Raw genomic sequence first — 1153433 nt, 5'->3', positions numbered from 1 at the left:
GAAGATTCATTGGCCCCCTTTAGAAACTTGTAAATAACATAAAACAACAGCAGACTATCTCCAATGAACAACGTTTGTCTTCCCAAGCATGAGGGCAATAGATTATAATTATCAGTGTGGATGTAAATGAACATATTCAGTAGTTGCTGTTCCTGTCGAGTCAGCTGCTACTCATAGAGACCTTATGCATAACAGAAGGAGACATTGTCCAATGAGGCACCATCCTCACAATCGTTGATATGTTTTAGCCCATTGTTGTGGCCACCATGCCACATCTCATGGAGGTTTCTCTTTTTTGCTGACCCTCTGCTTTACAAAACATGATGTCTTTTTCTAGGGACTGGCCTTGTCCAATGACATGTACAAAGTAAGCAAGACTTGCTTCCTAAGAGGCATTCTGGCTGTACTTCCTCCAAGACAGATTATATTCAGTTACTTATTAAAATGCTTGCATCTATACACTGTGTCATTTTAAGTCAATTCTCCCTTCACAGTGATGAGAAAATTTCCTTTTGCGAAACAACTTCAGCTTGACCGTTATTAACAATGAATAAAAACCGTTACCGTCAATTCCGATTCATAGTTTGTCTAATTACACAGGGAAGAGCATGAGGATCACCCTGGTCTAAAGCTCAAATATGTGGCAGAGTGGTTCAGGGTGGCTAGGGAAGAGGATACTTTGGAAGGAAGATCAGAGATGATGCTAGGAAGCTAGGAGGCTCTGGTCAAATGGTTATTGTACTCATATCCCATAATTAGAAGTTGGAACTTTAGCCTACAGACACTTAAAAGAATATGAGCAGAGAAATGAGTCATCAGATCATGTTGGTAACAGTAGGAAGGATAATTTGGAGATTGATAAAATTGAGGCAGGCAGGTCAGTTAGCAGATAATTGAAAAAATATGGCACACAAATGACCTCTTGATGAAAGCCATCACTGTACAAAATACATGAAAATATCTTTTTATTTGCTAGATAGGAATATATATGTTGGTATATACATGTGGGAGCTAATGTGTCTTTAATATGTTAAAATTTCAATGTGAGTGAAAAAGACTCTATTACTGATTTGGAGCTTTCTTGTCTTACTACCGATTTTACAAATTAGCCTTATATTTGATTCTCTTCAGTTATATCGCACAAAATTTCCATTAGGAGATAGATTAGCTGTTATATAATGTCCTCTTTAAAAGCACTAAATTCATTTTACCATTAGACTTGAATAAATTCCTGTAATTTTCTCCCATCTCCAGGCAGAGATATATAATTCTCCCCTTAAGATGACCTGCTGCTTTACAAAGGAAGGGAAGGTCACAAGCCACTTTTTCTCTTCTACACAGCAGAAAGGAACTGGCTGTAGGCATCTCCTCAGGATGCATTTCTAGAGAATAGATGGTTAATATCATTGCACTGCTTGGTCAGGACCTCATTTACAACTTTTCGTTCTCCTGAAAACTTTAGAATTTGCTCAACTTTTTCCCTGCTCAATTTATGGTTCCAGGTGCTGTTGTGAAAACTGTCCTTATACTGGCTCATCTTGCTGGCATGATTCCCCTACAAAAGAGATAAAATTATTACCAATTTTATAGGGGAGAGAGCTGAAGCCCAGGGTGATGAAAGGCTGCATAGCAAGTGGTGGAGTGAAGATGTACATCTGGATGGTTTAGCTCCTACTGTGCGGTCTTCACCTCAATACTCAACTGCCTCTGTTAGGTAGTCACTTAAATTTTTTGTGTTGGTTTTCTGGTCTGTGGAATGAGTTGTTAATCTCTCTGGTGCCTTTCAGCCTGGTCTGCCTTGTGTTTATGATATGGAGGTCATTCTAGTTTTTTGACAATGACCATTGACCTTTATATGTGACTGTATTAGCCTTCAATTTTATGGAGAGCAGAGTCCCAATTTTTGCTCTAAATAGCACCTCCCAGGACACACTTGCTGCTGGATAACTTCCATTTGCCCCTTCAGATCGACTGTCCGCTTCTTTTCACCATGATCTCTATGCCAGGAGACTGACCATATGCAACCCCTGATTTCCTGATGGGTTTGGCCAATGGGAGCCACAGCTGAATATCTGAGGGAAGAAGAACAGTTAGCATATTTATTTTCCTTGATTTCTCTGAGATAGATAGTCCTGGCCTAGACTGATGATCATAGCTCATCTCAAGGCAGTCTTCTGTCCATGACCCTCTCCCTTTGGATTTTGGTTGGTAATTGCTCCCGTGTGCAGTCGTTAAGCATTTGACTGATAACCAAAAGGTCAACAGTTAAGTCCACCAGCTGACCCTTGGAAATCCTAATGGGGCAGTTCTACTCTGACCTATGGGGTTACTATGAGTTGGAATCGACTCAATGGCAATGGGTTTGGTTTAGTTTTTTGGTTTAGTCTTTTCTAGCCTAAGGTGATAGTAGCTCCTTTTCTGTTACTAGACCAGGTTACTGTATTCTGTTGGAACTCTGAATAACATAGACACACAAACACACACAACACTACATGCACACATACACTTGTTCAGTTTACATTCTAGTAGGGAAAAAAAAGGGCAAGAGTCATGGGCAATGAGCGACGTGTGTGCCTAATTCTGTGCTTGAAACAGTAAGTGGTAAAACTTTTTAATCTCATTATTCAGAAATGAAAGATAACTCCATATTATTATTAAATATGTAAACACACAAATGTAAGGAATAATAGGAAAGTATTATAAACATAAAATGATTAAGTCTTTGTATCGAATTGTTAAAACAGCAGTGTGCAATATTTTGCACATAGTACACCCACTTAAAAAATACTTTAAAAAGAATGTAGGTAAAAAATTAAATGGTAAAGAAATTTACCATTGTTTCAGATTTCTACTTGGGTAATTGCATCCATTTCAAATTTGAGTTCTCTTATTGTCTGACCATTTCTTCCATTTTCTTTTGGTTACCTTGCTTGCTTGGCTCCAAGAAATCTGCTCAGCTGTCCTGCTTTCTTTCTTGATTCTTCTCATTGAGTCATGTTGGCCTGTTAATTGCTTCCACTTTTTTCACCATGTTGCTTCAAAATTTCCACATCCCGATTTCTCTATGTCTTATATCTTTTTTCATTCCATTATCCCTTTATTATTGCCTTCCTTTATGTTATTTTTAGTGTATGATTCTAATTTTCTTGTAATTTCTTATGTTCTTTTCAAAAAATTGTTTCTTAGTAGTTGACATGGGGATTAAAATTCACATCTTAATTTATAACAATCTTGTTCAAATTAACAGCAATTTAATTTCAATAGTCCACCACTTGTGTTTGTCAGTTCGTTGTACTATGGTGGCTTGGGTGTTGCTATAATACTGGAAGCTATGCCACTGGTATTTCCAACACCAACAGGGTCACCCATGGTAGACAGGTTTCAGCGGAGCTTCCAGAATAAGATAAACTGGGAAGAAGGACCTAGATATGTACTTCTGAAAAAATTGACCAGTGAAAGACTTATGAGTAGCAGTGGAACAATATCTGCTATAGTGCCAGAAGATGAACCCCTCAGTTGGAAAGCATTCAAACTATGGCTGAGGAAAAGCTGCCTCCTCAAAATAGAGTCAACTTTAATGACACAGATGGAGTAAAGCTTTTGGAACCTTCATTTGCTGATGTGGCATGACTCAAAATGAGAAGAAACAGCTTCAGACATTCATTAATAATCAGAACATGGAATGTACAAAGTATGAATCTAGGAAAATTGGAAGTTGTCAAATATGAAATGGAAAGTATGAAGATAGATATCCTTGGCATTGCTGAGCTGAAATGAACTGGTATTGGTCATTTTGAGTCAGAAAATCATATGGTCTACTGTGTTGGGAATGACAAATTGAACAGGAATAACATCATGTTCATCAAAAAGAATATTTCAAGATCTATCCTGAACTACAGCACTGTCAATGATAGGATAATATCTATATTCCTATAAGAAAGACGCATTAATATGACTATTATTCAAATTTATATACCAACCACTTGGGCCAAAGATGAAGAAATTGAAGATTTTTACCAACATCTGTAGTCTGAAATTGATTAAACATGTGATCAAGATGCATTGATAATTACTGGTGATTGGAATGTGAAAGTTGGAAACAAAGAAGATGGACTGGCAGTTGGAAAATACAGCCTTGGTGATAGAAATGATGCTGGAGATTGCATGACAGAAATTTGTAAGGCCAATAACTTATCATCTTGAATACATTTTTTTAAACATAAACGGCAGCTATACACTTGAACTCACCAGATAGAATACACAGGAATCAAATAGACTACACCTGTGGAAAGAGACGATGGAGAAGCTCAATATCATCAGTCAGAACAAGACCACAGGCTGACTTTGGAACAGACCATCAATTGCTCATATGCAAGCTCAAGCTGAAGCTGAAGAAAATTAAAACAAGCCCATGGGAGCCCAAAATATGAGCTTGAGTATATCCCACCTGCATATAGAGACCATCTCAAAAATAGATTTGCTGCATTGAACATTAACGACCAAAAACCAGATAAGCCGTGAGATGATATCAAGGATATCATACATGAAGAAAGCAAAAGGTCACTAAAAAGACAGGAAAGAAAGAAAAGACCTAAATGGATGTCAGAAGAGACTATGAAACTTGCTCTGGAATATACAGTAGCTAAAGTGAACAGGAGATATGATGAAGTAAAAGAGCTAAATGGAGGATTTCAAAGAGAAGCTTGAGAAAGCAAAAAGTATTGTAATGAAATGTGCAAAAACTTGGAGTTAGAAAACCTAAAGGGAAGAACATGCTTAGCATTTCTCAAACTAGAAGAACAGAAGAAAAATTCAAGCCTCGAGTTGCGATTTTGAAGGATACTATGGGCAAAACGGGGTTTTATGGACAAAATATTGGAACGACACAGGAAGGATTAAAAGAAGATGGGAGGAATATGCAGATTCACTGAACCAAGAGCAATTGGTTTACATTCAATCATTTCAGGAGGTAGCATATGATCAAGAACCTAAGGTACTGAAGGAAGAAGTCCAAGCTGTGCTGAAGTCGTTGGTGAAAAACAAGGCTCCAGGAATTGACAAAATATCAGTTGAGATGTTTCAGTAAACAGAAGCAAAACTAGAGGTGCTCACTCATCTATGCCAAGAAAATTGGAAGACAGATACCTGGCCAACCAACAAGAAGAGATCCATATTTGTGCCCGTTGCAAAGAAAGGTGATCAAATAGAATACAGAAATTATTGAAAAAATCATTAATATCACATGTAAGTAAATTTTTGCTAAAGATAATTCAAAAACAGTTGCAGCAGTACATTAATAGGAAACTTCCAGATATTCAAATCAGATTCAGAAGAGGATGTGAAATGAGGGATATCATTGCTGATGTCAGATGCATCTTGGCTGAAAGCAGGAGAATACCAGAAAGATGTTTTCCTGCGTTTTATTTACTATGCATAGGCATTCAACTGTGTGGATCAAAACAAATTATAAGTAACTTTGTGAAGGATGGGAATTCCAGACACTTAATTGTGAATGAGGAACCTGTGCATAGAAGCAAGAGTCAGTTGTTTGAACAGAACAAGGGAAGCTGCAAGGTTTAAAATCAAGATATATATGTGAGTCAGGGTTGTATCCTTTCACAATACTTCTTTAATCTGTATGCTGAGCAAATAACCTGAGAAGCTGAAGAAGAACGTGGCATCAGTTTTGGAAGAAAACTTAACAGAAACCTGTGATATGCAGGCGACACAACTTTGCTTGCTGAAAGCGAAGAATATTTGAAGTACTTACTGATGAAGATCAAAGACTACTGTTTTCACTATGGATTACACCTCAGCATAAAGAAAACAAAAATCCTCACAAATAGACCAATAAGCAACATCGTGTTAAACTAAGAAAATATTGAAGTTTTTAAGGATTTCATTTTACTTGGATCCATAACCAGTGCCCATGGAAACAGCAGTCAAAAAATCAAATGATGTATTTCCTTGGAAATCTGCTGCAAAAGGCCTTTTTAAAGTGTTAAAAAGCATAGATTTCACTTTGGGGTTGGAGGTGGCCTGACCCAAGCCATGGTATTTTCAATCACCTCATATGCATGTGAAAGCTGGACAATGAATAAGGAAGACCAAAGAAGAATTGATATCTTTGAATTTATGGTGTTGGCGAAGAATATTGAGTATACATACCATGGACTGCCAGATAAATGAACAAGTCTGTCTTAGAAGAAGTATAGCCAGAATGTTCTTTGGATATGTTTTCAGTAGGGACCAGTCCCTGGAGAAGGACATCTTGCTTGATGAAGTAGAATATCCGTGAAAAAGAGGAAGACCATCAATGAGATGAATTGACACAGTGGCTGCAACAACACGCTCAAGCATAGCAATGATTGTGAGGATGGTGCAGGACCAGCTAGGGTTTCGTTCTGTTATACATAGCGTGGCAAGGAGTCAGAACAGACTTGATGGCACCTAAGAACAAAAACAATTTCAATAGTATACAAACCCTTACTCGTATTTCTCTTTTCCCTCACCTTTCCTATGTGTTGTGATTTTTATACAAGTTACATTTTTGTGTATTGTGTGCCTGTCAACACAGATATATAGCTACTACTTTTTCTAGTTGTCTTTAAAATCAGTTGCGAGAAAAAAAGTGTCACAAACAGAAAATGTCTTTTACATTTACTAGGTAGCTAGTACCTTTGTTGGTATACTTCATTTCTTCATTTTAACTCTTGTTACTCTCTAGTGTCATTTCTTGCTGGGCATATTAGGTAATGATAGATTTCTTTAATTTTTGTTTATCTGGAAATGCCTTAAATTCTCCTTTGTTTTTGAAGCAACTATACCCAGTTTTGCTGGATATAGAATTCATTGTTGACAGTCTTTTTCTTTCATCACTTATGCCATCCAACTGCCTTCTGGCCTCTTTGGTTTCTAATGAGAAATCAGTTGTATGTGAGGAATCACTTCTACAGTGTTAATTATAATATTCTCTGTGCCTTTCAGCAATTTGATTTTGATGTGTCAAGTATGGAAAACTTTGAGTTTATCCTACCAGGAATTTGTTGAGTTTCTTGGATGTGTAGATTAATGTTTTTCTTCAAATTTGGGAAGTTTTTCAAATGTTCTTCACCTTTTCTCTCTTCTCTCCTTTGGGAATCCCATTATGTATATATTATTATACTTGATTGTGTCCTGCAGGTCTCTTAGGCTCTGTTCTTTTTTCTTTATTACTTTTTCTTTTTGTTTCTCAGACACAGTAACTTCAATGGACCTGTTTTCAAGTTTGCTGACTCTTTTTTCTAACTGCTCAAATCTGTTGTTTAACCCCTTTAGTGAATTTTTTTTTTCAGTTTTCATCTTTTTTAACTACAGGATTTTTATTTTTCATATAATTTATATTTAAAATAAAATAATTTATACCACTTTATTGGTATTCTCGACTTGATAAGACATTGTTCTCATACTTTCCTCTAGTTCTTTGGACATAGTTTCCTTTATTAAAGTTAAAATAACTTATTTAAAGCCTTTGTCTGGTAAATTCACTGACTGAGTTTTGCAGGGACACATTCTAATGACTGCTTCCACTTCCTCCATGTATGTGCTGTACTTTCTTCTTTCTTTGCTTATCTTACAATTTCTTTGTGGAAAATTGGACACTTAAAATAACATAATATAATAACTTTGAAAATAAGATCCTCCCTGCTAAGAAAACTTTGCTGCTGTCACCATTTGCTGCTGTTGTTTGTTTAATGACCTTTTTGAAGTAATTTTATAAAGTCTATTCTTTTTCATGTGTGGCCACTAATATTTCTGTTTGGTTAGCTTAGCAGTCAGGTGGTGACTATGCAAATATATTCTTATATGTCTGGACCCACTAAGTTTCCCAATTTTTGTCTAGGGGCTCTGTGTGCATATTGGGGCATGCCTTCTATACTCTTCCAGGCAATTTACAATTACTCTGCCTTAGCCTTCTAGATTGACAGAAATATGTTGGAGCTTTTGTGAAGTCCCCTATGGATATCTCATTCCCCAATTTTTCCTTTTAAGCTTTTCATTTTTAAGCCTATTATTTTTTATTTACTACCTCAGGCAGCAGCAGTAATATTCAGTAACTGCCTCTGATTGCAAGTGGGGTCTTCCAAGCAGGTTAAATAACAATGATCCTCTGGGAATAGAGATTTGAAGGAACTTGAACTCTATTCTGCTTCCTCCAATGTTGCCAGGCTGTTGGTTTTTATTGTAATTGTAGGCTGTTGGACTTCAAGGCTATAGAGGAGCTGGGGAGTGGAAGGAGTGGGGACAAGGCAAGTTAAGACACCACAAAAGTTACTATTGTTTCTGAGTTTCAGGGTTTTCCTTGAATTAATGCTCTGTGGGTTGCTGCAGCCTTTTAGACAATTTCCATTCTGAAAATTTTATTATTTCTATTTTTCACAGTGTTCTGATTGCTTTTATGGAGAAGAGAATTTTTAGAAGTGCCATTTTTAAAGTAGTTGGGCTCTGATATCATTTTATTGTATCAGATTTCCTGTTTTATTAATCTATCTGATAAGCCAGTTACACCTAAGTTGGGACCATATCTTTCCCCCAACTGTCCCAGGGCCCGAGGCAGTATGACATAAGAAAAAGTGAATCTAGTTTAAAGATAGAAGGCCTGAGGCTGAATTTTCACTCACATACTTGTTGTTGGGCTCAATAAAAGCATATATATATTTTTTTCACATTTAGTTTTGACACAATTTTAGCTTACGTGTACAAATATCCCTTGGCATATCATTTAGAAAACAAAATTATGAAGGCAATTCATTCACCCAAACTGGTAACTAAACATTTAATGAGCATTGAATCTGGAATTCTTTCCTCCCCCCTTTCCCAGGAGAGGTCAGTTATTATTATTATTACTATTCTTATTGACATTTCATTGAATAATCTCAAGATCTCCATCAAACATTAATTATGTATTCATGACATAAAAATATTACTCTTTTATTTAAACATTTAAATTATTTTACAAAGTATTTATTGTTTCCTTACTAAACAATAAAAATTCTAATGTATTAAATGGACATTCTATAATCAAAAGAAAATAGCATGAATGATCTAATAATATAACACAGAGACTTCCAAGTCACCTAGTCATGGGAGACCCTCCTGTATGTTAATAAATGGGTTGTATGATTTCATTCTCTCCCACAAAATGTGACTCCAATTCTGTCTACAATATTTTCACTGATTTCCAGGACAGCTTGCATCACCCTCATCATGCTTATTATATTTCTAATATACATCTTCATAGATGCTACCTACATTAAGATTCCTTTTTGGCATCACACTTTATAGAGTGAATATGTATGTCTTCTTTCTTTCTCTTTATTTGCCAATTTGCCACAATGTTGTCATGTGTAGCAGAAGTTTACTAAAGATTTGCTAAAGGTTTGAGGAAAACAGATAGTAGTTACACCATACACACCCACAAAAAAACTTTATATTTGATGTCAGATGCCATTCTTCATAGAATTGCTTTTGTTATTTCCTTATTAAGAGAGACTCTAATGGGAGTGTTCCTCTGAAGACACCCTGCTATGAAGAGTCACCTCTCCTTTATTCACTATATCATTTTTTTCTTGGGCTCTTATAGCTGTCTTTCATGCTTGCAGTGAGCAGGTGACTTTCTAATTAAGAATATTATACTTTTATTTTTAGGCAGTAGGTGATGGAAGGGCTTTGCCTTTTATCCCAGTGCCGTTGAGTCGATTCCGACTCATAGCAACCCTATAGGACAGAGTAAGAACTGCCTTTTATAGCCAAAGAGAATTATCTAATTATTTGACTAGACTTTGATAAAAAAATTATCATTTTTTAATTTTTTAAACTTTAGTATACTAAAACTCTCCTGAATTCTATCATTCCCTTAAATGGTAATTTGTTTTTAATTAATGCTATTTTTTTTTTAATTTTTAAAAGCTTATTTCAGGCATATCAACTATTTAAATTAGGAGGCCATGTAATTATTTGGCTCATTTTTGGCTTTGGAGATGGCTTATCTATGGGTAACATTTTTCAAAGGAATTCCATTTTGAAACTTGGTATTCCTAAAGATATGATAGGCAGTATCTTTGAAACTTTGTCAGAACAAGTAAAAAGCAGTAATTATATGTTAAAAAAAAAGAAATTAGCTTAAGTACCAAGTTACACAGAAAACTTTGAAGATAGTTTTTCAAATGACATTAAAATAAAGCATAGGTAAAAAACTATCTGGAAAATATTACCAACTTGTTTATTCTAAGGAAAATAAATGCATGATAAAGATGATTGTAAAATATACTAAAAATATCCTGACTGTCAAAAATTTCTCTAAGATAGACTAGTACGAGTTTATAGCACTATTCCTTGACTATTTTGATAATGAAATATATGCTTTTTTTTTTTACTTTACATTTTAGACATTAGTTTTGTTCTATCTCATGTATATGACAAGCAAATGGCCTAAATCCATTTAAATATATTGGTATTAATTATTTAAATGAAAATTTTCTAATTTGATTATCAACAAAGACTAGTCTCCACATTTGCAAGAACAAATTTCTAATTCAGAGTTATAATTTCAGCTGTGCTGTTTTAATAATGTCAACATATTCATAAAAGAATCCAAAGGAAAAAAATGGAATATTTCAATTATTATCTCAAATGCCTTTAATTTTTTTACACCTTCTGGAAAACTAGAGCTTTAGAGAGCAGGTAAAATGTTGGAGAAACAGTGTACTTGAGTATAGGAAAGCTTATGTTATCTAGCAATCTCATTTAAATAAGCTTACTTAGTGACTATCAAATAGCCACAACAATGGCTCAAGCATACCAATGATCATGAAGATGGTGCAGGACCAAGAAATGTTTTGTTCTGTTATGCATAATGTCACCCTGAGTCAGAGCCAACTGGGCAACAACTAATAACAACAATTAAAAGTGACTTGGGGCAGTTGTTAAAATGGAAAATCAAAGATACATTAATAAATAAAGCAAATACTTTTTATTTAATATGTATTCTATCTACAGTTATAGTAGAGAAGACTTACTCTGATTTATTAACTTTTCAAGTGATTGTTTTTCCTTGACCTTGTGTAAGATTCACTTTTGGAAGGTTGGAAATTTCTGATAAAGTCTTTTCGCAACAAAGAATAGAAAACACATACCCACACACACATTTACAAAGATTTAAGAAAATAAAAATTTTCAAATCCTGGCTTTTAATGGCTGTTTTTAAGAAATCAGATAACTTATATGGAAAGATCATCCCTTGAAGCAATAACTTATAAAATCTTAGAAACTGCAGGGAAGGAATAAGTGTGGGGTTTTTTTTTTTTTACATGATCTCAGTGATGTAGCTTTAGAAATCTTGACTTTATGTTTTTCCCCAGACCACATAATCAGTCACAGAATTGAATATCAGTTGCTATAACTTATATAGATATAGAAGTTATATATAGATAAGTATATAGATAAGTTATATACATATATATGTATACACATACACAGACGCATACGTGTAGTCCTGGGAGGCACAAAGTTTAAGCACTTGGATGCTAACTGATAGGCTGCTGTGGTTTGAGTCCATTCAGAGGAGCCTTGGGAGAAAATACTGATGATCTACTTCCAAAAAATCAGCTACTGAAGCCCCTGTGGAGCAGAGCTCCACTCTGACACACACGGGATCACCATGAGTTATAATCAACTTGATGGCAACTTACAACAATGTAAATATATTAACAAAAACCTAAAAACAACAGCAACAACAACAACAACAAAAAATGACTGCCATGGAGTTGTTTACAACTCATAGTGACCCTATAGGACAGGGTAGAATTACCCCATAGGGTTTCCAAGGCTGTAAAGGAGCTGCTGGTGGGTTCAAATTGCCGATCTTTCAGTTAGCAGCTGAGTGCCTAACCACTGCACCACCAGGACTCCCTCTCTCTCTCTCTATATATATACCCCAAATCAAACCAAACCCACTGCTGTCAAGTGGATTCCAACTCATAACCACCCTATATGACAGAATAGAACTGCCCCATAGGGTTTCCAAGGAGTGCCTGGGGTATTTGAACAGACAACATTTTGGTTAGCAGTCATAACTCTTAAGCACTACACCACTAAGGTTTCCATACACACGTATATATATATATAAAATTTTTTTTTTTATATATATACACAAACATATATATATATACACACACATATATTGTCGTTAGGTACTGTCAGGTTGGTTCCAACTCATAGGCACCCTAAGTACAACAGGATGAAACACTATCCGCTCCTGCACCATCCTCACAATCCTTGTTATGCTTGAGCCCACCTTTGCAGCCACGGTGTGAATCCATCTCATTGAGAGTATTCCTCTCTTTTGCTGACCCTCTACTTAACCAAGCATGATGTCCTTCTCCAGGGATTGGTCCCTCCTGATAACACATCCAAAATACTTGAGACAAAGTCTCGCCACCCTCGCTTCTAAGAATCATTTTCACTGTGCTTCTTCCAGGACAGATTTGTTCACTTTTCTGGCAGTCCATGGTATATTCAATATTTGTTGCCAACACCGTGATTCAAAGGCATCAATTCTTCAGTCTTCCTTATTCATTGTGCAACTTTTGTATGCATATGAGGTGATTGAAAAGACCACGTCTTCAGTCAGGTGGACCTTAGTCCTCAAAATAGCCTCTTTGCTTTTTTAAAACTTTAAAAAGAAATGTTTTGCAGCAGATTTGCCCAGTGTAATGCATCGTTTAATTTTTTGACTGCTGCTCCCATAGGCATTGATTGAGGATCCAAGTAAAATGAAATCCTTGACAACTTCTGTATTTTCTCTGTTTATCATGATGTTGCTTATGGCCCAGTAGTGAGTACTTTTGTTTTCTTTACCTTGAGGTGCAATCCATACTGAAGGCTGTGGTTCTTGATCTTCATCAGTAAGTGCTTCAAGCCCCCCTCGCTTTTCAGCAAGCAAGGTTGTGTCATCTGCATATAGCAGGTTGTTAATGAGTACTCCTCCAATTCTGATGCCATGTTCTTCTTCATATAGTCCATCTTCTCAAGTTATTTGCTTGGCACACAGATTGAATAAGTATAGCGGAAGGGTACAACCCTGACGCACACCCTTCCTGACTTTAAACCACGCAGTATCCCCTTGTTATAGTCCAATGACTGCCTCTTGGTCTATATACAAGTTCCTCATGAGCACAATTAAGTGTCCCGGAATTTCCATTCTTTGCAATGTTATGCATAATTTGTTATGATGCACACAGTCGAATGCCTTTGTATAGTCAATAAAACACAGGTGAACATCTTTCTAGTCTTCTCTGCTTTCAGCCCTGCTTCATCTGACATCAGCAATGATATTCCTAGTTTCACATCCTTTTCTGAATTCAACCTGAACTTCTTGCAGTTCCCTGTTGATGTACTGCTGCAACCATTTTAAAATTATTTTCAGCCAAAAAAAAAAATATATATATATATATATATACACACGATTCCACAAGTCCTTTGTTTTTATTTCATTTAGAGTTAATACATCAAAAAATAGGTCACAGCAAAACAAACCTGTTCAAACTTACAAAGCCAGTGTGCTAAAAAGGAGATTCAAGAGATTCAAACCCATAAACCTTTCATCCTGTGTTCATCCTTAGTCCATGCTGCCATGCTGTGTCTTGTACCAGTTATTTTTATTGACTTGACTGACTAAGCCAGTTTCAAGAGTTGAATTTTATTTCTCCACTCAGATATTTCCCACTTATTCCTGTGCCATGAGTTAGAGTTTAGCATATGATATCTGCTAATTAGCATCTATTTTATAAGTGAAATGGAAATTTTTATGGCCATATTTCTTAACCATGGTGGGGAATCTCTTTTAATATGAATCTCAAGACTCTGGTGAGTAATCACAGCAAACCTGTCGTCAGTATGATAACACTCTTTTGAAAGTTGTGACTTTTTCAAAAGACTATCATAAAAAGAATCAGTCTTTTTAAACTTCATGTGATGATGTCTCAGTGGCATGACTCAGCAGGTATTCTTATGACTCCCTGGGTATAAGACAGGTTTGAAATGATTGCATTAGATCTTCAAATTCAGTAAACTTCTAAAGAAATTATTTTAAAGTGATTTATTTATATTATTAAATAGATTCAAGAGGTCAAGTTCAACCTGAAATAAAATCAGAACAGGTGATGTGTGTGTTTGTTTTGCCAACTTTATTACATCTTTCTTTCATAACCTTTTCTCCAATTATCCCGTGTTTGCATACCTTGCCAAGTTTCTCCTATAACAGGAAAATGAGGAATAGATTAACACATATTAAGATGTGCATAACTATCAAAATAACATGCTCAAGAAGATCTTTCTTTTTCTAACCCAAATAATGAAAACTCTCTGATGAAAATATCAGCATGGAAAACTTGTGTAACTGCCAGGATACCTTTCCTTGCTCCTTCTCCTCGCCTCCGACCTGTGTAAATGATAATTTTTTCCACCGCGGTAGTAGAGATGTAGTGGAAAGATTTACCTCATGATGCAGAACACTGTCTTTCTCACTCTCAGTCACTACCACTCTAAGACTGAAGTCAAAATTTTCACAGGCATCACTCTTGTCAAAACAGAAATTATGAGTTATTGTATAGTTGCTGTTTAGGAGACTTTTTTTTTTTTTTTACAAATCATGGTTGGTTTATTTGCATGTCTTCTCAGTGTAGGGTTATGTAAGTTGTTGTTGTTGGTCGCCTGAATCAATTCCAATGCCTGGTGATCCACATGTGTAGAACAGAGCCACTACATAGGGTTTTTAAGGCTGTGACCTTTCAGAAGCAGATCTCCAGGCCTGTCTACCAAGGCATCTCTGAGTGGGTTTGAATTACCAACCTCCTGGCTAGCAGTCGAATGCTTTACCATTTGCGCCGCCCAGGGACTCCTATATAATTTGTTAAACTCCCCTAAATTAGTTTTTCTCTTGCCTTATTCAAAATTGTCCTGGTTCTTATTCTACATTTCTACTTTATCATTATTTAATTGCATGTGCTCTTGTTGAAAGCCATCTCGATTCTATCATGAAATTAAAAGGTAATATAGATAATTATTTTAATTTTTTTTTTTTTTGGAAGTTAAATTCTATGCACTGGTGGAGATAACACTAAAACTCACACCTTTGGGCTCATATGCTATTAAAAGAAACAAGTTCAATATCTAACTAGGGCACAGGGACTTCTCCTACCAAACTGGTGCTTATTACTGTCCAATTGTGAAGATGGCTTTCCATAGATAACTTTAATCTTCTCTCCGATTCCCATATGGAAGCTGGCCCTATTCATTTCTTTCCTATGAAGCATCTTTTGTCCCAGTCTCTAGTGCATGAAGCTTCCCTCTCTGCTTCTCAACTATTATGTTCCATCTATCTCAACACCTCCCTTGATTTTAAAAATGTGTGTTGGTTTTTTATTATAAATTAGTATATGCTTATTATAGATTTCATGTCATTACACAAAAGACTAATATCCTATTATTTAGAAGTACCATAGTTTATTTAAACATTCTGTAACAAAGTCGTAGGTCATTTTCACTTTTACTTCAAAATTATAAATAACCCAAGAAAAAAATCTTTGTCCATAAATTTTTGACCATGCATCTTAAAGATTATTTAGTTCAATTAATAATAAATGATACTAATTGCTCAAAGGATAAGACCTTATTTTTTAAGGCTCTTGGTAGTAAGTCTCTTGATATATACTATATACATGTATATCTATATACACACATTTATTTAATATATCTTTTATATTTTAATATATTTTTTCACCTTATTTTGCAGAAAGCGATCACCATTAACACTCTGCCCTCCATACTGTATGGGATTTTCCTTCTTACCACATTGTACAATTTTGAAAATTCCCGCCCATTTGACAGATAAAATTAGTACAGAAGTAGAGCTGTTTTTCAAGTGTCTATTGCCTGATTCACTTTTTGGTAAGTGAATTTTCTTTCCTCAATTTTCTATTCATAATTTAAATTTTTCTTAAACTTGTAGGATATTTATATATATTAAAGTTATTAATGTATATAGCCTTAATGTATAGATTGTTGAAAACTTTTTCCATTTTTTTTTTTTTAATATTATTTATGGCTATGTAAAAGTGTTTAAAAGCAAAGTTGTTACTTTGATGACTAAGATGGGCCTGACCCAAGTCATTGTCTTTCCAATCACTTCATATGCATGGGAAAGCTAGACAATGAAAAAGGAAGATCGAAGAAGAATCGACACATTTGAATTGTGGTTTTGGTGAGGAATATTGAATATAGTGTGGACTTCCAGGAAAGCAAACAGATCAGTTTTGGTGGAAGTATAGCCAGACTACTCCTTAGAAGTGCGGATGGCAAGGATGGGGAGATTTCATCTTGGACACGTCTTCAGGAAAGACCATTTCCTAGAAAGGGACATCATATTTGGTAAAGGATCAGCAAAAACAAGGGAAACCCTCCATAAGACGTATTGACACAATAGCTGCAATAATGGGTTCAAACATACCAACGATTGTGAGGATGGCACAGGATCTGGCAATGTTTCCTCTGTTTATACAGACAGTTACCATGAGTTGGAGCTGACTCGAAGGCAAGAAACAACAACAACAGTTTATTTTATGTAACCTGATTTACAAGGTAAGTACCAATTCTCTTGATTTTTCTTTTGTGACTTTTCTATTAACAAAAGCAACTTTAAGGTAATGACTGTTTAATAAGTAATTTCAATTTTCCCATTTTGAGTATCTTTCCTGGTAAGTGAATCCTTACCAGAGAACCCTCACCAGGGTTTTATGCTTATATGCTCAGGCCATACACCAAATCACTAACACTGCAGAGAGGAAGAATGGTCTTGAAAGAAAAGATTCTTTTTTGCAAGATTTTAAAAAATAGTACAGATCACACTAAACTAAAAAAAAAAAGTTCAGTCACATAGAAGTGTGCTATTTGTTTTTTCTGTCTCATAATATTTAGGAAAACATTACATTCAGTACTCAGAATGTAGAACCTGAATTGCAGTGAAAATACCAGAGACATAAAGCATAGCATGATTTTTATTTCCTTTTAAGCCCCTACAGAATATTTTCCTTCTTGTCTTCAGATTTCTTTACTGAGAACTTATTTATTATTGTGTTAATCCCAAAGATTCCAACTCATAAAAAGGTGAAGTCACCAGTTGATTACTTTTGCATTATCTTTCTTGTTTTATCCATGAGTCACTCCTAAAAACTTCTTTGAGCCCATTATTTAGGAAAATCATTTCATTTCCTTTAACACTTACAGGCAGATCACCTTTTTTTTAAATTGGTATTTTACTGTGAAAGGTTATGCAGCACATTAGGTTCCCATAAAACAATTTCTACACAAATTATTCAGTGATGTTGGTTAAATTTTTCACAACGTGTCACTATTCTCATTCATTTCATTCTGATCATACCATTTCCAGTACTCTAGTTTCCCTGTCCACTTACTTTCTCATCTTTGCTTTAGAGTAAGTTTTGACCATTTGGCCTCTTATGGATGATTTTTCTTAAAGAAGCTCATTACTCACAGGTGATAGTCTTTATCCTATTAGGCAATCTGTTAATTAGCTAAAGGTTTATTATATATGTGAATATACATGCATGCACACAAATATGTACAAATTAAGCAAACCATCTTTAAGATTCTTGTTACCAAACTGTTCTTGCTAAATTTCACTTGAATTTAGTCACTGTAATTATTGAAGTAATATTTTCAAAGCAAGAAATATTATCCAACTTGGCTGTTTTTGTAAAGATAGTTCAAAAATCTAAAAATAGCATTTACTGTCAAGTTGTATAATTACCAAATGATCTAAGCCCTTTTACTTCACCCGTCCTTTCTATATCTGAGACTCTTCTCTTAAATATCACATCTGAGTCTCAGTGATTAGGTTTAAGGAAGGTCAAAGAAATGGTAATTTAAAAAATAAGAGTAATGTTATTATGCTAAAATGTCCCCAGGTCATTAAAATCACATGAAAGTTCTATCTGTTTCAGAAAACATAGATGAAGTAAATTCCTAGAAAGTCTGAAGTTACTAAAACTCACTCAGGAAGAAATATAAAATTGGAATAGACCAATAACAAGCGGAGAAATTGAATTAAGTAGTAATCATCACACACTACTAGTTATTAATTCAGAATCATCCCACAGAAAACCCTGGAGGCGTAGTAGTTAAGAGTTTGGCTGTTAACCAAAAGTTTGGCAGTTTGAATCCACCAGGCACTCCTTGGAAACCCCATAGGGCAGTTCTACTCTGTCCTGCAGGGTCTCTAAGAATCGAAATTGACTTGACAGCAGTGAGTTTCTTTTTGTTTTTTCAATCATCTCACAAAGAAAAACCCAAGGCCAGATACCTTTTTTGGGTGAAGTCTATCTAACATTAAAAAACAAACAAACAAACAAAAAGTACTTCATAAACTCTTTCAGAAGTTAGAGGGTAGTGGATACCTCTGTACTCAATCTAGGAGGCCAATATTACCCTGATACCAAAGACAAACAAAGATATCTCAAGAAAAGAAAACACAGGCCAATATTTTTTTATGAATGTAGACGAAAAAATCTTCGAGAATATTATTAAACTGTATCCAGCAGCATTTAGAAGAATTCTATATCATGATCAAGAGTGATTTATTACAGAAATGCAAGGTTGGTTTAACCTTAACCTGTTGAAAATCGTTGCCATTGAGTTGATTCTGACTCATAGAGACCCTACAGAACTGTCCCATACAGTTTCCAAGGAGTGCCTGGTGGATTTGAACTGTTGACTTTTTGGTTAGCACATTAGAAAATCGGTTAATATATTCCATTAAAACCAAAAAGCATGATTTTCTTAGTAGAAACTCTTTTGAAGAAGTTCAACACCTATTCATGATAAAAACTCCCAAGAAAATAGAAATAGAGTGAAACTCTCTCAACCTGATAAAGGGCATCTATTGAAAAGCTACACCTAACAGTTTCATAAATAATGGTGAAAAAAGAAATGTCTTTCACCTTAAGATTAGAAACAAGGCTGGTGTTGAGTTATTGTATGCCATTGAGTTGATCCCAACTCCTAGTGACGCTATATAATAGAGAAGAACTTTTTTTTTTCCCTATAGGGTTTTGTAGGCTACAATCTTTATAGGAGCAGATCGCCAGGTCTTTTCTCTTGCAAAGGCTGTGGTGGGTTTGAACTGCTTTCAGAACCAAAACCAAACCCACTGTCGTCGATTCCAACTCATAATGACCCTATAGGACAGAGTAGAACTGCTCCATAGAGTTTCCGAGGAGCGCCTGGCGGATTCAAACTGCTGACCTTTTGGTTAGCAGCCGTAGCACTTAACCACTACGTCACCAGGGTTTCCTTGAAATGCTTATGTGGTACATGACAGTTCAAGGACAAGTGGTAACATAGAACACTCCAAGTGTTTTTCTCAGGTAAGTATTTTTGATTCATCAATTTATTTGTTCATTCTGTACAAATATTTCTTGATACTTTCTTTTTGTCAGGCACTGTTCTAGGCTTGGTGATGCAGCAGTAAACCAAAACAGGCAAGAATCTCATAGAGTTAGGAGATTCAGAAGATGTTACTGTAATTTCTCTTCAGTTACATCTGGATGGCTCAATGTTATTGTCGTTAGTTGCTGTCGAGTCAGCTCCAACTCATGGCAACCCTATGTACAATAGAACAAAATGCTGCCTGGTCCTGTGCCATCTTCATGATCATTGACAAGTGAGAGTCCATTGTTGTGACCACTTTGTATTTTGAGTGCCTTCCAGCCTAGGGGATCATCTTCCAGCACTATATTGAGCTTGGTGTAAGGTAAGGGTATAGAGTCATCTTTTTGTATGTCAGTATTTGGTTATCCCAACAACATTTGTTGAAAAGACTATCCTCTTCATCATTAAATTGCCTTGGCTACTTTGTTGAAAATCAATTGATCAGAAAAATAAGAGTCTATTGATGGATTCTCAATTCTGTTACATTGATCTACACCTATGCTTACACTGCTAACACATTGTCTCAATTAGCTTAGCTTCATACTAAGTTTTTAAATAGGCAAAGTGTGAAAGTTGAAGGAACTCCTCAGCAACATGTAAAGCAACTGTGGTTTCCTGCAGCTGCAGGATGGAAAAGCTTAGAATCAAGCCTAGGATTTCATTATAAGAGTACCCAGCCCACATTAATGTGGAATGTTCAGCCTCAGCAAGTCTATTACACAAGAACAGGTCCTGGAATGGCAACTGCAGCAACCTTGAGAGTATCTCCTTAAAATTTGTACTCTAGGCACCTCACTTGCCTCACCCTAAACTTGCTTTCTGAGAATAGAAATCCAACTGTCTAATGATGGTGGCTCTGGGTGGGGACATGATGAAGCCACTTTTACAGGTATTGGAAGAAATTGCAACTGATGTTACAGCAAGGAATTCCTGCCATAGTAAAGAATCATTGCTTGAGTGATGATCAAAAGAAAAGAAAGCAGACAGGAACCCCATAATAGCAAACGGGAAAAGGAAATCATTTTTTCTTCTTCCAGCCTTAAAGTCTCTCTAATAAGCCATAATCATAGGTGCTAAGGGGAAGTTAGTGGATATAGCAGGAGTGTAGTTTTCAGAGTCTCAGCAGCAGCATACAAAGCTGAAACAACAAAGTTGAATATGGAAGGATGAAGCTGAGAGACAGTCATTTAATAGTTGCTTTGGTAGAATGAGTCTCTGGGTGATGTGAATGGTTGATATGCTCGGCTGCTAACCAAAAGTTAGGAGGTTCGAGTTCGCATAGAGGTGTCTTGGAGAAAAGACCTGATGGCTTACTTCTGAAACATCAGTCACTGATAACTCTATGGAGCACAGCTCTACTCTGACACATATGGGGTCCTGCCATGAGCTAGAATTGACTGGATGACAACTAGTAACTAGTTGTAGAGTGGCCTAATTGTAGTGGGTAGGACAGAGAATTGGAAGACAGGAGTTGAGGACAGTGAATATATGAAAACCTTCAACTTTTGTATGAAAAGAGACATAAAAATGGGTCATTAACAGAAAGGCATGAGAAATCAGGAAAAAATATTTTTAAAAATAGAAGAAAAAGCAGCATGTTTATTTGCTGATAGGAACAATTCAGTAGAAAAGAGAGAGAAAAGGAATGCTTAAATATAAAATTGGAAATTTGCCAGAGTAGTGCTGTTGGTTGGTAAAATAGGGCAGTGGAATATTTGGCCTTGGTAGAGGCACAGAGGATTTGTACATACCAATGAGGATGGCTGAGTAGGTTAGAACTGATGTAAGTGGTTTGTAAATATGGTAGAGGGAGCATGTGAATGTTCTCACTGGTTTCATTTTCTCATTGAAGTAGGAAGCCATGTTACCACTGAAAATGAAAACAGGCAGGGGAGTAGATTTAAAAATGTTTTTAATATTTGTTCAGAAGTAGGAGAATGAGACAACCAAATAAAAGACTCCTTTGAGTTTAGTGTTCAGGAGTTTAAAATGAGATGTGTTAGCATGGTTGTGTGTTTTATAGAGATATGGTGGAGGTTGACATTTCGATAAAGTTAAGACTGGGATTTTGAAGGGACAGAGGGACAAGGAAATGACTATAATAAAGGACCATTGAAACTAAGAAAAAGTAGTAGTAAGAATAAGAAATATGAGAAAAACAATGGAAAGATTTTATAGTGACTGGATTGTAAATTACATCAAAAGAGTGATGGAATGATAGAGCATGTTGAAAAGAAAAGTTCATTATTAATTAATTTTGACATTCCTTACAATCCATTTTGGAATGAACCATGATAAAGATACAAATTTTCACACAAGCAAGCAGGTATTGAGCAAGCAAGTGTTAAAGTGGTTTTTAAGAGAGAAATAGCTTTTCTCTTTATTGGTAAATGTTTACAATGTTAGGAAGAAAACAAAGTGTCTAGATAAGCAAGTTTATATGATTCAGACCAGTAAAGATGCCAGATATTTGTCACAGGCATATAATATTATCTCTTATGTAATAAGAATTATGGAAGCACTGGTGGCGTAGTGGTTAGGTGCTTTGGCTGCTAACCAAAAGGTTAGCATTTTGAATCCACCAGGCACCCCTTGGAAACTCTATGGCACAGTTCGAATCTGTCCTATGGAATTGCTATGAGTTAGAATCAACTTGACGGCAGCGGGTTTTTTTTTTTTTTTAATAAGAATTATGAGAAAACTGAGCCCCTGAATAGTAGCTCTAAAAGCATTTAACTGAAAGAGTTTGGAGTGTTAAACCTCTGCCCATTGAGAACTGAAACCAACATACATTCTTTTATTATTATTATTAGTTTTATTGTTGTAAAGATATATATATAATACAACATTTGTCAATTCTTTTCACATGTACAGTTTAGTGACACTAGTTACATCAGTTGCATTATGCAATCATCACCAGTATCTATTGCCAAATCTTTCACCACCACGTCTTTTTCAACATACATGCTTATGCCTGTGCTAAAGAATTCTGGGTAAAGTATACTCTTTATTTAGCCAACATGAACAACAAAGAGAAAATAGACGGGGGAAAAAAAAAGAAAAATGAACAGAGCCTCAGAGACAAAAATAAGCCAAAAATAAGTTGAGCTGCTTGCTCCAAGAAATATTTGCTCTTGGAAGATACGACTAATTAAGTGTGGTTGGGAGACTTCTAAGATGGCTCCTCTCCCACTGACCCACATCCATGTATAACCTCGTGCCCTTGAGTGTAGATGGGAATCTACTATAATTCACTTTTAAACAAAAGAAAATGGCAAGATGATGGTGTAATACTCCTGTAATTATTACTTTTTATGGCAAATTAATTATATTGCATTTATCTTTTACAGATGTTAATTCGGATCCTGAATCAGTTCACTCTGAATTAATCAAAAGAAAGTGTGCTACAGTGAATTGCTTTTACATGGCCTTTCTAGTCATGGTCTTGTAACTCTCACAAAATGATTGACTAGAATTGCACAGTTTACTATGCAAATAAGGTGAATGTAGCCTACCAAGAGGCTTGGTCAGTTTTGCCATCCTGCTAGGTTTATGAGGGCTAATCCCACAGAGGTTGAGGGGGACCTCACTATCATCAAGATGGAGAGTCCGGAGTGGAGTGCACCTTTTGGACCAAGGACCCAGGTCCCAGTGCTGAGGACCTTCTAGACCCAGAAGAAAGCAAAAATGTTAAAGACATCAAGAGACAGTGTTGGTGGGCCTGCCTGGCCTGTGGAGTGAGAGCTGAGCACCTTCAGATAGGAGGCTTGCTGGTGGAGCTAAAAGAGCTGTAACAATTGCCTGTGCAGGGCAGAGGCTTGAGCATACCTTGTGCAGGGGTTGCACACTTTCTCCCCTGGGCAGCGGGGCCCAGGAGGCATGGTGACAGGAGAGCCACTTGGGTCTGGGTAGCATGGTGGGAGCCGGCAGCAGAGGCTTAGAAAGGTCCAGTGGCAGGGGCTTGGGAGATCCTGTGCAAGGGTCTTCCAACCAGCAGCAAGGCTCAGTGAGGACCAGCCTCAGAGCAGAAGCCTTGGGAACCGTGCAGGCCCATGAACAGTGTGGAGGTGGCCAGAGGCAGTGGTGACATGAACACAGCATCTGATCTGAACCATGGCATGCCTGCACAGCAACATAAGAATGGACTGAGGTAATTTTGGGAAGGGTAAGTGGTTGTCCTTTCAAGAATCTGTTGTTATTGTTTACTGTTTGCTTTCTATAAATAATTACAATGGCTTTCACTTTTCCAACACTGTGTGTCTTGTGTGTCTGCTGGATCACAGATGAAGGGAGCACCCATAGAATGGTTGATGTCAATAAGTGTGTGTGTTTACCTTCTGGAAGTCTTATAGTTGCCTGGACATTTGAAGCACAGCCTGTCTACATGAGCAATGCAGATAGAAAGACAAATACATATAGACAGATCATCTTGAATGGGCCTGATCTAGTCAGGTAAGCCCTTTAAGAGAGGGACTGGGGCCCTTTGTTATATCAGAGAGATTCTCATGCTGGCTTTGAAAAATTAAGCTGTCATATACAGAGAGGACATGCAAGATGGTCTCAAGGCAAGGGACTGTGGGAGCCTCCTAGGAGTTGAGAGTGGTCCTAGATAACAGACAGCAAGAAAGCAGGGAACTCAAGGAACTGAAGTCATCCAGTGAGCTCAACAATGATGTGTACTTGTAAGAGGACCCCAAGCTCCTAAAAGAATGTAGCCTGTCTGACATTTGATTGCAGACTTATGAGACAGTGAACAGAGAATCCAGCAAAGCTGTGCCCAGACTTCTGACCCATAGAAACTGTGAGATAATAGCTGTTGTTTTGAGCTGTTAAGGTTGTGATAATTTGTTAAATAGCAATAGAAAATTGATACACTAAATATCAGCATCTTTATCAAGTTTAACCCTTTTCTCATTAATGTTTGTATTACAATCCATTGCTTACTCTACCCACCAACCCAAAGTTATTTTATCATAAACTCTGCCCAACCAACCAATCCCTTGCCTTGCATGACCCACCTTAAAAACACTTACACAGGCTCTAAAACTTCGTGGATATCTTATATTTACTTCCCCTTTCAGAGGCATCACTATGGCTGTCAAAATGATGTTCACCTTTACTGTAGTAGGTTTTATAAACTTAATTTTGCTTGTGTGTCAGCTTTTCTGGTGGTCTTTTTTGGACTCAACATTAGGCATGATAAATAGTTTAGCATCTAAGGTTCTAAACAATGTTGATTAACAAAATGATTAGTTGATCAGATAGAAGTATAAAAAGGAGTATAAATGCCTACTAAATTAATAAATACATATGTACATAAACATAAAGTGAACTAAACATATGCTATTTTTTTTTCTTAAACATTTTTAGAATGCTTCAAGTTCTGGCTCATTATAGGTAGAATGCTAAAGAGTTACAGTCTAGAAATATGCTGTAACTAACCTCCTCGTGTTCATTTCCATGAGGATAATTTGTTGAATAAGGATTTATTTTCCACAGGCACCAAAATAGAAAATGTTCCAAGCTGCCTATGTGTCCCAGTTGGTTTTTAAGGCAAAATAAAATTCCCAGTTGTTACAACAGAACTCGATGTTCTCAATGTACAGAAATAAATTATTTACTTTGTGCTGCTTTCCAAGGATGCAAATCTAAAGACGTAAAACAATCATATAAGTAAAATTTATCTGAATCCAAATTATTGCTATTGTTATTCCATTAGTTCCTTTAGAGGCAAGATTTGAGACTATTTTAAAAATTGAAATACATAATCAATGAATGCTTTGATAAGTTTTCAAACAGTCCTGTATTTACCCATATAATTCTCGCCAAGTAGGTAGAGATGGATAAAGATGGAAATAAATAACCCTGATCTTAATTAACTTCATTAGTCCACGGATAACATTGTGAGGAATGGGAATTCCAGAACACTTAATTGTGCCCATGTGGAATCTGTACATAGACCAAGAAGTAGTCATTCAAAAAGATCAAGGGATACTGTGTGGTTTAAAATCAGAAAAGGGGTGCATCAGTGTTGTATCCTTTCACCACACTTTTTCAATCTGTATGCTGAGCGAATAGCCTGAGAAGCTGGAATATATGGAGAAGAATGTGCCATAAGGATTGGTGGAAGACTCATTAACAACCTGCAAGATGCAGATGATACAACTTTGCTCGCTAAAAGTGAAGAGGACTTGGAGCACTTACTGAAGAAGATCAAAGACCACAGCCTTTGGTATGGATTACTCCTCAACATGTAGAAAACAAAAACCCTCACAACTGGACAAATAAGCAACATCATGATAAATTAAAAAATATTAAAATTGTGAAAGATTTAATTTTACTTGGATCCACAATTAACAACCATGGAAGCAGTGCTCAAGAAATTAAAAATGTGTTGCATTGGGGAAATCTGCAGAAAACCTCTTTAAAGTGTTGAAAAGCAAAGATGTCGCTTTGAGGACTAAGGTGCACCTGACCCAAACCATATTTTCAATCACCTGGTATGCATTCAAAATCTAGACAATGAACAAGGAAGAACAAAGAAGAATTGGTGCCTTCGAATTATGGTGCTGATGAAGAATATTGAATATACCATGGGCTTCCAGAAGAATGAAAAATCTGTCTTGGAAGAGTACAGAGTGCTCCTTGGAAGTGAGGATGGCGAGACTTCATCTCATGTACTTTGTGCATGTTATTAGGAGGGACCAGTCCCTGAAGAAGGACATCATGTTTGGTAAGGAAGAGGGTCAGCAAAAAAGAGGAAGACCCTCAACAAGATGGACTGACGCATGTTTACAATAATGGCTCAAGCATAACGATTGTGATGATGGCACAGGACCAGGCAGTGTTTTGTTCTATTGTACATAGTCACTACGAGTTGGAACTGACTTTGTGGCATGTGTAACAACAACAGTCCAGAGTAGGGAGTATGTTTCTTTTTCTTAATGCATAGTTGAGAGCATACTTCTATTTTCTCACTAATAGACAGTAGAGAATATACTTCTTCATTAATACACAGGTTAGATGATATACTTCTATTTCCAGAAATTATGATATTAAATAAACACATTAGTGCATAATTTGATGCAACAACTAATATTTATTGTTTGCCTGTTCTGTGAAGGGGCCTCTCTTATTTATCTAGTGCTGCTGTAACAGAAATACCATAAGTGGAAGGCTTTAATAAACAGAAATTTATTCTCTCACTGTCTAGGATGCTAGAAGTCCAAATTCAGGCCATGAGCTCAAGGGGAAGGCTTTATTTCTCTGCCAGCTCTGAGGAAATGTCCTTGTCATCAATCTCTCCCTGATCTAGAAGCTTCTAAGCAGAGGGACCTCAAGTTCAACGGATGTGTTCAGCTCCTGGCTCTTCTTGCTTGGTGGTAACGAGGTTCCTGTCCTCTCTGCTTGCTTCTCTCTTTTATATCTCAAAAGAGTTTGACTCAAGATATAATCTGATCCTGTAGATTGTGTCCTTCCTCATTAACATAACTGCCTCTAATCCTGCCTTATTAACACAGAGGTTAGGATTTGCAACACATAGGATAATTACATCAGATCACAAAATGGAGGACAATCACACAATACTGGGAATCATGGCCTAGCCAAATTGACACATTTTGGGAGGACACAATTCAATCCATAACAGCACCTATATTAAATAGAATGATACAGATTAGGCATTGGAAATCTGTAGCCTTTGGGGCAAATCTGGCCCACTGACTATTTTTCTGTGATCTGTGTGCTAAGAATAGTTTATACATTTTTAAATGGTTCTAAAAAATCTAAAAAGAAAAATATTACTTGACACATGAAAATTATATCAGATTCAAATTTCAGTGTCTAAAAATAGAATTTTATTGGAACAAAGCCACTCATTCATTTACATGTCCATACAACTGTTTTCATCATTAAAAAAAAAAAAAAAATTGCTGTAGAGTGGATTCTGACCCCTAAGCAGTACTTAATTCAGTTGTAACTCAATGGCATTTCAAGTGCCAGGTGTGTTGCCATTGCTTGATGTTTTATCTTATTTTTTATTATGTGTACCTGTTCATTATATCAAAACAAGAAAAGAAGGGAAAAGTGATCTTTGATATGACACATTTAAGACAGAGTGGAGTGTGGACTATTCTGTTATTAAATTAAATGCAAAGCACTGTATTTATTAGGAAATGACACTATAGTTGGGTTAAAAGAACATTACAAAACTAAATACCTATCATACTATTCCCAATTTATAGGAAAACAATGGCCAAAGCAATTAGAAAATTTAGAATAGGCCATATTATCAGAGCAGGATTTTTTTTTTTTTAAGAAAGAAAAATGGGGTTGCAACCAAAGTAAGCTTCTAAGATTCTCATTTGTTAGCCAAACAAGGAAAGTCATTTACCACTGGTAAAAACAAACAAACAAACAAACAAAAAGACAAACTCATTGCTGTCATGTCGATTCCAACTCATAGTGACCCTATAGGAGAGAGTAGAGCTGCCTCATAGTTTCCAAGAAGCACCTGGTGGATTTGAACTGCCAACCGTTAGGTTAGCAAGTGTAGCTCTTAACCACTATATGACCAGAGTTTCCTTACCAATGGTAGGTTAAAATTAAATTTGTTTGATTGCTAAAGCTGAAGAAATGTGTCTAGAGAAAATAAACATACTTAAGGATGTTAGTCTTTAGGCAAGAATACTTGTTCAAATTGGTGAGGACATTGAGAGGAACATTAAAAGGCAATTTAAAAACAAGATAGATGATTTTGACTGGTTTCTATCAGTTCCTGATGATTGATGAATATTTCCAATACTGTTCAGTTTTTTCTTTAAAGACTCAGTGCTGAGTTTCAGTGACTGAAGCATTAGCCTCTATGAATAGTCCACAAGAATATTTTCAAAGAAGTTGAGATAATACTAATTCAGTACAAACCGAAGTTGGACCTGCTAAAATGTACTCTTACCGAAGGTGTGAAAAATACATATACAGGAGAAAACGACACAGTTGAACAAATTTAGAAAGCTTGTGAAAAATATTAGGAATGTGAAAACTATGATTATCTATTGTATTATTTATTAGCAGTTACTTTATGAAAAATATTTGAATCTATCATGTGCAATTAAACTAGTAGTGTTAATGATGAACTTCATTCTCTTATGGACTTAATCATCAACAATTACATGAACTTTTATCAGAAATACATGCCGAATATCCTGAATTGCTCTTCTAAATATCAGCTAGATGGCTTAGCAGTGGAAAATTTTATTGCCTTTTTTTTTTAGCTTAGGGCCAAGATTAAAATTTTTCTGAAGTAGAACAACTCTCAAACTCTACTATCAAATACCAAATGGGTTTGGAAACTAGCTTTTGATAAACATTTGATAATGTTTCTTAATGAATTCAACCTCAAATTATAAGGCAAAACAGTGCTTATCTGTGAAATTTATATTATAGTAAAGCTCTTTCAACAACAAATATTTTTGAATAACAAGTAATGTTGCACTGTTTTTTACATGGTCTCCCATATCTAAATTTTTGCTTATCCTTCATTACTTTAAATGTTCCCTTCTTCCAGATGTTTTCCCCAACTCCTTCAGGCAGAATAGAGAATGGAAAAAAGATTCAACATTGGAGAAAGACTAATATTGCATCATAGCAGAAAGAACACATTTCAAGAACATTGTCAGAAATTTATTGTGGAAGCTCAAAGAACCTGTAAATTTTGTGAGTTCTAAAATATAAAATCTTAAATTGAGAAATTAAACTTTCACATCATACCTTCACTCTATGGCTCCAAAGAAAGGAATGGAAAACTCGATTTTTAAAAAATTTAGTTTTAATGGATGTTATGGGCTGAATTGTGTCCCTCAAAAAGATATGCTGAATTTCAGAACTTCAGAATGTAACCTCCTTTGGAAATAGGGTCATTGCAGATGTAATTAGTTAAGGTGCGGTCATTAGGGTAGGCCCTAACTTATATAAATAAGACTGATGTCTTATAAGAAGAGGAGACATAGACACAGAGGGAAGGTGGCCACGTGAAGATGGAAACTGAAATTGAAGTTATACTGCCACAAGACGAGGACCATATAGAAAACTATGAGAAGCTTGGAGAGAAGCATGGGATAGACTCTCCCTCGAAGCCCTCCAGGACTGTGAAAGATGAATACATTCCATTAAAATCACATGCTCATGGATTTATGTCAGTATTTGGTGGTACCTAGATCTAGTTTCTTAGAGCCATGGTTACTAATAAAATGAAGGAAACAGCTAGATTTATGAATGGAAGCAGCAGAAATTGGTGGTATTTGCCACTTTGTCATCGGTGGTATTTACCACTTTGCCACAGTGGTAGGAGACTGATATGTTGGGAAATATATGTCAAATGTGCCACGCCAATAATGTCACTGATCAAAATAATAACATTTATTTTTTTAACAAAATGTATGAGCAAGGTAAGAATGTTCCAAAAAGCATGTCTCAGGATATTATTCAGAATATTAATAAATATTTACACACACACACACAATTTCTGTAGTCAATGCTTCCCAAACTTATTTGACCATGGAAAATTTCTCCCTCCACCCCACCCTCATGGAATCTCTTGTGTGTGAACAAACAACGTTTTACAATACAAAACTTGGAATTTAAACACCAGAACTCATTCATGCTGACAACAAAATTGTTGAGGCTTTAATTCACTCTTAGATATCTGTATTCCTAAAGCCTGACATATGGGCCAAAACATTTGACCCTCACTTGGCCCAATATAAAAGCTACACCTATATTAATTTACCTTTATAAATGAGAAAACTGTAGGAGAAGAAAATTTGTAATTCATGTGTCCAAGGATCAGGGGAATTAAATGGCAGATATCTCTGACTAGGACTACACTGTTGTGCTACTCCAGGCGACCACATAGATTACAATGGGCCTGGTACCCTCAGGCACAAATTGAAGAAACGTTTCACATAGAGCACCATGTGAATGATGAAATCCTAAAGTGTGTCACACTGTGTCGCTGCAAAAGCTGTGTAGTTTCCATCCTCTCTTTGGACAAGGTGCCTGTCTTAGTTATCTAATGCTGCTATAACAGAAATACCACAAATGAAGTTTATTTTCTCACAGTAAAGTAGGTTAAAAGTCCAAATTCAGGGTGTTAGTTCCAGGGGAAGGCTTTCTGTCTGTCAGCCTTCTCATCAATCTTCCTCCAGACTAGGTGCTTCTCTGAGCAGGGACCTCAGGTCGAAAGGACACGCTGTGCTCCTGGCTCTGCTTTCTTGGTGGTATGAGGTCCCTCTGTCTCTCAGCTTGCTGCTTTTGTATCTCAAGAAATTGCCTCAAGACACAATCCACTCTTGTAGATTGAGTCCTGTCTCACTAGTGCAACTGCCACCTATCCTCCCTCATTAACATCATACAGGCAGGATTTACAAAATACAGGAAAATCACACAATACCGGGAACCATGGCCCAGCCAAATTGATACACACATTATTAAAACACACATTATTGGGGGGGGGGCATAATTCAATCCATGACTTTGCCCTTGTTTTTCCATCCTCTCATGGCTCTCTGTCCCTGGCAGAAGTAGATTGGTGTAAGGGGATCTCAGTGGATATTTGTCTTGGTTGAGCAACAACGAGAAATTTATTCCTGCGTAATGGAACCTTTTGAAGTCTTGGCCATTTCTGGACCATCCAAGGATTCTGTTCCTTTTGCATTATTTCTGACAGACACAGGAATATGGTTCTGTGGTACAATTTTTGGTCTTTTCAAGAAGTGCTTCTCAAACTTTACTATGCATGTGTGTTACTGCTGAGGGAATGGAGGCCTCTGAACTCAATGGGCCCTTATCTTTCTCTTGTAAGAACATATGGAGAAGAAAATATGGGGTTCAGCTTTAATAGGTTTTATTTTACTTGTGACAAGTAAAAGGAGTCAGTGGGGCTTATGCCTCTCCAAAAGGCTGACTTGGAAAGGGGAGGCAATACTAGGGTTTATATGGGGACAATAGAGTAATGAGTATTTAGTAGGTTTCTTTCAATGGGCAGGTACTTCTCACAATGGCAGAGCATACTAAATTATGTTCCACATGCTTCTGGGATCCAAGATGGAACCCACTAATAATCATGTTGCAGTCCTCTGGGCAGGCCTTGGTATCACTTATTATGGGATATAGCGCAAGCACACTGATCTTCGGCAATACATTGCCGTCTTCGGTGGGCTAAGGAAGGTTAAACAGCGGTCACACTTTGTTCTTCTGTGCATGTAGAGACTGTAAAGGGGGAAGGGACTAGAAAAACACTAAGGAAAAAAAGGAGGTAGTAATTCACAGGTTGTTTGAACCTTATCTCATGTTGACAGGGTGTGGTTCCTGTTTACCCAACTTCTAGATGGTAATCTTTTAACAGCTCTTTTGTTCTGCCAGCACGGTTAACCCTACCTATCTCTTATTGATTATTTGAATTGAATATAAAATTCAGGTTCTGACTCACTAGGTCTGGGGTGATATACTATTTCTAATAAGCTCTGAGATGATGCCAATACTGCTGGTCTGTACACCCCCTTTGGGTAGCAAGGCCATAGAATATATCGAAAATCTACAGGGACACCACTGCCTCCATCTGAAATTTAGAATATTTTCATACTCTTTTTTTTTATTGTGATATATATATATATAGTACATATGTATATAAGTAATCGATACTTCTTACTATGATAAATGAGAATGAACTTTCCTCCAGACTCACAGAATCCTGAGATTGCCACAAAACTTAGTTGTCCCAGAGTTGTGAGGTCACAGAAGCTCTTAAAAACTTTGCACCAGGTTGTCATCACGACTTGGAGCTTGGTTTTATATATCGATGGCACTGGGTGGGTTTATATATATATATATATATGATTCTCAGGTAAAAGATTAGAGGAAATTTTGATAAAATATTTGAGAAATTTATTAGATTTGTCATATTTCAAACTAAAAATAAAAACAGAACAAATAGGATTATTCAATTCATTATTATTTGATCACCTACTATTTTGGAGATAATGAATGCAAATATTAATAAGATAGCCCTGTCCTTACAGAGGGCACTATCTGGTAGGGATAAAAGATAAATGAACAACAGGTAATTATAAAGCCGTTGAATATCTATAAAACAACATTGCTAAGTATAAAACACTATGGGTATAGAGAAAGAATGTGAAACTAGTTCTATAGGGAACAGTCAGGGAAGCCTTCACAAGGGATGTAACTTTGAACTTGCCTCACAAAATGAGGAGAAAAGGTGGTAGAGACAATTCTAGACAACCAAAGGGCATGGGAACAAAAGTACAAATGGTGACATAGTGGTTAAAGCGATCAACTGCTAACCGAAAAGTTGATGGTTCAAAAAGTTGATGGGAGAAAGATGTGGCAGTTGGCTTCCGTAGAGATTTACAGCCTTGGAAACCCAATGAGGTCGCTATGAGTCAGAATCGGCTGGATGGCAGTGGGTTCTGTTTGGTTTTTCGTATGTATTTTTTTTTTTTATCTAAAAATCCAGCTTGGGATTATGATAGTAGAAAATTGGGTAAAGATAAATTGGAGAGGGAATATAGAACCACATGTAGAAGGACTTTGTATATGATACTAAGTAATATTAACTTTATCCAACTGGCAAGATAGTACCATTAGAAGTCATCAGGTATCAGTAGACACAATGAGACTTTTGTAATAGACGGGATGGATGACCCAGTAAGAAAGGTAAGCAGGGGTTTACTTGTGCGATGTGGAGAAACCCAGGTGAAATTGTTCACTACATATTAGTAAGTAAGCACAGTAAACCTGTGCTTACCTTGCTTACTGGATCATCCACCCCTGTCAGGGACTATAAATTTGAAAAGAGACTTTGATTCTGTTGGAAGGTGCTGTGGGGTTGGGAAAGAGAGAGATGCCAGCTGTACCTAGAAGCAGGCTCTTTGGTGTTGTGAAAATGTGAAATTATTCACTGTAGATGATCTGGTAAGCAAGGTACGCACTGCATTTACTTTGCCTGTTGGGTGATCTGCCCTTGGTAATAAAACCAAAAACCAAACCCACTGCCATCGGGTCAATTCCCACTCATAACAACCCTGTAGGACAGAGGAGAACTACCCTGTAGAGCTTTCAAGGAACGCCTGGTGGATTCGAACTGCCAACCTCTTGGTTAACAGCTGTAGCACTTAACCAATATGCCACCAGGATTTCCAAACCCAGTGCTGTCGAGTTGGTTCCAACTCACAGCGACCCTATAGGAGAGAGTAGAACTGCGCCATGGAGTTTCCAAGGAGCACCTGGCGGATTCAAACTGCCAACCCTTTGGTTAGTAGCCATAGCATTTAACCACTAAGCCACCAGGAAAACCCTTGGTAATAGAAGTGTGTAGTTCTGGGGGAAGAGTCCAGTGGGTAACTTTGGTGGACAGGACAGAAGAGAGACTGGAGTCTGGGAGACCAATTACAAACTATTGTGATAAGAACAATGGAGCCTAAACAACAAACAGTAGAATGGAGAGCAAGAAACAGTTTCTAATTCAGGGAATGAGGAAGAGGTCCTAACTGAGGACATGGTGTTAAAATGAAACATTCAGCCACTTGATAAAAAAGGGTATTTTATCCTTAGAGCTTGGAGTGATCACAGAGAACTTTTGATTAGTAGGATAGAGCTCTCCGTGTAATAGCACATTTTAAAAACATGCACTGGCGTCTCAATTTTAGGTTGCACTTTTTATGACCAATGGCACAAATGCAGATTCGCTTGTCCTTTCAGCCCTCTTTGCATGGACACTGGCTGTATCCAGAGAAACTGTTTTGGGTTATAGTGACACACAGATAAGCTGTCCAAGCCATAGAGAGAAAAATGCACGCCATTTCAGGCCTTCTAGGCCAGCTTGACTTATAATCCACCTACATGAATTCCTGATTGTACCTTTCTCTGCTTGTGGTATTTCTTGACCACTCAGGAGGCAAACCTACTCTTCATGCAGACAGATTTCTGTTCACAACTGCTCTTTCTCAGCCTGTGGCATAATCCCTGGTAATCAATACCAAAGAAGTCTCTCTTTGTGTGCTTACTTCTCCAAGAAAGAAGGCAGACACAGATGAATTTCCAGATTGAGGTTTACATAAATTAAACTTTATGGTGTCTCTTTCTGGAGTCACTAAGCTAGAAGTACTGAATGATATGTCATCTATTTGATAGAGAGGCCCTTGAAACTTTAAAAGATGGCTTTTGTTTTATCACTTTTTCAATTTAATAAATGCCCTTTGTATTTTGGAAAAAAAGGATTTTGAACCCTGAAGGTACAATACAAAAAAAATAAGGTACAATACCAGGTCATATATCTGAGGAAACTGAAAAGATTATGACAAATTCTGGGAAAAATATAGTGTTTGGTTTGGAATTTTGGATATAAATGTTGTACAGTCAAACTACTTGATCCCACAAATATTTGTTGAAACAATTTTATATATACTTCACTGAAATAGATTCTATGAGTATCCCAAAACAAACAAGACAGGGCTGCTAGCCTTGATGACTTTACCTTTGTTGTTATTGTTGTTAGGTGCCATTGAGTCAGTTCCGACTCATAGCGACCCTACGCACAACAGAACGAAACACTGCCTGGTCCTGCGCCATCCTTACAATCGTTGTTATGCTTGAGCTCATTGTTGCAGCCACTGTGTCAATCCACCTTGTTGAGGGTCTTCCTCTTTTCCGCTGACCCTGTACTCTGCCAAGCATGATGTCCTTCTCCAGGGACTCATCCCTCCTGACATGTCCAAAGTATGTAAGACGCAGTCTCACCATCCTTGCCTCTAAGGAGCATTCTGGCTGCACTTCTTCCAAGACAGATTTGTTTGTTCTTTTGGCAGTCCATGGTATATTCAATATTCTTTGCCAACACCACAATTCAAAGGCGTCAACTCTTCTTCGGTCTTCCTTATTCGTTGTCCAGCTTTCACATGCATATGATGCGATTGAAAATACCATGGCTTGGGTCAGGCGCACCTTAGTCTTCAGGGTGACATCTTTGCTCTTCAACACTTTGAACAGGTTCTTTGCAGCAGATTTGCCCAATGCGGTGCGTCTTTTGATTTCTTGACTGCTGCTTCCATGGCTGTTGATTGTGGATCCAAGTAAAATGAAATCCTTGACAACTTCAATCTTTTCTCCATTTATCATGATGTTGCTCATTGGTCCAGTTGTGAGGATTTTTGTTTTCTTTATGTTGAGGTGTAATCCATGCTGAAGGCTGTGGTCTTTGATCTTCATTAGTAAGTGCTTCAAGTCCTTTTCACTTTCAGCAAGGAAGGCTGTGTCATCTGCATAACGCAGGTTGTTAATGAGTCTTCCTCCAATCCTGATGCCCCGTTCTTCTTCATATAGTCCAGCTTCTCGGATTATTTGTTCAGCATACAGATTGAATAGGTATGGTGGAAGAATACAACCCTGATGCACACCTCTCCTGACTTTAAACCAATCAGTATCCCCTTGTTCTGTCTGAACATCTGCCTCTTGATCTATGTAAAGGTTCCTCATGAGCACAATTAAGTGTTCTGGAATTCCCATTCTTCACAGTGTTATCCATAGTTTGTTATGATCCACACAGTTGAATGCCTTTGCGTAGTCAATAAAACACAGGTAAACATCCTTCTGGTATTCTCTACTTTCAGCCAGGATCCATCTGACATAAGCAATGATATCCCTGGTTCTACGTTCTCTTCTGAAACCAGCCTGAATTTCTGGCAGTTCCCTGTCGATACACTGCTGCAGCCGTTTTTGAATGATCTTCAGCAAAATTTTGCTTGCATGTGATATTAATGATATTGTTCCATAATTCCACATTCGGTTGGATCACTTTTCTTGGGAATAGGCATAAATATGGATCTCTTCCAATCAGATGCCCAGGAAGCTGTCTTCCATATTTCTTGGCATAGATGAGTGAGCACCTTTGGTGCTGCATTCATTTGTTGAAACATCTCAATTGATATTCCATCAATTCCTGGAGCCTTGTTTTTTGCCAGTGCCTTCAGAGCAGCTTGGACTTCTTCCTTCAGTACCATCGGTTCCTGATTATAAGCCACCTCTTGAAATGGTTGAATATTGACTAATTCTTTTTGGTATAATGACTCTGTGTATTCCTTTCATCTTCTTTTGATGCTTCCTGCATTATTTAATATTTTCCCCGTGGAATCCTTCACTATTGCAACTTGAGGCTTGAATTTTTTCTTCAGTTCTTTCAGCTTGAGAAACTTCGAGCGTGTTCTTCCCTTTTGGTTTTCCATCTCCAGCTCTTTGCACGTCACTGTAATACTTTACTCTGTCTTTTCGAGAGGCCCTTTGAAATCTTCTGTTCAGTTCTTTTACTTCATCAATTCTTCCTTTTGCTTTATCTGCTTGATGCTCAAGAGCAAGTTTCAGAGTCTCCTCTGAAATCCATCTTGGTCTTTTCTTTCTTTCCTGTCTTTTCAGTGACCTCTTGCTTTCTTCATGGATGACATCCTTGATGTCATTTCACAACTCATTAGTCTGTGGTCACTAGTGTTCAATACGTCAAATCTATTCTTGCGATGGTCTCTAAATTTGGGTGGGATATACTCAAGGTCATATTTCGGCTCTCGTGTGCGTGCTCTGATTTTCTTCAGTTTCAGCTTGAAGTTGCATATGAGCAATTGATGGTCTGTTCCACAGTCGGCCCCTGTCCTTGTTCTGACTGATGGTATTTAACTTTTCCATTGTCTCTTTCTAAAGATGTAGTCAATTTGTTTTCTGTGCGTTCCATCTGGCGAGGTCCATGTGTATAGTCCCCATTTATGCTGTTGAAAGAAGGTATTTGCAGTGATGAAGTCGTTGTTCTTGCAAAATTCCATCATGCTATCTCCAGCATTGCTTACCTTAGGGTTAGATAAATAAATGAAGATTTGATTCAAATATTGGCACAGTATGTGAATGTCATGTGACTGTAAGCATATCCAATGAATGGTGGAACCCAGGTGAGGAAGATTCCAGAGTAGATTGGTAGAGAGCTCTCTATGGAGTAAGGAGTCTTTAATCTTCCCTCTTATTTTGTAATATTTTTGAAATCCTGGTTTATTATGCATTTTATTCATCAACCTCAGAACACTTTAAAATATATTTTAAATAACTTCTCACAAGCACATGTCTTGCATACCCTCTTCATCCACTCAGTTTCTATTTCTGCCTCTCCACTGTTTTTTGGTTGCATTTTTGAACGAATCCCTCTTAGGAAAGCCTCATTTCACATTATCTTTGCGCTTTCATCCATCAGAAAGCTTCCACTTCACCTTGGCAGCCTTGGCAGACCAAGACTGATTCCACTCCCTTTCATAAACCACAAGAGTGCAAGCTGCATGACAGTAGGGGTTGTTTGTGTTTGTCATTTGTCATCCTTGACCTCAAGGATTATTCACTGACTTCTGGTTTTTCAGTTTCTGCTTCTGGTTATTTCTTCACTCACTACAACCCAAAATGCATTTGTTCCTTAAAACATAGATATTTGTCCAATGTAAGCCATCCTTGCTTCCAAAGAGCATTGTGGCTGCACTTTCTCCAGGGCAGATTTGTTCATTCTCCTGGCAGTCCACGGTATATTCAATATTCTTTGCCAATACCACACTTCAAATGCTTCAATTCTTTTTCGATCTTATTTTTTCATTGTCCAGCATATGAGGTGATTGCAAATACCATGGCCTTGGGTCAGGCTCACCTTAGTCATCAAAATATTTTTGCTTTTTAAGATTTTAAAGAGGTCTTTTGCAGCAGATTTGCCCAATGCAATACCTCAGTTAATTTCTTGACTGCTGCTTCCATCGGCATTGATTATTCACCTAAGTAGAATGAAATCCTTGACAACTGTGATTTCTTCATCATTTATTCTGATACTGTTTATTGGCCCAGTGAGGATTTCTACTTTCTTTATGTTCAGGTGTAGTCCATACTGAAGGCTGTAGTCTTTCATCTTCATCAGTAAGTATTTAAAGTCATCTTCATTTTCACCTTGCAAGGTTATGTCATCTCCATATCACAGGTTGTTACTGAGTCTTCCTTCAATTCTGATGCTATGTTCTTCTTCCTATAGTCCAGCTTCTTGAATTATTTGCTCAGTATGTAGATAGAATCCAGTTGTAGTTGAGTTGATTCTGACTCACAGTGACCCTACAGGACAGAGTAGAACTGCCCTATGGGGTTTCCAAGGAGAGGCTGGTAGATTTGATCTGCCAACCTTTTGGTTAGCAATTGAACTCTTAACTACTTCACCACCAGGGCTCCATAGATAGAAGAAACCAAAAGGAAAAAAAAAAAAATCAAACCCATTGCCATTAAGGGTATGTCTTAAATCAATCTCTTTTGAGATAATAAAAGAGTAGATTAAGCAAGCAAGCAAGCAATCAAGCAGAGATGGGGAAAGATAGATGTCAAGCCACGTGGAAATTGCCAAGGAACCGAGGAAAAGAAGCTGAAGAGAGACAGGGACATTTCTCCAGAGCCAACAGAAAGAGAAAGTCTTCCCTAGAGCCAGGGGCCTGAGTTTGAACTTCTAGCCTCCTAAATAGAAAATAAATTTGTGTTTAAGGCCATCCGCTTGTGGCATTTCTGATACAGCAGCACTGGATAACTATGATATCTGTCAACGTAGCTCTCTACAGAACTTCTGAGTTCTTAGAGGGCAGGTCTTTGACTATCAGAACAGCTTTTATGCAATGCCTGGCATAACACATCAAGAGAAGTATTCACAGATACTTCCTAAAATAAAAATGCTGATGATGACAAAAGCTTTCTTCTAGAAAATATGTTATGGCATTTTACAAATGAAGAAACTATGATAATTAAAATTTATTGGACTTATACAGTGAAAGTAGTAGAAGTACCTTAGTTTTATTTTATTTACCACAATTGAACATTTACTACTCCATTTCTAAATACATTTTTCAAAACATAAGCATTGCTAGGAATTTTCCACCCTAACTATTACCCTTGTTCACCTCCATAAAGATTTATCATTTTCTGTGGCATAACATGCAACATAGCATTCTTTCATTTCTCAATAATACACTTGGGCATTCTGCATTGAGATATGTGTGTTCCCTTACCAAAAATAATGTTCTAAGGAAGTTTTTATCAAGTTTCACAAGGTCTAGAAACTTTTATTCGTCTTCCATTTGCCTTGTTAAGTGATACTTAAAAGAATCTACTTCACAGTCATGAGTTTCTTGGATTTCTCACTCTTGTGTTACCAGTGCCAAGACTTCTAGAATAACTAAACTAATCTCATGTAAATAGAAACATGCCCCACAGTGCTCTGCAGCTGCTATCAAGATGAAAATACCAATCTTTTCACCTCACTCTGCTTACACCCAACTAAGCAGCATCTGTAGCCTAACCTTTTCTGCCTCCAAAGAATTTTAATGATTCAGTCAATTTTCACAAAGTAGGCTTTCTTTCTTGTGTCTCTCTCTTTCTTTCCCATTTCCAGAGTTGTATAAAGTATTTTTTATAAAGTATTAGCAAGATCGGATATTAAAAAGTCATTTTGTTCAATCCTCAAGTAACTCTTCTAAATTTGAGCTATTGTACTATAGGGTTGCTGTGAGTCAGAATCAACTCGACGGCAATGGGTTTGGGAGCTATTGCACAATACGATCACAGCTGGCCAGTACTGGTGCCTTTGGATGCAAGGTATCAGTGGACATATTCCTAATCCAGCTTTACGGGTACACTATGGGATGTCATTCAGCTGGGATTGATTCTGGATGCTCTACTGAGTGAGAGAGAGAGAGAGGTAAAAACTCTGGGGCATTGCTATGGGAACTGGGACTCCTCTCCCAACTGAGAATTGCACTTTGGTGATAACCACCAAAAGTATGAAATTCCAGTGTTATTTCAGAATAGAGCTGGTATAAATTTTCAGAGAGAGAACATATTATTAGAGCTGAGAACAGAACTTGAAGGAAAATCCAGTGCAGCTAGTTACGTAAAGTTTCAAAGTCTAGAATGAGTGTACTATCTTTGGTAGAAATTTTTTTATTATTATTATTTCATTTAAAACTATATACTTAACTTCACTTGAAGTACCTGAATGTCAACTCAAATAAATTACTTCACAGTTAAAAAGATTAATATAAAAATGAATATGACTCAGAGCTAGGAGTGGGAAGTGTGAGAGCAATAGTTTGAAGACAAGAAGTGAGTCTGTTAAAGTGTCTTACATAATGGTCATAATAAAAAAAAATGCAGGGTAATGTACATATTATTTTTATAACTATTGATGTTAATATATAGGAATAATTTGTATAATTTTAGAATAAAGATTGCATATATTTTTCTTAGTAAAATGCCACACTGGGATATGCATATTCAAGCAAGCATACCTCTTTCTCTCTTTTTTTAACCATAGGTGTCTATGTCTCTGTTATTATATCAATGTATAGTTTTGTTCTAATAGCAGAGAATTCTGGGAGTCAGTCTAGGGGAAAAATGAGCCAAAATGAAGGATTAAACCTAGCAGTTACAGAATTGGACCTTAGATTTAACTTTGAATTTCTTATAGTGGTTTTTAAAATTATTTGCAAACATCTGTTAATGAAATGAAAAGCTTTGATGTAGAATTTTCACATAAAATTACAGATTGTGTGTGCTAAAAAAAAAATTCAAAGTGACAAAATGTTACTTGTTTTGGAAGAAATGTTTTTAAAAATGAAATAGCATTTTAGATTTAATTTGTTGATAGTTTTCAAATTATTTTCATTTTTCTTGATTGTGACAGGGAGAATTTTAAAATGGCCCTCAAGATTTTCCATTCCTGGTGTACACACCCCACGTGGTTCCCAGTACCATGAATCTGATGGATTTTACTCCTAGGATTACATTTTGTTATATGGGATAATTAACCTCAAGATGTGGGGGTTATCCAGGTGGGCCTGACCTAATCAGAAGAGTCCTTTAAAAGCAGAGAAATTTTCTCTGGCTGGTCTTAGGGTCACCATGAGTTGGGATCAAGTTGACGGCAATGGTTTTTTTTTTTTGCTGGTCTTAAAAAGGGAAGTCAGAGAGACTCAAAGCATGAAAGTCACTTAATATAAAGGAGGATTTTCCTTGTGTTCTGTTGCTGATACGGAAGAGACTATTTTGGCAAAGACCTAGTAGTGACCTCTAACAGCTACATCTACCAAGACAACAGAAACCTCAGTCCTATACCCACAAGGAAATGAATTCTGCCAATAATCTGAACGAGTTTAGAAGTGAATACTTCTCCAGAGCCTCCAGGTAGAAATGCACTCTGATTTCAGCCTGTGAGGCCTTGAGCAGTGTCACTGTGTCTGAACTTCAACTACAAAACTGTGAGCTGATAAGTGGGTGCTGTTTAAAGTCATTAAGTCATAATTTGTTATGCAGCAAGAGAAAAAAAATACGCTAAAACTTTTGTCAACATGATTGTTTTTGTGCCCAGTTAAAGTCAGAATCTCCAAACTAGACAAAAGCAAAATAAGAACAGTATGGGTCTTGAAGTAATCTCTTTTCATATTTTATAGGTTTGATGCAAGAGAATGAAATATGTATTGTTTTGCAGAATGGTTCAGAATACTGTTTCTTTTATTAACTGGAGATTCTAAATATCTGGAGCCTTGGTGGTGCAGTGGTTAAGAGCTACGGCTGCTAACTAAAAGTTTGGCAGTTAGAATCCACCAGCTGCTCCTTGGAAACACTGTGGGGCAAATCTACTCTGTCCTATAGGTCACTATGAGTTGGAATCCACTTGACAGAAACAGGTTTGGTTTTTTGTTGTTGTTTATTAATGATTATAATTTTTAAATTAATATTTTTTTCAATATATAACTTTTATACTCTGAAGTTTGGGAGGAAGATAAAGGTGGAAAAAAATGACTGAGTGAAAAGGGTGAGAAGAGAGAGAGGGAGGGAGAGAGGAAAAGGGGCAGACAAGAAGAGAGACAGAGACAGAGATATCATGAAGCCTCTTTGTAATAATGTAAAATGGATTATTTGCAAGGTAGCCAATGAAGCAGTGGTCTTACACATATTGTCCAATCTTGTTTATGCAGTATTTCTTCCCTTTAAACAATGTTACAAAACTATATATATTCCTGTTTCTCTGTTAGTTTTAACTGAATATGGATTCTATAATTGTAACCCAAGAAAAATCAGATTGCAGTACAAGAGAAATTTTTGTGAGGAAGTAGAAACATATTTGTTTATTATCGCTGAATTATTATTGATGATATATTAAGACAGTACCATATCATTAATTATAGGTTGTAATTTATTAATGCTATACTTTCTTGTCCATTTTAATGATAAAATTTACTGTATACAGAAGTCCTGTAGCCATGGTAATTTTAACACATCAACAGCATTAATTTTGCAGCCAGTAGAATATGAAAATATCTGGGAAAATAACAAGTTGCCAACTCTAAGTACAAAGCCCTTGATCATTCTTTAAAGATATTAACAGCTTTGGACATTTATAACCTGTCTATAAAATTTAATATATTCTTAATGCTCAATTACCTTTACTTTTAACAATCTAGCCCCATAAACATATTTCTCAAAACCAAAAAAAATGCTGTCAAGTCGACTCTGGTTCATTGCAACCCTCTAGGATAGAGTAGAACTGCCCCACAGTATTTCCAAGGCTGTAATCTTTGCAGAAGCAGACTGCCACATCTTTCTCCCAGGGAGCAGCTGGTGAGTTTGAATCACCAACCTTTCAGTTAGCAGCTGAGCACTTTAACCACTGCACCTCCAGGACATATTTCGCACATAATAAAACTACCAAAGTACCTAGAATTTATATTAATTGAGGTAGACTCGATGGCCAAAGAAACTGCTATAAACAAAATTCGCATTATATTACATTATATTTAGTTACTATTTTAGACATGGCAAACCCTGATGGCATAGTGGTTGAGTGCTGCTGCTGCTAACCAAAGCATCAGCAGTTGGAATCCACCAGGCACTCCTTGGAAACTCAATGGCGCAGTTCTACTCTGTCCTACAGGGTCGCTATGTGTCGGAATCAACTTGACGGCACTGGGTTTGGTTTTTTTGGTATTTAATTCAACAAACCTTTCTTGTTTTCACTCATTCATTCAAAATATGAAATGAATATGTGCTGGGTGCCAGACCCTCTTGTTGGGTTTTGCATAGAGAATGAGATAGATAATAATCCCTATGCTCATGGACTTTACATTCAAGTGAAAAAGACTGACACTAAACTCTTTAATTTCAGCTGTGTGCTTGACACTCTCCAAAATACAATGGTGAATGAAACATAATCCCTTCTGGTGGTAATTTGGGTCCTCCAAATGGTATTAGACGTACAAGACATTTATAGCGGGGAAGTCTGTGAAAGATAAAAAAGGTGGAGTTAGAGAAAGTGGGGAAAGCCTTGAGAGTATGACACAGGTCCGATACCTTTGAGTTAGAAGGGCAAGGAAAGAAGGTTGGAAAGGAACAGTCTCACACTGGAAAATTAAGAAAATTTTTGTCCAGACTGGTGGGGAATTTTAAAGCCTTATTCATTTGATAAAGAAATCTAGCACTGTGCAGGAACAGGCCTCAGTTAGTATGTTCGCCATGTGAGCAGTCAACAGGGAAATGGCCTCGGCACAAACTTGAGGGTGGAACCAGAAGGGCAGTAGCTGGGCTGTTAAACAATTATGCTTTGTGGACAGGGGTGCTGAGTGGTGAATTATATTGGCCACTAGATCTACTTCTTTAAGTAGGTTTGGGGAGTAGCTTTCCTCTGCTTCTTGTGGGTCTCCCTTCCTGAGGGAGAGGTTAGTTATTGTTGAAGTTCATCTTGAGACTGCTAGTGGTACTCATCCTCTTTCTCCTCCCTACCCATTTTATATTGCCCTCACCCTTAGTTATCACCTCAGCTGGCTTACCTCACCAAAAAAACCCACTGCCGTTGAGTCTATTCTGACTCATAGCGACCCTATATGGCTTACCTCACAGTATGACTCAAACTTTCTTCCTGAGAGGACTGATCCCTTCCAGGCCAGGTTGCTTCATGTGTCCATTCATAGTTAAGATGGAGCCAGTTAGAACCAGGAGGTGCCCAAGTCTATCCCTTCAGTTCCATATGTGTAAAGCAGCTTCTTTTCCTACTGATCACAGTCCATTACCCTTGCCACAATGATGGATCCAACGATGAATCAATGGCGCTCTTGGTAACCTGTTGTTGTTGAGTCAATTCCAACTCATAGCAACTGCCCCATAGTGTTTCCAAGGCTGAAACCTTTATGGAAGCAGGCCATCACACCTTTCTCCCATAGAGTGGCTAGTGGGTTTAAACGGCACACCTTTTGGTTAACAGCCAAGAACTTAAGAACTGCACCATCAAGACTCCTTCCTCAGTATGCAACGTGGCAAAATTATGCTTCTTTTGGTGACCAGGATCTCCAAAACTGCAAAAATTAGAGTTGCAGGAACAGAGTTGTAGGATTAGAAGCTCAAATTCTCCAGTAGGTCATTGGGAGGGATAGCAGCTGAGGCCACTCCTGCTTTCATCTTTTGTCTCTGGACCTATGTATTCTTTCTACTGGTGAAAAAGTGCCATATAGAATTCTCTGATTTTAATACATGTACTGTATCCTGAAGGATGGCACACCATCCTTTTAAAGCATTGCCTCCATGGTGACTAATTTACTATGCCTTTAGAAGGCTGTTTCAGTGTTCAACGAGGCCAGTTTGATTCAGGATGGTGTTATATACATATGACTTGTGGATCCCATGGCTATGTGCTCACTTCAATGCCAGCTGGTCAGACACTATATTGGGTGGAGATTTCTTGTTCAGAAGATATATCATGTAGGCATCTATGTCTATGCATAAGACATTATGTCAGCCTGTGGACATTGGTGCTGGCTGAGGCTTTGTGAGGAAATCTATACCTGGAATATGTATTTATCCCTGTGGGGACAAACCTCTGATTCTTTTAAGGGAAGAGACCAGATGTAATCAACTTGCTGCTTAGTGGCAAATTGGTGTTCTTGAGGAGTAGAATAGGGTTATAATGGGGCCTTAGTGTTGGTCTCTGATGCTGATAGGTTAGGTATTCAGAGACATCAGTAGCTAGATTGGCCACGATAAACAGAAGTCCATAATGCTGGATCCATATGTAACCTAGATCTCTGCCACTGTCGACAATCAGTTCACTTTCCCCTCGTGCCATTTTGGGAGGAAAAATAAAGGCGAGCTGTTACCACCTGTCAGAGTCATTATGTCTACTTTGCTTTTCAGTTCTTCTTTCATTGTGGATTCTTTCTAGTGGGCATTAATGTGCAATATAAAAATCTGCATGCTTTGTACTCACTTTCATATGTACATCTAAATCCTCTCTGATATTCTAGTCTCTTTCTTCCAGGCTTCTTACCAGATAGCCAAATTATTAGCAAAAACTAAGGAATCTCTATGTATTCTAACCTCAAGCCCTACTAATTTCACACTAAATGGATGACCACGTGAGCTTCTAGATACTCTTGGCCATTAGGAAGTTTTTTTTCTCCCTCTCCACTTACTTTTCAAGCTTAATCGCCTCGTATCAATTTGGGAAATACGTGAAGGGACATTCCAAACAGAACTCTCCACCCAACAGAACTGTCTGTAAAAGATGACCCAAAACCTTTGTTGAGCCTGCAACAGAGTTCAACATTCCTCCCTCCTCAGTCCTTCTTCCAAGTTGTTGTTTTCATGTTGATGTTAGGTGCTGTCCAGTTGGTAACAACCCTACGTGCAACAGAACAAAACACTGCCTGGTCCTGTGCCATCCTCACTATCATTGCTATGTTTGAGCCCATTGTTGCAGCCACTGTGTCAGTCTATCTCATTGAGAGTGTTCCTCTTTTATTCTGATTCTGTACTTCACCAAGCATGATTCCCTTCTTCAGGGACTGATCTCTCCTGATAACATGTCCAAAGTATGTGAGATGAAGTCTCGCCAACTTCACTTCTAAGGGGCATTCTGGCTGTATTTCTTCTAAGACAATTTTTTTTGTTCTTCTGGCAGTCCATGTTTTCCAAGAGAGCTGCCAAACAAACCTGTGTGAAATTTCAATGCCTATGGAAGTAGTAGTGAAGAAATCAAATGACATATTGCATTGGGCAAGTCTGCTGCAAAGGACCTATCATGACGGAGTTCAAGGCTGCCAACAAAAGGCCACACACATGCTCTAACAGTGTGTGGGAAACACTTGACACACATAGAGAAGAGACAGAGAGAGATCACCTTCAGTAGCGGGCACCAGTCCCCCATGGCTAGCAGGGTCATCCTGCATACAGTTGGCATAGGGCAGATATCTATGTTCAGCCCTTTTGTTCCATAATATGAAAGACCCCATTTCCTTTCCACTGGGAACAGATATAGAAGTGGGGTTGACTAGTTGCTATATGGTGCCCATATATATGCAAAAGACAGAGGAAGTTACTGTGTGCTCAGAATAGGGGGAAGACTTCTGTGATAAGGAGAAGGGACTGGGAGAGAGTGAGAGACTCAATTCACAGCCTCCTTGTCAGAGATGTTCTGGGCCCAAGACCTTTGCTTGAGTGGCCTGGATGGAAATGGTCATGACAGACCATTTCCCAACAGAATATTTAAAATATTAAATAGCAAAGACATCACATTGATGACTAAGGTGCCTGACCCAAGCCATGGTGTTTCCAATTACCTTATACGCATGTGAAAGCTGGACGATGAACAAAGAAAACCAAAGAAGAATCAACACATTTGAATTATGGTGTTGGTGATGAATATTGAATGTATCATGAACTTCCAGAAGAACAAACAAATCAATCTTGGACAAAATACAGCCAAAACGTTTCTTAGACGTGAGGATGGTAAGACTTCAGCCTGCTTATTTTGGACACATCATCAGGAAAGACCAATTACTAGAAAAGGAAATCTTGTTTTTTAGAGTGTCAGAGAAAAAGAGTGAAACCCTCAAGGAGATGGATAGACACAATAGCTGCAGCAATGGGCTCAAACATACCAATGATTATGAGGGTGGCACAGGACCTTACATTATACATAAAAAAAAAAATACCAATGATTCTGAGGATGGCACAGGACCTTATGTTATACATAAGGTCACTGTAAGTTAGAGCCAACTCAAAGGCAACTAATAACAAATGCAAATTTCATAGTCTCAGAGTCTTGTTCCTGAGGAATCTGATGTATTACATTACTGTAGTAATTTTTCTAATGGCTCATTTTTTTTTTTGCTCTTAAACTGTGGGCACTTGGATTAGAGAATAGGAAACAATATTATTTGGATCTCTAGCATCTGGTATAGCAAACAATAGGTAATCAATATATGTTTCACGAACAAATATGTTGGAACTACTTAGCAAATTATATTCTGCAAAATGCATACATCATCCTTAATATTCTTTCTAATCTTTATAAAGACCTGAGCTACAGAACCACTTTATTTTATGTCTTCTACTCTCATTATACTGTTTCCTATGCTTGGTGTTCCTTTCTGCATATATGCTCCGTGTGACAGCATGTGCCAATGGGAATTATGGAAGCAATTATCATGGCGATATTAAGGATTTTGCTACTATGTTCTGCTGGGTATACATTCTCCTCTTTATTTTTTCAGGCTTCCAAAACTTAAATAGGATAGTATTGCCTATCTACCTTGGCTATTATATAACCCGACTACCCACGTTAGGAAAAATTTCCCGTTATATTAGCACATCCTCCACATGTGGAAAGAGATGATGGAAAAACTTAATATCATAGTCAGAACAAGGCCAGGGGCTGACTGCGGAACAGATCATCAATTGTTCATATGCAAGATCAGGTTGAAAATCAGAACAAGTCCACAAGAGCCAAAGTACAACCTTGAATATATTCCACCTGAATTTAGAGACCATCTCAAGAATAGATTTGAAGCATTGAACACTAATGACTGAAGACCAGACAAGTTGTGCAAGGACATCATACATGAAGAAAGCAAGAGGTCATTAAAAAGACAGGAAAGACCAAAATGGATGTTAGAAGAGGCTCTGAAACTTGCCCTTGAACATCGAGCAGCTAAAGCAAAAGGAAGAAATGATGAAGTAAAAGAACTGAACAGAAGATTTCAAAGGGTGGGTTGAGAAGACAAAGTAAAGTATTATAATGACATCTGCAAAAAGCTGGAGATAGAAAACCAGAAGGGAAGATCATGCTCTACATTTCTCAAGCTAAAAGAACTGAAGAAAAAACTCAAGCCTCAGGTTGCAATAGAGAAGGAATGATTCTGTGGGGAAAATATTAAATGATGCAGGAAGCATCAAAACAAGATGGAAGGAAGACACAGAGTCATTAAACCAAAAAGAACTGGTTGAAGTTCAACCATTTCAAGAGGTAGCATATGATCAGAAACTGATGGTACTGAAGGAAGAAGTCTAAGAAGTCTAAGCTGCACTGAAGCCATTGGGAAAAAAAAAAGTCTCCAGGAATTGATGGAATATCAATTGAGATGTTTCAACAAACAGATCCAGTGCTGGAAGTGCTCGCTTGTCTATGCCACGAAATTTGGAAGACAGCTATTTGGCCAACTGACCTATTCCCAAGAAAGGTGATCCAACCAAATGCAGAAATTATCAAACAATATCATTAATATCACATGCAAGGAAAATTTTGCTGAAAATCATTCAAAAGTGGCTGCAGCAGTATATCAACAGGGAGCTACCAGAAATTCAAGCTGGATTCAGAAGAGGATGTGGAACCAGGGATATCATTGCTGCTGTCAGATGGATCCTGGCTGAAAGCAGAGGGTACCAGAAGGATTTTTACCTGTGTTTTATTGACTGTGCAAAGGCATTTTGGATCATGACAAATTATGGATAACATTGCAAAGATGGGAATTCCAGAACACTTAATTGTGCTCATCAGGAACCTGTACATAGATCAAGAGGCAGTTATTCAGACAGAAGAAGGAGATGCTACGTGGTTTAAAATCAGGAAAGGTGTGCATCAGTGTTGTATCCTTTTACCATACTTATTCAATCTCTATGCTGAAGAAATAATCCAAGAAGCTGGACTATATGAAAAAGAAAGGTGCATCAGGATTGGAAGAAGACTCATTAACAACCTGCTTTATGCAGATGACACAACTTTGCTTTCTGAAAGTGAAGAAGACTTGAAGTACTTATTAATGAAGATCAAAGACTACAGCCTTCAATATGGATTTCACCTCAACATAAAGAAAACAAAAATCCTCACAACTGGACCAATGAGCAACATTATGATAAATGGAGAAAAGAGTAAATTTGTCAATTGTTTCATTCTACTTGGATCCACAATCAACAGTTATGGAAGCAGCAGTCAAGAAATCAAAAGACACATTGCATTGGGCAAATCTGCTACAAAGGGCCTCTTCAAAGTGTTGAAGAGTGAAGATGTCACCTTGAAGACTAACATATACCTGACCCAAGCCATGGTATTTTCAACTGCATCATATGCATGTGAAAGCTGGACAATGAATAAGGAAGACCAAAGAAGAATCGATGCCTTTGAATTGTGGTGTTGGCAAAGGGTGTTGAATGCACCATGGACTGTCAAAAAGAACAAACAAATCTGTTTTGAAAGAAATACAACCAGAATGCTCCTTAGAAGCAAGGATGGACAGACTGCATCTTACATACTTTGGACATGTCAGGAGAAATCAGTCCCTGCAGAAGGACATCATGCTTGGCACAGTACAGGGTCAGAGGAAAAGAGGAAGACCCTCAATGAGACATACTGGTACAGTGGCTGCAACAATGAGATCAAGCATAACAACTGTTGTGAGTATGGTGCAGGACTGGGCAGTGTTTCATTCTGTGGTACATAGGGTCTCTATGAGCCGAAACTATCCCAACGGTACCTGACAACAACGACAACTTTAGCATATACTTTGTAAAGTCATTCTGGACATTATCACAATTTAACTAGTCCTTTATTTATCTCCATTGACAGCCCATTGTTAGTAACTAAGCTCCTTCATTTCCGAGCCTGGGATTTGAAAATTTCTATTTCTTTCTGCTTGAAAGCTCCCTGCACATGGAGTCAAATGGTGTTCCCAAGAGTGATTGTTTTATTGTTTATTCCATTCTCTTTTTGTTCATCTGTTCTATAAATTCCTCAGTGTTTTGGCATAAAATAATTGCTCTTCATTGTTGTTATTGTTGGAGTAGATTCTGACTCATGGTGATCCCATGTAGAGTACAACTGCTCCATAAGGTTTTCAAGGTTGTGAGATTTTGGAAGCAGGTCGCTTTCAAAACCTGTCTTTCGGGTACCTCTCGGTAGGTTTGAATTGCCAGCTTTTTGGCTAGCAGTTGAGTGCTTAATTATTTGCACCACCTAGGGACTCTTGAAAAAAAAAAAACCTGGCAACCCCATACAGCCCCTATAGGACAGAGTAGAACTGTCCCATAGGGCTTACAAGGAGTGGCTGGTGGATTCAAACTGCAGACCTTTTGGTTAGCAGGTGATCTCTTTACCACTGCACCACCGGAGTTCTACCCAGTTCCCTTTTTAGACTTCTACTAATACTTGTTGTTAGGTTCCATTGAGTCCATTCAGACTCATAGCGACCCTATGCACAACAGAACGAAACACTGCCCAGTCCTGAGCCATCATTACAATCGTTGTTATGCTTGAGTTCATTGTTGCAGCCACTGTCAACCCACCTTGTTGAGCGTCGTCCTCTTTTCCCCTGACCCTGTACTCTGACAAGCATGATGTCCTTCTCCAGGGACTCATCCCTACTGACAACATGTCCAAAGTATGTAAGATGCAGTATCGCCATCCTAGCCTCTAAGGAGCATTCTGGCTGTACTTCTAATATAGATTTGTTCGTTCTTTTGGCAGTTCATGGTATGTTCAATATTCTTCACCAACACCACAATTCAAAGGCGTCAGTTCTTCTTTGGTCTTCCTTATTCATTGTCCAGCTTTCACATGCATATGATGCGATTGAAAATACCATGGCTTCGGTCAGGCGCACCTTAGTCTTCAGGGTGACATCTTTGATCTCCAACACTTTGAAGAGGTCTTTTGCAGCAGATTTACCCAATGCGGTGCGTCTTTTGATTTCTTGACTGCTGCTTCCATGGCTGTTGTTGGTGGATCCAAGTAAAATGAAATCCTTGACAACTTCAATCCTTTCTCCATTTATCATGATGTTGCTCTTTAGTCCATTTGTGAGGATTTTTGTTTTATGTTGAGGTGCAATCCATACTGAAGGCTGTGGTTTTTGATCTTCATTAATAAGTGCTTCAAGTCCTTTTCACTTTCAGCAAGCAAGGTTGTGTCATCTGCATAATGTAGGTTGTTAATAAGTCTTCCTCCAACCTGATGCCCCATTCTTCATATAGTCCAGGATACAGATTGAATAGGTATGGTGAAAGAACACAACCCTGACACACACCTTTCCTGATTTTAAACCAATCAGTATCCCCTTGTTCTGTTCGAACAACTGCTTCTTGATCTATGTAAAGGTTCCTCATGAGCACAATTAAGTGTTCTGGAATTCCCGTTCTTCACAGTGTTATCCATTATTTGTTATGATCCACACAGTCGAATGCCTTTGCATAGTCAATAAAACACAGGTAAACATCCTTCTGGTATTCTCTGCTTTCAGCCAGGATCCATCTGACATGAGCAATGATAACCCTGGTTCCACGTCCTCTTCTGAAACCAGCCTGAATTTCTGGCAGTTCCCTGTTGATATACTGCTGAAGCCATTTTTGAATGATCTTCAACAAAATTTTCTTTCCATGTGATATTAATGATATCATTCTATCATTTCCACATCTGGTTGGATCACCTTTCTTGGGAACAGGCATAAATATGTATCTCTTCCAGTCAGTTGGCCAGGAAGCTGTCCTCCATATTTCTTGGCATAGATGAGTGAGCACCTCCAGCACTGCATCTGTTTGTTGAAACATCTAAACTGATATTCCATCAATTCCTGGAGCTTTGTTTTTCACCAATGCCTTCAGAGCAGCTGGACTTCTTCCTTCAGTACCATCAGTTCCTGATCATATGACACCTCTTGAAATGGCTGAACATCGACTAATTTTTTTTTTTATAATGACTCTGTGTATTCCTTCCTCTTCTTTTGATACTTCCTGCATCATTTAATATTTTCCCAATAGAATCCTTCACAATTGCAACTCGAGGCTTGAATTTTTTCTTCAGTTCTTTCAGCTTGGGAAACGCTGAGCATGTTCTTGCCTTTTGGTTTTCCATCTCCAGCTCTTTGCACATGTCATTATAATACTTTACTTTGTCTTCTTGAGAGGCTCTTTGAAATCTTCTGTTCAGTTCTTTTACTTCATCAGTTCTTCCTTTTGCTTTAGTTGATTGACATTCGAGAACAAGTTTCAGAGTCTCCTCTGACATCCATCTTGGTCTTTTCTTCCTTTCCTGTCTCTTCAATGACCTTTTGCTTTCTTCATGGATGATGTCCTTGATGTCATTCCACAACTCATCTGGTCTTCGGTCACTAGTGTTCAATGAGTCAAATCTATTCTCAGATGGTCTCTAAATTTGGGTGGGATATACTCAAGGTCATATTTTGGTTCTCATGGACTTGCTCTGATTTTCTTCAGTAATACTAAAGAATATATATTTATTTTATTTTTTTGAATATTTCAGTAGTAAGCATAAAGGCTAATTTTATCTTCTTGGAACAACCACAACAAAAAAATTCAGATTTAGAATACTTTATACAGCTCTCTCAAATATAATACCTGAATGATATTGGAGTCATTTTGAATACAAACTCATTAATATATTAAGTTGACATCCTTAGGATATTCAAACTTTTCTTTAAAAACATTGTACAACTCTCTAAGCATTTATATTTTCTATCACATTTCTGGAAACCCTGGTGGTGTAGTGGTTAATAGCTATAGCTGCTAACCAAAAGCTTGGCAGTTTGAATCCATGAGGCACTCCTTGGAAACCCTATAGAGCAGTTCTACCCTGTCTTATAGGGTCACTATGAGTCAGAATTGACTCGACAGCAATGGGTTTGGTTATGATTTTATCACATTTCTAAGTAATATTTTTGAGAAAGAGTTAAGTTTCATAGGCTCTTTCTTTCCATTGTCCAAGGTAATTTCTTATTTTAAGAAGTATCCTATGAATATGGAATTAGTAGTTAAGTCAGTTATACAGATGGTTAGTTTCTTAAATCTTTTTAGTGTTACTATTGGAAAACCAAAGTGACAAGGAGAGACTTGGTGCTATTTTTAGCTGTTGAATCCAGGGGATCTTGACATAATTGGAACGTACAGACACAATCTTTGACAGGGTTTAATCAGTTAAATCCTCATCTTCTGCATCCCAGGGTGCTTCTCCATGGACAAAATAGAACTGAAGGTTCATGGACAAAGAACAAGAAAAATTTGGCTATAGCATACTGATGGTATATCCATGACCTAACCAGAATTCTGTTACTTTTAATTCAGGTAAATAAAAATTTAAAATAGTCTAAAAATAATGGAATGTTATTTACACTGTGGCCACTAAATTATAGTGATTATCATTTTTTATGGTTTATTGAACATCATAGTGTCTTAGACTCAGAGGAGTGGAATTGGGCCTTATGATAAGGATGATAAGCTATACTTGTCAGAGAGGCACTAGTTGTGTAATGTGTCTTCTCACTAGAATGTACATTCCATGAATGCTGAGATTTTTTGTCCATTAAGTTATGGATAGTATCTCCAGTGCCTTCAGAATACCTGGTATTTAGTAAACACTCAAAAAATTTGTTGAATAAAAGAGGAAGTTATCCTGATTATTGCCAACATATTGGACTATTGTCTATTTTAATCTTTTGAAATAGAAATACAAATTTATTATAGAATGGGTTTAAAGAAATATACATTTAGCTTGCAGAGAAGATATAAGATATATAATTGAAACCCCAGAATTTCATTTGTAAGTAAGTAATCAAACAGTGCTTGCCTTTTCCACTTTTTGCACCACTGCCATTTTCAACATATAAAGCATTCTTTAGAGACAGAGGCTTTGTGGGAAGAGAAGGCGTAGTATTCCTAACCTATCTTGCATGTAAAGGAGTCCTGGTGAACCCAGGGATGGATTACAAAGATATGGTGAAACCCAAGTGAAATTGTGCACTACAGATTCATAAGTAAGCACAATTAAGCCATGTGTACCTTACCTACTGTAACCTTGGGTTTACTCTAAAAAAAAAAAAAAAAAAAAAACCCAAAGCAGAGCCAAGATGGCCTAATAGTCAGATCCTTTCTGTGGTCCGTCTTACAAAAAAGACCCTGAAAAAGCAAGCAAATTGATTATGTATGACAATCTAGGAGCCCTGAACATCAAAGACAAAGTTGAGGAGTTGGACTGAGCTGCAGGGGGAGGGAGAGGCAGTTCAGAAGGAGGGAGGATTTGCCAGACCTGACTGGCACTCTGCAGGCTGGATAAGCCAACGTGTGCAGAATGAGGCAAGCAGTAGTGCTCAGGATGTGTTTTTCACATCTGGAGAAACCGAGCGGTGGAGAGTCTGCACAAGCCTCTGGAACCAGGGGGAAGCAGCACTGGATCTGTGAAAGATAAGTGCAAGTGTCTAACTTACCACACGGGATCAAAATAAACATTTCCCCTCTGAGAAGTAGCTCTCTCCACTCAGCCATTCCCTGCCCCCTCTGCTCTGGTTCCAGTCTGGCTTCAGTGATTGCCACATCCACTGAGTCAGAAGTAGGATCCATCACATGCTACAAGCCATTCTCCCAGCTTTGGGGAGGGAACAAATTAGCAAACAAGAAAAAATAATCTGCCAGCTCCCCTAAACCAGGAGCTCAGAGCAGGTACAGCCTCTTTGCCTAGGCACAGGCATAAGAAGTCCACAGACTCTGAACATCTTTCACCCCTGTCTGGACCTGTGTGGGCCCATTTGAACAGCGTAGGCACTCATTAACATAACACAATGGGGTGTATGCCTGAAGCCTATTTTCAACTGCAACAACTAAGGTTGAGCGGCAGATCCATGACATTTGACACTGCTCTGACCATTAAGCGGGGTCCTCACCTACCACATCAGGGCCTGAGGACTGGTGGCTACACCCACTCTACCTGGCTACCCACAACAGGAGTCCAAGAATAAGTGGTGTCACCCAGTCCTTACGCTCAACAGCATGGGGTGCCCAAAGTCTGACTGCAAAATCTGACACACTTTAGGGAACAGGTACATGCCTTTTCACCCAGGCACTCAGGGACAGCTGTCTGCCCCCTACCTTGCTCAGCATATAACCCCTTACTGCAGCCAGATACCTGTGCCTGCTCCAATTACCCCTACATAGCCCTGCCTGTCTAGGACTGTAGGTGAGGGTCTGCACCACGCACTAAGTGGCCAACAACTTGGACACCTGAGCTGAATCCACAAAAGAAAAGTAAACAGACTCCTGGGCTCACATACCTAGTAGCAACTCTAGCTACCTGGTGACAGGACATGAGAGCTTCAAAGACTCCAATAATCAAATCAGCTCACACTACCAGCATACTCGGGAATATTAAAACAAAACAAGAAGCCAGGGCATAGTAAGCAAACATAAAATAAATACAATAACTTATTGATGGCTCAGATACAACACTTGATATCAAGTCACATAAAGAGGCAGACCTTTAGGAAGCGACTAAAGGAAGGAACCAAGAAACCTCCCAGAGAAAGAAAAATTCTTGGAATTACCACAGGTAGAATTAAAAAAATTAATATACAGAGCTCTTCAAGAGATCAGGAAAGCAATCAGGCAAAACAATAAAGGAACTTAAGAAGGTTATACAAAAGCAAAATGAAAATTTAACAGGCTGCAAGAATCCATAGAGAGGCAGCAAATGGAAATCCAAAAGATTAACAATAAAATTTCAAAATTAGACAACTCAACAAGAAGTCATAGGAGCAGAGTTGAGGAAATGGGAGTCAGAATTAGTGAGATTAAAGATAAAGCACTTGGCACCAACATATTTGATGAAAAATCAGATTAAAGAATTAAAAAAAAAAAACCCTAAGAATTATGTAGTACTCTAAGAATTATGTAGTACTCTATCAAGAGGAGTAACCTATGAGCGACTGAAGTATCCAAATGGGAGGTGGGGATGAATAACAGAAAATACAGAGAAAATTGATGAAGATTTGTTGGCAGAAAACTTCCCTGGCATCATGAAAGACAAGGGGATATCTATCCAAGAAGCTCATCAAACCCTACACAGGTAGATCCCAAAAGAAAGTCACCAAGACATAGTATAATAACACTTGCTAAGACCAAAAATAAAGACAGAATTTTAAGAGCAGTTAGGGATAAACGAAAAGTCATCTATAAAGGAAAGTCAGTAAGACTAAACTCTGACTACTCAGCAGAAACCACACAGGCAAGAAGGCAATGGGATGACATATATAAAGCCTTGAAGGAAAAAAAAATTGCCTGCCAAGAATTATGTATCCAGCAAAGCTGTCTCTCAAATATGATGGCAAAATTAGGAAATTTCCAGAAAACACAAGTTAAAGAAATCTGTAAAAAACAAACCAAAGTTGCAAGAAATATTAAAGGGACTCCTACGGTTAGAGAATCAATAAAACCAGATAACAACCCAAGACTACAACACAGGACAGAACAACCAGGTATCAAACCAGATTAAAAAAAAAAAAGATAGAAGTCCCAAAAATAAGTCAAAGCTAAAACACTGAAAATAGGGACACAGAGACATCAAAATGTAAAAGATGACAACATCAAAACAAAAAAGAGGGACTAAATAGTATAGTCATAGTACTTTCGTATGTACAGGAAATCAAGGTGATATCAAGAAATAAAAGATTGGTTTAAAGTTAGAAAAATGGAGGTAAATTTTAAGATAACCACAAAGGAAAATAACAATCCTACACATCAAAATAAAAATGAAGAGAAACATAAAGACTCAACAAATATAAAATCAACGACAATGAAAAAGATGAAAAGAAATTACGTAAAGAAAAATGACTCAGCATAGAAAATTAAGTGGAACAAAGAAACTGTCAATAACGTATACAAAAAATATATCAAAACGATGGCACTAAATGCATACGTATCAATAATTACTCTGAATGTAAATGGACTAAATGCACCAATAAAGAGACAGTGACAGAAAAGATTAAAAAAAAAAAAAACACAGTCCATTTATATGCTGCCTACAAGAGACACACCTGAAACTCAAACACACAAACAAACAAAAACTCAAAGGATGGAAAAAAATATACCAACCAAACAACAATCAAAAAAGAGCAGGAGTGGTAATATTAATCTCTGACAAAATAGGCTTTAAAGCAAAATCCACCACGAAGGATAAGAAAGGATACTATATAATGATTAGAGGGTCAACACACCAGGAGGATATAACCATAATAAATATTCATTCTCCCAATGACAGGGGTCTAAAATACGCAGAACAAACTCTAACACCATTGGGAAGAGAGATACACAGCTCTGCAATAATAGTAGGAGACTTCAACACACAACTTTCGATGAAGGACAGAACATCCAGAAAGAAGCTCAATGAAAATATGGAAGATCTAAATGCCACAATCAACCAAACTGATCTCATAGACATATATAGAACACTCCACCCAACGGCAGACCAGTATAATTTCTTTTCCAATGCACATGGAACATTCTCCAGAATAGACCATATATTAGGCCACAAAGCAAGCCTTAGCAGAATCCAAAACATTGAAATATTACAAAGTATCTTTTCTGACCATAAAGCCATAAAAGTAGAAATTAGTAACAGAAAAAGCAAGGAAAAAAATCAAACACATGGAAACTGAACAACTTTACTCAAAAACTACTGGATTATAGAAGAAATCAAGGATGGAATAAAGAAATTCACAGAATCAAATGAGAATGAAAACACATCCTACCAGAACCTTTGGGAGACAGCAAAAGCGGTATTCAGAGGTCAATTTATAGCGATAAATGCACACATCCGAAAAGAAGAAAGGGCCAAAATTAAAGAATTATCCCTACAACTTGAACAAATAGAAAGCAGCAAAAGAAGCCCACGGGCACCAGAAAAAAGGAAATAATAAAAATTAGAGCAGAAATAAATGTAATAGGGAATAGAAAAACAATTGAAAGAGTTAACAATACCAAAAGCTGGTTATTTGGAAAGATAAAAAAATTGATAAAACATTGGCCAAACTGAAAAAAGAAAAACAGGAGATGAAGCAAAAAACCTGAATAAGAAATGAGATGGGTGATATCACAACAGTCTCAGTTGAAATTAAAAAGAACCATAACAAAATCCTACGAAAAATTGTACTCTAACAAACTTGAAAACCTAGAGGAAATGGACAAATTTCTGAAAACACACTACATACCTAAACTAATACAAACCAAGGTAGAAAACTAAATAACAAAAGAAGAGATTGAAGAGGTAATTAAAAAACTCCCACCAACAACAAAAAATCAGGCCTGGACAACTTCACTGGAGAATTCTACCAAACTTTCAGAGAAGAGTTAACACCATGTATTTTAGAGCATAGAAAAGGATGAAATACTCCCAAATTCACTCTGCAGCCAGCTTAACCCTGATACTAAAACACCACAGAAAAGGGAAATTATAGGCCAATATCCCTCATGAACATAGATGCAAAATCCTCAACAAAATTGTAGCCAGGAGAATTCAACAACATACCAAAAAAATAATTCACCATGACCATGTGGGATTCATACCAGGTATGCAGGAATGGCTCGACAGTAGAAAAACAATCAGTGTAATCCATAACATAAAACAAAAGATAAGAACCACACGATCTTATCAATTGACACAGAAAAGGCATTTGACAAAGTCCAATGCCCATTCATGATAAAAACTCTCAGCAATATAGGAATAGAAGGGAAATTCCTCAACATAAGAAAGGGCATTTATACAAAACCAACAGCCAACATCATCCTAAATGAAAAGAGTCTGAAAGCACTTACCTTGAGAACAGGAACCAGACAAGGATGCCCTTTATCACCACTCTTATCTAACATTGTGTTGAAGGTCCTAGCCAGGGCAATAAGGCAAGAGAAAGAAATAAAAGGTGTCCAAATTGGTAAGGAAGAAGTAAAAGTATTCCTATCTGCAGATGATATGATCTTAGACACAGAAAACTCCAAAGAATACACAAGAAAACTACTGGAACTAATGGAAGATTTCAGCACAGTGTCAGGATATAGGATAAACATAAAAAATCCGATTGGATTCCTCTACACCAACAAAGAAAACTTTGAGGAGGAAATCACCAAATTAATACCATTTATGAGAGCCCCCAAGTGGATGAAATACTTAGGAATAAATCTAACCAGAGACGTAAAAGACCTATACAAAGAAAACTATAAGATACTACTGCAAGAAACCAAAAGAGACCTACGTAAGTGGAAAAACATACCTTGCTCATGGATAGGAAGACTCAACATTGTGAAAATGACAATTCTACCCAAAGTGATCTACAGATACAATGTAATCCCAATCCAAATTCTAATGACATTTTTTTTTAACTAGATGGAGAAACAAATCACCAACTTCTTATGGAAAGGGAAGAGACCCAGGTAAGTAAAGCATTACTGAAGAAGAAGAACAAAGTGGGAGGCTTCACACTGCCTGATTTTAGAACCCATTATACTGCCGTGGTAGTCAAAATAGCCTGGTACTTGTTAAACAACAAATACATAGACCAAGGGAACAGAATTGAGAATCCAGACATAAATTCATCTATGAGCAGCTGATATTTGACAAAGGCCCAAAATCTGTTAACTGGGGAAAAGATAGTCTCTTCAACAAATGGTGCTGGCATAACTGGATATCCATCTGCAAGAAAATGAAAAAGATCCATAACTCACACCATAAACAAAAACTAACTCAAAATTAATCAAAGACCTAACTATGAAATTTAAAGCAATAAAGATCATGAAAGAAAAAATAGGGACATCCCTACGAGCCCTAACACACAACATAAACACAATGCAAACCATAATTAACAATGCACAAACATCAGAAGAAAAACTAGAGTAAAATGACAACCTAAAAGAAAGCCTACAGACTAGGAAAAAAATTTTGGCTACAGCACATCTAATCTCTAAAATCTACAAGATACTGCAAAACATCAACAACAAAAAGACAAACCAATTAAAAAATGGGCAAAGAATATGAACAGGAACTTCACCAAGAAGGCATTCAGGTGGCTAACAGATACATGAGGAAATCTTCATGATCATTAGCCATCAGAGAAATGCAAATCAAAACTACAATGAGATACCACCTCACCCCAACAAGGCTAGCACTAATCCAAAAAACATAATAAATTTTGGAGAGGTTGTGGAGAGACTGGAACACTTATACACTACTGGTGGAAATGTAAAATGGCACAAACACTTAAAAAATTTGGCACATCCTTAAAAAGCTAGAAATAGAAGTACCATATGGTTCAGGAATCCTGCTCCTTGTAATACATCCTAGAGAAATAAGAGCTGTCACACATATAGACATATGCACATCAGTATTCATCACAGCACTGTTCACAATAGCAAAAAGATGGAAACAATCTAGGTGTCCATCAACAGATGAATGGATAAATTATGGCACATACCCACAATGGAATACTATGAAAAGATAAAGCACAATGATGTATCTGTGAAACATCTCACAACATGGATGAATCTGGAAGGCATCATGCTGAGTCAAATTAGTCAGTTGCAAAAGGACAAATATTGTATAAGACCACTATTATAAGAACTCAAGAAAAGGTTTAAGCAAAGGAGAAAATATTATTTGATGGTTATGAGGGTGGGGAGAGAGGGAGAGGGGAATTCACTAACTAGATCGTAGACAAGAATTAGGTAAAGGGAATAACAACACACAACACACGGGAAATCAGTACAACTGGACTAAACCAAAAGCTAAGAAGTTCTCTGAACACAACCAAACACTTCAACGGACAGAGTAGCAGGGTCTGGGGCCTGGAATCATGGTTTCAAGGGACATCTATCTCAATTGGCCTAACAAAGTTCATTAAGAAAAGGTAGAACATTTTCCACTTTGGTGAGTGGGGTCTGGGGTCTGAAAAGCTTGTGAGGGGCCATCTAAGATGTATCAATTGGTCTCAATCCACCTGGAGTAAAGCGGAATGAAGAACAGCAAAGACAAAAGGAAAATACCAGCCCAAGAGACATAAGGCCCACATAAACCAGAGACTCCATCAGCCTGAGACCAGAAGAACTGGATGGTGCCTGGCTACCACCAATGGCCTCCCTGACAGGGAACACAACAGAGAATCCTTGATGGAGCAGGAGAAAAGTGTGGTGCAGAAGCCAAATTCTAGTAAAAAGACTAGACTTAATCTGACTGAGACAAGAGAAACCCTGAAAGACATGCCTCCCGAGACGGTTAACTCAGAACTAAAACCATTCCCGAAGCCAACTTTTCAGGCAAAGACTATAAAACAAAATAATACTGGTGAAGAGGGTGCTTCTTAGTTCAAGCAGACACAGTAGATTAAATGGGCGGTTCTGCTCTGAACACAGGATGAGAAGGCAGAAAGGGACGAGAGCTGATTGGCTGGACATAGGAAACCTGGGGTGGAAAGGTGGAGTGTGTTGTCACGGCACTTTAAAGGGATTGCAACTCATATCAAATAACAATATGTGTATTGTTTTGTTTTTATGAGAAATTAACTTGACCTGTAAACTTCCACCTACAGTACAATTAAAAAGCAAACAAACAAAAACAAAAAAACAACCAAACCCTTTGCCATTAAGCTGATTCTGAGTCCCAGCGACCCTACAGGACAGAGTAGAACTGCCCCATAAGGTTTCCAAAGAGTAGCTAGTGGATTTGAAATGACAGTCTTTTGGTTAGCAGCCAAGCTCTTAACCACTGCACAATCAGGGCTCTGTGTGTACCTTGCTTACTCACTAATCTGTCCCTGCTTGTGGTGTAGTGGCTAAAGCCCTCAGCTACTAACCAAAAGTTCAGGGGTTCGAACTCACCACCCACTCCATGGGAGAAAGAGATGCCATCGAGTCAGTTCTGACTCATAGCAACCCTATGCACCACAGAAGGAAACACTGCCTGGTCCTGCTCCAGCCTCACAATCATTGTTATGATTGAGCTCATTGTTGCAGCCAGAGGCAATTCTCCTTGTTGAGGGTCTTCCTCTTTTCCGCTGGCCCTATACTTTGCCAAGCATGATGTCCCTCTCCAGGGACTGATCCCTCCGGACAACATGTTCAAGTATGTAAGACGTTGTCTTGACATCCTTGCTTCTAAGAGCATTCTGGTTGTACTTCTCCCAGGACAGATTTCTTCGTTCTTCTGGCAGTCCATGGTATATTCAATATTCTTCGCCAACATCACAATTCAAAGGCATCAATTCTTCTTCAGTCTTCCTTATTCATTGTCCAGGTTTCACATGCATATGATGCTATTGAAAATTCCATGGCTTGGGTCAGGTGCACCTTAGTCTTCAAGGTGACATCTTTACTTTTCAACACTTTAAAGAGGTCCTTTGCAGCAGATTTACCCAATGCAATGCATCTTTTGATTTTTTGACTGCTGCTTCCATGGCTGTTGATTGTGAATCCAAGTAAAATGAAATCCTTAACAACTTCAATCCTTTCTCCATTTATCATGATGTTGCTCGTTAGTCCATTTGTGAGGATTTTTGTTTTATGTTGAGGTGCAATCCATACTGAAGGCTGTGGTTTTTGATCTTCATTAATAAGTGCTTCAAGTCCTTTTCACTTTCAGCAAGCAAGGTTGTGTCATCTGCATAATGTAGGTTGTTAATAAGTCTTCCTCCAACCTGATGCCCCATTCTTCATATAGTCCAGGATACAGATTGAATAGGTATGGTGAAAGAACACAACCCTGACACACACCTTTCCTGACTTTAAACCAATCAGTATCCCCTTGTTCTGTCCGAACAACTGCCTCTCGACCTATGTAAAGGCTCCTCATGAGCACAATTAAGTGTTTAGAATTCCCATTCTTCACAACGTTATGCATAATTTGTTATGATCCACATAGTCGAATGCCTTTGCACAGTCAATAAAACACAGGTAAACATCCTTCTGGTATTCTCTGCTTTCAGCCAGGATCCATCTGACATGAGCAATGATATCCCTGGTTCCACGCCCTCTTCTGAAACCAGCTGAATTTCTGGCAGTGCCCTGTCGATATACTGCAGACATTTTTGGATGATCTTCAGCAAAATTTTGCTTGTGTGTGATATTAATGATATTGTTCTATAATTTCAGCATTCGGTTGGATCACCTTTCTTGGGAATAGGCATAAATATGGATCTCTTCCAGTCAGTTGGCCAGGAAGCTGTCTTCCACATTTCTTGGCATAGACGAGTGAGCACCTCTGGTGCTGCATTTGTTTGTTGAAACATATCAATTGATATTCTGTCAGTTTCTGGAGCCTAGTTTTTCACCAATGCTTTCAGAGCAGCTTGGACCTCTTCCTTCAGTACCATCGGTTCCTGATCATACGCTACCTCTTGAAATGGCTGAACGTCGACTAATTCTTTTTGGTATAATGACTTTGTGTATTTCTTCCATCTTGTTTTGATGCTTCCTGCGTCATTTAATATTTTCCACATAGAATCCTTCACTATTGCAATTTGAGGCTTGAATTTTTTCTTCAGTTCTTTCAGCTTGAGAAACACCAAGCATGTTCTTCCCCTTTGATTTTCTATCTCCAGCTCTTTGCACATGTCATTATAATACTTTGTCTTCTCAAGCCGCCCTTTGAAATCTTCTACTCAGTTCTTTTACTTCATCATTTCTTCTTTTTGCTTTAGCTGCTTGACGTTTGTGAGCAAGTTTCAGAGTCACCTCTGACATCCATCTTGGTCTTTTCTTTCTTTCATGTCTTTTCAATGATGCCTCCCTTTCTTCATGTATAATGTCCTTGATGTCATTCCACAACTCGTCTGGTCTTTGGTCACTAGTGTTCAACACATCAAATCTATACTTGAGATGGTCTCTAAATTCAGGTGGGATATACTCAAAGTCATATTTTGGCTCTCGTGGACTTGTTCTGATTTTCTTCAGTTTCAGCTTGAACTTGCATATGAGCAATTGATGATCTGTTTCACAGTCAGCCCCTGTCCTTTTTCTGACTGATGATATTGAGCTTTTCCATAGTCTTTTTCCATGGATGTAGTCAATATGATTTCTGTGTGTTCCATCTGGTGAGGTCCATGTATAGTCGCCATTTATGTTGGTGACAGAAGGTATTTGCAATGAAGAAGTCGTTGGTCTTGCAAAATTCTATCATTCTGTCTCTGACATTGTTTCTATCACCAAGGCTGTATTTTACAACTCTCGATTCTTCTTCTTTGTTTCCAACTTTCGCATTCCAATCATCAGTAATTATCAATGCATCCTGATTACATGTTTGATCAACTTTAGACTGCAGCAGCTGATAAAAATCGTGAATTTCTTCACGTTTGGCCTTAGTGGTTGGTGCATAAATTTGAATCATAGTCATGTTATCTGGTCTTCCTTGTAGGCGTATGGATGTTTTCCTATCACAGACACTGTTTTATTTCAAGATAGATCTTTAAATATTCTTTTTGATGATGAATGCAACACCATTCCTCTTCAAGTTGTAATTCCCAGCATAGTAGACTATATGATTGTCCAATTCAAAATGGCCAACACCAGTTCATTTCAGCTCACTAATGCCTAGGATATCGATGTTTATGCATTCCATTTCATTTCTGACTGTTTCCAATTTTCCTAGATTCATACTTCATACATTCCAGGTTCCAATTATCCATGGATGTTTGCAGCTGTTTCTTCTCATTTTGAGTCACGCCACATCAGCAAATGAAGGTCCCGAAATCTTTACTCCATCCACATCATTAAGGCTGACTCTACTTTGAGAAGGCAGTTCTTCCCCAGTCTTCTTTTGAGTTCCTTCCAACCTGGGGGGCTCATTTTCAGGCACTATATCAGGGAGTGTTCCACTGCTATTCATAAGGTTTTCATTGGCTAATTCTTTTCAGAAGTAGACTGCCGGGTCCTTCTTCCTAGTCTGTCTTAGTCTGGAAGCTCACCTGAAACCTGTCCTCCATGGGTGGCCCCGCTGGTATCTGAACACTGGTGGCATAGCTTCCACCATCACAGAAACACACAAGCCCCCATAGTACTACAAACTGACAGAGAGATGGAGGCTGTAAAGATTACAGCCTTGGAAAACCTATGGGGCAGTTCTACTCTGTCCTAGAGGGTAGCTATGTATTGGAATCACTTGATGGCGACTTTTCTTTAATATATCTTGCATGTGCAAAAATACCTGCTGAAAGTCGTGATTCATCTTTGTAAAATGACATCGGTGACTAAAAATGGTTGTTTTGAAAGGTCAAATTATGGTACCATTCCCATTTTCTAATTTTCTCACCAACTCAGTTGGAATCGTCATCTTTTTTGTTGTTTTTAGATTTGCAAATGTGCATTCTTACCTCATCTTTGATTATGGACTTTAGCAGTTTATTTTAGGTTAATTTCACAAAAGAACACATTATCTTTATTGCTTTTTGAAAAATGCATGAAGAATAAGTCATAACTTGGCTTATGTCAAATGAAGCAACTCGCAGAGAGAAATAGTAATTTGAGTTACAAAACAGCACCTATAAATGTCCATGGGCATGTTCATCAATAAATGAGTAAATCTCACTTATTTAATAAACACTGCATCATTATAACTGAAGCATTATAATTCCACACAGATTGATTCTTAATTTTCAAGAGGATTCAATGAGTTGGATGCATATAAATACATTCATTCATTTATAGCTTTGTAATCCATTGCTGATTTGGTAAGTAGCATTCAGTCCCATTGGAAATCATTTGAAGAACTATGCAGAATTTATCTGAGAATTGTAACTCTAAGAGACAGGTAAACTAAGGTATTTATCCACAATTAGAATTCATCTTTGAGTTTTCCCTGAGTTATTGGATTTCTAACACTTCCAGGACGTATTATGTGCAAGCTGCGCAAACTCTATATAACATCAGAGAAAATTCCCAGCCAGAAAAGCAAAGAGTTATGGACACTTAAGTGGGAACCTTCAGTGTGCCTATCCACCATTGGTACAGGTAAATCAGTGCTGGGCACAGTATATATGGATCATGAAATCATCACTGTGTACTTCAGTCCACTCTTTACTTTCACTGCTCAAATCTGCTGGTCATTCACATTGAGACTTCTGTTATTAATAATTCAAGATGTTGACTAGCCATGGTCTCTGTTATGAATTGTGTTCCCCAAAAATGTGTGTCAACTTGGCTAGGCCACGATTCCCAGTATTGTGTGGTTGTCCTCCATCCTGTGATTTGAGGTAATTTTCCTATATGGTGTAAATCCTAATCTCGGCCTGCAGTTAATGAGACAGGATTATGTCAAGAGAATTACCAAACAAAAAATCAAACCCAGTTATTACTATTTCTCTCTGCGAGTTGCTTCATTTGACATAAGCCAAGTTATGACTTATTCCTAATGCATTCCGACTCATAGCGACCCTATAGGACAGAGTAGAACCACCCCAAAAAGTTTCCAAGGAGCGCCTGGAGGATTCAAACTGCTGACTCTTTGGTTAGCAGCCGTAGCACTTAACCACTACACCACCATGGTGGGATATAACACCCTTACTCAGGTCACATCCCTGATCTGATGTAAAGGGAGTTTCCTTGGGGTGTGGTCTCCATCATATTTTATCTTACAAGAGATAAAAGAGAGAAGTGAGCAGAGAGATGGGAACCTCCTACCACTAAGAAAGCAGAGCGGGATCCGTGTGCTGAGAAGCTTGTAGACTAGGGGAAGGCTGATGACAAGGACCTTCCTCAGAGCCCACAGAAGAGAAAGCCTTCCCCTGGAGCTGGCAGCCTAAATTCAGACTTCTAACCCTTTAAACTGTGAGAGAATAAATTTTTCTTTGTTAAAGCCATCTACTTATGGTATTTCTGTTACAGCAGCACTAGATAACTAAAAAAAAAGAGTCCCCCCAAAACAAATACTCCTCCTTGCCTTTATCATTTAGTAACTAATATCCACAGGAAAGTAGGGTCAATATAGTAACTCCCTTCTGTGTCTGCTGAGCTATCAGCATGAGGAGCATGACATGACCAGACAGCAACCATCCATTTAGGTTCATTGGAAACCTGGTTATTTCTCCTTGTGGAAGCATCTTTCCTTTTCTCCCTCCCACACTTCACACTTCCTCCCCTCCTCACCCTTGAATAAGATCTTTAATCCCTCAGAATTTCAAGTTTCAGACAGAGAAGCAAGAAGTGTCCTAACAGGTTATTGGAAGTGACATACGAGAACCCAATCTTGTTTCTACCACTTGGTTCTTGGAACGAAATATTTTAGCCGTAAGAAGTTCAGAACCAAGTGATGGTCATTGCTTCAAAGTGTATCTGGAAAACAGTGCTGTAAATTATCCGTGAGTTTTACGCAGACAGGCATGGGATATAATCCTCCAGTAAAGGAACAAAATGCCCACGGGATTTTAAGCATGAAGCTATACTTATGCGTAGAACTGTCCTATAAAGCTGCAAGTGAACTCAGAGGTTGGCCTTGGTTACGGAAGCAGAGTATCAATAAAAAAATAAAAAAATCAAGTGGTAAATGCATTTTTATTGAGAGGCCAGTACTTACTTACAGGATTCTTTTCTGATCATTGAATCAATATGTGTATGTTTGTATACATATATATTTAATTTTCAAAACGCATGATTTAATTCTACTGCCAATATTCTGTTAAAAGTTGTCAATATAAAAATATGAAATATGGATATATCCTTAATTACATTTATTTCTTCTGGGTTTAAGAATCATTAATAATTAATAGCCAATTAACTATAGCAACATTCTTAAAGAGATACATGCTAATCTTTCTAATTTATGTGGTTGAAAGACAGGGAAATATAAAGAAATGGTGATTTTTACTCAAGATCAAGGGAAAAATGGATAAAAGCAATCATCTTCAGGGTGATATATTTAAATATTTTCTTGAATGAACTGCAAAGCCTACCTTACAAATATAAGAAAAAATATGTTATGGGAACACCGAAGAATTTTTTCATATTTTGAATATATGAATATACATTATTATACAATTATATACAACATATGTAATTTCTCGTCTGTCAGTTTGTTGTACTGTGATGGCTTGTGTGTTGCTGTGATGCTGGAAGTTATGCCACTGGTGTTCAAATACCAGCAGGGTCACCCATAGTAGACAGGTTTCAGTGGAGCTGCCAGGCTAAGACAGACTAGGAAGAAGGACCTGGCAATCCACATCTAAAAAAATAATTATATGTAACATATAATGAACATATAATTAAGAGTTTTATGTAGTGGTTAAGTGCTACGGCTGCTAACCAAAGGGTCGGCAGTTCAAATCCGCCAGGCGCTCCTTGGAAACTCTGTGGGGCAGTTCTACTCTGTCCTGTAGGGTTGCTATGCGTCGGAATTGACTCGACGGCGCTGGGTTTTTTTTTGCTAGGTTATGTAGTATGGTCTGACTTAGTTGCATTATTTGACTCCAATGCACCATCCATCTGGGATTAGCCTGTGTGTATGTAGTTTTTATCAGTATACAGCCTGTCATGGATTGAATTATGTCCTCCAAAAAATGTGTATATCGATTTGGCTGGGCCATGAATCCCAGTATTATGTGGTTATCCTCCATTTTGTGATTGTAATTTTACGTTAAAGAGGATTAGGGTGGAATTATAACACCTTTACTAAGGTCACTTTCCTGATCCAATGTAAAGGAACAAAATGCCCATGGGTATTTTCCTGGGGTGTGGCCTGCACCACCTTTTATCTTACAAGAGATATAAGGAAAGGGAAGCAAGCATCGAGTTTGGGACCTCATACCACGAAGAAAGAAGCATCAGGAGCAGAGTGGATCCTTTGGACCCATGGTCCCTGTACTGAGAAGCTCCTAGTCTGGGGGAAGATTTATAAGAAGGACCTTCCTCTAGAGTTGACACAGAAAGAAAGCCTTCCCCTGGAGCTGACACCCTGAATTTGAACTTATAGCCTACTAGACTGTGAGAAAATAAATTTCTCTTTGTTAAAGCCATCCACTTGGGGTACTTTTGTAATAGCAGCACTAGATGACTAAAACACAGCCAAATATTACTTCCACAGGCAAATATTTGATTTCTACCTTACCTGTTGCCATCCAGTCAATTCTGACTCATAGTGACCCTATAGGACAGAGTAGAACTTCCCTGTAAGTAGCTATTCAGTTTATCTGCTTGAAATTTAGTCGCAGTCATGATGCAACGAGATAACTCTTTTGCCATTTGTTCTCATCTGTTCTCAATTGTAGGAAGGCTGTTTTCTTTTTCTCCCCATGATGCAGTCTGTAAATACAGCTGTCATACACACCAATTAATACAAAACCAAAAAACCTATTGCTACTGAGAGTCAATTCCCACTTAAGGCAAACCTATGTGCTTCAGAGAACTGCACTCCACAGGGCTTTCTTGGCTGTAATCTTATGGAAGCAGATAGCCAGGCTTTTTTTCCCACAGTGCCACTGAGTAAATGTGAACTATCAACCTTTTGTTTGTAGCTGAGAGCAAACTGTTCGGATCACCCAAGGACCTTCACAAATTGATACAGAAAGCAATAAATTCTATTTCAGGTATATACTAGATAATCTTCTAAATTCTTAAGACTTTTTTTTTTTTTCTCTTCTATGCTATGATTTTCCGTCATTCCTCTGATCTCATAGTGTCTGCTTCAGGTCTTCCTTGATGTTATGCTGTTCCATTTGACCTGATTTCCTTGGCTTACCTTCTCCTTTTTACCTCTGAACTCAGTTCGTGGCTTTGCTCTTCAATTTAGTTGTTACCCACCAAGTGTATGCTAACTTATGACCTGCCCTCTTATCTCCACAGGGAGCAGGATCAGGTAATTCTCATTTCTCATTATATCTATACAACTGGAAAAACACATCCAAGGAAACTAAGAAAAAACAGTACCACATCATTAAGAATAAACATTCTTATTTCATCTTGATGAGTAAATTAATCCAGTGTTAAGTACCAAATCATTCTCTTCTAAATAGATAATCAAGCTCTGCAGCTGGCCTGGTTGCCATCTCAATGAACACAGCAGAGCAATGAGTTTGCATTTCACTCATTGCCAGAATAAGTTATTTGCATTGATATGTATTTAAATTTGTCTCACAGTATTTATGAGAAGTTCATGTATTCTCCCCAAGGCTTGAGTGAACTTATAATACAATTTGATTCCAAGCATTTTAAATAAAATAGAAACATGATTGAAGACAGTCTAAGATCCAATACACTGAGTGGTTAATAATCTTCACGTAACATTTCCTAAAGTAAATTATGTTGAGATAGGATTCAATGATTAGAGCAATTTTGAATGCCCCAAAATTGATACACCACATTTCATTTCGACTAGAAAATTAAACTGTCAGTTTCTTCTCTAATGAAATCTTTATCTGTAGGCAGATGCATAGTGGAGAATACAGGGGCAGGCTTTTTTAATTACACTAAGCCATTTAAGTTATTTTGTCAGGACTAAGTTAAAATGCATTCTAAAACTTATGTCAATTGGAGTGGGAAAAATGATTTTTAGGTAGTGATTTTCTGCATAGGGACAGTGAAATATGTTTTGTACAATTAAGAGAAAGATTCTTAAATTTAAAGAAAAGATAGTATTCAAGGTCTTAATTCACCAGTGTGAATACTTTAGTCAGTTGCTCCTCGGCTACTTTAACATTATTTTCTAAAGATGAAATTTGGTTCTTCACTCTTGAGCCCCCCCACTACCCACCCCCCAAAAAAAACAAAAACAAAAAAACACTGCCATCGAGTCAATTCAACCTCATAGCAATCCTATAGGACAGAAAGTAGAGCTGCCCCACAGGATTTCCAAGGAGTGGCTAGTGGATGGATTCACACTGTAGACCTTTTGGTTATCAGCTGAGCTCTTAACCACTGTGCCAGCAGGGCTCAGGACCCTACCCTTGGGGCTGTTGCGTAGTGCCTTCCAACCTACGGGTGCCATCTTCCAGCGCTATGTCAGACAACATTCTGTTGTGGTACTAATGTTTTCATTGGCTAATTTTCAGAAGTGGATCACCAGATCTTTCTTAGTCTGTCTTAGTCTGGAAGCTCCACTGAAACCTGTCCATCACGGGTGACCCTGCTGGTATTTGAAATATTGGTGTCATAGCTTCCAGCATCATTGCAATATGCAAGCCACCACAGAACAACAAACTAACAGATGGATAGGCAATAGTGGTTTTAGATCCCTTTATTCTGAGAATTATTTTCACAGTTCTGAGCATTTTGAATTGCGAAGTGTGAACGACATAAAATTTATACTGGCTACTTCACTCACTAATCATAAAGCATCAAGGATGAAAGTAAGAGTCTGGGCTTACTAAAGAATCCCATACCATTCTAAGGAATAGTTTTGCACTGGGAAAAGTTCAGAGTATGATAAAACAAAATTGGTTGAAGTAGCTATTAATATGGTTAGGATTCAGGCAGAGAATTCTGTGAAAAAATGTCCAAAGGAAGCTTTCTTTTCCTCCAGTACCAATTCCCATCGCCTCCTGAAAAAAAAAAAAAGATGTTTTCATGCCAAACAAACCCAAACCCATTGCCATCAAGTCAATTCTGACTCATAGCGGCCCTACAGGACAGAGTAGAACTGCCCCACAGGGTTTTCAAGGCTGTAATCTTGATGGAATCAGACTGTCATATCTTTCTCTGTGGAGTGGCTAGTGGATTCAAACTGCCAATCTTTTGCTTAGCAGCTGGGCACTGAACTACTGTGCCACCAGGACTCCTTGTTTTCATGCCACCCAAGGAGCCCTGGTAGCACAGTGGTTAAGAGCTCAGCTGTTAATCAAAAAGGTCGCAGTTCAAATCCACCAGCCACTCCTTGAAAGACCTGTGGGGCGGTCTTACTCTATCCTACAGGGTCACTGTGAGTCAGAATTGACTCTCTGGCATCTAACAATTTATAATAGCAAAACCTGGTTTTAAAAAAAACAAAGAAAACACCAAACCAGCTCCCATCAAATCAATTCTGACTCATGGTGACCCCATGTTTGTCAGAGTAGACCCATCTTTCATAGGGTTTCCATGGCTGTGCCCTCTCAGAAGTAGATGGCCAGGCCTTTCTTCTGAGGGGCCTCAGGGTGGGTTTGAACTGACAGCTTTTGGGTTAGCAGCTGAGTGCTTAACCATTTGCACCACCAGGGGCCCTTAAAACCTCATAAAGGCAGTGAAAAAATAAAAACTATGGACCAATTCCCTCTTCAATATAGATGGAACATTTTAAATAAAATTGAAAAATATCACTCCCAGGGAGGGTATAAGGGCCTAATGGGTGTTATCATATTTGGAGAGCGGATCCTAGCTTTATGCTGTGGGACTTACAAGTTGCATAATCAGAGGAAGCATTAGCCCCACCCCTGGCATAATCAGGAGGCAGGGCTGGTGTCCACACTTCATTGTTACAGCTGTGTGATAAAGGATAGAACATTAGCCCTACAGCCTGTTTTGCTTCCTCAAAATTCATAGTCAGGGGAAACGCCTGAACTGATTGCTTTAAGCCCTCAGCTGTAGCCCATTTTCTTTGAGTTTTTCTAGGAGACAAGACTTTTCTTCAGAGAGCCCAGGTGACACAGTGGTTAAGCACTCGACTGCTAACCAAAAGGTCAGCAGTTGGAACCCATCAGCTGCTCTGTAGGAGAAAGATGTGGCAGTTTGCTTCCATAAAGATTTATAGCATTGGAAACCCTGTGGGGCAGTTCTACTCTGTCCTGTCCTGTGTACGTTGGCAACGGATTTGATTTGGTTTTGGCTTATTCTTCTTTCAAGAAGTCCAGTCTTCCAGTGACTAGGCTTAAGCAAGTTAATACTAAGCTCTGAAAATGCAGTGGACAAAGTGCTTCAACTGTCTAAAATGCAGCACATAATTTAAAAAAAAAAAATGAGTTCTAAGGATTAATGATTAGATTTGTCAAGGTGAGGTCATTTGTCACCTTGATGTGAGCTGTTTCAGTGGGATAATTCTGCCAAAGCTAGATTGGAGGGGGCTATAGGGGGAATGAGAGGATAGAAAATGGAGAAAAATGAGTAGAGAAAATATTTAGAAGGGTTTTATTTATAAAGTAAAAAGAGAAATTAGCGATAGTTCATGTGAAATCTAAGGAGCATTTCCTCCTTCTCTCCCTTTCTCCCTTCTTTCTTCTCTCCCTTCTTCCCTTCCTCCTCCCTCGTTTCCTCCCTTCCTCCCTCCTTTCCAGCCTTCTTTCCTTCCTTCTTGCTTTTTTCAAGATAGGAGCTATTTCAGCACGTTGTTTTGATGAAAAGGATGTATTAGAGAGTGAGGAATTGATGACTCAGGAGAGAGCGCGGACAGCTACTGGAGTACTGTCTTTGAGTGGATAAAATAAGATGGAATTCAGAGCAGAAGTGGGGGAGTTGGTCTGAGATAGGAGCGCTGGTGATTTTCTAATAATAACTTGAGTTAGGACAGAGCGATGTGCACCAAGGCAGGTAACTTGATAGCGTGGTGGCATTCTGTAGAAAATCTCTTCTTATGGCTTCTATTTTCTCATCAAAATAAGGAGCAATGCTGTCAACTGAGAGTAAGCAGAAGGAGAAGAAATTGTAATGTGGGAACTTCAAGAGGCTGATAATCAAATCGGATTATATACTTACTTGGAGAAAACAATATTGTTTCTGTTTTGTGCTCATTTACTGATTTTAGGACTATATAAATTTCATTCTGGTTTGAAAAGATTCCTGTTTAAGAACTGGACGTTTATTTAAGATTCAGAAAAAAAAATGTGTTTTATTTCATTTTGAATTGATTCCTCTTTTGTTCTCATTTCAGATAACAGCTACTCTGGACTTACATACACATGTCAGGTCTTTCAGTTACTATTATGTAGGGCCAAATGAACTAAGTGACACAGTTGAGGACAAAACTTGACCTGACCAGTCACCGTCAAGTTGATTCCAACTCGTAGCCAGCCTATAGGACAGAGCAGAACTGACTCATTGAGTATCCAAGGAGCACCTGGTGGATTTGAACTGCTGACCTTTTGGTTAACAGCTGTAGCTCTTAACCGTTAGGCCACCAGAGTTTCCAAAACACTCTCAGTTAAAGAAGAGAGAAAAATAGCATCTAGTTGAAGAAGATACAGAGAGATCTCTTAGAATAAATGACATTTCAACTTTGATCCATAATTAAGCATGAAATTGATAAAAAGACATCACATATGAGAGAAACAAGATAGAACCTTAAGAAACATTTATAATTAAAGAACTGGAAGAAGGAAGAAGAAATGACTGGAAAGAGAAGAAGTCAAAAAGGTAAGAGGAGAATCAAGATAGTTCAAGTCATCCAGTTATCAAAACATTGCTCTAAGGACAGGCACTCTGCTAAGCGCTGGGAACATAAGCGATAATCGACTGTCTAACAAGGGAGTTGTAATTGGATGTATCCCCCATGGTTGGGTTTTTTAGGTTACAGGAGCCCTGAAAATATGTTTTTAAGAAGAAAGAGTCAGAAAACTATGGAGGAAACTATTATACGGTGAAGCATGAGCTGTTTAGTCTAAACAGATATTTATTAGCACGTAGATTAGTAAAACCTGGTTGAATTCTTTTTGTTTAAAATCCGCTTTACCAAGTACATGTAGAAATGACCTTGCATTGACTACTTTGAATACCCAGCCTTTGTTTCTACTGGCTGTATGGTCTCAGGACACAGTGGCTTCTTTAGCTCTGCTGCTGTGAAAGTTGTATACACACTTGTTGGGCTGATGGTATTGGCTAGAAGTAACCTTTGAAATTTTGCTATTCAGTGGGGCATGAAGCTATTAAAATGAAATTCTCTTAAGGCAAGCTGGGAACTATTGATGAGTTGCATAGGTCAGAATTATTACTGAACTTCATTTTCTTCTCTACCAAGGGGCTTTCCTGTTGCACAAACATGTCATCATACTTAACTTGGTAAAAAACATCACTCTGTAAGTTGGATGTTTACATTTAGTTGACTGAATAATTCAAACTAAAACTTCACTGAAAATTGAGTTTTCCTTCATAAAACATTGCAAATTATTTTCTTTCTCTGAATCATAATTAATGATGTATAGAAAAATCTTAAATCTGTTATCAAAAGAATATTACAGGCATATTAATATAAATTAGCTAAGATTTCTTGGGTAAGATTTCTATATGAGTTCTCATAATGTTTTCAGCTTCTCTAATTTTCGTTTGGCAATCCTTACAGTGGCAGAGGTTTATGCCAGTTGGGGCAAACTTCGTGTTTGGTTTTGGGAGTTTCTGTCTTTAGACATTGTTGACAGGGCTGCTGGCATCTGGGCTGTGGCGTAACTGAGCTCTGGATGTTGAAAGTTGAGCTCAAACCCAAGACTGATAATTCAGCTGGGGCTTACAGTGTATACCAGTTACCATCGAGCCAACTCCAACTCTGACTCATGGTGACCTCATGGGTGTCAGAGTAGAACTGGGCTACATAGTGTTTTTGTTGTTGTTGTTTTTTGACTGATTATTGGAAGTAGATCACCAGGCTTTTCTTGAGAAGCACCTTTGAGTGCACTCAAACTTCCAAACTTTCAGTTAGCAGCCAAGCGCATTAACTTCCCCGCCAAAGGACTCTAAAGTGTACATTGTTCTCTTACTAAAGTAACTTTGTATCCTCCTTTATCAACTGGAGGTATACGTTAAGATTGCATCTATCTTAAAAGTTAAATTAAGCAACCCTGAACTACACACCCCATCTCTTTTGAAATATCTTTCTCCCTTGTTTCATCAACACCAACCTGGTAGCCTAGTCCTATCAACTGTCTTCTTAACCCTGTGATTTGGTGACAAAGTCATAGTTGCTCATCTAGCAATTTCTTAGGATACAGAAGAGAAGGAAAAAAACCATCTCCCTTATTGTTATGCTTAGCTGTGTTCTCCCCATGCCATTTTTTTCACCACAGGCCTAGACTCCCCATGTTTCAGTTCTTTACTGAAATAGCTCTTTTCATTTGTACACACAATCAGTATCCCTACAGTGACAAGGAGGTTGGAAAAACAGGAATTGTGTTGTGTGTAAACCAGACCTCTCTACTGACAAATTAGGTCCCAGTATTGAGTCTGAGTTTTTTGTCCAGTAAAGACAAGTGTCCATTCTCATGAAGAATTTACCTTCCATAGCCTCTAGTGCTTTTCTGCCGGTGACCTCAGATATGATCACCTCGATTTGTCAGAAATATTCCATTTTCATTTCAAGGCATAAGAAACTGGCATTTTGTTTTCTCCCAGGAGGATTCTTTGTTTCCTACATAAATATTTTTATACCTCTCAACAATCTTTTACTAATTTCTTTAATTAAAAAACAACTGTAACAAGATAAATCAACAACAGAAAAAGAAAAAAATTATATCAACACTCCATCCCAGTAGACATGCATTGAGGCATGGAAATACCATATTTAGAGTTTCCACTTCTTTGAAGGACTATAGCAAGAACATGTTGTTTTTAGGTGCCATCGAGCCGGTTCCAACGCATAGCAACCCTGTGTAAAACAGAATGAAATACTGCCTGGTCCTGTGCCATCCTCACAATTCTTCCTATGGTTGAGCCCATTGTTGCAGCCTTTGTGTCAGTCCATCTGATTGAGGGTCTTCCTCTTTTTCACTGACTCTCTACATTAGAAAACATGATGGCCTTCTTCAGGGACTGGTCCCTCCTGATAATGTGTCCAAAGTATGTGAGATAAAGTCTTGCAATCCTTGCTTCAAAAGAGCATTCTGACTGTAGTTCTTTCAAAAAGATTTGTTCATTCTTCTGGCAGTCCATGGTATATTCAATATTCTTCACCAACACCATAATTCAAATGCATCTATTCTTCTTGAGTCTTCCCTATTCATTGTCCGCTTTCACATGCATATGAGACTATTGAAAACATCCTGGTTTTGGTCAGGGGCACCTTAGTCCTTAGACTGACATCTTTAGTTTTTAACACTTTAAAGAGGTCTTCTTTAGCAGATTTGTCCAATGCAATACATTGTTTGATTTCTTGACTGCTGCTTTCATGGGTGTTGATTGTGGAGCCCAGTAAAATGAAATCCTTGACAACTTCAATCTTTTCTCCATTTATTGTGATGCTGCTTATTGGGCCAGTTGTGAGGATTTTTGTTTTCTTTATGTTGAGGTATAAACCATACTGAAGGTTGTGGTCTTTGGTCTTCATCAATAAGTGCTTCAAGTTTTCTTCACTTTCAGCAAGCAAGGTTGCACCATCTGCATATCGCAAGTTGTTTATAAGTCTTCCTCCAATCCTGATGTCACATTCTTCTTCATATAGTCCAGCTTCTCGAATTATTTGCTCAGAATACAGATTGAAAAGGTATGATGAAAAGATAGAACCCTGACGCACACCTCTCTTGACTTTAAACCATGTAGTATCACCTTGTTCTGTTGGAATGACTGCCTACTGATCTATGTATGGATTCCTCATGAGCACAATTGAGTGTTTGGGATACTCATTCTTTGCAAAGTTATCCATAATTTGTTATAATTCACACTATTGATTGCCTTCGCATAGTCAATAAAACACAGGTAAACATCTTTCTGGTATTCTCTGCTTTCAGTCAGGATATATCTGACATCAGAAATGATATCCCTGGTTCCACATCCTCTTCTGAATCTGGCTTAAATTTCTGGCAGTTCTCTGTCAATGTACTGCTGCAACTGCTTTTGAGTGATCTTTGGCAACATTTTACTTGTGTGTGAAATTAATGATATTGTTCAATAATTTCTGCATTCTGTTGGATCACCTTTCTTTGGAATGGGCACAAACGTGGACCTCTTGCGGTCTGTTGGCCAGGTAGCTGTCTTCCATATTTCTTGGCATAGACAAGTGAGCACCTCCAGCGCTGCATCTATTTTGTGAAACATCTAAATTAGTATTCTGTCAATTCCTGGAGGCTTTTTTTTTTTTTTTTAATTTTTATTGTGCTTTAAGTGAAAATTTACAGATCAAGTAAGTCTCTCATACAAAAATTTATATACACCTTGCTATTTTTTTTTTATATACTCCTAGTTCCTCTCCACCTAATAAGACAGCACAGTCCTTCTCTCTACCCTCTATTTCCCTGTCTATTCAGGCAGCTTCTGTCCTCCTCTGCCTTCTCATCTCCACTCCAGACAGGAGCTGCCCACATAGTCTCATTTGTCTACTTGAGCCAAGAAGCTCACTCCTCACCAGTAACATTTTTTATCTTATAGTCCAGTCCAATCCCTAACCGAAGAGTTGGCTTTGGGAATGGTTCCTGTCTTGGGCTAACACAGGGTCTGGGGACCATGACCTCTGGGGTCCTTCTAGTCTCAGTCAGACCATTAAGTCTTTTTATGAGAATTTCGGACTGTATCCCACTGTTTCCCTGCTCCTTCAGGGTTGTCTGTTGTGTTCCCTGTTAGAACAGTCATTGGCTGTAGCCAGGCACCATCTACTTCTTCTGGTCTCAGGATGATGTAGTCTCTGGTTCACGTGGCCCTTTCTGTCTCTTAGGCTCAAAATTACCCTGTGTCTTTGGTGTTCATTTTCCTTTGATCCAGGTGGGTTGAGACCAATTAATGCATCTTAGATGGCCACTTGCTAGCATTTAGGACTCCAGACGCCACTCCCCAAAGTGGGATGCAGAATGTTTTCTTAATAGAGTTTATTATGCCAATTGACCTAGATGTCCCCTGAAACCATGGTCCACAAACCTGCACCCCTGCTACCCTGGCCTTCAAAGCATTCAGATTATTCAGGAAACTTCTTTGCTTTTGGTTTAGTCCAGTTGTGCTGACCTCTCCTGTATTATGTGTTGTCTTTCTCTTCACCTAAAATAGTTCTTGTCTACTATCTAATTAGTGAATACCCCTCTCCCTTCCTCCCTACTCTCATAACCATCAAAGAATATTTTCTTCTCTTTTAGAACTATTTCTTGATGTATTATAGTAGTCTCATACAATATTTGTCCTTTTGCAACTGACTAATTTCATTCAGCATAATGCCTTCCAGATTCTTCCCTGTTATGAAATGTTTCACAGGTTCATCATTATTCTTTATCGATGCACAGTATTCCATTGTGTGAATATACCATAATTTATTTATCCATTCATCTGTTGATGGGCACCTTGGTTGCTTCCACCTTTTTTGCTATTGTAAACAGTGCTGTAATGAATATGGGTGCACATATATCTGTTCGTGTAAAGGCTCTTATTTCTCTAGGATATATCCCAAGGAGTGGGGTTGCTGGATTGTATGGTAGTTCTATTTCTAGTTTTTTGAGGAAGCACCAAATCAATTTGCAAAGAGGTTGTACCATTTTACATTCCCACCAGCAGTGTATAAGTGTTCTGGTCTCTCCACAACTTCTTCAGCATTTATTATATTATGTTTTTTGGAATAATGCCAGCCTTGTTGGAGTGAGATGGGACCTCATTGTGGTTTTGATTTGAATTTCTGTAATGGCTAATGATCATGAGCATTTCCTCATGTATCTGTTAGCTACCTGAACGTCTTCTTTAGTGAAGTTCCTGTTCATATCCTTTGCCCATTTTTTAATTGGGTTGTCTTTTTGTTGTTGAGTTTTTACAGTATTGTGTAGATTTGAGAGATCAGATGCTGATCAGAAATGTCATAGCTAAAAACTTTTTCCTAGTCTGTAGGTAATCTTTTTACTCTTTTGGTGAAGTCTCTGGATGACCATAGGTGTTTGATTTTTAGGAGCTCCCAGTTATCTAATTTTTCTTCTGGTGTTTGTGCATTGTTAGTAATGTTCTGCATACTGTTTATGCCATGTATTAGGGGTCCTAATGTTGTCTCTATTTTTTTTCCATGATATTTATAGTTTTAGATTTTATATTTAGATCTTTGATCCATTTTGAATTTGTTTTTGTGCATGGTGTGAGGTATGGGTCTTGTTTGATTTTTTTGCAGATGGGTACCCAGTTATGCCAGCACCATTTGTTAAAGAAACTCTTTTCCCCATTTAACTGACTTTGGGCCTTTGTCAAATATCAACTGCTCATATGTGGACGGATTTATATCTGGATTCTCAATTGTTTCGTTAGTCTATGAATCTGTTGCTGTACCAGTACCAAGCTGTCTTGACCACTGTGGCTGTATAATAGGTTCTAAAATCAGGTAGTGTGAGGCCTCCCACTTCGTTCTTTTTCAGTAATGCTTTACTTATCCAGGGCCTCTTTCACTTCTGTATAAAGTTAGTGATTTGTTTCTCCATCACGTTAAAAAATGTAATTGGAATTTGGATCAGAATTGCATTGTATTTATAGATTTCTTTTGGTTGAAAAGGAATTTTTACACTGTTGAGTCTTCCTATCCATGAGTAAGGTATGTTTTTCCACTTATGTTTCTTGCTGTACTGTCTTGTAGGTTTCTTTGTATAGGTCTTTTATGTCTCCGGCAAGATTTATTCCAAAGTATTTTATCTTCTTGGGGGCTACTGTAGATGGCATTGATTTGGTGGTTTCTTCTTTGATGTTCTTTTTGTTGGTGTAGAGGAATTCAACAGATTTTTATATGTTTATCTTGTATCCTGATACTCTGCTGAACTCTTCTATTAGTTTCAGTAGTTTTCTTGAGGATTTTTTAGGGTTTTCTGTGTATAAGATCATGTCATCTGCAAATAGAGATTCTTTTCCTTCTTCTTTCCCAATCTGGATGCCTGTTATTTCTTTATCTAGCCTAATTGCTCTCTGGCTAGGACCTCCAGCACAATGTTGAATAAGAGTGGTGATAAAGGGCATCCTTGTCTGGTTCCCGATTTCAAGGGGAATGCTTTCAGACTCTCTCCATTTAGGATGATGTTAGCTGTTGGCTTTGTATAAATGCCCTTTATTATGCTAAGGAATTTTCCTTCTATTCCTATTTTGTTGAGAGTTTTTATCATGAATGGGTGTTGGACTTTGTCAAATGCATTTTCTGCATCAATTGATAAGATCATGTGGTTCTTGTCTTTTGTTTTATTTATATGATAAAAAAAATATGATGGCTTACATTAATTGTGTTTTCTAATGTTGAACCATCCCTGTGTACCTGGTATGAATCCCACTTGGTCATGGTGAATTATTTTTTTGATATGTTGAATTCTATCAGCTACAGTCTTTTTGAGGATTTTTGCCTCTAAGTTTATAAGGGATATAGGTCTGTAATTTTTTTTTTTTTTTTTTTTTTGTGCGTGTGTGTGCCTTTACCTTGTTTTAGTGTCAGGGATATGCTGGCTTCATAGAATGAATTTGGGAGTATCCCACCCTTTTCTATGTTTTGAAATACCTTTAATAGTAGGGATGTTAACTGTTCTTCGAAAGTTTGGTAGAACTCTCCAGTGAAGCCATCAGGGCTGGGGATTTTTTTGCTGGGAATTTTTTTTTAATTACTTTTTTCAATCTCTCCCTCTGTTTTGGGTCTGTTTAGTTGTTCTACCTTTGTGTCAGTTTAGGTAGGTAGTGTGTTTCTAGAAATTCATCCATTTCTTCTAGGTTTTCAAATTTGTTAGAGTACAATTTTTTGTAGTAATCGGATATGATTCTTTAATTTTGGTTGGGTCTGTTGTGATATCGCCCATCTCATTTCTTATATGTGTTATTTGCTTCCTCTCCTGGTTTTCTTTTTTCAATTTGGCCAATGGTTTTTCAATTTTGTTAATTTTTTCAAAGAACCAGCTTTTGGTCTTATTAATTCTTTCAATTGTTTTTCTGTTCTCTATTTCATTTAATTCTGCTCTAATTTTTATTATTTGCTTTCTTCTGGTGACTGAGGGTTTCTTTTGTTGCTCTCTTTCTATTCGTTCAAGTTTTAGGGATAATTCTTTGTTTTGGCCCTTTCTTCTTTTTGTATTTGTGCATTTATTGATATAAATTGACCTCCAAGCACTGCTTTCGCTGTGTCCCAAAGATTCTGATAGGAAGTGTTTTCATTCTTACTGAGTTTTATGAATTTCTTTAGTCCATCCTTGATGTCTTCTATAACCCAGTCTTTTTTGAGTAGCTTCCAAGTATTTGATTTCTTTTCCCTGCTTTTTCTGTTATTGATTTCTACTTTTATGGCCTTATGGTCAGAGAAGCAGCTTTGTAATATTTCAGTGTTTTGGATTCTGCTAAGGCTTGCTTTATGACCTAATATGTAATAGGGAATGTTCCATGTGTGCTGGAAAAGAACGTATACTTGGCTGGTGTTGGGTGGAGTGTTCTGTATATGTCTATGAGGTTGAGTTAGGTGATTGTGGCATTTAGATCTTCTGTGTCTTTATTGAGCTTCTTTCTGGATGTTCTTTCCTTCACCAAAAGTAGTGTGTTGAAGTCTCCTACTATTATTGAGGAGCTGTCTATCTCATTTTTCAATGTTGTTAGAGTTTGTTTTATATATCTTGAAGCCCTGTCATTGGGTGCATATGGAGCCTTTTTTATTACCAATACCTTCATTGAAGCTTGGAGTCCTTTCAGTACCATTAGCTACCTCCTGAAATGGTTGAATGTCAAACAATTCTTTTTAGTACAGTGACTCTGGGTCTTCCTTCCATCTTCTTTTAAAGTCTCCTGCATCACTTAATATTTTCCCTGTAGAGTCCTTCTATTTTGCAACTCAAGGTTTGAATTTTTCCTTCAGTTTTTTTGACTTCAGAAACACTGACTATGTTCTTTCCTTTTGCTTTTTTATCTCCATGTCTTTGCACATTTCATTTTAATATTTTACTTTGTCTTCTTGAGCTGCCCTTTGAAATTTTCTCTTCAGCTCTTTTACTTCATTGTTTCTTTTATTTGCTTTAGCTACTCTATGTTCAACAGCAATTTTCAGAGTCTCTTCTGACATCCATTTTGGCTTTTCTTTCTTTCCTGTCCTTTCAATGACCTCTTCTTTTCGTCATGTATGATGTACTTGACATTATTCCACAACTTGTCTGTTCTTTGTTCGTTAGTGTTCAATGCATCAAATCTATCTTGAGAAGCTCTCAGTTAGTAATAATAAAATGCCCAGTTCTTAGAATAATTTTACAATGTGTTAATCATTATAGAATAAACACATTCTCTTAAAAGGGAAGCAAATATGTGAAATCTGTTTTAAGTTTCAGAAAACTTACTGTTACTACCTGTCTTTTGTATACTTGGTATAACATAAGGAAGAGAGAAAATTTAAGGCTTGTAAGTTTTAAATATACTTTAATGATGTCATGATTTACACTTTAATTATTACAACAAAGTAAAGGGTGCTTTCAGCCTAACTAAAGTCCATATATATTTTGACCAGTGTCTATGTAAGTAAAAGGCTTCTTCCATTGGAACATTTCATTTCTTTATCTTCTCATGACAGGATACCATAACGGACAAGAGTGTAAACTACAGCCTCAGACTGCTGGATTTAAATTCTGCCTCCACTAATTACTTCCTATGAGAGCTTGGGAACGTTAAACTCAGTTTGCTGATCTATGAAATAGGAATAATAATGATATCAAGATCATGTAAGTTATGTATTTCATTCAAGTTGCTTAACACAATGCCTTGCATAGAGTAAATGCATTATTGTTTTTAGTTATTATTATTAAAAAAAAAAAACTATAACAAGCAATAGGGGTAGGAGGAGGGATTTTGTGAGTAATTTGGGTTCTGCCTTGAAGGTTTCCTTTTCTTTCTCTGAGCTCTTGGTATTTTATAATTTACAGAATCACAGAACTCGTGCACATGTCCAGGTTTGACACCAAGGTCATTTAGTTTCTCTTTCCATGTCCAGCATCGAAAAGCTAGATAACATAAAAAAAAAGGTGGAAAGAAAAAGGGCAACATCTAAGACAAATGACAGTAGAATTTATAATTGGGTAGACTTGGTTAATAGATAAACAAATGCCAGATAGTAGATGTTTCCAATAGTTCCTAGTGCTGAAAAACATAGGGAAACATCCAACTCTTATGACACAAGATCCTTGCTGTTTAACTAAGAACCCAAAGTGGATCCTGGCCAATTCAGATCTCAACTTTTCTAATCAGAATCAACATAGTAAATCAGATAAAATTTATAATTCTTAAGAATAATGCAATCTGCAAATGTATTTAATTACCCATAAATCACAATTTATAATAAAACTTAATGTGACACTTGCTACCAGAGAAACTTAGTCAATTTATCATTATTTAAAATTTGTTTATCCTTTGAAACAAATGGCAGAGTTCGTCTTATAAAATACTGGGCAAATAAGATGAAGTAATAGGTTTAAGAGTGTATGAAGTCAACAGTTGGAACAGAACTGAGAAATCCTGATTCATAGCCTTTCTCAATTCTCAAATAATACTTTGCATTATATCTTTAATGACATGAAAATTCTTTGTTGCTTTTTTTAAAATGCATTCCAATGTTTGATTATCTAATTAATCTACAGACAAAACTATCAAGATAATTATGTAACTTCAAAAAGAAAAGTAATTTGATTCTAAAGATTTTCCTGGATTTACCAAATAGTTTTTATAATCATTATAATAATAGGTATAGGTCTGTGGTGGTACAAACGACTTGTATTTTACTGCTAACCTAAAGGTTGGTGGTTTGAATCTTCCTGGTGAGTACTGTGGAAGAAAACATGATCTGCTTCCTTTAAGATTACAGCCAAGAAAACCCTGGAGTAGTTATACTCTATAACACATGGCATCACCATAAGTCGGAATCTACTCACCAGCAAATAACAACAACAACATAAAAGATATGGCATTTAGCATCTGTTTGGTCAAGGTACTGTTCCCCATATCCCTTACTCTCAGAGCACTTCCAATTTTATTAAATATGTTCCTGGGTTGGGTAGATGCAATTAATTGATCCTACAACATTATAATGTAGGTTCTCCAAGGGTTATCTGATAGACATAAAATAAGCACATTTAGAAGTTGCTTTACTTTTATAGCTAATGAAATTAATACTAGGATTGTTATAGCAGCCACTGTTTTTCAATCGTGTACAATGTCCTAGACACTATATTTTAGGGCAGTTTCTCACTAAGTAACCCTGAGATGAGAATCAGGTGCTGGTAATTTATTAGGCAAGTGCTCCTAGGTGAATTTACTAAGCAAATGGAACAAGGAGGACAAAAAAGATTGGGATGAGAATGTGGGTGGAGGCAAGAATGGATGCAATTTAGGCAAAGCTCTATGCCTAAGGCTCTTTCTTGCTTTTAAGCGAAGTAACTGGGCTTTCGTATTATGCCACTAGTTGATTAATGATTAGCAATCACTTTGAGGGAATTGCAAAGTCTCAGGAACTCCAGACTCCACTTAAGCAAAGCCCCCCGTAGTCCAAGGGCAGTCCTCTAAAGCTGGGGAATGCGTGCAAAGTAAGCATAAAAAGGATCCACAGAATTGTCTCTACTCTTTATATAAGCTAAAATTATTGTTCCAAATTTAGTTAAGGAAAAAGACATTGAAAAAAATTTACCAATTTGTTCAAAATCACACAATAGTAAAGCTCAGAGGTTAATATGAATATTTTTTTATTTCTTCCCAGTGATAATTGTGTCTATGATTCACAACAATAAGTTGATTCTAAGGCAATGAAGTAACTTTGGTTTTCAAGCACCTCAAAAGCCTTCAGCATATAAGTGAGAAAGTGATAATATATGACTTAATACATATTATTCATGACAAAACATTTTCAGAGAAATTAAATCTAATTTTTCATATTTCTAAGTAAAATAGCATGAAGTAGCTACATTTAATTGTGTAGAAATTGTCCTGAGAAGAATTTCAGAGGACCTTTGGTTTTAGAATTGGTTTATGCTAGCAATCATTTTTTTTTTTTTTTAAATCAGATTTGAAAAAATCTACTAAAAAGTACAAAACAATGGTGCCTGGATACACTACTGGAGATTCACTTTCCTGGTTTAAAGGGCAAGAGTCCCATTTAAAATAAAAATACCCCCAGGGGAACTACTAGTGCTTTAGAGTTTATGAGGACTGTTCATATCTCACTTAATATTTTCAGTAAAAACCAAAACCAAACCCAGTGCCGTCGAGTCGATTCCAACTCACAGTGACCCTATAGGACAGAGTAGAACTGCCCCGTAGAGTTTCCAAGGAGCACTGGTGGATTCGAACTGCTGGCCCTTTGGTTAGCAGCCGTAGCACTTAACCCCTACACCACCAGGGTTTCCAATATTTTCAGTATTTCATTTAATTCCTATAATAACTTTCTGCTGTAGGAATTTTTAGTATTCTTATTTTATAGATGAGATAGTTTAGGGGAAAAAAAGGTTAAGAAAATTTCCCGAGTCATTCAGCTAATTGGAATCATGATCTGAACCTAAGTATTTTGACTCAAGAACAACCATAGTAGAATCTATTGCACATAGACTATGATACAAAATATGCATGCTACATAACTATTATATTCAACATGCCACTAGATATTTCATGCATCTTGTATGGGGGGTGATTACAGACTCATTTAAAAATTTGATGAAAGCCAATGGCTTTTCTCTTCCGAGAAGAATTCACAAATATACGTATGCGTATATATATTTGCATATAATTTCAGCTGGTGACTTCTGTGAGTCTGTAGACTGATAGTCCTGTTTTATGAGATTCTTCAAGGTTATAAACATCTTAGAGTAGAATGAATGTCTAAGGAGGCTTTAATCTTATGGTCCACAGTTGTGAGAACCCAGGAGCTCTGGAAGAAGAGAAAACCAAAAACCAAATCCATTGCCGTCAAGTTGATTCTGACTCATAGTGACCCCTAGAACAGAGTAGAATTGCCCCATAGGGTTTCCAAGGCTGTAATCTTAACAGAAGCAGACTGCCACGTCTTTCTTCTATGAAGTGTCTGGTGAATTTGAACTACTGACCTTTTGGTTAGCAGCCAAGCACTTTAACCACTGTACCACCAGGGAACCTTGCAAGAAGAGAAGGAGGTATAAAAAATGCCAGAAGTTTACCAAAGCCCAATTCTTGTGTTTTGTTTGTGCACAATGGTGTTCTTGTATATTCTGTCATTGAATTTTTGCAGTGAGCTGGTCTTGATCTTCTGTATTCTCAAGAGCATAATGTACTCTAATTTCTCCAATATATAGAATCTCTGTATCCTGATCACCCTACCATGTACACACTTCTCTGTCTCTCCCCTACTCATCTCCAAGGTCATGTGTATCGGTAGGCATTCCAGAAGAAAACCCATGGCAGACTATATTAGAAGCATTGCATTTATTACATGTTTACAAATATTTGGGCAGCGTATGCAGAATCTGCAAAGAATAGTGTAGTACTCTAGAAGTAGTAACAGTAGGTATTATTAACCTTAGGTCTGGGGGTAAAGTGTGGAATACTTACCTGGAAGGAAAAAGTTGCGTGGAGAAGACTATGTTAACAATAGCTGTGGGATGGCGGAATAGACAGACACTTCCGTCCAGCCCTCTTTACAACAAACACCTGAAAAAAACAAATGAAATGAGTGTATTTGTGACAAGCTAGGAGCCCTGAGCATCAAAGGCAAGCTTAGACAACAAACTGAGGGGCAGGGAAAGGAAGCGACCATTCAGAAGTGGAGAGGAGTTACTGGACCTGAATCATGGGGACCCCTCAGGCACCATTCCTGGAGTGGTTGCAGCAGCTGTTCCTAGCCTTCTGCTGCAGTTTCCTCAGGGAGAAGCAGCCGGCCACACAGCCCACTCACACCTCCGAAACCTGAGCAGAAGGGCGCTCCTGGCAAAAGCTAAGTACTTGCGTATATTTTACCGCGCCTCCACCCCCCCACCACCAAGCCGGCTTCAGCAGCTGAATCCCTAGGCCTGAGATAGACCCTGGTGAACACCTGGAGCCATCCTCCCGGCCTTGGGGAAGGAAAAAATTTCCAACTGGGGGGAAAAGATAATTTGCTAGCTCCATTAACTCGGAGAGCTCAGGACAGAAGCGGCTCCTTTCCAGGCATAAGCCGTCCATGGACCTTGAGCACTTTTCCCTTCTGCTTGGACCTGTGTGGGCCTATTTTGGGAGAATAGGCCCTCGATGGCAAAATCCAACCACCTGAGTGGTGCAGTGGAGAGGTGGGTGTTTGACTTTTGACATTGCTTTGACTATTAAACAAGGTCCTCACCTACCCACAACAGGGACCTAAGGACTGGTGGCTCCCCTTGGGTCACCCAGACACACACAACAGGGGTCCAGGGATAACTGGTACCTCCCAGTCCTTACAACAAAAACTTTGGGTGCCCATGGTCCCTCTGCAGAGCCCACCCGCCAGCATGCTGTAGGGAACAGAGAGGCGTTTTCCTCAGAGACACTTGGGGGTCAGTTCTCAGCCCCTGCCTTGTTCAGAGCATGACTCCCTGCTACAATCAGATATGGGTATATACGCCAATCACCCCTGCCCCTCTAAGACTGTGGGACAGAGCCTGTACCACACACTTGATATCAGTTACCTGGAAACCTGAGCTGAATTCATACAAGAAAACTGAATGGATTTCTAGACTGATATACCTGATAACAGCTCTAGCCAGCTGGGGACAGGACACCAGAGCTCCAAAGGCAAAAATAATCAAGCTAGCTCACTCAAGCAACTCATGGAAGTATACCAAAACAAAACAAAGCAAGCAGCTATGACACAGTAAGCAAGCATAAACTAATACAATAACTTATAGATGGCTCAGAGACAACCGTCAATATCAAGTCACATAAAGAAACAGGCCATGATTACCTCAACAGGCTGTCAAAACAAAGAAACCAGGGACCTTTTAGATGACAGTGCATTCCTGAAATTACCAGATGCAGAATACAAAAGTTTAATATACAGAACTCTTCAAGACATCAGGAAGGAAATGAGGCAATACACAGAACAAGCCAAGGAACACACAGATAAAGCAACTGAAGAAATCAGAAAGATTATTCAGGAACATAATGAAAAGTTTAATAAGCTGGAAAAATCCATAGATAGACAGCAATAAGAAATTCAGAAGATTAAGAATAAAATTACAGAATTAGATAACTGAATAGAAAGTCAGAGGAGCAGAATTGACCAAGTAGAAGCTAGAATTTCTTTACTCGAAGATAAATCACTTGGCACTAATATATTTGAAGAAAAATCAGATAAGAGAATTTTAATAAACGAAGAAACCTTCAGAATCCTGTGGGACTCTGTCAAGAGAAATAACCTATGAGTGACTGGAGTACCAGAACAGGGAGGGATAACAGGAAATACTGAGAAAATTGTTGAGGATTTGTTGGCAGAAAACTTCCCTGATATTGTGTAAGATAAGAAGATATCTATCCAAGATGCTTATCAAACTCCACATAAGGTAGATCTTAAAAGAAAGTCACCAAGACATATTATAATCAAGCTTGCCAAAACCAAAGATAAAGAGACAATTTTAAGAGCAGTGAGGGATAAATGAAAAGACACCTACAAGGGAGAGCCAATAAGAATAAGCTCGGACTACTTGGTAGAAACCATGTAGGCAAGAAGGCAATGGGATGACATATTTAAAAAATTGAAGGAAAAAAATTGCCTGCCAAGAATCATATATCCATCAAAACCGTCTCTTAAATATGAAGGTGAAATTAAGACATTTCCAGATAAACACAAGTTGAGGGATTTGAAAAAACCAAACCAAAACTACAAGAAATACTAAAGGGAGTTCTTTGGTTAGAAAATCAATAATATCAGGTATCGACCCAAGGCTAGAACACTGGGCAGAGCAACCAAAAGTCAACCCAGACAGGGAAATCCAAAAAAAAAAAAAAAAAAAAATGCAGGATTAAAAAAAAAAAAGTCCCAACACAGGGTAAAGGCAATGTTATTACATAAAAGAAGACAACATTAAAATGATAAAGAGGGACTAAGAAATGTAATCATACACCTTCCATATGGAGAGGAAGATACGGCAATACAAAGAAATAAAAGTTAGTTATAAATTTAGAAAAATAGGGGTAAATAATAAGGTAACCACAAAGGAGACAAACTATCCTACTCATCAAAATAAAATACAAGGGAAAAATACAGACTCAGCAGAAACAAATCCAACAACAACAAATATGAGGAAAGGACAATATACAAAGAAAATCTACTCAGCACATAAAACCAAGTGGGAAAAAGAAGCTGTCAACACACAAAAAAAGACATCAAAATGATAGCACTAAATTCATACCTATCCATAATTACCCTGAATGTAAATGGACTAAATGCACCAGTAAAGAGACATAGTGGCAGAATGGATTATGAAACAAGATCCATCTATATGCTCCCTACAAGGGACACACCTTAGACTTAGAGACACAAACTAAAACTCAGAGGATGGAAAAAAATACATCAAGCAAACAATCAAAAAAGAGCAGGAGTGGCAATATTAATTTCTGACAAAATGGACTTTAAAGTTAAATCCATCAGAAAGGACAAGGAAGGACGCTATATAATGACTAAAGGGACAATAAAAAAAAATTTTTTTTTTTTTATACCGAGAAGATATAACCATATTAAATACTGATGCACCCGATGACAGGGCTGCAAGATACATAAAACAAACTCTATCGGCATTGAAAAGTGAGATAGACAGCTCCACAATAATAGTAGGAGACTTCAACACACCACTTTCAGTGAAAGACAAGACATCCAGAAAGAGGCTCAATAAAGACACGGAAGATCTAAATGCCACAATCAACCAACTTGACCTCGTAGACATATACAGAACACGCCACCCAACAGCAACCAAGTATACTTTCTTTTCTAGTGCACATGGAACATTCTTTAGAATAGACCACATATTAGGTCATAAAGCAAGCCTTAGCAGAATCCAAAACACTGAAATATTACAAAGCATCTTCTCTGACCATAAGGCCATAAAGGTGGAAATCAATAACAGGAAAAGCAGGGAAAAGAAATCGAACACTTGGAAACTGAACAATACCCTGCTCAAAAAAGATTGGATTATAGAAGAAATTAAGGATGGAGTAAAGAAATTCAGAGAATCCAATGAGAACGAAAACACTTCCTATTGGAACCTTTGGGACACAGCAAAAGCGGCACTCAGAGGCCAATTTATATCAATAAATGCACACATCCAAAAGAAGAAAGGGCCAAAATCAAAGAATTATCCCTACAACTTGAACAAATAGAAAGTGAGCAACAAAAGAAACCCACAGGCACCAGAGGAAAACAAATAATAAAAATTAGAGCTGAACTAAATGAAATAGAAAACAGAAAAACAGTTGGAAGAATTAACAAGACCAAAAGCTGTTTTTTTTAAAAACTGACAAAAGCAGGAGAGGAAGCAAATAACCCAAATAAGAAATGAGATGGGTGATATTACAACAGACCCAACTGAAATTAAAAGAATCATATCAGATTACTATGAAAAACTATACTCAAACAAATTTGAAAACCTAGAAGAAATGGATGAATTCCTAGAAACACACTACCTACCTAAACTAACCCAAACAGAGGTAGAACAACTAAATAGACCCATAACAAAAGAAGAGATTGAAAAGGTAATCAAAAAACTCCCAACAAAAAAAAAGCCCTGATCCAGATGGCTTCACTGCAGAGTTCTACCAAACTTTCAGAGAAGAGTTAACATCAGTACTACTGAAGGTATTTCAGAGCATAGAAAAGGATGGAATACTACCAAACTCATTCTATGAAGCCACCATATCCCTGATACCAAAACCAGGTAAAGACACCACAAGAAAAGAAAATTATACACGTATATCCCTCATGAATGTAGATGCCAAAATCCTCAACAAAATTCTAGCCAATAGAATTCAACAAAATATCAAAAAAAATAATTCACCATGACCAAGTGGGATTCATACCAGGTATGCAGGGATGGTTCAACATTAGAAAAATAATTAATGTAATCCACCACATAAATAAAACAAAAGACAAGAATCACATGATTTTATCAATTGATGCAGAAAAGGCATTTGACAAAGTTCAACACTCATTCATAATAAAAACTCTCAGCAAAATAGGAATAGAAGGAAAATTCCTCAGCATAATAAAGGGCATTTATACAAAACCAACAGCCAACATCACCCTAAATGGAGAGAGCCTGAAAACATTCCCCTTGAGATCGGGAACCAAACAAGGATGCCCTTTATCACCACTCTTATTGAACATTGTGCTGGAAGTCCTAGCCAGAGCAATCAGGCTAGATAAAGAAATAAAGGGCATCCAGATTGGCAAGGAAGAAGTCAAAGTATCTCTATTTGCAGATGACATGATCTTATACACTGAAAACCCTAAGGAATCCTCAAGAAAACTACTGAAACTAACAGAAGAGTTCAGCAGAGTATTGGGATACAAGATAAACATACAAAATCAGTTGGATTCCTCTACACCAACAAAAAGAACATCGAAGAGGAAATCACCAAATCAATGCCATTTACAGTCGCCCCCAGGAAGATAAAATACTTAGGAATAAATCTTACCAGAGATGTAAAAGACTTATACAAAGAAAACTACTTTACATTTCTGCAAGCAACCAAAAGAGACTTACATAAGTGGAAGAACATACCTTGCTGATGGATAGGAAGACTTAACGTTATAAAAATGTCTGTTCTACCAAAAGCGATCTATACATTTAATGCAATTCCGATCCAAATCCCAACGACATTCTTTAATGAGATGGAGAAACAAATCACCAATTTCATGTGGAAGGGAAAGAGGCCCCGGATCAATAAGGCATTACTGAAAAAGAAGAACAAAGTGGGAGGCCTTACTTTACCTGATTTTGAAATCTATTATACCGCCACAGTAGTCAAAACAGCCTGGTGGTGGTACGACAACAGATACATGGACCAATGGAACAGAATTGAGAATCCAGACATAAATCCATCCACATATGAGCAGATGATATTTGACAAAGGCCCCAAATCAGTTAAATGGGGAAAAGACAGCCTTGTTAACAAATGGTGCTGACATAACTGGATATCCATCTGCAAAAAAAATGAAACAAGACCCATACCTCACTCCACGCACAAAAACTAACTCAAAATGGATCAAAGACCTAAATATAAAATCCAAAACGATAAAGATCATGGAAGAAAAAATAGGGAATATGTTAGGAGCCCTAATACATGGCACAAACAGTATAGAAAACATTATAAAGAACATAGAAGAAAAACTAGATAACTGGGAGCTCCTAAAAATCAAACACTTATGCTCATTCAAAAACTTCACCAAAAGAGTAAAAAGACTACCTACAGACTGGGAAAAAGTTTTTAGCTATGACATTTCTGATCAGTGCCTGATCTCTAAAATCTACATGATACTGTAAAAACTCAACTGCAAAGAGGCAAATAACCCAATTAAAAATGGGCAAAAGATACGAACAGACACTTCACTAAAGAAGACATTCAGGTAGCTAACAGATATATGAGGAAATGTTCACAATCACTAGCCATTAGAGAAATGCAGATCGAAAGTACAATGAGATTTCATCTCACTCCAACAAGGCTGGCATTAATCCAAAAAACATAAAATAATAAATGTTGGAGAGGCTGTGGAGAGATCGGAACACTTATACACTGCTGGTGGGAATGTCAAATGGTACAACCACTTTCAAAATCAATTTGACCCTTCCTTGAAAATCTAGAAACAGAACTACCATATGATCCAGCAATCCCAGTCCTTGGAATACATCATAGGGAAATAAGAGCCTTTACACGAACAGATATATGCACACCCATGTTTATTGCAGCACTCTTTACAATAGCAAAAACATGGAAGCAACCAAGGTGCCCATCAACGGATGAATGGATAAATAAATTATGGTATATTTACACAATGGAATACTATGCATTGATAAAGAACAGTGAGCAATCTGTGAAAGATTTCATAACATGGAGGAACCTGGAAGGCATTATGCTGAGTGGAATTAGTTGGTTGCAAAAGGATAAATATTGTATAAGACCACTATTGTAATAACTCAAGAAATAGTTTAAACTGAGAAGAAAACATTCTTTTGTGGTTATGAGGGGGAGAGGGAGGGAGAGTGGGAGAGAGGCTTTCACTAATTAGTAGATTAGAACTCCTTTAGGTGAAGGAAAAGACAGCACACAATACAGGGGGAGGTCAGCACAATTGGACTAAACCAAAAGCAAAGAAGTTTCCTGAATAAACTGAATGCTTTGAAGGCCAGCATATCAGGGGCAGGGTCGGGGGACCATGGTTTCAGGGGACATCTAAGTTAATTGGCATAATAAAATCTATTAAGAAAACATTCTACATCCTACTTTGAAGAGTGGCGTCTGGGGTCTTAAACACTAGCATTCAGCCATCTAAGATGCATCAATGAGTCTCAACCCCCCTGGATCAAAGGACAATGAAGAACACCAAGGGCACAAGGTGATTATGAGCCCAAGAGACAGAAAGGACCACATGAACCAGAGACTACATCATCCTGAGACCAGAAGTACTAGATGGTGCCAGGCTACAACCAATGACTGCCCAGACAGGGAACACAACAGAGAACCCTTGAGGGAGCAGGAGAGCAGTGGGATGCAGACCCCAAGTTCTCATAAGACCAGACTTAATGGTCTGACTGAGACTAGAAGGACCTCTGTGGTCGTGGCCCTTAGACCTTCTGTTGCCCCAGGACAGGAACCATTCCCGAAGCCAACTCTTCAGACATGGTTTGGACTGGACAATGGGTTGGAGAGGGATGCTGGTGAGGAGTGAGCTTCTTGGATCAGGTGGACACTTGAGACAATGTTGGCATCTCCTGCCTGGAGGGGAGATGCAAGGGTGGAGGGGGTTAGAAGCTGGTGAAATGGACATGAAAAGAGAGAGTGGAGGGAGAGAGCAGGCTGTCTCATTAGGGGAAGAGTAATTGGGAGTGAGTAGCAAGGTGTATATGGGTTTTTGTGTGAGAGACTGACTTGATTTGTAAACTTTCACTTAAAGCACAATAAAAAAAAATGTAAACCAATATCAAGAATATAAGATACTTAGGAATAAATCAGACAAAATATGCACAGCATCTGTTAAATAAAAACCACAAAACATGGGTAAGAGAAATTAAAGAGCTGAGTAAATAGACAAATATATTGTATTCATGGACCAGAAGATTGAATATTTTTAAAATGCCAGTCCTCCCTCAAATTTATCTGTATATTCAAAATTATCCCAACCAAATCCCCAGCAAGATTTCTTAAAGAAAAAAAAAAAAAATAGCTGCGTGGGATCCAAGGGAGTAAATATCCGATTTCACCCTTTTTTTTTTAGTCCTTCTCATTATCTGCATGGGCTCCCCATTGGAGAGCTAAATTTTTGTTTGTTTTTTGAGTCCTTCTCATTATCTGCATGGGCTCCCCACTGGAGAGCTAAAATCAGCCTGAATGGTGAGATAATCGTTTGCTGTAGTCCATTCAGATCATTCTTGTAAGGTAGAAATCAAGTTAAACCAAAACCAAACCCCTTGCTGTCAAGTCAATTCCAACTCGTAGATACCCTATAAGACAGTAGAACTGCCCCATAGGATTTCCAGGGAGTGGTTGGTGGACTCAAACTGCTGACCTTTTGGTTAGCAGGTGAGCTCTTAATCACTGCACCACCAGAGCTCCAGAAATCAAGCTGGAGAGGGGTAAATTCTAGATTCAAAGGGACAAACAAAATATATCTAGCAAAGAAAACACAAATGCATGTGTACACACACACCACTTGCCTCAGTCAAGCTCTCAGTCTCAGTTACTCAAGGTAGAATCACAAAGCTCCTCTTTCAGGAAGTCTCTCCTGATGCCCTCCCATGCTGAATTTAAAGCAGACCTTGTTTTATTGAAAAGGCACACCACTTTGAGCTGATGCACTATTCTGGCTTTTGATCTACCCCTCCACCTTATTTAAAGAATTATTAGTCTTTGGTCTTGTGTTTTCTATTAGGTGAGAAGTTTCTTAAATGAAGTAGTGATATTTTATACAGCTTCGATTCATCCCCAGAGCTTCAATACATGTTTGAACAATAGACTGAGGGCTCTGGGAACTTAGTTTTCCCTATCTTAAAGTGAGGTATAATTTCTAATAATTTTCCTTTTAAAATATATATCTCACTTTTTTTTTTTTTTTTACTTTTAAGCTTGCCAGATGAAAAACATCTTATCTGGGTTGCTTGGATACTAATGTTTTCTTCTGTACTTTATGAAAAGACTTCATAATGTCTTTCAAACAATTTGTTCAACCTTTTAATTTCTCAGGCATGGAAGACATAGCTGGATACATTCTAATTTTGATTTCGTTACTCTACCTAAATAAGATCAACCCAGTACGTTGTTACGTATTAATTTATTTATTCCCTCATTTAATACATACTTTAAAATGAGATACATACAGATAATGATAATCAAAGACAGAAATCATTAAGTAATTGTAAAGGGTACAGTATACTCCTGGAGATCAGAAAGGGAGAGGTTACTTCCCATGGGGCCTGAGGAAAGGCTTTCTGGGTAGTTATGCTGGCAGAGTGTACTGACAGAGGCTTTGTGACATCAGTAAAGATGAACGAGGTGATCCATATTGTGCCCTTGGTGATACCAAGTTTTTACTCCAATTCTCCTTTGATCATATTCCAACCTCCTTTCTGTACCCACAGATTTATACATGGTTAGTCTCAGAAAGGACCTGTTTGACTAATTGGTGATGAAAGTGCTACCCAGGGAACTGAATTGGCCCAGGGATATTTAGCCAGTTCGGATCTAGTTTGGTTTAGAAACCAGATCTTTTCCCTTTCAGACCAGTGTTCATGTTGTTCACATGCTCTCTGTGCTGGAGATATCTGGTTGACCTTAAGAAAGCTGAGCGAGAGGCACGAAAGCTATTGATGTTGCAGAAGAATATAGGGAGTAAATACTTCAGAGAGCTGACATGAACAAATCTATAGACATACTTGGTTTCTTAGTACAAAGCATGGGCTATGTAGACTCCAAAAGTGTTTTAAGAGATTCTAACAGAGCAATAAATCATGACAAGAGGTTACTTTTTCACCCTGGAAACAAACAGGTTTCCAATCTGCTCAGAGACTGGGAACCTGGAATTTAGAGAAACTGTAAATGAAGAATAGGATTTAGGGCCGAGTGCACAATTCAAATATTGCAAGTGAGAAAAAGCATATTATGGAAATAGAGATAGAGAAGCATAAAACATGTGGCTTGACACTGCTATGAAATGGAAAATGGATGTTTCGTACATGGCAGGGCTTTGGCAAATACGGAAACATTGTCTTATTTCCTAAACTGATTGCAGGTAATTAGCAATATGATTTACACCATCAAGTCCAAGTTGTAACGTAACTGAAACCATAGGGTATTGTTTATAAAAGTGGAAAAGGCGGCTACATATAATATACAGATAAATATTTTATTACATTTTTTTTTGCATTTATACCAGAAAGCAAAATTCTCTTTTTTGTCAAATCATTGAAATGGCTTATACTAAAAACTGAAATGGCATTTACAACATCCCAGTGATTATAATATAGATCTGTAAGGTGAGGTGTCATGTTTGAGTCAGGAAGTTCTAGCCTTCTTTTTTTTCTTTTAATGCATAATGCATACTTCATTTATATTCTCTTAGCTTTTACCTAATGTTCTTCTTGTGTTCCAGGATCCCACTGAGGACACCACATCACATTGTTTGTCATGCCTCATTGGGATCCTTTTCTTGCCTTCATTTTTGCACGGCATAAAATCTTCCTCTGTAGCTTAAATTATTTTCAAATGTTCTTAACTGGAATAAGGAGGATAAACATAGATAAAAAGTGTGAAGATCAGGATGACAAGAACAAAATTATTTATATTTTATGTTTATATTATACTGCCTCACTAATTCTGTGCCTTGGCTTTCACTTTCTCGTATTTTTAATATGCATTGAATTTACAAATTGATTTCACTTTACGGATGTGTTACCATCTTGAAACATAAAAAATCACATGTGAGGAGGCTGTATGTGTGAGCCAGGAAGTCCCAAATGAGAATCTCTATGTCATGGAAATGTATCTTAGCAATGTTCAAGGTTTTTATTGAATCTGCCAATTATGTATTAGCTTCTGGGGTCATTTAAAAGTACCACAGGAAAATAGTTCTTGCCAACATAGCTAACTAGACAGAATTAATACATGGCATATTAATGACACTTTAAAGAGCATTACAATTGTGACACGATGTTCAAAGCAATGATATGCTATAAAATTCAGTGGGGGAATACTTTAATAGAGTTATTTGCTTTGGGGGAATCTAGAACTAATTGAGGATGGCTTGGAACACACACACACACACATTGAATGTACACAATGTATGAATAATTTCCAAGGATCTCTGGAATAAGAGAATACAAAAATGAATTATACATGATCTTTACCTTTAAAGGAGCCTATAACATAGTGAGTAAGGGGCATTACACGTGCGCACAAATAATGAATGAGGCAGTATTGTGAAAGAGAGTGCTGAGTGTGAGCTGACTATGGAAGTGGTCACCCTCCAATGTTTTAAATGTCATACTCTCTATGGGGAGGCCCCTCTTAAATTCTACCCCAGCCCATCACTGAATTGAAAAAGCAAAGCAGGATAGAACAACCAGGGGGCAACCTGCAAGAGGGCAACCTGCAAAGCATGCCTTTGGGTAATAAGTCCTACTTCTTTCATGAGTATCAAGCCTATAGGGATCTACTAAACATCCCTGAGGCCTGCCGAGCCTATCACCATCACAATACAAATGATAAGGGAATGGCCAATTTTGACTGTGTAGTGGGTATTGACATATTTCTTGGTCTCCTAGTAAGTAATGTTACTCATTTTTTTAAATAGTTGACTTTCTAACTTCAATCTTTTCTCCATTTATCAAGATGTTACTTATAGATCCAGTTGTGAGGATTTTTGTTTTCTTTATGTTGAGGTGTAATCCATACTGAAGGCTGTGATCTTTGATCTTCATCAGTAAGTGCTTCAAGTCCTCTTCACTTTCAGCAAGCAAAGTTGTGTCTTCTGCATAATGTAGATTATTAGTGAGTCTTCTTCCAATCCTGATGCTGCATTCTTCTCCATATAGTCCAGCTTCTCGAATTATTTGCTCAGCATCCAGACTGAATAAGTCTGGTGAAAGGATACAAACTTGATGGACAACTTTCTTGACTTTAAACCACACAGTATTCCCTTGTTTTGTTCAAACGACTGCTTCGTGATCTATGTACAGATTCCTCATGAGCACAATTAAGTGCTCTGGAATGCCTATCCTTCTCAATGTTATCCACAATTTTTTATGATCCACACAGAATGCCTTTGTATAGTCAATAAAACACAAGTAAACATCTTTTTTTGGTATTTTCTGCTTTCAGCCACGATTCATCTGATATCAGCAATTACATACCTGGTTTCACTCTCTCTTCTGAATTCAGCTTCAGTTTCTGGCAGTTCCCTGTTGATGTACTATTGCAACTGTTTTTGAATGATCTTCAGCAAAATTTTACTTGTGTGTGATATTAATGATATTGTTTGATAATTTCCACATTCAGTTGAATCACCTTTCTTTGGAATAGGTATAAATATGGATCTTGTCCAGCTAGTTGGCCAGGTAGCTGTCTTCCAATTTTCTTGGCATAGTCGAGAGAGCACTTCCAGTGCTGCATCTGTTTGTTGAAACATCTCACATGGTATTCCGTCAATTCTGGGAGCCTTGTTTATTGCCAATGCCTTCAGTGAAGCTTATGTCTTCCTTCAGTACCATCAGTTTCTGATCACATACTACTTCCTGAAATGGTTGAACGTCGACCAGTTGTTTTGGTATAGTGACTCTGTGTATTTCTTCCATCTTCTTTTGATGCTTCCTGCATCATTCAGTATTTTGCCCATAGAATTCTTCAATATTGCAGCTTGAAGCTTGAAATTTTTCTTCAGTTCTTTCAGATTGAGAAATGCTGAGTGTGTTCTTCCCTTCTGGTTTTCTAACTTGAGGTCTTTGCACATGTCATTATAATATTTTACTTTGTCTTCTCAAACTGCCCTTTGAAATTGTGTTTCAGTTCTTTTACTTCATCGCATCCTGCATTCACTCTAGCTACTCAACATTCAAAAGCAAGTTTCAGAGTCTCTTCTGACATCCATTTTGGTCTTTTCTTTCTTTCTTGTCTTTTTAATGACTTCTTGCTTTCTTCATGTATAATGTCCTCAAAGTAGAGTTACCTTAGTGACATGGATGGAGTCAAGTTTTGGGAACCATCATTTGCTGATGTGGCACGACTCAAAATGAGAAGAAGCAGCTGCAAACATCCATTAATAATAGGAATGTGGAATATGCAAAGTATAAATCTAGGAAAATTGGAAATCATCAAAAATAAATTGGAACATATAAATATCAATATCAGAGGCATTAGTGGGCTGAAATGGACTGGTATTGGTCATTTTGAGTCAGACAATCATATGGTCTACTATGCCAGGAATGACAAAATGAAGAGAAACAGTATCGCATTCATTGTCAAAAAAAAATTGCAAGATCTATCCTGAAGTACAATGCTGTCAATGATAGGCTAATATCCATACGCCTATAAAGGAGACCAGTTAATACGACTATTGTTCAAATTTACGTACCAAAAACTATTGCCAAATATGAAGGAAATAGATTTTTACCAACTTCTGGAGTCTGAAATTGATCAAACATGTTCTCAGGAGGGATCAGTAGTTGGAAAATACAGCCTTCATGGTAGAAACAATGCTGGAGATCTCATGATAGAATTTTGCAAGATCAATGACTTCTTCATTGCAATTACCTTTTCTCAACAATGTAAGCAGTGACTATACACGTGGACCTTGCCATATGGAATACACAAGAATCAAATTGACTACATCTGTGGAAGAAGCTGATGGAAAAGCTTGATATCATCAGTCAGAACAAGGCCAGTGGGCAATTGTGGAAAATATTATCAATTGCTCATATGCAAGTTCAAGTTGAAGCTGAAGAAAATTAGAACAAGTCCACAAGAGCCAAAGTATGACCTTGAGTATATCCCACCTGAATTTAGAAACCATCTCAAGGATAGATTTGACACATTGAACACTAATGACTGAAGACCAGAGAAGTTGTGGAATGACATCAAGGACATGATACATGAGGAAAGCGAGAGGTCATTAAAAAGACGAGAAAGAAAGAAAAGACCAAAATGGGTGTTAGAAGAGACTCTGAAACTTGCTCTTGAATGTTGAGTAGCTAGACCGAATGCAAGACACAATGAAGTAAAAGAACTGAAACACAATTTCAAAGGGCAGCTTGAGAAGACAAAGTAAAATATAATGATATGTGCAAAGACCTCAAGTTAGAAAACCAAAAGGGAAGAACACACTCAGCATTTCTCAATCTGAAAGAACTGAAGAAAAAATTCATGCCTCAAGTTGCAATATTGAAGAATTCTATGGATGAAATACTGAATGATGCAGGAAGCATCAAAAGAAGATGGAAGGAATATACAAAGTCACCATACCAAAAAAAATTGGTCAGCGTTTAATCATTTCAGGAGGTAACATATGATCAGGAGCTGATGGTACTGAAGGAAGAAGTCCAAGCCTCGCTGAAGGCACTGGTGAAAAACAAGGCTCTGGGAATTGACAAAATACCAATTGAGATGTTTCAACAAATGGATGTAGTACTGGAAGTACTCGCTTGTCTATGCCAAGAAATTTGGAAGACAACTACCTGGCCAGCCAAGTGGAAGAGGTCCAGATTTATGCCTATTCCAAAGAAAGTTTATTTAACCAAATGCAGAAACTGTCAAACAATATCTTTAATGTTACACACAAGTAAAATTCTATTGACAATCATTCAAAAGCAGTTGTAGCAGTACATCAACAGGAAACTGGCAGAAGTAGAAGCTGGATTCAGAAGAGGACGTGAAACCAGGGTTATAATTGCTGATGTCAGATAAATCCTGGCTGAATGCAGAGAATATCAGAAAGATGTTTACCTATGTTTTATTGACTACGCAAAGGCATTCTACTGTGTGGGTCATAACAAATTATGGATATAATTGCAAAGAATGGACATTTCAGAACACTTAATTGTGCTCATGAGAAAACTGTACTTAAACCAAGAGGCAGTCTTTCGAACAGAACGAGTGGATACTGCTCGGCTTAAAGTCAGAGAAGGTGTAAGTGAGGATTGTATACTTTCACCGTACTTATTCAATCTATATGCTGAGCAAACAATCCAAGAAGCTGGACTGTATGAAGAAGAACACAGCGTTGGAATTGGAGGAAGACTCACCAACAACCTACGTTATGTATATGACATAAACCTTGCTTGCTGAAAGTGAAGAGGACTTGAAGCACTTACTGATGAAGATCAAAGATCACAGCCTTCGGTATGGATTACACCTCAACATAAAGAAAACAAAAATCCTCATAACTAACTAATAAGCAACATCATAATTAATAGAGAAAAGATTGAAGTTGTCCAGGATTTCATTTTACTTGGATCCATGATCAACACCCATGGAAACAGCAGCCAAGAAAGCAAATGACGTATCACATTGAACAAATCTGCTTCAAAAGACCTCTTTAAAGAGTTAAAAAGCAAAGATGTCACCTTGAAGACTAAGGTGCACCTGATCCAAGTCATGGTGTTTTCAATCACTTCATGTGCAAGTAAAACTTGGCAATGAATAAGGAAGACTGAAGAAGAATCGATGCCTTTGAATTATAGTGTTGTCAAAGAATATTGAATATACCCTGGACTCCCAAAAGAACAAACAAATGTGTTTTGGAAGAAGTATAACCAGATTGCTCCTTAGAAACGAGGATGGTGTTCGTGTCACATACTTTGGACATGTTATCAGGAGGGATGAGTTGCTGGAGAAGGATATCATGCTTGGTAAGTTAGAGGGTCATCGAAAAAGACAAAGACCATTAACGAGATGGATTGACACTGTGACTGCAACAATGGGCAAGCATAACAACAAACATGAGGATGGCACACTACTGGGTAGTGTTTCGTTCTGTTGTACGTAGGGTTGCTATGAGTGGGAACTGACTTCATGGCATTTAACAACGACAACGACATATACCAGAGCCCAGGGTGACAGTGGAACGAGTAAATGTTTAGAATTTTGTTGGAGAAGTTCACTCAGAATGCATTTCTGATAATTCTTGTTTACTTTCTTCGCAGCTCGCTGAATCTCTATAGCTAGTTGATATTGAGTGGGGATGAAAGTTGGAGCATATTGGCATATAATCTGGATTGATTATCCTTATGTAGATGTGACAGAAATTGCTCCAGCTTTATTTAAAATCATTTTCTTTTGTAAATTTAAAATAAAGTTGGATGCACCATTCTGAACTGGGCTTTTATTTTCAGGTAGGAACAGAAAACAAACAATGGATATCTGTTTTATCATTAGGTTTGCATGGCATAGAAATTCTACACAATAAATACAGGACAGTCAAAGTGCTCAAATATGAATATAAGAAGACTATGTAGTTCATTCAGAAGAACCTTGAACTTTGTATATAATTAAATGCATCAAGATTAGGTTTATCATTAAATTCCTAGAACTATGCACTACGTTCTTCCTATAGCTCATTGTATCTTCCTACAAGACACACTAACATCTATGAAGTTCATGAAGTTTAATAGTGCTGCCTTTTAGATGTATACAGTGGTGTTAATGACTACTACCAGCAATGAAACTAAGCAGTGGCCATAGTTGTCACTGACGCAAGGCAGAGAAGAAAGAATAAAAAAGCAGGAAAAAAATACTGAAAAAATACTATGAAGATCACAGAGAAAAAAAATACAGTGAGGAGAGTTAACTTGCCAGATAACATCATTCAGGTACTAGTCTGTAGCACCCATGGCCAAAGAAACAAATACCTATTCATTTTAGTGTTTAAAATGAAAGTCTTATAAGACATAAGTACACATTAAAATTTCATAACGAATCCTTCCTCTAAAAATAGCACACTCTAGAATGAGCTCATGCAAAAAACAACACAAATAACCCAGAAGATAAATTGAGAAAATGACATGAATAGGCACTTGTAACGTTTACCATTTCAAACTTAATTTTTCACTCTATTGACAGATATTTAATTGAATAGCAAAGATTGGTAGGACCTGTAGGTATGGAGCTGACTATGATGTGTTTCGTATTTTTGAGGAACTCCTAGTCATTTTGTGAGAGGCAGAAGTGTAAACGGACAACTTAGATTACAAAGATACTGCCACTGAGAAAAGGCAGGGGAGGGTCTCAGGAGAACGGGTCTTATAAAAAGTTATCAAATGGTCAATAACAGGAAAGGATATTCCAGGTAAAGAGAGCAACATAATCACATACATTTGTCTTAAAGAATGTGGTAGCCTTCTGACTCATTCTAATAGTAGCTGCTTTAGACTTTTGATTCCCTCCCTGTCTCCCTCTCTGTCTCTGTGGGTATCTATAAATAAGACTAGAAACCTAGCCATGAAAAGATGACGTATTACAATCTAAATCTTCATTTCCATTTATACCTAAAGTATGTAATGTAGATGTAAGAAGGATAGAATTTTAGTAAAGTGATTATTTGTGACAGTTCAAATACGATTATGGAAGACATCTGGACCATAATTGTGCCAGAAATTTCAAAACAGTATAACTACTCCAGTATGACAGTGTATAATAAAATTGCACATGGTTGGTGATATTTTCCAAAACAAAATTTGGATCTTGGATATTTTTTGGAAAAAAAATCATTTCATATCATAAAATCAAGAAATTGTTTCATACACTTTATGATTTTCAATTGTTTCCAAAAGAGGCAGTATGTCAAGTTTCATAGTACAGTATTTGTGGATATTTCTTCCAAAAAAGGAGTTTTATGAGTCCCAAAGTAGCTGGAGGCTATATATGTAATTTTACAAATAATGATTGTGTATATATGTATAGGCTATATCTTAAAAGTTAAACATCACTTTTCTTTGGGTACTTTGCCTGCTTATATATCTTCATGGTTCCTCAAAGGTATGATTAATTACTTCTACCTCCTCCTTTCCTTTCAAATATAATTGTCTGAAATAGCACTTATTCTGGTTGTTATAGCCTGAGTTGGAGGATAATTGAAATGGAAGTAGGTTGGAATTGCTGTATGAGGTTTTAGGAGACAAAAGAAAATTCTTAAATGTGATTTTGCTATAATTTGAGGTCAGAACTTTTGTTTCCTTTACCCAGGGGCATTACTTCTTCAATTGAGTAATGAAAGCAATTTAAAGAAAAACAGCTTCAGCTGTCATTTTAGTTGCACATCTCTACACCCTCAATTTTACAAAAAGAAAACCTCTTTTCTATTACAGTTTAGAATCATATGTTGCAATTCTGATAATCTATAACCCCTCCCATATTATGGGAGTTTTTCTCACAACCCTTTCATCAAGAGCTGATGCTGAACAATGTTCTCATGCATTAAGGGTCTACTGGCTACCCAATAAAGAAATTCCTCCCTTTATTTATTTTTAATGATATTAAATGATGGATATATATCATTAATTTCATTTTCTGTATATCTTGCTTGCTGATAGATGTAAGAAATTAATTTCTGAATTCCCTTAAAATCCTCCTTTCTAATTTGAAGCTGTTCTCTAAAGATTGACACAGCCCTAGGTTATTGAACCCAAACATATTCAACTCAATTAGGTTGCCTGATGCAAATTTCAGATGTTCCTGATGCAGATAGTTAAACAGCTCTGTACAGGCTGGAAGTCCTAAATGCAAGCCCTTGCCCCAGTCCTCCCATTTTGAGTTTCACTATTCATCAGAAAAAATTTCCCAACTGTCTTGCTCTTTCCTTGGGTATGTGCCTCCAATTTTCTAAATACCATGTTTATAATTATAACTTGATTTTTTTTTTCCAGTTTTAGATAGTATTGACCTTCTGGAGATCTGCTGGCTCTATGGTTAAGTTATACAGCTGCTGACCAAAAACTGGCAGTTTGAATCCCACAGCAGCTCCTTGGAAACCCTATGGAGCGGTTCTACTCTGTCCGATAGGGTTGATACGAGTTAAAATCAACTCAACATTAGAGGTTGGTTTTGTTTATTGATTTTACAACATGGAAGATGTGGATATAGTTCATTTGTACCACCACTCCTAAACAAATACACCAACAAAGTTCTTTGTATTTTTCCATTTTCCCAATGAATTTTATATCACAATTGAGACTAGATCGCACTTTTGAGTTCTAGTGACTTTTTTTCTACTTCAGAATGCCATCCAGGATACTATATTACAATGGTAACAGTTTCTCAGAATTTCCAAGTTTATTTATTCTTTGCTTTTTCCTTATTTATTTATTAATTTGTCTATTTTTATTGTGCTTTAGGTGAAAGTTTACAGCTCAAGTTAATTCCTCATACAAAAAATTTATACACATATTGTTTTGTGACATTAATTGCAATTCCCACAATGTAAACAGCACACGCCCCTTTTCACCCTGGGTTCCCTGTGTCCATTCGACCAGTTTCTGTCCCTTCTTGCCTTCTCATCCTACTTTTGGACAGAGGCTGCCCATTTGGTCTCATGTATTTGATTGAACTAAGAAGCACATTCCTTGTGTGTATTTTTTGTTTTATAGTCCTAACTTTTGTCTGAAGAGTGGGCTTCGGAATGGTTTCAGTTCTGGGTTCATAGTGCGTCTGGAGGCCATAGTTTCCAGTGTTCCTCCAGTTTCTTTCAGGTCATTAAGTCTGATCTTTTTACATGATTTTGAGTTCTGTTCTACATCTTTCTCCCACTCTGCCCTGGACTTTCTGTTGTGTTCCCTGTCAGGACAATCATTGGTGGAAACCCTGGTGGCATAGTGGTTAAGTGCTATGGCTGCTAACCAAGAGACCAGGAGTTCAGATCCACTGGGCACTCCTTGGAAACTCTATGGGAAAGTTCTACTCAGTCCTATAGGGTTGCTATTCGTCGGAATTGACTCGACAGTGGTGGGTTTGGTTTGGTTTTGGGCACTGTCTAGTTCTTCTGGTCTCAGGCTGGTGGAGTCTCTGGTTCATGTTGTCCTCTATACCTTTGGGCTAATATTTTCCTTGTGTATTTGATTTTCTTCATTCTCCTTTGCTCCAAGTGGGAGGGAACCAATTGATGTATCTTAGATGGCCGTTCACAAACTTTTAAGACTCCAGACACCACTCACCAAAGTGGAATGTAGAACATTTTCTTAATAAACTTTGTTATGTCAATTGACCTAGATGTCCTCTGAAACTATGGTTCCCAGGCCCCAGCTCCAGCTACTCTGTCCCTCGGAGTGTTTGAGTGTGTCCAGGAAACTTCTTAGCTTTTGCTTTGGTCCAGTTGTGCTGAATTCCCCTGTATTGTGTGTTGTCCTTCCCTTCACTGAAGTTGACCCTTGTCTACTATCTAGTTTGTGATTTCCCCTCCTCGTCCCTCTCACCCTCATAACCATCAAAGAATGCTTTTTTTTCTGTGTTTAAACCTTTTCTTAAGCTCTTATAGTAGTGGTCTCATATAATATTTGTCCTTTTGTGACTGACTAATTTCACTCAGCACAATGCCCTCAGATTCATCCATGTTGTGAGATGTTTCACATATTCATCCTTGTACTTTATCACTGCATAATATTCCATGGCGTGTATGTACCATAATTTGCTTATCCATTCGTCAGTTGATGGGCATTTAGAGTGTTTCCATCTTTTTGTTATTGTGAATAGTGCCACAATGAACGTGGGCATGCATATGTCTATTCGTGTGACGGCCCTTATTTTTCTCGGGTATATTCCTAGGGGTGGGATTACTAGATCACATGGTATTTCTATTTCTACCTTTTTAAGGAAGGACCAAATTGTTTTCCAAAGTGGTTGTTCCATTTTACATTCCCACCGGCAGTGCCTAAGAGTTCCAATCTCTCCACAACCTCTCTGACATTTGTTATTTTGTGTTTTTTTGGATTAGTGCCAGCTTTGTTGGGGTGAGATGGTGCCTCCTTGTAGTTTTGATTTGCATTTCTCTAATGGCTAGTGGTCATGAACATTTCCTCATGTGTGTTAGCTGCCTGAATGTTATCTTTGGTGAAGTGTCTATTCATATTCTTTGCCTATTTTTTTAATGGTATTTTTTTGTCTTTTTGTTGTTCAGGTGTTGCAATACCTTATAGATTTTAGAGATTAGACCCTTACTGGTTATGTCATAGCCAAGAATTTTTTCCCAGTCTATAGGTTCTCTTATTACTCTTTTGGTGAAGACTTGCGATGAGCATGTTTAATTTTTAAGTGCTTTCAGTTATCTAGTTTCTCTTCTGGTGTTTGTGCATTGTTAGTTATGGTTTGTATACTACTTATGCCATGTACTAGGACTCCTAGAGTTGTCCCTATTAGTTTGTCTTCCATGATCTTTATCATTTTAGATTTTATATTTAGGTCTTTGATCCATTTTTGAGTTGGTTTTTGTGTATGGTGTGAGGTATGGGTTCTGTTTCATTTTTTTTTTTGCAGATGGATATACAGTTATGCCAACACCATTTGTTAAAAAGACTGTCATTTCCCCATTTAATAGACTCTGGGCCTTTGTCAAATATCAGCTGCTCATAGGTGGATGAATTTACATCTGGGTTCTCGATTCTGTTCCATTGGTCTATTTGTCTGTTGTTGCACCTGTACCAGGCTGTTTTGACTACCCTGATGGTATAATCGGTTCTAAAATCAGGTCATGTGAGGCCTCCCACTTTCTTTTTCTTCTTCAGTAATCCTTTACTTCTCCAGAGCCTCTTCACTTTCCATATGAAATTGGTGATTTGTTTCTGCATCTTGTTAAAACATCTCATTGGAATTGAATCAGGATTACATTGTATCTGTAGATCGCTTTGGGTAGAATTGACATTTTCACAACGTTGAGTATTCATATCCATGTGCATGGTATTTTTTTCCACATACGTAGGTCTGTTTTGGTTTCTTGCAGTAATGTTTTCTAGTTTTCTTTGCATAAGTCTTCAATGTCCCTGGTTAGATTTGTTCCTAAGTACTTTATCTTCTTGGGGGCTAATGCAAGTGGTATTGATTTAATGATTTCCTTTTCAAAGTTCTTTTTGTTGATGTAGCAGAATCCAACTGAGTTTCATATGTTTATCTTGTATCCCAACACTTTGTGGAAATCTATTAGTTACAGTAATTTTCTTGAGGATTCTTTGGAGTTTTCTGTATATAAGATCATGTTATCTGTGAATAGGAATACTTTTACTTCTTCCTTACCAATTTGGATACCCTTTATTTCTTTCTTGCCTTATTGCTCTGGCTAGGACCTCCAGCACAATGTTGAACAACAGTGGTGATAAAGGGCATCCTTGTCTGGTTCCTGTTCTCAAGGTGAATGCTTTCAGTGTCTCTCCATTTAGAATGATGTTGGCTGTTTGCTTTGTATGAATGTCCTTTATTATGTAGCGGAATTTCCTTTCTATTCCTATTTTGCTGAGAGTTTTTTAATCAGGAATTGGTATTGGACTTTGTCAAATGCCTTTTCTGTGTCAATTGATAAGATCGTGTGGTTCTTATCTTTTGTTTTATTTATGTGATAGATTACATTGATTGCTTTTCTAATGTTGAATCATCCTTGCATACCTGGTATGAATCCTACTTGGTCATGATGAATTATTCTTTTAATATGCTGTAGAATTCTATTGGCTAGAGTTTTGTTTCATGTGCATAGGGAAAGAATGTATACTTGGTTGCTGTTGGGTGGAGTGTTCTGTATATGTGTATGAGGTCAAGTTGATTGATTGTGACACTTATATCCTCCATATCTTTATTGAGTTTCTTTCTAGATGTTCTTTCACCGAAAGTGGTGTGTTGAAGTCTCCTACTATTATTGTGGAGCCGTCTATTTCCCTTTTCAATGCCATTAGAGTTTAATTTATGTATTTTGAGCCCTGTCATTGAGTGTGTATATATTTATTATGGTTATGTCCTCCTGGTGTCTTGATCCTTTAATCATTATATAGCATCATTTCTTATCTTTTATGGTGGATTTTGCTTTAAAATCTGTTTTGTCAGAGATTAATATTGCCACTCCTGCTGATTTTTGGTTGTTGTTTGATGTATTTTTTTCCATCCTTTGAGTTTTAGTTTGTTTGTGTCTTTGAGTCTAAAGAGTGTCTCTTGTAGGAGGCATACAGAAGGATTGTGTTTTTTTGCCCATTCTGCCACTTTCTGTCTCTTTATTGGTGCATTTAGCCCATTTACCTTCAGTGTAATTATTGATAGGTGTGAGTTTAGTGCTGTGATTTTGATTCTTTTTTTTTGTAGTGTTGACAGTTATTTTGTTCCACTTGATTTTCTGTGCTGAGTCATTTGTCTATACATATACATATTTTTTTCATCTTTTTCATTACTGTTGATTTTGTGCTTCCTGAATCTTTATGTTTTTCTTCTTTTTTATTTTGGTGGGTAGATTTGCTAGCTTTTTTTGTGGTTACATTAAAATATACCTTTTTTTCCCCTAAGTTTAAACCAATCTTTTCTTTCTTTATGTCACCTTAGCTTCCTCTTCTTTTGGAAGCTCTGTGACTACACTGTTTATTACATCGTTTCTTGTTTTGATATTATCATCCCTTTTATGTTAATATCTCTGATTCCCTATGTTCAGTCTTTTAGCTTTGACTTGTTTTTCAACTTCCCTATCAGAGTTGATAACTTGGTGATCTGTCCTGTGTTCTAGTCTTGGGTTATTGCCTGATATTGTTTGTTCTCTAACCATGGACTTCCTTTAATATTTCTTATAATTTTGGTTTCCTTTGTACAAATTCTCTTAATTTCTGTTTATCTAGAAGTTACCTAATTTCGCCATCATATTTGAGAGACAGTATTGCTGGATATGTAATTCTTGGCTGGCAATTTTTATACTTCAAGGCTTTATATATGTCATCCCATTGGCTTCTTGCCTACATGGTTTCTGGTGAATAGTCAGTTGTTGTTGTTGTTGTTGTTGTTGTTAGGTGCTGTCGAGTTGATTCTGACTCATAGCGACCCTATGCACAACAGAACGAAACACTGACCGGTCCTGAGCCATCCTTACAAACATTGTTATGCTTGAGTTCATTGTTGCAGCCACTGTGTCAATCCACCTTATTGAGGGTCTTCCTCTTTTCCGCTGACCCTGTACTCTGCCAAGCATGATGTCCTTCTCCAGGGACTGATCCCTCCTGATAACATGTCCAAAGTATGTAAGATACAGTCTTGCCGTCCTTGCCTCTGAGGAGCATTCTGGCTGCACTTCTTCCAAGATAGATTTGTTCATTCTTTTGGCAGTCCATGGTATATTTAATATTCGTCACCAACACCACAGTTCAAAGGTGTCAATTCTTCTTCAGTCTTCCTTATTCATTATCTAGTGTTCACATGCATATGATGCAATTGAAAATACCATGGCTTGGGTCACACGCACCTTAGTCTTCAGGGTGACGTCTTTGCTCTTCAACACTTTAAACAGGTCCTTTGCAGCAGATTTACCCAATGCAATGCATCTTTTGATTTCTTGACTGCTGCCTCCATGGCTGTTGATTGTGGATCGAAGTAAAATGAAATCCTTGACAACTTGAATCTTTTCTCCATTTGTCATGATGTTGCTCATTGGTCCAGTTGTGAGGATTTTTGTTTTCTTTATGTTGAGGTGCAATCCATACTGAAGTCTGTGATCTTTCTTAGTCTTATTGGTTCTCCTTTGTAGGTGACTTTTCATTTGTCCCTAGCCACTCTTAAAATTCTTGCTTGATCTTTGGTTTTGGCAAGTTTGATTATGATATGTCTTGGTGATTTTCTTTTGGGATCCACCCTGTACGGGGTTCATTGAGCTTCATGGATAGATATCTTCTCATCTTTTATGATACCAGAGAAGCTTTCTGCCATCAAATCTTCAACAATTCTCTCTGTGTTTTCTGTTATACCTCCTGTTCTGGTATTCCAACTACTCATAGGTTTTTCATCTTGATAGTGTCCCACGTAATTTTTAGGCTTTCTTCATTTTTTAATTTCTTTTCTTCTGATTTTTCCTCAAATAAATTGGTATCAAGGGATTTACCTTCAATCTTACTAATTCTGACTTCCATTGCCTCAATTCTGCTCCTGTAACCTTATATTGATTTCTCTAATTCTGAAATTTTATTGTTAATCTTTTGGATTTTTAGTTGCATGTCTCTGTGTGATTTCTATCAGCCTGTTAATTTCATTGTTTTGTTCTTGTATTGTTTTCCTGAATTCCTGTATTGCTTTGTCTGTGTGTTCTTTGGCTTGGTCTGGGTTTTGCCTGATCTTGTTCCTGATCTCTTGGAGAGCTCTATATATTAGTGTTTTGAATTCTTACTCAGGTGGTTCCATTACCTTATCTTCCTCAGGCAAGTTTTCTGCTTCTTTATTTTGGTCACTTGCTGAAGTGACCTGCTTTACCTGCTTCTTTATATGTTTTGATATTGACTGTTGTCTGCAGCATCAATACATTATTATATTTATTTATTTATTTTATGTTTATTTACCGGTCCTAAATTTTTGTTTTGTTTTGATATACCCAAGTAGGCTGGGCATGTGCGCTACTTTGATTATAGGTATCTTTGAAGTTCTCATGTCCTGTCTACTGGTGGTTAAAGCAGCTACTAGGCATGAGAGCCCAGGAGTCTGTTCACTTTTTTTATGTGGGTGTGGCCCAGGTGTTCAAGTCATTGGTCACTAAGTTTGTGGTGCAGGCTCTCACCTACAGTCCTAGACAGGCAGGGCTGCATAGGAATGTCTGAAGCAGACACAAGTAACTGGCTACAGTAGGGGGCTATTTGTGGAGCAGAGCAGGGGGCTGACAACTGTCGCTGGATGCCTGGATGGAGGGTGTGTCCGTGAGCATGTAGTGGGGGTATATTGCACCAGTCCTTGGGCACCCAGTGCTGTTGGCTGGAGGGACTGGGAGACACCACTTATTCTCAGACCCCTGTCGTGGGTGGCTAGATGCAGTGGGTGGTACCATCACCCTCAGGCCCTGGTGTGAGTAGGTGAGGCCCCTGCTTAAAGGACAGGGTGGTGTCAAATGTCATGAATCTACAGCTTTCCCTTGGTTGCTGCAGTTGAAAATGGGCTTCAGGTGTATACCCTCCTGTTTTATGCTAACAAGGGCATATGGTGTTTAATCGGACTACACAGGTCTAGGCAGGGTGAAGGGTGATGCAAGTCTGTGGACCCCTTACGCTGGTGGCTGAGCAAAGGGGCAAGGCCTCGCAACCTGCCCTGAATTCCTGGCTTATGGGTTGTGGCATATTTTAAAGCTGCGAGACTGATGTGGCCATGGAAAGCCCTGAGTTTCAGGCTTAGGTAATGTGGCAGTTGTTGAATACTGCTGGACTGGTGTCAGAGTGGAGCGGGGTGTGGAGGTGGGTGAAACTCTGAGGGGGAGTGGTTATTTCGCTCCCATGTGGTAGGTTAGATCCTGGCACTTAACTTTTGCCTGTGCAGTGCAGCTTCCATCCTGCTCTGGAGGTGTGTGCAGACTTGCTGCCAGCTGGCCTCACCCGATGTGGTGAGAAGTGTCCCAAATGCTGGTGTTCACCTCAGCCCACATGAGCCAGCTGACCCAGGCAGCAGGGCACTGGCAACTTTGGGACTGGCACTTCACCACAGCTTTTGAATTGCCTGTCCTTCCCCCTGCCGTTCAGTCCTACTCTTCAGTTTTGCCTTTGCTGATCAGGGCTCCTAAATTGTCATATATAAAGGCTTCATTTGTTTTTCCAAGTCTTTGTTGTAAGATGGACGACAGGAGCACCTGACTATTCTGCTATCTTGATCCCAACCTCAGAATTTCCATGTTTTTTATCACAGTTTTGAGGGTATTGGTTACATATTGTATAGTATAAATTCTCACTTGGGATTTGTCTAATGTTTTTCTCATATAAAACAGGGATGATTGTGTACACCAGTATCGCACTGCCTTGATTAAAGCTGTATAGTAAGTATTGAAATCAGGTTGTGTGAGTCCTCCAACTTTGTTCTTCTTCTTTCATATTGTCTTGGCTATTCTAGGTCTTCTGCCTTTCCATATAACTTTTAAAGAATTTCATCAATATTTACAAAATATTTTTTAATTGGAATTTTGTGGAATAAATTTAGGAAGAATTAACATTATAACATACACTGTCTCTCCATTTATTTAGATCTTCTTTGATTTTTTTCATTTGATTTTTGCAATTTTCTGCATATAGATCCTGTGCATACATTGTTAGCTTTATACCTAAGTATTTCAATTTTTTTTTTCTTTTTGGTATTATAGTAAATGGTATTGTTTGTGTGAGTGTGTATTTTAATTTCAAAATCCAGCTGTTCATTGCTGGGTATGGGAAAGTGATTAATTTTTGTATATTAACCTTCTGAAAGAGTGGTAGGTGGTCCAACAGAAAGAGGAAATTATCAAACAATATTATGAATATCACACGCTATTAAAATTTTGCTGAAGCTCATTCAAAAGCAGTTGCAGTAATATATTAGCAGGGAATTGCCAGAAATTCAACCCAGATTCAGAAGAGGACATGGAATGAGGAATATCATTGCTGATGTCAGATGGATCTTGGCTGAAAGCAGAGAATACCAGAAAGATGTTTACCTGTGTTTTATTGACTATGTAAATGCATTTGACTGTGAGGGTCATAACAAGTTATGGATAATATTGCAAAGGACGAGAATTCCAGAAAACTTAACTGTGCTTATGTGGAATCTGTTCATAGAACAAGAGGCAGTTGTTCCAAAAGAATAAAGGGATGCTTTGTGCTTTAAAGTCAGGAAAGCTGTGCGTCAAGGTTGTATCCTTTTACCATATTTATTCAACCTGTATGCTTAGCAAACAATCTGAAAAGATAGACTATATAAAGGAAAACACACATCAGGATTGGAGAACGCCTTATTAACAACCTGCGTTATACAGATGACACAAACTTGCTTGCTGAGAAGGAAGAGGACTTGAAGCACTTAACTGATGAAAGTCAAAGACTAGAGTCTTCACTATGGATTACATCTCAACATAAAGAAAACAAAAATCCTCACAACTGGACCAATAAGCAACATCATGATAAATGGAGAAAAGATTGAAGTTGTCAAGTATTTTATTTTACTTGGATTCATAATCAATGCCCATGGAAGAAGCAGTCAAAAAAAAAAAATCATTATGCTGAGTGAAATAAGTCAACTACACACACACACACACACACACAAAACCAAATCTGTCGCCATCCAGTTGATTTCCACCGATAGTGATCCTATAGGACAGAATAGATTTGCCCGATAGGGTTTTCAAGGAGCAGCTGGTGGATTTGGACAGCTGATCTTTTGGTTAGCAGCCATAGCTCTTAACCACTACACCATCAGGGTACTATGTCAATCACAAAGGACAAATATTGTATGAGACCACTATTATAAAAACTCAAGGAAAGTTTTACACACAGAAAAAAACCTTTGATGGTTACGAGAGAAGTCAGAGGTGGAGAGGAGAAATCACTTACTAGACAGTAAATAGGAGTTAACTTTGGTAAAGCACAGTGAATTAACTACTTTTGTATGTGGCCTTTCTAGCCATGGTCTTGTAATTTGCATCAAGGTGATTATGTGATAGGGTAATTGTGGCCTACCAGGGGAATTGGTCAGTTTTGTCTTTAAAAAGATCCATTTCCAGAGCAAAGAGTAAAGCCCACCACCACCAAATAAAAAGAGACCTGCAGCAGAGACTGGCAGCAGAAATCTACAGGAGACAGCATGGTGGGCTTCCTGGCCCACAGACCAAGAAAGCTGAGTGCCTTTGGACAGAGCCTGAGGACGAGGGAGAAGTCTACACCTGACCCATGAATTTGGCCCTTGCCAGCCTTTGCAACCACTTGGGCCATTTCCTTTATGTGGTTCATGAGCTCTGTGAGACATTGCAAGGAAGTAGGGAACCCAAAGACAGGAGGGAGAGTACTGAGGCAAGAAAGAGCAGTTGATGTTAAAGATGATGGAGTGGTACAGCAGCTTGAAAAATTTAGACATTTGGGACACCTTTAACCTTCAACTTATAGGAACCAACTTTGTGCTGATCCTTATAAAAGAAATTATTCATTTATGAAGAGAAAGACAGCACACAATGTAAGGGAAGTTAGCACCACTTGACCAAGTTAAAGTCATAGACATTTACTAGACACATCCAAACACCTTGGGGAACCAAGTTACTGGGGACCTTAGTCTCAGGGAACATCTAGGTCAAATGTCATAACATAGTTCATAAAGAAAATATTCTATGTCCTACTTTGGTGAGTGGTACCTGGGGTCTTAAAAGCAGCCATCTAAGATACATTTATTGGTTCTATCCCTTCCAGATCAAAGGAGAATGAAAAAAACAGAAGACACAAAGAAAATATTACTTCAAAGGATTAATGGATCACATGAACACAGCCTCCAACAGCCTTAGCCCAGAATAATTGGATGGTGCCCAGCTACCATCACCAACCACGTTGACAGGGATTGCAGTAGAGAGTCCCGGACAGAGCAGGAACAATATGTAGAACCATATTTACATTAAAAACAAACAAAAAGACAAGACTTACTGATCTGACAGAGACTGGTGGAACTCATGTGTCTCTGGACATTGGACAGCCTGCTGACTCAGAAATGAAGCCACTTCAAAAGTCCACCTTTCAGCCAAAGATTAGAGAGGCCTATAAAACAAGTGTATGGGCTATATGAAGAAAAATATGGCATCAGGATTTGTGGAAGGCTTATTAACAACCTGCAATATGCAGGTGACACAATCTTGCTTGCTGAAAGGGACGAAGACTGGAAGTACTTAGTGATGAAGAACTAAGATAACTGCCTTCAGTATGTATTATACTTCAATATAAAAAAAATAAAAATCATCACTACTGAACCAACAAGCAACATCATGATAAACAGAGAAAATATTGAAGTTGTCAAGGATTTTGTTTCACTTGGATCCATAATCAAAGTCCATGGAAGCAGCAGTCAAGAAACCAAACGACATATTGCATTGGGGAAATCTGCTGCAAAAGACCTTTTTAAAGTGTTGAAAAGCAAATACGTCACTTTAAGAAGTGCCTGACCCAAGCTATGATGTTTTCATTCGTCTCATACACACATGAAAGCTGAATGATGAATCAGGAAGACTGAAGAAGAATGAATGCCTTAGCACTGTGGTGTTGGCGAAGAATATTGAATATACCATTGTGTGCCAACTTGGTTGTGTGTCAACTTGGCTGCACTGTGTTTCTCGTTGATTTAACAGAAGCCCCACAGTACATTCCTGACAAGTGGAGTAAGGGCTATTATGGTAGGAAAAGCCAAGTGGAAACCATTAGAATTGCCTATACCTAGGAAAATAGTAAACCAAAGAAATACCGTATTCTTGGAGGGGTTTGCAGAGATCATGGCCACCATCAAGGACCTGAAGGATGCAGAGGTGGTGATTCACACCATATCCCCATTCAACTTGCCTATTTGGCTTGTGGAAAAAACGTACGGATCTTGGAGAATGACAGTGGATTATCTTAAACTTAACCAGGTGGTGACTCCAATTGCAGCTGTTGTTCTAGACGTGATTTTATTGCTTGAGAAAATTATATTTTACATTTCCTGTTGTGTGGTATACCGCTATTGATCTGGCCAATGCCTTTTCCTTGATCTAGTTTTGAAGGAATATCAGAAGTAGTTTCCTTCAGCTGGCAAGGCCCATAATACACCTTCATGTCCTACCTCAGCAGTATATCAACTCTCCAGCCCTATGTCATAATATAAGTCCACAGGGCTCTTGATCACCTTTCCCTTCCACAGGACATCACATTGGTCCACTACATTGATGACATGAAGATTGGACCTAGTAATGAAGAAGTGTCAGTGACTCTGGACTTATTGATAAGACATTTGCATGCTAAACCAAAAAACAAAAAACCCACTGCTATCGAGTCTACTCTGACTCATAGTGACCCTATAGGACAGAGTAGAACTGCCCCACAGAGTTTCTAAAGAGTGCCTGGTGGATTCAAACTGCTGACCTTTTTGTTAGTGGCTGTAGTACTTAACCACTATGCCACCAGGGTTTCCATTTGCATGCTAGAGGGTGGAAAATTAACCTGACAAAAATCCAGACACCTTCCACCTCAATGAAATTTCTAGGTGTCCAGTGATATTGGGCACGCCAAGATATTCCTTAAAAAGTAAAGGATAAACTATAATATCTGACCCCTCATAAAAAGGGAGGCACAATGCCTGGGGGCCTCTTTGGATTTTGGAGGCAATATACATCAATTTTGGGTGTGTTACTTTGGCCTATTTATCAAGTGACTTGAAAAGCTGCTAGTTTTGAGTGGGGCCCAAAACAAGAGAAGGCTCTATAACAGGTTCAGGCTGCCTTGCAAGCCACTCTGCAACTTGGGCCATAAGATATGTCTGATCCAATGGTGCTTGGAGTGTCAGTGGCAGATATAGTAGCATGGTTTCCCCTTGCCACTTTCAGTAAAATATGCCACTTGTAGTAAAATACAAAAGGCAAGAGATGGTCTTAAAAATGAACTGTGCAATATGAAAACAAAACTTAAGGATTTGGATAATTCTGTTGTACAAACTAAGGACACATGTCCCAGAACCAAGCACATGGCTACGTAATTTTTTGTTAAAAAGATTAAGCATGTTATTGATGGATCTAATCAACTGCAACAGCATAAAACCCGTTAGTTTAGACTGAAGGTACAGAGACAAAATGGATGGCAGGAAAGTTGTCTGCCTCTTGGAATTCTTTAGGTTTGAATCAAGCCAAAGGAGCTACAACTGTTGTCCTCCAAGGAAAGAAAAGGACCTTCACTAGAGCAGTTTGGAGATCAAAAGAACTGTTGGAAGGAGCATGGGAAGCAAGACTGCCTTGGTTTCAAAGAGTTGAGCCATGGTCTCCTGGATCTCAAAGGGTAGAGCCCACAGTCTCTTAGACTTCAAAGAGTCAGATCTACATCAACTCGGTTCTGGAATGTGGGGCTACTATTTGTGGACAAAGAGGATCGGTCACTGCCTTACAGCTGAGGAGGCAGAGCTGCCATGTCCAAGGGACAGGAGAACAGAGTCTGCCAGGACCAGATTGGTGTGTGGCGGGGGTGGTGGGTCACCACTCAGGTGGACTAGGAGAGTGAGGCCTCCACCAAGAATCCAGACAGCATGGCCAGTACCCAGTGTCTATTGGGTAGGCTCATTTCCCAGATGGCCCTGGAAAACAGAGGATTATTTTCAAGCATCGAGAGTTAATGTAAGGCTGGGTTTTGGACTTGCTTGGTGCCCATTATCCCTTCTTTCCCTCCAATTTCTCTCATTTGTAATGGAAATGTCTACCTTGTGTCTGGTCCACCATTGAGCTGCGGAAACAGATAACTTGTGAATTTCACAGGTTCACAGAGTAAGAGCGTTTTTATCCCAGGTTGGAATATGCCTAATGTTTCACCCATATTTTATTTAAATGATTCAGAAGTTGAGATCATGAACTTGGAGTTGATTTAAGACTTTTGGGATGATGTGATGTGGTGAATGTGTTTTGCATGTGAGAAGGACATGAATTTTGGGAGACCAAATTGTGGAATACTATGGATTCAATTGTGTCTCTCCAAAATATGTGTTGTAAATCCTAACCCCTATAGTGGTTACTATCCCATTTGGGAATGGGTTTTATTTGTTATATTAATGAAGTAGTGTTAGCATAGGGAGGAGCCCTGGTGGCGCAGTGGTTAAGAGTTTGGCTGCTAACCAAAATGTTGGCAGTTCTGCTTTGTCCTATAGGTCCCTATGAGTCAAAATTCACTCCACAGCAACAGGTTTCATTAGTGTAGGGTGTGTCTTAAATCAGTCTCTTTTGAGCTATAAATGAGTAGATTAAGCAAGCAAACAGAGACGGGGGAAGATAGATGCCATACCACATGAAGATCACCAAGGAAACAAAGACTAGGAGCTGAAGAGAAACAGGGACCTTCCCAGTCGACAGAGAGAGAAAGCCTTCCCCTAGAGTCGGTGGCCTGAATTTGGACTTCTAGCCTCCTAAACTGTGAGAAAATAAATTTCTATTTGTTAAAGCCACCCACTTGTGGTATTTCTGTTATAGCAGCACTTGGTAACTAAGATACTATCTCTCTGTGATTCATTCTCTTTTTTTTTTTTTTTTTGTGGCTCTCTTCTTACTCAGTTGTTGCACCTATTGAAGTTTCTTGTATTTTTTATTTTCCTTCTTAAAAAAAATTTTACCATTGTACAGAAACCTCTTAAACTAAAATTTTTGGTCAATTTTTGAGAGTTGAAAAGTATATTTTGAGCACCTTCTTTGAGCTGTACGTATCCTGGGCTCCTTACATGACCTATTAATATTTACGTATACAACTGAGGTATATCAGATTGAATTTACAGTTTTAAACCCACCTAGATTTTAGATGGAAGCCCTGGCCACACAGTGGTTAAGAGCTACGGCTGCTAACCAAAAGGTTAGCAGTTTGAATAGGACGTGTGATCTCAGCTACCTTTTTATTCTAATTCATTTGGAATATCAAATGTTTCTCTAGTAAAATGAAGGCAGTAATGAAAACAGACCTAAATTCCTGGGAGAGATTTTTTTTCTATGAAATAAAAGCAGAGTTTCTGTGTGTGTCTACACAACCCCTTTGGTGCTAGAGTTCAGTCTGTCCTTTTAGCCATTAGGCATACCTCCTCAAATCAGAGACCCTTAGTGGATACTTTTAATTTAATGTGAAATGATTTAAAATCTAATGTATTTTAGGTTTAAGAATTTATCCATTTTTAGAGACTTTGCCTTTGATCTTTCATGAATAGTCACATTTAACAATGTGCTTTGAATTTAGAGAAATAATATAGGAAGGATTGTGATTCAAATTTGAACAGTAATTTGGACACTTAGGAGCTAAGTGTTTGAAATTTGTAACAGGATTTGTGCCCTTGAAAATTGCGCTAGAGCCTATCTGGGCTTCAATTTTATTGCATAGAGTAAAATGGCCTATTTTGGGAAGGTTCTAAAATTTCCCCAATCTATAAAACTCAGATCTCAGCTAATCTATTATGCAATTTTTTTTGGCACTTAATATGATGCTGGGTATATGACAATAGCTTTTCCTTTTTTTCTTCTTAGTTTTAGTAAGGAAGTAAGGGAAGATCCTTGTTAAACTGATGTAGGTTTCCTCTCCTCTAAGGCTGCTCTGGGGTAGCTGCCTCTAGCAGGTTTGACAGTGGAATTAGTGGCTTTACCTTCAGAATCTATATACTCTTTAGCTTCCTTAACTCCACTAAGCCATCTCTCTGTCTCTCCCCATTCTCTTTTATGTGTGATCTGCTCTTACTTCCTTTCATTTCTTGTAACTTTATTTCATCTACTTTAAATCCAATCTTGTTAACGTTACTGTGTATGGACAAGCATAGAATTTTCTACTTCTGTATTTCAGAGCTGTTCCCAATTCTCAAGTTGCCTGTGGACATCAACATGAAAGTAATTCAAGAGAGACAGGACACAAAAATCGGCACAGTGAGCTCACTAAATAGGATCAATTGCTCATAATCCACAGTTTATAAAATGCAATTTAGATCCTTTGTAAATATGACATTTATATAAATCATATTGAGTGCTTTTAGGTAATACAGAAAGTTTTCTTTTTAAGGGGGAAAAAATTAAAAATAAAGCCAGTGTCTATTAGGGGAATCAAAAGTTTAGACTTAGAATATTGAGTAAACAAACATGCATTCTGAATAATTGCTTCTATTATTTTCAATTTAGCCGTTAAGTGGCTAGTACAATGCTTGCCCACTCAGTTTTTTTTTTTTTTTTTTACTTTCATATCTTCCGAGTGGGATAGCAATATTAATTTCCTTTGTAGGTATTAAAATTTCCTAAAATATCTTGCCTGAGCCAGCAGTTCTGAGGGAGTTTATTGTAATATACAAGCAAAAAGGGAGCCTGGCATGATGGAAATTAAATAAGAATTAGAATACCTGCATTTATTATTCAATTTCACTATCCTCTTGCTAGATGAATTAGGGAAAAGCATTTTATTTTCCTTACAATTTCAATTTTCTTTTGTAAAATGGGAAGGCTATTAGTGTTTTTTGATGATGCTTCTTAAACATCAATTTTTATGAGCACAGAGTGAAAAAAGCATAGCATAAATTCACTGTATTTAGACATGTTTTTCTAATGCTGACCTATGGCCAATTATGCTAGGTCCTTTTGAAAACTGATTTCAGCCTAGCAAATTTATGTATTTCTGTTGAATAGGAAGTAACTGAGCAATTTGTTGGGTAGCATTAAAATGAATTCTATTTTGTAATAAGGAATATAACTAGTCTCCTATATAGCTAAAAAATATTTAATAAAAGTGATTCATATCTTTTAGGAACTGCAACCACTACTTTTGGATTCTCTTTAAACAATATTACAAAAACAGAACAACAAACAAAAAAGAAAGAAACAAGATTGCTAGATTGTTTTAAACAAGTGCATTATTGCAGATCAATTCCTTATCCAGGAAGCTAGAATAGTCTCATCATTTGATAGCGTTATAAAGTGGCACCATACTGAATCTCAACTTGCAAATATATTTACAATAATGTACCAGAAAATTATTAAAAAAATACATAAATCTGCAACAGAAAAATTACAGAGACATGAAATTCCAAATTTCCTACTGATCCAGTGTCCATCTGCAAGGAAAATTTCCTGCCTTCAATCCCTTGATGAGTTTTTGTATTGTGATGTTCTCTGTGAACCCCTTTGGATCTGTTGCAGTAACCCATGGGCATTGCCCTACAGTTGAGCTATACCTTTCCTCCTTTCTGTTGGTGTGATTACTTTGGTAATGGTCTACCATGCTGCCTCATATGGACTGTCCTTTGCTGGTCCTCTTTAGGCTCTCTCCTGATGGGATAGTTTGATGTGTTCTCATCTCTCATCTACAAAAAAAAAAAAAAAAAAATACTGTGGAGTTTTGGTTTCCTCTTCCACTAAAGTTCAAAATTCCAGCATTGGTGTTGGATGAAAGAGTCCTTCAGAGTAGAATTGGATGACCCCATTTTAGTGTATATCACAGAGCAATAACCTTTCTATGGACTTCATCTTCTTTTCTGATCTTCGTAGAATGCGGGTAAACCGGTATTTATTTTTGATCAACGTGAATGAAATTTATCCCAATTCTAGTATCATTCCTACCTTCAACAAAAGGACGTAAGGGTCTGCTCCTTTCTTCTACAGAGATATGGCTACCGTTTATCAAGCATTTATGAAGTGTTATTCAATATGCAAAGAGTTTATATACATATTCCTACTTATCTATCATAATCACACTATTTGGGGCTATTTTTATCCAGGAATTGAGTAATGTTAAGTAATTTTGAGTCACATTAAATACTTTGGTCAAGGTTTAACAGTTAGTATATGGTGGACGCTTGATTTGACTCCAAGTCTCTCTTTTTGTTTAAAACACCACCTGCAAGGTAAGGTGCTAACTCTACAAATTCCTTTTCACAGAGACTTATCTGTAACTTTGGAATGACAAAATATGGTCTTTTCAGTGGTAAAAGATGATTGCCACTTTATAGCCCTTTGAATCTATATCTCAGAGGCTTGCAGCCCATTTCTAGAAGGAGGAGGTAGGTCAGGGCTATGATTTTTCTAGTTATAAAGGTCCCTCTTTAGTATGGTACAGAGACCTTGAAGCTATCTACCCATAGAGACAATCGAGATAATCTATTTGAGAATACCAAATGGGGAGGTACAAACAAGAATATATTTTGGGAAAGCTAATTGGAGAAAATTTCAACAAGTGTTTGAATATAGCCCTTTGTAAATTTATCAAGGAAAATATTATGGATGGAAGAGAAAGGAAAAGGCAAAGTGGAGAATAAAAGTCTCTAATTATTGAGCTAATAGGGTACTTTGAATATAATTTCAAATAATTTGTAATGAATCAGGTTATTGGACATACTAAAAACAAAGCAATAACATGACTTTTATTTCCATTTTTAATATATGCTTTTAGCACTTCCTGGATACAATTTGAGCAATATAATAACGAAATATACTACAAAGCAAGAAATTATTTGATCTGGTTTAATTTGAACTTTGTAATCTTCACCTAGGGAGTCACAAAATCAAATGCTAAATATTAATATAAATGAAGTTCAGCAAAATAGCTTAAATTTGGCATTAAAACAATATTTCCAGCTTGATTTTTATTGATGCTGTTATGTACATCTAAATTGAAAATAAAAGTTTCTCTCTTTTGGTTATATTGTTTTGTTATTTTGCCCCACAAGACTTGAATATACTTTCTGAGAGGCAGTTTAATGGTACACAGAAGCTACCACTAACAAAGGAAGAAATATGAATCATTAAAGTGGAAATTTCCAAAAAAACGAAATCTTCATTTTGCTGTATATAATAAGGTGTGTGTGTGTGTGTGTGTGCGCGTGGCTGTTTAGTAGAGGGTGTTAGTTTGATTTTTGTTTGTTTTTTTATCCACATATGGTTTATGGCAATCAAGTTAAAGTATTACACTCTGTGTTGTGTAGTATGGATACATTTGCAAAAAAAAAAAAGTATATGCATATTATATTACAAACATTTCTAAACTAACACATCAGATTGATATAAATAGTAATCAATTTGAAATATATGTGTGGCAGATTTCGGTAATGACCCCAAATCATTTCTCTTCTCTGAATCACTTTGAATTAGACCACATGATTTGCTTTGGAAAAAAAAAAAAAAAAACACGGAGGGGGAGTATAAAAGTGACAGTGTACAGGTTTCAACCCTAGGCCTTAAGAGATATGTTTCTTCTGGTTCTCCTGGGTTGCTTCTATTGTTTTGTGGAGAGTATAGCTACCTATGTTATTTGTATAAGAGATAAATAAAAGCTATGCAGAATGGAGCTGCCCAAGATGAGCTTAGCCTATGAAAACAATACTCAAGTCCTCCTGCAGATGCATGGGAAATAGATGAAAATTCCCAAATCTGATAAAAAGGGTATCTTGAGAAAACCCAGAGACAACATACTATCAAATGATAGAATACTGAACAATTTTCCTTGCAATAGGGAATGAGACAAGAATGCTTGTTTTTTTGCCATTTCAAATCAATATTATCATGGAGGCCTGAAACAATGCATAAGGGAAGGAAAATAAATAAAAGTAATGAGGTAGAAAAGGAAGGAAAAAAATAAAACAACTTTCATTAGAAAACTCTTAACCTTACCTGGGTGAATCAAAAAGTCCTTAGAGAAGAAACATTTGAAGTGGATCTTAAAAGTTGAGTAGGACAAATGCAGAAAGAAAATTGCAGGAACAACATTTCAGTTAGGAGGACAAGCATACGGAAACATATGGAGTCATGAAATGGCCTTTCATACTCAAAGATTAGTATTAAATGAATTACAGTTGAGGAGCAAATAAGGATATATATTATAAAGCCTATCAGTGTTTTTTTTAATTATATATATATATATATTTTAATTATATAACTTACTAGAAAGTATGAACTTTGTCATAAATGGTAATACTGATTATCTGGTAACTTGTAAGTCAACCTAGGTGGCGTAGTGGTCAAGGGCTTGACGGCTTACCAAAAGGTCAGCAGTTCGAATCCACCAGGTGCTGCTTGGATACCCTATGGGGGCAAACTACTCTGTCCTTTTATGGTCGCTGTGAGTCAGAATCAACTTGACAGGAGGGATTTGGTTTGGTTAGCAAGAACACAATGTATAAGCTGTTTTTTTTTTTTAATTAAGATATTACTCTGCAGAGTTACAACTCCAGGATAATTATAAATATGATTTTTAACATTTGACTGTAAAGTATTTGTCTACAGACTACTTACATAGAAAAGTTCAGTTATATCTATTTATTATCTCTCTATCTCCTGATTCCACCTTCACTTCATCAACACACACACGCATCAGCATAAAATTTAGCTAAAGTGATTAGTGGAATTACCCAAAGGAAGTAGATAGTGTAAAAATAATCCTGAACAACAACAATGATTAAGGGGGCATGATAAGATGGAGAAAACAACAGAAGAGTTTGAAAACATAAAAACAAAGTCTCTAGAGAGTGTCATGAAGTAGAGTAGAGTAAAGTAGAGTAGGGAGTATTCAAGAGTATCAAATTATGCAGAGAATAGGGTTAGCATAACAGTAAAAAATAGGTAATAGAATTTGCAAGACTAGTATGGCTGGAATAGTATAAGTGTAGTAATAGGTTTCAGAGAGAGATTTGAGGGTGTGTAAAGAGTTGGCGTAGATTATATCCTGAAGATGTTTAGTAGTGAATGGGAAGACATAATTCAGCCTTTTGAAAGTAAGATAGCATCAAAGCAAGAGAATGCTTAGGCTAATGGATTGGGCCAATTTGTAGGCTAAGGAGGAGAGCAATGACAAGGAAAGACTTAAGGGAAAGACTATTCTAGAAGTAAAAAGAATACTCTAGAAAAGGATAATTAGCAAAGTATGATCCAAAGAGGGAAAAGTTCAGAAAGTAAGAGAGTTAAATTTGGAAAGCAAGAAAAGCACCTCTGAAAAAGGCACGATGAAGGAAGTAAGGAGCTGCTTAAGTTAAATATAAACGTAGGAAAACAGGAGACTGAGAGTGTAATATCTAACATTGCTGTTAAGAATGGTCTGAAATACCATTTAATAAAAAGTATAATAGTAAGCTTCATATAATTATACTCCATGTAGCACTCATTCTCTCCATTCTTCTTGGTCTATCCCCTCCCGCCCCCAAAAAGCCAAACCCGTTGCTGTCGAGTCAAATCTGACTCGTAGTGACCCTATAGGACAGAGTAGAACTGTCCCATAGAGTTTCCAAGGAGCACCTGGTGGATTCGAACTGTCACCCTTTTGGTTAGCAGCCATACCACTTAATCACTATGTCTCCAAGGTTTTCTCTTGGTCTGCAGTGGTAGCTTATTCTTTCTCAGTTATAATTTAACGTGCTGTCTTTATTCTACAAAGTTTACTTATTCTTGCAGTGATCCCTTCATTGTCAGGGTAAAACCAAAAAAAAAAAAAAAAAAAACACCAAACCCATTGCCATTGAGTCAATTCTGACCCATAGTGACCCTGTAGGACAGAATAGAACTGCCCCATAGGGTTTCCAAGGAGCATCTGGTAGATTTGAACTCCCAACCTTTTGATCAGCAGAGGTTGCTCTTAACCACTGAGCCATCAAGGCCACGTCAGGGTAATAGAAGGATCTAAAGCCTTCCTTCTTACCATGCTTTAGTTTTCTTGATTTCCTTATTTCCAACCTTATCAACATGAAGAACCAGTTATGCAATTCTCAGCATAGTAGTTTGACTACCCAGGAAGTGGTTGAATGTACTAGGAAACTATATAACACAAATGATTATGTGTACATAGACCAAGAGGGATGATGTGTGGTTTCAAATCAAGAAAGGTGTGTGTCAGGGTTGTATCCTTTCACAATACTTATTCAATCTGTCTGCTGAGCAAATAACTCCAGAAGCTGGACGATATGAAGAAGAATGTGGCATCAGGATTCAAGGAACACTTATTAACAACCTGAAATATGCAAATGACACAACCTTGCTTGTTAAAAGTAAAGAGGACTTGAAGCACTTGCTGTTGAAGATAAAAGAGTACAGCCTTCAGTATGGATTATACCTCAACATAAAGAAAACAAAAATGCTCACAACTGGACCGAAAAGCAGCATCTTGATAAATGGAGAAAAGATTGAAGTTGTCAAGGATTTCATTTTACTTGGATCCACAATCAATGACTGTAGAACCAGCAGTCAAGAAATCAAACAACATATTGCATTGGGCAAATCTGCAAAACACCTCTTTAAAATGTTAAAAAGCAAAGATGTCACTTTGAGGACTATGGTGCCCCTGGCCCAAGCAGTGATATTTTCAGTTTCTTTATATGCATGCAAAAGCTAGACAAAGAACAAGGAGGACCGAGGAAGAATTGATGTCTTTGAATTATGGTGCTGGTGAACAACATTGACTATATCATGGATTTCCAGAAGAATAAACAAGTCTGTTTCGGAAGAAGTACAGCCAGAGTACTCCTTGAAAGTGAAGATGGCTAGACATTGTCTCATATACTTTGGACATGCTATCAGAAGGGATCAGACCCTAGAGAAGGATGTCATGCTTGGTAAGGAAGATGGTCAGCAAAAAAGAGGAGACAGATTGACACAGTAGCTGCAACAGCAGTTGTGACGGTGGTGCAGGACTGAGCAGTGTTTCGTTCTGTTGTAGAGAGGGTTGCTATGAGGAAAAATCAACCTGATGGCATCTAACAACAACTTGTATATGTATTAATATATTTTATGTACTAAAACTGTGAAATTTCTTTATGTACGAATTATTTAAAATGCCATATTGAGCTAGAGATGTCCTATAACTTTAATGCAGTACATTTTCTAGTGCAATGCCAATCGTACATGTAATACTTTAGAACAGCATGTTAATCCATGAATGGAAATTCTATTATCTCTAATAAGTAATTTTAATAGTAGACATCCTACAATGCTATTTAATTTATATGCATAGAACATACTGAACTGTTATTCTAGTTCATATTTATCAATTATCTATTTGTTTTAGAACATTTAATTGAGCTATTCTTCTAAATTATATGTCCTTCAAAATCATTGTTGTTTTTATTTAAATGATGTGGCATTTAAAAACTAGGAGCAATGTATAAAATTTACTTATGAAAGATCAGGGTGTTCCAGACTCTTTTTTAAAATATGAATGGATAAATAACTGTAGTTAATATATAAATTCAAGGTTATTTAAATATGAAAATATACTATTGATGTATACAAAAAAAAAACACCTTATACAGCAGTTCTACTCAGTCTTACAGGGTTGCTATAAGTTGGAATTGACTCAACGGCAATTTTTTTTTTTTTTGCAAATACCTTTTTTCAACAACATAAACAGTGACTATACACATGGACCTCACCAGATGGAATACACAGGAATCAAATCAACTACATAATAGAAAGAGATGATGGAAAAGTTCAATATCATCAGTCACAAAAAGGCCAGGGACCGACTGCAGAACAGAATGAAGAAAATTAGAACAAGCCCATGAAAGCCAAAGTATGACCTTGAGTATATCCCACCTGAATTTAAAGACCGCCTCAAGAATAGATTTCTCTCATTGAACGATAATGACCAAAGGCCAGAAGATTTGTGGGATGACATCAAGAACATCATACAGGAAGAAAGCAAGAGGTCATTAAAAAGACAAGACAGAAAAGACCAAAACTGATGTCACAAGAGACTCTGAAACTCATTCTTGAACACTGAGTAGCTAAAGGAAAAGGAAGAAATGATGAAGTAAAGAAGCTGAACAGAAGATTTCAAAGGGTGGTTCAAGAAGACAAAGTAAAGTATTATACTGATATGTGCAAAGTCCTGGAGTTAGAAAACCAAAAGATAAGAACATCCTCAGCATTTCTCAAGCTGAAAGAGCTGAAGAAAAAAGTCAAGCCTCGACTTGCAATACTGAAGGATTCTACAGAGAAACTATTAAATGACACAGGAAGCATCAAAAGAAGATGGAAGAAATCCACAGAGTCACTATACCAAAAAGAATTGGTTGACATTTAACCATTTCGGGAGGTAGCATATGATCAGGAAATGATGGTACTGAAGGAAGAGGTCCAAGCTGCACTGAATGCAATGGCAAAAAACAAGGCTCCAGGAATTAACGGAATACCAATTGAGATCTTTCAACAGGCGGGTACAGCACTGGGAGTGCTTACTTGTCTACATCAAGAAGTTTGGAAGACAGTTACCTGGCCAACAGATTAGAAGAGATCCATATTTGTGCCCATTCCAAAGAAAGGCGATCCCACTAAACATGGAAATTATTGAACAATACCATTAATATCATGCACAAGTAAAATTTTGATGAAGATCAGTCAAAAGCTATTACAGCAATACATAGACAGGAAACAGCCAGAAATTCAAGCTGGACTCAGGAGAGGATATGGAACCAAGGGTATCATTGCTGATGTCGTATGGATCCTGGCTGAAAGAGATTAAAAGCAGAGAATACCAGAAGGTGTTTACCTGCATTTTATTGACTATGCAAAGGTGTTCAACTATGTGGATTATAACAAATTATGGATAGCTTTGCCAAGAATGACTATTCCAGAACACTCAATTGTGCTCATGAGGAACCTGTACATGGATCAAGAGGCAGTTGTTCGAACAGAATGAGGGGATACTGTGTGGTTTAAAGTTAGGAAAGGTGTGTGTCAGTGTTGTGTTCTTTCAATGTACTTATACAATCTGTATGCTGAACAAATAATCTGAGAAACTGGACTATATGAAGAAAAATGGGGCATCAAAATTGGAGGAAGACTCACTAACAACCTGTGTTATACAGATGACACAAACTTGCTTGCTGAGAGGGAAGAGGACTTGAAGCACTTACTGACGAAGACCAAAGACTACAGCCTTTGGTATGGGTTACACCTCAACATTAAGAAAACAAAAATTCTCACAACTGGACCAATAAGCAACATCATTATAAATGGAGATAAGATGGAAGTTGTCAAGGATTTCATTTTACTTGGATCCACAATCATAGACCGGGAGCAGCAATCGAGAAATCAAATAGCATATTTCATTGGGGAAATCTGCTGTTAAAGACCTCTTTAAAGTGTTAAAAAGCAAAGAGATCCTTGAAGGCTAAGGCGTGCCTGAGCCAAGCCTTGGTATTTTTAGTCACCTCATATGCTTCCAAAAGCTGGGCAATGAATAAGGAAGATGGAAGAATTGAAGCCTTTGAATTATGGTATTGGTGAAGAATACTGAATACACAGTGGACTACCAAAAGAATGAACAAATCTGTCTTGAAAGAAATACACCCAGGATGCTCCTTCAAAGCAAAGATGGCGAGACTATGTCTCACATACTTTTGGACGTGTTATAAGGAGGGATCAGTCCCTGGAGAAGGACATCATGCTTGGTAAAACAGAGGGTATGCAAGAAAGAGGAAGACCCCCAATGATATGAGTTGACACAGTGGCTGCAGTAATGGGCTCCAATATAATAACAATTGTGAGGATGATGCAGGACCAGGCAGTGTTTCATTCTGTTATACATGGGGTAGTTATGAGCCAGAACTGACTCAATGACATGTAACAATAACAACAGTAATCTTTATTGTAGCTGACTTCCACATTTTTCTCCCATAGAGAAGCTGTTAAGTTTGAACTGCCAACCTTTCAGTTAGGAGCTGAACACTTAACCATTATGCCACCAGGGTTCCTCATTGATGTATAGTTTATAAACAATATCACTTGGTCTTTAGATAAAATACACACCCAGCCCAATACCTGTGTAAATTTAACAGTATAACACATAACTGGCAGGTTTTTTTTAAAAAAGAAAAATAATGTTTAATAATAAGTAAATGCATACTTTAAATGCAGTATGCACAGTGATGCTTCAATCCATTGAACTGATAAATTAGTAAACAAGCATAAAACATTCAGAATTATGTGTCATCTCTATGACCAAACTTTGAGTCTAAAATCTCCGTTTTTCTTTTTGCTGAAAATCTCTAATTCGACTTAAACAGGGAAACCTTTTCTCCATCCCTATGGACCTCAGCTAGCCTGTGTAAAAGAGGTAATAAGTAGTAGCAGCAATCATTAACAATCAACAAAACCTTCACAGAAAGGTGGGTTTGCAGCTCAGTTTTGAAAAGGAGGGACACAATTACTGTGTGTGTGTGAAGTGAAGCGGAGTGGGGGAATTAGTGCATTTTCCAGATGTGGAAGACATAGAAAAAAGCAATTCACTCATTTATTTACTTAGATTTTTTTATTATTCCAGTTGAAAAGAAATTGTCGCTGAGAAAGAGACTTGCATGAATAAATTACATTGTGATTTTTAATTTCCATAGTGAAGAATACCGTTATGGCTGTGGCTAAGATGGGGTTGGGGTCAATGTACAGTTGATGGAAGGCTCTGAAAGACAGGAAGGGATATTTGAATTTGATGTGACAGTCTTCTACAGGTTTGGGGGGGTTGGAAGCAATAAAAATAAGGTGGGAAACAATTACTTAATTTAACTTTTTAAATAGATTTAACAAAACATGAAAATATTAATTTTTATACAAAAGTGGTGGCTTTGGGAAATACTGATAATCAATTATAGATAAACCCTTATGTAACAGTTTGGGTCCACTCAAGAAAACAAAAACCATACTAGGTATTGTGACAAAGAACATTTAATATAGAGATTTGGTTAAGCAGATGTTAAGAAAAAAAGTAACACTGAGTTAACACAGAGGAAATAACTGTGAGAATCGGCTATTACTCCTAGAGCTAGGAAACAAAGTGGTCGAGAAGAAAAGAACTAGAAGAATATGAGATGGGCCCCATGGTGCTAGAGTGGGTCTCTGAGCAGGGAACAAGGTACAACCTCCACAGGTCCTTCTGAGGTGATGTCAAGAGACTGTTTCCAAAAAGAAGGTGGGATATGGATTCAACTAGCACTGCCAAGGTATGATGACACTGACAAGAGCTGTTGGGAAATAAGAAGCTTTTTTCTTTATCTTCCTTCCACCATAAGGCCTCCTATTGACAAAATTTAAAAGGAAGCCAACGGGCAAAGGAGAAATGTAGTTTGAAGAGTCGCAGGCCAGCATCACAAAAGAGGGATGTAAAAGAGTGGTTTGGAGCTGAGAGACAATGGCTTAATAATCGCATAATGTATCAGTAACATAACTGAGAAACTATTTAAAATGATAGCACAAGGGCTATAAATTGGATATGCTAGAATAAATTTTTAAAGAGTAAAATTTACACATTGAAATGGGTCTGTGGAGACTGTGAAAAGGAGCCCTGATGGCGCAATGGTTAAACACTCAGCTGCTAACCAAGAGGTTGGCAATTCAGACCCACCCAGCTGCTCCGTAGGAGAAAGACCTGGTGATCTGCTCCCTTAAAAATTACAGACTAGAAAACCCTATGAGGCAGTTCTGTTCTGTCATACAGAGTTGCAATGTGTTGAATTCTACTTGACAACACCTAACAACAACAATAACATGCTTAATAAAAAAGATATTCAGCTGGGAGCCAACATGGTGCTATAGACAGAAGCATCATGTTGTCCCTCTGCAGCAAAGAACCAAATAACTAAGTAAAACAGATACAAACATTGATCCTGGAACCTGAACCATCAAGTGAAGGGATAAGGAACTAGATCAAGCACCAAATGGAAGATGAAACTGATAGAGAACAGAGAATGAGGACGGCTATGGAGTAAAGGCCCCTGACAGCTAACACGACACAGCTTCGTCATCTTGGAGCTCAGCCAGCAATGACCACGGACAGGGAGTACATGAAGGCGGTTTCACACAGTTCCCAATAGGAAACAGAACCCTGGTAACCAGAGATACATGCTTTCTTACCCCTTACTCTTCTGCCCTGTACACTGCCTCTGCTGCTTTCCAATGTGCCACAGTCACTGGAGAGACACCAGCTCACTGTTGCCCTAGGTCCACCCCGCCCCCACCAGCTTCCTTTCTTTCCCTTCCTTCCTTCCTTTCTTTTCTCCCACCCACCTAGCCCCATACGCTGCCTCTGCCCCTTCCTGACAGGTTGTGCTTTAGTGCTAAGCTAAAGAACCTCTGGCACACAGCCTCCCCTGGTCTGCCCTGCCAGTTCCTGCCATGCTACCATTTTTTTTTTTTGCTTTTGTTTCCTTTCATCCCTCTTTTCTTTCTCCTCCCCCACCTAACTCTGCATATTATATCCTCTCCCTTCCCTCCTGCCTCTCTGTACCAACTGCTGAGTGTAGCACCCACAAGTGGCACCAGCACAGACTCTTGGACCACTGAACCTCAGTGCAGGACCAGTGCAGACCTCTGGATTCCTGTCCCTGCCACATTGCACCACCCCCAGACCCTGTTTCATGTTGAAGACAAACAACCCGTTACCACTCCCCCACCCCCCAACTGGACATACCATGCTGCACCATAGCTGAGCAACCATCTCTGCCCATCTGGACAAGGTGACAAGAGCTGTCATGTCCACAGATGAGCAAAGAACAAACACACCCAGACAGCCTGCCCAGAAATGACCAAATAAAACAGGAGGACAAAATAAATAAACCTACAATCAAAAAATGAAGAAAGTAATTCCTGAATGTCTTGGAGACAGCAGACAATGTTGAAACAAATTAAAACAAACAAACAAACAAACAAAACAGGACAGGATGGCTTCAGGAAGCAAAAAAAATAAGATACCAGATGACTATGTGGTAGAAGAAAAGGTACTGGAACTACCTGACAGGAAATTCAAAAGTCTAATATTGGGAGCTCTCTAAGAGATTATAGATCAAAGAAAAGAGGCAAAAGTAAGGAAAAAATAGACAAAAATAGTGGAAAAAACAGACAAAATCAGGGAAAACACAGAAAAAGCAATGGAAGAATTCAGGAAACCAATATGAGAACAAAATTTTAAAATAAATAAATAATTAGAAATCATACAAAAACAGAAATTAGGAATCCAAAAGGTAAACAACAACATTTCAGAAGCGGACAATGCAACACAAGGTTTTAGGAGCAAATTTTAAACAATGGAAGGCAGGGTTAGTGAAATTAAAGATAAATCCATGAATTCTACTTTGAGGAAAATACAGGAAAAAGAATGAAGAAAAATGAAGAAATACTAAAATGTATGTGGAATGAAAAACAAAAATTTGTGTGTGATCAGAGTTTCAGAACAGGGGGAGTAAATAGAAAACACAAAGAGGATCATTGAAGATATTGTGACAGATAACTTCCCTAATATCATAAAAGATGAAAAACTGACCATCTCTCATGGATTGAATTGCATCCCCCCAAAATATGTGTCAACTTGGTTAGGCAGTGATTCCCAGTATTATGTGGTTGTCCTCCATTTTGTGATTGATATAATTTTCCTATACATTGTAAATCCTAATCTCTGCCTGTGGTTAATGAGGCAAGATTGAATTATATTGAAGAGGACTAGGATGAGGTGTATCATCCTTGCTTAGGTCACATCCCTGATTCAGTGTAAAGGGAGTTTCCATGGGGTGTGGCCTGCACCACCTTTTATCTTACGAAAGATGAAAGGGAAGCAAGCAGAGAGCAGGGGACAACATACCACCGAAAAAACAGTGCCGGGAGCAGAGTGCCTCCTTTGGACCCAGGATTCCTGCATGGAGAAGCTCCTAGTCTACAGGAAGATTGATGACAAGGACCTTCCTCAAGAGCTGACAAAGAAAGCCTTCCCCTGGAGGTGATGCCCTGAACTTGGACTTCTAGGCTATGAGAAAATAAACTTCTGTTTGTTAAAGCTATCTACTTGTGGTATTTCTGTTATAGCAGCACTAGATGACTAAGACAGAATTTGGTATGAGAGAGTGGGGTGCTGCTCTAACATTCCTAAAATGTGGAAGCAGTTTTGAAACTCTGAATGGATAGAGGACGTACAAGGAAGTGAGGAGAACTGTTAATACTGGAGAAGGTGCAGATGGTGAGAAGCAGCAGCAGAGGACTGGCAGCAGCAGAACATGAAGACCAGTGCAAGGAGCCAACCCATGGCACAAGAGAACTGAGTGCTTTTGTGCAGGAGGCTTCCTGGCAGAGTGGGGTGCCTCCAGGCACTTACCAGTGGACCTACAGAGCTTTGGACCACTTGCCCTAGCATGGCAGATGCATATGAGGCCTGAAGGGCTGAAAGATGAAGGAACCAGGAAGCAGAAGCTAAAGAGACAAGGAACACAGGAAGTCAAGCTGCCTCAGTCTCGAAAGGTATGACCACGGCCTCAAAGGTATGACCACGGTTTCAAAGGGTGGAGCTATGACCTCTGGTGTTTTTAAGGGTGAAGTTGCCACTCAGATGGACTAGAAGAATGGTGTTCTTAAAGCCAAGGGAGCAGAGTTGCTGTCCCAGTGGGCCTGGAAGGCAGAGCTGAAGCCCAGAGCTAAGGGGCCTTCACTCAGAATCTGGAAAGTGTGGCCAGTACCTAGGCTCTGGAGGGCAGGGCTGTTGTGTAAATTGTCTCAGAGAATAAAGGATTATTTTCAAAGCCTTGAGGGCTAATGTAATGTGTTCTGCTGACTTGTTTGGCACCTGTTATGCCTTCTTTCCTTTCAGTTTCTCCCATTTGTAATGGAAATATCTAGCTCGTGCCTGCCTGTCGAATCATTGTACCTTTGGAAACAGATAACTCGTATTCTAGATTTCACAGATGAAGAGGAATTTTTGGATTTTGGACTTGGAGCTGATTTAAGACTTTTGCTATGATATGATGGGGTGAATGTGTTTTACATGTGGCAAGGACATGAATTTTTGGTGGTTAAAGGATGGAATGTTATGGATTGAATTGTGTCCCCCAAAAATATGTGTCAGTCTGGTTAGGCCATGATTCCCAGTATCACGTGATTGCCTTCCATTTTGTGATTGATATAATTTTCCTATGTTTTGTAAATCCTAATCTCTGCCTGTGGTTACTGAGGCAAGATTGGATTATGTTGAAGAAGATTAGGGTGGGATGTAATACCTTGTTCAGGTCACATCCCTGATCTAATGTAAAGGGAATTTCCTTCTGGTGTGGCCTGCACCACCCTTTCTTTTACAAGAGGTAAAAGGAAAGGAAAGTGAGCAGAGAACAGGAGAACATGTACCGCCAAGAAAGCAGTGCCAGCAGCAGAGTGCACCCTTTGGACCCAGGGTTCTGTGTGTAGAACCTCCTAGTCCAGGAGACAATTGATGATAAGGGTCTTCCTTCAGAGTGAACAGAGAAAGCCTTCCCCTGGTGCTGATGCCCTAAATTTGAACTTCTAGCCTACTAGACTGTGAGAGAATGAACTGTTTGTTAAAGCCATCCATTTGTGGTATTTCTGTTATAGCAGCACTAGATGACTAAGACACCACTCAAGAATCTCCATAAAACCCATATAAAATAAACCCCCAAAAATGTCACCAAGATATAATCACACTCATCAAAACTAGAGGCAAAGAAAGAATCCTGAGAGTATCTCAAGAAAAAAAAACAAAAACTCGGGTACAAAGGGAAAACAATAAGACTAAGCTCTGTTTACTTCGCAGAAATTGTGCAGACAAGAAGGCAATGGGATGACATATATAAAACATTGAAAAACCAACCAAGAATTAAAGGTCCTGCAAAACTCTTAATCACATATGATGGTGAAATTAGGACATTTCCAGATAAATAGAAATAAAGGGAATATGTAACAAACTAAACTTACACGAATTATTAAATGGAGTCATTTAGTTAGAGGAAAATCAACATCAGAAAACAACCTGAATCTAGGACACAGGACAGTATCACCAAATACCATCCTAAGTAATGAACTCTCAAGGATAAAACAAAACTAAAATATTTACAATGGGGAACCAGAGACATCAATCTGTAAATGACAAAAATATCAGAATAATAAAAGGGGGAATAAATGGTGTAGGTATAGAACTTTTGAATGGAGAGGAAGTTAAGGTGATATCAAGAAATAAAAGTCTATTTCAAACAGGAATATAGAGGTAAATATTAAGGAAACCACAAAGAAAATTAACAAACTTAGTTCTTGTAAAGAAAAATAACATGAAGTCTCAGTAAACATAAAATCTACGAAAAAGAAAGAAATGAAAAGAAATTCCACAAACAAAAGGAACTCAGCACAGGAGAGTAAGAGGAACAAAGAAAACATCAGCAACACACACACAAAAAGGAGTACATAATGACAGCAATAAACTCACACCAAATAATAACCACATTGAATGTGAATGGCTTAAATGAACCTGTAAAGAGAGAGTGATAGAATGAATAAAAAAAATGACACATCAATAAGCTGTCTACAGAAGACATACTTTAGAAACAAAGACATAAATATATTAAAAATCAAAGGATGGAAAAAAGTATATCAAGCAAACAGCAACCAAAAAAGAGCAGAAGTGGCAATGCTAATCTCAGATGAAATAGAATTTAAGGCAAAATCCACCATAAAAGATAAGGAAGGGCATCATGTAATGATTAAAGGAAAAATACACCATGATAACTGTTATGGATTGAGTTATGTCCCTCCAAAATATATGTCAACTTGACTAGGCCATGATTCCCAATATTATGTGGTTGGCCACCATTTTATCATCTGATGTGATTATCCTATTGTAGTAAATAATAACTTCTATGATGTTAATAAGGCAGGATTAGAGGCAGTTATGTTAATGAAGCAGGAGTCAATCTATAGGATTAGGTTGTATCTTGAGGTAATCTCTTTGGAGATATAAAAGAGAGAGGCAAGCAGAGAGACAGAGGGACCTCCTACCAAGGACATCCTACCACTAAGAAATCAGAGCCAGGAAAGGAATGCATCCTTTGAACTGAAAGTCCCTGCAGTGCTACACCCCTAGACCAGGGGAAAATTGATGACAAGGACTTTCCTCCAGAACAGACAGAGAAAGAAAGCATTTCCTGGGAGCAGGTGCCCTGATTTCAGACCTCTAACGTCCTAGACTGCGTGAGAATAAATTTCTGTTTGTTAAAGCCATCTACTTGTGGTATTTCTGTTATAGCAACACTAGTTGACTAACACAATGACATAACCATAATAAATATCTATGCACTCAACAACAGGCCTCCAAAATGCATAAAACAAACTTTAACATCACTGAGAAGAGAAATTGACAGTTCCCCAATAATAGTAGGAGACTTCAAGACTCCACTCTCGGTAAAGGACAGAACATCTAGAAAGACACTCAACAAAGATACAGAAGATCAAAAAGCCACAATCAACCAACTTAACCTCATAGATATATACAGAACACTCCACCCAACAGAAGCAAAGTATACATTCTTTTCCAATGCACAGGAAACATTCTCCAGAATAGGCTGCATCTTAGGCCACAAAGCAACCCTTAACAAAATCCAAAATACTGAGATAATACAAAGCATATTCTCTGATCATGAGGCCATAAAAGTAGAAATTAATAAAAGGAAGCACAAGAAAAATAAAAACAAGGAAACTGAATAGCGCTTGCTTAAAAACCACTGGGTAACAGAAGAAATCAAAGATGGAATCAAAAAACTCCTAGAATCAAATGAGAATGAAAACACATCATGCCAAAATCTTTGGGACACAGCAAAGGCAATGCTCAGAAGTCAATTTATAACAATAGATGCACATATGAAAAAGAAGAAAGGGATAAAGTCAAAACATTAGCTTTACAACTCGAACAAATAGAAAGAGAACAGCAAAAGAAGCCCACAGCCACCAGAAGAAAGGACATAATAAAGATCAGAGCAGAAGTAAATAAAATAGAGTATTAAAAAAAAAAAATAGAATCGACAAAACCAAAAGTTGGTTCTTTGAAAGGATCAGCAAAATTGACCAACCACTGGCCAAACTGACAAAAGAAAAATAGGAGAGGATGCAAATAACCCAAATAAGAAACGAAATGAGGGACATTACAACAGACCCAACTGAAATAGGATCATAACAGAGTACTATGAAAAACTGTGCTCCAACAAGTTTGAAAATCTGGAGAAAATAGATAAATTCCTAGAAACACACTACCTGTGTAAACTAACAGAAACTGAGGTAGAAAATCTGAATAGACCTATAACAAGAGAAGAGATTGAAAAGATAATTAAAAAACAGATAATTAAGAAAAAAGCTCTGGCCCAGATGGCTTCGCTGGAGGATACTAGCAAACATTCAGAGAAGAGCACACACCAGCATGACTCAAATTATTTCAGAACATAAAAAAGGAAGGAATACTTCCAAATTAATTTTATGAAGCCAGAATAATGCTGATTCCAAAACCAGGCAAAGACACCACAAAAAAAAAAAAAAAGGAATTTTTTTTTTTTTATCTCTTATGAATATAGATGTAAAAATTCTCAACAAAATTCTAGCCAATGGAATTCAACATCGTTATGAAATCAATTTTTTTGGCATAGACAAATGAGCACTTCCAGCATCACAGCTGTTAGTTGAAGCACCTCAACTGGCATTCTGTCAATTCCTGGAACCTTGTTTTTCACCATTCCCTTTAGTGCAGCTTGGACTTCTTTCAGTACCATTGGTTCTTGGTCACATGCTACCTCCTAAAATTCTTTTTGGTACAGTGACTGTGTATTCCTTCCATCTTCTTATGATGCTTCCTGTGTCGTTTGATATGTTCCTCGTAAAATCCTTCAATATTGCCAGTCAAGGGTTGAATTTTTTCTTTAGTTCTTTCAGCTTAAGAAATGTTGAGCGTGTTCTTCCACTTTGGTTTTCTAACTCCAGGTCTTTTCCTATTTCATTACGATACTTTATTCTGTCTTCTCAATTCTCACTTTGAAATCTGGCTAGCTCTTTTGCTTTATCATTTCTTCCTTTCGCTTTAGCTACTCGATGTTGAAGATCAAGTTTCAGAGTATTCTGACATCCATTTTTGCTTTTTCTTTCTTCCTGTCTTTTAATCCTTGAAGTCATTCCACATCTTGTCTGGTCTTTGGCCTTTAGTGTTTGATCCTTGAGGTGGTTTCTAAATTCAGGTGGGATATACTCAAGAATGCTTTGGCTTTTGTTGACTTGTTCTAATTTTCTTCGGATTCAGCTTGAACTTGCATATGAGCAATTGATGGTCCATTCCGCAGCTGGCCTCTAGCTTCGTTCTGACTGATGATATTGAGCTCTTCCATTGTCTCTTTCCACAAATATATAGTTGATTTGATTCCTGTGTATTCCATCTGGTCAGTTCCATGTGCATAGTTGCCATTTATGTGGGTGAAAAAATGTATTTGCCATGAAGAAGTCATTGGTCTTGCAAAATTGTACAATGAGATCTCTGGCATTGTTTCTATCACCAAGGCCATATTTTCCAACTACTGTTCCTTCTTGTTTCCAACTTTTGCATTTCAAGCACCAGTAATTATCAATGCATCTGATTGCATATTTGATCAATTTCAGACTGCAGAAGCTGGTAAAAATCTTCAATGTCTTCATTTTTGGCCTTAGTTGTTGGCGCATAAATTTGAATAATAGTCATATTAACTGGTCTTTCTTATAGGCTTATGGATATTATCCTATCACTGGCAGCACTGTACCTCAGGATAGATCTTGAAATGTTCTTTTCAACAATGAATGCAACACCATTCCTCTTCAATTTTTCATTTCTGGCATAGTAGACCATATGATTGTCTGATTCAAAATGGCCAATTCAGCTCACTAATGCCTGGGATATCGATCTTTATTTGATCCATTTCATTTTTGGCAATTTTCAATTTTCCTAGATTCATACTTTGTACAATCTATGTTCCAATTATTAATGGATATTTGCACCTGTTTCTTCTCTTTTTGAGCTGTACCACATCAGCAATGAAGGTCTTTAAAGCTTATGACTCCAAACACATCATTAAGGTTGACTCTACTTTTAAGTAGCAGCTCTTTCCCAGTAGTATTTTGAGTGCCTTCCAATCTGAGGGGCTCAACTTCTGGAAATAAATCACACAGTGTTCTGCTGGTATTTATATGGTTTCCACTGACTAATTTTTCATAAGTAGACCTCCAAGTCCTTCTTCCTAGTAGTCTTATTCTTAAAGCTCTATCCATTACATGAGATACCATCTCACCCCAACATTACTGGCACTAATCCAAAAAAAAAAAAACCAAAAAATAACAAATGTTATAGAGGTTATAGACAGCTTGGAACTCTTATGGCCTGGTTGTGGGAATGCAAAATGGTACAACCATTTTGGAAAACTATATGACACTTCCTGAAAAAAACTTGAAATAGAAATACCATACTATCCAACAATCCCACTTCTAAGAATATATCCTAGAGAAGTAAGAGCTGTCACATGAGTAAATATATCTACACTCATGTTCATTGCAGCATTATTCACAATATCAGAAAGATGGAAACAAGCCAAATGCCCATCAATAGAGGAATGGATAAACAAACTATGGTTATTGTTATTAGGTGCCATCCAGTTGGTTCCAACTCATAGTGACCCTAGAGGACAGAGTAGAACTGTCCCACAGGGTTTGCAAGGAGTGGGTGGTAGGTTTAAACTGCTGACCTTTTGATTAGCAGCTGAGTTCTTACCTCCTATACCACCAGAGCTCCCAAACAATGGTACATAAACACAAGCGAATACTATACAATGATAAAGAACAATGATGGATCTGTGAAACATCTTACAACATGGATGAATCTGGAAGGCATTATGTGAGGGAATTAAATCAATCACAAAAGGACAAATACCATGTGAGATCACTATTATAAAAACTCATGAAAAGGTTTATACACAGAAAGAAACAGTTTTTGATGGTTATAGGGGAGGGGTGAAGTGGGGAGGGAAAAACACAAACTAGACAATAAATAAGTGCTAACTCTGGTGAAGGGTAAGACAGTACACAGTACTGGGGAAGCCAGCTCAACTTGACCAAGGGAAAGTCTTAGAAGCTTCATAAACACATCCAAACTCCCAGAAGGAGTGAGTTACTAGGCCAAAGGCTGGGTACCATGGTCGTGGGGGACACATAGCTCCTTTGGCATAGCAAAATTTATAAAGTAAATGTTCTATATCCTACTTTGGTGAGTAGCTTCCGGAGTCTTAAAAGCTTGTGAGTGGCCATCTAAGATACATCTACTGGTCACACCCTGTTTGGAGCAAAGGAGAACGAAGAAAACCAAAGACGCAAGCGAAAGATTAGTTCAAAGGACTAACGAACCACAACCATCACAGCCTCCGCCAGACTGAGTCCAGCACAAATAGATGGTGCCCAGCTACCACCACTGGCTGCTCTAACAGAGATCACAATAGATGGTCCCACACAGAGTGAGACAAAAAAATGTAGAACAAAATTCAAACTCACTGTCTTAGTTATCTAGTGCTACTAGAACAGACACAATCCAATCGTGTAGGTTGAGTCCTGCCTCACTAACACAACTTTTGCCCATCCTCCCTCATTAACATCATAGAGGCAGGATTTACAACACATAGGAAAATCAGACAATACCAGGAATCATGGCCCAGCCAAACAGATACACACATTTTTGGGGGGAACAGAATTCAATCCATGACATTCCGCTCTTTGGCCCCCCCGCAAATCACATTCTTGCAACATGTAAAACATATTCACCTCGTCATATTATAGCAAAAGTCTTAACTCTAAGTCCAAAATCCAAAAATTCCTCTTCATCTGTGAAATCTAGAATACAAGTTATCTGCTTCCAAGGATACAATGGCAAACAGGCACAAGCTAGACATTTCCATTACAAATGGGAGAAACTGGAGGAAAAGAAGGCATAACAAGTACAAAGCAAGACAGCAGAATATGTTACATTAGCCCTCAAAGCTTTGAAAATAATTCTCTGTTCTCTGAGACAGTTTACACAATGACCCTGCCCTCCATACTCTAGGTATTGGCCACATTCTCTGGATTCTGAGTATAGGCCCCTTGGCCCTTGTCTTCAGTTCCACTTTCCTGGCTCACTGGGACTGCAACTCTGCTCCCTCGGCTTTAAGTGTACCATTCTCTTCTTCCACCCTTAGAAACACCAGAGGCCATGCTCCCCCTTTTGAAACCCCTGAGATCATAGCCACACCTTTTGAGACTGGCGCAGCTTGGCTTGTGTTCTTTGTCTCTTCAGCATCTACTTCCTCGTTTGTTGCCCTCTTGGCTCCTAGGGCCTCAGGCCCACATCTGTCCTGCTGGAGCTAGTGTTCCAAAGCTCAGTAGCTCCACTGATAAGTGCCCAGAGGCACCCCACTCCACCAGGAAACTTCCTGTGCATAGGTACTCAGCTCTCCTGCTCTGTGGGTGGGCAAGCCTGGCTCCACCGATAAGTGCCCTGAGGTACCCCGCTCCATCAGGAAGCCTCCAGGGCACAAGCACTCAGCTCTCTCACTCCGTGGGTAGGCTCTGGCATCATCTCCCACTAGTCTCTTGGTTCTGCTGCTGTTGGTTCTCTGCTGCTGCTGCTTCTCTTCTGCTGCAGGTTCTCTGCTGCTGCTGGTTGTCTATCCATTCACAGTATGAAAACCACTTCCACATTTTGGATGTCCATTAGGGCAGCACCCCACTCTCTCGGTACCAAATTCTGTCCTAGTTATCTACTGCTGCTATAACAGAAATACCACAAGTGGATGGCTTTAAAAAAGAGAGGTTTATTTTCTCTAAGTGAAGTAGGCTAAAAGTCCAAAATCAGGGTGTCAGCTCCAGGGGAAAGCTTTCTCTCTCTGTCAGCCTTCTTATCAATCTTTCCCTGGACTAGGAGATTCTCAAGGCAGGCACTCTAGGTCTAAAGGAAGCATTCTACTCCCCACACTACTTTCTTGGTGGTATGAGGCCCCCCTGTATCTCTGCTCCTTTCTTTCTTTTATATCTCAAGAGATTGCCTCAAGACACAATCATATCTTGTAGGTTGAGTCCTGCCTCACTAATACAACTTCCACTCATCCTCCCTCACTGACATCATAGAGACAAGATTTACAACATACGCGAAAATCACACAATACCGGGAATCATGGCCCAGCCAAATTGAAAAAACACTTTTTGGAGGGACTTAATTCAATCCATGACAATTACCAAAAAAAAAAAATAGACAGTAAATAAGAGATCGGCTGCTAACCAAAAAGTCAACAGTTTGAATTGACCAGAAGTTCCTTGAAAACCACATGGGGCAGTTTTTTTCTATCCTATAGCATCGCCATGACTCAGAATCGACTTGATGACAACAGGGTTGGTTTTGGTTTGGTTAGTGATCTGAAAAAGACTGGAGATACACCAAAAGTGTGGCCCCTGGACACCCCCTTTTTTTTATACATAATTTTTTTTTGTGCTTTAAGTGGAAGATTACAAATCAAGTCAGCCTTTCACACAAAAACCCATATACACCTTGCTACATACTCCCAATTACTCTTCCCCTAATCAGACAGCCGGCTCCCTCCCTCCACTCTCTCTTTTTGTGTCCATTTCAGCAGCTTCTAACGCCCTCCACCCTCTCATCTCCCCTCCAGGCAGGAGATGCCAACATAGTCTCAAGTGTCCACCTGATCCAAGAAGCTCACTCCTCACCAGCATCTGTCTCCAACACATTGTCCAGTCCGATCCATGTCTGAAGAGTTGGCTTCAGGAATGGTTCCTGTCCTTGGCCAACAGAAGGTCTGGGAGCCATGACCACTGGGGTCCTTCTAGTCTCAGTCAGACCATTAAGTCTGGTCTTTTATGAGAATTTGGGGTCTGCATCCCACTGTTCTCCTGCTCCCTCAGGGATTCTCTGTTGTGTTCCCTGGCAGGGCAGTCATCAGTTGTAGCCAGGCACCATCTAGTTCTTCTGGTCTCAGGATAATATAGTCTCTGGTTCATGTGGCCCCTTCTGTCTCTTGGGCTCATAATTGCCTTGTGTCCTTGGTGTTCTTCATTCTCTTTTGAACAAGGTGGGTTGAGACCCACTGATGCATCTTAGATGGCTGCTTGCTAGCGTTTAAGACCCCAGACGCCACTCTTCAAAGTGGGATACAGGATATTTTCTTAATAGATTTTTTTATGCCAATTGACTTAGATGTCCTCTGAAACCATGGTCCCCAGACCCCTGCCCCTGCTGTGCTGGCCTTCAAAGCATTCAGTTTATTCAGGAAACTTCTTTGCTTTTGGTTTAGTCCAATTATGGTGACCTCCCCTGTATTGTGTGCTGTCTTTCCCTTCACCTAAAGTAGTTCTTATCTTCTATCTAATTAGTGAATACTTCTCTTCCACCCTCCCTCCCTCCCCCCTCTCATAACCACAAAAGAATGTTTTCTTCTCAGTTTAAACTATTTCTCAAGTTCTTATAATGGTGGTCTTATACAATATTTGTCCTTTTGCATCTAACTAATTTCACTCAGCATAATGCCTTCCAGGTTCCTCCATGTTATGAAATGTTTCACAGATTCCTCGCTGTTCTTTATTGATGCGTAGTATTCCATTGTGTGAATATACCATAATTTATTTATCCATTCTTCCGTTGATGGGTACCTTGGTTGCTTCCATCTTCTTGCTATTGTAATCAGTGTTGCTGTTGCAATGAACATGGGTGTGCATATATCTGTTCGTGTAAAGGCTCTTATTTCTCTAGGATATATTCCAAGGAGTGGGGTTGCTGGATCATATGGTTGTTCTATTTCTAGCTTTTTAAGGAAGCGCCAAATCGATTTCCAAAGTGGTTGTACCATTTGACATTCCCACCAGCAGTGTATAAGTGTTCCAATCTGTCCACAGCCTCTCCAACATTTATTATTTTGTGTTTTTTGGATTAATGCCAACCTTGTTAGAGTGAGTTGAAATCTCATTGTAGTTTTGATCTGCATTTCTCTAATGACTAATGATCATGAACATTTCCTCATATATCTGTTACCTACTTGAATGTCTTCTTTAGTGAAGTGTCTATTCATATCCTTTGCCCATTTTTTAATAGGGTTATTTGTCTTTTTGTAGTTGGGTTTTTGCAGTATCATGTAGATTTTAGAGATCAGGCGCTGATCAGAAACATCATAGCTAAAAACTTTTTCCCAGTCTGTAGGTAGGCTTTTTACTCTTCTGGTGAAGTCTTTGGATGAGCATAGGTGTTTGATTTTTAGGAGCTCCCAGTTATCTAGTTTTTCTTCTACATTCTTTATAATGTTTTGTATACTGTTTATGCCATTTATTAGGGCTCCTAATGTTGTCTCTATTTTTTCTTCCATGATCTTTATCATTTTAAATTTTATATTTAGGTATTTGATCCATTTTCAGTGCGTTTTTGTGCATGGAGTGAGGTATGGGTCTTGTTTCATTTTTTTTGCACATGGATATCCAGTTATGCCAGCACCATTTGTTAAACAGCCTGTCTTTTCTCCATTTAACTCTTTTGGGGCCTATGTCAAATATCAACTGCTCATCGGTGGATGGATATATGTCTGGATTATCACTTCTGTTCCATTGGTCTGTATCTCTTGCAGTACCAGTACCAGGCTGTTTTGACTGCTGTGGCAGTATAATAGGTTTCAAAATCAGGTAAAATAAGGCCTCCCACTTTGTTCTTCTTTTTCAGTAATGCCTTATTTATCCGGGACCTCTTTCCCTTCCACATGAAATTGGTGATTTGTTTCTCCATCTCATTAAAGAATGTTGTTGGGATTTGGATCAGAATTGCATTAAACGTATAGATCACTTTTGGTAGAATAGACATTTTTATAATGTTAAGTCTTCCTATCCACGAGCAAGGTATGTTCTTCCACTTATGTAAGTCTCTTTTGGTTTCTTGCAGAAGTGTACTGTAGTTTTCTTTGTATAAGTCTTTTACATCTCTGGTAAGATTTATTCTTAAGTATTTTATCTTCTTGGGGGCGACTGTAAATGACATTGATTTGGTGATTTCCTCTTCTATGTTCTTTTTGTTGGTGTAGAGGAATCCAACTGATTTTTGTATGTTTACCTTGTATCCCAATACTCTGCTGAACTCTTCTATTAGTTTCAGTAGTTTTCTTGAGGATTCCTTAGGGTTTTCAGTGTATAAGATCATGTCATCTGCAAATAGAGATACTTTGACTTCTTCCTTGCCAATCTGGACGCCCTTTATTTCTTTATCTAGCCTAATTGCTCTGGCTAGGACTTCCAGCACAATGTTGAATAAGAGTGGTGATAAAGGGCATCCTTGTTTGGTTCCCGATCTCAAGGGGAATGCTTTCAGGCTCTCTCCATCTAGGGTGATGCTGGCTGTTGGCTTTGTATAAATGCCTTTTGTTTATATTGAGGAATTTTCCTTCTCTTCCTATTTTGTTGAGAATTTTTGTCATGAATGAGTGTTGAACTTTGCTAAATGCCTTTTCTGCATCAATTGATAAAATCATGTGATTCTTGTCTTTTGTTTTATTTATGTGGTAGATTACATTCATTGGTTTTCTTATGTTGAACCATCCCTGGGTACCTGATGTGAATTCCACTTGGCCATGGTGAATTATTTTTTTGATATGTTTTTGAATTCTATTGGCTAGAATTTTGTTGAGATTTTGCATCTACATTCATGAGGCATATAGGTGTATAATTTTCTTTTCTTGTGGTGTCTTTACCTGGTTTTGGTATCAGGGATATGGTGGCTTTATACAATGAGTTTGGTAGTATCCCATCCTTTTCTATGCTCGGAAATACCTTTAGTAGTAGTGGTGTTAACTCTTCTCTGAAAGTTTGGTAGAACTCTGCAGTGAAGCCGTCCGGACTAGGGCTTTTTTTTTGTTGTTGTTGGGAGTTTTTTTTTTAAATTATGTTTTCAATCTCTTCTTTTGTTATGGGTCTATTTAGTTGTTCTACCTCTGTTTGGGTTAGTTTAGGTAGGTAGTGTGTTTCTAGGAATTCATCCATTTCTTCTAGGTTTTCAAATTTGTTTGAGTATAATTTTTCATAGTAATCTGATACGATTCTTTTAATTTCAGTTGGGTCAGTTGCAATATCGCCCATTTCATTTCTTATTCGGGTTATTTGCTTCCTTTCCTGTTTTTCTATTGTCAGTTTGGCCAGTAGTTTATCAACTTTTTTTGAGTTTTTTTAAAAAAACAGCTTTTGGTCTTGTTAATTCTTTTGACTGTTTTTCTGTTTTCTATTTCATTTAGTTCAGCTCTGATTTTTATTATTTGTTTTCTCCTGGTGCCTGTGGGTTTCTTTTGTTGTTCTCTTTCCATTTGTTCAAGTTGTAGGGATAATTCTTTGATTTTGGCCCTTTCTTCTTTTGGATGTATGTATTCATTGATATAAGTTGGCTTTTGCTGTGTCCCAAAGGTTCTGATAGGAAGTGTTTTCATTTTCATTGGATTCTTTGAATTTCCTTCTTGCGTCCTTAATGTCTTCTACTATCCAGTCTTTTTTGAACAGGGTATTGTTCAGTTTCCAAGTGTTTGATTTCTTTTCCCTGCTTTTCCTGTTATTGATTTCCACTTTTAAGGCCTTATGGTCAGAGAAGATGCTTTGTAATATTTCAGTGTTTTGGATTCTGCTAAGGCTTGCTTTATGACCTAATATGTGATCTATTCTAGAGAATGTTCCATGTGCACTAGAAAAGAAAGTATACTTGGTTGCTGTTGGGTGGCGTGTTCTGTATATGTCTACGAGGTCAAGTTCGTTGATTGTGGCATTTAGATCTTCCATGTCTTTATTGAGCTTCTTTCAGAATGTTCTGTCCTTCACCGAAAGTGGTGTGTTGACATCTCCTACTATTATTGTGGAGCTGTCTATCTTACTTTTCAATGCTGATAGAGTTTGTTTTAGGTTATCTTACAGCCCTCCTGGACACCCTTTTAACTTAGTGCTGAAGTCGCTCCTCATGTTCACCCTTCATCCGAAGATTAGACAGGCCTATAAAAGAAACAAAAATACAGGTAGCTCAACCATGTATAGGAGACTAAATGGGCACACCAGCCTAAAATCAAAGATAAGAAAACAGGAAGGGACAAGAACTGAACAAATGGAAATGGGGAGCCAGAGGTCAAGAAGGGGACAATGTTGACACACCTCGGGGTTGGCAATCAATTTCACATTACAATTTATGTATTCGTTGTTTATGAGTTACTAATTTGCTCTGTAAATGTACAGCTAAAGCCCAATAAAAATCAATCAATAAATAAAAAGATATTCATGCATAATCCTTCTGGGGAGATTTTTAAAAGCAGAAATAATCTGAATTTGCTGGGTTATTTACAACTGTCCTATCTGATGGCATAGTGGTTAAGAGCTATGCCTGCTAACCAAAAGGCCAGCAGTTTTAATGCACCAGGCTATCCTTAGAAACACTATGGGGCAGTTCTGCCTTGTCCTATAGGGTCACTATGGGTCGGAATCTGCTTGATGGCCATAGGTTTGGTTTTTGTTTCTGAAAATAGGGAAACTTATAATTTTTCATAATTAGGATTCTAAATCTTTAACACATGAGTTTGTTAACTAATAGAAATTTGCCTTTATTGATACAATAATCTATTGATTTAATTAATACATATCCTCCTAATATAAGCAACAGAATGTAATAGATGTAAATATCCTACATAAACTATGACTTCAAGATATTTAGCCTATCATATGAAGTCATGTGTATCCACAAGTAAATAAAATACAATATATTATATTCGCCAATTAGTTTCTTTCTGGTACAAGTAATAGAGTATCTGAGAAAGTTGTTTATTTAATAGAAAAAAAAAGTCTTGGCTCAAATCACTGAGAAGTCCAGGGTCTGCTGATTTCAGGAATCCAAACCTGCCAGGAGAACACAACGTTGCTTTATCTCTCAGCTCCTCTTTGTGCAATGTTTGCTTCATCTCAGAGATTCTAAAATGGCAAGAAGGCAGTCAGAAACTTCAGTCCCATATCACACCAATAGATTTAATAAAACTAGCATCAAGTCTCAGTCTCATTGTTTCTGATTGGGTAATGTAGCCAACTATGAACTACAGACTGTAAAAAAAGAAAAAAGAAGCAGAAGAAGATAAAGCAAAAGAATGTTACACTTTAATTGGCCAAGTCATTTTCACATACTCACCTTTGGAATCAGATATTAAGTTCGATCCACATGAAGAAAATGGAATGATATTGGGGGAATCATGGTTTCACAAAAGAAAATTGGGGTTTTATTACCAGAAGAAAGATAAAGGAATGTTTGCCAGTGAGACAACAGATATCTGGCATATGTTATGTCATAATAAAAAGACAAAAAAATCTATAAGTTTCAAAGTAAGAAGTTACTTCTAATTTAAGTCATCAGGAAGATGGTATATGAGGTGAGCTCTGAAAGATAGAAACTTTGAAATATAGTGATGTGGAAAAGTGCATTCTCAGAAAATTAGTGGGAACAGATACAAATAAAATAAAGTGATATATGCATGAGAAACATTGCAGAATGAACAGGGACTAAGTCATTTGAAGGAAAATACTACAGGCTAAGGAAAATAGTGCACATGAACATAAAGAAAATGAAAATTCTTACAACTGGTCCAATAAATAACATCAGGGTAAGTGGTGAACAAAAATTGAAATTGTCAAGGATTTCATTCTACTTGGATTGATAATAAATGTCCATGAAAGCAGCAGTCAAGAATGAAGTGACACAATTTACACTGGGCAAGTCTGGTGAAAAAGACATCTTTAAAAATCTTAAAAAGCAAGATGTCACACTAAGGTGTGCCTGATCCAAGCCATGGTGTTTTCAATCAATCACTGCATATGCATGAAAAAGCTGGAATGAAAAAGGAAGGTTGAAGAAGAATTGACATGTTTGTGTGGTTGGTGAAAAATATTGTAATACTATGGATTGCCAGAAGAGCAAACAAACCAGTTTTGGAGGAAGCACAGCCAGAATACTACTTAGAAAAGAGGATGGAAAGACTTCACCTTGGTTACTTTGGAAAAGTCCTCAGAAAAGACCAATTGATGGAAAAGACTTTGTGCTTGGTAAAGTAGAGGGTCAGTGAAAACACGAGAATTCTTCCATAAGATGAATTAACACAATAATTGCAGCTATGGACTTAATGGCATGGGACGGGCAATGTTTCCTTCTCTTGTATATAAAGTCGCCATGAGTCAGAACTGACTCAACAGCAAACAATGACAATAACAAGAAAAAATAAATTGGCAACAGTTTATGGGGCACTCTGATTAAGTCTAAATAATTCAGAGTTTATTTAGTGAACAATGAGTGGCCACTGCTTTTTTTTTTTTTTTTTTTTTGCAGAGGAGTGATGTAATAAAATTCTGGACTACGGGAAATCAATCTGATAATGGCAATATTTAGAATGAATGCAATTGGAGGAAAACAGACAGAAAGACCAGTTAAAAAGCTGTTAACCATAATCACAGCAGGAAATGGTGAGACTTGAACTAATAAATACAGTAAATTTCGATTAAAAAAAGAAAAAATGGATTCAGAGACGTTGAGGATTATAGGAAGCAGTAGGATTGAACTTGGATGGCAAAGGAAAAGGAAGAAATAAAGATAATCAGTGGTTGTGTATCTGAATAAAAATCTTTAGTAGAACAGCAGAACACATAAAGCACAGCAGACTTCGCAGAAAGATAATGCATTTTATTAAATTGACTTTTCAATTAATGTGCCTGTTAATTCATATCAAAGACAGAAAAGGTAATAAAAGTATGATATTATGCTATATGTGTGTGTATATATATATACATATATAAACCAAAAACCAAACCCATTGCCTTCCAGCCGATTCCAACTCATAGCGACCCTATAGGACAGAGTAGAACTGCCCACACAGAGTTTCCAAGAAGCACCTAGTAGATTCAAACTGCTGACTTTTTGGTTAGCAGCCAAAGCACTTAACCACTACCCTCCCCCCCCGGATTTCCATACATATATATATATGCCATTGAGTTGGTTCCAACTCATAGTGACTCTAAGCACAACAGAATAAAACACTGCCCAGTCCTGCACTGCCATTCTCACAATTGTTATGCTCGAGCCCATTGTTGCAGCCACTGCGTTAATCCATCTCATTGAGGGTCTTCTCTTTTTCACTGACCCTCTACTCTACTAAGCGTGATGTCCTTCTCCAGGGTGCTGGTTCCTTCTGATAACATGTCGAAAGTATGTGAGACAAAGTCTTGCCATCCTTGCTTGTAAGGAGCACTCTATCTGTACTTCTTCTAAGACAGATTTGTTCATTCTTCTGGCAGTCCATGGTATATCCAACATTCTTCACAAACACCACAATTCAAAGGCATCAATTCTTTGGTCTTCCTTATTCATTGCTCAGCCTTCACCTGCAAATGAGGCAAATGAAAACACCATAGCTTGGGTCAGGTGCACCTTGGTTCTTACAGTGATACCTTTGCTTTCTAACACTTTAAAATGATCTTTTGAAACAAATTTGCCCGGTGCAATGCGTCATTTGATTTTTTTTTTGACTACCACTTCCATGGACGTTGATTGTGGATCCAGGAAACATGAAATTCTTGACAACTTCAGTATTTTCTTTGTTTATAATGATGTTGCTTATATGTACATATATGTTTGTTTCTATCGTTACTGTAACAAGTTACCACAAACTTAGTGGCTTAAAACAATACAAATTTATTATCTTATAGATTTGGAGATCAGAAACCCAAAATGTGTTTCACTGGACTAAAATCAAGGTACTGGGAGGGTTGCATTCCTTTTGGAGGCTCTAGGCGAATTTTTTTTTCCTTGCCTTTTCCCAGCTTCTATAGGTTGCCAGCATTCCTTGGCTCGTAGTCCCTTCCTCCATCTTCAAAACTGGCAGAATAACATCGTCAAGTCAGTCTCTCACTCTGGCGATGTCTCCTTCATTCACTTATAAGGACTCTTGTGATTACGTTTTGCTCACTGGAATAATCCTCCTTATAATCCCCCATTCTTCTGAAGATTCTTAGCTTACTTACATCTACAAATTCTCTTTTGCCATATAAGGTGGCATATTTATATATTCTGGGAATTAGAGAGTGGACATCTTTTGTTGGGGGAATTATTCTGCCCATCACAATATATAATGTGGTTTGTTGTTAGGTGCCATCAAGTCAGTTCTGAATCATAGCAGTCCTATGTACAACAGAAAGAAACACTGCCCTGTCCTGCATCATGTTCACAATCCTTGCTATGCTTGAGCCCCTTGTTGTAGCCACTGTGTCAATCCTGTTAAATTTGTTGTTATGCTCTTCTATAATCTTCTTAAGTTCCTCTGTTGCTTTGTCTGTATGTTTCTTGGCTTGTTCTGCTATTTGCCTGATTTCTTTCCTGATCTCTTGAGGAATTCTATATATTAATCTTTTGTATTCTACCTCCAAGAATTGCAGGAAGTTATCTTCCTCTGAAAGATTTCTTGCGTTTTTGTTTTGGGAGCTTGCTGAAGTCATTATTGTCTGCCTCTTTATGTGATTTGATATTGACTATTGTCTCTGAGCCATCACTAAGTTATTTTACATGTATATGTATATATATGCCATCGAGTTGGTTCTGACTCATAGTGACCCTATGTACAACAGAATGAAACACTGCCCAGTCCTGCATTGCCATTCTCACAACTGCTATGCTTGAGCCCTTGTTGCAGCTACTGTGTCAGTCCATCTCACTGAGGTGCTTGCTCTTTTTCACTGACCCTCTACTTTACCAAGCATGATGTCCTTCTTCAGAGACTGATCCCTCCTGACAACATGTCCAAAGAGTGTGAGACTAAATCTTGCCATCTTAGCTCCCAAGGAGCATTCTGGTTGTACTTTTTCAAAGACAGATCCATTCATTCTTTTGGCAGTCCATAGTATATTTAATATTCTTCTTGAACACCATAATTCAAAGGCATCTATTCCTTTTCAGTCTTTCTTATTCCTTATCCAGCTTTCGCATACGTATAAAGCAATTGAAAACACCATGGATTGGCTCAGGCACACCTTGCTGATGTCAGATAGATCTTGGCTGAAAGCAGAGAATACCAGAAAGATGTTTACCTGTGTTTCATTGACTATGCAAAGGCATTTGATTTTGTGGATCATAACCAATTATGGACAACATTGGGAAGAATAGGAATTCCAGAATATTAAATTTGCTTATGAGGATCCCGTACATCGACCTAGAGGTAGTTGTTCAAACAGAACGAAGTAATACTGGGTGGTTTAAAATCAGGGAGGGTGTGCCTTAGCACTGTGTCTTTTCACCATACTTATTCAATCTGTATGCTGAGTAAATAATCTGAGAAACTGGTCTATATGAAGAGCAGAGTGTCATCAGGATTGGAGGAAGACTTGTCAGCAACCTCCAATAGGCAGATGATACAACCTTGCTTGCTGAAAGAGGATATTACTTGAAGCACTTATCGTTGAAGATGAAAGACTAGAGTGCTTGGTATGGACTACACCTCAACATAAAGAAAACAAAAATAACAACTGGACCTATTAGCAACATCATGATTAATGGAGAAAAGATTGAGTTGTCAAGGATTTTATTTTACATGGATCCACAAAGACCATGAAAGCAGCAGTCAAGAAATCAACATATTTCATTGGGCAAATCTGCCATTAAAGACCTCTTTAAAGTTAAAAAGCAAAAAAGTTACTTTGAGGACTAAGGTGAGCCTGACCCAAGCCGTGACATTTTTAATCACCTCATGTGCATGTGAAAGCTAGACAATGAATAAGGAAGACCAGAGAAAAATTGATGTCTTTGAATTATGGTGTTGGCAAAGAATACTGAACATACCATGGACTTCCAGAAGAATGAAGTCTGTCTTGGAAGAAATACAGCTGGAATGCTCTTTGGAAGCGAGGATGGAGAGAATTACTCTCACATACTTTGTACATTCTATCAGGAGGGATCAGCCCCTGGAGAGGACATCATGCTTGCTAATATAGGGGGTCAGTGAAAAAGAGGAAGACCCTCAACCAGAAGGATTGACACAGTGACTGTAACATGGGCTCAAGTGTAACAAAGATCTTGAGGATGGCGCAGGACCAGGCAGTGTTTTGTTCTGTTGTACATTGGGCTGCTATGGGTCGGAAGCGTCTTGATGGCACTTATGAGAAATGAAAGTGAGAACAAACGAATCTGTCTTGGAAAAAATATAGCTAGAATGCTCGTTACAAGGGAGGATGGAGAGACTTTTTGTCTCATATATTTTGGACGTGTTATCAGGAGGGACCTGTCCCTGGAGGAGTACATCATGCTTAATAAATTAGAGGGTCAGTGAAAGAGGAACACCGTCAGCAAGATGGACTGAAACATTGGCTGCAATGACAGGCTGAAGGATAGCAAGGATTGTGAGGATGGTGCAGGACTGGGCAGTGTTTTGTTCTGTTGTACACAGGGTGACTATGAGTCAGAACTGACTCTATGGCACAAGATATTTTTATGGAAATTTTATTCAAAGAAGTAAAAACACTTAAATGTCATATGTCATAGTCATTCATCATTATATCACTTCTATGAGGCTACTCAGAGACTGGCTTTTTTTCACATATAATGTTACCTATACCCTGGAATAATTAGTTAAAGTAAAAAGAATATCCCTGAATGAGATTATCTAAATATTTTATACAATGTGTATTTGTGTTTTGTTCTAATGCATATACACATGCATAATATTTATACACATATGTACACATATTTACTCACAAAAATATTTTAAGTGACTCTAACAAATTAAATCACAGCTTGAAAGGCAATAAGGCAAAGTAAAATACAACGAATACACTGTGAAGAGTGCAAATAGACCCAATAATAATTTGTCCTCATTATTGCACCAGCTTCTTTACTATATCTTTTCTTCCAATTTCTACCTTTGTATTTATTGTTTACATTTCTTCTAGAGTAAGTTATCTAATTTGCAAATATGATCGCTTTATTGTTGTTAGTTGCCATTGAGTTCGCTCTGGCTCATGGCGACCTTGTATGTAAGAGAATGAAGCATTGCTTGGCTCTGCTCCATCTTCACTATCGTTGGTATGTTTGAGTCTGTTGTCACAGCTATTGTGTAGTCCCTTCCAGCCTAAGGGGCTCATCTTTCAGCTTTATATCAGTCAGTATTCTATTGTGATCCATAAGGATTTCAGTGACTAACTTTTGGAAGTAAATCTTCAGGCCTTTCTTCCCAGTCTGTCTTAGTCTGGAAGCTTTGTGAAAATCTGCCTACTATGGGAAACCCTGCTGATACTTGAATTGCCAGTGGCACAACTGTCAGCATCATAGCAAAACTAAGCCACCGCTGTATGATAAAATGGCAGGCGAGAGGTGGATGATCACTTTACTACCCTACTTAAACCACTGAATGAGGCTTTCATTTTCTATTAACTTCGAGGTATTTTAAAACTTATGGAAAGATTCTATGCCTCCAACAAAATAGCTCCTGCCTAATTCTCCTATCTCATCTTCCACTGTCCCTTGTATCAACTATAAACTCTGGATAAACAAAACTACTAATTATTTCCACATTCATTCCAATGTTTCAAATCTCTATGGTTTTGCATACACTATTTTCTCACCATCAAATACTTATTTTCTTCAATTTGTAAATCTTCCAAAATTCAGATTAAGCATTTTTTTTTCTCATGGAAATCTATTCTGATCTACCTAAGCAGGGCTAATCACTCTTTTTTCCCCCACCAATTTATTAATTATTCAGTTAATAAGATAGGGTGAAGAATATTATTGAACACACTTTTTATAGAGTTATTTGTCTCCTTCAATGGATCATGAGTGCCCTGGAAATAGAAATTTATTCATCTTTGTACTTAAAGCATCTAACAGAGTCACTGGCATATAGGAAGCCCTCAATAGAAACTAATTAAAACTATTTTTTAATTCAAATTAAAGTCACAATCAAGATATATACAAATACATTCTTTTTTTATTTTTATTAACTTTTATTGAGCTTCAAGTGAATGTTTACAAATCAAGTCAGTCTGTCACATATAAGTTAATATACATCTTACACCTTACTCTCACTTGCTCTCCCCCTAATGAGTCAGCCCTTCCAGTCTCTCCTTTCGTGAAAACTTTGCCAGCCTCCAACTCTCTCTATCCTCCCTTCCCCCCTCCAGACAGGAGACGCCAACACAGTCTCAAGTGTCCACCTGATATAATTAGCTCACTCTTCATCAGCATCTCTCTCCCACCCACTGTCCAGTCCCTTTCATGTCTGATGAATTGTCTTCGGGGATGGTTCCTGTCCTGGGCCAACAGAAGGTTTGGGGACCATGACCGCCGGGATTCCTCTAGTCACAGCCAGACCATTAAGTCTGGTCTTTTTATGAGAATTTGGGGTCTGCATCCCACTGATCTCCGACTCCCTCAGGAGTTCTCTATTGTGCTCCCTGTGAGGGCAGTCATCGATTGTGGCCGGGCACCAATTAGTTCTTCTGGTCTCAGGATAATGTAGGTCTCTGGTTCATGTGGCCCTTTCTGTCTCTTGGGCTTTTAGTTGTTGTGTGACCTTGGTGTTCTTCATTCTCCTTTGCTCCAGGTGGGTTGAGACCAATTGATGCATCTTAGATGGCTGCTTGTTAGCATTTAAGACCCCAGACACCACATTTCAAAGTGGGATGCAGAATGTTTTCATAATACAAATACATTCTTAAAACATTAGGATGAACAAATGTATTACAAAACTAACTTTGTTTTCCTTGATCTTAAAGTTAAGAGGAAAACATAATGAGTCTCTTTGCCTAAAAGAAGGATGCATACTAATGTTTCACAAGAAATAACTTTTCAAGTTTACCAATACAGTTATTGAGAGAAATACTGCACAGTCTTGAGTTTTCCTACTAGTATAACAAGGATATACATTACAGCTACTAAATAGCTTCATCCTTTATTCTTTTATAATTCTAAATAAAGCACCTTAAACTCCATGTATAAAAACTTTTAGTAGCAAAACTTGCATTGAACCAAACACAAAGGAAGTGTAAGTAATAAATTTTGTGATTTTATAGTCTTGAAAAATCACCATCTTTTCCTGAATTATTCTAATAAATTCGGTTAAGACAGTATTTTTAATCTTTATTATTAAATTAATCAGCTTTTAGTTACAACTGTACTCCATAGGGTTTTCAACAGCTGTTTTTTTAACTGGGAACCTAAGAACTATTTGCAACTTCTGTTTGCTTAATTTCTTACGAAGTAAACTTCCTAAGAATTCTGTTGTGAGTACTCACCTCACATCTCATTTCTTCAGTCATAAGACAGATCAGAAAGAGTTGTAGTTTGGAGATCATGAGAAACTAACCACAGGTATTAACTTCAAACTAATTTTCTTTACAGTTGCATTTGGGCATATGAGACCACATGTAATTTGTTTGAGGCAATTGATGCTGCTTAGTTATTTCATGTACCTATTTATGCTAAATAGTATTCAAATTTGAAGTTCAATACTCAGTACAGTGGTACAAGTCTTTGAGGTAACTGCCTATAAAACTCAACCATTCACATTAGTCTCTCTTCTTGTTAGAATCACCTCCATGCATTTGATCTCCCTCTTTTAGTGAATCTCTGAATCTTTACTACTTTAACGCTATCTTGATGTCCATTAAAATTAAGAGTTTGCCCCAGTTAACAGATAGTAGAATTTCAGGACATTGGTTTTTACTATTTTATTCTCAGTTCCACAAATTCAAACGACCTACTCCAGACACACCACAAATGAAGACAAATTAAAATATTCTCCTTGTCATATTTGAGTATGTAGGAAGTTTTCATTCTTCCAAAAATCAATATCACAGAGCAAGATACTCCTAAATGAGTAACTTGATGGTAAACAAGTGTAGTAGCATTTCATGCTGGCTGGTCTCCCAGTCACTCTAAAAGATAGAATCTAATAAAGGAGCCCTGGTGGCACAATGGTTAATCAGTTGGAGGCAAACCAAAATGTTGGCAGTTCGAACCCACCCAGCCACTCCGCAGGAGAAAAACCTGGCGATCCACTCCCATAAAGATCACAGCCTAGAAAGTCCTGTGGGACACTTCTGCTGTCACATTGGGTCTCTATGAGTTGAATATAGACCCAATGACACCTAACAACAACAGCAACAGTAATGGATACATTTCAAAATAAATGGTATCTGAACTACCTAGATTGTAGGAAACTCTAGGAGTACAATGTTCCCATGCAAAGCACACACACACACACACACACACAAAATCCAAATATCTTCAAAACCACAACTTTCTTAAGTCCCTCAGACAGTTGCCTACTCAAGGCAACCAGGGGAACTAAAGGCTGAAATCTGACTTGGAAGAATGAAAGAACATGTGAACTAGCAGAGCAAAGGAGGAAGAAGAGGCTGCCATGTAAGTAAGACAAAGACAACATAAGTTTTAACATATTCTTAGAAGATGAGTATATGAAACCCAATTTATTATTCTTGGGAACCCTACAAGGCTCTTTTCAACAGACCTCTACCATGCGTACTCATATGAAAGATTGGGGGCAGGGTAGGGAATCTGAGAGAGCGCCACTACCACCACATACACAAACACTCAGCAGCACACAAATAAAATTCCCTGTCCATTTCTTGGACTCTTGTCTCATACAAAGCAAAACCATTAAGGCAATGTAGGAGGGGAAGAAAAGCCTCCTATCTACATGTTCTTGGCAAAATTCCACTGTTTCTGGGGAAGAGTAGAGACAACCAGCTACCTGCCATCAAGGTAGGAGTAAAATGCGGCCCAGCATCCAGTCTTGGGCAAAGATAAACTTCTGTTAATGGCAGGGTAGAAGCAAATGTTTGCCCAAGAGTGAGGGGCAGGAAACCCTCTGCTACCACCACAGACTTGCACCATGTAACAAGTAGCAAAATTCCACTGCTGGTAAAGAGGCAAGAAATCCCCCTGCCCAAAGCTCCAGGTAAAGGTATACTGCCACTGAAGTAGGAATGGAAGCAAAGCCACTTGCCCTTGAGAGAAAAATGGGGAAATTGCTTGGACCCAGGATCCTGCATTGACACAAATTAGAAGTCTTCTATCACTGAGGGAGGGCCAGCAAACAGCTTTATTGACAAAGATTCCCGTAGACATAAGGCATTGTTTGACAAATTTCCAACTATGCTGATCAAGGAAACCCCAGTGGTGTAGTGGTTAAGAGCTATAGCTGCTAACCAAAAGGTCGACACTTTGAATCCACCAGGCTCTCCTTGGAAGCCCTATGGGGCAGTTCTACTCTGTCCTATAGGGTCACTATGAGTCAGAATTGACTCGATGGCAATGGATTTGGTTTTGGTTTGATGCTGATCAAAAAACAAATTACAAACATAAGGAATAAAGTAAAAATATAAGAATATTATGAGTTATTTTGTGCCAATAAATTCAACCAATTAGGTGAAATGGACAAATTTATGAAAATACATAAACTAACAAAATTCGTTCAAGAGTAAATGGATTATCTAAATAGCCCAATACATATTATAGAAGTTGAGATTGTAGTTCAAAGCCTTCCCAGGGAAAACAGTACGCCCTAATGGATTCATTGGTTAATTGCAGTAGACATTAAAGAAATATATATTGTCAATTCTTTTCACTTCCCAAAAACAGAAAGGAAGGAACCATTTCCAAACTCATTTTATGAGGCCAGCATTGCTCTGATACCAAAACGAGGCAACCATAGCAAAAAGACTACATACCAATACTCTTCATGAAAACATATGCAAAAAACCTCAGAAATTATGAGCAAATCAAATTCAATACACCATGGAGTTAAAACTAGGAATCTGAGGTAAGCATTAAAAAAATCCACCATTTAATTCATCAAATAAAAAATTTAAAAAACACTGATTTTTTTCAATAGAGACAGAAAACAAATGACAAAATTCAAGATCCATTTATAAAAAATATTCTCAGCAATGTAGAAAGAAAAATTTTAAACCTGATAAAAGACATCTCTATAAAACCTATAGCTAACATTATACGTAATGGTGAAATACTGAATGGTTTCCCCTTAAGACTTGGAACAAGACAAGGGTGTTCACTTTGAGAAGTTTTATCCAACCATTGTATTGAGAATTCTAGTTAGTGGAATAAGATAAATAAACAAAAGATCAAAAGATTAGAAAGTGAAGAATAAAACTGTCTTTTTTCACAAATGACATGGTCACCTACATAGAAATTTTTCAAAGAGTCTACCAAAAAAGATACTAGCTCTAATAAATAAGTTTAGCAAGGTCACAGGCTACAAAGTTGATATAAAAAATTGAATTGTATTTCCATACAAAAATAAGAAGTAATTGGAAATTGAATTAAAACATCAATAGCATCAATATACATAAAATACTTGGGGATAAATATAACAAGATATGCGCAAGGTTTGTACTTTTAAAAACTAAAAGTATTTCAGATAAGCATTAATGGAAACCTAAGCAAATATAGACAGATGGTAATTTTATGGAACAGAAGACTCAATATTGTCAAGACATCAATTTTCCTCAAAATTATCCATTCAATTAACACAGTCCCAAACAAAACCACCCAAATTTAGAAACCATCTGAAGAACAAATTTGATGCACTGAACACTAGTGACTAAAGACTGGACGAGTTGTGGAATGACATCATCCATGAAGAAAGCAAGAGGTCATTGAAAAGGCAGGAAAGAAAGAAAAGACCAAGACAGATGTCAGAGGAGACTCTGAAACTTGCTCTTGAATGTTGAGCAGCTAAAGTAAAAGAAAGATTTGATGAAGTAAAAGAACTGAACAGAAGATTTCAAAGGCCATCTCGAGAAGACAAAGTAAAGTATCATAATGACATGTGCAAAGAGCTGGAGATGGAAAACCAAAAAGGAAAAACATGCTCGGTGTTTCTCAAGCTAAAAGAATTGAAGAAAAAATTCAAGCTCCGAGTTGCAATAGTGAAGGATTCCATGGGGGAAAATATTGAACGATGCAGGAAGCATCAAAAGAAGATGGAAGGAATACACAGAGTCATTATACCAAAAAGAATTAGTCGATGTTCAATCATTTCAAGAGGTGGCATATGATCAGGAACCGATGGTACTGAAGGAAGAAGTCCAAGTTGCTCTGAAGGCATTGGCAAAAAACAAGGCTCCAGGAATTGATGGAATATCAATTGAGATGTTTCAACAAACAGATGTAGCTCTGGAGGCGCTCGCTCGTCTATGCCAAGAAATATGGAAGACAGCTTCCTGGCCAACTGACTGGAAGAGATCCATATTTATGCCTATTCCCAAGAAAGGTGAGCCAACTGAATGTGGAAATTATAGAACAATATCATTACTATCGCACTCAAGCAAAATTTTGCTGAAGATCATTCAAAAACGGCTGCAGCAGTATATCGACGGGGAACTGCCAGAAATTCAGGCTGGTTTCAGAAGAGGACATGGAACCAGGGAAATCATTGCTGATGTCAGATGGATCCTGGCTGAAAGCAGAGAATACCAGAAGGATGTTTACCTGTGTTTTATTGACTATGCAAAGGCATTCGACTGTGTGGATCATAACAAATTATAGATAACGTTGCCAAGAATGGGGATTCCAGAGCACTTAATTGTACTCATGATGAGCCTTTACATAGATCAAGAGGCAGTTGTTCGGACAGAACAAGGGGATACTGATTGGTTTAAAGTCAGGAAAGGTGTGCGTCAGGGTTGTATTCTTTCACCATACCTATTCAATCTGTATGCTGAACAAATAATATGAAAAGCTGGACTATATGAAGAATGGGGCATCAGGATTGGAGGAAGACTCATTAACAACCTGCGTTATCCAGATGACACAACCTTGCTTGTTGAAGGTGAAGAAGATTTGAAGCACTTACTAAAGAAGATCAAAAACTGTAGGCTTCAGTTTGGATTGCACCTCAAGATAAGGAAAACAAAAATCCTCACAACTGGACCAATGAGCAACATCATGATAAATGGAGAAAAGATTGAAGTTGTCAAGGATTTCATTTTACTTGGATCCACAATCAACAGCCATGGAAGCAGCAGTCAAGAAATCAAAAGACGCATTCCATTGGGTAAATCTGCTGCAAAGGACCTCTTTAAAGTTTTGAAAAGCAAAGATGTCATTTTGAAGATTAAGGTGCGCCTGACCCAAGCCATGGTATTTTCAATTGCAGCGTATGCATGTGAAAGCTGGACAATGAATAAAGAAGACTGAAGAAGAATTGACACCTTTGAATTGTGGTGTTGGCGAAGAATATTGAATATACCATGGACTGCCAAAAGAACAAACAAATCTGTCTTAGAAGTACAACCAGAATGCTCCCTAGAAGCAAGGATGGCAAGGCTGCATCTTACATTCTTTGGACATGTTGTCAGGAGGGATCAGTCCCTGGAGAAGGACATCATGCTTGGCAGAGTACAGGGTCAGCGGAAAAGAGGAAGACCCTCAACGAGGTGAATTGACACAGTGGCTGCAACAACAAGCTCAAGCATAGCAACAATTGTAAAGATGGCTCAGGACTGGGCAGTGTTTCATTCTGTTGTGCATAGGGTCGCTATGAGTTGGAACCGACTAAACGGGCACCTAACAACAATGACAACAACACATCTGCTAAGCCACCCTTCCGAGTAAAACCATTAGCCTCTTCACCACCATCTGATTAGATTAACTCAACAGTGTCCGAATAGACTTGGTCTGAGTCATTTTCTAGTGCATCTCCTGAAGCAGATGCCTTACAAGATAATGCTGAATGTTTTCAAAACACCTCTATCACCTATTTTGGCTTCTAGACCTATAACTAGACTTACGTTTCAGTGAATCCCTAAAGGTAAAGTACAAAATGTGACCCAGGAGGAATTATGCTACACTTGAAAAGAACTGCTTGACTTTTCTAATATGTACTAACAGAAACCTGGGGAATATGAGTAGGAATGGCTTTTAAGGGTATGGGATAATAGTGCAAGGAACATAAAAATTGATCAGTCTGGGTTTATTGATATGAGCCTCTTAAGCACAGTTTCTTCATTCAGTGTTTTAGCTCAAGATGTTAGGAAAGGATCTAGCAGTTTCTGAAGCATGGATTAGTGTATGGCCTACACTAAATCAAGTTGAAGTACCAGACCTGCCTTGGTATACTGTAAAAGTAGGTATCAAACCCACCAAAAAACCCACTGCCTAAGCCTTTTGATACCTACTAAGAGTAGGTACTATGAGTAGGTATCAAAAGGCTTAGGGAAATTGGCATGTTAGAGTGGATTTATCAGGTTATACCCAAAGACCCACACATAGAGTGCCCAGAAGACACACCTTTCACCACAACAGTGAGGAATAAATTTATGGAGGGAGCCCCAGTGTCTTCGAAGTTTCTTGTGATTGATATTTTACATAAGTCAGATTTGACAGTGCGAATTGCCCTAACTAAATTAAGACACCAAACTACAATGGAGTTGATTGGACCCCACGGTGGTAGGGGCCAAGTGTCGGCACTCAATCAATAAAGACAAGGTCGGCATGGATACCACAATGGGCAGAGAAATCAAAGCAGTGATCAGAATAGTCTGAGTTGTATGGGCTTATGGCTTTGTCTACTTAGTCATCGTGTCCCTAGGAGTGAGATAGACAGGAAATCTACTAAGTATTAACTTGATCTGTACAGGCAGAAGAATTCTAGGTCAAGTGAACAGCAGTCTGACACAAAATACCAGAATAGCGAGTCACAGTCTCTCAGTCAATTCCCAGACTTTAGAGAGCTTAAAGACCAACAACACCTTGAATAAAGGGGAGGCCGAGTCCCCTTGAGGAAGAACCCTACTACACTGCCAAAAATCTATACTGTTAATCTTCCCCCACCCTTCCCTAAAGGGATCTACAGCCTTTTATGAGAGTGACTGTTCTTTGGGGAAAAGGAAATAATCAGGCTTTTCAGGGATTACTGGATGCTGGCTCTGAACTGACACTAATTCCAGGAGACCCAAAATGTCACTGTGACCCAGCAGCAGAATGGGGGCATATGGAGGTCAGATTATTAACGAAGTCTTAGCTCACGCGTGTCTCACGGTAGGTCCTGTGGGTCCCTGAACCCATTCTGTAGTCATTTCCCCAGTTCCAGAATGCATAATTGGAATAAATATACTCAGCAATTGGTAGAAGCCCCACACTGGATCTCTGACAACTATAGTAAGGGTTATTATGGTAGAAAAAGCCAAGCAGAAGCCATTAGAAAGGTCCCTACCTAAGTCCCTACCTAAGAAAATAGCAAACAAAAGTAATATAACATTCCTGGAGGGATTGCAGAGATTACTGTTGCCATCAAAGACTTGAAGGATGCAGGGGTGATGATTCCCATCATGTCCCCATTCAACTTGCCTATTTGGCCTGTGCAAAAGACATTTGGACCTGGGAGAATAACAGTGGATTATCAAAAATTTAACTGAGTTGTGACTCCAATTGCAGCTGCTCTTCCAGATGTAGATTCATTGCTTGGGCAAATTAATAACATCTCCTGGTAAATGGTATGCAGCTATTGATCTGACTAATGCCTTTTTCTCCATACCTGTTTCGAAGGACCGCCAGAAGCAGTTTGCCTTCAGCTGGAAAGGCCAGCAATACACTTTCACTGTCCTATCTCCAGATATATCAACTTTACAGCCCTATGTCATAATTTAGTCCTCAGGGACCTAGATCACCTTTCTCTTTCACAAGACATCACACTGGTCCATTACATTGATGACATTATGCTGATTGGACCAAGTAAGAAAGAAGTGTCAATGGCTCTGGACTTACTGGTAAAACATTTGCATGCTAGAGAGTGGGAAATTAATCCCACAAAAATTCAGGTACCTTCCACCTCAGTGAAACTTATAGGGATACAGTGGTGTGGGTCATGTCAAATATTCCTTTGAAAGCGAAGAATAAGGCATTGCGTCTGGCCGCTCCCATAACTAAAAAGGAGGCACAATGCTTAGTGGGCCTCTTTGTATTTTGGAGGCAACATATCTCTCATTTGTGTATGCTACTCTGGCCTATTTATCAAGTGACTCGAAAAGCTGCTAATTTTGAGTGGGGCTTAAAATAAGAGAAGGCTCTGTAACATGTTCAGACTTCTGTGCAAGTGGCTCTGTCACTTGGGCCATTTGATCTGGCTGATCCATGGTGCTTAGAATGTCAGTGGCAGATAGGGATGTTGTTTGGAGTCTTTGGTAGGTCCCTTTTTGTGAATCATAGGACAGACCATTAGAATTTTGGAGGAAAGCCCTGGCACCCTCTGCAGATTACTACTTTCCTTTTGAGAAGCAGCTTTTGGCTTGTTACTGGGCCTCACAGACTGAATGCTTAACCATGGGCCACCAAGTCACCATGCAGCCTGAGCTGCCTATCATGAACTGGCTATCGTCTGACACACCGAGCCATAAAGTTGGACCACACAGTAGTACTCCATTATTAAATTAAAGTAGTATATACAAGTTTGGGCCTGAGCAGGGCCTGAAGGCACAAGTAAGTCACATTTAAAGTGGTCCAAATGCACATGGTCTCCATTCTTGTCGTATCACCATCCATCTCCCAGCCTGCACCTATGGCTTCATGGGGGAATTCCTTATGATCAGTTGGCTGAGGAAGAGAAAACTGGAGTCTGGTTTACAGACAGTTGTGTGCAATATACAGGCACCACTCGAAAGCAGACAAGAAGCAGCACTACAGTCCCTTTCTGGGACCTCCCTGAAGGATGGTGGTGAAGGTAAATTCTCCTAATGGGCAGAATTTTGAGCAGTGCACCTGGTGGCTCACTTTGCTTGCAAGGAGAAATGACCAGATGTGTGACTGTACACTGAATCACTGGCTGTGGCCAGTGGTTTGGCTGGATGGTCAGGGATTTTGAAGGAACGTAATTGGAACACTGGAGACAAGGAGATACGGGGAAAAGGTATGTGGATAACCCTCTCTGAATGGGTCAAAAAAATGAATATATTTGTGTCTCAAGTGAATGCTTAACAAAAGGTCACCTCAGCAGTGGACTATTTTAATAATAAAGTGGATAGGATGATGCGATCTGTGGAAACCAGCCATCCTCTTTCCCCAGCATTCCTGTCATTGCCCAGTGGGCTCACAAACACAGTGGCCATGATGTCAGGGATGGAGGATTTATACATGGGCTCAGTAACATGGACTTTCACTCACCAAGCCCAACTTGGCTACAGACACTGCTGAGTGCCCAGTCTGTCAGCAGCAGAGACTAATGCTGTGCCCAGTACAGCACGATTCCTCAAGGTGATCAGCCAGCAACCTGGTGGCAGATTGATTACATTGGACCATTTCCATAGTGGAAAGGGAAGTGTTTTCTTCTTACTTGAATAAACACTTACTCTGGATACAGATTTGCCTTCCCTGCACACAATGCTTCTGCAAAAGCTACCATCTGTGAACGTACAGAATGCCTTAACCACCGTCAAGGTACCACACACATCACCTCAGATCAAGGGACTCATTTCACAGCAAATGAAGTGCAGCAATGTGTCCATGCTCATGGAATTCACCAGTCTTACCATGTTCCCTATCATCCTGAAGCAGCTGGCTTAATACCAAAAAAACCAAATCCATTGCTATCGAGCCGATTCTGACTCATAGAGATCCTATAGGACAGAGTAGAACTTCCCCATAGGGTTTCCAAGGAGCAGCTGGTGAATTCAAACTGCCAGCCTTTTGACTAGAAGCCAAATGCTTAACCATTGCACCACCAGGGCCCTGCTGACTTAATAGAATGATGGAATGACCTTCTTAAGACACAGTTATGGCACTAGGTAGGTGGCAGTACCTTGCAGGGTTGGGGCTGTGTTCTCCAGAAGGCTGTACATGCTCTAAACCAGTGCTATCCAATATATGGTGTTATTTCTCCCATAGCCAGAATTCATGGGTCCAAGAATCAAGGGGTGGATATGGGAGTGGCACTACTCTCTATTACTCCTGGTGACTCACTTGTGAAACTTTTGCTTCATTTCCCTGCGACCCTGTGCTCTGTGGGTCTAGAGGTCGAAGGAATGCTTGCACCTGGAGACACATCATCAATTCCAAAGAACTGGAAGTTAAGAATGCCACCTGGTCACATTGGGCTCCTCATGGCTCTGTATCAGCAAGCAGAGAGTTACCATATTGGCTTGTGGGATTCATCCTGATTACCAAAAGGAAATCAGAGTGATAATACATAATGGAGGTAAAGAAGAATGTTCCTGGAATGTGGGAGATTCCTTTGGGCTTCTCGTGGTACTACCATGCCCTGTGATTAAAGTCAATGGAAAACTACAGCAACCTAATTCTGACATGACTACTTATGGCCTAGACACTTCAAGAATGAAGGTTTGGGTCACCCCAGCAGGCTAAGAACTGCAACCAGCTGAGAGTTGGGTAAACACACCAGGCAAAGAATCACAACAAGCTGAAGTGCTTGCTGAAGGCAAAGGGAATACGGAATTGGTGGTGGAAGTACGGAGTTCTAAATGCCAGTTATGACCACACTGCAGAAACAAGGGCTGTAATTGTTATGAGTATTTCTTCTTTGTATGGGCGTATCAAATATTTTTGTTTTCTTCACCTATATAATATGAGATGTAAGCAATGCTAGTGTGTTTTGGTCATACACGTGTTAGTTGTATCATGTTAGGCACAAGCACAACTTTATAAAAGCCTTTATGCAGAGATTATGTATGCTTTAAGGAGAAGAGTACAGGTGACAAGTTCACGAGAGGTGGACTTTAATCATTAAGGTTGTGTGTCAACATGGCTGGGCCATGATTCTCAGTGGTTTGGTAGTTACGATGTAGTTGGTGGTCATATAATGATGCAATCGCTTCCATGATGAGATCTGAAATAATGTGATCACCTCCATGATGGGATCTGCTGTGAGTATCCAATCAGTTGAAAGGGAGTTTCCTTGGATTTGTGGACTGCATCTAGTATAGCTGGACTTTCTGGCAAAGCTTACAAACTTTTGCTTACTCTGGATACTTCACATAGCTCCTGTTTGTCTGACCTCCGGTTCTTGGGACTTGAGCTAGCAGTTCTCCTGCCTATCTTTGGATCTGACGGCCTCCACAGGTCTGGATCTTGGGTTCCTCAGCCCCTGATGTTATGTGAGTAGGGTGTAACCTCCAGCCTGACCAACAGACTTAGGACTTTCCAGCCTCCACAACCACATCAGCTATTTCCTTGATATAAGTCTCTCTCTCTCTGTATATATATATATGTATATATGAATATATATATATTTATATATATGTATATATGAATATATATATATTTATATATATATGTATATATGAATATATATATATATATTTTGTTGTTAGATGCCATAGAGTTGGTTCTGGCTCATAGTAACCCTATGTACACCACAACGAAACACCGCCCGGTCCTGCGCCATCCTCACAATCGTTGTTATGCTTAAGCTCATTGTTGCAACCAGTGTCAATTCATCTTGTTGAGGGTTTTTCTCTTTTATGCTGACCCTCTACTTTACCAAACAATGATGCCCTTCTCCAGGGACCGATTTCTCCTGATAACATGTTTAAAGTATGTGAGACATAGTCTTGCCATTTTTGCTTGTAAGGAGCATTCTGGTCATACTTTTTCTAGGACAGATTTGTTCATTCTTTTGGCAGTTCATGGTATATTTAATGTTCCTCTTCAACATCACAATTCAAAGATGTCAATATATACATACATATATACATATGTACATATATATACTTGGAGCCCTGGTGGCATTGTGGTTAAGAGCTTGGCTGCTAACCAAAAGGTCAGCAGTTCAAATCCACCAGTCACTCCTTGAAAACTCTATGGGGTTATTCTACTCTGTCCTGTAGGGTCACTATAGTCAGAATAAACTCGACAGCAATGATATATTTTTTTTATATATATATTTTTTCATATATATATATATATATATATATACATAAAACCAAGAAAATCAAACCTGTTGCCTTCGAGTCAATTCTGACTCATAGTGACCCTATAGGATAGAGTAGAATAGCCCTATAAGGTTTCCAAAGAGCAATTGGTGGATTCAAACTGCTGGCCTTTTGCCGTAGCTCTTAACTCTTAACCACTACACCACCAGGGTTTCCACACACACACTTCACTGGTTTTGCTTCTCTAGAGAATCCAGCCTAAAGCAGAAGTAATGGTAGCCTGGCGCCATCCAGTTGTTCTGGTCTCATGGCAAAGGAGGCAGTTGTTCATGGTGGACAACTGATGTTTGATGAAAGAGCTGAGATTATTCAATTGGGAAAGCACAATCTTTTCAATAAATGGTGATCGGACAATTAGATATCCATATGCAAAACAATTAACATTAACCCTTACTCTAAGCCATATACAAAAAATTACTCAAAATGGATCGTATCCATAAGTTTAAGTTCTAAAGCCATAAAACGTCTGTAAGAAATCATATGACAAAATCTTTATTACATTAGGTTAGACAAAGCTGTCTGAGACAGAATATAAAAAGTCTAAAAAATAAAACAAAGTTGGTAAATGGATTTCCTCAAAGTTAAAAACTTCTGATCTTTGAAAGAGACTGTTAAGGAAATTAAAAAAAAAAAGGAAGGGGAAAAAAGAAAAGACAAGCCATAGAAGGGGATAAAATATTCAGAAAATGCTTACGTGACAAAGGACTTGTATCCAGTATATATGAAGACGCCTTTCAACTCAATAATAAGAAGACAAACAACCCAATAAAAATGTGCAAATGAAAGAAAACTTTACCAAGTAAGATGTATGTATGGCAAATAAGCACAAGGCAATAAATCAAGTTCATCAGTCCTTAGGAAAATGAGATACTGCTACATACCTCCTAGAATGGTGAAGTTAAAAAGCCTGGCAATATCAAGTACTTGCAAAGATGCAGAGCAGCTTGAGCTCTCATGTGGTGCTGATAAAAATACAAAAAGTTAAAGTTGCTTTTGAAAATAGCTTGGCTGTTGTTGGAAGATATAATAGCCATAGACTGTGAGGTTCCAGACACATTCCAGCGAGGATGCTAGGAATGCAAGTTTCTTAACATTTCTTAACCTTTTCATCGGGTTGTGGTTGCAGTGAGCAACCTGAAGGCTCAGATAACGTCTCCTTCTGGAATAAAGGGTAGGCATGCTTACTGCTTGCTACAACAGAGGTGGATTGCCCAAGCGCAGTGTTTGTCTCCTGTAACTCAATCTGCTTCATGTGGAGGCCTCCATCTGGGTCATCCGCATCTCTCCCCAGGGACTTGGGAGATCAGGAGAGCTGATGCAAACAGCTGCTGCTCATGCCACTTGCTGTAGTGTGAATAATAAAGTCCTTTGTGTCTGATCCAGGAGTCTTGTGTATTCTACAAACTTCCACGAAATAGTTTAACAGACTGATTTGTTATGCTGCAAGAAGGTTAAAATTAGTTCCCAATCTGATAACAGTTTTTTGAAATGTTCAACATACTCTTACCATATTATACAGCACTCTCACTCCTAGGGGCTTTTCCAAGAGGAATGAAAACATATGCTCATACAAAGACCTTACCAAGCTTTTATAGTGGATTTGTGTATAATCACCCAAAGTTGGCAAAGACCCCCTGTCCTACTCAATTTTAATGGATTAAGAAACTCTGGTGCATCCATAGATTAGAATGTTTTTGTTGTTGTTCCTTGCCCTTGAGTCAGTTCCAACTCATAGTAACCCTATGTATAACAGAAGGAAACATCGCCTGGTCCTGCACCATCCTCACAATCTTTGTTATGCTTGAGCCCATTGTTGCAGCCACTGTGTCAGTTCACCTCCTTGAAGGCCTTCCTCATTTCTACAGACTCTATACTTCACCAGTGGAGGCTTAGGGGTGCAGTTGTTAAGCATTCAACTGCTAAACAAAAGGTTGGCAATTTGAATCCACTGGCTGTTCCTTGGAAACCATGTGGGGCAGCTCTACTCTGTCCTATAGGGTCACTATGAGTCTAAATGGATTCAATGGCAACGGGTATATACTTTACCAACCACAATGTCTTTCTCCGGGGACTGGTCCCTCCTGATAACATGTCCAAAGTATGTGAGACAAAGTTTTGCCATCCTTTCTTCCAAGGAACATACTGGTTGTACTTCTTCCAAGACAGATTTGTTCATTCTTCTGGCAGTTCATGGTATATTCAATAAACTTCACCAACACCTTAATTCAAAGGTGTCAATTCTTCTTCAGTCTTCCTTATTTGTTGTCCAGCTTTGGCATATGAAGCAAGTGAAAATACCGTGGCTTGGGTCAGGTGCACCTTAGTCCTCAAAGTAACATGTTTTTTTTTTTAACACTTCAAAGAGGCCTTTTGCAGCAGATTTGCCCAATGCAATGCATCTCTTGATTTCTTGAAAACTTTCTGTGAGCTTTGATTGTGGATTTAAGTAAAATGAAATTCTTGATAACTTCAATATTTTCTCCATTTATCATGTTGTTATTTATTGGTCCATTTGTTAGGGTTTTTGTTTTCTTTATGATGAGATGTAATCCATACTGAAGGCTATAGTCTTCGATCTTCAGCAGTAAGTGCTTCAAGTCTTCTTCATTTTCAGCAAGCAATGTTTTGTCATCTGCATATCGCAGGTTGTTACTGAGTCTTCCTCCAATCCTGCTGCCTGTTCTTCTTCATATAGTCCAGCTATTTGCTCAACATATAGACTGAATAAGTATGGTGAAAGGATACAACCCTGACACATACCTTTCCTGATCTGAAACCACTCAGTATCCCATTATTCTGTACAAACAATTGCCTGTTGGTCTATATACAGTTTCCTCATGAGCACAATGCTATCCATAACTTGTTATGATTCACACAGTTGAAAGCCTTTGCATAGTCAATAAAATAGAGGTCAATCTTTCTGGTATTCTCTACTTTTAGCCAAGATTCACATGACATCAGCAATGATATCCCTCATTCCACTTCCTCTTCTGAATTAGGCTTGAATTTCTGGCAGTTCCTTGTTGATATACTGCTGCAGCCACTTTTGAATGATCAGTAAAATTTTACTTGAGTGTGATCTTTTTTTTTTTTTGCAGAGCATATGAAAATTTTTACTTCACTTGACATCACCAAGGAATGTATTTAGTATGTGTTAAGTTTTTTTTTTTTATTAACTTTTATTGAGCTTCAAGTGAATGTTTACAAATCAAGTCAGTCTGTCACATATAAGTTTATATACATCTTACTCCTTACTCCCACTTGCTCTCCCCCTAATGAGTCAGCCCTTCCAGTCTCTCCTTTTGTGACAATTTTGCCAGCTTCCAACTCTCTCTATCCTCCCATCCCCCCTCCAGACAGGAGATGCCAACACAGTCTCAAGTGTCCACCTGATATAATTAGCTCACTCTTCTTCAGCATCTCTCTCCTACCCACTGTCCAGTCCTTTTCATGTCTGATGAGTTGTCTTCGGGAATGGTTCCTGTCCTGTGCCAACAGAAGGTTTGGGGACCATGCCCGCCGGGATTCCTCCAGTCACAGTCAGACCATTAAGTCTGGTCTTTTTATGAGAATTTGGGGTCTGCATCCCACTGATCTCCTGCTCCCTCAGGGGTTCTCTATTGTGCTCCCTGTCAGGGCAGTCATCGATTGTGGCCTGGCACCAATTAGTTCTTCTGGTCTCAGGATAATGTAGGTCTCTGGTTCATGTGGCCCTTTCAGTCTCTTGGGCTCTTAGTTGTCGTGTGACCTTGGTGTTCTTCATTCTCCTTTGCTCCAGGTGGGTTGAGACCAATTGATGCATCTTAGATGGCCGCTTGTTAGCATTTAAGACCCCAGACGCCACATTTCAAAGTGGGATGCAGAATGTTTTCATAACAGAATTATTTTGCCAATTGACTTAGAAGTCCCCTTAGAGCATGGTTCCCAAACCCCCACCCTTGCTCCACTGACCTTTGAAGCATTCAGTTTATCCCGGAAACTTCTTTACTTTTGGTCCAGTCCAATTGGGCTGACCTTCCATGCATTGAGTGTTGTCCTTCCCTTCACCTAAAGTAGTTCTTATCTACTAACGAATCAGTAAATAACACTCTCCCCCCTCCCTCCCTCCCCCCCTCGTAACCACAAAAGTATGTGTTCTTCTCAGTTTATACTATTTCTCAAGATCTTATAATAGTGGTCTTATACAATATTTGTCCTTTTGCCTCTGACTGATTTCGCTCAGCATAATGCCTTCCAGGTTCCTCCATGTTATGAAATGTTTCACAAATTCGTCACTGTTCTTTATCGATGCGTAGTATTCCATTGTGTGAATATACCACAATTTATTTACCCATTCATCCATTGATGGACACCTTGGTTACTTCCAGCTTTTTGCTATTGTAAACAGTGCTGCAATAAACATGGGTGTGCATATATCTGTTTGTGTGAAGGCTCTTGTTTCTCTAGGGTATATTCCGAGGAGTGGGATTTCTGGGTTGTATGGTAGTTCTATTTCTAACTGTTTAAGATAACGCCAGATAGATTTCCAAAGTGGTTGTACCATTTTACATTCCCACCAGCAGTGTCTAAGAGTTCCAATCTCTCCGCAGCCTCTCCAACATTTATTATTTTGTGTTTTTTGGATTAATGCCAGCCTTGTTGGAGTGAAATGGAATCTCATCGTAGTTTTAATTTGCATTTCTCTAATGGCTAATGATCGAGAACATTTTCTCATGTGTCTGTTAGCCGCCTGAATATCTTCTTTAGTGAAGTGTGTGTTCATTTCCTTTGCCCACTTCTTGATTGGGTTGTTTGTCTTTTTGTGGTTGAGTTTTGACAGAATCACGTAGATTTTAGAGATCAGGCGCTGGTCGGCGATGTCATAGCTGAAAATTCTTTCCCAATCTGTAGGTGGTCTTTTTACTCTTTTGGTGAAGTCTTTAGATAAGCATAGGTGTTTGATTTTTAGGAGCTCCCAATTATCTGGTTTCTCTTCGTCATTTCTGGTAATGTTTTGTATTCTGTTTATGCCTTGTATTAGGGCTCCTAAGGTTGTCCCTATTTTTTCTTCCATGATCTTTATCGTTTTAGTCTTTATGTTTAGGTCTTTGATCCACTTGGAGTTAGTTTTTGTGCTTGGTGTGAGGTATGGGTCCTGTTTCATTTTTTTGCAAATGGATATCCAATTATGCCAGCACCATTTGTTAAAAAGACTATCTTTTCCCCAATTAACTGACACTGGGCCTTTGTCAAATATCAGGTGCTCATATGTGGTTGGATTTATATCTGGGTTCTCAATTCTGTTCCACTGGTCTATGTGCCTGTTGTACCAATACCAGGCTGTTTTGACTACTGTGGCTGTATAATAGGTTCTGAAATCAGGTAGAGTGAGGCCTCCCACTTTCTTCTTCTTTTTCAGTAATGCTTTGCTTATCCGAGGCTTCTTTCCCTTCCATATGAAGTTGGTGATTTGGTTCTCCATCACTTTAAAAAATGACATTGGAATTTGGATTGGAAGTGCATTGTATGTAGAAATGGCTTTTGGTAGAATAGACATTTTTACTATGTTAAGTCTTCCTATCCATGAGCAAGGTATGTTTTTCCACTTAAGTAGGTCCTTTTTAATTTCTTGTAGTAGAGCTTTGTAGTTTTCTTTGTATAGGTCTTTTACATCCTTGGTAAGATTTATTCCTAAGTATTTTATCTTCTTGGGGGCTACTGTGAATGGTATTGGTTTGGTTATTTCCTCTTCAATGTTCTTTTTGTTGATGTAGAGAAATCCAAGTGATTTTTGTATGTTTATCTTATAACCTGAGACTCTGCCAAACTCTTCTATTAGTTTCAGTAGTTTTCTGGAGGATTCTTTAGGGTTTTCTGTGTATAAGATCATGTCATCTGCAAATAGAGATAATTTTACTTCCTCCTTGCCAATTTGGATGCCCTTTATTTCTTTGTCTAGCCTAATTGCCCTGGCTAGGACTTCTAGCACAATGTTGAGTAAGAGCGGTGATAAAGGGCATCCTTGTCTGGTTCCCGTTCTCAAGGGAAATGCTTTCAGGCTCTCTCCATTTAGAATGATGTTGGCTGTTGGCTTTGCATAGATGCCCTTTATTATGTTGAGGAATTTTCCTTCAATTCCTATTTTGGTAAGAGTTTTTATCATAAATGGGTGTTGGACTTTGTCAAATGCCTTTTCTGCATCAATTGATAAGATCATGTGGTTTTTGTCTTTTGTTTTATTTATATGGTGGATTACATTAATGGTTTTTCTAATATTAAACCAGCCTTGCATACCTGGTATAAATCCCACTTGGTCGTGGTGAATTATTTTTTTGATATGTTGTTGAATTCTATTGGCTAGAATTTTGTTGAGGATTTTTGCATCTATGTTCATGAGGGATATAGGTCTGTAATTTTCTTTTTTTGTAATGTCTTTACCTGGTTTTGGTATCAGGGAGATGGTGGCTTCATAGAACGAGTTGGGTAGTATTCTGCCATTTTCTATGCTTTGAAATACCTTTAGTAGTAGTGGTGTTAACTCTTCTCTGAAAGTTTGGTAGAACTCTGCAGTGAAGCCGTCCGGGCCAGGGCTTTTTTTTGTTGGGAGTTTTTTCATTACCGTTTCAATCTCTTTTTTTGTTATGGGTCTATTTAGTTGTTCTACTTCTGAATGTGTTAGTTTAGGTAGGTAGTGTTTTTCCAGGAATTCATCCATTTCTTCTAGGTTTGCAAATTTGTTAGAGTACAATTTTTTGTAATAATCTGATATGATTCTTTTAATTTCAGTTGGGTCTGTTGGGATGTGGCCCTTCTCGTTTCTTATTCAGGTTATTTGTTTCCTTTCCTGTATTTCTTTAGTCAGTCTAGCCAATGGTTTATCAATTTTGTTAATTTTTTCAAAGAACCAGCTTTTGGCTTTGTTAATTCTTTTGATTGTTTTTCTGTTCTCTAATTCATTTAGTTCAGCTCTAATTTTTATTATTTGTTTTCTTCTGGTGCCCGATGGATTCTTTTGTTGCTCACTTTCTATTTGTTCAAGTTGTAGGGACAGTTCTCTGATTTTGGCTCTTTCTTCTTTATGTATGTGTGCATTTATCGATATAAATTGACCTCTGAGCACTGCTTTTGCTGTGTCCCAGAGGTTTTGATAGGAAGTATTTTCATTCTCGTTGCATTCTATGAATTTCCTTATTCCCTCCTTGATGTCTTCTATAACCCAGTCTTTTTTCAGGAGGGTATTGTTCAGTTTCCAAGTATTTGATTTCTTTTCCCTAGTTTTTCTGTTATTGATTTCTACTTTTATGGCCTTGTGGTCTGAGAAGATGCTTTGTAATATTTCGATGTTTTGGATTCTGCAAAGGTTTGTTTTATGACCTAATATGTGGTCTATTCTAGAGAATGTTGCATGTGTTCTAGAACAAAAAGTATACTTTGCAGCAGTTGGGTGGAGTGCTCTGTATAAGTCAATGAGGTCAAGTTGGTTGATTGTAGCAATTAGGTCTTCCGTGTCTCTATTGAGCTTCTTACTGGATGTCCTGTCCTTCTCCGAAAGTGGTGTGTTGAAGTCTCCTACTATAATTGTGGAGGTGTCTATATCACTTTTCAGTTCTGTTAAAATTTGATTTATGTATCTTGCAGCCCTGTCATTGGGTGCATAAATATTTAATATGGTTATGTCTTCCTGATCAATTGTCCCTTTTATCATCATGTAGTGTCCTTCTTTATCCTTTGTGGCGGATTTAAGTCTAAAGTCTATTTTGTCAGAAATTACTGTTGCTACTCCTCTTCTTTTTTGCTTATTGTTTGCTTGATATATTTTTTTCCATCCTTTGAGTTTTAGTTTGTTTGTGTCTGTAAGTCTAAGGTGTGTCTCTTGTAGGCAGCGTATAGACGGATCGTGTTTCTTTATCCAGTCCGAGACTCTCTGTCTCTTTATTGGTGCATTTAGTCCATTTACATTCAGCGTAATTATAGATAAATAAGTGTTTAGTGTTGTCATTTTGATGCCTTTTTATGTGTGTTGTTGACAATTTCATTTTTCCACTTACTTTTTTGTGCTGAGATGTTTTTCTTAGTAAATTGTGAGATCCTCATTTTCTTAGTGTTTGACTTTATGTTTGTTGAGTCGTTACGTTTTTCTTGGTTTTTATCTTGAGTTATGGAGTTGTTATACCTCTTTGTGGTTATCTTAATATTTACCCCTATTTTTCTAAGTAAAAACCTAACTTGTATTGTTCTATGTCGCCTTGTATCCCTCTCCATATGGCATTTCTATGCCACCTGTATTTACTCCCTCTTTTTGATTATTGTGATCTTTTACATATTGACTTCAATGATTCCCTGTTATGAGCATTTTTTTTTAATTAATCTCAATTTGTTTTTGTGATTTCCCTATTTGAGTTGATATCAGGATGTTCTGTTTTGTGACCTTGTGTTGTGCTGGTGTCTGATGTTATTGGTTTTCTGACCAAACAATATCCTTTAGTATTTCTTGTAGCTTTGGTTTGGTTTTTGCAAATTCTCTAAACTTGTGTTTATCTGTGAATATCTTAATTTTGCCTTCATATTTCAGAGAGAGTTTTGCTGGATATATGATTCTTGGCTGGCAGTTTTTCTCCTTCAGTGCTCTGTATATGTCGTCCCATTCCCTTCTTGCCTGCATGGTTTCTGCTGAGTAGTCTGAACTTATTCTTATTGATTCTCCTTTGAAGGTGACCTTTCTTTTCTCCCTGGCTGCTTTTAAAATTTTCTCTTTATCTTTGGTTTTGGCAAGTTTGATGATAATATGTCTTGGTGTTTTTCTTTTTGGATCAATCTTAAATGGGGTTCGACGAGCATCTTGGATAGATATCCTTTTGTCTTTCATGATGTCAGGGAAGTTTTCTGTCAGGAGATCTTTAACTATTTTCTCTGTGTTTTCTGTCCTCCCTCCCTGTTCTGGGACTCCAATCACACGCAAGTTATCCTTCTTGATAGAGTCCCACATGATTCTTAGGGTTTCTTCATTTTTTTAAAATTCTTTTATCTGTTTTTTTTTTTTTCAGCTATGTTGGTGTTAATTCCTTGGTCCTCCAGATTTCCCAGTCTGCATTTTAATTGCTCGAGTCTGCTCCTCTGACTTCCTGTTGCGTTGTCTAATTCTGTAATTTTATTGTTAATCTTTTGGATTTCTACATGCTGTCTCTCTATGGATTCTTGCAACTTATTAATTTTCCACTATGTTCTTGAATAATCTTTTTGAGTTCTTCAACAGTTTTATCAGTGTGTTCCTTGGCTTTTTCTGCAGTTTGCCTTATTTCGTTTCTGATGTCTTGAAGCATTCTGTAAATTAGTTTTTTATATTCTGTATCTGATAATTCCAGGCTTGTATCTTCATTTGGGAAAGATTTTGATTCTTTTGTTTGGGGGGTTGTAGAAGCTGTCATGGTCTGCTTCTTTATGTGGTTTGATATGGACTACTGTCTCCAAGCCATCACTGGGAAACTTGTTTTTCCAGAAATTCCGCTAAAAAAAAAATGCAGTCAGATCCCTATCAGAACTGCCTTTGGATTATAACTGCCACCTTGTTCCCTGTAAGGTTGAAAGTCCGAGATTTGGGTCATATATGCTTGGCTGCAGCTGGTTCTGTGTTTTTAGTCCAATTAGGGATGGATTTTTGGTCCCTGGGTTTTTTGTGGTTCCTTCTCTCAGGCCAGAAGAGTGGGTTAGGAAAAGACCAAAAAAAAAAAAAAAAAGGAAAAAAAGGGGGAAAAGCAATGCCGCCTCGGAGCAGGAGCTGTTCTCCCTCTGGCTCAGGAAATTCCAATGTTAATGAAGCCGACTGGGGAGGGTGGGGGAGGGATCAGAGAGATAGGAGAGTAGCATCTCGGAATATAGCCAGAGTTGCTTGTCTTGCTTGGAATGACTATTATATCTGAGATTCCCAAGGAGTGTGTGGCCTATGTGTGTTGGCTGTGTGGAGATTGCCCCCGGGGGTCTGGCCCGCTGAAGCCATGGTCAGATCCTCCGCTGCCAGTCCAAAGCCTAGCGTCAAGGTTCCCCTGCTGGGACGCTGTACTCCTGGCTCCAAAATCAGTCGCTGCCTCCAGGGGATTTCTCGTCCCGCCAGCCGCGTCTTCGTGCCACCCCCGCGGTCCGGCTGGGCCCCCTCCCAGGGTTAGTTCAGGGGAGTAGGGCTGTTTCCCATGCTTGAGCCGTGACAGCGCCCAGTCAAATGCTTGGTGCCAGGGTTCCCCTGCTGGGATGCAGCACTCCCGGCTCCAAAACCAGTCACTGCCTCCCAGGGAGTTCTCCCACCAGCCGCATCTCCACGCCGCTGGCGCGGACCGGCTGGGCCCCCTCCCAGGTTCAGTTCAGGGGGGTAGGGATGCACCCCTTGTTTGCACCCTCACAAGATTTATGAGTTCAGCTCCCCTGGGCCCAGATGCCCGGTGCCAAGGTTACCTAACTGGGACGCTGGCTCCAGGCTCCGAAAACAGTTGCTGCTTCCCTGTATTTGTTCATTTTCTGTCTCTAAATCTGTGTTTGTTGTTCTGGGTTCGTAGATTGTTACGTATGTGATCGATTCACTTGTTTTTCCGAGTCTTTGTTGCAAGAGGGATCCGGGGTAGCGTCTACCTAGTCCGCCATCTTGGCCCCGCCTCTTGTGTGTGATCTTAATGATATTGTACAATAATTTCTGCATTCTGTTGGTTCACCTTTCTTTGGAATGAGCATAAATATGGATCTCTTCCACTTGATTGGCCAGGGAGCTGTCTTCCAAATTTCTTGGCATAGATGAGTGAGCACCTGCAGCACTGCATCTGTTTTTCAGAACATCTCAAGTGGTATTCTGTCAGTTCCTGGAGACTTGTATTTCTGCAATGCCTTCAGTGAAGCTTGGACTTCTTCCTTCAGCACCATCATTTCTTGATTGTATGCTATCTCCTGAAACATTTGAATGTTGACCAATTCTTTTTGGTACGGTAACTGTGTATTCCTTCCATCTTTTGATGCTTCCTGCATCATTTAATATTTTCTTCATAAAATCCTTCAGTATTGTAACTTGAGGCTTGAATTTTTTCTTCAGTTCTTTCAGTTTGAGGAACACTGTGTGTGTTCTTCCTTTTGGGTTTCTAACTCCAGGTCTTTGCACATTTCATTGTAATACTTTACTTTGTCTTCTTGATACTTTCTTTGACATCTCCTGTTCAGCTGTTTTACCTCACCAGTTCTTCCATTTGCTTTAGCTACTCTACATTCAAGAGCAACTTTCAGTCTCTTCTGACACCCATTTGGGTCTTTTCTTTCTTTCCTGTCTTTTTAATGACCTCTTGATTTGTACATGTATGGTGCCCTTCATGTCACTCCACAACTCGTCTGGTCTTTGGTCATTAGTGTTCAATGTGTCATATCTATTCTTGAGTGGTTTCTAAATTCAGGTGGGATATGCTCAAGGTTGTATTTTGGTTCTCATGGACTTGTTCTAATTTTCTTCAGCTTCAACTTGAACTTGCACATGAGCAGTTGATGGTCTGTTCCACAGTCAGCCCCTGACCTTGTTTTGATTGGTGATATTGAGCTTTTCTGTTGTCTCTTTCAAAAGATGTAGTTGATTTGATTCCTGTGTATTCCATTTGGTGAAGTCTATGTAAGAATTTTTTTTTTTAATGTGTATAGTCACTGTTTATGCTGGTGAAAAAGGTATTTGCAATGAAAAACTCATTGGTCTTGCAAAATTCTGTCATGTGATCTCTGGCTTCATTTCTATCGTCAATGCCATATTTTCCAATTACTGATTCTTCTTTGTTTTCCACTTTCACGTTCCAATCACCAGCAATTATCAACGCATCTTGATTACATGTTTCATCAATTTCAGATTGCAGAACTTGTTAAAAGTCTTCAATTCTTCATCTTTCTCCTTAGTGGTTGGTGTGTAAATTTGAATAATAGTCATATTAATGGGTCTTCTTTGTACCAAAAAACCCGTTGCTGTCCAGTCGATTCTGACTTATAGTGACCCTATAGGACAGAGTAGAACTACACCATAGAGTTTCCAAGGAGTACCTGGTGAATTCAAACTGCCAAACTTTTGGTTAGCAGCTGTAGATCTTAAACCACTATGCCACCAGTATTTCCTGGCCTCCCTTATAGGCCAATGGATATTATTCTACCGCTGACAGCATTGTACTTAAGGAGAGATATTGAAATGTTCTTTTTGAGGATGAATGTGACATCATTCTTCTCCAATATGTCATTCTCAGCATAGTAGACCCTATGACTGTCCAATTCAAAATGGCCAATACCAGACTATTTCAGCTTACTAATGCCTAGGATATTGATCTTTATGTTGTTCATTTCATTTTTGACAACTTCCAATTTTCTTAGATTCATACTTTGTGTGTTCCACAATCTGATTATTAATGGATGTTTGTAGCTGTTTCATCTCGTTATGAGTTATTGCCACATCAACAATGAAGGTCCCAAAATCTTGACTCTATGCACATTATTAAAGTCTACTCTACTTTGTGGAGGCAGCTCTTTTCCAGTTGTCTTTTGAGTGCCTTCCAACCTGAGAGTCTTATATTCTGGCACTATATCAGACAGTGTTCCGATGCTATTCATAAACTTTTCACTGGCCAATTTTTTTTCAGAAGTAGACTGCCAGGCCGTTCTTCCTAGTCTGAAAGCTCTGCTGAAACCTGTTCACCATAGGTGACCCTTCTGGTATTTGAAATACTGGTGGCATAGCTTCCAGCATCACAGCAACACACAAGACACCACAGTACAACAAACTGACAGACAAGTCGTGGTAGATTAGAATACTACTTAGCAATAAAGAGAAATAAGCTATAGACCCAGGCAACAAACTTGATGAATCTCAAATGTTTTATGCTAGATGAAAGAAGCATATGCAAAAGGCTCCATACTGTATGATTCCATTTATAAGACGTTCTGGAAAGTGATTGCCAGGTTCTGGGGGGATAGATGAGGGAATTGAGTGCAAAGGAACATAAGGTAACATTGTGGGGTGATGAAATGTTCTTAACTTGGTTGTGGTGGTGATTATACAACTAACTACATTTGTCAAAACTCATCATACTTTACACTTGAAAAGGATGAATTTTGCTGTATCTTATTTATACTTCTAGAAAAGGAAGCATTGGCTGAAATTTCAATTAACAGTTTTTGTTTTTAAATTTAAGTCCATATCCTTGTTAGAACCTTAAATATTTGACATGCAAGGAGAAATGATAATGTAAGGTTATTACCAGTCAATAGGCAATTTGCTATAGGGGAGAATGAACATAATAATATCTATATTCAAATCCTGGCTTTTCTATTAAGCATGAACCATGAGACTCCTAGAATCTGAGTTACTTGAGAACTAAAAATCATAGGCTACAGATTGTTTCTGAGGTGACTTTCAACATTAAATCATTCCTGTTAGATTTGGAACCACTCATACAAACCTTGTCTACCCAACAGTTCTTGTCTACAAAATTCTTTAATATTCACTGCAATACAGAAAACTATATCTGATAGAGTTTAATGGGCTAATTGAGAGATTTACGTAATTGTTTTAAGTAAATGTTTTGGCTTACCTTAGGCATTATAAAATTTAATTAATGGTCAAGAGCTAAGGCCCTTTCTGATAATTATTCAGACTTTACCAGTGGATGTCCTGATACTTTCCTTTCTTGATTATAATTGCTAAGTTTGGCTCTATGCCTGGACACATTTTGTTCACTTTCTCAGCAGGGAACCTGAGCACTTGCCTCAGATGCGGTGGAATACAAATTCGGTGAACTGTCCAGCTCTCTTTTCTCTTGTGTAAAATGAGACTCTTCATCAGGATTCACAGCTGCCTACTAATGCAGCTGGGCACAAGACTTAAAGGGACTCAGAACATGTTTGTAGCTGAAATTAAATTTAGTTGCGTACTCTAAAGAACAAAGGTTTTACTCTCTGAGATCTTTTCTAGTGGAGATGCATTCACTGAACTACTGATGTATTCAAATTGAAGTTACCACTCATGTTAATTTTATTCTATATAATCTCTGCACTGCCTAAGTGCTATATTTAAACAAAATAGTGTTAGAATCTTTTATGATATTTTATACTTCATTTGTAGGTTAGTAACTTCCACAAATGGTCTACTAATTCTACCTCTTCTACATATCCTGTAAGAGCAAGGGTATCAAATTTAAGTTTTTATAAAAATCACACGGAAGATTTATTTAACTAAAGATATTCGAACCTCATCCTCAGAGATCCTCTTATTAAGTATTTCTGAGATAGGATCTGAGAATCCTTTTAAGCAAGCCTCTGGTGAAATTGGTGGAGATAGTCTTTTGAACACACTGAGACTCTGCCTCTCAATATATTCACTTTAAAAGGACTTCTGGTACTAGCAGGGGCTTCTGCATCTCCTTTGACCCCACATCCAATCAGCTATCAAGTTCCATGGATGCCTACTCTTCAATGATGCTCATTCCCATTAATCTTTGCATTTCTTGATGACATAATGGTAGCACAAATATTTGACTGTCCTCATTGTAACCATTACAATAGAATCATCTCTTTTCTTTTTTTATTGCAGTAAATATATACATAACAAAACATTTGCAGTTTCAACATTTTTCATGTGTACAGTTCAGTGACATTAACTTGTTTCATCATGTTGTTCAACCATCACTCTTATCTGTTCCCACATTTTTCTATCACCCTTTATAGAATCTTATTGTCCCTAGGCATTGAGTACTTTCTCAATCCCCACTGCCTACCCCTGGCAACTGTTAATAAACTCTGGTCTCTATACACTTGACTATTATTTAATATAAATGGCATCAGACAATATTTGTCCTTTAGTGACTAACTTATTTCACTCAGCGTAATAGTCTTGTCTTTTCAAACCATCCCAAGTATGATTACTTGTTTCATGACACACCTCATTTAAAAACCTTTCAAATCCCCGATTCCTACTTAGTAAAGTTGAAATCATCATTTAAGGCCCTTTATGATCTAAACTTGTTCTGAATATCCAGTGTTATGCTATATTTCCTTTGCCTGGAAAGTTGTCTTTGCAATCTCTACCTAATAAATTCCTACTTATTCCTCTAATCTTTAATTCAAATACTTTGTCCTCCCAATCCCACAAAGCGTAAACCTAAACTTTCAAACCATTTTATACATGTCTATTGTGTATTGTACATAATGTAGCTGTTGTTTGCCGTCTTGTCAATTCTGATTGATAGTGACACCATGTGACAGAGTAGAGCTGCTGCATAAAGTTTTCTTGGCTGTAATCTTCACAAGAATGCAGATTTCCAGGTCTTTCTCCCACAAAGTTGTCAGATGAGTTTGAACCACCAATCTTTTGATTACCAGCTGAGTGCTTAACCCTTGTGCCACCAGGACACCCGAACATAATAGATACTCAATACTCAATAATAACCACTTCACCAATCAAAAATATTTATGTGATTAACTCCAATTGCTATGACTTTGTCTCTCCTCATATCCAATTAATCATTCAGTCATGTTGATTTTTTGACATAACACTTCTTAAAGTATAACATAGATACAGAAAAGTGTAACTGTATAAATTTTCATAAAATGAGCTTAGAACTCAGGTTAAGAAACAGCACATGACCTGCATCCCAGAAGCAGCCTCATGGCTCCTTCTAGCCCCTATCCTGACTGAGGATAACCAGCATCATGACTTGTAACACCATAAATTAAATTGCCTGTTTGTGAACTTACTATAAATGAAATCATATAGTATATACTGTTTTGTATCTGGCTTTTTGGTTGTATTTTAGAAATGGTTTCTTTATACTCATTGCGATGTTGCAATCCATTATATGAATATACCACAATTTATCTACTCAGCTGTGGATGGCCATTTGAATTATTCTTGGGTTTTCACTCTTATAGATAGTATATTATAAATATTTTGTACATGTCTTTTGATTATGTGTACAGTACATAACTTGCTGAGCACACAATTAAGGGGGAACTTGCTATTCAAGCACCATTGATTTTAATTATTAAGTATTCCCTCAATCCATCTTCTTCAACCTCACTTCTAATTCCTGAATAATTTCTTATCTGGATTAGTAAAGTGATTTTTCCATCTCTAACCACCACCATCATCCATTTCCCCAATTTTAGCAGAGTTCTACCTTGTGTGATATGGTTGCTTTGTGTCACAATCAACCCATTGGCAATGGGTTTGGTTTTTGGTTTTGGAATCTGTATAAAACATAGTTTTCATCATGTCTTCAACTGCTTGAAAACTTTTTCAAATTCCTTGTTACTTAGAGAGGAAAACTGGAGATTTATAACTGACATATTATTTCCTTCATGATCTTGTCAGTGCTATTTTTTTCTTTAGCCTCATAACCTCTATATCTTATTATCATATTTAGTATTTCATTTCAGTAATCTAAAATTTCATTACAACCACTCTTCATTTATTTAGTTAACAGGGACTTTGACGTGTGCATGAAAGTGTTTTATCTCGGTTGATTCCTAGTGAAATTCTTCTTGGCCCAGGAGTTGCTCCCATTGAGTTTTGGCCTCCAATTGCTATGTAGGCATTGGATGACTCTGGGCTCAAAAAAGACAACTGTGATATTCTTTGAACTATTTAACAGTTACTGTTGGAGACCTTAGTCCTTCAGTTTTAATCACAGAATGTTCAGAATGCTGTGTTCAACCTTTAGTGGTGGAACAATATTGACCTAGGAATCCTGGTAGGCTGAATCCCCAGGTGGGATTAAGTAGTTCAGATTGTAGAACTACATAAAATTCTATGAAAGAGGTCTGCTAAATAATTATTAGAAATGCCAGGTAAGAGAACATGACTGGGCTTAGGGGTTACAGGAAGCAACAAAAGCCTTTATCTTGAGTTTCCAGAAATTTTTTCCCATCTAAAAGACATTTTCCTCAAGCAATAGTGATTGGAAGGTAAAATTCATGATTATTTATGATAGAAAGACTGTTCGATGACAAACTAGAACTTTGGAAGTTAACTGAACTGGAAAAGCTGATATAAACCAAGACTTGGAATTCATCTATGAAGTGGGGAAATAGAAATTAGAATAAGTGGACCACTCCAACGAGGTCAATGAAGCCTGGGGGGAATAAGGTAGCATATGTTCTGGGAGGCAGTTGTTCAAGGTTATGATACTGGGAAAAAGGAAAAAGAAAATCAGGTTAAATGATAGAAGAATAAAAGGTCATGGACCTAGTTTAGAAAAAAAAAGAAAAGAAAAGAATTGGACAGCAAGAATTCAGAATATAGCTAATGTGAATAAGTCAATATGATTTCTCACAGAGCTACAGTCTATTTGAACAAAAATGTTCTTAATAAGATACTCTTCTGCATGGAGACAAAGCCAATCTTCTCAAAATATGGGAGTTCTGAATCTGTAGACGAAACAAACATAAAGAGCTAACTAACTGAAATGTTACATGGTGGGACTCAGAAGCGTTGAGACACATAGAACTCCTTTGAGTCAAAGACACTTGATTTTATAGGATTTGATCCAATTATCTGCCTCTATATTATCATCCCCAGTTTGTTTGTTTTTGTCTTGGAGTGGGGAGGGAGAATAAGCTTAATATTACATTATTTTAGCAAGTGTTACTGGGTTATTAGTCTTCTAGAATATGGTATGGTCTAGGTAGGCCATTCATGAACAAATATTTACCAAACTATGGTTCAAGAATCACCTTGAACACTTGTTGAAATGCAGATTTGGAGGCCTTTCCTCAGATCTGATTGACTTGGAAATCTTCAGAAGGTGGAAGCGTAGAGAACAATCAAGAAACTAGATTACACTCATTATAAAATAAGCAGCCTAGGAATCATGGGCATATTTTCAAATTGGAACTTAGGTTGAAAAAGAACTTGCACTCTTCTGTGACACTTTTGCACCTGTGGGACTGAGGAATCCTCCTAATTCCTTCAAGAGCTTGTGACATTCTCTTCTTAGGGATGACCAAGTCTGAAGCCTGGTAAGAATAGCTACATTCCTGACGGTGACTATTCATTTGGTGATGAACTTGGTCCTTTGCTTCATAGCATGGTTCACTGTGTGCATCTATGTGTGTGTATATATTTCTAACCCTCCTCTTTCTTGATTAAAGAAGCCCTGGTGGTACAGTGGTTAAGTACTTGGCTGCTAACCAAAAGGTCTGCAGTTTGAACCCACCAGCCTTGGAAAACCTATGGGGTAGTTCTACTCTGTCCTATGGAGTCGCTATGAGTTGATATTGACTCGGCAGCAATGTATTTGGGTTTTTTTCTTCTTCTTCTTCCTTGCCTATACCTTTGAATTTTTTCTGGGTTGAAGCTTTGACAATGATGATGTTAGATGTTTAACATAGTAGTTATTATATTTATAATGCTAAAAGAACCCTTTTTCCTAATAATTTATTGTATATTATATAAAAGCAGATTTAAAGATCTTAAAGAAAAAAGGATTTTTTTTTCTTTGAATAAAAATCAGGGAAATTTTTGCAGTATGTTTCCTTTATCTCCATTTCCTCAAAATCTCTTGGCTTTTTCCTTTTGTCTTTTCCATTTTCTGCTTCCTGACATAAGCTACTTGTGAAACATTTGTGTTCATTTGACACCAGGAACAACTATTTCATCATTAATAATTATTAAAATATTAAAGTTTTTTTTATTATAACACATTTAGAAAATTAATCTGTTATCTGGGGATATAAATCTCATTTACTTCAATAATTATTTCTGATGCCATTTTAATCACCCTAAAAATAGTTTATCAACTGCATCTCACCATAGGATTTTCCAAAATGTTTATTTTTTAATATCTATCTTCTAGTTTTTTTTTTTTTTAATCTTCTAGAGTATTAAAAAACAACTTTACCAGATTCAGCTTCTATTTTGTAATTAATAGAGCAGTTCCTATCATTAACCACTGGGAGGTAGCACATGTATTGTGTTTTTATTATTTTACGGGAAAAGTTGTGAACTAAGAGTCCATCTTACCTGAAGTTAATGATACTACTTATATTATTTGCCTTAAATTAGTGTTAACAGAGATGACTAATGACTATGATCAAATCTTCGAAGAGAAAAAGCTAAACAACATAAGAAAACAAACGCTATTTAAGCTGTGTTAGGGTACGAGTGTTGCTATTGAGGAAAATTACATACATAAAACACAGAAAATCTTAATATTTTGCCATCTTTATGACTTCCATAAAACTAAGTAACAGGAAGTGTTAGATTTATTTATCTTCAATTGAAAATATTTGAGAAACAAAAAATAGTAATTATTACATGCCTGAGTTAGAAAATAGCATTCACTACAGGAATCTAATTTACAGGTCTGCATACACAACGTCCCAGTGTAAACAGTGAAATCTTTGCTTTTCATGGATTTTCTTTTAATACCCATTAAACTGTTACTGTTACGAAAGTGTATTCCTGGGGATTTGGACAGTATAGATCTATTGGAGACTGACTGCAGTGAGTAAATTTCCTGCTCATAACATGGTATTTCAAGTTTTATTAATGAAGAAATTAACTATAAAGCATTTTTTTTTCCTGTAGAGGTTGTTTTTAAAAGCGTCCAATTTTTTTTTCCTAATTTTAAGTATGTCAAAAGTTTTATTTTCTAAAAACATTTGGGGTTAAAATTTGACTAATATTGAATAAAATCCAATTATTTCTAAGTATTAGGTTATAATTCAGTAATATATATAATAGAGATTTTAATTGAAAAACCAAATTTTATCAGAAATAAGTCATGTTTCATTGGAAAAACCACAAAACTGTTAATCAAATATAACTAATTCATTGTGAGCTAAGTCACTAGATATAGCCTTTAACTGAAATGAAACCTTAATTGAAATAGACTGTCGTTATTTTACACCTTAACCAGAACAAACCAGAACAAAAAAAGAAAGAAAAGAAATGAGAAAAAAAAATAATCCATTTGGTTGCTTGAGTAGCAAACTCCTGTACACTAGCCCATGGTTAGGAAATTTTAGTGTGCCTTAAAATGATATTTAGAGGCTCTTTTTCCTTGCTGTTGCCTTGGCGTTCTAGAAAATTTGAAAAGTAATATTTATTAAATACAATTTTATAATATTAAATACCATAGCTACTATATTTCCACTGTGAATATATATTTTGTACTTGTTTATCCAAGTTTATAAAATCCTTGACTATTACAATAAATCAATCTTTCAGAAAAGAAGTCCTAGAAGTTGGTTTTGTTATATGACAGAGAATAGCATCATTTTGTATTTTAATCGGATTATTTTTCCTCTCATTCTACAAAGCTGCCTACAAAAATATTGGAGCAGCCCCTTCTAGCTCTTCAGATTACCCCAGAACTGAATTCGAACAATTCAAGATCAAATATATGATAACCAGAATTAAAGCAGCAGCTCTCTTAACCAATCATCACCTAACTTATTCACTACTTCATTTAGTCTCTTCATTCCTTTGAAAACAAACTGACCAATCTTTCTGACACAATGAACATTCACAACAAATTGTTCACCCACCTAATAAACCTGAAGACTTCTACACTTATCTGTTGTTCATTGGTTTTTCTATTGTGTCTGCCAGGGTCACTGTTGTGGTTAGGTGCCTTCAAGTCGGTTCCGACTCATAGCGACCCTATGTACAATAGAATGAAACACTGTCCAGTCCTGCGCTGTCGTCACAGTCATTGCTGTTTGAGCCCACTGTTGCAGCCACTGTGTAAATCCACCATGTTGAGAGTCTTCCTCTTTATCACTGACTCTACTTTACCAAGCATGATGTCCTTCTCCAGGGACTGCTCCCTCCTGATAAGATGTCCAAAGTATATGAGATGAAATCCCACCATCCTTACTTTTAATGAGCATTCTGGCTGTACATCTTCCAAGGAGTTCATTCTTCTGGCCGTGCATGATATATTCAATAGTCTTCACCAACCCCATAATTCAAAGGCATCAATTTTTCTTCACTCTTCCTTATTCATTGTCCAGCTTTCACCTGCGTACGAGACAATTGAAAACACCACGGCTTATGTCAGGTGCACCTTAGTCTCCAAGGTGACATCTTTGCTCTTTAACACTTTAAAGAGATCTTTTGCAGCAGATTTGCCCAATGTGATGCGTCCTTTGATTTCTTGACTGCTGCTTCCATGGACCTTGATTGTGGATCCAAGTAAAATGACTTGGTGGGCCAGGGTAGTCAGTTTCCTTGAATAGAGCCTCTACTGGTGTGCTTTAACAGAAAATTTATTTATTCAAAAGATTTTATAGCTAACAGGACATCCAGAAAGGCCAGAATCACAGGCTTTGAGGCAGGACTGCTTCTAACATCTGCAGCAGTGGGGCGATGGACAACAAGGAGGACTCTGGTGAAGCACATGATTCAGGTGCGCCCTTTCCTTTGGTTCTAGGGATGCCTCATTGCACAGGGAACGGTATGGCCAAAACAATGCACTAGAAGCCAGGGTATAAAGGTGGCATTGTTTGGAGGCTGTGCAGTCAGAAACACTGGAGCTATTGACAGTCAATGTTAATAGTTGGCAACCCAATGTCAGAACCTCTGCTACTGTTCTTCAATGCCGGAAATTTTCATCACCACTCCCATTAAAAAAATCAATTTTTGTTGCCACTGCTTCTCAACAGAGAGAAAATATAGGTCATTTAACTCCGTCCTAATTTACCTGCATCTTAACTGCAAGGTATGCTGACCAAGAAGATTTCTAGCTTCTATTTCAGGGAAGCATAACTCATTAATGTGAGAAATTCCCTAAACCTAGGAATAATGTTCAATATTTTTGCACGGCCCCAAAGACATTCAACATTCGCTACCGTTAGAATTAACTGTGTTTTTCCTAAAGCTGTTTATGCCAACTGACTTAGTTTGCAATTACATAATTTAAAGAAACGTTATGCAAGCCGTTGAAGATAAAATGCATAAAAAAGAAAACTGTGTCTTTTAAAACTTTGTTGAATACTTTGGGAAAACTTGATGAAGGTGAGTTGCTTTTAAAATGCTATTGAATTAGGTGCCAGTGGAAAAAAATCATTATACTCTAAAAAAGACTACAGTTAAATTGCTTCTCAGGTGATTTTACATCTAGATTCTACTTTGAAGAAAGCAAAACTGGAAATCAATTGGCTATGGCTCATTATGGGTGTGGATAGTGAAAGATAACTTCAGTCAGCAGATTCATGTTGAAATAAAAGATGTTGACCCTACATAAAATGACTGTTAGCACAGCATTTATCAGCTAATTTGAAAATTGGAATAGAGAAAAAATTATGACATTGAACCTTACCGGAAAGTTATCTATTTATCAACATGGTACTTAAAATCTTACTGAAGCATTGAAGCCACTTATTGATTGAGAATAATGCCACAGTATAAGTAACCTTATTTTAAGAGTTCTTAATTCAGCTGACTTTTTTAATTAACAAACTGATTAGTCTTGATCCCATTCAATAAGATGGTTTCTTCAATGTATCCAATGATTAAAGTCACTGCCGTAACTTGACTATTTGTGTTAGGTTACTGTATGTTTGGTATACATTAGTTTACTGTGGATTCAGTTATACCATATTTAAGAAAATAGGTGAAACAGTAGCCTCCACATTTGTACAGATAAAGTGAAATAAAATGGAAATTGTTACATTTAATTAATTAATTAAAACCACCAAAATGAAGATGAATTGACAACTTTTAAACAATGCATATTATATATCTACATTGGTTTAAGTTACTACTCATACAAAAGGCAACTGAAGCAATTACGCAGCTTATTATCATTTTTCTTTTATCGTGTTCTACACTATTGGGATCTGTGTCCCAAGATTTGTTTGCTCTTAGTTACCTATATACCATCTCATTCAGCTGTTATCCAAAATTAATGAAATGTATGGGTGCATTCTGCTTTTAAAATGAGGCTTTCATGGCATGGCTGTCTTACGTTGTTTCCTTTTGTACATTTAGTACTGGTCTTAATTGTCATTTCCAGTTCCTAATATTTACCTGGCCTCAGCCTTCTCACTTTTCTTTTTTTCCTAGGCCTTTTCCAAGTCATTCACCCTGTTAATGTCATTAATCTGGTTTAACAATCTGTGCTAAAAAACCAGTGATGCTCTTAAGGTCAGCTTTTATATGCAGAACCCCCTCTCCGCCTTGATGATCAGATTCTGGGTTGTAGCCCAGCACAATTCATGACCATGGCCACCACCTACCTACTCTTCTGTATCCTATTTTGTTGTAACTTTTCCAATTCTAATTCCTTGCCTTTCATTAATCATCTGCTGAAGCTAAATACCTAGTATTTTCAAAGGACTTAACTATCCTAGTTAAATATAACTATTAATCCTCTTTGGTTCTTGGTATCATTTGTCTTTCCCTTAAATGCTCTTCTATACATCTGTGGTCTTAGAACCCCTGAGGGAGAAGGGGAAGAGTGAGATGCAGACCCCAAATTCTCATAAGACCAGACTTAATGGTCTGACTGAGACTAGAAGAACCCTGGTAGTCATGGCCCCCAGAACTTCTGTTGCTCCAGGACAGGAACCATTCCCAAAGCCAACTCTTCAGACATGGATTGGACTGGACAATGGGTTGGAAAGGGATGCTGGTGAGGAGTGAGCTTCTTGGATCAGGTGGACGCTTGAGGCTATGTTGGCATCTCCTGCCTGGAGGGGAGATGAGAGGGTGAAGGGGGTTAGAAGCTGGTAAAATGGACACGAAAAGAGAGAGTGGGCTATCTCATTAGGGGGAGGGTAATTGGGAGGATGTAGCAAGGTGTATATGGGTTTTTGTGTGAGAGACTGACTTGATTTGTAAACTTTCACTTAAAGCACAATAAAAATTATTTTTAAAAAGCCTGCGAGTGGCCATCTAGAATACTCCACTTGTCTCACCCCTTCAGGAGCAAGGAAGAATGAAGAAAATTAAAGACACAAGAGGAAGATTTGTCCAAAGGACTAGTGAACCACATCTGCCATGGCCTTCACTGGACTGAGTCTAGTACAACTAGATGGTTCCCGGTTACCACCACTGACTGCTCTGAGAGGGGAGTACAATAGAGGGTCCAGGACAGAGCTGGAGAAAAATGTAGAACAAAATTCTAACTCAAAAAGAAAGACCAGACTTGCTGGCCTGACAGAGACTGGAGAAACCCTAAGAGTATGGCCCCGTACACCCTTTCAGCTCTGTAAAGAAGTCACTCCTGAGGTTCACCCTTCAGCGAAAGATTGGACAGGCCCATAAAACAAAAGACACTAAAGGGGCACACCAGCCCAGAGGCAAGGGCTGGAAGGCAGGAGTGGACAGGAGAGCTAGTAACAGGGAACCCAAGGTTGAGAAGGGAGAGTTGTGGGGTTGTTATCCAATGTCATAGAACAATATGTGTACTAACTGCTTAATGAGAAACTAGTTTGTTCTGTAAACCTTCATAAGTACAATAAAAAAGATTAAAAATTAAAAAAGACGCTCTGCTATATTAATTTTCCCAATTTGTTTTTATCAACCTATATTTCTGAGACCAACTGATTTTACTTCATCATTTCGTAGCTGAATTCCATCCATCGTACCTTAACATTTTTATCAGTCAAGATTGCATTCAGATACATATAACAGAAAACCCGATTCACAGTAGCTTGAATAATTCGTCATTTTTCAGTTATTCTTCCTCTACTACAAAAATCCTGGCATTAAGAGGTCCGGAGTTCAGTGTATTAGCCTGAATACTATCAACAGGGACCCAGATACATATCTCTTCAGCTACCTCAAATAAATTGGCCTGTTACTTTTGTTTTCTTGGTGTTATGATGGCTACTTTTGTTTTTAACAATTTTCCAGCCTCCTTTTCTCTTCACAAAGCACAAGTTTTGTGCCTTTGGACTTTTTCAACAAGTTTATTGACATACAATACACTGCACATACTTAAGTGTGCAATTTGATCAATTTTGACCTATATATTTAGTCATAAAAGCCATCACCACAATCAAAATAATTAACATGCCCAATAGCCCCAAAGTCCCTATATGTACTTTGTATTCTCTTCTTCCTGCCTTACTCCAAGCCAAAGCAACCCCTGATGTGCTTTCTGCCACAAAAAATTAGTTTCCATTTTCTAGAATTTTATGAAAATATGAAGTATGTAATCTTTTTTCTAGCTTCACTCACTCAGCATAATTATTTTGAGATTCATCCATGAGGTTGTGTGTATCAGTAATAAATTCCTTTTTATTGCTGAGCAATATTCCATTGAATGGATATACCAAAATTGGTTTATCCATTCACCTGCTGATAAACATTGGGATTGCTTTCGATTTTTGCTTTATTACAAACGATGCTGCTATGACCATTGGCATGGGTATGTGATTTCATTTGTCTTTAAATGACTGGATCATGTGGTAGTTATATGTTCAATATTTTAAGAAACTTTCTACTTGTTTTCCAAAGTGATCGTACCATATTAAATTTCTACCAGAAATACATGGAAGTTTCAGCTCCTCTATGTTCTCATCAACACAGCATGGTCAATCTTTTTAATTTTAACTGTTGTAGGAAGTTTATAATGGTATATATTTGTGTTTTTGGCTTGTATTTACCTAATAACTAATAATTTTGAACATCTTTCCATGTGCTTATTTGCCATCCTTATATCTTCTTTGGTAAAGTGTCTGTTAAAATCTTTCATTGATTTTTTTTTTAATTGGGTTATTTCTTTTCTTAATAATGAGTTTTGAAAGCTCTTAAATACCCTGGATACAAGCCTTTTATCAGATACATAATTTCCATTATTTTTTCCCAGTCAATGGCTTGTCTTTTTGTTCTCCTAACATTGCCTTTTGCATAGCAGAATTTTTTAGTTTTTATGAAGTCTAACTTGCTAATTTTTCTCTTATATATAGTGCCTTTGATCTCATACCAAAGAATTCTTTGACTAATCAAATATCACACAGATTTGTCTTCTGTTTTTTTTTTTTTATAGTTTTAGATCTTACATTTAAGTCTATGATCATCCATTGTGAGTTTTTTTTTTTTTTTATGTGATGAGTGATATGGGTTGAAGTTTATTATTTTTTTAAAACTTGGATTTCCAATTGTCCCAGGATCATTTGTTAAAAAGACTGTTCTACCTTCGGTGAATTGTTTTTGCACCTTTGTTGAAAATCAGTTGGCAATACATGTGTGAGTCTATATCGGTAATTTATTTTTTTCCATTGACCTGATTATGCCAATACTACACTGTTTTGATTGCTGTGGTTTAAAACAGTGTTAGTTTTTCAACTTTGTTCTTTTTCAAAGTTGTTTTGAGTATTTTAGGCTTTGCATTTTCATATGGGTTTTAGAATCTGTTTGGCAACTTCTACAAAAAATATGTCAGGATTTTGATTGAGATTACATTAAATCTATAGATCATTTTGGAGAGCATTGACATCTTAAAAATAGTCTTTTACTTCATGAACATGGCATATCTCTCCACGTATTTAGATCGCTTTAAATTTATCTCCTTAATGTTGTATAATATACATGTTTTGTTCAGTAAGATGGTCAGTTCTCTCCAAGCACTGGAGAGCAGATGAATAATACTAATATATACCAGTTGCTAAGGAGCCCTGGTGGCACCGTGGTTAAGCACTTGGCTGCTAAATGAAAGATCGGTGGATAGAGCCCACTAACCACCCCATGGGAGAAAGAGGTAGCAGTCTGCTTCCATAAAGATTACAGCCTTGGAAACACTATGGGGCAGTTCTACCCTGTCTTATAGGGTTGCTGTGAGTTGGAATCAACTCGATGGCAATGGGTTTTGGTTTGATACCAGTTGCTGTTGAGTTGATTCTGACTCACGGTGACCCCATGTGTTTCAGAGCAGAATTGCACACCATAGGGTTTTCAATGGTTGTGAGCTTTTGGAAGTAGATTGCCAGGACTTTCTCCCAAGGCACCTCTAGGTACATTCAAACCTCCAAACTTTTTGTTAGTAGCCAACTGCTTAACCATTTGCACCCACCAGAGACTCCAGATGAAGAGAGGGAGCACTAAAATTCTATTCATAAACTTTTTAAATGAAGAATCTGAAACTACATCTCATTGGCCAAAATTATTCATATACCAGACAGTAGTTGCAAGGAACTCTGAAAGGATGAGTACTTCTGGTAGTTATAATGGAAGGTAAAGACAGTGTGGATGGGATAATGTTTGTCTTAGTTTCCTAGGGCTTCCATAAAAAATACCATAAAGTAGGTGGCTTTAAAAACAGTCATTTTCTCATAGTTCTGGAGGCTAGAAGTACAAATTCAGGGCGTTGGCAGGTCTATGCTTTCCCTTTATTGGCTCTAGGGAAAGATCCTCCTTTGTCTCTTTCGTTTTCTGGTAGCTCTGGGCATTTCTTGGTATTCTTTGGCTTGCAAACAGATCTCAACATGCCGTCTTCCTCCTGTGTGTGTGTTTTTGTCTCCATGTCTGTTCTCCCTTTTTACGAGACATCACTCAGATGATATCAAGACTAGGACCTACACTACTGCAATATAACTTTAATAATATCTTTAAAGAAAGACTTTCAACTTGCAAAGAAAACTAAGCAGAACTTAGGTGCTCAATGTTCCCAGCTTCATCAGTATATTCTCACATCCGCATTTCAGTTTTAAGGATCCCATTTCTTCCCAATATATGCCCTCACTTGAACATCAGATGCCTTGTGAGGCAGGGAATTCAATTTGCTTTGTAATTCAACCACTCATAGAACCAAATTCTTGAGTTTAGTTTTCAACAATCTCAGTTTTGTGGCTACTAGATATAACGTTCCTTTCAGGACACACATCACAACTTTCAGGCGATCTATGCAGTGTTTGAATCAAGCTTATTATTTTCTTTCTCCACCTTTCCGAGCAAAATTAGGAGTAACCAGCCCATGTCAATATAATTGCCAGTTTGACAAAAATGTTCTAAGATATCAGGGTTCTCTAGAGAAGCAGAACCAATTATAGATACACTGATAAATAGATATTTTGAGAATTGGCTCATGGAATTGTGGGGGGTGCCAAGTCCAAAATGAATGCCAGGCAACAGGGTGGAAATTCCAGTGGGCTTATGTCCCTAATTGGCAGGTGAAGTGATGGTGTGGGAGAGAGAAATTCTTGTAGATGTCTATTCATAGTCATAGTGCAGAATCCTCCCTTGGGAAACCACTGGTATATTCTTAAGACTTTCAACTTACTGGATGAGGCCCACTCACATTATGGAGGGTAATCTGCTTTACTTAAGGCCAACTGATTTAAACGCTAATCACATGTAAGTACTTCATAGCAACATTGAGACTAGTGTTTGACCAAGCACCATAGCCTAGCAAAGTTGATACATAAAATTAACCACCACAGTGCTTGAGTAGCTGATCCACAGGGTTTTTCAAAACTTCCTAGCCATTTTATTTCATGTTTTGGAGTAACAAGAATTTCCTCATCATCAAGATACTAGGTAGGTTTCCCTTTACATTGGATAAGTATTTTAGGTTCTTAAAGAATATTGGACCTGAAGTTGTAACTTCTTTAAGATTAAACAGTGTTATAGCTATTTAGCCAGAATTTCTTTATCTATTAAATGCAGTTACCTAACTATACGTTTTATTGGTTTATTTTTTGTAGACTATTTTATGCCTATTTTATCATAGGAAGGATCCAAGTAATTTTATTAGTTCTGGTTTGGTGAATGGGGCACAATTATCAAAATTTCTAGTAATACCAGAATATTGGATTAGATATCATAGGATACCAACTACTCATAGAAAGAAGATGAGAGAATTGTTTCCAAATAAAGGGTAGTAAATTTGTTCAGGCAACTGACTGTTATTTAAACTGATATATTTCCAGTCCTTTGTCACACAATACGAGTGATATTGGAGATCGAAAATGGAAAAAAATGTAAAATTTGCACTGTGGGATTCTTGTGACCACATAAGTAAGGGATTGTGACTCTTTAGCTTTATAGAGAAATAAAACATTCCAAATTATTGCAAAGCACATTGGTCTTTGTCTTTCTTAAATTATCTTAGACTTGAAATAGGCAATAACTACATATAAATGCCTACAACTATATATTTCATAGTATACTGATTAAAATAATATTTTTTATTCCAAAGTTCTTCCTTGGTGTACACTAATATAACCTAAGATAACCCAGAAGCAAAGTGCAGCAAGAAAAACATGATCTTGCCACTGAAGTGAGGAAAAATGATTCTTTTTCAGGAGTTATTTTCTTATGCTACTAGAAATGTACTATTGTACAGTGAAGAGAATATAGGATGTTATGGAATTCTAACACTAATTCTGACATTTATCAGCAGTATGAACTTAAGCAAACAGTATTATCACACTTGTTTTCCTAATATGTAAAATAGAAATATTTTATAGTATTGTTATAAAAATATTGATAACATTTGTAGAATCTTATGTGTAGTAAAAATTATTAAATGGGAAATGAATGTAAATATGAATGAATTAATTTAATTATAGGCATAGTCCATACCCCCCATTGTCATCAAGCTGATTCCACTCTAGTGACCCTATAGGTTTCCAAAGAGTGCCTGGTAGATTTGAACTGCTGACATTTTGGTTAGCAACTGTAGCTCTTAACCACTACGCCATCAGGGTTTCCATAGGCATATAAATTTCAATTGCTTTACTTATTTCTTTAAAGCAAAATAAATGTTGAACACTCTGTTGTTGTTGTTAGGTGTCTTTGAGCTGATTCCAACTCAGAGTGACCCTATGTACAACAAAACGAAACACTGCCTGGTCTTGCATCATCCTCACAATCGTTGTTATGCTTAAGCCCATTGTTGCAGCCACTGTGTCAGTCCATATCATTGAGAGTCTTCCTCTTTTTCGCTGAGCCTCTACTTTACCAAGCATGATGTCCTCCTGAAGGGACCAGCCCCTCCTCATAACATGTCCAATGTATGTGAGATGTAGCCTTGCCATCCTTGCTTCTAAGGAGTATTCTTGCTGTACATCATCCGAGACAGATTCGTTCATTCTTTTGGCATTCCATGGTGTACTCGATATTCTTTGCCAACATCACAGTTCAAGGTGTCAATTCTTTGGTCTTCCTTATTCATTGCCCAGCTTTCGCATGCATATGAGGTGATTGAAAACACCATGCCTTGGGTCATGCAAACCTTAGTCTTTAAGGGGACATATTTGTTTTTCAACACTTTAAGGAACCCTCTATTTCCTTGTATTTAAGAGAAGATAGAAATTTACATCACCTGTTTTTCCGCCTCTTTAACCTATCCTCTCCCCTAAGCATTAATGCTTCAGGTGCAATTTCTTAATAATAAGGATAAAAGTAAAGCATGGAACAGAAAACGGATGCTAAACTGCATGAGCTCTCTGTGGTTGAGCTTTAGTAAAAAATCATCATTCCTTTGGATGTAAGGCCAGAGACCTTAGGAAAAATTGTGAATTTAACTAATCAACAAATTTAGTGTATCTTCTCAAACAAATAGAAACCCATAAAAATACTTTCTGGAGCTACAAAATGACTTTGACTTAGATATGAAGGCATTGCTACTTCATGAATTTTGTACAGTTGAAATCTGTGTATCTAAATATTCCTTGACTTGACATTTTCAGCCACTGGGGCTGCCAATGCCCCATTGTTCTGATGGAAAATGTATTTCAAAATTTAAATTTAGTATGATAAGTGTTATTGGAGATTTGTAATAAAATACTTGAAGGGAAAGTAAAGAAAGCTCTGTGACCACTAACATAAATAACGTAAGTACACTGTTGAGAAAAATGGCATTCTATATGTCCTGACTCATTACTGGGACCAATACTCATTATGTGGTATAAATCAAATCTTGTAACATTTAACGTTAGTCACTACTGCTTGGCCAATTAACTAAAATTTCTTATTCCTTGACTGTGAGAGAGTATATATAACCTGGTGCCTCTAGTGTCAATCTTGAGTTATTGTTACAATTAGTCTTAGTGGACCCAGACAATTCAGACATGACGTGTGCTCCTTTTGTTTGATATACATACAAAAGGCTCTGTATCAAGACTGCTCATTCCTTAAACATTGTTATTCTTCTCACAAATGTACATGACACATAATAAAAACTAGTGACTGGAGAAGGTGGGGCCAAGATGGTGGAGTAGTCAGATGCTTCCAGCGATCACTCTTACAACAAAAACCCCCCAAAACAAGTAAAACAATTATATTTATGACAAGCTAGGAGCTGTGAAAATCAATGGCAAAATTAGAAAACTGACTGAGTGGCAGGGGGAGGGAGAGATGGTTCAGAAGCGGAGTGAGTTTCTGGACCTGAATCACCAGGAACTCTCAGGCACCATCCTTGGGAGTGACTGTGGAGGGCTGGTGGTAGTGTTCGGCTACAATTTCCTCAAGGAGAAACATCCAGCTGCATAGCCTACTCACACCTCCGGAACCAGAGAAGAACAACGCTCTCAGCAAAAGCTAAGTACTTGCGTATATTTTACTGTGGCTCTTTCTCTAGCCCCAGAGCTGGCTTCAGTGGCTGTTGATTTCCCTGGGCCTGAGATAGGGTCTGCTGAGCATCCTGAGCCATTCTTGGGGCCTTGGAGAAGGAATAAATTCACAAATGTGGGAAAAGATAATCTGCCAGCACCACTAATCTGGGGAGCTCAGGGCAGAAGCTGCTCTGTCCAGGCATAAACAGTCTGTGGACTTGGAAAATGTTTCTCCCCTGCATGGACTTGAATGGGTCAATTTCAGGAGAATAGGCCCTTGTTGGGAGACTGCAACTGTTTCAGCTGTGATGTAGAGAGGTGGGTGTTTGATGTTTGACATTGCTTTGCCTATTAAACAGGGTCCTCACCTACCCATATTAGGGACATAAGGGCCAGTGGCTCCACTCAAATCACCCAGCCACTCACAACAGGGGTCCAAAGATAACTGGTACCTTCCAGTCCTTACAACCAAAAGCATTGAATGTCCATGGTCCGGCTGCAGAACCCATCCACCTGCGCGCTCTATGGAACAGGAACGCGCTTTCCTCACAGAACTCAGGACGGTTGTCAGCCCCCTGCCTTGTGTGCAGCATGACCCCCTGCTGCAACCAGGTACCAGTACCTACACCAATTACCCCTGCCCCTCTAAGACTATAGGACAGAGTCTGAACCACACACTTTATGACCAACTACCTAGACCTGAGCTGAACCCATACAAGAAAAGTGAAGGGACTCCTAGGCTCATATACCTGATAACAGCTCTAGTCATCTGGGGACAGGGTGTCAGAGTGTCAAAGGTAAAAATAATCAAGCTAGCTCACTCGAGCAACCTATTTGGGCATATCAAAACAAAAGCAAATATAAAATAAACTAATACAATAACTTATAGATGGCTTGGAGAAAACAGTCAATATCAAATCACATAAAGAAGCAGATCATGATCACTTCAACAAGCTCTCAAAAGAAAGAATCAAGGGATTTTCTGGATGAAGGTGCCTTCCTGGAATTACCAGATGCAGATTACAAAACATTAATATACAGAACCCTTCAAGACATCAGAAATAAGATTAGGAAGGAGAACAGGCAATACACAGAACAAGCTAAGGAACACACAGGTAAAGCAGTTGAAGAAATTAAAAAGATTATTCAAGAATACAATGACAAATTTAATAAGCTGCAAGAATCCATAGAGAGACAGCAATCAGAAATTCAGAAGCTCAACAATAAAATTACAGAATTAGACAACTCAATAGAAACTCAGAGGAGCAGAATTGTGGAAGTGGAAGGCAGAATTAGTGAGACTGAAGATAAAACACTTGGCACCAATATATTTGAAGAAAAGTCAGATTAAAGAATTTAAAAAAATGAAGAAACTCTAAGAATCATGTGGCACTCTATCAAGAGAAATAACCTATGAATGACTGGAGTACCAGAACAGGGAGGGATAACACAAAATACAGAGTGAATTGTTGAAGATTTGTTGGCGGAAAACTTCCCAGATATTGTGAAAGATGAGAAAATATCTATCCAAGATCCTGATTGAACTCCATATAAGGTAGATCTTAAAAGAAAGTCACCAAGACATATTATAATCAAACTTGCCAAAACCAAAGATAAAGAGAGAAATTTAAAAGCAGCTAGGGGTAAACAAAAGTCACTTACAAAGAAGAGTCAATAAGAATAAGCTCAGACTACTCATCAGAAACCATGCAGGAAAGAAGCAAGGGAAATGACTTATATAAAGCATCGAAGGAAAAAAAAAAAAAAACTTCAAGCCAAGAATCAAATATCCAGCAAAACTGTCTGTCAAATATGAAGGTGAAATTAGGATATTTCCAGATAAACAGAAGTTTGGGGAATTTGTGAAGACCAAACCAAAGCTACAAGAAATACTAAAGGGTGTTCTCTAGTTAGAAAAGTAATAATATCAGATATCAAGCCAAGACCAGAACATAGGACAGAGCAACAAGATGTCAACCCAGATAGGGAAATTACAAAAAGAAATCAAGATAAAAAAAATGCTCAAAACAGGGAAACGGCGATGTCATTATGTAAAAGAAACAACTTTAAAAAAAAAAAAGAGGGACTAAGAAATGTAGTCATAGATCTTTCAGATGGAGAGGAAGACAAGGCAATATAAAGAAATAAAAGTTAGGTTTAAACTTAGAAAAATAGGGGTAAATATTAAGGTAACCACAAAGGAGATTAACAATCCTACTCACCAAATAAAATACAAGAAAAAGACAGAGACTCAGCAGAAACAAAATCAACAACAATGAATAAGAGGAAAAGAATATATAAAGATAAACTACTCAGCACAAAAAATTAAGTGGGAAAAAGAAAATGTCAACAACACACAAAAAAAGACATCAAAATGACAGCACTAAATTCATACCTATCCATAATTACACTGAATTTAAATGGACTAAATGCAGCAATAAACAGACAAAGAGTGGCAGAATGGAAAAAAAAAAACCACAATCCATCTGTATGCTGCTACACAGACACACCTTAGACTTAGAGACACAAATAAAATAAAACTCAAAGGATGGAAAAAAATATATCAAGCAAACAACAATCAAAAAAGGGCAGGAATGGCAATATTAATTTCTGACAAAATAGGCTTTAAAGTTAAATCCACCACAAAGGATAAGGAAGGACACTATATAATGATTAAAGGGACAGTATACCAGGAGGTTATAAACATATTAAATATTTATGCACCCAGTGACAGGGCTGCAAGATATATAAAATGAACTCTAATAGCATTGAAAAGTGAGACAGACAGCTCCACAATTATAGTAGGAGACTTCAACAAACAGCTTTCGGTGAAGGACAGAACATCCAGAAAGGAGCTCAATAAAGACATGGAAGATCTAAATGCCACAGTCAACCAACTTGACCTCACAGACACATATAGAATACTCCACCCAACAGCAGCCAAGTATACTTTCTTTTCCAGTGCACATGGGACATTCTCTAGAATAGACCACATATTAGGTCATAAAGCAAGCCTTAGCAGAATCCAAAACATCAAAATATTACAAAGCATTTTCTCTAACCATAAAGCCATAAAAGTAGAAATCAATAAAAGAAGAAGCAGGGAAAAGAAATCAAACACTTGGAAACTGAACAATACCCTGCTCAAAAAAGATTGGGTTGTAGAAGACATTAAGGATGGAATAAAGAAATTCATAGAATCCAATGAGAATGAAAACACTTCCTATCAGAACCTTTGGGACACAACAAAAGCAGTGCTCAGAGGTCAATCTATATCAGTAAATGCACATATAGGAAAAAAGGGCCAAAATCAGAGTATTATCCCTACAACTTGAACAAATAGAAAGAGAGCAACAAAAGAAACCCTCAGGCACCAGAAGAAAGCAAATAATAAAAATTAGAGCAGAATTAAATGAAACAGAGAACAGAAAAACAAAAGAAAGATTTAACAAGACCAAAAGCTAGTTCTTTGAAAAAATTAACAGAATTGATAAACCATTGGCCAAACTAACAAAAGAAAAACAGGATAGGAAGCAAATAACCTGAATAAGCAATGAGATGGGCAATATTACAACAGAGCCAACTGAAAATGAAAAGAATTAAAAAAAATCATTTCAGGTTATTATGAAAAACTGTACTCTAACAAATTTGAAAACCTAGAAGAAATGGATGAATTTCTAGAATCACACTACTTACCTAAACTAACACAGAGGTAGAACAAGTAAATAAACCCATAACAAAAGAAGAGATTGAAAAGGTAATTTAGAAACTTCCGCCCCCCCCCCAAAAAAAAAGCCGTGGCCCAGACAGCTTCATTGCAGAGTTCTACCAAACTTTCAGAGAAGAGTTAACACCACTACTACTAAAGGTATGTCAGAGCGTAGAAATCGACTGAATACTCCTAAACTCATTCTATGAAGCCAGCATATCCCTGATACAAAAACCAGGTAAAGACACCACAAAAAAAGAAAATTACAGACCTATATCCCTCATGAACTTAGACACAAAAATCCTCATTAAAATTCTAGCCAATAGAATTCAACAACATATCAAAAAAATAATTTACCATGACCAAGTGGGATTTATACCAGGGAGGTTCAACATTAGAAAAACAATCTAAAATGTAATCCATCATATAATAAAACAAAAGACAAGAACCACATGATCTCATCAATTGATGCAGAAAAGGCATTTGACAAAGTCTAACACCCATTCATAACAAAAACTCTCAGCAAAATAGGAATAGAAGGAAAATTCCTCAACATAGTAAAGGGCATTTATAAAAAGCCAACAGCTAACATCATCCTAAATGGAGAGAATCTGAAAACATTCCCCCTGAGACTGGGAACCAGACAAGGATACCCTTTATCACTGCTCTTATTAAACATTGTGCTGGACGTCCTAGCCAGAGCAATTAGGCTTGATAACGAAATAAAGGGGATCCAGATTGGTAAGGAAGAAGTAAAAGTATCTCTATTTGCAGATGACATGATCTTATACACAGAAAACCCTATGGAATCCTCAAGAAAACTACTAAAACTAATAGAAGAGTTCAGCAGCGTATCAGTATACAAGATAAACGCGCAAAAATCAGTTGGATTCCTCTACACCAACGAAAAGAACATCGAAGAGGAAATCAACAAATCGATACCATTTACAGTAGCCCCCGAGAAGTTAAAATACTTAGGAATAAATCTAACCAGTGACGTAAAAAACCTATATAATGAAAACTACAAGACACTACTTCAAGAAACCAAAAGAAGCCTACATAAGTGGAAAAACATACCTTGCTCATGGATGGGAAGATTTAACATTGTAAAAGTGTCTGTTCTACCAAAAGCCATCTATAGATACAATGCAATTCCGATCCAAATTCCAATGACATTTTTTAATAAGATGGAGAAACAAATCACCAACTTCATGCGGAAGGGAAAGAGGCCCTGGATAAGTAAAGCATTACTGAAAAAGAAGAACAAAGTGGGAGGCTTCACTCTACCTGATTTTAGAACCTATTTTACCGCCACAGTAGTCAAAACAGCCTGATACTGTTACAACAACAGATACATAGACCAATGGAACAGAATTGAGAATCCAGACATAAATCCATCTACATATGAGCAGCTGATATTTGACAAAGGCCCAATGTCAGTTAACTGGGGAAAAGATAGCCTCTTTAACAAATGATGCTGGCATAATTGGATACCCATCTGCAAAAAAATGAAACAGGACCCATACCTCACATCATGCAGAAAATCTAACTCAAAATGGGTAAAAGACTTAAATATAAAATCTAAAACGGTAAAGATCATTGAAGAAAAAATAGGGACAATGCTAGGAGCCCTAATACATGACACAACAGTATACAAAACATTACTAACAATGTACAAACACCAGAAGAGAAACTAGATAACTGGGAGCTCCTAAAAATTGAACATGTATGCTCATCCAAAGACTTCACCAGAAGAGTAAAAAAATTACTTATAGACTGGGAAAAAGTTTTTAGCTATGACATTTCCAATCAGCGCCTGATCTCTAAAATCTACATGATACTGCAAAAACTGAACTAGAAAATGACAACCCAATTAAAAAATGGGCAAAGGATATGACTAGGCACTTCACTAAAGAAGACATTCAGGTAGCTAACAGATACATGAGGAAATGCTCATGATCATTAACCATTAGAGAAAAGCAAATCAAAACTACAATGAGATTTCAACTCACTCCAACAAGGCTGGCATTAATCCAAAATACACAAAATAATAAATGTTGGAGAGGTTGTGGAGAGACTGGAATACGTATACACTGCTGGTGGGAATGTAAAATGGCACAACCACTTTGGAAATCAATTTAACCCTTCCTTGAAAAGCTCGAAATAGAACTACCATATGATCCAGCAATCTCACTCCTTGGAATATATCCTAGAGAAATAAGAGTCTTTTCACTAACAGATATATGCACATGCACGCTCATTGCAGCACTGTTTACAGTAGCAAAAAGATGGAAGTGACCAAGGTGCCCATCAACAGATGAATGGATAAATTATAGCATATTTACACAGTGGAATACTACGCATCGATAAAGAACAATGATGAATCCGTGAAACATTTCGTAACATGGTGGAATCTGGAAGGCATTATGCTGAGTGAAATTAGTCAGTTGAAAAGGACTAATATTGTATGAGACCAGTATTATAAGAACTCAAAAAATAGTTTAAACAGAGAAGAAAATATTCTTTGATGGTTGCGAGAGTGGGGGGGGAGAGGGGAAGAGGGGTATCACTAATTAGATAGTAGACACAAACTATTTTAGGTGAAGGGAAAGACAACACACAGTACTGGTGAGATCAGCACAACTGGACTAAACCAAAAGCAAAGAAGTTTCCTGAATAAACTGAATGCTTTGAAGGCCAGTGTAGCAGGGGTGGAGGTTTATGGTCCGTGGTTTCAGGGGACATCTAGGTCAATTGTCATAATAAAATCTATTAAGAAAACATTCTGCATCCCACTTAGGAGAGTGGTGTCTGGGGCCATAAATGCTTGTAAGCGGCCATCTAAGATGCATCAATTGGTTTCAACCCACCTGGAGTAAAGGAGAATGAAGAACACCAAGGATACAAGGTAGTTATAAGCTCAAGAGACAGAAAGGGTCACATGAACCAGAGACTACATCAGCCTGAAACCAGAAAAACTAGGTGGTGCCTGGCTACAACCGATGATGGCCCTGACAGGGAACACAACAGAGAACCCCTGAGGGAGCAGGAGAGCAGTGGGATGAAGACCTCAAATTCTCATAAAAAGATCAGACTTAATGGTCAGACTGAGAGTAGAAGGACCCGGTAAGTCATGGTCCCCAGACTTTCTGTTAGCCCAGGACAGGAACCATTCCCAAAGCCAACTCATCAGACAGAGATTGGGCTGGACTATGGGATAGAAAATGATACTGGTGAGGAGTGAGCTTCTTAGATCAAGTAGGCACATGAGACTATGTGGGCAGCTCCAGTCTGGAGGGGAGGAGATGGCAGAGGGGTTCAGAAGCTGGCCAAATGGTCATGAAAACAGAGTGAAGAGAAGGAAAGTGCTGTCTCATTAGGGGAAGAGCAACTAGGAGTATATATCAAGGTGTATATAAATGTTTGTATGAGAGACTGGCTTGATTTGTAAACTTTCACTTAAAGCACAATAAAAAGTAAAAAAAAAAAAAAAAAAACTGGCTACTGAGGTACCAAAAACAGGAGGCATACAATAGTAGGAAAGGCAAGGTCTGTGGAATAAGTCACATCTAGATTCAACTGTCAGCTCCACCATGGATTTCTTACCCCAACATTAGATTTAATGTTTGGATCATGGTCAAGATCAAGTAACCTCCTAAACTTCAGTTTCCTTGTCTGTAAAACTGAGTAATAGTACTTATCTTACAGAGCAGTTGTGGGTAAAAATGAAATGCCTGACAGATCACTCTGAAAAAAAATTGAAGCTATTATAAGTGGTTTTACTTTGTACTATAGCTTGGTCTTACTTAGAAAGGGTTGAATAATTTGAAATAACTGATATTTTCTTTTCCAATTTACATATATTTGGCTGGCTATGAAATTATGCATAATATAATGTGCCTTTCTATCACACTTTAAGCGGTTTCAGTTATGGAAGCCAAGGTACTAGGAGGTATAGAGAGTTGTTAAAAAAGTTTGGTGCTGTAAAATAACTCCGCCCCCCTGCCCCCAATGAATTGAGGGATCTACATTGTGGAATAGAAAAGATGGACAGTTAGAAGATGAGTTAAAGAGAGAAAATATGAGCATTTACTGTAACTCCCATTTATTTCTTTGACTCTACTGTAAATGTTGTATCATTGGAAGTATACCAAAAAAAGTCAATATGTGTGCATATGAGTGTATGTGCAGGTGTGAATATTTGGGTGAGTGTGTGAAAGTATGTTCATAAAAATTAGAAAAAAAAAGATATTTATTTCTTTACCTTTTAAGATTTTTTTACCTTTCCTCTTTTATCTCTCCAAAAAAGTATCCCCAAGAATATAACCATTTATGTATGAATGGACACAAAGGTTCAGCCCATGTTTAAAATAACAACACCAGCAATATCATATTAGGGACATTTTAAACTCAAGAGGGCTATTTGCTCTAGTTGAAACTGCTCTGACCATTAGCTGGCTAGATGAATCTCTAGGGTGCTATCTTTGACTTTAGCTCCCAGGGATTGTGCAAAATATTGTTTTAAGCCCAAGGAAGAAAACATCTTTAACATAATAGCTATATTCATCTAAACCCCAAAAAAGCAAAAAATTGCTAATTCAGCTAAAAAATGTTTTCATCTGCATAAAATGCAGTTTTTGAGTTTGTTCTTCGTTTCTGAAATAGAGAGCACGGATATACACATTACAGAACAATAAACCACATTTAATTTAAACTAACAGATTTTATTTAATCCCTTCATTTTCTCAAAACCATCTTGTACTGTAAGGGATGAAAGCATCAGTGCATGAAATTCAAATATTCTCAAATGATTTCACACATTTAGCAGAGATTCTGGCTTAGAAATTGTACAAAATAGTTGAGCTTGAGGCCATAGCATTTATAAGCTTTTGGCAAATATTTTGATAGCATTAGGCCATGAACAAATTTGAGAACTCTTTTCACCCTTTCAATTCAGGCAATTCAAATGCTGTATTTGCCTGTGAATATCATTTTAGAAATCGTTAGAACTAGAGAAGTCATATTTTCAAACAATAGAAATATTCACTGCAAAGGACTATTTTTAGATATATGGAGACATGTTTTATTATAGTATGTTCCAAAATACTCATCCATTTCATTTTACGGCCGATGATTATAACAAACTTTGCTAAGTAGCTGGGGTGATCACTTCTCCATCCCAAAACCAATCTTCCCTCTTCTTTCTGAATTGACTGAAGCCGCAATAAAACATCTAATTCTTTTTTGAAATGTAATGCATATGTTCATCAAGCTAATGAATTAGTCATAAAAGCTTACCTATAACCTTTTAAGAGTATCATCGCATTTAATAAAACCTTAGAAAGCTAAGCTGTATATGAGACATGGTTTTATCTTTATATGAGTTATATGAACATCTGCTTTTGCATTTCTGATTTTTAATAGTAAAAATTGTTGTTGTTGTTAGGTGCTGTCGAGTTGGTTCCTACTCAGAGGTACCCTATGTACAACAGAACGAAACACTGCCCAGTTCTGTACCACCTTCACAATCATAGCTATGTTTGAGTCCATTGTTGCGGCCACTGTGTCAATCCATCTCATTGAGGGTCTTCTTTTTCACTGGCCTTTCTACTTTATCAAGCATGATGTCCTTCTCCAGAAACTGCTCCCTTCTAATAACATGTCCAAAGTATGTGAGACCAGGTTTCGCCATTCTTGTTTCTAAGGAACATTGTAGCAATACTTCTAAGATGTGTTCATTTTTCTGGCCTTCCATGGTATATTCAATATTCTTCACCGACACCATAGTTCAAAGGCATCAATTGTTTGGTCTTCCTTATTCACTGTCCAGTTTTCACATGCATATGAGGCGATTGAAAACACAGTGGTATAGGTCAGGCACACCTTAGTCCTTAAAGTGACCTCTGCTTTTTAACACTTTAAAGAGATCTTTTGCAGTAGATTTGCCCAGTGTAATGTGTCTTTTGATTTCTTGACTGCTGCTTCCATGGGTGTTGATTGTGGATCCAAGTGAAATGAAATCCTTGACAATTTCAGTCTTTTCTCTGTTTCCATGATGTTGCTTATTGGTCCAATTGTGAGGATTTTCATTTTCTTCATGTTGAGGTGTAATCCAGACTGAAGGCTGTGGTCTTTGGTCTTCATCAGTAAGTACTGTAAGTCCTCTTCACTTTCAGCAAGCAAGGATGTGTTATCTGCATATGGCAGGTTGCTAATGAGTCTTCCTCCAAAACCAATGACATGTTCTTCTTCACATAGTCCAGCTTCTTGGATTATTTGCTCAGCATACAGATTGAATAAGTATGGTGAAAAGATACAACCCTGTCACACACCTTTCCTGGCTTTAAACCACATAGTATCCCCTTGTTCTGTTCAAAGGCCTGCCTTTTGGTCTAAGTTCAGTTTCCTCATGAGCACAATTAAGAGTTCTGGAATTCCCATTCTTTGTAATGTTGCCCATAATTTGTTATGGATAAAAAGTTCTCATTCCACACAGTCAAATGCCTTTGCGTAGTTAAAAAAACACAGGTAAACATTTTTTCTGGTATTCTCTGCTTTCAGTTAGATCCATCTGACATCGGCAATGATATACCTGGTTCCAAGTCCTCTTCTGAATCTGGCTTGAATTTCTGGCAGTTCTCTGTCGATGTACTGCTGCAATGTTTTTGAATGATCTTCAGCAAAATTTACTTGTGTGTGATTTAATGATGTTGTGTGATAATTTTTGCATTCTGTTGGATCTTCTTTCTTTGGAATGGGTACAAATAGGGATCTCTTCCAGTCGGTTGGCCAAATTACTTGGCATAGAAGAGTGAACACTTCCAGAGCTGCATTCATTTGTTGAAACATCTCAGTTGGTATTTCATCAATTCCTGGAGCCTTGTTTTTCGATGGTGCCTTCAGTACAGCTTGGAACTCTTCCTTTGGTACCATAGGTTCTTGATCATATGCTATCTCCTGAAATGATTGAATGTCAACCAATTCTTTTTGGAATAGTGACATCTTATTTTGATGCTGTCTGCTTTGTTTAATATTTTTTCTGTAGAATCCTTCACTATTGCAACTTGAGGCTTGAATTTTTTCTTCAGTTCTTTCAGCTTGAGAAACACTGAGCATGTTCTTCCCTTTTGGTTTTCTACCTCCAGGTATTTGCACATGTCATTATAACATTACTTTGTCTTCTTGAGCTGCCCTTTGAAATCTTCTATTCAGCTCTTTTACTTCAACATTTCTTCTTTTTGCTTTAGCTACTCTATGTTCCAGAGCAAGTTTCAGATGTCATCTCACAACTCATCTGGTGTCCAGGCACTATTGTTCAGTACTTTGGCTTTTGTGGATTTCTTCTAATCTTCTTTAGCTTCCACTTGCATATAAGCAATTGATGGTCTGTTTCACAGTCTGCCCCTGCCCTTGTTCTGACTGCTGATACTGAGTTTTTCCATCCTCTATTTCCACAGATGTAGTCAATTCAATCCCTGTCAATTCCATCTGGCAAGGTCCACGTTTATAATCACCATTTATGTTGGTGAAAAAGGTATTTGTAGTGAAGAAGTCATTGGTCTTGCAAAATTTAATCATGTGATCTCTGGCATCATTTCTATCACCAAGGCCATGTTTTCCAACTACCAATCCTTCTTCTTTTTTTCCAACTTTCCCATTCCAATCACCAGTAATTATTGGTGCATCCTGAATGCATGTTTGATCAATTTCAGGCTGCAGAAGTTGGTAAAAATCTTCAATTTCTTCATCTTTGTCCTTAGAAGTTGGTGTGTACATTTGAATAATATTTGTATTAATTGTTCTTCCTTGTAGGTGTATGGATATTATACTATCACTGACAGCATTATACTTCAGGATAGATCTTGAAATGTTCTTTTTGACAACAAATGCAATGTCATTCCTCTTCAAGTTGTCATTCCTGGCATAGTATACTATATGATTGTCCAATTTAAAATGACCGATACCAGTCCATTTCAGCTCACTAGTACTGAAAGATATTGATCTTTATGCATTCCATTTCATTTTTGATGATTTCCAGTTTTCCTAAATTAATAGATCGTACATTCCAGGTTCTGATTGTTAATAGATATTTGCTGCTGTTTCTTCTCATTTTAAGTTGTGTCACATCAGCAAATGAAGGTCCTGAAAGCTTGATTCCACCCACATCATCAAGGTCAACTCTACTTTGAGGAGGCAGCTCTTCCCCAGTGGCATTATGAGTGCCTTCCAACCTGAAGGGCTCATTTTCCAGCACTGTATCAGACAGTGTTCTGCTGCTGTTCATAAGGTTTTCACTGACTAATTCTTTTCAGAAGTAGAACACTGGGTCCTTGTTCTTAGTCTGTCTTAGTCTGGAAGCTCATCTGAAACCTGTCCGCATGGGTGACCCTGCTAGTATTTGAATACTGGTGGCATAGCTTCCAGCATCACAGCAATACCCAAGCCCCACAGTAGGACAAACTGACAGACATCTGGGGTGGAGACATCTTTAGGAAAGATCGATCTCTAGAAAAAAACATGGTCAGTAAAGTAGGGAGTCAGAGAAAATGAAGGAATCCCTCAATGAGATAGATTACCATCATAGTCAAAACAATGAACTCAAACATTTGAACGCCCATGAAGATGATTCAGGACAGGACCAGGCAATGTTTCGTTCTGCTTCATACAAGGTCACCATGAGTTGGAGCTGACTCAACAGCAACTAACAACAAAAACAATTATGTAGTGCATTTACATTTAATTGACTGAAATATCATAATGTCTCAGGCATCTTCTTTAGAAGAAAATTTGGCATTTATTTCATTGTCTAGAACCTAGGACGCTTTTGTATGTCATCAATTCTTTTAAGCCACAGTACAGTGCCATTTCTATATGTGGATATATTAGATTTTAATGGAGAAATGACCATGATATAATAAGGTACTGTGAGAATTCTTTTTTGATAGAAGTATAGCAAAGTAAAATAAATTTTGTCTGATAACAAAGCTAGAGATTACTGTCTTAGGTAAAAAGTGACCAGTTCAATTTTTTTCTTTGAGTTCATGATGCAACAAACAGCATATGCTTACTTAAGTGTTGAAAGGAGAGAATGCTTTGTTTACTTCTGCCTGTTTTCACTGAAATCATTCTGTCCGTATCAATTTGTTTCTGGAAAGCCAATGGAAAATTGATGGAGTTCCTTTATATTTTCCACACTAGAAACGAGATACAGAAAATGAAAAAGGATAAATAATTGAAGCACAATTCATATTGGGCATTTTGATGTCCTTTAATCGTACATCTGAATGCGGATTTCTTCGTTTTTTGAGAATTCAAATAAAAATTCTTGAAATGCTACTGCCAAATTTTGAAACTGCGGATTTGAAAGAGTAAGAACATTATCTTTTGTTTCCAGTCTGCCACACTATTCATAATTCTTTCTTTATCATATGTGCATGCTCCCTGCTGGTAATGTATGGTATCTCCTCTCAGACTGATCCAAAGCAATAGTCTATGCTGAAGTGCTTTTTAAACAATAGGGTATCTCTGGGTCTTGTTGTCTTAGACTGATGTGGCAATTAACTCTTCATATCCAAATGACTCAACTGTTTGGCTCTTAGACTGAATATAAAAGGATTCAACAAAAAATGTATCACCTGCTTTGATAACTTATGCAACACTGGAAAACCTATAGCCTTCCTGTGGATAATTTCTTAGACCATGAGAATAATCTCTAGATTGCAACGGACAACTCAAAATTCTATGATTAAAGAGCTTGATACTGCATAATTCCTAGCTCTGCATTCCTTTCCTGATTTTGGACTCAACAGGAAAACTAACATCTCAACTCCAAGAATGAGATGGCACCTTAGTCTAGTCTTGAATCCTCTGCTAAATGCTTAGGAAAGCACTTGTCTCCTTTCATGCATAAAGCTGTATATGACAATGTGGCTTTGTGCTAGTGTTTATCCAACAAGCATTTATTGAATACTTGCTAGGCATAGAGTGGCACCAGAATCAAGTGTAATTTTTAAAAATGTGTACAGAAGGAAGAGAAAACTTCACGTGGGGGATTCTCAGGGAAGAGAGGAAAACTTTACACGGGGGATTCTGGGAGGGTCTCACAGAATAGGTGGCACTGAAAATTGATCTTCAGTGCTTAATAGAAATAAAAATAAATGCATTGAATAAAATCTAGAAAAACAAAAATTAGGGCTTCCAAATTAAATAGTATTTCAAATAGGTACAATTTTATATTATTAAAGAGTATGAACAGAAGATAGTCCACTAGATTTCACATTTCAAAAGCCCCTGTATAAGTACAAAAGTCTCACCATCCTCACTTCTAAGGAGTGCTCTGGCCATACTTCTTCCAAGACAGATCTGTTCATTCTTTTGGCGGTCCACGGTATATTTAGTATTCTTAGCTAACACCCTAATTCAAAGGCATCAATTCTTCTTCAGTCTTTCTTATTCATTGTCCAGCTTTTGCATGCATGTGAGGTGATTGAGAATGCCATGGCTTGTGTCATGTGTTGAATTGTGCCCCCCGAAAATATGTGTCAACTTGTTTAGGCTATGATTTCTAGTATTGTGTGGCTGTCCTCCATTTTGTGATTGTAATTTTATGTTAAAGAGGATTAGGCTGGGATTGTAACATCCTTACGCAGGTCACATTCCTGATCGAATGTAAGAGAGTTTCCCTGGGGTGTGGCCTGCTCCACATTTTCTCTCTCAAGAGATAAAAAGGAAACAGAAGCCAGCAGAGAGGGGGGCCTCATACCACCAAGAAAGCAGTGCTGGGAGAAGAGCGTGTCTTTGGACCTGAGGTTCCTGCACTGAGATGGTCCTAGATCAAGGGAAGACGGATGACAAGCACCTTCCTCCAGAGCCAACAGAGAGAGAAAGCCTTCCCTTGGAGCCGGTGCCCTGAATTCAGACTTTTAGCCTACTGGACTGTGAGAGAATAAATTTCTCTTTCTTAAAGCCACCTCTTGTGGTATTTCTGTTATAGCAACACTAGATGACTAAGACAGAATTTGGTACTGAGAGCAGGTGCTGCTCTAAAAGGTACCTAAAATACAGAAGAGGTTTTGCAACTGTGAATGGATAGAGGAGCAGCAGCAGCAGAGGACCAGCAGCAACAGAGAACCTACAGTGGCAGAGAACCAGCAGCAGCAGAACCAGAAGACCAGTGCCAGACAGAGCTAGAGCCAACCCATGGAGTGAGAGAGCTGAGTGCCTGTGTGCAGGAGGCTTCTTGGTGGAGTAGGGTGCCTCTGGGCACTAAATGGTGGAGCTAGGCTTGCCAATCCATGGAGCAATAGATCTGAGTGCCTGTGTGCAAAAGGCTTCCTGGTGGAGTGGGGTGGCTCCAGGCACTTATCGGTAGAGCTACAGAGCTTTGGAACACGTGTGCCGGCAGAGCAGATGCAGGCATAAGGCCTGAGGAGCTGAGAGGCCAGCAAACCAGGATGCAGAAGCTGAAGAGACAAGGAACACAGGAAGCCAAGCTGCCTCAGTCTCAAAAGGCATGGCCATGACCTCAGGGGTTTCAAAGAGTGGAGCCACAGCCTCTGGCATTTCTAAAAGTGGAGTCACCGCTCAGGTGGACTAGGAAAATGGTGCACCTAAAGCCGAGGGAGCAGAGTTGTTGTCCCAGTGGGCCTGGAAGACCCAGAGCTGAGGGGCCTTCACTGAGAATCCGGGGCGTGTGCCCAATACCTAGATTCTAGAGAGCAGGGCCATTGCGTAAATGGCCTCCGAGAACAGAGGAATATTTTCAAGCCTTGAGGGCTAATGTAATATATTCTGCTCACTTGCTTGGTGCTTCTTATGCCTTTTTTCCTCCAATTTCCCCCATTTGTAATGGAAAGGTCTAGCTTGTACCTGCCTTTGGACCATTGTACTTTTGGAAGCAGGTAACTTGTATTCTAGATTTCACAGATGAAGAGGAATTTTTAGATTTTGGACTTGGAGCTGATTTAAGACTTTTGCTATGATATGATGGGCGATGTGTTTTACATTTGGCCATTTTGGAGGCCAAAGTATGGAATGTCATGGATTGAATTGTGTCCCCCCAAAAATCTGTCAACTTAGCTGGGACATGATTCTCAGTACTGTGTGATTGTCCACCATTTTATATGATTTTCTTATATGTTGTAAATCCTATCACTCTGATGTAATAGGAGTCCTGGTGGCATAGTGTTTAAGAACTCAGCTACTAACCAAAAGGTCGGCAGTTCAAATCCACCCGCTGCTCCTTGGAAGCCTTACAGGGGCAGTTCTACTCTATCCTATAGGGTCACTATGAGTCAAAACTGACTCGGTGGCACCTAACAACAACAAAAGCATGATGTAATAAAATGGATTAGTGGCAATTATATTGATGAGGTCTACAAGATTAGGTAGTGTCTTAAACCAATCTCTTTTGAAATATAAAAAGTGAGAAGCAAGCAGAGAAACATGTGGACCTCATAACACCAAGAAAGAAGCATGGGAGCAGAGCGTATCCTTTGGACCTGGGGCTCCTGTGCAGAGAAACTCCTAATACAGGGGAAGACTGACAAGAAGGACCTTCCCCCAGAACCAACAGAGAGATAAAGTCTTCCCCTGGAACTGATGCCCTGAATTTGGACTTCAGGCCTACTAGGCTGTGAGAAAATAAATTTCTCTTTGTTAAAGCCATCCACTGGTAGTATTTCTGTTATAGTAGCGCTAGATAACTAAGACAGCTTGGGTTAGGTGTACCTTAGTCTTCAAAGTGACATCTTTGCTTTTTAACACTTTAAAGAGGTATTTTGCAGCAGATTTGTTCAATGCAATTGATTTCTTGACTGCTACTTCCATGGACATTGATTGCAGATCAAGTAAAAGGAAATCCTTGACTTCAATATTTTTTCCATTTATCATGTCCCTAATTAGGTTAATTCCTTAATATTTTATCAATTGGTATTATCAAATGGATAATCTTTGTTAGTGTAAAGAAACCCAACTGATTTTCATGTGTTGATTTTGTATCCTGCAACATTGCAGAATTCTTGCATTAGTTTGGCAGTTTTCTTGGAATCTTTAAAGTCTTCTATGTATATGATTATGTCATCTGTGAACAGAGATAGTACTATTTTTTCCTTTCAGTTTGGATACCTTTTATTTCTGTTCTTGCCTTGTTACTCTGGCTAGTACTTCCAGTAAAATATGGAATAAAAATGATGATAAAGAGCACCCTTGTTTCATTTCTGTTGTCAAAGGAGAGGCTCTCAGTCTTTCTCCAACTCTTCTCTGACCGTTCAGCAGGAATCTCCAATGTAGCCATCTGGGCTTTCGCCTTTTTTATTGTAGTCAGGTTTTTTTTTTTTTTTTTTAAATGATATCTTCCATCTCTTCTTTCGTAATGGGTCTGTTTAGATTTTCTACCTTTTTTGTGTTAGTTTAAGTAGGTAGTGTGTTTCTAGGAATTTGTCCATTTCATCTAGGTTTTCAAATTTGTTGCAGTACAATTTTTCATAGTAATGTGTAGTATGATCCTTTTAATCTTAGCTGGATCTATTGTAATATATCCGGTTTCATTTTTTATTTTGGTTGTCTCTTCTTGTTTCACTCTTTTGTCAGTTTAGCCAGTGGTTTTGTCTATTTTACTGACCCTTTCAAAGAAACAACTTGTGATTTTGTTGATTCTTTGTACTGCTTTTTTATTCCATTTATTTCTGCCTTGATCTTTATTATTCCCTTTGTTCTTATAGCTTTAGTCTTCTTTTGCTCTTCATTTTCTATTTGTTCAAGTTGTCGATTTAAGTTATTGATTTGGGATCTTCCATCTTTGTTGATGTAGGCATTTCTATGAATTTCCCTTTGAATACTGCTTTTGCTGTGTCCCAAAGGTTTTGATATGTTGTGTTTTCATCTTTCTTTTCTAAAAAATTCTTAATTTCACTTTTCATTTCTTATATGGCCCAATAGTCTTTTAGTAATCATTTATTTTCCAAGTATTTTTTCCCTTACTTTTTTCCTATTGTTGATTTCCAGCCCCAAACCATTATGGTCAGAGCAGATGTTTTGTATACTTTCAATCTTTTTTAATTTATTGAGTCTTGTTTTGTGTCCTAGCATATGGCGTATCCTGGAAAATGATCCATGTGTACTGGAGAAAATTGTGTATTGTTCTGATGATGGGTCAAGAGTTCTATATATATTAAAACCAACCCACTCAAGTCTAATTGCTTTATAGTTTTATTTAAGGTCTCAGTGTCTTTATGGATCTTCTTCTTTTTTTTTTTGTTCTGCCTAGAATTAAGGGTATTGTGTTGAAGTCCCCAACCCTTATTGTGGAGTTGCCTATTTTCTTTTCATATAATTCAGTATTTTTTCATGTATTTTGGAGCATTGACATTAGGTGCACATATATTTATAATTGTTATGTCTTGTTTGTGGTGCTGGTGAAGATTATTAAATATACCATGGATTACCACTGCCAAAAGAAGGAACAAACATGTCTTGGAAGAAGTATGACCGGAATGATCCTTAGAAGCAAGGATGGTGAGATTGCATCTTACATACTTTGGACATGTCAGGAGGGATCATTCCCTGGAGAAAGACATCATGCTTGGTAAAGTACAGGGTCAGAGGAAAAGAGGAAGACCCTCAATGACATGGATTGACACAGTGGCTGCTACAATGGACTCAAGAGTAACAATGATTGTAAGGATGGCACAGGACTGGACAGTGTTTTGTTCTGTGGTACATACGGTTGCTATGAGTTGGAATTGACTCCACAGCATCTAACAACAACAACAAGATTGTCTTCTTGTTTGATTGGCACTTTTATTATTATGTAAGCACCTTCTTTTATCTCCTGTGATATATTTTGATTTAAATTTTATTGTATTTGATAGCAGTGTGGCCACCCCTGGTCTTTTTTATTTACTGTTTGTATGGGCAATATTTGCCATCCTTTAAAAAAGTTTTTTTATTTTCAGTGTGTTTTTGTCCTTATGTCTTAGGTATGTTTCTTGTAGACAGAAAAAGGATGGATCTTTTTTTTTTAATTCATTCTGCCAGACTCTGCCTTTTGCATAAAGAGTTTAGACCATTTATGTTCAATGTTACTGTTGAAAATGCATTGTCCATCTCATTAATTTTGCCATTTGTTTTTTGAATGTTTCATATCTTCTTTGCCTTTTTATTATCATTTTTCTGTTATTATTTATGTTTGGCTGCTTTCTAGTGATGAGCTTTTTTGCTTCTTCCATGCATTTTTTTCTAGGTGATTTTCTTAATTGTTACTACACATATTACATTACACAACTTGAAATTGTGACCACGTTTAACATATGAACAACAGGTAACATACATTAATGTATTAAATCTATTCCTGATTTACTTCTTAATCCACCATTTCTGTTAGTGAGTCTCCATTAACATCATTAAATATCTAATATCTCACAGGTATACTTTGTACTTATTTCTTGCCAATTTGATGCTGTGTTGCCTGCAGAATTAAATTATTGAGCTCATTGCCTGAAAATATTATACACTTGGTCCTTATAATTGCCCATGTTGCTGCTTTTTTTTTGAGATCTTTCCCTCTTTCTCTCCCTTTTTTTTCCTGTCTATACATTTGTGGTAGCACAACCTTTTATACATTTGAGTATTTATTTAATGCTCTTGTCTTTCCATTTGTAGGATTCCCTTGAGTGATACTTGCAGAGCTACTCTGGTAGTGGTAAACTTCCAGAGCTTATGTGTATTTGGAAATGTCTTGATTTCCTTCATGTTTTTGAATGACAATTTTGCAGGATAAAGAATTCTTGGTTGACAATTTCTTTTGATCAACATTTTATATATGTCACTACATTTTCTTCTGGTCTCTAGAGTTTAAGGGGAGATGCCCACACTGATTCTTATGAAGGATCCTTAGTACATTATATTGTGTTTTTCTCTTGCTGCTTTCAGAATTCTCTTATTGTCTTTGGTTTTCATGAATTTTATTAGCCCATGGCATGGGATTGATCTTTTTGTATTTCTTCTAATTAGAATTCACAAAGCTTCAAACATTTGCAATTTTGGTTCTCTGTGAAGGTCTGTGAAATTCTCTATGATTATCTCTTGAAAAACTATTTCTATACCTTAATTATTGGCGTAGTAGAGGGTCAGCCTTTTATTATTCGTGTGGTAGAGGGTCAGCGAAAAAGAGGAAGATCCTCAACAAGATGGACTGACACTGTGGCTGCAACAATGGACTCAAGCATAACAATTGTGAGGACAACACAGGACTGGGCAGTGTTTTGTTCTGTTGTACATAGGGTTGCTATGAGTCAGAACCGACTTGACAGCAGCTGGCAACAATGTTATTGGCATTGTGCTTTGAAATTCCAATAAGTCTAATGGTAGATTTCTTAATTAGTCTGAAGTTTTCATTTGACTTTGCTCACTTTTCTTTCTTCTTTTCTCTTTTTTCTCTTGTGACTTGATAAATTCAGTTTTCCCTGTCTTCTAGTTCACATAGTCTATCTTTCTGTTAGACTCTATCGTTCAATGTTTCTCTTGCGTATTCAAATTCAGTTGCTTTATGCTTTGGTTCTAGTAATTCTCTTTGGGTTTTTTTGATGTTTTCAATTTCTTTATTAAGTTTCTCATTTTGTTCCTCAATTTGTTTCCTGATCTTTGTAAGTCTATTGTCTATGTGTTTTTTGCTTTCTTTAGATATATTTAGCACATATGTTTGGAAGTTTTCTTTTCTTTTTTTTTCCACTAACCTGTTCTTCATAAGAGAAATTTCTTTTTCATGTTTTGCTTTTGATTGATCATTTTATGATTGTGTGTCTTTCCATTTTTTGTTGAACTTGGAAAATTTTTATATTCTTTTTTTAATATTTTAAAATCTAATTTTTTGATTTCAAGGGAATTATAGATACAAAGGTGGCTTGAGCAGACAAAATAAATTATAATGAAATATACAAATATTTGAAGTTAGAAAACTGAAAGGGAAAAACACACTGGGCGTATCTCAAGCAGAAAGAAGGGAAGAAAAAAATCCAAGCCTCAAGTTGCAATTTGGAAGGATTCTATAAGCAAAGTATTGAATGATGCAGGAAGCATCAAAAGAAGATGGAAGGAATATACAGAACCACCGTACCAAAAATAATTTGTTGATATTCAACCATTTCAGGAGGTAACTTGATCAAGAACTGATGGTACTGAAGGAAGAAGTCCAAGCTGTACTGAAGACATTGATGAAAAACAAGGCTCCAAGAATTGATGGAATACCAATTGAGATGTTTCAACAAACAGATGCAGTGCTGGAGATGCTCACTGGTCTATGCCAAGAAATTCGGAAGATAGTTGCCTGGCCAACCAACTGGTAAAGATCCATATTTATACCCATTTCAAAGACAGGTGATCCAACTGAATGTGGTAATTATCCAACAATATTATTAACATCTCATGCAAGAAAAATTTGCTGAAGATCATTCAAAAATGGTTACAGCAGTACATTGACAGGGAACTGCCAAAAATTCAAACAGGGTTCAGAAGAGGATATGCTGATGACATATGGATCCTGGCTGAATGCAGAGAATACCAGATAGATGCATTTTATTGACTATTCAAAGCATTAAACTGTGTGGATTATAACAAATTATGGATAACATTGTGAAGAATGGGAATTCTAGAACTCTTAGTTGTGCTCCTGAAGAACCTGTACATGGACCAAGAGGCAGTTGTTCAAACAGAAAAAGGGGATGATGCTTGGTTTAAACTCAGGAAAGGTGTGTGTCAGAGCTGTATCTTTCACCATACTTTTTCAGTCTGTATACTGAGCAATAATACAAGAAGCAGGACTATATAAAGGATTGGTGGAAGACTCATTAACAACCTTTGATATGTAGATGACAGAATCTTGATTTTTGAAACCAAAGAGGACTTGAAGCACTTACTGTTGGAGATCAAAGACTACAGCCTTCAGTATGTATCACATCTCAACATAAAGAAAATAGAAATCCTCACAAATGGACCAATAAACAACATCATGATAAATAGAGAAAATATTGAAGTTGTCAAGTATATCATTTTTACTTGGATCTGCAATCAACACCCATTGAAGCAGCAGTCAAGAAATCAAACAACATACTGCACTGGCAAATCTGCTGCAAAAAAAGAAAAAAAAGTGTTGAAAAGCAATTATGTTACTTTGAGGACTAAGGTGTCCACCTGACTCAAGCCACAATATTTTCAATTGCTCATATGCATGTGAAAGCTGGACATTGAATAAGGAAGGGTGAAGAAAAACTCATGTCTTTGAATTACGGTGTTGGTGAAGAATATTGAATATACCATGGACTGGTAGAATAACTAACAAGTCTGTCTTGGCAGAAATATAGCTAGATTACTCCTTAGAAGTGAGGATTGTAAGACTTTGTCTCATGTATTTTGGGCATGTTATCAAGAGGGATCAGTCCCTTGAGAAGGACATCATGCTTGGTAGAGTAGAGGGTCAGCAAAAAGGCGGAAGACCCTCAATGAATGGATTGACACTGTGGCTGCAACAATGGGCTCAAACACAGAAATGATACTAAGCTTGGTGCAGGACCAGGCCATGTTTCGTTCTGTTGTGCATAGGTTGCTATAAGTAGAAACTAACTCTATGGTACCTAACAACAACTATCTTCTCATAAGGACCACTAGATGGGACTCTTGTCCTTAGATTTTTTCAGCATTGAGTCAGGAGTTCTGTGTGAGGTTTTATCTTTGGATGCTCCAACCAAAGTCAGGTGGCTAACTTTGCTGGTTTGTTAGTTCCCTTTTTCTTCTGAGGTTTTGGCTGTGGCCCTGAGTGTTCTCCTGGGGTTGGTTTCCTTTACCTCAGTACACAGATTTTGGGAAGGCTTAGCCTCAGCTGTTCAAAGTGCAGGCACAGGGGCTTTTCGCTGGCCACGATATGGACACACGTGGTGGGGGTTGGCTTTCCTGTGGCAAAGGTGGGGAGAGATTTATGTCTTTCCCTCATGTAGAAAAAAGGCATTAGCCAAGTCAACAGCTACATACCATTTACTAGGAGTTGTATTAATTTGCTCAAGCAATAAAACCACATCTGGAACAACAGCTGCAATTGGAGTCACCACCTGGTTAAATTTTTGATAATTCACTGTCATTCTTCAATATCCATCTGTTTTTTGCACAGGCCAAATAGGTAAGTCGAATGGGGATGTGGTGGGAATCACCACCCCTGCATCCTTCAAGACTCTGATGGTGGCGATAATCTCTGCAATCCCACCAGGATTCAGTATTACTTTTGGTTTATTATTTTCCTAGTTAGGAGCAGTTCTCATGGCTACTGTTTGGCTTTTCCTACCGTAGTAGCCCTTACTCCATTTGTCAGGTAACCAACGTGGGGATTTTGCTGGTTGTTGAGTATATCTATTCTGATTATGCATCCTGGAACTGGGAAAATCACCTCAGGATGGATTTGAGGACTCAATGAACCTACTATGAGATGGACATGAGCTAAGACTCCGTTATTAACCCGACCTCCATATGCCCTCACTCTGACTGGTGGGCTGCAGTGACATTTTGGGTTTCCTAGGATTAATGTCAATTCAGAACCAGCATCCAGTAATCCCCAAAAAGATTGATTATTTCCTTTTCTCCAGTGAACTGTCGCTCTCGTAAAAGGCCGTTGATTCCTTTGCGGGCAGTCTGGGAGAAAGATTAACAGTATAAATTTTTGGCAATGTAATGAAGTCCTTCCTCAAGGGGACCTGGCCTTCTCTTCATTCAAGTGGTTGTAGATCTCTAAACTTGTTCAAATCTGGGAATTGATTGAGGTGTCATTACTCTCTATTCTGGTGATTCAAATTAGAATGCTGTTCACTTGACCTAGAATTCTGCTTGTGTGGATCAAGTAAATATTTAGTAGATTTCCTATCTATTTCACTGCTAGGGACACCATGACTAAGTAGGCAACACCATAATTCCATACGACTCAGACTATTCTGATTAATGCTTTGATTCCGCTACCCTTATGGTAAACACACTCACCTTGTCTTTGTCTATTAAGTGCCACCACTTGGCCCCTACCACCACAGGGTCCAATCAACCTCATTGTAGGTAGGTGTCTTAATTCAGTTAGGGCAGTTTCCACTGTCAAATCTGACTTACATAAAATAACAATCACGGCAGTCTTCAAGGATGCTGGGGCTCCCTTCACAAATTTCTCACCATTGTAGAAAAAGCAGTGTCCTCTGGCCACTCCATGTGTAGGTCAGTGGATCTAACCTGATAAATCTACTCTAACATGCCAATTTCCCTAAGCCTTTGGGTAACTTCTTCTACAGTATACTAAGGCAGGTCTGGTAATTCAACTTGATTTAGAGTAGGCCATCACAAAATCCATGCTTCGGTGACCCAATCAAAGAAACTATTAGATTCTTTCCTAACCTCTTGGACTGAAACATTGAATGAAGAATCTGTGCTTAGTGGGCCCATATCAGTAAACTCAGACTGATCCATCTTTATGTTCCTTTCACCATTATCACACTCTTAATAGTCATTCCCACACATATTCCCTAAGTGTCTGTTTGTACATGTTAGAAAAGTCAAGCAATTCTTTTGGAGTGTAGCATACCTCCTCCTGGGTCACTTTGTCCTTCACCTTTTGGAGCTTGCTGGGACTTAAGTCTAGTTATAGGCCTAGAAGCCAAAATTGGTGGTGGGTGAGTGTGTTTTTAGAACATTCAACATTGTCTTGTAAGGCATCTACCTTCAGCAATGCCCCACGTAATAACTCAGACAAAGGTTCTTCAGACACAGATGGGTTAATATCATCATATCGGCATGGAGGGGCTAATGTTTTTACTGGAGAGGGTGGCTTAGCAGACGAAGATGGGAATAATCTCTTCAGACGGGAGTGAAAGAGCTGGTTCTGTTGGCAAGAGTGATTAAACAGAGTTTAGGGGCTCAGTGTCCCCAGCTGCCTGATTATCTGCCCATATATTCCTGTCACAAGTTCCAGGATCCCCTTTCTTTCTAATCAATGCTCTCACTTTAACTTCAGACGCCACTCGAGTTTGGGAATTGAGTTGGCATTGTAATTCAGCCACTCTTATGCTAAGACTCTGGGTTTAGTTTTCAGCAATATCAGCTCTGTTAGTACAAGAAATAAGACTTTCTTTCAAGGCAAAGTGGAGCATTCAAGGTCATTTATGTGGCACTTGAGCTTTAACTCTGAAGCCCTGAGTGCATCTCTTTCTCCACTTTGTCTAGCAAAAGTAGAACTGACCAACCAGCTTCCTTTTACTTCTCATTTTGACAAAATTGTAGAAAGGTATCAAACATGAAATCACCTAAAGCCTTGCCTCTCATCAACATGTGATCTATTGGTGGTGATATTTTGCATGTTTGTATTGCTACCTCACATTGTAAACTAGTAGTGCCCTCCTTACTACTAGAAGCAGAGTTGTCAACATCTTTAACCAGATTTGAGAACCAATTTAGAAATCTTATAATGACAATTTTGTTTCTCTAAAACCACTCTGGCTACCAAATGTTTTAGAGTGGGTTATCTAGAGGTACAAAACCAGTAAAGCCTGTAAGTATATATATAAAAAAAAGATAGATTTATATCAAGGAAATGGCTCACACAGAGGCTTCTCCTGATTCATATAGCTGCAAGGGCTGGCAAACCCAAGACTGGCAGATCAGACTGCAGAGTTCTTGCTCACAGGCTGCAAAGATCGACAAATCCCAAGATCAGTAGGCAAGACTGCAGGTAAGGTGCTGGTTCAAGTCCCAAGAACCAGAGGTCAGATGAACAGGAGTAAGCTGCAGGATCCAGAGTGAATAAAAGCCCATGAGCCTTGCCAAAAATTCCACTTACATTGGATGCAGGCCACACCTCCAAAGAAACTCCCTTTCAACTGATTGGCTACTCGGCAGATCCCATTATGGAGGTGATCGCATTATACCAAATCTCATGGAAGTGATCACATCATTATATGATTACCAAGCTACATTATAACTGCCAAGCCAATGAGAATCATGGCACAGGCAAATTGACACATCACCTTAATAGTCACCACTTCATCAGCTGATGTGGCACTACTCAAAATGAGAATAGCTAGAAACATCCATTAATAATTGGGACATGAAATGTAGAAAGTATGAATCCAGAAAAATTGGAAGCTGTCAAAAATGAAATGGAACGCTTGAGGATCAATGTGTTAGATATTAGTGAGCTAAAATGCACTGGTATTGGCCATTTTGAATCAGACAATTATATGATCTACTATGCTGGGAATGACAAATTGAAGAAGAATGGTGTCACATTCATCATCAAAAAGAACATTTCAAGCTATATCCTGAAGTACAATGCAGTCAGTGACGGGATATCACTACAATGAAGACCAGGAATATACGCCTACAAGGAAGACCAGTGAACATGGCTACATAGGCTGTATAGAATATACTCAATATGCATGTGCTTCAAAGCTGAATAATTTATTTGGTTTGTGTAGTAGATGGGGGTGGTCAATTATCCTTTGATAAACTATAAGGAGTTATTCATTTATAAAAATGTCTATGTGAGAATATAAGCCATGTCTATTTTCATGCTTCACATTACCCATGTTTCTCAGTCCCTGAGAGGAACCTAAGAACACATTCGTTCTCAGATAATTTGCATTTCTCCAGACAGTCACCTACATGGTAGGGAGGCTAGTCTACAAGCTCTTTCTCCTGGCCTGTGGAGTAAATCAGGCAGACATTTTGCCACCAGAATCAGGTGTGACCTTTGGAAAATAAAAATACCCTGTTGAAGTAAAGTCTCAAACAAAAGAAAAAGGATAAGGAGAAAGAGGAGGAAGAGAAGGAAAAGAGGAAAAACGTAACTATAGATATAGATGGATATGTTGTTGATTTTGTTAGGTGCCATCAAGTCAGTTCCTAATCATAATGACCTTATGTGCAGCAGGACAAAATGCTGTCTGGTCCTGTGCCATCCTCATAATTGTTGCTATGTTTGAGCCTATTATTGCAACCACTGTGTCAGTGCATCTTGTTGAAGGTCTTCCTCTTTTTCACTGACCTTCTACTTTGCCAGGCATGATGTCCTTCTCCAGGGACTGGTCCCTCCTCACAACCTGTCCAAAGTACATGAGATGAAGCCTTGCCATCCCTGTTTCTAAGGAGCATTCTGACTACTTCCTCCAAGACAGATGTGTTCATTCTTCTGGTAGTCCATGGCATATTCAATATTCTTTACTAACACATAATTCAAATGCGTCAATTCTCCTTTCATCTTCCTTATTCATTGTCCAACTTTCACATGCATATGAGGTGACTGAAAATATCATGGCTTTGGAACATCATTCCAAACTACTGGGACATAAATATCACTTTCACAGGTCAAGGATGACTGTATAATCATGTATTTTCAGGTGTTAGAAGCTGAATTACTCTGTTTTCGGGCAGCAGGACGTCTAGTAACTTCTCAAAAGTAAGTAGAAAACCTAATCAGGAGTGTCCTTTTGCCTTCTTCCTTCTGAGAGCTGGCAAAGAGAACACAGAGCTCTCAACCTCCATTCCAAATTAAGGGGCAGCTGAGAGCTGACAAAGTCCAACCTATTGCATGATGGAGAGGCATGGATTTTTCACCACATCACAGCTGGCTTCTTGAGTTGTCTCATCAGTGTCACCTATGGAGCATTCCTTGACTAAGATAATTTGGCAGAATCTCCCACCCCAGGACAGTGGAATGCAGCCAATTTCAGAGCTTGGAAGTTAGCTTGCAAAAAGCCCATACGGCTGCTGGATTAGATCTGCTTGAAGCAGGAAGGTTCTAAGCAATTTGGATTGTAAACCTCCTACAGATATGATAAGTAATCACTCAAGATGTTGGAAGCAATTCATACTGTCAGAAAGTAAAAATCACTACAGATAATCTGATTTTGCTTGTGTATTATATTTTTTGAAGGATAGTTGCTTTAATGACATTCATTCAATAAAAAGTTTTGCACGGGGGGAGGGAAGGAGGGTGGGAGAGGGTTTTTTACTGATTAATTAGGAGATGAGAACTGCTTTAGGTGAAGGGAAGGACAACACTCAATACATGGAAGGTCAGCTCAACTGGACTGGACCAAAAGCAAAGTAGTTTCCGGGATAAAATGAACGCTTCAAAGGTCAGCGGAGGAAGGGCGGGGGTTTGGGAACCATGGTTTAAGGGGACTTCTAAGTCAATTGGCAAAATAATTCTATTATGAAAACATTCTGCATCCCACTTTGAAATGTGGCATCTGGGGTCTTAAATGCTAACAAACGGCCATCTAAGATGCATCAATTGGTCTCAACCCACCTGGAGCAAAGGAGAATGAAGAATACCAAGGTCACACGACAACTAAGAGCCCAAGAGACTGAAAGGACCACATGAACCAGAGACCTACATCATCCTGAGACCAGAAGAACTAGTTGGTGCCCGGCCACAACTGATGACTGCCCTGACAGGGAGCACAACAGAGAACCCCTGAGGGAGCAGGAGATCAGTGGGATGCAGACCCCAAATTCTCACAAAAAGACCATACTTAATGGTCTGACTGTGACTAGAGGAATCCCGGCGGTCATGGTCCCCAAACCTTCTGTTGGCCCAGGACAGGAACCATTCCCGAAGACAACTCATCAGACATGAAAGGGACTGGACAGGGGGTAGGTGAGAGATGCTGATGAAGAGTGAGCTAATTATATCAAGTGGTCACTTGAGACTGTGTTGGCATCTCCTGTCTGGAGGGGGGATGGGAGGATAGAGAGAGTTGGAAGCTGGCAAAATTGTCACAAAAGGAGAGACTGGAAGGGCTGACTCATTAGGGGGAGAGCAAGTGGGAGTACGGAGTAAGGTGTATATAAGCTTATATGTGACAGTCTGACTTGATTTGTAAACGTTCACTTGAAGCTCAATAAAAGTTAATAATAAAAAAAAAGTTTTGCTTATTTCATTACATTTTACGTTGTCTTCTCAAGTCGCCCTTTGAGATCTTCTGTTCAGCTCTTTTACTTATTCATTTCTTCTGTTTGGTTTAGCTACTCTGCACTTAAGAGCAAGTTTCAGAGTCTCTTCTGACATCCGTTTTGTTCTTTTCCTTCTTTCCTGTCTTTTTTTTATATATAATTTTTACTGTGCTTTCAGTGAAAGTTTACAAATCAAGTCAGTCTCTCACACAAAAATCCACATACACCTTGCTACGCACTCCCAATTACTCTCCCCCTAATGAGACAGCCCGCTCTCTCCCTCCATTCTCTCTTTTTGTGTCCATTTCACCAGCTTCTAACCCCCTCCACCCTCTCATCTCCCCTCCAGGCAGAAGATGTCAGCATAGTCTCAAGTGTCCACCTGATCCAAGAAGCTCATTCCTCACCAGCATCCCTCTCCAACCCATTGTCCAGTCCAATCCATGTCTGAAGAGTTGGCTTTGGGAATGGTTCCTGTCCTGGGGCAACAGAAGGTTTGGGGCCCATGACCACTGGGGTCCCTCTAGTCCCAGTCGGACCATTAAGTCTGATCTTATGAGAATTTGGGGTCTGCATCCCACTGCTCTCCTGCTCCCTCAGGGGTTCTCTGTTGCATTCCCTGTCAGGGTAGTCATCCGTTGTAGCCAGGCACCATCTAGTTCTTCTGGTCTCAGGATGATGTAAGTCTCTGGTTCATGTGGCCTTTTCTGTCTCTTAGGCTCATAATCGCCTTGTGTCCTTGGTGTTCTTCACACTCCTTTGATCCAGGTGGGTTGAGGCCAATTGATGCATCTTAGAAGGCTGCTTGCTAACATTTAAGACCTCAGATGCCACTCTTCAAAGTGGGGTGCAGAATGTTTTCTTAATAGATTTTCTTATGCCAATTGACATAGATGTCCCCTGAAACCATGGTCCCCAGACCCCTGCCCCTGCTACTCTGGCCTTCAAAGCATTCAGTTTATTCAGGAAACTTCTTTGCTTTTGGTTTAGTCCAATTTTGCTGGCCACCCCTGTATTGTGTCCTGTCTTTCTCTTCACCTAAAGTAGTTCCTACCTACTATCGAATCAGTGAATGCCCCTCTCCCATACTCCTCCCTCTCCCCTCTCGTAACCACAAAAGAATGTTTTCTTCTCAGTTTAAACTATTTCTTAAGTTCTTACAATAGTTGTCTTATACAATATTTGTCCTTTTGCAACTGACTAATTTCACTCAGCATAATGCCTCCCAGGTTCCTCCATGTTATGAAATCTTTCACAGATTCCTCTCTGTTCTTTATTGATGCGTAGTATTCCATTGTGTGAATATACCATAATTTATTTATCCGTTTATCCATTGATGGGCACCTTGGTTGCTTCCACCTTTTTGCTATTGTAAACAGTGCTGCAATAAACATGGGTGTGCATATATCTGTTCGTGTAAAGGCTCTTATTTCTCTAGAATATACTCCAAAGAGTAGGATTGCTGGATCGTATGGTAGTTCTATTTCTAACTTTTTAAGGAAGCTCTAAATCGATTTCCAAAGTGGTTGTACCATTTGACATTCCCACCAGCTGTGTAGAAGTGTTCCAATCTGTCCACAGCCTCTCCAACATTTATTATTTTGTGTTTTTTGGATTAATGCCAGCCTTGTTGGAGTGAGATGAAATCTCATTATAGTTTTGATCTGCATTTCTCTAATGGCTAAATATAGTGAACATTTCCTCATGTATCTGTTAGCTACCTGAATGCCTTCTTTAGTGAAGTGTCTATATCTTTTGCCCATTTTTGAATTGGGTTATTTGTCTTTTTGCAGTATCATGTAGATTTTAGAGATCAGGTGCTGATCGGAAATGTCATAACTAAAAACTTTTTCCCCAGTCTGTAGGTAGTCTTTTTACTCTCTTGTTGAAGTTTTTGGATGAGCAAAAGTGTTTGATTTTTAGGAGCTCCCAGTTATCTAGTTTTTCTTCTGCATAATGTTTTTTATACTGTTTATGCCATGTATTAGGGCTCTTTACGTTGTCCCTATTTTTTCTTCCATGATCTTTATCCTCTTAGATTTTATATTTAGGTTTTTGATCCATTTTGAGTTAGTTTTTGTGCATGGAGTGAGGTATGGGTCTTGTTTCATTTTTTTGCAGATGGATATCCAGTTATGCCAGCACCACTTGTTAAAAAAATTGTCTTTTCCCCATTTAACTGTTTTGGAGCTTTTGTCAAATATCAACTGCTCTTATGTGGATGGATTTACGTCTGGATTCTCAATTCTGTTCCATTGGTCCATGTATCTGTTGTTTTACCAGTACCAGGCTGTTTTGACTACTGTGGCAGTATAATAGGTTCTAAAATCGGGTAAAGTAAGGCCTTCCACTTTGTTCTTCTTTTTCAGTAATGCCTTATTGATCTGGGGCCTCTTTCCCTTCCATGTGAAGTTGGTGATTTGTTTCTGCATCTCATTAAAGAATGTCTTTGGAATTTGGATCGGAATTGCAATAAATGTATAGATCTCTCTTGGTAGAATAGCCATTTTTATAATGTTAAGTCTTCCTATCCACGAGCAAGATATGTTCTTCCACTTATGTAAGTCTCTTTTGGTTTCTTGCAGAAGTGTACTGTAATTTTCTTTGTATAAGTCTTTTACATCTCTGGTAAGATTTATTCCTAAGTATTTTATCTTCTTGAGGGTTACTGTAAATGGTATTGATTTGGTGATTTCCTCTTCAATGTTCTTTTTGTTGGTGTAGAGGAATCCACCTGATTTTTGTATGTTTATCTTGTAACCCGATACTCTGCTGAACTCTTCTATTAGTTTCAGTAGTTTTCTGGAGGATTCCTTAGGGTTTTCTGTGTCATCTGCATTTCATGTTATCTGCAAATAGAGATACTTTGACTTCTTCCTTGCCAATCTGGATGCCCTTTATTTCTTTATCTAGCCTAATTGCTCTGGCTAGGACTTCCAGCACAATGTTGAATAACAGTGATGATAAAGGGCATCCTTGTCTGGTTCCTGATCTCAGTGGGAATGTTTTAAGGCTCTCTCCATTTAGGGCGATGTTGGCTGTTGGCTTTGTATAACTGTCCTTTATTATGTTGAGGAATTTTCCTTCTATTCCTATTTTGCTGAGAGTTTTTATCATGAATGAGTGTTGAACTTTGTCAAATGACTTTTCTGCATCAATTGATAAAATCATGTGACTCTTGTCTTGTTTTATTTATGTGGTGGATTACATTAATTGTTTTTCTAATATTGAACCATCCCTGCATACCTGGTATGAATCCCACTTGGTCCTGGTGAATTATTTTTTTGATATGTTGTTGAATTCTATTGGCTAGAATTTTATTGAGGATTTTTGCATCTACGTTCATGAGGGGTATAGGTGTATAATTTTCTTGTCTTATGGTGTCTTTACCTGGTTTTGGTATCAGGGATAAGGTGGCTTCATACAATGAGTTAGGTAGTATTCCGACCTTTTCTACGCTCTGACATACCTTTAGTCGTAGTGGTGTTAACTCTTCTCTGAAAGTTTGGTAGAACTCTGCAGTGAAGCGTCCGGACCAGGGCTTTTTTTTTTGTTGGGAGTTTTTTTATTACGTTTTCAATCTCTTCTTTTGTTATGGGTTTATTTAGTTGTTCTACCTCTGTTTGTGTTAGTGTAGGTAGGTAGTGTGTTTCTAGTAATTCACCCATTTCTTCTAGGTTTTCAAATTTTTTCGAGTATAGTTTTTCATAGTAATCTGATATGATTCTTTTAATTTCAGTTGGGTCTGTTGTAATATCTCCCATCTCATTTCTTCTTCAGGTTATTTGCTTCCTCTCCTGTTCTTCTTTTGTCAGTTTGGCCAGTGGTTTATCAATTTTGTTGAGTTTTTCAAAAAAAACAGCTTTTGGTCTTGTTAATTCTTTCAATTGTTTTTCTGTTTTCTATTTCATTTAGTTCAGCTCTAATTTTTATTATTTGTTTTCTTCTGGTGCCTGTGGGTTTCTGTTGTTGCTCTCTTTCCATTTGTTCAAGTTGTAGGGATAATTCTTTGATTTTGGCCCTTTCTTCTTTTGGATGTATGTATTCATTGATATAAGTTGGCTTTTGCTGTGTCCCAAAGGTTCTGATAGGAAGTGTTTTCATTTTCATTGGATTCTTTGAATTTCCTTCTTGCATCCTTAATGTCTTCTACTATCCAGTCTTTTTTGAACAGGGTATTGTTCAGTTTCCAAGTGTTTGATTTCTTTTCCCTGCTTTTCCTGTTATTGATTTCCACTTTTAAGGCCTTATGGTCAGAGAAGATGCTTTGTAATATTTCAGTGTTTTGGATTCTGCTAAGGCTTGCTTTATGACCTAATATGTGATCTATTCTAGAGAATGTTCTATGTGCAGTAGAAAAGAAAGCATACTTGGTTGCTGTTGGGTGGAGTGTTCTGTGTATGTCTACCAGGTCAGCTTGGCTGATTGTGGCATTTAGATCTTCTGTGTCTTTATTGAGCTTCTTTCTGGATGTCCTGTCCTTCACCGAAAGTGGTGTTTTAAAGTCTATTATTATTGTGGAGCTGTCTATCTCACTTTTCAATGCTGATAGAGTGTTTTATGTATCTTGCAGCACTCTCATTGGGTACATAAATATTTAATATGGTTCTATCTTCTTGGTGCATTGTCCCTTTAACCATTGTACAGTGTCCTTCCTTATCCTTTCTGATGGATTTAACTTTAAAGTCTATTTAGTCAAAAATTAGTATTGCCACTCCTGCTCTTTTTTGATTGTTGTTTGCTTAATATATTTTTTCCATCCTTTGAGTTTTATTTTGTTCGTGTCTCTAAGCCTAAGGTGGGTCTCTTGTAGGCAGCATATAGACAGATTTTGTTTTTTAATCCAATCTGCCACTCTCTCTTTATTGGTGCATTTAGTCCATTTACATTCAGGGTAATTATGGATAGGTATGAATTTAGTGCTATCATTTTGATGTCTTTTTTTGTGTGTTGTTGACAGTTTCTTTTTCCCACTTGATTTTATGTGCTGAGTATGTTTTCTTTATATATTGTCCTTTCCTCGTATTTGTTGTTGTTGATTTTGTTTCTGCTGAGTCTGTATTTTTCCCTTGTATTTTATTTTAATGAGTAGAATAGTTTGTCTCCTTTGTGGTTACCTTATTATTTACCCCTATTTTTCTAAATTTAAAACTAACTTATATTTCTTTGTATAGCTGTATCTTCCTCTCCATATGGAAGATGTATGATTACATTTCTTAGTCCCCCTTCATTATTTTAATGTTGTCTTCTTTTATGTAACAACATCGCTGTTACCCTGTGTTGGGCTTTTTTTTTTTTTTTTTTTTAATAATCTTCCTTTGTTTTTTTGGATTTCCCTGTCAGAGCTGACTTCTGGTTGCTCTGCCCAGTGTTCTAGTCTTGGGTTGATACCTGATATTATTGGTTTTCTTACCAAAGAACTCCCTTTAGTATTTCTTGTAGTTTTGGTTTGTTTTTTATAAATCCCTCAACTTGTGTTTATCTGGAAATGTCTTAATTTCACCTTCATACTTAAGAGATAGTTTTGATCGGTATATGATTCTTGGCAGGCAATTTTTTTCCTTCAATTTTTTAAATATGTCATCCCATTGCCTTCTTGCCTGCATGGTTTCTGCCGAGGAGTACGAGCTCATTCTTATTGGCTCTCCTTTGTAGGCAACTTTTCTTTTATCCCTAGCTGCTCTTATAATTCTCTCTTTATCTTTGGTTTTGGCAAGCTTGATTATAATATGTCTTGGTGACTTTCTTTTAAGATTTACCTTATGTGGAGTTCGATGAGCGTCTTGGATAGATATCTTCTCATCTTTCAGAATATCAGGGAAGTTTTCTGCCAACAAATTCTCAACATCTTTCTCTGTATTTTCTGTTATCCCTCCCTGTTCTGGTACTCCAATCACTCATAGGTTATTTCTCTCGATAGAGTCCCACATGATTCTTAAGGTTTCTTCATTTTTTTAAATTCTTTTATCTGATTTTTCTTCAAATATATTAGTGCCAGATGATTTATCTTTGAGTTCAGAAATTCTAGCTTCTACTTGCTCAATTCTGCTCCTCTGACTTTCTATTCAGTTATCTAATTCTGTAATTTTATTGTTAATCTTCTGAATTTCTGATTGCTATCTGTCTATGGATTTTTCCAGCTTATTAAACTTTTCATTATGATCCTGAATAATCTTTCTAATTTCTTCAGTTGCTTTATCTGTGTGTTCCTTGGCTTGTTCTACTTATTGCCTCATTTCCTCCCTGATGTCTTGAAGGGTTCTGTATATTAAACTTTTGTATTCTGCATCTGGTAATTCCAGGAATGCACTTTCATCTAGAAGATCCCTGGATTCTTTGTTTTGGGAGCCTGTTGAGGTGATCATGGTCTGTTTCTTTGTGTGACTTGATATTGACTGTTGTCTCTGAGCCATCTGTAAGTTATTGTATTAGTTTATGCTTGCTTACTGTGTCGTAGCTGCTTGCTTCGTTTTGTTTTGGTAAACCTCTATGGGTTGCTTGAGTGAGCTAGCTTGATTTTTTTGGCTCTGGAGCTCTGGTGTTCTGTCCCCAGCTGGCTAGAGCTGTTATCAGGTATATCAGTCTAGGAGTCCATTCAGTTTTCTTGTATGAATTCAGCTCAGGTTTCCAGGTAGCTGATATCAAGTGTATGGTATAGGCTCTGTCTTACAGTCTTAGAGGGGTAGGGGTGATTGGCTTATATACTGGTATTTGATTGCAACAGGGGGTCACGATCTGAACAAGGCAGGGGCTGAGAACTGACCCCCAAGTGTCTCTGAGGAAAACATGTCTCTGTTCCCTAGAGTGTGCTGGTGGGTGGGTTCTGCAGAGGGACCACAGGCACCCAAAGTTTTTGGTTGTAAGGACGGGAGGTACCAGTTATCCTTGGACCCCTGTCAAAGGTGGCCGGATGACCTGAGTAGAGCTACCAGTCCTTATGTCCCTGATGTGGGTAGGTGATTGCTTGTTTATTTTATTTTGCCTTTTCTTAAAAATTTTATTTTATTGATATATAACTCCTTGAAATAAGGGAACTCCTATCAGCAAAAGAGTCTGGCAGAACATAAACCTGAATGTCCCAAACAACTCTGAGTCTGAAAATAGGGGTACCCTATTCACAAATTACAGTACTCTTCCATCTTGGCCCAACAGCTAGCTAGTTGGGCAGTATTTTGGTATTTAATTAAGGATAATATCTGGGAATCACTAGCCAGCCTACTGATATCACCCTCAATGCACCTTTATGTTTACAGAGAAAATGGTGTCATGATACAGACTTTATCTCTCCCAAGGTTAAATAAAGAGAGCTGTTTCTGAAGAAATTTACTAATATTCTTAGGCAAACTGAGGCTTCATGTGTGAACCTTGGAATCACAGAATAAAGCTCTGCTTGTTGTGGAATTGGGGGTGACCTAAATTGAAGCCAGCCAATGAAACATCCTTCCCTTATGTACAGAGAAACAGTCAATATTACAATTCAAATGAAAGGTATGTTAGCAGAGAAAGTCCACAAGTGCAGGCTTTCACATCAGCTATCATATTAGTAGACCATGTCCTTTGTCACCAGACAACAACATAAGAGAGAAAAGCCTAGAAGAACAAACAGGACAAGTAATATTAAAAGAAAACGGAAATTACTTTGAGACTCAAAGTAAACAAAAAAATTAAAATTTCTATACTCGGATTGGTTTGAATAAAGGGTTCATCCATTAAACACAATGGACTGCTGTCAAAAAGAACTATGAGAAAACAAGAAAAAAATCATTTCCAAAAAACAGTGATTACAAAAAAAAGAATCACAATTAATAGCAGAATTTAAAGACATAGAGGAGGAAATCTAAAACGCAAATGCAACATCGAGATAGAAAACAGAAAAATTTAAGAAATGTGGAAAATTAAACCATGAGACCCAGCATCTTTCTAATAATAAATCTAGAGAAAAGAAAAAACTGAGAAACGATGAAGAGAAAAAGGTAAAGAAATAATAGAAATTATCTTAGAGAAGTAAGAGAGGAAAATATGAGCTGTAGCATATTTATCAGTCCAAAAGGAAAAAAAAAAAAAGGTGCAGAATGACATTTATAATGTGTTACCATTTTTAAAAGTTCTGTAATATGCAACATTACAGTATTGCAAGATTATGACAAATAATATTACAGTATTGTAAAATCATAGCAACCCTATAGGACAGAGCAGAAGTGCCTCATAGTGTTTCCAAGGCTGTAAATATTTACTGAGGCACACTGCTGTCTTTCTCCTGCAAAGCAGCTGGTGGGTTCAAATTGCTAACCATTTGGTTAGCAGTTAAGTACTTTAACCACTGCACCACCATAGATCCTCTTGTATAATTACAGTATGTATTTTTTTTATATATTATTTGTGGATATTTTTTAGATATAGAGTAAAATTATAAAAATGTACAAGGGGATTTTTTTGTTGTTGGATGCCGTTGAGTCAACTTTGATTCATAGTGACCCCATGTGACAGGGTAGAATTGCCCCATATGGTTTTCTAGGCTGTAATCTTTACAGGAGCAGATCTCCAGGACTTTCTTTGGCTAAGCCACTTGGTGGGCTCAAACTGGCAACTTTCAGTTAACAATCAAGTACTTAAACGTTTTGACATCAGGGTTCCTTACAAGAGAATGATAAGAATCAAGGGAATAATAAGCATCAAATTCATGGTGGTAATTACCTCTGAGGAGGAAGGGAGGAGAATGGTTTTGGGGAGGGGCTTATGGGGGCCTCAAATAAATCTGCAATGTGGGGGCGGAGCCAAGATGGCGGACTAGGCAGACGCTACCTCGGATCCCTCTTACAACAAAGACACGGAAAAACAAGTGAATCAATCACATACATAACAATCTACGAACCCTGAACAACAAACACAGATTTAGAGACAGAGAACGAACTAATACGGGGAAGCAGCGATTGTTTCCAGAGCCTGGAGCCAGCGTACCAGTCAGGTACAGCACAAGCACAGAGACCTGCTCCACCCTCCTGAACTAACCCCGGGAGGGGGACCAGCCGGTTCCACGGGCGGCGTGGGACGCAGCTGGTAGGAGAAGTCCCCGGGAGGCAGCGACTGGTATTGGAGCGGGGAGAACAGTGTCCCAGCCGGTACACTCGGTCACGGCACAAGCACGGGGACCTGCTCCACCTATCTGAACTAACCCCGGGAGAAGGCTCAACTGGTTCTCGAGGCGGCATGGCCATGCAGCTGGAGGGACGAGAAGTCCCCGGGAGGCAGTGACTGATTTTGGAGTCGAGAGTGCACCGTCCCAGTAGGGGAGCCTTGACGCTGGGCGTGGGGCTGGAAGCGGAGGATCTGACCGTGACTCCAGCGGGCAAGACCCCCCGGGGGCAATCTCCACACAGCCAGCACACATAGGTGACGCGCCCACGGGAATCTCAGATATAATAGTCATTCCAAGCAAGACAAGCAACTCTGGCTATATTCTGAGGTGCTACTCTCCTATCTCTCTGTTCCCTCCCCCACCCTCCCCAGGCAGCTTCATTAACATCTGAATAGCCTGAGCCAGAGGGAGAACTCTGATAGGGATCTGACTGCATTTTTTTTTTAGCGGATTTTCTGGAAAAACTAGTTTCCCAGTGATGGCTCGGAGACAACAATCCATATCAAACCACTTAAAGAAGCAGACCGTGACAGCTTCTCCAACCCCCCAAACAAAAGAATCAAAACCTTTCCCAAATGAAGATACAATCTTGGAATTATCAGATACAGAATATAAAAAACTAATTTACAGAATGCTTAATGATATCACAAATGAAATTAGGATAAATGCAGAAAAAGCCAAGGAACACACTGATAAAACTGTTGAGGAACTCAAAAAGATTATTCAAGAACATAGTGGAAAAATTAATAAGTTGCAAGAATCCATAGAGAGACAACATGTAGAAATCCAAAAGATTAACAATAAAATAACAGAATTAGACAACGCACTAGGAAGTCAGAGGAGCAGACTCGAGCAATTAGAATGCAGACTGGGACATCTGGAGGACCAGGGAATCAACACCAACATAGCTGAAAAAAAATCAGATAAAAGAATTAAAAAAAATGAAGAAACCCTAAGAATTATGTGGGACTCTATCAAGAAGGATAACCTGCGGGTGATTGGAGTCCCAGAACAGGGAAGGGGGACAGAAAACACAGAGAAAATAGTTGAAGAACTCCTGACAGAAAACTTCCCTGACATCATGAAAGACGAAAGGATAGCTATCCAAGATGCTCATCGAACCCCATTTAAGATTGATCCAAAAAGAAAAACACCAAGATATATTATCATCAAACTCACCAAAACCAAAGATAAAGAGAAAATTTTAAAAGCAGCCAGGGAGAAAAGAAAGGTTTCCTTCAAGGGAGAATCAATAAGAATATGTTCTGACTACTCAGCAGAAACCATGCAGGCAAGAAGGGAATGGGACGACATATACAGAACACTGAAGGAGAAAAACTGCCAGCCAAGGATCATATATCCAGCAAAACTCTCTCTCAAATATGAAGGCGAAATTAAGATATTTACAGACAAACACAAGTTTAGAGAATTTGCAAAAACCAAACCAAAGCTACAAGAAATACTAAAGGATATTGTTTGGTCAGAGAACCAATAATATCAGATATCAGCACAACACAAGGTCACAAAACAGAACGTCCTGATTTCAACTCAAATAGGGAAATCACAAAAACAAACAAATTAAGATTACTTAAAAAAAATAAATAAAAATACACGTAACAGGGAATCATGGAAGTCAATAGGTAAAAGATCACAATAATCAAAAAGAGGGACTAAATACAGGAGACATTGAACTGCCATATGGAGAGTGATACAAGGCGATATAGAACAATACAAGTTAGGTTTTTACTTAGAAAAATAGGGGTAAATATTAAGGTAACCACAAAAAGGTATAACAACTCTATAACTCAAGATAAAAACCAAGAAAAACATAACGACTCAACTAACATAAAGTCAAGCACTATGAAAATGAGGATCTCACAATTTACTAAGAAAAACGCCTCAGCACAAAAAAGTATGTGGAAAAATGAAATTGTCAACAACACACATAAAAAGGCATCAAAATGACAGCACTAAAAACTTATTTATCTATAATTACCCTGAATGTAAATGGACTAAATGCACCAATAAAGAGACAGAGAGTCACAGACTGGATAAAGAAACACGATCCATCTATATGCTGCCTACAAGAGACACACCTTAGACTTAGAGACACAAACAAACTAAAACTCAAAGGATGGAAAAAAGTATATCAAGCAAACAATAAGCAAAAAAGAAGAGGAGTAGCAATATTAATTTCTGACAAAACAGACTTTAGACTTAAATCCACCACAAAGAATAAAGAAGGACACTATATAATGATAAAAGGGACAATTGATCAGGAAGACATAACCATATTAAATATTTACGCACCCAATGACAGGGCTACAAGATACATAAATCAAATTTTAACAGAATTGAAAACCGAGATAGATACCTCCACAATTATAGTAGGAGACTTCAACACACCACTTTCGGAGAAGGACAGGACATCCAGTAAGAAGCTCAACAGAGACACGGAAGATCTAATTACAACAATCAACCAACTTGACCTCATTGACTTATACAGAACTCTCCACCCAACTGCTGCAAAATATACTTTTTTTTCTAGCGCACATGGAACATTCTCTAGAATAGACCACATATTAGGTCATAAAACAAACCTTTCCAGAGTCCAAAACATCGAAATATTACAAAGCATCTTCTCAGACCACAAGGCAATAAAACTAGAGATCAATAACAGAAAAACTAGGGAAAAGAAATCAAATACTTGGAAAATGAGCAATACCCTCCCGAAAAAAGACTGGGTTATAGAAGACATCAAGGAGGGAATAAGGAAATTCATAGAAAGCAACGAGAATGAAAATACTTCCTACCAAAACCTCTGGGACACAGCAAAAGCAGTGCTCGGAGGCCAATTTATATCAATAAATGCACACATACAAAAAGAAGAAAGAGCCAAAATCAGAGAACTGTCCCTACAACTTGAACAAATAGAAAGTGAGCAACAAAAGAATCCATCAGGCACCAGAAGAAAACAAATAATAAAAATTAGAGCTGAACTAAATGAATTAGAGAACAGAAAAACAATCGAAAGAATTAACAAAGCCAAAAGCTGGTTCTTTGAAAAAATTAACAAAATTGATAAACCATTGGCTAGACTGACTAAAGAAATACAGGAAAGGAAACAAATAACCCAAATAAGAAATGAGAAGGACCACATCACAACAGAACCAAATGAAATTAAAAGAATCATTTCAGATTATTATGAAAAATTGTACTCTAACAAATTTGAAAACCTAGAAGAAATGGATGAATTCCTGGAAAAACACTACCTACCTAAACTAACACATTCGGAAGTAGAACAACTAAATAGACCCATAACAAAAAAAGAGATTGAAACGGTAATCAAAAAACTCCCAATAAAAAAAAGCCCTGGCCCGGACGGCTTCACTGCAGAGTTCTACCAGACTTTCAGAGAAGAGTTAACACCACTACTACTAAAGGTATTCCAAAGCATAGAAAATGACGGAATACTACCCAACTCATTCTATGAAGCCACCATCTCCCTGATACCAAAACCAGGTAAAGACATTACAAAAAAAGAAAATTATAGACCTATATCCCTCATGAACATTGATGCAAAAATCCTCAACAAAATTCTAGCCAATAGAATCCAACAACACATCAAAAAAATAATTCACCCTGATCAAGTGGGATTTATACCAGGTATGCAAGGCTGGTTTAATATCAGAAAAACCATTAATGTAATCCATCACATAAATAAAACAAAAGACAAAAACCACATGATCTTATCAATTGATGCAGAAAAGGCATTTGACAAAGTCCAACACCCATTTATGATAAAAACTCTTACCAAAATAGGAATTGAAGGAAAATTCCTCAACATAATAAAGGGCATCTATGCAAAGCCAACAGCCAATATCACTCTAAATGGAGAGAACCTGAAAGCATTTCCCTTGAGAACGGGAACCAGACAAGGATGCCCTTTATCACCGCTCTTATTCAACATCGTGTTGGAAGTCTTAGCCAGGGCAATTAGGCTAGACAAAGAAATAAAAGGTATCCGGATTGGCAAGGAAGAAGTAAAGTTATCACTATTTGCAGATGACATGATTATATACACAGAAAACCCTAAGGAATCCTCCAGAAAACTACTGAAACTAATAGAAGAGTTTGGCAGAGTCTCAGGTTATAAAATAAACATACAAAAATCACTTGGATTCCTCTACATCAACAAAAAGAACACCGAAGAGGAAATAACCAAATCAATACCATTCACAGTAGCCCCCAAGAAGATAAGATACTTAGGAATAAATCTTACCAAAGATGTAAAAGACCTATACAAAGAAAACTACAAAGCTCTACTACAAGAAATTCAAAAGGACATACTTAAGTGGAAAAACATACCCTGCTCATGGATAGGAAGACTTAACATAGTAAAAATGTCTATTCTACCAAAAGCCATCTATACATTTAACACACTTCCGATCCAAATTCCAATGTCATATTTTAAGGGGATAGAGAAACAAATCACCAATTTCATATGGAAGGGAAAGAAGCCCCGGATAAGCAAAGCACTACTGAAAAAGAAGAAGAAAGTGGGAGGCCTCACCTTATCTGACTTCAGAACCTATTATACAGCCACAGTAGTCAAAACAGCCTGGTATTGGTACAACAACAGACACATAGACCAATGGAACAGAATTGAGAACCCAGACATAGATCCATCCACGTATGAGCAGCTGATATTTGACAAAGGACCAGTGTCAATTAACTGGGGAAAAGATAGCCTTTTTAACAAATGGTGCTGGCATAACTGGATATCCATTTGCAAAAAAATGAAACAGGACCCATACCTCACACCATGCACAAAAACTAACTCCAAGTGGATCAAAGACCTAAACATAAAGACTAAAACGATAAAGATCATGGAAGAAAAAATTGGGACAACTCTAGGAGCCCTAATACAAGGTATAAACAGAATACAAAACATTACCAAAAATGATGAAGAGAAACCCGATAACTGGGAGCTCCTAAAAATCAAACACCTATGCTCATCTAAAGACTTCACCAAAAGAGTAAAAAGACCACCTACAGATTGGGAAAGAATTTTCAGCTATGACATCTCCGACCAGCGCCTGATCTCTAAAATCTACATGATTCTGTCAAAACTCAACCACAAAAAGACAAATAACCCAATCAAGAAGTGGGCAAAGGATATGAACACACATTTCACTAAAGAAGATATTCAGGTAGCCAACAGATACATGAGAAAATGCTCTCGATCATTAGCCATTAGAGAAATGCAAATTAAAACTACGATGAGATTCCATCTCACACCAACTAGACTGGCATTAATCCAAAAAACACAAAATAATAAATGTTGGAGAGGCTGCGGAGAGATTGGAACTCTCATACACTGCTGGTGGGAATGTAAAATGGTATAACCACTTTGGAAATCTATCTGGCATTATCTTAAACAGTTAGAAATAGAACTACCATACAACCCAGAAATCCCACTCCTCGGAATATACCCTAGAGATACAAGAGCCTTCATACAAACAGATATATGCACACCCATGTTTATTGCAGCCCTGTTTACAATAGCAAAAAGTTGGAAGCAACCAAGGTATCCATCAACGGATGAATGGGTAAATAAATTGTGGTATATTCACACAATGGAATACTACGCATCGATAAAGAACGGTGACGAATCTCTGAAACATTTCATAACATGGAGGAACCTGGAAGGCATTATGCTGAGCGAAATGAGTCAGAGGCAAAAGGACAAATATTGTATAAGACCACTATTATAAGATCTTGAGAAATAGTAAACCTGAGAAGAACACATACTTTTGTGGTTACGAGGGGGGGAGGGAGGGAGGGTGGGAGAGGGTTTTTTATTGATTAATCAGTAGATAAGAACTGCTTTAGGTGAAGGGAAAGACAACACTCAATACATGGAAGGTCAGCTCAATTGGACTGGACCAAAAGCAAAGAAGTTTCCAGGATAAAATGAATGCTTCAAAGGTCAGCGGAGCAAGGGCGGGGGTCTGGGGAACATGGTTTGTGGGGACTTCTAAGTCAATTGGCAAAATAATTCTATTATGAAATCATTCTGCATCCCACTTTGAAATGTGGTGTCTGGGGTCTTAAATGCTAACAAGCGGCCATCTAAGATGCAGCAATTGGTCTCAACCCACCTGGAGCAAAGGAAAATGAAGAACACCAAGGCCACACGACAACTAAGAGCCCAAGAGACAGAAAGGGCCACATGAACCAGAGACCTACATCATCCTGAGACCAGAAGAACTAGATGGTGCCCGGCCACAATCGATGACTGCCCTGACAGGGAGCACAGCAGAGGACCCCTGAGGGAGCAGGAGATCAGTGGGATGCAGACCCCAAATTCTCATAAAAAGACCAAACTTAATGGTCTGACTGAGACTAGAGGAATCCCGGCGGCCATGCTCCCCAGACCTTCTGTTGACACAGGACAGGAACCATCCCCGAAGACAACTCATCAGACATGAAAGGGACTGGTCAGCGGGTGGGAGAGAGATGCTGATGAAGAGTGAGCTAATTATATCAGGTGGACACTTGAGATTGTGTTGGCAACTCTTGTCTGGAGGGGGGATGGGAGGATAGAGAGAGAGGGAAGCCGGCAAAATTGTCAAGAAAGGAGAGACTGAAAGGACTGACTCAAGAGGGGGAGAGTAAGTGGGAGTAGGGAGTGAGATGTATGTAAACTTATATGTGACAGACTGATTGGATTTGTAAACGTTCACTTGAAGTTTAATAAAAGTTATAAAAAAAAAAAAAAAAAAAGGTTGCGATTGGCCATCCAAAGCACAACAATTGGTCTCTATTTGCCTGGAGCAACACAGGAAGAAGGAGAGTCAGGAATAAGAGGAGGGTGTGGATTGTGTAGCTAATAGCCTCCATGAACAACTGCCTCCTTTGCCACGAGACCAGAAGAACTGGATGGTGCCTGGCTACTGTTACTGAATGTTTTTCTTTTAAAAAAAAAAAATAAATAAATAAATCTGCAATGCTTAACTTTATTTAAAAAAATAAGCAAATAAGGCATTCTTTTAAGACGTGATAAAGCTGAATGATGCCTCCAGGAGTATTCGTTACATGCTATATTTTTATGAACTTTGACATAATTCACATAATTTTGAAAATAAAATCTTAACTACAGATATAGTTATGAACTTCCTGAGAAAATGCCTTTCAAAAACATATCTTATGTAAGTAATGTGTCTTCTTCTCTCTTTATTGCACACTGATGTGATAAATTAGAAACGACAAAGATTATCTTGAGGGGAAAAATGAGAACAAAATGGAATTGAGGAAATTGTCACATTTATAAGAAGTGGCAAGTATTTTTTAAATTTATTAGGCTTTAGTGTGGAATTTTGCCTACATAGAGTGGGAAATCTTTGGAGTGTGTTATGGATTGAATTGTGCCCCCCAAAATGTGCATCAACTAGGCTAAGCCATGATTCGCAGTACTATGTGATTGTCCACCATTTTGTCATCTGGTCTGATTTTTCCTATGTGTTGTAAATCCTAATCTCTATGATGTTAATGAGGCAGGATTAGAGGCAGGTATGTTAATGAAGCAGGATACAATCTACAGGGTTTTGTTGTATCTTAAGTCAATCTTTTGAAATATAAAAGAGAGAAGTGAGCAGAGCGTGGGGGGACTTCTTATCACGAAAAATGAAGAACCAGAAGAGGGCCACGTCCTTTAGAGTCAGGGGTCCTGTGCTAAGAAACTCCTAGACCAGGGGAAGATTGATGACAGTGACCTTCCCCTAGAGCCAACAGAAAGAGAAAGCCTTCCCCTGGAGCCATCACCCTGAATTTGGACTTTTAGCCTTCTAGGCTCTCAGAGAATAAATTTCTCTTTGTTAAGCCATCCACTTGTGGTAATTCTGTCATAGATAGCAGAGCTAGATAACAGATACAATTTGGTACTGAGAGTGGGGTGCAGCTGTAACAGATACGTAAACTGTGGAAGCAGTTTTCATACTGTAAGTGGGTAGAGGATGGAAAAGTTTTAAGGTGCCTAATAATAAAAGTCTATATTGCCTTGAAGAGACTGTTGGTGGAACTATGGACATCAAAGACAATTCTGGTGAGGACTCAGAAGGAAGTGAGGAAAGGTGTAACACTGGAGATGGTGCAGATGACTAGAAGTAGTAGCAGAACCAGGATGATGGGTGACCCAAGGAGCAAGAGAGCTGAGTGCTTTTGCACAGGAGGCTTCCTGGTGGAGTGGAGTGCTTCCAGGTACTTATTGGTGGAGCTAGGCTTGCCAACCCATTGAGCAAGGGAACTGAGTGCCCTCTGGCCTAGGTTTACTGGTAGAGTGGGGTGCCTTCTGGCACTTATTTGTAGAGCTAAAGGGTTTTGAAGCACTTGCCTGAGAAGGACTGATGCCAGCTGGCCCAAGGACCCAAGGTGCTGAGGGGCCAATGAACCAGGAAGCAGCAGCTGAAGAGACAAGGAACACAGAAAGCAGAAGCTGAAGAGACAAGGAACACAGAAACCAGAGTTGCGGCAGTCTCAAAGGGTAGGCCCATGACCTTTGGAGTCTCAAAGGGTAAAGCCATGGCATCTGGAGTTTCAAAGGGTGGAGCCACAGGCTCCTAGGTTTCAAAAGAGTTAGATTTTTACCACCTTGGTTCCAGAATGTGGAGTTGCCTTTCACGAGCGCTAGTAGAATGGGGCCGGAGCTGCTGTTTAAAGCTAAGGGGGCAGGGCCATCATGCCGAAGGGGCAGAAGAACAGGGCCTACTGGGGCTAAAGGAGTACAGTCATTATTCAGATGGACTAGGAGAGTGAGACCACCTAAATGCAATGGAGCACAGTTGCTGTTCCAATGGACCTGAAAGGCGGAGCTGAAGCCCAGGACCAAGGAGCCTCCACCCAGAATCCAGGTAATATGGCCAATACCAAGAGTCTGGAGGGCAAGACCTTTGCCTAAATGGTATCAGAGAACAAGATTACTTTCAAGGCTTGAGAACTAATGTAATGGGTTCTACTGACTTGCTTGGTGCCTGTTATCCCCTTTTTCTCTACAATTTCTCCTTTTTGTAATGGAAATGTCTAGGTTTTGTAATGGAAATGCCTGTTCCACCATTGTACTTTGGAAGCAGATAACTTGTATTCTAGATTTCACAGATGAAGACGAATTTTTGGAATTTGGACTTGGGGTTGATGTAAAACTTCTGCTATGATATAATGGGGTAAATTGTTTTGCATGTGGAAAGGACATGAAATTTTGGGGGCCAAAGGATGGGATGTTATGAATTGAATTGCATCTCCAAAAAACGTGTGTCAACTTGGCTAGGTCATGATTCCCAGTAACCCACATTGTGATCTGATGTGATTTTCCCATGTGTTCCAAATCCTATCTCTGTGATGTTAATGAGGCAGGCTTAAAGGCTGTTATGTTAATTAGGCAGCAGTCATTCTAATACATTAGGTTGTATCTTGAGTCAATCTCTTTTGAAATATGAAAGAGAACAGAGCAGAGAGACAGAGAGACCTCCTACCACCAAGAACAAAGAACCAGGAGGGGAGCGTGTCCTTTGGACCTGGAGTCTCTACACTGAGAATCTTCTAGACCAGGGGAAGATTGATGACAATGACCTTCCACCAGAGCCAACAGAGAGAGAAAGCCTTCCCCAAGAGCTGGCATCCTGAATTTGGACTTTTAGCTTCCAAGACTGTGAGACAATAAATTATTCTTCATTAAACCCATTCATTTGTATTTCTGTTACAGCAGCAGTAGGTAACGAAGACAAGGAGTAAAGTCAATCTGTGTTGATGAAGTTTATCTGTTCAGAAGTGAACTATCTAATGAATTAGAAATGAAGAGACTACATTGACTTGCTCTAAAGAAATGCATACTTTCATCATGATTTACCCAGAACATTATAGGTCTTCAGAATTGCAGTTAGTCTATGCATGTAATAATGGAAAATTTTAATAATTTTTCTAATTTCAAATAGAACATCCATTACATTCATTATATATCTCTATTCGTTTTCAATAACAGAAAATGAAAGCTGAAGGAAGAGGACCTGTCAATACAAGTAAATGATCTGTATTGAGCAATTTAATGGACTTTCCTCCTGCCCTCAGGAAGCCATATGTAGAATGTTCTGTATAAATCTTGATATATCGTTATGCCATGTGAAGTGGGCCAACCAATAAAGATTCCACAAGCATATAGATAATGATAGATAAGATAGGTGATAGAGAGATAGATAGATAGATGATAGATGTGTGTGTGACACATGTATCTATTCTTTCATATTTCTAATATTGACTATATATGAGTGTCATGGATTGAATTGTGTCCCCCCCAAAATATGTGCCAACTTGGTTAGGCCATAATTCCCAGTATTTGTGATTGTAATTTTATGAGGATTAGGGTGGGATTGTAACACCATCCTTACCCAGGTCATATCCCTGATTCAGTGTAAAGGGAATTTCCCTGGGGTGTGACCTGCACCACCTTTTATCTCTCAAGAGATAAAAGGAAAGGGAAGGGAGGAGAGAATGGGGACCTCATACCACCAAGAAAGCAGCACTGGGAGCAGAGCACGTCCTTTGGACCTGGGGTCCCTGCACCTGAGAAGCTCCTCGACCAGAGGAAGGCTAATGACAAGGAATCTTCCTCCAGAGCCAACAGAGAGATAAAGCCATCCCCTGAGCTGACACCCTGAACTTGGACTTGTAACCTACTAGACTGTGAGAGAATAAATTTCTCTTTGTTAAAGACATCCATTTGTGGTGTTTCTGTTCCAGCAGCACTAGACAACCAAGACAATGAGTTATTTTAAGGAATATTTTGAAAAACCCTCATGAACTTAATCAAGTTACACCAGTTCAGTCAATGAAGTGGCATGTTTAATGACATGGTAGTGGGGAAATTAAAGGGTAGTTTTTGGAATTTCTATCTTCTCTGACTAAATCAAAACTCTGGGTATTTGAGGTTTGACTTTATGGTTGGTTGTTTGGTTTTGTTGTTGTTGTTGTTTTTAATTATCTCCCTTCATCACCCATCTCTGTCCTCTTTATCCTCTATATTTTCAGTTTCCTTGTGCTGCTGCTGAATACTCCTCCCTAGATTATTGCATGTTTGTTCTCATCCAATGAATTGTTTTTAATTTATATACCCATTTATTTATTCATGAATTAATTCATTCAAGGATACATATTAATTACCTATAGCAAGTTCATTAGGCCTTGGGCATATTGTGGTGAGAAGTGTAGACATGGTTCTACACTGTGTGTGATGATTAATTTTTTTGTGTCAACTTGGCTTGGCTGTGGTGCTCAGTTATTTGGCCAAACACTAGTCTTAATGTTGCTATGACGGTATTTATATATGATTAACATTTAAATTAGTAGACCTTAAGTAAAGCAGATTACCCTCCATAATGTGAGTGGGGCTCCCTCATCCAATCAGTTGAAAGATTTAAGAACAAAAACTCAGGTTTCCTGAGGGAGAAGGATTCTGTCTCAAAACTGTAAATAGATAACCTGCCAGAATTTCCAGCCCAATACTTGGTCTACTGATTTCAGACACAAGACTTTTGGACTTTCTAGTCTATTTCCTGACCTATGAATTTTGGACTTGTCAGCCCCCACAATCAAATGATTGAATTTTTTTAGAACAAATCTCTTTCTCTCTCTCTGTCTCTCACTCCCTCTCTCTTTCTCCAGCGTAAGATTAATTATGGTCTAGTAGTTATACAAAAAAAGTAAATAGCTATAATCTCTATTTAATAGATATTATTTTTTTTATGGTTTATTCCAGTAAAATAAAAAAAAAGGATTTTTTTTCTGATGAAAATTATAGTTATGTGGTAATCTAATAAGTAGACTCTTCAATATCATACTCACTGTATTAGTTTCCTATTGCTGCTGTAACAAATTACCATGCACTTAGTGGCATAAAATAACACGAATTTATTATTTTACAGCTCTGCAGTTCAGAATTCCTGGTTACAATCACTTTCTAGAGAGAAGAGAAGAGAAGAGGGGAGGGGAGGGGAAGGGAGGGGAGGGGAGGGGAGGGGAGGGGAGGGGAGGGGAGGGGAGGGGAGAAAACCTGATTAGAGTACTACATTTTTGTTATAATTGTGCTTCCCCCGTGGTTGCTATCAGAAGCAGCATGATGTTCTAGTGGATAACTTGCTGCATAAGTAATAAACTTTTATCAGTATAGTAGGTGCTCTTTATAACCAGTTCCTAATTAACCAGCCTGTCAGAATAATTGAAAGTCTTCATTCCTTCTCTAAATCATGCCCACAGTATTGGATTTTCATGGCTAGGAATGCATTCTCTAATAAACTCATACACCTTTGCTACGTTCCATTGAGTTTATATTTACCAAGAGTTATTTTTATATTCTCTGAAACATGTTTATGATAGTTTTAACTGGTATATTTAGATCATTTAAATATTTTAATAAACTAATAAAATTTGGGAATTAGGAAAAAAAAACAATGGCCATCGAGTTGATTTCGACTCGTAGTGACCATAATAGGGTTTCTAAGGAGTGGCTGGTGGATTCAAACTGCTGACTTTTTCATTAGCAGCCAAGCTTTTAACCACCACACTGCTTGGAGATGTTGTTGTTGCTGTTAGGTGCTGTCAAGTCACTTCTGATTCATAGCGGCCCTATGTACAACAGAACAAAACGGTGCCCAGTCCTGTGCCATCCTCATGACTGTTGTTATGCTTTAGCCCATTGTTGTAGCCACCGTGTCAATCCATCTCATTGAGGATCTTCCTCTTTTTCACTGGCCCTCCACTTTACCAAGCATGATGTCCTTCTCCGGGGACTGGTCCCTCCTGATAATGTGTGGAAAGTATGTGAGATGATGTCTCGCCATCCTTGCTTCTGAGAAGCATTCTGGCTGTACTTCTTCCTAGACAGATTTGTTCCTTATTTTGGCAGTCCATGGTATATTCAAAATTCTTTGCCAGCATCATAATTCGACGAGATAATTCTTCTTTGGTCTTCCTTATTCATTGCCCAGCTTTCACATGCATATTAGGCGATCGAAAACACCATGGCTTGGATCAGGCACACTTTAGTCCTTGATGTGACATTTTACTTTTTAACACTTTAAAGAAGTCTTTTGCAATAGATTTGCCCAATGCAATACCTCATTTGATGTCTTGACTGCTGCTTTCTTGGGTGTTGATTGTGGATCCAAGTAAAATGAAATCCTTTACAACTTCAATATTTTCTTCATTTATTGCAATGTTGCTTTTGGTCCAGTTGTTAGAATTTTTGTATTCTCTATGTTTAGGTGTAATCCATAGCGAAGGCTGTAGTCTTTAGTCTTCATTAGTATGTGTTTCAAGTCCTCTTCACTTTCAGCAAGCAAGGTTGTGTCATCCACATAATGCAGGTGGTTATTGAGTCTTCCTCCAATCATGATACCATTTTTCTTCATATAGTCTAGCTTCTCAGGTTATTTGCTCAGTATACCGATTGAATAAGAATTGTGAAAGTATACAACCCTGACTCACACCTTTCCTAAGTTTAAACCATTCAATATCCCTTTGTGCTGTTTGAGCAACTGCCTCTTGGTCTATCTACAGGTTCCTCATAAGCACAATTAAGTGTTGTGGAATTCCCATTCTTTTCAATGTTATTCATAATTTGTTATGATCCACACAGTTGAATGCCTTTGCATAGTCATTGAAATGCAGGTAAACATCTTTCATATTCCCTGCTTTCAGCCAGGTTCCATCTGATATCAGCAATGATATCCCTCATTCCACATTCTCTTCTGAATCTGGCTTAAATTTCTGGTAATTCCCTGTCAATGTATAGCTGCGGTCACTTTTGAACGATCTTTAGCAAAATTTTACTTGGGTGTGATATTAATGATGTTGTTCAATAATTTCCACATTTGGTGGGATCACCTTTCTTTGGAATAGCCAAAAATATGAATTTCGTCCAGTCAGTTGGCCACGTAGCTATCCTCCAAACTTCTTAACATAGAAAAGTGAGCACTTCCAGCACTGCATCCATTTGTTGAAACATCTTAATTGGTATTCCATTAATTACTGGAAATTTATTTTTCGCCAATATCTTCAATGCAGCTTGTACTTCTTCCTTCAGTCCCATGAGTTCTTGATCATATGATGCCTCTTGAAATGGTTGAACGTTGATCAGTTCTTTTTGGTGCAGTGACTCTGTGTATTCCTTCCTTCCTCTTTTGATACTTCCTGTGTCATTTAATATTTTCCCCATTGAATCCTTTAGTAGTGCAACTCAAGGCTTGAATTTTTTCTTCAGCTCTTTCAGCTTGAGAAATGCTGAGCATGTTCTTCCCCTTTGATTTTCTAACTCCAGGTCTTTGCACGTGTCATTATAATACTTCACTGTGTCTTCTCGAGCTGCCCTTTAAAATCTTCTGTTCAGCTCTTTTACTTCATCATTTCTTCCATTTGCTTTAGCTACTCGACAACCACGAGCGAGTTAATTTCTCTGAAAACCGAAGATACTGCTTTGTAAATACCTGTAAAGGTGAATTGGCAAAAAATAGTTTGTTGAAAGTTACATATGGGTAAGATAATTAAGAGACTTGAATAAATTTTTAAAAATCTAGAAATATTCTACAATATGATTGCTCTTCAAGTTCCACTTATTTTTCCCATAAATTAAAACTAGAAATCGTAGATAATTTATAATGGATGATATATATATCAAGTCATACAGCAAAAAAACTTCAGCTAACAGACTATCTTAAAGAAAGTGTCTTAGGCTGTTATAACACAATGAACATTTGTAAATTAATAAATCTTGAGTTAAAGTAAAATATTTATATTCTAACTAGCAATGTATAAGCATTCATATATATCTCTACATCCTGGCCAACACTTGTTATTTTCCCATTTTTTAAATTAATGTTATCCTAGTAGGTGTAACCACCACCTGTCTATCAGTTTGTTGTGATGTAGTGGCTTGTGGGGAAGCTATGCCACTAGTATTTCAAATACTAGCAGAGTCACGCATTGTTGACAGGTTTCAGTGAAACTTCCAGAGTAAGACAGATTAAGAAGAAAGGCCTGGTGATTTATTTCTGAAAATAAACCAGTTAAAACCTTTTGGATCACAACAGAACGTTGTCTAACTTACTTGTTTTGAACAAGTCATCAAGAAGAATCAATCTGGAGAAAGACATCATGTTTTGTAAAGTACAGGGCCAGCAAAGGAGAGGGTGACCCTCAGTGAGAGGGATTAGGACAATGACTATAGCAATGAACTTGAACATACTGGTGATGGTGAGGATGAAGTAGGACTGAGCAATGTTTCATTCTGTTGTACATAAGGTAGGTCTTTATGAGTTGGCCTTGACTCCACAGCTGCTATCTATCTACCTAGCTCTAGCTCGTTGGTGGTACAAAGTGATGTCTCATTGGGATCTGCCTTCTTCATAAATCAGTGTACATGTCGTTCTCCTGGCCTTATTCTTCCATTCAGCCCATCTCACTCAGAGTAAGATTGAAGGCACTTACCATGTCCACGAAGCCCTACATGATCTGGCTCTGGTTACCTCTAGGATCCCATTCCTTACTGCTTTTTCACTCTTGCTCACTGTCTCAGCATGAAACATATTCTCTTTTGCCTCAGAGAGCTGCATTTTCTGTTCCCTCTGTGTGGAATATTCTTCCCCCATATTTCTCATGACTCTTTCTTGTGTTTATTCATGTATCCATTCAAATACCATCACCTTTTAAAATGACCAGTGTAACTGAACAAATATCCTCATGTTATTTTACATCCCCGTATTCTGCGTTAATACTCCTTTTAGCACTTATCAGCTGACACACTCTACATGTATTGAATAAATGAATGAATAGAGGAAATTCATTGCTTCCTGTGGACTTCAACTTTCTCATCTAAAAATAAAAAAAAAAATAGGAGAGTTAAATCCATTTATAGGATCTTGTCATTAGCCATGTAAGTTTATAGTGAAAGGACATTTTGTACATTAGTTTGGTTTAGTTTAGCAGCATTAGTTTTAGCTTACTAAACAATCACATTTTTCTAAACTTCCTTGGTGAATTAGTATTCTCACCCCAAGGTTTAATGATACAAATGTGTTCTTTTTGAGATAAACATGCCATTTGAGAAACCCTTTTGTTTCATATTGATAGGAAAGGGGTATATGAGATGATAAGATAAGCTACAGGCCCTCTCCCATTTCCAGAGCAAAAGGCAAGAGGCCTACAAATATATTTGTAAGCATACAAAAGTTGTAAATGGAACTATTCTCATGGCCCAACGAATTCTCTCTCAGTTTCTCTGTCCCAATTCACCTTTCAGGCTGTTCTCTCAGGGTCTGGAGTCTAAAGGGGCAGCAGTTTCCCCAACCAACTTTGCTGTCTAGAAGCCTAAGTGGTAGTAGGGGCCTGGTGTGGCAGAAGCACGGCCTGGATAGGATAGGACATGCCTGAACCTGAGACATAGGACATGCCTGAACCTGAGACAGGGACTGATCTAGCCAAACTCCACAAAAAAACCAGAAAGAGCAGGTTTCCTCCTCCACACATCGGTTTTCTGACTCAGAATTTCCAAGCAGTTCTAAGCTATGCCGCCCACTTCATAGATTTTGGGCCACCAAACTTGAACAAAAGCAGTCATTCTTTGTCAGTTTTCTCCAAAGATTATAATTTTCTCATCCCACCACCATTCAACACCATAAGCATACGTGCGCACACACACACACACACACACACACACACAGAAATACACATATATCTCTTGGTCTAGGTGGCCCAGTTCAGCTCAAGTGTCCCTCTCCTGATTTTTCTAAAATGTGACCAAAATTTCCAAAACTTTTCTTACAAGATTGAAAATAAAACATAATTATCTTTGTGCATTAATATTTATGACACACAGGGCCCTTTCAGGCTTGGGGTCCAGAGCAAAGGCCATCTTGCCCAGGTCTGAGCCCAGGACTGGTAAGCTATGCCATACCAATTAATGGGAGAATTGGTCCTCAGAGTCCCACTGACTCACTCTGGCTTTTGGACATACCACTTAAACTCTCATTAATGCTATTTCCCTTCTGTATAATATTTTAAAACTATTATTTTATGATCAGGACTTCTGAAATGAAGAAAATGCATTGGTCCCCACCTTGGAAGGTCACAGTCTAGTGTGGAGACTTGACTTAAGGAAATAAAAGGCAGAGTTATTATTACTTCTCCCACTATTACAAGGACACATAAAATGTCAGTTTTCATGCTTAGAGATAGCTTCCTGGGAAACCCAAAATAATTGAGAAACAGTGGATATAAAAAATAATGTTCCTCTACCTACTATATAGAAAATAGAAACAATTTGTGTCTAAAAATTTTTATTGAATAATGTGCAATTTGTATTTAACTACGTATAGAAAAGAAACTTTCTTTAAGTGAATACAAATTCAATCAAAAATACATAATAAATAGAAAATAGATAAGTAAACAAATAAGAAATAAATTAGTTGGTAAAATATATCATTCAAGTCATAGGCCAGTTGTCATTGAATAAATTCTCATTTAGAATAATCAGACTTTCTTTCTTACAAGAGCACAGATTGGACTATTGCATGTCCCAAAGCTGAAAGAGTATGAATGGAGTTGAGTAAGACAACTACGTTGACAAATAATATTTGTTGTAATAATGAATAATAATAATAATATAAAACCAGAAATTTATAAACACATTCCTTACAAGTTAAAGGTGTTAGATACAACAAATTTTCATAGAAATATGGCATGTTAACACATTTATTAACTTTTGTTGTATTGAAAAATTGAATCTAAACAATAAAAATATCAACATATTTACCAAGAACCAATTTAGATTAAAGCATAGTGCTAGGTGGGTAAGACAGTTCTTGATCCTAAGTAGAGTATACTAAGACAAGTGTATAAGTTAGTATAGTATAACTCAAAATATGATTAAATAATATGGGTTTTTAGAAACAAATTATTCCCAGCTAAGATTTTTTTTTTAAGAGATCAGCAAGTGTTTTGCAATGACAGTGCTATTATTTTGGATGGCCCAACAGTATCCAGCAGAATATGATTTCTATTAAAAATAAAGAAATCTAAATAATATTTGCGTTTATACATATATTTAAATATCTTTGTGTGTGCGTGTGTGTGCATGCACATGTGTGTGTAAAATTTCCAATTTTTTTTTACATGCATTATCTTAAACTTCCTAAAAACTGCATAAACTTCTCATACTATTAACAATAGTATGGATAAGATCATGACTTGACCGCTGTCATGAGTTAGTAAATGAGAGGATTGACATTGGATCTGTTAAGTCTTTGAATTCCAAATTGGGTGCTCTTTCAATCACATGATATTTTCTTTTTTGAATGGAACATTTCATTCCAGCTAACCCTCTATTTTCAACTGATGACAGCTGATGTTACCAGAGAAATCAAGTTTATTTTAATATAAATCTAAACAGCATTTTTTAAAAATAATTTTTACTGTGCTTTAAGTGAAAGTTTACAAATCAAGTCAGTCTCTCACACAAAAATCCATATACACCTTGCTACACACTCCCAATTACTCTCCCCCTAATGAGACAGCCCGCTTTCTCCCTCCACTCTCTCTTTTTGTGTCCATTTCGCCAGCTTCTAACCCCCTCCACCCTCTCATCTCCCCTCCAGGCAGGAGATGTCAGCATAGTCTCAAGTGTCCACCTGATCCAAGTAGCTCACTCCTCATCAGCACCCGTCTCCAACCCATTGTCCAGTCCAATCCATGTCTGAAGAGTTGGCTTTGGGAATGGTTCCTGTCCTGGGGCAACAGAAGGTTTGGGGCCCATGACCACTGGGGTCGCTCTAGTCCCAATCAGACCATTAAGTCTGGTCTTATGAGAATTTGGGGTCTGCATCCCACTGCTCTCCTGCTCCCTCAGGGGTTCTCTGTTGTGTTCGCTGTCAGGGCAGTCATTGGTTGTAGCCTGGCACCATCTAGTTCTTCTGGTATCAGGATGATGTAGTCACTGGTTCATGTGGTCCTTTCTGTCTCTTGGGTTCGTAATCGCCTTGTGTCCTTGGTGTTCTTCATTCTCCTTTGATCCAGGTGGGTTGAGACCAATTGATGCATCTTAGATGGCTGCCTTCTAGCGTTTAAGTCCCCAGAAGCCACTCTTCAAAGTGGGATGCAGAATGTTTTCCTAATAGATTTTCTTATGCCAATTGACATAGCTGTCCCCTGAAACCATGGTCCCCAGACCCCTGCCCCTGCTACGCTGGCCTTCGAAGCATTCAGTTTATTCAGGAAACTTCTTTGCTTTTGGTTTAGTGCAATTGTGCTGACCTCCCCTGTATTGTGTGTTGTCTTTCCCTTCACCTAAAGTAGTTCCTATCTACTATCAAATTCGTGAATGCCCCTCTCCCATACTCCTCCCTCCCCTCTCTTGTAACCACAAAAGAATGTTTTCTTCTCAGTTTAAAACTATTTAAACTTAAGTTCTTATAATAGTGGTCTTATACAATGTTTGTCCTTTTGCAACTAATTTCACTCAGCATAATGCCTTCCAGGTTCCTCCATGTTATGAAATGTTTCACAGATTCCTCACTGTTCTTTATTGATGTGTAGTATTCCATTGCATGAATATACCATAATTTATTTATCCATTCATCCATCGATGGGCACCTTGGTTGCTTCCAACTTTTTGTTACTGTAAACAGTGCTAAACAGCATTTTTTTTTTAATTTTATTGTTTTAGGTGAAACTTTACAGTGCAAATTAGTTTTTCATTCAAAAATTTTATACACAAATTGCTTTGTGACATTGGTTACAATCCCTGCTTTTAAACACTATTGTCTTAAGTCAATTATGAATACCATGAGCAGGATTAAAATCAGGTTATTCATGCTCCTTTCTAAATGGGAGTTGACTCATCTCAGGGTCTTTCTCAGGCATTACTGAGGGTGCATGAAGTTTCATTTGTTCAGTGGGTCTATGTTTTATAAGGCAATTAATATAGGGCTTGCACTTTGCAAGTGCTCAGTAAATATTAGCTGTTATTATTTGTAGGCTCTTTTTGAGTTCTTCAGAGAGCCAAGTCAATTTTCAGTTCAAACAGAAGCTCTAGGTAGCAGACTCCATGTTTCCTGCTCATTAGGGGTTGGGGTCAGACATGTCACAAAGCCCAGAGCTAGGATGCTGCTGGTGAGAGGCTGGTTGCAGCAATTGGCTTTCATCAGAAGTCACTGATAGTTAAAGGGAGAAAGACAAAAGAAGAAAAAGGAGGAACCCTTGACATACTGTGCTAACAACTGCCTGTTTCTACCTAGTATCACTTCCGACTCAGGTGAGGGAAGTTTAAAAATTGGCACTAAATTAAAAAGAAATGTATCTCCACCTCAGGAACCAAGCAGCTTTGGCCAACAGAGACAGAAATCAAGCACAGGGAATCTCAGTATTGCTAGTTTACAAATACATTGTTTGCAGAGGAAAAAAAAAATTGAGAGAGCATTGTTCTGTTATGCAATACAAACACTATAACAAACACCAGGATAGAATCCATTGAAAGTTGAAAAGAAGGCATTATAAGTATGAATTTCAATTTGCAGATTCTACAAAGATTGGAAGAAGATTATAAGCACAGATAAAACAATTACATTTTGTGTGTTAATAAATATGCCTCAAAACTGAGAATCAAAACATTTCCTAGTGGCTGTGGTATTCTTTGTAAGATACAATTTTACTTGCTTGTTTTGAAACCACCAAACGCTTCATGTGACACGTGGGAGTTTATTTCTGGTCCATCATTTTCTAGCTGCTGGAAGAATATAATACATCAGAATGTGAGGTTTTGTGTAAATTGTAGTTGCAAGACAGATGTCTAAAAATTGAAGTTTGTTTTCAGAATCATGCACATATTGACCTCATTCTGAACCTATGCGACTTAAATGTTTATCCTCTGTTCACACGGGAGTGGTGGAAGTCAATGTATTCCTCTCCCAGAGAACAATTCAGTCTGTTATATTTTAACCAGTGTCTATCTCTTCTTAACTGTCAATCAGTGTTAAATAAAACATTAGTTTTAATAAATAGATGATTTGAGTAATATTAAAACAACCTACCTTGTTTCTTCATTGGAAAGGATTTATTTTAACATTGTTTTCACAGTGAAATTTTTGTCACTGTAAATCAAATAATCTGTTCAGGTATACCAGAATCCTCTGAATTTTTTTAAAGGTAGGACATTAGGTGGTCAGTTCTTCCTCTCCTCCAGTTTTTTTTTTTTCTTTTATGCCCTCTTTCTTTACCACCCTCGACTTGTAGAAAACTACACAGTATTTTCTATATGGAAAATATTTACTAAATGTTCATTGAATTAATCAAGAAATGAATCCTAACAGAAAAAATTTATTTGCCCACGGCTTTTTCTTTTGATATCTATTGATAATATCTATTTAAATATCTATTGATATTTAAATTGGCAATTTGATATCACTCTGTCCTTTATTATGAGGGCCATTTACTCTGTCATCATCCCAGGAACTGGAACTATATCAAGGTTTTCCTAGGCTACCACACCTATTTCAACTAAGTGTCCACATGCAGATTATCTGGGATACTGGTCTTCATCCATTCTGATCTAGCTCATTAGAGTCTTGCATGAGCTATGCTAGAATTGCTGGATCAGGACACCCTGGAAGAAAATCAAAACCCTTAGGAGAAGAGCTGGGAAAAGTAGTGCATGCCAGAAACAGGTGGTTCTAAATTCTCAATATTCATTGAAATGTCCCTATGGTTACAAGATAAGTTGAGAAGCAAAAATAGTCACAAGGCAAAATAATTCATGAGTGAATTGATCACTTGTAAAATTAGTCCATATTCAAATTTTCTTCCTCCCTACTGTTTATGTAGGCATTTCACAAAACGTTGAATGCTTGCAACGATATAATGCGGTGCAAAGTGAATTGATTGCAAAGTGAAATTGGTAATGTCCAGATTTCTCGAAGCCAATCAAATTTCAGCGGAACAATTGCGGAAATCTCACGCCAAACCATTACTCAGTAAAGGTCTAATGGAGTTAGAACAGACACACTCCCTTCTTTCTCCGCCCTCCCCAGAATCACTAATTCTTAGTGCAAACAAACAAAATGAAAGAAGTGTGTGTGTGTGTGAATAAAGTATATTTTTGGACAAAATTATATGAAAGCACAGAAGGTGCTTCAAAGGAGAACATTTTGACCATTAAAGAATTTGAATACCTGATGAACATATATTATCCAAAAAATGTAATTTTTTGAGGGGTAATTTAGCCATGAAGCTCAAATGTAACATGAAATCTGTAAACCTGTAACATTATAAAATTTTGTCAGAAAATCATTTCTCAATAATCAAAGAAAAACAAATATTTATTCTTCCTTAAAATAATAAACTCATGATTGTAATTATCTTATCTTGGTAAATATGAAATAACCACCACTAAAAAAAAACTTATAAAACTGCGTTTTATTTTAAAATCCAAATCAAATTATTTTTTAAATTACCTGTATGAGTACCCAATTTAAACGCTCATTTTTCAGTATTATTTACCCTCAAACCATTTTTATATTTCTAAGCTGAAGGTTTCTAAAGTACAGGCAACTATAAGATAGACATTTTTAACTCCCACCCTCAACCCAACAGATGTTTTCTCAACTGAATACACACAGACTTTGACACCAGTACAACCTCAAAGTGTGCAGAAGTAAGACAGAAGCCAGACATAGTCCAAAGCCCAAGGTATTATTAGCATATAAAAATTAGTTGGACAGCAATTTGTCCAGTACCATGACGCAGGAGTCACACCTATTTGAATTTACAGAAGTGTTTCTCAAAGTGTTGTCAAACCACAACCACCACCAGAAATCATGGAACCCAAAATCTCTGAGTTTTATGCCATGGAATCTGCATTATTCTACAAAGTCTAATAGATTCTTATACATACAAATGTTGAGGACTCACCTTACTTATAAATATTGTCCATATTTGTCTTAATGTAAATTACTTTGTCTTACCCCAAATTATTATTCTTTGGAGATGAACAAAATGCTTTCATATTCTTTTTTCCCAAGTATCTTTGATTCAATTCTGAACATGCCAGTCATAAGCAGACTCTTGGGACCTGAGTTAAATTTTTGTCCATAGAAACAAAGGAGAGGTTCCACCTTATCACGTTTTTGTAATTAGTGCGATCATTGTTATTATGGCATCATTTGGCATTTTACGCCACTTAACATAAAGTTAGTAAGGAGTACTAACAGCCTCTATCTGATTCTGTGTGCCATCTGTTCTTTTGTTTTATTGCAGGTATGATATCCATTTGTGTTTTTATGGTATCTTTATAAGACAAATTTCATGATGCTCCCCAATAAAGGGTACCCACTTGTCAGTCTAACACACATCATTTGGATTTAAAATTACCAATAGAATGATATCTCCCACTTTCTACTCTTTTTTAAATCTTTTATCTCCTTACAATTAATTTTCCTATAGCTTATAATCATGCTATGTCCCTCTTGCTGTAAAAACAAAAAACCTTTGTTGTTAATGGAATTATCAAAATTTTAAAGAATTTTTTTTTTATTGTGCTTTATGTGAAAATTTACAACTTAAGGTAATTTCTCAAACACAAATCTATACACATACTGTTACATGACATACTAGTTGCAATCCCTGTAATGTGACAGCACACTTCCCCTTTCCACCCTGGGTTTCCTGTGTCCATTCAACCAGCTCCGGTCCCTTCCTATCTTCTCACCCTGCCTCCTGACAGGAGCCGTCCATTTGGTCTCATGTATCTACTTGAACTAAGAAACACTCTTCACGAGTATTATTTTATTTTTAAACTCCAGTCTAATCTTTGAAGAGTGGTCTTCTGGAATGGTTTCAGATCTAGGTTAACAGACAGCCTGGGGGGCATGTCTTCAGGGACTCCTCCGGGCTCAGTCAGACCGTTAAGTCTGGTCTTTATACGTGAATTTGAGTTCTGCTCCACAACTCTTCTGCTCTGCCAGGAACTCTCTGTTGTATTCCCTGTCAGGGCAGTCATTGGTGGTAGCCAGGCACCATCTAGTTCTTGGGGTCTCAGGCTGGTGGAGTCTCTGGTTTATGTGGCCCTTTTGTCTCTTGGGGTAATATTTTCCCTGTGTCTCTGGTGTTCTTTATTCTCCTTTGCTCCAGGTGGGTTGGGACTAATTGATGCATCTTAGATGGCCGCTTGCTAGCTTTTAAGACCCCAGATGCCACTCTCCAAAGTGGGATGCAGAACATTTTCTTAATAAACTTTGTTATGCCAATTGATCTTGATGTTCCCTGAAACCCATGGTTCCCAGTCCCCACCCCCAGCTACTCTGTCCCTCAAAGTGTTTGGTTGTTTTCAAGAAACTTCTTAGCTTTTTATTTAGTCTAGTTGTGCTGACTTCCCCTGTACTGTGTGTTGTCTTTCCCTTCACCCAAGATGATTCTTGTCTACTATCCAGTTACTGACTGCCTCTCTCCCTCCCCACCCTCATAACTATCAAAGAATGTTTTCTTCTGTGTTTAAACCTTTTCTTCAGTTCTTACAATAGTGGGCTCATCAATATGTGTCCTTTTGCAACTGACTAATTTCACTCAGCATAATACCTTCCAGATTGATCCATGTTGTCAGATGTTTCTGGGATTCATCGTTATTCTTTATTGTTGTGTAGTATTCCATTGTGTGTATGTGCCATAACTTGTTTATCTGTTGGTCTGTTGATGAGCACCTAGGTGGCTTCCATCCTTTTGCTATTGTGAACAGTGCTGCAATGAACAAGGGTGTGCATAAATCTACTCATGTGACAGCTCTTATTTCTCCAGGATATATTCCAAGGAGTTGGATTGCTGGATTGTATGGAACTCCTGTTTCTAGCTTTTCAAGGAAATGCCAAATCAATTTCCAAAGTGGTTGTATCATTTTACATTCCAACCAGCAGTGTGTAAGTGTTCCAGTCTCTCCATAACCTCTCCAACATTTATTATTTTGTATTTTTTGGATTAGTGCTAGCCTTGTTGAGGTGAGATAGTATCTCATTGTAGTATTGATTTGCATTTCTCTTCTTTTTAATGGCTGATGATCATGAGCATTTCGTCATGTATCTGTTAGCTGCCTGAATATCTTCCTTGGTGAAGTGCCTTCTCATATCCATTGCCCTTTTTTTTTTTTTTTAGTTTCTTGGAGTTCATGGTTTAATTTCAACTGTAAAAAAGAATCTGAGTGTTAAAAGAGCTTTCCTATTCAGAAAGAAAAAAGGAAATCTTGAATCAAGAGTGTTCTCTGCACATGAACTAGAAGTTTCACTAGTGTCTCAAGGTAAGCTAATGATTATGATACAAACTATTCAAAACCAAAAGAACAAACCCATTGCCTTTGAGTCATTTCTGCTTTTCAAGGGTGGGTAAAATCCCAACTACATCAAGTCAAGTCCTGACAATGGGCAGAAAAAAATTAATCGTATTCCAAGAAGTTTATTGAATGGGTACAGAACAGAAACACCATTCTCCAATAAATGTAAACATTCCCTAGAAGTTCTAGTCATTTTGTTCTAAATTGAAGGCATTTGCTTTCTGGTTAGATGTTGGAAGTTTTTTTTTTTTTAATAATTTTTATTGTGCTTCAAGTGAAAGTTTACAAATCAAGTCAGTCTCTCACACAAAAACTTATATACACCTTACTACATACTCCCAATTACTCTCCCCCTAATGAGACAGCCCGCTCTCTCCTTTCACTCTCTCTTTTCATGACCATTTTGCCAGCTTCTACCCCCTTCTACCCCCCCATCTCCCCTCCATGCAGGAGATGCCAACATAGTCTCAAGTGTCCACCTGATCCAAATAGCTCACTCCTCATCAGCATCCCTCTCCAACCCATTGTCCAGTCCAATCTATATCTGACGAGTTGGCTTCGGGAATGGTTCCTGTCCTGGGCCAACAGAAGGTTTGGGGGCCATGACCACAGGGGTCTTTCCAGTCTCAGTCAGACCATTAAGTGTGGTCTTTTTATGAGAATTTAGGGTCTGTATCCCACTGTTCTCCTGCTCTCTCAGGGGTTCTCTGTTGTGTTTCCTGTCAGGGCAGTCATCAGTTGTGGCTGGGCAAGGTCTAGTTCTTCTGGTCTCAGGATGATGTAGTCTCTGGTTCTTGTAGCCCTTTCTGTCTCTTGGGCTCGTAATTACCTTGTGTCCTTGGTGTTCTTCATTCTCCTTTGATCCAGGTGGGTTGAGGCTCATTGATGCATCTTAGATGGCTGCTTGCTAGCGTTTAAGACCCCAGACACCACCCTTCAAAGCGGGATGGGTTTGCCCATTTTTTAATTGCATTATTTGTCTTTTTGTTGTTGAGGTTTTGCAGTATCTTGTAGGTTTTAGAGATTAGACCCTGACTGGATACGTTGTAGCCGAGAATTTTTTCCCAGTCTGTAGGTTCTCTTTTTACTCTTCTGGGAAATCTTTTGATGAGGATAAATGATTTTTAGGAGCTCCCAGTTATCTAGTCCTTTTCTGGTGTTTGTGCATTGTTATGTTTGTATTCTGTTTATGTCATGTATTAGGGCTCCTAAAGCTCCTAGTGTTGTTCTTATTTTTTTTTTTTCCATATTTTATTTTAGATTTTATATTTAGGTCTTTGATCTGTTTTAAGTTTTTGTACACGGTGTGAGGTAAGGGTCTTCTTTCATTTTTTTTTGCAGGTGGATAACCAGTTATGCCAGCACCATTTTTTAAGGAGACTATCTTTTCCCCCTTTAATGGACTTTGGGCATTTGTCAAATATCAGCTGCTGAAAGATGGATGAATTTATACCTGGGCTCTCAATTCTGTTCCACTGGTCTGTGTGTCTGTTGTTGTACTAATACCACACTGTTTTGACTACTTTGGTGGTATAATAGTTTCTAAAATCAGATAGCGTGAGGCCTCCCACTTTGTTTTTCTTCTTCAGTAATGCTTTCCTTATCCAGAGTCTCTTCACTTTCCTTATGAAGTTGGTGATTTGTTTCTCCATCTTGTTTAAAAATGTCATTGAAATGTGGATCAAGACTGCACTGTATCTATATATATCACTTTGGGTAAAATTGACATTTTCACAATGCTGAGTCTTCCTATCCATTAGCATGGTATGTTTTTCCACTTATGTAGGTCTTTTTTGGTTTCTTGCAGTAGTGTCTTGTAGTTTTCTTTGTATACATCTTTTATATCTCTGGTTAGGTTTATTCCTAAGTATTTTATCTTCTTGGGGGCTATGGTAAATGATATCGTTTTGGTGATTTCCTTTTTGAAGTTCTCTTTGTTGGTGTAGAGGAATCCAACTGATTTTATATCTCTACACTTTGCTGAAATCTATTAGGTCCAGTAGATTTTTTGTGGATTCTTTAGAGTTTTCTGTGTATAAGATCATATCATCTGTGAATAGGGATACTTTTACTTGTTCCTTACCAGTTCGGATGCCCTTTATTTCTTTTTCTTGCCTTACTGCTCTGGCTGTACCTCCAGCACAATGTTGAATATGAGTGATGATAAAAGGCATCCTTGTCTGGTTCCCATTCTTGAGGGGAATGCTTTCAGGCTCTCTCCATTTAGGTTGATGTTGGCTGTTAGTTTTGTATAAACGCCCTTTATTATGTTGAGGAATTTCCCTTCTATTCCTAGTTTGCTGAGGTTTTTTCTCATGAATGTATTTTGGACTTTGTTAAATGCCTTTTTTGCAGCAATTGATAAGATCATGTGATTCTTGTCTTTTGTTTTATTTATGTGATGGGTTTCATTGATTGTTTTTCTGATGTTGAACCATACCTGCGTACCTGATATGAATCCCACTTGGTCATGACGAATTTTTTTTTTGATATTTTATTGAATTCTATTGGGTAGATTTTTGTTGAGAATTTTTGCATCTATGTTTATGAGGGTTAAAAAAAAAACTGTAATTTTCTTTTTTTGCGGTGTCTTTTTTTTTTTTTTTTACCTGGTTTTGGTATCAGGGTTTTCCTGGCTTAATAGGAGTTCAGGAGTATTCCACCCTTCTGTATGCTCTGAAATATTTTAGTAGCACTGCTGTTAACTCTTCTCTGAACATTTGGTAGAATTCTCCAGTGAAGTCATCAGGGCCAGGCCTTTTTTTTAGGGGCGGAGTTTTTTTTTTTTTTTTTAACCTCTTCAATCTCTTCTTTTGTTACAGGTTTATTTAGTTTTTCTACCTTGATTTGTGTTAGTGTAAGTAGGCAGTGTGTTTCTAGAAATTTGTCCATATCTTCTAGGTTTTCAAATTTGTTGGAGTACAATTTTTCATAGTATCCTGTTACGATCTTTTTAATTTCAGCTGAGTCTGTTGTCATATCGCCCGTCTCATTTCTTATTCAGGTTATTTGGTTCCTCTCTTGTTTTTCGTTTATCAGTTTGGCCAATTGTTTATGGATTTTGCTGATCTTTTCAAAGAACCAGCTTTTGTTTTTGTTGACTCTTTCAATTGTTTTTCTGTTCTCTATTTCATTTATTTGTGCTATAATTTTTATTATTTCCGTTCTTCTGGTGTCTGAGGGCTACTTTTGTTGCTGTCTTTCTATCTCTTCAAGTTGTAGTGTTACTGTTTTGATTTTGGCCCTTCCTTCTTTTCAGATATGTGCATTTATTGCTATAAATTGACCTCTGAGCACTGCTTTTGCTGTGTTCCCAAGGTTCTGGTAAGATGTATTGCCATTTTCATTTGATTCGATGATTTTCTTTATACCATCCTTGATTTCTTCTATAACCCAGTAGTTTTTGAGCAAAGTGTTGTTCAGTTTCCATGTATTTGATTTTTTTCTTTGCTTTTTCTGTTATTGATTTCTACTTTTATGGCTTTATGGTCAGAAAAGATGCTTTGTAATATTTTGATGTTTTGGACTCTGTTAAGGCTTGCTTTGTGGCTAATATGTGGTCTATTCTGGATAATGCTCCATGTGCACTGGACAAGAAATATACTTGGCTGGAGTGGGTGGAGTTGGGTGAAGTGTTCTGTATATATCTATGAGATCAAGTTGGTTGATTGTGGCATTTAGATCTTCCGTGTCTTTATTGAGCTTTCTGGATGTTCTGCCCTTCCCCAAAAGTGGTGGGTTGAAGTCTCCTACTACTATTGTGGGGCTGTCTATTTCACTTTTCAATGCTGTCAGAGTTTTGTTTTATGTATTTTGGAGCCTTATTGTTAGGTGTGTATATATTTATTATGGTTACGTCCTTCTGATATATTGACTCTTTAATCATTATACAGTGTCCTTCCTTATCCCTTGCGGTGGATTTTGCTTTAAAGTCTATTTTGTCAGAGATTAATATTGCCACACCTGCTCTTTTTTTGATTGTTTTTTGCTTGATATATTTTTTCCATCTGTTGAGTTTTAGTTCGTTTGAGTCTTTGAGTCTAAGGTGTGTCCCTTATAGGCAGCATATAGACAGATTGTGCTTTTTTAATACATTCTGCCACTCTCTGTCTCTTTATTGGTGCATTTAGTCCATTTACATTCAGTGTAATTACTGATAATATATGAGTTTATTGTTGTCAAGTCAAAGAATTTTTTTTTTTGTGGCGTTGGCAGTTTCTTTGTTCCACTTAATTTTCTGTGCTAAATTGTTTCATGTATTTTCTTTTATTCCTTTTCATTATTGTTGATTTTATATTTGCAGAGTTTATTTTTTTTTTCTTTTTTTATTTTGTCATGTAGATATGTTAGTTTCCTTTGTGGTTACCTTAAAATTTATCTCCATTTTTCTAAGTTTAAACCAATATTTTATTCCTTGATATCTACTTAACTTCCTCTTGTTAAGAAAGTTACATGACTACACTGTTTATTTCCCCTTTTTGGTTTTAATGTCATCTTTTACATGTTGATGTCTCTGTTTCCCTATTTTCAGTGTTTTAGCATTGACTTATTTTTGTGACTTCCCTGTCTGGGTTGATATCTGGTTGTTCTGTCCTATGTTTTAGTCTTGGGTTGTTATCTGATATCATTGGTTCTCTGGCCAGAGGACTCCCTTTAGTATTTCTTGTAATTCTGGTTTGGTTTTTGCAAGTTCCCTTAACTTCTGTTTATCTGGAAATGCCCTAATTTTGTCTTCATATTTGATAGACAATTTTTCTGGATATATAGTTCTTGTTTGGCAATATTTTTTTCTTCAAGGCTTTTTATATGTCATCCTGTTGCCTTCTTTCCTGTCTGTTTTCTGCTGAGTAGTCATAGCTTAATTTTCTTATTGACTCTCCTTTGTAGGTGACTTTTCATTTATTCCTCGCCACTCTTAAAACTCTTTATCTTTGGTTCTGGCAAGTCTGATTATAATATGTCTTTTTGACTTTCTTTTGGGATCTACCCTATGTGGGGTTCGATGAGTTCTTGGATAGATATCTTCTCGTCTTTCTGGATATCAGGGAAATTTTCTGCCAGCAAATTTTCAACAATTCTCTCTGTATTTTCTGTTATCCTCCCCATTCTTGTACTCCAATCGCTCATAGGTTATTCCTCTTGATAGAGTTCCACATAATTCTTAGAGTTTCACCATTTTTTAAAAAATCTTTTTTCTGATATTTCCTCATATAAGTTGGTGTCAAGTACTTTATCTTCACTCTCACTAATACTGACTTCCATTGTCTCAGTTCTGCTCCTCTGACTTTCTATCAAGTGGGCTAATTCTGAAATTTTATTGTTAATCTTTTGGATTTCTATTTGCTCTCTCCGTATAGGTTTTTGCTGTTGTTGTTAGGTGCCATTGACTCTGTTCTGACTCATAGCAACCCTATGCACAACACAACAAAACACTGCCCAGTCTTCTGCCATGCTTACAATCATTGTTATGCTTGAGCTCATTGTTGCAGCCACTGTGTCAATCCACCTCCTTGAGGGTCTTCTTCTTTTCCACTGACACTGTACTTTGCCAAGCATGATGTCTTTCTCCAGGGACTGATCCCTCCTGACAACATGACCAAAGTATGTAAGAAGCAGTCTCGCCATCCTTGCTTCTAAGGAGCATTCTGGTTGTACTTTTTCTAAGACAGATTTGTTTATTCTTTTGGCAGTCCATGGTATATTCAATATTCTTTGCCAACACCACAATACAAAGGCGTCAATTCTTCAGTCTTCCTTATTCATTGTCCGGCGTTCACATACATATGATGTGATTGAAAATACCATGGCTTGGGTCAGACACATCTTAGCCTTCAAGGTGACATCTTTACTTTTCAACACTTTAAAGAGGTCCTTTGCAGCAGATTTACCCGATGCAATATGTCTTTTGATTTCTTGATTGCTGCTTCCATGGCTGTTGATTGTGGATCCAAGTAAAATGAAATCCTTGACAACTTCAATCTTTTCTCCATTTATCATGATGTTGCTCATTGGTCCAGTTGTGAGGATTTTTTTTTTTTTTTTTATGTTGAGGTGCAATCCATACTGAAGGCTGTGATCTTTGATCTTCATTAGTAAATGCTTCAAGTCCTCTTCACTTTCAGCAAGGAAGGTTGTGTCATCTGCATAATGCAGGTTGCTAATGAGTCTTCCTCCAATTCTGATACCCTGTTCTTCATATAGTTCAGCTTCTCGGCTAATTTGCTCAGCATACAGATTGAATAAAAAAATAGGCATGGTGAAAGAATACAACCCTGAAGCACACCTTTCATGACTTTAAACCGATCAGTATCTCCTTATTCTGTCCAAACAACTGCCTCTTGATCTATGTAAAGGTTCTTCGTGAGCACAATTAAGTGTTCTGGAATTCCCATTCTTCACAATGTTATCCATAATTTGTTATGATCCACACAGTTGAATGCCTTTGCATAGTCAATAAAACACAGATAAACATCCTTCTGGTATTCTCTACTTTCAGCTAGGATCCATCTGACATCAGCAATTATATCCCTGGTTCCACGTCCTCTTCTGAAACCAGCCTGAATTTCTGGCAGTTCCCTGTCGATATACTGCTGCAGCCATTTTTAACGATCTTCAGCAAAATTTTGCTTGTGTGTGATACTAATGATATTGTTCTATAATTTCCACTTTTGGTTGGATCACCTTTCTTGGGAATAGGCATTAGTATGGATCTCTTCCAGTCAGTTGGCTGGATTTTAGTAGCCTATTAAATTTGTCATCCTGATTTTTTGTAGCTTTCCTGAATTCCTCTCTATTGCTTTGTCTGTGTGTTTTTTGGCCTGATTTCCATTTTGCCTGTCTCCTTCCTCATGTCTTGAAGAGCTGTGTATATTAATCTTTTGAATTCTACCTCTGGTCATTCTAAGACCTTCTCATCCTCCAGAAGTTTTTCTGATTTCTTTGTTTTGGTTATTTGCTGGAGCCATCACGGTTTGCCTTTTTATGTAATTTGATGTTGACTGTTGTCTCCGAGCCGTCAATAAGCTATTATATTTATTTATTGTATGTTTGCTTATTGTGTCCTAACTTGTTGTTTTGTTTTGTTTTGATATGCCCAAATAGGCTGGTCATGTGAGCTACTTTGGTTATTGGCGTCTTTGAATCTCTCACATCTTGTCACTAGGTGGTTAGAGCTGCTACTAGGTATATGAGCTCAGGAGTCCATTTAATTTTCTTTTGTGGATTCAGCTCAGGTGCCCAGGTTGTTGGTCACTGAGTGCATGGTACTGTCTCTCATCTACAGTCTTAGATGGGCAGGGCTATGTGGGGGTGATTGGAGCCATCATTTGTTAGGCCTCTGATGTGTGTGGATGAGGACCTGCTTAATGGACAGGGTAGTGTCAAATGTCATGAATCTTCCACCCACCCTTAGCTGTTGCAGTTGAAAACAGGCTTCAGGTATAAACTCTGTTGTACTATACTAATGAGGGCCTATGCTGTTCAATGGGCCCAAACAGGTTTAGGCAGGGGTGAAACGCATTCAATGTCTCTGGATCACTTATGCCTAGGCAAAGGGGTAGTGCCAGCCGTGATTTACCAGCTTAGGGGGTGTGGTGATTTTTTAAAGCCACAAGACTGGTTTAGACATGGTTTGTCCTGAGTTCCCAGCTTAGGGGAGCTGGGAGTTTCTTCTGTTTGTTTGTTTGTTCTCTCCGCAAAGCTGGGAGACTTGCTTGAGCATGACAGGTCCCACTTCCAGCCTAGGGGGTGCAGCAACCACTGAACACTGCCAGACTGGCACTGGACCATAGTGGAGAGGGGGCAGGTGAGGGGAAGAGTGGCACTTCTCCATTGCAGCAGTCCCAGAGGGGAAAGAGTTGTTTTGATCTTGTGTGGTAGGTTAGATGCTTGAACTTAACTTTCATAGATCCAGTGCCACTTCCCCCTGGCTCCAAGGGATTGTGCAGACTCTGCTGCTTGGTTTCTCCTGACATGGTGAAACACGTCCAGAGCACTACTGCTTGCCTCAACCTGCGTGTGCCGAATGATCCAGCCTCCAGGGTGCCAGCTTTGTCAGGTCTGACACTTCTTCCCTGCTTCTAAAGTGTCACTCCCTCCCGCTGCCACTCAGTCCAGGTCTTCAACTTTGTATTTGATGTCCAGGGCCCCTAGACTGTCATATATAATCAATTTACTTATTTTGTCAGGCCTCTGTTGTAAGCCAGATCACAGGAAGTATCTGTCTATTCTGCCATCTTGGCCCCGCCTCCAAAATTTTAAAGAACTTTGCATGGTATCTAAAAAAACCCCTTAAAATTAACAATTTTTTTATTGTATTATTAAATTAATATTGACCTTGATAATTTGAGTAAATTACCAAAGAGCAATTTATATGTGTTTGTGTGTATATATATATATAACTTTTATATATGTGTGTATGTGTGTGTGTGTAATATGTGTGTGGAAACTCTGGTGGTATAGTGGTTAAGAGCTACAGCTGTTAACAAAAAGGTCAACAGTTCGCATCTACCAGGTGCTCCTTGGAAACCCTACGGGGCAGTTCTACTTGGTCCTAGAGGGTCGCTATGAGTCAGAATTGACCCAATAGCAACAGATTTTTAATGTGCGTTTGTGTATATATAGATATGTATGCACACACACGTGATCATAATTTAAATAGTTAATTCATTGATTAAAATAAAAATTAAAAAATACAAAATAAATATAATAATTAAATTAATATTTCAAACTTATAGAAAAGTTGTAAGAACAAGAATGGCACAAAGAATCCATGTGCTCTTTATGCAGATTAACCTTTTGTTAACCACGTTATCTCTTTCTCTCATGCCTATCTGTCTATATGTATATCTGTAAACATATCTACCCACTTGTCACTTATTTACATGGTTAGGTTCCAAAGACTAGGTCATTACATAAAATTTGGTGTTATACAAAAATGGAGGATGACCACATCAGATCACAAGATGGAAGATGACTACATTGTTACAGAACTTCCAAATTACATCATTCCAGAACTGCCAAACCACTGAGAATCATGTCCCAGCCAAGATGACCTTAACAATCACAGCCAGTATTATTCTTCCTCCCAAACCAGCATTCTTTACTGCTGGATGTACGTCATTAACATGCAAAATAGCCAGATAGTAGATCTTTTGCTATTGTCATAAACGTGAAATGTCGAATATCAAGATAGTCAATAAGTGAGTAGTAGGTATATAGACATATAGATATAAGTACATGTGTGTGCACATATATTTTTAAAATTTTGTTCCATTTGATAGTATACATGGTTGTTTCAACCTAAATACTTCAGTGTATATTTAATAAGGATATGGATAGTCTTTGGCAGTTATCAATTTCAGTAAATTTAATATCAATAGAATAGTTATTATTTAATCCACCAAAAGTATTCCAGTTTTGTCAATTGACTCTATCATTAATTTTCATAACAGCATTGTTTCTCCTCCTGTACAAAATCTATCCTGGAATAAATTTCTTTATTTAGTTTTTATGTATTAGTCTCCTTTAATCTGCAACATTTCCACAGTCTGTCTTTCATGACATGGGCATTTTTGAAGAATAAATTCTCTTTTTTTTCTTTCAACGATTGTTCATCTTTTGGGGTTTTTTGTATGTATCTCCTCGTGATTAGACTCAAATTATGCAATCCTGACTAGAAAGACACCTACATGATCAAGTGTCCGGTGCAGGGAATTAATTCTGGAGGTATATTGTGTCCATTTGTCCATCACTGGTGTTGATAATTTTGATCACTAGGTTAAAGAGTTAACTGATTTCTCCACTCTATCGTTACTATCTTTTCCTCACAACTACAGTAAAATCTGCAAAACCCAGGATCTGTGTAAGAAGGAAACTTGCCAGAGAAGGAAAACTAAAATATTTTCCACTAAAACAAGTGATAGAAAAGTAGTAAGACCGCACCCTGCCAAAGGTGGAAAATTTACAGGACTTGGAAAAACAAGGCGGTCTTGTCAAGTTCATGTTTTCACAGATTTTGTTTTAATAAGTACTCTGTAAGGAGTTTTTTAAAAATTATTATTATTTTCTTTTTATCAACCTTTAGGTGAAAGTTTACAGCTTGTTAATTTCTCATTCAAAAATTTATACACATATCATTTTGTGACATAGGTTGCAATCCCCACAATGTGACTGCAAGCTTCCCCTTTCCACTCTGGGTTCCCTTTGTTCGTTTGTCCAGTTCCTGACCCTTCCCCCTTTCTCTTCTTGCTTTTGGACAAAAGCTGCCCTTTTGGTCTTGTGGGTTTGATTGAACTAAGAAGTATGTTCCTCACATGTGTTATTTTTTGTTTTATACGCCTGTCTAATCTTTGTCTGAAAAGTGGGCTTCAGAAATGGTTTCAGTTCTGGGTTATCAGAGTGTCCAGGAGCCACAGTTTTGGGAGTTCCTCCAGTCTCTGTCAGATCAGTAAGTCTGATCTTTTTACTTGAATTTGAATTCTGTTCTACATTTTTCTCCTGCTCTGACTAGGACTCTTCTGTTGTGATCCAGGTCAAGGAGGTTATTTGTGGTAGCTGGGCACCATCTAGTTCTTCTGGTCTCAGTGTGGGGGATATTTTAGGATCATGCAAGTATCCTTCTTGTCATCAAAACTCCCCCCCCAACCCATATTTGGCATTAATTGGTGATTCTTACCCATACCATTATTTAGTAAGATGATTACAAAACAATGGTTTAGTAGTTCACATTTAAGACCCCTGGGTGATGCATATGGTTTGTGCTCAGCTATTAACCTAAATGTTGGTGGTTCAAATCCAGCCACTAGTACCATAAAAGAAAGCCCTGGTAATCTTTTTCCATAAAGAAAGCTCTGATGATCTGCTTCCATAAAGATTACAGCCAAGAAAACCTTGTGGGGCAGTTCTACTGTGTAGCATGTAGGGATGGCAACAGGTTTGTTTGTTTTTGTTTTCTAGTTCAGATTTGGTATTTTATCTTAAACAAAGGTCTTCCTCTCTCCCACTCATGTGTCTATCTATCTGTTTGGTTTTTTTTGCAAATAAATTTATAATTTTGTTTACTTATTTTTATAGTCAAAGTGACCTAGATATGGGCAACAATAGCGTCTTCAAGCTGACTACTGTGTCCTTGTAACAGGCCATGTAATTTTTTGAGAACCTTTTACCTCAATTTCTGGTATAATAAGATATTTCAGGCTTTTCTTCTAGCTTTATTGCTCCAGCTCTCCACGTTCTTTCAGCACTTGTGACTATCTTTCCAGTCAGTTGTGAAGAAGTACAGAAAATTGTAGTGCTAAGAGTAATGACTTCCCAGTCAGTCAAATTAAGTTCTGAGGCCCAAACTCACCACTTACTAGATAAGTAACTTCTCTCAGAAGCCATGCATACTTACCTAGTAGAAACATTTATTCTGTAAATTAAATAAATAATTCATGTAAACATACTTAGCCTTGGGCCTGGCACATTAGAAGAGTTTAATGACCATTAGTTTGTATGAGTGCTCTGTAAGTTGTGTACCTGCATACACAATTTAATCCACTTAGAGTCCTAGAGGAGCCCTGGTGGCCCAGTGGTTAAGAGCTTCAGCTGCTAACCAAAAGGTCGGCAGTTCAAATCTATCAGGCGCTCCTTGGAAACCCTATGGGGCAGTTCTACTCTGTCAGATAGGGTCACTATGAGTTGGTATCAACTCGATGGCAACGGGTTTGTTTTTTTGGTATTTAGTCCTAGTGCCTCATTCAAAATTATGGCATTATAATTCCCCATTTTAACTGTATTTCGTAATTGTAACCCACTTAGTAAATTGATCTTTCAGTCTCACAGCCTTTAATAAATAAGCAAATCAATTTCTAATTTCTTCTATAATTAATTTATCATCAAGTAACTCCATCATTTGCATTTTCTGAAAGTCATAATGTTGCCTAGTTTCTAACTAGCAGATATATACATCATTCTTAAAGTATATCCAATAAAGAACTGATCTTAAAAACAAAAAGGTTGTAAAGTCTAAAATAAGAAGGGCATATGAAAGCTATAGGTGAGAGGAAGTTGGTCCATAAAATGCTGACCTTTCATCAAGTACTGATTTTCCTGCTTTCCTGTGGGAGCATTAAGGAGGGAGTGATCTCATAGATTTTCACTAATGCCATGACCTATAGCTGTAGCCTGAGATTTCTGCCAATTATTGAGACTTTCCTATGGTCTTGGTGATGTGCTTACCCGTTTTCTTATGCTAGGCTGACAGCTTGTTCGGTTCTCCTGGCCTTGATCTTGGCTTTGACATCCATAGGAGGTAGGCAGGCAGGCTGTCAATACTAACATCAGATTAGTGCAAAGACAATCTGGCAACTAGAATCTGGGACAACTTTGGCAGCTCCTGCAGATTTGTATTTTCCATGTGATTATTCAGCTTTCTCCCCCCACTCTAAGATGTTAGAAGGCATCCCAATGCTAGAGGTCTAATATATGTAATTAGAAAGGCGTGGTTTTTGCTATTCCCATCCCATCTGCAACAGCCTGAGTACCGCTGCATTACTCATTAGGAGTCATAAGCCCTGACCTACTGGATACCCAAAGGGCTCAAAGGCTAGGGGTGGACAGCTTGGAAGAGAGCCAACACTGCTTTTGACCTTGGGTGGTCAAATTAGCCCAAACAAAATTTATATTCTGCATTTTACATTTTTAAAAATATCCTAAAAGTTTCCTTTTTTATGTGTTTCCATTAGACTCTATTTTTAGCTATTTAATTTTTTACATGTTTTAAATTCAGAGAGCAGTATAAGTGTGTGACATACTCTGGCAAATTAATGGTTTCCAAAAAAGGTTCAAAAAGTCAAAAAATATGAAAATGCATATTGGAAAAATAACTTTTAGTCATCATTTTCACACTAATAATAGAATACGCTAATGCTTATTGTTAATAATTAGGACTAAAACACAAGTAAAAGAGACTCAGAAAAATTAAATTTGCAGTACTTTTGTTTCTTTCTGGCCAAGTATTTGGGAATAGCTCTCATGTAACTGACTTTATACTTTGGGGAACTTGGTACTCTGAACAAATCAGGTGGCGTGCATGAAAACAGAAGTAGAAAGACCCTTGCTTTGAAATTCTTACTGCTGTTGTTATTGTGTGCCTTTCAACTGATTCTGCTGCATAGCGACCCTACAGGACAGCATAGAAGTGTCCTGTAGGGTTTAGGGTTTCCTAAACTGTAATCTTTACCCATGATATTGTCCAGCCTTTTGTGCTGTAGTCTGGTGGGTTTAAACCAGCGACCTAAACATTGCCCACCAGGATTCCTTGAAATTCTTACTATTACAAAAACAAACAAACAAACAAAAAAAACTGAATGACAAATGAAATCTTCCCGACAATGTCTATTTTCACCATAATCCTGATATTGAGGGGAGTCTCACAGGATATTTTTCCAACAGTAATACGATTGAAAGTTCCCCTCATCCTCTATACTCTAAAATCATGACCACAGCGATATCTAAAAAAGGACAAATTTCCAGGAGAAAAGTTGAGTCTGTGGGGTATTAATTGATTGGACACTTGAGTGCATCCCTCCTTAAGCCAGAATGGATGATGGCAAATTCCTTCTTGTGATATGCTATGGACCAACAGTGATTTTGAGATTTCTCTAAATTCTTTCTTGAGCTGGGATGCAAGGGAAGAAACACTGAAAGTACAGAACTATGAAGAAACTTGACCTCACACCAGTATATATATATATATACATATATATATATATACACACATACACACGCACCACACACACACCCAGTGCTGTTGAGTGGATTCCGACTCATAGTGACCCTATAGGACAGAATAGAACTGCCCCACAGAGATATGGAAACCCTGGTGGCGTAGTGGTTAAGTGCTATGGCTGCCAGCCAAAGGGTCGGCAGTTCAAACCCACCAGGAGCTCCTTGGAAACGCTATGGGGCAGTTATATTCTGTCCTATAGGGTCGTTATGAGTCGGAATCGACTCGACAGCACTGGGTGTGTGTGTATATGGAAAACCTGGTGGCGTAGTGGTTAAGTGCTACAGTAGCTAATCAGAAGGTCAGCAGTGTGAATCCACCAGGCATTCCTTGGAAACTCTATGGGGCAATTCTATAAAGAAAAGGCAGAGAGGAAGGAAGGAAAAAAGAGAGGACAAAGTAAATGCTTAAGAATGGAATACAGAAAGAGTACAATGAAGTAGTTTTGTTTATTTACTTGGTACTTATTAAAGTTTTTCTAAAGAAGCATGAAGTCAAGTCACACAGAATTGGGAAGAAAATTACCTGCTCTTCTCCCAAAAATAAAACCTTGCTCTTCTTGGAATTTCTTATCTCGGTATATGCCAACTCATCCTTCCAATGGCACCATTCAGAGACCTTGGAATCATTGGCTTCCCTCTTTTCTTATATTCCACATCTAATCCACCTGCAAATCCTATTGGCTTTACATTGAAAAATATATATTAAAATTATATATTAAAAATTATACATAATATATATACACATATATAACAAACAAAAAAAAACTAAACTTGTTGCCATTGAGTAGATTCCAACTCACAGCAACTCTAAAGGACAGAGTAGAACTGCCCCATAGAGTTTCCAAGGAGCAGCTGATGAATTTGAACTGCCAACCTTTTGGTTAGCAGCCAAGTTCTTAACCACGCTAGGAGTGGGAAGCGACTCGATGGCAAGTTTTTTTTTGTTTTTTTTTAAGTATCATTCTGGTATAAACTACTACCATTTTGGATTTTTGCTTTAGCCTCCTAACTGGTTTCATGTGTCCACCTTTGCCATTTGCTAGTCAAAGTCTCAGTAGACTAGTTAGGAACATTCTTTTAAAAATATGTCATATCATGCCAGTTCTTTGCTCAAAAAAAAAAAAAAAAGAAAAAATCTCTCATGGTTTCCCATTTCAGAGTAAAAACCATGGATTTTGCTGTGGCTTACAAGGTTTTACCTATTCAATTTCCCTATCTCAACCAATTGCAAGTACACCATAATTATCTTTATGGACTCAACTGCTACTACTATTCCCTCTTTCTACCTTGTTTACTCTGTTTAGCCATTCCTTGATTGTACCATATATGTTCTTGTGTCAGGAACTTTGTACTTTATGTGACCTATACCCTTTCTCAGGAAAAAAAACCAAAAAAAAACCTTGGTTTGATAACTTTATATCAATGAGGCTTCCTCTGATCATTCTTTTATTAACATTTTTTTTTTTTAAGATACTATACATTTTACTCAATAGCTTTTTAATTATCTGCCTCACTTTTTTTTTCACCACTAGAGAATGAAAACTCCTGGAGAGCAGAATCTGCTGGTTTATTTGTTTATTTACACTCAATTCCCAGAGCTTAGCAGTGGTTGGATTCAGGATATAATCAGCATATAGTAGGCAATCAGTAATTACTTGTTGAATGAATTAATGAATGAATTAGGCTGAAATAGTAATTTGCATTATTACAGAAAAAAATGGACATAGACAAAATTGTAAAGGACGCCTAGCTCATTTTGCTCTTCGTTTATCTCCTTTCATTCTTTTACTGGGAGGCTGGTGGCAGTGTGATAGAAAGACATGGAATTTAGGATCAGAAGAAAAAGTTGGTTTTTCTCTTCTGTAAAATGGGAGTGATAACCTTGCCTTGTACAACTGTTACAAATTTTAAATTATATTAAGCATAAGGATAGCCCACTACAATTTTTTGGTACATTGTAGGCATTCAGTTGATGTCTTTTTCTCTCTTTCAGCATCTCTCCTTCTTTTTGTGCTTAATGCCACCTGAGAGTCCACTGGGAACACATATCGTGCTTCAGGGTTTGGCAGGTCCAGAGCTCTCTAGAGCTAATGAAGTCTTATAGCACCTGTTTAATTTATTTTATATTTTAATTTATTGTGGGAAAATATATATAACAAAAAGTTTGCTGTTTTAATTATTTTTAAGAGTATAATCCAGTGACATTAATTACATTCACTCTGTTGTGCTACCATTACCACTACCCATTTCTAAAAGTTTTTCTTCATTGTAAATAGAAACTGAGTACCTCTTCTGCAATAACTCTCATTCCCCTTTCCCCCTTAGTAATCCCTAATAAACTTTTTTCTTTATGTATTTGCCTATTCTGGATATTTCATACAAGTGGGATCATACAGTATCTGTCCATTTGCATCTGATTTATTTTACTCCACATAATGTTTTCAAGATTCCCCCATGTTGTAGCATGCATTAGAACTTCATTTCTCTTTATGTCTTATAATATTCTATTTTTGCATATATTACATTTTATTTATTCATCCACTGATGGACACTTGGGTTGTTTGCAACCTTTGGTTACTGTGAATAATGCTGCAGTGAGCATTGGTGTGCAAGTATCTGTTTAAGTCTCTTGGGTATACATGTAGGAGTGGAATTGCTGGGCCATGTGGTAATTCTATGTTTAATATTTGAGGAACTGCCAAGCTGTTTTCCATAGTAGCAAAAAACTAGTGATTTTGTTCTTATATTTAAGTTATTGATATATTTTGAGTTAATTTTTGTGTATGGTGTGAGGTATGGGTCCAACTTCATTCTTTTGAATACATAGATCCAACTATCCCAGCACCATTTATTGAAGAGACTATTCTTTCCCCCACTTAACAGACTGGGCAATATGGATTGAATGGTGGCCCCCCATTCAATTTTTTCTTTTCTGGGTTTTTATACCAGTGCTTATAATCCCATTTGGGAATAGGTTTTCTTTATTATGCTAATGAGGCAGTGTTAGTGTAGGATGTGTTTAAGTCAATCTTTTGAGATACAAAAGAGCACACTAAGCAAGCAAACAAGCACAAATGGAAGGGAAGATACACACCACTTGACCACCAAGGAATCTAGAAATAGAAGCTGGAAAGAGATATGAACCTTTCCCTAGAGCAAACAGAGAGAGACTTCCCCTATAGCTGGTTCCGTGAATTTGGACTTCTAGCCTCCTGAATTGTGAGAAAATAAATTTCTGGTTGTTAAAGTCACACATCTGGGATAATTCTGTTATAGCCCAGCCCAGCAGCTCTAGATAATTAAGACACACCCTTTTGGAAAATAAATTGGCCAGAGATATATGGGTTTATTTCTGAACTCTCAGTTCAATTCCATTGGTCTTTACGTCTATCTTTATACCAATACCATGCTCTTTTGATTATTGTAGTTTTATAGTGTGCTTTGAAATCAAGCAGCTGCTTATTATTATTTTTTTAATTGCTTCAAACTGAGATACTAAAGATGTGTAACCCACTCTATGGTGGGCACTCTCAGGGATCTGCCCAGATTTCCTCAGAGGACTTCTGCTACTTCTGTGCATCCCTTCCCAGGTTTCTGTGTGCTTCTGGCCAGTGTCTACTACACTCTTGGAAGGATTGTTCTTGTGCTACCAAAGCTGATATGGACTTAAAGAGCAGAAATACCTAGAGGTTTGTATACTTCCACCCCACCTCATGGTTCTTAGCCATTGACTGATCTAGACACAAATGACAAAAAAAAAAAAAAAAAGTTCTGTTTCCTTGCCTTTGTTGTTGTTAGGTGGCATCCAGTCAATCCTGACTCATAGCAACCCTACGTACAACAGAATGAAACACGGCCTGGCCTTGTGCCATCCTCACATTCGCTGTTATGCATGAGCCCATTGTTGCAGTCACTGTGTCAGTCCATCTTGTTGAGGGTCTTCCTCATTTTCGCTGGCCCTCTGGTTTACCAAACATGATGATGTCCCTCTCCAGGGACTGATCCCTTCTGATAACATATCCAAAGTATGTGAGACAAAGTCTCACCATCATTGTTTCTAAGGAGCATTCTGTGTGTACTTCTTCTAAAACAGATTTTTGGTTATTCTGGCAGTCAGTGGTATATTATTCTTCACCAACACCATAATTCAAAAGCTTCAATTCTTCTTTATTCATCATCCAGCTTTCATATGCATATGACGCAATTGAAAACACCATGGCTTGGGTCAGGCACACCTTAGTCTTCAAGGTGGCTTTGCTTTTTAACACTATAAAGGGGTCTTTTCCAGTAGATTTGCCCAATGCAATGCATCTTTTGATTTCTTGACTGCTGCTTCCATGGATGTTGATTGTGGATCCAAGTAAAATTAAATCCTTGACATCTTCAATCTTTTCTCTGTTTATCATGATATTGCTTATTGGTCCAGGTGTGAGGATTTTTCTTTACTTTATGTTGTGGTGTAATCCATACTGAAGGCTGTGGTCTATGATCTTCATCAGTAAGTACTTCAAGTCCTCTTCACTTTCAGCAAGCAAGGTTGTGCCATCTGCATAACACAGGTTGTTAATGAGTCTTCCTCCAATCCTGATGACCCCTTTTTCTTCAAACAGTCCAGCTTCTCGGATTATTTGCTTAGCATACAGATTGAATAGGTAAGGTGAAAGGATACAACCCTGACACACATCTTTCCTGACTGTAAACCATGCAGTATTCCCTTGTTCTGTTTAAACAACTGCCTCTTGACCTATGTACAGATTTCTCATGAGCACAATTAAGTGTTCTGGAATTCCCATTCTTCTCAATGTTATCCATAATTTATTATGATCCACACAGCCGAATGCCTTTGCATAGTTGATAAAACACAGGTAAACATTTTTCTGGTATTCTCTGCTTTCAGCCTGGGTCCATCTGACATCAACAATGATGTCCCTGGCTCCACATCCTCTTCTGAATCCAGCCTGAATTTCTGCAGCTGCTTTTGAATGATCTTCAGCAAAACTTTACTTGTGTGTGATATTAATGATATTGTTCAATAATTTTCACATTTGGTTGGATCATCTTTCTTGGGAACAGGCATAAATTTGGATCTCTTCCACTCAGTTGGCCAGGCAGCTGTCTTCTAAATTTCGTGGCATAGATGAGTGAGCACTTCCAGGTCTGAATCTGTTTGCTGAAACATCTCAATTGGTATTCCGTCAATTCCCGGAGCCTTTTTTTTTTTTTTTTGCCAATGCCTTCAGTGCAGCCTGGACTTCTTCCTTCAGTGCCATTTGTTCCTGATCATATGCTATGCCCTGAAATGGTTGAATGTTGGCCAATACTTTTTGGTATACTCCATGTATACCTTCCATCTTCTTTTAATGCTTCCTGTGTTGTTTAATATTTTCCCCATAGAACCCTTCACTATTGCAACTCGAGGCTTGAAGTTTTTCCTCAGTTCTTTCAGCTTGAGAAATGCTGAGCATGTTCTTCTTTTTTGGTTTTCTACCTCCAAGTCTTTGCACATCTCATTATAATACTTTACTTTGTCTTCTTGAGACATCCTTTGAAATTTCCTATTCAGCTCTTTTACTTCATCATTTCTTACATTTGCTTTAGCTTCTCGATGTTGAAGAGCAAGTTTCAGAGTCTTCTGATATCAGTTTTGGTCTTTTCTTTCTTTCCTGTCTTTTTAATGACCTCTTGTTTTCTTTATGTATGATATCCTTGATGTTAGTCCACAACTCATCTGGTCTTCAGTCATTAGTGTTCAATTCATCAACACTATTCTTGAGATGGTCTCTAAATTCAGATGGGATATGCTCAAGGTCGTACTTTGGCTCTCGTGGACCTGTTCTAATTTTCTTCAGTTTCAGCTTGAACTTACGTATGAGCAATTGATGGTCTGTTCCACAGTCGGTTCCTGGCCTTGTTCTGACTTATGATATTGAACGTTTCCATCGTCTTTTTCTGTAGATGTAGTCGATTCGATTCCTGCGTATTCCATCTGGTAAGGTCCACATGTATAGTCACCATTTATGTTGGTGAAAAAAGGTATTTGTAAGGAAAAATTCTCTGGTCTTGCAAAATTCTACCATGAGATCTCTGGCATCATTTCTACCGCCAAGGCTATATATTCCAACTACAATTCTTCTTCGTCTCCAACTTTCGCATTTCAATCACCAGTAGTTATCAACACACCCTGATTAGATGTTCGACCAATTTCAGACCGTAGAAGTTGGTAAAAATCTTCAATTTCATCATCTTTGGCCTTAATGGTTGGTAAATTTGACTAATAGTTATATTATCTGGTCTTCCTTGTAGACATATGGCTGTTATCCTATCACTGACAGCATTGTATTTCAGAATAGATCTTGATATGTTCTTGACGATGGAATGCCATTCATCTTCAGTTTGTCATGCCTTGCATAGTAGGCCATATTATTGTCTGATTCAAAAATGGTCAATGCCAGTCCATTTCAGCCCACTAATGCCTAGGATATAGATGTTTATGTGTTCTATTTCGTTGGTTTTCCTAGGTTCACACTTCATGTGTTCTATGTTCTGATTGTTAATTAATTAATTCTGATTATTAATACCTCTAAAAAAAAAAAAAAAAGATACCTCTAGTTTGGATAAATTCTGAGATGCCCTGAAGACTAGGATAAATCTTCCCTCCATGGTATTTTACCTGAAATTGAAAATTTCCCTCCTTTTTTTCCCGCCCCATCCTGCTTTCACCATTCCCTTGTTAGTTTTCCATGAGAGCATTTCCTCAGTAAATCGCTTGGACACAAACCCTCATCCCAGCAGCTGCTTCTGGAATCTAGATCTAAGACACTCCTTTAAGTAAATGTTAGAACAATGCACAGATCAGTTAGAGCCTTGGGTTACTTTCTAGTTGTTTTTAATCTGAATAGTACTTTTCTAATCCTTAATCATTCCACTAAGTAATTTATATTATCTGATGAATTTTGAGGAGCCCTGATGTTGCAGTAGTTAAGCGTTTGGCTGCTAACCAAAAGGTTGTCAGTTCAAACCCACCAGCCACTCCTTGGAAACGCTATAGGGCAGTTCTGCTCTGTCTTATAGGGTTGCTATAGGTTGGAATTGACTCGACGGCAACTGGTTTGGCTTTTTGATTTTAATAAATATTGAACGTTCATATAAGAAAAGAGTATACACTTACCAAAGGGACTTGAATTTTTAAAGTAAAACCACTTTTCTTTATTCCCCATTGTTTTGATGATGTTGAGGTAGAAATAATGTTCTGGAGTTATACTACGTGTTCGCTTGGTTTGACTGTTTTTTTTATTCCAGTGTAATTTTAAACACAATCCTCTAATACTCAGTGGGTTTCTTATTGTTCTTCCTCTTACCAAAAAGGTCATCTGTACTTACATAAATTAAATTGTTTCCTAGTATACAGTTCATAGATATGTGAATTTGGCTATACCCGTTGCCACTGAGTTGATTTTGACTCCTAGCAACCCTATAGGATAGAGTAGAATTGCACCATAGAATTTCCAAAGCCATAAATCTTTACAGAAGCAGACTGCCACATCTCTGTACTGCAGAGCAGCTGTTAGGTTCAAGCAGCCAACGTTTCGATTAGCAGCCCAGTGTTTAACCACTGTGCAACCAGGGCTCCTTAATTGGGTTATAGTTTTGGTAAATCATGGGCTTAAAATGAAAATATCCATATCTATGATATTTTAGGGTTAATTTTTTTTTTATATATAGTTATAGACTTTCACCACACTACTGATATAAAGGATATCTGCGTGTGTAAAATAGTGGATATAATGATTTTCAGGTCTTATAAATATTAGATTTTTCCACCACTGAATCCACACATTCTGCTAAACCATAGAATTCTTCCCCATGCCCTGAGGAAATTTATCCAGTGACAGTTCTTATTAAGGTAAGCATAGTCTATCCTCAGAAAAGCTATTTAGGGGCAAGAAAGAGCTTCATTCACCAGGGTGTCCAGGAAAAATTGGTTCCAGTAATTTTATGTGGGACAAGCATTTGGTGTCTATGTCACATTAAACTTTATTTTAAACACTCAGAGTGGCTGGTGGGAAATTTTGACGTTTCAGTGTACACTTAGATAAGATGAACATTACAAGGACAAACTTTAATAATACTTCTATTTGTGAGTATAATAGTTGGAAACTTCTTTAAAATCATTCTAAAATAAATCCTGTCTTTACATTTTCTATTCTAAGTAAATAAACTGCCTCACAAAATGTTCTTATTTTTTTAATTTTATTGTGCTTTAGGTGAAAGTTTATAGCTGAAGTTAATTTCTCATTCAAAAATTTATACACATATTGTTTTGTGACATTGGTTGGAATCCCCACAATGCGACAGCACACACTCCCCCTTTCCACTCTGGTTTCCCTGTGTCCATTCATCCAGTTCTTGTCCCTTCCTGCCTTCTCATCCTGCTTTTGGACAGGAGTTGCCCATTAGGTCTTGTATATTTGACTGAACTAAGAAGCACATTCCTCACATGTGTTATTTTTTGTTTTGTATACCTGCCTAATCTTTGTCTGAAAAGTTAGTTTTGGGGAATGATTTCAGTTCTTGGTTAGCAGAGTGTCTGGGGGCCATAGTTTCAGGGGTTCTTCCAGTCTGTCAAACCAGTAAGTCTAGTCTTTTTTTTTGTGAATTTGAATCCTGTTCTACATATTTCTCCTGTTCTTTCCAGGACTCTGTTGTGATCCCTGTCAGGGAGGTCATTGGTAGTAGCCAGGCACCATCTAGCTCTTCTGGTCTCAGACTGAGGGAGTCTCTGGTTCATGTGGTCCTTTAGTCCTCTGGGCTAATATTTTCCTTGTGTCTTTGGTTTTCTTCATTCTCCTTTGCTCCAGACAGGACAGGATCAATAGATGTATGTTAGATGGCTGCTCACAAGCTTTTAAGACTCCAGACACTATTCACAAAACTGGAATATAGAACATTTTTTTTATGAACTGTGTTATGCCAATTGACTTTGATATCCCCCGAGACTATGGTCCCTGGCCCCTAGCCTCAGCTATTGGGTCCCTCGAAGTGTTTGAATGCGTCTAAATCAAAACCAAACCCATTGCTGTCGAGTTGATTTTGACTCATAGAGACCATAGGATAGGGTTTCCATGGAGCGCTCATGGATTCGAACTGCCACCATTTTGGTTAGCAGACATAGATAGCTTTTAAACACTATGCCACCAGGGTCTCCTGAATGTGTCTAGGAAACTTAAAAATATGGAATGCTTCATGAATTTGGGTGTCATCCTTGTATGCCCTGCTAATCTTCTCTGTTTTGTTCCAATTTTTGTATATGCGCTGCTGAAGCAAGCGCACAATTTTTTTCCCATAAAACTGCCTAATAGAAAAAAAAAAAATTTTTTTTTTTTGCTGTATAGAATTTGTGGCAGCATGTAAAAGAAAGAGAGAAAACATTGAAAAACTGTCAGAAAGAGTGACATGTTAATTATGTGAGAAAAATGGTATTATAAGATTCAATTTTCTAAAAATCTGAGTCTTTTGTTTAAAAACCTCCTCCCGTTGATCTGTGATTTATGAGGGATAAAAGTGTCACACAGAGGAAAGGAAAGAGGATCGGGTTTTGACTTAAGTAGTTTCCTTAATACAAAGGCTATTAATGTTTATTACATGGTGTCATGAATTGTGTCCCCCAAAAATATGTGTCAACTTGGTTAGGACATGATTCCCAGTATTGTGTGGTTGTCCTCCATTTTGATTGATATAATTTTCCTATGTATTGTGAACCCTAATCTCTGCCTGTGGTTAATGAGGCAAGATTAGATTATGCTAAAGAGGATTAGGATGGGATATAACACCCTTGCTCAGGTCAGGTCCCTGATTCAATATAAAGGGTGTTTCCCTTGGGTGTGGCCTACACTACTTTTTTTCTTACAAGAAATAAAAGGAAAGGGAAGTGAGCAGAGAGTGGACATCTCACCTACTAAGAAGGCAATGCCAGCAGCAGAGCTTGTCCTTTGGACCTGAGGTTTCTTCGCAGAGAAGCTCCTACTCCGGGAGAAGACTGATGACAAGTACCTTTCTCCAGGGACCGCACAGAAAGCCTTCCCCTGAAGCTGACACCTTGAATCTGGATTTCTAGCCTACTAGACTGTGGGAGAATAAACTTTTGTTTGTTGGTATTTTTGTTATAGCAGCACTAGATGACTAAGACACATGATTTGAAATACAGTGTCCCAAGTGTTAGTCTGGGTTCATACAAGAGAGTGAAAGTGATCTAGTTTGCACACAAAAAGTCAATTGTCAGCTCTATTTTGTAGACAGCACATAGCATGAATCCCTGATAAATATCATAAATTTATTTGCATTTAATGTGCTACCATCATTTGGCTGATAAATTATTTTTTAATAGTGATATAATATATAGCTTTAGTACCTCATTAATAATGGGCAATTTTTTTTTCACTTGTGGGGAAGCTGCAAAAGAGGTATTAATATGTTGTATAATATTCTCACATTTGTTAGTTGACTGTGACTTCTCAAAAATCCCTCAAGAGAAGGACAAGGCATGTTTATTTTTAAGTTAGATGAGATGCTATTGTATATATAAGTAAGGATGGTCTTACAGCTGGGCTAGGAGTCAGAAAATCTAGGATGTAGCCCTAGCTGTCACTAATCCAAAGCTCTCTTACTCTAGGAAAAGTCACTACAACTTTTCAAAATCCAGTCTCCTCATCTATAAAATACAAAAGTTTCTTCATCTAGTAATATTCCAATAATGCTCTATGAAGCCCTGAATTTCTTGGAGGCACACCAGGTTTGCCCCAAGAGGCCAGGACTTTGGGGTCTTCCTCTTTTACCTAGATTCTGCCTGGTTATAAATCAGAACTCTCTATGATATTTACTTCGGAAAAAATAGGTTCTGTTCTTTAAAAAACAAAGTTAGGAAAACACAGAGGGAGATAGTGGTAAGTTAAAAAAAGAAAACCCTTAATCAGAACAAAGAGTCTAGATTTCTACTGTACATTTAGAACATAAAATCTTAGGGTTTTTTTTTTTTTTTTTTTAAGTGACAGGAAAGCTTGAGTGATTCATTTTAAAAATGAGAAGATTTAAGGTCACACAACTTACATGCCTTGCTCTTACTTTTGATTTGAGCCAAAAGCCAAGTGTGCACCAAAGTCTCCCACAGGAAGCCACTTTCTTTTAAAAGAAGCTTTAATTAAAACAAAATAGGATTCAGTGAGATTTTAAGTAAAGGTAAATCAAAATTTACAGAAGACTTATCAAGTGTATCTCTTTAGATGAGCAGCAGGCCTACTCTGTGACCTTGGCTTCTAAATACAATTATTTCTAAAAGGGATCAGAGTGTCTGAGATAAGCCACTGATTACAGAAATGGGGCAGGGGATGTACAAGATATGCCTGAAACATCTTGTCACACCAAGGAAGAAAGCAAGTTCTCAAAGATTGTTGAGAACATGTAGATAAGACTCAGGAGCCAATGTGAAGAGACACTTGTTGGGCAATAATGGAACCAGTTGAACAATAATAACAACGAGGTTTAAAAAAAATTTTTTATGGATTGAGACATACCAAATATGTATAAATCTACGAACTCATAACAATAACCCTCCACCAAAAGAAAAAGAATCTCTTCGTCAGTTTTGGAGGATGCTAGTGAACCAACTTACTATTTTGATGACTAGTATATAAAAGGAAATAATTATTTATTCCACATGTGTTGTTGAGGGACAGTTGCTCTGTTTTAAAATACTCCATCCAGCTAAAAAAAAAAGAAGGAATTATAAAAATAAGAATATCATCATTTTTCCACATCTAATAAAATAAGAGATCTAAGCATTGGTCATAAATGGCTGCTAACATCATAAAAAAGAGTAATAGCCAGCTATGTGCTCCTAATGAATATACACAACAAAATCTGTGAATTAGCTTTCCTAGAAAGGTAAACATGAATCTGGACAAGCCCCTGGATCTAACTACTACTTTACAAGGTATACAGGAGACAGGGGAACATGAAAAATGACATGTAGTTTGCAAGTGGAACTAAGACATCCCTTATTGAGCGGGGGGATTGAAGCCCTGCTAAGACATCTTTGTTATTTTACCTGTTGGTCTCTTTTTCTGAGGTGGGAAGGTCTCTGGAAGGCTGCAAGTGGAACTAAGACATCCCCATTAGGGGGAGTGAAGCACTACTAACACATCCTCATTACTTTTCCCACCACTCACTCTAGCAGACAGCAGAAAATGGGCAACTTAGTTTCTAGCTGACCTTGGTTAACTTCAGGTTCTGGTTCTGGCTCTGGCTCTGAGTGAGTGTGTGTGAATGAAATGTGGGAAACCAACCTAATGTTACCTTGTTTTCTTTTGTAACACTGCCTGGTCCCAGTACCTGTTGGAGTCCATCTTACTGTTAAATCCGTTTTGTAAAAGAGGGAAAATGGGATGAAATCCCCTATGTATGTCTCTCTGGCAAGATAAAAACCTACAAAAATAGTATAAACTAACGGTGCTGGGGAAAAAGGAAGGAGAGAAAAGCCCCACCTGGAGAGGCCTGGGGCTGAAGCCAGGCCAGAGAAGCAGGATGGTTGATAGGGGGCCAGGGTCTTCTGGTTCCACCCAGCCAGAGGCCCAAAGTCATATGTATATGAATGGGAAGGTGGTTAAGGTGCAAAGAAGACAAAATTGAATGCCTTAAAAAGGGTATTTGTTTAGGATTATATGTTTATCTGAATGTATTATGGACATTGAATGTTTCAGACCTAAATGCATGCTAAAAATTAATGCTGGGTATTATATATTTTTTTTTTGAGATTACAGAAATGCTGGCGGCATAGTGGTTAGGAGCTACGTCTGCTAATCAAAGGTTGGTCATTCCAATCCACCAGGCACTCCTTTGAAACTCTATGGGGCAGTTCTATTCTGTCCTATAGGGTCACTATAAGTCAGAATCGACTCCACTGCAATGAGTTTGGTTGGTTTGGAATTACAGTTACAGAGAGCGTGTAACTCTGCCTTAATTGGATATGCTAAAAGGGGAACTGGAATTTGCCCAGGAGTAACACAAGCTTTTAGTTTCAAGCCAGTAGCCCTGCATATAGAGTGGTGGTTAGCCTATACCTGGAGGTATAGGTTCCTGGTCCAGTGGCCCTTGTGCCCACTGCAACAGTGGCGACCGCTATCCCTTTGGTGGAACCCTCTGACAAGTTGCTCACCAGCCCCTAATGAATCAGAAACTCCTGGTTTTGTCCCAGGAATAGTACCCCCAGCACTTGTCCATAGTCCAGTGCAATTTGCCCAGGGATTCACCCAAGTCTCCTCAGGGCAATTTCTACTGAGACAATTTCTTGCTGGACTGGATCATAGCTGACAGCTTAGAGGGTTTAGCTGGGTCCATATACCTTTCTCCACCTCTGACCTGTATAATTGGAGTATGCTTTTAACTCCAGAGGAATGGAAGATGGTCTTAGAAAAGGCACTCCAAGAGGCTGACAGATTGCATAACCTCAACCCTCAAAATGGTATTAGACTCCTGGCAGCCCAAGCTGCACCTGCCATAGATCAACACTGGGACCCAAATGATCGGCTGGGGGCAGGACAGCTAGAACATTATAAAAACTGTGTGGTAGTTGGTTTTCAGCAAGGAGCCCCAAAACAGAAGAGCCTTAGAAAAGTTTAGAATGTACAACAAGGTCCCAAGAAAAATCCCCCTGGCTTCCTAGAATGGGTATACGAAGCATGTCAGCAGTTTACTGATATAAAACCTGAAGACCCAGAGAAAGCTAAGTTAATAAATATTGCTTTCATCAGCCAGAGTGTCCCTGATACCAGACGGAAACTTCAAAAGTTAGAAGGAGGCCTAGGAACGAGTACAACTTGTTGAGATTGCCTTTAAGGTCTTCAACAACCAGGGTTAAGTACCCATAACATAGCTCCCACAGCTGTCGGCAGATGACTCAGACTAACAGAGCCCAGGGACTCCCCTGCAGCCCCATACACCCTGAAAGTGCCTGATTTTGTCTGATCTTAGAAGCTAAGCAAGGCCATGCTTTGTTAGTACTTGGATGGGTGACTGCCCTGTCTCCCACAAGGAGCCCTGAGTTACAATGACTGTGGGCAGACAACTTCAAGTGTATTCCAGCAGGCCTGATCTGTCTGGCCAGCCCCTCACTAAACCCTACTTACACCTGTTCACAGACGGAAACAGCTTTATACAACAAGGAGTCAAAAAAAATTGGCTATGTGGTCTACTAGAGATACTTTTTCTAATAATGTACTATAGTCAATAGCTATACACTGCCCCAGACACCAGAAGGGAGAGTCTCACATAATTAAAGGATCAAGTGGCCAAACAAGTGGCTAGAACAAAAGCCCCTGCCACTCGCCTAGCTTCATAAACAGAGCTTGTGATTGGGGCTTTGACCTTAATAACAGAGTAGAAGACGGTTGGTTGTACAATTCCCAAGGACAGGTGTTAATAACAGAACACCTGATTCACCTGATAATAAAGGCAATTCATAAGAACAAACGTTACAGTTGGGGTGCTATGTTTCACTGGCTAGCCAAACTGATTAAAGGTCCTAGTCAATAATGTGTGACCTGTGCGAAAAACAATCCAAAAACAGGACCACCACCTCCTAGGCCTGGGGTGCAAGCCCCAGGGGCCAAATCTGGAGAGGACTGGCAAGCAGACATCACTGTTATACCAACAGCTACAGGAGAGCCAAATATCTTTTAGTGTTTGTAGACACTTTTACCAGATGCAGAAGACTTCCCTGGCTGAATGGAAAAGACATCCTCCAAGGTAAGCAAAACTCTCCTGAGTGAAATTATTTCTAGATTTGGCCTACCCGTCCTATAGGGTCATTATGAGTTGGAATCAGTTCAACAACAATGGGGTTTGGTTTTTTTTTGGTTTAGTCAATTTAAAGTGATAATAGAGGAGCTTTTGTATCGAATGTTACCCAAAAAATCTCAGGACATTTAGGAATTTGTGGAAATTACATGCTTTCTGGAGGCCATAGTCAACTGGAAAAACAGAGATGAACTATGCCTTAAAGACCAACCTGCCCTGGATCCAATTGCTACACACTGCCCTGCTGAGAGTCCAGATGGTGCCTAGAAGCAGCTGCCATTTGAGACCCTATGAAATGTTGTATGGGAGACCTTTCCTTAAGGTAGCCTGGGGATATAGTGCTTCAGGTGATCCTCAAGCAGTCCAGAAACTTAGTGTTTCCAGATATCTTAGGTCATTATATGTAACTCTGAAAGCTATTACCAGTCATATGTTCTTTCTCTCAGATAGCTCTCTGCATCTCTTCACCCCAGGAAACCTGGTCCTGGTAAAGTGATACAACCATCATCCTTGAAGCCAGTTTCAAGGCAAGTAGACTAGTCCCTATGAAGTTCTCCTAGTTACCTACTCCTTGGTGAAGGTAGCTAGAGTCAAGCCTTGGATGCACTACACCAGGGTGAAGTAAGCACTCACTTCTCCAGATGAGCCCTTAAAGACTTCACCCACCTGCATTGGCCATCAAAGTGCAGACTATTCATGGGACCACAAAGACAGCCAAATCCTGAAACCCTTAAACAGAAATGGGAGTGCAAGCCTCTAGATGACTTAAGACTCAACTTACAGATAAATGACCTACGTGTACCTCTTTCTGCTAGTAGCCTCTTCCACCTTTTAAAATTTGACCTAAGTTCCTAAAACTCTGCCTCATATCAGTAGGAAGTAGCCAGATAAGTTGCTGGCCCTTATGCCTTAAGATTAAGGAATTGTTACAACTCAAGAGGGAATTGTAACCTGCATTACTCAGAAAATACTGCCTTAAGCTGGCCCAAGCCAGCTTTGGCCCACCCCACATGCACAGAAGTGCGAGCTATAGCCATTAATTGACCTCAAGAGCAGACACAGCAACAGGTGGAATGAATCAGAAGGAAAATCATCACCCAGACCCCATTTAGAAGCAAGAAAGCTCACAAGAATCATGTCACCTCCTGACTCCTGGCTGCCATAATTCCTGCAACACCTTCCTTCCAGAATTTTCACTCCCCAGCACACCTGCATGGCTGCCATCTTGTTGCCCAAATCATATATAAGCCCTGCTTCCACATAGCTCAAGGTAGGGCCTGAGGAACTTCCTCCCGGCTCCTTGTTCTGCACATTGCAGTAAAGTTACTTTCTCTTTCTCAAAGACAGGTGTCCAGATTATCGGCAGGTCTGAGTGCACTGGACAAAGACCCACCTTTCCAGGTTTGGCAGCAATAGTATTATAGTTATGTTTAGTATTTTTCTTTTAAAGATACATAATAAACATTTATTAATGATATTATTTGATATTTTGGTTTTTATTCAAATAATTTGGGGGGGGTGGTGAATAGGAGTATGAATGGAACAAGATTGCCCATAAGTTGACAATTTTAGAAGCTGGGGGAGGCCAGGGGTATATTTTATCATTCTCTAAACCTTAGTATTTGTTTGAAATTCTCTGTAATAAAATTTAGGAAATATAATTCGAAGTAAGGATTTGTTCTGAACTTTAACAACCTTATGCTGAGTCATGGCCACTCTTATTGTCTGTTTAAGCCTCCATATGTAGGTGATTTTTAGAAAAAACTTCAGGCCATTCCCAAATTCAGAGCTAAGCTGCTAAAACAATACATAATAGAAACATATATTCAGCCTAGCATTCGACTTTTCGTGTTGTGAGTGCTATTCCGCATGTCAAACTCTCTTTCCTTTTATTTATAAAACAGCTTGTGAGTGCCTGGGAGGATCTTTTGGTGGTGAGATGCATGAAGTGGTTCACACAAGTCAAGGCTTTACAAGTCAAGGTTTTCACACAATCTTAAGAGTAGACAGTCATCTTACTTCTGGACCATACAAAGATTGATTAATATGAAGGTATCCGTGACTCCACAGTCAAGAGATAACATGGTCTCTCAGCCTAGACTTGCTTTGTCTCTTCCTCCTATGCTAAGGCTGGTCTGTAGCACTGTCTCTCTTCCTCTCTTGTGATGAGTCCTTAACTGCTTAGCAGTCTTCAGAGGCTGATCCAGATTTTCTACACCTAGTTATCTCATGTCAGGACCCTGTTCTTCAATTCATTCCTCTAAGATAAGCACAATCCCCAATCTGTGCCCGCAGCCGAGGTCGACGGTCCTTTAGATGATGGAAGGAAGGGGCATTATTCTCCTTTAATCTCCTTTTCTATTTTATCATTACGGTCCCAACCTTATGCCTGACTTCTTGAGCATTTTGCATGATCCTTCAATGCCTGGTTTGACAGTGAAAAAACTAAACATGAATTCTTCCTTGCTTTTCACCCCCAACCCGATTCCCTTGTGACAATCCTAATACTCTTTGAACCAATATAGATGACTCTTATGGACTAAAGGAGAAGCAGAGAAAAGAAAATAATAAAGTTTTGTATTTCAAAATAATGCCTCACCATATCAGAGGCAACCTAAAGAGAATGCATTCAAGATCAGAAAGTAGGATTACCAAATAGTGTTTCACTGTAGCCTATTGACATTTTTTGCTGTTGTTGTTTGTTTAAAAAACAGACTCCTTGCTATGCTCTAGGAGTGCAATAGGAATGATACATGATCCTTGTCCTTGTAGATCTAATAGTCCAAGATACTTCAGAATACCATGCAAAAGGTGTGCCCAGAGTGAAATGGTAATTCTGAGAAAGAACTCTATAACTCAGCTTTATGAGAGGTGTACTGGAGGCAAGGATGCTGAAGCTGTGCCTTGAAAGATGAGAAAGATTGAGCCAGATTTAGGAAGGGGCATCTCTCATTGAGGGAGTTCAAGAATAAACATGCAGGAGTGAAGTAGGGGGCTCTGGGGCAATAACTGTAAGCAGAAGCGTTGTGTTATTTGAACATCAAGTAGAAGCCAGAAACTATAAGAGATAAAGCTGAAGATGGTACAGGTTGTACACTAATGAGTTTTGGCTATGAACAGTTTTGAGAAGGAGAGTAACAGGGCCCAACTTATTTTTTAGATAGATTTCTCTGTGTGATAAATGAACTCCAGGAACAAAACGGGGGTCCTGTCACAACCTCTTGCAGGCCTGAACCAGAGCGTAACTAGGGAGAGACGAAGAGGAGGGGATACCTTCAAGGAAGAAGCTTCTTGGCAGGTGTTCAGAAAGAGCCTGGGAATTGTGCATACTCTTCATAAGATTCTCTTCCTGGCCTCTGCATCACTAATGACAAGAATGAATAAGAGACCTCAAACTTTCTCTTGCTCTTGGCTAGAAATCCTTACTCTTTCCCCCATACCCAATATTCTCAACTTCACTAACATTATCTGTGTTGAAACCAGCAGTAAAAATCACCTTATGCCCTAGAGGCAGTTATGTTAATGAGGCAGGACATAATATACAGGATTAAGTTATATCTTGAGTCAATCTCTTTTGAGATATAGAAGAGAATCAAGCAGAAAGGATATGGACTTCATACTACCAAGAAAGTAGTGCCTGGAGCGAGGCATGTCCTCTGGACCCAGGGTCCCTTCACTGAGAAGCTCCTAGACCAGTGGAAGATTGACAACAAGGACTTTGCTCCAGAACCAACAGAGAGAGAAAGCCTTCACCTGGAGCTGGCACCCTGAATTTGGACTTCTAGCCCACTAGACTGTGATAGAAAAAATTTCTATTTGTTAAAGCCATTCACTTGTGGTATTTCTGTTATAAAAGTAGTACTAGATAACTAAAACAGCCCTTTGTCCCCATTTATATCAATCATTACAAATTTGGGAACTAGAAGGTCATTCTTCATCCCTAGATTCTAAATCCCCATCTTACTCTTCTGAGTAGTGAGGCTCTCTGCTTCCTTCTGACACTTTTTGTACCCATTTCCTATTTTATTTTTCCTCAAAGCACTTATCACATTCTGACATACTACATAATTTACTTGCTTATTTGATTGTCTTCACTCACCACATAAACAGACATCGGAATATAATATCCATGATGACATTAATTTTTGTCTATTTCTTCATGGATATTTCCCCAGTGCTTAGAATAGTATCTGGTACAAGAAATGTTTGAGGGAGTAAATCCAGGAAGTAGTAAGAAGGCTTGGTTATCAACTGCATTTGAAGTAAGACAAAGAGAGCAATTGAGACTGAAGACTGAAACTGACATCTTCACAGAGATTTAAGCATGACTATTTTCAGTACGATGCAGTACAACAGAAACAATTTTCTAATCCCATTTTTTTTCTCCAGAATATGGAAAACCATTAATTGAATGTTAAATGTTAGGGGATTTCAGGCTGTTTGTGGTGTTGTTGTTGTTGGGTGCCATCAAGTCGGTTCTGACACCCCTATGCACAACAGAATGAAACACTGCCTGATCCTGCACCATTCTCTCAAGCATTACTATATGTGAGCGCATTTTTGCAGCCACTGTGTCAATCTATCTCAATCTATCTTTTTTACTGACCCTCTACCAACCATGATGTCCTTCTTTAGGGAACTGATGCATTCGAATTATGGTGTTGGTGAGAAATAACAAATATACCACGGACTGACAGAAGAATGAACAAATTTATATCGGAAGAAGCACAGCCAGAATGCTCCTTAGAAGCAGGGACAGCAAGACTTCACCTCATATGCTTTGGATAGGCTATATGTAAGTTAGGTATTTTACTTAGATAATTTGATAGCATACTTTTAAATATTCACAAAATCAGAGGTGGTTTCCCTCTAAATGTACTAATTTTGGTTCTTTTCTTTTTTGTACTTTAGATGAAGGTTTACAGAACAAACTTGCTTCGCATTAAACAATTAGTCCACATATTGTTTTATGACATTGGTTAACAACTACATGACACATCAACACTCTCATTTCTCTACCTTGGGTTGCCTATTGCCAGCTTTCCTCTTCCCGCCTGCCTTCTAGTCCTTGCCCCTGGGCTGGTGTGCCCCTTTAGTCTTGTTTTGTTTTACGGGGCTGTTTAATCTTCGGAGGAATGGTGAACAACAGGAGTGACTTCTTTACTGAGCTAAAAGAGTATTCAGGGGTCATACTCTTGGGTTTTCTCCAGTCTCTATCAGGCCAGTGAGTCTGGTCTTTTTTGTGAGTTAGAATTTTGTTTTACATTTTTCTCCAGCTGTGTCTGGTACCCTCTATTTTGATCCCTGTCAGAACACTCAGTGGTGGTAGCCAGGCACCATCTAATTGTACTGGACTCAGTCTGGTAGAGGCTATGGTAGTTGTGGTCCATAAGTCCTTTGGAATAATCTTTCCCTTGTGCCTTTAGTTTTCTTCACTCTCCGTTGATCCTGAAGAGGTGAGGCCAGTTGAGTATCTTAGATGGCTACTCACAGGCTTTTAAGACCCCACATGCTACTCTCTGAAGAAGAATGTAGAACACTTTTTTTTATAATAATTTTGATTGCTTTAATTTTGGTCAGAGAACATTCCCATGAAACATTGAAAATATGCCATGGTTTATTTGTTACGACAGATGAAATTTATCTTTTGGGAAAACTTTACAGAAATTTAAGCATGACTAATTTCAGTACAATACAGTACAGCAGAAACAATTTACTAATCTCATTTGTTTTCACAAAGAGTGGAAAACCATTTAATTGTATGTTAAATATTAGGGGACTTCAGGCTATAAACATAAATTTGTTCAAGTGGTGTATTGATATAGTGGTACCACGAAACAAGAGAAAAAACAAAGGAGAAGGAGGAGGAGGCTTGGAGTTCAGAGGAGGAAGATGAAGAGAGGTTTTTTGTTTGTTTGTTTTGACATTTCTTAAGTAAGAGAACATTACAAAGAGCAGTAGAAAGATACAGAAACCCAAAAAAATTGAGGTAAAAAATTGACACATGGCATCAAGCCCTGCTCAGATAAGATTATCTAATTTTGGTGCACATTTGAAGCTATTATTTTATTATTCCCTAAGAAATTATTCAATTCCTGACTTTTCAAGAAAAAGCAACCTCTAATGCCCATTGCCCCATATATACATTGTATTTGCCAAAATATATATGGCCCAAAAATACATACACCAAATCTTCTCTGAAAGATTTTACATTTGGTCTTCTGACTTACTTTAGTTACAGAAGAATCATTACAGGTACTTAAATATAAATGGGTAGGAAATTGTTGTTGTTAGGTGCCTTCCAGTCAGTTCCAACTCATAGCGACCCTATGCACAACAGAAAGAAAAACTTGCCAGCCCTGCACCATGCTTACAACCATGCTATATTTGCACCCATTGTTGCAGCCACTGTGTCAATCCATCTCTTAGAGGGTCTTCATCTTTTTCACTGACCCTCTACTTTACCGAGCATGATGTCCTTCTCCAGAGACTGGTCCCTACTGATAACATGTCTGAAGTGCATGAGACGAACTCATTCTCACTTCTGAGGAGCATTCTGTCTGTACTTCTTCTAAGACAGATTTGTTCATTCTTCTGGCAGTCAATACTATTGGCCAATACCATGATTCAAAGGCATCAATTTTTCAGCCTTCCTTTTTTATTCACTGTCCAGCTTTCTCATGCATATGAGGCAATTGAAAACACCATGGCTTGGGTCAGGCACACTTAATCCTCAAATTAACATCGTTGCTTTTTAACACTTTAAAGAGGTCTTTTGCAGCAGATTTTCCCAATGCAATATCTCATTTGATTTTTTTGTCTACTGCTTCCATGGGCATTGGTTGGGGATCTAAGTAAAACGAAGTCCTTGACAGTGTCAATATTTTCTGTTTGTCATGATGCTACTTATTGGCCCAGTTGTGAGGATTTTTTTTTTCTTTTTCATTTTGTTGAGGTGTAATCCATACTGGTCTGTGGTCTTAGATCTTCATCAGTAAGTGCTTCAATTCCATTTCTCTTTCAGAAAGCAAGGTTTAGTCTTCTGCACATTGCAGGTGGTTAATGAGTCTTCCTCCAATCCTGGTGCCCCATTCTTCTTTATATAGTATAGATTCTTGGATTTTTTGCTCAGTGTACGGATTGGATAAGTATGGTGAAAGGATACAACCCTAACATACATTCCTTCTGATTTTAAACCATGACGTGTCCCCTTGTTCTGTTCGAAGGGCTGTCTTTTGTTCTATGTACAGGTTCCACATGAGCACAATTAAGTGTTCTGGAATTCCCATTCTTTGCAATGTTATCCATAATTTGTTATGATCCACACAGTCAAATGCTTTGCATAGACAATAAAACACAAGTAAACATCTTTCTGATATTTTCTGCTTTCAGCCAAGATCCATCTGATACCAGCAATGATATCACTCTTTGCATGTCCTCTTCTGAATCCAGCTTGAATTTCTGGCAGTTCCCTGTCAATGTGCTGATGCAACTGTTTTTGAATTATCTTCACAAAAATTTTACTTGTGTGTAATATTGATAATATTGTTCAATAATTTCAGCATTCGGTTGGATCACCTATCTTTGGGATGGGCACAAATATGGATCTTGTTATGGAACCCAGGAAGGTGGGTCCTTGTCAGGCATGCTCAGATTTGCCAATTATCTGGACACCAATCTTTGAGAAAGTGAAAGTAACTTTATTACAGTGTGCAGAACAAGGAGCTGGAAGTTCCTCAGATCCGGCTCCTTGAGCTATGGGGAGGCAGGTCTTATATGTGATTTAGGCAGCAAAATGGTGGCTGTACAGACGTACTGGGGAGGGAAAATTCTAGAAGATGGCCTGGAAACAGGAGGTGACTTGGTTGTGGTCGGATCTCTCATTTCAGAATAGGGTACAACTGATGATTTTCCTCCTGATTCATTCCAACTGTTGCTGTATCCTCTGTTGAAGTCAATTAGTGGTCACATTTGGACCTTCTGTGCATGCAGGGCAGACCAAATCTGTTTTGGACTAGTTTAAGGACTAGTGGAAATTTATTGGCATTCGTAGGATCAGGTTACAATCTCTTCCAAGAGGTTGGCCAAGTAACTGTTTTCCAAATTTCTTGGCATGGACAAGTGAGGACTTCCAGTGTTGTATCCATTTGTTGAAACATCTCAATTGGTATTCTGTCAATTCCTGGAGCCTTGTTTTTCACCAATGCTTTCAGTGCAGCTTGAACTTCTTACTTTAGTACCATCGGTTCTTGATCATATGCTACCTCCTGAAATGGTTGAATGTCAATCATTTTTGGTACAATGATTCTGTGTATTCCTTCTATCTTCTTTTGATGCTTCCTGCATCGTTCAATACATTGCCCATAGAATCGTTCAATATTACAGGCTCGAATTTTTTCTTCCTTTCTTTCACATTGAGAAATCCAGAGTGTGTTCTTCCCTTTTGGTTTTCTAACTCCAAGTCTTTGTACATTTCATTATAATACTTTACTTTGTCGTTTTGAGGACCTTTTGAAATCTTCTGTTCAGCTCTTTTACTTTATCAGTTCTTCCTTTTGCTTTAGCTACTCTTTGTTCAGGCACAGTTTTCAGAGTCTATTTTGATGTCCATTTTGGTCTTTTCTTGCTTTCCTGTCTTTTTAATGACCTCTTGCTTTCTTCATGTATGACGTCCTTGATGTCATGCCACAACTCGCCTGGTGTTTGGTCATTAGCATTCAGTGCCTGGAATCTATTCTTGAGATGGTCTCTAACTTCAGGTGAGATATGCTCAAGGTGGTCCTTTGACTCTTGTGAACTTGTTCTAATTTTCTGAGCTTCAGCATGGACTTTCATAGTAGCAATTGATGGTCTACGCAGCAGTCGGCCTCTGATCTTGTTCTGACTGACGATATTGAGCTTCTCCATAATGTTTTTCCACATATGTAGTAGATTTGATTCCTATGTATTTCATCTGGAGAGGTCTATGTGTATAGTTGCCATTTATGTTGGAGAAAAAAGGCATTCGCAATGAAGAAGCCATTTGTCTTGCAAAATTCTATCATGCTGTTGCTGGGTGGAAACCACAGATTCTGCTTGTCATAGCTTATGTTGTTGTCATTCGCTGCTGTCGAGTCGGTTCCGACTCATAGCGACCCTATGCACAACAGAACGAAACACTGCCCGGTCCTGCGCCATCCTTACAATCGTTGTTATGCTTGAGCTCATTGTTGCAGCCACTGTGTCAGTCCACCTTGTAGAGGGTCTTCCTCTTTTCCGCTGACCCTGTACTCTGCCGAGCATGATGTCCTTCTCCAGGGACTGATCCCTCTTGACAACACGTCCAAAGTATGTAAGACACAGTCTCGCCATCCTTGCCTCTAAGGAGCATTCTGGCCGCGCTTCGTCCAAGACAAATTTGTTCGTTCTTTTGGCAGTCCATGGTATATTCAATATTCTTTGCCAACACCACAATTCAAAGGCGTCAACTCTTCTTCTGTCTTCCTTATTCATTGTCCAGCTTTCACATGCATATGATGTGATTGAAAATACCACGGCTTGGGTCACGCGCACCTTAGTCTTCCGGGTGACATCTTTGCTTTTCAACACTTTAAAGAGGTCCTTTGCAGCAGATTTACCCAATGCAATGCGTCTTTTGATTTCTTGACTGCTGCTTCCATGGCTGTTGATTGTGGATCCAAGTAAAATGAAATCCTTGAAAACTTCAGTCTTTTCTCCATTTATCATGATGTTGCTCACTGGTCCAGTTGTGAGGATTTTTGTTTTCTTTATGTTGAGGTGTAATCCATACTGAAGGCTGTGGTCTTTGATCTTCATTAGTAAGTGCTTCAAGTCCTCTTCACTTTCAGCAAGCAAGGTTGTGTCATCTGCATAACACAGGTTGCTAATGAGTCTTCCTCCAATACTGATGCCCTGTTCTTCTTCATATAGTCCAGCTTCTTGTGTTATTTATTCAGCATACAGATTAAATAGGTATGGTGAAAGAATACAACCCTGCCACACACCTTTCCTGACTTTAAACCAACCAGTATCCCCTTGTTCTGTCCGAACAACTGCCTCTTGATCTATGTAAAGGTTCCTCATGAGCACAATTAATTGTTCTGGAATTCCCATTCTTTGCAGTGTTATTCATAATTTGTTATGATCCGCCTTTGCATAGTCAATAAAATACAGGTAAGCATCCTTATGGTATTCCCTGCTTTCAGCCAGGATCCATGTGACATCAGCAATGATATCCCTGGTTCCACGTCCTCTTCTGAAACCAGCCCGAATTTCTGGCAGTTCCCTGTCGATACACTGCTGCAGATGTTTTTGAATGATCTTCAGCAAAATTTTGCTTGCATGTGATATTAATGATATTGTTCTATAATTTCCACATTCGGCTGGATCACCTTTCTTGGGAATAGGCATAAATATGGATCTCTTTGGAAGCTGCCTTCCATATTTCTTGGCATAGACAAGCGAGCACCACCAGCGCTGCATCTGTTTGTTGAAACATCTCAATTGATATTTCATCAATTCCTGGAGCCTTGTTTTTCGCCAATGCCTTCAGAGCAGCTTGGACTTCTTCCTTCAGTACCATCGGTTCCTGATCATATCCCACCTCTTGAAATGGTTGAACATCGACTAATTCTTTTTAGTATAATGACTCTGTGTATTCCTTCCATCTTCTTTTGATGCTTCCTGAGTCATTTAATATTTTCCCTATGGAATCCTTCACTATTGCAACTCGAGGCTTGAATTTTTTCTTCAGTTCTTTCAGTTTGAGAAACGCCGAGCGAGTTCTTCGCTTCTGGTTTTCCACCTCCAGCTCTTTGCACATGTCAATATAATACTTTACTTCGTCTTCTCGAGAGGCCTTTTGAAATCTTCTGTTCAGTTCTTTTACTTCATCAATTCTTCCTTTTCCTTTAGCTGCTCGATGCTGAAGAGCAAGTTTCAGAGTCTCTTCTGACATCCATCTTGGTCTTTTCTTTCTTTCCTGTCTTTTCAGTTACTCTTGCTTTCTTCATGGATGATGTCCTTGATGTCATTACACAACTCGTCTGGTCTTCGGTCACTAGTGTTCAATGCGTCAAATCTATTCTTGAGATGGTCTCTAAATTCAGGTGGGATATACTCAAGGTCATATTTTGGCTCTCGTGGACTTGCTCTGATTTTCTTCAGTTTCAGCTTAAACTTGCATGTGAGCAATTGATGGTCTGTTCCACAGTCAGCCCCTGGCCTTGTTCTGACTGATGATATTGAGCTTTTCCATCGTCTCTTTCCACAGAAGTAGTCAATTTGATTTCTGTGTGTTCCATCTGGCGAGGCCCATGTATATAGTCACCGGTTATGTTGGTGAAAGAAGGTATTTGCAATGAAGAAGTCATTGGTCTTGCAAAATTCCATCATTTGATCTCTGGCATTGTTTCTATCACCAAGGCCATATTTTCCAATTACTGATCCTTCTTCTTTGTTCCCAACTTTCACATTCCAATCACCAGTAATTATCAATGCATCTTGATTGCATGTTCGATCAATTTCAGACTGTAGCAGCTGATAAAAATCTTCTATTCCTTCATCTCTGGCCCTAGTGGTTGGTGCATAAATTTGAATAATAGTCATATTAATTGGTCTTCCTTGTAGGCGTGTGAATATTATCCTATCACTGACAGTGTTGTACTTCAGGATAGATCTTGAAATGTTTTTTTTGAAGATGAATGCAACACCATTCCTCTTCAAGTTGTCATTCCCAGCATAGTAGACTGTATGATTTTCCAATTCAAAATGGCTAATACCTGTCCATTTTAGCTCACTAATGCTTAGGACATCGATGTTTACGGGTTCCATTTCATTTCTGATGATTTCCAATTTTCCTAGATTCATACTTCGCACATTCCAGGTTCCGATTATTAATGGATGTTTGCAGCTGTTTCTTCTCATTTTGAGTGGTGCCACGTCAGCAAATGAAGGTCCCAAAAGCTTGAGTCCATCCATGTCATTAAGGCCAACTCTACTTTGAGGAGGCCGCTCTTCCCCAGTCATCTTTTGATTGCCTTCTAACCTGGGGGGCTCATCTTCCGGCACTATATCAGACAGTGTTCCACTGCTATTCATAAGGTTTTCATTGGCTAATGCTTTTCAGAAGTAGACTGCCGGGTCCTTCTTCCTGGTCTGTCTTAGTCTGGAAGCTCAGCTGAAACCTGTCCTCCATGGGTGACCCTGCTGGTATCTGAATACCGGTGGCAGAGCTTCCAGCATCACAGCAACACACAACCACCCACAGTACAACAAACTGACAGACATGTGGGGGTCATGATTTATATCAGCCAATAAATGAGAGATCCAGATGGGAAAGCAGAAAGATGCCTGTATTTCCTTGTGCAAGGAAAGGAGGCAGGTGGGGCTGCTGCCGCAAAGACTGCTCCTCGTGTGTGAGGGAAAGAGTTCATTTTAAGGGCTTTACAAGTAGAAAATTCATACAAGTTACTTCAGCAACATTCTTAATAATACTAAAAAAAAAAAAAAAAACACGTGTAATTCGGGTTACATATAATTTCATGCTTTGCCAAGATTTTAATGTAAAGCTACAGGAGAGACCAAGCAAATGAACTAGAATTCTAATGCAAAGTTATGGGGCAGGCTGAACAAAGGAACCAGGATTCCAATGCAAAGTTACAGGGCAGGCCAAGCAAGCCACTTGAAAAGAAAAAGAAAACAAACAAACCCACTGCCCTTGTGTTCACAGCAACCCTATAGGACAGAGTAGAGCTGCCCCATAGAGTTTCTAAGGAGCATCTAGTGGATTAAAACTGCTGACCTTTTGGTTAGTAGCTGTAGCACTTAACCACTGCACCACCAGGGTTGGTATTTTCTGCAGCCTGGGAGCTCTGTCTTAATGCAATGTCCAACATCATTTCTGTCATCAAGGCCATATTTTCCAACTACCGATCCTTCTCCTTTGTTTGCAATTTTTACATTCCTATCATCAGGAATTATCAGTGTATTTGATTACATCTTTGATCAATTTCAGATTGCAGAAGTTGGTAAAAATCTTCAATTTCTTCATCTTTGTCATTAGTGGTTGGTGCATAAATTTTGATAATAGTCATATTAACTGGTCTTTCTTGTAGGCATATGCATGTTATCCTATCCCCAACAACATTGTACTTCAGGATAGATCTTCAAATGTTCCTTTTAATGATGAATGTGACACCATTCCTCTTTAATTTGTCATTCCTGGCGTAGTAGATCATATGATTGTCCTATTCAAAATGGCCAATACCAGTCCATTTCAGCTCACTAGTGCCTAGGATATTGATCTTTATGCATTCTATTTCATTTTTGATGACTTCCAATTTTCCTAGATTCATAGTTCATATATTCCATGTCCAATTATCAGTGGATGTTTGCAGCTGTTTCTTCTCATTTTGAGTTGTGCCACATCAGCAAATGAAAGTCCTGAAAGCTTTACTTCATTCACGTCATAAAGGTTGACTCCACTTTAAGGAGGCAGCTCTTCCTCAGTTGTATTTTGAGGGGCTTCCAACCTAAGGGGCGCATCCTCTGGCACTATATCAGATAATGTTCCACTGCTATTCATAAGGTTTTCACTGGTCAGTTTTTTTTTTTTTTGTAAGTAGATTGACAGGTCCTTTTTCCTGGTCTATCTTAGTCTGGTTGCTCTGCTGAACCCTTTCCACCTTGGGTGACCCTGCTGGCATTTGAAATTCTGATGGCATAGGTTTCAGCATCACAGCAATGTTCAAGCCACCACAATATTACAAACTGACAGATGAGTGGTGAGGGCAGGAAGAGAGAATGATTTAAATAGTATATAGTCAATCATCATGTAAGTATATAACTACAAGCAGAATGCTCCTTGGAAGCAAGGATGGCAAGACTACATCTCACACACTTCGACATGTTACCAAAAGATATTAGTCCCTGGAGAAGGACATCAGGCTTGGTAAAGTAGAGCGCCAGCGAAAAAGAGGAAGATCCTCAAGGAGATGGATTGACACAGTGGCTACAACAATGGGCTCAAGCATAATAATGATTGCGAGGATGGCCCAGGACCAGGCAGTGTTTCATTTTGTTATACACATTGTGGCTATGACTCGATGGAACCTAACAACAACATAGTCAGGAAAAAAAGTCAAGTAGAGTAGGATAGTGGGCAATAGAGCGCTCAATCATTGAGTGACTTATTTTGTCACATTCAATACGTATACGCTTTAAACATATTCTCATTTAATCATTACCACAATCCTAGAAAATATATATTATTTTCCTTGTTTTACAGGTGAGAATAAAAGCCATTAGCTGCAAGCTCAGGGAATGGAAATCTAATCCATGTACTCTGACATTAAATTGACTATTCTTTATTATATATTTCATACAACATCTTAAAAAATAATTTATGCATATGAGGTTCTAAAGGCCTAGTTGTGCAAAGTGAAGATCATGGTCATCATGGTTTAATTGCCAGCACTCCCATGCTTTGTGGTCATTTATAAAATTCTACTAAATTCGGCTTAGAAGCAACACAGACACTACAAGGGAGCAGTTGTTTTGTGAATGTTTGGGGAGGGAGGAGGGAAAGCAAGAATTCACTGTGGGAGTGTAGACAAAGGGCAGTGTTCTTAATGTGCAGCGGTGATGGGGAAGATTTCCAGTTTTAGAAAAAGAGTGGGGATGATAAAGGAATAAACAAGATTTATCTCCATTATGCTAAAATTTCCACCATATTTATCATGTTCAAATACAGAGAAAATTCATATTAGTGTGTATATCTCTTATTAACTAACATCAACCTATTTATTCACTGTCTGAAATTAATACAGGAAAAAAATCAAAAAGCACTTTTCCATTTAAGGGGAAGAGCTGATAAATCATGCTGATATACATTTAGGAGAATGGAATGATGCCATTGAGCTGTCCAGTAAAAATGTTACCAATATTATTCTTCCATTATATTGTAAATTAATAACTGACCTAGATGATATTTATTTTTGGCATGGTGTTCATGGCCTTATTTTATTTTCTAAGTTATAGACTACCAGCTTGACAAATTAACTTCAGAGATATAAAAATTTCTAAATGTGAGTTTGTCTACGGTATAAGCTATTTTTTATGACAGTTGAAAAAAATGTATATAATACATATAAAACACAACATTTGCCTTGCACTACTTACATCAATCATGCTGTGCAATCATCATCAAAATCCATTGTGATAAGCTCTTATTGGAGTCAGTACACACCTATATATAGCAGGGGACCCAGTTATCACACTGTTTCAAACCAACTCCTTTCTTGGAGCAGTAGAAAGGGTTTTAATGTGTCTCTGCTACTTCAGGGATTTAGGGAAATTACATAGACTCTGAGCCTCATCTCTAACATAGGATGGTTGAGAGAATTAAATAAGAAAACATACAACACACCTAGCTCAGTCTCTGGGATCTCAAAGTCATTCAATAATGCTAATTATTCTTCTTGTCTCTTAGCTATTCCCTGGGAAGTAAGAGATGAATGAAAAGAAGTGAATAGTAAGAGGAAGCAAGAGTGCAAGATTGGGGGATAAGATAGGCATGCAAAGTGTTCTTATAATGCTTCAGTGAAGAGACCATTCGATTTCATAAAAGATGCCCATACAATTCAAATCGTTAAATGAGTGACCTTTTTATTTTCCATGGGAACGCAAACAAATGCTAGATGAAATGTGTCAACTAAGTGCCATTACTTTCCAGAGATGAGTAAGTCTACAACTTTTCAATGTTGATCAAACATCCCAGGTGGAAATAACTCCGCATTTTTAATATTCTGTGGGGAAAAGAAAGTATAATTAGAGTGTTGGTATAAATTAACCAATAAATACTGTTAATATCTTAATTAAAGGACTTTTGAAAGTAAAAAACAGTTGTTTTTGACTGTATTATGCTATCAGATTTTAAATCAATACCATTGTATGGTCTTTAGGAAGACATTTCTGCAAAATTTCAACTATCTGAATATCTATAAGTAATAAAGAAATGTGTGCCTTGATTTATGGATCAAATAGTCCCCAAAAATTAACAAATAAATTCATTTTCCTTTTAAGAATTGTTTATTGAAAGAGTAAAACTATACATTAAGCACCAGGCTTTCAGAATAAGCTTAGTAATACCAGGTCTTTTTAATATGATAAAACCATAATAATTTTAAAATTATGGATTTTTTATACCAGAAACAAAATTCCCAGACATGATTATATATCTACTGTAAAGCCTTCCAGCTAGATGGAAAATTTCCCCCATAGAATCTTAATTTGGCACAGAAGACCCTACAGTAGAAATATTAGAAATGTAAGAAATAATTTAATATTTCTAAATTTTATTCCTTTGGGAAGTGGCTATCAGGCTTCTAGCAGATTTAATCACAGTATTTTCTGATGGCCTGTCGTTTATGAAAACATGTTCCTCAGTCAATACAAAACTGAAAACATTACCGCTCTTTAATAATTCAGGCAGGTTTGTACCCATAATATGTTAATTAACTTTTTTTTTTTTTAAAACATTTTGCGTAAGATTTCTATTCTCCTGGGAGGAGAAGACTAGACTGGTGTTGTCCTTCCTCATTTCTCTCCAGCATTTTCAGTCTCTGAAACCTCTAGTTGCCCCAAGTATGAAACTTATTAAATAAAAAGATAATGAATAAAAGAGAGCAGTTTTAGAGATTTCAACCCTTTAAGGAAAGCCAGAAACAACAGATATCCTGCAGAATTCTGCAGTAGAAGGAAGTTCTGGAAAAGTTTTATAAATAAATATGAGATGAGCTATTTCCTTTGTGGTAGTTGGAGAATGCTTAAAGCATAAAAGACATTTTTTCTTTTTAAATGAATGGGAGGTGAGAAATGGAAAGGGCTAGTTTCCTGCAATGTAGGAGCTAGTGTACTGTGAGAAAGTGGGAGTGTTAACCATAAACTAGCTCGATTTCTAAAAAAAAAAAAAAAAAACTTAGCTAAATATAAGCTAAATATTAAAAGACTGTTCAAATGAGCTTTGTCAAAAATCCTCTTTCCTTTTCATATGTGTTTCAGTAATATTCCTCTAGAGAGTAATGACAAACTTATTGTGGATGGTGGCAGGGGGACAAGAGTGCAGGTAGAAGGAAATACTATGCATTCAATATTTCATCTAGAAGAGAAAGGGCAAATATGTTTTATATTGTTTCATACCTATGACCAGTTGGTAGTCTTCCCAGAGTGCTGTTAAAAAAAAAAAAAAAAAAAGTATTTGAGGCCTCACCTGGATTCAGCAAAGCAGAATGCCATGATCCATTAGTAATGTCTGAAGACATCGGTGAAAGGAGTTACTGTGCATTTGCTAAGTGTTTGCCACTCCTGACCTAGAACATTGCTGGTATTTAATGAATGTTGAAAATTTCATGGGACAATCAGGATTTGTTATTAATGGCATTCAACTTTTTCTAAACACTGGGTTTGGAAAAATCCAATTTTGAGGGTTTCTTGTTATATTATTAGCTATTAATTCTTATGTTGTCTAATGGTTATGATTTTGATGATGCTTTAGAATGATGAAATGAAAAACTGAATGCCTCTCCATAGAGAAAAAAATAAAGCGAAAAAATCTGTCCTACTTTTCCTCCTGAACTTCTCTCCTTTTGCTCTCTTAAGCCTACCATCTCCTCTGACCTCGCTTCCTTTTTAAACAATATTATTTTGAAATGTCCTTATCTTGGAAGCAGCTAAATTTGAAATGATGCATGCAGTATATCAGTTCCAAGTTTATCAGCAAATACTCAGTAGGGAACTACCCCTCCGAAGTGCCAGTAACTTCCTGTTACTGGCAGCCACTGTGCTTTGGAAGCCTTCCTTCTTTTTTTTTCCCCCCTTGGTTAAAAGATGCCACCTGAAAAGATGAATGCCACTATAATTTCTGTTGAGTTGGAACACTAGCCTTCAGCTAGCACACTATGATTTCATGAAAGCCTAAATCAGACCCACGAGATAATATCTGAGTCAGCTGCTCCTTGTTTTGTATTGAATCCAATCAAATGCATGGAACAAATGCTTTCATACATTTTCTCATAAATAAATAAATAAATACTAAGTCAGAGAACTGAAAGATAAGGCAGTTGGAATGACAAATAGATACTTTTATCCAGGAGGGCCTTGATCAACTATCTAATATCCAGAAACCCAATTTAACTAAAAGTAGCATCAAATATGCTCAACATGTTCAATATTGAAGGATTTGAATTAGTACTATGAGAAGACACTAGGGTGAGAATTTACCATATAAATCATAGATGTATCTAATGTTATAGGTATGCTTTGATAATCTCTCTCTGATCAGTGTTTTTCATAGTTCATGATACATGGTAATATTTAAAATGCTTCTGTGTAATGAAGGCTATGTCAGAACACTGAGCAATATGTGACTTACATAATAGTAAATGCTGATGATACTTGCAAGTGTTGTGGCTACTAAAGCTAAGAGGTGCTGTTAGGGCAGTTGTGGTTTCTTTGACTTCTTGACAGTGCCACAGCTGAGAACGCAAATCCCTGAGGTTGTCATTTTCTTTCTGTAAATTTTCCAGTGCAGTCAGAAACAACTAACCCAAATATTTCCACCCACACTCAGAGTACCATATTAAATTACTAGTTTACAAGGTTAAAAAAAAAAAAAAGGAACTCATCAATGTTAATCTCTATTTGTGATTTGTGCTTTATAATTCTTACGATTTATAACTTATTATTTTCTGACTATTTTACCAAATTTTTGATGCTAAAACATTAGGACACCTCTCAATTTACTTTCATTTGTATTCAATATCAACTTCATAAAATGTTTGTATGTGATTACTCCCATTTTACCAAGAGCAGCTTGGTGATTTTATGGATCTTGCAGGTTTCAGCATGGCCATGGCACAGAGACCAGCATATCAAGTGGCTAATAGTGGCTGCATCATTGCCTGTGTCCTCCACCTCCACTGGAGGCTTGAAGGAGTAAGGTGTCCCTAGCCTTTCATGTCTAAGCATGCTTGTTTTTTATCAGTGGTTGCCTTCATGCTGTCCTTGAAACTAGGAGTTGGATGCATCATCTCTGGAAAATGCTGGTGAAAGAGTAATTTCTCTTTGTTCAAGCCATGCACTTGTATTTACCAGCACTTCTTTTGGGTAGATAACTGAGACAGAATTTGGTAACAGGCATGGGGTGCTGCTCTAACAGATACCTAAAATGTGGAAGCAGTTTTGAAACTGTAAATGGATAGAGGCTGGAAGAGTTTTAAAGTGCTTTATAGTAAAAGCCTAGGTTGCCTTGAAGAGACTGTTGGTGGCATTATGGACATCAAAGACAAGTCTGGTAAGGACTCAGAAGGAAGTGAGGAAAACCATTACAGTGGAGAAGGCGCAGATGGCAAGAAGCAGCAGCAGATCCAGGACACCAGGGCAAGATAGTGCTAGTGCTGACCCACAAATTGAGAAAGCTGATTGCCTTTGCGCAGGAGACTTCCTGGTGGAATAGAGTATCTCCAGGAAACTTATAGGTGGAGCTAGACTTGCTGACTCATTAAGCAAGAGAGTTGAGTGCCTTCTGGCCAAAGTTTACTGGCAGAGTTGGGTGGAGCAACAGGGCTTTGGAAGGCTTGTGCCATCAGGGCAGATGAGGTTAGTGAGGCCTAAGAGCCTGAGTCGCCAAGGAACCAAGAAGCAGAAGCTAAAGAGATAAGGATCACAGGAAGGAGTGCTGCCTCAGCCTCAAAAGGTGGAGTAGCTACTCATATGGAGTAGGAGAATGTGGCCACTCAAAGCCAAGGGGGTAGAGTTTCCATTCCAGTGAGCCTAGAAGGTGGTGCTAAAGCCCAGGGCCAAGAGCCTTCACTCAAAATCTGGAGAGTGTAGCCATACCTAGAGTCTGGAGAGCAGGGCCATTGTGTAAATGGCCTGAGAGAACAGAGGATTATTTTTAAGCCTTGAGGTCTAATGTAATGCGTTCTGCTGACTTGCTTGTGCCTGTTAGCCCTTCTTTCCCTCCAATTTCTCCCATTCGTAATGGAAATGTCTAGCTTATGCCTGTTCTACTACTGAACTTTGGAAGCAGATAACTTGTATTCTAGATTTCACAGGTGAAAAGGAATTTTTGGATTTTGGACTTGGAGTTGAATTAAGACTTTTGCTATGATATGATGGGGTGAAAGTGTTTTACATGTGGCAAGGACATGAATTTTTGGGGGACCAAAGGGTGAAGTGTCATGGATTAAATTGTGTCCACCAAAAAATATGTGTATCAATTTGGCTAGGCCGGGATTCCCAGTATTGTGTGATTGTCCAACATTTTGTCATCTGATGAGATTTTCCTTTGTGTTGTAAATCCTATTCCTATCATGTTAATGAGATGGGATTAGTGGCAGTTTTGTTAATGAGTCAGGATTCAATATATAAGATTAGATTGGGTCTTAAGCCAATCTCTTCTGAGATATAAAAGAGAGAAGTGAACAGAAAGAAATGGGAACCTCATACCATCAAGAAAGTAGTACCAGGAGAAGAACTAGTGTTTTGGACCCAGGGTTACTGTGCTAAGAAGCTTCTAGTCCAGGGGAAGATTGATGACAAGCACCTTCCTCCAGAGCAGATAGAAAGAGAAAGGCTTCCCCTCGAGTTGATGCCCTGAATATGGACTTCTAGCCTCTTAGACTGTGAGAGAACAAATTTTTCTTTGTTAAAGTTATCCACTTGTGGTATTTCTGTTATAGCAGTAATAGATAACTAAGACAAAGAGATACAGGTTATTTCTGGTTATCTGGCAGATTTAACCATGTGTTAAAATAAGAACTCAATTTATTGCACAGGTACTTCACGTACTACTAGGGAAGCCCATGGCAGATCTATCAAACCCTTCCTGACTTACTGCCATGCAAATATTGATGACATAATTTTTCCTTTATTAAAAAATTAAAAATTCAGGACAAATACTGAATCTAAAAGTACATTGGGGCAATAAATATAAACCACTGTCTTGGGCTAACAGGGACTTCTGGCAACAAACAGGAATTGGGTAAATAATTAAGTTCATGGTTTACTGATATATGGACTTGTTTTAAAACTGTTTCTCATCTCTTCAAAGGCTGATTCTAGTTTTATGGGGCCTCAAGGTTATGCAATTTGAAGAGCTCTCTTTAAGAAAAAGAAGATAAAATTATTTTGTTTTCAAATTTTGCAAAAATAGTGACAGCGTGCTAGTGTCCTCCCAAGGATGAGCAGGTGAAGGGCCCTGATGTTTGAACCTCTTGGTGATTATGGTGAATCTACTTGTGATTACCTCGCTACCGTCAACCCCATGCTGATCAGTTGACACTTAGGTTGTCAAATCTCCAGGAGTTGGGTTTGTTTGGAAATGACTGTCAGGGGACAAAGTAGAGTAGAAAGAAGAGAACCATTGTGTAGGTGAAGACATAAGCAAGCTAGCTGACATATTCAGAAGATCAGACACCATCTGTCTAATAAGATCCAAAATTTAGTTCTGAATCACTGGGTGAAGCAGTTAACTCACTCAGCTGCTAACCAATAGGTTGGTGGTTTGAGTCCACCCAAAGGCCTGGAGATCTACTTCAGTAAAGGCAGCCATTGAAAACCCTATGTAGCACAGTTCTACTCTGATACACATGGGGTTGCCATGAGTTGGAATTGACTAGACAGCAAGTAGCTATTTTTTTGTTTGTTTGTTTAAATGTTTGCAGTCTCCCCTTCACTTAAGTAGCTTGTGGTCTGTGAGTTGGCTCATGTCTGGGAATTGCAGACCTGTGGATTTGTTGTTGTAACTGAGATTCCTGCACATCGGGATCTTGCAAAACTACAACTGAATTTCCCTCCTTTTCTCTCTACCTCCTTCAATGTTGGAACTTCTGAGGAAGGGGTCCTCCTCAACTGGTATCTCTGAGAAGTGATGATGGAGATATTATGGGGTAGATAATCTGCAAACTAGAACAAACTGCTGCTACTGGAAACACTGCCATTGCCAGGGTGAAGAACCATTCCTGCAGTTATGGTGACAGGAATAGGAAACAAATAGAAGAAAAGTATTTCTTTTCCCTATTCCAACTTTCTAGTACCTTCTAGTACCACCCATTGGAACAACCAGCTGGCAAAGGAGAAATGTGGTTGGCAGACTTCCAGACCCAAACATAGAAGGGTAAGTTTGAAGCTGATAGTCAATGGCCTCAAAATCAGCACACCATCAGTGCAGACATACTACTGTGCTGTTCTAGAATTCTTTTATTCACTGCACATATATTTTTTTAACACCTACCATATACCAGGAACTTTATATTTTTTTAACACCTACCATATACCACAAACTTTAGAGAAGTTAGAGTAGTGAGAAAATTGGGCTACCTCTCTGCCCCTCATGAAGTTTGTAGTCTTGTGGGAAAGGCTAATAACAGCCATCTTAAGTAAAAAGAACATTTCAGATAATGATAAATCCTGTGATGACAATAAAAGAGAGATTACTTATGTTTATATTGTTTCATAGCAATAGTTACCTAGTTCTCTAGAGTCTTTCTCTCAGTGAACAATTGCTTCTAAGTGACCACAGGCAAGCACTTAATTAGCTATTTTGCCACTTGACCTGGTACTGAGTTTCTAGGTTCCATTACAAGGATAAGAATGCAAGTTTCACTGCTTTATATCTATCTCAGAAATATAACCAATTTTAATTACCCCATGTTTCCCCCATGGTCTATATTTAAACCCAACTTCTGGTACCACTTTCTGTGTCAGAGTATTTGGTTGCAAGCCACAGAAACTTAAGCAAAAAAAAAAAGATACTTAAAAAAAAAAAAAGGAAAACTTCAGCAAAAAGATACCTCACAAGATTGAAGAAAAAGCCAAAGAACACAGCTCACAAAGCTCAGAAACCAAGTATCTCTGGGTTATATTGAGGCAGGTAGAGCTTAACAGTCTTATACATGTGCCATTGTTGGAATAAATAAGCAAAGTCATCTATTTCTTTCTTTCCTTATGGTGCTCTGATTGGGATTCATAATCTCTGGAGAGAAAGGGATCAGGTCATGTGTTCATTCCTGGGCTCTCCTTGAGTGTGTGGGAAGAGTGATCTGTTTAATAAGAGCCTCTGCCTCATTTCAGATTTCATAGGGGAGGAGAGTGAAGCTTAATGCAGTGTACCAGTAAGACAGCTCATAATCAGAAAGGTCTCTACCCAAAATTAAATAGAAAGGTGTTAGGTATGAGAGTGGACACTGCTTGTGCATACTGTACCTGTTGCCGTTGAGTTGATTCTGACTCATAGAGACCCTATAGGGCAGATTAGAACTGCCCCATAGGGTTTCTAAGGAGCAGGTGGTGAATTCGAACTGCTGACCTTTTAGTTATTAGCAGCCTGAGCTCTTAACCACTGTGCCACCAGGGCTCCAAAAGTCAAAAATCATGAAAGTCAACCTCATCATGTAACTTCAGTCTCCTAATAGTCCAAATAAATTAGGATGGACTGGTTGTTATTTGCTGGGTTTTAAATTCATACACACACATTTGTAGGAGAGAGATTACTCTCTTACTAATTAAGTGAAATAATTGAAGGGCAGAATTTCTATGCCATTCTGTTGATCCAGATTTTTTATACTTATACTTATGCACATTTGAGTGAAGATACATGTGTTCAATAACCTTAATGATACTGCAAATCTTTGCAGTCTTCATGTGCTGTTGTTTTTATTTGAGGTAAGGGATTGGGCCATGTGTATATCTGAGAGAAAAACTTTTAAGGTAGAGGGAACAGAGCCTGCCAAGGCCCTCAGGTGAAAGTGTGCATGGTTGGTTTGAAGAAGAGCAAGAGCATTTATGTTGCTGGAGCAGATTTTGGGGGATGGGTAAGTAGGGGATAAAATCAATGGGTTAGGAGGCCACTGCAAGGACTGTGGCTTTTACTGAAAGAGTTATCCCATGAGAGGATTGGGATTAAAGGAATGATCTGGTCTGGCTCCTATTGTAAAAGATTCATTCTGCTTTTTAGTTAAAAGTAGGCAAGGTAATGAGAAATGGTCAGACAGGATGTGGAGAAAATAGGAATTGCTCACAGGTTGCATGTATGGTAGAAGTCTTGAAGAGAAATCAAAGATAATATCAATTTTTTTTTACCCAAATGAATAGATTGTATATTAGATACATAGTTGATATTTCACAAACATTATTGAAAAAATAAGTGAGTTAAGAATTTTTCTTTCTAAAAACTAGTTCCACTGGATAATATTCTTAGAGAGCATATACGGAAGTGTCTGTGTGTATATATATATACATATGTGTCCACACACACGTATATTTAATATGTTCACATATATACATAATGAAAAATAATTTTGATGAATATATTTAGTTGGGTAGATAGGTGGACGAATGGATGGAGGGATGGAGGGAGGGAGGGAGGGAGGGAGGGAAGAAGGGAGGGATGGAGGGATGGATGGATGGATAGCTGGGTGGATGGGTGGATGGGTGGATGGATGGATGGATAGATAGATCAATTTATCTGTGGGTCCTTTGGTATAGAAAACAGGTGCCAACTCAGACAAAAGAATTTATTAGAAGTATATTGAGAAATTTTCCAAGTCAAGGTCCTGACAAGGACAAGATGGCACACTCAACTCTTAGTGACTAATTGAAGATATTTTAATGAAGAGACTATTGACAGAGATAAAGGGCAAAGTTAAGGAATCTGACAAGGATGTGAGGCACCCAGGAAAGAATCACAGCAGAAAGCCATTGCCATTTCTAGGTTTAAAGTGGAAAGGAAGATGGAGTTGTTAATAAACCTGGTAAAAGTTGCAGCCATGGAGAAGGCAATAGAAGCTGTGACCATAGAAGCAAGTAGTCGGAGCACATAACCATGGTGAGAAAGGGGGGACATGGGACAAGAGGAATAAAAACCCTCTTCTATTTCTCTTCCTACTCTTCCATCTTCTACTTGTGCCTCTTACTGGACTACAGAAGTCAGGGTATAGGGGAGCTCTGGTAATACTGTCCATGGAAGTCAACCTCGGGGACACAGAAATGGAAGAGCGGGAGAGAGAGAGAATCTGAAGGGACAAATGAAAAATACACAGCACAGAATTTCAAATAATGTAAGAAACATTTAAACACCAAGACACAACTGATGGGATCCAAGTAGGAAACACTAAGTTTGTGCTTCCAGGATTTTCTTACGGGAAACTCAGCTCCAATATCTCTCTTTCTCACTTAGCCTGGGCTGAGACAATAATCTTGGTCTGGCTTCTGCTACACGCCCATACTTGTGATGGGAAGGGAAGGCAGGGTCCTGTGATTTGAGCCCAATTCCAGCCATGTGGAGTTTAGAAGAGGAAGTATCTAAAGGAAGGGATTATAGATAAATAAAATCAACAAAGAGCTCCTGCAATATTAAAATATTTATACCAGATATTTACAAAAAAAGAGAGGTATACTTCTCTAAATGGATACCAATATATCAGTTCTTGATTCCAATAAGGTCAAAGCCCTGCTTTTTTATGGAGTTATTTACCCTCTTTTTTTCATTCAAAACTTTATCCCAAATTCCAGATCATTTATTTTGAAATGGAAACTTTTGTTTACAAAAGTTTCAAGAAGAAAGGGTGTGAATAAATCAGTGTAAATAATTGCCACTGTTGGGGGGAAACAAAACAAATAAAACCTCAAACTGCAGAGTTTTATCAGTGTTAGGACAAAAACAATCACAAAAATTAAATTCCTTTAACCCAATTTATGCATCCTAATTGACTCAGAGGAAAAAACAATAATTGTCTCAGAGGAAAAAACAATAATTGTCTCATTTACTACAGCATGTGACTTTATTTCCAGACTTTCTCAGAAATTTCTTGCTAAGAGGTAGAAAAGGTCAGCTCTGAGACCCAAATTTGATCAATGGCCTCTTTGTTGGGTACAGTATTCATGGCCTCCTCTCTCAGATATGTGTCATGAGGTTCGGCTTTGGCAGTGAAAGGTTAAAGGGGAACATGACTTTGAGAAGGAAATTAAAATTCATCAGTTGTATTGGCAAACCATTAACCCTATTACATCTTGTTCATTCATTCATTCATTCATCTGGTCATGAGACGTTTACAAATTTTCAACGTCAAGAAGTGAGTTTAAAAAGATGTATACTTTGCACTAAAATAGAAAGTATATAATTTTAGTTAGGAGCTCAGGTGGCTTTGGAGCCAGAGGTGAAGAGGGAGCTCTGCCACATAAAAGCAAAGTAAATTTTTTTTATGTTAATAAGCTCTCCAGCCTAGTGTATAAAACGGAGATGATATTTGCCTTACAAAATTATGGTGAGGTTTAAGTGAGATATCGGTGGAGCACATAGCACAATGCCCAGCAGAGACTGAAGTGATATTATTGCTAGAAATTATGGAATTAATATCACTCACACTGTAGTGTATTGTATGCAGATCAGTAATGAATGCACTGTGATAACCCCAATGGTAGTAATATACATGGTGTTATGTGCATAGGGTGCTCTGGGAGAACAAAGAAGGAGATTCTAAATCAAGTGTGATGATTCTACCTTCTTGGAGAAGGTTTGTTGACTCATTCGTTCTGTCAACAACAGGACCCCTCCTTTGTATCGGGCAGCATTCTTTATCTACAGTGGTGAACAACATAGGGAAGGTTGTTGCTCTTGAGCTTTCTGCTGAATTAGAAAAAAGCTAACAGAGTAAACGTGCAAATTTAATTCAGAAAGAATAAGCATCATTTAGGAAATAAAACAGAAAAAATGTAATGGCAAGGAGGGAGGGTGATACTTTAAATGGAAGAGTATGTCAAATGCATTAGTCTCTCTGGATCCACTGTCCATCCTCTACTCTTCTTTCTGCTCCAGAAACTATTTTGAATATATGAACAGATTTCTGAGCTCTGAGGCTTCCAGCTGTGCTAGTCTAGAGAGGAACCCCAGAAAGAAGTTGAAGGGAGAAGGAGTGTAAGGAGAGGGTTCCACTTTGAGATTAGGATCTGTGCCTAAGCATATTAAACTAGATCGAGGTTTATGAAGGAATTTTTTTACTCTAGAAGACAGCAACAATGTCATTAAAATGTCATAGATGTCAAAAAGAATTCAAGATTTAAAATACATTTGGTTAAAATATACACACGCACACACGTTTTAGAATGTTTTCTTTCAAATGTGACCTATCTTTCTTTCTGTTTATCTATTTTGAACAAATAGCATAATATTTAATGTTAAGACACTGAAGTATCCCAAGAATAATCTTTACCAGACTAATTTAATATTTTTACATAAATATTGACCAATAAAATTAAGAAGATGACAAAATAAAGATAGAAAAATAATGGCAAAAAAGACAAAATGCCCGTCATTTGCAGATGACATAATTGCACACCAAGACAATGAAATAAACTAAAAATATAATGTCCTAGAATACAGAATTTTTTTTGTTTTTTCTGTTCACTCCCTAATCTGTGGGCCTTAAAGAGTGTTTCGTATATGGTAGGTGTCCAATGAGCCTTTGTTGAATGAGTGTATAAGCAATTCAGTAAGATAGCTGGTTATAAAATTAAAACATAAAAAGAAACACCAAATTTCCGTTTTATGAAATAAAACAAACAAATGAAAAAGTTAGAATTTATACTGGAAGAAAATCTATTCATATTAACAACCAACATACAGAGTACTTTGAAGAAAACATAGCACTACTAGAAAATAATTGTTACATGAAGAAGGCCATGAAATTCTTCCAAGAAACATAAACCAGAGGCTGATTAAATAGGAAGTCATGGCAGCGAGTGGCTCAAGGGGGCAAACAGAACATTCACCTACCCCCTCTTTGGATTAAAATTCCTTAAAATTATAGAAATTATATTTTTAAATAAAAGGAACAAATATTCTGGGAAAAACAATAAAGATTTCTGTCAGCACACTAGAAATTTCAGGATCTGCTAGGAATATGGAAAGCAGATGTTATCAGATTTACGGAAGAGAAAATTTTACAAATAGACAAATAAAAGGCAAAATAACTAAAAACAGGAGAAGTATCACAAGGAAAAGGCACAGCAAAGGTAAATCTTTTCCAGAGATACTTCACACTCACAATATACAGAAATCAGTTGCAGAAGCAAGCTCTGGGCAATTTTCAAAACACTTATTTGAAAACTGAGTTCAGAAGAGGTGGACCTCTTGAACCCCTCAGAAATTAATGAAACTTGAAGCAGAAAAAATACTTGACTTGGTCAACAAGATTAAAAGTTAATTACTTTTTAAAAAGTCAAATGAAACAGATGAGCCTGTTGCATTCTCTTTAAGACCAAGAAAATGGCATTTGGAATGAGATAAATAACAAAATTACAGACACAGAGGACAGTTTTATTGTTAAAGAGAATACAGTATAAAAATTCATATCACACATCTCAAGCTTGGATGAATTGGAAAATTTTATAATAATAATATATATTATTAAAGTAAATTCAATGAGAGAAACATCAAATAACCCAATAGTTATAGAAGAAACCAAAAAACAAAAATAGTCTTAAATGAACATGCAAGTTCTATGTAAACTTTGAAGAATATATCACTTCCATGGAATATAAATTGCTACAGAGCAGAAGAAAAAAAAAAGCTTCCAGACACTCAGTTCATGAACAACTATCATAGTCAAAGCTGGCCAAGGACAGTAAATAATAAAAATGATTATCATCATCATTATTATCAGCCAAAGATGTATTAAATGAATAGCCTAGTACAACTAAACAAAATTTATTGTCAATAAAGAATTGTTAAGTACATTTAGTAATATAATTTATTACATTAGAAATTAAATGAGAAAAAACCAATCATCTTGACAAATGGTAAAAAATAATAAAATTCATCAAGTTATCATTTCCTCATTAAAAAATTCTTAGTAAACAAAAGGAAAACTGCCTTGATATGATAGTTATCCACTGGGTATTTGTAGCAAACACCATATGATTAGAAACATTAATATTAAATGTCAATATGGCAACAGTGCCAGCTACAACTATAACTGCTACTTAAAAAAACTACTACTAAAAAAAAAAAAAATTTTTTTTACTAGTCAACACTTAATTGGCAGTCCTTGCCAATGCAATATGTCAAGCAAAAAAAAGTGTTATAAAATTGGGAAGAAAGAGACAAATACATAGTTAGTAAATAGTATGATTACCTACCTAGACTATAAACAATAACAAAAGATTATTTTTTCTATAAGCAAAAATAACCAACTAAAAAGCACAATGATTAAAAGATTTTTTTCAAAAAGATCAGAATACTTACAAACTATGTAGCAACAAAGTTTTTACCAATTCAAAATTCAAATTTTCTGTTTTTTTTTAACTTTTATTACTTTGATTTCATATGTTATTGGTTATCATTATGTATTTATTAGATACTTGGATTTCTTCTCTGTTGAATCACTGATTCAGGTTTTTGTTTTTTCTCCTACTGGAAAAAACCCATTGCTATCGAGTAGATTCTGAATCATAGTGACATTATAGGATCAGTTGGATTCTTCACTATAGGACAGAGTAGTACTGTCCTATAGGGTTTCCAAGACTATAATCTTTATAGGAGCAGACTGCCACATCTTTCTCCCAGGGAACAGCTGGTGAGTTTGAACTGCCAACCTTTCAGTTAGCAGCAGAGCTCTTAACCACTAGGCCATCAGCGCTCCTTAGTTGTCTTATACATAACTGTTTACATATGAAGGATATCAATTCTTCTTGTGATACATATTTTGCCAACATTTCCTAGTTTGCTCTTTGTCTTTAAAAATACCTATTCTTTTTTGAAACACAAGTTTTATATGTAATCAGATAAATCAATATTTTCCTTTGTGGTTTCTTTGCTATCATAATTTGAAGGTCTTTCCAAAGGTATGGTTTTATAAGCATTTACCTGCATTTTTACCTATCATGCATTTAGTATTTAGTATTTACATTACAATATTGAATCATCTTAAAGTCATTTTAGTAAATAACATAAGATTAGATTCTACCTTTCTTTATCCTTGAATCATTAAGTAACCACCTAGCACCATTTACTGTACAATATACCCTTTGTTCATTGACTAGAAATGACACCTTTGAGATATAATCAATGCTAGAGTTTATTTCTGCTTTTTTATTGCACTACATTGACTTTTCTGTCTCTGTCATGGCTTGAACTGTGCCCCCCGAAAATACCTGTCAACTTGACTAGGCCATGATTCCCAATATTGTGTGATTGTCCACCATTTTGTCATCTGATGTGATTTTCCTGTGTGTTGTAAATCCAATTTCTATGTTAATGAGGTGGGATTAGCTGCAGCTATGTTAATGTATGTTAATGGGGCAAGACTCAATTTATAAGATTAGGTTGTGTTTTAAGCCAATCTCTTTTGAGATATAAAAGAGAGAAGCAAGGAGAGAGACATGGGGACCTTATACTAAGGGGGAAAAAGAGCCAGGAGAAGAGCATGTCTTTTGGACCTGGGTCCCTGCCCTGAGAAGCTCCTAGACCAGGGGAAGATTGATGATAAGGATCTTCCTCCAGCTCCTGGAGTTGATGCCCTGAATTCGGACTTCTAGCCTAGCAGACTGTGAGAGAATAAATTTCTTTTTGCTAAAGCCATCCACTTGTAGTATTTCTGTTACAGCAGCACTAGATAACTAAGGCAGTCTCTTTTTTTTTTTTCTTTTTTGTTTTTGTTTTTCCATTCCCACTTTTCCCCTCCCTTGTAACCATCAAAGATTGTTTCTTTTTGTGTGTAAACCTTTTTATGAGTTTTTATAGTAGTGGTCTCATACAATATTTGTTCCTTTGTGATTGACCTATTTCACTCAGCATAATGCCCTCCAGATTCATCTATGTTGTAAAATTCGTCACAGATTCATCATTGTTCTTTAACATTGTATAGTACTCCATTGTGTGTATGTATCATAGTTTGTTTATCCATTCATCTGTTGATAGGCATCTAGGTTGTTTCCATCTTTTTTGCTACTGTGAACAGTGATGCAACGAACATGGGTACGCATATGTCTATTTGTGTGATGGCTCTTATATCTCTAGGATATATTCCTAGGAGTAGGACTGCTGGATCATATAGTATTTCTATTTCTAGCTTTCTAAGGAAGTGCCATATGATTTTCCAAAATGGTTGTACCATTTTGCATTCCCACCTGCAGTGCATAAGAGTTCCAATCTCCCCGCAGCCTCTCCAACATTTGTTATTTTCTTTTTTTTTTATTTATAACAGTAACACCAGAGTGAGATGGTATTTCATTGTGGTTTTGATTTGCATTTCTTGAATGGCTAGTGATCGTGAGTATTTCCTTATGTGTCTGTTAGCCACTTGAATATCTTCTTTGGTGAAGTACCTGTTCATTTCTTTTGCCCATTTTTTAATTGGATTGTCTCTTTGTTGTAGAGGTGTTGAATTTTCCTGTAGATTTTAGAGATTAGACCTTTGTAGGATTTGTGATAGGCAAAACTTTTTCCCAGTCTGTAGGTTCTCTTTTTACTCTTTTGGTGAAGTCTTTTGATGAACATAAGTGTTTAATTTTTAGAAGATCCCAGTTATCTAGCTAATCTTCTGAAGTTCGTGTGTTGTTAGTTATGGTTTTTATCCTGTTAATGACATGTATTAAGAACTTTAGTGTTGATCCTATTTTTAATTCTATGATCTTTATAGTTTTTGGTTTTATATTTAGGTCCTTGATCCATCTTGAATTAGTGAATTAATTTTTGTGTATGGTGTGAGGTATAGGTCCTGTTTCATTTTTTGAGGATGAACATCCAGTTTTGCCAGTACCATTTGTTAAAAGGGCTGACTTTTCCCTATTTGATGGACTTTGGGCCCTTGTTGAAGATCAGGTGACTGTAGGTGGATGGATTTACATCTGGGTTCTCAATTCTGTTGCATTGGTCAAAATATCTGTCATTGTACCAGTACCAGGCTTCTTTGACTACCACGGCAGTACAGTATGTTCTGAGGTCAGGTAGTGCAAGTTCTCCTACTTTATTCTTCTTCATCAGTAGTGCTTTACTTATTCAGGGAGACTTTCCTTTCCATATGAAGTTAATGATTAGCTTTTCCATCTCTTTAAAGAATGTTGTTGGTATTTGGATCGGGATTGCATTGTATTTGTAGAGTGCTTTGGGTAGAATTCTCATTTTCACAATGTTGAGCCTACCTATCCATGAGCATGGTATGTTTTTCTATCTATGCACATTTCTTGGTTTCTTGCAGTAGTGTTTTGTGGTTTTCTTTGTATAAGTCTTTTACGTCCCTGGTTAGATATTCCTAAGTATTTTATTTTTTTATTTTCTTAGGGGCTATTATAAATGCTATTGTTTTCCTGATTTCCTTTTCATAATTCTCTTTATTGGTGTATAGGAATCCAACTGATTTTTGTTTGTTTATCTTGTATCTTGCTACTCTGCTAAATCTAATAGTTTCAGTAGTTTTCTCATGGAACCTTTTGGGTTTTCTATGTATAGTATCATATCATCCACAAATTTAGGGACAGTTTTACTTATTCATTACCAGTTTGCATTCCCTGTTTTTGTTTTTCTTACCTTATCACTCTAGCAAGGACTTCTAGCACAATGTTAAATAGGAGTGGTGATAAAGGGCATCCTTGTCTTGTTCTCAAGGGGAATATTTTCAGCCTCTCTCCATTAAGTATGATGTTGGCTGTAGATTTTGTATAGATGCCCTTCATTATGTGGAAGGTTTTCCCTTCTATACCTATTTTTTTTGAGAGTTTTTATCAGGAATGGGTGTTGGACTTTAAGACAATCTCTTTCTGTGCTAAGTGCTACATTGAAGAGCTCTAATACTTTGGGAACTCCCTCATTACTGTCATTTTTTAAGCCCTGGGATATTGACTATTTTGAAAACAATTTATGAATCCAAATAAACTTTAAAAATATTTTATCATGTTCTCCCCACACTGAGAAAATCCTAACACAAATCACACAAATTTGTCTGAAATTTAAAAATCCATTTGGGAAGAATCATTATCTTTATAACATTAAATCTTTACAGATAATAGGTTAATGTTGCAATTTTAAAAAGACTTTTTTTAATATATATTTCTTAATGGTTATTGGTAATCCTTAGCAAAATATTGATTTTTTCATATTGACTTTACTCCAGTTTTCTAAATTATTTTATTAATTATAATGGCTATCCAATTGATTCTTTTGTTTTTTTAGAGAGACAATATTATTAACTGAAAAATACCACAAATTGCAGAAATGCTGAGTATGAGCGTCTCGTTCTTGACTTTCAAGTTCTAGTATTTCACATTAAGCATGATGTTGACAGTTGCTTTTCAGGTAGATAATCAAATTTGCTTGTATATAAGACACAGAGAGACTATGAATTGCCTTTGGTGACCATTTCCTTTCAGTGTTCATTACCATTGCCTTCTTCAATACAGATAGTTTTTATTATTTTATTTCCTTACATGTAAAAGTGTTTAACATGTTCTGTCCTACTCAGAGGACCAAATTGTTTCATCCCCTAAACCTTTAAGTTTCAGTGAGAATTTTCCAATGAGCTGTTAAACTTTAAGTCTCCCATCTATCTTTTTTGTTTCATTTCACACGTGCTTGCGTCTGCTGCATGGAGCTTTTATTTTAGATTCATATTAATCTTCTGCCACTGTTGGCAATTTGATTTTAAGCAGAGTATTAAAGGAGACAGGGAACATTTTAAAAGACACACGATTCTTGTATACACTGAATGGCACTCATTACAACTACTGATAGGACATTCTCATGAAATGAATTTATAATTTATATTCTCTGATGAGTCCACAGAAGTCTAATTCCTCCAAAATACAAGGCACTTTGATATCATGGGCATGTAATGATGTGGTATGAAACATAATGGTAATCCTATTTCTTATACGACTTTGAAGACAACATGAATCTAATTTAGCCTAGTGGATTTCAGCCTGAGATAGTTTGTCAATGGACACACAGTGGAACATGTTAAGAAGAGATTATCCTCAAGGCTCAGGCCTGTTCTGGGACATGGTGCATATGTGTTTGGAGGGGTCAGGAAGAGGAAAGGAAAGGAGGTATAAGATGCTGAAGAAAAGGAAGTGACAATAGGAAAGTAAAATTTAGGTCTGGGGCTGGAGAGTGGTAAGATAAAGAAAACAGGAGCCCACCTTGTTCTTATCTCCCCCAACCACACTCTGAGCAAATATTTGGTCCTTGATTTCTATCCAAAGTTCCTGGGTGGTATAAACAGTTAACGTGCTCAACTGCTAACCAGAAGGCTGGAGGTTCAAGTCTACCCAGGGGTACCTTGGGAGAAAGGCCTGGCAGTCTACTTCTCAAAAATCAACCATTGAACGCCCTGTGGCACACACTTCTACTCTGACACACATGAGTTCACCATGAGTAGGAGTTGACTCCAGGACAACTGGTGGTGGTGAAACAATCTAACTCATGTAATAAATTCGGAAATGCCACAGAACAATTGAAACAATGAAGGAAATATTGTCTCTCCTTGCCACAGAAAATGAGTTTCATGATTTGGCCAACTTTTATAAATACATTTTCTCACGTTCTCATTTTCCCCACAATTTCTTGCTCTTTCAGTTATCTCTCTCTCTCTCTCTCTCATTGCTTTTATCTTTTCATTGTTTTCTCTCTGCCCTGATCTTATTGCAACTTTTGTCTTCTTCTTAAGAAAGCCTTTTATTTAAGTCCATAGTCTAAACAGCTTTATATCGACACTCTGAGTGTAAAGATGAAGAAATCTAACTTCATAATGCTGATAATTTTAAGTCAATACAGTGACATAATAAATATATCTTCAATTTAAAAAATTTTTATATAATTTATTTTATTTTTGTTGTTGCTGTTGAGAATATACACAGCAGAACATACACCAATTCAATGATTTCTACATGTACAATTTGGTGTTACCAACTACATTCTTCAAGTTGTGCAACCATTCTCACCATCCTTTTCTGAGTTGTTCCTTCCCCATTAACATAAACTTACTGCCCCTAATGTATTTTTGAGAGTTAGAATGAATGAAATATGGTCTAAAAGCTGTCCCTGGAGAAACCAATGACTTGTGACCTTATTTAGACATTCCTTAGTTCTATTCTGAGATCTTATTTTTCAGTAATTATGTCATATTGGTTTTGAAAAGACACTAAAACTAAACAAAAACAAAAATAAAAAAAAATGCTTACTAAAATAACTTCCTGATCACAGTTAAGAAAAAGTTAAAATGGAACAAATAGAAGGACTGGCTAGAAGATAAGAGAAACTGACTAATATAACTATTTTGTTACCATAACATTTTAGATGGTATATTTTTACATTATTAAAAAATTAAAAATTCATGTTAAAATAGACATTGCCACATTGATGACTGAAAATAGAATGATTGGGGAAGTTTACAAAATGGAAGAAAAGTAAGGACACATCTTGAGTCTAATAAAGAAAAGATGCCTGAGTAACTGGGCCTTTCTTAGGTGGAAATGTGTTTTACGCATTTTTTGTTTTTATCCATCCTTGGCACCTGGTATCCTCATCTGACCCCTTGAATTTAGGAGTCCTGGTGGTGTAGTGGTTAAGCCTTCAGCTGGGAACCAAAAGGTTGGCAGTTTGAAACCCTGTGGGGCAGTTCTACGTTGTCCTATAGGGTTGCTATGAGTCAGAATTGACTCCACAGCAATGGGTTTGGGTTTTTTTGTTTGTTTGTTTTTCGGTACTTTGATAAATCAGAGATCTCCGATGTTCATATTTTCCCTACGTTTCACCATCAAAAATTTGGCCATCTATACTGTTTCTTAGGGTTCTCGTTTTTGAATCCTTGAAAACAGATGGCGTCTGAGTCAGGATGTAGCTTACTGAAAAAGGAGGTTTAACATAAGGCAACGGATGGTAAGTAGAATGGCAAGGGGAATCTACGGAAATGTAATACAGTTAGGCCGAATGGCTTTTTCTTTCTACTTCTTTCTGCTCTTTTCTGTTTCCTCTCTCAAACTCTTTTAACTCCTTGCCTATTCCTTTGGCTTTATTTTTGCGACTCTCATTGTTAGTTGATCACTGTTAAATTTCTCAGAATAGCACCTTGATGGTTCATCTTTTCATGTGAGGCCATTGGTTGCCAGCCTGGAACAGATTCCCTCCCTTGGGTGCCTATCCCTTTCCCTATAAAATGTGGCTGTTAGCTGGCAGGGGCCCATGGGATTAGGGACTCCTCAGGACAAGGAAGGCAACGCTTGTATCTGGAACAGATGTTTCAGGACGTTCAGGAGCCTTGAAGCTCTTCAGACTCCGGAGCTGCCCTGCTGAGTGAGTGGCGAGTTTGGCAGCACATCTTGCTTCCTTTAGCCAATCGGGTGGGTTTGGGAGACAGAGAGGGAATAAGAGAAATCTGAGAGAGTTTTCCTCAGCATCAGTAGCACACTGTAAGTTTCAGAATATATTGTAAGTTGAGAACACTTTCCCTCCATTTTGGTTATTGCATTTTGCCTAGTTCCCAGACATCTCGCTTCCTAGCCTCGTGAAGGTGAACACTGACCAGAAGATCTGTCTTTTAGTGTATTTAATTGCTTACATAACTTATCTGAAAAGATAGGGCAGTTTAGGCGAGGCCTCCTTAATGCATTTGTCAGCACTGGTGGCTGGATGACCTGCCCGCCAGTGTTTTGATGCAAGTGCCCTTGGTAAGAAAGAAATCCTATCCCCTGCTTAAGGAGCTCTGTGAAAATAAACAAGGATAAGGGTAAAGAGGTCAGTTGTCCTTCCTTAGGTGCAGAGCCTTCATGTGAAAAGTCCCAAGCAGCTGATTACTCAGGGACACCCAGACCTAGTCTCTTTCACTGCTGCTTCTCTCAGTCCATCTCTCTTTCCTCTCTCTCTCACGCATAGAACTTTCCTCCCACTCATGAAATTTATCTTCCATTGTCAAACCTTATGTTCTTATGTACACGTTAGCTTTATACTCGAATTTCCGGCATTCGAAGTCAGCCTTTCTTCTTTCCCCATCTGGCGTTCAGACAATGCCTCTATGAGTTTTAGGATTTTTTTTTTTTGGACAACATACCTGCTAGCTCAGTCTCCCTCTCTCTCTGTCTCGCAAACATACACGGAGGCTTTCGCAATGTACCGATTCACGCCTCCAAAGGCTCCTGAGTTCCATGTCACGCTGGGCAGAAGTGGAGCAGGAGTGGAGGGTGCGTGACGAGCCGCGGGAAGAGACCCTTTTCGGCCAGCAGAGGGCAGCCGCGAGGAGGCGCTGGCGCGCGAGGGCCGAGCCTCGCCTCGTGTGGCTCGGGCAGCCTCAGCCTCACAGCACCAGCCGCCGCGGAGCCGGGAGCGCAGCCACTGAGGGCAGCGGCGGCGGCGGGAGCGAGGCGCTCAGAGAGCAGCGGCGAGGGCGGGAAGCAACAGCCGCCGCCGCCGCCGCCGCCGCCGCCGCGACGGGCAGCCGGGCTCGCCGGCAGCCGGCTCGGCCCCCTGCCCGCTCGGCCCCGTGCCCCGGCGCCGGGCGGCCGGCGACTCTGGAGTCCGCGCCGTCGCCGGCCGCGTCCTCCGGGCATGGAAGGCGGCGGCAAGCCCAACTCCTCGTCGAACAGCCGGGACGATGGCAACAGCGTCTTCGCCGCCAAGGCGCCCGCGACGGGCGCGGGGCCGGCCGCGGCCGAGAAGCGCCTGGGCACCCCGCCGGGGGGCGGCGGGGCCGGCGCCAAGGAGCACGGCAACTCCGTGTGCTTTAAGGTGGACGGCGGCGGCGGCGGCGGCGAGGAGCCCGCGGGGGGCTTGGAGGACGCCGAGGGGCCCCGGCGGCAGTACGGCTTCATGCAGAGGCAGTTCACCTCCATGCTGCAGCCCGGAGTCAACAAATTCTCCCTCCGCATGTTCGGGAGCCAGAAGGCGGTGGAAAAGGAGCAGGAAAGGGTTAAAACTGCAGGCTTCTGGATTATCCACCCTTACAGTGATTTCAGGTGAGGGCCCCCATCTCCGCCCCACCCTCCTGTCCAGGCGCGCCCTCCAAGCCGCTTCCCGGTTCTGGGAGGGGGGCGCCCCGGGGACCCGTAGGGAGGGGTGCCGGGCGGCGGGGGTGGAGCTGCCGGGGCTTCTACTCGGGCTCCTGGGCTCGACTCTTCAACTAGTTTCTGCTAAGGAGGAGATTGAAGGGCGAGTTCCTGTTGCCCGGGAACCTCCTGTCCCTTGTGGACTTTGGGGACACATCGGGAAGAAAAAGGCCACTGTGACCCCTCGCATGCGAGGATGCGAAGTTGCACCAGGAAAACTTTTACTTCGGTGATGGGAGTGTAAGGAAGCGGGCAGAGGCGCCTTGGGAGTGACATCGTTGCTCGCGCTGTCTCTCCTAGAAGTGTTCTCTCCTAGAAGTGTTCCCTCCCAAAAGGGAAAAAGACGCTCCTGGGGTTCAGGAGAGGATGGGACAACAGGAGACAGTGACTCACGGGTCTTAGCTGCTCCAGCCGCTCTCGCCCCTGGGGAGTGTTAATCTGTTTTTCATCTGCTTATAGGCACTGGGTATCCTCAAAAGAATTTCTCCAGAATAGTTCTGGAGTGACAAGCAGGCTGAGGAAGGGTAATTTGCGCTTCGGTAGTCCCTGAGTTGGCATTTCAGTGGACTGGGGCTGCCTGGCTGAGCAGGAGTGACAGGAAACCTCGAGTTGCCGAAACAGAGATGGGGTGTTCCCAGAGCCCCCTTCCTGAAACAGTGACACCCTTTCTTGACCTTGACTAAAAGTCTATTTCAGAATTCTCTTTCCCTTTTCCCAGCTCGGGAACAAGGGGCAGGAAAGCTGTCGGCCGGGAACTCTGCCTCAGAAATTAAAATCAAGGCGTTTCCTGATCCTACTTGTCACCCAAGTATTCATTCGGTTTATGAGCACGTTTAAAAAAAAAAAAAAAAGAGATTGTCAAATGAAGGTCGTGAAGTAGATCCTCTTATTAGCTTGCGCACACCCTGCCGCCACGTTGTATTAGCTCCTGAACAAGGCTGAGCGTTCTATTTAAAACTGAAAAGGAGTAACTCAGGGTGGCCTTTATTTATTTATTTAATTTTACAGAGCTCGTGGCGAAAAAGAAAAAAGAATAAACCAAGGGAGTATGTGTGCATGCTAAGCGGTTTTAACTGGCTTTTATTAAACAGCAAGCTAATACAGCAATAAAAAACGGCAGTACTTTAAGTTGTGCTTGGAAACTAATTTTTAACTCCATGCTTTAATTTAATGGGAGCTGTCCACAGTTCTGAATGGCAGTAACTGTGGAAAATCCATACTTCTGCCACGCAGAGCCTTGGAGTGACTTCTTTGAGATATATTTTGCCTGACAGTAGTAACCTCTGTTATTTATGCATACAGTGAATGAATTTTAGGACATGTATAACTTGAAAGCTCTTGTTTTCAAAAGTACATAGCAGAATCCAGATGAAGAATTTTTTAAAACCTGATGACATTAATGGAGCCCTGATGGCACAGTGCATAGGAGCTAAGCTGCTAACCAAAAGGTTGGCAGTTCAGATCCACCAGCCGCTCCTTGGAAACCCTATGGGGCACTTCTACTCTGTCCTATAGGGTCATTATGAGTTGTAATCGACTTCATGGCAACGAGTTTGGTTTTTGGCTTTTTAATGACATTTATAGTTCATACATCATTAAGAGTTTGAAAGGATGTTCATATTAAAAAAAAAAAACCTGCTAAATAATCATGTTTGTTTCTTCCACTGGGAAGATACTTATGGTGGCAAACTTATAAGTGACCTTATTCTAAGGTATGTAAGGTTGTCATGTTCTTTAGAATTTTAAAGGTTGAAATCAAGTGTAGAATATGATCTGTTCCTCAGTCCCCAATGGAAATATGTTGTAACTCGTATCACAGTTTTTACATGAAAACATCTTTCAGTCTTAATAACGAAAGTAAACACTGTCTTTCCAGAAATATACAAGGTTCAACATTCACATGGAAATAAAATTCTGAACTTTGTTTAGAATTTTGGTTTCAATTAAATGATTACATGTGATATGCATATTTCTTCAACAATCTTAAAAGAGACCACACTTTTCAAAATGATGACACATATCAAATAATTAAACCTTTTTTCCCACTTGCTGGATAAAAACATGTTGTTGTGGTTAGGTGCTGTTGCTATGAGTCGCTTCAGATTCATAATGACCCTGTGTACAACAGAATGAAACAATGCCTGATCCTGCACCATCCTCACAGTTGTTGCTGTGTTTGTGCTCATTCAGCCACTGTTGAGGATCTTCCTCTTTTTCACTGACCCTCTACTAAACATGCTGCCCATCTCCATGGACTGATGCCTCTTGATAACATGTCCAAAGTGAGTGATTCAAAGCCTCACGTAGGGCCCCATTTTAGGGATTAGAAGAGTGTGCCAGAATCTTCTGAATGAATGAAATTCATGAAATTCAGATTCTCCGTATTTTCCAAGGAAAGTCTTGCAAAACAAAGTATCTCTTTAAAAACAATTGCCACTGAACAAAGGAAGAAAGTAGGTAAAGACTTCATTTTAGCATGCATTTTAAAGAAATGGGAGATGATTAAGAAGTGGGCTAGTACTCTAAATAAACTCCAGCATGGTATAGTTTGAAATATTTAGTTTTCCTTTGTGTAGATGAAAAGTAAAATGGCAGGCATCAATTAAACAGTTATTTAGATTCATAACTGGCACATATCTGGGAAAAGTAGATTTCCAAATCTATAATTATACACTGTTTTTCTTAAAAAAATCCTAATTAAAGAAGTAATCATATAAATACTTATTTTCATGCAAAAGTCATTTATGTCTTATTGCTTTAATGATTTTTATATACTCTCAATACCACTATAATATTTTGCAAAACCCATTATGTGTCAGGATAATGCATTGAGAAAAAGCAAAAATAAGTCAGACAAAATTCTGACAGCATTTTTTTTTTTTTCCTAAAGGAAAAGCTATGTGTGAGTAATCTCTCACAGATCCTGGCAATATTCGTAGTCATGGTCTGTTCATCTCAGGCCCTTTCCTGAAGGAGACTTGAGGGGAGGTGCTTTACTGTGATTCCTAAAATTTGAACTTAGGTTTGTTGATAATTTAGTGACTGAGATAATGACACTTAAAACTAAATTTGCACAGGGTAGGAGTGGGAAGTATTGGGAAATGAAGATACCAAAAGGAGTTTTCCTGGATATTTTGATAAGCCTTATCATGGCTGAGGAAGTATACTCAGTTTGCTCTTGGTCAACTCCACAACACTGCTTAGTGTGTCGTAAGCACTTGCTTGACTCCAGGGCACGTCTTGGGTTTAGCACTATGGCTAATGATGTAGCATCTCATTTCAGGATGATTTCTTAGGCTGTTTCCTTTCTACTCCTCTCAAGGGACAGGGTTGTGCTCCACTGAGGCTCCCAGATAGCTGGCTAGGTGCGTCTTTCACCTGCCAGAGCCCAAGAGCTCTATTGCTTTGTCTGGCAAGTGCTTTTCTCCTACCTCCCCGTGTAAGTAGGGCAGAAGTACTGTGTCCCCCTTCTTTCTCAGGAGAGGATGATGTTAGAAACCTTTAGGGACTAAATATAAGAGTCAGGTCTTATCAATACTGTTAGAAATAATTGGGTGCAAGCTGAAAAATTCAGTCAAAATATCTCAGGTTTTTGTTTCTACCATGGTAACAAGGGAATATATGGATAATTGCTTAAAAAATTGCGTTGATCTTTATATAGTAAGGACATGGTCTTAGTCTTAATGAATTTTGCTCATGTGAACAACTTACACATATGTACGCATATACACATACATATGAATATTTTGAGATCACTAACAGTGATTGTATATTTATCAGCTAAAATTATATTTTTCATCTATTTAATAAAAAGGTAATAGTGCCAAGCATTGTGCTTTCACAAATAGTGGGTACTTTTGTGAATTGATTTTATTATGTGAGTAATTTACAACGGAAAAGTTGGTTACCAGACCATTTGCCAATTTCTGCAATTCTAGCATTATTTTATTGAATCACTCTTACACAGGGGCTCTTTTAAAAATAATGTCCTTATTCTGTGTATTCATAGTGACAAAGTTAAGATGTCCCTTTGAGGACTAAGGTGTGCCTGACCCAAGTGGTGATATTTTCAGTCGTCTCATGCGTATACAAAAGCTGAACAATAATTAAGGAAGACTGAAGAAGAATTACTGAATTTGAATTATGGTATTGGTAAAGAATATTGAACATACTATGGACTGCCAAAAGAACGAATAAATCAGTCTTGGAAGAAGTACAGCCAGAATGCTCCTTAGAAACGAGCATAGTGAGACTTCATCTTGTTTATTTTGGCCATGTTATCAGGAGGGACCAGTCCCTGGAGAAGGCCATCATGCTTGGTAAAGTAGAGGGTTAGTGAAAAAGTGAAAGACACTCAACGAGATGGATTGACACAGTGGTTGCAACAATAGGCTCAAACATAGGAACAATTACAAGGATGACACAGGCCTGGGCATTGTTGCATTCTGTTGTACATAGGGTTGCTCTGAGTCAGAACCGACTCTATGGTACCTAACAGCAACAACAACAATAACATTCTATGTATATTGCCAGCCAATGTCTTGCATTCTGATAAAGGAGATTTTGTATCGTGACTTCCTGTTTTTTCCACTGATTTTCATCAATTAGTGTGAATGACTGTTAAGCTTATTGTTTGTTAAGTACATAGGACTCTAGAGATGAGAGTCACTTCCTGATGATATTGCATTTTCTGGCATTCCTACCTGCCTTGTATGTATGCACAACTGTGCTGATGTCAGAGGTCACTGATGTGTTCATTCGAGAAGGGAGATTTCACCACTACCGTTCAGCCGTAGTGAGATTGTTTGTTTCCAGGAGCTCCGCACTAGAAAACAATCCAACCTTCTGGGGTTTGAGGACTAATTAGCCTACTGTTGTGTTAGCTTTGTGCTGAATGCACTTTGTATTCTCCGGGCAGTGCCTTTTATATTTGCTTTCTATATCCCCACAGCCAAAATTAACCATAAAATTCATTGTTTTTTTTATGTGAGGTGAACCTTTTTATATCTGAAAATTCAGTTAAGTTTTTATCGGTGGCTCTATCAATTCTTAAATTGAATTAAAATTAATGAAATTATTTGAAAGATTTGGAGATATGAATTTATTATTTTTCTTAGTTTACATCCAAGTTATAAAACTTTAAGTTTTAGCAAATGTTTTAGCATCTCATTGCATTTAATAGACACTGCAGTGATATACCATTAAAACACAAAGTATATATTTTTTTTTCTTTCTGTGCAGCTTTTCCTTTAAACCTACTTTTGGGGACTTGCTATAAATTGATAATCATTGGGTAGATGCATTTTTACAAATTTATGTTTAATTATGTGAGCTTATATTTATGAACTTCCATATTAAACAATATCAAGCATTTTAAATATATTGGGGAAATATTTTACTTATTATTTTTATCATATGCTCATTTAACAAAGTCTAATTCATCTATATCTGGTCAAAAGCCACAAACCAAAATGTAATTTAAATAATATTTGTGATTCTGCATCATTGCACTCAATGAGCCTATGTCCCAAAGTGAACATGAGACAAACAAAATGCATCTGCTATGATTTTCCTGTGAGCATGTTGCTATTCTGAGTGTAATTCTTGTGATGAGCAGATTCACTTCTTTCTTAGAGAAGAAAAATGGGGTTAGCATGAGGACTTTCAAATAGTCTCTTGAGGTACAATTCAAACTATGGCAAAGCACTAAGACTACATGAAGGGTACTAAACATTTTCAGAGTCTGTGGCAATTTTCATTTTATCATTTTTTGTAAAGAAGTACCAAACTATGAATTAGACTGACACCATATATTTTAGCAGCAGAGGTAGTGGTAATGAAGAAAGAAATCTGCATGCACAAAGAAAAAGTGTTTTTACTTACGCTAAGTACTTTTCTTCTAAAAATAATTTTCTCTGTGAAGTCATCTTGATGTACAACTTACCATTCACTTTCTAGAAAATAACCAGGAGAAAATGTTGATGCTCCCTGGTGCATCCTGGAATTATCTGCATTATTGCAAAATGAACCTTGACGGCTCTGTTAAGTCGACTGTGTGTGCATGTGTGTGTGTGCATGCACAAGTGTGAAGGAAACTATTCAAGGGACACCTGTATATAGTTGTGTGCACATCAGGAGATATATCAAAGTTATTTGTTTTTGAGCTGAACATTTATCTGATGTATTTCACTCAAGTTTGAGTGCCCAAAAATAGATTTCTTGACGCTTTTCAAATTTATTAGTTAATTTTCTCATAGCATTTTTCAACTAGTTCACTTAATAACTGACCACTCAGTTGGGACAGAGTAGCAAAATTATACATGCCTGAGATTTACTACTTGACAGTCTTGTTTACAGAGACCTGATTTTATTTTCAAGATATTAGCTATAATTCTAAAGAAATGAGGCTAATTCCACATACACACAGAGTTAGCAACCATTTACAAATTATAGACATTCAGGTTTGTTTCCAGTTTTTCAGTATTAAACCCACTGCCGTCAAGTCGATTCCGACTCATACAAAGTGCTAAAATGAATACCTTTGTGCATTTCTCTTCTTTATATCCCTAAAGTTTAGGATTAGAATTACTGGATCAAAAGCTATGAACATTTTAGGGATTTTATACATACTGATTTTTACTAATTAATATTGTCAATAGCTGAGACACTTCTTAAAATGACAAAATATAGTTGATATTCCTGTTTAGATATGCACAGGCAGTTTTAGGGAAAGAAAGTCTAAACTGTCCTCTATTTCATTCATAGAATGGTAAGAGTGATCTTAAAAAGGTAATTATTAGATGTATTAAACACTGCTTACCACCAGTCAGTGACTCCCACTACTCTTGGAATACATTTGACATATCTTCCCTGAGCTATAAGACCCTGCCTAATTTCAACTTATCTCTTCAAGTTTGTAACCCGACACTCCTTCCTTCACTGTGTTCCAGCCGCCCAGGAAAATTTTTTACTCCTAACATAAGCCGAGCTCTCTCCTTCCCCAGAGCTTATGTGACATGTAATCCAACTGCCTAAAATATGCTTTTCCTTACTCTGCATAGCCAGCATCTACTCAGCATTTAGATCTCCGTTTAATCATGGTGATCACTCTTAATACTCTGCTTCCATTTTATTATCTTATTTAGTCACGTGTTTCATCAGAATTTATAATTATATTTATGTGTATTCCTCCACTAGAACGTAAGCTCTGTGACCTCATCTTACTGACTTTATATTCTTAGGGCTCTAAAAATGCACATTAAAGACTTTTTCTGCCAACCTTTATTAGATGCTTTTATAAAAACAGCCTTATTGAGATATAATTCATTTGACATACAGTTCACTCATTTGAAGTGTAGAATTCAGTGTTTTTCTGTATGTTCACAGAGTTGTGCAACCATCGCCACAATTTTAGAACACTTCATTTCTTTAAGAAACCCCATATCCATTAATAGTCACTTCCGCTCCTCCACCCACAAACACAGCCCTTCTGCTGCTGTTGTGAGTTGCTGTTGAGTTGGCTTCAATTTATAGTGACCTTACGTGTAATAGAAATGTTACTCAGTCCTGCTCCATCTTCATGACATTGGTATGTTTGAGTCCATTGTTCTGGCTATTGTGTCAGTCCATTTCATTGAAGGTTTCCTTATTTTTGTTGACCCTCTCCTTTAACTGCCATGATGCCTTTTTCTAGCTATTGGTCTTCCCAGACCATGTGTCCAAAGTAACCACTAAAGATTTATTCTATTCTGTCTCTGTAGATTTGTTTATTCTAAACATTTCAAATAAATGGAATCATAAAATGTGTGGCCTTTGGTTATTGGCTTCTTTCACTTAATGTTTCAAGGTTCATCCATCCTGTGGCATGTACTGGTAGTATTCCTTTTTTGTTGTTGTTGAGTAATATTCCATTGTGTCGTTATTCCACATTTTATTTACATGTTAATCAGTTGATGGACATCTGGGTAGTTCCTACTTTTTGACTATTATGAAAAGTCCTGCTATGAACTTTCATGTACAGGTTTTTATGTGGAGATATATTTTCTCTTTTGGGAGTGAAATTGCATGATCAGTATAATAGACTTTTAATAAATGTTTATTGAATATTTAATCTTGGAGTTAATAAATCCAGATGAAGGCAGCGAAAGCTCTTTCTTTCCTTACAGCAATACCTGACATCCTTTCTTCTCTGGCACCTAGTAATACCTACCTCAACTATTACATTTTTCTGTCCAACATGCAGACACATAAATGAAACTCTAGATAAGTGAAATAGCATTAACACAGTGACATAGATAGATAGTAAGAACTGGGCCAGGAATTCAGTTTTTTGAATCTTAATTCTGTCACTTACTCTACCTCTCTTATCTGATAAGAAGTGAGGCTGCTGATATCAGTAATTCTCTCAACTTGCAAGGAAACATGATGGATTAATTGTAATCATTTATGCTTACGCCTTCCAAAATAATATGAAAAAACACAGAAATATGGAGAAATGGAAGAGGTGTCAGTAGAGAACAAGGACTCTCAAAAAACATTTTGGAAAATAAAAAAAAAAAAGCTAATTGAGAAATTATTTTACTTTCCCAGCCTTTTACTTATTGAACCCCAGAAAAGTTCAAGAGTTGGAGGTACAAGTTAAGAAATAGTTTCTAGGAAAGCCTCGCTGAAAAACAGGATTAAATAAGGGTCTCCTTAGTGAATATAGAACCCTCAACCATGACATTATAGATTGCTTGGAGCCACATCAGTTCTCCTGAGGCCAAAATTGGACTATAACATCTCCAGTGAGAGACATTGTAGAGTCTTGCAATGAAAAATCTTGCTAATTACCTAAATCACCCTGGAAAAGACCTGAAACATGTACCTTGAGATTGTGCATTTTTGATATTACATTATTTAATATCATCTGAAAGCTAAAGATCACAAGCTTCTGAGAAAAGTCTCCATTGTGAAAGAGACAGACTGAATCAAACAACAAAACAAAGTCCAGAGGGCAGAAAGATATTTGGGATAGACGAAATGACAAAATTACAATTACAGGGAGACACTTTGTATATACAGTAAAAATAGTATGCTATGAAAAGAACAAGAGCATAAAAAAGCTCTTGGATGGAGTAAGTTGGCAGATATATTCTAGGAAATCTTTCAGAATTAGGATAAAAAAAGGATGAGAATATAAGCAAAATAAAGGGTTAATTCATAAGGTCAAAATATGACCAAAAGGAGTTCCAGAAAGATAAGTGAGATAGAGATATGGAATTAATAGAGATATTTTAAACAAAATTTCCAGATAGGAAGGACTCTAATGTGTGTTCTGAGAGCCTCGCAGAGGTGTCCAGCACTATAAATGAAAAAGACCCCAACAAGGATTATCATACAGAAATTTCAGAATATTAATGAAACAAAAAAATACTAAAACTTTCCAAAGAGAAAATTACATTTTAAGAAGTGGGAACAATATAAATTAAATGACAATATAAGAAAGTCTACAAAATGCAGAACATGATTTCTAAAAGAATTCTATACCCTACCCTAACATGAAAGGAGCCCTGGTGGCACAACATTTAAGTGCTCGGCTGCTAACTGAAAGGTTGGCAGTTCGAACACTCCCAGCAGCAATCTGGTGATCCTCCCATAAAGATTGCATTCTAGAAAGCCCTGTGGGGCAGTTCTGCTCTGTCACATGGGGTTGGCCTTGACGACACTCAACAACACAACCACTGTAATATGAAGATAAAATACTTTCAAAATTCAAGAACTCTAGTGTTAACCATCCATGTACCCTTTCTTAGAAGCTTACTGGATAATGGGCTCCAGCAAAACAAGGAGTTACACCAAATAAAGTGAAGACAGAAGATGCAAACGTGATCTAACACCGAGAACCTTGAAAGAATATCGCAGGAGTACTTCCAAGGAACTGACCTTGAAGGAAACCAATCCACACAGGAGAAGAAAAGAAGAGGGCTCTGGAGGAAAACCTTGAGGGGAGAGATCAAAAAAACAAACGAAATCCACTGCCATGGAGTCGATTCTAACTCATACCGACCCTATAGAACAGAGCAGAATTGCCCCAGGTTTCCAAGGCTGTAAGTTTTTAAGGAAGCAGACTGTCACTTCTTTCTTCTGCAGAGTGGCTCGTGGGTTGGAATCTCTGAACCTTTTGGTTAGCAGCTGAGTGCTTTAAAGTGTTTTTAAGTGGTTAAACACTGTGCTACCAGGGCTGCTTGGGGAAGGGAAGGAAGGAAGGAAGGAAGGAAGGGTAACTATCAGCATTTGAAAAATAATATTAAAAGATATTCCATAGATCCTTTGGAAAAAGTATCTGTGACTTCATATAAGTATTTATAGGTTACATCAAATACAAGCAAATAAAAGACAGTTATTAACCCCAGGGTGATCTAAAGGTATATAAAAAAGGAAAAAAAATTGACTCAGCAGTGAATGATACACATCTGGTCATAATAATGTAAACAAGGTAGACAGATTTAAGCAAAGATTATGGTCCAGTTGCTCTAGGAGGGCAAGAGGAAGGTAGGTGAGAGTTGGCTGGTACAAGAAAGCTAAATCCTTATCTGCCGTAATTGGAAGCCAACAGATAGTGTCTAAAGTTGATAAATCAGTTTCTTTTAGAAATATGGATTAAATACCAAGAGAAACGATTAGTATGGCTGAATTGGAGGAGTTGGTGAGATCAGTGGGGCTGGGTTTATATGCTATTATAATTAACACTAATTTCCAGTGAAAAAGATGAAGACCCTCAATGATATGAGTTGACACAGTGGCTGCAACAATGGGCTCAAGTGTAACCATTGTGAGCATGGTACAGGACCAGGCAGTGTTTCGTTCTATAGTACATAGGGTTGCTATGAGCCGGAACCGACTCGATGGCACCTAACAATGACAACAACGATTTCCATACAAAAGCAAGACTATGGGAGTATTATTCTGAAGTAACATATAATTTTGTTAAGAACACAGACTGTGAAGCCATGCTGTTTGGGTAGAATCTTGGCTCCATGACCTTATTATCTGAACCTCAGTTTCCTCAATAATAACATGAGGAAAATAATATACCTATCTCATGGGATTTTTGGGGAGATTATGTGCTTACATACCTATAAAGTGTTTAGAATTATGTCCATGGCCTAATGCTATAAGGAGCCCTGGTGGTGCAATGGTTAAGCACTCAGCAGCTAACTGAAAGGTTGGGGGTTTGAACCCATGCAGTGACTCCAGGGAGAAAGATCTGGCAATCACCTTCCATAAGGATTAAAGCCAAGAAAACCCTATGGGGCCGTTCTACTCTGTCACATAGGGTCACTATGAGTCAGAATCTACTGGAGGGCACCTAACTGCAGCAAAACAACCTAATGCTATGTAAGTGTTAGCTATTATTATGAAAGTAAAATTAAAATACAATGAAGGCATGCAAACTATTTGATAAAAGAAAATACTTCCTAAGTATATTGACAGTCTTCAGAATTCCTTTAGCAAACGTGTATGCGAAGACAGGGCCATATAACCTGTTTTCTTTTTACCTTGAGCAAGTCTGGGCAGCAGAATTCCTGATGTGTGATGGCATTTGTTGTGTGTGCTATGTGAAATAAGCTCACTCATGAGGCAGTCAGCATTGGAAAACTTCTAATGCCCCCTTTTTCTGCAGAATTTTCCAATTATAACAGTATTATCTTCTAGTTGAGTTGGAATGCTATAGTATTGAACATTTGGAAATATATTTTAGAAAAAAAATTGTAATGGCATTGAATTGCATATAATACTTCCTGTTAATATTTGTGTTCATCAGAAGATGGGATAGTTAAACCATTTGGGATGTCATTTCAAATCAGTTGAATGTTATATATGAGCCAAATAAGATGATTCATAACTTGCTAGATTCTTTTATTTTCTTTGTTAATGTCTAATTTAATATTCTTTGAAAAATGATTATTTAGAAATATAATTTAAGTATGCAAGAAATCTGCAAATTTGACAGAATGGTTTGTTTTAATTTTTCTTATATCACTTTTGAAGCAGATGCCACTTATTGCCCTTGCAGAATGTTTTAGCCTTGTTATATATTTTTACAAATGAGAATATATCTTATTAAAAGTTATAGAACCCGAGTGGTTTGAGAGACATGAGTAGAAACTGATACAATGAATGTAGAAAATTATATGATGAGAACTTATAGGGAAAATGAGTATGTTTTTCTTTTTTCTGTAGAAGAGTCACTCATTATTTAAATAATTATTTAAGAAAAGATTTTTTCTCCTGAGCAATTAATTTGGTATTTACCTTGAACAATCATGTAAGTGAATCGTAGGTGAAGACTGGAAACAGATGTATTGTCTGGGATTTAGGTGTAATTATTTTATAGCAGCTAAAAAAAAAAAAAAAATTTTTTTTTTTTCTTTAGAAGCACCTAGCTATGGCTGTATATGTATTGAGCAACATAAACATCAATGGAAACCATGGTGCTGTACTGGTTAAGTGCTATGGCTGCTAACCAAAAGGTCAGCAGTTCAAATCCACCAGGCGCTCCTTGGAAACTCTACAGGGCAGTTCTACTCTGTCGTATAGGGTTGCTATGAGTAAAAATTGACTCCACGGCAGTGGGTTATAATTATTGATTATACTAATCATTCATAGTTGCACATTTGTATTCATGAATCTTTGGCTTCCAGGCTCATAGAATACTTCAAGAATCAAATTATATTCACAGTTTCCAACAGCCAGATTGTGTTTTCACTGTGACCCCTAAAAATAACTGAATATTTTAATTTAGTATGGACAGCTTAATCTTTTTAGCCTTTCACAGAAACATGTGTTTGGAAATAGTAAGATTTAAAGTCATTTAAAATGACATACATAAATACTTATATTAAATGAATTTATTATAATGCTTGTTTTTATGTGCTTAAAAAAAAAATATATATATGAATCAGGATCGACTAGATGGCAACTAATACCTGTCGTCTGTCTGTGTATCTAGTTATTGGAGCCCTGGTGGCAGAGTGGTTATATGCTCAGCTGTTAGCCAAAATGTCGGTGGTTCAAACCCACCAACTGCTCCCTGGGAGAAAGATGTGACAGTCTGCTTCCGTAAAGATTACAGACCTTGTAACCCTGTGGGGCAGTTTACTCACTCTGTCCTATTGGCTATGAGTAAGAATTGACTCGACAGCAATGGGTTTTATATGTAATATATATACCTTTTTTTTTCTTATACCATATATATATATATATTCACACACACACCTACTTCCGACTTATCAGCTGTCTCTTTATCTGATATTTTTACGTTTACAACAATAATAAAAAATCTACTGACTATTTTGCACATTAATGATGTATGTCTGGCAGTAACAAATGCTGAAGTGTAATGCAACTGTAATGCTGGCTGTGATGGGACAAATAAGACCCACTTATGTTTTTGACTTCTCAAGTTTCTTGGGCTGCTTTTGCCCCACTTACAGTATGTGCTGCTGTCTGATCCCTGGGAAACACAGACCCCACTTATATTTTGCATAATGCCAATTTTCACATAACGTCCTTGTCTTTGGAACCTAATCATGTCAATAATGTGAGGAGTGGGTTTATACATAAACACACACAGACACATGTGCATGCATACATATACATATATGTGTATATATGTATATGTACACATATACATACATACATGTTGCTGTTATATATATGTATACTTTATATATACATATGTTGCTGTTAGGTTCCACTGAGTCGGTTCCAACTCATAGTAACCTTATGTACAGCAGAACGAAACACTGCCTGGTCCTGAACCATCCTCAGGATCTGTTATGCTTGAGCCCATTGTTGCAGCCACTGTGTCAATAAATCTTTTTGAGGGTTTTCCTCTTTTTCCCTGACCCTCTACTTTACTAAGCATGATGTCCTTCTCCAGGGACATATCCCTCCTGATAACATGTTCAAAGTATATAAGACGTGTTCTCGCCATCTTTGCTTCTAAGGAGCATTCTGGTTGTACTTCTTCCAAAACAGATTTGTTCATTTTTTTGGCAGTCCATGATATATTCAGTATTCTTCACCAATACCACAATTGAAAGGCATCAATTCTTCTTCTGTCTTCCTTATTCCTAGTCCAGCTTTCACATGCATACGAGGAGATTGAAAATGCTGTTGCTTGGGTTAGGCACTCCTTAGTCTTCAAGGTGACATCTTTGCTTTTCAACACTTTAAAGAGGTCTTTTGCAGCAGATTTGCCCAATGCAATGCATCTTTTGATTTCTGGACTGCTGCTTTCATGGGTGTTGGTTGTGGATCCAAGTAAAATGAAATCCTTGACAACCTCAATTTGTTCTGTTTATCACGATGTTGCTTATTGGTCAGTTGTGAGGATTTTTGTTTTTATTGTGTTGAGGTGTAATCCATACTGAAGGCTGTGGTCTTTGATGTACATCAGTAAGTGCTTCAAGTCCTCTTCACTTTGAGCAAGGAAGGTTGTGTCATCTGCATAACGCAGGTTGTTAATGAGTCTTTCCCCAATCCTGATGCCCCGTTCTTCTTCGTAATGTCCAGCTTCTCAGATTATTTGCTCAGCATACAGATTGAATAGGTATGATGAAAGGATACAACCCTGACACGCACCTTTCATGACTTTAAACCACACAGTACCCCCTTGTTCTGTTCAAATGACTGCCTTTTGATCTATGTACAGGTTCCTCATGGGCACAATTAAGTGCTCTGGAACTCCCATTCTTCAAAACATTATCCATAATTTGTTATGATCCACACAGTTGAATGCCTTCGTATAGTTGATAAAACACAGGTAAACATCTTTCTGGTATTCTCTGCTCTCAGCCAGGATCCATCCGACATCAGTGAAGATATCGCTCGTTCCATTGTATATATATAGATATAAGCACATATATATGTATATGTAAATAAATATATGTACATAAAAAATATGTATATACATATATAAATAATGTGGCTGAATCTTTCAAAGCCCTTTTTTTTTTAAAAAAACTAAATGTCATTGCTTTTGGAATTAGTTTTGTCATCATCAAAATACAGTTAAAGTGTGACTGTTTCTTTGGGCAATGACATTTGGAAAGAATGACTTTTTTTTTGGTATGTATTTTCTATTTTTTTACTTTTGCTGAATTGCACTACTTGACATAACAGTGACTTTTTAAGCCACTATTGTACAGGGATGGGAAATTAGCAGTATGTCTTCATAGGTATAAGTAATGAAATAACAAGAGTCAATACTTTGAAGGAGCATTAGTTTTGAATTTTATTTTTACTCTTTGTTAACCAAATTGTTTTTTTGTGTTCACCAAACTCAAAGAAAAATTATCCGTGGCCAAATTGAAAAATGTTTAATTTTTACAAAAGTATTATTAAAGTACAGGAAACCCTGGTGGTGTAGTGGTTAAGTGCTACGGCTGCTAACCAAAGGGTCAGCAGTTCGAATCTGCCAGGCGCTCCTTAGAAACTCTATGGGGCAGTTCTAATCTGTCCTATAGGGTCGCTATGAGTCGGAATCAACTCGACGGCACTGGGTTTGGTTTTTTGTTTTATTATTAGAGTAGTTCTTTTGTAAAGTTAGCAGAAGGGAAATCATAGATCTTAATGTAAAAAAATTGAAGTTGACATAATTTTCAAAAAGCAAGAAAACTTGGTTCTAAAAAAGATAATGTTAGTAGTGGCAGCTTGGTTTTTGCACATGCAATACAGAGAAAATAGTAAAACCAAAAAACCCGTGGACAACATTTATAGCAAAACTATCCCTGTGGATTGAAAATATAAGTGGGTTGCGACAAACCCTTCATAGTTGCAAGAACTCTGTTTTGTGAAGCTCTTTGTAGGAGGAAACAATGAGAAACAAGGAGCACCTGACACACCTGAGAACAGGTGAACCTCCTACATAAAAAAAATAGCCAACAGGTATTTCTGGAACAGCAGCTGAAATTGAAATGAGATTCACACCATCCAATAGTGAGAGGTCTACATTAATGTAAAGAGGGAAAGTGGCTGATTCTAAATCTGGGGCAGAAAATATATGTTAAGAGCCTGGAACAACTTGACATATTAGGTAGTAAAGGAAATTATCAAAGACTACTGTGGTGATGGAAACCCTGGTGGCGGGCGTAGTGGTCAAGTGCTATGGCTGCTAACCAAAAGGTTGGCAGTTTGAATCCACCAGGTACTCCTTGGAAACCCTATGGGGCAGTTCTACCCTGTCCTATAGGGTCACTATGAGTTGGAATCAACTCCACGGCAATGAGTTCGGTTTTTTTTAGACTATGGTGATAGAAAAAAAAAAAAAAGCACCAAGGATGGATTCAAAAAGGATAAGAATGTCAATAAATTAGAACCCATCACATATTTAAATCCATGAGTTTAAAATGATATTAAATGGTTACATAGTGAGGCTCTTCGGGACCCAGCTCATAAAGGGAAGTCTTAAGCATTTACCCTGCCTTTTCTGTGAGGTCTAAACCAGTGTGTAGCCAAATATTACATCAGGAAAAGGATCTCTTTATAAAATGATTTCGGATGATATAGAGAGGGAAATGATATAATTAGAAAACCACAGTTTTACCACCTCCGTTAAATTAATGGATGAAACATTGAGCATCAATGGCCTCTGATAACAACAACAAAAAAAGCAAAACCCAGTCCGATCAGGCCTCTGGATCCAGCTGCCAATCTGCAGGAAATGCAGAGAATGGAGGAACATACTGAATTGCACCAGGAGTTTGTAATCAGCAAAATTCAGTCTGGGAGAACTAAGAGGCTTGCCACTAAGGTTCTTCCACAGATTAGTAAGGAAAAGAATGGCATGGAGGGAAACTTGCAGGTTAAGAGACACTTAAAAGAAATTAAAAAAAAAAAAAATGGGTGAAGCAGCCGGTACTATGTAGGACTGACAATTGTGATAAAACTATAGAGAAATTCATGGAAGCAACTATTATAAATGTCAGCAGGATTATTTTGGAGGGTGGGAGGGAGCTGTGATTGGGACACACACATGGATACCTGAGTGGTGATTTCAAGGGTGTTTGACTTATAAAAAAAATCAATGATTTTTGTGGTTTTCTGTATCTGTTTTACTTTACAATAAAAAGGAGGGGAAAAAAAGGGAAAGGTCTTAATTTTCAAACAGAAAGACCAGGCTGTCATGAAAGAAGAGTACAATATTACTATTTATCTTTGTTGTACTCACAGATCTGATTTGTATTTGCTACGAAACTTTGATAATGGTTAAGGCAAACCGACTTAGTGCAACTTTTTGCTGGGAAAATGACCCAGATATAGTATGAGAAAAGTTAGAATGTTGACTGTTTTAACATGAATTAAGTAGATTTCCTCTCCCTTGTGAAATATGAAAATGTCTGTGCTTACCAATTTATTGGGATGTTAATCTTTTCATTGTTTCGTTGATGAGTTTATATAAAAAGGGTATATTATGTAGTAGTAGAATTAAAGAAGCCTACAAAATTCCGATACCGGGGTATTTTTTTTCCTCTTCACTTGGCATTTAACCTAGATGGTCAACTTTTTCAAAGCTCATCTGTAAAATCTGAGAAAATAGCATCTAACCCCTTAAGGTTGTTGTGATAATAAAATAATACGTGAATGTGCTTGACACATAGCCACTTTTTAATGAATACTAAATTCTCTTTTCGCTTTCTTTTTGAAATCTTGTCAATGGAAAACAAATAAAAATAAAGGAATAACCACGGTCTACCTAAAAGGTGTGGGATCAGACACCTGAGTTTATTTAATATTTACTGAGTGTATTTTGTCGAGGACTGTATCAGGTGCTTTAGGTAAAAAAAAAAAAAAAAAAGGATGGACCAAAGTTACAGTCTTTTCTGGACCTTTTAGTCTAGTAAGGGAGACAGGCACATAAAAATGCACGTTTAACAGAGAGAAAGAAACGCTAATAGTGAAATTACACAAAATGATATACAACTAGGGAAAACCTTGATGTATTCGTTCTAAATACATAATCATCAGCTAATATTTAGACTTTTTTACTATTTATTTCTATAGGTTTCTTAGTAAACCATCACAAATAATACTTTTGCATTTTTTTTATCACTGGGAATGAAATTATTTTCTTAAAAGGTTATCTAGAATTTTGATGCTTAAATATATGTTAGTCCATTGACACATTATTGTAATTCCAGATATCATAAAGCATTTTCTATTCAGGCTTGTTTTAAAAGTCAAACAGAAGGAGGAATGGAATATAATTTCAGATTTGTGTGCTAAAAGGAAGAAAAATCCGTTGGAAAGCAGCAAAGCAATATACTTATTGACTGACATTTGGACTGCTTCTGTTTCTCTTTCCTGTGTAAAATATAACTGATATATATTCCTTCTATATCAACAAATCGTATTGGAAAGAGAGAGAAAAGCTCTTAACCTACTTTCCTATCTTCAGTTTTTAACTTTATCATGCTTGTTAATTGCCTGAGTGTCCTTTAACCATCTATTTCCACCATTCTTTCCCAGAGGCTTGGTTTAATTTTAAAAGTGCAGTGTTTTCAGCCCTAATTATGCGAGAGCACACTGCAGACAAACAGCAAGATATAGTAATGACCAAAAGGTGTTCCTAAATCAGTGTCACGGATACCACAAGCTTGTTGCTGTAAACATCCCATGGCTGGAAAATACAGCCATATAAGGTAATATTTAGAAGCTAGGAACATTTGAAAATAGAATTCCTTCTGAGAAACATAATTTTACTAAATGTGATTTTAAAAATATATTTCTCTTATCAAATATTTAGTATCCACGCAGACTTAAATTCTTTTCCTAATCAATAACTACACATGAGGTGGTTCTATTACTTCATCTGAGCTGGAACAAAGCTTACAAAATATGCTATCTGTGTGTCTAGAAATACTGACCATCATTTTAATTGAAAAACATGCTACTGTATTTGTTCAGGGGCAGTGGTGGTTTGGTGATAGAATTCTCACCTTCCATGTGGGGTACCTGGGTTCGATTCCTGGCCAACACACTTCATGTGCAGCACACCACCTGTCTGTCAGTAAAGGCGTGACAGACAGGTGCTGCTTTGATGTTGAACAGGTTTCAGTGAAGCTGACAGAGTAGGAAGAAAGACCTGGTGATCTGTTTCTAAAAATGAGCCAGTCAAAATGCTATAGATCACAACAGTTTAATCTGCATCCAATCATGGGGATGGCACAGGACTGGGCAGTGTTTTGTTCCACTGTGCATGGGAGCTCCATGAGTTAGGGCCAGCTCTATGGCTGCTAACAACGTGTTTGCTTAAATGTTCAAAATAAATAGAGACATTAAGCTCCATCATATTTGTATGGATTTAGCGGAGAGAGAACTGGTGAAATCTTGACGTGAGAAAATCTACTCAATCAGTGGGGTGTTCTACAAATGGTGGCCAAAAAACAGCATTACCTGCTAATAGTTACTAAGTTCTATATGCCAGACACTTTTCCAAATATCTTTATTTATATTATCTTCCTGCATCCTTTGAGCAATGCCATAACAGGTACTGTTTGTGTCATATGACAGCTTAGGAAGCCAGAGTATAGAGAGGTTGAGTGGCCAGACAGCTTTTAAGTGGAAAAGCTGGGATTTGATCTCAGGGACCTGGCTCTGAGCCCAAACCACTGTGCTTTGTCACAGAGATGTGCAATCATATCCTGATTTACTGACTCAGTCATTTTATCTGGTTTTGTAAAATAATGCACTTTTAGAAATTATTTATTGCTGTCCTGGCTGTAATCATCCTAGTTGTTTAACTGATAGTCTCAAGTGGGAAATGGTGCCCTATTAGTCAAATACTGGCTACATTTTTTGAGAGCTTCATTTCTAGTTCATCGTGTTGGATTGGATCCTATGCGTCAAAGCCTAATTATTTCAAACTCTCATTTTTTATTCCAGAAAAGCTAAATATTTGACATTAAATAAAACCAAACCAAGCCTGTTGCCGTCAAGTTGATTCTAACTCATAGCAACCCTATAGGACAGAGTAGAACTGCCCCATAGGGTTTCCAAGGAGCTACTGGTGGATTTGAACTGCTGACGTTTTGATTAGCAACCAAACTCTTAACCGCTATGCCACCAGAGTTCCTGACATTAAATAGGGTATATCTCGAAAGTTGAAATGTTCTTATATAGCCAGACAGGTAGGGTGAAAATAAACTATAAAGCCTTCTTTTGACTCTACTATAATTTTAATACTCCAGAAAATATAAGAACTGATTAACATAATTCTACTCCCTAAAAAATACTTTCTTTTCATTATGTTTTCTGTATTTTTTGAACGGTAGCGCTTTCGTATTAAAATGAGCAGACTATTCAAATGAAAATAGCAGTGAAGAGCTGTCCTCCTAATGAAGTCACTGGGAGATGTATGGAAGCAGAAAAAAGCTGCAAAAATTTAGCCATAGATATTATTGAAGTTAAAGGAGACATAGTTATTTCACAAAAAGATTCATGTTTGCTATTAGGTTACAATCTACCGCCATGTAAATTTATAAATGAGCTAGCTTATAAAGTGGAGCTCACTATAATAATAATAGATTACAATTGCTTGGGAAAATTTAGGCGGGTTATTATTAGACTTTGAGCCTTCTATAAAAAAGGCAGCTGAGAAAGGCAAGAAACAATATATGAGATTCTGCATAACAGATGCCTAAGAAGTCTCTCTGTAAGTACATACTATTGTACCACTAAGACTGTTCCCTCTAGTTTCTTGAGGTCTGATAGCAAGAGATTCCACATAATGGAATCACTGCATCCATAAACAATTCTGCCATATGTGATCTTTACCTGTCAGAGCTGTGGAGCTGTAGAAATCACCTGAGGAACTTGAATTTCAAACAGAATTAAAAGGAAAACATCAGAGAAAATTCTTGCTGGGACTTATCTGTTGAAAGTTATTTTTATATTCTTGGGAAAGCAAGATAAGTGACATTATCACCAATATTAAAAATCAAAATTTCCTGTAATTTTGGATAATTTTAAATTTTATTTCATTTATCCTCCCTTCCTTGGGTAAATTTAAATTCTTTCTCCACAAGAGGCATGCTCAAAACACTTTAATTAAAAAACAAAAAACCTCTTTGCTTTCAGTTATTTCTGCTACTTTCATAGTTTATTTTTTACCCTGACAAACTTTTGAAAAGAGTCTACAGTAACTCTTCCATCCTTGCTTGTCATTACTCCTTAACCTTGTGTTACCTGGCTTTTGATTGAAGCACTGCCATGATAATAGAATAACAACCAAAAAAAACAAACAATAACTTTTTTAATAAATGTCAATTTTAACCTCCTTGATTCTAAATCTAGTTAACACTTGCCAGGCTTGATCTAACGTGGCCCTTTAGTGGCGCTTGATATTCTTTCTTTGACTTCTCTGATCCTTGTCTCCTCTGATTATATTCCTACATCTCTGACTATTGGTTTCTCAAACTCCACCTCAGGCTCTCTTTTACCCTTAGTTTAAATGTTGGTAGCCCCCTAAGTTCTATCTTCAAGACCCCTTCTCTTCCCACTTTACATATTTTCTTGAGAAATGCCATCCATTACCATATTTTGAACTACCACCATCATGCTAACAGATTCCCTGATCTCTTTCAGCCCAGGCATGACCCTGTTTAATTTATTGCGTCACCTTTAACCTGATGACCCAGTATGCCCTCCAGCTTATGTTTCTTAAGGAATGGGTGGCTAACAATGGCAATTAGCCATAAATCTGCTATTCTACACACGTGTACGTGAACACATGTACACAGAGTTACCGTACCTTACTTATTCTACCCCTAAATATCTCCTGAATCTGTCTTTCTCTCCGTCACCACTACCATGGACCATCTTTTACTGTTAAGCCGACTGCTTTCTACTCTGGCCCTACTCTGTTTTCCAAATCACCGCCAGGTTGTTTCCACTACATTTTTTGCTTGTTTCTCTATATACATGCAGTAGGCTATCATGTGTCTCTATTTGAAGTATTTAATGTTTCTAAGAGTAAAACAAACAAAAAAAACAAAATAGACTACCCTACCTAATTATATATTCTTAGAGGTTGTTGTTAGGTGCCCTCAAGTCAGTTCCGGCTCATAGCGACCCTGTGGACAACAGAACGAAACACTGCCAAGTCCTGCACCATCCTCACAACTGTTGCTGTACTTGAGCCCATTGTTGCCGCCACCGTGTTAGTCTTAGACATAAGGCAGAAAAATAGTACTGGGTTTCAGGATTGAACTATACTTACTAAACCAGAGCCCTACAGTTTGCAGTGGTATTCAGGAGGCAGGGTTCTGAGAAATTATCTGAAGTGTCAGAGCTGTGCAATTCAATTCAATACAGATTTACTAATCACCTAGCATATGCCAGGCACTGAGCTATACTACTGAGGATATAGTAGTGAAGAAGACAGACCTCACCCTTGCTTTTTCTAAGTTTACAATCTTATGTGAAAGACATGCAGCAAACAAGTAATGAGAAATGTTCACTGTTAACAAAGGAAAATTACGGGAAGTATATAGCTAGTGGTTTAATTTATTCTAGGAGGCTAGGAAAAGCCTCAATGAAAATGTGACAATTGAACTTAGAATTCAAAGACAAATGCAGGTGTGGATGAGGCTAGAACTAAACACTTGACAATTGACCTGAAATGTCAGGTCAATTGACCTGTAATGTCAGGTCAAAATCTAATAACATTTTGAGTCATCTTCCACAAGTGTTATTTATATAGATAGATTGATGGTGGATGGATAGATAGCTAAATAGATGGATAGACAGGTCGACAGACAGACATATAGGCAGATAAATAGATAGCTCTTAGGATAGGTATGATCCCAGGAATCACACTCCTTTTATATTTCCTCTATAATGTGTAGTAACTGCTTTTTTCCCAGTTTTTCCTCTGTCATGATTGTGTTTGAATATATTCCCATTCAAGTCTCAAATACCTCACAAATATTTCAACATACAAATGATATTCCTTTACTTTGAATTCTCTTAGAACTCATCTATAATTTATATTCCATTATCTTGAAACTGCATGAAGCTGCATATACTGTGGTTATTTCAGCCATTCAATTCTTTCTTCTTTTTTTCAATTGTCTTCCAGAGTATTTATGCCTTTTACCTTCTTTTGTTTTTATTACCATCCACCGCCAATTATCTGAGTGATCTGAGTGTCTTGCTTCTGAGTACTCTAAACATGTTGTTTTTTTTCTGACATCCTTGTAGATAAATACAAATCCAAAAACATTTAACAGTGCATTTTTATGGACTTATACTATTATATTTATTACTAGCTCTAATGTATCTGATTGATCAATACAACTTTGTAAGTGTATATAGTATGCGTGTATGTGTATGTGTGCACATGTACGTGTACATGTATTTTTCTACATGTCATACCTGTATTGCTATATTTTCTAAGTCATATCCATATTGCTCTCATGTAATGATAATAATAAAAATCTGCTTTTTTTGAAGATCTCATAGACAGTATGACTAATGCTTATGATAACAAAACAGATCATACTGGAATAGCTAAGTGACACAGTATGTATGAAAATTTGAAATACAGTGATACCTCAATAAACAAATTACCTGGGACTAAAGCTTGTCTCACATACTTTAGACGTGTTATCAGGAGGGATCAGTCTCTGGAGAAGGACACCATGCTTGGTAAAGTAGAGGGCCAGCAAAGAAGAGGAAGACCCTCAATGAGATGGATTGACACAGTGGCTGCAACAACCGGCTCAAGCATAACAACGATCATGACGATGACATAGGACCAGGCAGTGTTTCATTTTGTTGTACGTAAGAGTCACAATGAATCAGAACCTACTCAGTGGCACCTAACAGCAACAACAGTGCTTATTTATGTAATGTCCAGCTATATTAAAGTAGTCACATGTTCACAGGCATGCACATGCAAACTATACAAACTGTATGAAGCAGGGATGCATGTACAAAGTGGCAGCGCAGGGCTCTTTATTTATCATGTTCCAGTCAATGACCAACAGGGCTGAGATTAGACAAATTCCAAAGTATGGATAATCTGTTGTCTGCTCTCCAGACTTGTCCTATGGAATTTTCTCTCTTCACTTTTGAGTCTCTCCCTTTTAAAACAAAAAATAACCTGACAGCCATTTATTAAAGGTATTCAGACTACTGCATTTTCACCCTAAATTTACTTCATCGTGTTTTTATTTTTTAAGTTTTTATATCTAATTTTGGTAGAATTTATGTCTAATTTTTACCTAATTATGGTAGAAAAAAAATTTTTTTTATGGTAGAGTAATTTATATCTAATTATGTAAGCAATTACAAATTAAGATTTTTCAATATCATATAAGCTGAATGTGTTATTAATATAGAGTACAATGAAAAATATTTGTGGAGTTTAATGAGAAAGTGCAAAGTGAGTTCATTCTCAGTAAGATTCTGACTCACAGCAACCTTATAGGACAGAATAGAACTGCCCCATAAGGTTTCTAAGGAGCATCTGGTGGATTCAAACTGCTCCGCCAGCTTACAGTGGGAAGAAGTGAATAGACTGATCGTATGCAGGTGGGTGATGGAAAGCTGTGCAGAGATGACCGTTAAATCACATTAGGCTTACTTGGCTCTTCCTGAAGGTAAAGCTGATTTAATATTTTGGGATGATCCACGGAAAGGTCAAAAGATACAGTCAAGTATGACAAACAGGGCTGAGGTTAAAGAACATAAATTTGTTGTGCCATCCTTGGCACGATTGTGTGATTTTTCTTCAACAGTTCAGCATAACTGTGTATACAGGGAGAATGCAAATTGTGGCCTCTATCCCCATTTCAGGTTTGGCTGATGAGTACATTGGAATGAAAAGATCCCCAATAACTCAGTAGAGCCAGAAAATGAGTACTTTAGGTGACTCACCTTGGGATCTAGTGGGTTTGGGAAAGGAACAGCCAAAAAAGATTAGATGGGTTGTTGCTATTAGTTGCTATAGAGTTGATTCCAACCCCACATGTAAATTAGACAAAAAATTACTAGCAGATAGAGTGAGAGAGAATATGGCTGACCTAAGATATCTCAAGGGATAAAAGTTGACTTCATGCCACATCTGAATCAAGAGCCAAGTTCGTATCAGACTTGATATTAGAGGGGTGTGTGGATTATCTGGAAGTATGTGAAAGTATGTCTCTCCTAAGATATAGCCGGCCAAATTCAGAGCAGCAGTGAGAGCGCTGGTTCTAGCAAGGTTATCAAGTTTTATTTTCCAGAGAGTATATTGTTGCTTATTTATATTTTCCAAGTAGCAATAATTGAGAATTCTGAAGTTATGTGCAACCTACCTACAACCTGTATATCAGTGCTTTTATATCTGCACATCTTTTACTGAGAATGAACTCATTTTGCACTTCTTCATTTTAAACACAAATATTTTTCATTGTATTCTAAATAGATTAATAGGGGCCCTGGTGATGCAGTGGTTAAGCTTTTGGCTGCTAGCCAAAATGTCGGCAGTTTGAGTCTACTAGCTGCTCCTTCAAAACCCTGTGGGGCAGTTCTGTTCTGTCCTATAAGGTTGCTGTGAGTCAGAATCTTACTGAGAATGCACTCACTTGGCACTTTTTCATTTTAAACTCTACATTTTTCAAACATTTTTCGTTGTATTCTAGGATATATTAATAAAGCACTCAGCTTTTATGATATTGAAAAATCTGATTAATTTGTAATATAATTCTTGATTTATATGTAATGGCTAAAATAAAATAATATTAAATTAACCTTAAGAGGTGCAAGAGGAAACAAAAGCTGTTAAATTATATCTAATAAAAATGCACTATTGGGTTATTAATCCTCATGTAAGTCAAAGAATATTCTCTATTGCATCTTTGTAAAACTTTGTTAGAACTTACACTGTAAGCTAACCACAAAATTTATGAACTAATGTGATGAATTATGTAAATAGAAGATACTCAGTGTAGAAATATATTATTTGGCGAATATGGTTCACTTTTTTAATCCATTATTCTTTTATTGAGCAGTTTTAATAGTTACCTTTTCAGAAAGTTCTGTGTCACTTTGAAAATACAGACTTCTAAGGTCCCCTTGTAAAAGTTTTAAACTGTAAGTTCTAAACATAGATATTCTTTTAAAAATTGAATATTTATCCCAAAGAGCTAATTTAGATAATACATTACAGACAGCTAAATTAAAGGTAAAAAATATATATATTTTTTTATTTTTGTGTACAGTCATGCATTGCTTAATGGCCACGATACATTTTGTGAAATAAGACGTTATGTGATTTGGACATTGTTCGAACACCGTGCCAAATCAGGCTCCTGGAGGCCACTGTCCTACTGCTCAGGGTGGTCTTGAGAGTGGGGCCCATGAAACATCTGGACATGGAAACCCCCAGGGCCCATGGGAGCCTGGTGTGGTGAGCACAGTTTATCCATAGCCAAACCCTCTGGGTTTCCAAAATTGCCAGGAAACTTTCCTTTTGTGTTGTGCTTGGTCCTGTTCTCTGATACACATCCAGTTCTCAATCAGGAATTCTGAACTTCATTATAACCTTATGGGTCCACAGACCTGTATGTGGTAGACCATTGCCCAAACGAACGTAATGCAGCATATGGCTGTACCTTTTGACTAAAGGTCAGTGAAAATTAGCATTTTAATATTAAAATTTAAAGCATAATTTGGCTGTGGAAAGATTAGCCCACACTTAAAGGGTTTTCACATACTATTTAAATGTCTTAGTATGTTATCTTGCCAAAGAGGTGAAAAATATTCTGCTTTAAAAGAAAAATCACTTAAAATATGATATTAACAAACAATGGGAAATAATTTGGGGACATATGTATGATCAGACTTTCATCATGTAATCACAAGTATTGAAATAAAAGCACTAGAATGATTCTGCTCTGCTTTTCTTGTGACAGAGAGCATAAGATCAAGTTTATGACAGTTGCTTGAAGGTCTATTTTAGAATGTCTTATCAGTTGATTGTAGCTATAGAAAACTTTATTTGAAGACAAACACGTCTGTCACCTCTAACCCCTACTTGTGATGCTGATATAAATGAAGAATTGTGCTACATGAAAAAGCCATTAATGACTGGGAGTGCTTAGGTTAAATTTGAAAAGATAATGTAAAGAGTTTCTAATGACCAAAACTGGAATACATTGAGCAACAAAATAAATTAATAGTATTTATATTCCGAAGTATAAAAAATTATCATGAGTCCATATGGATTTAAGCAATAATTGAATCAATAAAAAAAATTAAGGAGACAAATCTCTGTGTAGAATTCCAAAAATTTGTGGAGATACTCCACCATCAAGGAGGTAAAGCATAACTCCCCAGTTTAATTGTGGGCTGTACCTAGTGACTTCCTTTCAAAGAAAGGATGATAAAATGAATAAATTTACAGTGGAGAGACCTGACCAACACTACCATAGCCAGGTAATCAGAGTTAAGATTTACAGCGATTAAGTCATGTTTATAATATGTGCACTTTATACAATGTGTTGAGAATGGAACTTTACCTTTGTGATCTTCCTCCCCCAAACCCATAGTTCCAATCTAATCATGAGAAAAATGTAAGACAGATCCTAGTTGTAGAACATCCTACAAAACTTCTGTCCAGGACTCTTCAAAACTATCAAGGCAATTAAAAAAAAAAAGTTAAGTCTGAGAAACGGTAAAAGCCAAGGGGTGCTTAAGGAGACATGACAATTAATGTGAAGGGATCCTGGAGCAAGAAAAGTACATTAGGTAAAAAATAAGAAAATCTGAATAAAATGTGGGCTTTAATAATAATGCATCAACATTGGTTCATTAACTGTGAAAAATGTTCACATAAATATGAGGTGTATTTTTTTATAATAAGAGAAACTGGGTATGTGTAAATGGGAACATTCTGTACTACTTTTGTAATTTTATTTTTAATCTAAAATTACTCTAAAATAAAAAAAATAAAAACAAGAAAATCCAAACAATCATTTAGTCTCTTATTACAGATAAGTTGTATTTTATTGCATTGTAAAATTATGTGAGTACATATGTTGCTCATGTCCTTTGAAAAACATGCATTGAAAGGAGGTTTTAATCATTTCTTGACAAACATATGAGACTTTCCCAGTAGATAAATCCTGAGGTAATAGAGCTTATTGTTTGATATAGATCAGACATTAGGGAAATTTATGTTTTCAAGTTACAGCAGAGTAAATGGAAGCTTCCTTGGATCTAAGTAGTGTAGGAGATTGACAATTAAAGAAATTATTCCTATTAAAATGCATGGCCCAGAATATACCATAATGGCTAATTGAGGATGATTTCCTGTTAACAGTCTCCTGCTGAAGACTAATGTGTACATTCCTTAAGGAAAATGCACTGCTGTTTTATAAGCTCCTTCGGGAACAATAGTTCAAAGAAGCCCAGGGCTTTACCTGGAATTGAAATTTCTCCTAGATTCTGTTAATTCTAAAATATATGGAATGTGTTGGATTTAGAATGTGACAGTTAAGTCTTTTCCTTTATTGAGGAGGGGAACAAAAAAGTTCCAGTAGGCACCATCTGGAAATTCAAATTTTTTCTATGTTCCTAAATTTGCCTTTCCTCTTTTTTACTTGAATCTGTGAGGGAGATACATCTCATTTATGAACAACAACAGATTTCTCTACTTTGATTTCTGTTTTTTTTTCTTTAAATTAATTTTTTAAAATTAATGGTTTCCTTCTATCAGCTTTCAAATATCATCAGGTTTCTTTTAGTCTTAAAAAGTATAAAACACATACATGACACAGAGCGATAACCATAAAGTTACCTAAATAAATAAAACGGAGCCCTGGCGGCACAGTGGCTAAGAGCGTGGCTGCTAACCAAAAGGATGGCAGTTCAAATCCATCAGCCGCTCCTTGGAAACCGTATGAGGTGGTTCCACTCTGTCCTGTAGGGTTGTTTCGAGTTGGAATTGACTCGATGGCAACAAGTTTGTTTTTTTGGTTTAATTTAAAAACGCTTTGTACAACCTTTCATTTTTTTGACTTTCCTTTACCTGTCCATTAACATAAAGTCTATAGTATTGTTTCCTTCTGCACAAACTGTTGTTGATTCTTTGTATTTTGTTCTTCACACAACCATGCTATCACTATTTTTGTAGTGGTAATCTACCTTTGCATGATGAGTCTAAAACTATATTCTGTATCTTTGTAATTCTCAAATTCTGAGCATCTTTTTTTATACCTATTGACTGTTTTTTTTACTTGTGCTTCTCTGAGCTTTCTGTTCTCCATCTTTAACCTCTATTCTTTTTTCCAGCTATACTTACTGCTCATACCATCTCTACTCATATGCTTCCTAAAGCAGCACCTCCATTCCTGACCCCTACTCCTCCCATTCTTCAGACCCATTTTTTCAACTGTGACAGAACGCTTTCATCTGGCTGTTCTTCTAGTCTCCTCAAAACGAACATGTCCAAAAATGAATCACATCTTACCATGTAGCCAGACCTTCCCCATTACCTCATTCCTGTATTCTCAGGTTGGAAATCTTAGAATCGTCTTCCATGCTTTTCCTTCCATTCTTATACTAGGGATTGTCACGAAGTAAAACTTTTCTTTTTGTCCTTAATCCCTGCTGTCTCCAACCTAGTCAGACCCTTACCACCTTCACCTCCTCATACTATCATGAACTCCTTCTAAATGATTTCACTTCCTATTCCAATTTATCATTCACATTGTGTCTTAGTCATCTAGTGCTGCTGTAATAGACATATCACAAGTGGGTGGCTTTAATGAGGAGGAGTTTATTCTCTCACAGTCCAGTAAGCTGAAAGTCAGAATTCAGGGCCCTGGCTCCAGGGGAAGGCTTTCTCTCTCTGCTGGCTCTGGAGGAAGGTCCTTGTCATCAGTCTTTCCTTGGTCTATGAGCATCTCAGTGCAGGAATGTCAGGTCCACAGGACGTGCTCTGCTCCCAGCACTGCTTTCTTGGTGGCATGAGGCCCCCAACTCTCTGCTTCCTTCCCTTTCCTTTTATCTCTTGAGAGATGAATGGTGGTGCAGGCCACACCCCAGGGAAAATCCTCTTACATTAGATCAGGGATGTGGCCTGAGCAAGGTTGCTACATCCCACCCTAATCCTTTTTAACCACAGGTGGAGATTATGATTTATAACACATAGGAAAATCACAAAATGGAGGACAACCACACATGGCCTAACCAAGTTGACACATATTTTGGGGGGGACACAATTCAGTGCATTACACATTGCTTCCAGAGCAATTAAAAAAATCTTATTTTTTATTTCATTCAGCTATTCAAGAATTTCCAAACCTCCCTGCTTTATTCCATTCTGACCCCAAATTCTTTTGTCTGATTTTGAATTCCTTTGTAATGAAACTCCATTATACCTAATCCACCCTATTTCCAACTTCTCTCCAGAATTCGGAAACCTGGTGGTGTAGTGGTTAAGAGTTCAGCTGCTAACCAAAATGTCAGCAGTTGAATCCACCAGGTGCCCCTTGGAAACCCTATGGGGCAGTTTTCCTGTGTCGTATAGGGTCACTATGAGTCGGAATGGACTGAATGGCAACAGGTAATGGGTCTCCAGAATTCACTTTTTGCTCTGCAAGGTTGATTTTGCCCAGCCTCTCCAATACTTTGTACTTCTGCATATACCGGCATGTATTATTCTTCTTGTGCCCTCTATTTTGCCTGTCCAAATTCTACCAGTCAGATCTAGCTTCACCTACCTCTTCTTACTCCCTTCCAGGCAGATGTGTTTAACTTTTTGTCTTCAACCAGATTTTCAGGAATTTATCACAAATCTTGGTAGTAATTATTGGCTGTACCTAGGATAATTACCCAGCTGTTAAGTAACCATCTAGTTATCTGCACTCATACTCACTGCTTAATTCCTTCTATGCTTCTTATTTTTAAACTGACATCCCTGCTCCTGCCCCCTTGATGGGTGAAGAACTAATCTGTGCATATAAAGATGAATGTAGTTGCTATATACATTTTATGAAAAATCAACACTAAATATTTGGAGCAAATTTACATCTTTTGAGATAATCAATATGCACATTTTCATGTGAGGAATTATCATTATATTTATATTTTCAGACATGATATTCTCATCCACGAGTTTTAATAATTCAATTAATTTTTTTAAGCCTGACTTCTTCAGTTTGAGCACAAGTTTCTCAGTGAAGACAGTGACTGTCAAAAACTCTTGGGGGTGGGCAGAGAAAAATAGCATCATGAATAACCAGAACTGCCTCTATTCCCCTTCATGCAATCTATATACCAACTGAATCCTATGATTTTCCAAGGTTTGCATGCTAATTTATTTATTTAATCATTGATTAATACAACAAATATATCTGGAACACCCTCTATCTGCTAAGAACTAAGTCAGATGCTAAAGATACAGCCTCTGTACCTAATCCCTCTGGATCTTTCCTAACTTATTTTTCTTCCATCTGAAATACTATTTCCAGCCCCACCATCATCATCATCTATCAAAATCCTACTACCTCCCTGGATCAACTAAATGTCACTTATTTACAGCTTCCTACGGTCTCTGAACTAACCAAAGTAGTTTCTCTCTTTCCTGAATTTCTGTAGCACTTTTTGTTCTCTTTATTATCATCTGAATTGATCATGTTTTGCCTTGTATTTTAGTTGTTTCCAACCATCTTTCATCATGATGTCTTGAAAAGTGCAAAGGATCAAAAATTTTACTGAATTAAAGTTTTGTTGAATCGAAGTGCAGTGTATATATATACCACCAACAGCACTATATTTAGGTGAACTATTCAGATACCCAATACCAGTTTGTCATTGTGGTGGCTGACGTGTTGCTGTGATGCTGGAAGTTATGTCAGTGGTATTTCATGTAACCAGCAGAGTTACCTATGGTGGATAGGTTTCAGCAGAGCTTTCAGACTAAGACAAACTAGGAAGAAAAGTCTAGCAATCTTCTTCTGAAAATTACTTCCAAAAATTAGCCAATGAAAACCTTATGAATCACTACAGAATATTGTCTGACTCACTTGATTTGGACTCATGGTTAAGAGGGATCAATCATTGGAGGAAGACATCATGTTTGGTGATGTAGAGGGCTAGCGAAGGCAAAGGAGACCTTAGATGAATTGGTATAATAGCAGCAATGATGAACTCATCTGCACCGGCGATCATGAGGATGATGCTGGAACGGGCAAGGCTACGTTCTGTTGTACATAAGGTCGCCATGAGTCAGAGTTGACTGGAAGGCAGCTGTCTTAGTTACCTAGTGCTGCTATAACAGAAATACAAGTGGATGACTTTAACAAAAGGAAATTTATTCTCTCACAGTCTAGGAGGCTAGAAGTCCGAATTCAGGGTACCAGCTCCAGGTTAAGGCTTTCTGTCTCTTTTGGCTCTGGGGGAAGCTGCTTGCCATCAATATTCCCCAGTCAAGGAGCTTCTTAGCACAAGGACCCTGGGTCCAAAGGGCACGCTTTTCTCCTGGCTCTTGCTTCTTGGTGGTATGAGGTCCCCCTCTCTTTCTGCTCACTTCTCTCTTTTATATCTCAAGAGATTGATTTAAGACACAACCTAATCTTGTAGATTGAGTCCCACTTTATTAACATAACCTCCTCTAATCCTGCCTCATTAACATTATAGAGGTGGGATTTACAACACATAGAAAAATCACTTCAGATGACCAAATGGTGGACAATCACACAATACAGGGAATCATGGCCTAGCCAAGTTGACACATATTTTTAGAGGACACAATTCAATCCATAACAGCAGCTATCTGTATATCTATTCAAAGATAGTATTTCACACTGATTGATGATTTAATCATGTGAAAACTTTGGTTATTGAAATCTAGACTGATGACAGACTTACGCAAATACAGGCAGTACCCTGTGAACTTCCAACTTACGGACAACTCATACTTAGGAATGGATTACTGTAAAGCCTATTAACATTTTCAGTTAAATACAATGGTTTGTAATAACGAATGTATGCACTACTTTGTCATACTCATGAAAACACTGCACAGTTTGGAAGTGTTTCTGAAGTGTTTTATATGCATAGAAAAACAGACCCGTTGCTGTCAACTCGTAGCCACCCCATAGGACAGAGTAGACCTGCTCCTTACGGTTTCCAAGGAGTGGCTGGTGGATTTGAACTGCCAACTTTTTGGTTAGCAGCTGAGCTCTTAACCACTGTGCCACCAGGGCTTCTTTATATGCATGAAAACGTAAAATATATACTATCTGCTAAGACAAACATTTGACTAACTGATGCTGAATAACCGTATGTATTTGTTCTGACTTTCCTACAAATGCGACTTAAAGACAGACTTAGGAATGGGTCTTGTTTGTAACCCAGGGACTGCGTGTATGTCTGCCTAAAAGTGAGTCTTATTAAATATTTAATACTCATTTTATAAAACCTTAGTATCAGAATGATGCACACAAATAGCAGAAAAATATTAATTATTAAGGTATGTAAAGAGAGACAAGAATTAAATTTACATGACTAACTTGGATTGATCTCTCCAACATTCTTGGAAAGATCTCTCTCTGCTCTCTATGCCAAACCACTATCTCCTTTTTTTCAGAGATTTTCATTTCAGCTTCATTTACTGGTTCATTGTCTTGCTGCCTAAAAGTAGACCTGGCTTATGACCATCACTTTGGCTCTTTTCCCCCTTCTGTCTGTAATTTCTTCTTCGAAGTACTCATGTTCTCTTGTAGTTTCAGTTTTCAAAACTGTACAAAAACTCCTAAAGCGAAGCTGGTTTCCTAGCCCTGGCATCCCTCCTGAGTTCTAGAATATTACAGTTTCAATTGCCTTCTGCCATTTGGATGAGAAACATATTAAACTCATTATCTCCAAAATTGAACGTATTATAATCTTCCCCACATCCACTCTAGAAAATTTTGCATTATTATTTTTGAGTTTCTCTGGCGTAACAGTAAGGAGTTATATTTGACTTCTTCAACTTCCTTTTCCTGAAGTCCAGACAATCCCACTCTTCCTATTTTTCCCTCACAAGGATTTTAAAAGCCACCTCCTTTTCTTTGCCTGTCTTAAATTAGTTTTCATATTAAATTTCTTAAAAGTTTTAAAGCTTTAACTCTTTCAGTTTCTTTATCTAAAATGCATATAACTCCTACAAAACAGAACTCTTAGATTTGACCAGATTGTTGGGGTCTTTCTAGGTTTTTTTTCTATAAGGGAGGAGATGGAGACCTAGAGAAATGAAATTTTTTAAGGTCTAGTTAATGCTAAATTTCAGAAGTTTAGCACTTCTCCATTCAATCTAGTCTTTCCACTATGCTGTCCTACTTATTCTTAAGTAGGTCCCTACCCTCCACCCCCTCTGACACCAAAGAATTTGTTTTGGTCTATAATAAACACAAATATAAATGACAAGATATCATTCAACCACTATTTGAGCTTAAATGAAGAACTAATTAATATTTTATAAGGGAAAATAACTCTTTTAAGGGAAAGAACAATTACGTTGGAAAATATTAAAGCAAAATGCGACATTATGCTTATTATATTAGACTCTTAATACCCAGTGTAATACTTGCTTGTCTGCTAATGTCCATAGAGGTCAAAATTTAAGAAATGGATGTTATCTGAGTCCGAATTATGAACCCACCATCTAGGATGCTTATGCATTTTCAGTAGTACATATTTGCAGTGGGGCCAGAGAAAAATACATACTTTTGTATTTGCAACTACTTATTCTGATAATTTTGGTAAAGTAGGTCAGTGACAACGAGGAATTCAACGAGATGGATTGACACATGGCTGCAAGTACAATGGGCTTAAACATAGCAATGATTATGAAGGTGGCAAAGGACTGGGCAGTTTTTCATTCTGTTGTACATAGGTAGCTGTGAGTCAAAACAGACTTGACAGCACCTAACAACAACAACAACATTCTGATCATTAATGCTGACTGTTTTCCATTAAGCCACATTTAGTAATATAAAGAAAATTGGGCTATGGCTGTGGCATTAAAAAAGTGTTTTTTTTTGTGTGTAAAACTACTAACTCAAAATATACCTACTCTGCCCTTATCAACTATCTCATTACCCAACATTTCACATTTAAACAATGATAGTAAAAAATCTACTATCTGACTGTTTCTCACATTGATGACTTTTATCTGGCAATAATGAAGGTTAAGGTGTGAGGCAAGAGTAACGCTGGCTGTGCTGGTTATGGTTATGTGTCAGCTTGTCTGTGTCGTGATTCTCAGTGGTTTGGCAGTTATGTAATAATGTAATTTGGCAGTTATATAATGATGTAGTCATCCTCCATTTTGTGGTTTGATGTGGTTATCCTCCATTTTCCCATAACACCGATTTCCATTAATGACCTGGTCTTTGGAACCTAACCATGTTGATAAGTGAGAGAAGTGGTTGTAGTTTTCCCTTGGGTGCTTGTTTTGCAGCCAAGTAACAGTGATAATTGCCAGCCTCCACCTACCAGAAGCAGTGTGGGCCCCTGTCTAGGTTACCTAGTGCTGCTGTAACAGAAATACCACAAATGGATGGCTTTAACAAACAGAAGTTTATTCTTTCACAGTTTAGGAGGCTAGAAGTCTGAATTCAGTGCACCAGTTCCAGGGGAAGGCTTTCTCTCTCTGTTGGCTCTGGGGGAAGGTCACCGTCATTAATCTTCCCCTGGGGTAGGAGCAGGGACCCAGGGTCCAAAGGACACACTGTGCTCCTGGTACTACTTTCTTGGTTGTTTGAGGTCTCCCTGTCTCTCTGCTTGCTGCTCTCTTTTATATCTCAAAAGAGATTGATTTAAGACACAATGTAATCTTGTAGACTGAGTCCTGCCTCATTAACATAACTGCCTCTAACCCTGCCTTATTAACATCATAGAGGTAGTAGGGTTTACAACACATGGGAAAATCACATCAGATGACAAAATGGTGGACAATCATGCAATACTGGGAATCATAGCTTAGCCAATTTGACGCACTTTTTGGGGGACACAATTCAACCCACAGCAGACCCTTTGAAGAGGTTGTAGGCCGGAGAACCATAGAGGGCTCTGATCACAAAACCACTAGGTAACTTCAGGGGCCCTTAAGCATTCTTATTGTGACCCTCTGCAGCTCATTTCAGAGAACTGAATGGGGCTGTAGGACAAACCAGCGTTGGCTCTATGGTCCTCCTCACTCCTCTATGCATAATGGTCAAACTAAGTCCCTGCTTTCTTTACTTTCAAGTTTGTGTGGAATCTTTTTGCATTTCTTTATAGTTTTCCTCTAGCCAAGTTTTGCGCACTTAGCTTCTTTAACCTTTCTTCAGGCTTCCATTTGCTTAATCGTCTTTTTCCCCTTTTAATTTTCTGGATTTCTTCCAGTTTGTCTGCATTTTCATGAGATGGCTAAAACAGAATAAAATATTTCTGGCTCAGATACTTATAGACTAAGATTATGATAAAGGACCTTTATTTATTAAAACCCTCTGTATTTACTTATTAATTCATTTATTCCTTATATATTTAGTGAGTTCATCTTAGTTGCAGGCACTTTTTTAGAGGATAGAAATATAATAGGAAGTGGAAATAGACATGATCCTTTCCCATGTTACTTTCACTGTAGTTGGAGGAATACACATACACTCTCGTTGCATCGAGTTGATTCCGACTCATGGTGACCCCCTGTGTTACAGAGTAAAACAGCTCTGTAGAGTTTTTTTGGCTATAATCTTTATGGAATCATATCGCCATACCTTTTTCCACAGTGTCTCTGGGTGAGTCCCCATTGAGAACCTTTAGGTTAGTAAACAAGCACAAACCATTTGCTGCACCCACTGCCAAGTACAAATAAAAATACAAAGTACTGTGTGTACCTGAAGGAAAAGACAAGGTGTTTAATTGTAGCACTTAACCAAGTCTGGAGGTCATTTCTTCATTCGGTCACTGAAGGACTGTTTGGGACTTACCATGTCCTAAACACATGTAGTGCTGTTGCAGGCTTTCTTTAAAGCAAAAGAATAAACATGGCCGTTTCTCTCTGTAAAACACCAAGGAGTGGCTTGTGAGAGCTTCTGCTCACCAAATCATTCCAAATTTAAAAATAAATTAGTTAACATGGATATTAATTTTTTTTTGCAATGTTATATGAGTGTGAATAAATGTCATTAGGACATGCTGCTCTTTTTATTGATCAGTAATTAAAATTCTAAACAGAGGCAGTTTGCTGGCTAAGGAAAGAGTTTTACTACAAATCCTCTAGGGGATCCTCCTAAACCCCTTTTTCACATAACCCATTTTTTATCCCTAAGCCTCCCCTAAAAAGATATTCTGGCGGTGCCACTACTTGCCCTTGGATTAGGCTTAAAATATTCTAAGGCCGCTGCAATACACAGATTCATAGAAAAGAGAGGTGTGACTGTGTTTTAGAGACTTTGGGATTCTTCTGGGCAAGTTGGATGCCCATTTGAGGATGGAGATGATAGAAAAGAAGAGAGATGAGGTGGAGAGTATGCTAAGCATCTGCAGGGAGCAATTGTGCAGAAGAAATTAAAAAAGGGAGGTGTGAGTACAAGTAATTAGATTAGCCTGTCTAAAGCTCTGTGCTCAGGTTGAGGATTAGTGAGAGAAAAGGTCAGAGGGATTGAGTAAGAATATAAATTAAGACATTTGCCTCAATTTTTAAATAGCGAACAGTTTTGGCATGATTTAACCAAACTGATATTCTCATAAACTCATTCTATAAGCTGATATTTCTCTTTAAATAGAAATAATTGAAATTGTAATAAGAGAAATGATATTTCTCTTTTATTTATTTTTCTGTTATATAACACCATTTGGGTTTTGAAATAATGACTTTTGAATTAGTAATTTCAAAACACAATGAAACTATTACTTCAGGAATCGCTATTTTTGATGCACAAACAAGATCAGTTCTTGAGTTGTCACTTTTTTTATTTTTTCTTCAGTTCCTTCTCTGGTACCAAGGAAAATCTGAGATTCTGTTTCTTCATATTTTTTGTTTTTGTTTTTGCTGTGTGATTTCTTAGCTGTTGCATAAACCAAACACACGGTCTTTCACTTAAAGATTACTTGAAGCCATATCTTTTATAAATGAACTAAAAAGTAGAAGTCACAAAAACCTCTTGTAGAATTTGTTAAATTTATAATTAATTTAAAATTTTCCTCAAACTGACTGGGCTACATAGAAAAGCAGGTGGAACTCCCACCAGCTAATGGGATTTGGCTTACCTGAGCAATATCCTTATTGTAAATATATTTTCTATTGAAGCAAAATATGTTTAATAAGTGTCACTGAATGATGAAAGAAGGAATGAAAGGGGAAAGAAAACATACAAGAATTAATGGTGTAATATGATATGCCTGATTTATCCTAAAATTTTTTTAAGTTTTTAAATTTCTAGATACATCTACACAAAAACATATATGAGGTCATTGTGGGGACTGGCATGCATATTCATCTGATTCATTTTGTAGGTGACTGAAAATCTCTCACTGAGCTGGCAGCTCTTAACATACACACTAGTGTCATATGAATTGACCAGATAAAGAAGGAAACTTGGTCCCCAATCCTTAAATATTTCATAGCAAATGTGACTGTGCCTACATACCCTCGGTACTTGTTATAGACCTGGGAACATATGCTTCTGACAGAACCATTTTCTTCCTTGACACATCACCCAATTGGCTTCTCAGATTATACCAAGCTGCTAGTAGATAAAAACGTCAATGCAATTCAAGTATGAAATTTCATCTTAAATAATTACTATTTTAGGAGTAAAAACAAAATACATAGAAATGAAATGTCTATTTATCCACGTAATCCATGAAAATGAATAATTTTCAACTTCAAAAGTCTGCAGTTAAATAAGTAACCTGTTGCTGCCAAGTGGATTCCAACTGATAGCGACCCTATCGGACAGAGTAGAACTACCCCATAGAGCTTCTAAGGAGAGCCTGGTGGATTTGAACTGCCAACCTTTTGGTTAGCTGCTGAACTCTTAACCACTACACCACCAGGGTGTCTGTTAAATAAGTAGATGCTGATTATTTTAAAAAACATTTTCAAGAAGAAAAATGTAAAATTTATAACTATAAGCAGAACTTACCACTTTTTGAGATTCTATTTGATCAAATTTTTGGCTGTTTTTCATTATGATCCTGCATCTTAGTTGGGAAAAAGTATATGAAGTTGGAGGCTTTAAAGTGTATGAAAACACTTGTATGGCCTTTGATTTGTTTTGTATTATCAAGGCTAAAGCACTAACTGAAAAAATAAATATACCACCAGACCATATAACTTTTCATGGCATTTAATCTCTTTATCTCTACCTTGTGTCTGATCTTCTTGGTATTCTGGGTGGCAAGCACAGGGACTAGTACTGGCTTAGTGCTCAATAAGTGTTTGTGTAGTGAAGAAGGTAAAGTATCAATTCACCACCTCTATGAAATCTGCCTAACTCTCCTGCCCTTCTCCACAGGAGACTTAACCTCTCTTTTTTGTAAGCCCTAGGGCTACCTTTTGCTTAATTTTATCATAGAGGTTATAGTATTTTTAGGGCTACCCTTTGCTTAATTTTATCATAGAGGTTACAGTATTTTATAAGACATTATTGAATTGTCTGTCTGTTCTAGACCTTGTCTTCTTGTGGACTGGGACTACGTCTAATTCTCTTTGTATTCCTAGTGCCAAGCACAGAAAGCAGCACATTCATTGATAGGTAAATATTTGTGCTGTGAATAAAATATTCAGACCCAGGGACTCATCAGCAAATGCTGTTTTTGCATTTCTTGGATAATAGTACTTTCCTTAAACAGATAATGACCAGTCGTTTCTCTCTTATGAAAACCCAAGGCACCTATTGTGTACTGTAGTTATTTATGAACATATTTTAAGTTCTTTCCTGGTCTTATTTATGTAAGTCTTTGTTCTCCTATTAGTCTTGAAGGTCCTTGAAGAAAGAATTTGTACATAATTCATGTTTGCATTTTTCACAGTGCTTAGAACAATACCTGCTATGTAGGTGATACCAAAAAAAAAAAAGAAAACCTAGCTGCCATCCAGTTAATTTCAACTCATAGCAGTCCTTGTATTTCAGAGTAGACCTGCACTCCATAGGGTTTTCAATGGTTATGATATTTCAGAAGTAGATCACTAGGTCTTCCTTTTGAGGCAAGCACATTAAGTGGATTTAAACCACCAACCACTAGTTAGTAGCTTTCTGCTTAACCTTTTCAGCCTACCAGTGACTCCTATGTATAAGATAGTCAATACATATTTGTTGGAATTATTCTAATTTAGCTATTTAGAGATGGTATTTTATATTACATTTAGCTTTTCTCTTCTATTATAGATTGAATTGTATCTCTCCAAAAGATATTTGATGTCCTAACCATAGTACCTGTGTTGTTGTCATTCTTAGGTGCCATCAAGTTGGTTCCAACTCATACTGATTCTATCTATGTATAATAGAATGAAACGCTGTCCAGTCCTGCCCCATCCTCACGGTTGTTATGCTTGAGTCCATTGTTGCAGCCACTGTGTCGGTCCATCTCATTGATGGTCTTCTTCTTTTTCGCTGACCCTCTACCTTACCAAGCATGATATCCTCCAGGGACTGGTCCCTCCTGATAACATGTCCAAAGTATGTGAGATGAAGTCTTGCTGTCATTGCTTCTATGGAGCATTCTGATTGTAATTCTTCCAAGACAGATTTGTTGTTCTTCTAGCAGTCCATGGGATATTCAATGTTCTTTGCCAACACCATAATTCAAAGGCATCAATTCTTCTTTTGTCTTCCTTATCCATTGTCCAGCTTTTATATGCATATGAGGCGATTGAAAACACCATGGCTTGTGTCAAGCACACCTTAGTCTTCAAGGTGACATCTTTGCTTTTTAACACTTTAAAGAGATCTCTTGCAGCAGATTTGCCCAGTGCAACGCATCTTTTGATTTCTTGACTGCTGCTTCCATGGGCATTGATTGTGGGTCCAAGTAAAATGGAATCTTTGACAACTTCAATCTTTTCTGTCTTTATCATGGTGTTGCTTATTGGTCCACTTGTGGGGATTTTGTTTTCTTTATGTTAAGGTGTAATCCGTATTGAAGGCTGTAGTCTTTAATCTTCACCAATAAGTGCTATAAGTCCTCTTCACTTTCAGCAAGCAAGGTTGTGTTATCTGCATGTCACAGATTGTTAATTAATCTCCCTCCAATCCTGATGCCATGTTCTTTTTCATATAGTCCAGCTTCTCTGATAATTTTCTCAGCATACAGATTGAGTAAGTATGGTGAAAGGATACAACCCTGACACATACCTTCCCTGATTTTAAACTATGCAGTATCTCCTTGTGAGCATACCCTTATTTGGAGATAGGCTCCCTAAAGATGTTACTTGTTAACATGAGGTCATAGCAGAGTAGAATGGGTACTAATCAAATCTGAGTGGTGTCTTATAAAAGAGGAGAGGAGATGTAGAGACAGACAGAAGGGAAACTGTCCTTGTCACTGTGGGGTTGGGTTATAGCTGCAAGCTAAGGAACACCTCAGGCTACAGGAAGCTGAAAGAAACAAGAAAGGATCTTCCTCTAGAAACTTTGGAGAGACCTGTACCTCCGGAGAGACTGTTAGTCTTCAGAACTATGAGACAATAAATTTCTGCTTTTATAATGGAGCCCTATTTGTGGTGGTTTGTTATGGCAGCCCTAGGAATCTTCTTTATGGAAGCAGATCACTAACCCTTTCTGCATATTCTAAGTGCTTTTTGGCTTGAAACACCTGAAGTGACTTTGGTCTGTACATTAGTAAGATATCCTTGCTGCTAAGACCAGAGGAATTCAGAAATCCCCCTTGAAATAGTCAATCCCATACCTCCTTTATTTAAAAGACATGTGCTACTTATGAAATACCACACTGATTTTCTGAGAGTGTTAGCAAACTCTCAGTGGCTTGCATTACAGCCTACTATATTGAAATGAACAGAGACCAAAGGCCAGCCACTGAGCCTCATTACAGCACTGTAGTCTACTTTCCTTCGAGTTTTAGACCTTCCCTTGTAAAAACTATTATGACAACAATTTTATCAGATCTGTGGCTAATAAGGACCTGGATTTTATGAGATCTGCAGAGTAATAAGAAACACAGGGGAAGTGACCTATATTATCAGCGGGGAAAAAATAAATAAACTGGATGATTTGAAAACACACAATGTGGTGGGAGGATTATGGTAGCAATAAAGGAAGAATTCTTCTGAAATTAAAACTTCCAAACTCAAATAAACCTTAACTTAGCCACATATTTAGACATATTTCACAGTAGTTGGATGAAAATATATCACCAAACATAAAACCGTATGCAACTGATAGTAATTCAGTTGTGCTTCAAAATAAAGTTGCCCTCAATATCTGTGCCATGAGTTTATTTTGTCAGCAAGGTAAAAAAAAAGAAAAAAAAAAACCTTGCCGTGGAGTTGATCTGACTCGTGGTGACCCGATGTGTTTCAGAGTAAAACTGATCCATAGGGTTTTCTTAGCCGTAATCTTTATGGAAGCAGATCACCAACCCTTTCTGCTGCCATGCCCCTGGGTGAGTTTGGACTGCCAACATGTACGTTGGTGAAGCCAAGGCTTTTGCCATCAAGTTGATAGTTGAGCTCAAATCATTTGTGCCACCCAGGAACCTTATCAACAAGATTACTAATGTGAACTTTCTTTTAGTCCTTCTTTGGAAACAGTTAAAGCATGGACCACAACTTATTGAATTTTACACTAGAATGAATGGTGTTAGAACATACTGTGGTTGAGGATGACATGACCATTAACAGTTTTTCTCCTTTCCTTAGAAGAACAAAGTGCAGCGAGTCACAAGTAAAGAATAAAATAAAAAATCACTCAGGGGTCCATAAACTAAGAGTGCTGAGAAGCCAAGGAGTAGTTTGGCTTCTCAGCACTCTTAGTTTATGGACCACTGAGTGATTTTAAGATCGGACTTAAAAAAAAAGAAACCTAAATTTAAACATTTTACATATTACATCTACTCACCCTTTATAAGTTAAGCATTTGTGTTTCTTTGGAAAATCTACATATCATCATAAATACAGAATATTGCAGCATAGATGTACTTATTCCACGGGAAATTCTGCTCCATTATGTATCCTTTAATTAAAGCTATAGACTTATAGAAGCATATTTCATGTCGGGCAACTAGACGTTTGCATTCAGTAGAATAAATACTGTGATCTTCGTTTGAGGTAAATTTAAATGACATAATAAAAATACCATTGAATGACATTTTTCTTCCTGTTGTCTAAAGCAAGAAAATTAGAACAGTTTTTAAAATATGCATCATAATTATACTACTCAAAGAGAAATAAAAAAGACTTGTACCTAATTAATTTCTAAACAACCACAAAGAACAAATGATCATATATATTTTAAACTCTTAGAAGGAGGCATTAAACCTTTATGTACATAAATGTGATTAATTTAGCAGTACACATATTATTTGCTAGGCAATTTAAGTATAAAGAAGATTGGCATCTAGTTTGGTGAGGAATAAGAGCTAAAGTTGTATTTTCAGAGTTTATTAAGTGGTTTTTATTTATCCAATTATTATGGACACTCTATTATGGTAAGGGATGCACTCTTTGCTAATAGATGCCGTGAAATGCTAGAAATCACAGAGACAAGATAAGAGTTTGGGGCAGGGAGGAGATACGCTCCAACTTGCTGGGGTGGGACGAAAGGAGGTGCTGTGAAGGAACCGGCAGTAAGCTAGCTCTTGAAGTAATATGAGGATATGTCAAAGCTGAGTTTGGGTTTTAGGGGAGGAAATCCTAGACATTTTTTAGACAATGGCAAAGACAAGGAGTCTTAAAAATTAATGAGTCTTTTTAAATTTAGCTGGGACTGTGTATGTTTAAAAATATATAATAAGCTTAAAGACATAGAATTAGGACATATGTGAGAGGATTTTGAATGGTTTCATTTCATTTCACAAGCAACAGAAAAGTCTAGTAGATATAAATAGGATGTAATTTCCTGGGGCAGGTTGAAACGGGAAAATTAGTAAGCAGAACAATGATATAATAAGCACTTCATCCAGGATGATGGCAAATGAGAAAAACAAAAAGCTGAATATGAAAAATATTGTGTTAGAAGTAATATAAAAACCAAACCCACTACCGTCAAATCGATTCTGACTCATAGAGGACAGAGTAGAAATGCCCCATAAGGTTTCCAAGGAGTGGCTGGTAGATGCGTACTGCTGACCAGTTCGAATCCACCTTGGAAACCCTATGGGGCAGTTTCTACTCCGTCCGGTAGGGTCCCTGTGAGTCGGAATCAGCTTGATGGCAAAGGGTTTTGTTATGCTTTTTATTGGTCCATATACTGTCGTTTGTGGCATTTTACAACTTTTGACTGGGCACTCTTCCTGTTTGAAACTCTCTTAAATCATTGGTTTTTATTGATTCTGCATTATGATCGTTCCCTACTCATATTTCTATATAAACAAAAACATATTTTTCTAACTCTTACCTGACCCTTTTTCCCCCAATAATGTAAGTGTTCTACATGAATATGTCCCATCCAGCTTTCCATCACCTTATTCACTCTCCCCTGTGGCCTAATCAGTTCCCACAGGTTTAACTAATAATGTTAATATAAATGATTCTCAAACCAATCACTGGCCTCAACTTCTAAGCTGAGTTATGCATTTCAAACTGCATCCAGCAGAGTTCATGGCCTCCAAAAGTTCCAGTGGAACAGCCATCTCAACAAGTGGAAATCCAAACTAATTAAACTCACCAAGCACCCAACCCCGTGCCGTCGAGTCGAAAACTTAGGGCCCCGAAATAATTCTCTTGATTTTTTAAATTTATTTATTATAGCATAGCTTTTTTTCCTTCCAGCAAGCCACGAGACCAAAAAAAAAAAAAAAAGCATCAAAATTACCCTGACTCCTCTCTCTGCCCAACTTCTGACATTTGATCATTTGCCCAGACTTGTATTATTTCTTGGAGCACCACCAGGTGCTTCCTTCTAGTCTGTCTTAGCCTGGAAGCTCCACTGAAACCTGTCCACCAAGGGTGACCCTGCTGGTGTTTGAAATACTGCTGGCATAGCTTCCAGCATCACAGGAACACGCAAGCCACAACAGTCTGATAAACTGACAGATGGTGGGTAGAGAATACATGAGGGATATGTATTATGACTTTGTGCATAATCGTGCTGCGTGACATGAGTGTGAGATATGCACACGGATGGGTTTAATAGGCTTCAGATTATGAGGGTCTGGAGGCTTAGAAGACAGGAACGGACTGGAGATAAAGCTTTTGAAGTCATCAGTTATGGATTAATCAGTGGTGAATGAAGGCATGGGTGAGGGTATATATTGCCTAAAGAGCAAGTGTGGAATAGAAGATAAAGGGGTTATGAATGATACCCTGGTGGAGAGCAGGCTTTAAGGGGGAGAGCAGAGAAAGGAGCCCACAGAGGAGACTGATGGGAGTGTCCATAAAAGTGAGAATCCTCAGAGTATACTCGATATCATTTTAGAGTTCAATAATGTCATTTCTATGTAAAATAGCTATTACAGTATTGCATTGCCTCTACAACTCTCCTCTGTCCTTAGTGCTGCATTTTGCATTTCCACTAGGAAAGTAGAAAAAAAGAAAAGAGGCTTCATTTAAATTGCCAATGCATGATGTATAATTGACATAGGTGTTTTTACCTAGTCCATAAACATACGGCTAAGTTTTGACAGAAAGACTGGTAAAATCTTCAAAGTGCCAAACAATTTTCTTTTTGAGATGGTACTGAGAGGTAAAGACAAGGAGAGAGAAGGTCTATTATAGTCCTTTATCGTGCTACTGCTTTAATACCAGCAGTCACGCATAATTAGGGATGATAGTAATTCTAAAGGTGTCTGTAAATATACTCACTGAAAAACCTGTGACCCTCTAGTTGATTACGACTCATAGCAACCCTGTAGAACAGAGTTGCTCTGTCCCATAGGGCTTCAAAGGCTATAATCTTTACGGAAGCAGACTGCCACATCTTTCTCCCGTGGAGAGGCTGGTGGATTCGAACCACTGACCTTTAGATTAGCAGCTGAGCATTTAATGTTGCTCCACCAGTTTTTTTTTTTCACGAGGGCTCTTTTATGCAAATGTATACCTTACCAAAATGTAGCCCAATAGTCTGAGAATGCTTAAAAAAAAAAATCAGTTAACAGAAATTTCCTTCAAATGAGTTTATATCATGTATGCAACGGAACTTCCAGAAGAGAATACCTGTGACTAGAATGGAGCAACTCATGTTTCTAGACATTATTTCTTGATTATACAGTCGTATTAGTTGGTGTGTTTTTTGTTTTCATAAGTATATACTGTAACTACTATAAATTGTCTATTACCCAATCTATTAACTACACTTTTGGTGGACTCTGAAAGAGCCCTCTTGAAAATAACATTATAGTCATCCCTGATGAATTTCGTTAAGTGATATAAAGGTGAAGTAGAGCCACTGTTTTCTCCCAATTTTAACATAAAAAGTGAAAACTTTTTTTTTATGTTATGTTGAGAAAATAATGTTATAAAAGGCAGTTAGTAATCATAGCCATATTCAAAATTAAATCTGATATTTTAAAGAAAGAATTGTTTGGGAAAATAGTGGCAGTATATTTAAAGTAGTTGTTTAATGAAGTCGTGATAAAAAGTATAAAATTATGTATATTCTCATTTCAAATATATACTGGAATTTTTTCAATTCTTTTCAGCCTCAGACCAAAATGAGCTTTCTTGTTCCAAACTAAAGACATTAAACATAAAGATTTTGAGTCTTCTTAAGCTACCATCTGTTCTAGAATTCATGGCTGACCTTACTGATATTCTTAGAGATAATTTGCAGTACCAAATTTATTAGAGTACCATATTTAATTATGGAAACTTTGGTGGCATAGTGGTTCAGAGTTCGACTGCTAACCAAAACATTAGCAGTTCAAATCCACCAGGCGCTCCTTGGAAACCCTGTGGGGCAGTTCTGCTCTATCCTGTAGGGTCATTATGAATTGGAATCGACTCGAAGGCAACGGGTTAGGTTTTTGGTTGGTTTTTTTTTTTTTTATATTTAATTACCGTTAATTCTAAACTGTGATTAGTAATTTAACATATAAAGTATTACAAAGTACCTCCAAAGAGTCTTTACAAGGCAGTTTTTAAAGGTAGATCTTCAGACCTTGTAGTTCTCTGTTGTTTCCATTTATAGTTTCTGTGTTGCATTTAGCTTTTTTACTAGATAAATGAACATATGGGCATTCTTGAATTTTATTTGTATAATGCTTGATATCAAATACTTTTCATCAGAATCCTATCATCATAATGACTTTGTTTAGGAATGTATTAGTTTTAGTTAGTGTTAAATTTAAATCCATTAAAGAATTACACTTTTTACAAAACCATTTCTTTGTTCTTTTACTAATATATCTGATCAAAAGTCAGTTTATATATATATATATATATGGAAACCCTGGTGGTGTAGTGGTTAAGCGCTATGACTGCTAACCCAAAAGTCGGCAGTTCAGATATGCTAGGTGCTCCTTGGAAACTCTGTGGGGCAGTTCTGCTCTGTCCTGTAGGGTCGCTATGAGTCGGAATCGACTGGACGGCAACGGGTTTGGTTTTTTGATATATACACGCCAAACCAGAAAACCAAATGCATTGCCGTCGAGTCGATTCCGACTCATAGCGACCCTATAGGACAGAGTAGAATTGCCCCATAGAGTTTCCACACACACACACATATATATGTATATATAATATCCCACATATATATACACACATACATATACTGTATTTTTATGAAAATAACACATGCCTTCTACATTTGTTTACCAACCGTACCCTCCCCCTGTGAGGTATTCTCATAAGAACCTCTATAAGGGCACTTGGCAAACAACTGTAGATGGCACATGTTATTTGTGTAAAAATACAGTATATATACGTATGTATTTATTTATAGTGGGGGGAATAATGGGCTGATTATTGTTTGTGTCTTAAAATATTTTTTTTGTTTGTTTTAGGTTTTACTGGGATTTAATAATGCTCATAATGATGGTTGGAAATCTGGTCATTATACCAGTTGGAATCACGTTCTTCACAGAGCAAACAACGACACCGTGGATTATTTTCAATGTGGCATCAGATACTGTTTTCCTGTTGGACCTGATCATGAATTTTAGGACTGGGACTGTCAATGAAGACAGTTCTGAAATCATCCTGGACCCTAAAGTGATCAAGATGAATTATTTAAAAAGCTGGTTTGTGGTTGACTTCATCTCATCAATCCCAGTGGATTATATCTTTCTCATAGTAGAAAAAGGAATGGATTCAGAAGTTTACAAGACAGCCAGAGCACTTCGCATTGTGAGGTTTACAAAAATTCTGAGTCTCTTGCGTTTATTACGACTTTCAAGGTTAATTAGATATATACATCAGTGGGAAGAGGTAAGACACATCTTTTACCTTTTTTAAAGACAGTGTATAATGAGATTTTTAAGTATGACTGTTGCAAAATAAACAACTGTGCTATGTGTAATGAATTTTATGAAATTCAGGTAGAATGTTTTATCAATCTTTTTGGTAAATAAGGGATATATTAGAAACTTCAAATTATACAGTCAAATACAGAGTTGAATCAGCTGAAAAAATTGTTATTATAAAACAATCATTTTATGTCAATTTAGTCTTCCTTTTTATAACAAATCCACCTTAAGCAACACATTTTTACCTTAATCTATGCACCCTCCAGATTGGGAGACCATTTTGCTCTAATGTGAATACATCAGGTACCACCTGTGACAATGATGTGTGGGGGTCTGATTGCTAATCCAGTTTGTATAATTAGCTCTATGACATAATGTGGTATATGTGTTTCCCCTGATAGTGAAATGTTAGAGAATTTAAGTTTGAGTAATACAGATTGTGTTTTTTTGAGGAGTGTTTCAAGTTGTATAGGTAAAATATTTGACTTATATATAATATTTTTGCTCATTGTTACACTTTGCTGATAATTATTTATTATGGTTTCTCCCTATTATTTAATTTCATAATGCTGAAAAACATAATATGCAGGATGGAAATTATTATATAGAACACTCAAATAATATAGTGAATAGACAAGTGAAAACGGCCAGTAAGGCCCATATTTTGCTGAATATGTCATCTGTTATTCTCAGGCAGTAGGTGGAGTCTAAAACGGTTTAGCCAATGTGAGTTTCCAAAGATTAGAGTTATTCTGTCAGTTACATGTACCAAGTAAAGGAGTTTATGTCCCTAATTCCACAGTCTGCATATAAACCTTTGAAACTTCCTTTTCCTTTAAGTCTACATTTTTGTAATATTTATAACCTGAATTTTATTGTCTGAGTAAAAATGAAGGTCAAAAAAGTTTCCAGAGTGCCTAACTAGCAAAAGCTGTATACTAGCTGTAGAACAATTATTGCTTTACTCACTAGGGAAATGCTTCTATCTTTTTAGTTTTTTAGGTGAATTATGCTTTTGGATTTAGGTTTAAACAAGTCGTAAAATGGAACTTCTGTGAACATTAGCTCTTTGCTTTCTGGGAGGCTGTAGCAGTGTTTTGTGTGTGCTTGTTAATGACAATTTGGTTCACAGGATTTCAGGAAATGACATGCAATAATAAAACTGCATAATACACTGCTGAAAAGACATAAAAATGGATGATTCTTAAAATATGGGTGTGGAATATATTTAAAATTAAATCAGTACATTTGAGAAATTGACATTATCTTGTAATTTGTCTCTATACTGCACATTCCATCTAAAATGTAAAAAATGTTCTAGTCTCAAAACTTTATTTTAGCAATTTGAGATTAATGCCAAACCAAGAATAAAAAAAAAATAATAATTATTGATAATTTTAACTTTATTTTAGCAATTTGAGATTAATGCCAAACCAAGAATAAAAAAAATAATAATTATTGATAATTATAGCTAATATTTATTGAGGGTTTATTATACATCAAGTTTAATTTTTTTGCATGGATTAACTCATTGAATCTTCATAACAACTCAATGATGTAGGCACAATTATTATCTATTATCATGTTACAGAGGAGGGCAATGATGCCAGAGCCAGTGCTCTTAACCATGAAACTGTATAGCCTCTCACTGTAATACATATGTTTTAAATTAGAAATAGCTTAACATTCCACTATTTTATAGCTCAGAGTTGAAATCGTATAAATGTTGGTCTATATAAGATAACAGAATCAAATATTTCCCTGTTAAAACATGGTCAGACAAAATATTTTAATGAATAGCCTGGGAGAAGAAAAGTCACTGCTACAAATACCCAGTCAATTAATAATACAGTAGGCAATGTGACTGTTTTCCATGTTTTGTATTTTTAACCCAGTTACCCTAGAGAATGACAGCAGGTTGAACAGATGGTGTCCTATCAGATAAAATGGCAGGCCAGGCGGTCATAGAAGAGGACACTGCTTAAAACCAACGTCATCTGGTTCCTGGCAGTGGTCAGAGGTATCTAGACTCTAGATCTGTGTAACATGATGGTGTTTCAAAGATGCCATGGTATAATTCACTGTCATCATTATTGTGAAATGCAATTTAATATGCACTTACAGATATGTGGTAACCAAACACATTCAGGCCAGAGTTGTGAGTTGGCAAGGTCGTTCTTATAAATAAATGACCTTGATAGTAAATGAATCGTAAGCTCAGTTAGGTGAAGAATATGTCATTGATTATATGATACCCCCATATAGTATTATATAGATCATGGATATTTAATGTCTGTCAGTAATACCGTTAAACAGGCAAGAATCAGAGTAATAACTAATTCAGAATCTAATACCAATTCATTATTTGAAGCCACCTACATGATTCAGACCATAATCACAAAGAAACTTGAATGGTTCCAAACTGGCAAATACCTACCTGATTTTTATAAATGCCACCAGGATGTGTTTACAAGTAGAAAATACAACAAAGAAATCAGAAGAAGTAGCTCTGTGAGCATTTGGAATAAGACTGCAGAGGAAGATGTGAGTTCACCCACATGTCTTCGAGTTCTGAGTGTTTTAGTACCAAGCTGGCTAATGCTAAATTCAGCAAATTTGGGGAAGTAATGTGTGAAGCCTGGAAGCTGCCATCCTTAGAAATGAATCATGCCCAAGGAAAGCACTACTTTCTATAGGAAACTGTGCTTTCATCTTCAATGGTACATTTTGTTTGCTTTTTTTTTTTTGCTCTGAATTAGTTCAACTGAAAAACAACAAGAAGCCCCAAAGCCAGAAAAATTAGAGAAATATTATGAGTGAAACACAGAAATGTTAAATTTAGTCTTTATATTATTATCATTACTAAAGTTGAATGTAATGGCTAAGGCAGTGGGGAGACAGCTGATCTGGGTAACTCATTTATGAAATTTATGGTGTTAAAAAGTCAGAAGTGAAGTTGTTTTCACTAGGCAATTTTAAAATCAGTGGTTTAGAATGCAAAAATAGTATTCTCTGATACTATACTGAAGCTTTATATGTATATATATATGTATATATGCACACATACGTATTTCCAGTGAAGTGAAAATCTGAGGCATTTTATAGATAATTCAGGCTAGAAAATAACTTTTTCTCTAATCTCTAGATAAATTAGGTGAATCTTTCTCACTCTTGTCTTTGATTTAAAAAAAAAAAATCATTCCTTTAATTCAGCATTCTGGTGGTGGTTTTTCAAATAAAGACAGTCATCCAACACAGATTGCTGTTTTGTAACCCATCATAAGGGGAGTCAATTTTGTATGAAGAGACATATGGTGAGGAAATCTCCGGAAATTAAATGGGCTAGATTAACAATTTAAAACAATCACTAGCATCTGAAAAGATGAAGAGTAGATTAAGAGCTTAGTCGATGGGAGATTATTCAGTTTGCGAAGGTAGACTTCTAGGAAATCCTTATGGTCCAGCTGCTGATACTAATGATTTATCATAGGCAGATAACCCTTGGTGAATTTTGTAGAGATTAAGCAAACAGTAACTGAAAAGAAAAATACTACCCTGTAATGGCTATCATTTACCTATTTGTAGGATTCAATGTCATAAAGTGTAGATTCTTATGACCAATTTAAAAAAAAAAAAAAACACTCTAGGAAATGCACGGTGGTATCACAAATATGGCTTTGGAATACCTAACCATGATATATTATTTTTCTTCATTTTCTAGCCCCTCACTCTCCCTTGTATATATTTTGAACATATCCCAATTACCTAAATACATTATGAATCAGAAAAGAGGACTTAGGTTTCTGAGCTTACACGCCTATAGCTACTTCACATGAATAATGAGCCTTGAACATTGCAATACTGTGCTAGCAATCTATATTAGATTTTTATTTTGGCTTAGAGAGAGATTTATATACAAATTATGTCTACCAGCAGAGCACTAATAAGGAAAGCTATCCACAGAGAGCAAACACAGACTGTAATTTCTCTCTTTTTAATTTTGTCATTCTAACAGGTTTAGATAAGAGGCTAACTCTTGCTATAAATTGTCTGTCTATAGCATACAATACATATTATAACTACTTTAATGTTTTAAAAAAGGCATGGAATTCTAAGACTTACCATAAGCAAACACCAGTGTTTCCCTAAACTTGCTCTGTACTAGAACTTAGAGAGGCTCTGTGCTGCTTATCACATCAAATCTGTCCTTCTTTGCTATGCCTTCAAGGCTCTCCAGCAAACTGTTTCCCAATCTCACCATTGTCACTTCATATTTGTGCCCAACAACTCTTTCTGTTGTTCCTTAGTTTTACAGTATTTCTTGCAGAGAATATTTATTTCTGCTTCTGTAATTTTGAATGTGTCAAACCTCAGAATCGGAAACTCCTTTCTTTTTCTATCACTCCCTTAAAAATCAACCACAAACTTATCTCCAGAAAGTGGTCTACGTTGTCTTACTCTGCTGTAATAGTCAGTACCTTTACATTTTAAAGTTCTACTTGCTCTGCATGCATTTGTTCATGTCAGTAGTTTGGCCACTCATGCTTAATTACATGTATTTTGTTTTTCTCTTGTTGGACATAAATGTTTACAGGGAAGAGTCTGTGTCAACTTTTGCCTTTGACTCTCCTTGTACACTAATACAGAGCTCTGTATAATCAGGGCATCCCTGTCCACTAAATGCATGGAAATCCTGCATGTTCTAAATCGGTTACATAATTACAAGGCAATACCCATTCTTTACTCACAGGTGTTTTGCTGAGTAGCCTCTATGTGCACATGCTGCACATGAGAACACAAAGCAGATTCCTGTTGTGTAGCAAAAGCAGACATGTAAGCAGACATTCACAGATGGTGTGGTAAGCGGTGGCATGAAAGAGGGAGTGGACAATGCAGCTTTTGCACGAGAAGAGGGTTTTAACTGTGTTTTGAAGTTGGAGTCTCGATTACCAAGTTGAACAAAATGGACCTGGTAGAAGGGTGCATTCCAGTAAGATGTGGAGGTACAAAGCAGCCTTAGCAGAATAGCTCTGTGTCTCTAGAGCACAGTCGTGAAGTGAGTGAATTTGGGGGTATAGACAGGAATTTGTTATTATAATAGACTCACAAAATATAGTGTTTTGGGGGCATTTTAGGCAGGAGATTTAGATGTTAAGAGTGTTGCAGAGTTAAAGAGATTGGAGGGCACTGAGAATATAGAGATAATAATAACTGTTAGGAGATAAGTTTATCTCTTACTGGGATGTATATACAACTAGTGGCAAGCAGGATTTTTTTGAAGATATCTAAAAGATTTATCTTTGCTAAGTACTCTTGCCCTTAAAATGTTTGTATCAGTTTATAAAATATGATAAAACTTTCTATGAAGGCTCTTTTGTAATGTTTTACAATTAAATATCAATTTTATTGAAGGTGTTTAGATCTTTCTGGTGGTGTGAAATGGATCCTAAACTAGGAATTGCTATATATGTTATTTATTCCAACTCTGCCTTTTATTTTCTACATCATCTAGGGAGAAACATTTAAAGTGACTTATTGCTATGAGTCAGAATTGACTCGATGGCACTGGGTTTTTTTTTTTTTTTTTTGTATTTGTATCTACATACTTACTTAATAGGTTAGTTGTGAAGCTCAAATGAAATAAGGCATATGGAATTTATTTGAAATATATAATTTGCTGTACACCCATAATATTTATAAATATGCTATTCATGATGATACCTTTCTCAGATTAGTATGCTTATTGACACCAACATCATTACATGTTTGTGTGTTGCCTAATATTTCCTGCAGGCAAATATTGATTCTGCTCAAGACCACTAGGTGTCCTCTATTGGTTATGTTACTTCAGGAATACTATATTCTAAAATGCCAATACAGTCTTTTATTTATTTACACCCTCTTAGAATTTTTTTTTTTTTTTTTTTAGAATTACCTAATTGGTTGGCTATCTATTTCTACATAAAGTACAGGATTGTGGATCTTCATATATGTAAAAGTTATTTCTCTTTCCTTATAATTCCTTCTCAGGTTAAACTAAGAGTTTGTTATGTTCTTTCTCTAAATAATTATTTTTGTTCTGAGTGTATTGTTTTAAGTATCATACTATGTATTTGTGAAGCTGATATTATAACAGATGTCCTGAAGTTCTAAGATACAATGTGACAAGTCCTGTTTGGATATGAGATGTTGTTAAGCCAAGACAGTTAAGATGCATGTGTGTATGTGTGTTATGGTAAGAGTTATAATTTTATGAATGCTGTGTGATAAGTGCATTGCACTAGATCAGTATAAATGTGAAGCTTTTGATAAGGAAATACTGCAAGATAAGATCCAATTTGAAATATTCTGGTCTCATACCTTAGAACAAAAATATTAAGCATTCTTAATGCCCTGTCTTTGTTAATCCATGACCTTTCCTTGCATATTTTTATACTTTCACAGCTATGTTGATAATAGACTCATCTACAGTTTAAAATGTATGTACCCCATGTCTTAATGTATACATGATTGTATGACATCTCTACAAAGATATCTCATGGGCTCTTCAAGCTCATATGTCTATCTTCCCTTCAAGTCTCCTCCTTCCTTGTGTTTCCTGTTGCTCAAGTCAGAAGTCTGAGAGATACATTGTCTCCTTTTCTTTCAGTTTCCACAACTGAGAACAACCAAGTCCCACTGAGTCTACTTTTTGCATATGGTTTGAAGCCTGTATCACTCCTTAACTCCATCCTCTGTATTATTATCCTAGTCCAAGCCGATGTCAGTCATCTCTCATATGGATGAATTTCTACAATAAACTTATAATTAAACCGAGAAAACCAAACTGGTTGCTGTTGAGTTGATTCAACCTTGCTTGTCTCCCCATCCAAAGTGACATTTCTGAAGAGTAAATATTACCATGCCACCCACCCTCTTAACATATTTCTATTAGCAGCATATTGTCATTACCATTGGAATAAAATCTAAAATTCAAGTCCCTTTGAAATCTGCTCCTGGCCAAATTGTCTCACCTCAGCCGGGCAAACTTCTCTTGTTATTTTTAAGCGCAGAGCTTCTTTCTGTTTCTCTAATATACTGTTTAGAGGCACGAGTTGCTCATTTCTCCTAGAACTTTCTTCCTTTCACCAACCCCAGCTTATCCATCACTTCCTCAGGGTGGAATTAACTAGCTATCAAAGTTTTTTTTTAGTTAGTTCCATCTGTGATATGCTGGCATAGAATCATGTGCTTTTGTTTTGTAACATTCATTGTTTTTGTAATTTTTCTTAAACTATGCATTTCCAACAATATTATATGCATTTCCAACAATATATTAAATTCCAGAAGGGCAGAGACTGTATAGCTTTTCAGTATCTTCATCTTCAAGCATTAAAAAAAAAAAAAAAAAAATCTGAACTAATTGTGGTTGAGTCAAGTAGGACTGTGCCATTGGATTTCCAAGGAGCTGCTGATGGATTTGAACTGTCGACCTTTTGGTAAGCAGCTGAACACTTAATCACTGTGCCACCAGAGCTCTAGCTCCTAACATAGTGTCTAGAAAACAATGAGGCACAAGGATTCTTGCTGAATGAATTAAATAATACCCTCAAGGGATTTTCAATTCAACAGGAAAACAGCAACAAAAAATGTTTTCGAGTCTGAGTAGAACTGTGCTCCATAGGGTCTTCTGGGGCTGATTTTTCAGGAGTAGATCACCAAGTCTTTCTTTCAAGGTACCTCTGGGTGGACTGCAACCTCCAGTCTTTAAATTAGCAGCTGAGAGTGTTAGCCTGTCAGCTGTTTGCAGCAGCGAGGACTTCTCAGTAAGAAAAGCAGTCAAATAGAAAAACAAAACAACAGAGTGTCTTGAATCCAGGATTAGAAATATTTATGGTATGTACAATAAAGAGACATTGTGTTATGAGTTTGTGGTAGAGAGTAGAAGAGAAGTTTTAGGGAAGGCATCCTAAATGTGGCAATTTTTAAAATTAAACTTGAGTGTATATGTCCTTCCAAGTTGATAACCCTTGGAAATTTTCCAAGGGAATTTAGAAATCATGGACAAAACCAATGAAACTCTTCATTGATAGAATGTGGATAATGATAATTTTCTGTCCAATTTAATAGAATTGTTTAAAGGCTCAAAGGAGATGGTATTGTGAATGCATTTTGTATGTTCCATAAATTATGAAGTACATAGAATGTAAATTATTATTATTATAAAAGTTTCTGCTAGTTTAAAATGCAGAAATCTCAAAAAAAGAGCTCAACTCTTGGCCTTTTATTGTGTTCACTGTCCTTTTAAATATTGCTTTTATACATTTCTTGTTCCCAAAGTACACAAAGTGGAGAATTAAAGCAACAAAGGAATCAGGCTAACTTAGAACAAAATGCTTTCAAATCTTACATTTATCCAAAGTTTCTGGATAAATGCTTCCATTTTTTATTGTGCACGCAGTTATAGTATACATTTTTAAAAAAAAAACTAGTGCCATCAAGTTTTTTTTTTTTTTTTTATAATTATGGCTGCTGGAAATTTGGAGTCATCTATGTGCTATTAGAGTGCCAAATGAGAATGTCATTGGTGCGTGAATATTTGAGATATAACTTGTTATTTGATTCTGGTTTAAATAGAAGTCTAGTTCAACTTGCAGAGTGTTCCGTAATAAATATATGTTACTTTAATTATCCGAGTAATTATCTCAATCTAATGGGTGACTTTGGTTTGTCTGTACACCATGCACCTGTCTAAAAACAAGAAGGGTGTAATGATACATGATATAGATCAGAAAATAGTACAGGGGCCCCCAAGAAAGTCTTATTGTTACAAATAATGTAGTAATGTTGTTACAAAATAATCAATTTTTTTCTTATAATGAGATGCTGTTCAACTCATCTCCAAAGGAACTACTGGATGTACTTATCTAATAATAAAGGAAAAATGTGTGCTCTTTTATTTTCAGTTTCTAGTAAATTGATCCTTCACTTTAATTTGATACTACATCAAAGATGTTTTGCTAATTTGAAATATTTTAGAAAACAAAATATCGAATGTACTTTATCAATAGTAATAGTTGATTCAGATTTAATTGGGCAAAGCATAATAGTTGAAATATATCAGAAATTATTACAGAAAGTGATTTTTATAATTATAACTGTGTTATGAAAGCTCAAGAATAAATAAAATTAGAACGCTTCGATTGCCCTGGATGGTGGCTGAGAAAACCCTGCTTTGACTTCTCTGTTTTGCTGATGTAGGCACTTTAGGTTTCGTGTTAGAGGAGTCATGTCTTAGCGTGAAAAGGAAATACATTTGGTTGGTTATATAATTCTGGTGGCTATTTTGAGTTGTCTGCCATTTAGGCCCTTTTTTTTCCCCCCCCGGGAGCTGAAATCTTTTTCTTATTACATTTTAAAGTGAAAGTAGACAATGAGTATGGATTCTGGATACTTGTCATAGGACTCCAGATGATTTAAATCAGATGTGAAGTCAGAGAATGGTGCTTCTTAAGAGATAATCTTATCCAAATTAACCCATTGCTGTCTAGTTGAATTCCAACTCATAAGGACCCTATAGGACAGAGTATAACTGCCCCACAGGGTTTCCAAGGCTGTAATCTTTATGGGAGCAGACTGCCACATCCATCTCCCACAGAGTGGCTGGTGTACCCAAACTGCTGACCTTTCGGTTTGCAGCAGAGGGCTTAACCACTGCACCACCAGGGCTCCTTTATCCGAGTTAGGAGTAGTGGAATCAGAAGGAGTTTCCAGATGAGGTTGCTCCTGGGTGGGAATATGTGCAGTAATATAAATTTCTCAATATACTACTTTTGTTTTTGTGCTTTTGTTGTTACTGCTGCTGCTGTTGTGGAGACGTGACTTGGGTGAACATCAAAAATAAAGGAAATTCAGAAAAACTGAAATCAAAGTTGGAAGTACTTTCAGCAAGTTATTTCCAGATACTTTTGGGTTTTACTTGGCTTATATGGTTGTCTTAATAATCGTGAGGGAAAATACCTATGAAAATGCTTTGTGAACTCTAAAGAACATATTAATGTAAGATATAATAAGCCAGTCAAATTATTTAACTGATTCTTTCACGGAACCTCTAAGAGAATAAAATTCCCTCCTTTCTCAAACCAGGGCTTTGAACCAGTTCAAAGCAGTTCAGTCATGGCCAAGAGAAACAAGGGCAGTTTACGTGTTGCATACCAACCAAATCTGTTGCGCATCAGCTCTTGACCTGAGTAGGAAACAGGCAGCAGCGCCCTACTCAGAGATGGCAGCCAACGGCGCAGCTCTGAATGTGTCACGCCCCATAGTCCTGCGAATAATCCAGTCTCCTGCATTAAACCAAATAAAACCTAACCATTTGCTGTGGAGTCGATTCCGACTCATAGCAACCCTACAAGACCGTGTAGAACTGCCCCACAGAGTTTCCAAGGAGCACCTGGTGAACTCGAACTGCTGACCTTTTGGTTAGCAGGTGTAGCACTTAACCATTATACCACCAGGATTTCCTCTCCTGGAAATCTCCTGATGTGGGAAATTAAATTATTGGTAAGACTGTAGAGAGCAGCACCCATTCAAAGCTGTGTAGTCGGGTGCCATCTTTGAGGGGGGCACCACTGCTTGTTTCCTCCTCAGGTCAAAAGCCCAGGCACAAGAGATTTGGTTGCTAAGCAATTTGTAAGCTGCCCTTGTTGCCTCAGACATGACTGAACCTCTTCGAATAGGTTCGAAGCCCTGCCTCAAACATATTCTAGATAATACTTAGGAGTAGAGAGTATTTTTTTTTCTTCACTTTTTACAAAAGAATTTTGATCGTGGCGGTACATGCTTTGAAATTTACAATCTAGGAGCCATAACTTCCCAACAGTGCTTATTAGTAATGTTTGGGAACTCAAATAACTTTTTTGGGATGACAGTGCTTAGTTTGGCAAGCAGTTTTCCATTGTGTAAAAACATTCATCTCCGTGTTACTGGGGAGAAGAATCGATGTCCAGAATGTTGTTGCTATTAGTGCTGTTGAGTTGGTTCTGACTCATAGTGATCCTGTGTACAACAGAAGGAAACACTGCCTGTTCCTAAAGCAACCTCACAATTGTTGCTATGCTTGAACCCTTTGTTGCAGCCACGGTGTCAATCTATCTCGTTGAGGGTCTTCCTATTTGTCACTGACCCTCTACTTTACCAAGCATGATGTCCTTCTCCAGGGACTGATCCCTCCTGATAACATGTCCAAAGTATGTGAGACATAGTCTCAACATCCTTGCTTCTAAGAAGCATTCTGGTTGTACTTCTGACAAGACAGATTTGTTCGTTCTTTTGGCAGTCCATGGTATATTCATATTCTTCTCCAACACCACAATTCCAAGGCGTCAATTCTTCTTTGGTCTTCCTTATCTTCTGTCTAGCTTTCACATGCATATGAGGTAATTGAAAACACCGTGGCTTGGTGGCTTGGGTCAGGCGTACCATAGTCCTCAAGGTGACATCCTTGCTTTTCAACACTTTAAGGAAGTCTTTTGCAATGCATCGTTTTGATTTCTTGGCTACTGCTTCCGTGGGTTTGATTGTGGATCCAAGTAAAATAAAATCTTTGACAACTTCAGTATTTTCTCCATTTATCATGATGTTGCTAGTTGATCACTTGTGAAGACAAAAAATATCCAGTCGTGAGGACAAAAGATGTCTGAATAATTTCTTTCGGTTGATTGACAATGACTCACATTTGAGTTCACGGAATAGCATTGTACAGCTACAAGATGCTTCTTCATTTTGATCTAATCTGAAATTCATAGAAGTGGTGTTTAGATAGTCCTTAATTTATGGAGGATTACTCCATCCCGCAACCCCAGCATATGTTCTTTGTAAAAGCAAAACAACTTTGTAATGAAAATAATTACAAAAAAGGTTAGTAAAATTTGTTTGGAAAATGTTATTGAACTTGTTGGTTTATATTTAAGTTCAGATTAAAATTGATTTTAGAATACTATGAGAACAAATGTATTTTCCAGAACTAATCACTTTTCTGACTTGCAAAGCTAGATTATGAGTAGCGAATGCTAGATGTTCTGACTGGTGTACTGCTCTTGGTCAATTCTTGTAATGTCTGTTTTATTGACTAAAATTTCACCATTGGGCAATGATTCCTTTATGTGCAAGGCTTTTTCATCTTTAAGAGGATCCTATTAAACTTCAAACACACCTGAAACCATTACCAAATAACATCTTAGCCGGGTATTGGTTGACTGGTCGCTGAGAGTTAATTGTTTATACAAAAATGATAGGTGCATGAATATGAGTGTCATGACTTTAGTGAGTGAGAGAGTATACATTTGTGTGAGAAAGGAGATATATCTGTATGTAGGAAGTTTCTGTGGGATGGCAGAATAGACAGAAGGTCACCAGCATACAAAAAAAAAAAAAATATTTCACAGTTTTGTTAAGCCATTCTCTGCTGCCAAATTACCAGTATTACCAGTATTTGTCTAATGTAGAAGATAGATGTTTTACTGTCTCTGTTATTGCTGGGAATTTTACCAACTGAATCATTTAGTTGAATCATTACTTCAGATGTTCCAAAAGTCTCCAATGTCTCGAAATTGGAAGATGACTCTGTGGCTTCAGGTGAAAAACTTTCCAGTTAACACACCCACCCAATGTGGTAGCAAAATGCTGCTTTTTGGAAATAATTCAGTTTAATAGCACATTTCTTAAATGTATGATTTTATGCATCCAGCCAAACATTGTGAATGTATTATATGCTAGCTATATTAAAAAAAAAATAAGAGATTAGGTGTGCAAATGCTTTTCTGACTCCTTGTGCAAATTTCTCATCTTTATGCTATTATTGGATATAATATGAGTCAGAGGCTGACTCAACCGCAGCTAACAACGACAACATTTAATCAATTATTTAATATATATTTATTGGCTTTCTACTAGAAACTGAGAACTGTGCTATGCTATGGGAATACAAACATGAATAATTAGCAGCCACTGCTCAAAGGAAATTTATAATCTAGTGGAAGAGTTAGAAAAGGAAATCAATAATTATTACAGGTATGAGTGCAAATTCCTATCTGCTGGACGTTGTTGACGGGAAGATTTCAAGAATGATTCTAAGGCAACATCTCATTACCATCGTAATGAGTCCCACAGTAAATTTATAAAGTCCACTAAGGCAGCGAGAGTGGAGAGTGGTGGTGTCAGGGCCAGGGAATTACTATCTCTTTATTAGTCAGTTGTGACAAAAAGTTGTTAAATACCATGCTTTAATAAGACTTGAGATTTGTTTAGTTTTACAAACAGAAAAGACAATTTAATATTAATACTGTCTTTAGATTGCAAAATGACTTCCTTATATGAGGATAAGAAACATTTTCATTTGCATTCAAATCATACAAATTTATGCAAAATCTTTGTGTTGAATTATTTTTGAAGAAAGTACAATGTGTTTTAGTTTTACAGTCTTAGAAACCCTGTATTTAGTCAGATAATTTAGCTAAAAAGAACTTAGTTTCTCTCCTTCTCCTCTCTCTCCCTGTATTATAAATGTTCTTACACAAGACTTCTAACTAGAAATTATGTTATCACAGTTACTAGAGAAATGATTAGAAATGTCTAACAGATATCCAGAAACTGATGGGCCTTCAGACCTGTGTGACCAAAACCAAACTTATGTTGTTATGTAGATATGAAAACACCAGCCCCATCAAAAATTCTTCATTATTCACAATAACGTATTATTAATTTTCCGTGTGCCTCCAACCTTCCATTTCTGCATGGGGTCACTTGTGACATCTTTTGCTATTTATTGCTGCAGCTACAGCCAAAAGAATCCATGTATTCATAGATGCTACCTGCAAAAACAATTCAATCTTCTCACAAAAAACTGTTCTCAAATATTCTTTCAAAAGTAATACTGTTTATTGATGTTTTTATTGTTGATGTTATTGTTGTTAAAAGAAGCAGCAGGCAGTATCTCAGGCTAGATAAGAGGTCAAAGGTTTCTGGCTATAATTTTAGCTCTCAGGAAATCATCTCATCTCTCTGTGTCCTGAGAAAATCAATTCTATGAATTTCATTCATCGCCTTTGCTTTTATGGAAGCAGTGTTTTCCTTTGTTCCCCATCAGTTAGATTTCACTTCAGAAGACTTGATAACAGTGTCTCAAAATGTCTATTAGTCATTTTTTTACAACTGTGAGAAAAACAAAGATGTTCTGTTATCAGATCACGCATATACACACACATACCCCACACACCCTATTGAGCCTTAGTGTAGGGCCAAGGAAATTTCAGGGACTCAGGATTCTAAATATTCCATTGTTCCTTGAACTAGGGGATGGAGTACTGGGGTGAAAACCAGTGTGATCTACTCCTTAATTGGAGAACCACTGATTTTGCCTATTCACTAGTTGCTAAATCATTTCATTCTAGCCTTTGTATGTGTGTGTACATATATATATGTGTGTGTGTGTATATATATGTATAAAACAATTGTATGAAAAAGTAATTAATGGAATGTTTAAATTCAAGATAGAACACTTCTAAATTGGAAAAATATTCAATTTGTAAGACCAAATATATCACATTAATTATTTTTTTCTTGCATCTTATAAAAGCCTCTGGATGATAATTTATTTTATTCAACTGTCTTGTATGACAAGGCAGTAAATGCTTCAAGCAAAAGAAAATGTTAAATGTGATATAATTTTATTATAGTTATTTTATAAACATTTTTCCAGATTATGCTATTAAAATTTTCCTAAAGAAAAATTTTAAATATTTTTTCCAAAGATAACAATTAAGATAGTTTCCTCATAGCTCTGTCATACATAGCCTGTTATCATTACAGAACTGGGGCTGCAAAGCAAAATCAAGATGTCATAGAATTTGGGAGCGGGTTTAAGCATTTCTCTCTTGCTTTAATCATTTTTAGAAATTATGTTCAACATTTCCCAGTGTGTGGTCTGTGAGTTCTTAATGGTTTTATGGAGACAAAATTTTAACTTGTTTTCTTTTTTTCAAGGTTGAGAATGTTATCACTCAGGTAAGATATTTTAGTGGTGCCTCATAGCAAAGGTCTATACATTGCCCATGCTATGTATCCATCACAGGTGAGCTAACAGTCCTATTTCTCGTCTCCTTACACCCAAACCAAGGCTGACTATGCAGATTCCATTATGAACATTGCCAATCACTTTGGCAGGGAGATAGAAATCTCTGCAGGATCCTAACTAGCAATTAAGTCATTTGGCCTAGAAATGATTCATGTCACTTCTTATAATTCATTGGCCAAAATATGACACATGGCCTCACCCAGTTACAAGGTCAAGAAGTGAAACCCTACCATGTGCCTGGGTGGCAGAGACCTGGAGATACTTGCTTAATAGCATACTTCAGCAGTTGGAAGACTTGAAAGATAAAGATGGGAATGAGTTCAGAATGGATCACTAAGTCTATCTGGCATGAACTTCCACTAATATTGGATGCATACAAAATAAAATCACTGACCTGGTTGATATGGTTGTTTTTCTCCCATGGAGGTTTTTGGCCCCAGACAACCTTTTAGCTTGCTAATGGAGTGATGACGGAGGAAATGTGCTGTTCTTTCTATTAAATAATCATTGGCCCTAAGTGTCATTCATTCACTTATTCATCATTTCTTGTTTTTATTGGATAGTGCACTCATACTATACACTATGCATATATTAAAACAATCAACAAAAACAGTTTATATTTTCAGATAACTTAACAGTCTAGTCATATGAGGAAAACAACAGGTAAAGTACAGTGTTCTGTGATCGGGAATTTCAGAGTTCTCAGTGAGGACGTGTCACCATTTTGAAGGTTAGGGAAGGTTTCCTGCAGGAAGTGATATCTGAACTGAGTTTTACAAGATGAATGGAACTTAGGAAAAAAGCAAAAGAAAAATGTTACAGCCAAGGGGATTTTTTTTTTTTTTTAATGCTAAAAGTCATATAAGAGTTTTCAAGAAACAATAGTCTATGTGGGTTGGGTAGACAGACATGAGATTAGAAAGATAAGCTAGCATCTGTAAAGTCAAATTAAAGTATATAGGCTTTACCCTAAGTACAATAAGAAGCCTTTGGAAGGTTTTAGGGAACAAGGAAATATATTTATTTGACAAGCACATAGTGCTTACTCTGGGGCCAAATGCTGTTAAACACTTAAAATGTTAATTCATTGAATCCCCATAAGGATGCTGTGATAGAGGTAGTATTGTTATTCCCCTAGACAGATGAAGAAAGTGAGGCATAGAGAAATGAATAATTTGCCAAGCTAGTAAATGACAGTGGTAGGATTCAAAGTAGGATTCAAATTCACTCATAAAGGTCGGTCCAAAATCATAGCAACTAGGTTTTGCTCTCACTCCCTGCTGTGCTGTGAAGATGTAAGCATTACTCTGAGAAAAAACATACAAATGGGTTGGAAAAGAGGCAGGGTAGATTTGAGGCATGACTCCTGCTCAGTGGCATAAGCTGTCATATAGATAAGAGATGAGATGTTAGGGTATTAATAGTGGTGCTACCATCTAGCATCCTTCCTTAGCTTAGAGAGTATTTAAGAGGCGACTGAACATGTCTTTAAGCTTCAAGGGGTACTGGCACTTACCTTGGGTGACTCAGAGCTGGCTCTTGGCTATATCAATTATAAAGCAGTCTTTATTTTACTTAATTTTTATAAGTGAAGTCAACCTTGATAGGAATTTAAATCACTCCATTAATAGAAGTACCAATTTCCAAGCTTAAAAACATCAGATTTAGTGTGAGTTTAATAATTTATTAAATGTGGATGAATATTTCCATAATTTAATTTCCTAACCTCTGCACTAAAAAGAATTACAATGCTTAGTTTTGAGATCTTTGACCACTCAAATAGAGAAAAATAAGTGTTAGGAATGTGTGATATAATCAGAGCAACTGTTTTACAGGAAAAAATTCATCGTACTCGAAATACTGAGAACATTTGAAACGTAAGCATTAAACAACCAGATTTTAAGTGTAGCTAACAATATATACATTCCTTAAAAAAAAAAAAAACCAAACCCACTGCCATCAAGTCAATTCCGACTCAGCAACCCTATAGGACAGAGTAGAACTGCCCCATAGGGTTTCCAAGGAGCACCTGGTGGATTTGAACTGCGGACCTCTTGGTTAGTACCAGTAGTAGTTAACTACTATGCCACCATGGTTTCCTTAGAACATATTATTTTTGTTTGGGCTTCATTTTTCAAAAAATTCTGACTTGAAGAGTACTTAAAAATCAAATGTTTTCAATTCTTAGACTATTAATAAATATTACTCTCACTATCATATCTTTAATAACCTCTAAACTCCATGCCTTCAATTTTTTGAGACTAGTTTTATGACCCAGGGTATAGTCTATGTTGGTGAAAGTATATGCTCAAAAAGAATGTGGTTTCTGTTGTTGTATTCTGTGATTGTCAGTTAGGTCACATTAGGTCAATTGATAGTGTCGTTTGGATCTACTTTATCCCTATGGATTTTCTGACCACTTATTCTGTCAGTTCTTGAGAGAAGGATATTAAAATATGCAACTATAATTTTGGATTTATCCATCCTTCCTTTCAGTTTTGTTAGTTTTTACTACATTTACTTTAAAACTCTATTATTAGTTTCATACATAGTTAGGATCCTTATATCTTCTTTCTCCCTTTGTCATTAACAATGATCCGCTTTAATGGTTTGTACTCAACGGCTAACCTAAAGGCTGGCTGTTCCAACCCACCTAGCCGTACTGGGGAAGAAAGGTTTAACAATCTGCTTCCGTGAAGATTACAGCCAAGAAAACTTTATGGAGCAGTTCTACTTTGTAACACATGGGATTGCCTTGCGCTGGAATGTACTGGATGGCAACAGGCTTTTTTATATTAATCCCTGATAGTATTTCTTACTCTGAAGTCTACTTTAATATTAATATAACCACTACCCCTTGCTTGGTGAAACAGGACTTGAAGCACTTACTGATGAAGATCAAAGTCTTCAGCTTTCAGTATGGATTATACCTCAACGTTAAGGGAACAGAAATCCTCACAACTGGACCAATAAGCAGCATCGTGATAAATGGAGAAAAGATTGAAGTTGTCAAGGATTTCATTTTACTTAGATCCACAATCAACCAATGTCAAAAGAGCAGTCAGGAAATAAAATGAAATATTGCATAGGGCAAATCTGCTGTGAAAGACCTCTTTTAAGTATTATAAGGCAAAGATGTCACTTTGAGGACTAAGGTGCACCTGACCCAAGCTGTGGTATTTTCAATTGCCTCATATGCATTCGAAAACTAGACAATAAGGAAGACCAAAGAAAAATTGATGCCTTTGAATTATGATGTTGGCAAAGAATATTGAATATACCACGGACTGCTAGAAGAATGAACAAATATGTCTTGAAAGAAGTACAGCCAGAATGCTTCTTAGAAAGGAGGATGGTGAGACTTTGTCTCATGTACTTTGGACATGTTATTAGGAGGGACCAGTCCCTGGAGAAGGACATCATGCTTGGTAAAGCAGAGGGTCAGTGAAAAAGAGGAAGACTCTCAACGAGATGGATTGACACAGTGGCTGCAACAGTAGGCTCAAACATAGCAACAAATGTGAGGATGGCGCAGGGGTGGGCAATGTTTTGTTCTTTTGTACATAGTGTCCCTATAGGTTGGAACCAACTTGATGGCACATAACAACAACTACATCTTTATTTTAATTAGTGTTTGAATGGTATATCTTTTCCCCATCTTTTGCTTTTAACCTGTGATTTTATTTTAAAGTGAGTTTTTTGTAATATGGTATATAGTTGGCCTTGCTTTATTTTTGTATCAATTTTAAAATCCCTGCCTTTTGAGTACTTAAACCATTACAGTCAATGTTTTTATTGGTTTAATTAGGCTAAGTCTATTGCCTTGAGGAAACCCCTCTGCAGATCTGTGAGCTCCCTCTTTGTTCAGCTCTCTCAGCTCTGATGTTTTGTCTTACAAATTCCAGTCACCTTGACCACTTCTAGGAGCCCTGATGGTACAGTAGTTAGGCACTGGGCTGCTAACTGAAAGGTCTGTGCTTCAGACCCACTAGTCACTCCACAGGAGAAAGAGGAGACAGTCTGCTTCTGTAAATATTAAAAACAAAACAAAACAAAAAAACATTACCATTGAGTTGATTTCAACTCACAGTGACTCTAGAGGATAGAGTAGAACTGCCCCATAGGATTTCTAGGGAGCACCTGGTGGAGTTGAACTGCCAGCCTTTTGGTTAGCAGCTGAACTCTTAGCCACTATGCCACCAGGGTTTGAAAATTCTATGGGGACAGTTCCAGTTTGTCCTATAGGGTCACTATGAGTTGGAATACACTTGACAGTAACAGGTTTGGTTTTTTTGGCTTTATATCTCTAAACTCAATCTCAACGAGAGTGCTAAGATCAGTTTTAGTTCTCCTTCATTGCACAGTGTCCTGGAAAGTCTCTCTAGACAGTAAGTAGGCGGAAATGGTGAGTTCTGTTTGTTTGCTACCCTTCTCCAGGAATCATTCTTTGGTGCTGCCTGTTAATACAATATCTGAAAACCATTGTTTCATATATTTTCTCAGGCTTTCTAGTTGTTTAAGGCAGGAAGGTAAGCCTGGCCCTTGTTATTCCATTATAGCTGGAGGTAGAATGGTGTGCCTTGTTTCAAAATAAAAGATCATAGTTGATAGAAATATTCCATTGCATAGATGGTTATGACCTAATTTGAAACATACTAAGGTCATCATAATTTTTGTAATAATATGGTGTAAGATAGCTTATAATAAGTTATGAGTACAGCACAGTTGTGATACACTGCATAATTTGTGTTATGCACTCATGCCTGTATAGGAGCATCAAGCACACAAAATAAATGTGTGTATCATAGAAAGCTTTGCAAGTGAAAAAACAAAGATCATTAATGTGACCTTACATGCTTAATATCATGCTTAACTAGCCATGATTAAGGCTTAAATTATAGCCATTAAAAATTAAACAACTGTAGTTTGTCACATTCTAGCTTCTCCTGGGATTTCCAGTGCTTTAGGTTAGGTTCATTTAGTCAGCTTATTCAATATGGGCAAGTCTTATCCCAAATATAAGGTCATATCCTTTTTGTGGATAAAGAATTCCCCAAATAATTCTTGGCCACAATACAAAGCAATCCCTAGGTTCAGTATGTCATCTTGGATACCCTGGAATGAGGCATATGAGAAGACAAAACTATTTCTCCCCAGAATACAAACCATATCTTCAAGTAACTTAAGGCCTCTTTTAATAATTCAGATATATGTGTGTGTGTGTGTGTATATATATATATAAAATAGAATAACAGTGTGCATCTTAGTTACTTCTCACCTAGACAGCACTTTTACTGAGGGGGAAGCAATATAAGGTAGTCAGATAGACTCATTGGCTAAAAAACCATTCCATTTTTTAACTGATTTTTTTAAAGCAAATATTTTTTTTTACTATGTTTTTAGATCTACTATCAAAATCACTTTTTTTTTTTTTTTTTTTTTTACCAAAGTCACTTTTCTAAATAAGTATGGCTCTAAGCTAATTCTTAAAACCCATTCCCCTGATATGCAGGGGAAGTGGTTCTCTTCCCAGTCCAAAAGATCTGCCAGTAGAGGAATATTTTATGATTGAATGTGTATTTTAAAGTCATATTATGAACAAAATAAATTACAATCAAGAAAATCTATTTATGGGTCTAGGTTCAGATAAAGGAGCCCTGGTGGTTAAGTGGTTAAGAGCTCCGCTGCTAACCGAAAGGTTGGCGGTTCAAACTCACCAGCTGCTCGGCTGAGAAAGATGTGGCAGTCTGCTTCTGTAAAGATTACAGCCTTGGAAACCCTATGGGGCAGTTCTACTCTGTCCTGTGGGGTCGCTATGAGTTAGAATCGACTTGACAGCAGTGGGTTTAGGTTTTTTTTTTTTGGTTCTAGGTTGAAATATACATCCAATTTTTGGCCCTTTGTAGAAAAATAAATGATGACTGTCTAAAGGTTTAAAAAATACTAGCTTTCATTTCTGCAATCTCAATTGACTTATCTATTAACAAGTGGCTTATTTACCTCCTTCTAAAATAGCAGATTTTTAAAAATATTGAGTTTTTTCCAGTAAAGTATTAAAAAAAATCTTCAAACATTAATAAAAGTTGAAATAATTTTGTCATGAGCACTCATATTTTTAGTATCTAGAGTCTATAATTAACATTTTATTGAATTTTCTCCATCACACATTTACCTCTCTATTCATCTATCAGATTTTTTCTTTGATGCATTTTAAGGGAAGTTGCAGACCTCAGTCCTCTTCCCTCCAATTGCTTCAGCACGCATCAGATGCTTAATTTTTAAGTTCTTAATATTGTGTGTCTCCTATAAGGTATAAAGCACTTTCTTTGAAATACTATAGTTTCATGGAGCGCTGGTGGTGTAGTGGTTAAGAGCTCAGCTGATAATCAAAAGATCAGCAGTTCAAATCCCCTAGCAGCTCCTTGGAAACTCTGTGGGACAGTTCTGCTCTGTCCTATAGGGTTACTATGAGTCAGAACCAACTTGACGGCACTTAACAACAATAGTTTCATAGTATAATGAGAATAAAAACTATCAGGAAATAGGAATAATATTGTACGTATTAAGTGGTCTTGTAAACTTAGAAAGCATATGCAAATAGCAATGGTTTCTATCATAATTATGTTTATTTATACCATTATATTTTCCTTTCCTCCCTTGCTCTTCTTTATTCTTTGGTCATTTTTATGATCAAATTGATGAAACAATATTTGCATTGAGGATTTCTGCTTTCGAAAATCCTCACTAGACCAATGAGCAACATCATGATAAATGGAGAAAAGATTGAAGTTGTCAAGGATTTCATTTTACTTGGATCCACGATCAACACCCATGGAAGCAGCAGTCAAGAAATCAAACGACGCATTGCATTGGGCAAATCTGCTGCAAAGGACGTCTTTAAAGTGTTGAAAAGTAAAGATGTCACCTTGAAGGCTAAAGTGTGCCTGACCCAAGCCATGGTATTTTCAATCGCATCATATGCATGTAAAAGCTGGACACTGAATAAGGAAGACTGAAGAAGAATTGATGCCTTCGAACTGTGGTGTTGGTGAAGAATATTGAATATACCATGGATTGGCAAAAGAATGAACAAATCTGTCTTGGAAGAAGTACAACCAGAATGCTCCTTAGAAGCAAGGATGGCGAGACTGCGTTTTACATACTTTGGACATGTTGTCAGGAAGGATCGGTCCCTGGAGAAGGACATCATGCTTGGCAGAGTACAGGGTCAACGGGAAAGAGGAAGACCCTCAACGAGGTGGATTGACACAGTGGCTGCAACAATGAGCTCAAGCAGAACAATGATTGTAAGGATGGTGCAGGACCGGGCAGTGTTTCATTCTGTTGTGCATAGGGTCACTATGAGTCGGAACCAACTCGACAGCACCTAACAACAACAACATACTTGCATTAAAAATATTAAACTAATTTTATAAGTTAATTCTTCTGGCGTTAGTTCCTTCACTCTGAAGAGAATGTTGAATGACGTCTAGTAGCATTTCCAGGTTTGGTATTCCCTGATTCTCATTCTTCTCTTCCCGACTCATCATGCACATGCCCTGCCTTGTAACTAATTTGGAACTCTTTCAAACTACGCTTCTTTACATATGTATTCAAAATGCATTCATTGAAGACAGTGGGTATTGACTTTCTATTAATAAACATTTTATGCAGAATTACTTATTAATTCACTTCTGTTAATCAGACATTATCTACAAAAATTCAAAAAAGCTTTCTTCATTTTTCTGTAGCTTCTGTTCTTTTTCTTCTGTAATTTTTTTTTTCAAAGAAGGTGATTTCTTCATTGCATAAAAGGGTTTACAATTTAGATGATAAAAAAATAACTTGTTTTCTGTATAAGCGGCACCATGACTTGCTGATATACGTGTAGGCTTTTGGTTATCTGTGAACACAGGTGTGCTGTGCAAAGTAACTGCGGCGAAGCTAGAGGAGTCCCTGGGTGGCGCAGACAGTTAAGCACTTGGCTGCTAACTGAAAGTTTGGTGATTTCAGTCACAGCCATTGAAAACCCTATGAGGCACAGTTCTACTCTGAAACACGTGGGGTGCCAATGAGTTGGAATGGATTTGATGACAACTAGTATTTTTAAGTTAGGGAGGGACACTTGTTTAGTTTTTTTAGGTTTTGTTTCAGGTACTCTTTATGTTGACATAGCAGGGTCAATTTTTATTTTACCAAGAGAAGTAAAGAACCATGCTTGAAAACAGAAGTCATCTCACATGTTATTTTACATTTATCCCAGCAATTTTTTAGGTGAACAGGAGACTACTTCTTAAGTAAATATATTCAGCAGTTTTACTATCAGAGAAAACCTCCATAGGACCTGTATTCCTGCCTCCACCTGACAATTGTTTAATGAAGTCATGGGAATTGGGCTTTATCTAGACTCTGATTTGCTCTCATTATTCATTATCTACCTAATTAGTGAGTAATTAGCTGTTCCGTATAGAAAGAGTAAAGTAAAATATAGTGCTTATATTTTTAGTGAGGTGTGAGAGAATGCATTCTGCTTGGTTTCTTTAGAGTTAACGTTTAATAAAAGCATCAGATATTTCAGAAGGGGATCCTTGAGTTTATTGGACTATGCAAAAATAATCTAACATTAACATGTCACAATAAACTTCTTTTTTCTCTTTTCTACTGAGGGAAGGAAGTTCCTTGGATGGTACAAAATGTGAAGCACTTGGCTGTTAACTGAAAGGTTGGTGGTTTGATCCAATCCAGAGGCACCTCAGAAAAAAGCCCTGGTGCTCTACTTCTGAAAAAGTTTCTATTGAAAATCCTAAGGAACACACTTCTACTCTGACATACGTGGGGTTGCCACAAGTTGTAATTGACTCGATGGTAACCGGTTGCAGTCAGAAATGTTCAAGAAGCACCTGGTTTGCCGGTTCTTTACCCTGGGGTGGCAATTCATATATTATTCGTTTTGTTTCTATAGTTTGATAGTTTACATAAACAAGGTTTGGTATATTTAAATAAAGGTATCTAAAATTTCACAACTAAGACAAAATATTACAGATTCTTTGGTTGTAAATAGTTTATGAAACCATGAGTTGATTATTCTCTAAAGAGATACCATATTTGGGATTATGTTACAACATTACTCTTGTACACAAACACATGAATACAGTTAATCAGTAAACTATAACACACTCCCTGCCACTCAATTAATTTACATTTATTTTCCTTCATATCCATTTTTTAAGGAGCCCTGGTGGCACGGTGGTTAAAGCAATTGACTGTTAACTGGAAGGTCGGTGGTTTGAAACCAGCAGTAGCTATGCGGCAGAAAGATGTGGCAGCCTGCTTTTGTAGAGATTTATAGCCTTAGAAACCCTGTGGGGTCACTATGAACCAAAATCTACTGGATGGCAGTGGATTTGGTTTTTTTTTTTTTTGGTTCACGTCCAGCTAAACTGAACCATTATATTCATAGAAAAAAGTACATATGATAGCCTGTATTTGCTTTGACTCTGTACTCAAAATTAGTGGTTCTTAGATTTTATTTCATGGACTAAGAAATTGTCTTCTTCTCAAAGCATTTCTGTGATGCAAAATAGATATGTTAGCTTTTTATTTTTGCCATTAAGGGAATTAAAAACAAAACCTCTACCATCTACTATAACTAGAATTTTACATTATACTAGAAATATAGGTGGTTATAATCAACAGTCAATGAAAAACTCTCTGCTCCTCAGATCAGTGAAAAAAACTCACTCTGGCTAGGCCTGATCCACAGACAAGCTTTGGGGTGATGGCTCAGTCTAAAGCAAATCATTAATTAAGAGGACAAAAAAGAGCACTAGTTATCCTTGTCACGTGACACAAACTGATCATATACAATTATATCCAGATTATTCTGTGGAAAAATGAGACATGTATGACTTAGTGTGGGGCAACATTCATGCTATTTATAATGAAACCTTCTTGTGACTTGGAATGATACATGGCTGATGTTGCCGGTTCTACATTTCAATGTCAGTTACCAAAAAGAAACCTGTCATCTGGAAACGAAGAGCAAGATGAAATCAGAATGACCAGAATTATAGAATTGTATTCCTGCCTGCCTGAAGGCACAGAGGCATCGTCATCTTATTCAGCGTCAGTCCTTTAGTGCTTGACATTGAGAAATATATTTGGAGTAGGATAGGCAAATGAATGAACCCTATTTAATAGATAGACAGAAGGAAGATAGATCAGCTATGCCTTCCTTGTGTGAGCTATTTTATTTCTTTGTTTCCTCTCTCCCCCAAAACTGGATTTTATAATTCCTCCATTTAAAACCTTCTAATGACTTAGAATGAAGTCTAAACTCCTTAACGTGACCACCAAGATCCTGCATGATCTAGCCACTGCTTTACTCTCCAAACACCTTGTATCGCTCTCTCCCCTTTTGCAGACCAATCTTAGCTCTGATAGAACTTTTTCTGCCCCTTGAAGTATGGTCCTTCTTTAGGGATTTTGCATTTGTTATTCTCTTTGCCTCCCAATTTCAGCTCACACATTACCTTCTCAGAGAGAGATTTCCTGAACGCCCTTAGCGAAAGTTACTGTTCCTCTACATTCACTTCACTTCATCATGAATCTTTGCTTCTTGACACTTAGACTGTGTTTGTTTCTCTGCTTAGTGGTTTACTATCATGTCTCCCTTAGGATGTTAGCTGATTGGTAGTAAAAAACATTTTACTTTCTCCATTAGCAGTGGATTCTCATTGCCTAGACTGGCTGGCACGTGATGAGCAGTCAGTAGTAATTGAAGGATGTTTCCTGGGAGCGGCCACTGTTGATTGTGGCATTTCAGTGATTTCCCCATCAATATTCACAATTGCTGGTCTAGATAGTCACATAATTATTTTTAACAAAGAAGCATTATTAGATGTTTATTTGCAATTGATACCAATATCCTATTTAAAAAATTATCCTAACATTGATAAGTGACAGCAGTATGGTGTGGTGGACATACACTGCATGGATTAAAATTTTATATTTGCTTCTGTGAACCCTGTAACCTTGCTAAGCCTCTATTTCTTTATCTGTACAGTAGCAATAATAATAGATATCTCATGGGAATGTTGTAAGGAATGAATGGGCTAGTATATCTATTAAGGGTCCAACATGGGGACTGGACACACTGCCTGGAGCACAGGAGAAATTTTATTAATTTTGGCAATTATATATATGAACACAAAATTTTGCCTGTATCATGATGATACATTTTCTTCCTTTAATTGAAAATATGGCTTTTATGTAAACAAGAACAGTGAGGTAATAGTACAGATGAACCAAAATAGTGGCCATATACTGAATTGAAATAGCTGTTTATCCTGTTTAAAGCTTCCAAAAATACAAATATACACATATGTGTATATATATATGTATATGTGTATATATATATCCATTGACCCTGTTGCCGTTGAGTCGATTCTGACTCTCAGTGACCCTACAGGACAGAGTAAGCTGTTCCAAATGGTTTCCAAGGGGCACCTGGTGAATTCGAACTGCTGACCTTTTGGTTGGCAGCTGTAGCTCTTAACCACTACACCACCAGAGTTTCAGTATCTATCGATCTATGTATTTATTTTAAATTTTCCACTTCCCAGCTGAGGGTGTTTTTCAATAGATGATTTTAGAGGTAATAATTTTAATGAGAACTCTTCATATTTTTCCCATTTCTTATCTAATCAAGAACAGTAGCATTATTAATTAAATAGATACTGTCCTATAATATGTGTAGGCACTAAGCTTGCAGAGGGTAGTTGTGTGAAGTATTAGGAAGACAGAGGCAATAAGGCAAGCCTGGAGGATTGTTGAAGTGGCAAATATTTTGTTACTTATATATTTACCACAATAAAAAAAATAAGAATAAATTAAAAAAAAAATAAGACAAGCCTGAGGAAGTTGGGGTGGCTTGCCTTGTCTTTGCACTTGCTGTAGAAGATACATACACACTAACGGTACATGATAAGTGCTTATCCAATAGTAACATGTAATCTACTATCTCAAATAGGCATACTCGATTAGATCAAGCACTTCACTGAAGAAAAGCAAGGGTAAAATCTGTCCTGGAACTTGAAGCCAGAGGAGGAAGCATGAGCATTTTGAGCACCTCAGAGTGCCACAGGTTCCTGGCAAGAAGTAGCCCCCCTTCCCCTGGAGCTGACTCACAGCCTCCTAACCACAATCTGCCCAAAGCGTCATCAGGACTAATCCCAATATGCCCTACATTCCTGCTTGGCTCCGTAAACACGGGAAGCCAGAGACTACCATGTGCTTCTCACCCCCATATGGCTTTATCTTGTGCCCCTCTCTAGTCCCCATAACCCACACTTTCCACCGAGACCTGTGGAGCTTGAAGTCTGTATCAGAAAAATCCTTCCTTTCTCCAGTTCTTTAAATGCTCCATTTGCCTTATTTTTTTAAATTGAAATCCAGTTCTCATTTGAAAACACTTTTTCCCCTGCAGCTCTTATAAGTGGTGACTTTTCTCTTTTCCTCTGATCACCCTCAGGGACAGCAAGTGAGATCCCAGTGTAGTCCTTGATCTTCCTTGTCAGCTATAGTCCCTTTCCCTGCCTCTTTCCTGTTGCTAGGAGTTGCTGGGTGGCGAAGTAGGTTAAACACTTGGCTACTAGCCGAAAGGCTATTGGTTCGAATCTACCCAGAGGAGCCTTGGAAGAAAGCCTCGGCAATCTACTTTCAAAAGACCGTAGCCACTGAAAACCCTGTGGAGCACAGTTCTACCCTGAAACACATGTGGTCATCACGAGTCAGAGTTGACTCAACAGCAACTGTTTTTATTTGATTTTTTCCTTTCGTTGCTTACTTGACTCCTCTCTTTCCTAGTCTCCGTATGAATTCATTGGCTCCATTTTTGAAATATGTCTGGATTCTGACCAATTCTATCTAGCTCCACCTTTACCATTTTAAGTTACCGTTATCTCTCACCAGGGTTACTCTTACCTCCTAAGTTGTTCCTTTGCTTCTGCCCTCGCCCTATGGGACTTATTTTCGTATGGCAGCTGGAATGTTCCTTTGAAAACCTAAGTTAAGTCACGTCACTGCACTGCTCAAAACCGTCCAGTGGCTTCCAATCCCATGCAAAGGCCCACAAGCACCACATCTTCTTACTTTGCTCTAGCCACACTGTCCGCACTATCTCCTGCTTGACTCAGGGCTTTTACACCAGTTGTTTCCTTTATCTGGAATGTGCTTCCATGAGATATTCTCTCAGCTTTCATTTCCTTCAATCTCAACTCAAATGTCAAGTTATCAGTGAAAGCTTTCTTAACTATATCATATATAATTGCAGTCCTCCAACCATACTGCTGTTTTTTTTTTTTTCTTCATAACACTTACTACTTCTCATATATATTTATTTGCCCTTCTTCCTCCACCTCACGCTAGCTGTATGAGAGCTGGGACTTTGTTTTACTTATTGTTGTAGGTCTTCACCTAATTTCTGAGAATTAGTAGATTTAAATTAACTATTTGTTGAATGAATGACTATATTACATCATTAACCAGGATGGATTTGTTAGTAGTAGACTAGAATGGGTTCTTTCACTTCAAGGACTAGGAGATGTTTCCCCTTCTGCAAAGAATAATTGCCTTTATACCAAGTCCAAATGAAATAATAGAGAATGGAAAGAAAATGAGTAGGGGATAATAATATTATTGTAGGTGAGATTAAGGTTTCTTGAGAATTTCATGTCTAAATCAATAAGAAGGTAGTAGATAAACTATTTCTAAAAGCAGACTCTTTTAGAGATGGAACTGACCTTAGGGGAAACTGAGACACAAAGTGACAAAGTGAATGTGTCCTGTCAAAATGGCATGAAGGCAGTGTCAGACCTCCTCTAACATCACCATGGGGAAGGAGAATCAAGATCAACAACTCAAGGCTGATTTCTATGACGCAGAGGTCAGTCATGTCTCCTCTCTCTGCCATCTTTACCAATTGTGATACCATCTGTCCTCCCACGGCATTCTTTACTTTTCTGCTGGGCTTGATAATTCATTGCATTGGCCACAAAGAACTCACAAACTATACTCACATTTATGGGGTTTATTAGGGAAGTAACAGATTACAATTCAGGCTCAGGAACCCTCAAGGATACAGTTCTTCCATCAGGATAGCCTCTTCCCAGCAGTGCTTGTGGGCATGCATCTCCCTGGCCCTTAGTCTCTGCCTAAAGGCACTCAGTTTTCTAGCTCTGTGCCATCTCCTATGGGTGTTTCCTGCTGGTCCCTCCTTCCTTGGTGGTGGTGGGCTTCTCTTCTCCACCTTTGGGGTGGCTCATTTCAAGCCCAGTGGAATGGCAAAACTAACCAGTTCCTTTGGTGGGCCACAATTACCATATCTGCACAGTCCCACCCAGTCACTTGGGTGGGAGTTACAAGACCCTGGCTAGGAAGGCCACACAAAATTGATCCATGGCGCCATGGTCCAAAATAATGGAACTAACCAGTGGTGGTCAGGATGCATCTCACTCTCATTGTTCTCCATTCAGGATTCATTTACTCAACAAAGAATATTTACTGAGTGTCCACAGACAGACATAGGATCTCTTCTAATGGATCTTACTGCTTAGAATATAAGATACATGTTAAACATATTAAAATCAAACATGTTCTTGGGCTACATGCCCTGAGAAGGGGACAGCATTTGCAAGTTTTATATTTATGACAGAGACTGACCGAATCTGAAAGATAAGTAAATCTCCGGGTAAGTGTAATCATGAAGCTGGCAGAGTTTTGAGTTATGAGAAGTTAGCAAGAGGAAACGGGTGTGGAGGAGATATGTTCCTGGCCAAAGAACAAGACACACGTCTCTGAGGCAGGAAGGAGTAGAGCTCTATCACCCCATTGAAGAAAGGCTGAGGTAGCCTTTGATAATGTCAGATTCGGCTTTGATATCTTTCTTGTTATATTGACTAGTCATTAAACATAATAAAAAAAAAATAGGTACTGATAATTGTATGATCTTATATCCAATTTGGGAGCTCTGGTGGCGCAGTGCTTAGGAGCTTAGCTGCTAACCAAAAGGTCAGCAGTTCAAAACCACTAGCTATCCCTTGGAAACCCTATGGGGCAGTTCTACTCTGTCCTATAGGGTCACTATGAGTCAGAATCGACTTAAGGGCAACGGATTAATATGCAAGTTGATTATAAATAAAACATTATTTTGCCTGTTATTTTAATTTCCAGAATGAATTTTCCATTGGCTGGAAAGTTCAGCCTCAAAGTCTGCTTGTTCATGATGATGGGCTCATTTTCATTTCTTTAGGTTTTCTTTTAAAGAGCTCCCTCCCTGCCAATCTGGTTCTTTGTAACTCATCCTTTCTCATCCAGCTAGCTTCCTATTTTTATTGCTGAGTCATCCAATCAGGCTTAATTGTCTCTCTCTCCAGCTGGCTCTGTCCTCTTGCAGAAAAAATTCTGCCACAGGTGCATTTTTTAAAATTAGGAAAATATGAGTAGCCAAATAAGGACACAGCTAGATTTTACTGATGAACTTTGAAAATTTAAAAGATAATTAGCACCTTTCACTTTCATCATGGTGACCAAGTTTTTTGAACCATCTCATCACAGAATGACCCATAGCATCCACTGAAAAGTCTTTTTTTTTTTTGTTTTAAATTCCTTTCACATGGTATTCTTTTGTTTAATTATTTCCTTTTTTTCTCTTTAGAAAGTTTAGATCCATTCAAAATTGAGTCACACAATATGCTTGCAAAGGAAATGTGGTTTGAGATAAAAACATGAACTAAAAGATAGAATGTTTTGGAATTAATGATAACTCATTTGAATTTCCTCTCTATTATCCATGAAAAACGAGGTTCCAAATAAATTAGTTGTTTAAAAGTTGAAAGGAGGATGTTTAACTACCTAAGAAAAAAGCTATAAGTGCTACTAAATGGGAGTCTTTCTGATGAATGTTAAGTAAAAATAGAATTAACAAGTATGTAAAGGTTCTAAAGGACTTTGTTTCATACAGTTGAAAATAAGAAACAGAATTTATTTTAAAATACACTATTGGTCGTCTACAATTCATCCAAATTAGGAAAATTTCACCAAATGGTTAAGATTTTTTCCTGCTCAGGTTATTCAAATATTAATATTCAAATACTTATATTAGGTTAACTTGTTCATAAAAAATTCACTTATATGTATTTTAACTCTTGTAGTCCAAAGCAAAGATCATTTGATATGTTATGTTTTATGGATCTGGGATCTGTACTTTATGTGATCTTAAAACAGTTCCCAGAAAACTAATTTATCAAACATTTTAGTTTCCTCTGTATTTGTATATACCTAACTGTACAAATAATTACTGTTCTATTATATCATATTCTAAATTTGATTTATGAGGCTAAAAATGGAGGAGGAAATAGAAGGAAAATTTAGTTAAGCATGTACAGATGTTATGCTAGCACTTTACATGCATTATATCAAATAATCCACATAGTAACTGTAAAGATAGGTATTATTTATCCCTTTTACAAATGAGGAAACTCAGGCTTAGAGAACCTGAAAAGCTAGACCATCGTAGGAACTCAGCGGAAATGACCTCTAAAGGAAATATGTGTGATGAAATACACATGTTGTGGATTTCTGAAGTACGTAATAATGCTGCGTTGGAGTCTTCCTCTCCCATGCTTTACAATGATTCAGAACACACTTCCCTGATAGTGAGAGTACTAGAGAAAAATAGAATTTAATTCAGTGCAATAACATGAGGTGAAATAAGGCTAACATGAGGAACGAGGAGGCTTCTATTTTCAGCTTTGACACTATCTCATTAAATGAGCTCAGAAAAGCATTTAACCTTTCAAAGACTGGCTTTCCACTTCTTTGGGGGGGGCATGTAAAACAATTATGCAATTTCTCTAACAAGGATTTTCTGAAGATTAAACAGTGTGAGTTTCAAGTTCCTGAAATAGAGGTTGCTAGAAGCAAGAGCTTTTTAATAAACCATTATCATGAGCTCAAATCACTTTTTGAGACTGGAGAAATGTTTCCTAGTTACAAAGGAAACAAACACTTTTTACACCTCTCTGTGTCTCTCCTCAGCCCAGGTTCATTGTTTAGACCGAGAAGAAATTTGCTGATGAAGGGACTGGTTTCTAGTTTGATTCTGTTATTAATTTACCGTGTGATCTCAGTTAAGATGCTTAAACTGTGAGACCTCGGTTTCCTCATCCTAGTGATTAGGGGATTGCGTTAGGTAGTCTCTGCTGTCTGACTTTAACTAACCTTGATGTATGCCAACATCCTATCTGACACATATGTATGCTCAATAAACAATAGGTTGAGTGAATGAATGGTTCATTCCACTGTCTGGCTTCATTAAATATGATGCTGCAGACTCTGGTGGTGTAGTGGTTAAGTGCTACAGCTGCTAACCAAAAGGTTGGCAGTTCAAATCCACCAGGTGCTCCTTGGAAACTCTATGGGGGCAGTTCTACTCTGTCCTATAGGGTCGCTATGACTTGGACTCAACTCGACGGCAACGGGGGCAATGGGGCTTCAGACTTGTCAGACAGAGAAATAACAAGGATACCTATGGAAAAGCAATTCTGTGGGGAGAATGTTTGGATGAGCTAATGATTTTCTCTTACTGTACTCAAATGTGAGGGTAGCCTTCTAGAAATTTGCTGAAATTTGGTTGGTAGTCTCTTGTGTGTGTTCATGTTGGTGTGCTACCCTTCTGATCCTCACCCTCTGTGTTTTATTGTGGCAAAATTCACATGGCATAAAATTCCCTGTTTTAATATTTTAAAGTGTACAATTCAGTGACATTTAGTACATTCATGATTGTTGTTGTTGTTAGGTGCTGTTGAGTCGGTTCTGACTCATAGCGACCTTATGTACAACAGAACGAAACACTGCCCAGTCCTGAGCCATCCTAACAATTGTTACGCTTCAGCTCATTGTTGCAGCCACTGTGTCAATCCACCTCACTGAGGGTCTTCCTCTTTTCTGCTGACTCTGTACTCTGCCAAGCATAATGTCCTTCTCCAGGAACTGATCCCTCCTGACAGCATGTCCAAAGTATGTAAGACACAGTCTCTCCATCCTTGCTTTTAAGAAGCATTCTGGTTGTACTTCTTCTAAGACAGATTTGTTTGTTCTTTTGGCAGTCTATGGTATATTCAATATTCTTCACCAACACCACAATTCAAAGGTGTCAGTTCTTCTTCCGTCTTCCTTATTCATTGTCCAGCTTTTACGTGCATATGATGCGATTGAAAATACCATGGCTTGGGTCAGGCGCACCTTAGTCCTCAAGGTAACATCTTTGCTCTTCAACACTTCAAAGAGGTCCTTTGCAGTAGATTTACCCAATGCAATGCATCTTTTGATTTCTTGACTGCTGCTTCCATGGCTGTTGATTGTGGATCCAAGTAAAATGAAATCCTTGACAACTTCAATCTTTTCTCCATTTATCATGATATTGCTCATTGGTCCAGTTGTGAGGATTTTTGTTTTCTTTATGTTGAGGTGCAATCCATACTAAAGGCCTTTGATCTTCATTAGTAAGTGCTTCACTCCTCTTCACTTTCAGCAAGCAAGGTTGTGTCATCTGCATAACACAGGTTGTTAATGAGCCTTCCTCCAATCCTGATGCCCTGTTCTTCTTCATATAGTCCAACCTCTCGGATTATTTGCTCAGCATACAGATTGAATAGCTATGATGAAAGAATACAGCCTTGACACACACCTTTCCTGACTTTAAACCAATCAGTATCCCCTTGTTCTGTCCGAACAACTGCCTCTTGATCTATATAATGGTTCCCCATGAGCACAATTAAGTGTTCTGGAATTCCCATTCATGATATTGTACAATTATTATCACCGTCTAATTCCAGAACAGCTTTATCACCCCAAAAGGAAGCCCTGTATCCGTTAAGCAGACACCCCCCATTCCTTCCTCTTCCCAACCTCTAGCAAACACTAGTCAGTTTTCTGTCTATGAATTTGCCTCTTAGGGGTATTTTATGTAAATGGAATCATACATTAAATGACCTTTTGTATTTGGCATCTTTCACTTAGCTTAATGTTTTTAAGGTTAATCCATGTATCAATACTTCATTCCTTTTTAATGGCTGAATAATATCTCATTATATGGATCTACCATTTTTGCTATCCATTCATCAATTGATGAACATTTGTGTTGGTGACTGTAAAACTGCAATTTATATAGCAAAGACTTAGCCTTGATATAATAATCCTACAGCTATATTTTGCTTGATTTTCTCACATAGCTAACCCCTTAAAAAAAAAAAAGTTGTCTTTAAGTCAATTCTGCCCCATGGTGACCCCACATGTGTCAACAGAATACTGTGCTTCAAAGAATTTTCAATGCCTAGCTGATTTTCCAGAAGTAGACCACCAGGCCTTTCTGAGGAGGTACTTCTAGAGGGACTCAAACTTCCAGCCTTCCAGTTAGCTGCTGAGTGTGTTAAACATTTGCACCTTCCGGGTTCTCTTTAAAGGTCTCCATATTTGCCTTCTGTTACCAGTGGGAGGGCTTTTTTTTTTTTTTTTCCTATAGTCTAGTATTTTTCCATCCCCACTCCTCCCCATGGGAGGATTTTTTTTTTAACTTTTTATTTTAAAATAATTTTAGATTTGCAGAAGTGTTTGAAAGTTAGTTTGTAGAGTTGTGTTTACTTCACTCATTTTCACCTGATGTTAGCATCTTACATAACTATGGTACTATTTACTAAAACTAAGACATTTATTTTGGTACATTGTACATTAGCACAACTTCTACAGGGTCAGCAAAAAAGAGGAAAACCCTCAACAAGATGGATTGATACAGTGGCTACAACAATGGATTCAAATATAGCAACAATTGTGAGGATGGTGAAAGACTGGACAGTGTTTCGTTCTGTTGTACGTAGAGCTGCTAAGAGTGGGAATCCACTCGACGGGACCTAACACCAACAACAACACATTGGCACCCCACCACTACCTAAACTACAAACTTTATTTAGATTTTACTAGTTTTTCCACTTCTGTTCTCTTTTAGTTCCAGGATCCAGTCTAGAATACCATATCACACTTAGTCATCATGTCTCCTTAACCTCCTTCAATATATGATGTTTCTCAGGCTTTCCTTGCTTTTCATAACCATGACATTTTGAAGAGTAGTAGGTATTTTGTAGTATTTGTTTTGTCTTTTGTTTTCTTATGATTAGACTTGGGTCAAACATCTGTAGGAGGAATAGCCAGGTGAGATGATTTTCTTACTACATCTTAACCGGGGCACATGATATTAATATGACTTACTGATGGTAATGTTAAACTCGATCACTTGCTTAAGGTGGTATATTGCCTATTTATCCATACATTATTCATTAGAAGCAAGTCTCTATATACAGCACACACTCAAGGGGAGAGAAATTAATCTCTACCACCTGGAGGAGGGGTATTAAAGAGTTTGTGGGTGTGAATTCAAACCATCACACTAATTCACAAATCTTTTTAGGGGAGTTACTTTTTGGCTGGAAACCCTGGTGCTAGTGGTTAAGAGCTATGGCTGCTAACCAAAAGCTTGGCAGTTCAAATCCTTCAGGTGCTCCTTGGAAACTCTACGCTGTCCTATAGGGTCACTGTGAGTTGGAGTTGACTTGATGGCAGTGGGTTTAGTTTTTGGTTTTGGTACTTTTAGGTTGTGAAAATATTCTGTTTTTCCTTAGAGTTTGGTCTATGAATTTTAGCATTCTTCGTTGGAACTTGCCTGCAGCAGATATTACTGTGGTATTCTAACGGTGATTTTTCTATTTCACTCATTCCTTTTACATTTATTATTCGGAATTCTTCTATAAGGAAAATGCTTCCCTTCACCTTTATTCATTCATTCAGTATTTTGTTTATATCAAAATGGGCTCATGAAATATGTTTTTGGATTTTAAACCGGTACAATTGTTCTTTAATTTGTTGCTCAAATTATTCCAGCATTGGCCAATTCTTTCAGGTTGGCTTCTGTGTCCTTTTGACATGTGCCTAAGTTTTTTTTTTTTTAAATACACTTCCTTACTTTCCAGCACTAGTTGATGTTCCAGGCTCATTTTGCATTTTTCCACCCCCAGCCCTTTATTCTTCCATTTCTCCAGGGAATCCTAGTTATTTTTATTGGAAAATGGTATGTAGAAATTAAGATCTGGGCACCAGGTTGTGCTTATTGGTGCTGGGGTGTCACTGCTTCTAGGCCATGTCTGTGGACAGATAGTGGGAACAGTTTTAATCCAGGTTAGTGTCTCTATATGAAAACACTTTTTAAAAGGGTTGGTTTCTACTCCTTTTCACTATTTCAATATCGTGGAGGCTTTGACATGACTGATTGTGGATTTCTCACTTCCTTTGTTACTTTTTCTGCCAGTTAGGTTTTAAAAGTGTTTTTAAGCAAATATCATGAGAGAATAAGATTTCGTTGCTACCGGTATTACAATGGCTACAAAAACGGTAATTCCAAACCAGATCACTTTTCTGAGCTTCAGACTTTTATATACAACTTCCTGCTGACTGTTCCTACCTGAAAGCCTCCCTGGTACTCAATATGTTAAAAAGGTAAATTCTTCATACCCAAAAAACCCCACTGCCGTTGAGATATTCTTCGTATCATCCATAAATTCATCCCTTGCCTTTTAATCTAAATTAGCAGCAACGCTATCCACCCAGTCTTCTGTCCATCAACTCACCTATCCAAATCATTTTCTAAATCCTGCTTTTACCTCTTAAATATAATTTACATTTCCTCCTTTGCTTCGAATCTTATTCTAGCTCAGAACCTTGTTGTCTTATACTAGGTGACCTGCACCTGTTCCCTAAGTAGTCTTTGTTTACGTAATTTTATTTCTTTCAAATCCATCCTTCTCACTGCTCTAGCAAAAATCATGCCTTTATTTTTTTCTGCTTAAATCCCTTCCAATGGTTTGCTGTTATTTCCAGAAGTTAATACAGCTCCTTAACATATAAAAGTACTGCCTCCTAAGCCTCTAATGTTCCCACAGACACTGAATGTTTGAAAGCTTGTCTTTCAGGTATTGTCTACTTCCATTTCTTCCTTGCCTTTGTGCTTTGCTTATCACATCCCGTATCCTCTTAGAGGGAGGAATGCCTCTTTGTGTCGTTCTTCAAAACCTATCACTACCCCTCGCCACAACACACATACATACACACACACACCTCTTCTAGCATTTCTTTCCTGATTTTATCTAATTGTCTGGCTTAGTAGATTTTCAGTGCAACCATGGTTTTCTGAACTTTAAGTCACTATTGTTATTATTGATAACTTATAAACATGCCAAGCCTTCTAAGCTCGTTGCCCACTTTATCTTTTTCATCTTCCTTAAATTATTATATCATGGGTTTTTTTTTAATCTGTATTTTTTCCTTCTCTAGTAGGATGAGCTTCTAAGGAGATGTTCCACTTTATTGTATCACCAATGATTAGCACACTTTCTGGTGGATAGTCCAAAAATGAAACTAAACCCATTGCCACTGAGTCGATTCTGACTCATGTGACCCTATAGGGCAGAGTAGAACTTCCCCACAGGGTTTCCAAGGCTGTAAATCTTTATGGAAACAGCAGTGGCAGGTGGGTTAGAATGCCAACCTTTCCGTCAGCAGCCGAGCACTTAACTACTGTGCCACCAGCAATCCCTCATGGATAATAGATCTATAATATATTTTGTAGTGTGAATAGTTGAGTAGACTGTGTAACAGGCTGTAGTGGAAGGAGGACAATTATAGTCTTCATAAATGTCCCTTTTTGAATTTAATTTCTATCCTTAGAAATTCATCACACTTACTGCTAAATTGATGTGGATAAGAACTGCTACAACAATTAACACTGGTTACTCTATGAAAGGAGACCTGGTTGTATAGTGGTTAAGTGCTTGGCTGCTAACGGAAGGGTGGGCAGTTTGAACCTACCAACCGCTCCACAGGAGAAAGATGTGGCAGTCTGCTTTTGTAAAGATTAAAAAAAAAAAACAGCCTTGGAAACCCTGTGGAGCAGTTCTGTTTATGGAATGATATTTACCATGTGAAAATATTTCTGCTAAATTTGTGTTATAGGTTAAATTGTGTCCCCCCCCCCCAAAAAAAAAAATCTAACCTCTATGCGGGTGGTTATAATCCCATTTGGGAATGGATTGTCTTTGTTATGTTAATGAGACAGGGTTAGTGTAAGGTATGTTTTGAGTCAATCTCTTTTGAGATATAAAAAAAGATTAAACAAGCAAGCTGAGAAGCAGAGATGGAGGAAGAGAGATGCCAAGCCACGTGAAGATTGCCCAGGGGCAGAAGCTCAGAAGAGATAAAGACCTTCCCCCAGAGCCAGCAGAAGGTGAAAGCCTTTCCCTAGAGCTGGCACCCTGAATTTGTACCTCCAGTCTCCTAAAGTGTGAGAATATAAATTTCTGTTTGTTAAATCTATCCACTTGTCGTATTTTTGTTATAGCAGCACTAGATAACTAAGACAGTTTGTTACGTGCACCTTCTCAACTAACCTTCACGAAAATACTGTGAGGATTTCTTTCCAATTTATAATTAAATTAGCAAAATAAGGCTGTGGCAGAGGTTGTTAGATATACACCAGATCTGTTTCTGCTTCTTCCTGGCTTCCAGTACCATTTTGTTCAGTTTTCCTGAAGAGTGGGAAATGAAGTGTCAGGACTGACTTCTGCCCAATGGAATGTGATTTATAGTAATGTACTTCCTTTACAGGCCTGGCCCATAAAACCTTCCAATACTCTCTCTTCCATTCCTTTTTCTGGCTTGAGCCATGGTCATCACTTGTTGAAGATAGAGGAACTACAGATGTAGGGAGCCAAGTCTCTGAATTTCCACTTGGAGCGGAGATACTTGTTCATGAGGAGCACCCATTTAAAATTTTAATGAGTAAGAAATTAACTTTTTTTTTTTTTTTGCTGAAAACCTGAGATTTTAGAATTTAGCTGTTACAACTGCTGGCATCACCCCAACTAATGCAGAAGTGAGTAGAAGTTATTTAACTTATCCAAGTTAACAAATAAAAAAAAAAATGTGCTAGTAATTAAAATCTGGTTTGATCTAACTTCAAAGCTTGTGTTATCAATTTATGTGAGGCTACTGGCACCTCTTATTAAGTGTGAATGTGCACTTTTCTGTTATTTTAATTAGGATTTAAACTGTGACAAGTAGTTCCTTCCTCACAGCCCTCACACTTAGGTCGTATTAAAAGTTTTCATTGTAAATGGTGTCAGTGGTGTCTTCCTCAGAGTTATCTTCAAGATGAGAATAAACACTGAGGCATGTAGAGCATACTTGAGACTGATTAGAGGCAGTGGCATATCTAGGTTTCTGACTCTATACTGTAAGTATGACTGTTTTATATTGATGTGGATATAGTTACTTTATTTTTGTAAAAAGCTGCGAGAAAATGGAACTAGCTGATATATTTCAACCAACCAAATTTTTATTTGCCGGGGGAACCAAATAATGTCTTTTCATTAACTTCTCCCTCTTATTTTCCTGAAGCTTCTCAATTAAATGCTGCATTTGATACCTATTCTGGCACATCTATGAAGTTTCAGTGTATTTACAATAAGCCTTTCTTTACTTAAGGCATGCAATATATTCCAGTGTTGTTTCTGGCTTTGGTTTATACTTGGAAGAAGATATCAAATGCCAAGAGTAAAACTTATAACCATGTACATAAAAAGAATGTTTAAATTCAGCTTCTCTGAGGCCAATTTTTTTCTTTTTCTGGAAGATCATGATTCACTGTAATAAGACACCTAGAATTGTCAGAGAGATTATAAGACCAGGATTTATGTTAAAATATTTAGTGCCAATGTGATTTTCTTTGTAAGTGCATAGATATTTTTCTCCTTATTACTGATTTTATTGTCCTGCTTAGGGTGAGTGAAGTAAAATGTGGTTACAAGAAGTGATCGTTTTTAGCTCAGAACTCTTCAATTTAGTTTATAGAGAAGTCAGTATTGGAGAATTATAACCAAATTAATCAAAGTGACTTTGTTTTTATTTATCCCTCTATTATTTTGAATAATGTTCTTCTTTCCATCAGTGATGGTTTCCAAAAGCCAATGGATGGATTTCCAAATTTCTGAAACTGGCGTTAAGCACATATACACATTTCTTATGGAAATAGTGTTATCCTTGGTTATTAGATTCAAGCCATAGTTAACAAAACTTCACTTAATTTACAGTACGTGTGACAAATCAAAAAGAACATAACCAGCATGTATTTTTAAATGTAGTTAGGGATGTATATATATATATATATATATATATATATATATATATATATATATTTACAAAAAGTTCATTTACATCACACAGTGCACTGGGGGTTTAATGTCCCATGAGTCAAGCTTGTGGGGGCATACGTGATAGGAACTCTGCTGTCTTAGAGGTAGGCCAGTAATGATGGTGAATAAAAGCTATACAATTACAGAAATATAAGGGAGGATATACACACACACACACACACACAAATATATATACACATAGATACAGTCACTGTACCGAAAAAAATTGGTCGACATTCAACCATTTCATAAGGTAGCATATGATCAGAAACCGATGGTACTGAAGGAAGAGGTCCAAGATGCACTGAAGGCATTAGTGGAAAACAAGCCTCCAGGAATTGACAGAATACCAACTGAGATTTTTCAACAAATGGATGCAGCACTGGAAACGCCCACTCATCTATGCCAGGAAATTTGGAAGACAGCTACCTTACCAACCCAATGGAAGAGATGCATATTTTTACCCATTCCAAAGAAAGGTGATCCAGCAGAATGCGGAAGTTATCAAAAAATATCATTAATATCACACCTAAGTAAAATTTGGCTGAAGATCATTCGAAAGCAGTTGCAGCAGTACATCAACAGGAAAATGCCAGAAATTCAAGCCATATTCAGAAGAGGACATGGAACCAGGGATATTATTGCTGATGTCAGGTTGATCTAGGCTGAAAACAGAGAATATGAGAAATATGTTTACATGTGTTTTATTGACTATGCAAATGCATTAGACTGTGTGGATCATAACAAATTATGGGTAACATTGTGAAGAATGGGAATTCCAGAACACTTAATTGCATCCATGGTGAACCTGTACTTAGACCAAAAGGCAGTTGTTCAAAAGAACAAGGGGTAACTGCATGGTTTAAAGTCAGGAAAGGTGTGCATCAGGGTTGTATCCTTTCACCATACCTATTCATCTTTATGACGAGCAAATAATCTGAGAAGGTGGGCTATATGTAGAAGAATGGGGTATCAGTATTGGAGTAAAACTCATTAACAACTGGCAATATGCAGAAGACACACCCTTGCTTGCTGAAGAGGATTTGAATCACTTACTGATGAAGATCAAAGACCACACCATTCAGTATGGATTACACATCAACATAAAGAAAACAAAAGTCCTCATAACTGGACCAATAAACAACATTATGATAAATGGAGAAAAGACTAAGGTTGTCAAGGATTTCATTTTACTTGGATCCACAATCAATACCCATGGAAGCAGCAGTCAAGAAATCAAATGACACATTGCGTTGGGCAGGTCTGCTGGGAAAGATCTCTTTAAAGTGTTAAAAAGCAAAGATGTCACTTTGAGGAATAAGGCGTGCCTGACTCAGACGGTGGTATTTTCAGTTGCCTCATATTCATGTGAAATCTGGGCAATGAATAAGGAAGACTGAAGAAGAATTAATGCCTTTGAATTATGATGTTGGCAAAGAATATTGAATATACTGTGGACTTCCAGAGGAATGGATAAATCTGTCTTGGAAGAAGTAGAGCCAGAATGCTCCTTAGAAGGGAGGATGGTGAGACTTCATCTCACATACTTTGGCGTGTTATCAGGAGGGACCAGTCCCTGGAGAAGGACATCATGCTTGGTAAAGTAGAGGTCAGCAAAAAAGAGGAAGCCCCTCAAAGTGATCGATCGACACAGTGGCTGCCACAATGGACTCAAGTATAATAATGATTGTGAGGATGGTCAGGACTGGGTAGTGTTTTCTTCTGTTGTACATAGAGTTGCTAAGAGTTAGAACTGACTCGACGGCACCTAATAACAACAATATATGTATATCCCAGCCAGAATACCGTGAATTGAGAAGATTTTTATGAAGGCAAGGTGAGATAACGTATGTGAAAATCCTTTGAAAACATAACTTCCCTGAAATGTTACTTGCAGTTATATTTCTGTACACTGAGGTTTATGTTTGCCTATATTTAGTACACATGCCCCACGTGTTGTAACATTTCTAGTTTACAGGGATTATTTTTGCATAGGAAAGGTTAACTTCCATTTTAGAAGATACTTTCGATTTATTTTAGAATAACCAAAAAACCAAACCCACCTCTGTCGAGCCGATTCCGACTCATAGCGACCCTGTAGGACAGAGTAGAACTGCCCCATAGAGTGAGTTTCCAAGGGTAGCATTGATAAATAGTACTTCCAATAAAAGTGGTAAATATATTCTATGTAAATTGTTACGGATAAAAAGACTGAAAGAGAAAATGTAAATACCTTAATATTAATGGGAAATTTTGTATACTCATTGCCAAAAATAATTACTGGGAGTTATAAGTTGCATGGGATAACAGGAAATATGTGATCCGGAAATGCAATAACAGAAAACTGAAAATCCAAAAGTGTTTGGACACAATTTCCATTCCTATCCAGTACTGCTTAAGTGGAGCAGGTATATTTTACTGCTTTAGTTTTGGCTTATTTTTTGTTTTCATCCAGCTTATTTGGTATTCAGAAGACCCATGTTTAACAAGATGGCCAAAGATGAAAAATCAGAGGAGAAAGAGGAGAAAAGAAACAGTAGGGTTCACAGATATGATAATCAGTCCCTAAATAATTGAGAGATGAGAAGATCTGAGAGGTGTATCAATAGCAAAAGACACTTCAGTAACCTTAAACCGCCACCCATTGTTAATGAGGAGGAGTGATCTACTTCAAATTCCCCGTCTCTTTTGTATGCCTGTGGCAGCTCTTATGAATGAACGTAATGGCATACATCCTGGATTAGAAATACAGTGATGCTTGTTTGTCTTAAGACATGCATAATACAAATGTATGTCTCTTTCTTTTAGAAAAGTTTATCACTGATTTTATCGAAATGATAGATTTATATTCCTCTTTTTTTTTAGGAAACAAGGAGATAGACGGATTAATAGTTATATATAACATAAATAAATGAAGGAAATGCATCAACTTCTAGGGTAGAAATAAAATATAGAGTTTGTTCAGTTCTAAAAGGTAAGGTATTGATACAAGGACATTTGAAAGATGACAGTTTGGGTGACTAGGAGGATTTCTGATGATCAGTGGTGCATATCACATGAACAACAGATATCCTAGCTATGGGAAAGGAACAAGATCTGGGGTGCCATTGGTACATCATTTTTGTACCTGCTATAGTGGTTTTTTTTTTTTTAGAGTTATAGCTGCAAATCAAAAAGTTAGCAGTTCGAATCTACCAGCTGCTCCTTGGAAACCCTATGAGGCAATTCTTCTCTACTCTATAGGGTTGCTATGAGTTGGAATCAACTTAATAGCAATGAGTTTGGTTTGGTTTTTAAAATAAAAGTAAATTTTATTCATTTTTTGTTTATTCAGAATATAGCCAATTCATAAAGCTAAGTATCCCTGTGCCTTCCAAGATCATCTTCAGTTTGCCTTTTGAAAACTGGGTGGGACAAAAGAGATGTGATCAAGAGCTATCACAATTATATTGTCAGTATTAACTGGTGCCCACAGGTTTGAGACATGCACTCTCTGCTTTCAGGGTGCATCAGTGTAGCTGGAAAGTTAAGCAAGAAAACGCAAAACAAAACAAGCAGAACAAAACAAAAGAACATGATCTAAGAAAAACCGATAAGTTGCAAATCATACATTCTTAGTTCACAGGAAGTAAGTAAACAAAAAGGAGTTATCTGTGACACTTCATAGAATTTTATATTACATAAATTTATTTTTCAAAATAGTAAAATTGATCAAATATTAAGCAATTGATATCAGTAATAAATATGTGTTGACTCCCATTATGAATGTACCAATTTTTATGCCAGGTACTGGGGACAGAAGGTGTTATAATGGACACAGGTTGCCTTCTAGAAGCTTAAAGTCCTTTGAGTCAGATATCTTAGTTGGACCAATATTATCATTTAAAAAAAAAAAAAAATTATTTATTTATTTATTTTTAAAGGGCTAAAATTTATAGGAATGGTACAGATAATTATTGCCATTAAAGTTTGTAGGCCGACATTCAAACATGGTTCCTGGAGAAGTTAGGACTTAATCTAGCACTTGAAAATAGAAGCACTACTTAGATAAGATGGAGGGAACTATTTATTATATTATTAAGAACATAATGGATAAGATTTAAATTTCAGTGAAAAAAATAGGCAAAACTCAGTTCTTAATAATCTTTTACAAGTTACATTTTTATTATTAAACAAAACCTAAATAAAGCTTTTTTTTTAAAGAACAGACATTCTTCTTTTTTAGGTTGTTCCAGATAAAAATAATCTTAAGGGACATTCCATTTATTCTTAATTTTATAATAATTGTTTTGTAGACACATCTATTTAATCTATTCAGAAGTAATTTGATTATTATAGATGAAGTATCTATGCAATTTATAACCCAGTGCCGTCGAGTCGATTCCGACTCATAGCAACCCTATAGGACAGAGTAGAAGTGCCCCATAGAGTTTCCAAGGAGCGCCTGGTGGATTCGAACTGCCGACTCTTTGATTAGCAGCCGTAGCATTTAACCGCTATGCCACCAGGGTTTCCTTTGCAATTTACAGGATATTTTAATTTGTTCCCTATTCATCTAGTATCTTTTTCATTCTCCCTTAAGCTGTTAAGGTAATTATGGAATACAAAAGTACTGGTTAATACCTTAATTAATGAAAATTATATCGTTAAATCTAATAACACAAAAGTCTTAAAATGTTTCATCATAAGAAGTTTGGAATTAGAACATATACAAGCCATCAATACATATTTTAAAATATATTTTCTTAAAATAGAGTGGGATAAAACTTGAAAATGGTTTTCCAGTCTTCATTTTAGGTTTATAAAATCAAAATTTATTTGAATACCAAGCTTCATTTTTAAGCCTTGACTCCATATTTTCTGCATTCATGGTGGTCACACTGTTATGCAGATATGTGATTCTGATTCTGTATTTCACAGATGGTTCCATAGGGACCCAGTTACTTCAGTGTCTCTTGCCGTATTGTTTCTCTGAACTATTTGCTACCAGAATATATAACCTATAAGAAAAACAGTTCAAGTTAAAGGACTAAATACCGGAGAGGGCATTTATATTTGAGAATCACAACTCCTTTTAACGTATATACCACTGTGCTTGACATGGAAACCCTGGTGGCGTAGAGGTTAAATGCTATGGCTGCTAACCAAGAGGTTGGCAGTTCAAATCCGCCAGGGGCTCCTTGGAAACTCCATGGGGCAGTTCGACTCTGTCCTATAGGGTCGCTATGAGTCAGAATCGACTAGATGGCAGTTGGTTTGGTTTTTGGGTTTGGTGGTTGACACACTTGGCTGCTAACTGAAAAGCTGAAGGTTCAAGTCTACCCAGAGACACCTCAGAAGAAAGGCCTGGCAATATACTTCTAAAAAATCGGCCATTGAACACCCTGTGGAGCACAGTTCTACTCTGACATATGGGATTGCCATGAGTCAGAATCAACTCAACACTAACCAGTATACTGCTGTTGTTAGGTGCTGTCAAGTCGGTTTGACTTATAGCAATCTTATACGATGGAACAAAACTCTGCCTGGCCCTGCATCATCCTCACAATCACTGCTATGCTTGAGCCCATTGTTGCAGTCACTCTGTCCATCCATCTTGTTGAAGGTCTTTCTCTTTTTTGCTGACCCTCTACCAAGCATAATTTCCTTCTCCAGGGACTGATCCCCCCTGATAATGTGTCCAAAGTGCATGAGATAAAGTCTTGCCATCCTCCCTTCTAAGGAGCATTCTGGCTGTACTTCTCCCAGGACAGATTTGTTTGTTCTTCTGGCGGTTCATAGTATATCCAATATTCTTTGCCAACACCGTAATTCAAAGGCATCGATTCTTTGGTCTTCCTTATTCATTGTCCAGCTTTTGCATGAATATGAGGCAATTAAAAATACCATGGCTCGGATCAGGTATACTTTAGTCCTTAAAGTGACATCTTTGTTTTTTAGTGCTCTAAAGAAGTCTTTAAACTGGTGTTTCCCACTGACAAATCCTTCTAAAACATAAATCTTAGTCTACCATTTCCTTATTTAAACTCTTTTCATGCCTCCTTGGCTTCTGGAGAATGAAGGCCTGATCCCTTAGCATCATATAAAACACCCTTCTAGATCTGACCTCAGTTTACTCTGGCAGTGACATCTCTTGTCACTTCATGCCAAGGTCTTTTTACTCCAGTTTCACACAGTTTCTCTCCAGTCCTCAAATGAACCATGCCATTTCACCGGGTTGTTCCTATCTCTTGTGATGTTTTCACTCACTCTCTCAGAGTTTGTTCTTGTTAGTTTCCCTTGTGTTGGCTCTGACTCATGGTAACCTTATATAACAGAATAAAACGTTGCTCAGTCCTGCACCATCTTCATGATCCCTGGTAGGTTTGAGTCCATTGTTGTGGCTCTTGTGTCAATCCATCTCAGAGTTACTTGGCTCTTTTTCTCTGTTCCTCTTGCATATTATAAGATGGTTACAGAGTACTTGCACTTTGGTTTACAGTCATTTTTACCATTAGACTGAAGGATCTTGGAGGGCCATGGTTACCTTATTAACCTGTGCATCCCCTGGAACTAGTGTATAGTGTGGCATAGATAGAGATTCTATCAAAGTTTACTAAATGTATTCACCCCAGATAGAAATAATACTGTAGTTGTAATAGCTGGGCTCATTTTTACCCTAAATAGACATAATTACTATAGAAATTAAAGGACAGTGTTGTTATTCCTGTTTATTTATATAACTGTGAAATAGCTAACAGGCCTTAGGTATTCTGCGCATTAACATTCCCCATAATCCACCATTTCAAAGGAGAAAAATCAGTGGCGTCAGTAGGGTTGGTATGACCTAGTGCCGCAGTAACTCATGGTGTCAACCCCCCCATGGACCTCCTTCCATACCAGACCATACAGAATCCTTAGTAATGTTTGTTATCGATTTTAATCATAGAATAATATGTGATAAACATAGTTGTAAATTGTTTAAGTGTAATATTCCTTAGCTTATGTGAATACTAACAACAAATTTTTTTTGTAAAATCTTTCTGCATTGAATTACAACATTATTAGTAACTGAATGGAAGCCTTTTTGGATTTTCCTCCTTTTCCTTTAATTACTACTTCATTCTCAAATAAGTTATTGATATGGGTTCGCAAATACTAATTACCACAATGTTGTAGCTAAAACACCAGAAAATTTGACTAAATGAGTGACAATGGAAACACTGGCAGCAACAAAGATAGTGGGTACTTGAAGTACATGCAGACAAAACCATGTGATTTGAAGTGTCATTGTAATTGAATAATAATGACAGCTGACAAGAGCACACTAAAAAAAAAAAATTGTTGCCATCGATTCGATTCAACTCATAGCAACCCTATAGGGCAGAGTAGAACCACCCCTTAAGGTTTCAAAATGTCATTTCTAAATATTTGTTGTTAGTACATGGAAATGTAATTGATTTTGTAGAATTGGTTTTAAATCAAGTAACCTTTCTAAATCCCTCTATTAATTCCAGTAATGTGGTTGTATATGCTTCTGGGTTTCCTATATAGATAATAATATAATCTGTGATTAAAGGGTCGCCATGAGTCGGAACTGACTCAACAGCACATGACAACAACAACAGTAAGAGTTTCGCTTCTTGCTGGCCATCATTATTTCTTTAGATTGATTGATTTCTCTCTTGTCCTACTCCTCTTTCAGATTCCTTCTGTACTTTCAGTTGAGTAATTTTCTTTTTAATTTTTAAACAATATTACAAGAGTAATGCATTTATTCTATAAAAAAATTTCCAACCACAAATAAGTGAAAAATTGAAGTTCTATCTTATTCCATCATTTTTAGTTACCAGATAACCACTCATAATTTGTTAATTATATGCTTCCAGATTTTTTTTGCTTATACACACATTTACAACATATAAAAACTTCACAAATGTGTACAGATTTTAAAAATTTGATGATGCTACCTACTTTATTCTGAAACTAGTTTTCTTCAGTTAATTATGGAGGGAGACTGGTTGGCACAGTGGTTAAGAGCTTGGCTGCTAACCTAAAGATTGGCATTTCGAATCCCCTGGGCACTCCTTGGAAAATCTATGGGGCAGTTCTATTCAGTCCTATAGGGTTACTATGAATCAGAATCGACTAGAAGGCAACAGGTTTTTTTTTTTTTGGTTCCATGTTAGCCCTAGAACTTCTACATTCTCTTAAATAGTGACACAGAATTACATTGTGCATTTCTACACAATACAATTATTTCTCAATTTATGGACCTTTAAATCTATTCCAAGTAATTGGTATTAGAAACAATGCTACATAAAATACTCTTGTACATGCCTCATTGATCAGTTTTATTATTATTACTGTAGGATAAGCTCTAGAAGGGGAATTACTGAGTTAAAGGCATGTGTATTTTCAGCTTTGAAGAGACACCATTAAAATGAGATAGTAAGGTTATTAAATGTTTGGTTATACTCATAATAAATAGAGGGAACCATTACTTTCAAAAATCAAAACACATCAAAAACCAATCTCAAATATATGCTAAGTGGCATACCAAATGTACCTTGCTTTTATTGTCCATTTGATTTAGATTATTTGCTTACATAGTAAGACAGCATGCTCTTTTCATTTTCAATAGCTTTTAACAAGCTTTGAATTTAAAATTTGATATGCTAATTTTACTTTGTATTTCCTGTGAAAATACATAAGTCCAGAAAATATAGCAAAGGAAAACCAAGATTTGCTGAGGCATGGCTAAATTCCTGATTTGTCTGCTCAACAGCCCCCCCATTAAAGCAGTACTATTTGATCAATTGTAATTAAAATAAATTACAGCTTTAGATGCAGACTTAGGGTAATTTGCTAATTATAAAGCCATATTCCTGTTTGCCCATATTTGTGAATTAGGTATTAAAATCATTGTCTGGTATATTGAAGTTATGTCTTTAGTATTTTTGTTATTGTTCCATCAGTAATTTTTGTAAATTTCCTATCTGAGAAGGTTGTACATTTACATTTTGCTGCTAATTATTAACATTAAAGCATCATTTTTAAAAAGTTTGACATATTTAGCTTCTTCGAGCATATGCCATGCAATTTCTCACCTGTTATTATTAATACACTTTGACAAATTATAAGCAGACCATAGAACAGTAGTTAATAGACATTTTGTCACCTATGTGTCTGGCTCCCTTGATTCCATAGAAAAGCACTATTTATCGGTAGGACTTTTTTAGTGTGTCAAAAGCATACATTTTCTTTAATTTTCTAAAGTTGAATAATGACATTACCAACAGAGTGGTTAAGAGTGTGTAATCTCTAGCCAGACTGCCTATCAATCTTGACTCTGCCGTTTAGCTCTACTACTTTAGACATGGGTAACTTGCTTATCTGATCTGGAGAACAATGCCTGTAAAATGGGAACAAGGGTAGTGTCTAAGCCATAGGGTTATGATGAAGATGAAGTAAACAAGGTGGGTCAAAATGCTTAGAAGAATATTGGCAGTTGGTTTGTTATTTGTAATGTTCTACTTCTAGCTCTCTTTGTTCTGTATATAAATTATATTGAAAAATCACTTCCATTTGACTTTTGATTCCATTTCAGTGATTTTGTAAAATAGATTGATTATTTTAGGACTCATTTTTTGTAAAGTTTTGAGTAGATAAAGGGCTGCTATTGAAAATTAAAGTTTTGCTTGTATTACCTACTTATGAGTAAGAACTGTTGATATATTAAATCAATTTAAAAAGCAAAAATTCCTTAATTATTATATGTACTTGCTTTGCTTTTTCCTTTCAATTAAAGTGTTGAGTATTGACTCATATATATTCTGAAAGATGAAATAATTAGTTGTCATCATCTTGAACATCATTATTGGAGAAGCAGAAACAACAAAGAGACAAAAGGATAGAATAATTCAGATTCAAAGTATTATATTTATGCCGTGAGGGAAATGAATGCTTTTACAAAAGTAATATATCTGGGGCTCAATTACTTTTTATGTAATTTCTGTGCTTTGTCTCTGCACATCTATAAAAGTTGCCTCAGATTCAAGTATTTTTTAGACTGTTTAAGCCTTAGTTGTCTAGTGCTGCTATAACAGAAATACCACGAGTGGGTGGCTTTAACAAACAGAGATTTATTATCTTATAGTCTAATAGGCTAGAAGTCCAAATTCAGGATGCCAGCTCCAGACGAAGACTTACTCCCTCTGTCAGCTCTGGGGGGAGGTCCTCGTCATCAGTCTTCCTCTGGTCTAGGAGGTTAGCAGCACAGGGACTTCGAACTCAGAGAATGTGCCCCCCTTCTAGTTCTTCACTCTTGGTAGCATGAGGTTCCCCAGTCTCTGCTTCTGTCTTTTATATCTCAAAAGAGATTGACTCAAAATACAACCTAATCTTGTGAATTGAGTCCTGCCTCATTAACATAACTGCCTCTAATCCTGCCTCATTAATATCACAGAGGTAGGATTTACAACACATAGGAAAATCACATTAGATGACAGAATGGCAGACAGTCACACAATACAGGGAATCATGGCCTAACCAGGTTGACACACATTTTTGGGGGCATACGTTTCAATCTATAACAGTATAAGTAGGTATTGTTTGGTTTTCCAGTATGAGATGCTTTTGAAACTTGTTACAATAGAAATTTTAATCTTAGGAAAATAGCAAAGAGGACGGAGATAGCTCCGTATAATTTGCTGAATGAGTCCGTAAAATAAACTTCTTATAAAAATTAAGGAACAGCAACAACAACAACAAAAATTATACCTTAAATCCTGTTTGGGCAAGGAACATATTTTTATATTATCAGTGTTTAGTACTGACATGTGCCTGGAACATGTGAGATAAGGTAAGGTACCTAGAATGTATGTATGGGGGGTGGTGGAGGAAAGCCCAGACTGGCCTTCATCATCATATTGTTGGCTGTTGAATACATGTTGTTGGTGCAAAATATGAGTACAAAAAGAGCTGAAATCAAAGAAACACCCACTATAATACTGAAAGTTCAAGCGAAGCAGGGTTATTTCATTGGAAATCAATAGATGGACAAAAACCCAGACTCTTCTCCTTTAAGAAAAATTGATTATATCACATTTTCTTCCTCAATTTTCTTCTTAAACTGTTGATGGCTAGAATCCTAATGTTTCATCCCATTCACCCCTATGTGCAAACTAAGACTGTATAGGCAGAACTAGGAAGAAGGGAAGAGATGACGTTGCTCATTATGACCATGCACTCCCTGAATGCTGGAATTATCCAAAAATGGTTAAGTAAGAGTGTTTTGTTTTCATTATCAGAATAGCAGCCTTAATGATCCACTTCCCTTTGAATGTGTAGAAATAGCCCAAAAGTGATTTTGGAAAATGAAGAAAAAATATTCAATAACTAACATTTTATTGCAATGATCAAAAAGAAACCCAAAAGCCATTTCTTTTCCTTAAAAATGCTTAGTAGTGTAGCTTAAAGCAGTAACTAATATGGAAAGTTTGTCATACAACTAGTCGTATTTTAAACTCCATATTGGGGAGTGTTTTCAGCAATTGGCCAAGTTTTCTTTTGCTTTATGCTATTCCTTTAGGCATGACACTTCACAATTGCTTACTACTTTAATGGTTTTTCTGGCAGTATAGGTTTTGTGGGCAAGGCTTTCAGCTATAAATTGCGTACAGGAAGCCATATATTTGTTTACCCCCTAAAAGAAATCAAATAATTTTATGCTGTCTTTAGAGTCCACTTTGAACGTTCTATGGAGAGAGCATGTAATAAATATTAGGATATACCTTTATCTACTTTTCATTCAGTATTCATCTGTAAAAGCTGCAAGCTGATTACATCATCTTTAACAACTTTTGCAAGCCAAATTATCTTGATTCTGCATACAATTTTATTATTATTATTATTTTACAGACTTTATTCAGAAAAGTGCTGGAAATACATTGACAATTTTTCTAGCCGTTGGAATATCTATCATCCACATCAACCTTGAAAAGATGCTTGAGAAAGGGAATTCAGTTGGAAAACTTACCTTTGGTAATACTAAAATAGGAAATGGATTCTGGGTGTGTCAGATATTATGACAATTTACATTTGGGATCTTTTTTTTATGATAGAAGAGGTTATGATTCGCTGTGTTTCCCTGTCTTGCTAAACTTCTAAAAGAGTGAAGGATAGGGAATGCTAATCGATTCTTATTTACCTTTGACAAATAATTAGTTGAAAAATATCCAACCACATTTTAAAAAATCACACACTTTTCCATCACACTTTGACTGCCTTCCCTCATTGAACCTGACGGATGTTTCATTGGATAAACCAGTTTGACTGCGTTGATAGTATGTGTGCACAGATTGACTTTAAACAGTAGAAAAAGAAATCTTAAAGGCATCTATCTATTTTAGTTGATTATAAACAAAAATAGAAATGAAATTTGATCACAATAACCCAAGCTTTCTGTGCCATGGTGCTAGAGCTGTGTGCTTGTGTTATTTACTACTGATTTAATGAACACTCATACAGGGTGTGTCTTGGGCACTTGAATCTGAAAAGAAGATTACAAAATTATAAATACACATTCTGTCTTAATTACAAGAGGAACAAAGAGAAACTCTGTTGCATTTTTCCCAATCAGCAATCACGAAAGTATTCAATAAGAAGAAGCCAAATTCTCAACTATTTTAGGTAAATGGAGAGTGAGGAAGATACACTTTCCATTCTTTCTCAGTTAACATTTGGAAAATATAGAAGCCTTTCCAGAACACATGTAAAGAGTTTCTTTAGCCATTTTAAACAAACAAAAATTTTGCATAGTAGTTATAATTCCTAGATATTATAAGTAATCATATGTAACTGAAACCTAACTGCTATTTTTAAAAGAATTTTGAGCAGCATTCAAACTAGATATCATGAAGTCCACGTGCAAAAGATCAGGTTCAGGATCACATCTTAGGCACTTACTAAGGTCTGATTTATTTTAAATTTATACATATTTGTAACAGAAATAATGATCTGATTCCCTACAATTATAGAACTAGAAAGGGATTAGGATTAGAAAGGGCTTGCTTTTAGCTGTCATTGCCCAGCTTCAGAGTTTATAGGTAGAAAACACAGACCCAAACAGCCAGTAGTGGAATTCATGGTAAAATCTTCTTTCCTGGATCAGTATCCAGCTGTCTCAGATGAGCTTCTTGTCTGATTGGGATCTGAGCCACTGTCGAATCTATTCCTTATCGAGAAATGTTGCTAAGATTATCAGCCCACCAAAAAACAAAAACAAACCTGTTGCCATAGAGTGGATTCCGACTCCTAATGACCCTATAGGACAGAGTAGAACTGCCTCATAGGGTTTCCAGGGTGCAGCTGGTGGATTTGAACTCCTGACCTTTTGGTTAGCAGCCCAGCTCTTAACCACTGAGCAACTAAGGCCCCATACTATCAACTCACAGTGGGCAAAAACTACATTAGATTTTTTTGTTCTAAACTGTGTCTACTCATTCAGACATATCAAGAAGACACAGAGATACACAACAAAGGCAAGATATGCCTCCGCCACCATCCCAAGTGGATTAACCAGTGTGAATCCTCCCATACTCACTAGTTTTCAGAAGCAGTTTCCACTGTTAACTTTTTCTGATAACTGGCTAGAGGCTGGGGAAAACAAACAAACAAACAAACAAACTTCTGTTCAACTCTGTGTCTATCTCCCACAAAAAGAAACAGACAAAAATAAGTCAATCACAGAAGGACAAATACTATATGAGGCCACTATTATAAAGACTCATGAAAAGGTTTCCACACAGAAATAATCTTTGATGCTTATGAGGGAAATGATGGGTGGGGAGGGAAAAACACTAACTGGATAGTAGATAAGTGGTAACTTGGGTGAAGGGTAAGACAGCAAACAATACTGGGGTAGTCAGCACAACCTGATCAAGGCAAAGTCATAGAAGCTTCGCAGAGATATCCAAATGCCCTGAGAGACTGAGCTACTGGGCTGAGGGCTAGGGACCATGGTTTCGGGGTCCGTCTAACTCAATTGGCATAACATAGCCTATAAAGAAAATGTTCTGACTGTGGTGAGTAGTGGCTAGAGACTGAAAAGCGTGCAGGTGGCCAAATAAGATATAACTACTGGTCCCATCCCAGCTGGAGCAAAGAAGAATGAAGACCAAAGACACAAGGGAAAGATTAGTCCAAAGAGCTAATGGACCACAACTACTACAACCTCCACCAGACTGAGACCAGAACAGCTAGGTGGTGCCCAGTTACCACCACCCACTGCTCTGGCAAGGATCACAATAAACAATCCCAGATAGAACAGGAGAAAAATTAGAACACAATGCAAATTCAAAAAAAAAAAAAAAAAAAGATCAGGCTTGCTGGTCTGACAGATACTGGAGAAACCCAGAAAGTATGGCCCCTGGACACCGTTTTAACTCAGTACTGAAGTCACTCCTGAGTTTCACGCTTCATATAACACACATGGGGGATGTGCTTTATAGTTCAATCATGTATACTAGACTAAGGGGCACACCAGCCCAAAGCAAAGACCAGAAGGTAGGAAGGGACAGGAAACCTGTACCAATGGAAACAGGGAACTTGGAGTGGAGAAGGGGAGAGTGTTGACACATTACAGGGTTGGCAACCAGTGTCACAAAACAATTTGTGTATTAACTGTTTAATGAGAAACTAATTTGCTCTGTAAGCTTTTATCTAAATCACAATTGAAAAAACAACAACAGTGGCTATTAAGTAGATTCCAACTCATGATGACCCCATATGTGTCAGAGTACAACTGTGCTCCACAGGGTTTTCAGTGGCTGATTTTTGGAAAGTAGTGCCAGCCCTTTCTTTTAAGGTACCCATGGTGGACTTCAACCTGCAGCCTTTCAGTTAGCAGCCAATCACATTAACCATGTGCACCATCCAGGGATTTCAGTGTAACTTATCTAGCAATTGGGAGGAAATTGGAGCACTCTCGCTTTTTAATTTTTCTCATGCCCTTTTCTTACTGTTTTTTCTGCTCAGGCAAAAATGGGCATTTAAAATTTAACCTTTGTTCAAAACCGTGTTTAAATATCATCTTTCCAGGAAGTGTTCCCTAACTTCTCTAACCCTCAGACTCTTTCTTTTCTGGAGATCCTAATACCATGCACTGGCTGGAATCCTCATTTGGCATTCATCTGGTGTAAGCCTTTTTCCTTTAAGGAGATTGCAAACCTCCTGGCAGCAGGGGGTGAGTTCAGTAGCTTTATGAATTTGCTGGTTCTCAGGTCAAGAACTGTCAAAGAAGTGCATTACTGTCTCCTTGAACTGTTTCCAGTCTGGTAGCTTCAAACTGAGATGCTGTTAAGACTTCTCATTCCAGGTGAGCTGGCCTGTGGATTTCTGGAGCGATCGCCTAACAGGCAGCATCATTCTCAGTATAATTTTACATAGAAAAGAACATTTTCACAGGCCCTGAAGTTCTTGTAGCTACTAAATCATTTCATCACAAATGAGCATTCCAGTACCCTGGATTAGCTATTAAATACTGGAAACAGATCAGGATTTTAAGAATGTGAGAAATTTAGCATATTTTGATCCAAGATACATAGAATTTATGGAAAAGGAGGAGATGAAAGAGTAGGGAATTTTTTTTTTAATTTAATTTATCAAAAGTATTTGTTCAGGATTCTCCTTTGTCTTGTAGTCCTAATAAGGTTATTGAGAGAGAGACACAGAGAGAGAGAAAATGAACACACTGGGAAATTGTGCTTAAACTTAAAACCAATTTTATAGAGCAAGTCAAGATATTTACTTAATCTGTCGTCCTTATAAAGCAACATGACCACATATCTAAACACATTGCATTAATTGTCCTTGCTAGCTGGATGGAGCGTCTAGTCTTTAGCCTCCTAAACCAAATAGGTGCTGAGTTATGAGCAGGTATTGAAAAATAGTGATGATTTAGTTATCATTTCTTATAAGCACATTGTATGTGCATACGATGAGAGAGAAGAAAATTCCAAGTTAAGATCTGCAGTGAATCCAACCTCACATTTGTTTCAGTGAAACAGCACAGAAAACATAAAAAATCAAGGGGAAAAAAATTCTAAAAAAAAAACAAAACAGAAACGAATACTGTGCAACCTGCCTGCAGAGAGTACTTAACCAATGACATAGCCGTTTATCCCCTGGCAACCATCACCAGAGTCTAAAATGTCAAAAATCGTTTTTGTTATTTTTTCCCCCAACAGTGTTAAAAAGCAACTCACTGCATATGATTTTATGACTAAAAACTAGCAGATATTGTTGGAACTTCAAACTGTTCTAAACCCCAAACAAATAGTGGTTGTCTTTTTTTTTTTTTTTTATGGTATCCTCAGCAGTTTTTATTTGAACTCTCTAAAAAGTAACTTCTCTTTTAAGATAAACAAACAAGAGCCAAACAGATAACATACTGCTTCCATTGAGGGAAACAAACATCTATTCTTTTTCTAGCTCTTCCTTATCTGACCATAACATATTCTTTTAATTTTAGTTCAGATGATACAAAAGTTCTGGAGCTATTCTAATTCAGTTTATCCAATCAGCAACTTTTCCTCCAGTATGTAATTCTGTTGTAAATTATAGGCTGTCCTTCAGGAAAAAAGGTACATAGTGTACCATAGAATTTTGCACACAATTTCAGAGAACGAGTGGAACCTTACCTAGGAATCCTAGGTTAAAAATTATTCCTATATGGCAATTCGACAGGGTGAAATCACAGCTTCACCCCAGCCAGGCCATGTCCTAATTCTGTCCCTAAAAGGCAGCATTTGAAGTTTAGTGTTTGCCATTTCCATATTCCATGCCTGTCTCCTTGCATGCTGATGAACCATGCATGATTGTATACATAAACTATTTATTCCTTGACACTCCAATTTGATCAGCTGAATTTCTCTTGAAATGGGAGTCAGATAAAATCAATTATTTATAGTTTGCAGTCTTTGTGCAAGGCCTTGTCACAATATATTGTTACTATGATATGGCTATTTCGAATAGCAAGTATTTCTGAACACCTACTATGTGCAAGGTCCTATTCATATACCACCTTAAATAATTTAGTAATCTCAATGAGCCAAAGACCATTACTATCCACAAGACACTGAGACACAGGATGACATTTGTTTGTTTGGTTATTTTTTGTCTTGTATATAGTCAGATAAGATCTGTGACGTTATAAATTTAATTAAGAACTAGAGCCAGAATCAGATGCCAGACTAGAGGATTTTAAAGTCTGTGTTCATTTCCCTAAGCTATACCTTAAATATATCTTCAGAATTATACAATGATTTATTGATATTAAGATACAGAATAACCAGGAGTTAAACCATATTTTATCAAAATTTGAAAATACAATGAAAGTCCCACAGGGTATTTGAGCATCTAATTTTTATTCACATACCAATTTGATTATCTTTAGTTTTTAGCTTAGTCAGAACTCAGAGAGAACTAACCAGGCTGGCAAAGCAGTCTCAAGGGTTGAATTTCTCCTTGTGCATGACTAGTCCTGGCAGCTTAGACATTAGAAGGCTTCGGGCCTTTTTAGCTTTTAGAAGTTTGAATGCATCTGCATTTCAGGGCCTATTAGTCCTCATTACTTGAAAAATCACTACATTTTTTCTCAATTACATGTTTTATTATCTGTAAGCCTCTCTCCTGGATACTCTCATTCCATATCCATAAGTTCGCATGACAGAGTCTTCCACACATATATTTGTCCCCCAGTTTTCCCATGAGCAACAATTCTAGATTATTCCAGGTCCAAATTTTCAGGTAACTTTCCTCCTCGTGGCTAATTAATCCTCTTCTATACACCCCCACACTGACACCTAACTTCTGTACTTTTATCATAATCCAAATAAGAGAAGGTGGCAGGCGGAGGGTATTTGAAAGTGAGGAAGATGATGAATTTGGTTCACATAAGATGTGAGATAATTAAGGAAACATTTCATATATAGAATTTGAGTGACGATCTAGAAGTTGTGCTGGGTTGTGGATTTAGAGAGAAAGGGAATCTATGTGTGGAACATCTATTTGTTATTAATTAACTGATTAACTAATACCTATAAGACTGCCTTGTGGCATTGCTAAAGATGAAGTTTAAAAACTTAAAAATCAGGTAATGCTACAGCTAGAAATTAACAATAACTAGTTCAGTCTAATGACACAGGAAGCATTAAAAGAAGATGGAAGGAATACACAGTCATTATATCAAAGAGAATGGGTCAACGTTCAACCATTTCAAGAGGAAGCATATGATCAGGAACCAAAGGTACTGAAAAAAGAAATCCAAGCTGCACTGAAGGCATTGGCGAAAAACAAGAGTCCAGGAATTGACAGAGTATCAACTGAGATGTTTCAACAGACACGTGCAGCACTGGAAGCTCTCACTTGTCTGTGGCAACAAATATGAAAGACAGCTACCTGGCCAACTGACTGGAAAAGATCTGTATTTATGCCTATTCCTAAGAAAGGTGATCCAACCGAATGCGGAAATTATCAAACAACATCAATATCACATGCTAGTAAAATTGTGCTAAAGATCATTCAAAAACGGCTGCAACAGTTGGACTATGGAAAAGCTGGACAATATGAAGAAGAACGGGACGTCAGGATTAGAGGAAGACTCATCAATAACCTGGGATATGCAGATGACACAACCATGCTTGCTGAAAGTAAAGATGACTTGAAGCATTTACTGATGGAAATCGAAGACCACAGCCTTCAGTATGGGTTACACTTCAGCATAAAGAAAACAAAAAACCTCACAACTAAACCAATAAGCAACATTATGATAAAAGGAAAAAAGATTGAAGTTGCCAAGGATTTCATTTTACTTGCATCTACAATCAACACCCATGGAAGCAGCAGTCAAGAAATCAAAAGATGCATTGCACTGGGCAAATTGGCTGCAAAAGACCTCTTTAAAATGGCAATTTGAAGAGGCATGATAACACTTTCATTCCGGTAAGGAAAACCATTTAAGAAATACTCTTAAGAGTCCCCTAAGAGATCTGAGGAGCCCTGGTGGCACAGTGGTTAAATGATACGGGTGCTAACCAAAAGGTCAGCAGTTTGAATCCACCAGCTGCTCCTTGGAAACCCTATGGGGCAGTTTTACTATGTCCTGTAGTGTTGGTATGAGTGGGAATTCACTCAGCAGCAACAGGAAGAGATATGCAAGTGTTAATGTACCAAGGCTCAGGAAAGAACAGCAATACCCTAAATTTAGGGAAAACTGGAAGAATGATCATAACAAAAATAACTAACTTGTTGAATCCATTTAGAAAGCCCAGAGAACATTTCTTTTCCTCCTCTTCATCTTTGTTTTGACAGTAGTGAGGTTAAATGAGGTTCTTGTCTGTCTGTGAAACATGTGGGTATTCCTATTGGAACTCTGCCTAGGTGTTACAGAGATTTACCAGGTTTACTGTCTTGCTAAATATGGCTCACCATCAGGGATAAGTGAGCTTGCAATGAGAAAATTGAACCTCGTAGTTCCCTAATATGAACACAACACAGTGTGTGTCTTGTGTGTGGTGTCTGTGTCTTGTGTGTGGTGTGTGTGTGTGTGTGCGTGTGACTTTGTCTTTCTGGCTGGCTGTTAGTATATTTGTGTGTGTGTGTGTGTGCCTGTGCAAGTGTGTGAATGTGTGCGTGTATATAAAAAAAACACTCGCGTGTGTATAACAACTAGTAATATCATTTTCTGAGGAAAAGTAATGCATAGAATATATGAAAAACATTTGTTCGGTGATGCAAGGGATTCGAAGGAATTCTTTCTGAAAATGAAGTAATTAGTGATTTTATTAAACAATTAGTGATTTATGTTTGAAAAAAGCATTGACATAAATTTATGAAAAGGAATATTTTATTTTCATGACATTTCCAAATGGAAATAATTTCATCATTCTTTAAAGAAGCAACCAGAATTTTCTGACGTTTTCTTTAGTGAAGATATCTAGACAGACAAAAAAACAACTTCCTCTTACTTCTAAACCTTCAAGGTTTCGTCTTTTGCACTTGGATTGAAGTAGACATCATATAGAATGGTTCATAAGGTCTTACAGGATCTGGTCCCTGTCTATTTCCCTATCATCATTTAGTCTCGGTTTGTTTATTACTCAGTATATATGGGCACTTGTGGTCTTGGAACGCTTGAGGTTATTTTGCTTGGCTAAATCTTTATCTTCAGTTCTCAGCTTAAAAGTTCCTTCTTTAGAGATACTTCCACTAATCCTTCAGTATAAATAAAGACCCTTCTTTATAATCTCTTCCTTCATATATTTTGCTTTCATGGAGTTTCTCATAATTTTTAGTTATGCATTTGTAAATTTTTTTTTAGTGTTTCCTCCTTTAACTCTAAGATACAAGAGGGCAGTAGCCATATCGATTGTGTTTATTGGTGTTAGTGTTGCCTGTTCAATTCTAAAAGTTAGTTTTATATTTTATTCTGTGACTCTTTATGCAAATACAAATCTCAAATAATTATTCAAATGAAGTATTCAAATAATTAATTGTTTGAATACATATAGTTGTATTAAAAAATATTTAACTATTTCTTTAAACAAGTTAATATGCACTAAGTCCAGTTCAAGGAAATTAAAAAAAAAAAATCCAAGAAACAAGTTCATTTCAGGAGAAGAAAATTTACTAAACAAAACTAATGTTTTTTAATTAGAGTATACAATGATAACCAAAAAAAAAAAACAAGCCCACTGCCGTTGAGATGATTGGAATGAAGTTTATTAAAGGGCATTGAAATATATAAATATATAAATAGAATCATGCATGTATTAATTGAAATCAACAAATGGAACTCTCTGTTATTAAGTTTCTTTCTCTAAGATATTTATACCTTCTGGGAAAAATGAAAGATTATGCCACTATCCAAAGCCAGTCATATAATGAAGTCCCATTGGTGTTCCATGGTCAGTCTCATTGTGCCAAATATCTTTAATCACTTATATCTACAAATAAGGATTCCTTCATTCTCAATTTATTTTCATTGTAAATCCTAAAGGTTTTAAGATTTAAAAAGATTTGGGAATATGCTTTCGATATATAGTCTACTTAATAAGGCAAGAGATTTGGCTAATGTATTTCATAGGGTGAACTTGTAAACAAAGAAGCGATAAGGGATTAGAAATTAACTATCAAACAATTCAATTACCCAAGCCATGGTATTTTCAGTTTCCTCATATGCATACGAAAGCTGGACAATGAGTAAGGAAGACTGAGGAAGAATTGATGCCTTCGAATTATGGTGTTGGATAAGAATATTGAATATACCATGGACTTGCAGAAGTACAAACATCTTGTCTTGGAAGAAGTACAGCCAGAATGCTCCTTGGAAGCAAGGATGGAGACTTTGTCTCATGTACTTCGGACATGTTATCATGATAACATGTTATCGTGTTATCAGTCCCTGGAGAAGTAGATCATGCTTTGTAAAGCAGAAGGTCAGCGAAAAAGAAGATACTTGAGGAGATGGATTGACACAGTGGGAGCAACAATGAGCTCAAACGTAATTATGATTGTGAGGATGGCACAGGATTGGGCAGTGTTTCATTCTGTTGTACATTGGGTCACTATCAGTTGGAACTGACTTCATGGACCTTAACAACAAACAATTCAATTAATCAGAATCTACTGAAAATATAGAAAATACTCTGAGGTTTAGAATCTGAAGGTGTGAAAAAATACATATGTACAATAAATTATCTAAACTAGAAAATCAATTGAGAAAAAATGCTATAATTGGAATAATTGCCACACTAATTCGATTAGTGTCTTCTCTGATGGTTGACTGGTATTATTTCAAAAGATAAGATTATATAATGGTTTTCTTTGAACTTAAAACAAGTGTTGTTCAGTCCTACAGAAAATCATATTACTCTTAGTATGTGAGTGGCTAATGCAACATTTCTGTCTCAAGTATGCAGTTGTATTCATGCTGAAGCCTATAACTACTTCACTGAGCCTTCTAATATAGCCTTGTCTGGGCATAGATGGACATTATTTTATTATTGTTACTTTCCTGTTATTTGTCCTATATATTACCTAAAGAGGGTTATATATTTTTTCAATTGATGTTTATAGGTAGGTTATATATTCTATGCCTTTCACTTTTAATTGATAACAATGGTGTTAATATTACTTACAGATAAAGAAAATGATTTCATAGGTTTAAGAGCCACTCAGCTGTATGGTCGTGAAAATATAATGGAATGATTATAGTTAACCTTGGCTAGAGATGGCCAGTAGAATTAAGATGTACTTTTTTTTTTTTAATTCTGGAATTGATTTTTAAAACATAAGAATACTCCACAGGGTATATTAAGATTCTGTTGCATGTAGCTAAACCATATAACCTTAGGAGATCAGAAATATTTATTAATTTATTTTCTGGTAACTGTATTAGGTCTGAATGTTAGTTTTATGTTGCTGTGTGCCTACATTTTCTCATCCGTAAAATGGGGATATTAATATTACCTTCTTTATAGAGCGTTGTGAGGCTTAAATGGGTTAGTATTTGTAAAGCACTTAGAACAATGCTGGGATAAAGTAAATGCTTAGGATGGATGAGCTATTATGTTTCAGGAGTAATGCTGAGTCCAAAAATGGTTTAGAAATAGTGAGGTATTGTAGGATGTTTGCCTCACCACCTCCCACTTTTATCTAATGCTCCCTGGAAGTGCTGGAATAAAGTTGTGAACACACTGAAGACAAGTTGACTTGGTGCATCTTTTTTTTTCGTCCTCCATGGCAATAGTGAAGGAACAATATGTGCTGTATGTTAGGTCAAAAGGCTTCAGATATTTTACTGTCAAGCCTGAATCTAATGTCAATTTATGTTCACTGCCAAGAAGAGACCACCTAATCACAACCTGGAATGTGCTCCGAGCCTGGTGTTGACGTCTCTAGCACACTCGTCTGAGACCCATAGGACAGGATGTCTAGCTTACTAATTTGGTCTTCCATTAGATCCTGTTTATCCCACTTTGGCTTCTCAGGACACAATGGTGGGTCATCCAGACGGAGAGATGGGGGAAACAGTAACAGTGGCAACAATACAACCTCTTCTTATCACACCTGTGAGAGAAGCATCCTTCCTAGCAGGATGTAAGTCTGCTTAACTCTACTGTGACCAATCATAATGCACAATGTTTGTAAGTTTTGTCATTTCAGTGAGTTATGACCATATATTCAAATAACTCTAGTACTTTAACATGAGTTAGAGATGGGCTATGGAAGAGCAGCTGTACTACTATCAGAACCCTAATCCTTGGTTAATGTGACTTTGAAAATTCCTAATATTTAATATCAATACATACATTAGTATTATTACATAATTTTAATTTTTAGCTTTATTTTTTCATATTCAGTTTAGAAGACAGATACATTACTTCAGATTTCTAAGAACATTTAAGGAAAGTAAATCTCAGGCATAGAAAAAAACTATGAAATTAAGTTTGTAATATTAAGTTCTTATACAGGAAATTTTATAATTTGCATATGAGTTTTCAGTGTTGATGTTAATGTAACCAAAGAGCTTTTTAATTAAAAAAATTATTTTTCTGTATATAAGGATTTGTTACATAAGGGAGAAAGACAAAATGTTTTGTAAACAGGGAATTATTTATTGTATAACTAATCAGTAGAATGTACCTGTACCAGGCCTATAATATTATATTTCTCATATTCATATGTGAATATCAAAGAAATAATATAAAACAAACCATTTCTAAATTATTAGGTGCTTTTTTTGGAAATTTAATACATGATAATCTGTGCACTGGTTTTATGTATGTTTAACCAAATGCAGTATGACATAGCACAGCCAGTTCCCCATCTTAACATATTAAAATGACACTCAAACACCAAGCTAAATGCAGATGTTACCGTCTCTAATAGGCTTTATGGATTGTTCCAGCCAGGAGAATTTTCAGCTTTTTCCTATCATCAGCAGTTCTTGCAGATAATATTCACGTTGCTTTTATTTTCATGGGTGTTTTTTATACCTATTAAAAATTGTAATAAAAATGAAAGGCAGAATAATTTTATTCATTTTGTTTATCTTCCACAGCACATTTGTTGTATTAAGAAGTTGGTAATAGTTGTCTATTAAATGTCTTTGTAGCTAGAGCAACTGCCAGTGAAACAGTTTGTGAGTATTCCAGCCCTGCCAAAAAGAGGTGTAGATTCGAGGAGAGAATAGTCTTGTGGCGGTGGATGTTGGTTATTAATTTGTTACAAAAGATATGCAAAAACATGATTCATAACATTAACAGTACTTTAAGTTTAAATAACATACTTAAGGAGCATATTTTCTTGGGGGTGTTGGAGGTGAAAGATTAGGTCAAGGATGATTCAAAAACCTGGAGGGTGGGCTAATTGGGGTGGTGGGAAGAGTATATGTAAGTTGTTCCAGGTGCACAAATATCTATGTATCCTCATGGCATCATAAATGGCAAAAATATTTTTTATCATTCAAAGTCATTTCCACACTGGAATATTACATTCAATGATCAACCCTAAGCTGGTTTCATTGTACATGTACTATAGAGCATCTATTTATTTTAAATTTAAGTAAAAATGTTATTATATAAGAGCAAATTCTAAAAATATTTATAATGGTATAAATCCTTTGTAGTTTTTTTTCAGTGACCTCATTAAATGGTCTTTAAGACACAAATCCTACCAACATTTGTCATAATCTAAATACCTTTTCTTAGAAACCTCACTTAATACTTTTTTAAAAACACTACTCAGAATGTAATTTCCCAAGGCTAAATGTTAGCAGTCAGCAATAAATAATACCAAACCAAAAAACCCATTGCCTTCAAGTCAATCCTGACTCATAGCGACCCTATAGGACAGAGTAAAACTGCACCATAGAGTTTCCAAGGAGCTCCTGGTGGATTTAAACTACCAACCTTTTGGTTAGGAGACATAGCTCTTAACCACTTTACCACCTGGGTTTCCTCAGCAATAATAGATATCTTAAATCAACCATCTAACATTTTAAATCCACATAGTTTTGTTTTGTTTTTTTCTGAAAGATAATATGGTGAATGGGATGGCACTATGGGAGCAATTTGCAAGTCTGTTTCTGAAAGGCACTATCCCTGTCAACAGCACACAAAACCATTTTCCCCCTCTTACTGGCTTTAGTTCTCTAACAAAACGATTATATTTTATAAACATGTAAAAAAATAAATAAAGGGAGTTCAGCTAGTTGCATTTGGACTAGTACACTATTAGCAATGAGATTTGAGGACTAGAAAATACAGCTCTCTTGATGAGATGGTACTTTAGTCTGCATGGAAGGTGAGCTAGAAGACTTTCGTAATGATAACCAAATTTCTGAGCTACAATGCATAAGTGATGGTGTTCCTTACTAAAGTGGAAGAAGAGAGACTACAGAAAGCATAATAGATTTGGGAGATAATGATGAATTTAATTTTAAAATATTTTGAAGCTGAGGTTCTTTTCAGTAGTATGAATAGAGAGTTGTACGTACAAAGAGACAATAATGTACATAGAAGTTCCTTGGAGGTAATAACCTCCATCATCAGTCTTCCAAGCATGAATTTCTGTCCACCAAAAATATTTTGTACAGCATGGCAAATGTTGAATGTTAAATGTCAAATGTTTTCAAAGGCTGATTTTTGAAATTAAATCTTTAGGCCTTTCTTCCAAAGCGCCTCGGAGTGGATGCCAACCTCTAACCTTTTGGGCCGCAGCTGAGTGCGTTAACCATTTGTAGTACCCAGGGACTCCTGCATCAATTATTAGTCCCTGAAATTCAGTATCAACAATTTCTTTTGTATCATGAAACTATTTCAACATTTGTTGTTTTTATTAGCTGCCATTGAGTTGGCCCCCAACTCATGGGCAACCCCATGCACAATGAAACAATGCTCAGTCCTGTTCCCGTGATCAATTGTGGATTGGACCATTATGATCCATAGAGTTTTCATTGGCTGGTTTTCAAAAGTAAATCACCAGGCCTTTCTTCCTGGTTTGTTTCACCACTAGAAGAGAATAAAACATATTTCTAAAATTTCAAAAAAAAAAAAAAAAAGCAATATGATTAAATCACTCTTAGTCTTGGCGACAAACAGACTGAAATGCAAAACTATATCCACACATGTTGTTGCTGTTGTTATGTGCCGTCAAGTTAGTCCCCAATCATAGCAACCTTATGCACAACAGAATGAAACAATGCCCTGTCCTGAGCCATCCTTACCATTGTTGTTGTGCTTGAGCTCATTGTTGCAGCCACTGTGTCAATCCACACATACAAACCCAAAACCATACATCTACACATGGAAAAACACAACCATTCTTTCTTATGAGAAATACTGACAGATTTTTTTCCACATAAATTAATCCTCATCTTAACATTATTAGCCCTGAATACACTACAGGACAGTCCTGACAGAATGAAGGTTTATAGCCAAGGAATGCACTAAGTGTGTAGATACCATAGGGAGAAAATTAAAAGACAATGAGAACTTCTTCCAGCAAGTCTTTTTTAATGCCTGTAATTCTGACTGGATGTTCGCATTTCTTCAGGTTAAGGTCTAATTTAAAGCCCTTTATTAAAATACAAGTGCCACTTGAAGGGTATGCATTTGTTACTTATCCTTTAATTAGTTAACAAAGCAGTTCCTACAGTGACAACTATCTAAGTGGAAGATAACAAGGGATATAATATCTACAAGTGAATGGGGGGAGAGTGGAGGATAAGTCACTGGCTGCTTAGGAACCAACTGCTTCTCATTTCTGACTGAATGAAATGCCACAGGGCCTAGGAAGGACACCGCATGCTATCAAATGCATTCAGAAACAGTGCAAGTAGCCCTAATTCTTACTGACTTTAAAATAAGGATCTTCCTTATAATTCTTAATAGGAATCCTGAGGTTAAGCGGCTCTGAGGTTGATTAATTCAATGACTCGATATTTTAATAAAGGGTCCAGGCTGTTCTTCCATCGTCTTTCAGGCCTGCCATCCTCAGGGTACCTGTCTGGCTTCCAGGCTAACTCATCTAGGCCACAATATGGCTGCAGCAACTCTAGGTATTTTCTCCAGATAACATAATATCCACAAGAATAAGAGACAAACACCTTCTTCCCTTGGCCTCTTTTTAAGAGCCAGGGAACTTTTCCAAGAAGCTCCCATGAATCCCTTCTCCCCCACCCCTTCCATTTTAAACCATTCCCAGGCACCTTGAAAGGGATTACCAGGTTTGTTTACTAATCTTGATTTAATTTGAGTCATATGGGGATGGGTGCACATACCAACTGAGTTAGCATCTCTATGACATTAAGAAAGAACTAGGAAGTGACTAATTAGTGGACAAGCAAGTGTGCCTACTATGTTGTTGTCGTTAGGTGCCGTCGAGTCAGTTCCTACTCATCGTGACCCTATGCACAACAGAACGAAACACTGCCTGGTCTTGAGGCATCCTTACAATCGTTGTGATGCTTGAGCTCATTGTTGCAGCCACTATGTCAATCTACCTCATTGAGGGTCTTCCTCTTTTCCGCTGACCCTGTACTCTGCCAAGCATGATGTCCTTCTCCAGGGACTGATCCCTCCTGACAACATGTCCAAAGTATGTAAGACGCAGTCTCACCATCCTTGCCTCTAAGGAGAGTTCTGGCTGTACTTCTAAGACAGATTTGTTCGTTCTTTTCGGAGTCCCTGGTATATTCAATATTCTTCGCCAACACCACAATTCAAAGGCGTCAACTCTTCTTCGGTCTTCCTTATTTATTGCCCAGCTTTCACATGCATATGAAGCGATTGAAAATACCGTGGCTTGGGCCAGGTCCACCTTAGTCCTCAAGGTGACATCTTTGCTCTTCAGCACTTTAAAGAGGTCCTTTGCAGCAGATTTGCCCAATGGAATGCATCTTTTGATTTCTTGACTGCTGCTTCCATGGCTGTTGATTGTGGATCCAAGTAAAATGAAATCCTTGACAACTTCAGTCTTTTCCCCATTTATCATGATGTTGGCTCAGTGGTCCAGTTTTGAGGATTTTTGTTTTCTTTATGTTGAGGTGTAATCCATACTGAAGGCTGTGGTCTTTGATCTTCATTATTTTAAGTGCTTCAAGTCCTCTTCACTTTCAGCAAGCAAGGTTGTGTCATCTACATAATGCAGGTTAATGAGTCTTCCTCCAATCCTGATGCCCGGTTTTTCCTCATATAGTCCAGCTTCTCTGATTATTTGCTCAGCATACAGATTGAATAGGTATGGCGAAAGAATACAACCCTGACGCACACCTTTCCTGATTTTAAACCAATCGGTATCCCCTTGTTCTGTCTGAACAGTTGCCTTTTGATCTATGTAAAGGTTCCTCATGAGCACAATCAAGTGGTCTGGAATTCCCATGCTTCACAGCTCACAGGCTGCAAAGACTGACAAATCCTGAGACTGGCAGGCAAGATGGCAGGAAGCTGCTAGTGAAAATCCCCAAAACCAGAGGTCAGACAAACAGCACTCAGCTGCAGGATCCAGAGTGAGCAAAAACCCAGGAGCCTTGCCAGAAAGTTCACCTATATTGGATGCAGGCCACACTCTCAAGGAAATACTCTTTCAACTGACTGGCTGCTCACAGCAGAGCTCATCGTGGAGGTGATCACGTTATATCAGATCTCATCATGGAGGTGATCACATCATTATACGACTGCCAAACTACATTATAACTGCCAAACCACTGAGAATCATGGTCCAGCCAAGTCGACACACAACGTTAACCATCATACCAAATATATAAAATGTGAGCTTGATAAAAAACAAACAAAAAAACAGTATCTGCTGTAAGAATGAATGCTCGCACACGAAATTTGTATTCCTCCTAACAGTTTTTCACACTTAAAATTTCTTTGTATATTTGTGCTATTCAAATACTTCTAGAATATGATAAAAAATTAATGAATTAGCTTCCAATATATTTGTCTTTTAATCTCTCAGTATTTATTACTGAGAGTTTTATTCTTTTTAAAAGTAAAGCCATAACAAAGTTAAGATTTCGTTTTGTTTGTTTTTAGCAAGACTAGTTCAATAATCCAGTTTAAAGTTTAGGGTGGGCAGGATGCAGGTATATTCATTTACTAAATGATCTAAGCTAGGCTTTGGACATCTAGTATTAAACATATTTGGCCTGCTGAAATCTATATCCTCTCTGTAAGCCAATGGTAGCAACAACAATAGCTTGCTTTATCTCTGTTTTAATTATCTGCTTCACTAAAATTTCCTTCCCAACTGGTAAACTGGTGAAAAGACTGTTGCTAAAAAAGTCTTTTAATAATTGATCGGCCTACCTGCGAAACCTAGTGATGATAAGGCAGAAAATATATGTGCCAGTGGATACCATGCTCCAGATGATATGGAGTCTGAAAAATGTGTAATGAAAGAAACATAAGCAGAGGTACTCAGAGGAGTCATAAGTCAGCTTTTAACCATGCAATAAAAATACTCCCCGGTGAAAAACTGTAAGATGAGAGAGAGAGAGAGAGAGACTGAAAGACAAAATGAATCAGATTGAGGTAAATGTGGTTAAAGGATGTACACTCAAATAATTACAAATAAAATAGTGATAGGACTTCAGTTTGTTCTGATATTTTATGAAACAATTAAGATAATTCATTTGGCAAGTAGCTACAAGTCCATTACTTTAATCAGTGGGCAGCCAGTAGTCAAATCTCTGGAAGGTTTAGTGGTTAAGCTTAGTTTTTGCATCCAGTGACGTAAAATGGTCATCCTTTGTATGTTAAAATACACTAGTTGTCTCTGAGTCAACTCTGAGTCAACTCTACTCCTGGTGGCTCCATGTGTGTTAGAGTAGAACTGTGCTCCATGAGATTTTCAGTGGTTGATTTTTTGGAAGCAGATCGTCAGGGCTTTGTTTTGATGTACCTTTGGGTGTATTTGAACATCCAGCTTTTTGGTTAGTAGCCTAGCATGTTAACCGTCTGCACCACTTAGAGACTCCACTAGCAAAAGAAGTTATGTTAAATTCTTTTTTCTCTCTTTTTTTTTAAATTGTGCTTTAAGTGAAAGTTTACAGCTCAAGTTAGTTTCTTATATAAAAATTTATACACATATTGTTTTGTGACCCTCGTTGCTCTCCCTATAATGCGACAGCACACTCTTCCTTTCCACCCCAGATTTCCCGTGTCCATTCAACCAGCTCCTGTCCCTTTCTGCCTTCTCAAAATTATTGACTCCAAAGTAAACATTTTTTTTTAAGGCTCACTTAATGCACTTGTAAAAAATACAGATGAATTAGGTCTGAAGTAAAGTAGATTGCTCAGGCAATTAACAACATCTCAATATATGTAGCTACTTTCAGTTATTGAAATTTTTACTATAAATGATGACGTGGTCCTCTACTTCCAAATATTATTGATTGAACTTAAATATCTGAAGTTGTACTTGCTAATATTAAGCTTACTTTAGCAATATTCAGGCCATAAATATGACGTTATATCCTGAGCATTAAAAAATAAATATTTATGTTTTAAAAGGACAGGCAAAGAACTGTGAACATTAGATCACTTTTAGATTAAAATTGAAGAATTTTATAATTAGTATTTTTTATTTATGTTGGAAAATATCAATGACCAGAACAAAAATGTGAGATTTAATAAAATGAATAAATTAAATGTAATGCTAAACATAGTGAAATGTAATGCCATAAGAGTCCAAAGAGTGAACTTACATAAGTTTTATGATTTTTACATATCAAACAGACTTTCAGCCATATGTAACTGTCTTATCAACATCTCTGAATTTCCAAAAGATAAATCTTTCCTTCCTGCATGGGTAAAATCTTCAGAATTACATAATTAAATATAAAACTATTTTTATATAATGAACTTGAGGTTTTGAATAAGAACATATTTTGTTGTCATGGATGCTTCTAAGACTTTAGAGCACATTTTAAATTTCAGTGGACATTTCTTTTAAACTTCTTTTTTTACTCACCAATTTAATAGATAAATTGGTGAGTAAAAGACAGGAGAACGCTAAATGTAATTGATTAAGAAACCAATCAGTAATAATAATTACTAACATTTAATGAATGCTTACTCTGTGCCTGTAAGTTTTATAAAGTATATAAAAAAAGTATACATACGTATTAAGTAATTTAATCATCACAGTATTTAGGGGTTAGACACTTTTAATGTGTCCATTTAACAGATGAAGGAACTAAGGCATAGAAGGTCATTTTGGGACCAATGCTACTTCAGTCCAATTTAACATACCTTTTCAACTTTAGTTCTTTATAATCTCAAAATAATAATGTGATAAGAAAATGAAAACCCAAAGCACTAAAAATTTTCTCTCATCCAAGGAAAATTAGATTGTGTTTATTATACAATACTTGCTTATCAAGGTAGGAAAACCAATTATTTATATTTTTCAGAATTATGGTTTATCTTAATTTGGTGCTCATAAAAATTGCTCAAGAAAGAGAAAAGGCTGTAAAATATGATTTTCTCAAAGTGCAATTACAAATTACCATAATGACAAAAATAGTGGAGAGAGCAAATACAAAAACAAACAACAACGACAACAAACAAAAAGTCGTGGTGAAAAGAAAGATCTATCATATGTGAATAAATATTGGTTTTGAATTTTACTGAAAGTATAATTTTGGGCAACTGTCTTAGTGAAAACTCTAGGTAACATCCAAAAAACTGTTGCCGTCGAGTGGATTCCAACTCATAGCAACCCTATAGGACAGAGTAGAACTGCCCATAGGGTTTCCAGAAAGGGACTGGTGGATTTGAACTGCAGATCTTTTGGTTAGCAGCCTAACTCTTAACCACTGGCTACTAGGGTCACTTTAAGTAATGTAGTCGTTATTGTTTTTGTGTTATGAAAGCAGGATAGAAACAGTACATGTTCAAGCAGTTACATTAAAATGCTAGCAAGTGCAACAGTCCTGTAAGAACTGTGTCAAGCAGAATGAATTCAGAATCCGGGTTCATTTTAAAAACATGACAAGGTCAATAAAAATGGCTGTTTATGTGGGGTTTCGAGTCAGAACTCAAAGTTACCTTCATTTGTTTGACAAGCATTCTGCTAAGTAAGGACCCTTGTTTAGTTGGTATTTCTTGAAAGACACTTTCTTCAATTCAATCTTTTTGAGAAGCTCTGTTCATTTGTGCCACCATGTTTTTGCATGTGCTGCTTTTTTGTTTAATGTATCCTCTTTTCCTCTACCCTTTACGCCTAGATAAAACCTGTTACTGTCTTCAGTTGACTTGGCTTATAACGACTTCATGTGTGTCACAGTAGAACTGTGCTCCGTAGGGTTTTCAGTGGCTGAATTTTCCAAAGTAGATCTGCAGGTCTTTCTCCTGTGGCACATTTATGTGGACTCCAACCTCCAACTTTTTGGTTAGCAGATAAGAGTGTTTGCACCATATATGAATGTCCTATGCCCAGATAACCTCTGTTAATCCTTATGATTTATGCCCAGATAACCTCTGTTAATCCTTATGATTTAGCGCTGGATGTCAGTGCTTACCTATGAAGAGAACTCAGAGATGTCTAGACTTGCTAGTTAAGGGTTTGCCCCTGCTATCTGTTCCCACAGTAACTTCCTTTATGTGGATATTCATCACTGCACTTTCACATGGCAAGGCAAATGTTTGTTTTATTGCTCATCTCCAATCATTTATATGGAAAATGGCAAAGGAAAACTCATTTGTATTCCCAGAGCCAAGAACCATTTCTGTTCGTAGTAGGTGTTGATAACCTTTGGAGAAGGAAAGGAAGTAGGAATGAAGAGAGCAAGATGAAAAGAGACCACAGAAATCCTGTCAGGCGGGTAGACAAGTAGATTTCAAGTCAGATGATATCCCTGAACAATTCCATTTGGAAGCAGTTACCTCATCCGAATTGTCTTAGGGAAATATTGAGAGGAACGGCCTGAAACTTTTACTGATGTGTATGATTCACCCTCTTATTGATTTGTCCTTGTTCCAGTGTTTTCTGTTTTTGTAAAGTACATATTAGTTTTACAAGAAACCACATGATAGTTCATGTTTTGGCATTTTTCCTCATAGGGAGTATCACATCGCAGAGGGCAGAAAGTCTTACCTTAAAGAAAGCTATTATGATGAGACAGTTTCACTCAGTCATAGGACCCTGTAGTGAGGAAAGTCTTTAGTTTGCCATTGTATTCCTCTCTGCCTTAGTAAAAATCAAAATGAGGCCAATTTCCAAAAGGCAACAATAACTCATATTCCCACCTTCCCACTTTTTCATTATCCTGACACCAGCCACCCACATGTCACTTCCTCCTTCTGACTCTAACAACCCAAAGTTCAGTCTCCATAAACTAGGACTCTGTCCTTCCAGCCTCTGCCAAATAGGTAAACGCTAACCTCTCTGCTGGTGGAGTAGTGGTTAAGTGCTATGGCTGCTAACCAGAATGTCGGCAGTTCTAATCCTCCAGGTGCTTCTTGGAAACTCTATGGGGCAGTTCTACTCTGTCTTATAGGGTCGCTATGAGTTGGAATTGACTTGACAGCAGTGGGTTTTGTTTTTGGGTTAACCTCTCTGCTTGTTCTCACTGCCCCCAGTGGGTTCAGTAATTCACTAGAATGATTCACAAAACTCACAGAGACTGCCTATACTTAAAAGGTTCCCATTTATTATAACCAGAAAGGATACATGCGAAGAGAAGAATCAAGCAAGTTCCGGGATAGGTCCTGGCATGAGGTTTCTGCTATCCCTAGGGAAGCACCACCCTCTCCCTCTCAATCCAGAAAGCCCCCTATAACTTTCATGTTCAGGGCTTTTAGTGACTCATTTATAGTCAGTGATTGGGGCCTCATTGTGTAGTCGATGATTAACTGAATCACTGAATATGTGCCCCTTTTCATTTGCACATGTTCAACTCCAAGCATCTAGTGACAACAGTAAGTGTTGCCTCACCATTTTAGAAAACAAAAGATACCTTGATTGCTGGTAAAAATGGTTATTTTAGGAACCAGAGACAAAAGGCCAAATCAAGTTCTTTGTCCCACACCCTCCTTTTATTTTTGTATTCTTTCCTCTTTCTTCTCTGTCCGGGGCGGGGGCGGGGGGGGGGGGAAGGGATATATACATCTTTCCCTTGTGACCACTGATGTCTATATTGCCAGTTTATAAAGGCATTTCATGTTCTATATTTTGATTTATAAAGCTGTAGCTGCCTTTGGTATGCGGTTATTAAACAAGAGTACAAAATACAACTTCTAATTTTATAAATGTATATGTTGAGAGAGATAAAGAATAATATAATCATGACTTCATATAATCTAAATGGGAAAATATTGTATTATTACTGTTTAAGTACTCAGTAGCAGAAAGTGTTGAGTAATGAAAAGTGAATGTTTGAGTATTAACTTTTAGACTGTGCGAATGGGTGAGAATAGCAGCGAATAAGTGAGTGTTATTTAAAATGAAATTACCTTCACCAGACTAAGCTTTATGGACCTGTTTAATTACTAGAAAGGAGACAACCAGTTACCGAGCTCAACGAAAGGAATTGAAACATGTAGCGTAGTCAAGTTGGTCATTGCTAATAGAATCTCAGATTAGGAGGGATGAGAGAAATTTAGTGATTTCATTGTCAGAATGATAGAATAAATGCTTGCCTCAGTTGGAGAGAGAAAAACATTGACCTTGTTATGAAAAAGCTATTCAGTTTAATAGAACCACTATGGAACATCAGCACCCAGCACTCATTACCCCAACCTACCAAGTTACACTGATAGTGCAATTCAGTTTTATTTTGTTGCCAAAATGAGGATATTCTTCAAAGTAATTTTCTCTCCAGGCTTTAAATCACATCCGATTAACATAACCCCTGAGCCAAGACAGTGATTTTAGTGAGTAGAATGCTTATTTATTATTTTTACAACCTCACAGTAAATTGATTTCTGTGTGTGTAAGACATTGCTACTCAAAGAAACAATCTTCTCCATTAAAACATTGTTCAGTGACGGTAGGGCAGGCATCATTAAACACACAAATATAATCTATGGAGATAACCATTTGTCTTATTGCATGGGTTAGAGGTTTTTTTTTTTTGAGGCCACACAAGGCTAAGTAGAGCCTGCTGGGTGTGCGCTGAGAAAGAGATGTTTCAGCTTAATGATAACACTTCCTCCATCCACTGCTTCCATTGATTTCTGCAGAGAAAAAATCTGTAAGAAATTTAAAATTGTTCCCCTGATAGTACATTATAGAATGCAACAAAGGATTAGAGGGATCAAAGGAGAAAATTGCCTACTCTTTGTATCATAAGTCATGAGTTTATTTGTGTGTTTCATTGGGGGACCCTTACATTCACAGTGCAATTTTCTCTTTTTCGGTGCCTTTTCTCTGAAATCTTCCCAGGATGAATTTTAATCTAACTTAATTTGAGTACAACACACAGAAGATTCTTATGAGAAAGTAATTACTGTGGGCTATTTTATAAAGCACTATTTTTTTTTTTTTTATTTATTTTATAAAGGCATTTTAGTTTACAGGGCAGAGAAAGAAAGCAGGCTCTCAAATACAAATGTGTAGATTCAGCGAACCTCACAAATCCCTTTATGCTTGTTTCCTGCTGTCTCTTCTTTCCTTCTCCTCTGATACAGCTTAATAACAGATGTAACTCAGGCTGCCACCTGTCCCTTGTTTATTTGAGATCATTCCTTTTTATTGTCTCATGTTCCTTACTACTGATAATTATGGAAAGCTTGTTTTAAAGTCAGATTGTGAAATATGATCCTTTCTAAAGAACGAAGCTAATGATGCACATATTTACTCTTATGAGATCAGCACAAAGGAATGTATAATCAGAACATAAACTGTTATTGTAAGAATCCGTCCTTAAAACAGCCAAGGAAACATACATTGACTTTGCTATGTGAACATGACAGTCTTAGTAGGACAGGTGTTTGGAGTTGGAGGTATGGGCTCCCAGTGGATTACTTATACTGTGTGGGAGATGTGTTTGTGATGTACCAGAATATGGAATTAGTCATTTAAATAGTCTTTGTGGGCCAGAATGTAGTTAAATAGCCCAATATTTAAGTTTTGATTAATCAACCAATTACTTTATGTCAGATAAGAGGAATTTTGCCATATATATATATTTATATAACAAAACTCATTGTCGTCGAATTGATTCTGACTCATAGCAACCCTATATGACAGAGTAAAGCTGCCCCGTAGGGTTTCCAGGGAGCACCTGGTGGATTCAAACTACTAGCCTTTTGAATATATATATGATTATATATGTATGTATGTGTGTATATATATATATGTGAGACTCAGTCTGAGGTTATAAATAGTCAATGATGAGAACAATTGTTTTGCCCGAGTGCCATGTATCTTTGTAAATTCACAAGTAAAGAGTTACTCTAGCCCATGGATATAGTTGGAAAAATACTTAGTACCAAATCTAAATTAGACTAAGTTAGATAGAAATTGGAATAAAACTCATAGGAAACAAGAAGAGGAGCTATATAATTAACTTAAAGGGTCCGGTCTTTGAAGGCAGAGGGATCTGGGTTAAAATTCTCTCTGAGCTACTTCAGAGCAATGCATTCTTTGTTATGTTGCCCCTTTCTCAGGGACTCATCGTTTCCATCTATAAAATGGAGATCAAAATGCCTACTTTGCAAGATTGGAGGGAAGATTAGAGATAATATTTTTAAGACAACTTTAAAAAAAGTATCTGACATATGATGGGTATTCATTAAATATTCATTATATGTTCAGTAAAGAGTGATTGAATACATTTAACATTTCCAAAATTTTGCTTTTGCGTTGATGTGAAATATTGAAATTGTTGCAGGAATAATTTTCATTCCCTTAATTTTCTGATTTGGGAATGCCTAAGTCTGGCTCAGAGAGTGGGAAAATAATACCCCTAAATGTGGAAATTCCGATGTAAATCTTATATTTGGAAACTTCATTCAAACTAAATCAAATTATTTTCAACATATTGTTCAACTGATAAGTGAAGTGATATAGGGAATTGAGCTTTGAAAGTCACTGTATACTATAAATTTACTATTTAAAAGTGAAAGTAACTCTAGATATATTAAATATCAAACTGTTTACCCTAGTTGATTAGAGAATTGTTAAAGGAAAAGCAATCAAAATTTTAAAAATTATGAATATGAATTTATCTTTATGAGTGAAAGGATGTTACAATACAATATTCCCCTCTTCAGTATTATGGCCAATAGAGTTTTCCTTTCTTCGAGTTCTGGTTGTTAATGTTCCACACATACCCTATACAGTTTAAATTGAATTAGTGTTGTTTTTATTATTTATTCACTCAGAAAATAAATTGTCAAGCTTTGTGTTAGGAAATCATTGGATTTACATAAAGTGTGATCTGTACAAGAGTGCTTTTGGTATATTTATTTAGCTATTTTTATTCTGAGATAACCTGTATGAAGGGAATGAGGCAGTTCTTCTTTTGGTCTTTTATCACCTTCACTTTTGACAATTCTCACTTTCTTAATGTTCTAAATCATGGGGTACATCTTAAGGAGTTACCTTTGTGGCAGTTATTTTTATCTAGGTGTCCATTCATAACTCCTGATAATGTTGTGTGTCTGCATGTGTGAGGTGTGCTGTGTGTAAAATTCACCTCAATTTTAAGTTCACAGACTTTTTCAAGATGCTATGATATCTTTTTGTTGATGAATATTGCAAGAAAGAGGACAGGGAAAACACATTGTTGGCAAATTAAGAGGATATGACATTTATTTACCCAAAGAGAATAAGGAAACCCCAAAAATTTGTTTATAAATCCAATATTAAATACAAAGTTATACATATATTTCTTCCTAAGAGTATGCACTGTCTTTTTTGCTACCCACTGGCAGTCTGATTTCCAAAATATCTCATCCTTTGAAGAATGACTTTAGAAATCAACCTAAGTATACCATTATGGTCTTGAATTTTTGGTAATAAAAATCCTTTAAAAATTTTGTGTTTTGTTTAAAATTAGTTGGAAATTTTAATCAAATCATTGAATAAATGATGTACCAAAAATTACATTTGAGTTGAAATTATTTAAAATAAAGTTTGAAAACAGGAAGACATTAAAATTTCCAATATAATCAAGGACCAAACAAATTAAATTATCATATATTAAACTTTTGGAATGTCTTCATTTGTGTAAATAACTTTGGATGTCACTCCTCCATTTAATTAGATAAGCTTATTTTTTTGCACCAGAATGGAAAGAAATTGAGAAAGTCTGTAATTTTGTAGCATATACGTTTGGTCAAACATTCAAAAGAATAGAGAACTGACTTGATATTTGTCAAGGAAAGGCAGTCTGGGTAGAGGCAGAAAGATAGAGCCTATCAAAATATTGGGGCTGAAAGAGTACACGTTTTAAGTTGAAAAACTAAGAAGATCTTGAATTTATCAGAATTTAATCTGAGCTTAGCAGATATATTAGTATCTATAAAGAAATTTTTTCTCAATGAAAAAAGTAGTCTAGAGAGAAAAGTCAATAAAAGATGCTAATAGTATTGCACTTATTACACATAAAAATGAATGAAGAAAACAGAAAAATATTAAAAATAGTGACTATTAAAAAAAGTCTTCAGAGTAATACTGAAAAAAAAAAAAAAATGTCAAGTCGACTCCGACTCATAGTAATACTAGATACAGAGTATTAGGCTCGGATACAGAAACTGGTAAAGTATGTTGACATATACCAAAAATTCTTATTTTACTTAGTTTTTTTAATATTAGATGAGCTTTCAATTTTTTTGCTTCAATATATATTTGTTATTTTTAATTGTTTGAAATAATTTTATGTTTCAAAATAATTTTGGATAGAACTGTCTTTAGTACCATCAATATAATAAAACCAATTTGTATATAAATACCTAAAACTAATATGTATATATAAATATTTCAAAATTATGTTATTTTCATTAGTTTTAGGGTTCCCTTTTATATTCCCAGTGTCCTAGATGGAAAAAAGATTTTATCGCTACCTTACTTGCGAATCATATTTATGATTACCTCCATAATGTTTGGAGACAATGGTGGTTCAGTGGTAGAATTTTCACCTTGCCTGAGGGAGACCCTGATTTGATTCCCAGCCAACGCACCTCCTGCGCAGCCACTACCCATCCTAAGTGGAGGCTTGCGTGTTGCAATGATGCAGAATAGGTCTCAGTGGAGCTTCCACACTAAGAGACAAGACAGAAATGCCTGGCAATCTACTGCTGCAAATCAGCCAGTGAAAATCCTGTGGATCACAATATTCCAGTCTACAGCTGATCGTGAGGATGGCACAGGGCCCGGCGGCATTTCCTTCTGATGTACACAGGGTTGCCAGGAGCCAGGGCCAACTCAACAGCAGCTAATAGCGACAACAACATGTTTAGCTATGAAATAAGACCAGTTAGAGATCGTAGGTATTCGTGCCTCAATAAATTGCCTAATAAATCAATATATAGTGTTTTCTGATGCATGATTATCACACAGATGTTTGCTGAAATGCTTGAAGTCACTTAGCTTATTTCTCATTTTTCAAGCAGAATAAGTAGCTTTAACAGCTACTAACCTATTGTAGAATGTTTGAAGGAAGAACATATTCTGAAAGAGAATGCCTTTTATCTACATAGTGCTATCACTTTGGTCTTTCAAACATTTTTACATTTATTACTTGGTCTTTCATTTAATCAGTCATTGAAACAGCATAGTTTTGGAAATGACTCCTGGTAGATATTTGATGCTTCATTTCTAAAAAAAAAAAATTATAAAAATATCAGGGAAGAATGATCACTGCTATAATGTTGACATATCTTGCCTGTTTTTCTAGGAAGTAAAGCTTGAATAAAGCATCTTTAGACATGCTTATTTAAAGATGAATAAATCAATTGCCTTCCTTAGAAAAAAAATGAAGGCCACTGGAAAGAGAGCCTACAAATTTTTCTCAATTGGGTTAGGCTCTCAATAGACATAGCCTGGCTGAGGTTCCATGGGCACTTTTGGTAGGGTCTGCAGTGATCAGTACTGGGCCTAGCTCCAAATTCAGAACAAACATTCCTAAGCTCTTACAGCAAGAGGATGTGCCATGCTCAACGCTAAATAGTTATCTTCAAAATAAGTATTAGTGAGGTGCCCCACTTCCTAAAATTGAATACAAGCACAATGGCATATTCCATGTTTTAGTTAGTTTGAGAGCATGTACTATGTGGATACAGAATTGAACAAGTGGATATATAAAAACTGGAATAAGAGCATGTAACACTTGCTAAGTGCTTTATGTATATCAACTCAATTAACCTCATAACAATTGTATAAGATAACCCATTGCCATTGAGTCAATTCTGACTGATAGCAACCCTATAGAACAGAGTAGAACTTCCCATAGGGTTTCCAAGGATCACCTCCTAGATTCTAATTACTGACCTTTTGCTACCAGCGTTTCCTATATAAGATAGGCATTGCTACTATTTTCATTTTAATAAGAAGGAAGCTGGGGACACGAAGGTTAAGTAACTCACTTAAGGTCACATAGCTAGTAATTGATGGAGCTGGGATTTGAAACCTAGGCAATCTGACTCAAGTCTGTGTTCTTAATGACTACATGATATTGCAAAGAATTAGTTCATAATGTTTCCAAGTACTATACTTAATTTGGAAACCCCGGTGGCATAGTGGTTAAGTGCTACGGCTGCTAACCAAAAGGTCAGCAGTTCGAATCCACCAGGCGCTCCTTGGAAACTCTATGGGGCAGTTCTACCGTGTCCTATAGGGTCGCTATGAGTTGGAATCGACTCGACAGCAGTGGGTTTATACTTAATTAAAAATTATAACTGATAGCATTTATTTTGGCCAATAGTATTCTATATGGTAGTTTTTAATAAATGATATCATGGTGGTTTTCTTCTTTCTCCGTGACTTACCTCCAATACCACGTACATATAAATAAAATCATAAACATCAAATTTCAGTATACCATTGAGGAATTAGCATATTAAAAGATAACAAGGATACATGGAAATCATTTATTCCAGTCTCAGTAATGATGATAGAGCATTTCAAGCAGTTAGGAAGAAGGATACAACACACAAAACCTTCTTATCCTGAGATAACTGATGAGAAATGTAGAACAAAATGAGAGAGTCAGCCTCCGTTTAATAAAAAAAAAAAAAAAAAAAATTACAGGCAAGGTATAAAAGCTGCAATTCTTTCTCATTGTAGAATTTTGAACTTCCAGATCAATGTGCATTGTATTGAAGAAAAGAGAATAAGAAGGAAAATGCAAAATAAGAACATAAACAACGTAAAGTTTCCAAGTCTTAGAAGTGAACAGTAGACAATTTTGAAGAATTCAGGGAGATTTGATATTTCTACTGTATTAAAAAAAAATTGTAGTTAAAACAAAAAAGGTCCTAAAACTCTAAGCCATATTGGAGATGGTGGTAAATCTTTGTGTAGAGAAGCATTAGAGCAGTGGCAGAGGCCACGGAACTGACACAGATGGAAAGAGGTGGGAAAAAGAAGTTAAAAGGAAGACTCAAGTCAGGAGCAGGTGAACATAAAGCTAGAGAGCAGCGAAGGGAAATTAAGGTGAAAACGGCCTCTAAAAAAAAAAAAAAAAAAGGGAAGCTGAATTTAGGGGCAAATCTGAAGGTACTGCATTTTAAAGAGATTTAGATTTTTAGTTATATTTTGATAGAATGGTTGGGTTGAAAACTGAGAAAGAAGAATTCCATATTAGCTATCATATTTGTATTCCTATCTATTCATATTTATAATGTTATGGAATTCTGAGACTAATCCAAATTAATTAGGGTATATGTATTAGAGCATGATATAGGTTATTGATCTGATGATAACATAACCCTTGTTTATTCCAAAGCAGAGAGTTTTGATGTGAGTGTTTTGCCTTAGGCACACTTTGAAGAAGTCGCATCAAAACAGCTATAAAAATGTAATTTTTTTTTTAAATAGGAAGAATTTTTTAAATTTTATATTGCATACCTGAGCTCCTCCCCCACCCCTGCTTCTCCATGAGAGTTAGAGAAAGGATAAGTATCAAGGATGGTGTGAGATGCTCAGGATATATTATTAAGAAACAATACCTAGAGCAACAGAGGAAAAATGAGAGTCAGGAATAGGAAGATAAAATGGAATGTGTGGCTAATTGTCTCCATGAACAATTGCCTCTTTTGCCTTGAGACCAGAAGAACTGAGTGGTGTACGGCTACCATTACAGAATATTTTCTTAAAGATTCTATAGAAAAATCCTGATCAAAAGGAGGGAAATGCAGAATTTCAAATGTTCATGTAATCCATATTTTTCTAGAGCCATGAATGAACCCCCATAACTATTGTGCTAAGATAATCTTTAAACCTTAAACCAAAAATATCCCCTGAAGTCTTCTTAAAACCAAATAGTTAAGCTTAATAAAGAATTTCAGCCTTGAGCATTATGCTATTTTAAGAGCTAACTATATGGGATAGAATTGACCAAAGCAATTCAAAAGATTAGATAGGAACCTTAGGGGGGCAGTGAGCTTATGTTAATAGGGGAGGAAGAACACAAAAAATGAAGGTGAGAATGGTTGTACCATGCAAACAATGTAATCAATGTCTCTGAATTGTATATGTAGAAACTTAAATTGGTGTATTTTTTGCTCTGTGTATTCTTAACAACAACAGCAAAAAAAAAAAGAAAAAATATATATTTTTTTTTTTTTTAAAAGGCAAGAAACAATACAGATGAAAGTGAAATAGTTTGTCAGACCAGAGTACCACGTCTTAAGGTCAAATTGACCTTAGCAAATGTTTCATAGGCTGATTGTTCATGAACAAGTAATCAGCTTCTTGCCCAATATTACTGGTCTATGTTGTTTCCTGCTGGTTGCTTGAAGAATTGCTCAGAATCTCCACAGGGTAGATTAGGCTTTATTGTGTCCCGCTAAGTAGTGTGGAATAGCATTTGTATATTGTGTTAATCAGGCTTTAAGATCTACTGGACGCTGTCTGTATAGGAAAGAGAGCAATTTGGTAACCCTAGGGCTGAGCCCTGCTTCTCAGATCAAGCTTGAATCTGTATGGGCTTGTAAGAGCGGTTCCATTAAATTCAAAGACTGTGAGCAAGACAGTATTACATTGGTTAATAATAGTCTTATATATTTAAGTTTATCAGATTCAAGAAAAATAGAATATTAGAATTGGAAATGGAACTTAGCAGTCTTTCAGTTTGGCTTCCTCCCTCACCTGGGAACCTCCTTTATAATATCTTTGACTTCTAATTACTTGCTTTGTACACTTATGACCTGGGAGTCACAACTTCACGAGAATGCCTATTCTATATTTCAGTGAGCCTGGCTGTTAATGATGATAATAAACAGCAACAACTGCTTGTTTTGTCCTTTGAAATCATATATATATATGTATATATATATATATATGTTCCCCGCCCCCGACTTTGGTCCTATCTGGGCTTTGTTCAGCACAGTTGCTATGAGCTATCAGTCAAAATGGAAAGGAAGAGTTGAGATCAGAGATAAACCAGTAGTCTGGGGCTGCAGCTGAGGCAAGGCCAGGCATTTTATATCTAGCTTGGATATTGAGGTCCTGCAAGAAGTTGATGTAAATGGAAAAGATAAAAAATACAGTCAGTGAATATGAGTGACAGAATAATTCCTTCTTGCCATTCTAAGAGTTGGGGTGGGTGCAGAGTATTTCCAGGAATATTTTTTGATTGGGACTAAGTTCATCGTTCTCATATTATCTGACCTTACTTTAAGATCTTACGTTGCTATCCCCATATGTGTGTCTCCATCTGCTACGAAGAAGCTCTGTATTCCCAATGTCTTCTATTTTTTCATATACATTATGTCACATAGAATATTTTTAGCCTTGCTTTGAACCAAAATTCATCTCTCTTTAACTTCCACTCATGGGTACTAATTCTTATGATAGGCCTACAGAAATTTACAATAAATCATCATCATCCTTCTGATATTTCTCTTCTATAAAATAAATATTATTTTTGAATGGGTGAGGAAAATAAAGCACATTTCTAGACTTTTCAAATCTTCCTTTAGTGTCTTGTTAAACTCTTATCTTTAATTCCCTCTTTAAAGCAAAGAGTTGATAAATAAGAAGTGTTTCAGATATTACATTTCCAATACAAAATAAACTGCAATGATGATATCTTTGTCATAGAAGTCTGTTCTGTTTATTCAAGGAACAGATTTCAAGGCTTTTATGTGATTATACTATGTACAGAAATAATAAGCAATATAAAATAATATCACAGGCATCTTATTTTTTTTTTTTTAGTCTCGCAGTTGCGAATCATTGTTACATTGCAAATGAGCACTTCAACTGCAGACCAAAATTAAATGCTGTTAGATCTGTTGACTACTATATTATTTGAGTTCATTGCTGCCTTTTTTTTTTTTTAGCTAAAATGTGTCGACAACAACTTCATTACACACTCACAATTTGAGAGAGGGGAATACTGCTCAGACATTAAAGAGGGAATATACTGCTGCTGAAGGTAAATGGAGGAGTCAGACTTAATGAAGACTTGCAGTCTTTTGGAGAGAAATGTTATAGATTTCACTAAAGATCTTATTTACAGATCAGCTGAAGCTCAGATGTAAAATTTGGTGATGGATCTGCTTCTTTTAACAATTATCTGACTCACGGATTTCTTATGAAGAATATAGAATAATCTTGGTGTGTAATTAAAATTCTGGCAATAACGTGTACGAGAAGGATAACAGCTGTCACTGTATATATTTTAAACTTATTATGGAATTTGTATCTATCCTACTTTAAAACTAATGGCTTTATGCATCTTTATTTGTTAACCTCTTTTTTTTTTTAGCTACTTACAAATTATAAATAAAACTACTTTTTAAAAATAGTCAGTTTTTGAATCTTATACTAATCGAGAAACAGTCTTTCATTGGAAACGTTTTCCAATAAGCTCAAAATTATTGTTTATTATTATACATTCTTGTAGGAATTACTCAGAGTCATTGTCCGTAGTTACATAAATTATACAGGCAAACCAAATAAAGAAAATCTCCAAAAGATAATAGGAAGAAATAGATATTACTGCTGAGAATAATATAATATGAAAATGAATGTTCTTTAGCAATGAAATTTCATATCTTGCTGTTGCCTGTAGTCTGAATCAACAATGTTCTTTTGTGAGGTGGTATCAAAATACTACGTTCACTTACACATTTTATTTTAAGGCATTTTTGCTAAGTAGACTGTCAGATATTTTTAAAAGAACACATTTAAAGGAAAATGATATGAAAATGAGCATTTTTAACAGGTGTTAGTGAGAATGTGGAGAAATTGGAACCCTCATACATTACTAGTGGGAATGTAAAATGGCTCTGTATCTGTGAAAAACAGTTTAGCTGTTCCTCAAAAAATTAAACATAGAGTTACCACATGACCCACATTTCCACTCCTAAACACGTAACCAAAATAATCTAAAACAAGTACTCAAGCAAATACATGTTCACTCATATTCATAGCAGCGCTGCTGACAATAGCTAGAAGGTGAAAAAGCTCAAATGTCAAATAGATTGATGGATAAACAAATTGTAGTGTATGCGTACAATGGGCTATTATTCAGCCATAAAAGCAATGAGGTACTGATACATGCTACAACGTGGATGAACGTCTGTAAGATTGTGAGGAGTGAAAGAAGCCAGACACAAAAGGTTACATATTGTATCCTACCATTTATATGAAATTTCCAAAATAGATAAATCTATAGAGACAGAAGAGATTGGGTTGCCAGGGACTGGAGGCTAAGAAAGGGGAAATGGAGAGAAACTGCTTAATGGGTAAGGGGTTTTACTTCAAAGTGATGGAAATATTTTGTAAATAGATAGAGATGGTGGTTGTACAACATTGTGAATGTACTAAATGCCACTGAATTGTTTACTTTAAAATAGTTCATTTTAAGTTACTCGAATTTCACTTCAATAAATTATAAACCCAACAAAACGAAAAAGGAGCAAGCGGTGGAAAAAAAAAAATTAACTAGGGCAGATATATGCGCTCTTTATGTAATTCAGGCAGGAGTAGGTAAAAAAAAAAAAAATAGGTATTCGTTTTTCTACAGGATTTAGCTAGGTGAGTGAGATTAAAGGAAAGATGGTCATAGAGGTTTAGGGTGTATGCAAAGGAGTGATATCCTGGAATACAATGGAATCTAAACTAGGTGAGAAGAGAAGGGAACACCTGAATAGTTTGAGGGCCAATGGGTTGTATGTACTAATGTGTTTGAAGAATTAATTTAGAAAAACAGACTATTTTAAGCTCTCCAATTTGGGAAGTAGTGTGTCCAAATTTCCATCCTTTATTCCTTAGTCTCTAGTTAGAAGTATAGCCTTGAAGAAGTGATTTAGCCCCTCTACCTATAGTTCTTTATCTGTGAAACATTTTTTTCTCTTTTTTAGGTTTTTCTTTTTCTGTACAATGTACGATTCCTTTTAAATAAATCAAAAATGGCTTATATACATGAATGAGGCCTTGTTATAACACCTTGTCACCAAATATCATAAACTAATGAAGGTCTTGTTGGAGGGGAAGGGAGCCCAGGACTGGTATGGGGTAGAGGGTGTGAAGAGAAGGGTTATGCCTTCTAGAGGAGTGGGGGAGGGGGAAACAAAAGTAAAATATCAAAAAACATCCTTACAAAACAGTTCTATAGCTAATTCCTTTTAAAGGGGAAAAGAGAGATAACCAAACCAAGAGTACATTTATCTACGTGTCATTATAAAAAAAAAGGAAATTGTCTACCATACATACATCAAAAAGTTTGGAAAAAATGCTTAATCCGGGATGGAGGGAGTGCGGATGCTGTGGTCAAATGTGTCATGGATTGAATTATGTCCCCCCAAAAATGTGTGTATCAACTTGGTTAGGCCATGGTTCCCAGTATTGTGTGGTTGTCCTCCATTATGTGATTGTAGTTTTATGTTAGAGAGGGTTAGGGTGGGATTGTAACACCCTTACCAGGTCACATCCCTAATCCAATATAAAGGGAGTTCCCTGGGGTTTGGCCTCCACCACCTTTTATCTCTTAAGAGATAAAAAGAAAGGGAAGCAAGCAGAGAATTGGGAACTTTATACCACCAAGAAAGCAGCGCTGGGAGTAGAGTGCATCCTTTGGACCTGAAGTTCCTGTGCTGAGATGCTCCTGGACCAAAGGAAGACTGATGACAAGGACCTTCCTCCAGAGCTGACAGAGAGACAAAGCCTTTCCCTGCAGCTGGCACCCTGAATTCGGACTTCTAGCCTACTGGAATGTGAGAGAATAAACTTCTCTTAGTTAAAGCCGTCCACTTGTGGTATTTCTATTGTAGCAGTACTAGAAGACTAAGACAAATGATAATATAAACTGACAAATAAGGACTTGCATCCCCCAGCTTCACCCAAGCTTTACTACTAATCCACCTATTTCAGATTCTAGGGAGTAAGACACTGCACGTAAACTACTGCTTTTGGTGTCTCTGGGGCTGGAGAAGTCCAGGCAGAACTAGTGGGATCTTTACCCTATTATTACCTTGAGCATCAGAGCTCTAGAGGTAAGGGATGACTCTGAGAACAGAGGGCCTTGCCGCCTATCTTTAGGGCATTTGGTTTAGTATCTACAGGTCCAGTGGAACAGAGCATTAATTGCTCATATGCAAGTTCAAGTTAAACCCGAAAATTAAAACAAGTCCACAAGAGCCAAACTACAACTTTGAGTGTATCCCACCTGAATTTAGAGACCAACTCAAGAATAGATTTGACACATTGAACACTAATGACCAAAGACCTGACTAATTGTGGGATGACATCAGGAAATGATACATGAAGAAAGCAAAAGTTCATTAATAAATAGGCAAGAAAAGACCAAAATGGATGTCAGAAAAGACGCTGAAACTTGTTCTTGAATGTAGAGTAGCTAAAGCAAATAGAAGAGATGATGAAGTAGAAGAGCTGAACAGAAGATTTCAAAGAGTGGCTTGAGAAGACAAAGTATTATAATGAAATGTGCAAAGACCTGGAGTTAGAAAACCAAAAGGGAAAAAAACACTTGGCATTTCTCAAGCTGAAATAACTGAAGAAAAAGTTTAAGCCTCAAGTTGCAATATTGAAGGATTCTATAGCAAAATATTGAACGATGCAAGAAGCATCAAAAGAAGATGGAAGGAATACACAAGGTCACTGTATTAAAAAGAACTGGTCAACACTCTACCATTTCAGGAAGTAGCATAAACCCATGAAGGAAGAAGTCCAAGCTACACTGAAGGCATTGGTGAAAAGCAAGTCTTCAGAAACTGACAGAATACCAAGTGAGATTTTCAACAAATGGATGCAACCCTGTAATCGCTTAAATTTGGAAGATAGCAGCTTGGCTAACCGACTGGAAGAGATCCATGCACATGCCCATTCCAAAGAAAGGTGATCCAACAGAATGCAGAAATTATCGAACAATATCATTACTATCACATGCAAATAAAATTTTGCTGAAGATAATTCAAAAACGGCCGCAGCAGGACACTGATAGGGAATTGCCAGAAATTCAGGCTGGATTCAGAAGAGCACGTGGAGCAAGAGATATCGTTGCTGACGTCAGCTGGATCTTGGCTGGATGTTAAGAATACCAGAAAGATGTTTACCAGTGTTTTATTGAGGATGCAAAGGCATTTGACTGTGTGGATCATAACAAATTACAGGTAACATTGTGAAGAATAGGAATTCCAAAACACAGACCAAGAGGCAGTCATTTAAACAGAACAAGAAAATACTGCATGGTTTAAAATCAAGAATGGTGTGTGTCAGGGTTGTATCCTTCCACCATACTTATTCAGTCTGTGTGCTGAACACATAATTTGAAGAGCTGTACTATATGAAGAAGAACGTGGAATCAAGATTGGAAGAAGACTCATTAACAACCTACCATATGCAGATGACACAGACTTGCTTGCTGAAAGCAGAAACTCAAAACCAAAAATCCATTGCCATCGAGTCAATTCCCACTCTAGGACCCTACAGGACAGAGTAGAACTGCCTCATAGAGTTTCCAAACCTGTAATCTTTAAGGAAGCAGACTGCCACATCTTTCTCAGGCAGAATGGCTGGTGGGTTTGAACTGCTTACCTTTCAGTTAACAGCCGAGCATTTAACCACTGCACCACTAGGACTCCTTGCTGAAAGTGAAGAGGACTTGAAGCACTTGCTAATGAAGGTCAAAGATTGCACCTCAACATAAATAAAAATCCTCACAACTGGACCAATAAGCAAAAACAGAGAAAAGTTTGAAGTTGTCAAGAATTGCGTTTTACTTGGATCCACAATCAACACCCATGGAAACAAGGGTCAACAAATCAAAAGATGTATTGCGCTGGGCAAATCTGCTGCAAAAGATCTCTTTAGAGTGTTAAAAAGCAAAGATGTCACTTTGAGGCCTAAGGTGCGCCTGATCCAAGCCACGGTATTTTCAATCACCCTCAAATGCATGAGAAAGCTGGACAATGAATAAGGAAGTTTGAAGAAGAATGGACACCTTTGAATTATGATGTTGGTGAAGAATATTGAATATTCTGCCAGAAGAAAGAACAAACCTGTCTCTAGCGAAGGACATCATGTTTGGTAGAGGGTCGACAAAAAAGAGGAAGACCCTCAACAAGATGAGTTTGTACAGTGCCTGCCACAATGAGCTCAAACACAGCAACAGCTGTGAGGATGGCGCAAGACCAGGCACTGTTTTGTCCTGTGGTATGTGGGGTCACTAAGAGTTGGAACTGACTCTACAGCACCTAGAAACAACAACAATGTTCAAAACCTGTGGTTTTATTTAAAGGATAAATAAGATTAAATATATAAATACTGTAATTTTTTTCAAGTGTCATTTTTATGGTATGTAATTGTCATTCTATTATTTTTTTCTTAGCATAAAATAAAATGCTTATCTAGGTGATGAAATGTTCAGTATTAATTCAACTTAAATAAAAACTACCTGAGAAATATCCATAGTTTGAAAAAGTCTTATGATAACAGAGGGTCTAAAATAATGGAAAAATGATCAACAGAGCCAAAAACTAAATATAACGACTTCTACCCTATTTTTATCATAACCCAAACAATTGCCATTGAGTCGATTCTGACTCATAGCGACCCTATAGGACAGAGTAGAACTGCCCCATAGAGTTATCATAGAGGAACAGAATTTTAAAGATGGGATAGAATTTAAAGATAATCATGTAATTTAATTCATTAAAATATTCCTAACCAGTAATCATTCATATTCAACTTGTTTATAGTATGCTCATTGCCTCTCAAGGCAGCTCATTCCTCTTCTGGACAAATTTAATTGTTAGCAATATCTAATAAAGCATCAAAAATTATCTTCCTATTACTCCTATTCACCAAACCCTTCCAAAGCTATTGAGAAGGTACTATTTTTTTTCTTCAGTTAATCATTTAGATAGTTTAAACAACTCTTCTGCACCCATTCATTCTCTTCATCATAAACATTGCCACTACTTTCGAATGACATATACCTTTCAAAAATGAGCAAATTATTAGAGATGTATCTGATTCATGCAGCATATATTTGGAGCCTAAATTGTTTTGATGACAAGGCTTTGCTTTTCTTCATGTAATCTTTTTATTTCTTTGTTTTCCATAATACTTTGGGCTCTTAAGCAACGTTTTGTAAATTTGATTAAATATTAGTTAATTTTAAATGAAAAAAAAAGTACTTAGATAATGCAAGAATATGTCCACCGACTTCAGTTTAAGAAACACAAGCATAAGGAAAAAAAAGATAAGTATCTAAAATAATTTATCTGAATTTCAAATTAATGGATTTGAATAGACTTGATCCTCCTTTGGTGGCACTGGGAGTCAGGGAATGCAATCAGGGTAGTGATTGATTCACATGGGCTCTCAAAATCCCCAGGGAATGTGCATTGCTTCTCATGGAGTCTTCTCCATAGTATGATGACATTAGATAGAACAGGTGAAGCAACAAACAGTTGCAAAAGTGCTTACTGTCCAGACCAGTGACAGATAAGACAGGGTAGTGTACCCAGGAAGTTTTCCCATTTGCTGGCTCAGTATAATTCCTTTATATATAATGCAGTATAATCTTCCTGAGACCTTATAGTTCTGCTGTTCACATACCTTTCACAAACTTCTCCCGAGACTCTTTTACTAAACATTTTTCATCACTTGTAAAAATTGATGATACAGGTTTCATGATTATATCCTGCATGCTGTTTGAGCCTTAAATATTGTCTCTATGTGACTTTCTTGGTAAAATGTCATTTATACAGTGTCCCTTTGCCTTGAAGTTGATTCTGACTCATGGTGACCCCATGCGTTACAGAGTAGAACTGCTTCATAGGATTTTCTTGGCTATGATCTTTATGAAAGCAGCTTTCCAGGCCTTTCTTCCATGACACCATTGAGTTGATTCCAACAGTTAACTTTTAGGTGAATTGAGTGCAAACTCTTGTGCTGCCGAAGGAATGTAGTACGATGAAAGGACTCGTATAGTTGGGCTACCAGGAGTAATGCCTGCATAGTTTAGACTCTCTGTTCCTTTTGGTTGATTTACATATTTGTTCTTGGCCATCCTCCCTATTGTGGTTTTAGAGATGTGAAAACTGCTATCTTATTTCATTGTCAGTTTCTCTCAATAGTTCACCTGAGTTCACTCAACCGACATTTCCTATTTAGTTTAGTCAAACCTAATACATTTGCCTTCACATTCACATTAGATTTCCTTTCTGACAAATATACTTGGAAACCCAAGATTGCAACTTCACACCCTATAGTTTGAGAAACACTGTGCTAAATATTTAGCATAACAATTTCTATGTTTCCACAACTCTGAATTTCTGCCATTGGTCAATTAATTTTTCCTCAAAACCTGACTCTATTTCATCTTTATGGTTTTGGTTTCTCTTAGTAAGATCTTTTTTTTCAATTTTAAATATACCGTCTAGTATGTTAATAGCTGTGTCTCCTAATTTATGTAATCTAAAAGTTGATATGCTTTCACTGAAATTTTTGAATTATTAATATTAGATTAAGATTAAATGCAAAGTATTAGAGACCAGTTTCCAGCCTCACATTGTTTAGTTAGTGGTTGGTACAATTATTCATCCAAAGAAATACATCTACCGTGTTACTACCCAGGTTGTTTTCTTCATTGTAAACTCAAGGATAGAACGGTTGATGTTACACAATGCTTTGCTGCCATAAGGATCATCTGTCAGCAGGACCCCCTTGCTTTAGTACCCCTAACCAAAAAGAAAATCAGTGGAGTTTAGACAAACTTGCTTCTTGATGAAGGCAGGAGAGCTGCTTCTGTTGGCTGTGTAGTTGTTATCTGTGTTCTCAAATTAATAGTTTAAATGCCCACCAAACTGGTTTACCTCCTTTTTCAAAATAAGTTTTACCCATCTTTAACATTCTAACACTTCTGTCTCTCCATGATTGTTCAAAAATATCATTTCTATGGTGCCATTTGAGAGTTTTATAAATATGTTAGGGTATCATTTATTTTTGTCTAGAGGCTTGGGTTTTTGGATATATTCCTTTATAGAACCCAAAAAATGTTGGCATATTTTACTAAAATCCTGCTGTGGTTTCATTTGTTTGTGTGTTTAATAGTAAATTAGATGTACACAATATAAAAGCATGATATGTTTTTCAGTCTTTGGTCATTGAGTAGTGTGTCCAATGTTGTTTACTGATCAATTCTTCATTGCAATACCCAACCAGGAAATGTGGTAGAAAATTATGGCAGTCAGGCATGCATATTACAAATATAAAGTGACTTTCCAAAATTTAGGCCAGTGGAGTAGAAAGATATAATAGACTATTATAGAATGCTAGTGTGTATCAGAGTTTTACCTAAGAATAGGGATAATGAGTTGCCATTCTGTGAATTATTAAGATCTGTTAAGATGATGTAATTTAGTTTACTTTGCATGACTTTTGAAAATAGTACAATCCCTTTTCTCTTTTTCTAACAAACGCAAAATCCATAGAAATGGAAATTAGCTGCAGCTGTGATTTTGTGAATGGTTTCCTAGAAACCACGCTGAAGGAAACTTCAGTCCACAAATGAGTTATATACTGCTCCTCTCTGCACGTGCAGATGGGAGATTTGTGAATTTTCATTGTATTAAGTGTATTAAATATGCTTTTTCAAATGATGGTCAGTTTTTTTTTTTAGTTTAAGATAGCATTTAAATAAGTAGCATTTTTATGAAATGGCCAAATATACATGTTTTTGCAATGAAAGCTTGAAAAATCATCTGTTAAAATGAGAAACTCACCTATTACATTTTTTCCTGTTTTTAAAAATAAATCCCGTTTATTGACTTTTTTGTTTTTAGCACAAATTTAGAACTCCCATATTATCTGTTATCATAGAATGATTATCATTGTTTCCTTTTGTCAATTCTAGGCATATAAAAGTTGTTCACATGGGGTATATTATTTGAGTTTTCACTACATGCAGGCATTGATACTTAGTAGTTTTGCTGAAAAAATTAAAATAGTCCAGAAAATGTATCTTTTTGAGTTTATAAAATTATTGGGGAGATAAAAAATGCATATCAGTAGATTGATAATAAAGCCTAGGCAATTCTGTAGCCAGTTGTTAAAAACATGATTCTGAACATCTCAAGAAAAGGAGTGATATAAGATGTTGTGATATTGTATTACTTGATTATATCCTATTCAAATAACCTATTCAAATGACCCTGTTTTTTCTTTGACAGAATTTCTATTCTGAAAGAGCAAAGACATACAGAAGATGTATTATATCTGGAATACAATTAGGCATTTGACAAAGCTTTTTGTGACTAGATTGTGAGATATAGGTAGATGGTTGCTGATATTTACTTTTACCAGTAGTTTTTTTTTTTTTTTTTTTTTTTAATTGACGTGACATAACAACCAAGTCTCTGATTAAAAGCATTACAATAAGCTTGAAGGGCAATTTCTAATGGAAGGACTCTTTCTCTGACCTATCCATCACAATTTATATATTATTTAGATGGACATATTGAAAGTTTGTTTACCAACTATGTGAATGAAACAATTCCTTGACAGATTACAAAATGTCTTGAAACACAGAATCAGGACCTAAAAATATTGCAGCACGAAAGAGTGATCCATCAAATCAAAGGAGATGGATTTTAATATTTATGTATGTTCAGCACTTGGGTTCAAAACACAAACACAATGTTAGAGTATAGATAAGTAGTAACTCACATGGAGACTCAGTAGACAGTAAATTCTACATAAATATTCAGCCTAACAGAAGTAGAAGTAACTGCTAATTTGATCTCACAGAGCTGCTTTAATGAATGCATACCATCTCTCCTAGTTTATTCTGTGTATTCAACAGTCATTTCTGAATGCCATAATATAGATTTTTGGCTATTAGCCTATGGAAAGATAATATAGGTACTGAAATTGATTAGAAAGCTTTTACAAGATGAGGATCATTTAAACTTGATTATTTGAAGCAGAAATAAAAAAAAAAAAGTGACACTTCTGAAAGAAATTTTGAAAAGGGTATTGAGAAGTGTTCCTTCATTTTGTGCCAGTACAAGGCCAATTGGAGTCCAGTATATTATGTGGGAAACATTAAGAGAACATAGAGAAGAAAGAAAACGGAATGGGCTTGGATGTGATGAAATACAATTCACTTATTTGTAGACTCATTAAGTTTTGAGAAGACAATGAAAATCTTGTAGGGAAAATGTCTATTAGACTGCTATAATGTGGTATTTGAGCTCATCAAAGAAATCACAGCTGGAGGTATAGATTTATGAGTCATTTACATTGTTTGCTGTTGTTGTTAGGTGCCATTAAGTTAGTTCTGACTCATAGTGACTCTATGTACAACAGAATGAAACACTGCTAGATTCTGCGCCATCCTCACAATCGTTGCTATGTTTGAAACCATGTTGCAGCCACTTTGTCACTCCATCTCATTGAGGGTCTTCCGCTTTTTCGTTGACCCTCTCTACTTTACCAAGCATGATATTCTTCTTCAGGGACTGATCTCTCCTGATAACATGTCTAAAATAAGTGAGATAAAATCTCGTTATCCTCACTTCTAAGGAGCATTCTGGCTGTACTTCTTCCAAAATAGATTTTGTTCGTTCTTCTGGCAGCCCATGGTATATTCAATATTCTTCACCAACACCATAATTCAAAGGCATCAAGTGAGGGTTGAATTAGGTAAAGAAACTATCACTGAAGGAGAGCATGTGCAGTGTACATAATGAAGAATACTGAGATGGTAAGAAATACACACACGTTTGTATAATGGGTATGAAGGTAAAATATTTCAGAAGTATCAGAGAAAATGTTAGAATGGGAAATACAATATCTCACTACAGGAGAGGTAGGGGAAAGTGTCTCATGTAGAAGGTGATAGTCAACAATGTCACATACTGAGGAGAGTTAATGAGAATTCAGAAGATGCCATTTGCCTTGTCAAGTCGGAGGTCTTTGGTAATTATATAAAAAGCAGAACTCATCTTTACATAGAAAAATATATATGTTGATTTATTAAAATTCTAGAAATTTCTCTAAGTTTTCTTTTTTTTAAGGATACTTGGAATTCACTCTGCACTTCATACTATTTCCTATTTGTAGAAACATATATACATATTCTTAGAGCAAGGCATTTTGTCTATGCTATTTTTTTTATGTAGATAGCTTCAACATATTTTATTTCTTGAAATGTTAAGTACGCTAGAATCTTAGATAAATATTCAAAGCCGTTTCTGTAAACTATTTCAAAAACATGGAATGAAGGATATTGAATTTCTAAGAGTCATAAAATATAGTAACTTTGTGTCCCTTTCTTCTGTTTACTCTTTTCTACCTCCTTCATATATTGGTCATATAGAATTAAATGGAAATGATGTCCAGAAATGATTTAGCCAAGGATGTTGCCATGAGTTAGAATTGACTCAATAGCAACTGGGTTTTTATTTGCTAATAAGCAGCATCTCTAAATATGTTATAGAAAAATAAATAAATAAACCCTAGTAAGGAAACAAGGCACATGAGCATATAAGTAATTCTGTTGTTGTGTTTTTTTTTAGATATGAGCCTTTCCCAGGTAACACCAGTGTTTCTACCATCTCAGTGATCAAATACACATTTATATGGAAGCTGTACTGGGTGGCTTATAAGAACAGTAATTTATTGTCTTACAGTTCTGGAGACTAGAAATCTGAGTTCAGAGTGTTGGTAAGGCTATACTTTCTCCAAAGGCTTTTGGAGAAGATCTTTACTTGTCTCTCCTAGCTTCCGGTAACCCCAGGCATTCCTTGGCTTGCAGCTACATCAGTCTCTATTCCTGTCATCACATGTCATTCTTCCCTCTGTGTCTCTGTTTCTGTGCCTCTTCTCTTTTTATAAGACACCATTCATACTGAATTAGCACAAATCCTTTTCCAGTATGAACTCACATTAAGTGATAAGATCTTGATAGACCCTATTTCCAAAAAAGGTCACAATCACAGGTACTGGGGTTAGAACTTCAACATATTTTTTTTTGGTGGGGGGGGACACAATTCAGTCTATAACAGGAAGATAACACAATTCCATACAGCTTTTTTTTCACCCCAATTGAGGTTACCATTTTTTTGTTTCTAATATCTCCCTTTGTATTATAGAATCACACTAATAAATATTTTTATTTATTTTTATAATTTTTATTGTGCTTTAAGTGAAAGTTTACAAATCCAGTCAGCCTCTCACACAAAATCTTATAGACACCTTACTATGTACTCTCCCCCTAATGAGACTGTAGGCTCTCTCCCTCTACTCTCTCTTCTCGTGTCCATTTTGCCAGCTTCTAACCCCCTCTACCCTCTCATCTCCCCTCTAGGCAGGAAATGCCAACATAGTATCAAGTGTCCACCTGATCCAAGAAGCTCACTCTTCACCAGCATCCCTCTCCAGCCCATTGTCCAGCCCAATCCATGTCTGAAGAGTTGGCTTTGGGAATGGTTCCTGTCCTGGGCCAACGGAAGGTCTAGGGGCCATGACCACTGGGGTCCTTCTAGTCTCAGTCAGACCATTAAGTCTGGTCTTTTATGAGAATTGGGGTCTGCATCCCACTGCTCTCCTGCTCCCTCGGGGGTTCTCTGTTGTGGTCCCTGTCAGGGCAGTCATTGGTTGTAGCCTGGCACCATCTAGTTCTTCTGGTCTCAGGATGATATAGTCTCTGGTTCATGTGGCCCTTTCTGTCTCTTGGGCTCATAATTACCTTGTGTCCTTGGTGTTCTTCATTCTCCTTTGATCCAGGTGGGTTGAGACCAATTGATGCATCTTAGATGGCTGCTTGCTAGCGGTTAAGACCCCAGATGCCACTCTCCAAAGTGGGATACAAAATGTTTTGTGAATAGATTTTATTATGCCAGTTGTCTTAGATGTCCCCTGAAACCATGGTCCCCAAACCCCTGCCCCTGCTACACTGGCCTTTGAAGCAATTCAGTTTATTTAGGAAACTTCTTTGCTTTTGGTTTAGTCCAGTTGTGCTGACCTCCCCTGTATTGTGTGCTGTCCTTCCCTTCACCTAAAGCAGTTCTTATCTACTATCTAGTTAGTGAATACCCCTCTCCCACCCTCCCTCCCTCCCTCCTCTTGTAACCACAAAAGAATGTTTTCTTCTCAGTTTAAACTATTTCTCAAGTTCTTATAATAGTGGTCTTATACAATATTTGTCCTTTTGCAACTGACTAATTTCACTCATCATAATGCCTTCCAGGTTCCTCCATGTTATGAAATGTTTCACAGATTCCTCACTGTTCTTTATTGATGCGCAGTATTCCATTGTGTGAATATACCATAATTTATTTATCCATTCATCCGTTGATGGACACCTTGGTTGCTTCCATCTTTTTGCTATTGTAAACAGTGCTGCAGTACACATGGGTGTACATATATCTGTTCGTGTAAAGGCTCTTATTTCTCTAGGATATATTCCAAGGAGTGGGATTGCTGGATCATATGGTAGTTCTATTTCTAGCTTTTTTAGGAAGCTCCAAATTGATTTCCAAAGTGGTTGTACCATTTTACATTCCCACCAGCAGTATATAAGTGTTCCAATTTCTCCACAGCCTCTCCAACATTTATTTTTTTTTGTTTTTCGGATTAATGCCAGACTTGTTGGAGTGAGATGAAATCTCATTGTAGTTTTGATCCGCATTTCTCTAATGGCTAATGATCGTGAACATTTCCTCATGTATCTGTTAGCTACCTGAATGTCTTCTTTAGTGAATTGTCTATTCATATCTTTTGAAATATTTTGATTTTTAAAGTAAACCTTTGGCTTTGGGAATACGTCAGTTTTTTTTCACTGATTTGATTATGAAATGGTTCTTAACTGAATGTGAACAGCAGTCATTCTGAATGTACATCTAAATGCAAAATGTTCTTTATGGGAGTAAGAAGAACCTAAAATTGGAAGCATGATATCACACTTTTTAGAGAGAGGAAGAAAAACATGTTGGTAAGCAACTTTGGGAACTATCTTCTATTCAAAATGTAATCATCCATGACTTTGTTTGAAAACTTTGAGATACTTTATAGTAAAGTTAGTTTATGTTACAGAAACAGTTCAACTGGAGTTATTTTACTCTGACAAAGTTTGAGGTAAAAAATGTTATCATGCAAAGATATAAGGATAAGTGCATTTGTGTCTTTCTTTTGGACTTATTTGTATTCAATCAAGCATACTCTAAAAACAGCTCAAATACCTTCTATATCGAGTAAGCCTTTAACTTCCTGAACATACACTGTACTTTAAATGCCTAGAACATTTTCTTCAAATTTCATCAAGATCTAATTTCAGCTAAGCTCTGTTAGAAACACAAACTTAACAAAAATCCTGTCACTGAAAAATATACAGGACATGTCAGACCTCTTGGGTGGCTTCCACCTGCCTATTACATGTTATTGTTCTTTGTTAGAGGGTACTCAGTTCTCTAACAGAACTACTGATGTTCTGTTCACTATCACCTCTTGTACTATTAATCAAAATAACACTTCAGAAAGCACAGCAATGTTCTCAAAAAACTGCTAATCTGAAAGAAAGTAGTCTTTTTTTCTTTTTTAGAAACTTCTGGTTTTTTTGGCTAAAAAAGCAAACAAACAAAACAAAAAACATTATAACCATGTTAAAAGATAAGGAGAAAAGATAATCAGTAGGAAAAAGTTCTGACATAGAATATAGTCAGATACCGGGATGTGATAGGATATATATACCCTCACCCATAATACAAAGAAAAAATATCATTTACTGAGAAATTAATTAGCAAAATGAGTTTGGGACATTATGAATACAGAAGAACAAAACTATATTATATTAGGTAGTAAGTGGTTATCTTGACATAGCTTGTGAATTGTTCCAGTCTTCATGTGAGTAGTTAAGGAGGAAAAAACAAAGCAGTATCTTCTAATTAAAATAATTTGTACTTAACTGCCAATGTAAAGGTTGGCAGTTAGACCCCACCCTGCCATACCACCAAAGAAAAGGCCTGGCTATCTGCTTCAGTTAAAATTACAGTTAAGAAAATCCTGTGGAGCAGGTCTACTCTATAACACATGGAGACACCCTGAGTCAGAATTGACTTAACGGCAAGAAACAACAATTTTATTTTTCCAACTAGGACTATGTATCTCCCTACTAAGGTAAGAAAAAAGATGTAACTGTGTACTAAACAAAAAATATTTGATTATTGTTTTCTTACTGTTCTGGATATTTATGTGCAGGATAATGGGTGGTAATATTCAGAGATAATTATTTTTCTAACTTATCTGGATGTTAACAGAAAATCATCATTTCAAACCTCTTTGGAAATCTATTTTAAAAAGTGGTATTTTTATTTATTTATTATCCTGAAACTTGTAACATCTCTATCATTTATGTATGTATATATGTATTTATCTACCTGTCTATAAAATTGATAGATACATACATATATACATAAAATTGACAGTATACCATGTATATACTATTTAAAGAATACTGATAAAACAAACATCTGTGTGCACACCATTGAGCTTAAGAAATAAACAATATCAACATCTTTGAAGTCCCTCTGCAAATTTATTACTTGTCACCTTTTGTTTTCCCAGAGGTAGCCATTATCTTGAATTTGCTGTTATTTTTTCTTTATAGGTCCTCTCTCTGTCTCACACACACATACACTATATTCCACTTCAGAATTTCAGTAAATATGTTTTTATTGTTTTTAGGTGCCATCCAGTCAGTTCCAACTCATAGCAGCCCTATGTACAACCGAACGAAACGCTACCCGGTCCTGCACCATCCTCACAATCACTGTTATGCTTGATCCCACTGTTGCAGCCACTGTGTCAATCCATCTCATTGAGGGTCTTCCTCTTTTTTGCTGATCCTCTGCCAAGCAAGATGGCCTTCTTCAGGAACTGATCCCTCCTGATTACATGTCCAAAATATGTGAGACATAGTCTTGCCATCCTTGCTTCAAGGGCGCATTCTGGTTATACTTCTTCCAAGATAGATTTGTTCATTCTTTTGGCAGTCCATGGTATATTCAATATTCTTCGCCAACACCACAGTTCAGAGGCCTCAATACTTCTTCAGTCTTTCTTTTTCATTGTCCAGCTTTAACATGTACATGTGATGATTGAAAACACCATGGCTTGGGTTAGGTGCACCTTTGTCTTCAAGGTGACATCTTTGCTTTTCAACACGTTGAAGAGGTCTTTTTCAGCAGATTTGCCCAATGCAGTGCATTGTTTTGATTTCTTGACTGCTGCTCCCATGTTGATTGTGGATCCAAGTAAAATGAAATCCTTGACAACTTCAGTCAGTAAATATACCCACCCAGTGCTGTCGAGCTGATTCCGACTCATAGCGACCCTATAGGAGAGGGTAGAACTGCCCCATAGAGTTTCCAGGGAGTACCTGGCGGATTCGAACTGCCGACCCTTTGGTTAGCAGCTGTAGCACTTAACCACTACACCACCAGGGTTTCCCTGTCAGTAAATACAGTGATGTTTAATGAACATAATGTAATCCTTCATTGGTGATTAAATGCGGATAGCCAAATCAGAACCATTGGTTTGAATATCAGTTAAAGTTTTATAGTATTGACAATGTAGAATGTGTGAAAGAATTTTCACAGAATGTGATGTGAGCCAGGTGACATGATTTTTTTCAATGCTGTTTGATTAAAAATCTAATTTGTTCCTTTTATTGTCATCTACCTCTTCCACTTGAATTACACAAAAATATATAAATTAATTCAGGGGCATTATTGTTAATCAACATTTAACCTACAATACTGAGTATTTTGTATTTTTCTGTCCATAAATGTACATCTAATCTGAAATTAGATATAGGCCTAATGATACAAATGACAATGTACTTCCCACTAAACACACTGGAACCTAGAAGACAATGGAATGATTTTTTTAACATTCCAAAAGGGAGGAAAATTTCTAAAAAACAAAACAGAACATAATCTGTCAATCCTGATTTCTATATCTAGATAAGCAGTCCTTCAAAAATAAATGTGAATAAAATAATTTTTAGGTAAACAATAAATGAGAGATTTCATTATTAAGAGACCTGTACCTCAAGATAGTCAATAGGAAGTTATTCAATCTGAACAGAAATGGTAACAGATGGTGGACACACAGCTCTATGAGAAGGGATAAGATTACCAGAAAAGTAAAAAAATTAAACAGACACACACACAAGGAGCCCTCGTGGCACAATGGTTAAGTGCTACACTGGTAACCAAAATGTCAGTGGCTCGAACCACCAGCCACTCCTAAGGAGAAAAGACCTGGAGATCAGCTCCAGTAAAGTTTACAGCCTAGGTAACCCTATGGGACAGTTCTACTTTGTCATATAGGGTCACTATGAGTTGAAATCGAACAACAACAACATATATACACATACAGGAGCCCTGGTGGCACAATGGTTAAGTGCTTGGCTGCTAACTGAAAGGTTGGCGCTGAAACTCACCAGTGGCTTCTCGGGAGAAAAGACCTGGTGATCTTCTCCAGTAAAGACTGCAGCCTAGAAAACCCTATAGAGGAGCTCTACTCTGTTATATAGGGTCGCTGTGAATGGAAATTGACTCCACGGCACCTAACAACAACATGCACACACACACATACATACACACACACACATGTGTGTTTGCATGTGAATGTATGTTTGTATTCATATTACAGACTTAATTTGTTCAACATTAACACTGAATGTACAAAGATGGAAAATCCCTTGATAATTAAAAATAATTACTTAATGCAAAACAATGAGACTGAATTACACATAACTTCTTTCAATGATGAATTTTGCCTCTCTATTATCTTTGTCAACTGGGAGGATATCATTAAGGAATATTTTAAGACATTCTCATCAATTGTATAGATCAAGGCAAAAGATGTGTCCCAAGTGTGTTATAAAACAGTCTCCAATTTTTTATTTCTATATAAGAGATTCTAAATATTGATATTATTCATCTTTTTATTTTTTTATAGATCATTTAATCACATTGTTTTATGATTTGAGTTCTTTTAAAATAAAAGCATGATGCTATTTTTTTCCATTTTATTGTGCATAATTTAATTTCATAGCATGTAAACTGTTGCATTGAGTGAGATGCTGACATTCTGTTTGGAAAGATAACATTGCTAGGTGTTACTTGAATGACTTTCAAATCAGGCATATAATTAATGTATGTGCATGTGAAAAATATGTTGCTGTGGTTAAAATGTTTTTTTACGTTTTGAATTTTATATTTTGTAAGGAATGTTTTACTTGAACCAATATATTTTCATTTTCCTGCTCTCAAAAGAAACTGTGTGATCGTAATAAATTAAAATGCATTGTTCAGTTGGTGCATTCAAAATTCAAAGTTAGCTCTTTTATTTCCAAAATAATTTCTTCTAACTAATTTTGCTGAACCAATTGATGCATGTTGAGCCTTATTCTTACTTTTTTTTTTTTAAGCGTTGCTCTACTTATACTCTGTGTTAAAGGAGCCCTGGTGGCACAACGGTTAAGCCCTTGGCTGCTAACCAAAAGGTTAGCAGTTCCAACCCACCAGCCACTCCTTGGAAACCCTATGGGGTAGTTCTACTCTATAGGGTCACTATGAGTTGGAATCCACTCAAAGGCAACAAATTTGGTTTTTTGGTTTTACAGTGTGCGTTAAAGGAGCCTGGTGTGCGATGGTAAAGCACTCGGCTGCTAACCAAAAGGTTGGAGATTCAAACCCACGCTGTCACTCCACAGGAGAAAGACCTGGCAATCTGCTTCCTTAAAGATTACAGCCTAGAAAATGTGATGGAGCAGCTTTACTCTATCACATGCGGTCACTATGAGTTGGAAATGACTTGACGATACCCAACAACATAAAACCAAAACAAACAAACCATTGCCATCCATCTGATTCTGACTCATAGCAACTCTATAGGACAGAGTAGAATTGCCCCACAGGGTTTCCAAGGAGTGGTTGGTGGATTTGAGTAGAATTGCCCCATAGGACAGACATTTTGGTTAGCAGCCAAGCTCTTAACCACTGTCCCATCATGGCTCCAACAACAACATAGTCTGTGTTGTTAGGCCCACATCTCCACCTTCCTGCACAACTTCTATCAGGCCTTTACTTAACAAATGGTCTCTTAGATATTGTGTACATTAAGTATGTCATTTTCCCATGCAGTAGCATCTCAGGATTGACCTAACATTTCTGAAAGGCAAAAGTGGCCTTAGAGCTAACCCTGGAAACCAAATCAGCCTGCATCCATGGCCTTTATCTAATAATCAACATCTTTGCGTTTAGAACGTGGAAATTAGGTAGTTATTCATAGGTGGTTGAGAACAGAAATTTGTGCCCAGTAGACCTGGCTTTTCTTATAAATCCTAAATACTTTTAGCTAATGCATCTTTAAGCCAGGTGCCAGAATTATGCCATTCCTTGTTATCTCATTTCCCCTCCACTTGCTACTTAGCAGATGGCTTGGAGCCCACAGAACTGCCCTGCCACACTCAGATAAGGGCCCTATAGTCAGCACTCTTCATCTTCAGGGACAATGCCACCACTTAGGATTGTGTAGTGTGTGGTCAACACAAAGGCCCCTCGCTGACTGCGGAAGAAGTGTTGAATTCCAGTCCTGGCTCTGCTCCCCAAATTTTATCCATTTAGCAAGCTAGCTAGAAGGGATACTTTATTTGATACATTCAGCAGCCCAGAGGGGGAAACTTTCTCTTAATTCTTGCCAAGTCCTGGTGTAGTTTAGCTGGCATACTACCAGGGGTATACACGAAGCTTTGGTACAATAAAATTACCTCCCATTTCTTAAAAATGTTGGAGTACATTAATGAGGATATGAACCAAGGGGCTATCACCCACAGTGGGAAGATGATACAAACCAGTTGCCATCAAGTCAATTCCAACTCATAGTGATCCCGTGTGTGTCAGAGTAGAACTGTGCTTCCTAGGGTTTTCATGGCTATGAGCTTTTGGAAGCAGATCACCAGGCTTTTCTTTTGATTCACCCCTGGGTGGATTTGAACCACCAACCTTTCAGTTAGTAGCCCAGTGCTTAATTGTTTGCTCCACCCAGTGACCTGTGCAAAGGAAAATCAGTGCTTACAAGACTGTCTTTCCAGACCTTCTCACTGAAGTGAACACTGAGCTTTATCTCATCACCATGCTTAGATGATAAACTTGAAATAACATTTTAATAAGGCAGTTCCCTGTAATAAATCTAAATTCAGGTAATGTAGGAAGGAATTGACTTGGGTTTGTGTGTTGGTGGTGCAGTGGTTCAAGCACTTGGCTGCTAACCAAAAGGTCTTGTCAAACCCAGCAGCCATTGTGCAAGAGGAAGATGTGGCAGTCTGATTCCGTACAGATTACAGCCTCGGAAACAATATGGGGCAGTTCCACTCGGTTCTGTAGGGTCGTTACCAGTCAGAATCAACTCTATGGCAGTGGGTTTTGGTGTGGGTTTATTGACTGATTGTGCTTTGTGTTACAGTGAAGAGAAAAAATAAAGGTTTTTTTTCTAATCATTTAACAAATGTGCAATGTTTGATAAAAAAGAAAAAAAGGCTTTACATTAAAAAAAAAAAAAAAAACACCAGTTGCACTGATTCTCCAAAGCTTTTTCTGAACCTGACATAGTTCAGAATTGTGTCCTTAGTGCAGGAACTCTTTTCTTAGAGCTCAAAATCTTAGCTGTCAAACCTCCCCTAAACTCATTAAGACTCATTTGTCTCTGTCAGTGACATGTTCTCAAGAGTTAGTTCATGTCCTGCTGCTTTGTCTCATAGCCACTTTGAATAAGGTCAGTTTACAGGAGAAAGAGAGCCCAAGGTTGGGAATGTATTACAGCTCAGGAAATTACATACACTTTTCTTTATAAATTTCCATTTGCAAGCATTTTGTTTTAAGCATTTCCATGTAGGTTAAGCAATGTCCAAATAAATTAAATGGTACATAATAAAAATATTCCTTCCACAAAAATAAAAACAACTCAGAATACAGCCCACTGGTCCAAATGAACATAGCGGAGGGCTTTGATCACCTTGTCTGAAGGACATCAAATACTGTAGGATAATCTCTTAATACTCAGTTTAAAAGTGCCTTAGTACCATATGTTGTGATAAAAATAAAGTATATAGAACACTCTGATGATTTGTCTTAATTCAAGGGTATATTTTGTCTCATTCCAAGGGTAGAGAATGGATGAGGTGAATATACTTAGAGAAATGCTTCATAAATTCAATTTAGCTTTAAAAAAAATGAATGGAAGTAATTACAAGGTTATTATCAAATGGCTGTATTTCAAAGTATCAAATTTTAATAGACAGTCAAGTATTAAAAGTTGGAAATCGCATTCTTTTATATAAATTAGGTAATCTAATAATCTAATAAAAAAAAAACACCTGAAAAGAAGGTTGATAGAATGATCAATATTCTTCTCAGAAATGATTTTATTAAGCCTGCTCTAACATAAAAGCAAATAAACCATTCAAGCTTCAAATCTCTATAGTTTAGAGAATGACCACAAATGTTTTAGCATCTAATGTTTTGTTTAGATGATAAAGTCTATAGTCTCTAACTTTGCGGGTCCAACAGCCTAGCAAAGATGATATTTAGTGAATAATTAAAGTCAGATGAGGGCTAAAAACCATATGAACGAAGCATTACAGAAATATAAAGGAGGGAAAGATTGGCTGTGGCTGGGAAAATCATCTCTGAAATATCACATTGGAACAGAATTTGAATAAAGTGTAGGAGTTTACCAGATAAAGTGCAAGAGAAAGATATCTAGCCCTCAAAAAAAAAAACAGAAGGGAATGAAAAATACACATTTGAGGTACTTTCAAGCGTGGTTGAGAAAAGGTCTGTAGGAGGAAGAAGAGGGGTCCAGACAATTAGTCAGGGAGTGTAAGTAGGGGCTTTACAGACTGCAGTTATAGTTTTTCGGTGCCGTCAAGTGGCTTTTCCAACTCATAAAGACCCCATGTGAGGGAACAGAACTGCCCCATAGGGTTTTCTAGGATGTAATCTTAGGAGAGTAGATTGCCAGGTCTTCTCCCACTGAGCCGCTGAGTAGATTCTAACCCCCAACCATTTGGTTAGCAGTGGAGTGCTCAACCATTTGTGCCACCAGGGTTTCTTCAGCCTGAACTAAGGAGATTGAATTTTATTCTGTAGACAATAAGGATTTGCCTTTGAAGTAATGAGAGCACAAGAGTGCCAGGATCAGATTTATTACTGTAAAGACAACCTTGTATCCAACATGGAGAGTGAACAATGGCGAGGGAGATTGAAATCAGGGAGACTTACCTCAGTGGGAAGGCTCTTTCAAAGCCCAGAACAAGGAAATTAAAATAGAAATGGTAGAGGAGAGAACAAAGTTAAGAAACGTTTAAATGGTAGAATTAACAGTGCCAGTACTGTCAACAAGAAGAAGGATTTATCAATGATTTTTCAATTTCACTGTTCTGTAGATAATTTGGAAACCCTGGTGGCGTAGTGGTTAAGCGCTATGGCTGCTAACCAAAAGGTCAGCAGTTCAAATCCACTAGGCACTCCTTGGAAACTCTATCGGGTAGTTCTACTCTGTCCTATAGGGTCTCTATGAGTAGAGATGGACTCTACGCCAGTGGATTTGCCTTTTTTTTTTTTTTTTTAAAGATAATTTATATGAAACAACCACATTTGGGACAGAGATACTGGTTAAATTCTAAGCATGATTACTATATTATTTTTCCATATAATCATTTATGTGTGGTTGAGCATTCCTTTAATTTTAGACCTGTGGATTATACTCAATATTTTTAATATAATATTTCAAATCCAAAATTCTGTTTTTTTTTTTGTTTGTTTTTTTAAGACCTGCCCACCACCATCACTTGTCTCTATGCCCTCCCTTGGCCCTCTCCCTCTTTGGATCCAGTCTGTCTAGATAACTCCTGTGTCTACATTTTATTAGCTTTGGGACATTGGGAAAGTTATGGAAACGTCTCTGTGCCTTCAGTTGCCTTGCTTGTAAAATGGGAATTACAGAACCTAACTTATAAAGTCAAGGCAAGGTTTCAAGAAGTTAATGTACATAAATGCTTAGCTTACTCTTTTTGAAAATTGTGAAAAATGGTTAGTTAAAATATATTATTTTGTCAGGTCCTTTGGGAGTGGGCATGAGACGAGCTCTGAAGATCACAGTTGTTTTGAAAGCCAAGAGCCTACGAAGTGCATTGGCTATAATTTCTTCACTCTAAACATGCTTGTTCACAGATTTCACGTTTGGGTTCCATGGCTATGCAACTTAATGGAATGCTAACATATAATCAAAAAAAACAAAAACAAAAACAGATGCCATTGAGTCGATGCTGACTTACGGCAGCCCTGTGTGTGCAGAGTAGAGCTACACTCAGGAGGGTTTTCAAAGCTGTAGGGTCACTATGAGTTGAAATCAATTTCATGGTAACAGGTTTTTTTGGTTTTAACCATTCAGAAGTAGATCACCAGGCCTTTCTTCTGAGGCATCTCTGGGTAGATTCAAGCCACCAATCTTTTGCTTAGTAGTTGATCGTTTAACCATTTGCACCACTGAGGGACTTCACGTAACATAGAGCCCTTATTAATTGAATGACTGCAAACCGTTTTTGCCACTCCAAGGAATACCATTTTTTTTTTTTTTAACTAAGTTGGTATTTTGTCACTAATTGAGGAAGAATTGGGTGAAATTATGGTTGCCGATTTCTTCGGTTGGAGAATCATCTCTTCTCTACACAGAAGTATTTACTTGATCTTTCAAATACAGCTAAATTTTTTTTTTTCCATTTAAGTGGTTTTAAAATGCTCCAAAGCACTAAGAACATTAAATATAGAAACTGGCCATTTTCTGAAAGCCACAAAATACCGTATTTAAAAATGTAACTTTATATTATAAGCTTGCTGGTAGTTGTTTTTTTAGTAGCATAATGTGACTTGGAGCAGGCATCAATTTTGTTTCTTCTTTAAGTGTATTTATGCCCTGCTGTATGATTTACAAAGTACTTTCAGACATGAGTTAAGTCAGTGGTTTAGGATCAGGCCCTGATTAACCTTTCTGACGGGGTTCAGAACAGGAAACTGAGGGACGAATGACTTGACCTGAGCTTCATATTCATTAAACATTGTAGTCAAATCTCAACTCCCTCTGGCTTCTAGGTCAGCATTGCTTTGTCTCCAGGCACCTTCTCTGAATTCATCTCCATTATTATATCTGTTTATATAATCGATACAGCAATACAGATAATAAAAGTGTAAGTGCATAAAGAGACAAGAAAATTCAGAAACTTAATGGCATTCTGCGTATCGTGTTTATTTGAAGAATCTAGGGTAGCCAGAAAAATACAGTAGAAGCAGTCCCATTTATATATTTTCACCTTGACTTGGGAAAATTAGCAAATTCCTAGAAAGCTTTAATGATTAACTGAAAGTTGTATAATTGTTCGTTTGTTTGTTGTTGTTGTTAAGTGCCTTTGAGTAGATTCCGACTCGTGACCTTATGTACAACAGAATGAAACAGTGCCCTGTCCTGTGCCATGCACACAATCATTATTATGCTTGAGCCCATTGTTGCAGCCACTGTGTCAGTCCATCTTGTTGAGGGTCTTCCTCTTTTTCGATGACCTTGTACTTTATAAAGCATGATGTCCTTCTCCAAGGACTGATCTCTCCTGACAACATGTCCAAAGTATGTTTAGTTTAGTTGCAATTAATAAAGCTGAAAAATTTGTGAACAAAATTGTGTATTAGGGTACTGAACTTTGCCCAGTAAGAGGTCCGGTCCTTGCTCCTTTCTCCAAGAAGTTATCCTCTAAATACTGGAATTGCCTGAGATATAGGAGTGTCTTTGTTTTTCAAGGTGTGGCCCTGGGACCACGCCTGATATTTTAGCCTAATGAGTTGACTCAAGGTGGGCCCCTCAGACCATGTGGTGTATCAATCAATCAATTATGCCTATGTAATAAAGCTCCAATAAAAAATTCAGACACTGAATCTCAGTTGAGCTTTCCAGGTTGGTAATTCTCTGTGAATATTACCACACATCAATACCAGAGGGTAGCTCATTCTGAAGACAATGGAAATTTTGGGTTTAGAGCCCTCCTAGACTCCTTCCTATGTGTCTCTTCCTTTGGTTGATTTTAATTGGCATCGTTTCCCTGTAATAAATCATATCTGCGAATACACCAGCTTTCAGTGAGTACTGTGAGTCTTTCTAGTGAATTATTGAACTTGAGGGTTGTAGAAAATCTGTGACCTTGAAGTTGATGTCAGAAGTTAGGATGGTCTCATGTGGACCCTTTTCCTCTAACTTTGTAGTTGGGACTCTAACTCCTTGCAGTTAGGTAGGAAGTCTTGTGTAGACTTGGCTGCTGGAGGACTGTGCCCTTAACCTCACAGTTTATGTAACTTGGGTGAAAGCTATTCATAATAAAACATAAAAAGCGATTTGGCTACTGTGGAGAAAACTAAATTTCCTTAAGAGCTTACCCCATGAGAAAAATGTTTATCTTCAGCTGTTTTTAAATTCAAGTGGGTGCTTTTGTTCTTGCCTATTTTAATTTGGTGTTTTGCCCAAGACACCATTTGGATCTGATCAAAATGACTTGGTTTTAATACTCTCCTCATTTAGGAATTTTTCCACAGTCATCACTAGTTACTTACCCTCCCCCAAGATACCCAGTGTTTCCTTCATTACCTTGACACATTTTAGGTGGATAGGAGACTATTTCTCAAATAAGATACATTGGACAACCTCACTATTAGACAAAACTGGCTCAGAGACCTGTATCTCTGCCTCCACCTTTCAATTGTTTAATGAAGCCACTGAAATTGGATTTATCTGGGCTGTCATTTGCCCTCATTATTCATTATCTCCCTAATTAGTGACTAATAATCTTTTGCACGTTGAAAGAATAAAGTGAAATATAATGTTTGTCTTTTTAGTGGGGCAAGAGAGTGCATGCTGCTTTCTTTAGAATTAGTGCATAGTAAAAGAAGGAAATATTTAGGAAAGGGGTTCTTGAGTTCATTGGACTAGGAAAAAACAATCTTATATTAACATGCCACAATGATCTTCATTTTCTCCTTTATAGTGTGGGAAAAGGGATGTTATGAACTTTAATTCTTAAGAAGCATTGATCCAATTGGAGCAAAAGAGGGAGTAGATAACCTATTAATTTCTTTGTTTTAAACTTAGAAGTACACACCAATCTTTCCTCTGCTTCAATTCTTTGAAAGAGTAGAATATTTCCTTCCTCATGTGTCACTTTTAAACTCTTAGATTCCATAAAGCTTGTGGAAACTTCACTACATTTTACTTGTTTTTACTTTAATGACCATGTCTGTGATCTTTGATTATCATACCAGTTAGATGTTCCTTTATAACCTATGCTTTCAATTTAAATGATGTAATCTATAATTTTCTTATCATTGAGACTGAAAGGCCCAAGTAGAGAAATTTCAGAATTATCTTGTCATATTTTATAGATTTTGAAGACAGTGTTGACCTTAAGACAAAATTTTGAAAGAGACATTTTCTTTGGTGTATTTCCACTTTCTGCTTTCTGGGGATGTTTGCTTATTTCTATATATTTTTAATATTTGTTAGGCAGCATGAGCTTTCAGAAGCTTACTTAACCTCCCTGAGATCTAGATTCCATATTAATAAAATAGGAATAGGAATGCCTGCTTTTCCCTAATCTTAAAATTGTTCAGTGAAAAAATCAAAATGAAAAATTCTGTGTTAGAAGAGAGATATTAATCAAAATGTTTAACAACCAGTAAAACCTAGTAATGAAAGCCAGCTGATCCATGGTACTTTTACATACAGGTTAAAAGTTTTTGTTGTTATTATTGTTAGTTACCTTCAAGTTGGCTCCAGTTCAAAATGTTGCTAGATCCTGCGCCATCTTTGTGAATGTTGATATGTTTGAATTTATTGTTGTGGCCATTGTGTCAATCCATCTCACTGAGGGTTTCCCTTGTCTTCAGTGGCCTTCCACTTTACCAAACATGATATCCTTCTCCAGTCATTGGTTCCCTTCTGATAATTTGTCCAAAGTGAGCAAGTTGAAGTCTTGGACAGTATTCTGTGTTCCATAGGGTTTTCACTGTCTAATTTTTTCGAAGTAGGTCACTAACCTTTTCTTCTTAGCCTGTCTTAGTCTGGAAGCTCCACTGAAACTTGTCCACTGAAACTTGTCCCTTCTAGTATTTGAAATACTAGTGACATAGCTTCCAGCATCACAGCAAACTCACAAGCCACTATAGTATGATAAACTGCCATTTTATCATATATGTGTGATAAATCTGGTGGCTAAAAGTTAGTTCTGGATGAAAACACTTGCTATAACTCTAAAATACGGTATTTATGAAAGACAAACTATTAGCGTTATTACAGGAATAATAACAGATTACTATCAGAGCAGAGAATCTTAATTTACAAGTACAAATAAAAAATGATGGGATTTAGGAAAGGTAGATCAGACATACATTTGGAAGAAGAGTGTCCTTCTAGAATGTGTGATAGCAGACTACATAAATAATGGATCTTTTTTTCTATCTATGTCTCTCAATGAACTGGCATATAAGTGAAGATTTTAATTATTTAATCTAAATTTATCTATAGGATTAAAACACCAAAACAGTCCACTTACATATTGGTAAATAAATAAAAACTCCATTGCCATCTAGTCAGTTCCAACTCATAGGGACCCTACAGGAAAGAGTAGAACTGACCCATAGGGTTTCCAAGGCTGTAAAATCTTTACAGATGCAGACTGCCACATCTTTCTCTCATGGAGTGGGCTGGTGGATTCAAACCACCAAGTGAAACTAAACAAATTTATTGAATTTATTTTCAACTGAAAGTGTATTCTTTTTCTAAGACAATGGAGTAAACTTGAGTTAAAAAAAAAAAAAAATCAGATCTAATTTTGAAATTAGATCTAGTTGGGTTTAGATCCCATCTCCACCATTACTGGTCACGTTATCTTCAGCAATTTAAGTCACAACCATTTGTGGAATGTGTACTATGTGCCATGCAGCGGAAATATAAAAATCAATATGACATGGCGTCTGCGCTTGCTGTTGTCACTGTCTATTCTGAGAAATAGTCAAGCAAAGAAAAAATTGTAATGGGAAGGAAGTTTCTGGAGCCCAAAGGGAGAATATCTCAGTCTGTTCAGAGTCGGGTAAACAATGGCAAACTATTGCCACAGAGTCGTTTTTGACTCGTAACAACCTATAGGACAGAGAACTGCCTCCATAGTGTTTCCAAGGAGTGGCTGGTGGATTTGAACCGCAGACCTTTTGGTTAGCGTCTGAGCACTTAACCACTGTGCCACCAGAGCTCCAAACAGTGGCAACTTACTGCTCTGTCCCTGGGATTTTAGGCAAAGGTCCTTTATTTTTCCTCTTCAAGATCAGGACTACCCTAAAATGGAGGTGAGGCCAAGTTTGAAGAAGGACCTCAAAATGACCCCAGAAGTGGGAAGAATGGCTGGCAATAACTGAGAATTAGAACTTCATATTTTATAGTTAAAATCTTCAACTCATTGACGGTTAACCTACAAGAAGACCTGGGTTAATATTATAGAGAGAATCTAGGGAAGAGTGTACAGCAGTGGACTCTAAACTGGAATTTGTGCAGATGACTAGTTCTGTAGCCTTGGGCAAGTCACTTACTCTCTCTTACCCACTTTACTCATTTGCAAAATGGGAAGTACTATTAATCTCGAACTTGGTTTGGGGGAATTAATAATGATTTTTAACATATTTAATTCACTTTACATTTAATCGTGTGTGTGTATTACCCTGACTTTATTTCCAATAGGATTTAAGCAAGCAATTGAGTTTGCCTAGTACTTAATACATTGACTACTATATAAAATAATACTTTAATCCTTATCCTCGTCATTATCATTACAATTACTGGAGGCAGATGTTAAACTATCTCTAACTTAAAAGCAACATAAAATGTTACCTGGTTTTTAATTGTTTATTCATTACCGAAGAGGCTAATTTTCCTTTACAGTTGTACTTAATATAAAAAACTGTTATACTTTGTGTTTTCTTTTTAAATTAGAAAAAATAAACTTTGGTCAGGGTCAGGCAAGTAAGTGCTTATGTTTTAAATGCTTTTTTTAATTTGCTGATGAAAAGAGGTTCACATTTTAAGAATTTCTCAGAGGTCAAAATATGCTCTGAATAAAACTACTGGCAATGTAAACAAAATTATCAACTCAAATTTCATTTCCTTTTAAATGTATGGTAGGAGTACATTGTTGAATGCCACCGAGTCGATTCTGATTCATTGCCACCCCTTGTGATAGAGTAGAACTTCCCCGTAGGGTTTTCTTGCCTGTAATCTTTATGGAAGCAGATCACTAGATCTTTCTTCCACTGAGCCTGGGCTGGGTGGGTTCCAACTGCCAACCTTTCAGTTAGCATCCGAGCACTTAATGGTTGTGCCACCTAGGCTCTTTGTAGGAATATAATACTGATTAATGCTTATTCTTTGAGATAGATGCTGAGGGCCACACTATGGCTTCATTGTGCACAGGTTTAATTTTTATGACAGCAGATATTCCAACCAAAGATTTTAAAGCGCATTTCTATAACTTGTCAAAATTGTCATGGACATTTAATTATTTACTCAGTAAAGTTAAATATATGGCTTAAAATGAAGCTGAAGGTAATAATTCTTGATAGATGACTTTTGTAATCATTTAGCATAATCAAATTTCAAAGACTGTTAAGAAAGTAAATTTCTATATTTTAAAGTAATGGAAGAACATCAAGGATTTTAGCTGTATGACTACTAGGCAAAACAAAGAAGCTGGGAGGGACAAGAAACAATCTAGCCTAGATCCTTCATGGGCTTGCCTAAACCCTGAATTTAGAGGACTAGCCTCCAGAACTATAAGACAATGCATTTCTGTCCTTGTAAGCTACCCACTCTGTGGTACTTTGTTATGGCAGCCCTAGGAAACTAATATAGAGGTCTTTAGAAGAATGGTGATCTTATCCACATATGGCATCTTTGTGTGAATGTTACACCTATTTATAATTATACCTATCAAAAACCAAACCTACTGCCGCCAAATCGATTTAGACTCACACCAACCCTATAGAGCAGAGTACAACTGCCTCATACTGTTTCCAAGGCTGTAAATCTTTACAGAAGTGGAATGTCACATCTTTCTCCTGCGAAGTGGCTGGTGGGTTTGAACCCCCACCTTTTAGTTAGCAGCGGAATACTTTTTACCATTGAGCCACCAGGGCTCCTTATTTATACATTAACCAATCCTGATTATTATAGTTATTTGGCATTCCTGGTATGTGATTCCAAAAACAGCCCTGAAAACAAAGAAGGTACCTTTTTAGTTAAGATAGCTCTTTGTATAGAGTAGATGTTTACTACATTTTTAATTTCACTGAATGGTGTTTATTGTTATGCAGTTTTGTTAAAGTTTCTCTAAGACATCAACATACATTCAGTGGATATTTGTTGAATGAACACATGACTGACTACAGCAGTTTCAATAGTGACTTTACTAATGGTTTTGGGCAAATATGTTAATTTCTTAAAATTCCTGAGTTTGACACCATCCAGCTAAGGAGAATTCACTAAGGATAATAAAAACTTCATTGGGCAGGTGCCTTAATTCTCTCTACAGAAACAAAAACAAAACCAAAACAAAAACTAATACAGAATGATGGACTTTACAGAAAGCGTTGAAGCAGCAGTTGTCGTGTGTTTTGGCATCAGCTATGATATTCCTTCTGTCCTCCATATGCTACAATGAAAACTGTGCACAGATGGTCCATATACCATAATAAGGTTTTGTGGGCATATATCAAATTGTGTAGTACTTATCTTTAAAATATAATTGGAGGAACAGAAAATAAATAGGAAACCATAATACCAAGTTTCTAAGGATAATTTTTATTCCTTTGAAACAAATATCTTTAATGTGGGATGGAGTCATTTTGATTCCACAATTTCATCAGGTGGGAAATGTAGATTTAAAAAAAATAGATAAATAAATTTCTTTCTTACCTATTCCCTCCTTTCCTTTCTTCCTTTCTTTTTAACATTGAAATGTCCTTCCGGTGAGCTCTCGTTCCGGACTTCTTGTGATTTGTTTACGTTATAATTTAACTTTTCTGTTTTATCATAAGCAGTACCTTTTTCTAAAGCCGAAGAACTCGGTGGTATCATTAGTTCTTAACTCCTTTTATAAATTTGAAACTCCAGTCACTTTCTCGATGAGGCCTTGTTCACTGGTAATGCTAAGATCAAGGGCATTTGCTTTTAATAGTGTCACTCTGCTGTATGTTTTCATAATGCTCTGTGTACATCTCTCAAATGTAATCCTCATTATATTATATGGTCATAATATGTTTTAGTGTCCCTCTATGTCACCAAAGCAGTAAATTCTTAAAAGATGAAACTGTGTCTTCTTCATATTTTAAGTCCATTGCGGCATGAGTTGGAACTTAGTGAGCATTCATAAATGAGGAAATGTTTTCATTGTAATAAGTATTACTTCATTCTATCCAAAATCTTACATTCCCGTCAAATATACTTATTGACACCCTAATGCAACTTGGCATAATTGTGTAGTTTTGTCCACCTCTTTTGCTAAATCCTCTTTTGATTTTCTCTGTGAGAGTTAGAGTATGTTTTTATAGACTCTTTTCTATGAATATGACAATGGCTACTGTGGAATTCAGTGACACACCTCCACCTAAACATTGGTCCTCTAGAGTAAAATTTTTAATATTTTTTAAAGAAAGCCAATTCAATAAAAATAATAATGTTCATGGCACATGAGTTTTTTTTAAACTTTTGAGTCTTACAGAAAAAATTAAATTGTGTAGGTCTAGATTTTACCTAAATTATTAGATTCTTCTGACATATTGCATACATGACTCAGGATTGAGATGACCTTCATTTCATATTGTCTGCATGAAAATTTCCTAATTCTTTGTTAAGACTCAGCTGAAGCATTATTTCTTTAGGGAGTCTACCCTGACTTCTCCAGGCAGTCTTAGTCAATCAATACTTCATCTATGCTCCTGGAAAAGCAAACCAAACCCATTGCCGTCGAGTTGATTTTGACTCATCGCAACCCTATAGGACAGAGTAGAATTGTCCCATAGGGTTTCCTAGGTTGAAATCTTTAGAGGAGCAAATCATCAGGTCTTTTTTCTCTCAAAGGGGCTGGTGGGTTTGAACTGACTTTTCTGTTAGCAGCCGAGCACTGACTACCAGCGCTCCTTTGAGCATAATCCACAAACAATGTTCTCTATCTTACACATCTGCATCTTTATGTAACCCAGATAGTTCTGTGCACCTAAATATATCTCACTCCCTAAGCAATCAAATCTCTTCAGCTACTTGTACCTCTGAGTTATTACGTTCATTGTGGGGTAATCTCACTGTTTTTCTTTGAGTGGAGGTATCTTCATTGTTACAAATGAACAATCTCAATTCAGCAGAAAATGACACTAAGCTGAGGACATGCTAAATATTCATATTAATAGGAATCATTTATTAAGCTCAAAGAAGAAAGAATGTTGTGTGTTAATCATGTTTAAAGACCTTGAAAAAAGAAGAAAAATATCATTTTTATCCTTGTTTCTAGCTCTGTCCTTTGGACAGCATAGGTAATTAATAAACATATGCAGAATTGACAAAATATTGAAGTTTTTTTAAAACAGTTTGGATACTCAGATAAATAAAGTTATGGCAAATGAGAATGATGATAAAAACCCTTTGTTCACCAGCCTTAGAGGTTTTTAACTTGAAATGGCTTCTATCTGGAAGCCAAACCCATGGCCTTGTGGACAGGATTTGTTGTTGTACCTATTAGCTTCTCAAACTAGATATTGCAGTACAGTCCACTCACATCCTCTGAATGCCCTAAATATACCCACTATCCATTAAAACCAACATTTCTCTTATTTGTAAAATTTCTATTACTAGTTGATATAAAATCATAGATGTTTGCTATAGGAAAGTTTGACCTTGAATAAGAAATGTTTAAAAATGTCAGTCTTTTCACCAAGGCTGCCCTGTGTTTTGAAGTGTTCAGTGCTATGATTGTTAGTAGAACTCACTATTGTTCTTTTTCTCTAATTTTTCCAAGAAAAGATAATGCACGATGCTTTATTATGGGAACAGAAATGGTATTGAATATTTGAGGAAATCTTAGCAATCTTCTGTTACATAAATTTAAAAGAAAAAAGCGAAAATTAAGAGCATGGAGAATACTCTGGACTGCAAGACAGGTGACGCAATCCGAATCTGTCTGGCTTTCAAAAGGAGGACATAATGGCCAACGTCCAAGATTGTTCTGTAGCCCCACTCGGAGGTAGAAGGACAAGATGACTTTTTAAGAAAGATTTCCATTTCATTAATCATCGCATTAACTATAAGAGTTAAAAATATTCCTGCTTGCCAAAAGCTTTCATGGTAGTCTCTTTTAAAGCAAATATTAAGATTCATTGATCTTTATTGTAAAACATGCTAATGTCTATGTTCTATTAAAAAAAAAAAAACATGACATAGCCTCCTATATAAGCTCTTACACATGACTTGCTATGGAACCCTCCCTCTACAAAGTAATTTTTTTTTTTTATCCTATCTCTTTAGCCTCAATGCTTTATTTTTTTTACAATTTTTAAAATAATTTTTATTGTGCTTTAAGTGAAAGTTTACAAATCAAGTTAGTCTCTCACACAAAAACCCATATACACCTTGCTACACACTCCCAATTACTCTCCCTTTAATGAGACAGCTCGCTGTCTCCCTCCACTCTCTCTTTTTGTGTCCATTTTGCCAGCTTCTAACCCCCTCCACCCTCTCATCTCCCCTCCAGGCAGGAGATGTCAGCATAGTCTCAAGTGTCCACCTGATCCAAGAAGCTCACTCCTCACCAGAATCCCTCTCCAGCCCATTGTCCAGTCCAATTCATGTCTGAAGAGTTGGCTTCAGGAATGGTTCCTGTCCTGGGGCAACAGAAGGTCTGAGGGCCATGACCACCGGGGTCCTTCCAGTCTCAGTGAGACCATTAAGTCTGGTCTCATGAGAATTTGGGGTCTGCATCCCACTGCTCTCCTGCTCCCTCAGGGGTTCTGTTTTGTGTTCCCTGTTAGGGCAGTCATTGGTTGTAGCCAGGCACCATCTAGTTCTTCTGGTCTCAGGATGATGTAGTTACTGGTTCATGTGGCTCTTTCTGTCTCTTGGGCTCATAATCGCCTTGTATCCTTGGTGTTCTTCATTCTGCTTTGATCCAGGTGGGTTGAGACCAATTGAAACATCTTAGATGGCTGCTTGCTAGCGTTTAAGACCCCAGACTCCACTCTTCAAAGTGGGATGCAGAACATTTTCTTAATAGATTTTATTATGCCAAATGACTTAGAAGTCCCCTGAAACCATGGTCCCCAGACCCCTGCCCCAGCTACGCTGGCCTTTGAAGCAATTCAGTTTATTCAGGAAATTTCTTTGCTTTTGGTTTAGTCCAATTGTGCTGACTGCCCCCCCCCATATTGTGTGTTGTCTTTCCATTCACCTGAAGTAGTTCTTATCTACTATCTAATTAGTGAATGCCCCTCTCCCACCCTCCCTCCCTCCCCCCTCTCATAACCACAAGAGAATGTTTTGTTCTCAGTTTAAACTATTTCTCAAGTTCTAATAATAGCGGTTTTATACAATACTTGTCCTTTTGCAACTGACTAATTTCACTCAGCATAATGCCTTCCAGGTTCCTCCATGTTATGAAATGTTTCACAGATTCCTCACTGTTCTTTATTGATGCGCAGTATTCCATTGTGTGAATATACCATAATTTATTTATCCATTCATCCGTTGATGGACACCTTGGTTGCTTCCATGTTTTTGCTATTGTAAACAATGCTGCAATACACATGGGTGTGCATATATCTGTTTGTGTAAAGGCTCTTATTTCTCTAGGATATATTCCAAGGAGTGGGATTGCTGGATCATATGGTAGTTCTTTTTCTAGCTCTTAAGGAAATGCCAAATCAATTTCCAAAGCAGTTGTACCATTTTACATTCCCACCAGCAGTGTATAAGTGTTCCAATCTCTCCACAGCCTCTTCAACATTTATTATTTTTGTTTTTCGGATTAATGCCAGCCTTGTTGGAGTGAGATGAAATCTCATTGTACTTTCGATCTGCATTTCTCTAATGGCTAATATTCATGAACATTTCCTCATGTGTCTATTAGCTACCTGAATGTCTTCTTTAGTGAAGCGTCTATTCATATCTTTTGTCCATTTTTTAATTGGGTTATTTGTCTTTTTACAGTTGAGTTTTTGCAGTATCATGTAGATTTTAGAGATCAGATGCTGATCAGAAATGCCATAGCTAAAAACTTTTTCCCAGTCTGTAGGTAGTCTTTTTACTCTTTTGGTGAAGCCTTTGGATGAGCATAGGTGTTTGATTTTTAGGAGCTCCCAGTTATCTAGCTTTCCTTCTGCATTCTTAATAATGTTTTGTATACTGTTTATGCCATGTATTAGGGCTCCTAACATTGTCCCTATTTTTTCTTCCATGATCTTTATCATTTTAGATTTTATAGTTATGTCTTTGATCCATTTTGAGTTAGTTTTTGTGCGTTGAGTGAGGTATGGGTCTTGTTTCATTTTTTTGCAGATGGATATCCAGTTATGCCAGCACCATTTCTTAAAAGACTGTCTTTTCCCCATTTAACTGTTTTGGGGTCTTTGTCAAATATCAACTGCTCATATATGGATGGATTTATGTCTGGTTTCTCAATTCTGTTCCATTGGTCCATGTATCTGTTGTTGTACCAGTACCAGGCTGTTTTGACTACTGCGGCGATATAATAGGTTCTAAAATCAGGTAGAGTAAGGCCTCCCACTTTGTTCTTCTTTTTCAGTAATGCCTTATTTATCTGGGACCTCTTTCCCTTCCATATGAAGTTGGTGATTTGTTTCTCCATCTCATTAAAGAATGTCTTTGGGATTTGGATCGGAATTGCATTAAATGTATAGATCTCCCTTGATAGAACAGACATTTTTATAATGTTAAGTCTTCCTATCCACGAGCAAGGTATGTTCTTCCACTTATATAAGTCTCTTTTGGTTTCTTGCAGAAGTTTATTGTAGTTTTCTTTGTATGAGTCTTTTACATCTCTGGTAAGATTTATTCCTAAGTATTGTATCTTCTTGGGGGTTACTGTAAATGGCATTGATTTGGTGATTTCCTCTTCGATGTTCTTTTTGTTGGTGTAGAGGAATCCAACTGATTTTTGTATGTTTATTTTGTATCGCAATACTCTGCTGAACTATTAGTTTCAGTAGTTTTCTTGAGGATTCCTTAGGGTTTTCTGTGTATAAGATCATGTCATCTGCAAATAGAGATACTTTGACTTCTTCCTTGCCAATCCGGATGCCCTCTGTTTCTTTATCTAGCCTAATTGCTCTGGCTAGGACTTCCAGCACAATGTTGAATAAGAGTGGTGATAAAGGGCATCCTTGTCTGGTTCTCAATCTCAATGGGAATGTTTCCAGGCTCTCTCCATTTAGGGTGGTGTTGGCTGTTGGCTTTGTATAACTGCCCTTTATCATGTTGAGCAATTTTCCTTGTATTCCTATTTTGTGAGTTTTTATCCTGAATGAGCTTTGAACTTTGTCAAATGCGTTTTTCTGCATCAAATGATAAAATCATATGATTCTTGTCTTTGTTATATTTATGTGGTGGATTACATTAATTGTTTTTCTAATGTTGAACCATCCCTGCATACCTGGTATGAATCCCACTTGGTCATGGTGAATTATTTTTTTGATATGTTGTTGAATTCTATTGGCTAGAATTTTGTTGAAGATTTTTGCATCTACATTCATGAGGGATATAGGTCTATAATTTTCTTTTCTTGTGGTGTCTTTACCTGGTTTTGGTATCAGGGATATGATGGCTTCATAGAATGAGTTTGATAGTATTCTGTCCTTTTCTATGCTCTGAAATACCTTTAATAGTAGTGGTGTTAACTCTTCTCTGAAAGCTTGGTAGAACTCTGCAGTGAAGCCATCCGGACCAGGGCTTTTTTTTTTTTGTTGGGAGTTTTTTGATTACCTTTTCAATCTCTTCTTCTGTTATGGGTCCATTTAGTTGTTCTGCCTCTGTTTGTGTTAGTGTAGGTAGGTAGTGTGTCTCTAGGAATTCATCCATGTCTTCTAGGTTTTCAAATTTGTTCGAGTATAATTTTTCATAGTAATCTGATTGGATTCTTTTTAGTTTCAGTTGGTTCTATTGTAGTATTGTCCATCTCATTTCTTATTTGGGCTATTTGCTTCCTCTCCTATTTTTCTTTTGTGAGTTTGGCCAGTGGTTTATCAATTTTGTTGATTTTTTCAAAAAACCAGCTTTTGATCTTGTTAATTCTTTCAATTGTTTTTCTGTTTTCTATTTCATTTAGTTCAGCTCTAATTTTTATTATTTGTTTTCCTCTGGTGCCTGTGGGTTTCTTTTGTTGCTCTCTCTCTATTTGTTCAAGTTGTATGGATAATTCTTTGATTTTGGCCCTTTCTTCTTTTTGGATGTGTGCATTTATTGATATAAATTGGCCTCTGAGCACTGCTTTTGCTATGTCCCAAAGGTTCTGATAGAAAGTGTTTTCATTTTCATTGGATTCTCTGAATTTCTTTATTCCATCCTTAATGTCTTCTATAATCCAGTCTTTTTTGAGCAGGGTATTGTTAAGCCTCCCAGTGTTTGATTTCTTTTCCCTGCTTTTTCTGTTATTTATTTCCACTTTTATGGCCTTATGGTCAGAGAAGATGCCTTGTAATATTTCAATGTTTTGGATTCTGTTTAAGGCTTGCTTTATGACCTAATATGTGGGCTATTCTAGAGAATGTCCCATGTGTACTAGAAAAGAAAGTATACTTGGTTGCTGTTGGGTGGAGTGTTCTGTATATGTCTACAAGGTCAAGTTGGTTGATTGTGGTATTTAAATCTTCCGTGTCTTTATTGAGCTTGTTTCTGGATGTCCTGTCCTTCACCGAAAGTGGTGTGTTGAAGTCTCCTACTATAACCATGGAGCTGACTATCTCACTTTTCAGTGCTGATGGAGTTTGTTTTATGTATCTTGCAGCCCTGTCATTGGGTGCATAAATATTTAATATGGTTATATCTTCTTGCCTTATTGTCCCTTTAATCATTATATAGTGCCCTTCCTTATCCTTTCTGATGAATTTAAGCTTAAAGTCTGTTTTGTCAGAAATTAATATTGTCACTCTTGCTCTTTTTGATTGTTGTTTGCTTGATATATATATTTTTTCCATCCTTTGAGTTTTAGTTTGTGTCTCTAAGTCTAAGGTGTGTTCTTACAGGCAGCATATAGAAAGATCTTATTTTTTAATCCATTCTGCCACTGTCTCTTTACTGGTGCATTTAGTCCATTTACATTCAGGGTAATTATGGATAAATATGAATTTAGTGCTATCATTTTGATGTCTTTTTTTGCGTGTTGACTATTTTTCCCACTTATGTGCTGAGTAGATTTTCTTTATATATTGTCCTTTCCTCATATTTGTTGTTGTTGATTTTGTTTCTGCTGAGTCTGTATTTTCCCCTTGTATTTTATTTTGATGAGTAGGATAGTTTGTCTCCTTTGTGGTTACCTGATTATTTACACCTATTTTTCTAAATTTAAAACTGTTATTTCTTTGTATCACCATATCTTCCTCTCCATATGGAAGGTATATGATTACATTTCTTAGCCCCTCTTTATTATTTTAATGTTGTCATTTTTGTATAATAACATCGCTGTTACCCTGTGTTGGGCTTTTTTTTCTTTTTTAATAATCTTGCTTTGTGTTTTTGGGTTTCCCTGTCTGGGTTGACTTCTGGTTGCTCTGCCCAGTGTTCTAGTCTTGGATTGATACCTGGTATTATTGATTTTCTAACCAAAGAACTCCCTTTACTATTTCCTGTAGTTTTGGTTTGGTTTTTACAAATTCCCTAAACTTGTGTTTATCTGGAAATGTCTTAATTTCACCTTCATATTTAAGACACAGTTTTGATGGATGTATGATTCTTGGCAGGCAATTTTTTTCCTTCAGTTTTTAAAACATGTCATCCCTTTGCCTTCTTGCCTTCATGGTTTCTGCCAAGTAGTCCAAACTTATTTTTATTGGCTCTCCATTGTAGGTGACTTTTCGTTTATCTCTCGCTGCTCTTATATTTCTCTCTTTATCTTTGGTTTTGGCAAGTTTGATTATAATACGCCTTGGTGACTTTCTTTTAACACCTACCTTATGTGGAGTTCGATGAGCATCTTGGATAGATATCTTCTCATCTCTCACAATATCAGGGAAGTTTTCTGCCAACAAATCTTCAACAATTTTCTCTGTATTTTCTGTTATCCCTCCCTGTTCTGGTACTCCAATCACTCGTAGATTATTTCTCTTAATAGAGACCCACATGATTCTTAAGGTTTCTTCATTTTTTTAAATTTTTTATCTGATTTTTCTTCAAATATATTAGTGCCGAGTGATTTATCTTCTAGTTCAGAAATTCTCGTTTCTACTTGCTCAGTTCTGCTCCTCTGACTTTCTATTGAGTTGTCTGATTCTGTAATTCTATTGTTAGTCTTCTGAATTTCTGATTGCTGTCTGTCTATGGATTTTTCCAGCTTATTAAACTTTTCATTATGTTCCTGAATAATCATTCTAATTTCTTCAGTTGCTTTATCTGTGTTCCTTGGCTTTTTCTGCATTTTGTCTCATTTCCTTCCTGATGTCTTGAAGGGTTCTGTATATTAAACTTTTGTATTCTACATCTGGTAATTCCAGGAATGCACTTTCATCTAAAAGATCCCTGGAGTCTTTGTTTTGAGAGCCTGTTGAGGTGATCATGGTCCGTTTCTTTATGTGAGTCAATATTGACTATTGTCTCTGAGCCATCTATAAGTTATTGTATTAGTTTATGCTTGCTTACTGTGTTGTAACTGCGTGCTTTGTTTTATTATACTCCTATGTGTTGCTTGAGTGAGCTACCTTGCTTATTTTCTTCTTTGGAGCTCTGGTGTCCTGTCCCTAGCTAGCTAGATCTATTATCAGGTATACCAGTCTAGGAGTCCATTCAGTTTTCTTGCATGAATTCAGCTCAGGTTTCCAGGTAGCTGATTTCAAGTGTGCGGTACAGGTTCTGTCCTACAGTCTTAGAGGGGTAGGGGTGATTGGTGTATATACTGGTGTCTGATTGCAGCAGGGGGTCACACTCTGAACAAGGCAGGCGGCTGAGAACCGACCCCCAAGTGTCTCTGAGGAAAACGAGTCTCTGTTCCTTAGACTGTGCTGGTTTGTGGGCTCTGTAGAGGGACCATGGGCACCCAGAGTTTTTGGTTGTAAGGACTGGGAGGTACCAGTTGTCTTTGGACCCCTGTTGCGGGTGGCTGGGTGACCTGAGTGGAGCTACCAGTCCTTAGGTCTCTGTTGTGGGTAGGTGAGGACCTTGTTTAATAGGCAAAGCAATGTCAAACGTCAAACACCCACCTTTCCACCACAAAGCTGAAATGGTTGGGCTTTGCCAAAAGGGCTTATTCTCCCGAAATAGGCCCACACAGGTCCATGCAGAAGGGAAAGGTGCTCAAGGTCCATGGGCAGTTTATGCCTGGACAGGAGCCGCTTCTGTCCTGAGCTCCCCCAGTTAATGGAGCTAGCAAATTATCTTTTCCCCCCAGTTGCAAATTTTTTCCTTCCCCAAGGCCAGGAGGATGGCTCTAGGTGCTCACCAAGGTCTATCTCAGCCCCAGGGATTCAGCCACTGAAGCCGGCTTGGGGGTTTGGGGAGGCGCCGTGAAATATACGCAAGTACTTAGCTTTTGCCGAGAACACCATTCTCTTCAGATTCCAGAGGTGTGAGTAGGCTGTGTGGCTGGCTGCTTCTCCCTGAGGAAACTGCGGCAGAATGCTAATACCAGCTCGCTACTGCCGCTGCCACCATTCCAGGACTGGTGCCTGAGGGCTCCCCCTGATTCAGTCCGGTAACTCCTCTCCACTTCTGAATGGCCTCTTCTTCCCCCTGCTCCTCAGTTCGTTGTCTAAGCTTGCCTTTGACGCTCAGGGCTCCCAGCTTGTCACAAATATACTCGTTTCACTTGTTTTTTCAGGTGTTTGTTGTAAAGAGGGCTTGCCGGAAGCCTCTATCTATTCCGCCATCTTGGCTCTGCGCCTCAACGCTTTGATTTAATGGTGCTTTTATGCACAGAATGTTTGTGAATAAAAAAAGAGTAATAGTTGAACTTCTGATAGGATATACTATTCAGAAAACATGTAGGTATGTACTCTTTTAAAATAAGAATTATATACTGGTAATGATTTTTTTAACATGAAATTATATAATTCATTAGCTAGAAAATGTTTGCCTTTATACTCATTCAATTATTGATGTCTCTGTTTGAGGAAGCAGTCCATGATTTTGAGTTAAGAGGGATTTTAAAACACTGATACAACATTTCTGCTACAGTGCGTCTGTCTACTGTTCCATTAATAAAGGACTGAAAGCCCCTGCTTCATCATTTCACCACTTGAGAAACATGTAATCTATAGGTCACCTTCTGTCCATGCAATCATGCTCCTTAATTGTCAGTTTTCAGGTATGAAATATTTCACTAATACCTATGTATTTCCTCTTGGGAAAGGTGTTTCTCTGCCTGGGTGTCTTTTATGAACCTGATTTTGCCAGTAAATTTTCAGTGGGACATTGGAGCCATTTCAGAATCTCACTGAGGAGCATGGAATGAAGTGTGCTTTCCTTCTTTTCCATCCTCTTGTAGCTCTCTTAGCTGCTGCTATGGTAACAGACTGGCAGTACTTGTGGAGGAAACTATGCTCAGACTAAGGCCAGATGGAGGGGGTCGGTGCCAGTGGCAGCATCGCAGGGAAACTGTATGTAGCAGTGATGAAGTATAACTTGGCTGTGTTCCTCTCCAATAGATAAGGCAAGACAGGAAGAGAGGAAAAGGGGCAGAAACTATGGAGCACTGTATAAGCTATGCAATTGTTCACTTGAGTGTGTCAATGTTAAAGTGAAATTTAGATTTTCTACTTTGTTTTCTTTTAAATTACTAAAATATGATAATGTCTATGTTCTATTAAAAAAAAAAGTAATGACATAACCTCTGTTATAATTGACTCACTATGGAACATTCCCTCTACAAATTAATGTTTTACCTGTGTCCCTAGCCTCACGACTAATGATCTCCTGAATTCTTATTATTGACAGTATATCTCTTTACTGTTGATGGTGATGGTGGGAATATTTATTTTCATTAAGAATTGTCACCATTAGTTTGCAGTTTTGAAGTTACTAAATGTGTAACACTTTTTCTGTGATATTCTTAAAGATGTTTCTTTAGAATTAAAAAGAATTTTCAATTTTCAATGAGCTTTTGTTATATAATAATCAATGTTAAATGAATGGAAAAGAAGAATAATTATTTAGTAATAAAGCACAGATTTCCATAAACAGCTATACTTTTAAACAAACAACTTATTCTCAGGAAGAGGTTTTAAAGCCTTTCCAACTCATGGTGACCCTGTGTGTGTCAGAGTAGAACTGTGCTGCGTAGGGTTTTCAGTGGCTGAATCTTCAGAAGCAGATCACCAGACCTTTCTTCTGGGGCACCTCTGGGTGGACTCAACCAAGCAAACTTGTGGTTAGCAGTGAGGGTGTTAACCATTTGCACCCCACTAGGGGCTCCATTTATACATATAAACACACCTCTTGTTGTCCAGTGGATTTCAACTCATAGTGACTTTATAGAAGAGAGTGGAACTGCCCCGTAGAGTTTCCAAGGAGCTGCTGGTGGATTCAAACTGCCGACCTTTTGGTTAGCAGCCGTAGCTCTCAACCACTTCACCAGCTGGGCTCCTAATATCTATAAATGAAAAATGCACTGAATAATATAATAAATTTCCACATGTGAACTTTTCTAGTTGGTTTTTTATTTTTATTATTTTTACTATGTACATGTACATCCATTTTTTAACTTCTTATTAGGAAATTTCAAATGTGTTCAAAAGTCAGGAGAACGGTATAATTTACCCTCCCTCAGCTTCAACGATTATCAACACTTGACTAGTCTCGCTTCATCTATATTCTATACGCAAACCCCCTCCCATACAATTATGAAGAGAATTCCAGAGAGAATATCATTTAATTACTAAACATTTGAATGTCTACCTGTAAAAAAGCAGGATTCTTAAAAATGTAAAATATTATCATGCCTAAAATAATTAACCCTATTTATTTTCATCAAATATTCAGCATCTAAATTTTTCAAATTGTCATTCTTTTTTTGAATTTAAATCCTTTTTTTCCTAGTCAGAATCCAAATAAAAATGTCTTTTAAATATTTAATCTAACTCTAGATCTAAAATCAACCTCTCTCTCTTTCCTTTTCCCTGTCTCCCTCCTTTCCTTTCTCCCTCCTTGCTTCCCTCTCTCCTTTTTTTCTGCCTTTGCTGTTTATCTGTTGGAGAAACCTACCCATTTGTCTTTGGAGTTTTCCAAGGACTGACGTTTACTAGTTTCAAAATGTTCCTGTTTCCCCTTTATTTCCTATAAATTGTAGTGAAATCGAAGTTAGTTTTTTTGGCAAGAATTCTTCATAGGTGGTGGTGGATACTTCCATCAGAAGGAGCATAACGCCTCTCTGTGATGTTAGCAGCCATTACCTGAATCCGTTATTTCATTAAATGTTGCAGAATGGTGGTATTCCAGTTCACTAATTCCTTCATTTATTTGTTGAGTACCTAATATTTCATCAAAGATTTTGTAAAGCTGAGGTAAAGTTCACATAAGAAAGTCAAGATAAGTGCTTGATTCTTTTCATTACTTGTTTATTCACTTAAACTATTGCATTGTATTCCATCCCATGTACATACCAATGTTTAATCTCATACAGATAAAAATTTGTGGTTTGCATTTTTTTTGTAGATTTAAACAATTCTGCAGTGAAAATTCGCATACATATTTTGACGATTTCACCTTTAATACCCTCAAATTTCTCCCACATGCGAGAGTTAAAATTTCTCTTTCCTAAAAATCTTCTTATGTATATTTTTTAGCATTTATTATACTTACATTTTTATTGTTGTAATTGCTAATCTCATGGATGTGGAATGATTTATCATTATTATTGGCTAATATTTATTGATTGATTGTAATATGTCCTTTTGTAAATATTTTGTGGACATAATTTTATTTAATATACAAAGCAATTTTATGAGGTAAATAATATTATTTTTCTGAGTTTGCAAGTTATTAAATAACTTGTACATAGTTGCTTGTTCATAATTTGAACCAAAGCAGTCTTTATCATTAACAATAGTGGCCCCAATTACTGTTTGAATCATTTTTCTTGATTATTGTGGATATTGAGCTTCTTACATTTATTGGCTATTCTGTGTCCCTGCCCCCCACTTTGGAATATTGTTTGTTCATATTCTTTACTTATTTTCCTTCTTAGATTGTCTTTCTTATTTGTATGTCAGCTTCAGTCCAGCATTAATTTAAATCTTAATGTTTTTACTTTTTGAGGATAAATATTAAATGAAAGTCAAGATAGAGGAGAATCATTTAGATGTATTTGGGATTTAATTGATGAGTCCATATCCTTCTGAATTTTGGAAAAGATTATTCATACAATGTCCTGAAACTGAGTGGTAAACACTAAGTGGTACCTTATCCTTTGCCAGTAGCCTCGAAATTGATATTATCTTTAATATAATGCAAAATGTGTATTGCAATTTTAAGCTCCTATTGTATCCTAGGAAACCGTGGTGGCGTAGTGGTTAAGAGCTACAGCTGCTGAACAAAAGGTTGGCAGTTTGAATCCACTAGGTGCTCCTTGGAAACCCTATGGGACAGTTGTACTCTGTCCTGTAGGGTCGCTATGGGTCAGAATCCACTCCAGGGGAACAGATTTTTTTTTTTTTTAATTGTATCCAGACAGCCTGCATGTTTCCTCCTGTGTCAATGAATGTGGGAAAGAGCAAATTCTAGTAAAACATTACCTCTTCCCTGAAATGTATAACCTGGCTGAGGAGGCAATTTTAATACAAATTAAATTATTAGGGAATGATTCAATGTAGCATATAATCAAAGTCTAAGTAATGTGGGGCACACCATAAGTTTATGCTAAAAAAAAAAAAAAAAAGCAAGTGACGAATTTGTGTTTCAGAAATGTTTTCACATATTTTTATCTCTTCTTCTCAGGAAAATAGATATAATATAAATCTAACAGTAAGTTAATTAAAAATATTTAAAATAAAGCTATTTCAAAAATATTGTTTTAACTTTCACTCGGTCCTAAACACTGGAGTTATTAAGAAAAAAAAAAAAGTTACTGTTGAGTCGATTCTGACACAAAATGATAAAAAAGATGTGATCTTTTCACTCAAGGAGTTCATTGGCCAGGAAAGCAAAGTAGATGGAAATGAACTGAGTTTTATAAATTAGCATTATATCATACTATAAAACTCTGTAAGTTGTAATTTAGAATGTTTTCAGTGAGTATATTTTTAAAGATGGGAACATATGTATGCTTAATTTTTTTACTTTCTTTTTGATTGTATTTATGTTTTCAAAATGCCTTTTATGATCTCCTGTATTACTTTAAATTAAAAAAAAAATGACCGTCTATGGGGTACTGGTTAAATTAATTTTAAGACTTCCATACATTAAAATACTATTAAAGTATTAAAAAAAAAAAGCAGTTCTGCATGTGTTAGTATAGAAATTTTTTAAGATGGAATAATTGAGAAAAGCAAGGTAAACAATAGGGTGTGTAAGTGTTCTTGTTTGTGTGGTTTTTTTTTAAAGGATGTGTATGTGCATGCATATACATATGTGCGAATATAGCTACTTAGACATTTTCCAGAAACAGAAGAAACTGTTGCTAGTAGTTACCTCTGGGCAGTGGGCTTGGAGTTCTCTCTTTAACAAAGGCAAACTTCTGAACTGTTTACACGTTTTTAAATATGCTAGTAGTTTTTTTTTTTAGTAGCTATTTCTATTATAAAATGATATAAAATTATTTAGTCTCCAGAAATTCAAGACATTTTAAAAGTTTATTTTATGGAAAATAAGCTATGAGCATAGAGACAGATATGTTTGGAACTAATATACTTTAAATTTGTAAGCAATACTTAAAAAAAAACATGAATTAATGGAAATGTCTTAATTTTTTGCTGCTGTTGAAACAGAAATACCATAAATGGGTGGCTTTATGAACAGAAATTTATTTTTCACAGTGTAGGAGGCTAGAATTCAGAAATCAAGGTACCATCTCTAGGGGAAGGCTGTCTCCACTCTGGTGGAAGATTCTTTCTTCTCAGTGTTCCTTGGAGATCTACAGGTGGCATCTATCTTTTCCCCGTTCCTGCTTACTTGCTTCTGTGCCTAACCTGCTCCTTTTATATATCTAAAGTTATTGGTGTAAAGTGTACCTTATACCGATTGCCTCATTAACATGACAAAGAAAACCTTATTTCCAGATGGGATTAATAGGAGTTAGGGTTTACAACACTTCTTTTGGGCGGAACATGATTAAATTCATAACAGGGAATGTACATATATTTCTTAAACTGTAAAAAATAAAAATCTCAAAGTCCTCCAATGCCCTTTCAGTTTGCCACCTTCCAATTTAATCCCTGGAAATTTCACTAATCGACATTCATGTAATTATTAAAAATCTCAAAGAAAGTAGCACAAGTTTTGTTTGGTAGTTGGTAATATTCTTAGGAAAATAAATGATGAATTATTTTTAAAGAAGGATCTTGTAAAAGAAGAATCAGAGGTAATATTTCAAAGCATGTGACTAAGTAGAACAGTTTTAATTACTGGGAAGATAGCTACCAGAGCTCAAAAAATATATTGCTAGTTTTTAATAATAATATAAATTTGAAAAGTTTTCTAAGGACCCCTAGGTGGCACTAGATGCTTCAGTGTTTAAGAAGAATAATCTCTAAAACACTGGAGAAAATTAAAACATAGTGCTGTTCTTGATATTTCAACTGTATTGAAAGTATGTCCGTTTCTCTTAAATATGTTGCAGGATTTTTTGGTGTTATTTGTGATCGGTGTTATTTAGGAGATGAGAAAAACTGAAATGATAAGCTGTCCTTGGAAGTTATTTTAATGACATTAATAACTACTTAGTTTTTCTACTATATATTCACTTTCATTGTACATTTCTATACATTTTTTAAGCACAAAAATGATATTTTTTGGATGAATTTGTATTTTTCAGTCATTATTCATGCCCAATCAAAAATCAATTATTAGGATGTTTGTAAATTATAAAATTCATGTCAACAACATGAGATTTTTAAAATTTCCTGTTCATGGGCAATATGTTGTGTTGACGTTAGTTGCCGTCGAGTATGCTCCAACACTTTGGGACCTTATCTATAACAGAGGGGATATTCAAGAAAATCCTGTTGATTGATTTAAACTAGATTGTAAGATTTTGAAATTGGACTACATGGCCTTTCCCAGCTTCATGATCGTTGGTATGTTTGAATCCATTGTCATGGCTGTTTGTCAGTCCATCTCCTTCAGGGTTTCTCTTGTTTCACTGACCCTCTTCTTTACGGATCATGATGTCCTTTTCTAGTGACTGTCTTTTCCTGATAGAGTGCCCAAAGTAACCAAGACAAAGTCTCTCCATCCTCGCTTCCAAGGAGCTTTCTGGTTGTATTTCTTTTATGACTGATTTTGTTCATTCTCCTGATATACCTATTGCCGTTGAATTGATTCCAACTCCTAACAACCCTATAGAATAGAGTAGAACCGCCTCATAGGGTTTCCAAGGAGTGGCTGGTGGATTTGAACTGCTGACCTTTTGGTTAGCAGCCAAGCTCTTAACCATTGTGCCACCAGGGCTCCATTGTTCTGATAGTCCATGATACATTCAATGTTCTATGCCAATACCACAAGGCAAATATATCAATTCTTCTTCTGTATTCCTTTCTTCATTGTCCAGCATTTGCATACATATAAGGCAATTGAAAAGACTATGGCTTGGATAAGTTGCACCTTAGTTATCAAAGTTACATCTTTGTTTTTTAGGAATTTAAAGAGGTATTTTGCAACAGATTTTCCCAGTGCAGTGCATCTTTTGATTTCTTAACTGCTGCTTCCATGAATGTTGATTGTTGATTCAAGTAGAATGAAATTATTGCCAGCTTCCATTTTTTCCTCCAGTTATCATGATATTGCTTATTGGTCCAGTTATGAAGATTTTCGTTTTCCTTACAGACCATAAATAGAATGCGTGGTCCTTGGGCACGTGGTCTCTGTCTATTGTGTCAAAGATAATTCCGATGCCTAGAAGAGTGTCTGATACAGTGTTGATGCTTAAAAATATTGCTGGATTATTGACACACAGATTACAGCCTTAAGACTTATAAAATTTGATATTATTCTTGGAATCATAGGGGTCCTAAGGCAGAAGTCAGCTCAGCACGTTGAAGAAAGAGCAAGGAAGCCGGTGTGGCCACAGCCCAGTGAGAGATGGGGCAGGCAGTAGTACATGAGTTCAGAGAAGTAACTGGGGCCAGACCCTCTACTACCATGCTGTCCAATGGAAAAATAACATGAGCCACAAATGTAAGCCACATATATGTTTCATTATTTTAGTAGCCACAATAAAAAAGTAAAAAGAAACAAAATTAATTTTATAACATATTTTATCCAAGTATATGCAAAATATTATTTCAAAGGTATCAATATATAAAAAATTGGTAGAGTATTTTGCATTCTTTTTTCTTATAAGTGTTTTTGAAATTCAATCTGTGCTTCACACTGAAATCACATCTGAACTCCGACTAGCTACGTCTCAAGGGCTCAATAGGCAATGTGGCATGTGACTACTGTATTGGACAGTACAGCTCTAGTACCTAGCGGAGCATTGTAAAAACTGGCTTGTAACTCAAGTTGGAAAGTCATTTCAGGGTTATGAGCAGAGAAATGGTGTGGCATGACTTACCTTTTGACAGCATGATTTTTCTACAGTGTTAATAATGTAAAGGAGGGTAAGTGCTTGGATTATTGTAATAATACAAGGGAGAGATAAGGATGGTTTGGACCAGGATACTGGTGGAAGAGGTGGTGAGAGAGGCTGGGCTCTGGATATATTGTAAAGCTAGAGTCTCCAGACAGATTGGATATGAAACAGGTGAACAAGAGAGGAATCAAAGACGACTTCAGGAATTTTTGCCTAAGTGAATTTAAATCTAGCAGACATTTAGATCTTTTATCTAGATTTGTGATCTTCAAATTGAGTCACATGCATTCCAAGGCATATGCCAGACAATTCAGTGGGCATGGGAAGAATAAGTGAGCTTTTAAATTATTAGAAAATATTAGAACTTCTCCATGTAAGATCATGGCTTGCCTTCACAACTGTAGAGTTCAGAGCCCAGAGCTGGCCTTTGCTCTATAGAGAAATGCAGTCCAGTGTATTTCAAACATTTACCATCTTATCAAAAACACAAATCACTGTTCTTTCCATGTAGAGGAGCTAGGAAGAGAAGGTAGCAATTTCTAAAACAACAGTAAAAACACTTTTGGAAGAGATTATATTTTAGGAAAATATGACAGAAAAAAAGAGGAAGCTATTACACTTTTATCTTCCCGATCACCAACACACACACATACGCACACACACCTAAGAGACTCTGGTTTCACGCTACTAAAGAAATTAGTTACAAGTATAATATGGCAGAATTAGGATTGTTTAGCATCTTTGCTCTCTGAAAGTAGATATTGCCCTTGGGAAGCTCATAATCAACCATCATTTTGCTTCTGCTACCCACTCAGTCATCATTTGGAACTGCTGCCTCTCTAAGTTTGAGCCTGCCTATCAGAACTTGTATAATGTTACTAGCCATTAATCTATGTTATGTTACTCTCTCTGGTGGCTTTTGATTTTATTGTATAGAAACTATTAAGATAAAGTGAGATAAGTAGGAGAAAAAAGGAATGGCCCATTTATTGATGTGTATTTTGTTAACTTCTAGAAAAAGTGTTACTAGGAATTTAAATAAAATGGGGAGAAAATCATGCCAACCCTTGCTGAGCATTACTAACAAAAATGTAAGTTAACTCAGGACTTTGTTAACAGAAATCTTTTTCCTCAGTGAAGTGACTTACAGCATCTAACAGATTAAACTAAGGGCAATATGTTCAAACTATTAATTTTGGGATTTATTTATGATTAATTTATACCTTGTAACCTATGTCATCACACCAACTGATAATCCTTTGGTTATATACTAAGATCAGATAAATTATTGCACAAGCGCAACTCAAGTTTAAGCTAGAATTATGAGTTGTTAAAGCTACATAACAAAATAACAAAGTTAATAATTTACTAATTAGTTCTACTAGGTTCGATATTCGTTCACCTAATTCAAATGCCGGTCACCTGTATGTCTGTGTACTATATATTACCCATTACTTTTAGATAAAATGATTATTGTTTGTTTACATGAAAAGTAAATGAAAACCCTTCCTAAGTGTTTATCTTTAATAAACACATTTCTATAATTTCAACTTGGTTTACAAAGTCTTAGAAAATTACTCCAAGTGAAATAATCATAATTTTTTTTTAAAAAAAGTCCTTATCTGAGCTATTTTGCATGATTCTTTGCACTGTTAAAATCTACCAGATAATCACATAAGCTTTTGCTTGTCTGCTTGTCTGAAACTTTGCACTCTGACCAAAGATGGATTAAGGCAAAATGTCTTAGCTAAAATGTTAATTTTAATTTTAAAGTAAGAAAAATTAATGTTTTTAAACGTCCCCAAACTATTCAGATTTAACCAGAAATGAAGTTGCTATCTGTATGTTTGTCCCTGGAAACACCCATAGTATAACTTTCTCAAGAGGGATAAAATTGTTTCAAGAAAAGATGTGTATTAACTATAATATTCTTTATAGTATATATTGAAGAATTATAATAAAAATCCTTAATATGTTTCAAAATTATAAATGAGCACTGCAGTGTGTAGTTATGTATTTATGCCTGTTGCTACGTTAGCATTTGTGTGTGTGTAGATCTGAGTAGAAAAAAAAAAAATCAACAAAGTAGATCATGATGTGAAAGATGCTAAAAGGGAAAAAAAATATTGGATCTGGAATTAAACTATCTTGATTTGTCAAACATATTGCTCTGTTTACATAATATGGTATATGGGGTTATATTTCTAATGTACATAATTGTCCATACCATATCTTCACTTTGAAAGTGAAGTTATTTTGATTCAATCACTGATTTATTCCTAACTGTAAACATTTATTGGGCACTTTCCCTACTTCAGGCACTGTGCTAGGGATGTACTGACTGAGAATGTACTGAGAATCTACTGAGAATATGTAGTCTCTGACTTTGTGGAGGTTATACTCTAGTACAAGAGAGAATCAGAAAGATAGTAAACAGGGACACAAACAAAAACAATTTTTAGCTTTATAAATTTTCAGAAAGCATTTATTATAATACATGAACATTCCTTTACATAAAAGGAATGTAAAAAATACTGCATGTAGAGTAGAAAAACCATAGCTGTGAATGCATTAGAATAGCATTTTTAAAGTAATGTAGATTTATTTTTTATTAGAGTACAAAATAGACTAGATTAAAAAAAATAGTCTTAGATTGGCTGTGATATTTTACCAATTTTGTTTTAAGTTTTCAAATGATCGTGATGCTTCATTATTCCTTTTTTAAAATATATAATATGACATAACATAATGTAATAAAAGATAGCACTCATGTACAAATATATATATGTGTGAATATGACAATCTATCATTAGAACTTGTGAGTGTATTTGAGTGTGAAGGCATGGGGTTTCTGAAGCTTATCAATCCTCTATGGCCCTTGTGATTCTCAGATATATACAATATCAAATTTCTTATTATCAGAAAAAAACAGCATTTTCTGGAATTGATACCACATACAATTTTATCTTCTGGTTAAACACTTACAGAGATCCCCACTATTGCTTCCACAATAAAATTTAAATCTTATCCCATGAGCTTCCTGGCTCTTAACCTCTAGCTGTCTTTTCATCCACAATTCATATTTTTCTCCTATATGCCCTGGGTTATCATCACACTACACTATTACTTCTCTCCCAAAATGCCATGAACCTTCATGTCTCAACTTTACGTTATGTACCTGACTTCTTCTCTGCCTTCGAAATCCTACTCTTCTTTCAACTCATTGCCATTAAGTCGATTTGACTTCATAGCGACCCTTTAAGACAGTGTAGAACTGCTCCATAGGGTTTCCAGGGAGCAGCTGGTGGATTGGAACTGCTGACCTTTTGGTTAGCAGTCATAGCACTTAACCACTGTGCCACCAGGAATCCCATTTCTTTTAAAGTGTAACTCAAATCAAACATCTTATCTTTGGTGAATTCATGCCCACTGTCCGTCTTTCTTCTGAAAGCAAGGTTAACTATTTAGGCTTACACAGCAATTTCTTGAGGTCTTATCTGCTTTGGAGTCAATTAGGTCCATATCAGGCTTCCCATATAGATCACGGCATATTTGGCATCAGTGATGTGGTATGATTTGTTTTTGTGGTAGGCATTCAGTAAGTGTTTTTCCCAGTGAATTCCATAATGAAGGGTTTAGGGCCAGAACCTCTAATAACAAAAAACTTGGTGCCTGTGAGCTGAGCTTTGAAGGCTTGTGGCACCTCGGTTTAATGACAGAATTGTGATCCCAATACCCAGTTTTAAATCATAGACTAAAGATACCTAAACATGAAGCATAGGCATGGATGGCAGAATAGCAGTGACAGTGATATTATTTATCATATAGCTACGTGGTTTTCTGTGCTTTCTCTAACGTTCTCTGGCTTACAGCATCCCTTTCATGTGCGATAAGATTACATCTTTTGGAATTCCTAAGTTGCTTCCATTTTTCCAGTATAAAGAGTGTTACAGCGGGTTTAAAAGGTTGTTTTTCATGGACTGTAGTAGCCCTGAAGGCATTTCAATATAGTATGACTGTGTGGAAATATCATATGTTTTAAAGCAATATTTAAGTGCTACGGCTGCTGAATTCAATGGAAGCATGACAGAAGTATTATATTATGGCAAAATGTAAACAGTGCCTACATTTAAAAAATATTGCTAGTAAAGTCAGGTAATTGATTGACATGAAATGTTGTAACATGATAAAATTAAATACTTTTGCCCATTTTTCCTCTGTGCAAAATATTTTTAGTCATTGAAAAATATTTATTTACCAGTCCCTGGAGAAGGACATCGGGCTTGGTAAACTAGAGGGTTAGCAAAAAAGAGAAAGACCCTCAACGAGATAGATTGACATGGTGGCTACAGTGGGCTCAAGCATAACAGCGATTGTGAGGATGGCGCAGGACCCGGCAGTATTTCGTTCTGTTGTACATAGGGTTGCTGTGAGCCAGAACCAACTCGATGGCACGTAACAACTGTTAATTGCCTTTCAGAATTTAAATGCTTGATATCCACCAGTGGAAAAAAATACAAAAAAGGTCTCCATTCTTATGAAGTTTATGCTTAGCAGAGAGAAATACAGAGATAAATTTTAATAAAAGTGAATTACATAGTCATTTCATAGTTATAAGATTGTAAACTCTATGCAAAAAAATTAAAAGCAGACTAAGGGGCTCAGGAGTGTGGGAAAGAGTTGGGAGAGGGCAGTCTGAAGTAATGAGTGGTGAGGGCAGAATTCACTGAAAGGTGTAATTTGAGTGAAGACTTGAACAAGGAAAATGAGAGACATTGGTTACAAGTCCGATATGGATTCATGCAAATTTAGATGGTGAGTACTCTCCAGTTGAGGTTACTACAGTCACAGTACAGACCACCTTCTCAGAAGTATGAAAATCAGTTATTTTGTGTCATTTAAAAATAGTAAAAGTCAAATCAATATTTCCTGTTCAAGACTCCTGTGTTTCTTCTCTATCACTCAGCAGATGTGATCTAGTTATGAGTTTCTTTAATCTAGGCTTCTATGATTAATTTATATCTTTGGAGCCCTGTCAATATTGCATCTTCCAAGAACATGCCCTGATGATATTCTTTTGACTTCATTTATCCCTTTAGATATACTCACTCATCTGGAAGAAGTAATTTGACTAAGTTTTTACTTACTGTGCTTTAAACTTTGATGTGTATAACATACTACTACATAACAATATTCTTGCATTATTTGGAAAAAAAAAAAAGCTTTTAAATTTCAAGTCCTAGAAGTTGTAACAAGAACCCCCATTGTTTTGTCTAATTTCTTGGGAGGAATAAAAAATAAAAAATTCCCCCCAAAAAGGCACATATGTCTTTGAAAAGTCACTGTGGCAATGGATTTCTTGTTTGTGAAGCCTACACTAGGGCAAAGCGCTGATAGAGTATGGCTTTTAACTCTGAAGTGACCTAGAAATATCAAAATAGTGATTGGGCCACCATACATTGCTCTAACCAAAAGAATATAGAGAGCTGATTCTGCACAAGTCCCATCATCTTACTGACCTTTTAAATGCACAATCCTGTTCTCAAAAATGTATTTGATATTGAACAAAAAGTATTTTTAAGAAAGCCTGACTCTGAGTCACCATGGAAAACTTTTAGTCTTTTTGTATGAATTCACCAAATATAAAACAGCAAAAATACATGCTCACCATTTTCAAATTCTTAAATATCTATCTGTTGTTATGTACTAAATGTTTAATTTTATTAATCAGAGAACAGTTTTTCAATAACTAAAATTATTGGTGAATGTGATATGGACAAATATCTAAAGTTGTTAATGTGTGGCTATTTCTACTCCTTGTTTTGGTATTAGAGAAGAGTTCAAAGTGTTAATATATCTTTTACAATCATACAACTTAGGAAGATAAAAAACAATAATTACTAATGGAATGAAAAATGTCTGATAAATTGCAGACAACACTAATGGAAAAGTAGAAGAGACACTCATTAAATTTAGGCAGGAGAAACAGAATTCTGGACAACATGGGTAACTGGCAATATCTGCTTTACCAGCTAAAAAAGAAATTCTCACTGATTAATATTATTGACTTCATATTTGAAGATTTATATACATTTTCTCCTAAATTTAAAAGCTCGTAAACTTTATTGTACTGTAGATGAAGGTTTACAGAACAAACTAGCTTCTCATTAAACAGTTAGTACACATATTGCTCTATGTCATTGGTTAACAACCCCACGACACGTCGACATTCTCCCTTCTCGACCATAAATTCCCTATTACCAGCTTTTCTGTCCCTTCCTGCCTTCTAATCCTTGCCCCTTTAGTCTCGTTTTGTTTTATGGGCCTGTCTAACCTTTGGATGAAAGGTGAACAACAGGAGTGACTTCATTACTAAGCTAAAAGGGTGTCTGGAAGCCATACTCTGGGGGTTTCTCCAGTCTATGTCAGGCCACAAAGTCTGATCTTTTTTTGTGAGTTAGAATTTTGTTCTACGTTTTTCTCCAGATCTGCCTGAGACCCTCTGTTGTGATCCCTGTCAGAGCAGTCAGTGGTGGTAGCCGGGCACCATCTAGTTGTACTGTGCTCAGTCTGGTAGAGGCCATGGTAGTTGTGGTCCATTAATCCTTTAGACTAATTTTTCCCTTGTGTCTTTAATTTTCTTCATTCTCCCTTGCTCCCAAAAGGATGAGACCAGTGGAGTATCTTAGATGGCCACTCACAAGCTTTTAAGACACTAGATGCTACTCACCAAAGTAGAATGTAGAACATTTTCTTTATAAACTATGTTAAGCCATTTGAGCTAGATGTTCCCCGAAACCATGGTCCCCATAGCCTTCAGCCCAGTAACCTGGTCCCTCAGGGAGTTTGGATGTGTCTGTGGAGTGTCCTTGACCTTCCCTTGTACAAGTTGTGCTGGCTTCCCCAGTATTGTGTACTGCCTTACCCTTCACCAAAGTTATTGTGTTTAGTGTTTTTTATCCCCTCCCCTCCCTCCCTCCTAACTATCAAAGATTGTTTCTTTTTGTGTGTAAACCTTTTCATGAGTTTTTATAGTAGTGGTCTCATACAATACTTGTCCTTTTGTGATTGACTTATTTCACTGAGCATAATGCCCTCCAGATTCATCCGTGTTGTGAGATACTTTGCAGATTCATCACTGTTCTTTATCCTTGTGTAGTACTCCATTGTGTGTATGTACCACAGTTTGTTTATCCCTTCATTTCTTGATGGCCATCTAGGTTGTTCCCATCTTTTTGCTATTGTGAACAATACTGCAATGAACATGGGTGTGCATATGTCTATTCGTGTGATGGCTCTTACTTCTCTAGGATATATTCCTAGGAGTGGGATTGCTGGATCATATGGCATTTCTATTTCTAGCTTTCTAAGAAAGTGCCATATAAAATGGTTGTAGCATTTTGCAATCCCACCAGGAGTGTATAATAGTTCCAATCTCCCTGCAACCTCTCCAACATTTGTTATTTTCTGTTTTTTTGATTGCACCAGTAATGCCAGGGTGAGATGGTATCTCATTGTGGTTTTGATTTGATTTGCATTTCTTTAAAGGTTAGTGATCGTGAGCATTTCCTCATGTGTCTGTTAGCCGTAAAAGCTCATAAAATTTTAATTGTAAAGCAATAAAATTTCTTTACAATACTTCAATACTTCTAAAATATTTCACTGAAATTATACATAAAAGATTTTGATTAGAAATTTTGTAAGTTTTTTTGTATGGCTTAGAAGTTTATTTAAAATTTCTTTATGTACTGTCACTAATAGAGTATGGGTGATCCTCATGCATACTTGGATAAAGCTATTTCTTCCTCAGAGCACGCAAGATAGTAGTTGATTTGGTGGTGTGCAGTAGCCTATCTCAAATAAAGAAAACATGAAAGTAGACTAATTTAGAGCCGTAAATTTACTTTGAATTGTTCATTTTTTATTGTTGGTAGTGGTGGGTATGGAAGACAAGGACCTTAACATTTGTTGATACACTCTGATGTGCTGAACGCTGGATTGGGCATTTGGCAAACCTATTGTTATTTTCATAACAACACAGAGGCACAGGGGTAGACATTGTTAGACCCATTTTCACATCAGATTCAGAGACTTTAAGTAGCTTACTCAAGATCTCATACACAGAACATGGCAGATCAAACTAAGGCCAGTGTTGATATATATGCTTCACTTTTGAATTGCTGTTTATCAGGGGCAGTATTCACCCAGGATGCACCAGTGTTACCGGAATGGTTAATTTTAATCAGACTTCATTCACAATGATCAGAGTTTTGAGAGTTTATTTACTTATTTTATTTTTCTTTAAAAAAAAAAAAAAAACTCCTGTCACCTGCCAGACACTGTGCTATGTGGTGAAGCTATGGCAGTGCAGAAGGTAGATATGGTCTATACCCTCGGGGACAGTTGCATGGGTCCTTCACACCAGTTGACATTACTCATTTAATTTCTCAGAGATTCTCTATTTATTTCCTCACTTGTACTCACTTGCCTTTTCTAAATGGAGAAAAAGGATGAAAATATGGCTAATGCAACAAGATTTGATGGTGTATAATTCTGAACACACCCATGAGGGTGTTTCTTTTATTTAATATTGTATGCTATTTTATCTTTTGTATGTATCTTAGCTGAAGAATGGTTCTTTGTTCTTGGTTTGTATTTGAAATCTGGCCCCACTTCTAGCTTGGTAATGACCCTTTATTTCCTCATCTGTGAAATGGACATACTTGGATAATATCACTTTTGAGGCTTTTGTGAGAATTAAATATGTAAACAGTTACCAATTAATCAATATATAATAATTCATAGTATATATGAATCCTCCTATTATAGTTTACAACGTTTTGTATAGGTAACCAGTCAAATATTCTGAATAATGTTAACACTTTCTTCCTAGTCTCAGCATAGCTTTGGACAGGAAGAAGATCTTGTATTCTGGATACATAAAATAATTTGTGATTGTTTAGACCATGATTTCTAGAGTCAGACTGCCTGTGTTTGAACCTTATGCACACTGCTTACTAAGCTTGAGACATTTACTCAAATTCTTTACGCCTCATTTTCTTACTTGGAAAACCACATAATAGTATCTAACTCAAATTATTATTATGAGGATTAAATGATGTAATGTGTTGGGACCAGAGTAAGCACTCAAAAATTGTAGCTACTCTTATAGTTATTACTTAACTTGGCTTAACTAACAGGTGGCCAGGTAGTCTTCATATAGATCTCCATATAGAGCCTACATTTTAACACAGGGAGTTATCACTGCTGACAGTAGCTTCATTCCTGAGAAGATTAATCTGGTGGCACAGTGGTTAAGAGTTTAGCTGCTTACTAGAAGGTCAGCAGTTCAAATCCACCAGCTGCTCCTTGGAAACCCTATGGGGCAGTTCTGCTCTTTCCTATAAGGTCACTATGAGTCAGATTGACTCAACAGCAATAGGTTTTATCTCTCTATATAGAGAGATCTATAGCTATATATTATATGTGTGTGTGTATATATGTATATATGTTATACGTGAATTTTTTTTGGCTTATCTGTCAATGCTCCTCTATTACGGACCTTCATCCTCTTGCACCCACATGAGAATATAGCTTCATGTCTTAGTAATACTTTCTCTTGACCTCTTGGATCTTTCCTAGTATGCAAAGCTGAGAACTACAGCACTATCACCTTTGACCAACTTCTTTTTAACCCTGAATTTCCTTTATTTCCAAGTATGTGAGTAAAAACCTTTATGATTTTGTTTTTGGAGAATAAGAGGAAATCACTGTTATAAAAAAGATAAGATTCAAATTAATCCCTAGGCCAGAACAGTGTGGAATGGATGGCTTAGATAAAATATGAGTACCTCTTTGTTGCACTAGTTGTTGGAAATTGATAAAATAGAAATTATTTATAATAATTGAAATAATTTGAAAAATACTTTTATAATTTAATGATGATTTCTAATAAGACTAAAATTTCACAATCGTCTTATATACTGGACTTTGTTCATTTTTGTAGTGATATTCCCAACATTTAAATTGTTTCCCTGACAAAATCAAAGAGGAAACAAATGAGAAAATCTGGAAGAGAGAAAGGGATTGGAAAGGAATCTTATTTTTATTAAAGACTTTAGCAGTGTTTGTTGCATTCTGGAGCCCCAGTGGCACAGTGGTTAAGAGCTCAGCTGCTAACCAAAAGATTGGCAGTTCAAATCCAAATCCACTCCTTGGAAACCCTGTGGGGCTGTTCTACTCTGTCCTATAGGGTCGCTATGAGTCAGAATCGACTTGATGGCAACGGGTTTGGTTTTCGGTTTGGAGGCTTTATACCTTAGAAAGAGCTGAAATAACGTGTGCATGGGAGATATTTATATAACACTAGATCACTTATTTGAAGTGTACTAATCCTTTAGAGCCACCATCGAAGTGCAGACCAATTAATTGCTTTGGGATACTATCCTAGAAGAGTTTTTCTTGTTTCTCTTTTAGCAAATAGAATAAACAATGACATAAGGAAACTAAACAGAAAACTCCCATATCTAACTGCAATCTATCAGGAAATTAGGGCATATGAATGGGTAATGAGTTTACCCAATTTAAATTTTGGCCACGACTCAAAAGGCCAAGATCGTAGTTGCCAAAGTGCCACCTGTGCCCTATATACTACAGATATTCAGACCTTCAGAGCTGCCTTTCTTCCAGTTTCTGGGCCAGTAGAGCTCCCACAGTTCCCAACTTGAGCACATAACACTGAATTGATACTAACTAAACATTGACCTTCACCTTGACTTTGAAAGCTTTCTCACCTCCCTGTCTTTTTATATCTCTTTTTTTGTTTTTCCCCAAAGTAACAGCATAGTGAAAGAATAAGCTCTGTATCAGTAAGAATCAGTTTCAGCTGTTATAATTAGACACCCTAAATATGAGCTAGAATTCAGGGGTTACATAACAGCTCCATGATCCTCAGGGACCCAGGTCAATTCATTCTCATTTTCCCACAATTCTTAGCCTGTGGCACTTTACTCACATTTTAATTGCTGTAGCTCTCACCATCCACATCTTCATTTTAAAAGGAAGACGGTAGAAGGGCAAAAAGAACCCCTTTTATGTCAAAACTCTCCCTTTCCACTTACAGGGCTTTTCTGAGAGCCCCAAGGAAGTACTTCTGCCTATATCTCATTGCCTCCCCCCGTCTGTAGGTATATTATGGTTGTATCTTTTCATCATACTTATTCAATCTGCATGCTGAGCAAATACTCCAAGAAACTAGGCTATATGAAGAAGAACAGGGCATCATCACTGGAGGAAGACTCTTTAAAAACCTGTGATATGCAGATGACACAGCCTTGCTTGCTGAAAGTGAAGAGGACTTGAAGAACTTTTTTTTTAATCTTTTTTAAGATTGTGTTTTAAGTGAAAGTTTACAATTCAAGTCAGTTTATCATTCCAAAACTTATACACACATTGTTATGTGACATTAGTAGATCTCCCTATAATGTGACAGCATACTCGTTTTATCCACCCTGTATTTCCCACATCCATTCAGCCACCTTCTGTCCCCCTCTGCCTTCTCATCTCTCCCCGAACAAGAGCTGCCCACTTAGTCTCACATGTCTACTTGAACTAAGAAGCACACTTCTCACCAATATCATTTTATGTCTTATACTCCAGTCTAATCTTCGTATGAAGAGTTGGCTTCAGGAATGGTTTTACTTTTGGGTTAACAGAGTCTGGGGGCCGTGTCCTCTGGGGTCCCTGTCCTCTGGGGTCCCTCTCCTCTGGGGTCCCACTAGTGTCAGTAATACCATTAAGTCTGATCTTTTTACTAGAATTTGAATTCTGTACCCCACTTTTCTCCTGCTCCAACAGGGACTCTGTGTTCCCTGTTAAGGAAGTCACTGGTAATACCTGGGAACCATCTAGTTCTTCCAGTCATGGCCCTTTTTGTCTCTTGGGCTCATGTTTTCCTTGTGTCTTTGGTGTTCTTCATTCTCCTTTGCTTCAGGTGGGAACAACTGATGCATATTAGATGGCTGCTTGCTAGCTTTTAAGACCCCAGACACCACTCCTCAAAGTGGGATGCAAAACATTTTCTTAATAAACTTTGTTATGCCCGTTGACCTAGATGTCCCCTGAAACCATGGTCCCCAGACCCCCAACACTGCGACTCTGTCCCTAAAAGTGTTTGGTTCTGTTCAGGAAACTTCTTAGCTTTTGGATTAGTCTAATTGTGTTGACTTCCCCTGTATTGTGTGTTGTACTTCCCTTCACCTAAAATAATTCTTGTTTACTATCTAGTTAGTGAATACCCCTCTCCCTCCCTCCCAACCCTTGTAACCACCAAAAAATGTTTTCTTCTCTTTGTTTAAACCTGTCTTGAGTTCTTAAAATAGTGGTCTCATACAATATTTGACCTTTTTCAACTGACTAATTTCATTCAGCATAATGCCTTCCACACTCATCCATGTTATGAGATATTTCATGGATTCATCCTTGTTCTTTATTGTTGTGTAGTATTCCATTGTGTGACTATAACATAATTTGTTTATCCATTCATCCATTGATGGGCACCCAGGTTGTTTCCATCTTTTTGCTATTATAAACAGTGCTGCAAGGAACGTGGGTGTGCATATATCTATTCCTGTGACAGCTCTTATTTCTCTAGGATATATTCCAAGGAGTGGGATTGCTGGATCGTAGGGTAGTTCTATTTCTAGCTATTTAAGGAAGTGCAAAATCAATTTCCAAGGTGGTTGTACCATTTTAGATTCCCACCAGCAGTGTATAAATGTTCCAGTCTTTTAACAACCTCTCCAACATTTATTATTTTGTATTTTTTGGATTAATGCTAGCCTTGTGGTGAGATGCCATCTCACTGTAGTTTTGATTTGCATTTCTCTAATGGCTAATGATCAAGAGCATTTCCTCATGTACTTTTTAGCTGTATGAATGTCTTCTTTGGTGAAGTGTCTATTCATATCCTTTGCCCATTTTTAATTGGGTTATTTGTCTTTTTTGTTGTTGAGGTTCTGCAGTATCTTGTAGATTTTAGAGAGTAGATACTGATCAGATTTGTCGTAGCCAAACATTTGTTCCCACTCTGTAGGTTGTTTTTTCACTCTTTGGTGAAGTCTTTTGATGAGCATAAATGTTTGATTTTTAGGAGCTCCCAGTTGTCTAGTTTCTCTTCTGGTGTTTGTACAATGTTAGTAATGTTTTGTGTATTATTTATGCCATGTATTAGGGCTCCTAGCATTGTCCCTATTGTTGTGCCATGATCTTCATCATTTTAGATTTTGTATTTAGGTCTTTGATTTTGCTTTTCTCCACGGTGTGAGGTATGGGTCTTATTTCATTTTTTTACAGGTGGATATCCAGTTATGCTAGCACCATTTATTTGTTAAGGAGACTGTCTTTTCCCCAATTAACAGACTTTGGGCCTTTGTCTAATATCAGCTGCTCATAAGTGGATGAATTTTTGCCTGGGTTCCCAATTCTGTTCCATTGGTCTATGTATCAGTTATTTACCAGTACCAGGTTGTTTTGACCACACTGGTGGTATAATAAGTTCTAAAATCAGGTAGTGTAAGGCCTGCCACTTTGCTCCTCTTCTTCAGCAATGATTTAGTTATCCTGGGCCTCTTCCCTTTCCATATGAAGTTGGTGATTTGTTTCTCCATCTCAGTAAACAATGCTGTTGGTATTTGGATCAGGATTGCATTGTATCTATAGATCACTTTGGATAGAATAGACATTTTTACAATGTTGATTCTTCCTATCAATGAGCAAGGTTTTTTTTTTTCCACTCATGTAGATCTCTTTTGTTTTCTTATAGCAGTGGCTTTTAATTTTCTTTCTATAGGTCTTTTAAGTCTCTGCTTAGATTTATTCCTCAGTATTTTATCTTCTTGGGGGTTATTGTAAATGGCATTGATTTGGCGATTTCCTCTTCGACGTTGTTTTTGTTGGCGTAGAGGAATCCAACTGATTTTTGTATGTTTATCTTGTATTCTGATACTTTGCTGAAATTTGCTATTAGTTTTAGTAGTTTTCTTGTGGATTCTTTAGGATTTTTTGTGTATAATATCATTTTTTTTTTTTATATCATATCTTCTGCAAATAGAGATACTTTTACTTCTTCCTTACCAGTTTGGATGCACTTTATTTCTTTTTCTAGCCTAATTGCTCTGGCTAGGACCTCCAGCACAATGTTGAAGAAGAGTGGTAATAAAAGGCATCCTTGTCTGGTTCCCGATCTCAAGGGGAATGTTTTCAGACTCTCTTCTTTATGATGATGTTGGCTATTGGCTCTGTGTAAATGCCCTTTATTATGTTGAGGAATTTCCCTTCTATTCCTATTTTGCTGAGAGTTTTTATCAGGAATGGGTGTTGGACTTTGTCAAATTCCTTTTCTGCATCAATTGATAAGATCATGTGGTTCTTGTCTTTTGTTTTATTTATATTATGGATTACATTGATTGTTTCTGTAATGTTGAACTGTCCCTGCATACCTGGTATGAATCCCACTTGGTCATGGTGAGTTCTTTTTTTTGATATGTTGTTAGATTCTATTGGCTAGAATTTTATTGAGGATTTTTGCCTCTAAATTCATGAGGGATATTGGTCTTTAATTTTCTTTTTTTTGTGGTGTCTTTACCTGGTTTTGGTATCAGGGTTTTCCTGGCTTCATAGAATGAGCTTGGGAATATTCTTTCCTTTTCTATGCTCTGAAATACCTTTAGTAGTAGTGGTGTTAACTCTTCTCTGAAAGTTTAGTGGAATTCTCCAGTGAAGCTGTCAGGGCCAGGCTTTTTTTGTTGTTGTTTTTGGGAGTTTTATAATTACCTTTTCAATCTGTTCTTTTGCCGTAGGTTTATTTAGTTGTTCTACCTCTGTTAGTGTTTGTTTAGGTAGGTAGTGTGTTTCTAGAAATTTGTCCATTTCCTCTAGGTTTTCAAATTTGTTAGAGTAAAACTTTTGATTGTATTCTGTTAGGATTCTTTCAATTTCAGTTGGGTCTGCTGTGATATAGCCCATCTCATTTCTTATTCGGGTTATTTGCTTCCTTATTTCTTTTGTCAGTTTGGCGAAGGGTTTATTGATTTTGTTCATCTTTTCTGAGAACCAGCATTTGGTCTTGTTAACTTCTTCGGTTGTTTTTCTTTTCTCTGTTTCACTTAGTTCTGCTTTAATTTTTATTATTTGCTTTCTTCTGGTGCCTGAGAGCTCCTTTTGCTGCTTGCTCTCTTTGTATTTGTTCGAACTGTAGAGTTAACGCTTTGATTTTTACCCTTTATTCTTTTTGGATGTGTGCATTTCTTGCTATAAATTGACTTCTGAACACTACTTTTGATGTGTTTTCATTCTCATTTGATTCTATGAATTTCTTTATTCTGTCCTTAATTTCTTCTATAACCCGGTTATTTTTGAGCAAGATGTTGTTCAGTTTGCATATGTTTGTTTTTTTCCTTGCTTTTTCTGTTATTGATTTCTACTTTTCAGGCTTTATGGTCAGAGAAGATGTTTTGTAATATTTCAGTGTTTTAGATTCTGTTAAGGCTTTTTTTATGGCCTAATATGTGGCCTTTTCTGGAGAATGTTCCATGTGTGTTGAAAAGAAAGTATACTTGGCTGCTGTTGGGTGGAGTGTTCTATATATGCCTATGAGGTCAAGTTGGTTGACTGTGGCATTTAGATCCTCTGTGTCTTTATCGGGCTTCTTTCTGGATGTTTTTTCCTTCACCAAAAGCAGTGTTTTGAAATATCCTGCTATTATTCTGAAGCTCTCTATCTCTCTTTTCAGTGCTTTAGAGTTTGTTTTATGTATTTTGGAGCCCTGTCATTGGTTGTATAAATGTTTATTATGGTTATGTCATCCTGGTGTATTGACTCTTTAATCATTATATAGTGTCCTTCCTTATCCTTTGTGGTAGATTTTACTTTAAAGTCTAATTTGTCAGAAATATGGCCACTCCTGCTCCTTTCTGATTGTTGTTTGCTTGATATATTTTTTTCTGTCCTTTGAGTTTTAGTTTGTTTGTGCCTTTAAGTCTAGATGTGTTTCTTGTAGTTAGCATATAGATGGATTGTGTTTTTGTAATTCATTCTGCTGCTCTCTGTCTCTTTATTGGTGCATTTAGTCCATTTACATTCAGGTATAAATTTAGTACTGTCATTTTGATGCCTTTTTTTGTGTGTTGTTGACAGTTTCTTTTTTCCACTTAATCTTCTGTCCTGAGTCATTTTTCTTTATATGTTGTCTTTTCCTCTTGTTCATTGTTGTTGATTTTGTATTTGATGAGTCTTTATGTTTTTCTTATTTTGATGTGTAGGATGGTTAGTTTCCTTTGTGGTTACCTTAATATTTACCTCTATTTTTCTAAGCTTAAACCAAATCTTTTATTTCTTTATATCCCCTCGACTTCCTCTCCATATGAAAGATCTATGACTACATTTTTTAGTCCCTCTTTTTTGTTTTAATGTTGTCATCTTTAAATAATGATGTCACTGTTTCCCTGTTTTGAACGTTTTAGCTTTAATTTATTTTTGTGTTTTCCCTATCTGGGTTGATATCTAGTTGCTCTGTCCTATGTTCTAGGTTTGGGTTGTTATATGATGTTATTGATTTTCTAACTGGAGGACTGTCTTTAGTATTTCTTGTAATTTTGGCTTGATTTTTGTAAATTCCCTTAACTTCTGTTTATCTGGAAATGCCCGAATTTTGCCATCATATTTGAGAGACAGTTTTGTTGGATATAGAAGTTCTTGGCTGGCAATTTTTTTTCCTTCAAGGCTTTATATATGTCATCCCACTGCCTTCTTACCTGCATAATTTCTGTTGAGTAGTCTGAGCTTATTCTTATTGACTCTCCTTTGTAGATGACTTTTCCGCCACTCTTAAAATTCTGCTCTATCTTTGGTTTTGGCAAGTTTGATTATAATATGTCTTGGTGACTTTCTTTGGGATCTACCTTGTGTGGGGTTCGATGAGCTTCTTGGATAAACATCTTCTCATTTTTCATGATATCAAGAAAATTTTCTGCCAACAAATCTTTGGCAATTCTCTCTGTATTTCTGTTTTTCCCCCCATTCTGGTACTCCAGTCACCCGTAGATTATCCCTCTTGATAGATTCCCACATGATTCTTAGGGTTTCTTCATTTTTTTAAATTCTTTTACCTGATTTTTCCTCACATATGTTGGTGCCAAGAGCTTTATCTTCAATCTCACTAATTCTGGCTTCCATTGCCTCAATTCTTCTCCTGTGACTTTCTACTGAGTTGTCTAATTCTGAAATTTTACTGCTAATCTTCTGGATTTGTGTTTACTGTCTCTTTATGGATTCTTGCAGCCTATTAAATTTGTCGTTATACTCTTCTCTAATTTCTTAGGTTCCTCTATTGCTTTGTCTTTGTGCTCCTTGGCTTGTTTTGCATTTTGCCTGACCACCTTCCTGATCTCTTAAAGAGTTCTGTATATTAATCTTTTGTATTCTACCTCCAATAATTCCACGAAGTTATCTTCATCTGGAAGATTTCTTGATTCTTTGTTTTGGGAGCTTGCTGAAGCCATCATGGTCTGCCTCTTTATGTGATTTGATATTGACTTTTGTCTCTGAGCCATCAATAAGTTATTGTATTTATTTATTTTATGTTTGCTTACTGTGTCCTGGCTTTTTGTTTTGTTTTGATACGCCCAAATAGGTTGCCCGAGTGAGCTAGTTTGGAAATTGGTGACTTTGAAGCTCTAATGTCCTGTCACCAGGTGGTTAGAGCTGTTACTAGGTATGTGAGCTCAAGAGTCTCTTTACTTTTCTTGTATGGATTCAGCTTAGGTGTCCAGGTAGTCAGTCACCAAGTATATGGTACAGGCTCTCACCTACAGTCCTAGATGAGCAGTGGTAATTTGTGTAGGCACACGTATCTTGCTACAGTAGGGGTTCATGTGCTGAGCAAGGCAGGGGGCTAAAAACTGCCCCGAGTGTCTCCGAGGAATGTGTGTCCCTGTTCCCTAGAACATGTAGGTGGGTGGGTTTTGCAGCCGGATTATGGGCACCCAACCCGTTGGCTGTAAGGACTGGGAGGCACCATTTATTTTTGGACCCTTGTTGTGGGTGGCTAGGTGGCATGGGTGGAGCTACCAGTCCTCAGGCCCCTGATGTGGGTAGGTAAGGACCCTGCCTAATAGGCAGAGCAGTGTCAAATGTCACAGACCTGCCTCTCTGCCATATAGCTGAAACAGTTGAAGGTAGATTTCAGGTTTATACCCTGTTATACTGTGCTAGTGAGGGCCTATTCTGTTGAAATGGGCCCACACAGATCTATGCAGGGTGAAGGGCATTCAAATTCCGTGGACCCCTTAGGCCTGTGCCTAGGCAAAGGAGATGTTCCTGCCTCAAGTTCCCGGCTTAGGGGAGCTGGCAGATTATTTTTTCCCTACTTATTAATTTGTCCCCTCTCCAAGGATAGGAGAATGGCACAGGATGTGTGACAGGTCCTACTTCTGGCTCAGGGGATGTGGCAGTCTCTGAAGCCAGCTCAGACCCAGTGCAGAACAGGAAGGGGGCAGATAAGTGGGAGAGACATTTTTCCCAAAGGGGTGTTTTTTGATCTGTGTGGTAGGTTAGACACATGTACTTTTCTTGATTGAGCTCCACTTTTCACTGATTCTGGAGGGTGAGTAGATTCCCCACCCTTGGTCTCTCCCGATGTTGAAAATGTTTCCTGAATGCCACTGCTTGCATCGCCACTGGCTCCAGCTGACCCTGGCCTGCCTGGGTGCCAGTTCCTGCCAGGTCAGGTCTGGCAACTCTTTGCAGCTTCTGAACTGTCTCTCCCTCCCCCTGCCACTCAGTCTGATTCCTCAGCTTTGCCTTAGATATTCAGAGCTCCGAGGTTGTCATATTTAATTGATTCACTTGTTTTTTCTGGTCTTTGTTGTAAGAAGAACAACAGGAAGCGTCTGACTATTCGCCTTCTCGGCCCCACCTCCCATGAACATATCTCGAAGTGATCTTATTTCACGGTCCCTCACTTCTCTCATGTTCTCTTCCATTCTTCTTTAACTGATGTTCCATAATCCATCATTATCATCACTCATTTTCCAATTATTTTACCCTCTGTTCCTTTTTTTCCTTCATTAAATCCAGCTGGCAAAAATATCCCAAATTAAGTCCAATTCTCTTCCAATTCAGCCACTCTACCAGAGCATCACTTTGAGGACCATGGACAGGAGCAGGCAGGCTCAGCTTGGTCTGAGCCTTGAAGCACTTACTGATGAAGACCAAAGACCACAGCCATTAGTCTGGATTACACCTCAGGGTGAAGAAAACAAAAAGCAGCAGTCAAGGAATCAACAACATATTACATTGGGCAGATCTACTCCAACAGACCTCTTTAAAGTGTTAAAAAGCAAAGATGTCATTTTGAGTACTAAGGTGTGCCTGACCCAAGCCATGATATTTTCAATCATCTCATACACATGCAAAACCTGGACAATGAATAAGGAAGACCAAGGAATTGATACCTTTGAATCATGGTGTTGGTGAACAATATTGAATATAACATAGAATGGCCAGAAGAACAAACAAATCTGTCTTGGAAGAAGTACAGCCAGAATGTTTCTTAGAAGCAAAGATAGTGAGTCTTCATCTAGCTTACTTTGGACATGTTATCAAGAAGGACAAATCCCTGGAGAAGGGTATCACACTTGCTAAAGTAGAGGGTCAGCGAAAAAAAAAGGAAGACCCTCAATGAGATGGATTGACAAGGTGGCTGCAACAGCAGACTCAAACATATCAATGATTGTGAGGATGGCACAGGACTAGACAATGTTTAGTTCTGTTATACATAGGATCTCTGAGAGTGGGAATCGAGTCAAGGCACAAACGACAACACCTGTGAGTGAGCCTGGGAAATGTGATTTATAACTAGAAATATTTCTGATAGTATCAAAATAAAATTTGCATGCAAACATAATTTTTTTTTTTAATTTAGTTTCTAGAAATTCTGATTCCACAGTCTGGGTGAGCCTCAGAATCTCTTCAGAGACCCCTGAACCATATTACAATTATTGATGGCTCCCAACTATATTGTTGTGGGCTGTTTTTCTGTCTTCTCCTTTTGTTACTTCTCAGCAATGCCAGCTCCAGAATTTCTACAGTAGCTTAAGGATGATATTCTTGAGGGGGAGGTGGTTTGTGGCATGCTGGAATCTGCAGAAGCAAGTACTCTACATAACATTTATAAAATGTCTGTAGTTCACATCAAATAATTGGGCAGATGCAGATTTTTGACTGAGGGCATAAAGTCCCTTTCCCTGCCATTGGTGTTACCACTGGTTGTGAACCCAATTGCCTTCTAGTTCCTGACATTGCAGCAGACCCTACTTCCTCATGGAACATGAGCAAATCTCTGAAATTCTTCAGACTCGTGACCAACCTTTGTCTTCTTTTCTGTCATTCCCAGGTTTTTGGTAATAGTGGAGTCAGAGTTTAATTTATCAAATCAGTGATAGCAAGACAGGAAAGAACAAATGGGTCAACTAAAGGGAAAATGGAAATAATAATCTTAACCAAATTCATTTATTGAGTGTTTATGAAATCCCAGAAACTCGACATTTTGTTGAGGATTTCATTTAATCCTCAATACAAATCTCTGATATATATTTTATCATCCCCATTTTATAAGCAAGGAAACAGGAACTCTGAGAGTAAGTCAACTTCTCAAAACTACAGTTGGTAAAGTACAAAGGTAGATTCATGCTTGGGTCTAACCTCAAAGCCATGTTCTTTCCACTCTGCCATTCTGACTCTTCTATGAGTGAAGGAAAGAGAGAGACACTCCAGAAACCAAACTGTGTCCTCTTCCTAATACATTGGCATATTGCTAAAGAAGGAAATTACAAAAGGAAAATGTAACAGGTGGATATGGCAGGGAGGCACCTGTCACAGACACCTCTCCACAAGAGAGTTTTCATCAATTTCTTCACTCTATATTCTCCTTCAGCCTGCCTATTTCCTCTTAGCTTCAGCTGTTGCTCCTTTTGAGTTCCTGTACCTTCACATTCATCAGTTCTTCAGACACTTGTTCAGCAAAAACTTTCAGTCACAGCTAAAATCAATCCTCATTCCTCTTCAAATTCTATCGACCTCTCATAATTCCTTTCAGGCTTCTCCTTATAGTGTCCATTCAATCTACATCTAGTGTCTTCCAAGTTTCTACATGACTAAATCATAGTTAAATATAAATAAACCATATGTAACCGTATTGCTAATATCTAGCTTTAAAGCTTTAATAGAAGAATCACTGACATCCAAGGTCTTTAAATCCCTTCTTTACCTGACAGGAAAAAAAGGCTGTATATGTGTTCTTGTTGGTGATCATGATAGATGTCAGCAGCCATTTCTCTTCTGCCACTGGTTGGCCTGCATTGCTCTTCTGATGGTCTCCTAAGGGGTTGAGTCAGTATCAGAATGTATGTTGCTGCTCTATTGGCATAATTATCTTACTTTCTCCTTTTTAACCTGCACTTTCATGGCTCTGGCTGCAAAGCTTGACCATTTGACTCAAGTAAGGCAATAGAGCACAGTGATTCAGCTCTCTTCTCTGCCATTAACCAACTGCATAAATTTGTGCAGATTTACTTAAACTCTAAACATTACCTTGAAACAGTTGAATATTAAAACTACCAGTTTGGAGTTTTCTGAAAATGTTGAAAGATAATTCTCAAAACATACCTGGCACAGTGTTCAAAAAATGTTAGCTTGATTAGAGGAACTGTGCCCACACCAACTTTGTAATTTAATTAAACACATCATCTTTCTAAGCACTTGGCTACTTTCCAAGGAGCCCTGGTAGCACAGTGGTTAAGAGATTGGTTGCAAACCAAAAGGTCTGCAGTTTGAATCTACCAGCTGCTCTTTGGAAACCCTATGGGGCAGCTCTACCCTGTCCATAGGGTTGCTATGAGTCAGAATGGACTCAACGGCAATGGGTTTGATTTGGCTGCTATCTAAAAGGTTAGTGATTCGAATTCACCAGCCACTCTGTGGGACAGAGATGTTGTTACAGGGTGAAAACCCCAGGTTCTTCCTTGGCATAACTCATCTCGTCCAATAAATGAGGGATCAAGGTGAGAGAACAGGAAAGGCATCTTTATTTCCTTGTACAAGGAAAAGGAGTCAGTTGGGCCTACTCTTGCCAAGTCTTCTTCCCAAGGGCAAAGATACAAGTTACCTTTAACGGATGTGCAAGTAGAGAATTCAAACGAGTTACGTCAGCAACATTCTTAATCATATTGCACAGATGCAATGGAGCTTACATATAATTTCTAAGCAAAAGCAAGATTCAAATGCAAAGTTGGGGGAGAGGAAGCCCAGCAAAGGAAACAGGATTTTTAATGCAACGCTGTGGGGTGAGGGAGCCAAGCAAAGAAAACAGGACTTTAATGCAACACTGTAGAGACTATCTCAATGTGGCAGTCTGCTTCCATAAAGATATCAGCCTTGGAAACCCTATGGGGCAGTGCTACTCTATTCTATGGTTGCTATAATTGGAATCTACCCATCTATAATGGGTCATTTAATTAGGATCCTGTTAAATACGATATCTAATCCAGTGTTCCTCATATTGTAAATTTCTCTTAATTGCCTTATTTTCTAAATTTCTTATAGTCTATTATCTGTGTGTATGTGGGGGGCGCCTTGTGAAGGACACGTTCTCTCAAGTCCCAGGGGGGAACGTGTTGTGAATCACACTCAAGTCTAAAATCCTAGTCTACTTTATTCCTGGACTTTTTTTCTTAACCTTCCCAGAGAGTTATGTCTATTATCCAGAAGTTAAGGGGTGATTTTTTGTCCTTCTCACTTGAGAGTCTCAGTCTCAGAACAAACCACTAGTTCTAACATGCACAATATTTCTCTCTCTGAAGGCTGACAAGTTTTGATGTAAATGTTGTGTCTCCCATCTGGCTCTCACATGCTGGAACTTGTCTGAGCTCTGAGTAAATTTGCAGCTCTGTCCACTTCCGCAGTTTATAATTTGATAAATATGTGTTAAAGCATAGCTGTATGCCAAGTGATTAAAATTTAGAAAAAGTTATGATTTTTTTTTTTAAACTGCAATATAAGCCAGCATATGACTACTACAGAATGGAAGTTCAGAGTGTCAAAGGAGAGACAACTGATGACTTTGTGCATTAGAATTGTCTTCATGGAACAGGTTGTTAGACCTAAAAGAATGAGCAGGCTTTTAATAAATGAGGTTCAGCGATGTTAGCTTTCACTTAGGGGGAAAAAAAAAACACATGTGGGAAGGTGTAAACATGTTGGAAGGTGTAAGATTTTTGTGGAGATACAAATAACTCAATTAGTCATAAGCAAAGAATACATCTAGAGTTCATTTAGGCACTGTGGGCCTAAAACATGAGATTGAGACGTGAGATTTACTTAATCCATGATAAAGTGGTAAATCATTGGAAGTTTTTGCAAGGGGCATGGTTTGAGCAGAGGTGTATTTTAGGAAGTTTAATTTGTCATTGATTTCCAGAATCTACTGGAATAGGAGGAAACCCTGGTGGCGTAGTGGTTAAGAGCAACGGCTGCTAACCAAAAAGGTTGCAGTTCAAATGCACCAGGCGCTCCTTGGAAACCCCATGGGGCAGTTCTACTCTGTCCTACAGAATCGCTGTGAGTCAGAATTGTCTCGACAGCAATTGGTATTGGGATAGGAGAGACTGTATGCTGACTGGTTAAAAATGTAAGACAACTGTAAAGGAGGAAGCAAACTTTCTCTTTTAATTCTAAATGGTTCTGTGTTCTTTAAACTTTTATAAGGAGAATGTGTTCATGTATCGGAGATCCCTGGTGGCACAAAAGGTTAAGCGCTCAGTTGCTATCCAAAAACTTGGTGGATTGAATCCATTCAGAGGCACCTCAGAAGAAAGACCTGACGATCTACTTCTGAAAGATCATAGCTGTTGAAAACCTTATGGAACACAGTTCTACTCTGAAACACATGGGTCTCTATGAGTCAGAATCTACTCAATGGCAACTGTCTGGGCTTTTTGTTGTTGTTCTTGTATTATTTGTACAATTCCAAAATTTAGCACAGGCTACAGGAAAACAAAACAAGAAGTATTTCACAATGACCTCAATTATTTTCAACCCATCATTAAAGAGATGTCATAGAATCTCTTAAAGTTACAAATAAAAACTGGATTTCAATAACTTTCATTTTAAAAAGTAGATAATATATTCATGAATAGAAATTGGAAAAAGAGGTGGTTTATGGACCTGGCCTAGCAAATCAAAGGTAGCCATGAAAACTCACATATTACATAATTAACTTTTTAAAAATTTATTTGATAGATTTTATATTCTCCTTTCTCATTTACCTTCTTTGGTTCAGTTGTTAAAAATGTGTACCCATATATTTGATTATCCGCTATCAAAGTTAACTTACCTCATTGGAATGCTGTATTTTACAAACCGCCCTCATCCTTTTTCTTATTTTTCCTACTCTTCTTTCTACTTACACTAAGCTCCTTAAGTAGTTCATTTAAAAAAAGTACCTTGTGTTGTAAAATAAGTAGTTCATTTAAAAAAAGTACCTTGTGTTGTAAAATACATATATACATATATATTCATGAGTACTTTCATTCTAATGAATACATATATATTTCATATGTATATTCATATATATATGCATATATAGATATTTTCAAGCTTTAGTTTCGAAGAAAGATGCTTACTAAAAATGCAGATGCCAGGATAGATTCTCAAAGATTCTGATAAAGTGTCCCTGTATGAGGCACAGCAATGCTTACTTTGACGAGAACATAGGTGATGCTAATATAAGTGGACTGCCAATCATACTTTTAAAAAACCTAATTAAAAGTCTCTTTCCTTTAACAAGCATAGGGGCTGCTTTAATTGTGTAAGCCCACAAATCAAGGACATTCTTTATGCTTAGCAAAATTTTCACATATTCAATTGCATGCCAGACTTAGAATCTTAGTTGGACATTGCCTTTTGCAACTTTCTCATAGGCTGAGATCATTGATAATTATAACTATTAGAAAAGGCATGTTATTTCTTGAACAAGGAACTACCATTTATAGCATATCCTAGAGACAAGAAAGACCAGTTAACATGACTATTACTCAAATTTACACACCAACCACTAAGACCAAAGATGAAGAAATTGAAGATTTTTACAACTTCTGCAGTCTAAATTTGATCAAACATGCAAAAAAAAAGATGCATTGATAATTACTGGTGATTGGAATGTGAAAGTTGGAGGCAAAGAAGGATTAGTAGTTGGAAAATATGGCCTTGGTGATAGAAGCAACACCAGAGACCACATGACTGAATTTTACAAGATCAACAACCTCTTCATTCCAAATACCTTTTTTCAACAACATAAACAGCAACTTTATACGTGGATCTTAACAGATGGAATACACAAGAATCAAGGCAACTACATCTGTGGAAAGAGATAGTGGAGAAGCTTCTACATCATCAGTCAGAACAAGACCAGAAGCTGACTGTGGTACAGACCATCAATTGCTCACATGCAAGTTTAAGTGGGAGATGAAGAAAATTAGAGCAAGTCCACAAGAACCAAAATATGACCTTGAGTATATCCCACCTGAATTTTGCAGACCATTTCAAAAACTGCTTTGATGCAATAAACACTAATTACCAAAGACTAGACGAGTTGTGCAATGACGTTAAGGACATCATACATGAAGAAAGCAAAAGGTCTTTAAAAAGACAAGAAGGAAAGAAAGAAAAGACCGAAATGGATGTCAGAAGAGGCTCTGAAATTTACCCTTGAACATAAACTAGCTAAAATGAATGGAAAAAATGATGAAGTAAAAGAACTGGACAGAGCATTTCAAAAGGCGGCTCAAGAAGACAAAAAAGTTATAATGAAATGTGCAAAGCCCTAGTCAGAAAACCAAAAGGGAAGAACACACTTGGCATTTCTCAGGCTGAAAACACTGAAGAAAAAAATTCAAGCCTCAAGTTGCAATGTTGAAGGATTCTATGGGCAAAATATTGAACAATGCAGGAGGCAACAAAAGAAGATGGAAGGAATACACAGAGTCACTATACCAAAAAGAATTGATCGATGTTCAACCATTCCAGGAGGTAGCATATGATCAAGAACCGATGGTACTGAAGGAAGGAGTCCAAGCTTCACTGAAGGCTTTGATGGAAAACAAGGCTCCAGGAACTGATGGAATACAGATTGAGATGTTTCAATAAAGGGATGCAGCACTGGCAGTGCTTACTCATCTATGCCAAGAAATAGCAACCTGGCCAACTGACTAGAAGAGACCCACATTTGTCCCCATTCCAAAGAAAGGTTTTCAAGAGAATGTGGAAATTATTGAACTATGTCATTAATATTACAGGCAAATAAAATTTTGCTGAAGATCATTCAAAAGTAGTTGTAACAGTACTTCCACATGGAACTGCCAGAAATTCAAGCCAGATTCAGAAGAGGACATGTAGCAAAGAATATCATTGCTGATATCAAGTGGATCTTGCCTGAAAGCAGAGAATACCAAACAGATATTTACCTGTTTTTTATTGACTATGCAAAGGCATCGACTGTGTGGATTATAACAAATTACGGGTAACATTGCAAAGAATGGAATTTCAAAACAATTAATTGCTCTCATGCAGAACCTGTACATAGACCAAAAGGCAGTTGTTCAAACAGAACAATAGGATATTGCATGGTTTAAAGTCAGGAAAGTTGTGTGTCAGAGTTGTATCCTTCCACCATACTTATTCAATCTGTATGCTGAACAAATAATTCTAAAAACTAGACTATATGAAAAAGAATATGGCATCGGATTGTAGGAAGACTTGTTGACAAGTTGCCATATGCAGATAACACAATGTTGCTTGCTGAATGCCAAGGGGACAAGAAGGGCTTAGTGATGCAGGTCAAAGGCTACAGCCTTCAGTATGGATTATACCTCAATGTAAGGAAAACAAAAATCCCTACAACTGGACCGATAAGCAACATCATGATAGAAGGAAAAAAGATTGGAGCTGTCAAGGATTTCATTTTACTTGGCTCCACAATCTACACCCATGGAAGCAACAGTGGAGAAATCAAAGGATGGATTATATTGGGCAAATCTGCTGCAAAAGACCTCTTTAAAGTGTTGAAAAGCGAAGATGTCACTCTGAGGACTAACGTGTGCTTAACCCAAACCATGATATTTTCAGTCGCCTCATATTCATGGGGAATCTGGACAATGAATAAGGTAGATCAAGGAAGAATAGATGCTTTTGAATTATGATGTTCTCAAAGAATATTGAATGTACCATAGACTACCAGAAGAATGAACAAATCTGTCTTGGGGAGGTACAGCCAGAATGCTCCTTAGAAGCGAGGATGGTGAGACTTTGTCTCATATTCTTTGGATGTGTTTTCAGGAGGAACCAGTCCACGGGGAGGACATCATGCTTGGTAAAGTAGAAGGTCAGCAAAAAGGAGGAAACCCCTCAACGAGATGGATTGACTCAGTGGCTGCGATATCCTTGGGCCTGAGCATAACAATGATTGTGAGGATGGCGCAGGACAGCAGCGTTTAGTTCTGTTATGCATAGGGTCACCCTGAGTTGGAACAGACTTGATGGCACCGTGTACAAACAACAGACGCTTTTACGGTTCTTATACGTCAGCTGCTATCAGGTGAAGGGTCTGTGGGTTCTGAATAATGTGACGAAGTGTGAAGTAGTGTATGAAGCAAAGAGTGAGTGAATGGGAAGAAATCCAAAAACCTTGTTCAGAGAGAAGTAGAGAGGCTGGACTAAACTAAGGAGAGAGCATGGCCTTTACAAAGACTTCTGATTTGGTGACCAGTAAGGAGGCAGGGGGTGAATGAAAGGAAAGACTATAGCAAAACAACTAAAATAAACATATTAAACTTATTATCTTTTGTCATTATTTAAACTATTCATGTTTATGCCACTATATTTTAATCAAGTACCTCATGTTAATTTACGCCATTCACTGTGCTAGACAATGTGGATCAAAGAACAATTAAACTGTAATACAAAAAAAGAAAGAGAGTTTTATAAAATTAAGTATGAATTGTATGCAACGGAGGCCCAAGGGCTGCAAGGGTAAAAAATATTTGTGATCATTATGAGAAATAGAGGAAGCAAAGTTTAATCTCTAGTGGTGAAACTGAAAAAAAAACCCAGTGCCATCGAGTCCATTCTGACTCATAGCTACCCTATAGGACAGAGTAGAACTGCCCCATAGAGTTTCCAAGGAGCTCCTGGCAGATTTGAACTGCCGACCCTTTGGTTATCAGCCATAGCACTTAACCACTACGCCACCAGGGTTTCCAAAATTGAAATAAAAATTCCACTACTGACTTGTTCATCATGGCCATGTACTTTTTATTTTACTTTACTAAAGTTCTTACTTTAAAGACTCTTTCTCTAATAATATGAGACATGAAATTGTCAACTAAAGCAGCTAGTAAATGATGTAAAATGATTCTCTTAATCACTTGCTGTAGACTGAGTGCTTCGAAACTCCAATTTTTCTAGAAGAACGACTTCATATGTATTTAGTTATTGTGGAAAACTGAGTGAGTGATATCAAATCTATAAAAAAGTCTTAGGAGCTTGTGAATATCCTGGTATTCCCAGCATTTAATGAGTGTTCATGGTTTATATTTTTTTATTAAGATACTTTGTTACGAATTGCTTAAGAAAAGGTTTAAGTGTGTAGAACTCCATATGTACGTATACAGTGTATTTTTACACAACAAATGCACCCCTTCTACATTTGTTGGACAACCGTGCCCTCCTCCCTGGAGATATTTTAGTAAGTGCACTATGCTAATTTTTTTTTTTTTACAGCACATACACATACTGAAGCTAGCTGGAAAAGTTTTTTTTTTTTTTAAGCAATTAAAACATTTAAGGAGTTAGACAAGGATTTTAAAAATTAGGTACTAGAACATACTACACAAACATGCCTGTGAGAATGAAAAAAAAAGATGGTTGATTAAATCATAATGAGTGTCTAGAAAATATGAAATGAGCATAGAATTGTTTAATATTTGTTGGAAACTAGCCTAACTAGAATAATTTTAGAATTAAAAATAAAAATAATAGCCACCAGTAATTTAAGTCTGATAATATAGTGTGGCAAATTTCTTTCAGGATATTAAAAATATGTAATCAAATAACAATAAGAACTACCACTCGGTTGAATGCATGCTGCATGCAAAGATGTTATTGCATTTTTTAATTACTGTAATTTTATGAAATAGGAGATTTCTTCCTCATTTTACAAGAATGGTGACTGAAGCTTTGAGAAGTTAAGCAGCTTATCACCCAGCCTTTTGGAAGTGAGAGAGTCTAGATTCAAACTATGATTCTCAGACTACAAAACCTATGCGAAATATGTGTTTTGTGTTGCCTGTGAAATGTACTACCATAAGCCATAACACTAAAACTCTAATTAGATGAAAGCTCCCAATTGCCATCCAGTGGATTCTGACTCATTGCTATCTGGTAGGACAGGGTGGCGCTGCCCTGTAGAGCTTCCAAGGCTGTAATCTCTACAGAAGTTGACTGCCACATCTTTCTCCTGCAGAGAGGCCCCTGGATTCAAACCACCAACCTTTCTGTTGGCAGGAGAGGTCTTAATCACTGCACCACCGGGCTCTTTTAGATTCATACTAGTTAGGATAAATTCATGAATGGTGCATCAATGGGCCGATAAAGGAAAATGCGAATGTAGTATAGTGATATCACAGAGGAAAACACTCTTTCCCACAGTAGACACCCTTTGTACTATTTCTTTCTATATGACGGAGAGAAAGTTGCCCACAGAAGCCATTGCTAAAACTCCTATTATGAATAAAGACTTAGTTTATATATTTCAAAATACATTTCTGTAAGTCCCATCAAACACTGAGCTCTTTAAATTTTGGGGATTTTTGGAAAACATTCTAAAGATAAATATTTTCATGAAAGGTGGACTAATTCCACTTTGATAGTGGATTTTGTCATTACTAGCAGGAAATTCCCTTTGGCAGTTTCACTTAGCAAAAATTTTTTTAAGAGGGGGTTCATTCACATGGTCAGGACAACTTTTCTTTCTGTTGTCTGAGACTGGAAATTTGGAAGAACACTAACTAAGCCAATACAGGAAAATGGTGGTGAAAACAGCAAAATGCATGACCATTTCCCGTGATAACACTTTAATTTAGCTTTTAAGTGGTAGGAGGATGTTAGCATGCCTTGCAAATTACTCTTCACAATGAATGTAACAATTGTCTACTTTTATCATTTAAATTATACATTTATATTTTTAGAAGATATTTGAGTAAAATCTAGAAGGTCAGAATTAAATCTTTTTTTTTTTTTTTTCCTGTTCTGCAAGTAGAATATGAAGAAGCTTAAAATAATTATTACTGTGCTGCTGCAGCTTGCTTTTGTTCTTTGTCCTTGGAGATTCATGTTACACATTCCAGCGTATCTGAAATATTTTTTAAAATATTGTATAAAATAGAATTCATAATTTAAATGACCACAGAACTATAGCTATACTACTATATTACTTAAGGAAAAAAATGTAAGTTACATTTATTCTTTTCTAATTTTGACTCTCTGATCCCAAATTCAGTACCTGAGCAGCATAATAAGCCAATGAGTTTTAGTGTATAAACCCATTTATACTCTCTACTGCATTTTTTACTGCATTAATGCTACTTCAATTCTAAACTTTTGCCTGAAAGGATAGAAGTAGAAATTAAAATAAACAATAACAACAACAACAACAAATTATTGGTGAGAAATGATATCTCATGTCAAGAATTATATTCAGAAATTGAATATTATTTATATTTTATCTGCTAATTTTATTACTTTTGTGAAACATTTATAAATTTTGAATATTTTTCTATTGGGATGTTAGTGTTGTTCTTATTTATGAGTAATAAATTTTTGCACATAAATTATATTGCCCTTTGACTTAAAATTATTTTAGCAAATTTTCATTGCCATTTTCTAATAATTTTTCTTTTGTCTCCTTTTGTTTATTGTCTGTGCTACGTTGTGAAACACTTGGTATCGAGAGTGTAGACCTCCTTGCCAACACTAACAGCTAATTTTTTTTTTCTCCTTGACCTTTATCCCCCTTGTCCTTTTGTACAAAACCTACCTTTGACTTTTAAAGGCTTTTCCCTATTATTTCTCGAAGCACATTTTAAGTATTTCTTTTTGTCACATTTCTGCTTTGAAGCAACCCTACATCACCATTCTGAACAATTGCATTGTTTTCATCAATAGTCATTCCCTGAAAGATGTGCCTATTTCTATAATCTTGAGCAATATCGTAAGATGATGTGTGTCACCTCTACCTTCCACTTTTCCCAGATCTTCTCAAACAAAGGATAAAACATAGAGGATTTTTTGTTTCTGGAAAGAATGTTTTAGTTAGTTTTAAGAAATTATGGTATGATGTAAAATGTTGTCATGGACACAGTACTGATTACCAAAAAAACAAACCAAACCCTTTGCCGTTGTGTCGATTCTGAAACATAGTGACCCTATAGGACAGAGTAGAACTGCCCCATGGGGATTCCAAGGTCGTAATCTTTACAGACGGGAGCCCTGGTTGAGCAGTGATTAGGCTTTCAGCTGCTAACTAAAATGTCAATAGTTCAAACCTACTAGCAGCTCCGTAGGAGAAAGATGTGGCATTCTGCTTCTGGAAAGATTTACAGCCTTGGAAACTTTACAGGATAGTTCTACTTTTTCCTATAGGGTCACTATGAGTTGGAATGCACTTGATGGCAATGAGTTTGGTTTTTTGTGTGATTAATCTTTATGGAAGCGGATTGCCACATCTTTCTTCTGCAGAGCAGTTAGTGGGTTTGAACCACTGACCTTTCAGTTAGCAGCTGATCCCTTTAACCACTGTGCTACCAGGGCTTCATACTGACCATAGAGCAAGTAATCAAGAAAAGCCTGTTGACTAATTTAAACTTGCTGGTAGGATTTTGAAATTGGATTACATGTGCTGATGTATTTAAAATGGCTCATTTAGGTATGCCTTAAAAAAAAACCAAACCCAGTGCTGTCGAGTCAATTCCGACTCATAGCTACCCTATAGGACAGGGTAGAACTGCCCCATAGAGTTTCCAAGGAGCACCTGGTGGATTCGAACTGCCGGCCCTTTGGTTAGTATGCCTTAAAAATGCCTTAGGATGCTTTAAATATCTTTTGGCAAGAGTATGGGGCTAAATAGGCTAGATCTATAATCTTGAAAATTTATTTAAAGTCTTATTTATTTATTGTTAAACAAATAGCGAGTCTTATGCAAAGCAACAAATACTGTGCAAAGGAATATAATGGAAATACAAAATACAGTTCTTATATACAAGGAGCATATATGGTCTTTGAAATGGGCAGACAAATAAACAGGCAATTATGCCTCAGCGTAAGTGCTAAAATAAAGCAGAAGAGTGCTGTATAAGGAAGGATTTCCTTATACAACCAATCCCATGGGGCAGAAGAAGGATTTTCTGGAGGAAGTAAAGGCTATGCTGAAACTTTTTGTGAAGGAGTTAGATGAAATTGTAGAGAACGTTAAAAAAAAAAAAAAAAAGGTCAAGAAATCCAAGGACACTCACGGGCACTTTAATTACTTCATAGCTTTTTTTAACGATAAAATAATTTGAGCTATTTAAAAATAGTTTTAAAAAAGTGGTGTTAAAATATGAGTCATTATGATAACTAATTATTTATTTTAAGCTTGTTCTAGATATATAGATATGTTATTTGAAAATTACATTTCTGTTTTTGAATATTACAGCTTTGCTCTTCTTTTCACATTTTTAAGAAAGAAGTCTATTAGAAAGAATAAAACTTTGTCATGAAACAGTAAAAAGCTACTGTGTTCATTTTTTCAGCTTAGATCCTTTACACAGTATAAAGTACTTTTGTCTTGAATAAAGACAAAATGTTTTGATGAAAAATATAATTAAAGTTTTTGTACATTCTAATTTATAAAGTTGTCTTCTGCTTTGTATATGTATGTGTATATGTACATGTATATGTAGCCTCTAAAATGGAATACAAGTGATGCCTCACAACCTATTATTGTATCCATCTTAGCTTCAGTAAGATGGTAGATTTAAGGACAAGTCTGCTTAGCAAATGTAACTATAAATTACGTCAAAATTATTAATAAAGGACAGGAAATTAGTTTTAATGAAAAATTGTTATTTTTATCTGGAAGAGTGTTGATTGCGCTTAGAATTAAATAGATGCATACCTTTAAGCAAATTCTGGTGTATATATTGCACCTGATCATTACAATTATGTCTCAGTGGAAGATACGATTTTTTTTTTTTAATCTTTCAGGGTGACATATAGAAGGTTAGTTTCCTGTTGGTTGGAAAGACATTCATTTGAATTGCAAAGTAGATAAGCCTTTTTAGATTAGCTGAAATTCTTTTTTTTATACTTTTATAAATTTAAACGAGTAATTGACAATTATTAGAGTTTTTGAATTTTAAATTGTATGCTTCCAAAAATGAATTAACTCTTTCAAAAACTAGGTTTTAATTCAAAGAAGCCAAAACACATTCATGTGCCTTTTTCCCTAGTGTACTTTATTGTCCTGACCTCTGGGTAAAAACTATGCATGCAAATGTAAAGGCATTGTGAGAGATTTAGCTGGTAGATTGTATGCTAATATAAATTTGTTTCAACAAAATGTAAGTAAAAAACATTTTTACTTACTAAATATGATGAGCGATGTAAAGTTCAAAATAAATTTTTTACAGATATGAAAAAAGAACACACACACACACACACATCACAGCATTCTGAAGGCAAAAGTCAGCTCCAGAATCAGAGAAATTCAGCATGGTGAGCAGAAACGGCGTTCAAGACAATGAAGAATGCCAGTCCTTGGTTTTTATAATTGTGGTCAAGGCACAACTTCTCTTTGGCTCCATTCTTTCCATCCGTTTAAAAAAAAAAAAGTTGGATGACGCATTATCTGATGACTGTCGCAGTTAGGAAATTGTATGCTTTTTTAAGACCTTGTTTAGTCAGCATTTTGCGTCCGGCTGTATTGATTATGAATGATGAGAGCTAGGTTTCAGTGAGCACCTGGCACATACCATCTCACTGAAGTTTCATAATCCTTTGAAAGAGGGGTAAGCTGTCAGGTCCTGAACTTGGTCTTTGTCACTGAGAAATGCCAGGAACAGAGTGTACCTACTTGAGTTGCAGGCATTTTTAGCTGTATCAGAATCATAACCCCCCACTCCTGGGGCAGCCAGTGCTCTTAAGAGCACCCACAGCAGCCTGTTTAATTCCTAAAGAAGAGCCTTGGGGTTCTCAAATAGTTTAAAGGTCTCTTCTAATTTGCCATTTCTTTTGGAAAGTTCTATACTTTGATTTTTGCAGAAGGTGCATATGATTTTGAGAGATACTTTATCCACACTTAAGAGAAAGCTAGAATGCCATACCACAAATAACTTTGCTCTAAAACTTGTATAAATATAAGTAAAACGTTTAAGACCTTCATGTAATACTAAACCTCTTTAATATGGATATGCTTAAATATTGCGATACTTCATTAAATATTACAATACTAGACCTGGTATACAGGAGTTGTACATATAGACCATTTTCTCCAAGGTAACTCTAGAGGTGATGTTTCCTTTTGCCTCTGCTCACATACCTCCTCCGTGTTTTTCTGCTTCTTATTGATTCTGTGAACTACTGCACGCCCAGTTTACTGCTGCATCCTGGATCCTGCTACACCCTAGACACTGGGGCACATCACTGGATAGTGCCCCATTCTCCACATCTGCTCCGCAGCCCTTCGTTTTCCCTTCACTTCATTTTTTTTTTCAATATTTACTTTTTGGCAGATGGAATATAATGTATCCTTATCTCTAGGAATATTTGCATTTTAATATTCCCTTGCTTGTTGTTAGGAGCCGTCGAGTCAACTTTGGCTCATAGTGACTCCATGTGACAGAGTAGAACTTCCCCACAGGGTTTTCTAGGCTGTATTCTTTATAGGAGCAGAGCTTTCATCCATGCAGTGGCTGGATGGTTTCAAGCCACCACCCTTTCAGTTAGCAGCCAAGTGCTTAACTGTTGCTCCACTGAGACTCTTTTTTCCTTTGCTTAAATCTAAATTAATATAGCAGAATGGCTGCATATCAAGCATACATGCAAATGTTCCAGGGATTGTTTTCTCCCTGATCAGATGTGATTCATTGCAGTGTCTGGCCTATAGGAGGCACACATGGATGAATCAGTGACCCTCATATCTCTTCATTTAAGCAAACACAGATCCATTAATATTTTAGTATATCCCTGTTTATGACTCAGCCATCTTATAATGTGATTTTTTTATGAAGTAAGCCAACTTTATCAGTTTCTTCACGTGTTTTAATTCTAGAGTGATAAGAGATAAAACAGGAGAAAGTTTAGATAATTCAGTCATATATGCAATACTGAAAGCATTTTTTCTTTTTTTGTTTGTCTTTTTTTGCAGGTGAGGTTCAATAACAAGATTTTAAGCAGTATAGCTCACTAAATGTTGAAGTACAATGAATTGGTTGCATAAACTTTAGCCCATTATTACAGTAAATTAAAAGGTAGATATTGTGGATGTATTAGCAATTAGAGCCTGGCATATAATATTCTAATACAGAAATTTTAAATGCTACCCATCTGCCTGGATCAAGAACTAATACAAATAACTATAAATGATACAATTATTTCATGGAAAGAAAACTTCATTACATATTATTGAATGAAATACTGGCTATAAAAATTTAAGTATTGACAGCTCCTCTTTAAAACTATATAATTATATGTGTATAAAAAAATTTCATTTTTATAGAAAGTATATTAAGAGAAAAATACCTAGTAAGGACTATACTAAAATATTAACTGCAGATAAGTCAGTGGCAGAATTAAATACCATTATCATTTCCTTTTTTTGTTTATAATTTTTCTGAGTTTTCATCCATGGGTACATTCCCTGAGTAATTGTAAAAGGTCACTTTGGTAGCAGTGTTTAAGACTGAAGAAATCTGGGAAATAAAAGCTTTATGAATCCATTAAAATAGTCCAGCTTAAAAAATGATGAGAATATGAACTAGGAGCAGTCAGTTAAGATAGGAATGGGAAAGAAGCACAAGTATCTAGGAGATTAAAATTAATAGGAGTGGAAACTGAAAGAGAGAGAGAGAGAATAGTTAAAAGTAAAGAATACCAAAGCTCTTGGCTGATTGAATAGATGGTGCTGCCACCAACTAAAATTACCAAAATAGAGAATGTTCTGTGGGGAAAAAAAGAAAAAAAAAATTTAGAGTTTAGTTTGGGGAACATTGAAGGCTGATAGTAAAAAATAAATAACATTTTTAAAAAAGAAAAGATGTGTCCTGTAGAAAGGGCCTTTGCAGGAGCAGCAGAGGAGTTAGCTAGAGATAGGACCCTGGGGTTAGTGAGTTTTCAGTAAAGGACAGCAGCAAAAACAAATCTGTGAACACAGCTAAAAGGAAATAGTCTGATAGCCTGAATGTCTTCAAAACTGAAGAAATAGTTTCAGAAAGACAGTGGTCAAAAATGTGAAAAGCAATAGAGAAATTTGAAAATATATAAACTGTAAAACATAAATTGGATATGACAGAGGGTATTAATGTGGACTTTAACAAGAAGAGGCAGTGGGTACAAAAACTGTCCTAGTGGGCTAAAAGAGTGAAAAGAAAATGAAAAACTACAGATAGCCAATCTGAGTGCCTCTTTTCATAGGTTTATCTTAAGAGAAGCAATGGAATGGTATTTAGATGGGGACTTAAATGAGGAAAGTTTTTGCCAATTTTTATTTTTTAAATGATGATTGAAATATTAATATGTTTACAGCATAAGATGTAAAAATTACTGAAATTAAGAAAAAAGTAGGATGCTATTTGGTCTTTTGGATGGCAGATTTGACAAATTTTTTCCTTTCAGTTTTTCTTCTAAATGGTGCTTAGTTTGAGCAGCATAATACTTGAACTCTTGGCACACAACACCTGACTGAAGATGAGACATGACGGTGGTGTGAGGTAAATTGTAAGAAAAAGAGAGTTTAAGATCGGAAGCTTCACACAGTGCTGTCAAGAAGGATTAATTGGAGAAAAAGCAAGCCTAAAGTCAGGGGAAACCTTTAGAAGGCAGTTACCCCAACCCACTCAAGAATTTATATAGATCCAGAATATAACTGATGAAGGAATGAAAAAGGGAAAAAAATCAAATTAAAAAAACAGTTACAGACTAACTGAATGACAATAAATCTCTAAGGATCTCCAGGGCTGACAGCTTGTACCAAAAGCAGTGAATCTTCTTGAGTCTAGAAAGTTGGTCACTGATCCCATTGCAGCTGGAAGAATCTGGCTGGCCCTTGGACTCTCCTTTGATGCAATAGCCTCTTCTCTGTGAATTTTTGGTATTGATTCTACTTCCAAACTCATCTTGCCACCACCACATCAATTGCCGTCAAGTAGATTCTGACTCATAGAGACCCCATGTGTGCATAGTAGAAGTACGCTCCATAGGTTTTTCAAGGTTGTGACCTTTCCAAAGTAGGTTGCCAGGCCTTCTTGTGGCACCTCTGGGTGAGTTGGAACAGCCTACCTTTCAGTTAATAGTTGAGTGCTTACCCATTTGCGCCATCCAGTGACTCCAAACTTATCTAGTACTCATATGTTACATCTTCTGTTTCTCTGTACCCATTGACCTAGCAATGACAGTTTTTCTTTGTGTTAACTTCTGATCTTGCAGTTCCAGTTGCCTTGGTTGTGGGCTTCTATACTCCAGATTTGGGGCTTGAATTTGCTGACCTTGTTTTGCACGTGACCTTAGGAGAAAAGACCATTTGACTGTAAAATTCAGATAATTTCATATATACTTAGAAATACAAATATCCCACTTATGCACACAGCTTCTTTATAATGGTATTATTGTAAATTCTTGTTGACATCATAATAGCTGAATACTGAAAGCAATATGATTATTTGCCATGTATTGAGCTAAACTATTTAAAATTTGTCAATTAAATATGTCTCTTCTGATTTGCAAACAGTAAAATTGATTCCCCCCTCCGCTTATAAAGGATGGTTATCTATACATTTGCTTGATGTGTGATAAAGTTTCTGTAATCCTTAGGAGAACTTTGCGGAATTGACTACATCTAAAGGAAACTTGAGAATCATTTTGTCTTGCGTTCAGGGAAAAAATGTTGTGCAGTAACACCTCTCAACAGCTGCTTTTTAAAAATGCTTTATGAATATTTGCATTTAAAATTTAACCCTAAAAGTTTCAGAAGTTCTCTCATTCTCTATATCCAACCCAAAACTTGTACCCTTGAATATGCTTGTTTTCTTAAAAAAAAAAAATCCAGATTATTTCTGAAGAGTGTTTAAAAAATGGAGTTTAGAGAAAAATTCTACACAGAAAATGTAACCACAGAAGTAAAAGTTTGAAAACTGTAACTTGACAGTATAACATTAAACCTTTTCTGCCTTTGTAGTCCTAAGATAAAAATGGACGTTTTCTTATAAAAAAAATTACTAAGCATAATACAAAAATATCCCCTTCAATTATCTCATATAGTACATAAATATACCATAGCAAAGTAATAACGTGGAGGCCTGAATTGATGCTGAATTTACCAAGAAAATGTGACAATGATTTGTGATCTCGCATGCTGGCAGAGATCCCAGATTATAATGATAGTATCCTTTTGGACTCCTTCATTTAGAACTCGTCAGAAATACTCAGTTCTATTGAGTTTAAAGCATGCCAACTCAATAGGAATAAGTCCAAACCTTCAGTTTTTTGGAGTGGATTTTGGCTCAGCCTAGGTGTCTTTACAGGATTAGCTTATTAGCTTAAATTGATGATGGATCTGGAACTCTTTAACACAGCAGAGTTTATGTTGTCAGGTCCAATATCAGGGGAGCCTAATATTTTTTAATTAATTCAAAATAATTCTCCAAAGCTCAAATAGTGTATGCAATCATGGAAAGAAGATAGCTAAGCCAGCAATATTTTGCAAACATTGCAAACATAGTATGCATTCAGAACACAGAAACCAAGTTCCTCTCTTTAGTAATCATTTCATGATTGTAGAAAACATGACAATGACCATAAAAATAATTAAAACTATTTGATACACCCATTATGTGTAATCAAAAGTTAATTAATCACTATATTATTGTACACATTCATTCTGCAAGCCACTATTTACATTTTTGATTCTTGAACCACAAAGAAACAGATTTCAACTAATTTCTACGAGAAATGACAGGAAAATAAACATCTTCCTGAAATCATTTGAATGTTTTTAATTATATAAGTTATTTTTGAGCAATAAAAAACAACCCCAGTAGACACCTTGATTCTGATCTCTGCATGCTATTTATATAAAAATGAGTTTGAGTTAATGTTAACAGGCAGTAGATTTCTTTCATTCTCACTTTCATTCAGTATATTTATATTCTTATTAACCATATGCCAAGGTTCTTGCAATACTAAGACACTAAGGTATGATCTTCCCCATCAAGGTGTTTATAGTTTAATGGAGACAGTGATTTTATAACCCAGACTTGTGGGAAATAGGAATCTCAAATGAGGTGACTAGAAAAAATTGAATATGGAGGCTAAGAGAAAGGGAAGTAGATGAGGCTGGAGAAGGAAACAGGAGCCAGGTCACAAAGGAACTTATATGTTACACTGAGGAGCTTGGTCTTTATCCCGTATTTTATTGAGTATTGCTGACAATTTTTAACCATGAAAATAGCATTATGATTTTTGTGTCTTATGAACTCTAGTTGCAGCATGGAGGAAGGCAAATAATTTGGGAAATTAATTTAGAATAAAATAACTTAGGAAGATTAAATAACTGAGGTGAGAGATGATGATTGTCTAAATTAAGGAATTTGTAATTCAAGAATATTACAGAGGGGTGTTTATAATACTTAGTTGGCAATATTTTAATGTGGAGGGTAAGAACCCTGAGAAAGTCTTGCATAGCCCTCATGCTAGACTAGCTACTTTTGAGGCTCAAAATGCATTATTTATGTAGAGAATGCAGCAGGAGTGTTGAATACAGGAGAGATTAATATAGTTTTGGACATCTTCAGATTGGCTTGACTGTGGGTTTGGGGATTAAGAGAGTTGTCTTCAGTGAAGTTCAAAATTATGGAGTTATCTGACTATAAATAGTATTTCTAGTTACTTAAGTGGAAGGATTCCCTCAAGGAGAGTGTGTAGAATGAAAACTGGGTAATTTCAACTCTTAGAATAGAGACTGAGTAGGTTGAAAAGAACACTGAATGTGATTGATAAAAGAAATGAGATTAAGTAATGAGCAAGAAAGAGAATGGCATCTCAGAAACCGAGAATACAGTGTCAAGAAAGAGTAAATTCACAGCCTGGTAAATGTGAAGGGAGATCAACCGAATGTGGTTTGCAAATTACTCATCGGATTCAGCAATAAAAATATCATATGCAAATTTCAGCATGGTGTTTTCAATTGATAGGAGACACCAGATTATAAGAGGTTTAAGAGTTGAATACAGGATAGAGAAGTGGAGTCTGCGTAAACAGTTTTTAAGTGTGTTTAACTGAGAAGTAGACATTAGTAGAGAAGTAAAAAAAGCCAAAACTGCTGTCGCGTTGATTCTGACTCATGGTGACCCTATAGGACAGAGTAGAACTGCCCCATAGGGTTTCCAAGGAGCACCTGGGGATTCAAACTGCTGACTTTTTGGTAAGCAGCCCTAGCTCTTAACCACTACACCACCAGGGTTTCCAAGTAGATAAGTAAATATTAGTATAGTGCATAAAGATAAATATAGGCTGAATGTACCATCTTTTTTTTTTTTTTAATATAGGACAGATTTAAACATGTTCAAATGCTAGTGAGGAAAAACATAGAGGAGAGTCTGAAGAAGAGGAGAGAGGATAACAAAGTAAGGTCATTGAGGATATGGAAGGAAAAATAAGAGATAAACAGAGGAGGCGTCACAGAGAAAAAGAGACATATCACACTCTAAAGTAAGAGAAGGGACAAGTATGAATGTACAAATGCTTATAAATGACAATAGTTTCTTAGTAAAATACGATTTTCTTGTGATTGAGTTGAGCACACGTAATATGTGGACTTTGCCTTGGAAGATTAGACACATGCTGTCTAGTTATATGCCAAGGTAAAAATATACAGTGTTGACAACCTAGTTAATGCTGAAACCATGAGCTAGTTGTACATTTGTGGGATTTCCTTTAGCAATATGTAGAAGCCCATTAGAGAAGTAAAAATGACAGGAGTCAGCTTAATCTTGGAATAGTATATTGCCATGAGACTACAACACAGTTGACGATTTTGATACAGTATTCGTTGAAATAATGGATCTTTGTGTCAGACTGGATAGGGAAGGCAATGATGACGAATAGGGCTAAGGGAGTGAGAGAAAATGCAAACTTTCCAAAAACTGGCTATCTAAAACAATAAAAAAAAAAATAGTTTAGTGAGAGTTTGACAATGAAACATAAAAACTAGAAGAAAAAAATGTGATCAAAGAATCAAAATTTGGTGATTAAGAGCTTAAATTAGGGCAGGTGACAGTGAAGGTAACATCTGTATGGATATTGGTTTCTCTATATGTGACAAAAAAATAACATGCCTTCTGGGATTAGTGTCAAAGTTACCAACAGAAATTGGTATATAAATTCACTGTGTTTCAGGTACCTCGAAAAGGATTCTCTTAAAATCAGAAACCCACACTGTCATCGCAAAGAGTATTTGGGAAAAATACAATAATCTCCAAAGTTCCCATTTAGAAAAATTGCCACATGTTTATGAACTGGAGCTAATGGCCGGCCTGCTTGCCTACCTACCTTCCTTCCTTCCTCCCTCCCTCCCTTCCTTCCTTCTTCTTCTTTCCTACTTTTCCTTTCTTCGCTTTCATTTTGTAAACATGTGTTAAGTATCTGCTTTTGTGAATACAGTTGTTGTATTCACAAAACTTGGTGAGGGCTCACAGTCTAGTGAGGACACACACAAAAACACGTAATTATAACAATGTGTTAAACATTTTAAGCAGCCCTGGTGGCACAGTGGTTAAGTGCTCTGCTGCTAACGTAAAGGTTGGTGGTTTGAATCCACTAGCTGCTCTGCAGGAGAAAGATGTGACAGTCTGCTTCCATTAAGATTACAGCCTAGAAGACCCTATGGGGCAATTCTATTCTGTACTCTAGGATCATCGTGAGTTGGAATCAAATTGAGGGCAATGGATTTTTTTTTTTTTTTTTGGTTAAACGTTTTTACAGAGTTATTGACAAGGCCCTATGGGAGGAGGCACTTAATTCCCTCCCTAGAGAGACTGAAGAAGTCTTTACTGAGGAAGCGACATTTGAGCCAAGTCTTAAAGTATGAATAAGAAAGCCATCAGTCAGAAAAAAGGATAGAAAGGAAGGCATTATACCAATACAGGATAGCGTACGGTGAACTGTAAGGAGTTTAGTCTGCCTCAGGCATGGAGTACCTTTACGGGAGGGGTGGGAGATGAGGGTAAAATAGTAGTCAGAGAGCAGGTCACAAAAGACCGTTTATGCCAGACTTAGGTGCTTGGATATCATGAATGTTTTCTGGGTGTCTAGCAAAAGTTCAAGTGGGAAACTGACACGATCAAGTTTGAATAATAGAATGGCAATTATGGATCTTGAGAAGAGGATATTTTTAAGAAAATGAAACTAGAGGTTGGAGAGATAGGATAAGTAATTTTGTATAAAAAATAATGATAGAAACAAAATAATTTTTGAATTAAACTAGTTACAATAAAGCCCAATATAAAGTTGTGAATAGGAGAAGGACTTGACAAAGTGGTTTTAAATTTATTTTGAAAAACAAGTGTGTGAAGCACAAACTATAAGATAATTACTGTTGTATTGCTGTAGTCAACTCCATCGAATTGATTCTGACTCATATGACAGAGTGGAACTGTCCTCTAATGTTCCCTAAACTATGATCTTTACAGGAGCAGCTCCTCAGGTCTTTCCTTCCGTGAAGTGGCTAGTGGGTTCAAACCACAGACCTTTCAGTTAGCACCTGAGTGCTTAACTATTGCACCACTAGGGCTCCTCAAGTTAATTATTAAAAAAAAAAAAAAGCCTGGTTAGTATGTTGCATATGTAAAATAATTTAAGCAATGATTTACTAGCACATGAACAGATTAACCGCTCATTGGCAAAAAATAATAATAATAATAATACAGGAAGAACATGCATGTAAGAATTTGAACAGTATTAAGTTCTTGTGTTATAGGTTTGGCAATTTAGATAATTGGAGATAGCATAGCAAAACAAAGATTTCTACTTCAAGAAGATAGATAAGACCTATATGTGGGTCTACTGTCCCTTTTAAAATTCCAGCACAATTATGGAATTTCAGTGCATGGAGAATGCTCACCTATAATATAGAAGAGAACAAAATCAGGGGCCTCTTAGCGAGACATGAAAATGCTCAAAATTTCTGAAAGATTAAAAACCCACGCTATAATATTCTACAAGGTGTCTGCAGAAGTGGAAGCCAGTCTGTCCAGTGAAGTTATTGAGGCATTTGGAGTTAGAGTTAAAAGTTATAATGAACAGCAGGGGTGAACATAGGGAGCATAATTTAAGGTCGGTAGCAGGCAACATTTTGTTCTGTTATACGTAATGCCTGTATGACTCGGAGCCGACTCAATGGCACCTAAAAACAACAGCAGCACCAGTCAGCACCCATAGCCACTTCCCACCCTCTGGCCACACACATAGAATTTGAGCAGGTTTCATTTACCCCCATGCAAAATGCCCCATCCTTTCACTAAAGAAATTAAAAACGTATTGGGGGAAAGATACAGCTTCACAAGATGCTAAAAAGAATGGGGCCCATTCCTTTAATGATCTTTCAGAAAATGTGTTTTTTCAGTCTAGAATTCCATGTCTAGACAAGTGATCATTAAAGGGGTAAGATAGATATTCTCAGACATACACCTAAAACATCCCCACCACCCCCTCAATAAAGGAAATATACTGAGGCAAAATGTGGCTACTATACAGTGTGTTTGAGGGAACAACAATTAACATAGCTGTGCAGCAGATTTAGAGAAACATGAGCCCTGATTAAAACAGGTGGGAACTCGATGGAGAATAGAGAGCGTATGTGGTGAATGATTCCCCAACTACTGACGAACCCAGCACCTAGCATTGTATTCTACACATAAAAAAAAAAAATAGAACCTATTTAATAGATGGTTTTTGGTGACAAAAAATATCAAGTTTATATTTATAGGGCTTATAACCTTTCATGGTCCTTCCACATATATTAATTTATGTATTTCTTATAATAATTCTGATAGTTACATGTTTTCAACACTTCAGGTAGCCTGGCAAATATCTAGATACACGATTATCTGAATTGGTGAAGCATCATAATGCACTCTTAGTTCCAGAAGGTATCCAAAAAGTGAATCTGAAATCATGCCATTTTCTAATAGACCAAGTTTTACTTAAATGTTTCTTGAGTTGCTAGCAACTTTGCCAATGCTTATTTATTTTTTAAGTTTTAGTTTCCTTTTGGGGGGTGTCACGATAATAATATGTTTTTCTTCATTAACTAGGCTTCATCAAATTGCAGAATGTGGGGTTTGTTCACTAAGATTTGTAGTTCTATTTTTCTGGCTTTATACCCAAAATCATATCCTTAGTGATCTCTTTGGGAAGGCATGTGCCAAGACAGTGAACCAACACTAGTTTTTCTCTCAGAGCATCTCTGACACAAATCCACTCAAATAAATTATTGTTCTGAACTTGACTGGGTCATTTGCCCAGAGTAGCAAGATTGCACGCCAATGCCAATGGCCACTACATAAAGCATTATGAAGTAGCATTGTATTCAACTTAATGGCTTTTTAGGAGCCAGCTTTCCTTTTTCTTGTTTTCCCTATTGATCTGGGGAAATGGTGCAATGTACTGGTTTACACAAGGCCTTGGTAGACTGTAGATGTGAGGAGGATGGGGATATTGAGAAAGATACTGTGCAGTTTATCCAAATATAATGACTTCTACCACTTTTTTTTTTTTTTTAGATGTGAAAAATACTGGGTAAGACCTTTGTCAATAAAAGTTTAAGGGCGAATTGCTTATAGTTTTATGCCTGGTTTATCCTCCACTTTTATATATATATATTTTTATATTTTATCTTAAAATTATTCTTTTTTAATTTTTAAAATAAAGGGTTTCATAGAATTTTACATGTGGAATGTACTTCATAGGTCGTTTTCCATGTATCCTTTCCTTTAGTGAAAAAAACTAAGGCAAAATTTAGAAAGCTAATTAACAGTCAGGACTAGAACTCTGGTCTTCTGGTTTGAAGTCAAGTGTTTTTCTCAATGAACAGATTTTTCAGTCTTTATTTGGAGGGCACTTTTATTCAGGATGTATCTTTTTATTTCATGGTAATTTTGTTACATTAGTATTAACACAATAATAAAGATAATATTAACAAAAAACTTCAAAATTTGATGCAAAATATTATATACCTTTCAATTTTATGGTCCATGTAAATATATATGATTAAAATTGACCATACTAAAAACTCTATTTTTTCCTCTTTTTATTTTAATTTTATTACTGTAATAAAATATACATAACATAATATTGACCATTTTAACTATTTTAAGTATACCATCCAGTAATGGTAAATACATTCATAATGTTGAATAATCACTACCACTATCTTTTTCCAATTTTTTTTTTTAGGTCAAAAAATTGATTTCCATGCCAAACATTTATCATCACTTGGGAATATAAGAGAGTTCACAAATATGAGTCAAAAAATACTGAAGTAGACTATTATAAAATTTACAAAAAACACATAACAGTATATAATCTTGTTTTGTAATATTATTTTGGGGTGTATTTAAAAAATCAGTTACCAAGAGTACACTGAATTATACATTTTAAATGTGTGTTAAGGACAGTTTAATATATTTGATTATCTGAGGATTGGTACAAAATGTCTTTCTAGATAGTATCAAAATGGAATGAAAAAATATTTCAAATTCATTCTTGGTGACTTCATATTGATTCAATAGCTATTTATTGGCCATCTAATATCTGCAAGGTGCTCTCTATGGTAAAACAATTCAATACCCTCTCTGTTTGAATTGATAGCTCAGTCACCAGAGATTGTACACTGAAGCACTTCTTTGTTTTAAGAGTGTTTATTATTTAGATAAATTTTAACATACAAGTTAATAAGATAAAGACTCCAAAGTAAAATATCTGTTTTTAACAAGAATGGGTACATTAGTCTATTTCTTTGTATGGTGTATATTTGCCCTTCAAGAACCATAAATCCATGTGATTGTTTTCGTATGCTAAGGAAATGGTAGTAACAAAAAATTGAATAATTTTACTATTTGGAGTTTAAAAGGCAGAGATAACAAAATCTGTACTTATTTGAACATGTAACAAATTTATAGATTCTAAGTGATAGTCAAGATCCTTAAAGATGGTTGAGAAACATGACAGATTATTTTACAACTAAAATGTCTAAAATTTCTTTTGTTTTTATTTTAGATACATATATATTTTTTATATATTTTTTTGTTAAAGTAATGTGTGGAAATGATCAAAATAACACACACAATTAGCTATACTTAATTTCTTAATAGCCTTGATTGATAACTGGTACATTTTATTCTATAACTGTTCTATGAGCATTTAGTTATTATAATTATGGAAATACAGTTTAGTGCATAGTCATGTAATAACTAACACAGCACTTCTCTCTGGTTCCAGTGATATGATATCAGTGCCACTTTAAAAACAATGCTCAAATAGATATAAAGTTTTTCTTAAGTTTCTATCTTCCTTACTGGGAAATGAAGTCAGGCTGAAATATCTTCACGTTCCTTGTGTATGACAATGGGGGAGAGGAACAGGGTATATGACATAGAGAAGCTGTGACATATACATACTTCAAACAATCAAATTTTATCCCTGGTGGTAATCTGCCCATACAACTGGGAAACGAAAACCACTTTACCTGCCAAGACAGGCCATCTGTCCCCTGTGTTAAAGATCTAGTGAGGAGAGTTTCATTTGAGAAGCTAAACCATGAGGACCATAAAGGAAAAAAAAGAATTAGGAAAGTATCTATAAAGTGAAGATTCTTTTCAATTTAAAATATCGTTGGAGAGATTTGATTACATTTCTAAATGTTTCGGGTAAAACTTCTGGAGATGAAGTTAGCAATTCCAAAAATAAGTGATCAAGTAATTATAACCATTTGGCATTGCTGCCACATCTAAGCACATAAACCATAGGCTTGCATTATGTATGCCTTAAGTTTTTATATCAATTGTGTATTAATTCATTTGTTCTGTATTTTCTAAAAGTATCTGTCTACAACTGGTGGAGAGAGAACTGGTTTTCACTATAGACAGACTGAGGAGCTCTGAACTAATTGATTGGGCTCCTGTAGAAGAAACAAGATCAGATTAAGATCCAAAGGTTGGTAGGGATTACCTGTGAATAAAAGACACATCGTCTTTTGAGAGTAGAAAAGAACAAGTAAGAAAAGTTGCAGATGTATGTCTGTTTGAAGGTATAAGGGTCAGAGGTGGAGGAAATTCAAACACAAGAGTGTCATTTGCCTCTCTAAGACATAAAACTTTAAACTGAGCTAGGTCAGGACAGTTATGACCTCTTGGAAAGTGAGGAGAGAGGTAAAAATATAGAAAGGAATGGGGAAATGAACAGACCATAGATGAGGGCTTTAGTTAAGATTGTTATCCTTTTAAAACTTTTACATGCCACAATCTAGTTTCCTCTCTAATAATTCTCAGAAGCTCAGGTGTAGAAGGTGGTTGTTTTGATTAATCAGAAGATGACATTTTACAGAGCAAATGTAATGGTCAAAGAGAGGCTCCTTAATAAATAGGGAGATTGGGCGGGTGTTAGATGCCAGAAATAAAGGAAAGCCATAGGTGACATAGCCAAATAAAATGAACACTAAGAAAAGAAATTTTTTGCACAGCTGGATAAATAATTGTCTAAAAGTGACAAAGGGGATCTGGGAAAACGAGGGCCCTTCCATCAGAACCCAAGGCTTTATAGAGGTATGAACAAATTGAGCCAACTCTATTTGAAAAAGCTACAGGGAAGCTGAGTCTTTAGGGAGAAGACCTAAGTCTCTGAAAAATGAAAGAAAAGGAAGCATTTTAATGAGAGATTGAAGATATAAGATAGTTAATTGACAATTTTTTTTTTTTAAAGACTTTTGGAAGGGTTTGTGGAAGGAAAACCAAAAAAGAACCCAGGAAAAAAAGGACCCGACAGCATGAGGATGGGAAAACATAGGCGGAAGGTTAAGGAGGCAGATAGTTGGAATTTGATTTTTGACAGAGGTTGATAGGGATGAGAGACCTAGATTGTTGTCTTTTCTGGAGGATATGGGCTAGCCATTCAGAATGAGATCCTAGGTAGAGTGGGGGACTGATAAAATTATTCCAATAACTGTAGACTTTTGTCAGAATTCAAAGAGAATGTTGTGAAGAGTGCTCTCTCAAATACTAAGTTAAACTTTCTGTCCTTTGTACCTAAAGTGTGGGATGATAATGTGAATATTTTCAGGATAGGAGTTAAAGGAGGTATAATGTAACTCTTAAAATTATAGATTTTTCTATTTTGGTAGCTATAAAATAGACTCTAAATGTATATATTCCATGTAAATAATATATCAAGTTGTACAGCTACAGATGCATAAGGAGGAAAAAAAATGAACTCAAAATTGTTTTATACCTTAGTAAATAAAAATTGCCTTTGTCAAGAGAGCCATTTCTGACCCATTTGATTCTCTTTTTCTTGATTAGGCAATACTTTTGAAGGTATATTAGAAGACTTGAATCAATATTGAGATAAAAAAATCAACCTAGTCTTTAAGTGATTCTTGTATGTGAAGTCAAAGGCTAAGGACAGATCAATATAGGTTATGAAAGCCTTAAAATGATCTTGACATTTTCTTTCTTTGTTTTTTCTTGGCTAGTTGGGGCATAGTTGTTAGGTGCCGTTGAATTGGTTCCAAGTGAAACACTGCCCGGTCTTGCACCATCCTCACAATTGTTGCTACCTTTGAGTCCATTGTGGCAGCCACTGAGTCAGTCCACCTCCTCCAGGGTCTTCCTCTTTTTCTGTGACCCTCTGCTTTACCAAGCATGATGTCCTTCTGTGTTCCCTCATGTCCAGTGTGTGTGAGACACAGTCTTGCCATCTTCGCTTTTAAGGAATATTCTGGCAGTACTTCATCCAAGACAGATTTGTTGGTTCTTCTTGCAGTCCATGGTATATTCAATATTCTTCACCAACACCATAATTCAAAGGCATCAATTCCTTTTCTTTCTTCCTCATTCATTGTCCAGTATTCGCATGCATGTGAGGCAATTGAAAAATCTGTGACGGAAGTCAGGCACACTTTAGTCCTTAAAGGGATATCTTTGCTTTTTAGTACTTTAAAGAGGTCTCTTCCAGTAGATTTGCCGAATGCAATACATCATTTGATTTCCTGATTGCTGCTTCTATGGGTGTTGATTGTGTATCCAAGTAAAATGAAATCATTGACAACTTTAATCTTCATTTATCATGATGCTGCTTATTGGTCCAGTTGTGAGGATTTTTGTTTTATGTTGAGGTGTAATCCATACTGAAGACTGTAGTCTTTGAACTTCATCAGTAAATGCTTCAAGTCCTTTTTGCTTTTGGCAGACAAGGTTGTGTCATCTGCACATCACAGGTTGTTAATGAGTCTTCTTTCAATTCTGATGCAGTGTTCTTCTTTATATTGTCCAGCTTCTCTGAGTATTCACTCAGCATACAGATTGAATAAGTATGATGAAAGGAAACAACCCAGACACACACATTTTGTGATTTTAAGCCACACAGTTCTGTATCCCTTTCTTTAAGTATCCCCGTTATGTTCTATAATTCTCATCCTTTGCAATGTTATCCATAATTTGTTATGATACACCCAGCCAAATGCCTTCGTATAGTCAATAAAACACAGATAAACACTTTCTGGTATTCTCTGCATACAGCCAAGATCCATCTGACATCAGCAATGATATCCCTCATTTCATGTTCTCTTCTGAATCGGGCTTGCATTTCTGGCAGTTCCCCTGTGGATGTACTGCTGTAGCCTTTTTTAAATTATCTTTAACAAAATTTTACTTGCATGTGATATTAATGATATTGTTTGAGGTGAGACATAGTGGGACAAAGAATAGGTTAACCAATTGCCATTGAGTCAATTCTGACTTAATGCGACTCTATAGGACAGAGTAGAACTGTCCCATACATACTTCTAAGACTGTGAATCTTACAGAGTGGCTGGTGGATTTGAACAACTGACCTTTCAGTTACCAGCCTAATGCTTAACCACTTGCCACCATGACTCCTCCAAGGATAAGTTGCCCAAAAAACCCAAACCCATTGCTGTGAAGTCGATTCTAACTCATAGCAACCCTATATGACAGAGTAGAACTGCCCCATATTGTTTGCAAGGAGCAGCCGATGGGTTCAAACCACCGATCTTTTGGTTAGCAGCCGAACTCTTAACCACTGTGCTACCTGAGCTTCTAGTATTAAGGTAGTTGATTTAAAGGGGAGTTTATCTTTTTTTTTTTTTTATCACTTAAGGATGTCCACCTCACTGATGGAGAAAAACTGAAAGGATTAATTAATTAATGATCAATATCACCTGATCAATAAGATAAAGTGGCAATGATAAGTTGTAGCTATACATAAATTAGATCAGGTGTTTTCTTCTTTGGTTAATATAATTACCTACAAATGTTGTACTCTGTTAGAAAGTAGTCTTCTCATTCAAAATTTTCCATGATCCAGATTTTAACAGGGACATTAATAATCTCAACATTCAGTTCCCATGTAATGATTACACTCACTCAAGGGATGGCCACATTGAACCTAGAAATTACACATATCCGTACGTGCAACAAAAAGAATGCTACATACATTATGACACATACGATCTTTTTTATCAGTTGAATAAATCAGAATGAAGACAATTACATTCTCAATATATGGCTTTGGCCACTTGGAATTATCCTTTTTGATATTAATCAGTGTCAAAATAGCCAGCTTGTTTGTGCCTCTTCCAAAGCTATATGTTAGGATGACCAAATAAGAAAAAACTATTCAAATGAAAGGATCCTTTTCCAAAAAGTATCATCACTGTTGACTCCATAATGTTCAAGGCCATAAGAGAAATGCTTTATGAGTTTAAATATATGAAGTATTAATATACTAGCGTTAGTATACAAATATATCACTAGCCTTCTAAACTAACGTCTTGGGGTTAGAGAATAGAAATGGGGTAGAGAATAAGGCTTAACTCTAGGAATTATACTGTTACAATAGGAGCTCAGCACTTACATGTAAGCAAAATAACAACAAAAAAGTGTTTCTAATATGTTATGAGAGGTCTTATATCCCCATAAACTTCCTTTTTTGAAAATAGTGCTTGTGTGTCTTTCTCTGGAGAATATGATAGTAAGGTTTTCTTAATGGAATTGGTGAATAATTGATAGCCTACCATACACAACTGCTGTCAAGTCGATTTCAATTCATAGCAACCCTTCAGAACAGAGTAGAACTGCCCCATAAGGTTTCCGATGAGTACAGGCAGATTCGAACTGCTGACCTTTTGTTTACTCGCTGAACTTGTAACCACTGCACCACCAGTGTTCAAATGATAGTCTAGTTAATTTTAATTCAGTAATAATTTCTTAAGATCCTGAAAAAAAAAAATCTAGTTCCGTAGAAAGAAACTAGGAACATCTATTAAAAGTCAGCTCCACTGTTGCTTGCTGTAGAGTAGATTCAGACTCATAATGACCCAATAGGACAGGGTAATACTGCCCCATAAGGTTTTCTAGTCTGTAATCTTTACAGGGAGGTCATTAAAAAGACCAACCCAAACCAAACCCACTACCATCGAGTTGATTCCGACTCATAGCAACCCTATAGAACAGAGTAGAACTTCCCAATAGAGTTTCCAAGAAGCACCTGGCTGATTCGAACTGCCAACCTCTTGGTTAGCAGTTGTAGCACTTAACCACTATGCCACCAGGGTTTCCATTAAAAAGACAGCAAAGAAATAAAAGACCAAAAATGGATGTCAGAGAAGACTCTGAAACTTGCTCTTGAACGTAGAGTAGCTAAAGTGAAATTAAGAAATGATGACGTAAAAGAGCTGAACAGAAGATTTCAAAGGTTGACTGGAGAAGTAAAGTATTATAATGAAATATGCAAATTCCTGGAATTAGAAAATGAAAAGGGGAGAACATGCTTGGAATTTCTCAGGCTGACAGAACTGAAGAAAAGAATTCAAGGCTCCAGTTGCAATAGTGAAGGATTCTACTGAGGAAATACTAAAGATGCAGGAAGCATCAAAATAAGATGGAAGGATCCAGAGCAATTAGGGTAGAAAAAGAAATGAAGGGCATCCAAATTTGTAAGGAAGAAGTAAAGTATTTCTATTTGCAGATGATATGATCTTATACATAGAAAACCAGAAACAACCCACAAGAAAACTACTGGAACTAACAGAAGAGTTCAGCAGTGTACCAGGATACAAGATAAACATACAAAAATCAGTTGGATTCCTCTAAACCAACAAAGAGAATCTTGAAAAGGAAATCACCAAATCAATACCATGTAGAATAGCCCCCAAGAGGATAAAATACTTAGTACTAAATCTAATCAGAGATGTAAAAGACCTATACAAAGAAAACTACACGACACTACTGTCAGAAATCAAGAGACCTACGTAAGTGGAAAAACATACCTTGCTCATGGATAGGAAGACTCAACATTGTGAAAATGTCTATTCTGTCCAAAGTGATGTACAGATACAAGGGAATCCTGATCCAAATTCCAGTGGCATTTTTTAATGAGATGGAGAAACAAATCACCAACTTCATATGGAAAGGGAAAAGGCCCCAGATAAGTAAAGCATCACTAAAGAAGAAGAAAGCAGGCCTCACACTACCTGATTTTAGAACCTATTACTACCACAGTAGTCAAAATAGCGAACAACAGATACATAGGCCAGTGGAGCAGAATTGAGAATCCAGATGTAAATTCATCCACCTCTGAGCAACTGACATTTGCCAAAGTCCCAAAGTCTGTTAATTGGGGAAAAGACAGTCTAACAAATTGTGCTGGCATAACTGGATATCCATCTGCAAAAAAATGCAACAAGACCCATACCTCCCACCATGCACAAAAACTAACTCGATCGAATTTCATCAAATATCAAAATATAAAATCTAAAACAATGAGGATCATGGAAGAAAAAACAGGCACATTAGGAGCCCTAATCCATGGCATAAACAGTATAGAAAACATTACTAACAATGCAGAAAAGAAACTAGATAACTGGGAGCTTCTAAAAATCAAACACCTATGCTCATCCAAAGACTTCACCAAAACAGTAAAAAGATTACCTACAGATTGGGAAAAAATTTTAAGCTATGACATTTCCGATCAGTGCCTGATCTCTAAACTCTACATGATACTGCAAAAACTTAACTACAAAAAGACAACCCAATTAAAAAATGGGCAAAGGATATGAACAGACTTCACTAAAGGAAACATTCAGGTAGCTAACAGATACATGAGGAAATGCTCACGATCATTAGCCATTAGAGAAATGCAAATCAAAACTACAATGAGATTCTGTCTCACTCCAACAAGTCTGTTATTAATCCATAAAACACAAAATAATAAATTTTGGAAAGGTTCTGGAAAGATTGGAACACTTATACGCTGCTGATGGGAATGTAAAATGGTACAACCACTTTGGAAATGGATTTGGCACTTCCTTAGAAAGCTAGAAATAGAAATACCATCTGATCCAGCAATCTCACTCCTTGGAATGTTTCCTAGAGATATAGGAGCCATCACATGAGTAGATATTTGCACACCCATGTTTATTGCAGCACTGTTCACAATAGCAAAAAGATGGAAACAACCTAGGTGCCCATCAGTAGAAGAACAGATACACAAATTAAGGTATATTCACGTATGCAACAATTAAGAACAACGGTGAGTCTGAGAAACATCTCATAACGTGGATGAATCTGGTAGGCATTATGCTGAGTGAAATTAGTCACAAAAGAAAAATATTGTATGACCACTATTATAAGAGCTCAAGAAAAGGTTTAACACCAAAGAAAACATTCTTTGATGGTTGTGAGGGTGGTGAGGGTGGGTGAGGGGTATTCACTAACTAGATAATAGCAAGAATTATCTTAGATGAAGGGAAGGACAACACACAATACAAAGGAAGCCAGCACAACTGGACTAAACCAAAAACTAAAAAGTTTCGTGAATACAACCAAGCACTTCCTGGGGTAGAATAGCAAGGGTGGGGTTCTAGGGACTGTGGTTTCAGGAGACTTCTAGGTCAACTGGCATAACAAAGTTTATTAAGAAAATGTTCTGCAACTCACCTTAGTGAGTGGTGTCTGGGGTCTGAAACGCTAGCAAGCAGCCATCTAAGATACATCAGTTGGTCCCAACCCACGTGGAGCAAAGGATATTGAAGAACACCAAAGACACAAGGAAAATATTCTCCCAGGAAACAGAAAGAGCCACATAAACCAGAGACTCCATCGCCCTGAAACCAGAAGAACTAGATGGTGCCCAGCTACCACAAATGACCACCCTGACAGGGAACACAACAGAGAGTCCCTGATGAAGCAGGAGAAAAGTGGGGTGCAGAGCTCAAATTTTAGTAAAAAGACCAGACTTAATGGCCTGGCTGAGACTGAAGGGACCCTGGAAAACATGGCTCCTGGAGTTTCTGTAGCCCAGAACTGAAACCATTCTCCAAGCCAACTCTTCAGACAAAGATTAGACTGGAGTATAAGACATAAAATGATACTCATGAAGAGAGTGCTTCTTAGCTCAAGTAGTTACATGAGACTAAATGCTCAGCTCCTGTTTGGAGGCAAGATGAGAAGGCAAAAAGGTACAGAAGCTGGCTGAAGGGACAGGGGAAATCTGCGGTGGAAAGGAAGATTGTCCTGTCATGTTATAGGGAGAGCAACTAGGGTCACATAACAATGTGTGTATAAATTTTTGTGTGAGAAACTAACTTGAACTGTAAACTTTCACATAAAGCACAATTAAAAAAAAAAAGAGAAGATAGAAGGAATACACAGTCACTGTATCAAGAAGATGTTCAAGCTGCGCTGAAAGCATTGGCGAAAAACAAGGCTCCAAGAATTGACAGCATACCAAATGAGATGTTTCAACAAAGAGATGCTGGCCTAGAAGTGCTCACTTGTTTATACGAAGAAATTTGGAACACAGCTACCTGGCCAACTGACTGAAAGAGATCCATATTTGTACTCATTCAATAGAAAAATGATCCAACAGAGTGTGGAAATTATCAAACAATATCAGTAATATCATACACAAGTAAAATTTTCCCAAAGATCATTCAAAAGCAGCTGCAGCAGTACCTCGACAGGGAAATGCCAGAAATTTAAGCCGAATTCAGAAGAGGACATGGAACCAAGGATATCATTGCTGATGTCAGCTGGATCTTAGCTGAAAGCAGAGAATACCAGAAAGATATTTACTTGTGTTTCATTGATTATACAAAGGTATTCACCTGTGTGGATCATAACAAATTATGGATAACAATTCAAAGAATGGGAATTCCAGAACACTTAATTGTACTCATGAGGAACCTGTACTTAGACCAAGAGGCAGTTGCTCAAACAGAACAAAGGCATACTGCATGGTTTATTCTCAGGAAAAGTGTGCATCAGGGTTGTGTCCTTTCATCATGCTTATTCAATCTGTATGCTGAGTGAATAATCCGAGAAGCTGGACTATATGAAGAAGAACAAGTCATCAGGATTGGAGGAAGACTCATTAACGAACTGTGATATGCAAATGACACAACCTTGCTTGCTGAAAGTGAAGAGAACTTGAAGCACTAACTAATAAAGATCAAAGACCACAGCCTTCAGTATGGATTGCATCTCAACATAAAGAAAACAAAAATCCTCACAACTGGACCAATAAACAACAGCACCGCACACAGAGAAAAGATCGAAGTTGTCAAGAATTTCATCTTACCTGAATGCAAGATCAATGCCCATGGAAGTAGCAGTCAAGAAATCAAGTGACACATTGCATTGGGCAAACCTGCTGCAAAAGACCTGTTCAAAGTGTTCAAAAGCAAAGATATCACTCTAAGGACTAAAGTGCACCTGATCCAAGCCATGGTTTTTTCAATTGCCTCATATGCATGTGAAAGCTGAACAATGAATAAGGAAGACAGAAGAAGAAGCCTCTGAATTATGGAGTTGGCAAGGAATATTGGATATATCCTGGCCTTCCAGAAGAACCAACAAATCTGTCTTGGAAGAAGTACAGCCAGAATCTCACTAGAAAAGAGGTTGCCAAGACTATGTCTCACATACTTTTGGCATGTTATCAGTAGGGACCAGTCCCTGGAGAAGGACATCATGCTTTGTAGAGTAGAGGGTCAGCAAAAAAGAGGAAGGCCCTCAACAAGGTGGATTGACACCCTGGCTGCAACAATGGGCTCAAGCATAGCAGTGATTGTGAGGATGGCACAGGACTGTGCAATGTTTCCTTCTGTTGTGTATAGGGTCTCTGTGAGTAAGAATTAACTGAAAGGCACCTAATAAGAACAACAATCTTTATAGGAGCATATCTCTAGGCCTTTTCTCTGACAGAGTGGCCACCAGAACTCCAAATGGATCCCAGTCACCCACAACATCACACTCCATTCTAAAGCCTGATAATTGAATGATGGTTCCTGCCACTATGCTTATAATTTGTAGACTTTACTCTGGCAGACCACTTCAGATATTTATTGTTCACTTCAAGTGACTGGATTGCACAGTGATGAGCCTCTTGTTTGATCCAGGAGTTTATATTATGCAACTTTTACCGTATTTCCAGCAATGTAGCACTTACACCAAAGTGCTTCACGAAACATTTTGTCAAGCAATGCTTAGATATAAATATGGAATTCTGTCACTAAAATAATATTTCTAAGTCCATTTAGATTTTCTTTTACTACTTTAATAGCATTATTATGTTTTCTTTTATAAATTTTAATGAGAAATTTTTAATGAAAATATTGGCATAGTTTTTATTTACAATATCAGTGGCCAAGATAAGCCAGAGGGAAGAACATCAAAGACATTTCTGTGTATTTTCTCAAACACATATTATATTAAAAGATAGCTTAAAGGAAAATAGAATTCTTAATGCTGTAAAATAAATTGATGTATGCATAGCTGTCATGGTATCTAGATATGTTATCTGTTGCCTTTAAAATCTGGGACCCCAATCTTACTTTTAAAAGGAATTCAGAACATAGTGTTCGTTCTCAATAAATGATACATAAATTCTGGCTTACTGTAATTACTGTATGAAAAAGAAACAATGTTTAAAAAAGAATTAATGACTAATAAAAATGTAACAAAAGGTCCCTATGAGGAATGACACAACAGCATTGAGTTTCTGGTTTGAAGGACATATTTGGTGGTTTTATAAAGAAAAATCCTGGAATGTCTTGTCATTTAATCTCTACATTCTTCAATATACATCTCTGAAAAATTATAGGTTTCTTACACGTAATTTTCAAATCAGAATATAATTTTTTCTTTTTCTCGATAATTTCTCCATACATGCCATTCTCATTACTTCAAAAATGTAATTCTTTAGTTGAATTGTACAAAATTTGATTGTAGATATTGAAAGATGTCTATGTGTGTTTTTGAGTATTTAGTAGTTTTATTTATTAACTCATTAGTTCTTCAACAATTAAAAACTTTATTCTATAATGTAGATCTGTTTCCCATTGCTTTTGTTATTCTGGACTAGGTGAAATATAAGCAGAAACCATATTACAATTGGGAGGGTGATATAATGTATGAGCTTCTAAAGAAAGAAATCAAGTCCAAATTCTGTTTGTTGTAATAAGCAGTTAAAGATATTAAGCTGAATATATATTTCCACTTTTAAAATATTAATGGAGGAATTTTTGTACTTTCTTAAGTAAGCTCTTCTATCAAAGTGGATTTCATGAAAATATGTTAGATGAGAAATCTTCACAGGAAGGTGTGTTCCATAAAAATAATAGAAATGGAAATAACAATTTTAGTTTTTTTTTAATGTTACACAATTGTTTTTTAACCAAATCCAGAGAATTTATATGTCAAATGTTACTGTTCATGTTCAATATATATAATTAAAGAAGTACCTTCACTTACATAGCTATTAACTGCAATTTCTTCTCAATCTTACTTTATATTTTGAAAATAAACTTCTGTTTCTCATGTCCTTAATTTAGCTTCTTGGTCCTTTAGCAAATCTCTTAACAAGGAATGAGCAACAGCAAAGAAGTTACTCATCATTTAACAATTCTGCGCCTTTGTTTTAAAGCAGTTCCCCTAAAATGTCCAGAAGGACAGTAAATGGAAACTATTGGCAAACTAACGTTCTTTAAAGCGTGACCCAAACGTTGAGTGTATTCATGCTGTGTCCGTTCCCTGTGGAGAACCCACAGTGGGCTAATACTTGCGAAGCAGTGTCAAGCCTCAGCATAAGAAATGTAGATTCTCTGTTTCTCTTTGTAAATGTTTCTCCTGTATTTTCATTAAATCAGTACTTACCCTACACAATGTCAATGCCTACTGACATTGGTAGTATTCTTGATTTTTTAAAATATTGACTGTAAAAATGGATTTTATGTTTTGGCCAACAGATTTTCCACATGACATATGATCTTGCCAGTGCGGTGGTAAGAATTTTTAACCTTATCGGCATGATGCTGCTCCTGTGCCACTGGGATGGCTGTCTTCAGTTCTTAGTACCCCTGCTGCAGGATTTCCCACCCGATTGCTGGGTGTCTCTAAATGAAATGGTCGTAAGTAATTCATATTATTTTACGCTTCTGCATTTTCAACATTCTGACAAAAACTTCTAAGTGTTTGTAAGAATGATCTGATATCTCTGCCATAAATGTTTAGAAACAACTCATTTTTGCTTCCATGGATTCAAAAGCAGATTTTATTTTTTTTTCATAACTAGATTTCATTTAAATAAAATACATCTGAGGATGTATATGTTACAGCATCTGTATTTGGGTGTCTTACTCTGTGTGTAAAACCAAAAACAAACAAACAAGAAATCATACCTGTTGCCGTGGAGTTGATTCCAACTCAAAGCAAGCCATACTGAGACATTTTATTGCAAGGAAATATACACAAACACACACATACATACTATCATGGTAGAGCATTCTTTAAAAATGCCTATTGCTTTAAATCATTCCTTGTTTCAACTTTTACTGTTAGCATTTGCTATGTTCAAGACGTACAATTGTAGGCATTGTTAGATATACAAAGATAGCTATGTCAGCACAGAAGTAAATGAAATATGTATAAAGTGATATTTCAGTTAGTATTTCTTGCTAGGGAAACAAAAAAAACTTCATGCAAAATGTAGCCTTTAAACTTAACCCTGAAGGATATGTAAAACTAAACAATCTTTGGAAATACAAGTTTTGTTTGCATTCTGAAGAATATTCATATTTAAGTTGAAGAGAGTTTTTGTTGTTGTTTTATTGCACTGTCTAGGGCCTCCAGTATAATGTTGAATAGAAACGGTGAGAGCAGATATCCTTCTGTTATTCTTTTTTAAATTTCTATTGTGCTTTAAGTGAAAGTTTACAAAACAAGCCAGTCTCTCATACAAAAATTTATATACACCTTGCTATATACTCCTAATTGCTCTCTCCCTAATGAGACAGCACACTCCTTCCCTGCACTCTCTCTTTTCATGTCCATTCGGCCAGCTTGTAACGCCCTCTGCCCTCTCATTTCCCCTCCAGACAAGAGATGCCAACATAGTCTCACGTTCTACTTGATCCAAGAAGCTCGTTCTTCACCAGTATCATTTTCTACCTCATTGTCCAGTCTAGTCCCTATCTGGAGAGTTGGCTTGGGGAATGGTTCCTGTCTTGGGCTAACAGAAGGTCTGAAGATGATGACCACCAGGGTCCTTTTAGTCTCAGACCGTTAAGTCTGGTCTTTTTATGAGAATTTGGGGTCTGCATCCCACTGCTCTCCTGCTCCTTCAGGGGTTCTCTGTTGTGTTTCCTGTCAGGGCAGTCATCGGTTGTAGCCAGGCACCATCTAGTTCTGCTGGTCTCAGGCTGATGTAGTCTCTTGTTTATGTGACCCTTTCTGTCTCTTGGGCTCATAATTACCTTGTGTCTTTGATGTTCTTCATTCTCCTTTGCTCCAAGTGGGTTGAGACCCACTGATGCATTTTAGATGGCCGCTTGCTAGCATTTAAGACCCCAGGAGCCACTCTCCAAAGTGGGATGCAGAATGATTTCTTAATAGATTTTACTATGACAATTGACTTAGATGTCCCCCGAAACCACGGTACCCAAATCCCTGCCCCGCCATGCTGGCCTTCAAAGTGTTCAGTTTATTCAGGAACTTCTTTGCTTTTGGTTTAGTCCAGTTGTGCTGACCTCTCCTGTATTGTATGTTATTTTTCCCTTCACCTAAAATAGTTCTTATTTACTATCTAATTAGTGAAAACCCCTCTCCCTCTCTCCCTCCCTCCCTCCCCCATCCTGTAACCATAAAAGAATATTTTCTTCTCTGTTTAAATTGTCTCTCAAGTTCTTACAATAGTGGTCTTATACAATATTTGCCTTTTTGCACCTAATTTCACTCAGCACAATGCCTTCCAGATTCCTCCATGTTATGAGATGATTCACGGTTTCATCATCGCTCTTTATCAATGTGTAATATTCTGTTGTGTGAATATACCATAATTTATTTATCCATTCATCTGTTGATAGGTACCTTGGTTGCGTCCATCTTTTTGCTATTGTAAACAGTATGGCAATGAACATGGGTATGCATATACCTGTTCGTGTAAAGGTTATTTCTCTAGGATATATTCAAGGAGTGGGATTGCTGGATCATATGGTAATTGTATTTCTAGCTTATTAAGGAAGCACCAAATCGATTTCCAAAATGGTTGTACCATTTTACATTCTCACCAGCAGTGTATAAGTGTTCCAATCTCTCCACAGCCTCTCCAACATTTATTATTTTGTGTTTTTTGGATTAATGCCAGCCTTGTTGGAGTGAGATGGAATCTCATTGTAGTTTTGATTTGCATTTCTCAAATGGTTAATGATCATGAGCATTTTCTCATGTATCTGTTAGCTACCTGAATGTCTTCTTTAGTTAAGTGCCTATTCGTATCTTTAGCCCATTTTTTAATTGGGTTGTTTGTCTTTTTGTAGTTGAGTTTTTGCAGTAACATGTAGATTTTAGAGATCAGGTACTGATCAGAAATGCCATAGCTAAAAACTCTTTTCCAGTCTGTAGGTAATCTTTTTACTTTTTTGGTGAAGTCTTGGATGAGCATAGGTGTTTGATTTTTAGGAGCTCCCAGTTATCAAGTTTCTCTTCTGCATTCTTGATAATTTTTTTTTTTTATACTGTTTATGCCATGTATTTGGAAACCCTGGTGACACCGTGGTTAAGAGCTACAGCTGCTAACCAAATGGTCGGCAGTTCGAATCCAGCAGGTGCTCCTTGGAAACCCTATGGGGCAGTTCTAATCTGTCCTATAGGGTCGCTATGAGTCGGAATCGACTTGACGGCACTGGGTTTGGGTTTTTGTTTTGTTTTGTTTTATGCCATGTATTAGGGTTCCTAATGTTGTCCCTATTCTTTCTTCCATGATCTTTATCGTTTTAGATTTTATAGTTATCGTCTTTGATCCATTTTGAGCTCGTTTTTATGCATGGTGTGAGGTATGGGTCTTGTTTCATTTTTTTGCAGATGGATATCCAGTTATGCCAGCAACATTTGTTAAAGAGACTGTCTTTTCCCCATTTTACTGCTTTGGGGCCTTTGTCAAATATCGACTGCTCATATGTGGGCAGATTTATGTCTGGATTCTCAATTCTGTTCCATTGGTCTATGTATCTGTTGTACCAGTACCAAGCTGTTTTCACTACTGTGGCGGTATAATAGTTTCTAAAATCAAGTAGAGTGAGGCCTCCTCCTTTGTTCTTATTCAGTACTGCTTTTCTTATCTGGAGACTCTTTCTCTTCCATATGAAGTTGGTGATTTGTTTCTCCATCTCACTAAAAAATGTCCCTGGGATTTGGATTGGAATTGCATTGTAGGTATAGATCACTTTTGGTAGAATAGACATTTTTACAATGTTATGTCTTCCTATCCATAAGCAAGATGCGTTTTTCCACTTATGTAGGCCTCTTTAGGTTTCTTGCAGTATTGTCTCGTAGTTTTCTTTGTATAAGTCTTTTACATCTCTGGTAAGATTTGTTCCTAAGTATTTTATCTTTTGGGGGGCTACTGTAAATGGTATTGCTTTGGTGATTTCCTTTTTATTTATTTTTTTTTATCTTCTTGGGGGCTACTGTAAATGGTATTGCTTTGGTGATTTCCTTTTTAATGTCCTTTTTGTTGGTTTAGAGGAATTCAACTGATTTTTATATGTTTATCTTGAATCCTGATACTCTGCTGAACTCTTCTATTAGCTTCAGTAGGTTTTTTGAGGATTCTTTAGGGTTTTCTGTGTATAAGATCATGTCATCTGCAAACAGAGGTACTTTTACTTCTTCCCTGCCAATCCGGATGCCCTTTATTTCTTTATCTAGCCTAATTGCTCTGGCTAGGACCTCCAGCACAATGTTGAATAAGAGCAGTGATAAAAGGCATCCTTGTCTGGTTCCTGATCTCAAGGGGAATGTTTTCAGACTCTCTCCATTTAGGATGATGCTGGATATTGGCTTTGTATAAAACCAAAAACCAAGCCCACTGCCGTCGAGTTGATTCCGACTCATAGCGACCCTATAGGACAGAGCAGAACTGCCCCATAGAGTTTCCAAGGAGCGCCTGGCAGATTTGAACTGCTGACCCCTTTGTTTAGCAGCCGTAGCACTTAACCACTACACCACCAGGCTTTGTATAAATGCCCTTTATTATGTTGAGGTATTTTCCTTCTATTTCTATTTTGCTGAGAGTTTTTATCATGAATGGATGTTGAACTTTGTCAAATGCCTTTTCTGCATCAATTGATAAAATCATGTGATTCTTGTCTTTTGTTTTATTTATATGATGGATTACATTAATTGATTTTCTAATGTTGAACCATCCCTGCATACCTGGTATGAATTCCGCTTGGTCATGGTGAATTTTTTTTTTTTCATATGTTGTTGAATTCTATTGTCTAGAGTTTTGTTGAGGATTTTTGCATCTAAGTTCACGAGGGATATAGGTCTGTAATTTTCTTTTTTTTCTGGTGTCTTTACCTGGTTTTGGTATCAGGGATATGCTGGCTTCATAGAATGAGTTTGCTCTGAAATACCTTTAGTAGTAGTGGTGTTAATTATTCCCTGAAAGTTTGGTAGAACTCTGCAGTGCAGCCATCCGGGCAAAGGCTTTTTTTTTGTTGGGAATTTTTTTATTACCTTTTCAATCTCTTCTTATGCATCTATTTAGTTGTTCTACCTCTACTTGTGTTAGTTTAGATAGGGAGTGTGTTTCTAGAAATTCGTCCATTTCTTCTAGGTTTTCAAATTTGTTCGAGTACAACTTTCATAGTAATCAGATATGATTTTTTTAGTATCAGTTGGGTCTGTTGTGATATCACCCATTTCATTTCTTATTTGGGTTATGTGCTTCCTCTTCTGTTTTTCTTTTGTCAGTGTGGCCAATGGTTTGTCAATTTTTTAAATATTTTCAAAGAATCAACTTTTGGTCTTGTTAATTCTTTCAACTGATTTTTTGTTTCCTATTTCATTTAATTCTGCTGTAATTCTTATTATTTGTTTTCTTCTAGTGCCTGAGGATTTCTTTTGTTGCTCTTTTTCTATTTGTTCAAGTTGTAAGGATAATTCTTTCGATTTTGGCCCTTTCTTCATTTATTGATATAAATTGACTTCTGAGCACTGTTTTCACTGTGTCCCAAAGGCTCTGATAGGAAGGGTTTTCATTCTCATTGGATTCTATGAATTTCTTTATTCCATCCTTAATGTCTTCTATAACCCAGTCTTTTTTGAGCAGGGTATTGTTCAGTTTCCAAGTGTTTGATTTCTTTTCCCTGCTTTTTCTGTTTTTGGTTTCTACTTTTATGGCCTTATGGTCCGAGAAGATGCTTTGCAGTATTATGATGTTTTGGATTCTGATAAGGCTTGCTTTATGACCTAATATGTGGTCTATTCTAGAGAGTGTTCCATGTGCACTAGCAAAGAAAGTATACTTGGCTGCTGTTGAGTGGAGTGCTCTGTGTATGTCTTTAAGGTCAAGTTGTTTGATTGTGGCATTTAGATCTTCCGAGTCTTTATCGAGCTTTTTCTGGATGTTCTGTCCTCCACCAAAAATGGTGTGTTGATATCTCCTACTATAATTTTGGAGCTGTCTATCTCACTTTTCAGTACTGTTAGAGTTTGCTTTGTGTATCTTGCAGCCCTGTCATTGGGTGCATAAATATTTAATACGGTTATATCCTCTTGATATTTGTCCCTTTACTCATTATATGGTGTCTTTCCTTATACTTTATGATGGATTTAACTTTAAAGTCTATTTTGTCAGAAATTAATATTGCCATTCCTGCTCTTTTTTGATTTTTGTTTATGTGATATATTTTTTCCCATCGTTTGAGGTTTAGTTTGTTGGCGCCTCTAAGTTTAATGTGTGTCACTTGTAGGCAACACTTAGACGGATCATGTTTTTTTAATCCATCTGCCACTCTCTGTTTCTTTATTGGTGCATTTAGTCCTTTTACATTCAGCGTAGTTATACATAGGTATGAATTTAATGCTGTCATTTTGATGTCTTTTTTTGTGTGTTGTTGATGGTTTCTTTTTCCCACATAATTTTTTATGCTGAGTAGTTTATCTTTATATATTGTCTTTACCTCTTATTTGTTGTTGTTGATTTTGTTTCTGCTGAGTCTCTTTTTTTTTCCTTGTATTTTATTTTGATGTGTAGGAAAGTTAGTCTCCTTTGTGGTTATGTTAATATTTACCCCTATTTTTCTAAGTTTAAACCTAACTTTTATTTCTTTATATCGCCTTGTCTTCCTCTCAATATGAAAGATCTATAACTACATTTCTTAGTCCCTCTTTATTGTTTTAATGTTTTCTTCTTTTACATAATAACATCGCTGTTTCCCTATTTTAAATGTTTTTTTAGTCTTGATTTTAATTTTTGATTTCCCTGTCCTGGTTGAGCTCTAAGATTGTTCTGTCCAGTGTTCTAGTCTTGGGTTGATACCTGATATTATTGATTTTCTAACCAAAGAACTCCCTTTAATATTTCTTGTGGTTTTTGTTTGATTTTTATGAATTCCCTAAACTTCTGTTTAACTAGAAGTGTCCTAATTTCACCTTCAAATTTGAGAGACAGTTTTGCTGGGTATATGATTCTTGGCTGGCAATTTTTTTCCTTCAATGCTTTATATAAGTCACCCCATTGCCTTCTTGCCTGCGTGGTTTCTGCCGAGTAGTCCGAGTTTATTCTTATTGACTCTCCTTTGTAGGTGACTTTTCGTTTATCCCTAGCTGCTCTTAAAATTCTTTCTCTCTTTTGTTTGGCAGGTTTAATTGTATGTCTTGTTGACTTTCTTTTAAGATCTATCTTATGTGGAGTTCAGTGCACATCTTGGATAGATATCGTCTCATTTTTCATGATATCAGGGAGGTTTTCTGCCAACAAATCTGCAACAATTCTCTCTGTATTTTGTGTTATCCCTCCCTGTTCTGGTATTCCAATCACTTGTAGATTATTTCTCTTGACAGAGTCCCACGTGATTCTTAGAGTTTCTTCATTTTTTTTTTTAATTTTTTATCGGATTTTTCTTCAAATATATTGGTGCCAAGTGCTTTACCTTTTTCAGTCTCAGCAATTCTGCCTTCTGCTTGCTCAGTTCTACTTCTCTGACTTTCTATTGCGTTGTCTACTTCTGTAATCTTATTGTTAATCTTCTGAATTTCTCATTGCTGTCTCTTTATGGATTCTTGCAGCTTATTATATTTTTCTTTATGTGCTTGAAGAATCCTTTTAATTTCTTCAACTACTTTATCTGTGTGTTCCTTGGCTTGTTCTGTGTATTGCCTGATCTTCTTCTTGATGTCTTGAATGGGTTCTGTGTATTAATCTTTTGTATTCTGCATCTGGTAGTTCCAGGAAAGCACTTTCATCTAGAAGATCCCTTGATTCTTTCTTTTGAGAGCTTGTTGAAGTGATTATGGTTTGTTTCTCTATGTGATTTGATATCGACTGTTGTCTCCGATCCATCTGTAAGTTATTATATTAATTTATTTTATGTTTGCTTGCTGTATCTTATCTTCTTTCTTTGTTTTGTTTTGATATGCCCAAATGCTTTGTTTGAGTGAGCTAGCTTGATTTTTTTCACCTTTGGAACTCTGACGTCCTGTCACCAGATGGCTATAGCTGTTATCAGGTATATCAGTCTAGGAGTCCATTTACTTTTCTTGTATGGATTCAGCTCAGGTTTCCAGGTAGCTGGTCATCAAGTGTGTGGTAGAGGCTCTGTCCTATAGTCTTAGAGGGGCAGGGGTGATTGGTGTAGATACCAGTATCTAGTTGCAGCAGGGGTCACACTCTGAACAAGGCAGGGGACTCAGAATCCTCCCCCAAATGTCTCTGAGGAAACAGCATCCCTGTTCCCTTGAGCGTACAGGTGGGTGGGTTCTGCAGACAGACCATGAGCCCCCAGTGCTTTTGGTTGTAAGGACTGGGAGGTACCAGTTATCCTCAGGCCCCTGTCACAGGTGGCTGGGTGACCTGAGTGGAGCCACCAGTCCTTAGGCCCCTGATGTGGTTAGGTGAGGACCCTGTTTGATAGGCAAAGCGATGTCAAACATCAAACACCCACCTCTCCACTGCACAGCTGAAACAGTTGCAGTCTGCCAACAAGGGGTGTATTCTCCCAAAATAGGCCCACACAGGTCCATGCTGGGGGGAGGGAAAGGTGTTCAAATCCACAGACCATTTATGCCTGGACTGGAGCCGCTTCTGTCTGGAGCTCCCCAGGTTAGTGGAGCTGGCAAATTATCTTTTCTGCCAGTTGTGATTTTATTCCTTTTCTGAGGCTGGGAGAATGGCTCCTGGTGCTCAACATGGCATATCTCAGGCTCAGGGAAATCAACAGCCTCTGAAGCTGGCTTGGGGCTTGGCAATGTGCTAAAATACACGTGAGTACTTAGCTTTTGCGTAGAGCACCATTCTTCTCTGGTTCCAGAGGTGTGAGTAGGCTTTACGGCTGGCTGCTTTTCCCTGAGGAAACGACAGCCGAATGCTACCTCCAGTCTGCTGCAGCTGCTCCCGGGATGGTGCCTGAGGGATCCAGGCAATTCAGGCCTTGCAGCTTCTCTCCCTTTCTGAACCATCAATCCCTTCCCCTGCCTCTCAGTCCATGTTTTAACTTTGCCTTTGATGTTCAGGGCTCCTAGCTTGTCATAAATATAATCGTTTCTCTTGTTTTTTTGGGTCTTTGTTGTAAGGGGGATAACTGGAAGCATCTGGCTATTGCGCCATCTTAGCCCTACCTCTGCAAAACATTTTTTTGTTCTACATAGTGCAGCCCTCAAAAAAATGTGAACAGCAGTGAATATTTTTAGTATTATTTATATACATATGTTCATAAATACTGTCCTCCTTGTATGTAGGTTTTCATATTTTCTTCTTGCATTACATTTTATTAAATATTGTTTTAGGTTAACTATAAATTTGGATAGCCTTCTCTTATTTTATGGGAGATATTTTTTTGTGAGACTTTCACAAAATTTTAACTTTAGCATAAATGAAACACTACTCTCCTTTCTCAAACACTTCTGTTATGGATTTCTACCTTATTATTGTACAAATAACCTGAACATCTAAAGAATACAGATTTTTTTTTTTTTTCTGCTAAAACCCGTAGCTCTGGCATTTGTGTTTGAACTAAAGGGGGGTTTACACTATAAGTTAAAGAGTATGGTCCTTTTTCCCCCTTTCTTCCTTGTTTTCCTCTCTCCCCCCCTTCCATCCCTCTTTCCTTCTGTTTCTTTTCTCCTCCTTCCTTTCATTCCATTCATTGAGACCTGGTATTCATGCGGTTCTCTCATTTTATTCATATCTGCCTAATGTCCCTCTTCCCAGACATCGCCCTGATCACTCTAATAGATCACACAGCTGGTTTATATTTTACCTTAAAAGCACTGACAACACAGACACACACACACATACACACACACACACACACACACACACGTTGATTGTTTACTTTTTTCTCAGTCCCCTACATCAGAACATAGAATGTAAGGTCCATTAAATCAAAGCTAAAGAGCTCTAGAAAATGCTTCCACACAGCAAAACAAAGCAAAGTTTATTTACACACAAAGAGAGCTATAAACGAAAGGTGAAAATCTAATATAAGAAAAAAGCACCCTATATTTGTAGCATTACTCCTATGTACAAGCCACTGTGCTTTGAAAATATGCTACCTTATTTGTTTCTCACAACTGCAGGATGAATTTCAAACATTTTATGGTTCAAAAACCAAACTTTTGCAGGTTAAACAAATTTCACTATGTGAACACAGGTAGGTAGTAATATGTAGAGCCGAAATGAGAAAGCATATCTGTCTGATGCCGTAATTTATGACTGAAACCAGTACATAAAAATGTCTTATCTTACACAGATTGTAGACAACAATTTTAAAAAGTACTCATAAAAAACAAAACATGTAGTCACAGCACTCCAGATGCAATAGAAAACCACTCTAAAATCAGCGTATTAGCTGCGCTTTGACACTAAAAGTGGCATTACTGGTGTGAGATGTTTATATAGAAAAAGAAAATCAAATTGAGAAGGCAAAAATTGGGAAACCAGACAAATGGATTCAGTACACAATACTTGTCATTCTTGGATGCAGGCTTAGCAATTATAATATGACATTTTTAATTTATGCTAAATATGATAAAGAGTAGAGTGGTTGATGGATTCCTTATGACTTTCTTCTTTCCTATTTCACAGATGCATCATGGGCACTAGGCAACACATGACTGTATTATGAAATATTCACTTTTAAGAAAATAACTAAGAAAATTCAAATTATGCTACCTTTGAACTTGCATATTAATTTTGAGTTGAATCTAAAAAGATCTGGCATAAATTGGGAAAGACTTTACTGAGTAAATAAAGGATTTGCAGCTTAGTAGTAATTTCCTAGAGCAATATTTCCCTAACTGAAATCTGCAGGCTTACTCTCAAGAGGTCCATAAATTTTCTCTACTAGCATTACTGTAAATCTGTGTTTACATGTTCTAGTTCCAAAGGTTTTAGCTTCAGCATATTCTGTATCTAGGAACATCTGAGTGCCCTGGATTTTGGACCTAATTTGCTTTTGTAGTCTGAGTATGTTGTGCCATATGTTATTACTTCAAATAATTCTAACTAATGGACTTAATAAGTAAGTGATTCCTTGTAACATGTAAAGGTTAAATGAAATAATGTGAAATGCTGTACAAAAAGTCTATCATAGTCCAATTGGAGAAAAAAGATCAGAGCACTGAGTCACTTATTACATATCACATATCTACATTGTATGTAACTACTAGGTTTCAGCAAAACAACATCATCCATCGCACTAGATTCACATCATCAAGATATGTGTGTTGATTTATTATTTTTTTGGTATTTGATTTCTAAATTTATTTTTATGTCATAATTTTACATGAACTATAAGGATAAGAAGTTTTTTGTAATTTTATATTTGTATGTATTTTAGTAACATTAAAGTCAAAATAATTTAAGTCAGCTAAAGGGCCTTTCATTCCAATGCTTTATTTTGTTTTGATTTCAAGTAGTCTACACATTATTTTGGAGCCCTGGTGGTGCAGAAGTTAAGAGAGAGCTATGCCTGCTAACCAAAAAGTCGGCAGTTTGAATCTACCAGCTACTCCTTGGGGCAGTTTTACTCTGTCCTCTGGGCTGCTATGAGCCTGAGTTGACTTGATGGCAACAGGTTTTGGTGTATAGATTATTTTAAGGAGCCTTGGTGGCCCAGTGGTTAAGTGCTCAGCTATTTACTGAAAGGTCTTTGAATCAAACCCACCAACCACTTTGTGGGAGAAAGATGTGGGTGTCTGCTTCTGTAAAATTTGGGAGTGTTCTACTGTGTTGGATTGGGTCACTATGAGTCAGAATTGACTTGATGACGAGTTTCTGTTTTTATACATTATTTTATATTGAGATATGCCATTCTAGAGAAAAGACAATGTGCCTTACTTGTATCCCCATACACAACAGATCCTCCACCAACCTTGTACATGTCACTAAGTAAATATTGTTTATAACCTAATGGGTTCAACAGTATTTGAAAATATGTATAAAGGGGTTATTCTTTTATGCATTTTCAGTGTTCCTCTTTGGATTTTTTTTTTTTTTGGAACATTTTATTGTGCTTAAGGTAAAGGTTTACAGAGCAACTTAGTTTCCCATTCACTAATTTATAGACAAATTGTTCCATGACATTGATTGCAATCCCTGCAAAGTGTCAACAGTCTTCCCATTACCACCCTGAGTTCCCGTTTCCATTCCTCAGGATTTTCCACTCCTTCCTGCCTTGTCATGTTTACTTTTGAGCAGATGTGCTCCATAAGGTTTTCAATGGCTGATTTTTCAGAAGCAGATTGACAGAGCGTTCCTCCAAGGCACCTGTGGGTGGACTCAAACTGCCAAACTTTTGTCTGGCAGATGAGTGCATTAACCATTTGTACCACTGAGGAACTTTGGTCATACATAAAATCATCTTTTTTTTTTTTCCCCCTAAATTAGTCACGTAAATTTGAATAATAGTCTTATTAACTGGTCTTCCTTGTAGGCGTATGGGTATTATCCTATCACTGACAGGTGTGGGGACAGCGTTACACTTCAGGATACATCTTGAAACATTCTTTTTGATGATGAATGCAACACCATTCCTCTTCAAGTTGTCATTCCCAGCATAGTAGACTATATGATTGTCCAATTCAAAATGGCCAATACCAATCCATTTCAGCTCACTAATGCCTAGGATATCGATGTTTATGCACTCCATTTCATTTTTTGGCAATTTCCAATTTTTCTAGTTTCATACTTCGTACATACCAGGTTCCAATTATTAATGGATGTTTACAGCTGTTTCTTCTCATTTTGAGTCATGCCACATCAGCAGACGAAGGTCCCGAAAGCTTTACTCCATCCACGTCATTAAGATGGACTCGACTTTGAAGAGGCAGCTCTTCCCCAGTCATCTTTTGAGTGCCTTCCAACCTGGGGGGCTCATCTTCCAGCACTGTACCAGACAATGTTCTGCTGCTATTCCTAAGGTTTTCACTGGCTAATGCTTTTCAAAAGTAGACTGCTGGGTCCTTCTTCCTAGTCTGTCTTAATCTGGATATGATTATTATTCGAATTTATGCACGAACCACTAGAGCCAAAGATGAATAAAAAGAAGATTTTTATCAGCTGCTATAGTCTGAAATTGATCGAACATGCAAGCGAGATACATTGATAATTACTGGCGATTGGAATGCGAAAGTTGGAAACAAAGAAGAAGGATAAGTAGTTGGAAAATATGGCCTTGGTGATAGAAACAATGCCGGGGATCGAATGATAGAATTTTGCAAGACCAACAACTTCTTCATCGCAAATACCTTCTTTCACCAACATGAATGGTGACTATACACATGGGCCTCGCTAGATGGGACACACAGAAATCAAATTGACTACATCTGTGGAAAGAGACGATGGAAAAGCTCAATATCATCAGTCAGAACAAGGCCAGGGGCCGACTGTGGAACAGACCATCAATTGCTCATATGCAAGTTCAAGCTGAAACTGAAGAAAATCAGAGCAAATACACGAGAGCCAAAATATGACCTTGAGTATATCCTACCTGAATTTAGAGCATCTGAAGAACAGATCTGACGCATTGAACACTAGTGACCGAAGACCAGACAAGTTGTGGAATGACATCAAAGACATCATACATGAAGAAAGCAGGAGGTCATTGAAAAGACAGGAAAGAAAGAAAAGACCAAGAGGGATGTCAGAGGAGACTCTGAAACTTGTTCTCGAACATCAAGCAGCTAAAGCAAAAGGAAGAACTGATGAAGTAAAAGAACTGAACAGAAGATTTCAAAGGGCCTCTCCAGAAGACAAAGTAAAGTATTACAATGACATGTGCAAAGAGCTGGAGATGGAAAACCAAAAGGGAAGAACACACTCAGTGTTTCTTAAGCTGAAAGAACTGAAGAAAAAATTCAAGCCCCGAGTTGCAATAGTGAAGGATTCCATGGGGAAAATATTAAATGACGCAGGAAGCATCAAAAAAAAGATGGAAGGAATACACAGAGTCATTATACCAAAAAGAATTAGTCAATGTTCAACCATTTCCAGAGATGGCATATGATCAGGAACCGATGGTACTGAAAGAAGAAGTCCAAGCTGCTCTGAAGGCATTGGCAAAAAACAAGGCTCCAGGAATCGATGGAATATCAATTGAGATGTTTCAACAAACAGATGCAGCGCTGGAGGTGCTCACTCATCTATGCCAAGAAATATGGAAGACAGCTTCCTGGCCAACTGACTGGAAGAGATCCATATTTATCCCTATTCCCAAGAAAGTTGATCCAATCAAATGTGAAAATTATAGAACAATATCATTAATATCACATGCAAGCAAAATTTTGCTGAAGATCATTCAAAAGCAGCTGCAGCGGTATATCAACAGGGAACTGCCAGAAATTCAGGCCAGCTTCAGAAGAAGACGTGGAACCAGGGATATCATTGCTGATGTCAGATGGATCCTGGCTAAAAGCAGAGAATACCAGAAGGATGTTTACCTGTGTTTTATTGACTATGCAAAGGCATTCAACTGTGTAGATCATAACAAACTATGCATAACATTGCGAAGAATGGGAATTCCAGAACACTAATTGTGCTCGTGAGGAACCTTTACATAGATCAAGAGGCAGTCGTTCAGACAGAACAAGGGGATACTCATTGGTTTAAAGCCAGGAAAGGTGTGCATCAGGGTTGTATTCTTTCACCATACCTATTCAATCTGTATACTGAGCAAATGATCTGAGAAGCTGGACTATATGAAGAAGAACAGGGCATCACGATTGGAGGAAGACTCATTAACAACCTGCGTTATGCAGATGACACAACTTTGCTTGCTGAAAGTGAGGAGGATTTGAAACACTTACTAATGAAGATCAAAGACCACAACCTTCAGTTTGGATTGCACCTCAACATAAGGAAAACAAAAATCCTCACAAGTGGACCAATGAGCAACATCATGATAAATGGAGAAAAGATTGAAGTTGTCAAGGATTTCATTTTACTTGGACCCACAATCAACAGCCATGGAAGCAGCAGTCAAGAAATCAAAAGACACATTGCATTGGGTAAATCTGCTGCAAAGGACCTCTTTAAAATTTTGAAAAGCAAAGATGTCACCTTGAAGACTAAGGTGCGCCTGACCCAAGCCATGGCATTTTCAATCGCATCATATGCATGTGAAAGCTGGACAATGAATAAGGAAGACCGAAGAAGAATTGATGCCTTTGAATCGTGGCGTTGGCGAAGAATATTGAATATACCACGGACTGCCAAAAGAATGAACAAATCTGTCTTGGAATAAGTGCGGCCAGAATGCTCCTTAGAAGCAAGGATGGCGAGACTGTGTCTTACATACTTTGGACATGTTGTCAGGAGGGATCAGTCCCTGGAGAAGGACATCATGCTTGGCAGAGTACAGGGTCAGCGGAAAAGAGGAAGACCCTCAATGAGGTGAATTGACACAGTGGCTGCAACAATGAGCTCAAGCATAGCAAGGATTTTAAGGATGCCTTTTTCAGGACTGGGCAGTGCTGTTGTGCATAGGGTCACTATGAGTCGAAACCGACTTGACAGCACCTAACAACAACAACAACAAATTAGTCACCCAGAAAGTATTGCTTTTTCCTAACTCATTTAATGGTATACTAGATGGCCCTGTTTGGGTTAAGATAATGCCTACGAGAAATATAAACTAAAGGTTTTGGAGGCACAAAATAGGGATATATTTATTTTACCTGGTATCAGCTGAGGAATCTTCAGCCAAGAGTGGGATTTGAGACACTTCAGACACTTCAGATGAAAGATGGTAATAGTGACATTAACTTGCTGGGAAGTTAGCACAGAAAGAATTGTTTGTTGATATTCCTTATTTTAAGTAAATGATTTGAGAAATACAATACTTATTTACATATGAATGCCATACCTAATTAGAACTTTGAAACCTAGGAAGATTATTGTATTATCTTTTGATATGCTAGCAAATGTGTAAATGCAAAATTAATATTGATTTGTGTTTTATTTTACAAAGCCCAATTGACTACTTAGATGATTAGTTGGAACAATATAACTAAGAAATAAAACTAAAAATCTGTTAATTAAAAGTTTATCTCTCAGCTCTTGAGGTCTAGTTACGTAGTTTAGATTTGAATTTCTATAAGAAATTGTATTATTATAATATTATTGATTTTTATTTTTCTAACTAGAATATATTGCCTTAACAGAGTTAAAAAATAAAAAATCCTAACAAAAAGTCTAGATAAGTAATCTGCTGACAAGTCAACTGTATAGTTTTACTGGAAAACAAAGTTTTCCCTATAAGTTATGATAACAAAGTAGGGCAGCAGCCTCCTGAATGTTGTGATTCTCTTTTCCCATTCCGCTTCTGCCTATTAGGACAGCTTGGCTGGCGACAGCACTGTTGTGGATGGAAACATAACCTCACCGCGAGCATGAAAAAACTCTCATATTGAGTTCTTTCTTCTCAGATGTGCATTCTTTTTTTTTATTATTTTTTAAAATAATTTTTATCGTGCTTTAAGTGAAAGTTTACAAATCAAATCAGTCTGTCACATGTAAGCTCATATATACCTTACTACATAGTCCCATTTACTCTCCCCCTAATGAGTCAGCCTGCTCCCTTCTTCCAGTCTTTCCTTTCGTGACCCTTTTACCAGTTTCTAACCCTCTCTACCCTCCCATCTCCCCTCCAGACAGGAGATGCCAGTACAGTCTCAAGTGTCCACCTGAAACAAGTAGCTCACTCTTCATCAGCATCTCTCTCCAGCCCATTGTCCAGTCCCTTCCATGTCTGATGAGTAGTCTTCAGGAATGGTTCCTGTCCTGGGCCAACAGAAGGTTTGGGGACCATGACCGCTGGGATTCTTCTAGTCTCAGTCAGACCATTAAGTCTGTTCTTTTTATGAGAATTTGGGGTCTGCATCCCACTGTTCTCCTGCTCCCTCAGGAGTTCTCTGTTGTGTTCCCTGTCAGGGCAGTCATCAGTTGTGGCCGGGCACCATCTAATTCTTCTGGTCTCAGGATGATGTAAGTCTGTAGTACATGTGGCACTTTCTGTCTCAGGCTCATAGTTATCATGTGACCTTGGTGTTCTTCATTCTCCTTTGATCCAGATGGGTTGAGACCAATTGATGCATCTTAGATGGCCGCTTGTTAGCATTTAAGACCCCAGACGCCACACTTTTAAGTGGGATGCAGAATGTTATCATAACAGAGTTTACTATGCCAATTGCCTTAGAAGTCCCCTTAAGCCATAGTCCCCAAACCCTCGCCCTTGGTCCGCTGACCTTCGAAGCATTCAGTTTATCCCAGAAACTTCTTTGCTTTTGGTCCAGTCCAGTTAAGCTGACCTTCTCTGTATTGAGTATTGTCCTTCCCTTCACCTGAAGTAGTTCTTGTCTACTAATAATCAGTAAATAACCCTCTCCCACCCTCCCTCCCTCCCCCCTCTCATAACCACAAAAGAATGTGTTCTTCTCAATTTATACTGTTTCTCAAGAACTTATAATAGTGGTCTTATACAGTATTTGTCCTTTTGCATCTGACTAATTTCACTCAGCCTAATGCCCTCCAGATTCCTCCATGTTATGAAATGTTTCACAGATTCATCACTGTTCTTTTTCGATGCGTAGTATTCCATTGTGTGAATGTACCATAATTTATTTAACCATTCATCTATTGATGGACACCTTGGTTGCCTCCAGCTTTTTGCTATTGTAAACAGTGCTGCAGTAAACATGGGTGCGCATATATCTGCTTGTGTAAAGGCTCTTATTTCTCTAGGGTATATTCTGAGGAGTGGGATTTCTGGGTTGTATGGTAGTTCTACTTCTAACTTTTTAAGAAAACGCCAGATAGATTTCCAAAGTGGTTGTACCATTTTACATTCCCACCAGCAGTGTATAAGAGTTCCAGTCTCTCTGCAGCCCCTCCAACATTTATTATTTTGTGTTTTTTGGATTAATGCCAGCCTTGTTGGTGTGAGATGGAATCTCATCGTAGTTTTAATTTGCATTTCTCTAATGGCTAATGATCGAGAGCATTTTCTCATGTGTCTGTTAGCCACCTGAATATCTTCTTTAGTGAAGTGCATGTTCATATCCTTTACCCACTTCTTGATTGGGTTGTTTGTCTTTTTGTGGTTGAGTTTTAACAGAATCATATAGATTTTAGAGATCAGGCGCTGGTCAGAGATGTCACAGCTGAAAATTTTTTCCCAATCTGTAGGTGGTCTTTTTACTCTTTTGGTGAAGTCTTTAGATGAGCACAGGTGTTTGATTTTTAAGAGCTCTCAGTTATCTGGTTTCTCTTCATCATTTTTAGTAATGTTTTGTATTCTGTTTATGCCTTGTATTAGGGCTCCTAACGTTGTCCCTATTTTTTCTTCCATGATCTTTATTGTTTTAGTCTTTATGTTTAGGTCTTTGATCCACTTGGAGTTAGTTTTTGTCCATGGTGTGAGATATGGGTCCTGTTTCATTTTTTTGCAAATGGATATCCAGTTATGCCAGCACCATTTGTTAAAAAGACTATCTTCTCCCCAATTAACTGACACTGGAGATGTGCATTCTTTTATGGGAACAAACATATGGAAATAAGCTCTTATCTGATATTTTGTTTTCAAATGGAATGTACATTTAAGAAAACCATTAACATGAATTATAGTTCCATAATAGAGAGGGATAGAGGATATTGCTTGAATTTATATATTGACTATGACTACATTAAGTTGGTCTAGTAATAGCAAGACCAACCATTAAGTACTAAAGCATGCTTTTTTTTTTTCTTACATAGATTAGCTTTTAAATTCTAGAGGAAGCACCATTTATGAAATTACCTCATTTAACAAGTGACACCTGGTAAAATTGGGGAAGAAAACATAAAATACCTTGTAGTCTGATATTTCCTTCAAAACAAATTCTCTAGCCGTAGTTCTCCATACACTTATGTGTATGTGTATATATATATATATATATATCCATTTATCTATGTTTTTGGTTTTTTTGAGACTTTCATAAATAGAATATGAAGGTATATGTAACATACTATCTGACCTATCCTGGGGTATCTAAGTAAAATAAGTAAAAAAATGTTCATTCCCGTTTTATAGATGAATAGTCTAACTTGGAGACTACACAGTTTGCATAAAGCCAGAAGCACACAGTATGTTAACTGGTTCTAAAACCATGTTCCCCTTGGGTTAATACTGAACCCACCACACCATTCTACTTCATGAGTCCCAGAGAGCTTCTTAAATTATGAGCCATTGTTAATTCATGTTTACAGAAATAACTATAAATTGCCTACAATATGGGAAGAAGTAGGAATATATGTGGAAAATATGTGAAAAGGTCATTTTGTTTTATATGTGTGTGTTGATTTTTAAGGTTACTCCTCTTAATACTATCATAAATCCAAAAGAATCTGGCAAATAAAAGCAATTTTAATATCACATTTATTCTAAACTTATATACTTGGGTTTTACACAAGAAATATTATATTGGATTGAGGTATGTTAAGATAAAATGAGAATACGCTTTTCAATTTAGGAATCAATGATATTGCAGATTAACAGTTTCTAACAGGCAATTTACCAATTCATCTGAACTTGGCTTTTTTCAAAATAATCCAAGCTTATATCTTTCTCTTTCAAGGAAAAAAACTTATATGGACATAAATTATATATGCAAAGTGGCCTATTCCCAGATAATTTCAGCGTTATATAGTTACTTCATAAAGTGGAAGGTTCTCTACAGTTTTCTTTTTCTTCTCACTTTTTAAATCCTCTTTCACTACCACTGACCTAAGTACACTATGCTAGAAATGTATGTCTGAATCAGAGGTCACATGAAGAACCCATATGATAAGTGAGGGACATAAGAATGAATAGCAGGAAGGCTTTTGCATCTTAATATGAAGAACATTTTCTTAGCTTCATTATATACCCTATGATCTTTTGACAAGTATTTTGTTGTTTTTGGAGATGTAGCATATTCTGGAAATGAGTAATTCTTATGACAAATTGGATTTGGCTGAAGTCCCTTTCGTTTACTTCAGTTGTTTTCCATATATCTTCACAAGATATCACTGACTGCAGGCAATTTATCAAATAAGATCTTAAGACTATATAGTAAAATCCTTTTCCAGTTTTCTGTATGCTTTTTTTTTTATGAGGATATAGAGATCAGTGTGACCAACATTTAAATTCTCATCTAGTATTTACCAACCAGGTGCTTTAGAAAAACTGCTTCACCTAAGCAAGGGATAATTAATACATGGTTCTGTTCTACAACCTACTATCTCATACTCATGCATAGAGTAACAAGGACATCCATCTGGGAACTATAACCATTTTTTCTAATTCCATGAGCATGACAGCATTTAAAAATTATGTAATAAAGGTTGGAATTCATGACCATATCTTTGTAATTCATAAAAAAGCTATATAACAATTAACCAAACATAATCTGTATATTCCAATAGCATTATATTGAGCTTATAACAAAGTCAACAAAATATTTCTTTAAATATATTCTGAAGATAGAAGTAAATATTAAGTATAATGTCTACTAGTGATGTCCATAAAAGGAATTGATATATATCTACAGAACACCTTGTGCTAGTCTTTGCCACTGTGATCAATGAAGTAATCTAAGATTCTGATTCCTGCAAATGAGAGAAGAGCTTCCAGGAAATGATGTTAAATTTCGTTGTATTAAAATGAGGGCATAATTCAGTTTGACCATCTCAATTTGCCATAAAATATGCTTTTCATCCTTTAAGTGATTTGTGTGTGTGTGTGCGTGTATTTTTTTCTAAGATCAGGTACCTTTTCATTTAAAAAAAAAAAACTATTACTTAAAAGAAATTATAACACGGTATGGAAACATACCATTTCAAGCATATCTGTCACTCTCTCTCCACTGCTCCCTAACTACAACTAAAGCATTAATGCTTCACTTAATGATGCTTACATTTTGCCTGGCATTTTTGTAATTTTTCACCTCAACTAGGTTATCAGTTCTTAAGAGGGGGAAAAAAAGTCCCACATAAGTCCATATTCAGTAAATAGTTGTTTGCTGCCGTCGAGTCAGTTCCGACTCAGTGACCTTATGTACAAAGAACGAAACACTGCCCAGTCCTGTGCCATCTTCACAATCATTTCTATGCTTGAGCCCATTGTTGCAGCTGCTGTGTCGACCCATCTCCTTGAGGGTCTTCCTCTTTTTTGCTGACCCTCTAGTTTACCAAGCATGATGTCCTTCTCCAGGGACTGGTCCCTCCTGATAACATGTCCAAAGTACACAAGATGAAGTCACACCATCCTAGCTTCTAAGGAGCATTCTTGCTGGGCTTCTTCCAAGACAGATTTGTTTGTTTTTCTGGAAGTCCATGGTAAATATTAGGCAGATCACATTACTTTTTTTTATTAATGTACATTTTAGAAGTTGTTCTTTTGAGGGCAACAGTCTATTTCATTTTTCAATGTTATTATTTATTTACAATATTCTTATTATTGTGTACCTGGAGATCAGATTTTTTTTTTAAAATAGATCTTTTGGAAAGTACTCATGGGAATTCAAATGTATACAGGTTTCTATATAATTAAGCATGCCAACATGGAAACTTCAAAAACAGCAGATCTGGATGCAGTTTATATATGAATATTTTATGATGATGACATGTTCTAAAGGCTTCTAATGTATTGCTTGCTCTGTCATTTAATTCATACCTTTCTGTATTGTATGAACAGAAGAACTTTCATAGTAGTTTCTTGTTCTACATAAATTAAATGGCCTCAAAATTTGAAAGAGAAACAAAAAGGAGGACACTTTATCTTACAGAAGAATGAAAAAAGGGATAGAAGTGAGAGATAGAAGCCAAATAGCTAATGAAATGAAGGCAGATTGCTTTTCTCTTCCAGGCTGTGTTTCTATGATTGAGGCCATTCACCATTGTCACTAGGCATCATTGAAGACAGCTCTGTTTCTCCAAAGAAAATAATACATACCCTTTATCATAATCTGTTATTTAAGCCCTCAATACAGTTTCTTCTGTTGAGCTATATTCTTATTAGGATCTTTTTACACCTTGTCTCAGAAGTAAATAACATGAGTTGATGGGTTCATTTCTACTAGCTTTTTGTTGTAGCCAATTGCCTTAATTCTTCTAACAGTTATAACTCCTATGAGGTATCTAATAATTAGCCTATGCTACCGACTCCTGGTGGCAAAGTGGTTAAGAGCTCAGGCTGCTAACCAAAAGGTCAGCATTTTGATTCCACCAGCTGCTTCTTGGAAACCCTACGGGGTGATTCTACTCTGCTATAGGGTCGCTATGAGTCGGAATCGACTCAACAGCACGCAACAACAACACAGCATTGAGTATTATTATTGTTTCTTTATGCATGTGGCAGTTTTGTGACATCTACCCACAACAATACTCAGCAGTTTCTCTATACTAAGTGAAGAATAAAAACTTCATTAATTTTAGTGTGATATCTTACAATGCTTCTTTACTTTTTTATGAGTACTTTTATATATAATAATCGATGTTATGAGTATATTATGAACTAGGAAGAAGGACTTAAAAAATCTGTTAAAGGTCAAGCAGAAAGTTAGCGACAGAACTACGTCTAGGACGGTAGTTCCCTGGCTTGTACTCTCCTCCTTTCACCATTAATGCAGGCATGAATAAGTCACAAGCTGATACATTAGGGACAGGTGATTAAGTAAAATAGATATTCCCTTCCATTTCATTGTTTTTCATTTTAAAGGGCAGGTTATCCTAACCTAGTTATAAATTAGCTACTGAGAGAAACAGAAATAATAATAATATACTGATGTTAGTTACTGTGCAAGCAGCTCCTGACTCATGGCAACCCCATGTGTTACAGAGTGGAACTTCTCCATAGGGTTTTCTTGGCTATAAACTTTATGGAAGCAGTCCACCAGGCTTTTCTTCCACAGAGCTGTTGGGCAGGTTCAAATCACCAGCCTTGGTTAGCAGCCAATTGCAAACCGTTTGTACCACCCAAACTACTCAGAGATAATATTAAAAAAAAAAAAAAACAACCTGTTGCCATTGAGCCGATTCGAGCTAAAATAAAATAGCACTTACTAAATCAATTTCTTCACTAAATACTTTGAAAGACAGCCAAAAGTAAAAGCTATAGCCTTGGATTTTCAGTATACTTGGATTCTGTGTAATGCATAGATATCGGCATAAAGTCACACAACCTAATGTAAATCATAAAGCTTGGTGATTTAAGATTAATGGTTGAAACATAGTTTTTCAAAAGAAACTGACCTATTTGGAGGAGACCATATGTGAAGTGTCATAGTTATATTTGTACAGGATCCCTGGGGGTGCAATGGTTAAGAGCTCTGCTGCTAACCAAAAGGTCTGCAGTTCGAATCCACTAGCTGCTTCTTGGAAACCCTGTGAGGCAGTTTTACTCTGTCCTATAGGGTTTCTCCTTGGTGGCATAGTGGTTAAGTGCTACGGCTGCTAATCAAAGGGTCGGCTCCTTGGAAACTCTACGGGGCAGTTCTACTCTGTCCTATAGGGTCGCTATGCGTCAGAATCGACTCGACGGCACTGGGTTTGGTTTTTTTTATAGGGTTTCTACGAGTCAGAATCGACTCAGTGCCAATGGGTATATGTCAAGTAGGCGTATATTTGTGAGGAAATCTAGCATGCTGGAGAAGATTGAAGTAAAGCAGAATGAAAAGAACATTAATAAAGAGGTGTTATTAAGAACATGCCAGAAGCAATCAAACTAGTAAAAAATGAGGAGCTTTTTTTGTGACACATCATGAAATTGGGAAATGGTGTCAGTGGTAGAGATTGGACACTTACTCTCCTTAAAGCAGAACACTGATTGCTTACCTGTTGACAGTATTACCTGCCAAAGTGTAGCAGAAATGATGAAATTCTACTTCAAACCAAAATGGAAGAACTGGTTGGTTAGAGTTAAGTGATGAAAATCTGTAAGGAAGCATGCAAGTCATCTTAAACCAAATATGAGCGATGGCATAGTGAAAGTGATTAAGCATGGCCCAGATCTGGAATTAGTTTGCTTAGATTCATCTCCTGGGGTTCTCTCACTATTAGCTGTCTGACACTGGACGATTGATTTAACTTATTTATGTTTCAGTTTCTTCATCTGTAATGCAGAGATAATAATCATACCTACATCACTGAGTTAGGGTGTAAATAAAAGACCTTATACACGTCAAGTATATAAAATAGTTCTTAATACATTTCTCATGTCAATGCACTTATCATTAATAGTTGTAGTTATATGTGTGCTGCAGTTAATTTGTGTTGTTTATAAGTTGGTGCATAACTCTCATTTCTAAAAAATAATAATTTGAGGTAGCTTAAAGTAGAAGCTTATACACTACATACTTAGATATATTAAGAGAACAAATGCATAGAAAGAAAATCTAAAATGAGTTAAGCCTGGCTAAAGAAAGCAAAAGACTCTGAATGGAAAACTTTGCTTTTTATTTTTCTACTACCTGCAAACACTAAGAAAAATAGTCTGGACTGATAAGAGTAGTTGCAAAGAACCTTTAGAATATGAGAAATGTTAACGACATTTAGTAATAGTTGGACGGACCAAGGACCAGAAAGTAGGTAGATCCTCCACTTGAGATCCAGGGAATAATAACAAATGACAGAATGTACATAAATAATTTCAATCTTGTTTTGTAATATTTCTGTCAAATTGAAAGTTTTGAACCTAAATAGACTGGAATAAATGCTAGAGAAAAGAAATGGAAATCCAAGATAAGTGGATGTTTAGCTGTGCCAAATAAGTTTGCTCTCCTGGCCCATGTGGATTGCACTTTAGAATGGTGATATCTTGGAGAAGAAATGGTGGACTGATTGCATAAGATCTTTCATAAACCATGAAAATGGGGGAAGAACTGGATATTCATGGAATATGAAAATGATGTATGAATTTGCAAAGTTTGAAAGAAGAAATAGACTTCAGATTACTACCTGCTGTGTTTGATGTCAATTTCAAGCAAGACTCTGAACTACAGAAGAAATTTCTTTGTGAGGATTTAGGAAAGATAGTGTTTTACGGTCAGAGTGAGCTCTGATTTAATGAAATCAATTCCTAACAGATTAGCTTTTTTTTTTTCCTTTTAAATATATCACACACAAAAAAAATACTGAAAACATTGGCAAATGCATATATCAGTCCGCTATTCCCTTTTTGACATGAATATTAGACTGGTATATGCACTTCTACAAGGCTTCCTATAAGGTCCTTTTATGATATAATGGATTAGACTAACAAACAATAGAGTTAGGGGGGTTAATCACTAGTTAAATGAGTATTTTCTGTCCCACCCACACCCAAAGCAAAGGTTGATATATTGATATCAGATAAAAGATGGTTAATGAACATCCATAGGATTCTGTTTCCAGATCCAAGCTATTTTTCAACAATAATTACAACCTCCTTAAAGTCACCAAAGATGCAGCTAAATACAAAGAAAAAAAAAGTTAATATGCTGGGTTATAGATTCATATTCAAGAAGATCTTGTTATATACAAGGATTGAGTATAATAAAAGGGATTTTTATGTGATGAAAAGACCTGTAAAAAGATCTGAAAAGAGAAAGAAAAGTACAAGGATCAGATATGACTCAGTCAAAATGCAAAAAATACTTAGGGTTTTGGTAACTGGAACCTTGATATAGCTCAGTAATTGGGCTATCAGCCATATTAACTAAATAGAAAGTTCTAACCAACAATGATTTTATAAGAAAAAAAATTTAATTTAATTTTGGCGCCAAATCCTGAGAGAGGTATAAGAAATTATTTCCTGCCTGATGATACCTAATTATCTCTTTGAAATGTACTCACTGCTTATCTACTTTGATTTCTGAAATGAAGCTTATAAAACTAATTTAGATTCATTCTTATTTAAGATAAATTAATGACATTGTGACACATCAAATATTTGCTTTTCAGTAGTCGCTTCTCAAAGAACTCGATTATTTAAGAGAGAGTTTAGGTAATAAGAAAGCATTAAAATGCACGTGCATATTGTCAAAATCTACCAAGAGCTTATCAAGAGCAAGGGAGTTATGCCAAATTGAACAAAAGGAGAATTCGTTATTTTTACGCTTAATCTTTTCAATTATTTAAACAGCAAACAGAGGCTCTTGTATTGCAATGTGTCAGTCTTTGTAGTAGAACACCCCTTTACTAGATAGCTGAATTCAGTCCATAATTTATGTCACTCACAATGACAGATCACCAAGATGAACTCCTTGACTGAGAAACTTACAAGTATGTGGCTCTCCTTCCAACCAGCCATTAACATCTTGTCTTGTAAATATTTGTTGTATTTTGTTTTTTCATTTGTAAGAAGAAAATCTTTAAAATTACAACAAAAATATCCTTCTAGATTAAATTAATCATTTTACTAGTTTCCATTCAGAACACAGAAAAAGATGGACTTATTGTTTGACTTGTAGAATGAAAGTCAGAAGTCCCAGATTTCACAATGAATTCCATCAAAATTAACGCCATCCCTGATATAACTGGGTTGTATCTTATTGCTTATTTTAATGCTTTTTTTTTTCCATGCAACTAAGTTATTGAAAATTGAACCTACAGCTTTCTAAAAATACTCACCTCTTTATTTAGAAATAAAAGAGATAATAGATCATAAGTCAGCTTATCCCCTCAATATGAATCTTTTATTTGTCAAGTTACCTTTCTTTTGGAGGACCCAGAGCAAACCTTGAGAAAGCAATGGGTTAAATTCATATAATATAATAATAAAAAACAACAAAATATTTGTAACTCACTTTGTTAATGTCAGTAAAACATAACTAATCAAATCATTCTAATAACTCATTTTTTTCACTCTCTTCCCTATAATTTATTTCAGAAGAGATCGGTGGTGAGAGAAAAGTATGGCAAGAGAAAAGGATTTATTCTATAAAATCAATAAAGGTTTAACCTAAACTCCAATCTTCCATACTATGCTTCTTTGTAGCTTATTACAGTTAAAAATGTAGTGGTGATCCAAAAAATCTTTATCAAATAGCAACTTAATGCTATTTATAATATTCTATTTAACATGACAGGAAAGTCTTGTCATCAAGTTTTGCAACCAAAAATTTCCTTGATGCTTCTAGGTTAATTAACGCAACAAGGATGATCAGAGTACCCCATTCTCTAAAAATATTATTTAATATATAAATTCTAATACACATAGAAAATGTTTTAATAGGAACATGAGAAACTGAGGTTGTCAAGGTAAATTAGCTGTTGAAAAAGAAAACAAAGAGACGATTCGATCAAAAGTTATAACCCAAAAGTTGCCTGGCCTCACTAACCTATGACTTTAAAGTGGACAGCAAACTTAAATGCCTAAGGGGCCTGGTCAAGTGACATAATGTGTGAATTACACCAAGTGTGAGACTAAAAGCTGACTCTTGACTGTAGTGAATCGAGTAAATCATACCTTGCCGAAGGGCATCAGCTGCCATGTGAAAATGTATGTCCAGTGATTTTTATAGGAAATGTCATGATCTTTAAGATATGGCAGCTAATTAGCACATGTGCACACACACATACATGTATATGTAAAGTTTATATATTGTCTTATATAATTATATCTGTATATATATACAGATATGTATTTTATCATACTTTAGGTGAAAGTTAACAGAGCAAATTAGTTCCTCATTAAACAGTTAATATACAAATTGTTTTGTGACATTGGTTGGTGACCCCACAGTGTGTCAACACTCCCCCCTTCTCTACCCTGGGTTCCCAGTTTCCATTCCTCCAGTTTTCTTGTTCCTTCCTGCTTTTTCCTCTTTGCTTTTGGACTGGTGTGTTCATTAGTCTCCTATGCATGACTTGAACTAAGAAGCACATTCTTCATGTGTGTTATTGTTGGCTCTATAGACTGTCTAATCTTTGCTGAAGGGCTAATATGAAGAGTGACTTCAGTACTGAGTTAAAAAGGTGTCTGGGGGCCATACTCTCAGGGTTTCTCCAGTCTCTGTCAGACCAGCAAGCAAGCCTGTTTGTTTTGTTTGTTTTGTGTGTGTGAATTTGAATTTTGTTCTACATTTTTCTCCAGCTGTGTCTGGGACCCTCTGTTGTGATTCCTGCCATAACAGTTGGTGGTAGTAACCAAGCACTGTCTAGTTGTTCTGAACTCAGTCTGGTAGAAGTTATGGTATGGTCCATTAGTCTTTTGGACTAATCTTTCCCTTGTGTCTTTGATCTTCTTCATTCTCCTTTGTTCCATCCTGGATAGGACCAGTAAATGTATCTTAGGTGGCTGCTGACAGGCTTTTAAGACCCCAGACACTACTCACTACAGTTGAATGTAGAACAATTTCTTTATAGACTATGCTATGCCAATTGGTTTAAAGTCAGGGAAGGTATGTGTCAAGGTTGTATCTTTTCAACATACCTGTTCAATCTGTATGCTGAGCAAATAATCTGAGAAAATGGGCTATATGAAGAAAAACAGGGCATCAGGTTTGGAGGAAGACTCATTAACAACCTGCGTTTTGCAGATGACACACCTTGCTTGCTTAAACTGAAAAGGATTTGAAGCACTTACTAATGAAGATCAGAGACCACAGCCTTCAGTATGGATTGCACCTCAACATAAAGAAAACAAAAATCCTCACAACTGGACCAATGAGCAACATCATGATAAACGGAGAAAAGATTGAAGTTGTCAAGGATTTCATTTTACTTGGTCCACAATCAACAGCCGTGGAAGCAGCAGTCAAGAAATCAAAGGACGTATTGCATTGGATAAATGTGCTGCAAAGGACCTCTTTAAAGTGTTAAAAAGCACAGATGTCACCTTGAAGACTAAGGTGCGTCTGACCCAAGCCATGGTATTTTCAATCGCATCACATACATATGAAAGCTGGACAATGAATAGGGAAGACCGAAGAAGAATTGATGCCTTTGAATTATGGTGTTGCTGAAGAATATTGAATATACCATGGACTGCCAAAAGAGCGAACAAATCTGTCTTAGAGGAAGTACAGCCAGAATGCTCTTTAGAAGCAAGGATGGCGAGACTGCGTCTTACATACTTTGGACATGTCGTCAGGAGGGATCAGTCCCTGGAGAAAGACATCATGCTTGGCAAAGTATAGGGTCAGCAGAAAAGAGGAAGACCCTCAACGAGGTGGATTGACACAGTGGCTGCAACAATGAGCTTAAACATAACGATTGTAAGGATGGCATAGGACTGGGCAGTGTTTTGTTCTGTTGTGCACAGGGTGCATAGAACCAACTTAATGGCACCTAACAATAACAGCAACAACATGCTGATTGAGCTAGATGTCCCATGAGACCATAGTTCTCAGCCCTCATCCCAGTACCTTGGTCTCTCAGGGTATTTGGGTTTGTCTGTGAAGCTTCTATGACTTTGCCCTGGTCAAGTGATGCTGACATCCCCAGTATTGTGTACTGTCTTACCCGTTACCAAAGTTACCACTTATCTTTATGTCTAGTTAGTGTTTCCCTCTCCCCATCCTATTCCTCCCTGGTAAACATTTAAGATTGTTTTTTTCTGTGTGAAAACCTTTTCATGAGTTTTTATAATAGCAGTCTCATACAATATTTGTGCTTTTGTGATTTCATTGTTTCACTCAGCAGAATGCCCTCCAGATTCATCCATGTTGTGAGATGCTTCACAGAGTCATCATTGTTCTTTATCTTTGTGAAGTATTTCATTGTGTGTATGTACTATAGTTTGTTTATCCATTCATCTGTTGACGGTCACTTAGGTTGTTTCTATCTTCTTGCTAGTGTGAAGTGTACGTATGTCTATTCCTGTGGCAACTCTTATTTCTCTAGGATATATTCCTAGGAGTAGGATTGCTGGATCATATGGTTTTTCCAACTATTTCAGGAAGTGCCATATTGTTTTCCAAAATGGTTGGGTCATTTTGCATTCCCACCAGCAGTGCATAAAATTTTCAATATTCCGGAAACCTCTCTAATATTTGTTATTTTTATTTTATTTTTTTTGATCCATGCCAGTATTGTTGGGTGAGGTGGTATCACATTGTGGTTTCAATTTGCAGTTCGCTAATGGCACTGGGTTTAATGGCTAGTGATCAGGAGCATTTCCTCATGTGTCTTTTAGCCCCATGTATGTCTTCTTTGGTGTCTGTTCATATCCTTTGCCCATTTTTTAATTGAATTATTTGTCTTTTTATTGCAAAGGTATAGGATTTTCCTATTGATTTTAGAGACTAGACCTTTGTCGGATATGTCATAACCAAAATTTTTTTCCTAGTCTGTAGGTTCTCTTTTTACTCTTTTGTTGAAGTCTTTCGATGAGCATAAGTGTTTAGTCTTTAGAAGATCCCATTTATCTAGCAGATGTTCCGGTGTCTGTGTATTGTTAATTATGCTTTGTATGCTGTTTATACCGTATATTAGGGCCCCTAGTATTGACCCTGTTTTTTCTTCTATGTTTTTTTTTAGTATTGACCCTGTTTTTTCTTCTATGATATTTATACTTCGTGGTGTTATATTTAAATCTTTCATCCATTTTGAATTAGTTTTTGTGTATGGTGTGAGATATGGGTCCTGTTTCATTTTTTTACAAATGGACATTCAGTTTTGCCAGCACCATTTGTTAAAAAGACTGTCTTCTCCCCCTTTAGTGGACTTTGGGCCTTTGTCAATGATTAGGTGGTCATTGGTAGATGGATTTACATCTAGATTCTCGATTCTGTTCCATTGGTCAATGTCTGTTATTGTGCCAGTACCAGGCTGTTTTGACTACCATAGCTGTATAGTAGGTTCTGAGGTCAGTTAGTGCAAGGCCTCCAACGGTTCTTCTCTTCAATCATACTTTACTTATCTGGGGCCTTAATTATAAATTCTTATGTATTTTATATATTATTATTATTTATTTAAAAAGAATGTATTTCAAAGAAAAAAAAAAACCTCTAGCTAGCCTGATTTGACCCAACAGATACCAGTCTGCAATTACTAAAATTAATCAAACATAGTTTATAGAGTTAAAACCAAGAATATATGATTTGTCACCACATCCATTGGTCTCTTCCTTCAGACTCAAGCCTTAACAGGATTGCTCCTTTCTCTTCCACCTACAAACAGATAAAAATATTAATGGATGTAAAAAAAATCAGAGGAAAATGGTAGAATTGAAATTTGTCCACATTAGATTCTGAGCCAGAATTGATCAGCCAGGTTGCATTAATTTGAATTTTTTACATGAATTTAATCAGTTTGGTAATTTCCTGTCATTAATAATATAAATTGTCAAACAGCTATGCCTGAATTAATCTAGAGAAAGTACATAAATAAAATTAAAAAAAGAAAAACAAGGCAGATATGGTAATTCAACATGGATAAACACGCTCATTCAACACCTTCCAGGTAAACATTAAGCAGACCTCATGTTATTCCGGAAGCCCTGGTGATGTAGTAGTTAAGAGCTATCACTGTTAACCAAAAGGTCAGCAGTTCCGATCCACTAGGTGCTCCTTGGAAACCCTGCAGGGCAGTTCTACTCTGTCCTATAGGGCCGCTAATGAATCGGAATTGACTCATCAGTAGTGGGTCATGTTATTCCAAGGAGACATAATTTAGGTAAATTCATTCTTTCATTATATCCATCAGTCGGCAAATATTTATTGAATATCTGCTCTGTGTCAGGCATTGCTGAAAGTACTACAGTTCTACTCTGCGCGTTCAAACTAACTTAATACTCTATAAGGAATAATTGAGGGTAGGCTTGATTTCCTGAAGTACAATGATCAGTGAAGAGGAGCCTAAACAAATGTTCAGTTTCTGGAAATCTTGGACATTTAGTGATGCTTGAGTTCTTTGATTTCTATTTCTGTCTTTATTATTTGAAATATTCTCAAAATTTATTCCAAATTGAGCTGATACACTGTCAATGTACAGAATGATGTAAAAAATTAGCGTTTTATTTTTCCTTTTTACCTCCCTTTTAATTTCCTTTAATATCACCTCTTCAGGAAGTTCTTAAAATTTGCACCACTGGTTTTAAACTTCCAGTAAATTCTTAATTTACTAAAGAAGAATAATTAATATGCTGAGATAATCAATCTTAAGGATGTCTTTTAAGTCATTATAAAAAAAATAAATTTTTTTTTTATTTACTCTGTACTTGAATTTATACAAATGAAATAATTAGGACTCCATTGCAAATGCTGCCACAACTGTAAAAGAGAATGTTCTGTTCAGTATGCATCTTCTTTTAACCCTGGAATCTTCCATGTTTCTATGTGTCGTTTGCTATATCTAACTTTACTTGTATAATGAGAAGACACCTGTAATAATTCCATGAAATAAAACAGAGCTCTGTTTAAATAAAGAGGGAAATTTGAATTGGACTTATTTTCCTCTAAAAAGACAAAAGATAAGATTAATTTACAATATTTTCCACTTTGACTTATTGTATTAGAAATATTTTCTTAAGCTTCATGATTTGGTTTAAGGCTTTCTTTTTATTTTTCTTTCCTCGCCTCATTGCCTACCACTTCTGTAAGAGAGAACAAACTGCCCTTAAGCTTATAAGGAAACTATTTCTTAGTGATCTTGTGGTGAGATTTTAATGGGCTACTGGTAATTAAAAACATAAAAGAGCCAGCTTATTAAATTGATGTAGTGCTTTATTAAAAATGTAATCATAAGGAGAGAATGCACATAGATTGTCCATTAAAATATCTGTTCCAGCTCTGCAGACGAGTTCCAGATTTTCTTTTCACAAAAGAATATGTTCAAGGTGCCTAAGGAGTATTCAGAACATTATACGATTCTTTTATGCGCTTACTGTCGTCTTAGGCGTTTGATAGGTGTGCATAATTATTTTCACAGAGGTTGCTATGAAGATAGACATAATTTAAATGAATATTCTTCCTGTGGCTAGTGCTGGAGGAGACATATTAGTCACTACTGTAGACCAAATGAAAGGGAGCACTACTCTTTCTACTTGGTCCTTTAATTATATATGTTAGGACCCCTGATATGCACATCATCTCATATCATCTTCACAGACTCCAAAGTATGCCGTTCGAATCGCAGTTTTACAGACAATGAAACTGGAGCTCTGAGTACTTAATGCCACTCACCACAAATGGTCGATGTGAAATTTAACTTGGGTGTGTCTAGTTGCAATTCTGAGAAACTCTTGGTGGCTTAACTGTACTGTCACAACATCTGGGACTTCATTATCTATCCTGTTTTAACTCTTCTTTCCAGTTTGACCACAGCCTGGCACATCTTTCAGGTGATCAAAGCTTGACAGCATGTTAATTCTTCAGCTACTGTGGGAGCCAGCCCCCAGTGATTACCACCTCCTGGTATTCACGCCCTTGGGTCATCCCCTCCACATTGTATCAGGGTTGGTCTTTGTGACCAATAAAATATGGCAGAAGTACTCATGCATCACTTTGGATATTATTATAAAACAACAACAACAAAAAAAAAAAAACAGAACTGCAGCTTCTATGTTGGGTTCTTACTCTCCCTTGGGTCCCTTGGTCTGGGAGGAGCCAGCTGTCATGTATGAGCTGACCTGTGCAGAGGCACTGAAGCCTCCTGCCAACACCCATGTAGTGAGCTGAAAGTTCCTCCAGCCTATCAGGTGACTGCAGCCTTGGTTCACATCTTGACTGACCCTTTCATGAGAGACCCTGGGCCAGAACTACACAGCTCAACTGCTTTCAGATCCCTGATCTGCATAAGCTGTATGAGATAATAAATATTTATTGTTTTAATCCGCTAAATTCAATGCCATCTTGCATTGTATCTTTCTTTTTTTGTCAACATAGCCAAAAAGTCTTTAAGGAATTTCTCTTCTTCACTGAGAGCATATGTCAAATATCTCCCTCTTAATTAAGATTTTTCTTCACTGTGGTACTTCCAGGAAACCCTGGTGGTGTAATGGTTAAGTGCTATGGCTGCTAACCAAAGGGTCAGCAGTTCAAATCTGCCAGGCACTCCTTGGAAACTCTATGGGGCAGTTCTACTCTGTCCTATAGGGTCGCTATGAGTCAGAATCGACTCAACGGCACTGGGTTTGGTTTTTTTGGTTTGTGGTACTTTCAGAGTTTAATGTTTTGTCTTGAGTTAAAAGCAAAATGTATCAAATATATCATGTACATACCGTAAATGCGAATGGGGAGATTAAGAAAATAGATTCTTGTAAATAATAAAATGTCTTCATTCAAACACTATAACTTTAGAATTTGTGGTTGAAAATTACATTTTCAATATCTATAATTTTTTTTTTTTTATGAAACAAGTATTACTAAGCAAATCTCAAATGCATTTAGGTTTGTAAAGAAGAAATTTTAACAGACTAGATGAAAACATTTTTAGAATTTGTGTTTTATATCATATTGATAAGAAATGTACATTTATTCATATCAATGACTACTACTGATTTTTTTAAGTGACTTGAACATATCCCATTCATGTATTTCTGAAATGTTGACTTCTATTAAATAATTACCCTGATGTGTATTCTTAAGTTTACCTTTGTTGGTATAATTCCAATCGATACTTTGTCAAAAAAAAAGCTGCATTTCTTTTTAAAATAGTCTGATTTGACCTGCTACCAATTCGGATTGGCCACTCCTGCAGGAATCTATAGCCGGGGTACTTAATCACTGAGGCATCAGCATTATGCAGAGCAGAGAGCATGAGATTGAGAATTAGGAGAACTGAGTTCTGCTCCATGTTCTGCCAATACTGAAGTATTTAATGTTATAAATAGGACTTCTTTTCTGTGGCATTCTTTACACATCTGTAAAATAAGAGGGTTGGACTCCTGATAGTTAGATTTAGACTCTAAATAAAAGCTGAAGACCAATATGTAAAATAAATATGGAAAAAAACCTATCCATATATACCAGAAATGACAACTTGAAGAGGAATGACGTTGCATTCATTATCAAAAAGAACATTTCAAGATCTACGCTGAAGTGCAATGCTGTTGGTGATAGGATAATATCCATATGCCTACAAGGAAGACCAGTTAATACGCCTATTATTCAAATTTACACACCAACCACTAAGGCCAAAGATGAAGAAATTGAAGATGTTTACCAGTATCTGCAGTCCAAAATGACTGAACCTGCAATTAGGATGCATTGATAATTACTGGTGATTGGAATGCAAAAAGTTGGAAACAAAGAAAAAGGATTGGTAGTTGAAAAATATGGCCTTGATAATAGAAACGATGCCAGAGATTGCATGATAGAATTTTGCAAGACCAACGACTTCTTCATTGCAAAATTAAATGCATTTGTAATTTTCTTAGTAATACTTTTTTCATAGATATTGAAAATGCAGTTTCATTCTGGTCTCTGTCAAATAACCACAAATTCTAAAGTTATAGTGTTTGTATGAAGACATTTTATTATTTACAAGAATCTGTTTTCTTAATCCCCCCCATTCACGTTTATGGTATATACATTTTAATCTTGCTTTTAATCCAAGACAAAACTTTAAATTGTGAAAGTACCAGTGTGACGTTTGACATAAGCTCTCAGTGAATAAGAGAAATGGATTAAAACCATTTTTGGCTATGTTGACAGAAAAAAAAAAAGGATACAATGCAAGATGACATTAATTTAGCAGATTAAAACAATAAATATTTATTCAAAGGGATCAAGTCTTCTTTAATCATTATCTAGCTTTCACATGCGTATGAGGTGATGTGAAAATACCATGGCTTAGGTCAGGCACACCTTACACCTCAGAACGGCATCTTTAATTTTCAACACTTTGTAAAGGTCTTTTGCAGCAGATTTGCCCAAGGCAATAAGTCCTTTGATTTCTTGACTACTGCTTCCATGGACATTGATTGTGGATCCAAGTAAAACGAAATCCTTAACAACTTCAGTCTTTTCTCTGTTTATCATGATGCTGCTTATTGGTCCAGCTGTGAGGATTTTTGTTTTCTTTATGTTAAGGTGTAATCCATGCTGACAGATATAATTTTTGACCTTCATCAGTAAGTGCTTCAAGTCCACTCCACTTTCAGCTAACAAGGTTGTGTCATCTGCATATTTCAGGTTGTTAATGAGTCTTCCTCCAATCCTGATGCCCATTTTTCATTTAGCCCAGTTTCTCAGTTTATTTGCTCAGCATACAGATTGAATAAGCATGGTGAAAGGATACAATCCTGACACACAACTTTCCTGACTTTAAACCACACAGTATCGCTTTGTTCTATCCGAACAACTGCCTCTTGGTCTATATACAGGTTCCTCATAAGCACGATTAGGTGTTTTGGAATTCCCATTCTTCTCAATGTTTTCCATACAATAAAATGCCTTTGCATAGTCAATAAAACACAGGTAAACATCTTTCTGGTATTCTTTTCTTTCAGCCAAGATCCATCTGATATCAGCAATGATATACCTCATTCCACATCCTCTTCTGAATCTGTCTTGAATTTCTGGGTGTTTCTTGTTTTGCTGGAACTGCTTTTGAATGATCTCCAGCAAAATTTTACTTGTGTGTGATATTAATGATATCGTTTGATAGTTCTCACATTCTGTTGCATCACCTTTATTTGGAATGGGCAGAAATGTGGATCTCTTTCAGTTGGTTGACCAGATAGCTGTCTTCCAAATTTCTTAGCATAGATGAGTGAGTACTTCTAGTTTTGCATCTGTTATTGAAATATCTCAATTGGTATTCCATCAATTCCTGGAGTCTTGTTTTTCACCAACACCCTCAGTGCAGCTTGGACTTCTTCCTTCTATACCTGTGATTCTTGATCATATGCTATCTCCTGAAATGGTTGAATGTCAACCAATTATTTTTGATACAGTGACTGTGTATCCCTTTCTATCCCTTCTTTAGATGCTTCATCCATCATTCAATTTTTTTTTTCCATAGAATCCTTCAATATTGCAACTTAAGGCTTAATTTTCTTCCTCAGTACTTTCAGCTTGAGAAATGCTGAGTGTTTTCTTCCCTTTGGTTTTCTAACTCCAGGTCTTTGCACGTTTCATTATGATCCTTTACTTTGTCTTCTCGAGCCGCTTGTGAAAATTTTTGTTCAGCTATTTTTTTCATTATTTCTTCCTTTAGCTTTAGCTACTGTACATTCGAGAGCAAGTTTCGGTATCTCTTCCGATGTCCATTTTGGTCTTTTTTTTTTTCCTCTCTCTCTTTTTAATGGCCTTTTGCTTTCCCATCTGTGATGTTCTTGATATCATCCCACAACTCATCTGGTCTTCAGTCATTAGCGTTCAGTGCATCAGATCTATTATTAAGATGATTTTTGATTGCCTAAATCCAGGTGGGATATACTCAAGGTCACACTTTGGCTCTCGCGGACTTGTTTTAATTTTCTTCAGCTTCAACTTGGACTTGCTTATTGTCTTTTTGCCAGGCAGCCACTTTCTGACTGATGATACTGAGCTTCTCCATCCTGTCTTTCCACCAAACCAAATGAAACCAATTGCCATTGAGTCGATTCTGACTCATAGCAACCCTATAGGACAGAGTATAACTGCCCCATAGAGTTTCCAAGGAGTACCTGCCAGATTCAAACTGCCAACCCTTTGGTTAGCAGCCATAACACTTAACCACTACGCCACCAGGATTTCCAAAGATGTGGTCAATTTTATTCCTGTGTATTCATTCCAGTGAAGTCCTCATGTATAATCACTGTTTATGTGTTGAAAAAAAAAAGTATTTCCAGTGAATGAGTCGTTAGTCTTGCAAAATTCTATTATGCGACCTTCAACATCATTTCTATCACCAAGGCCATATTTTCCAACTAATAAACCTGCTTCCTTGTTCCCAGCTTTCACAATCCAATCACCAGCATTTATCAATGCATCTTGATGGCATGTTTGATCAATTTCAGACTGCGGAAGTTGGTAAAAATCTCCAGTTTCTTTATCTTGGGCATTGGTGCTTGATACGTAAATTTGAATAATATTAGTATTAACTGGTTCTCCTTGTAGGCTTATGGTTGTTATCTTATCACTAGCAACGTTGTTTCAGGTAGATCTTGAAATGTTTTTTGCAATGAATGTGGCATCATTCCTCTTCAATTTGTCTTTCCCAACATAGTAGACCATATGATTGTGCTCCTCAAAATGGCCAATACCAGTCCATTTTAGCTCAGTAAGGCCTAGGATATTGATCTTCAAGTGCTCCATTTCATTTTTGACAACTTCCAATTTCCCTTGATTCATACTTCATACTGCCCATGTTCTGACTTTTAATGCATGTTTGCAAATGTATCTTCTCATTTTGAGTTGTGCCACATCAGCAAATGAAGGTCCTGAAAACTTAACTCCATCTATGTCATTAAGGTCGACTCTACTTTGAGGAGGCAGCTCTTCCCCAATCATATTTTGAATGCCTTCCAACCTGAAGGGTTCCTCCTCCAACACTATATCAAAAAATGTTCCGCTGCAATCCCTGGGGTTTCAATGACCAATTTTTTCAGAAGTAGATCACCAGGTCCTCCCTCAGTCTGTCTTAGCCTGGAAGCTCTGCTGAAACTTGTCTACCATGGGTGAACCTGCAGGTATTTGAAATAGGGGTGGCATAGTTCCCAGTAACACAGCAACATGTAAGTCATCACAGTACAGCAAACTGACAGACAAGCGGTGGTCTCTGTACAGATACTTATATAAAAATTCCGCTGGTTTAACCAGAAACAGATTTGCCCTTGATATGAAGTAAGTAAATATAGCAAGTAACACAGGTATAGTGAAGTGCAGAACTTCCTCTCTGCTTTAAGCAACATATTTGAGCTAAGGGGAACATACGAAATACATCATATAGTCTTTTCCCTTAGATAATGAATTCATCATTGGCTATTGTGTGCAGGGCTTAGCTAAATCCAATTGGACAAACCCTAAAACTGTGAGTAATTTGCTGCCAACATGAAGTCAAATCTGTGGGAATGAGCAGATCTGTGCCATAAGGAGCCTTCCCTATTGACATTCACAGAAGCCACACAGCATATTGCAAAAAGTGCTGTTTGTACATCCTTATAGTTGTATATTTACATGTATGTATGTTAAATATTTGTAAATATAGAGAAAACTGAAGCCACAAGCCTTTTTTTTCTTTTTGCAAGTACGTGTGAAATAATTCCTGAAGTCCAGATAAAATGTTCAGATGATGGAGTCCTCAATGAAATTGAATTTTCTAGTTAGCAATTTTGATTTCTAAAAAATCTTTGAAGTGCACACTTCTTGAGCACACGCTGATAAGTGGCTGACTTTTTTTCCTGAAATGTGCTATAGAAGAAAACAATAACTCTGTCATAGATATTAATTTTGTGGTTTTGGGTGAGTTTATCCCTAGTATCAGTTTTTTTTTTTTTTTTATATTTGTGAGTTCTTTAAAGAATGCTAGAAGAAAATGTCACTGAGAATTTTATTAGTAGATACCAGTTTATGAAGATCTTCTGTAATATCTTTTATTATGAATTTTCAGTGCACACCCAATTTCCTGCCCTCCCTACAAAACTGTCCTGAATGGGTAGCTTACCCCTGGTGGCACAGTGGTGAAGAGCTCAGCTGCTAACCAAAAGGTCAGCAATTCGTATCCACCTGCTGCCTCTTGGAAACCCTATGGGGAAGTTCTACTCTACCCTATAGAGCTGTGATGAGTTGGAATTGACTCCATGGCAGTGAGTTTGGTTTGGACTGTAGGACAGATCCTCGGATTTGTTTTTAATAAATTTGGTCCTTATCATTAATCAAATCTAGTTGTCTCAGTCTTTTCTAGAATAAAAAATATGGTATTCTCTTGTTTATTGATATTTCTAGCTATTTTGTTGGAACAAATTTATCGAAAGGCAAAATTTATCTAATCTTTGTAATACATAATTTTGCTCAAAAAATTAATTACATATTAGGATGACTAACTTTTCTGAGGAATCAATAATCAGCTTTAAAGAGCTCTTTATAGTGAAATACATTTTATTTACTAATTCTGTTTTTCAAAGGCATATAAGAAGAGTAAAATCACTTGATACAGTTTAAGCTCCAGGCATCATCTTCATGTCAGTAAATTAAGAAACTGATTTTTCTGCACTAATAAAATTTATTTTTTAATAATTCAGTGATTCGATTATTGATTTTAAAATTTATAATGTAAATTATATCTCAAGTTAGGTATTTCCTTACACTGTCAAAAATCTAATTGGTGATATTTTTATACTAATATATTGGACATTTTCAATTAGCACTGACTTAAATTCCTCTTGTATTACTCTTAACATAACAACAATATACCAAGTGTCATCTTAAAAGAAATAAGGACATTCTATGATTACAATAAAAAAAAATTTTTTTTTGTGATTACAATGGATCGCTGGTAGCACAGTAGTTAAGAGTTCAGCTGCTAACTAAAAGTTCAGCAGTTTGAATTCACCAGCTGCTCCTTGGAAACCCTGTGGGGGCAGCTCTACTCTGTCCTATAGGGTTGCTATGATTCTGAAACGACTCGATGGCAATGGGTTTGGTTTTGGTTTTATGATTACAATATTCTTTAATGATCTATTGGCTATTTGTGATGATAAGGAGCATAATTCTTTTAGAACCTAGGTATATTATGAAAATAGGAATTTATTTTCATTTTTCTTTATTTTCCTTTTTCAAATTTTAAAAGACCCAGTCATTCCCACACTATTGGGTTGTTTTAAGATTTGTAAACACTGAGAAATGCTTAGCTATCTGGTATATCGTCAGCCCTCAGAAATATTAATCGTTAGTCACATAATCTTCTATGTGCCAAAATTTATCACAGCTGGTTATTTTCACATCGTCCATACTCATCACCTTTATTCAAGCTTTGGGCAAGTATTCTCTCAGCCTACAACTTTGGATAATGATAAGTGTAACTCCTGTTTAATTTATCCTCCAGAAAATGTCAAACCTCCATGCTTGTCTCTACTTTAATTTCTTTCCTTTTTTTTTTTTTTTTTTTTAAGAATTCTTCAGTTCCACTTTCCATCTGGATTCCTATTGAATAAGCTTTGTCCATGTACATGAAAAATAGTTTTTGTTTTCAAAAAAAGTCTGCCTGAGGATGTTCAGTCCATCACTGTGTAAGCCTTTTGGGTTGATATATTGCTGGGGCAGATGTCTTATAGGGCAGACCCCAAGTTTCTCTCCTGGAATGTTACCAATATTTAAGAACCCATAATCTATACAATTAAAAAAAATGATTAATATTACCACTTTCCCCATAAACCTGCCTGGTGTCACAGACTCAGATGAATTCCTTAGAACCCTTATATGCAACTTAAAACTCATTTCTTCTTGTTCTCTCCAGAGGAGAAGTTAAAAGCACTCCCTGGGCTGTAACCAAGCACCTGCCATTAAATCACCTCTGTAGGATACTCTTTATAGGGAGTGAAGAATTCACCTTCATGTTTCTCTGATACATAAACATCAGTCCAATTTACCTACCTAATGCACCATGCATGGATTATTCCTTCACCTCAAATCACACTAGGTTTGACTAGTGACAGTTATTTTTTTTTCAAATTTCTCCGTATGATATTTTATGAGTTTGAATCTAGTCATTCAACAAATATTCATATGCTACACCTTGTAGACACAACAAAGATAGGAAAAGCATTTTTCCTTTTTTAGCTTCACTTCAGGGGAGGATACTGTCTCATTTGAAAAAGATGTGTTTCCTAAGTATTTTAACCTACAGCAAAGCACATATAAACTGCACATATTGCCAGGTTAGCCACAGAAGAGGACAAAGGAAGAGAAAGAAGCATAAGGGGCTGTGTTTTAGTTCTTGGAACCAAACATCAGCTAAAACAAGGTCTTACTACTTACAGAAAGCAGATAAGCTCACTGATATGGCAGCTAAGTGATGGCTAAATGATGCCATTGTTGCTGTCATTTTTATGTATGCTTTTCATAATGTGTGCTTTTTTAAGATTTGCCCACCTATAAAAGAGAAATGTTGAGGGATGTTGGAATTTTATTCTTCTGTACTCATCGGAATCGACTCAACAGCAGTGGTGGTTTGTACTCATTTAATTATCCAGAGATTTACAAGAAATAAAACATACTTAGTAGTAAAAATATACTCTTTGAACATATAATGGGCAAGTTCTTATTTACATTGCTGTTTATGAACCATTCCCTTGCCCTTCTCCTAAAAACATCCATTTTCGGTGTCATTACTATACCATTAACTACTACTATTTTTTGCAGTCCACCCATACTGCCCCAACCCCTGAAAATTCCTTTCCTATATTCCTTGAAAGTGTCAGCTCTAAGCTTATTGTCACTGTGTGCAGTGCTACTCCTACTATCATTTTCCTTGTGGATTTCTATATCCAAATAGATGACTCTTCAGAACCTGGAACTCCTCTCTTCCAATGATCTTATCTTTCATCCTACCCCAGTCACTCACTCCTATGATCTCCTCCCAGATGTTACCTTTACCAAATCTACCAAAAAAAAAAAAAAAATTGCCAACAAGTTGATTCTGGCTCATGGTGACCCCATGTGTTGCAGAGTAGAACTATGCTCCATAGGATTTTCAAGGCCATGACCTTTTGGAAGCAGATGCCAGGCCTTGGATTAGGTTTGAACCCCTAACTTTTCAGTTAATAACCAACCACTTAACTGTTTGCACCACTCAGAGACTCCAGTCAAATCTGTACCATCTCAAAAATCTCAATTTCAAACATTTCACTCTCTAACCACTACCTTCTAGCTTTCCAGCTCATTCCCCCTATTTCTCCAATTCCAAAAATTGTTACAGCTCACTAGGACCATCAGTCAATTGACTATATCTTCTTCATCTTGTCTCTCACCAACATATGCCCTCACATTCCTCCTGGAAAGGAGATAAGCTTTCCCTTATAAACCATCAACTCCAGCTGAGATTTCTATAGAACAGGCAGAGCCAACATGTCAGCCATGTGTGTGAGGCATCTTGGAAATTGATTAGTTAGCACCAGTTGTGCCACCCCATCTAAAGCTGCAGAGAGCAGAGATGAATCATCGTTGTTGAGCCCGAACCCAAATTAAGATTCCTGAGCAAAGGAAATTATTTTTGTTATTTTAAGTCAACAAATTATGGAATGGCTTGATATACAACAATACATAATTAGAACACATGGCTATAGAGACAAAGTTCTCAGATTATAATTGGCATCATACCTGCTGAATTCTATGATCTTTATAGTGCTAATTAACTTCTCTGAGCATCAGTTTTATCATCCGTAAAAAAATAATAGTTATTATAATTCCTACCTCTTAAAGTTATTGTTGTTGTTAGGCACTGTTGAGCCAGTTCTACTGTAACAACCCTAAACACTAAGAAACACTGCCAGGTCCTGGAACATCCTCAAAACCCTTGCTATGACTGAGCCCATTGTTGCAGCCACAGTGTCAATCCATCTCATCAAGGGTGTTCCTGTTTTAAACTAATTTGGTATGATCCGCATAATCAAATGACTTTGCATAGTCAATAAAACACAGGTAAACATCTTTCTGGTACTCTCTGCTTTCAGCCAGGATCCACCTGACATCAGCAGTGATATCCCTGAATCCAGCTTGAATTTCTGGCAGTTCCTTGCCAACATAGTACTGCAGCCATTTTTGCATGATCTTCAGCAAGATTTTACTTGTGTATGATATTAATGATATTGTTTAATAATTTCCACATTCTGCTGGATCACCGTTATTTGGAATGGGCACAGATATGAATCTCTTCTAGTTGATTGACCGGGTACCTGTCCTCCAAATTTCTTGGCATAGACGAGTGAGCAATTCCAGCATTGCATCCATTTGTTGGAACACTTCAACTGGTATTCCATCAATTCCTGGAGCCTTGTTTTTCACCAGTGTTTTCAGGGCAGCTTGGACTTCTTCCTTATATACAGTTGGTTCTTGATCATATGCAACCTCCTGAAATGATTGAACGTCAACGAATTCTTTTTGATGCAATGACTCTGTGTATTCCTTCGATTTTCCTTTGATGCTTCCTGTGCCATAGAACCAACCCTTTAATATTACAAGTTGAGACTTGAAATTTTTCTTTAGTTCTTTTAGCTGGAGAAATATTGAGCGTGTTCTTCTCTTCTGGTGTTCTAACTCCAGGTCTTTGCACATTTCATTGTAATACTTTGTCTTCTTGAGCTATCCTTTGAAATCTTCTGTTCAGCTCTTTTTCTTCATCATTTCTTCCATTCACTTCAGCTACTCAGCAATTAAGAGCAAGTTTCAGAGTCACTTCTGACATCCTTTCTTTCTTTCTTTCTTTCTTTTTAATGACCTCTTGCTTTCTTCACATATGATGTCCTTGATATCATCCCACAACTCATCTGATCTTCAGTCATTAGCATTCAGTACATCAAATCTATTCCTGAAATAGTCTCCAAATTGAGGAGATAGATACTCAAGGTTGTACTTTTGCTCTTTTGGACCTCTTCTAATTTTCTTCACCTTCAACGGGAACTTGCATATGAGCATTTAATTTTCTGTTCCGCAGTCGGCCCATGTCCCTGTTCTGAATGATGATATTGAGCTTCCGTCATCTCTTTCCACAGATGTAATTGATTTGATTCCTTTGTATTCCTTCCAGCATGATCCACGTGTGTATTCACGATTTATGTTGTTGAATAAAGGCATTTGCAACAAATAAGTTGTTAGTCCTGAAAAATTCTATTATGTGATCTCCAGCATTGTTTCTATCAGCAACGCCGTATTTTTCAACTAGTGGTCCTTCTTTGTTCCCATCTTTCACATTCCAATCACCAGTAATTATCAATGCATCTTGATTGAATGTTTGATCAATTTCAGACTGCAGAAATTGGTAAAAATCTTCAATTTCTTCATCTTTGGACTTATTGGTTGGTGTGTTAAATTTAAATAATAGACGTATTAACTGGTCTTCCTTGTAGGTGTACAGATATTATTCTATCACTGACAGGATTGCACTTCAAGACAGATCTTGAAGTGTTCTTTTTGATGATAAATGTCACACCATTCCTCTTCAATTTGTCATTTCTGGCAAAGTAGACCGTATGATTCAAAATGGTTAATGCCAATCCATTTCAGCTCACTAATGCCTAGTATATCAATCTTTATGCATTCCATTTCATTTTTTGATGACTTATATATATAATTTTTCTAGATTCATACTTCGTAAGTTCCGTGTTCTGATTATTAATGGATGTTTGCAGCTGTTTCTTCCCATTTTGAGTTGTGCCACATCAGCAAATGAAGGCCCAGAAAGCTTTACTCCATCTGCATCATAAATGTCAACTCTTCTTTGAGGAGGCAATTCTTCCCCAGTCATATGCTGAGTGCTTTCCAGTCTGAGAGGCTTATCTTCCGGCACTATATCAAACAATATTCCTCGGAAGTGGACCACCAGCTCCTTCTTCTAACTCTCTCTTAGTCTAGAAGCTCTGCTGAAACCTGTCCACCATGGGTGACCGTGCTGGTATTTGAAATATCAGTGGCATAGCATCCTGCCTCACAGCAACTTGCAAGCTACCACAGTACAACAAACTGACAGACGAGTGGTGGCTTAAAGTTATCCTGACTATTAAATGAGTTAATGAATTTTAAGCTCTTAGAATACTCACTTAGCCATATTAATCGTTCACTAATTTCTCACTTCCTTTTACTTGGATCCACAATCAATGTCAATGCAAGCAGCAGCCAAGAAATCATATGACGTACTGCATTGGGCAAATCTGCTGCAAAAGACCTCTTTAGGTTATAAAAAGCAAAGATATCATTTTGAGGACTAAGGTGTAACTGACCCAACCCATGATATTTTCAATCATTTCATATGCATGCAAAAGCTGGACAATGAATAAGGAAGACTGAAGAAGAATTGATACCTTTGATTTATGATGTTGGCAAAGAATACTGAATATACCATGAACTGCCAAAAGAACAAACACATCTGTCATGGAAGAAGTACAGCCATAATGCTCCTTAGAAGCAGAGGTGGTGAGGCAAGACTTCATCGTAAGTACTTTGCACAAGTTATAAGGCTGGACCAGCCCCCGGAGAAGTATATGCTTGGTGAAGTGGAAGGTCAGTGAAAAAGAGGAAGACCCTCAATAAGATGAATTGACACAGGGGCTGCAGCAACGGGCTCAAGCATAGCAAAGTTTGTGAGGATGGCACAGGACTGGGCAGTGTTTCATTCTGTTATATATAAGGTTGCTCTGAGTTAGAAACAATTGGCACTATGAGTTAGAAACAATTGGATGGCACCCAAGAACAACAACAACTTCTGACCATATTATTATTATTTTACATGCTAAGTATTTTTCTGTGGGCTCTTTTTCTTTTTTAATCTTTCCTCTGCTTTTGTTTCTAGTTGATATTTTGATCTTTTTCACTCACATTTTGGTTGACTGTGTCACTCAATCCTGTCTTTCTGTATTTCTCCTGTATCTTCACAAGACCAAATTTGATTTTCAAATGCTCCAGAGTAGTAATAATATATGAAATTGTTAAAAATCCTGCTAAATAATTCATATAAAAATGTGCAGTTGATTTTATTGCTGGTAAATCAAAGTTAATAATTGTGTATACAAATTGGCTGTTAAGCACTTAAATGTAATATTTATTAATATAAGTCATTTTCACAAATTTGTAAGAAGTTCATGGTAAATTAGAGTACTTTAATACTTTTTTGAAAATGAATGCTTTTTCATTGCTTCAAGTTGGCGCAAGGACATAGATGGTTCTTGAAATGGATGATCAAAATTTAAAAAGCAAAGTTCATTTGCACTAACAGCTGACTTGAATCCATAGCAGAAAATTTGAAAGTGACTAAAATCATCTCTTAAAACCAAATTATACGAAGTCACTTAATTTTTACATAATGAGAACGTGTAGTATACTTAAAGAAAAATTTAACAGTTATATTTCTTCCATGTGCCACGGGGTTTGCATTTATTATCTCATTGAATCTTTGCAATGGTTCCTCAAGCTTTGTCCACTTTTCTGTAGAGGGAAATACAGGCACTGAAAGGTTAAGTGACCTTCCCAAAGCAAAAAAACTAGTCAAAGGGTAACCAAGAAATTTACTTAAGAACCATCTCATTCCAAAATGTTCCCTGTTTGTACCATAATACAGGTTTTACAGGCCAGAGACATAATGTTCTGTTTCAAATAATGTGCCAAGATTGTGAAAATGGAAAGTAATCAAAGTACCTCCATATAATCTTAGTAAAGTAGGATTTGTTCCCAGAGCCAAGGATTAGTTGAGCAAGGACATTAATACTAATAGGTACTTTATATGAAATAGAGACAGTGTAATTAGATCTTATACCATAATTTCAATCAGGTAGCTTCATCAATGTTTACTAATCAGAATTTTTATGGATTAATACTTAAATTGAAAGAAGTGTTTTCCCAACTTATATGCCAAACTTTTTTGTTGTTCTTTTTGTTGTTAGCTGTCCTTGAGTTTACTAACTCATGGCAACTTTGTGTGCAACAGAACGTAACATCGCCTGGCCCTGCATCATCCTCACAATTGCCAGCATGTTCAAGTCTATCCTTGAGGCTATTGTGCCAGTCAATCCCAATGAGGGTCTCCTTCATGCTCATCAACTCTTTACTTCAACAAACATGATGTTTTCCTTTAGTGATTGATTCCTCCTGATGATATGTCCAAAGCAAGCCAGCCAAATAATGTTCTGCTTTGATTCATAAGGTTTTTATTGGCTAATTTTTGGAAGTAGAGGGCCAGGCCTTTGTTCCTATTCTGTCTCAGTCTGGAAGCTCTGCTGAAACGTGTCCACTGTAGGCGGCCCTGCTGGTGTTTGAAACATCAGGAGCATAGTCTCCAGCATCACAGCAAGAGAAAAACAAACTGACAGATGGGTGGCAGCAGGCTCTAGGATGACCTATATTCTTTACAAACATTTCATACTTTTTTATATTATAGATATTTTATCAGTAGCTTGTAATCAGTAAGAACAAGTAAAACTAAAAACAATTTAATGGAGTCATACATTTAATATATGGATTCATACCTTAGAAATATCACATTTTCCAACATTAATTTTTGAGTCAATGCAATAATAACTTTTCTTCACAAATGAGGTCATCAAAATCTAAACCTTGGCTGGATCTAACGAACACCTGGCTGTTTTACTACCTAACTGCAGAATAAACTAAGAATATTTTAGAAGGTAAGATTGAAAAGATATGGAGAAAACATGAATTTTTAGATCTTTTGGAAACAAAATGATTTCTCTCAGCAGAGTAATTATAATCCTAAATACAGATGATTATGGAAGTGTTTTGTTATTCTTTTCTTTTTTTTTTAACATACTAAAAACTGGGTTTAAAAGCACTAGTCACAAAAAAATAAAATAAAAAGATATGCCAGTGGGTTACCTTCTGGGAACAGCCACTAGTTTTTTTGACATTTAAGGATAGAAAATTGCAATGTATTCAGCTTTTGTTATCTTAGAAACAGGTAGCAGTAAAAAGCACCTTAAGAAGAAAATATTTTAAGAAAAATAGAGCTGAACGGTGTCAGCATGCTGTGTAGGAGTTGGCTCAGAGAAAAGGCTGGTGTGTAAAAGGGAATCTAACCGTAACTCATTTGAAGCACAGCTAGACTACTTGAATATGACCTGCCTTCCATATCATAGGCAGACATGCCGCCAAGATTTTATTGATTGTGAATTCAGATTATACATTCCGTTTATCTATAAGTAGTTTAAATTTTTCCTTTTCCTTTAGTTTGTCAGCCGATTGGGGGAAATATATATACATAAATACATGAAAGTGTCTCAGATTCCATATGACAAACAGGTAAGAGTGCTTCTGTACTCTCTTCAGAGGATGTGACCTGCTTAAATTCTTGCTCACATGAAGAAAAGAGAGAGCTTTCTATGCCAGACCATTTACATTAGCTGCATAGTTCATTTATTTTTAGTTTTAAAGTATTTTTTTTTTAAGGAGATAGACTGAAAAAGCAGGCAGTACACATATAAGCATTGCAGTGTTAGAATCAGAACCACATCTATTAGATGCATCACACTTTAAACAGGTTCTAACTATTCAAACAGCTGAACAGAATTAACTTCAGGGAGAGATGAAGCCATGGTTTAGATGAGGAGAAAGGGTAGTCTTTCTCCATCTAAATTCAGAAAGATAAATATGTATTATCTGTTTTCTCATTCCCACAGACTTAGAACACAATGTATCACTCATTTTTGCTTCCACATCATCAAGTTCTAAAGCTTAGTTTGTCGTATGCTTTTTGTGTGTTCCTTCTGCTACTTCCAAGCATCTCTCTGGTCCAGATCCTCGTTATTTCATCTTCAGATTACAAATACGGTCTTCTAGTTAATCTGCCAGGCTCCCTTTTCTCTTGACATGATTCCATATCACATCCTTCTGTCAGTAGAATCCCCTAATCAATTATCAATCAATCAATAAAAATCAATCACACTACTTTTCTAGTCTAGAATCTCCAATGATTTCTTTTTAGTTCTCTAAATTATTTGAGGACCCTGGTGGTACAGTGGTTGAGAGCTATGGCTGCTAAATGAAAGGTCAGCAGTTTGAATCTACCAGCTGCTCCTTGGAAACACTGTGGGGCAGTTCTCCTTTGCCCTATAGGATTGCTATATGTCAGAATGGACTTGACAGCAATGGATTTGATCATTTATTTGAAACTCTACAACATATAATTCTAATCTCTTCCCCAAATATCATCTCACCCTGCTTCATCACATGGCCCTTTATATGGTAGTCATTTCTTTGCTCTCACTTACATGGAGTTAGATTAGCCTCTCCTCTAAATCTTCTGTCATTCTCCCCACCCACCATTTCTGTCACTTCCATTCTCACATGAAATATCCTCTGCCCTCTTCTTAACTAAAATTAGTAAATCCCTCTGTAGTACTTGTAATATTATTTGACACCTTTATGTGCTTACTTGTATGTTGCCAGGAATTCTTCTATAGTTGTTTGATGCAGTTGTATCTTTTATCTCCAAGGATTTAATGAGTAACTTTTGAAATCTATCAATGATTCAATAGTTGCATTTCATAGCATTAAATAAATTGCCACACAGATGGAGATAATTAGCATGGTATGCAAATAAACTAAGTAAGTATTTTGCTGTGTGATACGCAGGATACAAGCTGTTGATTGTGGGCTTACACCACAGCAATTGAATTTATGCTAATGATCTCATATTATCCCTAGCAATCAGGGGCAAGTTTAAAAGTTGGCAAGAATATCACAAACCATCACTCATCTGTTGTTTATTATGTAATAAAATGTGAATATCATTTTTTTCATATACTAAACACACAAACTATGGACTACTAGTAAAAATTTTAAGAAATGACCCCTGGATTGAAAACATCTCTTATCATTAGTGATCATTTCCCAGGAATAACACATAAGTCACCTCTGCATGTGTGTGTGTGTGTGTGTGTGTGTGTGTGTGTGTGTACCTGAATAGACAGTAAGGGTAGAAATTACTCTATTTTCTACAGATTTTCGTTTGTTTGTTTAATCTAAATAAATGTACTTATTAATGGAGACAGAAAATACTGGTACTAAAACTATGCCCCTGTAATTCTGTGTAAATTTTCAACATTGCCATGAATAAGCAAAGTGAAGATATGTACACTGGAAAAGTGTTAAAGTTTCTGAAAGAAAAAAAAAAAATTCTGAACTGCAGTATGGGAAATAATTTAATATTTGTAATTTTATGGTGAAATTCCATGTCATCTGATTAGTGATATTAACATTTTTCTCAAAACTTTGGAACATTTTGACAAATTTGTAATAAAGAGGATTAATTTTTTTTTTCCTTCTAAATTTTGATTCTGAGCCTTAAGTGATGCTGCTAAGGAGGTATATATATATATCAATTTCCTAATTCTTTCCAAAGTCACTGGAACTTAGTTCCCTGGTATGTTTTTGAAAGTGAGGTAATTAATGTATTGATATAATTCTTAATCAGAAACTTTATTTTTTTTTTATTCCTTTAAATCGGCGATTTTTTTCTGGAGCATTTTGTGTTAGCAGTGTAATCAAGATCAGGGAAAGGAAGTCTGTATTAGACATAGTTCTTCCCCTCAGTGAAGTTTAACTGAGAAAATGAGAGAGAAACAAAAATATGCAATTTAAAGAAAATTTTGAGAGAGCAATTAAAGACATTTCAGAGCTCAGACATTCAGAAACTGTATCACATGCCAAACACTGTGATAAGTCCTGGTAATACAGTGGTGAACAAGTGTGACAGGAGCAGGAAATGTCAGATGGACACTCTAGCAAATGAAGTTTTTACAAATGAAAATCATTATAGCACTTCTAAGGAAATATTATCAAGGAAGAGGTAAAAATGGAGATGAATTTGGAAGTTGCAATTTAAGTTTACAGAGAGGTGGAAAGCTATCCAAACATCTAGAATGTAATGAACAAAAGTATTCTTTGAGAGGAGCACATTCTCTGATGCAGGAAAATCTAAGGCTTGTTTGGAGTAAGGAGTGCTTTAGCGGCAGTGGAGGGTTTGTGGAGGGGGATTGAGAAAAAGATAGAAAAGTAGACTGGGGTCTGATTGTGTGGGGCCTGGGATCCTGCTGACTTTATGGAAGTCGATTCTAGCAAATGAGGATTTTTGTATTTCTGACTCTTAAAACCAGGGTCCGTAGGTCGTGCAAATGCTTAACATCCAAAAGGCTGGAGGTTCAGGTCCACCCGGAAGTACCTCAGAAGAAAAGCCTGGCAATCAACTACCAAAAAAATCATCCATTGAAAACCCTATGGAGTACAGTTCTACCCTGACACACATGGCTTTACTGACAATGTACTTTACTGACAATGAGTTGCCAGTCAAACACAGCAGTCCGTTTTTTTTTTTTTTTTTTTCCACTCATTGAGCTTGATGTTTCTTCCCTTAATACCTCAGTAATGCAAAGGAGGCCAGAAGGTAAGTGAATGAGTTTGTGAGTGGCAGGGGCATAAAGGGGTGGGATAACTGGTGTGTAGTTAGGGAAAATTTGATGACCCTGACAGTTTTCTGGGAAGTCTTGATTACTTTAGAAAAGTGAATCTAAAAAATACTTATCAGATAAGTACTAGATATCTGTTCTTGTTGTTGTTGTGTGCTGTTTAGTTAATTCCAAGTCCTGCCAACCTTATATGACAGAGTAGAACTGCCCCATAGGGTTTTCTAGGCTGTAATCTTTATGGAAGCAGACTGCCATGTCTTTCTCCCATGAAGCAGCTGGTGAGTTGGAACAGCTGACCTTTCTGTTAACAGTCAAGCGCTTAACTGCTGTGCCAAACCTGCTGCAAAAGACCTCTTTAAAGTGTTAAAAAGCAAAGGTGTCACTTTGAAGACTCAAGTGTACCTGACCTAAGCCATGGTACTTTAATTTGCCTCATATATATGCGAAAGACGGACAATGAATAAGGAAGACTGAAGAAGAATTGATGCATTTGAATTATGCTGTTGACCAAGAATATTGAGTATACCAGGGACTGCCAGAAGAACAGTAGCCCTGGTGGCCTAGTGATTAAGATCTACAGCTTCTAGCCAAAAGGTCAGCAGTTCAAATCTACCAGCCGCTCCTTGGAAACCCTATGGAGCAGTTCTACTCTATCCTATACGGTCGTTATGAGTCAAAATCTACTTGAAGGCAATGGATTATGGGCCAGAAGAACAAACCAATCTGTCTTGGAAGAAGTACAACCAGAATGCTCCTGAGAAGTGAGGTTGGTGAGGCTTTGTCTCATGTACTTTGGGCATGTTATCAGGAGGGACTAGTCCCTGGAGAAGGACAAAATGCTTGGTAAAGAGAGGGTGAGTAAGAATGAGGAAGACCCTTTACAAAATGAATTGGCACAGTGACTACAACAATGGGCTCAAACATAGCAAGATTGTGAGGATGGTACAGTACTCGGCACTATTTCATTCTGTTGCGCATAGGATGGCTATGAGTCAGAACTGACTTGACAACACCCAACAACAGTGTGCATATACGTTTCCTAGTGTTTTGCTGTTAAAAAACACACTGCTGTGAACATTCTTCACATATGTACCTGTGGAGGAGTTCTTTTAGATTTCTAACTCTATGTGGAATTGAGGAGTTGTCAGTTAAGTAGGCATTAATTAAACAAGTTAGCTGGTACCTTTACAATTAGAAATTAGACGACTCTTATTTTAGCACAGTGCTGGTAAATTTGAGGAGATGGATTAAAGGAAAGATAAAGGAACAGGAATCAGATCTTAGTGGGGCATTTTAATGTAGAATCCTGACCCTTAGAGGCCAACGTTGGGTGTTTTGAGGAAAAGGTGGCATGATGTGTGTGTGTGTTATAACTTAATGATGATGCTCTGCTGTGAGTTATTATTGCTACTGACTGCCATTGAGTCATCCCTGACTCATGGTGACCCTGTATACAATGGAAAAGAACACTGCCCAGTCCTATGCCATCCCCAGGATTGATGAAGTAGATGGCCAGCCCTTTCTTCTCAGCCTATCTTAGTCTGGAAGCTACGCTGAAACCTTTTCAGCATCATACCAAAAAAGAAAAAAAAAAAGCAAACCCATTGCTGTAGAGTCAATTCTGACTAATAGCAACCCTACGGGACAGAGTAGAACTGTCCCATGGGATTTCCAAGGAGTGCCGACCTTCTGGTTAACAGACATAGCTCTTAGCCACTAGGCCGCCAGGGTTTCCTTCAGCATCATAGGAACACACAAGCCTTTACTGATAGATGGGTGGTAGCTGCACTAAGGGGCATTGACTGGGAATCAAACCCTGGTCTCCCACCTGGAAGGTGAGAATTCTTCCGTTGAACCACCACTGCCCCCTTCTATGATGAGTTAGAGAAACATAAAAGAGTGAATCAACCAAGCTGTCTCAGGTGATAACTTGGGAGACAAACCATCCAAGGCTGACGTGCCAGTTCCACAATGTCATCAGCACCCCACCTCCATCTGCCTTAGGCTGTGACTGCCACTTTCACTTTCAGCAAGACTTCCCCAGCCTAGCCATCATGTCCGTACTTCAGGCAAGTAGAAGGGGAAGGACAAAGGGCAGAAAAGAGCAAAGAGCAGCAAAAAGCACACGTCAACGGAGTTAGCATCTTACGAGCATTTCCAGAAGCTCCATTCGATGACTTTAACTTTCGCCTCATTAACCCACTGCCTTCGTGTTGATTCTGACTCAGCGACGCGACGCTATAGGGCAAAGAGCTTCCAAGGCTGTAAATCGTTACAAAAGCAGACCGCCACATCTTTCTCTAGCTGGTACTTAGTCACTTGGCTATCCCCATAGGAGTCCCTGAGTAGTGCAAATGATTCAGCACTCGGCTACTAATGGAAAGGTTTGTAGGTTGAAGCCATTTAACGGAGCCTTGAAAAACCAACCTCGCGTTCTACTTCGGAAAGGTCATAGCCATTGGAAACCCCATGCAGTGCAGTTCCACTCTGCAGCCTATGGAGTCGCCATGTGTCAGAGTTGATTCGATGTCACCCGGTATGTACGTGTGTCTCCTTCTTCTAGGAAAGATAAAGAATGGATTTCTTAAATCTAGGCATATTGCAGTGGTTAAGAGCTTGGCTGCTAATCCAGAAGGTTGGCAGCTCGAATCTACCAGCAGCTCCCTGGACACCCTATGAGTCAATTCTACTCTATTCCGTAGGGTCGCTATGAGGAAAAAAAGGGTAATGGACATTGAGAAAGCAGTTAACGGTAGGCTATGAGATACAAGAAGGGTGCAAAAACATTTTTCAGTTATATTATGATCTAACAAATTGTTTTTATGTTTTGAGCAATAGAAATATAGAATTTTGAAGATAAAAATAAACCTTAGATTCCACTAGCCCAATTTTTTTTTTTTTTACATATGGGATGAATACTTAAGAGGATAATGACTTACTTGAATTCATACAATTATTAGTTACTGATCTCTTGAGCTAACATTACTTGACTCCCAGTCTGGCTTTATTTCTGTTCTTCCATGTGGATATTTCCCTTTATACCTGAATCATCTTAACAGCCAGGGAGTCAATAGAAAACTGACCAAGCCCACCTGTTGCCATCAAGTATATTCTGACCCATAGTGACCCTATAGGATAGAGTAGAACTAACCTATAGGGTTTCCAAGGAGCTGCTGGTGGATACAAACTGCCAACCTTCTGGATTAGCAGCCAAGCTCTTAACCACTGCACCACTAGGGCTCCAGAAAACAGACACTACTATCAAATTACAAAGTTGAGGGAAAATTTAAATAGGGACTATTTACAAGGTTGTGAGTGAAATGTGGGGACCACAAGGGGTAGCACAGTGCCCAGGGCTAGTAACAGCATTACTATTATCAACACTAAAACTCAGAAAAGGGTCATGTATATAGCAATGAACTGAGAGTAGTGAACTTTGACAGAAAAGGGGAATCCCAGGGAGTAAATAAAGACCACATTCCCCTTCCTCCCTCTGATCCCCCATTAGGGCTCTCTGCTGACTGACTCCATCTTGAAGTCAGAGAAAAAAGGACCCTGTTGCTCCCATTTATATGGGTCAGTATTCTGGTGGCACAGTGGTTAAGAGATTGGCTGCTAACCAAAAGGTCAGCAGTGCAAATTTACCAGCCACTCCTTAGAAATACTATGGGGCAGTTCTACTCTGTCCTCTAGGGTCGCTATGAATTGGAATCGACTCAACAGCAACGGGTTTGTTTTTGTTTTTCTTTTATCCCTGGCAAGAGCAAGGCAGTGAAAAGTGAAAGGTTTATCTGAAGGGGCAAATAGAAGACACCTAGCACAATGCCTCAGTCATAGGTCTCCTAATAGAAATATCCGCCTCCCAACTCAGATACTTCAGGGGGCTTCTCACTCTGGATTGCTCTGTCGTTCTGGATATCAGTACCCCTGTGGGCATCTGGCTAGCAAGCTACTGTTTGTTTTTCATCTCACACCCTTAAGGTGTCCGTTTCTGGCATCTGAAGCACCTATCATTAGCTACTTCCAAAAACTGGGTAAACTGCCACTTGGTAAACTGTTCCATGAGCCTCTCCCATCCCAATAGTTATGACATAGGTTTTTTAGGCTATGAAACAATATCTTACAGCCTTTTAGGTGTATTTAACAAATGAAGCTTGTGTAGTGCCATAGTGTTCCACACTCTGAGCATCCCCAAAGAGGGCACAAGACATCCAATCCTTTCTTCGGCTTAGGAAAAGTCTTTGGTTAAATGAGAGGAAAGCCCAGAGTACTGCAATATTATACTCATCCCAAGTTCCTGAAAGTGCCCAGGAAGATACCTGGTACAAGTACTAAGTTCTGCATTATTGGTGCTTCCTGACAGAAAGGGACACATATGCAAAAGGAGCCCAAGAATACTTCTATATACCTCATACTATTATAGAGATAAGTCATCCAATGTAAATCTGTAATTTATACTCTAGTAATACTTTTGGGTTGTATTATGTCAACAGTATGTACAAGTTACATTTAAATCTTCAAATTAAATTAGAATTCTTTTATGGAGAGGCATCAGAAGATTCCACAGGCAAACCCGCCTTAAAAAGCAATTCCCAGATGGCTGATATCCTTAAGCAAAGTGTTTGCTTCCATTTCCACAATTGTGTATGCTTTCTCTTCCCTCATCTGTGTTAATCTTAGGACCCAGCTGTTGACAGTTATATTGATTTATCCGTATCAGATTCCAACAGGAAGCATACTATTATTTTCCTCATGGGCTTGCCAGCCTAAACAAATGGCGTTTTCCTTACCATAATGCCATTTAGAAAAGATCAGATTGCCTGGTTTTAAAAGCTGAATTTAAAACAATGTTATATAGATTAGAAGTCCATTAATGCCATCAGCTTTTTTTTTTTGCTCATATGAGCTCTGTGATGAGTGTTTACCCTCATTTATGTATGAATGTGTATATTCACATACAAACATCCAATGATATTAATAAACCAGACAGAAGCATGTGGAATGCAAAAAACATGTAAACTTTATGTTTGTATATATTATTCAGAAAGTATAGTTTAATGACTATGTATTTACCCTTTCATTGCTTGCATTTGGATGATTATAATCATTTTTTCTCCTATTATTACAAATATAGAAAGACAGGATTGGAAATAAATAGAAAAATGTATTTTTATCCATTTATAAAATCAATATACTGGCCTTTGTCAGCTTTTCTTTCTAAGAAGTAATTCCTCTGATACTGCCATTTTAGTGTTTTGAGGTACCCATTTTTCCGTATGCAGACATGTGTGGTGATAATTCTATTATGCCATTCTAGCAAGAGACATTCTGTGCCCAGCTCCGAGCTTGTCAACCTTACTCTGTAAAAATATATACTTTAATGTATTAAGATCTTCTACTTTTTTCTGTCTTAGTATTTGCTCAATGGTCTAGATGAAATTTTTAAATCTGTCTGACAGTTGTTTTTCCTCTTGCTTTTGGTTTTCTTTTCTGGGAGGTGTTTGGAGGATTGAAATTTTCCACCATGAAGTCATGTACCTTGAATATGACCTTGATTTATTTATTTATTTTCTATCTGCACTAATGAGACCCTGGGTAGCTCTCATTTAAGGAAGCTGCTTTTGTCTGCTTGGCCAAATTAAATTGATCGTAGCTGACTGCGAGTAACCTATGGTTTAATTTATTCATATATTTTTTTTTTAGTACATTCAAAAAGCCTTGAGAAACATTCTTAGTTTTTAATTGGGTGTCACGATTAAGTAAATTCCACCATGTTGTTTTTTTTGAGTCACCTGCTTGAAGCAATGACCTTGTATTTATTTTAGTAGTGAAACTGGATATAACATGATCACTTTCTCTGCAATAGCTATGGCATGACAAAACAGTAGCTTAAAGGTCAAATGGTACAAGATCAAATAATACAAACTATAGATTTTGCCCTTAACTCTGACTTTGACCTAACTTAGTATCAAATACTTATTAAAAAATATCCTCCCTGATAATACTGCTGTTTTTTTCAAATAAGATATTACAGAAACATTACATTAACACAGTAGATGAAAAATTAAAATTATTAGTGGCAAAAAATTGAGATAGGTGTATAACCAATTAATATCCCAGGCTATCCATCAGAAATAGTTAATCCATTAATATTTAGCTATGTACCTGACAGTGTACTAAGAGAAAACCACACCTGAATGTTCTTGTCGCTTACAGAATTTTGACCCCTATACAAGGTGAAACTAGTTCAAGGTCATTGGCAAGCCAAATTCAAAGTTTAATGTACTTAAATATGTTCTTTGCTATTTATACCACATATACAGAATAATTCTGAGTAACCCAGGTAATTCTAAGTTTAGACATCAGAGAATGAGATAAACACAGAAAAGTTCTGAAATTTTTACACTGCCTTCATCTTTTTTTTTTTTTTTAAATCTGTTGAGAGTAGTGGGAAATAGTAAAGGAATGAGTAAGATAAAGGGGGAACCCTGGCGGTGTAGTGGTTAAGTGCTACAGCTGCTAACCAAAGGGTCGGCAGTTCGAATCCACCGGGCGGGCGCTCCTTGGAAACTCTATGGGGCAGTTCTACTGTGTCCTGTAGGGTTACTATGAGTTGGAGTCAACTCGACAGCAAAAGGTTTGGTTTTTGGTATTCACCAAAGGAAACCCTGGTAGCATGGTGGTTAAGAGCTACAGCTGCTAACTAAAAGGTTAGCAGTACGGATCCACCAAGTGCTCCTTGGAAACTCTATGGGACAGTTCTACTCTGTCCTATATGGTAGCTATAAGTCAAAGTCGACTTGATGGCAGTGGGTTTTATTCACCAAAAATTTGTGGCTCTTTTTTATGTGGAGAACCCTCTGCTATGTTTATTCTTTTGGAGCATATTGAGAACAATCTTATCTGATAAATGGAGTTTTAGAAAGCACAAAAGTAGGGTTTTTGTTTGTTTTTAATAAGCACAAGAATTATGTGAAGCTACACAACAATACTGTGTAAACAATACTGTGCATTTCTGTCAGTTCCACTCATCCTTTTCTCACCAGATCTATAAGCACTATTATCAGCAGGCTGGCCATATTTCCACATTTGAGCAACAGACCATACTTTTTACCTCCTATGTAACTGCTGGATTTTTTCTCTTCATCTAAGGGAACCACAAACAACTTATGTTAGAATGTTTGGCAGCTTATATGTATTAGATGTGCATTTCATCTTTGTCTCCAGAAAAAAAAAAATATGTAGAGGATAATATTTGCATTATTACAAGAGCGTTTTCAAATTTAATTCTTGACACTTTGGATCCAGAAAAACATAAATCATTGTGAAAACACATTTGCCTTCCTCCTGGGAGCAAAACACGTGTGGAGAGAAGGACATGAAAGTATGTCTGAAAATTAGCCAGTGATGCTGCCCAGATAAGCCGTTCATGAGGGGAAGAACAACTAATACATTTGAAATATTTTGCATTATTTCCGTTTTATATCATAGTTGAATGTATGCTGAGTTGGTGATGCCATCTGCTATACAGATATCAATTTGGAGAAAAGTTCATCAGATTTCTAAGGGAATCTATTTAACACCATTAAATTTAAAATTCACATTTCAATCAAAATTTCAATTTCTTGAATCACAATTCAAGAAATACCATGAATCTCAATGAAAGATTCTGGTTTTCTTTGTGGTTCGGTGAAGTCATCTGGTTATCTCACTCCCAATTTGGTTCATGATAGCAATGGCAGCATTGGAGCCCTGGTGGCACAGTGGTTAAGACTATGGTATGCATCCCTAGGTAGCACAAACAGTTAAGCACTTGACTACTTGCTGAAAGGTTGGTGGTTCAAACCCACCGAGAGGTGCCTCAGAAGGCAGACCTGGTGATCTGCTTCTGAAAGGTCACAACCTGGACAACTCTATGGACCAGTTCTACTCTGCACACATGGAATCTCCATTGTAGGAACTGACTCAATGGCAACTGACAGCAGCGACAATGTGGCAGCATTATGAAAGTGGATTATACTCATATACTCTTATTAATTCAGTTAAATACTTTTTCTTCTAGCTTCTACTAATATCAACCACTCTTCTAGATTTTAATGACATGAAATTGGTTAACATATGGTTCCTACTGGACTTTTGGTTATGTGGGTGAAGGCAAACAAACAATTCAATTGCATAGTAAATGGAAGCATAAGTTCTAGGGTGGGGGTCATACAGTCAAACTGGACCAGACTGGGAGACTTGAGAGGATGAATGTAGATATCTGAGAAAGTAACAAAAATAAGCCACATTTTGAAAGGCTAATAGAAGTGACCAGATAGAGGAAGGAGATAAGGAAGCATATTCAGGTAGAGAAAACTACCTACACAAAGGTATGGAAAAGAGTCAGTTGGCTTGAGAACTGCAAGTAGTTCAGAATAGCGAGAGCACCATCTGACATTTAGATATATGTGTTTAGAAATTTAAAGAGTGTTGCTGAAGATTAAGGCAGGGGCCACGTCAAGATGGGCTCTTTGGGGTCTTAGTAGTTTTGACTTATTCTTCAAGGCTATGAGAAAATATTTAAGCATGGGTATGTGTGATTTGACTTGTCGCTGAATGCTCTGAAGAGTGGACTGGAAGGGTATTAAACTGGAGGTAGTAAATTCTGATAATTTGTGTTGTAATATGTAGTAATCCGGGCAAGAATAATATAAAAAACTAAAGCATTTTCACTGGGATGAAGAAGAAAAACTCTATTTTTTCTATACAAGATGAAGTAAAATAATAAAAAGGAGGCCCTATATAGCTTTAGAACTAAAAGTGCAAAACCAAAGTCCAACAACAACGAACAGATGAGTCAGTTTAATAACAACTGCTGTTTGTAAGATATAACAAGGTGACATTACCTAGTTATGACTATTGTTGATTATGGAAGAGTAATTTGGTTTGCAAAACTTTGGAGGGGAAACAGCTGACCTCAGAATTATTAAAGGTCTCAGTGAAGGAAGATGTACACAGAAGACAAGCATGTTTATTAAAGATGGCAAATAATTTTCTATCTTATAAATACATGATAACAGAACTAACTGGAAGTAGGGTCTAATATGGCCTCAGATCAAGTAACACTGTAAGACTGCTTTGAGCAAAGTGCTGGGCAGGTAATGAGAACCTGGTATAACAAAGAGAGGAGACAAAAAAAAAAAGTTTGTTGTTTGGTTTGATGGTCTGTAGTAAATATATATTCAAAGCTGCTAGCCTAAAAAAAATATTTGGGTACTAAAGTGGAACCAGATACTTCTTATGTTGGTTTTTTTGCCTAGAAGCTCAATAAAGAGAGGGGAAGTACAGCAAGGACTCGAACAGGTGATAATACACTGAGATGGGGGTTATAGGGGAATGAATTTTAGTGATGGCAGGCTCAGGTTAGATGAGTTTATTTGTACACTGGGAGTTTGGGACATCTGTCTAAAGCCGTATTAGAAAATATCCAAGTAGATAAATATTTAGAGGTCAGAAGAGGGTCGGCTTATTTTGTTGAATAATACTCAACTCTATATATATATATATTTTTTATTTATCTAAATAATTCGGAGTAAGCCAGATTTGATTAGGTTTGTTGCTTGATTTGTGGAAAGGGGCAGCATGGGGAAAGGAGGCATGATTACCAAAAAATTAAATTCCTGATGAAAATGAAACCTGAAGAATAGTGAAGAAGAAAAGATAAAATCTCTTGCTTAATATAGCGAATGGTACATCAGAGTCATTGTAATGCCTTCAGGCATATTTTGATAGGATATGGTGGCCAATTGGCTGTGAAGATTTGTTTTCTAGAACTTGAGTATACTATAGAACTCAGAGATTTAATTGGTTTTTATAAATTTTGAGGCCAACTTGTGTTTTTAGGTATGTGAATCCTGCTTTTATTTTTGCTTTAATTGCATATACTGTATAGTAATATGTTCATATAGATATGTTTGATCATTTATCTACCTGAAAGAGATATTTTACACATATAGATATGTTTGATCATTTATCTACCTGAAAGAGATATTTTACCCTGAATCCGTATTGTTGTTGTTGTTAGTTGCTGATGAGTTGATCTAACTCATGGCAATCCCATGAATCCATATTAGGAAGATTTAATTCAAGTAGTAATTTATTGTTTTTAAAGATGTCTTGGTTCATTTTTAATATTGTCTTTAAAAATAACAGTATATTCTGAATTAAAATCAAGTTGAAAAAAATGTGCAAAACTAATGACTTTTTTTCTTAGGGGGGTTATTACCAGATTTTCTTGTCCGTTCTTGTGATTGTCTTGGCATTTTTTTAATTGTACTTTATATGAAGGTTTACAGAACAAACTAGCTTCTCATTAAACAGCTAGTACACATATGGGTTTATGACATTAGTTAACAGCCTCACGACATGTCAACACTCTCCCTTCTTGACTTTGAGTCCCCTATTACCAGCTTTCCTGTCCCCTCCTGCCTTCTAGTCCTTGCCCTTGGGCTGCTATGCCCCTTTAGTCCCGTTTTGTTTTATAGGCCTGTCTATTCTCTGGATAAAGGGTGAACTTCAGGAGTGACTTCATTACTAAGCTAAAAGAGTGTTCAGGGACCATACTCTCAGAGTGTCTTAGCATTTGAAATTCTAATAATCTTCTCTTTCTCTCTATTTTAACTCTGAAGGTCCTCTTTCTAAACTTTGTCTATAACTCATTCTACTTAGGCAATTTTTCCTACATGGTATAGGTAACCATGTATAGAGAAAATATGTAACCAAGATCAGCTCTGAATATCTTCAAGTTAGCTAGTATCATTGGGATCCTCCATTGACCACATCATTTTTAATGTGTGGTTTTAACTAATAATAACAATAATACTATCATTTATACTTACGTGACACCTCCTGGTTTACAAAAATCATCAATACATTTTACCTTTTCTAATAAAACTTCCCTATCTCTCAACAGTGTTGATATCAGGTAAATTTATAGAAATAATTAAAATTAAAAGAGAAAAGTTTTTCTCCCTGACAACTTAGGATAATCTCCTCTCTCTCTCCCCATCCTTGATCTGACCCTACTTCATTATAATAATCAACACTCTGGGGTTTATTCTCTCATGTTCTATTAATTTTCTACTCTAAATTTCCTTAAGCTTTCCTAATTCCAAAATGGAAATTTATCTATCTGATTTTTTAATCCTTAGATAGCCTTCTAGGGTGACTCTGTACTAATCTGGTATGCCACCTCACCAACACAGAATAAAAAGTAAAAACAGCCCTTTGAACTGTTCCCCATTTTAACAACATGCAATATTTGCAATGTAAGATAAAGGCAATCCAAGGATATCCTAAGACAACATAAATTTGCCTGTATCCCATGTTTTAGTCCCGAAACACATTGACTCTATCCCTGTCTTCTTTCAATTTAAAGTCTTGTCTCTCACATTTGCTTTCAACTTTATGGAATTCAAACCTTGTTTTTTTGTAAAATATTTTTCTTGGTATATTCTTCAGGCTGTCCCTCCTCAGTGTTAGCCTGTGCTCACCTAGTTCCAGGAGTCAACCCTGAGCCCTGTTTGGGCCAGCCCTACCATGCCAGGAGGATATTTGAATAGTAACTTATAGCACACTAGTGGTATATAAGGAAGACCACTATCCTACACCTCTTGTATGCAAGCCTCGGGTAAACATGCATGTGTACTCAGTACACACAGATGAGTTTGTTAACCTGTGTCACTAGTACCTAAAGTGGGGATGAAAGATTATTACTCATTGGAGCGGAGAAATCATTTTAGAACTAGCTTGGGAAAATCTGGCATGAGTCATAGAAGTGATGTACAAGAGAAATCATTAAGCTTTGAGTGTTTACTTCTTTTCCTGAATAGTCCCTGTTGACTGAGAAATGCATGTTGTTAATTATTAATGCATTCTCCAGTTTTGCCCGTTAGCTGTAGTGTTGTTTCCATCCACACTGGAAGAAGTTAAGACAGGACACATCTATGACCTGCCTGGATGTGTTCCTTATCATTAGTCTTCCAGCTTTTGGCAAAATTGAAGCTCTCTAATGATTAAGATTTGGTAAAGCAGCCTTCCACAGAAAACACTGATTATTATACCTTACACCCACGGAAGCAGCAGGCAAGAAATCAAACGACTCATTGCATTGGGTAAATCTGCTGCAAAAGACCTCTTTAAAGTGTTAAAAAGCACAGATGTCACCTTGAAGACTAAGGTGCGCCTGACCCAAGCCATGGTATTTTCAATCGCATCATATGCATGTGAAAGCTGGACAGTGAATAAGGAAGACTGAAGAATTGATCCCTTTGAATTGTGGTGTTGGTGAAGAATGTTGAATAGACTATGGACTGCCAAAAGAACAAACAAATCTGTCTTGAAAGAACTGCAACCAGAATGCTCCTTAGAAACAAAGATGGTGAGACTGAGTCTTACATACTTTGGACATGTTGTCAGGAGGGATCAGTCCCTGGAGAAGGACTTCATGCTTGACACAGTACAGGGCCAGTGGAAAAGACGAAGACCCTCGGCGAGATGAGAGGGTGGAGGGGGTTAGAAGCTGGTGAAATGGACACGAAAAGAGAGTGTGGAGGGAGAGAGAGGGCTCTCTCATTAGGGGGGAGAGTAATTGGGAGTGTGTAGCAAGGTGTATATGGGTTTTTGTGTAAGACTGACTTGATTTGTAAACTTTCACTTAAAGCACAATAAAAATTATTAAAAAAAAAAAAAGGGAAGACCCTCTATGAGGTGGATTGACACAGTGGCTGCAACAATGAGTTCAAGCATAACAACAATTGTAAGGATAGCTCAGGACCGGGCAGTGTTTCATTCTGTTGTGCATAGGGTCACTATGAGTAAGAACCGATTCGACGGCACCTAACAACAGCAACACCAACAACATCTGGAGTAGTCAAAATGGTAGGAGGTGTAGGCATTTAGCATTTAGGTAGTGTTAGAATTGCAAACAAACATGAATTCTGCTCAATGGCATGGAGATGCTCTATTTCTAGGTAGATTTTATTATCTTTTTCCTATTTCTTCTCCATTACTCAGAATTAATACCTCTTAAATGGCTTATAAAAATATTAAAAAAAAATACGTGGTAATATTTGCCTATCACAATATTTTTAACACACAGAAATGGAGTAAAATAACTTTAGTTTTCTTCTCTATGTCATAAAAAAAAATAGCTAGAATGTCCTCATTAGCGTGATTTCAGATGGAATTTGCTGAAGTTCAAAAGGAACCTGCTTCAGATTAATATTTTCTTTGGGTAGAAATATTTTGTTTGAAAATGGAACAATTGTCCACATATTTTTGTTCTGATTTTACAAAATTAAAAGGACCTCATCATAAATGAAAATTAAGTTTGAATCACATTTTCTGTAGTCTTCTTGTAAAGATGGTAGAAGCAAAAGCTGTGGAGGGGGAGAGAGAAAATAAAACAGATTGTTTCAAAAGCCCTTTTTCTTTTTGCGTTATAGTTTGTTCACTCAGATTTCCAAATCAAATCTGTATCTAGATTCAGAGATATGGGTGAGAGAAGATAATCTGAGCCTTCAGAAGAAGTCACATGCATGCATACACACACACAAAACAGACACACTCAAGCACACATACACACACTCAAACATGACTTGAGTGGAGAATTGATTTCTCAAAGACAGCTGAGTCTCTAGGGATTTTATCTTTCTAAGCACTAGTACAAAGTGTATTTGGTTTGAGTCTATTGATCTAAGAAGTTGTGTTTTGCATCTCTTAAGTACTATTTGGTGTTTGAATTTTTCTGTGAAGTGATGCTTGAGATCACGGAAGTGCACACATAATAAAACTTTCATTTGTATAAGGCTTATGTGGATTAAGAAATCAAAGCAGTACCTCCTTTCAGAGCAGAGAATCTTCCTCACAGAAGCCTTACATGCTAAGAATACACGAAGATACAGCATAGGATGAAAGCTTTAAGTTGGGGCTTAGGCTTCTAAAAATAATTTCAAGTGCTCAGTGTTTTCTGTTTTTTGCACAGCCTTACACAGCAGAGGATTTCCTAGGCTTATCTTGTTATATTGCATAATCAATACACCAAGTTCTAGCATTACTTGTAATTGAAGGCTTATATTTGTTTGTCTACCATTTAAGGTCATGCCTTTGGAATTTACATGTATAGTTGCTGATTGGTATGATTGTTACTTAGCTGCAAGTAAGAAGACACAATTTAAAAATTATTTCTTTAAAGTAATACAGTTGGATGGTACCATCCATTCTTTAAAATGTGAGATCAAGATAACTTTAGCATACAGAGATTGTTTTTCTATATAATTTAATTAGCAACTGACCTAATAAAAGCATATTTGCCAGAACTAGATAACTCTATGGCAAACCTGGGTAATACAGATTGTAGTGGGTATTCACATCATTTTATTCAGGCATATTGCGATAATGTTTAAACTTTTGCTGTAGTTTCAGAATAGTGAGGGTTTAACCAGGCTGTGTTCTACTTTTCCTCTTAAACTCCCATATGTGAGTAGAGTACAGGATAGCAATTATTAAGGTGCAGCCTAAAATGCACCGTAACTGCCATTGGCTGACGCTGGGTCCAGGGGAGGGCTCCTATTACTCGCCCTGAGGCCATAGGCAAGCCAGTAAAACTCTCGAACTTCATCCTTCTCAGCAAAGTGAAGACAATGAAGTCTGATCCAGTTAGACCACAGGGTTGTTGTGAAAAGAGATCTAGATAAACAATACTTATTCTTTTTTGTTGTTGGTTTTGTTATGATTATATGAATATACTAGAAAAACTTGACAGCATATAGACGACCTGTGATTTTTTTGTTTTGTTTTGTTTATCAGCAATTCTTAGATCAACCAGATGAAACCTGGGCAAGTAACTTAGTATTTTCCATGACTTTAAGATGTATTGTTTCTTCTTGTATATTAGATTAAAAATAAAGTTGGGTAGCATGAATGTGTGTGTGTATGTGTAGGTAGGTGTTTTCATTATATAATCATGGAGATTCTGAAACTCAGTTTGCTCACAGAAAAGATGAACTAATTTTTTTTTTCCAAGATTTTTTACAGTTCTGGCTTTCTTTGAATCTATGGACCAAATTTACTCTATCATGTGGGAAAAAAGATTAACGGGTTGAAACTTTTCTTTCAGTTCACTGTCCCTTTTCAAACTCTGTCAGTGGGAGCTCTAGTCTAGTAGCAAATCCAAGCAGAAAAAAGAAAGGCAGAGAAGTTTGCCTACAACACCATCAAAACTACATGGATAAGTTAAATGTTTAGGGCCAACTCTACTATTTCTAAGATGGCATTGCAGATGCTGTAATAGGTGAGAGCCTGACATTTGAGATAATTGGAAAGCTTTTTTTTTTAACCTTCAGCATAAATAATCGATTTTTGCCCTGGAAATAATGAGTTCCCTAGATGGCTCAAACCATTAAAGCAGCCAGCTACTAATTAAAAGGTCAGAAATGACTCAGTGGCAACTGGTTTACCTTGAAAGTAAGTTCTTATCAGCTTACACGTTTCTTTTCTACATGGTTGAAAATTTTATGTATTTCAGTTGTGCCTGACTCTGGACATTAGATTTAATAAAATTCTTCATGGTTTATATATTTTCAAGAAGCTTAGAAATATACTTATAATCAGAAAGCACTATAAAGGGGTTTGTTAAATTCACACGTACACAGGCACACACGCACACACTCCTAGTAAATTTAGCCCCATATTTACAGAACTAAGTGAGGGGGAAAACTGAAAGGATATTATGTTCGGCCCTTTCTCATTAAAAAATCTGAATACTTTCCACGTTATACCCCCTACTATACAAATTGAAATATATGCAGTTTAGCTAAAAAGAAAATATAATGCCCTGCTCTTTTATACGGAACCCTAGTGGTGCAGTGGTTAAGAACTGTGGCTGCTAACCAAAAAATTGGCAGTTCGAATCCACCAGCAGCTCCTTGGAAACCCTGTGGAGCAATTCTACTCTGTCCTATAGAGTCTCTATGAGTTGGAATCACTTGACAGCAATGGGTTTACTCTTTTATATGCTAAATCAACTCCTTGTACAAACACAGAAATTCATATTTAATAAGTTTTATGATAATCAACATTAATAACCTAATGACTACACCCATGCTAAAAAGATGTTCTTAACTCTTTTGTTTCATTTATGTATCATATGGGTACTTTCTTTATTAAGAGCAAAGATTCAGCCTGGCAAAAGGATTATTATTCCTTGTTTTCACTTTAGTTTTATTTTAATTTAGTTCTAGTAGTTTTTAACACTATCGATATGCTAAAACCTCTTATTAGCAGAGTTAAACAATTTGAGAGTAAAGTGCCATCAAAAAGATGACCCATTAATTTGAAGGTCATCATTGTAGAGATGCTTTGCTAAAACCCATAAAATCTGTTTAGAAGTGTATGTAAATTAAATACAAGCACTTAGAAAATATTACATCATTGCTTATTTTACTTTGTCCAGATGTTGAGTGAAAGCAGTCAGCATCTATTAGTGTTTCAGATTAAACCTGACTCTCTGTATCACCTGCACATTTCATACTCTGGAGGATTAAGCCTCAGGCAAGGATATCCTTGCGGAGGACTGTTACTATTACGGAACAGAACGGGGTGAAAGATCCTAGGCTGTAGGGATAGGAGGCATGGAGGACCCATTGAAAGTTCTTGGCCGATAGAAACGTATAAAAGTGAAGTGTGATGTTATAAGCAAACCATCTTTATTGATCTCAGAATCTCCAGAGTATTCTCCCTCAGAGATTTTCTCTGATGGACTAAGCCCCAAAACCCACTACCGTCGGGTCTATTTTGACTCATAGCAACTCTACAGGACAGAGAACTGCCCTATAAATTCATCCTCTAAATTCCTTAAGGTGTAGTGGAGGCTCTCTTTTGCTTGTTGAGATAAAATCATATTCTTTAAAGGTTTTCTCTGCTATGGTTATACTCTTAAAATGCTTGAATATACTACATCATAATTATAAGGGATTATACTCAGATAATGGGGCCCTGGTAGCACAGTGGTTAAGCGCTCAGCTGCTAACCTAAAGGTTGGTCGTTCAAATCCACCAGCCTCTCCTTGGAAACCCTATGGGACAGTTCTACTCTGTCCTTTAGGGTCACTATGAGCTGAAGTTGACTGGATGGCAATGAGTTTGGTTCTGGGTATACTCAAATAAATGGTGATTAAATAAATCGTTACAGTCTTTGAAATGGAGAGAGCTTAAGTTCAGACAGACCTGTGATTGAATCCCAGTTTTGGGGCATACAAATATGGGACCAGAGCAAGTTTCTTAATTTTTCTGAGCTTTGCATCCCCTATCCTTAATGAAGATGACAAGTTTCAAGACTGTTATGAGGAGCATTGCAAGCAGTAAGTGCTCCTTGTATGCTAATTCCTTCTATGTATCTTTATATTTGTGTGTGTGTGTGAGTGTAAAACATAGCAAAGATCGTGAATGATGACACAGGACCGGGCGGTGTTTCCTTCTCTTGTACATAGAGTGGCTATGAGTCAGAACTGACTCTATGACACGTAACAGCAACAACAATGAAATACACACACACATAGATATATATAAATATAACTGAAAACCAAACCCACTGCCATTGAGTGATTCTGACTCATAGCAATTCCATAGGACAGAATAGAACTGCCTCATAGGATTCCCAAGACCACAACTTTCTTTAAACACTGTGCAACCAGGGCTCCTATATTTATATAAATATTTACTTTCATTTATATATATAAAATGTATTTCATTATTTTACTTGTACTAAAAAGCAAAGAAATGTCCCATGAAAATATGTCAATTTGCTGAGAAGCTAATTATAATAAAAAAATCACATTTAAAATATTGAAATATCTACTTTGGGGCCTGTTTTCAGTGAGCAGCATTAATGATCTTTTATTATTAAAAAATTGAGTTGACAAGTAAATTTAAAAAATAGTTTATCGTTTCATTTTTTATTTCAGATAATGTACCAACATTACAGAAAATATTGAGAAAAAATATCCAGCCATGTATATTGTTAAATTTTAGTTTATAAATCTGCTTATTACAAATTTCATATTTCATCATAGTTATTGGAGCAGGAAAATGTACAATGGGAACCTAAGATAAACTGACCAGGGGAGAAGTGTAGACTGAGCTCTCAAAACGACCAGACATTCTAATGTCAGTTTAGTTTTAGAGTGAGTCTACTTTATAATTTACTGTTAAAAACTGTTTGAATCCTTCTGTAAGGATGGTGTCAGAGGTACAAATGTTTGCATATCACTTTTCCTTCCAGAAGCATTTTGAATATATAATTTCTTACTCATGTTATTGTTCATATACATAAAATATAAGAGAGTAATTTTTGAAAGATGAAAAAAGACAAGCCATGTAATAAAAGAAATAACTGGTATAGAAACAGGAAACATTCCTGGATTTTCTTAAAACCGTTTTAGGTTCTCTGGGGCCCCTCTTTCCGTTTTGTTAATTTAAACCAGTAAATAAATAAATAACAATTGCTGTGGAGTCAATTCTGACCCCTGGCAACCCCATGAGTGTCAGAGCAGAACAGTTCTCCATAGAGTTTTCAATCACTGATCTTTCAGAAGTAAATTGCCAGGTCTTTCTTTAACGTTGCCTGTGTTGACTTGAACCTCCAACATTTTGGTTAGCAGCTGAGCATGTTAATAATTGACACCACTCAGGAACTTCTATTTTAATCGACTACTATTAAATAAGAGTTTGGATGTAAGATTCAAGCTAATCAGTTAGTCTCTCAGCCTCAAATTATAAATATAGTAGCTTTATAAAACAACAGCAGTACAATGTACTGGAAGGTAGCATCATTTCTAACAGCCAGAGTGCTTGTTGTTAGGTGCCATCAAGTCGGTTCTGACTCATAGCACCCCTATGCACAACAGAACGAAACACTGCCTGGTCCTGTGGCATCCTTACAATCGCTGTTATGCTTCAGCTCACTGCTGCAGCCACCGTGTCGATCCAACTCATTGAGGGTCTTTCTCTTTTCCGCTGATGCCATACTTTGCCAAGCATGATGTCCTTCTCAGACTGATTCCTCCTGACAACATGTCCAAAGTATGTAAAATGCAGTTTCGCCATCCTTGCTTCTAAGGAGCATTCTGGTTGTACTTCTTCCAAAACAGATTTGTTCATTCTTTTAGCAGCCCATGGTGTATACAATATTCTTCGCCAACACCACGATTCAAAGGCATCAATTCTTCTTTGGTCTTCCTTATTCACTGTCCAGCTTTCACATTCATATGATGCGATTGAAAATACCATGGCTTGGGTCAGGTGCACATTAGTCTTCAAGGTGACATCTTTGCTTTTCAACACTTAAAAGAGGTCCTTTGCAGCAGATTTACCCAATGCAATGCTTTGTTTTATTTCTTGACTTCTGCTTCCATGGCTGTTGATTGTGGATCCAAGCAAAATGAAATCCTTGACAACTTCAATCTTTTCTCCGTTTATCATGATGTTGTTCATTGATCCAGTTGTGAGGACTTTTGTTTTCTTTATGTTGAGGTGTAATCCAAACTGAAGGCTGTGGTCTTTGATCTTCGTTAGTAAAGTGCTTCAAGTCCTTTTCAGTTTCAGCAAGCAAGGTTGTGTCATTTGCATAACACAGGTTGTTAATGAGTCTTCCTCCAATCTTGATGCCCCGTTCTTCTTCATATAGTCCAGCTTCTCGGATTATTTGCTCAACTGTCTTAGTTTGGAAGCTTAACTGAAATCTGTCCTCTGTGGGTGACCCTGCTGGTGTCTGAATACTGGTAGCATAGCTTCTGGCATCACAGCAACATGCAAGCCCCCACAGTAGGAAAACTGACAGATGTGGGGGGCTGGAGTGCTTGGGTTCTACAAACTTGTGACCTCTTGGCAGGTCACTCATGTTCTCTGTCTCACTGTCATCATTTGTCAAATGATGGTAAGAATGATCCTTATGGTTAAACTAATTTAATAATTGGTGCATTAGACCGTTTAGAGTCATGTATGTTATTTATTATCATCACAATGTTTTCAAGTATAACACCGATGTGAGTTTTATCACAGTCAAATTTTCCTGCTTAAGCCCGTTGTTGGCGGGATGGAGTTGTGGGTGGGGGTGGATGGTAGGAATGGTGGGGGCTAAGCAGGAATAAAAGAGGATGTGGTTGTTGTTGTTAGGTGCTGACAAGTCCGTTCTGACTCATAGCGACCCTATGCACAACAGAACAAAACACTGCCTGGTCCTGCGCCATCCTCACAAGTGTTGCTATGCTCGAGCCCATTGTTGCAGCCACTGTATCAGTCCATCTCATTGAGTGTCTTCCTCTTTTTTGCTGACCCTGTACTTTATCAAGCATGATGTCCTTCTCCAGGGACTGATTCCACCTGATACATGGCCAAAGTATGTGAGACGTAGTCTCACCATCCTTGCTTCTAAGGATGGAGTAGTGGTATAAAATATTGTTTCTCTGCTTGGGACTTCTTTCAGCAGCAGCCTTAGAATTGTGTAGCTGCCACCTAAATAAAAATCCAATATGCTAAATTTTATAGGTCTTATTTCCTCAAAACTATTAGTCTTTATAGTGTGTGTATGTATGTATGTTTAAATCCTTGCTTCTATACGACTTCAGTTACTTCAGCTCCTTTAAACTTGTAATAGCTTTTAAATTGACTTATTGTTATATCTATCTTTTTACACCACGGTTTCATAACCTCACTACTGTTGACATCTTGCGCCCAATAATTAAGCCTTTATGTTCAAGGCTGTCCTGTGAATTGTAGGACATTTAGCAGGATTCCTGGCCTCTATTCACTAGATGCTAGTGACAACCAAAAATGTCTCCAGATGTTACTTTATGACCCCTGGTGGACAAAATCAGTCTTGGTTGAGAACCTCTCTACCATTCTGCCTGATCATTCTTCCTAAAGCATAGTTCATATCATTGCCTGCTCAAAAAGTTTCCATGGCTTCCTGTTTTATGCTGAAAATATTCTGACTCCTCAGACTCTGGCCATCACCTGTGCTTCCTACCATGTTCCCTGTCCTCTTACACACCTCTGTAGACTGGCTGATCTATGAAAATCTCTTCCAGTACACTTGGATTTTCTAGGTGTTTCGCTGTTCTCAACCACACTCTCCTCCTGAATACTGTCCTTGTTCCACATTCAATAATATACATCTAGATTTTTACTTGCATAATCTGTGGAATTTCTCAAATTTCTTGACATACTAATTCAGTTTAAACTTCTTTTGGAATTGAGAGAGGCCCTTGCCTTCCATACACATTAAAAAAGATTATACAGCCACTGTGATAAAAACATAGACATTTGCACAGAAATAGACAAGTAGATAAGTAAAAAGAAAATAGCAAGCCAGGGAAGAGATCCTAAAGTATATGAAAACAATATACAACAAAGGAAGAATTTTATGTTACTGGTGAAATGATGTTTTATTGAAAGTCATAAATTAGCACAAGAAACAATTTGAGATAAAATGAAATGTGAGCTTCACCTTGTTCTAGATTTTTTTAAAAAGATCACATAGTACAAGATGTAATGTAAAACATAAGATAATAGAATCTCACAAGAATATTTAGGACATGTGAATAATGTAAAATTTAGGGAGCTCTTTTTCACCAATGCAGGGAATCTAGCAGATCACAAAGAAGTGATATGTTTTTTTTTTATATAAAAATAATCAAAATGTTTGTGTGGAAAATTGTATCATTTAAACAGTCAATAGACAAATGAAATATTATTAATAAATATTTGTATCACGTATCAGTTAAAGGGTTGATATCCAATCTTCAAAGAGCTGTTATTAGTCAGGAAAGAGAAAGAATTGTTTTCACAGAAGAGAAAATCCAATTGGTCAATATATCTGAAAACCTTCTTGAATCCCCTAGTCAGGGAAATGCAAATAAAAGGATCAGTGTATCACTGTTTCCGTGTAGAGAAGACAGTAAAATGATAATAATGTGGGGAAAAGTGTACTTTACTACATTGCTTTTGGAAAATCGATAGCCTTTTTAATCAGTCTGGCCGTATATTTTTAAATCAAATTAAAAACTTCATTCTTTTATCTGACAAATCTATTCCTTGAAATCTGTTTAATAGAAATGAAGGAGGCTGTGTATTAGAAATGTACAAGGCTATGTATTAGAGAATAGTTGGTACTGGCAAATACTGTGTATTAGAGAATAGTTGGTACTGGCAAAGACTGGAAAACATAGAGAAATGGGTGAATTAACTGTGACATGATCAAAAGTAGACTATTATGTAGCTATAGGAACACTAGATTTTTTGGAGAGATGTTTCTGCAATGAAAGCAACCTGTATAAAAATGTACATAACATTATCTCTTTTGTAGGGGAAAAAAAAAGCCAAAATCCATGTGTGTATATATATATGTGTGTGTGTGTAAATATGTGATCATGGAAGAGGTACAAAGGAATCCACACTTGGTTTTTTAGAAGTGTAAGTAGATGGAAAAAGAAGGGAAATAGGGAAAAAAACAAAAATATAAAATTTGTCCCTGAGTTAAAAAAAAATAAAGTATGTATGATACAAGTAGCTCCTGACTTACCATGGGTTCCATTCAGGTGACTCCATTGTAAATTGGTTCTGATGTAAGTCAAATACCTCATTTTTTCATTATTATTGACTTTTAGTATCAGTATCTTTATAAATCTGGCAGTGTTTTGAACATTATAAAATTCAACGTCTTCAAGTGAACACCTGAGAATAATAACATCAGCAAATTATGCACTGCAAAATATTACTAATGATAGATTAGGGGGAAAAAAAAAAAACTATTGCTGTCAAGTCAATTCTGACCCATAGCAGAATAGAACTGCCCGATAGGGTTTCCAAGGAGCTGGTGGTGATTCAAACTGCCAGCCTTTTGGTCAATAACTGTATCACTTAACCACTGTGCCACCAGGGCTCTTAACAATAGATAAAAATAATCAACCCGTTGCCATCCAGTCGATTTCGACTCATAGCGACCCTATAGGACAGAGTAGAACTGCCCCACAGAGTTTCCAAGTAGTGCCTGGTGGATTTGAACTGCCCGCCTTTTTACCTTTTGGTTAGCAGCCATAGCTCTTAACCACTACACCACCAGGGTTTCCAATGATAGATAAGATGTACCAAAAAAAAAAAAAGGATAGTCAGAAGTATAATTCATCATAATTTGAATATGTCATAAATTGGGGACTACCTATATACATTTATCTCAACTCATTTACATGTATGTGTGCCTAAGAGATAAATGAAAATAAAAACAGACACAAGTTTTTACATTCATACAAAACAGTTTAGCCCCTCTCTAGTTGTATAATTTGGGGAAATTGATTTAAAGCCTTCTCCCCAGCTTCACTCTTCTCTCCCTCAAAAACACAGTAACAAACACACACAATGCAAGTGCAGTCTCTACTGGACCCTTGGTTGGACTTTTTCTTTGTTCCTCTTATACTGAGTTTATAAATATATCTGAGCAACGTGCTTTCACTGTGCCCATGTGTAGAGGTAGGAATACTCCTTGCATGAGATTTAACACCGTAGTTAAAGTGTATTTATTCATCCTTTCAATCAACAATAATAATGATGGGTGCCTCCACTGAATCATGTAGTTTAGACTCCAGATCAAGAGCACTGAGACATGGTCCCTGCCCGAGTCTATGGGGAGATGTAGGCATGTGAGAAGACTGTAATATACAGGGTGGAAGTTGCCATGGCAGGTGAATACCTGGGCACCGCAAGAGCAGGAAAGAGGTTTAAAGCCTGCAAGAAAAGAATCAAGTGGAATTTCTACTTGAATAAAACAAAAAACTTATTGCTTTTGAGTGTATTCTGACACACAGCAACCCTATAGGACAGAGTAGAACTGACCCATAGGGTTTCTGAGGAGTAGCTAGTAGATTCAAACTTCCAGCCTATTGAATAGCAGCTGAGCTCTTAACCACTGTGCTACCAGGACTGCTCTATTTGAATGAATAATAAAAATATAGGCTTTGTTTATTTTTTAGTATTATTTGTAATTAATTCACTTCTAGCATATCAGTAGGTTACTAAATTTTAGTAAGTTAAATGTGTCATTTTAAGTAACATGTGCAGTCAAGAATTTTTCAGAGCACATTCCTTTGTTCATTGACTCCCCCATTTTCTGTTCATGGAGCATCTTGAATTTTGGGCACCTTAAATTCATTCTTGAGAGTAATTATATATTTATGAATATAAAGAATATAAGAAACAAGATCTGATTTCTCCAAAATGGAAACTTGGTCATGAGTTCATTATATTACCTATATAATTTTATAATATAGCATAATATAAAAATAATATTGTTGCATTAAAGTAAATTTTATTTTGACACTCATATGTATATATTTTAATGGTTGATTTAATATAACATCATGACCTCATTTTATAAGCAAATAGCAATGAATTTCACTTTAAGAACCTTAACCCTTTCAACTCAATAAAAAAAAAAAAACCAAACCCAGTGCCGTCGATTCGATTCCGACTCACAGCGACCCTATAGGACAGAGTAGAACTACCCCACAGAGTTTCCAAGGAGCTCAATAGAGGTAGTTATTTTCCATTTGGTTAGCAGCTGCATGGAGTTCCAAAGTTTATGCTGTGGGACTTTTAAACTTTATCATTTTCTATTTTTTAAATATAGAAAGCTGATTTTGGTAAACTCCGCTAAAAACAATGAACACAAATATACATATCTATTCTATAAATTTTTTAAGAAGTGACTTTAAAATGTCTGATAATTTGAACACCAAAGACACAAGGAATAGCCTAAGAGAAAGAAAGGACCGCATAAACCAGAGACTCCATCATCCTGAGACCAGAAGAACTAGATGGTGCCCGTCTAACACCAATGACTGCCCTGACAGAGAACACAACAGAGAGTCCCTGATGGTGTAGGAGAAAAGCGGGATGCAGACCTCAAATTCTAGTAAAAAGCACAGATTTAATGGTCTGACTGAGACTGGAGGGACCCCAGAGGTCATGGCCCCTGAACTCTCTGTTAGCCCAAGATTAAAACCATTCCCAATGGCAACTCTTTAGAAAAAGATTAGACTGGACTATAAGACATAAAACGATGCTGGTGAGGAGTGTGCTTCTTAGCTCAAGTAGACACATGAAGCTACGTGGGCAGCTCCTGTCTGGAGGCGAGATGAGAAGGCAGAGGGGGACAGGAGCTGGGTGAATGGATACGAGAAATACAGGGTAGAGAGGAGGAGTGTGCTGTTGCATTGCAGGTAGAGCAACTAGGGTCACATAACACTGTGTGTAGGAGTTTTTATATGAGAAAATGACTTGGATTATAAACTTTCACTTAAAGCACACACACACAAAAAAGTGTCCGATAATTTAAAGATTAATTTGACAAAGGCAGAGCCTGCTTCATTGGTATGCAACCCAAGTGGTCACACAGGACCCCAATCTCAGGTCCTATGTTCATTTAATGTCCTGATGTCACCATCTTTAAATTCATTTTTTTTAATCTTATTTATTCTTAATAATTTTATCTTTGAACTTATGTTTTGTAAGGTAAGTCTGCTGGGACAGTGGAGCATGAATGTGAGTGACAGAGCTACTGGGTGCAGCAGTGCACACACAGGTTCGGACCTGCAGGCACAGCAGGCAACATAGTCACCAAGCACTGGGCCTGGCAGCAAGGTGCACATATGCCTGCCTCAGTGCAGTCTGGGATGCCATATGCCCCCAATGTGGCCACACCGGAGCTGGGCCCAGGATGGTAGCAGCAACTGCAGCAGCAGAAACAGCAGCAATGTTAGTGGTGACCCTGGGAAACAGGAGGAGCCCTGCTTACTGTAGCACCAGGACCCGTAGTGGGAAGGCCAGCTTGCTCATCAATCCCAGGAGTCCATTCCTACAGTATCTAGACAAATATTAAAACTGCTGCTTAAGTGTCAAGACAGGAACTGCCTGCACTGAAGCAGTACACTTTGTCAGTAAATTATTGCAAAATAAAAATATACACATGGTCATTGCAGTAAGACATATCAGGGAATTGTTGGAATTCTTTTGTTTACAATCTCCGGTTTTGAGAACTGCTTCAACACTGAAAAACAAGTATCTACAAGCTTAGAAGTAGAAATTAATTTAAAGATCTTAATAATAAATAATAATAATAAGTCATCAGCAATTTATCCTTATATGGTCAGAGCCTAAAATATTCTTACCAGCTCTGATAACGGTTGTATCAACAGAAAGATCTTTCTCAAAATTAAAAAAAATAAAAAATTATTTGTGATCTTACATTTGCCAAGAGTAACTGATGTCCCTGTTATTATATCATTGAACATGAAGTTACTAAACATAAAAATTTTGATGACCTAAGATATGAGTTTGCAGAAAAGCTATCCAGAAAGCTCTTAAGATCAATCAAGGTATTGCATTAATACAGTATCATAACTTACTGTATTATATAGAACTGTGACTCCAAAATATTGTGCTTTTTAATTTATAAGTTTAATTTATTACTTATGTATCAGTCACCCCACCATTACTTTTATAAGTAATAAAATACTTTTAAAAGGAGAGTCTTTATTTTTTTATTACCTTTAACAGCATTCCCCCCCCTCCCCCGCTAGTGTTTGAATTAAGTGAACTACATTTTCATTCTGCAGTGAGCTTCATAAATTATGTAGTTGGCCCTGGTCTGCAAAGTTTGATGCAAATGATTAAAAAAAAAAATCTTTTGAATTTTATCAAAGTTTATAGGTACGACATATTCAACTGCTTATTTTTGTAAAATTTAGCCTGAAATAAACTTTTGATATGACGTCAGAAATTACATCTAATAACTAATCTCAGAAGTCAGCCTTTGCTCTTTTTCCCAAAGTGTTTACCCCATTGATATTTTGCCTATTTCATTTTATTCTATTATTTTGTAAAAAGACAACAAGATTCACCTTTCATCAAACCCTGATATTTGAATTCCAATCTACTTTGCTCTGATAAAGGGCTTCATAAAGGATTTTCAATTATGAGACCTGTATTTTCAAAATAAAGTTCTCTGGGTGGCTCAAACGGTTTGTGCTCAAGTACTAGCCTAAACGTTGGCGGTTCTAAACACTCAGCAGTGTGCTATATGAATGAAAGGATTATAGCCAAGAAATCACTGTAGAGCTGTTCTATTTAAAACATGGAATTGCCATGAGTCAGATTCAACTCCAAAGCAAGAGGTTTATTTTCAAAACGTGTTTGTTTACTTTTTGTTTTAGAAAGACGATAGGATTAAGAACTATACAAATATGTCCATTTAGATTTTTTGGTCTAAATATCATAGTTTTGTCAAAAAATCCTATCCTTATGACCATATCCTTCACAGCCACCTGTTGCATTTCTCTTCCATTTTTTTATTTTTATGTGATACTCACACCATCTCTCCAAAAGTAATTTTAATTTTAAATTCAGAAAACCTAAAATTGAGTAGGAGAACAATGCACGGATTAACAATTAATTATTTCTATTTCATGATGGTATGCAAGCTCTGAAAAAAACATGAAGTCACTTGGTTAGCAATCTGATTAGCAATCCATTACAAGGATGTTTCTCCACACTCACTATTCTATCATGCTTTCGTCTACAGGTCATACTCTTTTTTCATTCTGTTAACCTAGTGCCTCTGTCTCTTTTCTTTTTCTCTTCTGTTCCAGAACGATTCTTGGGGAAAGCAATATTCATATGCACTCTTCAAAGCTATGAGTCACATGCTGTGCATCGGGTATGGAGCCCAAGCCCCAGTCAGCATGTCTGACCTCTGGATTACCATGCTCAGCATGATTGTAGGGGCCACCTGCTACGCGATGTTTGTCGGCCATGCCACGGCTTTAATCCAGTCTTTGGATTCTTCCAGGCGCCAATATCAAGAAAAGGTAATTTGTTTTATTAAAACAAGAATCATACTAAGCCAATAATGTAAATCGATTTGAATTTTATTTAATATATAATTTGCAAATTAGGCAACACATCTGACTAGAGAATCAAAGTGTTCCAAAGATGAGAAAACCTCCAAAGATGCTCATACCCCACCTTGAGGACATTACCCTGGAAACAGAGCCAGAACAGGGGTTTTGTAACAATTTACCCTAAAAGGCAGCTTCTAATCTGAACTTGAAGTTTCTATTTCCGGGAACTGACTGCAAATAGATAATTTTCCAAAAGAGAATAATGCCTAAAGCAAACATTTTTTACAAATTAAGCTAGGCTATTGTTTGACTCAAAAGTGACTTTCAGGAAACCAGTTTCGTCAAGGCTCAAGGTTCAAATGATCTTTTCAGGGCAATGGCTTGGATGGGTCACTCCAATCTCCCTGGAATCCAGAAATCTGGATTCACAAGAATTAAAAACTCTGTTTCTGAGTTTTATCTGTAATATCTTCAACCAGCTAGTTTGTGAATTCAATTAATTGTGTCCCGGCTAACTAACTCTGTCAAAAATATAATGAGATAAGATGTTTAGGAAAGTTATAATCTGTGTTCATATTTTGAGATCTCTTCAAGAGGATCCTCATAGTTTCTATTTGCTTTCAGTTTTCTCTCTTGAATAATAAATTAAAAAGAAATAAATCTGACTTTACATCTACAGAAAAAAATTAGTTCCGTGTCACAAAATGTGTGTAGCTGATTTCATGTATCATGCTCTATCATATTTCAACAGTTAAAATGATGTAAACTGTTCTCTAGTATATGTTAGAACAATATGTTAGCTGATTAAGTGGCGAGAGGCAGCCATTGGCACATGTCCCTTATGCCTCTCCACATGCTGTATGCATGATTTATATGACAATCCATATGCTTAGTTGAACATATGTTGCCCTTATATCTAGATAAGTCACCACAGCCTCCAGTCTTAAAAATGCATATTAACAGCTGCTGTCGTGCATTCTCATCCACAATGTGCTAATTAAAGTGATCATTACTCTAAACTTCTCTCAAAAGAGGAAAAAAATAAATATATGCAATGATTTATTCATTGGCTCTTTTTTCATATGCTAAATTACTTTGCTGGGCTAACCCTTAGGTAATAGGACAGAATTTACATTCATGACTAAACATCAGTAACTTTGTGACCAATAAAAAAAAAGAATATTCCTTAACTAAAGGGAGAATTTACCATTCAGGGACTCTGTTGAAAATGCCCAAGTATAGCATGCACCTTGTTGAAGATGGTTTTTTAAAGTAATGGTTAAAATGGTTCTGGAATACTTCTGGTGAGTGATAACAACTTAGACTCATAATTATTTTCCAAAGAATAAGAGGTCATTTTGGTTCTTGCTTTATTTACAGAAGTTTTCAACACTATAATCACGCAATAGGAGACAGGAAACCTTAATACTTTATTTCCCACGAATGTAATTATACTGTCACCAACTATTACAATGAACAAGTTGGTATTATATTACTGAAGTAACGAAAAGATGAACTGCCAAAATTGCTTTGAGGTTCATTTTAAAATAAAACCTCCAGTTAAATTGGAAAGAACAAAGAGCATAGGAAGGAAGCAGAGACTTTATACAAAGATGACATTGACTGAAAATTACACACTCAAAGGTATTTGGGCTGATTTTACAGGGATTTAAGACTACACCAAGGTATATGTGAAGCTTCTGTTAACTATTTCTTTTTCCCCTTGAGTTAACATTGTTTTTAATTAAAAAAAAAAGTTTCTTTCCCTCCCTTGCTGTTTTGTCTGCATGGTCACTACATATTTTTCTTAGTAACAAAACAAAACAAGTCTTTAATTCCCAGGATTGCATTGATTAGCATTGTATTAATAATAAATGAATTCACCATTTTTATGTTTTTAAACTTGCTATATAAGCCAAGTTTAACTTGGGACTCCAACTTTTTCAAGTATGTTATCATAGACATTTATATGCAAAAATATTACGATGTTTGCCTTAATTCCAGTCATCAAGTTCTTTATCTTAAAAGTGGTAAATAATAGAGAATAAGAACACTGGAGTAACCTTTTGTTATTCTCTGACATTTGGAGCAGCTGATTAAAAGAATATAAATAAATTTTTGTCTCCAAACTAAGATTTGTCAAGAAGCTTGGTTCTAAAACACTACTATTTCTAGTCAGGCAGCAGTATAATTCAAGACATGTCTTAAAGACATTTTGTTACTTTATTACTTTTTTTCTTTTAGGAACAATATGTCTAATCTTCATTTCAACATTCTGGGATAGCTTCACATAGTGTCCAACTCATTTGCAGTTTCTTTTGTGATTGGCAATGTATTTTTAAATTATTCTCTAGGCAATATTTGTTTAGGTGTATTGGAACTATCTGCCACAAATACCTGCAAAATTAATATTGGTGTTATTTTCATTACCATGTACCTACTAATAACATGCTTTTTTATGTAAAAGAAGCAAACTCCAACTAATAACTTCTATAGTCAGCACTCAGTTGCTAGTGGGATTCAACCCATCTACTCTAGAGTTCACTCCCAGACATAACATTCAACCACCTTTCCATCATTCATGATACAGTTTGGCTCAAATGGACATACTGATCAAGTGCAGTTGGCTACAAGTCATCCTGCCCACTGCTTAAGTTTGGAATCTCAGAGTTATTTAATTCTTCCTTCCTAGGGAATAGCTCTTCATTCTGCATCTCCTAACCTGAAGTGGATCTGTAATTTCAAGCAGTAGCATAGGGTTCACTGACGATGAGATCCTTTTTAATGCAATATGGAAATACTAATAATCTGGTAGGACTATAGGTTTTATCTCCATGAGAGTATGTAAAGAGTTATTATTGTCATCACCATCATCATCATCATTATTTTCTCCTTTGACAACAAAATGCATGATGATCTTGATACTGTTATGTTGCAGATTAAACTTTGGTTTGACTAAATTTGTACTGCTGATTTCATGGGCTATCATGTTTTGTATTTGCTAGATTTTCCCATTCTTTAGGATGTATAGATTTTATGGTGTAGGAGAGGGAGTATTTAAAATGTGCCTCCCTCAATGTGCTTCTCCAGGTTAGCAGTAAACTGCGTGGTTTCTTTAACTGGTATATTGAACAAGCACAATTTGAGATATAACCAAAAACAATTGTATTTTTGTCTCCAGCTGCCATTTTAACTATATGTATGTAGTGATGCTAATCCTTTTTTCTATTTTTAGATGGAGACTCTGGCAAATCTCTTTTTTTTTTTTTTTTTTTGCTCAGCCTTGGTTGAATTGTTCAGTTCTTTCCATTTTAAGTCCCATAGACACACTCACTACGGTAATTAGGTTGCTCACTCTTGTGCAAAAAGGAATAGTCTGGATTTGGCTTAACGTTAAATGCTTCCCCACACTTCACCCAGAGCTTTTTCAGGCTGGAAGCCAGGAGTGGAGAGGGTGGACTTACTCCTTAGGCTTTCATCTCTCTTTTCTCTCAATCCTCCCGGGAGCTGCTGTTTGTCTTCTCTTCAGGATGCAAGAGAGAAGGAGGGAGGAAAGAGAAAGCAAGCAGCAGTTCTTAAGGGCCATGCTAGGTGTGTTAAGCTAGTGTCCCTGGGTGGTCCTGGTAGATGAGTAAAGCTGACACTTCCCTTGAGACCACCTTGGGCTTTTTAGGGGAACCCTGATGAGCCCCTCTCCTGCAGGCCCCTAGATGAAGCCCTAAGAATCTGGCAATACATCTCTGGCCTCTTTCTGCTGTGAGTTTCGAACTCTACCAAGAAACACTCTTGACCGGACCCAAGATGCTAATGCTGGTCCTCCTGCAGGGCCCAGATCCAGCCCACAGAGAAGCATTCATACATCCTTCTTACAGATCATCCCTTAGCATTCTCCTACCTCCTTCCACCAAAGTAGCAGGAAGCCTGTATCTAACATTCTCTAATTCCTTAGGAGGAGACAGATCCCAGTCCAAAAACTATTTATGTGTTTTCATATGTGGTTTGGAAATCCTGGTGGTGTAGTGGTTAAGTGCTACAGCTGCTAACCAAGAAGTCAGCAGTTCAAATCCACCAAGTGCTCCTTGGAAACGCTATGGGGCAGTTCTACTCTGTTCTATAGGGTCGCTTTGAGTCGGAATCAACTCCACGGCAGTGGGTTTGGTTTTCTGTTTTCACATGTGATTTAGGCCCCAGACCCATGTCTCCTAACTATGTGAAACTACTTCAAAGATCCCCAAGTGATTATCTTGAAGCACTCTCTCCCAGAGACCTGGTGTTAGAAGGGAGCCTTCCCATACCTCACTGCAAAGAGGGAGGGAAGGAACTCACAGCAGATCAACCACCCTCTCCAAAGAAATCTACTCCTTCACCCTATCAGCAAAATTCTCACTCTGCTCTCTGATCTGTCTGTGCAACTTTGATGAGGCTGAGGCCTCTAAGAGTCTTGATCCTTGGACAGCCTTTTAAAATTGTACACATGCATGTGAGTGAGCACTTATACAACTAGTATTTTGATATTTTTCATAATAGCACCTCTGAATATAAAGCAGAAAATGTCATTCCTACTCTAACATCCTTCTGAACTTTATGGTACCTCTCTTCTCAAAGCCTTTTACACAAGTAATGTCAAAAATTATCATATTAAAAGTAAAAATAGTTCCTTAGTCAAATAAGTTTGAAATTGTTAATTGAAACAATGTTATCGAAATTCTTTTGGTGTATAAACTTTGACCCCAAACATTTGTCCTGTTGTCCCTGCCCTCCACTCCAATGCCGCAGCATTTTAAGCCATTAATGCTCAAAGGAATAAACTTTGACAAATACCTCCCACAGTGACTATTCCTTTCTTTTTTAACTGATGTTGGATGGCTACCCTCTTTTCTGGATATACCTACAGTTCATCTAGCCTTCATGAAATGAAAATGCTTTTTGTCTATTTTGTTTCCTTATTCTACTCCCTCTTAGTTCAGACATTTGGGTACCCCGGGGAAATCAGCTATTGTTTTCAAGTCTTGTAACTCTCTTTCCTGTCAAATAATTATAGTGATAGCAGCTTTTACATGTGCAATTTTCCCTCTGTAATGAGCAAGAATTTTAACACAATATACATCATGAACTTAGAGTAAGAGATTTTCAACTCACCTTGGTATACCTGATATACAGTAAGGCTTGTTAATGTGAAATTTGAATCCAACTAGAGAATTGCTTTAATTATGTAAGGAAATTGTCAAATCTAAATACCTTTCTACACTGAATAGCTTCCTGAATCCAGGAAGCAGAGTGTATAAATCCAAGGCAGGTGCAGGAATGGTTGTTTAAATAGACTATGTTTTCTAACGTTAGAGTGCAAGGCACTGAATCAATGTCACTCCTGACTTCAAATATCGATTATGTCATATAAAATTCAGAATATCATTGAGACTCAGTTTATTGATGATATAAAAATGCTAAACTCACCCTAGAGGACAAAGTGACCAACTTTTGTTCGTCTCTGAAAGAATATATATGACTTCCATTAAAGGCACTTTGATTTAAAAAGTTACAATTTCACATAAGTAGCATCTGAATCATACTGTGAGTTATATGTAATTCCATTTGAGACCATATTGAATCATATGGTTCTATGTAATCATACCAAAAATATAGTGTCCTAAACCTAGTAATTCACAAAAATATTTTTTGTTAGTTTGTTTTTTTGTTTTGGAGATTTTAATCAGCCAAAGAGCCTTCTGCTATCTTTGTAAATGAAAGGACTATAATCAGGACTGTCACATTATAGGTATACACACTTTTTTTAAATCAGCCTAATCTTTCAAATTTGTATAAACTAATAGCACCCCAGAGACATACAAAAATCTAGGCACCAAGGCCCACTCTCTTTGCATGCTATTCAAATTCCATTCAGAGTAGAGCAGATTTCAATTCTTCTAAAATTAAATACTTAAGGTTATTAAATTCTCTTGGTAGTATGCCCATCAAGAGCAATTTGATGGAGGAAGAGTGGCACCAGATCTGCTTTTAGACTTCTACAGATCTCTCAACCAAATCTCTTTTCCAGCCAGCTAACCATCGTTCTCAAAAAAACAAGTGATTCTTACCTGCCACACTTCACATTACCGTCTGTTCCTTGCCTTACATACCTTTACCTCCTCTGCTGCTTACATAGATTCTGCCCATCCACTTGGAATACAGGCCAAAAGGCTACAGAGTCTTCCCTGATCATCCCAATCTATAGTGGTCTGTTTACTATGTATATTCTATCTGTCCAGGTGGAGTAAAAGCACCATGATGGGAAGGTCTGAGTCTTCTGCTTTTGTATATGTCAGCCCCACACAGAGAAACCTCAGTAATATGATGCTCATGATACAACAGTGCTCAGATTCGAAAGCGAGGATTAAAGATGTTTATGAATATCTGACCTTTTTTCCAAGATGCAAATAGCAATGTTGTTGTTATGTGCCGTTGAGTCCATTCCGAATCATGGAGACCCAATGTGTACAGAGACTCTACTCTGGGTTTTCAAGGCTGTGACTTTTCAGAAACAGACTGCCAGGCCTTATTTCTGAGGTGCCTCTGGGTGGGTTTGAACTGACAACTTTTCAGTTAGTAGTCCAGCATTTAATCATTGTGCCATCAATAGGAGTTAACAATTTGAACTTTTTTTAATGTTCTGTCAATTAAGTATACATGGAAACTTCTTATACTACTTTCTCTTCCTTTTCCACCTCTTTCTCTTTCTCTTCTGTTTATTTCCATGTATGTAAACATATTGCCTCAGGTGTTTTAGCAAGGGCTTGTTTTTTTTTTTTTTTGGTTATTTTGCTTTAACACAGATCGTCATTTTTTGAAAACTAAGTTTTCGTTATGTTTCGCTTCTGGAGTTGTGAGATTGCTTTCCTTGTATCTCAAAGAAGTATCCTATCAAATCGCCTCTAATCAGGGTTGAAAGCCACTTCTTAGTTGCTAGGTTGATCAGGGGTGTGTTCTACCTCAGGACATCAAAACCGATAGAGTCTCTTGTCTCAGAAAGATGAATGAGAGTTTGTCACTGCTGTCATGTAATTCTCAATCCTCAACTTAAAAAAAACGTAGACAGTATGACCAGAGTAAAGTCTGAGCAAGGAGGAACAATTTGTAGTAATGGCCATGATAGCTTATAAATAATACTATTATTCAGTTAAAAACAAAACAAACGAACAAAAGTTACAACTTGTTTTGCAACCTGTTTTCATTATATCAAGAAAAGGATTCAGGTGAGTTGCTAATTTGGTTTACTGTGTTTTAGAGAATTACAGTAGTATTTGTCTTCTGAAGAACAGAGAAGCCTTAAAGTTACAATTTATCTTAACCTAGGAAAATAATACTGATTCAGAGGACTTAAAGGAAAAATGACTTGAGATCCTAATTTTAACTGGGATCATACTTAGCGGAAGAGAGAGCTCTAAAACCCAGGTGCGTTCAGCAAAAATGTTTCACTTGTTTTCTTCAAAATTCATAAATTGTTTCTTCCTTCCGTTAGAAGTGAGAATGCCATGAGCAGAACTCCCACATAGTTCCTTAATGAGTCAGAAAGGTTTCCATTAGGCTGCACTATATACTTTTGCTTCGTGGGAGGTGAATTTAGTACTGCCAAATGTTCCCAGGCCAGGGAGATACTAGGGCTGTATCTTAGTCTCTAGTGCTGCTGTAACAGAAATACCACAAGTGGATAGCTTTTACAAAGAGACATTTATTCTCTCACAGTCTAGTAGGTTAGAAGTCCAAATTTAGGGCATCAGCTCCAGGGGACGGCTTTCTCTCTCTGTTGGCTATGGAGGAGGATTCTTTGTCATTAATGGTCAAGGAGCTTCTGAGGCGCAGGGACCCTGGGTCCAAAGGATGTGCTCTGCTCCCCGTGCTGTGTTCTTGGTAGTATGAGGTCCCCTCTGCTCGTTTCCCCTTCCCTTTTATCTCTTGAGAGATAAAAGGTGGTGCAGGCCACACCCCAGGGAAACTCCCTTTACCTTGGATCCCGGAGGTGACCTGAGTAAGGGTGGTATTCAATCCCACCCTAGTCCTCTCAACATAAAATTACAATCACAAAATGGATTCCCACACAATACTGGGAATCATGGCCTAACCGAGTGGATACACACATTTTTAGGGGACATAATTCAATCCATGACAGGCTGGGACTATCTGAGGTTCTCTTCCAGGAAACAGACAGCAGTCCACTAGCCCTCTGATTAGATTAATACAGCCACTTGAGATGCTAACAAATCAGGTTCTTTGCAGAACAATGATACTTCACATTCTCGGCTAGAAAAAGTAATTGTTCCATGAAATAGGTATTATTATAAAAGTTGGAGCAAAGGAATTGAGAGAAATGAAAGCTCTTAGTTTAATTAAATAAAAAATAGAATATTGCCATATATGAATCTTTTATACCACCCTTTTCAATCTTTATAATCTGCTATACTAGCTAAGGAGTGTGGTATCCACTTTCTTTCAGCTGTAATTCCTGTACCAATACTCTAGGCTATATGATGGCATTTCCCACATGTATACGACGGCAGTGGGTTTTTTTGATAATGCAAGTATTCATCATTTCAGGACTCTGCAAAGCACTAAAGATTGTCCTCAACCTTCATTTAGTTCTGTGCAGTTTATGTTACATCATTTATACTGTGTGACATATTATTGTTATGACTCTAAAGTAGAGTTGCATTGTTCAAGATTTTCTTTTAATGACTGATCTATGGATTTAATTTTTTAGTAATGTTTAGATTTTCATTTAACTTTATCCCTGAAGTTCTCCTTCAAGTGTTTTGCTTTTGTCGTATTTAAGTTTCTTATATATCATAATATATCAGTGTACTATTAACCACTTTCAGAGGAGCCTTGGTTGCACATGGTTAAGCACTTGCTGCTAACCAAAAAGCAGCAAACCCACTGGCTGCTCTGTGGGAGAAAAGACCTGGTGGTCTGCTCCCATAAAGATTACAGCCTGGGAAACCTTATGGAGCAGGTCCATTGTGTTACATGGGGCCTCTATGAGTCAAAATTGACTTGTCAGCACACAACAGCAACAGGCAGTTTCCACGTGCAGAAGCTGGTGACCAGAGAGCAATTAGATACAAGAATCCACAATAGACAAGAATCACTCTGCATGTAACTTGCATTTTGTTAGCCTGATCACTGGGATCCATTTGAAATGGGCCTTGAAGAAATAAGAATTTAGAGAGCAGGGATAGACTCACCATGGGAGAATGTCTCAGAAAAGAGCCCTAATTTGAAAAAGTTACTGGCAGACAGAACAAAATGTGCCAAGGCCCAGAGGTGGAGATTGTGGAGAATACTGAATAGTTTCCATGAAGCAAAAGCTACCTTGCAGGGAAGAGTGTTAAATAAGATGGGTTATGACCTATTTAAGAATGGGGACCAATACACCTCATGTGAAGCCACCACCTGTCTGTCAGTGGAGGCTTGCATGTTGCTCTGATGCTGAATAGGATTCAACAGAGCTTCCAGGCCTGGCCATCTCCTTCTGAAAATCAGCCAATGAAAACCCAGTGCCAAAATGGTGCAGGCAGCATTTTGTCCCATTGTGCATGAGGTCACTAAGTGTCGGAGGCTGACTCGAGAGCAGCTAAAAATAAAAATGACAACAACACCAAGAATAGTCTTGAATACTGGAGTAATGAGATTGTGCACCAGAATAAAAGATATCCCTTGCAAAATTTTAGCAATGGGTTGTTGCATAAGAAGCATCTTTAAAATAAATGAATCACAGAGGCTAATCCTAACCTAGGATTTAACCATGTTCAAATAGATCACTTCCATAAATGTTTACTGATAGAATTATCAACACAAAAATATTAAGCAGTAACTTCAGCCTTTTCAATAGAGTGACACTTTGATTAATAAAACTACTGGAAGCTACATTTCTTTATAAGAACATAGCATCCAAAATACTTTTCAGAGATAAGAAATCATGCAAGTTGAGTTTAAATGATCAATTTTGTTTCTAATCAATCAATATTTAGCAAATGTTTATTATATGTTAGGCCCGCTGCTAGATGCTGGACATACAAAGTGAGCAAATAGACGTTATGAAGACTGAAGATGTCAAGGATTTCATTATACTTAGATTCATGATCAACGCCCGTGGAAGCAGCAGTCAAGAAATCAAATGATGCATTGCATTGGACAAATCTACTGCAAAAGATTCTTTAAAATGTTAAAAAGCAAAGATGTCACTTTAAGAATTAAGATGTCCCTGACCCAAGCCATGGTAGTTTCAATCACCTCATATGCATGCAGAAGCTGGACAATGAATAAGGAAGATGTAAGAATTGATGCCTTTGAATTGTGGTATTTGTGAAGAATACTGAATATACCATGGACTGCCAGAAGAACGAACAAATCTGTCTTGGAAGAAGTACAGCCAGAATGCTCCTCAGAAGCAAGGATGCCAAAGCTGTGTCTTACATACTTTGGACATGTTATCAGGAGGGACCAGTCCCTGGAGAAGGACATCATAATTGGTAAAGTAGAGGGTCAGCAAAAAAGAGGAAGACCTTTGATGAGATGGATTGACACAGTGGCTGCAACAGAGGGCTCAAACACAGCAGTGATTGTGAGGATGGCGCAGGACTGGACGGTGTTTTCATTCTGCTGTACATAGGGTCACTGTTATTCGTAATCAACTGGAGGGCAACAGGAGTAAAGTCATTTCCATTTTGTTTGTTAAGCAATGGAGAGCCTTTGAAACTTTAAATTGTATGGATTGACTCTATAAGAAGGTAGAAAATGCAGAATGAGGAGATATATGAAGAAAGAAATGGCAGAGAACAAAATAAAGGGGAAAACTTACGTCTACTATTAAGCCATTTGATGAGTAAGCTCTATTGTTAAACTTGGAATGGATTATCTAGTACACTTCCTATGTACTGTGCCTTGTCTGCCAGGGGTAATGAAGTTTCTTTAAGTAAATCACCAATGGAATGTGTTATCTGTATTAACAGAAATGTTTTTAGCTGCCATACGGTAGATTTGGACTCATGGTGGCCCCATGTATTACAGAGTAGAGCTGTGCTATAGGATTTTATTAGCTGTAATCTTAACAGATTTTCTTTTGCAGCAGATTAGCCCAATGCAATGCGGGCAAATCTGCTGCAAAAGAGCTCTTTAAGGTGTTAAAAAGCAAAGATGTCACCTTGAAGACTAAGGTGCACCTGACCCAAGCCAAGGTACTTTCAGTTGCATAATATGCATGTGAAAGCTGGACAATGAATTAAGGAAGACCGAAGAAGAATTGATGCCTTTGAACTGCGGTGTTGGCGAAGAATATTGAACATGCCACGGACTGCCAAAATAACGAACAAATCTGTCTTGGAAGAAGTGCAACCAGAATGCTCCTTAGAAGCAAGGATGGTGAAACTGCGTCTTGCATACTTTGGACATGTTGTCCGGAGGGATCAGTCCCTGGAGAAGGACATCATGCTTGGCAAAGTACAGGGTCAGCGGAAAAGAGGAAGATCCTCAATGAGGTGGAATGACACAGTGGCTGCAACAATGAGCTCGAGCCTAATGATGATGTAAGGATGGCACAGAACAGGGCAGTGCTTCCTTGTGTCATACATTGGATCACTATAAGTCAAAACCAACTTGATGGCACCTGTAATGGATAGAATTGTTTCCCCCAAAAATATGTCTCAACTTGGTTAGGCCATGATTCCCAATATTGTGTGGTTGTCCTCCATTTTGTGATTTTCCTATGTGTTGTAAATCATAATCTCTGCCTGTGGTTGAAGAGGATTAGGGTAGGATGTAACACCCTTGCTCAGGTCACATCCCTGATCCAATATAAAGGGAGCTTCCCTGGGGTGTGGCCTGAACCACCATTTATCTTATCAGAGATAAAAAAAAAAAAAAAAAGCAAACAGAGATTTGGGGACATCCTACCACCAAGAAAGGAGTGCTGTCCTTTGTACCCAGGGTTCCTGCACAGACAAGCTCCTATGCCAGAGGAGACTGATGACAAGGCCCTTCCTCCAGAGACAGCAAAGAGAAAAAGCCTTCCCCTGGAGCTGATGCCCTGAATTTGGACTTCTAGCCTACTGGACTGTGAGAAAATAAATTTCTCTTTGTTAAAGCCATCCACTTGTGGTATTTCTGTTATAACAGCACTAGATGACTAAGACCCAAAAAAGACAGCACCTAATAATAACAACAACAATTTTAACAGAAGCAGATCACCAGGCCTTTTCTTTTGTGATACCACTGGGTGAGTTTGAATCATCAACCTTGAAGTTAGCAGTTGAGCACAAGCTGTTTGCACCACGTAGGGACCTTATCAAGAATATATCTTGTATAAAAAAAATCCACTGTATAAAAAATTTGTATGTAAACACTTTAATTTCCTCTGGCTTTTAAATTATGATCTGATCATTCTGAATCGTTAACTGAGATTTCCCATCATTTTCAATATGTATCAGAAATTATGTTAAGTCAGAATATTTTTTCTCTGAAGAATATATGAAATAAGAATTCATGAGTTTTGCACTGAGTGTATCGATAGTGTGAATTTATGTATAAATTAAGAGCTTTTCATATACAAATGAAGCAAGTATAATCCTCTTCAACACAAAAAAAAAATTAACCTTTTTTTCTGAGTATACCAATAGTTTACTTGAAAGGCACCAACATATATCCAGGTGATAATATAAGATACATGATCACATTCCACATTCACTGCTTTAGCTTTGCCAGGTCAAATTATCTTTGAATATTATACTCATTTTAAAAAAATGATGTCTTGCTGCCCTCCTGGTTCACTATTAAAATGAATGAACCAAAAATTTGAAAGTTATTTAAGTAATTGGGAAAAATGGTTGTTAAAATACTTAGCATTAGCATATTTGATGAAAAAAGATCTTAGATTTCAGTATTATGGTTTACAAAGTGATATTTAGGGAGAATCCAAGATGTCTATTAATTGATACAAATAGACTACTTCCGCTTTTTTCTCTAATGAGAACATAATGTGTTATGATTTGTTTTTTCAAATGAACAGTTTATAATTAGAGTAGTGAATTATTTCTTAGTTGTTTACGGAAAGATCTTCCTTTTTTGGAGCTCAGGTTGCTAGTAATAATGGCTCTCTGAACGTAGTGGAAAAGAAGCAGATGCATAGCTGCTAAAGGTAGGTGTGTAGAGAGGAACCAGAAAAAAATGAAAGAATATAGGAGCAAGTCAAGAACAGGAAAATGATAAAAATGATATTCAGCAATAAAAAGGCCAGCATCATGGCACAATGCAGTGTAGGATCACGCCTCCATATGCTCCAAAAACAAAACAAAACCCATTGTTGTCAAGTTGATTCCAACACATAGTGAACCTATAGAACAGAATAGAACTGTCCCATAGGGTTTCCAAAGAGCAGCTTGTGGATTTCCACTGCTGACCTTCTGATTATCAGCCGGGGTTCCCATATGCACCAGTAGCTTTCAACTGGGCTAAATGAGGCTCTGGATGAAGGGCTCACATCCCTCGTTGGTGCACTGCCAAATTTTGATCAATTCTTAAAATGTACTTTTACTACATTGAGAGTTCCTTCTGATTTGGTCACATCCAGCAGGCAGGTTATAGAGTTGGGAAGAGGCACAGAATCACGTGCTTGACTGTAATGCACAATGCATGCTTCCTGGAATAGCAGTGGATGTTCTCAAACAGCCACAGAGGGCTCTAGTAGAATGTGGTAATTGTAAAACTTTATTTTCCATTTCCCTAAAACTTCCTTTTTATTGTCAATTGCATCCACCATTTAATTCCTCCAGATTTTTCACCAAATATTTTTAATATTTAAAATGTACTGTGGCTACAGGAATTTTGGAAACCGCCGAGGCATACTTTGAAAAAGGTGGCAAACACTGCTTAAAATATAAGGAAAATTTATAACTGATTTGAGTAATGATTATACTCAAATATGCTAAAATGTTTTTAAAGAGTGAAAGTCTTGATTCCCTGCAAGTTTCACTTATTGGAATACTTTGTTCCCTGATTGAATGACTCATTTTTCCAGCATACTTGGCAATAATACTATAGCCTACTCATCATGCAAGCCATGGGAAGTTATATGTTGGAGAGATCACAAATTTAAGAAATTAAATTTCCAAATCAGTTCTACTCTCTTCTTATAAATGTTTCAGATGACTAGCTTCTAAACTTCAAAAAATTAACAAAGTATTCCTTATGCAGTTCCAATGATAATCCATTCTATTAACAATGTGAAAATCTAGAATAAGAGAATACTATATCACTATATTTATGAAAATATTACAGTATATTGTCCCATTTTTCATCCTAGTTTTAGACATTAATAACTAGAAGTTATACACAACACTAAAGAACCATAACAGAAATTGTCAGTGTTCTGAGTATGAGTATGGAAGTTGATAACGAGTATTTGTACATTCTTGCATTTTCAATTGCTTCATTATCATCCAGATAATTGGTGCTTATAGACAACCTTAAGACAAGTATTGTCTTTTATCTTAAAAACTGTCATGTTAAATTTTTGATGTCTTCAGTACTTGAAAGAAGGAAGATTCTTCTGTTTAAGTATCATTTTTATGATTTATTCTCAATGTTTTAGAGATAACAAATTGGGAGTGCAGAGAGCTTAGATTATATTCCCCATTCACACATCTAACAAAGTGGCAAAGATACAACAGGAACAGAGTTCTTAGTTTCTGACCCAGTGTGCTTTGGAGAAATGTGTAGGTGATTGTCATTGTTGTTGTTTTATTAGATGCCCTCAGGTTGATTCTGACTCATATGGACTACATGTGACAGAGTTAAACTACCCCATAGGGTTTTCTTGGCAGTAATCTTTACAAAAGCAGATCGCCAGGTCTTTCACCCAAGGGTTGGCTGGATCGGTTTGAACTGCTAACCTTTCAGTTAGCAGGTGAATGTTTAACTGTTTGTGCCACAAGGGCTCCTTGCGTAGGTAATTAAAGAGTATCAAACTTCCAGAAGTATTTTGCATATCAGCCTTTACATTGTCTTTCAACATCCAGAAATCTATCATAACATTTGTTACAGATTGAATTGTGTCCCTCAGAAATGTGTATTAACTTGGCTAGGCCATGATTCCTGGTATTGTGTGATTGTCCACTATTTTGTGACCTGATGCGATTATCCTATGTGTTATAAATCCTAACCTCTATGGTGTTAATGAGGCAGGATTAGGGGCAGTTATGTTAAAGAGGCAGGACTCAATCTACAGGATTAGGTTGTATTTTGAGTCAATCTGTTTTGAGATATAAAAGAGAGAAGCAGAGAGGAGAGGGATCTCATTACCACCAAGCAAGAAGAGCCAGGAGCAGAGTATGTCCTTTGAACCTAGGGTTCCTGCTCTGAGAAACTGCAGGTCCAGGGGAAGATTGATACCAAGGACCTTCCCTCAGAGCCAACAGAGAGAGAAAGGCTTCTCCTGGAGCTGGTATACTGAATTTGGACTTTTAGCATACTAGACTGTGAGAGAATAAATTTCTCTTTGTTAAAGCCATCCACTTGTGGTATTTCTGTTACAGCAGCACTAGATAACTGAGACAACACCCAAAGAATACCCCCTTGTGAGCTAGAATTATTATTTTAAGATCGTGCCATTTGGATAAACACAATTTCATTTGAAAAAAAGGTAGTGATGCCAAGGTTAAACATTTGATGAGCAAATTAATTATATTCCTCCCTGGCTTTAGTGAACTGTATTTAGTGAACTAGAGTGGAAATGGACATTGAATTCAAAGATACATAACTTTTTCCTTAAAAAAATATGTTTAAACAGTGTTGTTTAGGCAATTTCAATTGTGTAAACAGTGAGTCTACACTTTAGAAAATCAATTTTCATGATTTTTATTGATATGGTAAAATAGTACCCAAAGGACATGAAAATATGAATACAAGAAAATATTGTTCCAAAGTTTGTTTGTTTGTTTTTAATTACGTTTGATGTAATATAGGTATCATTCAGATGAATGTGGGGGCTGTTAATATCCTATCACATTTATCCATCAGATTTGTGCACAAACCTTTCATTATCTGAAAGGAAATGTACTTGGCATTGGAAACAGTTTTACAAAACACCTAGTTCTGCATACAGATCTAAAGAGACATGTGAGCATTACATAGCTATTAATCATTTACCATTAGAATCTTGCAAAAACCCTTAGATGAGATTTTTTTTTCTTATTTTGCATATGGATAAATTGTGATATAAATGCATCATAAAACTTTTCCCAGAACATGGAGCATGTCACTATTTTTAGAAAATAAATAAATACAGTAACTTCCATAGGTTTCCTAGCAGCTGTTTATTTGTCTCTCAAATGTTGTACAAGTTTACTGTTTTCTTGTTGTTTCTCTGTAGTAGAAGAGTATGGAAATATAGCTTGGTTTACAAAAGAAACAAGAGAATCTTTTATAATTTTAATATTAAAATATTGCTGAAAACTATTAAGGACTTTTTGACATTACCTGGAAATCACCCAAGCTATATTTTTTTTTATGTTTAATATATGAAAGCTAGATAGTTTTTTTTTTTTTTTCCTCTCTCATGGGATTTAAACCTAGTTATAGATTTTGAAATTATGGACTAATGTTTTAAAAATATAATTGTTTATATTTTAAGAAGAATTAGCACAAAATATTACAAAATTTAAAAAAAAAGGGTGGTGGCAATAAAACCTCCTAAAAATATCTATACAAATTACCAGAATACATGATTCAAATTTTGTTGCGTTTTTAAAATAACATTAATATAATTGTTCAATAAAGCCTCAGCAAATACAAAATCAACAGCAATGAAAAAGAGGAAAAGAAAATACATAAAGAAAAACAACTCAGCACAGAAAACTCAGTGGAACAAAGAAACGGTCAACAACACACACACATGCAAACAGACATCAAAATGACAGCACTAAACTCATACCTATCAATAATTACACTGAATGTAAATGGACTAAATGTACCAATAAAGAGACAGAGAATGGCAAAATGGATTAAAAAAAGATCCATCTATATGCTGCCTATAAGAGACACACTTTAGACTTAGAGACTCAAACAAACTTAAACTCAAAGGATAGAAAAAAATGTATCAAGCACACAACAATCAAAAAAGACCAGGAGTGGCAATATTAATTTCTGACAAAATAGATTTTAAAGTGAAATCTACCACAAAGGATAAGGGCGGACGCTATATAATGATTCAAGGGTCAATACACCAGGAGGACATAACCATAATAAATATTTACGCAACCCATGACAGGGCTCCAAAATACACAAAACAAACACTAACAGAGTTAGACAGTTCCACAATAATAGTAGGAGAGTTCAACACACCACTTTCAGTGAAGGACAGAACATCCAGAAAGAAGCTCTAAAAAGACACGGAATGGCTAAATACCACAATCAACCGACTTGACCTCATAGACATATACAGAACACTCCACCCAACAGCACCCAAGTATACTTTCTTTTGCAATGACCATAGAACATTATCCAGAATAGACCACATATTAGGCCATAAAGCAAGCCTTAACAGAATCCAAAACATTGAGATATTACAAAGCACCTTTTCTGACCATAAAGACATAAAAGTAGAAACCAATACCAGAAAAAGCAAAGAAAAAAAAAAAAATCAAACACATGGAAACTGAACAACACTTTGCTCAAAAACTACTGGGTTATAAAAGAAATTACGTATAGAATAAAGAAATTCGTAGAATCAAATGTGTATGAAAACACATCCTTTCAGAACCTTAGGGACACAGCAAAAGCAATGCTTAAAGAGGTCAAATTATAGCAATAAGTGCACATCCAGAAGGAAGAAAGTGCCAAAATCAAAATATTAACCCTACAACTTGAACAAATAAAAAGAGTGCAGCAAAAGAAGCCCTCGAGCACCAGAAGAAAGCAAATGATAAAAATTAGAGCAGAATTAAATGAAGTAGAGAATAGAAGAACATTTGAAACAAGTTAATAAGACCAAAAGCTGTTCTTTGAGAAGACCAATAAAATCGATAAACCATTGGCCCAACTGACAAAAGAAAAACAGGAGAAGAAGCAATTAACTGAACAAGAAACAAGATGGGCAATATCACAACAGACCCAACTGAAATTAAAAGAATCATAACAGAATACTATGAAAAATTGTGCTCTAACAAATTTGAAAACCTAGAGGAAGTGGAAGAATTTCTAAAAACACGCTACGTACCTAAACTAACACAAACAGAGGTAGAACAACAAATAAACCTATGCAAAAGAAGAGATCAAAAAGGTAATTAAAATCTCCCAGCAACAACAACAAAAAGTCCTGGCCCTGACAGCTTCATTGGAGGATTCTACTAGCTTTCAGAGAAGAGCGAACACCACTACTACTAAAGGTATTTCAGAGCATAGAAAAGGATAGAATCCTCCCAAACTCATTCTGTGAAGCCAGCATATCCGTGATATCAAAACCAGGTAAAGACACCACAAAAAATTATAGACCTATATCCCTCATGAACTTAGATGCAAAAATCCTCAACAAAATTCTAGCCAATAGAATTCAACAACATATCAAGGAAATAATTCACCATGACCAAGTGGGATTCATACCAGGCATGCAGGGATGGTTCAGCATTAGAAAAGCAATCAGTATAATCCATCACATATATGAAACAAAAGACGAGAACCACATAATCTTAGGGATTGACACAGAAAAGGCATTTGACAAAGTCTGACACCCATTCATGATAAAAACTCTCAGCAAAATAGGAATAGAAGGGAAATTCCTCAACATAATAAAGGGCCTTTATACAAAGCCAGCAGTCAACATCACCCTAAGTAGAGAGAGTCTGAAAGCATTCCCCTTGAGATCGGGAACCAGACAAGGATGCCCTTTATCACCACTCTTATTCAACATTGTGCTGGAGGTCCTAGCTAGAGCAATTAGGCTAGAAAGAGAAATAAAGAGCATCCAAATTGGTAAGGAAGAAGTAAAAGTATCACTATTTGCAGATGATGTAATGTTATACACAGAAAAACCTAAAGAATCCACAAGAAAACTACTGGAACTAATAGAAGATTTCAGCAAAGCATCAGGATACAAGATAAACATACAAAAATCACTTGGATTCCTCTACACCAACAAAGAGAACTTCAAAGAGGAAATCACCAAATCAATATCATTTACAATACTCCTCAAGAAGACAGAACACTTAGGAATAAATCTAACCAGAGACATAAAAGACCTATATAAAGAACACTACAAGACACTACTGCAAGAAACCAAAAGAGACCTACATAAGTGGAAAAATATACCTTGCTCATGGATAGGAAGACTTAACATTGTAAAAATGTCTATTCTACCAAAAGCAATTTATAGATACAATGCAATTCCTATCCAAATTCCAATGGCATTTTTTATGAGATGGAGAAACAAATCACCAACTTGATATAGAAAGGGAAGAAGCCCCAGATAAGAAAAGGATTACTGAAAAAGAACAAAATGGGAGGCCTCACACTACCTGATTTTAGAACCTATTATACTGCCACAGTAGTCAAAACAGCCTGGTACTGGTACAACAACAGATACATAGACCAATGCAACAGAATTGAGAATCCAGACATAAATTCATCCACTTATGAGCAGCTGATATTTGGCAAAGACCTAAAGTCTGTTAAATGGGGAAAAGGCAATCTCTAAAAAATGGTGCTGGCATAACTGGATATCCATCTGCAAAGAAATGAAACAAGACCCATACCTCACTCCATGCACAAAAACTAACTCAAAATAGATCAAAGACCTAAATATAAACTCTAAAACAATAAAGATCATGGAAGAAGGAATAGGTACAATGCTAGAAGCCCTAAACACATACCATAAACATATACAAAATATTACTAACAATGCACAAACACCAGAAGAGAAACTAGATAATTGGGAGCTCCTGAAAAGCAAACATCATGCCTATCTGAAGACAACCTACAAAGTGGAAAGAAAATTTTGGCGATGACAAATCTGATCGGTGTCTAATCTCTAAAATCTAAAAGATACTGCAAAACCTCTGCAACAAAAACACAAGTAACCCAATTAAAAAATGGGCAAAGGATATGAACTGACACTTCACCAAAAAGACATTCAGGCGGCTAACAGATACATGAGTAAATGCTCATGATCATTAGCCATTAGAGAATTGCAAATCAAAACTACAATGAGATACCATCTCACTCCAACAAGGCTAACATTAATCCAAAAAACACAAAATACTAAATGTTAGAGAGGTTGTGGAGAGACTGGATCCCTTATACACTGCTGGTGGGAATGTAAAATGGTACAACCACCTTGGAAATCAATTTGGCCCTTCCTTAAAAAACTGGAAATAGAGGTACCATCCAATCCAGATATCCCACTCCTTGGAATATATCCTGGAGAAATAAGAGCCATCACACAAATAGATAGATGCACAACCATGTTCATTGCAACACTGTTCACAATAGCAAAAAGACGGTAACAACATAGTGCCCATTGGTGGATAAATGGATAAACAAATTATGGTATATCCTCACCATGGAATACTAAGCAACCATAAAGAACAGCAGTGAATCCGTGGATCATCTCATAACATGGAGGAATCTGGAAGGCATTATGCTGAGTGAAATTAGTCAGTCGTAAAAGGAGAAATATTGTATGAGACCACTATTATAAGAACTCAAGAAAAGGTTTAAACACAGAAGAAAACATTCTTTGATGGTTACAAGGGTGGGGAGGGTAGTGGAGGGGTATTCACTAACTAGATAGTAGACAAGAATTATTTTAGGTGAAGGGAATGACAACACACAATACAAGGGAAGTCAGCACAACTGGACTAAACCAAAAGCTAATAAGTTTCCTGAATACAACCAAACACTTCAAGGGAGCAGCAGAAGTGAGGATCTGAGGACCGTGGTTTCAGGGGACACACAGGTCAATTGTCATAGCAAAGTTTATTAAGAAAATGTCCTGCATCCTGCTTTGGGGAGCAGTGTCTGGAATCTTAAAAGCTAGCAAGAAGTGCCCATCTAAGGCGCATCAACCCACTTGGAGCAAAGGAGAATGAAGAACACCGAAGACACAAGGAAAACATGAGCCCAAGAGACAGAAAGAGCCACGTAAACCAGAGACTCCATCAGCCTGAGACTGGAAGAACTAGATGGTGCCGGGCTACCACCAATGACTGCCCTGACAGGAACACAACAGAGCATACCTCTTGGAGCAGGAGAAAAGTGAGATGCAGAACTCAAATTCTAGTAGAAAGACTAGACTTAATGGTCTGACTAAGACTGGAGGGTCCCCAGAGGACATGGCCCCCAGACTCTCTGTTAGCCCAAAACTAAAACCATTCCCAAAGCCATCTCTTCAGAAAAAGATTAGACTGGACTATAAGACATAAAATGATACTGGTGAGGAATGTGCTTCTTAGCTCAAGTAGACACATGAGACTAAGTGGACACCTCCTGTCTGGAGGCGAGATGAGACGGCAGGGAGGGACAAGAGCTGGTTGAATGGATATGGGAAATACAGGGGGGGAGGAGTGTGCTGTCTCATTATAGGGAGATTAACTAGGGTCACATAACAATGTGTGTATAAGTTTTTGTATGAGAAACTGGCTTGAATTGTAAATTTTCACTTAAAGTAGGGTAATATATATACATATATATGAAATTGTTCAGCTGAATCAGTTGTTCGAAAGTGCACAGTCTTGAGCATCAAGTTGCAAGAGATTTGAATCCCAGTTCTACTTCTTTCTAACTGTATGACCACCCCAAGCCATGTAATCTCACTGAAATTCTCTTTCTTCATCTCTAAAAATGGAGTTAATTATTTTTATCCGATAAGTCTTTACAGCCTAATTGAGATGATAAGTAAAATTCTTACATAAAGAGAATCCTCAATAAGTTGTAGTTATATTTTTTCTCAGATTTTTTCCTCATAACTGAGAAAAGATTCTCTAGTTTGTCCTAACAGTTGCTTTTAAGTGAGTCAGTATAGCATTGGATATATTTATCGTTCTCAAATATTACGGAAGGGAATTGATTATTCATCTTCATCTGTACTTGATAAAATAGTCACAAGTGCAGGAATTTGTTTCTTATCAAATGTGTAGGTATTGTCTTCAAGAAGTATCAGATAACAAAGAATAAACTTCAGAAAGAGCGACACACTTTCTAAGGCACACCACTAATTTTACTTGTTTGAATAGTTTATTAGACTTATTAATTCACCAAGTATTATTGAGTGCCTACAATGTGCCAGATATTGAACTATGTCTTAAAGATAAAATGAGAAGAATATGGATATAACCCCTCATGTAAAGAGGGAGACATGTCCTATCCTCCTGTAATGGAGGAGACAGACCAAAAAACTTCATTTGGTAAAGCAACCAGAATATTAAAAAAGAAAGCAAGAAATGAAACACATTTGAATTTATTATATGTATATGTATAGCCTAATTAAATATTATGGTATTAGGAAGAAAACTAATGAGGAACTTAGATAGGAATTTATCCAGTTATTAATTCATATGTTAATTTATTTGCTCAGCAAATGTTTTGAGTGCCTCTTCCAGGCAATCTTCTAGGTACTTAGGGTACAAGGATGAACATTAAAAATCTTCCACCTGATATATCTTACAATGTAGACAGGTAATAAACATGAAAAAACATAAATAATATAACGTCAGAGGGTGGTAAGTACTCTAAAGAAAATAAAATAATAGGATAAAGAACCATTTGGTAAAGGCAGGCACAGGAAAGGGAGTTACTTTACCAGGAGGACTGGGAAAGGTATACACAGCCTCTGGAGAAGAACTTTTCCTGTCAGAGAAAAGGGAAAGTACAAAGTTTCTGAGAAGGGAAGGCCTAACTAGTTGTACCGAGTTCAAGAAAGTTAGCATGGTAGGAACAGAGCGAGAGAGGAGGACAATGATTACACAGTAGGACTTAAGCCATCTAAGGAAAAGTCTTATTGTCCATGATAAGGAATTTTTATTTTCATTTGGAAACTATTGGAAAGATAGAAACAGGCGAATGATACGATTTGTCATCAGTCATAAAAAGATCACTTTGACTGTGGTGTGGCGAGTAGACAGACCCCAGTGAGGCTAGGGATCGAAGCAGGGAAATTAAGTGTCTTAGTCATATAGTCCTGCTGTAACAGAAATACCACAAGTAGATGGCTTTAACAAAGAGAAATTTATTTTCTTACAGTCTAGTAAGCTAGAAGTCCAAATTCAGGGCATCTGCTCCAGAGGAAGGCTTTCTCTCTGTGTCAGCTTTGGAGGAAAGTCCTTGTCATCCATTTTCTCTTGGTCTGGGAGCATCTCAGCGCAGGAACCTCAGGTCCAAAGGACATGCTCTGCTCCTGGTGCTGCTTTCTTGGTGGTATGAGGTGCCCAACTCTCTGCTTGCTTCCCTTTCCTTTTTTCTCTTGATAAAAGGTGCTGCAGGCCACACCCCAGGGAAACTGCATTTACATTGGATCAGGACAGTGACCTGAGTAAGGGTGGTGTTAAAGTCCCACCCTAATCCTCTCAACATAAAATTACAACCACAAAATGGAGGACAACCACACAATACTGGGAATCATGGCTTAACCAAGTTCATATGCACATTTTTGGGGGGACATAGTTCAATCCATGACACCAGGTAAGAGGGAACAGAAAGAGATGGTAGTGGTTTGATCTAGAGAGGTTTCGTGGGAATATTGAGAAACAAGATTTGGGATGTGTTTTGAAAGGAGAAGTGACAAGACTTGCTTATGGAATGAATGTGAGAGAATTAGAGATAGACGAAGAAGCTGGAGAAGTCCCCTTTAGCTAGGTGAAATTAAAGTCCTGAAGGATGAGATGGAGCTGGCCACATGGGGAGTTGTAACGTGGAAGGGAGCATCCCAAGTCAAGAGGACAGCTTTAGGTGAATGAGACCTTTAAAAAAGTGAACATTAATCCTGCTTCAAATTTCTGATGACCATCTCTTTGTAATATAAAATTCATTTTTATACAGACAATGCAGTAGAAAGTAGAAAATTCACTTGGTCCAGATGTTTCCACAAAGAGGCACATCCTAAGAGCTATTGTTTTATGTAGAAATTTTATCTGTAATTATTTTTCTGTCTCACAGAATAGATTCTGCTAGTTTCGAGGATTTCTCAGAGATTTTTCAAGGAAATGTTAAATTCAAAGGTTTCAGGTTTTATGGGAAATATACTTTATTTACAGACTATGATCTTGATTGCTACACCTGCTAATGCTATATTATTATTGTGATTCTACATAAATTAATTTTGAGAAATTATATAAGGAATCTAACTTTGTTCCCTGAAAGAAGCTTTGAAATATCGTAACAATTCTCTTCTAATGGAACACACTGTATGATTCAGTGCAGCTGAAGATTAAAAAAAAAAAAATTTTTTTTTTTTTAGCTGCTAATAATTACTGTGCTCAGAGCACACTTATCTTGGCTGTGACATTTTCTGTGGAAAGGAAATAACATTTAATATTTTTTAGTTTTACATAGAGTAAGGGAATTAATCTCACTCTGAACAAGCAAGAGAATGTCTTCATCTCTCGGTCCCTTAAGTTTCCTGTGTTATAAGCCATAAAAAGATTTCCTTACAATCCTCTGACACCAAAATATACTGCTGAATCTGTGGTATGCGCAGAGAGGGGTGAATCTTACAAAAGCAAAAAGGATACAAAGAATTAATAGGTGTTACCAGGTGTTAGGGCCATAAAACCTACCATCTTTATTTTTCCTGTTGATCTTTATTTTTAAGTTTTAGATGCAATTATATTTCTGCTATTAAGTAGTAGTTGAGTAAATAAGCAAACATTTCAATAAAAAAATGGAATTTAAGATTGTTTCCAATAGTGCCTCTAACTTGTGCTTTCCATGGAAATATTTTCTAGTCTATCTTTCTTCACCCCCACATGTCTGTCAGTTTGTTGTACTGGGGGGGCTTGCATGTTGCTGTGAAGCTGGAAGCTATGCCACTGGTACTCAGATACCAGCAGGGTCACCCAGGGAGGACAGGTTTCAGGTGAGCTTCCAGACTAAGACAGACTAGGAACAAGGACCCGGCAGTCTACTTCTGAAAAGCATTAGCCAGTGAAAACCTTATGAACAGCAGCAGAAGATTGTCCGATACAGTGCTGGAAGATGAGCCCCCCGGGTTGGAAGGCACTCAAAAGATGACTAGGGAAGAGCTGCCTCCTCAAATTTGAGTCCACCTTAATGACGTGGATGGAGTAAAGCTTTCGGGACCTTCATCCATTGATGCAGCACTACTCAAAATGAGAAGAAACAGCTGCAACCATCCATTAATAATCGGAACATGGGAAGCACAAACTATGAATCAAGGAAAATTGGAAATCATCAAATATGAAATGGAACACATAAACATCGATATCCTAGGCATTAGTAAGCTGAAATGGACTGGTATTGTACCGGAAGAAATTAGTCGATGTTCAACCATTTCAAGAGGTGGCATATGATCAGGAACCGATGGTACTGAAGGAAGAAGTCCAAGCTGCCCTAAAGCCATTGGTGAAAAACGAGGCTCCAGGAATTGATGGAATATCAATTGAGATGTTTCAATAAACAGATGCAGTGCTGGAGGTGCTCATTCATCTATGCCAAGAAATATGGAATACAACTTCCTGGCCAACTGACTGCAAAACATGCATATTTATGCCTATTCCCAAGAAAGGTGATCCAATCGAATGTGGAAATTATAGGACAATATCACATGCAAACAAAATTTTGCTGAAGATCATTCAAAAACGGCTGCAGCAGTATATTGACAGGGAACTGCCAGAAATTCAGGCTGGTTTCAGAAGAGGACATGGAACCAGGGATATCATTGCTGATGTCAGATGGATCCTGGCTGAAAGCAGAGAATACCAGAAGGATGTTTACCTGTGTTTTATTGACTATGCAAAGGCATTCAACTGCGTGGATCATAACAAATTATGGATAACATTGTGAAGAATGGGAATTCCAGAGCACCTGGTTGTGCTCATGAGGAACCTTTACATAGATCAAGAGGCAGTTGTTCGGACAGAACAGGGGGATACTGATTGGTTTAAAGTCAGGAAAGGTGCGTGTCAGGGTTGTATTCTTTCACCATACCTATTCAATCTGTATTCTGAGCAAATAATGCAAGAAGCTGGATTATATGAAAAAGAACGGGGCATCAGGATTGGAGGAAGACTCATTAACAACCTGCGTTATGCAGATGACACAACCTTGCTTGCTGAAAATGAAGAGGACTTGAAGCACTTACTAATGAAGATCAAAGACCACAGCCTTCAGTATGAATTGCACCTCAACATAAAGAAAACAAAAATCCTCACAACTGGACCAATGACCAACATCATGATAAATGGAGAAAAGATTGAAGTTGTCAAGGTTTTCATTTTACTTGGACCCACCATCAACAGCCATGGAAGCAGCAGTCAAGAAATCAAAAGACGCATTGCATTGGGTAAATCTGCTGCAAAGGACCTCTTTGACGTGTTGAAGAGCAAAGATGTCACCTTGAAGACTAAGGTGCACCTGACCCAAGCCATGGTATTTTTAATCACATCATATGCATGTGAAAGCTGGACAATGAATAAGGAAGACCATTGAAGAACTGATGCCTTTGAATTGTGGTGTTGCGAAGAATATTGAATATACCATGGACTGCCAAAAGAACGAACAAATCTGTCTTGGAAGAAGTGCGGCCAGAATGCTCCTTAGAAGCAAGGATGGCAAAACTGCATCTTACATATTTTGGACATGTTGTCAGGAGGGATAAGTCCCTGGAGAAGGACTTCATGCTCGGCAGAGTATAGGGTCAGCGGAAAAGAGGAAGACCCTCAACAAGGTGGATTGACAGAGTGGCTGGAACAATGAGCTCAAGCATAACAATGATTTTAAGGATGGCTCAGGACCCGGCAGTGTTTCATTCTGTTGTGCATAGGGTCGCTATGAGTCGGAACCAACCTGACGGCACCTACTAACAACAACAACATCTTTCTTCATAAATCTCATATAGATTTATGGAAATCATGATTTTTATTCATATTATCTCTTGAAAATGCAAATAAAATATAAAAAAAACAAGAAATTTTAAAAGACACTCATGAGAAGAAATATTTCTTCCCTTCAGATTAAAAAAAAATACAACTTTGTCAGTTTACTTATATTATTTCTCAAACGCTTGAGTAAAAATGTAGAGGTTTTCGCAAAACATTTCAGACTTTTACCCAAGCAATTTGATTTTGTTTCCAAACCAAAATATTATGCTTTTTTTGATTACTCCATGTTTGACCATTGTCCCATAGGTTGGGTGAAATTAACTATGTGTGTGAAATAAAATCTTATTTTTATGTACATTGGGCAATTATTTGGTGACTTTAAAAAAAAAACTTTTTGTGCTTTAAGTGAAAGTTTACAAATCAAGTCACTCTCTCATACAAAAATTTATATACACCTTGCTATATACCCCTAATTGCTCTCCCCCTAATGAAACAGCCCACTCCTTCTCACCAGTCTCTCTTTTCGTGACCATTCCGCCAGCTTCTGACCCCCTCTGCCCTCTCATCGCCCCTCCAGATAGGAAATGCCAACATAGTCTCTAGTGTCTACTTGATCCAAGAAGCTCATTCTTCACCAGCATCTTTTTGTATCCCACTGTCCAGTCCAATCCCTGTCTGAAGAGTTGGCTTTGGGAATGGTCCCTGTCCTGGGTCAAAAGAAGGTCTGGGGGCCATGACAACCAGGATCCTTCTAGTCTCAGTCAGACCATTAAGTCCAGTCTTTTTACAAGAATTTGGGGTCTGCATCCCACTGCTCTCCTGCTCCATCAGGGGTTCTCTGTTGTGTTCCCTGTCAGGGCAGTCATCGGTTATAGCCAGGCACCATCTAGTTCTGCTGGTCTCAGGCTTACGTAGTCTCTGGTTTATGTGGCCCATTCTCTCTTTTGGGCTCATAATTACCTTGTGTCCTTGGTGTTCTTCATTCTCCCTTGCTCTAGGTGGGTTGAGACCAATTGATGCATCTTAGATGGCAGCTTGCTAGCGTTTAAGACCCCAGAGGCCGCTCCCCAAAATGGGATGCAGAATGTTTTATTAATAGATTTATTATGACAATTGACTTAGATGTCCCCTGAAACCATGGTCCCCAAGCTCCCGCCACTGCTACACTGGACCTAGAAGCATTCAGTTTATTCAGGAAACTTCTTTGCTTTTGGTTTAGTCCAGTTGAGCTGATCTCTCCTGTATTGTGAGTTGTCTTTCCCTTCACCTAAAATAGTTCTTATCTACTATCTAATTAGTGAATACCCTTCTGCCTCCCTCTCTCCCTCCCTCCCCCTCATGTAACCATCAAAGAATATTTTCTTCTCAGTTTAAACTATTTCTCAAGTTCTTATAAAAGTGGTCTTATACAAAATTTCCTTTTGCAACTGACTAATTTCACTCAGCATAATGTCTTCCAGGTTCTTCCATGTTATGAAATGTTTCACAGATTCATCACTGTACTTTATTGATGCATAGTATTCCCTTATGTGACTATACCATAATTTATTTATCCATTCATCCATTGATGGGCACCTTGGTTGCTTCCATCTTTTTGCCATTGTAAACAGTGCTGCAGTGAACTTGGGTGTGCATATATCTGTTTGTGTTAAGGCTGGTATTTCTCTAGGATATATTCCAAGGAGCAGGATTGCTGGATCCTATGGTAGTTCTGTTTCTAGCTTTTTAAGGAAGCGCCAAAGCAATTTCCAAAATTTGTACCATTTTACATTCCCACTAGCTGTGTATAAGTGTTCCAGTCTCTCCACAGCCTCTCCAACATTTATTATTTCATGTTTTTTGGATTTAATGCCAGTCTTGTTGGAGTGAGATGGAATCTCATTGTAGTTTTGATTTGCATTTCTCTAATGACTAATGCATCGTGAGCATTTCCTCAGGTATCTGTCAGCTACCTGAATGTCTTCTTTAGTGAAGCATCTGTTCATATCTTTTGCCTATTTTTTAACTGGGTTATTTGTCTTTTTGCAGTTGAGATTTTACAGTATCATGTAGATTTTGCAGATCAGGCACTGATCGGAAATGTCATAGCTAAAAACTTTTTCCCAGGCTGTAGGTAATCGTTTTACTCTTTTGGTGAAGTCTTTGGATGAGCATAGATGTTTGATTTTTAGGAGCTCTCAGTTGTCTACTTTTTCTTTTCCTTTGTTAGTAATGTTTTCTATACTGTTTATGCCATGTATAAGGGGTCCTAACTTTGTACCTATTTTTTCTTCCATGATCTTTATCATTTTCGATTTTATATTTAGGTCTTTGATCCATTTTGAGTTTGTTTTTGTGCATGGTGTGAGGTATGGGCCCCGTTTCATTTTTTTGCAGATGGATATCCAGGTATGCCAGCACCATTTGTGAAAAAGACTGTCTTTTCCCCCATTTAACTGATTGTCAAATATCAACTGATCATATGTGGATGGATTTATGTCTGGATTCTCAATTCTGTTCCATTGGTCTATATATCTGTTGTTGTACCAGTACTAGGCTGTTTTGACCACCGTGGCGGTATAATAGGTTCTAAAATCAAGTAAAGTGAGGCTTCCCACTTTCTTCTTCTTTTCGGTAATGCTTTACTTATCCGGGGCCTCTTTCCCTTCCATATGAAGTGGGTGATTTGCTTCTCCATCTCATTAAAAAGTATCATTGGAATTTGCATCAGAATTCCATTGTATCTATAGATTGCTTTTGGGACTATAGACATTTCTACAATATTGAGTCTTCCTATCCATGAGCAAGGTGTGTTTTTCCACTTATGTTTCTTGCTGTAGTGTCTTGTAGTTTTCTTTATACAGGTCTTTCCCGTCTCTGGTTAGATTTATTCCTAAGTGTTTTATCTTCTTGGGGGCTGCTGTAAATGGTATTGATTTGATGATTTCCTCTTTGATGTTCTTTTTGTTGGTGTAGAGAAATCCAACTGATTTTTGTATGTTTGTCTTGTATGCTGATACTCTGCTGAACTCTTCTATCAGTTTCAGTAGTTTTCTTGAGGAATCCTTAGGGTTTTCTGTGTATAAGATCATGTCATCTGCAAATAGAAATACTTTTACTTCTTCCTTGCCAATCTGGATGCCCTTAATTTCTTTATCTAGACTAATTGCTCTGGCTAGGACTTCAAGCACAATATTGAATATGAGTTATGATAAAGGGCATCCTTGTCTGGTTCCCGATCTCACAGGGAATGCTTTCAGACTCTCTCCATTTAGGATGATGTTGGCAATTGGCTTTGTATAAATACCCTTTATTATGTTGAGGAATTTTCCTTCTATTCCTGTTTTGCTGAGAGTTTTTATCATGAACACGTTTTGAACTTTATGAAATGCCTTTTCTGCATCAATTGATAAAATCATATGTTTCTTTTCTTTTGTTTTATTTATATGATGGATTGCATTAATTGTTTTTCTAATGTTGAACCATCCCTGCATACCTGGTATAAATCCCACTTGGTCATGGTGGATTATTTTTTTAATTAGTTGTTGAATTCTATTGGCTAGAATTTTGTTGAGGATTTTTCATCTCAGTTCATGAGGTATATAGGTCTGTAATTTTCTTTTTTTTTTTTTTTTTTTTTGTGGTATCTTTACCTGGTTTTGGTATCAGGGATACGCTAGCTTAATAGAATGAGTTTGGGAGTATTCCATCCTTTTCTATTCTCTGAAATACCTTTAGTCTTTTTCTGTTGGGAGTTTTTTGATTACCTTTTCAATCTCTTCTTTTGTTATGGGTCTTTTTAGTTGTTCTACCTCTGTTTGTGTTAGGTAGGTAATGTGTTTCTAGATATTTATCCATTTCTTCTAGGTTTTCAAATTTGTTATAGTTTTTATAGTAATCTGATATGATTCTTTAATTTCAGTTGGGTCTGTTGTAATATCATCCATCTCATTTCTTATTCAGATTATTTGTCCCTCTCCTGTTTTTCTTTTGTCAGTTTGGCCAATGGTTTATCAATTTTGTTAATTTTTTTCAAAGAACCAGCTTTTGGTCTTGTTAATTCTTACAATTGTTCTTCTGTTTTCTATTTCATTTAATTCTGCTCTAATCTTTATTATTTGCTTTCTTCTGGTGCCTAAGGGTTACTTTTGTTGCTCTCTTTCTATTTGTTCAAGTTGAAGGGATAATTCTTTGATTTTGGCCCTGTCTGCTTTTTGGATGTGTGCATTTATTGACATAGATTGACCTCTGAGCACTGCTTTCACTGTGTCCCAAAGGTTCCAATAGGAAGTGTTTTCATTCTCATTGATTTCTAAGAATTTCTTTATTCCATCCTTAAAGTCTTCTATAATCCAATCTTTTTTGAGCAGGGTATTGTTCAGTTTCCAAGTGTTTGATTTCTTTTCCCTGCTTTTCCTGTTATTGATTTCCACTTTTATGGCCTTATGGTCAGAGAAGATGATTTGTAATATTTCAGTGATTTGCATTCTGCTAAGGCTTGCTTTATGACCTAATATGTGGTCTATTCTAGAGAATGTTCCATGTGCACTAGCAAAGAAAGTATACTTGTCTACTGTTAGGTGGAGTGTTCTATGTATGTCTATGAGGTCAAGTTGGTTGATTGTGGTATTTAGATCTTCTGTGTCTTTATTGAGCTTCTTACTGGATGTCCTGTCCTTCACCAAAAGTGGTCTGTTGAAGTCTCCTACTATTATTGTGGAGCTGTCTATCTCACTTTTCAATGCTGATAGAGTTTGTTTTATGTATCTTGCAGCCCTGTCATTGGGTGCATAAATATTTAATATGGTTATGTCTTCTTGGTGTATTGTCCCTTTAATCATTATTTAGTGTCCTTCCTTATCCTTTCTGATGGATTTAACTTTAAAGTCTATTTTGTCAGAAATTAATATTGCCACTCCTGCTCTTTTTTTGATTGTTGTTTGCTTGATATATTTTTTCCCATCCTTTGAGTTTTAGTTTGTTTGTGTCTCTTAGTCTGAGTTGTGTCTCTTGTAGGCAGCATACAGATGGATCATGTTTTTTAATCCATTCTGCCACTCTCTGTCTCTTTATTGGTGAATTTATTCCATTTACATTCAGCTTAATTATGAATAGGTATGTATTTAGTGCTATCATTTTGATGTCTTTTTTTGTGTATTGTTGACACTTTCTTTTTCCCATTTAATTTTTTGTGCTGAATAGATTGTCTTTGTATATTGTCTTTTGCTCATATTCATCATTGTTGATTTTGTTTCTGCTGAGTCTCTATTTGTTTCTTGTATTTTATTTTGATGTATAGGGTAGTTTATCTCCTTTGTGGTTACCTTAATATTTACCTCTATTTTTCTAAATTTAAACCTAACTTTCATTTTTTAGTATCCCCTTGTCTTTCTCTCCATATGAAAGGTCTATGACTACATTTCTTAGTCCCTCTTTATTGTTTTAATGTTGTCTTCTTTTACATAATAGCATCACTGTTTCCCTGTTTTGAACGTTTTTTTATCTTGACTTATATATGTGATTCCCCTGTCGAGGTTGACATTTGCTTTGTCCAATGTTCTAGTCTTGGTTTGATACCTGATATTATTACTTTCTAACCAAAGAACTCCCTTTAGTATTTCTTGTAGTTTTGGTGACAATTTTTGATGATTTTTTATGTTAAAGAGTGAGTTCATCTGAGATGTGGAAGCCAGAATGAAGAAACATTTTGTCTAAATTTAATTTGATTTCAAATAATTAATCAAAATTGTACATTAAATATTGGTGATTCAAACTTAACTAGAGTTACTCTTTCTTACTGTCAGCCAATTCATGCATTGGTAATTTTTTTTTTTTTTATATTGAAAGTTCCTTTCAGGCCAGAAAGGATGATTTAATTGTACTGTTAATCCTAGGGAAGAACCTGGTGGTGTAGTGGTTAAGAGCTATGGCTGCTAACCAAAAGGAGCACCAAATAACATAGCATTTGTAGATAGTTGGCACTTAGCATGGTTCTTAAATGAAATGAATAAAAATCTGACATCTACATAATTTGTCATTGGCCCACTGAAATTCTAAAGTTATAGTTCCTTTATTATCTTTAGTCTAGATTGGTTTAACCTTTTTCAGGTAAGATTGAGAAACTGAAACCAATTATTACCTATTTTTCTTATTATTCAAATCATTTTTCCTCTTATTTTATATATATGGTATATTATAGACTTTAATTTTTTTTTTTTTTACTTATTTATTCCGTATATTTTAATGTACATTTTACTTGCATTTTTCAAAAATAATTTTCAAATAAAACATACATTTCACTGACAGGATGCAGATTTTCTTGAAAAAAATCATTTTAGAGTATTAACCTAGAATCCATTGCCTAGTAACTTCTTAACTGGTTAAGTAAGTTTAACTAATGATTGGGGGAAAAAACTCAGATTATAAAATAGAAATATTTCTGTGTGGTTTCTAACATACGTAAAATAAAATCACTAAATGTAAGTTTTACCTTCAGACTAGAGAATACTTCTCAGATGCACACAATTTCAGAGACCATGTAAAGTGTAAATTTAGAGAAGCAACATATCATGGAAAAGTGCACATGAGAGAAAACACAGAGGCTCGGACCAAGCTATATATCATCAGTGGATGGATGGATGGATGGATGGATGGATGGATGGATGGATGGATGGATGGATGGATGGATGGATGGATGGATGGATGGATGGATGGATGGATGGATGGATGGATGGATGGATGGATGGATGGATGGATGGATGGATGGATGGATGGGCACGTGGGTGGGCACGTGGGCAGGCGCGTGGGTGGGTGCGTGGGTGGGCACATGGGTGGGTGGATGCATGGATGGATGCATGGATGGATGCATGGATGGATGGACAGATGAAAAAGAATTACTTATGGAGCTTTATCTGGATTCTGGGGTGCTTAAGCTCCCTATTAGGGCTGGAGAATGTGTTCTCATGTTGTCTGGCTCGACCCTCATCTTCAAGCTCAAGATGTAGCACATGCTCTTGCTCCAAAAGGGAATAGTTCTCCCTTTCCAGGCCCATTTTCTTAAATACCCATGTTATCTGGAGTAGTTTAAAAAAAATAAGTGTTCCAGTATATTAATTATTATAGTTAACAGGGAATTAAGAATTTGACCCAGGAATTAGTCTTTTTCGAAGAATTGGAGAATAATAAAACATGCTGAATAGTAGGGTGGCTGTACGAATAATGAAAGAAACTTCACAAGAGGAATTCAGAGACCTAGTTTTATTCCTAATATTTACTAACTAGTGACGAAACTTATGTAAATAAATTTGCCACTCTAGGCCTCTTTACCTCATCTGTGAAATGAGAGAATGGGAAACAATTATCTCTGTGGTGCCCTCCAGCTCTGAGCGTCTGTTTGTGTACTAAATATATGTTAATCTTTCTTGGACTATCCTAAAGGCACTTTAAATGTCTTTCGGGTCATCTTTATAAATATAATTCATTAATGTACAGTACTTATTGGGAATTTAGGATAAGAAGGTCCCTTTTCTTAAATTTATCTGACTCCTTTATTCTATATAAATTCCTTGCAAGACTAACAATTATTTCTAAGATTAAATACAGTCTTCTAGACAGTCCCTTTGGGATATTCTCCTCTACTAGCTTTGGGTTTATAACCACAGCCTAGTTTGTAACGGCATTACATATTTATAGTAACACCCAATCACACAGCTACCTGACTTCCAACAATCTCAAGTAGGTCAGTCACAAAGCCAAAAATAATTAAGCTACAGTACCCCTGAATTTTAGGGAAATGGGTATCAGCAAGCCTTAGGTATTTTATCTCTTGCTTTCTCAAATTACATAAATGTCTTTAACTGGTTTTACCAGAAGTCATTAACTTTAGTCTAGGTTCATTGGAGTGGACAGTTTGACAACTAAGGTTGTAAAGATTAGGTTGCAGGCAGGTGTGTACAAAACACACTCCCAAATGGAAAGTTATAGCAAAAAAATAGGGCAAGTCACAAATAAAGGGGATAGAGAAATACCAGTAGCAGAAAGCAAGGAAAATTTAGTGGAGAAGCCAAAAGCCCTATACTTCTTAAGCAACTCTTAGAAAGAAGCTAAAGTTAAACAGAAGTGCTTGGAAAAACCAGTGCTGAAATATGGAAAAATTCAAACAGTCACTACGATATTATGTACAGTGTTGTTCATAATTGTTACCCAGAATTGTCAAGAACAATTTAAATTATGTTCCATGTGCTCTATTTACTCTAGAAAATCACAGAATTTTAAAGCTACTAGAAATATTTGAGTTATGGAGTGCAGAGATCTCCAACTTTGAGATCCCAGGGGAAACACATTTTTTTACATCCTTTTTTATTTAAAAATGTAATAATATTTATATAAATATTTTAATTTCATTTCCTTTCATATTTGAACTTCCTTGAACATATTTTACAAGTGCCCTTGTTTGTGCCATTGCAGTAAATTGTTACTAATTAAGGTGGCCATGATTTAGGAGACTTAACATTTGTTTCGCAATGCTCTGTGTCACATTGGAAACCCTGGTGGCGTAGTGGTTAAGTGCTACGGCTGCTAACCAAAAGGTCAGCAGTTTGAATCCACCAGACACTCCTTGGAAACTCTATGGGGCATTTCTACTCTGTCCTATAGGGTCACTATGAGTTGGAATCAACTCGATGGCAACGGGCTTTTTTTTTTTTTTTTTCCTGTGTCACATTAAATTGAAAATGCAGTCCCTGTAATTCCTGTTATCCCATTTTATTACATGGAGAAACAGAAGATGAGAATCAAGTTACTATTTCAAGGCCATGTGTCTCAAAAGCAAAAGGGTTAAAATTTGAATTTAAGTCTATCTCCAAAGGGCAGGTTCTTTCCAAAACATGCCGCTGCATCTCCTAAAAACATTAAAGAAGGACATGGATTATCTTCAGTCCAAGGAAGCATATTTTTTCCTCAAAATTTACAAGGCTAAAAAATATTCAGAAGTCGTTTTAAAAATAAATACCTTTGTTTTTATTATTATAATTAGCAAATGCACAAAAATGCAACTAATCATGAACAGAAGAATGAAAACTAGGTTCAAGACCAATGAGAAAGTAGTCAACTATCGTGAAATCTTAGAGTCTTAGAATGATCTCTTAATATCTCTTTCCATTCATTCATTTCTGGCTTCCACCATTTTTCTTGTTCTGTAGATGTTCATTTTTGCTTGAACACTCTTTTCCAAGGAACTTACAATTTTATAAGGCACACAATTATTTTGGATATTTTAATTATGTAAACATCAAGCCTTCTACTATTTTGGCATTTTTTCTCTATAACTACTAGCCATCGTCCCTAATTCTGCCCAGTAAAGACACTAAGTCAAACCCTTTCTTTTAATTATTTTCTTGCCCGTAATAGCATTCTTAGTTTTCTCAACAGGTCCTCATATGGCATGTTTTCATCACACGACAAACTAACTTCTGGTTACTTCCTTCTTATTCTGGAGCAGTGGTACTCAAACTGAGATGAACATTCAAATTACTTGGAAGCATTTAAAACATAATGTCAGGAAGCCTCAACACCTTTCCGCTGAGTTTATTACAAATGATTGGCACACAATGAACATAAATGATGGGGAAACATTCTGTGTGAAGGATGTGGTTCAGAGACCTAATTCCACAGTGTACTTGCTGGATGGCCTTAAGCATGTTATATACATACTGTGAGTCTCAGTATCTTCATGAAGATACAGGCTTAATATAATGTAAATATTAATAGGCAAACTTAAGACAAACCTATTTGTAGTTATATAAAAATTAAAATATCAAGAGAAATCTTTGTGAGTTCTACTGTATAAACATTTGGTTTATGTTTCCATTTTTTTCAACCTTCTAGTTATCTTTTCTGTCTCCTTCAAAAAGTTGGTACTAAAGTTCGGAAGGACTGTGAAACAAGTTATATGTCAACCATTTGTCTAATGTGACCTATAATAGTGTGCTGGCTGTGTACTCAATGTATTTTGTAGCACTAAAAATATTTGCTTTAGTATAGAGGAAAAAAAATCTCCTGGAATACTACTTTTAAGGCATGAAAATTAGGAGTACCAAACATGAGGAGTGAAGTTTTTCAGTTAACACCTTTATTTTATACTAGCTTGCTGATCTCAAGTAATAAGCATTCTAAATATCATATTCAAGGATTTGATTACTATCTAATTTTTTATATGATAATACTAGAGAAGCATATTTGTTGTTAATGAAATGCCAAAAAACTTGGTTGTTCCACGTAAAGTTATCTCCATTGAAGAACAAAAAATCGTCTTGTGTTTTTTACATTGTAGTATTTTAATATGCTTCATTAGCAGTGAAGTAAAGCCCTGGTGCTATATTTTTAAATGAAATATGAATTTCATACTATTTTTTACTTTTCCCAAGCAAAACTTAGCTGTGATTCTGTTTGAATTCAACCCAATGGAAGTAAAATCGTAGTCAGATATTACATTGAGGGAGGTCCTCTAGCTCAGCATATTTTGTTGCTGTCATTAGTTGGTTGCTGTTACGAACTTGAAAATTTGATTTAAGAAAGTACAGAGGTAATATTATTCATTCCTGCAGGTTCTTCTACATAACTCTTAGCTCTGCTTGAACTATGATTTTCATTACAGTCATGATCCAGCATGATCAACTGAATTGGTGATTTTTACACTTCTTTACTAAGTACAGCTAAAATGCAGAGAAACTTAAACACATATATTGGTATGCCTGGGAATATAGACTAAAATCACTGGTTTCAACCTGTAAATGTATTTCAAAATTCAATTTTCACATTATATTTTTAATTTGTCCTATTTTAATATTACAACACTTTAACTTTCTCATTACTTAGGAAAACTGATGAAGTGAAAAGGTATATCTATTCCTTGTCGTCTCCTATATTCTTATAATGCCCTGTACTTCCAGGCTTAAGAGTACCAATCAACTTGGCGTTATGTAAGAGAATTTTAATAGGAGAAAAAATGGAAGGCTAGGTCACATATGGCCTTGTAGGTCCATGGAAGGTCTCAGCTTTTACTCTAAGACTAGAAACTTGGAAGGTATTAAACAAAGGCATGAAGTGGTCAGACTTACATTTTAGAAGCATAATACTTGTTACTGGGTTGAGAATAAATTGTGGGCAATCAAAAAAGCATAGAGTCCAATTAGGAGACTATTGCAATAATTCACATAAGAAATGATGATGACTACAACCAAGTGTGTAAGCGGAAATTTTTTTAAATCAGTAAACTCTTTTAAAAGCAAATCCAGGAATACTACTGAGAAATTAAAAATAATCTCTTGACATATGCAACAATATGAATGAATCTCAGAAGTATCATGCTAAGTGGAAAAAAATCCAGACACAACAGGCTATAGCTTTTGTTACTTTATTATTTATGCAAAATTCTAGAAAAAGCAAAACAAGAGAGACAAGAAACAGATCAGAGAAACCACAAAGGAGAATAAGGGAGTAATGAATGTTCTGAAACTTGGCCATGGTAGGATTTGCTCAATGAAATTTACACTTAAAACATTTGAATTTTGTAAATTACATGTGTAAATTGCATGTCAATAAGCTATAAAAAATTAAATACATCCAGTAAGATTTACTTACAGGAGTGGAGTATGAGGGAAAGAAATATGTTCAAGAACAACTCCAAAGTTTTGGGCCTCATCTCCTGGTAGAAAGTTATCATTATCTGATATGCAGAAGAACAAGGTTGGATGAGGTTTTGGTGGAGGATTTCAGTTTTGGATGGATCAAGCATGAGATGCTTATTACACAGTCAAATACAGACGCCAGTTAGGCAATTGGACACATGAATCTGGATTGAAAAGACAATCAGTCAGCAGCTATACTTAGGACTTTTTGGTGTATACATAGTACGTAAAGCCAGAAAACTGCAAGAGGGCAGCATTCTATATCAATGAATGTTGATACAGGAGAAAAGGAAGCACAAGAATAATTTCCAAATTTCTCTATCATTTATCAGTTCTATTTAAATGTCTGTAACCTACCCTAAGTCCCCCAATTTAACGGTAGGAAAAAGCATTGTTTTTAAATTTATAATTTTCTCAATGCCTGACCAAACACTTGGCTAAAATGGTGCCTATTAACATTGATTGAATCCATGTCCTTAAGATCATTAAGCACTGAGGAGAAAACAAAAATTAGACTAGTGTCATCATTTTGAGGGGGATTGTCTACCATAGATACAGCCGAAACAAGAAATGGGAGAGCTTGCACAGGTAGAGGGTGTTGCTTGGAGCTTCAATAATCTCTGCTACTAGTGTTTGATGTTGTTCTGATACCAAATAAAAATAATAAAATCTTGGTCATGTAACTAATTAAGTACTGGAGTAACCATTGGGAAATCATGAAAATGTAAGATTTCAGTGGAATAGAAGAATTGTAAGCTATAATTAAAGATTTGAAGCTTTAATGAGAGTAGTAAGTGTTTTTTTTAGTAAGTGTAGGCAACTTTTTAAGAAGTTTGAGAAAGGGAAAGAGAAAATTAGAATGATAAATGAAAGGTTACTTGTGATCAATTGAGAATCATTTCTTGTATACAACAGTTCCGTATACTGAGTAAGAGTATGGACTATGAAACCAGATTCCAAAACCCGTTGCTGTCAAGCCGATTCTGACTTATAGCGACCCTATAGGACAGAGTAGAACTGCCCCATAGGGTTTCCAAGAAGCAGATGGTGGATTTGAACTGTCAGCATTTTGGTTAGCAGCCAAGCTTTTAACCACTGGGACACCAAATCCTGGCTTCCATACTAATTAGTTGTGTGACTTTAGACAAGTTACTTAAGTTCTCTGTCCCTCAATTGCATCATCTGTAAAGTGAAGATAGTGGTCACAATCTCATAAGGCTTTTGTGAAGATTAAATGAGTAAATGTGTGCTTTGACAAGTTGCTGGAAAATAGAGAGCCAATATACATAAAGTTGAAGCTGCAAGGCAGAAACTGTAGCAGATAGGATAGTGTTTGTAAGAAGCCACGAGGAAAGGGTATTCAAACCACAGTAGAAAGATTAGCTTCAGATAGGAAAAGGGATATTTCTTCCATTGTTACAAGAGCAAGAAAGAGAGGAGAAAACAATTAAGTGTCTTTCTAAATGAGTTAGTGTTTTATGTTAAGAAATTGTTGGAGTTCTTGTCTGAAAGCTTCTATTGCCTTTTTGAAATGTTAGGTAAATTCAGCATCTGTGGGACGAATTGTTGGGGGAGGGAAATAAGAATGTTAAGACAGTATAGAGTGTTTTAAGTGGTCCTATTGAAAAATGAAAGAAGAATTAGGTTACCATGGAAAACTTGTTACGTCAACCTGTATTCTTGTTCAATTAAGGACCAAAATCATCCCATTATACACATAACATGACACACACACACAGACCAACAAAAACTGTAGTAATAAAGACCAAAACTATTTAGAGTAGGAAAACACTGGATTTTTAAAATATATAATCAAACATTTTAACTATTATAATAATAATACCGTTTCAGTCTCCAGGAACCATTTATCCCCTTGACTTTTATTCTGTAATTACCAATAAATTGTCATTGTAAAGATGTTTTATATGGACAATTTATTTACTTACTAATTAAGCAATTTCTTCTAACTGCTAAATGCACTAATCTCTCTCTTTTTTTTTTAATTACACGGTTGTTTAAGTCTTAGTTTTAAACTGACTTTTTGAAAACAATGCCGAACCCCTCCACTTCTAAAACAAATAATAATAAACAATATAGTATAGACAATTTCTAAGTTTTTTTAACCTTGATTTTATTTTTAAATATATAAAAGTATAATTGGCTACGAAATATCTGAATGGAGAATGCCAAATTGCATAAACTAGAGAGCAAGTGATTTTACATTGGAAGAGATCAACTTGGATAAAAGTAAAATGATTTTGTCCTTATTATTTTCTGCAAGGATTTTGAGATTGTCTGCTGGGCTATAATCTTGATAGTTTCTCAGGCCAACAAGATATTAGTGCTTATCACATTAAGCTTTATCATTTATTGAGATTTTAAGCATTCGCTCTCCTAAAGAGAACCTCATGTTTCATTACTCAAGTTTCCCAACATGAGAAAGAATAAAGATAAAATGGAAGTATTTCTGACCCAAATTCCTGCTAAAAAAGTAACTTTTCAACTACCTGCTTTACTTAATTTGTGAAAAATGGATCCTATAGATATTTATTGGTTTTTCTTTAATTTTTTTCCATTTTTTATATTGGAGGTCAAATTTAGTTAAATCGGAATATATTTATTAATATATTACTTATCCTGTAATGACTATGCTGCTTAAAATTTTTCACAATGATGACAAAATAATCAAAGATTCCTTTTGGGTATTTTATCCTGAGTAGAGATCAATTTAAGTGTTGGCTTTATTTATATCACGGTTTTTTAAAAAGATTCAGCTCTGCCACAGATATTTTAGAAACAATTTTTTATAAACTAATATCCATATCACATAGTTTTTTATATATATTAAAAATGGATTACATTGTTTATTTTTAAATGTAATATCAAAATAGAAATCATGGCTTAAGATACCATGTAAATGACAATATTTAAGAAATCCTTTCTGGAGGTCTTCTTTCAGCCAAATAATAGATTGGCCTATAAAATAAACAGTAACACCCATAAGAAATGTGCTTCTTAGAACAATCAGCTATATGAGATCAAAGGTACAACATTTGCTCAAAGCAAAAATGAGAAGGCAAGGAGGGCCAAGGAAACTGGAGGGATGGAAACGGGGAAGGAAGGGTGAAAATGGGAAGAAGGCTGATACATTGTCGTGATAGCAAACAATGTCAGGGAACAATTCGTGTATGAATCCTGAATGGGAACCTAATTTGCTGTGTAAGCTTTCGTGTAAAACACAGTAAATGTTCAAAAAAAACTCTGATAAAAATAAAAGAGATTAGTCATAAATAAAATAATAATTGGCCTAAACATAATAAAACAAAGAAAAATGTAATTGATGATTGATTATTGTTCTTTAAAGAAGCAATTTTAAATATTTTAATTCCATTTATTTTTATTATTATGTTTAAAAGCTACATTATGTAATAATCTCAATATGAAATTTACATCAAATTTATATCCTATAAAAAAGTATCATTTCAGATGTCATTTTAGAAAATGTTGAATTTTTACTAAGCTTGTAACATAACATTTTAATTCAATTGAATTTTTGAACCATGTGCTATTTAATAATTTTCACAAGTTACCATTTATTAAATGCCTACTGTTTGCCAGATACATTACAAATATTATCTCTAATACTCACAGCAACTCAGAGTGTTCTATATTATCATTTTGCATACACAGAGAATGAAACTGAGACACTGGGAAATGAAAAAAAAAAAGTATTCAAAGTCAAAAGTCAAGAATATAGTAGAAGTTACACCCAGGACTTACAGATTCCAAAACTCATGATGTTTTATTATGCCTATGGATCTTAACCTGGTCATTTCATACTCAGAGATTGGTAAACACCATTAAAATCATGAACAAGTGTTGCATGTATGTTCGTTTTTGGTGGGAGAAGGTCCATTCCTATATCTGACTCTCTAAGTTGTCCATGACCCAAAAATTTTTAGAGTATACTATTCCAGTAAGTGTTGACCACTCACAAATAGCTACTTTACCTAGTATATTTGATTTGACCATGGGAAATAGTTCCATTTCTGGCCAAAAGAAGTCCTTTCACCAAAAAAAAAAAGTTTTATTCTTATTTTATGACAAAAAACAAAACAAACATTATCTACTGCTCATAAAAAGCAATATGAACCAACTGTATTTTCAGTACATTGGATCTTTTAAATATCTGATATGTAACCTATAAAATTATTGGAAAACATTATTCCTATTCTTTTAATAAAGGTCAAAAATAAAAATATCAAGGCAGTGTGTTACATCTAAATGTGATTTTAAGTTAATCACTTCTGAAAAGTTTCCTTTAACATGTATTTTACTATAATACATGTGATCTGAGTCTCAATGTATTTTATATACATAATTATTTGATTGTGATTGAGTAGAATAAGGCTTTAATAGTATGACTAAGTTATTCAATGGTTTATACCCAGTGTGTAATTCAATATCTTTTTGTTCATGGCTGTCTACTTACTGAATTCCATTCACAAAGATGTTTTATTCTTGTACTCAAAAAAAAAAAAAAAAACCTATTCAAAAAAATAAAGACAATAAAAAACATGTTTATAGAAATAAGTATTAGGGTCATGCCACTATGAAAATCATAATAAATATTGTTTTTTAAATGGGATCTCATGATAATAACATCTAGCACTTATAGCAAACTTGTGTTAATGTAGGGAAATGTGAGGTGCTAAAAAGCCCACAAATAATCACAAGCTTCAGGAGGCAACACAAAAGGTGTTTAGTACACCTTTTTTTTTCTCTTTCTGTTTTTCAGTTTAAAACATTTTTCATTTTTTCTGTATGCTGAAATGCATAATACAAAGTTTATGTAATATATTGTAAGGAAGACAGATAACTGATTTTGGATAGATGTCATAGTTTACTGAAACTCATTATTACATGTACATAAACATGAGTACGTGTGTGCACATTTATATACATCAGAGAAATATCCTTAATAAAAACATTATTTGAAGTACTGCAATTTGCCCAGTATTTCATTAAAGTAAATCTAACTTTATTGTATAATAAGATTCCACATAAACAACTTAAGGAATTCAGTGTTTGTATATGCTAATATTGAGAAAGGTATATTTTTACTCCTCTGTCCTCAAACTGGTAATTAGAGTTCTATGGTGTACTGTGTGTTTTTTTTTTTTTTTTAATTAGTGCACATGCAACACATTTATCTTGAAAATAAGTTGTAGGAATTAAAATTCTGTGTCTTATATTATCCTGGGTCATATTGTTTATCTTCTCCAAAGACTGTGATGCACTCCCACACGGAGACCAAATTTTGGTGCCAGTGATCTCACCATTAATAGTTGTTTCTGGAATCATATGGAGCCTTCCCACATAAAAACTCTGAAGAGTGCTAAAATGCTAGTTACCACTACAGCCTCGGTCATAAGAGATGATGTCTTAGTCAGCCTAATTTTCCACATAGACAACCCACACATTACGAGTCTAAAGTGTGTGTGGGCTACACTGTAAAAATGCACTGAGATATCATAAAACGGATTTGAACAGCAATTCTATTCTTCCTGAGAGACAGACTTCAGAAAAGAGGTTAGCTTCTTTAGACTCGTGAGCTTAGAGTTTCATCTGATTTGATGTGTAATTGTGATTAACTAAATTACATTGTTATGAGCTTTGCATTTATAATAAAAATGAGAAGTATAACTTCTGATCCCTATCATCCAGGAATACTCAGTGCATAAAATCATGCCTGAAACCTAAAGAATATCCTTTTTTTTTAGTTGTACACAAGGTTCTTACTTGGTGCAGAAGACACCTTTTATTTAAGAATGGAATACGCATTAGATAGAAAGGTGTTTTAGCAACTTGCTCCTTTTCCTAAATAACCATTGCATGTTTTAATTAATTAGCTAATCATTCAGTTTCTTAAGGCAGTTAGTATATGCTGTATATTCTTTAATACTCTCCACATGTCTGCCAGTTTGTGGTACTGTGAGGGCATGTGTGTGCTGTGATGCTGGAAGCTAAGCCACCAGTATTCAAGTATCAGCAGAGTTACCGATGTGGACAAGTTTCAGCTGAGCTTCCAGATGAAGTCTAGGAAGAAGGGCCTAGATTTCCACCTCCGAAAAAAAATTAGGCAATGAAAACCTTATGAATAACAACAGAACACTGTCTGACATACTGTCGGAAGATGAGCTCCTTAGATTGGAAAGCACTCAAAGTAGAGTGAACCTCAATGATGTTGATGGAGCCAAGCTTTCAGGACCTTCATTTGCTGATGTGGCATGACTCAAAATGAGAAGAAACAGCTACAAACATCCATTAATAATCAGAAGGTGGAATGTATGAATTGTGAATCTGAGAAAATTGAAAATCATCACAAATAAAATGGAATGCATCAACATTGGTATCCTAGGCATTAGTGACCTGAAATGGACTGGTATTGGCCATATTGAATCAGACAATGATGCGACCTACTATGCTGGCAGTAAAAAAATTGAAGAGAAATGAGATTGCATTCATCTTCAGAAAGAACATTTTAAGATTTATAAAAAAAAAAAAAAAAAATTTTTTTTTTTTTTTACAATGCTGTCAGTGGTAGGATAATATCCATAAGCCCACAAGGAAGACCAGTTAATTTGACTGTTATTCATATTTGTGTACCAACCGCTAAGGAAAAAGATGAAGAAATTGAAGATGTTTACCAACTTCTGCAGTCTGAAATTGATCGAACATACAATCAGGATGCATTGATAATTACTGGTGATTGGAATGTGAAAGTTGGAAACAAAGAAGAAGGATGGGTAGTTGGAAAATATGGCCTTGGTGATAGAAATGATGCCAGAGATCACATCATAGAATTTTGCAAGACCAACTACTTATTCATTGGAAATACCTTTTTTTAATAACATAAATGGGAACTAAACATGTGGACCTCACCAGGTGGAATAAACAGGAATCAAATTGACTACGTCTGTGGAAGGAGACTATGGAAAAGCTCTATATCATCAGTCAGAACAAGGCCATGGGCTGACTGTGGAACGGACCATTAATTGCTGATATGCAAGTTCATGTTGAAGTTGAGGAAAATTAGAACAAGTCCACAAGAGCAAAAGTACAAACTTAGGTATATCCCACCTGAATTTACAGACTATCTCAAGAATAGATTTGACACATTGAACACTAATGGCCAAAGACCAGACAAGTTGTGGAATGACATCAAGGACATCAATACATGAAGAAGGCAAAAAGTCACTTAAAAGACAGGGAAGAAAGAAAAGACCAAAATGAATGTTAGAAGAGACCCTGAAACTTGCTCTTGAACACAGAGTAGCTAAAGCAAACCAAAGAAATGATGAAGTAAAAGCTGAATAGAAGATTTGAAAAGGTGGCTGGAGAAGACAAAGTAAAGTATTATGATGAAATGTGCAAAGACCTGGAGTTAGAAAGCCAAAAGAGAAGAACACACTTGGCATTTCTCAAGCTGAAAGAACTGTAGAAAAATTCAAGCCATGAGTTGCAGTAGTGAAATGTTCTATGGGGAAAATATTTACTCAGCATACAGATTGAATACGTATGGTGAAAGGATACAACCCTGTATGCTGAGCAAATAACCCGAGAAGCTGGACTATATAAAGAAGAACATGTCATGCAGATGACACAACCTTGCTTGCCGAAAGTGAAGACGACTTGAAGCACTTACTGATGAAAATCAAAGACCACAGCATTCAGTATGGATTACACCTCATCATGAAGAAAACAAAAATCTTCACAGCGGGACTGATAAGTAACATCATGATAAACAGAGAAAAGATTGAAATTATCTAGGATTTCATTTTACTTGGATCCACAATCAACACCCATGGAAGCAACACTCAAGAGATCAAATGACTCATTGCATTGGGCAAATCTGCTACAAAAGACCTCTTTAAAGTGTTAAAAAGGAAACATGTTACCTTGCAGGCTAGGATGCACCTTACCCAAAGCCATGGCTTTTCCAGTAGCCTCGTATGCGTGCAAGAGCTGAGCAATGAATAGGGAAGACCAAAGAAGAATTGACGCCTATTAATTATGGTGTGGGTGAAGGACATTGAATATACCACAGAGTGCAAGAAAAATGAATGAATCTGTCTAGGAAGAAGTAACAGCCAGAGCACTCCTTACAAGCAAGAATGGCAAGACTTCATTTCACATACTTTGGACATGTTATCAAGAGGGATCAGTCCCTGGAGAAGGACATCATGCTTGGTAAAGTAGAAGGTTGGTGAAAAGGAGGAAGACCCTCAGTGAGATGGATTGACACAGTGGCTGCAACAATGGTCTCAAGCATAACAACAATTGTGAGGATAGCACAGGACCAGGCAGTATTTCGTTCTATTGTACATATGGTTGCTGTGAGTGGAAACAAACTCAAAGGCACCTAACAACAACAACAGTTCTAAAAAATGCCCTACCCTATTGAATTAAATCAAGCTTAAAGAAATTGACAAAATTTCAAAATCTTGATGGAAATATTTGATGTCTTAAGGCATAGGAGATACTGGCAATTAAATAAATATTTCATTATTTAATATCAAAATTCATAGTCTTTGTACATGTTTTGATTATCTTCTCTTCTTCCTAATTGTTATAAACATTGTTAAAGTTGTAATAACATAGTTTCTATTTTCTAATCCATGCTTTCCTCCTACTTTGGCCTGGGTTTGATGTCAAGGCAGAAACACAGATTCAGGCAGATATTGCAAATTCTTTAAAGATCAGATTGCTGTCGTTATTGCTGTTGTTAGTTGCAGTCAAGTCAGCTCTGACTCATGGCAACCCCATGTACAGCAAAACGAAATGTTGCCTGGTCCTATGCCGTCTCCAAGATTGTTGGTATTCTTGAGTCCATTGTTATGATCACTGTGTATTTTGAGTGCCTTCCAACCTAGGAGGCTCATCTTCCAGAACTATATCAGACAAGATTCTATTATGGTCTATAGGGTTTTCATTGGTTAATTTTCAGAAGTAGATCTCTAGGTCTTTATTCCTAGTCTGTCTTAGTCTGGAAGCTCTATTTAAACCTAATGTACCATGGATGACTCTGCTGATATTTCAGATACTGGAAGCATAGCTTCCAGGATCATAGCAACATGAAAGCCACCTCACTATGTCAAACTGACGTAAGTGGTAGAAAGATCAGATTAATTCAGTTAATTGCAATAGGATAAATAGTTCAGAATCTCTTGTATTTAGTAAATGTTCTCTTAATGATAAACAATTATAATAAAATTATGCACTGTAAGAGTATTCCAGATAGAGGAAACATTATGGTCCAAGTCTCAGCATTCAGAGACCAGGGTGTGGTTAAGAATATGAAAGAAATACACCAGAGTATAGTGAAAAAGAAAGGAAGAATGTAAAAGATAAAGCATGAGAAGACCATGTAGTCTTCAAGCCAAGGAAGTTAGGCTTTATGCTGAAGGAAAGGGGAAGCTGCTAAAAGACTTTAAACAAGAGAGTGACAATAAGGTTCAGTTTTTAAAAGAACTGTGTCTGGGTTTTGGAAAATGAATTGGAGTTGGATGAAGGTATATACAAATACATAAAGGGAATGTAGTTAGGAAGCTGGACAGTGAGTTCAGGAGAGATAAATGTAGTTTTTACTTGAACGTAATAATGGGAATGCAAGGAAGTGGAAAAAAAAACTGCCAGGTAGAATTTACATCACTTGGTGATATATTGAGAATTAGAATGAAGGAATGGGGTAAAAATAAGGGTGATTCAATCTCTAGTAAGGATATCATGAATATAAAAGCAACAAAAATGTGATAAAATGTTTTCTTTAGAGTTGTTGGAATTGCTTACATTTGCCGTATTTCTTGATTCCTCCAATTATTAGTCTAGCTCTCCCTTCATAGCCAGAATATGTCAGAGAGATGGTTTCACTTATTATTTCCACTTATGACTCCCATTCACTCTCAAAATATTGTAATATTTTTAATTACTCACACTCCCCACGCGCACATACCTTCCAATGAATTGTTTGTGACAAGGACACCAAAAAATTTACTGAAGCTAAATCCAACAGACATTTCTTAATCCAGGTATCTCATGGAATAAAAAAGTACTTTAAAATCATTCTAAAAAAATCTCATATAAGTTTTGAACTAAGAATATTATAACTATGCAAATAAAAGGTTGAAAGAAAGGAAGAGATTTGAAATAAAAAATATTTCTTAGAAGTTTAGGGGAAAAATCTAGATTACAGGGGAAACTGCAGAAAAGATATTTGAAATAAATGATAAATAAAATGTAGATCAATGTCTAGCAAAGGGGATTGAATCCAAAAGACTCAACATCCAACTTGAGAGGTTCAACCTGGAATTCCGTATGTGCTCCAGTTATTAGTCTAGTTTTAGGGTTTAATAGAGACATTTTCAGACATAAAACATTTTCAGACAGAGATTCAGAAAATTTGTATCTCAAATAATCTTTCTTAGTTGCTTATTGAAATTGTTTCAAAAATAGCCAAAAGAGAAGCATGAAATACAGGAACAATGAACCCAACCAGGAATGGTATAAAGGAAAATCCCAGGAAGTCATCTGTGCAACAGGCCTCGAGAGAAGCTAGTATAGATTTGAAAGGAGGATTCAGGATCCTACAGAAAGTATCTGAAGAAAACTCAATAGATATCTATGAGATGGGGAGTGGGGGGAATGAAACTTAAAAACAAATTGTACAAGAAATGAATGTGATTAAAATTTCCAGATAACAAAAGGAAATGGCATGAAATGGCCTGTGTGACATTGTGGCGGTAATGCTATTCACACAGTCACAGTAATGTGAACCTTTTATAGGATTTTAGCTTTAGATTCAACATTAACAAGGTTTGGAAGGCTCAATTGCAGGCACAAGATTATAACATTGTAAAAGTATAGATGACAAAAGTTAGAAAGTAGAAGTGAGGGAGGGAAATTGTTACTTCATCTGGGACACTGTCTAGAATTCTGTGAACATGAAATAAACTTGTAAATACCTGGCATACAATTTCAAAGGAGATCAAAAAAAGAAATAACACTAGTGACACAAATACGAGAAAAATAGTGAGAAGATTTGGGGACATAAGTGAGGGTACAAAGGCAAAAAGATGAGTAGTTCCTGTTTTGAAAAAGTGTCCTGTCCTTACAAAGTTTGCAACCTAATTTCCAAATTCGTTGGCCACTGCCCACTACCTCTTTTCTTAGAATATAATTATTTTGGCCGCAAGCCCCTTGAGACTTTGGATTCCACTAATAATGTTTGTCTGGTTCTGCTTTCACTTCTTGATGGTTAACGCCAGTACCTTAACTTAACCAACTTCCATGATCTAGCTGCCTTTTAAATATGGGTTTCACTCCTGCCTGCTCTTGTTTGACACATCCTCCCTTACAGATCTCTTAGTCAATGATGAGGAACACAGTTTCTCCACTGACTGCCTGACCTATGTATAAGCACTAGGATGTGCCACAGGCATCTTAACTTGTCAAAAACGGAATTTTTTTCTTTCTCTCACTCTCATCCAAACTTTATTTTTTATGTCCTAAGATAAAACAGTATATGGCAAATAGCAGTGGTTCTGAAACTTTAGTGTGTGGCGGCCTGTTAAAACACAGACTGCTGGGTCCCACATGGAGAGTCTCTGAATCAGTAGATCTGGGGTGAAGACTGCGAATGTGCATTTGTAGATGTTCCCATGTGTTACTGGTGGTTTGATACACTTCAGCCTGCTCAGTTCTTTACAGGAAGTAGTCACCTAACTACTATGTCTAGATAAAATCTAGAGTTCAATATGCTGGTTAGGGTTAAAGATTATCACCACTCCAATCAGTGTTTGGGGCAAGCAGTATGTTGAAAAAGGTAAGCAAAGACAACCTGATACCTACTGGTTCTCAAGAAAGTTGGATTCTTTATTTGACCAGAATTGATCTATCAATGCATGCCAATGACTGTCAACATGTGCAGTCCTATTGACTGAAGCTGTTGTATCATTTTCCCAAGTTTGGATATTTGACAGGAATCACCAGATTCCTCAAAGTATACTCACCTGAGACTTTTATTTAAAGGCAAAGGATACGGCGCAGCAAGAGAAAGAAAATGCAGACATTCCACAGCATGAGATCCCCATGGGCCCAATATGTGAGCACTTAGACCATGCAGAATCTCTGGATTAAACTATCAAGATGTATGCAAAGAATCTTGGCTTTAGCAGAGTTATTGAAAAAGCTCTCAATGTCTCTTTAAATAGTCAAGCCAGGTTTGCCAAGTCAAGTAGGCCAGTTGCAAATCATCAGTGCAGAAGCTAGCCTTGGGGGTGATCAAGGGAATTTCAGACCCGAAACAGTACATCAAAAGTCTTACTGCCCTTTTCTTGACCAAGAGTAAAAGCCAGACGTGTAAGTGTCTCCAGGGACAAAGACAGAGCTTTTCCAGGCCAGCTCTAAATCCAACTGTACACGGTAGTCTTGTAGAGAAAGCAACTGAAGCTTCAATCTTATGGGCCAGCTGCATGAGGAGCCAGGTAACCTAATCTTCAGTCTCTAGGAGAGGGCTGCCAAAGCAAATCGATGTTAGGCAGGCATTCAGCTTCTGATCTCTCCAGAAAAAATGAACTCAGTCCTTCTCAAGTACATATTAGAAGCCACTTACACACAATAGAAGTCATAGCATTGGTGCCTAAATTAAAAATGTCGTATCACAGTCAAGTTGATTCAGAGAGATATATATAGGTATACAGGCTTTAAATGTTTTAGGGCATAGTCTGGTGAACAAATAAAGCAAGTCTTATTCCAAAGTGGTATTTTTTTAGTGTCTCCAAAAGAGATTGTCCACAATATTTTAATTTTATGTGTGAGGAAAACATATAACTGAATACAACACAGTATTTCCTGTCGCTTGTTAGATATAGCTCTTATCAGTTACCAACTACAATTCTAGTACTTATGGATAAGGAGTCAAGAGTCTTGGATCTTCTAGTCAGATCTCTGTTATCAGGAAAAGATTTCAGAAAATTTTTCTAGATAACATCAATGAAAAAACTGAACCCACTGCTGTCGAGTCCATTTGGACTCGTAGCGACCCTATAGGACAGAGTAGAAATTGCTCCATAGGGTTACCAAGGCTGTAAATCTTCAGGGAAGCAGACTGCCACATCTTTCTCCCACAGAGTAGCTGGTGGGTTCAAACCAAAACCTTCCGGTAAGCAGCCAAGAACTTAGCCACTGTGCCATCAGGGATAATAATAATAAAACCCAAACCAGTTGCCATCGAGTCAATTCTGACTCATAGCGACCCTACAGGACAGAGTAGAACTGACCCATAGAGTTTCCAAGGAGTGCCTGGTGGATTCAAACTGTCGATCTTTTGATTAGCAGCCATAGTTCTTAACCACTACGCTACCAAGGTTTCCTTCTATATAATAGTATATCAAAAAAAAAAACACATTGTCCTTGAGTTCATTCTGACTCATAGGGACCCTATAGGACAGAGTAGGGTTTCCAAGGAGCAGCTGGTGGATTCGAACTGCTGACTTTTGGCTAGCAGCCATAGTTCTTAACCACTGAGCCACTAGGGCCCAATAGTGTATTGAATATGTTCGATTTTAAGGGAAGGATCTTATTCCAGTATCTTTATCCAATTTTATTACCTACTTTTTTAGTTGTACTCAGTTACATCTATTTTTTTTTTTTTTTAAGTGTGGCCTCATTATCACCAGCATTAGGAACACCTAGGCAATGCTTCTCAAACTTTAATTCGCAAATGAGCCACTTGGGGAACGTTTAAGATGCAGAATATGATTCTGCAGGTCTGGTCTGAGGCCTGAGATTCTAACCTTTCTCTCCCAGGTAATCTCCTTGCTCCTGTTTGATTACAAAGATATTATTTAATTTAAAAAGTGCGTGTGTGTATGTGTGCATGCGAGTGAGTGTGTGACTATAACAAGGCAGAAACATGAAAGTAATCAATCTCTGTGGTTGGAACTGAAAAATCTGCATTCCCAACAAGCAACCATCACCCCAGGTGGTTTTATAAACATTCCAGTTTAAAAACTACTTGAATTTAATGAACCTCTATGTCTACATTACTTTCAGCTGTAAAATTACATGGAGGCCTGATATATTCTCTTACTTCTACAGGAAATCTCTGTTGTTTTCATGACTGTAACTTGCACATGACTGCCAAGCCCTCCGCCTCTAGATTCAAATGTAATTAGGCTCTGATATTTTGCTCCAAAGTTTTAGATCAAAACCCCTTTTTATAACTACCCAAAATTACTCTCACCCTACTTGTGCCTCTTCTCAGGAACATCTTCAATCTTTACAGGAAATGTTTACCTAAATAAAATGTCTTATACAACACAGTACATGACAAAGTAATGCAGAATAGGATTTCTTTGCTTTTGTGTTACAGATACAAACATTATTAATTATTACACCACAAAGTAATGGTGATTTCTCAGATCGGCTAACCATGTTTTCTAATTTCTATTTTCCTTTCCTTACAGTATAAGCAAGTGGAACAATACATGTCATTCCATAAGTTACCAGCTGATATGCGTCAGAAGATCCATGATTACTATGAACACAGATACCAAGGCAAAATCTTTGATGAGGAAAATATTCTCAATGAACTCAATGATCCTCTGAGAGAGGTAAGATTTATAGTCCTCAATCTCCATGTTACTCAATCATTGTTTGCTTTTTCTTTCCATGCTAAATCCTCGAATCTGTATTATGGAATCCATATTCCATGACACTACTACTCAGAAGAAAAGTCAGAAATAAGTATGAAGACATATTTTTCCCCCTCTAATTTTTCTCCCATAGTCAGACATTTAATTATTTTTTAAAACTTTTGAAATTTGTTCTTCTAGATATAATTATTAAAACTATTCTAGTTTCTATGTCCCTGGCTCACAATTCATTATGTAGCCTCCTTTTCCATTTTTGATCTTGTACTCCTTCATGCTTACTGAGGGAGTTTCTTAATATTCTCTTTGATTCCTATCCTCCCACCCATCTTTATTGTCCCTGACCATCTCCTGGACCCCCACCACAGACTGATCCCCACCACAGACTGGTCCCCACCACAGACTAGTCCCCGTGGCCAGCCACTTAACACTCTTCCTGTACCGTGGGATTCCGCGCTTCCCCGTGCTCTGCAGCTTCTACACCCAATACTGGCTTTTTCTTCCTTCACTCTAGTTCTGACCAATATTATCAAGTCAAGCTTTGAAACCCTGTTCATGATGAACTCAACAAACTCAAAGTCCCAATTCTTAGCGTACCTACAGACTCCTAGCACTTCTGTCATTGTTCTAAGGATTCTGTGCCATTCTCCATGACAACTGTCCTAACCATTGACTGAGATCCTGAATTAGTCTCTAGAATATAATCCTAACAACTATTTTGCTAAGTTTGGAGCAACATGAGCTTCTTCAACTTTTTTCCTCTCTACTTCAAGAATTTTCAGTATATTTATTACCTTTTCATCCTTTAGACTGACTGAGAGCAAGTCCATTCATTTTTTATTATCTCAGTAAAACACATTGCAACAACAATAATCACTTCTTTGCCTTGCATCTTCTTTCCATCCCACCCTAGCAGTTTTCTCTATACCCAGTAGATGCTTAGATCACCTGTAACCAAAGGACCATTTTCTTGACTCCTCATGTTCTTTACACTGCTCTGCTAGCACTGCTTTCTTTTATTAACAATCTTCTCAAAATAGTACTGTGTAATCATTATCTACCTTTGCAATGTGTTTTGACCTCCACTTCCTGATTAAAATTCATTCATTGTTTAAGGTTTCAATGACATTTTAATCATCAAATCTTTGGTCTTTGATATGTTGGCGGTACTTTTTATACACCTGATAAAATACACGTTTTTAATTTCTTCTTCAGGTTCATTAACACAGAACCATGATTGAGCTGCCTCTCCCTGAGTTCACTCTTTTTTATATTTCATCTCAGACTTCTATAAATTTAATTTCTAAGTTCCTGCCATCAGCCCTGTTTACTTATAAATCACATGCTAGTCCCTGGTAGCCTATATCTTGTCATGATTTTATTGTCCTGAACTCTGACCTCCTCTCTAAATTCTGATGTAGTATATGCACATAGTTGCTTCTGTGAAGACTACACCGGGGTCTTTTGGTGGCCTCATCTATATTGTAAGTTATGTAACAAAAGCAGTATTTTCTATCACTAATTCAATTATTTTTTGAAGTCTATTTTTCTTTCAATTTTTCAGTCATTCTCTGAACTTATCAGGAATACAAAAATTTAGTGTTTGCTGTATATATTCAATCAATCACCAAATGCTATCACTTCACTTTGGCAATATCTCTCAAACACACGCTCTGGTTTCCATTCCTACTCCCATCACCCTAACCATATTCCTCTCACATGGAATAGTTGCACTACCTCCTTGGTTTGCCTTTTAGCCTATGATCACTTTCTTAAAAAAAAAAATTTTAAACACTTTTACCAAGATAATCTTCTTTTATGTACATGAGCTGGTCATTTCTCTGCTCAAAAACATTCAGTCTTTTCATACAAATTAAATTAAACATAGACTACTTAGGCTCATATTCCAGCCCTTTGTGCTCTGATCCAACCTACATATCTAGCTTTCCTTTCATTGTGGCCTACAGCCAAAATGTGCACCCTGCTGTTTTGCAAAAATCAGTTCTAATTTTTCACCCTTGCATCATTACTAGCATACATGTGTTTTCCAGAAAAGTCTCTTACAGGTTGACAAATATTACCTTTTTAATTTTACCTTCTTTAATCTGCTGGTGTGCAACTGATTTCTCTTTTCTCAAACTCCCATTTAAGGTAGTTTTTAACTCTGGTAGGCTACGTATCTTATTCTGCCTTATGTGATGTTTGTTTTCCCCTCTTTTTTTCTTGAAAGCTCCTTAAGAACAAGGGCCATTTTGTATTTTGAAATTTTCAGGAAGTTCCTAGTACATTTAGTGTATGTTGGTTAAACAACTCAATATTTTTTATTTCAGCTAAAATCTTTACCATTTATACCTGCTGCTGTTAAGTCGATTCCAACTCATAACAACCCTATAGGACAGAGTAGAACTGCCCATCGGGTTTCCAAGGCTGTAAGCTTTACTGAAACAGACTGCCACATCTCTCAGAGGAGCGGCTGGTGGGTTCCACCACTAACCTTTCGGTTAGTAACTGCACGTTTAACCATTGCACCACCAAGGCTTCTTTTACCATTTATAACAGTTCCTAAATTTCTGCATTCACTATCACTTACACTGTTTTTTTGTTTGTTTTGTTTTGTTTGAAAAGCCATAATATAACAGTTAAGGATTTGGGCAGTAAAAGTAGCTAAGTGCTATCTATCAGCTTATTTTCCCTACAGACTCTTCAATTAAATGAGAATGTATAAACCATTTTGCTTTATGAAACATAATTCAACATATTTCTAGTATTAAGGAAAGAAAGCAATATGTCCTTTGTTTAAAAAAAAAAAATCTATTGTGCTTTTCCTTATCTATTTGCTGGATCACAAAATTTGTTTGAAATCCAAACCTTCTTCCCTGAAAGACAGAAGCTCAAGATCCCTGACCTAGGTTGGGTTCTCAAAGGCCTAGAGGGCAGGGTTTGAAGGCAGGGAAAGAGAGGCCATAGCCTGGAGACACAGCTGTCTAAGAGACAGTATCATGGATAATGGTGAAGTCAAAAGACAGTAAAATAAAACTAATGATCCATTCTAGAATTAGTATTCCAGCATAAAATGTCAGCAAGGAACTGTAAAAAACTGACAGAACAAGAGTATAAGCATAAACCCTAAGACACTGCATTTTTAAGTGGGAAGTATTCTTCTGTGCTGAATATTCTCCATGTAATGAAAAATCAGGAATAACAAGAAAATTTTTATTTATCATGTGCATTTTTCTTGAGCTACTCCTTCTCTTGCTACACTGTAATTTATACTGATATCCAATGGAAAAGAAATTAGGTCTAACAAACATCCACAGACATACCTTTCATTTTGGCTCTTACAACCATATTCACGAAATTGTTAGCTGTTGTTAGGTGCTCTTGAGTTGGTTGCAACTCATAGCAACCCTGTGTACAACAGAGCAGAACACTGCCTGGTCCTGTGCCATCCTCAGAGTTGTTGCTATGTTTCAGCCCATTGTTGAAGCCACTGTGTCAGTCCCTCTGGTTGAGGGTCTTCCTCTTTTTCGATGACCATGTACTTTACCAAGCATGATGTCCTTCTCCAGGGTCTGATCCCTCATGATAACATAGCCAAAGTATGTGAGAAATAGTCTTGCCATCCTTGCTTCTAAGGAGCATTCTGGTTGTACTTCCTCCAAGACAGATTTGTTCATTCTTTTGGAAGTCCCTGATATATTCAATATGCTTTGCCAACACCAGAATTCAAAGGCATCAATTCCTCTTCAGTTTTCCTTATTCATTGTCCAACTTTCACGTGATATGAGGCAACTGAAAACACCATGGTTTGAGTCAAGTATACCTTTGTCCTGGCAGTGACACCACTTTTTAACACTTTATAGAGGTCTTTTGCAGCAGATGTGCCCAATGCAATATGTCATTTGATTTCTTGACTGCTACTCCCATGGGTGTTGATTGTGGCTTTAAGTAAAATGAAATCCTTGACAACTTCAATATTTTCTTTCTTTATCACGATGTTTCTTATCGGTCCAGTTGTGAGGATTTTGGTTTTCTTTATGTTAAGGCGTAATCCATGATGAAGTCTGTAGTCTTTGATCTTCATCAGTAAGTGCTGCAAGTCCTTTTCATTTATACTAGTTAAACAACTTAAAGTCTTTTCCAAGCAAGGTTGTGTCATATGCATATTGCAGGTTGTTAATAAGTCTTCCTTCGATACTGATTCTGTGGGCTTCTTCATGTAGTACAGCTTCTCAGATTATTTATTCAGCATACAGATCAAATGCTTTTGTTGTTAGGTGCCCTTGAGTCAATTCCAACTCATAGCGACCCCATGTACCATAGAACAAAACACTGCCCAGTCCTGCACCACACCGAATAAGTACAGTGAAAAAAATACAAGCTTGATGTACACTTTTCCTGATTTTAAACCAAGGAGTATCCCCTTGTTCTCTTAGAGTGACAGCCTCTTGTTCTATGTACAGGTTCTGCATAAACACAATTAAGTGTTTTATAATTCTTTTTCTTTGCAATGTTATACATAATTTGTTATGATCCATGCAATCAGACACCTTTGCATAGTCAATAAAACACAGGTAAACATCTTTCTGGTATTCTGTTTTCAGACAAGATCCATCTGACATCAGTGATGATATCCCTGGTTCCATGTCCTCTTCTGTATCCAGCCTGAATTTCTGTCAGTTCCCTGTCAATATACTGCTGCAACCGCTTTTCAATTAGAATTATCTTTAGCAAAATTTTATTTGCATGTGATATTAAAGTTTTTCCATAACTTCTGCATTCCATTGAATCATCTTTCTTTGGAATGTGCACATATACGAATATCTTCCACTCCATTGGCCGGGTAGCTGTCTTCTATATTTCTCGCATAGACGAGTGAGCGCTTCCAGCTTTACATCCATTTGTTGAAAATCTCAATTGCTATTCCATCAATTCCTGGAGCCTTGTTTCTCATCAATGCCCTCAGTGCAGGTTGGACTTCTTCCTTCAGTATGGTCGGTTCTTGACCACATGCTACTTTCTGAAATGGTTGAATGTTGAACAATTTTTTTTGGTATAATGACTCTGTGTTTTCCTTCCATCTTCTTTTGATGCTTCCTGTGCTGTTCAGTGTTTTGCACAAAGAATTCTTCAATATTGCAGCTTGACACTTGAATTTTTTCCTCACTTTTTTTCAGCTTGAGAAGTGCTGACCGTATTCTTCCCTTTTGGTTTTCTAACTCCAGGCCTTTGCGCATTTCATTGTAATACTTTACTTTTGTCTTCTTAAGACACCCTTTGAAATCTTCTATTCACCCCTTTTACTTCAACATTTCTTCCTTTCGCTTTAGCTGCTCTGCGTTCCAGAGCAAGATATACAAACTCTTCTGAAATTGATTTTTGGTCTTTTCTTTCTTTTCTGTCTTTTTAATGAACTCTTGCTTTCTTCATGTATGATGTCTTTGATGTCATCCCACAACTCCCCTGGTTTTCAGTCATTAGTGTTCAATGTATCAAATCTATTCTTAAAATTGTCGCTAAATTCAGATGGGATATACTCAAGGCTCTCATGGACTTGATTTAATCTTTTTCAGCTTAAACTTCAACTTGCATATAAGCAATTGATAGTCTGTTCAACAGTCAGCTCCTGGCCCTGTTCTGATTGATGATATTGAGGTTCTCCATTGTCTCTTTCCACAGATGTAGTTGATTTGAATCCCCTGTATTCTTCTGGCAAAGTCCATGTGTATTGTCCCCTTTTTTGTTGTTGAAAAAAGGTATATCCAATGAATAAGTCATTGGTCTTGCACAATTCTATCATGTGATATCCTAAGTCATATCTATCACCAAAGCCATATTTTCCAACTACTGATTCTTTTTCTTTATTTCCAACTTTCACATTCCAATCATCAGTAATTATCAATGCATCCTGATTTCATGTTTGATCAATTTCTGGCTGCAGAAGTTGGTAAAAATTTTCAGTTTCTACATCTTTGGCATTATTGACATTAGCCAAAAAAAAAAAAAAAACCATTGTATTTGAGTCAATTCCAACACATAGGAATCCTATGAGACAGAGTACAACCCATAGGGTTTCCAAGGAGTGCCTGCATTTGAACTGCCAACCTTTTGGTTAGTAGCCTGAGCTCTTAACCACTGTGCCACTAGGGTCCCATTAGTGGCATTAACGCACAAAATTATGACCCATTTTTTTTTTTGCTATAATTTCAAATGCCTTAGTTCAAGCTCTTGGCAGTTTTAGCCTGAAGTTTTGACGTGCACTCAGAACTTTTCTCCCTGCCTCCAATTTTAAATGGCACAAATTCAGCCCATCACATGGCTTTTGTACTGATTTATATAAAACAAAAATTTAACCATGTCACTCTCTTCTTTTTTTTTTTTTTTTTTTTTTACTCTCTTCTTAGCACCTGACCGTGATCTCCCATTCCCTGGGGTAGGAATAACCCTAACCTCTTTGACATGGCACATAAAACCCTGTACAGACTGTCTCCATCTTCACTTTTTACACATGCATACATACTTCATCAACAAGGAATTGTTCATAATTTCCTGCCAAGGGGGCGAGACATGCTGTAGCTTGTCTCTTTGCTTACCTTCATGCTATCTCCTCTATTTTTTTATTCTCTCTAATCAGCTTACCTTCTTCATTAAACACTCGTTTAAGGCATTACTTTTCATCATAAATTTTCCTGACCACTCTATCTCTATCAGTGACCCTTTGTCTACCTGTCTCTTTCAAGACTATGAGCTTCTTGAGTACTGAGACTATGTCTTATTTGTCTTTGTATCATTAGCAACCTGCATACAGTAGGAACTCCTGAAGTATTTACTGAGTGCATGGTCTTCTTTAACAGAATCATGAATTTAAAAAGATGTCTGAATCAGGGATACTTAATAAAATTAGAGATCCTAGAAGTGGAAACATAAAAAGCTTGGACACTTGGCACTTTAAAAAGGTGAAAGTAATGTTTCTCCATATGCTGTTACTTCCCCTGGCTCTTCAGCTTTTGCTATTCTGGCGTGAGAATCACACTAAAGTATAAATGTAATGTTGTGCTGATAAAGGTTGTATTAGAAGGTTAAAAGTATCAGTAGAATGAAAAAGTCAAGTAACACATGGCAGAGAGATAACAAAGTCATTTTGAATATAAAAATAAGTCTAAAAAACCAGACATATTTTATGAATAAATGTCCAGTAAGAACTACGGGAAGTATATCTTGCTGTCGATCAAATCACCTCATATGCATGTAAAAGCTAGACAATGAAAAAGAAAAACAGAAGAAGAATTGATATATTCAAACTGTGGTGTTGGCAAGGAATGTTAAATATACCATGGACTTCCAGGACAAACAAATCAGTAACAGAAGAAACAAAAACAATGCATTTTAGAAGCATGGACAGCGAGACTTCATCTTGCTTGCTTTGGACACATCATCAGGGAAAGACCATCACTAGAAAAAGACATCATATTTGGCAAAGTAGAGGGTCAGGGAATATGTGGGAAGCCCTTGATAAGATGGGTAACTCAATAGCCACAACAATGGACTCAAACATGCTAATCATAAAAATTTTACAGGATCCAGCAACTTTTTGTTCTGTTGTACATAGACTTGTAATGAGTTAGCTGTGACTCCTTGGCAACTAACAACAACAACATCAAATGGGAGTGTTATGTATCTGGTTCTTAAGGCTTTTATTTGTTGTTATAGTGGTAGATAATAAAAAATGTTTTTGTTTTTTTTTTTTTAAAGTAACACATCATTTCACCTTTCAAAGACTTGCATTCCTCCTGGAAGAGGAAACATAAACTAATACAAAGGTCTATTTTGTTCATTGTTGTGCTTCCAGCATCTAGAAAAAGGCTGCATATAGAGCACAGTGAATGACTGACACAGCAAATGTCAAAGGAAACTGAGGTATTCAGGAAGGAAAAACTGGATTATTTGGTATTATTTTGTTACAGAAAGTAAAGCTATAACATGTGCTTGTATATACACACACACTACATAAAATTACTAATCATATGTTCAGTGGAAGAAATAAACAGTCACAATACCAGAAAGAATTGGTTGATGTTCAACCATTTCAGGAGGTAACATATGATCTACAGCTGATGGTACTTAAGGAAGAAATCCAAGCTGTACTGAAGGCATCGGTGAGAAACAAGGCTTTGGGTATTGACAGAATACCAGTTGGGATGTTTCAACAAAAGGATGCAGTTCTGGAAGTGCTCACTCATCTATGCCAAGAAATCCGGAAGACAGCTACCTGGCTGACAGATCCATATTTATGCCTATTCCCAAGAAAGGTGATCCAACTGAATATGGAAATTATCAAACAATACCGGTAATACCACATGCAAGGAAAATTTTCCTGAAGATCATTCAAAAACGGCCGCAGCAGTATATTAACAGGAAACTGCCAGAAATTCAAGCCAAATTTAGAAAAAATTTAGAAGGGCACATGAAACCAGGGATATCATTGCTTATGTCAGACGGATCCTAGCTGAAAGCAGAGAATACCGGAAAGATGTTTACCTGTGTTTTATTGGCTATGCTAAGGCATTCGACTGTGTGGATGATAACAAATTGTGGAGAACAGGAATTCTGAAACAATTGTGCTCATGAGGAATCTGCACATAGACCAAGAGGCAGTTGTTCAAACAGAACAAGGGGATACTGTATGGTTTAAATTCAGAAAAGTGTGTGTCAGGGTTGTATCCTTTCACCATACCCATTCAATCTGTATGCTGAACAAATATCCAAGAAGCTGGACTTTATGAAGAAGAACAGGGCAACAGGACTGGAGGAGGACTAATTAACAACCTGTGTTACGCAGATGACACAACCTTGCTTGCTGAAAGTGAAGAGGACTTGAAGCACTTAGTGATGAAGATCAAAGACCACAGCCTTCAGTATGGATTACGCCTCAACATAAAGAAAACAAAAATCCTCAAAACCAGACCAATAAGCAACATTACGATAAATGGAGAAAAGACTGAGGTTGTCAAGGATTTCATTTTACTTGGCTCCACAATCAACACCCATGGAACCAGCAGTCAAGAAATCAAGACGCATTGTATTAGGCAAATCAGCTGCAAAAGACCTCTTTACAGTGTGGAAAAACAAAGATGTTACCTTAAGGACTAAGGTGCGCCTGACCCAAGCCATGGTGTTTTCAATCGCCTCATATGCATGTGAAAGCTGGACAATGAATAAGGAAGGCAGATGAAGATTTGACACCTTTGAATTGTGATGTTGGCAAAGAATATTGAATATACCATGGACTGCCAAAAGAATGAACAAATCTGTACTGGAAGAAGTACAATTGGAATGCTCCTTAGAAGCCAGGATGGCAAGACTACATCTAACATACTTTGGGCATGTTATCAGGAGGGATCAGTCTCTGGAGTCAGACGTCATGCTTGGTAAAGTAGAGGGTCAATGAAAAAGAGGAAAACGCTCAGCGAGATGGATTGAAACAGGGGCTGCCACAATGGGCTCAAGCATAACAGCTATTGTGAGGATGGCTCAGGATGGGGCAGTGTTTTGTTCTGTTGCACGTAGGGTTGCTAGAAGTAAGAACTGACTGGAGGGCACCTAAAAACAACATGCTCAATTTTGAGACAACAACCATCCTACATTAAGTTCACATCGTAATACCACAGTTATTCAAATCTACACTACAACCACTAAAGTCAAAAATGAAGAAAATATAGATTTTGCCAACTGCTACAGTCTAAAATTGATCAAACATACAGTCGAGATGTAGTGATAATTACCATTGATTAGAATTCGAGACTTGGAAACAAAGAAAAAGGATCAGTAATTGGGAAATATGGCCCTGACGGTAGAAGAGATGCCTGAGATCACAAGATTTAATTTTGCAAGACCAACCACTTCTTCATTGCAAATACCTTTTTTTCAACAACATAAATGGCAACTATACAGGTGGACTTTACCAGATGGAATACACAGGAATCAAATCAGCTACATCTCTGGAAATTGATGGCAGAGAAGCTCAGTATCATGGGTTAAAACAAGGCTAGCAGCCACCTGCTGAAAAGACCATTAGTTGCTCATACATAACTTGAAGCTGAAGAAAATTAAGTCCACAAGAGCCAAACTATGACCTTGAATAAATCCTCCTGAATTTAGAGACCATCTCAAGAACAGATTTGATGCATCGAACACTAATAACCAAAGCCCAGACAAGTTGTGGTATGACATCAAGGACATCATACAGGAAGAAAAAAAAAGATCATTAAAAAGACAGGAGGAAAAAGAAAAGACCAAAATGGATATCAGAAGAGACTCCGAAACGTACTCTTGAAGACAGAGCAGCTAAAGTGAAAGGAAGGAATGATCACATAAAAGAGCTGTACAGAAGATTTCAAGGGCTGCTCAAGAAGACAAAGTAAAGGGTTATAATGAAATACGCAAAGACCTGGAGTTAGAAAACCAAAAGGGAAGAACATGCTTGGCATTTCTCAAGCTGAAAGAACTGAAGAAAAAATACAAGCCTCAATTCGTAATGTTGAAGGATTCTATGGACAAAATATTGAACGACACAAGAATCATCAAAAGAAAAAGATGGAAGAAATACAGAGTCACTGTATCAAAAAGAATCAGTCAATGTTTAACCATTTCAGGAGGTAGCGTATGATCAAGAATCGATGGTATTGTCGTAAGAAGTCCAAGCCTCCCTGAGGGTATTGATGAAAAACAAGGCCCCAGGAATTGACAGAATACCAATTGAGATATTTAAAGAAATGGATACAAGTTTGGAAGCACTCACTATGCCAGAAAGTTTGGAAGAGAGCTACCTGGCCAACTGAGTGGAAGAGATCCCTACACATGCCCATTCCAAGGAAAAGTGATCCAATAGAGTGTGGAAATTATCAAAAAAAAATTCCATTAATGTCACAGGCAAGTAAAATTTTGCTGAAGATAATTCAACAGTGATTGCAGCAGTACCCACCCCCCACCCCTCTGCCAAAAAAAAAAAACATCAACTGGGAAATGCTGGAAATCTAAACTGGATTCAGAAGAGGATATAGATGAAGTCAGATGGATCTAGGCAGAAAAAAGAGAACAGCAGAAAGATGTTTATCTGTGTTTTATTGACTATGCAAAGGCATTCGACTGTGTGGATCGTAACAAGTTATAAATAGTGTTTCCAAGAATGAGCTTTCCAGAACAGTTGATTGCACACATGCAGAAACTGTACATAGACCAAGAGGCAGCCATTTGAACAGAACGAGGAGATACTGCGTGATTTAAAAATCAGGTAAGGTGTGTGTCACGGTTGTATCCTTTCACTATATTTATTCAATCTGTATGCTGAGGAAATCACCTGAGAAGCTGGGCTATATGAGGAGGAAAGCTGCATTAGATTTAGAGGAAGACTCATTAACAACCTGTGATATGCAGATGACAAGACCTTGCTTGCTGAAATCGAAGAGGACTTGAAACACTTACTGATTAAAATCAAAGACTACGGCCTTCAGCATGGATGACACCTCAACATAAAGGAAACAAAAATCCTCACAGCTGGGCCAATAAGCAACATCATGATAAAGGGAGAAAAGATTGAGGTTGTCAAGGACTTCATTTTACTTGGATCCAAAATCAGTGCCCATGGAAGCAGCAGTCAATAATCGGATGACATATTGCATTAGGCAAATCTGACGCTCTTTAAAGTGTTCAAAAGCAAAGACGTTACTTTGAGTACTAGATGTGCCTGACTCAATCATCTCATATGCATATGAAAGCTGGACAATGAATAAGGAAGACTGAAGAAGAACTGATACCTTTGAATTATGGAATTGGCAAAGAACATTGAATATACCATGGTCTGCCAGAAGAATGATTAAATGTGTCTTGGAAGAGTTACAGCCAGAATGCTCCTTAGGAGCAAGATGGCAAGACTTTATCTCACTTACTTTGGACATGTTATCAGAAGGTACCAGTCCCTGAAGAAGGACTTCATGCTTGGTAAAGTAGAGGGTCAGCAAAAAAGAGGGAGACCTCAACAGGTGGTTTGATACAGTAGCTGCAAAATGAGCTCAAACATAGCAGCAAGTGTGAGCATAGTGCAAGGCTCGGCAGTTTTCATTCTCTTGTATGTGGAATCGCTATGAGTCAGAACCTTAAAACAACATGTTCAATTTTGAGTCAGCAACCATCTTATATTAACATCAGTTTTAACTTAAAAAGATGCTTCATTGCATCGTATTTCCATAAGGCCCATTTTTATAAATGTGTTTTGCACTATGAAATGATACTATATATTTAAAACCAGTGATTTCTGCTAACTTAAGTCTCAAAACACAGGGACTTATATAAATGAAGGGTAAGTCAAACATTCAGACTCGCAAAAGTTTACACAAATATTTATTGCTTAAAAATAGAAAAAAAAATAAAAGGAAATGGTAAGGGATGTGAAAATTAATCTATATTAATACTCTATTCAGCAATAGTATGATTTATCAATTTCACACCCCGGCCTTTCTTTTCTATGTGTTAGAATATTTTTAAATAAGAGGAATCCCTAAGACATAAAATGGCAGTATTAATTTAATTTGTGTGACCTTTGAAAGCCCTTACAAAATTTCTCATGCTGCACACAAGCAAATTAATTCACTTAGTAAATATTTCAAAACAACTACCTTATTGGAAGCTTTTTCTTATTTTCATTTCTGTGGAGAAATTAGGTGATTTATCTTTTTCTTGTTTAAGACAAATTCCTGAGATACCTTTAACAAATTGCTGGCTTATTCCTATCATTCACATTTTACAAGACATACGTTGAATAGGCCTTCTCTAAGAATTTCACCTAAATTGGTTCTCTCACAGTCATTCCCCATCACATCATCCTTTTTTACTATCCGTGTGTTGTTTTTGTTAGGTGCCTTACAGTCTGTTCTGACTCATAGCGACCCTATGTGCCGCAGAATGAAACACTGCACAGTCCTATGCCATCCTCATAGTAGTTTCTATGTGTCTTAGTTATCTAGTTCTGCTGTAACAGAAATACCACAAGTGGATGGCTTTAACAAAGAAAAATTTATTCTCTCACAGTCTAGTAGGTTACAAGTCCAAATTCAGGGTGTCAGCTCCAGGTGAAATCCTCTCTTTGTCAGCTCTGGAGGAAGGTCCTTGTCCTTAATCTTCCCCTGATCGAGGAGCTTCTCAGGCACAGGAACCCAGGGTCCAAAGGACGTGCTCTGCTCCTGGTGCTGCTTTCTTGGTGGTATGAGGTTCCCAACTCTGCTTACTTCCCTTTCCTTTTATCTCTAGAGAGATAAAAGGTGGTGCAGGCCACACCCCAGGGAAACTCCCTTTACCTTGGATCAGGGAGGTGACCTGAGTAAGGGTGGTGGTAAAATCCCACCCTAATCATCTCAACATAAAATTACAATTACAGAATGGAGGACAACTACACAATACTGGGAGTCATGGCCTAACCAAGTTGGTAACACACATTTTTGGGGAGACATAAATCAATCCATGACACTATGTTTGAGCCCATTGTTGCAGCCACTGTGCCTATCCATCTCATTGAGGGTCTTCCTCTTTTTTGCTGACCCTCTTCTTTAGCAAGCATGATATCCTTCTCCAGGAACCAGGGACCCGTCCCTCCTGATAATAACTATCTGCATATAAAGCTATTACTTTGTTTTTCTTTAATGTTTATTTGTTCATTGTATGTTTTGCTATAAAAACTTAGGTGCTAAGAAGCAAGGACATTTCTTTCTTGACTTCCACCATAACTTTAGCCCTTCAATAGTAGGTACATATTTAATAATTACTCTTTAGATAAATAAATAAATGTACACTAAATAAGGCTCTTGTACTTGGCAAATTATCTCAGAGAAAAATGGATTGCTAGAGCTAGATACAATATTTTGTCAATTAAATAGTTGTGTTTTATGTGTTAGAAGACTGATGCTCAGAAAGATAAAGTGTTCTGTCCACAGAACTTTTTTTTTATACCATTGCAGATCATACTGGGGTTAATGTTCTTTCTGATATAATTACAAAATGATGCAGGTATCTTTAGGATCCTCTGCGATTTAGACTATGTACATTTATTATAAGCCAGAAAACCCTAGTCTTCAAATTGTTGTTTTGATTTTCTCTTTTAACTTTTTCCAAGTTTAGGCATTAGTGATTTAATCCAGAATTAGCCCAGGGGGAATATAATTTCAATATAGTAGCATTATAGAAAGCATAGGAATATTCTATCCAATTACTATAAGGCAATTATAGCCACGGAATAGATACAAAATACTTTTTTCTTACATTGCTATGCCGGAACTGCCTAGAATATTGTGAGTGGCTCATAAAACAAGTATTGATGATTCCTTTGTCAAAATCTAAGTAGTGAGCTACCTCAGGGTGGAAGATTCACAGTGGCAGATAGGTTATATGTTCATCCAAGGGCAAGGTGATATGACCCATACAATGCGTTTCACTAGAATTGCCAGCATTCTGGGAAACGACTGCAAAGTCTTCTTCTTAAAAGATTGTTATCCTCATTTCACTGTGAGCTAAAGTACTCAGGGCCAGAATGTTAAGGAACAACTCCATTTTTCTAAGAAAAAAATCCGTATGGTGGTACCAGAGTCTCGACATTTTAAATGATAGCTGTTATTTTGTAATGTATTCATTATCTACAATCTACATTCTCTAGTTGCTCTCTGGCTGTCTCTAGTCAAAACTGTGACTCTGCCAAGTTGGACTTCAGTGATTTCTAGTAACCTCCCCTCCCTCCCAGTTGCTGCCTGACCTGCTTTTCACCTCACATTCTTTGAGTTATATATAAAATAATAAAGGGATATGCAAAATAATGGTTGAGAGCATGACCCTGGTTACACCAGCCTCATTTCAATCCAGTGCCACTACTTCCTAGGTGGACTTTGGGCTATTTTAATATGGTGGATGGTGGGTGATACTAATAAGTACCTCATAGAGGTGTTGTAAAGATTAAATAAGTGAACTATGTAAAATATTAGAAAAGTGCTTGGCACATGGTAAGTACACAGTAAACTTTAATTCCAGGTATGATTCAGTGAAAAAGAGGCACTTACTATTTAGTGTGAGATGGGTATTTAAATAAACAATTATTACTCCTTGTGTTCAGTGCTGCATGAGAGAGTTAGGCCAGTAGACACAAGGGACACCAAGCCCAGCCTTATCTTATGCCTTATTTCTTTTGTAATTTATTTGACCAATCTGCTAATTAACTCTTTTTTCATTTTAACAGCCAGCTTTCTAGAGACAATGCCTTAACATCAAAACTTGGCAATGAAATTTTAGAATCATGAGAGTGATGTATGCTTTAGTAAGTGCAGCCAGTATATTTTTTTTTAAAAAATCAATTAGAAAAAAATAAGTGAACTACACCCGTCTGCTTACCAGAGCCAATTAGAATGTGTACAAAGTAAGATGGTCTATTTTCGCCATGATCAGACTTACACTGATTCGATTAGAGCAAAATGGCAAACTTAACTGCTGAGAAAGAGGTTAATGCCCTTCTGAGCCTGTCTCCAAAGTTCAGAACTGATCTATTTTTAAACAATGGAGTGTGAAGAGCCCTGGGCTGAAAATAGGTACAGATCATGTGTCCCAGTAGAATATAGAACGTCAGTATATTTCATTTTCACAGAACATGGATTTGGCTGAGAGTATATTCCTGTTCCTTCTTGACCTTTAATTTGCCAAATAGGCTATTATGCAAGAAAGCATAATTTGCATGCATATCTATTTAGAGTGGTTCTGAATAATTTTATTTTTTTAACTTATATTTTCGTTGGTTTTCAAATGCCTTCTAAAATTGTGTTTAGTTGTGATTAACCAAAACAGGCTGGAATCATAGTATTGTCAAGCTATAATGTGTTCTTATAAATTATTGGATATTCATGTAAGAGGTATAGTAACAAAAACGAGAGAAATTACTTATGTGACTGGGCTATGGTTGCATTATCAGGAAAAGATATCAGGTCTTCTCTGTTTTAGCCTGTAACTGTTTCCATGTATTCCTACATTCTAAACAACAACAAACAAAAAACATTTATCTATTTCTTACTGTGCTCCAGGCATTCATACAGGTGTGATAACAAACAAACCAACCCACTGCCATCTAGTGGATTCTGACTCATAGCGACCCTATAGGACAGAGTAGAACTGCCCCATAGAGTTTCCAAGGAGCGCCTGGTGGACTTGACCTGCCGACCTTTTGGTTAGCAGCCATAGCACTTAACCACTAAGCCACCAGGGTTTCCACAGGTGTGATAGGGGAGATAACAGGTGTGATAGGGGAGATAAAATTTAAAATGTAGTACCCAATCTCAAATGCTTACTATATGCTTATAACATCAAGACATACACACATGTAAAAAATATTCGAGAAAAAGTAATATTCCATTACCAAAAATACAAGAAATGCAGACAGTCAAATATGGTTAATTGCTAGACATATGTAGGCCACAAATGCTAAAATTATTGAGAACAAAGTGTTTGGCACAGCCTGGAGAGGACTGGGTAGGCCTCAGAGAGAAAAGCTTGCAGTGAATCTTGAAACACATGTAGAATTTGTATAGACCAAGAAGAGGCAAACTTGTGTTGCAGAGAAGGAAAACAAGCAAAAGCAGACACCTGTATTTTCAAAATGCAGTCCCTAGCTCAGCTTCTCTTCTGAGGAAGAGAGAAGAGAAGGAAGAGGGAAAGACTGGAGAGTAAAAAACTTTTCTTTGCCATTCATTTAAGTTACAGTTTTAAATGTGTACAACCACAACTAAAATATAAGCTTGATTGTTTCAATAATTATTAATCTCTTTTTTTGAGAAAACTGTGTATTTTTTCCATAGTTATAATAACCTAGAAGATTATTATAACCAGTCATGGGGAAGACAACTAAATGGTAGACTTAAAACTAATAATTAAGATAACTGGAAACCAAACTCAAGAGTAACCCTGATTATTGCTAACAAGGTATTCATTACCTTAATTAAGATTAAGATGATCTACCTCACTTTTTAAAACTTACATTTTCCATCCAGACTATACACTGAAGTTACTGTAAATTTAAAATTGATAACACTGTCTTTCAGAGATTTTAATTAGAACTACTGAAGGAAAGTGTAAGTAATAAACATTTGTCCAGCTTAGTCAAAACAGTTTTTCTATTGTTTAAAAAATATTCCCAAAATTGATTCATCTAGCTGGAGCTTCATAATGTTGAATTATACAAAACAGTTCATGTACCTAATTTTGTTTTTTGATTTTGAAGTTTGCATCAGTAAAATAAAGAGTAAGATAATGTATGTTGCCTAGAAGCTGTGATAAACACAATGATGATGCAGGTGGTAGTAATGACGATGACAATGACAGTGAGTATGGTGCTTGTGGTAATGAGGATGATGGCGATGACACTGGTCATGGTGATGATGATGATGATGGTGATTACTAAGTAATGACTTTATGTGCAATGGCATTTTAGGAGTTGGAGTATGCTGGTTTAGTTATCACTTCAGCCAGCTAAACAACTTACTGGCATTATGTTCGAGTGTACTGACATAGACAAGCATATAATCAGGAGGGCTCAAAAGTGACAGGAAACTACTAACATTAGAAAGAGATCTGAGCCCCTGAGTTATACACAGAGTAGTGATTTAATATATAAATAATGATCATTTGAAAGTCAAATATTAATAAGTAAAAAAAGAAATGATATTATATAAAGCCTCTGAAATCCTCAAAATTACCTTAAACTTAAAAATTAGAAAGAAATATTTCCTTTGTCACAGGCACATACTAGATTTCTACACCTATTAAATTTATTTGTGATTGTAAAATAGGAAAGATAAATCTATATAGAGGTGACTAGCTTAGTGTCTGTTTCCTAACTGTATATGTTTTTATGTATGTTTACTTCTCATGCTTCACTAGAGATATAGTAGTTACAAAGAATCCAGTGTTGAGTAAATTTCAATATTTTTAATAATGATTACTGTCCTAGGAATTCTTAATATATTTGAATTTTGTGGCTTCCTAATGTGAACCCTATACTTTAATAAATGTGAGCCAGTGATACTTTGTTCAGTCTCAGTGTCATGAGTATGAAGATCTAGAAAAGGATAATAAGGATATCTTAAACATTAATGAAGAAGGGTATAAATATTTTTACATTTAACTTAAATTTGAAGTCTGTAATGTAAATCATACCATTGAAAGAAAACAAGAGAATGGTCTTATAAAGTAGCATGACAAAAGGGCATATAAAATAAAATTTAAAATCACTATGAGAATCAATAGTAAATAAAATTAATATGAGAAATTAATAGTAAATAAAAATTTGTGGTAAAATTTTACACATTAGAAATTACCACATTATAAAGCAACACATCCTTTTGAGAAAGATAAAATTTCCCAGTATATAAACCACTCTAAGTTGAGAGAGAAAACATATTTAATAGTATTTTGAAATGAATGAACACACGTTAGCAGAGCAGGGAATACCATTATCAAATAGACCTAGTTAATTTTTGCATTATAATTTATAAGACATTATACCAGTAAAAAGAGATTCTACCAGTTTTCTTCTAATAACATATTTCAGTGAATCTAAAACAATGCAAATAGCATTTTATTTACTATTCATCTGTTACAAATTCTTGGTGAGTTTGTAACAGAATTCTAAGTTTCCATTTGATCCTATACTGAATTTTTATTCTTTCTAGTAATGTGAGGATGAGTTTTACATATATAAAGTAAGCAGACCTTTATGTTTGCTTGGTTAGGTCTTAGTTTTCATACAAAAGTAAGCTTTAATTTTCAACCAACTGTGTTTATTTATCTATAATTTCCTTCCTTATGTTTGAGCAAATTCAATTTATTGAAGTAATAAACCCCAGTGATTAATCGCTATCCTCAAAAAGCACTCTTCTCAAAAATCACACTCTTAAATGCTGTATGGTACTGTGGATTGGCTCCTGGAAAAGAAAAAGAATACCAGTGGAAAACTAATCAAACTGAAATAAAGTCTAGAGTTTAGTTAATAATAATGTAGCAATGTTGGTCTCCTAGTTTGACAAATGTACCATGGTAATAATATAAGATGTTAATTTTTAAGGAAATTGGGTAAGGAGCATACTGCTATCTATAAAAAAAAAAAAAAAAAATCTATCTATAGCTGAGGGGAAAAAAAGGACCGGGCAGTGTGTCATTCTGTTGTACATAGGGTTATGAGTCAGAGCCACCTCGACAGTACCTAACAAACACAACCACATACTATTTTTGTAACTTTTCTGTAAATATAAAATTGTTTGCAAATAAGAACTTTATCATATATAGAGAGATATGTATAGATAAATCTCTATGTATGTATACCAAACACATTGCATCAAGTCAATCCTGACTCATAGCCACCCTAGAGGACAGAGTAGAACTGCCCCATAGGGAACCTAGGATGAAATTTTTACAGAAGCAGACTGTCACATCTTTCTTCCATGGAGTGGCTGAATGAAGCTTTTGGTTAGCAACCAAGCACTTTACCAGTGCACCACCAGGTCTCCATATATATATATATATACACACACATATATATGTATATGTGTGTGTGTGTATGTATATATATATACACACACATATATATATATATACATACACACACATATACATATATATGTATGTATGTACATATATACCTGTATATATATACATGTACATATATGTATACATATATGTGTATATATATATGGAAACACTATGGGGCAGTTCTACTCTGTCCTATAGAGTCGCCATAAGTCGGAATCAACTCTACAGAACAGGTTCTATCTATCTATATGATATATACATATCTATATATATGTTGCTGTTAGGTGCCATATACTCTGTTCCAACTCGTGGTAACACTGTGTACAACAGAAGGAAACGCTACCCTGTCCTGTACCATCCTCACACTCATTTTTATGCTGGAGCCTGTTGTTTCAGCCACTGTCTCAATCCATCTTGTTGAGGGCGTCCCTCTTTTTCACTGTCCCTCCACTTTACCAAGAATGATTTCTTTTTCCAGGGACTGGTCCCTTCTGATTACATGTCAAAAATACGGAGATGAGGTCTTGCCATCCTTGCTTCTAAGTAACATTCTGGTTGTACTTCTTCCAAGACAGATTTATTCTATCTTCTGGCAGTCCATGGTCTATTCAATATTCTTTGCAATACCATATTTCAGAGACATTAATTCTTCTTCAATCTTCTTTATTCATTGTCGGGCTTTTGCATGCATAAGAGGTGATTGAAAACAACATGGCTTGGGTCAGGCACACCTTAGCCCTCGAAATTACATTTTTGCTCTTTAACACTTTAAGGATGGCTTTTGCAGCAGATTTGCCCAGTGCATTGCATCTTTTGATTTGACTGCTCTTCCTTGGGTGTTGATTGTGGATCCAAGTAAAATTAAATCCTTGACAAGTTCAGTACTTTCTCCGTTTATCATAACACTGCTTATTGACCAGCTGTGAGGGTTTTTGTCTTCTTTATGTTGAGGTGTAATCCATACCAAGGGCTATAGTCTTTGACCTTCATCAGTAAGTTCTTCATCCCCTACTTGGCATTCAGCAAGCAAGTTTGTATCATCTGCATATCACAGGTTGTTCTTGAGTGTTCCTCCAATCTTGTTCTTTGTCATAAAATGCAGCTTCTTGGATTATTTGCTCAGCATACAGATTGAACACATATGGTGAAAGGATACAATCCTGATGAACACTTTACCTGATTTTAAACCATGCAGTATCTCTTTATTCTGTATGAACCTCTTGGTCTATATAGAGGCTCCTCATGAGCGCAATTAAGCATTATGTAATTCCCATTCTTTGTAATGTTATCCATAATTTGTTATGAAATGCACAGTCAAATGTCTTTGCATAGTCTATAAAACACAGGTAAACATCCTTCTGGTATTTTCTGCTCTCAGCCGTGATCCATCTGACATCAGCAATGATATCATTTGTTCCACATCGTCTTCTGAATCCACCTTGAATTTCTGGCAGTTCCCTGTCAATATACTGCTGCAATCACTTTTGAATGATCTTCAGCAAAATTTTACTTGAGTGTGATATTAATGACATTGTTCAATAATTTCCATATTCTGTTGGATCACTTTTGTTTGGAATGGGCACAAATATAGGTCTCTACCTGCTGGTTGGCTAGGTAACTGTCTTCTAAATTTCTTGGCATAGATGAGTAAAGTGTTTTCAACAACGCCTTAATTGCAGTTCGGACTTATTTCAGTACCATTGGTTGTTGATAATATGCCACCTCCTGAAATGTTTGAACATCAACCTATTCTTTTTGGTACAGTGGCTCTGTATTCCTTCCTGCTTGGTTCAATATTTTCCCCATAGGATCCTTCAGTATTGCAACTCGAGGTTTGATTTTTTTCTTCAGCTCTTTCAGCTTGAGAAATGCTGACCATGCTCTTTACTTTTGTTTTTCCAACTCCAGGTCTTTGCGCATTTCATTATAATACTTTACTTTAGCTTTTGTGGACTTGCTTTAATTATCATCAGCTTCAGCTTGAACTTGCATATCAACAATTGATGGTCTGTTCTGCCATCCACCCCTGGCCTTCTTCTGATTGATGACGTTGACCTTTTCCATTGTTTCTTTCAACTGATATAGTCAGCTTGAACTCTTCTTTTTCCTTCTGTGAGGTCCAGGTTCATAGTTGCCATTTATGTTGTTGAAAAAAGGTATTTGCAATGAAGAAGTTGTTGGTCTTGCAAAATTCTATCATGCAATCTTTGGTGTCATTTCTGTCACCAAGGCCATATTTTCTAGCTACTGATCCTTCTTCTTTGTTTCCAACTTTTGCATTTTAATCACCAGTAATTATCGATTCATTTTGATTGCATGTTTAATTAATTTCAGACTTCCAAAGTTGGTAAAATTTGAATAATTACTGGTCTTCCTTCTAGATGTGTGAATATTATCCTATCACTGAACAGTTTTGTACTTCAGGATAGATCTTGAAATATTCTTTTTGACAATTAACGCGACACTATTCCTCTTCAATTTGTCCATCCCGTCATAGTATACCCTATGATTGTCTGATTCAAAATGGCCAGTACCACTTCATTTCAGCTCACTAATGCCTAGGATTTTGATCTTTATGTGTTCCATTTATTTTTAACAACTTCCAATGTTCCTAGGTTCATATTTCGTACATTCCATGTTCTGATTATTAATGGATGCTTGCACCTGTTTCTTCTCATTTTGAGTCATGCAACCTCAGCAAATTAAGGTCCCAAAAGCTTGTCTCAATCTCGTCATTAAGGTGGACTCTGCTTTGAGGAGGCAGCTTTCTCCCAGCCATATTTGGAGTGCCTTCCAACCTGAGGGGCTCATCTTCAGGCACTATATCCACAATGTTCCACTGCTCTTCATAAGGTTTTTAGTGACCAATTTTTTCAGACGTAGACTGCCAAGTCCTCTTCCTAGTCTGTCTTAGTCTAGAAGCTCCTCTAAAACCTGTCCACCCTGGGTGACCTTGATGGCATTTGAAATGCTGGTAGCATATCTTCCAGCATCACAGCAACAGGCAAACCACCATAGTTTGACAAACTGACAGATGAGTGGTGGCGGTTTCATATAATGGCCTCTAATTCTCCATCTCTACTCTTGATATCGAGACCCATTTCCAAGTGCCTCCTCATCTTGTCACACAAGTGCCCAAGATACTTCACATTCAATATATTATATAGCTAAATATCCTTTGTTCAATAACCATATATTTCTTCTGCATTTATTTTTTCGTGTAATGGCCTCCCAACATTCTAGTCATTTTTTCTTAAAATCTTGGTCTTTCTTCTTTCCTTCCTACCTGGGCCTGTTCTTCTGTTTCTTCGTTTTTATTTCATAGCTATTTGATGTCTGAAATCCAACATTACCTTTCAATTTTTACTGTCAAGAAGATCTCCTTTCCTCTGTCACAGAACATTGCCTGTGGAGTCTCCCTGCTTCCCTGGATCATACAGGCTGGTTGTGTTTTGTAATAATCAGTAAGTTCTGGTTGGACTTCTTCTTCTTCTTCTTCTTCAGTGCTGTAACCTGGGAACTGGTTTAAGCAACAGAAAGTTTAGTGTATGAAAGTTTGTTATTTGGGGAAAGTGGCATACATATTGTGCATGTGAAATTCTTAAAGTAAATGCCTGATTTACAACAAAAGTGGTAAAATTAGCAAAACAAGCTATTTACTATGACTTAGTTAAGACTTGTCGTTTCTTTTCTTATATGTTCCAGAGTCAATGCCTATTTGTTAAAGGAAATATTTGATAAGTTTCATTTTCTGTATCTCATAAGAATCAGCTCTCCTGATCTTTCTGGAACATCCTTATAAAAGTTTTGAATGAATGAGTAATCTAATCATGCTCCTGCTCATTTGTGAGTGAGAACTGATGTTTGGTCAAGAGCAGTAACAGAATCTCTTTTGCCATCTCCCCTCCCCAGCAGAACAGGCATTAAAAACTGACTCCAACATACAATTTTAAAGCTGTCTGCTCTTCATTTGGAATTCAGTCAATTTGTATTAGCATCTCTGCCACACCCTTCTACCATCCTCAGGGAGTTCATAATATCATGAATTCTCATTATTCCGTTTTCTGCCACTCTCTGTAGCACCGAGCTGAGAAAACTCCAGCATTTGGGTGTGAGGAGCCCTGAGATGTACCTCCCTTTTTATGAGAAAACTCAACTGCCTTTCGGAAACAGAGCAGCAGGGGAAAGTGAGGTCATTACTCCTCTTCCCAGAGTGAAGAACTTCGAAGGCCTGGAAGTGTGTGGACCATGTCCCACATCTACTCAGGGTGACCCTAACTAGAGCATTCACGCACTTCCATTGCCCCTGCCACTTCTTCACATTCAGAGCAGTGGTACTGCTGTATTTTGGCAGATCCTCAGAAGAGGACAACTCCATTCTTTTGTCACTATTTACCAACTTAACTTGTCAAAACATGCAATGATCCATAAAAATCTAACTAGAGTGACAGAGAAAGAAGTGTGTAATTTATCTGAGGACCCCTGCTTAGTTTTGAAAGCCTGGCCTAATTTCTTTATGTCCTTAGACACATGTACACATACTGTTATGCATAGATTATTTCTATTGCTTGGTTGCTAATGATGAAAGTGAATTTATGTGGCTTCTATTGTGAAATTTCAAATATAGGTTTTTAGCAAAATTCTCCAAATCATCTTCTCTCAGAATTAGATATTCTAATTCACTCTGTAACCCTGTTTTAATATTTTTTAGTTCAGTACACTTCTGGCCATCCATTTGCCACAGTTGCTACATATGACATTTTAAATCATTCTCTTTTTACTGTGCCAAGTTGGCCTAAATCCTGTTCTGCAAATCATTCTTATACCTTGCTATAGGTAAGCAGAGCTACATTGTGCTGTAGCTTATACAAATGAAATTACAGTGCCTCATACCATAGTGTGGCTGAAACCCAAAGTCCCTACTGAACACTCTCCTTGTCAAGATACAATTCCTTGACTTATGAGTTTTGTTTTTTGTTTTTTTTGGTGGGGGGTCTGTTTCTGCCTTTTTTTCCTTATGATCAAATCTCAGTAAAAGATTAAGAGGATTTTATGTCATCTGCTGTCACCCTGCGTGGTTCCTAATGAAGCAATATGTTCCTATGTTCTAAGAAGGCAAAGCAGTGGGGATATACTAAGACTAAATTAATTTCAAATGTCGTTTGTATTCATATTATAAAGAATAACTGTGATTAAATACTTTGCAATGAAATTAGGTGCATATCAAAACTTACCGAAAGAAAACCTTAAATTTTTTTTAATTTATACATTTCAAAATCCAGCTTGCTCTGATCTATCCAGGCGGATTTCATTCAAGTCACTTAATCATAATTTGTCATTTGTAAATGCAAAGATTTTAAGCTAATTACCTTTTAACTCATAATTTGAAGAGACTGGGTTTCAAAACAAGTAACGGTGAAAAATGTTAAAGCTTGCTGATTTTTAAAAGGCCAGTACAGTCTATTTCTCTCTCTCCCTATTGGGTTTTTTCTTAAAACTGCGATTAACATATAATGGAGTATTGTGGGGTCACTAAAAAGAATGGCAAGGAGAACAGTGTTGCACACTGGTAATATTTTATGTTATAAAAGTGGAAAAAATTATTGAATGTACAAAATATCTGTGACTGTGTTAAGAAGATTACCAGAAGGGACCTATTATTTATAATAGTCAATAAAAAAATACTAATAATAATAACAGAGAAAGAGATACAGAGGGACAGGAGTCTAGCCGAGGTTTACTTTATTCTTTATAATTATATTAAATACATACATATATATCTTCCTCCTTCAACTAGATTTAGGCTGCCAGATACTTGCTTATGTTAGGGATTACAGTTTCCACACTTGACTGCTTATGATATAGAGTGTTTTATTAAAAGTAGAGACTTCAGGTCATCTCCCCTGGAGATTCAGATTCAAATTCTCTATATCGCATTGGCATCTGGCAAACTGTGTTTTAGGAAAATGCCATAAGTAAGCCCACAGGGCTTTGAGCTCTTAGAGGAAATGAGTTGACTGGGATGCTTGTTTGCCATAGTCATTCTGAATCATTTAGTTATGATTCAAGACCTCACTTGTTTTCTTACATATTTACCTTTTACACTAATGTTCTGGTGAGGCATACAGGAAATGCTTCTTATTTCCATAACATGTAAATCAGTGTTGAAAATTTAAAGACAATAAAGCTAAATTAGTCATGTATATGAAAGAAACACTATTTGTCTTAGCTAAATTTTTTGACTAATTATTATTAAAGCAGCAATACTATATAGTAAACTTCGAATCACATATAACAAAACACATACTGGATTCTTCTTGTGTATGCTTTTTTAACCAGAACCATGTACTTTAAAGGATTCTACACTAGTAAATAGAGTGCTGCTAAGTAATCTACATTGTAAATACGTATACTGTAGAAAATGTGGCATTTGAGCTTGTTAGAAATGTAAGTCATATCAGAAATACATTTAAACAAAGAAATAAATATTAGTCTCAAATGGGTAATGTTTTAGATGACAGAAGTTATAACATACCAAAAGTGACTTTATTATTATTTTTTTTTTATTCTAAAGCATAAACAATTGAAAAACACAAGCATATGCACTAATTATAGGGGCTAAGATTTTATGACACTGATCAAGGTAATAGGGAGGCAGCATGGTGGAGTTGAATGAGCAGTTGTTTTGAGGACAAATAAAAGGGTTAGTTGCTCTGGACATATTTTAGCTCTGTGGCTTTGGGTAATGTGTTTCATCTCTCGTATGTGTAGGCAAATAACAGCCCATTCAATTCTGTTCTTAGGTTGTGTTCACCCAGGGATAAATGAGATATAGTATGTGAAGAACCTCACTCCAAACAGGTGTTTAATAAATCTTACAAATATTATTCTTTTTCTCTTTACCTCCACATTCCATCCTTAACTTGTGCTCTCATTAAATGAAAACATTATTTTTTGTGGTTATTAAAGGGAGAACCAGAGATATTGAAAAAGAAACAAATGGTCAGAATTATTTCTTTAAGAGGGAGAAGCAAAAGGCAGAGGCTGACAAATCGTAAGGAAGACTTACAGTTTGTTTACACTTTCCTCTCAGACTCCAGGCATGATCTTCCATTACTTGACCCCCCAAACAAAAACAACAAAAATCCTGTTTCCCTCTCTTTCTTGAAGTCTGTTTCTTTAACTCCAAAGACCTCAAATTCTATTGATTTAAGCAGCCAGTCAGATAGCCTAGTTGTATGAAGCACAGTGGTTAAGAGCTTGGCTGCTAACCTAAAGTTCAGCAGTTCAAATCCACTAGCCACTCCTTAGAAACCCTATCGCACATTTCTCTGTCCTACAGGGTCACTATAAGGTGGAATTGACTCAACGGCAACGGGTTTGGTTTTATTTTTTTAATCGAGGTGTTAAAAAGAGAGAGAGAGTAGGTAAAAACTGTGGCAAACTGGAGCATGCTTGCCACATATAAAGGCATTCAGGTTAAGATTTCTTATATTGCCTTGAAGGAAATAAAACAGCCAAGTGTGTAGCTTGCCATCTCCCATTAGTTTGCCACCCCAAAATCAACAAACGTCCACTTCAGGCTCTAAAATTGTGTAAAATTCAAAAGAACAAATTTATGGTTAGCATGGAAAATTTCAGGGCTTGTGTTGATTTGGCGGCTTCTCAGAATGCATCAAACCCTAATTTCTAGAGACAGGCTGCCTGACAAACCATAGTTCTACCACTTACAAGTGTATGATCTTGGGCAGATTATAAAACTGGGGTAACAATAATACCTAAGTCTTAGGATCTTTGTGAGAATAAAATAAATTACTACTGGAAAAATATTTAGAGCAATACCAGGAACCTAGCAAGAACTCCATAAATGTAGACTCTTAATTTTATTATGTCCATTTTTAAAGTCATCTCTCCCATCAAGAAACTTCTAAATACATCCAAATTCACTGTTTTGAATGTAACTAGTCCAACTACTGAACTGAAGTAGTAATAATAATAATGTGCCAACATCAACAACACTCTTTTATGGGTCAGCTTAGGTGATGAAGCTCACTTGACATAGATTTTAAATATAGGTACTTGTTTTGTTTCTAAAGGCAATACAGAAAATTCCTGGTCTGTATGCCATTTGAATGTTTGTCTGGTAGAAGTTCTTAGAAGGAAGCTCTGTGTGCCCTTCATAGTCTCAAAATATGGGATGTGTTGGGTGTACAAAGTTAGCAATGTGACAGCAACTCTGTTTTGTTAAAATCACTCTATGATTCATTTGTGTAATGATGGTAATTATATTTATAGCTACCATGCTTAAAACTTTTTAGAATATACTCTTTAGAATAATAATACTGTTGTAGAATGGAGTAGAATTAATGTTTCACAAAATGGCACCTTACACAATGATGAAGTTATCAACATAGAATTATAGCGCTGCAAGGAACCTTAAAATCTTGCCATTCTTCTTTGTAATAACCAAATAAGATATTGCTTACATTTTCCCGGGGTCTCAGAATATGTATGGCCCCGAAGTACAGATTTATGATTAATGTAAATTCTTTTTGAAGCAACATGAATACATTGTTTCCCATCTTTCTGGTTCTGATAATTTAAGCAAGCAAACTAAGAAACAAAATACCAACAAAACAGCAATAAAAGATAACTATTGAGAATGAAAAGATGAGCCACAGATGGGGAGAATATATTTGCAATTAATATCCTGACAAAGAACCCATGTCAAGACTTCATAAGAATTCCTACCATAGAAAACTGAGCAAAAACTTGACCAAGAACTTCGCAATAGGGATATCCATTTGGCTAATAAACATATGAAACTGTGCACAGAATGACTAATTATGGAAATGCAAATTAAAATAACCATGAAAAATATTAAGCCACAATGAGATACCTCTAAATACCTACTAGAGACTAAAATTTAAAATTCTGATAACCCCATATTTTGGCAAAGACTTGAAACAATGGAGTTTTAAATATTTCTGGTATGAATGAAAAACGGTACATTCGTTTTAGAAAACTTCTGGCAGGACCTACTAAAGTTTGTTATATGCTTACCCTATTACCTAGCAATTCCTGTATAAAGTATAAACTCAAGAGAAATCAGTGCATAACACACTTCAAAAAAGTTCATGGCAGCTTTATTTTATTAGGATAAAACTGGAAACAATCCAATGTCACCAATAGTAGAATGGATAAATAAACAGAATGAACTGCCACCATACAACAACACGGATGAATTACATAGACATAAAGATAAGCAAAACACAAAAGACTAATAGGGTATCGTTTCATTTACATAAGTGTCAAGAGCAAGAGAAACTACTCCATGGTACTAGAAGTCACAATAGCCCACGAGTTGACTGGAAAGGAACAGGAAGGAACTTTCTGAGAAATGTTCTATATCTAGATCTGGGTTGTTACATAGGTGCAAATATTTGGAAAAATTCATGAAGTATATGCTTAAGATTTGTGCACTCGACCATATCTATATTATACCTGAACAACAACAAAAAAAGACTCCCTACACTGTAATCAAACAATGAACATGAATAATCCTGCTATTTTACCAAAACAAATGGGAAGGACTGCTGAAAGCAAAGACTTCCACGTCTGAAATAAACTCACATTAATTCAAAGTAAGATCCGTTATTTGGATCCTCTATTAGATCCATTTAAGGTCCTTAAAAAACCCGGCTGCCTTACCATGGATTCGTAGACATTCATAGCAACCCTATAGGACAGAGTAGAAGTGCCCCATGGGGTTACTACCATGGCTGTAATTGCTTTGGAAGCAGACTATCACATCTTTCTCCTGAGGAATGGTTGGTGGGTTCCAATTGCCAACTTTTTGGTTAGCAGCCAGGCCCTTTAACCACTGTACCACCAGGGCTCCTTTTAATGTCCTGAGCAGCCCTGCTGGCAGTTGTTAAGCATTTGGCTGTTAACCAAAAGTTCCATTTGGAATCCACCAGCTGCTCCTTGGAAACCCTATGGGGCAGTTCTACTCTGTCCTATACGGTCGCTATGAGTCAGAATTGACTCAATGGCAGTGAATTTGGTTTTTTGTTTGTTTGGTTTACTAAACTAAAGTTTGGTAGTTTGAATCCACCTAGTGGCACCATGGAAGACACTCCTGAAGTCTTGCTTCTGTAAAGAATTATAGGAGAAAGTGCCAAACCCACTGAGCTTAAATTCTCTCTAAAGAGCATTTAAAAACTTGTCAAGGAAGGTGGGGCCAAGACTGCTAACTAGTCAGAAGCTTCTGCTGAACCCTCTTGCAATAAAGACTGGAAAAAACAAATGAACCAATTTCATATATGACAATCTATGATCCCTCAGCATCAAAAGCAGAACTAAGGAATCGATCTGAGTGATGGAGCAGTGAGAGATGGTGCAGAAGCAGTGATTAGTTGCTAAGCCTGTGCAGAGCCCCAGTTCCAGTTCCTTGGCACTGTTCTTTGGCGCGGCAGCAGCGACAGGGCTGATGGTAGTTTCCTGAGACACAGCAGCTTCAGCAAAAGAAGGCAAGCAAAGTGATGCACCCCTGACCCTGTGGCTTGTCTACAGCAGGGCTGCTGCAGTGTTTAGGAAGCAGCTGCTTCAGTGAAAGAAGGCAAATGAGGTGCCAGTATCCCCACCCCCTGGTGTGACGCCGGGGGGGAGGGTGGGAATGGAGGTGTTCTTTAGGACAAAGCTGCTTCAGCAAAAGAAAACAAGCCTGGGAAGCAGCCCTAACCCCCTTGGGCAATCTCAGCAGAGACCCAGCCAGTGAACATAGGCTATACATGCCTCAGGAATCTGTGATAAAACAGCAGCTCTTGACACAAGATAAGTGTTTTTGTCTAATTTACTCCAGGGATCTAATAGCTCCTTCTTCTAAAAGTACTCTCTCCTATCTGTCTGATCCCTCTGCCTTCTGCCCCAGCCGGCTTCATGAACATTTGAATTCCCTGGTGCCGCACTCTCTTTGACCCGTTCTCCTGGCCTGGGAGAAGAAGCAAATTAACAAATGGGGGAAAATACTTTCCTGACTCCCCTAACCTGGAAGCTCAGAGCAGAAGCAGCTCCAGGCATAAGTCCAGGCATAAGTGATCCACAGACTTTGGGTTTCACCCCTACATGGATCCAGGTGGCTATTATAATGCAAGGGCAAATCTGTTAGAGGCCTGACTAATTGTTTCAGCTGTACAGTGGAGAGGCTGGTATCAGAGGTCTGGTACCACTCTGCCTATTGAACAGAGCCCTCACCTACACACAGCAGGGACCTGAGGGCTGGAGGCTCCATCTGCACCACCTAGCCACCCACAAAAGGGGTCTGAGGATAGTGGTGCCTAACAGTTTTTACATGTATAAGCACTGGGTACCTAAGGTACACCTGCAAAGCCCACCCACCAGAGTGCTCTAGAGAACAGATGCTCCTGCCTCACTGACATTTGGGGGAAGTCTGTCAGCACCCTGCCCTCCTCAGAGTGTGATCCCTTGCCACTACCAGAAACCAGTGCATACGACCACTACCACTACTCCTCTAAGAGTGTAGGTGAGAGCCTACACCACACACTAGGTGATCAACTATGAGGACACCTGAGCTGAATCTATACAAGAATAGTGAATGGACTCATAGGCTCATATACCTGGTAACAGCTCTAGCCATTTGGTAACAGGATATTAGTACTTCAAAAGAAAAAAAAAAAGGCTCCAATAATTCAAGTTGGCTCACTTTAGTAGCCTATTGGGTATATTGAAACAAAACAAAGCAAGAAGCTAGAACACAATGAGCAAACATAAAATAAATTATTACAATAACTTATAGATGGCCCAGAGACAGCAGTCAATATCAAATCACATAAAGAAGCAGACCATAAATGCTTCAACAAACTCCCAAAACAGATAATCAAGATCTCTCCCACATGAAGATATATTCCTGGAATTGCCATATGTACAATACAAAAGATTAATATACAGAATGCTTCAGGACATCAGGAATGAGATCAGGCAATATGCAGAAAAGGTCAAGGAACACACAGATAAAGCAGTTGAAGAATTTAAAAAGATTATTTAAGAACATAATGAAAAATGTAATAAGCTGAAAGAATCCATAGAGAAACACCATTCTGAAATTTGAAAGATTAACAATAAAATTACAGAATTAGACAACTCAGTAGGAAGTCAGAGGAGCAGAATTAAGGAACTGGAATGCAGAATTGGGGAGATGGAGGATAAGGCACTTGGCACCAATATATTTGAAGAAAAATCAGATAAAAGAATTTTAAAAAAAAGAAGAAACCCTAAGAATCATGTGGGACTCTATCAAGAAGAATAACTTGTGAGTGATTGGAATACCAGAACAGGGAGGGATAATAGAAAATATAGAGAAAACTGTTGAAGATTTGTTGGCAGAAAACTTCCCCGACATCATGAAAGATGAAAGGATAGCTATCCAAGATGCTTATCGAACCCCATACAAGGTAGATCCCAAAAGAAAGTCACCAAGATATATTATCATCAAACTGGCCAAAACCAAAGATAAATAGAGAATTTTAAAAGCACCCAGGGATAAACAAAAAGTCACCTACAAAGGAGAATCAATAAGAATAAGTTCCAACTACTCAGCAGAAACCATGCAGGTCAGAAGGCAATAGGATGATATATATAGAGCATTGAAGGAGAAAAATTGCCAGTCAAGAATCATATATCCAGCAAAACTGTCTCTCAAATATGATGGTGGAATTAAGACATTTACAGATAAACACAAGCTTAGGGAGTTTGCAAAAACCAAACCAAAACTACAAGAAATACTAAACGAAATTCTCTGGTTAGAAAATCAATAATATCAGATATCAGCACAACACTAGAACACAGAACAGAGCATCCAGATATCAACTCAATGAGGAAACCACAAAAATAAAATAAGATTAAAAGAAAAAAAATGCTTAAAACAGAACATCAGGGATATCATTATATAAAAGATGACAATAATAAAGAGGGACTAAATAAAGTAGACATAGATCTTCCATATGGAGAGGAAATCAAGGTGATATACGGGCATACAAGTTAGGTTTATACCGAGAAAAATAGGGGTAGATATTAAGATAACCACAAGGAAGACTAACAATCCCACACTTCAAAATAAAAACCAAGATAAACATAAAGACTCAGCAAAGACAAATTCAACTACAATGAAAAAGAGAAACATACAACTGACAAAGAAAAACTTGTCAGCACAAAAAATTTAGTGCAAAAATGAAACTGTCAGCAACACACACACACAAAGGGCAACAAAATGACAACATTAAACTCATACCTATCTATAATCATGCTGAGTGTAAAATGGACTAAATGCATGAATAAAGAGATAGTTGCAGAATGGATAAAAACAAACATGACCCAGCTATATGCTGCCTACAAGAGACACAACTCAGACTTAGAGACACAAATGAACTGAAACTCAAAGAATGGAAAAAATATATCAAGCAAACAACAAGCCAAAAAGAGCAGGAGTGGCATATTAATTTCTGACAAAATAGACTTTGAAGTTAAATCTACCACAAAGGATAAGGAAGGACACTATATAATGATTAAAGGGACAATATACCAAGAGGATATAACCATATTAAATATTAATGCATCCAATGGCAGGGCTACAAGATGCATAAAACAAATTCTAACAATATTGAAAAGTGAGATAGACAGCTCCACAATTAGTAGGAGACTTCAACAAACCACTTACAGTGTAGGACAGAACATCCAGAAAGAAACTTAATAAAGACATGGAAGATCTAAATACCACAGTCAGCCAACTTGACCTTGGAGACTTATACAGAACACTCCACCCAACAGCTACAAAGTATACTTTCTTTTCTAGTGTACATGGAATATTCTGTAGAATAGACCACATATTAGGTCATAAATCAAGCCTTTGTGGAATCCAAAACATTGAAATATTAAAAAATGACCTTCTCTGACCATAAGGCCATAAAATTAGAAATCAATAACAGAAAAAGCAGAGAAAAGAAATCAAATACTTGGAAACTGAACAATACCCTGCTCAAAAAAGACTGGGTTATAGAAGACATTAAGGATGGCATAAAGAAATTTATACAATCTGATGAGAATGAAAACACTTCCTATCAGAACCTTTGGGACACAGCGAAAGCGGTGCTAAAAGGTCAATTTATATCAATAAATGCACACATAAAAAAAGAAGAAAGGGCCAAAATCAAAGAATTATCCCTGCAACTTGAATAGAAAGAAAGCAACAAAAGAAACCCTCAGGCACCAGGAGAAAGCAAATAATAAAAATTAGAGCAGAATTAAATGAGTCAGAGAAGAGAAAAACAACTGAAAGAACTAACAAGACCAAAAGCTGGTTCTTTGAAAAAATTCACAAAATTGATAAACCATTGGCCAAATTGACAAAAGAAAAAGAGGATAGGAAGCAAATAACCCGAATGAAAAATGAGATGGGTGATATCACAACAGACCCAACTAAATTAAAAGAATCATCTCAGATTACTATGAAAAATTGTACTCTAACAAATTTGCAAACCTAGAAGAAATGGATGAATTCCTAGAAACACACTACCTAATTAAACTAACACAAACAGAGGTAGAACAACTAAATAGACCCATAACAAAAGAAGAGATTGAAAATGTAATCAAAAAACTCCCAACCAAAAAAAGCGTTGGCCCGGACAGCTTCACTGCAGACTTCTACCAAACTTTCAGAGAAGAGTTAACACCACTACTACTCAAGGTATTTCAGAGCATAGAAGAGGATGGAATTCTCTCAAATTCATTCTATGAAGCCACCATATCCCTGATACCAAAACCAGGTAAAGACATCACAAAAAAAGAAAATTGTAGACCTATATCCCTCATGAACTTAGATGTAAAACTCCTCAACAAAATTCTAGCCAATAGAATTCAACAACATATCAAAAAAATAATTCACCATGACCAAGTGGGATTCATACCAGGTATGCAGGGATGGTTCAACATTCAAAAAACAATCTAAAATGTAATCCATCATGTAAGTAGAACAAAAGACAAGAACCACATGATTTCATCAATTGATGCAGGAAAGGCATTTGACAAAGTTCAACACCCATTCATGATAAAAACTCTCAGCAAAATAGGAATAGAAGGAAAATTCCTCAGCATAATAAAGGGCATTTATACAAAGCCAACAGCCAACATCATCCTAAATGGAGGGATTCTGAAAGCATTCCCTTTGAGAACTGGAACCAGACAAGGATGCCCTTAATCAACACTCTTATTCAACATTGTGCTGGAAGTCCTAGCCAGAGCAATTAGGCTAGGTAAAGAAATAAAGGGCATCAAGATTGAGAAATAAGTAGTAAAAGTATCTCCATTTGCAGATGACATGATCTTATACACAGAAAACCCTAAAGAATCCTCAAGAAAGCTACGGAAACTATTAGAAGAGTTCAGCAGAGTATCAGGATACAAGATAAACATACAAAAATTTGTTGGATTCCTCTACACCAACAAAAAGAACATCAAGGAGGAAATCACCAAATCAACACCATTTACAGTAGCCCCCAAGAAGATAAAATACTTAGGAATAAATTTTACCATAGATGTAAAAGATGTATACAAAGAAAACTACAAGACACTACTGCAAGAAAACGAAAGAGACCTTCATAAGTGGAAAAACATACCTTGCTCATGGATAGGAAGACTTAACATTGTAAAAATGTCTATTCTATCAAAAGTGATCTATAGATACAATGCAATTCTGATCCAAATTGCAACAATATTTCATAATGAGATGGAGAAACAAATCACCAACTTCATATGGAAGGGAAAGAGGCCCCGGATAAGTAAAGCATTACTGAAAAAGAAGAACAAAGTGGGAGGCCTCACTCAACCTGATTTTAGAACCTGTTATACCTCTACAGTAGTCAAAACAGCCTGGTACTGGTACAACAACAGACACATAGACCAATGGAACAGAATTGAGAATCCAGACATAAATCCATCCACATATGAGCAGCTGATATTTGACAAAGGCCCAAAGTCAGTTAACTAGGGAAAAGATAGTCTTTTTGACAAATGGTGTGGGCATATCTGGATATCCATCTGCAAAAAAAATGAAATAAGACCCATACCTCACACCATGCACAAAAACAAACTCAAAATGGATCAAAGACCTAAATATAAAATAAAAAATGATAAAGAACATGGAAGAAAAAATAGGGACAATGTTAAAAAATAGGAGCCCTAATATATGGCATAAACAGTATACAAAACATTACTAACAATGCAGAAGAGAAACCAGATAACTGGGAGCTCCTAAAAATCAAACACCTATGGTCATCCAAAGACTTTACCAAAAGAATAAAATGACTACCTACAGACTGGGAAAAAGTTTTTAGCTATGACATTTCTGATCAGCACCTGATTTCTAAAATCTACATGATACTGCAAAAACTTAAGTACAAAAAGACAAATAACCTATTTAAAAAATGGGCCAAAGATATGAACAGGCACTTCACGAACAAAGACATTCCGGTACCTAACAGATACATGAGGAATTGCTCATGATCATTAGCTATTAGAGAAACGCCAATCAAAACTACAATGAGATTCCATCTCACTCCAACAAGGCTGGCTTATATCCAAAAAACACAAAATAATCAATGTTAGAGAGGTTGTGGAGAGATTGGAACACTTATACACTGCTGGTGGGAATGTCAAATGGTATAACCACTTTGGAAATCAATTTGGTGCATCATTAAAAAGCTAGAAATAGAACTACCGTAAGATCTAGCAATCCCACTTCTCAGAATATATCCTAGAGAAATAAGAGCCTTTACACGAACAGACATATGCACACCCACGTTCATTGCAGCACTGTTTACAATAGCAAAAAGATGGAAGCAACCAAGGTACCCTTTAAAAGATGAGTAGATAAATAAATTATGGTATATTTACAAAGTGGAATATTATGCATCAATAAAGAACAATGATGAATCCATGAAACATTTCATAACATGGAGGAATCTGGAAGACATTATGCAAGTGAAATTAGTCAGTTGCAAAAGAACAAATATTGTATAAGACTAAAAAAAAAATTTTTTTTTTTTTTTACTATTATAAGAACTGGAAAAATAGTTTAAACAGAGAAGAAAATATTTTTTGATGGTTAGGAAAGGGGGGAGGGAGGGAAGGAGGAATGTAGAGGGGTTTTCGCTAATTAGATAGTAGGTAAGTTTTATTTTCAGTGAAGGGAAAGACAACACACAATACAGGAGAGGTCAACACAACTGTACTAAACCAAAAGCAAAAATATTTCCTGGATAAACTGAATGCTTCGAAGACCAGCGTAGCAGGGGCAGGGGTTGGAGGACCATGGTTTCAAGGGACATCTAAGTCAATTGGCATTAAAACATCTATTGAGAAAACATTCTGCATCCCACTTTGGAGAGTGGCATCTGGGGTCTTAAACACTAGCAAGCAGCCATCTAAGATGCATCAATTGATCTCAATCCACCAGGAGCAAGGAAGAATGAATACCAAAGACACAAGGTAATTATAAGCCCAAAAGACAGAAAGGACCACATAAACCAGAGACTACATCAGCCTGAGACCAGAACTAAATGGTGCCTGGCCACAACCGATGATTGCCCTGACAGGGAGCACAACAGAGAACCCCTGAGGGAGCAGGAGAGCAGTGGGATGCAGACCCCAAATTCTCGTAAAAAGACCAGACTTAACGGTCAGACTGAGACTAGAAGGACCCCAGAGGTCATGGTCCCCAGACCTGCTGTTAGCTGAAGACAGGAACCAGTTCCAAAGCCAACTCTTCAGACAGTAATTGGACTGGACTATGGGATGGAAAATGATAATGGTGAATAATGAGCTTCTTGGATCAAGTAGACACATGAGACTATGTTGGCATCTCCTGTCTGGAGGGGAGATGAGAGGGCAGAGGGGGCCAGAAGGTGGCCAAATGGACAGGAAGAGAGAGAGTGAAGGGAAGGAGTGTGCTGTCTCATTAGGTGGAGAGCAATTAGGAGTGTTAGCTAGGTGGATATAAAATTTTGTATGAGTGACTGACATGACTTAAAGCACAAATAAAAATTAATTAAAAAAAAATTATAGCCAAGAAAACCCTATGGAGCCGTTCTGCTCTGTAACACATTGGGTCTCCATGAGTTGGAATCTACTCGATGTCAACAGGTTTATATTTTTTATTTTATTGGGTCCTTTTTATTATTGTAAGTTTATTCTATTATGGTACCCTCTTGATAAATAAAAATTGATTTAAAGTCTTAGCAGTATTCTTAGATGCAGAGTTATTTTTTCCAAGTAAAAACCATCCTAAAGATGATATTGAATAAGAAAAATTATGCATGTGTGTGAATATTTGGTCAGATATGGCTTTAAAAATGAAACTACATTTGATTTAGAATGCTAAATCAAATTACCATTTAGTTTGGGTGAATGGCAGGACCTAAAAAAATCTGACATTAACATTTCTATCTCATGCCATCTGTAAAACACTTTCTCAGCTATTACAAATAAATTTATATATTGGATTCTAGCTTAAGATCTTATAGCAAAGATTTATCCTACTTCTAAATTTCAGACTGAATAGTTTGCAGCATTCCTCAAGGCATCTGAGCTTATTTACATGGCTTTCCAAAATTTTCTTCTCAGCTAGATATTTGAGAAAGCTGTTGGTGATCTCTGAGAAAGAAAATGCCCTCCAGGAGGCAAGGAAGCTTCCTGAGCAGTGACTTCTCTGTCTGAGCAGGCCTCATGCACTGCCCTATGGGAGACCTTATGCAAGGAATATTACAGAAATCACATTCTGGACATTTATTCTATTAATACTTTTATATCAAATTGTTTTATGTGTCAGACATCTATGGATTATGACAGTCTGTGTCATAATTATCATCAGTGAAGCAGCAACAAGTTTACCTTAGAGAAGTAGATATTGTACATACTTCAAAATCACGTTACTGTTTCATGGCTATTTTCCTCATATCATGTATTTATTATGATTTTATTTTAACAAAAAAATATCAATTCCTTTGTCAGTTAGATGTTTAATTTTCTAAAAAAAAAATTATTTTCAAATGTCACGAGAAAATAAATCAGTGTATTTTAAACAGTAATAAATGAAGTCCACCTCTTTGCTAATTGGCAACTTAAAATGGACTGAAATAAAAACTCATTGATGCTATATAATATTTATAATAATATTCCTTTGAGAAATTTATTTAGGGCAACACTTTTATTTCATTTTTGGTGCCCTCAATGACATAAAACATATTTCAAAATTTGAGATAATCACTGCCCTAGATTCAGCCAACAACAGAGTCAGCCACAAAATCTGGGCTTAGGTGATACAGTATAGCATACATATGTAATATCCTTCTCTTGCTTTTGCTGCTGTATTCATTTTCTAGTTATTTTATACTACATTTCTACCTTCATGAAGCTCCACTATTATTTACATTTCTCTGCTCCACTGAACCCCCCAGATATTGTTGAGGATGAAACACCTCCTTTTCTATTCTGGACCCCAAATTTTGTGCGTTCTATATCAGCTAGATCATTTGACCCAACTCTGGACTAATATCAGGCGTTTTTGTGAAGCAAAATTAGAGGACACCTTCTTTCCCAGTCTTGCAATCCAGGAGTTTGCATACCGCATTTCCCCTAGGCAAAGAATTCAGTCCTCAGACTGTGTTAATTCTTCGTTTCTTTCTGCCCTCTGCCCACCTCTTAGTGGAGGTGACTTCAGTTTCTGGGTGTCTCAAGCCAGATCACAGTTCAGGCCCAATCCTTTGTTTTTAGAACTCAGAGGAGAAGTAATTTCTGAGGAATTGCATTGTGGTAGGATTTAGATTCCCATCCTGTACTTGTTGCTATAAATCTGACTTGAGATAACAAAACACAGTAGGCTTCGTTTTGCTCTAGAGAGATACCAATATGTCTAATCTGGACCAGAATCTGCAGCATGAAATGAAACACACAGATCTTCCAGAACTAACTTACAATCAGCCTGACCCCCCAAAAACCCATTGCCGTGGAATCAATTCCAACTCCAGGGCGGGGGAAAAAGCCTGGGAAAGGGAAATACCGCCTCTCTCCAGTCTAAATTGCCAGTGGAAATCCAAGCAGTTTTGTGAAGGATAATATTCTCGTCTTGCCCAGATTTTTCATTTGAAACTATGTATTTGCGTCTCACTTGTGTAACCTTTCCCTAAATTCTCCACTGTCCCTTCTCTAATATTAATGATTTTAACAAAAAAACACCAAATGTTTGTGTCTGGCATCTGGGCCCTTGTTTCAGAATCCCTGTCAGTGGGTGAAAGTTAGAATGTTCCACACAATGGAGCAAAAGCTGGTAGGAAATAATGTGGGTTCATTCTTCATGAAAAAAAGGTAAAAGAGAGTCTAAAATTAGTCCACATTTTAGATGTTCTAATTTCATGACATAATAAAAGAATAAGTTATAAAATTTGCTGAGATTTTATTATATTTAACAAACATTTATTTAATGTTTAATGTACACTAAATGCTAGAAACAAAATATCGACACAAAAATAAAACATGATCCTTGATGAAATATATGGATTATTAAAATTTATATTTTTTCTGAATTAAAATTATGAGATATATGTATGCGCATACATATATATTTCAGCAGGTTTTCATTTTGATATAATTAATACCCCTCTTAATATTTGTTTATTCTCGCTATCTTTAGGAGATAGTCAACTTCAATTGTCGGAAACTGGTGGCTACTATGCCTCTATTCGCTAACGCGGATCCTAATTTTGTGACTGCGATGCTGAGCAAGTTAAGATTTGAAGTGTTTCAACCAGGAGATTACATCATACGAGAAGGAGCCGTGGGTAAAAAAATGTACTTCATTCAACATGGTGTTGCTGGTGTCATCACAAAATCCAGTAAAGAAATGAAGCTGACAGATGGGTCTTACTTTGGAGGTTAGTAAACTTGAAATGCCACTGAGATAACATCTAAGTTGTTTGGGATATGCATCTCTATCAGAATTTTAGGGATGCCAGATTGCTGGTTTTAAATAGAGATTTATATATGACTTCCTATAAAAGCATTTTTAATAGTATGTTTTCACATTTCAATGTCGTATGTTCAGGGCTTATGAATTTACGAGTGCATTAGTTTGGCATTGTTTCATCTCTCTTTAATGGAAACCAAGTAACAGTAGCTTAAACCGGATGGAAGGTATATTTTTCTCTCACACAAAAGTCTCAGGAGGGCCCGTTAGATGCCTCTCTTCAGGAGAGTTTTCAGGGACCTAGGTTCCTTTTATTTTGTTAGTCTGCCCTCAAACCATAATTGGTTTTGTTATCTACATGAGAGGAGCTGGTCCCTCTCCACCAGATTTTGATAGGGTCCCCTGAAGTGGGGATACAGAGGAAGTGAAAAACAAGCACGCTGTCTTTAGGTATCTACTCCTGAATTGCCAGCATTACTACTGCTTAAAGCTCATTGGTGAGAATTGGTTACAGGATCACATCTAGCTATATGGAAGACTGGGAGATGTGGCTTCTAGCTGGGTGGCAATTTACCTTGCTAAAATTTCAGAAAATTTGGATTGTTGCCTATATTTTATATATATATGTCTGTGCACATGTAAAAAAATTACCAAGTAGTAAAATTGCTGGGGAAAAAAGCTATGCATATTATTAAATTCAGATAAATCACAAGAAATTGCTTCTTTGATGAGACTGCCTGTTTCTACATTGCTTTGCCCAAATGATTTTTAGTTTTGCTGTCTTAATATGTCAAAATGCATCCACTATTGCTTAGCTTGGATATTTGTTATTACTAGTGAGGTTGAGTCTTGTCTTTCTTATCATTTATATGTATTTTTCTGTTTCTATTTTTTCATGTTTTCTCACTGTGTTGCTTGTCTTTTAAAAACTGATTTATACAAAAGTGTCCAAATTTTTGTATATGTATGCTATAACTGACTTCTCCAAGACTGTTTTTTTTCCCCTGTGTTCATGGTGTCTTTTATCATTCTGATTTTTTTTTTTTTTAATTCAAATCTTTCTGTTCTTTAAGTCAGTAGATAATTTGTGTTTCTTCAGTGGGTTTTGAATACTACAAAATTGTAGAAACGATTTTCATATTTTTTCTATTGTGTTAGTTTTATTACATTTTATTTTTTCTTTTATTATTATTATTTACTATGATTAAAGCACTTGGCTGCTAACTGAAAGGTCGGCAGTTCCAAACTACCAGCTGCTCCATGGGAGAAAGATGTGGCAGTCTGCTTCCAGAAAGATTTACAGCCTTGGAAGTCCTATGAGGCAGTTCTACTCTGTCCTGTAGGGTTGCTATTAGTCAGAATTGACTAGAAGGCCATAGGTTGTGTATGTAACAAAACGTTTGCCATTTCAACATTCTTCATATGTATAGTTCAGTGATATTTTTTGTGTAACTGTTACCATTGTTTCTTTTTTTTCTTTCTTCCACTTCCTTTAGTTTGTAGTCTTTGCTTTTTTCCCTTTAGCATCTTCAGTTAAAACATTAGTGTATTTATTTTTAATTTCTTTTCACTTTTGGTGGCTACAGTTATGGGTATACATAAATCTGAATATACTGCCTGGGCCAAATTCCACTGGGTTTTTTTTTTATATATAGTGATTTTATTATTGCTTATGTAAAAAAAAAAAAAATTTATGTAAATGGAAACGTTTGGAGAGGGAATAGTGGGAAGAAAAGAAGCACAAATAATATTTGATAGATGAATTATAGAATGTCATGTTAAAAGGTAAATTTCATTAAAAATGAGTAAGAAAGATAATAAGATTAAAAGAGATTCATTTAAAAACAGAAATGAAATGTTCTATATAATTACTAAGCAGTTAAGAAATCAAAATTTACTTCTATATAGAATATAGTTTTTCTCCTTCCTCCTTCCAAAGTTTTAGGACATAAATTATCAATTCTAAATTTAGCCATATAATGTTACCCATAAATTCAACAACATAACAAGTATCTCCCCAATAATTCTTTATCTCTATAAAAGCCACCTTATTTGTTCATTTGACCCAACTCACTTCAACACCAAATCCTATAAAATATTTCGCTTGAGTTCAGTGCTTTCGCTTTTGTTCATATTTTCGCTATGGTGAAGTGAGATGGCTGTTATTGAACCCCAGGGTACTAGAAGCACAAGTCTTAGACAGTTTATGGGAAAAAACAAAAAAAGTAGGTATTTCTTATTTTCATTTATTTTATACATGTAGTTGATATTTGTTTGATTTAAACACCAATGAAGATAATGTAGAGCATTAGAATCTAATAAAGATAAAATGTACTTATTTAGCACTTTAGGGTTCACAAACCATACCTCCTTCATTATCTAATATGATGTTTTGAAATTAATAGGACAGACCTTTGTATTAGCTAATTTTATAGTTGTGTAAACTGAGCATGACAAGGTCATAAGCTGAAGGGACTGTTATGCAGAAGAGCCAGGGACCAACTTAGCATTTCTGATCCAAACTAGAATGCTCTTTCTACTTTTCTAAAGAGCCTGTATTAAAAAACTTAATCTGTGCACAGAACACACCCCAACTCAATGGGTGAACAAAAGAGAGAAGGAAACTTAATCAAAGAAAGATCAAACTCAAAGTTTTGTGTCTAACTTGATTTATTTCTGTAATAACTTAGGAGTATGTTTCTAGGTCTGTATAATCTTTTTAAACCCAGATGGTTAGTTTTCTTTTTTAGGTGGTAGTGGTGGTGGTAGTGTTTAGATCAGTTTTGATGCACCATCTCACTCAGTATTCTACCCACAGAGGCACCAAGTATTGTTCTACAAAAGGGAGTAAAAGAAAATGAACATGTTTTTTAAATGTTGGGCATTTTCATAGACCCTGGGGATTGATACAACGCTAAGCAAAATAGACAAAATTTCTAAAAGTGGGCATATTTTAGAAAGAAGAATCTAATAGCAAAACCTAGGAATTACTGAAAATATTAAGCCACATTATCAGATGGTGATAAATGCTTCAGGGAAAATTAAAACTGGGAAGAGGGATGAGGAGTACATTTCTGCCCACACTGCCACGTGGGAATTAGAGTTCCAGGCTCCCTGTGGAGAGTGATGTGAACTGGGATAAAGGCCTGATGAGATTTGTCCTCTTGACCTCAGAACAGATGGATGGTAAGGCATAGGGGGGAGCATTAGGGTGCTGAAAGAGCGAGGGTCTTGCTTTTAGCAAAACGAGCCCCTGGATTCTTTCTTGATTCTTCTTATGAGGTAGGGTTGTAATACTCACTTTACATATGAAAAAAATGAGGCTCAGAGCAGTTAAACAATATGGTCAAGGGCATGCACCTGAAAAAGGACAAAGCCAGCTTTCAAGCACTGGTATTAGTCTGAACCTAAAGCCTGTCTTCTACCTACCATGTTTTATACCTCCTGAGAGAGGGCATGATTATCCTCTAGGATGAATACTTCAAACATTAGCTAAGTTTCTCTTCAGAGCTTTCCATGGCCCTTTTATGCATGCATTTGCTAAATCCATTTGTAATCTATACATGTATTTTATTGCACATCCTCTTACAGTAATCATATTGTTAACCTATTATTCACTCAATAAGGTACAATTCCATTAATATATTTAACTAAAATTTTAAATAATGTGTCTTTGTATCAGTAGTTCACGAGTTTAAAAATAATGCCTGCATTATTGTTAATATTTCTATCCACTCCCCTCTTAGCTGTTGTTTGTCTTTCCACACCAACGTGTTCTAATCGATTCTGTTTGTTAATTTTCCTTCTTTCAAAATCATCTGTCCCGTAAGTTCTTCTTATGGAATGGAAATGTAAAGGGAGGTATTTCCTATGGCAGGTGCTGCTTGAAATCACCTAGTTTTAAATCTTGCTTAATAACATCTGGAGCTCTGGTGGTGCAGTGGTTAAGAGCTGTGGCTGCTAACCAAAAGACCAGCAGTTGGAATCTACCAGCCTGTCTTTGGAAACCCTATGGGAGAGTTTTACTGTGTCCTACAGGGTCACTATTAGTGAGAATGGACTCAATGGCAACTGGTTTTGTTTGGTCTGGTTTGGTTTTAATAACGTCTAACATTTTACTGGCCTTGAGGGGAATGCTACGTATTTCATGTAGGTAATATGCATATTTTGGATTTTTATGCCCAAAATGCATATAAATTTAGAACCACAGATTGAAACATCATAGGCAACCTCTGCCATGTTGAATGTTGTAAGAAAACTAGAGCTTGTGTTAGTTTTATAAATTTGTAGTTTACTCCACCTCTAGTGTGTTATACATTTTTAAAAGCTGATACTGATGTTCTAGAAGGTGTGAGGAATCTGTTGACAGTAAATTCACAACTTGATTAGTTCAATTCTCCCATTACACTTATGTAGAGAAGGAGGAGGCAGCAACAGAGCGGAAAAAAGAGTCTTGTTATAGATTTTTCTTTTTTCTTTTGCTTCCTCATTTGTTCTCCATTTAGACCAGACTAAGTGAAATAATTGTTTCAACACTGATAACTCTGCCAAATCTTTTGGCAGGTCTTGCCCAACCTAGAAATCCAGACGATATACAACCACAGGGTGAAACTTCGCCGAGTCATTGGTGAGAGATGTTAATCCCCATCTCTAGCGTCACCTCGTAGTTCCATGGTTCTACAAAGTCATATATAAAAGAACCAATGCATAATGAAGGATTAGATCCAAATCTCTGAGACAGCTACCAGAATCAGGATGAACATTAAGAAGACATTTTATTTTGAAGTCATAATGTCTTTCCTTAATAGAAAAGAAAAGAAGGAGAAGGATAAGGAGAAACCGAAAAAATCCAAGTTGCAATTCTGGGTCCTTTTGTGTTCCTGTGGTGATTCATAAAGGAATACCTTTGAAGCTTTTTATAATTACAAAGGCAAGTCTACATCTTGAACCTACTCAAATAAAATCTTCATAATAACAAGTATAAGTTTCTACATTTCATATGTAATTCTAGTCCATGCACTTGATTTTAAAAATTGTGCCTCTACCTAGTTTCTGGGAGTCCTTGAGTATCACAAATGCTTAACACATTTGGCTGCTAATCGAAAGTTTGGCAGTTTGAATCCACCCAGAGACACCTTAGAAGAAAGGGCTGGCAATCTACTTCTGAAAAATTTCAGCCGCTGAAAACTCTATTGAGCACAGTTCTCGTCTGGCACATGTGGGGTCTCCGTGAGTCAGAATTTACTTGAAGGCAACTGATTTTACCTAGTTCCTAAGTTTCAATAAAAAGCCACCCCCAAAATTTGGAAAAAATGCTTTCAGTGAAAAGTGTGGGGTTCTGTTGCAAGCTGAAACAAATTTAGCAGGTTACAATTTACTTTAGAATATAAAATTATTTTGAATATTTTTAAATGCCCTTTCTCCATCTTTTTATAAAATAAAAATGCCAAAACTTGATTATCAATACTCTTCAGCATTCACATTTTACTTGTGTTAGTTCAATGCTAACTTTTTAAAAGATAAGTTCTGAGTTCTATTAAAGGAATTTTTGGTAATAGAGAACAGATGGAAGGTTTTTTTTTTTTGTACGTGTAACTCAGGGAGTGGAAAAAAGTAGGACTTTCTATCAAGCATAACTGGGAAAAGAACTATTTAAGTAGAATATGCATCAGCAATAAGGATAGTCTAAGCATAAACTACCCCTGAAAGGATGTTTGCTTTAGTGCTTTTCCTTAGAGTAAATCTGCCTTAGTGATTTGAGACTGAGTAACCAAAGAACCCCTTATCCTGAACCCTAGATTTTCCCATGTGATGCGTGTGTCCCATGATTCCCAAAAGGGGAGGCCCCTGCATCCATGCGCATTATCCTTTCATCCCTTTTGCAGCCTTTCTTCTTTGCAGGAGGTGCATCTTCATCATGCCCCCGTCCTCTATCTGAAGAAGAAGAATATCTAAATCCCTTGACTAAGTCTTCAAAATGCTATACAATCTAGCCCAACCTATTTTCTAGTCTCAAATCCTGTATTTTTCTTTAGGCACTCTTAACCAACCCCCCAAGAATGCTAGTTCTTACTTAAACAAGCAAAGTTGTCTTCGCAAAGGTTTATCCCATGGATTAAAAAAAAAAAAAATTCTCTACCTTTTCATTCTGACACGCTGATTCTCGTCTTAAGACACCATTCTAATATTATCCTTATTATTTCTCCTAAGCAGGGAATGGATTTATTTTGATTTCATAATACTTTGACCTTAATTTATTATTGAGCTGCATTTTAATTATTAGTTTATACGTCAGTCTTCCCTATTAGATTATGAATTTTCTGAGTTTACAAACTATGATTTCTTCTGATTTGAACATGCAGCATCAATGTGCAGTGCCTGAAATATCATACCAAAAAAAAAAAAAAAAACCCGTTGCTGTCGATTCCGACTCATAGCGACCCTATAGGATAGAGTAAAACTACCCCACACAGTTTCCAGGGAGCACCTGGTGAATTCAAAATGTAGACCTTTCGGTTAGCAGTCATAGCTCTTAACCACTACGCTACCAGGGTTTCCAGAAATATCATACGTACTTATTACAGACTTATATAATAAATACATAGATCAACAGATGGATGGACGATTAGATGGGGAGGCATAAATGAATTGACACTATTGAGGAGGCATAAAATAAGCAAAAAAAAAAATGAATGCATGAAAATAATTTCAGAAAGTAGTAAATGACATGAAAAACTATAAAGCAGGGTAATGAGAGAACAGATGGACAGAGATCTTAATGATGAGAGAGGGAGCTAGCCATGTAAAACTCTGAGGAAAGAGCGTTGTAGACATGGAAAACAGAAAGTTTAAAGTTCCAGAAGTGTGAACAGAGTTGGAGGATTCCAGGAATAGAAAGATGCCAGTATAGCTAGAGAAAAGAGAGGTATTGAAAGAGTGATGAGGGATAAGCTCAAAGAGGTATACATGAAGTAGAACTGGTAGACACACATACGGCATGATGTATTGATAAGGTAGCCATATTAATAAATCACGAACATAATTTAATTCGTGTGAAAAGGTTGTGAACAGTGAAAAATATATGGAGTCCATGAACTAGAGGTCTTTATGGGGTAGAGAATTTGTTGGAGATTGAGTAATAAAGTGAGCTGGAAATACAAGAAGTGGTGATCTGAATGGACATTTTGGAGCTCTTTTATTGGTGATAACAGAGTCTAAATTATGAGCATTGAAATGGAGGATACATAGAAATTTTAAAATGTTACTTTGTGGAGAGTATCAAAGTCAAGGAATACTAAAGCTAGTATTGATGAAACATCTCCAAGGATGCTGTCTTAAATATTATGATAAGGCTTATCTATATTTCAGTAAGGGCCCACTTAAGCCAAACTGAATATGTATTTTTTCCTTTTATGCATTATTTATAGCTTCCCCTATTTTCTCTTCATCTGTATTTTTTCTTTGTAATTTATTTACATTGATACAAAAGATGTACAGAAAGCATAAGACTGTAAGATTCCTCTTATACTGTGAACTTATCAAAGATTATTTTAAGGTTTTTTTCTAAATAATTACCTTTATCACAGTGCCTGATATATCCTTTGTTCTAAATAATATTTTTGTTTTGAATCTAATTTTGGAGCTGCCTTTTATTAAATAATATTTTATATAATTAGGTCAATTACCAAACTTTTCTTCTAATAAATAATCTCTCTCTGTATTTGTTTTTTTAATTTCAGACATAGTGTCTACTTTGTCTTTTCCTCCAGTTCTTAACACAGGACTTAAATGTGAACCAAATAATTTGACCTAGTATTTTGGTCATACCTTAACTTAGTGCTTAGTAGAATAGCGAGGTTCCTTTTTGGTTACTTCTGTTGCTACTCCTTTTTCTTTCTGTTTTCTGCTCCAGCCTCCCATTTGGCTTTCAGAGCCTTGGTACAACGGTGCTGACTAAGATCTTCTCGCCCTGTTTTGGCAGATCTGTGCATCCGTTGATTGTGGGCTTGTGATTAATGAGCTAACTTTAGTAGAGTGGTTTGAGTTCTTTGCATAAAAGTTGTGCAAAGTATTATTCTGTTGTGAGACTTTAAGGATCGTCATTACACTTCATTATGTTGTGGAGTCTAGGAGAGAAAATGGGGGAGAAGTGTGACTCAGGAAAGGCACAATTTCAAAAAAATTGTGCAAGTACAGCAACTGCCTAGGAATTCCAAGTTTCACTTTTTAATATATTCTATTTCTTCTCTCACTTTTTCTGTTATGTATTATCACCCAGGAGTGAGGTGGGGGGAAGCACAGATCATCTTTCAGTGGGAACAATAAGTGTTAACTTTGGAGGCATTAAATATACATTTGGAAATGATTTTTTTTAACTTCTTCAAAGTCACATTTGTATCCTGTAATATTTATTATAATATATATGTGTATGTGTGTGTGTATATATATATATATAAAACCTGTTGCCATCGAGTCGATTCCGACGCTTAGCAACCCTATAGAACAGAGTAGAACTGCCCCATAGAGTTTCCAAGGAGTGCCTGGAGGATTCAAACTGCCGACCTTTTGGTTAGCAGCCATAGCACTTAACCACTACGCCACCAGGGGTTCCTATATATATATATATATATATATATATGCATACCAAAAAAAAAAAAAATGCCATGAGTCGATTCCGACTCATAGAGACCCTAGTGGACAGAGTAGAACTGCCCCATAGAGTGGCTGGTATATTTGAACTACCGATCTTTTGGTTAGCAGCACTATATCTATGTATCTATCTATCTATCATCTATCAATCTATCTAGATATCTAGATATATCTATATCTATCTATATCTATGTGTGTATATTGGAAACCCTGGTGGCGTAGTGGTTAAGTGCTATGGTTGCTAACCAAAATGTCAGCAGTTCAAATCCACCAGGTGCTCCTTGGAAACTCTACGGGGCAGCTCTACTCTGTCCTATAGGGTCACTATGAGTCGGAATGGACTCGACGGCAATGGGTTTGTTTTTCTGTGTGTGTATATGTATATATATAAAACCAAAACCCATTGCCATTGAGTCAATTCTGATTCTATGCAACCCTATAGGACAGAGTAGAACTGCCCCACATGGTTTCCAAGGAGCACCTGGTGGATTCGAACTGCCAACCTTTTGGTTAGCAGCCATAGCTCTTAGCCACTACACCACCAGGGTTTCCATATAGATATAGATGGATAGATAATAGATAGATAGGTAGAGAGGTAGATAGATAGGTAGATAGATGGATGATTGATGGATGATAGATGGATAGATGATGGATGGATAGATGGGTGGATAGATAGGTGGATAGATGGACAGAGCTAGATGGATAGAGCTAGATGGATAGAGATAGATGGATAGATGGATGATAGATGGATGATAGATAGATGATAGATAGATAGATAGATGATAGATAGATAGATAGATAGATAGATAGATAGATAGATAGATAGATGATAGATAGATGGATGATAGATAGATAGATGATAGATTAGATAGATAGATGATAGATAGATAGATGATAGATAGATAGATAGATAGATAGATGATAGATAGATGATAGATAGATGATAGATAGATAGATAGATAGATGATAGATAGATGATAGATAGATAGATAGATAGATAGATAGATAGATAGATAGATAGATAGATAGATAGATAGATAGATAGATAGATAGATAGATAGATAGATAGATAGATAGATAGATAGATAGATAGATAGATAGATAGATAGATAGATAGATAGATAGATAGATAGATAGATAGATAGATAGATGATAGATAGATAGATAGGGCCCTTGTGGGCTATTGAGTGAAAAACAATTGTTAAAGTCTTATTTTTTTCTTCCTACATACACTGTTTATAAGTGAATCACCAATCTTAGGAATCTGCTACTTGAACATGTTCATTTGTAAGGCAGTGGTACCCTGTGGTTACTTTATGTGCATCATTGCTGGTGGACAGATGGCTAGTTTCTCACTGTGTCCTCATTTCAACTCTGTCTCTAGGTTGCCCTTTCCCATGTGGCTTTCCACCTGTGCTAATAATCCAGGTTTTTATTCTGTGCCCAGGTTCTACTTACTCTTAAATTTAGATTCTCCTCCAAGTCAGAAGATTCGATTTACTAAAGCTATACATTTTTTTTACACAACTGTATCAGTGGTCTCAGGTATTGAACTGTGCATTGCCTACAATTTAAATTCTTATGCCTGAGGAACTTAGGCACATTTTATTGCTTGATTGTTTCCCTCTCATAATACTGCAAATTAAATTATGGACTTCTATCTTTAGAATCAAAGTTATAAAAAGATTAGAAGGCAGCATGCTGTAGCAGTGTGCTCAGCATGCACAGAGCCAAGTCCTAGTGCCATCTCTGTCTGTAGGACCTAGCTGCTTGTCCCCAGGCAACTTGTTTAACCTCTAAGGGCTTGTGATTTTCATCTATGAAATGAGCTTATTAACAAAGACACTCTCTTCACCCCTTACCAGCTCTCTGTTCTGTTACAGTGGGGCATCTAGGAGTGTCTCCTTTTTGCCAGCTTGTTTGTTTCATCTTAATAGCTTACTGAACATCTAAAATGTCTTCCTACCTATTCTAGAATTCATAGTATTCTTGAATAAAAGCTGCATTTTGTTTGTAGTAGTATTGCTGAGAATGTTCTCTAGGACTAGTTAGTATTTTAAAAAGAAATGGAGGCAGATGCTTTTGGGGGGGTTATGATTCTTGTTCTGGTGGATTAAAATAAACTAACTCTTTTTCAAGGACAATGAAAAAATAGAATGTGTCAGGGGCTGGCTTGTAAAGCTCTCTAAAATGTGCTGAGAGACAGGAGGATAGTAGAAGGAGTACAGGTTTTAGAGTCAGCCTTCAGATACTACTGGGCTTTGGGCTTTGAACAAGTCACTGCTCTTTTCCAAGTCCCTGTTTCCTTATCTGTAAAAGTGGGGTTGTTTAGAGGATTAAATGATTTAACAAACCCAAAGTGCTTAGAACAGTACCTACCATATAATCTTTGCTATGATGTTAGATATTGACATAACCAAAGGACTTGTGTGTTATAGTGCAGAACATACATGTATAAGACTCTACAAAGGTATTAAAGACTCATTTCTTATGTGGAGTGAGTCTACTTTTCAATTTGTATATTTTCCTAACTTCTCATTAGTCTTAATTTAACAATGATTAAAATCACCTTAAATTAATGTGTGGGTGGCAGGGGGACGGGAGTATGAAATAAATAATCTTGAAAGCTTTTTCAAACTGAAGATAACTTCAATCTCAAAATCCCTAATTTCATCACACCACATAAACACACACACACACACACGAGAAATAATACTCTTAAGATTTCACAGTGGTTAGTTAAGCACTCAGCTGCTAACCAAAAGATCAGTAGTTCAAACCTACCAGCTGCTCTGCAGGACAAAGATGTGGCAGGCTGCTTCCATAAAGATTACAGTCTTGGAAGCCCTATGGGGTAGTTTTACTCTGTCCTATAGATTCTCTATGAGTCAGAATCAACTTGATGACAATGCGTTTGGTTTGCTTTTTGGTTTAGTGCTTAATGTGCCAGCATTGTGTTAAATAATTTCACATATGCTTTTCACACTATCTAATATAACCCATTATTAGACTGAAATACCTGCAAAAATATATCATCTCCACTGTTTCTCAGTATGAATTTCCCAATGCTTTAGGAAGGAATCGACTCGACGGCACTGGGTTTTGGGTTTAGGAAGGAAATGGAAGAACAGATATGTAATTTTAAAAACTAGATTATTCAGAACATTTTCATAAAATTTAGAATTAGAAGTGACCTGAGGGATTTAGCCATTATCTGATTTCCCTTTTAAAAGTGAGGAGGCTGGGAGATGTGTGGATTATAGAGCTCAGTGGAGACAGGGCTGGTTCTGCCACCCTTGCGCCAGTGCTCCTCTTGCAGTCACAGGTATGTGTTCTGCAAGTTGTTATCAATGATGTCACTTCATAGCATTTCAGAAAGCAAAGAACCTTCCTCTTAGACTGATTTATGGAACACATTACATACACACATACACAAATTCTTTCTGGCCTATTGCTAAATAATCTGAATTTACTAATTCCAGGCATGCTCCAATTAAGTGTGACCATTTTGACCTATCTGTTTATCCACGGAAACATATCTCCATGGTTGAATTTACTTAGGAGGGGAGAGTGAAATCACCAGCCAGAAGAGTTCAGCCAAAGATAATGAAGTGGAAAAAGTTCTGTCCTTCTAAATTGCGTTTCATCACCTGTTTTGTTGGATATAATAAATTTATTGAAATGTTTGAATATCATTAGCAAATCTAAAATGCCAAAAGTATTTTAAAAAGTTTATTTTACCTCATACCACATACCATGAGAGAAGCACGTCAACAGCACATTTAGTGCTTTAACAGCATACGATGAGTAGCTGGTTTGTTGGTAAATGAATACCTTCTTTTATAAGGATCAGCACAAAGCTGGTTCCTCTGAGAGAGAGGTTAAAGATGTCCCAAACGTCTAACTTTTCCAAGCTGCTTTACCACTCCATCATCTCTAACATCAACTACTCACTCTTGTCTCAGTACTCTCCCTCTTGTCTTTGGGTTCTCTATTCACTGCAACGTCTCACAGAACTAATGAAGCATATAGAGGAAATGGCTCATGCAGTTACGGAGGCTGACAAGTCCCAAATTCATGGGTCAGGTGTAGGCCTCTACCTGGCCCTCGGTCTCTGCCCGAAGGGACTCAGCTTTCTCTCTCTGTGGTTCAGGAAGCCCACTGCACCGTCTCCTGTGGGTCTCTCCTGTGGGTCTCTGCTGCAGGTCTCTCTTTGGTAATGGTGGGCTCTCCTGTCTGCTCAGGAACTGGCTCTTTTCTTAAGGTAAAACTGACCAGTCCCTTCGGTGGACCACAATTATCTTACTTGCACAGCCCCATCCAATCACCTGAGTGGCAGTCACAAGACCGTGACTAGTAAGGCCACACATAAAAGTAATTAATCACACTGCAGTTGGGTTACGTGTATATGTGCAAAAGAATTTAGAGGATTCAAAAGATGTGTCTAATTATTTTTTGGTGCTATCAAGTCAATTTTTTTTTCACATATATACAGTCATACTGGACATGGATTAAAAAAATAGTTGAAGAATAAAATAGATCAAACTTTTAAAAGAAGTAGCATTTGAAATCATCATTGAATTTATTTTACAACATGATGGTTCACTCTTTAATTCAGTACATATTTATTAAGTTCCTCTTATTGTAAGGACATAAAATGACCACACTAAAATTATTGCTTTCTGGGATTTTATAAGATGCTAGTAACTACAGAACAACCACTTATGCTTCTGTCTCAATAAGAGATTGGAAATTTTGGTACAATTCTTTATAAATACTAAAATCATTTTTAATCTGCATAACACACATGCTTATGCATGTACTTTTTATGAGTTGGAAGAGAAAGAAGACACAATATAAATGACTGGACTCATAATTTTTAATAGGGTATATATGTAATGAAACTATATAAGTATCATTATTATTGTTATCTATTTGCCAGTAAGAAAAACACAAACCGAACCAATCCATTCAATTTCAACTTATGGAGACTCCATGTGTTACAGAGTAGAACTGCTCCATAGGGTTTTCTTGGCTGTAGTCCTTATGGAAGCAGGTCACCAGGCCTTTCTTACCCAGCACTAATGGATGGGTTCAAACTGCCAACATTTAGGTTAGCCGCAGATGGCAAACGACCTGCACCACCTAGTAACAAAGGACACCAAACAATACTTCCACATCTTGTCTCCTATATAGCGCCCCTTTCTCCTGTTTAACTAGACAGGGAATGATCTAAAGAAAAGTTGATTCCTAGTATTTGAGAATCTTGGAGCTGGTGTAGCTTGATTTTGTTTGTTTGTTTTTGTCTTTAGTGCCTTTAGTACCAGGGCATTCTGGTTATAACTGTGTCATTCAGAATAAAGAAGAGATTTGAATTAAGCCATTTGATCACTCTAGAGTCTGAATTTTCTGATCTGATATATTCTTGGGTTAAATTAAATACATAGTTGACTGATCACTTCTTTGTGTTGTGTGAAAACAGCCTTACCAAGATATTGTGTTATATGCGAAGATTAATTTTCTTACTGAACTTGATTTTTTGAGCTGTAATAAGATCAGACACGGAAGGACAAGAAGGTGTTACAGCAAAGAATGGCATATATTGTAGAATTTCAAAATGCTTTTACTCCAGGCAGATAGCCTTACATGGAAAAGCTCAGGCAAGCTAAATGAGGAGAATCAACTCCACATGAGTAAGCACACCCTGAGACCATCATTTTGCATCCTGGATGTTTATTACAGGATAGATTCCTGTTTGAGATATTAAGAAATGAGTTATAAAATTTAATCCTAACTTCATTCCAAAAAAACCTGAAATTCATTCAATAAACATTTGCAGTTGTCCAAAATCTTAGTTGTTATATTGCTCCTTAACTTTTAATTGCTTAAAAACTTAAATCTGCCTTTTGTATATCTCCCTAAAGCAATAAAGAAAGAAAGTTGGAAAGAGAAGATAGGTAAATGATGGTGTCTGATACCTTACGTATAAAAGAACAGCAGAGCTGTGTTGAACAAATGCTAGGTCATTTCTGGATTATTGAACAACCTTGAATCACTCATTTGCCAATAATCGCTATTATTTTTTAGTGGATGCATACTTCTACCTTGCAACTTTGCTGGATGGTATGAATTGTTTTTGAAAACAAAACAAAAATCAACATCCGTGCCATTATTAGTTGGAACATCTTTGAGCCAAGCCCTCTGCCACTCAAGCTTTGATGGGAAGAGAAACTAGAGAGAATTAATCTTGGCACATTTTCCAGTTAACAACCTTGAGATTTTTCTCAGGGACCACAGAAATGAATAAGAGGCCAAAATGTAGATACCTTTAATAACTGAAAGCTGAAAACTACCAGGAAAAATGTTGACATGAAATACACTTTGAAACAAAATTTATTATTTTTAAACTTTCATAGTCCACACGGCTTCGAGAATAGCTAAGAATAAATCTAATTCCCATCAGCTTCTGAGAGAGAAATCTATAATGATAGTAGAAGAGCGAAAATGAGAAAAACAAATGCCTGTGAAATTTCATTTTCAGCTCAGAGGATAACATTTTAGAAAGAAATATTGGACTTAATGTTTAATCCTTCACATTAGCTATGTGCAGTGGCCCACGTATGCCTGAACCAAATGCTCGAGGCTCTGAGAGGTGCTGAGGAGAGAGGAAAGGTGCAGCTCCACTGGAAAGAGAGAAGAATTACTTTGTGAAAGGTGACCTTAGGGGTTTGACTGTAACTACAGCTCTGAAGGGGTTGATATGCCGTCTTGGGAAAGAGCCTCACCAGTAACTCTAATGCCATGAACAATCTCAGGGCTTTGCACTAGAATTTTTCCACAGCAGCAATGGGAAGAGATGACAAGACTGTGAACGTGTCAGAGAGAAACTTCAAATGGAGAGCAGGGCTTTAGAAACTTGTACAGGATTTGATCTGCATAGAAGAAAATCCTAGAAGAAAAATGTGAACATTTAAAAAAAAAAAAAAACTGACCGCCGTCAAGCCTATTCCAACTCATAGCAACCCTACACTAGAGTAGAACTGCCCCATAGGGTTTCCGAGGCTGTAATCTTTTCAGAAGCGTACTGTCATATCTTTATCTCACAGAGCAGCTGGTGGATTTGAACCGACTTTTTGGTTAGCAGCTAATCACTTTAACCACTGTGCAACCAGGGCTCCTCTTAGAACAAACAAACAAAAAATAAAGTGGTGGTCAGAAGTTCTCAAGGCATCAAAGAATCCTTTGATGACTGTATTCTAGATGTGTGCTGTCACTCTATCATATTCTCTTATTTTTATTTTTCCATAGCACTTATCATTATTCAAGCCACATTCTTTTTTTTTAAGGCTTTTCCTTTCCTCTAGAATGTGAGTTTTATGAGAGTAAGGACTTTGTTTTTATGTCTGCAACACTTTTAATGATTTTTGTCATACATTAGACTGTGATATAAATTTCTTGGAGGAACGAATGACATAACTTCTGAACTGAGTTGTAAAAAAATGAACAGAAGTGTGCCAAGTAAAAGTTGGGATGGTGGTGCAAAATGGAGAAAAGAGAGTGGTTTATCCTAGAGAAAAATCATATTGAGCAAGTTCTACTCTTTCACCTCAAGAAATCCATTTCTGTTGGTATGAAATCTACACAGCTCATTCCAAAGTAAAACATGACCCTAAATGTGGACTTGGCAAATTGATTTTAAAGTGGTATTTTACCTCCACTTTATGAAGTAGAAAATTCCAAAAGTGCCACTCAGAGTTTAATAGATTGAGGGTGACCTAGATTGCTGTTTTCAATTTTAAATGGACCCATCCCTTTTAGGGGCCATAGTAAAGAGGGAAGAACACTGAGGAGAGGTCAAGAAATCTCTCATACATATCTCCAAATTAATGCCTGCAACATAAATGGTTCTTGGACTTTTAACATTTGATTTGAAGGTCTCTCCTCTGTAATGGTAAAGAGGAACTGCAATACGGCCTACATTGTGGCCTTTCCATTTACACAACAATTTAATATGCCTGATTCATGACGAAATACCAGCCCCCGGCTGGGAAATTAAAGCAGCGTTCAGCTCCTCTCGGCGAGAAGGTTGCAGTTTGATATATTCTGTAAACTGCATACTGCATTAGCCAAGGGAAAGGATTGGCATAGTTAGGAAACACAGTTGGACTTGTTAAAACAAGCGTTTCAGTGCACAGATGCTAAGTCTCTTTGGAGCTATGCTTTGGATCACTTTGCTCCTACTTAGCTATCAACTAAATATATTTTTTCTTTTAGTTCCTTTTTGCCTCTACAATTCATATTAATACAGTTCTCTACCTCTAAGACATTTCAAAGATTTTTTTTTTCCAGAAAGGGTGTGTAGTGCATTATAATATTCTCTTTTATTTTTGAGTATCATTTTAATAGGCCCAATACAATATCTGTTTAGGTGGAATGGTGGAATAAGAATGACTTCACATAGACTGAGAATCAAATACTGGCCCTATTACTAACTAGTTATTTAGCCTTAAGTAGGTTAATTGAATTCTTTTGGTCTCAGTACATTAATCAAAAATATATATATATATATTACCTAGTTTTTAGGGTAAGAAGTAAATAAGCATGTGTGTACGTACATGGATATGCACTCACATGTATGTAGACATACGTATTTGTGTGTGTGTGTGTGTATGATTTTTATGTATCCCTTCTCATTTTACCAAATCAAGATCGGTTGCCACCAAGTCAATTTGATTTCATCATGACCCCATGTGTTAAAGAGTAGAAGCACCCTTTATAGGGTTTTCAAGGCTGTGGCCCTTCTGAAGCAGATCACCAGGTTTTATTCTGAGGCACCTCTGAATGGGTTCAAGCCATAAACCTTTCAGTGAGTAGTTGAGCACTTAACTGCTTGTGCCACCCAGGGAATATATAAATAGATAAATATTTAAATAAATATCCTGGTGGTGCAGTGGTTAAAGCAATCAACTGCTAACCTAAAGATCAGTGGTTCGAAATCACCAGCAGCTCCACAGGAGAAAGATATAAAACCAAATTTGGTTTGGTAAAATGAGCAGGGATATATAAAAATCACAAGCAGACACAAAAACAAAGGTCGATTTCGTATACTAGTTGTCTTAGTTATCTAGTGCTGCTATAACAGAAATACAAGTGGATGGCTTTAACAAAGAGAAATTTATTTCTTCATAGTAAAGTAGGCTAAAAGTCCAAATTCAGGGCATCAGCTCCAGGGGAAGGCTTTCTCTCTCTGTACGCTTTCTCATCAATCTTCCCCAAAATTGGGTCCGGGGTCCTCTGTGCAAGGACCCTGAGTCCAAAGGACACGCTCTGCTCCCGGCACTGCTTTCTTGGTGGTGTGAGGTTCCCCTGTCCCTCTGCTCACTTCTGTCTTTTATATCTCAAGAGATTGACTCAAGACACAATCCATTCTTGTAGATTGACTCCTGCCTTACTAACACAACTGCCACCCATCCTCCCTCATTAACATCACAGAGGCAGGATTTACAACATATAGGAAAATCACACAATACCAGGAATCATGGCCCAGCCAAATGGATACACACATTTTTGGGCGTACATAATTCAATCCATGACACTAGTCCATACCTTTATAAGCATGTCTACATGTGTCTATGCATCCATTCCATAAGTACTTGCCACAGGGCAGTGCACTTGTATTGGCTGACCTATCTGCCCATGTCTTTTCATTCTCTCTGGGTCTTGGATGACTCTAAACAATATCACTTTCCTCTGAAATTCTTTAGTCAGATTTTATTGTCAAAGTTGATTGGTAGTAACATTGAAAGTCATGTATGACAATTTTCACTCCTTTCCTTCACTTGTGTACTTTGAATTTATTCTTCAAACTTACTCCCCCAGTAAAGCTTGCTCTGAAGCCCCAGGGTGGGCCATGAATCCATCCTCTCTTCTCTCATAGCACTCTCAGTTTATATATTTTTTTATCTTTTTACTGATTGTATTATTATTAAATTATATTTGTTTACCTATTGGGATAAATCTAAACCACTTTTGTAACACTGGCTCCTAGCCCAAGGTTTAGTAGGTCTTCAATGACAGGTGTTGAAATATATCCGTACACAGACACATACATGCACATACAGAAACACTTTATTTCTAATTGATTAATTGCTCCCTCATTCCGTATTAGAGCCATGAGGATGCAGTGGTTAAGAGCTTGGCTGCTAACCAAAAGTTTGGCAGTCGTGTCAGTGTCTTTCTATTGATCTACTGGCATAAAATTATTTTCAATGAGTTACTAGTTATTAAAATTAAGTATTGATTTTATTCTAATTAATGTGCTGATCAACTATATATTAACAACATGTGTTTTGACTGATATTCATTTACTCAACAAGCTTTATTGAGACCTTACCCAATATGCTATTCATTATCCTTGTAATCATTATGTCTTCAAGAAAGAAAACTTGTAGGAAGTCAAAAAGATACCCAGATCATCACAACTCAGTGCATTCACAGCATAAGATAAAATCACAACTTAGAATTTATATCAATAAATGCAGACCTACAAAAAGAAGAAAGGGCCAAAATCAAAGAATTATCCCTACAACTGGAGCAAATAGAAAGAGAGCAACAAATGAACCCTCAGGCACCAGAAGAAAGCAAACAATAAAAATTAGAGCTGAATTAAATGAAATAGAAAACAGAAAAACAATTGAAAGAACTAACAAGACCAAAAGCTAGCTCTTTGAAAAAAATAATAAAATTGATAAACCATTGGCCAAACTGAGAAAAGAAAAACAGGAGAAGAAACAAATAACCCAAATAAGAAATGAAATGGGCGATATTACAACAGACCCAACTGAAATTAAAAGAATCATTTCAGATTACTATGAAAAATTGCACTCTAACAAATTTGAAAACCTGGAAGAAATGCATGAATTCCTAGAGACACACTACCTACCTGAACTAACACAAACAGATGTAGGACAACTAAATATACCCATAACAAGAGAAGGGTTTGAAAAGGTAATCAGAAATCTCCCACCGCCCCCCCAAAAAAGCCCTGGCCTAGACGGCTTCACTGCAGAGTTCTGCCAAACTTTCAGAGAAGACTTAACACCACTACTACTAAAGGTATTTCAAACAGTTAACACGACTACTACTAAAGGTATTTCAAAGGACAGAATACTCCCAAACTCATTCTATGAAGCCAGCATATCCCTGATACCTAAACTAGGTAAAGACACTACAAAAAAAAAAAGAAAATTACAGACTATATCCCTCATGAACTTAGAAGCAAAAATCCTCAACAAAATTCTAGCCAATAGAATTCAACAACATATCAAAAAAATAATTCACTGTGACCAAGTGGGATTCATACCAGGTATGCAGAGATGGTTCAACATTAGAAAAACAATTAATGTAATTCATCATATAAATAAAACAACGGACAAGGATCACATGATTTTACCAATTGATGCAGAAAAGGCCTTTGACAAAGTTCAACACCCATTCACGATAAAAAGTCTTAGCAAAATAGGAATAGAAGGGAAATTCCTCAACATAATAAAGGGCATTTATACAAAGCCAACAGCCAACATCATCCTAAATGGAGAGATTCTAAGAGCATTCCCCTTGAGATCCGGAACCAGATAAGGATGCTCTTTATCACCGCTCTTATTCAACATCGTGCTGGAAGTCTTAGCCAGAGCAATTAGGCTAGGTAAAGAAATAAAGGGCAACCAGATTGGTAAGGAAGAAGTAAAAGTATCTCTATTTGCAGATGACATGATCTCATACACAGAAACCCCTAAAGAATCCTCAAGAAAACTGCTGAAACTAACAGAAGAGTTCAGCAGAGTATCAGAATTCAAGATAAACACACAAAAATCAGTTGAAGTCCTCTACACCAACAAAAAGAACATTGAAGGAGGCGGAGCCAAGATGGCGGACTAGGCAGACGCTACCTCGGATCCCTCTTACAACAAAGACACGGAAAAACAAGTGAATCGATCACATACATAACAATCTACGAACCCTGAACAACAAACACAGATTTAGAGACGGAGAACGAACTAATACGGGGAAGCAGCGATTGTTTCCAGAGCCTGGAGCCAGCGTACCAGTCAGGTACGGCACAAGCACAGAGACCTGCTCCACCCCCCTGAACTAACCCCGGGAGGGGGACTAGCCGGTTCCACGGGCGGCGTGGGACGCAGCCGTTAGGAGAAGTCCCCGGGAGGCAGTGACTGATCTTGGAGCAGAAAGAGCAGCATCCGAGCCGGGGAACCATCCCACAGGGATTTGGACTGCACGCAGGTACGCCATAAACACGGAGAGTTGCTCCACCCCCTGAACTAACCCCGGGAAGGTGACCATCCGGGTCGCGCGGGCGGCGTGGGACGCAGCCGGTAGGAGAAGTCCCCGGGAGGCAGCGACTGGTATTGGAGCGGGGAGAACAGCATTCCAGCCGGGACACTCGGTCGCGGCACAAGCACGGGGAGCTACTCCACCCATCTGAACTAACCCCGGGAGGGGGCCCACCTGGTTCACGGGGGCGGCACGGCCACGCGGCTGGAGGGACGAGAAGTCCCCGGGAGGCAGCGACTGATTTTGGAGTCGAGAGTGCACCGTCCCAGTAGGGGAGCCTTGACGCTGGGCGTGGGGCTGGAAGCGGAGGATCTGACCGTGACTCCAGCGGGCCAGACCCCCCGGGGGCAATCTCCACACAGACAGCACACATAGGCGACGCGCCCGCGGGAATCTCAGATATAATAGTCATTCCAAGCAAGACAAGCAACTCTGGCTATATTCTGAGGTGCTACTCTCCTATCTCTCTGTTCCCTCCCCCACCCTCCCCAGGCGGCTTCATTAACATCTGAATAGCCTGAGCCAGAGGGAGAACTCTGATAGGGATCTGACTGCAGTTTTTTTTTTTAGCGGATTTTCTGGAAAAACTAGTTTCCCAGTGATGGCTCGGAGACAACAATCCATATCAAACCACTTAAAGAAGCAGACCGTGACAGCTTCTCCAACTCCCCAAACAAAAGAATCAAAATCTTTCCCAAATGAAGATACAATTTTGGAATTATCAGATACAGAATATAAAAAAATAATTTACAGAATGCTTAATGATATCACAAATGAAATTAGGATATCTGCAGAAAAAGCCAAGGAACACACTGATAAAACTGTTGAAGAACTCAAAAAGATTATTCAAGAACATACTGGAAAAATTAATAAGTTGCAAGAATCCATAGAGAGACAACATGTAGAAATCCAAAAGATTAACAATAAAATAACAGAATTAGACAACACACTAGGAAGTCAGAGGAGCAGACTCGAGCAATTAGAATGCAAACTGGGACATCTGGAGGACCAGGGAATCAACACCAACATAGCTGAAAAAAAATCAGATAAAAGAATTAAAAAAAATGAAGAAACCCTAAGAATTATGTGGGACTCTATCAAGAAGGATAACCTGCGGGTGATTGGAGTCCCAGAACAGGGAGGGGGGACAGAAAACACAGAGAAAATAGTTGAAGAACTTCTGACAGAAAACTTCCCTGACATCATGAAAGACGAAAGGATATCTATCCAAGATGCTCATCGAACCCCATTTAAGATTGATCCAAAAAGAAAAACACCAAGACATATTATCATCAAACTCACCAAAACCAAAGATAAACAGAAAATTTTAAAAGCAGCCAGGGAGAAAAGAAAGGTTTCCTTCAAGGGAGAATCAATAAGAATATGTTCTGACTACTCAGCAGAAACCATGCAGGCAAGAAGGGAATGGGACGACATATACAGAACACTGAAGGAGAAAAACTGCCAGCCAAGGATCATATATCCAGCAAAACTCTCTCTGAAATATGAAGGCGAAATTAAGATATTTACAGACAAACACAAGTTTAGAGAATTTGCAAAAACCAAACCAAAGCTACAAGAAATACTAAAGGATATTGTTTGGTCAGAGAACCAATAATATCAGATATCAGCACAACACAAGGTCACAAAACAGAACGTCCTGATATCAACTCAAATAGGGAAATCACAAAAACAAACAAATTAAGATTAATTAAAAAAAAAAAAATACACATAACAGGGAATCATGGAAGTCAATAGGTAAAAGATCACAATAATCAAAAAGAGGGACTAAATACAGGAGGCATTGAACTGCCATATGGAGAGTGATACAAGGCGATATAGAACAATACAAGTTAGGTTTTTACTTAGAAAAATAGGGGTATATAATGAGGTAACCACAAAAAGGTATAACAACTCTATAACTCAAGACAAAAACCAAGAAAAACGTAACGACTCAACTAACATAAAGTCAAACACTATGAAAGTGAGGATCTCACAATTTACTAAGAAAAACGCCTCAGCACAAAAAAGTATGTGGAAAAATGAAATTGTCAACAACACACATAAAAAGGCATCAAAATGACAGCACTAAAAACTTATTTATCTATAATTACCCTGAATGTAAATGGACTAAATGCACCAATAAAGAGACAGAGAGTCACAGACTGGATAAAGAAACACGATCCATCTATATGCTGCCTACAAGAGACACACCTTAGACTTAGAGACACAAACAAACTAAAACTCAAAGGATGGAAAAAAGTATATCAAGCAAACAATAAGCAAAAAAGAAGAGGAGTAGCAATATTAATTTCTGACAAAATAGACTTTAGACTTAAATCCACCACAAAGGATAAAGAAGGACACTATATAATGATAAAAGGGACAATTGATCAGGAAGACATAACCATATTAAATATTTACGCACCCAATGACAGGGCTGCAAGATATATAAATCAAATTTTAACAGAACTGAAAAGCGAGATAGATACCTCCACAATTATAGTAGGAGACTTCAACACACCCCTTTCGGAGAAGGACAGGACATCCAGTAAGAAGCTCAACAGAGACACGGAAGATCTAATTACAACAATCAACCAACTTGACCTCATTGACTTATACAGAACTCTCCACCCAACTGCTGCAAAATATACTTTTTTTTCTAGCGCACATGGAACATTCTCTAGGATAGACCACATATTAGGTCATAAAACAAACCTTTGCAGAGTCCAAAACATCAAAATATTACAAAGCATCTTCTCAGACCACAAGGCAATAAAACTAGAGATCAATAACAGAAGAACGAGGGAAAAGAAATCAAATACTTGGAAAATGAACAATACCCTCCTGAAAAAAGACTGGGTTATAGAAGACATCAAGGAGGGAATAAGGAAATTCATAGAAAGCAACGAGAATGAAAATACTTCCTATCAAAACCTCTGGGACACAGCAAAAGCAGTGCTCAGAGGTCAATTTATATCAATAAATGCACACATACAAAAAGAAGAAAGAGCCAAAATCAGAGAACTGTCCCTACAACTTGAACAAATAGAAAGTGAGCAACAAAAGAATCCATCAGGCACCAGAAGAAAACAAATAATAAAAATTAGAGCTGAACTAAATGAATTAGAGAACAGAAAAACAATTGAAAGAATTAACAAAGCCAAAAGCTGGTTCTTTGAAAAAATTAACAAAATTGATAAACCATTGGCTAGACTGACTAAAGAAATACAGGAAAGGAAACAAATAACCCGAATAAGAAATGAGAAGGACCACATCACAACAGAACCAAATGAAATTAAAAGAATCATTTCAGATTATTATGAAAAATTGTACTCTAACAAATTTGAAAACCTAGAAGAAATGGATGAATTCCTTGAAAAACACTACCTACCTAAACTAACACAATCAGAAGCAGAACAACTAAATAGACCCATAACAAAAAAAGAGATTGAAACGGTAATCAAAAAACTCCCAACAAAAAAAAGTCCTGGCCCGGACGGCTTCACTGCAGAGTTCTACCAAATTTTCAGAGAAGAGTTAACACCACTACTACTAAAGGTATTCCAAAGCATAGAAAATGACGGAATACTACCCAACTCATTCTATGAAGCCACCATCTCCCTGATACCAAAACCAGGCAAAGACATTACAAAAAAAGAAAATTATAGACCTATATCCCTCATGAACATTGATGCAAAAATCCTCAACAAAATTCTAGCCAATAGAATCCAACAACACATCAAAAAAATAATTCACCCTGATCAAGTGGGATTTATACCAGGTATGCAAGGCTGGTTTAATATCAGAAAAACCATTAATGTAATCCATCACATAAATAAAACAAAAGACAAAAACCACATGATCTTATCAATTGATGCAGAAAAGGCATTTGACAAAGTCCAACACCCATTTATGATAAAAACTCTTACCAAAATAGGAATTGAAGGAAAATTCCTCAACATAATAAAGGGCATCTATGCAAAGCCAACAGCCAATATCACTCTAAATGGAGAGAACCTGAAAGCATTTCCCTTGAGAACGGGAACCAGACAAGGATGCCCTTTATCTCCGCTCTTATTCAACATCGTGTTGGAAGTCTTAGCCAGGGCAATCAGGCTAGACAAAGAAATAAAAGGTATCCGGATTGGCAAGGAAGAAATAAAGTTATCACTATTTGCAGATGACATGATTATATACACAGAAAACCCTAAGGAATCCTCCAGAAAACTACTGAAACTAATAGAAGAGTTTGGCAGAGTCTCAGGTTATAAAATAAACATACAAAAATCACTTGGATTCCTCTACATCAACAAAAAGAACACCGAAGAGGAAATAACCAAATCAATACCATTCACAGTAGCCCCCAAGAAGATAAGATACTTAGGAATAAATCTTACCAAGGATGTAAAAGACCTATACAAAGAAAACTACAAAGCTCTACTACAAGAAATTCAAAAGGACATACTTAAGTGGAAAAACATACCTTGCTCATGGATAGGAAGACTTAACATAGTAAAAATGTCTATTCTACCAAAAGCCATCTATACATTTAACGCACTTCCGATCCAAATTCCAATGTCATATTTTAAGGGGATAGAGAAACAAATCACCAATTTCATATGGAAGGGAAAGAAGCCCCGGATAAGCAAAGCACTACTGAAAAAGAAGAAGAAAGTGGGAGGCCTCACCTTACCTGACTTCAGAACCTATTATACAGCCACAGTAGTCAAAACAGCCTGGTATTGGTACAACAACAGACACATAGACCAATGGAACAGAATTGAGAACCCAGACATAGATCCATCCACGTATGAGCAGCTGATATTTGACAAAGGACCAGTGTCAATTAACTGGGGAAAAGACAGCCTTTTTAACAAATGGTGCTGGCATAACTGGATATCCATTTGCAAAAAAATGAAACAGGACCCATACCTCACACCATGCACAAAAACTAACTCCAAGTGGATCAAAGACCTAAACATAAAGACTAAAACGATAAAGATCATGGAAGAAAAAATTGGGACAACCCTAGGAGCCCTAATACAAGGTATAAACAGAATACAAAACATTACCAAAAATGATCAAGAGAAACCCGATAACTGGGAGCTCCTAAAAATCAAACACCTATGCTCATCTAAAGACTTCACCAAAAGAGTAAAAAGACCACCTACAGATTGGGAAAGAATTTTCAGCTATGACATCTCCGACCAGTGCCTGATCTCTAAAATCTACATGATTCTGTCAAAACTCAACCACAAAAAGACAAACAACCCAATCAAGAAGTGGGCAAAGGATATGAACACACATTTCTCTAAAGAAGATATTCAGGCAGCCAACAGATACATGAGAAAATGCTCTCGATCATTAGCCATTAGAGAAATGCAAATTAAAACTACGATGAGATTCCATCTCACACCAGCAAGGCTGGCATTAATCCAAAAAACACAAAATAATAAATGTTGGAGAGGCTGCGGAGAGATTGGAACTCTCATACACTGCTGGTGGGAATGTAAAATGGTACAACCACTTTGGAAATCTATCTGGCGTTATCTTAAACAGTTAGAAATAGAACTACCATACAACCCAGAAATCCCACTCCTCGGAATATACCCTAGAGATACAAGAGCCTTCATACAAACAGATATATGCACACCCATGTTTATTGCAGCTCTGTTTACAATAGCAAAAAGTTGGAAGCAACCAAGGTGTCCATCAACGGATGAATGGGTAAATAAATTGTGGTATATTCACACAATGGAATACTACGCATCGATAAAGAACAGTGACGAATCTCTGAAACATTTCATAACATGGAGGAACCTGGAAGGCATTATGCTGAGCGAAATGAGTCAGAGGCAAAAGGACAAATATTGTATAAGACCACTATTATAAGATCTTGAGAAATAGTAAACCTGAGAAGAACACATACTTTTGTGGTTACGAGGGGGGGAGGGAGGGAGGGTGGGAGAGGGTTTTTTTTATTGATTAATCAGTAGATAAGAACTGCTTTAGGTGAAGGGAAAGACAACACTCAATACATGGAAGGTCAGCTCAATTGGACTGGACCAAAAGCAAAGAAGTTTCCGGGATAAAATGAATGCTTCAAAGCTCAGCGGAGCAAGCGCGGGGGTCTGGGGAACATGGTTTGCGGGGACTTCTAAGTCAATTGGCAAAATAATTCTATTATGAAATCATTCTGCATCCCACTTTGAAATGTGGCGTCTGGGGTCTTAAATGCTAACAAGCAGCCATCTAAGATGCAGCAATTGGTCTCAACCCACCTGGAGCAAAGGAAAATGAAGAACACCAAGCCCACATGACAACTAAGAGCCCAAGAGACAGAAAGGGCCACATGAACCAGAGACCTACATCATCCTGAGACCAGAAGAACTAGTTGGTGCCCGGCCACAATCGATGACTGCCCTGACAGGGAGCTCAGCAGAGGACCCCTGAGGGAGCAGGAGAGCAGTGGGATGCAGACCCCAAATTCTCATAAGAAGACCAAACTTAATGGTCTGACTCAGACTGGAGGAATCCCGGCGGTCATGCTCTCCAGACCTTCTGTTGACACAGGACAGGAACCATCCCTGAAGACAACTCATCAGACATGAAAGGGACTGGTCAGCGGGTGGGAGAGAGACGCTGATGAAGAGTGAGCTAATTATATCAGGTGTACACTTGAGATTGTGTTGGCAACTCTTGTCTGGAGGGGGGATGGGAGGATAGAGAGAGAGGGAAGCCGGCAAAATTGTCAAGAAAGGAGAGACTGAAAGGGCTGACTCAAGACGGGGAGAGTAAGTGGGAGTAGGGAGTGAGATGTATGTAAACTTATATGTGACAGACTGATTGGATTTGTAAACGTTCACTTGAAGCTTAATAAAAGTTATTATAAAAAAAAAAGAAAAAAAAAAAAAAAAGAACATTGAAGAGGAAATCACCAAATCAATACTATTTACAGTATCACCCAAGAGATAAAACACTTAGGAATAAGTCTTACCAGAGATGTAAAAGACCTGTACAAATAAAACTACAAGACACTGCCACAAGAAATCAAAAGAGACCTACATAAGTGGAAAAACATACCTTGCTCATGATAGGAAGATTTAACATTGTAAAAATGTCTATTCTACCAAAAGCCATCCATAGATACAATGCAATTCCAATGCAAATTCCAATGACATTCTTTAATGAGATGGAGAAACAAATCACCAACTTCATGTGGAAGGGAAAGAGGCACTGGATAAGTAAAGCATTACTGAAAAAGAAGAACAAAGTGGAAGGCCTCACACAACCTGATTTTAGAACCTATTATACCTCCACAGTAGTCAAAACAGCCTGGTACTGGTACAACAGATACATAGAATAATGGAACAGAATTGAGAATCCAGACATAAATCCATCCACATATGAGCAGCTGATATTTGACAAAGGCCTCAAAACAGTTAAATGGGGAAAAGACAGTCTTTTTAAGAAATGGTGCTGGCATAACTGGATATCTATCTGCAAAAAAATGAAACAAGACCCATACCTCATACAATGCACAAAAAGTAACTCAAAATAGATCAAAGACCTAAATATAAAATATAAAATCATAAAGATCATGGAAGAAAAAATAGAGGCAATGCTAGGAGCCCTAATACATGCCATAAACAGTATACAAAACATTGCTAACAATGCAGAAGAGAAACCAGATGACTGGGAGCTCCTAAAAATCACACACTGATGCTCATCCAAAGACTTCACCAAAGGAGTAAAAAGATTACCTACAGCCTGGGAAACAGTTTTTGGCTATGACACTTCTGATCAATGCCTGATCTCTAAAATCTACATGATGCTGCAAAAACTCAACTACAAAAAGACAAATAACCCAATTAAAAAATAGGCAAAATATATGAATAGGCACTTCACTAAAGAAAACATTCAGGTGGCAAACAGACACATGAGGAAATGCTCACAATCATTAGCCATTAGAGAAATGCAAATCAAAGCTACAATGAGATTCCATTTCAGTCCAACAAGGCTGGCATTAATCCAAAAAACACAAAATAATAAATGCTGAAGAGGTTGTGGAGAGACTAGAACACTTACACACTGCTGGTAGGAATGTAAAATGGTACAACCACTTTGGAAATCAACTTAGTGCTTCCTTAAAAATCTAGAAATAGAACTACCATAGGATCCAGCAATCCCACTCCTTGGAATATGTTCTAAAGAAATAAGAGTCTTTACACGAAGAGATACATGCACACCCATGTTCATTGCAGCACTGTTTACATTAACAAAAAGATGGAAGCAACCAAGATGCCCATCAACAGATGAATGGATAAAGAAATTATGGTATATTCACACAATGGAGTACTACGCATCGATGAAGAACAATGATAAATCCATGAAACATTTCATAACATGGAGGAATCTGGAAGGCATTATGCTGAGTGAAATTAGCCAGTTGCGAAAGGATGAATATTATATAAGACCACTATTATAAGATCTGGAGAAATAGTTTAAACAGAGAAGAAAATATTCTTTGATGGTTATGAGGTGGGGAGCAAGGGAGGTAAGGAGGGGGCTTTCACTAATTAGAGAGTAGATAAGAACTATTATAGGTAAAGGGAAAGACAACATACAATACAAAAGAGGTCAGCACAACTGGACTAAACCAAAAACAAAGAAGTCTCCTGAATAAACTGAATGCTTCGAAGGCCAGCATAGCAGGGGTGGGGGTTTGGGGACCATGGTTTCAGGGGACACCTAAGTTAATTGGCATAATAAATCTATTAAGATAGCATTCTGCATCCTGTTTTGGAGAGTGGCATCTGGGGTCTTAAACGCTAGCAAGCGGCCATCTAAAATGCATCATTTGGTCTCCACCCACCTGGAGCAAGGGAGAAATAAAGAACACCAAGGATACAACGTAATCATGAGCCCAAGAGACAGAAAGGACCACGTAAACGAGAGACTACATCAGCCTGAGACCAGAAAAACTAGATGGTGCCCAGCTACAACCGATGACTGCCCTGGCAGGGAACACAACAGAGAACCCCTGAGGGAGCGGGAGAGCAGTAGGATGCAGACCTCAAATTCTAGTAAAAAGACCAGACTTAATGGTCTGAATGGTCATGGTCTCCAGACCTTCTGGAGACCAAGACAGGAACCATTCCCAAAGCCAACTCTTCAGACAGGGATTGGACTAGACAATGGGATAGAAAATGATACTAGTGAAGAGTGAGCTTCTTGTATCTGGTAGACACATGAGACTATGTTGGCATCTCCTGTCTGGAGGGAAGATGGGAGGGCGGAGGTGGTCAGAAGCTGGCCAAGTGGACACGAAAAGAGAGTGGAGGGAAGGTTGTGCTGTCTCACTAGGGAGAGAGTAATTAGAATTATATAGCAAGGTGTGTATAAATTTTTGTATGAGAGACTGACTTGATTTGTAAACTTTCAACTTAAAGCACAATAAAAAATTTTTTAAAAACTCCCAAAATCTGTACATTTCAGACTCAAAATAAATAAATAAATTGAGCATATCTTTCAGCAAAAAAAAAAATCACAACTTAGGATGGAGGAATCTCAAAAATTATTCTCAGAAGCAGAATCACAAAGGCCCTATAGGTAATGGATAAGAATTGAAGGCCTTTAACGTGAGGAATGGAAGGATCAAAGTTGTGTTAAGAAATAATTATTCTGAGAGGGGGAGGCACCCTTGCAAGCAAGTAGACAGTTAGGAGGGCCCTACAAAAATCCAGGCAAGTAGGTACAAGACCCATTGCTGTTGAGTCAATTCTGACTCATAACGACCCTATAGGGCAGAGTAGAACTGTTTCACAGGGTTTCCAAGGAGTGGCTGGTGGATTCAAATTGCTGACCTTTTGATTAGCACCCATAGCATGCCATACCTGTTAACCACTGCGCCACCAGGGCCTCAAGTAAGTATGAGGATTTAAAATAAATTATTAGGAAAGGATTAAAAAATATACTAATGAAAAAGAATCAGTGGCACTTACAGTTCAGCTGTTTATGGAGAGAAAGAGAAAGGAAGTATTCACAAAAATGACACCATGTTTTAGTGTGGATAACTGGGCAGATGGTGATGCCATTTAACACAATATATGAGCATATTTGCAAGGAAATAAACGGAGATAAAAAAATGAGTTTTGTGCTGGACTTGTTAGACTACAAATTCTAAGAATACAAGGGCTATATGTATCATATTTACAAGTATGTCACTAACATTTGCCATATTTGTAGCTAATACATATTGTTGTTCAGTACATATTTGTTGAACTGATGAATGAATGAGTGAATCGGATGCTTGTGGGACAGGCAGCTTGCAAATGCCCAGGAAGATCAATTGTCTGTGTATAGTAACAGAGACCTGAAGTAATGTAATGAAGATTAACATGACTCTGGTTCACAACAAACTAGAAAAATTAATTTCCTTCTGAAACCTGCCACTAACATGAGAGCACAAAATGTGATATACTAGGCTGAAAAACATGAGGAGCTCTCACAAGATTGTAAGGAAGCACCTCTATTCTTATTATATTTTTACTAATCCCCTCCCAATTTAGTCTACCCTCTCTCCAGCCCTTCTGAACACGTTCCTGGAGAGAATTAAGCCTGATTATCCTAAAGCACATATTACAAGTAATGAATTAGCTTATCCCCTAAGTGTCTAGAATAATAGTACTTATAAAGCATCCTTGTGAGAATTCAGAAAATAGTCACTCTGATGATTCTCTGTGTTCTTTAGTTCAAATGAGGAATCCTAGTTGAGAAAGGTGCACCTCCCCATTACAATAGAAACCAGCTTCCATGAAAAGTTATTTTTATCAAGTATTATCTGAGCTCTTATCATGGAAAGCAGAAGAAACCTTTACTCTTTTTCTCCTTAGGGGTCCTCTTCAATTTTCCAATCTACCTTTTATAAGTTTCTGTCATTTCGACAGTTACAGCACTACTATTTTGCCTGTAACTATTTGACATATGACAAGATGTTTCTGTTCTTAGAAAAGCTGTTATACCTGAACTTCTACAACATCCAGAATGCTTATATCAAATTCTGCAGTTGCATAAATCTTACATAGGAAATAGGACACAGAGCTCTGTATCCCCTTATGCTGTCTAATATCATAATTGTCAATTACCCATTGCCGTCAATTTTGACTCATAGTGATCTTATAGGACAGAGTAGAACTGCCCCATAGGGTTTCCAAGGATATTATCTTTATTGAAGCAGACTGCCACATCTTTCTTCTGTGGAGCAGTCGTAGGTTTGAACCCCCAACCTTTTGGTTAGCAGCTGATCACTTAACCACTACACCAACAGAGCTCCTTGACAATTGTCAATAAGGATACAAAGTAAAGACTTTTGATAGAATACCTCCAAGTGTTCATGCTGAGACGATGAAAATTTGTCCAGGATGGTAGAAAGATACAGCCCATCATTAAACAAAGCTGAGAAGATTTATTTGACCTCAGAATCAGTAATCCAGCAAGGACTCTGGCTGTAAGAACAAGGAGCACAAAGACAACCCTCCACTCCTCAAACTGATTATCTAGCACTGTTTACCAAATATGTAGTAGAATATTTTAATATCAGGCTAATCCAGTAGTCTGAGGCTCAGGAGGAATCTATAAGTCCAAGATAAAAATAGTAATTATTATTAGTTTCTTCATGCCATGTCCGTGTATATTTATGGAAAGCATCTTTTTGGTAGCTGTATCCTTAAACTCCAGTCGGCAAACTAGTGCAGGTCTGTGTTGGATTTTTCACTTATCTATGATGCAAGTGAATGGAAGAAATGATGAAGTAAAAGAGCTGAACAGAAGATTCCAAAGGGTGGCTCGAGAAGACAAAGTAAAGGATTATAATGAAATGTGCTAAGACCTGGAGTTAGATAATCGATAGGGAAGAATATGCTCATCATTTCTCAGACTGAAAGAAGCGAAGAAAAAATTCAAGCCTGGAGTTGCAATATTGAAGGATTCTATGGGGGAAATATTGAACGACACAGGAAGCATCAAAATAAGAAGGAAGGAATACATAGAGACACTGTAGACAAAAGAATTGGTTGACGTTCAACCGTTTCATGAAGTAGCACATGATCAAGAACCGATGGTACTGAAGAAAGGAGTCCAAGCTGTACTGAAGGGAATGATGAAATACAAGGCTTCCAGAATTGATGGAGTACCAATTGAGATGTTTCAACAAACAGATGCAGCACTGGATGTGCTCACTTGTCTATGTCAAAAAATTTGGAAGACAGCTACCTACCTGGCCAAACAACTGGAAGAGATCTATACTTGTGCTCATTGCAAAGAAAGGTGATCCAACTGAATGCAAAAATTATCAAACAATATCATTAATATCACATACAAGTAAAATTTTGCTGAAAATCATTCAAAAGTCATTGCAGCTGCACATCGACAGGAAACTGCCAGAAGTTCAAGCTGGATTCAGAAGAGGAAGTGGAACAAGGGATATCATTGCTGATGTCAGATGGATCTTGGTTGGGAGCAGAGGATACCAGAAAGATGTTTACATGTGTTTTATTTGACTGTGTGGGTCATAACAAATTATGGATAACATTTTGAAGAATGGAAATTCCAGAACACTTAATTGTGCTCATGAGAAACCTATATTTAGACCGAGAGGCAATCATTCGAACAGAACAATGGGACACCATATGGTTTAAATTCAGGAAAGGTGGGTGGAAGAGTTGTCTCCTTTCACCGTATTTATTTAATCTGTATACTGAGTAAATAATCTGAGAAGCTGGACTATATGAAGAAGAACGGGGCATCAAGATTGAAGGAAGACTCATTAACAACCTTCTGTATGCAGATGACACAACCTTGCTTGCTGAAAGAAAGGAGGACTTGAAGCACTTATTGATGAAGATCAGAGACCACAGCCTTCAGTATGTATTATACCTCAACATAAAGAAAACAAAAATCCTCACAGCTGGACCAGTAAGCAACATCATGATAAATGGAGAAAAGCTTGAAGTTGTCAAGGAATTCATTTTATTTGGATCCACAGTCAATGCCCATGGAAGCAGCAGTCAAGAAATCAGATGACATATTGCATTGGGCAAATCTGCTGCAAGAGACGAGACTTCTTTAAAGTTTTAAAAAGCAAAGATGTCACTTTAAGGACTGATGTGCACCTACCCCAAGCCCTGGTATTTTCAATTGCCTCATATGCATGCAAAAGCTGGACAGTGAAGAAGAATTGACCTTTGAATTGTGGCGTTGGTGAGGAAATCTGTCTTAGAAAAAGTACAGCCAGAATGATCCCTAGAAAAGGATGGCGAGACTTCATCTCACGTACTTTGACATGTTATCGGGAGGGAGCAGTCCTTGGATAAGGACATCATGCTTGTTAAAGTAGAATGTTCGCAAAAAAAGAAATAATTGCAAGGAGATGGATTGACAAAGTGGCTGCAACAATGGACTCAAACATAGCAACAACTGTGAGGATGACACAGGACTGGGCAGTGTTTTGTTCTGTTGTGCATAGGGTCACTATGATTCAGAACCGACTCAGTGGCACCTAAAAACATATCTGGGAAAGAAATGTGCCAGCCCTTTAATGGTCTGAATTTAAAGAAGTTTTTTGAATATATTACTATTTCATAAAACCTAAATATCTCATTACTGTTTTATTAATGCATTTATTAGTTTATTCTTCAGCAAATATGCATTAAATAACTACAAAGGGGAAGTTACACTTGTAGGCGCTACAATACAGCAGTGAAGAAGAGGACAAACACCCTGCCCACAGGCAGCTTACATTGGAGCAGAGAGAGACAGATAATAAACAAGAAAATAAATCAATAAATAATTCCAGATGGTTGTAAAGCATTGGAAACAATAAAACCATTTCTGCATAAGGGTTTTCCATGAGTAGATATTGCACCAGCAGTGCATGTATTTTAATGGGCTAGTATTTTTATTTTAGTATGGTGTACCCAGCCATCTACTCCATGGAATTAATCATCGTGATAACAGTAAGCATGTTCTAGAAGCTGTTGCTCATTATAGTATAAAGTACCCTATTATGAGGACTCTTGAGAGAAATTTCTATTTAATGTATGCATAGGGAGTAATAGAGATTCTCCTGAGAAGTTGTTTCCTTTTATTGTATGGAAGCAGAAAATGGGGTAACTGTTGTACCTCTTCATGGTGTCTGAGAGTAATGTTAGAAACACATGTGTTGCCTATTCTACTTTCAATCCCCTCCTCTCCTCATTTCTCCTAAGATGTTTCCTAGCAGTATATCACCTATCCTTACCACAATTTGCAGAAACAAATCTCTCTTCAGCTTGTTTCTCATTTCTTCTATGCTATTTTGTTTTGTTATATTGTTTTGTCATAAGATCATCTGGCCAAGGTAAATCTGTGGTTACCATTAATTTCTGTTTATTTCATATCTTTAATCAAGTGTAAATATATTACTACATGTAGATATGTGGGGTATAATTTGCATTGGAAATTGTGTTATAATGTCCACTGAGATTCTGCTACTGTGTTCTTTAGGTTTTACTACTTCTTATTGTGAAACAGAACTTTGTTTTACCACATGTGGCTACCAAAGTTGGTAGGTTTTTTTGTGTAATTATGGATACAAAACCTGAACAGAATTTTCCATACTTTAAGAATCTCTGAGCAGTTCTTGATGGGAGAGCATATTTGAAACTGTTTGGAGAGCGTTTACACTCATGGTGAATGAACAACTTTGGGATCAAAATTTTACCAGAAGTAAAACCTAGCATTGTCATTTCTAGCCTGGCAAACAATTTCAGTGCATAGTCTTCTATTTTTCCCCCTGAAAATTTTGCTTCAACTTACATTCATCTGGGTGTGTTTACTTTCCCGACAGACTAATTATAGGCAGGGGTTGATGTCACAGAGCATTACTACAAATACAAAATCTCTCCATCAGCTACTCAATTGACTCAAAAAGCTAGCATCTAATATTTATACATTCCTATGTAACATGGCTGTAAAAAATGTGCCATGATTATTGAGTAGATCATGCAAGGCAAATAGCTGACAGTGGGTCAGGTATGGCAATTTGGGAAAAACAATACTCTAAAATAACAGAGGATACTAAGAAAATAATTTACAGGAATATCATACTTGAGACTTTCCAGAAGGTGTTTACTTCTGTCCTTCTCAGGAGAGTCATTTAGTAAAGACTCAGGACATTCAAGAGAGAAAAGGAGTATACCATGTTTTCTATCTGAATCTCAACATCACTTTCTTAAATGGATTGCATTTGAACCCTAATCAAAATTAATCAAGTTTGATTCAGCAAACACAAATTGAACCATATTATGAGCCAAGCATTGGTGTATTTATATTATTCCCTTTCACCATTCCTACCTATGCCTTCTAAGTATATTTTCAATTCCATTCTATGACAATGTTCTTCATAAGGCCACATCTTTTGGAGCAATATGGGGGCTTTCCTAGACCCAGTTCAGATAGGAAGGGCACAGTACAAATTTAGGCTTATCTCTATATAGCTTAAATTAATCTGTATTACTGATAGTTTAAAGGATTATAGCTTAAGGGGGAGTCATACAAAAACTATATATACATATAGCAACTTTGCTAGTGTTTAACTTAAATCAATAAATGCATATTATTTATAGAACTGAATTTAGAATACATTTTCCAACTCTTTAATTACTCCTCAGTAACCTTGGAAATGTTTGGAAAATGTTGCTTAAGTTGGACTCCAAAATCATAAAGTGGAATACAAATTTGTTAGTCCTTTACTGATATTCCTTAAGACCTTATGCAAACCTTTGCTGATCCGCTTCTTCTAAATCACTCTGTAGTGGAAAATACACTACAAGTTGTTTTCCAGTGATATATGTATATAATCGTGCTACATGAGACATACCAAAAAACCAAACCCGTTGCCGTTCAGTCCATTCCAACTCATGTGACACGTATTAATCATATTTTCTTTATTTACCTCTCCAAAAAAAAACCCAAAATCTGTCTGCTTTGATATCAGAGAAAATGCTATGCAATATAACCACACATCTGAAATCTCAAGATATACCTTCACATGTGGCTAAAAAAAAAAAAAAAAAAGAAATTTTTTCTTTTTTTTTTTTAATCATGTTATGTTGCTAACTAAAGAGAAGAGCTTCTCTATTTTCTTTGTTTGCATGACCCCAAATGCTTTTTAGTCTGTACGCACAAGCAAAAACGTCCCAACTCAATCAAACTGTCATAAATAATTTGCACATTGGTTACTATTTGGCAACTCTAATATAAATTTCATTTTCCTTGTCTCATTTTTTTTTTTATGTGTGTCTCAATACCATGAACTCTTAGGACAGACCTTACAAACCTTTCTTATGCTGTCTAATTAAACAGGTAGACCAAGTGGAGTTAACCTGATACTTGAATGGGAAAGAAAAATAGATGGAGCTTTTCGAAAAGCATTTCTAATGTGTTTAAATAGCTTCCTCTCATTAACAAAGTGATTAGCATTCATTTTACAATGTTCCAAGAAGATTATCCAAAAAAGAATGCATAATTAAAGCAAGTGTCCCCAAAAAATTAATTATAGATGCTCTGATATCTAAAACATAATGTTAAGCTTCTGTTGTAAAGACGATGCAGAAGCTGTACAAAGACATGAGGCAATAGCTTGTTTGCTACCTTGGATCTTTACAGCAGAGTTTGTGGAAATAGGAGACTAAATGTATGTCCTCAGCAGCACAACTGTCAGTTCATGAGTAAGGTGCCTCTGATGCAAGGAGTTTGCTACTGGCACAGAATAGCTAGAGGCCAGGGATGCTGGTAACGTTCTACAACGCACAGGGCAGTGCCTACAGCAAAGGGTTATCCAACCCCAAATGTCAGCAGTGTCAAAGTTGAAAAACCCTGATCTAGAGAGTCTTATTTTATATATCGAAACACAAATCCAGTAATTAATGCAAGTCACATAAAACAAAGAATCATCTTTTGTTTTGTTTTGTTTTGTTTTGTTTTGTTTTGTTTTGTTTTGTTTTGTTTTACTCCTAGGACCATTTCACCTCTTCTTTCATTCTTACTTGACTTCTGAAGTTCCCATCTTTCCATTTAGGTATTTCTGCTAATTATGAGGCAAAATAATAATTAAAGATTGTTGTTGTCGTCGTTTGCCGTCTAATTGCTTCCGACTCATGGTGACCTCATGTGTGCAGAGTAGCACTGTCCCATATGGTTTTCAGGGCTGTGACCTTTCAGAAGCAGACCATCAGACCTATCTTCTGAGGTGCCGCTGGGTATAATCAAACCACCAACCTTTCAACTAGTAGTGGCATGCCTAGCCGTTTGCACCACACAGGGACACCTAATAAAGATAGGCCTTGAGAAAAAAATATTCTAGGACTGGGGCATTCTAGTCATATTATATTGGTTTTCAAAGAAAAAAAAGTTGTCTTTTTTTTTTTTGTTTGTTTGTTTTAATTGATACTCTTTAAATTGCTAGTATCTTTTTAAAAAATGTTTGAGCACACTTTTCTTGTCCTGGTTCAGTATTACAATGAATTACATGTCTTTCATTTTGCTAAACTTATTTTCAATTATTTTAAAAGTTATAAGTTTTATGGGACATTTCTGTTTAGGCTCCTCTGGAATGGGAAAGGAGTTGGAGCATGACCTGGAAATTGGTTTTGTACAAAATTTGTTCCTCTTTAGAAATGTGAACACTGGTTGGATATTTGATAATATTAAGAAATTACTAAATTTTTAAGTGTGATGGATATATTTGGTGATGTTTTAAGAACACTTTTAGATGTATATTGAATATGTACAGTTAACATGTCTATGATTTACTTCAAAATAATAGGATATGTATGAGGTATTAATGAAGCAAGTTTAGCTATGAGTTGGTAATTATTGTAGCTGAGCCATGAACATTATGGGGGTTTATCATACTATTATACTATTCTATTACTTTATTCAACTGTGATGTTATACTAATCTATTAATCTTTTAATGGTATACTATTATACTATTCACTCTTTTTTACGTATTTAAAAATTCCTACAATAAAAGCATTATCAATGGCAAAAAAAGGAAAGACAGAGGATAGAGCTTTTTGTTGTTGCTGTTAATTTTTAATTTTTTTAATGTGCCCTCCACCACGTCATTCACGAACCTGGGGAGAAAAATACTGGTTGACTGAAAATCTTGTTAAGTGAGACTTCTTAGTTTGAAAAGGATATAATTACATCTCAGTTAAGCTTTTAAACTGAGTAAGCTGAGTGGGGGAGCATCTCTTCTCCAGGTTCAGGGCAGGATCGTCTCTGGTGGAAAGGTTTCCCAGTGTTTATTTACCATACTGACCAAGTAGATCAGGGAAATTTTTTTCTTTAATGTAAACTCTTGGGATGGTTGACCTATACTTCACTTCCCTTTGCTTAAAATCTCATCCTTAGTCCATGGATTTCTATTTTTTTTTTTTCATGTTATTTGGCTAATTTATGATAAAATAAAGAACACTTCTTTGGAAGGAAAAATCCAACTCAGGCATCAACGAACTTTTTCTATGAAAGAGCAGATGTAAATATGTTAGGCTTTGTAGGCTACACATGGTCTGTGTTCCATATTTATTTTTTGTTTTAACAAGCTTTTAAAAATGTGAGCTCATCCTTAATACAAAAAACAGATCAAAGGTTGGATTTGGCTATAGGACTCCTGATTCAACGTCTCATTCCAAAATTAACCTTTTCTCCAAATTTACTTTAAACCTATCCTGAATAAGATAATATAAGCAAAGCACTCTATGTAATGTATTTTACCTGTCATTATTATCCCTTTCATTCATATTCATTTTACCCCTGTCAACTAATACATACTGCTAACTAAATTAACTAATTACTGATAGGCAGTATTTTCTATCACTAATACATTCTTAAGCTTATACACAATTTTTTTTTATTTAGAACTTCAGTGTCATTTTTATGATTGTTATGTCCTTGAAATATCTCATTAGTTGTCATACAGATGGACAGCTTTGCAGGTGAGATCCACAGATGTTTACTTTTCTTGGGGTTAATTTGTGAGTGCGTGTGTTTTCTGGGGGACAGAGGGCAGTGGAATTGCTTTGCTTGCATAATAGATTTTTGCATCTGTGTACCACGAAAAGAGATTTTCAGCTAGCCTCTCTACTGATACCTTGGATTACAGAAAAATAGAAAACAAAAACTCCATAGGTAGGATATTAGTCTTTTACTCATGTCAAGGCCTTTTTGTGGCTACTCATATACCGAATTTGAAGAATTCATTGCAGTCTCTCAAGAGAAGGAAAGAACAGAAGAAACAGGTATAGGCTTTTAACAAAATGGACCAGTATTGACATCTAAAGCTGAAAAAGATCATGGACGGATGAGTTAGGGACTTTCCGGTCGAACAACACAGAGCTAAGATCACGTTAATTGAGGTAATGGAGTCTACTGTAAGGGAGCCTGGGAAGAAAGGAAGAACGGGAACTATTTCAGAAGTGTTAGAGGTAGACCTTATGGCAAGCTAGAATACCCTTCAGGAAATGACACCAATTCCAGTGGACCAAGAGACACTTCAGGCATCCACCATTCCCACAACTCATGTATTCTCCTCCATTTCTAGCTGTTCATTCCTTCCTTTCAATATCCCTATGACAGGGTATGATTAGGCCTTTTAGTTACCATCCAATATAAAGCATCTTTATTGGGAAGAGTTTTCCATCTGGGCCATTGTATGGACTGCTGGACAGTTAATAGATGACTGTCTTTGTCGTAGGCATCAATGTTGGTTGAATCAGTTTTCATAGCTTGTCTAAGCCATCTAGTACTGCTATAACAGAAATACCACCAGTGGATGGCTTTAACAAAGAGAAGTTTATTCTCTCACAGTCCAGTAGGCTAGAAGTCCAAATTCAGGGCACCAGTTCCGGGGGAAGGCTTTCTCCCTCTGTCAGTTTTGGAGGAGAGTCCTTGTCATCAGTCCTCCCTTGGTCTGGGAGCATTTCAGCGCAGGAATCTGAAGTCCAAAGGATGCGCTCTGCTCCCAGCACTGCTTTCTTGGTGGTATGAGGTCCCTGCTGTCTCTCTGCTTGCTTCTTTCTGTTATATTTCAAGAGATACTGCCTCAAGACACAATCCAATCTCCTAGGTTCAGTCCTACCTCACTAACACAACAGCTGTCCATCCTCCATCATTAACATCATAGTGGAGGATTTACAATATATAGGAAAATCATACAACACCAGGAATCATGGCCCAGCCCAATTGATACACACATTTTTGGGGGGTCATAATTCAATCTATAACATAGGTGTTTAAAGTCACATGATTAAATCTTATCAACTTGGGCACAAACACACAAACAAAAAAATAAAACCGATTCTGACCACTTTTTTAGGATGACAGATTAGCCTAATGTCAGGAAGAGTTTCATGACATTTTTCTGGATGCCAAAATTTTGCTTTTATTTTTTTTCTTTTTCCAAAAAAACCTTTTATCTTATCTTCACTCACAGAACACCCTCTAGTGGTTTTCTTTTATGCCTAAGTTCACAATCATGAATGCCTCATTGCCTTTAAAGTTCTGTTGAAGCTCTATTTTTAGGATTCTTGGAAGAGATTACTCAAGTCCCAGTGCTACAGCTTTAGTTCAGGCAAATCCCCATTACGTCAAACCCAAAATTATTGTCAAAGCTGCTTTAGAAATCTTTATTTTAATCTCTAAGAACCTCCTATCCAGTTCATTTTTACAAACCAATTATAGATTAATGTTCTTGCGTCATGAAACAAAACATTTGAAAGACAGCACATTAGTGTTTTAGAGAAAGCGGCTGAGTGACTTTTCCGTACGTGGCAGGATATCTAGAGAGTTAGAGCTCCCTGCTCTGATCTATGTCTCCATTTCTAAAACAATATTTTTTTTTCACATGAATTCCTTGCTTAAGGGTCCGCCAATGACATGGTAGATCCATCCCAAACTTATTGTCTGCATAGGAATATTCTCTATGTCTAACCAAACTCCTGTGATCTTGTAAAGCAGTTCTTCATACAATCCCGTTAAAATCTCCTTCCCAAACTCTCCTTTGAACCTGTGCTCATGATACTATTTCACCTTAAAGTCGTCCTCTCCCCGCCCCTTTCTTTTTACCTATCCTCTCCAACCTCATAGACTCAGTGATGCAATTCCCACACTTCTTTCATATCCTAACCAAGGCCCTTTATATCATCTGTGATATGAATGTACAGCACTATCCTGTGATAAATGATATACTTCTGGACTTGCATAGACTTTAAAGTCACTAGCAAAAAATTTAAGCTATGAAATTATGCTCTAACCTTTTTCAATGTCATACTTAATTTTCTAATTAATTGTAAACTCTTTGCAGCAGAATCAGTGTCTTTCATTTATTTTATATTCCATGTAATGTACTTCAAGGTGCTGGTTAAAGGAAAATTGTTGACTTAAATTCATGCTCTTCCTTAATCTCCATTCCTTTTTGTCTACTTGTTCCGATTTCTCCTAAATAAAGGAACCCTGTTTTAGATATAAATTTGGAAGCTACAAGAATTTATTTCCACAAAATACCATCATTGGCATCACCTAGGAATTTGTTAGAAGTACAGATTCTCAGGTCCCACTCCAGATTTACTAAGAATCTGCATTTTAAGAAGGCATGCAGGTGATTCCTTTATATACTGAAGTATAAAAAATGTATTGAAGAATCCAGTCTGAATCAGTTATCATTAATTTTTGTACTAAAGTCATGAAGCTAGGTAATTTTTGGAGACAAAGAACATTTATTTATTTATTCATTTATTTATTTAATTGTGCTTTAAGTGGAAGTTTACAGATCAAGTCCAGGTGGGTTGAGACCCATTGATGCATCTTAGATGGCTGCTTGCTAGCGTTTAAGACCCCAGACACTACTCAATGAAGTGGGATGCAGAACAAAAGAACATTTATTTTTCTTTATTTATTTTTGCTGTAATAAACTTGCCTCCTGAATTTCTAGTGAATATATTTTATATTTAGATTATTATTTCTGCTATGCTTTTTTTTTTTTTTACATTTTCTGTAAGCATGTCATACCACATAGGAAAACACAGCTATCAAAATATCACTTCAATAGAACACATTTGAGGTATCTGTCAAAATTATTTGATGACTATTTTGAAAGCTCATTGCTTTTTAAAGGCATTTATAATTCAAGGTGTTTGGTTAAGTTTTAAAGATTCGAATGTTAGTAGATTTAAAATAAAAAGAAAAGATTTGGAACAGTCTAGTATATTTTCAATGCTGGGTAGAAGCTGGAAAACTGTGGTCTTATTTTTCTTAGCTTTAATTATTTTTATGTGATTACTGTTTTAGTCACATAACAGATCCCTGTTAATCTTCTGTATATCATAAGGGCTAATGTGGGCTAGCAGTGATTGTTTCCTACCTACACAACATATATTCTGAGGGTTGCAGAGATAGAAACCAAGTATCCCATGATTTAAACCTTAACTTAATTTCTGAGATAGAGGACACTGGGGCATATAGATATAAGCAAAAAACCTAGAGAGGAGGGGTAGTGTGAGCCCTCCACAAAATAGAAAAGACAGACAGTTTGTTAGGAAGAGGAAAATAAAATGAGCAGATCAGCAGTATCACTACTAAAACTACTGCACAATTATTATTATTTTTTTCTCGTTTGTGTTCTTAAAATCTTGACTTTGGTGAAGAAGTAGGCAGTCATAACAGAGAAACTGGGTAGATGATCTGAGAACTAGGAAAACAACCCACAGAGGATTTTTCCCAAACTATGAACATTAAGATACACACTCAGAAGAGATTCTAAGTGACAAAAATTAAATGAATAGTTATAGTCACATCAGAAGATAAAACCAAAGATGGAAGAAGTAGCTAAAGCTAGCAATTACAGATAAAAAAAAAAAAAAACAGATTAGTAGAAATAAATAAAATAATTTGTTTGTATATCTTTCATTTTACCCTGTAAATATCCTTTTTAATTATACTTTTATTCCTATTTATGCTATATTTTATTTATATTATTTTAATTTTTTTTTGCTTAATAATACTATATATATATATAAAGTGTATGAAAAACCATGTTGCATTCTTTAAATTCTTTTGTCAGTCATTTCTCCCTCAGAGTATTTAGGATTTGAGAAAAATTGTATAGAATATTTTCTATTGCTACCACTACAAGCAAAGATGCACAACTGTAGGTGCTTAACCCAAATCAGGTGTAAAGACCCAGTAGAGGTCAGCCCAATATCATGTATATGTAGATAGAGGTATAGTCTCACCTTGCAGATGTCATGGTATATAGAGAGAACATGGGTAGCTTCCGGGCTTATTTTGTGAATGTGTGACTCGGGCTTATATTAGTATTTGTTTACTTAACAGTGCCTTACTTTTTTGTTTGTCTATTTATTTTATTTTCTTTGAAGGCCAATAAGTGAATGTACTTCTCTCCTTTGCTCTACTAGGTCAACACTCAGAGCCTTGAATGATCATTCTAAGTAATGTTTGGAGAGAGATGAAATGATCAAACTTATGGGGAGATCTAACATTAATTTGACATGGCAATAACTTCAGATGATTCAAATGACCCTAAATAACAATTGACATGAGCAGTAGTGGAGAGGGCTAATAACTGTGCAAGTAGGATTGTACATATGGGAATTGAAATAATCAGTTGTATCTTTAGATAAAAGTGAAATTGGGTATTTTGGTTATGAGGATTTTTATTATGATGTATAATCTATATACATGCATAGTCATTCCTTTATAATATCTGTACTTGGAAGTTCATTATATTCAATCTGTTTACTGTCTAAAATGTAAAATAGATCCAAATACATGTAATACTACTAAATTTGCATCTATTTGATGTTCCATCCTAGTCTAAATTTCTTCAGATCCCTATTTAAATTCATTTGACACCCAAAGTGCTTCTACAAGCCAAGCTTGGTATGCAAATTGATTTAATTCAGATGTTACCATATCCTATGGCAAATCAGAGGTGATGTTTTACTAGTTCACTCAAATATATAAAGACTCAAAATATAAATATAGAAAGAAAACCATGAAACTCTGGTATTTTCTTCTGCATATTATTGGGAGACACTGGATAAGAAACAGAAGTAATTTATAGGAAAATTAGTATTTTGATGAACAATAAATAATGGCTTTTATTTCATGGTATCAGGAACAAAGGAGGAAGTAGCTTTCGCTTAGGTTACTATGACCAGCTGTGTATAATTTTTTTCCATAAATTCTATGAAGTCAGGTTAAACATATTACTTTAGAAATTTCTGTCACAAGTTCCTGTTATAACTGTGTTACTTCCATGTCAAGTTCTGTTTTAGAGGTCAGAGAAATATTTCTAAGTTACAAAATGCTTCAAGTCATTTACCCTACCTTATAAAATGACTGTCATATAGGTGACAGTAATGTCAGGTAGACTGAAATGTTTATAATCAGGGTTCACTAATGTCAGCAAAAATAGAGTTAAGCAGTTGATCTCATACCTTCAGGAATATGTATATATTATATATAGCTAGCCCACGTGAAATCTCCTAGGCCATACTCTCTGTTGTTGATACTGAATGCAGAATTTTCTGATATGCCTATGATAGGATACGTTACAGACACTTTACATCTTAGCTACATGAAGTAACTTCTTAGCCATTTAATAAGAGTCCTGTAAAGAAAATTAGGAAGTTCCTACAGAATTAAAATTAATAGGTTGACGATTTCAGAACATAAATACAGCCACAGTAGTCAAAACAGCCTGGTACTGGTACAACAACAGGCACATAGACCAATGGAACAGAATTGAGAACCCAGATATAAATCCATCCACATTTGAGCACCTGATATTTGACAAAGGCCCAGTGTCAGTTAATTGGGGAAAAGAGAGTCTTTTTCACAAATGGTGCTGGCATATCTGGATATCCATTTGCAAAAAAATGAAACAGGACCCATACCTCACACCATGCACAAAAACTAACTCCAAGTGGATCAAAGACCTAAACGTAAAGACTAAAACGATAAAGATCATGGAAGAAAAAATAGGGACAACGTTAGAAGCCCTAATACAAGGCATAAACAGAATACAAAACATTACCAAAAATGACGAAGAGAAACCCAGCTAACTGGGAGCTCCTAAAAATCAAACACCTATGCTCATCTAAAGACTTCACCAAAAGAGTAAAAAGACCACCTACAGATTGGGAAAAAATTTTCAGCTATGACATCTCCGACCAGCGCCTGATCTCTAAAATCTATATGATTCTGTTAAAACTCAACCACAAAAAGACAAACAACCCAATCAAGAAGTAGGCAAAGGATATGAACACAGACTTCACTGAAGAAGATATTCAGGCAGCCAACAGATACATGAGAAAATGCTCTCGACCATTAGCCATTAGAGAAATGCAAATTAAAACTACGATGAGATTCCATCTCACTCCAACAAAAGGCTGGCATTAATCCAAAAAACACAAAATAATAAATGTTGGAGAGGCTGCGGAGAGATTGGAACTCTTGTACACTGCTGGTGGGAATGTAAAATGGTACAACCACTTTGGAAATCTATCTGGCGTTTTCTTAAACAGTTAGAAATAGAACTACCATACAACCCAGAAATCCCACTCCTTGGAATATACCCTAGAGAAGTAAGAGCCTTTACACAAACAGATATATGCACACCCATGTTTATTGCAGCTCTGTTTACAATAGCAAAAAGCTGGAAGCAACCAAGGTGTCCATCAATAGATGAATGGTTAAATAAATTGTAGTATATTCACACAATGGAATACTATGCATCGATAAAGAACAGTGATGAATGTGTGAAATATTTCATAACATGGAGGAACCTGGAAGGCATTATGCTGAGTGAAATTGGTCAGAGGCAAAAGGACAAATATTGTATAAGACCACTATTATAAGATCTTGAGAAATAGTATAAACTGAGAAGAACACATACTTTTGTGGTTATGAGGGGAGGAGGGAGGGAGTGTGGGAAAGGGTTATTTACTGATTAGTTAGTAAATAAGAACTACTTTAGGTGAAGGGAAGGACAATACTCAATACACGGAAGGTCAGCTCAACTGGATTGGACCAAAAGCAAAGAAGTTTCCAGGATAAACTCAATGCTTCAAAGGTCAGCGGAGCAAGGGCGGGGGTTTGGGGACTATGGCTTAAGGGGACTTCTAAGTCAATTGGCAAAATAATTCTATTATGAAAACATTCTGCATCCCACTTTGAAATGTGGCATCTGAGGTCTTAAATGCTAACAAGCGGCCATCTAAGATGCATCAATTGGTCTCAACCCACCTGGATCAAAGGAGAATGAAGAATACCAAGGTCACACGATAACTAAGAGCCCAAGAGACAGAAAGGGCCACATGAACCAGAGACTTACATCATCCCAAGACCAGAAGAACTAGATGGTGCCCGGCCACAACTGATGACTGCCCTGACAGGGAGCACAACAGAGAACTCCTGAGGGAGCAGGAGATCAGTGGGATGCAGACCCCAAATACTCATAAAAAGACCAGACTTAATGGCCTGACTGAGACTAGAAGAATCCCGGCGGTCATGGTCCCCAAACCTTCTGTTGGCCCAGGACAGGAACCATTCCTGAAGACAACTCATCAGACATGGAAGGGACTGGACAATGGGTTGGAGAGAGATGCTGACAAAGAGTGAGCTACTTGTATCAGGTGGACACTTGAGACTGTGTTGGCATCTCCTGTCTGGAGGGGAGATAGGAGGGTAGAGAGGGTTAGAAACTGGCAAAATTGTCATGAAAGGAGAGACTGGAAGGAGGGAGCGGGCTGACTCATTAGGGGGAGAGTAAGCGGGAGTATGGAGTAAGGTGTATATAAGCTTGTATGTGACAGACTGACTTGATTTGTAAACGTTCACTTAAAGCTCAATAAAAATGATTTAAAAAAAAATTAATAGGTTGAGAGAGTGGAGTGAGATGGTGAAATGAGTGGATGTTCCCATTTACTCCCCTAGCAGCTAATCCACTAAACAAAGAATAAAAACAAGCACAGATTGAGATCTCAGAACCCCAGACAGCAGATAAGGTGTTAGGGATTCAGGGTGAGCCCAGAAGCAGGGTAGAGAAGGAGCGGGGATGGCACAGAAGCTGGGAGAACCTATCTGGAACACTTGCTCATCGCAGCTATTTTGTGATGGGGTTGAGCAACACCCCAAACAGGGAACACAGAGAGGGAGTAAATCTGAGGAAGCCTTAGCCAGGTTTTTTAAGGTGGCACAGATTGGCCACGGGAATTCGTGGGCTGTGCAATTGCTAGGGGGAAAAGGTAGACCATGGAGCTGTGAGAGAGTGCTGTTATATCTAAGGACCAAGGCAAATGGGCATTAGGACTGGGAGGAACCACAAGGGTAGCAGGGTGAGGGGAATACTTCAGGCAGACAGGCAAAACAGTAGGAAACAGCTAGCTCCCTGACCACAGTGGGACATGGTAGGAGAGCCTGTACAAGGACACCGATGAGGGAAAGACATAGAGAGCCCCCCATCTTCACCACAGGAAAGTCAAGCCCCACTGCTTACATGAGCTACTGTGACCAGCTAACCCCCCCCCTTCCCACTGTGCATGCATCTTGAATTCCAGAGATCAAGCATCCAGAATGCTTAAATCAGCACTGAAAAAAACCTAAGGATAAGGGTGCCCTCTAGTAGTATTCAGGAGAAAATAACAGGCCCACTGCCACAGGGTTGATCTGACTCAAATCAATCCTGTGGTGCTGCCCTGTAGGGTAACCAGGGCTGTGAGTCTTTGTGGAGACAGGCTGCTGTGTCTTTCTCCCATAGAGAGGCTGGTGGGCACAGGCCTCAGCCTTTCAGTTGGCATTTGGGCACTCATCCATTGCACCACCAGGATGTATTCCCAGGAAAACCAGAATACAAAATTTAAAATTAAAGTAAGAAGAAAATAGCCCAAGTTTAACAAAAATTCATAAAACACACAAAATCACAAAAGAAGAAGGACCAATCAAAAGCAACACATGAAGAAGAGTAAATTTTTCTTATGGGGGCCAGACGAATAGAAAGAACTGATAATATTCAGACTGTGGTGCTAAATATGTTTAAAGGAAGCAAAAAGCACATAGAAAATGAACTAGCAGAGATCAGGAAACAAATGGAGGAACAAAATGAGAGACTAAACAAGGAAACTAAAAAACATCAAAAATAAATAAACAAAAAGAACTACTGGAGCTGAAGAATAAAGCAACTGAATTAGAAAAAGCAAGAGAAACACTCAGGAATAGATTTGAAAAGATAGAATAAATGAACTAGAAGACAAGAGAAAAAGAAAAGAACAAAGAATAGTGAACAAAACCAAATGGAAATATGCGATTCAATTAAGAAATCTAACATTGTAATTATTGGAATCTCAAAGCACCATGACAACAATAAAGACATAAAAACAATTTGGCAAGAGACGATCAGAGAATGCCCCAGACCTGAACAGAGAACCAAGCCTGCAAATACATGAGCTCCAGTTAGAAGAAACACAAAAAGATCAACTCCTGCCATATCCTAATAAAATATTTCAAAACGAAAGACAAGGAGAAAATTCTGAAAGCAGCAAGAGAAAAACAAAATATAACATACCACGGTGTTTCATAACAATCAGTGAGGATTTCTCCCCAGAAACTCTACAGGCCAGAAGACAATGGAGCAACATATATAAAACAATGAATGAAAACAATTGCCAACCAAGAATTCTTTACCAGCAAAGTTGTCATTCAAAAATTAGAGAGAAATCAAGATATTGCAGAACAAACAGAAGCTCTGGGAATTTGCCACCACTAGACCAGCTTTGAAAATATTACTCAAGAGAGTACTCCAAATGGAAAGCCAAGGAACACACAAAGAAAAGAATAGCGGAACTTAAGAAGGTTATAGAAGGACATATGACAAAGTTAACAAACTGCAAAAATCCACAGAGAGACAGCAAACAGAAATACAAAAGATTAACAATAAAATTTCAGATATAAATGACTCAATAGAAAGTCATAAGAGCAGAATTGAGCCAATCGAGGTGAGAATTAGTGAGACTGAAGATGAAGCACTTGGCACCAAATTATTTGAGGAAAAATCAAATAAAAGAATTAAAAAAAATGAAGAAACCCTAAGAATTATGCAGGACTCTACCAAGAGGAATAACCTACAAGTGATTGGAGTCCCAGGACGGGGGGGTAACAGAAAATATGGAGAGAATTGTTGGCAGAAAATTTCCCTGATATAGTGATGAGTCGGAATTGACTCGACGGGACTGGGTTTCTGGGTGTAGTGAAAGATGAGAAGATACCTATACAAGAAGCTCATTGAACGCTACACAGGGTATATTCCAATAAAAGTCACCAAGAAATATTATAATCAAACTTGCCAAAACCAAAGATAAAGAGAGAATTTTAAGAGCTAAGGATAAACAAAAAGTCAGCTACAAAGGAGAACCAATAAGCCTAAGCTCAGCTGAAACCATGCAGGCAAGAAGGCAATGGGAAGACCTATATAAAGCCTTTAAGGAAAAAAATTGCCAACTGAAATGTATATATCCAGCAAATCTGTCTCTCAAATATGATGGTGAAATTTGAGCATTTCCAGATAAACAGAAGTTTAGGGAATTTTTAAAAACCAAACCAAAATTATAAGAAATACTAAGGGGAGTCCTTCAGTTAGAAAGTCAATAACACCAGATAGCAACCCAAGGCTAGAACACAGGACAGGACAACCAGATATCGACCCAGATAGGGAAGTCACAAAAATAAATCAAAGCTGAAACACTGAAAGTAGAGAAACAGAGACATCCGTATGTAAAAGATTACAACATTAAAACAAAAAAGAGGGACTAAATAATGTAATCATAAAACTTTCATATGGAGAGGAAGTTAAGATGATATCAAGAAATATAAGATTGGTTTGATCTTAGAAAAACAGAGGTAAATATTAAGGTAACCACAAAGGAAACTAACACTCCTACATATCAAAATAAAAAATAAGAAAAACATAAAGATTCAGCAAATACAAAATCAACAACAATGAAAGAGATGAAAAGAAAATACATGAAGAAAAATGACTCAGCACAGAATATTAAGTGGAACAAAGAAACTGTCAACAAGACACACACACACAAAATCAAAATGACAGCACTAAATTCTTACCTATCAATAATTAAGCTGAATGTAAGTGGACTAAATGCACCAGTAAAGAGACACAGAGTGGCAGAATAGATGAAAAAACACAATCTGTCTATATGCTGCCTACAGGAGACACACCTTCAACTCAGAGACACAAACAAACTAAAGCTCAAAGGATGGAAAAAAGTACATCAAACAAACAACAATCAAAAAAAGAGCAGGAGTGGCAGTATTAATCTCTGACAAAATAGACTTTAAAGTAAAATCCACCACAAAGGATAAGGAAGGACCCTATGTAATGATTAAAGGGTCAATATACCAGGAGGACATAACCATAATAAATATTTACACTCCCAATGACAGGGCCCCAAAATACATAAAACAAACTCTAGCAACAATGAAAAGAAAAATAGACAGCTCCACAATAATAGTAGGAGACTTCAACACACCCCTTTCGGAGAAGGGCAGAACATCCAGAAAGCAGCTCAATAAAGACAAGGAAGATCTAAGTGCCACATTCAACCAACTTGATCTCATAGACATATACAGAACACTCCACTCAACAGCAGCCAAGTATACTCTCTTTTCCAACACACATGAAACATTATCCAGAATAGACCACATATTAGGCCACAAATCAAGCCTTAACAGAATCCAAAACATTGAAATATTACAAAACACATTTTCCGACCACAAAACCACAGAACTAGAAATCAATAACTGAAAAAGCAAGAAAAAAAATCAAATACATGGAAACTGAACAACACCTTTCTCAAAACTACTGGGTTATAGAAAAAATTAAGGACAGAATAAAGAAATTCACAAAATCAAATGAGAATAAAAACACATTCTACCAGAACCTTTGGAACACAGCAAAAGCAGTGCTCAGAGGTCAATTTATAACAATAAATGCACACATCCAAAAAGAAGAAAGGGCCAAAATCAAGAATTATCCCTACAACTCGAACAAATAAAGAGTGCTAAAAGAAGACCTCAGGCACCATAAGGGAGGAAATAATAAAAATTAGGGCAGAATTAAATGAAATAGAAGAACAATTAAAAGAGTTAACAAGACCAAAAGCTGGTTCTTTGAAAAGATAAAAAAAAATCGATAAACCACTGACCAAACTGACAAAAGAAAAACAGAAGAGGAAGCAAAATAACCAAATAAGAAATGAGATGGGCAATATGACAACAGACCCAACTGAAATTAAAAGAATCATAACGGAATACTATGAAAAATGGTGCTCCAACAAATTTGAAATCTAGAGGAAATGGACAAATTTCTAGAAACACTCTACCTACCTAAACTAACACAAATAGAGGCAGAACAACTAAATAAACCTATAACAAATGAAGAGGTAATTTAAAAATTCCCATCAAAAAAATAAGCCCTGGCTCTGATGAATTTACTGGAGAATTCCACCAAACTTTCAGAGGAGAGTTAACACCACCACTACTTAAGGCATTTCAGAGCATAAAAAAGGATGGAATGCTCCCGCACTCATCCTATGAAGCCAGCACAACCCTGATACCAAGACAGGTAAAGACGCCTCAAGAAAGGAAATTACAAACCAATATCCCTCATGAACATAGATGCAAAAATTCTCAACAAAATTCTAGCCAATAGAATTCAACAACATATTAAAAAATAATTCACCATGATCAAGTGGGATTCATACCAGGTATGCAGGGATGGTTCAACATTAGAAAAACAATCAATTACATAAATGAAACAAAAGGCAGGAACCAAATGATCTTATCAATTGATGCAGAAAAGGCATTTGACAAAATCCAACACCAATTCCTGATTAAAACTCTCAGCAAAATAGGAATAGGAGGAAAATCTCTCAGCATAATAAATGGCATTTATACAAAGCCAACAGCCACATCATCATAAATGAAGAGAGTCTGAAAGTATTCCCCTTGAGAACGGGAACCAGTCAAGGATGTCCTTAATCACCACTCTTATTTAACATTGTGCTGAAGGTCCTAGCCAGAACAATTAAGCAAGAAAAAGAAATGAAGAGCATCCAGATTGGTAAGGGAGAAGTAAAAGTATCCCTATTCATAGATGATATGATCTTATACAGAGAAAACCCCAAAGAATCCACAAAAAAACTACTGGAACTAATAGAATATTTCAGCAAAGTATCGGGATACAAGATAAACATGCAAAAATCAGTTGAATTCCTCTACACCAACAAAGAGAACTTCGAAGAGGAAATCGTCAAATCAATACCATTTACAATAGCCCCCAAGAAGATAAAATACTTAGGAATAAATTTAACCAGGTTTTTTTTAGTAAAAGACCTATACAAAGAACACTAGAAGACCCTACCGCAAGAAACCAAAAGAGACCTACATAAGTGGAAAAACATACCTTGCTCATGGATAGGAAGACTGAACATTGTGAAAATGTCACTTCTACCCAAAGCGATTTACGGATACAATACAAATTCCAAATATATTTTTTAAGGAAATGGAGAAACAAACCACCAACTTCTTATGGTAAGGAAAGAAGCCCCAGTTAAGTAAAGATTACTGAAAAAGAAGAACAAAATGGGAGGCCTCATACTACACTATAATAGAACCTATTATACCACCACAGTAGTCAAAGCAGCCTGGTACTGGTACAACAGATACATAGATCGATGGAACAGGGTTGAGTATTCAGACATAAATCTATCCACATATGAGCAGCTGATATTTGACAAAGGCCCAAAGTTAGTTAAATGGAGTAAAGACAGTTTCTTTAACAAATGGTGCTGGCATAACTGGATATCCATCTGCAAAAACAAAATGAAACAAGACCCATACCTTACACCATGCACAAAAACTAACTCAAAATGGATCAAAGACCTAAATATAAAATCTAAAACAATACAGGTCATGGAAGAAATAGTAGGGACAATGCTAAGAGCCCTAATACATGGCATAAACAGAACACAAAACATAATTAACAATGCACAAACACCAGAAGAGAAACTAGATATCTGGGAGCTCCTAAAAATCAAACACCTATGCTCACCCAAAGACTTCACCAAAAGAGTAAAAAGATAGCCTAATGACTGGGGAAAAAAAATTTGGCCACTACATATCTGATCCATGTCTAATCTCTAAAATCAACAAGATACTGCAAATATTCAACAACAAAAAGATAAATAACCCAATAAAAAAATGGGCAAAGGATATGAACAAGCACTTCACCAAAGAAGACATTCAGGCGACTAACAGATTCAAGAGGAAATACTCACGATGCCTTTAGAGGAATGCAAATCAAAACTACAGTGAGATACCATCTCACCACAACAAGGCTAACATTAATTAAAAAACACAAAATAATAAATGTTGGAGAGGTTGTGGAGAGACTGAAATACTTATACACCGCTGGGGGGAATGTAAAATGGTACAACCACTTTGGAAATCGATTTGGCGCTTCCTTAAAAAGCTAGAAATAGAAGTACCATATGATCCAATAATCCCACTCCTTGGAGTATATCCTAGAAAAATAAGAGCCCTCACATGAGTAGATATATGCACACCCATGTTCATTGCAGAACTGTTTGAAATAACAAAAAGATGGAAAGAATCTAGATGCCCATCAATGAATGGATAAACAAATTATGGTATATTCACACAATGGAATACTATGCAACAATAAAGAACAATGAGGAATCAGAGAAACACAATATGAATGAATCTGGAAGGCATTATGCTGCGTGAAATTAATCAGTCACAAAAGGAAAAATATTGCATGAGAACACTATTATAAGAACCTAAGAAAAGGTTTAAACACAGAAGAAAACATTCTTTGATAGTTATGAGGATGGAGAGGGAGGGTGAGGGGAATTCACTAACTAGACTGTAGACAAGAATTATCTTGGTGAAGGGAAGGACAGCACACAATACAGAGGAAGTCAGTACAACTGGTCTAAACCAAAAGCGAAGAAGCTTCCTGAATACAACCAAACACTTCAAAGGACAGAGTAGCAGGGGCAGAGGTCTAGGGACCATGGCTTTGGGGGACATCTAGGTCAATTGTCATAATAAAGTTTATTAAGAAAATGTTCTGCATCCCACTTTGGTGAGTGGCATCTGGGGTCTTAAAAGCTAGGGAGCGGCCATCTAAGATGCATCAATTGTTCCCAACCCACCTGGAGCAAAGGAGAATAAAGAACACAAAGACACCAGAAAAATATTAACTCAAGAGACAGAATGGTCCACATAATCCAGAGACTCCTTCAGCCTGAGACCAGAAGAACTAGATGGTGCTCGGCTACCACCAATGACCACCCCGAAAGGGAACACAACAGACAGGACCTGATGGAGCAGAAGAAAAGTGGGGTGCAGAACTCAAATTCCCTTAAAAAGTGTGACTGAGACTAGAGGAACCCCAGAAGACATGGCCCCCGGGCTCTCTGTTAACTCGGAATTAAACCATTCCTGAAGCCAACTCTTCAAAGATTAGACTGGACTATAAAACATAAAATAATATTCGTGAAGAATGTGCTTCTTAGTTAAGTAGAGACACAAAACTAAATGGGCAGGTCCTGTCTGGAGGTGGATGAGAAGGACTAACGGGATAGGAGCTGGTTGAATGGGCACTGAAAAGCTAGGGTGGTAAGGAGGAGTATGCGACTAGGATCATATAACAATGTGTGTATAAATTTTTGTATGAGAAACTAACTTGAGTTTTAAACTTTCACCTAAAGCACGATAAAAAAGAAAACAAAATGTACTCCAAAAAATTTGAAAACCTAGATAAAATGGACCAATTTTTAAAAAGCACACTACCTACCCAAACTAACAGAGAGGTAGAAAATTTAAACAGACTCATTACAAAAGGCGAGATTGAAGATAGCTTCAAAAAATCGCAAAAAAAAACAGGACCAGATGGCTGCATTGGAAAATCCTAGCATAAAAGAAGAGCTGGCAACAGTCCTACTCAATCTCTTCAAAAATGTAGAAGAGGAAGAAACACTACCGGACTCTTCCTATGAAACCAGTATAACCCTGATACCTAAATCAGGGAAAGGCATCACACACAAAAAAATTACAATGAACTTAGGTGCAAAAATCTTCAACAGATTTCTAGCCAACAGACTTCTGCAACATATCAAAAAAATCATACACGATGATCAAATGGGATTCATACCAGGATTACAACGGCAGTTTAACATTAAAAAAATCAGTTAGTGTAATCCACCACATAAATAAAACAAAAGAGAAAAGCAATATAATTATATCAACTGATGCAGAAAAGACATTTGGTATAATTCAACACAATCTCCTGATAAAAACTCTCAGCAAAATTGGAAAAGAAGAGAAATTCCTCAAACTAATTAAGGTCATATGTGCAAAACCAACAGCCAACATTATACTCAATGGAGAAAGGCTGAACGCTTTCCCTTTGAGGATGGAAAAAAGGCAAGGATGTCCACTAGCCAGAGAATAAGTCAAGAGAAATAAAAGGTATCTAAATCAGAAAGGAAGAAGTAAAACTATCTCTGTTTGCAGATGACATGATAGAAGACCATAAAGATTCCACATAAAAAACTTCTGGAATAATTGAATAATTTAGCAACATTTTAGGTTACAAGATCAACACACAAAGATCAGCGGAGTTACTCTACACTAACAGAGGCTACTCTAAAAAATAAATCAAGAAAATAAAATTAATAGGTTGAGACCTCATTACTTGTACACTTGACCAGAACAATGAAATTTGCCTCCACATGAAGGGATCATTACCAAATGAACTTGTACTGAGGTTCTTAGAGCAGTGATTGCATCACTAAGAAATTCCTAGTGGAGTTCACAGAGAGTAAGCAAACAAAAAGTAATGCAGAAAGACTGGAACGACCTACAGGATCTAGAAAATATCTCAGAAAACTTCTTTAAAAGCGTACATCTGCAAGCTACACACAACTCATTCTTAAGGTGTTCACATTCATTATATTATATTTTGTTTTCTTTTACTTGCTTATGAAGTCCAACTGAGACCCTCTAAAAAAAGAAAGAAAAAGCCATTGCCTTCGAGTCAAATCCAACTCATAGCTATCCTATAGGACAGAGTAGAACTACCCCGTAGGGTTTCCAAGAAGCAGCTGGTGGATTCTAACTGTCGAACTTTTGGTTAGCAGCTGAGATCTTAACCACTGCACTCCAAGAACCCCAAAGCAAGTTAATTATCCACCTGGGTGAGTAAGGATATCTCTACATTTATAGCGGTGTCTGGAAGATACCAAATCTTCTAGATACTTTCTTCATTATAGACATAGCACAAAAAATTCACAGATATGTTTCATTGCTTAAAAAAGGAATATAAAGCATTTGATATGTCCTAGATACCTGGCAGGGGAATCAATATTCTATTATCTAAAATGTAAGAAAAGAACTTAGTGTAAGCCTTGGGTTTACCTTCTATCATTGACATGTTCATAAGCATTTTTAAGCATTTCCACTAGACTCAAAACTTAATGTAGCAGGCACTGTGAGGGATACAAACACTAAAGTCTGGTTGATATCTTCCAAGTAATCTTAAACCAGCTAGAGGAATAAGGTCAATATTTAGGAAACAATTGGAAAATCCAGTACAAGAAAATAGAAACTAACATATACATACTTTCTAAGGAATCTACAGGATAGCCTAAGACACAGATCACTGTTGTTTTTAGGTGCCATTGAGTCGATTCTGACTCATAGTGACACTATGCACAACAGAACAACACACTGCCCAGTCCTGCGCCAACCTCACAATTGTTGCTATATTTGTGCCCATTGTTGCAGTCACTGTGTCAGTCCGTCTTGTTGAGGGTCTTCCTCTTTTTTGGTTTTGGTTTTTTCTACTTTACCAAGCATGATGCCCTTCTCTAAGGACTGATCACTCCTGATAACATGTCCAAAGTATGTGAAACATAGTCTCGCCATTCTTGCTTCTAAGGAGCATTCTGGTTGTACTTCTTTTGACACAAATTTGTTCGTTCTTTTGGCAGTCCATGGTGTATTCACTATTCTTTGCCAATGCCACAATTCAAAGGTGTCAATTCTTCTTCAGTCTTCCTTATTCATTATCCAGCTTTTGCATGCATACAAAGCTATTAAAAACGCCACAGCTTGGGTCAGGCAACACCGTAGTCCTCAAGGTGACATCTTTGCTTTTAAACACTTTTAAATAGGTCTTTTGCAAACGATTTGCCAAATGTAATACATCTTTTGATTTCTTGACTGCTGCTTCCATGGGTGTTGATTGTGGAGCCAAGTAAAGTGAAACCCTTGACAACCTCAAGCTTTTCTCCATTTATCAGGATGTTGCTTATTGGTCCAGTTGTGAGGACTTTTATTTTCTTTATGTTGAGGTGTAATCGATACTGAAGGCTGTGGTCTTTGATCTTCATCAGTAAGTGCTTCAAGTTCTCTTCACTTTCAGAAAGCAAGGTTGTGTCATCTGCATAACTGAGGTTCTTCTTCCAATCCTGATGCCCCTTTCTTCTTCGTACAGTCCAGCTTCTCAGATTATTTGCTCAGCATATAGATTGAGTAGATATGGTGAAAGTATACAACCCTGACACACACCTTTCCTGACTTTAAACTGTTTCTACAAATGACTGCCTCTTGATCCATGTACAGATTCCCCATGAATAAAATTTTCTGAAATTCCCATTCTCCACCATGTAATCCACAATTTGTTATGGTACACACAGTGGAATGCCTGTGCATACTCGATAAAACAGGTAAACATCTTTCTGATATTCTCTGCTTTCAGCCAGGATCCATCTGACATCAGCAATGGTATCCCTGGTTCCATGTCTTCTTCTAAATCTGGCTTGAATTTCTGGCAGTTCCCTGTCGATATAATGATCTTCAGCAATGATCTTTAGCAAAATTTTGCTTACATGTGATATTAATGATACGGTTCTATAACTTCCATATTCAGTTGGATCACCTATCTTGGGAATAGGCACAAATATGGATCTGTTCCAGTCGATTGGCCAGGTAGCTGTCTTCCAAATTTCTTGGCATACACAAGTAAGCACTTCCAGCACTGCATCCGATTGTTGAAGCATCTCAGTTGGTATTCTGTCAATTCCTGGAGCCTTGTTTTTCGCCAGTGCCTTCAGTCCAGCTTGAAGTTCTTTCTTCAGTACCATTGGTTCCTAATCATACCATCGGTTCCTGAAATGGTTGAACGTCGACCAATTCTTTTTGGTATGTCTTTTTGGTATAGTGACTCTGTATTCCTCCCATCTTCTTTTGATGCTTCCTATGTCATTCAGTGTTTTTCCTGTATAATCCTTCAGTATTGCAGCTTGAGGAGTGAATTTTTTTCTTCAGTTCCTTTAGCTTGAGAAATGCTGAATGTGTTCTCCCCTTTTGATTTGCTATCTTCTTTCTTTGCATATATCATCATTATACTTCGTCTTTTGGAGCCGCATTTTGAAATCTTCTGTTCAGCTCTTTTACTTAATCATTTTTTCCTTTTACTTTTGCTACTTGACATTCAAGAGCAAGTTTGAGAGTTTTTCTGACATCCATTTAGGTCTTTTCTTTCTCTCCTGTCTTTTTAATGACCTCTTGCTTTCTTCATGTATGATGTCATTCCACAGCTTTCTGGTCTTTAGTCATTAGTGTTCAACGCATCAAATCTATTCTTGAGATGGGTTCTAAATTCAGTTGAGATATACTGAAGGCTGTACTTTGGCTCTCATGAACTTGTTCAAATTTTCTTCAGTTTCAGTGTGAACTTGCATATGAATAACTGATGGTCTGATCTTCAGTCAGCCCCGGCCTTGTTCTGACTGATAATATTGAGCTTTTCCATAGTCTCTTTCCACAGATGTAGTCAATTTGATTCCTGTGTATTCCATCTGGTGAGGTCCATGTGTATATTCGCTGTTTATGTTGGTGAAAAAAGGTATTTGCAATGAAGAAGTGATTGGTGTTGCAAAATTCTATCATGAGATCTCCTGCATTGTTTCTGTCACCAAGGCCATATTTTCCAACTATTGATTCTTCTTGTTTCCAGCTTTCACATTCCAATCACCAGTAATTATCAGTGCATCCTGACTGCATATTCGGTCAATTTCAGGCTGCAGAAGTTGGTAAAAATCTTCAGTTTCTTCATCTTTGGCCTTAGTGGTTAGTGCATAAATTTGAATAATAGTTTTATTAACTGGTCTTCCTTGTAGGTGTATGGATATTATCGTATCACTGATAGTGTTGTACTCAGTATAGATCTTGAAATGTTCTTTTTGATGATGAATGCAACACCATTCCTCTTCAAGTTGTTGTTCCCGGCATAGTAGACCATATGGCTGTCTGATTCAAAAAGACCAATACCAGTCCATTTCACCCCCCTAATGCCTTTTTTTTTTTTTTAATGCCTAGGATATTGATCTTTATGTGTTCCATTTCATTTTTGATGATTTCCAGTTTTCCTAGATTCATACTTCATGTATTTCAGGTTCCAATTATTAATGGATGTTTGTAGCTGTTTCTTCTCATTTTGAGTTGTGCCACATTAGCAAATGAAGGTCCTGATAGCTTGACTCCATCCACATCATTAAGGCCAACTCTACTTTGAGGAGGCTGATCTTCCTCAGTTGCATTTTGAGTGCCTTCCAACCTGAGGAGCTCATCTTCCAGCACTATATTAGACAGTGTTTCACAGCTATTCATAAGGTTTTCACTGGCTAATGCTTTTCAGAAGTAGACCACTGGGTCCTTCTTCCTAGTCTGCTTTAGTTTGGAAGATTAGCTGAAACCTGTGCGCCATGGGTGACCCTGCTGGTATTTGAATACTGGTGGCATAGCTTCCACCGTCACAGCAACACACAAGCCCCACAGTATGACAAACTGACAGACACATATGGGAGACAAACTGACAGATCACTAGATTGGTTTTATTTTTTCATTCTTTATCCATCTCATACACACACACACACACACACACAGAGAGAGAGAGTAAATACATAAAAACCCTGTAACACCTAACACAGGAGGCTGGGTTCACTCAATAATTGGATTTCCAAAAGAAGTTAATATCAAAATAAAATTAATTCACAGGGAAGCACCTGCTCCATATTGAATCTGAAAATTCAATCCATGAAATCTAAGACTCATTTATAATCAGAAGGTTTACATTTTTTTCATTGCTAAATGTGACATTTGTTTTTTCTGTTATTCATGGCAAAAGCAAAGAACATGGAGTTTTTAAAAGGAGAAACTATTTTAAGCGTTTTTGTACTGGCCAATGACTGTTTTCTTCATTCCTTCTGTGTCTCACCACAAAACTTCTGGGAGATACAGAGAGATAATGGCTGGAGAGTTTAAAATTGGTAATGAACTAAGACAGATGTAAAGCACTTCATACAGCTTCTGAAAGAATTTTGTTCGTGTAAGCCTATACTAGTCCTGAGATTTTCCATAAGAAAAAAAGTCACATTAAATACAAATTGATTTTATTTATGTAAGTGATAGAAGAGCTCATTTTGTAGAGCATGTCTCTATTTGGTTCAATGGTTCAGTGCAGTGAATATTAGGCACCTATTATATGCCATGTGGAGCCGTAGTGGCACAGTGGTTAAGAGCACGGGTGCTAACCAAAATGCTGGCAGTTTGAATCCACCAGCCGCGCCTTGGAAACCCTATGGAGCCCTTCTACTCTGTCCTGTAGGGTCGCTATATGCCTTGTAGGTACTGGAACTGTGAAAATTAACAAGACTTTAGAAATAGAAAATGAATAAAGTCTAAGTTATAGATTTAATTTTAATAAACTATAGGGTTGCTGTGAGTCAGAATTGACTCAACGGCACTGGGTTTGTTTTTTTTTTTTTTTTTTCGGTTGGAGATGTAATTGAGTTTTACACTTAACAGAAGAGTAAATGGAGGCCCAAAGAATATAAGTATTTGTCCAAATCCAGAGTCAAGAGTAATCAGCTTGCAAATATAGCACAAGATTCCAAACCCCAAACTAATGCTCTTTGTACACAAAATTGCCATCAAGTGGTTTCTGACTCATTGTGACACTATGTATGTCAGAAGAGAGCTTTTGATGGCTATTTTTTCAGAAGTAGATCACTGGGCCTTTCCTCCTTGTTGTTGTTGTTGTTAGGTGCCATTGAGTCGGTTCTGACTCGTAGCGACCCTATGCACAACAGAACGAAACACTGCCCAGTCCTGTGCCATCCTTACAATTGTTGTTATGCTTGAGCTCATTGTTGCAGCCACTGTGTCAATCCACCTCATTGAAGGTCTTCTTTTCTGCTGACCCCATACTCTGCCAACCATGATGTCCTTCTCCAGGGACTGATCCCTCCTAACAACATGTCCAAAGTATGTAAGACGCAGTTTCGCCATTCTTGCCTCTAAGGAGCATTCTGGCCACACTTCTTCCGAGACAGATTTGTTCGTTCTTTTGGCAGTCCATAGTATATTCAATATTCTTCGCCAGCACCACAATTCTAAGGTGTCAACTCTACTTCGGTCTTCCTTATTCATTATCCAGCTTTCATGTGAATATGATGTGATTGAAAATACCATGGCTTGGGTCAGGCGCACCTTAGTCTTCAGGGTGACATCTTTGCTCTTCAACACTTTGAACAGGTCCTTTGCAGCAGATTTGCCTAATGCAATGAGTCTTTTGATTTCTTGGCTGCTGCTTCCATGGGTGTTGATTGAGGAGCCAAGTAAAAAGAAATCCTTGACAACTTCAATCTTTTCTCCGTTTATCATTGATGTTGCTTATTGGTCCAGTTGTGAGGATTTTTGTTTTCATTATGTTGAGGGGTAATCCCTACTGAAGGGTGTGGTCTTTGATCTTCATTAGTAAGTGCTTCAAGTCCTCTTCACTTTCAGCAAGCAAGATTGTGTCATCTGCATAACACAGGTTTTTAATGAGTCTTCCTCCAATCCTGAAGCCCGTTCTTCTTCATATAGTCCAGCTTCTTGTATTCTTTGTTCAGCATACAGATTAAATAGGTATGGTGAAAGAATACAACCCTGACTCACACTTTTCCTGACTTTAAACCAATCAGTATCCCCTTGTTCTGTCCAAACAACTGCCTCTTGATCTATGTAAAGGTTCCTCATGAGCACAATTAAATGTTCTGGAACTCCCATTCTTTGCAGTGTTATCCATAGTTTGTTATGATCCACACAGTCGAATGCCTTTGCATAGTCAATAAAACACACGTAAACATCCTTCTGGTATTCTCTGCTTTCAGCCAGGATCCATCTGACATCAGCAATGATATCCCTGGTTCCACATCCTCTTCTGAAACCGGCCTGAATTTCTGTTGATATACTGCTGCTGCCATTTTTTAATGATCTTCAGCAGAATTTTGCTTCTGTGTGATATTAATGACATTGTTCTATAATTTCCACTTTCGGTTGGATCACCTTTCTTGGGAATAGGCATAAATATGGATCTCTTCTAGTCAGTTGGCCAGGAAGTTATCTTCCATATTTCTTGGCATAGACAAATGAGCACCTCCAGCACTGCATCTGTTTGTTGAAACATCTCAATTGATATTCCATCAATTCCTGGAGCCTTGTTTTTCGCCAATGCCTTTGGAACAGCTTGGACTTCTTCTTTCAGTACTATCGGTCCCTGATCATATGCCACCTCTTGAAATGATTGAATATCGACTAATTCTTTTTTGTATAATGACTCTGTGTATTCCTTCCATCTTCTTTTCATGCTTCCTGCATCATTTAATATTTTCCCCATGGAATCCTTCACTGTTGCAACTCGAGGCTTGAATTTTTTCTTCAGTTCTTTCAGCTTGAAAAACGCTGAGTGTGTTCTTCCCTTTTGGTTTCCACCTCCAGCTCTTTGCACATGTCATTATAATACTTAAGTTTGTCTTCTCAAGACGCCGTTTGAAATCTTCTGTTCAGTTCTTTTACTTCATCAATTCTTCCTTTTGCTTTAGCTGCTCGATGCTCAAGAACAAGTTTCAGAGTCTCCTCTGACATCCACCTTGGTCTTTTCTTTCTTTCCTGTCTTTTCAGTGCTCTCTTGCTTTCTTCATGGATGATGTCTTTGATGTCATTCCACAACTCTTCCGGTCTTAGGTCACTCATGTTCAGTGTGTCAAATCTATTCTTCAAATGGTCTCTAAATTCAGGTGGGATATAGTCAAGGTTGTATTTTGGCTCTCGTGGACTTGCTCTGATTTTCTTCAGTTCAGCTTGAACTTTCACATGAGCAATTGATGGTCTGTTCCACAGTCAGCCCCTGGCCTTGTTCTGACTGATGATATTGAGCTTTTCTATCGTCTCTTTCCACAGATGTAGTCAATTTGATTTCTGTGTGTTCCATCTGGCGAGGTCCATGTGTTATGTTGGTGAAAGAAGGTATTTGCAGTGAAGAAGTCATTGGTCTTGCAAAATTCTATCATTCGATCTCTGACATAGTTTCTATCACCAAGGCCATATTTTCCAACTACTGATCCTTCTTCTTTTTTTGCAACTTTTGCATTCCAATCGCCAGTAATTATCAATACATCTTGATTGCATGTTTGATCAATTTCAGACTGCAGGAGCTGATAAAAATCTTCTATTTCTTCATCTTTGGCCGTAGTGGTTGGTGCATAAATTTGAATAGTAGTTGTATTAACAGGTTTTCCTTGTAGGCGTATGGATATTATCCTGTCACTGACAGCGTTGTAGTTCAGGATAGATCTTGAAACGTTCTTTTTGACGATGAATGCAACACCATTCCTCTTCGAGTTGTCATCCCCAGCATAGTAGACTATATGATTGTCCGATTCAAAATGGCCAATACCTGTCCATTTCAGCTCACTAATGCCTAGGATATTGATGTTTATGTGTTCCATTTCATTTTTGATGATTTCCAAATTTCCTAGATTCATACTTTGTACATTCCAGGTTCCAATTATTAATGGATGTTTACAGCTGTTTCTTCTCATTTTGAGTTGTGCCACATCAGCAAATGAAGGTCCAGAAAGCTTTACTCCATCCATGTCATTAAGGTCGACTCTACTTTGAGGAGGCAGCTCTCCCCCAGTCATCTTTTGAGTGCCTTCCAACCTGGGGGGTTCATCTTTCAGCACTATATCAGACAATGTTCCACTGCTATTCATAAGGTTTTCATTGGCTAATGCTTTTCAGAAGTAGACTGCCGGGTCCTTCTTCCTGGTCTGTCTTAGTCTGGAAGCTCAGCTGAAACCTGTCCTCCATGGGTGACCCTGCTGGTATCTGAATACCAGTGGCATAGCTTCCAGCATCACAGCAACACAGAAGCCCCCACAGTATGACAAACTGACAGACACGTGGGGGCCTTTCCTCCTAGGAGCCTCAAAGTGACTTGAACCTCTATTCTTTTGGTTAGCGGCTGAGCACTTTAAATATTTGCACCACCCAATACTCTTTATACTGCACTACAAAAGAAGCTCTAAAATAGCACTTTTAGTTATTGGGTATATGAGCCAAATCAGTGGAAAACCAACCATCACTGCTGCAGAAAAATAGTACTCTACTTCATTAGTTGGCAAGCAAGACCAAATTCTAACATCAGTTTTGATTTCAAAGAATTATAAAAGGTAATGAACCACATGAGTACACCATCTTGTTTTATTAAAATTTAATGGAATAAGACTCAGGCAATAATACTAATTTCCACGGTAAATTTAACAGTAATGGCAATACAGGGAAAATTTGGGCTGACTTCATTTTAATTACGTTTTTTTTTATGTATATATTTTTTCAGGTATGCCTGAAATATTAATTTTTAAAAAGCATCCTCTTTGAAGAATTTCTTTTCTTACCAATAGTATCATTTAATTAATTCATTACTTAGTAATGGTGACCTAGATCATGTTATATGAACATCCGAGGAATAAAATCAGATGTGCATATGTTACGTGGTATGTTCCATTTAACTACATACATTGTATGTCCATTTATGGGGACTCCAGAAGATGGAAGTCATACAATCATTTGCAGAGAATGCTTTAGGATAATATGAATAAATATAAATCTACACTGAAATAAAGCTATTCTTCCACTGTATCTCTAAAATGACTAAGTATTGAGAGTAACTATATTTTTCTTTCTAATTTCTAAACTTTTTAAAGTACAAAATTAATGTATAAATACATGCTTGAAAAATATTCCAGATAATTTGTAATTATTTAAAAACATAAATAGAAGTCCATTTTTTATTTAAGATGATTCTCAACACATGTCTTTATCTCCTCCTTATCCTTGTCCCTAAAAAAAAAAAAAAAAAAAAATTTTTTTTTTTTAGGCCCCATTAAACTTTGTAAAAGAGAACAACATAAATCCAAAGACACAGAGACCTTGTGTGTGAAGGTGTATTTTGGAACAATTAGGTGATGAGAGATTACAGCACATTTCTGGAAGGCAGAAGACAGTTATAAGAATTCTAGTGTCACACAATATTGATTTCCTAGCCAGCAGTCATTAACATTTCTTCCTTGCTAATAGAATTCATAACTGGTATGGCCAGCAACATATACAATTCCAGGGGTGAAACCATGACTTACCTATTTCAATCACTAATAGTAGTTATCTTATTCCTGTTTACCAACTACTCAGTTTTACATCCCCTCTTTTTCTTAAAGCTATGGGCTGCCATGTGACACAGTTCTGATCCATGAAATGTTAGAGGAAGTAAGTTAGGAACCTTTAGCATAAGATATGCTTTCATAGTAAAAAGCAAGAAACCTGGGAAAGAATTCCTACCCTCTCTTCTTCCTTTGAATGTTGTTATATATGGATATGGATGCTTGTAGTTGTTGCAATAAAGTTGTGATTATGAGAGGGGGGCCAAGAAAAAGAAAGGTGTGTTAGCACAGTGCTTTTGTATCATTGGGGTCATCACACCTGCTCGGTACACCAAGGATATTGTTTTGTAATGTAATTAAACTACTTTATTGGATAATCCAATTTATTCCAATATTCTGTACTGTGCAATTTAAAGTTCCCTGTTGGTTACTGATGAAATGGGGTAGAAGTAACTTGAAAATATATGTATAGAGGATTGTGATCAAGGGTGGAACAGATCTCCTAGCAGAATCCTACAGAGGCGCTTAGCTAAAAGACAGCAGGACCACAGAGACCAGAAAGTAAATTGAGGGTGAAATCAGTGTGATTTACTAAAGGTCTTGATATGAAACAATTGACTCCATCCCTCCTTCCGTAGTGCAGAATGGGCATTTACTCTCATGAAGAAAAAAACGTCAGCAGTCCTTTCTTAAAGCAACTGAAGAATGGGGAAAACTGGGACAGTTACGGGAGATGTCATTGCCACTAGGTAAGGCTCCTCCTCGTTATGAGAAACAACAGGACAAGCTCCCCACCTATTCACAGTAAAGCAAAACACAAAATCAGAAATAAAATCATTTGTCTGATTTTTCAACAAGGATGCCAAGACCATTCAATACGGAAAGAAGTCTCCTGAACAAATAGTGCTAGGAAAACTAGATAGCCATGTGAAAAAGAATGAATCTGGGACTATAACTCATGCCACATACAAAAACTAACTCATAATGGATCAAAGATTTAAAGGTAAATGCTGAAGCTGTAAAACTCTTAGAAGATATAGAAGCAAGTCTTGGATATTGCAAGGACCTTTAGATATGACACAGAAAGCATAAGCAACAAAGAAAAAAAATAATTTGGATTTCATCAAAATTAAAATATTTTGTGCATTGAAGGACACCATCAAGAAACTGAAAAGACAACACAGAATGGGAGAAAATATTTGCAAATCATTTATCTGATAAAGGGCTTCTATCGAGAGTACAGAAAGAACACTTACAACTCAATAATAAAAAGAAAAATAACAATTAAAAAGTGAACGAAGGATCCAAATAGGCATTTCTCCAAGGAGATGTACAAATACAAATGGTCAGTAAGAACTTGAAATTATGCTTAACACCATTAGTTATCAAGAAAATGCAAATCAAGACCACAACGAGATATCGCTTCACATTTACTTAGATGGCTAGAGCAAAAAAAGGTAATAAGTGTTGGTGAGGATGAAGAGAAATTGAAACCCCCATACACTGCTGCTGTGAATGTAATATGATGAAGGCCACTTTGGAAAAGAATCTGGCAGTTCCTCAAATGGTTAAACATGAGTTACCATATTGTCGTTTTGTGGGGCTGTGGAGTTGGTCTTCATTCACAGCAACCCCATGCATAACAGAACAAAAGGTTGTCAGGTCCTGTGCCGCCCTCACGATTGTTGCAGCCACTGTGTTTATCCATCTCGTTGAGGGTCTTCCTCTTTTTTGATGACCCTCACTTTACCAAGCATGATGTCCTTCCCAGGGACCAGTCCCCAAAGTTAAGTGAAACAAAGTCTTGCCATTGTCGCTTCTAAGGAACATTCTGGCTGTACTTCTTCCAAGACAGATTTGTTCATTCCTTTGGTAGTCCATGATGTGTTCAATATTCTTTGCCAACACCATAATTCAAATGTGTCAATTCTTCTTTGGTCTTCTTTATTATTGTCCAGCTTTTGTATACATATGAGACAATTGAAAATACCATGTGACCTAGCAATTCCATTCCTAGGTATATACCCAAGAGAAATGAAAAGATAAGTCTGCATAAAAACTTACATGAATGTTTATAGCAGCATTATTCACAATACCTGAAAGGTGGGAACAACCCAAATTTCCATCACCTTACTATTGGATAAACAAAATGTAGTATATGTACGTAATGGAATCTTATTTGGCCACAAAAAAGAATTATTTTTGTATACTACAATATGGATGAGCATTGAAAAGATTATGCTAAGTGAAACAAGCTAGTCACAAAAGGCCACATATTATGTGATTCTACTGATGTGAAATATCTAGAATAGGGAAATCTGTAGAGACAGATAGTAGATTGGGGGAAAGGGAAAGTAAGGAAGTAATGGTTAAAGGGTATAGGGTTTCTGTTTTTTTTTTTTTTTTCCCAAATAATATTTTATTGTGTTTTTGGTGAAAGTTTACACAGTAAATTAGATTCCCATTTGACAATTTCTGTAGACATTGTTCAGTGACATTAGTTACATTATGAAGTTTCTTTTTGAGGTGAAGAAAATGTTTTGAAATTGGCTGTAGTGATAGTTGCTTTCTGTAACTATGGTAAAAACTATTGAATTATGCACTTCAAATAGGTGAATTGTATGGTATGTGAATTGTAGCTCAATTAAAGATATTTAAAAAAAAAACCTCCAAATCAGTGAATCCTGCCACATAGTTCATCTTGTGGCCAAATAATTGATTATGAATCTTGCCTTACTAAACATTTAGGGCATTCCAATATTTTCACATGTATAAATAAATGCACAATATATACTACTGTGCAAAAAAAAAAAAATTATTCTAATAAGAGCCTATTTCTTAGGTTAAATTGTCAAGTGAAATTCCTGGGATGAAGAGTATGGATACTTAAGACTTTTGTTACATATCATTTTTTTCCATAAAATTTATACCATTTACATAATAACTTGTTAATGTAAAATGCATAGATTTGAAAGCAAGACTTATCAGGAAAACATTTCTTATCAGCTTGGTTATATAATGTGGCGATTAGTAATTTAGTAACAGGAGTTTTTCTTGGCTTCGTATTGAAAATGCTTCATTTTATTACATTGCTTAGATTTAAGTAGCAGGAAAATTTCATGGTATGATAATTTGCTTAAAATTTGACATACAGATCCATCTTCCTACACAAACATCAAATGAATACAGACACACACATACACACATGTGAACAAACATGAATATTGTGCAATATTATTTATTTAATATTTATTACTTTAATTAATTTTATTAATTTATTTGTTATTTATTAATTTAGTGAACATGAACAACAACAACAACAAAATTGGTAGGCTTAAATGGCATTTCCTGAAATCTTCCTCTGTCTTCTGAGGTTGGCTTCGTCGCCCTTCTTTAGTACTCCCAAAGCGTCCGCGTACTTACACATTTTTCTTATCAGATTGCATTTAAATGAACACTATTACAATGGCTGGAAACCCTGGTGGCATAGTGGTTAAGAGCTAGGGCTGCTAACCAAAAGATCAGTAGTCGAATTCACCAGGCATTCCTTGGAAACCCAATGGGGCAGTTCTACTCTGTCTTATAGGGTCGCTATGAGTCAGAATCGACTCAGCAGCAATGGGTTTTGGTTTTGGTCTATTAAAATGAACTTTTTTTTTTTATAACCACCACCATATAAGCAATACAAATGTAGATGTTATGTTTTATTCACGTTCCCAGCCCCTCACATCAAGAACATAGTGCCTACCACACACTTTACTCACAATTTTTATCAGCATGAATTAAACTTCTTTAAATAAGTTCAGAGGAGTGTGAAGTTAGACACCTTTCGATAATTCTATTGCTGTATTTCCTTTTGTTAGGGAGGGGACTATGCATTTTAGAAATGCTTCTACCAAATTGGCTTCTCAAATTGGCTGTTTTGAAGCTAATTTTTTAAATTATTAGCAAGTTCTCTAATTGGCTATTTTAAAGCTGATTTTTAAAATTATTAGCAAGTTTTAAAATGTCAAACTCTAAGGGAGTTTATTTTAATCCACAAATTTTGGAAAACGAAATGGAAAATTATCACTTGTATATCTAGTTGGAAACCCTGGTGGTGTAGTGCTTAAGTGCTACAGCTGCTAACCAAAGGGTCGGCAGTTCAAATCCGCCAGTCGCTCCTTGGAAACTCTATGGGGCAGTTCTACTCTGTCCTATCGGGTTGCTATGAGTCAGAATCAACTCGACGGCACTGGGTTTTTTTGGTTTATATCCAGTTAGCTAGCAAATAAGGAAATCCAAATTTGCAAGTGTTTTTCTACCATATATTGGGAATCTAAATTTTAATAAAGAATATTCTTTGGAAGTGATTTAAATAGAAAGCCCCTGTATGCATTTGGAATGCACATTTCTTTATACTGATCATATTGGAAATATGTAAACTACATTCAGGTATGCCAGTAATGTATTCATCTGAACCTGTGGTCTACTTTTGTTTGATTATAGGAATTTCTAAGCCAGTGTTTGCTATATTTCTAGCATTTGTTATAGGAGAGAAATAGAATTGTTAGAATTTCAGAGAAGTTTCAGAAATAATATCTGAAAGCAGACACTGTATTCATGTGTTCATTCATTTATTCAACAAATACTTATGAGCATCGGCTATTCTAAGGGACATTTCTAGACAATACGACTACACCACCAAACAATATAAAATTCCTTCTCTTGTGTAGTTTATATTACAGCAGAGGGGTGGGATAAGATTGTTGATATTGTTGTTGCAGTAGAGTCAATTCTGACTCATGGTGACCTCGTGTGTGCAGAGTAGAACTGCTCCATTGAGTTTTCAAGGTTGTGACTTTTCAAAAGCAGATCACCAGGCCTGTCCTCTGAGGTACTTCTGGGTGGGTTCAAATGCCAACCTAGTAGTCAAGAGCTTAGCTGTTTGTACTACCCAGGGACTCCTGGGGCAGGATTAGAGGAGATAATAAATTAGCAAATGCATATCTAATAATTCAGCCAGCGATAAATACTCTGGAACAAGGATGTAGTATAAGAGAATGGGAAGTGACCGAGCAATAATTCAGGTAGAATGTCAAGGACACCTCTCTGAGAAGGTAATATTTGTTCAGACACCTGGATGTAGTGAGTTAGACCGCCATGCAATTGTTTCAGAAAAAGAGAGTCAGGCTGATGGAATATCAAGCACAAAATTTCGGAGGGAAACTACTCAAGGTTTTAAAAATCAATAATATTTTATGGAAGTAATTGAAAAGCCTATCCTGTGAGTCATGCCTTGCAACAAAACTTAAAAGATAAATGATAATAACTATAGACTCTCACCCCTACTACCTCCTAGCATCTGTTCACCTGTACTCTGCCTTTCTGTTAAAAAAAATCTGTTATTTACTATAAATAAGCTGTTCTCAAACTTTTTGGTATTAGTACTACTTTAAAAAAAAAAAAACCAAACCCATTGCCGTCGAGTTGATTCTGACTCACAGCAACCCTATAGGACAGAGTAGATCTGTCCCATAGGGTTTCCAAGGAGCACCTGGTGGATTAGAACTGCTGACCTTTTTGGTTAGGAGTTGAACTCTTAAACCACTACACCACTAGGGTTACACTCTTAAAATTATCAAAGACACGAAGAATTTTGTTTATGTTGGTTATATCTATCAATATTTACCATATTCAAAATTAAAATAGAAATATATTTAAAATATTTATTTATCTATTTAAAAATATCAGTGCAAACCCTGGCGGTGTAGTTTTTAAGTGCTACGGCTGCTAACCAAAAGGTAAGCAGTTCGAATCCACCAGGTGCTATTTGGAAACTCTATGGGGCAGTTCTACTCTGTCCTATAGGGTTGCTAAGAGTCAGACTTGACTTGACTGCAGTAGGGTTTTTTGGTTTTTAAAAAATAACAATAAAAATTACATGTTAACATTAAATATTTTTATGAAAATTAACTATATTTCCCAAATATATTAGTGAGAATGGTCATTGTTTTATTTATTTTTTTTTTTTTGCAAATATCTTTAATGTCTGCCTTCATAGAAGACAGATGAATTTTCATATGTGCTCTTATATTCAGTCTGTTTGGATGTTGTTCTGGCTGAAGCATATGAAGAAAATTTGGCCTCACATAGATACATATCTGGAAAAGGGAGAAGTATTATAATAGCCTTTTCAGATAATTTTGGATGGTCTTCTTTTTATAATACCATACCAAAACTTGTCAAGTGGTATTTTCTTAAAGGTCAGTTGCATGTGGAATCTGACATTTATCAATTAACTTTTTGCACTATTTACTAAAATTCATTGATCTTCCTTTTCTTGAACTTTAAATAGAAATTTTATCCATGCAGGATTTTGTAACATCATGTATTCATTGGTCTTTGAGAAAATACTGGCTCACTAAGCTATGGTGATCTTCCAAATGTTGAAACATCCCATTGTACAATATAAAAGATAAAATCATAGAAAAATGTTCTAAGTATTGCAAAGCTGTCAAGCTTACTTTAATGCAAACAGTTTTTCCAATATTGTTTTTTTCCTTGAATGCTTGATTTTTATCACTAGTTTAAATCTTGCCGGTTGTTATTCTTGAAGCGTTTTTCTTGATGTTTGCCAAATGCCCAAGTATGAATAATCGTAGTCTACCAGTGCTTTCAAGTGTAAATGGTGTTTCATGAAAAAAGTAGCTAGATTAGTTTGGAACTCAGGCTTTTCTTTGAGACAGCCATTGTACTTCTGTTTTCAGCAGAGATGCTTTATGTATACTTCTCAGTTATCACACAGAATGTTAAAAAGACTTTACTTTTGTCCCTTAAGTTATAGAAGTACTAGTACAATTTGATGTCATTACCTTTACTGTGCTGAGAAATAAGCAGTTTTTACCACCGTCAATTTTGCAACATCACTACAAACATCAACACAGTGAAATAGGCAAACAGTATTGTTATGAAAAGCGTTTTGAACTCAATTCCTCCATCCGAGTACTAGATATTATTCCCCCTTGCTTAAGCAAAGTATGCACTATAGTAGTTCTCTTTTCATCAGTGTTGCGAGACAATGTTGTTTCTGTCAGCGTAATAAAATATTTTTTTATAACTCTTATTAAAAAAAAAAAAAAGCCATTTTCTTTGCCCTACTTCCCCTCCAGCTACCACCCCATTTTAGAACAATAGTTAAGAACTACAGCTGCTAACCGAAAGGTCATCAGTTCGAATTCATCACCCACTCCTTGGAAAGCCTATGGGGAGGTCCTCCTCTTTCCTATAGGGTCGCTATGAGTCGGAATTAACTCAAGAGCAAGGGGTTTAGTTCTTTTTATTAGAAACAAAAGTCCTTATAAAGGGCTTTTATACTTGTTGTTTCAATTCACTACTCTTTTTTTTTTTTTCCTATACTCTATGGTGCCGTTCCTTGGAAACCCTGTGGGGCAGTTCTGTTCTGTCCCATAGGGTTGCTATAAGTCGGAATCGACTCGATGACAACGGGTTACGGATTATGATACATTTGCTGTCATCTTTATATGAAAGTGGTCTTTTTGACGTCAGCTTGACCTCTATTTAGCTAAATTCAGTGGTAAATTTTCATTCCTCATCTTACTAATCAGCAACGTTTGACACAGTTGCTTGTGATCCAAGTCTAAGTCTATCAGGACATCGTACTCTATGGGTTTTCCTCCAGTCTCTTTCTTAGCTCCTTCTAAGTCTCTTCCTCCTTCCGCTGACCTTATTGATCCCTTAAATTAGGAGTGTACTTGAGCTCAGAGTGTGGCCCTCTTCTCCTCTTTGCCTATTCTCAGCCACTCTAACACTAATTGCTATTTGAAAGTATCTGTTTATTTACTTCTGTATTACTGTCATTTCCTCCCATTAGAGCAAAACTTTTAAAGTCAGAAACCTTGTTGCCTTATTGCTTTCCTCCTTGTTCTAAAATTTATCACCAACACCTAGAGTAGCAGAATGAATATGGAGCCATTTTATATTAATTTTTTCCAGGACATTTGTGTAGAATTAGTTTGTCAAAGCCTTTGCATTTCTGAAAACATCTTTCTTTTGTATTCTCACTTGCTTGATGGTTGGCCAGGATATAAAATTCTAGATTCTAAACATTTCCCCTTGGAACTTTGAAGGCATTGCTCCAACACATTCCACAATGTAATATCGTTAATAACATGTTTGATGTCAATCTGATTCTTCTTCCCTGACAGGTATAATTAGGGTTTTCCCTATTATAATTACTTAAATTTAATCTCTTATTTTCTTTCTGTTTTTTTTGGGGGGGGAATTCTATTAGTTAAATGCTGGAAATGTTGCATTGATCCCACTTAATTTTGTTGTTTTCCATCTTTCAGGCTTTTTGGATTGTTTTCAGAGATATTTTCTTCAATTTATATTTTAATCATTATATTGAATATTTTATTTTGTCAACAACATTAATTAATATATCCCTCTTCTCCTGTTTATTTTCTTAAAGCAGACATACCTTGCTAGATAGATGCAATATTTTTCTTGACTTTCTCCAAAGTTTCTAGCTATAACTTATTAAAAATCTCACCTGTTTCCTGAGTTATACCTGGAACCGATTGTTTTTGTGAATAAGAAAGCCAGTTACCACCTATCTCTATGCTCAAGATCAAAATAAGGGCACTTTATTTTGAGAAGCAGTAACCACACTAGGATCCCTAGCACTCTCTCTAAAGAATACCGTTCAATTTGTTTAGAGAGAGTTGTCTTATTTTAGCATCAGGGAAAACACCTGATGTCAAGAGCTTTGCATGTGCAAGCTGAGGGGAGAAACTAGGTGTCCTACCATACTACAATAGGAGTCCTGATGGCGCAGTGGTTATGGCACTCAACTGCTAACTGAAAGGTTGATGGTTAAAAACCACCAGTGGCTACATGGGAGAAAGGTGTGGCAGTCTGCTTCCAGAAAGATTTAAAGCCTTAGAAACCCTACAGGGTTGCTATGAGTCAGAATCTACTTGACAGCAACGGGTTTGGTTTTGGGTTTTGACCATACAACAAGGGGCCCTGGTGGTGCAGTGATTAAGCACTCAGCTGCTAACTGAAAAGTCAGCAGTTTGAACCCACCAGCCACTCCACGGGACAAAGATGTGAAAGACTGCTTCTGTAAAGATTACAGCCTTGGAAACCCTATGAAGCAGTTCTACTCTGTCCTGTAGGGTCACTATGAGTCAGAATCTACTTGATGACAGTGCATTGTACCATACTACATCCCACCCCAGCTCCCAGACCTGCCAGCCCTGACAGTGGTTCCACTTTGCCCCGGGAACTTCTGATTTTTCGATGCATTTTCTGGATTAAGGCTCACTTTGTTTATGTCAATATGATACTATCTACTTTCTGCCTTTCAGAATTCATAAAAACCTGTGTCTGATTATAGCCCCTCTCTGTTTTCAACTCCAGTGTGGATTTATTATTCCCTTTTCTGCATCTTTTTGTTATTTCAGCAGACCTGGAGTGAGATTTGGTGATAGCTAATCTTTTCAGCCTTCCATTTTGAACCAAAATCATTTTTAAAAAAAGAATATTATTTTAAGATTGAGTATTGGCAATTGGGTACTTTTAATTCTCAAAAAGAATTCCCTGAAAATATAGAAAAGTGTTGCTAACCATTGTTTCTCACACCATGGTTTGTTTGTTTGTTTGTTTTAATTGTGGGAAGTCTTGATGGGCTTTAAAAGAAAATTACCAAAAAGGTCTTTCTTACTCTTTTTTTTAATAGAGATTTGCCTCCTGACCAAGGGACGCCGTACAGCCAGTGTTCGAGCTGATACATATTGTCGTCTTTATTCACTCTCAGTGGACAATTTCAACGAGGTCCTGGAGGAATATCCAATGATGAGGAGAGCTTTTGAGACAGTTGCCATTGACCGACTAGATCGAATAGGTACTCTTTAGTTTTAATACCTTCACGCACAATTCACTTTTAATCTAGTGGACTAAGGTAAGTTTTTTATCAGACATCCCAAATGCTACTTCATAACTTGCTTTTAATTAGTGTAGCAATAGCATGTAGTTTTAGCCATGTTTCTAGAAATACCTGAGGCCTTATCTAACTTTATCTTGTAAATATTTGGGGTTTATTTACTTATTTCTATTTTTGTTAGCTACACAGTCTGATTTCCCCAGTGATGCCAAAACAATTTGAATCATCAGGTAAAAAGCAATGATAAAAATTCTAGATAGAATTAAAATAGAATTAAAAATATAATAGTATGAGTCTATGTTGCAAACCAAATTTTATCACAAGGTTGTTTATTTTTTTAAGGGTAAGCTTTACATTTTATCCTTATATTAAGAGTTGAAAATGTGTGTATTTTAAAATGGTAGAAACTTATTAAAATGTTTGTAATACAGACTCAAACAGAAACAGCATTGATAGAAGTGCCCTACATAGACACATAGATGCTTTATCTTATAAACATGAACATATATATGTATCACATATATATATGAACTTACTTATTAGTTACACTAGTTCGAAGATTTGAATAATTGCCTTAGTAAAGTTAGATGAGATTGGTTTGTTGCTAACTTCTCAATATATCCTGGACATTCTGATATGTTAGAATGTAGTGTACATTCACTTTTCCACACTCAAACCACCTTCCCCACCCTCCCCACTGTACCCCGTTTCTCTGCGTAACTCTACTTAACTTTCTAAACTTACTAAACCTTTGGTTTAGACATCGCTCCCCTGTAGAAACCTTCTGTGACCTCCCACTCCCATTAGGCTGGGTACTCTGGATATGTTCTCCCATGACCCTCTGAAGCCTCCCATCACGGCACTGCTTTTACTACTGTAATTGCTCTGGAGCCACTAAGCTCTTTGAACGTAGAGATCCTGTCTCTCTAGTCACCTTTACATTCACAGTAACTCGTATACAAATGATTATTTGTTAAAGAGAGGGGGTAAATAAATGAACACAAAGGGTTCATCTCACTTGGAAGGAAACAAAGAGGTACCTCCACTGCTTCATTCTTACTAAAGGTAAAGATTTTTTGATCAACCTTTTGTTATGTCAGTTTTTTTCTGCAGTTCATTTTTTTTTTTCTTTCCCTCTGTGTTACTAGGAAGACTACATAGAAATGAAATTAAATTAGGAGAAGTAAAGTTAGTATTGGGCATTACTGTTTACCAAGACATAATGAACATACTAAAAATGCATATTGCCATCTTAGAGATGGCATAGTCATCAGATAGCACAGTTAACAGAACACAGTCATGCAGAGAGACAAAGGAAGTGGATATGCCTAAAACATCCTTACCTAATTGGAAAATAACTTCACTCTTCATGGTATGTGGGTGTTCATGTTAGATACAAAGAGTAACTTCTGAGCAGCTGAGTTTTTTCCGAAGCCATCTAGACAGCTTTAGAAAAATCCTTTTAACTAAGATACTTAAGTAGAGAGATTCTGTTAGTCTGATACAGCTGCTCTTCCATCTAACTTATTACTGTTAATTTTTTATAAGAAATTTTGCACGAAATGCCTTGAAATTAATAATACAGGCACTCTAATTGTTAGTAAGCACTTAAGAATTTCCATTTTTGACCCTTGTATTATTGTAACAGTGCATTAAATGTTATATTATTTTTCCCAAGATCATAGATGCCCAGATGATGAAATGTTGACTATTCACCTGATCACAAGGAAACATTCTTTTTCAGTTTTGCAGTCATTGCTTATAAATGTCTCTGGTACTCTAGTTAGTTGAGGGAATATGCTAAATAAGCATTTGTATTTATAACTAGTGTGGACGCCTTGTTCTTTGAGAAATTAGGGCAGCACTGGCAGTCATTTAAAATGCTTACTTTTGTCAGCAGTAAAGTCAATTAAAACATGTTTTCATTTCAAAAATACATTTTTACTTTCGATATAATACTTTATTTAGCAATATAGCAAATCAGTTCACTTTTCATTTACCATAATCACTTGAGTATTATTGTATCAATGATATTATAGAAAAGTAACATGTTTTCCCATCTTTCATCCATCTGATGTTGATTCTAATAGTTATTCTGTCAGAGAACGTCTGTGTATTGCAAACCACACCAAAGATGATGGCAGGAAGGAGAGTTAAGGCCTCCAGAGGACCTGGAATGGGCTGAGAGCCTGCCATACACTATGCCCCTTGATCTTCACAACAACCATTCAGAAGAAGAAAGACCGTCAAAAAGTGGCTCTCAACCTGGCTGCACATTAGAATCTCCTAGGGGAAAAAGTTGCTTATAAATTATCAAAATATGGTCTGATAATTCTGACCGAATTGATGGGGTACAGGCAAACATCAGTATTTTTTTTTAAAGCTCCAGAGATGACAATATGCAATCAGGGTTGAAAATCAGTGATGTAGGACACTGGTCAAAAGCAAAAGGCGCTGACACCATGCTTCTCAAATCTGTGTGTAGGAATCACCTGAGAAATCTTAGTCAAATGGAGCATCTGATTCAGCAAGTAAGGTGAGGCCCAAAAGGCTGCGTTTCTAGCAAGCACCCAGTGATATGGATGTGGCTGGATCATGGTCCATTGCAAGGATCTATAATCAGTTGCAGTATTTTCCTTTCCCATCCCTTTTATTTACTAAAGATATGTTCTTGGGCACAGTTTTTAACCTTCCTGTGTCCTGGTCTCTTTTCTGGTACAATGGGATTATAAATAGATATGCCTTACAGTGTTGAGGATTAAATAATCTATCTAAGCCTTTTATATAGTTCCTATCACACAGTTAAGTGCTCAAATGTTAGGTATTATTTACTCATTGTCCTTTCTTGACAAAGTAGCTTTAAACTCAAATCTTGATTCTAGGCCTATTCTGATATAAAATCCTTTTCTTACCCCACTCTTCAAGGTAGCCCTCATGTTAAACATCTCCATTTTTCATGAAAGGTAGCCTTTTGCCACATATCAGGCTTTCCAGGCATTTTACTTGACTTGACTAGAAGGTAAGGGTTGCCAGAGAGATACAGGAAGCGTGAAAGGCAGGAGCCACATTTCTACTTGGTGTCTAAAGGTGAGTATGTGGATATGAAGCCTCTTTTATGAAGCAGAGACATGTTTCTGTTTTCAGGTGCCACTCTCACTTGGAGTTTTTATCAGTGATTTGTAGACTTTCCAATTGTCTATCTTTCTTTTACTGACAGGAAAGAAAAACTCAATTCTTCTACAAAAGTTCCAGAAGGACCTGAACACTGGTGTTTTCAACAATCAGGAGAACGAGATCCTGAAGCAGATTGTGAAACACGATAGGGAGATGGTGCAGGCAATTGCCCCAATCAATTATCCTCAAATGCCAGCCCTGAATTCCACATCCTCAACCACAACCCCCACTTCTAGGATGAGGACACAGTCTCCTCCGGTGTACACAGCAACCAGTCTGTCTCATAGCAACCTGCATTCCCCCAGTCCCAGCACACAGACCCCCCAGCCCTCAGCCATCCTCTCACCCTGTTCCTACACCACAGTGGTCTGCAGCCCACCTGTACAGAGCCCGCTGGCGACTCGAACTTTCCACTACTCCTCCCCCACAGCGTCCCAGTTGTCACTTATGCAACAGCAACAGTTACAGCAACCCCAGCCTCCGCAGACTCAGCATCAACAGCAGCCCCAACAACCACAAACGCCCAGCAGCTCCACGCCGAAAAACGAAGTGCACAAGAGCACTCAGGCGCTTCACAACACCAACCTGACACGAGAAGTCAGGCCCCTCTCCGCTTCGCAGCCCTCACTGCCCCATGAGGTTGCCACTCTGATTTCCAGACCTCATCCCACTGTGGGCGAATCCCTGGCCTCCATCCCTCAGCCCATGGCAGGCGTGCACGGCCCTGGCCTTCAAGCAGGAGGCAGGGGCACTGTCCCTCAGCGAGTTACCCTCTTCCGACAGATGTCATCAGGAGCCATTCCCCCAACCCGAGGAGTCCCTCCCACACTCCCTCCACCAGCAGCTCTTCAGAGAGAGTCTTCCTCAGTCTTAAACACAGACCCAGATGCAGAAAAGCCACGATTTGCTTCAAATTTATGATCCCTGCTGATTGTCAAAGCAGAAAGAGATACTGTAATAAACTGAGAACGTTCTCAGACCTTACTTTATTCTATCTCCTGATAGATCCCTATAGCCTACTATGAAGAGATATTTTAGACAGCTCTGGCATACATGCAAAATGTAAAAAAATATATATATATACATATACTATTAAATATATATTTAAATCCCCAAGAGAAGTTCAGAAGACCTGTATAACATGCAGTGTTATATGTCTTCCTTTCTTTAATTCATTAAAGGATTTAAAATGTTGTTGAAAGATTATTTATTTTTAACCTACTTTGACTTAATTCCTTTGATATATGTATTTCTCTATTTTATGAAGAGTTCTTGGGTTCATTGGAAACAAAAGTGATTTTAAAAAGGCAACTCAAGCAATCTACTGAATAGCACCAATCAATACTTTGTTTCATTAGCTTTGTCTCTGCATCCAAATCAATAATCATTAATTAAAAAAAAAATTACAGAGGGTTAATTGCAAATCCCATTTTATAGATCCAAATTGTACTTTGGTGCTTTCGATTTTGAATTAGGCTGAAGAACACACGGTATGCTTGGTTACAGTAGGAAGACTAGCATTGCTGCTGTTATGAATATCTCTAACCTCAAACATGTTTATTGAACTTTCTGAAAACTGAGAGAATATCTGTCTTCGTGTGTTATGGGACTCTTACCAAGACTCAATCAATGTTAGTTGTAAATAATTTTCAACCCATACAAAAATAGCTACTCTGTGTTGTATGAAGGTAAAAGTCATTGTTTAAGAGTTTAGTTTTATTGCTTCACTTCAAAACTTAGAGTTTTAAATTTTACAAAACCTGATTGTTAAAATTATTCAACTGTAATGCAGTGGCTTGAAACCTACAATATTATTTTAACCTGCAATGTTTTATGCATAATTGTATGCTCAATTCTACAAATTGCTTGTATTACACCAAAAATCATTACTTTTCTTCCTTCTTGCCATAATCAAGCAACTGAAAATAGTCCCTGCATGCTTTTTGGAAAAAAGAAAAAGAAAACAGGTTTGAATCAATCATTGTAGGGGAAGGCTTATAGTGTTTGTTTCTAGAAAAGTATAAACATTCATCAATTGTCTCTCTTAAAATTCCTGTAAGCCTGACTGGGACCTCTGACTTAAGTCTAGAAGTGAGGTTTTCACTTTTATTTAATATTAGTACTATTATTATTATTTGAACAATTATTTGTAAACTATTTGAAAGTGTGTTCTGTGTCTTCACTGTACTTAGTAGTTTACTGTGATGTTAATTGGACAAAATAAACACAATATAGCATCATGTCTGTTTGCGAACACGCACTTTGCTATTAATTGGTTAGTAAATTAAGGCATTGGTGACTAACAGCCCTTAGACAGGAGGCTTGTTATTTTAAATGTGCTGAAAGTAGTATGGACACGGTGAAAGAAAGCAGGGGTAAAGCTGAATGCCTGTGAGCATTGTTTGTTTGCTTGTTCATTTGTTTCCTTAGCTCTTTACATGATCTGTGAGCATCCACTTTTTTCAAAGGAGTCCCTTAGTAATCATTTGTGCCTAATGCATCCCACAAACATGGTGGATGACCAGAAGACAATTGGAAGATTCCTTAATAACCAACTTCTGTAAATAGCCCAAGTTAAGGGAGTCACCTAAGATGAAGATCTTCTGTGTCTTTGACACCGAACCAAGAAGAACTTACAAAGATCACATATTACATGTAGCAGGGCCTCCAGATAGACTTGAGGACAGAAAACAAAAACTCTAAAGTGGACTCATGCTACCTGTTATGCCTTTTATTGATATAATACCTATAGTACCAAAATAAGTCATTATTTTTAATTCCTAACAAATCCCAACTTGTGTGGAAGTAATCAACAATGCTGGTCAATGTAATGTTATCATTAACATGCTGGTGACATATGATGGTGTGTCAGGAATGGTGGAAGAAAGGAATTGTTCAGTCTACCTAGGACCTATGGGAAAGCTGCAAGACCATTTACATATCAGTACAAAACTCCTTTATTTAAGGTATTAAGAATTGAATTCAATTAAGATCACATATTGATCCTTTAAATTATTAAAGGTTTACATTTGATAGGACTAATGGGTTTGGTAGTGGAATATTTTTATATATATATATACATATATAAATTTTTTGTTTTTTATTTTGAGCACTATTGAGAAACATAAGGAAAACTGAACTGCATGGTCTTTCAGTGTAACCATAAAGTTCTTATTCACTTTGTAATAGAATGGACAAAAACAAAAATACGGTTTATATGTTAAAAATAAAATGGTACAGGGTAAATTATATACATATATATGTATGAATGTATATATACTTAGGTTAAGAAAACGATCCACATTCCTGTAATATAAAGGTTTATTGCTAGTTAAAAAATGACCTCTTTTCTCTGTACATAGTTAAGCTCACGAATATGAAATTTTAATCTGTACAGGAAGAAATGTATTATTGAAAAGATTGGTCTTTCTGTTGCTGGGAAGATAGTAGAATAGCTGATTCTTATAAAAACTATATGATCAGGGATGAGTTAGCTTATTTCTTTTGTCTTTGCTCAAAGCCATAAATATATAAATATATATAAAGATTATTAATAAATTCAACAGAAAATAAACTAAAATCATGAATATTTTATTTCATCAATATATTCTAATCAAACTTTTTTGTTGTATTAGTGAGTACAGACTCACCTCTGTCTTTCCATCTTTACATTGTAAGATTTCCAGGACGGTTTATATTTGATACTCATTAAAAAATTAATTATAGATATTCTCCAACTGTAGAAAAAGAAGACTTTTAATAGAACATGAATTTTCAACCATTCTTGTGTCTGACCTCTGCCATACAGTATAAGCTAGAGTTTGTTTTATTCTTTGCTCTTCTTAGCATATGGTTGTCCAATTTTGAAACACAACCATTATTTGTGCTCTTGTTCAAAATAGGGATGAGAAATAATCACTCCATAATTTACTTATACAAACCTGTCTTGTTATAGCCATGGGCCCTGCAATTGGATTTTGAATTAGACCTAAAAGCCTGAGATAGAGTTGACTACATTGAGAATAAATAGCCAAACGTTCTTGAGAATAGTGAGGATAGATGGCAGGAGTGGCAATGAGTTCTATTCATCAAATGAATACCCTGCCTCCAGGTCTCAGTGACCACTCCATAAATAAATAACTCCCTGATGGATGCTGCTCCACTTAAAAAAAAAAAAAAAAAAAGATTATTTGGCAACTTATAAGCTTAAATGAGCATAATATCCACAGGACACTACAGAGTTCGGAGTCAAGTTATTAGAATAATTCCTGAAGAACTTGAATGATTTAAACAATATGACACACATTTAAATTTTTTAATGTATTAGCTCCATACCTGAATTATTTATACTTCAAAGTATAAGTGATCTCTATGATTTTCAGAATTACTTTTTAAATCTCCATATTTTCTTTTTCAGCACAGATTTTTATATTTGTTAATTTTACCATGTTACCTTGCTTCTATGGACCTAACTCTAATCATTTATAAAATTAAGCTGTTTGAAGGTTCTCTCCATTTTGCCTTTGTCCTTTATGTGTCATAAAACCCCTGTGTGGTAGTTTTACTCATATATGCTCCACCAAGAAAGTTTTACTGCAATCTTTGCATATTTTGAAAATTACTGATGCAAAAGAAACGTGGTCCTTACAGAATAATTGGATGCTGAGCATTAAGAGCTATTTGGGTTCTGAAAGGAATGGTCACGGATTTAAGGCAAGTGTAATTGGCTGCATGCACTGAATTGTTAGGTGCTGTTGAGCTGGTTCCAACTCATAGTGACCCTGGGTACAATAGAACGAAACACTACCCGGTCCTGTGCCATCCTCACAATCATTAGGTTTGAGCCCATTGTTGCAGCCACTGTGTCTGTCCGTCTAGTTGAGGGTCTTCCTCTATTTCTCTGACTCTATACCAAGCATGATGTCCTTCTCCAGGGACTGGTCCCTCCTGATAACATGTCCAAAGTACATAAGATGAAGTCTTGCCATCCTTGCTTCTAAGGAGCATTTTGACTGTACTTCCAAGACAGATTTGTTCGTTCTTCTGGCAGTCCATGATATACTCAATATTTTTTGCCAACACCATATTTCAAAAGCCTCAATTCTTCTTCAGTATTCCTCATTCACTATCCATCTTTCACATGCATATGAGGCTACTGAAGACACCATGGCTTGGGTCAGGCCCACCTTAGTCCTCAAAGTGAGGTCATTGCTTTTTAACACTTTTAAAGAGGTTTTTTGCAGCATATTTGCCCAATGCAATACGTCATTTGACTTCTTGTCTGTGGAATTGTTAGGCCAGGTCTATAACTTCATTAATATGTCCCTTTTCAAGGAAAAATAGTATGGAACAAAGATTTTCTGTTGCATTTAGAGTTCATTATACATACTATTGGAACTTGAAAGCAATGACTTTCTTAAGCAATTTTTATTATTTTCTTCTTAAAGAAAGTACCTTTTTTTTTTTTTAGATAGGCCAACAATAAAAATCATGAAAAGAACTCCTGCTTTTAAAAGAGAACAAAGAAAGTGCAGATTACCAAAAAATAAAATAAAATAAACCTATTGCCATCAAGTTGATTCCAACTCATAGCAACCCTATAGGACACAGTGGAACTGCCCCATGTGGTTTCCAAGGAGCAGTTGATGGATTTGAACTGCTGACATTTTGGTTAGCAGCCAAGCTTAACCACTGTGCTGCCTAAATTGATGAAGAATTTAAGAGCAAATCTGGTCAATAGACCCATATTTCTTTACTTCACATTTTGGAGCTTTTGATCAAAGGCCACATTACTTCTTCCCCCAGGGCAATGAATATTTCCATTAACATTTGCCATTATTCTTCATCCTCATTTCCTCCATAGCTTTAGATTATAAAAAGCATGAACTTCTCTAAATAGAAAAAAATTATGGTATAATCACAATTCTGTTTCCAGAAAAAGATCTTCATTTTATTATAATTGTCTAGGAGAAAATATGAGTGATTTTGTGATATTTTATTGCTTTTCAGTTTTGGCTACTCTCTCAATGAAGTCATTGTTCCCCTTTTCTCATGTTAAAATGTGTTCTCTGCTCTTAAAGAAAAGGGAGATTGCCTAACTTGCACTGGAGGGACAAGAATCATGTGATTGAGGCATTCATTTCATGCACAAAATTTAAGAAGGTACCATACAATTCAGTAATCAAGATAAATAATACTTTAAGGCAATATTTAAAAAAAAATAAAATAAAAATTAACATAAAAACAAACTATTGACCATATATCAAAATTTTAAATAAAAGCAGGGTCTGACTCCCCGCACTTGGGCAACACGCTTCACTGGCCCCACGCTAATCCCAGCCCTGTTCCCTAGTCAAGTTTTAACAAGAGCAAACAGGGATTTGAGGGCTTCTGTGATCTAAGAACTCTGGCCAGGACTTGCCCCCCGGCATCTTGAGAATTGTTTAAATATGTTATTAAGAGGACCAATACGTAGGGTTCTGAATTTGTTTCTAGGTTTTCTAATATAGACAGAATAATGTATCAAATTCTGGAGAAAGAATTAACATTTACTAACACATGGAACATGCTTTTCAAAAATGGATGTTCAACAGAACACAGCAGATTGGGAGCATCGGCAGTTCAGTGCGGCTGCTAAGTATCAGAGGCTTAAGAACAGAAATTGGTATAGAAATTATGGGTTTTATTATAAGACCAAGGATTTGTGCTTTATCTTCTTAATGTCGTGGAACCAAGATTATTAATAAGGAGGCTACAGGTTGAAATGTGCGTTTTGCTAATATGATTGGAAATAGAATAATTCATGACCCAGTGAAACTGGGGACTATTTACTGTTCCACCCTGCATGTGAGGATTCTTGGCTCAAAGGAAGGCCCTAGGTTTGCTAACAAGGGTAATAGGAGTGGGAAGCTGGGAATTTAGTTGCTATGCATAATAATAGAAATATAGGGGCAAGAGAAGGATTTGAGACAGTAAGGGCTAGAACTTGAAAGAAAGGAAACCAGTTACCCTAATAGTTGAGTGGATTCTGACTTATAGCGATCCTATAGGACAGAGTAGAACTGCTTCATAAGATTTCCAAGGAGCAGCTTGTGATTTGAAACGCCGACCTTTCAGTTAGCAGCTGAACTCTTAACCACTGCTCCACCATAATGGTAAATCCAGTTTTAGAAGTCAGCCAAAACTCATTGAAGCCATATATTGTTAATAAGTGATCTATTTTAGCGCCACTATTTGTGATCAGGAAGCCCTGGTGGCATAGTGGTTAAGTGTTAGGGCTGATAACCAAAACGTGGGCAGTTTGAATCCACCAGGTGCTCCTTGGAAACTCTACGGGGCAGTTCTACTCTGTCCTATAGGGCCTCTATGAGTCAGAATCAACTCCACCACAACGGGTTTGGTTTGGTTTCGGAATTTGTGATCAAAATCAAAATATGATTATTATTGATTGTGCCTCATAAACTGGCTCTGAAGACCTAGAAATGTTCCTAAAACTTTTATATATGTATAGATTCCACGGTGCAATACTCTCAATACATAAAGATTTGTGATATTTACCTGTAAAGGTCTGATGACTTTATAGCTTTGTATCTAACCTGTGTTGTGTTCACTCACATAGAAGAGTGGTGATCAAATCCATTGATTTAGACTTGTTTTGCATCGTTCTATTTTAAGGAATGACTATTTACACATAGCATTCTATCAGTCTATGAATGAATGTTATTGACTTTTAATTCCTCCACATTTGCGATGTTAACTCTAATTAATAACTTCTGAAATTGGTACCTGTAATGAATATTTAATCTTTCTCAGATTCACTTATCAGTCTCCACAGGAGCTTAATAAGTACAAATTGATTACATGATTTTGTTAATTGCCCCCTCAGCTATAAATGTTGGCAAATTTTAAGACTTTAGCTAGCTTGTTAAAACAATTTCTCAGATATATTGAATCTAAAAAACATATCAAAGTTCTATTTCAAACATGATCCAGGATTTTTTAGTAAGCCAATTCAAATATTCAAAATAGACATAATTTGTAAGAAAAAATGTCTTGACAATCTTTTTTTTCCCATAAATAACTGGTTAAAGCATATTAATATTCTTAATATCTTGATTTCTTGAAAGTATATCCTAAAATTGCTCAAATATTTTATAGACAGACAACAAGGAATGTTAAATACCTTCCAGCAGAGCAGTAAAGTATGTCTCAGAAAAAGTTCTGGCCCTGACTAAGTTTAGGATTTTAGGGTTTTTTTTTTTTTAGGCATAACATAGTGTGAGATAAATAATTACTTTATATAAGGTAATTTGAACTGAAATAACCCTTGGGATTTCCTGAATATTTATTTTATAAAACCTCCTGGTAACACCTGTGGGTTTTTGCATATAAGTGGAGGGAGATTGGCCAGGCCACAAAGACTGCTTCAGGGAGGGCCATGCATGATTCCATAAATCATGTCTTTGCAATGAAGACTCAATCATGACTACCTAATGAAGCTGATAAAGACTCCATGAAAGCCACATAGGCTTCCTGGTTGGTGAAAGACATCCATACATGTAGTGTACCCTTTGGGACATGGAAACTCCATGTTAGGAACCCTCCCAGAACTCACCCTATATATCACTTGTATCCTTTTTTGCTATAATAAAGCTGTGATTGTAAGTTTAGCACTTTTGCTGAGTTCTGTGAATCATTCCATTGAATTATTGAACCTGAGAAAGTAGTGGGAGCCAGCAGGTCAGGAGAGGAGCTGGGAAGTCCTGAGTTTACAGCTGATATTCTGAGGGCCTTGGAGGGAACCCCCAAATTTGTAGCCAACAGGCCAGAAGTAAGGGGGCTGAGGACCCCTAAGATTATGGCTGTTATTCTGAGTTGGTAGAGGGAACCCGCAAATGTGTAGCCAGCATGTCAGAAGTGAGAGACCTCAGAGGAGGCTCCCAAGTTTGTTGCTGGCAACCTGAAGGCATAGTGGGAAAACTCTGAATTTGTAGCCAGCAGGTCAGAAGTGAGGGTATTATGTAGATTCCCAAACATGTGGCTGGTATCTGAAGTCCTGGGCCTACATGGAAGTCTGGAGGACTGTGTTCTCTAAATTGTAAGATCTGACCTAATTCTGGGTGGCTAAGGTCAGAGGAAGAAGTGGTGCTTGGGCATCTGGTGTCAGATGTGAAAAGTGGGGTTTGTTATGTCCTCATAGTTGGTACCTGAAAAACAAAGATTTGATACTTGATTTATGTACTCACATAAATTGTGTGAGAGTAAAGTGAAATTTCCCTGCACACATTTTCATATGACTTTAATAGTTATATCCACCTCAAAAATTCATTTACACATGCAAAATCTTAAGTATCTGTGATAGCCCATCTAAAGTAATCCCTGGCTAATTGGCCCAGCACAGCATATTTCTTAAAACATATGTGATTTTAATAGAAAAAAAGCAGCAGAGTTCCTTGCAAAATAGAAGTTGTAACATTCTTAATGGTTCTATATTCCTGAAAATTATGAAACATTTGGCAGTCCCAAAGCCTTATGCTGTATAAAGGAGACCACAGCTTCAGAAATTGTGCAAAATTGCTTTTTTCATTTATTTTTTATCTGTAAGTAGGAATAAATTATGGGGATCGACCACCAACCAGAAAAAAACAGGAACACAGAACACCTCAGTATTTAGACCACCCTAAAAAAAAAAAAAAAATTTTTTTTTAGTATTTTATGCATAAACCCAATATTGGTCTTCAGCTGTGCATAAACCCAATATCGGTGTTCAAGTACACTTTACCAGGAATCTTTTTAGTATTCACAGGGCTGGCGGCTCCTTGACTCCCAAATAAACAAAGTTCAAAATGCCTATGATATACACTTGAAAAACAATTTATATACACACTTGAAAAGTGGGGAAATGACACTGAAAAAGATCAAATACATATCTGAAAAGAGATTTAATATTCATGTTGCTAGTCTGGAGAAGCCACAGTTCTGAAGAGCAAAAGGTAAGATGACACGGAAGGGTTTGTGAAGATTTACTTTTAGAAAAGGTAATGTAGAATTTGGCTTATTATGGAGCAGATGATTTTTCTCATCAATCAGTAACATATTTCCCCTTCTCTCTTTAGTGTATTTTCATAGATTTAACTTTTTAAAGATGTTTCATATAGGTCTTCCTTAATGTATTAATCTCATTGTTTGCTATGACAAATCTCCTCAAACAAGCATGTGTTTTCATTTACAATGGAGCTAAAAATATGTGATTTAAACAAAGATATGCATTCCACAGGAAGTCGCAAAATCTTTATCAACAAATTTAAAATGAAGCAGAATCAGTTAGCTTATAATGGCTCACAATTTCAACATATTAAAAATACAGCATACATTAGGAAGGAGGAAGCTATTTTTGGAAAACATCAAGAGAAATTTTTGGTGGAGCCAAGATGGCTGACTAGGTAGAAGCTACCTCGGATCCCTCTTGCAACAAAGACTTGGAAAAACAAGTGAATCGATCACATACATGACGATCTACAAACCCTGACCATCAAACACAGATCTAAAGAGTTGACCTGAGTGACGGGAGTGAAAAGCTGCACCCTGAAGCAGCAACCGCCTCTGGAACTGGCATCTGGTGCCACAGCCTTGAGCCCTCGCGGTTCCCGGGTGCCGAGTGGCAGGGCTGATTGTGGCTTCCTGAGGTGGGGCAGGCATGGGACACAGCCCAAACCCCTAGCCCCCTGGGGTAACCTTGGTAGAGACTCAGCTAGCACAAGAAGGCTGTGCACTGACACGGCTGATAAGAGAACGAGCAACCACGAGGAAGGAGCGACAGTTTTTGGAGCCCAGAGCCAGCATCCCAGTCAGAAAACGTTGGAGCCGGGCTTTGGACTGGGCGCAGGGGAGCTGAGCATGGCTTCCTGAGACGGCACAAACACGGGACGCAGCCCTAGCCCCCTGAAGTGACCTCGGGGGAAGCCCAACCAGCGCATGCAGGCAGCACAGCCACGCTGCTGACAGGAGGAGAAGTCACCAGGAGGCGATGACTGGTTTTGGAACCTGGAGTGTGGCATCCCAGCCGGGGAACCTTGGCGCTGGGCTTTGGATTGGGAGCGGAGGAGCTGACCAACGCTTCTGAGACAGCACAAGCACTGGACACAGGCCTGACCCTCGGGCCCAGAAACCTCACACAGGCTAAATGCCCATCAGGAATCTCAGATAAAACAGTCATCACCAAGCAAGATAAGTAACTTTGTCTATATTGCTGGGTGCTACTCTCTCCTACCTATCTGATCCCTCTCCTCCCTGCCCCAGGCGGCTTGGTAACATTGGAATTTCCTGGGCCAAGGAGGGAAGTGCTCTTCGAGGTTTTTTTTGTTTTTTTTTTTCTTTTCTTTTCCTAACCATTTCTCCTGGCCTGAGAGAAGCAGCTACTAAAAACCCAGGGACCAAAAATCCTTCCCTGACTTCCCTAAATTGGAATAAAAATACAGAACCAGCTCCAGCCAAGCATATGGGATCCACAGTCTTTGGTTTTCATCCCTACAGGGAACAAGGTGGCTATTATAATGCAAAGGCAATTCTGATAGAGATCTGACTGTAATTGTTTTAGGGGATCACTGGAAAGACAAGTTTTCCAGGTCTGATATCTCTACCTATTAAACAGAGCCATCACTGATCCACAACGGGGAACTGAGGGCTGAAGTTCCACCCAAACCACCTAGCCACCTGCCAAAGGGGTCTGAGGATACTGACACCTACCAATCTTTAGAGGTACATGCATTGGGTGCTTAAGGTACAGCTGCAGAACCCACCCACCGAAGTGCTTTAGGAATAGAGACACACCTACCTCACTGGCACATGGATGAAAGCTGTCAGCATCCTGCCCCCCCTGGAGTGTGAACCCCTGCTGCTACTAGAATCAGGTGCACACAACTATCACCACTACTCCTCTAACTTAATACATGACAGTTTACACCACACACTTGATGACCCAAATTCAGAACACCTAAGCTGATTCTATTCAAGAATAGTGAATGGACTCTTAGGCTTATATATCTGGTAACAGCCCAAACCAGCTGGTAATAGGACATAAGCGATTCAAAGGCTACAACAATCAAGACAGCGCAATCTAGTAGCCCATCTGTGTGTACTGAAAGAAAACAAAACAAGACTCAGTAAGCAAATATAAAATAAATCTTTACAATATTTTATAGATGGCTCAGAGACAGCAGTCAATATCAAACCACATAAAGCAGCAGACCATGATTGCTTCTACAACTCCCCAAATTAAAGAATCAAAATCTTTCCCAAATGAAGATACAATCCTGGAATTGTGAGATGCACAATATAAAAAATTAATATACAGAATGCTTCAAGACATCAGGGATGAACTCAGAAATGAAATAAGGCAATCTACAGAAAAAGCCAAGGAACACACTGATAAAGCAGTTGAAAAAATCAAAAAGATTATTCAAGAACATGGTGGAAAAATTAATAAGCTACAAGATCCATAGAGAGACAGCATTCAGAAATCCAAAAGATTAACAGTAAAATTACAGAATTAGACAACTCAATACGAAGTCAGAGGAGTAGAATCGAGCAGTTGGAATGCAGAGTGGGGGAGTTGGAGGATAAGGCAATTGACACCAACATAGTTGAAGAAAAATCAGGTAAAAGAATTTTAAAAAATGAACAAACCCTAAGAATCATGTGGGACTCTATCAAGAAGAATAACTTGCTTGCGATTGGGGTTCCAGAGCAGGGAAGGATAACAGAAAATACAGTGAGAATAGTTGAAGATCTGCTGGCAGAAAACTTCCCTGGCATCATAAAAGACGAAAGGATAACTATACAAGATGCTCATCGAACCCCATATAAGACTGATCCAAAAAGAAAATCACCAAGGCCTATTATCATCAAACTTGCCAAAACCAAAGATAAAGAGAAAATTTTAGAAACAGCCAGGGATAAAAGAAAAGTCAACTACAAAGGAGAATCAATAAGTTCAGACTACTCAGCAGAAACCATGCAGTCAAGAAGGCAATGGGATGACATATATAGAGCACTGAAGGAGAAAAACTGCCAGCCAAGGATCATATACCCAGCAAAACTCTCAAATATGAAGGTGAAATTAAAACATTTACAGATGAACACAAGCTTAGAGAATTTGCAAAGACCAAACCAAATCTACAAGAAATACTAAAGGAAATTCTTTGGTCAGAAAATCAATAATATCAGATACCAGCACAACACAAGGTCACAGAACAGAACATCCTGATATCAACTCAAATAGGGAAATCACAAAAACAAATTAAGATTGATTTTAAAAAGAAAAAAATGCTCAAAACAGGGAATCATTGAAGTCAATATGCAAAAGATCACAATAATCAAAAAGAGGGACTAAATACAGGAGGCATAGAACTGCCATATGGAGAGGAAAACAAGGCGATATAGGACAATACAAGTTAGGTTTTTACTTAGAAAAAATAGGGGTAAATATTAAGGTAACCACAAAGAGGTATAACAATTCCATAACTCAAAATAAAAACCAAGAAAAACATAACAACTCAGCAGACATAAATTCAACTACTATGAAAATGAGGAGCACACAATTTACAAAGAAAAATATCTCAGCACAAAAAAGTAAGTGGAAAAATGAAATTAACAACACACACAAAAAGGCATCAAAATCACAGCACTAAACTCATACTTATCTATAATTACGCTGAACGTAAATGGACTAAATGCACCAATAAAGAGACAGAGAGTCTCAGACTGGATAAAGAAACGCAATCCGTCTATATGCTGCCTACAAGAGACACACCTTAGACTTAGAGACACAAACAAACTAAAACTCAAAGGATGGAAAAAAACATATCAAGCAAACAACAATCAAAAAAGAGCAGGAGTGGCAATATTAATTGCTAACAAAATAGACTTTAAAGTTAAATCCATCAGAAAAGATAAAGAAGAACACTACATAATGATTAAAGGGACAATTTATCAGGAAGATATAACCATATTAAATATTTATGCACCCAATGACAGGGCCGCAAGATACATAAAACAAACTTTAATAGAACTGAAAGTGAGATAGACACCTCCACAAATATAGTAAAAGACTTCAACACACCACTTTCGGAGAAGGCTAGGACTTCCAGTAAGAAGCTCAATAGAGACACAGAAGACCTAATTACTACAATCAACCAACTTGACCTCATAGACTTATACAGAACACTCCACCCAACAGTGGCAAAGTATACTTTTTTTTCTAGCGCACATGGAACATTCTCTAGAATGGATCACATATTAGGCCATAAAGCAAACCTTTGCAGAATCCAAAACATCGAAATATTACAAAGCATCTTCTCAGACCACAAGGCCATAAAAGTAGAAATCAATAACAGAAAAATCAGGGAAAAGAAAACAAATACTTGGAAACTGAACAATACCCTGCTCAAAAAAGACGGGGTTATAGAAGACATTAAGGAGGGAATAAAGAAATTCATAGAAAGCAACGAGAATGAAAATACTTCCTATCAAAACCTCTGGGACACAGCAAAAGCAGTGCTCAGAGGTCAATTTATATTGATAAATGCACACATACATAAAGAAGAAAGAGCCAAAATCAGAGAACTGTTTCTACAACTTGAACAAATAGAAAGCGAGCAACAAAAGAATCCATCAGGTACCAGAAGAAAACAAATAATAAAAATTAGAGCTGAACAAAATGAATTAGAGAACAGAAAAAAAAAATTGAAAGAATTAACAAAGCCAAAAGCTAGTTCTTTGAAAAAATTAACAAAATTGATAAACCATTGGCCAGACTGACTAAAGGAATACAGGAAAGGAAACAAATAACCCGAATAAGAAATGAGATGGGCCATATCACAACAGACCCAACTGAAATTAAAAGAATCATATCAGATAATTATGAAAAATTGTACTCTAACAAATTTGCAAACCTAGAAGAAATGGATGAATTCCTAGAAAAACACTACTTACCTAAACTAACACAATCAGAAGTAGAACAACTAAATAGACCCATAACGAAAAAGGAGATTGAAAAGGTAATCAAAAAACTCCCAATTAAAAAAAAACCCTGGCCCGGATGGCTTCACTGCAGAGTTGTACCAAACTTTCAGAGAAGAGTTAACGCCACTACTACTAAAGGTATTTCAAAGCATAGAAAAGACATCACACAAGAAAATTACAGACCTATATTCCTCATGAACATAGATGCAAAAATCCTCAACAAAATTCTAGCCAAGAGAATTCAACAACATATCAAAAAAATTATCCACCACTACCAAGTGGGATTTATACCAGGTATGCAAGGTTGGTTCAATATTAGACAAACCATTGATGTAATCAACCATATAAATAAAACAAAAGACAAAAACCACATGATCTTATCAATTGATGCAGAAAAGGCATTTGGCAAAGTCCAACACCCATTTATGATAAAAACTCTCAGCAAAATAGGAATTGAAGGAAAATTCCTCAATATAATAAAGGGCATCTTTTTTTTATACAAAGACAACGACCAACATCATTCTAAATGGAGAGAGCCTGAAAGCATTTCCCTTGAGAACGGGAACCAGACAAGGATGCCCTTTATCACCGCTCTTATTCAACATTGTGCTAGAGGTCCTAGCCAGAGCAATTAGGCTAGCAAAGAATAAAGGGCATCCGGATTGGCAAGGAAGAAGTCAAATTATCTCTAATTGTAGATGACATGATCTTATACACAGAAAACCCTAAGGAATCCTCCAGAAAACTACTGAAACTAACAGAAGAGTTCGGCAGAGTTTCAGGTTACAAGATAAACATACAAAAATCACTTGGATTCCTCTACATCAACAAAAAAAACATCAAAGAGGAAATCACCAAATCAATACCATTACAGTAGCCCCCAAGAAGATAAAATACTTGGGAATAAATCTTACCAAAGATGTAAAAGACCTATACAAAGAAAACTACAACGTACTAGTGCAAGAAACTAAAAGGGACCTACATAAGTGGAAAAACATACCTTGTTCATGGATAGGAAGACTTAACATAGTAAAAATGTCTATTCTACCAAAAGCCATCTATATATACAATGCACTTCCAATCCAAATTCCAGTGACATTTTTTAATGTGATGGAGAAACAAATCACGAACTTCATAGGGAAGGGAAAGGAGCCCCGGATAAGTAAAGTATTACTGGAAAAGAAGAAGAAAGTGGGAGGCCTCACTCTACCCGATTTTAGAACATATCATACAGCCACAGAAGTCAAAACATCCTGGTACTGGAACAACAGGCACATAGACCAAGGGAACAGAATTGAGAACCCAGATATATAAATCCATCCACATATGAGCAGCTGATATTTGATAAAGGCCCAGAGTCAGTTAATTGGGGAAAAGATAGTCTTTTTAACAAATGCGTAACTGGATATCCATTTGCAAAAAAATGAAACAGGACCCATACCTCACACCATGCACAAAAACTAACTCCAAGTGGATCAAAGACCTAAACATAAAGACTAAAACTATAAAGGTCATGGACGAAATACAAGGCATAAACAGAATACCAAACATTACTAAAAAGGATGAAGAGAAACCAGATAACTGGGAGCTCCCAAAAATCAAACACCTATGCTCATCTATAGACTTCACCAAAAGAGTAAAAAGACCACCTACAGACTGGGAAAGAATTTTCAGGTATGGCATCTGCGACCAGCGCCTGATCTCTAAAATCTATATGATTCTGTTAAAACTCAACCACAAAAAGACAAACAACCCAATCAAGAAGTGGGTAAAGGATATGAACATGCACTTTACTAAAGAAGATATTCATGCAGCTAACAGATACATGAGAAAATGCTCTCGATCATTAGCCATTAGAGAAATGCAAATTAAAACTACGATGAGATTCCATCTCACTCCAACAAGGCTGGCATTAATCCAAAAAACACAAAATAATAAATGTTGGAGAGGCTGTGGAGAGATTGGAACTCTTATACACTGCTGGTGGGAATGTAAAATGGTTCAACCACTTTGGAAATCTATCTGGAGTTTCCTTAAAAAGTTAGAAATAGAACTACGATATAACCCAGAAATCCCACTCCTCAGAATATATCCTAGAGAAATATAGCCTTTACACGAACAGATATATGCACACCCATGTTTATTGCAGCTCTGTTTACAATAACAAAAAGGTGGAAGCAACCAAGGTGTCCATCAACAGATGAATGGATAAATTATGGTATATTCACACAATGGAATACTATACATCGATAAAGAACAGTGAGGAATCTGTGAAATATTTCATAACATGGAGGAACCTGGAAGGCATTATGCTGAGTGAAATTAGATGTGGAAGGACAAATATTGTATAAGACCACTATTATAAGAACTTGAAAAATAGTTTAAACTGAGAAGAACACATTCTTTTGTGGTTACAAGAGAAGGGAGGAGGGGAAAGTTATTTACTGATTAGATAGTAGATAAGAACTACTTTAGGTGAAGGGAAGGACAATACTCAATACAGGGAAGGTCAGCTCAACTGGACTGGACCAAAAGCAGTTTCCTGGATAAACTGAATGCTTCGAAGGTCAGCGGAGCAAGGAAGGGGGTTTGTGGACTATGGCTTCAGGGGACATCTAAGTCGATTGGCAAAATAAATTCTATTAAGAAAACATTCTGCATCCCACTCTGAAGTGTGGCGTCTGGGGTCTTAAATGCTAACAAATGGCCATCTAAGATGCATCAATTGGTCTCAACCCACCTGGATTAAGAGAGAATGAAGAACACCAAGGTCACAAGATAATAATGAGCCCAAGAGACAGAAAGGGCCACATGAACTAGAGACTTACATCATCCTGAGACCAGAAGAACTAGATCGTGCCCGGACACAACCAATGAATGCCCTGACAGGGAGCACAACAGAGATCCCCTGAGGGAGCAGGAGAACAGTGGGATGCAGACCCCAAATTCTCATAAAAAGACCAGACTTAATGGTCTGACTGAGACTAGAAGAATCCCGGTGGTCATGGTCCCCAATCCTTCTGTTGACCCAGGATAGGAACCATCCCCAAAGACAACTCATCAGACATGGAACGGACTGGACAATGGGTTGGAGAGAGATGCTGATGAAGAGTGAGCTACTTGTATCAGGTGGACACTTGAGACTGTGTTGGCATCTCCTGTCTGGAGGGGAGATGGGAGGGTAGGGAGTGTTAGAAACTGGCAAAACGGTCACAAAAGGAGAGACTGGAAGGAGGGAGTGGGCTGACTCATTAGGGGAAGGGTAAATGGGAGTATGTAGTAAGGTGTATATAAGTTTATATGTGAGAGACTGACTTGATTTGTAAACTTTCACTTAAAGCACAATAAAAATTATTTAAAAATAAATAAATAAAAGAGAGAAATTTTATCCTGACCTTTTCAGAACTAATCTTACTCCTGAGCCACAAGATGTTAACAATGGCATCAATATAAATTCTGGGCATTTTACTTCAGAAAGAATGTGTGACTATTTTGGAGAAGGTGTGGACTGAAATGAGAAAGGCCTAAAAAAAAAAAAAAGAGTGATCTATTCAGGAATAAAAAAACAACCAAAAAGACCAAACAGCAGCTTTTCAAACCAGAGAGAGGGAAGCTTACTAGTGGACAAAGAATGGCTCAGCAGGAGGAGAAATGGTAGTAGTGCAAGTGAGGAGACAGCTTCTGCTCATACTAGAGAAGACTTCAGAATGAAAGGTTGTCCAAGTCTTTTGAAACTTAAACATAAGAAATAACTAATACCATGTACACTCATCCAAAACTACATATTCTCAAAATTATATATCATCTCATGTACTTATAATTGTTGTTGTTGTTAGGTGTCATCCAGTCAGTTCTGACTCATAGCAACCCTGTGTACAACAATGAAACACTGCCAGGTCCTGTGCAATCCTCACAATCCTTGCTACGTTTGAGTCCATTGTTGCAGCCACTGCGTCAATCCATCTCACCGACGGTCTTCCTCTTTTTTAGTAACTCTCTACTTTACCAAGCATGACGTCCTTCTCTAGCAATGAGTCCCTCCTGATAACATGTCCAAAGTACAGAAGATGAAGTCTTGCCATCCTTGTTTTTAAGGAGCATTCTGGCTGTAATTCTTCCAAGAAAGATTTATTTATTCTTCTGGCAGTCCCTGGCATATTCAATATTCTTTGCCAACACCATAATTCAAATGCATTAACTCTTCTTTAATCTTCCTTATTCATTGTCTAGCTTTCGCATTGCTTATTAGGCAATTGAAAATACCATGGCTTGGGTAAGGGGCACTTTTGCTTTCTAATACTTTAAGAAGGCTCTTTGTAACAGATTTGCCCAATGCAGTACATCAGTACTCATAATTGCAAGCTTCTTTTTCTACACTGCAAACTCCTAACAAGAGATAAAGCTAAAAAGTGATTTATCTTAAAAAAATAAATATGATTGGCAGCATTCTTTATGTAGAGTTCCAATCCAGGGTATACCATGTCCAAGGGAATGTGGTTGTGTATGCAAAAATTAGGTGTTTCCAGGTGTTTTTGTTTTTTTCTGATATAATTGTGTGCTAGTATTTACAATTAACTTTTCATTACTCTATTGTAAGTACCTTTTATGAACTCTCATTCATATTAATTCTAGGGCCTTATGTCTATGTCTTATCAATGACTATCACTGATATCAGGAGAGTAATGGGGCCATAATAAAATATAAATTATGAAAAGGGGTCATTGACAGAGTTTAGAACCACTGTCCTAAGTATTGATGTATACTGGGATTTGTGTTGCACTGTTTCTATAATGGAAGATAAAATATTAATTTTAGTATGATGGCGCATTTTATAATTAACCTCATTGCCGTTGAGTTGATTTCAACTCACAGCAACCCTATAGGACAGAGTAGAACTGCCCTATAGTGTTTCCAAGGAGCTCCTGGTAGATTCGAACCGCTGGTCTTCTGATAAGCAGCTGTAACATTTAAACACTACGCCACCAGGGTTTCCATTTTATAATTAGGAGCAAGTAATTGGAGTTAGAAAGAATAAAAGTGAGAAAGAAGCAGTAACAAGCAAAAAGAAAAAAATCAAATTAATTTAAAAATAGCATATTGGACTCTTTTTATGGTTTCCTATCACTAGGTTCACAACATTTGAAATGCAGAATACAGTTATTAAAAATAACCTAAAAGTAGAAGGATCATGGACCTTATCTTACAAAAATTAATCATTAATTAAACTTGCCGACCACTGCTGTAACTGATTCTGTGAGCAGTCAGAGTGGTTACCTGAATGGTAACATCTGAAGGATGTTTAATGGTCCCTTTATCAATCATATTCTCCCCATGATGTTTGGAATTCCTGCTGTTCAATCACTCCACTTGGTTTCATTTGTGTTAATTTTCTTGCTATATATGTACTTTATAGGTTTAATCAAACTAAGCTAATTAAAACTTAAGTTTAGTTTTAAAATTAATTTGCCAAATTAATTCATCAAGTACCTACTATGTGCCAAGAAATCTTCTAGATACTGGGGATATGGCTGTGAACAAGATGGATACACATTTCTGCCATCATGAAGCTTACATCCTTCTTGAAAAAAATAGACAATAAATTTAAAAAAAAATTCAGATCATGGTAAGTGTTTTGGAGAAAAACAGTGAAGCAGAGAGGTAAAAGAGTGTGAAGAACAGGAATTGGGGAGGATATGCTATTTTAAGTAACATGATCAGGGAGGGCCTCAATGAGAAGGTGATCATTAAACAATGGACAAAAAGAATCTATAAAAATAACTAGGTATCCTGCAATATTCCTCTCTACTGAATGTGTAGTCCATGGACCAGCAGCATCTGGGAGTTTCTACGAAATGCAGAATCCTGGATCTTACCCTATAGCTATTGACAGGAGTCTAATTTTTAACATTATTCCCATTGTACCTTATTGTTTGAGAAGCACGGGGCTAATCACATCCTGTTATTGAGAGCTGCAGTTGAGTCACTTTTGACTTATGGCAACCTCATGAACAACTAATCAGAGTGGTTGTGATCCCCAGGCCTTTCTTCCTAGCCTGTCTTAGTCTGGAAGCACCACTGAAACTTGTTCGGCATCATAGCAATAAGCAAGCCTCCACTCATGGATGGGTGGTCGCTGCACTGAGCTGCACTGGCAAGAATTTGAACCCAGGTCTCCTGCATGGAAGGAGAGAATTCCAGCCCTGAACCATCACTGCCCCTATTCAAGTCCTAAAACACCTAAAACCAAACCCATTGCCATTGAACGGACTCCAACTCATAGTAACACTATAGGACAGAGTAGAACTGCCCCATTTCCAAGGAGCACCTGGTGGATTCAAACTGCCGACCTTTTAGTTAGCAGCCATAGCTCTTAACTACTATACCACCAGGGTTTCCAGTCAAATCCTAGGAGAAGTAAACTTTAAGGGGGGCTTTTCTAGGGGATTTCTAAGTGTGAAGGTGTTTCCGGGATGACAAGTCAACCCCGTCTATTCAATAATTTTACCTTGGGCCATCCCTGAATTTACTCTTGATCATACTGCCTTTCCTAGCATGCCTCCTGGAATTTCTTAATTAGAAGCCCAAACCCATTGCCATCAGGTCAATTCTGACTCACAGCAACTCTATATGACAAAATAGAACTGCCCCAATGGCTTCCAAGGCTATAATCTTTATGGAAGCAGACTGCCACATTTTTCTCCCTCGTAGAGGCTAGTGGGTTCACCCACCTATCAGTTAGAGTCTAGCTGTTTAACCACTGAGGCACCAGGGATCATTTAATTAGAAACTGGAAGGAGTAAATTAATAAGTGTTAGGCATTTTTAACTCCTCATTTGGAATGGATTTAGACTCCATAATCCAGGAATGTTCCTTAATCTCATATCAATCTAACGTCTCTATTCCCTTTTGAAACATTATCTCAAAGCTAACAACACTTAGACATTGTAAAAATAAATAAAAGTGGTCAATATTTTGTAAAAGAGCTTCTATATACTCATATGCCATAATTATAGACCTGCTATGCTTAAACGGCCAGGATACAAAAACTGGCTCTACAGCTTACCACTTGTGTGACCACAGTGGAGTTTTATAATCTTGTTATATTTCAGCTTCCATAACTAGAAAATGGAGATTGGAATAGTATCTACTTCATAGGGTGACTGTGAGGATTAAATGGGATAAACCAGCAAAAAGTTTATCCCTATACCTGGCCCGCATCAAATATTCTGGATGCAATGAGCAGAATTTCTTAAGTCACACTGGGCTGCCTGGACAATAAATTGACCTCTCACCCCTAGCCTTCTCAGTAGAAGGAGCTATACATGCAATCTCCACTTCCCAAAGAACTAAGACAACATTTTCCCCAATGTAACATTCCTCAAGGCTCAGGCCTCTATGTGTTTGGCAATTCATATTTCCAGATGACTTCTGTAAACATCTGATTGGACATATTAAGTCTTCTTGGTGACGATCTGTGTTTTCCCTCACTGATGAGGCTGCTTTTTCCTGTCTGTCTTGTAAAACAGTAAAATAGCAGGGGCAATGTCTGTCCAATGGCACAGTAAGCCTCTCCATGAGATGGGAGGATGAGGAGATGGGAGGATGAGCCTACTTCTTAACTTATACCATGTGACAGTAGAAATCTCCTGAAGCCTGGTACATGAGAGCTCCAGAGAAGATGCCATGTATGACACACTTGATGATAAACATAATTTAGCCTCTTAAAAGAAGAATATACAATACGGTTCATACTGTAGACATCATGTTGTTTATAAAGTTGATGATGATTAAAACATGCACACCCACACACACTAGAGACAGTCAAGTGCTGTATTACCTCTTTCTGTGACATTCAGGTAAACAAACCAACACTATTTAATATCTAGAAAGAAGGTGCACATGTGCTTATTGTCTTTTATATGCCTTGTTCAGAAATAGGAAGGTTTCTGAAAGGCGTTACACTTCACGTACTTTCCTCTTTGTTTGGTGTGCCATACCAAAAAAACAAACCAGTTGCTGTCTAGTCAATTCATAGCAACTGTATAGGACAGAGTAGAACTGCCTCAGGGGATTTCCAAGGGGCAGCTGGTGGATTCAAACTGCCAATCTTTTGTTCAGCAGCCATGCTCTGAACCTCTATACCACCATGGCTCCTGTTTGGAGTACAAACCTAAAAAAGCTGAGTGCCATCGAGTCGATTCCGACTCATAGCAACCCTATTAAAGAGTCTACTGCCTATTTTGATGAACTAAGAGAGAAGAGAGTGGTGTAACTGAAACACTGTAGGCGTCTAAGTGTAGTTCAGCTTTCCTGGCATACAGCAAGCACTCTGCCACTAAGAACTTAACCTTTCTGCCCTGCCCATTAAATTCAGGCTCACTGCTGGACAGCAAGATCATGTGGAGGAGATGTGAGACCATTTATTGGAACATATACTTTAAACTCTCCTACTACAATTAGAAACCCTGGTGGTGTAGTGGTTACTACAATTACAAAACCATAGCACCTTTTGGGCTGGAAGGCGCTATAGGAGATCTCTCAACTCAGTTCTTTGAGCTTTGCTCCTAGCAGGAGCTGAGATTTAGACTTCTTGCTATTATTTCATGATTTATAATAATAAAGAAAAAAAAAAAGGAAGAAAGAAAACACCCACCTCACATCAGACTACTTCAGTGTTACTGCGGTGAACATTGTTGTTAGAGATCTGTAGACATGTGATAGAAGTACAGGACTAAAATAATCAAAGACCTGTGAAGCTTTAAAATGGAAGTTTCCAGGAGTTTCAAACCACCTTCACTCTTTAAGCAGATTCTTGGCCCATCAACAGAAGCCTAGAGCTGTTCATTTCATGTACTGTTTATTGCAAAAATAGATATTAAAGTCAAACACATTTTGTAAAAACTGGGTGTCTGCTAGGTCAGAGAGTGAAATTTACTTTTATTTTCAAAGATTAAATTTAACTCACTCATTGACTGGTGATATAACTAGGAAAGGGAAATGTTATTTTAAGGGAGATCACTCTCGAAATGCCAATCAAAACAGTTTGTGACCTCCTTCACCTAGATTTGTCTTAAAAGAGGTTCATGTATGATTAGAAGTTTAGCTTACCTTAAATGAATTATCCTAGGCATGAATTTTTAACCATGAGTATGGCTTGAGAGGCTAAATAGTTCTAATGCTCTTAACATAGGTGATTCTGCAAGAGTCTGGTCAATTGTTAATACTTGACTCTTTTTTTCAGCGTACTTCTCACTGCAGAGGTGGCATCCTCCCAGTCCTATACAGGCAAAATCCACAATTTATATGTTCATATAGATACAATAAAAGTATGTTCACCTTTCAACCCTCTAACTGCCCTTGCATGTATTACTCAATCTTTTTTGCTCTTGGTTCTTTTACCAGGGAAAAAAAAAAAAAAGATCTAGTATCACTAAAAACTTAGCAAGTTAATTAGCTCCTTAATTCTCTCTGGAACTCTGGTGGTGCAGTGGTTAAGAGCTTGGTTGGTAACCAAAAGTTTGGCAGTTCAAACCCACCAGCCATTCCTTGGAAACCCTAAAGGGCAGTTCTATTCTGTCCTATAGGGCCACAACGAGTCAGAGTCCACTCAACAGCCAATTTTTTTTTTTTTTATTCTCTACAGTATATTTGCATTTTAAAAAAAAATCCCCCAAAAGGGGAAAAAAAAAAAAGAAGGAAACAAAAGAAATAAAAATAAATAAATTGGCCAGTAACTCTTGGACACTGTTTAGAGTCCTCATCTGAAAGAAGTAAAACTTTCACTAAATAGTCTGATTGCTTCTAGCACTAAGATTCTGTACGGATGCTTGCACCTTAATGGGGGGGGGTATATGACAGAACTTTATGTTTGCTCAGCTGTACCTCCACCATCTACAGAGCCTGTAAGATAGCAAACCAACAAATATTTGCTGAGCAGTTAGGTACGTGTAGAATCAGTTAAAGAAATCTAAACACTTGAAATATGTAGTAGCAAAATATAACTGGAACAGTTCAAGGCAGAATCAAAAGAGATGCCACAAGACAGTAATGATTCCAATTAAATTATACAGATGGGAATTGCCATAGCAATGATCATTTGGACAATATAGGTGAAGAGTTTGAAGAATCATGGAATAATAGAATGTTTGAGCTAGGAAGGTCTTTAGAAATGATCTTGTTCAACTCCCTTATTTTATAGAAGTGAAAATAGACATGGAGTCCCAAGGTCACAAAGAGAGCTCAAGAACATTCAAGACTAACTCACCTGACTTCTATTCTAGATATTCACTGTATTTTGAGGCTATGATAATATAGGTAATTTTATCAAATCAATACTGTTTGAAGGCTTCTAATAACCATTAGCAGCAAATTTCAACTTTTTATCATGGCACATAAGACCTTTCATTTTCTGGCCCTTGACGTCTTTTATAGCTTCAACTCTAGAGAACTCTATTCAGTTATGTATCTTAAATAGCTCCATCTAGTACTGCTGTTCCTACTCCTTAACGCCTGTAAAATTTAAGCTCTGCACTATACGTTTACATACTTTTGGGTAAACTGGGTATATTGTTCATAGATGAATTTATTTGTGTAAATATCTCCCCAGCTAGTTAAAAAATCCTCAAGAATGTCAAGTTACATAATTACACTGTATTCCTGCAGTGACTAGCACAATGTTGAACACAGAGTGAACACTCAGAATATAAGGCAGTGATGGTTGAACAGAAAGTCATTGAGTTAGATGTATCTGATGTTTTTGTTCTCTTAATGATATCTCAGATCCACCCCTTTTCTCACTCATCAAAATCCCTGAATTAACTACCTCATCTACTCACTTTATGGAAGCAATACAGAGTAGTGGTTAAGAGTTTGGGCCCTGAAGCCAGAGTGTCCTGATTACATTACTGGCTCTGTTAATCCCTAGCTAGTAAATTTTAGAAAGTTACTTAACCAAAAACAAACCTATTGCCATCTAGTCAGTTCCAACTCAGAGCAACCCTATATAGGTCAGAGTAGAACTGCCCCATAGGGTTCCCAAGGAGGGCCTGGGGTATTCAAACTGCCAACCTTTTGGCAGCCGTAGCTCATCACAGCTCTTAACCACCATGCCATGAGGCCTCTGAAGTTTGATATGGTTGCCAATAATGTTAACAATGGAATAATTAATAAAGTTCTATGTCCAGAATAAGGCAAGTGTTAATGTATGTATGGAGCCCTGGTGGCACAAACGGTTAAGTGCTCATCTGTGAATTGAAAGGTTAGTAGTTAGAACCTACCCAGCAGCTCTGCAGGAGAAAGACCTGGCAATCTGCTTCTATAAAGATTATAGTCAAGAAAACCCCATGGAGCAGCTCTACTCTGTCACATGAGGTCACTGTGAGTCAAAATTGACTCTATGGCACCTAATAACAGCAAATTTAATGTATTGTTTCCTGATCAGACTGTGAGGGTAGAGCAACAAGGAATGGTCTGTCTTCCACTAAATGTACACTCCACTAGATCAAAAAGATTTTCTTTTTTATACACCACGGTTTCCTCAGTGCCTAGAATGTAGGCATTCAAAAAATATTTCTTGACCAACTGTAAACCATGTTGTATGAAAAATGCTTGTCAGAACTGGCATTGTTTCAGTTGGAGATTTGGACAAGAATGGTGGAGATGAGATTTCTGACTTTAAGATCTGAAAAGGCCTACTTCATTCAGCCCAAGAAGGCCGACTTACACAATTAAATACTTAGGCATCTGTAAACTGTAACTTTTTTATAGTCCTTCTGCACCCAGTGTGTCTAGTAATGTTCTTTGTCTCATCAGGGGTCTGAATCTTTACATTAAGCTTGTGTAAGTACATCCTAAAAAGTCCTGGTGGTACAAAGGTTAAGCACTCCGCTGCTAACCCACCAGTTCAAACCCACCAGTGCTCCAAGGGAGAAAAGACCTGGCACTCTGCTCCTGTGAAGATTAAAACCTGCTGCCGTTGAGTCGATTCTGATTCACAGCGGCCCTATAGGACAAAGTAGAAATGCCCTATAGGGTTTCCAAGGAGCGGCTGGTGGATTCAAACTGCCTACCGTTTGGTTAGCAGCCTCAGCTCCTGTGAAGATTACGCCTAGGAAATCCTATAGGGGCAGTTCTACTCTGTCCTATAGGGTTGCTATGAGTCGTAATTGGCTTGATGGCACACAACAACTGCATCCTAACTTAGTCCTCTACCCTATGCAACGAAGTGTCATCTTGAAATATAACTAATGAGAAAAACAAGCTGGTTCTCCCCCACAGAATCTTGCTGTAATTGACCAGTTCTTTTCTATACCTCTTCTCCTTCGATAGTAGGGGTTGGAAGTTTTAACCTTAATTATTTTCACTCTGCCTGTGTGAACTCAACATGGACATTCAGTCAAGCTAATTACCTGGTGCACACCTGCTAGTGCAATTAGGGCTAGAATATGATGTTTTGCTATCTCACCCAACTAAAAATAGATTAAACCAAGTGTAACATCAGTGGTTCAACAGCCAGCCAGAGGCCTTTTGGATACCTTGAAAATCATGCTGTATTAAATCAAGCATTACTACCTTAGTTTTGGAATCTTTTATTTTCTTAAGTTTTAGGTCAGTGACCCTGTGGGTCCTAGGTAGAGGCTAGAAGTCTATCTTTTTAACAAGCTCTCAGGGTGCAGTATGTAGGTAATAGACAGCAGTCTGAGAAATAATGCCTTAAGGAGAAAAGAAAATGAAGTTGGTTTCTGGATACTGATTGACTAGAATTGAAATTTTTCATTTGAGTTAAAAGCTTATAGGGTTTCTTATGCTCTATAGAAGAGTTAGTAAAAAGTTCTAATTGCATTTCCAGGTTAATTCTTTAATGTTATAATAACTAGAAATTCCGTATTATTTAAGGCCTATCTCTGTGCAAATACACAAATTATTTTAAGCTTGTCTACCATTCAACAGTTTATGTAGATATAGGTTCACTCTCTCTCCATCCTCAACCAGGGGACCACTATTCCATACCTGGAGGAAAATTTCCCTGTTGGAAAGCATCCACAGTCTTAAATGTTTAGGGTTCTTTATACAGGCATTCAATCAAGGAAGCAAAGGACATGCAAAAACATTTATTTAACTTTCCACACCTCCAAAGTTTCTCTCTCTCTCTTTTTTTTTTTACTTCCAAGCCTTAATCTCCTCTCTAATGGTGATTTCCCTTGAACTGTCTAAGCCATCTTCTCTCTGCCATGCTCTTTATGTTTTCTCCCTCATGTTCTCTTTCCCTACCTTCCCTCACTTCATGAGCCCCCATTTTATATTTTTAAAGAGCACAGTTGAAGGGATTTTAGCCTTTTTTTTAAAAAATTGTATTTATTTTGTTGTTGGTTTGAGAATATACATGCAAAACATACACAAATTCAACAGTTTCTACAAGTGTCATTTAAAAAAAACAAATCCCATGGCCATCGAGTTGATTCCGACTCATAGTGACGCTATAGGTCAGAGTAGAACTGCCCCAAAGATTTTCCAAGGAGCGCCTGGCGGATTTGAACTGCCAACCTTTTGGTTAGCAGCTGTAGCACTTAACCACTACGGCACCAGGGTTTCCATGTATCATTTAGTGACATTGGTTACACTCTTAGAGTTGTGCATCCATTTTCATCTTCCTTTTCTGCACTGTTCCTCCTCCATTAACATAAATTCATTGCCCACTAAGGTTTCTATCTAATCTTTCAAGTTGCTGTTGTCAATTTGGTAACATATGGATAGTTCTTAAAAGAGCATAATGCTCAAGGCAGACATTTTTTACTAGTTAAACTATTGAACTATTGTTTTAAGAAGACTTTGGGGGATATTTTTGGTTTAAGTTTTAAAGATTGTCTTGGAGCAATAATTTCAGGAGTTCATCCAACCTTTATAGCTCCAGGAAGTCTGGAGTCTATGAGAATTTGAAATTCTGTTTTGCATTTTCCCCTTTTGATCCAGATTCTTCTATAGACTATTTGATCAAAATGTTTAGTATTGATAGCTGGAAACTGGCCTCAAGACAAAGAAGGCAATTGTTCATGGAACCAATTAGCTACACATTCCATATCATCCTTCTATTCCTGGTGCTCCTTCCTCTGTAGCTCCTGGTGAATAGAGACCAATTGTCATGACTTGAAAGTCTGCTTTCAAGCTTTTAAGACCTCAAGCACTACACGATAAACTAGGAGGTAGAACAGAGGCACTAAACATGTTATTAGGCCAATTAACTGGGATGTCCCAGGAAACCATGATACTAAACCTCCAAACCAAGAAACCAAATCCTGTGAGGATTTTGTTTGTACATAAGCAGCCTCAGCAGCTACTCTTTTCCTTTTTTTTTTTTTGGTGATTGTAAATATGGTAGGGTTGCACAGCTAACTGCTGTAATTGCTGTCAGTAAGTTGTACACCTGTAAAAAGTTGAACTGGCAAAAGTTGTGTGATAGACTTTTTTTTTTAGTAGAAGAGCTTCACGTGGTCTCTCACTAATCACCTTAAACTGCTAAAATTTATGCTTAGCAATGAATGTATGTTTCATTCAGAAGAACTGAAAAGTGCTATTTCATGAATCCACGATGGTGCAAAAGTCAGAAGCTGAATCCAGGTGCAAGTGAAACAACTAGGGTGACTTTGAGAGACGAAATGAGTCAGCAAAGAGGTAAAACCCCTGAGCTGAGTTAATTAAGATGAAGGTGAGTTAGAAGACAGAAGGCAATGAACCAATGGAGCAACTAGAAAATAGATGGAGAGCTAACCCCAGCCACCCCCAAAGAAACCAGAAGTGTACAATGAGCTCTGAACTCTGAGAGTTAGGGATTAATATAGTCTCATTTTAGTGACTCAAACCCAAAAAAAAAACCAAACCTGTTGCCATTGAGTTGATTCCAACTCATAGTGACCCTACAAGACAGAGTAGAACTGCCCCATAGGGTTTCCAAGGAGTACCTGGTGGATTCAAACTGTCGACCTTTTGGTTGGCAGCCAAACTCTTATCCACTATATCACCAGGAGATAGGACAACAAAGAATTGTTTCTCAGTTTCTTAAGGACCAGGGAAAGATGGAAAGAAAAAGAAACATTTGTAAAAGGATCATGTTTATTGTTATCGTTGTTTTATCTATAGCTACCATCGGCATTTAAGAAAATGATCTTCTTTAGCCTTTCCAACCACCCTTTAAAGTAATTACTGTGGTCTCTCTACATGAGGAAACTGAGACTCAGGAAGGTTAAATAATTCATACGTTGTCACATGACTATTACCTGGGAATTCAAGATTTAAACCCAAAATTAATGTTTATGTCTTTCCATCGAGAGAACTAAAATGAGAATTACTGATCTCGTAGTAATTGGAAAAAGAAACTGCAGCTTTAGACACATACAAGCCAGACTTATTCATTCATTTGAAATTCCCTGAGCAGTGTTAAACACCCCTGCAGGTACTGCAGATTGTGAGGAAATAGCAGTGGACAAGACAGGTACTAGATACACAGTAAACATACTGTGTGCCTCTGAATTTGCTTTTCCTGTTTCTGGTCCCACTTTGATTTGCTTATACTCCAGTTAAGTAGCTGGAGTAAAACATAATATGCCTGAAGAAGAGTGAATAGGTGAGAATACTGTACCATACCCGTTGCCATGGAGTAGATTCTGACTCATGGTGACCCTATAGGACAGAGTAGAACTGCCCCACACAGCTATAGAAGAGAACAGAAATAAAAATAATAAAGATTTGAAAATGTAGCCCGAAGCCGGAGTTATCCTTTACTTGAGTTGGTAGCAAGAAAAGTAATTGGTGACAAAGAGAGACTTGAGATATCAGGGAAGGGATTTTTGCTTCACAGCTCCCAAACCTGGTGGTACAGTAGTTAAGCACTGGCCTGCTAACCAAAAAGTCAGTATCCACCAGCCAATTCTTGGAAACCCTATGGGGCAGTTCTAGTCTGGTCTATAGAAGGTTGCTGTGAGTCGGAATCAACTTTATGTCAGTGGGTTTGGTTTTTGTTTTGTTTTGCTTTTTTGGCTCCATTACAGCAGGATCAAGAAAGGATTTTTAAAAACAATACAGAGTAAACATTGTAGTAGGCCTACCCACTCTGAATTCTTTATACTGCTGGGCAAATAGAATTTTAAAAAAATGTTCAGAAATCTCCAAAGAGCTAAAATTTCTATGAAAATGTATTGTAACAAGAAAATGGAAATGAGAATAATCTCATATAGTAGTTTTACAAATTGTTCCCTTTCCTCTCTTTTTTCTACTTTCCTTAAATTAATCGTCTTTTTTTTTTTTAAAACTATATTTTGTCTCATTTGTTGACTTAATAGCAACAACTCTTATCTTTTCAAGTGGTTGCTTTAGGGTTTATATTTCATATATTTATCTTATCACTTTCAACCTTCAAATTATACTATTTCACATATCGTATAAGAACCTCATAATTGCATATTTCTCATTTCTCCTCTCCAGCTTTTTGTGTTATTGTTATTTTTAATGTTATTTTTTATTTTACTGTTATTGTTATTTTACTTCTACATATGTTATAAATGCCCCCAAACTTTGTTGCTATTTTTAGTTGATAATCTTCTTAGGAGATTAAAATAATATGAAAAGGTCTTTATATTTAACCATGTATTTATCATAGGACTTACCCCATTCGGGTTGCGTAGATCCAAGTTTCCAACTGTAACCAATTTTTCCTGCCCTACGGGAGCTTCCAGCAGTATTCCCATTAATCCTCTCAGCTGTGTCCTTCACTAGCCTCTAATAGTTTTCTCACCTGCAAGTGCTGATCAGTACTCAACTGAATACTTGAGGGGGACACTCTGCAGTTCTCTCTCATCTCCAAAACTTGGACCTGCAAACTCTAGCCACCTTCACTTCCCAGATTCACAATTCTGTCTCCTCAACTCAGGAAGTCGTTTTAGCTCCGCCTACAATGCCTTCCCTGTGGCACAGTCTGGAAACTTTCTTCAGGTGGTAAACTATAGGACGTGTCTACTTTTTGTTTTCATTTCTCAGGGATCACTGTCTTTCATTTCCTGATGTTCAGGGACTTGAATGTAGGTTGTTTTGTTCTTTTGCTTTTTTGTTTTCATATACTTTGCCCAATGGTTTAGTTGTTTCAGGTAAGAGAGTATATTTCGTTTCAATTACTCCATCTTGACCTGTAGCAGAAGTCCCAAGCTTTATTTTTTACTGAAGAGCTCTCATATGGTGTTTATTATGTGTCAATCACTGTTGTGTTTTAAAAATATTTGTTTCCATGTTCCTCATAACATCCATACGAGGTAGCTACTATTGCTACCTCATTTTATAGACAAGCAGACTGAGGCACAGAGAGGTTAAGGAACTTGTCTAAGGCCACAGAGATAAATGAGGCAGTCCATTTTAACTACCAAGGAGCTCTGCTTTACAGAGAACAGCCACTAAAACGTATTTCAAAAATGCTGGCATTCCTAATCTGACCAAGTTACTTCTACTGAAGAGAACATGTTTTGTACGTTCTCAGGGGGCATGATCAGGAGGGGAAGAGAATGGTAATTAATGTATAATAACTCTACTGCAGCATTACTTTTGGCCCACATTTTTGAATTCTTATTTCTAAGTATATGAAAAAACTTCTGGTATTTCAAATCCATTTATAGTAAGTCAGTACTAAGTCCAGGTTTCTCACAATCAATCAAGCTGGCAATTCAAAATCTTGTTAAGTTGCTTAACCTAGAACTGAATCTAGAATCTTTGGTACTATTTCAATAAATTAAACCCACTCTGAAATCATACTCTTCCCTACCAAATTTAAGAGTCAAAATAAATTTTTACATTATTCTCCTGATTTTTGCATTAATTATTTATCACTGTCTTTCGTGTGTGTGTGTGTGTGTGAATGCTTTTCTATCTGATGTGGACTTTGCTCACCTTAACTCACACACACACACACCCCAAAGACTGACAGTAATTATAGCTCTGGGGATAGTGATAAATGATGGAATGGAAGGTATATAAGAAAATAACATCCCTTTGCAAAGCAGCCACCTTAGTCAAGGTCATTGTAAGTACTTAAAGTAAGAAAGGGCTTTAGTTGACAAAATAGTGTAGTATCTGGGGTAGCCGGAGCTGTTTTCACTCTTCGCATATATTTCCATTTAGATTTTTAAGGACTCTTTATTTCTTGAGGAAACCCTGGTGGCATAATGGTTAAGTGCTACAGCTGCTAACTAAGAGTTGGGCAGTTCAAATCCACCAGGCGCTCCTTGGAAACTCTGTGGGGCAGTTCTTCTCCTTCCTATAGGGTCGTTATGAGCCGCAATCGACTTGACAGCAGTGGGTTTGGTTTGGTTTTATTTCTTGATTATTTCCTTAAATTCAAAACCAACCCAGGGAAACAGTAAACTCAATTCATGTTGTGACCAGGCGAAGTTAGCAATCAAACGTTGGACTTAGATTTTAGCACCTCATCCTAATAGTTTCAAAGGCTTAAGAAATTTCTTTAGCACATGTATAAAATGCTGTTAGGTTCTTATATACATCGAGTCAAAATTAAGGAAACTCTCATGGTTATTCTGTCTCATTATGCTCTCCATGGCGATTAAAAGCAATCAGTCTACTCCAGAGATCTTGATTTTTTGTGTATTCTTTTTTTTTTTTTAAGCATGAATTTTTTGGTCACCTAAAGCCTTGTGTTCAAAGAGCACTTTATTCCAGATAACTATGGGTGATAGTGTAATTAACTTTATCCCTAAAGAGTAGGGGCTTCCAGAGCCCCTCCCATTGTACTATCTTCAGCCCTAACTGAATCAAGAAACAAGACTCAAAACACCACTGTAGTAAGCAGAATGGCACTAAAGATATTCACACCCTAATCCCTGGGTTCAGTGACTATAAATATGTCACATGACAAAAGGGACTTTGCTTATGTAATAAGATTCCAACCAAAACAATCAAACCTATTGCATAGCAACCGTAAAGGACAGAGTAGGACTGCCCCACAGGGTTTCCAAGGCTGTAAATCTCTACGGAAGCAGACTGCCACATCTTTCTCCTGTGTAATAAGGTTAAAAAAAAAACCCAGTGCCGTTGAGTCAATTCTGACTCATAGCAATCTTCTAAAACAGAGTAGAACTGCCCCATAGAGTTTCCAAGGAGCGTGTGGTGGATTTAAACTGCTGACCTCTTGGTTAACAGCTGTAGCACTTAACCACTATGCCACCAAGGTTTCCTGGAAAAGGTTAAAAAAAAAAAAAAATGAATAGAGTGGTTAGCCTAGGTTATCCAGGTGGGCCCAATCTAATCACATGATCTCTTAAAATCAGAGAACTTTTTTTCTAGCTAGAGTCAGAGAGAACTGGCAGAAGTTGGAGAGGTTTGAAGCATGAGAGGGGCTTGACCCAGTGTTGCTAGAGGGGAGGGGGCACATGGAAAGCAAGAGAAGGAATGTAGGCAGCTCCTAGGAAGAAAGACTAGTCACTTCTGACAGCCAGCAAAGTTATTGACTGAATTCAGTCCTGCAACCTCAAGGAACTGAATCCAGTCAATAACCTGATTGAGTTCCGAAATAGATTTATCCCCAGAGCTGCCAGAAAGGAATACAGCCCTGACAAAACCTTGATCTCTGGCTTGTGACACTGTAAGCAGAGGACCCAGTTAAGTCAGTTAAATAGGATTTGTGATAATTTGTTATGGCAGCAGTAGAAAACTAATAGACCCATCATTTCCCGAAAGATTTATGTCTACAACTATTATTCCAATTCCTCTATCGAATGCAGTTCTTAATATAATCAAAGGAAACTTGCTTAGGCTGATTTAAGTATATTACAAATATGGGTTTATTAAAAGGATATTAAGTAGCACTCAATATTACAAGAAAGAAGAAACAGTCTCAGAAAATAAGGACGGGAGCGACGGGGGGGGGGGGGTGAGTGGGGGGAAGAAGTTAGTTAAATATCAATTCCTGGCCAAACCAGAGACATGCCTGAGAACTAGTCTGATAAAGTCACTATCCCTCAGCCTAAGACACTATGGCAGTCATAACCAACCACCAACCCTCTCAGCCTGAGCAACTACTAGCAAATGCCACCATCACTAGAAATTATTCACCACAGTCACTCTTTTATGTTATTATTGGTGTCTAAATCAAAATCTGGAGTGGATACATTTCACTGACTCTACCTAAGTCATGTGCCCAGACCTGAGCTGCAAGGGAAGCTGGGAAGTAGTGAGTATTTGTTACTTTCAGATAATATTATAAGAGGTGATCTCCCTCAACTACCATGTAGCTGGGAGTACTCCAATTGTAGGAAGAAGTGTTTGCAAAGGATGGACAGAGGTAGTGTGCAATATACTCCAGTTATGTCATTGAGCTCATTTGCCTGAAAGTTTTGAAAGTCTTATCCTAGATTTATTTGGGTGTCTGCTACACGTTTCAGAGTCTCTTTCTTCTACTTGTAAAATCATCCCAGGGCACAGGTATCATAGGACACATGCCAAGAATTTTTGGTTAAAATCCAAATGTTTCCTTTTCCCAGAGATGATAAAAGCACTCTAGTGGAACAAATATAAAATACACTCTTTTAATCTCAAGTGAGGGAGGGTAAGAGGCCTGCTAATTCACACAGCTAGTCAGTTGCAGAAACACAGTTTAATTCAGGTTTTCTGACTCCCAATCAGGCAACCTTTCTTTACTAGTCTATGCTATTTCATTACATTTGGATAACTAATTCTAGTCTTGAACAATATGAAGGAATTACAGCTTGATGTACACATGTATAATTGCTTAGGATATAATGTGATATCTGGCATATAGTCAGCAATTTCTCCCATTCTTATCAAGATTCACCACTTAGGATTCTAGTGGATTTTGAAATCTGAGCTCATCATCCTTAGGTTACTGAGTATTTTTAACATATCCTTATTCTAAATCTTATCTTTATAATTTATTTGTCCAAATTTCCCTTTGTATGTATGTGTGTTTGTATGTTGTATATTGGGTGGTGTGGGGAAAAGGTGGTAGATAAGGGGAGGCACAGTAGTGCCTCCTTCCTACATAACTCAAGAGGGTAGACTTAGCTCTCCTATTTCCTCAACAATTTGATATTCTGATATTCAAAAACTTTGGGGTGGAGGTGTTTCGGAAATCAGAATATTTCAGATTTTATAAAAGTGTATTACCTGAAAGGTTAGTGGTTTGAATATACCAAGAGGTACCTCAGAAGAAAGGTCTGGAGATCTACTTCTGAAAGATCACAGCCGTTAAAAACTCTGACACACATATGAGGTCTCCATGAGTTGAAACTGACTCGACAGCAACTTTTCTTTCCTCTCTGTCTCTTTTTTTTTTGTTTGTTTATTATATATATATGTTCTAAATTATGTTATACCCCAGAAGTGGCATGGAGCAGCTTTCATAAACAAATGCATTAATACTTATGATGTGAAATATATAAACATTCGTAATAAATGGAATAAATAGGGACTATCATTTTTTTTTAATTTTTTTTTTATCATTAGCCTCACATCAACTCAAGCCAGGTCAATTTTTCTCTTACATGAATAGCAAAAAACAAATAATTCTTTTCAGAGTTTATGAATTTCAGAATTACAAATGAGAGATCGTGGGTTTAAACTTACATTACAGATATCTTGAAGCTCTGATGCTCAGGAAAGAGAAGGGTACCTCACAAATATGCTGCATTCTCTTAAAGACTGATGAGTTCACCATTTATACTGAGGCAAGAATGAGAGGAGAGAGATATAGATTGTAGAATTTAGATTAATAGGATGTTACTTTTTCTAGACTAGGGATTCCATAGTGTCAGGCTTGGCCCATGGCTCATGGGGAAAAAAATGACATGAGGAATTTATATAAAAGGAATATTGCATGTAAAAATAACTTTGTAAAATGTAAAGAGCTACATAAATATCATTGCTATTTCATTAACAAATAAAATTATTGGCAACTATTTTTTTTTTTGGGAATAGTTTCTGGGTGGAGGGTTCAATTATATGTTTGATAGAGGTCCTTTTGTATATATTTAAAGAGTTGGCAAACTTTTTGTTTAAAGAAATAAATAGTAAATATTTTCTAATTTGTGGGCCCAAGGTTCTGTGTTGCAACTTACTCAACTCTGCTCTTTTAGTGCAAAAGCAGCCATAGAAAATAAATGAATGAGCATTGCTATGTTACACTAACTTTGTGTATTTGTGACTTTGTGTATTCCTTTCATCTTTTTGATGCTTTCTTCATCAGATAATATTCATATTCTGTGATGGTTAAGATTGTGTGTCAACTTGGCTGGGCCATGACTCTCAGTGTTTTGCAGTCGTATAATGTTGTGATCATTTCCCTGTTGAGATTCAATATATGATCACCCCCATGATGGGATCTGCTGTGAGTTGCCAATCAGTTGAAAGGGAGTTTCTTAGGCACGCAGCTTGCATTGAATATAAATGGACATTCTGGCAATGTTTGGAGGCTTTTTGCTCATGCTACATCCTACAGCTGGCTCCTGTTCATCTGACCTCTGGTTCTTAGGACTTGAGCTAGCAGCTTACCTGTGGTTTTGCCTGCCCATCTTGGGATTCATCGATCTTCACAGCCTGTGAGCAGGAGCCGTGCTTTCTGACCTACCAATCTTGTGTTCACCAGCCCCTGCAGCTACATGAATCAAGAGAAGCCTCTATCCTGAACCATGGATTTGGGACATTCCAGCCTCTACAACCACATGAGTCATTCCCTTGATATAAATCTCTCTGTATATATTTATATGCTTTACTGGTTTTGCTTCTCTGGAGAACCCAGCCTGCGACATTTGGTATTGAGAGCAGTTCTAGGGGAACAAAATTGTAAGGATGAGTTTTCTAAAGTGGTTCTCAGGTCTGGTTAGTCTTAAAAATGCTGAAGAATCTGCTTCCAGTTGTAAAGAGGGCCACGCTAATCCATGGTGTGAGGTGGTAATACAAATATGCAAAATATTACCACCAATAGATCAGGTATTGGTTAAAGGCGAGGCTCTGGGTGATCACATGTATGATACCTTTCTACAATTTTGTCATAATGAGAAATGTAAGAATGCTGGTTGGTTGGTCCTACTTTTGCTAGACAAACTGGTGAAAGAAAGAGATGTGCTCAGGGCTTCAGAGTTGAAGCTCAAATGCTGCATAAACGGCCTCAAAATTCCCACTTGTGTTTCGAAAGACTTATTTTTTTATAGTAACAGAGCTGATATTGCTGAAAAACAAACCCAGAGTCTTATTGTAAGACTGGCTGATTTACAACCCCAACTCAACTGCCAAACTCCAGAGGTATCTGAAGTTAAAGTAAGGATATTGATTGGGAAGAAATGGAATCCCAAAACTTGGGATGGAGACATATAGGCAGATAATCAGGAAGCTGGAGATATTGAGCCCCTAAATTCCATTGGCTCACTCCTACCAACATAGCCCATCTGAAGAGATTACTCCATGTTTGTCTGCTAAACCACCCTGTCTGGTAAAACCATTAACCCGTCCACCACCATCTAGTGAGATTAGCCCAGACGCTTCTAAAGAGCATCTAAGTCTTTGCCTAGGGCACCACCTGAGGTAGATGTTTTACAAGACAATGCTAAATGTTCTCAAAACACAACCCCACTACCAATTTTGACTTCTAGACCTATAACTACACTTAAGTCCCAGCAAGACCCAAAAGGTGAAGAACAAAGCATGAGCCAGGAAGATGTATGCTACACTTCAAAAGAACTGCTTGAATTTTCTAATATGTGCAAACAGAAACCTGGGGAATATGTGTGGGAATGGCTATTAAGGATGTAGGATAATGGTGCAAGGAGCATAAAGTTTATTGATATGGGTCCACTAAGCACAGATTCTTTATTCAAGGTTTCAGCTTAAGAAATTAGGAAAGGATCTATTTGGTTGGGTTGCTGAAGCATAGATTGCATGGTATAGATTGCATGGTAGTCTACACTAAATCAAGTTGAAGTATCAGACCTGCCTTGGTATACTGTAGAAGAAAGTATTCAAAGGCTTAGGGAAATTGGCATGCTAGAGTGGATGTATCATGTTAGACCCACAGACCCAGACATGGAGTGCCCAGAGGACATAACTCTGAGGAACAAATTTGTGAAAAGAACCCCAGCATCCTTGACTGCTGTGATTGCTATTTTATGTAAATCAGATTTGACAGTGGGAACTGCCCTAACTGAATTAAGACACCTATGTACAGTGAGGCTGATTGGACCCCAAGGTAGTAGGGGCCAAGTGGCTGTGCTCAATTCACAAAGACAAGGTGGACATGGTTACAGTAAGGGACAGCAGAGTCAAAGCTGTAATCAGAATAGTCTGACTCATAAGGACTTATGGAGTTGGCTACTTAGTCATGGTGTCCCTTGTAGTGAAAGAAAAATAAGAAATCTACTAAATATTTACTTGATCTGTACAAATGGATGAATTCTAGGTCAGGTGAAGAGCAGTCTAACTTGAATTGCCAGAATAGAGAGTCACGGTCCCTCAATCAATTCCTAGACTTAAGCAAGTATATAGATCCTCAACCCCTTGAAAGAACAGGAGGCCAGTTAACCTTGAGGAAGGACTCCAAAACACTGCCAAAATTTATACTGGTAATCTCTCTCCCAACCTTCCCCAAAGTGATCTATGGCCTTTTATGAGAGTGACTGATCATTGGGCAAAAGGGAGATAACCAGACTTTTTGGGGATTAGTACATATTGGCTTTTAATTGACTCTAATTCCAGGAGACCCAAAATGCCACTGTGGGCCATCAGTCAGAGGTAAGGGCATATGAAGGTCAGGTTATTAACAGAGTTTTGGTTCATGTCCATCTCACAGTAGGTTCAGTGGGTCCCCAAACCCATCCTGTAGTGATTTCCTCAGTTCCAGAAGGTATAATGGAATAGATACACTCAGCAGCTAGCAAAACCACCACATTGGATCTCTGACAAATGGAGTACAGGCTATTATGGTAGGAAAAGCCAAGTGGAAACCATTAGAACTGCCCCTAACTAGGAAAATTATAAACCAAAAGCAATATTGCATTTCTGGAGGGATTGCGGAGATTACTGCCACCGTCAAGGACTTGAAGGATGCAGGGTTGGTGATTCCCACTACAACCCCATTCTACTTACCTATTTGGCCTGTGCAGAAAAACAGATGAATCTTGGAGAGTGACAGTAGATTATCAAAAACTTAGCCAGGTGGTGACTCCAGTTGCAGCTGTTGCAGATACAGTGTCTTTGCTTCAGTAGATTAATACATCTCCTGGTAACTGGTATGCAGGTTTTAATCTGGCTAATGCCTTTATCTCCATACCTGTTTTGAAGGATCATCAGAAGCAGCTTGCCTTCAGTTGTCAAGGCCAACAATACACCTTCAGTTGCCTACCTCAGAGCTACATCAACTCTCCAGCCCTATGTCATAATTTAGTCCTCAGGGACCTTGATTACCTTTCCCTTCCACAAGACATCATCACACTGGTCCATTACATTGATGACATTATGCTGATTGAACCTAGTAAGGAAGAAGTGTCAATGACTCTGGACTTATTGGTAAAACATTTGTATGCTTGAGGATGGAAAATTTATCCCACAAAAATTCAGGCACCTTCCACCTCAGTGAAATTTCTAGGGGTCCAGTTGTGTGGAGCATGTCAACATATTCCCTCTAAAGTGAAGGGAAAATTATTGCATCTGGCTCCTTCCACAACTAAAAAGGAGGCACAACACCTAACGGGCCTCTTTGGATTTGGTAGGCAGCATATTTCTCACTTGGGTGTGCTACTCTGGCCTATTTATTAAGTGACTCAAAAAGCTGCTAGTTTTGAGTGGGACCCAGAAAAAGAGAAGGTTCTGCAACAGGTTCAGGCTGCTGTGCAAGCTACTTTGCCACTTGGGCCATATGATCTGGCTGATCCAATGGTCCTTGAAGTGTAAGTGGCAGACAGAGATGCTGTTTGGAGTCTTTGACAGCCTCCTCTTGGTGAATCACGGTGCAGACCCTTAGGATTTTGGAGCAAAGCCCTGCCATCCTCTTCAGGTAACAACTCTTCTTTTGAGAAACAGCATTTGGCTTGTTACTGGGCCTTAGTAGAAACTGAATGCTTAGCCATGGGACATCAAGTCACCATGTAGCCTGAGATGCCCATCATGAACTGGCTGTTGTCTGACCCACAGAGTCATAAAGTTGGACATGCATAGCAGCATCCCTTCATTAGTTCCAAAAGAAAGAATGCTCCCACCTGGAGACACATCACTGATTCTGTTTAACTGGAAGCTAAAAATGCCACCTGGTCTCTTTGGGCTCCTTATGCCTCTGAATCAACACGCAAAGAAGGGAGTTACCATACTGGCTGGTGTGATTGATCCTGATTACCAAGAGAAAATCAGATTGATATTACATAATAAGGGAACAGTATGTTTGGAATGTGGGAGATCCCTTAGGGCATCTCTTAGTACTACCATGTCTTATAATTAAAGTCAATGGAAAACTACAGCAATCCGATTCTGACATGACTACTAATGGCCCTGACCCTTCAGGAATGTAGGTTTGGGTCACCCCACCTGGCAAAGAACCACAAAGGAAATACATAATGGGCGATGGAAGAAGGTAGTTCTAAATACTAGCTATAGCCATATGATCAGTTGCATAAAGGAGAACTGTAATTGTTATGAATATTTCTGCTTTGTATGTGTGCATCAAATATTTTTATTTTCTTCACTTATAAAATGTAAGATGTAAACAGGGCTAGTGCTATTTCAGTTGTACATGTGTTAGTTGTATCATATTAGGTGCAAGTAAGACTTTATCTTTGTCTTTATTCATATTATGTATGGTTTAAGGATATGTGTACAGGCGCCAAGTTGTCAAGGTGTGGACTGTAATGGTTAAGATGATGTGCCAACTTGCCTGGGCCATGATTCTCAGTATTTTGGCAGCCATATAATGTCGTGACCACTACCCTGTTGAGATTTGTGTCATCACCCCCATGATGAGATCTGCTGTGAGTAGCCAATCAGTGGAAAGGGAGTTTCCTTGATCCTGTGGCCTGCATTGAATATAAGTGGATATTCTGGTAAAGTTTGGGGGCTTTTTGCTCATGCTAGATCCTACAGCTACCTCCTGTTCGTCTGACCTCTGGTTCTTAGGACTTGAGCTAGCAGCTTACCTGTGGTCTTGCCTGCAGCTCTTGGGATTCATCGATCTTTGCAGCCTGTGAGAAAGAGCTCTGCTCTCTGACCTGCTGATCTTGGGTTCCCCAGCCCCTGCATCTACATGAATCAGGAGAAGCCTCTATCCTAACCCAAGGACTTGGGACATTCCAGCCTTCCAATTGAGTGAGTCATTTCCTTGATATAAATCTCTCTCTCTATATATATTTATATGCTTTGCTAGTTTTGCTTCTCTAGAGAACCCAGCCTAAGATGTATGCTTACAAGTAAGACCAGTTAATACGACTGTTATTCAAATTTACGCAACAACCACTAATACAAAAAATGAAGAAATAGAAGTTTTTTTTACCAACTTTTGCAGTCAGAAATGGATCAAACACACGATCCAGATGCACTAAAAATTACTGGTAATTGGAGTGAGAAAGTTGTAATCAAAAAAAGAAGTGTCAGTAGTTGGAAAATATGACCTTGTCGATAGAAATGTTGTGGGAGGCTTCATTACAAAATTTTGCAAGACCAACAACTTCTTCATTGAAAATACATTTTTTCAACAACATAAATGGTGACTTTACATGTGGACCTCACCAGATGGACTACTCAGGAATCAAATCAACTAAATCTGTGAAAGAGACAATAAGAAGGTCAATATCATCAGTTAAAACAAGGCCAATGGCCAACTGCAGAGCAGATCATCAATTGCTTATATATAAGTACAAGTTAAAGCTGAAGAAAATTAAAACAAGATCACAAGACCCAAAATACGACCTTGGGTATATCTCACCTAAATTTAGAGACCATCTCAAGGGTAGATTTGACACATTGAACACTAATGACTGAAGACCAGATGAGTTGTGGGGTGACATTGAGGATATCTCATGTGAAGAAAGCAAAGGTCATTAAATAGACAAGAAAGAAAAGACCCAAATGGATCTCAGAAGAGACTCTTAAACTTACTCTTGAATGTAGAGTATCTAAAGTAAATGGAAGAAATGGTCACTAAACAGAAGATTTCAAAGGGCAGCTGAGAAGACAAAGTAAAGTATTATACTGAAATGTAAAAAGACCTGGAGTTAGAAAACCAAAAGAGAAGAAAACACTCAGCATTTCTCGAGCTCATAGAACTGAAGAAAATACCCAGGCCTCGAGTTGCAATACTGAAGGATTCTACTGAATGACTCAGGAAGCATCAAAAGAAGACAGAAGGAATAGACACAGTCACTGTACCAAAAAGTATTTCAGGAGGTAGCATATGATCAAGAGCCAATGGTATTGAAGGAAGAAGTCTAAGTGGCTCTGAAAACAAGACTCCAGGAATTGATAGAATAATAATTGTGGCAGTTAAGGTCTTGTGTCAACCTGGCTGAGCCATGATTCTCAGTGGTTTGGCAGTTATGATGTTGTTTGGCAGTCGTATGACGATGTGATCATTTCTGTGATAAGGTTTGATATGTGATCACCTCCATGATGGAATCCGCTGTGAGTAATCAATCAGCTGAAAAGGAGTTATCTTGGGCATGTGGGCTGCATTGAATATAAGCGGACTTTCTGGCAAGGTTTGGGGCTTTTTCTCACTCTGGATCCTGCAGTTAGCTCCTGTTCCTCTGACCTCCAGTTCTTGAGACTTGAACTAGCAGCTTACCTGCCATATTGCTTGTCGATCTTGGGATTCATCAGTCTTCATATCCTGTGAGCAAGAGCCCTGTTGTCTGACCTGGCAATCTTCAGTTTGCTAGCCCCTGTGGCTATGTGAACCAGGAGAAACTTCTATCCTGATCCACAGACTTGGAACCTTCCAGCCTCTACAATTATGTGAGCCATTTCCTTTATATAAGTCTCTCTCTATATATATTTTTAAACACTTTATTGGTTGTGCTTCTCTAGAGAACCCAGACTAAGACACCAATTGAGATGTTTCAGCAACAAAATGAAATGCTCATTTATGTCAAGAAATTTAGAAGACAGCTACCTGGCCAACAGACTGGAAGATATCCATATTTGTGCCCGTTCCTAGTTAAGGTGACCCAACAGAATACAGAAATTATCAAGCAGTATCATTAATATCACATACAAGTAAAATTTTGCTGAAGATAATACAAAAGAGATGCAGCAATACATTGAGAGGGAACTGCCAGAAATTCAAGCAGAATTCAGAAGAGGATATGGAACCAGGGGATGTCACTGCTGATGTCAGGTGGATCTTGTCTGAAAGCAGAGAATACCAGAAATACGCTTATGTTTGTTTTATTGACTATGTAAAGGCATTAGACTATGTGGATCATAACAAATTATGGATAACATTGTGAAGAATGAGAATTCCAGAACATTTAATCGTGCTCATGCAGAACCTGTACATGGACCAAGAGATAGTCATTCAGATAGAACAAGGGGATATTGTGTGGTTTAAAGTCAGGAAAGGTGTGCATCAGGGTTGTATACTTTCACCACACATATTCAATCTGTATGCTGAGCAAATAATCTGAGAAGCTGGACTATATGAAGAAGAACAGGGCATCAGGATTAGAGGAAGACTTGTTAACAACCTGCAATAAGCAGATGGCGCAACCTTTCTTGCTGGAAGTAAAGAAGATTTGTAGCACTTACAGATGCAGATCAGACTACAGCCTGCGGTACGGATTACACCTCAACATAAAGAAAACAAAAATCCTCACAAATGGGCCACTAAGCAATATTATGATAAATGGAGAAAATATTGAAGTTGCCAAGCATTTCATTTTACTTGGATCCACAATAAACGGCCATGGAATCAGCAGTCAAGAAATCAAAAGACGTATTGCATTGGGCAAACCTGTAAAAGACCTCTTTAAAGTGTTAAAAAGCAAAGATATCACTTTGAGGACTAATGTGCACCTCAACCAAGCTTTTTATTTTCAATCAACTCACATACAGGTGAAAGCTGGACAGTGAATAAGGAAGACCAAAGAAGAATTGATGCCTTTGAATTATGGTGTTGCTGAAGAATATTGAATACCATGGTCTTCCAGAAGAACATCAAATCTGTTTTGGAAGACATATAGCCAGAATGATCCTTAGAAGCAAAGATGGTGAGACTTTGTCTCACGTACTTTGGACATGTTATCAGGAGTGACCAGTCCCTGGAGAAGGACATCATGCTTGGTAATATAGAGGGTCAGCAAAAAGAGGAAGACCCTCAGCTGGATGGATTGACACAACTCCTGCAACAATGGGCTCAAACGCAGCAAAGATTGTGAGGATGACACAAGACTGGGCAGTGTTTTGTTCTGTGGTAAATACATTATGAGTCAATACTGACTCAATGGCACCTAACAACAACAGCAAATAGGAATACTGACTATCATAATAGCATTTTATGCTGGATCTAGTGGAGAAGCTGAACATTATCAGATGAATTAAATTTTAGTATTATGAAAGTCTGTTCCTCATTCCAAGGAACACATAGCACATTTAGTTAATGGATAGGAAAATATAGGGAAGTAACCACATAGGTTTTCCAAGGCTGTTAATCTTTAAGGAAGCAGACTGCCACATGCTTCTCCCATGCAGTGGCTGGTGGGTTCGAACTGCTGACCTTTTGGTTAACAGCTGAACACTTTAACCACTGTGCCAAAGACATCATGATCCTGGAATCATATTCAGTCTTCACAGGGAATGAAAAGTCATATGTCAGGATACTGTATGCCTCACCAGGTCTTTGCTCTAATGCTCTTCATCCATTAAGACTCAGTTACTCTTGTCTCTATCTTTTGTTTATATTTCTCCTGCCACCTCTAAATAATTTTTCTTAATTTCTCTCAGCTTTACATATCTCTACTCATTCATTTCTCTCCAAACTTCATGATTTTTTTTGTATCTCTTTTCTAGAAAACTCTCCTGTTAGTCTCACTGTTTTTAATCACATAAAAATCCAAGAGGTAAATATCTTATTTGGTTCATTATTACCTATCAGTAGTGAGAATTCTCAATTAACAAATGTCTTATAAGAAGTCTCTGGCAAGCCTCTGCTTAGATAAGGGAGAATTGTCCAACAACATCAATTATGACTGTGGTAGTAGGACCACATGGTAAAAGGCAAAGCAAAACAAGCCACTTCTGGTACCTTTGATCAACCTGCAAAGCATAGTTCATTCTTTAGAGTACACTCTAAATGGGATTTATGGTGTGAGACCATTGCACTTTCTATCTCCATTGCACAAATGTATTCAATTATATTTGTAATCGTTGATGCCTGACTACTGATTAACACTCCTCATCAGCTTGGCATCCTATTAGCACATATCGATCAATTCAGAGCCAAAATCTGGTCAATAACTCTTTGGATACCTCCTTAAAAGCACCATATTGGCTTTTCAAGAGCTCTAATCAAGGTAAAAAAAACAACACCCAAAACACCAATAACAACACAAAACACCACAATTACATTCCAAATGGTTAAAAAAATAACAAAACTTCTAGAAATTGGGAAAGCAAAGTTGACGTGGCCTCTGCCCCAATTGTGGGCCAAGCACATTACATACAGAGTAAGGAAAAATGTGTCTTATTTCCTGGGATAAAGTAATAGCAAACAAAGCAAGAAACAAAAACAAAAAACAGGGTCACCCTCGCTAGAATAGAACAAACCCTTGCATTTATGAAACCTCAAGCCTTTTTTCTGTAAGGTACTAACTCCTTCACGAAATCAGCTCTGCTCCTAACTTCTGTAATACGACGTCTGAAGATACATGCGAATGTTTGTACATCTGTAATCTATAATCTCTAATGTAAAGAGACTGCTGTTTGTCTATTTCTTCCATTATGAACAGACTAACTGCATCCTGGTAACTTTATAGTTAAAATCCTTTTAATGATTGTTGCCTTTGTGTGTGTGTGTGTGTGTGTGGTGAGGAGGGGTTATGTGGTGATTACTTCTTTTGAAAACTGGACTTTATTTATTTATTTTTGTCTCTGGGCTTCCCTTTCATAAAATTAAGTCTAAAGGTAGAATGCCAACAGCTGGGAGGCCAGGGCAGGGTTTATAAGATTTGCAGGACATTTAAAGGATTGGTTGGAATGAAATTAGCAGCTGGGAGCAGAGTAAGCCATGCATGGTGGGAATAAGACAAAACAAACAAATAAAAAACCTGTTGCCTTTGAATAGATTTTGACTCTTAGCAACCCTATAGAAGAGAGTAGAACTGCCCCATAGGATTTCCAAGGAGTGGCTGGTGCATTCGAACTGCTGACCTTTTGGTTAGCAGCCAAGCTTTTAAACCACTGCTCCACCAGGGCTCCTATGGAAGGAATAGTACAAACCAAATCATAGAGTATGGTATGCTCCCAAGAGTGGCATGCATCAGGGAAGCCAGTCTAGATGGGCCACGGATTTTGTATCATAGCAGAAAGACAAATAATATAGAAAAGGTAATTTTGGAACTGAACAAGGCATTATTGCCTCAGAAATCATGCTACCATTAGTGTTTTTTTTGTTTTTAACCAAATTGAGCATTAATATATACTATTTCTGATATTCAGCTGCATACACTTGTATTATGTAGATAACCTTAACTGCCTTTTATAATAAATATTTTTCATGTTGAAATCTTCCTTAGGGAAGAGTGTAAGACTCCCAGGTAGATTCATTACACAATATTCAATCATAGGTTGCATAAGTGGTTCACCCTAGACTACTAACTTAAAGGTTGGTGGTTTGAATCCACCCAAGGGAACTCCAGAAGAAAGGCCTGGAGATATGCTTCTGTAAAGATTATAGCCAAGAAAACCTTATGGAGCAGTTCTACTTCTCTGTAACACATGGGGTTGCCATGAGTCAAAAATGACTCAGTGGCAATGGGTTTTTGTTTGTTTGTTTGTTTTAATTTTTATTGTGCTTTAAGTGAAAACTTACAAATCAAGTCAGTCTCTCATACAAAAATTTATATACACCTTGCTATATACTCCTAAATGCTCTCCCCCTAATGAGACACCCCGCTCCTTACCTCCACTCTCTCTTTTCGTGTCCATTCCACCAGCTTCTGACCGCTCTGTCCTCTCATCTCCCCTCCAGATAGGGGATGCCAACATAGTCTCAAGTGTCTACTTGATCCAAGAAGCTCATTTGTCACCAGCATCTTTTTCTAACCCATTGTCCAATCCAATCCCTGTCAGAAGAGTTCCTGTCGTGGGCTAACAGAAGGTCTGGGGACCATGACCACCAGGGTCCTTCTAGTCTCAATCAGACCATTAAGTTTGGTCTTTTTACAAGAATTTGGAGTCTGCATCCCACGGCTCTCCTGCTCCCTCAGGGGTTCTCTGTTTTGTTCCCTGTCAGGCAGTCATCGGTTGTGGCCAGGCACCATCTAGTACTCTGGTCTCAGGCTGATGTAGTCTCTGGTTTACGTGGCCTGTTATCTTTTTTTAATACCATAGGAAAAGGAATTCTTATTTCAGTTTTTTTTTTTCAGAAAACATATGACTTCGATAGATATGTGAGGATTAAAGATGATTTGAACTCAGTCTTTCTATGTTTATTGTTGTTTCCACAATGTTACTTCTACTTTAGAGGCCATTTGGAGAGGAATAACCTAAATAACCTAAACAAATAAATAATTTTGTAACCTCAATAAGTTACAAAATAAAAATATAAAGTAAATACATTTTTCTGTGCCATATATAATGGTTAAATACAAACACTAGTTATCACAACCATAGGAGATAATGAAAGTATATCTGTAATCATGTACAGAAGTTACTTACCCACTATCCACTTCACCAGGAAAATGGCATTTGTTCCCTTTAGAGCTAAATTAAACTTGATTGTGTTTCCTGATGTGAATAAGTATCCATCTGTAGCCCTGATTACCACCATTATTATGTGTTATTAACCAATGTGAAAATTATCAAGTTACGTAATGATAGCAGCCAGTTAACAACACTTGCCTTCACATCCTTACTTGAGAGTGTTTTCCACAAATGACAAGAGTTTAAAATTGAATTTTTTTGTAAAGCAAAGTAGATATAGGTTTTTTGTGTGTGTGTTTAAAAAGTATTATCGCTAGCTATTTTCTTTCTCCAAAGCCTCTATCATGTGCGAATGCCAATCATCAATATACTGTGGGGTTAAGTACAATTGTCTAGGATAATAATGACTGTAGAAACCAGATTTGGCTAGCCTTGGGGGTAATTAAACAAATGATCTTTTAAGAATTTCACTTTCAGGCTTCCTCACTGAGTAAATTATAAAGATGCGCCCCAGGGAACTTTAAGGAAATAATGAGGCTTTCATTTCCATATGTCAGATTAGTTTTCTTTTTTTTTTTTCCTAGTGTACTCATTAGGCCATGAGCTAATTTCCTGGCTAATTCAGAGAAGACCCTGAACATTTTCCAATAAAGGGCACAAGCACAGAGTCAGTGCCAATGGGGCTTTGTCACTGGAACATCTTTCATGTTTGCCATGATCCTATAGGACCATCTGAATGCATTTGTGCAAGTGGAAAATAGACATGTGCAGAAGAAAATCCATCTTCAAAAGTGATATGACATTGCCTATCCACGCTACATATAAATAACAATTAATGTCATGGATTGAGTTATGTCCCCCAAAAATATGTGTATCAACTTGGTTAGGCCATGATTCCCAGTATTCTGTGATTTTCCTCCATTTTGTGATTGTAATTTTATGTTAGAGAGGGTTAGGGTGGGATTGTAACACCCTTACCAGGTCGCAACCCTGATCCAGTGTAAAGGGAGTTTCCCTGGGTTGTGGTCTGTACCACCTTTTCTCTCTCAAGAGATAAAAGGAAAGGGAATCAAGCAGAGAGTCAAGGGCCTCTGAGAAAGCAGCTGAGAAAGCAGCACTGGGAGCAGAGCACTTCCTTTAGACCTGAGGTTCCTGCTCAGAAAATCTCCTAGTCCAGGGGAAGATTGACAAGAAAGACCTTCCTCCAGAGCTGACAAAGAAAGCCTTCCCCTGGTGCTGAGACCCTGAATTTGAACTTCTAGCCTACTAGACTGTGAGAAGATAATTGTCTCTTTGTTAAAGCCATCCACTTGTGGTATTTCTGTTATAGCAGCACCAGATGACTAAGACAATTGCCAATGTCAAGGCCATTTGATAAATCATGTAAAGATAAAGATTTGGAAAACACTTTGAGTTTCTTTCATGATGTCTTAGCCAAACTGCTTATTTAAATTGAAATTCACTGGTCTGTCTAGCAGGATGTCTTCACAAATAGTTATTTTAGAACAAGATTCTAAAATAAGAAGATCTTATTTTGAAGTACTTTCTAACTGGTCTGCACACGTTACACAGCCAGATGGTGTAGCTGATCCCCAGTAGAGACATCTTATAGATCAGAATAGTCTCAAAGATCTGAGCTACATCACGCTCACCACTTCACGTTTCTTTTTGTAGGTATGTACTACCAATCACATGCTCTTGGCACCTTCTAGGATTCCATTCACCCTAATACTGGTGATGTTTTAGAAAATAATCCATATCTTCATTCTAGCACCTGGCAGAGTATTTTTTTACATAGACTGGGTTTTTGTTTCTTAAAGAAACAACTTTTGCTAAAGGACCATCCATACATGACCAGGAGCCCCTGTCATGTTTCATATAAGGAACAAAGTGTGGTTAATAGACCTCTTGGAGACACCAGGTCAGAGAGGTGATATCAATATCTCTGAATACATCTGCAAAGTCTTCACAAGCTAGTGAGAATTGACCCATACAAAATTTACTACGTGAAAAGATAGCTATAGGGTCTCTATGAGAACTAAAAGAGAGTTTTCTATGAAAACCTTGAGACACCATTCTAGTGAACAAAATAAAACTACAAACAAATATCAACAATAAAATGAACTGAGTAAAATAAAACTCTCCCCCTACATCCTGTTTTGGCTATTTTGTGTATATATACAATATACATATATGTACACAGAAGTTACTTACCCACCTCCCACTTCTCTGGGGGAATGGGTTCCCCTGGCATTTATTCTCTATAGAGTTAAATTAAACTAGATCGTTTAATTTACTAAAATATATACTACTATATATGTATGAAAACACAACATATACCCCTATTATATCATATAATGGAGGTATATACATATAAATAAATTTGAAAGACAGCTACTTGGCCAACTGACTGGAAGAGATGCATATGTATGCCCATTCCAAAGAAGGTGATCCAACCAATACAGAAATTATCAAACAGCATCATTAATATCACATGCAAGTAAAATTTTGCTGAAGATTATTCAAAAGCAGCTCCAGCAGTACAGCTACAGGCAATTGCCAGAAAATCAAGCCGGATTCAGAAGAGTACTTGGAACTAGGGATATGGTTGCTAATGTCAGATGGATCTTGCCTGAAAGTAGAGAATACCAGGAAGATGTTTACCTGTGTTCTATTGACTATGTAAAAGAATTCAATTGTGTGGATCATAAAAAATTATGGATAACATTGTGAAGGATGGGGATTCCAGAACACTTAATTGTTTTTGTGAGGAACCTGAACATAGACCAAGAGACAGATATTGGAACAGAACAAAGGAACACTGCACGGTTTAAAGTCAAGAAAGCTGTGTGTCAGGGTTGTATCATTTCACCACACATATTCAATCTGTATGCTGAGCAAATAATCTGAGAAGTTGGACTATACAAAGAAGAATGGGGCATCAGAATTGGAGAAAGACTCATTAACAACCTCCATTATGCAGATGACTCAACCTTCCCTGCTGAAAGTGAAGAGAACTTGAAGCAATTATTGGTGAAAATCAAAGACTACAGCTTTCAACGTGGATTACACTTCAACACAAAGAAAACAAAAATCCTCACAACTGGACCAATATGCGACATCATGATAAATGGAGAAAAGATTGACGTTGTCAAGGGTTTCATTTACCTTAGATCCACAATCAATACCCACAGAAGGGGCAGTGAAGAAATCAAAAGATGCATTGCGTTGGGCAAATCGGCTGCAAAAGGGCCCTTTAAAGTGTTAAAAAGCAAAAATGTCACCTGGAAAACTAAGATATGCCTGACCCAAGCCGTGGTGTTCTCAATCACCTCATGTAAATGCGAAAGTTGTACAATGAACAAGGAAGACTGAAGAAGAAAGGGTGCCTTTGAATTACGGTGTTGGCGAAGCATAGTGAATATATCACAGACTGCCAAAAGAATGAACAAATCTGTCTTGGAAGAAGTACAGCCAGAATGCTTCTTAGAAGCAAGGATGGTGAGACTATATCTCACATACTTCGAACATATTATCAGGAGGGACCAGTCCCTGGAGAAAGACATCATGCCGGGTAAAGTCGAGGGTCAGCAAAAAAGGAATACCCTCAATGAGATGGATTGACACACTGGCTACAGTAATGAGTTCAAGCATAATAATGACTGTGAGGATGGCACAGGACCAGGCAGTGTTCGTTCTGTTTTATATAGTGTCACTATGAGTTGGAACCGACCGGACGGCGCCTAACAACAACGATAATATGTAAATGTATGTACATATATTTATATATACATATATATGATATAATGGAGGTATGCATAATATTCTATGGCATCAGAGTATAATGACACCTAAGTCTGCAAGAGACATCAGAGAAGGCTTGAAACCATAATTAATATATAGAGTTGAGTCTGAGAAGGTCAGCAGAGAAGACAAATTTGACAAGTAGACAAGGAAGAAAAGGCATTTGGGGGAGTAACAGTATATTAAAAGTTACATGCCATGTAAGGGAGTTAAACTATGTTAAGGAAGGTAGTAGCATGATAATATTAGTGCTTTAGAATAAGAGTTCAGCAATGATGTTGAGCTTGAATTCCAGTGCCTTAGAAAGAAAGCAGAAATACTAGAAAATGGTAGATAAAAAAGATTGAGCCGTTCCTCTATGGCAGTTAGATGAGAGGAAGCAAGATGGCCAGAAAAGTCATTTAGGAAATTCAAATCAGAGTTTGGCCATACAAGATCACAGACAAAAAACCGAGTATTTTTGGAAAGTGTTTGTTTTAATATGGAGACAAACATTTCATTCAGATAGACTGAAGAATACAAGCTTTTGTTGTTGTTGTTGGTTGTTTCTTTGTTTTATTTTGTTTTTGTTTTTTTTTCTTGCTACAGTCGCTTGCAGGAGCTTTGGTGTAAAAGATCCCATGAAGACACTCAAAGAATTTAGATTCTGAGCATCATTTTAAAAGTTTAGATATTAATTGTAGGCCATATTAATCGGTAATGGAGAAGGAACACTAGTTAGGGAAACTGAAATCATCTCCTCATTCTGTTACTAATATGTTTACAAAAGTAAATTACCATCTCTGGACCTCAATTTAAGTGAATATGTAATGGAGAGATTGAGGAATATAATATTTCAGTTCTCTTTCAACTCTTAATCACAGAGTTGTTTTGGATACTTTTCTTTTAAAAACAGCATGATACAGTTGTAGTGGTATGCAAGGGGTGGCGATTATTCTTACCTTGATCACTAAATCAGTAACTGGCCGTTGCCATCAAGTTGATTTCCACTCATAATGACCCTATAGGACAGAGTAGAGCTGCCCCGTAGAGTTTCCAAGGACTACCTGGTGGATTCAAACTGCTTACCTTTTGGTTAGCAGCTATAGCACTTAACCACTACGCCACCAAGGTTTCCAACTAAATTGGTAATAACAATAAATACCTGAGTATCTGAGTCCACACACTCATATGCGCACACACATGCACACATACTGGTAAAGATCCCCTTTAGTAATTCACATTCTAAGAAAGACAAAACAAAGCAATCGTCTGATTGTTTCAGAGTGTTGTTATGATCATATGAGTTAATGTATGTGGAAGTGCTTTGAAAAATAACATGTAAATGGAAGGCAATATCTTTTTAGGTATGCTGTTAATTGCTACTGAGTCACTTCCAACTCACGGCAACCCCACGTGTGCAGAGTAGTACTGCTTCACAGGATATTCAAGGCTGTGACTTTTCAAAAGCAGATCTCCAGGCCTGTCTTCTTTGTTACCTCTGGGTAGGTTTGAACCACCAATCTTTCAACTAGTGGTTGAGTGCTTAACTGTTTGCACCACCCAGGGACTTCTTTCTAGGTATAACCGTGTGTAAGAGATATCCATGGTGCCAAAGATGGAGTGTGTTTGACACTTGTTAAATAACATTAATTGAATATCTACTATTCGTCAGGCACTATTCTAGGCACTATTGACTCGACGGCACTGGGTATTCTAGGCACTTCAGTTATTTACCGAGAAGCGACAAGGTATCAGGGACTGGGAATACTTGCTAGTCCTGCTAATACTAAATTTTAACACAACTTTCAACAAACATATCAGGTTCTTACTTTCTGTTTTTAATTGTAGTTGTGATAGGCAGACAATAATCAAACAGACCAGAAAATATCAGCTAATGATAAGTTCTGTAATTGAAATATGATAGCATTTCGTGATAATGACTGAGCAATGGCTAGACATGAAATAGCCAAAAATGTCTCTGAGGTTTGAGCCAAATCTTGAATGACAAGAGGAGTGTAATAGGATGGGAAATAAGAAGAAACCATATAATAAAAGGCCAGACCATGTTAGGTGCTAAGATTTCATTCAAAGGCAGATGGAATATATTGGAGTGGTTAGGCAGAAGAACAATTAAGTTTAATATTAAGCAATTTTACTTCTGTTTCTTTATGGAGAATGTAGATAGCTAATATTGGAAGCAGCATAAAGGCTTAAACTGCAGATGTGAAATGATGGTGATTGGGGCTGCAGTGGTAGAAGTTAGTACAGAGAGAACGGAATAGATTTGGGATGAGTTTTGGAAGAAATTAAAATTTAGTATTAGCAGGACTAGCAAGTATTCCCAGTCCCTGATACCTTGTCGCTTCTCGGTAAATAACTGTTGAATGAATGAATGCATGAATGCTACAAATGGGTGTTGGGAAATGTCATGCAATTTTCCAGGGTGAAAAGAAAGAAAGGAAATTTCAAAGTAGTATGTGCTGAGGTTGGCTGCCTTCTCTTGATAGCTGCTAGTTGCTTAATTCTCTTTCCAGCTGAAGGTTCAACTTGGAGTTGGATTATTATTGTATCTTCTCACAGGGAAAAAGAACATCCTCATACTTAGCTGCTGAATGGGTTAATGAGCAAGCCAAGGTTATTGGCTCCATTTTCACTTAAACCTTCAGGTCGCTTTGACTTTCAGCTTTGATATCATCTAAGCTCTTACAGAGAACGACTTTTAGTAAATTGTAAAGGTAGCTTGTTGTAACTTGTACATTGGGCCCGTATTGTAAAGCTTCTCAAATCTGCTTGGGAACATGGGAGACAGAGATCCAAATCAATATGTTTTCTAAGTGAAACCAAATAGTTTCAGTTTTTCTTAATGAAATTTACTTTCATGTAAATGGTAAACTTTTCCATTAAATATAACGGTATGAAAGCATTGGAATGCTTTTCCACCAAAAGAGATGTGGCTGATCAAATTTATGAAACAAAGGTTTAAAGTGTCCTTCTTTTAGAAAAGAGGGAAAGTGGGAGATTTTGGGAACTGAAATTCATGAATTGATCTGATGTTCTAACTTTAGGAATTGGCTAGTAATTTCACAATCTTATAATTTCCTGAAATTTTAGAATGGAAATCTGAGATGTAAGTGTTTGTAAAGGACATTTACATATACCCTTCAAGATTTATCAGACTTTTTTAGGAAGAAAAAAGAATGTGATTAACACCTCTTAATTTCAGAGTGGAATCACAGAGTTCTAGTATATCGGAGCTAGAAAGACTTTGAGATTCTATAAACCAGTGGTGTTTGATGGAACCGTAATGTAAGTCACGTATGTAATTTTAGTGAAGCCTTGAGGTGCAGTGGTTAAGAGCTATGGCTGTTAACCAAAAGTTCAGCAGTTCGAATTCATCAGCCCCTCCTTGGAAACCCTATGGGGCAGCTCTACTCTGTCCTACAGGTCACTGTGAGTCAGAATTGACTCGATGGCGCCAGGGTGTGGATGTAATTTTAAATTTTCTGATAGCTATACTAATATAAAGCAGCCCTGATGGCTCGGTGCCTAAGCACTTGAACGCTAATGGAAAAGCTGGGTGGTTTGAACCCACCAGCTGCTCTGCAGGAGAAAGATGTTGTGGGCTGCTTCTGTAAAAATTACAGCCTTGGAAAACTTACGGGCCCATTTTATTCAGTCTGATAAGGTTGCTTTGAGGAGGAATTGACTCCACAGCAATGTTTTTATTATTTTTTTTAATTAATACAAGTGAAATGGAATAAGTGAAATTAAATTTAATACCTAATACACAAAATACCTAATATATTACTTAATATAGCCAACATATTATCATTTCGGAAACCCTGGCGGCCTAGTGGTTAAGTGCTACAGCTGCTAACCAAAGGTTGGCAGTTTGAATCTGCCAGGTGCTCCTTGGAAACTCTATGGGGCAGTTCTAATCTACTCTGTCCTATAGGGTCGCTATGAGTCAGAATCGGCTTTATGGCACTGGGTTTGGTTTTGGTTTTGGTATTATCATTTCAACATACGACTGGTATAAAAATTATTAATGAGATATTTTACATTATATTTTTAGTACTAAGTCTTCAAAATCTGGTACATATTTTACACTTACAGCACATCTCAATTAAGCCTACCCACATCTCATGTGGTCAGTAGCCACATATGTCTAGTGACTTTTGTATTTGACAGCATAACTCTAAGCCACATTTCAGAGATAAAGAAAATAACATCCTGGATAGATTAATCAGTTGCCCAAAGTCACAAAGCAAGTACTTTACAACCTGACTTACATACCTCACTCTTATGACATTAAGCTTAATATACTAATGATAATCATTGACGTTTTCCGGGCCACGCAAGCACTATTGCAAACCTCCTACATTAATTAATTCATTTAATCCTGAAAACAATGAAGACAAGTTGCAATCTAGTCAATTCCAACTCATGGCAACACCATGTGTGTCAGAGTAGAACTGTGTTCCACAGGGTTTTCAATGACTGATTTTTCAGAAGTACACTGCCAGGTCTTTCTTCTGAAGTACCTCTGGGTGGACTCAAACTGCCAACCTTTCTTTTAGCAACTGAGTGCTTAAACGCTTGCACAAGCCAGGGCAGGATGCTTATAACAATGAAGAAAATGGTATGTTTCTTATTATACTGATAGGAAATCAAGTGTTATGGGTTGAATTGTGTTCCCTCAAAATATGTGTCCACTTGGCTAAACCATGATTCCTAGTATTGTGTGATTGTCCACCATTCGGTCATATGATGTAATTCTCCTATGTGTTGTGGATCCTATCTTTATGATGTTAATGAGGCAGGATGAGAGGTAGTTATGTTAATGAAGCAGGACTCAGTCTATAAGATTAGGTTGTATCTTGAGTCAATCTCTTTTGAGATATAAAAGACAGAAGCAAGCAGAGAGACAGGTGGACCGCATACCACCAAGAAAGCAGTGCCAAAAGCAGACTGGATTCTTTGGACCTGGGGTCCCTGGGCAGAGAAATTCCTAGACCAAGGGAAAATTGATGACAAGGGCCTTCCCCCAGAACCATCATAGAGAAAAAGTCTTCCCTTAGAGTTGGCACCCTGAATTTGGACTTCTAGCCTCCTAAACTGTGAGAGAATAAATTTCTCTTTGTTAAAGGCATCCACTTGTGGTATTCCTGTTATAGCAGCACTAGATAACTAAGACACCAAGGCATTGAAAAGTTAAGTCTTGGCCAAAGGTATCAGCTTCTTAGTGGCAAAGGAAGGATTTGAACCCAAAGAGTCTGCTTCCAGTGTATGTTCTTAACGACGACAGTTTTCTGGCAAAGGGTAAAACAAATGAATTTACATTTTATAGTGAAAGAAAAGTACAAAACAATACTGTCAGTATGTGCCTAGTGTTTTCATCAATAATGATTTTGTTGAACTCAAGCGAACTCTTAAAATAATGTCATTCTAAAGAGCTGGAAGCATCCTTTTCAACAAATTCACTGCATTTCTGGCACAAGATGTTATGGATGTTACAGGGCTGAATGTCTGGCACCCCTTCCAGAGCAGCTTGAGCATTTTCATTTTCTCTTTCTGGTGTTTCCATTTGGTAGATCACTTTTTACCTAATTGTATTTTGTTTTGCTATTATTGTAGGAAAACCATGAAGTCTTGTATTTTTCTGAAGTACAGTAATTTTTAATCATTGCAGTTAATAAAATTTCTCTGTGTACTACTTCCACTATCTTATTCATGTTACTGGATGCTGATTCACATGGAGGTAATTTTGTTATACAAAGAAATAATCAATTGATTAAGTAACCAAATTAGTGATATTATTGATACCTTTGAGACAACAGTCGATATCAAATCACATAAAGAAGTAGGTCAAGCTGGCTCCAACAAGCAACTAAAATAAAGAACTAGGAAACTTTCTGGGGGAAGATAAAGTAATGGAACTACCTGAGATAGAATTCAAAAGACTAATATACAGAGCTCTCCAAGAGATCAGGTAAAACTCAGATCAAGCCAATGAACACCTAGACAAAGCAATAGAGGAATTCAGGAAAACAGTACAAGAACAAAAGTACAAAATTAATAGGCTGATAGAATCCATGCAGAGGCAACAACTAGAAATCTAAAAGATTAACAATAAAATTTCAGAATTAGACAACTCAATAGAAGGTCATAGGAGCAGGATTGAGGCAATGGAAGTCAGAATTACTGAGATTGAAAATAAAGCACTTGACACCAATTTATCTGAGGAAAAATCAGAAAGAAGAATTTTAAAAAATGAAGACAGCCTAAGAATTATGTGGGACATTATCAAGAGGAAAAACCTACAAGTAATCGGAATCCCAGAACAGGGGGGTATAACATAAAACACAGAAAGAATTGTTGAAGATTTGCTTGCAGAAACTTCCCTGATATCATGAAAGATGAGAAGATATCTACCCAAGAAGCTCAATCAACCCCATGCAGGGAAGATACCCCCCAAATCAAAAAGACATATCATAATCAAACTTGTCAAAACCAAAGATAGAATCTTGAGAGTGGCTAGTGATAGACGAAAAGTCACCTCCAAAGACAACCAATGAGTCTAAACTTTGACTACTCAGCAGAAACTATACAGGCAAGAAGGCAAGGGGATGATGCATATAAAGCTTTGAAGGAAAAAAAAATTGCCAACCAAGAATTATATATCCAGCAAAACTCTCTCTCAAATCCAATGGAGAAATTAGGCCATTTCCAGATAAAGAGAAGCTAAAGGAATTTGTAAAAAGCAAACCAAAATTAAGAGAAATAGTAAAGGGAGTCCTTCAATTAGAGAGCCAACAATATCAGACAACAATCCAAGACTAGAACACTGGACAGATCGACCCATTACCAACCCACATTAGGAAGTTGCAAAAACAAGTCAGAGCTAAAAGACTGAAAAAATATGGAACCAGGAATGTCAATATGTAAACAATGACAACATCAAAATAAAAAAGAGGGAATAAACAGTGCAGTCATAGAACTTCCATATTTGAGAGGAAGTTAAAGTGGTATCAAGAAATAAAAGATTGGTTTAAACTTAGAAAAATAAAGGTAAATTTTAAGGTAACCACAAAGGAAGCTAACAAACATACCCATCAAAGTAAAAAAAAAAAAAAAAAAAGAAGAAAAACACAGTCTCAGCAAACACAAAATCAACAATAATGAAAAAGAAGAAATGAAAATACATAAAGAAAAACAATTCAGCACAGAAAATTAAGTGGAATGAAAACTGTCAACATCACAGCAATGATAACAACAACAACAAAAATACTTCAGAATGACAGCACTAACTCATACCTATCAATAATTACATTGAATATAAATGGACTAAATCCACCAATAAAGAGACAGAGAGTGGCAGAATGGATTAAAAAAACATGATCCATCTATATGCTGCCTACAAGAGACACACCTCAGATTCAAAGATACAAACAAACTAAAACTCAAAGGATGGAAAAAATATATATATCACTCAAACAATAACCAAAAAAGGAGTTGCAATATTAATCTCTGACAAAAGAGACTTTAAAGCAAAATCCACCACAAAGGATAAAGAAGGACACTGTATAATGATTAAAGGGTCAATACACCAGGAGGACATAATCATAATGAATGTATATTAGCCCAGAGGCAGAGTTCCAAAATACATAAAACAAACTCTAACAGCATTGAAAAGAGAAATAGACAGCTCCACAATAATAGTAGGAGAAGGACAGAACATCCAGAAAAAGGTTCAATAAAGATACCGAAGATCTAAGTGCCACAATCAATCAACTTAACAGAATCCAAAATTTCTAATATTACAAAGCATCTTTTCTGACCATAATGCCGTAAAAATAGAAATCAATAACAGAAACACTGGAAAAAAAATCAAATACATGGAAACTGAACAATATCATGCTTAAAAACTAGTGGGTTATAGAAGAAAGCAAGGACCAAATAAAAGAAATTCATAGGATCTAACGAGAATTAAAGCACACCTTACAAGAACTTTGGGGACACAGCAAAACAGTGCTTAGAGGTCAATTTATAGCAATAAATGCACACATCCAAAAAGAAGAAAGGGCCACAATCAAAACATTAACCCTATAACTTGAACAAATAGAAAGAGAACAGCAAAAGAAACCCTCTGGCACCAGAAGAAAGGAAATAATAAAGATTAGAGCAGAAATAAATGAAACAGAGAAGAGAAAACAATTGGAAGAGTCAACAAGACCAAAACTTGGTTCTTTGAAAAGATCAACAAAATCTACAAACCACTGGCCAAACTAAAAAAAAGAAAAACAGGAGAGGAAGAAAATAACCAGAGCAAGGAATGAGATGGGTGATAACACAACAGACCCAACTGAAATTAAAAGGACCATAACAGAATATTATGAAAAATCATACTCCAACAAATTTGAAAACCTAGAGGAAATGGACAAATTTCTAGAAACACACTACCTATGTAAACTAGCACACACCAAGGTAGAAAAACTAAAGAACTTATAACAAAAGAAGAGATTGAAGAGGTAATAAAAAAAAATTCCCAACAAAAACAAGCCTTGGCCTGGATGGCTTCACTGGAGGATTCTACCAGACTTTCAGAGAAGAGTTAATACCAGTACTACTAAAGGTATTTCAGAGCATAGAAAATGAAGGAATACTTTCAAAATCATTCTATGAAGCCAGCATAAACCTGCTACCAAAGCCAGGTAAAGACACTACAAAAAAAGAAAATTACACACCAATATGCCTCATGTACATAGACACAAAAATCCTCAAAATTCTAGCCAATGGAATTCAACAGCATATCAAAAAAAATAATCCATCACGACCAAGTGGGAGTCATACCAGGAATGCAGGGATGGTTTAACATTAGAAAATCAATCAATGTAACCCATCACATAAATAAAAGATAAGAACCACATGATCTTATCAATTGATGCAGATACGGCATTTGACAAAGTTGAACACCCATTCCTGATAAAAACTCTCACCAAAACAGGAATAGAAGTAACATTCCTTGACATGATAAAAGGCATTCATACAAAGCCAACAGCCAACATCATTCTAAACAAAGTGAGACTGAAGTCATTTCCCCTGAGAACAGGAACCAGACAAGGAAGCTCTTTACCACAGTTCTTATTCAACATTGTGCTGGAAGTCCTAGACAGAGCAATAAGGCAAGAAAAAGAAATAAAGGTCATCCAAACTCGTAAGGAAGACGTAAAAGTATCCTTATTCAGAGATTATATGATCTTACACACAGAAAATCCCAAAGACTCCACAGGAGAACTACTGGAACAAATAGAAGATTTTGGCAAAATATCAGGATAAAAGATAAACGTACAAAAATCCACTGGATTCCTCTGTACCAACAAAGAGAACTTCAGAAAGGAAATTACCAAATCAATACCATTTACAATAGCCCCCCAAAAGGTAAAGTACCTAGGAAAAAAATCTAATTAGAGATGTAGAAGACCTATACAAAGAAAACTAAAAAACACTACTGCAAGAAACGAAAAGAGACCTACATAAGTGAAAAAGACATACCATGCTCAAGAAGAGGAAGACTCAGCATAGTGAAAACGCTAATTCTACCCAAAGTGATCTACAGATACAAGGCAATCTCAATCCAAATTCCAATGGCATTTTTTAACAAGATAGAGAAACAAATCACCAACTTCCTGTGGGAAGGGAAGAGGCCCTGGATAAGTAAAGCATTTCTGAAAAAGAAAAAAAGTGGGAAGCCTCATTCTACCTGATTTTAGAACCTTTTATACCATCATGGTAGTCAAAATAGCCTGGTGCTGGTACAACAACAGACACATAGACCAATGGAACAGAATTGAGAACCCAGACATAAATCCAGCCACCTATGAGCATCTGATGTTTCACAAAGGACCAAAGTCCATTCGATAGGGAAAAGATCATCTCTTTAACAAATGGTACTGGCATAACTGGATATCCATCTGCAAAAAAATGAAACAGGACCCATGCCTTGCATCATACACAAAAACTAACTCAGAATAGATCAAATACCTAAATATAAAATCTAAAATGATAAGATCATGGAAGAAAAAATAGGGACAACGTTAGGAGCCCTAATACATGGCATAAATATGTACACCCAGGTTCACTGCAGCACTATTCACAATAGCAAAAAGATGGAAACAAACAAAATGCCCATTGACAGAAGAATGGATAAGCCAGTTATGGTACATACACACAAAGGAATACTGTGCAATGATAAGCAACAATGATGACTCTGAGAAACATCTCACAACATGAATATATCTGGAAAGCATTATGCTGAGTCAAATTAGCCAGTCATGAAAGGAGAAATATTGTATGAGACCGCTATTATAAGAACACAAGAAAAGGTTTAAACACAGAAAAAACGTTCTTTGATGGTTACAAGATTGGGGAGGGAGGAGGAGGAGAATTCACTAACTAGACAGTAGACAAGGGTCAACTTCAGTGAAGGGGAGGACAACACACAATACAGGGGAAGTCAGCACAACTGGATCAAAGCAAAAGCTAAGAAGTTTCCTGGACACATCCAAACACTTTGAGGGACAGAGTAGCTGGGGCTAGGGCCTGAGGACCATAGTTTCAGGGGATATTTAGGTCAACTGGCACAACAAAGTTTATTAAGAAAAGGTTCTACATCCCACTTTGGTGGGTGGTGTCTGGTGTCTTAAAAGCTTGACAGCGACCATCTAAAAAAAAAAAGACCATCTAGGATACATTAATTGGTCCCATCCCACTTGGAGCAAAGGAGAATGAAGAAAACCAAAGACACAAGGAAAATGTTAGCCCAAAGGACTAAGGGACTACGTGAACCAGAGACAACACCGGCCTGAGACCAGAGGAACTAAATAGTGCCCGGCTACCACCAATGACCGCCCTGACAAGGAACACAACAGAGAGTCCTGGACAGAGCAGGAGAAAAATGTAGAACAGAACTCAAATTGACATAAAAGAAGGTCTTAATGGTCTGACACAGACTGGAGGAACCCCTGAAACTGTGGCCCCTGGACACACTGTTATCCCAGAACTGAAACCATTCCTGAAAACCCATTCTTCAAAATTTAGACAGGAGTATAAAACAAAAAATAATACACTTGAGGAATGTGCTTCTTAGTTCAATCAAATACATGAGATCAAATGGGCAGCCCCTGTTCAAAAGTAGGATTAGAAGGCAGGTGTGACAGGAACTGGTGGAATGGACACAGGGAACCCAGATTGTGGAGATTGCAACTAATGTCACAAAACAGTGTATAAATTTTTGTATGAGAAATTAACTGAAGCTGTAAACTTTCACATAAAGCATAATAATAAAAAAAATAGTGATGGTAAACTATTTTTATTGCATTGAAATATTTGATATCTCATATATACCTTAGTGAACTGTCAGAGAAAGAGGTGACAGTTTGCTTCTGTAAAGATTACAGCCTTGGAAACTGTACGAGCAGTCCTACTCTGTCCTATAGAGTCGCTATGGGTCAGAATTGACGCGATGGCAACAGTTTTGGTTTTGGGTATTCGTTTCTAGGAATGTTGTAACACATTTTCTTGGAATGATGTAACATATGGCTTAAAAGGAGTCCCTGGGTGGTGCAAAAAGTTAATGTTCTTGTCTGCTAACTGAAAGGCTGGAGTCTGAGTCCACTCAGAGGTGCCTCAGAAGAAAAATCTGGTGATCTAGGTCTTAAAAATCATATATTTAAAATCCTAAGGAACAGTTCTAACTCTGACACACATGGGGTGGCCATGAGTCGAAATATGATAGTGGTGATGTGACTAAACAACAGAACTTTATTGTGTCAGTTCTGGAGGCTAAAAGCCAGAGTTCAGGGTACGGTCAGAGCTCCGTTCTCTCTGCAGGCTGCAGGGGAGATCTTTTCTTGTCTATCCCAGCTTCTGAGAGCCCCAGGCGCTCCTCGGCTTGTAGCAGTATAATTCTAACCTGCACCTCTGCCAGCCGTCAGCTGTCACACGGTGTTCTTCCCTTTGTGTGTCTCTTATCTTCTTTTAAGAGAAAACCAGTCACATTGGAATAGGGTCTGTCCTACTCCAATATGACCTCATGTTAATCAATTTCATCTGCAAAGACACTATTCCAAAATAAGAATTAATTTTATCTGCAAAGACAGTATTCCAAAATAAGATCACATTTGCAGGTTCCAGGGGTTAGACTTGCACATAATTTTGGGGTGGGGGGGGACGACATTATTCAACCTATAGCACATACCTAACCAATTTCTTTATAAGAAAGATTGATTTTGACTTTTTAACAAAATTAAAATTGATATATCGTGAGCAATCTATCCATGTGGGAAACAGCCAAGGTCAAAGTATCTGCCAAATACAGGGTGTGCTTTCACATGCATTCCATCTGCTTAAATCAGAAGCTGATTTTAAGATTCTCTCTTTCTCCCTCTCTCTCTTTAAAAACAGGCAAGATACATCCAAGTTTAAAAGCTCAAGTATTTTTGTGCTACATCACACAGAGTCCATTGCATTTATTCTGCCCATTTTCTTTTCCTTATTTAGATGAAAGGCAATAGAATTTTAACAAGCCACGGTTATCTAGGTTTTGCTTGTCTCCGTGGCTTCAGGTGTGGAAATGGATCCCTGAGCTGCTCACTACTGACAGTTAGACCAAGCTTTTCCCTTACCTCCTGAGTAATGGTTTTAACTCCAATCTTCTTACCATACATCCTTCCATTACTTCCACCCATTCAAGGAAACCGAAGACATTTGCTAAAGGGACAACAGCTATTGCTGACCATGTTCACTGTCATGCAGTGGATTCAATCCTGGTTATTTAGAACAAGCAAAAAAATTAATATAATTCCACTATTCTAGTGAAAGCCTAGAACTATCCTCTTTCTTGACTACACTGCTACAAATACATCCTCAGAATGCCATGATTAACTAAAGGTATTTTCCTCTAGTTTTACCTTGAAAGTAAAATGGTAATAATTTTCTGCCTTGATTTTTCTACCCAAGATTTCCTTTTAAAACTTAAGCAAAAACTGATTTTTTTAAGTGGTTGTGCAGATAAAAGTAACTGCCCAGATTATTTCACAGCACTTGAGGGTGCTTTGGATGCACAAGCCCTACCCTTGTGTCAACAGATTCATAACGTATGTCTGGGGTTATGTTTCTGGAGGAAGCCTCATGGCCACACCGCCACGTGTGGATTTCATTTAACGTCTGTTCTTGCAAGGTTGTATTTTACAAGAACGAAGATGGCTTCTATTTGGAAAAAAATTGGGTACGTGCTCATTATAAATGCTGAAAGGCTGATCAAATCATCATTACGGAATAATACTACCATGACCTTTCTTCGACCTCAAAGTGTTTCATATTTACCTCCTCCTTCTCTTTTTCATACAGGACTCCTATTCTTTGCCTTGAACGTCTTGAGTCCTTCTTATCAGAAAAATAAATCCTGATCTAAAATTGTGTGAAATGTCAGCTTATTTAGGGGGGGTAATGTATAAAACAGCCTATAGGATAGTTTTGATTATCCTGGAAGCACATTTCTCAATAGGCGCCTGTGGGCTTGGATGTTAGAGTTCGTATTCAAAAACTTTAATTCTCTAATATTTCCAAAAGGTTACATTTGGGAGACTGTAATGAAAGTTCTTAAATATTTAATCGTGATGATTTCTTAAGTGTCTTTGTTATAATCAGATAAAATACAGAAAGGAAGATACTTATTGCTACTATTATTATCTTAATAAAATATTAATGCTACAAATGTCAAGTTTTGCTCATATCACTTCTCTGGTCAGAAACATTCAGTCACTCCCCATTGACTATAGAATAAAATATGAGCCCTCTTGGGCTGCATTGAAGGTCCTTGTAATGTGACTCAATCTATGCTGCCCGTCTTAGCTCTCTGTTTCACTCCCTATACACTAGTTAATCTTAATCTAAAAAATATTCAGGTATTAACAATAAAGAGCCTTCCTTGATAAGCTGTGTCCATGTTAAACATTCTTATCTTATTTTAATTTCTATCTGCTGGCTAACCAGATGGAGCCCTGGTGGTGTAGTAGTTAGACTTCAGCTGCTAGCCAAAAGGTGGGTTGTTTGAACCCTCCAGCCACTCCTTGGAAACCCTGTGGGCCAGTTCTACTCTGTCCTATAGGGTCGCTATGAGTCAGAATCGACTTGATGGCAACGGGTTTTATTTAATCAGATAGCTAAAAATGTTCTAAGTAAATATTCTGCTTTTCATTCAAGACAGGACAGGCTGTCTTAGGAATAGACTATATCAATATACTTAATATGCTAGAATTACAAATAAACTAAGGCAGTATTGCTTTCCAGAGAGTATCCTCCCCAAAATACTGATTCCTTCCTAATGGACTCAGTCATGAAGGTATTTCCACTTCCAAGGTAGTAACCTCATGCTTTTTCCTTCTACGCTTCAGCCTCCAACAGCATTACACTTTGCAAGGTTCACTTATATTACCTTTTGTGTCATATGAAGCCCATCTTGATTGGGATATTAGGCTGATTGAGTAGTTTTAGTGGTTATATTTTTAGAATAATAGGTTAAGTGCTCTAAAAATAGCATTCTGAAAGTGTGTGCTATAAAACAACTAAAACCAGCAGTATTGATTCTTTGACTGAAATGAGTCCCTTTAGGAGTGACAGGTAATTGCCTTCTTTCAGGCCTATTAAGTTACATTATATCAGTCTGGTCTTAGAATGCACTTATTGGCCTCATAATTACTGATTGCCACATAACTCCCTGACCAGAAAATCTGCAACCTTTCTCCATAACCAGAGATTATGTTAAGATACATTCTGATTGTACTGGTTGTACAACCAGAATGCTCCTTAGAAGCAAGAATGGTGAGACTAGGTCTTACATACTTTGGACATGTTGTCAGGAGAGATTAGTCCCTGGAGAAGATCATCATGCTTGGTAAAGTACAGGTCAACAAAAAAGAGGAAGACCCTCAAGAGATGGATTGACACAGTGGCTGCAACAATGGACTCAAGCATAACAAATGACTGTGGGCATGGCAAAGGACTGGGCAGTGTTTTGTTCTGTTGTATAAAGGGTCTCTATGACACCTAACAACAACAACAACGTTAAGACACACCTTTAGCAAGCTTAGCTTCATAAATTTCTTTCAGAATGAAAAGATCTTTTTTATAACTGATTGGAAACTATGCCTCACGGAATCCTAAGAAGTGATATTAGGACCCTACACCTAACTTTTCTAAACGTGTAAAGATAGGTGTGGTAATGAGTGACTCGTTACCTCTCAGAACATGAGCAATCTCTAGTGTTAGCATTTCCTATGAGGTCTTTGTGAACACCACCACCACTACCACCACAGGCATAAATAATCATTTGCTTCTCCGAGTTCCCATAGAATCGTGCTGATGTCATAGCATTAATTATTTATTTAAATGTTTATCTTACATTAATCTAAGCATTTCTAGAGATAAGGTACTTTGTCTTATTCATTTTTTACTTCCCAGAACTAGCCTCACAAATAGTAGGTGCTCAATAATGATATGCTAATGAATGAGTGTAACTTTTCTATTCTCTTTGATTTTCTTATTCTCTGAACAAGTGTAGCACTTTCTGTCTGTGTTTTGATAATTGATCAAGTGCTGCCTTTAGTTGTTGCTTAGTCATTTCATGTGGGTAGCTCCTTAAGGTCAAGGAACTTGTCATATTTCTTTTTGTATCTACCTACGTTTTAAATCAGGGGAAAATAGTAGGCACAAAATGTGTTGAACGCCTAAATGCTTTAACATTTATTTAACAAATATATATTGAACAAACGCTATGGCAAGGACTGTGGCTAGAGACTGAGAATACCATGTTGAATAAAGCTAACAGAGTTTTGATCCTCAGGTCAGAAGTATTTCTTAAAAAGATAATTTCAAGCATTATTCTAAACCCACTGAGTCAGAAGTCCTAGGAAAGACCTGAGAAATCTGTATTTTGAAACCTTAGAGGTGATACTGATAATCAGGTAGATTTGAAGATTCTTGAACTGGAGTTTACCAAGAAAAAATAAGTAGATAAATAAACAAGGCATGAGTTTGAGGCTAAAGAAGATACAGAATTTCCCATCTCAGCTTCCTGCCACTCTTCACTGCCTTAATGGTGAGCCTGGCTAGACAAAGGCCCCACCAATAATGCCAAAAATCAGAATCTAACGACCATTACTAGAAACATCTTAGGTCTTCCCTTGTTCATTGTCCAGTTTTTGCATGCAAATGAGTTGTTGTTGTTAGGTGCCATCTAGTTTTTCAGACTCAGAACGACCCTATGCACAACAGAATGAAACACTGCCGGATCCTGCACCATCTTTACAATCGTTTTTACGCTTTGAGCTCATTGTTGCAGCCACTGTGTCAATCCACTTAGTTGAGGGTCTTCGTCTATTCCGCTGACCCTGTATTTTGCCAAGCATGATGTCCTTCTCCAGGGACTGATCCCCCCTGACAACATGTCCAAATTATGTAAGATGCAGTCTTGCCATCCTTGCTTCTAAGGAGTATTCTGGTTGTAGTTCTTCCAAGACAGATTTGTTTGTTCTTTAGGCAGTCCTTGGTATATTCAATACTCTTCGCCAATACCACACTTTAAAGATGTCAATTCTTCTTCAGTCTTCCTTATTCGTTGCCCAGCTTTCACATGCATGTGATGCAATTGGAAATACCATGGCCTGGGTCAGGCACACCTTAGTCTTCAAGGCGACATCCCTGCTTTTCAACACTTTAAAGAGGTCCTTTTTAAAGAGGACTTCTCAATGCATATGAAACAACTGAAAATGTCATGGCTTGGGTCAGGCTCACCTTAGTCCTCAAGGTCACATCTTTATTTTTTTATCACTTAAAAAAAAACTTCTGCATGTGAATTATGGTGTTGGCAAAGAACATTGAATATACAGTGGACAACCAGAAGACAGAGTAAGTCTTCTTAGAAGTACAAACAGAATGCTCCTTAGAAGTGAAAATGGTGAGACTTTGCCTCACTTCCTTTGGACATGTTATCAGGAGGGACCAATCTCTGGAGAAGGACATTACGCTTGGTAGAGGATCAGTGGAAAAAACTAAGACCCTCAATGACAGATTGACAGAATATCTACAGCAATGGACTCAAACATAAGAAGGATTTTGAGGATGGCACAGGACCAGGCAATATTTCATTCTGTTGTACATAGGGTCTCCATGAGTCAGAACCTGCTCTACAGCACCTAGCAACAACAATAACAGCAGAACCATCTTTAAAAATATCAAAACAAATTACCCATAACAGCACATACTGTATAGGCACATATGGAATGGAATCTATGGAATGGTTTCCTGTGACTGAGACTGAGGAATTCTTAATATGCTCAGAAGAAGAACTAAATATTCATGCCAATACATAAGCAAATGTAAAGAAACGGGAAAAAAGAGAAAGACTTGAGTGATAGAATGGAAGAATGATAGAAATTCCTTTTAATTGGAACAATGGAGTAGGAGATTGGAGTATACAATGTGATTATCTGTGTAGTCCAACATTTCACAGGCTCATTCCTAACCAAACTGAACCTATCGCCATTGATTTGATTCCAACTCATAGTGATCCTATAGGGCAGGGTAGATCTTCCCCATAGAGTTTCCAAGGAGTGCCTGGTGGATTCGAACTGCTGACCTGCTGCAGCATTTAACCATGACACCACCAGGGTTTCCTCATAGGCTCATAATAAAATCAAATCTATTTTAGGTTCTCATTCTTGGATACCCAGAAAATTTGCTATTTATAAAGATTAGGAAGTGCGTTTGCCTAATCTTACAACTTTCGTAAGTCTAGTGAGATAATAGAAGTGTAAAGCTAGGAGAAACTTGCTCTAAACAGGCAAAATGATTTAGATAAGTATCATCAATCTTTTATGAAGTGACATATAATTTCACACCTATGTAGGCAGCTTGGACAAAAAAAAAAAGTCCCATGGGAAAATCAAATCAGTGTGAAGTTATGCACACAGAACTGATGAAAGCCTATACTAGAACACAAGCAACTCTTGAATAATAAAAGACAGATGAGAAATTTTTAACGGTTGCTTGCTCTCATTTTCCAGATAAAAATGTATTTATCATCCGTGGACCCAAATTCCTGCTATTTTTAGCCTAAAGCAGGTCCTATAATTTTACAGTAATTATTAATGTGTTAGGGCCTAAAAATAGTGTTTTTAAGGAATATTTATCCTTGCATCTTCATCAAAGGGTGGCTGAGTGTTCATAAGATGTTCTGAGCAACTAATTTAATTGATCTGTAAATGAATGGCATTAATTAGGTCTGGTCACAGGCCTAACAGCCAGTTTGAGAGGACTTAGATGAGCATCTTCAGGTTGTCAGTTGTGTAATTGCTGATATCCTAAACCCAGTAATGTGTCTTTTCCTTTAGTGAGCTAAAGGGAAAATTTTAAATTAGTGGTTTTTCATTTCATTATTTTCTACTCTAAAAATTAAAGCATACTTAAAACTGGTGGGTATAATACATAAGTAAAACCATGGGAGACATTTCACAACACAAAGAGATGACAAGCAAACTTGATTTACTTCTCACTACCATGATTTTTCCCCCCTTTCTACCGTTATGACCACCACCCATCTGTCAGTTTGTTGTACTGTGGTGGCTTGCATGTTGCTATGATGCTGGAAGTTCTGTCACCGGTATTTCAAATACCATTAGGGTCATCCATGGTGGACAGGTTTCAGCAAAGCTTTCAGAGTAAGACAGAGTAGGAAGAAAGCCTGGTGATCTACTTCTGAAAATAAACTGATAAAAATTCTACAGATCACAACAGAATAGTGTTCAATGTCGTGTTGGAAGATGAGGTCCCCTAGATTGGAAGGCATACAAAATACACAGTTGCCTCAACAATGAACTTGAGCATACAATGATTGTGAAGATGGCACAGGACTATTCATGTTTCCTTCTGTTGTACAGGGGGTCACCATGACTCAACTACAAACTCTTAAAGTTTTGAAGGTCTAGAGCTTACAAAGAAACCCACTGCATTCTATTTTCTTCTGTAAAGAATTCCAAGTGTTATGGCTGACAACACCTCTCTGACTGCACTTGAGCTTCTTATTTGATAAAGGCCAAGCAGTCCTTACACGGACGTGAGATGAAAAAAACAGAGCATATTATATCTATTACTCTGCTAAGTCCAATAGCCCTTCATTATCTTTTAATCTATCAACCAAATGGATATATTTAATTGCCTACACCATGAAAGCATGGTGGACAATATATACTGTTCTCAATGAATTGGAATACTACTGGAAAAATGAGACATTTAACCATGAATTAATTAGGTAACTCCACAATAAAAAAAAAAAAGAATACAAACCTATTGCTGTTGAGTTGATTCTGACTCATAGTGACCCTATAGAGCCGAGTTAGAACTGCCCCATAGAGTTTTTGAGGAGCGGCTGGTGATTTGAACTGCCGACCTTTTGGTTAGCAGCCAAGCTCTTAACCACTGAGCCACCAGGGCTCTACTCCACAATACTGTATAGGTTTAATTGTTATACTGTATCATTCTGAGCCTAATTTGACATTAGGATTTTAGGTAAGTGGAAGAGAAGAAAAGTGAAAGAGGGTGAGGTGGTAGAATGATAAAAACATGACTGAAACAGGGAAGGGTGGATATGCAAAAGAGTATCACACTTTACATGAATTATTTAATTTCCTCTATTTTGTTCCATACCTATGCACAGTTTTGCTTAAATAAGCTCCATTTTGAAGAGATTTTATAGCAAGTGGGAGAAAAAATGAGAAAGAAGACACGGAAAGGAATAACAAGGCCAGTTTGCACTTATACTTTCACTTCCCACTCTATCATCCCAGCATCTGAGTTCTGCAAGCAAAAATAACTAGACCCAGAAATCAGGTGTTCCAGGAGAATTCCAAGAGAGATGGTTGCCTAATCTGGGTTCTTCCGTTTTGAAAAAACAAACACAATTTCTACATTAACCTTTTGACACCAACAAAGGCAAGGAATGAGATTTGTTGGAGATGACTAGAAAGAGAAAAAGTTATAAGGTTGATTACTCATTTGCAAGAAGTGAGTTATATATCTTCAAGCTAGTTTGTATGACTTTTTTAATTCATTTCCATACATTTATATGTCACTTTCAGAATGTACTGAATCTAGCTCTATCAAATCAAATGCAATAATTAGTCCACGATGTACAACTACTGTTAATTTACTGCTTTTTAAATTGGAGTTTATTCCCACAGATATCAGAGAAGTTGACAAAGTAGCTCTGAGCTCACAATGGATTATAATTCAAAAGAATGCATTTATGTTCCCAAGATCCTGATCATTTCTAGGAGACTTTTTTGCTAAGCTCCTTGCAATTAATATTGTAAAGCTTCCAATTAGTCAATCTTATTTCAGAGTAAGTAGTAAATTTTCTTCTCATTAGTGTACCTAACAGTAAGACGGGAAGGACTTGAGAATAACCAGGAAGCTGGGTAAATAAAGGTCAATGCTTGCAGCTTTTCAATAAGTGTTATATCTTTTGCTATGAGGTTCTTAAAGCAATATTTATAAATATAATCTAAAGTCACAAGCATAACTGTATCCTAGCAGTAGGGGCCAATGGGCTGAAGTAGAGGAGAGAAAGGGGAATTAGGCCTGTGACAGGGTTTCTAAACTTGGCTCAACATCCATTATCTCAAGGGTGACTGTGTCAGAATGACAGATTGCAAAGGGGGAGTACAAATGACCTGGCAGGGTGGGGGGAGGTTTTTAAATACAGGCACAGAATGCTCATTAGTTACATTAATCTTGACCTAATGGAAGTCTTGGCTTAGGAAGGTGGCACTTACATGAATGAGACTAATGTTCCAAAGGCAGGATGGTGGCAGAACAGAAAGTAAGATATAATAAGGTCATGGGTCATAATTTCAATATTTTGTTTGTGGTTTCTGAGAAATGAGTGATGAACCATATTTGGTAATGAGAACTGAGTTAAGATGCCATAACACACATACACACGCACATACACACACACACACACACACTTGAGCAGAGTCACTATGTCTCTATGATAAAAGTAAGTTATATTACATTTTAGGTGAGTAGTAAATTCACCTGCTGGACCACCTTGGAGGTGTGATTATCCATTTAATCAAACATACTCTCCTTGTTTCCTATGTATAAGAGTCTTAATACATGAGAACTCTGGAAAGAGGCCCACATTACAAAATTAAAAGTAAAATTGCATGTGCTGACAGACTCCTATCAGTTAACTATATTTCGATTCCAAAGTTTTTAAAAACGCCTAATGGTTGAACTCCAAGAATGTATGAGTTTATAGTTTATCATTTACCATGTCCTTCACTTATAAAGTCAATTATTAAAATTTTTGTAGGATTTTTTTTTTCCCTTGGATTTTTGAAAATAATTTTTTGAGGATTGGAATTAAGGAAGATCTGTGATACCAACCTCTTGCTTTTGTCTCAACCAGCAGGGAATAAGTAGATTATTGCCAGATACAGTTTGAAAGACTTTTGTTAATTGAAGAAACACTGAAACCAGCTCAATTATTGTCTTAGTTACCTAGAGTTGCTACAACAGAAATATCACAAGTGGGTGACTTTAGGAAACAAAAATTTATTTTCTCACAATTTTGGAGGCTAGAAGTCTTAATTCAGGGTATTGACACAAGAGGAAGATTTTCTGTCTCTGTTGGCTCTGGAGGAAGGTCCTTGCCTCCTTGAACTTCTACTTCTGGGCAATCTGCATGTGGCTTGACATCTCTCTTTCCCTATCTCTGCTTACTCACTTGCTTGTTCCTCTTTTATATCTCAAAAGAGATTGACTAAAGATACACCCTATACTAATCTTGTCTTATTAACATAACAAAGTCAACTCATATCAAATGGGATTATAACCACAGGCATAGAGGTTAGGTTTACAACACATACTTTGGGGGGAGACCATTCAATCTATAACAGTCCACTCTTTGGCCCCCAAAATTCATGTCATTCCCACATGCAAAACACATTCACCCTATCCCATCATCCCAAAAGTCTTAAATCTACTCCAAGTCCAAAATCTCATCTTATGAATCATCTAAATAAAACATGAATGATACTTTGGGCGTATTTCATCCTGGGGCAAAATTCCTCTTCATCTGTGAACCTATGAAATCTAAAATACAAGTTATCTACTTCTAAGGTACAATGGTAAAACAGACACAAGGCAGATATTTCCATTATGAATCAGAGGAATTGAAGGCAAAGAAGGGATAACAGGCACCAAGCAAGTCCAAAACCCAGCAGAACAAATTATATTAGCTCTCAAGGCTTGAAAATTATCCTCCGTTCTCTGAGAACATCTGGGCAATGGCCCCACACTCTAGACTCTGGATATTGAACATGTGCATCCTGGGTGGAGGCCCCTCAGCAATAAGCTTCAGATCTGCCTCCCAGGCCCAATGGGATGGAAATTCTGCTCCCTTGGCTTTGGGTGGTCCCATTCTCCTAGTTCACCTGAGTAGTGACCCTGACCCCTGGATTGCAGCAGGCCGTGTTCTGCAGCCCCTTGGATATGGCAGCTTTGCACCCTCAGCTTTGGGCAGCAGCCCCATCCTTCTGGCACGCCTTAATGCCAGCCCCACACTCTGAAACCAAGTTGGTGAAGATCCAACTCTTTAAAACCCAGGAGGCTGTGACCCCACCCTTTGAGATCCAGGAGGCCATCGCTCCACCCTTTGAAACTGAGAAGGCTCAGTTTCCCATGCTCTTCCCAACACTTCTCCTATCTCCAAGCTTCTCCTGGGATGGTCCTTTTTTTCTCTTGGAGGACAACAGATGTAGCACCTTTGGCCTTTTTCCTACCTGTAGAATTCCAAGTGGCAGGCAATGTACTTTCCTTTTTCTCTGTCTCCTTCAGTCTAACCTGATGGGTTTTCTGCTGTGGTAGTTAGTAAGACCCATCAGTAACAGGCTTAAACTATGTAACAAAAGATTATGCAGCCACATGTCCTTGGTGAACATCCTAAGACATGTGCCCTTAGCTTGTACAACAGAACTTTCCAAATTTTAAAGTTTTGTTTTCATTTTGCACAGTTTATTTATAAGTCCATCTCTTACCTTGGATTTTACTATAAGTGGCCAGTTATCCAAATTCATCACTTACAAGTTCTACTTTGCACCAAACATTTGAACATAATTCAGACAAATTCATTGCCACTGCAAAAAAAAAAAAAAAAACATTGCCCTTCCTCCACTGTCAAATCACATATTCATCATTTTCTTTTAAAGTCTTACCAGAAGCATATTTAACATCCAGATCTCCAGCAAAATTCTGTTACTGGCACCATAAGTATTCCCCAAGAAAATACAGAGTTTCTCTATAGCTCTCCTAGCTTCCTTCTGAGTCCTCACCAGAACTGATGTCTGTAATTCCACCAAAAGTCTCTTCAAGGCAGTCTAGGCTTTATTATTAGGCACCTAAAAAATCCTCCAGAGGTAGGGCCAAGATGGTGGAATAGACAGACATTTCCAGCCAGCCCTCTTACAACAAACACCAAAAAAACACAAGTGAAATGAGTATATTTATGACAAGTTAGGAGCCCAGAACATCAAAAGCGAAGTTAGAAAATGAACTGAGCAGCAGGGGGAAGAGATGGTTCAGAAGCAGAGAGGAGTTACCGGACTGTAATTGCCGGGAACCCTCAGGCAACATTCCTGGGAGCAGCTGTGGTAGGCTGATACTAGCATTCAGCCGCAGCTCCCACAGGGAGAAGCAGCCAGCCACACACCTCCGGAATCAGAGAAGAATGGTGCTCTTGGAAAAAGCTAAGTACTTGCGTATGTTTTACTGTGTCCCCCACCCCCAAGCCGGCTTCAGTGTTTTGAAATTTCCCTGAGCCTGAAATAGGCCCTGTTGAGCACCTAGAGCCATCCTCCTAGCCTTGAAGAAGAAATAAATTCAAAACTGAAGGAAAAGATAATTTGCCAGCTCCACTAACCAGGGGATCTCAGGACAGAAGTGGCTCCTGTCCAGGCACAAAGGATCCGTGGACTTTGCGTACATTTCTCCTCTGCATGGACCTGTGTGGGCCTACTCCAGGAGAATAGGCCCTTGTTGGCAGACTACAACTGTTTCAGCTGTGCAATGGAGAGGTGGGTGTTTGATGTTTGCCTCCACTTTGCCTATTTTTTTTTCACCTACACACATCAAAGGCCTAAGGACTGGTGGCTCTGCTCAGGTCACCCAGCCACCCACGACAGAGTTCCAAAGATAACTGGTACCCCCCCCCCAGTCCTTACAACCAAAAACATAGGGTTCCCATGGTCCATCTGCAGAAACCATGTACATGTACACTTGAGGGAATGGGTACACACTTTCCTCACAGACACTTGGGGGATGATTCTCAGCCCCCTGCCTTGTTCCAAGTGTGATCCCCTGCTACAACCAGATACTGGTACCTACACCAATCACACCTGCCCCTCTAAGACTGTAGGACAGAGCCTGACCACACACTTGATGATCACCTACCTGGACACCTGAACTGAATTCATACAAGAAAAGTGAATGGACTCCTAGAATGAAATACCTGATAACAGCTCTAGCTATCTGGGGACAGGATGTCAGAGCTCCAAAGGTGAAAATAAGCTACCTCACTCAAGCAACCCATTTGGGCATATCAAAAAAAAAAAAAAAAAAAAAAAGGCAAGAAGCTAGGATACAGTAAGCAAACATAAAATAAACTAATACAATAACTTACAGATGGCTCAGAGACAACAGTCAATATCAAGTCACATAAAGAAACAGACTATGATCACCCCAAAAAGCTCTCAAAACAAAGAATCAAGGGATCTTCTAGATGAACGTGCCTTCCTGGAATTACCAGAAGCAGAATACAAAGATTAATATACAGAATTCTTTAAGACAACATGAAGGAAATCAGGCAATATACAGAACAAGCCAAAGAACACACAGATAAAGCAGGTGAAGAAATTAAAAAGGTTTTTCAGGAACGTAAAGAAAAATTTAAGAAGCTGGAAAAACCCATTGATAGACACCAATCAGAATTTCAGAAGATTAACAATAAAATTACAGAATTAGACAACTCAATAGAAAGTTAGAGCAGCAGAATTGAGCAAGTGAAGGCAGAATTTGTGAACTTGAAGGAAAAGCACTCGGCGCCAATATATTTGATGAAAAATCAGATAAAAGAATTTTAAAAAATGAAGAAAACTTAAAGATCATGTGGGACTATATCAAGAGAAATAACCTATGAGTGACTGGAGTACCAGAACAGGGAGGGATAACAGAAAACACAGAGAGAATTGTTGAAGATTTGTTGGCAGAAAACTTCCCTGATATCGTGAAAGATGAGAAGATATCTATCCAAGATTCTCATCGAGCTCCACATAAGGTAGATTTTAAAAGAAAGTCACCAAGACATATTATAACCAAGCTTGCCAAAACCAATGATAAAGAGAGAATTTAAGAGCAGCTAGGGATAAACAAATCTATTCTTCAGATGATCTCTAAATTCAGGTGGGATGTACTCAAGGTCATATTTTGGCTCTCATGGACTTGCTCTGATTTTCTTAGTTTCACCTTGAACTTGCATATGAGCAACTCATGATCTGTTCCACAGTCAGCCCCTGGCCTTGTTCTCACAGATGATATTGAGCTTTTCCATCGACTCTTTCCACAGATGTAGTCAATTTGATTTCTGTGTGTTCCATCTGGTGAGGTCCATATGTATAGTAGCTGTTTATGCTGGTGAAAGAAGGTATTTGCAATGAAGAAGTCATTGGTCTTGCAAAATTCTGTCATTTGATCTCCGGCATTGTTTCTATCACCAAGGCCATTTTTTTCAACTACTGATCCTTCTTCTTTGTTTCCAGCTTTTGCATTCCAATCACCAGTAATTATCAATGCATCTTGATTGCATGTTCGATCAATTTCAGACTGCAACAGCTGATAAAAATCTTCTATTTCTTCATCTTTGGCCCTAGTGATTGGTGCGTAAATTTAAATAATAGTCGTATTACCTGTTGTTCCTTGTAGGCATATGGATATTCTCCTATCACTGACAGCATTGTACTTCAGGATAGATCTTGAAACGTTCTTTTTGATGATGAATGAAACACCATTCCTCTTCACCCAAGAAAGGTGATCCAGCCAAATGTGGAAATTATGGCACAGTATCATTAGTATCACAGGCAATCAAAATTTTGCTGAAGGTCATTCAAAAACAGCTGCAACAGGTTGTTGACAGGGAACTGTCAGAAATTCAGGCCGGTTTCAGAAGAGGACGTGGAACCAGGGATATCATTGCTGATGTCAGATGGATCCTGGCTGAAAGCAGAGAATACCAGATGGATGTTTACTTGTGTTTTATTGACTATACAAAGGCATTTGACTGTGTGGATCATAACAAAAAATGGATAACATTGTGAAGAATGGGAATTCCAGAACACTTAAGCGTGCTTACGAGGAAACTTTACATAGATCAAGATGCTGTTGTTCGGACAGAACAAGGGGGTACTGATTGGTTTAAAGTCAGGAAAGATGTGCTTCAGGGTTGTATTCTTTCACCATATCTATTCAATCTGTATGCTGAGCAAATAATACGAGAAGCTGGACTATATGAAGAAGAACGGGGCATCAGGATTGGAGGAAGACTCATTAACAACCTGCGTTATGCAGATGACACAACCTTGCTGAAAGTGAAGAGGACATGAAGCTCTTACTAATGAAGATCAAAGACCACAGCCTTCAGTATGGATTGCACCTCATCATAAAGAAAACAAAAATCCTCACAACTGGACCAATGAGCAACATCGTGATAAATGGAGATAAGTTGAAGTTGTCGTGAATTTCATTTTACATGGATCCACAATCAACAGCCATGGAAGCAGGAGTCAAGAAATCAAAAGACATATTGCATTGGGTAAATCTGCTGCAAAGGACCTATTTAAAGTGCTGAAACGCAAAGACGTCACCTTGAAGATTAAGGTGCGCCTCTCCCAAGCCATGGTATTTTCAACTGCATCATATGCATGTGAAAGCTGGACAGTGAATAAAGAAGACCAAAGAAGAATTGATGCCTTTGAATTGCGGTGTTGGCGAAAAATATTGAATATACTATGGACTGCCAAAAGAATGAACAAATCTGTCTTGGAAAAAGTACAACCAGAATGCTCCTTAGAAGCAAGGACAATGGGACGGCGTCTTACATACTCGGGACATGTTGTCAAGAGAGATCAGTCCCTGGAGAAGGACATCATGCTGGGCAGAGTACAGTGTCAGCGGAAAAGAGGAATACCCTCAATGAGGTGGATTGACATAGTGGCTACAACAATGAGTTGAAGCATAACAATGATTGTAAGGATGGCTCAAGATCAGGCAGTGTTTTGTTCTGTTGTACATAGGGTCATTATGAGCTGGAACGGACTTGACAGCACCTAACAACAACAACAGGGATTAACAAAAAGTCACCTACAAAGGAAAGTCCATAAAAATAAGCTCGGACTACTCGGCAGAAACCATGCAGGCAAGAAGGCAATGGGATGGCTTATATAAAGCACTGATGGAAAAAAAATTGCCAGCCAAGAATCATATATCCAGCAAAACTGTCTCTCAGATATAAAGGTGAAATTAGGACATTTCCAGATAAACCGAAGTTTAGGGAATTCATAATAACCAATCAAAAACTACAAGAAATACTAAAGGAAATTCTTTGGTTAGAAAATCAGTAATATCAGCTATAAAACCAAGACTAGAACACTGGACAGAGCAATCAGAAATCAACCCAGACACGGAAATCACAAAAATAAATCAAGATAAAAAAGCTCTCAAAACAGGGAAACAGTGATGTTATTATGTAAAAGAAGACAACATTAAAACAATAAAGACGGACTAAGAAATGTAGTCATAGATCTTTCATATGGAGATGAAGGGAAGGTGATACAAAGAAATAAAAGTTAGGTTTAAATTTAGGAAAATACAGGTAAATATTAAGATAACCACAGAGTAGACAAACTATCCTACACATCAAAATAAAATTCAAGAAAAAATTAGAATCAACAACAAAGAATACGAGGGAAAGAATACATAAAGATAAACTACTCAGCACAAAAAATTAAGTGGAAAAAAGAAACTGTCAACAACACACACACACACACACACAAAAATCAAAATGATACCACTAGATTCATACCTAACCGTAATTACACTGAATGTAATGGAATAAATGCACCAATAAAGAGACAGAGAGTGGCAGAATGGATTAAAAAACATGATCCGACTACATGCTGCCTACAAGAGACACACTTTAGACTTAGAGACACAAACAAACTAAAACTCAAAGAACGGGAAAAATATATCGAGCAAACAACAATCAAAAAAGAGCAGGAGTGACAATATTAATATCTGAAAAAATAGACTTTAAAGTTAAATCCATCATAAAGGATTAGGAAGGACACTATATAATGATTAAAAGGACAATATACCAGGAGGATATAACCATATTAAATATTTATGCACCCAATGACAGGGCTGGAAGATACATAAACCAAACTCTATCAGCATTGAAAAGTGAAATAGAAAGCTCCACAATAATAGTAGGAGACCTGAACACACCACTTTCAGTGAAGGACAGAATATCCAGAAAGAAGCTCAATAAACACACAAAAAATCTAAATGCCACAATCAACCAACTTGACATCCTAGACATATACAGAATACTCCACCCAACAGCAGCCAAGTATACTTTCTTTTCTAGTGCACATGGAACATTCTCCAGAAGAGACCACGTATTAGGTAGCCTCAGCAGAATCCAAAACATTGAAATGATATAAAGCATCTTCTCTGACCATAAGGCCATAAAAGTAGAGACCAATAACAGAAAAAGCAGGGAAAAGAAATCAAACACTTGGAAACTAAACAATACCCTGCTCAAAAAAGACTGGATTATACAAGACATTAAGGATGGATTAAAGAAATTCATAGAATCCAATGAGAATGAAAACACTTCCTATCAGAACCTTTGGGACACAGCAAAAGCAGTGCTCAGAGGTCAATTTATACCAATAAATGCACACATCCAAAAAGAAGAAAGGGCCAAAATCAAAGAATTATCCTTACAACCTGAACAAACAGAAAGAGAACAACAAAAGAAACCCTCAGGCACCAGAAGAAAAAAAAAAATAAAAATTAGAGCAGAATTAAATGAAATAGAAAACAGAAAAACAATTGAAAGAATTAACAAGACCAAAAGCTGGTTCTTTGAAAAACTCAACAAAATTGATAAGCCATTGGCCAAACTGACAAAAGAAAAACAGGAGAGGAAGCAAATAACTCGAATAAGAAATGAGATGGACAATGTTACAACAGACCCAAATGAAAATTAAAAAATCGTATCGGATTACTATAAAAAAATTGTACTCAAAGAAATTTGAAAACCTAGAAGAAATTGATGAATTCCTAGAAACATGCTACCTACCTAAACTAACACAAACAGAAGTAGAACAACTAAATGGAACCATAACGAAAGAAGAGATTGAAAATGTAATTTAAAAAAAAAAAAAAAACTCCCAACAAAAAAAAGCCCTGGCCTGGATGGCTGCACTGCAGAGTTCTACCAAATTTTCAGAGAAGAGTTAACACCACTACTACTCAAGGTATTTTAGAGCATAAAAAAGGGTGGAATACTCCCAAACTTATTGTACGAAGCCACTATATCCCTGATACCAAAACCAGGTAAAGACATCACAAAAAAAGAAAATTACAGACCTATATTCCTCATGAACTTAGATGCAAAAACCCTCAACAAAATCTAGCCAATAAAATTCAACGATGTATCAGAAAAATAATTCACTATGACCAAGTGGGATTTATACCAGGTATGCAGGGATGGTTCAACATTAGAAAAACAATTAATGTAATCCACCATATAAATAAAAGAAAAAAATCACATGATTTTATCAATTGATGCAGAAAAGGCATTTGACTAAGTTCAACACCCATTCATGACAAAAATTCTCAGCAAAATAGGAATAGAAGGAAAATTCCTCAACATAATAAAGGGCATTTATACAAAGCCAACAGCCAACATCATCCTAAATAGAGAGAGTCTGAAAGCTTTCCCCTTAAGATCAGGAACCAGACAAGGATGCCCCTTATCACCACTGCTAGAAGTCCTTGCCAGAGCAATTAGGCTAGATAAAGAAATAAAGGGCATCCAGATTGGGAAGGAAAAAGTAAAATAATTTCTACTTGTAGATGACATGATCTTATACACAGAAAACCCTAAGGAATCCTCAAGAAAAATACTGAAACTGACAGAAGAGTTCAGCAGAGTATCGGGATACAAGATAAACACACAAATGTCAGTCAGATTCCTCTACACCAACAAAAAAAACATCAAAGAGGAAATCACCAAGTTAATACCATTTACAGCAGCCCCCAAGAAGATAAAATACTTAGGAATAAATCTTACCTGAGATGTAAAAGACTTATACAAAGAAAACTACAAAACACTTCTGCAAGAAACCAAAATAGACCTACAGAAGTGGAAAAACATACCTTGTTCATGGTTAGGAAGACTTAACATTGTAAAAATGTCTATTCTACCAAAAGCGATCTATAGATTTAATGCAATTCTGATCCAAATTCCAACAACATTCTTTAATGAGATGGAGAAACAAATCACCAACTTCATATGGAAGGGAAAGAGGCCCCCGGATAAGTAAAGCATTACTGAAAAAGAAGAACAAAGTGGGAGGCCTCACTCTACCTGATTTTGAAACCTATTATACCGCCACAGTAGTGAAAACAGCCTGGTACTGGTACTATAAGAGATACATAGACCAACGGAACAGAAGTGACAGTCCAGACATATATCCATCCACATATGAGCAGTTGATACTTGACAAAGGCCCCAAATTGGTTAAATGGGGAAAAGACAGTCTTTTTAACAAATGGTGCTGGCATAACTGGATATCCATCTGCAAAAAAATGAAACAAGACCCATACCTCACTCCATGCACAAAAATGCACTCAAAATGGATTAAAGACCTAAATATAAAATCTAAAGCAATAAAGATGATGGAAGTAAAAACAGGGACAACGTTTGGATCCTTAATACATGGCATAAGCAGTATACGAAACATTACTAACAATGCAGAAGAGAAACTAGATAACAGGGAGCTCCTAAAAATCGAACACCTATGATCCTCCAAAGATTTCACCAAAAGAATAAAATTATTTCCTACAGACTGGGAAAAAGTTTTTAGCTACGACATTTCTGCTCAGTGCCTGATCTCTAAAATCTACTTGATACTGCAAAAACTCAACTACAAAAAGACAAATACCCCAATTAAAAAATGGGCAAAAAATATGAACAGACACTTTACTAAAGAAGACATTCAGGTAGCTAACAGATACATGAGGAAATGCTCACGCTCATTAGCCATTAGAGAAATACAAATCAAAACTACAATGAGATTCCATCTCACTCCAACAAGGCTGGCATAAATCCAAAAAACACAAAATAATCAATGTTGGAGAGGTTGTGGAGAGATTGGAACACTTATAAACTGCTGGTGGGGATGTAAAACGGTACGATCACTTTGGAAATCGATTTGGTGCTTAATTAAAAATCTAGAAATAGAACTACCATATGATCCTTCAATCCCACTCCTTGGAATATATCCTAGAGATATAAGAGCCTTTACAAGAACAGATATATGCACACCCATGTTCATTGCAGCACTGTTTACAACAGCAAAAAGATGGAAGCAACCAAGGTGCCCATCAATAGATGAATGGATAATTTATGGTATATTCACATAATGGAATACTACACATCGATAAAGAACAGTGATGAATCTGAGAAACATTTCATAATATGGAGGAATCTGGAAGGCATTATGCTGAGGGAAATTGTTGTTGTTAGGTGTCGTCGAGTCAGTTCCTACACATAGAGACCCTATGCCCAACAGAAAAAACACTGCCCAGTCCTGAGCCATCCTTACAATTGTTGCTATCCTTGAGCTCCCTGTTGTAGCCACTGTGTCAATCCACTTCCTTAAGGGTCTTCCTCTTTTCAGAGGACCCTGTACTCTGCCAAGCATGATGTCCTTCTCCAAAGACTGATCCCTCCTGACAACATGTCCAAAGTATGTAAGTTGCATCTCGCCATCCTTGCCTCTAAGGAGCATTCTGGCTGTCCTTCTTCTAAGACAGATTTGTTCGTTCTTTTGGCAGTCAGTGGTATATTCAATATTCTTCTCCAACACCACAATTCAAAGGTGTCAATTCTTCGGTCTTCCTTATTCATTGTCCAGCTTTCCCATGCATATGATGCAATGGAAAATACCATGGTTGGGTCAGGCACCTTAGCCTTCGGGGTGACATCTTTGCTCTTCAACACTTTGAAGAGGTCCTTTACAGCAGATTTACCCAATGCAATGCGTCTTTTGTTGTCTTGACTGCTGCTTCCATGGCTGTTGATTGCGGGTCCAGTTAAAATGAAATCCTTGACATCTTCAATCTTTTTTCCATTTATCATGATGTTGCTCATTGGTCCAGTTGTGAGGATTTCTCTTTTCTTTATGATGAGGTGCAATCCATACTGAAGGCTGTGTTCTTTGATCTTCATTAGTAAGAGCTTCATGTCCTCTTCACTTTCAGCAAGCAAGGTTGTGTCATCTGCATAATGCAGGTTGTTAATGAGTTTTCCTCCAATCCTGATGCCCCGTTCTTCTTCATATAGTCCAGCTTCTCGTATTATTTGCTCAGCATACAGATTAAATAGGTATGGTGAAAGAATACAACCCTGATGCACACCTTTCCTGACTTTAAACCAATCAGTACCCCCTTGTTCTGTCCGAACAACAGCGTCTTGATCTATGTAAAGTTTCCTCGTGAGCACACTTAAGTGTTCTGGAATTCCCATTCTTCACAATGTTATCCATTTTTTGTTATGATCCACACAGTCGAATGCCTTTGTATAGTCAATAAAACACAAGTAAACATCCTTCTGGTATTCTCTGCTTTCAGCCAGGATCCATCTGACATCAGCAATGATATCCCTGGTTCCACGTCCTCTTCTGAAACCAGCCTGAATTTCTGGCAGTTCCCTGTCAACATCCTGTTGCAGCTGTTTTTGAATGACCTTCAGCAAAATTTTGCTTGTGTGTGATATTAATGATATTGTTCTATAATTTCTACATTTGGTTGGATCACCTTTCTTGGGAATAGGCAAATTAGTCAGTTGCAAAAGGACAAATATTGTATAAGACCAGTATTATAAGAACTAGAGAAATAGTTGAAACAGAAGAAAATATTCTTTGGTGGTTACGCAAGGGTGGAGGGAGAGAGGGATTGGGTATTCACTTAATTAGATAGTAGATAAGAACTACTTTAGGCGAAGGGAAAGAGAACACACAATAAAGGAGAGGTCAGCACAACTGGACTAAACTAAAAGCAAAGACGTTTTCTAAATAAACTGAATGCTTCGAAGGCCAGCGTAGCAGGGGCAGGGGTTTGAGGACCATGGTTTCAGAGGACACCTAAGTCAATTGGCATAATAAAATGTGTTAAGAAAACATTCTCTATCCCACTTTGGAGAGTGACGTCTGGGGTCTTAAAAGCTAGTAAGTGGCCGTCTAAGATGATCAATTGGTCTCAACCCACCTGGAGCAAAGGAGAATGAAGAACACCAAGGACACAAGGTAATTATGAGCCCAAGAGACAGAAAGGACCACATAAAACAGAGAGTACATCAGCCTGAGACCAGAAGACCTAGATGGTGCCTGGCCACAACCGGTGACTGCCCTGACAGGGAACACAACAGAGAACCCCTGAGGGAATAGGAGAGCAGTAGGGTGCAGGCCCCAAATTCTCATAATAAGACCAGGCTTAATGGTCAGGCTGAGAGTAGAAGGACCCCTTAGGTCATGTTCCCCAGCCCTTCTCTTCAGACAGGGATTGGATTGGACAATGGGATAGAAAAAGATGATGATGAAGAATGATCTTCTTGGATCAAGTAGACACTTGAGACTATGTTGGCATCCTCTATCTGGAGGGGACATGAGAGGGTAGAGGGGGTCAAAACCTGGAAGAATAAACACAAAAAGAGAGAGTGGAGGGAAGGAGTGGGCTGCCTCATTAGGGGAAGATCAATTGGAAGTATATAGCAAGGCGTATATAAATTTTTGTTTGAGAGTGTGTCTTGATTTGTAAACTTTCACATAAAGCACAATAAAAAAAAAAAAAAAACTCTTCCAGCCTCCACCCGTTACCAAATCCAAAATTCTTCTACATTGTAGGTATTTGTTAGAGCAAGATCCCCACTCTGGGTGCAAAATTCTGTCTTGGCTATCTAATGCTTCTATAACAGAAATGTCATAAATGGGTGGCTTTAACAAACAGAAATTTATTTTCTCACAATTTAGGAGGCTAGAAGTCTGAATTCATGGTTCTGGCTCTAGAGGAATGTTTTCTCTCTGTGTTGGTTCTGGAGGAACGTACTCATCTCTTTCAGTTTCTCCTCCTGGGTGATCTTCATGTGGCTTGACATATCTTTTCCCCCATCTCTGCTTGTTCACTGGTTTATTTAATCTCTTTTATTTCTCAAGATACATCCTACTCCAATCCTGTCTCATTAATACAACAAAAACAACACATTCCTAATTTGGATTATAACTACAGGCATAGGGGTTAGGAATTACTGCACATATTTTGGGGGGACACAATTCAATCCATAACACTTACCATACTGTCATGGTCTCCTGAGAAATCTTACGCATGAACTGTATCGCTCTTCCGAAATAGGTCTGTTTCTGTAACTCCTACAAGATTTATTTCATGTAATACTTAAGAAGATTGAAGAAGAATTAATGCATTTAAATTATGGTGTTGGTGAAGAATATTGACTATACCATGGGCTGCCAAAAGAATGAACAAATCCGTCTTGGAAGATGCATAGCCAGAATGCTCTTTAGAAGTAATGGTCGCAAGGCTTTGTCTCATGTATTTTGGACATGTTATCAGAAAGGACCAATCCTTGGAGAAGGACATCATGGTTGGTAAAGTAGCGGTCAGTGAAAATGAGGAAGATCCTCAACAAGGTGGACTGACACAGTGATTGCAACAATGGGTTTAAACATAGCAACAATTTTAAGAATAGCACAGGACTGGGCTATGTTTTCTTCTGTTGCACATGTAGTGGCTATGAGTCAGAACCAACTCCATGGCACCTAACAACAACAATACTTAATAATACGTATTTCTTGGGAGCTTAAAGTGCCACAGAAGGGTAAGAGATGAAGGAGAAAGGATAGGATAGGTGAAATTAATATTTTATAATTAACTAGAAGGTTATCTCCTAGGTTGAATATGTGATGGTACAAAAGCCCTTCTAAAGTTATTGTAGAAAGATATAGAGACTAGGGAAAAAAAAAATAAATCCCTTTGCTAAAGGCATATGCTCTTATTTCAAACTTTGTATCTGAAGTCAAGGAAAGCTAAATTCAAGAAAAGGTAAGCTCAAGGAAAGCACAGCAAAACAAAGAATTTCTTCTCCTTTACAGGGTAGGAATTTCTACATATTTAAGTTTCCCTAATAAGGGAAACTTATTAGGGAAACTTAAATATGTAGAAATTCCTACCCTGTAAGGATGATTCAATGGTAGAATTATTGCCTTCCATAAGGGAGGTGTAGGTTCTATTCCTGATCAGTGAACCTCATATGAAGCCACCATATGAGGTGTCAGTAGAGGTTTGCATGTTCCTGTGATCCTCAGCAAGTTTCAGCAGAGCTTCCAGACTAAGGCTAGGAAGAAAGGCCTGGCAGTTTACTTTTGAAAATCAGTCAATGAAAAGTCCATGTATCAGAATGGCCCAGTATGCAACCAGTCAGGCAATGGCTCAACACTGGGCAATGTTTCATTCCATTGTTCATGGGGTCCACTTGAGTAGGGGGCCAACTTGACAAGCAGCTGTCAACATCAACAAAGTTTTTCAAAGTTTTAAGTTTCTCAGGTTGGAGGTAGAGCTAACTCTGTTTTTACTATATCACTATGTGATAGGTGATCCCAAGAATCTCAACAAACAAATTGTGATATATATCATTCTGTAATTATTTTGTTCCAATAGTTATCTTTGAACCAAACCATGATTAATTATTCAATGAACTGTTTATACGCACTTGGAACTCAACACTGAATGAAACAATCTTCTTTCTGAAGCTTATATTCTGTTAGGGAAAGGCAAACAATTTAAAAATTAATTTATCTCTTAACAAAAACAAACCACTTATTATGTGTCAGGTACTATTCTAAATGGTTTACAAATGCATTTAATTCTTACTACAACACTGAATTAGGTAAGTGAAAGGGTACAATGTCACTTGAAAGTAACTGCAATAAGTTAAAGATGTATACTATAAACTCTGAAGTAACCACTAGGAGATGAGTCTTTTGAATCACCTCATATGCATTGAAAGCTGGACAGTGAAAAGGAAGACAGAAGAACTAATGCATTTGAATTGTGGTGCTGGTTAAGAATATTGAATATAACAATAACTTTCAGAAAAACAAACAAATCAGTGTTAGTAGAAGCACAACAAAAATGTTCCTTAGAAGTGAGGATGGCAAGACCTTGTCTAGCTTTTTCTGGACACATTATCAGGAAAGACCAATCGCTAAAAAAGGTTGTTATGTTTGGTAAGGTAGAATGTTAGTAAAAGCAAGGGAAACCCTAAATGAGATGGACTGACAGAGGCCACAACATTGGGCTCAAGCATACTAGCAATCATGAAGATGCACAGGACCAGGCAACATTTTGTTCTGTTACACAAAAAGTCACCATGAGTTGGAACTGAATCAAGGGCAACTAACCTCACAACAATATGAGGTCAGTTTTACTATGAAACCAAAACTAGACGAGAACATAAAAGAAGAGAAACCTTCAGGCCAATATCCTTCATGAACATAGATAAAAAGTTTCTCATAAAATTGTAACAAATCCAATTTAACAATATATAAAAAATGATAGTACATCATGCAAAGTGAGGTTTATTGCAAGAAGGCAAGGTTGGTCCCACTTCTCTTTACCTCTCTCCAACTCCAGTTTTAGGGAGTCCTGGTGGTGCAGTAGTTAAGCACTTGGCTGCTAACCAAAATGTTGGTGGTACAAACCCATCACCTCCTCCATGGGAGAAAATGTGGCAGTCTGCATCCTTAAAGATTACAGCCTTGGAAACGCTATGGAGCAGTTCTACTCTGTCTTATAGGGTTGCTATGAGTTGGAATCAACTCCACAAAGATGGGCTTGGTTTGGTGTAACTCTAGTTTTATTTGCTAAAAGCTATTTGGTATTCCATCCCCCTTCTCTACTCTTTTCCAGCTTCTAGGACATCTCTATGCTATGGAAAGTATTATAACCTTCTGTAGTAACTGGAAACCCTGGTGGCGTTGTGGTTAAGAGCTACGGCTGCTAACCAAAAGTTTGGCAGTTCGAATCCACCATGCGCTCTTTGGAAACTCTATGGGGCAGTTCTACCCTGTCCTATAGGGTTGCTATGAGTTGGAATCGACTCCGTGGCAACAGATTTGGGTTTTTTTTGGTTTTATAGTAACTGTTTCCATTAGACTGGGGCCTTGAGCTATGTCTTATTTATTTCTGAATTATCAAAGCCTGTCATACTTTTAAGGAGCCCTTGTGGCACAGTGGTTAAAGCGATTGACTGCTAACCAAAAGGTTGGCCGTTCGAAACGACAGCGGCTCTGTGGGAGAAAGGTTTGGAGTCTGCTTCCTTAGAGATTTACAGCCTTGGAAATACTACGAGGTTGCTATGATTTGGAACCGACTCAAAGGCAGTGGATGGGTAGTAGTTTTGTTGCTCAGTATCAGTCGAATTGAACATAACTAGAAACCCAGACGGGCCCTGACTTCAAAATTGTTTCTATTTGGTTCTCGCTGACAGTCTAAAATTCCATTAAAGTCTCAGTCCCTGGGATTAATAACCTGTCCTTTATTAGTATGCAACTATGTCTGATTATTTAACACATTTCAGGCTTTCTCAGTCATTTACACCCTAGTGCTAATTGATTTATCAGAGCCTTTCTGTTATAGTGTGCTGACAACAGACTTTAATAAGGAAAATATGTGTAAGGTGTGTGTGTGTGTGTGTGTGTATAGCCAGTTTCTTTGGATGCACATTAAAGGTTTAAATTGTAGATGATTTTAAAAATCACTCTTATAAGCAGATATATGCCAGGTAGGCTATTTGTAAAAGTCATTTGTTTGCAGCTCTCCATAAGAGTCCCGGAACCACACAGTGCCATTGAATCTGCCCTCTAGAATCTTGATTAAAGCACAGGTACTCTGAAGCTAAAAATCTTACTTCTGGACTCAGTTTTGAACAATGGATTCATAAACGTGATACCAAAAACACTAGTGACAAAAGACAAAACAAATAAAACGCACTTCATTAAAAAAAAAAAAAATGTGTTCAGTAAAGGACTTTGACAAAACGAATAGACAAGCTACAGACTATGAGAAAATTTCTGGAAACCATATACTGGATAGTTTAATAATCAGAATATATAAAAAATTCTTACAACTTAACAACAGAAAGACAACCCAATCAAAAATAGGCAAGGATTTAAATGTACATTTCACCTAAGAAGAAATACAAATGGTTAACAAATACATGAAAAAATACCAAACATCATTATCAACCAAGGAAATACAAATCGAAACTACAATGAGATACCACTTCATCCCCAGTAGATGACTAAGATAAAACACAAAAACAAACAAACCAAAAACAACAAATATTGGTGAGGATATGGAGAAATTAGAATGTTTATCCGTTTCTGCTAGAAACGCAAAATGACACAGCTGATTGGGAAACAGTTCGACAGTTTTCCAAAAAGTTAAATGTGACCTGTAAATTTCAGTCCCAGGTTATATACCCAAGAGATATACACAAGAGACATGAAAGCAGAGACACAAAAAGGCACATTTACACCAATGTTCATTGCAGCACTATTCACAATTGCCAAAAAGTAGAAATAACCTAAAAGTCCATCAATGGATAAATGAGAAAACAAAATGTGGTACATACATACAATGGAATATTACTCAGCCATAAAGAGAAATGAAGTCCTAATACATGCTACAATATGGAAGAACACTGAAAATATTATGCTGAATGAAGTAAGTCAATCACAAAAGGAAAAATATTGTTCTCTCTCATGCATGTGAAATAGCTCGTATAGGCAAATGCTTAAGAAGCACTGAGTTTCTGTTTATGGTGACGGAGACTAGGAACAGATATTGGTGATGATTGCATAACCTTATTAATGTGATTGGTGTCACTACATTGTACATGCTAAAAATGTATCTTTTAAAACAATGAAAAAGAAAAATATCATATGATTATTTCAATACATGCAAAAAGCATTCGATAAATTCCAACATCCATTTACGCAAAAAGCCCTCAAAAACTAGAAATAGAAGGAACATTTGTTAACCTAATAAAGGAAATATAAGAAAATGTTACCGCATATCATCTTGATACTGAGTAGGTTGAACGTTCACCCATAATATGTAAAACAAAGCAAGGATTTCCTTTCTGACCATTCTTATTCAACATTCTACCGGAAATCCTAGTTAGTATTAAAAAAAAAAAAAAAAGAAAAATACTTAAAGGTATGCAGATTGAAAAGGAAATAATAACACTGCCTTCATTTGCAAATGGCATGGTTCTGTATATAGAAACCCCCAAATAATTTACAAAAAAACAATCCCTAGAATTAATAACGGAATATACCAAAAGTGCAGGATAAATTTCAATATACAAAACTTAATTGCTTCCCTATATATACCTGTAATAAACAATGGGAATTTAACTTTTTTAATTACAAAAAATATGTCACTTAAGTACATATCGAAAAAATATGTACAGAATCTGTATGTGAAAAACCGTAAAGCGCTAATGAAAGACTGTAAAGAAGATTTAAATAAGTAGAGATATAATTCAGGTTCCTAGATGAGAGAATCAAATATTGTTAGGACATCAGTTCTTACCAATTGGATCTAAAGAGTCAATGAAATCACAACCAAAATCCCAGCAAGCTATTTTGTAGATATTGACAAACTGATTCTAAAGTGTATGTGGAGTGGTAAAAACGAACAAATAAAAAACCATGGTCTCAGGGAACAGCTCAATTGGCATAGCATAGTTTATAAAGAAAACGTACTGCATTCTACTTTGATGAGTAACCTCTGGAGTCTTAAAAGCCTGTGAGAGGCCATCTAAGATACTCCACTGGTCTCACCCCTTCGTGAGCAAGGAAGAGTGAAGAAAACTAAAGATACAAGGGAAAGATTAGTCCAAAGGACTAATGGACCACTTTTACCACTGCCTCCACCAAACTGAGTCCATCCAATACAGCTAGCTAGATAGTGCCCAGCTACCAGCACTGACTGTTCTGACAGGGATCACAATAGAGGGTTCTGGACACAGCTGGAGAAAAATGCAGAACAAAATTCTAATTCACAAAAAAAGACCAGACTTACTGGCCTGACAGAGACTGGAGAAACCCCGAGAGTATGGTCTCCAAACACCCTTTTAACTCTGTAATGAAGCCACTCCCGAAGCTCACCCTTCAGCCAAAGATTAGACAAGACTGTAAAACAAAAGGAGACTAAAGGGGCACACCAGCCCAGGGGCAAGGACTAGAAGGCAGGAGGGGACAGGAAAGCTGGCAATAGGGAACTCAAGGTCAAGAAGGGAGAGTGTTGACGTGTTGTGGGGTTGTTCACCAATGTCATAAAACAATATGTATACTGTTTAATGAGAAACTAGTTTGTTCTGTAAACCTTCATCTAAAGTACAGTTAAAAAAAAAAAAAACCTAGAATAAACAACACAATACTGAAGAAGAACAAAGTTAGAAGGCTCATATTACCTGACTTCTAGACCTACTATAAACCTATAGTAATGAAAGTGTCATGGTATTGGTGAAAGAATAGACATATGGATAAATGGAACAGAATAAATAGCCCAGAAATAAACCCACACAAATATTATTTCAACTGATTTTTGACAAATGTGCCAAGGCAATTTAATGGAGAAAGAATTGTCTTTTCAATAAAATCTGAATGTTGCTGTGTTGTTAGGTCCCATCGAGTCAGTTCTGATTCATAGAGGCCCTACGTACAACAGAATGAAACACTGTTCTGTCCTGTGCCATCCTCACAATTGTTGTTATGTTTAAGCTCATTTTTGCAGCCACTGTGTCAATCCATCTCATTGAAGGTCTTCCTGTTTTTCACTGGCCCTCTGTCTTACCAAGCATGATATCCTTCTCTGGGGACTGGTCCATTGTGATAACATGTCTAAAGTACGTGAGATGCAGTCTCACCATCCTCGCTTCTAAGGAGCATTCTGGCTGTACTTCTTCCAAGATAGATTTGTTCATTCTTCTGGCAGTCCATAGTATATCCAAGATTCTTCACCAGTACCGTAAATGAAGAATTACCTTAGGACCTAACAATTCCACTCTTAGATATATACCCCAAAGAATTGAAAACAGAGACTTATACTCCGATGGCCACAGCAATATTATTGAAAAAAGCCCAAAAGTGGAAATGACCCAACTGTTTGTCACCTGTGTGTGCGTGCATTTAGTTTTCTGAACCTGACACTTTCTTTGGATGCACATTGAAGGATTTAAGTTGTAGATGATTTTATAAACATTGTTCAGCCATAAAAAAGAATAAAGTTCTGATACATGCTGCTACATGGGTAAAATTTCAAAACATTATGCTAACTGAAATAAGCTAGACATAAAGGTACAAACACTTTATGATTCTACTTGCATGAAGTAGCTCGACTAGGCAGAGTTATAGAGACAAAAAAGTAGAAGAGAAGTTAGCAGGCCCTGGGAGGAAGGGAGAATTAAGAAGCTGTAGTTTAACAGTACAGTTTCTGTTTGGGATGAAGAATAAGTTTTGGAAATAGTGGTGAGAGTCACACAACATCGAGAATGTATTTGACACCTCTGAAGTGTACATTCAAAAGTTGTCAAATTGGTGAAATTTTTGTTAGGTATCTTTTAGCACAACAAAAAAAAAAGGTAGGTAAATAGAATCCAGCAATATATAAAAAGAATTATGCACCATGACAAAATGGTATTTTTTACAGAGATACCAGGCTAGTACAGTATTTTGAAATCAATCTTTGTGATCTACGACATTAACAAAAAAAAAGAAAAAAAAAACATTGCCCTTGGGTCAATTCTGACTCACAGTGACCCCACAGGACAGAGTAGAACCTCCCCATCGGGTCTCCAAGGAGCGGCTGGTGGATTTGAACTGCCGACCTTTTTTGGTTAGCAGCATAGTTCACCGTAGCTCTTAACAACTGCACCACCAGGGCTTCACCATATTAATAGGCTAGGAAAAAATTCCATGAGTGTATCAGTTGATGGTGGGGAAAACTGTGGTACATCAAGACCATGGAATGCCACTCAGCAATATAAAGGAACATAAAATGATATGTCCAAACACTTGTTATTGTTAGGTGCCGTCAAGTCGGTTCTGACTCATAGCGACCCCATGCAGAACAGGACGAAACACTGCCCGGTCCTGAGCCATCCTCACAATCACTGCTATGCTTGAGCTCATTGTTGCAGTCACTGTGTCAATCCACCTTGTTGAGGGTCTTCCTCTTTTCGGCTGACCCTGTACTCTGCCAAGCATGATGTCCTTCTACCTCCTGACAACATGTCCAAAGCATGTAAGATGCAGTCTCGCCATCCTTGCCTCTAAGGGGCATTCTGGCTGTACTTCTTCCAAGACAAATTTGTTCGTTCTTTTGGCAGTCTGTGGTATATTCAATATTCTTCTCCAACACCACAACTCAAAGGCATCAATTCTTCTTCGGTCTTCCTTATTCATTGTCCAGCTTTCACGTGGATATGATGCGATTGAAAATACCATGGCTTGGATCAGGCTCACCTTAGTCTTCAAGGTGACACCTTTGTTCTTCAACACTTTAAAGAGGTCCTTTGCAGCAGATTTACCCAATGCAATGTGTCTTTTGATTTCTTGACTGCTGCTTTCATGGCTGTTGATTATGGATCCAAGTAAAATGAAATCCTTGACAACTTCAGTCTTTTCTCCATTTATCATGATGTTGCTCAGTGGTCCACACTTAGATGGATCTCAAAGGTATTATTCCGAGTGAAAAAAAAGACAATCTTAAAAGGCCACATACTGCATGATAATCCTTTGCCACTGAGTCAATTCCAACTCACAGCGACCCTATGCTGTATGATACTATTTATTTAACATTCTTGAAATGTCAGAGATAAAGAACAGATTGTTTGTTATCTGATTTTACAGATGGTGGGGGAATAGGGGTGGATGTGAGTATAAATAGAAACATGAGCTAGAGCTTTATAGTGAGAATAACTCTGTATCTTAATTACTATGGTGGTTGCATCGATCTACACATGTGATAAAATAATACACAGAGATTTTATTCCAATGTCAATTTCCCATTTTAATATTTTAACTATCATTGTGTAAGAAGAAACCAATGGAGAAAACTGTCTGAAGGGTACGTGGGTTCTTTCTGTACTATCTTTTCAACTTCCTTTGAATCTACATTTCAAAATAAAAAGTTTTAAAAAATTAACCTAGAGTGAGTTAAGCAATTACCTTCCATTTTTCTGGTTGGCTTTTTCCCACGTTTATAGATCTATGTCTTTGAACCCATATCCTTGGTTTATTGATGGCCACCAAAAACTATAACTATCTTTATCTGTGTTTCACATGAAAACAATATATAACAAGATACCAAACTCCAGGAGAAATGATATAAATAATATGTTATTCACTTTAATTTTTGAAATTCAGATGTTAATATAGAATGACTGCTCCATAGCATTCCCCAGCACATATACAACTTGCAGGAGATCCTGCTGCTTTATCAAATGAGAATTATTGTAACACAAATAATAAGATGTTAAAATGGAACTTTTTCTGTCTCAGTTTTAGCTAAGGTGCCAGAAAGCCAAGAAGAACAGAAAAATAGGTGAAAGATATTCTTACATTTCAAAATAAGACAAAAAATAAGGCAGCAGACATCATATGCAGTATTTATAAAAGGCAAGGCAGAAGACTGATTATAAGAGCACAACCAAGCACTTAACATCTAAAATAGTGCTGAAAGTCTAAGACAGGCAATTTATTTGGAAAAAATGTGTTGGAGTTCCTTGGTGTTTTATCTCTCCATCATGTTGAAAAAAGTCCAAGTAAGAGCGAGCTTAACCTGTATGTCCAGAACTTGAGCCCATACCTGGTAATGACTGAACTGAGAAGTGGGCTCATGAGATGTTCTGTATGAGGACAGGTGGGTGTGTTGGGGGAAGTTATAGATTCCCAGATAACATCAGTACCAAGGATACGTTTGTATTTCCCATGAACCAAATCTGAGTCTCGCAGAAGAATTCAGAGGCAATTTAAGCCTTGCCCTAGAGTACTGCTAGGAAGTGAGATGTGACACCAGTATACAGATTGAAGTAGTGAATTCCCAGGAACTGAAGGAAGATAATTAGTCAGCTTGGTAAAAATGCCTAGCCCCTATATTGGGAAATGCAGTCAAGTGGTCACAGTGGAAGGCTTCAAATGGAGCGATAAAACCCCCTGTTCTCTTGTAACCACATAACCTAGAAAGCACCAATGGAAATTACACGGGTGCCAGTTAAGCAAGACTTTATTTATACTTTACCTCTTTCCCACTCCTGCTTAATCTCTAGAGGAATCAGAGGCAATTTCTAAAGTGGAGATGTAAAAAAAGAACTAGGAAAAGAAATGAAGAAGTGGACCAATTCCTGTTTCTTCAACCTGAGGAAGACCTTTTAATTCCTAAATATTTCAGTGTGCATTTCCTAAAAACAAGGGTATTCTTTTACATCATAGTACAATGATCAAAATCAGAGAATTACAGCGATACAGCACTATTCTCTAATCCACAGACCTTATTCAAAAATTTCACAAATTATCTCACTCATGTTCTTCATAGAAAAAGAAATATATAGATAGGCATATATCTCTCCACTGGTCCAGGATTCACTCCAGAATGACACATTATATTTATTTATTGTGTAATATTTTGATGCCTTTAATCCAGAAAAGTTTAGCCAGTCTTTCATGATTTTTAATAACCTTGACCTATTTGATGAGTTCAGGCCAGTCCATATGTAGACTATCTCTTAATTGTTTTTTGTTTTTTTGATTGGTTTGGTTTGAAGTTTCCTTACGATTGGATTCAGGTTCTGCATTTTTATCAATGCTATCACAAAAGTAAGATCGTGTCTTTCTCAGTGCTTAATATAAGGAGGCATATGATACAAAGTTGTCTCATTGTTGATTATGTTAACTCTGACCACTTGATTAAAGTAGTGTCTACTGTATTTCTCCACTGTAAAGTTGCTCTTGTTAATTAGGTGTCATTGCATTGTTTCCGACTCACAGAGACCGTATGTACAATAGAGTGAAACACTGCCCAGTCTTACACCATCTTCACAATCATTGTTATGCTTGAGCTCATTGTTGGAGTCACTGTGTTAGTCCATCTCATTGAGGGTCTTCCTCTTTTTCACTGACCCCTCTACTTTACCAAGCAAAATGTCCTTCTCCAGGGATTGATACATCCTGATGACATGTCCAAAGCACAGAAGACAAATTCTCACCATTCTCACTTACAAAGTAGCATTCTGGCTGTATTTCTTCCAAGACAGTTTTGTTGATTCTTTTGGCAATATTCTTCACCAACACCATAATTCAAGGCATCTATTCTTCTTTGGACTTCCTTATTCGTTGTCCAGCTTTCACATACATATGAGGCAATTGAAAACACTATGGCTTGGGTCAGGCCCACCTTAGTCCTTAAAATGACATCTTTGTTTTTTTAACACTTTAAAGAAATCTTTTGCAACAGATTTGCCCAATGCAAATGCTTTGCTTGATTTCTTGACTTCTGCTTCCATAGGTGTTGACTGTGGACCCAAGCAAAATGAAATCCCTGACAATTTCAATATTTTCTCTTTTTATCATGATGTTGCCTATTGTTCCAGTAGAGAGGATTTTTGTTTTCTTTATGTAGGGGTGCAATCCATACTGAAGGCTATAGTCTTTGATCTTTATCAGTAAGTTTTCAAGTTGTCTTCACTTTCAGCAAGCAAGGATGTGTCATCTGCATATTGCAGTTTGTTAATGAGTCTCCAATCTTGATGCTGCGTTTTTCTTCATATATTCCAGCTTCTGGGATTATTTGCTCAGCATACAGATTCAAGAAGTATGGTGAAAAGATACCATCCTGACCCGCACCTTTCTTGATTTTAAGCCATGCAGTATCCTCGGGTGCTGTTTGAATGACTGCTTGCTTCTTGATCCACGTAGAGGTTCCTCATGAGCACAATTAAGTGTTTTGGGATTCCCATTCTTTGAAATTTTATCCATAATTTGTTATTATTCACACTGTCCTATTCCTTGTGCATGGTTAATACAATGTAGGTAAACATCTTTCTCATATCCTCTGCTTTCAGCCAGGATCCCTCTGACATCAGGAATGATATCCATGGTTACATGTTCTCTTCTGAATCTGGCTTGAATTTCTGGCAGTTCCCTGTCGATATATTGCTGCAGCCTCTTTTGAAGTATCATCAGCAAAATTTTACTTATGCATGATATTAATGATGTTGTTTGATAATTTCTGCATTCAGTTGGATCACCTTTTTTGGGAATAGGCATAAAAGTGGATATCTTCCAGTCAATTGGCTGGTAGCTATCTTCCAAATTTCTTGGTATAGACGAGTGAGCACTTCCAGTGCTGCCTCTGTTTGTTGAAACATCTTGATTGGTATTCCATCAATTCCTGGAGTCTTATTTTTCGCCAATTCCTCAGCATTGCTTGGACTTCTTTCTTCAGCACTTCGGTTCTTGATCATAGGCTATCTCCTGAAATGGTTGTCAACCAATTCATTTTGGTACAGTGACTATGTATTCCTTCCATCTTTTTTTGATGTTTCCTGAGTTGTTTAGTATTTTTCCCCATAGAATTCTTCAATATTGCAACCTGAGGCTTGAATTTTTTCTTCAGTTCTTTCAGCTTGAGAAATGCTGAGCATGTTCTTCTCTTTTGGTTTTCTATTTCCAGGTCTTTGCACATTTCATTATAATACTTTACTTTGTCTTGTAGAGCCACCCTTTGAAATCTGTTGAACTATTCTGGTCTTTGGTTATTCATGTTCAATGTGTCAAATCTATCCTTGAGATGGTCTCTGAATTTAGGTGGGATATGCTCAAGGTCGTACTTTAGCTGCGGTGAACTTGTTCTAATTTTCTTCAACCTCATCTTGAACTTGCATATGAGCAATTGATGGTCTGTTCCACTGTCAGCCCCTGGTCTTGTTCTGACTGATAATATTGAGTTATTCCACAGCCTCTTTCCACAGATGTAGTTGATTTGATTGCTGTGTATTCTATCTGGCAAGGTCCATATGTATAGTTGCCTTTTATGTTGTTGAGAAAATGTATTTGCAGTGAAGAAGTCTTTGGTCTTGCAAAATTCTATCATGTGCTCTCCAGCGTCATTTCTACCACCAAGGCCATATTTTCCATATACCAATCCTTCTTTGTTTCCAACTTTTGCATTCCAATCACCAGTAATTATCAATGCATCTTGGTTGTGTGTTTGATCAATTTCAAGCTGCAGAAGGCGATAAAAGTCTTCCATTTCTTCATCTTTGTTGTTCCTGGCATAGTAGACCATATGATTGTCTGTTTCAAAATGGCCAATACTGGTTCATTTTAGCTCACTAATTCCTAGGATATCGATGTTTATGTGTTCCATTTCATATTTTACTATTTCCAATTTTCCCAGATTCATAATTTGTACATTTCATGTTCCAATACTAATGGTTGTTTTCAGCTGTTTCTTCTCATTTTGAGTTTTCCCACATCAGCAGATGAAGGTCCTGATAGCTTGACTCCATGCATGTCATTAAGACCAACCCTACTTTGTTAAGGCAGGTCTTCCCCAGTCGTATTTTGAGTGCCTTCCAGGCTGAGGGGCTTATCTTCCAGCACTATATCAGACAACTTTCTAGAGTTGTTCATAAGGTTTTCACTGGCTGATTTTTTTCAGTAGTAGGCAGCCAAGTCTTTCTTCCTACTTTGTCTTACTCAGCTCGGCTAAAACCTGTCCACCATGGGGGCCCTGCTGCTATTTGGTGGCAAAGCTTCCAGCATCACAGCACATGCAAGCCCCCACTGACAGATGCATGGGGGTAAAGTTGGTCTAGTTCTGTAATTAGTATTATGTGGTAAAACTCTTTATGGCTCAGTAAATATCCTGCTTCTCACCATACTTTCATCCATTGTAGTTTACCCACATGATTCATGCTGAAACAAAATTATGATGATGTTGTCTATTAAACGATGATTTTCTAATTACATCATATCTTATATATTTATTAGTTGAAACTCTTCTGTAAGTATGAGCTTTCCCTTCTCTCTTTTTATTGATTTTATTCATTTATAACAGTTTGGACTCGGATCTTATATTAATCTGCTAATATAATTATTTATTTCAATATTTAAATTATCTCATATTTGGCCAGTTGCAGCCCCTTCTAGGTGGCTTCTATGTTGTTTCAGCATATCTCCACCATAGTTGGAGAATTACCTTTTCTTTCTGGATTTAATACGATCTTTGTACATTCTTTGCACCAACTCCAAAATCAGGTGTTTATCTGAGAGCTTGGTTGCTTTTATTGGAGCATGGTGTTTAGAAACCAAGATCTGAGTAATTTTTACTGCAATGTCTTTGCTTTTAAACCTACACACGCAGAAAACTATGAAATGCACACACACACACGTATCTATTTCTGTATCTACATATCTATGTATATTTGAAAACACAAATTCAAAACGTTGCCTTCAACTCCAGTTCAACACTACAGGCTTCATTCTAGCCTTCACCCTTTCCACTTTTTAAATTTTGTTTTCTAAAGTAATAAATATGGTTCTAGTTTGTTGCTGTTGTTAGGTGCCGTCTATTCAGTTCTGACTCATAGTGACCTTATGCACAAAAGAACAAAACACTGCCTGGTCCTGTGTCATCCTCACAATTGTTGCTATGCCTACCCCTTGTGCGGCCACTGTGTCAGCCCATCTTGTTGAGGGTCTTCCTCTTTCTCGTTGACCCTCTATTCACCAAGCATGATGTCCTTCTCCAGAGACTGATCCATTCTGATAACATGTCCAAACTATGTGAGATGTAGTCTCGCCATCCTTGCTTCTAAGGAGCATTCTGGTTGTACTTCTTCCAAGACAGATTTTCCTTCTTTTGGCATTCCATGGCACATTCAATATTTTTCACCCACACCACAATGCAAAGGTGCCCATTCTTCATCTATCTTCCAGCTTTCTCATGCATATGAAGTAATTGAAAACAACATGGCTTGGGTCAGACGCACCTTAGTCCTTAAGGTGACATGTTTGTTTTCCACACTGTAAAGAGGTTTTTTGCAGCTGATTTGCCCAATACAATGCATCTTTTGTTTCCTTGACTGCTGCTTCCATGGGTGTTGACTGTAGATCCAAGTGAAATGAAATCCTTAACAATCTCAGTATTTTCTCTGATAATCACGATGTTGCTTATTTGCCCAGTTGTGAGGATTTTTATTTTCTTTATGTTGAGGTTTAATCTGTACTGATGGCTGTGGTCTTTGATCTTCATCAGTAAGTGCTTCAAGTCCTCTTCACTTTCAGCAAGTAAGGTTGTTTCAACCGCATAACTCAGGTTGTTAATGGGTCTTCCTCCAATTCTGATGTCCCGTTCTTCTTCAGAGTACAGCTTCTCAGATTATTTGCTCAGCATACAGGTTGAATAGGTATGGTTTAAGGATACAACCCTGATGCACATCTTTCCTGACTTTACACCATGCAGAATCCCCTTGTTCTGTTCCAATGACTGTCATGTACACATTCCTAATGACCACAATTAAGTGTTTCAGAATTCCCATTCTCCTCAATATTATCTTTATTTTGTTATGATCCACACAGTCGAATGCCTCAGTGTAGTCAATAAAATGCAGGTAAACATCTTTCCGGTATTCTGTGCTTTCAGCCAGGATCCATCTGATATCAGCAATGATATTCCTGGTTCCACTTCCTCTTCAAAATCCAGCTTGAATTTCTGGCAGTTCCCTGAAGATACACTGCTGCAGCTGTTTTTGAATGATCTTCAGGAAGTTTTGCTTGCATGTGATATTAATGGTGTTGCTCGATAATTTCTGCATTCAGTTGGGTCACCTTTCTTGGGAATAGGCATAAATATGGATCTCTTCCAGTTAGATGGCCAGGTAGCTGTCTTCCAAATTTCTTGACATGAGTGAGCACTTCCAGTGCTGCATCCATTTGTTGAAACATCTCAATTGGTATTCCATCAATTCCTGGAGCCTTGTTTTTTGCTAATGCCTTCAGTGCAACTTGGACTTCTTCCTTCAGTACCGTTGGTTCCTGATTGAACTTTACCTCTTGAAATTGTTGAACATCAACCCATTCTTTTTGGTATAGTGGCTGTGTGTATTCCTTCCACCTTATTTTGATGCTTCCTCTGTCATTTAATATTTTTCCTGTAGAATCCTTCAGTATTCCAACTCGAGGCTTCAATTTTTTCTTCAGCTCTTTTAGCTTGAGAAATGCTGAGAGTGCATGTTCTTCCCTTTTGGTTTTCTATCTCCAGGTCTTTGCACATTACTTTACCTTCTGGAACCACCCTTTGAAATCTTCTGTTCAGCTCTTTTACTTCATCATTTTTTCATTTTGCTTTAGCTACTCAGCTTTCAAGAACAAGTTTCAGAGTCTCTTCAGATGTACATTTAGGCTTTTCTTTCTCTCCTGGCTTTGTAGTGACCTCTTGCTTTTTTCATGTATGATGTTCTTGATGTCATTCCACAACTCGTCTGGTCTTTGGTCATTAGTTTTCAACTCCTCAAATCTATTCTTGAGGTGTTCTCTAAATTCAGGTGGGGTATACTCAAGGATATACTTTGGCTCTTGTGGACTTGTTCTTATTTCCTTCAGTTTCCGTTTGAACTCACTTGTGAGTAACTGATGGTCTGATCTGAAGTTGGCCCCGGTCTTGTTCTGAAGGCGATATTGAGCTTTTCTATCGTCTCTCTCCACAGATGTAGTAGATTTGATTTCTGTGTATTCCATCTGGTGAGGACCATGCCTATAGTCGCCATTTAACTTGGTGAAAAAAGGTATTTGCAATGAAGAAGTCGTTGGTCTTGCAAAATCCAATCATGTGATCTCCACCATCAATTCCATCACCAAGGCCATATTTTCCAACTACCAATCCTTCCTCTTTGTTTCTGACTTTCACATTCCAATCACCAGTAATTATCAGTGCATCCTGATTGCCTGTTCCATCAAATTCAGACCACAGAAGTTGGTAAAAATCTTCAAGTTTTTCATCTTTGGCCTTAGTGGTTGGTACGTAAATTTGAATAATAGTCGTATTAACTGGTCTTTCTTGTAGGTGTGTGGATATTATCCTGTCACTGACAGCGTTGTACTTCAGGATAGATTTTGAAATGTTCTTTTTGACGATGAATGCAATGCCATTCCTCTTTAAGTTGTCGTTTCCATCATAGTAGACCACATGATTGTCTGATTCAAAATGGCCACTACCAGTCCATTTCAGCCCACTAATGCCTAGGATATCTATCTTTTTTGTGCTCAATTTCATTTTTGACAATTTCTATTTTTCCTAGATTCATACTTTGTACATTCCAGGTTCTGATTATTAATGAATATTTGCTGCTGTTTCTTCTCATTTTGAGTCATGCCACATTGCAAATGAAGGTCCCAAAGTGTAACTCCATCCACATCATTAAGGTCGATTCCACTTTGAGGAGGCACGTCTTCCCCAGTCTTATTTTGAGTGCCTTCCAACTTGAGGGGCTCATCTTCCAGCAGTATCCTATATCAGACAGTGTCCCACTGCTATTCATAAGGTTTGCACTGGCTAATTCTCTTCAGAAGTAGACCGCTGAGTCTTTCTCCCTAGTCTGTCTTAGTCTGGAAGCTTAGCTGAAACCTGTTCGCCATGTGTGACCCTGCTGGTATTTGAATACTGTTGACATAGCTTCCAGCATCACAGCAACACACAAGGCCACACAGTAGGACAAACCAACAGGCGCGTGGAGGATTGCTTCAGTTAGAAGCACTATATTTGCTCAATTCCATGTAAAATAATTTTGGAATCTTCAATATGCACCAGTTTAAAAAAATTACAGTGTAGACTTCAATATTAGTTTATAAAATCTTGGCCTTTAGCCTTAGGGTATAGAGTCAAAATACAGTTTTCAAATATTACTTGGATTAATCCACCCCCCCAATATAATTTTGCTTTTTAAATACAGTTTAGTTCATTTGTTACAGTTTGTAATTTTGGGATTTCCCCCCACCCTGGCTAATTGCTTTTTGTTTGTTTGTTTTGAGGTTGTTAAAAAAAACACGATTCTAAAAGTTAAAACTATACAAACTGGTATACACAAAAAAGCATCTGTCTTAACATCCTTTCTATCTTATGCCCATTCTCTCATCCTTTCCACATCATTCCTTCTCACTCCCTATTGATAACGTATCTCTGTGTCTTCTGGTTTATCCTTCTGTGTTTTTGTCCAAAGGGAAAAAGACGTGCATGTTTTTTATTCTCCCCATTTTTTCTTACACAAAACAGAACTTTATGAACACTCTTTTTGCAGTTACATTTTTTACTTAGAATTATGTCCTAGAAATCATTCCCTATTCATTTATAGAAATCTTTCATTTTTTTTTTTTTACAGCTTCACAGTATTTCACTGTGTGGATGTGTAATAGTTTATTCAACCATACTCCTATGTACAGAAATTTGAGTTTGTTTCCAGTATTTTTTAGAAGCTTTAATTTTAACAAGATTCAGAATATTGATTATTATACTGGAGGGATAAAAAAAATTATTGAAATAATTGAATTTATTCTTGTGACAGAGAGTAACTGGAGGATTTCTTTTGATGGTGGAAATTAAGTGTACAAAAAATGGAGATTATTCAAAAATGAATTCAGGAGCTGGGAGAAAGGAGAAAATATAATGGATTTGGATGGTTGTGGGAAGAAAGTAAAATGTCACTTTTGTCATTTTACAATTGCACTTAATTCTGCGTTTTATCAATATTGTAGGTAGGTCCAAATTATCTGAATACTCTTGATGTATATTCTGTTTTTATATGGATATTCCTAATTAAGTGTTAATCATCTAATAAGAAGTAAGAGAAAATGATAATATGGAAAATAAAATTTTTTTAAGCACAAAAGTAAAATAACTTGTGTCCAAATAAAATTAGAGATATAGATGTAGGTATAGTTATATTCCATGCATATATTTGTATATATACATAAATACACATGCACATAAAGAAAATATGTAGCTCATATATTATATACTACATATTTATGTAACATATAGTGTATTATATATTATATTGTGTATTATATGTTATATATGTATTTTGGAAAACCTGGTGGCACAGCTGCTAACCAAAAAGTGGACAGTTGGAATCCATGCAGTGCTCCTTGGAAACTATATAGGGCAGTTCTAATCTGTCCTATAGGGTTACTATGAGTCAGAGACAACTCAGCGGCAATGGATTTGGTTTTGGTTTTTTGGTTATATGTATTTTACATACAATATATTGTAATATATAAACATCTCTCTAAGATACTAAAATAGAGATAGAAGAGCATATTAGATAAAGCCATTAATTAAAGTTATAAAGCTGAAGTCACGTGTGGAAAAAGTTTTAATAGATAAAAACTCTCCATTAATACAGAGGTGTCTAAAAAGATATTTGTTGGGTAAGGTGACCCACAGACAGATGAAGAAAGGATAAAACCTGCACTCTGGGATAGTGTGCTTCAGTTTGGATGAAATCTATGTTCAGTGCATCAGCAAGTAACAGAACACAAAATAAAAATCAGATTAAACAACAAAAGAAACTTATTGACTCAAACGACTAGTCAGAAGCTTCCATTTTGGGCAAAGACTTGATCCAGTAGAGTACCTTTGCCATCAAAAATGAGATTTATTTCTCTCTTCTTTTCATTAACATCAGTAGCATAAATTTTTTGCCAGATGATTGTAAGATGCCTCCAGGTAACAAAGGTAGCTTAATGTTCCTCTTAGTATTCTTGCTTGATCACATCCAGACGGGGACAGTGTATCTCCTATACGGACCATCAAACAATAATCTGGCATTCGCTCTGGACCAATTTTTATTAAACGTGCACCTTGAAGCAAAAAATATGGCCATACGATGCACACATTTGTTGTCTTAGGCCTAGGGGACAGATTTCAATTAGGCCTAAAACAGCAATGCATGTAATCATATGACCGTATTTTTTGCTTCAAGGTAGATGTGTAATACAAATCCGTCCAGAGTGAACACCAGTCACTATTCAGGACATCTGGTGATCACTTCATATGTCCTAATCTATCTATTTGAAGGTGCGTGAGAAGAATGGGGGTAGGAGGGCTTGGAAAAAAAAAATCTCCGTTGAAGCAGCTTCATACAATACTTCCATACTTCCACTTTAGAATTCCATGAGAAGTGTCTCTTTTCCTTATCTTAGATAACTATAGGGTTCTCATTGTTTGAGCCAAAAATTAAAAATGTTTTATGTCCTCTCCTTGTCCATATTTTTTGTTAGTATTGTTCATTGGATAAAATGAAGAGGGAGAAGGAAGAAGAAAAATTAGGAAGCTGTTCCCCATGCTTTTTTTATTTTTAAGATCTAAATAAACCTTGAGACAAGATTATCTGTTACAAACAAAATTTGGTTGGAAACTTAACATAATTTAAGCCAGAATCAAATACATCAAATACAATCCTTTTTTTTTTTTTTATTTCATCAAGAAAAGTGCAAACGATGTCGCTGGCTTAATAAAGAAACATTTCTACGGTTACTTTTACTATGACTCAGCAGTTTCAACTTTTGTATTTTTTCTTTAGGACATATTATATGACTTCGCAATATGGGAAAATTGCAAAAATTAAAGGATTTAATTTGGCACATTTGTTTTTAATTTCTTCTTGCTAAATGTGTGCTCCTGTGTTTAAAAGAAAAACTGTAATAACTGCTAAATCAGATGCATATCTGGAAAAGAGAAGAAAAAGACTCATTCTTAGAAAAAGAGATAATCACATCAAGGTAGTCTGATAAAATTAAAATTAATTATTTATAAGCCTTAAGGGGAATCATTAGTCCAAACAGCAATGCTAAAAGAACATATTGTGAAAGAAAAAAGGAGGCTATTGACAAATTTATATGGAAACCAAACATACAGTCAATGATCATGGTGTATTTGTTTCCACTGCATTGTTTGAATTAATGTTTGAAATAATTAATTAATTAAGGAACAGACAATCAGGTGAAATTAGAATCAAGAACATCTCTCATGAATTTCAAAGCCCCAAGTTAGCACTAACTATTTGTTGTTCAGAATACAGATCTTCAAAACTATCTTAATTAATGAAATTACCTTTGTTATTGGAGTATGTTCCTCATTATTTGTTCAGTGTTGTGAACGTAACCAAAGAGAAAACTCAAGAGGATGAATTGGCTGATGAAATTCCTTAAAAGGACATAAGAGGAACAGACACTAAAATTCCATCCTGAGTTAATGAGTACAGTCTTCATGGGGCTCAGGCCACTGCACAGTGACAGGGAGAGAGAGAGAGAGAGACAATAAAGCCCACTTCCTAATAAGGTGATGGGCAGATCCGCACTAAGTAAGGCTAAACCAAAACCTACTGCTGCCGAGGCGATTCCGACTCATAGTGACCCCATGGAACAGAGTAGAACTGCCCGATAGTTTCCAAGGAGCGCTTGGCAGACCTTTTGGTTAGCAGCCGTAGCACTTAACCACTTAACCACTATTCCACCAGGGTTTCCAAGTAAGACTAATGGCCCCCAAAAAGGGTAAGACAAGTGTGGAACCTGCTGCCATAGTGGAGAAGATAGAGCAGAAGCCTCTGGAAGAAGGAGGTGGAGCAGTGAGTTGTCCTTGTAACTCTTATTGCCTGCCACAGAGGCTGTACAAACAGGGTGGATATTTTTCACACATCAGTGAGAAAAGTCTAGCAGAGACACTACTAAATATGCCAATGTGAACTTCTGGCTAGATGGTAGTATGTTCAATGTCTGTGCTCTGCCTTTGTATGCTTGAAGCCTAGCTCCTTCTGAACATTAAATAATAAGTAATTTACTGATACACTCCAGGATCTCCCCTATCTCTTCTTCCCCACATAACAGAGTCAGAATTTGGATAGAGCTTGACTACTTATAATTCTATAGGTTGAGGATAACCCAGAAAAACATTGTTTTATTGCTGAGGATTTTCATTCTCATGAATGCAGGCCAAAGGGATATATATTAAACAAAAATATCCTTTTACTTTTGTTTTTCCTTTTACTACTATAAAGCCAGGAATCCTTCAATATATCCAAAATCTGAACTGTGACCATCATCATTATATCACTTATGTATAATTAGTTATATATAATCAAATTGTATCACTTATATATTGTCCAATTTTCAGATATTAATATGAAGGATAAACACCTAAAAAAATTAAAATTTTCCTCTTAAATAAAAAAAACCATATTTACCACTTGAATTCTTAAGAACTTTAAAACATTTTAAAATATTTTTGAAAAGAATGACAAAGATAGCCTAATTTTTTCCTCAAAAAAAAAGGAGGGAGGACTTAGAGAAGAAAATTGACTTCACATCATTAATTTAGTCCAAAGAAAAATAGAGATTGCACATTTCCAGGACTGATAATTGACTATGGAGAAAGTTTATTTTTTTCTGATTTAAAAAGCTAGCACTGAGGTAGACTTTTAAATGAGAAAAAAATAAGATTTCTTCATATTTTGTCAATTTACCCAGGGCTCTGTACACTGGATATTAGGGCAGAGAACCAACTGATAATCCAGTGTGTCCCTTCAGGAGAATTAAACAGTACTTTGGTTTTCCTTTTTCCTCTTTTATCATTCAGAATTCAGTTAAATTTACTTTAGTCGATGTATCGCCCATGAAGTGGCTTATTTCTTTTCATCTCCAACTTCTTTTATGAACCTAAAGGTGGTCTTAATTTTCGCAGATGTATCTAAAAGTAGTACTAAGTATGTCTGAATCAAGAAAAAGGAAAAACATTTATTTGAAAGTAAATTCTAACTCAAACCCATTGCAGTAGAGTCGATTTCAACTCGTAGCAACCCTATAGGACAGAGTAGAACTGCCCCAGAAGGTTTTCAAGGCTGTAATCTTTATGGAAGCAGACTGCCACTTCCTTCTCCTGAGGGGCAGCTGTTGGTGTTGAACCACCAGGCTTTTGGTTAGCATTTAAGCACTTAACCACTGCACCACCAGGACTTCTGAAAGTAAATTCGGCAATTCAAAAACTCTAATATGCATAAATTACAACAGATGATGTTAAAATCCCTGAAAATAGGAAGAATTCCTCTCCTGAATCTCAAGATTTCCAACTACCTCTTCCACCATCTGTCTATCCGTTTTTAAGCAATGCTTCCAAAATGAGTTTTTACTGTCTTCCTCTTTTGTTCAGTCCCAAGTAGGGCACTATATTATTTTGTGCATTTTGCATTGTGAAATGAGTTAGAATTTCCAGGGTCTGAACCCTGCCCTGAGTCTAGCTGACAAATAGAGGACATTACAATTAATATGAATTATTTGTCTTGGGAGCTAAAACAACTGAGCCCCCAAAAGAACATAGGTACCCAAAAAAATGCCAGACATAGGCTGACAACAAAATACTCCTCTCAAAAATAAATACACACTAATAACTACAGCCAGTAAGGGAAGACACGTAGGCCCTGAGCTATTGCCTAACTTCAGGCCACTCAAACTCAACACATTGTCTTCCAATCTTTAGTGAACACATTGACAGGTGCCTGCCTGCAAATTTCTCCTGGTTCATATAAATCTGATATTGAAATTCTTACTGGAAATAAATGAATCAGTCAATCAACAAATAAATACCTTGAAAATTAAAACATTCAAGTAATACAGAATTAATACTCTTTTAAAAAGAGGATTTATTCCCTTAGCACTGTGTATGTTGTCCCTGCCGAGGAGATGAGGGCCAGCACTGTAGAAAAGTTACACTTTTAAGAAGGCAGTCCGGTGAGTGTACATTTGGTTGTCTATACTCTGATATCTAACAATTGGATGTGTATCCACATACAGAGTCCTCACAAAACTCTTACTGGTCGGGTGTAGATGTCAGGCATACAGTCAAGTGGCCTCTGCTCTGTATTCCCTGGACTGGTCCACCTTCTGCTTCCACTTCTACTGTGACTTCTGTGCAGAAATACGGCAAAGGGTTGAAGAAGCAGCAGGAGTCAGACTATAGAGGTTTGGCAGGGGGTGGGGGTCAAAATTTTGACGAACTCTGAAGGTAGGTGAAAGGAAATAGAGGGGCATTGAACAAGCATTCTGTATAGCACCAGCTAGAAGGATCTTTTATACCTGACATCAACAGGCTAATTGTACCATTCAACCCTCAACTATGCCAAGCTGAACTCTGTTGGATTGTTGCTCCAATCAGATGACAGAAACTGTTATATTTCATATTTCCCTCATTCTCTAGGTTCCCAGCCTGGTTAGTGATTCTCTTTCTATACGGATAGTTTTCCAAATTTTTCCTCTTACATCTCATATTAGTTGATACATGTTTAAAGGTTTTGATGTTCCAACAAGAGGGTCTCACTGAATCCAGGTTAAGTAATATGGGTTGTTAAATGCATTTAGTTTGTAAAACTAAATGAATGAATGTATACAATAAGACCTAAAGTTCCAGATAACTTGACATTCTTTTTTTTTTTTTTAAATAGAAAAATCAGAAAGCTGTAAATGCCAGTCAAATCACAGTTATAGCAGCATGAGGAACAAGGTAACTTGCAGAAAGAAGAGGAGAAGGAAAACAACTGCAGAGGCATCTGACAGTGAGATGGGGTTCATTTCACAGATAAGCAAGCCAGAAATGTTGGAGAAGAACCATGGACGATAGTGGTAGTACAGGTTACAAACTTACTTTCTAGAGTCAGACCACCTGCATTTGAAACCAAGCTCACCATCCCAATGTTTCTATTTTCTCATCTAAGAAATGAGGCCAGTATTCTTCATTAACTATTTTTAAGGTTGTTATCAGAATTGCAAGGGCAATCATCAAGAAGTACTTAATTATCTTATCAAAATTGTTCTGATTAATAAACCAATATCACTTGGAGGTAAGGTTTCTGGTAACATGCCACAAGAATCTTCCCTTGACTTTGCTGTGTTCAACATGTTCATCAGAAATTTGTGCTAGAACACATGGATATACTTACCACGTATGTTGGTTGCATGGATCTAGGCAAGATAGAAACTGTGTTAGATGGAATGTTAAAACATTTTGGCTGCTTGAAGATAATATTCTTCAAATATATTGGACCTTAATTATGGTTGAAAAACTAATTACATAAGCACAGCTTTGGGGGCAAATAGTTCAGTCCAGCAGATGTAAATCAAATGGAAGAGTCTAAGTCAACCGACACTTCAACAGAAAGCAGCTTAGTGAAGTGAAGTTAGAAAAAGTGACTGGTATTGTAAGCTACGTTAATAGATTTTCTGTTTCTAAATAAACGATGGAAACCCTGGTGGTGTAGTGGTTAAAGTGCTACAGCTTCTAACCAAAGGGTCGGCAGCTCGAAACCACCAGGCGCTCCTTGGAAACTCTATGGGGCAATTCTACTCTGTCCTGTAGGGTCGCTATGAGTCGGAATCAACTCGAGGGCACTGGGCTGGGTTTAAATAAACAACCATAGCTTCTCATTCAGGTTAGGGTGGCACAGATAAATTTTATTTCACTCAGAAGAGAATGACCAAGATGAGAAAGGAAACTAGTAATTGGACAAGAGGCAAGGTAAAAGGAAATGGAAATGAGAAGCCTGGAGAAAAGAGGACAGAAAACTTGAAGAGAATGCTCTTTAAATATTTAAATGGCCCAGCTGTCAATTGGAGAAGAAATAGTTGTGAACCTAAAAGTTTGAACTTGAATCACCAAAAGGAAGTTAATTGAAAAAACATTTAAATCTCTGTATGGAAGATTTTTGTTTCCTTTTTTTTTTTTTTTTTAATAGGGTCTTTAAATAAAAAATTCTATAAATATTTATAAACAGAAATTTTGAAAAATCTGGAAAAATGTAAAGATAGGGAAAAAAAAGAGAAACTCTGGTGGCATAGTGGTTAAGTACTATGGCTGTTAAGCAAGAGGTCGGCAGTTCGAATCCGCCAGGCTCTCCTTGGAAACTCTATGGGGCTGTTCTACTCTGACCTATAGGGTCGCAATGAGTCGGAATTGACTCGACGGCAGTGGGTTTGGCTTTTTTTTTTTTAATATACATTTCCAGGAATATATAAATTTTGTCTCCCCAAACTGGATGAATAAAAGTGACATACGATTCATCTCACTTTTAGAGATGCTTACTTCAAGGTAACTGTTGCTGATACTCAATTTTCTTATTGAATCTGAGAATGAGTGAAGTATATATTTGAGTAATAAGGAAATTAAACAAAAATGATAGAGGTATTTGAGGAGGTTCACAGTAAGTATAACCACTCTTTCCTTCATCAGCCTGTCTTTTGAGATGGGGTCTGCTTTATTGGGGTGAGAATCATTTTGTTCTTGGGCATTATTAAATATGCATTCAATGACCTTCTTCAAGCATGACAAAAGCATTAAAAATATAATTTTGTATTTTCTAAAAAGTAGCCAATAATCTTTCATAAAATGTATCCTGTATGAAATATCCTGTATAAAATACTTCATAGTTTAGAATAGAAAAACACTGATACTCTGCTATAAAAAACCTATTTTTTTCTTAATTTAAACTAAAGATTATGATTGTGTAAATGGAGGCACCTCCAAGCTTATCATTAATAAAAAGTATTTCACTTAAATCTCTGATTGCCTCAATTCACTGTACCCAACCCACAAACCAATAATTTGTTAATTAGGTATGATTTCTGGCAGCAACTGTCTAGAGTCCTTACCTGGGAAAAGTTAATGAATCATTTCATAGATGCTGAACTACAATTTTAGTTGCCTTTTTCATGCTTAACTCACTCTCCTTTCTTTGTGACAAAACTTAGAATCATTCAGGAAGAGGTTTCCTGTTTTTTGTCATTTTACACCCATTATCTTGTTCCATTACTATCTTGACATGTTCCCTTCTCACAGCCTTGATTCAGGAGACCTAGATAATAAATGAGTTTAAACTGTTTGGAAGAGACTAGAAATTATCAAGAATGACTGTCTGCTGAGAAGCTTGCACAGCCTCACTCTGCCCCCACTCGGCTCTGCAGGGTGGCCAGCTCAGCTTTCCTCTGACTAGCATCCGTATTTCTACCCTGAGCAGAGTTTACATTCACCTCTTGGTCAGTAGAGCTGACCTCTTAGCCAACTATTGCTAGAAAGCAATTGGATTCGTTGCTCAAATATATCCCCTAAAAACTCAGACAGGAACGTAACTAAGCCATCCATAACCTTGCTGACCACTACCTTAGGAATAATTCCTGGAGATGGATAAGGACCTCATTCCATTCACTACTCTGTTCTGTGTCACCTTAGCTAAAGACATCCTCTAGTCAAGGATGTCTTTAAACATGACCCCTTCCATCACATTCAATCATCTTACTCTGTTCTACTTTTCTTCTTAGCACTTTCATAATCTTATCTATTGTATTTTGTTACTTGGCTATTGTTTGCCTCCCTTGTTTCCTCCCAACACAAGAGCAGAGACTTTGCTTTTGTCTATTACTTCAAACCTAGTGCTTAAAACAGTGCCTGGCACATCACAGGTGTCTAATAATATTTGTTAAATGGATGAATAAATGATCTTCTTGAAGAGATGGATTATAGAAATATCTCCAGACTACGAAGGTTTGCTTCTTATAATACCTGCTGGTTTTCTTGCCCCTAGCATGAGCACACACATACACATACACATATACATACATACATAGAATCCCAAAGTGTCCTATCTGATCATCTCTCCTATGATGTAGGATATGTACTCAATAAACATTTATTGATTAAATAAATACATTAATGAAAGCATGAATTTGACAACCAATTATTTTCTTTGGGGAGAAAAATAAGAGAAATAAACAAACAACTTGATTATATTTTCTTACATAATTGTGTGGATGTTCTGAGAAGGACCCTGAGCTTCTCCCCCTAAATTTTCATAATAATATCGTAGAAAAATGTGAGATGGTCCAAAATAAAATATAAAGTCAATGAACACCATTGGATGATAAATAAATTTAATAGAGGAGTTAAATTTTTTTAGTTTGCTCCCCATTTCACTAGAGGTACAGTTTTAACTTTTTTTGTCAGAGTGATGACAATTTTCTCAAGAAAAAGTTACATCCAAAGGGAAAAGTAAGGCCAGTCAGCATGTCTTCCATCTGAAGGTCCAATTTAAAAATAGCTTTCTGTCTTCTCTAAAGATATGGGAACAGTGTGAGGAGAGCCTTGAGCAGGCTCCAGCAGATACCAGGATTTGCAGTCCATTAATAAACATTGACTTGGCCTGCCCTTCAAAGGCTGACAACGAATTGGCCCCCAGCACACCATCGGGCTTGCTGTGTATACCTGGACCACAAGGAAGTCCTGGGACAAAGTTATCAACTTCCAAGATCCCAAGGGCTTAATGGCACCATGTGACTTTCCAGCTCCGGGTAGAGGCCTCTTGATTTCAGCCCGTACATAAATGTTCAAATGTTCTCAGCAGCTTGGCAAGGATCCCAGTGCAGGAAAACCTGTTATGCTTCATTTTGCAAAGTGTCATGAAAAGCCACAGACCCTGCCCAGGCTCTTATGAGATGCTCCTCTGTGACTGACTTCATGTGTCTTCAGTTTTAGTGCAAGGCTTCTCTATAGTCATTTATCAGCTCCTGCACTCACTCAGTGCAGTTTGGGTAAGGATCTCCCTTATACTGAGAATTAATAAAATATAAGGAAAACTATTTCAGAATTTTTATTTTAAAAAATTCTTATGTACATTTCTGTATGTACAATGTTCTACTTCTATACAGGCTTTATCATAGTTTCCTAGTGTTGTAACAAAAATACCACAAGTGGGTGGCTTTAAGGAACAGAAATTTATTTTTTCACAGTTTAGGAGGCTACAAGGCTGAATTCAGGGCACTGGCTATAGAAAAAAACTCTCTGTCAGCTCTGCGGAAAACTTTTCTCTGCTTCTGTAGCCCCAGCATTCTCTGGTTCCTTGGCAATCTCCAAGTGTCATCTATCTTTTTCCTGTTTGTACTTGTTGGTCGCTGTGTCTCTGCTGCTCCTTGTATCACTCAGGAGTGGCTAGGTTTAGGACACACCCTACACTGATATGGCCTCATTAGCATAACAAGGAAAACCCTGTTCCCAAATGGGATTACATCCACTGTATAAGGGTTAAGGTTTCAACACATATTTTTTAGGGATACAATTCAATCCATAACAGGCTTCTTTAAAGGACAGATGTTTCAATTTCTGACAGACTTATGTGAATTTTGGAAACCCTGGTGGTGTAGTGGTTAAGTGCTACGGCTGCTAACCAAAGGGTCGGCAGTTCAAATCCACCAGGTGCTCCTTGGAAACCCTATGGGACAGTTCTACTCTGTCCTGTAGGGTTGCTATGAGTTGGAATCGACTCGACAGCACTGGGTTTGGTTTGGTTTTTTGGTACGTGAATTATATCTAACAATTGAGTCCTTTTCAAGGAAAAGAAAAGTTCCTCTCCTTTTGTTTCTCAGAATTTTTTCTTTAATTTTTTTCCTTTTACATCCATTCTCGCTCATAAAGAAAATCTGTCAAGCCATCTATTCATTCTCAGCAAAAAGATTTTCTAAAGAATCTCTACTATGCCAGAGTGCTTATCGAACTATTAGTTTTGATGGATTGTAGGCCCCCAAAGGGTATGAACGATGTCTTTCTTACACAGAGCCCAGTATAAAGCAACATTCAAAACTACATTACTGCATTTTTTGACAGTTCATCATGTGTCAGGTATAATTTTAAGTACTTTATATACATTGAGTTATTTAATCTTCACAACAATTCTGTGACAAGTAACTATTTTTTTATATGTGATGAAACAGAATCATAGAGTTCAGTCACACATCTAGTAAATAGTGGAGCTGAGATTCAAAACCATGTAAATGCCACAGATACTCTTTGCTGAATAAATGGCTATTTATCTGTTGAGTATAGAACTGTTGGGGGTGACTTAATGTAGCCAGCATGATCATATGGCTTCCGGTGTAATTCTGGAAGCATCCACAGTACATTTTCTTTGTATTTCCACTTTAAGCCAGTTCTAGTGGCCTCCTGAAAGCCTCGTAGTCTTTGCCATCCTGTCTGATGACTACGCACCAGTTCATTTTGGCTGATACCATTTCATTTAACTATGAAAATGCTCCTTTTGGAGTGGCTTTGAGTTATGCTTTGATACACCTCTCTGTGCCTTCTATGTCCATCTGCCTTGCAACTTAGCTTGTAATACTTATTAAATCCTGTTTATATCTATGCCCTGTTCTGGTGCTGCAGAGAGGTTCTTTCCCCCCATGCACGCCTTATGTTCTCTGATCTTGGGCTATGTCATTTGACATACAGCCTGTACTTTTTTGTCTGGCATGTCTGTCTTCCCTAAGTTCTTAGCCTAATTTTAAAGACGCACAACTGGAAAGCCCTGCTGCAGGGAAAAGGTCAGCATCTCATGAGCTAAAAGATACAGATGGTTCATGGTTCCCAGCCTTGCAGTTCAAGGGAAAATACCTAACATATGCAGAAGGCTGACAACAGCTTCTAAAATGCAGCGTGTTCTACCGTAATGAGAGTTGGCTACAAAGGCTTGCATGGTGACAATGTCACCCTGTAATGTTTTCAAAAAGTTGATATGAATTAAAAATATCACTTACTTTTTTTGTAATAAACATCACAAAGTCCTTGGAGTGGAACTCGTAGATGATTTTGCACTCCAGTATTTTAGATAAGTGGTTATACAATCTTGGGTTCCCTCAGATCATAGAATCATATTTAAGATGCCCAAAAGAGAGAGAGGAAGGTGAACCCATTCAATATATCAGGGAAGTGACACTGATAACTTGCAATATTTATTATCTACTCTGTATAGTCATTTTGTATATATTATAACTTCTATTATTCATAATATCACTCTGAGACAGGTACTAATATTATCATCCCTATTTTGCTTATGAAAAAAACTGAGGCAAAGGAAACTTAAATAACTCACACAAGGCTATACACCTAGTAATGGAACTAAGATTGGAATCCTGACAATCAACTCTATATTGCTAGCAGTACCCAAGACAGTACTCCTAGGATTGGATTTGGGGATATTGACCAAAGAAATAGAATGTGAGACTGGATAAGCAAGAAGTCATTGTACTGGGGACACAGGATTTAACACTGTGTTAAGGACCCCAGAGGCTATGGCAAGCTCACTGCTAAGATGTCTTTCAGAGGCTTGGAGAAACCATTTGCCAGTGAAGTGAATTATAATGCCCAAGTTGCCTTGGCAGATGGTAGAGGAAAGAATGAAGAGACTGAGAGAAGTGGGTGCGCTGGAGTGGATGTATCAGGTAAGTCCAGAAAATTTCCTAGAGGATTGTGTTCCATTGACGGACTCAAATAACGCACCATTCACCAAAGCTATCAGAAATGAAATGGTGAGGACACCAGCATCATCATGAAGCTTAGTGGGGACTCCTCTTGTCGATTAGAGCTGATGGGAGGTGAAACAGCCACACATCTGGATTTATTAGTGTCCATGGAGAAACGAGGCCTTGAGGTAACAGGGAAACCCTGGCTGCATAGTGGTTAAGCACTACAGTTGCTAACCAAAAGGCCGGCAGTTCAAACCCACCAGGTGTTCCTTGGAAACTCTGTGGGCAGTTCTACTCTGTCCTATAGGGTCGCTACGAGTCAGAATTGACTCGACGGCAGCAGAGGTTTTTTTGACATAATAGAGGCCAGGTAGCGATATTTGATTGCCAGAAGACAGGGAAGCACTATTACTGTAATGGCCAACAAGGTTGAAGAAGCATTCAGTTGGAATGACTCCAGGGAGCTGCGGAGGTGGTTTAACAGAACCTATTATCCCTAGAGGCAAAATAGACCAGCAGCTAACAAAAGTGCTGCTTAATATCTATAGACAAAAAGAGGTAATAAAGAAAGAGCAGGAAGCTGAGGTCATTGGCACCAATAAAAAATCACTATCCTTTGCTCAGATCCTATACCTGAGTTCACTTTAAACTCAAAAGTCCATTGACTGAGAAGTTGTTTTCCTAGGAGAATGCACCATGAAACACCACACAAGGGTACACTGTGATGATTCCCCCAGTTCCTTCCCAAAGGAACTTATGGGTATTTACTTAGGTGACTCTACACTGGGAAAATAATGCCCAGACATTCTGAGGACTATTGTCAATCTAAGTTGACATTGATACTTGAAGACCCAACCCATCATCATTGCCACCTGTTAAAGTAGGGGCTTGTGGCAACCAGATGTTAAATGAAGTTCTGACTAAAGTCTGCTTACAATGAGCTTTCTGAATCTATGAACTCACCCAGGGGTCATTTTTTCAATCCTTGAATGCAGAATTGGAATTGATATACTTGAAAGTTAGAGTAGCAATCACATGAGTCCATGGCCTGTAAAGTAATATCTGTCATATTGGGGAAGTGGAAACTTCTGAAATTGTCTTCCAGCCAAGATAATAAATCAAAAACAATATCATATTTCAAGAAGAATTGTAGATATTAGTGCCACTATTAAAAACCTAAAAAATACAGGGGTCATGATCCTTACCACATCTTCATTTGTCAGTCTGTCCCTGCAGAATCCAAATGTATCTGGGGGAGTGTCTGTAGAACATAGATTATTCTTGTGGTGGTATTTGCCGTCGAGTTGATTTTGACTCAGAGGGACCCCATGTAACAGAGTAGAACTGCCCCATAGGGTTTTCTAGGATGTAATCTTTACGAAAGCAGATCGTCAGGTTTTTCTCCTGTGACGCTGCTGGATGAGTTTGAACCACCAACCTTTTAGTTAGTAGTCAAGTGCTTAACTGTTCTGCCACCAGGGCTCTTTATAGACTATTCTAGGCTTGCCTCTGTAGTAAACTTGATTGCAGCTGTTGTGCCAAATGTGATATCATTACTAGAACATACAACTTTTGAGAAGCAACTCCCGGTGTACTATCGGGCTCTGATAGAGACAGAATACTTGACCATTGGTCCATGTGTCAGAAAATGCAATCAAGTTGGGTTTTGTTGGACTTGCCAAGCAGTGAAATTGTACGGGCCCAACAATAGGCCACTGTGAAATAGAAATTGTATATCAGGAATTGAATTCAAGAAGAACCAGAGGACACACGCAAGTTGTGTATGCAGTTATCTCAAAGTCCCAATGTCACCCATGAAACTTGAGCAGCACCTCTCCCTTCCTCTGGCCACACCAGGACTGGCACAATTGGCACATGAACAAAACATCCCTGGTTGTAGAGACAGATGCCTCTGAATGTGTAGCATCTCAGAAATAGATTCACTGTTGAGCCCTAGCTACTGCACTGCTACTAGTGGATACTGTCTTAATTATCTAGAGCTGCTATAACAGAAATACCATAAGTGGATGGCTTCAACAAACAAAAGTTTATTCTCTCACAGTTTAGGAAGCTAGAAGTCCAAATTCACCATGCCAGCTCCAGGGGAAGACTTTCTCTCAGTTCTCTGGGAAGCTCCTTTTCATCAATCTTCTCATGGCCTAGGACCTTCTCAGCACAGAGACCCCTGATCCAAAGGATGAGCTCTTTTCCTGGTTCTCATTTCTTAGTAGTATGAGGACCCCATGACTCTCTGCTCAGTTCTCTCTTTTATATCTCAAAAGAGATTGACTCAAGATACAACCTAATCTTGCAGATTGAGTCCTGCCTCATTAACATAACTGAGGCTCATCCCACCTCATTAACGTTATAGAGGTAGGATTTACAACACAAAGAAAAATCACGTGAGATGACAAAATGGTGGATAATCACACAATACTGAAATTCTGGCTTTACCAAATTGATAGATATTTTGGGGGGACACAATTCAATCCACAACAGATACCAATTGGCCAATAGTTGGCAAGTCAACTAAATTGAAGCTTTTCTATCCTAGAAAGACAAGTGCTAGATACCTATCCAGGCATGGGTTTGCCTTGTGTGGCCACAGACCCTTAACCAGTACCTCCACCGCCACCTAGAATCTTGTTGTTGTTAGGTGCCGCTGAGTTTGTTCTAACTCAAAGCAACCCTATGTACAACAGAAAGAAACACTGCACAGTCCCATGCAATCCTCACAATAGTTTTTATGCTTGAGCCCATTGTTGCAGCTAATGTGTTAATCCATCTTGTCGAGGGTCTTTCTGTTTTCACTGGCCCTCTACCAAGCATGACATCTTTCTCCAGAGACTGTCCCTCCTGGCCTTATCTTCTGGCACTTTATCAGACAATGTTCTGCTGCTATTAATAAGGTTTTCACTGGCTAATTCTTTTCAGAAGTAGGCTGCTGAGTTCTTTTTCCTAGTCTGTCTTAGTCTGGAATCTCAACTGAAGCCTGTCTACCATGGGTAACCCTGCTTGTGTTTCAATACTGGTGGCATAGCTTATAGCGTGACAGCAACATGCAAGCCCTCAAAGTACAACAAACTGACAGAAACTTGGGGGTCTAGAAGCTTATGGAGCACTTTATCTACAGGTGTGGAACTCCACATAATAGAATCCAACCAGGGAACCCACTTCACAGGAGACGATGTGTAGGAATGGGCCAGTGACTAAGGAACGCACTGATTGCATCTTATCTGCACCCTCCGGAAGCAGGCAGCTTCACAAAACACTGGAACAGTCCCTTAAAGGCACAGTTGAATCACCATCTCAGTGCCAACATTGATGGAAGCTCATGGATTGGATGGCATCTTTCAGGATAAAGCATCAGAAGCGTCTATATGGTGCTATACCCCAAACAGGATGAATACGTGAGTTCAGGCACCAAGGAATGGAATCAGCAGTTGTTGTTGTTACATGCTGTGAAGTTGGTTCTGACTCATAGAGATCCTATGTATAACAGGACAAAACACTGCCTGGTTCTGTGCATTTCTCACAATCGGTGCTGTGCTTGAGCTCAGTGGTGTCAGTCCATCTCATTGAGTGTATCCCTCTCTTTTGCTGACCCTCTACTTTACCACGTATGATGTCCTTCTCCAGAGACTGGTCCCTCCTTGATAACATGTCCAAAGTACATGAGACAAAGTCACAGCATATTCACTTCTAAGGACTTTTCCAGCTGTACTTCTTCCAAAATAGATTTCTTCAGTCTTGTGGCAGTCCATGATATATTCAATATTCTTCACCAACACCGTAATTCAAAGGCATCAATTCTTTTTCAGTCTTCCTTATTCATTGTCCAGCTTTTGCACGCATCTGAGGCAATTGAATGGCTTAGTCTTCAAAATGGCATCTTTGCTTTTTAACGCTTTAAAGAGGTCTTTTGCAGAAGATTTGCCCAAAGCAACACATCGTTTGATTCCTTCACTACTGCTTCCATGGGTGTTGATTGTGGATCCAAATAAATTGAAATTCTTTACAACTTCAATCTTTTCTCCATTTATCATGATGTTGCTTAAAGGTCCATTTGTGAGGATTTTTGTTTTCTTTATGGTGAGGTGTAATCCATACTGAAGGCTGTGCCTTTGATCTTCATCAGTAAGTGCTTTAAGTCCTCTTCACTTTCACCAAGGAAGGTTTGTCATCTGAGCTTTCCACCAATCCTGATGTGACATTCTACTTCATACAATCCAGCTTCTGGGATTATTTGCTCAGCATACAGATTGAATCAGTATGGTGAAAGGATACAACACTGAAGCCTACTTTTCCTGATTTTAAACCATGCACTACCCTCTTGTTCTGTTTGAACAACTGCCTCTTGGTCTATGTGCAGGTTCCTCATGAGTGCAATTAAATGTTCTGGAATTCTCGTTCTTTGCAATGTTATCCATAATTCATTATGATCCGCAACAGTAGTAGCCCCACTGACCCACTGGAGTTTTGTGCTTCCTGTTCCCACAACTATGAGCTCTGCAGAGTTGGAAATCCTTGGCCCCAAAGGGTCAGAGTATTGCCAGGAGACATATTGAACAATAAACTACCCCTTCTTCTGGGGCACTTTGGAATCCTTGTGTCTGGAAAATAGGTGAGAAGAGAAATCACCATAAAGACAGGTGGAATTGCCCTGATCAGCAAGAGGAGGTAGGACTGCTTTTACAAACTGGGAGCGGGGTGAAATATGTGTGGAACCAAGTAATCCACTAGGGTATCTCTAAGCACTACATTCCCCCATTTTACCATGAACAAGCAGAAAACCTGGCCTAAGAAAGGTATGGTGATCAAGGTTTTAAACTCCTCAAGAATGAATGTTTAAGTCTGTCTTGGGTTGAATTTTTTCCCCCCAGAAGTGTGTATAAATTTGGCTATGCCATGATTCCCAATATTGTGTGCTTGTTCACCATTTTATCATCTGATGTGATTTTTCTATGTGTTGTAAATCCTTCCCCTATGATGTTAATAAGGAGGGGTGGGCTGCAGTTTTGTTGATGAGGCAGGACTCAGTCTATGAGATTGGATTATGTCTTGAGCCAGTTTCTTTTGGGATATAAAAGAGATAACAAACAGAGAGATGGGGGGACCTCATACAACCAAGAAAGCAGTGCTGGCAGCAGAGTGTGTCTTTTAGATCCAGGGTTCCTGCAAGGAGCAGCTCCTAGTCCAGGGGAATATTGATGAGAAGGACCTTCCCCCAGAACTGACAGAAAGTCTTCTCCTGGATCTGATGCCCTGAATCTGGTCTTCTAGCCTACTTTACTGTGAAGAAAGAAATTTCTCTCTGTTAAAGCCATTCACTTGTAGTATTTCTGTTTCAGCAGCACTAGACGACTAAGATAGGTCATACCACCAAAATCTGCTGAAGTGACAGCTAAGTGTGATGGGAATTCAGACTGGATAGTGCAGGAAGGAGAGGATGAGTATCTGTTGTGGACTTTAGATCAACTGCAGCAATGATCCACTGACCTCCCTCTTCTCGGTTCCCCCTCAGGAAGAAAAGTCCATGGGATCTATGGATAAGCTGCTCCCTAATCCTGTGTGGAGAAGTAGATCTGTGTGGTACAAGAAAATGTCCTCCCTGAATCTCCAAATGCAGGGAGTGTAGTTCACCGATGGCCTCAGCTGCTTTGCTTTGAAATTTATCACTGTGTTTGCATCAAGGCTACAACTACACCTCCCTCCGGCTACTGCAATGACTGACAGGGAAGAGAAGATAAGGCAGATCATTCCTGGGAGATGCGGTCCTTATTTGATGGGCAACCTTGGCTCAAGGACTCCCTGATGGCTTTGTCAAAACTTTCTTAGAACTGCACATGAGTCTAAGACTTTTCTGACCAAAACTTCCTTCCTCACATGACTTAGACTTACATTGTGACCTAATGGCTCTCTCAGTCCCCTCCATGGCCACTTTCTGTTTCCTTGCAGGTTTTTTTCCAAGAAGTCTTTTGCACATCTTAGTGTTTGTTTCTTGAAGAGCCTAATGAAAGAAGAGAGGTTTACTTTTGATTTTGTCTTCGCTCTTCCTAAGTCAGTACTTGGGAAAACTACTTGGATTTAGCTTATTGGGAGGTGATCTCAGGAAGCTGGGGTGAGGGAACAGGGAGAGTGAGACAGGGAAGGAGGAAAAGCCAGTACATGGGTGTGTTAAAGAGATTAGAGCAGCAAGCTCAATTCTGCCAAGACCTCCAAAGAAGGGAACAGAATGTCTCTCAGAATTTTCCTACACAATGACAGGAGCTAGGGCATTTATCCATGAGCTGCTGTCTCACATTATTTGAGGGTGACTCCACTGTTACAGGCTGCACTAAGTTGTCTCCTGCATAATAGAGAATACACAGGGACATAGAGTAGTAACAGCACGGAAATTATGTCTTTTTCTTGTTGGATTCCCAGTGCCTAGAATATAGTTGTTTCTCAATATTGAAAGAATGAATAAATGAATAAATTCTTTAGCTTTTATAGATCATATATTTCAGCGTTCACCAAGTCCTTGTCTATGAATAGACAGTATCAGAATGCTGTCTGGAAGTTTTAAACATTAAACATTGCAAGGTCCTACCTTTAAGTCAAATCTGCATGGTTTAAAGTTAAGAAAGGTGTGTGCCAGGGTATATCCTTTCATCGTACTTATTCAATCTGTATACTGAGCAAATAGTATGAGAAGGTGGACTATACGAAGAAGAACGGGGCATCAGGATTGGAGGAAGACTCATTAACAACCTGCGTTATGCAGATGACACAACCTTGCTTGCTGAAAGTGAAGAGGACTTGAAGCACTTATTGATGAAGATCAAAAACCACAGCCTTCAGTATGGATTATACTTCAACATTAAAAAAAAAAAAAAAACCGTCACAGCTGAACCAATAAGCAACATCATGATAAATGGAGAAGAGATTGTAAAGGATTTCATTTTACTTGGATCCACAAACAACACCCATCGAAGCAGCTATGAAGAAATCAAAGGATGCATTGCATTGCATTGGGCAAATCTTCTGCAAAAAACTTCTTTAAAGTGTTAAAAAGCAAAGATGTCACTTTGAAGTCTAAGGTGTGCCTGACCTAAGCCACCATGTTTTCAATCACCCCACATGCACGCAAAAGCTGGAAGATGAATAAGGAAGACTGAAGAAGAATTGATGCCTTTGAGTTATGGTGTTGGTGAAGAATATTAAATATACTGTGGACTGCTAGAAGAATGACCTAATCTGTCTTGGATAAAGTACAGCCAGAATGCTCCTTAGAAGCAAGGATGGCAAGACTTCGTCTCACATACTTTGGGCATGTTAGCAGGGGGACCAGTCTCTGGAGAAGGACATCACGCTTCGTAAAGCAGATGGTCAGCAAAAAGGAGGAAGGCCTTCAATGAGATGGACTGGTGCAGCAGCTGCAGATGATGAGCTCAAGCATAACAAAGATTGTGAGGATGGTGCAGGATCAGGCAGTGTTTCCTTCTGTTGTACATAGGGTCATTGTGAGTGGGAATCAACTTGCTGACTCCTAACAACAACCCACCTTTTGAGTATTTGTGATTCAGTAAGGCTGGTATGACCCAATCTTTTGTATTATTTTTAAAAAATTTCCTATGATTTGGAGGCAGAGCCTGTTCTGGGAACTATTGATCTGAGTCCATTGACCAAAGCTCATCTCTCTTTGTTTTTAAAGGAAGATATTTTGCAATATGTTCTCCCCTCCCCCAAAGCCAAACTGTAACTTTTCAGGTTTTTTATGTGAATCTTTCGCTCATTTTGATACCTTTCACTCATCTGTGACGGAGGATAGTTCTGCAGATAGAAATAAAATCCATAATTCTGTTTTGCTTCAAGTATAGGCTCAATAGTTTTCTGTCATACACTACTCCTAAATGAATAAAAAAAATAGATTGATCTAAGTTTTACATCTCCTCATTTCCCAGTAAAGACTTATCAGGATTCAATAGTTACAAGCCTACATAAATAGCAAAAAAAAAAAAAAAAACCCGTTGCTGTCCAATCGATTCCAACTCAAAGCGACCCTATAGGACAGAGTAGAACTGCCCCATAGGGTTTCCCAGGAGCATCTGGTGAGTTCGAAATGCTGACCTTTTGTTTAGCAGCCCTAGCTCATTGGAACTTTTAACCACTGTGCCCAGGTATCCTAAAAAATGCCTCAGTGCTAATGGGCTCTGGGTGTAACAGTAGGGGCTATGCCCAAAAGAAGAGAAGACAGAGAGACCAGGCTTTCAGCATTGCTTAGTTACATTTGTGATGACTTTTAATTCTTTCTGTCCTTTAAAAGCATAGACTAAGGGATGGCAAAAGAAGATGTCTATAGTTTCAGGAAGCAAACTCTTAAGAAGTAAGAGAAATAAATATGCAAGAAAAGTGTTAGGAACCTTGAGATATAAAAGCATGAATCACATTTGTCCTAAAACCTCCCGGGTACACTTTTAGTTTAAACCACATGATGAAGCAGCTGCGTTGACGACATCATTTGCCCTCTCCAGAGACACACTTCTACTGGCGTTCTTCCTCCGGCACTTCATCCAAACAATCTCATGTATAAATTAACGTGTAAAATCAAGACTTCTATTATCTCTTTGAGGCCACACCAACTCAGAACATGATGACAGTAATAATGGAGCAAAGAAAAGGATGTGACCCATAAATATCTTAGTACTGCTCCAGACTTAAACATATTTTCCCATTATGAAATACTGTAGACTCCTTACAGAAAATGTGAAAGATTCTAAAAAGGAGCAAGTAGAAAATAAAAGCATCTATATTTTCACCTACCAAAGGTAGTCAAAATTTAGATGTTATTTCTTTGTATTTTTCAAATTTTATATATGGTTATCTTTTTTGAGTAGACTGATGAATATATAATTGCATATATGGAAAGATAGATGTATACATGGATAGAGATAATGTCATTCTCCTGTATATAAAAATTTATATACTTATTTTACTGAAGAATATAACATGAGAAACTTTTACTCATTGAAAATATTTTTTAGAAATAATTTTAAACCTGTCTAATATGTACATATTACATGTTTAGCCATTTCCCTTTTGTAATTTAGATTTTTTTTTTTTTTTTGGTATCCATCATCTTGTCATGATCACTGAGGCACAAAAAGTGTTTTCTGTATTAAACATTGTTTCTTTAAATTCACAAAAGAGAAATTATGGTGTCAAAGGGTTTGAATTTTAAAAAATTTTTTATACAGTATTTTAAGTTCTTGAGATAAAACCAAAATAAGGAGAGAAAATGAACATACAGATATATGTGAATTCCACAGTATTTCTATTTTTAACACATAACTGTTCAGATTTATGCTGGAATAAAGGGCAAAGAGTAGGAAATCATATGTCTAAAACAGTGTTTCCCACTGGAGAGGATCCTGGCAGCATGGTGACATTTCTCCTCCTTTCCTCCCTCTCTGTGTTAGCCTTCTTGAATTATCATACGGCAAGTCTAGGAAGCTGCCTATAAACTGTAGATCACCAATGGGAAGATATCATCCAGTCATTAACTCAACAAATACTGACTGAGTACCTACTATTTGCCAGGAAATATTCTAGGTACAGAGTTGAAAGGGAAAGACAAAGCCTATTGGGGCATAAAGAGAGTAAAAGCTAAGCAAAGGATTAAAGAAGGACCACGTATAGGGATAATAATTGGTTGCTGCTTTGGTTTTGGAGGTCAAGCAATTCTCTCTGTAGAAGACAAGCTGGTGCTGAGATGCGAAGGGCAGGGAAGAATCAGCCATACCAATTTTAGAGAAAGAGCAATGAGTAAAGAAAGGGCACTGTTCCTGGAGTGAAGGCTTTGAGTGGGAGGGTGGCTCAAGAGGAGAGTAAAGAGTTAAATCGGGGTAACAATACAGAGTTTTATAAATTAGGAAAACAACATTGACTAAGTCAGTATTGACATTGTCAGATAGAGAAAAAGTGGGAAGGGAGAAAGCAATGTGTAAGTGTACATTGTTTTCTTCAATCATCCATACTTGCATTAACCAGTTTAATATGTAACTAGAAACAAACAAACCATTGCTGTCTAGTCGGTTCTGACTCAGGGCAACCCCTTGTGTATCAGAGCAGAACTGTGCTTCACAGGGTTGTCAAGAGCTGATTTTTTGGAAGCAGATTGCCAGGCCTTTCTTCCAAGACATCTCTGGGTGGACTTAAATCACCAACCATTTGGTTAACAAGTAAGCATTTAGCCATTTGCACCACTCACGGATTCTGACAGTTGATTTAGAAGTTCTTAACCGATCTATTGAATCAAAGATGGGCTGGCCCTATATGTATCTCACAATTTAGGGGATATAAAAATTTAAATGGAAAAAGTATATAATTAAATTTGCTAACTTGTAGCTGAAATCTACCATTTTATTCAATTATGAATATAGGCAAAAAAAAAGTATTAGAATTATCTGTACAGTTTTTTTCTATTAGACATCTCATATAACTTCATACCAGATCTCAGTTTTTCAGATATATTAAAATAATACTTATGCTCATTACTACTTCAAGCTTATAGCAACTTTTATGTCTCTTGCTACATGTTGTTATTTAATGTGTTAATAAAATAGTACATGCATTTACTATAATTTTTTAATATTTTGATGAGTAATGAATGTAATTGTTTTTCTTATACTTTATGCGTTTATAGGTTTATTCTGAGAAAGAGTCCATAGTTTCATCAGAGGATTGAAAGAATCCATGAAAACAAAAAATTTATGAACCCTTGTCTAAAGCAAGGGGAAGGCTTATGGAATTTTTGTCAGTCATATTGTAGAATGAGTATCATTAGTTCATGGCTTGGTCCATGCTAATGATTCAAGTAACCCAAGTAACAACAGCAACAATTAGTGTAATGTGCTTCTCTGGATTCTTAATTCATAGAAAAGAGTAGCTCCTACCTAGGAAAGGACCTTTAATTAGAAGGTGATTAGTAAATATTTGTCTAGGTAATTGGATCTGGCTGCATAGAACATAGAAACCATCTCATAGGCAACTCCCAGGCTCAGAAGTTAATTGCAATTCACTGAAGACCAGTTTTAAATATCTAATGAATATTACAATCAAATATTTTCTTTAGAAAGCGGTGAAAGGAAAAGACTCATACAGAACACCTCTAGTAAACATGCTTTAACAGAGGGCAATAAAACATGCAATTAATTGACAAGGATAGTTCCTCAGCTTTCTCACTGTCATTTTGCAGCTGCTCACAAATCTCTGAGAGGGCTTCACCTTTCATTAGATGAACTCCCAACTGGGCCACTGTGATGTGACAAGCAATTTGGCCTCTTCAACCCTGCCAACACAGCTAGAAAACTGGATGAAAATTGAATTATTGAGTATCAACCTCTAAGTCTCAGTTTATTTTTCTTGGATAAAAGACAAATCAGCATTTCCCAGTTACAGTGAAAAAAACATTCATCGGTGTTGATCATAGTTTTCACTAATTAAGTGATCCCTGGAGTCACCATCCTAAATGTCTAAAAGCTAATTTGATACAACATATTTAACACTTACCCAAAAACTGGAATCCACTTATCTGATAACTGAAGAGTTTGTGCTGTGTGTGCTTTAATCAAGTAGTCATGACATTTGCATATGAATTTTACTGTCATAGATAAGAATGGAGAAATTATTATGAATATACATGACTAGAGATGTTGAAGTATCATTATTAATTTAGCAATACTGAAAAAAGATGTTATGATTCCCTCTGGAGATTTCCAGTACATTCTATTGTCTTAAAAATATTTGAGAGACTTATGCATGGCAGATTTTTTTTTAAACATCAAATCTATTTTCAAAACTTCCTATGTATTCATTGGATTAGAAATGCTAACATCAGACATTGATATATGTTGTCAACAGATTTTTAGACCCTTTAAAATCAACTCTTCAAAAGCACACACCAATATGGAGGGAAAGCAGGTAGAAAATCCTACGTAGCATTTGTTCTGTCTAAATGGTTTCATGTATTCTGAAAAGTCTTTCTTTTTGTAAAACATACTGCCTACCACGGAGACTAGATATACTGCTTATCATAAAAGTAGATCGAGAACAACAAGAACTGATTTAAGTACAGAGCTTAAAAAAGCCCTAGAATATGATTTTAAAAGAATTTCTCATGCTCTTTTTCCCTTAAGGATGTGAGAAATAAGTAAAATGCATCATGCATTCAGAGTTGAAATACTCCGTTATTTAGAAGTCATCTAAATATGCATCATTTGAGACATGAAAAGCTGTCTCGTCTACAAAATTGACCCTCCTCCCCCCATGCACACACACTCACCATAATAAGATGCATGTATTCCTCGCAATCTTTAGAAAGCACTTTGGAAGGTTCTGGTTCTTAGATGCCTGTATTTGAACTGAGAAAGTCAAAGCAGAACAATAGTACGTCTCTCAGTTTATATTATGTCAAAAGTCAAAGAACCATTTCTTCAGAAACAGAGAATAAAGAATGCCATGAGAAATTTTTTATAGCTCAAATAAAATTCCCAACACAAGTTTGGGATATATTCCATTCCTCACAATAACTTAACATTGAATATTTATAATTACCCTTTTTGCTTGTGTTTGTAATTAATAAAGGAAACAATATGGAAATTTGTAATAACAGAGGTAAGAATTCAACCTCAAGCAAAAGCAGATGTTAGGGAAGTTCCGGGGCAGGTGGAGATGGTGCTGACATAGAGCTGATAGAACGCTCCACAAGACAAAGTAGACTTATGACAAGTACACCACAAAAGCTAAATACAGGAAATTACTTTTACATTGTGTATTGACCTTTAAAACACCAAGTGTTGAATTACGGCTCAGTGAATGAAGGGTTGTCATTATACAGGGTCTTAGAATGAGGAAAAATCATGAATGAATCTAAGACCCAGAGAGGTTTGTTAAAATTAAAAAAAAAAAAAAATCAAAATAAAATCCCCATCTAAGGAGATACTGCATGGTTTAAAATCAAGAAAGTGTGTGTAAGGGTTACATCCTTTCACCATACTTATTCAGCCTGTATGCTGAGTAAATAATCTGAGAAACTGGACTACATGAAAAAGAATGTGGCATCAAGATTGGTGGAAGATTCATGAGCAACCTGTGACATTCAGATGACACAGCCTTGCTTGCTGAAACTGAAGAGGACTTGAGCACTTACTGATGAAGATTAAAGACTATAGCCTTTAGTATGGATTGCACTTCAACATAAAGAAAACAAAAATCCTCACAACTGGACCACTAAGCAACATCATGATAAATTGAGAAAAGATTGATGTTATTTCATTTTACTTGGATTCACAATGTCCGTGTAAGCACCAGTCAGGAAATCAAACAACATATTGCTTTGGGCAAATCTGCAAAAGATCTCTTTAAAATGTTAAAAAGCAAAGATGTCACTTTAAGGAGAAAAGTGCTCACCTGATGTAAGCCATGATATTTTCAATCATCTTACATCCATTCAAAAGCTGAACAATGTATAAGGAAGACCAAAGAATTTATGCCTTTGAATTACGAAGTTGGTGAAGAATATTGACTATACCTTGGGCTGCCAGAGGAATGAACAAGTCTGTCTTGGAAGAAATACAGCCAGAGTACTCCTTGGAAGAGAAGATGGCGAGACTTCATCGTCTCTACTTTGGACATGTTATCAGGAAGGACCAGTCTCTGGAGAAGGACATCATGGTTGGTAAAGTAGAGGGTCAGCAAAAAACAGGGAGACCCTCAACGAGATAGATTGACACAGCGGCTGCAACAATTGGCTCAAGCATAATGATTGTGAGGAAAACGCAGGACTGGGCAGTATTTCGTTCTGTATACATACGGTCACTGTCATGGACTGAATTGTGTCCCACAGAAATATCTGTCAACTTAGCTGGGCCATGATTCTCAGTATTGTGTGATTGTTCACCATTTTATGTGATTTTCCTATATGTTGTAAATCCTAACACTATGATATAATAAGATGTATTACAGACAGTTATATTGATGAGGTCTACAAGATTAGGTAGTGTCTTAAGCCAAACTGTTTTGAAATATAAAAGAGAGAAGTGAGCAGAGAGACATGGGGACCTCATACAACCAAGAAAGCAGTGCCAACAGCAGAGCACTTCCTTCAGACCTGAGGTTCCCGTGCTGAGATGCTCCCAGACCAAGGGAAGACTGATGCATCATAAGGACCTTCCTCCAGAGCCGACAGAGAGAGAAAGCCTTCCCCTGGAGCTGACACCCTGAATTTGGACTTGTAGCCTACTGGACTGCGAGAGAATAAACGTCTCTTTGTTAAAGCTATCCACTTGTGGTATTATGTTATAGCTGCACTAGATGACTAAGACAGTTGCCATGAATTGGAACAGGCTCAACAATGCCTAACAACAACTGCTGTGTGTATTCTCAACAACAACAAAAATAAAACAAATTATTTTAAAAATATTTGAATTTTCTTCTCAAGGATATTTTAAATTAGAGATTAATTTCTTTAATGTTTATAGCACTATTCATATTTTCTGTCTTTTTGGAGGGTCAGATTTGAATACTTGTGTTGCTCTTGGAAGGTGTCTATATGATCTACAATTTAAAGATTTTGGAATTAGGTTGTCTGTAACACTCTCTTAACTTTTTAATGGCTTTTGTCATATTTTATTTTTCATTTTTACATTGATTACTTGTGCATGCTCTCAGTTTTTCCCGCGATGTCTCACCATGAGTTTATCAATTTTATCACTCTTTCTAAATAAGAACGTTTTGTCTCAGAGGTTTCTTATGCTCTTTTGAGTAGGGATGTGTTTTTCATTCTTTTGTATCTCTGAGCCCTGAATAATATCCCCTGGCCTTTCCTTCATTCACTAATTCTCTCTTCAGCTGTATCTAATATGATTGTAAACTCATTGAAAAGTTTCTTAATGTTTTAGTTCTATATTTCCCATATCTTCATTTTAGCTTTTAGTACTCTAAAAAATAATAATAATAATCCCCTCCTTGTTTTAATAAGTAAAATGTGTGTATATAATATTTTCAATGGTTGGAGCCTCTGTGGACTGGTTCTATTACCTGATTTTTGTCACCTTGTCATTTTTTCATGTGTCTGGCTATTTTTGATGCTATCATTGTTATTGTATTTGAAAAAGAAATTACAGACAATTTGAAGTCTGAGATAACACTAATTCCTCCAGAGAACAGTTTTGTTTCTTTTTTTTCTAGGTGTCTGGTAGCACTTCCATCAGTGAACACATCAAAACAATTTGGGAATGACAAGGACTTAAAGCTGAGCCACAGTGTCCATAATGGCTGCATATTTACAGCTCACTCCTTCCTCCTCGGTGGCCCCCAACCAAAAGCAAGATGGGTTCATCAGGCCTTCTACTTTTTGCAGATTTTCAACTCCAATACACAAAAAACCTGTCCCTTATTCCCACAAGACTCTCAAAAATACCTTTCAAAATTTCTGTACAGTCTTTTAGCCTTTGAGCCTTAACTCTAGAATCAGAGAATTTCACCAAATGAAAAACCAACTTAAGTTGGCCAAATTCACTTTTATGGACTGTCTTCCATCATGCCCTGGAAATTCTTTATAATCTTTTTAACTCTATAATATCTTCAAGTACATTTTAAAATATCCTTTTGAGTTTTTATAATTAGTCTTAATGAGAGGAGTTATTCTAAATTGCCTTGCTCATTATTACTAGAATTAGAAGTACTCTCATAGAATTTAGAAGCCAAGTGTTTCTTTGTGTTTTTCTTGGGAGGGAGGGTAGGAAAGAAAACATTAAATTTAGTGGAAATCCAATGTGCTAGTGACAATAATTGAGAGCACCAGTAAGATTATGATCTCTAGTTGCCTGTAACAAGCTCATTAACTATAAAACTGAAAAGACCCATATTTCATCATTTATGCCAAAATATTGGCAAAGTATTTGTGTAAAGTTAGGCATAAGTGAACTATCTGTAAATTCAATTACATTAATATTGAGATGCATTTTTTTCTTTTTTATGTGACCAATGCTTCGTCTTTATCTCTGACATTTACGAAGCAGTGGCTCTTCTTAGGCATTAAGTTCCTCTATTCTTAGATCCTCTTTCAAGTTGTTAATTATGTGTAAACACATTTTAGATACAATAGAAGAACATGCTATTTAAAGAATATCTGTACTTTTAAGTGACTCCTTTTTAATGTAAAGAAATAGTTAATGCTCAATCTTTCCAAATCATTTGCTTTAAATAACACATTTGCCGTTTCTATGATAGATTGGCTTAGTTGTTTTAGTTGAGCTTTTTTTCCCCTTAATTTGAGAAGGTCTGAAGAGGTTAACATCTTTATTTACTGCTGAGAAAAGAGAATTGCAGGACAAAAGCTAAGCAATTCTGTTTCTTGTACAATGCCATCATGGGGACTATTAATTTTTCATAAGAATGAATCATTGAATTATCTACATTTCCTTTGTCAAGACATCACCTTTGCTTCAGCTACTTTTGGGAAATCAAAAAATTGCACATATTCTCTCAAAAACTTTCAATGGTGAAATTATTTTATAATCTTCAGATAATTGCAAATTTAAGAGCCTTGACAATTATCTGGTGCATCCTTAAACAGAGATTTGTGCTATTTGTGAAGACAATTGTTAAAATCGATCAAATGAAAATTTTACTTTTACTTGTGTGTTAAAATCATGTAACAGCACACTTTTTGCCAATATACAAGCTTCCATTTGTTTAAATAACTACCTCTACGTAAAGAGTCAACTAGTTCCAATAAACCATAAACTTAAACTTCTCCTTTCATCTAGAGTGAGAATATCGAAAAGATACCTTTAAAGGTTATTTTTCTCAAGAAATAGGTCTCACAATATAGATTTTTCTCATCAAGTAAATTTCTTTTCTATGAGTAAAACGGTAAGGAGAAAATGTTGATTTAGTTTTTCACTCTTGTTTAGTATACAAAGGTAAGACTGAAACTATAGGAAAGATCATTACTACAGAAAATGGTAATGCATTGTTCTAAGAAATATGCTGCTCTACATAGATAGTGAAGATGACTTCTTTTAATATTTTACAGAACTAAATTCAGTGATTATAAAGCAATAAAAAAGCGATGCATATATCCTTAAATCCTTGGGGTTACTATTTGTCAGTCAGGAACTCAATACTTATAATACTTATAATGTGGAAAAATAAATATTAGGCCGTAAACATGGCTGACATATCTACTTCAAAGTCAATGGATAATAATTATAATGCAATAGAAGGCTCTTTGATTTATATATATATATATATGTATATATATATATATATATATATATAAACACTAAGTTTACCAGAAAGTGTAAGGAAAAAATTATTGTGATGTCTTTTTGTTCTGTAATTTTGACCATACCCTGCTTGGATGATATGGATAAGATACCAAAGAAGTAAGATACCAGAGTGTTAAGAAATAGATATTTAAAAATAGGAATTAAGGCAAAAATGGGTGTCTACGTGTTTACTATCTTCCTATAATGTTGTCTAACTAGCCCTCATCAGGTCATTCTACTTTTCTGCTTTTGCAGTGAGGTGCTGTTCAACTGGCCACCCATTCATGCTGACCCCGCACACAGTAGAATGAAATGCTATCCAATCCTGAGCCTCCTCATAACTGGCTCCAGGTAAGCCAATCTTGATCTCCTAGGATCTGTAACTTTGTTTAAAATACTATTTACTATTATGTCTATACATTTTTTAACTCTGTAAAATTAGAGGCTAACTTATAGAAAATTGGTAAGATATAGTGATTTTCTTTTTCGTCCAGTAGAGAAGATGACACAAAACGTTAAGATTTTCTTGTCCAGTAGGTAATTAACCAATTTTGTACCTAATTTAACATAGTATTTCAGATTTTTTCTTGTTTTTGTACTGTAAAATGTCAGCTTTTCCAAATCTTTTTTGAAATAGCTTTGTCATCATTCTGGTTTCCTAAAGCTTGACAAGTGCTTACTACCTAATTGTGTGAGTTATTATTATTACTATTTTTTAATTTGTTGAGTTATACTTTCACAAGGAGATTAGAGAAAATCCGTATATTCCCTTAATTTGAGAGCATAATACGAACTCTAACTCATTCCTTTTTTGTTCTTTTTTTCTTTCTTCTCTTTTCTGATACAGGTGACTTCTTTGCCACTTCTTAATCACCTTCCGACCTGGAAATTTACCTAGCTATTAGTTACACCAAAGCGGTAGGGATGTGTGTGGGTATGCGTGAGTGTGTGTGTGTGCACAAAGTACAAAGGTGGAATATGAAAACAAAGGGAAATAGAATGTTTATTCTAATTACATTGACTGAATGGCCCAGAAGTTACAGGTGAAAAATTACTCATATGTGCAGAAGCCTGTCTTTGTTGTTATTAGATGCTGTCGAGTCGGTTCTGATTCATAGCGACTGTATGTACCACAGAACAAAACACTGCCCAGTCCTGCACCATCCTTACAATTGTTGTTATGTTTGAGCCCATTGTTGCAGCCACTGTGTCAATCCACCTCATCGAGGGTCTTCCTCTTTTCCGCTGACCCTGTCCTCTGCCAAGCGTGATGTCCTTCTCCAGGGACTGATCCCTCCTGACAACATGTCCAAAGTATGTAAGAAGCAGTCTTGCCATCCTTGCTTTTAAGGGGCTTTCTGGTTGTACTTCTTCCAAGAAAGATTTGTTCGTTCTTTTGGCAGTCCATGGTATGTTCAGTATTCTTCACCAACACCACAATTCAAAAGCATCAGTTCTTCAGTCTTCCTTATTCATTGTCCAGCTTTCTCATGCACATGATGCAATTCAAAATCCCATGGCTTGGGTCAGGCACACCTTAGTCTTCAAGGTGACATCTTTGTTTTTCAACACTTTAGAGAGACCCTTTGCAGAACATTTACCCAATTCAATTTGTCTTTTGATTTCTTGACTGTTGCTTGCATGGGTATTGATTGCAGATCCAAGTAAAACGAAATCCTTGCAACGTCATCCTTTTCTCCATTTATTGTGATGTGGCTTATTGGTCCAGTCGTGAGGATTTTTTATTTCTTTATGTTGAGGTATAATCCATACTGAAGGCCGTGGACTTTGATCTTCATTAGTAAGTGCTTCAAGTCCTTTCAGCAAGCAAGGTTGTGTCATCTGCATAACACAGGTTGTTAATGAATCTTCCTCCAATCCTGATGCCCCTTTCTTCTTCATACAGTCCAGCTTCTTGGATTATGTGCTCAGCATACAGGTTGAATAGGTATGGTGAAAGGATATAACCTTGATGCCTACCTTTACTGACTTGAAACCACTCAGTACCCCCTTGTTCTGTCTGAAAAAATACCTCTTGATTTATGTACAGGTTCCTCATGAGCACAATTAAATATGAAACATGAAGTATGAAGCCTCTCTAATCTACAGAAAATGAACATATTAATAAAACCACACAGTTATTTTTTATTACTTAGAATCAATTTATCCTGAGTTTTTCAAAGTATGTCATCATATATATTTGATATTTGCTGTTATTTTTAGCATGCAAATTGCTAAAATTGCTTTACAATTTATACTACAAGCCAAATAAACTTCCACATAAACACAACTTTAGTGGTTACATTAGTGATACTAAATTTAGTTTCATTCACATATTTTTTTCTCATTTTATGAATTACAATCTATTAGAAAAAAATTACTGGTTCATAACTAGTTAGTTACGCAACCACACTTAAATTAACTATCTTAGAATTTCAGTTCCCAAGATATTTGTTCCCTAAATAGGGTGTCACTTCTCAAAAAAAGCTCCAAATAATTTATTGTCCATTAAAAATATGATCAAAATGATACAACCATTTTGGAAAATGATATGATGCTTCCTTAGAAAGCTAGAAATAGAAATACCATATGATGCAGCAATCCCACTCCTAGAAATATATCTTAGAGAAATACGAGCCATCACACAAGTAGACATATGCACACCCATGTTCACTGCAGCATTGTTCACAATAGCAAAAAGATGGAAACAACCTAGATGCCCTTCAACAAATGAATGGATAAACAAACTGTGGTACAGACACACAATGGAGTAATTCGCAACAATAAAGAGCAACGATAAATCTGTGAAGCATCTCTAACATGGGTGAATCTGGAGGGCATTATGCTGAGTGAAATAAATCAATCGCAAAATGACAAATATTGTATGAGACCATTACTATAAAAATTCATGAAAAGGTTTGCCTACAAAAAGAAACAATCTCTGATGGTTACAAGGGAGGGAAGGGGTAGGGATGGAAAAACACTTAACAGACAATAGATCAGTGGAAACTTTCGTGAAGGTAATACAGTACATAACACTGCGAGAGCCAGCACAACCTGTATAAAGCAAGGTCATGGTAGCTCCATAGACACATCCAAACTCCCTGAGGAACCCAATTGCTGGGCTGAGGGCTGTGGGGACCATGGTCTAGGGGAACATCTAGCTCAATTGGCATAACATAGTTTATAAAGAATATGTTCTACATTCTACTTTGGTGAGTAGCGTCTGGGGTCTTAAAAGCCTGTGAGCAGCCATCTAGGATACTCCACAGGTTTCACCCCTACAGGAGCAAAGAAGAATGAATAAAACCACAGATCTAAAGGACTAATGGACCACATCTACCACTGCCTCCACCAGACTGAGTCCAGCACAACTAGATGGTGCCCCGCCATCACCACTTACTGCTCTGACACAGATCACAATAGAGGGTCCCAGACAGAGCTGGAGAAAAATGTAGAACAAAATTCTAATTCAAAAAAGAAAGACCAGACTTGCTGGCCTGACAGAGACTGGAGAAACCCTGAGAGTATGGTCCCTGGACACCCTTTCAGCTCAGTAATGAGGTCATTCCTGAGGTTCACCCTTCAGCTGAAGATTGAACAGGCCCATGGAAGAAAACAAGACTAAAGGGGTGCACTAGCCCTGGGACAGGGACTGGAAAGCAGGAGGGAACAAGAAAACTGGTTGGGAACCCAGGGTTGAGAAGGGTTAGTGTTGGCATGTCGTGGAGTTGTTAACCAATGTCCTAGAACAATGTGTGTACTGTTTAATGAGAAATTAGTTTGTTCTGTAAATCTTCATTTAAAGTACAATAAAATAAAGAAAAATAAATAAATAAATATATGATCATTAGTTTTTTTTGTTTTTTTTTTTAGGCATCATTTATTGCCCTATAGTTGTATTTTAGTGGAAAATATGGTACACAATCCAGAATACATCTTCAGATCCAAGGGATTCATTTCTCCAGCTGCCAGGAATATTAGCTACTAATAGTTCAGAACTAAGTCCATCTCTAGAAATTGCTGTTGGCTGAAGAGAGTCTTCTTGCCAAAAATTACGGCCACTCCTGAGTGCAGACAACACCTAATGATTGAGAGATGCTTGGTTAAAAGGTCCAGTCCATTTGTTTCAATCTAAGACCACTTTAAAGGGCCATTTCAGCCATAAAACTCTCTGTAGGATTGATTTCCTGTTTTTCAAAGTTAATAGAAGTTCACCTCACTTTCTCCTCTATCCTGTGTCTCTCACTTGCTTAAAGGTTTTGTTCCCAAGGTCTCACTCTAATAAATATTCTGCATGCAAATCTCTGTCTCACAGTCAGTTTCCTGAGGGGAGAATAACTAAGAAAATTGGTAAAGGAAAAGGTTCTAAAAAGCAGACCCTAAAATCGTATTTTGGGACAGAATCAACCTCTGGCCAGTTACCAGAGGATGGTAGATGGAATAGAATGCTGGAATGTCCTGGAATGTTGTAGCAGTACAATTATCAAAACATCAATTAGTATTGAAATGGGATATGATGGGATACCAGACAACTGAGAGAGTTCAGGAAAGTCATTTTAAGTACTGTGGAATCACATGGCTGCTTATGAAGACCATTAAATTCGAAGAGAAAGACAAGTTAAGTCTAAAGGAGATTAATTTAAGATGAATGAAGAAAGCCAGGGACTTCTTGGACAACTTATAGAATGACATCATCTCCTGTAGCTTGAAAACAGAAGAATCTGAGGATCAGGCTCAATGCTTAATTATAAGGGCAATGAGCCTCCAAGAAATGGTAAATATCAATGCCAGCAAGACTACTGTGCTAAGATCATGACACTGGTTGGAAAGTAATAGGACCCTGACACTTGGAATGGAGATACATAGGTCATATATAGGTCATTGCACAAAAAATAATAAATTACTAGATTCTCCAAAACCCTTAAGCCTGCGGAAGTGACCAATTCTTCCCTACTGAAGGCTAGAATTTCCCCTTGCTTGAAGATGGACAAAGATCTCTGCTTCCCAAATCAACACAATCCTTTTCCCACATTAGTGTCTCCCCTCCCTCCACCTCCTGGCTACCAGACCAATGACTAGGGACAAATCACAACATAACCTGATTAGAAAATTACTGGAGCACTTAAGAAAGAAAAGGAACTCTGCAAGAAAGACATAGCCAATACATACTGTCAGGGGCCTAGATTAAAGGTGATAGAATATATAATTGGATAAAGGAGAGATAGTTGATAAGACCCCCACACATCTATCAGTCTGTTGTACTGTGGGGGCTTGCTTATTGCTGTGATGCTGGAAGCTATGCAACTAGTATTCAAACACCAGCAGGGTCACCCATGGCAGAAGAGTTTCAGCTGAGCTTCCAGACACACTAGGAAGAAGGATCTGGCGGTCTACAGCAAAAAAGAACTAGCTAGTGAAAACAACATGAATAGCAGTGGAACACTGATATGGTGCCAGAAGGTGTGCCCCTTGGGTTTGATGACACTGAAAAGACCACAGGGTAAGAGCTGTCTCCTCATACTATGATGTGGCTATAATGAAGAGATAGAGTCAAATTTTCAGGACCTTCATTTGCTATTGTGGCATGACTCAAAATGAGAAGAAACAGCTATAAACATACATTAATAATAAGAACGTGGAATGTACAAAGTATGAATCTAGAAAAATTGAAAATTGTCAAAAATGAAACAGAACTCTTAAACATATATACCCCAGGCATTAGTGAGCTGAAATGGACTAGTACTGGCCATTTTGAATAGGACAATCACATGATCTACCATGCCAGGAATAACACCTTGAAGAGGAATGTTGTTGCAATCATCGTCAAAAAGAACATTTCAAGATCTATCCTGAAGTACGATGTTGTCAGTGAGAGGATAAAATCCATATACCTACCAGGAAGACCACTTAAAATAATTATTATTGGGGAGGCGGAGCCAAGATGGTGGACTAGGCAGACGCTACCTCGGATCCCTTTTACAACAAAGACACAGAAAAACAAGTGAATCGATCACATACATAACAATATACGAACCCTGAACAACAAACACAGATTTAGAGACGGAGAATGAACTAATACGGGGAAGCAGCGATTGTTTCCAGAGCCTGGAGCCAGCGTACCAGATACGGCACAAGCACAGAGAGCTGCTCCACCCCCCTGAACTAACCCCGGGAGGGAGACCAGCCGGTTCCGCGGGCGGCGTGGGACGCAGCCGGTAGGAGAAGTCCCCGGGAGGCAGTGACTGGTCTTGGAGCAGGAAGAGCAGCGTCCCAGCCTGGGAACCGTCTTGCTGGGATTTGGACTGGACGCAGGTACGGCATAAACACGGAAAGCTGCTCCACCCCCCTGAACTAACCCTGGGAAGGGGCCCAGCCGGGTCGCGTGGGCAGCGTGGGACGCAGCCAGTAGGAGAAGTCCCTGGGAGGCAGCGACTGGTATTGGAGCGGGGAGAACAGCGTCCCAGCCAGGACACTCGCTCACGGCACAAGCACGGGGAGCTGCTCCACCCATCTGAACTAACCCCGGGAGGGGGCCCAACTGGTTCGCGGAGGCGGCACGGCCACGCGGCTTGAGGGACGAGAAGTCCCCGGGAGGCAGCGACTGATTTTGGAGTCGAGAGTGCACCGTCCCAGTAGGGGAGCCTTGACGTTGGGCGTGGGGCTGGAAGCGGAGGATCTGACTGTGACTCCAGCGGGCCAGACCCCCCGGGGGCAATCTCCACACAGCCAGCACACATAGGCGACGTGCCCGCAGGAATCTCAGATATAATAGTCATTCCCAGCAAGACAAGCAACGCTGGCTATATTCTGAGGTGCTACTCTCCTATCTCTCTGTTCCCTCCCCCACCCTCCCCAGGCGGCTTCATTAACATCCGAATAGCCTGAGCCAGAGGGAGAACTCTGATAGGGGTCTGACTGCATTTTTTTTTTAGCGGATTTTCTGGAAAAACTAGTTTCCCAGTGATGGCTCGGAGACAACAATCCATATCAAACCACTTAAAGAAGCAGACCATGACAGCTTCTCCAACCCCCCAAACAAAAGAATCAAAATCTTTCCCAAATGAAGATACAATCTTGGAATTATCAGATACACAATATAAAAAACTAATTTACAGAATGCTTAATGATATCACCAATGAAATTAGGATAACTGCAGAAAAAGCCAAGGAACACACTGATAAAACTGTTGAAGAACTCAAAAAGATTATTCAAGAACATAGTGGAAAAATTAATAAGTTGCAAGAATCCATAGAGAGACAATATGTAGAAATCCAAAAGATTAACAATAAAATTAGAGAATTAGACAACGCAATAGGAAGTCAGAGGAGCAGACTCGAGCAATTAGAATGCAGACTGGGACTTCTGGAGGACCAGGGAATCAACACCAACATAGCTGAAAAAAATCAGATAAAAGAATTAAAAAAAATGAAGAAACCCTAAGAATCATGTGGGACTCTATCAAGAAGGATAACCTGCGGGTGATTGGAGTCCCAGAACAGGGAGGGGGGACAGAAAACACAGAGAAAATAGTTGAAGAACTCCTGACAGAAAACTTCCCTGACATCATGAAAGACAAAAGGATATCTATCCAAGACGCTCATCGAACCCCATTTAAGATTGATCCAAAAAGAAAAACACCAAGACATATTATCATCAAACTCACCAAAACCAAAGATAAACAGAAAATTTTAAAAGCAGCCAGGGAGAAAAGAAAGGTTTCCTTCAAGGGAGAATCAATAAGAATCAGTTCAGACTACTCAGCAGAAACCATGCAGGCAAGAAGGGAATGGGACGACATATACAGAACACTGAAGGAGAAAAACTGCCAGCCAAGGATCATATATCCAGCAAAACTCTCTCTGAAATATGAAGGTGAAATTAAGATATTTACAGACAAACACAAGTTTAGAGAATTTGCAAAAACCAAATCAAAGCTACAAGAAATACTAAAGGATATTGTTTGGTCAGAGAACCAATAATATCAGATATCAGCACAACACAAGGTCACAAAACAGAACGTCCTGATATCAACTCAAATAGGGAAATCACAAAAACAAATTAAGATTAAATAAAAAAAAAAAAATACACATAACAGGAAATCATGGAAGTCAATAGGTAAAAGATCACAATAATCAAAAAGAGGGACTAAATACAGGAGGCATTGAACTGCCATATGGAGAGTGATACAAGGCGATATAGAACAATACAAGTTAAGTTTTTACTTACAAAAACAGGGGTAAATAATAAGGTAACCACAAAAAGGTATAACAACTCTATAACTCAAGATAAAAGCCAAGAAAAACGTAACGACTCAACTAACATAAAGTCAAACACTATGAAAATGAGGATCTCACAATTTACTAAGAAAAACGCCTCAGCACAAAAAAGTATGTGGAAAAATGAAATTGTCAACAACACACATAAAAAGGCATCAAAATGACAGCACTAAAAACTTATTTATCTATAATTACGCTGAATGTAAATGGACTAAATGCACCCATAAAGAGACAGAGAGTCACAGACTGGATAAAGAAACACGATCCATCTATATGCTGCCTACAAGAGACACACCTTAGACTTAGAGACACAAACAAACTAAAACTCAAAGGATGGAAAAAAGTATATCAAGCAAACAATAAGCAAAAAAGAAGAGGAGTAGCAATATTAATTTCTGACAAAATAGACTTTAGACTTAAATCCACCACAAAGGATAAAGAAGGACACTATATAATGATAAAAGGGACAATTGATCAGGAAGACATAACCATATTAAATATTTATGCACCCAATGACAGGGCTGCAAGATACATAAATCAAATTTTAACAGAATTGAAAAGTGAGATAGATACCTCCACAATTATAGTAGGAGACTTCAACACACCACTTTTGGAGCAGGACAGGACATCCAGTAAGAAGCTCAATAGAGACATGGAAGATCTAATTACAGCAATCAACCAACTTGACCTCATTTACTTATACAGAACTCTCCACCCAACTGCTGCAAAATATACTTTTTTTTCTAGCGCACACGGAACATTCTCTAGAATAGACCACATATTAGGTCATAAAACAAACCTTTGCAGAGTCCAAAACATCGAAATATTACAAAGCATCTTCTCAGACCACAAGGCAATAAAACTAGAGCTCAATAACAGAAAAACTAGGGAAAAGAAATCAAATACTTGGAAAATAAACAATACCCTCCTGAAAAAAGACTGGGTTATAGAAGACATCAAGGAGGGAATAAGGAAATTCATAGAAAGCAACGAGAATGAAAATACTTCCTATCAAAACCTCTGGGACACAGCAAAAGCAGTGCTCAGAGGCCAATTTATATCGATAAATGTACACATACAAAAAGAAGAAAGAGCCAAAATCAGAGAACTGTCCCTACAACTTGAACAAATAGAAACTGAGCAACAAAAGAACCCATCAGGCACCAGAAGAAAACAAATAATAAAAATTAGAGCCGAACTAAATGAATTAGAGAACAGAAAAACAATTGAAAGAATTAACAAAGCCAAAAGCTGGTTCTTTGAAAAAATTAACAAAATTGATAAACCATTGGCTAGACTGACTAAAGAAATACAGGAAAGGAAACAAATAACCCGAATAAGAAACGAGAAGGACCACATCACAACAGAACCAAATGAAATTAAAAGAATCATTTCAGATTATTATGAAAAATTGTACTCTAACAAATTTGAAAACCTAGAAGAAATGGATGAATTCCTGGAAAAACACTACCTACCTAAACTAACACATTCAGAAGTAGAACAACTAAATAGACCCATAACAAAAAAAGAGATTGAAATGGTAATCAAAAAACTTCCAACAAAAAAAAGCCCTGGCCCGGACGGCTTCACTGCAGAGTTCTACCAAACTTTCAGAGAAGAGTTAACACCACTACTTCTGAAGGTATTCCAAAGCATAGAAAATGACGGAATACTACCCAACTCATTCTATGAAGCCACCATCTCCCTGATACCAAAACCAGGTAAAGACATTACAAAAAAGAAAATTATAGACCTATATCCCTCATGAACATTGATGCAAAAATTCTCAACAAAATTCTAGCCAATAGAATCCAACAACACATCAAAAAAATAATTCACCCTGATCAAGTGGGATTTATACCAGGTATGCAAGACTGGTTTAATATCAGAAAAACCATTAATGTAATCCATCACATAAATAAAACAAAAGACAAAAACCACATGATCTTATCAATTGATGGAGAAAAGACATTTGACAAAGTCCAACACCCATTTATGATTAAAACTCTTACCAAAATAGGAATTGAAGGAAAATTCCTCAACATAATAAAGGGCATCTATGCAAAGCCAACAGCCAATATCACTCTAAATGGAGAGAACCTGAAAGCATTTCCCTTGAGAACGGGAACCAGACAAGGATGCCCTTTATCACCGCTCATATTCAACATGGTGCTAGAAATCCTAGCCAGGGCAATTAGGCTAGACAAAGAAATAAAAGGTATCCGGATTGGCAAGGAAGAAGTAAAGTTATCACTATTTGCAGATGACATGATTATATACACAGAAAACCCTAAGGAATCCTGCAGAAAACTACTGAAACTAATAGAAGAGTTTGGCAGAGTCTCAGGTTATAAAATAAACATACAAAAATCACTTGGATTCCTCTACATCAACAAAAAGAACACCGAAGAGGAAATAACCAAATCAATACCATTCACAGTAGCCCCCAAGAAGATAAGATACTTAGGAATAAATCTTACCAAGGATGTAAAAGACCTATACAAAGAAAACTACAAAGCTCTACTACAAGAAATTCAAAAGGACATACTTAAGTGGAAAAACATACCCTGCTCATGGATAGGAAGACTTAACATAGTAAAAATGTCTATTCTACCAAAAGCCATCTATATATTTAACGCACTTCCGATCCAAATTCCAATGTCATATTTTAAGGGGATAGAGAAACAAATCACCAATTTCATATGGAAGGGAAAGAAGCCCCGGATAAGCAAAGCACTACTGAAAAAGAAGAAGAAAGTGGGAGGCCTCACCTTACCTGACTTCAGAACCTATTATACAGCCACAGTAGCCAAAACAGCCTGGTATTGGTACAACAACAGGCACATAGACCAATGGAACAGAATTGAGAACCCAGACATAGATCCATCCACGTATGAGTAGCTGATATTTGACAAAGGACCAGTGTCAATTAATAGGGGAAAAGATAGCCTTTTTAACAAATGGTGCTGGCATAACTGGATATCCATTTGCAAAAAAATGAAACAGGACCCATACCTCACACCATGCACAAAAACTAACTCCAAGTGGATCAAAGACCTGAACATAAAGACTAAAGCGATAAAGATCATGGAAGAAAAAATTGGGACAACCCTAGGAGCCCTAATACAAGGTATAAACAGAATACAAAACATTACCAAAAATGTTGAAGAGAAACCCGATAACTGGGAGCTCCTAAAAATCAAACACCTATGCTCATCTAAAGACTTCTCCAAAAGAGTAAAAAGACCACCTACAGATTGGGAAAGAATTTTCAGCTATGACATCTCCGACCAGCGCCTGATCTCTAAAATCTACATGATTTTGTCAAAACTCAACCACAAAAAGACAAACAACCCAATCAAGAAGTGGGCAAAGGATATGAACACACATTTCACTAAAGAAGATATTCAGGCAGCCAACAGATACATGAGAAAATGCTCTCGATCATTAGCCATTAGAGAAATGCAAATTAGAACTACGACGAGATTCCATCTCACACCAGCAAGGCTGGCATTAATCCAAAAAACACAAAATAATAAATGTTGGAGAGGCTGCGGAGAGATTGGAACTCTCACACATTGCTGGTGGGAATGTAAAATGGTACAGCCACTTTGGAAATCTATCTGGCGTTATCTTAAACAGTTAGAAATAGAACTACCATACAACCCAGAAATCCCACTCCTTGGAATATACCCTAGAGATACAAGAGCCTTCATACAAACAGATATATGCACACCCATGTTTATTGCAGCTCTGTTTACAATAGCAAAAAGTTGGAAGCAACCAAGGTGTCCATCAACGGATGAATGGGTAAATAAATTGTGGTATATTCACACAATGGAATACTACGCATCGATAAAGAACAGTGACGAATCTCTGAAACATTTCATAACATGGAAGAACCTGGAAGGCATTATGCTGAGCGAAATGAGTCAGAGGCAAAAGGACAAATATTGTATAAGACCACTATTATAAGATCTTGAGAAATAGTAAACCTGAGAAGAACACATACTTTTGTGGTTACAAGGGGGGGAGGGAGGGAGGGTGGGAGAGGGTTTTTTATTGATTAATCAGTAGATAAGAACTGCTTTAGGTGAACAGAAGGACAACACTCAATACACGAAAGGCCAGCTCAATTGGACTGGACCAAAAGCAAAGAAGTTTCCGGGATAAAATGAGTGCTTCAAAGGTCAGCGGAGCAAGGGCGGGGGTCTGGGGAACATGGTTTCCGGGGACTTCTAAGTCAATTGGCAAAATAATTCTATTATGAAATCATTCTGCATCCCACTTTGAAATGTGGCGTCTGGGGTCTTAAATGCTAACAAGCGGCCATCTAAGATGCATCAATTGGTCTCAACCCACCTGGAGCAAAGGAAAATGAAGAACACCAAGGCCACACGACAACTAAGAGCCCAAGAGACAGAAAGGGCCACATGAACCAGAGACCTACATCATCCTGAGACCAGAAGAACTAGTTGGTGCCCGGCCACAATCGATGACTGCCCTGACAGGGAGCACAGCAGAGGACCCCTGAGGGAGCAGGAGATCAGTGGGATACAGACCCCAAATTCTCATAAAAAGACCAAACTTAATGGTCTGACTGAGACTTGAGGAATCCCGGCGGCCATGCTCCGCAGACCTTCTGTTGGCACAGGACAGGAACCATCCCCGAAGACAACTCATCAGACATGAAAGGGACTGGTCAGCGGGTGGGAGAGAGACGCTGATGAAGAGTGAGCTAATTATATCAGGTGGACACTTGAGATTGTGTTGGCATCTCTTGTCTGGAGGGGGGATGGGAGGATAGAGAGAGAGGGAAGCCGGCAAAATTGTCAAGAAAGGAGAGACTGAAAGGGCCGACTCAAGAAGGGGAGAGCAAGTGGGAGTAGGGAGTGAGATGTATGTAAACTTGTATGTGACAGACTGATTGGATTTGTAAAAGTTCACTTGAAGCTTAATAAAAGTTATTAAAAAAATAATAATAATTATTATTATTCAAATTTATGAACCAACCACTAAGACCAAACATGAAAAAACTGAAGTTTTTACCAACTTCTGTAATCTAAAGTTGATCAAATATGCAATCAGAATGAATTGATAATTACTGGTGATTGGAATGTGAAAGTTGGAAACAAAGACGAAGGATCAGTAGTTGGAAAATATGGCCTTGGTGATAGAAATGATGCCAAAGATTGTATGACAGAAGATTGCAAGACCAACGACTTCACTGCAAATACATTTTTCAATAACACAAACAGTGACTATACCCGTGGACTTTGCCAGATGGAATACCCAGGAATAAAATCAACTACATCTGTAGAAAGAGACTCTAGAAAAACTCAATATCATAAGTCAGAACAAGGCCAGGGACCGACTGCGGAACAGGCCATCAATTGCTCATATTCAGTTTCAGGCTGGAGCTGAAGAAAATCAGAGGAAGTCCACGAGAGCCAAAGCATGACCTTGAATATTTTTTTGAATCTAGAGACCATCTCAAGAATAGACTTGACGCACTGAACACTAATGACCAAAGACCAGAGGCATTGTGGAATGACACCAAAGACAATATACACGAAGAAAGCAAGAGGTCATTAAGAAGACAGGAAAGAAAGAAAAGACCAAAATGGAAGTCAGAAAAGACTCTAAAAGTTGCTCTTGAACACTGAGTAGCTAAAGAGAGTGGAAGATCTGATGAAGTCAAAGAGCTGAACAGAAGATTTCAAAGGGCGTCTCAAGAAGACAAAGTAAAAATACTGTAATTACATGTACAAAGACCTGGAGTTAGAAAACCAAAACAGAAGAACATGCTCAGCATTTCTCAAGCCGAAAGAACTGAAGAGAAAATTCAAGGTTTGAGCTGCAATTTTGAAGGATTTTATGGGGATAATATTAAATGATGCAGGAAGCATAGAAAGAAGATGAAAAGAACACACAGAGTCACTCTACCCAAAAAAAATTGGTAGACATTCAACTATATCAAAACAAACAAATAAACAAACCTGTTGCCGTCAAGTAGATTCCAACTCATAGTGACCCTATGGGACAAAGTAGAACTGCCCCATAGTTTCCGAGGCGCACCTGGTGGATTTGAACTGCCGACCTGAGGTAGCATATTATCAGAAATTGATGGTACTTAAGGAAAGTACTAAGCCACACTGAAGACACTGGTGAAAAACAAGGCTCCAGGAATTGACAGAATGCCAGTTGAGATGTTTCAACAGATGCAGCTCTGGAAGTGCTTACCCATCTATGCCCAGAAACATGGAAGGCAGCTATTTGGCCAATTGACTGAAAGAGACCCGTATTTATGCCTTTTCCAAAGAAAGGTGATCCAACTGAATGTGGAAATTATCGAACAATATAGTTAATATCACACAAAAGTAAAATTTTGCTGAAGATTATTCAAAAGCAGCTGCAGCGGTACATTGACAGGGAACTGTCAAAAATTCAAGCCAGATTCAGAAGAGGATGTGAAACCAGGATATCATTGCTGATGTCAGATAGACCCTGGCTGAAAGCAGAGAATACCAGAAAGACATTTACCTGTGTTTTATTGACTATACAAAGGCATTTGACTGTGTGGATCATAAAAAATTATGACTAACATTGTGAAGAATGGGAATTCCAGAAAACATTCCATGAGGAACCTGTGCATAGATCAAGAAGCAGTTGTTTGAACAGAACAAGAGGATACTGAATGGTTTCAAGGCAGGAAAGATGTATGTCAGGGTTGTATACTTTCACAATACTTATTCAATATGTATGCTGAGCAAATAATCCAAAAAGCTGGGCTATATGAAGAAGAACATGGCATCAGGATTGGAAGAAGACTCATTAACAATCTGTGAAATACAGATGATACAACCTTGCTTGCTGAAAGTGAGGAGGACTTGAAGAATTTACTGATGAAGATCAAAGACTACAGCCTTCAGTATGGATTACACTTCAACATAAAGAAAACAAAAATCGTCACACCTGGACCAATTAGCAACATCATGATAAATGGAGAAAAGTTTAAAGTTGTCATGGATTTCATTTTACTTGTATGTGCAATCAACACCCATGAAACAGCAGTCGAGAAATCAAATGATGTATTACATTGGGGAAATCTGCTGCAGAACACCTTTTTAAAGTGTTAAAATGCAATATCACCTTGAAGACTAAGGTGCATCTGACGCAAGCCATGGTATTTTCAATTGCCTCATATGCATGCAAAAGCTGGTCCATGAATAAGGAAGGCTGAAGAAAAATTGATGCCTTTGAATTATGGTGTTGGTGAAGAATATTGAATATAGTATGGACTGCCAAAAGAATGAACAAATCTGTCTTGGGAGAAGTACTGCCAGAGTGCTCCTTAGAAGCAAGGATGAGAAGACTACAGCTCACATAATTTGGACATATTATCAGGAGGGATCAGTTCCCAGAGAAGGAAGTCATGCTTGATAAATTAGATAGTCAGTGAAAGAGAGGAAGACCCTCAATGAAATGGATTGACACAGTGGCTGCAACAGTAGGATCAAGCATAATAATGATTGTGAGGATGGTGCAGTACTGGACAGCATTTCCTTCTATTGTATGCAGTGTTGCTATTAGTTGGAACTTACTGGAAGGCACCTAACGAGAACAACAATTGATAAGAGCACTCTCCTGTGAGTCAAGATTTACACTTTGGCAAGGACCTTCAGAGACGGTATTAACACATGCTAGGATGGCTCTTGGAAGCTTGGAGAAAGTAATGGCCTAGACTGAGTGACATAGAAATTCCAGAACTGCCATTGAAGACAGTATATGAAGGAATACAAGGCTCAGAACAAGGTTGCTGCAGTGGGCATAGTATGAGAGGCTGGAAAGTCCTCCAGCTTACGGTGTTTCACAGGAAGTCTCAGAGTATTTTTTTATTAACCAAAGTGATAAGGAATGTGCAAATGATAGGAGTATAAGCATCACTGACAAACTCAGTGGTGGCTATGTTCCGTAGGCCAGGGATGATGGTAGGAGATGCTGTTATAGCACTGGGGTTCTTAATAGCAATGAAAATGATAGGCTTTGGAAGTAATAAAGGCCAGATGCCAAGCTTAACCATTAGAAACCATTTGGATGCAATTATCATAATAAGTAGCAAAATCAAAGAAGACAGCAAAAGGAACAGAAACACAGATAGCTGTGGAGAGGATTAATGAACACATTCTGCTTAGTAACAAGATAGATGGTCAAGCACCAAGGGTACTGGTTTACTTACATAGTCAAAGGAAATCAAGTATAGGTGTGTAGGAGGTTGAGGGAAGCCACATCAAAGTCATGATCTCTTGCCCAGTTTCTAGTTCTTAGACCTGGAACTCACTGACTGAATGCGATTGTGTACCGATGAGGGCCCTTGAAAAGTACAAAGCAGGGCAAGCATAAGCAATAATGATTCCTCCAGGCCTTCTTCAATACAACTCATATTTGTTTACTCAGGTAACTATTGGGAACAGTATCTGAGATGAAACTGATACTCAGGGGCCTGAAGTATTATCATGGCCTCCCTGTTAGAGTAGGGGCTAGGTAGTAAATGGGATACTGCCTCAGGTCCAGCTTAGCTTAGTTCCACTGAGTGTACAGACTGCTTACTTGTCATTTTTCTAGTCACTGAATATATTATTGAAATGCACATATTTGAGGGTTGGCAAAATACTCCAGGATTTTAAGACCAAGTGGAAGCCTCTAAAGTTGCCTGCCTCCCTTGCCCCCTCCTCCCTCAGCCAAGAGAGAAAAACAAAAACTATATTCAATCCCAGAAAGATACTTAAAGACCTGAAATATTTATGTGATGAAAAATTGGCAATAGATATTAGGAAAGGTGGTACAGCATTTGTTGAAGTAACTGGTGTCATCGAATGGTACAAGTGAAAGATGCTGAATTGGTAAATGTTGTGTTATCTATATTTTTAGAACAATAAAAAATATGCAGCAGTGTTACACCCCACCAAATCTCTATTTAGTTCACCATTCCGGCCCCTACAAAAATTTTATTAATAAAGTAAAATTTACAAAGAAAACTACAAGACACTACTGCAAGAAAACAAAAGTGGAAAAACATACCTTGCTCATGGATAGGAAAACCCAACATTGTGAAAATGTCAATTCTACCCAAAGCAATCTACAGATGCAATGCAATCCGCATTCAAATTCTAATGACATTTTTTAGCAAGATGGAGAAACAAATCACTGACTTCATATGGAAATGAAAGAGGCCCCAGATAAGTAAAGCATTACTGAAGACAAACAGCAAAGTGGGAGGCCTCACACTACCTAATTTTAGAACCTATTATACCTCCAGGGCAGTCAAAACTGCTTGATACTGGTACAACAACAGATACATAGACCAATGGAACAGAAGTGAGAATCCAGACATAAATTCATCCACCTATGAGCACCTGATATTTGACAAAGGTCCGAAGTCCATTAAATGGGGGAAAGACAGTCTCTTTAACAAATGGTGCTGGCATAGCTGGGTATCCATCTGCAAAAAAATGAAACAAGACCCATACCTCACACCATGCACAAAAACTAACTCGAAGTGGATTAAAGACCTAAATATAAAATCTAAAATGATAAAGATCACGTAAGATAAAATACGGACAATGCTAGAAGCCCTAATACATGGCATAACAGAATACAAAACATATCCAACAATGCACAAACACCAGGAGAGAAACTAGATAACTGGAAATTCCTGAAAATGCAACATGTATGCTCATTAAAAGACTTCACCAAAAAAGTAAAAAGACAACCTACAGACTGGGAAAAAATTTTGGCTATGACATATCTGGTAAGGGTCTAGTCTCTAAAATCTACAAGATACTGCAAAACCTCAACAATAAAAAGATAAATAGCCCATTATAAAGTGAGCAAAGGATATGAACAGGCATTTCACCAAAGAAGACATTCAGACAGCCAACAGATACGTGAGGAAATGCTCGTGATCATTAGCCATTAGGGAAACGCAAATCAAAACTGCAATGAGATACCATGTCACCCCAACAAGACTAGCATTAATCCAAAAAACACAAAATAATAAATGTTGAAGAAGTTGTAGAGAGACTGGAACACTTATACACTGCAGATGGGAATGTAAAACGGTACAACCTTTTTGGAAATCAATTTGGCACTTCCTTAAAAAGGTAGAAATAGAAATACCATGTGATCCAGCAATCCCACTCCTCGGAATATATCCTAGAAAAATAAAAGCCATCAAGCCAATAGATACATGCACACCCATGTTCATTGCAGCACTGTTCACAATAACAAAAAGATGGAAACAACCTAGGGGCCCATCAACAGACAAATGGATAAACAAATTATGGTATATATACACGATGGAATACTATGCAATAAAGATAAGGAACAATGATGAATCTGCAAAACACCTCACAACCTGGATGAATCTAGAAGGCATTACGCTGAGTGAAATTAGTCAGTCACAAAAGGACAAATATTGTATGAGACTACTATTATAAGAACTGAAAAAAAGGTTTAAAGACAGAAGGAAACATTTTTTGTTGGTTACGAGGGTTGGGAAAGATGGAGAGGGAAATTCACTAACTAGATAGTAGACAAGAATTATCTTAGGCGAGGGAAGGCCAACACACAATACAGGGGAAGTCAGCACAACTGACCTAAATTGAAAGCTAAGAAGTTTCCTGAACAAAATCAAACACTTCGAGGGACAGAGTAGCAGAGGCAGGGATCTGGGGACCATGGTTTCAGGGGCATCTAGTTCAACTGGCATAACAAAATTTATTAAGAAAATGTCCTGCAACCCACTTTGGTGAGTGACGTCTGGGGTCTTAAAAGCTAGCAAGCAGCCATCTAAGATGCATCAATTAGTACCAACCCACCTGAGTAAAGGAGAATAAAGAACACCAAAGACACAAGGAAAATATTAGCCTAAGAGACAAAAGGGCCACATAAAACAGCCTCCATCAGTCTGAGACCAGAAGAACTAGACAGTGCCTGGCTATCACCAATGACCTCCCTGACAGGGAGCAAAACAGTTCCTGACGGAGCAAGAGAAAAGTGGGGTGCAGAAGTCAAATTCTAGTAAAAAGACCAGACTTAATGGTTTGACTGAGACTAGAGGAACCCCAGAAGACTTGGCCCCTGGACTCCCTGTTAATCCAGAACTAAAACCATTCCCAAATCCAGCTCTTCAGACAAAGATCAGGCCGGACTATAAAGCAAAAAATAATACTCGTGAAGAATGCGCTTCTTAGTTCAAGTAGATACACGAGACTAAATGGGCAGTTCCTGTTCAGATGTTGGATAAGAAGGCAGAGAGGGATAGGAGCAGGATGAATGGACATGGGAAACTGAGTGGAAAGGGGGAGTGTGCTGTCAACTAGGGTCATGTAACAATACGTGTATAAATTTTTGTATGAGAAACTAACTTGAGCTGTAAACTTTCACCTAAAGTACAGTAAAAAATTAAGTAAAATAAACAGTAGACAAGATGTAACTCCAGAAGAACAAGTAAATAATACAGACCACATGTGAAAATTGGTAGACTACTAAAATAAGCCCTGGTAGCACAGTGGTTAAGAGCTACAGTGAGCTATGGCTGCTAACCAAAAAGGTTGGCAGTTCGAATCTACCAGACACTCCTTGGAAACCCCATGGGGCAGTTCTACCCTGCCCTATAGGGTTGCTCTGAGTTGGAACTGACTCAATGGTACCTAACAACATCAACTAAAATGAAGCCATATTTTTTATACTACAAATTAGGTGGTTGGGCATATTTTGATGATATTTTTAAAAATGATACCTATACCAGATATCAAGGACACTTAGATACTTGTAGATACTTGCCAAAATGCCAAGCTGAACCTTACCTGGTGCTGGTGTATATGGCTAAGGCTAATTAGTTCATTACTAATGGACACATTTTCTTTTTAAGGAGCAAATAATTCCTTCCACCCCAGCTTCTGCCTTTATGTCTGATACGCAGTAAAATGTCCTTGTCCAATGTTGTTTCAGCAACTTTCTCTATAGGGAGAAAAATACTTAGTAATGTTTTCTTTCTTAAACTGGTTTTGTTATGTTTCTTTGGTATGTGCCTTTTTTTATTTCTGAAATATTTCATAAGTATGAAAAGAATATTAACTGCATTATCCAATTAAATTGCCTTTTCAAATGTGGAAAGACATAAGGAATAGATAGTCCAATGACTAAGTCATGTGAAAAATGATCCAACCAGCATACCCGTATATGTTGTAATTACTATGAATCAAGACAATTCTAAAATTAAATAGTTAAGGAGGATAAGATGAGACTATAAGTGTGTTAGAGATATATGAGTGCCTGTTAGAAAAAAATACAATTTTTCTAGAACTAACCTGCTCAATATATTTTAACTTTTAGAATCACAAACATAACAGAGAATAAAATTGAAGATTTTTTCCTCTGATTACTAACGAGAAGCCATTTGAATGATTTTGCCAAAAGGTTATTTGTTAATTAAAACCAAGTAGAATTATGTCTATGTGATTCAAAAATTAACTGAACTGCTATTAAACTAGAACGTGTGTAGGAATAGCGTTTACAGGAATCGCCAAACAGCCATGAGGTGGTAACTGTAGACATATAAAATTTTGTACGTAATTGATTCTAATGTACTAGAAATGTATCCCTTTCATAAAATGAACATAAAAAAAAAACTTTACAAAGTATTTTCTCTTTTCCTTTGCCTTTAATGCACATTTAATAGTCATTGAAAAAAGAAAAGAAGTTTTACAGAGAAGCATAGTCTTATTTGCCTATAAACAAATGTGAAGTTGTAATTGTAGAATGACCTTTGACTTGGAAATGGTCATATTGTTGATATCCAATAATGTTTCACTTTTTTAATTGAAACTTGTGCTGAAAATCCACAAAGGCATTTAGTAGCGAAAGGGGCAAGAATTCCCACTGACACGTACATAAACATAGGCTTGTATCAACAAACGCTGTTATTCTTGAAGACTTCAAAATGAATCCAAGTTGCATAATTGAGCTTGTATGCCTATCAATAAGATCATCTTTGGAAATGTGTTTATCACTGACCAGTTTTTTTAAGAAGGATAGAATTAAAAATCCATATTTCTATGTTAATTTCTCAATGGAGGTAACATTGAAGAGATCTATTTTTCTTGGTTTCTGAAGATTCTTATCTGTTGGGAGATTGAAAGCCTTTTCAATTGCGAATTCTCACCCATGCAGGCAGTATTCCAGCACTGGAACCTCTCAAGGATGTATTTAAAGTGCCCAAGTCCAGTACTCTTGTTCACCATGGCAGCTTAGCCAAAGACCTTCTAGGTTGCCAGCACTATTTGTTATAGAGGCTGCAAGCCTTTGATCAAAAGAGTTCTCTTATTTGAATAAATGAAAACACTTGTCAAATTCTCTATTTGTGGTTGTTTTAATATAGGACTTCAAGAAATGTCAAAATTCTCCCCTCAGTTCAATGAAGCGCTTCAAGATTTGTCCTTGAGAATGAGAGTAAATTTATTGGTAGAAGATAAGAGCTCTATGTTCTGATGGCTTTTTGTTTAAATGAGGCAATGATTTAAGGCCCATGTACTTATGAATTTAAGAATTTCATGGCAGGTGACAACATTTCTTTTAGATATTTTGGCTAAGATTTTGATGCTAGTGCATGGCAATGTAGTAAAACTAGATGTGTTGCCAAGCATTAGACATACTCTGTATAAAGAATTTCCAGATTTTTTCTCCAAATAGAGGTTTAACATTTCAAATAAACTTTTCACTATATCAAGGTCATTGAAGCCTTTGTGGCTTCTGAAAGGGGCTCCTCAGGTAGAAAATCTTCTTGTGTAGGATCATGGTGAACATAATGATAAACCCCAGCATCTGACTGAACTTAAAGACTATCTAGGCTCATAATTATGCCTGTTTTCATGACCAGTTTCAATGTATTACAAAAATATATTATTAATTCTAGAAAGAATGTTGTCATTTGGTCACAGCATTACTTTAATCTTTTTTTTTATCTGCTCTAAGCCATAAAACAGCATGACCATTTCCAGTCCATATGGCTTCACCACAAATCTAGATATGCTCAAATAATTTCCGAGGTAGATCTATTAATATACCAATGATATGAACTGACGTATTTAGCTTTTGCTCTGACATATTTACCTATTTAAAGTATCCTGGGCACCAAGAAGTCAATTAGAATTTTTTTCCAAAGACTTCCCTAGAATTCTTATCTTGAATCATATATACCTACTGCCGTCAAGTTGATGCCGACTCATAGCAACCTTGTAAGACAGAGTAGAACAGCCCCATACAGTCTCCAAGGAGCACCTGATGGATTTGAACTGCCGACCTTTTGGTTAGCAGCCGTAGCTCTTAACTACTACACCACCAATAAAACAAAAAACACATATCTGTAGTTCAGCTATTGCTATCAGCCAAATACATTTGTTATATCTCTTTCCACAATTTCTGATGTTTAGCAGGATTAACAGCACAGAAGACAAAGGAGGATATTTATGACCTTTGGTTCTCTTATTAGAAAAATTATTCTCAATACCCACACTATCTTTCCCTCTTCAACCCTCTTCAATTTAGAGGTCAGGACCAGAGTTCCTGTCAAGGTAGTGGAATTTACCCAGGAACTCTACACCTTAATATTAACCTCACCTAATAGCATTGTTTTTTTTTGAGGTGGAAAGAACCTACCTGACAATCAAATATATTCAACAAATGCAGATGATTAGATCTGATGCTCCAAATGTTACTTTATTTTCTTCAAAGGAATGATGGCATTAACAACATCTCATTAAGATAAAGATAGATTTTGTTCATTGTATTATGAACTAAAGATAGTCTCAATTTCTTTGCCTCCATAACACAGGTTAAAAATTTAATATAGCCATTAGCAACAAACGTCTCAAAATTACAGGGCATATGTCTTAGTTTCTTGGTGCTGTTATAACATAAATTCCACAAGTGGGTGGCTTTAGTGAACAGGAATTTATTATCTCACAGTTTAGCAGCCTAGAAGTCCAAATTCAGGGCATAGGCTCTAGAGGAAGGCTTTCTGTGTCCACTCTGGAAGAAAATCCTTGTCTCTTTCAGAGTCTCATCTTTGACTCCTTGATGATCTCCAGGTGACATCCATCTTTCTCTATTTGTCCTTGCTTCCTCGGTGCCTAGAATACTTTTATATTTCAAAAATGATTAGTTTAAAATACATCCACCCTACACTGATACGGCCTCATAAACATAACAAAAAAATTCTATTCACAAATGGGATTACATCCACAAGTACAGAGATTAGGATTTATAGCACGTTATTTTTTATTTTGGGGGAACACAATTCAATCTATAACACTATGACATGACTTATAGATTAGTTAAATAAACAAAAAGTTTTACTCTAGTTTCTATCTACGATGGGCCTGCTAGAAAAAATAACCTTGAAGGGAAGAGTGGAGTGGGTAAATCTGACACCCTTCCCTTCTCAATTTTCAAATGGAAATTGTAAGCAGCCCAAATAGATTTTAAATTCCAGGAGTACAGTGAGTGTATGTTATTTTTATTCATGTGTCCCTACAGTGTTTTATGCAAAGACCTCAATAAAGTCTTTTGGAAGAAATGAATGAAGAAACGAAACAAAATGATACTGTAGACATTTTCTTCAGAATGCAAAACTAATTCTATAGTTATGTAGCTGTGCTTTCTGTTTATACAAAACATGTACTTCAACCGATGTCATTTTTACTCTTCTGGTCAGCTGTCCTAGCACAGACATGGTCATGGATCATCCCCAGATGTCAGCATCCCATAGCAAGGTAAGAGGTCACAAATCCCATTTAACTGCATATTTTTCCTCTTTGGCTATTTTCCCCCTCCTTTTCTTGTGATCAGCTTCATAATAGTTATTGCTTTCACATTCTAAGCAGAAAATGTATTATCATGAGGTACTCCTTTTGCTAACAATTTAGATTCCTAGTTTCAATGTAGTCTGAAGAATGCAGAATAACCAACAATTCAGGATTCAAATTCTTCTAAAATTGTTCTTTTATAACTTGAGGTCAATTGTCCTGCTGGGGGATTCATGGAAATTTTATGAAAATGTAAGTATATCTGTTTATGAGCTGTTTTCTAAAAAGGGTCTAAAACCTTTCTTAGGTTCTTAAAGTTTAACTGACCCCCAAAGCATTTAGAGCCATTTCTCTAATATACACTGTTTAGTTCCCAGTTATTTACTCAGAACTGGGTTCACTTTTTTGGAGATCTAGGTAAGTGGTATTAAAGCAGTGAAGCTATGGAATCTATACACAATACCACGCAGTAGTCATAATAACATCAGGGTACTGAGCAAGGTATATTCCTCTAACATTTCTGGTTTCTTTTTTCATTATCAGAGAGGAAGAAATATTTTGGAATTCATTGGTAAGTGAAAGAGTGAGCCAAAATAGCGGTTCTAATGATTCCTTTGGAGCACCTATTAAAGTTGGATTGGCAAGTAGTAACATTTTGTCATTTTGTCTACTCCTTTATTATACTCTTTTTTCCAAATCTTGTGAATGACCTATAGCCTCTAGTGTTTTTACAGAGTGTCTAAATGAAAACCACATCAAGTGGGGAAAGATCGATCGCTATTTAGGGCCATTTTTGTGAAGTCTTAGGAGAATCTTCTAACAGTCTTATATATTTAGAGGACAAGAGAGCAGTGAGCTGCAATTATGCTTGTCCGAATTGGACTATACTTGCTTCAGGAGTGCAGTATAGATGATACTCTGCAGAAAACAACAAAAGTTAGAGAAAACTGCCACTACTTTTAATTAGGAGAGAGTTGTTCAGGAATACTAAAGGTTGATATGTGCACTGGATTCTTTGGAAACATGATCTTCTGTCTCTACACAGCATGTGATTAATTCTCACTTTGAAAATTACAGACACATGCATGCCAGAATCAAGTTGTTCAGTGAAGTGAGCTTAACGTTTGGGAAGACATTTCAACTAAAGTGAGAAAACATTTTTTTAAATCTCATTGTGTTGACTTTTCCTACGACTAAATTGTAAATGATAGAACAAGAGGGTGGAAAGGCACATGTATATGTGTGTTTTGTTACTTACATTTATTCATTATACACACATACAGAGTCCTGGTGGCATAGCTGTTAAGAGCTTGGCTGCTAACCAAAAGGTCCAGAGTTCAAATTCACCACCCACTCCTTGAAAATCCCATGGGGCAGTTCTACTCTGCTCTGCAGGGTCACTATAAGTCAGAATTGACTTGATGGCGGTGGGATATACAAACACACACTATGCATATTTCTATGTATGTGTACATACATACAGTATGTATGTGTGTATAATAAATATATATATGGGGTCCCTTGATGGAACAAATGTTTAACACACTTGGCTATTAACCAAAACATTAGAGGTTCAAGTCCATGCAGAGATGCCTCAGAAAAAAAGGCCTGGATATCTACTTCCAAAAACACAGCCTTTGGAAATCAGAGCATAATTCTACACTGGCACACCCATGGGATCACCATGAGTACACTTATATATATTTGTATTCATATATATGCATGCTTATATCTATGTAAACACACTGCTATTTGGGAAGCATTACACTAATGCTTATCTTCTAAGGAGCACAACCAGAATCCTCCTTAGAAGCAAGGATGGTGAGACTTCGTCTCACATACTTTGGACATGTTAACAGGAAGGATCAGTCCCTGGAGAATAACATCATGCTTGATAAAGTAGAGGGTCAGCGTAAAAGAGGAAGACCCTCAATGAGATGGATTGACACAGTGGCTGCAACAATGGGCTCAAGCATAGCAACAATTATGTGGATGGCGCTGAACCAGGCAGTGTTTCATTCTGTTGTGCATGGGGTTGTCGTGAGCCAGAACTGACTGGACAGCACCTAACAACAACAAAAACAATATGCTAATGCTAAAGGAATATAATGATAAACATTGCTGTTCAGAGTTTTTAATGTACTAGGTCATTGCAAAGACAGGAAGGAAAAAAAAGATGAAGATGGATGTCGGAGGATACTCTGAAACTTGCTCTCGAATGTCAAGCAGCTAAAGCAAAAGGAAGAAATGATGAAGTAAAAGAACTGAAGAGATTTCAAAGGGCGACTCGAGAAGACAAAGTAAAGTATTATAATGACATGTGCAAAGAGCTGGAGATGGAAAACCAAAAGGGAAGAACACACTCAGTGTTTCTCAAGCTGAAAGAATTCAAGAAAAAATTCAAGCTTTGAGTTGCAATAGTGAAGGATTCTATGGGGAAAATATTAAATGACTCAGGAAGCATCAAAAGAAGATGGAAGGAATACACAGAGTCATTATACCAAAAAGAATTAGTCGAAGTTCAGCCATTTCAAGAAGTAACATTTGATCAGGAACCGATGGTACTGAAGGAAGAAGTCCAAGCTGCTCTGAAGGCATTGGTGAAAAACAAGACTCCAGGAATTGATGGAATACCAATTGAGGTGTTTCAACAAACGGATGCAGCACTGCAGGTTCTTACTTGTCAATGCCAAGAAATATGGAAGACAGCTTCCTGGCCAACTGACTGGAAGAGATCCATATTTATGCCTATTCCCAAGAAAGGTGATCCAACCAAATGTGGAAATTATGGAACAATATCATTACTATCACAGGCAAGTAAAATTTTGCTGAAGATCATTCAAAAACAGCTGCAGCAGTAAGTATATTGGCATGGAACTGCCAGAAATTCAGGCCAGTTTCAGAAGAGGATGTGGAACCAGGGATATCATTGCTAATGTCAGATGGATCCTGGCTGAAAGCAGAGAATACCAGAAGGATGTTTACCTGTGTTTTATTGACTACGCAAAGGCATTCAACTGTGTGGATCATAACAAATTATGGATAACATTGCAAAGAATGGGAATTCCAGAACACTTAATTGTGCTCATGAGGAGCCTTTACATAGATCAAGAGGCAGTTGTTTGGACAGAACAAGGGGATACTGATTGGTTTAAAGTCAGGAAAGGTGTGCGTCAGGGTTGTATTCTTTCACCGTACCTATTCAATCTGTATGGTGAGCAAATAATCCAAGAAGCTGAGCTATATGAAGAAGAATAGGGCATCAGGATTGGAAGAAGACTCATTAATGACCTGCGATATGCAGATGATACAACCTTGCTTGCTGAAAGTGAAGAGGACTTGAATGAAGTACTTACTGATGAGATCAAAGACCACAGCCTTCAGTATGGATTGCACCGCAACATAAAGAAAAACAAAAGTCCTCACAACTGGACCAATGAGCTACATCATGAAAAAAAGGACAAAAGACTGAAGTTGTCAAGGATTTCATTTTACTCGGATCCACAATCAACAGCCATGGAAGCAGCAGTCAAGAAATCAAAAGATGCATTGAATTGGGCAAATCTGCTGCAAAAGACCTCTTTAAAGTGTTAAAAAGCAAAGATGTCACTTTGAGGACTAAGGGGCACCTGACCTAAGGCATGGTGTTTCCCATCACCTTATATGCATGTGAAAGTTGGACAATGAATAAGCAAAGCTGAAGAAGAATTGTTGCCTTTGTATTATGGTGTTGGTGAAGAATATTGAATATACCACGGGTTGTCAGAAGAATGAACAAATCTGTCTTGGAAGAAGTACAGCCAGAATGCTTCTTAGAAGCAAGAATGGCAAGGCTTTGTCTCATATATTTTGGACTTGTTATCAGGAGGGACTAGTCCCTAGAGAAGGACATCATGCTTGGTAAAGTAGAGGGTCAGTGAAAAAGAGAAAGACTCTCAACGAGATAGATTGACAAAACGGCTGCAATAACGGGCTCAAGCATAATAACGATTGTGAGGGTGGCACAGGATCTGTGATGCATAGGGTCGCTATGAGTTGGAACAGACTTCATGACACCCAACAACAACGACAGATTTAAACTCAATAATCCATTTTTCTCTTCATCCTACACTATGCTGTCTATACACTCACTACACACACAAACACACACATACACATACATACATAAATACATATATATGTTTGCTAGGTCTACATACATATGCATATAGAGATATATATACTTTTATTCTTAGGAAGAAGTCGTGTTTCACTTAGGTATTTCTGTAAAAGTCCAAATATATAGAAACAATCTTCTACTTTCTGAACTTTAACTCTGTACTAGAAAATCTGTTTCATTATTTTCCTCACATGCAGTCACCACTTGTATTCTTCCACCCAAGTAATTAATTTTGTTTTTTCTTTTAGCCCACATTCAACTCAGTGGGTGAACTTGTGACCTCAACACTTAAAAAAATCCTATTTCCATCTTCTAATCTCAACCCTTACTGGCACTGCAGAGTTTCTTCCCTTTTGTGACTACAGCACAGTGGGTTCATAGCTATTTGGACAGCTTGTCTTCCTGTCTGTCAGCCTCAGAGAGTTCATTCTTTTTTTTTGCCTTATGGACAGCAACCTCCAGTTATTAGTGGGAGCTGTTTATGATAGAGTCAGTCTTGTCCTCTATATGCTTAGAGTGAACTGACATGTGTGAGGTGACATTCAATTAGGACAAAAATCACTATCAGCAAAACAACAGGGTCTGTTGCTTCTAGACATTTTCGGTTGACAAATTAATACATGCTTTTCTTTGGATGTTTCATGCTATTTTTAATCAATATTTATCAAGCATATGCAAAATGGAGATAGGGATTGCTTTACAGGAGATAGATTTTATTCTTCTTGCTTTTATTATGCCAAACAATGCAAAGTGGTATGAGTTGATTATCTAGATAATTCAAGCTAAATGTATTTTCACTTTTGCTGCCCAGAAGGTTATAGGCAAAATTTGTATTTTTTATAATTTTTCATTTAAATAGCAAACAAATAATTTCTCTGATAATTCTATATATGGTTCATACCATATATGTGAGAAAAGCTTGGCCCCCATCAGCATGTCCTGCTTCCTGATTTTTGTGGCTTCTTGATGGATCTCACCATTCCTGCTCAGAACCTCTATCATCTTCTTTCTCCTCATAGCCCAACACCACTGTTTGTCTCAGTTTCCTCTGAGAATGAGAATGGAGCTCTAACATGGTCTTCTGAGCTTTGTACAGATATTTTCATTAGCTTCACATGGCAAAAAAAAAATGCATTTTCATCTAATGAGGAGAACTGGAAAGTTAATACCAGAATATAATGCATATTATTTATAACGCTTTTAGGCCTAACAGGGAAAAACATATGAAACTATAAGTGCTTAGGATTCTTCTGAGCTTTTGCAAAAACATGGGTCCTGAGGGCCAGGCTCTTTGCCTTTGGAGCAGTGATAGATGGGACTGCAAATGACTAAAGCAGATAGCTGTGCAGGAGAAAGGGTGCAGCTACCCAGAGAAGTTTTGGAGACAATAAAGGAGGAAATGAATGAGAGAATGACCAATTTAAGGAGTAGTCAAGTAGAAGATGAGAGTCCCAAACTACTTTTAAAAGGTTTTCTAAACTCTATTCTCAGTATTCTGAAGACTCTTGAGGAAGACCTTCAATACTATTTAAAGTTTTGATGCTTAAGTTTAACATGACATATGCTAAGTAGGATCTGGGGGCCCTGATGGCACAGTGATTAAGAGATCAGTTGCTAACCAGAAGGTTGGCAGTCCAGATCCATCAGCCGCTCTTTGGAAACCCTATGAGGCAGTTCCACTCTGTCCTATACGGTCACTATGAGCTGGAATTGACTCAATGGCAATAGGTTGTTTCTGTTTTTTTTTAAGCAGGACCTGAGACAAGAGCAAGATGGCCCAATTTTATTCAGTTATGTATAAGTATATATAGGAAACCCTGATGTCATAGTGGTTAAGTGCTACAGCTGCTAACCAAAGGGTCAGCAATTCAAATCCACCACGCACTCCTTGGAAACTCTGTTGGGCAGTTCTACTCTGTCCTATAGGGTCGCTATGAGTCAGAATCACTCGATGGCAGTGGGTTTGGTTTTTGGTTTTGGTATAGGTATATATAGGTTCCAGTTTGGTTATTGTTGTTTGGTGCCATCAAGTCAAATTTTGGACTCATAGCAATCCAATGTGAAAGAGTAGAACTTCCCCATAGGGTTTTCTATCCTGTACTATTAATGGAAGCAGATCACCAGGTTTTTTTTCCCACAGAGCCACTGGGTGGGCTCAAACCAGCAACTTTTTGGTGAGCAGCCAATTGCTTAACCATTGTGCCACCCAGGCTCCTTCCAGGTTGGTTAACTGTTCAGAATCTTTGTGTCATTAATTTCAAAGTGTGGGAACTGTGTGTGCAGTTACCCTCTACCACTGAGTGTCTAGATCTAAAATCCTTAGTTATAGAACATTTCTAGATTTATTGAGGTCTTGATGGTTAAAAAAAAAAAATGATTACACTCACCCCTAATTCCACTGTAGCACTCATCATAACCTCCATGGGTGACCCTGATGGTATCTGAATACCGGTGGCATAGCTTCCAGCAACACAGCAACACGCAAGCCCCCACAATATGACAAACTGACAGACACGTTGGGGACAGGTTTCAGCTAAGCTTCCGGACTAAGACAGACTAGGAAGAAGGACCCTGCAGTCTACTTCTGAAGGGCATTAGCCAGTGAGAACCTTAAGAATAGCAGAGGAGCATTGCCTGATACAGTGATGGAAGATGAACCCCTCAGGTCGGAAGGCACTCAAAAGATGACTGGGGAAGAGCTGCCTCCTCAAAGTAGAGTCAACCTTAATGACGTGGATGGAGTAAAGCTTTCTGGACCTTCATTTGCTGATGTGGCATGACTCAAAATGAGAAGAAACAGCTGCAAACATCCATTAATAGTTAGAACTGGGATGCACGAAGTATGAATCTAGGAAAATTGGAAATCATCAAAAATGAAATGGAATGCATAAACATCGATATCCTAGGCATTGGTGAGCTGAAATGGACTGGTGTTGGCCATTTTGAATTGGACAATCATATAACCTACTATGCTGGGAATGACAACTTGAAGAGGAATGGTGTTACATTCATCGTCAAAAAGAACATTTCAAGATCTATCCTGAAGTAAAATGCTGTCAGTGATAGGATAATATCCATACGCTTACAAGGAAGATCAGTTAATACAACTACTATTCAAATTTACTCACCAACCAGCAACTATACACGTGGACCTTGCCACATGGAACATACAAAAATCAAATTGACTACATCTGTGAAAAGAGACGATGGAAAAGCTCAATACCATCAGTCAGAACAAGGCCAGGGGCTGATTGTGGAACAGATCGTCAATTGCTCATATGCAAGTTCAAGCTGAAAAAGAAGAAAATCAGAGCAAGTCAACGAGAGCCAAAATATGACCTTGAGTATATCCCACCTGAAGAATAGATTTGATGCATTGAACACTAGTGACAAAGACAAGACGAGTTGTGGAATGACATCAAGGACATCATACATGAAGAAAGCAAGAGCTCATTGAAAAGACAGGAAAGAAAGAAAAGACGAAGATGGATGTCAGAGGAGGCTCTGAAACTTGCTCTCGAACGTTGAGCAGCTAAAGCAAAAGGAAGAATTCATGAAGTAAAAGAACTGAAGAGAAGATTTCAAAGGGCGACTCGAGAAGACAAAGTATTATAATGACATGTGCAAAGAGCTGGAGATGGAAAACCAAAAGGGAAGAACACACTCAGTGTTTCTCAAGCTGAAAGAACTGAAGAAAAAATTCAAGCTTTGAGTTGCAATAGTGAAGGATTCTATGGGGAAAATATTAAATGACTCAGGAAGCATCAAAAGAAGATGGAAGGAATACACAGAGTCATTATACCAAAAAGAATTAGTCGATGTTCAACCATTTCAAGAGATAGCATCTGATCCGGAACTGTTGCTATTGAAGGAAGAAGTCCAAGCTGCTCTGAAGGCATTGGCAAAAAACAAGGCTCCAGGAATTGATGGAATATCAGTTGAGATGTTTCAACAAACAGATGCAGTGCTGGAGGCTCTCACTCATCTATGCCAAAAAATATGGAAGATAGCTTCCTGGCCAACTGACTGGAAGAGATCCATATTTATGCCTATTCCCAAGAAAGGTGATCCAACCAAATGTCTAAATTATAGGACAATATCATTAATAATATCACACGCAAGCAAAATTTTGCTGAAGATCATTCAAAAATGGCTGCAGCAGTATACTGACAGGGAACTGCCAGAAATTCAGGCCAGTTTCAGAAGAGGATGTGGAACCAGGGATATCATTGCTAATGTCAGATGGATCCTGGCTGAAAGCAGAGAATACCAGAAGGATGTTTACCTGTGTTTTATTGACTATGCAAAGGCATTCAACTGTGTGGATCATAACAAATTATGGATAACATTGCAAAGAATGGGAATTCCAGAACACTTAATTGTGCTCATGAGGAACCTTTACATAGATCAAGAGGCAGTCGTTCAGGCAGAACAAGAGGATACTGATTGGTTTAAAGTCAGGAAAGGTGTGCGTCAGGATTGTATTCTTTTACCATACCTATTCAATCCGTATGGTGAGCAAATAATCCATGAAGCTGGACTATATGAAGAAGAATAGGGCATCAGGATTGGAGGAAGACTCATTAACAACCGGCAAATTATGCAGATGACACAGCCTTGTTTGGTGAAAGTGAAAAGGACTTGAAGCACTTACTAGTGAAGATCAAAGACCACAACCTTCAGAATGTATTGCACCTCAGCACAAAGAAAACAAAAGTCCTCACAACTGGACCATTGAACAACATCATGATAAATGGAGAAAAGATCGAAGTCGTCAAGGATTTCATTTTACTTGGATCCACCATCAACAGCCATGGAAGCAGCAGTCAAGAAATCAAAAGATGCATTGCATTTTATAAATCTGATGCAAAGGACCTCTTTAAAGTGTGGGAGAGCAAAGATGTCACCTTGAAGGCTAAGGTGCACCTGGCCCAAGCCATGGTGTCTTTCAATTGCATCATATGCTTGTGAAAGCTTGGCAATGAATAAGGAAGACGGAAGAAGAATTGATGCCTTTTAATTGTGGTGTTGGCAAAGAGTATTGAAAATACCATTGATTGCCAAAGGAATGAACAAATCTGTCTTAGAAGTACAACCAGAATGCTCCTTAGATGCAAGAATGGTAAGACTGCATCTTACATACTTTGGACATGTTGTCAGGAGGGATCAGTCTCTGGAGAAGGACATCATGCTTGGCACAGCACAGGGTCAGCAGAAAAGTAGAAGACCCTCAACGAGGTGGATTGACACAGTGGCTGCAACAATGAGCTCAAGCATAACAACAATTGTAAGGATGGTGCAGGACCGGGTGGTGTTTCGTTCTGCTGTGCCTAGGGTGGCTATGAGTCGAAACCGACTTGATGGCACCTAACAACAACTCATCCTAAAAATGAAAATTCAGTCAAAACAGCTTACAAAGATAAAGTAACAGAGATTTCATATATCTTGGAAAATTATGTGAGCTGAGCCATCTCCTGTTCCCTGCCCCATCCATGAGTCACTGCTGCCATACTCTTTGCAACTTGCCTCCAGTCTATGCCAGTTTGCCATGTCGTGAGTCCCTGTAGTCCTTGTTCCACTGTTCAGTTGCTGACAGTTAGGTTTTCCGTCTCAGCTCCTACCTCTAATCTCTTTTCTTGGGAAGCAGAGCTCTGCCAAGCATTCCTTTGAGGCCAGTGGACTGATGCCCAGCATGACCTCATTATGAAGGGCCTTTACTTTGTCCCTTGATGTTAAAGGTGACAGTGCCCTGGGCTATGGCAATTCATCTAAACACTGGATTTGAGAACTCTGGCAGTTTCTATTTTCATATTCGTCTATGTGGACTATGGATAAGTTGTATAGAAAGCACAGAGAACCAGGCTCTGCTTTTGAGAGTACCACGTCCCTATCAACATCGAGACTAAGACCAGGCAGGTATTTGACAAATCGTGGTCAAACATAAGAGAACCATTAATATTCTGTCTGGCATTCACCTATTTCCTCTGAAATCCACTCCCTACCCTTATCTACGTAACTCCACTCTATAAAATAGATACGCCAGGCCGGCTTGTCTTCTGGCACCCAGTTAAGTTTGGGCAATGGGAGGCACTGGCAGAAAACTAGAGAGTGGAATGGCGGTTATGTCGGAATATTTCTCTTCCTCTCTTTCTTGGATGGAGGTTCTGGAAGCTTCTGAGCCCCGTCTATGGCTTCAGCTCCTCCCTTCCTGCCCTGCGATGGTTCCAGCTTTCACCAGGTAGGCTAGCTGCCCTTGTCCCTCTAGCCCTAGGGGTAGTAGTAGCAGTTCCTTAATATTGCCAATATCTGAGTTGTTTTTACCATTCTCTGTTTAGCTTTTCAGCTTTATCATCATCTGAGTAAAAAGTTACCTGCATTTAATCAAATCCCCAGTGATGTTGTCTGGATCCCAGTTGATACACACTCTGCACTTAAGGAACTTGGACATCGGAGTACCACTGTTTTAAGAGCAGAATATTTACTCTTCAATATACAGTGATCACTTTTATTCATAATCTTCCCTTAGGCAAAGAGATAAAATATTTATCTTGTTAATTATATGCTGCAATCCCAATGCACAAACATTTTGTGAAATTTTTCTGGATTCTTTCTTTCTTGAACTGTACAGAGAAGGAAGTGCTGGAGAAGATTGGAAAGGTAAATAGAATGTCACCCTGGAGCTGAAGGTCACTGCACATCTTCCACAAAGTGGGAATGTGTGTGTGTGTTGAGTTGTGCATTTGCCCATTAAATGAAAAGGAAGTGATGAGTGAGCCTACATGGTATTTAATAAAGATGCATGTCTTCCTCAATACTCCAGAGATAATTTTTGGCTTTTGTAACATTAAAATATTAGAGCTTCTGAGTTTCCAAAAATTTTAAAGTTTATTTTGCTTAAGATTTTCAAATAATGCCTGAGCTGAAGTTTCTAGTTAGAACTTTCTTCCGAAAGAGAACAGGGAGACTCAAGGTACAGTGAACATTCATTTTATACAGCTGCATTTAATTGACAAATAAATTGGAAATCAAGGGAGGCAGGAGCAGTTTGGAATAATCTGAGATAGAATGATAAAAATTTAAACTTCGAATGGGCCTTCAGAAAACATCTTATCTTACCCCACATTTATTTATGGAGAAACTAAAACCAGACGACATGAGTGACATTTTTATGAAGTCTTAATAACTTAATGGCAGACTGGGGACCAGAAATTATGTCTTTTGATTCTGAGACTAGGGTACTTTCCCCTATATCAAGTTGAACAGGTGAAGAGAGATGGAGCATTAAAAATAACACTTCAGTGCTTCTAATTCAATAGGGGGAAAAAAAATCTCACTTGCCCTCTCTCTTCATTTGTAGCACAGTCTGGGCTCAGTATCATTGAAAGTTCCAGTGGAATTTTAAATATAAAAATGATCTTGCCTCCCAAAAAGGGGTCATAGCAAAGAAGAGCTAGGTGATTAGATAAAAAAATGATTAGATATGCTCACTAAAAGAAACACCAGACCAGTTACCATTGAGTTGTTTCTGACTGTTGGCAACCCCATGTGTGTCAGAGTAGAAACTGTGCTCCATATGATTTTCAATGACTGCTTTTAAGAAGTAGATCACCAGGCCTTTCTTTTAAGGTGCCTCTGGATGAATTTAAACCTCCAACCTTTCAGTTAGCAGCCAAGAGCATTAACTGTTTATACCATCCAGGAACTCCCCCCGAAAAACACAATGGGGACGTCTTTCCATTCTATTACAGGGTCGCTATGAGTTGCTGTGAGTCGCTATGAGTTGGAATCAACTTGATGGCAATGGGTTTGGTTTGGGTTTTTGCTTACTCTTTCTGTGCAGTCTTAAATTGGGATTACAAACTGTTCGCCAGCCAAATCAAGTCATGAGTCCTGAAATAGATAGGCTTCAGTAGTATTGAGCTCCCTGAAGAAAAATAAAACAAAAACAAAACCATAGTCTAGGAAATATACAATAATATATAATGTCATGCAACTTAGTAAGTCCAAAATTGTTTTAAAAGTGAAAATCTAAACCCTGACTCATTTCCACTCCATTTTATCTCAGATCTGTTCTTTCTGGTGTGCAAAAGCTTCTCTCTGCCGACCCTCATTAATGTTGGTCATATTTTTATTGTAGAGGAACCCCTGGAGTTGAGAGAAAAAACTGATGCTTGGTCAGAAATAAGCCATGCTCTCATGCACTTTTACCAACAGACAGGAGAGTGAGCGATTTCTGAGCCCCTTCTCTGTGACAAGCAGCATCATGGCCATTCAAGTGCAACTATTCCATTTGGTTGTCTCAATTTTTCATTGTACTGACAAGAAAACTGAGGCAGAATGAGCTAAGTGACTTTCCTAGAAATGATAGAAAAAGCTTTCAAAGTCTGCCACATAAAAAACTCATGCTTTTTATTCCACGAAACCACAATGCTTCTGGCACACATGATTCAACAGAATGATCAGAATGTGTGAATACAGACACTTGTATCCATGTAAATACGCAAACTTCTGACATTAAGGTTTATTCTTTTATAACTAGAAATATTGCTTCCAGCTGTTTTTGCTCTTGAAGAACAGGAAAATCGACACTGAAGTATTAAGATAACTGCTTAGCCTGGGTTCTACTCATATTATAATGATTTTATTGATAGAACAATCAATTTTCGTCACTTACATAAGAATTTCATTGCAATGAAAGCATCATTTCATAAACAACTCATCACAGTAATTTTATAAACATTTCAATTTTATTACATCTCCTGGGATCAGGTTCAGATAAATAAGCTGTGCCTTTGATTGTTTTTATGAAGAAGAAAAGAAAAACAATATTAGCTAAACTTGGACTCACACGATATATCCATATTCTCTAAATCTTGTGAGAACACTGAACCTTTTGCATATGGATCAAGTGCCTTTTTGTAATGATCATGTTTTCATAAGTGGCTATGCATAAATATTAAATTTAGGTGCAACATAGTTAGTGATTTCTACTTACAAAAGCAGTTTTGACACTTGTATAGGCATCACATTAACCAGGTGTCTAAGTCATCTGGTGCTGCTATAGCAGAAATACCACAAGGGGATGGCTTTAACAAAGAGAAATTAATTTTCTCACAGTCTAGTAGGTTAGAAGTCCAAATTCAGGGTGTCGGCACCAAGGGAAGGCTTTCTCTCTCTGTTGGCTCTGGAGGAAGGTCCTTCTTGTCAATCTTCCCCTAGACTAGGAGCTTCTCTGCACAAGAACCCTGAGTCCGACGGCCCTGCTCTGCTCCCAGTGCTTCTTTCTTGGTGGTATAAAATCCCCAACTCTCTGCATGCTTCCCTTTCATCTCTTGTAAGATAAAAGGTGGTGCAGGCCACACCCCAAAGTAACTCCCTTTACATTGGATCAGGGATGTGGCCTGAGTAAGGGTGTTACAGCCCACCCTAATACTCTTTAACCACAGGCAGAGATTATGATTTACAGCACAGAGGAAAATCACAAAATGGAGGACAACTGCACAGTACTGGGGAATCACAGCTTAACAAAGTTGATGCTTATTTTGGGGGAATACAATTCTATCCATGACACCAAGTAAAGCGGCAGGTCAGTCAAAGTTCTATAGCAGAGGGACCTTCTCGTTAGCTATGACTACTGTGATTGCTGTGCTATTGAGTTCCTATTTCCACATGTCATCTGTTATTTCTCAAAAATTCCTGGGCTTTCTGGACTATGTTGTTGTTAGCTGCTATGGAGTCGCCCTCCAACTCATGGTGACCTTTTTGGCTGATATTCAGAAGTAGATCGCCAGGCCTTTCTTTCCAGTCCATCTTAGTCTGGAAGCTCTGCTGGAACCTATCAGCATCATAGCAACACACAACCCTCTGCTGACAGATAGGTGGTGGCTGTACATGAGGTGTGTTGGCTGGGAATCAGACTTGGATCTCCAGCCCCATGTCATCTAGAGGCCTATTGTCTTAGTAACTAAACTCAAAAACCCAGTGCCATCGAGTCGATTCTGACTCATAGCGACCCTATAGGACAGAGTAGAACTGCCCCATAGAGTTTCCAAGGAGTGCCTAGCAGATTAGAACTGCCAACCCTTTGGTTAGCAGCTGTAGCACTTAACCACTACGCCACCAGGGTTTCCAGCTTAGTATCTAGTACTGGTATAACAGAAATACCACAAATGGATGGCTTTAACAAAAAGAAATTTATTCTCTCACAGTCCAGGAGGTTACAAGTCCAAATTCAGGGTGTCAGCTCCAGGGAAAGGCTTTCTCTCTCTGTAGACTTTGGAGGAAGGTCCTTGTCCTCAAACTTCCCCTGGTCGAGGAGCTTCTCAGGTGCAGGTGCCCAGTGTCTAAAGGAAGCACTCTGCTCCTGGTGCTGCTTTCTTGGTGGTATGAGGTCCCCAACTTTCTGCTTGTTTCCCTTTCCTTTCCTTTTATCTCTTGAAAGATAAAATGTGGTATGGGCCACACCCCAGGGAAACTCTGTTTACCTTGGATCAGGGAGTAAGGGTGGTGTTACAATCCCACCCTAATCCTCTCAATGTAAAATTACAATCACTGAAAGGAGGAGAGCCACATAATACTGGGATCATGGCCTAACCAAATCGATAAACATGTTTTTGCAGGGACGTAATTCAATCCATGACACCTATGATTATTTCCAAGGCCATCCATTTGAGCACCTCTTTGTATTCTTTTGCCCTATTTTGCTGGTAGACATTGCAGCAACCTTGTCTGAGAAGGGTTGGAGCCCTTAGGGATGAGCTAAACTGCCAAGACCAGCAGAGGTGCTAGGTGAGGGTGAGGGTGATCTTGAATAGACAGTGGTAGAAGGAGCTGATGAACAGCAGTGCTGGCTCTGGGACCAGCCACAGAGGCTTGGAAAGAGTGTTGTAGTTCATCCCACTAACCTTCCTCTTCTAGGTTTCCCCGGGAAGAAAGGTACATGGAATCCCGGAGGACTTGATTTCAGAATGTATATGAAAAAGATGATGTGAGAAGCCCATGAATTGGATTGTGGTGGAAGAAGAGGTACACTGCCCAGATTCCAGACTGTGGGATTCAGTCAACAGAAAGCTTCAGCTATCATCCCCATCAGGGATTGCCTCAGCTGTCTGACTGCCTCGCCAAAGTTCATGCCTGATTGCATTCAATAACTGATTCATACAGGTCCTGTACTGAATGTACAATGGTTTATTAGAGCCCAATTACATAATTTATAAGCTAAAACTTAAGTGCAATCAATCTCATTTCCTACTCCTCTTTGTGTGCTTTGGGGCCCAGGAAAACACTTTATTACTCCCAATCTCATCCCATTCCTTTCTGACATTTACCTTTGTCTTTGTCACTGCATTGTTTGTGATACCTTCCCTAACCATCTCCCACCTGTTTAAATATATCTTTCTTCATCCAATCTTCTCAATCGCAAGTGATCTTTTCTTCCATTTCCCTCCCTCACGCACATTCTTTGTCTCTTTTCAGGCTCTGCTCAGATTCTGTCATAAATTATTTACTGAAATAGATGTCCTTACTTTCCCTAATTTGAAACTCTTGATAAAGTAACAAGACACTCTTTATGTTGGGAGTTCCTGCAGTGCTTTCTGAGTGTTTTGGAGGTAATAATTCAATAAATATTTGTTAAATATATTGTTTAATAAATTCTTAGCAATGTCAAGAAAAAAAATGAAGCAAAATGACCACTGATGGGGCAACAATAAAATCTGTTTAAAAAGTAGTATGACTACAAATCCTAGAGTTCTAATCGCTGTTTCAGTGGATAGTATGATCTAGAAATTTAAGAAAAGTATGTTAAGAAAAGCCAAACAGGATCAGAGAAGCACTCTGATTTCTCTTTGTGGAAATCCTTGCTCTTTTTCGCTTCTCTAGGTTAGATTTCTCATTCTTTGTATAAACGAGTGTATGAGGTGGGAATTCTTCATTTGTTTTTCCCAAAAGTTACTCCTCACACAGGTTTGGAGGAAATGAATTCTCAGCAGCCAGATTTTGAAAAATACAGTTGAACTTGAAAATAAAGAACGTCTAAGTGGTAAACATATTCTGTGAGGAAAGAACTTGATGAGTCGTAAATTAAAATAAACTTAAATTGTCAATTATCCCTGTTGCTGTGCAATTCAAAAAATATCTGTGGTAGAGCTGGTTCTCCTCCTTTAAAATTAGAAGCAAAATTGCTTAGTCCCAAAAGTGTGCCCTCAATCAACCAAAGTAACTTTTGACTTTTCAAAGTGTGCTGTTTGGACCAGAATGCTAATTTTCAGTGAATATTATTAGGTGTAAAGAGAAAAAAAAAAAAAAAAAAAAAACAGGACATTTGTGGAACTTGTTGCCTTGTGGTTCACTTCATGGAAGAAATACTTCATAAATTCTAGCAATTATGTTCATTCAGACTGTAACATTTCTCCAATAATAAATAAAAAGTGAGATGCTATTTTGATCTGCAGATATTCTTTATAACTGTATTTTTGGCCAAATCAAAATCGATTCTTTCTAAATAATGTGCATTGTCTTAGAATGAGAACATGTGATAATATGAGTATTTCTGTACTTCCTTTCCTCAAAGAGCTTAATGGCATCCTCCCCCCTGCCATCTCCACCCAAAACACATTATCTAATTAACTCTTATAGAGATATTGGCTGTCAGGAACAAAGACAAAAATAGTGCACAGATCATTACTTCCCCCTAGCCCACAGAAATGCACTCTCCCCACTGCCAGCAACATTTTGCTTCCCAACACAGATCTTAACATTTGAGTCCTTTTCTGTTGTGACAGTTGTAGTCATAAGTAATGGCAAAACTATGAAAATAAAGTTGTCAAAATTTTCTGGAAGAGTTAAGGCTTAAAGAAATGTATTCTCTACCCTTTTTACAATACTATTCTGTACATGATCATGTCTGTTATTATTTATTACAAAAGTCCAGGAGATGTTTGTGAGCACAGTGGGTTTTTCTTAGGGACACTGATAAATTTGCTGATGGATTGAGAGTGTAGAAACTAAAGTTCCTTTATTATTGTATCCAAAAGAAACTGTATGAGTTCAAATCATTGAGACAGATTGGTGTAATGAAGAGGACAAGATTTTCTTTTGGATGGAGGAAAACTGGAATATAGGCCTTGACCTTTTTCAGCAGAGGTGACCTTGGTCAATGTATTTGACTTCTAAGTTGTTGGTTGCCTTATCTTTAAGCCCTGGATGGTTGTGAGAATGTATGCAAAGTACCTAATACCATTACTGACATATACAGGGGGTTCAATAAATTTTCATTTCTTTCCTCTAAATGAACATTTGATATAGTCAAATAAATATGCTTTCACTTCTCTTGAGTCAGTGTTAAAAAAAAAAAAAAAATCATTACCTCCAGGAAGTTAGTTCCAAAGAGTGTTTTGAAAATTGTCTCAGACTCTGAGAATCAGCTCTTAGGTCTGTCTAAGGAAGTCCACTGTTTACTATGCCATTCTGAAAGAGGTTCTTTTTGACATTTTCAAGAATTCCACTCATCCCCTCTGCCCTAGAACAAGGAACAGTTAGCAATAGCCCCCACTTTCCTCTCAGGAAGCAATGCTTTTCTGGACTTCTACAGATGGGGAATATCCCTTAAAGTAGTGAATGGATGGTATCCCACACCAGAAAGATCCATAGACCCAAGCAGCCTTACTTTAAAGCTACACTGGCTTCTACTCCAGAAAATATAAAATTAAATAATTTCCACTGGGGTTTTCCAGCATGATGTTTTTTTTGTTTGTTTGTTTATTTTCTTACATTGTCTAATAGGCATTTGTTCATATTTTCCTTGATTTTGCAAGAATTAAGGTGAAAGCAGTGATTTGGCAATTGAACTCATTAGATGGTCAATTTAGTTCTTCATTTTACATAGTTAATAAAAGGTCAGCATAAGCAGATATCATTCCCAAGGAACCATTCCCAAAACCAACTCTTGAGACGGGGATTGGACTGGACTATAAAACAGAAAATGATACCGGTGAGGAGCGAGCTTCTTGGCTTAAGTCGACACATGAGACTATGTGGGCAGTTCTTGTCTGGAGGCAAGATGAGAAGGCAGAGGGTCACAGGGAATAAGGGTGGAGAGGAGGAGTGTGCTGTCTCATTAGGGGGAGAGCAGCTAGAAGTACATAGCAAGGTGTGTATAAGTTTTTGTTTGAGAGACTGACTTGATTTGTAAACTTTCACTTAAAGCACAATTAAAAAAAAACGTGTTGCTGAGGTAACTTGTGTGAACTCTCTGCTTGTAAACCCCTTAAAAGTAACTTGCTTGCCTGCCCTTGGGAAGCAGTCTTGGCAGCAGCAGCTCTGACTGACTCCTTTTTTCTTGTACAATGAAATAAAGGTGACTTTCCTGTTCTTTCACCTCGGTCTCTCATTTTTATTGGCCAATATGAGTCATTCCAACAAAGAACCTGGGGTTTCCACCGGTAACAATTGCCCGGATCTTATACCAAAAAGTCCTCACTCAGCTTTCTTCCACAACAGCCAAGCCTATATTAGAATAGCTCATATTTCTCTTTGAATCAAGTAAAGGTAACCTTGAAGAGAGGGCTTATGGGCATACAATAAGATGACACTTACACTGCCACGAATGATCCTATTAGGCAGAAGATTAGAATTCAGTTGCTGAAATGGACTTTATATGCTAAACATTATAAGATTACCCTAATTATGTATATTTTGCATATATTCAATTTTTTCCAAGAACTATGTGTTAGAATTGAAGTCTAATTTCCTAACCCAGAAAATAAGCTGGTAGAGGTTTTCTTCTGTTTTCCTCTACAGAGGCTATAAAATGAGAAATCAAGCCCCTTCCTTGGGAGACAGAGGGAGAATAGGAAGGAGCCTGCAGCCCACACCAGTTTGGGCCTACAGTGTCTGGGGTCCTCTCTCCCCTCCTCTATTAACCATCCATCTCCCTAAGCTGGAGATACATAATTACACATAACAGCAGTTGTCTCCTTTAGCTGTGTAGACTTGAGGAAGGGAGGGAAAAGACAAATAAGCATACCACAAAAGTGGAAAAAGAAACTCTGGAAGTTATTTTATTAATATCTGCTGACTCCTAGAATACTTATTAGAAAGTTATTTCTTGAAAGAAGTATGAAATATTCATTTTAACTAATACCTCTAATGCTGTTGAGCAATGTATGTGATTAAGCCACGTTTTTAAATTTATAAGCAAATATGTATAGGTTATATAAACATATATTAATTTCTCTTTATAGGATAAAGATATGTGATAAATTAAAATAGTGTTTTCTAAAATGAACAAGCCCTATATTGAAAATTATTGGAAGAGAGAAACATGTTTTTATCAAAGCCATGGACAAGAACACATGGGGTCATTTTATCTGGTTCTTTCCTTTAAGGAAATGCCACTTTTCATGTAAAAATATCATTATTAATTATGTGTTCACTGGTTCAAATCACAGATGTTCTACTCAGTGCTGAGACGCTGTCTTATATTTTAAGATTTCAAAAAAAAAAAATCTTATTACGCTCGGTCTCTAATTAATGGCTTCTATTTAGAAAGACCTTAATGACTCTCCTTTTTAAACCTAACAGAACACAATAACATTGCCATATTTCCTCCCATTTTTTTTCTTTTCACTGTTATCTTTGGACAGTTGAAACTGGTCCTGTGTTATAATCTTTTCTGAAGCCCTACTAACAAAGTTTGGATTTAATTATCCACATCATTTATATTTATATATGTTATGCCTAACAACAAAGAAATCAATATTCATATTTAGAGAAAAGCTATTTGCATACAACGACTGTCATCATTTTTATAATGCTAATACGGAACTTAATTTATTAAGTGAAAAAAACTAATAGCCCTAAAACAAGTATCTGAAATACTGAAATACAAAAAGTCTACATATCATATGCATTTGTAACATTTTAACTCACTTTCTGTTCCTGCAAGTCCGTAATGACTTTGAGAAATAAAAAAGCAAGGACTTTGAATAAACTAATTACTAATTGGCAATGTAAGTATAAACTGTGGTGTATAAAAAACAGTGATGTAAATAACCGTAGGGGACAGTTATTCTGTTTGATGTTATACTAGGTCTCCGGACTGAGAGTAAGAAATTTGAATCAGCCATCTGGTATAACAGGTAAGACACTTCACACACTCAAACGTATCTGCTCAGCTGTCAAATAAGTATGTGTCTGTGTGTGTGTGTCTGTGTGTGTGCCTCTGTGTGTGTGTCCATCTGTGTCCATGTGTATCTGTGTGTGTGAGTCTGTGTGTGTATGTGTCCGTGTACTTGGGGCTCAGGTAGAACAACATTACTAAATAATGGCAGGAACCCTTTCTAGTTCTAACCTTTTATATCTGTAGGTCCAATTATTAAGCCTTTTTCTAACTTTATATTTATCAAATTCAGTTACCCACCTTAGGCTCTCTGGTCTGCTCCACACACCCTCATCTGACAATTTCATTGACTCCTAGGGTTCCAGTCTTACCACTTAATACTGAACTTTTGACTCATATTCCCAACTACAATCTGAATAGCCCAACTTGGATGGTCATTTGGTCATTCTTATAATTCTTATAATCACCCATGTAATTTACTTTTTTCTTTTTCAATTATTGTATTTTATATGAAACTGTCTCAGTGGCAATAGATTTTTTGCTTTGTTTTGTTTTTAATATGGCAGGCTACAAGGATAAAATGGAAAGATTTTAAAGTGTCTCTACTTTCACAAAATCTCCAATCTTCTAAGTTTCGTTCTGTCCCCAAAGAAATTTCCTTTTCAATTCTGCTTCTCGTTTTCTTCCCATTTTAAATTAATGGCATAATTAAAGTAGATCCAAAGTTTGCTAGTAGGATTACTCAATATTAGAGCTTCAGAAAAGACTACAACATAAGACTAATTTGAAGTGTCCAAAGGTAACAGTGAAAAAAAAAATGGAAGGAAATATGGCAATATTATTGTGTTCTGTTAGATTAAAAATGGGAATCATTAAGGTCTCCCTCAATTCATGACATAGCCTGAGACAAGAAGGCCTCTGCCACTTCTTTCACATTTCTCCCCACAGTCTTAGGATTTTTAGCTTAGAAATAATTCCCAACACCACTGTCATTGTCTTAGGACACCTACAATTTTATTCAACAAATCTACACTTATTATCTAATTTGTTAATATTATTCTCTCAAAAGATTTACAAAGTCATTACAATTTCTTCACTTTCATAAAAATATCATTTCATATTTAAAACAAACTGAGCCTCCAGTCCTCTCTCTAGCATCAAAGAATGAGCCATAGTCTTAGAATTTCAGATATTTAGTTTCCCAACATGAATAATTCTAGGATTAGTTGAAAACATTTTACTGTACCTACATGTCTACTAAAATCAACCATTTTAACGAAAATTAGATTTGGATTTGCAACATGACACACCAACTGTAAGCCACAAAGAACAGAGTTTATTATAAAAATATGTGAGCAAAATCTATGCAATAAAGAACACATAAAAGGTACAATTTGCAGCAGTGGTGCTATTTTTTACACTCCTAGTACTTATATAGTAAGCTTTTGTTGCTCAAGGTATTGTACTTCAAATGTCAAAGATCATTTACGAATGTAATGGGGAAAGCATTAAGAAATGTATCCGTAAATGTACGAAAATTAGCTATTGCACCTTTTAGATAGCTTATAGGAAATGATAACGTTGGTGGGAATAAAACTGGAAAAAGAATTCAATTTACAGTTTAGCATTAAATTAGCTCTGCCTGGTAAAGAAGTCATTTTGATTCTCCTGGGTTCAAAGAATTGGGGTAACCCATCCAGGCCATCTGCCTTCTGAACAATGAATGTTTAAGGAGCTGGTTCCCTAAAGTCACCATCAGGTCCAACTAAGCCTAATAAGCAGCTTAGCAGAGAGCATTTTGCCTTACACAATGGGCTCTTTTAAAAAACTATATTTGCAGTTAGCTTCAGCTTCGAGAAGCAGGAACTGCAGAGTCTGACTAGAAGCTGTGTTTTAGGATGTATGGCATGTCCTTAGTGACTCTGTAGACTACCGACCCTGAAACCCAGTCATACTTTGATATTATCTCCTGAGAAATTAACAATGACTGCTTTCACTGTAGCCTCTTCAGAGCACGTGGGTTGACACTGCTGAATTTGAATTCTATCTACTCACAATAAATATATTCTGCTACACTCCTTTTTGCTATTTCGATAAGCATTTAGGTTTTTGACACCAACCAGTTCATTAAATGTCACTTCCTTTGAAGAGACCATACAAGCAGGTTTTTTTTTTTTCTTTATTTCTTCTTTTGGAGGAAGTTACTAAAAACAAAATCTACTCCCAACTCAGAAAACCTCTCCACAAAAACAGAAGAGAAAGAAAATTTTATTAATGAATAAGCATTAAACCAGAATGTGATGCATCACTGGCTACCTGCTAAAGAGATTATAGAGACAGGAAGGAATCTAACCCATCATATAAGTAAAGGGGTATATAATCATTACATTCATATTTTAAAGATAATTGTTAATTTTCTAATCCTTCTGGCCTGGAAATAGGGCTGAGCCACCTAAATTCATGTTAATCTCCTTCCAGGAAAAAAAAAAAAAAAGGAAGGTAGAGGAGAATTACCTAAAGTTACATTTACATACTTTTTAAAGACATGAAGAATTTACAAGTTATATAAAGTGAATTCTAAAGAAAGCAGTGAAGGAGGGGAGCTCCTTCCACCATTTTCATCAGGGGAATTCACCCATTTACTTTTCATTTGTACTTGTCCGTACATTTCAAATCTCTTAATGTTTTTCTGAAAAACTCTCAATAAATATCAAAATGTAGGTAAATGTTGAGTGGAGAAGGAAACAGAGAAGAAAGGGAAAAGGCAACCATTTGAATTTAGATCCTGTTTTCTAAAGGGGTTCTCTGAACCCATGGCATCAGATTGGCTACTAAAAAAAAAAAACTAGAAATGATTAAAAGCATAAATTAGTATACTCAACTCAAGGATTATATGTCATTAGTTCCGGAAGGGAGGCCAAAGAAACTGTATTTTTATACAAGTATCAGGAAATTCTGATGGTATGAATTACCATTTGAGAACACCGATATAGTCCGCCCTCTTCATTTTTACAGAGGATGAAACTGAAGCTCTGAGATTGAGACATTTTCAAGGTCACTTAGTAGGTCAACTCATGAGGCTTGTACAAGATGTTGATGCCCGGGTCCAAATCCTGACCAATTAAATTAGAAATCCTGAGATGAGAACTGGGCATATGTATGTTGTAAAATTGCTCCAGGTGATTCTAACGTGCAGTCAGAGTTGAGAAACATATGTTTCGAGGATTGGTGATATGTTTGAGGTGAATTTAAGCGATTAAATGTTCACTTAATTTCAATAAGCAGCCAGATAGCAGTGCTAAAAAGGTAATGGCACCCTCCTTTACAGAAAACAATATCTTGTGTAAGCTAAATACCAAAAGTGATGCAGGTAAAGCAAATTCTCAAGTTACCAGATAGCTAAAGAGCATTGATAGAACACAATGAGAGAAAGAGAGAGAGACAGGCAGACAGACAGACAGGCTCCATTGGCAAATTAATTTTATTTCTGCTTCGTGTGGCTCCTGGGTCCTTCAGGATAACCTGGCCCACAAAATCATCCTCAGGACTATGTTTACCATCATGTCTAGAGCTATTGAAGGTCAGAGTAGACCTATTTCACCACCACCTTTGAATAGGCCATGAGGTCCAATCACACCCTCACCATAAGATAAACACACACGCACACACAAACACACACACAGAGTTAAAGATGTGGCCAGTAAATACTACATACTTTGAAAATTCCAAGTGATGGAAGATTCTGTATACAATAGAATTTAACCCATGTCCATGTCAGTGCCTTATTACTGAAACAATACGCTGAAGAGTATTACCTAACTTGAGGCTTGAGAGAGTTCACAGGTGTTCTACTCCTCAGTTAGATCCTCTGCCTCAATAGAAAACCTTGCATTTAGTAATGATCCCTTGACCTCTCATTCTAGGACCTTCGATTGGCTTTTTAACCTTGGGAACTGCTATAGCCAGTCAGACACTCAGCTTCTAAATTTTACTACCTAAAACTAAGTGTGCTTTATTTGCAAAAGTCTTCATTGTTTTCTTCTTCCTAACACCATACTAGAGGTAGTAGAGTGGAATGTTGACCTTATTGTGATTTAAGCAGAGGCAAGAATTTTTCATTCAATTTCACTGTGAATATTTAAATTTTGGTAACAATCATAGGGACCTGAGGCAACGCTTTTATACAAACTGGGGTTTAGACTTGAGCTTAGTATATATATGTCTCTTGTGGGTCTGCTGAACTAAGTGAGGCCAGAGCTTCTGATTTGATTATTAGATTTTCTGACGTTAGAGGAATTTCAAATTTGATGTGTGAATTTCTTCTTTGAAAAAACTTAAAGTTTGAAGTTTGAATCATTTGTAGTTTAAAGTTCTTTGAAATTTTTGTACATAAAGGAACAATCTTTCCTGGTTCTGACAGGAACTAGTCCTAGTCATTTTTTGTCTCATTTATAAAGCTTATTCTTAGGCAATTAAGCTTTCCATGACATAAAGCATCCTACCCTCCTTCCCGTATATCTTGTTTGGTTGCACGCTGGGGGTTCCGGTTTTTGAAAGGACTGAAAAAGAAAGCAGCGGAGGTAGGAAGAGCAGGAAGTGAGGAAGGAGGTAAGATTTAGGCTGTCTTTCAGAGGCCATTTCCCTCAATGGTGAAGATTAATCAATATCTGTTACCACCCATCAATGTGACTACCTCATCCCAGAACTGCAGGCATATCACGGCTCCCTTTGTTGTTTCAGAAATTGTAAGTCATGGGGCAGAGTCATCATTGTCACCCCTATCTCCTTATACCCACGATGAAATTAGTAAAACATTTCACAAACTTTTAAGATTTTTCTTAACTTTAGTTTCCAGCTTTTATCATTTTGAACTTATTAGTAGGAATTGGTCAGAAGGCATGTTATACCTTTATTAGAATATTCTACGTTAACCAAGAATTTTCCTATGAGCACTTTATGCGCATTTACAATGTACCATGTGCTGTTCTAAGTACAATATATGGATTAACTGATTTAATCCTCACACCAAAATATCCAGTGACTTTTTTTTTTTTTTAGTCCACAATATATAAATAAGAAAACTGAGGTACATGGAGATTAAGCAATTTGCTCCAGGTCGTATAGCAAGTAAATGTTGTGGGTAAGATTTTTCCTTCTTCTACAGGTCTTTGGCTCCTTATTCTGCTCCCCTTCCCTAGCTATGAAATCGCCTACATGATATTCAAGCTAATTTCACAACTGAATGTTCTCAGTAGCTGAAGCCTATGTTAATCTACTTTGAGGTCTTTTTATTGCTTATGTGAAAGTTCTCTGTTATCTCAGCTTAAAACCATTTGAGAAATAGCAGAATAATTTTATGGGCTGTTGGGCTAGGGAAGCCTTGTCTGGGAAGTACTTCATGAACCAGAACCCTTGTATGACTGACATATTCTGTTTTCAAACAGAAGTTTTCCTCATTTAGATTTGGATTAAACAGAGAAGAAAAGGAAGCTAGCACCTCCTGAGTACCTACTCCGTCTTTGGAGCTATGCACGTCTACTCTCAGAATAATCTCATTAAATAGTCCCAATGCTTGAGAAAAGTCGTTATTGCTCTCATGTAAAAAAATTTTTTTCTATGAAACTTACAAAAAGTAAACCACTTCTCCAAGCACCACATATCTCTACTTGACTGCAAAGCATATTTTCTTTCCATAGCTCAAAGTTCTCTATCATCAAAACATTGTAAAATAGACTGGTGACTGTCGAATGGAAAACGCATAAAAAGAAAGGTACAGAAAACACCATTTAAATAAAAAAAATAAGGCCTTTTAAAAAGATAAAACTGGTTTTGCAGCATTTCCTGAGCCAAATAAATAAATAGATGCTCAACCCTCAATGTGTTGCCCTCCACAATTTGTAGTACATTCCTCAGAGCTGAAATTACAGAATTAATCATTTTATTGCAGCCCTGCATTTATTTGTGGGAAAACAATTGTTCAGATAATAGAGATCCAGAGCCTCCTTCACTACTGCAACCAGCACCAGCATTCTTCCCTTGAAATCCTTATTCTGTGCTTGTTTTCCCCTTTCAAGGTGCTGGTGGTTATTAATTTTACCGAATTTGTATTCCCTTTTATCCCTTCACCACCCCACCCCAGGAGGAGCCCATCAAAACTTTTAAGATCAGTATTTCAAAATAAGGACAACATTCCGTCAGGCTTGTCTACATTTTCCTAAGAAAGAAGCTTATCAGAGCTTTCCAAATGTAACAAGAACTTTTTCCTCCAGATACAGAAGGAACATTTGCTAATCCTATGAAAGGGTATAGATAGCACTGAACTCTTGTAGCTAGTCCATTTAGCCTGGGGATCTAGACTTACTTTGCTCTTTCTCCATACCCTTTGCAGCCAGCATTGCTCACTGACCTCATAGGTTCTCCCGTCAGATGAAGCTGGCCTGCATTTAAAGCTCCTTGTGTCTTATTAAAATGTATGCCTGTTTAGAGCATAACTGTTTCATCTTTTAGTCTCTCTGAGTTTTGCAGAACTGTTGTATGCTCTTTGTATGTCAGAATGTCTTAATAAATGAGTATTTCCAAAACTGGATCTTTATGAACTTATTTATAAACATGCAAAATGTAATCATTTTACCTGTAGGTCAGTAATAAAAAAAAAAAAAAAATCATTTTACCTGTAGGTCAGTAATAGATATACCTAAAATTATATGTATAACACATAGCAACCACATAATGTGTAGGATGTGGGATATGACTCCAATTGTTTCTCACTGTTCTTGCCATTTTAAAATGGCAAGAGTAAATTCTCATGGCCTTTGGATGCAAACTTCAGCAGATCCCAGGATTTTCTGTTCACCCTTAGATAAGAGACTTTCTTACATTTGATTCAAAATTTTGTAATTAGAATATACCTAGACCTAGATATTAATGGAGCCCTGGTGGCAAGTGGCTAAGAGTCCAGCTGCTAACTAAAAAGGCTGGCAGTTCGAATCCACCACCTGCTCCTTGGAAATCCTATGAGGCAGTTCTACTCGGTCCTATACAGCCACTATGTTTCAATCTTCATTTATAGGTAAAACTTCTCCCTTGCCCTCTCTTTGTGCTAGGGCCTGTAGGGTGAAAGTGCCCACATTAGGGAAAGACGTATGGTCAGCAAGGACCCCAGTGGCACCGTAGTTAAGTGATTGGCTCATAACCAAAAGGTTAGCAGTTCAAACCTATCAGATGTTCCTAGGGAGAAAGATGTGGCAGTCTGCTTTTGTAAATATTTACAGCCTTGGAAACCTTAAGGGGCAGTTCTACCCTGACCTATAAGGTTGCTATGAGTTTGAAGCAACATGACCACAACCAGTATGGTCAGCTTCTGGCATTTCCTCTGTCGCTTCCTTCCCAGACTGTTTTTGGCTCCACCAGGGTTGTGGATTGGGCAGGTAAAGAGAGAGAACTGTTTTCAGTTCGCTGGGTGGTTTTGGCAGATGGTTAAAGATGACTCTTTCATCCATGCTTCTGTGGTTCTTTAGGGAACCCTACAGCTAGAACCTTCCCTTTCATACCTACAGCAATGCATTTCATTCCCTGGGTTAGCTGCTTGGTGCCTGGTAGTTTATATCATACAAGGTCATGCTATTTTAGTCCCCTTTTTTTCTTTTTACTTTACTAGGGTTGTATCATTTCACCATACTTAGTCTTATACTGAGCAAATAATCCAAGAAGCTGGACTAAATGAAAAAGAATGCAGCATCAGGATTGGCGGAAGATTCATTAACAACCTTCAATATGTAGATGACACAATCTTGCTTGCTGAAACTGAAGAGAACTTGAAGCACTTACTGATGAAAATCAAAGACTATAGCCTTTAGTATGATTATACCGCAACATAAGCAAAAATCCTCACAACTAAACCAATAAGAAATATCATGATAAAAGGAGAAAATACTGACATTATCAAGGATTTTAATTTACTTGGATCCACAATCAATGCCCATGGAAGTGGCAGTCAGGAAATCAAACAACTTATTGCACTGGGCAAATCTGCTGCAAAAGACCTCTTTCAACCGTTAAGGAGCAAAGATGCCACTTTAAGAACTAAGGTATGCCTGACCCAAGCCATGGTATTTCAATCACCTTATATGCATGTGAAAACAGTACAATGAATAGGGAAGACTGAAGAAGAATTGATGCCTTTAAATTATGGTGTTGGTGAAGAATACTGAATATACCATGGACTGCAAGTAGAATGAACAAATCTATCTTGGAAGACATATAGCCAGAATGCTCATTAGAAGGGAGGATGACAAGACTTCGTCTCAGTACTTTGAACTTTGGAGGGACCAGTACCTGGAGAAGGACATCGTGCTAGGTAGAGCAGAGGGTCAGCAAAACAGAGGACGACCCTCAATGAGATGGATAGTCACAGTGGCTGCAACAGTGGCCTGAAATATAGCAATGGCTGTGAGAATGGTGCAGAACTGGGAAGTGTTTTGTTCTGTCATACATACAGTCACTGTGAGTCAGAGCCAACAACAACACTTAGCTAGGAAGATCTCTTGAACAGGACTTAATAATAAGTTTTCAGGCCAATTGAAATGTCACAGGCTTCTTCAGCATTTTTAAATGGGAGTCAGCCACCAGTCTTCCATGTCTTCTCACTGTCAGGAAAACATTTCAAGCTCCTTGAGTGTTTTCATAATAGTCCCTTTCACTAGTTTTAAAGCCAAAAATGTAACAGTGCCCTAATTTCTCACGTGTGTGTCTGTAATGTGATGCAGGAGGTAGAAGATGGAGTTTCTCATTATAGAAACAATTCTTTACCAAGATATCTCTTTACAAATGTTTCTTTCTCCTCTATCTTGACCATTTTTTATTCTTTGAGTAGGTAAAGGCATTCAAAAATGCTTCAGATGATTGTATTGCCATTTTCTTTGTAAATTTTAGGTATGATATCTGGCTTTCTTTGCAGTTCTTCGCAATTGCAAAGAATGGGAATTCCAGAACAATTCATTGTGTTCCTGAGGAAACTGTACATAGACCAAGAGGCAACCATTTGAACAGAACAAGGGGGTACTGTGTGATTTAAAATAAAGAAAGGTATTCATCAGGGTTGTACACTTTCACCATACTTATTCAATCTGTATGCTGAGCAAATAATCTGAGAAGCTGGACTATATGAAAAAGAATAGGGCATCAGGATTGGAGGAAGACTCATTAACAACTTATGATATGCAGATGACATAGACTTGCTTGCTGAAAGTGAAGAGGACTTGAAGAACTTATTGATGAAGATCACAGACCACAACCTTAAGTACGGATTACACCTCACATAAAGAAAACAGAAATCCTCACAAACGGACCTATAAGCAACATCATAATAAATGGAGAAAAGATTGAAGTAGTCAAGGATTTCATTTTACTTGGATCCACAATCAACTTCCATGGGTATCGACCTATGGAAGCAGCAGTCAGGAAATCAAACAACCCATTGCATTGGGCAAATCTGCTGCAAGAGACCTCTTTAAAGTGTTAAAAAGGAAAGATGTCACTTTAAGGACTAAGGTGCATTTGACCCACGCCATGGTGTTTTCAGTCACCTCATATGCATGTGAAAGGTGGGCAATGAATAAGGAAGACTGGAGAAGAAATGACACCTTTGAATTATGGTGTTGGCGAAGAATATTGAATAATACCATGGACTGCCAAAAGAATGAACAAATTTGTCTTGGAAGAAGTACAGCCAGGATGCTCCTTAGAAGCAAGAATGGTGAGACTTCATCTCACATACTTTGGACATGTTATCAAGGAGGGACCAGTCCCTGGAGAAAGACATCATGTTGGTAAAGTAGAAGGTCAGTGAAAAAGAGGAAGAACCTCTATGAGATGGATTGACGGTGGCTGCAACTGCAGGCTTAGTCATAACAGCAATTGTGAAGATGGCGCAGGACCAGCAGTATTTCATTCTGTTGTACATAGAGCCACTATGAATCGGAACCAACACACAGCGCCTAACAGCAACAAGCTAACAACAATCTGGCTTTGAATCTTGGTGCCTTATAGAAATGTCAATAACATCTTGTTGCCTAGGCAAAGAAGATAAATCATTGCAACATCTTTTTTGTTCATTTGCTTGTTTATTTTGAAGATGGCCTACATGATCCACCATATAATTAAAAAGTAAAAGTATAAGAATGTGTTAATTTCATTATTCAAATTATCTTTGATGGCCTCTCTGAGGATACTGTGCAATGATAAAAAAGGATGCCTTAAATTTTATACAGGAATTATTACAAAGAAGATGATTGTAAAATTGAGTAATTCAACAAATTCTTAGTTTCTTATGTTTGCACTTATCTTTCCTTTAGAGGTAAAACACATTGTATAAAACACCATCCTGGAAGTATTTCTCATGTGCTAAGTAGTAATAATAATAACAGAAAGGGATAACTAGCTCCGTTTTTAGTTCAAAACTGTATTTTCTTCATGAAGCTTTCCTTGACAGATGAGCCACCACCAAACTCCCTCACCCTGAAATTCTGCAGCATATTCGGGCACTATCATGTACATAAAATGTATTTTCTATCTTGTGCTGTCTATTCATTACTAGTTTAACTATGTTAGTCTTTTTTGCCTCCAACTAAATAATCCATGCCTTCATTCATATATCAAGTAGACTGCATCTAAGTGCCAGGAACAGTAGGATTTGAGGAGACTATGGGATCCCCTGTAGGATTTGGCACAAAACTGAACACTTGTTAGTTGCTTGATATATGTACTTGTTAATGGGCTTATTTAATTGAATGATTATGACATAAAAGAAAAGCAAACCGTAAGCTGCCTTCATAATCTCAGAGTATGGTTTAATTGAAGATGACCAGTTTTATCTGTATGTAGGATAAGAACAGAAAATGTATTATGCCAGTGTTATGAGCATGTACGATAAAACAGTAGGATGAATTTCCTCTACACTTTCATCACAATTGCCAGTCACGGACACAACTCTGAAAACCAAATAAATACTTATAAACCTATAGTTTATGAATGTGTAAGTCAATAAACATGCATTCATTCAACAGACATTGATAGCACACCTTATGTGCACCAAGCATGCACTGTGGAACATACTAAGGGAAGATGGGTAGAAAGACATATTCCTTGTTTTCAGGCATTTCACATTCTATGGAGAAGTTGGATGCTCAAACATACAATCTTAATTAACTGTCGTAATTTTTAATATACAGATATATACAACGGGCTATGAAGGGGTGAAAAAATTAAATCTCCTTACTGATAAAGAGGAAATCAGAAAGGCTCAACAGAGTAGCTAGTGCTGACCTGGCCTTCAAAAAATGATGAATAGGCAGCACGTAAAGATTCCTGGAGGCAAGAGATATCATTGCATATAAAGGGAACTACAATGGTTTTACATGCCTGGAGCGTCAGGTAAGCAGAGAAAGTAGTGGGGAATGAAGCCAGACAAATGGCAGGACATAGCAAGAGGAAAGTGTACGCATGCCTGCGGTGGGACTAGAACATATGCTATGAATGGTGGGAAGACGTTGAAGAATTTAAAGTGGAGACATGGCATGGATGGCTTGCTTTGAAAAAGCAGAGGAAGAATTTAGAGTAGCACCTCTGAAGGTCTAAGAGTTGAGTTGTGTTGACATATATGGGGCAAAATCTCAGCATTATTGTTCTCTGAGAGTTCTACTCCCTCCTGCCTACCACTAAAAAAAGTAAGAATAAAAAATAATTTAAAAAAATGATTTATGCTCTAAAGGAGCTAAAACCTAAAAACTTTTTTAAATGATGCAATTATCTCCAACTAGTGATTTTCAGATCTTTTAAGGAAAACAAAAATTAAGGTTTTTTTTTTCCTTTTATTTTAAACTTACAAAGAAGAAACCTGTGATTTGACATTTTAGAGGTGTTCTCTCTGTTTCTTCAGTTTAATATTATGTGTATGTCTGTATGTGGGGGGTTTCTTTAGGCATAGCTTTTTAGGATAGAATCTGTCAGTTGGATATAAAGAAAGTTTTCTCTTTTCTTTTATTCTGTTTTGAGAGGGGGTTTCTTTATAGGCCACAGTCTTTCTACCAAGGGATTTGAGAGACTTGTCACCGGGATGCTTTCACTTCTTTGACTGTGCTTGGTTGAGAGTCCATATACTGTCAGTCAAGAAAACACAAAATGTCCCAGATATTCCAAATGGAATGGAGTTTGATATGGGAATCATCTATACAAAACCAGAGGTCGGAGAAACCCTTTTCCATCTGTCAGGAAATCAGGCAGTCACAAGGTTTTGGGAAACCCCCAGTGATGAGCTAGCTCACTGCCCATAGAACTTCAGCAGGTGATTTGCAGGAAAATGCCTCTCTTTGGTGAAATCTAACCCCTCCTTGCAATACCAAGGGCTTCCAGCCTCTGCTACACAAAGCACGTATGTAGAAGGAGAGAAAATGGTAGTAAGATGGCAGTGTGTTAAAACATTCTGGAATACCTGGTGTGCAGTCTGGGGGCTGTGTGAATCCCATTTGCTCACACTGGGGCCTGGTAAGATTTAGCTAATCAGAAAATAGGCTAAATGGGTTATTATAAAATAAACTTAAGGGTCTCTTGAAAAGTGAAGTGAATTAGTTCTAGTAAAGTATGAATGCTTAATTAGTACAACAGTGTAATAATAATCAATACTAACTGTAGCTAATTTAGTCACTCACCGACTCTAATTCAAGGATTATTATAGAATAGTGATGCTTGAGTATCTATGAATGCAACTTCAATTTTTCACCTTGTGAATACATAAAAATACAAGTTGAATTTCATGTGAAGAAAGTATTCACTAATCTGTCAGTTGAGAGACATTTTGAGAAATGCTAGTTATTTTGGAAATGCATAAAAACAACTTATAATGAAAGTCTTACTTCATGTCATTACTGTATGCAAAGGATTAGGTTTTCCAGAGCCTGATTTTGAGTTCACTTGGTTATTTCAAAATTTAATTACTAGACATTTTTCTATTTAGGTCCCTTTTCTTATTCATTTTTTTAATCCTTCAGAGCTAAATTAAACAACACAAAAGCAAAATAGATATGTTCTCTCAAATTATTTTCTCATATACCTATAATTTGAAAGTATTATTTAAATTTATTTTCTGTTAAACTTAATTTGAAATAAACTATACATGAATGTGATATTTGCCTTATTTTTCTAGGAATTAGAAAATGTTTCTTGTTATGTTAAAAATAGAAGACATTTTTATTTAGATTGTAAGGCCCCTTAATAGCAATCTCATATGGCTAATGAAAATAACATTTAAAAATATGATTCTAATTATGTCCCTCAGCATCTAACAGGAAAGCGAAGTCCTTGTCATAGGAAGGAAGTAATTATAGTGTTACAGCTGTAGCATTCCTGTTGCCAACAAAAGTAAATATCAGTTGCAGTGATGAAACTCAAGTACTCATCTCTAAAACGTGTGTTCTATATAAAAACCCACTGCCATCGAGTTGATTCTGACTCATAGCGACCCTAGAGGACAGAGTACAACCGCCCCATAGAGTTTCCAAGGAGCCCCTGGTGGATTCGAACTGTCGACCTTTTGGTTAGCAGCTGTAGCCCTTAACCACTACGCCACCAGGGTTTCCGTGTTCTATATATATAGCTCTTACAATTAAAGTGCATACTTTTCAACATCCTTTAAATGGTAATAATAAAATACAAAATAAAGTAATTGCATCTAATATTCTAACAGAATAATATAATTGCTGTATCACCTGCTTTGTGGGACTGTTGTAACAATAAGGGGGTAACCATTGAACAATAATGTTTTCATTCTTGCTACTAAAGAAAGGATTATTTAACGATTATGGGAATGGGAAGAAAGCTACAAAAATACGTGCCATTGATGTCATAAGAAACCAAGAATAAAGTTAGAAAATAAATTACTTCTATATTGCTTATGATACTGAATCCCCTCTAAGACAGGCTTATTAACATTTCTGATTTTATTTTGTGATGCACGATAAAAATGACAAAGCTTATTTTTACCTTATACTCAGAAGTGTGCTGATCAGGAAGTGTTTGCCTGTCTCAAATTTAGTCACTGCCTTAAAAAAAGTTATGATTATGACAATTTTCACATGTGAATATATCACTCAAGTCCATTTATTTTTCCATGTATGTATATACTGTGCAGGTACATATACATATACATCTTATACTCATTGCCAAACACTCTTTTTTTTAGTCATTTGGGGGCACAAAATATCCTGCCCACTGGGAATAGGCAATCTTCTTGAAAATAGTCTGACTGGGTCATTATAATACATTATGATATGTACTAATTAGGGAAAATAGGAGCCCCGGTGGTGCAGTGACTAAGGTCTTAGCTACTAACTGAAAGGTCTGTGGTTTGAACCCACTGGTGGCTGCACAGAAGAAAAGACCTGGCAATCTGCTCCCCTAAAGCTTACAGCCTAGGAAACCCCTTGGGATTCTACTCTGCCCTATAGGGTCGCTGTGAGTTGGAATCTACTACTTGATAGTAACCAACAGCAACAACAATCAGAGAACAGGAAAAAAGAACTTTATAGAGTACTTGACATACATTTGAGTAGGACTTTATCCTTAGGCGAAGGGAAAGAAGGGCATTTCCAGCAGAGAAAACGATATTTAAAAAGTCACAGCCTGGATAATTACTTGATATTAAGGGGTGATAAGTTCAATATAATTGAGATCTTAGGGCACACACAAGAGAGTGATGGCAAGCAATATGTTATTTATTTTAAAATATACCCACCCAGTGCCGTAAAATATAGTCATGTATAAATGCCAGAAGAAAAGCTAAAAGGGTTGAAAGTGATTCCTGATGAAGGGTGAAAATTAGGAGGGGTCTTGCAGGTAATTATAAGTGTTTTAGTACCATTTGAATCATTAAACTAGGTTTATGCATCCCTTTAGGAAAAAAAATATTTTTTCATAAAATTGTCATTTAAAGGCATGACTAACATACAATATAGATAATATTATTACATATAAAATATTAAAATTTACAATAAAGAAAACCCCAATGTAATGGAATCGATTCTGACACAAAGTGGTCTTGTAGGACAGAGTAGAACTGCCCTATGGGGCTTCCAAGGAGCATCTGGCAGATTCAACTGCTGACATTTTGGTTAGCAACCATAGCACTTAACCACAACGCCATCAGCGTTTCCGAAATTTACAACAGTTTATAAAACATTAAAGATAAGCCTGTCTCCCCTGTCAGATTAACACAGATTAAACAGAGAAGTGAATGAGAGTATCAAGGTTGGGTGGGAATAAAAACAAAACAAAACAAACCCATTTCCATAGAGTCAATTCTGACTCACACCAACCCCACAGGACAGAGAAGAACTGCCCCATAGGGTTTCCAAGGAGTGGCTGGTGGATTCAAACTGCCAAAGTGTTGGATAGCAGTGGAGCTCTTAACCACTGAGCATCAGGGTGGGAATAAGGGAAAATAAAATGTTCAGGAAAACACTTTAGCAAAGTATTTAAAAAAATCCACAGTATATTCTTTTCTGAGTTACAAAAAGTTTATTGTTTTCTCTTTCTCTGAGAAAACAAATGCACAGTTACGCAGGAATCAAAGATGTTCACTGCTTCGTTGTTTATAATTGTAAAAACAACCTGGCTGTCCACCACAGAAGACTAGTCAAACCAAGTCTTTCCTCAAATATTATCTTGTCCTTCAGACTTTCCCTGGGCAGATTAATTAAAATGGAAACTCTTACACCCATAGTCTAGTCTTTTTGTAATTGTCTACATAGCACTTACTTCCATCTGACATACTACATCATGTACTCACTGAGTTACTAATGGTAGTCTCTTCACACTAGACTTTAAGCTCCATGAAGACAACTTTTTTTTAATTCATTATTGCGTAAACAATACTGTTTCAGTCACTTAGCAGGTGGTGGCTCCCAGCAATCTTTGGTATACTGTAGAAGACAGTAACCAAAGACTTACGGAAATTGCCATGTTAGAGTGGATTTATCAGTTTGTACCCACAGACTCACTATGGAGTGCCCAGCCAGAAAAAAAAAAATTGCTGTGATGTTGGTTCCAACTCATAGCGACCCTACAGGACAGAGGAGAACTGCCCCATAGGGTTTCCAAAGAGCGCCTGGTGGGTTTGAACTGCTGACCTTTTGGTTAGCAGCCATAGCTCTAACCACTATACACCCAGGATTTCCGGAGTGCCCAGAGGACACAGCTTTTACTACAGCAGTGAGGAAAAATTTGTGAAGGGAACCCCAGCAGCCTTGAAGACTGCTGTGATTGTTGTTTTATGTAAGTCAGATTTGACAGTGGGAACTGCCCTAACTGAATTAAAACACCTACCTACATTGGAGCTGATTATATATCCAGGTGCTAGGGGCCAAGTGACGGCACTTAATTGACAAAGACAAGGTGGGCATGTTTACCACAACGGACAGCAGAGTCAAAGCAGTAATCAGAATAGTCTGACTCGTATGGACTTATGGGATTGGCTACTTAGTCATGGTGTCCCTAGGAATAAAATAGACGGGAAATCTACTAAATATTTACTTGATCTGTACAAGTGAAAAAATTCTTGGTCAAGTGAATGGCAGTCTAACTTGGATCACTAGAATAGAGAGTCACAGCCCATCAGTCAATTCCCAGACTTGACCCAGTATACAGACGTATAACCCCTTGAATGAAGGGGATGCAGGGTTCCCTTGAGAAAGGACCCCACTATACTGCCAAAGTTTTATACTGTTAATCTTCCTCCCAGCCATCCCCAAAGTGATCTATTCCCTTTTACAAGAGTAACTTTTCATTAGAGAAAAGGAAGTAATCAGAATCTTCAGGGATTACTGAAAGCTGGCTCTGAACTGACATTAATTTCAGGACACTCAAAATGTCACGGTGGCCCACTAATCAGAGTAGGGCATATGGAGGCCAGGTTATTAATGGAGACTTAACTCAGGTCAACTCACAGTGGGTCCAGTGGGTCCCCAAACCCATCCTATAGTGATTTCCCCAGTTCCAGAATGCATAATTGGAATAGATACATTTGACAACTGGCAGAACCCCCACACTGCATCACTGACATGATTGAGTGCTATTATGGTAGGGAAAGCCAAGTGGAAGCCATGAGAATTGCTCCTGCCTAGGAAAATAGTAAACCAAAAGCAATACCATATTCCTGGAGGGATTGCAGCGATTACAGCCACCATCAAGGACTTGAAGGGTGCAGGGGTAGTGATTCTAACCACATCCCTATTCAACTTGCCTATTTGGCCTGTGGAAAAAACAAATGGATCTTGGAGAATGACTGTGGATTATCGAAAACTCAACCAGGTGGTGACTCCAATTGCAGCTGCTGTTCCAGTTTCCTTGCTGAGCAGATTAATACATCTCCTGGTATGTGGTATGCAGCTATTGATCTGACCAATGCCTTTTTCTTGATTCCAGTTCTGAAGGAATACCAGGAGCAGTTTGCTGTTAGCTGGCAAGGTCAGAAATATACCTTCTCTGTTCTCCTGCAGAGATGTATCAAGTCTCCAGACCTATGTCTTAACCTAGTCTTCAGAGAACTTGATACCCTTTCCCTTCCACAAGACATCACACTAGTCCATTACGGTGACGACATTGATGATATTATGCTGGTTGTACCTAGTAAGGAAGAACTGTCAATGACTCTAGACTTACTGGTAAGATATTTGAATACTAGAGGGTAGGAAACTAACTTGACAAAAACTCAGATGCATTCCACCTCAGTGAAACTTCTAGGGGTCCAGTGGCATGGGGTATGTCGAGATGTTCCTTCTAAAGTGAAGAATAAGATTTTGCATCTGACCCCTCATACAACCAAAAAAGGAGGGGCAACACTGGGTGGGCTTCTTTGGATTTTGGAGATAACTCATCCCTCATTTGGAACCCTGGTGGTACAGTGGTTAAGAGTTTGGCTACTAATCAAAATGTTGGCAGTTCAAATCCATCAACCACTCCTTGGAAGCCCTACCGGGCAGTTCTACTTTGTTCTATAGGGTTGCTGTGAGTTGGAATTGACTCTATGGAAACTTTTTTTTTTTTTTAATCCCTCATTTGGGTGTGTTGCTCCAGCCTACTTATCAAGTGAGAAAAAAGTTGCTAGCTTTGAGTTGGGCCCAGAACAAGAGAAGGCTCTGCAACAGGTTCAGCTGCTGTGCAAGTCGCTCTGCCATTTGCACCATATAATCCAGCTGATCCAATGGTGCTTCAAGTGTCAGTGGCAGATAGAAATACTGTTTGGAGTCTTTGGTAGGCCTCTATTGGTGAATCACAGTGTGGATGCTTAGGATTTTGGAGCAAAGCCCTGACATTCTCTGCAGATAACTATTCTCCTTTTGAGAAACAGCTTTTGGCTTGTTACTGGGCCTTGGTAGAGACTGAACACTGAACCATGGGCCACCAAGTCACCATGCAGCCTGAGCTACCCATCATGAACTGAGGGTGTAGTCTGACCCACAGAGCGTAAAGTTAGATGTGCACAGCAGCACTCCATCATTAAAAGGAAGTGATATATACGAGATTGGGCCTGAACATGACCTGAAAGCACAAGTAAGTTACATGAGGAAGTGACCCAAATGCCCATGGTCTCCACTCCTATCACATTACCTGCGCTCTCCTAGTCTGTACCTATGGACTCATGCAGAGTTCCTTGTGATCAGTTGACTGAGGAAGAGAAACTTCGAGCCTGGTTTACAGATGGTTCTGCACCATATGCAGGCACCACTTGAAAGTAGACAATGGCAGAACTACAGCCCCTTTCTGGGACCTCCATGAACACTGGTGAAGGGAAATCCTCCCTATGGGTAGAACTTTGAGCAGTGCACCTGGTTGCTCACTTTTCTTGGAAGGAGAAATGGCCAGATGTGAGATTGTATATTGCTTCATGGGATGTGGCCAAAAGTTTGGCTGGATGATCAGGTATTTGGAAGCAACATGATTGGAAATTTGGTGAAAAGGAGATATAGGGAAGAGGTATGTGGATATACGTCTCTGTCTGGGCCAAAGAAGTGAAGATATTTATGTCTCATGTGAACAGAGGAGAATTTTAACGATCAAGTGAATAGGATTACGTGTTCTGTAGAAAACAGTCATTCTCTTTCCCCAGCTAGTCCTGTCACTGCACAATGGGCTCATGAACAAAGTGGCCACTGTGGAAGGAATGGAGGTTATGCATGGGCTCAGAAACATGGACTTCAATTCATCAAGGATGACTTGGCAACAGTCATAGCTGAGTGCCCAACCTGCCATCAGTAGAGACCAACACTGAGTCCCCAGTATGGCCCCATTCCTTGGGGCAATCAGCGAGCTACCTGGTGGCAGTTTGGTTAAATTGGATCATTTATGTCATGGAAAGGGCAGCATTTTGTTCTCACTGGGATAGACACTCTGGATACGGATTTGCCTTCCCTACACACAACTCTTCTGCCAAAACTACCATCCATGGACTTACAGAGTATCTCATCCATTGTCATGGTATTCCAGACAGCATTGCCTTGGATCACTTCACAGCAAATGAATTGTGGCAATGGGCCCATGCTCACGGAATTCACTAATCTTACCATGTTTCCCATCATCCTGAAGTTGCTGCCTTGATAGAACGATGCATTGAATTTTTAAAGACATAATTAAGGTACCAGATAGGTGACAATAGTTTGCAGGATTGGAGAAATATTCTCAAGAGGCTGTATGTGCTCTAAATCAGCATCCATTATGCTATTTTTCCCATAGCCAGAATTCACAGGGCCAGTAATCAAGGGGAGAAAATGGGAGTGGCAACACTATTACCCTTAGTGACCAATTCACAAAATTTTTGCCTTCTGTCCCTGCTACCCTATGCTCTGTGGGTCTAGAGAGCTTAGTTCCAAGGGGACAAATGCTCCAACTTGGAGACACAACACTGGTTCCATTGAACTGGAAATTCAGAATGCCACTCAGTCACCTTGGGCTCCTTATGCCTCTGGATCAATATGCAAAGAAGGGAGTTACTATAGTGGCTGATGTGCTTGATCCTGATTCCCAAGGGGAAAATGGATTGATATTACATAACGTATGTAAATAAGAGTATGTCTGGAATACAGGAGATCCCTTAGGGTGCCTCTTGGTTCTACCATGCCATGTGATTACAGCAATGGAAAACTACTGCAACCCAATTCTGACATAACTACTAATGGCCCAGGCCCTTCAGAAATGATGCTTTGTGTCATCCCACCAGGCAAAGAACCATGATCACCTGAAGTGCTTGCTGAGGATAATGTGAATAGAGAATGAGTGGTGGAAGAAAGTAATTCTAAATACAAGTTATGACCATGTGACCAGTTGCAGAAATAAGGACTGTAATTATAATATTTCTTCTTTGTTTCATTTTGTGTGTGTGTGTGTGTGCGTGTGTATGTTGTTGTTGTTGTTGTTAGGTGCCATCCAGTCAGTTCCAACTCATAGAGACCCTGTGTACAATAGAATGAAACACTGATTGGTCCTGCATCATCCTCACAATTGTTGTTATGCTTGAGCACATTGTTGTAGCCACTGTGTCAATCCATTTTATTGAGGGTCTTCCTCTTTTTCACTGACCTTCTACCTTACCAAGCATGATGTCTTTCTCTAGGACTGAGGCCTCCTGATAAGATGTCCAAAGTATGTGAACATAGTCTCGCCATCCTTGAGTCTAAGGAGCATTCTGGCTGTACTTCTTCCAAGAAAAATTTGTTCCTTCTTTTGGCAGTCCATGGTATATGCACACCCTTCGCCAAAAACCTAATTCAAAAGCGTCAATTCTTCAGTTTTCCTTATTCATTGTCCTGCTTTCCCATGCATATGAGGTGATTAAAAACACCATCTCTTTAGTCAGGCATACCTTAGTCTTCAAGGTGACATCTTTGCTTTTCAATACTTTAATGAGGCCTTTTGGAGCCAATTTGCCCAATGCAGTGTGTCTTTGATTTTTTGACTGCTGCTTCCATGGGCATTGATTGTGGATCCAAGTAAAATGGAATCCTTGACAACTTCAATCTTTTCTCCATTTGTCATGATATTGCTTATAGGTCCAATTGTGAGGATTTTTGTTTTCTTTATGTTGAAGTGTAATCCATACTGAAGGCTGTGGTGTTTGATCTTCATCAGTAAGTGCTTCAAGCCCTCTTCACTTTCAGCAAGCATGGTTGTGACATTTGCAAAATACAGATTGTTAATAAGTCTTCCTCCAATCCCGATGCCCTCCTCTTCATATAGTCCAGCTTCTCAGGTTATTTGCTCAACATACAGATTGAATATGTATTGTGAAAGGGTACAGTCCTGACACACACCTTTCCTGACTTTAAACCACTCGGTATCCCTTTGTTCTTTTTGAACAACTGCTTCTTGATCTATATACAGGTTCCTCATGATGACAATTAAGTGTTCTGGAATTCCCATTCTTCACAATTTTATCCATAATTTGTTATGATCCACATAGTTGAATGCCTTTACATAGTCAATAAAATGCAGGTAATCATCTTTCTGGTATTCTCTGCTTTCAGCCAGGATCCATCTGAAATCAGCAATGATAGCCCTGGTTTCATGTCCTCTGAATTTGGCTTGAATTTTGGCAGTTCCCTGTCGATATATTGCCGCAGCCACTTTTGAAGGATCTTCCGCAAAATTTTACTTGAGTGTGACATTAATGATATTGTTTGATAATTTTTGCGTTCAGTTGGATCACCTTTCTTGGGAGTAGTCACAAATATGGATCCCTTCTATCATTTGGCCAGGTAGCTATCTTCCAAACTTCTTGGCATATACGAGTGAGCACTTCCAACACTACAACCAATTGTTGAAACATCTCAATTGGCATTCTGTCAATTCCTGGAGCCTCGTTTTTTGCCAATGACTTCGTAGCAGCTTGGGCTTCTTCCTTCAGTACCATTGGTTCCTGATCATATGCTATCCCTGAAATGGTTGAACGTGGACCAATTCTTTTTGGTATCGTGACTTTGTGTATTCCTTCCGTCTTCTTTTGATGCTTTCTGTGTCACTTAATATTTTCCCCGTAGGATCCTTCAATGCTGCAACTCGAGGCTTGAATTTTTCTTTGGTTCTCTCAGCTTGACCAAAGCCAAGAGTGTTCTTCCCTTTTGGTTTTCTATTCAGGTCCTTGCACGTATTATTTTAATACTTTGTCTTCCCTATCCGCCCCTTGAAATCTTCTGTTCAGCTCTTTTACTTCATCATTGATTCCTTTCACTTTAGCTACTCGACATTCAAGAGCAAGTTTCAAAGTCTCTTCCGACATCCATTTTAGTCTTTTCTTTTTAATGACCTCTTGCTTTCCTCATGTATGATGTCCTTGATGTCATTCCACAACTCCTCTGGTCTTCATTCATTAGTGTTCAATGCATCGAATCTATTCTTGAGATTCTCTCTAAATTCAGGTGGGGTATACTCAAGGTTGTACTTTGGCTCTCATAGACTTGTTCTAATTTTCTTCATTTTCAGGTTGAACTTGCATATGAGCAATTAATGTTTTGTTCTGCATTTGGCCCCTGGCCTTGTTCTGACTGATGATATTGGTCTTTTCCATCACATCTTTCCATAGATGTAGTCGATTTGGTTCCTGTGTATTCCATCTTGTGAGGTCCACGTGTATAGTTGCCACTTATGTTGTTGATAAAAGTATTTGTAATGAAGAAATTGTTGGTCTAGCAAAATTCTATCATTCTATCATGAACCAGGGAGTAGCGACAGTGTATTTCCTCACAGTACGAGGATCTGTGTATTTGTTTTTGAGCCTGTTTTCAACCTTCTACTTTCTTTCTGTTTTTTGGTTAGGCTGATATTTCTCCTCATTTTCATGGCCTCAGTCTTAAATAGCTATTGAAAGAAAAAATGGGAATGTTAACCAAAACAACCATGCTCACTATACACCCCACATAGCAATAAATTGCCATTTTACAAGTATATATTTGGGCAAGCATTATGCCTGTAGCATTATAGCGTGTTTATACTAGTTCTTCCTCTGAAAAAATAACTTTTATGTCATTTTTCAGATTCCTGACCAGAATGTAATTTCCTTAACTTGAACAGAAAACATTGTGACTTCTGTTCTGCTTTCTGGAGATTTATTGGAAATTCTGACATTTCTTATAACACATTCTTAATGTCTTTATACTATCTAAAATACATGTTCTGGGAAGGATTGAAGCCCAGCTCTGATCAATATTCTATTCACTGTTCTGAAACCAAAGATAGCAATTTATCCAGGCAACTTGCCATTGGAAAACTCTAAATGCTGCAGGATTTTAGTGAAAAGAGCTGGCATTTGAAATCAAAATACTGAAGTTTTGTAGGGAAGTCATTTAAAATCTTTAAGCCTCAGTTCACCAATTAAATTGAAGGGGCATAGTAGCTAATTCATAGAATGGGAGTGAGGAGATTTAAATATGATATGTATTATATGGTGTCCATTATTGTAGCAGACATAATTGGTGCTCTACCCATATTTGCTTGGCACTCACTATATTTGTGTACACTAACCCAAAGGCATCTGACTGCAAGCACCTATGACTCTTTGCCTGAGGATGTATGATAGTCACAAGAGCCTACAGAAGAAATAGTCACCAACTAGTAGAGGGGATAACTTGTTCAGTGGATGCCATTTACCTCTATACTTGGCCACAGAGAGTTAGATTTATCATTATGGGATCCACATAACATTGCCTTGACTGAGAGACCCACTTAACGGTGAAGAATCCAACAGTGAGCACCTGACCACAGAATCCACTGGTTTTCTCAGTATGCTACATCATCCTGAAGCAGCTGGCATAATAGAACATTGAATGGCTTCTAAAAAGTGCAGCTATAGTTCCAGATTGGGAACCGCACTGTAGGTGTGGTATACTGCCTTTCAAGATGTCATATATATTCTAAACTAGTGGCAGTTATGTGATACCATGATACTAATAGCTGGAATACTTGGATCCAAGAACCTAAGGCTAGAAATACAAGTGGACTCTTTGAATTAACTTGGGTTCCTCCAGATAATGAAACTGAGACAAGTATCAAAATGCAAGTAATGTATTGGAGAGACGAAGGGCATACCAATAGGAGAGTAAGGAAGTGAGAGAGAGGAATAAAGGGGGCAATAAATGCTCTTTCAAGCTGTTTTCACTATGGACAACAGAGGCTTGTAACTCTTGTGATAACTCTGTGAGTTTGTGAGTTATACCACCAAGAAGCAAAGGATATGGGATATTCATACACCAACTCCAATCAGTAATTTGTTGAGGAATATTTCTGTAGACTTTAATTCCCTGACATTAGCACAAAGAGATGCAAATGATGGTAGCTGGATATTAGGCTAAACACTGTGGTATTTTTTTTTTTTTTTATAGGTAGGGCATCAAGTGCATTTGTTGTACCCTATTATTCCCATTCCTGGTTGCTCACTGGGGGAATTTATGTTGCCTGTTTGATAAACTGTAGGATCTGCTTTATTAAAGATCCTAGTTCCCAATGGGGGGAAATTTCTAGCAGGAGAAAGGGTAATCTACTGTCATGGCAGTCAGCTAGCTATTCAGGGTTCATGTCAGTAGATCTTGAATTAAAAAAAGAATAGTCTGGCAGTGCTAACTGACCCTGCTTTTCAGAAGTAGGTAGAGTGTCTTCCATAAAATGGCGGCAGGGAGGAATGTGTCTGGAACTCAGGTAAATCACTAGGGTACCTCTTGGTGCTTTTGTGGTTGATAATAACCATGAATGGGCAATGTCAGCAATTACCACTTGACGAGGGCATGGTTACCAGGTGCTCAAGTTCCTCTGTGATTACTCCATAGTCAAGCAACCTAGACCAGCAGAAGTGATGCCGGAGGATATCTGGACTCTAGAATAGTTGGTTAAAGAGATAGCAAATGTTATTATGGCCTTAGTCCTAGTTACAGCAGAAGCGCATGTCCTCATTTTATAAGTTTTTGTTTTGTTGTTATTGTATGGTGAGAGAGAGGCTGAGAGACAGAGAAAGAAAGAAAGAAAGAAGAACTTGCAGTGTAAATGCTGAGTGTGTAGATACTAATTTATATGGGCTAAAAATGGGAAAATGCAAATGTGATTGGAATAGTAAAAAAATACATTATAAATACAGCAAACATTATTCATATAAGGTTGTTAATACAATAGCATTTACATGTTATCTGTTACACTAATTGGCTAGTATCAAAACTTCACATATATGTGTTTAACATATACAGCTGTACATAATTTGATGTCTGGGAAGGTTGAAGATCTTTCCATTAATAAGGGCAAGTGATAGAGAAAAAGCATAATAATCACAATTTTCTCTACTTCATATACTCCACCACTATCTTAGTGTTGATACACCCATTCCTCACTTATAAACATGGTTAAGTTCCAAAAACCGGTTCGTTATGTGAAAATCAGCATTATGCGAAAATATAGGATGATCATATCAGATCACAAAATGGAGGATAGCTGTATCACTACATAACTGCCAAATTACATCATTACATAACTGCCAAACCACTGAGAATCATGACCTGGCCAAGTTGATACATAACCTTAGCCATCACAGCCAGCATTATTCTGGCCTCCCAACTTAGTGTTTGTTACTGCCAGACATATGTAATTAATGTGCAAAATAGTCAGGAGATTTTTTACTATTGTGGTGAGTGTGAAATGTTAGCTAACAAGCTAGTCGATATGTGAGGAGTACATGTAATCTGCATGTGTTGCAAAATACCTTAAGTTCAGTTTTTTTCTCTTTAAAACCATTAGTCTTTCTAGTAATCAACATATAACATATATTGACCTCTCCATAATAAATTAGTGTTTCAATGATGTTCTTTTACATAGGCGTATGTGAAAATGTTTCACTTTTAAAAGATTTTCCAGTTTAAAAGACTCATGTACTTTTACAAATTTTTCAGACCTGGTTTAGTTGCTAATTTCCTGTCTCCACAGGGAGCCAACATTCATTTACATAGCTGAGGTATCCATCTGGCAAAATAAAACAGGAATCACCTCTGGAAATGCTTTTGACAAGAATCATTTTCTAGAATGATGCTTTAATGCTATTCAATTGACTCCCATACATTTGGTACATGACATTGCAATGCTAAATTCCAAAACATTGGTAACACCGTCTCTCACCTTCTATCTAATATAAGACAAAGGATAACTTCTGTATAGAATGTTACAGTCATCTTTAACATGCGATTTATAATTTCACATCTCCTAAGAGGATGAAATAAATGATGACTAAATGAAATCCATAAAATTCAATTTAGTTTCCTAGTTCTGGGTTTGTGATAAGTATTTTTTAAGGTGTATTTTAAAACTGTATCATGATTCTTGGACCAGGTATGACATAACTTATAAATAACTCTATTTATTATTTATAAAACTTTATGATGGAGTGATTTCAATAAATCAGAAGTCAACCAAATAACATATGCTGAGGATTTACTGGATAAATACATTCCTAAAGGCTGAATAGAGATGGAAAAGAAGATATTAACTCCTTCAAAAAACTAGAAATTAAAAGATGAAATGTACTACTTTTACCCTCAAAGAGCTCACAGTCTTGTAAGAATAATAGATGTTAAGGATAATGATATAATTTAGGAACAGATAAGGGTGATATTTGAACATGATGAACATAATTAAAATGTGAAGATTATTGATGTATTAAATGTCTTACTATGTTTAATTTTTTAAAAAGAATTTTTACTTTTGTTACATTTAATTTATTTTTAATGTTTTAGAAAAGAAAAGCCTTAAAAGGAAATTTGTATGAGAAACTATGGTAATGCAGAAGACATTTATGTCTCTACCTGACGAGGTCACAAAGGGTATTTGAGTAGATACAAAGCTGGCAGTGAGTATTATAGCATGACAAGTGGCTTGGGAAACATACAGAGAAAACACACAGGAATCAAATCGACTATATCTGTGGAAAGAGATGATGGAGGAACTCAATATCATCAGTCAGAAGAAGGCCAGGGGCCAACTGCGGAACAGACCATCAATTGGTCATGTGCAAGTTCAAGCTGAAACTGAAGAAAACTGAAGCTAGTCCATGAGAGCCAATATAAGACCCTGAGTATATCTCACGCAATTTGGAGATCTCAAATTAGGGATCCAAGAATTAAAGATCTCAGAAGATTTACCAAGTTCCTTTTGTTTATTTGAGAGTTTTAGAAGCACAAAACTATGCTTAGATGTTCAAAACAAATGGGAACACCTAAGAGCTACTTCAGTTACACAAATGAAGTGGGCTGTAATTATTGGTTAATACTAGAAATGTAATGGTTGTACATTTCTACTACAGCTATATACTACGGAGAATTTCTTTTAGCTAAGAAGTGTATGAACTGATATTCCACTGTTGAATTTCTTAGGCTTTGTGTCTGTAACTCTAAATTAGTTCCAACCATGCACTTACATCATGGAGAGCTCTTTTTATATTCTAGGAGAAAAAAAAAATACGCAATAAAAAAAATCTAAAATGATGTTGGTCACAATATAATACAATTCATTTTCTTCCATTGTCAAAATAACAAAGTGTGCTGTTGACAGGGAAAGGATAAAAGTACATTCTGTTCCCAGAACAAAGTCAGGAGCTGAACAATTTTGTTGTTGTTGCTGTTGACCATTGAACAATAGGCTTTTGAGGGCATTTATTTTGCTAAAATAAAAAAAAGTTTGGTCAAATCCATTGTGTCAATGAAAAATTAAAATATTTGTAGAAATGCATGTTGCCAAGAATTCAGAATCCAGACATTTCCTCAATAAGCTCTTGTTATATTATTGGGTTTCATAACTAAAACCTCACCCTTTTGTAGTTTCTCAACCAGCTCTAAATGCTTGATTGACACTTAGGGTTGTTTAAGCCTCTTGAAACACTGAGGAAATATTCTGAAGGCCAGTTTTCAAGTAAAGATGAAAATTCTTGATGCAGATTTAGAATTTGGAGAAATGAAAAAATATAAATATGTATATATATATATATATATATATATTTAACCAATTGCTGTCAAGTCAGTTCTGACTTGTGGCCACCCTATGTGGTCCAGAGTAGAACTGCATTCCATAGCATTTTCAAGGCTGTGAACTTTTGGAAGCAGATTGCTAGGCCTTTATTCCAAGATGCCTCTGGGTGGGTTTGCATTGTCAACCTTTCTGTTAGTAGTCAAGCACTTAACCATTTGCACTACCTCTTGCACTTGCTCTTGGAATGAAATTTTCTTTTTAAAACTTCCCTTCACCTTACGTTATAAGAAACTATTAGATGATAATAAATTATGAAAATTTTTAATGACATTAAAAGAAAATTTTCACACTATGCACTGTAAAACACGAAATGCATATTTGTATTTAATTCCAGATACATTGGTGCATGAAGGGTCATTCCTGGAGGCAATGAGAAGTGAAAATTACCCAGGAATCATTCCTTGGGGTGCTCTGATTCTTCAGATCCTTCTAAAGTCACTTTCAAGTCCAGGTAATTGATTGAATCTTCCAGTAAAGTCTGTCTAACCAATAGCTGACAGGACAATAATACTCTACCAGGATCTATTTTTTTTTAAATATATACAGTATAAAATTTAGAGTTATTATCAAGAAGGACAAATTAATACTAAGGCCACAATCATCGATCAAATACCTGTTTTGCTTGTGAAAACAGTAATTATTTAATATATTGGATCTGTCAAGATTACAAAACTGAATAGTCCAGATGTCTAATTTCCATGTCCATGGAAATGAAATTAGTAATTCAATAGGCTCTTGGTTTTTACTATGCAGAATAAACAGCCAAAAATAGGATAATTTCTATGGTTCAACTTGTGATGATTCATATAGAATAACACGTCTCATAAAAAATGCAGAGATTAAGATTTATACTGTTGAGAAAGAATAACTATGCATTTTTTTTTCTTTACTATACATTAAAAAAATAGAGCTAGATAAACTGGGTTAAAATCCCAGTTTTGCAACTGGGAAAGCTTATGTGATTGTTTATAGAGTCACTCATTTAGTCACAAACTTCCCAATGGGCTTGCTGAGGCCCAGGAACTGTGCTAAGTACAATAGCAAAGACACCTTAAACAGGGAATTTACTGTCTAATTGGAGCTTTTAAAAATATTCCAGCCTTAGTTTCCTAACCTGCAATGTGAGGTGTTTTGAGGATTATATGGAGATACAGTATCCCCATTTATTCTATTACCAAGGATGTTACCAATATTGGCTAAAAGTTTTAAATTAGATATTGACACATGCACACTCACACACCAAATATTTTAATTCTACAAAATACTTTCTTCCTGTTTTCTTAACCAAATAATATTTTACACAAGCATCTTGGAAGGAAATAAAAAATATAGTAGTAAGTAGTGCAAAATTTAACTTCAAATGCAGATTAGGTAGTTTCACAGGGTTCGAATAGTCACCTTAGCCATTCTTTATTTATTTTTATTTATTTATTTTTAACTGTGGTCAATATGTGATGTAAGAGACTCTATTCAGAGAGAAGGATCTGCTACTGCATTGGAACTGGGCTCCTGCCCTCTGTGATGAAAAGGCAGATGCTTAATTCACTCTAAATTCACTGTACTCAGGTTTGTCCAATATGGACCTAACTGTCAATTGAGACGTTAGAAGTAGATTTATGACTGAAAGTGGGTAGGAATTGAAAAAGAAACAGAGTGAGTCATTATAAACCTTGTAAATAAAATAATTCATTTTATAGTCAAAAGGTATCACATGTCTGTCAGTTTGTCGTACTGTGGGGGCTTGCATGTTGCTGTGATGCTGGAAGCTATGCCACGGGTATTCAGATACCAGGAGGGTCACCCATGGAGGACAGGTTTCCGCTGAGCTTCCAGACTAAGGCTGACTAGGAAGAAGGACCCGGCAGTCTACTTCTGAAAAGGATTAGCCAGTGAAAACCTCATGAATAGCAGTGGAACATTGTCTGACATAGTGCTGGAAGGTGAGCCACTCAGGTTGGAAGGCACTCAAAAGATGACTGGGGAAGAGCTGCCTCCTTAAAGCAGAGTCAACCTTAATGGCGTGGATGGAGTAAAGCTTTCGGGACCTTCATTTGCTGATGTGGCATGACTCAAAATTAGAAGAAACAGCTGCAAACATCCATTAATAATTGGAACTGGAATGTACAAAGTATGAATCTAGGAAAATTGGAAATCATCAAAAATGAAATGGAATGTATAAACATCGATATCCTAGGCATTAGTGAGCTGAAATGGACTAATATTGGCCATTTTGAATTGGACAATCATATAATCTACTATGCTGGGAATGACAACTTGAAGAGGAATGGTGTCACGTTCATTGTCAAAAAGAACATTTCAAGATCTATCCTGAAGTAAAACACTGTCAGTGATAGGCTAATATCCATACGCCTACAAGAAAGACCAGTTAATACGACTACTATTCAAATTTATACACCAACTATATGACTACACATGGACCTTGCCAGATGGAGCACATAGAAATAAAATTGACTACATCTGTGGAAAGAGACGGTGGAAAAGCTCAATATCATCAGTCAAAACAAGGCCGGGACTGACTGTGGGACAAACTGTCAATTGTTCATATGCAAGTTCAAGCTGAAACAGACGAAAATCAGAGCAAGTCCACGAGAGCCAAAATATGACTTTGAGTATATCCCACCTGAATTTAGAGACCATCTGAAGAAAAGATTTGATGCATCGAACACTGGTTGCTGAAGACCGGACGAGTTGTGGAATGACATCAAGGACATCATACATGAAGAAAGCAAGAAGTCATTGAAAAGACAGGAAAGAAAGAAAAGATCAAGATGGATGTCAGGAAGACTCTGAAACTTGCTCTCAAACGTCAAGCAGCTAAAGCAAAGGAAGAATTGGTGAAGTAAAAGAACTGAAGAGAAGATTTCAAAGGGTAGCTCGAGAAGACAAAGTAAAGTATTATACTGACAAGTGCAAAGAGCTGGGGATGGAAAACCGAGATGGAAGAACACAGCAGCGTTTCTCAAGCTGAAAGAACTGAAGAAAAATTCAGGCCTAGAGTTAAAATAGTGAAGGATTCTATGGGGAAAATATTAAACGATGCAGGAAGCATCAAAAGAAGATGGAAGGAATACACAGAGTCATTATACCAAAAAGAATTAGTCGATGTTCAACTATTTCAAGAGGTGGCATATGATCAGGAATTGTTGGTACTGAAGGAAGAAGTCCAAGCTGCTCTGAAGGCATTGGCAAAAAACAAGGCTCCAGGAATTGATGGAATATCAGTTGAGATGTTTCAACAAACAGATGCAGCGCTGGAGGTGCTCACTCATCTATGCCAAGAAATATGGAAAATAGCTTCCTGGCCAACTGACTAGAAGAAATCCATATTTATGCCTATTCCCAAGAAAGGTGATCCAACCAAATGTGGAAATTATAGAAAAATATCATTAATATTACACGCAAGCAAAATTTTGCTGAAGATCATTCAAAAATGGCTGCAGCAGTATACTGACAGGGAACTGCCAGATTCTCAGGCCAGTTTCAGAAGAGGACGTGGAACCAGGGATATCATTGCTGATGTCAGATGGATCCTGGCTGAAAGCAGAGAATACCAGAAGGATTTTTACCTGTGTTTTACTGACTATGCAAAGGCATTCAACTGTGTGGATCATAACAAATTATGGATAATGTTGCAAAGAATGGGAATTCCAGAACACTTAATTGTGCTCATGAGGAACCTTTACATATATCAAGAGGCAGTTGTTCAGACAGAACGAGGGGATACTGATTGGTTTAAAGCCAGGAAAGGTGTGCTTCAGGGTTGTATTCTTTCACCATACCTGTTCAATCTTTATGATGAGCAAATAATCTGAGAAGCTGGACTATATGAAGAAAAACAGGGCATCAGGATTAACAACCTGCATTATGCAGATGACACAACCTTGCTTGCTGAAAGTGAAAAGGACTTGAAGCACTTACTAATGAAGATCAAAGACCACACCCTTCAGTATGGACTGCACCTCAACATAAAGAAAACAAAAGTCCTCACAACTGGACCAATGAGCAACATCATGATAAATGGAGAAAAGATTGAAGTTGTCAAGGATTTCATTTTACTTGGATCCGCAATCAACAGCCATGGAAGCAGCAGTCAAGAAATCAAAAGACACATTGCATTGGGTAAATCTGCTGCAAAGGACGTCTTTAAAGTGTTGAAGAGCAAAGATGTTACCCTGAAGACTAAGGTGCGCCTGACCCCAAAAAAAAAACAAAACACGGTATTTTCAATTGCATCATATGCATGTGAAAGCTGGAGAATGAATAAGGAAGACCAAAGAAGAATAGAGGCCTTTGAATTGTGGTGTTGGCGAAGAATATTGAATATACCACGGACTGCCAAAAGAATGAACAAATCTTTCTTAGACGAAGTACAACCAGAGTGCTCCTTAGAAGCAAGAATGGCGAGACTGCATCTTACATACTTTGGACATGTTGTCAGGAGGGATCAGTCCCTGGAGAAGGACATCATGCTTGGGAAAGTACAGGGTCAGCAGAAAAGAGGAAGACCCTTAATGAGGTGGATTGACACAGTGGTGGCAACAATGAACTCAAGCATATCAACGATTGTAAGGATGGCGCAGGACCGGGCAGTGTTTTATTCTGTTGTGCATAAGGTCACTATGAGTCGGAACCAACTCGACGGCACCTAACGACAACAGCAGCATAGACAAAAGACAATACTACCAATGTATAGAGCACATTGACTAATAGGCAGCTGTTTGAGTCATCCTGTTGGCCTCCCAAGTGTCACCTGAAAAGGCAGAAGAATGAATGCATGAACATTGATGAGGAAAGCACATTGCAAATCTTCTGTTCTGAAATAATATCTATAGCCCAGATCACCATTAATATGGTCCACAAAATAGATCATTATGTTGTTGTTGTTAAGTGCCATCAAGTAGGCTCCCACTCATAACAACTCTAGGTACAACAGAGCAAAACATGCCTGGTCCTGCACCACCCCCACAATCATTGTTATGGTTGAACCCATTGTCGTAGCCACTATGTCAATCCATCTTTTGAGGATCTTCCTGTTTTTTGCTGATCCTCTACTTTACCGAGCATGATGTACTTCTCCAGGGACTGGTCCCTCCTAATTACAGGTCTGAAGTAAGTGAGGTGAAGTCTTGACATTCTTGCTTCTAAAGAGCATCCTAGCTTCTTCCGAAACAGATTTTTTGGTTCTTCTGACAGTCTGTGGCATATTCAATATTCGTTCCCAGCACCATAATTCAAAGGCATCAATTCCTCTTTAGTCTTCCTTGTTCATTGTCCTGCTTTTGCATGCATATGAGGCAACTGAAAACACCATGCCTTGGGTCAGGCGCATCTTAGTACTTAAAGCTATATCTTTGCTTTTTAACACTTGAAAGAGGTCTTTTGCAGCAGATTTGCCCAATAAAATGGGTCATTTGATTTCTTGACTTCTGCTGCCATGGGCGTTGATTGTGGATCAAGTAAATTGAAATCCTTGACTGCTTCAATCTTTTCTCCATTGATCATGATGTTGCTTATTGGTCCAGTTGTGAGGATTTTTGTTTTCTTCATGTTGAGGTGTAAGCCATACTGACGGCTCTAGTCTTGATCTTCATCAGGAAGTGTTCAAGTCCTCTTCACTTGCAGCAAGCAAGTTTGTGTTATCTGCATATTGCAGGTTGTTAAAGACTGTTCCTCCAATCCTGATGTCTTGTTCTTCTTCATCTAGCCCAGCTTCTCGGATTATTTGCTGAGCATACAGATTAAATAAGTATGGTGAAAGGGAACCCTGACACACACCTTTCTTGACTTTAAACTACCCAGTATTCCCTCATTCTGCTCAAACAACTGCCTTTTCATCTAAGTACAGATTCCTCATGAGCACAATTAAGTGCTCTGGAAGTCCCATTTTTCACAATGTTATTCATAATTTGTTATGATCCACACAGTAGAATGCCTTTGCATAGTCAATAAAATGCAAGTAAACATCCTTCTGATAGTCTCTGGTTTCATCCATGATCCATCTGACATCAGCAATGATATTCCTTGTTCTATGTCTTCTTGTGAATCTGTATTGAATTTCAGGCAGTTTCCTGTCCATGACCTGCTGCAACTGCTTTTGAATGATTTTTAGCAAAATTTTACGTGAGTGTGATATTAAAGATACTGTTTGATAATTTCCACATTCTGTTGAATCACTTTTCTTTGGAATGGGCAGAAATATGGATTTTTTTTCCAGTCAGATGACCAGGTAAATTTCTTCCAAATTTCTTGGCATAGACAAGTGGGCACCTGCAGCACTGCATCCATTTGTTGAAACATCTCGGTTGGTGTTTCATCAATTCCTGTAGCCTTTTTTTTTTCACCAATGCCTCTCAGTGCAGCTTGGACCTCCTTCTTCAGTACCACAGGTTCTTGTTCATATACTACCTCCTGAAACGGTTGAAAGCGGACCAATTCTTTTTGGTACAGTGACTCTGTGTATTTCTTCTTTCTTTTTTTGATGCTTCCTGTGTTGCTTGATATTTTCCCAGTAGAATCCTTCAGTATTGCAACTCGAGGCTTTCATTCTTTCTTCAGTTCTTTCAGCTTGAGAAATGCCAAGCATGTTCTTCCTTTTTGGTTTTCTAACACCAGGTCTTTGCACATTTCATTATAATACTTTACCTTGTCTTCTCTATCCGCCCTTTGAAATCTTCCATTTAGCTCTCTTACTTCAGTTTTTCTTCCTTTCTCTTTAGTTAGTTGATACTCAAGTGCAAGTTTCAAAGTCTCTCCTGACACTCATTTTGGTCTTTTCTTTCTTTCCTGTCTTTTTAATGACCTCTTGCTTTCTTCATGTATGATGTTCTTGATGTCATTCCACAACTCATCTGGTCTTTGTTCATTAGTGTTCAATGTGCTAAATCTATTTTTGAGATGGTCTCTAAATTCCGGTGGGATATACTCCAGGTCGTACTTTGGCTCTCATGGACTTGTTCTAATTTTCTTCAATTTGAACTTGCATACTCCTTGGAAACTCTATGGGACAGTTCCACCCTGTCCTATGGGGTTGCTATGAGCCGGAATCGACTTGATGGCACTGGGTTTGTTTTATGAACAATTGATGGTCTGCTCTGCAGTCAGCCCTTGCCTTTTTGACTGATGATTTTGAGCTTCTCCATCATTTTTCCAAAGATGTATGCAATTCGATTCCTGTGTATTCTATCTGGTGAGGTTCACATGTATAGTCACTGTTTATGTTGTCGAAAAAAGGTATTTGCAATGAAGAAGTCGTTAATCTCCCAAAATTGCATCATGGGATCTCTGGCGTAGTTTTTATCACCAAGGCCATATTTCCAATTACCAATCTTTCTTCTTCGTCTCCAGCTTTCGAATTCCTATTGCCAATAATTACCAATGCATCTTGATTACATATTCGATCAATTTCAGACTGCAGAAGTTGGTAAAATCTTCATCTTTGGCCTTAGTAGTTGGTGCGTAAATTTGAATAATAGTTTTATTAAGTGGTCTTCCTTGTAAGGGTATGGATACGGTCCTATCACTGACAGTGTTGTACTTCAGGATAGATATTTGAAATGTTATATTTGATCATGTATGTGGCACCATTCCTCTTTATTATTCCCAGCATAGTAGAATATGATAGTCTGATTCAAAGTGGCCAGTACTAGTCCATTTCAGCTCGTTAATGCCTAAGACATAGATGTGTATGTGTTCCATTTCATTTTTTGTCAACTTCTTATTTTCCTTGATTCATACTTACTACTTCTATGTTCTGATTATTAATGGATGTTTGTAACTGTTTCTTCTCATTTGCAGTTTTGCCACATCAGTAAAGGAAGGTCCCAGAAGCTTGACCCTATCCACGTCATTAAGGTTGATTTTACTTTTTGGAACACTAAAACCCCCATTTATCTGATCTTTAAGTATTAGACTAGTAACTCCTAATTCTTACCTCTCTACACATCATCTTTCCTAATGTTACTTAAATTATTTTCTTAAAATGCAATTTAGATCACATACTTACAAATGGACTATAATATCCCGAAATACTGTGTCATGGTTGTTAGCATATCCTCAACTTTTTCCAGGCACATAGTTGAAAAATAGTAAGTTTTAGTAATCAGTGAATTAATCTTTCTATCCTCCTTAGAAACTCTCTGTTAAAGATATGGTCTAATATTTATGCTTCATATTCTGCCCCAAAAGGAAGAAAGAAAAGGAATTTAAAATTAGCGTTTAAGGACTTTTTTTTTCCTTGAGTACTGAGAATGAAAGACTTATTAATGGAGCCATCAATGATTCTATTAGAGGAGATAAGGAAAGAAATGCAAGAGGAGAATTAAAAGGAAGATCTACCTTTCACAAGCAGAGAATAATTTTTGTATATCTTTCTGGCCTCAAAGAGGAAAACCGAACCCGTTATGACATTGTGCCGTAAAAAAGTTTGCTATTTTTAAATTTAATGGACATTGAAGATATTTCCTCAGATGAGTCAATGAATGAACGTCTTCTGATTTCAATTTTGAATAGACTTCATCACTCTTAACATACTCAGCACTTTTATAGATGCTCTATTTATGAAAGATATATTTATAGGCAATGTAAAAGAAGTCATCCTCTCTATTTTAATTATGGAAGCCAAGCAGAGATTAAATTAAATCTGATTTGCATGACATGTTACTTGTGAGGTCTTGAAGTAAATGGGGCACACAAACAAAATGTGGTCTTGAAAAAGGACCAAATTACCACTTTCCAAAATAGAAGAACAGATTAAAGTGTAATAGCAGTTAAATCCTTTATCATTTCAATGAGAAAACTGATCCTGTTCTTTAAAGAAAATTAACTAGAGTTTGGAACTGATGTCATATTTGGTCGAGGCACTGATTCTATTCACTCTTCCATAAGAAAACACTGGTTACTACCAACAGCCAGTTTCAGGTGTATTTTGCCCATTTATGTCTTTACCAACATATCCTAACCACTTCTGAGCTGGTTCTGTCTTATCCTGAGAAGGTAATATCTTCTCTCAATACCAGGTTAATATTTCCCCAATATTCATAGGCGGAATTGCTCCAAAAATACCTAGCATGATGGATGGAAATAACTAGGATTCAAGGGATAATGGAAAATCTAATATGAATCCTGCCTCCTTGGAGGAACATTAATATCATGTTAATACAATACACTGAAGCTTAAAAAAATGTATTATATGGTATCATGCTAATCTTCTGAGGAAGGACCGGAACTTACTAAGTCAAAGTCTTCTGGGCCAAAATCTCTACTTGCAGTCAGTGGCCTCAAGGACAAACTTCAAACAATGAAGATTTATATTGAAGAAATAATTTTAAGAGGAGAACAGGATTCTGATATATTGTTGGCCTTATGTTTTGTGGGAGCTAGCACCACACCTTAAACATTGACTTAATGGTTAAGTCTAGTGCATAAAGATATTGTTATTGTTAGGTGCTATCAAATCAGTTCTGGCTCAGAGCAACCCTATGTACAACAGAATGAAACACTGCCTCTTCCCGTGCCATCCTTATGATTGTTGTCATGCTTGAGCCCATTGTTGCAGCCACTGTGTCAGTCCATCTTGTTGAGAAGGTTCCTTTCTTTGACTAACCCTCTACTTCACCATGATGTCCTTTTCCAGGGACTGATCCCTCCTGATAACATGTCCAAAATATGTGAGATGAAGTCTCAATGTCCTTGTTTCTAAGAGGCATTCTGGTTGTACTTCTTCCAAGACAGATTTGTTCATTCTTCTGGCAGTCCATGGTATATTCAATATTCTTCACCAACACCACAATTCAAAGGCATCAATTCTTCTTCAGTATTCCTTATTCATCACCCAGCTTTCACATGTGTATGAGGGGACTGAACACACCATGGCTTGGATCAGGTGCGCCTTAGTCTTCCAGGTGACATCTTTGCTTTTTAACATTTTAAAGAGGTTTTTTTTTTTTTGCAGCAGATTTGTGTAAAGATAGCAACCTTAAAAAAAAAAATCTAAAGGCTTTGGGGGATATGACGGACATACCTTCTCCACTACTAAGGTTTAAGGAGCCTCATTAGTGTAGCACACTTGATTTCTCTCCAGTCACACACATACTCTGCCCCGGGAGAGTGGAATCATCAACCTCATTGACAGCAGAAACAGAGGCTTAGAATAGAGAGCTTGGTCCTTCCATGGTTTATTCCTCTTAGGAGCGAGCTGGCATAAGGAACACATACTGCTCTGCTCTTCCAGCATCGGTAACCTAATTCAGGTAATCAGCAATGGGAGACCCACTTGGTCACAGAATGCCAATGACAGCTTTATTAATAAAAAGGAAATAATTTGGTCACCATTTGATCTATTCTTTTGTCTTATTTATGATTTAGTTCAGAACTATGGCAGATAAGATAAACGCTATTCATCGGGTGCTCTTAAAAACTGAAGCTTCTTGACACCTTGAAACTGCCTCTTGGCACTAAAACCAAAACATCCACTAGGTATAAGATGGTACATGTAAGTGCTTAGGACATTAGTAAAGTATCTAGCACATGGGTATAATCTTTTTTTAAAATAAAATTTCATCATGTCTTTTTGTGAAAGTTTACACAGTAAATTAGGTTTCCATTTGACAATTTCTATACAAATTGTTCAGTGACATTAGTTACATTTTTTATAATGTGTCAACATTTTCTTTAATTGTGTTCTGGTTGCTCTGTTTCTAGTACTCTTGTTTCCCTGCTCCCTTCTCTTCTCACCTTTACTTCAAAGTAAATGTTGACCTTTTGGTTTCATATAGATGATATTTTAACAGAGCACTGTATTTATAGATAATATCCTTTATTATGTGTGCTCCTCTGTTATTTCACTAAAAGGTGATCTCAGGATACTTTCAGAACAAGGTTTAAAGAGTATCTCAGGGCAATGGTCTCAGGGAGTCCTCTGGTTTCAACTGGTCCAGTAAATCTGGCCTTTTTTAAGAATTCAAGTTTTGTTCTACATTTTTCTCCCCTTTTATCAGGGACCATCTATTGTGACCCTGGTCAGAAAAGTTAGTAGTTATAGCTGGGCACCATCTAGTTCTTTTGGTCTCAGGGTAGATGAGGCCATGACTCATGTAGATTATTATCCCTGTAGACTTTGATTTCCTTCATACTCTTCTGCTCCTGATGAGTAGAGGCCTATAGTTGCATCTTAGATGGCTGCTCGCAAGCTTTTAAGACCCCAGACACTAGTCACTTCACAAGGAAGCAGAAAGTGAACTTTGTGAATTATATCAGTTGACTGAGTTATCCCATAAGACTAAGGTTCTAGGCCATCAAACCTAGAAAACCAGTCTTGCAAGGTGTTCGGTTATGTCTGAGAAGTATTTGTAATTGTGTCTTCTACGAATACATGTGACTATACACACATATCTATATTTACATGTACTCATAGATACTTCTATCAGTGCGCATGTATGTATACACCTATATCAACCCATGAAACTATATTCCTATACACATACATATGTGGCCATTCATTTTTTGATCATTCTTGGTGTTTTTGCCAAATTGTATATGTCAGATTCTTTAGTACAAGCATCATTTTCTCTTAGTGATGGAATAATCTTTTATCTACAGTTCCTTCTTTGCTGCTGCTACTAGAGCTGCTACTACTACTACCAGCATTACTACTACTAATTTCATAGGCAGTAGCAAGATGAGAAAACTATCCAAGGAACACATCAACCAGTATTTTCTTTCCTGAGGTTTTCACAGACAGTCCTATAATCTTCAGCAATTCTGGCTTAATAACATTTGTGAAGTTGTTACTGAACACTGAAAACTGTTAAACATTCAAAGGTGGAATTATACTCTATTGCTACTAACTTTCTCTGTAACGCTTGCCGATAACTTCATTGAGCCTACAAAGCATGGAAATGATAAATGCTTCCCCTTATGGATAATTATCCTATACTGGAATGATAGATTTGTAAAAAGCTGATAATAGTATCTTCTTAGGCTGAAACCTCTAATATAACTTTTTCAACACTTCTAAACACTTCTCACACTTGAGAACGGGTGCAACAAAAACCTAATTGTCCTGAATGAGGACATGGGGTATCTCTCTCGCTATTATTCATTGTGATAATTCTTCCTTTCATATGGGATATTGAGCATAGTGGAAATCAAAGAGTTATAGAACTGATCCCTAGGACAACCACACAAATACTTTAGGCATATTTTTTAGGATGAAAAAAAAATCTTATTTCTGAATGAGTAACAACATTCTAAAATCCTCCTGCTATGGAATCTGAAGAATGTTGCTAGGTTTGGATCCCAGAAAGGTCACAAAACTTCCATATTCCTAGTCTATTTGAAGAAGAAGGTAATCAACATCGATCCTGGCTTATTTCTGTTGCCATTTTCTGTAGGCATTGAAAGGAAGCCTGCGCTCTAGTGCTGTGCTTGTGGGCCCTTATCTGATACAGTAGTGCTTTGATATTAACAGAATTCTGGAAGCAGCTGCTTTTAGCTCTATCATCCAAATTCTTTTGGAATTTTTTTTTTTTTTTAAGCCACATTGGCATTCCTGAGAACTGCATCCACCTCCCTTCCTTCCGTATAGACCCAGCTTCTGCCCATTCCTGCTCTTACTTTAGTTTAGTTCTAAAACTTAAAACTTAGGAAAGTTTTGTTACCTTTTCTTTAATCATTTGTTAGTTAAAAGGGCTCATTTGTCACAACTGAGTCTTACAGTATAAATTGTACCTGGATATAAGAATCTAATTAGTTAATTAAAACCTTGACTAATTCAAACTGAGAGAACGTGACCTTTTAATTCGCTGGGTATTGAGACAAAAAAGATGAGAACTGATTCCAACTTTGGAAAGGAGTGAATGTGTGGTCTTTGAATTAGCCTCAGTGGGGTGTATTAATGGTATGTTGTTAAGTGAAAAATGCTCAGGAGTAAACCAATAAATAACTTATAAATTAGTGAAACTCTTCAAATAAAGCAATATTCTTTTATAGAAATTTTTTTAGTTGTCCTCAAATTTGAAAGCTGGAATGTTAGTTGATATTTGTAATACATGTCCACTTTATAGGTTGTTGTCTGTCTAATCTTCTCTCTAGCATTATGGCTATTCTTACCTTTCCTAAGCTCTTATATTTCCAGTTGTATTACATGTTCCATAACCCACTAACAAATCAGTGGTTTGTATGCTGTTGAATTTTAAATCATTAGAAGATATTAGATTGGAAAGTGAACACTGTCAGTGGAGGTTGTACTGCACCTTTATGTAATTTTCTATGTCTGATTGCCTCAGTTACCTGGAGTCAAAGAATGATAAGCACAGTGAACAGTTTTGCTGATCTTTCCCAAGGTGATTCTATTAATTTCCAATAATGAGGAAGACAGAGGACATTATTACCATAAAATTTTAATACTAGAGTACCATGCTGTCCATAATTTTGTTAAAATGAAATCAAAAGCTATTAAAATTGTTTTATGGTTATAACATTTAGATATTCTATCTTATAAGTAACCAAGTTGATGTTTTCTTTGGTTTACAGCATATGAATAAAGATAACACAGCACAAAGAGCATGAGTTATTTCCACAATTAAATTTTGCAACTGCCATGACAAAGAGGTGGCACAATTCTGTTGTTCAGCATTCAGTAAGTGATATGTTACAAAAGACCCACTTAACAGATTTAATCTTTATACAGAGCTCTCACTTCTACTTATTTGACTTAGTTTTGAATTTGCATGCTGACTAAATCAATGGTTGTTTTAGCATCCTGATGAACGCCTTTCAGTTCTGGTGACTGAGAAGGACGCATCAATCTAATATTTTCTTGGGATAAAGTTTATTAATAAAGGGTACAGTTTTATTAATTTGCTTATTCACTAGATTCTTAGTGACATCTCCTATGGTCAGAGTCCCATGATATCTCTGGAATGCAAAGATATTTAAAACATAATGTAAAAATAATTATTTTAATTGATTTTTAATAAAATACATTGATCTGAAAAGTACAAACAATGGAACATGACTATGTATGTAGTTAATATATGTTGTTGTTAGCTGCTATTGAGTTGGTTCCAACCCATGGAAACCTTACATATAACAGAATGAAAAACATTGCCTACTCCGGCACCATCTTCATGATTGTTTCTATGTTTGAGTCCATTGGTCCAGCTATTTGGTAATGCCTTCCAACCTAGAGGGCTCATTTTTCAGCATTGTATTCGACAACATTCTGTTGTGCTCCATAAGGTTTTCACTGACTAATTTTTGGAAGTAGATCACCAGGCCTTTCTTCCTAGGTGCCTTCTAGCTAGAAAAGTCTTGTGTAGACGATGGTGCTTATGAATCAGTAGAGTTTCTATTTCTCATGTTGATAACATGAGGGAGTGCAGTAAAACCTAAAAATTTACATAGAAAGAAAACTGTCATACGAGTCATAGATATTACTTCAAGTACTGTAATAAACATTGCACCAAATTGGAATTGACAAAGTTACTGAACTGTTATACTTAAAAACCATAGACATTGCCTTCTAAATTTCATATATATGACTATTAAAATGTATCTCTGTAATTACCTGCACAGCTTTATGCTACTAAAAGGAAAAACACTAAATGCATTCAAGTTGGTTATTTTTAACATGCAGCATCAATTATATTATATGGTTATACAGACAATTAGAAAGCCTCCAAGCTTAAAAATGAATTTAGCTCAGTCATTCATGACTACTCAAACTGAATTTAATATGGATGCTGTTCATCAAGAATAAGCCACTCTGAAAACTGCTAGTCAATATGTGCCAATTTTGTCAATAAATATGTAAATAATTATGCCTGGAGACTGGCCTTCTCTATTCCTCCTCTCTGATGTTTTAAGCCAAGCAAAGCTTTTAATGGGTTGGAAATCAATCAACCTCTCCTTATCTCCAGCCACCACCCCCATCACAAATAAATAAATTTTACTTTCAGTACTTGGCAGCTTTGGTTGTTTGGAAAAAAATGAAAAAAGACAATTGAACTGATCATGGATTGGTATCCACTCTAATTCAAAATATATGCCAATTTCAGCTGATATCACTCAGTTACATTTCCAAAGAACCTAAATAAAACTTCTTCACGTAACTTTTAAGCTTACTTTCTTGAACTCCTTTTCTTCTTTATTGCAAAAGGCTCAAACAGTCTATGCTAAGTATTTCCAGTCATTGTTTCAACATTTTAGTAACATTTATTATCAGGAATGGGAGCAGGAACGTGGACAAAACCCAGAACTTGTCCAAGATGGAGCATCAGACAGAACTTCCCTCTCCACACACACATTAATCTGTGGTCCAGAGATTGCATCCTGAGGATAAAGCAAGTAGGAATAAATCAACCAATCTCCCTAGAGTAAATGCAGGGATCATTTCCCTGGCATTGAGTTGAACATCAAAGATTGAGAGGTTGTAATATATTGACGAGTACTCATTTCTCAGACTTGTACTGCTCCGGTACCTCACAAATGCAAATTCATTGACTCAGTATAACCTAATGGTTAACAACATGAAATCTAGGGCCAATTGTGGTTAACCAATGGCTCCACCATTTACTAGTAGGAAAGGTAAGCTCTTTTAACCTCTCTGTTCTTCATTTTATTCTTCTGTAAAAGAAGGTTGATAATAAAAGTACTTTCATTATAAAACTGTTGTGATGATTAAATGAAATTACACACATAAAGTATTTAAATAAGGGTGCAGGGCACATACTAGGTACTATATAAGTGTTAGTTAATACTGCTGTTCCCTTCAGAGGAAGACACCTTTGTGGCAGGTCTTGGGGAAAAACTATCTTGATCGTATTATATATACACATGTTATTGCTGTTGGTTGCCATTAGGCTGGCTTGACTCACGGCAACCTATGGACAACAAAACAAAACATTGCCCTGTCCTGGGCCACCTTTATGATTGTTGATATAAAAACAAAAAAAGCCAAACCCATTGCCCTTGAATTGATTCTGACCCATGGCAACCCTACAGACAGTAGATCTGCCCCATAGGGTTTCCAAGGACCAGCTGGTGGGTTTGAACTATCAATATTTTGGTTAACAACCGTAACTCTGATATATTAGTATATTAGCTAATACTAATATGAAGCCATCCGTGACCTTTGACATTTTGTATATTGATGTATTCTTAACTCATTGCCATCGACTCAATTCCAATTCATAGGAACCTACAGGATAAAGGAGAACTTCCCCAAGGGGTTTCCAAGTCTATAATCTTTATGAAAGCAGAGGGCCACATCTTTCTCCCATGGAGCAGCTGATGGGTTCAAACTGTCAGCCTTTCAGTTAGCAGCCAAGCATTTACCCACTGTACCACCAGGGCTCCTTCTGATGTGTCCTTAGTGCCTAGAAAAGTAGATGCTCAGTAAATTCAACTAGAAAATTATTCCAAAACTCACTATATAGAGTAGAATGGTAAATCTCTATATTTTCAACAATCCTTAATTCAGTGTTACCAAATGATGTTCAGTTTAATAATTCATGTTCAGAAGTCTCTTGATTTTTTTCCTACTGAATAACCATGGACAAAAGCCACATACTATTGGAGATACACTTTTTTCCTCTTGTATTAAAAAAAAAAAAAAGCTAAAATAATAAAAGGGAAACCATTACAGCAAAAATCTATGATGCATTTTCTCATCAGAAAACTATGCTGATGAACTGAGGGTGTGACAACTCGAAAGAACAGACCTCCCGCCCACATGCTCACACAGTGTAAGAGGTTTGTTATGCATTGGCTAAAAATGCAATGTTTCTCGCATATCTTAACTTATAACATATTTCTTCAACTCTGTTTAAATAATGAAATACAGTTCGTATTCTGGACGCCACTAAACAAGAGATGAACCAGAAAAAATATATTCTGAAAATAAGAATATTTTCTCAGTGGGAAAAATGGCCAGTGTAAACCCTGACAGAATGTATCATCTGGCTGGATTAAAAAAAAAGAATTTTGGTGCAAGGTGATAATAGCATCACATATAAAACAAATTCACTGCATCTTTGTAGACAAGAAAGTTGAATACAGAAATTCTATAGAGTGTTAATAGTCTGGTTGATTTTATAAAAACAAGATGCATAAAATACAGCAGAAACTTTGCACTATTTTGCTAATAGGTGACATGCCCTTGAAAGTCTTTTAAAACTACACAGAAAGTTGATGGTTACTTTTTGGAAAATTTCTTGTAAGTTGTTAAAAGTAAACCTAGTTACATCTTTTTATGTTTTTTGTTTTGGCAAAAAAAAAAAAAAAACATGTTTTCAATGGGTCTGCAAATAACTTTAATATCTACATAGATATAATTATAATAAAAAAAACTGACCTCTTCTTTCAAAGTAATTTTTCTAACAGTGAGTGAAGGAAACCATTTCTAAAAATATGAAACTCTTACAAATCTCTCAAATTGGCATTCCCAAAGAACTAAACATAGAATTTTTTAAAACTTTTTAAAGAGTGTTTTAGTGGGTTTTGAAAACATCCTTTCAAATTATAAACTTTAATTATCATTCCAGTAAACTTGAAAGAAAAACTTTTTGAGATCAGGAAAAATAAAAAGTTACAGACAAACTTCCAAAAAATAAAACAAAAACAATGCCAAAAAAAGTTTGGTTTGTAGGATAGAAAAAAATGAGTGTTCTGTTATAATCAACCCTGCCCATGGTGTATAGCCTTTGGATCAATGAATCACTGGAGAGAGAGCTTTCCAGTTAGGCCAGCTATTGAAACAAAGTGCTATAACAGACAGAACCAGGATTTCCAACCACTTACCGCAAAGTATTAAACCAAAATTTCAAAAATATAAAGCATTTGCAATCATACTATTGTCACCGAATATTTCCAATTAATAATTACAAGGAAGAACAGTTTTAAAATATAATTTAATTTATATGCATTTCATCTTTCCAGTGTATTTTTAGGAAGCCCTGGTAGCTCAATAGTTAAGCGCTCAGCTGCTAGCAGAATGGTTAGCGGTTCAAACCCATAAGCAGCTCCCCAGGAGAAAAGTCCTGGCCATCTGCTCTGGTAAAGATTACATCCCAGGAAACCCTATGGGGCAGTTTTAATCCTATAGGGTCACTATGAGTCAAAATTAACTCAATGGCACACAGCACCAGTGTATTTTGGGGGTATGATTTTGAAGAAAATTATACATTGTAAAAATCTGTAATTTATAAAAGGTACATAGGTATATTGGAATAGTGTACTCTAAAGTTTTTTCTTTTTTTTTTTTTTTTACTATTAAATGAGCTAAAAAGATGTTTATACTTCACTACAGTACAATGTGGAAACCCTGGTGGCATGGTGGTTAAGTGCTACAGCTGCTAACCAAAAAAAGGTCGGCAGTTGAAATTCACCAGGGGCTCTTTGGAAACTCTATGGGGCAGTTCTGCTCTGACCTATAGGGTCGCTATGAATCAGAATCGACCCAACGGCAATGGCTTTGGTTTTTTTGTTTGGCGTAATACAGTGTCCACTCAATTATACTATATGCCCCATAGTCTTAGGCGTACAGTGTGTGCACCATGTATTTGTGCATTACGTGTGAAATCCTTGTTCTAGGGTGTGATTCCTATATTATAGACACACTTCCCACGCTAAACATTTGAAACTCAGGCAGCAAAATCATGGAAATCAGCTGGTTGAAATGCTGTCATCTGCAGAAAGTGATGGTAGCACCTGGCAGCTAAGGTCTCCTCATTGTAGAACAGCCTAAAAAAAGGAGCTTGAGGGGAGGAATAATGCTATTTTGAGATATACAGAGAAAACGAGAGGGTTAAACTCTTTCTCTCTAAAATTATTTCTAAGTATCAGTAAGAACAACCCAAACTCAATGAAACTGTTGCCCTCAAGTTGATGCAGACTCATGGTGACTCGTGTGTGTCAGAGTAGAACTGCACTTCATAGGATTTTCCATGGTTGTAATTACAGAAGTAGATCTCCAGGCCTTTCTTGTACAACACTGCTGGGTGGATTTTAACTGCCAACCTTTTGGCTGGTAGCTGAGTGCAAACCATTTGCACCACCCAGGGACCTTGATAAGAACAAAGTTTCCCCCCACCTCCACACAATGTTTAAAGCTCAAAACAAAGGCTCCATTGTAATTCATTTAACAGCAGCATCATTTCATATTTGACTATAACATGTCATTTCTGTATTTCTAACTCCAAATTATACTGTTAATTTAACATGGCTCCCTGAGGACTTAAGTTCCTTTACTCTTTTCTGATGAATCATTAGGTTTGGAAAATAAGATTAAGTTTTTGGAAAAAGTTGATGTCAATGTGCTATAACATATGTTACTGCAGAGAAGCACTGGCCTAATTAAATGCTGACTTGGGCGGGGGTGGTAAAATCCTCCAGCTTCCAGTAGCATTCATTGGCAACAACTGCTAATCAGTTTGCTTGCTATAGAAAATTGCGTGCGTGAAGTGTTTCAGACCATATTACGGTTGAATCCATTATTTACATAGTATATGACTCCTTCAATATAGCCAGGCAGAAAAAAAAAGAATAATAGGATTGTCATGGATTGAATTATGTCTCCCCAAAAATGTGTATATTAACTTGGTTAGGCCATGTGTGGTTGTCCTCCATTTCGTGATTTTTTTTTTTTTTTTATGTGTTATAAATCATAATCTCTGCCTGTGGTTAAAAAGGATTACGGTGAGATGTAACACGCTTGCTCTGGCCACATCCCTGATCCAATGTAAAGGGAATTTCCCTGGGGTATGGCCTGCACCACCTTTTATCTCTCAAGACATAAAAGGAAAGGGAAGCAAGTAGAGAATTGAGGACCTCATACCACCAAGAAAGCAGCACCAGGAGAAGAGCGCATCCTTTGGACCTGGGGTCTCTGCGCCTGAGAAGTTCCTCGACCAGGGAAAGACTGAGGATAAGAACCTTCCTCCAGAGTCGACAGAGAGGGAGAAAGCCTTCCCCTGGAGCTGACGCCCTGAATTTGGACTTGTAGCTACTAGACTCTGAGAAAATTAATTTCTCTTTGTTAAAGCCATCCACTTGTGGTATTTCTGTTATAACAGCACAAGATGACTATGACAAAGATGAAGAGAATACAATAACAGTAGCTAGGATTTGGAAATTGAAATCCAGAATTCTTCCTCTGCCGTTATTTCCTGTGCTTCAGGGAGAGAATGGAATTTAACAACAACAGAAAAGGCTTGACTTCCCACCATACTCCCATCTTGAGTGATAGTAGCCTGCCAGGATTAAAGGCAGATTATCCCTGTTCCTGAGGTTGAATTAACCTGGCCCATTATAAGCCTGGATGGAAGGGAGCCCACCTACTAATTCTGAAAACAAAAACAGAAAAGAAAACATAGTTTATTTCCCAAGAAATTTTTCTCTTAAAAGAACAGAGCAAATTTAGCACTAGCAATCATTTTACTCTCTTCTTATGAGTTTTGCTTCCCTAAGAGGGCTTTATTTAAATTAACCTGTCAAGAAATTCATATTATATAATATTATGAAAAATGTTCAGTCATGTATAAAGTGCCACAGGATTTATTAATAAGGTGTGCTATTGCCATCAAAAGCCTGTTCTGCAAATGTTAAAGGCTCATGTTATTTTGTTGCTAGGTGCTGTTGAGTTGGTTCCTAGTCATAGCGACCCTGTGTTCAACAGAACTAAACACTTCCTGGTCCTGCATCATCCTTACAATCATTGTGATGCTTGAGCCTATTGCAACCACTGTGTCGGTCAAACTCCTCTTTTTCGCTGACCCTCTACTTTATCAAGCATGATGTCCATCTCCAGAGACTGGTCCCTCCTGATAATATGTCCAAAGTACGTGGACAAAGTTTCACCTCTTCACTTCTAAGGAGCATCCCGGCTATACTTCTTCCAGGACAGATTTGTTTGTTCTTTTGGCAGTCCATGTCGTATTCAACATTGTTCACCAACAGCATAAGTCAAAAGCATCAATTCTTCTGTCTTCTTAAAGGCTCATGAAACTTTAAAAAGACAATATCAGAGTCATCATTGTCCACTCTTTTTCTTCCATACCTCTGCAAACTATTTCCTATGTTGTTTGTTTCTCATTCCTTCTCAAATATTTAGAGTACTCACTGGTTTTAAAGAATGGATGTTACTTTAGGACTTGGAGAAAAAATGATTTTGTGTGTGTGTGTGTCTCCTGACTTCCAAGGAATTTCCTCAAGACTGTGTTCTCCTGACAGTAGAACAAAAGTAGGTAATAAAGTCAGGAGGTGGTACCATTTGGCCTTCCTGGCTTAGCCTTCCAGCATCTGGCCTTGTAAATGGATTTATTTCTAAAGAAGCAATTACACAATTTATACCAAATTTAAGGGGTCGGTGCTGGGCCACCCAAATTTATCTGAAAGTGAACAAGGAGCAAATGCATGTAACCACTGTCCACGATCTTCTAATTTTTTAAATCTCGTTACATTTGAAAATTCTTTGTGCAAATTGAGACTATACTTTCTTGATGCTATCAAATTAAATGGAATGTTTGGTTTTGATCAATAGCAAATGTGAATAACTTCCCAAAGGCTGCAAAAGGGGAGCAGTCATCTCTGTAAGGGCCTAATTAAGGACTAGTTCAGTAATTATAGTTTTTAGAAACTGTTAGACACATAGGAGCCCTGGTGGTGCAGTGGTTAAAGTGCTGGGCTGCTAACCAACAGGTCGGCGGTTCAAACCCGCTAGCTGTTCTGAAGGAGAAAGATGTGGCAGTCTGCTTCTGTAAATATTTCAGCCTTGGAAACCCCATGGGGCAGTTCTACTCTGTCCTATAGGGTACCTACAAGTTAGAATTGACTCAAAGGCAGCATGCTTAATTTTTTTTTTTTTTTTTTTTTTTTTGGACACATGGGATGCTCTGACTAAAAACGCAAGAGAGGGTGGACTCTGAGGTCAGAGTCAAATAAATAAGAGAAACTGTGCTATTCTTTTCCATGAGATCCACAATGTATATTAGCAGAGTAAAGGCTCTGAGAAGCCCTACCCTACCAAAAAAAAATTAACTTGCCTCTTTCTCTTTATATAAAAGACTAGTATTCTGTGGAATTGATTTTGGAAATGGTGGTATGATCACATAGGGAATCTGCATCTGGCCTGTGAGCAAATATACTTGAAATAGAATTTTTCATGATATTTGAATAGTTATATTTATACTATTCTATATTCCCAAAAGAATATAGAGTCCACCATTATCAATTTGCAAAAATTAATTATAAAATACCTTTCTTCTCATGTCTTTTCTGTGTCCTAGATAATGGAGTATACATTTAGCTATTATATTATGACATGGAGCACATATTTATTATAATAGTTATTATATGATAGTTTTATTTTATATATGTATTTATATTTTATATAAATATATTATAAATATAAATACACATATAAAATAAAAATACATTATAACATTAAATAATATCTATTTATATGCTCTATATCCGAATCAGAATGTAGGCAGTCCATGGGTTATGAATGTCTAACTCATACAACCCATAGTTATGAACTAATCCCAGTAAAGCCTATTATATTAAAAATTGGAGGTACGTGGTTCAAAGGTTCATAATAACATAATAACAAATGGATGCTACTTTGCAACATGCATCAAAACTTTATTATTAGTAGTATATTGTTATGTTAAAGATGTTTTCAGGTATCCGGAAGTGTTTATTTAACATTTTTTATGCATGGAAAAGTATACTATACACTACGTACTAAGACAAACATTTGACCAACTAACACTAGATATGAACCATACCTGCTTCAACTTACGTACAAATTTGATTTAAAGACAGATTTAGGAACAGGACTCCTTCATAATCCAGGGACTGCCTGTGGTGGTACATTCTACAAAAATTCTGTTTATAGGTTAAATTTGTGTTTCTCCAAAGTATGTGTTGAAATCCCCTGTACCTATAAATGAAGTCCCTGGATAGTACAAATAATTAATAGACTTGGTGGCTAACTGCAAGGTTGAAGGTTCAAGTCCACCCAGAGGCACTTTAGAAGAAAGGCCTGGCAATCTAGTTTGAAACATCAGCCATTGAAACCCTACAGAGCACAGTTCTACTCTGACGCACAGGAGCTACCATGAGTCAGAATAAACTCAAGGGCAACTTGTTTTCAACTGCTACCAATAAAAATGAAGTCATAATAGAGTGGATCCTAAATCTAATCACTTCTAAGTTATTAAAAGAGCTGAGTAGACCCAAAGACCCACTTAGGGGGAAAGCTGTATGCCAAGGAACTCCAAGGATTGCTGGCAACTACTAGATACTGAAATAGACAAAGAAGGACCTCCCCCTAGAGCCACATGCTGAATTCAGGCTTCTAGCCTCTTGAACTGTGAAAAAAAATAAATCTCCGTTCCTTAAAGCTGACCAGATGTAGTATTTTTCTTACGGCCGCATGAGATAACTAGGACAAATTCCTTACTCAAAAAAATTGAAATCAGAAGAATCTAAAGTTAATAAACTTCTTGTAACTCCTGAAAAGTAATTTCAGATAATCCATGTATTATTACCACATATATTTTGCTCCACTCCGAGAAATCACATAAAACAAACTATATTTCATTCTAGCTATTTATCTTTATTCAGTCAAATGGGGATTTGAAAATATTACTCAGAAGATCTCTATGCAGCATGCATCAATCCCTCGAAAAATGATTATACTTTCAAACATATTGATTCTCTGTGTGAAAGCAATTTAACAAATAAGACGATCCCACATTCTCTACTACAATACTATAAACACTTTTTTTTTTAACCATGGAGGTTGTGGTTCTGCTCTAAGAACAACTGATTTTATAAATTTGTCTTTAATTTATCAATTTAATTGACAAACTTATCCAATAAGCTGGGTTGCAGTATATAGCATGCTGCAACTGAAGTAAGCACTTTTGATACAGCATTATGTTTTTCACCACTTTGGTCACCAGAATCATGAGACAGTGACAATAAAGTAGAACTCATCCTGACTGGAAACCCTGGTGGCATAGTGGTTAAGAGCTATGACTGTTAACCAAAAAGGTTGGCAGTTTGAATTCACCAGGCACTCCTTGGAAACTCTATGGGGCAGTTCCACTCTGTCCTATAGGATCATTATGAGTTGGAAACAACTCGAAGACAAGGGGTTATTTTGGTTTGGTGCCCAACAACTGAACTGATTTTTAAATCTTGACCTTTATGAAAACAACAAAATAGTTAAGTGAGGAAGTTTGAGTTAACACTATGTATTGAGTATTGGTACTATTTTATTAGGCATGAACACAAGCATGAATATATACACCAAACTATACAGGATATACTTTGGACATGTTGTCAGGAGAGATCAGTCCCTGGAGAAGGACATCATGCTTGGTAAAGTGCAGGGTTAAAGAAAAGAGGAAGCACCTCAATGAGATAGATTGACACAGTGGCTGCAACAATTGTGGGCATGGCACAGGTCCAGGCAGTGTTTTGTTCTATTGTACAGAGGGTCACTATGAGTCAGAACTGACTTGATGGCACCTAAGAATAACAACAATACAGAAAATGCATTGTGCTGTTATATAAATTTTTGTTTCTTCCTCAGTGAGAAACCAATGAGAATCTTTAAACCATTTCTCCAAGACAAGTGTGTTTTTTGCCCAGTCTGTTTTCTCATTGCATTGTCCAAGTTTTGCTGCTCATCAGTATGCCCCATACCATCTCGTCTGGAATTGATTCACTGATTTGTTTGGGGGCCCTTACTTGCCTGTTACTCTAAATTTTGCTACTGAATTGCTCAGAGTTTTTCTCCAATATAACAAGCCATTATGAGTTGATATCCAGAGAGGTTTGCTCCCTTCAATATCTCTACAGGCTGCCTCATGCTTTTTTATCAGATTTGGAGCTCTCTAATCTGACCACGTGTGCCCAGTGTTACAATAGATGCAGAATACGAGGCTATGAGTGTGAGGAGGGTTGTATTTCATTTTTTCCATTAGCTAACTATGCTCCCTAATTCGATTCCAAGCTAAAAATGAATCTCCCATTAATGGAATTATAAATATCAGGGTGCTGCAGTGTAACCCCACTAACAGTTCTCTGAGCTGCCCTTAATCCGGATTTTTCTGTTTCATAATTTCCAGTTTCGTTTCGCAATTTCCCACATATATTATATTAGCATTGAGAAGATAACTCAACCAAATTCTTCCATTCCCAAGCAGCTACTTCTTTGTTGTAAGAAAATTTTAGAAGCTCTGAAGTTCTATCAGGTTTGCCACACCTGTGTAATAAATGCTACCTGAGTGAGGGATTGATACGAATTCCAATTCACAGAAATAGATGTTCGGCACTTAGCTTTCACAAGCCTTTTTTCTATACTCTATTTTTAATAAGACCTATGTCCTGTCCAGATTAATGGGCCCAGTCTTGGTCCACTGCTTCTTTTACTAAACATTAAACCCTTCTCTTAGGCTTAAGTTCCCTGGAGCTATGAGTCACATGGCTGTCTTAGTCAATCTTGCAATCCTATCACAAAGCCCAGTGTCTTGCTTTCACTTGCCACTTTAAAGCATGTGCTGAAAGATTGCTGTAATTCAGTTTTCTTATGCTGTAGTTGTTTGTATATTATCAGTCTTCAACCGAATGTGTTTTATTTAGCTGTTGAATTTGAGAATGAAATCTATTCCTGAAAAGTCGCAACTGGGCAAAATAAGCTCACAGACAACAATAAAACATGATCAGAAAAAAAAAAAAAAAATTTCTCTAAGAACTTTGTAGAATTTTCATTGGTGCTGAAGAAAAGTCACTTCTCAGTCTTTTTACATATTTCAATTAGTATTTCCAATGTCTATATAAATCTCTGATGGAATGAAACGTCGTGGTCATCTGATATTCACAAAAAAATAAACCTCTCTGGCTGTATCATCTTAGTATGCTAGGAAGGTGCTGGCATACAGAAAGAGCAGTTCTCTTTCTTCAACTAGTTGTATAAACTACACGCAGAGCAGAATGTCTTACACTGACTAATTTAAATAATATACAAATATTCAATTTCGACTTTGTTAGCCATGGACATGGCTTACGCAAATTTAACTTGTATTTAAGCCAGACACCTGTGCTGGAAATTGCATCTGGCAAACAGCATTATCCCTGCCTTATAAGCTTGTCCCTGTGTTGACAAGGCTGTCAAACTGAAAATTACATTTTCGAGACTCCCTTGATAGAAGGATTCTGGATAGTGTAAGATTTGTAAGAAGGAAAAGAAAGAGAACCATTATTGCTCCCCAGGAGAGCTGGGCAGGCCTATGAACGTTGGCAGTTAAACATCAGTTTGATCAAAGCTTTTCAGCATTCTCCAGCACATCACTCATTTCAGAGACGCAAGCAGCTAAAATGACTGAGGGGTATTTCCCTGTTATTTTTGTAAGTGTATTTCCTAAACATCAACATTGACTTCCCTGACCTTTATTCCTTCAGCTTTCTAACAATTTTGTAAGTCTCTAATGCCCTGTATAAAATCCCCTCCTGCTTGAAACATGTAGAGCAGAACCTGTTTTCTTGATCAAACCTCAACTTACAAGACAGGTAAAGCTCCCGCATCCAGACCCTTTACACTGCGTGCATTTTGTCATAGCTTACTTACCTAAAAGCCACCAGTTGCGATTGAATCAATTCTGACCCGTGGTGACCTCATTTGTGTCAAAGTAAAACTGTGCTTCATAAGGTTTTCAATGGCTGATATTTCAGAAGGAGATCACCAGGCATTTCTCCCAAGGTATCTCTGGGGGGACTCAAACTTTCAGTTAGCAGCCTAGTGCTTTAACCCTTTCTACCACCCAGAGACTCCATTAACTTACCCAGAGACTCCATTGACTTACTTAACCCTGGTTTATTCTCCCATTAACAAAACTGTCAGATTGCCGGAGGACAGTAGGTATAACTTCTCCTGGATAAACTACTTTATTGTATTGACCAGAACGATCATATATTTTTATTGATAATATATTTTTTAGGAGGGAAAACCCTCATTATTTGAGTATTCTTGACTCTGTTTTTGAGAGAAAGAAAGACATCCTCAGAGGAGGAGTCCTGAACCCATTCTAAAAAAAAATCTTATTATAAAATCACCGAAAAACTTCATTCCAATTACTATGGAGAGATAATTACAAACAGAGCTTTTAAGACGTATTTCTACAAATTCGAATAATGTATAATGTTTGCACTATGTACACATACAAGAAGCCGGGGAAAGAAGAGTGAGAAATGACAAGTATGGGATAGATACGTAGATAAACAGATCAAAAACTAGAAGTCCAGAGGCAAGAGGGGCACCTTAGCTGAGCACAGAGCCTTGCTACACAAGGCAATGAGAAGACCTCTGCTTGGATCTTGCATAAAAATGTTGGGTGAGGTGGGGCAAGTGTTGAGTTGAGAGTAATCGAGTGTCATTAGTTGAAAATGATTCTATTTTCGATTGTGAATTAGCTGGTTACTTTTTATACTCAAATGTTTCATTAGTAGAGCTGGGTTACTTCCTAACTCAAGTGTGAAAATGACCTTTTCTTTAGAAAACAATGCTGATCTTAAATTTCTAATAAAAGAATCTCTTATGTAAATGATCATGTGTTCTGAGAACAAATTAACTTTAGATCTTCCAAAGGTACTATTCATCAGAAATATCCTTGAAATATCTTTGCAAGAGAATGACCAATCAAGAGGGATAAATTAAATATCATTCTTTGACTAGACTCAAAGAAGAAATTCTTTATGTATCGCCCAAAAGTGATTTTTTTTTTTTGAGTGTAGATTGTATTTAGTGTTTTATGGAGGTGTCTGTGAATAGTCAAGTAAATATAAAAAAAACAATAGCTTATGAAATAGATTACTGTAGTTCATCCTTTTCATACTTAGTAGAAAATGTTATTTCCTTTGAAATAATTTCATATACACAAGGCCAAGTAAATAGATTCAAGGAACTTTAGAATAAAATTTAATGTTTTGTTTAATATTAAACCAATACTTTCATGTAGAATATGTCAGAGTAGTGAGTAAGAACATACGAACTTACAGAAATCTGGCACCAAGAAGCATTTTGTCTTTAGTTTAGAAAGTTCAAGCTAATGTTTTTTCTTGATATACTATAATGTTTCATTTTTTGACCTTAAAAAAAAGCACTGATTTTTTGGTCAGCTTAAAGAGTACAGAAACCAAAAACCTAAACATGATGCCTTCAAGTCAAATCTGACTCACAGCGACCCTACAGAACAGAGTAGAACCGCCCCATAGGGTTTCCAAGGAGCGGCTGGTAGATTTGAACTGCCTACTTTTTGGTTAGCAGCTGAGCTCTTAACCACTGCACCACCAGGGCTCCAGTACACTACAAAGCAGGACAAAAATAGGTTCTAGTCAGATATCTGATAAATATACAAAGAGACATCTGTATGCTTATTTAACAAATTAACAATAACGATAATAAGCATTCATGAAATATGAACTAATAACTACTACTAAGCAACAAGGTGCTTATATAATGTTATGTAAGTTTGTGGGCATTTGAGCTTTGCTGTTTATTCAAAGGAGGAGCAAAGTCTGAGATGACTCTTTGAATATAATATTTCAATTGAAGGAAAAGGTAAATCATAGTGGAAACATCAATAATGAATTATTTAAAACTTCAAATGAAAGGAAAGACATGTTTGAATAGTTAATACATATGCAATTTGGATTCAGCAATACATCTTTGTATATTTGCATTTCAAAGCTATTTTGTTCTCTCTCCTCCCAGCACATTTGTTTAACAACAACTTATATAACCCTTTCTACCTGCAGACACTGTTTAAAGTACTTTACCAGAATTAGCTTATTTAATGATCTGAGTTCTGCTCAATTCTTAGTTCAATAATGCTACAATTACCTCTATTTTGTTTTTCATTAGTATAAGAACTAATAACATGCCTGCCTCAAACATTACCTTATATGCAGTATGAGCTTACCATGGAAGGCATTTTGTTTAATATTCCATGCTATACTGCACTCTGTTTATACATTGGAACCCATGCAATTTCTGTTTGTTTTTTTTTTCCATGCTATACTGCACTCTGTTTATACATTGGAACCCATGCAATTTCTGTGTAGATAGTTGACCTTGTGTGGGAAGTCCCTAAGGACTTATTCAAGTAGAGTACCAAGCGTATGGCTTGTATTTTCTCCAGTACATCCCTGAATTACAATTTTCCATCATTGCTCATTGCCCAGACCCCTAAACTGCATGTCATGTAACAAATAAATGTGTCCAAATCAGCATTCATCAATGTTCACTCCATAGAACACACGATTCTTATTGTAGTCTCTGAAAAATAAAGAAACAAAAAATAATTTAAAGATGACACAATAGCGACAACTGAGTAAGTTATTCTTTTGGAATATGCATTTGAAAAGCCCTGAGAAATCTGACTTTTCCCAACATATTTGACCAAAAAATCCCCTATCTACCTTATTTTTTAATTAACATCTCAACAAATTCTGAACAACTAGTGCTCCTTAGAAAACGTGTTGAACAACAATGGTCTGCTCCAAGGTTCAGCAAATCACAGCCCATGGGCCAAATCTGGTCCGTGCCTGCTTTTGTACAATGTGGGAATTAAAAATGGGCTCAACCTGGGATGCTCCAATGTCAGAGGTTTGGAAGATAAATAGGATTCAACAATGAGAATACCAAAGATGCAGCCAGCCAGGTAGAAGAAAAACTAAGAGAGTGGTATCCTGGAAACCACATAAATAAACTGTTTCAGAAAAAATAGTGAACAACTCTCAAATGCTGCTGATAAGTGAAATAAGATGAGGACTAAGAAGTAACCACTGGATTTAGCAACATGAAATGAAAGCCGCTAGTGATCTAAAAAAGAGAACATTGGTGAGTAATGGAATTACGGCAGGTTTAAGAATGGGGGAAGATTTACAGACACTGAAGATAGAAAACTCTTTCAAAGATGTTTCTGTAGATGGGGAGCAGAGAATGAGATACATGACACTGGAGGGCAAAGTGAGGTCATGTTTGTTTGGTTTTACTTTTTAAGATAGAAGAAATAAGAGTCTGCATTCTTACTGAAATTATTCAGTGGAAAGAAATTAAAGAATGGTGTAGCAGAAAAGGGGGAAAATCTATGGAGTGAAGCCATTGAATACGAAAGAGGAACAGGGCCCTCATGCACCGGAGGAGGGCTGGGCTTGGCCAGGAGCGTAGACAAATAGTTTTCTAGTAACATGAGGCAAAAGTATTAGAAGAATCATCTAGCTCTATTTGGAAATCATACGTAATTAACTGAGGAGTTGTGTTGGACAAATCAGCAAAGAAAAGGAATTACGTTCTTGAAGAAATGAGTGGAGAAACCTAAGCATCAGATGAGTGGAGTAAAGACAGGCAAAGGTGGTATCATTCTATGACATGAGATTTGAAATATTTAGGAAGGAGGAAGCATAGCAAGGAGGAGCAAGGAGAAGCCAGAGGTCAAAGAGGTTATTTTCATAACAGATTATTGTTGTTAGCTGCCATGGAGTTGGCCCCCAACTCATGGCGACCCCATGTGTCACACAGTAGAACTGATTCATAGGGTTTTCTTGGCTATAATCTTTATAGAAGCAGTTTGCCAGGACTTTCTTCCCTGGTGGGTTCAAATTGCCAAACTTTGGGTTAACAGCAGATGGTAACTGCTTGTACCATGCAGGCTCCTTCAAAACAGGTTACTATCAATTAAAAGGTCTTTAAAATTATACCGTTTTATTTATTAAAACTTACTAATTTAGCCAAATAGTATTGTTTTACAAAGAAAAATCCATATTTTATGAAGAACTCTTTAGGTCCTTGACAATTTTACTGTATTTATTCACTCTCTCTTCACTTTCACAACCATTGCTCTAGTAAAGATGTGTTAACCGTCATTGTTTAGTTAATAAATAACTAAATCTGCCCAGAATTACTTGGTAGATTGAAGTCATCGGATGTCAATTACAACTAATTCCTGCTTCTACCTACCTTGGTCAACAGACCTCAGACTGTCCCGTGTCAATGAATACCCCTTCCAATGATTGTTCCATATTCACCTACCTCTACCTTACGGCCTAGGTAGCTTCCATTTTCTTTTTTCCTACCATTCTTCACTCCTCGTTTTATGTTGTGTGCAAGATCTACCTCAATAATGAAAACTTCTCAAGATATTTTTTATATTGTCCACCTGGTTTCAGCTGTTTAAAATACTAAGTCTTCTATACCCAAACCCAGTGCTTTCGAGTCGATTCCGACTCATAGCGACCCCATAGGACAGAGTAGAACTGCCCCATAGAATTTCCAAGGAGTGCCTGGCTATAGCTACATTTAGTTATTCTAGTATTTATCAGTTAATTTTCATAATATATATTTTATAAAATATTATTTGAACGTCTTATGAGTCTGTAAGATTCTAAGGAATTGCAAGTCTGAGGCCACCATCTCCCAATAGTCAGCACCTGATAGATTATGCAGGGTACACACCCACACAGTATTCAAATGAGGGCCATGAACATTTCCTTCATTTGTTTAAGCCTACAAATATTCCACTATCTAGCTCAGCCAGCTCCTGCTTACAGTTGTGAATAGCTGAATTGGCAACCAAAACATGAGAAGCTATTATGTTAGTCATTGTTCAGCTTTTAGTGAAAGTTTGGCTTGTTGTCCTCCCTCTGCACTCCTTCCTTTTTTTTTTTTTTTTTAACCAAGCCAAGGATGATGGCTTTATATTCCAATATTGTATCGTCAAGGCTTCCTGCTATATGAGAAGTCATATATTTTGCCTGATAAAAAATGTACTTGCAAAGCTTTAAATAAATCAGAAACTATTTTAAATACAGTCATTAATGCATGGCGGAGAGTAGTCCAGGATAAAATATAACTGCTTAAGCATTTCATCTAGTTTTAGATCGTCCAGGTACACATACATCCCAAGTACAAAAACAAAGAAGACATTATTTATGACACTTTAAATTGAGCCTATGTCTAGACAGTATGTAATGAAGGTGAAACTGACACGTCAGCTATGTGGTAACTGATCAGATTAATCTGCTGGTTTACTGAATTACCTGGCAGGACAATCATAACAATAATATCCTGTTTATTTTAAAATTTTAGTTAGGCTTTTTTTTTCCTACCCTGTAGAACTTGTATAACTTTCTACATGATTAAAGTTCATTATCTTATCTAATTGTAAATTTTTATCATACATTTTTTATGGAAAAATTATAGTTCCTTCTTCAAATTAAATCAATACAAATCTAATTATTTTGATTTTCTTGTGACATTTTTATAATTGACATTAGTCTCTGGTTATACATGTAATTGATGTGATAACCAATAATGATTAAGTAACATCAAGTCCAAATAAGAAGCAAATATTCTCCTTCAGAGGCAATAAAGCACAACTGAAATATTACCAACCTAAGTGTCATGAAAATTTATCCCTAATTACACTTCTAATACACTATATGACCTTTCTCATTGTTCTCATCAATACAAAGAAAAATTTTATATATTTTCATATCCTTTCTGTCTCTGAGATCCTATTCATTCTTACATTTTTAAAGTACATATATTACAATAGACACCAGAAGATATAAGTTTAAAAAAATAGTCAAATAAAAATATTTTAATAATTAGGAAATTATGTGTAAATTTAAATTTACCATTAACCTTCATAGATAGCTAGCTCACCTGCTTAATCTCTCTCGCTCCTTAACAAAATGAGAGTATATTAAAGAGGCTACTCTAGAACTTAATTTTTCTTTCCAGTTAACTGTGTACAGCAAGGATATTCCCTTTAGTATATAAATAGCTATCTGCATAATGATCTATAATATGGATACACAATTCCTGCTTGATGGGTGTTAATATTTCAGATTGTTTCCAATTTGTTGTAATTACAAATAAATCTGTGACAAACATTCTTTTGTATCTATGCCAGGACAGCACTGGTACTTTAATTAAAAAAAAATGTTTTTTTCCATGAAAGGTATTGCTGAGACAAAGCATACTGCATGTTTTACATTTTGATGGATATCATTTAGTGTTTTCAAAACGATGGAAAGAATTCACATTTTCAACCCTGTGTAACCAGATTTAAAGTTCCACGTGCCATTTGAGGAGCCCTGGTGGTGCAGTGGTTAAGCATTCGTCTGCTAATCAAAAAAGTTCGGCAGTTCGAATCCACCAGCTGCTCCTTGGAAACCCTATGGGGCAGTTCTACTCTGCCCTATACAGTCACTCTGAGTTGGAATTGACTTGGCAGCAACATGTTTAGTTTATGCCACTTGAGGATGTGGGACTGATGGAGACTGACAGAGATAGAGAGTGTTGACATGATCCATTACTCAGTTTTAAAAGATGACCACATGCATTGTGTAGATGAACTTAAACTGACACTGTCTGAAGGCAAAAAGAACCACTAAGAGATTTTTGAGTAGTCTGAGTGCAATAAAAATAAGGACCTGAGCTAGAACAATGCTCAGTCTAGTGAGATGGAATTGTACTAAATTTGACGGTTGGGTCACAAAAAATGCCCTTCATTTTGAAGGTAGATTGAAATGAATTGAGATGAAATGTGCTCATCTTTCATCTTTTCAATCATTATTCATTCAACAAATATTAAGTACCTACAATATGCTATTTTATGCTCCAGGGTGACAGCAATAAACAAAGTTTCTACTGTTAAGAAGCAGGGTGGCCTTAAAAAAAAAAAAAACCATTGCTGTCAAGCCTATTTTGACTCATAGTAACCCTATAGGGCAGAGTAGAACTGCCCCATAGGGTTTCTAAAGAGCAGCTGGTAGATTCAAATCGCCAACACTTTGGTTAGCAGCTGTAGTTCTTAATTACTTAGAGAATGGAAATTTATTTTTTCACAGTTTTAGACGCTAAAAGTCCAAATCAGGATCTCGGCAGTGCTGATTCTTCCCTTGTTCATACCCCGGGTGTTCCTTTGGTTCTTGGTGACTCTGGCATGGAATCTCTCTTCCCTAGTACATGCTCCATTGCTTCTGTGTCTATGCTGCTCTGTAAATAACACAGAAGTGGTTAGGTTTAGGACACTCTTTATCCTGGCATGGCCACAACGTACTGATTACATTAGAGCACATGACGGAAGGTGATTATATTACATTAGGTTAGATTACATTCTCAGAGGTAAGTGTTAGGATTTCAACAAATATGGGGGGGGGCACAATTTAATCCATAACAGACTAAACTATTTTAGATGAGGTGATCAAGCAAAGTCTTTCTAAAAGGGTGATATTAGAGCATAGATCCAAAGAAAATAAAATTGAAAACAATATATAAGAACACTAGGTTCACAATAACCAAAATAATGATCAAAAACCTTATTGGATTTCAAGTTCTAACAATCTTAAAAAAAAAAAAAAAAAAAAAACTCGTTGGTATTAAGTTGATTCCAACTCACAGTGACCCTACAGAACAGAGCAAAACTCCCCTATACGGTTTCCGAGGAGTAGCTGATGGATTCAAACTGCTGACCTTTCGGTTGGCAGGCAGCCTTAGCTCTTAGCCACTGTGCCACCAGGGTTCCTATCTTAACATAAGGGAAGATAATTAACTGGGGAAAATTCACTACAATACACAATGGAAACATTTGGAAAAATTAAAAAAAAAAAACTGACAATTTCAGACTCTGATACTTAAAGATGAGTTCTGTTAAATCTGTTAGGCTTTTGTCACAAGAAATGATCTTGGGAAAATTAATAAATGACCCCATTAGAAGAGAGCTTATGAATCTGCATACAAAAGGAAATGCTTTTAAAAATTACAGACAGTTCATTAAAATAATGATGGCCAATTTAGAGTACATTGAAGAGGTCTTGGTTGCTTTGCAGTGATTCTGTATCCCTGCCCTTGTGAGGATGTCCTTTTCTTCCTCCTGGCTTATTTGGGCAGAGTTGCTTCTGCTCTAAATACATATTGCGTAACTGATTTCATAATGTTATTCTGTGCCCTCTCTGGTCCTTGTTGCACAGGTAATCATGGTTTTATTTAGAGGGAATAAGGCAACAGACAGCACACTCATTTTCACATTATGAAATTGAAGCCTTTGGAGAGTTGATTGTCCAGAAATTACCTACCCTTCCTCAGCCCAAAAAATAAGAATTGACAATACATTTCAAAGGTGAAAATAATTAAGCCAGTAAAGAAAACTATCATTTTAACAATAACACCTATTTTCTTACCTTTTCTGGAAACTTTAAATGAAGCATTCCAGTTTTTTGTCTTAGCAAACTGCCTGACATTATTTTTGACCTAAAGGGAGGGTTTCATTTTTCTCTGCAAAGTGTGTGTTTGCTTCATGTATTTATTCATGTCACCTTTTAAACTTTATTTTGGGAGCATATTTTGCAAGATTTTAATGCTAATCCCTTCTGAAGAATATCAGCTAGCTATGTGCCACATGCAAACAAACCCTTTAAAAGGGGAAGTTGAATTTTAAAATGTATTCTATAATAATCGAACGAGCAATTTAGTTTGAAATTACTATTTCTAACTAAATCTAAATAAATTTCTGACTAAATCATTCAAAGGTATGGATGCATAAGAATTAGATAGTTCACTACTATGTAGAGATATAATTTTATCTGCATTTATTCATATATACGTGACCACCCATATATTTTACTCTCCATAAAATAATATTTATAATAATATTTTTTGTTCATAAATATCTCTATATTTGAACTTGAATTTTTCCCTTTCTTATATTCTTTTGGTATTGCTTTTGTGCTTATCAAGATTTCAACTTTCTCCTTCTTCAGTGTTCTCAAACACCTCTTTTCCTCCACCTGCAAAAGAGTTCAGGCCACAATCACATCTAAGATTTGTGTCAAAGATATCCACTAGGGTAAATAAAGACATGTTTTGTTATTGTGTGCCATCGAGTCAAAACTGACTCAGAGCAACCTTATAGGATAGCAACCTTATAGGATGGAATAGAACTGCCTCATAGGGTTTGCAAGGCTTTAATCTTTACAGGAGCAGATTACCAAGTCTTTCTCCCACTGAGTGGCTGGTGGGTTCTAACCACCAACCTTTTGGTGAGCAGCTGAGTGTTTAACCATTGTGCAACCAGGGCTCCTCAAATAAAGAAATACACTTAAGTTATCCTCAGTGTAAATCCATGGTAGAAATACCACTGCATTTTTCTTTCTTCTTGAAAATATGTACAACAGACAATAAGTACCTCAAAAAAATTTTGGCTTATATGCATTCAGACAAAATTCACATTGCAAGTTCAAAAACTATCTGGGTCCAGTATATATTTCCATGGATACTGATATACAGGAATGTCTTTGAGTATAATACCCTGTAATTCTTGATACATTGAGTGTGAAGCCCCATGTACTTTTTCTTTTAAAAATGTCATTTGCCTAAAGTTACAAAATTCTTAGTTGCTTTTTTTATTACAAAAGCAGAAAGTAATAATAAATATAATATATATTTTTTCTATTAAGAGGTAGGAATTCCAAATGTCAAAGGAAGGAGAGTTTAATTAAAATACTTGTCCCTTGAGATAAGAGAGAAAAATGTTTACATTTTTAAAAAAGAAAATAATAAATTGTATCCTGCATTAGATACTGAGAAGAAACAGCTGCAAACATCCATTAATAATCAATACAGGAATATGTGCAAAGTATGAATCTAGGAAAAGGGGAAATCATCAAAAATGAAATAAGATGCAGAAAGACATTTTAAGAATTAATGAGCTGAAATGGACTGGTATTGGCCATTTTGAATCAGACGATCACATGGTCTACTACTCCAGAAATAACAAAATGAATAGGGATGATATTGCATTTATCATAAAAAAGAACATTTCAAGATCTATCCTGGAGTACAATGCTGTCTGTCAGTGATAGGATAATACACATATACCTACAAGAAAAACCAGTTGATATGACTATTATTCAAATTCATGCACCAACAAGGGGATACGGCATGGTTTAAAGTCTGAAATGGTGTGCATCAGGGTTGTATATTTTCATCATGCTTATTCAATCTGTATGCTGGGCAAATAATCCGAGAAGCTGGACTACATGAAGAAGAATGGGGCACCAGGACTGGAGGAAGACTCACTAACAATCTACTTTACGAAGATGACACAACCTTACTTGCAAAAAGTCAACAGGACTTGAAGTACTTACTGATGAAGATCAAAGAGGACAGCCTTCAGTACGGATTATACTTCAACACAAAGAAAACAAAAATCCTCACAACTAGACCAATAAGCAACATCATGATAAATGGAGAAAAGATTGAAGTTGCCAAGGGTTTCATTTTACTTGGATCCATAATCAACACCCATGGAAGCAGCAGCCAAGAAGTCAAAGGCACATTTCACTGAACAAATCTTCTGCAAAAGACCTCTTTAAAGTGTTATAACGAAAAGATATCACTTTAAGGAATAAGGCATGCCTGACCCAAGCCATGGTGTTTTCAATCACCTCATATGCATGTGAAAGCTGGGCAGTGAATAAGGAAGACCAAAGAAGAATTGATGCTTTTGAATTGTGGTGTTGGCAAAGAATATTGAATATACCATGGACTGCCAAAAGAATGACCAAATCTGTCTTGGAAGAAGTACAACCAAAATGTTCCTTAGAAGCAAAGATGGTGAGACTACGTCTCACATATTTTGGACATGTTACCAGGAGGAACCAGTCCCTGGAGAAGGACATCATGCTTGGTAAAGTAGAGGGCCAATAAAAAAGAGGAAGACCCTCAGTGAGATAGATTGACACAGTGGCTGCAACAATGGGCTCAAGCATAACAATGATTGTGAGGATGACACAGGACCAGGCAGTATTTCATTCTGTTGTACATAGAGTCACTATGAGTCAGAACCAACTTGACTGCACCTAACAACAACAACAGGGTCTGCCAAAAGAATAAACAAATTTGTCTTGGAAGAAGTACAGCCAGAATGCTCTTTAGAAGCAAGAACGGTGGAGCTTTGTCTCACATACTTTGGACATGTTATCCTGGAGAAGGACATCATGCTCGATGGTACCTAACAACAGGGAAAATATTGACAGACTCAGGAAGCATCAGAAGAAGGTGGAAGAAATACACAGAGTCACTGAACCAAAAAGAATTGACTGATGTTCAAACATGTCCAGAGGTAGCATATGATCAAGAACTGATGGTAGTCAAAGAAGAAATCCAAACTTCACTGAAGGCATTGGTGAAATACAAGTCTCCAGGAATGACAGAATACCAATTGAGATGTTTCAACAACAAAGGGATGCAGTGCAGGAGGTGCTCATTTGCTATGCTAAGAACTTTGGAAGACAGCTACCTGGCCAACTAATGGAAAAGACCCATATTTGTGCCCATTCCAAAGAAAGGTGATCCAGTGGGATGCAGAAATTATCAAACAATATCACTAGTATCACACACAAGTAAAATTTTGCTGAAGGTAATGAAAAATGATTGCAGCAGTACATAGACAGGGATGTGCCAGAAATTCAAGCCGGATTCAGAAGAAGACATGGAACTAGGGATATCATTGCTGACCTCAAATGGATGTTGGCTGAAATCAGAGAATACCACAAAGATATTTACCAGTGTTTTACTGACTATGCAAAGACATTCAATTGTGTAGATCATGTTCAATTATGGATGACATTGCAAAACATAGACATTCTAGAACAATTATGCTCATGAGAATCCTGTATGTAAATCTAGAGACAACCATTTGAACAGAATAAGGGGATGCTGCATGGTTCAAAATCAGGAAATGTGTGTGCCAGGGTTGTATCCTTTCACCATACCTATTCAATCTATATGCTGAAAAAATAACTTAGGAAGCTGGACTATATGAAGAAGAACATGGCATCAAGATTGGTGGAAGACTCATTAACAACCTGTAATATGAAGATGACACAACCTTGCTTGCTGAAAGATAATTTGAAGCACGTACTGATGAAGATAATTTGAAGCACGTACTGATGAAGATCAAAGACTACAGCCTTCAGTACAGATTATATCTCAACATAAAGAAAACACAAATTCTCACAACTGAACCAATAAACAACATCTTGATAAACAGAGAAAATATTGAAATTGCCAAAGATATTTTATTTGCATCCACAATCAGAGCCCATGGTTGCAAGCAGTCAAGAAATCACACAACTTATTGCATTGGGCAAATCTGCTGCAAATGACCTCTTTAAAGTGTTAAAAAACTCAAATGTCACTTTGAGGACTAAGATGTGCCTGACCCAAGCCATGATATTTTCAATTGTCTCATATGCATGTGAAAGCAGGAAAACGAATAAGGAAGACCAAAGAAGAATTGATGCCTGTGAATTATAGTGTTGGTAAAAAATATCAAATATACGAAGAACTGCCAGAAGAACGAACAAATCTGTCTTGGAAGAAGTCCGTTCAGAGTGCTCCTTGGAAGTGACGTTGGCGAGACTTCATCTTGCATACTTTGGATATATTATCAGGAGTTAGTTGTCCCTGGAGCAGGCCATCATACTTGTAAGGTAGAAACTAAAACAAAACCCGTTGCTGTCGAGTTGATTCTGACTCATAGCGACCCTACAGTTCAGAGTAGAACTGCCCCATAGAGTTTCCAATGAGCACATGGTGGATTTGAACTGCTGACCTTTTGGTTAGCAGCCATAGCTCTTAAATACTGTCACCAGGGTTTCCTGTTAAGGTAGAGGGTCAGTGAAAAAGAGGAAGATTCTGGACAAGATGGACTGGCACAGTGGCTGCAACTCTAGGCTCAAACATAGCAACAATTGGGAGGATGGTACAGGATTAAGAAGTGTTTTGTTCTGTTATACATAGAGTCTCTACTAGTGGAAATCATCTGGATCCCACCTAAAAACAACAAGTAGATACCAAAGTTTTCAGAGAAATATTAGCATGCCTGTGACTTAAAAAATATTCAATAAATAGGTCTTAAATTATATTTCTGTGATAGACTTTGAATCATACTTTTAAAATGTTTATATAACAATTACTTACCAATAGTGCTAAGATAGAAGATCAGTGTATGTCAGGGAAAACATTCTGCTAATTATCTAGACACAAAGATTTTTACAATTGGTGAGAGGAGTTTTAATCCAGCTGGTCTAGCCATTATATTAACACATACTAAAAGAAAAAAAAAAACACCATTGCCATAGAGTCAGTTCCAACTCAAGGTGACCCTATAGGACAGAGTAGAACTGCCCCATAGGATTTCTAAGGAGCGCCTGCTGGATTCGAACTGCCAACCCTTTGGTTAGCAGCCATAGCTCTTAACCACTACCCCAGTGAAATTGCTTCTAAGATATTAAGTAAATTTGCAAGGTTCTGGCTATGGTTCTGAAACAGACTCAGTTTTGTATCTCTGGCAAGAAATTACCTATCCTATGCCATACAATTCCAATTTAAGAACCTTAAAAAATACTGTTGCTGTTCCTGTTGGTAGGTGCCATCAAGTGGGTTCCGACTCATAGTGACCCTATGTACAACAGAAGGAAACACTGCCTGAGCCTGCAACATCATCAGGATCGTTGCTATGTTTGAGCCCACTGAAACTGTGTCAATCCATCTTGTTGAAGGTCTTCCTCTTTTCCGCTGATCCTTTTTTTTTCTACTTTACCAAGTATGATGTCCTTCTCTCAGGAGTAGTGACTCCTGATAACATGTCCAAAGTACATGAGATGAAGCCTCAATATCCTCGCATCTAAGGAGTATTCTGGCTGTACTTCTTCCAAGACAGATTTGTTTGTTCTTCTGGCAGCCCACGTTATACTCAATATTCTTTGACAAAACCATAATTCAAAGGCATCACCTATTTTTTGCTCTTCTTTATTCATTATCTAGGTTTCACACACATGTGAGGCAACTGAAAATACCACAGCTTGGGTCAGGCTGACCTTAAACCTCAAAGTGACATCTTTGCTTTTTAACACTTTAAAGAGGTCTTTGGCAGCAGATTTGCCCAAACAATGTTGTTTGATTTCTTGAATGTTGCTTCCATGTTGTTATGTTGTTAGGCGCCTGCTGCTTCCATGTTATTATGTTAGGTGCCATCCAGTCTGTTCTGACTCATAGAGACCCTTTGTACAACAGAACGAAATACTGCCTGGTCCTCTGCCATTCTCATAATCGTTGTTATGTTTGAGCCCATTGTTGCAGCCACTGTGTCAATCCATCCTGTCCATGGTCTTCCTCTTTTTTGCTGACCTGACAAAGTATGTTGTCCCTCTCCAGGAACTGGTCCCTCCTGACAACATGCTCATAGTACATGAGACGAAGTCCTACCATCATCACTTCCAAGGAGTACTCTGGGTGTACCTCTTTCAAGACAGACTTGTTCATGTTTCCGGCAATCAACGGTATTCAATATTCTTAGTGAACACACAATTCAAAGGTATCAATTCTTCTTTGGTCTTCCTTATTCATTGTCCAACTTTCATATGCATATGAGGCACCTAAAAATATCATGGCTTGAGCCAAGTGCACTTTAGTCCTCAAGTGACATTTTTGCTTTCCAACACTTTAGAGGTCTCTTGCAGGAGATTTAGTGCTTCCAGGGGGCGGGAGGGGGGGGAAGTACTACTTACATTTAATTTGCCTGTGTGTACTTGGGTCTGTTCAGCCACCTAGATATCTACTATTTTTCCATGCATAGTCCAAATTTTTAACTACAGGGGACTTGTGATAACAACTTAAAAATACAGCACATGTAGTTAAAACTGTAACTAAAATTTATTAATAAAAAAACTAAAATTTATTAATAATTTACATGAAATACACACAACTACTTAGAATCAAAACCTATAAAAAGTTTATACATATTAGAATTTTGTGTGAACTACTTGTCCTTCCTCTCACAATGGGTTGGTAACAATTGCCTAGTTAACATCACTAGGTCTGTGTCTTTGTTTCCCTTCAACTTGATATTTCGATTGCATGATGTGTTCATTTCTCTCTCTTGATGAATAGGTGGTCCTCAGAAATTGAAGCAGTTAGGCATAAAGAGACAATTACAGACTATGGAATCACACATATCTAGGTTAGATCATGATTCTGTCACATTTTATCTGTGCATTCTTGCAAAAATACCAAATTTTATGACTCCCAATTGCCTCGTTTATAAAATGAAGATTCCTAACCCAGATGGGTTTTGTGAGGATAAAGACAATTGATATAAAAAGCTCAAGTAGCAGTTAGTCATTCACTTCATACCAGGCTCCTTCTTATACTAATTACTGTGAAATACAACTCTTATTACCTTGAAGGAATTCCATCTACATACACACACACTAACACAATTTAAGAACGTACAATGTCCCTAAGTATAATGCAAAAGAGGAATTAAAGAAAAGAACTCTATTAAAAAGTATCTATTTTATAAGTAAATATCCAGCCATGACAACCCTAGAAAACACAAAAAAACAGTTATGTATTTGTACCTGGAACCATCAAGAATAGGGGAACTGTAATTATAAATTTCTATAGATGCACTGCATTGATGACTTCAATACCACAGGAACATCTCTGCTGTGAGAGTCTGCCCTGAGTATCAATAGCACCCCCAAATCATTGTAATAAGAAAAGTTGTTCCCAAAATTTTCAAAAGACAATGGAAGGGGTTGTAGTGGTCCTGTGGAGAACCACTGACATAATATAGGCTAAACAACATGGGTTTGGGATTGTGTAGTTTTGAGTTTAAATTTCTTCTCTATCACCTTGAGATTGTGTAATTTAGGACAAGTAACCAAAACTCTGAGATTCTGCATCTTATCTGTAAAAGGCAGAGGCAGAAGAGAACAGAATATATACCTGTCTTAGGCTGGGTTCTCTAGAGATGCAAAACCAGTAATGCGTATAAATATATATAGAGAAATTTATATTAAGGATACCACTCACATGTATCATAGGGGTTGGAGCGTCCCAAGTCCTTGGATTAGGATAGAGTTCTTTCCCAATTCACGGAGCCACGGAAGCTGCTGAACCCAAGATGAGCAAGTTGGAGAGCAGGGATCCAGCTCACAGGTTGTGACAGTCGAGGAATCCCCAAGGTTGGCAGGCAAGACCGCAAGGTTTCTCCTGAATCACTTAGCTGCAGAGGCTGGTGAACCCAAGAAAGGCAGGTCAGGAAGCAGGACTCTCGCTCGCAGGCCATGAAAATTGGTGAATCCCAAGATGGATATGTAAGCTGCTAGCTCAAGTCCCAAGAATCAGAGGTCAGACAAGAGACAGCTGCTGGATCCCCTCAGCCTTCACCTCTCCGCCTTCGCTGCCTACTTCCGTCCTGCTTGCCTTGCAGGAAATAGGCAGTGGAAGGTGGAGAGATGAAGGCTGAGAGGGCGGTGAGCTGCCACATGTCCCACCCCCACCAGTACCACTCAGCAGATTCCATCATGGGGGTGATCACATATCAAATTTCGACAGGGGAGTGATCACATTATACAACTGCCAAAACACTGGGAGTCACAACGCAGCCAAGTTGACACACAATCTTAACCATTCACAATACCCAATAGCATACCTGAAGGAATTAAACAAAATTATGTGTGCAAATTATGTACCAGAGTACCCGTACCTGGAATAGTTCTTTCTAAATATTTGTTAGTTCTCAACGCAGTAAGTAAATGTTAGTTTCTTTCTCCTTTCCAGTTTTTTTCCTATAGACTTACAAATCCTGCTACTGCCAACTTTATCCTTAGTTCTTATTATTTCTTAAGATTTTCAATTTTTCTTTGTTATATTTGCTCTGATTTCTAGATTCTTGCTACTTTCTTCTGCTTGCTTTAATTCTCTCTAATCTCTCCTCTCACCTCACAATCTTATTTTCTGCTCACTTACTGTTGTATGTTTTACTACTCTTTTTCATATACTCTTTTCTAAATTTTCACTAACAACTAAAAGGGCTATTCAGTGATCATTAAGGAAATCCTATGGTTTTCTTGAGGGCCCATCAAGAATCTCCCTAAAATCAAATGTTAAACTTCCAGCACTTACTGGATTTTTGGAACAAAAGCAATAGGTTACTTTATTCCACAGTGTTCCGTGATGCAGCTAATGGCAGGGAGCAAAGTGGTCTGCCTTAAAGATCGTTAGATCTGCCAACTGATAGCATTTACTACACAGAGCAGCAGAACATCTTCTCAGTGGTTTTCACTCACATAATCAGCCTGTGAAACAAGATACAAAGCATTTTGTATGTTATACCTTTATAAATGTTAAACTTTACTGAAGACCTTCAGTATTGGCAAAAGTAAACCAAGTGACACACTTATGACTTAGCATTCCTAACAGATATATGTGGAAAAAAAATTAATTTTATATTAAAACAAAAACCAAGAAAACCAACAACTACATAAATATAAGAAATAGAGAGATCTGGGCCTTAGACCCAAAAAATCATGTGGAAAAAAATATCTACAGTGTTTACACATTTCAATATGAAAAAATTCCTTTACATAGTTAATAAAAGTGCTAATGTATTATTGGGTCACATTAAAATCATAATGCTAATGAATAAAGTCAGATAGTGGCCACGTCAGGACTCAAATCATATTTAGCTACCTGTTCGTTCGTGCTTCTTTGTACTATTCGATGTTCATTTATGTTATTATGAAGTATGTCAGACCCTAAATAATAGTCCCACTTTACTCCAGAAAATCAAATTATAACTAAATTTTTTCTTTAAGCTCAAGAATATTGATAAAATAGACTAACCCAGATAATGACTAGAAAAGACTGAAAAAAAAAGAGTAAAAAGCATTAAAAAGCAAAAGGAACAAAATATAAAAAGAGAATCTTGTTAGGGATATATAGTTAAGGTAGTCATGATTATTTTCATATTACATTTAAGGGGCCTGGCAGTCAGAAACATAAGTAACTCTCTAAATTCTCTTGTAGAGAATGTGGAAGGAACAGGAAAGAAAATAACATTTATTGAGTTCTTAATGGCACTGGTCTGAAGCATTAACATTTGAGACACATTTGAGATGAAAAATTTGAAGCTCTTGAATACAAGTTTAAGAAATATTAACTTACCAATTGGGCTGAATTTTTTAGAAAATTACTAGTAGAGTGAAATCTCATTTGAAGAAGATTAAGCTTGTTGAGTATGAAAGAAGAATGTCAGGAAAACTGTTAGGTCTCGTAGTAACTCTATGAAGTGTATATTATCCTGATCTTACAGAAAATAAAACTGAGGGGCAACAAGTCTGAGTAAAATTCTCACAAGGCAATGTGATATAAACCCAGACCCATCTAAATCCAAAGTTTATAATGTTTTTTATGACCAACTCGTGTCCATAACTGAACCAGAATAAGAATTGGAGTCTTTGGATACCAGCATATGCTTTCCTTTCAGTTATCAATCAAATAGTCACCTGAATTTTCCCAGTCCAATATTGCATATCCACCTAGTCACGAGAAGCACTTGCAGAATGTCCTAGCAAGAACCTCCAAAATTCTGTTCCCCAATAAAAACAAAGATGATACTGAAAAAAATTGTCAAAATCAACTTTTTCAGAACTCTAGAACTTAACCAAAGGCTTACAACAATCTGAGGATTAATTATCCAGGGTAAGTAAATTAATTTCACTAAGAAGAGCGAGTTTTATTGCATTTTAACTTGTCTTATTCACATCACTCTCCTGCATCTCTGTGGTAGGCTTGAATTCAACAGCCTCTCTACTATTGTAGGTGTGAAAAACAAGAGCCTAGAAGCCACTGGATAGGGAAGAACAGTTTTCTAGATCCACCAAAGCTCCATCTCCATATAATTGACACTATTTGACCAGTATGCCAACTCCTTAAAAAGCTCCGTTTTCAGGACTTGTCTTTATATGATTTGACTCAGAGCCCTAGCTATGAGAAGAGCAGTCTACCTAGAGCATTTGTCTAAAATAATCAAGAGCAATTGTTTAACATCACAGCTATCTGAAATTACCAACTGAGTCTAACAAGAGACTGACTGAAAAGCTTAAAAGGAAAAACTAGGAAATGAGATGTCCCTAGGAGGCTTAGAAAAGCACCAACATATTTCCGAGTGTCTAGAAGACCACAAGTAAATGCAGAGCTTACACATACCCAGGAAAGAATTAAAAGTCTCTAATCTCTCAACTCTCATGAAGCGAGATGCCCTGAGTAAACAGAAAGTGAAAGCTAAGGCACAGTTGTAAACTACTTGATGGAACATTGAAATTATTCACCAACACATACATAGAACCCTCTGGAGAAAGCTAACAGACTTTTTGATTTAAGATATTTAAAGAAATCACTGTCCAAGCATCAGCTAGACACAGAGACTTCAGTGGCTGCACATAATAAAGAACATAGACTTTACAGAATTAATGGCAATATTAACAACAATAAACAGCAACAAGAATTAACTCTGGGGAAGAGAGAAGATCTAACATCCAGAGTTGTGAAATTATATCTTTTCAAATGTTAGACTTTCAAAAAAAATTTACAAGACACATAAAGAACAGAAAAGAATGGCCTACAAATTGGAAAACAAAATGTCAGTAGAAACTGTACCTGAAGAAGCACAGATAGTAGACTTACTAGAAAAGCCTTTAAATCAGTCATGAAAATTATAGTCGAAGAACTAAAAATCTAAAGAAAAATATGAGTGATGTCTTGCCAAATATAGAATATCAAGAGAGACATAAATTATAAAAAAAGAGCCACATATAAATTTTGACATTGAAAGTACAAAAACTGAAATGAAAAATTTACTAGAACGGTTCAACAGCAGATTTTAACAAGCAGTAGAAAAAAATTAGCAATCTTGATAACAGGTCAATTAACATAATCCAATCTGAGGAAGAGAAGAAAAAAAAGAATGAAGGAAAATGAATAGAGCCTCAGAGACTTATGGGACAACAAGGGATTTAAAATTTTTTACTAGAAAATATATATTTTACACAAATAAGACAGTAATGGAGGACTAGAGAAACAGACAGACTTAAAACATATAGACAACATGTAGCAAAATGGCACAGGTGATCTAGCCTGTACAGTAACTATACTAAGTAAACTCTCCAGTCAAAGCCAGACTGGAAGAATAAATTAAAAAAAAAAAAAAATGCAAATCCATGCTGTCTACATAGGGGACACACTTTATATTCAAAGCCATTGATAGGTTGAAATTTAGATAATTGAAAAAGATGTACCATGAAATCCATAGCCAAAAGTGAGCGAAGGTGATTATAATAATATCAGAAAAAAAGAAAGTTTAAGACAAAATGTGTTACTAGAAGGACATTTATTAAGGATAAAAAGGTCAGTCCCTCAAAAAGTCAAAATAATTAAAAACACATATGCAGATAACAAAGACCCCCAAAATACATGAAGCAAAAAAAAAAAAAATGAAGCAAAAACCAACAGAGTTGCAGAGAGAAATAATTATAGTTGGAGACTTGAACACCCGACTTTCAATAATACACAGAACTCGACAGATCAATGAGAAACTAGAAGACTTGAACAATACTATAAACCAACTAGACCTACAATCCATCTATAGAACATTCTATCCAACAGTAATAGAATATACATTCTTTTTTAAGTGCACATGGAATATTCTCCAGGAGAGAGCAAACGTTAGGTCATAAAAGAGGCCTCAACGATTCAAAAGAATTGAAATCATAAGTGAAATTATAAAGAATTTATTATCGAACCACAATGTAACAAATATCAATACAAAAATGAAACTTGGAAAATTTACAAATATGTGGAAATTAAACAACACACCACTAACTAATCAATGGATCAAAGAAGAAATCAAAAAAGGAATTAAATATTTTGAGATGAATGAAAACAAAAACACAACATATGAAAATTTATGGGATGTAGTTAATGCAGGGCTTAGAGAAAAAATTATAGCTGTAAACACCTATATTAAAGAAGAAGACACATCTGAAATAAACAACCTAACTTACTACCTTAAGAAACTAGAAAAAGAAGAGTAAACTAAACACAAAGCCAGCAGATGGAAGGAAATAATAAAGACCAGTGCAAAAACATTGAATATAGCATGGACTGACAAAAGAAAGAATAAATGTGTCTTGGAAGTACAACCAGAATGCTCCTTAGAAGCAAGGATGGCAAGACTGTGTCTTACATACTTTGGATGTGTTGTCAGGAGGGATCAGTCCCTGGAGAAGGACATCATGCTTGGTAAAGTACAGGGAAAAGAAAAGAGCAGAAAAGAGGAAGACCCTCAATAAGATGGATTGACACAGTGGCTACAATGATGGGCTCAAACATAACAAGAGTTGTAAGGATGGTGCAGGACCAGGTAGTGTTTCTTTCTGTGATACTTAGGGTCGTTATGAGTCAGAACTGACTTGATGACACCTAACAATAACAACAACAGTGCAGAAATAAATATAATAGTAGTAAAAAAAAAGAGAGAGAGAAAACCAATAAAGGTAATTTTTAAAAGGTATACTATTAAAAATGACAAATTGTTATATACACTAACCAAGAAAAAAGAAAAAGAGACAGAGATACAGGAATCAAATTACTATCATTAGGAATGAATATAATTAGGTGGCATAGTGGTTAAGTGCTACAGCTGCTAACCAAAGGATCGGCACTTCGAATCCGCTAGGCGCTCCTTGGAAACTCTATGGGGCAGTTCTACTCTGTCCTGTAGGGTCGCTATGAGTCAGAAGTGACTCGACGGCACTGGGAATAATTAGGAGATATTACTACCAACCTTATAGAAATAAATAAACAATTATGAGGGAACGCTATGAACAAATGTGTGTCAAAAAATTAGATAATCTAGATGAAGTGAACAAATCCTTAGAAAGATACAAACTAAACTAATGCAAAAAAAAATTCTTTTTTAAATCTGTACAGACCTATAACAAGTAGAGATTGTAGTTAGTAATAACAAAAATTCCCACAAAAAAGAAAAAAAAAAAACCAGATGATGACTTCACAGTTGAATTCTGTCAAATGTTTTAAAAATAATTAACACCATCACTTCACAAACTCTTCCAAAATATAGAAGAGAAGGGAAGACTATCCCAATCTTTCTACAAGACCAGATAGACCCTGACACCAAAACCAGCTAAACATATCACAAGAAATGAGTTTGTTTCCTCTCATAGCAACCCTATGTTCAACAGAACAAAACACTTCCCAGTCCTGTGTCATCCTCACAATCATTGCTATGTGAGAGGCCATTGTTCCAGCCAATGTGTCAATCCATCTATTTGAGGGTCTTCCTCTTTTTTGCTGACCCTGTACCTTATTACCAAGCACAATGTCCTTCTCCAGGGACTGGTCCCTCCTGATAACATGTCCAAAGTATGTGAGATGAAGTCTCACCATCCTCGCTTCTAAGAAGCACTCTGGCTGTACTTCTTCCAAGATAGATTTGTTCATTCTTCTAGCAGTCCTGGTATATTCAATATTTTTTGCCGACACCATAATTCAATGATGTTAATGCTTCCTTGGTCTTCCTAATTCATTGTCCATGTTTTGCATGCTGTTGTGGATTGGCTTGTGTCCCCAAAAATGTTTGTTAACTTGGCTAGGCCATGATTCCCAGTATTGTGTGATTCACCATTTTTTCACCTGGTATGATTTTCCTATATGTTATAAACTCTATCTCTATGATGTTAAAAAGATGATTAGCAGCAGTTATGTTAATGAGGCTGGATCATTCTAGAAAATTAGGTTGTGTCTTAAGTCAATCTCTTTTGAGATATAAAAGGCAGAAGTGAGCAGAGAGACATGGAAAACTCATGCCACCAAAAAACAAGAGCCAGAAGAATAGCTCACCCTTTGGACCCAGGGTCCCTGAGCTGAGAACCTCCTCGACCAGGAAAAATTGACAACGAGGACCTTCTTCCAGAGGCAACAGAGAGAAAAAGCCTTCCTCTGGAGCTGACGCCCTGAATTGCACCTCTAGCCTACTAGACTGTGAGAGAATAAAATTCTGTTTGTTGAAGACATTCACATGTGGTATCTCTGTTACAGCACCACTCGATAACTAAGACACGTGCATATGAGGTGACTGAAAATTTCATGGCTTGGGTCAGGTGCACCTTAGTCCTCTAATTGATATCTTTGCTTTTCAACACTTTAAAGCAGATTTGCCTAATGCAATATGTTCTTTGACTTCTTAACTGCTGCTTCCATGGGTGTTGATTTGCGAATCCAAGTAAAATGAAATTCTTGCCAACTTCAGTAATATCATAAAAAATATCATAACTAATGATAAAAGACTGAATGCTTTCTCCCTAGGATCAGGAAAAAGACAAGGATGTCCACTCTTTCCATGTCTTTAATATTGTTTTGGAGGTAGTAGCCAGGGCAAATAAGCAAGCAAAAGAAATACAAGGCACGCAAATTAGAAAGGAAGAAGTAAAACTATGTACAGAGTCCACATTTTTGTATATAGAAAATCTTAAGGAATCTAACAAAAAAAGCAACCTACAATAAATAATAAACTTAGCAAGGTTTTAGGATACAAAATTGATATACAAAAATTCATTGTATTTCTATACAATAGTAATGAATAAACCAAAATTGAGAAAGCAATTCTACTATAAGGCACAAAAAATAAATGCTTAGGATTTAATTTAACAAAATAAATGTAAGACTTGTACACTAAAAACTACAAAGCATCAATGAAAGAAATTAAAGAGTATCTAAATAAGTTGATGAACATCTCATGTTTATGGATTAGAACACTTAGAATTTTTAAGATGGTACAGACACATAAAAATTCTTATCGAAAACCTCAGCTGCTTTTTGTAGAAGTTGACAAGCTGATTTTAAAAGTTATATAGGAATTCATGAGACTGAAAATAGCTAAAACAATTTGGAAAAAAAATTTTTTTGGAGGACTTACACTTCCCAATTTTAGAACCTGCTATAAAACTACAGTAATCAGGATGGTGCAGTGCTGGCATAAAGATAGACGCATAGCTCAATGGAATAGAAGTGAGAGTCCAGAAATAAACCCATGAATTGATTTACCACAAGGGTGCCAAGACCATTCAAGGGGAAAGAATAGTCTTTTTAACAAATATTACCAGGAAAACTGGATATAAATAGGTAATAGAAGGAAGTCGTATTCCTACTTCACACCATATACAAATACTAACTTAAAATAGATGATAGACTGGAATATAAGAGCTAAAACTATTAAAGTCTTGGAATTTATCTTTCTTTGACCACCTCAGAGTCCCTGGATGGTGCAAACTGTTAAAACAACCAGTTTCTAACTGAAAGTTTGAAGATTTGATGCTGTCCAGATACACCTCAAAAGAAAGGCCTGGCAATCTGCTTCTGAAAAATCAGCCATTGAAAACCCTAGGGAGCAGTTTTACTCTGATACACATAGGATCGCAATGAATTGGAATTGACTTAATGGCAACTGGTTACAGTCATTAGGAAGTGAGTCATGAACTGGTACTTAGAAGCTGGTTGAGTGATACAGAGGTGAAGAGGATGAAGGCGGATACCAGGCAAAGACAACTACCATCAACCATCAATGACACAGAGTTCAGAAAGAGTGTGTTATGCTTGCTGGATTATAAGTGTCTTTCCTGATGGAAGAGAATGTTGTACACAGATAGGGGAGTAAAGGGAATTAGGTAGTTATGCCACTTTGACACACCTGGGGTCATCATGAGTCAGAATCAACTAGATGGCAACTGGTTTTTCGACCATCTCGAACTACCACCATATGTTTCCTTTTGGAAAACCTAAAATATCTCTTACAAGCATTACTCATTTCCCATTTGATCAACCATATAATGAAACATATGTCTTGCATATATATGTCTTTCTCATTGTCTCTTGGACTGCCAAAAGAATGAGCAAATCTGTCTTGGAAGAAGTACAAACAATGCTCCTTGGAAGCAAGGGGGACAAGACTACATCTCACATACTTTGGTCATGTTATCAGGAGAGATCAGTCCCTGGAGAAGGACATCATGCTTGGTAAAGTAGAGGGTCAGGGAAAAAAAGGAAGACCCTGAACAAGATGGACTGACACAGTGACTGCAATAATGGGCTCAAGCATAACATCAATTGTGAGAATGGCACAGGACCGGGCAGTGTTTTGTTCTGATGTACTTAGGGTCACTATGAGTCAGAATCAACTCAACGGCTCCTAACAATAACCATGACAATATAGTCTCTTGAGGACTGGAGTGGCTATCTATGTCACTGTGTCTCTCACAGTGTTTAACCCTTGTTAGGTGCTTATCACATTCAGTGACAGACTAAAAAAAAAAAAAAGTTTGCCATCGAGAGGATTCTGACACATAACGACCTTATAGGACAGAGCAGAACTGCCCCTAGGATTTCGGAGCCTAAATCTTTATGGAAGTATATTGCCACATCTTTCTCCCACAGAGCGACTGGTGGGTTCGAACCACTAACCTTTCAGTTAGCAGCTAAGCGCTTAACCACTGTGCTACCAGGGCTCCTTAGTGACTGATTAGACAAGAAGTATATAGAGAGAATTTGTATGCAACACACATTTTTCATGTACACTGGGGCTTTTGGAAGTAGCATAAAAAATTTGTTCAAATGATATTCTAAAATACATTTCTTGCATATTGTAGAGAATTTTTTCTGACTTGATAGGTTCTTTTTAACAATGGCAACCATATGTTCTGAAATAAAAGCAGAACACATGGTCTGAGTAATAGGAGAATACCCTTAGAAAAGAAGGGGATACTTTAAACTGGAGCTAATCTGTGGATATAAGCAAACTGTTCAGAATATAGGATAACAAAACTAAGAAAACCTTGGTGCCACAGAGACCTGGATTCTGGACTTTCTCTCATCTTTATTATTTTATATGTGAGCAATTTACTCAGTCTTCCAATGTGTCATTTTCAAAGATTCAACATCATGTTGCGGTTCAGTGCCGTCCAGTTGGTTCCGACTCACAGCAATCCTGTGTACAAGAGAACGAAACACTGCCCAATCCTGTGCTGTCCTCACAATCGTTGCTGTGCTTCAATGCGTCGTTGTAGCCACTGTGTGAATTCATTTCATTAAGGGTTTTCCTCTCTTTTGCTGACCCTCTACTTTCTCAAGCATGACATCCTCCTCCAGGGACTGGTACCTCCTGATAACGATAACATGTCCAAAGTACATTAGAGGAAGTCTCATCATCTTTGCTTCTATGGAGCATTCTGGCTATACTTCTTCCTAAACAGATTTGTTCATTTTATAACACCATAAACTGTTGCAAAAATTAAAAGAAAAAATTCTACTAAAGTGCTTTGCACTGAGCTGGGAACAGGGAAAATGCTAAATTAATTATAGTTGTCATTACTACTGTGTAGTTAGAGTAAAACAATATCTATTATGTTTAGGCTATTAAAATAAGTCACATTTAGACATAAGAATAGCAAAAAATGTTAATTTAAACTTGCCTTTGGTGAATTCCATTGGTCATTGAAGTATCTCATTTAAGGGCTATGTCTTTTACTCAAAAAGGAAATCCCATAAAAATAGCTATGCCTGTGTGTGGGAATGCAGAGTCTTCTCTTGCAGTACATTATGTCTAGTCCTGAACATACAAGTTGACATAACATTTACCCATTCAGATCTTGGTCTTTTGATGGACAAATATGCTATCCAAATAAAGAGAAGGGTACTTATTGCCATCAAGTCGATTCTGACTCATAGTGACCCTATAAAAACAGGGTAAAACTTCCCCTTAGGGTTTCCAAACTACTGGTGGATTTGAACTGTTGATCTTTTGAGTAGTAGCCACAGTTCTTAATCACTGCACCACCAGGGCACCAGCGACCCTATCCAAACCAAAGCCGTTGCCATCGAGTTGACGCAGACTCACAGGGACCCTGTAGGACAAAGTGAAACTGCTCATGGGTTTCCAAGGCTGTAATCTTTATGGAAGTAGACTGCCACATCTCAGTTTAGTAGAGGCTGGTGGGTTCGAACTGCCAATCTTTTGCTTAGCAGCTGAGTGGTTAACCACTGCAGCTCCTCGAAAGAGGATACCAACTCCTAAGGATTATAAATGACAAAACAGAGAATGATAACCAGGGTAAAGCCTGAGCAGGAAGGGCTAGGAAAGTTTAGAAGAGGCTTTCAGTGCCCCCTAGTGTTAAAGCCTTTTTCAGGTTTTATTTTTGTCTTTTGTTTTATTTATTTATTATTTTTTTTTTTTTAATAGGTGTTTTACCAAGGGATTCAAAATTTGGAAACAACTGAGTTTTGTTCAAATGATCCTTCATATTAGGCAGCTTCAAAACACATACTTAATTCTTCTAAAACAGGAAAACCATCAACTCTAAAGAGGCATGATCTTTTTATTTCACTAAAGAGAAGCCAAAGTACAAAGGAGCAAAGACATATATCCAACAGAGGGACTCAAATTCTGCATTTAAATGTGTTCATTAATTGAAGCAATGACGGAATATATATCTGAGTAGAGCATTTAAGCCTAAGTAACTTTAACTGAAGCAATATAATGATTGAAGCCAGTTAAACTCCTTACAGAGGCTATTTTTTAACGGAAATGCTGACATCCTTAATGCAGAGATCTGAACACTCCTAATAGCCTATATAGCCTGCAGACAAGTCTCACTAAAATGTGCTGAGCTAACTTCTCAGGTTTGGGGCTTTTATTTCATAGGGTCAGAATATGAACTTCATGACCTTCAAATGTTCTAAATGTAACTAACCACTGAATAAAATAACTGGTTTTATTTTATAACCTTTATATCAAGGCTGTAGAAGGAGGATGGAAGTTATAGAAATTGGAAGTGATTTCTATACCTTAGCAAAAAAAAAAAAAAACTTCGTATTTTTGTTGATCAAACTTAATCTTTGTAAACCTGCAAGGACAGTGGCATGTGGAGATTGAAGCTATTTCTAAACCACACAAAATATTTAGAATTTGTATAACTGGCTTACATTGAACTCTAGCAGGTCATCGTTAAAAAAAATCTGCCGTTAAGTCGATTCCCACTTATCATAAAGAGATACTTAACTGGCTTGCTTTCAGCCTGACTAATGTTTCTGCCCCCCGTGCCTCTGTCGGTTTGTCATACTGTGGGGGCTTGTGTGTTGCTGTGATGCTAGAAGCTATGCCACCGATATTCAGATAACAGCAGGGTCACCTGTGGCAGACAGGTTTCAGCTGAGCTTCCAGACTAAGACAAACAAAGAAGAAGGACCTGGTGACCTACTTCTGAAAAGAATTAACCAGTGAAAACCTAATGAATACCAGCAGAACATTGTCTGATGTAGTGCCAGAAGATGAGCCCCTCAGGTTGGAAGGCACTCAAAATACGACTGGAGAAGAGCTGCCTCCTCAAAGTAGAGTGACTTTTAATGACGTAGATGGAGTAAAGCTTTCAGGACCTTCATTTGCTGATGTGGCACTACTTAAAATGAGAAGAAACAGATGCAAACATCCATTAATAATTAGAACATTGGCAGTATGAATCTAGGAAAGTTCAAAATTGTCAAAAATGAAATAACATGCATAAACATCGATATCCTAGGCATTAGTGAGCTGAAATGGACTTGTATTGGCCAATTTGAATTGGACAATTGCATGGTCGCCTATGCTGGGAATGACAATTTGAAGAGGAATAATGTTGCATGCATTGTCAAAAAAAAATATTTCAAGATCTATCCTAAAGTACAACCCTGTTAGTGATAGGAAAATATCCATACAGCTACAAGGAAGACTAGTTAATACGACTATTATTCAAATTTACACCCCTTGCTAAGGCCAAAGATGGAGAAATTAAAGATTTTTACCAACTTCTGCAGTCTGAAATTGATCAAACATGTAATCAGGATGCATTAATATAATTACCGGTGATTGGAATGTGAAAGTCGGGAAACTAAGAAGAAGGATCTGTAGTTGAAAAATATGTTCTTCTTGATAGACCCCATGGTAGACTTTTATAAGACTAAGGACTTCTTCATTGCAAATACCTTTCTTCAACAACATAAACAGCTACTATACACATAGACCTCACCAGATGGAATACACAGTGAATCAGATCGACTACATGTGTGGAAAGAGACAGTGGAAAAGCTCAATATCATCAGCCAGAAAAAGGCCAGGGGCTGACTGTGGAATAGACTGCCAATTGCTCATATCTGAGTTCAAGCTGAAACTGAGGAAAATTAGAACAAGTCCATGAGAGTTAAAGTAAAACCTTGAGTATATCCCACCTGAATTCAGAGACCATCTCAAGAATAGATTTTATGGATTGAACACTAAAGACTGAAGACCAGACGAGTTGTGGAATCACATCAAGGACATCATAGATGAAGAAAGCAAGAGGTCATTAAAAAGGCAAGAGAAGAAGAGAACACCAAAATGGATGTCAGAGGAGACTCTGAAATTTGCTCTTGAATGTCGAGTAGTTAAAGCAAAAGAAAAAATTATGAAGTAAAAGAGCTGGACAGAAGATTTCAAAGCATGGCTCAAGCAGACAGAGTAAAGTATTATGATGGCATGTGCAAAGAGCTAGAGATAGAAAACCAAAAGGAAAGAACATGCTCAGCATTTCTCAAGCTGAAAGAACTAGAGAAAAAAATTCAAGCCTCAAGTTGCAATACTGAAGGAGTGATTCTATGGAGGAAATATTAAATGACACAGAAAGCATTAAAAGAAGATGGAAGGAATACACAGTCACTATATCGAAAAGAATTGGTCCATGTTCTACCATTTCAGGAGGTAGCATGTGATCAAGAACAGATGGTACTGAAGGAAGAAGTCCAAACAGCACTGAAGACATTGGTGAAAAACAAGGCTCCAGGAATTGATGGAATACCAACTGAGATGTTTCAACAAAGGGACACAGCACCAGAAGTGCCCACTCATCTATGCCAAGAAATTTGTAAGACAGCTACCTGGCCACCTGACTGGAAGGGATCCATATTTATGCCTATTCCCAAGAAAGGTGATCCAACCAAATGTGGAAATTATTGAACAATATCACTAATATCACACACAAGCAAAATTTTGCTGAAGATCATTCAAAAGCAGCTGCAGTAGAACATCAACACGGAACTGCCAGAAATTCATGCTGGATTTAGAAGAGGATGTGGAACCAGGGATATCACTGCTGTCACAGATTGAATTCTGTCCCCCCAAAATATCTGTCAACTTGGCTAGATCATGATTCCCAGTATTGCATGATCATCTACCAGTTTGTCAACTGATGTGATTTCCCCATATGTTGTAAATCCTATCACTATGATGTAATGAGATGGATAAGTGGTGGTTATATTGATGAGAAGTACAAGACTAGATAGTGTCTTAAGCCAATTTCTTTTAAGATATAAAAGAAAGAAGTGAGCAGAGAGACATGGGGACCTCATGCCACCAAGACAGTGGCACCAGGAGCAGAGCGTGCCCTTTGGACCTGAGGTTCCCGCACTGAGATGCTCCCAGACCAAGGGAAGACTGATGAACAGGGCCTTTTTCTGGAGTTGACAGAGAGAGAAGGCCTTCCCCTGGAGCTGACACCCTGAATTTGGACTTCTAGCCTACTAGATTATGAGAGAACAAATTTCTTTTTGTTAAATCCATCTACTTGTGGTATTTCTGTTATAGCAGCACTAGATGACTAAGACCGTCATGTACTGAATTATGTCCCCCAAAATGTGTGTATCCATTTGGCTGGGCCGTGATTCCCAGTATTGAATGATGTCCTCCATTTTGTGATAGTAAAAAAAAATTATATTAAAGATTATTAGGGTGGGATTGTAATACCCTTACTAAGATCACATCCCTGATCCAATGTAAAGGAAGTTTCCCTGGGGTGCAGCCTGCACCACGTTTTATCTCTCAAGAGATAAAAGGAGAGGGAAGCAAGCAGAGAATCGGGGGACCTCACACTACCAAGACAGCAGTGCCAGGAGCAGACCATGTCCTTTGGACTCTGGATCCCTGTGCAGAGAATCTCCTAGTCCAGGGTAAGATTGATGAGAAGGTCGACAGAGAGAGAAAGCCTTCCTCTGGAGCTGACGCCATGAATTTTGACTTTTAGCCTACTTTACTGTGAAGAAATAAATTTCTCTTTGTTAAAGCCATGAATTTGTGGTATTTCTGTTATAGAAGCACTAGATGACTAAGATAAAGATGATTGCTGATATCAGATGGATTATGGCTGAAAGCAAAGAACACCAGAAAGATGTTTACCTGTGTTTTATTGACTCTGCAAAGGCATTCGGCTGGTAATCCTACTGGTATTTGAAATACTCATGACATAGCTTCCAGCATCACAGCAACATGCTAGCCACTGCAGTAGGACTAACTGACAGGCAATCTTAACAATAAAAAAAAAAATTTTTTTTTTTTTCTTAAGAATAATGTTTGATAATTTCCATACTCTGTTGGATCACCTTTCTTCAGAATGGGCACAAATATGGATCTCTACCAGTCAGTTCGCAAGGTAGCTGTCTTCAAAGTTTATTGTCATAGATTAGTGAACACTTCTGTGTTGCATCTGTTTGTTGAAATATCTCAATTGATATTCCATTGATTCCTGAGGCCTTGTTTTTTTCCAATATCTTCAGTGCAGATTGGAATTCTTCCTTCAATACCATTGGTTCTTGATCATATGCACATTAGATAATCTGATAAGAATGAGTTTTGGGAAGCTATTGTCATGCAGAGTAAGTACAGTACACTATGAGTAATCCCCATTGCTTTCCAGTTAATTCTGACTCATAGCTACCCTATAGAACAGAGGAAAACTGCAACAGTGCTCAGAAATTGTGGGGAAGACATAGCATTGTTTAAGTGTACATATAATGATTAATTCAGGCTGTTAATCCTTAGAATGACAGTTCACCCACTTCAACCCAGTCCCAGTTTAAAAAATGAAATTTAAAAGGAAGATAACTTGGGAATAATCTTTATTAGAGGGATACCAGTATGCATTTTTTTTTTTTTTAAGAAGTAAACTGCAAGGTCAGAAGAGACTCTGAAAGTTGCTCTTGAATGTTGAGTAGCTAAAGCAAAAGGAAGGAGTGAGAAGTAAAAGAGCTGAACAGAAGATTTCAAAAAAGCTTAAGAAGACAAAGAAAAACATTATAATGACATGTGCAAAGACCTGGAGTTAGAAAACCAAGAGAGAAAATCCTCAGCATTTCTCAAGAGGAAAAAAAACTGAAATAAAAATCCAAGCCTCAAGTTGCAATAGTGAAGGATTCTATTGGCAAAATACAAATGACGCAGGAAGCATCAAAAGAAGATGAAAGGAATACAAAGAATCACTATACCAAAAAGAATTCGTACATTTTCTACCACTTCATGAGGTACAATATGGTTAGGAACCAACAGTACTGAAGGAAGAAGTCAAAGCTATACTGAAGACATTGGTGAAAATCAAGGCCTAGGAACTGACAGAATACCAACTGAGGTTTCAACAAATAGATGCAGCACTGTAAGTGCTCGCTCATCTATGCCAAAAAATTTGGAAGACAGCTACCTGGCCAACTGCATGGAAGAAATCCATATTTATGCCTATTCCCGAGAAAGGTGATCCAACCTAACGCAGAAAATATCGAACAATATAATTAATATCACACACAAGTAAAATTTTGCCGAAAATCATTCAAAAGTGTTTGGAGCAGTACATCAACAGGAAACTCCTGGAAATTCAAGCCGGACTTAGAAGAGGACATGGAACTAGGAATATCATTGCTGATGTCAGATGGATCATAACTGAAAGCAGAGAATACCAGAAAGATATCTACCAGTGTTTAGCGACTATGCAAAGGCTTTCAACTTCTTGGATCATAACAAATTATGGATTACATTGTGAAGAGTAGGAATTCCAGAACACTTAATTGTGCTCAAGAAGTAGTTGTTCAGACAGAACAAGGGAATACTGCATGGTTTAAAGTCAGGAAAGTTGTGCATCAGAGTTGTATCCTTTCAGCATACCTATTCAATATATATGCTGAGCAAATAATCTGAGAAGCTGAACTATCTGAAGAAGAATAAGACATCCAGATTGGAGAAAGGCTCATCAACAACCTGTGATATGCAGATGACACAATTTTGTTTGCTAAAGTGAAGAGGACTTGAAGCACTTTCTGATGAAGATCAAAGGCCACAGGCTTCAGTATGGATTACACCTCAACATGTAGAAAACAAAATACTCGAAAATGGACAAATAAGCAAAAACATAATGATAAATGGAAAAAAGATTGAAGATGTCAAGGATTTCATTTTACTTGGATCCACAATCCATACCCATGGAAGCAGCAGTCAGGAAATCAAAACAGATTACATTGGGCAAATCTGCTGCAAAAGACCTCTCTAAAGTGTTAAAAAGCAAAGACATCACCTTGAGGACTAAAGTGTGCCTGATCCAAGCTATGGTTTTTCAATTGCCTCATATGCGTGCGAAAGCTGGATGATGAATAAGGAAGACCAAAGAAGAATTGATGCCTTTAAATCGTGGTGTTGGCAAAGAATGTTGGCTATACCACAGACTGCCAAAAGAACGAACAAATCTGTCTTGGGTGATGTACCAAGAATGCTCTTTAGAAGCAAGGATGGCAAGACTAAGTCTCACATACTTGAGACACGTTATCAGGGAGGGATCAGTTCCTAGAGAAGGACATCATGCTTGGTAAAGCAGAGGGTCAGCGAAAAAGAGAAAGACCCTCAAAAAATGGAATCAGCGACACTTCCAGACTAAGATGGTATAGGAAGAAGGAACCAGTAGTCTACTTCTGAAAAACTTAGTCTGATATAGTACCAGAAGATGAGAACTTCAAGTTGGATGGCACTCAAAATAAGACTGGAGAAGACCTGCTTCCTCAAAGTGCAGTTGACCTTAATGACGTAGATGGAGTCAACCTTTTGGGACCTTAGATTGCTGATGTGGCATGACTCAAAATGAGGAGAAAGAGTTGCAAATATCTACTAATAATTGGAAAGTTGAATGTGCAAATTATGAATCTAGCAAAATTGAGAGGAGCCAAAAATGAAAAGGAACACATAAAGATCAAAATCCTAGCTATTGGTGAGCTAAAATGGACTGGTATTGGCCATTTTCAATCAGACAACCACATGGTCCACTATGCAGGGAATGAAAAATTGAAGATGAATGGTGTCACATTCACTGTAAAAAAAAAATTCAAGACCTATCCTGAAGTACAACTCTGTCAGTGATGGGATAATATCCATAAGCCTGCGAGGAAAATCAGTTAACATGATTATTATTCAAATTTATGCACCAATGAAGAAACCAACACATTGCATTGGGCAAATCTACCGCAAAAGACCTCTTTAAAATGTTAAAAAGTAGAGGGCGGAGCCAAGATGGCAGACTAGGCAGACGCTACCTCGGATCCCTCTTACAACAAAGACATGGAAAAACAAGTGAATCGATCACATACATAACAATCTACGAACCCTGAACAACAAACACAGATTTAGAGACGGAGAACGAACTAATACGGGGAAGCAGCGATTGTTTCCAGAGCCTGGAGCCAGCGTACCAGTCAGGTACGGCACAAGCACAGAGACCTGCTCCACCCTCCTGAACTAACCCCGGGAGGGGGACCAGCCGGTTCCACGGGCGGCGTGGGACGCAGCCGGTAGGAGAAGTCCCCGGGAGGCAGTGACTGGTCTTGGAGCAGAAAGAGCAGCATCCGAGCCGGGGAACCGTCCCGCAGGGATTTGGACTGGACGCAGGTACGGCATAAACACGGAGAGTTGCTCCACCCCCCTGAACTAACCCCGGGAAGGGGACCAGCCGGGTCGCGCGGGCGGCGTGGGACGCAGCCGGTAGGAGAAGTCCCCGGGAGGCAGCGACTGGTATTGGAGCGGGGAGAACAGCGTCCCAGCCGGGACACTCGGTCACGGCACAAGCACGGGGAGCTGCTCCACCCATCTGAACTAACCCCGGGAGGAGGCTCAACTGGTTCTCGGGGCGGCACGGCCACGCGGCTGGAGGAACGAGAAGTCCCCGGGAGGCAGCGACTGATTTTGGAGTCGAGAGTGCACTGTCCCAGTAGGGGAGCCTTGACGCTGGGCGTGGGGCTGGAAGCGGAGGATCTGACCGTGACTCCAGCGGGCCAGACCCCCCGGGGGCAATCTCCACACAGCCAGCACACATAGGCGATGCGCCCGCGGGAATCTCAGATATAATAGTCATTCCAAGCAAGACAAGCAACTCTGGCTATATTCTGAGGTGCTACTCTCCTATCTCTCTGTTCCCTCCCCCACCCTCCCCAGGCGGCTTCATTAACATCTGAATAGCCTGAGCCAGAGGGAGAACTCTGATAGGGATCCGACTGCACTTTTTTTTAGCGGATTTTTTGGAAAAACTAGTTTCCCAGTGATGGCTCCGAGACAACAATCCATATCAAACCACTTAAAGAAGCAGACCGTGACAGCTTCTCCAACCCCCCAAACAAAAGAATCAAAACCTTTCCCAAATGAAGATACAATCTTGGAATTATCAGATACAGAGTATAAAAAACTAATTTACAGAATGCTTAATGATATCACCAATGAAATTAGGATAACTGCAGAAAAAGCCAAGGAACACACTGATAAGAATGTTGAAGAACTCAAAAAGATTATTCAAGAACATACTGGAAAAATTAATAAGTTGCAAGAATCCATAGAGAGACAACATGTAGAAATCCAAAAGATTAACAATAAAATAACAGAATTAGACAATGCACTAGGAAGTCAGAGGAGCAGACTCGAGCAATTAGAATGCAGACTGGGACTTCTGGAGGACCAGGGAATCAACACCAACATAGCTGAAAAAAAATCGGATAAAAGAATTAAAAAAAATGAAGAAACCCTAAGAATTATGTGGGACTCTATCAAGAAGGATAACCTGCGGGTGATTGGAGTCCCAGAACAGGGAGGGGGGACAGAAAACACAGAGAAAATAGTTGAAGAACTCCTGACAGAAAACTTCCCTGACATCATGAAAGACGAAAGGATATCTATCCAAGATGCTCATCGAACCCCATTTAAGATTGATACAAAAAGAAAAACACCAAGACATATTATCATCAAACTCACCAAAACCAAAGATAAAGAGAAAATTTTAAAAGCAGCCAGGGAGAAAAGAAAGGTTTCCTTCAAGGGAGAATCAATAAGAATAAGTTCAGACTACTCAGCAGAAACCATGCAGGCAAGAAGGCAATGGGACGACATATACAGAACACTGAAGGAGAAAAACTGCCAGCCAAGGATCATATATCCAGCAAAACTCTCTCTCAAATATGAAGGCGAAATTAAGATATTTACAGACAAACACAAGTTTAGAGAATTTGCAAAAACCAAACCAAAGCTACAAGAAATACTAAAGGATATTGTTTGGTCAGAGAACCAATAATATCAGATATCAGCACAACACAAGGTCACAAAACAGAACGTCCTGATATCAACTCATATAGGGAAATCACAAAAACAAACAAATTAAGATTAATTAAAAAAAAAAAATACACATAACAGGGAATTATGGAAGTCAATAGGTAAAAGATCACAATAATCAAAAAGAGGGACTAAATACAGGAGACATTGAACTGCCATACGGAGAGTGATACAAGGCGATATAGAACAATACAAGTTAGGTTTTTACTTAGAAAAATAGGGGTAAATAATAAGGTAACCACAAAAAGGTATAACAACTCTATAACTCAAGATAAAAACCAAGAAAAACGTAACGACTCAACTAACATAAACTCAAGCACTACGAAAATGAGGATCTCACAATTTACTAAGAAAAACGCCTCAGCACAAAAAAGTATGTGGAAAAATGAAATTGTCAACAACACACATAAAAAGGCATCAAAATGACAGCACTAAAAACTTATTTATCTATAATTACCCTGAATGTAAATGGACTAAATGCACCAATAAAGAGACAGAGAGTCACAGACTGGATAAAGAAACACGATCCGTCTATATGCTGCCTACAAGAGACACACCTTAGACTTAGAGACACAAACAAACTAAAATTCAAAGGATGGAAAAAAGTATATCAAGCAAACAATAAGCAAAAAAGAAGAGGAGTAGCAATATTAATTTCTGACAAAATAGACTTTAGACTTAAATCCACCACAAAGGATAAAGAAGGACACTATATAATGATAAAAGGGACAATTGATCAGGAAGACATAACCATATTAAATATTTACGCACCCAATGACAGGGCTGCAAGATACATAAATCAAATTTTAACAGAATTGAAAAGCGAGATAGATACCTCCACAATTATAGTAGGAGACTTCAACACACCACTTTCGGAGAAGGACAGGACATCCAGTAAGAAGCTCAACAGAGACACGGAAGATCTAATTACAACAATCAACCAACTTGACCTCATTGACTTATACAGAACTCTCCACCCAACTGCTGCAAAATATACTTTTTTTTCTAGCGCACATGGAACATTCTCTAGAATAGACCACATATTAGGTCATAAAACAAACCTTTGCAGAGTCCAAAACATCGAAATATTACAAAGCATCTTCTCAGACCACAAGGCAATAAAACTAGAGATCAATAACAGAAAAAACTAGGGAAAAGAAATCAAATACTTGGAAAATAAACAATACCCTCCTGAAAAAAGACTGGGTTATAGAAGACATCAAGGAGGGAATAAGGAAATTCATAGAAAGCAACGAGAATGAAAATACTTCCTATCAAAACCTCTGGGACACAGCAAAAGCAGTGCTCAGAGGCCAATTTATATCAATAAATGCACACATACAAAAAGAAGAAAGAGCCAAAATCAGAGAATTGTCCCTACAACTTGAACAAATAGAAAGTGAGCAACAAAAGAATCCATCAGGCACCAGAAGAAAACAAATAATAAAAATTAGAGCTGAACTAAATGAATTAGAGAACAGAAAAACAATCGAAAGAATTAACAAAGCCAAAAGCTGGTTCTTTGAAAAAATTAACAAAATTGATAAACCATTGGCTAGACTGACTAAAGAAATACAGGAAAGGAAACAAATAACCCGAATAAGAAATGAGAAGGACCACATCACAACAGAACCAAATGAAATTAAAAGAATCATTTCAGATTATTATGAAAAATTGTACTCTAACAAATTTGAAAACCTAGAAGAAATGGATGAATTCCTGGAAAAACACTACCTACCTAAACTAACACATTCAGAAGTAGAACAACTAAATAGACCCATAACAAAAAAAGAGATTGAAACGGTAATCAAAAAACTCCCAACAAAAAAAAGCCCTGGCCCGGACGGCTTCACTGCAGAGTTCTAACAAACTTTCAGAGAAGAGCTAACACCACTACTACTAAAGGTATTCCAAAGCATAGAAAATGACGGAATACTACCCAACTCATTATATGAAGCCACCATCTCCCTGATACCAAAACCAGGTAAAGACATTACAAAAAAAGAAAATTATAGACCTATATCCCTCATGAACATTGATGCAAAAATCCTCAACAAAATTCTAGCCAATAGAATCCAACAACACATCAAAAAAATAATTCACCCTGATCAAGTGGGATTTATACCAGGTATGCAAGGCTGGTTTAATATCAGAAAAACCATTAATGTAATCTACCACATAAATAAAACAAAAGACAAAAACCACATGATCTTATCAATTGATGCAGAAAAGGCATTTGACAAAGTCCAACACCCATTCATGATAAAAACTCTTACCAAAATAGGAATTGAAGGAAAATTCCTCAACATAATAAAGGGCATCTATGCAAAGCCAACGGCCAATATCACTCTAAATGGAGAGAACCTGAAAGCATTTCCCTTGAGAACGGGAACCAGACAAGGATGCCCTTTATCACCGCTCTTATTCAACATCGTGCTGGAAGTCTTAGCCAGGGCAATTAGGCTAGACAAAGAAATAAAAGGTATCCGGATTGGCAAGGAAGAAGTAAAGTTATCACTATTTGCAGATGACATGATTATATACACAGAAAACCCTAAGGAATCCTCCAGAAAACTACTGAAACTAATAGAAGAGTTTGGCAGAGTCTCAGGTTATAAAATAAACATACAAAAATCACTTGGATTCCTCTACATCAACAAAAAGAACACCGAAGAGGAAATAACCAAATCAATACCATTCACAGTAGCCCCCAAGAAGATAAGATACTTAGGAATAAATCTTACCAAAGATGTAAAAGACCTATACAAAGAAAACTACAAAGCTCTACTACAAGAAATTCAAAAGGACATACTTAAGTGGAAAAACATACCCTGCTCATGGATAGGAAGACTTAACATAGTAAAAATGTCTATTCTACCAAAAGCCATCTATACATTTAACGCACTTCCGATCCAAATTCCAATGTCATATTTTACGGGGATAGAGAAACAAATCACCAATTTCATATGGAAGGGAAAGAAGCCCCGCATAAGCAAAGCACTACTGAAAAAGAAGAAGAAAGTGGGAGGCCTCACCTTACCTGACTTCAGAACCTATTATACAGCCACAGTAGCCAAAACAGCCTGGTATTGGTACAACAACAGGCACATAGACCAATGGAACAGAATTGAGAACCCAGACATAGATCCATCCACGTATGAGCAGCTGATATTTGACAAAGGACCAGTGTCAATTAACTGGGGAAAAGATAGCCTTTTTAACAAATGGTGCTGGCATAACTGGATATCCATTTGCAAAAAAATGAAACAGGACCCATACCTCACACCATGCACAAAAACTAACTCCAAGTGGATCAAAGACCTAAACATAAAGACTAAAACGATAAAGATCATGGAAGAAAAAATTGGGACAACCCTAGGAGCCCTAATACAAGGTATAAACAGAATACAAAACATTACTAAAAATGATGAAGAGAAACCCGATAACTGGGAGCTCCTAAAAATCAAACACCTATGCTCATCTAAAGACTTCACCAAAAGAGTAAAAAGACCACCTACAGACTGGGAAAAAATTTTCAACTGTGACATCTCCGACCAGCGCCTGATCTCTAAAATCTACATGATTCTGTCAAAACTCAACCACAAAAAGACAAACAACCCAATCAAGAAGTGGGCAAAGGATATGAACACACATTTCACTAAAGAAGATATTCAGGCAGCCAACAGATACATGAGAAAATGCTCTCGATCATTAGCCATTAGAGAAATGCAAATTAAAACTACGATGAGATTCCATCTCACACCAACTAGACTGGCATTAATCCAAAAAACACAAAATAATAAATGTTGGAGAGGCTGTGGAGAGATTGGAACTCTCATACACTGCTGGTGGGAATGTAAAATGGTACAACCACTTTGGAAATCTATCTGGCCTTATCTTAAACAGTTAGAAATAGAACTACCATACAACCCAGAAATCCCACTCCTAGGAATATACCCTAGAGATACAAGAGCCTTCATACAAACAGATATATGCACACCCATGTTTATTGCAGCTCTGTTTACAATAGCAAAAAGTTGGAAGCAACCAAGGTGTCCATCAATGGATGAATGGGTAAATAAATTGTGGTATATTCACACAATGGAATACTATGCATCGATAAAGAACAGTGACGAATCTCTGAAACATTTCATAACATGGAGGAACCTGGAAGGCATTATGCTGAGCGAAATTAGTCAGAGGCAAAAGGACAAATATTGTATAAGACCACTATTATAAGATCTTGAGAAATAGTAAACCTGAGAAGAACACATACTTTTGTGGTTACGAGGGGGGGAGGGAGGGAGGGTGGGAGAGGGTTTTTTATTGATTAATCAGTAGATAAGAACTGCTTTAGGTGAAGGGAAAGACAACACTCAATACATGGAAGGTCAGCTCAATTGGACTGGACCAAAAGCAAAGAAGTTTCCGGGATAAAATGAATGCTTCAAAGGTCAGCGGAGCAAGCGCGGGGGTCTGGGGAACATGGTTTGTGGGGACTTCTAAGTCAATTGGCAAAATAATTCTATTATGAAATCATTCTGCATCCCACTTTGAAATGTGGTGTCTGGGGTCTTAAATGCTAACAAGCGGCCATCGAAGGTGCAGCAATTGGTCTCAACCCACCTGGATCAAAGGAAAATGAAGAACACCAAGGCCACACGACAACTAAGAGCCCAAGAGACAGAAAGGGCCACACGAACCAGAGACCTACATCATCCTGAGACCAGAAGAACTAGGTGGTGCCTGGCCACAATCGATGACTGCCCTGACAGGGAGCACAGCAGAGGACCCCTGAGGGAGCAGGAGATCAGTGGGATGCAGACCCCAAATTCTCATAAAAAGACCAAACTTAATGGTCTGACTGAGACTTGAGGAATCCTGGCGGCCATGCTCCCCAGACCTTCTGTTGGCACAGGACAGGAACCATCCCCGAAGACAACTCATCAGACATGAAAGGGACTGGTCAGCAGGTGGGAGAGAGATGCTGATGAAGAGTGAGCTAATTTATATCATGTGGACACTTGAGATTGTGTTGGCAACTCTTGTCTGGAGGGGGGATGGGAGGATAGAGAGAGAGGGAAGCAGGCAAAATTGTCAAGAAAGGAGAGACTAAAAGGGCTGACTCAAGAGGGGGAGAGGAAGTGGGAGTAGGGAGTGAGATGTATGTAAACTTATATGTGACAGACTAATTGGATTTGTAAACATTCACTTGAAGTTTAATAAAAGTTATAAAAAAAATAAAATAAAATAAAGGTGGACAACGAATAAGAAAAACCAAAAAAAAAAAAAAAATGTTAAAAAGTAAAGACGTCACTTTGAGGACTAAGACGCACCTGACCCAAGCCATGATTTTTAAATTGCCTCATATGCTTGCGAAAGCTGGACAGAGAATAAGGAAGATCAAAGAAGAATTGATGCCTTTGAATTATGGTGTTGCCAAAGAATATTGAATATGCCATGGACTTCCAGAAGAACAAACAAGTCTGTCTTGGAAGAAGTACAGCCAGAGTGTTCCTTGCAAGCAAGGATGGCAAGACTTCATCTCACATACTTTGGACATGTTATCACAAGCGACCAGTCCCTGGAGAAAGACATAATGCTTGGTAAGGCAGAGGGTCAGCAAAAAAGAGGAAGGTCCTTGAGGAGATGGTTTGACTTAGTGGCTGCAACAATGGGCTTAAACATACCAACAGTTGTGAGGATGGTGCAGGACCAGGCAGTGTTTCCTTTTGCTGTACATTGAGTTCCTGTGAGTCAGAACCAACTTGACAGCACCTAAGAACAGCATCAATCATTAATATCACATGCAACTAAAATTTTGCTGAAGATCATTCAAAACCTTCAGAGCAGTACATTGACAGGAAAGTACCAGAAATTCAAGCAGGATTCAGAAAAGGACATGGAATTAGGGATATCATTGCTGATGTCAGGTGGATCTTAGATGAAAGCAGAGAATACCAGAAAGATGTTTATCTGTGGTTTATTGATTACAAAAAAGGCATTTGACTGTGTGGATCATAACAAATTATGGATAACATTGCAAAGAATGAGAATTTCAGAACACTTAATTGTGCTCATGAGGAACCTATATATAGACCAAGAGGTGGTCACTGGAACAGAACAAGCAGACGCAGTGTGGTTTAAAATCAGAAAAGGTGTGCATCACGGTTATATCCTTCTACTATACTTACTCAATCTGTATGCTAGGCAGATAATCTGAGAAGGTGGATTATATGAAGAAAAACTCGGTTATCAGAATTGGAGGAAGAGCCATTAAGAACCTGTGATAGACACACGACAGAACCTTGCTTGCTGAAAGTGAAGAGGACTTGAAGCACTTACTGACAAAGCTGGACAATGAATAAGACTGAAAAATTATAGTCTTCAAATTATGGTGTTGGCAAAGAATATTGACTATATCATGGGCTTCCAGAAGAACGAATGATCTGTCTTGAAAGATGTGCAGCCAGAATGGTCCTTGGAGGTGAGGATGGCGAAACTTCATCTCATATACTTTGAGCATGTCATTAGGAGGGACCAATCACTGCAGAAGGATGTCATGCTTGGTAAAGTAGAGGATCAGCTGAAGAGAGGAAGACCCTTGATGAAATGGATTGACATAGTGTCTCCAACAATGGGCTCAAGCATAGCAATCATTGTAATGATAGTGCAGGACCAGGGCAGTGTTTCCTTCTGTTGTACACAGGGTAGCTATGAGTCAGAATCAACCCCATGGCACCTAATAACAATACTGGCTTCTTAATCCTCTCTCTATATATCTCATAATTCAAATGTGGAAGAGTTTAAGGTCATGATTAGAGTTGATGAGCTTCTCCAGGGTGATAAGATCCATAGTATAGAATGACAATTTTTTTCTAAGGGTAGATACTGAAATAATTGGTATAGTTGAAAACACCCTCGGTGAGAATGTTGACATATATACCATAAAAAGTTATCAAAAGCAGATTCCTAGACTCTTAGGAGTATAAGAGCAACTACATTTTCCAACTGCTGGCTTATATAATCAACATATTAGCTTAAGGAATCAAAGAGGTACCATGATGATTAGACATGCATGTTATTCACATGATTTAAAATCATGGCTCCTAAAATAAAAAAAGACAATAAATAAAATATTTTCACAGTCAATGGGATCACACCTACATGACTTATTTTTATGGAGAATTTTAAAACATAATTTGAATGAACAATATGGATGAAGTGAAATTTTTAGTGAATTAAATCTTAGTAAATGATATAAAACAGAAAAGCAGAGAGCAGGGAGGGTACCTTTAGGCTGAACACAATAAGAGAGTTAGAAGTTCCTGTAAGATAGAAGGGAGTTCTGATTTTAAATTCAGGTACAAGTGTCCAGAGTTTTTAATTTTGTTTAGTTTTGTCTTTTCAGATTCTTTTCCTAGAGGATACAATGGACCAAATAAACTTAACAGGCAATCTTTACTCCTGAGGCAAACACCATTACATAAATTGGGGCATGAAGTACCTAATGAGGTCATGGAAGAGAATTCTTTACACAACCTCATAAATGCAATATGCTTGTAAAAATCCACAGACATTTTGAACGTCTTTAGTATACTGGGCTAAAAATGTGTTTATTCAAGACCATTGGATAAAAGTGTGAGAGGCCCTGATTTCTAAACCAGAAACATCTTGTTTGGAGTGTTATTTCATCAAACAAATCATTTTTCTAACATTTGTTTTTAATTGCCATCAAGTCAGCTACAACTCATGATGACCCAACATACAACAGAATGAAACACTGCCAGTCCCATGCCATCTTCATGGCTGTTGGTATGTTTAAATCCGTGGTTGTGGGCTTTTGGGTGCCTTCCAGCCTAGGGGATTTACTGGACAATATTCTGTTGCAATCCATAAAGTTTTCATTGGATAATTTCTGGAAGTAGATCACTAGGCCTTTCTTTCTAGTCTGTCTTATCTGGATTCACTGCTGAAACCTGTCCTCCATGGGTGACCCTCCTTTGAAATACCAGTGGCATAGCTTCCAGCATCACAGCAACATGCAAGCCACCACAATACAACAATCTGACAGATAAGGGGCTTTTCTAACATATTTAATGCTACTCAATAACCCCCTTGATATAGATTTCAATACTTCCTTATGAATGTCTCAAGTGTGGAATCTTAATTAAAACCAAAACCTGTTGCCATGGAGTCAATTCTGTCTCGTAGCAACCCTATAGGACAGAGTAGCACTGCCCCATAGAGTTTCCAAGGAGTGTGTGGTGGATTTGAACTGCTGACCTCTTGGTTAGCAGCCATAGCTCTTAAGCACTAGCATTTCTGGAATCTTGATTAGGGTATTTCAAATACCAAATTACCGCTCTTAAAACATAAGGTTATTTTATACTCCACCCTATACGCCAAACACACACTTCTGCCACAATGTTTATAATGACATATTTCAAAGTAAATTACTATCTAGAAGATAAAACAGGAAGGAAAGAAGGAAAAAGAGAAGGAGAGGAAAAAGGAAGGAGGGGTGAAAATCTATAACCACCCGTCTGATGTATTCACTACTCTGGCCATGCTTGATTACCCATACCCATTGCCATCATCAATTCTGACTCACAGCGACCCTATAGGACAGAGTAGAACTGCCCCATAGAGTTTCCAAGGAGCGCCTGGTGTACTCGAACTGCTGACCTTTGTGGTCAACAGCCATAACACTTAACCTCTATGCCACCAGGGTTTCCATGCTTGTTTACTTGTTCCAAACAAATGTTTTGCCCAGTCTTTCTCCTGGCAATTCTCCTCTTACTACAGCCCCCAGCCACCCAAATAAAAAATTAATATAACCATACAGCAAAATTCTTATTGACTTTCATGCAAGAAGTCGCATGCTTTCAAATCTCAGGTAAAATCGATTACCCCCTTTACTCCTTTCCCACATGGAAAATGTATTACCTCTGCACACTGAGACTCATAGCTTTTTGAAATTTCCTAGACCTTAGCAAATTGCCTAAAATGTAATTTGTTCAGTAAATGTTTGCTTAATTAAATTTTACACTGAAAATATCCTTGATATTCCACTACAATATTAACTGCAAATATTACTTTTCCATTTACGAATGAAAATAAACTGTTAGATAAGAAGAAAATGGCAGGCAAGTAGGACAAATAAGGTCCAAAATGGGCATGGCAGACAGATTGAGAGACACTTGGTAGCAGAGAATAAGACCAATGACTTAAAATGCCAATTGCTAGGAACACAATACTTTGCAAATTCAAGTTGAGAAACCTTCCCTAAAATGCCTATTTCATTAAGAGGCAAATTAATTTTCTGGAATATTTTCCAACTATAGAATTTAAATATAATAAATGAATTCAGATATTATACAGAGGTATTCCATTTTTTATCCCCAAATCTTGGAGATTTTCATCATTAAAATGTATTTTCAAGTTCAAGGTTCAAGACTGTCCAGATTTCAGAAAAATTACACACTTAGATTTTCTGGTAATTGCCAGCCACCTTTAAGATACATATATATATATTTAATTTATACATGGTACAATATTTAACAATGACTCAAGTCCATGTTTTATAATCTGCGCTTAACACTTTCTGAACATATTCACAGAATACTGGTATGATATTATGAATTTAAAGCAAACCAAAAAATATAATTTTCCCCAAAACAAAATTGAAGGGTAAAAGAAAAATGTGTGTCAGGGTTGTATCCTTTCACCATACTTATTCAATCTTTATGCTGGGCAAATAATCCAAGAAATTGTACTATATGAAGAAGATTGTGGTACCAGAATTAGAGGTAGACTAACAACCTGCCTTCACAAACTTGCTTGTTGAAAATGAAGAGAACTTGAAAACTTACTGAAGAAGATCAAAGACTGTAGACTTCGGTATGGATTGCACCTCAACATAAAGAAAACAAAAATCCTCACAACTGGACCAATTAAGTAACATCATGCTAAACAGGGAAAATACTGAAGTTGTCGATGATTTCGTTTTACTTGGATCCACAATCAATGCCCACGGAAGCAGCAGTCAAGAACAAATGACACATTGCATTGGGCAAATCTTTTACAGTGTTAAAGAGCACTTGAGGCCTAAGGTGTACCTGACCAAAGCTATGATATTTTCAATGGCCTCATACGCATGTGAAAGCTGAAAAATGAATAACAAAGACCAAAAAAGAATTGATGCATTTGAATTACGGTGTTGGCAAATAATGTTGAATATACCATGAACTGCCAGAAGAACAAACAAATCTGTGTTGGAAGAAGTACAGCCAGCATGCTCTTTAGAAGCAAGGATGGTGAGGCTTTGTATCAGGTACTTTGGACATGTTATCAGAAGGGACCAGTCCCTGGAAAAGGACATCATGCTTGGTAAAGCAGAGGGTCAGTGAAAAAGAGGAAGGTTGTCAATGAGATGGATTGGCACAGCAGTTGAAAAAATTGACTCAAACATACCAACAATTGTGAGGATGGTGCAGAACCGGCTAAGGTTTTGTTGATGGCATCTAACAACATCTAACCTGCATATAATTTTAGAGTGTTCAAAATCAGACAATTTGCCAGAATACATATCATACCCCTTCTTGTCACTTTGTTGCAATGATTCTCATTCCTCAGAGCACAAAAAACTCCTGGAGAGCTTTTATAAAACCTGGATAGCCAACCTCCACCTTCATAGGATCTCATTTAATTTGTCTGAGGGGACATCCAGGCATCTGCGTTTTTATAAAGTATCTATTTTCTTTCTAATGTGTTACCAGATTAGTGAACTACTATCCCTAAGATTTTGACAGAATTGGAATATTGTAAGACTATATGTGACTGGTGGCATAGTGGTTAAGTGCTACGGCTGCTAACCAAAAGGTCGGCAGTTCGAATCCCCCCGGCGCTCCTTGGAAACCCTGTGGGGCAGTTCTACTCTGTCTTATAGGGTCGCTATGAGTCGGAATCGACTCGACAGCACTGGGCACTGGGTATATGTGACTTTAATGCTGTTGTTGTGTGCCATCTAGTTGATTCGTAGTCACTGCGACCCTATAGGACAGAGCAGAACAGTCCCATTGGGTTTTCTAGTCTGAAATCTTTACAGAAACAGATTGCCAGGTCTTTTCTCCAGCTGAACCACCCATGGGTTCAAATTACCGACCTTTTGGTTAAAGCCAAGTGTTTAACTAGTTTGCCACCAGGACCTTAATAGATACCTAAAAGTGTCTTCAGGAGAATTTACTTATACATTTCTACCTTGTTTTTGCAATGAAGTAACAGCTAGACAAGTATCATACTTTTAAGAAGAAAACTTAGAAAATTACTACTTACATAATATTTGCATAACCTTTGTCAACATAATAAAAGGTGTCACCTTATTAAAAGTGAAATATTAATAGATGAAGAGGAAGATTTTTATCTATCTTGAAGCACTTAAAGATCTCTTAAAATATGATACTAAACGATTACCAACTAGCATATATTTTGAAATGAAGAAATATCTGATCATGACTAGGTTTGGAGCTAAAACAGAAATAATGACAAAAAGAAATTATATTTAACAAACAAGATACTAATGTGTGGTTTTCTTTAAAAAGTCAAAACAGAGAATTGAATAGTCACTGGGGATTTTTGAGGTAAAAGTCACTTTTACCAAATATTCAGACAAGGAAAAAACTACAAACATTAATTAACCAGGAGTTAAGCGACCAAAATTCTTAATAAAATCATTATTTACTGCCAATATTTAGCTTTCAGGAAAAATAAATTAATCAAGAATCAGCAGAATATCTCACAGATCCTCTCTACCCATAGTATTCCAAGCTTTACCTTAAACAAAATTGGGAAATAAGTGAGGTTTGTCTTTGGTGCTTACACTCCACTCCTCTTGGCACCTTTCCCAAATTCAAGACCTTTATTTAGTGTCTTGGCTGACAAGTATCCCTCATTGTGAGTCTGAAGGCTGGCTCAGGGGCTCATGATTCAAAAAGCTACCCCTTTATTCTGTTTACTGTAAACATTCCCAAGCTTCGTGTTCCACTCTTGTCTATGTGCTGTCTATATCTAACCGTAGGAAACCAATAAATATGAATAATTTTTCCCCTATCAGGTGGATTCTCAGTTCAACATGTAATCTCTGAAGACAAACCAAAATAAATAAATGTTTAATTATATCATTTTAATCACTGTGGCAAGTCATTTGAGAGCCTTTCTTCCATTTTAGAATAGGACGCAGAAGAGGAGGAAAACTTTCCATCGCTACTGCAATAATTCAATGTAGTCAGATGCCTACTTTGTTAACTCATAGCTATGGTCCTGTGGGCACTAAGTAAATGCAGAAAATTAAATAAAAGGGATGATTTATAAATTTAATTCATTATTGAAAATGTCAAACCTGGAAAGAGAGGGTTAAATGAAATGTTTTATGGCACAGAATATGGGATGATTGATAGCAATGCCCTTCATGTATTTGTACACTTACATTGTTATGGAAAGAATGACATTTTTCCGAGTCCTTCATCCATTGTTAGGTTTAAACCAATGAAAGTAGCTTAAACAAGTTGATATATTGAATAAGCCTTTTTTTTTTTTTTTTGGTGGATATTTGCAACCACATCTTTAAACATAAAATAGGGGAAAACTTTCATGCTCAGCATTAGCCATTGAGAAACTGTGTCTGATGATTTTGCTACCAATTAACTCAACACCTGCTATCAATTAGAAAGAGCTTAGTTACAGTTAAAACACATTTCTCTCTCTTTTATATTAGAATGACTTTTAAGACTGGCTGACTCCAAATTTAGGACAATTTATGACTCCAAGTTTTTGTTGAAAGCCAATGCTACTAAAAAATTATTTAACAAATTAGTGAAATGAGGTATAAGCATAAACAATTGAAAGCAAATAATATGCAGTGATGCCATATTTGACCAATACTGCACTGGAATAATCAATAGCTTTTCCTCAAGAGATTTGATTGTGTAAATTTACTCCATTTTGATCATATAAACGTAACCTGTTGGATTACATTCATGGGAACTGTTTTTCTTATGATGAAGTTCTCTACTTAAAACAAAAACCCAAAACCCAGTGCTGCCGAGTTCTCTACTTAGCCAATAAAATTCAGAGTTCAAATTATTGTATCTATACTATAATACCAAAAGTTAATTAAAATAATATTTTTGTTTATATTTAATTTAAAACAAATAAAATGAATAAAACAATTACTGTAATTTTAAGATTTATAAAATCAATCTACAGTAAATAAGTACCTGATTTTTGCTGTTGCTGTTGGGTTCTGTCAATTAGATTCCAACACATAGCAACCTCATATGACAGAGTAGAACCTCCTCATAGTGTTTTCTTGGTGGTAATCTTTACGGAAACAGATTGCCAGGTATCCCTGCTGTGAGGCCGCTGGGTAGGTTCAAATCACCAACCTTTGGATTAGCAACTGCACCCATAAAGGTTGCACTGCTAGATCTCTTAAGTACCTGACCAATTGGTTAAAAACAAAAAAAAACACAACCTGTAAAAAATGAAAATTAGAAACATATTAAAAATGGAAACAACTGTCATAATATTGACCCAATATATTTGAGGCTTTGATGTTAGTTCTCACAATCATAAAATTTATTATCTTCATAAACACAGAAAAGTATTATAAGACTTGAACTATTTAATAGGCTTAGGCATTTTTTATGTCTAATAAATTGCACAACCAATTCGAATATGTTTACTAATTAAGTTGCTTTTTTTTTCCACCTTGCACTTGCCTTATTTTTCATTTACCAATACCTCAAGAAGTGGATTCCATTTTGGAAACTGAGATATTTAATGCTATGAACTTATTATTCCACCTTGTTTTTCCCTCTGTAATAGCATTTATTATAGAAACATTTTATCCAGTTCAACAATCCCTGCAAAATGAAAACACATTGTTGTGGAAATGCTGTTGGCACACATACAGTTGTGTCTGTTTGGCTCTATCCTCACTTCAGTGGGTCACTTCAGTTCAAGGCTCTTTCCTTCTCTAGTTGTCGTGTATCCTTATTCTCCTCCCTCCCCTCTCAGGCCTTCCATGGAATCACCCTTCTGAATGTTCCTTCTTCTTTACACATCTTAAGTTTTCCTCAGAATGTCCTACCCAGACCCACCAAAAGTCCCTTGACTTCTGCTTAACTCAAACAAATATGATAAAATGCCCCAAGCAAGTGTGATAATGAAGGTAATAGATTATGCTGATACACACCTCTTATCCTCTGCTTGCTGGAAATAATGCTAACAAAAAAAAAGGTCTCTAATGTTAGAATTTCCAGGCTAAGTTGTGTTCACTAAACTTTTCAATGGTTCTCCTACCTCAAAAAACAAATAAACATCTGTGTTTAAGTCACCTACACACAGTACTACCAGTGATATACACTTTAGATTCCCACTGCTCTTAGTCTAGGCATTTCATAAACCATACCCTCCACCATCATTTTGCTCAAATCTTCTCTAATTCTCTGCCTGTCTTTCGAAGTTTAGTTCAAGTCTTACCTTTTCCATAATTCCTAAGAACAAAGTAGAACACAGTAGGTTTACCTTCTCTGAAAGATAATCAATGTTGATTGTGCAAGTATTGGCTACTTAGCATATATTGCCTCTCAGTTATAATACTAGGGAACTGGTTATTGTGATTTTCTTCTCTATACTTTTTGTTCTAGTTCTTCAAATTGCAGTGTAAGCTTGTTGAAGGCAAGACCTACTTTGCATTACCGCTTATGTATTGCAGTCATGTTGTACAACTCCAAGGGCCACCATTCAGATTTGAATTCACTTTTGAATGTTGATTCCTGGGATGTGCAATGAGCAGCCTTGTATTTTCTACACCATTATGTGCCAAAATATGATGGCTGATTCTGAATATGACTCCTGAGTAAACGTGAACTGATTAATTTTGACTTAATTTGGAGAATCTACTTTAAAACCAATGAAAATTCGGACAGCAAGAATATACTATTTATACTCAGAAAAATATTTTGAAAATACATTAAATATTTTAAACAAATGGTGCAAAAATGTCCCCATACACTTCAAATAAAGGAACTGTATGTAATAATGAACAAATTTTAAAACCTTGTTTTCTCTAATCTATTTTAGAAAACTTTATGTAGAAACACAACTATCGCATTCATAGCATGTCACATGATCTAAACAGGAACTACTATTAACATGCATTTAAGTTTGAAGGTGTCTTAGTCATCTAGTGCCGTTATAACAGAAATACCACAAGTGGATGGCTTTAACAAAGAGAAGTTCATTTCCTCACAGTAAAGTAGGCTATAAGTCCAAATTCAGGGTGTCAGCTCCAGGGGAAGGATTTCTCTCTCTGCTGGCCTTCTCATCAGTCTTCCCCCGGCTTAGGAGCTTCTCTGACCAGGAACCTCGTGTCCAAAGGACATGCTGTGTTCCCAGTACTGTTTTCTTGGTGGTATGAGGTCCCCTTATCTCTCTGCTGGCTTCTTTCTTTTATATCTCAAGAGATTGCCTTAAAATACAATCCAGTCTTGTAGATTGAGTCCTGCCTCACTAACACAACTGCCGCCCATCCTCCGTCATTAACATCATAGCGGCAGGATTTACAACAAGGAGAAAATCACACAATACCAGGAATCATGGTCCAGCCAAACTGATACATTTTGGGGGACATAATTCAATCCATGACAGAAGGGATCTATGTTTTCTTCATCAGGCTGGGCAGAATTAGCAATATTATTTGAATAGTCACAGATCGGCAAGGTTTGATAATGGGAAGGGTGAATGCACAGGTGTAAGTTATGTGGCATTTCAGAAATTATCCTCCCTGGTGGGAAAACAAAGGCTTCACTTCCTGTGTAAATTTATTAATGTGAACAAATTAACCAATATTTGGTTAATATCTTTGGAATAAACTGATTTCTTTTGCAGAACATATAAACCAGCAGTTCTCTACCAGAAGGATTTTGCCCTTACGAGAACATTTGGTAATATCTGAGACATTTTCGTCTGCCACACTTCTAGTGGGTAGAGGCCAAGGATGCTGCTAAACGTCCTAAAATGCACAGAACAGAAGCAAAGAATTATCTGGCTCAAAATATCGATACTGCTGAAGCTGAGAAATCCTGCTGTAAAGTAACCCAAGGAAGGAAATATTGCACCAAACTTCACATCTTTTGTTTTCATTGTTATTAACAGTGACTCAACTGTGAGGTTTATTGGGAAAAAAAAAATGAAAATAACGTCGTCTGCTCCTATCTAAAATGCAGAACAAAAATCAGGGTCTGTGAAGCCCAGCGGAGGGTAAACCCAAAAATGGCAAATGTCCTCGGAAAGTCTCTATTCCTAGAAGATTTTAGTGCCCTATAAGCATAATCCATGACTTGGATGAATAGCAACATTTGCCCTCCATGCTTGCTCTCTTGCCAGCTCACTGTCTATACAATACACAGCAGCCAGAGTAAACATTTTAAAGCTGCTTGGTAATTTTTGTTAGCCTTCAATCACTCTTCAAAGAAAATTCAGTCTTCACCACGGCTTGCAAGGCCCTGGCTACTTCTCTGTCCTCATGTCCTATTCCCCTATCCCTATCTCAGTGTGTTTCAGCCACACTGGTCTACTGGCTGTTACCAAAAAAACACACTCCAAGAGTTCTTCCCTCTCAGGAGTTTCCCTCTATCCAGACCATTCTTCCCCCAACATTCTCATGGCTTCATCCTTAATTGTGTATCGTTATTCAGGTATCAACTCAAATTTTTTTTTTTTTTTTTGAATTATGGTGTTGGAGAAGAATATTGAGTATACCATGGACTTCCAGAAGAATGAACAAATCCATCTTGGCAGAAGTACAGTCAGAATGCTCATTAGAAGCAAGGATTGTGAGACTTTGTCTCACATACTTTGGGCATGTTATCAGGACGGACCAGTCCCTGGAGAAGAACATCATGTTTTATACAGCAGAGAGTCAGCAAAAAAGAGGAGGACCCTTGATGAGCTGGGCTGATACAGTGTCTGCAGCAATAGGCTGAAACATTGCAACAATTGTGAGGATGGCACTGGACCGGGCATTTTTTTTTTCTGTTGTATATAGGGTCACTATGAGTCTGAGCTGAACTGGCAGCACCCAACAAGAACTCAAATATCACCTGCATATATAAAATAGTACCACTTGTCACTTGGTATTCCTTCTTTTTTCATTTTCTTCACATCTATTTCATTGCTTGGCATTTTTAAAAATCTTCTTTTAATTTGTTAGCTTATTGCCTTGTCCTGCCATTGCCACCCCAAAAGACTAGGACATTTGTTTATCTTTTTTGTATCTTCATTCCCTAGAATAGTGCCTGGAAAATGGTAACATTCATAAATATTTGTTAAATTTATCAATATATGAATACATAGACATTTAATATGTTCTATCGATTTTTCATCTAGCCTAAAAATAAAAAAATTTTTTTTTTAATCTAGCCTATGAAAATAATCTTTCTTGTGCCTTGACATTATACTTGTTCATTTTACTTGGCCAACTTGGGGGAAAAAATTACACCTAACTTAGAAAAATCAAGTACATACTTCCTCTACCTACTAAGATGTTGGGACAATGAAGACTGAGTGGAAAAACTTAAGTGTTCCAGCAAAACCTACTAAGAAATTATAAAGAAATCATGATTTGTGAACAGGGTTTCCATTTCATATTCTGTAAGGCACATTTAGAGAGCAGGTATCACATTTGTGAAACTCTTGTAAATAGAACAAAGGTGCATAATAGTAAAAAGAAAGAACTGATAAAAGAGAATAATATGGAAGCCTGGAAATGAAGCAGCATTTTAGAGTGACTGAGCAATTGGATTTTTTTATTAAATAGGTCTGTGTGCAGATCTTACCTGTCTTAGTTTAGGTTTCTCAAGAGCAGGTCTTGGGATGTAGTGTCCTGTATAAGAGCCGCAGAAAAGACCAATGTGGGAGAAAGGGAAGCAGGAAGGGAAGAGGAAGAAGCCAAGTTGGTGTCAGGTAAAATAAGGTCCCAACCTCCCCCTGAATTCTCCCAGAGCACTGGAGCATGCTCAAGAGAACTGTGTTCTCATATGCGTGAACCACTCCATCATTAGCTATGGACCACTCAGGGAAAAGAAATTCTCAGGCAATTCTAGTGCTTAGGGTGTCTGAGCAAAACAGTTGTACTGGTGAGCCAGTTGGAACTAAGCAGAGAAGAAGCTGAAGAGTGGACACACAGGACAAATAAAGGTGATGTGAAGGGACAGGGATGGAGCTCTGACAGCAACTGTTACTCTGGCTCATGGCTTTGGGCAAGCTACTATTTTACCAGGAGCCTGTATACATTCTGGAGTCCTTGAGTGATGCAAACAGCAAGCTTGGCTGTTAACTAAAAGATTGATGGTTTGAGTCCACTGAGAGGCACCTAGGAAGGAAGACCTGATGATAGTCTTCTGAAAAATAAGCCATTGAAAACCCTATGGAGCACAGTTTTACTCTGACACACATGGAGTCACCGTGAGCTGGAGTCAACTGGATGCCAACTGCTATACTTTATATAAAATGAATTAATACTACTTAATAGGTGTTAAAACTTATGAAATTCAAGAGGAGATATTTATCTTGACATGTTGCTCAACAAAGGTAATTATGCATTAATACTTTCTTATGGTATAGAGAAAATGTAGAAGATGAGAAGACTGTAGGAGCATAAGAATAAAATTTTAATTGTATTTAGACTACTAAATTCAAAAAGGAGCCCTGGTTGAGCAGTGGTTAAAGTGATCTACTGCTAACCAAAAGGTCTACCAGTGGCCCTGGGAGAAAGCTGTGGTAGTCTGCTTTCTTAGAGATTTACAGCCTTGGAAACTCTACTATTGGATTTGCACTCACTATTCTTTTTATCTCAGCATTGAGTATCCAAAGAAGATTGAGAAAATATTCCAAATCTTGAGTGAAAGCTACAAAATGCTTCACAGATTCACAAAAACAATTCTCAAAACCACTCCTTGGGATATGCACGATCTGATGGATTTTCAAGTATCAGAGTGGCACTTTAATTTTAATGTACTAACAAGGAATATCTCTCGGGAACACCATGTACTTTAAAATCTTAATTATTGGTTTCCCTTTCTAAAATTTCAGAGAGGAAGCAACAGGTTTTTTAACTACTGTTGGATTAAAACTGTCATAATAGTATATTCCCAGTTTCCCAAACAGAAATCCATGAGCTGGGTAAGGCTGGTTTTTCTAAGGATAATTTCTGTCCGAAATTTCCTTAGTTCAGTTAATTCAAAGATTGCCTTCCTTTTGAATGTGAAAAAATGCACTCCAAAGGTATTGGAAATCATGTTAGATATTTAGGGCATGCATTTTTATAAAAATCATTTAGCCAAACACATCTTCTTAGTAAAGAACTTGGAGTTACATTGAGTTATCAATCTCCAGTCCCTCCTTTTATTGGAAAAGGGTAGTTATATTAAAATATAAATATTTAACCTAACATCACCAAATGATTTTCTTTGTTTATAAAATCAGCCTTCCGTATAGAACAGGGTTAATGCTCAGTTATTATTAATCTGTTGGCAGATGTTTCTTGGAAAAGCAGAATTTATATTTTCCAATGAAAATTTCTGTGAAACCAATGATTAACTTAGTGACTTCCATTTTAGCGTGAGTCGTATGTGTGTTGATGCATTTTAGAAGACCTCAGATGAAACTTTTCTTAGATCCCAGGGGAAGTGGATCCCAATGATTAAAATTGATAGAGTAAGGAAGAGAATATCCAGGCAGTAGCTGAAATGGGACATGATATCTAGTCTCTTTGTGCCAAAGTTCCAGTGAGTATTTCTGCCCCAGCAGTAGCTGAGGAAGGAAAAGGCAAGGTTTATGCCCCTATCCCTGCTCCGTATATATGAAGTGACAAAATTGGCAGGTTAGCTTAGGCATGTGATTCATGTTTATAGGCACATTGAGTAACTGTCCTGAAGTTATATCACTAGTATCATTCCCTTTTCCCAGAAGAGCAGTGGAGGGATGAAAACCAAAATTGTAAACTGAAAACTAAAATACCTTAGAAGTGGTAATTTTTTTTTCATTTCCATAAATACAAATCTTCCTGGATTGATTAGCTGTTGGCACAATAATTTTTCATAACAAATAACCAGAATACCTCAGTGACATACAACAATAAGTATTTATTCTCATAGATAAACTGGATTAAGCTGATCTAAGCTGAGCTCAGCCCAGCAGCTCTGCTTCAGGCTGCAGTGGCTAGGGCAGCTTTGCTTCTCAGTGCATGCTTGACAGTCAGGAGGAGCAGCTCTGCTCCACATACCTCTCATCCTCCTTGGACCAGCAGGTTGGCAAGGGCATTTGTTGTCATTGCAATATCAGAAGTGCAAAAGAGCAAGCAGAAATATGGATGTGCTTTTAGATGTAGGGCTGGACTTAGCATACTGCTGCTCTTGTCAGCGCAGTGGTTTAGAGCAATGGCTGCTAACCAAAAGGTCTGCAGTTCGAATCTACCAACCACTCCTTTGAAACCTTACGGGGCGATTCTACTCTGTCCTAAAGGGTCGCTATGAATTAGAATAAACTTGACAGCAACAGTCTTAAGGGCCTGGTGGCAAAGTGATTAAGAGCCCTGACTGCTAATCAAAAGGTTGATAATTCAGATACACCAGCCACTTCTTGGAAACACTATGGGACAGTTCTACTCTGTCCTATATGGTCACTATGAGTAGGAATTGACTCAATGGCAACAGCTTATTTTTTTTTTTCTTTCTTTTTCTTTTTTTTGGTCTACATTTCACCAGCTACATTCTACCAGCTAAAGCCAATCGCAAGCCTAAGCTCAAAGTTAAGGGAAGTCCCCCTTGCCCATGATAAGGTCATGACTGTGGCACGCTTGCAGGAAGGGCCCACGAATTAGGGTCAATAGTTAAATCTACTATACTTGTCTAGGATTTCATTTTATTTGGATTCACAATCAAAGCCCATGGAAGCAACAGTCAAGAAATCAAATGATGTATTACACTGGGCAAATCTGCTACAAAAGACCTCTTTAAAGTGTTGAAAAGCAAAGATGCCACCTTGAGGATTAAGATGCACCTGAACTACAAGCCATGGTATTTCCAATTGCCTCATGTGCAAGCGAAAGATGGACAATTAATAATGAAGACCAAAGAAGAACTGATGCCCTTGAATTATGCCATTGGCAAAGAATATTGAATATGGCAAAGACTGCAGAAGAACAAACACATCTGTCTTGGAAGAAGTACTACCAGAACGTTCCTTAAGAGCAAGGTTTGTGAGACTTTGCCTTATATACTTAGAACGTGTTATGAGTGAAACCAGTCCCTGGAGAAGGACATCGTGCTTGATAAAGTAGAGGGGCAGTGAAAAAGGGGAAGCCCCTCAACAAGATGGGTTGACACAGTGGCTGAAACAATGAACTCAAACATAGCAACAATTGTGAGGATGGCCCAAGACTGTGCAATGATTTGTTCTGTTGTCCATAGGGTCACTATGAGTCAGAACCGACTCTATGGCACCTAACAACAACGTATGTCTCTAGTTTTCTAATGTAAAAACTCAAATACTTCTATGGCATTTATGTATATCAAGAGATGCCGTCTTAATTGAAAACCCCTACAATAATTTGCCTATTTTGAATGAGTTTATTTTTGCCAAATTCATCCTACAAATATATAGATACAGGTGTATATGTATGTGTGTGTGTGTGTGTGCATAGCGATTTTCAATTGCACATTTTTTAAAGAAATTATCTTATTTAAACTTTCAAAATGACAATTGTTTTAGGGATGAATCACAAAATGCTAAAATGAAAGTATTTCTAGTTCTGATAAGATTTTGTGTACAACAGACATAAAAATGATGTGTCAGTCAGTAGTTTGCCTATGAAGAAGTGACAGGACTCAAGACTTATTTAGCTATTTAGCTCTATGTCTGTAATCAGTCAGAAAAGCTTCAGTCGCTGAAATGACTCAGCCCATGCTGGTGACATAAGAGCAAAGGGTTAAGAATAGTTCATACAATATTGAAGAAGAATGAGGTGGGGTACCTGTAATACTCTTCCAGATATCAAAATCTATTATAATCTGTGCTACTGGGGAGAGACTGAAAAAATAGGTGGTAAAGTTAAAAACATGTTTTTATCAAAACACATCGTAATGAAAATAAAAATCAGATCACCGGGACCCACCTCTTTCTTCTTTGCCATCTACAGTTAATTCTCAATACAGCGGCTAGACTGATTTGTAAAACAGAAGTAAGTAGGGGGCTCTACTCAAATCCCTCCAATGGCTTCCTACGTCACTCAATGTGAAAGCCAAAATCTTACCTTGCCCTATATATTTCTTCATGACGACTTCCCTCTTATTTCTGATCAAAATTATTACTGTCTCCTTTGCTCACTCTGCTTCGTGTACTGGCCTCCTTGCTCTTCCTCAAACGCTACAAGCATGAGAAAACCTTGGGGCCATTGCCCTCTCTGCTCTCCCTGACTATATTGCTCTTCTTCCACATATCCACATTACCCAACCCTTATTTTCTTCATGTCCCTGCTCAAATGCCCTCCTTTCAAAGAGGTCTTCCCTCATCTTTCTGTAAAAATATGGCAGCACTCTTCTCCCCAATAACTCTTATATCCTCACACTTACAAACATGCTCATAGCAATCTTTTCATTAAATAATTAAAAACTGGAAATGATCTAAATATCCCTCTACAGCAGGGAAAACTCAGTGAAGTAAATCTATATAAAATTATGGAAGAACCCACAACTATAATGTGGAGTAAAGAAAGCAGATTGCTGAAGAATGTATATAAAGTGTAACCACCATTTACCTGAAATTTAAAAAGATACAGAGCAATGCTTTGTTTAAGAGATACATACATAAAAAAAATAAATGTATTAAAAAATATATAGAATGATAAATAACTCTGGGGGCTGTCAGGAAAGGTGATCATGAAAAGGCATCAACTGGTTTGGCAAAGTTATTTTATTTATCTCTTAAACTGGATATAGGATTTTTATGTTTATTATTTTCAATATCTTTTTTCTTTTTTTTTTTTTACAATTTAAGCACTTCATAATGAATTCTAAAGTAATACTAATAAATATGTTGGTGGAATTTTTATTCATTCATTAAGGCTGACCAGGTTTGAATCTGTATAGCTTCCCTAAAATAATCATACTCCAAAACACACAATTATACCCTTTTAATCAAAATTTTGTTATGATCAAAATAATGCTAGAATTATAGGCTCAGTGCAAAGACTGTTTTTGACAAAACCAAGAAATAAATTAGCAAATGAAGAGAAATGCATGGGGGAGATAAATTACCATCTTAATTTACAGATTTTTGTCAGGTATTTTAATGGATGAAACAGAATTGACTCCACAGCAGTGGGTTTGGTTTGGCTTTGATTTAATCTCTTTTTAAGAAGCCCTGATGGCACAGTGGTTAAGCGCTCAGCTGCTAACCTAAAGGTCAATGGTTCGAAGCCACAGACACTCCATGAGAGACAAATGCAGCAGTCTGCTTCTGTAAAGATTAAAACAAAACCAAACCCATTGATTTCAAAGTCGATTCCAATTCTTAGCAACCCTACAGGATGGAGTAGAGCTGCTGGATAGCGTTTCCAAGGAATAGCTGGTGGATTTAAACCGCCAACCTTTTGATTAGCAATTATCTTAGGCTGGGTTCTTTAGAGAAGCAAAACCAGTAAAGTGTATAAATATACATATATAGAGAGATTTATATCAAGGATGGTTCACATGACTGTAGAGACTGGAACATCCCAAGTCCATGAGTCAGGCTGGAGTCTTCTCCTGATTCACGTAGCTGCAGTAGATGTCATATCCAAGGTTGGTAGGTCAGAGAGCAGGGCTCTTGCTCACAGGCCGAGAAGATTGAGAAGACTGATGAATCACAAGATGGACAAGCAAGAGTACAGAGAGGCTGCTAGCTCAAGTTCCAAGAACCAGAGGTCAGATGAACAAGAGCCAGTTGCAGGATCCAGAGCCAGCAAAAACCCACGAGCCTTGTCAGAATGTCTATTTATATTTGATGCAGGCCACATGCCCAAGGGAACTCCCTTTCAGCTGACTGGCTACTCACAGCAGATTCCATCATGGAAATGATCACAACGTCTTATGACTGCCAAACCACTGAGAATCATTGCCCAGGCAAGTCGACGCACAACATTATCCATCACAGCAACCATAGCTCTTAACCACCGTACCACCAGGGCTCCCTGTAAAGACTACAGCCTTGGAAACCCTATGGTTTCCTGTGCTATAGGGTTGCTATGAGTTGAAATCTACTCAATGGCAACAGGCTAATCAAATTTTGGTTAGCCAGACAGACACCAATCTTGCTCTTAAGAGGCATATGTGTAGTAGAGAAAATAGAGACAAATTAAATATTTGCACAGTTAAAAGGAAAAGTAAACCCTTTATAAATGCTTCCAAGGAGAGGAATATGTTCCCTATAAAAGATATATCTGGGAGATTTGAGCTATCGGAGATGTCAGAAAAGCCCTCTTGAAGAGGAAAGTAATGAATTGACTATATCTATAGGACAAACACAGGTATGAGGAGAAGGTTCCTAGCAGAGGAAAAAGTAGGTTCAAAGACGTGGTGTCAAGAGTACAGAGAACTAGGGTCATAATAAAGTTGGAGAATAACAAAAAAAAAAAGTAAAAAATAAGTGAAATTAGGTTACTGCTCATTTTAATCTTGACCTTACCTCCCACTGTCAATTTTCCTATCATTGATTTTGAACAGCAGTCTTTATTAATTTAATCATTTTTTAGTCTTTGAATAACTATTTGATGAAAGGGTCTGAAGAAAGGTTCATTGTATAAGACTACAGCATAAACATCAATAAAGCTTTTACTGTGAACCACCATTAATGCTTGAAAATATTTTCAATATATAAAATGTTGCTGTAATGGCATTCCCTATAATCCAGTTGTAGCTTAATACATATTGTTGACTTTTCTATCTCACTGTGAATTTTTTTTTTTTTTTTTTTGGTAGGTGGGGACTAAAAGGGGCTGGGAAATTGTTTCTTGTTAACATGAAAAGATAAGGCAGATAACACAGTACTTCGTGTCTTTTCTCTATTAAAAGCATGTTATTAAGTATCATTTAACTCTGATTTGTCAGATGATAGAACAACTGATATGTTTAATATTCCTGGAAGGACTGTCACTTTTAAAAGTTTCTTACTCTAAGCTTTCTGTATAAACTAAATTATACCAATTTTCAGTGTTCAGTATGTGATGGCATAACAATATAAAATTAAATATTTCTCAGGCATAAGAAAACGATTATATGGAGATCTAAGAATAAGTGATTTAGCATGTATTTTTAAAGAAAAATAATGATTAGTTTGGTTCTATTCTTTGTAATCTTGAACAGTCTCATTTTCCCCACATCACTGTTCAAAGACAAGGTTTTTCTAATTTTATGAAAACCAGCTGGGTTTTTCTATATAAAGGGAGGGTTTAAGATAAATATCCTAATGCCTTCAGTAATGTTCATTGAAATCGTGTACATTATGTTTTTACCATGTCCTTTTCTCTCCCTCCAGGTATATGAGGTTAAAATTTGAGATTTATTAAAAAAAAAAAAAAATGCTGTTGAGTCTATTCTGATTCTTGGTGACCCCATGTGTCTCGTAGTGGAACTCTGCTCCATAGGCTTTTCAATGGCTGATTTTTCAGAAGTAGATCATTGCCAGGGCTTTCTCCCAAGGCACCTCTTGGGGGACTCCAACCTCCAACTTTTCAGTTAGCACCCAAGAGCTTTAACTGTTTACACTCAATGTTAATGCTTAGGAGCTATGTTACCTTGGGTTTGAGAATCCTCATCTGTGAAGTTGGAATGATAATAAAGGTTTTATGTCAGGTTTTTCATGAGAAATAAGTGAAATGATGTGTGTAAAAGCTTAGCTTGAATCCTCTTGGAGACAGGGACCATGTCTTAAGGTTTATTGAATCCCTCGTAATCTATGTAACACTCTTTTGCATATAGAATATGATCAATTTGCATAGAAAAAATTAGATCTAATAAATTTTTGAAATTAACATTATCAAAGAAACCTTCACTTCGTAAGTGATTTGTGGGAATAAAATGAAAGATAGATCATCTTTCTTCCAAAGTTATCATGGAATTCTTCATAGACTTCAGCAGCACAAATTGACTCAACAGTGTATATATGTTCCCCAACTTCTTTTTTGAAAAAAACTTGAGACAATTCATAGCTCTGTTGAAAGTACATGTCTTTGGAAAGAAAATAGCTTGAGAATATATGCTGGACCATGAGCGATCACAGAGAGAATTGAATTGGATTCACACCAACAGATGAAGTATCCTTGGATAAAGATGTATTTTTTCTCTTTCCTTTAGTTCTCATAAAGAAGAGATGTAGACTCTAAGTAATTTTTGATCTTCTTGATATTAGGCTAGAAGGATGAGTCACAGATATGATCTGTAAATGGAATCAGTCCCTCTAGATTGGAAAATAATGATAAACTCTATCATTTTTTCCTAAAGTATGAGCCGTAGCTGATATACATAAAACACTTTGACAGATTTGATTCTTTAAAAGCTTTAGAAACCTTTTTTATAGATATCCAAATTGTTTATACATACAGAGATGCTGGACTTTCTAAATTGGAGTCATTCATATGTTAGACAAGTACAGCAACAGACAAAATGAGACAATTGGCAAAGTCTATAGGAAGGCATATGAGCTTGAGGAACTATGGGGAATTTACAATAGAGAAGGGTAATAAAATAGTAAAAATAGCTCATATGTTGCAAATGATTAAGAATGTGAGAAGCACTTCTTAAAGCTGAAATATATTACATATGGTTTTAGTTTGTTTTCTAAAATTCAAAATTTACCATTATTATCAAACTGGAGAAGTTTCTTCATGTAGGGCAATGAAGAGAATATTTTTCTCGGTGATTGATGATCCCTTTCACCCATACAGCCCTTTACTCAGCAGGAAAGAAGTGTGAGCTGGAGCAAAGATGGCCCCAATCAGCTGTAATTTGCTCTGTGGCTTTGTTAAAAATCCTAAAATATTCAAAATTCAATGTTACCCCTGAATAAATTTGCCACAAAACGATATGCTATTGTAAACATAATAAGCTAAAATTACTAGAACTACAGGTTCTAAAAATCATAGAAACTATAAAATTGTGTTGGAAGAGACCAGGGAAATTTCTGTATCAGCCTTTTTCCAAGCGCAGTCCCTTGATCTCCTGTATGAAAATCACGAGGTTATCTGTTAAAATGTAGATTCACAAACTTGCAACAGAAACTGGCTAATTGTCAAATGGATTATATCATCCACCCAGGCACACAGTGAGACTGCATATCTCAACCATCCTTGCAATTATGTGAAAGCCATGTGACTAAGTTCTTTCTGGACAATGGCATCAGGGCGGATATGAACTGCAGTTTCAACTCTGGTCCAATAATCCATTCACAACCCTCCATTCCCCCCTCCCCCATCAAAGAGTTAAATGGAGAAAACTCCAAGGACCTAGAAGAAGATGATATCACAGAATGTGAGCCAAGAAGTGTCAAGCACTGCTCTAAGGACAATGGCCCAGAAGAGAACACTCTTTTGGGTTTATTCTAAGAGTAAAAAAATAATAAGTTATCACTTAAATTTTGAGGGTTGTTATAGCAGTTACCCTACTCTGACAAATAGCACTATTCTAGAGTGTTTTCTTTTTTCTTTTTTTTTTTCAATCTAAATAGGTAGTGATTCATACTCATTGTGTTCTTGGAGTAAAATTGCTTTGTCTAGGTAACCAACAATTTTAGAAAAATAAGCCTATAATATATAATTGCTTATCTCAAACTTCTACTTACTCATTTTCACCAGCAAAATTGCCTCAGTGATGTTATTCAAAATAGCTTAAATTTGTTTTCATTTGTATAGACCAGGTTTGGAAAAGTTTTTTTTTTTTTCCCCCTGTAATGAGCTAGATCAGATGGTAAATATTTTTGGCCTTGTGGGTCTCTATAGCAACTACTCAACTCTGTCCTTGTAGCCCAAAGATAACCACAGACAATATAGAAACAAATGAGTGTGGCTGTGTTCCAATAAAACGTTTACAAAACAGGTGGTAGACCCACAACCTATAGTTTATTAACCCCTACTGTGGACTATTTATTGCTAAATAGAAATTTGGACATATGTAAGAGTATCAGGGGAAACCCTGGTGGCGGAGTGGTTAAGTGCTTCAGCTGCCAACCTAAAGGTCGGCAGTTGAAATCCACCAGGCACTCCTTGGAAACTCTATGGGGCAGTTCAACTTTGTCCTATGGGGTCGCTATGAGTCGGAATCCACTCGACCGCAACGGGTTTGGTTTTTTGGAATAGTATCAGGGAAATACAGCACCTTTATTCAGCATGCTAGAAAGACAACATTTTTTTCTTTTTTTCATGTTGCTCTATACTTCTTTAGATGTACTTTAGTCCTTCTCGTTTAATGTACAAGATTTTGGATAGATTTTTCAGGACTTCATTAACAAAAAAATGTTTTTTTATTTTCATGCATTGTTTCACCACTTTGAAGTTAGGCTTATTTTTGTTTCCTCACCTGTTCTCTGCCCTCTCTTTATTTCCTTTACCTACTAAAACTTTTTTTAAAGTACTTGAGTACAACTGATAGTGTGGAAAACAGAAAATAAAATTCAGACAGAAAATAATTCGTTACCTAACACAATATAGGGTCACTATGAGTCGGAATCAACTTGATGGCAATGGTTTTGTTTTTTTCTGTTTAACACAATTAAGGTCCCTGGATAGTTCAAAGGGTTTGTGCTTGATTACAAACCTAGAGGTTCGCAGTTCAATTCCATGCAGCATCTCCTCAAAAGAAAGGCCCGGTGATCTGCTTTCCTAAAGATTATAGCTAAAAAAAACCCTATGGAGCTGTTCTACTCTGTAACACATGCGGTCACCAGGAGTGCGAATCAACTCAACAGCAAGGGGTTTGGTTTTGGGTTTAATACCCAATTAAAACAGTCACACATTAAAACTATCTTGATCAAAGAAAGCCCTTTACATATTTTTTTTTCTGATAATGTTGGTACTCTTTTCATTTTTTAATTTTTTCTTACATTTTTTGGATATCTTCCTAATTTGTCATTCATTATGTTCTGTTCACAAGTTCTCTTTTTATGGAAACTTGATTAACAGCCCAATGTTAAGTGTTTTACATAGTTTCTCTACATTAAAAAAAAAAATGCAATTGAAATAAATCTTTCCCAAATAAATAAGATAACTTCTTGAAGAAAAAAGTTTTCACTGTTTCCCAGCCCTTAGCTTTGACTGTATATTAGTCAGGCAGTGCAGAGGAGGCAAGGGATGAGAAAATCGGCTTCGACCGAATGGCTTTCTTTAAAGGACTTAAATCTACTTTGCATGAGCTTCTGCTCAACTGAGTCAATTTGATCAAGGTGGAAATAAAACAAACATTCACTTCGGTTCTGTCATTTCCATAACCCTCTACTATTTACATTTGATGAAATGTTTAATTTTTAATCAAATATTTTATGTCATATATCACAAGCAAAAATACTAAGAATAAAGTACCAATACACATTTTAAAGTAAACTCCATTTTAATGCAATATATCTTATGCTGTTGCTTTAAATGTTCTCTTGCTGTGTTATAATTAACTGGTCTTGTGTTTTCTGTCTACCAAAAAATGAAGAAATCTGAAGGACTGTGTTCATTGATTTGAGTCAACTTTGCAACGGCCTTAGCCACATATGCAAGGTTATTTTTTTTTACTTTTGTTGTTTCAAAACCCAAAATATTCTACTTTTACTCTACATGGTTTTAACTCTTGTTCACACACACCTAATAGAAAAACAATAAGTTGCAGTGTTCAAGAACTAGGGATATATTCTAAGAGGAAAAGTGATGAGAGACGCCCTCCATATCATGATTGCTGGAGAAAAAAGTTCCCATTTTGTAAGGTCAAAAAGAAGTTTCTCAAGGAATCAAAAGTATGTTTCATAATGGTATTCAATTCTCTAGAAACTCAGCAATTTCAAGATATATGTCCATCAGCATTTGGAACAATCTTCTCATGTCAGTTTTGAAAGTCCCAATTTCTTCTGACCTTGACACTTTTTACCTAATACGTGAGAGTTGAAAGTGCTGCCCTCAGTCAAAAAGGACTCTATTTTTATATTGTCATGTTGAATAGCCAATATATTCTGAACTTACTAGAGAACTACAGCACGATCATAATTCGGCAAAGATTTGATGGTAAATATTGCTTATTATTAAGAAATCATCTCATATTTATTCTCCCTTGAAATGATTCTGGCTCTATATAATCAATTAACCTAAGTGCTACAGCTGCTAACCCAAGGGTCGGCAGTTGGAATCCGCCAGGTGCTCCTTGGAAACTCTATGGGGCAGTTCTGCCCTGTCCTATAGGGTCTCTATGAGTCAGAATCAACTCGATGGCACTGGGTTTGGTTTGGTTTTTGGTTTAAATAGTCAAGGCACTTCATTCTTTACTAGATAATATTTGAAAACAGTAAACAACCTCTTGTTTAAGATTATACTGATGACTTTAGATCAGTGAGTATAGTCAAAATAATATATTCTGTGTTTTATTCATTTCACTGTTTCAGAGTGTTTTTCAATGAGCTAATTGCATGTCTGTTGAACACACCATGCTATCGCTAAACACAACCTAGGGAAAAAGATGCTGTTTAGCCACAATGGACTAAAACATGCCAATGATCATAAAGATGGTGTAGGACTGGGCAACATTTCATTCTGTTATACATAGGGTCACACTGAGTTGGAGCTGACTTGATGGCAACTAACAGCAATAAAAATTGCATATGTGTGTTGAGTACATACTACACTATCTCTATGGACAACCCAGGGAAAGAGTGCTATTTTCCCAGCTACAAGAGAACACAAACAGACATACTCAGCTGTACAGATATATAGACCACAAGAAGTACAAACACCAGAAATGAGTCAATTCTGTGAACTGTAACAAAGTTTAAGTACACTGAGGCATGAGGATTTTATCATTCTGTAGCTGGCCAGGTTTGTGGATTTTTCTTGTAGCAAGAAGATTCCAAGAAGATCAATTCATACATCACTGTCTTTCAAGTCTGCTGCGTTTCAGAAGCTCCTGTCTAGAGAGATTGATAGGGCTGTTCTGTTCTTGATTCCCTACAGCTCTGTTTCCCTGCCGTCAATCTCACATGAGCAGGATGGCTCAGAGCAGGGATAGTACAAGTGTGAATTAGATCAGAGACCCCCTGTAAACCCAAATAGATTGAGTGTGCCTATTCTTTAGAAGAACACCCCCTCCCACATTTAGAATCTTTAAATAAAACAGCACAGAAATCTATTTCCATTTCTTCTTTTATCTCATCTTCAACCTCAAGGCTCTGTTTCCAGGCTCTACTGAAAAGAGTGTTATTTTCTAATTAGTTTGTTTCGTTAATTTATCTTTTAACTTTTCCAATATTTTCCCTAATTAAAATATTTTTTTCTGTGAGAACTGAGTCTCCCAGTTACTTACACACACACACACACAGAGCAGTTTTTGTTCAACCATTTTTAAGAGAGGTGTAGATTAAGGAAGGAGCCCTGGTGACACAGTGGTTAAGAGCTCAGCTACTAACTCAAAGCTTGGCAGTTTGAACCCACCAGCTATTCCACAGGACAAAGATGTGGCAGTCTGCTTCTGTAAAGATTACAGCCTTGAAAGCCCTATGGGGTAGCTCTACTCTATCCTGTAGGGTCTCTGTGAGTCAGAATTGGGAGCAGTGGTAGTTCATTGGTGGAATTTTCACATTCCACGTGGTAGACTTGAGTTCTGGTTTCCCAGTCAATGCACCTCATGCTCAACCACCAGGTGCAGTGAAGCCTTGGATGTTGCTATAATGCTGGACAGTCTTCACTGAGCTTCAGATTAAGAGGAAGTAAAAACAAAAAGATTAAGGCTAAGTGAGGGAGCTTTTAACTGTTGAAATATTCAAGTTAAAGAGTTAGTGTCTGCGTCATAGGTATCTCTGCCCCAGAGATACCCATATATTGCTGTTGAGTCAATTCCAACTCAGCATATTTAAACTCTGTGGTGAAACACCTGTGAAATTGTGCACTACAGGTTAGTAAATGAGCACAAGTAAGCCCATGTGTACCTTGCTTAATACGTAATCCGTCTCCAGCTGCAACTGTTTTTGAATTATCATAAGCATACTTTTACTTGCATATGATATTAATGATATTGTTAGGTAATTTCTGCATTCCCTTGAATCAACTTTCTTTGGAATGGGCATGAATATGAATCACTTCCAATCGTCCGGCCAGGTAGCTGCTCTCCAAACTTCTTGGCATAAACCAGTGAGCACTTCCAGTGCTGTGCCCATTTGTTGAAACAGTTCAGTCGGTGTTCTGTCAATTCCCGGAGGCTTGTTTTTCACCAATGCCTTCAGTGTAGCTTGGATTTTTTCCTTAAATACCATCGGTTCTTAATCATTTACTACCTACTAAAATGATTGAACATTGACCAATTCATTTTGGTACAGTGATCCTGTGTATTTCTTTCATTTTATTTTGAAGCTTCCTGTGTCATTCAATTTTTTGCCCATAGAATCCTTCGGTATTGCAACTCAAGACTTCAATTTTCTCTCCAGTTCTTTCAGCTTGAGAAATGCCAAGCATGTTCCTCCCTTTTGGTTTTCTAACTCCAGGTCTAATACCAGGTACATAAATCAAGAGGCAGTTGTTTGAACAGAACCAGGATATACTACATGGTTTAAAATCAGGAAAGGTGTGTGTCAGAGTTATATCCTTTCTCCATACTTATTCAGCCTGTATGTTGAGAAAATAATCAAAAAGCTGGACTATATGAAGAAGAATGCAGCATCAAGACTGAAAAGGAAAACTCATCAACAACCGGTGATACGCAAATGACACAACTTTGCTTGCTTAAAGCAGATAGGACTTGAAGTACTTACTGATGAAGATCAAAGACAACACTTTTCCATATGGATTACATCTCAACATAAAGAAAAACAAAAATTCTCACAACTAGACCAATAAGCAACTTCATAAAAAAGGAAAAAATGTTGAAGTTGTTAAGGATTTCCTTTTACTGGGATTCACAATCAATACCCATGGAAACAGCAGTCAAAAAATCAAACAAAGCATTGCATTGGGCAAAGCTGCTGCAAAAGAGCTTTTTAAAGTGTTGAAAAGCAAACTTTGAGGACTAAGATGGGCCTCACCCAAGCTATGGTATTTTCAATCACTGGGTATGCATGAGAAAGCTGAACGATGAATAAGGAAGACTAAAGAATTGATGTATTTAAATTATGGCGTGGCAAAGAATATTGAATATGCCATGGACTGAAGAACAAATATGTCTTGGAAGAAGTACAGTGAGAATGCTCCTTGGAAGCAGAGATGACAAGACTTCGTCTCAGGTACTTTGGACATGTTATCAGGAGGGACCAACCCCTCAAGAAGGACATCATGCTTGGTAAAGTAGAGGGTCAGCAAAATAGAGGAAGACCCTCAACAAGATGAAATGACACAGTGACTGCTAAAATGGGCTCAACCATAGCTACGACTGTGAGAATGGCACAGGACAGGTCAGTGTATGTTCTGTTGCATATGAGGCTGCTATCAGTAGGAACTGATGGGATGGTACCCGACAACAACAGCAATAACAGCATTTACTTAGATAAAGTATAAGGTATCAATTTAGCCTGTGGTTATATTTTAAAAAGGTCACACGGCTTATCATTTAATGGTATGATGGTAAAAGTAAAAGACAAAAAAATGATGTTACTAACTTTTTATTAATATGACAAGCCTTTGTGATTCTCAGTAATTCTGTAAAGGGAAGACCAAAGAATCTGTTATAAATTCAAGTAAATGCCATTCCATGACCCCAAATGTTTTCATCTTTATCTAATCTGAAAATTACACAACTCCCTTCAAGCACTTCTTTTCCTAAATGACCGATATTTTATGTACATTTAATGTTACTTTGCAATATGTTTTCTGATGTTTCTGATCTCTTTAGCTAATGAATGCCTACAGAAGACAATGAGTTCATTTGTTCATTTATACAGACATGTTGAATATCAACCTTGTCTCACAAAGAAGAAGGATTGGAAGTTGGAAAATATTGCCTTGGTGGTAGAAACAGTGCTGGAAATCTTAGCATAGAATTTTGCAAGATCAATGACTTCATTGCAAATACCTTTTTTCTACAACATAAACGGCAACTATACACATGGAGCTCAGCAGATGGCATAAACAGTAATCAAAACAACTACATACATGGAAAGAAATGATGGAAAGGCTCAGCATCATCAGTCAGAACAAGGCCAGGGGCTGACTGTGGAACAGAACATCAATTGCTCATAAGCAGATTCAAGTTGAAAAAGCTGAAGAAAGATCAAATCCACGAGAGCCTAAGTATGATCTTGAATATATCCCACCTGAATTTAGAGACCATCTCAACAATAGATTTGATGCGTTGAACACCGAAGGCCAGATGAGTTGTGGAATGACATCAAGGACATCACACATGACCAAAGCAAGAAGTCATTAAAAAGACCAGAAAGAAAAAAAAGACCAAAATGGATGTCAGAAGAGACTCTGACACTTGCTCTTGAATGTGGAGTAGCTAGAGCAAAAGGAAGAAATGATGAAGTAAAAGAACTGAACAGAAGATTTCAAAGGGTGGCTTGAGAAGACAAAGTAAAGTATTATAATGACATGTGCAAAGACCTGGAGATAGAAAGCCAAAAGGGAAGAACATGCTCAGCATTTTTCAGGCTGAAAGAACTGAAGAAAAAATTCAATAGTGACAAATTCTGCAGGGAAAATATTAAACGACACAAAAAGCATCAAAAGGAGATGAAAGGAATACACAGAGTCACTGTACCAAAAAGAGTTGTTCAACGTTCAAACATTTCAGGAGGTAGCATATGATCAAGAACCGATGATACTGACGGAAGAAGTTTCAAGCTGCACTGAAGGCATCGGCGAGAAACAAACCTCCAGGAATTGATAGAATAACAATTGATATACTTCAACAAATGGATGCAGAGCTGGAAATGCTCACTTGTCTGTGCGAAGAAATGTGGAAGACAGCTACCTGACCAACTGACAGGAAGATATCCATATTTATGCCTATTCCAAAGAAAGGTGATCCCACAGAATGCAGAAGGTTATTGAACAGTATTATTAATATCACACACAAGTAAAATTTTGCTAAAGATCATTCAAAAGCTGTTGTAGCAGTATATTGCTGCCAGAAATTCAAGCCAGATTCAGAAGAGGACATGGAACCAGGGATATCATTGGTGATGTCAAATGGATCCTTTTTGAAAGCAAAGAATACCTGAAAGATGTTTACCTGTGTTTTATTGACTATGCAAAGGCATTTGACTGTGCAGATCATAACAAATTATGGTTAACATTACCAAGAATGGGAATTCCAGAACACTTAATTGTGCTCCTGAGGAACCTATACATAGATCAAGAGGCAGTCGTTCAAACATAACAAGGGGATACTGCGTGGTTTAAAGTCAGGAAAAGTGTGCATGAGAGTTGTATCCTTTCACCATACTTATTCATTCTGTATGCTGAGTAAATAACCTGAAAAGCTGGACTATCTGAAGAAAACCAGGGCATCAGGATTGGAGGAAGACTCATTCACAACCTGTGTTATGCAGATGACACGACCTTGCTTGCTGAAAGTGAAGAGGACTTGAAGCACTTACTGATCAAGATCAAAGACCACAGCTTCAGTGTGGACTACACCTCAATGTAAAGAAAAGAAAACTCCTTACAACTGGATAAATAAGCGACATCATGATAAATGGAAAAAAGATTGAAGCTGTCAAGGATTTCATTTAGCTTGGATCCATAACCAACACCCATGGGAGTGGCAGTCAAAAAATCAAAGGACTCATTGCATTGGGTAAATCTGCTGCAAAAGACCTCTCTTTAAAGTGTTAAAAAAACAAAGATTTCACCTTGAAGACAAGGGTGCGTCTGACCCAAGCTGTGGTGTCTTCGGTCACCTTGTATGCATCTGAAAGCTGGGCAATGAATGAGAAAGACTGAAGATTTGACACTTTTGAATTAAGGTGTTGTTGAAGAATATTGAATATACCATGGACTGCCAAAAGAACGAGCAAATATGTCTTGGAAGATGTACAGCCAGAATGCTCCTTGGAAGCAAGGGTGGCAAGACTGCATCTCACATACTTTGGACATGTTATTAGGAGGGATCAGCCCCTATAGGACATCATGCTTGGAAAAGTAGAGGGTCAGCAAAAAAGAGGAAGACCCTAAATGAGAAGGACTGATACAGTGGCTGCAGCAACGGGCTCAAGCATGACAACGATTGTGAGGGTGGCACAGGACCAGGCAGCATTTCTTTCTGCTATGCATACTGTTGCTATGGGTTGGAACAGATTCAACAGCACCTAAGAACACCAACCTTGTCTCATGTAATGTTTAAGGCACAGAATATACCAAACCCAGCAGTATATTGTGAGTAGAGGTAAAAGTATGTAAAGACTAGGAAACACAAAGAACCATGTTTTTAGAGGTCCCTAATGCTTGATCTCTAAATCAAGCCTTATGAATGCAGTGGAAGTAAGGTTGGAGAAGTAAGGAGGGTTAGATTGTCAAGAGCCTTGTGTACCGGGCTAAAGACTTTGAGCTTAAGTTTTGAAAATTTTACAAAATCTCTGAATTTTAATTATATGAAATTAATCTTAACTAATTTTTTTTTTTTTTTTAAGGGTTAGAGCCCTGGTGGCATAGTGATGAAGAGCTCGGCTGTAAACCAAAAGATTGGCAGTTCAAATCTACCAGCTGCTTGGACAGTTCGACAGCGTCCTATAGGGTCAGTATATGTCGGAACTAACTTGATGGCACCTAACAAGGGTTAGATATCTAGATTAAAATTTACTGTCTTTATCCATTTCTTTCTTGTGACCAGTGAGTAAATCTACTAATTATATGCCTGGTGAAAGCTATTTAATTTCTCTACTTAGATGTTTATAATTTTTTTTGCTTCTCAAACTATGTCCCGAGGAGCCCTGGGATCCCACAGAGCCCTTTCAGATTATTCTGTATGGAGGAATCTGAGACACATAAACAAAGCACATTGCTGTTCTTATTTGCTTTACATATAGGGCTTTTGGTAAGATGACATTTACATAAAACATTGACTACTCTGGACCAGATTCACTCTAAATATCCCTGCCACTATACCATATGGTTTTCTTTCTATGATTCAAATGTAATATCATGAAAAAAACATTTTGAAGCATCTAACGTCGTAGAATGTTATCCTTCTATTTAGGACTCTTTGTTGCAAGGGACAGTATACCAACTCAAAGTAGTTTCAAAAAAGTTAAAGAGAATAAATTGGATCTTGACTTGGGAAGTAAAGAAGTGAACTGGCCTCAGGTGGATCGAGATACTGGCTTCCTTCTTTCTCTCCACCCCCATCCCATCTTATCTTTACTTCCTTTTAAGTTAGTTCTCTAGGAGCCAGAATCGACTTGACAGCACCTAACACCAACATTCTCTCTCAGTACAATTAAATTTGCTCCAAGCAGATGGGAACTTTTCAAAGACACCTCCAAGGGTTCCAACCTCCAAGGTGAGAAGGGCATGAAGGAAAGCGAGTGAGTCCCTTTCTTTGCACTCACGTATGAATTCCAGACAAGAAAAGCCTGAATGACTAGCCCTGGATCATGTGTCTAGATCACATCTCCACATCTCCATATCTGTGGTGAAGCGTTTCTGAACAAATTAATTAAACACACACTCATGCACACACACGCACACACTCATTTTCCATTATATTGAAAGATAGATGATAAGCAAAAGTTTCACAATTTGTTGTAAGAAAATGAGTGAATAAAGCTACTCTTATTTCAGTTCCTGTCAATTTAAATAGACTAACTCTTCAGTACAGTGTTAGCATTTTCTCTTACCACTATTTATATAATTCTACTTTTTATTCTAATTTGTACTCCTACAAATTAGATTCACGTTATCACAATTATTCTATGGACCGATGATTCCTTACTTTCACCTAGAAGTTGCAAAGAAATTCAGTCACTTTTCACTCATTTATTCAGTAAGTATTACAAAGTACTAAGGAACTGGGGTATAGCAAAGAACAAAACAAGGGCCTTAACACTTTATTGGGAGTTTATGTTCTATTGGGAGAGACAATAGGCAATGAAACAATAAATAAAGAGTATAATTTCATATAGTCATAAGTGTTTTTAAATGAAGTAGTAAAAGGATAGAAAGTGAAAGAGTAAGGGTAAAGACAACCGAATTAAAGGAGAAAGCTATGTGAAAATAAAGAGAGAACACCCAGGGAGAAGAATATGTAAGCTTCAAAGAAGAAGCTTAGTTTGTTTAAGAGCCAGGAGAAATGTCTAAAAGTCTGGAGTGTTGTGAGCTGGATTGGGAGAATATGAAGAGAATGAGAAGAGGGTCCAGATCAAGTAACAGAAATTTCATTGTATGTGTAACGGGAGGGCATTAGAAGATGTTGTACCAGAGAGAGAGAAAGAGAGAGAGAGATGTGATTTAGTTTATACAGTCCCACTTTGGACAACAGACAGTGAGGGGTTAAGAATAGAATTAGAGAGACCAGTTGGAAGGTTATTGCTGTGATTCAAATGAGAGATAATGGTGGCCTCGGTGCTCAGAACAAAGTGGCGGAGTGGAAGTACAAGATGGAATTATAATTTGAGATAGATTTTGAAGGTGGGAGTGACAAGATTCACTGATGAATTGGACATGGGGTATGAAGGAAAGACACAGAGAAGAATAAAGACAACTCTTAGGTTTCTGGCTAGAAAATTGTGTGCAAGAAGAAACAGAAACAAATAACCTAGTTTATGTACACAGAAGCTTAACCTGTGTCTACCATTCCATTCTTTAGGGAGAAAAAAAAAATTAAACCAGTATAAGTGTAATCTTAGAGAAGGAAAGTTGCTAAGATGATCATTCCAAGTACATTATTCAAGAATTTCAGAGAGATACCAAAGATTGTTCTTGAAAATTCTATTTCTGGTATGAGGGACTCAGAAATGCTGTTTTCAGAAATCTTGGTCTTTCTTTTCTCCAATTGTTTTATTTATTTATTTACTAGCATGGGTGTTTTGATTGATAGCGATTATTTCTGAGTTTTGAGTATGTGAGGACTATTTTTCACAGATTTATTTGGCAGCACACCAACATTTTGATTAAATTCTCACTAGTTTTTCTGAAAATACGTTCTTCTAATTTAATAAGATCTCAGGAGTCTAGTTATTCACAAGCTTTCCACTTTATAGCAGCCTCTGGGCACTTTAACTAGAACATCTATCTGAAAGAAGGTTCAGGTTTTTAGGCAGAAACAATTCTGTATATGGGAGAAGTCTATTGTGTGAAATCATCCTGAGAAACCTTACAATAAGGAATTTCCAAGATTTCTGACATAAACCAAGCTCTGAGTACAATGATTTCCATTACTTTTAGATTTTGGTTGACAAAACTCTGTTTCCGGAGCCTTCATTTCAAATGTTTCTTGATGAACAGTGGTTGTGAACTACAGCATCATACTCTCAACAGTGGCCTTTCCCATATGTGTGGGCAAGGTTTGGTTCATTCAATTACTAGAACACAAATCATCATAATTAGCTAAAGTTAATTTCTAATGCACATTTTAGACCTAAGTAAAAACAATGCAACTCTTTAGGTTATTCAGCTGCTTTACCCATTGGTTTTTTAGCTTTGCTTAATCACTGACTAACCTAATTAATAAATAACATTGAATAAGGATGTATTCAGAACACATAGAAACAGTGACTGAAGAATTAATATAGTTTCTTGTTAATAAACTTAGGGGAGGTGTTGAGTCAGTATCTTGTCACACTTAGTCAATATTGGAAATACTAAGTATTCTCATATTGTTTCATTTCCAGTGTCACAAAACTAAAGAAAAGAATAACATCCACATCCTTTTTTTTAAATTTTATTTATTTTGTTGTTGTTGAGAATATACGCAGCAAAACATGCACGAATTCAAGTTTCTACATGTACTATTCAGTGACACTGATTACCTTCTTCAAATTGTGCAACCATTCTCACCCTCCTTTTCTGAGTTGTTCCTCCCCCATTAACGTAAACTCACCACCCACTAAGATTTCTGTCTAATCTCTGGCATTGCTGTTGTCAGTTTGACCCCATGTAGATAGTTCTTAAAAAGGTATAATGCTCAAGGCAGACCTTTTTTGCTAGTTAAGCTAATCTATTGGTCGGTTTTAAGATGACTTTGGTGATATTTTTGGTTTAACGTTTAAAGGTTATTTGAGAGTGGTTCATCAGTGTTCATCCACCCTCTATGGCTCCAGAAAGTCTACAGTCCATGAGAATTTGAAATTCTGTTCTGCATTTTCCCTCTTTTGATCAGATTCTTCTATGGAATCTTTGACCAAAATGTTCAGTAATGGTAGCCAGGCACCATCCCATTCTTCTGATCTCATGGCAAAGGAGGCAGTTGTGCATGGAAGCAATTAGCCACAAAATCCATATCCTAATCCTATTCCTGACTCTCCTTTCTCTGTTGCTGCGGGTGAATAGAGGTCAATTATTGTGCCTTGGGTGACCGCTTGCAAGCTTTTAAGATCACAGGCACTACATAACGAATTAGGAGGTAAACACCAACATCTTTTGAGTACCTTCTATGTGCCCTGGAGTTTGTACATGTGATTCACTTTAATCCTCACAACAGCCCTATAAGATAGGTATTAATATTCATCCTTTTCTAATAAATAATTTAAAAAAGAACGAAGAGGTCGAGTAATTTTTCTGAAGTTGCACACCTTGTAAGTGGTAGTGTAATTAGAGCATAAGTCTGCCTGAGTCTTCAGCCCCGTGCTGTTTCTACTATATTATGCTCTGGTCTATTCAATTAAAAGAGAAAGAATAATCTAGACGTGCTCTATCCCCATGAGTAGTCTCTGTTCTCATCCCACACTCATTTTATTGCAGAAATCAGCCTTTATTGCATCACTAAATCAGCCCAGCTCTGTGATATTATCTGGGCGTAATAAAATTTTCATGGAAATTTCATGGGTAGATGTGGAAGGGGAGTTTTTAATCTCTCAACCAGCACCAAAACTGTATAAATTCTTCATTAGGCATCTCTTTTTCCCCAAAGTCTCTTTCCTGTACTCATCTATCTCATCTCTATCTCTTCTTTCTTTGTTCAGTCCCATCATTCCATGTATGGCTCTTGCCCTTAGTTTACTTATTTTAAATACAGAAAAACAAAAGTTTTCATTGTTATGAAACCCTGAGATCCAAGAAAGCAGCTTTGCAATTACCTAATCGTACCTCCCTCCACTCATACCCCAAACACCTCAACAAAGTATTCATCCAAGAAAGCAGGGCTGTTTTAGACAGCAATTAAGATATGGTCTCCTACTTGACTGCCTTCCATTGCATCTAGCACTTTGAAGTTAGCATTTACATATGTATTTTGCATGAAATGGGCTCTAAGCCATCAAATTCCATCAGGAATTTGATAAAAAAAACTGTAATAGATTAAATCATTAACACAGATTACAAACAATATCAAATTTTCCTTTGGAAACCTGGAATAAAATTATTTTATAAATGGAATTCTTACCTACACAACATGAAAAAAAAAAAAAACTGACAGTGTGAAGAAAACATTAGAAACAAGAAGAGGAGTAGGTCAGGAAGGAATTATCACCACCTTAAAACTTTGATAGCCCATGCATGGGCTCTGGCACCGTTTTGGTTCCTGTGTTGGCCCAGATGTTTATCTTTTCACTTTTACCCGGGCAGCATTATCTTGTTCTTTACTATTGTTGCTTGCACACTTTTATCAGTAGAATTGTGAAATGGAAATCCATGCCCAAATATTATATTTGCGTGACTCAATTCTGCTTCAGGAGATTCAGGTAAAAGATTGGGCAGAATTTCTGAATCGCAGTTAGAAACATTCTTATCAGAGGTGATGATTATACTGGCGCATGAAAGCCAGCCAAATAAATGTTCAACATGTTTTTAAGATGGGAAACTAAATGAATTTCCCTGTTACAATAATAAATCATGCTTTTTATTGAAAATTTGAAAAACCAATAAAAGTGAAAAACAAGAAAATAAATACCACCCACACATTTACCAGAATTATCATTTTACCATCTTGGTCTATCTCTAATCTCCTTTATATACGATTTTCTTTTTTTTAATTTTATTGTGTTTTAGTTGAAAGTTTATAGCACAAAATTAGTTTCTCATTCAAAAATTTATAAACAAGTTGTTTTCTAACATTGGTTGCAATTCCCAAAATGTGTCAGCACTCTCCTGCATTTTCCTTTCCACCCCGGGCTCTCTGTATCCATTTGTCCAGCTTCCCTGTCCCTTCTTGACTTCAGGTAATTGCTTTTGGGCCTATGTTGCCCATTTGGTCTCGTATACTTGATTGAACTAAGAAACACATTCCTCACATATGTTATTGCTTGTTTTATACATTTGTCTAATCTTCAGCTGAACGGTGGACTTTGAGAATGGCACCATCAGGCTGGTAGACGCTGTGGTTAATATGACTCACTAGTCCTTTGGACTATTTTTTTTTTTTTTACTTTTCTTCATTCTCCATTGCTTCAAATGTGATAGAACCAATAGATATATCTTAGATAGCCACTCACAAGCTTTTAAGTCTCCAGTCACTACTCATCAAAGTAGAATGTAGAACATTTTCTTTATGAACTATGTTATGCCAATTGACCTAGATATTCCCCAAAAGCATAGTCCCATCCCTCAGCCCTAGTAATTTGGTCCCTCAAAATGTTTGGATATGTCTGGAAAGCTTCTATGACTTTGCCCTGAACAAGTTGTGCTGACTTCCAGTACATTGTGTGCTGTCTTTCCCTTTACCAAAGTTAACACTTGTCTACTGTTTAGTAAGTGATTTTCCCTCCTCACCTATCCCCTTCCTAATCAAAGATTGTGTTTTCTGTGTGTAAACTTTTTTCTTGTGTTTTTATAATAATGGTCTCATATGATATTTGTCCTTTTGTTATTGACTTATTTCACTCAGTGTAAGGCCATCTTGATTCATCCATGTTGTGAGATGTTTCACAGATTAATCATTGTTCTTTATCACTGTGTAGTATACCATAGTTTGTTTACCCATTCACTGGTCACTTAGGTTGTTCTGTCTTTTTGCTATTGTGAATAATGCTACAATGAACATGGGTGTGCATATGTCTATTCTTGTGACAGCTCTCATTTCTCTAGAATATATTCCTAGGGTTGAGATTGCTGGATCATATTATATTTCTATTTCTAGCTTTTTAAGGAGGCAATCCCATTGTTTCCCATAGTGGTTGTACCAGTTTGTATTTTCACTAGCAGTCCATAAGAGTCCCAATCTCCCTACAACTTCTCCAACATTCCTTATTTTCTGTTTTTTTGATTAGGGCCAGTAATGTCAAGGATAAGATGGTATCATGGATTGAACTGTGTCCTGAAAAAATGTGTGGCAACTTGGCTAGGCCATGATTCCTAGTGTTGTGTGAATGTCCACAATTTTGTGATCTGATATGATTATCTTATTGTTGTAAGTCCCAACTTTTATGATGTTAATGAGGCCAGAGTCAATCTACAGGATTACGTTGTATCTCAAGTCCATCTTTTTTGAGATGTAAAAGAGAGAAGCAAGCAGAGAGAGAGAGGGACCTCATCCCACCAAGAATGAAGAACCAGGAGAGGAGCGCGTCCTTTGGACCCAGGTTCCCTGAGCTGAAAACCTCCTAGACCAGGGGAAAATGGATAACAAGGACCTTCCCCTAGAGCTGACGGAGAGAGAAAGCCTTCACCTGAAGCTGGCACCTTGAATTAGGATTCCTAGCCTCCCAGATTGTGAGAGAATAAATTTCTCTTTGTTACAGCCATCCACTTGTAGTTCTTCTGTTGTAGCAGCAATAGATGACTAAAACAGAATTTTTTACCAATAGTGGGGTGCTGCTGTAAAAGATATCTAAAATATGCAAGTGGTTTTGAAACTGTGAATGGGTAGAAGCTGGAAGAGTTTTAAAGGGCCTAGTCGTAAAAGCCTAGACTGCCTTGAAATGACTGTTAATGGAGTTATGGACATCAAAGGCAATTCTGGTGAGGACCCAGAAATAAGTGAGGAAAGCTGTAACACTGGAGACAGTGCAGATGAAGTGGCAGCAGAGAAACAGTGGCAGCAGAGCCAGGAGACCAGCATGAGACAGTGCTGGTGCCGACCCATGGAGCGAGAGATCTGAGTGTCTTTGTGCAGGAGATTCCCTGACAGAGTGGGGTGTCTCCAGGCACTTATTGATGGAGCTAAAGAGCTTTGGAACACTTGCTGCTGCAGGGAAACTTCTAGAAGTGATGCCCGACGGGCTGAGAGGCCAAGGAAGCAGGAAATAGAAGCTGAAGAGACAAGGAACACAGTCTCAAAGGGATGGGCCATGACCTCTAGGTTCTCAAAATCAGGAGCCATTGGCTCTGGGGTTTCAAAGACAGGGGCCACAGCCCTCTAGGTTTCAGAGTCAGATCTTCACCAACTTGGTTCCAGAGCGTGGGGTTGCCTTTTATGAGTACCAGCATAATGGGGGCATATCCACTGCCCAAAGCTGAGAGGGCAGGGCTGCCGTGCCCAAGAGACAGAAGAATGGGGCTTGCCACAGCTTAAGAGGTAGAGATACCACTTAGATGGACTAGGGGAATGGGGCCACCCCAATCTGAGGGAGCAGAGTTGTCATTTCAGTGGGCCTTGGAAGGCCAAGCAGGAAGCCCAGGGCCAAGAGGCCTCCACCCAGAATCTGGAGAGTGTGGCCAACACCCAGATTCTGGAAAGCAGGGTAGTTGCCTAAATGGTCTCAGAGAACAGAGGATTATTTTCAAGCTCTGAGAGCTAATGTAATGTGTTTTGCTAAATTGCTTAGTGCCTGTTATCTGTTCTTTGCCTCCAGTTTCTCCCTTTTGTAATGAAAATGTCTAGCTTGTGCCCATTCCACCATTGTACTTTGGAATCAGGTAACTTGTAATCTAGATTTCACAGATGAAGAGGAATTTTTGGATTTTGGACTTGGAGTTTATTTAAAACTTTTGCTATGATCTGATAGAGTGAATGTGTTTTACTAGTGGCAAGGACATGAATTTTGGGGGACCAAAGAGTGGAATATCATGGATGGAATTGTGTCCCCCCAAAATGTGTGTCAACTTGGCTAGGCCATTATTCCCAGTATTGTGTGATTGTCCACCGTTTTTTGATCTAATGTGGTTATGCTATTGTTGTAAATCCTAACTTTTGTGATGTTAATGAGCCAGAATTAGAGGCAGTTATGTTAATGAGGCAGGAGTCAATCTACAAGATTAGGCTGTATTTTGAATCAATCTCTTTTAATATACAGAAAAGAGAGAAGCAAGCAGAAAGACAGAGGGACCTCTTGCCACCAAGAATAAAGAACCTGGAGGAGAGGGTGTCTTTGGATCTGGGTTCCTTTCACTGGGAAGCTCCCAGACCAGGGAAAGATTGATGACAAAGATCTTTGCCTAGAACCAACAGAGAGAGCAAGGCTTCCCCTGGAGCTGGCACCCTGAATTCGGACTTCTAGGCTCCTGGACTGTGAGAGAATAAATTTCTTTTTGTAAAGCCATTCACTTGTGGTATTTCTGTTGTAGCAGCACTAGATAACTAAGATTGATTCATGGCCTAGCCAAATTGACACACATTTTGTGATCTAAAGTGATTCTCCTATGTGTTGTAAATCCTACCTCTATGATGTTAATGAAGCAGAATTAGAAGCAGGACTCAGGATTAGGATTAGGTTGTACGTTGAGTCAATCTCTTTTGTTCCTAAAAGAGAGACTCAAACAGAGAGAGAGAGAGATCTCATACCACCAAGAAAGAAGCACCTAGAGCTCATTGCATTCTTTGGGCCCCGGGGTCCCCGCACTGAGAAGCTCCTAGATCAGGGGAAGATTGATGAAATGGACCTTCCCCCAGAGCCAACAGAGAAAGAAAGTCTTCCCCTAAAGCTGGAATCCTGAATTCAGACTTTTAGCCTCCTAAACTGTGAGAGAATAAACTTCTGTTTGTTAAAGCCATGCACTTGTGGTATTTCTATTATAGCAGCACTAGATAAGTAAGACTGAAGGTATCTCATTGTAGTTTTGATTTGCAATTCCCTGATGGCTAATGATCATGAGAACTTCCTCATGTGTCTGTTAGCTGCCTGAAAGTCTTCTTTGGAGAAGTGTCTGTTCATATTCTTTGCCCATTTTTAATTGAATTATTTTTCTTTTCGTTATTGAGGTGTTGAAGTGTTCTATAGACTTTAGAAATTAGTCCCTTGTCGATATGTTGTAGCTAAAAAAGTTTTCTCAGTCCATAGGTTCTGTTTTTAGTCTTTTGGAGAAGTCTTTTAATGGGCATAAGTGTTTAATTTTTAGGAGCTTCCAGTTATTTAGTTTACTTTCCAGTGTTTGTGCATTGTTAGTTATGGTTCTTGTTCTGTTTGGGGGATGTATTAGGGCCCCTAATGTTGTCCCTATTTTTTTTTTTTACATGATCTTTACCATTTTAGGTTTTATATTTAGGTCTTTGATATATTTTGACTTAATTTTTGTGTATGGTATGAGGCACAGGTCCTGTTGCTTTCTTTTTTTTTTTTTTTTTCAGGTGGGCATCCAGATTCATCAGTGCCTTTTGCTAAAAAGGCTGCCTTTTCCCCATTTAATAGACTTTGGTCCTTTGCCAAAGATCAGCTGAACATAGGTGGATGGATTTACATCTGGGTTTTCATTCTGTTCCATTTGTCTATGTGTTTGTCATTGTATCAGTACCAGGCTGTTTTGACTACCATGGCTGTATAGGTTCTGAGATCAGGTAGTGTGAGGTCTCCTACTTGGTTCTTTTTCTTCAATAATGCTTTGCTTACCTGGGGCCTCTTTCCTTTCCGTAAAATGTTGGTGATTAGCTTTTCCATCCTGTTAAAGAGCGCTGTTGGTATTTAGATTGGGATTGCATTATACGTGTAGATCACTTTGGGCAGAATTGAATTTTCACAATGCTGACTCTTCCTATCCATGAGCATGGTATGTTTTTCCATCTATATAGCTCTTTTTTGGTTTCTTGCAATAGTGTTTTTTTTAATCTTCTTTGTAAGTGTCTTTTACACCCCTGGTTAGATTTATTCCTAAATATTTTATCTTTTTAAGGGCTATTATAAATGGTATTATTTTCCTTATTTATTTTTTGAAGCTCTCTTTGTTGGTGTGTAGGAATCCAATTTATTTTTGTACGTTGAATTTATATCCTGCTACTCTGCTGAATCTTTCTAGTAATTCCAGTAGTTTTCTTGTGGGATTTTTGGGGTTCTGTATGTAGAGGATTAGTAAGGTAGCCCAAACCCAAGCCCAGTACCATCGAGTTGATTCTGACTCATAGCGACCCTATAGGGCAGAGTAGAACTGCCCAGTAGAGTTTCCAAGGAGAGCCTGGCGGATTTGAACTGCCAACCCTTTGGTTAGCAGCTGTAGCACTTAACCACTATGCCACCAGGGTTTCCTTAGTAAGGTAGAGGGTCAGCAAAAAATAGGAAGACTCCCAATGAGATGAATTGACACAGTGGCTGCAACAATGGGCTAAAGCATAACAACAACTGTGAGCATGGCGCAGGACTGGGCAGTGTTTCATTCTATGAGTTGGAACCAACTTGACAGCACCTAACAACAGCAATGTATAGGATCACATCATCTTTGAATAGGGGTAGTTTTACTTATTCCTTTCCAACTTGGATTCCCTTTATTTCTTTTTCTTGCTTTATTGCTCTAGCTAGGATTTCCAGCACAATGTTAAATAGGGGTGGTGATAAAGGTCATCCTTTTCTTGTTCCCTGGGGAGTGTTCTCAGCCTCTGTCCATTGAGAATGATGTTGGTTGTTGGTTTTGTATAGATGCCCTTTATTATATTGAGTAATTTCCCTTCTATGCCTATATTATTGAGAGTTTTTATCAGGAATGTGTGATGGGCTTTATCAAATGCCTTTTCTGTTTCAATTGAGATGATCATGTAATTCTTTTGTTTTTATTTGTGTGGTGGATTATGTTGATTGATTTTCTAATGTTGAACCATCCTTGCACACTTGGTATTAATCCCTCTTGGTCATGGTATATTATTTTTTTGATATGATATTGAATTCTATTGGCTGGAATTTTGTTGAGAATTTTTGTATCTATATTCATGAAAGATATTGGTCTATAATTTTCTTTTTGGTGGGTGTCTTTGTCTGGCTTTGGTATCAAGCTTGTGCTGGCTTCTTAGAATAAGTTCAGGAGTATTCCTTCCTTGTCTATGCTCTGAAATAGTTTAAGTAGTACTTATGTGAGCTCTTTGAGTGTTTGTTAGAATTCTACAGTGAAGGTGGATTTTTTTTTTTAAATCTCTTCTCTTGTTGTGGATATGTTCAGAATTCTATCTTAGTTTCTGTTAGTTTAGATAGGTAGTATGTTTCTATATATTTGTCCATTTCCTCTATGTTCTAGAATTTGTTGTAGCACAATTTTTCATAGTATTCTATTATAATCCTTTTTATTTCAGTTGTGTCAGTTGTATTGCCCCCGATGTAATTGCTTATTTGGGCTATTTGCTTCCCGTCCTTTTTTTGTCAACTTGGCCAATGGTTTGTAGATTTTGTTGATCTTTTCAAAAAAACAACTTTTGGTCTTATTTATTCTTTCTATTTTCTGTTCTCTATTTCATTTATTTCTGCTCTAATCTTTATTATTTCCTTTCTTCTGATGCCTGTGGGATTCTTTTGCTGTTCTCTTTCTATTTGTTTGAGTTGTAAAATTAATATTTTTATTTTGGCCCATTCTTCTTTTTCGATGTGTGCATTTATTGCTATAAATTGACCTCTGAGTACTATCTTTGCTGTGTCCCAAAAGTTTTGGTTATGATGTGTTTTTATTTACATTTGATTCTAGGAAGCTTTTATTCTCTCTTTGATTTCTTCTATTACCTAGCTGTTTTAAGGCAAGATGTTATTTAGCTTTCATGCATTTGATTTTTTTCCCTTGCTCTTCCTGTTATTGATTTCTACATTTACGGTGTTGTGATCAGACAAAATGCCTTGTAGTATTTTTATGTTTTGAATGGTATTGAGGTTTGCTTTTTGGCCTAAAATGTGGTCTGTTTTGAAGAATGTTCCATGTGCATTGGAAAAGAATGTATACTTTGCTGCTGTTGGGTGAAGTATTCTATATATGTCTATGAGGTAAGTTGGTTGATTATCACCTTTAGGTCTTCTGTATCTTTGTTAAGTTTTTTTCTGGATGTTCTGTCCTTTACCAAGAGTGGTTTGCTGAAGTCTTCTACTATTATTTTGAAACTATTTCTCTTTTCAGTGCTGTTAGAGTTTGTTTTCTGTGTTATTGTCTTTGAGTGTATAGATATTTATTAAGGTTATATCTTCTTAGCGGATTATCCCTTTAATCTTTGTGTAATATCTTTCCTTGTCCTTTATGGTTGATTTTGCCTTAAAGTCAACTTTATCTGTGATTAGTACTGCCACTCCACCCTTTTTGGTTCCTGTTTGCTTGATATATTTTTTTTCCATCCTTTAGTTTTTAATATATTTATGTCTTTGTGTCTAAGTTGTATCTCTTCTAGACAGCATATTGATGGGGCATGCTTTTTTATCCATTCTGCTGCTCTCTGCCTCTTTACAGGTGCATTTAAGCCTTTTACATTCAGTGCAATTATCAATAGGTATGAGTTTATTGCTCTCATGTTGTTGGGCTTTTTTTGTGAAGCTGAATTTGCCTTTGTTCCTCTTACTTTCCTGTGCTAAGCTTATTTTGTTTGTGGATCTGTTTTTCCTTTCTTGTTATTACAGATTTTGTCTTTATCAAGATTTTGTTTTTCTTCTTTTTTATTTGAATGAATAGGATTGTTCACTTTCTTTGTGGTTACCTTAATATCATCCTCCTAAGTTTGAACCAGCCTTTTAATATTTTGATATTGCCTGGGCTTCCTCTCCATTTGAAAGTTCTGTTCCAACACTGTTTATTCCCCCTTTTATTGTTTTGACATTATTGTCATTTACAGATTGACATCTCTCTTCTCCTGTTTTAAGTCTTTTATCTTTGTTTTATTATTGAGAATTATTTACCTAAGTTGGTATCTGTTTGATGCTCTCCTGTGTCCTAGACTTCAGTTGTCTGGTGTTGTTGGTTCTCTAACTGACCCCAAAAACCAAACATGTTGCCATTGAGCCAATTACTACTCTCAGCAACCTTATAAGACAGAGTAGAACTGCCCCATAGGGTTTCCAAAGAGAGGCTCTTGGATTTGAACTGCAGACCTTTTGGTTAGCAGCCAAATGACTAACCACTGCACCACCAGGGCTGAAGGCCGCTAATATTTCTGGTAAGTTTGGCTTCGTTTTTATAAATTCTGTTAATTTCTGTTTATCTGGAAATGTCCTAATTTTTCTATCATGTTTTAGAGAGTGTTTTGCTGGATATATTATTCTTGGTTGGCAGGTTTTTTTTTTTTTTTCTTTCTTTCTTTCAAGGTTTTATGGAACTCATTCCATTGCCTTCTTGGCTGCGTAGTTTCAGCCATGTAATCAGAGCTTAGTTTTATTGTTTCCCCTTTGTCAGTGAATTGTCATTTTTCTCAAGCTGCTCTCAGTATTCTTTCTTTGTCTTTGGTTATGTAGAGTGTGACTATGATGTATCTCTATGACTTTCTTTTGGGGTCTATTCTATCTGGGGTCCGTTGAGTTTCTTGGAAGGTGAGCTTTTTGTCTTCCATGATATTTGGGAAATTTCTGGCAGCAAGGCTTCAACAATCTTTTCTGCGTTTTCCAATTCCTCCTTCCGTTCTGGAACTCCAATCCCTTGAAAATTTTTGCTCTTGATTGTGTCCCACATAATTCTCAGGTTTTCTTCATTCTTTTCTCTGTTTTTCCTCAAACAAAGTGGCATCCATGGAATTGTGTTCAATGTCACTGCCCCGTCTTCCATTGTTTCAAATTTATTCCTAAAACTTTCTATTGAGTTGTCCATTTCTGAAATTTTGTGGTTTATCTTTTAGATTTCTAGTTGTTGTTTTTGTATCATTTCTAATTGTTTATTTTGATGTTTTGTTCTCGTATTACTTTCCTGCATTCTTCTATTGCTTTATCTGTGTTTTCCTTGATTTTGGGGTATGTTTTCATTTGTTCGATCTGTATTTTCTGTGATTTTGTCTATTTTTTCCTTGGTTTTGTCTATGTTTTCCCTGATCTTTTTCCTAATCTTTACAAAAGCCCAAAATACTAATCTTTTTTTAATTTCATATCAGGTACTTCCACTACCTTTTCTTCTATTAGAAACTCATCTGATTCCTCATTTTGGTCACTGGCTGGAGCCATCTTGTCCTGCTTTTTTATGTCTTGATGTTGTCTGCTGTCTCCAGGATATTTAGGTATTATTTTCTTTATGTATTGATTGTATGTTCATCTGTTTCATTCTGATTCTTAGTTTTATTTTGATATGCTACTGTTGGCAGGCCAGGCATGTTTTGCTGCTTGCTTGTCTGTGGGCACAGTCGCTCTCACCACTTTGTCTTGGTGGGCAGGGCAGCAGCTGTCAAGGTGAGCCTGCTTCACTGTACACTGGTTTGGTGAGGTGGCTGTGGGCATATCGGACAGGTGCTGTCTGCCTCCTGATGTTGGTTCAGCAGTGTGAGAGCACTCACAGCCCAGATGGGCAGGGGTGTTGGGTGGGGAGTGGTGTGGGCTCCCTTCACACCATTCAGCAGCTGGTTGAGTAGAGGGAAAGAACGGGTAGTATGAATATAATTTTGTAGTGGGCCTTAGCACCAGGTATGCTGTAGCTTCTGTGGTATAGTGGGAGCTGGTGGGAAAGGGGAGTGGTGTGTGGGGCTAGGTGGGAGAGAGAAATAAAAGAGAATAAAAGGAAAAAAAAAAGTGTAGCATGCTAGTGGGGGTAGGGCAGACCTGGAGGCCAGTGGAAAGGGGTAAAAGTAGTGTACAGGCTAGATGGGAGGTAGAAATAAAAGAAAGATAGAAGAAATAAAGTAAATAGTGGTGTCGTGGGGGCTGGCAGATGGGGTGGGGCAGACTGAGGATATCAGGAGGCTGGCGGCCAGTGGCACTCTATCCACAGCAGTGCTGCATGAGCCAGCAGGAAGGTGGGGAAACTGGCATAGAAAGCTAGGTGAGAAAGAGAAAGAAAAGAAAAGAAAGAAGGGAAATTTTAAAAAGCAAAAAAAAGAAAGAAAAGAAATGAAATGAAATGACAGCAAAAAATGGAAGAAAGGGGAAAAAATGGCATGGTGTGAGCTGGCAGGTGCGGGTGGGGTAGACTTGGGGTTAGCGTGGGCTGGTGGTTCCCTAGCCATGGAGGCATGCAGGAAGGGGTGGAGGTGGCAATGGAGCTAGGTAAGAAAAAGAAAATGAAGAAAGGGAAAAAAAAGGCAACATGGTGGAAGCTGGAGAATGGGGACAGGGCAGACCCAGGGGCTGGTGGGAAGGGAGGGAAGGTGATGCACTGGGCTAGGTAGGAGAGAAAAAGGTGCAGCATGGCCCATCGGGAAGGGATAGAGGTGTCATATGGGGCAGAAGAGGAGGGGTTGGAAACACATTTCTCTGGTTACCAGATGTTCTGTCTCCTGTAGGGAGCTCAACGAAGTCACCTTCCCGTATTCCCTGCCTGAGGCTGTTGTTGGCTATGTCCAAGACAGTGACACCGTCATGTTAGTTGGCAGAAAATCTCCACTCTGTGTCTCTCCTCAATTTCTGTTTTCCTTCAGTCTCTTCTTCCATTTAGTGTTTGATCTGGTTCTTTATACCTTCATTTGATGCTTAGGGTGCCAGAACTGACATCTGTTTTACTTAGTTTTTGGGTCTTTGCTGCAGAGGGATGGCATGATGCATCTGTCTAGGGTGCCACGTTGGCTCTACCTCCTGAGCATAAGGATTCTTAAGAGCTTCCAAAGTTGTTAAAAAAGTGTAGCCAGGTTTAAAACAATTGCCCTCTTCCTCTGCTCCAGGCAGGAGCATATGAACCAAAGTGGGACAACAAGAGTCCTTTCCTGGGATTTCACTACAGATAGAAGAAGGTCTGGTCTGTCCTTAAAGGCTGCTTGCAGGAATTAACAATTCTCTTTAAAAGTACTGCATTACAAGTAACCTAGTCACTGATTTCAAATTAATTGTTTAACTACTATTAATTAGGCATTTT

At 37.3% G+C, this 1153433-nt stretch overlaps 1 protein-coding gene and 1 non-coding gene across 2 annotated transcripts; one reads left to right on the top strand and one right to left on the bottom strand.

Moving 5' to 3' along the window:
* Nucleotides 1–288793: 288793 nt before the first annotated feature.
* LOC126070802 (U6 spliceosomal RNA) lies at nt 288794–288896 on the bottom strand. Its single transcript, XR_007516318.1, has one exon. It is a non-coding gene; the product is annotated as a U6 spliceosomal RNA (small nuclear RNA).
* A 43034-nt stretch (nt 288897–331930) lies between these two features.
* HCN1 (hyperpolarization activated cyclic nucleotide gated potassium channel 1) lies at nt 331931–829010 on the top strand. The gene is made up of 8 exons (XM_049863474.1): nt 331931–332413; nt 380633–381056; nt 574300–574461; nt 653786–654004; nt 707321–707467; nt 747867–748107; nt 824663–824827; nt 828084–829010. The coding sequence occupies exons 1-8, from the start codon at nt 332007–332009 to the stop codon at nt 828959–828961; spliced, it is 2643 nt and encodes an 880-aa protein (XP_049719431.1). The 5' UTR covers nt 331931–332006; the 3' UTR covers nt 828962–829010.
* Nucleotides 829011–1153433: the final 324423 nt, after the last annotated feature.

Source organism: Elephas maximus, chromosome 2 (assembly GCF_024166365.1).
Source record: "Elephas maximus indicus isolate mEleMax1 chromosome 2, mEleMax1 primary haplotype, whole genome shotgun sequence".
Lineage (NCBI taxonomy): Eukaryota > Metazoa > Chordata > Mammalia > Proboscidea > Elephantidae > Elephas > Elephas maximus.
Note: the sequence above shows the minus strand (reverse complement) of the source record. Positions and strands in the feature narration are given on the sequence as shown.

Bases quoted from the DNA above. Each gene is read 5' to 3' on its own strand.
- HCN1 (XM_049863474.1), top strand. From the start codon at position 332,007: ATGGAAGGCGGCGGCAAGCCCAACTCCTCGTCGAACAGCCGGGACGAT. The intron at 381,057-574,299 runs GTAAGACACATC...TTTGGCCAACAG, and splicing joins ATATACATCAGTGGGAAGAG to ATTTTCCACATGACATATGA. The intron at 654,005-707,320 runs GTAATTTGTTTT...CTTTCCTTACAG, and splicing joins GGCGCCAATATCAAGAAAAG to TATAAGCAAGTGGAACAATA.